This window comes from Lissotriton helveticus, chromosome 5_1 (assembly GCF_964261635.1).
Source record: "Lissotriton helveticus chromosome 5_1, aLisHel1.1, whole genome shotgun sequence".
Lineage (NCBI taxonomy): Eukaryota > Metazoa > Chordata > Amphibia > Caudata > Salamandridae > Lissotriton > Lissotriton helveticus.
In genome coordinates, this window is record NC_136065.1 from 1,798,305,136 (window position 1) to 1,799,458,568 (window position 1,153,433).

The following is a 1,153,433-nucleotide window of genomic DNA, read 5'->3' on the forward strand; positions in this document are numbered from 1 at the left end:
AGCAGCAGGTCGGAAGAGAGTGAGTATGAAAAGGGTCATGCGTTGTTAGATTGCGGTGTTACGTTGTATTGGTGTGTTGTATTGTCTTGCGGAGTTGAGTGCCTGTGGTGTGTAAGGAAACCAGGTTGTGAGCGCCCGCAACCAGTGAAAATCTTAGGCTCAAGTGGAGTTTAAGTGGTTCGGGTGTATCGAACACCCATAGTAATTGTCGACCATTGTTAAGGGGGTCATGAGGTACCATTGATCGCCCGCAGGACCGAGATAGGGGGAACGAATGTGTGAGTGCGTGGGTAACGGATGCTGGTCGGAAGTTGCCGTGTGGTTGTAACCTATCAGTTGAGGCGATTGTCCGGTCGTTTCGTGGACAGACATTTGCCAGTTCGGTGACAATTACAGTCAGACTGTGGACGTACAGTCAAGGAGGTGGTTGCTTGGTCGGAAGTGATCATTTCCAGTGTATGATTGGGGCTCATGCGTGACCGGGAGACGAGCCGAGAGAGGAGGGGAACTGCTGCGAAACGGAGGCGAGTGACGTCAGACGGAGCCGCGCTGGGATAGGGCGGTTAGTGTGGAGCCGCGCTGGGATTGGTGGATTGTCATCGGGAAGTAAAAGAGCGCTGTAAACAAAGAAATGTTGTGGTTTTCATCATGAAATGCTTAAAAGTGTTGCGAAACTGTTTCAAAGGGGAAACGAAGTTAGAACCTCGGGGCGGGGAAGAGGCTCCACCCGAGGATACCCCAGCCCATTATATGGCTACGAATGTTGGGTTGCATACCATATTGTGGCTTGAGAATTGGTGTAAGATGACTGACGGAAACGAGGAATTGACCTTTCCTAAATATGAAACATTTAGATTAGAGGTGCTGTATCAGTTAAAAGCGATTATGGCTGCGTTGCGACCTTTGCCTAGACCAACACAGTTTGAAGCGCTGAATGCGTGGATCAGGGCAGCCCATGAAAAGAACAGGGATAGGAGACAAGAAAGAGTGAAACGATCAGTTAGGGCGGTTCAGGATGCGAAATGGGATGCACTGGCCAAGAGGTGGCGAGTACAGACCATCGAAGGGGACAGGTTGTACCCGTTGTTGGTCAATGCAGGGGATGCGCAGAGGAGAGGTACTGAGGATGAGGACAGTGAGACAGACGACAGCCTGATAGAGAGACTGTTGTCGGAGAGACCAGCTCCATATAATCCTGAGGTGGGGGGAACGCCAACATCAGCAATGAGCAGGGAAGCTTCTGTCGGGGACGGTGGCGTCCCAACGGAGAGCGGCTTGAGCCCTTTAGGGGACAGGTTCAGCTCGGTGGAGGGAGAAAGGGCACCTCCACCTTCTCCAACGACGAGAGTAGTGGGAAGATTTACGGTACAAAAAGTACAGATCGAAGAGGGGGTTGACTCTCGGAGACTGCCAGACGCTCTTACGGTACCTGTTACCATAGGTCCCATAGAATCAGTGTACAATCCAGAACAGACACAAGGCGAGGGTCCGCCACAAATAGAGAGAGAGAGAAGTGTCAGTGAGGAAAGGAGTAATGGGGCGGACAGGTGGAGCCAATTACCAAGACCTGTAGAAAGGAGCACCCCTTTGGCAGCATCGGCAGACTCATCTGGAGAGCAGGGGGGTTCGAGAGGACCGATGGACTTGAGAGGACCACGGCCAAGGTCACTTAGGGAATTAAGGCCTGATTTGAGAACTTGGGATACTATTGCGGATTCCCAGAGCAACAGGTCGAGGGATGATTTTGACCATGGAAACCAGGAAAATAGGGGGGTGTCTCACTGTGCGTCTAGCGGAAGCAACCAAGAATGGGATCGCGGGAGTGTGGAAAGTAGGGGGGCGTCCCATCACGCGCCTAGTGATCATAGACAGGAGTGGGACCGCAAAAGTTGGGAAAACCAAAGGGTTCCCCATAACACACCTGAAGAAGACAGACGAGTGAGTCAGGACTGTGGAGGGAGGGACTCTAATGGAACCTCTAGCCAAGGTACATTGAGGGCGGCGATAAAGGCAAGAAGGATTGATGTACTGAGACTTAAATCAGAAGTGGAGGAAATAGTGGAAGGCACATTGCCACTAGAGAGAATCGAACTCTATGAACCGGATGAACTATTGTTCGTGGCGAAAGATGTTACTCGGAGGGCCAGGACAGCACATGAGAAATTGTCTGAATTAGCGAATAAGTATGCTGTGGATTTGACAAGGACGAAAGCATTACAGGATGGCCATAGGTTGCAGTACTCGGACCAAGATCTAGAAGAGAAGAGGGTGATCGGATTAAAAACCCACATCAGGGAACTGATCGCGGGACTCTGAACCTGGACCCAATTAGACAAATGGGAGGAAAGGTGGTCAAAGAAAAAGAGCGTGAGGAGAAGCGCTATTGAGACATCTCCGGGAGGAGGGTTGATGCATGCAGAGGCGTACCCCTTGCGGGAGGTGGCTCACGGGGGATATGTACATGTACCCTGGAGTAGGGGGATATGGCTGCCTTTACGAACTCGTTTCCGAAGTGGTGCGAGAGTCCAGTGGAATGGTACAAACAGGTAGAGAGGTTTGTTCAGCTCTCAAAGATACTGTGGATTGATCTAAACACACTGTTTGACATTGTGGTCCTAGGAGACCTGTGGATAGCGTGTAAGGTCAGTATTGAATGGCCCACAGTGGAGCCAGACCGAGATGCTACCACGAATGGACTCTCACCCAGGGTGATGGTAAAGTATGAGCTGGCGATCACGTGGTTGAAGACTAAGGTACCACCACAGGACATTGATTGGGTGAAGATAGATCGGACTAGGCAGGAACCAAAGGAGACAGTTCACGAGTTTTATGAGAGAATATTGCAGATTTTTAAGCAGTACAGTTGATTGGATGTGATGGACCCAAAGGACATGGGACAGTTTGTGTCTAAGTTTGTTCTGGGACTGAGACCTGATATTTGTCTCATGATACAACAACATTTAATTTGTTGGCAGAACAAGCCTCTGGACGAGGTCTTGAGGTACGTGAGGTATTGCAGTGACGAGATAGACTCTAAGACAAAGAAGCTTAAGGATAAACTGATGTTAGTCCAGATGCAATTGGGAGGTCAGGGTCAGTCAGGAAACAGAACCTTAGGGAGAAAACAAGGGGGACAGAAGAGGGACAACGAGGAAGGCCCAAGACCAAGGATAGACCTGGCGACTCTGAAAAGACGACCAAGTGTCATCAGTGTCACAAGGTCGGACATTGGAGACGCGAGTGTCCCCATAACCCAGAGAATCAAGGGCAGGAAGAAGAGGAGGAGGAGGTTCAAGCCCCTCCGGTACCGAAAGTAACAGTAACCAAGTACAAGATGGCTAAAGGGGGGACTCCAGCCCCTAGGGCTACAGTTCCCCAGCCACCGAGGATTTCAGCGGGGAACAAGGTTTACAAGCAGATGCCTTTCTTAATTGAAGGGGACGAGTACTGTTACTTTGACCCAGTGACGGGACGGTGCCTGAGTGGGGAGGAAGACTGTACCCTCGGGGCAGTTTTGGAGGTAGATCAGAGGGGACCATTCGTAGAGGCGGATGTAGATGGACACCCAACCACCTTTTTGGTTGATACTGGTGCTTCCCGTTCCACTGTATGGTCTGCAGTAGTCCCCAACTTACCCCTTTCAGGACAGACTATCCAAGTTGTAGGCGTTGCAAACAGAAGAATGACAAACCCACTGACTGAACTCGTCCCGGTGAAGATCGGAAGTTTCAGGGACAACCACCAATTTGTAGTGTGTGATTCCAGTCCTGTGTGTCTGTTAGGAAGAGATCTCCTGTGTAAACTCAATTGTACCATCTACTGTACCCCGAGGGGAGTGGAGTTGCAGACGAATGACGATGATGCTGCCTTTAAGGTCGCAAATACGCATGTGTGCATAGAATTGTATCCTGCTCTAACTGTGGAGGAACTCCCTTGGGATTTGAGGGACTCAGTCTCACCGGAAGTGTGGGACTTTACAGGAGAGGAGATCGGTTTGATTAGAGGAGTGGAGCCAGTTAAGATTCAAGTGAGGCCGAATGCTGAGTTCCCAAGAACACCCCAATACAAGTTGACTCCGGAAACGATTGCAGGGATAAGACCTGTGATCGAATCCATGATTAGACAGGGAATTCTGAAGGAAGTCATGGGCAGTCCATGCAACTCTCCGATCATGGGTTTGCAGAAGCCTAGCGGGAAGTTTAGGATTGTGCAGGATTTGCGAAAGGTGAACAACATAGTTGTTCCATGCTGTCCAGTGGTACCGAATCCGTCAGTGATACTGTTTCAGATACCGTTCCAAGCTGAATGGTTTTCTGTGATAGATTTGTGTCAGGCTTTCTTTTCGATTCCATTGCATGAGGAGAGCCAATTTCTTTTTGCGTTCAAGCTGGAGAATCGTGTTCTAACGTGGTGTCGTATCCCCCAAGGGTATACGGAGAGCCCATCGATCTTTAATCAGTTGCTGAAGAAGAATCTTGAGAATCTGGTACTGCCGCAGAACTCCGTTCTCGTACAGTACATAGACGATCTCCTTGTTGCGTCAGAGACAGAAGATGCTTGTAGAATTGACACCATTGCCTTGTTGAACCATTTGGCAGAGAATGGACACAAGGTATCCCTCAGCAAGTTACAGTACTGTTTATCTGAAGTACAGTATCTGGGTCACAGAATAGAGAAGGGAAAGAGGAAAGTGTCGCCTGACAGGATTGAGGCGATCATGAGAATGATGGTGCCTTCGACCCAGAGAGAGGTTAGGATGTTCCTAGGTATGGTTGGCTACTGTCGCCAGTGGATTTCCAAATTTTCCCTGATGGCGAAACCTTTGCAGAAACTGACGCACAAGGACGTAAGTGATCCGGTACCATGGGACAAAGACTGTATGATGGCTTTCTTTGAGCTGCGAGAGGACTTGTGTCGCGCTCCGGCGTTGGGAATGCCTGATTACGCCAAACCATTTTCACTGTTCTGTTGTGAGAGAGAGGGGTGTGCTTTGGCAGTTTTAGCACAAGATCATGGAGGAGTCCGTAGACCAGTTGCTTACTTCTCGGCTACCTTAGACCCAGTAGCTGCAGCGTTGCCCGGATGTCTCAAATCCGTTGCTGCAACAGGTGTCAGCATTGAAAGATGTGAAAGCATTGTGATGGGTCATTCACTGACTGTACATGTTCCCCACTCAGTGGAACTATTGATGACCAGGACCAAGACGCAGCACTTGACAAATAATAGGCTCACACACTGCGAGCAGGTTATACTTGCTGCGGAGAATGTGACCCTTAAGAGGTGCTCGGTCTTGAATCCTGCTACCTTGATGCCATTGCCAAGTGACTTAGACAATGATTGTGAAGACCATGATTGCCTTGATGGGACTGAACTGTGCACCAAGCCCAGACCGGATATTGTTGATGAGCCACTGGTAGACCCTGATGAAATTTTCTTTGTTGATGGCTCATGTGTAAGGGACAATACTGGTCAGTTGAGAGCAGCTTTTGCTGTATGTACTATTACTGGAATAGTCGAAGCGGCCTGCCTGGAAGGAGTACATTCCGCTCAGGTGGCTGAGATAATTGCGTTGACGCGTGCCTGTCTGGCAGCCAACAAAATTTGGATCACCATATATACAGACAGCCAATATGGGTTTGGTGTGGTTCACGACTTCGGTCAGTTGTGGTCTCAAAGGGGTTACATGACATCATCAGGTTCCCCTATCAGGAATGGAGAATTTATCAGATTACTGTTGGAAGCTTTGCAGGGTCCAGCAGAGAAAGCCGTTGTGAAATGCACTGCACATACAAAGGGTACTGACTTTGTGTCCCAGGGAAATCGTTATGCTGATGAAGTTGCACGTTACTGTGCTGAGCAGGGATACTCATTTACTGAACAAACTGTTGAAGGGGCACAGGGAAGGACTGAGTTAAGCATGATGCTTGAGGTGGCAGATACTTGGGAAGAATTGAAGAGCATGCAGGAGCAGGCGTCAGACTATGAGAAAAGGGTGTGGGAGATGGCTGGTTGTGTCAAAGGAGAGTTGGACTTGTGGGTTTCGGCCGATGGGAGAGCGGTGTTGCCGAATGAGCTGGTGAGTCCGATGGCACAACAGATACATGGTCCTGTACATTTGGGGAGAGATGCGATGATGCGTGTGTTCAGACAAACTTGGTACAACCCGAAATTCCGAACGCGTGCGGAAGCAGTATGTCAGAGGTGCGTTACATGTCAACAAATGAATGTTGGGAAAAGTACACCAGTTACAATGGGTCACATTGGGAGGTCCGGCGGACCTTTCTATAGGATGCAACTGGATTTCATTGAGATGCCGAGGTGTAATCGCCTCAGGTATGTCTTGGTGATCGTGTGTGTGTTTTCCAGGTGGGTTGAGGCATACCCAACTCGTAGGTGCGATACACTCACAGTAGCAAAGTTATTGTTGAGGGAGCTAGTGCCACGGTTCGGGGTTCCGATCTCTTTGGAATCGGATAGAGGGACGCATTTTAATAGCGAAGTTGTGAAGATGCTCTGTTCTGCACTGAACATTGACCAGAGATTGCATTGTAGTTACCGACCAGAGGCTTCTGGCATAGTGGAGCAAATAAATGGAACCCTCAAGGCATGAATGGCGAAAGTGTGCTCATCTACATCCCTGAAATGGCCAGATGCATTACCGTTGGTGCTAATGAGCATGCGTAGTACGCAAGACAGGAGGACAGGACTCTCAACTCACAAAGTATTGATGGGGAGGGCTATGAGACTGCCATCTATTCCTACAACAGCCTTGCTAAATATCACAGATGATCTGATTCTTGATTATTGCAAAGGACTTTCTGATGTCATCCATTCTGTGTCCCTTCAGGTGCAGGCTGCTGAAATTCCGGCATCTAGGGACCTTTGTCACGACCTGTGCCCGGGTGACTGGGTCTTGGTGCGGAAGCACGTAAGGAAAAGCTGCCTGGACGTACGCTGGAGAGGACCGTTTCAAGTTATCTTGGTGACGAACACTGCTGTGAAGTGTGGAGGATTGCCAAACTGGGTCCATGCTTCTCACACCCGACGAGTTCCGGCACCCCTGGAAGAAACAGCTCCTCTCGTGGATGAGAATCCGGACGTGGAAGAAGATCCACTAGCAGGGACAAGTCAAGCTGTGGGGGTGTCTGAAGAAGCCGGTAACTCATCTGATCAAGCTGAAGGAAATCACGACAACAGTGACACTGAGTCTGCCTCTGAATGGGGAAGTGGCTGTGAAGGCGATTTGAGCGCAGAGCAAGCCGAAAGTAGTGATGAGCAGGGTGTGCAAACGAGAAACAGAAGATTGAGAAGCGCAGAGGCTCATTGGCCTGAGAGGCGGAGGCGACTGAACGTAAGACTGGTTTCCGAAAGAGATCTTGCCCCGGTATCTGAAGAATCAGACCAGGAAGAGGGAATACAAGAACCAGAACAAGGAGGTCCGAGAAGGTCGAGGAGGGTGAGAGTTCCTTGTCGGAGATACGCCACTCCTGAGTGGACCTACCCTTTGACAAATGCCCAGTGTACTGAGATCAGGGAGGGTGAGGGCTGTGACAGTGACCAGTACGACCCCAAATGTTAAGTTGGAAGTGGTGCTGTTGGTACCAGGACTTGAGATCAAAGGCGTACTGACACTCACCATTCCTAATCCCCCTTACCTAAGCAAGATACGTGATTTAATCCTGGATAGACTGATTTTTCCCACATTTGGTCCAGAGATACCATCTTACGAATCAGTTGTGCTTCGCATGGGACTTCTGGATTATGTGCTAATGGCAGTAGGAGCAAATATTATCATTGATTATTAAAGACTTTTTGTAAATAGCTGTTGAACTAACCTAGAGCCGAGTGGAAGAAGAAGAAATTTAGGGACTTTCCACAGAGGACGGAGAAGGGTTAGGGTTGTCTGTTGCAGATGCCAGTGAACAGCTAAATAGGGGATTTCCTCTTTCTGAGGAGTGGTTCGAGAGACTCAAATAACCAAGAAAGAGACTTTGGGTTGTTGCTGAGAACGAGCTAAATTGTTCCGCGACCATGGAGGCTGGAAACCCGACTCGTAGGGCTAAGTGCATTGTAGGCACCCTTTTAGGAGGAGTGATATTCCTTATTTTCTTAGTAGTTATAGTTTCCTATGTAGTACCACACGAGCAGGCAGTGGAGGTTCAGGGAACACCGACACTTACCACTCCTAGCAAGAAAGAGGTCAAATTAGGACCAGAGAAGGCTTTGCTGGAAGAGGAGAATCGTAGGTTACATGCAGATCTGTCTAAAGGAAACTTTGGACAGAATGCGTATGCAAAGTTGTTGTATGAGTACATTGATGCGATGGATGCGAAAGACTGCTATGTGTGTATGCAATTGCCGGCTTCAGTAGATGAGGGTATCAGATACCATCACCTTCCATTGACATATGGAATTTCATGTAGTTTGCTGCTTAGCATATTTTATGGGAGAAACCATTTTGAATATTTATTTTCGAATTATGATGCTGTGCTACCAGAAGTCCCTGCTTATAAACACCTGAATAAGTTCGATTATTATAAGTCAGAGGATAGACTTGGGTATTTTTTCATTCCGACACAAGAATTAGACACCTCATATGCACACCGACACAATTTGACATGTTTGTTATCAGAGACAGAGAAAAAGTTCATAGAACAAGTGGAGGACAGGTACAAAAGGCAAAAACAGTTGCAAGATTCAGGGCAAGGTAAAGTTGATTGGATGGATGAGGAGAAGCAGCACAAGTCAAGAGGGAGTTATGGTCCGATAGCTCTGGATGAAGTGCAGAAAGGGAAGTTGTGTATTCACAGACCACAGACGTATTATGAGAATGTGTATGTGGGTCATACTACATGTGAACACACCTTCACATTGGAGTATTACACAAAGGATTTCTTGCAGAGCGTGGTGCAGGTGATTCCTACGGTTTACTTTGTCTGCGGAAGGAATGCGTATGTAAGGTTGCTGGAAAAATGGTACGGAACATGTTATCTAGCGATCATTTTTCCCAAGATTTACCATACGGAGGATTTTGCTCTTTTGGAGGGAGGACGGCAGACGAGGGTAAAGCGAGGTGAAAGTGCTGGTGCAATAGTTGGAGATGTGTTTGGAGCAGTGATACCTATGTTGGGAGTGATTTTGAATGACGTGAAGATACGGCGGTTGGCAACTGTGGTGGATGAACTGTCAATGAGTACAGCTAAGTCATTAGTGCTGGTTGAGGGTGAGATGTTGTCGATAAGGGCAATGGTTTTACAAAACCGTCTTGCCATAGATGTCCTTCTAGCAAAAGAAGGAGGAGTCTGTAAACTTTTGAAGGTTCAGGAATGTTGCACGTATATCCCAGACCATTCCAAGGATCTGAAGAAATATATAAGTAACATTACTGCCATTCATTATGAAATTGAAGATTTGACGCAAGAGAACGTGCGAGGCAAGGGATTTGGAAATGTTGGAGACTGGTTTGCAAATCTGGGAAGAAGTTTCCTTGGGTTTGTACTGAAACCCCTCATCATAGTTGTGGCATGTGTGATTGGATTGTGGGGTTTGGTAAGAGTGTACAAGTGGTATAGGTCAAGGAGATTGGAGAGATCGATGAGAGTACAAGAGGGAAGAATGGAGAACTTACAGGACAGTCAATATCGGAGCTTGAGAGCATTGGAGATGCTCAAGCGAGGGAAAATGGTGACAAGCTCTGTTTAACTCAGTTCTTACCCTTAGGGATGGTGCGATGATGGTGATGACACAGGTCATCAAAGGGGGGAACTGAGAGAGCGCCAAACAGAAGTAAAAATTGTAGGGGTGTATCATATGTACAAGTAGTTAACACCCGCATATATAGAGGACTTACTAATCGTGTTCAAACTGTAATGTAGGGTTGAGGACTAATGAATTCGGTATTAGAAATACATGTAGAGCTAATGTTAAGAGTTTTGAAAGTCAATAATACCGCTCTAACATAGAAATGTCGTTTGACGTGAAGCCTTTCACTAATAAGAGGTGTTTTAGTAAGATCACCATTGTGTATTTAGTTCTGCTTTATTAAAGTTCATAGTGTACCTTTTATACGTTATATAGGTGCTTGAAGTAGAAAAATGTATTTGCGTTAAAGATGGAGGCTTAAGAAACGAACGAGATGCTCATGTTAGGATGTTGGGCCTATAAACGTGCAGAGGCCCAGTTTATGGAAATCGTGTAGGCCTGATCGAAATTGTTTTGCTTAGCATTAAATCGTAGAAATGTTTTATGAAGAAAGCTGCTTTTAGCTAAAGCCAATTGCAACATTAAAGAATTTGTGAGCCGATTCACATGTATTCCCTTGCAGGTGCCGGATCAAGTAGACAGTAAAGTAGAAGGGCCCATTGTGTATGAGTGTTAGGATGCTAGACTCAGACATGGAGGAGTAGCTGAGGAATTCATGGGAGCAACTTGAAGCAAAGGAGAGTCTGGGACCCAAGGACGTCTTAATGGACAAAGATGGAGATGTGCCATGATGGAAAATTCCGAAACCTAACATCCTCGAGAGGGACGTACCTGAAGGCGTGTCGTCCGCATTGTGGGGTTTTGTATTAGGGACAGCACCCCGAGGGAGAAGGCAGAGCAGATGAGCTGAGGGACGAGAGGGAGCAGTTGGTTACCAGAGAGCTTAACTATGACTGTGGAGACTCTAGACTAGCAGAGAGAAAGTGAGTGAACTTCTTTGGAAGTCACCACTGCTGACACCTTTATTAGGTTGGGCTATTGTTGAGTAGGGATGTCACTTAGTATAGTGTAGGGACAGATTAACCTGAATTTATATCATTTTACCAATGCATACTAAAACTCAGGTTATAGCAATTCTTGTTAGCCTGATGATTCTTGAATTGATTCTTGTATTGTTCCTAAGCCGTCTGAGACTTTTCCGTAGGATTATGTTTGTATTAGTGCCTGTTTATCTCCTGAATCTTTTGCTGAGGTGTTTATACCTTCAGTTGTTTTTGGCTTTGTAATAAATCTTCAAACTTAGTCCTTAGTTGGTGGTTCTTTGGGGAAAGAGTGGAAACCGTTGCAATACATTGATTATTGGTGGATAGATTGCCTAATTCATTCCATGACAGGTAAAAAGGTCCAGTCGACCTGAGACGGGATTTCCAGAAAATGGTAAGCAGACTTTAGAAGGAAAATCCCGCCCTTTCACCACTCTACATCACTGCACTCTACTCTGCACCACTGCCGTCTATGCCACTGCTCTTTATGCCACTCTACTCTGTGCCATTACACTCTACGAAACTACACTCTACAACACTGCACTGTACGATATTCTACTATGCAACATCACACTCTCAGCCACTGAACTCTACGCCACTCTATTATGCACTACTGCACTTTAATGCACTCTACAACACTCTACTCTGTAACACTGCACTCTACACCACTGATCTCTATGCCACTCTACACATCACTACTGCATTTTTTGCCACAGCACTCTTTTGCCACTCTACCAATCAATCAACTAATCAATCAGGGGTTTATAGAGTGCGGCTACTTACCTGTGAGGGTCTCAAATCGCTGAGAGGGGGGCGGGCTGCTGTTCTGTCTGGGTGTGGAGTTTCTGTTGCAGAGCAAGGTCTTGAGGTCCTTCCTAACCTGTGTTGCCTGAGAAGGAGGGGCCGGGTGTGCCAGGTCTTAGCAGAGAGGTAGGAGAAAAATCTTCCTCCGTTTCTGGTCTTGTGGATCCGCGAAATGGGGTCAGGGTGAGTTGGGCAGAGCGGACTTGTCTGGTGGGTGAGTGAAAGCAGAGGCGAGGCGGTGGTTCAGATATTCTGGTCCTGCATCGTTGAGAGCTTTTTAGGCATAGGGGAGGATCTTGAAGGTGATTCTCTTGTTGAAAGGGAGCCAATGGAGTTGTCGGAGGTGTTGTGTCATGTGGCTGGGGCTGGGTGTGTCGAGGACCAGTCTGGCTATGTAATTTTGGATATTCTGTAGTTTTCTGAGCTGTTTCTAGGTGATGCAGGCGTAGAGTGCATTGCCGTAGTCCAGTCTAATGGTGATGAGTGTGTGGGTGACAGTCTTTCTGGATTCTGTGGGGAGCCATCTGAAAGTCTTTCGAAGCAGTGGAAACAGGTTGAGGATATTGCATTGATTTGGCAGTTCGTTGACAACGAGGAGTCCAGTATGATGCCAAGGTTGCGTGAGTGGTCTGTAAGTGTAGGGGAGGGGTTTCTAGTGCAGCGGACCACCAGGGGTCGTCACAGGTTGAGGGAGTGGGTCCCAGGATGAGTACTTTGGTTTTGTCCGAGTTGAGCTTGAGGCAGCTTTCTTGAATCCAGGTATGACTGCCTTCATTCCATTGTGAAGGTTGATTCTGGCGATTGTGGGTTCGTTGGTGAGGGAGATGATCAGCTGGGTGTCATAGGCCTAGGAGACCATGTTGAGTCCTTGGCTTCTGACGATGGCTGCAAGGGGAGCCATGTAGATGTTGAAGTGGGTGTGGCTCAGGGAGGAGCCAGGGGCACTCCGCAGCTGATCTCTGTAGGTTCTGAGAGGAACTGGGATAGTCTGACTTGCTGTGTTCCGCTGGTCAGGAAGGGACCCCGTTGAGGACTAAAAACATTTTTTAATCAATGTTGCCCCAAAATCACGAGTGGATCTGTGGTACCATTAAAAAAAAGTGCAGGCTCTCACGCGTATTTGTAACATAGCCTCCAGATGGGCCAAATCCCAGGGGATGTGGGCATTATAAACAAAAGGAGGGGAGCACCTGGGCCCCTCTCCAAGGCTTAATAAAAGCCCTGAAGACCGCCACCTCCCTAGGGTACTTCTTTTAAATTATGAGAGGGGTGCCTGCACGACATCCCCCCACACCCTTGGGACAGCCACCTCCCTGGGGAAACATTTAGAAAGTAATGGGGGGTCTCATGGACTCCCCTGTACCCCGGGGACCGCCACCTCCCTGGGGCTATTTATGAAATGAATGCAGGGGAGGCCTGTGTGGCCTCCCCCGCAGCCCCGGGGACCACCACTTCCCACTAATACCAATGAAATTGGTGGAGGGGGGGCTCATGGACCCTCCCTACCCCAGGGACCACCACCTCCCAGGTGTTGTTTAATTTTGAAATGGGGCGGCCTCACGGACCCCTCTGGGCACTCTAATAAAAGAAAGGAGGGGGCCGGGCGGCCCCCCTCTGTGAGCGAGCCAATAATGGCCCTGAGGACCACCACACTGGCTCTTGCTTTGTCCTGGGCTGTCAACCCCCAGGACATAGCTGTTTGCTGTGGCCTGGCGGGAGCACTAGCCACAGCAGACGCTCCGCTTCCAGCAAGCAAGAGCATTGAAAATGCTCTTGCTTGCTGGAAGCCAAGCAGAAATGCTTTCAGACACGGGGAGCTGCCTTTCCAGTAGCTACCTATGTCTGAAAGCAATGCCGGCTCCTGCAGGAGGCGGGGGTGCCGGCAGAGATCGCGGGGGCCTTCAGGGATGGGATACCGGGTCCAAATTTGGCTTGGGGAGGAGGGCCGTGCAGCCCCCTTTCACATCTCTAAATGGTCAGGCCCCTGGGCATGGCGTCCCTGGGTCCGAAATTGGCCCAGGAAGGGGGGCCGCACAGTAAGTGAATAACCAAGGTTTTTTCAATTGTGTTTCCTAATTATACACCCCTGTGATCTTTGTTTTTTTTGAGTGTGTGTGTATATATATATATATATATATATATATATATATATATATATATATATACACTGAAAATACCATAGGTTTCACACCAGTTATAGTTAGCTGGAAATTTTACTGACATAAAACCATTGAAATTCACACGTTATAGTTAGTTGGACTCACTGTAACTTGCGCGACTGCAATGCACTGCTGATGACGTCACATATTACATCACTCATGACATGGTCAGTGACATCACTCATGACATCACTGATGACACCATCCAGTGAATGTGTGTCTTTCTGAAAAATAAATATGTTTTATATATGTATATGTAAAGGTCGATGGAAGAATAAATGTTTAAATAAGTGTCTAAATGGATGTTTTTTGTATAAAAAATTGATTGGTTAACTGGCTTATTAAGTGTATCTTAGTGAATACATATATTAGCGAGTAATCTTTAAATATTTAAATATATGTATCAGTGTTTCACTTTGTGTATCAGTGGCTGCATGGGTTGGTGAGTAGATACATGTGTGTGTATATGGGTTATTAGATGTTTTTGTTAGTATCAGTATGAGTGTCTGTATGGTTTGGTGAGGGTATTACTTAGCACATAGATGCATCAATGACTGACTCACTGTTTGTATGTGTTTTGAAGACCGCATATGTGCAGGACTGTATGGGTGGATAAGTGTGTATATGTGTGTGTTAGTGATCTGACTGTCGGAGAGCTCGCATTGCTTGACTTTTAAATTAAGAATTATTGCCTGATTGTGCCGGTGCCACTGCCCATAGCGTCATTCTTCTCTGTGCCCCAATCTCGCCCTGTTTCAGTTTTGCTTTCGCTGCCATTTTGTTTGTTGTGCCTCGTAGCCAGCCTCTCCACCCCGCTCCCGCCTCCCAGCTGCTCCTCCCTCCCTCTGACTGATAAGGCTCTTCCCGTTGGAAGTAGCGCTGTAACCTCTCTTACTCTGTGAGAAGCAGTCGCTCCCCAGGCTCCCTGCCTGGATATCGTAGCGCTTGGCTCACACTGCTTGCCTGTAAAGAATATTGTTTGTTGTGCCTCGTAGCCAGCCTCTCCACCCTGCTCCCGCCTCCCAGCTACTCCTCCCTCGCTCCACCCCCCCCACTATCCTCATATGTCAGAACAGCTGACGCGCAGCGAACGCGCCCCATGCGCGCCGAAGGTGCGCCAAAGGTAATCCCGTCTACGCCCGTCCGCGCCTGGACCGCGCCCAGCGCCAGACCCCCTGGCCCCCGCAAAATCCACTCCGCCCGCATAACGTACGACACCACAACCCTTACAGTCCTTAACCCCGGCCGACTACCAAACTGCTACCAAGCCGCCCCAGGACACACCCATGGACCCTTCACCTGCCACTCCTGCAAGTTCGACTGCATCAGGACCCACACCAAATCCACTTACTCCAAACAGAACTCCGACACTAACCACCTGAATTGCATCCTACTCAACACCCGCTCGGTCCACAGACACGCCATTGAACTTTGGAACCTACTCGACACCACATCGCCGGACGTCGCCTTTCTTACAGAAACCTGGATGAACACCTCATCAGCGCCCGACATCGCCATAGCCATCCCGGACGGCTACAAAATCATCCGAAAGGACCGCATCAAACAAACAGGAGGAGGAATCGCCATCGTTCATAAGAACACCATCCGCATCACGACCAGTTCCGATGACAACCTCACAACCGTCGAACACCTTCACTTCCAAATTCACACCGACCCTAAGACCACACTCAGAGGCACACTCATCTATAGACCACCCGGACCCCGCACACAATTCAGCGAAGATATCACAGACTTCATCAGCCCTCACGCCCTCCCCTCCGAGAACTACATTCTACTGGGAGACCTCAACTTCCACCTGGAAAAGAACAACGACAACAACACCACCACTCTTTTGGACAACCTCGCCAATCTCGGGCTCAAACAACTTGTTGATACCCCCACCCACTGTGCCGGACACACGCTCGACCCAATCTTCACCTCCAGCAAGCACATCTCCTTTAATCACACCACAGCTCTCCACTGGACGGACCACAGCTGCGTACACTTCAACTACAAAAAGACCACGACCCACAACCACCCACAACCAATTCCCCGAAGAAACTGGAATAAAATTACCACCAACCAGCTCATCACATCGCTTCACCAAAACCCTCCTGCAAAATCATCGGACCCAAACCAAGCAGCCACCAACCTCACACAATGGATCACCCATAGCGCTGACGAATTAGCACCCTTGAAAAACCGTCAAATCAAGCAAGGCAGCAAAAAAGCCCCCTGGTTCAATGATGACCTTAAGAAATCCAAGAAGATCTGTCGCACCCTCGAGAAAGCCTGGCGAAAAAATCCAACCACTGACAACCTGGCCACCTTCAAGAACGCCACCCGCAAACACCACCAACTGATCCGATCCACCAAGAAATCAGCATTCAAGGATCGACTCTACAACAACGCCCACAACAGCAAAGAACTATTCAACATCGTCAAAGAGTTCACCAACCCCACCGCCGGCACCAACGACATCACTCCCTCCCACGACCTCTGCAACTCTCTAGCCTCATTCTTCCATAACAAAATCGCTGACATTCATAACAGCTTTGGAGACCAGCCCACCCCATCTACCACCGAACTAAAACCTCCCTCCAACAACCTCTGCGCCTGGAACCCAATCACCACTGAATACACCATCCGCCTAATGAACACCATCCACTCAGGATCACCAACCGACCCATGTCCCCACCACATTTTCAACAAAGCAGACTCCATTATCGCACCCCATCTCCGAGACGTCATCAACTGCTCCCTCAACTCCGCCACCTTCCCGGAAAGCTGGAAACACGCCGAACTCAGCGCCCTCCTGAAGAAACCTACGATACAAAAGGGGATGATGGACGGAGCGTTTGAAAAAATCAAACACTCACCCCCAGTCAACTGATCTGGGTTTAATCCATCACCATTCTTTAGTTCACTCAGCCACCCCAGTTCAGACATGGCTATATGCAAATCAGTCTGACCCTGTGCCTTATGGGAACAGTCCAGCCCGAACTGCCAAGCCATGTCTTCCCTGGACCGGAAACAAGCATCCTGGGAGCGGTTTCGGATTCATAATCCTCATCAGCCAGGCTATCTTGAATCCAGTGGCCAAGTGAACAAGGGACTCACGTCTGAGTATACCCTGCCACACTTAGGGCGAACAAAGCGATACAAAAGGGGATGATGGACGGAGCGTTTGAAAAAATCAAACACTCACCCCCAGTCAACTGATCTGGGTTTAATCCATCACCATTCTTTAGTTCACTCAGCCACCCCAGTTCAGACATGGCTATATGCAAATCAGTCTGACCCTGTGCCTTATGGGAACAGTCCAGCCCGAACTGCCAAGCCATGTCTTCCCTGGACCGGAAACAAGCATCCTGGGACCGGTTTCGGATTCATAATCCTCATCAGCCAGGCTATCTTGAATCCAGTGGCCAAGTGAACAAGGGACTCACGTCTGAGTATACCCTGCCACACTTAGGGCGAACAAAGCGATACAAAAGGGGATGATGGACGGAGCGTTTGAAAAAATCAAACACTCACCCCCAGTCAACTGATCTGGGTTTAATCCATCACCATTCTTTAGTTCACTCAGCCACCCCAGTTCAGACATGGCTATATGCAAATCAGTCTGACCCTGTGCCTTATGGGAACAGTCCAGCCCGAACTGCCAAGCCATGTCTTCCCTGGACCGGAAACAAGCATCCTGGGACCGGTTTCGGATTCATAATCCTCATCAGCCAGGCTATCTTGAATCCAGTGGCCAAGTGAACAAGGGACTCACGTCTGAGTATACCCTGCCACACTTAGGGCGAACAAAGCGATACAAAAGGGGATGATGGACGGAGCGTTTGAAAAAATCAAACACTCACCCCCAGTCAACTGATCTGGGTTTAATCCATCACCATTCTTTAGTTCACTCAGCCACCCCAGTTCAGACATGGCTATATGCAAATCAGTCTGACCCTGTGCCTTATGGGAACAGTCCAGCCCGAACTGCCAAGCCATGTCTTCCCTGGACCGGAAACAAGCATCCTGGGACCGGTTTCGGATTCATAATCCTCATCAGCCAGGCTATCTTGAATCCAGTGGCCAAGTGAACAAGGGACTCACGTCTGAGTATACCCTGCCACACTTAGGGCGAACAAAGCGATACAAAAGGGGATGATGGGCGGAGCGTTTGAAAAAATCAAACACTCACCCCCAGTCAACTGATCTGGGTTTAATCCATCACCATTCTTTAGTTCACTCAGCCACCCCAGTTCAGACATGGCTATATGCAAATCAGTCTGACCCTGTGCCTTATGGGAACAGTCCAGCCCGAACTGCCAAGCCATGTCTTCCCTGGACCGGAAACAAGCATCCTGGGACCGGTTTCGGATTCATAATCCTCATCAGCCAGGCTATCTTAAATCCAGTGGCCAATTGAACAAGGGACTCACGTCTGAGTATACCCTGCCACACTTAGGGCGAACAAAGCGATACAAAAGGGGATGATGGACGGAGCGTTTGAAAAAATCAAACACTCACCCCCAGTCAACTGATCTGGGTTTAATCCATCACCATTCTTTAGTTCACTCAGCCACCCCAGTTCAGACATGGCTATATGCAAATCAGTCTGACCCTGTGCCTTATGGGAACAGTCCAGCCCGAACTGCCAAGCCATGTCTTCCATGGACCGGAAACAAGCATCCTGGGACCGGTTTCGGATTCATAATCCTCATCAGCCAGGCTATCTTGAATCCAGTGGCCAAGTGAACAAGGGACTCACGTCTGAGTATACCCTGCCACACTAAGGGCGAACAAAGCGATACAAAAGGGGATGATGGACGGAGCGTTTGAAAAAATCAAACACTCACCCCCAGTCAACTGATCTGGGTTTAATCCATCACCATTCTTTAGTTCACTCAGCCACCCCAGTTCAGACATGGCTATATGCAAATCAGTCTGACCCTGTGCCTTATGGGAACAGTCCAGCCCGAACTGCCAAGCCATGTCTTCCATGGACCGGAAACAAGCATCCTGGGACCGGTTTCGGATTCATAATCCTCATCAGCCAGGCTATCTTGAATCCAGTGGCCAAGTGAACAAGGGAATCACGTCTGAGTATACCCTGCCACACTAAGGGCGAACAAAGCGATACAAAAGGGGATGATGGACGGAGCGTTTGAAAAAATCAAACACTCACCCCCAGTCAACTGATCTGGGTTTAATCCATCACCATTCTTTAGTTCACTCAGCCACCCCAGTTCAGACATGGCTATATGCAAATCAGTCTGACCCTGTGCCTTATGGGAACAGTCCAGCCCGAACTGCCAAGCCATGTCTTCCCTGGACCGGAAACAAGCATCCTGGGACCGGTTTCGGATTCATAATCCTCATCAGCCAGGCTATCTTGAATCCAGTGTTCGCCCTAAGTGTGGCAGGGTATGCTCAGAAGTGAGTCCCTTGCTCACTTGGCCACTGGATTCAAGATAGCCTGGCTGATGAGGATTATGAATCCGAAACCGGTCCCAGGATGCTTGTTTCCGGTCCATGGAAGACATGGCTTGGCAGTTCGGGCTGGACTGTTCCCATAAGGCACACGGTCAGACTGATTTGCATATAGCCATGTCTGAAATGGGGTGGCTGAGTGGGCTAAAGAATGGTGATGGATTAAACCCAGATCAGTTGACTGGGGGTGAGTGTTTGATTTGCTCAAACGCTCCGTCCATCATCCCCTTTTGTATCGCTTTGTTCGCCCTAAGTGTGGCAGGGTATGCTCAGAAGTGAGTCCCTTGCTCACTTGGCCACTGGATTCAAGATAGCCTGGCTGATGAGGATTATGAATCCGAAACCGGTCCCAGGATGCTTGTTTCCGGTCCATGGAAGACATGGCTTGGCAGTTCGGGCTGGACTGTTCCCATAAGGCACAGGGTCAGACTGATTTGCATATAGCCATGTCTGAAATGGGGTGGCTGAGTGGGCTAAAGAATGGTGATGGATTAAACCCATATCAGTTGACTGGGGGTGAGTGTTTGATTTGCTCAAACGCTCCGTCCATCATCCCCTTTTGTATCGCTTTGTTCGCCCTAAGTGCGGCAGGGTATGCTCAGAAGTGAGTCCCTTGCTCACTTGGCCACTGAATTCAAGATAGCCTGTCTGATGAGGATTATGAATCCGAAACCGGTCCCAGGATGCTTGTTTCCGGTCCATGGAAGACATGGCTTGGCAGTTCGGGCTGGACTGTTCCCATAAGGCACAGGGTCAGACTGATTTGCATATAGCCATGTCTGAAATGGGGTGGCTGAGTGGGCTAAAGAATGGTGATGGATTAAACCCAGATCAGTTGACTGGGGGTGAGTGTTTGATTTGCTCAAATGCTCCGTCCATCCTCCCCTTTTGTATCGCTCCTGAAGAAACCTACAGCAAATCCTACTGAACTTAAGAACTACCGCCCCATCTCGCTCCTCCCATTCCCTGCCAAAGTCATTGAGAAAGCCGTCAACAGTCAACTCGCCGCCTTCCTCGAATCCAACAAATGCCTCGACCCTTCACAGTCCGGCTTCCGAACCAAACACAGCACCGAGACCGCCCTCATCGCAGCAACAGACGACATTCGAACTCTACTAGACAACGGAGAAACTGCTGCCCTCATCCTACTTGACCTCTCCGCAGCCTTCGACACAGTCTGTCATAGCACCCTTATACAACGCCTCAGCAACGTCGGAATACAAGGAAAAGCCTTGGACTGGATAATTTCGTTCCTCGCCGGAAGAACCCAGAGAGTCCGCCTCCCCCTTTTAGATCAGAGGCCACCGAGGTCATCTGCGGCGTGACCCAGGGATCTTCACTCAGTCTCACCCTATTCAACGTATACATGAGTCCTCTCGCATCCATTGCGCGCCAACACAACCTCAACATTATCTCCTACGCAGACGACACTCAGCTGATCCTATCCCTCACCAAAGACCCAAACACCGCCAAAACCAACCTACACGAAGGAATGAAAGAAGTAGCCGAGTGGATGAAGAACAGCCGTTTAAAACTAAACTCGGACAAAACGGAAGTCCTCATCTTAGGATCATCCCCCTCCACCTGGGACGACTCATGGTGGCCACCGGCCCTGGGAACCGCACCCATACCAACGAACCACGCACGTAACCTGGGCTTCATCCTGGACTCCTCCCTATAAATGACCAGACAAGTCAACGCCGTCTCATCATCATGCATCAACATCCTACGTATGCTCAAAAAAATCTTCCACTGGATCCCCACCGAAACAAGAAATACGGTCACCCATGCACTGGTCACAAGCCGACTGGACTACGGAAACACCCTTTACGCCGGCACCACAGCCAAACTACAGAAAAAACTCCAACGCATCCAAAACGCCTCAGCCAGACTCATCCTAGAGATCCCCCGTCAAGCTCACATTTCCGGTCACCTGAAAGACCTCCACTGGCTCCCCGTCAACTAGAGAATAACGTTCCGCCTCCTCACCCACGCACACAAAGCCCTCTACGACCTAGGACCCGAATACCTCAACTCGCGCCTGTCCTTCTACACCCCCACCCGCCAACTTCGATCGTCCAATCAAGCCCTTGCCGCAATTCCACGCATCCAAAGATCCACCATGGGAGGAAGATCCTTCTCCTACTTAGCGGCCAAGACCTGGAATTCCCTCCCCACCCACCTGCGCCTCACACAGAACCACCTCTCCTTCAGAAAACAACTCAAAACTTGGATATTTGATAAGTAAAGCTCCCCCCCTCCCTCAAGCGCCTTGAGACCCTCTGGGTGAGTAGTGCGCTATACAAATTTTAACTTGACTTGACTTGAATGACTGTCTCACTAGTGTCTTTATCATTAACTACATATGTTTTAATCTAGTATATGTGAGTATTGATGTATATAAGTGAGTATATATGAGAGTGAGAGATTGTAAGAGTTCCTGTTTAAATAAGTATGTGTTTCTATAAGTGATTGTTTAAGAGAGTAAGTATGTGTAGGTTTCCTTAGAAGTAAGGTGGTCGTGTGGGTATGTGTATATAGATGGTGGAATTAATGAATTGGTTGTTGTAACTGGTATGGGTATCTCCATTTTTTTGAAAATTTGAGTTTCTATTTTTGAATATGTGTTTCAAGGGTTACATTACACTCAAAGGAGGTCTGTCACTCTGTCACAAGGATGGTGTCATCAGTGATGTCATGAGTGATGTCACTGACCATGTCATGAGTGATGTAATATGTGACGTCATCAGCAGTGCATTGCAGTCGCGCAAGTTATAGTGATTCCAACTAACTATAACGTGGGAATTTCAATGGTTTTATGTCAGTAAAATTTCCAGCTAACTATAACTGGTGTGAAACCTATTGTTTTTTCAGTGAATTTAATAGGTTTTTTAAATGCTAATTCCTAACTATAACTGGTGTGAAACCTATGGTTTTTTCAGTGAATTTCAAAGGTTTTTTAATAGCAAATTTCTATAGCTATGAAATATAATATTTTTTATAATGAATCCTATATTGTATATTTATGTAATACTATTTTCTTTATGTATATTGTTCATGTTTTTTATTTTTTTTATATTTCTGCCTTGGAGCGCTCCCGGTGCGCGTACCGGTGAGCGCACGGTAAGCGCAGTCTTCCGGCAGGCCCGGTGCGCGTACCGGTGAGCGTCCCGTTAGCGCCATTGCCGCGGACGAAAACATCATCATGACGTATCGCGTAGCCGCGCGATGCGTCTTATGACGCACGGCGGAAGCGCCCGAGCACATACGATCGCGCTACGTAAGCACCCCCGGGCGCGCCCCGGGGCGCGTAGCGTAAGCGAGTCGGGTCATGTGACCTGAAAATAACACTTTTCATTGGTTCAGAACAGTTTTTTTTCCAAATGATGAAAGCCCCCACCTTTTTTCCTCATTCTCATTTTGTACTTTGACTGAGGAAGACCTGTTTCTAGTAAGTGAGAAATGGCTACAGTAGCAGCAGCAGCAGGAGCACCTCAACCACCACCACAAGGACCACCACAACACCACACTGGTGGTGAAGAAGAAGAGGTGGAGGAGGAGGAGCAGGAGGAGGAGAGGCAGTTCCTGCCTGAAGATAATCCCCTCTATAAACCGAAGGAGCACATTGTGTGGGAGTTTTTTAAAATCCCAAGGGGACTAAAGAAAGTCAATGCGCCAAAAGTGACATGTCTGATCTGTGGCACTGTACTTTCCAGGGGGACCCCTGCAAAAAAGTATTCATTTGGCAACAATACCATGATTCGCCATGTGCAACGCAGGCACCCAAACAACTATGCTGCGGTAGAGGTCAGAGAACTGACCAGAAACCCTCCCCAATCTTCTCCGAGCACCTCCAAAAGCAAACAACCCACTACATCGGGTCCAGAGACAAGGGAGATGGTCCCAAATATCCAACCCCAGTTTGGAGATTTTAAATAGTTTGTATATTTTGCGGGACTACAATTTCCTATGGAGAGCAAAGTATCAAATTGATCAACCGTGCTGGAGACAACCACAACTGCAGAAAGAAACCTTAATTTTTTCCTGATTTTTTTTGCTCCAGTTGAGCCGTTTACAATTCCCTGTTTTTTGTTTGTCCCCAAAAAAATTACAAAAAATATATAAAATTGTTCATAAAAGCCAAAAAAAGTAAAAAAAAATAAAAAAAACAATAAAAAAATATAAAACAACAAAAAGAATAAAAAAAACTGTTCTTTTTAGAACTACCTCCAATTTATAAAAAAGCTACATTTTTATAAAACTCTGTCATTCTTTTTTTTCCAGGGTACGCTCCCCGGCGCGCATACCGGGCGCTCCCCCCGCAAAAATCGATTTTTTTTTTTTTTTTTTTTTGCCCCACGGGGCCCTTTTATGGCCCCCACATCAAACCTAGGAGGTCAGGGGGGTCTACCCTGCCCCCTTTTGGTCATTTCCCCCTTTGTTTTTGCCACCGCTTGTGTCTCGATCCTACCGAGACACAAGATGGCGGCCGCTACGGACTGTTTGGAATGTTGACAGACACCCAAGAGCCAATCAGCTTTCCACTCGCGTAGCGCGCTGGTGCGCGCCCCGGTGCGCGTACCGGGGCGCGCTTATAGATATATATATTTTTTTAACCTAAATTATTCAAAATCCACTGGAGCACATATCTTGAGACATAGCAAAGGCACATCGGGCTACCAGTCCCTACAATTTTGCCAAGTTTGGTGGAAATTCATTCAGCCGTTCGGGCTAAAAGTGAGTCCAACCGCCCTATGGAAATTAACATGGGGGAAACACGTTTCGGGACCCCCCATTTATCTCGGCCCCCGCTTGACGAATCCCCCCAAAACTTTCAGGGAAGGAGCGGAGCGGAGCTGGCCATTTTCTTGGAGAAATTCAGCCAATTCCGTCCATCAACGCCAAAGTTATTCTCAATAGAATGTTGCGGATTTCCTATGGAAACTAGGTCCTAACTATAACTACCTACTGGCGACCGCCAGTAGGTTTTATATATATATATATATATATATATATATATATATATATATATATATATATATATATATATATTTCTCCAAAGAAAGGCTCCTCACTTCTCCAAAGAACCGAAGGGACACAGCAGGGGATCAGACAGAGAACCTTTATTACCGCACAGAAGGCATGACGCGTTTCGACACAATGTCTTTATCAAATGCCTGTATACTGCACACTGTCACCGCCGCCTTTCAAATGAGCCATTTTATTACATTGGTGGAAGCCCAGCAAAGGCAATTTGTTGTTAGAGAGCCATCTCGCAGTCCCCATCGGCGGACCACGACTCCCAGAAGGCACCTTCCCGGCCCTCAGGTAAGCATTTCTGTTGCCTTCATGAAACTCGTAGTGAGTCCTGGCGTTCTGTGAACAAGCGTATGTGGTGCAGTTAAAAATAATTTTCACAGTGTCTCTGCAGTGTAAAGTTCCTCTCCCTGGCCCCCATCGACGTCTCACTGTATGACTCAAGGATGTTGCGGCATCGGGGGTTAACTACAGTGAGCTTGTCCCTCCGTGTAGTCACAGACTGCTATTCACAGCGAAAACTCCACAGTTCCTGGCTACGGGGGCCAAAGCGATCCAATACCTTGGTTGCCACTCGAAAGCTGCACGGATGTACAGCCTGTACCCTTAGTGCTTTGGCCACAAACGAGATGGGTCCCTTCAGCACGCCTAGGGTTGGCGTGCAAAATATCCAAAGAAAGGCTCCTCACTTCTCCAAAGAACCGAAGGGACACAGCAGAGGATCAGGCAGAGAACCTTTATTACCGCACAGAAGGCATGACGCGTTTTGACACAATGTCTATATATATATATATATATATATATATATATATATATATATATATATATATATATATATATATATATATATGTATATTTATTTATTTATTACATATATACACACACACACGCAGGGCTACAATCAGATGTCATCACCTTTGTCTTTTAACCCACATACCCTAGTGCATGTTTAAAACTTTCAGGTCCTCATTAGACATAATTTGCAGTTCAACCGACAATAGGAGTAACAGGCTGAATTGCAATTAGAAATTTCATGGCAAAACCGCCCTCCCAATATTGTTCCACACATACATTTCACCAGCAAAACCGTGTGAAGAAACTGCCCAAAATGGAGAAATGATCATGGGAATTGGGTGTGCAAATGCTGATTTCCACAGAAATTCAGCATTTGTCAGGGGAATATCTAAAATACCATATTATTTATGCACCTCGGAATTGTCTATCCCCTGGCTTTAGTAATTCCTGGTGCTGGGATACTGCATCGGAATTCTCTACATACTGAGCATGAGGGTCTTCACACTATCAGCAGCTGTGAAGCTATTCATGGTGAGTGACTCTCATAGGATAACATTGCCACATTGACCCAAATTATAATGTAAGTGACTATATGTGCAGAAATTCCGAGAGCTGGAATTTGCAAAACTAGTCAGAATTACTGCCCATAAATCGACCTATTATGTACTAAACTCCATAGATGAGGGAGCAATTGTACAGACCCAGGTTTACCTGATGGATTCCAGAACAGAATTCCCAATTCTGTGGGGTTTAATGCAGACATTTATAACTTCTCTGAGCAGGTGGCAAATGTTTGCTCTGGAGGTGAGTAGGGTGGATAAGAGAGGATGTTGCCTGGCAGGGGAGCATTACATACCCCCCTTCAATTAGTAGAGGGCAGGGTGGGGCCGGTGGACTGTGACTAGGCAGCGCTGGAACCCCATTCCCTGTACGATTTTACCACACAGCTTTTTAGGCCAGAAAAAACAAAGGGGCAGATTTACAAGTAACTGACGCATCTCTGCATTAGAGCAAAGATGCATCAGTTTCCTTGCACCTGGCAAAAAAGCCCTTGCGCCACCATGGATGTGTCGTATTTACAATATGGCGCACCATGGCACAAGGAGAAGATGCATCAAAAATTCCGACGCATCTGTTGGCGCAAAAGTAACGCATTGCTAGAATCATTTCGGAAGCACGACGCAACTCCGGGAATGCATGGGGAGGCATATACTAATACACTGCGTCAATCCTTACGCCTGTCCAAGCAAGCATAAGGTTGTGACGCAGTGGAGTCCTAGAAGTGGCACAGTGAAATCTTGTAGATTTCATTGCGTCACTTCTACGAGGCTTTCCAGCGTAGGAAGGCCCACCCTGCATACATTATACCTGACGCAGGTATAATGTGATGCAGGGCTGTACAACGTGACGCATCTCCCTAGATGCGTCACATTGTAAATGGGCTGCAACGTGGCACATAGTTGGCGTGGCCGCTGCGTTACAGAAAGTGATGCAACAGCGTCGCAAAAGTGTCGCAAGTGGCTTGTAAATCTGCTCCTAACTCCTTAGTGCCATACCCGGGAAATCCTGGAGCGGAGCGGAATTCCCCACAAGAATATTGCTCAATTTGATTTGCAATTTGCCCAGTATATGCTAGGAGGGCGGTTTAGGAACTATTCTATTCAGTGGAAGGAACTATTAAATCTTATATGACTTGCACAACACAGTCCTAACTGGAAGTTCATTTCCCTAATATTTTGGAGGTGATTAGCACTAAGGACTCCTAATTTGGAGTATAGATTGTCCAATGTATAGTTCTATAATTCTAAGCTGTTTATCAAATTCATACACCTGACTCGACACTGTTGTTTAGTGTATGTGTGAAAGTAATAGTCTTATACTGTATCTGGCCCAACCTTTACACCAATTCCCAAGAGAGTTTGCTGCTCACCTACCCTTCTCAGATCTTGGACTGTAGAAAATACATGCTTTCTCACCTTTGAAGCTTCTAGTTGGCCCCTTCTGCTATTGAATCTAAGAAAAGGCACATACAGCTAGATTCATCATTGAAAAATGGGCTCGCAAAGGACCAGATTCTGAGAATCTGGCCCTTTGCGAGCGCAATTTTTGCATTTGGGATTCATCATCCCAAATGCAAAAATCACTAATTGCGAGGAATTGCATTTAAGGAATCTCTATTTGAGATTCCTTAAATGCAATTCTTGAACCATTTTGGAATTGCGAATTCGCAATTTTTGGCCGCTATTTACCACGAAGTCTGACTTCGTGGTAAATAGCGAAAACTTGGAAAAATGCACTTTAGTGTATTTTTTTAAGTTGTATGTTACACACACACATGTTCTTTGGACATGTGTGTGCGCAACATCGGTCTACATTTTCATTTCAGGGGTGCTACAGGGTGTCCTTTGGACACCCCTGGCACCCTTGAAATTGCATCCTTATTTGCGATTAGCAAATTGCTAATCGCAAATAAGGAATGACTCCCCATTCATGGGGAGTTATTCCTTATTTGCGATTAGCAATTAGCTAATCGCAAATAAGGAAGCTGTAGGAATCGCAATAAATATTGCGATTTCTACAAGAATCCCGTTTTACGAGTCTGTAATAGCGATTCCTTAATAATCGCTATTACAGACTCGCAAAACATGCCGATGATGAATCTAGGTGATAATCCCGGCTACTTTTAGGAAACCTTTGAAAAGTAAAGTTTTCAAGCAAGAGGAAATGATCACATAATGATCAGACAGCCGCACCTCTAACACTCGTGGCCCTTTACTTAATGATTCCCAGATCCAGCACAATCAACCATCCTCACTAACCACGCTGTTAACCTCCCTAGAGGGGTAGCATGACCCACAAACCACTGTGATGTTGACCTGACTACACTGAACTAATTAATCTACCCCCACAGTCCTGCCTCCATAGAGGTTTTCCACTTATTTGCACATTTTCTCTGCAAAGCTTTATGAAACGGTCGTTAAGTGCCATGTCTGGTACTGTTGAAAATACAACACAAACACAATTGTATACATTTAGGGCCTTATTTACAAGAAACTATGCATCGCTGCGATAACGCAACAATGCATCAAAATTACTTGCGCCTGCGGCAAAAATCCTTACGACGCCATGGATGCGCAGTATTTACAATGCAGGGCTCCGTGGCTCAAGGATCCATGGAAGCATCAGAAATACTGACGGATCTGTGGGAAGGATACCGCATGGCATCTGGCCCAAAAGTGGTTCATTGCTGTAGTTGGACATAAGACTAACGTAACTGCAGCAATATGTAAAAAACAGAGGTGATGTGTCAGTATTGACTGATGCAACTACAGCAATGCATCAAAAAACACAGAGGGGATGTGCCAGTATTGACAGATGCAAGTAGCCTACTGTATGGGGACCAATGTAATAGAGTGTGAAATGGTGAAAAACTCACCTTGGACTCTATTACATTGGTGCTGCATGTCTCACATACAAGTTTGCATAGTGTACTTCTGTGTACCACTATACCCATGCATATGTGCCATATTGTGTGAGGCTACTGTGTATGTGGATACAATTCATTAATGTTTGTGTAAGGTGACATGTACTGTGTTACCTACCTTATGTGTGCACTTACCTGTTAAGGGTAAGTGATTTCTTTGCATACTGCATTGTTGGAAGTGACTTCAGCTGGTCAGATTCCTATGCCACAGCCAATGTTTCATTCCTATGCCAAGGTTTTAGAGGCGTAGACATTTTGACACATTGCAAGCACAGTGGCCTGCTTCCCGACAATACGTCACTTTTCCAAAAAGTCATAAATACCACTGCACCAGTTTTACAGGGGATTTTATGTGGCAATGCCTAACTTGCATATATTAATTCTAACGCGACGCAGACGGTTCCCACAAAGGTAAAAACCGACATGGGCAGACGAAAAGTGACGCATCTGCCTAGATGCATTACCTTGTAAATATAGAGCAAAGAAAGCGCTGCCGTTGTGTCAAAAAATGTATGCAACAGTTAAATGTTAAATGTCGTATACTTGTAAAGCGCACAGCTGCCCCAGCAAAGGGGCGTCCCGGCGCTGTATACCGCTGGGGAACCCGTCCTGGCTTTCCCTGAGGGATGGTCCCTACTGGGAATACCCAAGGTAGAGCCAGGCATCCCCGGCGTTGATGGGGCCGTTGTGGAGATTAGGCAAGCTAATGCCCAGAGTTGCCGAGTGGGACCCCAGGTTAGAGTAGGCACCGAGGTGAGAATTGTCAAGTCCGCTGACCCTGGTCCACGACCCTGCCGCGTTGGGAATTGAACCCTTGTCCCGGGCCGACTTCTGCTCCCGGGTCTGCCACCTCTAACCAGTGAGCCACACCACTCCACAGCGCAAGCTCCTTGAAAATATGCCTCTTACTTTACGAAGGCCCTCTGATCACAAATTAGGATGGAGTTTAATCTGAAAAGATGCTAATTCACAGACGATTAAAGTTACCTCTCTGAACTGTGAATCTTCCCAGTAGAACTTGCAGGGACTTCCTGCATCATAGGACTTTTGAAGTGTATAATTTGCACCAACCAACTCCCCCGATTTTCCATTTACACCTTGTAAATTTACAGTACCATTTCGCTCCTGACTCCGGCTTCCTGCACATTAAAACTTTCACGAGCCAGACATTCTGTGACCCAGATCCAGGAGAAACGCCTCCCGCCTCTGGTGTTTTAATTTCACCTAACTTGTTTAATTGTACAGCAATTACCTTCCTAGAAATAGCATTCCCTGCAATTTATTTTTAAGAGCCAAATAAACAAAGTACTCTTGCCCAATCATGCCCCATGTTTTCGTGATTTTTAGCAGTTATGACTTTGGCTGTATCGTTATTCATGAAGGTAGACACAGGCGCAGGATTGTGCGCACATATTTCTGTATGTGACGTTCAATGTTTGATTGTTATATTTATATAAGCTCAGGGACTGACATTGTTAAGCTCTTGCCTACAAGATAGCTATTAGCTGTTTGCAAACCACCTCTTGTTGGCCTGCCAAAAACATGCAGTGGGCCTAGAACCCGCCTAGAGCATACCATGGTTTTAGCATGACTGTCACTCTTATTTGCTTGCTTCTTATTCGATGGCATCTTTCCCTCTTCTTGGATTTGTCCCTCCCCTGGAGCATAGCCTCGTTACCATCTGTTTGAATGGTTGACTTCTATCCTTCCACTGGTCACTTTAAAGGAGCTACTTTCAGCACTCCACGAGAGTGAAGTTTTCTAGCTTTCTCTCTTGTGCTACTATCCTCAAACACCCAACACCGCACACTTTGTATTCCTCTCTCATCCTCCCTCCAAGCCCCCACCCCCCAAGCTCATTCACTATTTTCCCAACATCCTCCCTGACTTTTCTTTATTCTTAATTTTGGGCCTCCACCAGGCCCAGCCTATGTTGCTGCCTCGCCCCGCCCCCCCTTTGCTTCCCCACACCCGATCGTCTCACCTGCTCCTCTCTTGCTTCCCCATATCATACAATCTTTTAAATATTTCCTTTTAATATAATTTTTCTGGCATTTGTTGCTGGGCAGCTCTGTGTGCAAAAAGCACAACTGAAATGTCTTTTTTTTTTATTTACCGATCCAAATGGATCAGCTATCTTGGTTCGGTAACAAAGAAAAATTGGTCACCTGTGTCATTCCGTAGTGCACCAATGCATAATGATGATTATGTACTGATGCGTCAACATGCATGTGTCGAAATTTGTCATCACGCATGCATGCACTTACGGAATGATGCAGCTGCATTCAGAGGTCGCATCATCACACAGTTTTTCTCCTCTATTTTTGACGATGCTACACAGCATTAGCAAAAGAATTGTCAAATAGGTCAAAAAGGAGAGACCTATTGGCTTTGCCAATGCTTGTCTTAGGTCCTTTTCATCCCTGCCTTCTCAGTTGGTCACTTTTCTTATTTTTATTTTCTTAATTCTTTCTTCCTTTTCTGCCTTTCACTCTCTTGTTCTGGGTCAAAATCTGAGAAAGAAAAATATGTTCTAGTCCCGATGCCCACCAGCTGTGACCACCGGCACAAATTAAGTAGGGTTGACATGAATCTTTTGACTGTGGTAGGTACTATCAGGTCCAGTGTCATATTAAGGCAATGGCAGGCTGGCATCTAGCTTTCCACCAGCAAAGATAGAGCCACATTGGCCTGTGAAGCATCAAATATCATCCTCCATTGTTAAGGGAGGGAGTGACAATGAGAAAGCGTCATTTTTGTAAAGGATCCCTTATTCCTTAATTCCTTGCGCCAGTGGTTGCAAATTTAGGGCCTTATTTATGAAGGCCTTGCAACACTTTTGTGCTGCCCTTGTGTCACTTTTTGTGACGCAGAGGTGGCGTAAACAATGCGCCATGGTGCACCACATTTATAAAGTGATACATCTCGGCAGATGAGTCACCTTGTAAAGCCCTGCGCCACATTTTACCTGCGTCAGGTATAATGTATGCAGGGTGGGCGTTCTCCCGCAACCAAGCCTCGTAGAAGTGTTGCAGTGAAATCTATGAGATTTCACTGCAACACTACAAGGATGCCAATGTGTCAAAACCTTACGCCTGCCTCATGGCAGGCGTAAGGGTGAAACAGTGACATAGGCCAGTCCTATCCGCATGCATTGCTGGAGTTGCATCATGCTTGAGAGACAACTCCAGCAGTGCATGACTTTTACGCTAACAGATACGTCAGGATTCCTGACGTATCTGTCTTTCATTGCTACATGGAGCGCCGTACATTAAATACGGCCATCTATCGTGTCGCAAGGAAGGCGAAGTGAAAACTATTGCATCGCTATTTTGTCGCAGCGATGTGACAGTTTTCATAAATGAGGCCCAAAGCATTGCAGACACGAACCAACAGTGTCCGCTACCCTTGAACTGCAGGCGGCTCTTCAGCAAGCATCATCAGCCTGAGACAAACATGTACAGTTTAAATATGCTAGAAGCTGCCTTGGTTATGTGTCAGTTGGTATTGTTAGTATAATTCAGGTGTAACAAGTAGAATAAAACGTCTGCCAAAAAATATAATTTTAAGGTTATACTCTACAAAGCAGCATCATAAATCCTGTGACTCCATTGCTATTTCAGTTGCAGTCGGAGGCACTGATAACTGTATTCACTGTTGCTATGTCCTAGCGCCACTGGTCTTGCATACACAGCGCCAGTCATGGCCCAGGCTGCAGGGACCTTCTTTTCAACCCATATTAAGCGAAGATGTACCCTCTCCCCTGCTGCTTGTAAGCCCGTTTAGCGCCACCTGCCGGTACAGCCTTCCTCTCTGTTTTTGCAGTTTCCCCAGCAAAGGACCTGGCGATGTAGACTGTCGTTTGCTCTGGTACCTCTGTACCTGAACTGGAGTCCAGTCGCAAGAAGAATCTCTTTCAAAGGTCTCTCTATTGCCTCTCTTTGGACAAGACCTATCTTCCACAATCCAGACTCACACTCTGTAGCCAAGGATGGAAGCTCAGATCCCGACCAGCCCTGCCTGCTCTTCGTCACCCCCCTTTCAGAAGAACCGAGCCTGGCAGAATCTATACCTATGCACAAACACAAGCCCTGGCACACCCTCACAAATACAACTAGGATAATCAGCGATTACCCAGAAGTCAGCACAGGAATGTAGACATGGCGTTTCCCTAAAGCATCATCTCAACTGGTCCCAGCCTGCTTAGTTATTCTGGTCCGTTTGTATGCAAACAGCAGTCCTGTTTCTCGCTCTCTCATGCTTGCCCTAAGCAGTAATGTGCTGCTACTCGCCTGCTGCGACATGATTGGAGCACACCTCCGAACCTCGCGCACAACACCTGATGCAGCGCTACTCCAGAAATGTCTTCAAACCCCCTCACCTATTCCTTGAAGAACTTCAATCACACATTTACTCATCAGTGGGGCCCATAACACTGCGAGTCACTTCCACACACACTTGCCCTACTTCAAGGATTCAGTGAAGGTCAAATAGGAGAGCGGCTGGATCATAGCGAAGTGTCTAAATTAAACGCGAATATTTATGATATATACATCTGCAGTTTAATCTTTTACCATGGCTTGTTTACGGATAAACTATTCAGACACAGCACCATTATTTTGTCAATGGATCTGCTAGTAAAAATTAACTAAAGGATAAACAAGGCCAGCTTAATTCTCCATTTATTTAATTTTTATTCTAAATCAAAAATCTTCTAGCATGACCTTTATTTATACAATTGTATTTTATCCATCTAGAAAAACACCTTAGAGAAAGAAGAATAAATTCAGACATTTATATTTATTTTAGCTCAATAGTTCAGGAAATAAGCAAATTATTTACCACAATATCAGGATACAGACATTAGCATAGAACAGAATAGTTCCCTAATATCATCTTTCTATTTTCTCTAATTGTTCACCTCATCTAAAGACTCTGTACTCATTCAAGAAAAGTTAAAGTTCAGAAAATTTCAAAGTCCTTACGCCTCAGGAAAGATTCAGCAATCTGGCAGCATGTCGGGATGCAAAGATGAAAATCAGGAAGGAAGAGTTTTTTCTTAAGTCCGAACGTACTCTTTTATACCCTTTTTTACTAACTAATCTATCTAAATTTTGAAACATTTGGGGTCTTTAACAGTTCAGATTGGTCAAATCGAGGGGTGGATGAGCATAACCTCATCATTTTATTTTTCCAATTTTGCACGATCATCAAATATGAAAGTGGTCTATGTTTTAGTTTATGTCCATTTTACTTGTGTCCTTAAGTCATTATTTTCGCATTTCTTCCCATGCTCATGATGCGGAAGTTCATTTTTGTTGGCATTCAGTCAGGTCCCCAGGGCATATTGTCCTTGACCCATTCTGTACAGGCACAGGCCGTTCACGCTCGTTCTGGGCTTAGTCGCGCATGCGTATTGCACTTCAATCTCGGAGTCACAGAAACGTCCATTTTTTAACTAGGCCACATGGGCCAGAACGGGAACTATTATAAAATTAAACATTAATTGTTGAAATTTAACCCTTCTGTTTACCTTCCACCATACTAAGGTATCCCTGTTAGTTATTACCTAGCAGATAAAGCAACATATATGCTTGGTTTACTCACCAATCTTCATCTTTTATGCCACAATTAAACAGACAAAAGCACATTGATGCCGTTTTGATTAGGTTATGCCAGTTGCGTTAATTACAGACGTAACAATATCACTTAATTAGTCGATTATGGTTTGCAACATATGCAAATTAGTTCCCCACGTATATTTGTGTGTGTGCACTCTATACTATGTTGGTTAATTTTCAAAATCACACAATTAGTTCATGTTACTGTTATGAGGAAGTAATTTCATGAGGGGTATACAACATTTTGTTTTTCCACCTCGCTCCATCACACCCCAGCATGTTACTCGTCGGCTACACTTCAACCAACACTCTTCGAACCATGCCTAACAACTGAAGAAGCTAAGGAGTCAACCATTCGGATGGCGTGTTTGCTGCGTCACTGAGAGTAGGGAAGCGCCACACGAATGCTAAGATGCAATACAAAACTCTACTACTCTGGTTTTGTACTACTTGTTCCCTGCATTTATACTCGACCTTCTCCTGCTTTAGTGGTGCTTATTTATAGTCCTTTATAGTGTTTAATCTCCTGCATATGGCTGGCCTGATTTTGTGCTGCTTGCACCTGCTGTGTACTCTTGTGTATACCGTTTGTGACCCGAGTAGACACAATACCGTTCAATCTGAACCCCCTTCCAGAGCAGTAAACCAGATAAAGGGGGAGGAGGGGGGGGGGGGAGATGTGTACCCTGGGAGCTGGTGAGCAGGGTGGAAGGCAGGATTTAGTACATTTTCATCGGGCTCTGGATCCCTTTAAATTATCTCTATTTAGAAGGTACTGATGTTGCATTTCTGGCCAAACTTCCAGGAAGGGGCTTTAGAGAGAGATACAGCTGGAGGTAGCCAGAAAAGAGAGGCCCCAGGGCCCCTGTCATGTTAGCGGTGCCCTTGTGTCCTCCCCTTGAGTGGCACGGAGAGGCCTCCCTCCTGCCACTTCCTTCACAACCACAGAACTTCTTCTATCCATAAGGCTAGATCAGGTCAGGTGGTGCACGGGAGACCCTGGATGACTCCAACGCTCTCTTAAGCCCCCAAGGAGATATGGAAGGGGGGCAAAACTGGTATTGCTAAGAAAATGATGTTTGCCAATGAGTGCATGGTGGGAAAATTATTCCTCAGCCCAAATACAGAGATTATCCCAAAAGACAAGGGCAGTTGGTGGCATGCTTGGAACAATTCTTCCAGTGTAATGTGATGCTCAGAAGCCTACGGCCACAGCTATCAGATGTCGAGGGTGCCGAAATCCAGTGCTGTGCAGCCTGTTGGTTGTCTTCCTCTTTATAGGAGGAAGAGGATGTCGGCCATGTTGGAGGGATGGGAGACTAGTGAGCTGACTTTTGCTTGGAGTTTCTGTCGAAGCCTAAAGCTCATTATGTAATTACTGTGGCAAGGAAGACCAGGACTCGGAGTAATAAAGAGTACGGTAAGTAAACAGGCCATTCTTTACAGTGTCACCAGGTGCAGCACAGCGGTCAGATTGGGGACAGTCGCAAGCTTGTCCCAGTCCATCCTGCTCTCATTTAATGCCTAGGTTAAAGGGGTGGACCCAAGCCCAAACTTCTGATGAGAAGCCGATGTTAGTCTTGTATTTAACTTATCACCGTTTGACTAAGGAGGTTCTCTGTGAAATATATCTATCACTAGCTTACCTGTCGCGCGTTGCTGCGATCTCAGAAGAAAGGAAATTCAAGGAAACTTGTTATGATAACATTCAATTTACATTGTATAATTTTTATTGAAACTTATTCATTTTAATATGGAAAACATTTCAAAGTGTCGTTTTAATTCTATTTATTTATTCGAGTGCTTGTGGATACACGATATTTTTTGTTTTCCCGTCTGGTGTGTACACGAATAAATCAGAAGGTTTTCCAACGCGTGAGCTGGCCACATACAGTTGTCCATGTGAGAAGCACGAATTCTCCAAATGGAGTCCACACACTTGCAGCGATTGTCCTTTTGCTTTGTTGATGGTCATTGCAAAAGCGAGTCGCACCGGAAACTGTAAACGTTTGAATTCAAATGGCATATCTGTTGGGATCATTGGAATACGTGGCAACAGTACATCTTCCCCCTTGAATTTCCCATTCAAAATTGTAGCTTCGATGACATTATTAATCATCTTTTTCACCGAAAGTCTTGTACCGTTGCAAAGTTATGGTGGATTGATGTTTCGGAGAAGAATGATAGGCACGCCAATTTTCAATGTCGAAATGTGCGGTGGCATACCAGGCAAATCCAGTGAATTCAAGAATTCCATTGGGTAATTGACAACTTCGTCTTGATTCATCACAGTATCGATGGACTTATACATTGTCGCTCCGCCTGGTATTCCGTTTTGAATGCTTGAATTGATGGCATTTACATCGTTGTTCGTAGCTGCTAATATAGCACGTGCACTGAGCCACTGATGATTTTTGTAATTCCGCGCGATATTGGAAAGATTATGAGGGGCCTGGGGGTCCGATATTTAAAAAACAATTATGCCAGAAACCTTCACGGGAGTGTACTCAACAACTTCCCAAAGTTTCATGGCGATCGGATGAATGGTGTAGTAATGCATAAAGGACAAACAGACAGACAGACAGACAGACAGACAGACATACATTCGTTTTTATATATATAGATTATGTATGGGAGAGATCAGCTTCATTCCACTACAACAATTTACAGGATTTTATAGTGACTATGTAGCCTTAAAATGGTTTCTTCGAGTGGCCGTGAGGAGGGTGGTAATGATTGACATAGACATCATCACATAACTTCACAAACGGTGGTCCCTAATATATACATACACCAATAAGTGCCAGTTAATGAAAACATGCACATTATAATAAAAAATAGGTAATTTTCAAAGAAGGGAGGGTGATCAATTGATCAAGAAGGCACTCTTTACCACTTAGAAAAGTGGAAGGTCCGATATCAGCTAGTGCCCTAAACAAGCATAGGTAAACAAAACTGGGTTGCTGAAACGTTCCTTAGTGAAGGAATTGTGTATATCTGGCATGACCGAGGGTGTAGATGTGACACCTTATGGCATCCATTTTGTTGGATGTATTTGCCTCACACACCCATATGGGTGTCATGCTTCATCATCGGCGTTTGCTCCTCGTCGGGGAGGCGGTGCAATCCCCGACGGGCTCACCTCTATGAGGGGCTCTTTAGCGGAGATCTTTTAAATCCAACAGCCTTATGGTGAAGTGCGGGTGTGTGGGTAATGAAGCAAGTAGCCTAGGGGGTGATTAAAATGTAGAGGGGGATACCGGAAACAACTTTATTCTGGGGGTCTCCCGCTACAGTTAAAAGCGTGAAGCTAACTCGCTAGGTGCCAACCAATTGGGTATATTGGCCCTAGATGAGATTAGGAGAGGGCCAATATACCTAATTGGTTGGCACCTAGCGAGTTAGCTTCACGCTTTTAACTGTAGCGGGAGACCCCCAGAATAAAGTTGTTTCCGGTACCCCCCTCTACATTTTAATCACCCCCTAGGCTACTTGCTTCATTACCCACACACCCGCACTTCACCATAAGGCTGTTGGATTTAAAAGATCTCCGCTAAAGAGCCCCTCATAGAGGTGAGCCCGTCGGGGATTGCACCGCCTCCCCGACGAGGAGCAAACGCCGATGATGAAGCATGACACCCATATGGGTGTGTGAGGCAAATACATCCAACAAAATGGATGCCCTAAGGTGTCACATCTACACCCTCGGTCACGCCAGATATACACAATTCCTTCACTAAGGAACGTTTCAGCAACCCAGTTTTGTTTACCAATAAAAAATAGGTGCCAGTGACAAACGTGCCTGATGCTCTCTTTAGTAAGCTACATGTGTGAATAAAGTGATCTATGTGTGTATCATGAAATCAGGAACAAGGCCCTGTTTATTAAAATACTAAAGGGTCTGCGCTAAATGTCTGTGATCCTGTTATACATTGTTTTTACTTGTCTTACCTTGCCTTCAGCACGCTTGCCGGTGCTCATTGCGCTTGTGGGCGCCTTTTTGGGTAGGGGTGGACGGCGATCCTCGCCACACCCCTTCGTCTCCTCACTATTTAGGACCTGCCCTCTTCCGCCCCCTGTGATCGTCGGCAGCCCAGTGGCAGTGGGCTAGCTAGCGACTGCTGGAGTGCGACTGCTTACAATTTTAAAATAATTCTTTGTTCCCTCCGCTGATCACTAGCGGCGCCAACTACCTTACTGACCGGTCCCGCTGACCACGAGCGGCAGACCTTAATTTTTAAACTCTAATTCCCCTGCCATTACCCGTTCTGCTGACTACTAGCAGCATTTGTTTTTACTTGTCTTACCTTGCCTTCAGCACGCTTGCCGGTGCTCATTGCGCTTGTGGGTGCCTTTTTGGGTAGGGGTGGACGGCGATCCTCGCCACACCCCTTCGTCTCCTCACTATTTAGGACCTGCCCTCTTCCGCCCCCTGTGATCGTCGGCAGCCCAGTGGCAGTGGGCTAGCTAGCGACTGCTGGAGTGCGACTGCTTACAATTTTAAAATAATTCTTTGTTCCCTCCGCTGATCACTAGCGGCGCCAACTACCTTACTGACCGGTCCCGCTGACCACGAGCGGCAGACCTTAATTTTTAAACTCTAATTCCCCTGCCATTACCCGTTCTGCTGACTACTAGCAGCATTTGTTTTTACTTGTCTTACCTTGCCTTCAGCACGCTTGCCGGTGCTCATTGCGCTTGTGGGCGCCATTTTGGGTAGGGGTGGACGGCGATCCTCGCCACACCCCTTCGTCTCCTCACTATTTAAACGACCACTATGTGTCAGCGCAGCGGACGAGCGCAGCGGGCGCGACGTAGGCGCGCCGGAGTCGCACCAGAGTCAAGCCCATCTGCGCCCGTCCGCGGCCGGCAGGGGCAAGGGGCAGGAGAGGCTCGCCATAACATCTTTTACACTGTTAGCCAACTCAGACTTTACAACCTACCTGGATTGGCCCCCCCTTCTGTCACTATGGGGAAACTCACTGCACTCGGTATCTCCTGCAACCCCCCCCCTTTCGCCCGTCCCCCCGGTTTCCTGGTCGGCCCCTGCACTGACTCACACCTCCATCCGGGCTTTACTTCTAAACACCCGCTCTATGGTCAAACACCAGGCAGATATTTTCACCTTGCTGCTACAAGAAAGCCCTGATCTCCTTTTGCTTACTGAATCCTGGCTCACTGAGAATTCTCTTCCTGACATCTTGGCAGCCCTTCCCCCAGATTATTTTATTCTCCATGCTGACCGCACTGCCGATCACCCGGGTGGGGGGGTGGCTGCCATTATCTCAAAACGCTTCCATCTTATCTCTTCATCCTCCCTTGCACTTCCTCAAGTAGAGAATCTGGTCATTAATCTGGGGACGGAAGTGGGGGCTTTTTCATTCGGCCTCTTATATCGTCCGCTCCGTCCCATGCCGGACTTCGCAGAGAAACTCTGCGAACAGTTGTCTGCCCTCTTGCCTTCACTACCCAGCTTTGCCCTATTTGGGGACTTTAATTATTGGTTTGATGACACTAATGCTGGGACACATGCCACAGCATTATCTGAGATTCTGACTAGTTTAAATTTGAGTCAGCAAGTCACCTCTCCGACGCATGCAAAAGGCCACATATTAGATCAGGTTTGGACCTCGAACATATCTCTATCAACCCCTTCTACACTCCCATGCGTCTGGTCAGACCACTTTAGAGTTGACTTGACCATTACACTCAGTGGGCGAATCCAGGCCCCACTAAGGGCAGGGGGCTCTGCGCGCAATTGGAAGAACTACGATTCCAAGGGTTTTATATCTACCCTGGCTTCTACCTGTCCGAACACCCTCCCTGGTGAGGATATCAATAGGCTCGACACCAACATCTGCAGCTGGCTTAAAGGGGCTAGTGACCTATTTGCCCCAGTAGTCAAATTCCCTTGTACCAGACATCCCAATGCCAACCGGTGGTTCTCTGCCAACCTCAAGCAAATGAAACTTGAGGTACGTCAATGGGAACGTATCTGGAGACGGGATTATTCCTTGTCTTCCAGACAGATGTTTGTTACCGCTCGGAGGGAATATAAATTGGCCATTTTATCAGCCAAATCGGAGCATATTTCTAACAGAATCCTCACTGCCACCAACAAATCTCGTGAGGTGTTTAGGATTATGAACGAACTGACTACGGACGACAGGACTCTTCCAGCTCAAACTCCTTCTAAAGAGACCTGTGATGCTCTTAACCTTTTTTTTTTCTGAAAAAATCATTAAAATAAAAAATTCTATCATTCCTACTCCTCGGCCGTCACTATTTTTGGACACCCCCTCGGACAATTTATCCTCTTTCACCTCAATTCCCATTCTGGATCCCCCCTCCCTGGCGAAGCTAGCCAATCGTGTAAAATCGGGCTCGCCGGAGGATCATTGCCCTCCCGCGGTACTGCGTGAGGTTTGTCTCAAATTGCCGGAATGTGTACTTCCCTTTCTGAATGCCTCGCTCACCTCTGGCACAGTCCCCGGAACTTTCAAGGAGGCCATTCTCTTGCCCCTCCTGAAAAAGCCTGGGGCGGATGCGGCTGAACTTTCCAACTATCGCCCAATATCTTTGCTGCCCTACCTGTCAAAACTCCTTGAGGCCCATGTCACCTGGTGTCTCTCTAATTTCATCGAGAGCTCGGGCTTCCTTGAGCCCAACCAGGCCGGCTTTAGGCCGGCCCATTCCACGGAAGCAGTCATCTTGGCAGTCATGGACACCTTGAGAGAGAACGCAGATGCCAAGAGACCGCAGGCTCTGGTTCTCTTGGATTTGTCTGCCGCGTTCGACACGGTGGATCATGACATCCTTCTCCACCGTGTCGAACAAGATGGCATTCGGGGCATGGCTCTCAAGTGGGTGGAGTCATTCCTGACGGGAAGATCACAAGCCGTGCGCCTTGGTCCCTTCACTGCAACCAAATCCCCTATCACTTGCGGTGTTCCCCAGGGTTCTTCACTCTCCCCGTTATTATTTAATCTCTATTTGCGTCCTTTAATTTTTTCCCTTCACAACTGGGACGTCAGCGTCTTTAATTATGCTGACGATTTGCAGCTCGTCTTCCCACTTGATTCTCCTCAGGCGACTAACAACTTCCACGCCGCTATGATCCATATCCATCAATGGATGAATGAGAATCAATTGAAACTCAATCCTGGAAAGACTGAGCTACTCCTTCCTGGTGCCAGTGCCGCTTTTTGGGGTCCGCAGTTTTGGCCTCCTGACTTGGGCTCCCCCCCGACACCACTCAAGTCCGTCAGGAGTCTGGGGGTGACAATCGACGCCGAACTGTCACTTAAGGCCCAAGTGGGCACCACGATTTCCTCGTGTATGCTCCAACTCCGAAAAATCCGGAAGATCAGGCACCTACTTCCACACGTGGCCCTGTGTCAGGTCGTTATGTCCCTTGTCATTTCGCGCCTGGATTTCTCTAATTCCCTTTATCATGCACTCCCACGTTTCCTTTTACACCGTCTCCAGGTGGTCCAAAACCAGGCAGCCCGCCTGATATTTAAGATCCCTAAGTGGCAATCGGCGAGGCCCCTGCTCCGCAGGCTCCACTGGCTGCCAGTGAAGGATAGAGCGGCCTTTAAGATGGGCTGCCTGGTATTTAAATCCCTTCACTGTCCTTGTCCTGCTTTCCTGAAATCCCGGATCTCCCTGTATCAACCTGCCCGCTCCCTTCGTTCAGCTTCCCATCACTTGGTTGTCATTCCCAAATTTAAACTTCATAAATTTGGAGGCCGTCGTTTTGCTTTCCTTGCCCCCAAGTTTTGGAACTCCCTTCCTCTGACTATTAAATCCAGTAACTCCCTCTTTCAGTTCAGGAAACTCCTTAAGACTTTTCTGTTCACCCTTCCTGAATAAATTCCTCTCTGTTCATTCACATGTCCCTCCAGTCAGCGCCAAGAAACCTTCGGGTGTTAGTGCGCTCAATAAGCCCCATTTAACATAACATAACATAACATACATTTGAGGATCATCGTCAGGACTCTGGAAATATGGAGCCCAGGAGAGATACAAGTAGAAATATATGACGTTTCAATCCTGTTATACAATATGGGATCATCATCAGGACTTTAGAAATATGGAGCCCAAGAAAGATACAGGTAGAGCTAAAACACTTGTCAATTGGTTGGGAAGGCAAAGAGGCGAAAATGCTGGTCCTGGGGACAACACGAATATAGAAGCAGGTAACTGGACCTGAACATTGGGGGAGCTGGACGGCGCTATCACCATGTGAGCTGTGGGCCCGCTGCAATGGGGGGTGTCCGGAGCGAGTTTGGTGGCTTGCGGGGAATCCAAGGGACTGTAGACTTCTGGGGTCGATAATAGTGCAGCGTTCAATGGGGCTGTATTAAATGAAATACTACCGACTTCATGGAGAGCCAAGGAAGGCTAAGCAAGCTCCAGTGGGATCCAAGCAGTGAATGTGGAACTGGAAGTTGAGACACAATCGAAGTCACATAACCTATGGGTTTCCTTGTTCTTGAAAACAATAGACAGCTTCACAGCCCACTCCTCTACTGGAAAGCATGGTGAAACTCATTCTGCACAACTCTGCCGGAGACTGTGGAAGACGACCATGGCATATTACAAGTGGTGTCTCAGATTGCAGGGTCAGTAGAAACCAGGCACCTCCAGGAGGCATTGGCACTCCCCGTAAAGAGTGGGACCTTTATTTAGAAGTGCTCCAACGTTTTAACAGAATACGTATGGGCCCAAAGTTTTGCTCAGAAGCCTGCATTCAGTGCTACCGAATGCCAAAGGTGGTGAACACCAAGCCTATCTAGTTTTGATTCCATCTCATGCTGTTTCATCCACCTCCATATAGTTCCTGCCCCTCTATCACAGTCCTTCAGATTGTTTTTCATCCCTACTTTCTCCCTCTGTCTCTCCTTTTCCTATCTTTCCTTTCCTCATTCTTTCTCCATTTTATTCCCTTCTCTCTCTTGTTCTGGGTCAAAGTCTGATGACGAAAAAAAAGTCCTGATCCACAATAGTGAGTAACGGGGGGTCACCACTCGCAACCACCAGCTCAAATTAAACACTGCTCAAAACCTTCTTCGAGGTGTGGGATGCATAGTCCTTAATGCTTTCTTAAGGCCCAGGCCTGTGCTCACCTACTTGGTATCCTCCACCCTATTTAATAACTGTTGTATAGCGATGTGACTCGTTTTCAATGGCGCAGCCCTTGCCTCTATGCTCCTAGGACCAGAGCCTCACCATGCCCTGTTTATATTCAAAGTTAATGTGCATTGTTTATATTATAAGTGCCCGTGCTGGCAATGAATGGTAGGCAAAGATTTCAGCTGACCAGGTCAGTTGCTTTTGGGATCTATGCCGGCCGGTCGCTTCCCGTTATGGGTGAAATCGTGTACCTAAATAAAGGACGTTGTTACACTTACCTCTCTGTAGTGACCCTTAATACATTTTATTGACGAGTATAGAATGTGCTGATGCCTCCACAATTAAGTCCTTCACCGTGGCAAAAGCAGCTTGTACCTCACGAGTCCAAATTAATTTCTGACCCTTCCTTAAGAGAGAACTGAGAGACTCCACCGCTAAGACATACCATGAAACGAATCATGCATAGTATTCTGCAAGGCCTAAGAAGGAGCGAAGCGCATCGCAGTCCGTGGGTGCACTTGCCTCCTTGATGGCCTACACCAAGGAAAATTTCGGTTTAATACCAGAATCTGATATGGTGTGCCCCAAGTATTCCAACTCTTTAGTTACAAGCTTACATTTGTGTCTCCTGACTGTCGTTCCCCTGTGCATCAGAATGGACAACACTTTCTCTAGAAACATATTGTGCTCTTCTAAGGAATCTGCAAATTCCAGTATATCGTCCTGGTAGGCTTGCACCCCTTTGATATCGGCAATGGAACATCCATCCATTTTTGGAAGACACTGGTGGCTAATGGCGGCCCAAACGGTAGCCTTAGATATTTGCAGGAACCAAAGGCAGTGAAAAAAGCAGGAAGCTCCTGAGAGGCTTCGTCTAATGCAATCTGGTGGTATGCCGACCTCAAATCAACGATGGAAAACCATTTAGCGCTGCCCAAGTTGGCCAGCCTTATTGTATACTGGAAGGGGATGACAGTCCACCAAGAAGAAAGCATTCAAGGTTCTCAAACCAAAACAGAAGCTGATCTTACCTGATATTTTTCCATGCAACTACAACCGGAGCTGCCCACTGTGATGATTCAACAGGTTCTATAATTCCTTAGTTCAAAGATCCTTCAGGATTTGTTTGTCCAATCACTTAGAGGTTGTCCTCTACTCACTATCATCCAATGGTTTAGTGGAGAGAGGGACCAAAGTAATCAAGGAAGGTGTGCAGACAGCCCTTGAAATTTCTCAAGCAGAAAGTCTGTAAGTATAACATAACACTGAATTGCACCACAGGGGTCACTCCATTTGTATAGTTAAGAGGGAGAAGAGATAATTCAGCTCTGTTTCCAACATGATTAAAGTGTCAACTTGCCATCAAGGAAACAAATGTTGGACTGATGGTTTAGGAGAAGGTCATTCCAAGGGTTGAGGTAAAACTGACTAAAATAACACAGTTTGGGGGCAGTGCTCACACCCGAGACACTTGCTTTAAGGTTGGAGATTACGTCTTGATTAAGAACCCCGTCATGGTTAGAAAAGGGAGTCCGTTTTTTCATCCCCAACAAATGTGTCCAGAGTTGGCAATGGTTCAGTTTGTTGGAAGATAAAGGCTGGTGGAATGTACGGAATGTGGTGAGGCTATCCCTTCAGCATGCCAACATCATGAACCAAAAGAAAGGTGCTGGCTTGGATTTAGATTGGACGCAGTGGGTACAACCTCCAAGGGATAGTAAGGCGGTTACTCCATGCCATGGTTTGGTCACCAGAGTATATCAAGGTACGCACGGATGTATGACGTTACTCCGCATACCGTTACAACTACCTACCATTACAACGCGACCATTACAACGCATACCATTACAACGCATAGCGCTTTGGGGCGCTGGATAGTGGTAAGTATAATTTACTATTCTAACTCCAGTCCCCGTGGACCCTAGGGAAGGTGTTGGATTGTAAATTATACTTATTCCCTATCCTAGAGCGCCCCCCAGCGCAATGCGTTGTAATGGTATGCGGAGTAAAAGTCGCGTTGTAATGGTAGTGCGGAGTGAAAGATCCGTTGTAACGGGTGTATACCACGCACAACATTTCTGGTGGTCTGCCCACAGTAGTATGCACTAGGTCTAGTGAGGTTAGGAGACCTGGTAAATTCAAGGACTATGTGAACCCTTGGTTATGTTATGTACCATCCACGACTCAAGTTCACATCAGTTAAAGTATTTTTCTGTTGTTTGATTTCTTGAGCATTCCCTTTGTTGTGTTTTAGTTTTTTTTTCTTTTGTTGCTTTGAGTGGGAAGGTGATGTAGTATAGTGGTGTGGCTCACCCCTAGTGGCGTGGCCCGTGCCTCTATGCTCCATGGACCAGTGCTGCACTGCACCCTGTTTATATTCAAACTTAATGTGCAGTGTTTATATTGTATGTGCCCATGCTGGCTGTGAACGGTAGGCGAAGATTCCAGCTGACCAGGTCACTTGCTTTTGGGATCTGTGCTGCCAGTCATGGGTGAAGTAGTGTACATAAATTATTGATGTGGTTACACTTATCTGTCTCCAGTGACCTTCACTACAATACCTCAGGCATGTGGTTGAGGCTGGACTTGGGCATCATCTGATGAGCCTTATCAGAGGGACACTACACATATAAGTGGTCAGGAATCTGCAGCAAGCATCTTGAGACCCTGGAGCGAATGGAGACTTTTCTCTGTAAGTATTCCCATGATATGGGAGCCTCTCTTGTAGAGGGCTTCAGGTCTTAAGCGCTTCTGAACTATAGAGTTTTCTCCAGTTGAACAGTTGGTGCTGAGTGGCCGTTTTTGTGGCAGCACGCCTTATTCACTAGGAGGCACTGCACAATTTTGACATCTTAGAATCCCTACACTTTTCATATAAAACCTTTTGTGGCTTTAGAGGCACTGCTTCCAGCTGAGCTACAGCGAAGACCAGCATTGCCATATGAATTACATCCTGAATATACAGCTTCCTTGCATAAGCCTGACACTCTATCCATTGACAAAGTACACTGCACCACAACTTAAGCGTTTTAAGTGGCTTTCTCCAGGTCTTTATCTGTCGGAGAGATTTGTACGGCAACCACACAGATTACTACATACATTAGTCTTCTTTTTTTCTTTCTTGATTGTTGTATAACTTATTTGTTTGTAAAGTGTACTCACCATACAGTCACTAATTCAGTTCAGACCAAATTGACTTCTTAATTATTATCTATCATGCCTTCAGACTCCATCAACGCAGTTGAATGTTTTCACCTATAGGTTATTTTGTCACTCAATCAATGTACTCATACCCGTCACAGAAGGAAGGGCATCTGAAAGATACCAAAGTTTCGAATGCCTTACCAAGGAAGCTGAGGCCTGTAAACCTATTAACAAGGCATTGGTTTGACAACAGCATACCCACCCCTAAAGGACAACTACCAGAAACACAGGAACTACCAATTGATCCTTGTCACCGAATCAACCCTCCCACTCAGGGAGCTTCACCAGAATGTCTCTGCATTCAAGAACCCTGACCACACACCTCCATGGACCTCCCCCACATGCAGCAGCTCTGAACAGCTAAGCTTCACATTTTATAACCAGAGTGTCAGACCAAAACTACTAACTGAGTAGAAGCACAACTGGAACCATTCAATAGACCATTAAATGCCGTTGCTAGCTGGTGTCAAAGGATGCTCTTTTATGTCCTCCCCTGTGAAGACAAACGACAGGTTAATGACCAGTTTGCTGATGATCCGTGCCCACTGGGAATTTTTAAGACCATTCTACTACCAATCTTTGTAGCCATGACCATCCTAAATGTCTCCCTGATATTTGGCTCCCTCCCTAAGGACCTTCAAATTGCTTATATCAAATAGCTTACAAGAAAACAACAGCACCAACTTGTAAAATGAAAATTCTCTTGGTAACTGTTGCTACATGGGCTAGCTCCAGCCAACTTACTGAATTTGTTGAAGAGAAGAACATCCTGACTGATGACTAGACCATATTCTACTCTAAATCATCACCCATTGCCATAAGGGATGGCCTGAAGTCAATGACGGAACAGGAAGAGATGGCAGTATTCATACTACTTAACTCCTCAGCACCTGCTGATGAATTCCACCACTCCACCCTACTGTGCAGGCCAAAGGAACTTGATATCTAAGGAATTAGAAAGGATTTCATCACTCCCCGCTTCTTCATCACTCAACTTCAAATTGAGAATTCATAAAGGCTCCATAATTGCTCTTCTACTATTCACTACACACTTCACTTCTCTCCTGGACATGATCAAGATCTTTGTCCTCTCCTCCTTCATCTTCAATGACATTCAGATTGTCCTGAAACTACAAATATCAATCTGCCACCGCCTGTTAGTGGAGGTATTTCAATTACCTCATACAGAGCCTGACAAAACCAGAAATCCTTATTCAAAGAAACTGGTAAACAATCTGACCATATGCCCTATTGCTCCCTTTGTTTCTGCCAATAAGATTAGGAACAGGGAGTCTTCATGAATGCCAAGTGACTCTTAATGTTTCAGGTGAATCAGGTGGTTAGGTCATCATTTAGCACTCTTCAGATCATGAGATAAATATTCCCCTTCCTGGAGTTCCCGTAGCGAGTTAAGCGAGGCCAAATTAATTTGACTATACCATGAGGATGGGATCAACCTGCAGACTCCTGCTTTCCTACTCTGCAAACTAGTTCTGTTGGCCAGATAGGAGCCCTTCAAGACACAATGAATTGCACAATTGGCCATCACCGTCCACAGTCCTCTTATTATGCAACAAAATCTTAAAACCCACCACATAGACGCAAGCCTAAGATCACAGACATAACTTCTGACAGATATTCGCAAGTCATATAGATCTAGTGTAGGTTGTACCGCTTTCCAAATACAGACAGGCAAACCCTGGAACTGCATCCTAATCCAAATCAGGAAGCTAACAGACCACCTCAAATTCCAAAAGTATTAAAGAATGAGGGGGTTCTTTGTGGATTGGTCGGCTGTACTCCCTTGCCCCAAAGCGGCAGAGGCATATACTCTCCTGCCATAGCAGAGTACAGCCTACCATAATTAGCGATCTATGCCTACCTGGCACACCTTGAGCCTCCAATTGTATCTTTGTTCCAAACACAATATTTCAATGGACAACCTGAAACAATATCTATCTCATCAAAAATAAGATGACTTTACAGGAACAAAACCTGAGGCAGTTTAGTTTTTATTATCCTTAGATCTGATGATTTAGTAGGCTATGCAACTCTTTGCAAAACGAAATTCACTAATCAGTCGTCTCCCTGTAGATCATTGGCGCTAGTTTTTATTCTAGGAAGTACACTCTGCATAGATTTACATCTGAAATCCATGGAAATGCCTATTAGCTACTTAGGTTACTGAGGTCTATTAAAACATCCTATAGGATGACTACCCGCAAGCATTGCAGGCACTCACGCTCATCACTGAGTCACAGAAACTCCTTTCTGATGAGTCTTCCAGCAATCCAACGTGCTCCCACTAAGGCTGTCTTGCAAGAGGCAGCAAGACTGACTTCTGATAGCAAAAACAACAATCACATAACTCGCAAAGTAAAAAGAGCCTAGATGGCTGGCTTCTCTTCATATCAGTCTGCATAGTCTTTGAAGCACTGAAAAGTAACACACCTTGTTGCCTCACAAGCAAACATATGTTGGGATGAAAATACTTTGCAGCAAAATATACTCTCTGCTTGGAAACTCTCTGCTGCAACACACATCCACGTTGTCCTATTCCTTGTCCGGGTTCGCCTTAAATATCTGAAACAAGATGCCTACTCCAACATGACCAGCATTATCCTTTCTCTTCTTCAGAAATAGTCTGATAGCTCACCTGTTGCATCTTCACATCATCAATCCTCTCCCTTATCTTGATTCTTTCTCAAAGAGTCTATTCTTTCCTGCCAGTCTCTCATCCGCTGCATGAATTCCATAGAACTGAATACGTCTGCCTCAACACATTTATTCTTCTCATCCATCATGATTTCATATTCATGTGATGGGCATTATAGCCCACAATCACATCTTATAACCTCTGGAGTCCTCATTGCTGTCCTTAGCCCTGTACCTTTTATCATACTTCTCATCAAAAAGAACACTCCTTCCATCTTCCAACCTATCGCCATTGCAGCCCACTTCTTTGCCAATTTCCTATCATCATCAACAACTTTATTGTTTCAGCTTACAAATGTAAGCCATACAATATACAACGCATAGTACAGGTTCCATAAAAAGCACAAGCAAATCAGAACATACCCTAGAAACAAAAATCATGTAAACACCAATTAAGAAATAAGGGAATCATCGTGAGCTTATGACTCGTCGTCCCTATAGTAATGCAATGCAAAAAAACATCTCTCTTCACTCAGGTAAACAAGACCAAAGTTAAGGTACAACCTAATCCCATCAAATATTAATATAAATAAGCTATTCTCTTGAGTTATTATGCAAAATAAGAGATAAGGATAAAGTGCACGTTTCCCACTACCCGCAACTGTGCAAACATGCTGATAAAGTGCTTGTGTTGTAGGCTACACATTGCAGGGGCCATTGGTCTTCAATTAAAAGCAAAATATAAAAGTGCAACTCTCATGAATGTCACTGGATTAAATGGAACCCGATCTAGGTTGCTACCTAGTACGAAAGAAAAAAATGTAGATTAGTTAAAGGTCATACTTAGTGAGACTGAAGGGGAATCTGAGATGTAAGAGAAGTACAAGCAAGACTTACTGCCTCGACTGTACAAATAAACTTATAAAGTGCTTGTGCTAAGTGTTATTAGATTGGGCTTAACACAGGGACCCCCTCCCCCCCCACCAACTCCGAACACAACATCCTACACTGTACTCCATGATTGTAACAACAGGCAATAACAAGAGGACCTATACAGGTCTAGTTATAGCTGTAATAGCCTGATGGAAATCATTCTCTTAGAACTTGGGGGCGTATTATCGAGCACAGCGTTAAAATTATCGCAGCTTTAGCGGCAGAAAACTGCTGCTAAAGCGGCGATAATGGGCTTGATAATATCCCCTTGAGAATTCCAATAGAAGCCCATGTTCTGGTGTCAACATGGGCTTCTATTGGAATTCTCCAGGGCATATTATCAAGCCATTATCGCCGCTTTAGCGACCGTTTTCTGCCTCTAAAGCGGCAATAATTTTAACGCCGTTTCTTGATAATATGCCCCTTGGTGTGTTTAAAAGTGTGGAGGCTGGGGTCTTATGGCCTTCTGAGCAGCGTAGCTACAGGAGGACTCCGGATTAAAAATAGATACGGTGTGAGTAAGGTGAGCATCAAATCATTGCATCTTTGAAGTGTCTAATATTATGGCCGATAAAAAGTGGGAGGGTGAATATTATTGCCTTCTCGCCTGCAGTGAGATGGTACAAAATCACATGAAGTGGTTTCTATACCTTCAACCTCCGCTTACAATTATAGACAGCTGAACCTCTGATGTTATCTGACCAATTATTGGAATAAGACCTTACCGGCAGTGTACCTAGTTTAAACTGTCGATAAAAATATATTTTTATTTCTGGAAATAATTGATCCATATATCGTTCATAGGCAGGAAAAGGCTTAAAAGCCTAGAAACGCATCACTAGTTTGCCCCTCAGATGTGCAATATTATCTGACCAAATCTTCCCTTTTACTAACTGCACACTCGTTGGGACATAGACTCAGGATTGGACCAAAACTCGAAGAAGCCTATGGCCTCCAATAGGAACACACCAAGGTAGTGTGAATGACTTGTTCCTTGACCAAAACTCACACAAAACGTTGAACTAACTCATCAGTTCAGGTGTAACCAATATTTGAACCCAATACAAAATTGGTTTCAGTGCTAAAGTCAAGTCTACAGAAGCCATGCCGACTCCAGCAGTCATGGCTGTCCCCTGTTCTAGGTTAAGTAGGCGTCGTAAAACACGATTCTCAATGTTCACCTACCAGAAGCTTTCTTGTCCCCCCACTGCTCAGTTCCATAAATGCCTGCAGCTACTGCCTTTGATTGATACACCTTAAGGGCCTAAATTATGACATTTTGCAGTAGGGCAGCGCCGCAGGCCTTCCTGCGGCGCTGCCCTATGGCAAAAGAAAAGGGCAGGAATGCGCCGTCTCTATCAGACACAGTGTATTCCTGTCCTTTCCCTCTGCGATGGCGCACAATGGGCTGCCGTGTGCAAACACAGGCACCTTTGTACCATGGTGCAAGGGTGATAATTTTTTAGCAGGAAGGGATACCTTCCTGCACAAAAACAATCAAAAGAGGATTTTTCCTCTTTCTATTTGTGCTTCAGAATATATAGGTGCACCTGAGCTACGGCAGAGCCAAGCCGTTCAAATCTGTGTTCCTTTTCCCCGCAGGGATTTGCTCGCGCACTCCTGGAAAAACCTTCCAAGCGATTGACACCCAGTTCGTAGTTCAGTTTTCTTTAATCATAATTCATTACAGCTCAGCCAACAACAACTCTACACGTCTCGGATGTAAAGAATATACAGAGGGTTAAAAACTGGCCTTCTCTTTAGATCAATTTAAAATTTTAATTTCACACTCCACTTATTGTTTGTTTTTGCAACACACTTGAGTCACCAAGGGCTAGCTGGGGGGGGGCATTGGATAGTGGGAGTTAACACGCACTGGAGTATAACTATCATGTTACTTACAAAGAATTGGCATTGTGATCAGCTTGAATGGACACACCCACTAGAGGGTAATGTACGGAGGAACTGGTTGGGTTTACATACAACTCAGAAATGGAAAAAAAAGCAATATCGACACATACAATTTTGAAATGGTTTTAAGTCGAGAACGATACATTTAAGGAATATTGGTGTATATATATGAAATAGATTAGTTTTAGGATTAAAGACTATCATATGGTCACAATATAGTACATACAAGAGCAATAATGTAAGGGGTTTCTTTATTTCTTGAAAAAAACTACGTTAACCAGAATGCCCAGCTTGTGTACACAGGATGTGACGTCACACCATGTTTGAATTGTTTTTTTAAAATGCACGAAAAAAATGTAGTTTCATTTCAGTCTCGTGAGCAAGGTCTCAGCAGAGACCGAAACGTGTAGAGTTGTTGCTGGCTGAGCTGTAATGAATTATGATGATTAAAGAAAACTGAACTACGAACTGGGAGTCAATCGCTTGGAAGGTTTTTCCAGGAGTTCGCGAGCAAATCCCTGCAGGGAAAAGGAAAACATACATATATATATATATATATATATATATATATATATATATATATATATATATATATATATATATATATTCTATATATATATATATATTCTATAAACGCTTTGTCACTTCTATGTACACAGTGCATTATTATACTTCTGTACGAGCTTCCTCTTTGAACACGCGCTATGTGTACATAAATCTCTATGAATGCTGTTTTACTTCTGTGCCTGCTGTATTATTAACCTGCAACAAATGATGGACCGAATGCTTAATGGTTCAAACATTCTCCCCCAGTCAAGAGATCTGGGTTAAATCCATCGTTCTTTTGCCCACTACGCCACCCCAGTTTGGACCCATCCATGTGCAAATCAGTATTGACCCTGTGCCTCATGGGAACAGTCCATACCGAACTGCCAAGCCAGGTCCTCCCTGGACCGGAAACAAGCATCTTGGGATCGGTTTTGGGTTATGTCACCCTTCATCAGCCAGGCTAGCTTGAATCCAGCGGCACAGTGAGCAAGGGACCCATGTCTGGCTTGGCAGTTCGGGCGGAGTGTTCCCACAAGGAACAGGGTCAAGACTGATTTGCATATGGCTGGGTCCAAACTGGGGTGGTGTGGTGAGCACAAGAATGATGGATTAAACCCAGATCCTTGTGACTGAGGGTGAACGTTTGCATTGTCCAGCATTTCGTCCATCAATTGTTTCTTTTATATCATTAACCTTAAGCATAAGGTTCTCTTCCAACACTTGGCAGCGCTGTGCATATACATAATCTCTATGAAAGGTGTCTTACTTCTATGTACACCATATATCATTATACTTAAGTACAAGCTCCTCTTCGAAAGTTGTGAATTCTGTGTACACATAACTGTATGGATGCTTTCTTACTACCATGTACACTATATACTATGATACTTCTACAAGCTCCTCTTCCGACACTTGTGTACACTGTGTACATGTAACGCGTTGGATGCTTTCTTACTTCTGTGTACACTATGTAATATTATACTTATGTTCAAGCTCCTCTTCTGACATCTGTGTACACTGTGTACGTGTAACGCATTGGACGCTTTCTTACTTCAGTGTACACTATGTAATATTATACTTATGTTCAAGCTCCTCTTCCGACATCTGTGTACATGTAACGCGTTGGACGCTTTCTTACTTCTGTGTACACTATGTAATATTATACTTATGTTCAAGCTCCTCTTCTGACACTTGTGAGTGTTGTCTACATATAACTCTATGGACTCTTTCTTACTTCTATGTACACCATGTTTTATTATACGTATGTACAAGTTCCTCTTCCAACACTTACGAGTTCTGTGTACATATAACTCTACTGACGCTTTCTTACTGCTAGTACACCATATATGTGTATACTTATGCACACGCTTTTCTTCTCTCTCATGCAAGTGCTCTGCACATATAACTGTACAATGCTTTGTTACTTCTATATAGACCGTGTATTATTGTTCTCTTTCAACAATCTCTTATTGTGTGCCATGCAATTAGTATACTTGTATTATACAAACTACACTACTTACACCGGTTACAGGCATTGACATATCTTGATACAAAGTTTGCGCCACAGCCAAAAAAATGTAATAGATTTGAAAAAAGATTAACAGAAAATAGGAGTCTAAACGTATGTGCTGGATTACACGTAAATTGTTGCCTGTTTTAGCTTCTTCTTGGAAAGGGTGAATTTCCTTGTGAGCCGTAAACCCAAGGTCAACGAGTTGAATGTTGTGCTGCCTTGAAGTTAAGAGGTCATCTGTCAATCTTGGGTGTCTGATGCATGAGGTGTTTTTATGATGTATGATGTGTCTAGTCGATAGTCTAATCTCGGGTCTCAAGTGTCCTTTGAAATGCTGTTGGGAAGTCGGCCACCCTAGGCACTGCTGGAAAGATGCCAGCTCTGAGAAATCGGCATCTCGACATTTGACACTACACGCTGGAAGGCAGTCATAGCCCTCACCAGGAAAGGCTTTGCTTGTATTTCACAGACCAGTCGGGCCTGTTTTTTTCTGGCAAACAAGTCTCCTTTCGCACACTTCCTGGATCGTGGGACTTTTCTCGGATTTTGCAGAGGTATTTCCTCGTTCGGCTCTGCTTTGCATTACGTGTGGTTCACAGTGCTGAAGCGTGCATTCTTTATCCTTCCAGCAAATACAATGGGCCTCTAATTTGACAGAAGCCAGTTGCCAAGTGCGCCTATAATAAGCAACAGTTGTCTTCTTCTTGATCCTGCCTCTCTTTACACTTTTTTTTTAATCGCCTCTTGTATTTTCTATGCTTAACAGGCCGAAGATTAAAATAGTTTTCTGAGTCTGTTGACAGATTAATTCATATTGGTTTTATGCAGCAGTGAGACGGCCTTCTAGCCAATGGGAAGCAAGGTGCGATAGACCACAAGCTTGGACATGATTGTGGCAGCTTGGGAGAGGGAATTCTTGCTTCCACTTGTGAGGCACCCAAATAACATAAGAGCACGTGTCCTCTATAGGAAGCTTTGATCAAGAGCAAGAGAGGAAAAAAAACATACAAAGAGGACAGAAGGAGGAAAAGAACAAGCATTGGCAAAGCCAATACGTCTTGCCAATGCAAGAGCTATTGGCTTTGCCTGTATGTTTTAGCAATGTTGTGCAGAAGAGTGGCTGCTGTTCAGCATGGCTAAAAGTTAGTGGGGTAAAGGAGAGTGGCGTATCGTAAAGTGGAGTAGAGTGGAGCGTTATAGAGTGGAGTGCAGTAGAGTTGAGTGACGTGGGGAGGAGTGAAGTGGAGTGTCCTCGAGTAGTGCACAGCTTTCTGGAGTGTCATGGATGGAGTAGAGTGTTGTAGGATGGAAGGGCGCAGATTAGAGTGGCGTAGAGTGGAGAACAGCGTCAGAACTGAGTAGAGTGTCGTAGAGTGGAGTGTCATAGAGTGTTGTGGTGTAGAGCAGAGTGGAGTAACAGACGGTGTTGGGTAGAGTGGAGTAGAGTGTTGCAGAGTAGAGTGACATAGAGCAGAGTAGTTTATAAGAGTAGAGTCGAGCAGTGTGTCCTTGAATAGAGTGGAGTAAAGTGGTATGGAGTATCATAGAGGGAGTTGTGTAGAGCGTTGTAGAGTAGCGTCATAGAATGGCATAGAGTGGAGTAGAGAGATGTAGAGTGTAGTGGCAAAGAGTGTCAGTGGAGCAGAGTTTAATGGAGTACAGATTCATAAAGTCAATTATCGTTGAGAGTTGTAGAAGGGAGTGGAGTAGAGTGGCCTAGAGTGAGGCAACCTAAAGTACAGTGGTGCAGGAGTGATTGACGCAGAGTGCAGTGGCTTAGAGTACATTGGTTTTGAGTAAAGTGGTGTAAAGTGCATTGGTGTTAAGTGCAGTGACACAGAATAGCATAGAGTACAGTGGCAGAGTAGAGTGGTACAGTGTTGAGTGCAATGGCATAGAGTGGAGTGGAGTAGACTGATGTAGAGTGAAGTGGCATAGAGTAGAATGGTGCAGGGTAGAGTGGACTAGTGCAGGGTACAGTGCCGAGGTATAGAATAAAGTGGCGTAGAGTGCAGTTGAGTGGCGTAGTGTTGAGTGGTGCAGAGTAGGGTGCAGTGACATAGAGTGCAGTCATGTAGAGTAGACTATCAGAGTGCAGGGTCGTAGAGTGTAGGGTTGTAGAGTTTTGCAGAGTAGAGTGGTGCAGAGTGCAGTGACATACAGTGGCATAGAGTAGAGTGGCGTAGAGTGCATTTAAGTAGAGTACAGTGGTGCAGAGTAGAATAGAGTGGCATAGAGGGCAGTGACGTAGAGTGCAGTGGTGTAAAGTGACATAGAGGCAGTGGTGTAGTGTGCAATGGCATAGAGTAGAATGTTGGAGAGTATAGTGGCATAAAGTGTAGGGGTGCAAAGTAATTGGCATGAGGCAGTGGCTTAGGGTGCATTGGTTTTGAGTAAAGTGGTGTAGAGTACATATGCGTACAGTCCAGTGGCATATCGTAGACTGTGAAAGTGTAGAGTGGTGCAGCGTAGAGTGCAGTGGAGTAGAGTGGCATAGAGTGCAGTAGCATTGAATGCAGTGGCGTAGAGTATATTGTTTCAGAGTAGAGAATAGTGGTGCATGGTAGAGCACAGTGGCATAGAGTAGAGTGGTGCAGCTTTGATTGCAGTGGCGTAGAGTGCACTGGCATTGAATGCCGTGGCCTAGAGTAGATTGTTTCAGAGTTGAGTGAGGCAGAGTGGTGAAGGGTAGAGTGTACTGGTATAGAGTCGTGGTGTAGAGTGTAGTGGCGTAGAATGCATTGGAGTAGAGTGCATTGGTGTAGAGTGCAGTGGTGCTGAGTGGAGTGGCCTAAACTGAAGTGGTGTAGAGTGCAGTGTCATAGAGTATAGTGGTACATAGTAGATTAGAGTGGCGTAGAGTGTGAAGAGTACAGTTCAGTGGCATAGAGTGCAGTGGCATAGAGTGGCACAGAGTAGAGTGGCATACAGTGCAGTGGTGCAGAGTAGATTAGAGTGGCTTAGAGAGGATTGGCTTAAAGTACAGTGGTGTAGAGTGGAGCGATGCAGAGTGGAGTAGCGTAGAATTTAATTGCGCAGAGAGCAGTGTTGCAGAGTAGAGTGATGTAGTGTGAAGTGGCATGGAGTGGAGTGCTCGGTGTGTGTGTGGTGCAGGGTAGAGTAGAGTGGTGCAGGGTAGAGTGCAGTGGCATATAGTAGAGTGGTGCAATGGCAGAGAGTGCAGCAGAGTGTAGTGGCATAGAGTGCAGTCATGCAGAGTGCAGTGGTGCAGAGTAGAGAGGGGCAGAGAGCAGTGACATAAAGTACAGTGGTGCATAGTACAATAGAGTGGCGAAGAGTGTAATGCCATAGAGCACAATGGTGTAGGGTGACATAGTGTGCAGTGGCATAAAGTAGAATGTTGCAGAGTATTGTGGCATAAAGTGCAGTGTTACAAAGTAGCTGGCATAGGTACAGTGGCGTAGGGTGCATTGTCTGAGTAAAGTGGTGTAGAGTGAATTGACATAGAGTGCTGTGGTTTAGAGTAGAGTGGCATAGTGTAGAGTGCAGTGGAGTAAAGTTCAGTGGCTTAGAGTGCAGTCGCATAGAGTCGATTGTTTCAGAGTAGAGTGAAGTGGAATGGAGTGGTGCAGGGTGGAGTATAGTGGTGTAGAATAGAGTGCAGTGGCATAGGGTAGTGGTGAAGAGCACAGTGGCATAGAGTAGAGTCGGGCAGCATTGTTTGCAGTGGCGTGGAGTTGAATGCAGTGGTGACTGCTGCCAATAAAAAGTCAATTTCAGTCAGAGAAGAATTTCCAAAGTAGACTGAGAGCTTGAAGGGTTTTGTGCAATTTAACGGCACCTTTCTACACTACATTGGCTACTAGATTTACTATGAGAATCTGGAATTTAAGCAAGAACTTTCATTTGTGTCCTTTCTTCACGGCCACTTCATGTGAGCGTTCTGATTAAGTTCCCTGCAGATGAGGAGACGGTTGGCCTTCGTCAAATATATGATTAGTCCATCAGAGTACTCTCCGAATGATTGATAATTCCTAGTTGCTCCCTTTCCACTCAGTCACCCAGTCCTGATGAAGACCCACTGTTGAGGTTTAGGTTGGCCCTTCTCCCTTTTGCCGGGTCGAAATGTCGACACTCTATACAACCTGGATTGTTTTTTTGGTCCATAAAGTGGAAATTATGAATTAATCAATTACCCTGTATCAATGAGATCAGATGTATGCTGGAAAATAAATGTAACTGACAGACTTCTCTACTATTTTCTCCTTCCTTTCTCTGTTATAATTCCACTCAGGCACTTTTTGGAGCAATTTGTTTCTCTCATTTTCTCTCTGGAGCAACTAAATGAAAATAATGTACTGATGTTGTTGCTTTTCATATAAAAAATTGTTCATACCTATTCAGTTGGGTGTGTGATAAGGGTTGATACTGTTATGTATGCTCTTCCGTATCAATAGAAGAAATAGTTTACTCCCTTGGGCAGAAGATGTTTTTATGGATAAATGAAAAGTAGGATAAGTTAATTAGTTCCTTTTTTTTCTTTTTTGTTGTTCTTTCCATGTGAACCACTGTTGTTATGTATTGCCAATAAAAAGTGGTCAGGCAGCGAGGGGGAAAAATAATAGAAATAAATTAAGTAATTTCATGCCGCTGCCGACTGCCAGCCGCCACCTTGGTGCTCCTCGGCTCCCGGCAGTCCATGGGCCACACTGCACAGGCTCCCAGACTCCCCACCTAATCCAGGCGCTGCTCTCATTCTGGTAGTGCTATTACCCAGCATGAGAGAAGTGGTGTGATTGGTCTGAGCGGGTGTGTTTGATGCTCGCTCAGGGACAAGGCTGCTCTTTCAACCCCGCTGTGCAACACAGCTCATGTGGAAGAAATCTACATGCAGTAGCGGCCCGTGGTGGGAGTGCTGCCGGGCGCTGATGTGGGGAGGGGGAGTGGAAGGGAGGGGGGTAGTAAACTACGGATTACGCCCGATTAGAGGCAAGTAAACATATACATAAATAAAACAAATGTTGTTGCGCGTGCTGCATAGCCAAATGTGATGCAGCGCGCAACAACATTTGTATCTGTATTTACATCATTTTATTTTTCATCTGCTGGCTCTCAGCAGTGGGGTGACTCTCCTCCACCATAACGTAGGTTGTGCCACTGTTAGAGTAGCGTAAAGTGCAGTGGCATAGAGTGCAGTGGTGTGGAGTAGATTGTCTCAGAGTAGAGTGAAATGGCGTAGAGTTGAGTGGTATACAGTAGTGGCATAGAGTGTACTGGCATATAGTGCAGTGGCATAGAGTGGAGTAGCTAGAGTGCAATGGCTAAGACGGGAGTGTTGTAGAGTGCAGTGGCAAAGAATGCAGTAGTGCACAGGAGAGTGGCAAGTATACTGGGATAGAGTGAAACAAACTATGGAGTCATCAGTAGATAAGGAGTGCCAGAGTGACAAACCCGTAGAGGACTGGGGGACCTTCGTTGCCCCCGATTTACAACCTGGTCAGAGGGAGGTAGAATCTACGCTGAAAATAAACTTAACATCATCTTTGCCCACCATTATGCCCGTAGTATAATGCAAACGGAAGGCAAAAAACACTACACATTAATTAAGCCTCACTTAATCATATTAATTGAGCCTCACTTGGTCCCTTCAAAAGCCCAGGATTTTTCTAATCATCTTGACGATGTGGATAATGCCATCCAGAATACTTTTTGGGGCAAATAAACTGCTATCGTCAATGAATTATTAGTACCTATAAAGTTGAAATTGGACATACTGGAGGGAGGGTTGGAAAGTGTCAACACTGGTTATAGCAACGTCCCTGGTATTTTACATACACCATCCCTGGGGGATAAGGAGGTGCAACCCGAAATCCCTAATTCTACAGATGCCTATCCAGCAACAGGGACCAGCTATCAACCACAGATAAGTGCATCAATTAGTGTAGCCCCTAGTCAGCCAAGGCCAAATACAATTGCCAGTGAAAGATCTAGAGCCATTCATACTAATTCTACTTGGCCTCTTACAGATAATCTAAACCATGTTGTTTCCAAGGGGAATCATACATATAATAATTCTAACCACCCGCAGGAGCAAGTAACTATCAACCTCCCCCCAGCACGCTGCCCTTATGTGGCCGTCTTGGCAAATGTCCCCCCATTAGAAAATGGCACCTGTGAAACAACTGAAGGCCTAAAGAACAAGGTGGTCCATTGGCTTGGCTGTTAACGCCTGTTCTTACCTACTAACGCCAACGAGTTCCTTCTAACACGAAGGGCGAGGTGGGTAGGCCCACAAACGAAAAGCTACGATGGGGACTGTATTAGCATCAATTTTCGAAACCCCAGTATAGCCGGTAATATTCATGCAAAGGTAGATTTACAACCTTTGACTGGCCGTGGCATGATTATATTACCTTTAGGTTTATTTTACAGTCACCTTATTAACCTTAACTGCACCCAGGCTCACCCTCAAAAAGTACAGAACCTAAGATCATCTTTCACCTGTCCCCAGGCTCTTCCCCGTTCCATCCATGCAACACAATTGGACCTTTTGACTCTCTACCATCAGAGGCTCACACTTCCGCGCCAACCAGAATTCTTCTACGCGTGACACCAGAGACGTGTCTGCAACTCACCAGAGTGCCTCCTGTACCTCACTCCGCTACTGAGCCCACACAAACCCCAGGCCGGTTGGAATTAGCACCGGCTCTGTGTAGGGACCATCTTTTCTTCCTTTACAAACACCTCAAAACCCTGAAGAGTCACAGGACTATTCGCCTGTGACGAAACACTTGTCGGCTGGTTGTCTGATTCTATTCTGTTGTTGCTTTATTAAATAATTCACGGTTGGTTTGCTATTTTCTTCATTTTCCTATATTCTATTGTTACAAAATATTCAGCTGTTTCTCTCTTTGAATAAACTAATACAAAGGTAATTTATTTGTACATACATCTAGACATATTTTGTATATTATTCTTAATCCAGCCTTGAAAAAGTCTTTGTATTAAGAGGAAACACTTGCCAGCTTATGCTTGCAGAATCGTACAAATAAATCAACAATGGAATCAATGAACTTTTTGGACTCCTAAATTCTTATTTCTGTCCGTGAGAAAAGAAGAGATCAATTTGGAATCTGTGTACTTCTATGGGGAATAGTGTGGATAACTGAAATCCACATTGTGATCAACCTTGTGACGAATTTGTCTTTTGGTTCACTTTTTAGAGAGTGCTGCATAAAAGGTTCTAATATTTTGTAATGTTGGAGCGCTAAAATCTGTTATTGCGCAAATAGCACCTTCCGGTAGTAAGGGGCGGAGCCTGCATAGCACCTCGCTTGAGTTTAGACTACGCTCACACAATATTGGCACGAAGAAGGATAAGTCGGAATTTGATGTGCAGTGAATTTCTTTCTGGGAACCACTACTACCAACTGTGAAGCTATTTTATGAAATAATGTGCTTACAAGAAACATGGTGCCTGAAACCTATACATGTAGATGGATTCTCTTTATATTCCCTAGAAGCCACAGCTTCACTTGCGGGGCGGGCGAAAGGGGGGCTGTTAACCCTTATCTCCACCAAAACACCAGTCAAATTTAAGAAGATCATGAAGCACGATCCTTTCTTCCAAATATTATGGCTGAAGAAAAATGGAGAGAAACATCTTGTGATAATAAACTTCTACAATAACATGTTTGATACCACACGTAACAGGGTGGTGACGGCACTAGACTATCAGCTGGAAATTTTCCTAAGTGCTATACATACTAACTATATGATAATTCGGGCAGGAGATTTTAACATACAAACATGTGCTCTAGGTGATACTAGGTCTTGAGGGTGTACTAATCAGTATGGGCCGGGACATGACCATTTTTACCAAATTGAATAAGGAGAAGCTTTGAAATTTATTGTCTCCAAATATGACCTTGAACTACTGAGGTGCAAAATGGATTCAAAGGGTGAAATAGTTACTACATTTACGGGTAGGAACTCGACTTCAATCATTGATCATTTGTTGATCTCAGTATCAGCGAATGCTCTGTGTGGTATACCAATCACCATAATGGCCCCCCTAAGTGATCATAACCTGCTCACAATACCACTCTATCTTTGGAACAAGAGGCATCATACTTTCCCAGTTGTAAATAACATCAGTGCAAGCAGGACAAATGGTATTAGGATTAAATGGGAAGGGGTTGATCCCATCATCATGCTACAAACAATAGTAGGAAAGCATTTGGTGGAAATCGATTACTGCCTTCAGGAGGATACTGTCCCAAATGTAATAGTTAAAAATGTCAGCCAATATACCTGCTCCATTACCCTATTAATTACCCGCCACCCGAATAGAGCTGGGAAGAAGAATATAGGATGGTTCGAATCTGCATGCACTAAAATACTCCAGGGGTTGAAACATGCCGTGAATAGGGCACACTGGACTCAGTGATAATTAAGTACGTGAGTAGCAAATATAAACAGGCCAGGGTCAATAGGATAAAATCGCTCGAGAATGAAGCATGGGATAATCTTACACTTGCGGCAGAAAATAAGAACACCAGGTTATTTTGGGACATGGTGAATGCCCCATGTTTAAAAAACGATGATAATCCAGAGTTTATGCATCTCATTCCCTGTGATAGCTGGATGGCACATTTCTCAGAAATGTTTAAGGAGCCTAGTGAGGATGTAGTTAGTCCTCTATGGATGACGAGAGGGGGAGGGGACATAGAAAAACTAGAAATTTCCCTTACCGAAGTCAAGCTGGCCATAAAATCTAGTGAAGGGGGACGGGCCCCTGGTCCAGATCCAGAAGGGGTGCCAGTTGACTATTTAAATCTGCACCTGACCTCTGGGGGCCTACCCTGACCAGGGTTTTTAATGCAGCTACGACAGATAACATCCCACCTTCATGGGTGACATCGACCATCATACCTATACATAAGAAGGGGGATAAAGCAGACCCCAAAAACTATCACCTGATCTCACTCCTAGACTCCTCACTAAAAGTTATGAGTAGAGTATTATTGGTAAGGTTGGCGGAATGGGTGTAAAAACATTTGATTCTGTCCCTGGCTCAGTTTGGCTTCAGGAAGGAAATGGGTACGGTTGAAAAATGCACCAACCTGGAACATTTAATTGGTAAATACACAAGGGCTAAGACGGGTAACCTATATTTATATTTTGCTGATTTGGGCAGCGCCTTTGATTTGGTTGACCACAATTTATTGTGGGTACTGTTGATTTCTCTAGGTGCACCAAGACCGATCGTTGGGTTTCTCTCACGCCTCTATGAAAAGCTAGTGTGCCAGGTACACTTTGGGCCCCAAGCAGAATGTACACCACAATTTAAAGTAGGACAAGGCATCCGTCAGGGATGTATTTTGACCCCATTACTGTTTTCACTCTTTATTAATGGGGTGGACAGCCATCTTAAGTCGTTGCAGACTGATGCCCCGAAGGCAGGGGGACTTCCAATACCAGTACTACTTTACGCAGATGATGCTTTACTCCTAGCCAGAACTCTGCAGAAACTGATAAATGCATTTGGGGAATTCGTGACCTCAAGGAAAATGGTTATCAACAAAACGAAAACATTTACTATGGTGTGTGATCATATAAGAAAACCATGTCGAGCATTTTTTATTGATAGTACCCCTATTGTTACAGTTAATCCTTCTGGTATCTGGGGATATTGTTTGCAGCTAATGGCTCTTGGACCCAGCCTGTATCAGGGCCAAAATGGGCAAGGTCTCCCAAGAAATATTTAAGTTTGCATCGAAATTGGGTAATTGTCCTATCAAGGAAATGTTGACCATATATAAAGCAAAGGGTGTGCCAACGGCAACTTATGGAGCCGATTTGTGGGGTTATGCGAATATCCATCCCCAACAAATTGAGGAAAAGAATTTTTTTTAAGGTTATTTTTTCTGCCACCTGGTGCAGCAAACACCATAGTACGCAATAAGGTCAACATGGATTTTCCAGATGACACCCTTTTGGTCAAACCTCTGGTATTATGGATATCATTGTGGGCTAAGGATGAGGCTAGTTTTACCAGAAACATTATCCTCGATTGCTTAACAATGGATAAAGCCCTAACAATGCTGTGGTTAACTTACACTAACTGTCTTTTGGGCAAATTGTGCAACTGTCTGTTTGGTCTGATACCAACCAGTTCGTGTTACTTAACAGGAATAAGATCAAGCAAACTTTTCTCCAATCTGGGCTCGTTAAACGCGATCTGGATGCCGAGAATAATCCACTTGTGATTTTTTATAATATCCTGGACAAAGGAAGTGGGGGCAAACCCCTATTTGACATATGTAAATATTACTCAACACCGCTTTGTGTTGACAAGGCTGAGATGTGGCTTTGTGCATCATCTAGTTCCTTTTCTACAAATGAGGATGAGCCTTTGTGATGCAAGTTTGTGCCCTTGTGATGGCCACAGTAAACAAAGTACTCTGCATTTTTTACTATTTTGTCAAATGTACCAGAATCTGAGGACCCGCTTCCTGAAACCTATGCTTATTGCCCAGAACATCCGAACGCACGGCAAAGCTCTGAACTTTTTGGTCTCATTAGGTATCCCGCATGTGTGTTATAACTTATAATGTTGCACTATTTATAACAAATGCTATTAAAATTAGGAAATCACACTGTAATAGCTAAAGGTGATGTATCAAAAGGTCCTGGAAGGGTGAATTTTGACATGTTCATATTATTGATTGCAGTACCCACCTATCATATTATCTGTACATATTATTTTAAATATGCTTTAAATACTTGAAATCTAATACAGCTATTCATAAGAATTGTTCATCATTTAGACCTAATTGAATTGAGTGCAAGAAGAAACCAACTGAATAATTATGAAGACTGAAATCTATCAATACTGGTTGTAATATTTGAATAAAGAGCCCTAGTGACGCCCGGAATAAGAAGAAACACGTAGGCTGAAAAGACTTCATGAATATTTGACATATTGATACATCTGCAACAATTTTGAAATAAAAAATTGAATATTTTATTTAAACTTGGTCTGCTGACGAAATACAATGATAACTTGTTGATATGGGCATTACTATAAGACGTTCCTTTCCATTTTTGTGTTTTCATTTTGAGGATTGTGGCCAGGAGCGGTGGGTTGCAGACAGTTGAGCGTCTTCATTGGAAACTTTGAAGAAAAGTACTGACCAGTGACTTTAGTGCACACTTTTTTTATCCTCGCCACCTTGCTTTTGGTACTGAGGGCCATATTATCAAGAACGACGAAAACATTATCGCCGCTTTAGCGGCAGGAAACTGCCTCTAAAATGGCGATGAGGGGCTTGAAAATATGCCCTAGAGAATTCCAATAGAAGCCCAGGTTTGATGTCCTTGACACTAGAACCAGGGCTTCTATTGGAATTCTCTAGGGCATATTATCAATCTCCTTATCGCCACTTTAGCGGCACAATGCTCACTGGAAGACACAGCCTGACCTCTGTTTTTGAATGCACAGTAAATGTGACAAGATAAGAACAAGATTTAAAAGCCTGTTTACAGAAACTAAGTTTGTGGAACAGTACAGTAAACAAGGTTTGGGCAAGAGGAGGGACGGACTCGAGCTGGAGAGCCAAAAGCAAATAAAACCAGCAAATAACCTTCTGAATGTCCCCAATATGTCTTTAGCAAACCTGCCCTTTAGACTGCAACCAAAAATGGGAAAACTATGACAAAGGTAGAAAGTAGAGATGAAAAGGAACCAGCAAGAGTGAGGTAAAGGGACAGGGAGTGACTGGTGGAAAATAAAAGAACCTAGACAGGGAATCAAAGCTATTCATATTTGGTATTCGTCACCTCGACCTTCAATTTTGACCTCTACACCTATTCTTTTACAAAATAAACATTGCCCAGAGACTTTTGCCTACAAGCCCATCATCAATATAAAAATATTCCCTCTTTAGGCCTTGGCCTTACCCTCTATTCAGCACAAGTCCATAAAAAGAGATTTTAATGTTGTTGTTTACAAACACCCAACATTCTGATCACATGGAGAATCACGTCTGGTTACTTTAAGAAAATTGAAGGGGTGATTGTTCATTAGCACTTGCTATTTACATTTATAATGTTTTATATATGAACTCTTCTTATCCATGTGAACCATTATAACTATGTCAACCTCGCTTTTTGCGTTAATGATTAAAATCATGTCTCTATATTGTTCACTCTTATGTGATTCCTTCTAACAAGGATGTGTCTTGCCCAAGTTCCTACAATAAAAAGTATAGTTCTATGCTTAGTCTATGGTCAGAGGGGTTGCTTTCACTTACATGTACATGTTTGTGTCAAAAGTAACCCTGAGTGGAGTTCACGGAGTTGCACTAGGCAGAGCTACACGTAGTGCAAAAAACCCTCCATCGCACTACGCGGAGCTCTGCAAGCGGTGGAGTACGGTAGAAAAATGCCATTCGCTGTGATTGCACAGTGCCGGATGCTTGTCCGCATTGTGAAATCCTTGCGAACAGCACCATGCACAGCAAAGCTTACCTTTTCTGCCGCTGGAGTAGATTTTTACTCGAGCAGCAGCTTTCTCAATGTGAACGGGCAGTTTCTCAAGGCTAATGGACACGAGCATATGCGACCACTTGCAATGAGAAACCTGACTCCCCGCGTTGAGAAATCTCACAGGGAGGTTTAAAATCCACGCTTGTGCTCACCAACTTGATATTGGCGATCGCACATGTGGAAAAACCTCGCCAGGAAGTGGATTTTCCTCGCTTTCGCTTGGCAACTTGACTTTGGTGAACGTGAGCGGGGAACAAAACTCCTCTCCGCTGCGCAAAGCGGAGTTTCTCGGAACTCTGCGAGCTCCGCGTAATGTGGAGTGCAGGAAAGTCCGCAAACTCCGCGAGTGGAGTGAAGTTTACCGCCCAGGGTTAGCCAAAAGCCTCACCAACAGAACCGGCATTAGAGAAACAGCGCCTTTAAGGAAAGGTCTTGTGAGCTGGAGCTAAAAACAAGAAAAGGACTGATGCTGGTTAGCAGGAATAAGAGCCAGCCCATATAATAGGCATCATGGAAGGGCAGGTTTCTACCTAGTGCAAATGTCACAAGTATGAATGAAGAGAACACATTGAATTACTTTGAAAAAAAGGAAGTCTTTTCTATACGAGGCCTGATGGCTCGAAAGGTCTCTCAAATCAGCATGGCCGGAGTGTCTATCAGCTTATATGTTTTGGCATTTTCAAGTGCATTAAATACTTAGAATCTATTGTAAATAATAATATATTAGAGCAGCTTGGTGTGACTTAAAATTGAACTCAGCACCTAGTGCCCAATGCAGAAAGCATGTGTGAACAATAAATCATATGTGCACATCTCCATCACATTTGATAAACTGGACGGGGCAAAACGGTGATGTAAAAATCCTTGACAGGGGAACTGCCCAATGGTTAGTGACAAAAGTAAGTGAGTTATACTTAGAGACTTGTGCTTGTAGACAGTAAGCATAGAATCTGCCATCATTTGCACTCATCCCCTTACTATTTAGCATCAATATTAGTGAATAAGTGGGGCCGGTGGGAGGTACTGATAGACCCATTCCACCCTCCCAAATAATTGATGGCAAGCACACCCCTCAGCTCTTGTCTTTACCTTCTGGAGGTCACATCTGACAGGGTTGCAGCAAGGAATTTACCAGAGAATTAGTTATACTAAAGGCTCCCAGTCTTCCATTTTTACAGATAAATACAGACAGAAAACCATTTATTTCCTTGTCTGTATTTATTTTTTAAATGTGGAAAAAAACTAAAATTGGGTTGCTTTTTGAGTGATTTTAAATACTGTCTGCCATGAGTGCCAGGCCAATAGCTGTGTGGATTGATAGATACGGGGGTTAAATAAGAAAGGGATTTTAGTAAAGAGACTGAAACAGCAGTAGATTTGCACAAGGTTGATTCTGAAATGTGCATATTTTCAGGTAATTGAATAGATTTATTTTCTGTTGGTATTCATATCCCTGAACTCTAGCAGGCATTCAAGCATGAGTGCATATTTCTCAGTTAAATAAATGTGGGAATATACCAGTTAGAGATGTATTGTTGTCCAAAACCCAAAGTAAATATGGATAAATATAGATAAAATGGGCAAAACATAAATATGGATAAATACAGATGGAAATATAAAAAAAATAATACCATAAAACCAGGAGCCTCAGTAAACTTTACTCAACATTGTAGATATAATTATCGACAAAATTAAAATAATGTGGTTTGCTACCAGAAAATGGGTTTCCCCAGCACACGCTAATGTCAACACGTATTACATAAATAACAGATATCAACAATTCTTGTCTTTCTTTGTATTTGTTAGGTTTATTTTCATATGTTCTTGTTTAGTTCTTTTTGTAGCCTTTTTAGCCAACACATGTTTCGTCGCCCATGGCTGGTGGCCGCGACTTCCTCAGGGCTCAAAGATATGAGCATATGTATTTGCTACTATAACATGATCGTTATTTTTCTATCAAATTGAAGTATAGGTGACACATGTGTCTATATCGATCTTACTTTTCATTCAGGTGACTTTTTGTGTGTGGCAACCCATGCACATTGGTTGTGTCATACAGTAGTGGATATACAAAGCAAAGAAAGTAATATTCCCCAGAGAGAATTTGCATCCCAATTATTGTGAACATTCTTGTTATTTGGTAGATCTTATCTTTGATTATTTTATCACAGTCATTTATCTAACAGCCGGCTTACTTTAGACATTTGTATTAACATCTTTGTATTCATTTCTATTCACTTCATACATTAGTTTTCATTTAGCTTTTTATTTTTTGTACTTTACATTGATATAGATACATGTCACCTATACTTCAAATTGTTAGAAAAAAAACGATCATGTTCTAGTAGCAAATACATATGCTAGTATCTTTTACATATGAGAATAAACCTAGCAAATACAAAGAAAGACAAGAATTGTGGATATCTGTTAAACCTTTTCCATGCTTCGGATGGCCCCTGGCCGTCCGACGTTAAGGTGCGCGTGTGCAGAGGACGGCCTGGTGGCAGTCCGATCTGACATGCGTCAGATTTGGCCACACCCCGGCGGAATGTCCGCCCTGCGGCGAAGCGGTTATGTACTACATGTTGAAATTAGCGTGTGCTGGGAAACCAATTTTTTGTATGAACTGGGTGATTTTGGTCGCCCAACTGGGGAGTGGGTGGTCTCTCCACATCAAAGCACCGCACATTATTAATAAGTTCTCGACAACTTTCAAGTGTACTTCTGTAGAGCGCCACAGAACTTTCTGTAAACCTCACCCGCGCTAGCGTGGTTTGCTACCAGACATGCTTCTTATAAATGGTGTCCTAGTGAATGGAAGCTCAAGAGTGCTGCTGGGTGGAACTATATTGTCTTACTGTCCAATGAAATGCTGATGTGGCAACTGATGCTGGAATCTAAGACTGGAAGAGTTAATTCTTTAAACGGGGGCTCTCCAACGCCGGAGGACGCCCCAACGTGGCCCTGACAAAGGCATATTTGGCAAAAATCATGCCTGTCTTCCACATTTACTGATTTTTACAGATAAATACCGATAGATAGCCATTTATTTTCCTGTCTGTATTTATTTCTAAAAGTGGATAAAAATGGAAATTGGGTTGTTTTAGAGTGGTTTCTAAATGCTGTCAATCATGACTGCCAGGACAATAGCTGTATAGATTGACAAGTAAGGGGATTAAACAAATATAGGGATTTTAGTTAAGAGCCTTAAACAGTAGTAGATTTGCACAACCGTGATACTAAAATCTACATATTTTCTTACAAGTGCATATTTTACCATTTGAGTGTGTATATATCATTGAAACCAGTCAGGTGTTCAGGCAAGAGTGCACATTGACTGATTAAATAAATGCAGAAATATACACATTTCTGCTTCATTTTTTCACAAAACCTAAAATAAATATAGATAAATACAGGTAAAATTAGCAAAAAATAAATATGGATAAATACAGACTGAAATGACAAAAATATAAATACCATAAAACCGTGAGCCCTAGTTATAATGTTATAATATATGTTTTTGCTGCACGATTCCCTGGCCATAAATTTACATTTGAAAAACAGGAAGGTCTTTTCCATATGAGGCTAGATGGCTCAAAGTGTTTCTCAAATCAGCATGGCCGGAATGTCCATCAGCCTATATATTTTGCCATTTTCAGAAGGATAATGCTATTGGCTCGGATTAGAGTAGAAGGTAATTTCGCCCTCCAGGGTCAACTGAGGGTGGTCAGAGGGGTTTTCGAGAGATGTCGGGCTTTCTGTGCATTGAATGACCCTTTGAAGCGATATCACACACCAAAGGACAATTTAGGACGTTTATATGTTTTTGTAAATTTATTGTAGAACACAAGCAGGCTTTTTGACGTTCATGAACAAACCTCCCTTCATTCCATATGCTGGTGGCTTTAATTGCACTTTCCATTATACCTCTCTCTCCTGGTATTTATCTGTTGTTTTTTTATATTATTGTTGTTGAAGTTTCCCTAGGAATCTACACTATGTTTAATTGCAGCACAGACAGGCGCATCTGAAAAGAAACCTGTTTCTGAGCAGTGGCGTAGGAAGGAGGGTGCGGTGGGTGCAGGACTCCCAGGGTGTCATCACTGAAGGGGGTGACAAAATAGCAAAAATGTGTTTTAAATACATATTTTTGCCATTTTATCAAGCCGGGGGTGACAAGAAATTTTCCGCACCGGGTACCACCTGACCTTGCTACGCCACTGTTTCTGAGGTGAAAGAGGATCTATATTGTCTTTAACACGTACAGCACTGTGCCGCATGGATTTCTTGGCATTTCCTCAAACAGCATGGACTGCATCACTTGACGTGTTTTTTTCACCCATATTTGGAATTGCATTAAAATTTGCTTTGCTTTTTCCAATTGTGGCCGAATAGAGATCGTCAGGACTTTTCTAATTGCTAGAACAGCTGTACACGAGCTCTAAAAAATACAGGGAGAGACCGTCCTGGTACCGCCTATGAATGTGCAAGCATTGAGTATTGCTGCTGATGTGGACACGGTACTTGCCCTTTTAGATCTGGGTAAATGAACAGAATAGTGGTTTTAGGATTTTCTTTCTTTTCAGATTTTATGAGTAAAATATTTGAACAAATAATTAAATTAATTCAAAAAGTATTGGATTAATATTCCTCCCCCAGGAGTATTACTTCGTGTTATGCATACAGTTTGCGTGGCAAACTCTGCATTCTGATTGGGTGTCTGTACAACCCCCATACAATGTCATGCAGGTGTTTACACCGCAGCCAATGAAGCAGCTGACTGTGAATCTGCTGCTAAGTGTCAGGTTGTATTCTTGGGAATGCAAAGCTCCATGGCAACGCTTGGCCTGGGTATGCAACTGAGCCGGGATACAAAACATCTTTTTTAATGTACCCCATAATGCAAAAACAAAATACAAAGTGAGTGGAAGGCTATAAAAAGCAACTGATTGACGCTAAAAAACACAATAAACTCATCTTTGGTCTTTACGCCGACTGAAGAATAGAAGCCATCTAGAGCATCAGTGGTAGGAACAAGGCGTAAATGAAACTTTGTTTAGATAAAAAAAAAATACGAACTACATGAGCTAAACCCTAGGGAAGGAGATCTATTACCACTAACATTTGTGTATATTTGCAGATCGGGCCCCCAGCCCATTTATGAGTCAATCTAAGATCCTTTAGTGCCACTCCCTCATTGTCTAAGTTTACTTCAAAAGATATTGCACTGGTATCTTTACCACGGAATAAAGTAGGCGAATTAGAGCAGCCGTATGCCATAGTTCATTTTCACGCGGGAGTAGTATTGGGACTAGTTCTGAAAGCTCTCGATGATATAAGACGATAAGGGTTTGATCTGTATGAAGATAGTGGTGAATGGGTGGTAGAATATAGTGGGCTTATTGAGAACTTTGGCCAGAATCATCCATGGAGGATGAAATGACTCGCTTCCAGGCATGTATTGGCCCAGAAAGACTAAATATGTTTACATCAGATACAGATGGTAAGATTGTCTCAGAAAGTTATGTGAAGTTCAAGAAATGAGTTAGGTGGCAGCAGCCATCAACCCCAGACCATTAATGGCAGGAAAGGAGACATTCATGGTAAACAAGGTTTTAGGGCCTTATTACAAGTTTGGCGGTCTTCATCTGGAACCTCCACCGCGGCATCCCCGGAAGACTGCCAAGCCCTGCCCACCGGATTAAGAGTTTAATCCAGGGTGGAAGGTGCTGTGGGTGTGCCACGGTGGCAGGTAGGTTAGGCTCATAGGAGAGAATATACAACATACTGCCGCCGTGAGTGAGTCTGCTTCAAATACTTGCACAGTGTGGCTAGCACCATGTTGTGCAGGCCACACATTGCACACACAAAAGTGAAATTGTTGAGGGGCAGAACATGTACCCCCTGCATGCACCCCGATGGGCAAATTCTCCAAGGAGCCCTGTTACCTGCATTCCTGCCACGCTTTTCATGGCGGGGAGAAATACAAGTCGTGATATGCTCAGCTGTGCCAACATCGGCACCAATAGCATATCAGGCTCCTTTCAGCACCTCCACCATTGTAGGATCCTGGATGACGGCAAAAGCAGCAGTTTTGGGGCAGTCCCACCGCCACCATCGTAATACCTGGTCCAACTGCCGGGGTGGTGGTCGTCGGACCTCGAATACAGAGGTCCCATGGACAGTAAACGTAATAACCCCCTTCGTAATGTGGAAAAGTAAATTTTGCCATGTTCTGTGTCCCTACGTGTCATCCATCATACGTTATGTGTGCATGACCAATATGCATATGTTATTCCCCATGTCCGATTCAAGACGCAATTATAGTTGTGTCCTCCTCTAGTATGCCAGTTTCCAGTCCTCGTGAATACTACGAATACCAGGCCTATGTAAAGCTACGTTGCCACGTTTCTCAGTGTGCACGTTATTTCATTATAAAGTCCCCGTTTCCAGGCCTCAACAGGGCCCGGACATCAGATTCAGCTCCTGTCTCCTGAGCCTCGCTGAGGAGCGATCCAGCCCCCACCTGTATCCTCGACCTTTCACTTACTTCCTGCCTCGCAGTGCCCGGTGCAGCCTGGCTCTGCCTCTGAGTCTGCCAAGACTATGTTATGATTCCAGCTATCAGTTTAGTCCTCCTTCTCTGCATTCCTAAGCTACTGAACTGCATCAATAGTTTCCGTCATTGTCTAGCCTATGCGGCTCCATGTTAAGAGAAATACTGTATTTAATGGTCATTTAATATTCTTCATCACGCACTACATGTAGAATAAATGCATGCTCTAGTCTTAGAGTCAATTAGCTTTTCCCCTCATGACTTCTAGTTTATATCAACATGTTCCCTAAACATCAGATACTAGATAGGGTTTAGGTACATGTCGCTCCGACCCTCCAGACTTTAGTCTCTGCTCCTAGCACAGAGTTCATAGCCCCCAGCTTCTCCTAGTAACACGTCATTGCCAGTTTGCGCGCACCATTAGGTTAGAGGTCCCGGCTCCTTAGGTAGCCCCCTCCTATGTTTCCGCCCATTCATGACATATTCTGTTACGTTTGCATCACATGTCTGAGTTACACCTTCTTTTTACTCTTATCTTTCGCGACTGCTACGCGTCACGCCTTCTGTTCCACCCACTGCTACGCCTACTGCAATGTAATGCTATGTGTTTGCGCTATGTATATATGCTCGTGTATTGTTATTAAAAGTTAGAGCGCGCTCATCCCAGACCCAGCCCCAGCAGCTGCTGGGCCCTGTCATCCTATTCCTATGCAGGTTGTCCTGTTCCTGTCCTTATGCTGTATTAAACCTGCAAAACTCCTACTACCTCGAATCTTGACTCTTATTTATTGAGCTATCTGTTATGATATATGTCTAGTCAAAAATAGGGTATTATTTATTTATTTACCACATAATGGCGCCCGAATAGGGACTTGCCCTTTCCCCACGCGTCGGTGAAGCCACGCCGACCCCCTGACCCTCTGCAGTCGTGACGGAACTCTTCTGCGCAGTGGCAGATATTTCTGCTCAAGTATCCCTCAGGCCCACGGAGGAGACGGAGGAGGCGGTCCAGCATCCAGACGAGACGGTGGAGGAACGCGGCGAGTCCCGACCAGAGCCCAAGCCAAGAGTCCAAGGTCCGAGGTATCCGGAGGTCCACCCGTAACTGAAGTCCGAAGTTCGTCGTCGTAGCAGTCCAGTCCAGTCCGAGGCCTTCCGTTCTTGCTGCCCGGTGAGTACCGTTACTGGGGTGGTATCTAGACAGGGTCAATTTAATTGACTCTGGTCTGTGGGTTGGTGGTACACAGTCCCACAAACGAAGTGTCCACTTCGGTGGATGCGGGTCCTGACGTGTCTCTTTAAGAGACCGGTAAGTTTCGTACTGTTTCAGCAGTGCATCTAGTTTCTGTTCTAGTCAGTTCTGTTCTCGAGAAATTTCAAGTATTTTCAGGTGGTATTCTGTTCGAACTGTTATTCATAATGTTCTTCATGTATTTTAATGTTGTGGTATGAGTGCGACGTGATTTCGTGTTTTCATTGTGTATTGTATTATGTCCAGATTATAGTCCAGTCATGCCGCTCTTCTCAAAATTACGTCAGTTAAAAACTAGAAAGGGTCTGCTGGAAGCAGCAGTTCCCGTCCCGCCCAGGGACAGTCCAGGTCACTTTATGTATCAGAAGCATGGCATAAGCGCCATATTGTATCTAGATTTATGGGTAGAGTATACCAAACAGTTAGAAGAAAAGTATAGATGGCCCGTATCGGGTACATGGAATGCCGAATGCATCATGCGAGTAGAAGAGGCATTATGGAAAAAGAAAGCCAGACAATCACAGAAAGATGCCATCGAGTTATGGCGCAAAGAAGCTCATAAGAGAACCGAAAAAGAAATCAGAAAGTCAGAACTAAGTAGAGAATCCCAAGAACGAGCCCAAGAAAGAGAATTAATCGAGATAGGTGAACGAGTTAGAACTGAGCAATTAGACAGACAGAGGAATGCCCTCATTAAGGGTATGTATCCTCTTCTTGCCGAAGGCTTGCCAGAAGCGACCCCGGAGGCATCCAGTAATTTCCCGCCACCATTAGTTCCGACCAAACTACGTCACAAACCGACCGCAGCTGATATTTTCATTTCGTCCTATCTGGACGACACAGTCCCCGAATATGCAAATCCTGTTCGCACTCCGCCAGTCCCTGTAAATCAGGTAATTCCTGCTCCTCCAGACACCGGGGTGCCCTTAACAGCCCCCCCGGGTCAGCCCGCCATACAAGTCCAGCCCACGTTACAATTACCCACCCTGCCAGGACGAAAAGCATCAGTTGATGATTCCAGTTTAGGGGCCGCAGGAGGAGGTCTTCCTCAAACTCCGCCGCCATACAAGCGTTTATCAGCACTCGAATTACATGCTCAAGCATCACAGCGTACTCCTAAAAGTAATAAGTCTGTTGCAGAGATCAGGCAAACCCTTGGCGAATGTGTCTATGACCCAGTTCCAGGCGAGTTTAATATGGTTTTATATTCCGTACGCGTAAGGAGAGTGACCGAGTATCTAGTCACCCTGCCGAATATGAAAGAAGATCTAGACAGGATATATCGTTTCATCCGAACAGGGGATGACCCACAAAGTATTAGTGATGCCATGTCTCAAAGGAAAGCCGAGATTCAGCGCATGATATTAAAGTTCTTAATTAATTGTCTAATAAGGGAACAAGATTACCCGTCTAAAGACCCGGAAGAAATGAAAACTCTAACAAAGTGGAGTGATAATATAGCCGAAGGAAAGCACAATACCATTGGTGCCATGGAAAGTATGTACAACAAAATCCGTAGAGAAATAATAAAGATACACGAACAGCGTAAAGCAGCACAAGTAAGCGAGAAAGAAAGTATCTCTGATCCTGAAGAGGAAGACGACGAGAATACTGCCAGAATAGCGTATGTAGGAAAACCTAGATTTCCAGATCGCCATTTACGTCTAGAACACAAGCCAACTTTCCATCATACAGCACCAGAACAAGGTTCCCTAGAACAAGTATTTCAAGCTACCGATCACATTCTGAAATCACGAATCGGTTATAGTAAGTTAAGTACTATGCATGAACAGGAACTAGCCCGATCAGCAGTCCGATGGATTACTGATTCTACCACTTTTCCAGACGAAATAGTGGCACAAATGTTTCTGAAAAATGCCCCCAGCCGAGCAGCGACTGGTGGGTATGTATATGATTCAGCACCTCATTACTCTGTATGAGGGTCAGCACTCTGATCCAGGTCCGTTACATGATATCCTGAACGAGTTACTCCAGTACAAATGGAGAGGTCTAGGTACCGATTTAATTAGTGTCATTCTAGAACAGCGCCACAAATATAGAACGTTTTTGAACCCGCATTTTGTCCATGTCTCACCCCCAGAAAGTAAACCGTTTTACATAGACAGACAGAATCCATTACGAGAAGTCCACCCAGTTAGAGGAGCGGGTGGCGAAATGCAGCGAGTGTTTGTATACACTCCAATCACAAAGATGGAACTCCTCGAAATGAAGAAATTAATTCCCTGTCATGACAAAGATCCAGCAGGGTTCCATAGAGAATTAAAAGACATGCTCCGTATGGGAGAATACACTTACCCAGATATCATTAAAATGTTAAAGGTTCTGCTGCCCGCAGGGGTGTATGAAAAGCTAAAGGAAAAAGAATGGGAGGTGGGAGAGAAAAAGATCGATTGGGCAGTCCTAGAAGCTGAAGATAAGATACGAGTACCAGGTACTGGTCTAGGAGAGAAATGTAAAGAATTACCAGAATTATTAATTCAAGTTTTACCCAGATTATTAACAACGAGAAAAGAAGACTGGGATGCAATCTCAGCCTGTAAACAGAAACAAGATGAAGATATTAGTGATTTTTATTCTAGGTTTGAAAAGTGCTTTAGTATCAACAGTGGTCTCAAGACAAGTAGTGAGTCATACCCTCACCTTTTTGTTACTAAATTAGTCGAGAATTCAAGCCCACAAGTTAAAAACCGAGTTTTGAAAGTCGAAAGCACCTGGCAAGCAAATACTCCGTCCCAGATGCTCCAGATGCTCCAGTATCACCAGAATAGAATCAGAGAAGAACAAGAACACGAAAGAAAACGTATGAAAGACACGAAAATGAAAGTACTAGTTGCACAATCCGTTCCTCAAGACAGTCAGAAGAGGGGTCCAAATCAAGCCAGTCATCCTGCAGCACCCGTTAAAGGGAACTGCAATTATTGTAAACAGCCAGGTCATTTCATAAACGAGTGTACAGTTCTGAAACATAACATAGCTACCGGTAAGACAAAAGAAAGACCACGTCCGCCTAGACAAGAACAAGTTTCACAGACTCCTCAGTCACAGAATGCACCACAGACAGTTACAGCACCGCAGCCTATTGCTGCAACACAGCATGTTACATCGCAGATGTACCAGTATGCACAGTCCGAGTATCCAGAGTACCAGCCATATTCATGAAACAGCCTAGAGAGGGAGGTAGGCTTGCCTCTCATCGAGATACCTGTAGATCAAGAAGGTCCCTATGTTCATAGTCAAGTATTAGGGAAAGACAGAAAGTTTTTGATTGATACAGGGGCAAGTAGGACCACAATTAGTCATGCCGAAGTTCCAGGGGCTCCGCTCTCAGGCTCAAGAAATGTTTCCCTTGGATTTTCAGGAAAGCCTATCGTTAATGAGATTTCAAAGCCAGTCACTCTAGAAGTAGGTCCATTGTCCCGCACTACTGATCTGTTACTTACTAAGTCATGCCCAGAAAATCTATTAGGCATTAAAACACTGAAAGAGTTAGGTGCAGTTATATGTTGTTCCCCAGAGGGAATACGTCTGTTCCTACGTGACTTTAAGGGTCACTATGTATTACGAGATTTTGATCCCAGACTGTCTAAAGTTCCGCAGCATTTATGGGCGCAAGGTCCAACTGATGTAGGTTACATGCAAATCACACCCCATCGTGTGACCCTGAAACCAGGTGTAGTGTTACCACGAATCAGGCAGTATAGATTGCCACCTGAGGCTGTAGCAGCCTTATCCAAAATTATAGACGAGCTCAAGGCTCAAGGAGTAGTTGTAGAAACTGACTCCAATGTATGCAATTCTCCGATCATTCCAGTCATGAAACGTACTGATCCAAATGCACCCCCAGTATATCGATTAGTGATTGATTTACGGGAACTTAACAAATGTATTATTCCTCAGTACCCAGTTGTCCCAGATATCTCTTCCCTATTGACAGCCATTGATTCCGAAGCCACGTTCTTCACTGTCATAGACCTCAAGAATGCATTTTTTAGTGTTCCCATCCATCCAGACAGCCAGTTTCTTTTCGGATTCTGTTTAAATGGAAGGAGCTATATGTTTACACGCGCTCCTCAAGGTTTCACAGAAAGTCCTAGTATTTACAGTCAAGCACTCAAGAGACAACTAGACAACATTCACATGCCAACTGACACTGCCCTGCTCCAGTATGTCGATGATCTACTGATCACAGCTCGTTCCGAACGTGACTGCGAGCGAGCGTCACTGACGGTTCTGTATTTCCTAGCCGAGATGGGGCACAAGGTGTCCCCTTCGAAGCTTCAATTCTGTGTCCAGCAAGTGGTCTACTTAGGACACTTACTGTCCAAGAGGGGTAGGCAGTTGACACCAGACCGTATCCAGTTAATAGCGAGTCTTCCTCAGCCCAAGACCCAGAAGGAGGTACGTGCTTTTATCGGCCTCACTTCTTATTGCAGACAATGGATTCCTCAGTATGCATTTCTAGCCAAGCCACTGATACAGTTAACGACACAGGAGGCAGCCGCATCGACTGTTCTCCCTTGGACATCTGAACATACACTTAGTTTCAACGAGTTAAAGAAAGCTTTATGCCAAGCTCCAGTTCTAGCTACACCGAACTACAGTAAGCCTTTTACACTTTTTGTCACTGAACGCGAAGGTACAGCATTATCTGTTCTCACACAAGATCAAGCAGGACAATACAAGCCCTGTGCTTATTTTTCGAGCACATTAGATCCTGTAGCCCAGGCTCTGCCTGCGTGCCTCAAGTCAGTTGCAGCCACAGCACTAGCTATCAGACAAAGTGATTCCATAGTCTTAGGACATACCTTGACAGTACAAGTCCCACACTCCGTGGAAGTTCTTTTAAACCGAACACAAACTCAGCACTTGACAATTGCACGTTTAACAGGTTATGAATTGACACTGTTTCAGCCACACATAGATATTAGACGCTGCAACATCCTGAATCCTGCTACACTGTTACCATCAGTTAATTCAAATCCAGCCACACATGATTGCGTGGAAGTAGTTAACATTACGACAAAGCCAAGACAAGACCTGACAGACATTCCGTTACTAGATCCCGACCTGACACTTTATGTGGATGGGTCATGTATGAGAACTAGTACAGGAGATTTAGTTGCCGCGTATGCAGTGACTACTGACACTGAAGTTATTGAAACACACCGTATTGATACCCTGTCCGCTCAAGCAGCAGAGCTAGTTGCTCTGACACAAGCCTGCACACACGCCAAGAACCTGAAAGTTAATGTTTACACAGATTCACGTTACGCATTTGGAGTTGTACACGACTTTGGAGTGCTCTGGCAGGAGAGAGGTTTCATGACTTCTCATGGAACCAAGATTCAGCATGGTCTCCTTATTCAAGCTCTGTTAGATGCCATACATTTACCGACATCCATTGCTATCATGAAATGCAAAGCACATACGAAAGTCACTGACATTATTTCTCAGGGTAACGATCTAGCAGATCGCACAGCCAAGCTTACAGCACAGACTCCAGACACTCAAGTTAATCTAACACAGACACATACTCCAGATCCGACTACATGTATGACAGTTAAGGACCCCACCCAGGATGTCATAGATATCCAGTTACATGCTACTCCCGATGAAATCAAGAAATGGTCCGAACAAGGAGGGGTCCAGACAGATCAAGGATGGTTAACAAAGGGTAGAGCCACATGGTTTCTCCCCGACTCTATGGTTCAAGTCATCATTAATACCGCACATAGTCCAGCACATTTAGGAGAAAAAGCAATGTTAGACAGTATCCAGAACATTTGGTTTAACAAGCATTTACGAGCTGCAGCCAAGCAGAAAGTCCGTACCTGTATGATATGTTGTCAGTTTAATCCAGGTAAAAGTGTCCCGGTGGAACAAGGTGGATTCCAGCCCCCTGACCACCCTTTTGAAGTCCTCCAGATGGATTATATTCAGATGGAGCGATGTCGAGGTTTCAAGTATGTCCTTGTAGTTGTATGCGCTTTGTCCAGATGGACAGAAGCATATCCAGTCCCAGATTACACAGCCGCGACCACTGCCAAGCAGTTGGTTCGTGAGTTTTTCCCTCGATATGGACTCCCTAGAGTCGTATATTCTGATAACGGTCAGCCATTCTCATCTGAACTGATGAAGCACGTTTCCCTGTTGTTGGGGTACCAGTGGAAGTTTCATTGTGTACGCCATCCTGAAGCAGCCGGTCTAGTCGAGAGACATAATCAGACTCTGAAAATTCGAATTGCCAAAATATGTAAAGATAAGGGTGTGGACTGGCTAGTAGCTCTGCCAGTCGCTTTGTTTTACATGCGCATGGTCGCACATTCCAGATCAGGTCTGTCCCCGTATGAGGTCGTTTTCGGCCACCCCCCTAACATGTGGGGTACTCCTAGACCCCGAAGTATTACTGATGTTTCATGTAATATGCTGACAGATTACCTAGCTTCCTTGATGTCTGCCCTCAACTCATGTCGTTCACAGGTTGCCGCCGCATTTCCAGACAATACCGAGGTGGCACCGCATGAAATCGTTCCAGGTTCGATGGTGCTCGTCCGGAACTTTGACAGATTAAGTCCGCTGGAGCCACGTTGGAAGGAGCCCCGTCAGGTCCTCCTCACCACCCGTACAGCTGTGAAATTGGAAGGACGCCGCGGCTGGGTGCACCTTTCGCACGTCAAGAAATTCTACGGATTAAAACCGGTCTCTAAAAACATTTCCCAGGATATCAAGACTTGTCAAAACATTGTTCCTAAGGACTGTCCCGCAAATGACATTGACACAACCCCTCCCCTGTTAGAGAAAACTCCGCAACAGGAGTATAAACAGAAACTCCGGTCTAGTAAAATAAGTCAGTCAGTTTGATTGTCTAAGTCCTCCCCTAGGTGAAACGGTTAGAATGTTTCTGACATGTATAAAATAGACCCCCATAGTGAGAGAGTTAGTCAAAACTCAAACCGATGTATCGTTTTTCTAAGTTTCATATTATTCATCAGCATAATGATTTCCTGCACTAGTTACGCATTTTTCCTGTGTTTTCCAGTTCCTCATGTAAATAAGCCTTCTAATGTTACAGTAGAACACACGTTTAGTGATCTGCCTCCTCACGAATATTCATACCGCCTCGCTATGCATAACAATACATTTATCCGCATGTTACATTATTCACACCAGACCAGCAATGCCACTAATTGTTGGGTGTGTGGTCGACTCCCCCCTTTCCAGACGTCAAAGGGAGTTCTGCCACTTTTTCCTTATCCTTTTTCACATAATGGTTCGTGTGGAGCATGGTCCACGTTAACGTCATCCTCAACAGATATGTCTTTTCTTAACAGCACATGTTTCCCAGACAAGCAAGGTTTCCCCCACAGAACAGGTTTAGATCTAGAAAATGAAGTGTATAATTTAGGTAATTATTCGTCGAATTTCATGGTCCTGAATGTTCAGTCTGATACTACTCCAGACTCACCTGCTATTTCAGTATTACCAGTCAAAGGCGAATTATGTGTCCGTAATTATGGTTCTGTACACGTAGGACATAGTGATTGTACTACTATTATCAAGTATAGTGACAGTGGGAAATCTATTTTTAAAGCTTCACGTCATTCTTACTTTGTTTGTGGTCAAACCGCATATGTTCGTCTGCCCCTCGATTGGGAGGGAACCTGTTACATTGCCTTCCTACTGCCACCTGTTTTCCTAGCCCCACCTGACTACCATAGGAATTCCTTCCTAGTACATACTAGACACAAGAGAAATCTCCCGATTGTCGATTATACTGAAACTGCTGCAGAGCAATTCATTGATATTGATAAAGGTGTGTTCCCTTATTTAGGTACAGTTGTAAATAGTAAGCTAATCCGTAGGTTAACAAGAACCCTTGAAGCTGTAGTAGATGAGACTGCCTCCGCTCTAGGTAACTTAACCGAAGAGCAATCCTTTATGAGAATTGTTGTGCTCCAGAATCGTCTCGTCCTTGACGTCATACTGGCCGATAGGGGCGGGGCCTGTAGAGTCATCGGATCCAGTTGTTGCATTTTTATTCCAAATAACGCGCCGTCTGTTTATTCAGCTATAACCAGACTTCATAAAATTGCCCATCTATTACACCGAGATCCAGGCACCTGGACATGGTCCGGTTGGTTCTGGAATATAATTTCCGCCTGGGGATGGAAAGTCCTGTCCTTTCTAGGTATCGCAGTAGCGATCATATTCAGCTGCTGCCTCTGTATACAATGTGGCCCTGCGATTTGCGGCATGTGTGCTACCTCTTGTATTCCTAGTCCCAAGCCCCGTTCTAAATCTCGTTCCAAGACAATTCGAGATGAACAAATGGTACTGTATGAAATGATAGATGGTATCATGAATATTGATGTTTCCTGATGGAAACGTAGTGACAAGGAGGGAATGTGGAAAAGTAAATTTTGCCATGTTCTGTGTCCCTACGTGTCATCCATCATACGTTATGTGTGCATGACCAATATGCATATGTTATTCCCCATGTCCGATTCAAGACGCAATTATAGTTGTGTCCTCCTCTAGTATGCCAGTTTCCAGTCCTCGTGAATACTACGAATACCAGGCCTATGTAAAGCTACGTTGCCACGTTTCTCAGTGTGCACGTTATTTCATTATAAAGTCCCCGTTTCCAGGCCTCAACAGGGCCCGGACATCAGATTCAGCTCCTGTCTCCTGAGCCTCGCTGAGGAGCGATCCAGCCCCCACCTGTATCCTCGACCTTTCACTTACTTCCTGCCTCGCAGTGCCCGGTGCAGCCTGGCTCTGCCTCTGAGTCTGCCAAGACTATGTTATGATTCCAGCTATCAGTTTAGTCCTCCTTCTCTGCATTCCTAAGCTACTGAACTGCATCAATAGTTTCCGTCATTGTCTAGCCTATGCGGCTCCATGTTAAGAGAAATACTGTATTTAATGGTCATTTAATATTCTTCATCACGCACTACATGTAGAATAAATGCATGCTCTAGTCTTAGAGTCAATTAGCTTTTCCCCTCATGACTTCTAGTTTATATCAACATGTTCCCTAAACATCAGATACTAGATAGGGTTTAGGTACATGTCGCTCCGACCCTCCAGACTTTAGTCTCTGCTCCTAGCACAGAGTTCATAGCCCCCAGCTTCTCCTAGTAACACGTCATTGCCAGTTTGCGCGCACCATTAGGTTAGAGGTCCCGGCTCCTTAGGTAGCCCCCTCCTATGTTTCCGCCCATTCATGACATATTCTGTTACGTTTGCATCACATGTCTGAGTTACACCTTCTTTTTACTCTTATCTTTCGCGACTGCTACGCGTCACGCCTTCTGTTCCACCCACTGCTACGCCTACTGCAATGTAATGCTATGTGTTTGCGCTATGTATATATGCTCGTGTATTGTTATTAAAAGTTAGAGCGCGCTCATCCCAGACCCAGCCCCAGCAGCTGCTGGGCCCTGTCATCCTATTCCTATGCAGGTTGTCCTGTTCCTGTCCTTATGCTGTATTAAACCTGCAAAACTCCTACTACCTCGAATCTTGACTCTTATTTATTGAGCTATCTGTTATGATATATGTCTAGTCAAAAATAGGGTATTATTTATTTATTTACCACAGTATCCTGATGTGGAACATAGCAGATATTAGATGGAATGAATAGAATTTCAAAAACAAATTGAGGCAAAAGAGATATACAACAGTGGCTTGTTAGGAAACATGGGAAACGAATTAGGTGTTATTTGAGGACTCTATTGCCTACCACAACAAAGCTGAAAAGGGTATTTCTGGCTATTCCAAGGGTGGGTTATTGGCATTAGTTGCTGTCCAGATGTATATTAAAAGTTTTAGAACATTCAATGAATTTTCAGATTTTATAAATATAGATATAAATATAGAAGTGGTTGAGAGCTGTAACTAACAGATATAATGTCCCCTGCAGTAAAATGTTGATTATTGTAAATGTGCATTTGCCAAAGGAAAAGGAGCAAGGTCAAAAGTTGACCGAACTAATATGTTTAGTCGAGGTTACAGGATCCAGCGATCCAACAGTCCCAATATTGCGTATAGGGGATATTAATATAAAAATATCAAGGTCAGCAAAGGAAGATGATGAGGCAACTGAAGTTGACAGAATTTGGGTTTTCCTACTCAAAGTTATGGAGGAGATGAAGAGTACTCCATTAAGAAGGAAACTGAGCTTAGCCTTCAAGTGATTTAACCTGACTGTCATTAATGGCAGAACTGTTAGTGATTGCCCTGCTCCAAGTACATGTTATTATGGAATTAGTACCTCACTGAGTGATTATGCGATCATATCCACAAGTTATTTTTCTTAGATAATGGGTTTATTGTTAGGGGACCTGGAGGGTAGCGATCATTAACCCTTAGAAAAAATACTCCATTTAGTTGTGAAGAATAGAGAATTATGGGCCAACAGCCAGGGGATCTGGTGTAAGAAGGATTATCTGGTTTATCAGGGTGAGGAGAGAAACAGAGAGGTGGATACTGAAATATTATGGGCACCAATCTTCTGAGGAGACTCTAAATAAGTATGGTATGTTGCTAAAGAATATAAAGATCTGTTCGGATAAGCTACAGGGGGGAAGGGTCTCTTCTGTTAGGAAATCAGATGATTTTGATAAAGCAAAAGTAAAGCTAAACAAGAACATAAAAGAAGCTTGTAAACTTAAACCAACCGATAGAATAGTACCAATAAAATCAGCTAGAAAGGCATTCCGTAAAGAGGCGATAAGAATCAGCTGGCTTAAAAGAAAAAAGAAATAAAGAGAAATCATTACCGCCCTGAGGGAGAATAGACCCTTTAACTTCTGGAATTTGGTTGGAAATACATTGGGTACAACCAACAAGATTACAGCTCTCCCCATAGGGAAAGAAACCTGGATTGAATATTTAAGACAATGTGTAGAGTAAAGGACACTGGTAATCAGGTAGACAGTTTACTAGGGGATAGGGTGGTTGGGGTGATCGGGTGGAAGTATTGTAGCCAGTCCAGATTCTTCTTAAGGAGGTGAAGTTCTAATTATGAGCTTAAAAAACATCAAGAGCACAGATTGATTGATTATAGTACTTATATAGCACATACTGTCACCCTACGGGTATCCTGGCGCTTCAGACTAGGAAGAATTGACCAGAGTGGAAGAAGTCAGAGCGGAAAAAAAGGGAGACATGAGGTTAAGCCCTAGGAAAGAGCCAGGTTTTTAGACTCCTACGAAACTATCAGAGTCAGTTTGTCCGAGGTTCAAGGGTAATTCATTCCAAAGGCAGGCACCAGCCACAGTAAATGCCCTCCGGCCCGACATGGAACGTTTGAACCTGGGGACCTCTAGTAGACTGGCACTAGAGGAGCGGAGCTGCCTCTTTGGCTGGTACCATGTAAACCTTTCCTGCAGTGAAACAGGACCCATCTCGTGCACCGCTCTGAATGCCAGGCAGAGAGACTTAAAGTGGACCCTTTCCTTAATAGGCAGCCAGTGTATATCTCTCAAGGCCAAGGTGGTAGATGAGCACCGCTGCCTATTAAGCGCTAGTTTTGCTGCTGCAGACTGGACTCTGTGCAATCCCTGGATAATATATTGTGAAGCCCCCAAATACAGAGAATTGCAATAGTCCAGTCTGCTTATCACTGTACTTCTTACCACCAAAGAGCGTGACTCTTTTGGTAGTAGCTGGAATATTTTTCGTGACATACGCTTTAAGGAGAAGCATACCCTGGCGGTCTTATTTGCCTGTGACTCCATCTGAAGGTTATCATCAATCAGAACCCCCAGATTGCGTACCTTCCTGATTGGCACTAGTGGTTCCTCCTCATGAATGAGTTTAAACTCGAATGGTATGGATGTAGACATCCTGGCGGAGGAGCAGTACACCACCTCAGTCTTCCCGCTGTTAAATTGTAGGGAATTTCTCCTGGGCCGTCCGACGCACACATTGCTGGAACACGTCCAGGGAAATTGCATGTTCACCTTCTAGGGAAAATTCCAATTGTGTATCGTCGGCATAGTTTGTAGTGTAGTTCCTATATTCCCAATAGGCTCTGCGCATTGGAATAATATCTTCAGTAGTGTAGACGTAGGACTGAGGTTAACTAGGTCTTTTACTGATGATATTAGACTTAAGTTTTGTGTGCCAGCTAGCTCAGAGTTCACTAGAAACTTTCTCGAATAAGCGAGGAGGAGTTTAACCTCCCTGGATAGACAAGAAGGGATTTAGTTTCTGACAACTATAGAACATGACAACTTTGCTCTCCCAGATCAAGAGTATATCTCTAGAGTCGTGTGAAAACAAAAGACAGCTATTTTACTCAGTCAATACGTGCATACTTAGTTTCACCAGATTGCAGAGAAAAGGAGAGACGGGCGTTTTCAATAAAAGGTGTTATTTATTGATCAGTCTCTTTTCTCATACAAGAGAAATGAATCGCTACAATTGTAATACTTATAGTTAAGTAAAGTGCATACAGTAAAAGCAGGAGTATAAAATAATACTGTAAAAGCATTGATATGGTTTCTTAGCCATATGTTACTTTAAAATGGATAAAAGATATACATACATATATACATTGACTAATCGTACTCAACTGGTGCTTCTAACTACGTCTACCCCGGTGTACCTGACCTAAGCCTAATACATGGGAAGGAGTAAGTAGCAGTTTAAGTTAAGTTTGGTTTGCCAAGAGTCTGACTCAAGAATTCTCTGTAAGGGGTTAGTCAGTTCAGTACCTGGGATTTAGAAGGCAAGAGGGCTGGTATCTCTTTCTCAGGACTCGGTATCCCAGTCACCCGCGAAGGTGGGCTGGAAACGCTGGAGGCTGGATTTCTCGGCAAGAGAAAAGGCAGCGTCTTTCCTCAGCGCATCAAAAAGGAGAGGGGCAGCGTCCGTGGGCTCTCGCATCAGCTGGGCTCTCCGGCAAGTAGTCGCTGCTCCAAGCTCATCACCACCGTGTCTTTACTTAGGGCAGTGTCGGTATATTTATACCTGAGAGGTGCCGGGTTTGACGTAAGGATGGACATAAGACGTCAATTAAGAACTGGTCGTTCTTACATTCTTTGCAGGAGTTCTCGAACGAAATCAAAACAATAGCAGCGGGGATTTCCCAGGTTTGCTGGAGGCTTGGTTTGTTTAGAGAACTCAGTGTGCTTTCTAGGGGGCTGGAGGAATAGTGCTTGCTTAATGTGACAGCATGCGCTATGACTGATTTATGAAACGGGTTTCTGTGCCGTTGTATGGATATTAGTGATGTATAACCGGCCAAGGGTCAGAAATTGGAGTATCGATACAGGTCCCTATATAAACACACTACACCTACTCCACGAATTCATGTCCATATTTACTAACCTAATCAATAGTAAACATAACTAAAAGTGCATGTGTATACCGAACCACCCCAAAAAACATTTGTCTGCATTTAAAAATGGCATATTCGAAATACACGAAAATGAGTATTGGTACTGTATGCATTCAAGCAGTGTAATCATTCAAAAAGGAAGCACAATTTATCACAGCATGAATGATTTGCGAAAATAACACATGAAATGGCTCTTAAATACAGAAGAAAAGGTGCGAGACCACTTCATCACATATAAATACATTTACTCGTAAATGTGCTAGAGGATGAGGTAAATTATTGTCTCTAGAGTTCCTAAAAATAGAAGCTCTGTTCTCTAAGAATAGTTCTACTTTAAGCAGAAGATAAGTGCAAAAGGTAAATATTTTGGATTTAAAAAAAAAAGTTTTTCGTTTTCAGGGGAAGAAGGAAAAATTGTCAGTAGCTTTGTTTTCAAATACCGAAGGCCAAATTCAGAGTACAGGGAACGCTGTGTGCTCGATTGCTTAAAGTTATTCTTTCAGTTCGGGGGAAAACATCATGTCAGACAGATTTTCAAAAAAGCAGTTTACCGCTTCAGGTGAAAGTTCGACCAAGTTGGAGAATGTCGCTATCATGCAGTCGTGCGCATGTTCGCTTTCAGTGATGTTTTGATCAGCATTGCTCACAGAAGGCCGTACCTGGTTGATGCTGCTCTCATCTTGTACTTCACTACCCTTCAATCGTAGTGGTGAAGTCTCCACGAATGCCGTCATCAGGATAGGTAGCCTCTGGGGACAGCACAATGCGTGAGCCTTTACTGGACCCAACAAAGTATCTGCATCCAATGGTACTTCTGATTGTAGTGTAAGACATGTGTCCAACACGCATTCCTCGCCGCATAGCATGCATCTTAATACAGGTAAGACACAATTCTGCCATATGGGTCTGAATGAAAGAAACCAGGTCATATTTAGATCTCGTAGCCGGGCTAATCCAAGGACTTTAGTTATGCGGTCCCGATAGCGTATAGCTAGGATCGTTTCTTCCATTGTTGCTGGAGTCTTGTCTGTGACATGGCTTACCATAACGAAGCAGGAGAAGCAAAAATAAGATGCCTGCTATGAGTCCCAACAGGAGTGGAAGTCCGCCAAAGACAGAATGGACGAAATTGGGAAATATACCCAGGACTGCTTTGAATGGGGTTAACAGTCCCGAAAAAACGGACTTAAATACACTCGCGATACCATTTGTATCAGAAACATTTAAGATTTCGCATAGCATTTCTGCGAAGTGTAGGGGGCAATTTGTTGATAACAATGCATGTATCTCTCCCGTTGTCCTTGCAACTTGGAGATCATACGTTTCTTTTGATGACGTCAAGTGAACTGGCGTCTGTAGGAGCACAGTCTTCATTCTGCTTAAAGTATCAATTCGAATAGAAGAGATGTTCAACCTGGGCCAAATTTTTCCCTCCCTGTCTGGAGTTTCATTTGGGAACAATACTCGCTCACAGCAAGTGACCATGGAACTCACGCTAACTAGATAAGGTTTTCCTGGCAGTAAGCCACAACATCTGTGATCTACAATTAGAATGTAACTCCCGTTAGAAAGTCTTCTAAAGAATGGTTCTATTTTTGTTGCAGGTGTGCCGAGCTGGTGACATGAAAGGTTATTTGAAGTCCCCTCACAGGCCCCATGTAAACTTATACCCTGACACAGAAGTATACCACTTAGTGATTTTTCACAATTGTTACCACTAAGAAATACACTCTGTCCTGTATTACTATAACATGTGTGTGTATAAGGCAAGTTCCATGTTGACTTAATGTATCCTTTACCCAACCTTTCATACTGGCCTGCCTGTATATATTTCAGGCAGTATTGAAATTGGAAAGTCGTTATCGGAATAGTTATGATTCCATGTATTATCCATTCAATGACAGGTCGTTCTGACATTGTCAATGGTAATTTCTCAAGTTTTTCAATGCTCAGAATTGTATACTCTGCACCCTTTTGTGCCAAGCTGATTTGTGTATCAGTAAGGTTAAAGATAGTGAATAATGACGTTGTGTTGATTAAACGCCAAGGCACGTAGCCTGAACGCAGATTTTGTAACGTCCAGCCAAGCTGTACAATAGAACGCAATTGGGACTGACCGTGTTGTAACATCAGTAAGTCTGGTTCTATTATATCGATTGCAGATGATACAATACTGTCCAGTGAATATATTCTGGAAGAGAGTCATTAACCCATTGTCCACAACAGAAAGTGATTTTTCCAAATTAACACGGTCAATTTCCCGTATTTTCTCTGCTGTTTCAATTTGAGTTACTCGCTTCGTTGTAAGCTGCATATATAGAGGCCGCTATGAAACGTTTTTGACGCTGTTTGCGTGGTCCCATAATGAAATCACGCAAGTCAGCACCTTCTTTAAGTAAAGTCAAGTGTTGCTTAATTTCTGCCAGTGTGGATGTTCGTAGCCATTCGAGGCAGAGTTTCCCTACACTGTATGTAGTTATAATCCCTGAATGTTGTCTCTGGGAGTATCTAGGGTCTGGCCTGGTTATTGTGAACCCCTGTTTTTTGTTCAGGAATCTATCGTGACAGTTATTTGTGTCTGTGGGCCAGATCAACCATTTTTTCCAATCAGGATGTGTTCTGTTTTGGTTTAAAATATGAGATACGTCTATCTCATCATCTGTAGTGTTATTACTGTCAGGTGTTGGTTTTGGAATAGACGGTTTGTTTAAGTCTTTAATTTTGGCTAGGACAAAACATGTTGTTTGTTGAATTGTATCATTCAAAAATATAATTTGTTCTGGGATCATGCAGGCTCTAAACAATGATTCTATACCTTTGACCTGCCAATCTCTTGTACCCCAGATTGTTTTCGTTTCAATGTTATTATTCCAGAAATCAAAACCGAATGTATTCATTTTGTCAAAAAAAAAATCTGAATAGATCAATTTTGTATTTGTAAGCATGGTTTTCACTCCTGTCTTATTTAACAGTTTGAAATAAAACGTTTCTGCATTACTTGTGTTAAACCCTGAGAAATATGGAATATTTTCAAAAAATGTTTTCGAACTGCCTTTAGGTGGAGTTGCACAATGTTCCCATTGGTTAAAATTAAAAACATTTCTAGGTTTAGCAGATTTATGCAAATAATGGTTACCATAGTGGTTGTAACAGTACATCTGGTCATAATTAGAGGAACCCTGTAAATAATCATGTTCTGTAAATTTAGCTGACATCACTAGGTCTGGCATCATATCATTAATACTTTCAAAGTCCCAATCATCAGCGAATGTGCTCGTTTTTACAAAGTCACTTAATGAAATCTTGAATTGATGAGGATACTTCAGGAGCTCAACAGGGCCATAGATTTCGTAATCAGTTTTGTCCCATGCTACGCCACCGGGTATAGGATTGGCTGTGAAGTTCACTGAAGAAAGTTCTCTTTTCTCGATGTGTGAAGACTTGTGTGGTTTTAGGACCAAGTTGATTTTTTGACTTGCTGTGTCCATTGTAACATATTTTCCCTCAATAAAATGTCCCAAGTATAGTACCAGGATGAGCCAAAGTATGAGGACAAATACACCTTGTGCCACCCAAAATTCAATCCATGGAGAAATCAGATAGGTTTCTTGTAGTTGATGAAAGAGTTCTCTTGCTTTGTCTTTAAAAGTCTTTGATGGTGTCGGCAGTTCCTCAGGTTCGCTTGGATCCTCAGAAAAGTAATCGAAGTTGATGAAATAGCCTGATGCAGTTCTGTCAATTGTTTCAATTGCTTCTGGATTTCTTTTTGTTTTTGGAATTCTCTTTGTTGCATTAGCATAGTCAGTGGTTACATCATTGTAGACTGGTATTTATTGATGTAAGATTTGGATTTGGGTTTCAAGAGGTTTAAGTTCCATGGCTTTGTTGCATAGTCCTTGTTGATTCACTGTAGGTTTATCAAATGTGATTAGTCTCTCAGTTTGAACCTCTGTGTTTGTAGCAAACTTTGGTGTTCTGCTGTTTCTTGGGAGTCCACTTGGCCTACTACTTATTATCGGCCACATGATTGTGGTTTAACCAGGTCGATGGATACAACTCGGTTCTCCTTTTTACCAGCAACGGGTGGTAGTACAACTGATCTTGTTCCGTTGATTGCCAAGACAGGTACTGCTTTTCTGTAAGAAGGCCCAAATTCCTTCTTTACCGCTATTTTTTCTCTGACCAGATCCCCGATTTTTGGAATCCAGACAGGCCTTGCTGGGACAGGTGGTTTTTCTTCAGTGGCTGTTGGCTGTTGTTTAAACTTTATGTTGCTCAGGTCTTTTCTTGTTTCGTTTAAGTCCTGTAAAATAGCCAAACGGTCTTTGATATCAAAGCATTTCTCTTTAACCACTGAAGTTTGACTATCGAGGTCCTGGATTAACATTCTAGTCCCAAACAATAGTTCGTACGGACTGAGACCTCTCAGAGAATTTCTTGGAAGATTATTAAGACTACGTTGGACACTTATTAAATGTTTGACCCACCCAGCTTCCGAACCTAATACCTTTGCCGTTATAGATTGCTTTATGTCACGGTTTTTTCTTTCCACAATTCCGTTTCCCTCAGGATGAAAGGGACAAGAGTACCGCAATGCAATGCCCATGCTGGTCATGGCCTCCTTATAAGCTCGAGAGCTAAAAGCAGGACCCTGGTCAGAATGTAGCATGCCAATTGCGTATGTGCCGATAAAGACTCGCAAATCTTTTATAACAGTTCTGGCGTCAGCCGAGCGCTGGGGCCACATCCAAATGAATCTCGTACAGGAATCCACTGCTACCATGATATATTTATAGTTGCCATCCCTTTGTAAGGGACCGCAGTGGTCCAGGTAAACACATGCTAATGGTTTATCTGAGATTAGAAGGGGCGTCTGTGCTGGTCGTTTCACCGTTGATACTTTCATTCTTTGGCATATTTCGCATTCTAGAACATAGTTCCTAGTTTGTCTTCTCATGTGTGGCCACCAGTATCTCTGTTTTAATAGCGATACTGTGGCTGAAACACCAGCGTGTACAGAAGCGAGCCCTTCGTGTGCCGCTATAATGAGTCCTAATCTATATTCCATGTTTGGAATTGCCCTATCCCCCACTCCAGGGATTCGAGCAAATGGAACGTTATTCGCATCAGTTATGTATGAGTACTTTACTGGAAAGCCTTTCGGGAGTGTTTCTATCGCATCTTTTGCTGTAGCGCTGACAGCTTGTAATATTTCGCTGTCTATTTTTGTTTGTGACCGGGTGACAGCGGCTACGGAAGCCGTTTGGACAGCTGCCTTCGCTGCTTCATCAGCCAATGAATTCCCTGCAACGTGAACGCCATCACGTTGATGACTCAGTGTATGTATCACGTGAGTCTTTTATAGTTCCTTTTGTAGAAGAACTACTTGTTCCCAAAGCGTTTTGTGCTTGATTGTGCCACCTTTTGCGTCTTTGAAACCGTTCTCAACCCAGATCTGCAAGTATTCATTATAAGATTGCACGCAATAATATGAATCGCACACTATGAGTGTGGGGAATTCGCGATCAGTATTTTCAAGCGCCATCTTAAATGCTAGTAGTTCTGCTCGCTGAGCTGTACAATCTCCTAGAGATTGTGTTTTAGTGACCAGTGGTCTAAATTTTCCTCCGTGCCAGTGACCTTTAACGATCGCGCACGCAGCACTGTAAGCTTGTTTACCCCCAACTGCGGGCTGTGCTGATCCGTCTGTATATATTATACAGCCGTAGTGTTCTAGAGGCAGAATCTCAGTCGGCAGAGGACATTCAAATTCATATTGGAGAAATTCTTGTGTTTTTAAATTAGGATCAAATTCGTATACCACGTCTGTTTCAGCAAGAGAATTAACCCACTGTATCCATCTCGGATGTAATGCTTTAGCATTTGGAATGCTTGCCTTTGTTACCGCCTCTAGGGCTGGTATTGGTGTAACGATGATTATTCGTTTACCCTGTGCTAGGGATCTTTCTTTCGCTACAGCAGTCTGTACTGCGGTTAGAATTTTTTCCGTTGGGTTAAATTTTATTTCAGCTTTTGTGTACAAATGTGATTTGTAAGCTATTGGTACCGTTTCTCCCTCATTAGAGGTTAGGTATGTGAATCCGCATCTTCCTGGGATGACCCGAATCACAAGGTTGCGTGTGTTATCGCGTGTTTGCAATTTTGTTTTAGCTAGCATGTCTGTTTGCAATGATCTCAAAATTTCTGTGTGTTTTTGAGTCCAATTGATCGTTTTAAAATCTGGTCTTATTAGGTCATAGAGAGGTTTAACTCTCTCTGCATAATTTAGAATGTAAGTTCTTCCGAAATTCAGGAAACCTAGAATTGATTGTAAGTTTTTCAGCGTTCTTGGTGCTTGGATTACAGCGCATTTCTCTAAGAAATTGTCAGCCAGGCTTTTGCCTTCACTTGATAATTCATATCCTAAAAATAGGACAGTCAGATGGGCAATTCTTGACTTCTTGAAGTTGAATTTGTAACCCTCTGCTGTGAACCCAAGTATTATGGTGTTCACTCTTTTCAAGTGAGTATCCAAGTCATCATCTGTTAGATAGCTGTCATCGACATAAGATAATGCCTCATCATCATACAGTTGTAATAACTCTGTTACTCTCGCTGAGAATAATCCTGGGCTGTTCTTGAACCCCTGTGGCAAACGACAGAAATTTTTCTGCGAGCCATTTATTGAGAAAGCGGTCAAATATCTGCTTTCAGGTGCTATATTTTGACAAAAGAATCCATTAGAGTTGTCTAATGTTGTTTTGTATTTTTTGCGCACTATGCTATTCATTAGTGCTGCACTGTGTGAGTTTTGTACTGCAAAGGTTTTGCAACATGAGTTAAGATGTCTGTAGTCCAAAACTAGACGATATGAATCATCTGGTTTGGAGACAGGAAACAAAGGATTGTTCATTTGTGAGGTGCATGTTTCAATCACCCCCTGGTATTCAAGTTGATCTAAGATCTCCCTGACCTGTTTTTTAGCTTCTTGCTTAATTGGGTACTGCCTCTGTGCAGTTGGTTGTGATTTTAACTGGATTTTGTGAGGAAAAGAGTCCTCATCCCATCCCACATGGTTTTTATATAATGCAGGAGTTTGGGCTATTGCCCACTTTCTTGCAAGTGTATATTTTTTATGAATTGGAATGTGATTTGAGAAGGCAGGCATAATCATTTCTTCGCCATGAGGGCACTCCCTGACAAACTCCGGTGGCCAGTCTTTTTCAGCTAAAAGGATGTCATAGCCTTTGGAGAGATTATCCCAAAATAGACCCCTTATTTTCCTAGTCTTATCTCCCTCTATACGTAATGTTATTTCGTATATTTTATGAGGTTTGCTAACTCTGGTGTCTGCAGTTTCCACTTGAATGTATTCATTCTTGTCCACTGTCTCCAGATGATTCATCAGGATCTTGCGAGCTATGCTCACTTCTGCTGCGCTGTCTAGCATTGTCTGAGCCCACTCTCCGTTTTTCAGCTGTGTCCTCAGGATCCTCGGCATGTTTGATTACTTTAATACTGGCTACCTTCTTTTTTGGAAATTGTAATTTTTTACTTTGATGAGCAGGTTTCTTGTCTTTGGACTTGAAGTGCTCTTCCCTTTGTTCTGACCGTCCTCTTCTTTCCTATTTCTGCGAGGAAGTCTGAAAAGATCAAGATGGACGTGTATCAATATCTTGATATCTATCAGGTTTCTTCAAATTATCCCTATTTCTAAGGTTGTATTTTTTCTCAGAGGGCTCCCTCTGGGGAGACTTGTGTCCTTGGTCTGGAGATCTCTCTCTCCGCCGAGGAGAACTTCCTCTGGACTGGAATCATTTTTCTTTGGGAGTGGATTGTTTATTTCCATTCCAGCTCTTTTTTGGAGCAGTTAGATTATTTTTAATAAATACCTTTTCAGGATTTTCAGTTAGTTGGGGTTTCACTGGTTTCCCACCCAAACTATCTCTTCCTAGTTCTTCATAGGATTTTTCTATGATTCTGGCAAGTTCAAATGGTTGTTCTGCTATATCTGTTTCGTTCAATTTCTGGCGGATCGCCACAGATGCTGCTTCTCACTTTATGTTAGATAATAATAAGGCTGAGACCTGCTTGAAGTCTTTCAGTAATTTCATACCCAGAGTTAAAGCAGGTTCTGGACCGTATTCATTTTGAATCTGTTTTAGCACATCTGGTATTACCGCCATGGACGGAACACCATGTGTTTTTGTGTAAATGGAAGCAAAGACTGTGCCCCAAGTGTCACAGTCCTCCACATGTGGTGCGATCCCCATTGGAAGGCAGATAGTCAGAATTCTGTGTTTCTCAGTAGGTGTAGTATCCGGAAATACTGCCTCTATTTGAGTGATTTTTTGTGCTAACCAGAATGGAATTTGTTCCCGTTTAATGGGTACTTTGCCTAGACAGGACTGTATGTTCTGTGGTGTGATTTTATTTGTGTTCCCCTGATGAGGGGTCTGCTGTGGAATTTTAATAGCTGGTTGGACAGTTGAAGTCCGCATTACATATTGGACTAATTGTCTGTGTATTTTAATCAGTTGTTTTAGCTGTACTAAAAGTTCTGGTATTGACATTTTTTCAATGTCTGGATGTGGTGTGTAGCTGGCTAGAACCGGCCACGTTGCTCCTGGTCTACCTAGTGGTCCGAGCCTGGTGATGTGATCATTATGTTTTGGGGCGCCTTTAAACCAGAGCAGGTGCTCTTGGTATTTTAATGGAATTTCCACCTCCTCGAAGGGAGGGTACTCATCCGGAGGTTCCTCTATTTTGTAATAGTGGAACTCTTTTGTGACAGCGTTTGCTGCTGGAAAGTTTATCCATGAATAGAATACCTCTGTCTGCCGATATTTGTGTGCCTCAATTACGAATATGACTGTACCACCTCTTGGTGTTAGTCCATTTTCTATAAGTTTAAGTGTTATAGTTTTTCTTATGCTGACCGGGATGATTATTGCATCTGGGTCCTGCTGTAGGAGACTTCTGTCTTCCGCTAGGAGTTGAACTGCTAATCTAGCTGTCTCCCTATCTTCTTCATTGTCTGACATTTTACTGACAGGAAGGTTTTTTGTTGCAGATCAAGTTTTCAAGGAAACAAAGATTAGGTGCACAATATTTTGGAACACTGTATCCTTCAACGTTGAATAAACCAAAAACCATACATAGGAGTCTCCTCCTACTAAGTTTGGCGGATTTTTAACCTTTGACCCACTCCAGACGGCTTTGGAGTATTTTAGGGGAGAAAGGGTCTGTGTGAAAAAGCACGACTGAGTTACTCTAATGCCTTGCGTTAGTTTTATCGCCTTACCAAACGTTGGGCGCCATGTAGTGTAGTTCCTATATTCCCAATAGGCTCTGCGCATTGGAATAATATCTTCAGTAGTGTAGACGTAGGACTGAGGTTAACTAGGTCTTTTACTGACGATATTAGACTTAAGTTTTGTGTGCCAGCTAGCTCAGAGTTCACTAGAAACTTTCTCGAATAAGCGAGGAGGAGTTTAACCTCCCTGGATAGACAAGAAGGGATTTAGTTTCTGACAACCATAAAACATGACAACTTTGCTCTACCAGATCAAGAGTATATCTCTAGAGTCGTGTGAAAACAAAAGACAGCTATTTTACTCAGTCAATACGTGCATACTTAGTTTCACCAGATTGCAGAGAAAAGGAGAGACGGGCGTTTTCAATAAAAGGTGTTATTTATTGATCAGTCTCTTTTCTCATACAAGAGAAATGAATCGCTACAATTGTAATACTTATAGTTAAGTAAAGTGCATACAGTAAAAGCAGGAGTATAAAATAATACTGTAAAAGCATCGATATGGTTTCTTAGCCATATGTTACTTTAAAATGGATAAAAGATATACATACATATATACATTGACTAATCGTACTCAACTGATGCTTCTAACTACGCCTACCCCGGTGTACCTGACCTAAGCCTAATACATGGGAAGGAGTAAGTAGCAGTTTAAGTTAAGTTTGGTTTGCCAAGAGTCTGACTCAAGAATTCTCTGTAAGGGGTTAGTCAGTTCAGTACCTGGGATTTAGAAGGCAAGAGGGCTGGTATCTCTTTCTCAGGACTCGGTATCCCAGTCACCCGCGAAGGTGGGCTGGAAACGCTGGAGGCTGGATTTCTCGGCAAGAGAAAAGGCAGCGTCTTTCCTCAGCACGTCAAAAAGGGGAGGGGCAGCGTCCGTGGGCTCTCGCATCAGCTGGGCTCTCCGGCAAGTAGTCGCTGCTCCAAGCTCATCACCACCGTGTCTTTACTTAGGGCAGTGTCGGTATATTTATACCTGAGAGGTGCCGGGTTTGACGTAAGGATGGACGTAAGACGTCAATTAAGAACTGGTCGTTCTTACATTCTTTGCAGGAGTTCTCAAACGAAATCAAAACAATAGCAGCGGGGATTTCCCAGGTTTCATGGAGGCTTGGTTTGTTTAGAGAACTCGGTGTGCTTTCTAGGGGGCTGGAGGAATAGTGCTTGCTTAATGTGACAGCATGCGCTATGACTGATTTATGAAACGGGTTTCTGTGCCGTTGTATGGATATTAGTGATGTATAACCGGACAAGGGTCAGAAATTGGAGTATCGATACAGGTCCCTATATAAACACACTACAAGTTGACTAGGCTGACTCCATAGAACTTAATAATGGGGAGCAGGGACTGCAGATATACATTGAAAAGAATAGGACTAATCGCAGAGCCCTGTGGCACCCCATATACTACCGGGGATTCATTAGAGGAAAATGGTGCTAGGGTTACTACCTGCTGTCTTCCTTCTAGATAGGACTGAAGCCATTGCAGTGCTTGCCCTTTCACTCCCAACTTCTTACGTCTCTCCACTAAGATGGAGTGGCTCACTGTGTCGAATGCGGCCGACAAATCGAGAAGCACTAAAACAGTGGCATTCCCGTTGTCGGCTCGCATGCGCAGGTTATCCATCATGGTGACTTGAACCGTCTCAGTCCCATGGCCTGGGCGAAACCCAAATTGGTCTCTATCGAGCAGGTGATTATCCTCCAGAAAGCACGATAATGTCCTACTAACTGCTTTTTCCAGGATTTTGACCGGATATGGCAGGAGAGAGTTGGGCCTAAAACTTGCCGGAATTGACGGATCCAGGAGGGCTTTTTAAACAGTGGAGTCACCACCGCCTGTTTCCAGCATTCCGGGACTATTCCTTCTTCTAAAGATTGATTACAGATCTGCATCAACCAGGAAAAGTTTCTCGACCAAATGACTTCCAGATATTATTAGGGAGGGGGTTGAGGGGAGAGCCCGAGGTCACACTGTGCGCCAGACTGTTAAAAGCAGCATCAGTGAGGGTGTGAAAATTATCCAAGGTCGTTGGCTGAAGTAGATCTTCATTCATCAGTTGATGATGGGCTGTCTGCACAAATACTACAGTTAAATCAAACCATTATGGGCCGAAGTTCCTAAGCCTTTATTGGGGGCAGTTAAAAAAATAGAATCTCTGATTCTTGGCGCATAGGTATATGAACTTAGAGACAAGGGGGGACATTCCTACAATATGATGAAGGCCATGACAGGTGGTTAGAAGCCTATGAGGTTGCTCTGGAGATGCATAGGGCCTCTGAGGAGGATTGAAGCCTAGTCTCTGGAGGCACATACCTAATGAATGGAGGGATGCCCTACTGGCCTGGAGAAGGGGGACAGGATGAGGTATCCCTCACCCCTATTAAGGATTTGACCTAGAAGGCAGTAAGTATCAGATATGGGTAGGTTCTGGGGTCTACTTGGGTCACCAAATGGGGGGGAGGGCAAGGTAAAGCACCTCCAAGCCAAATAAATGAAACTATTTTGGCTTGCGACCCTCCTTACGCAAAACCCAGAAAAATGTAGGGCCTTCCTGGGTCTCACCAGTTACTACAGGAGATTTGCCATGGGGTATGTCACTATTGTCAGGAAGCATGGCCTTATCCCAGCAAAGTACAGGCATAGATTCAGGGACAGCCAGAAGCTACATCACCAGTCCTGGAATGATTGTGTGGATTTCTTTTGCAAAGCACTGTATGACTGGGTGATGAGCAGTGAAGTGACAGATTACCAGGACCTGTAAATTTGATGGCAAGAGAGCACATGTAAAGTCTTTGTTTTGCAGAGCATCCCCAACACATGATTGATGGTAAACTCACTTATCCAAGAGAGCTTGCTAAGGGGGTAAACTGCTGGCTCAGCACCAGGGTCCACAAGAAGGTTTCTACGTCTGGAACCCTTCTCCTACGGGATGAGGACGACTCTTTAATTGATACACGCAAATTACGTGCGAAATTGTGCCTGGATTGTTCGCTCAGGATTGACGTGGAGCACACTATCTGGAAAGCGGTGGAGCTCCAGTCCCACCTGTAGATAATAGTGTTGCCCGAGTGGGTATGTCTGACCACATGGTCCATGGCCATCCAAGAGGGTAGTAATGAGGGCCAAGAGCCTGGAAGGGTGACCCAGGTACCTCTCAAAAAGAGAAAGGGCAAGGGGTGTGGAAAACCCACTCCTGAAACTCCCATGGTCCGGGAGAAGGCTGAGCATGAGGGCGCAGCCCCAGAACTTACATGGGAGGACATTGCTGCCCTGGGAAACCTACCCGAACTGACCAATTGGCAGAAGGAAGGAGGTCTCATCAGAGAGGAGTGTTGTAGTGCGCAGAGGCAGTGCCCTGTTCTTAAGGGTCTACGAAGGCATGGATGTCAAATGCGCACTGAGTAGCTACGCATCTTTGTATCTCCAGAAGGGGAGGGAAGAGACTTGTTTGTAATTGTTCATGTCATTGGGATCCAAAGATGTCTTTTGAGAATTGGAAAGGTTTGAGCAGTTTTCAAACAGTCTGGGAAGATGTCTTGCACATGAGGAGTGTTAAACATGGTTTCTCACAGAACAATGTACAGCACAGCAGTAGCAAAGCAGACGTCCCTCTTTCTCAGATGGAAACGAATGTAATCTTCTTTTCCCTGCAGAACAGATGCATCAGTGCAGACTAACAAAATCTTTCATTGCTCACCGAATATGTACTGTTAAGGCATTAGTGACACGTAGAACACACCGATCTCTGGAGAATGTGCTTAACTCACTAGGAAGAATATATAGGTAGATGAGTGAGAGAATATGTTAGCTCTGATACCATTCTCACTTAGGTAATATTACACATCAGCATCCTGGAAATCCTGCTGCTGTCCCTGCTGTAACTCCTATTTTCTTATTTTGTAGTATGTCTGCATGCACATTTGTTAATGAACCTTAGATCTCAAAGGCTGGGCCTGAGAAAGACCAATAAAAGGATGTTCCCTTCTTGTGTATAAGTGGATGGGGCAAGATGCATGTGCCCAGGAGACCATTTAAAAACAAAAATAGCAAAAACAAAATAATAAAAATGCAAACACTTCTAAGCTGCTCTTTTGTTATCCACTTCTGTCTCTATATTCTCCCTCTCTAAATTAGATATTCCCACTTTTTCTCTCACTATGTCTTTGTCCAGGATGTAATTCATTCTCTCCCTTTTCTCACTTTCTCTCCTTCTCTCTCATATTCACCTCCTCGTCTTGTACATTTTTCTCTTCTGAGTCTCTTTTCATTTTCCCTGTTTCACCTTATTTTATCTTTTCACTCTTTTCTTTTACCATCAGCTCCCCCACACTCTAAATTCACAGATGCTTCTCTCTCACCTTTCTATCCAACAATCTATTATACATACCTTGTATCACACCTCTCGTTTTTTCCACTCTCTCCCCACTTTCTCTTTCCTGCACCTCTCTTACTCCCTTCCTTCTACAAGTGCCTCCCTCTGTTCTATATAGAAGCATCAGAAGGGTTTTTGCCACCCTAGTTCAAGGTAAATTTTTCCCTACCACCTACTCGAGATATGTTTCCACCTTTGCTGCTTGTACGGGTAATATAACCCCCACTCTGGTGGTGGCAACCTATGCCTCCACCTAGTATTCTCTTCATCAAAAATTCTCCCTGCTCACTCCTATGTCTTCCACTGTTTTCTCACTGCTACCCACTTGAACTATTTTTGTATCTATCATCCTACTTACCTCACATGATCCGCACAGATTCCCTTCTCATCACTCCCCTCAACCTCAAATACAATCCTCTCTCACACTTGTCACATTTATTATTCACACACCTATTTCTGTCCATCCTCAGATACCCTGCTCTCTGTATTCTTCTCACTTCCCTCAAAACCATACAGCTCTTCCTACAGTCATCTCATTATTGTACCTCATGCATTCCATTATCACATCTTCATTTAACATATCTTCTACTCTCACTTTCTTCTCACACCCTTCTCTCCATGATCCCATTTTCTGTTTCATATTATCCTATTCTTTCACACACACTCACACCTCTCAATAAAATGCTCCTCTCCTCATGATGACGCTTCCTCTTAAACACAGAGATCACTCTGGGCTGGCGGTGATCTCGAAATAAGGCGGGCGATAGCACATCAGGTTGGTGGATGTAATGCAATTTCGATTTCTGTATATTTCTTCTGAATTAAAGAAAATATGTAATAATCTGTGTATTTGTTTGATGTATACTTGTATCTAATAGAGACATCTAGCCGCAGATTCCTTACCTTTTTAATTATCCCCAGGCGTCAGACTGGATCCAGACGCTTTTTAGTGAGCAGTACCCCTGCGCCCTGGTAGGTGACGTCGATTGGTTTTGCATCTATTGTCGGTATTGTCTGCGCTGGAAGTGATGTCTCTGTAGCAATATAGGTGCCACCCAGGTGCGCAAACGTCAGTTCTTTTCTTTCTGCGCCAGCCAGCACTGATTTGAGAGAATCAGTTTTTGACTGAACTTTTTCAACATTTTATTGACCGTTTTTGAGGTTTATTCTCCTGGTGTGTTGAGCATGTTATTGCGTAAGATGAGATTCAAGCCCTGCAGAGCCTGCCACTGCCAATGTCATTGACAAACCTGCCCCTTGTCTGTCTGTGGTGTTTGGAGCACGACTACGACCCAAAGTCCTGCTCCAATTTCCGGTCCATTCATGCCAAGGATTTGATCGAGTGGTCCCTAAAGCTCATGACGGCCCGAAATGGGACATCCCTGCAAGTCGAGGTCCCGGTCGAGTGGAAATCCCGGGACCCGTCACAGAGCCCTAAGACTACTTCGTCCTACTCAAAGTCATCAGGACATTCGGGTAAGTGGAGTTACAAGAAAAAGAAGAAGTCGGAGAATTCTTTGACTTCTGCTAGTCCGTCGGCTGATGCTGTGAGGGAGCATCAGCACTCTAGGCCTCTTTCCCCGCAATCTTTACCTGGGCCCCCCACTTACAGGAGCCGAAGCGACCCCTTTCTAACTAGAGGCAACCCCTCTTATGGGCTTTTAAGGTCGGCGAGGTCCCCATCTGGTTCTATGCCCAGGGTTGGTCATAGGATTTTTGGGGCCCTGTGTGAAAGGGTAGATGTGAGGCCCTGCTAATTTGCAGGTGACATCACCAGAAATGACATCACAGAAAGTGACTTGACAGGACTTCTAATCGTATTTGGTATCGCCAAGGGACCTTGTATGCGCATATCAGTAACATGGATAAAAAGATAAATACATAAATGAAATAAGTCAGTCTATTTTTAAGATGTATTAAGTGGATTACATTAGTCACATCGAACGGAAAAGCTAGACACAGGTCTCACAAAGATGGATTTCTAATTTTTTTCAGATCAGTGCATGATAAAGGTCCAGAGCACTGCGGAATATTATTTGAATGGCATCATTATGGTAAAAATTATACAACCAGATGTAGGAAAAATAAAGTTGAGCTCAAATACATGTACCTTTTAATTTTGATTTGAAAGCTTTATAAATCACTGGTCAGAACTACATGAGCGGAAGAGTTCTGTAGAAACAAAGCAAAGCATGTATTGTAGACAAGCACTATGCCTCCATGTGAGGCCATATCAAAGAAGGGTTAAAATCACTCCTGTACTGAAAGCACTGTTTAAAATGTACTTTTTATCATTCTCAAACCTATACATCATTTGATTTATTCCTCTCATTTGGATCTTGTACTGCTGTCTTAATGATGGAAAAATAAAAACTCAACTTCCAGAATTTGAAGAAAATAGCAGCAGATCTACTTACATGTGGTTTAAAGAAGCAACTTGAGACGTCCTCTGATGGTGATCTGTGCTAGTGAGAGTTTCAGTTTTCATTTAAGTCCCTTGCACTGTGACTGGGAAAAAAGTTTGATGATGTACTTATTTTGAAACCATTAGTGATGCCAGTTGTGAGGATAAGGCAGCTTTGGTGTGACTGTGGTGTGATTGTGTGTGTTTGTTGTACCAGTATACCAGTACTGTGGATTCCAGCTGCTGCTGTGAGATGAGAGTTTAGGCCTTTGTATCGTCTACACAGAGAACCCATATCAGCAATTAGGGTTTGCTTCAAGACTACTGTGGGACAACTCAGTTTCTTAGCTAGAAACTGGAAGCTGATGCCTTCCTCATCCCCAGAGAATTAGCCTTATATACTCTTGGAGGCATTAGGAAGTTCTTGCATTGCAGAGGGTATGCTAATAAAGAGCTCTCATGTGGTGGTGAACAAAGAGGGGGACTGCTATGGAGAACCCACTATAGGGGTGCATTATAAGTGGATCAACAAGTGGAACTTAAAATTGGGAGTTAGACTTTATGGGGACAATGCATAGAGTTGCAATACGTTTGCCATACCAGAAGGCTAGCAATAGCTGGCAAGGGTCACAAAGGTGTTTTTCTCTGCAACGCTCTTGAAGAATGCACAGAGAAAACACTATTACACGGTTTATTTTGGACACCTTGCCTATTGCTAGAAGCACAGTATACACCTCAAGCACAGCTCATGGCACTCTAAGGCTCTCCTTATAACCTTACACTTAAAACAAAACATGCAACAATTTACAATTACTACTGTAACATTTCTTCCATTCATCCATCATCCCTTTCACTCTTCCTTCCACCCATCCATTCAGCAGGGAGTTCACGAGTCATGCAGGATGCACAGTGCCAGGATGTGAGGTGACTGTGATGTTGCCATTGTGGTTCCTTTATGTGCACTTTTATATAGCACAAACGCAGCCCAAGGTCTTTGGAGTGCTTTACAAAAGTACCGATCCAATTGTAAAAGGTCAGCGGGTTTTTATGCATGGGGAGGTTTAATGATTTGCCCAGAATCACAGGATTTAGGGGCACATGCATGAAAAGTTGAAATAGCGATTCCTAAATAGCAAATTTTAAGGAATCGCTATTTAGAAATCGCTATCTACAATGCATGACCGCAATAGCGAACTTTTACAGATTTGCTAAAAATCACAATCCCACCACTGCAGCCCATGGAATCTGATCTGGAGTGTGAACCAGCTCCAGAGACAAGCCAGCCTCGAGTTACACCGACAACGACACCCCAGTCACAGGTCCGGCACAGCACGATCCAAAGACGGAGGTGCAGGTCAAGGGCCAGCATCACATCGCTGGAGGACCAAACTCCAAATGTGTGGGGTAGGCTGGAGGCCCAGATGCTGAGGGTGCAGCGCCTGCAAATGAAACATATGGGGTCAATGCAGGAACAACTCTGCAGAATGGCAACCAACATCACAGTCATGAGTGATTGTGTGAGAGAACTCACAACATCTGTGGTGGAAGGCAACAGGCAGGCAAATGCAACCATGCAGGAGCTGAGCAGGGTGATGCAGGAGGGCCAGGAGACACAGAGAAGAAGGCATCACCAGTTGATGATGCGGTTAGCAGGCTATACCAAATCTAACAATCGCCTTTGCACCACCACTGCACGGCTGGCTCGTTGGTCCGTGGCCATGCAGATTGACATGGGCCATTGTTGTGGGGATGTGGCCAGGGCACTAGGCCATGTAACCACTGCCATGGAACCAATCCAGGCTGCTACTGCTGGGGTCAGCAATGTGACCGGGGAAGAGGGGAGTGAGGAGGCGTCCAGCCTCAGTAGCCTGTCAGTGCCAGTCCCCAGTTGCAGGAGGCGCAGTACCTGGAGCACAACACCTTACTGTGCCTCCATGAGGGACAGAGCAGATGCCGGCGAAAGGTGCTTGGGGGGTGCATGGCAGGAAGAAATAGACTGACTTGCCCATTACGATTCAACCATGGTGAGGTAACCATGAACAATATCCTACAAGTGACTGAGATCCAAGTTCTGAAACTAGGTATTGTATTCTTTTTGTGCGTGCAATGACTGTGCTACTTAGCACCTGCTATGTGTGCCTAAACACTACTACATGGTTTCATGCAAGTGAATGCAATATAGTTCAAACATGCTGTATCTTGTCTCATCTTTACTAACCACAGAAATAATGTTGGGTAATTTCTGCAGTCTCCTTTGCCCTTCTGCTGAGCTAGCCCCGTGCACTGGTTGTAGTTGTGCCCCTTGCTGGTTATCCCCCTCAGGCTCCCTGTTGGACAGTTCAATGGGTATGCCTCTCCTGGTCGTAATATTGTGCAACATGGTACATGCAGCCACAATCCGGCAGCAGGTTTCGGGCCGGTACTGCAATGCTCTACCAGTCTTGTGAAGGACTCAAATGTGACTTTTCATCAGCCCAAAGGTGCGTTCGGTGACATTTTGTGTGGTGATGTGTGCTGCATTATACTTCTGCTCATGTTGGGTGGATGGTTTGAGGTATGGTGTCAATATGTAGTTCCGCACGGCGTATGCGCTGTCACCTACAGGATAGTAAGCAAAGGGTTAGTGACAGTTATGCATTTCCATTTGGCCATTTTGTATGGGGATTCATTATATGTGTTTACCAAGCAGATGTCCTTCGCCAAAATAACCCCTGAGCAGATGGGTGTGTATGCCACTGTGTCGAAATATATAGGAGTTATGTGTGCTTCCAGGGTATTGAGCCACAATGTCTGTTATGATATACTTAGCATTGCACACTACCTGTACATTGATAGAATTATAGGATTTACGGTTCCTGAAAATGTATTAATTTGCTGCTGGTAGACAAATGGCAACATGCCTAAAATCTATGTAACCTATCACAAGAGGGAACTGTGCTACCTGGTAGAAGTCCAGTTTGGTCGTATTCAATTCCTGTGGGGTTGTGGGGAAGGTGATGTGGGTGTGGCTCCTTGTCGCATGGCGTTCAGGAAGGATTTGAAGAAACGTGAAAGGGAGCTTTGTGACACCCCTCCAGCTACAGCTACTACCCCCTGGAAACTGCGTGATGCAAGTAGGGGCAGGCAACATAGGACTTGAACATGAGTGGGGATGGCATGGGTCCTACGGGTCTGGTGCCGCATTGCGGGTGTCAATTCTGCAATTAGGTCAAGGATCATAGCACCGTTCAGCCTGTACTTGTCATATATTTCATCTGCTGTTTGTCCCAACAAAGTGATGCGCACTCTGAAAATTCGCTCCTGGATTCGCCTTCTTCGCTGGGCTTCTGCATGGATCCTCATCCTCCTCGGCCTCACGTAGAGTGCTGCCATTGTGAAAGGTTCAGAGGCCTCCTGGGTCAGTTTAAATAGGTTCCTAAGGATTTGCACCTGTGTTTTTTTTTACTCATGGTTACCACCTGATTGTGTCCCTCTTTAAATAGCACTTGCAAAATATAAATTTTTGTGCGAATTGCTATTTGCGACTTTTCATGCATGTGTTTGCGACTCCTTAGTTGCAATTTGCTATTTGGATTCGCAATTAAGGAACTCGGAAATTGGGATTCACAAAATTGGGCTTCGCAAATTTAGGGATTCCTTATTTTAGCGATTTCCATAGCTTTTCGCAGATTTGGGTTAATGCATTGGGAAATGCGAAATTGCGTTTTTTGTACGATTCGCAATTTTTGCGAGTGCAATTTAGCTTGATGCATGTGCCTGTTAGAGCTGTAACCAGAACCTTTACCCGGTTCCCCACTTACATTAAGTGTTCTGCGAGGCCCAGGTGAGTGAGTTTTATTCCCTGGGCTTCACAGCACTGAGGCCAAGGAGAGGGGGTCCCCTGCCCTGGCCCACACAGCACTAGATAAAGTACAAAAGACCCAGGAAAGGGGACCCACACCTGGACCGTGCAGCCTGATGCACTGCTTCAAGTCCCAGGTGCCCGAGTTTTGCTAAACTCTGCCCTGCCATGTCAGTCTTTTCTGGATGCTCCTTCCTCCCCCAACTCACCTCTCCTCACCTGATAATGTCCAATTGGTCCTTGGAATAAAAGGGACCCCTTTGTTATCTGGCAACGCAAAACAGAAAAGATAGGCAAGGCTTCAGGGCAGGTTTTTAAGCAAGGTGTGCTGCCCTGCTCCTGACGTTGTGAGCCAACACAATTGTTGGCTTTACTGCTGCCCACTTCTGCACCCAATGTTTTCCTTTCCCCACCCCTGCACCCACAGAAATGTCACCACGCAATACTACCTTGGATGAGGCAGGTCAAGACACCTCCCTTCAAAAATACATTTGTAATGTAATCAGATTGGGGAGGGGGACTGGTGGAGCAGGTGTGCTGACTGATAGTGTGGTATTTCACACAAAAGCAGGGCCCATGTTTTCAACCTGAGCGCAGGACCCGGGCAACTGCCACATTGCCTATGCTTAGCGCCGGGCCTGCCCAGACTCTTCCCTTCTCTCACTGATTAAGCCCGTCGCATACACTGCTCCACTTTCTCTTTCTGTTTCCTCAAGACTCTTGCTCTTTGTTGTCGTTCTGCCCCCTTCACAGTCATCTGTCACCTCTCTACTGTACTTTTGCTCTATCATCCCTCCCCAACCCTTATCTTAGTTCTTTCCTTTGCCGTCCCCCCTGTACATATACTGCACCTCCATTCTCTGTGCTTCTTTGCCCCTTTTCCTTTATCCTAGATGAACAAGGTAGCCACCTGACCGGTTTTCTACCAGCACCACCAGTATTTTCATGTCCAGGCCGAAAGAAAAAAGAAGCAACATTTTTTAAAGCTGGTATTTTTAACCCTTACCTGTACATCCTTCAAACAGCAGGTAGAAATAGAAAGTACTTATTAATGTGTTCTACAGATGCACTAACAACACCTGACTATTAAAGTAAGGAAAGGCAGAAAAGTCATGTTACAAATGAATAAATACACACTATTTTAAAGTCCTATTTAGTAGAACATCTGGGCTTTTGCAGACCCTTTAAAATCAAGTGGCAAGTGTTTTTCACATGGAAAGCTGGCAAACCTAAGGTGAGCACTTTTCATTGTCATGCAATGTGTTTCTGTCTTTTATTGTAAGCCCCCAGGGTGCCCTGCTTTTCATTCATGCAGGGGCAGGCCGAGGTGTTTTAAATACCCAACTTATTGCTGTTCTTATGCAGATAACAGAGTCTCTTAAAAGGCACTGCTGCAAAGCTCATCTTGTATGTAAAAACGCGCAGGGCCCTGGGCAGCTGCCCACACTGCCCATGCCTCGTACTGGCATTGTCCGCATCGGTTGCTCCGGCCAAGGCTCCAGTAGGCCCCCAATAATCCATTCCTGGATCTGGTCCAACACCGGTTAAACCATTTTGACCTTTCCCAGTGAAGGTCCCAATGTCGATGCTCCTGACGCCCACCAGAGGTGGCGTCATCGCCATTGTCGTCCCGACTCTGACACATCGCCCGACTACGACAAAAGCCTTGCCTCCTAAATTGAAGCCTGAGCCCTACTCTTTTGGGATTGTCCTCGGGGAAGGCTGGCAAGGGTCGCTGAACCCTTTAGAATATCAGCTATCTGACGGAGAACAGAATATGGACTGGCGTGAGGAACTGAGTGAGTTTCCCTATTGCTCCACCGGATGGGGAATCCAAGAGGCTGGACTCATTTGGGAAGAAGATGTTTTCTTCCACCATCCTGGCATTGTGGCCTGTGAACACTGCATGCCTTTTGGGCCATTATTCCTGCAATTTGTGGGATATGTTTGTGCAAGTTATGCCACAGGTCCCAGAGGAGCCCCAGGCTGTACTCTCCCAAGCTGTCATCGATGGGAGAGATGGGACAAAGTTCACAATTCGATGCAAACTTGTCACGACCGACTCGCTAGACGGAGTGTTTTCTGCAACAGTGGCCCTTAGGTGTCATGCTTGGGTGAGGAAGACTGGCTTTTCAGAGGATGCCCAAGCTTCCCTTATGGACATGCACTTTGATGGCACCCTTCTCTGCAGAGACCAGGCGGATTTGGCACTCGAGAGCTTCAAGGACCCTCGGGCTACAGCCAGGTCATTGGGCCACGTGGCTGGTCCCAGCAACTGCACCGTGCATGCTCGCCAGCATCTGCATGGATGAGGGTACGGTACCCACAGACCTTATGGGTCAAATGGCCAGCGATCTAGTCAGTCCGCCACCCATGACTGCAACAACTTCCAAACCCTCCTGTTCTGCCCATTTACCACCATGGGTGTACCCAGGTGGTGCCAGGATTCGCCATCACCTGCCCCACTGGCAGTCGAGTACATCGGACAGGTGGGTTTTGCATATTGTCCAAAGAGTCTACTCCCTTCCCTTCGACACTACCCCTCCCCCCATGCCACCATCTTATGACCAGCTGACAGATGATCACCTGTCCCTTCTCTGCGAGGAGGTCATGGCTCTCTTGGCCAAGGGAACCATAGAGAGGGTTTCGGTGCAAGAAGTAGGCTGTGGTTGCTATTCCCACTACTTAATGGTTCCAAAAAGGGCTATTCTAGACATGTGAACCCTCAATCTCTTCCTCAAGAAGTAGAAATTCAAAATGCTCAGGTTGGCTCAGGTCTTGTCTGACCTGGACCGAGGAGACTGAATGGTAGCGTTGAACTTGCAGGACGCCTATTTTCATATTCCTGCCCTGCCTGCACACTGACGCTTTCTGCAGTTTACGGGAGACACAAGCACTTTCAGTTCACCAAACTCCCCTTTGGTCTTACCAGTGCCTCTCGGATGTTCACCAAGGTGCTGGTGGTGGTTGCAGCTCATCTGCAGAGATCAGGGGTGCCAGTCTTCCCCTATCTCGACGACTGGCTATTGAAGTTGGGCTCGCCTGAGGCAGTTATCTCCCACCTCCAGACCACGCTGAATCTTCTGCAATCACTGGGGTTCACTCACACTGTGTGCTAAAGTCACACCTGACTCCCTCTCTGACGCTCCCTTTGATACAAGCTGTTCTGGACACTGCAATTTCGGGCTTATCCTCCCAAGTGGCGAGTACAGGATATTCAGGTCATGATACCAATGTTTCAATCTCAATCCTGGGTTTCATGAGACTGACTCTGAGGCTGCTGGGCCTCATGGCCTCCTGCTTCCTGCTGGTGACACATGCCAGATGGAACATTCAGGCTCCGCAGACCAGAAATTCCAGTGAATGCAGCATAAGAGGAATCTCTTTGACCTGGTCCAGATCTCAGAGGGAAGTGCGAAGGATCTGCAATGGTGGCTGACGAACCATGATTGGGTCAGAGGTAGACCCCTTTCCCTTCCCCAAGCAGATCTCACAGTAGTGACAGATGCGTCACTCCAGAGATGGGGTACCAATCTGGGAGAGGTGCAAATCAGAGGACTGTCCTCTCCAGAGTAATCCAGACTCCACATCAACCTGCTGGAGGTCCATGGGCTTCGACTGGCATTGAAAGCATTTTGATTCTCCATCAAAGAAAGGCTGGTACAAGTGTTCACAGACAACTCCACCACCATGGGCATATCCTTGGTGGATTAACACCTGGCGGCCTCTCTGAACGCCAGAGCAGAAGAACTCAGCCGAAGATGCCTAATGGTGTTGTTAAAAAGTGGGTTTCTTCAGATATAAGGATGAACAGTGTTGTATTGCTTTACTGTATCTCTTTAAATGCTCGTGTGTAAGAACTACAGAATTTTAGGACATCCATTATTCTAGATATGGGAGTCCGTTAGTGAGTTACCTGAAGACTGCATGCATCTTTTCCCTGGCGCTCACCTGTTGTTATTATATCTTAATTCTTGACCAATAAAGGTATTTAAATATAATTAACTCTGTGACTCATCTACTACAAATTGGCGACGTGGGAAACCGGCACTGCTTTCAAGGATAATTGGATCATATTGCGATTCAAAACTGTGTCCCTGCTAAGGAAATACTGGATTGACACTTGGAAATCGTCGGAGGAATTTCGTGAGTAAATCATCTTCATATTTACTCGAGGAAACCCCTGGCAATGAGCGGTGGTGAGTTTTACCTGTTTGGTGAAGTTACGCTGTGGCTGTTGGAATGACCGCCTCCGGCTGCATAAGAGCATCGGCGACATTCCGATATCGCTGAGCGCGAAGCGGGTGACTCGGTGTTTGTTCTTGCGCGTCACCAGGCATGCGCAAACAGTGAATAGCGTACTGACGTCAGAGAAGCGGAGTGACGTCAGCATGCGGGGTCATGCTACGTGACCTTGCGTGACGGCCATTTTGGGTGCCTTACACGCCGATCACCACAGGAGGCTCAGTTGCATAGAAACCAAGGGGCCTATTATGATTGCGTTTTTTCCGCATCCTCCGGGCCGGCGGAAGCCACCGCCGGCCCAGAGGATGCGGAAAAACCGCAGCGGACCCACCAAAGACCCACCGCCACATTAGGATGGCTGGTGGGTCCTGGTTTCCGTCCGTAGCTTTTCCGCCGCGGTTGGCTTACAACCGCGGCGGAAAAGCTCTAATATGGTGGCGGTGTCTCTCAGACACCGTCCACCATATTAGGTAGTGCTTGAAAAGATGCTTTTCCGCGGCGGATTTTCCGCCGTGGAAAAGCATGTCGAACTTCACTGCGGGGGCCCGTTGCAGGCCCCCTAGGTGAAGGGGGGTGGGGGTGCACATGGGGGGTACCTATGGTACCCCCCTGCATTTGTATGCAGAGATCGGCAGGCACCGCGCCGTGCCTGCCGCTTTCTGCATACAAATGCAATGTATGCATTTTTAACATTGCGGCGGGTGCAGCTTGAAGCTGCACCCGCCGCAATGTTAAGGATAGAGGATGTGCCGCCACCCCGGCGGTCACATCCTAATCTACACGGGGGGAACGCCGCTGCCCATGCGGACGTTCCCCCCTACTCTATGGTGGCGGACGGACTCAGGTCCGTCCGCCATCATAATCGGCCCCCAAGTGTGGACACATCGAAGTTAATGTGGAAACCGATTTTAATAATCGTATTTAAGGAGTTTTGGCATTCGTGAAGCAACAGGTGAGAAAGTCGGGGACAAGTATATTTTATTGGGAAACCTGTCCAATAACACACTATACATTGTTAGATTGTGTATGGATGAAGGTGATTGCACTGCAAGTGTAAATAGATACATGGCACAACAAAACGTTACAATTAGTTCTCCTGAGCCATTCTGGGTTAAAGGTGCACAACCCAATATCAAATGGGTTGAGTGGAAGGAATATTTTATAAATTACATAAAGGCAGTGGATGAAGCTAAGAAGATGAAAGCTGAACAGAAAAAGAGGATTTTGTTACATTCTTTAGGACCCATGGGCTTAAAAACATATTCAAGGATGAGTAAATGTGCAGATCCAGACTTAGATAAATTTGACAATACGATTAAAGATATGGACAAATATTTTGCGCTGAAGGTATGTATTGGTGTAAAATTCTTTCAAAGGAAACAGACGAAGGAAGAGATTGTTGATGAGTGGATTGATGATTTGAAAAAACTGGCTATTGACTGCAAGTTTGGTGGATTGCATGATGATCTAATCCGCGATCAATTGGTCATGCATAATAACAATTCTACACTACAAGATCGTCTGTGGGTAAACGGAGACGCACCATTAGATGATGTTGTAGCTATAATGAGAAAATCAGAGATGTCTGGTAGGTGCGCTACTGTTGTTAAAGACGCTGATAACGATGTAACTAAAACACCTGGAACTATATCCAAAATTCAGGGTCCGGTGAGAAGTTATCATGAACAGCAACAAGGAAGATGGATGAATCAACCGACGAAGTATCAGAACAGGAATTTAGAAGAAAGAAGATGTTATAGGTGTGACAGCAAGGAACATTTGGCTTTCAGTAAAACGTGTCCTGCACTGAAGAAGAAATGTGGCATATGTGGACTTATGGGTTATTTTACTAAAATGTGCCAAAGACGTAGCAATGTAAAGTATATTTGCGATGAGGAAGATGATGATGTGGAAGATGATATAGTAGATGATGAGTGTGTGAAGGATGTCAGAGGGAATTATGTTATAAATATCTCAGAGAATTCCTTGGAAGGCAAGCCCATATGCGAAATATCTTTGGGGGGAATAATTGTGAACGTTTATACGGATTCTGGATCCCCTTACACCATCGTGAATGAGGATGTCTGGAAACGAACATTTGTAGGTAAGATTGGGGAACATTTGAATACATCGGATATCAGCCCCGTTAGCTATACGGGAGAAAAAATTGACATGCTGGGTTTCAGGTGGCTTACCTTTTTATTCAAAGGAAGGTCCACTAGAGGAAAGTTGTATGTAGCAAAGGTGGGGCCATCTGTTTTGGGATGGTTTGATCAGAAGAAATTAAACATTATATTGGACCCCAATAGCAAAGAAAAAGTCCTGATTATGGATGAAAGTAGTAAACTGGGTGATGTGCTTTGTGAAAGTTTTCCAAAAGTCTTTAGTAAAGAGTTGGGTGCACTAAGAGGGTTTTAGCAAAAAATTATATTAAAAGCCAATGCTCAACCCAAAGTACACAAGGCAAGACCTATTCCCATGCTGATCAGAGAGGAAGTTAAAAAAGAGATTCAAGGGTTGTTGTCTAAAGGAGTAATCGAAGAAATTGAAACATCTGAATGGATTCCTCCAGTTGTGGTTGTCCGGAAACCCAACGGAAAAATTTGTTTGTGCATTGATTTGCGCCACCTCAATAATAACAGCGTTGTTGATAAGTTTCCACTGGCAAGAATTAATGAAATGGTGTCTTCATCGAGAGGTGCAATGTGGTTTTCCACGATTGATCTCTCTGCCGCGTATCATCAGGTGGAGTTAGATCCCGAGTCTAGGAAACTTACAGCATTTATAACACCGTTTGGCTATTACCAATTCAGGCGCATGCTTTTGACTGGCATCAGCTGCAGCTGTCTTCCAGCGCCTAATGCATAACATTTTTGGGGACATGGATATGGTTTCCTTCTTCCAAGATGACAATCTGATTGCAGCGGCTGACAAATTGAATCATGATTTGAAGTTAAAGCAGGTGATAGGAACTTTACAATCAGCGGGGTTGACAGTAGAACTATCTAAATGTAAATTTTGTCAAAGGAGCGTGTCATATTTGGGCCCCATTATTAGTGAAGAAGGTGTCAGACCTAAACCTGCTTTGGTAGAAAATATTGTAAAATCCCCTGCACCGACCACAAAGGCAGAAGTGAGAGCGTTTCTTGGCATGGCTGAGTATTGCGCAAAATTTATAAGGAATTTTGCTTCAAAAGTTTACAACATTCGTGCCCTTCTCAAGAAAAACACAAAGTTTGAATGGACTAATGTGTGTGAAGAGGAATTCACAATGATCAAAGTTGATTTACAGAATGTGAGTGCACTTGCCAGCTTTGTCCCTAATGTAGATTGTTTGTTAACAACGGATGCGAGTGATAAAGGCCTGGGAGCGGTGTTGTCACAAAAAGGGTTAGATGGGAAGGAAAGAATAATTCTGTTTGCCTCAAGAGCTCTCTCTCCTGCTGAGGGTAGGTATCCGATTATTGAAAGGGAGACTTTGGCTTGCGCATGGGCCTTAGAACACTTTCGGGCGTTTGTGTGGGGCAAACCAGTTATTATTTGCACCAATCATAGGCCGTTAATTCGCATTTTGTCATGTGAAGGTATATCTGGTGCGTCTGCGAGACTGGCAAGATTATCTATGCGAATGAAAGAATACATCTATAAAATGGTCTACTTACCTGGAAGAGAAAATCGTATTGAAGATTGTTTATCCAGGTTACCATCTCCACTTGAAGAATGTGTTGATGATCCTTGGGGTGATTTCTGTGTGGCGTTAGTACATGATTCCCGTGCGCCTGCCATTAATAAAACTGAATGGATGGATGAGCAGAAGAAAGATACTGGGTTGAGAGAAGTGATCGAATACATCTGTAAAGGTTGGCCTAGGAAGAATGATATCAAAGGAGGTTTAAATGCCTTTTGGCAAGTTCGCATGGAATTATCTAGTGAAAATGGTGTACTTTTCAGAGGTGATAGAATTGTTCCACCTGTGTCATTGAGGAATAAAGTACTACAATTGTGTCATGAAGGTCATTTTCGAATTATGAGGACTAAATCCATTGTAAAGGGAATGTTTTGGTGGCCAGGAATCGATGGAGTTGTTGAGGATTTTGTGAGAAGATGTGTAGTTTGTAATTCTGCTGACAAGACACTTAGAACTTTGAAGCCTGCAATGAGTGATGGTTTAATTCCTGATCTTCCATGGGGTAGTGTTGCAGTTGACATTATTGGACCTATAGGAGAGTTAAAGGAGTTTGGATTGATATCTATTGACTTTTTTTTCGAAATGGCCAATTGTCAAGTTTGTTGACAGGATTGATACACAAACCGTTCTCAAATTTTGGGATAAAATCTTTATTATGGAAGGCCTGCCAGTTTGTATTCTAACTGATAATGGTGTTGAAATTATGTCTAAAATGGCGAAGGATTATTTTGATAGATGTGGTATTAAACATAAAACCACAGCATTATATAATCCTAGTGGCACAGGCACAGTGGAGAGATTAAACAGGGTGATTAAAGGCATCATACAGGCGCCAGTGAACAAAACACTGGAGTGGAAAGTACAAGTGCAAAAGGCAGTATGGTCCTATAGAATTACAGCTCAAACCAACATTGGATTGTCCCCATTCATTATGATGAGGGGTAGGTCACCTAGATGTAAATTCAACCCTGGATGGCAAGGTAACAAATTGGTTTCCAGAGGAGGTTAAGAAAGAGTTGGAGTCGATTCATGCGAAGAGCAAGGAGTTCTACGATAGGCATCATAGCACCAAAGATGTGCAAATTAAGATAGGCGATTGGGTTAGGGTTAAGAAACCCTTTAAGGTACCTAAAGGAGAGAGCCGTTTGGAACCTCCCAGAAGAGTGGCAGAAGTGTTAAGGAACTCAGTAAGACTTGATGATGGGAGGGTGTGGAATCTTAAGAGTATTGCTATTAATCCTGATCAAGAGGAGATTGTGGATTCTCTCAATCTAAGTGAAAGTGATTTTGGTTGGATTGAGGATCACTTTGAGAATAGTTAATTACAATCACAACGTGCTACAGGTTTTTGTAATGGCCCTGCGTCTGGATAGACTGATAGCTTACAGTCAGAATCTGTTTCTTCTTCTTGTGATGGAAGAGGAAGGGTTGGGGGTTGTAATACCCAAGTAAATACTGAAGTTAGTGACAATAATATTATTCACAATAAAGTCATTGATACTTTGCCTGATAAAAGAACAAGAGTGTTGCCAGGCTGGCTAAAAGGATTTGTTTTGTAACTCCCTTCGTTTTCTTTAATTATTGTTTCTTTAGTTATAGTTTTAGATATCAATTAATTAATATTTTATATTTTGTTATCCTTTTCCTTTCTTGTTGTAACGGGGGGATTTGTTGTATTGCTTTACTGTATCTCTTTAAATGCTCGTATGTTAGAACTACAGAATGTTAGGACATCCATTATTCTAGATGTGGTAGTCAGTTAGTGAGTTGCCTGAAGACTGCATGCATCTTTTCCCTGGCGCTCACCTGTTGTTATTAAATGTTAATTCTTGACCAATAAAGGTATTTAAATATAGTTAACTCTGTGACTCATCTACTACAAACAGGAATCATGTAGATTGAAAATATGATTTATTCTTTAAGATAAGCAGAATACAACAGCTCATCCATCCAACTGTCATAGGCTCTCTCCTGATCTGCTACTCAGAACCTCAGCTTATTCTATGTCCGGAATTCTATTCCAGAACTAAACTAAATCACAGGCAGAACCAGACTAAGATAAAATAAATAAATAAATAAATAAGAACATTACAACATATCTCCCTCCTTTATGGATAAATAATACAAAGAAGGAACCTAATTTTAGAGATCACATGAACACAAAGAAAGAAAAGTAATCCTACAAAACTAAATACTACAAAACATTAATATAAAGCAGTACACATACTAAGTGGTATATTCCTGTAGATATGAAGGACTAAGAGTGAACCTAGAAGATTTTCGTAAAGCAGGAACATTTTTATCAATCAGAACTTTTGATGAACAGTTAGGAACCACTTCACTTTTATATACAGCAACACGGTTCAGATTCCATATCCTATGGTCAGATGTTTTCACAGCATTGCTAAAAACGTTGATAACTTTACACGGCTTAGAAAATTTAGAACCAGAAACACAAAATCCAGGTTTCTTAATCATTACAAAGTCACCAACATTAACTTTGGTAGTTTTTACAGCATGTCTTTAATCATAGTAATTCTTACTCTTTAAGCACTTAAAATCCTCCTTCTCTTTCCATGAGTTTGAATCTAATACATCATTTTTCAGTGGAAGAAATGTATTAACCCGGGGAGGTTCAAGGAAAGTGTCAGCTTGTCTGCCACTAAACAAAAGAAAAGGAGACTTGCTAGTAATAGAATGAGGTGTAAATCGATATACACATACTCTTTTTGAAACCTCATCTTTCCAATTAAGCCCATTTTGTTTTGCTAAAGAAACAGTTTCTTTTAACACATTCTCTCCACTATGCCATTAGATTCAGGGTGAAATAATGGACATTTTTTACGAATAATTTCACAATTATTTAGAAAATGTTCCATATCATTTGAGACAAGTTGTACACCGTTGTCAGTGAGTAACGTCTGAGGTATCCCTTCCCTTGAAATGAGTGTTTTGAGAAAATCAAATACAGTATTAGTATTTACATTCTTAGTGAACAAAATCTCAGGCCACCTAGAATACAGATCCATCGTTACTATAATATAGGTATCAAAACCATCACCATGAATCGGTCCCAATATATCCAGTGCAATGTCCTTCCAAGGACCACTAGGACGAGATCTCTTTTCCATAGGTTGCGTTCTTATTTTAAAACTCTTCTCACTTAAAGAACACTGGATACACTCCCTGACCAATCTTTCAATTTGCAAATCAAGACCAGGCCACCAATAGCTAGAATGAATCCTTCCCTTAGTTTTTGAAATCCTCAGATGGGCCTCATGGGCCAAATCTAATAACTCCTGCCTTAAAGACAAAGGAGGAACCAATTTATGTCCCCTTAGAAGTAGCCCATCACAGCAAGAGAGTTGATCTCTAACACACCAAAAATCTTTTACATACGAATCAGACTGATCTTTGTAATCCCAACCATTATGAATGCGTTTGAAAAGATTTTGAGTAACTGCATCCTCTTTACATGCATCCAACCATCTCTTATGTGAAACAACTTTGTAATCAATTTCACAAACAAAATCATGTGAATTATTAAAAGCTGTATCCGATTAAAGATCAGAGCTATCAACAGGAACTAATCTGCCACAAAATTATCAGAACAAGGAACATGTTTTACAGTAAAATCATATCCTTGTAAGGCAATGATCCACTTAGAGATCCTAGGAGAAATGGCATCAATACCTTTATTAACTAAGACCTCACACAGAGGTTTGTTACTACCAGGACATGCCACACATGCCACACAGTTAAGGCACATGTCCTACCTTTTACCTACACTGCATTTTGTCCATAGGGCTAGCTAGGACCTACCTTAGGGGTGACTGATATGTAGTAAAAGGGGAGTCACAGACATGGCAACCACTTTATGTGCCATGGCACAGCGCCAATAAACTGTGCATGCAGGCCCTGCAGTGGCAGAGGCCTGAGACCGGTTTGAAAGGCTAATAAGGTGGGTGGCGCAAGTATCACTGCAAGCCCACCAGTAGCATTTATTTAACTGGCCCTGGGTATATGAGATACCACTGTACAAGGGACTGATAGATAAATTAAATATGTCAAACGGGTGTTGACCAATCTTACCGAGCACATGCACTTTAGCACTAAACAGCAGTGATAAAGTGCCCAGAGTCCTAAAACCACCAACAACAGGTCAGAAAACATACTGGAGGAAGGCAAAAAGTTCTGGGATGACCCTGCAAAAAGGGTCAAGTCCAACACTTAAGATTTCCCCTCGTGGAAGACTTGTTGTCCCCTACACATGAAAAAGTCATTGGGGTATTAAAGAATGTTCTTGCAACATGGGGTGTCCCATCCATTCTTAAGTCTGACAATGGCCCACCTTTCAACAGTTGAGAATTTAGAGATTTTCTCCCAAGCATGAGCGTCAAGCATCATAAAAGCACAGTTCTCTGGCCCTAGGTGAACGGGGTTGTCGAAAGTTTTATGAGCACCCTAATGATAGTGTCTCAGTGCGCTGCACAGGAAGAAAGTGACCTCCGATCTGCTTTGTGTTCGTCCCTTCGTGTGTACAGGTCCACTCCCCACTCCACACCCGGTGAAAGCCCTGTCACCTTGATGTTCGGGAGAGCCATGGGTAAAAAACTGCCACAGTGGACTCAGACGAGGTTGACCTAAGCTGACGAGATATGCAAAACAGATTCTTTGAACAAATCCAAGATGAAAACCTATGCGGATAAATGCAGAGGTACTCGGAACACGGTCTTCAAAGAGGGAGACCGAGTCTTTGTCAAGCAAAGGCAAAAGCGCACTCCATATAATGCTGACCCGCTGTGGGTCATGACGAGCAAAGGACATATGGTGACTGCTCAACTTCCGGGAAAGTCCATTACCAGAGACTCATCACACTTCAAACTCCTGCGTAGCTGTTCGTCAGCTCCAAATATCTGAACTGAGGTCTGTCCACCCAAGAGTCCATAGAGTCTCACTCATACACCTGCCTCTGCATCACCTGCACCCGGGGCAAGCACCTCTCCTTCGCCTCCGCAGCCTCACATGACGAGATCTGGAAGGCTAATTTGAGCATCTTGATGTCCCACTGAGGAACCATGATTGTACATATGTGAATGTTGTATCTTTTTGACTTAACAAAAGGGGAGATGTAGTGTCTTGTTGTATATATCAGTATTGCAGGACCCTCCTGGTCCTTGAAGGACACCCTATGAATGACATAGCGTTGGGTTGTGTCTAGGTGTGGTTGAATAAAGTTGATGAGGCTTTGAAAATCAGTTAACAGTTGCACTGTGAAGAATAAAGACGTGCACTACAGAGCTCCGTGTGCAGCGTGGGCATGCACAGGACTGGGGAGGACGCTGCGCCAGCCTCGTTGCTGCATGCACCTGTTCAAAATGTCGATAGCCGCCACCTGCCGCCCACAGTGGTATTTGAAACGTTCACCCACTACTGCACTGGCCCAAAAAAAAAACTCCCGTTTTGGCCTTTTCTTAAAATTAAAACTCGGCCAGCTTCACATTTCACGAAGCTGTCTAAAATTATGCGGAGCCGCTAGACGCCTTCACAACTCCGCGCGCCGCATTAGCTCTCAACACACGCGCCTTGAATGTCTTCAAAGTTTGATTAGAGCCTGGCTCAGTGCCAGCAGCTGGCATGCCTGGCATGCCTTTAAAAGAGAAGGGAAAACAAACTGCACTTTATCGGGAAAGAGTAAAAATGAGACAGATAAATAATGCTTATATTAATTTCCCCAAATCACTGTGAGGCGATCTATTTCCCCCCCCAGGACTCTTGAACTAGAATAACACCTTGGGGTTTTCCATCTACTGGCCGCCGGTGGTGTTTGTTGACAGTGTCCTGGTTTCCTAGACCTGTGCATGTGACGATGACTGAGTTCCCAGCTGCATGCGAGGCTGTGTTTGCCTCGAAGGACTGAGTCACCTCACCTGTGGAGCATAACATTTCATCTACACTCTGCGGACTGCGGCGGTGCCGGCAACCTCGCAACAGCCACTGAAGGAGTCTTCGCTCAGTGGAATTGCTGCTTTTAAAAAAACTGTCAATAACATTGAAGCGAATAGAAAAAATGTTGCGTCATCAACAGTGGGGGTGTCGTTTAGTACCCGAGGTCCCTGGTGGCTGGTAGTCCTGTATGCTGATGCATATCTGCAACGATGACAGGGCTGTGTGCATAGCTGTCACGTTTCCCAGGTCATTGTGTTGGGTGATGAACTGCTCCAGTTTTTGGAATTCTGGGACTTGCAGTCCTGGTTTAAAACAACAATACAAGTCACAGAACTCAGAGAAAAAACCTGGACTGGAGCAGCTAGCTAATCATGTATGGGCCTGGGAATGTAAGCAGAGCTGTATGTAGTTCTTCGATGTGAGATTAGTAAATATAAAGTATTTGATAGCTCTTACTACACACTTCTGTTGTTCAATGGCGTTTGCTGATGTGTAAAGTTATTTCCTAACTGAATGCAACTTATTTTATAGACATCTGTAAGAATTTAGGGGCATATTTAGAAGCCCCTATCGCCTCAGGAACTTCACTTTTAGTGACGTTCCTGTGGCGACATGGGCTTCACCTTATTTACAAGGCAGGGTTAAGCCTCTTAACGTGGCTTAACGCTGTCTTGGAAATAAGGCCCCCTTTCACGCTATACTTAGAGTGAAAGGGGTGGGCAATGGGTGTTGTGATGGGCGTTCCACCGCAACACCCCTTGATTTTGACGCTGCCCCATATTTACAAGGGCGGCTTAAATATGAAGCAGTGCCAAAATTAAGACCAGGGAAAACCTGGTCTTAATCAGGCGCAAAGAGGAGAAATGTTTAATTTCTCCTTTTTTTTCTGTTTCTATGTGTGCTGTGTTGTGCATCACACATAGAAACAGCAAAATGCCATTGATTGTTTATGTAGACGGGGAGATAGGTCCTGGGACTTAGGGTCAGCTGGACCACATGTAAATTCTTGAAAAAATAATGCTGACCATACACAAAATTTGTAACGTCTCCTTATTTGGAGTAACAAATCAACTTTAGTTAAAGATTTGTTTGGTATTATTTATTTATACCCTTTTATTTATTAGTTTTTAGTTAGAAAATAGTTTGTACGAAAAAGACATACCTTATACATACACTTACTCAAGAAGACATACTCAAAAAAACAACATGTACTTAATCACAAAAACATCATATATAGACAACATAACATTTCATATGTACATTTGCACAATAATTTGTGTACCAACACAAATATTCAGTATCTGCACTTTAGATACAGTTTGTTTACAATCAAAATAGAGAAAAATCAGATGGAGAAAAGATGAATGAATCTCATGCACAATGTAAATAAGACTGAAGGACTTAATCAATATTTCAGTCGTTCAAGGAGCAATTTGTTCCTAGATATTTATACAGTGCTTATCTCCATTTGGCCGACACGTTTCGAACTCGCTATATTAATTTGCGTGTTCTCCTCAGGGCTTTATGACTTTTTCCTGCATGGTTTGTGCAAAATATAAATGGAAAAGAAATTTACGTCAGTACTTCTTATATACTAGCTAGCCTCATGTTGTCGCTCAAATATATACATTAACTGCAAGGTAATTACCTTACAAGAATCGTCGCAGTTTGGTAGGGTTCATTTATTATATACGGGGGTCCCTGCCGTAGTTTCTAGGAGAGGGAAAAACCAGTAGAATTGGATCAATTCAATGTTCCAATCGCGAGCTGATTACCCGATACCAAAACCATGTGCACTCCTTACTCATACCTTGTTCGTGTTCCCTTCTTTTATTCAAAATACAGTGGACATCCGGCGTTTTTAGCGTTTTGTCATGTACCCCCATGGGTCCCGTTCGCCTGCCTGAAAAAATGAAGACAAATTGTAACTCGTCCTCATTCTATTCAAGGGAACTTCCATGATCCTTAACTGTCACAAATATGTACCTGTGCTCCAAGCTCGGCGATGTTAATTCTCGCTGCTTCAGGCGTCTTTAGGCGGGGTCAGCTCGATATAAATTAGAGCGGTCCGTCTCCTACTAGGAAGACAAGCGTTCAGTTAAACGCTGCTTGACGATTTTATCGTATCAAAGTTAAGCGTTGCAGTATGATATTCACCTACCCATTGCCTTCTCATCAAAGCTACACTTCTCACTCGTAGTGGCTTTCCATCAATGCGCCATGTTGGAAGGGGCGGGCGTCAGTGTTTGAACGAATCACATGGTGTAGGGAATTGTGGGATATGTAGTCTCATTTAATGTATCCCTCGTGGAGGTTTATAGACAAAGTGCAATATCGCATTTTAAGGACTTTTACAATCTGGAAATTTCAGACATGGAATTCAACCCAGTCTGGAAACTGTTGAATCGCAATATTAGGTAGGCTTCTTTTTTCAGTAAGGCATCATCAACATCTTGGACTCTTTTAGTATGCCCTATTGTATACAGAACTGTCCATTTGAAGTCCATTTCTGAATGGCCTTGTTCAATAAAATGTTGAACCATGGGAGCAGATACAACTTTATTTTTGATGCGCCATCTATGCTGTGTGACACGAGTGTTAATTTGCTGATTCGTTTGCCTATGTACAATTTGTCACAGCTACAGGTTATTGCATAAACCACATTCTTGGTTTTGCAATTACTAAAGTTCTCATTTTTCCATCTTATATTCCTGTGAAGAAATTCACTCCCCTCAATTGATGTGTCACACGACACACAATTTCCACATCTATGGTGGCCCTTGATCTGTTTTAGACCCCATACCGAGAGTAAATCATGTTTGGGTTTCTCCATCATTACATCTGCACGAACGATCTGTTGGCCTATGCTTCGGTTTTTTTTAAAAGCAAAGATCGGCTTTGGGAATGGGCATTCCAGTTCTTCTAACAGATGCCACTTTTTTAGTATAGTTTGTCGTACCTGATGGGTATGGGGGCCAAACGTTGTGACACAAACTATTTTCTCTAATTCGTGTTTCTTTTTACGTCCAAGAAGGCACTCTCGTGGAGTATAGCGTGCCATCTTATATGCATGTTTCAACAACTTTTTGGGGTATCCCCTGGTGATCATTTCTTCACAGAACTTCTGCGAGTGCAAATCATAGTCCTTAATTTCTGAGCAGTTTCTCCTAATTCGAAGAAGCTGCCCATAAGGCAAATTAGTCCTCAGATTTCTGGGATGTGCGCTCTGATGGTGAAGGATGGTGTTTCTGTCTGTCTTCTTTTTGAAGAGGGACGATTTTAAGCACCCGTCAATGCAGCTTATTTCAACATCTAAGAAGGTCATTATGAAGTTGCTCTGTTCCATGGAAAATGTAATGTCCTGATGCTTGTTATTCAGCCACTGGTGGAATTCTATCAAGTCGGTGTGGCTCCCCTGCCACAGGAGCCACACGTCGTCAATGTATCTGAGCCACTGTTTTATATGTTTCTTGTAGGGATTGTTGTTGTCCACGCACTTGTTCTCATACTCTGCCATAAACAATATGGCCATCTCCGGCGCATAAGGACAGCCCATGGCTGTCCCCTTGATTTGTACAAAGAACTCGTCATTGAAGCGAAAATAATTTTTCTTCAGTGTTAGTTCTGCAATTTCCAAAATGAAAGACGTTGGGACCCTGTGAGGTCTTATTCTGCTATCCAGGTATAGCTCCATGACCTCAAGTGCTTCACTTTGAGGGATTTGCGTGTATAATGATGTCACGTCCATCGTGACCATGATCTCAGTGGAGGGGTTAAACTCCATGTTTTCAATTTTGACCAAAAAGTCAGTGGTATCTTGCAGATAAGACTTTACATTATTCACAAAAGGCTTCAGGAAGTAGTCAACTTACTTAGAGAGAGGTTCCAAGCACAAGTCACACCCTGAAACAATAGGTCGTCCAGGGGGCTCGGCTGGATTTTTGTGTATCTTGGGGAGGAAATACAACAGTGGTATGCGGGGGAATTTCTTCAAAAGAAAATCCCTTTCTTTCTGACCCACATAACCACCGTCAAATCCCATTTGGATCAGATCAGCTATTTTAGATTGAATTTCTTTGGTTGGGTCCATAGATAGTTTCCTGTACCAGGTTTGATTATTTACCTGAGATTCTCCTTCCCTCAGATATTTATCCCTGGGCCACAGAACAGTGGCTCCGCAGGGCTTGATCGCCCCACTCACTGCTGCCGCTCCTGCCTGCCTTTGCCGCCTCCTGCCTGCAGATTCCTTCGCTCGACCCCCGCTGCTCCTGGGAATTTCCCGCTGCTCCTGGGAATTTCCCGCTGCTCCTGGGAATTTCCCGCCACTGCCTCCCTGCGGACCCGTCCCCCTGTGATTCCATTCGCCGCCTCGCTCCCGCCACCCAGCTGCTCCTCCCTCCCGGCTCCTTACTTATGACGCCCCCAGAGCGACCGCGCAAAGGACGCGCGCAGCGGGAGCACCGATTGAGCGCCGAAGGTGCGCCAAAGGTAAGCCCGTCTACGCCCGTCCGCGCCTGGCCCGCGCCTGGCCCGCGCCCAGCGCCAGGACCCCTGGCCCTCCCCGCCGAGGCAAGACGACCCGACTGACCTACGACACCGCCACTCTCAACGCACTCAATGCCGGCCGGACCCACGCCTGCTGCCGAGCCACCCCGAGACGCACCCACGGACCCTTCACCTGCTGCACCTGCAAGTTCACCTGCCTCCGAACCTGCCCCGCACCCGCCAAGACAAACACCAGCAGCAACCACCTCAAGTGCATCCTGATCAACACCCGCTCCGTCCACAGACACGCCGTGGAACTCTGGAACCTCCTCAACGCTACATCACCGGACGTCGCCTTCCTCACGGAAACCTGGATGAACGCCTCCTCTGCACCCGACATCGCCATCGCCATCCCGGACGGGTACAAGATCATCAGGAGGGACCGCATCAATCAGACCGGAGGTGGCATCGCCATCGTCCACAGGAACACCATCCGCATCACGACCGACGCCAACGACTCCTTCGCCGCAGCCGAACATCTCCACTTCCAGATTCACGCCGACCCTAAGACGACCCTCAGAGGCACCCTCGTCTACAGATCCCCGGGACCACGCACACAATTCAGCGAAGACATCACAGACTTCATCAGCCCGCACGCCCTCTCCTCCACCGACTACATCCTCCTCGGGGACCTCAACTTCCACCTGGAGAACAACAAGGACCGCAACACCACCGCCCTGCTGGAAAACCTCGCCAACCTCGGACTCAAGCAACTGGTCAACACCCCCACCCACTACGCCGGCCACACGCTTGATCCCGTCTTCTCTTCCAGCAAGTACATCACCTTCAGCCATGCCACCGGACTCCACTGGACCGACCACAGCTGCGTCCACTTCAGCTTCAAAAGATCCACGACCCACCACCACCCGCAACAGGTACCTCACAGGAATTGGAGCAAGATCACCGCAGACCAGCTCACCACCTCCCTCAGCCAGAGCCCAACCGCCAACACAACGGACCCCAACGAAGCAGCCCGCAACTTCACACAGTGGCCGACCGCCTGCGCCGACGACCTCGCGCCACTAAAGAACCCTCCCAGCAGACCCAGAAGCAAGAAGGCATCCTGGTTCACCGACGACCTCAAGGACTCCAAGAAGACCTGCCGCACCCTCGAGAAAGCCTGGCTCCTCGACCGGACCACCGACAACATGACCGCCCTCAAACACGCTACCCGCAAGCACCACCAGCTCATCCGCACCACCAAGAAGAAATCCCTGAAGGAACGACTGGACAACAACGCCCACGACAGCAAAGAGCTCTTCACTATCGTCAAGGAGTTCTCCAACCCCAGCACCGGCACCAACAACATCACTCCGTCACAAGACCTCTGCGACTCCCTCGCCTCGTTCTTCCACCGCAAGATCACCGACATCCACAACAGCTTCGGCGCCCCACCCACGCACCCAACCGTCGAACCAACGCCCCCCACTGCCACCCTTCGCACCTGGACCACAGTGACCACCGAAGACACAGCCCGCACGATGAACACCATCCACTCCGGATCACCGACCGACCCCTGCCCACACCACGTCTTCAACAAGGCCGACCCCACCATCGCACCCCAACTCCGGAACATCATCAACACCTCCTTCAACACCGCCACCTTCCCGGAGAGCTGGAAGCACGCGAGATCAGCGCCCTCCTGAAGAAACCTACAGCGGACCCCACGATCTCAAAAACTTCTGCCCCATCTCGCTCCTCCCTTTTCCTGCTAAAGTCATCGAGAAGATCGTCAACAGACAGCTGACCGCCTTCCTCGAGACGAACGAATCCCTCGACCCCTCGCAGTCCGGCTTCAGAGCCAACCACAGCACCGAGACCGCCCTCATCGCAGCCACCGACGACATCCGGACCCTGCTCGACAAGGGGGAAACAGTGGCCCTCATCCTCCTGGACCTCTCCGCTGCGTTCAACACGGTCTGCCACCGCACCCTAGTCCAGCGCCTCAGCAACATCGGTATCCAAGAGAAGGCACTGGAGTGGATCATCTCGTTCCTCGCCGGAAGAACACAAAGAGTCCGCCTCCCCCCGTTTCGCTCCGAGGCCACCGAAGTCATCTGCGGCGTCCCGCAAGGATCTTCACTCAGCCCCACCCTCTTCAACATCTACATGAAATCTCTCGCAGCCATCGCATGCCAGCACAACCTCAACATCATCTCTTACGCCAACGACACCCAGCTGATCCTCTCCCTCACCAGAGACCCCGACACCGCCAGAACCTGCCTACACGAAGGGATGAAAGACGTCGCCAAGTGGATGAAGGACAGCCGCCTGAAACTGAACTCGGACAAGACGGAAGTCGTCACCCTTGGATCTTCGCCCTCTGCCTGGGACGACTCCTGGTGGCCCCCAGCCCTGGGCACGGCACCCAAGCCAACCGACCACGCACGCAACCTGGGCTTCATCCTGGACCCCTCCCTCTCGATGACCAGACAAGTCAACGCCGTCTCCTCATCGTGCTTCAACACCCTGCGTATGCTTCGCAAGATCTTCCGCTGGATCCTGACCGAGACCAGGAAGACTGTCACCCAGGCACTCGTCACCAGCCGACTGGACTACGGAAACGCCCTCTACGCCGGAACCACAGCCAAGGTACAGAAAAGACTCCAGCGCATCCAGAACGCCTCCGCCCGACTCATCCTGGATGTCCCCCGACGCAGCCACATCTCCAGCCACCTGAGGAACCTGCACTGGCTCCCCGTCGACAAGAGGATCACGTTCCGGCTCCTCACCCACGCACACAAGTCTCTCCACGACCTGGGCCCCAAGTACCTCAACGACCGCCTGACCTTCTACACGCCCACCCGCCAGCTACGGTCCACCAGCCTCGCCCTTGCAGCCGTACCACGCATCCGAAGAGCCACCGCCGGAGGAAGATCCTTCTCTTACCTGGCTGCCAAGACTTGGAACTCCCTCCCCATCCACCTTCGGCTGACCCAGGACCATCTCGCCTTCAGGAAACAACTCAAGACCTGGCTGTTCGAGCAGTAGCATACCCCTCCCCCCAAGCGCCTTGAGACCCTCCCGGGTGAGTAGTGCGCTATACAAGTGGCATGATTGATTGATTGATTGATTTGTCGGCGGGTTTGACTATAATTGAGCGGTCCTCACTAAGACCTTTCAGTGCTGCCTGTTGGCCATTGCTTAAGTTTGGCTTGACATACATGCTCTTTTTCTCAAGCTTATTTATTGAGGATAGGATCACTTGCTCAAAAGCAAAAATCTGTTTCGGGATATTCTGGTTAGGGATAAATATCTGAGGGAAGGAGAATCTCAGGTAAATGATCAAACCTGGTACAGGAATACTATCTATGGACCCAACCAAAGAAATTCCATCTAAAATAGCTGATCTGATCCAAATGGGATTTGACGGTGGTTATGTGGGTCAGAAAGAAAGGGATTTTCTTTTGAAGAAATTCCCCCGCATACCACTGTTGTATTTCCTCCCCAAGATACACAAAAATCCAGCCGAGCCCCCTGGACGACCTATCGTTTCAGGGTGTGACTCGTGCTTGGAACCTCTCTCTAAGTACGTTGACTACTTCCTGAAGCCTTTCGTGAATAATGTAAAGTCTTATCTGCAAGATACCACTGACTTTTTGGTAAAAATTGAAAACATGGAGTTTAACCCCTCCACTGAGATCATGGTCACGATGGACGTGACATCATTATACACGCAAATCCCTCAAAGTGAAGCACTTGAGGTCATGGAGCTATACTTGGATAGGAGAATAAGACCTCACAGGGTCCCAACGTCTTTCATTTTGGAAATCGCAGAACTAACACTGAAGAAAAATTATTTTCGCTTCAATGACGAGTTCTTTGTACAAATCAAGGGCCATGGGCTGTCCTTATGCGCCGGTGATGGCCTTATTGTTTATGGCAGAGTATGAGAACAAGTTCGTGGACAACAACAATCCCTACAAGAAACATATAAAACAGTGGCTCAGATACATTGACGACGTGTGGCTCCTGTGGCAGGGGAGCCATACCGAATTGATAGAATTCCACCAGTGGCTGAATAACAAGCATCAGGACATTACATTTTCCATGGAACAGAGCAACTCCATAATGACCTTCTTAGATGTTGAAATAAGCTGCATTGACGGGTGCTTAAATCGTCCCTCTTCAAAAAGAAGACAGACAGAAACACCATCCTTCACCATCAGAGCGCACATCCCAGAAATCTGAGGACTAATTTGCCTTATGGGCAGCTTCTTTGAATTAGGAGAAACTGCTCAGAAATTAAGGACTATGATTTGCACTCGCAGAAGTTCTGTGAAGAAATGATCACCAGGGGATACCCCAAAAAATTGTTGAAACATGCATATAAGAGGGCACGCTATACTCCACGAGAGTGCCTTCTTGAACGTAAAAAGAAACACAAATTAGAGAAAATAGTTTGTGTCACAACGTTTGGCCCCCATACCCATCAGGTACGACAAACTATACTAAAAAATTGGCATCTGTTAGAAGAACTGGAATGCCCATTCCCAAAGCCGATCTTTGCTTTTAAAAAAAACCGAAGCATAGGTCAACAGATCGTTCGTGCAGATGTAATGATGGAGAAACCCAAACATGATTTACTCTCGGTATGGGGTCTAAAACAGATCAAGGGCCACCATAGATGTGGAAATTGTGTGTCGTGTGACACAACAATTGAGGGGAGTGAATTTCTTCACAGGAATATAAGATGGAAAAATGAGAACTTTAGTAATTGCAAAACCAAGAATGTGGTTTATGCAATCACCTGTAGCTGTGACAAATTGTACATAGGCAAACGAATCAGCAAATTAACACTCGTGTCACACAGCATAGATTGCGCATCAAAAATAAAGTCGTGTCTGCTCCCATGGTTCAACATTTTATTGAACAAGGCCATTCAGAAATGGACTTCAAATGGACAGTTCTGTATACAATAGGGCATACTAAAAGAGTCCAAGATGTTGATGATGCCTTACTGAAAAAAGAAGCCTACCTAATATTGCGATTCAACAGTTTCCAGACTGGGTTGAATTCCATGTCTGAAATTTCCAGATTGTAAAAGTCCTTAAAATGCGATATTGCACTTTGTCTATAAACCTCCACGAGGGATACATTAAATGAGACTACATATCCCACAATTCCCTACACCATGTGATTCGTTCAAACACTGACGCCCCCTTCCAACATGGCGCATTGATGGAAAGCCACTACGAGTGAGAAGTGTAGCTTTGATGAGAAGGCAATGGGTAGGTGAATATCATACTGCAACGCTTAACTTTGATACGATAAAATCGACAAGCAGCGTTTAACTGAACGCTTGTCTTCCTAGTAGGAGACGGACCGCTCTAATTTATATCGAGCTGACCCCGCCTAAAGACGCCTGAAGCAGCGAGAACTAACATCGCCGAGCTTGGAGCACAGGTACATATTTGTGACAGTTAAGGATCATGGAAGTTCCCTTGAATAGAATGAGGACGAGTTACAATTTGTCTTCATTTTTTCAGGCAGGCGAACGGGACCCGTGGGGGTACATGACAAAACGCTAAAAACGCCGGATGTCCACTGTATTTTGAATAAAAGAAGGGATCACGAACAAGGTATGAGTAAGGAGTGCACATGGTTTTGGTATCGGGTAATCAGCTCGCGATTGGAACATTGAATTGATCCAATTCTACTGGTTTTTCCCTCTCCTAGAAACTACGGCAGGGACCCCCGTATATAATAAATGAACCCTACCAAACTGCGACGATTCTTGTAATGTAATTACCTTGCAGTTAATGTATATATTTGAGCGACAACATGAGGCTAGCTAGTATATAAGAAGTACTGACGTAAATTTCTTTTCCATTTATATTTTGCACAAACCATGCAGGAAAAAGTCATAAAGCCCTGAGGAGAACACGCAAATTAATATAGCGAGTTCGAAACGCGTCGGCCAAATGGAGATAAGCACTGTATAAATATCTAGGAACAAATTGCTCCTTGAACGACTGAAATATTGATTAAGTCCTTCAGTCTTATTTACATTGTGCATGAGATTCATTCATCTTTTCTCCATCTGATTTTTCTCTATTTTGATTGTAAACAAACTGTATCTAAAGTGCAGATACTGAATAGTTGTGTTGGTACACAAATTATTGTGCAAATGTACATATGAAATGTTATGTTGTCTATATATGATGTTTTTGTAATTAAGTACATGTTGTTTTTTTGAGTATGTCTTCTTGAGTAAGTGTATGTATAAGGTATGTCTTTTTCGTACAAACTATTTTCTAACTAAAAACTAATAAATAAAAGGGTATAAATAAATAATACCAAACAAATCTTTAACTAAAGTTGATTTGTTACTCCAAATAAGGAGACGTTACAAATTTTGTGTATGGTCAGCATTATTTTTTCAAGAATTGATTGTTTATGAGCCGGAAGGTGACCTTTCCTGCACATAAACAATCAATTTAAAAAAATTACGTTTTGCAACTTCTATGTCTGCTGCATTAAGCAGCACACATAGAAGATTCAAAATGCCATTTCAATCTTTCCCATCAATGCAGGCACACTTGCACTCTGGTGCAAGGGTGTCTGCGTTGGCGCTAGGCAGTTAAAATTAGCGCCAGCGTTGTGTTTTGGAAGTGGCGGTGCACGGCGTTAAGCCAAGGAGGCTAACGCCATGCTCCGCCATTTCTTAGTGAACATGCCCCTTAGGTTATTACTTGTGGTGGGTGACTACCCACCTCAAGGAATAATCACAACCCTTGTCAGGGTGAACCTCAAAGTCACTTAATTAACTTTGAGCTCAACCCTGGTAGCTATGGCAAAGAGCAAACAGGCTGAACTTAGGGCAACGTGTAAAGTATTTATGCAGTACCAAACAGTAATAAAGTCATAAAGCAAAATAATAAAAAATACCAAACTAAATTAGAAAAGTAGAGTAGATTGTAATAAACAAAATTACAAAAATTCAATAAGGGGAACCTGAGATATGGAATTGTATAGTTGTAAGTAGAATCAGCGCCAAAAAATAAAAAGTTCCAATAACTGTCAATGGTCACCATAGACTGGGACCTAGGTGTAATTTAAGCCTTCTCAGATGGAGTGCGTGTCGTCGGATACACCAACTAGGTTCATCCTGGTGAGAGATTTTACCTTATGACTTACTCCTTTCAAACCAAATCTACCACAAGAGTACACTACTACAGCAACCCAAGGACCTCAATGGAGGCACTTAGAGACTCACAGGGTGTGAGGCAGAGGCCACCATCAGGGACCAGGTCCAGTTGCCACTGGCCAGCTGGGCCAGAAGAAGACCTCTTGTAGCTTGTTTTGTACCTGTAGCTTTCGTAGGAGGTCAGCCTTGTGGCCCTTGTAGTCTACTTTTTTACCATGGGTGCAAGCGAGAGCATGTGCAGTTCTTCAGAGCTCCTCTCAGGTCACAGACAGCAAGTCCAGTCCTCTTCTCATTTTCAGTTGTTCCAAACAGTATTCTGAAGTGGGTGCCTGGAGTGCTACATTCATGCCTGGCACTAGCTAGTGGGTGGGAATTACTCTAGGTGCTCCCTAACTCACAGGGTAAACACTACCGGGCTAATCCTACCAACTTGTTTTTATTTTCAAGATGGCAAATGTTTCCGGGCACACTAAACTTGAACTCCGAGGGCTGGGGGTGTGTAGAAGTATACTGTGGTAATCCTAGTGTCTTCCCACATTTAATACTAAAATCCAGTTGGAGGCTGCCACTGTAAACACAATAAACCCAGACACATAAGTCTGATAGGAAAAAACAACTGTCTTGGCATCCAGTTCTCTTCTCTTATAAGTGTGCTCCAAGGGTTATATGTAAACCCAGCAAACCTGTCAAGCGGGATTTGATACTCGAAAAGTATTTGACACTAGCGTAAAAAAGAATGCCCATGGCCCCTATCCTGCATTTTCTGTTCAGAGGAGTCATTTCTACCCAATTTGTTCAGCATATAGTTTACTCCTGGGAGGCATTTTACACCTAATCACACATATTTAAGGCGTATTGCTGGCTGTCAGCTGGCTGAGGCTTTCATTAATTAGCCCCTGACAGTTCAGGTAGGTAAAGAGTAACTATCTAAAAGTTACTTTCCCTTCATACTTATAAAAAACAATCTGACTTCACCATTAAATTGAATTTTGAATGACTATTAAAATAGTTGTTTAATTAATTTACTAGATGGTCATTTTCCTGAGATACAGTAGTAGTAGTATGATCTGTACTCTAGTTTTTTACATAGGACAGCCAGGCCTGCCACAGTGAAAATAGATTTTATGGGCTAGTCACTGTAAGGAGATGCTAAAATTATTTATTTTATTTATTTGAAAAGTTTTATATAACGCTGGCTAGACCCGCAGGTATCAGAGCGCTTTACATGAGTTACAGCGAGTTACAGGTTACATAGTTACATCACTTAAATCAAAGAGTCATAGGGGGAGGAAAAGGGAGAGGGAGGGAATACACAACAGGAAAAACGAGGAAAACAATGTCAGATGTCCGGCTGGGTAGGAGACGGCCGAGGGGGTGAAGCCAGGGCCAGACTCCTCTTTAGCTGCATTTCACAGCTCCAACGGGCGTCGGCCAAGGTTGCTCATGCATCGAGGTGAGTACAAACTGTTTTGACGCCCAGGGGGCGTCTTCAAAGGTCTTTCAGAAGTTCAGTGGAACGTTATTTATGAGTTATATATAGTACTGGCTAGACCCGTAGGTATCAGAGCACTTTACATTAGGCTTCACAATGTTACAGAGAATGAAAACAAATACACATTACGTCAAAAATTAAGCAACAAATTGGGAGAGGAAAGAAAGGTGAGACAAATAGAGAGGAGGGGGGGAAGTGTGAAGGGGGAGGATGAGGGAAAAGATGGCAGGAGAGACGAAAGGAAGTCTGCCCAAAGACCGACTGGGTAGAGGACTTCCCATGAGGGAATCCATAGCCCATCTCCCCAGTAGTTAAACAGGTAGCTTCATCAGGCATCAGTTAGATAGCTAGGTCTCAATTGACGAGGGAAAGTTTACAGAAGAAAGTCCAGTGGAAAGATAGGGTTGGAACTATGAGCAAGGACAGGTGAGGGCAAAGGTCAATAGCTGGAAAGAGGAGAAGAGTAGAGAGGAGGGGGTAGGGGGATTGGTGAAGATGAGAAGGGAGAAAAGTCCAGTAGAGAGACGCAGGAGAGTTTCCCCAAAGACCGGCTGGGTAGGTGATGGTCAAGGAGGGAAATCCATAGCCCATCCCCCCTGTAGTTTGCGAAGTGGCTCCACCAGGCGTCAGTCAAAATGTCTAGGTCTCAGCTGCCGATGGAAAGATCTCTGAGTCAAATGTCATGGAGGGTGAGCAGGAGCGGGGTCGGGTGAGGGCTGATCCGGAATAGGGCGAAGATTTCTGCATGCCATACTTTACAATTCCATGCACCCTGCCTTCTGGGCTACAGGGCCTACATAAGGGGGACTTATTAATTGTTGAAAGTAGACTCCGTCATAGCATGATTGACATCACATGGATCCATAATATCCAAGGACGCCTCCTGTCAGATATGGTGGATAAAAAGGGGAATACAGCAATAAAAAGAGTTTATGCAACCTCAAATATTGCTTTTAGGGCCTCTACCTATGCCTCTTACACTGTCCAATCTCTTATTACAAGATTTTCAAGCCTTAGCAGAGAGAATTTTGGAAAGTTCTAACTGTACTGAAAGGCTATTGGCAATGAAACAACTGGTCAGGTTCCTTGTGGACATTTTGTTTGATTTCCTTGTGGGCTTTAGCCTCTACCTCAGCTTCAGTTATATCTGTAAGAAGACACACATGGATGCATTCATGAAGGTTAGATGTTGCTCAAAGGCTATGCTAAGTGGCCCTCCTTTTACTGAAGGTAAGGTATTTGGAGCTAACGCAGAGGACGTGATAACATATCAGCTGAGGATGGAAAATGAATGACTCCAGCATGTCCACCTATAGAGGCCGTTGGTTCCCTAACAAAAGAGGTTTTAAGTTCCAAAGAGGATCTAGAGATTCGTTTCAGCCTTTTCGAGGAAGGGGGCATGCTCATGGTGCCCCTTCCTCTGAACCCTCCTGGCCCCGCCACCAGGATCATCACGGCCCATTTGCCAAAAATCCTGTCGATACCAGGTCATTAGGGGGTCAGCTTTGTCTCTTTTTCAACAGATGGGAAGAGTCAGTTTCAGAGGAGTGGGTCCTTGGCATAATCAAAGAAGGTTACAAGATAGAGATACAAAAAGCATCAAAATAGTTTTTTTCCACTGTTCCCCAGAATCCTCCATTAATAACAGCAACTTTACAGGAAATCCAAGACTTGTTATGGATGAAGGCCATACTCTCAACGTGATAGGAGGGATGTGGAAAGGGATACTATTCCATACTTTTTGTGTTGAAAAAGCCTTCAGGAGAACACAGACTAATTCTGGATCTCATTAAACTGAATACTGATCTTCAAAGGTGTTTCATTAATCGTGGCAGATCCAAAGAACATTTGAATGGATGCCAGTCTCAAGCCCCGGAGAGCTGTAATGGAAAAGCTCTCTGTCTGGGAGGTTCAAAAGTCCTCGAATCGTAGGAAATTAGTAGCCATTTTCAATGCCCTCCAGGCATTCCTTCCATTTATTCCGAAGCAAGAAGTATAAAGAGGAACAGACAACCTGATGACGAAGGCCTATGTGAATCATCAGGAAGGAACAAGGGTTTGGACCTTTGCTCTCCTGGCAAAAGAGATGGGAAATTGGGTGGAGTTCAGTGTCCTCTCTCTGAAAGCAATTCATCTTCTGGGGAGGGAGAATGGGCTTGGACACCAATTAAGCAAGATATTTTCATATTCAACCTCAATGTTGTTTTGTTATTTTATCTTATGCAGATTTGTACAGCACACTACCACCTGGGACGGCATGCTGGCACTAAGCAAGTGTGAATCTTTCCAAATGTAGGGCCCTGTGGGACTACTGGAAGAGCCAGATTTTCAGCTTCTTGTGAAATTCAAGCAGTGGAGGCTCTTATGTGTAGCTGCAGGTCATTCCATGCTTTTGGAGCGATGCAGGAGAAGGCTTGAATGCAATGATCCTAATAGAATTGTAGACTATCTAGATAGTTTGAATCTAAGTGTTCAATTTTGAATAGGAACTAGATTTGTTTTTTTCTTATTTTTTTTAATCTTCCACTTCCTACCTTTAAAATATTGTCATGCACGCAGCTGCATTCCACCCGGGTCCGTCTGTGCCTCATCATCCCATCAACTTGACCTACACCACACAAGGCGAATCCCCCAAGATGCCCCACCCCCTCCCACGACTCGTGGGGCAGCGACTCGCGTCACTAGAAAACCAGATAGATTCGATCTCCCGGGGCCTGACCGAAATCCTCTCCAACCTAGATAAAGCATGCAGACCCCACCAATTTCCACTTCCAACTCCAACAGCTACAAGAGCCCCTCCTGGCCCTCAGAATCCCATGAAACTCAGCTTCAGAAAACCCCAAGATTAGACACGGAACCCTGGCCGCAAAAAGCCTCAAGAATCGCAATCCTTCCCACTAGGGCTCAGAGTCGCTCACATACTGATACCAAACCCTCGACCTCAAGACCCACTAGAACAGAAGCAGCCATGTCCAACAATGAAGCAGCCGCTCTAGCCTCCTCATATGACACACCCCTCTCTGACTCCCCTAAATCCAAAATCCAAGTGAAAAGCCCTTCCCTGCACAAAACCACCGAGACCGCCCATCCTCTTCACCCTACCTAGGGCGCCCAAAGAAAAGACCCCCAGCAACAAATAACTTTTCACCAACTGCTTGCTCATCAACTGCAGGTCGGCTTCTCTGCATGCAACTGAACTAGCAGAGGCCCTCCTCTCACATGACATTGACATTGCGTTCATCACGGAGACCTGGCTCCTTACCATGCTTAGACATGCTTCTACCCCCAGGCTTTTCCCTCATCAACAAAGACAGAAAAGACCAGCGAGGGGGCGGGGGGGTAGCTATCATCCATAAAGACAACATGGTCATAACGGAAATAGATTCATACTATTACAACACATTTGAATGTCTCTCAACCAACATTAAGACCAAAGATAATGGAACTTTACTCTGTCACCTTCTCTATCACCCTCCAGGTAACACCTCCGCATTTGGGGAACACCTATCTGACCTGATAGCTCACGGTGCACTCGGTGATGCCAATAATCTAATTCTTGATGACCGTAACCTGCGGTGGAATGAGATTAACAACCCGCTAATCCAATCGCTATCCAGTCTCCTCTGTGATAACAACTTAATCCAGTACTGGACAGAGGAGACACACTACAAAGGAGCCACCTTGGATGCCATCACTGCTCAAAGAAACACAATCACAATCAATCACATACACCCCATCGACTGGTCAGACCATCACATGATCTTATTTCATATCAATCAACTAACTCTCTCACAATCCCCTATGCAAGACCCCCCCAAATGGTTGAGAAACTTCTCTCAGGTTCCCATGGGAGTCCTTGAAGAACGGATAAGCTCTCTTCTTCCCGATACCAATGACCACCTCTCCACAAATGAACTCACTGAGTGTTACAGCACAAAGCTAGTGTCCATGCTGGACCAACTAGCTCAACTAAAGCTGAAAAGGAACCGAGCCACTCCATACAGATTATGGTTCAACTCCGACCTCAACTCCGAAAGGAGAAAACTAAGAGCCAAAGAAAGAAAGTGGAGAAATAACCCTACCTTCATCCTCCATGATCAACTCAAATCAGCCCGTAGGAAATGCAACAACCACATCAAAAACAAGAAATCCAGCTGCTTCTTCTTTTCGGTGCTGGAAAGTGCCAAAAACAGACCCAAGGCGCTCTATAGCATCATCAGACAACAAACCTCCAAGCCTGTGTCCTCCTCTATACAGGCGTCCAAAGAACTATGCGATAACTTCGCCAACTTCTTCAATTATAAGATCACTAAAATCAAACTCTCACTGGACGTCAACAACACGCACCCCACGAAGAGCATCACGGCTGGGTCGCTTGATCTTTCTCCTGGTACCTCTTCCAATTCCTGGCTAAGTTTCCGCCCCATTCAAGAAACTGAGATAGTCACGTGGATCTCCACCTCCAAACCCTCATCTCATGTCCTAGCCCCCATTCCTCCCCTACTGACCAAAACACTGAAGCGCGCCTTAGCCCCGCTCTGGAGCGCGATCATAAATAGCTACCTGAAAAATGGAGTCGTTCCAGACTGCCTTAAAATGGGCTAAGTCACACCCCTGTTGAAAAAACCAGGCCTAGACACTACGGATCTGAACAACTTTAGAACTGTGATGAACCTGCCACTTCTTTCAAAAACTCTAGAAAGATGGGTATTACATCAACTAACCCAGCACCTGGACAACATCAACCTCATGGACCCCCACCAGTCTGCTTCAGAAAAGGCTGTAGCACAGAAACCGCGATTCTCAACAACATCAACGATATCCATGGATCACTAGACTCCGACCAATGCTGCCTCCTCATTCTCCTTGACCTCACGGCACTATTTGACACAGTAGATCACAAACTCCTCATAAGGGCTCTACAAGAAACAGCTGGTCTTGGTGAGGTTGTCCTCAAATGGTTCTCCTCCTTTCCTCACAATCGCACACAAAAAATAAAAATAAAAAACTTCACTTCCGACCTCCAACAAGGGCGTCCCTCAAGGCTCGGTGCTATCACCGCAACTCTTTACCATCTACATGGAACCTCTCTCCAAACTGCTCAGAAAAGCCAACATCCACTCCCATCTCTAAGCTGATGATACTCAGATCTATCTGGAAACTACCTCTCTCAAAGACATACAAAGACTCAATAATGTACTGAGAGATGTCCAACACTGGTTGACAAGCAACCACCTTAAACTAAATCTGGATAAGACTGAGACACTCCTCATCTCGAATAAGGAAGATAACCCCCAAATTGCCGAATTGTTAAAGGCCATTGATGCGCTCAATGGGAATCTCACTCTAGCAGACTCTGTCAAATCTCTAGGCATCACTCTAGACCCAAAACTAAACATGACGAGACACATTAAGAATTTGGCCAAAAGTGCTTTCCATAACCTCAGACTACTGAACAAAATAAACCCTTCATTCCGCCCAGTGATCTCAAACATGCCACCCAATCTCTGGTACTGTCAAGACTGGAATATGGGAACGCAGTCCTCTCAGGAATTCCAAAATCGCATCTGGCTTCCATCAAACCAACGTTGCATGCGGCTGCCAGAATGATCACCGATATCAAGAAATTCAATCATATCTCCCCTGCACTTAGGGAACTTAAGTGGCTTCCAGTCGAAATGCAGATTAGCTTCAGAACAGCCTGCCTCACCCATAAAGCTCTTCACACCGGCAAACCTGGTGAAAAAACTCAAAAAAGCCGGCCAGACCAGGAACTTGAGAAGTTCAAACTCCCTCCTACTCATCCCACCAAAAACTAGAAGAAAAAAAACTGCGGACCGATCCTTCACCGGAAGCGCTCCTAAAATCTGGAACTCCATTCCCCCTCATATCAGAACCATTCCCTCCTTTGTAGAATTCAAAAGTCAACTTAAAACCTTGTTCATCAACCGCTCGCTAGGGAGTGGATAGCTCGGGCAGCTAACGGACATCGAGCTCTGCTCCAGCTCTAAGACTCCGAAGAACCCTGAAGGCAAAAACTGTCCTGCACTACAATGTGTTGCTCTTTATTTTGCGTTCTTCTATTAATATGTTGCTCTTCTATTTTGTATTTGGTGATTATCTGCTATGTACCTGCTGTAAAGCTCTCCGATACCCCAGGGTCAGGCCAGCGCTATAGAAAACCTCTTAAATAAATAAATAAAAAATAAACACAGCATCATTTCATGTGATTGCATAGGCTTTAAATTTCACTTCACCAGGATATCTGTAACACCATGGCTGCTTCTACGTTATCTGTGAGAAAGCACAGTGGTTGGGGACACCCAACAATTACATTAAGTAAACTGTAGTCAACAGTCAACTTATGTCAACTGTAGCCAAATGAGTTGCAAATCTATTTTCAGTCACGCACAATAGTGATTTGTGACTGGCTGCTGCGATTAATTGTGTTAATATAGCCTTATAGCCTGCTATCAAGGGCTAGTTCAGTTGTTAAAACCCTATAGGCAAGGGCCTATAACAAGAGAGGGACTTTAACAACTGATATACCCTGAGGCAGAAGGGCTTTAAGGCTATTTGAACATTCCACCCACTAAGGATAGAATGCGCTAGATTAAAAAGAAAGAAACAAAAATACAAACATTAGAATGCTGGAGCAGCATAGCTGCCAAGTTTTCAGTTTGCTTATGTGTGACATTTGCATTTTTTCAGTCTGCCTGTATTTGAAATTTCAGTGCATATTGTGATACACTTTACAACAAACAGAATAAAAGATGAGGCCCTTGTAGTGGTATAAATGTCATAAGGGACTCCCATGTTCTGCAATTTAGTGGTCTGAATCGGCCTAAAAACAGCTGTGGGTAGCGTATATCTGTGTAAAAGGTGAGACCTGAGGTCACTGATCTGGATAGCATGACGAGCATAGCCTTAAAATAGGTCTCAACGTAGTTGATTTGGAGAATGTCAAGCTCCCCTTTGTCATTTTCCAAAAACCAGCATGTGCATTGCGGGCACAGGGCGTTAAGGTGAGGGTGATTTTGGGCCCCTGGGGGTTGTTTTTGTTACAGCGCCGTTTTTGCAGCATAGCTGCAAAATGACGATTCTCCAATTATCTTACAGAGAGAATCTTGATTTTATTAAAGACAACAGAGGCTGACATTATACAGTAACTTTTATTGCTTCTAAGGACATGCAGCTCTTTAAAGTGTAACAAAATACATCATAGAAGAGCATTCCATATAGCAACAACAAAGCACCATGGCAACTAACAATCTTCCTCTTGGAACTGCAAACGAATAGACAACTTCTTTCAAGATAAAAAATATAACTTCTAAAACTTCTTTATAAGGATGAAGATTCTGAAATAGAATAAAGAAAAATAATGGTAGAGACCAATTACATGTACGCAAAGTAAAATAATGTTAAAGACAAAAACATATAAGCAATATGAAAATAAGACAGTATGTAAGCAAAAATTAACAAAGGCAACTGATAGAGATCGCAGGTCACCCGACCAATATTTTCACCACTTAGGTTTCGGGCCCATATATTTCATTTCACCATATACATTGATCAGATGACCATACAATCTACTACCAATAATTGTGAGTCCCTTCCTGCTATTTCTAGTGTACCCGACTTACCATCCACCGATACGGGTACCTATAACCACGATGGGTCAGGGAGCTAGCTGTAAAAGGAAAGGCAGCAAAATACAAAACCCAACATAAAAAGGATTTCAATGTTTCATCAAATGACCACAGACAACTGGGAAGTTTTAAGATTCTTTATCTAAAATTCAGTTTTAGAAAAGCATAACATTTACAGGAAAAACCCCAGTCAATAATCGGAATTTTTACTATGGAAACAGTTTTCATGAATATGAATGGGAAATTAGGAATCCTAACAGCTATAGTAAGAGTGTAATGTGAAACATGATATAACTCTTAGTAAAGTACTTCCGTTAAATGTTAAGAGAAAATTATAGGCCACATCAGGAAATTATAAACTGCAATGTAGAAAATGATTTCTAAAAGGTAGGATAACATAGGAACACGCTATGAAAGTAAATGCAAATAACTTTATGATATGCAATGGTTGCGGAAAAGCATGGAAAATTTTCATATGCAAAGGTATGTCTTTATTGAAGCAAAGACGGAAAAATAGAAAGGTGCAGTTTTAGAGTTTTCGGCAAGATATTTACCTAGACTGGTGTGAAAACCAACCCTGGCCACGGGTCAGTTAAGGACAGGAGATACCCCAAGGAATAGCATTCATCAATGGGACAGCAGGTGCAGTATGGACACCTCAGGACAGGACAGGAAACCCAGATTAGGATCAGGACAGGACCACCAGGAAACGACCAGCACCCGCAGTTCGGAAGCAACGCCTGCGCTCCACCCTCTCTGCAGCTATCAGTCAGAACCCCGATTGGGTTAGCGAACTCCCCAGCAAAGTGCTCCGCCAGCACTTAAGGTTTAGTAAAACCTTAGTCTATGGTCAAATTCGGACAGAGTGCTCCGCAGCTCTCTGTAAATTCAGTCACCTATTGAGTGCGTGGGGTCAGTGACAGGTCAGCTACTCAGACAAGTCGGACAATTTCTCTAGCTAAACCTAGGCTAGATATACTCTTTTGGGTCAGTGTACCACCCCCCAATGTTGCAAAGTGTCAGAATCCCCAATTTCGATTGGTCCTAAGGTAGGACTTGGTTAACACACCAATCAGAACAGTCTATTGCAAGACTTATTTTGCATTCTAAGGTACCGCCTAGCAAGATTGGGGTTCCCATGAGAGAATACACAGAATACAATAGCAGTGTATACATTTGTTGCAAGTGCAGTACAAGTTCTGTTTCTCCGGCTGGGTGAAGGTGCATCTTCCCAGGACCTTTTTGGCAGTAACCTTCTCTTGGCTCAGTTTCAATGTCACCTCGCCATGGCTGGTCCTGCGCAGAACTGCACTCCAAGATGGACGCACAACCCCCATCACCCCTCCGTGCCGAGGATACATGAAAAGTAAGCGAAAACAAATTAAAACATAGAAATGAATGAATGTATTACATGTCATGATTTCACACTTCAGGTTTATCATAAAAAATTTATACTATGCAATTAGGGGTAAGTGCTACACATAACGACACGATGAGCAATAGCACGAGCTTCACTTCATTATCACGTTAAGCTGCCATTTTATGGCGATTACGCATGCGCACCCTTTCCCTCCAGAACTATATCTACGTGAAGTCACGTGAGTGTGACTAACGCATGCGCAGAAGAGGAAAGTCAAGCAGCGGCCATATTAGGAACAAGTGTTATTTGTATTAGTAGAACACATAGGCAAGCATCACTATGATACACACGCACATTCAAAATACATAAAATTAGTAAAACGAACAATTGGAATTACGAGATTACAACACATTTTCGAGGTTCTTGCCTCGAGCAAGTCGCGATGCGAAATCTTGCTCTATCAATCCCCTCTTTGATGATATTTACTATCATCACAAAACAATGGAACCAGATGCCAACTTTCTTTCACACCTTGTACATTTCTATCTCTTCCAACATGCGATTCAGTTTCTCTTTCTCATTTTTGGTAGGGTGAGAATTTTTCACCTTTTTATAAATCTGATTATTCATTTCTTCCAATTCAAGCTCATCCGCACTCCGTTTCACTCCTCTCGCATTCACTTGGTATTTCTTTGTGTGTTTGCGACATTTGCAACAGACGAATATGAGAAATAGGGTAATACCTATCACTCCAATTGGCATCAGTACCTTAAACAGTAAGCTTTTACCTAAGCTAGCAAGCCAATGACCTACATTAGAGAGACCATCAACTAGTCTCTTCCAGGCACTGTCAACCTCGAGTGGTTTGAGTTCCTTTTCCAAATTAGTAATGTTTTTCACATACCTTTTGAGCTGTACACTTTTGTCCGGTATGTAAGTGCAACAATGTTGCGTCTTCAACATCCGGCAGACTCCGCCCTCTTTTGCTAATAAGGTGTCAAGAGCAAGTCTGTTCTGCAAAACCATTGATCTGATCGCAACCATTTCAGTATTGACCAGCAGAAATCCATGAGCCGTGTCCGTAGACAACACATCCACTATTGTGGATAATTTGCTAATTCTGTGAGTGTTCAGAACCACTCCCACTCCAGGTATCAGTGCACTAAAAATACTACCCATTATTTCACCTACACTTTCTCTTTTACTACGCACTAAGCCATTAGTGTTTTCATTGCTTCCAGCAATTTCATTCACGTGGTATATTTTCGGGAAAACAATGCCAAAATAGCAGCTTCCATACCAGTGATCCGGTAATTTGAAATAAGCCTTGTTTCCACATACATAATAAATTCCGGGAAACACAGGTTCTGACCCATTTTTGAAACCCCAACCTCCAATTACCTTGTAATTGTGTTCACATTGACTGGAACCAATGAAAATGTTATTATAATAACTAGTCTTCTCGCGATGAAGACAGAGTTTCCCTTTCTTTTCGAAATCCAGCAACAAAGCAGGCCCTGCCCCGCCATTTGAGGTGCTTTCCATGTCCTCAGCCCATTTTGGGGTTTTCTGTCTTTTGTCATTTGCCTTTCTTTGGAAACTCTCTCTTCTCTTCTCTGCCATGTTCAAAAATATTTTTTCTTGTTCATGTAATGAACAAGTCAAGTTGTCTCTGTGTGCTTCATTTAAGTCTATGGTACCTATAGTCAGAAAGTATTCTCCCATATAACGTGTAACGTCACTTTTGGTATGTACAGGATTCAGATTTCCACGTATAGGAAGTTCAGAAAAGATCACGTCATTGTTAGAGTAATAGTACTGTAACGGTCCTCTTTTGTAAAATAAACTTGCTAAAATACTACAGGAAATTCCATAGGTCAGAGGTAGGTGATGATATGTCACGCCTTCAGCCACAGAAGTAGGTAGCTTCATGCAGACATAGCAATCTTCTATTTCCATAGTTTCTACATAATGCACTAACAAGTTTGCGAAAACATTTAAGTGTGTCTGGTTTCTAACTCCGTGGTAATGTAGTCCTTCCTCATCTGATGCTTCTAAGTCTCGTTTTGTCTGTCTGAGTGCCTTTTCACGTCTTTCTACACTTCGTGTTGTCAGTTCTTCAGTGTCGGTAGTCTGAGTAGGGTCAATATTAGTATTTTTGCTTACCATAAAAGGAATGAAAACTGTTAGTCCTATCCAAACTAATATTACTATAACTATACTACATATACATACCTTGCAGCATGTTTTGCAACAACTGCGGCTAGGTCTACCATTCACGTTTGAATCAGACATTTTGGCTCAGAAGAAGTTTTTAACCCCTCTTTGTGGCCTTGCCCAGGTACCTTTATGCTGAGCAATTTCACGGTGGTTTGTCCTCTTCTTCTGCAGAGTAATCAGTAATCGGTTCCCCGTCGCTTTCGTCAGTAATATCAAGATCCTCTAAATTTTCCAGAATCAGATATGTCCATTCAGGATCCTGGTATTTCTCATTCAGTCTTTTTATTCGATCACTCCTTCTTTTGGAGCTTTCTCCAGCTTGCTCTGCTATTCGTATGCTTTTTCTTCTGTCAGCAAGTTTCTCTTCTACTGTTTTTATTCTTAATCTTAGTCTCTTAATGTATCTTGGTTCGATATTTTTCTTTTTCTTGAGTCTTTTGGTTGGCACTGTCAGTTGACTTTCTTCTAATGCTCTTTTGTTTTCATTTGTTTGTGGCGTTTCTTTTGTCTCTTCCCTTCCTGTCTGACTAGTCCCAGGTCTTGTATCTAATTCTTCTGCCTGGTTACTAAGCTGGCCTTGTTCAGGTGAGTTTTGAATTTGGCTTTCGAATGTCTTTGTTTCTGTGTCCTGAACACGTTCTTCTAGCTCTGTCTGATCCTGTTCAAGCACTTCGATCTCTTGATTTTATTCCGCTCGAACTTTTGAACTAATTCTAGTCTGTCCCTTTTCAATATCAGGAGTCAGTGGAGGAGTATCGATCACTTGTTCTGTCCCTGTCTGACCTCCCTCTTCGTCCACGGATTTGATGTGAATCTCAATGATCTGAGGGTCTTCGCCTGTGCCTGTCTCGACCTCTCTAATCCACTCTCTATCTTCATAGATTCGCTCTCTTGTTCTGATTGGGTCTTCAATGAAATCGATTATAGGTATCCAATCATCTTGGCTGGTGCTCGGTTGCTCGTCATCAGCTACTTCCGGACCAACGTCTGCAGGACCCTCAGCTGGACTGGTGCTCGGCTGTTCGTCATCAGCTACTTCAGGACCGACATCCGCAGACCCCTCAGCTGGACAACCTTCAGCTCCAGGCTCCTTGTCTGGAATTACCTTTTGAGTATGGCTGGCATGGATCCACCTGGGAATGCCTGCACACTTCACTGCTGTCGTGGTCACCAGTATTACTTGCCTTTTTTCTCCCCACCTCGGTGCAAGGCAACTCGAACGAGTGTGCTTCTTTATTCTAACCCAGTCACCTGGAACCAATTTGTGAACTGGAGTTGTCGGGTTGGCGACGGCGTCTTCCCCAATCTGGCGAGAGATAGAACGCACTTGGTCACCCAGTTTCCTGCAGTACTCAAGTACCAAATCATCAGAAATGCTTAACAGTTTGTTTCCTGGTACCCATGCTTGTCTCATCACTCTTCCCATCAAAATTTCATGGGGGCTCAGGCCTGTTCTCCGATCTGGAATACTTCGGAGTCCCATCAGAACAAGAGGCAAGGCAGTAATCCAATTCATTCCCGTTGAGTCACACATTTTGGCCAACCTCAATTTAATAGTGCCATTTATCTGCTCTACCACTCCAGAAGCTTCTGGACGATGTGCACAGTGCAACTTTTGTGTGATTCCAAACGCTTTACAGAGTTGGTCAATCACCTCATTCTGAAAATGTCCGCCTCTATCTGATTCAATAGTGACTGGCACCCCGAACCTAGGTATCAATTCTCGTAGTAACAATTTGGCTACTGTTAAGGCATCACTCTGTGGGACAGGGTAAGCTTCCACCCATTTTGAAAATAGGCAGACCACGACAAGAACATATCTTTTTCCCTCGCAGCGTGGCATGGTGATGAAGTCAATTTGTATTCTAACCAAAGGGACCCCCTGACTTCCCAATTTTCCCCAGTTCAACTACTGTTCTCTTGCCAGCGTTGAACTGTTGACACGTCATGCACCTCTGGCAAAGGGATTCTGCTACCTTCCTGAACTTCGGGTTGTACCAGGTCTGTTGAAATACCAGAACCATGGCATCCCTACCAATGTGTGATCCTTCATGTATCATTCTGGCCATAGGGGCAAGCATGTTCCTAGGTAACACAGGCATACCATCTGGGCCCACAATGACACCATCCTCACGTCTTGGTCGACAACCAAGTCCCTTCCACTTCTCTTTCCCTTCCCAGGGCACAGCATGCTGCCATTCTCTCACTTCATCCCAGGTAGGCACTTCTTCAAACACCATAAGTTGGCAGCTGTTTCCAGTCCCACCCAGTCTGATATTCATTGACATGCGATCCATAGCACATTGTTTTGCTACCCGATCAGCAAAATCATTACCCAGTGACACGGGGTCAAGGCCCTTTTTATGAGCAACACATTTGACCACTGCCAATTCTTTTGGTAATTGGATTGCCTCTAGAAGGTCTTGGATAACTTTTCCATTTCGAATGGGAGTACCTGATGAAGTCAGGAATTCTCTTTGTAGCCATAATTGGCCAAAGTCATGCACAACCCCATAACAGTACTGGCTGTCAGTGTACACTGTTATTCTTTTGTCTTTTCCCAATTTGCAAGCTCTTATCAAGGCAATTAGTTCGGCTACTTGTGCAGACTTTACTCCAAATAAGCAGGATGCTTCTTTAACTTTGTCTAACGCAACCACAGCGTAGGCAGCACTTAGGCCTACAAGTTTGTGTCTCATGCATGAACCATCCACAAACCATTCTTCATCATGTACAGGCAAGGGTGTTTCTTTAATGTCTGGGCGGGGTTTAGTACTGAATTCAGTCAGGTCAATGCAGTCATGCTCATTCTCTCCCTGGTCTTCTAAAACCATTGAGTCAGGGAGCAGAGTGGCGGGGTTCAGTATATTACACCGAGTGATGGCCACATTTGCAGCACCCATGAGAATCCTCTCGTATTTAGTCAGCCGACTAGGGGTGAGATACTGAGTCTTAGTTCTGGTTAGTAAAATCACAACTGCGTGTGGAACATACACAGTTACAGGATGTCCCATGACAATAGATTCACTCTGTTCTAAACTTGTGCATGTTGCAGCCACTGCTTTCAAACATCCAGGTAATCCAGCAGCCACTGGATCTAAAGTGGCAGAAAAATATGCCACGGGCCGTCTAGTTAAGCCATGTTCCTGTGTTAGGACCGACAATGCACAATTGTCTCGTGTGTCACAGAATAAAGCAAACTCCTTGGAATAATCTGGCATTCCCAAAGCAGGAGCAGTACACAGACAATCTCGTAATTTTGTAAATGCTGTTAAGCTTTCATCATCCCATTCCACAGGGTCCGGTGCTCCTTTCTTTGTCATTTTTATTAAAGGCTTTGCATGGACTGCGAATCCCACAATCCATTGCCTGCAGTAACCTACAACTCCAAGGAACATTCTGATTTCTTTCTGAGTACGGGGTAACTGCATCTTTTGAATTATTCTGACTCTCTCTGAGGTGACTTTTCTGATTCCCTTTTCTATCTGGTGCCCCAGATATTTCACTGTTTTTGAACAGAACTGTAATTTTTCAGGGGCCACTTTATGTCCCTTTTCACTTAAGTGATTCAGTAGGGCAATGGTGTCAATCACGCAATCCCTATGACTTTTGGACGCCACCAATAGGTCGTCAATGTATTGCACCAAAACAGACTTTCTCGGTAAGACTAAAGTTTCCAGGCATTTTTTCAAGATCTGATTAAAGATAGAGGGGCTCTCGGTGTACCCCTGGGGGACCCTGTTCCAAACGTACACGTGACTGTTGAAAGGAAATGAGAAAAGAAATTTGCTATCTGGATGCAATGGGATCGAAAAGAATGCGTGACATAGGTCTATCACGGTAAACCATTCAGCATCCCAGGGAATCTGATACAGAATCACAGCTGGGTTTGGGACAATAGGACAGCAAGGAACCACAATTTTGTTTACCTTTCTCAGGTCCTGTACTACTCTGTACTTGCCACTAGGTTTCTTAATTCCAATTATTGGGGAATTACACGGGCTACTCATCACTTCTTGTATGATGTTTGCTTCTAGCAATTTCTGTATTTCAATAGCAACTCCTGCTCTCACTTCGGCACTCATTCTGTAAGGCTTAGTATTGGGGTAGGCTGCATTTTCTTTTATGGCTATTTGTATTGGGTCTACATTGGCCATTAATCCTACATCCTTTCCTGTAAAGTCCCATACTTCCGGCTTTACTGTCTGTTGGAGGTCTTCAGGTAAGTCTTGTATGGTCATTCGCTTAATTTCTGAGTCCGGTCTGACTAACATTAGCTTGTAAATACCATCTTCGTCTGGGGTTTAAATCTCAACGCCCTTTGGTGTGCAAAAGATAGTGCAGTTCATTTTGCACAGCAAATCACGTCCCAGTAAGTTCACTGGACTGGTATCACAGACGACAAATCTGTGCATTTCTTTGAAGTTCCCTATTTATATCTCCATGGGCTCGGTAACGGGGGTACTAATCAATTGATTAGTTACACCCACTACTTGGATTGCTTCTCCCGAGAGGGGTCGGTTTGGAACATCTGCTGTTCTCACAGTAGAACGGGTAGCACCAGTGTCCAATAGAAAGGTGACATAATTTCCATCAACCTTTCCTTCAATGTATGGCCCTGACTGGTCTACCGGCAAAGAGGCGCCAAGTACGCACTCCTTGTCCTCCCCTCTCAGGCCCCGTCAGTACTCGTCGTCACAGAAAAAAGTGTCGTTTAACAAATATTGCGAAGTTGCTGCATTTCTGTTCTCATTGCCCCCCCCAGATCTCTATATCATCTCCCTGCGGTGATTTTCCCTTAAAAGTTGGCTTTGGCGCTCGGGGTATTTGAATCGTTTTTACCTGCTGCTGGGTCTTTCTTGGCTTTTCATTCTGCGTCTGTGGAATTAAATCAGGGGTTTGGGTATTATCGGACTGTAAATACGGACACTCGTCTCTCCAATGTCCAATTTCCCCGCACTGGTGGCAGGGAAATTTCTTTTTGGCTTCCTCTCTGCTCATTTTTGCTCTGGGCTTTCCTCCACCCCCACGCCCAGGGCTTTGGTTCTGAGTGGTTTTATTTAGCTTATTCAATTGTTTTTCCTGCTGTTCTGCGAGCTTCACTTGAGCCCACATCACCTTTTCCTTCAGGGCCTTTTTCTTTTCTGCCATTTCGTCCTCACAGTACTTTGCGTACCGTAGGACCTCGTCCATTTTCTTGGACTGCCAACAGATTTTGTTATCTTTTATCCACTGACAAATTTCTGGTCTTAAACCGGTTACAAACCTGTAAATGAAATGCGTCATGTCCTTCATTTCGATGTTATCTATACCACTGTACGTTTTGAACACCTGCAACAGCCTTTCATAAGAGGAATGCACAGTCTCGTCCCTTTCCTGCATGGTTCTATCTATCTTGGTCCAATCAGTTTCCTTTGCGGGCACTTTTAGCTTCAGATGCTGAATTACCTGTTCATATTTCCTCATCACCTCAATAGAGGGTTCACCTGTTTTGGAGTCCCTCTGGTATTCCTCACTAGGCCAAGCTATGGCTATTTTGCACTCAGTCCACAGATCTACAGGGACCACTATGTCGAAGAACCCATCCAGGTCCTTCCACAAGCACTTTTGCACTTTTACAAATCTTTCTACCTGTCGGTACCAATCGACGGGCTTTTCTCGTAATTTCGGGAAGTCATTGGTAAAGGACACGATATCCTGTCTTGACCATGGAACATGTACATATTTTCCTCCTGGCACTTCGCGCATAGGGCATAACTGTTCTGGTTTGTCTGCTTCCTTTAGAACGAATTCGGGAGTTACCTGCTTAGACCTGGCCTCATCTTTTTTCCTAGCCCATCTGGCTTTCCATCTTTCTACGTCTCCCCATTTCTGTAACACTGTCAATAGTTCTTTGACCTGTGCCTTTTTCCCTGATATATTCAGGTTTTCCAAATCTTTGTCTGAAAATTCTGCTCTGTATGGTTTCTGCAAGGGTTTCGATTTTGAAATATCTATTCCCATGCTAGCAGCAGTATCTGTCAATTTTTCATGAAGTACTCGGGCATTTCGGGTAAGACTTTTGCAAATAAACAACAGCTCTTCTTCAGAGTAGGTATTTAACCTGTCTAATCCTACATTTCCTGCCATTAATTCTTCTATTTCTACTCTTAGTTTGTAGAGATCTAAAGGTTTCGTCTGCAAAGTTTGTTTTTCTAATTCTTGGCTCCATCTTTCAATTTCTTCAGGTGTAACTAAGGTGACACTTCTAGTACCCGAAGTCGATTCCATTTGAATCTCCCTCGTATTGAAAGGATTATGTCTTTTCTGCATTCTTTTCCCTGTATTTCTTTTGGGCAGATCCATTAGTGAGACTTCAGACTCGCCCTCGCTTGTCTGTTCATCTACAATTAAGGGTTCTGGTCTTGAATGGGCTATGACTGGGGAAATGACTGGAGGGTTTGGACTCTCATGCCGATCCCCATACAATGGAACCACGGGTCCGATTGTTACTGGGATTGTCAATGCCTCAGGACTGGTATTTAACTGAGAAATTTTCTGAATTATCTCAGCTCTCTGCCTTGCTAGAATTTCTCGCTCCTTTTCTTCCAATAATCTCTCTACGGATTTGTCATGTAACACCTGTGGGGTCAGAGTGGGAGCATAACTCGGGGCAGTGGGATGAGTTTCACTAGGTCCTTCACCATAATTTGGTCTTGGGAACAAACTTCCTGTACCTAGGGACCTTGGTTCTCTTTCATATAGAGGCTGTTAAAATGGCATTCCTGAACCTGAGGGTCTTGTCTCAGCCTCGTAGGGAGGTCTCGGGGAAAAATCACTTTCACAGGAGTATCTGGCATCCCCCCTAGCTGGTATTCTTGGATAGATATCTCTTGTATCTACGGGACCTAAGCTCTCGGTATAAGGAGGTATGGGGCAACCCCCTCCTGAACTGGCTGATCGGGCCTCATCCTGAAGATGAAGTCTTCGGGAATTATCCCCCTCACTGGAAGGTCTATTTCTTTCATTATAAGGAGGCGGACTTCTCATAAACAGGTCATCTAACAATTCATCATCCGACTCTCCAATAGGTACCCAATGTTTGCACTTTTCTGTTTTCTTCTCCCCCTCAGGAGGACCACATGCTGGCATCATAGGAAACAGTCCTTCTACAATCATATTCTGTCTCCACTGTTTCATCTTTTTGGCTCGGGCTTCCTGCTTCAATTTTGGATAAAATTTAGTTAACCCTTTATCCATTCGGGGCATATCTCTTTCAAAAGCCTCAATTTCCCATTCCTCTAATGCTTCGTACTGCGTTAATCGAGGTCTGGGATGTAAATCATTCATTCGGGTTCTCAGATTGAATAGAATCCTACTGTTAAAGGTACCCTCTAACGGAAAAGCCAATACTCCATCATCTTTCGTGTATTCCACCCAATTCTCCAACCATACACATGTGTTGTACCCTTTATCGAACATCATAAAAGATGCAGGAGTGTTGGGTGGCGGTATGACAACACCTTCTCTAGTTTTAATCGGCTTGTCCTTTTTGAAGTAATTCTTCACTTTGTTTACAAGAGACACTTTTCTCTTATTTCCGTACATAATGTCGTTTTTAACGCCTTTCCACTGATCGTTCTCAAATCCCATATGCCGTGGATCAGGTCTGGTATGCGGTCTATACGAATGCCACATACGATTTTTACGAGTGACTTTGTTCACAAAAATCACTTCCAAACCGAGTGCGTCTATTATTTTCGTGCGACCAATGAAATGCACGAGTTCAAATAATTTCAACCAATGGGTGCGCAGCCTTTTCGTGAGACAGTTCTCACGCTCCGGCGCTCGCCCCTCCTTTACAATTCCAGCTCCGCTACAAACCCGCTGTGACTACCAATCCAGAGTGACGTCAGAGCAGCTTCGTGCCTGACTCCCTCCTTCACAAGGTAACGGAAACTTTCTTTCTTTCTAAAGTGCTAGTGTTCGGTTATTTAACAATGAATACACATTCGCCACTGTGCTCAAGTGTCTAGACAGGAAAGAGTTCTGTTTCACTGCAAGTAAACTACTTCCATTTACTTTTCACACTCTACGGGTAGATCTCTTCCGCCTACCCTTCACACTAGCATTGGGGCACCTGCTACTTCCCTAGACTCATCCACCTTTCTGGGATATATCTAAGCCTAAAGTTTCACCAGCGAGCCCCTTTGCTTTCACCCAAGCTCCGATGAACCTGCTACTCTTCCGGTGTGACCCTCACTAGGTTATGCCACAATAGGAATTTTGCCAATGAACCTCGTTACTAACATTTATTCAATCATACATTCAGAGAAAAAAAAACCCTAGTTAGTGCTTCCAGTTCTGCCTAACCTGCACCAACTTTCCTTGAAAGCCAGTGACCTCAAAGCAAGTGGATTCTATTCACCACTCGCTATTCAATTCCCCGGGGATTTCTGACAACACTTAAGACGTTTTACTAATGAATAGATAAATACATATAACAGTATAAGAATAAGAACAACAATTTTAAAACATTTCATAATTTTTAAAGCAAACACTTCAAGTGAGTGATCAAATCACTCGAATTGTCTACTCTCATTAGCAGCATCCGACTTAGTTAATCTTAACTAGTCCTACCTAACCTTTAGCTATTCCCTAACCATCCTCGATGCTACCAGAAAATTACTGATAGAGATCGCAGGTCACCCGACCAATATTTTCACCACTTAGGTTTCGGGCCCATATATTTCATTTCACCATATACATTGATCAGATGACCATACAATCTACTACCAATAATTGTGAGTCCCTTCCTGCTATTTCTAGTGTACCCGACTTACCATCCACCGATACGGGTACCTATAACCACGATGGGTCAGGGAGCTAGCTGTAAAAAGAAAGGCAGCAAAATACAAAACCCAACATAAAAAGAATTTCAATGTTTCATCAAATGACCACGGACAACTGGGAAGTTTTAAGATTCTTTATCTAAAATTCAGTTTTAGAAAAGCATAACATTTACAGGAAAAACCCCAGTCAATAATCGGAATTTTTACTATGGAAACAGTTTTCATGAATATGAATGGGAAATTAGGAATCCTAACAGCTATAGTAAGAGTGTAATGTGAAACATGATATAACTCTTAGTAAAGTACTTCCGTTAAATGTTAAGAGAAAATTATAGGCCACATCAGGAAATTATAAACTGCAATGTAGAAAATGATTTCTAAAAGGTAGGATAACATAGGAACACGCTATGAAAGTAAATGCAAATAACTTTATGATATGCAATGGTTGCGGAAAAGCATGGAAAATGTTCATATGCAAAGGTATGTCTTTATTGAAGCAAAGACGGAAAAATAGAAAGGTGCAGTTTTAGAGTTTTCGGCAAGATATTTACCTAGACTGGTGTGAAAACCAACCCTGGCCACGGGTCAGTTAAGGACAGGAGATACCCCAAGGAATAGCAGTCATCAATGGGACAGCAGGTGCAGTATTGACACCTCAGGACAGGACAGGAAACCCAGATTAGGATCAGGACAGGACCACCAGGATACGAGCAGCACCCGCAGTTCGGAAGCAACGCCTGCGCTCCACCCTCTCTGCAGCTATCAGTCAGAACCCCGATTGGGTTAGCGAACTCCCCAGCAAAGTGCTCCGCCAGCACTTAAGGTTTAGTAAAACCTTAGTCTATGGTCAAATTCGGACAGAGTGCTCCGCAGCTCTCTGTAAATTCAGTCACCTATTGAGTGCGTGGGGTCAGTGACAGGTCAGCTACTCAGACAAGTCGGACAATTTCTCTAGCTAAACCTAGGCTAGATATACTCTTTTGGGTCAGTGTACCACCCCCCAATGTTGCAAAGTGTCAGAATCCCCAATTACGATTGGTCCTAAGGTAGGACTTGGTTAACACACCAATCAGAACAGTCTATTGCAAGACTTATTTTGCATTCTAAGGTACCGCCTAGCAAGATTGGGGTTCCCATGAGAGAATACACAGAATACAATAGCAGTGTATACATTTGTTACAAGTGCAGTACAAGTTCTGTTTCTCCGGCTGGGTGAAGGTGCATCTTCCCAGGCCCTTTTTGGCAGTAACCTTCTCTTGGCTCGGTTTCAATGTCACCTCGCCATGGCTGGTCCTGCGCAGAACTGCACTCCAAGATGGACGCACAACCCCCATCACCCCTCCGTGCCGAGGATACATGAAAAGTAAGCGAAAACAAATTAAAACATAGAAATGAATGAATGTATTACATGTCATGATTTCACACTTCAGGTTTATCATAAAAAATTTATACTATGCAATTAGGGGTAAGTGCTACACATAACGACACGATGAGCAATAGCACGAGCTTCACTTCATTATCACGTTAAGCTGCCATTTTATGGCGATTACGCATGCGCACCCTTTCCCTCCAGAACTATATCTACGTGAAGTCACGTGAGTGTGACTAACGCATGCGCAGAAGAGGAAAGTCAAGCAGCGGCCATATTAGGAACAAGTGTTATTTGTATTAGTAGAACACATAGGCAAGCATCACTATGATACACACGCACATTCAAAATACATAAAATTAGTAAAACGAACAATTGGAATTACGAGATTACAACACATTTTCGAGGTTCTTGGCTCGAGCAAGTCGCGATGCGAAATCTTGCTCTATCACAACCACCTGGGAGTGGTGGGAGGGATAATGTCAGCCTCTGTTGTCTTTAATGAAATCAAGATTCTCTCTGTATGATAATTGGAGAATCGTCATTTCATTACAAGACCTGAGGCTACATTATGCAAGTTCAAAGCTCTGCAAAGCTACATTGCTTACATGTTGTCCAGGTTCAAGATAAAATTTAACAAAAGTGGAGGCATTTGACCAATCCGCTGCTTTGAGGATATCTGAAATGGAACCACCATTCCAGAAAACCTTACTGGCCATAGCCCCTCGTGAAGAGTGGGCGCCAAATATGGATAAGTCAATACCTGTGATGGATCAAGGATTCACACATGAAGCGACTTGCTTGTATTCATGAACCTCGAATAACGTTAAAAGCACTAATCAACATGTTTGTTTTACTAAAATCGCATTTTACATAAACATTGGGTGTGCAAGAGACGCTTGCTTATGTGTTTTACTAACCGTAATATGCTTGCATCTAAGATGGCTGCTGTTACGCGAGGGTTTCTACTGCACATGCGTCTGTCATACTCACGTGACATGATGTACTCTGCTTTGGAGAGAATCTTTTCGCTTCTACGCACTAGTATTAATATGGCTGCTCTATGTCTTCACATGCAAGAAGCTTGCACTGCTGCTTTTGCCAAGCTGTTCGTTTTGTTTAATCCTAATGCTATAGTTAAATATAAAATAATGGGTATAGAGTAGAGATACATGGTATAAAGTGTATTCATTTTTTCTGTGTTCTAAAGCTGTTTCTTTTCCATTTCATGTTACTCACGGAAAACTGGCCTAATCTGTAACGCTGTACTCCATCTTTGTTGAAACTGGGACTGCGCAAAAGTCTCAAGTCTCTGGAAGAGTGACCTTTGGACTGCCGCCAAGGAGCTGACTGACTACAATATGCTCCTGAGAACATGAACTATTAAACTCAAAATTTTACAATGTTATAACAATGTATATGCCAATAGAACATCCATTGGTGCGTGGAATAAAGATGTCATGTGAAAATAAATTGATGGGCGGGAACATACAATTAATATTCAACACTGAGGTATCAAAATTTGGTGTGGTGTGATGACCTCTCCTCATTCTTTGTCCAATCAAAATTGGGGATCCTTACACTTGCAACATTGGGGGGTGGTACACTGACCTGGAAAATAGTATAACTAGCGTAGGTTTAGCTAGAGAAATTGTCCGACTTGTCCGAATAGCTGACCTGTCACTGACCCAACGCACTCAATAGGTAATCGGGAGCAGAGGTGCTGCGAAGCACTCTGTCAGAAGATTCGCTGACCCAATCGGGGTCATGGGAAGCTGAGGTGCTGGCGAAGCACTTTGTCGGTGAAATCGATAACCCAATCGGGGTTCTGACTATTAGCTGCAGAGAGGGAGTAGTGCAGGCATTGCAATTGAACTGCTTGTGCTGGTCTTAACCTTTGGTGGTCCTGTCCTGATCCAAATCTGGTATTACCTGTCCTGATTCTGATCTGCACCTGCTAGCCTACTGGCGACTGCAACTTTCGGGGTTCTGTCCTTCAAACTGACCTGTGGCCAGGGTTAGTTCTTCACACCATTCCTAGGTAAATATAAATGTATGTGGGTTAGTCATTGACTTGTTTCCTTCTCTCACCCTCCCTAAATGTTACATATTTGATAATAGTGCTTGCATATTTTATGTTCCTTTTCTTTACCCTTCCTATTGTTAAAGTTTGCCGTGTGTTCCCTTTTTCCCTCCCTTTTGTTAAATGCTTAAACATTTGATCGTATTTTATGTTCCTACTCTATACCCTCCCTATTGCTAAATGATCAAAATCAGTTTAATACATCTTTTGCATAGTTATATTTTGATTCTAATCTTCATTATTGTGAGTCTATTCGTGTTTAATTTGTGGATCATGACCATTTAGATAAAGAACTTAAAACTCCCCGAGTCTGTGGTTATTATATGAGTGCAAATGTATTTTTCCTATTATGCTAACACCCTGATCCAATAGGTTTACAGGTACCAGTGACAAGGATTGGTAAGTCAATGGTATAGGACCTAGTAGGTAAAAATAACTGGTAGTAGAGCGAAGATTAGCTGATTAAATGATGTGTTATTGATTATGGGCCCAGGTGAGTATGGTAAAAGGGTGACCTGCGCGCTATATCAGTATATTCTTTTGGTAGCAGAGGTAAGGTTAGGGTTTAGTTAAAATAGCTAGCTAGTTAGTTGGTTAATTATTGATCGATCAAATGTGATATTACCTGAAATATAATTGAAATTTTATTGATTCTGTTGATGCTGTTTTGATTTTATATATTAACCAAAATTGTTCGTACCTGTTATATGTTTTGTCTGGAATCCCAGGGGGCAGAATAGCGGGTGGTAAATGGAAGCCACACTGCAGTGAGGTCACTTACTTAGAGGAAGTTAGTGCATGGTTAGGTAAAATCGGAAGCACTATTTAGGGTTTTCCTGTATGAAACTGTGAATGAATGATAGCAACGAGTTCGTTAGCACACCTTTTAGTGTGATATCACCTAGAAAGGGTCACACGGAAGGAGTAGCAGGTTCATCTGAGCTTGTTTGATAGCAAAGGGGTTCACTGGTGAAACTTTGGTCTTAGTATATATTCCGGAGCGGATAAGTCCGAAGTAGTAGCAGGTTCTCTAATGCTTGCGTGAAGGGTAGATGGAAGGGATCTACTCGTAGTATATGAAGAGTAAGCGGAAGGGATTTACTCGCAGTGAAATATATCTTTCCTTTTTAGTCACTCAGGTACAGTGGTGAATGTTTTTACGTTGTTAATTAATAAAATTTGCACTTTAAAATAAAAGAATTGGGTTTTTGTATTACCTTGCGAAGGAGGGAGTCAGTTGCGGAGCTGCGCTGACGTTACTCAGAGCCGCGCTGGTATTGGTTAAGACAGCGGGCGTGTGGCTGAGATAGTAATTGTAAAGGAGGGGTGAGCACAGGGGCGTGGGAACTCGTCTCACGAGAATAGCCGCGCAATCATTGGTTAATGATATTTGAAACCACATTGTTGATTGGTTGTAGAAAAATAAAAGACGCGCTGGTATTGGAAGCATTTTGTAAACAAATTGAGTGTTATCGTAAAAGTTTGAATTTCCAAAATATATGTGGTATTTAAATCCAGGAATTACAGAAACCCGACCTGATAGAAGATACTTAGGGTTTGCTAGAGAACAGATGATAAGGGGCAGACCTTACATAATGTATGTAGGTGAAAGATAAATGTTATTCGTAAAGAGAGTTAAACATTTCTTTAAGAAAGATAAACCGATTAAAACCAGAGAAGGAATTATTATTCCACCACCAAATACGCCCGCATCATATATGATGTTTGACAGGGGCTACCACACTTGTGTATGGTTAGAGAATTGGGTGGAATACACTAAAGATGACGGAGTTTTGGCATTTCCTGAATATGGTACTTTCAATGGCAGAGTTCTATTTAATTTGAGGACACGTATGAATGACTTAAATCCCAGACCTAGACTAACGCAGTATGAGGCACTAGAAGAATGGGAAGTTGAAGCTTTTGAACGAGACAGACCCAGAAGTGACAAAGGGTTAAGTAAATTCTACCCTAAGTTTCCACGAGAAACTAGAGACAAACAAATGAAACAATGGAGACAGTCCATGATGGTAGAAGGGTTGTATCCTGTGTTCACATAAGAAAAACCGTCAGGAAGTAAAAGCACAGAAAAAACAAGAAACCTACTGGTTAATGATAATCCAGAAGATGATTATTTGGAGGATTTATTAATGAAAAATCCACCACCGTATAATGATGAGCCAAGCATGAGTAATCCTAGCGCTCCGTTTCTGAAACCACCTCTGATTCCGCAAGTGGTACATGAGACTTCACTAGAAAAAGTAAGGGAAAGAGAAGCATTAAATAAACAAAGAAGTGAGTTGATTCAGAAAATTTCCCAATTGAATACAAGTCCTGAAGCCGTAACAATTCCGGTGACTATTGGCCCAGTTATTCCCTTGTATGGAGATAAGCAAGCTAGTCCTAAAACTCCTGTTATGACTACACCTGTAGTTCAGCCAAGAAAAGAACCTTTAATAGTTGATGATCAGGCAAGTGAATGTGAATCAGTGATTTCCCTAATGGACTTACCAATAAGGGAACCAGTGAGTGACTCGGCTAGGAAAACTACCCCTATAAATTCTAGAGAGGTACAGATTGAGACATCCTCAGGTACAAGAAGTGCCACAGTAGTAACTCCAGAAGAAATAGAGAGATGGTCACGAGAAATAGAGAAACCCAAGTCACAGCCAAAAGTATTGGATATATAGAAACTAAGAATCGAATTAGAAGAATTGATGTCTGGAAATGTGGGAGTGGACAGGTTAAATACACTCAGTGAAGATTAATTATTATTCATATGTAAGAGCATTACTAGAAATACCAGAGTGGTGCACGAAAAACTAACAGATATGGCTGCTAGTATGGGAATTGACATTGGCAAGTCTAAAGTGTTACAGAAACCATATCGAGCTGAATTTTCTGACAAAGATTTGTAAAATATGAATGTGTCAGGAAGAAAGGTACAAATTAGGGAGCTGTTGACCTTATTGCAAAAATGGGGTGATACAGAAAAATGGAGAACTAGATGGGCAAAGAAAAAGAAGAGGCTTGACCAAAAGCTACATCTGAATATGTTTTAAAAGAAACAGAAAAGGTGGAAAGGTTGTGTCCCATGAGAGAAGTACCAGGTGGAGGCTATGCACATGTCCCATGGTCCCGACAGGATATTTTGTAATTTACCAATGATTTTCCAAAATTTAGAGAAAAACCTGTGGAATGGTACAGACAAGTCGAGAGATTTATGAAGGTTTCAAAATGTCTATTGAAGGATTTAGATAGATTATTTGACATTGTAGTACCCGTAGATTTGTGGACAGAATGTAAAATTTCTGTCGACTGGCCTAGTGACGAGTACCCTAGAGACCCAAAGACAGGGGCTCCTTCCGAAGATGTTATGTAGAAGTACAACCAGGTAATACTCTACCTCAAAGGGAAGGTGCCCGCAAAAGAAACAGATTGGACTAGAATAGATAGAACCACTCAGAATAAAGATGAATCTGTGCATGTATATTATGAACGCTTAATGCAAGTGTTCAAACAATACAGTGGATTGGACAACATAGATATGAAAGATATGACGCATTTTATTTATTGATTTGTGTCAGGCTTGAGACCAGAAATTTAACAATGGATTAAAGATCATAAAATTTGTTGGCAGGCAAAACCTTTTGATGAAATCCTTAAATATGCTAAATATTGCGAAGATGATCTCGACAATAAACGAAAAGAGTTAAAAGAAAAGGTAATGTGGGCACAAGTAAAACTAGCAGAGCAACAAGAACTCCAGTTAAACCAACTAAGTAGTAACCAGAATCAGGGGGATGGAAATGGAGGAAAGCCAAGAGGAAAATTCAATAGAGAGGAAGCGAAAAGGAAGTTCCCTTGTCATGGGTGTGGCAAGTTGAGGCACTGGAAGAACAAGTGTAAGGCTGTGCAAAATGGTAATATGCAAAATAATGATTTGAATCCACAGACGCAGAATGAGGTGCCACGGAAGACACAGCAGCAGGTAATACAAAACCAGTTACCCCCTGCACCTATGCCAAATTACAGGAGCAAAGCACAACAGAGTGTAGATACCACAAACTGGGAGGGAAGTGAAAGCAAAGATACAGCAACCTCACAATTTCTTTTGAGTGATACATTTTTCAGTGAAGATCCTTACTGACGGTGCATGAGAGGGGCCTCCTTGCCGGTAGACCAGTCAGGTCCATACATTGAAGGAAAGGTTGACGGAAATTATGTCACCTTCCTATTGGATACTGGTGCTACCTGTTCTACTGTGAGAACAGCAGACGTTCCAAACCTACCCCTCTCGGGAGAAGCGATCCAAGTAGTGGGCGTTTCTAATAAACAAATTAGTACCCCAGTTACAGAACCAATGGAAGTTAGAATAGGGAACTTTAAAGAAATGCATAGATTTGTTGTATGCGATTCAAGTCCAGTAAACCTGTTAGGTCGCGACTTGTTGTGCAAAATTGCACAATTTTCTGTACCCCAAGTGGTGTTGAAATTCAAACCCCAGACGAAGATGGAGTTTATAAACTGATGTTAGCAAAACAAGAGACAGAGACTAAAAGATTAACAATAGAAGACTTACCAGACTGTAAAACCTAATGTATGGGATTTTACTGGAAAAGATGTAGGATTAATGGCAAACGTTGATCCAATAAAAGTGACAGCAAAGGAAGGTGCAGTTTACCTAAATACTCGACAGTACAAAATGAGCCCAGAAATAAAAGCAGGTGTTGCAGCAGAAATAAAACGTTTGGTTGAAGCAGGCATTTTAAGAGAAATAATGAGCAGTCCTTGTAATTCACCCATAATTGGTATAAAGAAACCGAGTGGCAGGTACAGGGTCGTACAAGACCTCCGCAAAATTAATAAGATTGTGGTTCCATGCTGTCTAGTCGTGCCAAACCCTGCAGTGATTCTGTATCAGATACCATGGGAGGCTGGATGGTTTACTGTCATTGACTTGTGTCACGCATTCTTTTCGATTCCATTACACCCGGATAGCAAATTTATTTTCTCATTTGAATTTGACAGCCATGTTTATGTTTGGAATCGTGTCCCTCAGGGGTACACAGAGAGTCCCTCGATTTTTTATCAGATTTTGAAAAAGTGCCTTGAGTCTTTGGTACTGCCTGGACAGTCAGTCCTGGTCCAGTATATAGACGACCTCTTGATGGCGTCTAAAACACGAAATGACTGTGTTGTTGATACCATTGCTTTACTGAACCACTTAGGTGAAGGGAGGCATAAAGTGTCACCTGAAAAACTACTGTTTTGTACCACATCAGTGAAATATCTGGGGCACCAGGTAGAAACGGGTGTCAAAAGGGTTACCTCAGAAAGAATCAGGATAATCAGAAACATGAATTTACCCCAAACTCAGAAAGAGATCAGAATGTTCCTTGGAGTAGTAGGTTACTAAAGGCAATGGATTGTGGGATTTGCAGTCCTAGCAAGACCACTGATACAGATGACAAAGAAAAGAGCAAAAGACCCAGTAGAGTGGGATGACGAAAGCATAACTGCTTTTGTAAAACTGCGAGAATGCTTGTGTATAGCTCCAGCATTAGGGATGCCTGACTATTCAAAAGTCTTTGCACTTTTCTGTGACACACGAGATAATTGTGCACTTTCAGTTTTAACTCAGATTCAAAGTCTGATGAGACGTCCTGTGGCATATTTTTCTTCCACATTAGACCCAGTGGCATCTGCCTTACCCGGATGTCTGAAAGCAGTGGCTGCAACTTGCATGAGCCTGGAACAGAGTGAGTGCATTATTATGGGACATCCTGTGAGCGTGTATGTTCCACATGCAATTGTAATTTTGTTAACCAGGACTAAGACCCAGTATCTCACACTTAGTTGTCTGACTAAGAATGAGAGAATCCTTGTAGGTGCAGGAAATGTAACAATTGCCAGGTGTAGTATTCTGAACCCAGCAACACTGCTACCTGATTCACATTTTGCAGAAGTAAAGGGAGAGATTGAACATGACTGTATTGACTTGACTGAATATAGCACAAAACCACGTCCAGACATAAGAGAAGAGCCATCAATTGATTCAGAATATGAGCTGTTTGTAGATGGCTCATGTATGAGGCATGAAGAAGGAAGTCTAAGTGCTGCTTACGTTGTATGTACACTGGGAGGCCCAATTGAAGCATCCTATTTGCCTGGAGTCAAGTCTGCACAAATAGCCGAATTGGTTGCATTAGCAAAGGCCTGCAAATTTGGGAAAGATTGGAAGGTAACCATATACACTGACAGCCAGTATGGCTACGGGGTTGTGCATGACTATGGCCAACTATGGATGCAAAGAGAGTTTCTGACATCTTCAGGTACTCCAATTAAAAATGGTCATTATGTAAAAGATTTACTTGAAGCGATTCAATTACCAAAAGTAGTGGCTGTGGTCAAGTGTGCTGCTCACAAATCTGGTGATGACAAAGTGACAGCCGATAACCGATATGCTGACCAGTTAGCCCAACATTGTGCGAAATAAAAAATGGCTGTTAATAAGAAAGTTGAGGTGGGTGGAAACAGCTACCAACTTATGTTGCTAGAAGGTGTGAATACATAGGAGGAAGTGAGAGATTTGCAAATTGGAGCAGAACCAAAGGAAAAGGAAGAATGGAGGAAAATAGGTCGTCAGAGAAGAGTTGAGGATGGTGTCATTGTATATCTTGATGGAAGGCCAGTGTTACCAGACTGTAGGCTTGCTCCTATGGCTAGGATGGTTCATGGAGATTCTCATTTGGGAAGAGATGCTATGATACGTCTGTTCAGACAGTCATGGTTCAATACGAAATTCAGAAACATAGCAGAAGCGCTTTGCCAGAGATGCCTGGTTTGTCAACAAATGAACCCAGGAAAGAAAAAAACAGTAGTGCTACCAGGAAAGATTGGGAAGGCAGAGGGTCCCTTTATACGATTGCAGATTGATTTCATTCAGTTACCTCCTTGTCGAGGACTAAAATACATTCTTGTCATTGTCTGCCTGTTTTCAAAATGGGTGGAAGCTTACCCCACATGCAGAAATGATAGCATCACTGTAGTCAAACTTCTACTTAGAGAGCTTATACCACGTTTCAGTTTTCCAGTAACGATTGAATCAGACCGAGGCTGCCATTTTAATAATGAATGAAATAATTGATTTAATTTGTGAAGCATTCAAAATTAAGCAAAAACTGCACTGTGCATATCGCCCAGAGGCTTCTGGAGTGGTAGAACAATTGAATGGCACAATCAAGTCAAGACTGGGAAAGATGTATGAGTCTGCCCGATTGGAGTGGCCAGATGCTTTGCCACTTGTTCTGATGGGACTTAGAAGTATTCCAGACCGGAACACAGGCTTGAGTCCCCATGAAATACTGATGGGAAGAGCAATGAGGCAAGCATGGGTGCCAGGACACAAACTGATAAGTATATCTGAAGATTTAGTACTGGAGTACTGCAAAGAACTGGCTGACCAAGTGTGTTCTATCTCTCACAAGGTTGGGGAAGACGCTGTCGCCAGGCAAGCAACACTAGCACATGACCTGAACCCAGGTAACTGGGTAGTGCTAAAGAAACATACTCGAAAATCTTGCCTTGCACCAAGGTGGGGAAAACCACGACAAGTTACATGAGACAGGTTTAGAAGAAGGTACTCAGATCATAGAGATACAAGTTAAGGTGATTCTGAGGAGGAACAGATAGGGAAAGATCAGGTAATTGACACTCCACCAAGAACTCCAGAGTCTGAAAAGGGACAGATAGTAACTAGGGCGGAGGCTCAAGCAGAAGAAAATCAAGGGTTCGAAGAGCTTGAGCAGCACAAGACAGGAGTAGAAAATTGTGTTCAGGAAGAAGAAGGTGAATCAAATCAAAGTCAAATACAGCCAATACCTGAACAAGGCCAGATTAATAACCAGGCAGAAGAAACAGAAATAAGACCTGGACCTAGTCAGACAGAGAGGGGTACAGAAGACAACATAGATGTGCCACAACTGAATGAAAATAAGAGAACGTTGGAAGAGGGCCAAAGCACAGTACCAGCTAAAAGACTCCGAAAAGGAGACAAGTGGCCTAGGTTTGTCAAAAGACTGAAACTACGTTTAAAGACAACTAATGAAGACCTGAACAAGTGAATGAAATATCAAGTCAAGCTGACCAACCTGTGATACAACCAAAAATAAGTCCACGATTAAAAAGACTGAATAATAAATACAAAGGCCCTGAATGGAACTACATCGTGTTGGAAGATTTTGAAAACTTGGAAATAAGTGATGAAAGTGATGAAGAATTGATTCTAACAGGGTAAAAGGCTGTGTAAAAGTTACAAGGAGGGGTTGAATCTCCTTAGTCAGAAATGGCTGATCGTACTGTTAATGGAAGACCGAAAAGAAATTGTTTAAAAACATGCTGTAGAGTATGTGTATGTAGTATAGCAATAGTATTCATAGTTTGGATAGGACTGACAATAGCTATCCCTTACATAATGAGTAGATATATGAAGAATGATACCAATAAGCAACCACTAGTAGATAGAGAAGAGCTACAAACAAAAGATACACCTGCAAGAATAGATACACAAGAGGAAGCACTTAGCATTAGACAACAAAAGGTAGACTTAGAAGCATCAGATGAGGAAAGATTGCATTATACTAGATTTAAAAACAGAATTCACTTAAACGAATTTGCAAACCTGTTAGTACACTATGTAGAAGCTATGGAAATAGAAAATTGCTATGTTTGTATGAAACTGCCTACTTCAGTAGCTGAAGGTGTAACCTACCACCATTTGCCACTAACATATGGAATTTGTTGTAGTGTTTTAGATAGCTTATTTTATAAGGAGGGACCTCTCCAGTATTACTATCCTAATTCAGATGTGATATTTTCCGAACTTCCTGTACGTAGTAACCTGAATCCTGTGCATACTAAAAGTGATGTAACGTGTTATATGGGTGAATACTTTCTAACTATAGGTACAATAGATATAGCTGAAGCACACAAGAATAATTTAACATGCTCATTACAAGAAAAAGAGAAAATATTTTTGAATATGGTAGAGAAAAGAAGAGAGAGTTTCCAAAGAAAAGCAAATGACAAGAATCATAAAATTCCTAAACGGGCTGAAAATATAGGGTCCACCCCGAATGGCAAGACTCATGCTGCTATGTTGCTGGATTTTGAAAAGAAAGGGAAACTCTGTCTCCAGAGGGAAATAACTAGTTATTATAACAATATATTCATTGGTTCCAGTGAATGTGAACACAATTATAAGGTAATTGGCGGTTGGGGTTTCAAAGATGGAACTGAACCTGTGTTTCCTGGAATTTATTATATATGTGGAAACAAGGCTTATTATAAATTGCCAGATCACTGGTATGGGAGTTGTTATTTCGGAATAGTTTTCCCTAAGATATATCATGTGGATAAAATCACTGGAAACAATGAAGAAACTAATGGGTTAGAACATAGTAAAAGAGCTAGCTTTGGTGAAATAGTAGGTGACATATTTAGTGCATTGATACCTACAGTGGGAGTGGCTCTGTATACGCATAGAATTTGCAAATTGCCAACAGTAGTGGATCGGTAATCAACTGACACTGCTGGAGGATTCTTGATGGTCAATACCGAAATTGGTTGCGATCAGATCAATGGTTTTACAAAATCGACTTGCTCTTGATACATTATTGCACTTACATACCTGACAAAAGTGTTGAAATTAAGAAGCATGTGTGAAATATTACTAATTTGTAAAAAGAGCTTAAACCACTGGAGGTTTATAGTGCATGGATGAGACTTACTGATGGTCTCTCCTCTATAGGTAGTTGGCTTTCTAACGTAGGAAAAAGTTTTGTCGGTAGAATGCTGATGCCAATGGTGGGAATAGGCTTAATAGTTTTAGGAATAATCTGTTGTAAATGTCAGAAGCATAAAAAGAAATACTCCGTAAATAGGCGAGGAGTAAAGAGAAATATTGATGAATTAGAAGAAATAAATGGGAAAATATACAAGAAAATGAAAAATGTTCATAATAATAGTGAAAAGAAGCAAAATAGAAAGTTCAAAGAGATTGAGTTGGGTGAATTGTGAAAAGTTGGCATCTGTTTCATTAATTGGTGATGATATAAAATATCATCAAAGAGGGGATTGACGGTGCAAGGATTCGCACATGAAGCGACTTGCTTGTATTCAAGAACCTCGAATAACGTTAAAAGCACTAATCAACATGTTTGTTTTACTAAAATTGCATTTTACATAATTAATGGATGTCCGAGAGAAGCTTGCTTATGTGTTTTACTAACCTTAATACGCTTGCATCTAAGATGGCTGCTGCTACGCGAGGGTTTCTACTGCGCATGCGCCTGTCATACTCACGTGACATGACGTAGTCTTTGCTTTGGAGGGAATCTTTTAGCTTCTGCGCACTAGTATTAATATGGCTGCTCTATGTCTTCACATGCAAGAAGCTTGCACTGCTGCTTTTGCCAAGCTGTTCGTTCTGCTTAATCCTAATGCTATAGTTAAATATAAAATAATCGGTATAGAGTAGAGATACATGGTATACAGTGTATTCATTTATTCTGTGTTCTAAAACTGTTTCTTTTCCATTTCATGTTACTCACGGAAAACTGGCCTAATTTGTAATGCTGTACTCCATCTTTGTTGAAATCGCGACTGCGCGAAAGTCTCAAGTCTCTGAAACAGTGACCTTTGGACTGCAGCCAAGGAGCTGACTGACTAGAAGATGCTCCTAAGAACATGAACTATTGAACTCAAAATTTTACAATGTTATAACAATGTATTTGCCAATAGAACATTCATTGTTGGGTGGATTAAAGATGTCATGTGAAAATAAATTGATGGGCAGGAACATAAAATTAATATGCAACACTGAAGTATCAAAATTTGGTGTGGTGTGATGACCTCTCCTCATTCTTTGTCCAATCAAAATTGGGGATCCTTACACTTGCAACATTGGGGGGTGGTACACTGACCTGGAAAATAGTATAACTAGCCTAGGTTTAGCTAGAGAAATTGTCTGACTTGTCCGAATAGCTGACCTGTCACTGACCCAACGCACTCAATAGGTGATCGGGAGCAAAGGTGCTGCGAAGCACTCTGTCAGAAGATTCGCTGACCCAATCGGGGTCACGGGAAGCAGAGGTGCTGGCGAAGCACATTGTCGGTGAAATCGATAACCCAATCGGGGTTCTGACTATTAGCTGCAGAGAGGGAGTAGCGCAGGCGTTGCAACTGAACTGCGGGTGCTGGTCTTAACCTTTGGTGGTCTTGTCCTGATCCAAATTTGGTATTACCTGTCCTGATTCTGATCTGCACCTGCTAACCTACTGGCGCCTGCAACTTTCGGGGTTCTGTCCTTCAAACTGACCTGTGGCCAGGGTTAGTTCTTCACACCATTCCAAGGTAAATATAAATTTATGTGGGTTCGTCATTGACTTGTTTCCTTCTCTCACCCTCCCTAAATGTTACATATTTGATAATAGTGCTTGCATATTTTATGTTCCTTTTCTTTACCCTTCCTATTGATAAAGTTTGCCATATGTTCCCTTTTTCCCTCCCTTTTGTTAAATGCTTAAACATTTGATCGTATTTTATGTTCCTTCTCTTTACCCTCCCTATTGCTAAATGATCGAAATCAGTTTAATACATCTTTTGCATAGTTATATTTTGATTCTGATCTTCATTATTGAGAGTCTATTTGTGTTTAATTTGTGGATCATGACCATTTAAGAAATTTAGATAAAGAACTTAAAACTTCCCGAGTCTGTGGTTATGATATGAGTGCAAATGTATTTTTCCTATTATGCTAACACCCTGATCCAATAGGTTTACAGGTACCAGTGACAAGGATTGGTAAGTCAATGGTATAGGACCTAGTAGGGTAAAATAACTGGTAGTAGAGCGAAGGTTACCTGGTTAAATTATGTGCTATTGATTATGGGCCCAGGTGAGTATGGTAAATTCATAGTCGGGTGACCTGCACGCTCTATCACCTGCTTCTAACATAACAGTTCTCACCCATCTTGAGATCGTAGCAGCAGAGATTGCCCTATAGGGTTTTACAAAAGAAATCAGCAATTGATTTTCATTTAAAGGTCTAAAAACACTCATTTTCTGTTCATACACCTTCATACAGTTTACCACACAAAGATTTAGACAATAAAAAAAGGAAGGATAGAAAATATTTTCTGACATATTTTTGGTTCTTTTCCAAATTTCAAATAATACACCATCAGGAGGATAAATTCTATTACACATTTCTAAAGATTTAACATCTGAAACACTTCTAAAAGAGATTAAGCAAAGAAGTGTAGCTAACTTAACTGAAAGTTGTTTCCTAGAAAGGAAGAGGTTATCGTGCCAGGAAGTAAAAAGTTCAAAGATAAGATTCACATTCCATAAAGAATCATACTTAGCTTTAGGAGGATGTTTGAGTCTTATTCCCTTTATTACCCTACTAACTAGTGGGTCAGTACCAATAGAAAAATCATTTGACAAGGAGTGTGCTGCAGAGATTGCAAATCTGTAACAATTAACTCTATAAGAAAGTCCTGATTTAAAAAGGTCTGCTAGAAAATTTGCTACTTCTACAGAAGGTGCATCCACAGGATCCAAATCTCGTTCCAAGAACCAACCACACCACTTTTTCCAGGAACTAATGTATCTTCTCCTTGTTCCTGGAGCCCATGACTCATCCAAAAGATCTTTAGCCTCTCCTGAAAGGTCCGAGTATCTTCCTGAACCCCTGAAATCTTCCAGGCAAGAAGGTTCATTTTGTCTTCTAAGAGAAGAGGGTGTACCTCTCTGTCGGGACCCTAAAGGAGGTCTAAATTCCCTGGGATAAGGCGAGGAAACTCTATTGTATTTGTTACAGGGCCGTTTTTGCAGCATAGCTGCAAAATCGTCCGAAACTGGCCCTGGCAAACAGCTCAGCTGCTCCCAGGGGGGCCGGCCGAGCTCTTTGCCAGGGCCAGTTTTGGTTCCCAGTCCCCTGCTCATGGCGGGGAATGGAAAGGACCAGGCGTGCAGTCTTAATCACGTGTTGCCGCACCTGTGGGCAATAAAAGGTACTAGTGAAATATATCAGAAGTCTCTTGCCAGTTATTATGTGCTGCCATTTATGCCTGTGAACAAGGACGTAATATTGTCTGAAACGCGTAAGGCTACAACAATTTACCCGTGTATCTGCTGACTGCGCTGTTGCCTTGAATCAACAGAGGTTGACTGATGGATATGTGCATCCTAAGCAAGGGCAAAGGTGAAATTGGATAAATTGCGCTGCATGCCAGCCGTGGGGATTGCACTACTGCGGACGACAGCGGGCCGATGTGTGCTCCTTACTTGGGGGCCAATTCCGGTCCATCAGTTTGGCAAAGAATTTAGATACAACGCGGAAGGCTGTACATGAGGAGCCCACTAACGGCTATATTTTTGTGACATTTCAAATTGATTTGGCAGCATCGAGTATTGTTATGAACTGTGGTGTTTACAAAAAGACTTCTGTACCCATAATGCAATTCAGATACTAAGTGATCAATCACGTGTTGCCGCACCTGTGGGCAATAAAAGGTACTAGTGAAATATATCAGAAGTCTCTTGCCAGTTATTATGTGCTGCTATTTATGCCTGTGAACATGGACGTAATATTGTCTGAAACGCGTAAGGCTAGAACAATTTCCCGTGTATCTGCTGACTGCGCTGTTGCCTTGAATCAAATGGAGGTTGACTGATGGATATGTGCATCCTAAGCAAGGACAAAGGTGAAATTGGATCAATTGCGCGGCATGCCAGCCGTGGGGATTGCACTACTGCGGACGACAGCGGGCCGATGTGTGCTCCTTACTTGGGGGCCAATTCCGGTCCATCAGTTTGGCAAAGAATTTAGATACAACGCGGAAGGCTGTACATGAGGAGCCCACTAACGGCTATATTTTGTGACATTTCAAATTGATATGGCAGCATCGAGTTTTATTATGAACTGTGGTGTTTACAAAAAGACTTCTGTACCCATAATGCAATTCAGATACTACGTGATCAATCACGTGTTGCCGCACCTGTGGGCAATAAAAGGTACTAGTGAAATATATCAGAAGTCTCTTGCCAGTTATTATGTGCTGCCATTTATGCCTGTGAACAAGGACGTAATATTGTCTGAAACGCGTAAGGCTAGAACAATTTACCCGTGTATCTGCTGACTGTGCTGTTGCCTTGAATCAACGGAGGTTGACTGATGGATATGTGCATCCTAAGCAAGGGCAAAGGTGAAATTGGATAAATTGCGCGGCATGCCAGCAGTGGGGATTGCACTACTGCGGACGACAGCGGGCCGATGTGTGCTCCTTACTTGGGGGCCAATTCCGGTCCATCAGTTTGGCAAAGAATTTAGATACAACGCGGAAGGCTGTACATGAGGAGCCCACTAACGGCTATATTTTTGTGACGTTTCAAATTAATTTGGCAGCATCGAGTTTTATTATGAACTGTGGTGTTTACAAAAAGACTTCTGTACTCATAATGCAATTCAGACACTACGTGATCAATCACGTGTTGCCGCACCTGTGGGCAATAAAAGGTACTAGTGAAATATATCAGAAGTCTCTTGCCAGTTATTATGTGCTGCCATTTATGCCTGTGAACAAGGACGTAATATTGTCTGAAACGCGTAAGGCTACAAGAATTTACCCGTGTATCTGCTGACTGCGCTGTTGCCTTGAATCAACGGAGGTTGACTGATGGATATGTGCATCCTAAGCAAGGGCAAAGGTGAAATTGGATATATTGCGCTGCATGCCAGCCGTGGGGATTGCACTACTGCGGACGACAGCGGGCCGATGTGTGCTCCTTACTTGGGGGCCAATTATGATCCATCAGTTTGGCAAAGAATTTAGATACAACGCGGAAGGCTGTACATGAGGAGCCCACTAACGGCTATATTTTTGTGACATTTCAAATTGATTTGGCAGCATCGAGTATTGTTATGAACTGTGGTGTTTACAAAAAGACTTCTGTACCCATAATGCAATTTAGATACAAAGTGATCAATCACGTGTTGCCGCACCTGTGGGCAATAAAAGGTACTAGTGAAATATATCAGAAGTCTCTTGCCAGTTATTATGTGCTGCCATTTATGCCTGTGAACATGGACGTAATATTGTCTGAAACGCGTAAGGCTAGAACAATTTCCTGTGTATCTGCTGACTGCACTGTTGCCTTGAATCAAATGGAGGTTGACTGATGGATATGTGCATCCTAAGCAAGGGCAAAGGTGAAATTGGATAAATTGCGCTGCATGCCAGCCGTGGGGATTGCACTACTGCGGACGACAGCGGGCCGATGTGTGCTCCTTACTTGGGGGCCAATTCCGGTCCATCAGTTTGGCAAAGAATTTAGATACAACGCGGAAGGCTGTACATGAGGAGCCCACTAACGGCTATATTTTTGTGACATTTCAAATTGATTTGGCAGCATCGAGTATTGTTATGAACTGTGGTGTTTACAAAAAGACTTCTGTACCCATAATGCAATTCAGATACTAAGTGATCAATCACGTGTTGCCGCACCTGTGGGCAACAAAAGGTACTAGTGAAATATATCAGAAGTCTCTTGCCAGTTATTATGTGCTGCTATTTATGCCTGTGAACATGGACGTAATATTGTCTGAAACGCGTAAGGCTAGAACAATTTCCCGTGTATCTGCTGACTGCGCTGTTGCCTTGAATCAAATGGAGGTTGACTGATGGATATGTGCATCCTAAGCAAGGACAAAGGTGAAATTGGATCAATTGCGCGGCATGCCAGCCGTGGGGATTGCACTACTGCGGACGACAGCGGGCCGATGTGTGCTCCTTACTTGGGGGCCAATTCCGGTCCATCAGTTTGGCAAAGAATTTAGATACAACGCGGAAGGCTGTACATGAGGAGCCCACTAACGGCTATATTTTGTGACATTTCAAATTGATATGGCAGCATCGAGTTTTATTATGAACTGTGGTGTTTACAAAAAGACTTCTGTACCCATAATGCAATTCAGATACTACGTGATCAATCACGTGTTGCCGCACCTGTGGGCAATAAAAGGTACTAGTGAAATATATCAGAAGTCTCTTGCCAGTTATTATGTGCTGCCATTTATGCCTGTGAACAAGGACGTAATATTGTCTGAAACGCGTAAGGCTAGAACAATTTACCCGTGTATCTGCTGACTGTGCTGTTGCCTTGAATCAACGGAGGTTGACTGATGGATATGTGCATCCTAAGCAAGGGCAAAGGTGAAATTGGATAAATTGCGCGGCATGCCAGCAGTGGGGATTGCACTACTGCGGACGACAGCGGGCCGATGTGTGCTCCTTACTTGGGGGCCAATTCCGGTCCATCAGTTTGGCAAAGAATTTAGATACAACGCGGAAGGCTGTACATGAGGAGCCCACTAACGGCTATATTTTTGTGACGTTTCAAATTAATTTGGCAGCATCGAGTTTTATTATGAACTGTGGTGTTTACAAAAAGACTTCTGTACTCATAATGCAATTCAGACACTACGTGATCAATCACGTGTTGCCGCACCTGTGGGCAATAAAAGGTACTAGTGAAATATATCAGAAGTCTCTTGCCAGTTATTATGTGCTGCCATTTATGCCTGTGAACATGGACGTAATATTGTCTGAAACGCGTAAGGCTAGAACAATTTCCTGTGTATCTGCTGACTGCACTGTTGCCTTGAATCAAATGGAGGTTGACTGATGGATATGTGCATCCTAAGCAAGGACAAAGGTGAAATTGGATCAATTGCGCGGCATGCCAGCCGTGGGGATTGCACTACTGCGGACGACAGCGGGCCGATGTGTGCTCCTTACTTGGGGGCCAATTACGGTCCATCAGTTTGGCAAAGAATTTAGATACAGCGCTGAAGGCTGTACATGAGGAGCCCACTAACGGCTATATTTTGTGACATTTCAAATTGATATGGCAGCATCGAGTTTTATTATGAACTGTGGTGTTTACAAAAAGACTTCTGTACCCATAAGGCAATTCAGATACTACGGGATCAATCACTTGTTGCCGCACCTGTGGGCAATTAAAGGTACTAGTGAAATATATCAGAAGTCTCTTGCCAGTTAATATGTGCTGCCATTTATGCCTGTGAACAAGGACGTAATAATGTCTGAAACGCGTAAGGCTACAAGAATTTACCCGTGTATCTGCTGACTGCGCTGTTGCCTTGAATCAACGGAGGTTGACTGATGGATATGTGCATCCTAAGCAAGGGCAAAGGTGAAATTGAATCAATTGCGCGGCATGCCAGCCGTGGGGATTGCACTACTGCGGACGACAGCGGGCCGATGTGTGCTCCTTACTTGGGGGCCAATTATGGTCCATCAGTTTGGCAAAGAATTTAGATACAACGCGGAAGGCTGTACATGAGGAGCCCACTAACGGCTATATTTTTGTGACATTTCAAATTGATTTGGCAGCATCGAGTATTGTTATGAACTGTGGTGTTTACAAAAAGACTTCTGTACCCATAATGCAATTTAGATACAAAGTGATCAATCACGTGTTGCCGCACCTGTGGGCAATAAAAGGTACTAGTGAAATATATCAGAAGTCTCTTGCCAGTTATTATGTGCTGCCATTTATGCCTGTGAACATGGACGTAATATTGTCTGAAACGCGTAAGGCTAGAACAATTTCCCGTGTATCTGCTGACTGCACTGTTGCCTTGAATCAAATGGAGGTTGACTGATGTATATGTGCATCCTAAGCAAGGACAAAGGTGAAATTGGATCAATTGCGCGGCATGCCAGCCGTGGGGATTGCACTACTGCGGACGACAGCGGGCCGATGTGTGCTCCTTACTTGGGGGCCAATTCCGGTCCATCAGTTTGGCAAAGAATTTAGATACAGCGCGGAAGGCTGTACATGAGGAGCCCACTAACGGCTATATTTTGTGACATTTCAAATTGATATGGCAGCATCGAGTTTTATTATGAACTGTGGTGTTTACAAAAAGACTTCTGTACCCATAAGGCAATTCAGATACTACGGGATCAATCACTTGTTGCTGCACCTGTGGGCAATAAAAGGTACTAGTGAAATATATCAGAAGTCTCTTGCCAGTTATTATGTGCTGCCATTTATGCCGGTGAACAAGGACGTAATATTGTCTGAAATGCGTAAGGCTAGAACAATTTACCCGTGTATCTGCTGACTGCGCTGTTGCCTTGAATCAACGGAGGTTGACTGATGGATATGTGCATCCTAAGCAAGGGCAAAGGTGAAATTGGATAAATTGTGCAGCATGCCAGCCGTGGGGATTTCACTACTGCGGACGACAGCGGGCCGATGTGTGCTCCTTACTTGGGGGCCAATTCCGGTCCATCAGTTTGGCAAAGAATTTAGATACAACGCGGAAGGCTGTACATGAGGAGCCCACTAACGGCTATATTTTGTGACATTTCAAATTGATATGGCAGCATCGAGTTTTATTATGAACTGTGGTGTTTACAAAAAGACTTCTGTACACATAATGCAATTCAGATACTACGTGATCAATCACGTGTTGCCGCACCTGTGGGCAATAAAAGGTACTAGTGAAATATATCAGAAGTCTCTTGCCAGTTATTATGTGCTGCCATTTATGCCTGTGAACAAGGACGTAATATTGTCTGAAACGTGTGAGGCTAGAACAATTTACCCGTGTATCTGCTGACTGTGCTGTTGCCTTGAATCAACGGAGGTTGACTGATGGATATGTGCATCCTAAGCAAGGGCAAAGGTGAAATTGGATAAATTGTGCGGCATGCCAGCCGTGCGGATTGCACTACTGCGGACGACAGTGGGCCGATGTGTGCTCCTTACTTGGGGGCCAATTCCAGTCAATCAGTTTGGCAAAGAATTTAGATACAACGCGGAAGGCTGTACATGAGGAGCCCACTAACGGCTATATTTTTGTGACGTTTCAAATTAATTTGGCAGCATCGAATTTTATTATGAACTGTGGTGTTTACAAAAAGACTTCTGTACCCATAATGCAATTCAGATACTACGTGATCAATCACGTGTTGCCGCACCTGTGGGCAATAAAAGGTACTAGTGAAATATATCAGAAGTCTCTTGCCAGTTATTATGTGCTGCCATTTATGCCTGTGAACAAGGACGTAATATTGTCTGAAACGCGTAAGGCTATAACAATTTACCCGTGTATCTGCTGACTGCGCTGTTGCCTTGAATCAACGGAGGTTGACTGATGGATATGTGCATCCTAAGCAAGGGCAACGGTGAAATTGGATAAATTGCGCTGCATGCCAGCCGCGGGGATTGCACTACTGCGGACGACAGCGGGCCGATGTGTGCTCCTTACTTGGGGGCCAATTCCGGTCTATCAGTTTGGCAAAGAATTTAGATACAACGCGGAAGGCTGTACATGAGGAGCCCACTAACGGCTATATTTTTGTGACATTTCAAATTGATTTGGCAGCATCGAGTTTTATTATGAACTGTGGTGTTTACAAAAAGACTTCTGTACTCATAATGCAATTCAGACACTACGTGATCAATCACGTGTTGCCGCACCTGAGGGCAATAAAAGGTACTAGTGAAATATATCAGAAGTCTCTTGCCAGTTATTATGTGCTGCCATTTATGCCTGTGAACAAGGACGTAATATTGTCTGAAACGCGTAAGGCTACAAGAATTTACCCGTGTATCTGCTGACTGCGCTGTTGCCTTGAATCAACGGAGGTTGACTGATGGATATGTGCATCCTAAGCAAGGGCAAAGGTGAAATTGGATAAATTGCGCTGCATGCCAGCCGTGGGGATTGCACTACTGCGGACGACAGCGGGCCGATGTGTGCTCCTTACTTGGGGGCCAATTATGGTCCATCAGTTTGGCAAAGAATTTAGATACAACGCGGAAGGCTGTACATGAGGAGCCCACTAACGGCTATATTTTTGTGACATTTCAAATTGATTTGGCAGCATCGAGTATTGTTATGAACTGTGGTGTTTACAAAAAGACTTCTGTACCCATAATGCAATTTAGATACAAAGTGATCAATCACGTGTTGCCGCACCTGTGGGCAATAAAAGGTACTAGTGAAATATATCAGAAGTCTCTTGCCAGTTATTATGTGCTGCCATTTATGCCTGTGAACATGGACGTAATATTGTCTGAAACGCGTAAGGCTAGAACAATTTCCTGTGTATCTGCTGACTGCACTGTTGCCTTGAATCAAATGGAGGTTGACTGATGGATATGTGCATCCTAAGCAAGGACAAAGGTGAAATTGGATCAATTGCGCGGCATGCCAGCCGTGGGGATTGCACTACTGCGGACGACAGCGGGCCGATGTGTGCTCCTTACTTGGGGGCCAATTACGGTCCATCAGTTTGGCAAAGAATTTAGATACAGCGCGGAAGGCTGTACATGAGGAGCCCACTAACGGCTATATTTTGTGACATTTCAAATTGATATGGCAGCATCGAGTTTTATTATGAACTGTGGTGTTTACAAAAAGACTTCTGTACCCATAAGGCAATTCAGATACTACGGGATCAATCACTTGTTGCCGCACCTGTGGGCAATAAAAGGTACTAGTGAAATATATCAGAAGTCTCTTGCCAGTTATTATGTGCTGCCATTTATGCCTGTGAACAAGGACGTAATATTGTCTGAAACGCGTAAGGCTACAAGAATTTACCCGTGTATCTGCTGACTGCGCTGTTGCCTTGAATCAACGGAGGTTGACTGATGGATATGTGCATCCTAAGCAAGGGCAAAGGTGAAATTGGATCAATTGCGCGGCATGCCAGCCGTGGGGATTGCACTACTGCGGACGACAGCGGGCCGATGTGTGCTCCTTACTTGGGGGCCAATTATGGTCCATCAGTTTGGCAAAGAATTTAGATACAACGCGGAAGGCTGTACATGAGGAGCCCACTAACGGCTATATTTTTGTGACATTTCAAATTGATTTGGCAGCATCGAGTATTGTTATGAACTGTGGTGTTTACAAAAAGACTTCTGTACCCATAATGCAATTTAGATACAAAGTGATCAATCACGTGTTGCCGCACCTGTGGGCAATAAAAGGTACTAGTGAAATATATCAGAAGTCTCTTGCCAGTTATTATGTGCTGCCATTTATGCCTGTGAACATGGACGTAATATTGTCTGAAACGCGTAAGGCTAGAACAATTTCCCGTGTATCTGCTGACTGCACTGTTGCCTTGAATCAAATGGAGGTTGACTGATGGATATGTGCATCCTAAGCAAGGACAAACGTGAAATTGGATCAATTGCGCGGCATGCCAGCCGTGGGGATTGCACTACTGCGGACGACAGCGGGCCGATGTGTGCTCCTTACTTGGGGGCCAATTACGGTCCATCAGTTTGGCAAAGAATTTAGATACAGCGCGGAAGGCTGTACATGAGGAGCCCACTAACGGCTATATTTTGTGACATTTCAAATTGATATGGCAGCATCGAGTTTTATTATGAACTGTGGTGTTTACAAAAAGGCTTCTGTACCCATAAGGCAATTCAGATACTACGGGATCAATCACTTGTTGCTGCACCTGTGGGCAATAAAAGGTACTAGTGAAATATATCAGAAGTCTCTTGCCAGTTATTATGTGCTGCCATTTATGCCGGTGAACAAGGACGTAATATTGTCTGAAATGCGTAAGGCTAGAACAATTTACCCGTGTATCTGCTGACTGCGCTGTTGCCTTGAATCAACGGAGGTTGACTGATGGATATGTGCATCCTAAGCAAGGGCAAAGGTGAAATTGGATAAATTGTGCAGCATGCCAGCCGTGGGGATTGCACTACTGCGGACGACAGCGGGCCGATGTGTGCTCCTTACTTGGGGGCCAATTCCGGTCCATCAGTTTGGCAAAGAATTTAGATACAACGCGGAAGGCTGTACATGAGGAGCCCACTAACGGCTATATTTTGTGACATTTCAAATTGATATGGCAGCATCGAGTTTTATTATGAACTGTGGTGTTTACAAAAAGACTTCTGTACACATAATGCAATTCAGATACTACGTGATCAATCACGTGTTGCCGCACCTGTGGGCAATAAAAGGTACTAGTGAAATATATCAGAAGTCTCTTGCCAGTTATTATGTGCTGCCATTTATGCCTGTGAACAAGGACGTAATATTGTCTGAAACGTGTGAGGCTAGAACAATTTACCCGTGTATCTGCTGACTGTGCTGTTGCCTTGAATCAACGGAGGTTGACTGATGGATATGTGCATCCTAAGCAAGGGCAAAGGTGAAATTGGATAAATTGTGCGGCATGCCAGCCGTGCGGATTGCACTACTGCGGACGACAGTGGGCCGATGTGTGCTCCTTACTTGGGGGCCAATTCCGGTCAATCAGTTTGGCAAAGAATTTAGATACAACGCGGAAGGCTGTACATGAGGAGCCCACTAACGGCTATATTTTTGTGACGTTTCAAATTAATTTGGCAGCATCGAATTTTATTATGAACTGTGGTGTTTACAAAAAGACTTCTGTACCCATAATGCAATTCAGATACTACGTGATCAATCACGTGTTGCCGCACCTGTGGGCAATAAAAGGTACTAGTTAAATATATCAGAAGTCTCTTGCCAGTTATTATGTGCTGCCATTTATGCCTGTGAACAAGGACGTAATATTGTCTGAAACGCGTAAGGCTATAACAATTTACCCGTGTATCTGCTGACTGCGCTGTTGCCTTGAATCAACGGAGGTTGACTGATGGATATGTGCATCCTAAGCAAGGGCAACGGTGAAATTGGATAAATTGCGCTGCATGCCAGCCGCGGGGATTGCACTACTGCGGACGACAGCGGGCCGATGTGTGCTCCTTACTTGGGGGCCAATTCCGGTCCATCAGTTTGGCAAAGAATTTAGATACAACGCGGAAGGCTGTACATGAGGAGCCCACTAACGGCTATATTTTTGTGACATTTCAAATTGATTTGGCAGCATCGAGTTTTATTATGAACTGTGGTGTTTACAAAAAGACTTCTGTACCCATAATGCAATTCAGATACTACGGGATCAATCACTTGTTGCCGCACCTGTGGGCAATAAAAGGTACTAGTGAAATATATCAGAAGTCTCTTGCCAGTTATTATGTGCTGCCATTTATGCCTGTGAACAAGGACGTAATATTGTCTGAAACGCGTAAGGCTACAACAATTTAGCTGTGTATCTGCTGATTGCGCTGTTGCCTTGAATCAACGGAGGTTGACTGATGGATATGTGCATCCTAAGCAAGGGCAAAGGTGAAATTGGATAAATTGCGCTGCATGCCAGCCGTGGGGATTGCACTACTGCGGACGACAGCGGGCCGATGTGTGCTCCTTAGTTGGGGGCCAATTACGGTCCATCAGTTTGGCAAAGAATTTAGATACAACGCGGAAGGCTGTACATGAGGAGCCCACTAACGGCTATATTTTTGTGACATTTCAAATTGATTTGGCAGCATCGAGTATTGTTATGAACTGTGGTGTTTACAAAAAGACTTCTGTACCCATAATGCAATTCAGATACTAAGTTATCAATCACGTGTTGCCGCACCTGTGGGCAATAAAAGGTACTAGTGAAATATATCAGAAGTCTCTTGCCAGTTATTATGTGCTGCCATTTATGCCTGTGAACAAGGACGTAATATTGTCTGAAACGCGTAAGGCTACAACAATTTAGCTGTGTATCTGCTGATTGCGCTGTTGCCTTGAATCAACGGAGGTTGACTGATGGATATGTGCATCCTAAGCAAGGGCAAAGGTGAAATTGGATAAATTGCGCTGCATGCCAGCCGTGGGGATTGCACTACTGCGGACGACAGCGGGCCGATGTGTGCTCCTTACTTGGGGGCCAATAACGGTCCATCAGTTTGGCAAAGAATTTAGATACAACGCGGAAGGCCGTACATGAGGAGCCCACTAACGGCTATATTTTGTGACATTTCAAATTGACACGGCAACATCGAGTTTTATTATGAACTGTGGTGTTTACAAAAAGACTTCTGTACCCATAAGGCAATTCAGATACTACGTGATCAATCACGTGTTGCCGCACCTGTGGGCAATAAAAGGTACTAGTGAAATATATCAGAAGTCTCTTGCCAGTTATTATGTGCTGCCATTTATGCCTGTGAACAAGGACGTAATATTGTCTGAAACGCGTAAGGCTACAACAATTTACCCGTGTATCTGCTGACTGCGCTGTTGCCTTGAATCAACGGAGGTTGACTGATGGATATGTGCATCCTAAGCAAGGGCAAAGGTGAAATTGGATAAATTGCGCTGCATGCCAGCCGCGGGGATTGCACTACTGCGGACGACAGCGGGCCGATGTGTGCTCCTTACTTGGGGGCCAATTCCGGTCTATCAGTTTGGCAAAGAATTTAGATACAACGCGGAAGGCTGTACATGAGGAGCCCACTAACGGCTATATTTTTGTGACATTTCAAATTGATTTGGCAGCATCAAGTTTTATTATGAACTGTGGTGTTTACAAAAAGACTTCTGTACTCATAATGCAATTCAGACACTACGTGATCAATCACGTGTTGCCGCACCTGTGGGCAATAAAAGGTACTAGTGAAATATATCAGAAGTCTCTTGCCAGTTATTATGTGCTGCCATTTATGCCTGTGAACAAGGACGTAATATTGTCTGAAACGCGTAAGGCTACAAGAATTTACCCGTGTATCTGCTGACTGCGCTGTTGCCTTGAATCAACGGAGGTTGACTGATGGATATGTGCATCCTAAGCAAGGGCAAAGGTGAAATTGGATAAATTGCGCTGCATGCCAGCCGTGGGGATTGCACTACTGCGGACGACAGCGGGCCGATGTGTGCTCCTTACTTGGGGGCCAATTATGGTCCATCAGTTTGGCAAAGAATTTAGATACAACGCGGAAGGCTGTACATGAGGAGCCCACTAACGGCTATATTTTTGTGACATTTCAAATTGATTTGGCAGCATCGAGTATTGTTATGAACTGTGGTGTTTACAAAAAGACTTCTGTACCCATAATGCAATTTAAATACAAAGTGATCAATCACGTGTTGCCGCACCTGTGGGCAATAAAAGGTACTAGTGAAATATATCAGAAGTCTCTTGCCAGTTATTATGTGCTGCCATTTATGCCTGTGAACATGGACGTAATATTGTCTGAAACGCGTAAGGCTAGAACAATTTCCTGTGTATCTGCTGACTGCACTGTTGCCTTGAATCAAATGGAGGTTGACTGATGGATATGTGCATCCTAAGCAAGGACAAAGGTGAAATTGGATCAATTGCGCGGCATGCCAGCCGTGGGGATTGCACTACTGCGGACGACAGCGGGCCGATGTGTGCTCCTTACTTGGGGGCCAATTACGGTCCATCAGTTTGGCAAAGAATTTAGATACAGCGCGGAAGGCTGTACATGAGGAGCCCACTAACGGCTATATTTTGTGACATTTCAAATTGATATGGCAGCATCGAGTTTTATTATGAACTGTGGTGTTTACAAAAAGACTTCTGTACCCATAAGGCAATTCAGATACTACGGGATCAATCACTTGTTGCCGCACCTGTGGGCAATAAAAGGTACTAGTGAAATATATCAGAAGTCTCTTGCCAGTTATTATGTGCTGCCATTTATGCCTGTGAACAAGGACGTAATATTGTCTGAAACGCGTAAGGCTACAAGAATTTACCCGTGTATCTGCTGACTGCGCTGTTGCCTTGAATCAACGGAGGTTGACTGATGGATATGTGCATCCTAAGCAAGGGCAAAGGTGAAATTGGATCAATTGCGCGGCATGCCAGCCGTGGGGATTGCACTACTGCGGACGACAGCGGGCCGATGTGTGCTCCTTACTTGGGGGCCAATTATGGTCCATCAGTTTGGCAAAGAATTTAGATACAACGCGGAAGGCTGTACATGAGGAGCCCACTAACGGCTATATTTTTGTGACATTTCAAATTGATTTGGCAGCATCGAGTATTGTTATGAACTGTGGTGTTTACAAAAAGACTTCTGTACCCATAATGCAATTTAGATACAAAGTGATCAATCACGTGTTGCCGCACCTGTGGGCAATAAAAGGTACTAGTGAAATATATCAGAAGTCTCTTGCCAGTTATTATGTGCTGCCATTTATGCCTGTGAACATGGACGTAATATTGTCTGAAACGCGTAAGGCTAGAACAATTTCCCGTGTATCTGCTGACTGCACTGTTGCCTTGAATCAAATGGAGGTTGACTGATGGATATGTGCATCCTAAGCAAGGACAAACGTGAAATTGGATCAATTGCGCGGCATGCCAGCCGTGGGGATTGCACTACTGCGGACGACAGCGGGCCGATGTGTGCTCCTTACTTGGGGGCCAATTACGGTCCATCAGTTTGGCAAAGAATTTAGATACAGCGCGGAAGGCTGTACATGAGGAGCCCACTAACGGCTATATTTTGTGACATTTCAAATTGATATGGCAGCATCGAGTTTTATTATGAACTGTGGTGTTTACAAAAAGGCTTCTGTACCCATAAGGCAATTCAGATACTACGGGATCAATCACTTGTTGCTGCACCTGTGGGCAATAAAAGGTACTAGTGAAATATATCAGAAGTCTCTTGCCAGTTATTATGTGCTGCCATTTATGCCGGTGAACAAGGACGTAATATTGTCTGAAATGCGTACGGCTAGAACAATTTACCCGTGTATCTGCTGACTGCGCTGTTGCCTTGAATCAACGGAGGTTGACTGATGGATATGTGCATCCTAAGCAAGGGCAAAGGTGAAATTGGATAAATTGTGCAGCATGCCAGCCGTGGGGATTGCACTACTGCGGACGACAGCGGGCCGATGTGTGCTCCTTACTTGGGGGCCAATTCCGGTCCATCAGTTTGGCAAAGAATTTCGATACAACGCGGAAGGCTGTACATGAGGAGCCCACTAACGGCTATATTTTGTGACATTTCAAATTGATATGGCAGCATCGAGTTTTATTATGAACTGTGGTGTTTACAAAAAGACTTCTGTACACATAATGCAATTCAGATACTACGTGATCAATCACGTGTTGCCGCACCTGTGGGCAATAAAAGGTACTAGTGAAATATATCAGAAGTCTCTTGCCAGTTATTATGTGCTGCCATTTATGCCTGTGAACAAGGACGTAATATTGTCTGAAACGTGTGAGGCTAGAACAATTTACCCGTGTATCTGCTGACTGTGCTGTTGCCTTGAATCAACGGAGGTTGACTGATGGATATGTGCATCCTAAGCAAGGGCAAAGGTGAAATTGGATAAATTGTGCGGCATGCCAGCCGTGCGGATTGCACTACTGCGGACGACAGTGGGCCGATGTGTGCTCCTTACTTGGGGGCCAATTCCGGTCAATCAGTTTGGCAAAGAATTTAGATACAACGCGGAAGGCTGTACATGAGGAGCCCACTAACGGCTATATTTTTGTGACGTTTCAAATTAATTTGGCAGCATCGAATTTTATTATGAACTGTGGTGTTTACAAAAAGACTTCTGTACCCATAATGCAATTCAGATACTACGTGATCAATCACGTGTTGCCGCACCTGTGGGCAATAAAAGGTACTAGTTAAATATATCAGAAGTCTCTTGCCAGTTATTATGTGCTGCCATTTATGCCTGTGAACAAGGACGTAATATTGTCTGAAACGCGTAAGGCTATAACAATTTACCCGTGTATCTGCTGACTGCGCTGTTGCCTTGAATCAACAGAGGTTGACTGATGGATATGTGCATCCTAAGCAAGGGCAACGGTGAAATTGGATAAATTGCGCTGCATGCCAGCCGCGGGGATTGCACTACTGCGGACGACAGCGGGCCGATGTGTGCTCCTTACTTGGGGGCCAATTCCGGTCCATCAGTTTGGCAAAGAATTTAGATACAACGCGGAAGGCTGTACATGAGGAGCCCACTAACGGCTATATTTTTGTGACATTTCAAATTGATTTGGCAGCATCGAGTTTTATTATGAACTGTGGTGTTTACAAAAAGACTTCTGTACCCATAATGCAATTCAGATACTACGGGATCAATCACTTGTTGCCGCACCTGTGGGCAATAAAAGGTACTAGTGAAATATATCAGAAGTCTCTTGCCAGTTATTATGTGCTGCCATTTATGCCTGTGAACAAGGACGTAATATTGTCTGAAACGCGTAAGGCTACAACAATTTAGCTGTGTATCTGCTGATTGCGCTGTTGCCTTGAATCAACGGAGGTTGACTGATGGATATGTGCATCCTAAGCAAGGGCAAAGGTGAAATTGGATAAATTGCGCTGCATGCCAGCCGTGGGGATTGCACTACTGCGGACGACAGCGGGCCGATGTGTGCTCCTTAGTTGGGGGCCAATTACGGTCCATCAGTTTGGCAAAGAATTTAGATACAACGCGGAAGGCTGTACATGAGGAGCCCACTAACGGCTATATTTTTGTGACATTTCAAATTGATTTGGCAGCATCGAGTATTGTTATGAACTGTGGTGTTTACAAAAAGACTTCTGTACCCATAATGCAATTCAGATACTAAGTTATCAATCACGTGTTGCCGCACCTGTGGGCAATAAAAGGTACTAGTGAAATATATCAGAAGTCTCTTGCCAGTTATTATGTGCTGCCATTTATGCCTGTGAACAAGGACGTAATATTGTCTGAAACGCGTAAGGCTACAACAATTTAGCTGTGTATCTGCTGATTGCGCTGTTGCCTTGAATCAACGGAGGTTGACTGATGGATATGTGCATCCTAAGCAAGGGCAAAGGTGAAATTGGATAAATTGCGCTGCATGCCAGCCGTGGGGATTGCACTACTGCGGACGACAGCGGGCCGATGTGTGCTCCTTACTTGGGGGCCAATAACGGTCCATCAGTTTGGCAAAGAATTTAGATACAACGCGGAAGGCCGTACATGAGGAGCCCACTAACGGCTATATTTTGTGACATTTCAAATTGACATGGCAACATCGAGTTTTATTATGAACTGTGGTGTTTACAAAAAGACTTCTGTACCCATAAGGCAATTCAGATACTACGTGATCAATCACGTGTTGCCGCACCTGTGGGCAATAAAAGGTACTAGTGAAATATATCAGAAGTCTCTTGCCAGTTATTATGTGCTGCCATTTATGCCTGTGAACAAGGACGTAATATTGTCTGAAACGCGTAAGGCTACAACAATTTACCCGTGTATCTGCTGACTGCGCTGTTGCCTTGAATCAACGGAGGTTGACTGATGGATATGTGCATCCTAAGCAAGGGCAAAGGTGAAATTGGATAAATTGCGCTGCATGCCAGCCGTGGGGATTGCACTACTGCGGACGACAGCGGGCCGATGTGTGCTCCTTACTTGGGGGCCAATTACGGTCCATCAGTTTGGCAAAGAATTTAGATACAACGCGGAATGCTGTACATGAGGAGCCCACTAACGGCTATATTTTTGTGACATTTCAAATTGATTTGGCAGCATCGAGTATTGTTATGAACTGTGGTGTTTACAAAAAGACTTCTGTACCCATAATGCAATTCAGATACTAAGTGATCAATCACGTGTTGCCGCACCTGTGGGCAATAAAAGGTACTAGTGAAATATATCAGAAGTCTCTTGCCAGTTATTATGTGCTGCCATTTATGCCTGTGAACATGGACGTAATATTGTCTGAAACGCGTAAGGCTAGAACAATTTCCTGTGTATCTGCTGACTGCACTGTTGCCTTGAATCAAATGGAGGTTGACTGATGGATATGTGCATCCTAAGCAAGGACAAAGGTGACATTGGATCAATTGCGCGGCATGCCAGCCGTGGGGATTGCACTACTGCGGACGACAGCGGGCCGATGTGTGCTCCTTACTTGGGGGCCAATTCCGGTCCATCAGTTTGGCAAAGAATTTAGATACAACGCGGAAGGCTGTACATGAGAAGCCCACTAACGGCTATATTTTGTGACATTTCAAATTGATATGGCAGCATCGAGTTTTATTATGAACTGTGGTGTTTACAAAAAGACTTCTGTACCCATAAGGCAATTCAGATACTACGGGATCAATCACTTGTTGCCGCACCTGTGGGCAATAAAAGGTGCTAGTGAAATATATCAGAAGTCTCTTGCCAGTTATTATGTGCTGCCATTTATGCCGGTGAACAAGGACGTAATATTGTCTGAAATGCGTAAGGCTAGAACAATTTACCCGTGTATCTGCTGACTGCGCTGTTGCCTTGAATCAACGGAGGTTGACTGATGGATATGTGCATCCTAAGCAAGGGCAAAGGTGAAATTGGATAAATTGTGCGGCATGCCAGCCGTGGGGATTGCACTACTGCGGACGACAGCGGGCCGATGTGTGCTCCTTACTTGGGGGCCAATTCCGGTCCATCAGTTTGGCAAAGAATTTAGATACAACGCGGAAGGCTGTACATGAGGAGCCCACTAACGGCTATATTTTGTGACATTTCAAATTGATATGGCAGCATCGAGTTTTATTATGAACTGTGGTGTTTACAAAAAGACTTCTGTACCCATAATGCAATTCAGATACTACGTGATCAATCACGTGTTGCCGCACCTGTGGGCAATAAAAGGTACTAGTGAAATATATCAGAAGTCTCTTGCCAGTTATTATGTGCTGCCATTTATGCCTGTGAACAAGGACGTAATATTGTCTGAAACGCGTAAGGCTACAACAATTTAGCTGTGTATCTGCTGACTGCGCTGTTGCCTTGAATCAACGGAGGTTGACTGATGGATATGTGCATCCTAAGCAAGGGCAAAGGTGAAATTGGATAAATTGCGCTGCATGCCAGCCGTGGGGATTGCACTACTGCGGACGACAGCGGGCCGATGTGTGCTCCTTACTTGGGGGCCAATTACGGTCCATCAGTGTGGCAAAGAATTTAGATACAACGCGGAAGGCTGTACATGAGGAGCCCACTAACGGCTATATTTTTTTTACATTTCAAATTGATTTGGCAGCATCGAGTATTGTTATGAACTGTGGTGTTTACAAAAAGACTTCTGTACCCATAATGCAATTCAGATACTAAGTGATCAATCACGTGTTGCCGCACCTGTGGGCAATAAAAGGTACTAGTGAAATATATCAGAAGTCTCTTGCCAGTTATTATGTGCTGCCATTTATGCCTGTGAACATGAACGTAATATTGTCTGAAACGCGTAAGGCTAGAACAATTTCCCGTGTATCTGCTGACTGCACTGTTGCCTTGAATCAAATGGAGGTTGACTGATGGATATGTGCATCCTAAGCAAGGACAAAGGTGAAATTGGATCAATTGCGCGGCATGCCAGCCGTGGGGATTGCACTACTGCGGACGACAGCGGGCCGATGTGTGCTCCTTACTTGGGGGCCAATTCCGGTCCATCAGTTTGGCAAAGAATTTAGATACAACGCGGAAGGCTGTACATGAGGAGCCCACTAACGGCTATATTTTGTGACATTTCAAATTGATATGGCAGCATCGAGTTTTATTATGAACTGTGGTGTTTACAAAAAGACTTCTGTACACATAATGCAATTCAGATACTACGTGATCAATCACGTGTTGCCGCACCTGTGGGCAATAAAAGGTACTAGTGAAATATATCAGAAGTCTCTTGCCAGTTATTATGTGCTGCCATTTATGCCTGTGAACAAGGACGTAATATTGTCTGAAACGTGTGAGGCTAGAACAATTTACCCGTGTATCTGCTGACTGTGCTGTTGCCTTGAATCAACGGAGGTTGACTGATGGATATGTGCATCCTAAGCAAGGGCAAAGGTGAAATTGGATAAATTGTGCGGCATGCCAGCCGTGCGGATTGCACTACTGCGGACGACAGTGGGCCGATGTGTGCTCCTTACTTGGGGGCCAATTCCGGTCAATCAGTTTGGCAAAGAATTTAGATACAACGCGGAAGGCTGTACATGAGGAGCCCACTAACGGCTATATTTTTGTGACGTTTCAAATTAATTTGGCAGCATCGAATTTTATTATGAACCGTGGTGTTTACAAAAAGACTTCTGTACCCATAATGCAATTCAGATACTACGTGATCAATCACGTGTTGCCGCACCTGTGGGCAATAAAAGGTACTAGTGAAATATATCAGAAGTCTCTTGCCAGTTATTATGTGCTGCCATTTATGCCTGTGAACAAGGACGTAATATTGTCTGAAACGCGTAAGGCTATAACAATTTACCCGTGTATCTGCTGACTGCGCTGTTGCCTTGAATCAACGGAGGTTGACTGATGGATATGTGCATCCTAAGCAAGGGCAACGGTGAAATTGGATAAATTGCGCTGCATGCCAGCCGCGGGGATTGCACTACTGCGGACGACAGCGGGCCGATGTGTGCTCCTTACTTGGGGGCCAATTCCGGTCCATCAGTTTGGCAAAGAATTTAGATACAACGCGGAAGGCTGTACATGAGCAGCCCACTAACGGCTATATTTTTGTGACATTTCAAATTGATTTGGCAGCATCGAGTTTTATTATGAACTGTGGTGTTTACAAAAAGACTTCTGTACTCATAATGCAATTCAGACACTACGTGATCAATCACGTGTTGCCGCACCTGTGGGCAATAAAAGGTACTAGTGAAATATATCAGAAGTCTCTTGCCAGTTATTATGTGCTGCCATTTATGCCTGTGAACAAGGACGTAATATTGTCTGAAACGCGTAAGGCTACAAGAATTTACCCGTGTATCTGCTGACTGCGCTGTTGCCTTGAATCAACGGAGGTTGACTGATGGATATGTGCATCCTAAGCAAGGGCAAAGGTGAAATTGAATAAATTGCGCTGCATGCCAGCCGTGGGGATTGCACTACTGCGGACGACAGCGGGCCGATGTGTGCTCCTTACTTGGGGGCCAATTATGGTCCATCAGTTTGGCAAAGAATTTAGATACAACGCGGAAGGCTGTACATGAGGAGCCCACTAACGGCTATATTTTTGTGACATTTCAAATTGATTTGGCAGCATCGAGTATTGTTATGAACTGTGGTGTTTACAAAAAGACTTCTGTACCCATAATGCAATTTAGATACAAAGTGATCAATCACGTGTTGCCGCACCTGTGGGCAATAAAAGGTACTAGTGAAATATATCAGAAGTCTCTTGCCAGTTATTATGTGCTGCCATTTATGCCTGTGAACATGGACGTAATATTGTCTGAAACGCGTAAGGCTAGAACAATTTCCTGTGTATCTGCTGACTGCACTGTTGCCTTGAATCAAATGGAGGTTGACTGATGGATATGTGCATCCTAAGCAAGGACAAAGGTGAAATTGGATCAATTGCGCGGCATGCCAGCCGTGGGGATTGCACTACTGCGGACGACAGCGGGCCGATGTGTGCTCCTTACTTGGGGGCCAATTACGGTCCATCAGTTTGGCAAAGAATTTAGACACAGCGCGGAAGGCTGTACATGAGGAGCCCACTAACGGCTATATTTTGTGACATTTCAAATTGATATGGCAGCATCGAGTTTTATTATGAACTGTGGTGTTTACAAAAAGACTTCTGTACCCATAAGGCAATTCAGATACTACGGGATCAATCACTTGTTGCCGCACCTGTGGGCAATAAAAGGTACTAGTGAAATATATCAGAAGTCTCTTGCCAGTTATTATGTGCTGCCATTTATGCCTGTGAACAAGGACGTAATATTGTCTGAAACGCGTAAGGCTACAACAATTTAGCTGTGTATCTGCTGACTGCGCTGTTGCCTTGAATCAACGGAGGTTGACTGATGGATATGTGCATCCTAAGCAAGGGCAAAGGTGAAATTGGATAAATTGCGCTGCATGCCAGCCGTGGGGATTGCACTACTGCGGACGACAGCGGGCCGATGTGTGCTCCTTACTTGGGGGCCAATTACGGTCCATCAGTGTGGCAAAGAATTTAGATACAACGCGGAAGGCTGTACATGAGGAGCCCACTAACGGCTATATTTTTGTGACATTTCAAATTGATTTGGCAGCATCGAGTATTGTTATGAACTGTGGTGTTTACAAAAAGACTTCTGTACCCATAATGCAATTCAGATACTAAGTGATCAATCACGTGTTGCCGCACCTGTGGGCAATAAAAGGTACTAGTGAAATATATCAGAAGTCTCTTGCCAGTTATTATGTGCTGCCATTTATGCCTGTGAACATGGACGTAATATTGTCTGAAACGCGTAAGGCTAGAACAATTTCCCGTGTATCTGCTGACTGCACTGTTGCCTTGAATCAAATGGAGGTTGACTGATGGATATGTGCATCCTAAGCAAGGACAAAGGTGAAATTGGATCAATTGCGCGGCATGCCAGCCGTGGGGATTGCACTACTGCGGACGACAGCGGGCCGATGTGTGCTCCTTACTTGGGGGCCAATTCCGGTCCATCAGTTTGGCAAAGAATTTAGATACAACGCGGAAGGCTGTACATGAGGAGCCCACTAACGGCTATATTTTGTGACATTTCAAATTGATATGGCAGCATCGAGTTTTATTATGAACTGTGGTGTTTACAAAAAGACTTCTGTACACATAATGCAATTCAGATACTACGTGATCAATCACGTGTTGCCGCACCTGTGGGCAATAAAAGGTACTAGTGAAATATATCAGAAGTCTCTTGCCAGTTATTATGTGCTGCCATTTATGCCTGTGAACAAGGACGTAATATTGTCTGAAACGTGTGAGGCTAGAACAATTTACCCGTGTATCTGCTGACTGTGCTGTTGCCTTGAATCAACTGAGGTTGACTGATGGATATGTGCATCCTAAGCAAGGGCAAAGGTGAAATTGGATAAATTGTGCGGCATGCCAGCCGTGCGGATTGCACTACTGCGGACGACAGTGGGCCGATTTGTGCTCCTTACTTGGGGGCCAATTCCGGTCAATCAGTTTGGCAAAGAATTTAGATACAACGCGGAAGGCTGTACATGAGGAGCCCACTAACGGCTATATTTTTGTGACGTTTCAAATTAATTTGGCAGCATCGAATTTTATTATGAACTGTGGTGTTTACAAAAAGACTTCTGTACCCATAATGCAATTCAGATACTACGTGATCAATCACGTGTTGCCGCACCTGTGGGCAATAAAAGGTACTAGTGAAATATATCAGAAGTCTCTTGCCAGTTATTATGTGCTGCCATTTATGCCTGTGAACAAGGACGTAATATTGTCTGAAACGCGTAAGGCTATAACAATTTACCCGTGTATCTGCTGACTGCGCTGTTGCCTTGAATCAACGGAGGTTGACTGATGGATATGTGCATCCTAAGCAAGGGGAACGGTGAAATTGGATAAATTGCGCTGCATGCCAGCCGCGGGGATTGCACTACTGCGGACGACAGCGGGCCGATGTGTGCTCCTTACTTGGGGGCCAATTCCGGTCCATCAGTTTGGCAAAGAATTTAGATACAACGCGGAAGGCTGTACATGAGGAGCCCACTAACGGCTATATTTTTGTGACATTTCAAATTGATTTGGCAGCATCGAGTTTTATTATGAACTGTGGTGTTTACAAAAAGACTTCTGTACTCATAATGCAATTCAGACACTACGTGATCAATCACGTGTTGCCGCACCTGTGGGCAATAAAAGGTACTAGTGAAATATATCAGAAGTCTCTTGCCAGTTATTATGTGCTGCCATTTATGCCTGTGAACAAGGACGTAATATTGTCTGAAACGCGTAAGGCTACAAGAATTTACCCGTGTATCTGCTGACTGCGCTGTTGCCTTGAATCAACGGAGGTTGACTGATGGATATGTGCATCCTAAGCAAGGGCAAAGGTGAAATTGGATAAATTGCGCTGCATGCCAGCCGTGGGGATTGCACTACTGCGGACGACAGCGGGCCGATGTGTGCTCCTTACTTGGGGGCCAATTATGGTCCAACAGTTTGGCAAAGAATTTAGATACAACGCGGAAGGCTGTACATGAGGAGCCCACTAACGGCTATATTTTTGTGACATTTCAAATTGATTTGGCAGCATCGAGTATTGTTATGAACTGTGGTGTTTACAAAAAGACTTCTGTACCCATAATGCAATTTAGATACAAAGTGATCAATCATGTGTTGCCGCACCTGTGGGCAATAAAAGGTACTAGTGAAATATATCAGAAGTCTCTTGCCAGTTATTATGTGCTGCCATTTATGCCTGTGAACATGGACGTAATATTGTCTGAAACGCGTAAGGCTAGAACAATTTCCTGTGTATCTGCTGACTGCACTGTTGCCTTGAATCAAATGGAGGTTGACTGATGGATATGCGCATCCTAAGCAAGGACAAAGGTGAAATTGGATCAATTGCGCGGCATGCCAGCCGTGGGGATTGCACTACTGCGGACGACAGCGGGCCGATGTGTGCTCCTTACTTGGGGGCCAATTACGGTCCATCAGTTTGGCAAAGAATTTAGATACAGCGCGGAAGGCTGTACATGAGGAGCCCACTAACGGCTATATTTTGTGACATTTCAAATTGATATGGCAGCATCGAGTTTTATTATGAACTGTGGTGTTTACAAAAAGACTTCTGTACCCATAAGGCAATTCAGATACTACGGGATCAATCACTTGTTGCCGCACCTGTGGGCAATAAAAGGTACTAGTGAAATATATCAGAAGTCTCTTGCCAGTTATTATGTGCTGCCATTCATGCCTGTGAACAAGGACGTAATATTGTCTGAAACGCGTAAGGCTACAAGAATTTACCCGTGTATCTGCTGACTGCGCTGTTGCCTTGAATCAACGGAGGTTGACTGATGGATATGTGCATCCTAAGCAAGGGCAAAGGTGAAATTGGATCAATTGCGCGGCATGCTAGCCGTGGGGATTGCACTACTGCGGACGACAGCGGGCCGATGTGTGCTCCTTACTTGGGGGCCAATTATGGTCCATCAGTTTGGCAAAGAATTTAGATACAACGCGGAAGGCTGTACATGAGGAGCCCACTAACGGCTATATTTTTGTGACATTTCAAATTGATTTGGCAGCATCGAGTATTGTTATGAACTGTGGTGTTTACAAAAAGACTTCTGTACCCATAATGCAATTTAGATACAAAGTGATCAATCACGTGTTGCCGCACCTGTGGGCAATAAAAGGTACTAGTGAAATATATCAGAAGTCTCTTGCCAGTTATTATGTGCTGCCATTTATGCCTGAGAACATGGACGTAATATTGTCTGAAACGCGTAAGGCTAGAACAATTTCCCGTGTATCTGCTGACTGCGCTGTTGCCTTGAATCAACAGAGGTTGACTGATGGATATGTGCATCCTAAGCAAGGGCAAAGGTGAAATTGGATAAATTGTGCAGCATGCCAGCCGTGGGGATTGCACTACTGCGGACGACAGCGGGCCGATGTGTGCTCCTTACTTGGGGGCCAATTCCGGTCCATCAGTTTGGCAAAGAATTTAGATACAACGCGGAAGGCTGTACATGAGGAGCCCACTAACGGCTATATTTTGTGACATTTCAAATTGATATGGCAGCATCGAGTTTTATTATGAACTGTGGTGTTTACAAAAAGACTTCTGTACACATAATGCAATTCAGATACTACGTGATCAATCACGTGTTGCCGCACCTGTGGGCAATAAAAGGTACTAGTGAAATATATCAGAAGTCTCTTGCCAGTTATTATGTGCTGCCATTTATGCCTGTGAACAAGGACGTAATATTGTCTGAAACGTGTGAGGCTAGAACAATTTACCCGTGTATCTGCTGACTGTGCTGTTGCCTTGAATCAACGGAGGTTGACTGATGGATATGTGCATCCTAAGCAAGGGCAAAGGTGAAATTGGATAAATTGTGCGGCATGCCAGCCGTGCGGATTGCACTACTGCGGACGACAGTGGGCCGATGTGTGCTCCTTACTTGGGGGCCAATTCCGGTCAATCAGTTTGGCAAAGAATTTAGATACAACACGGAAGGCTGTACATGAGGAGCCCACTAACGGCTATATTTTTGTGACGTTTCAAATTAATTTGGCAGCATCGAATTTTATTATGAACTGTGGTGTTTACAAAAAGACTTCTGTACCCATAATGCAATTCAGATACTACGTGATCAATCACGTGTTGCCGCACCTGTGGGCAATAAAAGGTACTAGTGAAATATATCAGAAGTCTCTTGCCAGTTATTATGTGCTGCCATTTATGCCTGTGAACAAGGACGTAATATTGTCTGAAACGCGTAAGGCTATAACAATTTACCCGTGTATCTGCTGACTGCGCTGTTGCCTTGAATCAACGGAGGTTGACTGATGGATATGTGCATCCTAAGCAAGGGCAACGGTGAAATTGGATAAATTGCGCTGCATGCCAGCCGCGGGGATTGCACTACTGCGGACGACAGCGGGCCGATGTGTGCTCCTTACTTGGGGGCCAATTCCGGTCCATCAGTTTGGCAAAGAATTTAGATACAACGCGGAAGGCTGTACATGAGGAGCCCACTAACGGCTATATTTTTGTGACATTTCAAATTGATTTGGCAGCATCGAGTTTTATTATGAACTGTGGTGTTTACAAAAAGACTTCTGTACCCATAATGCAATTCAGATACTACGGGATCAATCACTTGTTGCCGCACCTGTGGGCAATAAAAGGTACTAGTGAAATATATCAGAAGTCTCTTGCCAGTTATTATGTGCTGCCATTTATGCCTGTGAACAAGGACGTAATATTGTCTGAAACGCGTAAGGCTACAACAATTTAGCTGTGTATCTGCTGACTGCGCTGTTGCCTTGAATCAACGGAGGTTGACTGATGGATATGTGCATCCTAAGCAAGGGCAAAGGTGAAATTGGATAAATTGCGCTGCATGCCAGCCGTGGGGATTGCACTACTGCGGACGACAGCGGGCCGATGTGTGCTCCTTACTTGGGGGCCAATTACGGTCCATCAGTTTGGCAAAGAATTTAGATACAACGCGGAAGGCTGTACATGAGGAGCCCACTAACGGCTATATTTTTGTGACATTTCAAATTGATTTGGCAGCATCGAGTATTGTTATGAACTGTGGTGTTTACAAAAAGACTTCTGTACCCATAATGCAATTCAGATACTAAGTGATCAATCACGTGTTGCCGCACCTGTGGGCAATAAAAGGTACTAGTGAAATATATCAGAAGTCTCTTGCCAGTTATTATGTGCTGCCATTTATGCCTGTGAACATGGACGTAATATTGTCTGAAACGCGTAAGGCTAGAACAATTTCCCGTGTATCTGCTGACTGCACTGTTGCCTTGAATCAAATGGAGGTTGACTGATGGATATGTGCATCCTAAGCAAGGACAAAGGTGAAATTGGATCAATTGCGCGGCATGCCAGCCGTGGGGATTGCACTACTGCGGACGACAGCGGGCCGATGTGTGCTCCTTACTTGGGGGCCAATTCCGGTCCATCAGTTTGGCAAAGAATTTAGATACAACGCGGAAGGCCGTACATGAGGAGCCCACTAACGGCTATATTTTGTGTCATTTCAAATTGACATGGCAGCATCGAGTTTTATTATGAACTGTGGTGTTTACAAAAAGACTTCTGTACCCATAAGGCAATTCAGATACTACGTGATCAATCACGTGTTGCCGCACCTGTGGGCAATAAAAGGTACTAGTGAAATATATCAGAAGTCTCTTGCCAGTTATTATGTGCTGCCATTTATGCCTGTGAACAAGGACGTAATATTGTCTGAAACGCGTAAGGCTACAACTATTTACCCGTGTATCTGCTGACTGCGCTGTTGCCTTGAATCAACGGAGGTTGACTGATGGATATGTGCATCCTAAGCAAAGGCAAAGGTGAAATTGGATAAATTGCGCTGCATGCCAGCCGTGGGGATTGCACTACTGCGGACGACAGCGGGCCGATGTGTGCTCCTTACTTGGGGGCCAATTACGGTCCATCAGTTTGGCAAAGAATTTAGATACAACGCGGAATGCTGTACATGAGGAGCCCACTAACGGCTATATTTTTGTGACATTTCAAATTGATTTGGCAGCATCGAGTATTGTTATGAACTGTGGTGTTTACAAAAAGACTTCTGTACCCATAATGCAATTCAGATACTAAGTGATCAATCACGTGTTGCCGCATCTGTGGGCAATAAAAGGTACTAGTGAAATATATCAGAAGTCTCTTGCCAGTTATTATGTGCTGCCATTTATGCCTGTGAACATGGACGTAATATTGTCTGAAACGCGTAAGGCTAGAACAATTTCCTGTGTATCTGCTGACTGCACTGTTGCCTTGAATCAAATGGAGGTTGACTGATGGATATGTGCATCCTAAGCAAGGACAAAGGTGACATTGGATCAATTGCGCGGCATGCCAGCCGTGGGGATTGCACTACTGCGGACGACAGCGGGCCGATGTGTGCTCCTTACTTGGGGGCCAATTCCGGTCCATCAGTTTGGCAAAGAATTTAGATACAACGCGGAAGGCTGTACATGAGAAGCCCACTAACGGCTATATTTTGTGACATTTCAAATTGATATGGCAGCATCGAGTTTTATTATGAACTGTGGTGTTTACAAAAAGACTTCTGTACCCATAAGGCAATTCAGATACTACGGGATCAATCACTTGTTGCCGCACCTGTGGGCAATAAAAGGTACTAGTGAAATATATCAGAAGTCTCTTGCCAGTTATTATGTGCTGCCATTTATGCCGGTGAACAAGGACGTAATATTGTCTGAAATGCGTAAGGCTAGAACAATTTACCCGTGTATCTGCTGACTGCGCTGTTGCCTTGAATCAACGGAGGTTGACTGATGGATATGTGCATCCTAAGCAAGGGCAAAGGTGAAATTGGATAAATTGTGCGGCATGCCAGCCGTGGGGATTGCACTACTGCGGACGACAGCGGGCCGATGTGTGCTCCTTACTTGGGGGCCAATTCCGGTCCATCAGTTTGGCAAAGAATTTAGATACAACGCGGAAGGCTGTACATGAGGAGCCCACTAACGGCTATATTTTGTGACATTTCAAATTGATATGGCAGCATCGAGTTTTATTATGAACTGTGGTGTTTACAAAAAGACTTCTGTACCCATAATGCAATTCAGATACTACGTGATCAATCACGTGTTGCCGCACCTGTGGGCAATAAAAGGTACTAGTGAAATATATCAGAAGTCTCTTGCCAGTTATTATGTGCTGCCATTTATGCCTGTGAACAAGGACGTAATATTGTCTGAAACGCGTAAGGCTACAACAATTTAGCTGTGTATCTGCTGACTGCGCTGTTGCCTTGAATCAACGGAGGTTGACTGATGGATATGTGCATCCTAAGCAAGGGCAAAGGTGAAATTGGATAAATTGCGCTGCATGCCAGCCATGGGGATTGCACTACTGCGGACGACAGCGGGCCGATGTGTGCTCCTTACTTGGGGGCCAATTACGGTCCATCAGTTTGGCAAAGAATTTAGATACAACGCGGAAGGCTGTACATGAGGAGCCCACTAACGGCTATATTTTTGTGACATTTCAAATTGATTTGGCAGCATCGAGTATTGTTATGAACTGTGGTGTTTACAAAAAGACTTCTGTACCCATAATGCAATTCAGATACTAAGTGATCAATCACGTGTTGCCGCACCTGTGGGCAATAAAAGGTACTAGTGAAATATATCAGAAGTCTCTTGCCAGTTATTATGTGCTGCCATTTATGCCTGTGAACATGGACGTAATATTGTCTGAAACGCGTAAGGCTAGAACAATTTCCCGTGTATCTGCTTACTGCACTGTTGCCTTGAATCAAATGGAGGTTGACTGATGGATATGTGCATCCTAAGCAAGGACAAAGGTGAAATTGGATCAATTGCGCGGCATGCCAGCCGTGGGGATTGCACTACTGCGGACGACAGCGGGCCGATGTGTGCTCCTTACTTGGGGGCCAATTCCGGTCCATCAGTTTGGCAAAGAATTTAGATACAACGCGGAAGGCCGTACATGAGGAGCCCACTAACGGCTATATTTTGTGACATTTCAAATTGACATGGCAGCATCGAGTTTTATTATGAACTGTGGTGTTTACAAAAAGACTTCTGTACCCATAAGGCAATTCAGATACTACGTGATCAATCACGTGTTGCCGCACCTGTGGGCAATAAAAGGTACTAGTGAAATATATCAGAAGTCTCTTGCCAGTTATTATGTGCTGCCATTTATGCCTGTGAACAAGGACGTAATATTGTCTGAAACGCGTAAGGCTACAACAATTTACCCGTGTATCTGCTGACTGCGCTGTTGCCTTGAATCAACGGAGGTTGACTGATGGATATGTGCATCCTAAGCAAGGGCAAAGGTGAAATTGGATAAATTGCGCTGCATGCCAGCCGTGGGGATTGCACTACTGCGGACGACAGCGGGCCGATGTGTGCTCCTTACTTGGGGGCCAATTACGGTCCATCAGTTTGGCAAAGAATTTAGATACAACGCGGAATGCTGTACATGAGGAGCCCACTAACGGCTATATTTTTGTGACATTTCAAATTGATTTGGCAGCATCGAGTATTGTTATGAACTGTGGTGTTTACAAAAAGACTTCTGTACCCATAATGCAATTCAGATACTAAGTGATCAATCACGTGTTGCCGCACCTGTGGGCAATAAAAGGTACTAGTGAAATATATCAGAAGTCTCTTGCCAGTTATTATGTGCTGCCATTTATGCCTGTGAACATGGACGTAATATTGTCTGAAACGCGTAAGGCTAGAACAATTTCCTGTGTATCTGCTGACTGCACTGTTGCCTTGAATCAAATGGAGGTTGACTGATGGATATGTGCATCCTAAGCAAGGACAAAGGTGACATTGGATCAATTGCGCGGCATGCCAGCCGTGGGGATTGCACTACTGCGAACGACAGCGGGCCGATGTGTGCTCCTTACTTGGGGGCCAATTCCGGTCCATCAGTTTGGCAAAGAATTTAGATACAACGCGGAAGGCTGTACATGAGAAGCCCACTAACGGCTATATTTTGTGACATTTCAAATTGATATGGCAGCATCGAGTTTTATTATGAACTGTGGTGTTTACAAAAAGACTTCTGTACCCATAAGGCAATTCAGATACTACGGGATCAACCACTTGTTGCCGCACCTGTGGGCAATAAAAGGTACTAGTGAAATATATCAGACGTCTCTTGCCAGTTATTATGTGCTGCCATTTATGCCTGTGAACAAGGTCGTAATATTGTCTGAAACGCGTAAGGCTAGAACAATTTACCCGTGTATCTGCTGACTGCGCTGTTGCCTTGAATCAACGGAGGTTGACTGATGGATATGTGCATCCTAAGCAAGGGCAAAGGTGAAATTGGATAAATTGCGCGGCATGCCAGCCGTGCGGATTGCACTACTGCGGACGACAGTGGGCCGATGTGTGCTCCTTACTTGGGGGCCAATTCCGGTCAATCAGTTTGGCAAAGAATTTAGATACAACGCGGAAGGCTGTACATGAGGAGCCCACTAACGGCTATATTTTTGTGACGTTTCAAATTAATTTGGCAGCATCGAATTTTATTATGAACTGTGGTGTTTACAAAAAGACTTCTGTACCCATAATGCAATTCAGATACTACGTGATCAATCACGTGTTGCCGCACCTGTGGGCAATAAAAGGTACTAGTGAAATATATCAGAAGTCTCTTGCCAGTTATTATGTGCTGCCATTTATGCCTGTGAACAAGGACGTAATATTGTCTGAAACGCGTAAGGCTATAACAATTTACCCGTGTATCTGCTGACTGCACTGTTGCCTTGAATCAAATGGAGGTTGACTGATGGATATGTGCATCCTAAGCAAGGACAAAGGTGACATTGGATCAATTGCGCGGCATGCCAGCCGTGGGGATTGCACTACTGCGGACGACAGCGGGCCGATGTGTGCTCCTTACTTGGGGGCCAATTCCGGTCCATCAGTTTGGCAAAGAATTTAGATACAACGCGGAAGGCCGTACATGAGGAGCCCACTAACGGCTATATTTTGTGACATTTCAAATTGATATGGCAGCATCGAGTTTTATTATGAACTGTGGTGTTTACAAAAAGACTTCTGTACCCATAAGGCAATTCAGATACTACGGGATCAATCACTTGTTGCCGCACCTGTGGGCAATAAAAGGTACTAGTGAAATATATCAGAAGTCTCTTGCCAGTTATTATGTGCTGCCATTTATGCCTGTGAACAAGGACGTAATATTGTCTGAAACGCGTAAGGCTACAACAATTTAGCTGTGTATCTGCTGACTGCGCTGTTGCCTTGAATCAACGGAGGTTGACTGATGGATATGTGCATCCTAAGCAAGGGCAAAGGTGAAATTGGATAAATTGCGCTGCATGCCAGCCATGGGGATTGCACTACTGCGGACGACAGCGGGCCGATGTGTGCTCCTTACTTGGGGGCCAATTACGGTCCATCAGTTTGGCAAAGAATTTAGATACAACGCGGAAGGCTGTACATGAGGAGCCCACTAACGGCTATATTTTTGTGACATTTCAAATTGATTTGGCAGCATCGAGTATTGTTATGAACTGTGGTGTTTACAAAAAGACTTCTGTACCCATAATGCAATTCAGATACTAAGTGATCAATCACGTGTTGCCGCACCTGTGGGCAATAAAAGGTACTAGTGAAATATATCAGAAGTCTCTTGCCAGTTATTATGTGCTGCCATTTATGCCTGTGAACATGGACGTAATATTGTCTGAAACGCGTAAGGCTAGAACAATTTCCCGTGTATCTGCTGACTGCACTGTTGCCTTGAATCAAATGGAGGTTGACTGATGGATATGTGCATCCTAAGCAAGGACAAAGGTGAAATTGGATCAATTGCGCGGCATGCCAGCCGTGGGGATTGCACTACTGCGGACGACAGCGGGCCGATGTGTGCTCCTTACTTGGGGGCCAATTCCGGTCCATCAGTTTGGCAAAGAATTTAGATACAACGCGGAAGGCCGTACATGAGGAGCCCACTAACGGCTATATTTTGTGACATTTCAAATTGACATGGCAGCATCGAGTTTTATTATGAACTGTGGTGTTTACAAAAAGACTTCTGTACCCATAAGGCAATTCAGATACTACGTGATCAATCACGTGTTGCCGCACCTGTGGGCAATAAAAGGTACTAGTGAAATATATCAGAAGTCTCTTGCCAGTTATTATGTGCTGCCATTTATGCCTGTGAACAAGGACGTAATATTGTCTGAAACGCGTAAGGCTACAACAATTTACCCGTGTATCTGCTGACTGCGCTGTTGCCTTGAATCAACGGAGGTTGACTGATGGATATGTGCATCCTAAGCAAGGGCAAAGGTGAAATTGGATAAATTGCGCTGCATGCCAGCCGTGGGGATTGCACTACTGCGGACGACAGCGGGCCGATGGGTGCTCCTTACTTGGGGGCCAATTACGGTCCATCAGTTTGGCAAAGAATTTAGATACAACGCGGAATGCTGTACATGAGGAGCCCACTAACGGCTATATTTTTGTGACATTTCAAATTGATTTGGCAGCATCGAGTATTGTTATGAACTGTGGTGTTTACAAAAAGACTTCTGTACCCATAATGCAATTCAGATACTAAGTGATCAATCACGTGTTGCCGCACCTGTGGGCAATAAAAGGTACTAGTGAAATATATCAGAAGTCTCTTGCCAGTTATTATGTGCTGCCATTTATGCCTGTGAACAAGGACGTAATATTGTCTGAAACGCGTAAGGCTACAACAATTTACCCGTGTATCTGCTGACTGCGCTGTTGCCTTGAATCAACGGAGGTTGACTGATGGATATGTGCATCCTAAGCAAGGGCAAAGGTGAAATTGGATAAATTGCGCTGCATGCCAGCCGTGGGGATTGCACTACTGCGGACGACAGCGGGCCGATGGGTGCTCCTTACTTGGGGGCCAATTACGGTCCATCAGTTTGGCAAAGAATTTAGATACAACGCGGAATGCTGTACATGAGGAGCCCACTAACGGCTATATTTTTGTGACATTTCAAATTGATTTGGCAGCATCGAGTATTGTTATGAACTGTGGTGTTTACAAAAAGACTTCTGTACCCATAATGCAATTCAGATACTAAGTGATCAATCACGTGTTGCCGCACCTGTGGGCAATAAAAGGTACTAGTGAAATATATCAGAAGTCTCTTGCCAGTTATTATGTGCTGCCATTTATGCCTGTGAACATGGACGTAATATTGTCTGAAACGCGTAAGGCTAGAACAATTTCCTGTGTATCTGCTGACTGCACTGTTGCCTTGAATCAAATGGAGGTTGACTGATGGATATGTGCATCCTAAGCAAGGACAAAGGTGACATTGGATCAATTGCGCAGCATGCCAGCCGTGGGGATTGCACTACTGCGGACGACAGCGGGCCGATGTGTGCTCCTTACTTGGGGGCCAATTCCGGTCCATCAGTTTGGCAAAGAATTTAGATACAACGCGGAAGGCTGTACATGAGAAGCCCACTAACGGCTATATTTTGTGACATTTCAAATTGATATGGCAGCATCGAGTTTTATTATGAACTGTGGTGTTTACAAAAAGACTTCTGTACCCATAAGGCAATTCAGATACTACGGGATCAATCACTTGTTGCCGCACCTGTGGGCAATAAAAGGTACTAGTGAAATATATCAGTAGTCTCTTGCCAGTTATTATGTGCTGCCATTTATGCCGGTGAACAAGGACGTAATATTGTCTGAAATGCGTAAGGCTAGAACAATTTACCCGTGTATCTGCTGACTGCGCTGTTGCCTTGAATCAATGGAGGTTGACTGATGGATATGTGCATCCTAAGCAAGGGCAAAGGTGAAATTGGATAAATTGTGCGGCATGCCAGCCGTGGGGATTGCACTACTGCGGACGACAGCGGGCCGATGTGTGCTCCTTACTTGGGGGCCAATTCCGGTCCATCAGTTTGGCAAAGAATTTAGATACAACGCGGAAGGCTGTACATGAGGAGCCCACTAACGGCTATATTTTGTGACATTTCAAATTGATATGGCAGCATCGAGTTTTATTATGAACTGTGGTGTTTACAAAAAGACTTCTGTACCCATAATGCAATTCAGATACTACGTGATCAATCACGTGTTGCCGCACCTGTGGGCAATAAAAGGTACTAGTGAAATATATCAGAAGTCTCTTGCCAGTTAGTATGTGCTGCCATTTATGCCTGTGAACAAGGACGTAATATTGTCTGAAACGTGTAAGGCTAGAACAATTTACCCGTGTATCTGCTGACTGTGCTGTTGCCTTGAATCAACGGAGGTTGACTGATGGATATGTGCATCCTAAGCAAGGGCAAAGGTGAAATTGGATAAATTGCGCGGCATGCCAGCCGTGGGGATTGCACTACTGCGGACGACAGCGGGCCGATGTGTGCTCCTTACTTGGGGGCCAATTCCGGTCAATCAGTTTGGCAAAGAATTTAGATACAACGCGGAAGGCTGTACATGAGGAGCCCACTAACGGCTATATTTTTGTGACGTTTCAAATTGATTTGGCAGCATCGAGTTTTATTATGAACTGTGGTGTTTACAAAAAGACTTCTGTACCCATAATGCAATTCAGATACTACGTGATCAATCACGTGTTGCCGCACCTGTGGGCAATAAAAGGTACTAGTGAAATATATCAGACGTCTCTTGCCAGTTATTATGTGCTGCCATTTATGCCTGTGAACAAGGACGTAATATTGTCTGAAACGCGTAAGGCTAGAACAACTTACCCGTGTATCTGCTGACTGCGCTGTTGCCTTGAATCAACGGAGGTTGACTGATGGATATGTGCATCCTAAGCAAGGGCAAAGGTGAAATTGGATAAATTGCGCGGCATGCCAGCCGTGGGGATTGCACTACTACGGATGACAGCGGGCCGATGTGTGCTCCTTACTTGGGGGCCAATTCCGGTCCATCAGTTTGGCAAAGAATTTAGATACAACGCGGAAAGCTGTACATGAGGAGCCCACTAACGGCTATATTTTTGTGACATTTCAAATTGATTTGGCAGCATCGAGTTTTATTATGAACTGTGGTGTTTACAAAAAGACTTCTGTACCCATAATGCAATTCAGATACTACGTGATCAATCACGTGTTGCCGCACCTGTGGGCAATAAAAGGTACTAGTGAAATATATCAGACGTCTCTTGCCAGTTATTATGTGCTGCCATTTATGCCTGTGAACAAGGACGTAATATTGTCTGAAACGCGTAAGGCTAGAACCATTTACCCGTGTATCTGCTGACTGCGCTGTTGCCTTGAATCAACGGAGGTTGACTGATGGATATGTGCATCCTAAGCAAGGGCAAAGGTGAAATTGGATAAATTGCGCGGCATGCCAGCCGTGGGGATTGCACTACTATGGATGACAGCGGGCCGATGTGTGCTCCTTACTTGGGGGCCAATTCCGGTCCATCAGTTTGGCAAAGAATTTAGATACAACGCGGAAGGCTGTACATGAGGAGCCCACTAACGGCTATATTTTTGTGACATTTCAAATTGATTTGGCAGCATCGAGTTTTATTATGAACTGTGGTGTTTACAAAATGACTTCTGTACCCATAATGCAATTCAGATACTACGTGATCAATCACGTGTTGCCGCACCAGTGGGCAATAAAAGGTACTAATGACATTTATCAGAAGTCTCTTGCCAGTTATTATATGCTGCCATTCATGCCTGTGAACAGGGACGTAATATTGTCTGAAACGCGTAAGGCTAGAACAATTTACCCGTGTATCTGCTGACTGCGCTGTTGCCTTGAATCAACGGAGGTTGCCTGATGGATATGTGCATCCTAAGCAAGGACAAAGGTGAAATTGGAGATATATATATATATAAACAGAGTACTTTACATTGATGTGGAAACGTAAAAATGGCTGATTGAGTATGCTGATAGTTAACTGTGCAGGGTTGTCGGTCTAGATGACCAAGGAAATGGAAAAGGGTACTTAGCACTGAGCACTTTAAAAATGGGGTCTAGCCCAGAGGACTCTATGGTCCAGTAGAAGGCTAGGAGTAGCCGAAACGCGTAGGCCGTTATTTGATGCACTTTATTTTGCACATGGTGTGTAAATAAAATATCTGTGAACTAACCTGTTGTTGTGCCGTGACTTCATCCATGAGGAAGTGTGGTGAGAAGAGAGAAAGCAATATATATATATATATATATATATATATATATATATATATATTCACTGAAAAAACCATAGGTTATAGACCATATATAGTTAGGAATTTGCATTTACAAAACCTTGAAAATTCACTGAAAAAACCATAGGTTAGAGACCATATATAGTTAGCTGGACATTTTATTGACATAAAACCAATGAAATTCCATATATAGTTAGTTGCACTAACTATATATCGCGCACCCGCAATCCACTGCTGATGATGTCACATATTACATCATTCATGACATGGTCAGTGACATCACTGATGACATCACTGATGACATCTCAAATGACATCACTGATGACATCATCTAGTGTCTGTGTGTTTTTGTAAAGTTTAAATATGTTTTACATATTGAAGAATGAGTGGATGTATGGAAGACTGAGTGTGTGTGTGGCTGGCTGGGAGGTGTGTGACTCTGTGCATATCAATGTGTACTTGTATCAGTGATTGTATAAGAGAGTAAGTATGTGTTAGTATATGTGTGAAAAGTATGGTGTTCTGTGTTTAACTGTATAGATGAGGAAATCGAAGTGTGATTGATTCTTCACAGGACTGACTAGGTGTATGAGTGCATATGATAGTGTTGTAATAATGAGTGACTGTATGTATGAGTGATTGTATGGGTGAATGAGTGAATGTGTGTGTAGATGTAGGAATCAGTGAGTGCGTATGTAGTAACTGGTATTGGTGTGTCATGATGTCATCAGTGATGTCATTTGAGATGTCATCAGTGATGTCATTTGAGATGTCATCAGTGATGTCATCGGTGATGTCACTGAAGTATGGTGTTCTGTGTTTAACTGTATAGATGAGGAAATGGAAGTGTGATTGATTCTTTACAGGACTGACTAGGTGTGTGAGTAACTCCATGGATGAGTGGCAGTGTGTGAGTGTCTGCATAGGTGTATGAGTGCATATGATAGTGTTGTAATAATGAGTGACTGTATGTATGAGTGATTGTATGGGTGAATGAGTGAATGTGTGTGTAGACGTAGGAATCAGTGAGTGCGTATGTAGTAACTGGTATTGGTGTGTCATGATGTCATCAGTGATGTCATTTGAGATGTCATTTGAGATGTCATCAGTGATGTCATCAGTGATGTCACTGACCATGTCATGAATGATGTAATATGTGACATCATCAGCAGTGGATTGCGGGTGCGCGATATATAGTTAGTGCAACTAACTATATATGGAATTTCATTGGTTTTATGTCAATAAAATGTCCAGCTAACTATATATGGTCTCTAACCTATGGTTTTTTCAGTGAATTTTCAAGGTTTTGTAAATGCAAATTCCTAACTATATATGGTCTATAACCTATGGTTTTTTCAGTGAATTTCATTGGTTTTTTTAAAAGCTAATATCTATAGCTGTAAAATATATTCTTTATTACGTGACGTATCACGTAGCCACGTGAGACGCCTCATGACGCGTCGCATAACCGTGACGTATCGGCTCTGCAGCGCAAACAAAACCCGTAACGTAAGCGTGCCGGAGCACGCTTACAGATATATATATTTTTTTTAACCTTAATTAGACAAAATCCACACGTGCACATATCTTGAGGCCTTGCAAAGGCACATCAAACAAACAGTCCCTACAATTTTGCCAAGTTTGCTGGAAATCTATTCCCTTAATTTATTTTTTACTGTTTCTCTTGGTTTTCCCCTTGTAGGGGATATTAAAGTCCCCCGCGATTTTTCGCGGTAGAGGCGCTACCCGGTACGCGAACCGGACGCTCCAAAAACACAAGATGGCGGACTCCCGCTACGCTGCCGGTTAGCTGCCCGGTTCGCGTACCGGGAAGCGCCTCTACCGCGAAAAATCGCGGGGGACTTTAATATCCCCCTCATCAATCCTAGGGAGTCAGGAGGGGTTTACCTTGCCCCCTTTCCTTCATTTCCGCCTTCTTTTTTCACCACATCTTGTCTCTCGAACCTACCGAGAGACAAGATGGCGGCCGCTCCGGACTGTTTACAATGTTGACAGCTACGCTGCCGGTTAGCTGCCCGGTTAGCTGCCCGGTGAGCTGCCCGGTGAGCTGCCCAGTTCGCATACAGGGACGCGCCTCTACGGCGTAAAATCGCAGTTATTAGACATAGAATTTTCAGAAATCCCATAGCGAAAAAATCCTAACTATATATACCCACTGGCTATCGCCAGTAGGTAATATACATATATAAACATATATAATCTGCATATCTATATAAATATAAATGCATGCATACATATACATATATGCATACATATGCATGTTATTTACATGAAAGTTTTAAAAACACTAATAAAAGCAAAGCTAAAAAGCCACCTCCCTACAAACAGAATGGCTTTAACTTAAACGAGGGCGAGATCTATTGCATTTTCAATGCTTGTTTACTTTGGTTCTATCAAGAAGGCATTCATATGTGTCACACATTTGCCATAAATTCTGAATGTTAGCACTCTAGTTGCTCATTAGATCACTGTAGTAAAGCTAGTGCTCACCAGGGAAGTCTGCTGCTAATCATGGTTTGCAGCCATTTTCCCGCATTTTTTATCCCGCAGACTTTCAGTCCGCATACCATTATCCCGCAAGGTCATTGACCTCGCATACCATTACCCCGCATTTTTTCAAAACGCATGTGCATTTATCGCGCATGCCTTTACAAAGAATTACGTTTTAAAGGCATGTATGGTAAATGCATTTGCGTTGTGAAAACCACGATGACGAGAGAGGTAAGTGGGTTTGTATTAATTTTTTCGTGGGTTAGTGATTGTGTAGTGTAGTGTAGTGTTGTGTAGTGTAGTGTTGTGTTAGTGTAGTGTAGAGTTGTGGTGGTTGCGTAGTGTAGGGTCATGCTGGGGGTAGTGTTTTAGGGTTTAGGGTTGTGTTGTAGTGTTTGCGTAGTGTAGGGTCATGCTGGGGCTAGTGTTTTAGGGTTTTGGGTAGTGTTGTAGTGTTTGCGTAGTGTAGGGTCATGCTGGGGGTAGTGTTTTAGGGTTTTGGGTAGTGTTGTAGTGTTTGCGTAGTGTAGGGTCATGCTGGGGGTAGTGTTTTAGGGTTTTGGGTAGTGTTGTAGTGTTTGCGTAGTGTAGGGTCATGCTGGGGGTAGTGTTTTAGGGTTTAGGGTAGTGTTGTAGTGTTTGCGTAGTGTAGGGTCATGCTGGGGGTAGTGTTTTAGGGTTTAGGGTAGTGTTGTAGTGTTTGCGTAGTGTAGGGTCATGCTGGGGGTAGTGTTTTAGGGTTTAGGGTAGTGTTGTAGTGTTTGCGTAGTGTAGGGTCATGCTGGGGGTAGTGTTTTAGGGTTTAGGGTAGTGTTGTAGTGTTTGCGTAGTGTAGGGTCATGCTGGGGTGTAGTGTTTTAGGGTTTTGGGTAGTGTTGTAGTGTTTGCGTAGTGTAGGGTCATGCTGGGGGTAGTGTTTTAGGGTTTAGGGTAGTGTTGTAGTGTTTGCGTAGTGTAGGGTCATGCTGGGGTGTAGTGTTTTAGGGTTTTGGGTAGTGTTGTAGTGTTTGCGTAGTGTAGGGTCAAGCTGGGGGTAGTGTTTTAGGGTTTAGGGTAGTGTTGTAGTGTTTGCGTAGTGTAGGGTCATGCTGGGGGTAGTGTTTTAGGGTTTAGGGTTGTGTTGTAGTGTTTGCGTAGTGTAGGGTCATGCTGGGGGTAGTGTTTTAGGGTTTAGGGTTGTGTTGTAGTGTTTGCGTAGTGTAGGGTCATGCTGGGGGTAGTGTTTTAGGGTTTAGGGTAGTGTTGTAGTGTTTGCGTAGTGTAGGGTCATGCTGGGGTGTAGTGTTTTAGGGTTTTGGGTAGTGTTGTAGTGTTTGCGTAGTGTAGGGTCATGCTGGGGGTAGTGTTTTAGGGTTTAGGGTAGTGTTGTAGTGTTTGCGTAGTGTAGGGTCATGCTGGGGGTAGTGTTTTAGGGTTTAGGGTAGTATTGTACTGTTTGTGTAGTGTAGGGTCATGCTGGGGGTAGTGTTTTAGGGTTTAGGGTAGTTTAGTTGTTTAGTGTATGCTAAAGGCATATTCGTTCTAAAAGTTTTCGTTATTTTAATTTGCGGCCTAATAGTACATGCGGGATTATTTTTGCGGACTGATGGTATGCGGGATTTCGTCATATATTCGCTAATCATACTTTCTATGGCAAAATGAACCCCCTCATTTTGTTCATTTTTAAATTAAATGTTTTAAGAGTTACCGCTTTATTCCAATCAAGATGGCTTCAGGTGTGCCATACCTTTGTAATAAGTAGGACTGTTAGCACTCTAGTTGTTCTTTAGAACACTCTGGGACATTCTGTCATTGGGCTATAGTTGGGCTACATCTGGCTGATATTTGGGCTACATTTGTTTTTTTTGTCTCTGGTGGCCATCTTTGGGCTACATTGGGCTACATTGGGCTACATTGGGCTACATTTGGGCTCCAACATATATATAGCCCAATGTAGCCCAATATATATTTTTCAAAGTTAATTTTCGTAAAAACCACTGGAGCCTATATCTTGAGACATAGCAAAGGCACATCGAGCTACCAGTCCCTACAATTTTGCCAAGTTTGGTGTAAATCCATTCAGCCGTTCAGGCTAAAAGTGAGGCCAACCGCCCTATGGAAAATTGCATGGGAAAAACATGTTTTGGGACCCCCCTTTTTTCTCGGCCCCCCCTTGACGAAACCCCCCCAAATTTTCAGGGGCTGCTCAGAAACAAAATATTCCATTTTCCTGACAATTTCAGCCAATTCTGTCCTCAAACGCCAAAGTTATTCGACATAGAATTTTCAAAAATCCCATAGGAAAAAAATCCTAACTATATATACCTACTGGCTATCGCCAGTAGGTAATATATATATATATATATATATATATATTCACTGAAAAAAACATAGGTTTCACACCAGTTAAAGTTAGGTGGAAATTTTACTCGCATAAAACCATTGAAATTCCCACGTTATAGTTAGTTGGACTCACTATAACTTGCGCGTGCAATGCACTGCTGATGACGTCACATATTACATCACTCATGACATGGTCAGTGACATCACTCATGACATCACTGATGACATCTCAAATAACATCACTGATGACAACATCCTTGTGACAAAGTGGCAGACCTCCTATCAGCATAAAATAACCTTTGACACACACATTCAAAAATAGAAACTTACATTTTCTTAAAAAAGGAGAAACCAATACCAATTACAACAACTTATTAGGTAATTCCAACATCTACATACACATCCACTCATTCACCAACAGTTCTATATAGTCACTCATGCATGTACTTACTCATCATATGTACTCATACACCTATACATCCTGTTACACACTAATACTCATTCATATAGTTACTCACACACAAATTCACACGTGCAAATAAACTATCAAAAAAACATTTACTTGATTATACTGCTATATTCTACAGAAACAGAAACATATTTACTCTCTTAAACAATCAATTATAAAAACACATACTCAATAACCCACCCATACACACAATCATCCACCCATACAGTCTTGCACACATGCTGTCTTCAAAATACATACAAATAGTGAGTCACTCATTCATGCATCTGTGCTCTAAGTAATATCCCCCACCGAACCATACAGACACTGATACTGATACTCAAAAAAACAACTAATAACCCATATACACACTCATGTAGCTACTCACCAACCCATGCAGCCACTTATACACAAAGTGAGACACAGATACAGATATTTAAATATTTAAACATTACTCGCTAATATATGTATTCACTAAGGTACATTTAATAAGTCAGTTAACCAATCAATTTTACACAAAAAAACATCCATTTAGACATTTATTGTATTTATTCTTCCATCAACCTTTAGATATACATATATAAAAAATATTTATTTTTCAGAAAGATACACATTCACTGGATGATGTCATCAGTGATGTCATTTGAGATGTCATCAGTGATGTCATGAGTGATGTCACTGACCATGTCATGAGTGATGTAATATGTGACGTCATCAGCAGTGCATTGCATGCGCAAGTTATAGTGAGTCCAACTAACTATAACGTGGGAATTTCAATGGTTTTATGCGAGTAAAATTTACACCTAACTATAACTGGTGTGAAACCTATGGTTTTTTCAGTGAATTTAATAGGTTTTTTAAATGCAAATTCCTAACTATAACTGGTGTGAAACCTATGGTTTTTCCCAACTGCGAGCTGTTCATTAAAAGATTGGCAAGATTTTTCCTGTTTGAGGCTCCTCCGTTTGTTGTTGGCAACTCAGTTTGGGATTTGTAACGGCCAGCCAAGGCCGTGGAGGGAGCCCGACTGTGTGTGACAGACCCGAGATGATGCTATGCGGTGTCATTTCACGAAGGGTACGGGAATGCGGAATGAGAGCCAACATTTGACATTTGGGAAGCACAGAATTACCACAGCACCTTATTTGGGAGTTATTAACTTTATTTGGCAGCGTGGGCTCAACAACTCACTTGAGGCAGAGCGGGAACACTACCAAGACCACAATGCCGTGCATACGGCCACGCCCACTGTGTGTGGTTTTGAATTTATTTGATGAGTGTCCCGCAACAAGTTTGAACGCACGCCTGCAGTCCTGAGCCTCTGAGGAAGTTCGACAGAATGAAACGCGTCAGGCTGGACTTTTTGACTTAAGCAGTGCATCCTGTTGTTTCCCAACTGCGAGCTGTTCATTAAAAGATTGGCAAGATTTTTCCTGTTTGAGGCTCCTCCGTTTGTTGTTGGCAACTCAGTTTTGGATTTGTAACGGCCAGCCAAGGCCGTGGAGGGAGCCCGACTGTGTGTGACAGACCCGAGATGATGCTATGCGGCATCATTTCACGAAGGGTACGGGAATGCGGAATGAGAGCCAACATTTGACATTTGGGAAGCACAGAATTACCACCGCACCCCATTTGGGAGTTATTAACTTTATTTGGCAGCGTGGGCTCAACAACTCACTTGAGGCAGAGCGGGAACACTACCAAGACCACAATGCCGTGCATACGGCCACGCCCACTGTGTGTGGTTTTGAATTTATTTGATGAGTGTCCCGCAACAAGTTTGAACGCAGGCCTGCAGTCCTGAGCCTCTGAGGAAGTTCGACAGAATGAAACGCGTCAGGCTGGACTTTTTGACTTAAGCAGTGCATCCTGTTGTTTCCCAACTGCGAGCTGTTCATTAAAAGATTGGCAAGATTTTTCCTGTTTGAGGCTCCTCCGTTTGACGTACTCCGCCGCCACCCTCACCGCACTCAACACCGGCCGACTCCCAGATTGCCACCAAGCCACACCACGATGCACCCACGGACCCTTCAGCTGCCACGCCTGCAAATTCACCTGCATCCGGACCTGCCTCGCACCAGCACCCGCCAAGTCGACCTCCAGCAGCACCCACCTCAAGTGCATCCTGCTCAACACCCGCTCCGTCCACAGGCACGCCATCGAACTCTGGAACCTCCTAGACACCACAGCCCCAGACGTTGCCTTCCTCACTGAGACCTGGATGAACGCCTCTTCAGCTCCCGACATCGCCATCGCTATCCCAGAGGGCTACAAGATCGTCCGGAGGGACCGCAACGCCAACCAGATGGGAGGAGGCATCGCCATCATCCACAAGAACACCATCCGTCTCACGACCAGCACCGACAACTCCCTGACCACTGCGGAACACCTGCACTTCCAGATCCACACTGACCCGAACACCACCCTCAGAGGCACCCTGATCTACCGACCCCCGGGACCACGCACACAATTCAGCGAGGACATCGCCGACTTCGTCAGCCCGCATGCCCTACCCTCCGCTGACTACATCCTCCTGTGGGACCTCAACTTCCACCTGGAGAACAACAACGACCGCAACACCAGCACCCTGCTCGACAACCTCGCCAATCTTGGACTCAAGCAGCTGGTGTCCACCCCCACCCACCTCGCCGGACACACACTCGACGCAGTCTTCTCTTCCAGCACAGACATCGACTTCAGACACGCCACAGAGCTGCAATGGACGGACCACAGCTGCGTCCACTTCACCTTCAAGAGAACGAAGACCCACCACCACCAGCAACAGGCCGCCCGCAGAAGCTGGAACAAGATCACAGCAGACCAGCTCGCCACCTCCCTGAGCCAGCACCCTCCTGCCAGCTCCGCGAACCCCAGCCAGGCCGCCGACAACCTCACTAAGTGGATCAGCATCTGCGCGGACGAACTCGCCCCGCTGAGGACCCCGCCCAACAGACCCGGCAGCAAGAAAGCCCCGTGGTTCACCGACGAACTCAAGAGCTCCAAGAAGAACTGCCGAGCCCTCGAGAAAGTCTGGAGAAGGGAACCCACACCGGACAACAGGACCACCTTCAAGCTGGCCACCCGGAAGCACCACCAGCTGATCCGCGCCGCCAAGAAAACTGCATTCAAGGACCGGCTGGACAACAACGCACACAACTGCAAAGAACTCTTCAACATCGTGAGAGCTATCCAACCTCAGCGCAGGAAACAACGACATCACCCCATCGCAAGACCTCTGCAACTCCCTCGCCTCATACTTCCACAACAAGATCGCGGACATACACAACAGCTTCAACAACCAACCAACGCACACCAAGACCGAACAACTACCCCCCACCACCACCCTCCACGCCTGGACCCCGATCAGCACCGAAGACACCATCCGCACGATGAACTCCATCCACTCCGGATCACCGACCGACCCCTGCCCTCACCACGTCTTCAACAAGGCCGACGCTGTCATCGCACCCCACCTGCGAGACATCATCAACACATCCTTCGACACCGCCACCTTCCCTGAGAGCTGGAAGCACGCCGAACTCAGCGCTCTACTCAAGAAACCCACAGCGGACCCCACCGAACTCAAGAATTACCGCCCCCATCTCGCTCCTACCGTTTCCAGCCAAAGTCATCAAGAAGACCGTCAACAAGCAGATGGCCGCCTTCCTCGAGACGAATGGATCCCTCGACCCCTCACAGTCCGGCTTCCGAGCCAATCACAGCACCGAGACCGCCCTCTTAGCCGCCACCGATGACATCCGAGCCCTGATGGACAACGGAGAAACAGTGGCCCTCATCCTCCTAGACCTCTCCGCGGCATTCGACACTGTCTGCCACCGCACCCTAGTACAGCGCCTCAGCAACGTCGGAATCCAGGACAAGGCGCTGGAATGGATCATCTCCTTCCTCGACGGAAGAACACAGAGAGTCCGCCTACCACCGTACAAGTCAGAGGCCACCGAAGTCATCTGCGGCGTCCCCCAAGGATCCTCACTGAGCCCCACCCTCTTCAACGTCTACATGAGCCCCCTCGCGGCCATCGCACGCCAACACAACCTCAGCATAATCTCCTACGCCGACGACACCCAGCTGATCCTCTCCCTGACCAACGACCCCGCCGCCGCCAGAGCCAACCTGCACGAAGGGATGAAAGAGGTAGCCGAGTGGATGACGACCAGCCGCCTGAAACTGAACTCGGACAAGACGGAGGTCCTCATCCTGGGCTCTTCACCCTCCGCCTGGGACGACTCCTGGTGGCCCCCCGCCCTGGGCACCGCACCCAAACCGACGGACCACGCACGCAACCTGGGTTTCATCCTGGACTCCTCCCTCTCCATGACCAGGCAAGTCAACAACGTCTCCTCGGCGTGCTTCAACATCCTACGCATGCTACGGAAGATCTTCTGGTGGATCCCCACCGAGACCAGGAAGACCGTCACCCAGGCCCTCGTCACTAGCCGACTGGACAACGGCAACGCCCTCTACGCCGGTACCACCGCCAAGCTCCAGAAGAGACTCCAGCGGATCCAGAACGCCTCAGCCAGACTCATCCTCGACATCCCACGAACCAGCCACATCTCCGGACATCTGAGAGACCTTCACTGGCTCCCCGTCAACAAAAGAATCACCTTCCGCCTCCTCACCCACGCACACAAAGCCCTACACGACCAAGGCCCAAGCTACCTCAACAGCCGAATCAACTTCTACGCTCCCAAACGCCACCTCCGATCAGCCAACCACGCCCTCGCCGCCGTCCCCCGCATCCGAAGAGCGACTACAGGAGGAAAGTCCTTCTCCTACCTGGCCGCCAAGACCTGGAACTCCCTCCCGACCGACCTGCGCCTGACCCAAGACCATCTCTCCTTCAGGAAGAAGCTGAAGACCTGGCTGTTCGAGCAGTAGCGGCACCCCCCCCTCCCCCAGCGCCTTGAGACCCTACGGGTATGTAGTGCGCTCTATAAATGTCATTGATTGATTTGTTGTTGGCAACTCAGTTTTGGATTTGTAACGGCCAGCCAAGGCCGTGGAGGGAGCCCGACTGTGTGTGACAGACCCGAGATGATGCTATGTGGCGTCATTTCACGAAGGGTACGGGAATGCGGAATGAGAGCCAGCATTTGACATTTGGGAAGCACAGAATTACCACCGCACCCCATTTGGGAGTTATTAACTTTATTTGGCAGCGTGGGCTCAACAACTCACTTGAGGCAGAGCGGGAACACTACCAAGACCACAATGCCGTGCATACGGCCACGCCCACTGTGTGTGGTTTTGAATTTATTTGATGAGTGTCCCGCAACAAGTTTGAACGCACGCCTGCAGTCCTGAGCCTCTGAGGAAGTTCGACAGAATGAAACGCGTCAGGCTGGACTTTTTGACTTAAGCAGTGCATCCTGTTGTTTCCCAACTGCGAGCTGTTCATTAAAAGATTGGCAAGATTTTTCCTGTTTGAGGCTCCTCCGTTTGTTGTTGGCAACTCAGTTTTGGATTTGTAACGGCCAGCCAAGGCCGTGGAGGGAGCCCGACTGTGCGTGACAGACCCGAGATGATGCTATGCGGCGTCATTTCACGAAGGGTACGGGAATGCGGAATGAGAGCCAACATTTGACATTTGGGAAGCACAGAATTACCACAGCACCCCATTTGGGAGTTATTAACTTTATTTGGCAGCGTGGGCTCAACAACTCACTTGAGGCAGAGCGGGAACACTACCAAGACCACAATGCCGGGCATACGGCCACGCCCACTGTGTGTGGTTTTGAATTTATTTGATGAGTGTCCCACAACAAGTTTGAACGCACGCCTGCAGTCCTGAGCCTCTGAGGAAGTTCGACAGAATGAAACGCGTCAGGCTGGACTTTTTGACTTAAGCAGTGCATCCTGTTGTTTCCCAACTGCGATCTGTTCATTAAAAGATTGGCAAGATTTTTCCTGTTTGAGGCTCCTCCGTTTGTTGTTGGCAACTCAGTTTTGGATTTGTAACGGCCAGCCAAGGCCGTGGAGGGAGCCCGACTGTGTGTGACAGACCCGAGATGATGCTATGCGGCGTCATTTCACAAAGGGTACCGGAATGCGGAATGAGAGCCAACATTTGACATTTGGGAAGCACAGAATTACCACAGCACCCCATTTGGGAGTTATTAACTTTATTTGGCAGCGTGGGCTCAACAACTCACTTGAGGCAGAGCGGGAACACTACCAAGACCACAATGCCGTGCATACGGCCTCGCCCACTGTGTGTGGTTTTGAATTTATTTGATGAGTGTCCCGCAACAAGTTTGAACGCACGCCTCCAGTCCTGAGCCTCTGAGGAAGTTCGACAGAATGAAATGCGTCAGGCTGGACTTTTTGACTTAAGCAGTGCATCCTGTTGTTTCCCAACTGCGAGCTGTTCATTAAAAGATTGGCAAGATTTTTCCTGTTTGAGGCTCCTCCGTTTGTTGTTGGCAACTCAGTTTTGGATTTGTAACGGCCAGCCAAGGCCGTGGAGGGAGCCCGACTGTGTGTGACAGATCCGAGATGATGCTATGTGGCGTCATTTCACGAAGGATACGGGAATGCGGAATGAGAGCCAACATTTGACATTTGGGAAGCACAGAATTACCACAGCACCCCATTTGGGAGTTATTAACTTTATTTGGCAGCGTGGGCTCAACAACTCACTTGAGGCAGAGCGGGAACACTACCAAGACCACAATGCCGGGCATACGGCCACGCCCACTGTGTGTGGTTTTGAATTTATTTGATGAGTGTCCTGCAACAAGTTTGAACGCACGCCTGCTGTCCTGAGCCTCTGAGGAAGTTCGACAGAATGAAACGCGTCAGGCTGGACTTTTTGACTTAAGCAGTGCATCCTGTTGTTTCCCAACTGCGAGCTGTTCATTAAAAGATTGGCAAGATTTTTCCTGTTTGAGGCTCCTCCGTTTGTTGTTGGCAACTCAGTTTTGGATTTGTAACGGCCAGCCAAGGCCGTGGAGGGAGCCCGACTGTGTGTGACAGACCCGAGATGATGCTATGCGGCGTCATTTCACGAAGGGTACGGGAATGCGGAATGAGAGCCAGCATTTGACATTTGGGAAGCACAGAATTACCACCGCACCCCATTTGGGAGTTATTAACTTTATTTGGCAGCGTGGGCTCAACAACTCACTTGAGGCAGAGCGGGAACACTACCAAGACCACAATGCCGTGCATACGGCCACGCCCACTGTGTGTGGTTTTGAATTTATTTGATGAGTGTCCCGCAACAAGTTTGAACGCACGCCTGCAGTCCTGAGCCTCTGAGGAAGTTCGACAGAATGAAACGCGTCAGGCTGGACTTTTTGACTTAAGCAGTGCATCCTGTTGTTTCCCAACTGCGAGCTGTTCATTAAAAGATTGGCAAGATTTTTCCTGTTTGAGGCTCCTCCATTTGCTGTTGGCAACTCAGTTTTGGATTTGTAACGGCCAGCCAAGGCCGTGGAGGGAGCCCGACTGTGTGTGACAGACCCGAGATGATGCTATGCGGCGTCATTTCACGAAGGGTATGGGAATGCGGAATGAGAGCCAACATTTGACATTTGGGAAGCACAGAATTACCACAGCACCCCATTTGGGAGTTATTAACTTTATTTGGCAGCGTGGGCTCAACAACTCACTTGAGGCAGAGCGGGAACACTACCAAGACCACAATGCCGTGCATACGGCCTCGCCCACTGTGTGTGGTTTTGAATTTATTTGATGAGTGTCCCGCAACAAGTTTGAACGCACGCCTCCAGTCCTGAGCCTCTGAGGAAGTTCGACAGAATGAAATGCGTCAGGCTGGACTTTTTGACTTAAGCAGTGCATCCTGTTGTTTCCCAACTGCGAGCTGTTCATTAAAAGATTGGCAAGATTTTTCCTGTTTGAGGCTCCTCCGTTTGTTGTTGGCAACTCAGTTTTGGATTTGTAACGGCCAGCCAAGGCCGTGGAGGGAGCCCGACTGTGTGTGACAGATCCGAGATGATGCTATGTGGCGTCATTTCACGAAGGATACGGGAATGCGGAATGAGAGCCAACATTTGACATTTGGGAAGCACAGAATTACCACAGCACCCCATTTGGGAGTTATTAACTTTATTTGGCAGCGTGGGCTCAACAACTCACTTGAGGCAGAGCGGGAACACTACCAAGACCACAATGCCGGGCATACGGCCACGCCCACTGTGTGTGGTTTTGAATTTATTTGATGAGTGTCCTGCAACAAGTTTGAACGCACCCCTGCTGTCCTGAGCCTCTGAGGAAGTTCGACAGAATGAAACACGTCAGGCTGGACTTTATGACTTAAGCAGTGCATCCTGTTGTTTCCCAACTGCGAGCTGTTCATTAAAAGATTGGCAAGATTTTTCCTGTTTGAGGCTCCTCCGTTTGTTGTTGGCAACTCAGTTTTGGATTTGTAACGGCCAGCCAAGGCCGTGGAGGGAGCCCGACTGTGTGTGACAGACCCGAGATGATGCTATGCGGCGTCATTTCACGAAGGGTACGGGAATACGGAATGAGAGCCAACATTTGACATTTGAGAAGCACAGAATTACCACAGCACCCCATTTGGGAGTTATTATCTTTATTTGGCAGCATGGGCTCAACAACTCACTTGAGGCAGAGCGGGAACACTACCAAGACCACAATGCTGTGCATACGGCCACGCCCACTGTGTGTGGTTTTGAATTTATTTGATGAGTGTCCCACAACAAGTTTGAACGCACGCCTGCAGTCCTGAGCCTCTGAGGAAGTTCGACAGAATGAAACGCGTCAGGCTGGACTTTTTGACTTAAGCAGTGCATCCTGTTGTTTCCCAACTGCGAGCTGTTCATTAAAAGATTGGCAAGATTTTTCCTGTTTGAGGCTCCTCCGTTTGTTGTTGGCAACTCAGTTTTGGATTTGTAACGGCCAGCCAAGGCCGTGGAGGGAGCCCGACTGTGTGTGACAGATCCGAGATGATGCTATGTGGCGTCATTTCACGAAGGATACGGGAATGCGGAATGAGAGCCAACATTTGACATTTGGGAAGCACAGAATTACCACAGCACCCCATTTGGGAGTTATTAACTTTATTTGGCAGCGTGGGCTCAACAACTCACTTGAGGCAGAGCGGGAACACTACCAAGACCACAATGCCGGGCATACGGCCACGCCCACTGTGTGTGGTTTTGAATTTATTTGATGAGTGTCCTGCAACAAGTTTGAACGCACGCCTGCTGTCCTGAGCCTCTGAGGAAGTTCGACAGAATGAAACGCGTCAGGCTGGACTTTTTGACTTAAGCAGTGCATCCTGTTGTTTCCCAACTGCGAGCTGTTCATTAAAAGATTGGCAAGATTTTTCCTGTTTGAGGCTCCTCCGTTTGTTGTTGGCAACTCAGTTTTGGATTTGTAACGGCCAGCCAAGGCCGTGGAGGGAGCCCGACTGTGTGTGACAGACCCGAGATGATGCTATGCGGCGTCATTTCACGAAGGGTACGGGAATGCGGAATGAGAGCCAGCATTTGACATTTGGGAAGCACAGAATTACCACCGCACCCCATTTGGGAGTTATTAACTTTATTTGGCAGCGTGGGCTCAACAACTCACTTGAGGCAGAGCGGGAACACTACCAAGACCACAATGCCGTGCATACGGCCACGCCCACTGTGTGTGGTTTTGAATTTATTTGATGAGTGTCCCGCAACAAGTTTGAACGCACGCCTGCAGTCCTGAGCCTCTGAGGAAGTTCGACAGAATGAAACGCGTCAGGCTGGACTTTTTGACTTAAGCAGTGCATCCTGTTGTTTCCCAACTGCGAGCTGTTCATTAAAAGATTGGCAAGATTTTTCCTGTTTGAGGCTCCTCCATTTGCTGTTGGCAACTCAGTTTTGGATTTGTAACGGCCAGCCAAGGCCGTGGAGGGAGCCCGACTGTGTGTGACAGACCCGAGATGATGCTATGCGGCGTCATTTCACGAAGGGTATGGGAATGCGGAATGAGAGCCAACATTTGACATTTGGGAAGCACAGAATTACCACAGCACCCCATTTGGGAGTTATTAACTTTATTTGGCAGCGTGGGCTCAACAACTCACTTGAGGCAGAGCGGGAACACTACCAAGACCACAATGCCGTGCATACGGCCTCGCCCACTGTGTGTGGTTTTGAATTTATTTGATGAGTGTCCCGCAACAAGTTTGAACGCACGCCTCCAGTCCTGAGCCTCTGAGGAAGTTCGACAGAATGAAATGCGTCAGGCTGGACTTTTTGACTTAAGCAGTGCATCCTGTTGTTTCCCAACTGCGAGCTGTTCATTAAAAGATTGGCAAGATTTTTCCTGTTTGAGGCTCCTCCGTTTGTTGTTGGCAACTCAGTTTTGGATTTGTAACGGCCAGCCAAGGCCGTGGAGGGAGCCCGACTGTGTGTGACAGATCCGAGATGATGCTATGTGGCGTCATTTCACGAAGGATACGGGAATGCGGAATGAGAGCCAACATTTGACATTTGGGAAGCACAGAATTACCACAGCACCCCATTTGGGAGTTATTAACTTTATTTGGCAGCGTGGGCTCAACAACTCACTTGAGGCAGAGCGGGAACACTACCAAGACCACAATGCCGGGCATACGGCCACGCCCACTGTGTGTGGTTTTGAATTTATTTGATGAGTGTCCTGCAACAAGTTTGAACGCACGCCTGCTGTCCTGAGCCTCTGAGGAAGTTCGACAGAATGAAACACGTCAGGCTGGACTTTATGACTTAAGCAGTGCATCCTGTTGTTTCCCAACTGCGAGCTGTTCATTAAAAGATTGGCAAGATTTTTCCTGTTTGAGGCTCCTCCGTTTGTTGTTGGCAACTCAGTTTTGGATTTGTAACGGCCAGCCAAGGCCGTGGAGGGAGCCCGACTGTGTGTGACAGACCCGAGATGATGCTATGCGGCGTCATTTCACGAAGGGTACGGGAATACGGAATGAGAGCCAACATTTGACATTTGAGAAGCACAGAATTACCACAGCACCCCATTTGGGAGTTATTATCTTTATTTGGCAGCATGGGCTCAACAACTCACTTGAGGCAGAGCGGGAACACTACCAAGACCACAATGCTGTGCATACGGCCACGCCCACTGTGTGTGGTTTTGAATTTATTTGATGAGTGTCCCACAACAAATTTGAACGCACGCCTGCAGTCCTGAGCCTCTGAGGAAGTTCGACAGAATGAAACGCGTCAGGCTGGACTTTTTGACTTAAGCAGTGCATCCTGTTGTTTCCCAACTGCGATCTGTTCATTAAAAGATTGGCAAGATTTTTCCTGTTTGAGGCTCCTCCGTTTGTTGTTGGCAACTCAGTTTTGGATTTGTAACGGCCAGCCAAGGCCGTGGAGGGAGCCCGACTGTGTGTGACAGACCCGAGATGATGCTATGCGGCGTCATTTCACGAAGGGTACCGGAATGCGGAATGAGAGCCAACATTTGACATTTGGGAAGCACAAAATTACCACAGCACCCCATTTGGGAGTCGTTAACTTTATTTGGCAGCGTGGGCTCAACAACTCACTTGAGGCAGAGCGGGAACACTACCAAGACCACAATGCCGTGCATACGGCCACGCCCACTGTGTGTGGTTTTGAATTTATTTGATGAGTGTCCCTCAACAAGTTTGAACGCACGCCTGCAGTCCTGAGCCTCTGAGGAAGTTCGACAGAATGAAACGCGTCAGGCTGGACTTTTTGACCAAAGCAGTGCATCCTGATGTTTCCCAACTGCGAGCTGTTCATTAAAAGATTGGCAAGATTTTTCCTGTTTGAGGCTCCTCCGTTTTGTTGTTGGCAACTCAGTTTTGGATTTGTAACGGCCAGCCAAGGCCATGGAGGGAGCCCGACTGTGTGTGACAGACCCGAGATGATGCTATGCGGCGTCATTTCACGAAGGGTACGGGAATGCGGAATGAGAGCCAACATTTGACATTTGGGAAGCACAAAATTACCACAGCACCCCATTTGGGAGTTATTAACTTTATTTGGCAGCGTGGGCTCAACAACTCACCTGAGGCAGAGCGGGAACACTACCAAGACCACAATGCCGTGCATACGGCCACGCCCACTGTGTGTGGTTTTGAATTTATTTGATGAGTGTCCTGCAACAAGTTTGAACGCACGCCTGCTGTCCTGAGCCTCTGAGGAAGTTCGACAGAATGAAACACGTCAGGCTGGACTTTATGACTTAAGCAGTGCATCCTGTTGTTTCCCAACTGCGAGCTGTTCATTAAAAGATTGGCAAGATTTTTCCTGTTTGAGGCTCCTCCGTTTGTTGTTGGCAACTCAGTTTTGGATTTGTAACGGCCAGCCAAGGCCGTGGAGGGAGCCCGACTGTGTGTGACAGACCCGAGATGATGCTATGCGGCGTCATTTCACGAAGGGTACGGGAATACGGAATGAGAGCCAACATTTGACATTTGGGAAGCACAGAATTACCACAGCACCCCATTTGGGAGTTATTATCTTTATTTGGCAGCATGGGCTCAACAACTCACTTGAGGCAGAGCGGGAACACTACCAAGACCACAATGCCGTGCATACGGCCACGCCCACTGTGTGTGGTTTTGAATTTATTTGATGAGTGTCCCACAACAAATTTGAACGCACGCCTGCAGTCCTGAGCCTCTGAGGAAGTTCGACAGAATGAAACGCGTCAGGCTGGACTTTTTGACTTAAGCAGTGCATCCTGTTGTTTCCCAACTGCGATCTGTTCATTAAAAGATTGGCAAGATTTTTCCTGTTTGAGGCTCCTCCGTTTGTTGTTGGCAACTCAGTTTTGGATTTGTAACGGCCAGCCAAGGCCGTGGAGGGAGCCCGACTGTGTGTGACAGACCCGAGATGATGCTATGCGGCGTCATTTCACGAAGGGTACGGGAATGCGGAATGAGAGCCAACATTTGACATTTGGGAAGCACAAAATTACCACAGCACCCCATTTGGGAGTCGTTAACTTTATTTGGCAGCGTGGGCTCAACAACTCACTTGAGGCAGAGCGGGAACACTACCAAGACCACAATGCCGTGCATACGGCCACGCCCACTGTGTGTGGTTTTGAATTTATTTGATGAGTGTCCCGCAACAAGTTTGAACGCACGCCTGCAGTCCTGAGCCTCTGAGGAAGTTCGACAGAATGAAACGCGTCAGGCTGGACTTTTTGACTTAAGCAGTGCATCCTGTTGTTTCCCAACTGCGAGCTGTTCATTAAAAGATTGGCAAGATTTTTCCTGTTTGAGGCTCCTCCGTTTGTTGTTGGCAACTTAGTTTTGGATTTGTAACGGCCAGCCAAGGCCATGGAGGGAGCCCGACTGTGTGTGACAGACCCGAGATGATGCTATGCGGCGTCATTTCACGAAGGGTACGGGAATGCGGAATGAGAGCCAACATTTGACATTTGGGAAGCACAGAATTACCACAGCACCCCATTTGGGAGTTATTAACTTTATTTGGCAGCGTGGGCTCAACAACTCACTTGAGGCAGAGCGGGAACACTACCAAGACCACAATGCCGGGCATACGGCCACGCCCACTGTGTGTGGTTTTGAATTTATTTGATGAGTGTCCTGCAACAAGTTTGAACGCACGCCTGCTGTCCTGAGCCTCTGAGGAAGTTCGACAGAATGAAACACGTCAGGCTGGACTTTATGACTTAAGCAGTGCATCCTGTTGTTTCCCAACTGCGAGCTGTTCATTAAAAGATTGGCAAGATTTTTCCTGTTTGAGGCTCCTCCGTTTGTTGTTGGCAACTCAGTTTTGGATTTGTAACGGCCAGCCAAGGCCGTGGAGGGAGCCCGACTGTGTGTGACAGACCCGAGATGATGCTATGCGGCGTCATTTCACGAAGGGTACGGGAATACGGAATGAGAGCCAACATTTGACATTTGAGAAGCACAGAATTACCACAGCACCCCATTTGGGAGTTATTATCTTTATTTGGCAGCATGGGCTCAACAACTCACTTGAGGCAGAGCGGGAACACTACCAAGACCACAATGCTGTGCATACGGCCACGCCCACTGTGTGTGGTTTTGAATTTATTTGATGAGTGTCCCACAACAAATTTGAACGCACGCCTGCAGTCCTGAGCCTCTGAGGAAGTTCGACAGAATGAAACGCGTCAGGCTGGACTTTTTGACTTAAGCAGTGCATCCTGTTGTTTCCCAACTGCGATCTGTTCATTAAAAGATTGGCAAGATTTTTCCTGTTTGAGGCTCCTCCGTTTGTTGTTGGCAACTCAGTTTTGGATTTGTAACGGCCAGCCAAGGCCGTGGAGGGAGCCCGACTGTGTGTGACAGACCCGAGATGATGCTATGCGGCGTCATTTCACGAAGGGTACCGGAATGCGGAATGAGAGCCAACATTTGACATTTGGGAAGCACAGAATTACCACAGCACCCCATTTGGGAGTTATTAACTTTATTTGGCAGCGTGGGCTCAACAACTCACTTGAGGCAGAGCGGGAACACTACCAAGACCACAATGCCGTGCATACGGCCACGCCCACTGTGTGTGGTTTTGAATTTATTTGATGAGTGTCCCTCAACAAGTTTGAACGCACGCCTGCAGTCCTGAGCCTCTGAGGAAGTTCGACAGAATGAAACGCGTCAGGCTGGACTTTTTGACCTAAGCAGTGCATCCTGATGTTTCCCAACTGCGAGCTGTTCATTAAAAGATTGGCAAGATTTTTCCTGTTTGAGGCTCCTCCGTTTTGTTGTTGGCAACTCAGTTTTGGATTTGTAACGGCCAGCCAAGGCCATGGAGGGAGCCCGACTGTGTGTGACAGACCCGAGATGATGCTATGCGGCGTCATTTCACGAAGGGTACGGGAATGCGGAATGAGAGCCAACATTTGACATTTGGGAAGCACAAAATTACCACAGCACCCCATTTGGGAGTTATTAACTTTATTTGGCAGCGTGGGCTCAACAACTCACCTGAGGCAGAGCGGGAACACTACCAAGACCACAATGCCGTGCATACGGCCACGCCCACTGTGTGTGGTTTTGAATTTATTTGATGAGTGTCCTGCAACAAGTTTGAACGCACGCCTGCTGTCCTGAGCCTCTGAGGAAGTTCGACAGAATGAAACACGTCAGGCTGGACTTTATGACTTAAGCAGTGCATCCTGTTGTTTCCCAACTGCGAGCTGTTCATTAAAAGATTGGCAAGATTTTTCCTGTTTGAGGCTCCTCCGTTTGTTGTTGGCAACTCAGTTTTGGATTTGTAACGGCCAGCCAAGGCCGTGGAGGGAGCCCGACTGTGTGTGACAGACCCGAGATGATGCTATGCGGCGTCATTTCACGAAGGGTACGGGAATACGGAATGAGAGCCAACATTTGACATTTGGGAAGCACAGAATTACCACAGCACCCCATTTGGGAGTTATTATCTTTATTTGGCAGCATGGGCTCAACAACTCACTTGAGGCAGAGCGGGAACACTACCAAGACCACAATGCCGTGCATACGGCCACGCCCACTGTGTGTGGTTTTGAATTTATTTGATGAGTGTCCCACAACAAATTTGAACGCACGCCTGCAGTCCTGAGCCTCTGAGGAAGTTCGACAGAATGAAACGCGTCAGGCTGGACTTTTTGACTTAAGCAGTGCATCCTGTTGTTTCCCAACTGCGATCTGTTCATTAAAAGATTGGCAAGATTTTTCCTGTTTGAGGCTCCTCCGTTTGTTGTTGGCAACTCAGTTTTGGATTTGTAACGGCCAGCCAAGGCCGTGGAGGGAGCCCGACTGTGTGTGACAGACCCGAGATGATGCTATGCGGCGTCATTTCACGAAGGGTACGGGAATGCGGAATGAGAGCCAACATTTGACATTTGGGAAGCACAAAATTACCACAGCACCCCATTTGGGAGTCGTTAACTTTATTTGGCAGCGTGGGCTCAACAACTCACTTGAGGCAGAGCGGGAACACTACCAAGACCACAATGCCGTGCATACGGCCACGCCCACTGTGTGTGGTTTTGAATTTATTTGATGAGTGTCCCGCAACAAGTTTGAACGCACGCCTGCAGTCCTGAGCCTCTGAGGAAGTTCGACAGAATGAAACGCGTCAGGCTGGACTTTTTGACTTAAGCAGTGCATCCTGTTGTTTCCCAACTGCGAGCTGTTCATTAAAAGATTGGCAAGATTTTTCCTGTTTGAGGCTCCTCCGTTTGTTGTTGGCAACTTAGTTTTGGATTTGTAACGGCCAGCCAAGGCCATGGAGGGAGCCCGACTGTGTGTGACAGACCCGAGATGATGCTATGCGGCGTCATTTCACGAAGGGTACGGGAATGCGGAATGAGAGCCAACATTTGACATTTGGGAAGCACAGAATTACCACAGCACCCCATTTGGGAGTTATTAACTTTATTTGGCAGCGTGGGCTCAACAACTCACTTGAGGCAGAGCGGGAACACTACCAAGACCACAATGCCGTGCATACGGCCACGCCCACTGTGTGTGGTTTTGAATTCATTTGATGAGTGTCCCGCAACAAGTTTGAACGCACGCCTGCAGTCCTGAGCCTCTGAGGAAGTTCGACAGAATGAAACGCGTCAGACTGGACTTTTTGACTTAAGCAGTGCATCCTGTTGTTTCCCAACTGCGAGCTGTTCATTAAAAGATTGGCAAGATTTTTCCTGTTTGAGGCTCCTCCGTTTGTTGTTGGCAACTCAGTTTTGGATATATATATATATATATATATATATATATATATATATATATATCCACACGTTAGTTCACTGGTCCCCGGCCATTGAGCGCTCTTCGCGGGTGCGGGCACCTACGGCGGAACCACGCCGTTCAATAACATCACTCTCTCTCTCCGATTAGAAAGGATAAATGGGCGCACTCCCTTTGAATTGCCACAATTTCATTTATTTAAAGTTATTTTAGGCAAAAGAAAGCATTTGATCAACGCGTTTCGATGCTGCAAGCATCTTGGTCACGATATATATTGCAGAGCAGAGATTCAGGGAACAGGAAATCAGGCAAGCCCACAAAATAGATACAGCAAGTGAGTTTATTCCTGGCAGAAATGACAATGCTTTTCGACCACGTCCGTGGTCTTGGTCACATGACCCACGTCTCCACAATGTAGCCATTTGAAAGATAAAATTGCAATTTGTCTGTCATAGACATAGAAGAAAAGTAAAGGTTCTTAACATATGTTGATGTCACATTTTCAAGTAAATTAAAAGTGCAAAAAATTATAATTGTGTATAGATTAAAACATAAGGTACTGCAATTCAATTACAGGGTTGTAGCTGATATATAGAATGTTTAGAGTACATTGTTGTATGATGCCAGCAAGACTAAGATGTTCAAAGTACATTAGTTTTGGATACCAGCATGGCTGCGCAGGTGACAAGTAGATGCTATTTTGACAGAAAACAATGGTATTTCTAATAATTGTCAACATGATGGTACCCAGTGAACAAAACAGTATACATAGAATGGAAAATACATAAAATGGAAAATACATTGTGTAAGATTTCCCTTGGTCACTCAATTCACTGCGAAATTGCAAGTGTGTTATTATTATGGTCCTCAAAGTGCAGGTCTAGTACCTGAGTGCGCTCAATATCCGAAGTGACTAGAAGTTCAGGCGAACGCCGTGTGCTCCGGTGCTCAAATCTCTGTCATGGGCGTGAGTTGCGGAGTAAACTGCGCGACACTCTCCTGTAAGAGGAAAACAAGACAGTTATTGCATCATACCAGTCTATGTAAACATGAAACGTAAAGGAAGTACGTAGATGGGGTGTTGTACATGTGATAATATCTGTCACCTAAGTGGTATTAAAAGTGGTATCTAGAATTGCAGTATTTAATATTAAAAAAAGGGGATCAGAAAGTGAGTGCGTGGTGGAGGAAGAGGAGAGTCAGTGGGTGTGTGGGGAGGTTACAAGAAGGAGAGGGAGGTGAGTTAGTCAGCGAGGCAGGGCGAGTATGGAAGGTAAATTACATTTTCAAGTTTACAAGTGACTGTATAGCTTCTCATCCTGGTTCATGCCATACGGGAACTTACTGCCAGCTAGGAGGATAAACCGTGACTCGCGGGTGCTGCAATGCGGTTTCCTCCTCTGGAGTTGGGGTTAACGGTGTCTAGGCCAAAGAATCTAGCTTTGGTCCAGTCCGCTTTGTGTTCCTTAGCAAAGTGTCTGGCTGTGCTGTAGCTGTTGTCTTTGTTAGTAATGGCCTGCCAGTGTTCTAGGATGCGCTTTTTTACTGCAAAGGTGGTGGACCCTATGTACCTGAGGCCACATGTGCAGACGATGGCATAGACGACAAATTCAGTGTTACAATTGATTAAATGTGGTATTTTCCATCTGGATTTGGTTCTCTCTAGGATGGTATCAGTGACATTGTTGCTATATTTACAGGCCTTGCAGTTTCTACACTTTCGGAACCCTTTAGTCTGTTGTAGCCAGCAACTTTTTTTGGTCTGAAAGTGGGGTTGTACCAATATGTCTCTGAGGGAAGAGTTTCTTTCATATGTGATGGATGGTGTAATACCTATCGTGTTGCGTAAGATTGGATCTTGTCTGAGGATTTCCCATCTGTTCTTAAGGATTCTGCGTATCTGATTAGATTGACCGTAGAATTTAGTGATAAACCTAATAGGTTGTGTATCATTGTTCTGTCCCTTTCTGTTTTTGGTTCTGTCCTCTTCCAATATCTCCTCTCTGCATTTGGTTTCTACTCTAGTTTCAGCCTGGTGTATGGATTTCTTGGAGTAGCCTTTTTCATTGAATATGAGTTTCATGTCTTGTTTAGTTTCCGTGTAGGAGTCTTCAGAGCTACAGTTACGTTTAGCTCTGAGAAATTCTTTGTAGGGAATTCCCCATCTAAAGCTAGGTGGGTGTGCACTGGTGGAGTGTAGGATGGAGTTCCCTGCTGTAGCTTTACGGAAAAGATTAGTACTTATTTTCCCTCTTTCTACAATGAGTCTCAGATCTAGGAAGTCAATAGGTGTTTGGCTCTAGTATCTGGTGAATCTCAGGTTAAAATCATTACAGTTTAGACAGTCAATGAACATATTCAACTCAATTTCAGATCCTTTCCATACAAAAAAGACATTGTCTATGTATCTAAACCACTTTGCAACATTCAATGCCCACTTTTCTGTTTGCTCATTCCAGAGCACTTGCTTCTCCCACATGCCCACCATGAGATTGGCGTAGCTGGGGGCAAAGCAAGTGCCCATGGAAGTGCCCTGAAATTGTTTAAAATGTGCATTTTCAAACATAAAAACATTTTCTTTTAGGCGCATAGATATCATCTCTAGCAGCATGTTGGTATGTTGTAAATATTCCACTCTACGGCTCCTCAGAAAATACTGACAGGCTTTTATGTCATCGGCATGTCGTATGCTCGTGTAGAGCGCCTCTACATCTAGACATACCAGCCAATCCCCCACCCCCATTCTGATGTCTTTAGTTTTGTGTAGGAAATCGGTTGTGTCACGTAAGTATGATTTCAGCCTTGATATAAGGGAAGAGAAAGTGGTCTACAAATGTGCTGGTTTTTTCCATGAGGCTGCTTTTGGAGGAGACTATGGGTCGCCCTCGCGGATTGGTTTCGCTTTTATGCAACTTCGGTAGAAGGTATAGAGTCAGTGTGGTGGGTGTTGCATTAGTGAGGAATTGTTTCTCGTCCCAGCTTAGAAGACCCTGTTCATGCCAGTTCTTGAGTTTTTCGTGATATGTGTTTTTGAGTGTGATTAGAAATTTTCTGTCTACTTTGGCATAGCATGTCTTGTCATCTAGTTGGCGGTATGCCTCTTTGAGGTACATTTCCCGAGTCAGCAGGACAATGTTACCGCCCTTGTCAGAGGATTTGATAACTATGTTGTGATCTTTTTGTAGATTGTTGATTGCTCCCCACTGTGCCTTCGTCAGATTGTTTTTAGTGTTGGGCTTCCCTGTTTTATTTTGCGTTCAAACTTGTAAAGGTCAACCCTTAGTTCTGCATAGTCTTGGTCTTTATCAGGACAAAATGATAAACCCAATTCAAGTACATTATTTTCTACATCAGATAACATTCTGTTACTAAGGTTCAATACCGTGAGTTTTTGTGTGGTGTTCTCCATTATTGTTTCTTTGCTGCCTGGCCTCTGGTTCCCTTCCCAGTTGTTCTTATGTTGTTTGCACCTTGAGTTCCGTCTCCGGTTTTGCCTGCGCTTCCTGGCCCTTTTCCTTTCGGTCGTCCTCTGATCGAATGTTCTTTTTCTTTTTGTATCAACAAATGTTACCGGGAAAAAGAATGCTGTTCCAGAGTGCCAGATGCTGTGCTGTCCAATGACTCCTGATCCAAGCTTATGTCGGTGATGGATCCGTCTTTGCTGAGCTCCAGTATTTCAAGGGCCTTGTCCTTTTATAGATCTGTTTTCATTTTATCATATTTTTTTAGCAAAGGTTAGTATGCGTCCAGCTGCATAGTCACGTTTGTCACGTATAAACTTTCTTTGCTTCCTAGCCACCACGTATTTTTCAAAAGCTTGCATTTTGTCCTCCACAGTTTTGATTATTTTGCTGACTTCTTGTTGGTCTTTTTCCTGAATATATATGTTTTAAAGACTGCAGCTGTATTTATGCATTAGAATGTGCATGGTAAAACTACAACCATTTCAATTCCAGAGAACAGAGTGTTTCTTCAATTCAAAATCCAGTATCTAAACGCTGCAGTCATTACAATTATTTCATATTATTACCAGTGCGCAAATGTCTCAGTTCACAAACTTGCCATATCTGCCTTTACTTCTGAACATTTGGGCTTTGCCCAAGAACAACCTACAAGTGGAACACTTCCGACTTGTTTCTCTTGCCAGCTTTTACATCGAAAGTCATTATAGAAAATCCTGTCATTTTTCGGTGACGGCAGTCTAGTCAAGCTCCCTTTATTCATTCCAACCATAGAGTTACTTCGGCAATAGGAGTCCCAGACCCTGGCAGGGAGGCTCATCGTCACGGGAACAAAGCCACCCATGTATACATAACCAGATACACCTCTATCTGCACCAGAAAAAGAAGTACGCCAAATTCTATTAAGGACCGGAAGCTCCGCTTCTCATTTCATTACTAGAAATCTCAGCAGCCAATCAGATAACAGTAAAAGAAATAAACACTACAATACACACACTGGGTATCACATGACAACCATAGAGAATCCCCTATAAAAGGTCCATAAGAGAATACCATACCCTCTTTCTTTGCTGCTCCGCAGCCAGTTAAGTGCTTTACCATGCTACTTGTATTTTTACTGCTTTATTTGCATTGTATTGCTGTCACGTTATTGTTTGTTTTACTTGCTTTTGGTTTCCTTGTTCGCTGCGAGGCGCAAGCAGCGCATTGCGCTTGTTTCATTTCGACGCTCCGTTTTCTCTGTATTTCTTTTCCTTTTGGGAGCATGTGTCACCTCCCTGGTTCGGGCGCTTTGCGCTCACACTTATTTATTTGTTGTGGAGCGGGAGTGCGGGGCTGGTGGACGCGCGCATTCTTATTGCGCTGTCCTCTTTCTATTGCGCTCAGGCGGTCGTTACTGCGCATGCGTGGTGGCCATTTTATTTGGTTTTCCGGCGTTTGTTGCCGGTATTACGTTTTCTTTAGTGAAGGGAGCAGCGCTGTTTATGCTTTTTTGCCCACTAGGCTGTCGCTGCCCTGTCTTACTTCCAAATGTCCCATATTACGAGTTTGGGCTGTATAATTGTGCATAGGCATTACCTAGAGTGGTTCTTGGCAAGCCCTTCCTCCACACTTAATTTGTATTACTTCACATTTACTTTGTATCTGTGTTGTTGGCTTGCCTGGGGTATACCCACTCCCCCTTATTTTGCCTTCTTGCAATACACTTGGTTACAGTGTTTACTCTTCCTCCTGTGGGCATTATTTGCACTTCTGGTGTTACTATGGCTGAATATTATGATAAGGAAGGATATTACTATGATGAAGGGGCCTCTGGATCCATGGAGCAAGAGTTGGTTGAAGCACTTGATGTGGATGTCCAACATTCTGTTAATAAAGCGCTGGTTCGCGCTATTGAGCCTTTAAAACGCCATTTGTGTTCGTATGCTTTGCAACAGGGCTGGCTGCCTGGTTCTTCTCGTCGTTCTTCCTTGACCGCTGCAAATGCTGCGAATCCTCATAAGTCTGACTTTGTTAAGTTGGCCAAGGCTCTCTCTAAAGACCATTCTTATGGTCATTCTTCCAAAGATGCTACGGTTTCACACTCTCGCCAGCCGGATGATGGGGACACTTCTTCTGGCACGTCTTCGGACCATGAAGATTCTACTCCTCCTGCTAAGAAGGCTAGTAAAGAGTATTTTGTTGATGCGCCTACACTTCCACAACTCCTTACTTTTGATCCTAAAGAAATTGTGCACCCTAATTCATCTTCTTGGCTCCCGTCTGCAGAGGTAGCAGGTTATATCCAGTCCCATATTTGCCAACCTTTTGACAAAGATGTGAGGACGCGTCTGCGCTCTGAATGTGTTGGGCCAGATCTAGCTGATAAACTGCCGGAAACGCCCGAGGTAGATCCCTCCATGATGACTTATCTCAAGAAGTACGCTAAAGATATCAAAAAGGGAATTGATAGAGCATGGTGTTCCTGTCAGGACAAGTTGTTAGACTTGCTTGGTCCCCTCACAAAAATTTTGGAGCTGGGTTTTCGGGCTAAGGAGTCCACCTCCGCCATTAATCCAGATGAGTTGATTGGGTGGGCTCAGAGAGCCATCTGTCAATTGGGTAACGCCAATTGTGCCATGTCTTGTGAACGCAGACGATCTATTCTTTTGAAGTTGGATTCAGAGTTGACAGAATTGTAGTCTTCTGAATCTGGGTCGTTGGCTCAGGGTTTACTGTTTGGTCAACCTTTTCTTAAAGAACTGACCAACTTTGTTGCCACTTTCAGTGGTCTAGATAAAGCTCAGTCCTCCCTTCGACAAGGTTTTTGCCCGTTTTTTGGATGGGCCGGACGATATGAGGGACGATCGTTCGGCCGCGGACATAACCAGGGCGCCCAGCGTTGTTCTCAGTCCCATCGTGGAGGTTATCAGGACTCCAGATATAACAACAACAACTCCTATTCCACTCGCAGAGCACACAACAAGTTCAGGAAGGGACGTTATGATGGAAATCAAGGAGGACATCACGATTCCTCCGCTTCAGGTGACCTTGATCGCAGCTTCAGAAGTTTTGTTGGGGGGCAGAATTCAATTTTTTCTCCCCAGTTGGCAACAGATCTCGAGCGTTGCATGGGTTTTAGACACTGTGAAGGGTTACAAGATAGAGTTCTTCAGTTTTCCCATTCAGACTCTGCCTCCATCGCCCCTAGTGTTTTCCCTTCAGGATCAGACTGTCATTTCCACGGAAATAGATTCTCTTCTGAAAAAAGGGGCCATAATCCTGTCCACCCATCATCCTCAGGGCTTCTCCAGCAACATCTTTCTGGGGGCCAAAAGAAATGGGGTGGGTCCAGACTAGCTCTCAACCTCAAGGACTTCAATGGCTGAGTCGTATATCGACACTTCAAGATGGAGGACATCCATCTTCTTCGGTACCTTCTTCAGAAAGGGGACTTGATGGTCCGTCTAGATCTGAAGGATGCGTATCTGTCAATCCCCATTTACGGTCCTCATCGTCGGTTTCTGCAATTCCAATGGCAGGGAGTCTGGTTCGAGTACAAGGTTCTCCCTTTCTGCCTCTCGTCGGCACCTTGGTGCTTCACGAAACTTCTGAGGCCTGTCGTGGAGTCTCGGAGAGTCCGGGGTGTTCGTATGATCATTTATTTGGACGACATTCTCATTATGGCTCGTTGCCCTCGCCTGTTAATGACTCATTTGGAGTGGTCAATAGATCTTTTACAGTCGCTCGGATTTCTAGTGAATCCACAGAAGTCCATTTTCGGCCCGTCTCAAACGATCGAGTTCTTGGGCTTTCTGATCAATTCCCTCAGTTGCCAGCTCCTCTTACCCAATCAGAAGATCTTTCAAGAGGGAATTGAGATTGATTTTACAAAAACAGATTTTATCATTGAGATCTGTAGCCCTGCTAGTCGGCCTGCTAGCTTCCTCGATCCAAGCAATATTCCCGGGTCCTCTCCATTACCGAGCACTTCAGCGACTCAAAATCCGCCATCTCCAGAAAGGCCTCATATATTCAGATCAGATTCCTCTTTCGGAGGAGGCGAGGTGGGAGATGTTGTGGTGGTTAGAACACATGGAGTCTTGGAATGGTGGAGCTCTGTTCGGAGTGTCTTCGGAAGTGGTGTAGAGTCCGACGCCAGTCGGTGGGGATGGGGAGCATGTTGCGGTCAGGTAACTACAGGGGGCCGGTGGTCCCAGGATGAATTGTCTCTCCATATCAATTGTCTGGAGCTTCTGGCAGGATCATTAGTGATTCGTTGTCTTTCTCCATGCGCGATGAACTGTTGCATTCTTCACCGCATGGACAATGTGTCAGCGGTACGATATGTCAACAAATTGGGGGGACGAAATGCAAGATTTTAGCAGAAATCGCCAAGGATTTCTGGCACTTTTGTCTTCATAAAAAAATTACAGTGATTGTGGGAATATCTTCCGGGGTGCACCATTCTGATTGGCACTCTCGTCATCTCAGAGATTTCAGCGATTAGAGGCTTCATCCTCGTGTATTCAGGTCTCTGGCACGGCTTTGGGGTCAGTGCCAAATCGATCTATTTGCCTCTCGACTCAACAGGCAACTTTGAATGTTTTTCAGTTGGCACCCGGATCCGGAAGCTCTGGCCATGGATGCATTTCTGCAGGACTGGCTGCCTCATCTGTGTTATGCCTTTCCCCCGTTTGTGATGATCCCCAGGGTCTTGGCACGCACTAAACATTATCAGTCAGAATTGATTCTGATCACTCCTCTTTGGAGGGCTCAGGCTTGGTTCCCGGTTCTTCTGGAGATGATTTGTGCAGTGCCGCTCCTTCTTCCCCAGCACTGGAATCTATTGCTGGACCCTCTCAACAACCTGCATCCACTGATAGAATCGGGTCAACTCCTTCTAGTTGCCTGGCGGGTTTCGGGGGTCGCTGGAAAATCCCAAGCCTTTCGCGAGACGCTACTAGATTTATCAGCGACGCTTGGTCTCCCAACACACACAAACGTTATTCCACAGCCTGGAAACAATGGTGTAGTTGGTGCGATCAACAGAAGGTGGATCCCACTTCAGCGGATATTTCTTTGATTGTGAATTTTCTTGCATCTATTGCTTCTTCCGGTCTTGCCTATAGAACGGTTAATAATTTTCCATTTGCCATTTCTGCAGGCCATATAACAGTCAATGACAAACCTGCTGGTGAGCATCCCATAGTTTGCAAGCTACTCAGGGGTATCGTTGGTAAAACCTCCTTGCCCTAAATATGTTGAATTATGGGATATTTCTACTGTTTTACGATTCTTGGAGGCTTGGCCCTCCAATAAATATCTGTCACGCAAACAACTTTGTGCTAAATTAACTATGTTACTATGTTTGGTTTCTTGTAAGCGCCTTTCTGATATCCGTGCGCTGGATCTTGCAGGTCGTAGATTTTCACCAGAAGGTGTCACTTTTGCTATCTCTAGATGCACTAAGTGTAATACTGCCTCTATTACTTACCCGAGTTTTCTTAATAATCCGAAACTTTGTGTAGTGCACTGTATTAAGGATTATGAGGTCAGTACTGCTGAATTTCGACAGGATATGAAGGGTCAGTTGCTGATTGCTCTGCAAAAACCTTTTCCCCCAGTTACCCCAGCTACATTAGCAAGATGGGTGAGATGGCTGAAGGGTGAGGCAGGAATTGATGTTACATTCAGCTCGTGGAGCTATGGCTTCCAATGCTTTTTCTATGGGGGTTAGTTTAATGGACATTATGAAGGCAGCTGATTGGTCATCTGATTCTATGTTTAAGACCTTTTATTATAAACCAATTGTGGATATTGCATCTGTAGTGGTGGCGCAGCTTTAAACAAGCATTTATGTGATCAAGGCCTCTGAGAAGGCCGAAACGTTATGCTGAGGTGCGCCTTCCCCACGATTTAATAAAACTGCTCACCTGCACTTGGGTCTCCTCTTCATTTCTGCGCCAAAGGTCTCCGTGACTGGGCTCCGGGCGAGAGAAAATTGGGATTGTTTCATATATATATATATATATATATATATATATATATATATATATATCTCCCAAACAGTACTGCTTCAACGATCCTCAGCCTAGCAACGCTGGCGCCGTAGGTGGCCGCAGTCGCCACACTTTATTTCACCAACGATTCCTCTATCACCTCCACATTCGGTATCAAGGAAAAAACGGCACACCAGGTAAGTTCAGGCACAATTAATATTTAATGTGCACTCTCCAAAAGACGACGCGTTTCGGCGAGTAGCCTTTATCAAGTGGCCACCATTTTGTTACGCTATGTTTTTAAGTCCTTCTTCCATAAGGTAAATAATAAACATAGAAAAAATATACATATATCTGTGAACCATCAGATTTCATAGATCAAATCATGTGATTTGTCATTTCGTATTAGTTTACATTGCCGCTTCAAAACATCACAAGCAGAAATTACATTGTAAATACAATTCATTTGACAACACATGTGGACCAAAGTTTCAAACCATTTCCGATGTGCATTTCCAAAAACGCTCAGACTGCTGGGCAATGTAGTTTTTATGGCTAAACCTGCTATCAGACCAAATTCCGAGAGATAAGAACTCGGTACTGTATTGCGGCATTGATGTAAAATATCATATCCGTGTATGACTTCTCTTCCTAAACACCTTTGGGATATATATAGACATCCATAAAATTATGGTATAATCAATTATAAATTTCATCCATTGAATTTTTACGATATAAACCCTCAGTGAAGTCTTCATCGATGCCTGACTCATACAGTGCAATGCCCAATGGTATCTCCCAAGCAGTGATTTGATGCAGTATGGTAAAATTGCATTATCTTATAATTCCGTTGGTAATGCACAACAAAACAAACAACAAACATTGGGAGCTCCCATGCCTCGTAAAGCACAAACCATAATCTAAAGTTCACTTTTTTATTTCTAATTTTTCTTTTTGGCGGTGGCTTTTTGTCATGCGAGTGCATACAGTGTGGTGAAAAGTGAGTGAGTGAGGGAAACTAAAGTGCAAGAGCGCCTATTATTTCATATGGCCTAATGAAAAATGTGCAAAAATCATATATAAATAAATAATATAATACAGCAGTTGTTACGTGAATCCCCCAGCCGGGGGTGCATTGGGTATATTTGATAGTACACAATTGGGATATCCCTAAAGGGCAAGCCTGCCCCTCTTAATTCTATACCATTGTAAAAATAACACGTTTACATGTATAAATTCGGTATCCCGCAAGCTACTCCCAATTCTGATCCTCAATGCATTTTTAAAAGGTGTGTGATTAAAACTTGTTTGAGCACATTTGCCAACTCCTTGCATATCCCAAATTCCAGACAGTCGTTATAGGTTGTCCCTACTTCATACACCAATATGTGATGACAGTTCTTCCCCACAGTTCAGGCCCTTTGGGATTCTGCTATCAATGTCTATAATATGCTTTGACTCTAAGACTCTTAGACGTGTTTCACGATCCCCACCCCGTATATGTTTGGGAACCCTGTCAATTCCACAAAACACTAGACTCGTATTGTTGCTATTATGCTTCTCCGCATAATGTCGAGCCATGGGATAGTTGTGATCTTTGTTGGTGATCGCACGGAGGTGTTGCAGAATTCGTACCTTCAATTGATGTTTTGAGCTGCCCACATACCGGAGGCCACATGGGCACTCCAGTAGGTAGACAACACAATCGCTATTGCAGTTAATCTGTTGTTTGATCGATTTTTTCTGTCCCGTACCTACTATGTATTCCTTGCAGTTCTTCCCGTTGCGGTCAGCTTTGCAGCTCCCACAAGTAGTGAACCCAGTGGGCGTCAGCCAGTTCGTTTTGGTTATTCCCTGAGGGTAATTGTGCACTAATTTGTCTTTGAGGGACCTCGCTCTACGGTAAGTAATCTGGGGTCTATCTCCTACAGATGCCCCAATGATCGGGTCAGCCATTAGAAGATTCCAGTGTGATCTCATTATTTTCTCTAATGTTAGTGACCCGCTACTAAAATTAGTGATCATGCGTGGAATGTGTGGAGTGCTCGTGATGGTCAATTGTTCTTTTCTTTTTGCACTGGTAGACATTCTGAACAGGGCCTCCTCATGTGTTATGGTCCCTACTTTCTGTTGGGCCCTAATTAGTACATTGGATTGATAGCCTCGTTGTTGGAAGCGTTCAATCATGGTCTCCTTTTCCCTCTTATAGTCTGAATCTGTGCTACAATTTCGACGAGCTCTCAGGAGCTCGCCGTATGGAATGCTATTTTTTAGCGGTACTGGATGCTGACTCCTTGAATGTAAAACTGCATTGCCAGCTGTGGACTTACGAAATAAGCGAGTCGTGATAGCATTCTGCTTAATTTCTACAGCTATGTCTATGAACTCACAATAAGTTTCACTCATACTGTAGGTGAATTTTAGGTTCAAATTGTTAGTTCCTAGATGTTCAATGTACTTCTTTGCCAGTGACTTTGGGCCATTCCATATCAGGACCAAATCGTCAATGTATCTGACCCACATAATAATGTGGTCAGTATACATCTCAGATTCGTCAGTCCACACATGTTGTTCCTCCCACCAGCCTAGGAAAAGATTTGCTAGGCTGGGGGCAAAACAAGTTCCCATCGCGGTCCCGGACCGCTGACGGTACACAGATTTCTCATAGAGAAAAATATTTTCTTTCAGGCAATACAGCATCATGGCCTCCAACATTATGTTATGGTGCCAGTGGTCAATATGCCTGCTTCTCAGAAAATACATGCAGGCCGCTACACCCTTCTCCTGATCAATACATGTATAAAGGGAGCAAATATCCATGCTGATTAGTATATAACCATCCTCCCATTTTATACCATGTAATTTTTTCAGAAAGTCCGAACTGTCCTTGCAATAAGAGTTCAGATTCTGGACATACTCAGCAAGATATAGGTCAAGGAAGATTGAGGTATTTTCTAACAATCCTCCATTCGATGAAACAATCGGACGCCCTGGTGGTCTAGAGGGGTCCTTATGCAACTTCGGCAAAAAGTAAATACAAGGGATGCGGGGCTGATCTTTCCTTGAAAATTTGTACTCATCTGTGTCAAGAAGCCCACTATGGTACCATCCTCCAAGTAATGTGTGATAGTCTTTGATGGTTTTCTTGTGCCTTTCCCAGTCAATTAGTTCATAACAGGACTTGTCGTTTAGTTGCTTCATTGCCTCTTGATGGTAATCCGCATAGTTCATTATAACCACATTGCCCCCCTTGTCGGAGGGCTTGATTACAATTTTCGGGTCATCCTCTAGTGTTTTCAATGCCATTCTTTGTTCTTTGGTTAAATGTTCCCTTTGGGTATTCTTACATTTACTCCTTGTTCCTTTTAGATCTGCAATGATTGCTGAGTTGTAGGCTTCAATGTTATCATACGGTACATTGGGATTAAATTTGTTTTTAAGGCGTAGTCCACTGTGTTTGACCTCTTTGTTCATGATGCCACATGTTCGCAAAATTGTGTGGTCACTCCTCTCATTTGTGTCCCCAACCTCAAGTTCATACATATCTTTAAGCAGATCCATGTCTCCAACCTGGAGATTTATATTGATATTATCATCAGTTCTAGTCGAAATTGTTTTAGATTTGGTACGGGTCAGGTACATTTTCATTAATTTTAGTTTTCGAATAAACAAAAACAAATCAATCCTGGTATCAGTGTAGTTAAGAACAGTGCTCGGGCAGAAGGATAATCCTAATTGTAATATAGATGTTTCAATGTTAGTTAGGCTACGATCAGATAGATTGATGACAGTTTTAGTTTCTTGCTGTTCCATCTTGGAGAAATTTCCCATGATGGCCAGTCGTTTGTGCTTTCTTTTTAATCGCCGTCTTCTTCTGCTGTCACGTGACCTCTTCCTTTGCCTCTTTTTGCTCCTCTGCATTTCGTCTGACCCCTGGTTTGTGGTCTGTTCTGTGTTGTTTGTTCTTTGTTCTCTTTCAGAATCTGGAACTCTTGCTGAAAAGTCAGCGGTCGCGAGCCTAAAGGGATTCCTGATCCACGCTCATCTGACTCTATGCTCATATCAGAGCTCGAGCCTGTTGATAATATCGACACCTTTTTGCCTGGACAGTTTTCTCTCCATTTTTTCTGAGCCCAATCGTATCCTTTAGCGTATGTTAATATGCGCCCTTCGGCGTAGTCATGTTTATCCCTTAGGAACTTCCTCTGCTTTTTTTGTTTAATAGTGTCTTCGTAGTCCTGCAATTTTTTTGGGAGTGTTTTCATGAAAGCTTCAACACTTTTATCAGTCTTCAATAATTCCAACTCGTTTCTCAGTTCGGCTAGATCTTTACGTGTTATCTCCAGGTCAATTCGGGCATATTTTACCAACATTTCCAGCATGCCCTTACATGTTTTTTCCATGTACCCTGCCCATTCCGCAAGTAAATCCTGATTCGGATTATCATATGTTGGGACTATACTGATCCTCAGTCCCCTGGGTACTCTGCCGACCTCCACGTAATTAGTGAGGGATGCTACTTCCCACCATTTATTGATTTCACGTTTGCTCAGTTTTTCAAATAAGGCTAATTTCTGCTTTAGAGTCGAGTCTCCACTGGTTGGAGCGGTACTTTTCCCAGCTCCTTTTTGGGCCGTGTCCTGCTCCTCACTGAAGAGAGACAATGCTTCGACTGTCCTGGATTTCTCCCATTCGCTCATCATAAAACTATGAACCTCCTCACGCCGCGAGTTTTAATCGCGGCAGTCGCGTTTGCTTCCGTTTGTGATTCAAGTGTGTGTTATTTTACGCATGGGCAGAGGCACTGCAAGCCTAGCACCCAGGATGTTTTCGGTGTCCGGACCCTCGTAATAAAACGTGACCCGTCACTTCCCACACCCTTCACGCATAAGCAGCAGGCTTACCCGAATCTGTTCTTCAACATGCAGGAAGCGGCCGGAATCGCTGTAATTTTCGGTATCTCCCAAACAGTACTGCTTCAACGATCCTCAGCCTAGCAACGCTGGCGCCGTAGGTGGCCGCAGTCGCCACACTTTATTTCACCAACGATTCCTCATTCACCTCCACATTCGGTATCAAGGAAAAAACGGCACACCAGGTAAGTTCAGGCACAATTAATATTTAATGTGCACTCTCCAAAAGACGACGCGTTTCGGCGAGAAGCCTTTATCAAGTGGCCACCATTTTGTTACGCTATGTTTTTAAGTCCTTCTTCCATAAGGTAAATAATAAACATAGAAAAAATATACATATATCTGTGAACGATCAGATTTCATAGATCAAATCATGTGATTTGTCATTTCGTATTAGTTTACATTGCCGCTTCAAAACATCACAAGCAGAAATTACATTGTAAATACAGTTCATTTGACAACACATGTGGACCAAAGTTTCAAACCATTTCCTTTGTGCATTTCCAAAAACGCTCAGACTGCTGGGCAATGTAGTTTTTATGGCTAAACCAGATATCAGACCAAATTCCGAGAGATAAGAACTCGGTACTGTATTGCGGCATTGATGTAAAATATCATATCTGTGTATGACTTCTCTTCCTAAACACCTTTGGGATATATACACATCCATAAAATTATGGTATAATCAATTATAAATTTCATCCATTGAATTTTTACGATATAAACCCTCAGTGAAGTCTCCATCGATGCCTGACTCATACAGTGCAATGCCCAATGGTATCTCCCAAGCAGTGATTTGATGCAGTATGGTAAAATTGCATTATCTTATAATTCCGTTGGTAATGCACAACAAAACAAACAACAAACATTGGGAACTCCCATGCCTCGTAAAGCACAAACCATAATCTGAAGTTCACTTTTTTATTTCTAATTTTTCTTTTTGGCGGTGGCTTTTTGTCATGCGAGTGCATACAGTGTGGTGAAAAGTGAGTGAGTGAGGGAAACTAAAGTGCAAGAGCGCCTATTATTTCATATGGCCTAATGAAAAATGTGCACAAATCATATATAAATAAATAATATAATACAGCAGTTGTTACGTGAATCCCCCAGCCGGGGGTGCATTGGGTATATTTGATAGTACACAATTGGGATATCCCTAAAGGGCAAGCCTGCCCCTCTTAATTCTATACCATTGTGAAAATAACACGTTTACATGTATAAATTCGGTATCCCGCAAGCTACTCCCAATTCTGATCCTCAATGCATTTTTAAAAGGTGTGTGATTAAAACTTGTTTGAGCACATTTGCCAACTCCTTGCATATCCCAAATTCCAGACAGTCGTTATAGGTTGTCCCTACTTCATACACCAATATGTGATGACAGTTCTTCCCCACAGTTCAGGCCTTTGGGATTCTGCTATCAATGTCTATAATATGCTTTGACTCTAAGACTCTTAGACGTGTTTCACGATCCCCACCACGTATATGTTTGGGAACCCTGTCAATTCCACAAAACACTAGACTCGTATTGTTGCTATTATGCTTCTCCGCATAATGTTGAGCCATGGGATAGTTGTGATCTTTGTTGGTGATCGCACGGAGGTGTTGCAGAATTCGTACCTTCAATTGATGTTTTGAGCTGCCCACATACCGGAGGCCACATGGGCACTACAGTAGGTAGACAACATAATCGCTATTGCAGTTAATCTGTTGTTTGATCGATTTTTTCTGTCACTTTTGCTATCTCTAGATGCACTAAGTGTAATACTTCCTCTATTACTTACCCGAGTTTTCTTAATAATCCGAAACTTTGTGTAGTGCACTGTATTAAGGATTATGAGGTCAGTACTGCTGAATTTCGACAGGATATGAAGGGTCAGTTGTTGATTGCTCTGCAAAAACCTTTTCCCCCAGTGACCCCAGCTACATTAGCAAGATGGGTGAGATGGCTCAAGGGTGAGGCAGGAATTGATGTTACATTCAGCTCGTGGAGCTATGGCTTCCAATGCTTTTTCTATGGGGGTTAGTTTAATGGACATTATGAAGGCAGCTGATTGGTCATCTGATTCTATGTTTAAGACCTTTTATTATAAACCAATTGTGGATATTGCATCTGTAGTGGTGGCGCAGCTTTAAACAAGCATAATCGGATCCTCCGGTCTTGACAAAGAATTCAAAATTTGTGAACATACATGACAAGAAATTTCAATATATATATATATATATATATATATATATATATATATATATATATATCAGGTGCTTTATAACCTGAAAATAAATGTCACGCCTGAAAGGGAATTTTGGGGATATATTATATAGTTAGAGAGGAGTAGAGTACCCTCTCCTTCAAACTCAACGTTAATTATTAAAGCCCTACGAGGTTTGTCAGTTATCTTATTTTTCTAACGTACTGTGCATGCACACTTTTCTACAATGTTTCTGAATACATCCTTAGTTTGTTTCCTGATATTTTATACTCATTCAAAATGGCTATTCACGTCGCACTGTCAGAACTATAGCGCATCAGCCTTTTCTAGTCTCCGAGTCATGCTGTTGGTTGAGTCTGTAGGGGCGGGGAAGCTGGCATTAGAGGCGGGACTTGAGCTCTCAGTGGGAGGGGCTCAAATGCGCTCGTGCCTGAATGTGTTGCTGAGGATTCTGAAATCGAATGTTTGAAGCATCGGAGCAGAGATAAAAGCTGCGCGCAGAGCTTCGGGAGCTGCAGTATCTGAGGAAACCTGCCCGATTTGGGGAAAGACCTGAGGGTCTCGGGAGACCCCGTCCGTGGACAACCGAAGGGGCGCCCGTGACATCAGTCCGTGAGGAGCAGGTCGAGCTGTCAGACCGCGGACGTCCCCACTGCAGCCCTAGAATGTGCGGATGAGCGGGCGAGGAGGCGACCCAGCATCTCGGAGCCTGCTGCAGGAGAGCGGAGACTGGGAGCTGTGCAGTACCGGGGTGGGGGGGCAAGCAGCAAGGGCCCCCCCCGGGAATAACCAGCCCCGACGAAGCTATGCACACAGGAGGTGAGACGGAGGATTTAGAATCGGGGTCAACTCTACTGCGGACACATATATGGGTCTAAAAACATTATATATATATATACATATATATATATATATATATATATATATATATATATATATATATATATATATATAGGTATATATTTTTTTAGACCTTTAAATGTCAGGATTTGCTATTTTCAAATGTTTCTAGCAGTCTCTGGATCCGTCCGTGAAGGCGAGAGCCTGAGTCGTCCTTGCACAGATTGAAACCACCGATCTGCAGTTTACCAAGGGTGGGGGCCCTCCGGTGTCAACTACAGGCACGGCGGGTGTTCGTTCTCCAGCGGAGGGGGCTTTGCTGCTGCCACCCCTAGATGTGAGGGTGACCTACTACTGCTGTCGACAGACATTGGGGGGGGGGTCGCTGCCTACAGACGCGAGCACTGGGCCTCTATCACTACCCACAGAGCCATTGTGGCCAAAGTGGCTGTTTGGGGGGGGGGGGGGCAGGGGGGGAATCGTCTAGGAGGAGGGGGGTCACTGTGACCCTGAAATGTATGGGTGTCGTTTACTGTTACCTGCAGCCCTGGTGGTCTTTCATACCGCCGATAGAAGAGAGCCCGTTTCTCCTTCCAACTATGGGCGCTCTGTTGCTACAGCTAAAGGCGGGTAGGGGTTATACTGGCTCCCACCCCTATGGGGAGTGGGATCTGTCTCTACCTCCAAAGGTAAAGGGGGGTTTGCCCCTACCTCTCGAGGTGGGGAATGGCTTCTGCTGCTGGCCTCAGATATGGTGACAGGCGGTGGCTCTATTGCTGTATCCAAAATCAAGGAGGCGGCTCTACTGCGCCCCCCAGAGGTGGGGATAGGGTGGCAGGCAGGCGCATTATGTTGCTGCTTCCAGTGTGTGTTGTGGGGGAGGGGGGTCGATTGCTGTCTCGAGAGGCGAGAGGAGGTTCTATCGCTGCTCCCGGTCTGTTGCTGTCTCTAGGGGTCGGGGTGGGGGGCTCTTTCTGTTGCTGTCTCCAGCGGTTGGAGAAGGGCCTATTTCTGTCTCCAAGGGAGGATCTACTGCTGTCTCCAGGATAGAGTTTGTAGTGACGGGGGTCTATTTCTGTTTTTTGCAGGGAAGAGGTTGTGGTGGTGGTGGTGGGTGTCTATTGCTGTCTCCAGGGTAGTACTGGTGGTAAGGGGTGTCTATAGCTGTCTCCAGGGTAGTGGGTGTCTATTGGTGTCTTCAGGGTAGTGGTGGTGGTAGGGGGTGTCTATGGCTGTCTCCAGGGCAGTGGTGGTAGTGATGGTGGTAAGGGGTGTCTATAGCTGTCTCCAGGGTAGTGGGTATCTATTGCTGTCTCCAGGGTAGTGCTGGTGGTAAGGGGTGTCTATAGCTGTCTCCAGGGTAGTGGGTGTCTATTGCTGTCTCCAGGGTAGTGCTGGTGGTAAGGGGTGTCTATTGCTGTCTCCAGGGTAGTGGTGGTGGTAGGGGGTGTCTATAGCTGTCTCCAGGGTAGTGGTGGTGCTAGGGGGTGTCTATGGCTGTCTCCAGGGCAGTGCTGGTAGTGATGATGGTAAGGGGTGTCTATTGCTGTCTCCAGGGTAGTGGGTGTCTATTGCTGTCTCCAGGGTAGTGGTGGTGCTAGGGGGTGTCTATTGCTGTCTCCAGGGTAGTGGGTGTCTATTGCTGTCTCCAGGGTAGTGGTGGTGCTAGGGGGTGTCTATTGCTGTCTCCAGGGTAGTGGGTGTCTATTGCTGTCTCCAGGGTAGTGGTGGTGCTAGGGGGTGTCTATTGCTGTCTCCAGGGTAGAGCTGGTAGCGAGGGGGTTTTTTCTGTCTTCAGGGTAGAGGTGGTGGTGTAAGAGGGGGGAGTCCATTGCTACCTACAGCCATGGGGATGGGGCGCTGCTGCCGCCGCCCCCAGTCATGGGTGACGGAAAGCGTCACTACACTCACTGTCTGGTTTGGGTGAGAGGGTTCTACTGCCACCTATGAAGGCATTGGGGTGGGCACCACGGGTACTTACAGATGTGAGTGGATGTCTTTACTGCCACGTTCCCACAGCAAAGAGACCTAATCTGCTGCCTACAGACGCCCGGATGTACTGCTACCTACTGTGCGGGGCAGTGGGTGGGTGGGTTTACTAATGAAAGACATGGGAGCTGGAGGAAGTGAGAGGAAGGCCAGGCGGTCATTGTGGATCGTTGTGAAAGCACCGGGAGGGTGAGGTGAAATGTTCAATTGTTGAGGGATGTGGACATATTGGAGGGATCCAGCTGGGGGCAGGGTCGACTTATTAGCATCGGATGTCGTGAGACGGCCCCTCCTTACTTGTTAAGCTCAGGGGGGGGGGAGGTGTCCCCGCTATAATGTAGTTAGAAGTTGCAGGGAAAGCAGCTTTTTTATTGCCCCCTCCCGCCTTCACTGATAGCAGCATTGTGTGCTCTGGGGAGGGGGCTTCTGTCTCCGGAGGTGAACAATAGAGTCTAGCCAGCTCCAGAGAGAGGACAGAGAGATAACCGGGTCTATAAGGTACAATGTAAAGACCAGCTCTGGTGTATGAATTGCAGGGGAGGGGAGTGGACAGGAGGTGAGGGGAAGCCCCAGGGAAGAGGCGTGGGTAATTTAGCATAGATCGGCAGAGACGAGCATCATTGTACATACAACACATGCCCAGCCCTCGCCTCTGCGGCCGAGTCGCCATTGGCTGGACCAACTGCCCTGGTCCACATGTCTGTGTAGAGTATTTGTATGTGATATCTGGTAGCCTCCTGGTCTGCACTATATGGAGTTGGGCCTTCTCTGGACTGCACTATGGGATTGTGTATTTCTTGGGGTTTAGGTCTTCTCCTGGGTTGTGCTATGGGGGGTTGGGAATGCTCTTGGGTGCATCTGGGGTGATGACTGTTCTCTGGATCTGTGCAATGACTTAGCAAATGGGGGGGGCGTGGGGGGTGGGGGTGGGTCGTGCCCTAATGCAAGGAATGAAGCCCCCCTCCCTGACTGCCATTGCTTGTTTACTAAAATCCAGTCATAATGGAGGTGCAGAGGGCCCCTCTGGGTCCTTGGGCCCAGTTGCATCACACCCCTGGAAATGGCCTTCAGATTATTTTCTTCGCGGTGCAGAGGTATGTCGTGCAGAGGTATGTCGTGCAGAGATTTGCCGGGTAGTGTCTGCTGGGTATGTTACCGGGCCCTCTGGGTTCTTTATTCTGTGCCATGGGGCCCTTGGTATTGGTTGAGGTACTGGGTGTAATCTGGACGTTTAATAGGAAGTGTTGGACACAGTTTGCGCTGCTGGGAATTGTATCACTGTGCTACGCACTGCGTTCTATTCGATAAACCATGCAGTGGGTGTGATGTTGTGGCCTGCTTGTGTTAGCAGTACAATAGGGCGATGCATATTCTTTGTGGTGCTTTACATCCTCTCTCCCCCTGCTCAGGGGGCACATACGTTAGGAGGGAATAATAATCTCCTCATAAAAGATATTACGAGTTAAAAATATGGGGTGGGTATTCTCTAGGCTAGTCAGTAAAGCGCTGGGTGATGTTGCCAGCGCCTACGCTGTGGGGCGCTGTTTTTATTTTTATTGTCCACGGATGTGGAGCCCTCGACATTCCGGTTCTGTGGGTGTATGATATCCTGTGAGTGGCGGGTTTTCTCCTGGGATACTCCGTGCAGTGCTGAGTGCTGGTTATTCATTGAGCCACCTTACGCAGCGCCGTAGGGTGCTAAGAATCCTTCATGGGGTTCTGGGGTGCTGCCTGGGTGTTTTAGTGGAGTGCTTGTTTTCGGTGCTGGGTATTCCCAGTGCCCGCGCTGTGGGTGATTGCTCGGCTGTGAAGTGGTGATTTTCTTCCAGTCTACACTGCATACTGCTGAATAATTGTATTTCACGCGGCTCGCTTTGGGAATTTTCTGCACGTGGGACATCGATTTTTTCAGGTCCTCGTTAGATGGTGCCTTTCGGGTCTGGGGATTGACAGCACGGCTGTCACACACACATATACATACAGTAGGCTATGCGCCCTCCCCTTACAGTCATTGGCTTTCTTCGACCAGTCTCTTTCAGCCATTACCGTGAGGTCTTGTAGATCATGTCGTGGCTCAGTCAAATGTGCTATTCAAATCAAGCGCTTGCGTTGAACGTCATGAGGGACTAGTTTACAACTGTACACTTTTCTGCCTCTCCTCTGGGGCACGATGGGGGGCGGGGGGGAGGGGGAGGATGTTCCCTCCTGTGTTTCTCTCTGTTATGTGCCGATGCTGTTTTGCACATTAAAACTAGTTCTGCTGGCTTAGCCAATGCTTATATCTGGCTGCAGAGTGCTTCTCTCATCAATATGTCTAGAGAATAAGGGCCTTATGGGAGAGCACTATCTGTTACTTTGGCCCTGCTGGGAGTACTGTCTGTTTCCGGCGTTTTGCTAGAGATTTGTATTTATCGGGCATTGGTAAGAGTATTTTTTTTAGGACTTACCTGCTATACAGCCTATAATTAGAGTTGGCCCGTTGCCTACCATGGGTTGGGTTCATTGTTACTCGCATTTGCTTGCTTCATATTTGGTTTTGCGTGTGGGCTTTCTTTCCTCTTCTTGTATTTGTCACTCTCTTGGAGCATGGACGCCTTACACTGCTTGCCTTTCCTGGTGCTACATTTTTCTTTTTGTTTAAGCACTCACCAAGAGTGCATGTGATTTTCAGTTGTCTTCCTAGTGGGCTTCTCTTCCGCTCTCTGCGATGCTCTCTCTTGTGGTCGTCCCCCCCCCCCCCCCCCTGCTTACTCATCGTGAGCTTCTGTCCCTCCTAGCTCCGTGTTGCTCTCTCTTCCACCAGTTTGCTTTTATCCCCCACGCTGCATGCTGTGCCTCATCAGAGAATTACAGAACAGGCAATAAGAACATACATAAAATGCATTTTTTAACCCAGTAGCTTGCCTGTTAATTAAATTGCTTCCTTGAAGCAACTGCTAACTATCCCTGATTTGTAAAATATAAAAAAGCACCTCCCGCCGTTTTCAGTCGACCCTCTTTAGAAACCGGGACATGAGCTACATTTCTGGAAATCTGCCGGGACAGCTGGTACAAGACCGGGACCGTCCGGGCAAATCCTGGACGCCTGGTCACCCTACAATGGCAGCACCTATTGTCTTTGCCAGTGCTTGTTTCTTTCTTTTTTGCACCCAGTGGCAGTGCATGTGTTTTCCTACCTCTGCTTGGTGTGCAGTTTTCCCTTCCCATCCCCTCCCACTGTCTGTGTTGCTCTCATCCTCCCACCCAGTTTGTCCATAGTTTTCCCCACCCATATTTGTATTTGTCATCCCCAAATTCCTGCGTTGCTGCACTGCCTCTGCTTCAAGTGGCTCCCTGTGCAACTTTATCTAGCAGTCTTCCACCTGCTCCTTTGTTGTTCTCCCTCCCCCGTGCATTTATGTAAAAAAAATTGGGAGGGGCTTTCAGCTTCAATTTACGACGTAGGTGTCCTTTTATATTTAATGCACTTTTGTGCATATTTTTTTTAATTTACTGCTCCAAGATTAATGCCCACCATTACAGAACGGCAAATTACAAGTTTAATGCCCGTTGTGTTAATCACATTTCTCTTCCCCCTACGGAAGCATCCGGGTGGGCATTGGGTCAGCCCACCTCAGCCATTGGCTCACTTCACTGTAAGTGGCAGCACTCAGCTCTTTCACAGGAGCACATCCACACACCAAGCCCTTCACTTCAGTGTCCAGCATTACTATGTCAATTTGCACTTTTTGAGACCCCAAAAATATTTTTACTTTTAATAATTTTTTTAAAATCTAATTGGTGCCGTCCAGGCACCTAACCCCGCGCCCGTACCATATTTTTTTTACAAATAAACAAAACAGGCATTGATAAAACCAAAAGGCTGACAGCCAACACCAGACCTATTTTCCTTACCATTGTGCTTGTGTTAGGGTTGTTAGTCGTATTTACTTTCCGGGCTCGCTGAAGATCTCTGTATTTGCTGCATGATGCCGATGAGGCCCGAGATTTACACGCTGTGTTTGTCTTGCTTTGCTGTACTGTAGCATTTGTTAGTGCTTCTATGTTGCAGTCTATGGAGCCCAGCTTCCTTTCCCCTTAATCGTTGACTTTATGCTTGTCTTTGACCATGTACAGCTCTCTGCTGCCTTTTGTCTAGGCTTGCGCTTTGACGTATTAAGCGCAAAACAGTAGAGCGCTGTATACAATTGGAGGTTTTGTAGCATCTAGGGTGGGGGTTTTACGGTGGAAAGCATACTGGGGTGAGGCTCACATGGAGGATTTGCAAGCAAAGGGAAGGCAGAACAGTGCTGGTGGGGAAGCCTTCAGGGCTGGTCCAGCTCAAGATACAGCATATTCAGTGGCATAACGAAACTTGAGCGGGCCCCCTGCAAAGTACATGCAGGGGGCCCCTTTGCTCCAGACACAGTCCAAGGGTCTCAGGCCAGGTGCCTGCCAGTGCCAGAAGGGGCCCCCGGAGATTGGGGACCCCTGCACCGCAGGGCTGCGGGGGCTTTTGTTACATCACTGACCATATTAGGCCTTGTTATCAAGCGCAGAGTCAGTCAAAGTATATTCCACTTGCTCTAGACTACTGCACCCTATACAATATAATGTGGTCCTACTCTAGAGCGATCCATGTGATACTGTTTATTGTAATCTAGCATACAGGGCTCTATCATAGCAAAGCAAATAAAGTGTCATTTGACTGACCAGGGATTTGAGGGGCTTGTTATGGAGCTTTGCAGTACCAAGAGACCCCACAAGGGTATCCTGGTGCTATTGGCCAGGCCTGGTGCATACTGGATCACCAGGCCTGACCTGGAGTGCACCAGGGCTTGCTCTGCTATTGACAGTATATTGGGGACTTGCTGTGTTTAGTTCACTGCCATCGACCAACGGGAAGGCTTATAACGAATAGGGTATTTTAGAAAAACATTTATTAGCCAGTGAACCGCCTCTAAATTGATGGTTCCCATAAGTAAAATGGACCATGCCTGCTTCAGATAAGCATAGTTGGTCACGCGGCGATGGCTGATGTACGGAATGCTTTCAGATTAAACTTAATTCCAGCAATTCACCCCGATCCTTCTAAGTTAATGGCAACTTTTGGGTGATGCTGCCAACACTGAAGACACAGACGTGGGTCTGCGTTTGTTAGTAACTGGCCCGCTATGTAGATAATGCTAAATTTCGACATTCAGTTTCATTGTAAGTGCCACAGATGTGTACAGACAAGTAAACCGAGACACAAGGGGTTAGTTATTTCCTCAAAATGGCCACTGCTCTCTCAACAGAGCTCTGCTCTGGTCTAGTCAGGGCAGCACTCAGATAGGGTTGGTTAGGTGGGTTATGCTGGGCTCTGGGATTGATTGGAGTGGGCTAATCTAAGGAAGGGCTTCTGTGTAGTTAGCCTATAATAGGCGTGAGCTAGGATAGGTGTGCGCCTTGCCTGCCTCTGGTCTGGACATGCTCTGGAATATGAGGGAAATTACTGGGTGGGATTTCAGAGATGACTTCTCTGTGCTTGGAGTTAAATTCTGCACTCGGTTAGTGGCAGAGCCCATGAGACTGTGGAAAGGACACACCTCAGTCGTGATCCCGGCGCAGTCCGACAATTGGCACCTGCATTTATCCCCAGTTTCCTCAGAGCCACAATGTTTGTCTTGTTAGTGAGCACCTTCATGTGAAGGGTTGCACGATTATGACACTCTTTCCTCCTGTTATTTCCCCTGATGGCGTGGGCATAGAAGCACCTATGGCCAATGCCAGGGAGCTAAAATAAACAAGCATTGCAATAGCCAATAGGTCTCACCTTTAGGACCTTTTAAGTGTTTAGCCATGCAACAGTTGATGTTGTTGCACCAAGGATATTGTGCTGCATAACTAAGTACTTATAAGGTCCCAGCAGCGAGACTTATTGGCAAAGCCAATTCTTGTTTTTAGTTTTAGCCATGCTGGCCGCATTGCTGAACAACTTAGTTAAAAAACATAGACCAAGCCAATAGGTCTCGTAGGCAAGTCCTATTTTGTTTGCCAGTGCTTGTTTTTATGTTACAACACTTGCATTAAGTGCATGTGTTCATTTCCTTGCACTCCATGTCAATCTCTTACCCATGTGGTATTGTCCCTGACCCCAACTCTTGCCCGTGAGTTGCTCTGCTCCCCATCGCGCTCTTGCCCGTGTGCTTCTATGCCCTCCCGTGTTGCTCTTGTTTGTCCGTGCATGCTTCTGTGCCCCCCATGGCTCTCCTCCACGTTTGTCCCCCAGCTCCAAATGGCTGCCCTCCAGCTCCAAATGGCTGCCCTCCCCAATCTGCTACCTGCCTAGAATAACATTTTAAAAGCCCCCACCTGCGCTCTTGTTGACCTCTCTCGCCCGTGTGCTTCTCTCTTAACCCCATGTTGATGTTGTGCGTCCGTGCGTGTTTCTTGGTTCCCCCGGCAGCTCTTCTCCCTGATTTTCCCCAACACACATTGCTACTGTACCCCATTAACCTTTTAAAACAAAAAAGCTTGATGGCGTGGCCGCTTGGCTGTTTCATTCTGAAGGCGTGCCTATGTGTTTAAAGTATGTATGTACATACAAAATGATATGGGCCAACAGCCTTGTTATCGTGCTTATTTTTTGTTCTTTTAAAAAAAAAACTTTTAAAATCTTTCCTTTACGTTGGCACCGACTTTGGGGCCACCGTCTACTATAGTTGGGCGCACACTCAGCCTTTCATCTTTCCACAGTTGATAAATTGAGAACCACTAATTTGGATAATAAAGGGCCAGATGTACTAACATTAGGAATACCAATTCCCTAATTCGGATACTCTCCAAATCGCAATTAGGAAATCGAAATTCCTAATGTAGGAAACTCTTTTGAGCTTCATTTTGCGATTCCTAGTGAGTCGTGAATAGACCTACCTCATGCATATTAATGAGGTCTGTCACAATTTGCGGAAATATTGTCCCCTACTCCGCACCAAATACAAACTTCTGCTTAACAGCTATAAGAAAGCAATTGTGTCGGCTAAAACAAACTACTTTTCAGAGAAAGTCGCTCTTTCTGCAAACAAACCCTGTGAGATCTTTTCCCTTGTCAAGCAGCTTGCCACTTCCGATCGCACAAATATCAGCTTCGCCCCATCTCAATCATTCTGCCTTGCACTCAATAACTATTTCATTGACAAAATTGCCATCATTAAAGCTAACATCCCCGTAGTCTCTCAACCCCAAGCTACCTTCCCCCTCCCACCGCCGCCTTTTTTGTTGGATCACTTCCCCCCTATCTCTACCGAAAAATTTCTTCTCTTGCTTGCTAAGGTCAAGTCCGGCTCTCCGGCTGACTGCGCTCCGGCCCGGATCCTCCAAACCCTCTTCACTTATTGTCCTGGACCCCCTCTCACCCTGCTTAATTCTTCGCTGGCTCTCGGTTCCGTCCCTTCTTCCTTTAAAACCGCAACAGTTCTCCCCATCATCAAAAAACCTGGCTTGGATCCCTCTTCCCCTCCTAATTTCAGGCCCATTTCCCTTCTTCCCTATTTGGGGAAGATTCTGGAAAGCTACGTCACATCTTGCCTGTCCTCACACATTGAGGAGTACTGCCTCTTAGCCTCCCCTCAGGCGGGCTTTCGCCCGGGCCATTCCACAGAGACCGTTGTCACTGCTGTTTTGGATGAGCTCAAGGGCAAAGCGGACTCTAATCTTCCCCAAGCTTTGGTGCTCCTCGACCTGTCGGCTGCGTTTGACACGGTCGACCATGCCATTCTTCTCGATCGTGTCAGCGCAGCCGGCATTAGGGGAGTGGCACTCTCTTGGCTAGCGTCCTTCCTTCAAGGCAGGTCCCAGGCCGTTCATCTTGCAGGATTCTCCGCTCCCCCCGTCCTCTTGTGTGTGGGGTTCCCCAAGGTTCCTCCCTCTCCCCCCTTCTTTTCAATCTGTATATCTACCCTCTCATTCTTTCTCTTCGTGAGCTGGGGGTCTCCGTGTACAACTACGCGGATGATCTCCAGCTCATCTTTGACCTTTCTACTTCTGACTCTCCTCTTTTTCTCAGTTCTACCCTAGTCTTCATCTCGGAATGGATGACCATGATTCATCTTAAGTTGAATCCGGACAAGACGGAGCTTGTCCTCACGGGTGGTCCCACCAAACCCTGGTCCCCGACTTATTGGCCCCTTTCCTTTGGCCCTCCACCCTCACCAGTTGCTTCCGCCCGTACTTTGGGCATCAAGGTTAGCAATGACCTTTCCATGCATGCCCAAGTCAGCTCCGTCGTCTCATCTTGCTTTCTGTCCCTCCGCCTCATCCGAAAAATTTCCCGGTTCTTCTCTACGAATGCCCTCAAATCCATCGTCATGGCCCTCATCACCTCCCGCCTTGATTACGGGAACGGCCTTTATGTGGGCATTCTGGCCTTTGAAACACGACGGTTACAGGCCATTCAAAACCAGGCAGCCCGTCTCATTTTTCATCTCCCTAAATTCTCTCACATCACGCCTGTTCTCAAGTCCCTCCACTGGCTCCCGGTGCACTTCAGATCCTTTTTTAAATTGGCTTGCTTAGCCTTCCTGGCTTACACCCACTCTGCTCCCCTCTTTATTGTCTCTTTAATCACTCCTTATACCCCGGTTCGCACCCTTCGCTCTTCATCTCTCCTCCTTCTCCAAGTACCTCGTTACCGTAAATCCCGAACCGGTGGCACCCGCTTCTCGGTCCTGGCCCCTCAGTTCTGGAACAGTCTTCCGCTGTCCATTCGTACTATTCCTACTTATCCCTCTTTTCGTAAAGCCCTAAAAACCTTCCTCTTCTCCCAGGCCTTTCCCGGTTAGTCCCCTTGGTTGCTTTGTAGAATCCGGTTCCCACCCTCAGCGCCAGGAAGCCGCTTGGCCACAGTGCGCTTTAGCAAGTTTCTTTTTCATTCATTTTCATTCATATTAGGAATCACAGCCATCACAAGGATGGTGGCCTGCTGAGATCAGCAGACCACCCTGTCTGTGATTACTTTTTAATAAAGCAATCTCTTTAAGTGCAGTCCGTTTTCCTTAAAGAAAAATGTGATGCGTTTAAAAAAAAAATATGAAACTTTGAAGTTGAATTTTCTTTAGGAGTAGGCAGTGGTCTGTGGGACTTAATTGTGATCCAAAATACAATAGTTATCCTTGGCAATCCTACTCAACAACTAAGCATGAGCCTTATTCTACTCGATTTACAAATCAAACGAGGTGTTTGACGACAAGAATTCGTAAAGTCAATGGGTCTGACACTGGCTGCCAGCCTTTAACCCCCTTGGCCTCGGCGATAATTCCGCCGCGGCGCTAGGGGGCAAAGGGGGGTGCGCCATGCCGCCATGATCGTGACGAAACCACTCCGTCACGAGCCGTGGTGGCGCTGTGCTTGTGATGGAATGGCTCCGTCACGGCCCGCCCGCTCAATAGAACGCGCGGCGCAGGTGCGAAATCAGCGCCGCGCAGGCGCGGCGGCCGGGCCGTGACGGAACCATTCTGTCACCAGAACAGCCCCACAGTGGCTCGTGACAGAATGGTTCCGTCACGAGCGCGCAATGGGTTAAAGGCTTTGTAAGTGCTTCTTTTGTTTAGTCATGTTCTAAAACTCAATCACTTGAATGGCATTCGAAACTTGAGCACAAATGTAGCTTGTGCACTTCATTTCCACAGGCTTAAAAAGACACTGTCACAATGACTGGAGGATGTCATCAGCGAAGTCCTCAATGGTGTCATCAGTGATGTTATTAATTATGTCATTTAACAGGTCATGAGTGATGCAATGTGAGATGGCATAAGCAGTGCAAGTTATTGTTAATTCACTACCTTAAAACAGGAGATGGCACTTAAAGCTTTAACCCTCGTTTTATTTTCCACCACTTTATTTAACCTGTTAATTTCAGTTTGTTTATATGTTTGTATATGTGTGTATGTGTGTATATATATATATATATATATGTGTGTGTATATATATATATATATATATATATATATATATATATATATATATATATATATATATATATATATATACACACACACTTGAAAAGACAAATATCCACACTCTCGGGATGATTGCAGTGAGAGGTTTAATTAACAGGGGTAACATGTTTCAACATCTCGCGCTGTCTTGTTCACACAATTGTTGATATATATATATATATATATATATATATATATATATATATATAATATGATAACTCAAAGCGCTGCACTTCGTAGCTCCCAGCCTTTGGTGCCAACCAGTGGCTGCAGAGGGCGCTTAAATTATGCAGGAATTCTTGTGCTTACGCCGAAATGTGTCGTCCTTACTTTGGTGCACAACAAAATTATTGTGCTGTCTTCTAGTGTGCCGCATCTTGTTTTTCTGCTATTTGAGACAGTGCACAGGAATTCCTGTGTGTATGTATATGTATATGTGTATATATGTGTATATATATATATATATATGTGTGTATATATATGTATATATTTCTCTGCAAAAAACAAGGTTACGGGGGCATTACTGTTAGGAGATAGAATTAAAAAACCTTTAGAAATTTACTAAAAAACCAAAGGTTACAGGGAAGTTATAGGTTCAGATTTTACACATACAAAACCATAGAAATACAGAAGTTACAGTTATCTCAAGTAACTATAACCCGTGCCTTAAGGTAACTAGAACCTGTGCCTCTACCATGCACAGTTTTCTCATCAAATATTTTACTGCAAATATTTAAGTGATATTATCAATGAAGCCATAGAAGATGTCACGAGTAATGTAATATGTAGGGTAATTAGCAGTGGATGGCGAGTGCGCAAGTTATTGTTATCTTAGGGCATGAGATAAAGTTACTTGAGATAACTATAACTACGAGAGAGAGGAGAGTTGACCCTCACTAGAACATCCCTGTAACCTTTGTTTTTTAGTGAATTTCTAAGGTTTTTCTTCTGTTTCCGAACTATAATGTCCCTTTACCTTTTTTTCCAGCTAATATTTACGGTTTTAAATGATTTTCCTAACTATAACGTCCCTGTAACATTTGTTTTCTTTTCAGTGGATTTCTACTTTTTTAAAATGTTATTTCCTAACTATAATGTCGCTATAACCTGGGTGTGTGGTGTGTGGGTGTGCTAGTGGCTGTGTAGGTCTGTGAGTGGCTGTATCAGTGTGTGAGCGGGTGTGAATGTGTGAGTGGTTTTGTTGGTCTGTGAGTGGGTGTGTGAGTAGGTGTGTGAGTGACTGTGTGTGGGTGTGTGAGTGTGTGAGTGGTTGTATGGGTGTGTGAGGAAGTGTGAGTCTGTAAGTGGGTGTATGTTTTTGTTTTCATTTGGGATCTGGATCCGTGGATTCACCATGGATTCCCATGGTGGAGGAGTACTGTGCACACAAATAACCTTTTTTTCTGCAATTTCTTCCCCATGAGGTGTCCCTCACAGACCCCCCTCTCTTAGTCCCATGGGGTCATGGTACCTCTACCCTGACCCCTTCTATCAATTTTAACTTTTATTCCTCTCCTCGCCCCCAGGACAGAGTCTCGATACACAAAATGACAGCCACAACTTTCCTTTCAGGTTGCTGCCAGCTAATCATGGCATTTCCCTTGGCGCATGGATCCAGTGGCGTAGCAAGGTCAGGTGGTACCCCTGCGGAAAATTTCTTGTCACCCCCGGCTTGACAAAAATATGTGTTTAAAACCCATATTTTTGCCATTTTGTCACCCCCCTCAGTGATGACACCCGGGGCGTCCTGCACCCGCCTTCCTACGCCACTATGTGGATCCACGGATCCACTGCATTCTGCATCCCTATATATACATAAATCTTTTTTCTTTAATAACTCCAAAACTACTGAATACATTTACACCAAAGTACCAAAAGAGATCTTTCTGGACCAAGATCTAGCTTTCTGCTAAATTTGGTGTAATTCTGTTCAGCAGTTCCACCTGTAGCCATGTCTAAAATCTTGATTGGAAACTGCATGGGGATAACATGTTGCGGGACTCTCCCTTTTTCTCGGCCCCTGCTTGACAAATCCCCCCAAAGCTTTCCAGACAGAACCTGAAGTGAATGGCAAACTAGTTTTGAAACATTCGTAGCCATATGTTGAGGCTTGCCATGGGCGATGTATATGTGGTATTTGAGAGACCTTCTCTAAGGCACTGTACTTGATGCAGCACTAATTCACACGTCACCAATATGATGTGCACCAAATACAGTGCTAGTTGTCAGTTCTACCTTGCCCCCATCTTCGGCTGTATTTGATGCAGTATATTTGATCTTATTTTGGAGCTCTGTATTGGATGCAGTTTACTAGGGCTGTGTAATTCCCATACAATCAATTGGAAGTTTCTTGGGTTCTTTTTGTTATGATACATTAGTTCATGCTATGATGTGCAACATTGGGTCTTGCTGAGGTCTCCATGCCCGATGCAGTATCCTGGGGCTTGCTACGATGCACAGCACTGTAAGGCTTTACATGGGGTACTGCTATGGACCATTGTATTTGATGCAGTGTATTGTAGTTTGCTATGGAACCCAGTATTAAAAAGCCTTATATCGGGTCTTGTGATGGAGTATAACGAACTTGCTATGGAGCCCAGTATCAGATGAAGTAAAGTGCAGTTTGCTTGGGAGCCCAGTGTTATATGCAGTATATTGGAGGTTATCAATATATGCAATAATGGATGTGATAGATTGGGGACATTCTCAAGAGTCCAGTATCAGATGCAGAATAGTGGTGCTTGACCCGGAGCCCAGTATCAGATGCAGTATATTGGGTCTTACTACAGAACCCATTGTTGGAGACAGAATGTGTTTACTCTTTTTTTGATGAAACACACTGGAGGGTAACTGTTCCTATGGAGGGAATCCGGCCTATTAGGCTATGGATTGCATTGGAGGAGGGATAGAAGAATGGAAATGATAAAGTTGAAATAGATAGATCTCAGGATGGATATTATATTTTTGAGGGAAAAATCCTCAAGAGTTGTTCCCACACACCCGTAAAGGTGTCATGCTTCATTATAGGGTGTTTTTTCGCCTCGCGGGGTTGACACTGCAGTCCCCCACGGGCCCTGCAAGAAGGTTCTTTAGCTGAGCTCTTTTAAAGTAAAACACCATAGTGCTGAGTGCAGGTGTGTGGGTAAGTGCAAAAGTGGGTTGAAAATACCTCTCTGTGTGAATTGCATTTACTCTTTTCTTCCGCTATTTAAACTGTTTAAATTGCATTTATATAGCACTTACTACCCTGACGAGGCGTTGAAGCACAGTACAGCGAGTAGTTCCCAGGAACCTAAAGTTAGTAATCAGTCCATTAGTTATTGGGGTTAGCTTTACATGCTCATTCCATGCATTCAATCCAGTTTTTTGTGGTACTTTGTTGACATGGATGTGATCATTAGAGAAACAAATGCTTGCTGGAATTATTGGATCTTGTTGTACTTTCTAAAGAGCTTAAGATGGATAGGCATGAAATGAAGGGGGAGATTTACCATGTTTTCCCATAGTGCACTGCAGCAGCCGCAAATGCTATGCTGCATGAAAAGGAGAGAGGAGGAGAGCGCCGAATTTACTAAAATAAGGCACTCTCCTTCCCTCTCCCTTGTGCCATGCACCTCAGAAACACCTTTGCGCCATGGTGCAAGGGTGTCTCTGTGAGTCTAGCATAGGTTTTGTACTTGAAGGGTAACCTTCCAGTACAAAATACTATGCTGAGACTCACTTCAAACCTTTTCCCTCTTTGTATGCATGCTATACAGGGCAGGACACATGCAAAGTCGGAAAAAGGAGAAATGAAAGCATTTTTCCTTCCTTGCGCTAAACCCTATCTACTTTACATGGTAAATTGGATTTAGCGAGAAACCATGTATAGTGGCATGGGAACACCCATGCTCCACCCTTGGTATGCCCACATGGCGCAAAGTAATGCAAAGCAGCGCCATTCCCTGCTTTGCGTTATTTTACAGTTATTTCCAGCGTGAAACAAGTTAACGCTGTGAAGTAAATTGGGAAAAAAATTGCGCCGATTTGCGCCACTTTTGTGATGTAAACATGATGCAAAATCTTAGTAAATCTCCCCCTTCGAGTAACTTGTATACAGAACAGGTAGACAGAAGGTAGAAGGAAGCAAGGTGCATTAAAAAAAAGAATAAGGGATAGAAATAATAAAGATTTCATTGCAGGTCAAATTTTCATGCAAGATTTGAAGGAATGAAGCAGGTTGGATTTTTTTGAATGCACTTTGTGGATTTAAACCTGTTGAAAGAAGCCGTTTTAAAGGAATGTAGATTTCCCAATCCTTTTACAGGCTCTTAACAGGTGACACAGATACGTCCCAGAGTGAAAAGAAGACCCAGGGCTTGTTAAGAACCCTTTATTGTCAAGCTGTGTGACAGATTAGTACATTATTATATTCGTAATTACAATTTGAAAATACCCCTGAGAGAATCCCTTTATATAGCAGTATATTCAGAGTCAAGTCATAAAGCTGTATTCGGTTTCGGGAATCGAAGTCATAAAAGCACATATTAAACACCTTATACATTATTATTACAATTATGTACAATACACTGAAGATAAAAAGTATGAGCCAAATATGCAAATATTCCAGAAATATATTACAGTAAGTGCAAAAGAGACGATCTGTTTTATCGAATAAGAATAAAATGTCCTCTAGCAGCAACATGTATTACGAAATTTGATTACTTTTTTAAAAAAACCTGTAACTGCTAAAATCACGTGATCATCTTCCAAGTCTTGTAATTTTATAAAAGCCAATAGGCACGTTCGAATTCCCCGAGCTCTGAGTATGGGCAATAAAAAAGTTCTGCGTGGTATTTGATAAAATTTACAAAAAAGGACACAGTGTAAATTTGATTGGTGGGATATATTATCACAGGGACAAACAAGGTTTTCAGTCGACCAGATATTGCACAATGGAAACGTTACTAAACGGAAAAAAATCCCTAGTCTAAATCTATAGCAGTATATTCATAAACTATACATGTAATATAAAATATATGGTACGCAAACCCCCATCAACTTAAATATACACACATAGCAGCAATCATTACTATATTCAGTGCATGTTTGTGTCCCATTCACTACTTGGTTCAGAAGGTGCTGTGCCCTGAGTTCACCTGAAGAGCACCCACACAGAACATACACTGTGTGCAGCAGAATTAATGTGTCTGAGGTCGCCTTCCAGCACCCACTTTGCCTCGTTTGCTGAAAAGAACTTTATTAAACATAGATATTTGCTTTCTGTGCTATAAATGGATTCTCCTCACCCAACCCTTAGTAGTATTTGCCAGAACATCCCAAAATAAATCCTGATTTAGGTGCTGTAGGTGACAATTGTGTATTTCAAGAAAATTGTATTTCGAGAAAACTGAGAAATTGAAACTTTTATTGTACAATATTTTGAGAAGATTGGCGGTAACCTGGCCATGTTCGCTCTTGGTGAGACAAATCCAAACTCTAGATCAAGAAGATGCCTTTTTAAGCGCTAACCAATACCATTTGGCTGTACTAAAATTATGGTATAATATACTCGTAGGAGCTTTCAGCCAGTCCTCTTCATCTAGTCGTCTGTAATTGTGTCATTCACATTTTTCTGCAGCATGGGACAATGAGTCTGTCCACTTCAGCCATTTACTAACTACCACTGTGAATGACGTTATTCCGCCCTTTCACAAGGAAAATATCCACACACAAAGTTGCTTCTTTAAGAGGCATGGATGGGAACTACTACAGAAGTGTGTTCTTTTTCTTTTTGAGACCAAAAATAGTTTCAATTTTTTTTCTTCTTTTTTTAATTGATGAGGGTCCAGCAACTTCCCCAACAATATATATATATATTTTAAACCATGACAAAACAAGCATTGACTTGGCCAAAAGGCTGGCAGCCAACACCATAACTATTGGCTTTGCTATTGTTTGTTATATTTATCATGTAAATGTACTTCCATCATTTTCATGGACGATGTCATGAAGCCCTCCCTGATTTACAATTTGATGAGTACTAATTTCAGCTGGAGTTTTGATCTCTAAAGTTGTGTCTTAGGCCAGTCTATCGTCTTCTATGTCCTCTTTTTCCCTCCCTGCCTGAACGTTGCTGATTGTAATAATCAGAATAAACTTAGTACATAAAATGATATGGAACTGATGAATTAGTATTTTATTAGCATTATTTGTATTGCTCGTACAGTGCAATGACTCAACAATGTAATATGAACAAAAATATTTATAAAGTGCACACCATAAATGTAATTATCTCTTCATGTGTAAATGAGTGTTTTTACTACAACCCAAAGTGTACTAGTTTAACCCCTTCAGTGCTGATGACAAAGCCAGCTCGTCATGGGCGTTACCTGCGCTACGCGGATGACGAGCTGGCTTTGTCATAACCAAGCCATTTTTTTATTTTCAGCGCACAGCGGGAAAACGCGGTAGGGGTTAAACAACTTTTAGAGGACGAAAGGCTAAAGGGGCGTTGCCACATGCAGTAAGTGTTGCACATATGTATCTGTAGCTGGTGCTCTACTCTGTGCCTTATCACCAATACTTTAAAGGGTATCGGTCCCTTGTAGAGTTGATCCCTTTCTTTAGTACGAACGATATTTCAAGGCATGACCATGACCCGCCCCTGCTGTGATTCCTCTCCAAAACTTTGAAGAGATGGACGAATGGAGCAAATTTCACATAGGACTAGAATGACCTACAGGGATCCCTTGTTATTGAGGGTAGAAGATTTTTGTGGAACCACTCTACAGAGAGGGGGTGCAATGCACATCTCACTATACGTTCTGGACAGTGTTCCTACAGTTGTGACTCAAATTGGGCCAAACCAGGGCAGCCATATCTGGCTTCTCTGTGATTTCCTGGTGGACTGTCAATGTGACGTGCTCAAAATACGATTGTCCTTTTCATCAAGCGCGGTAGAGTAATGGATGCTAATGGAAGACAGGATTTGGGAATCTTATACCTTTAAGTGCTATGTGTTTGCTCAGAAATGGAAGCCGTTGTGTAAAATTGCACTCTGTGTCACCAAGGCCAATAATTCAGGTCAGATATGGAAAGAATGATTTATGAAGAGACATGAGAGTACAAAATAATAGTGATTGTTTCTGTAATACCTGCTGGGATGTCACTGCAGCCATTGTGATACCCTGAGATTCCATGTTCTACTCACAGACTTTCAGTGTCTGGGGAGCAGGCCTGAAGTGGATTACCACCCTAAGTATGTGTATTGACTTCTTGAAAATATCATCTCATAACACTGCTTGTAGAATTATATTATATTGAGTATATGTATAAATAGTCATTTTTTAATAAGCGTTTCATTCTGTTAGGACATGTGTGTATTTTACAACATTGATAGTGCACCCTTTCCTCTTCAGTCTGGGGGCTGTGGTCATGAGAAGAGGTAGGAGTACTAACTGTACTCCTCCAGATTTGGAGGCAGGTTCCTAACACCATCCTCACTCCAACAATTATTATAAGATTTCCGCAGACTAAGTAGTAAACGTTTCCTAAATAGTATTAATGTTTACTGGATAATTTTCTTCCAACAAGAAAAGGTATCTTTGACTCAGTCATTATGGGGTGTGAAGGAACTCATTCCTTATGTAGAAAAGCACTGGAGATACTGGCAGGTTAAGGCCGTGTGTGCCCTGCTGTCCTAAAAAGTAGGTCCAAGTCCTTAGGACTCCATCATACCAGGGCTAACTGGAAATTATGTCTATTCCACAGTGTAGATCTCAACCCACTAAAATAGATCTTTTATTATTGATGTACTTTGAGAGCTAAAATTGATTAAATTTGATTTTAACAGATGATGATGTGGATACTTTAAAGAACGTGCAGTAACAATTTGCTGTCTTCTTTGTTGCAGGTTTTGAAAACTGACTGGAATTTGGAGGGAGTGCCATTTTTGGAGAACAAACTGAGGAATTTAATGTAGGTCTAAATCCAATCTCCTGGCTTGATAAAGCCACGGTATTTTACTTGACCTGTTTCAGGTCCACCATCCTCTGCCACCATGGGTACCGTGCTGTCCCTGTCACCCAGTTACAGGAAGGCTTCTCTGTTTGAAGACGGATCGGCTACCGTGGGACAATACACAGCCGTCCAGAACAGCAAGAATGCCAAGGACAAAAACCTGAAAAGACACTCCATCATCTCTGTCCTCCCCTGGAAGAGGATTGTGGCCGTCTCTGCCAAGAAAAAGAACTCCAAAAAGGTGCAACCCAACACCAATTACCAGAACAACATCACCCACCTCAACAATGAGAACCTGAAAAAGTCTTTGTCCTGTGCCAACCTCTCTACTTTTGCCCAACAGCCACCAGCCCAACAGCCGGGGCAGAAGAACCAGATCTCCAGCACCAAGAACTCTGTGTCCTCTGTCAAGAAAATCCCAAACACCAACTCAGCCCCTTCGGCTTCTCCCAAGAGAGTGGTTGTTCAGGCCTCGACCAGTGAGTTACTGAGATGCCTTGGTGAGTTCCTCTGCAGGAGGTGCTACCGGCTAAAGCATCTTTCCCCCACCGACCCGGTCCTATGGCTACGGAGCGTGGATCGGTCGCTGCTTCTTCAGGGATGGCAGGACCAGGGCTTCATAACCCCTGCTAATGTGGTGTTCCTGTATATGCTATGTCGTGATGTCATCTCTTCCGAGGTGGCCACCGAGCACGAACTGCAGGCAGTGCTGCTCACCTGCCTCTACCTCTCCTACTCTTATATGGGTAATGAGATCTCCTACCCACTCAAGCCCTTCCTGGTGGAAAACTGTAAGGAGGCCTTCTGGGACCGTTGTTTGTCCGTCATCAACCTAATGAGCCCAAAAATGTTACAGCTCAATTCTGACGCCCATTATTTCACCCAAGTCTTCGCTGACCTCAAGGGTGAGAGCAGCCAGGAAGAGAAGAGCCGGCTCCTCATTGGGCTGGACCGCTAAATGGAGGCAGAGTCTCAACAGCTGGGGGAACAATGCTATTTTTATCAATTCTATAAAGAAAGCAAACTATCCCAAGAACTTGACTCGTGTTCCTGTCAACATGCAATGGCGAGCGAGGTGTGAGGATGGGCCCATTGTTTGCATCTCTTACCACACCTCGTTGCCCTACACAAAACACTGGGGGTGGGCAGGTTGTTGAGTGTCCTAGTGGTATATAACATTTATAGTAAGTACTTCCGGAAGGCAGGGTAGGGTTGTGAAATGTTTCACGAGAATCATTGTGGTGAAAGGAGTGGATGGGGGGGGAGGGGTGGGGGAGTCAGCCTAACCCAGCCTCCCGCTGTAGGATCAGTGCCTGATCTTTGTAATGTACTGAATACTTTAGACCATGACTGATCTTGACTATCAATTGATCTGGACTTTCATCTAAAAGATTCTCCTAATTTTCTTCCCTTCAAAACAACTTTTTTGTACTGTTTACTGTGATCCAGTCACAGAGAACCTAGGGGTGCCATCTGACTCCCACAGATCTCAGAATCTTCAGCACGATTTGGTGGATCTCCTGGAGAGGAGTAGGCATTTTCCCCACCTCCACCAAAAGCTGAGCCTCTGTGTTTACTGTACCTCTATAGTGTTACGAGGCGTGCCGTGTCCCAACAGGGCATCATGTCGCCTAGAAAATGTTGGATTAGCTTCGGAATGTAGTGAAACAGAAGGAGACCCCACTTGCTGTTCAGTGGTACATGGGCGGTGAACTTGTTGCACTTCCAGTAAGCAAGAACTATTTGTGTGCAGAGCTTATCGCTTGTATGGGAGCTAGCCTTTTAACTGAAAAAAACCTGCCTCTGATTCGATAAACAGGGCCTGTGTCTTGAGACTGCATCAGTCCGGGAGGTCCCGCACCACAGACCAATGTTTTCCCCTTTCTTGTTTTTTTAAAAAAATGCCATCCTAGTCCGGTCATTTTATATGTCTTACCTTTGTTAGCTCCCCCACGTACATTGATCCAATGCATTTCAGCTGTGAGTTGGGCCCTGATCCAAAAACGCCTGTTTTGTTAGCTGCATATTGTTGGCTGGTGTGATTCAGTGACCAGCTTTGCTACTCATGTAATTCGCTAGCTATGCCATGTCATGATTTGTGTTGACCTTCCTCTTAGTGGCTTGTTGGCCATTATAAGCTCGTTTCTAAGAGGTCTGCGAGGGATGGATAAGAATTTCAAAATCATTGTATCAAGAGATTGATAGGAGAATGGGTACAAATGCAGATCATTTTGACAAGGGTCTCTTGGGGTGATACCTGGTTACAGAATGCAGGCCGATAGTTCTTCCTCACTGTCCTGTGATGAACGAAGAGAAAGGAAGCAATGCTCATACACTGTACACTACCACATACTGCCCAAAACCAATGCAACCTACAGAACTTGCTGTCCTAATACCAGCCCAGGTGCTCAGCAGCCCACTCCAGGTCAGAAATGTTTGTCCCGATGCAGAATCTGCTTAATCAGACCCATCCAGTAAAGAAAAAAAACACACCTCCATAGAGGGATGCCACCCGAACATGCTTGTCCAGGTGCTAGAGAGCATATGCACCAACTCCCTGCTTAGAAAAGAGGCGCTGCTTCTTTTTATTTTGTTTTTTAAGGTAATTTTTTTCTTTTCCCCTTCAGACATATCTTCTTTCTAGTATACCTCAGTAGGCAAATAGACTTCTGCTTCGGGCTGTGGAATCCCTTCCTTTAACCCCTTCCATGCTGATTACGGCCGGGAGCCGTCATAGCACACAGTGCTCGTGTGGTGATGACCGCTCCCGGCCGTCATGACCGCACCCGCGATCGGAATGTGCCGCACAGGTGCAGAATCGCGGACGCGCACAAGGGGTTAATGGTCTTCCCTATTGACCGTATGTGGGGCTGACCCTCTAGCAGAGCGAGGTGAGGGAGCGCTCTGCAGCACTGATGTAGCTCTGCAGTAGTGGTCAGGGATGCTGGCCATGAATGTGAGGTTGGAGAGGGTGAGTTTGAGCTTTGAGCTGTTCGGGTATGCCAGTCCTGCAAGGGGTGAGTTGTTTGGTCGCCAGCAGCGAGAGAAGGCTTGCCGTGTAGCAGTGAGAAAAGTGTACCCCTGCAGGATGGGGGTCGGCTTGGGACAGTGAGATGAATCTGGTCACAGTGGGGAAAGGCTACCACAGCTGCAGCGGGGGGCAATGGGGAGGGTTGGGGGGGTGGAGTTCCTCCATCGGATGAGCCTGTTTCTGCAGCAGTGAGGGCAGGTTTTAGTGGGGGTGGGTAGTGATCCTTTAGGAGGGGGGGAAGGGGTGCATGGAGTTTCTGCCCCAATATTGGTATGGAGTGGCTGATTCTTTCAAGTTAGGGACAGATGTAGTAGTAGAGTTGGTGGTTTTGGAAGGGTTTACTGCTCTTCAGCATCTCAGGGTGTAGGCTTTGTTTAACATTGCGAAAGAATAATAGTAAGGGGAATAGAAGAATGAGCCAAATGTACAGAGACAAGCGTTTGCGATTTCCTACTAGCAAATTTTTGTTGATTTGCTGTTATGTAACCACAAACAGCTATGTACAACACTTTGTTTTACACTGTTTGCGATTCCCAATGGGTCGCAAGGGACCTGCCTCATTTATATTCATGAGGCAGGCCGCAATATGCAACACCACCATGTCTGTGACTGCTTTCAAATAAACCATTTTGTTTTTTAAATGCAGCCCTTTTTCCTTAAATGAAAGCGGAAGGCATTTAAAAAAGAAAAGTGAACAGTTTCATTTTAATTTTTCAAGAGTAGGCAGTGGTCCACTGCCTGCTCTTCAAAAATATTGGTGCCCACATTTACAAAAGGGAAGGGGTTACCACCAACTTGAAGTAGGTGGTTTCTGCAAATGTTTGACCACATTCCCGGTAGCAAAACGTTCCTACATATCAGTGCTATTCGGTATTAGGAAGGGACGCCTTAAACACGCCGCTTCCTAATACCAAATCAAAAAAGGAAAATGCAATTTGGTAACAAGTTACCGAGTTGTATTTTGCCTTCTGTACTTGGCAAAAAGCATTTTAGTGGTTGCAAATAGCCTGATTGGTCGTTTGCAACTGGTAAAATGCTTCTTACATCTGGCCCTATATTCCTATAATATTTAAGTACATTTGATTCTTTTATAAGTAAAAATATTGCCATGCCTAAACGTTTGGGAGTAAATTAATCCCAGGGCAAAAAAGGTCAGTTATTAGATGATAAGGTGAGCAGAACACCCTGCTATATGGTTTTATGTCTGACCACCTACAGAAGACCTCATGTTATCAGTTCTTCAAAAAAAAAGTACAATGGTTGACCCTGTAGCAAGCAGGTGAGCCCCTGTAGCAGTTGATGTGATGGGCCTGTAGAAGGCAGTTGCTGGTGGGTGTGTTGTGTTGCATTTAATGGGCAGTGCCAATATTCCTGTAGCATGGTTGAGACATGAGTGCTGGTCCCATTGGAGGGGAGGGTATCCTGTAGCATATGTGGGGGAGACAGTGTAGTGGGCAGAGGTCCCTATAACAGATACTCGAAGGGAGGTTGCCATTTACAAATTGTGGGGCTAGGATGTTGGTCCTGCAGCAGTGTTGAGACTTGGGACCTGGCTCATAAAACGTTGGGCTTTTCTGTAGCAGATATAGGGTGTATTGTAGCAGGTCGGAACCCTGTAGGAGCCTGTGGGGGCCAAGGTTGTCCTTTAGCATTTAAGGAGCTGGGTTGCTGCTCTTGTTGCAGTGTTGAAGCTTGAAAAATGTCCCATATGTGGTGGGGATTTCTGTATCAGTTGTAAAAGCTGATTCTCTAGCAGAGTGTGCTTTGTCCATTACAGTGATTGGGTTAGTTATTAATCCTGTAGCAGGAGGTATGTGATGATTGATCAGTTAGTGTGTGTATGGCACAGATCCCGTAGCAGATGAGGCAGGTGGTGTCTATTGTAAGGTAGTAGTGACGTGAAAGCACGTTTGAAACTGTGGGAGACCGCACACTTCTAGGATGCCGTCTTGGACGCTTGAAAACAGGCTTATAATCGAGTTTTCCAAAGGTCATGTTGCACTCGTTTGAACATTTGTGTGGGTCTGGTTTTCTCTATTTCCGATTACTTGTCCCCGTGTTGATGTTGCCTAGTTGATTTTAGTGGGTGGGATGAAAAAAGGTTCCTTTGTGGTTTACTGCAGCTTCTTTTTCGGCTACCTGAAGTCAGAAAGTGGATGAATGCTAGATACAAGCTGTGAGTCTAAAGTCTGAGCCAGTTTGAAAGTTTAAACCCTTCGTTTTGTACACTTGTGCTCCATTTTCAGCTGCTTTTTTAGCCTTGTCTGGGTTGCTCTAGGATTCTGGCTGCAAGGTTTATAGAGCTGTAGTTGGGGAGAACACCATGTGACCTGAGGTGCCTGTGGAACGTTACAACATGGATCTTAGAACCTAACTAGGAGTTCCAAGAAGAATGGGATGGGATGGTAAAAGTGGTTCTAGAGCTACGAAATCCATGTTTTAGAAATGCACTTGTCCCCCACTCAATATCACTTTGTACACAGAGATGCACTTTGAAAATACCCATCCAGCCATTTGTGGGTCCCCTACCTCCCTGGGAACCTTTGGACTCTCCATGGCCTAGGCCTGGGTGGCTGTGTCTTTGAACTCTACTGGGTACGTGCATGGATCCCAAGCCCAGTTGACTCCCTCTGGGATCTATGCTCCTTTGAGTTTCCCTTGGGCTGGTGCATGGATTACTGTTCCTTTGGACTCTACTTGTGCCATTGCATGGATCACATCTTTTATCCATGCACCAGCCGAAGCAGAATCAATTGGGGAAGAGGTCCGTGCACCAGTCAAAGGCGAATCAAAAGAGACGGTGATCCTCCTCTAGCCCAGATGCAGCTAACTGACCCCATCGACTCAACTCCTTGCATTTTTGCTGGTGCATATAACACTGTTTTTTGGAGTCCAGTTGGGGCAGTGCTCAAGTCACTGCCCCCTTTGAAACGTGCTCGAGCCGGTGCATGAGTCACTGCCTCTTTGGACTCCTCTAAAGTCAGAAATGGGTCTTAAGCGATGCATTGGTCACTGCCCATTGGCCAACTGTGGGTAGTGCATGGGCCATGCCCATGCAGACTTTTCTTGGTTCATTCTGTGTCCAGCCTGGATATGGTACAGTGCCTACTATGGCGATGCTTCATAGACTGCTGCTAAGAGAGATGTTTCCCCCATCCTTGGGAGATGGTTACCAGAATTGTGGACGCCTAGACAGGCAGTGATGGAGGGGGTCGCGAGGTTAAATGTGCAGTGTAATAGTGCAGCACAGGGCCTGGCCTTTTCCTCATATGTTCATTGTATGTGTGGTGAGCAGCACTCCAATAGTATGCGTGCCGGTACTTCTGATTTCTGTAAAGGGATGGCACTGGCTCTTTTTAAAGGGAGCTGGCACTTTGCACTGAACTGCTTCAGAACTGATTATATGTTTCTCTTTGCTGGCACACTAGCTTCTTGCTGGTCAGAACCAGTGCTCCCTGGTGGGGCTGCAATACGTTTTATAAGAGCGATGCCAGCACTTCTCTGCCCAACTTTGAAAAGGCCAGTACCACTCTGTGGGCTGTATGCCCTTCAGTGGGACAGTACAAGCCCTTCTTGCATCGAAGCGGCACTTTCAATTGGGCAGAACCAGTGCGTCTATGCGTGATAGCAATACTTCCAGTAGCACAGCACTGCATTTTATCTGCAGAACTGCAAGTACTATAAATCATACAGTACTAGTCATGCAGGTACCAGTACTCCTGCAAGTCAGCTATGCTTGTATTTGTCAAGTTCAGTTGTGTATCTGCAGAGTTAAAGGACTTTCAAAGACACAGCACTGGCACTTCTTGAAATTACTGCCATGCCATTAGCTTGTGAGGTACCTACTGTCTATTGCAATGCTTAGAGTGGCAACGTGCAGGCATGTTTTTGAGGTACTGCATGAACTGTTATAGGCCAGTACTACTAATACTCAGCAGAACTCAGATGCCTTTACCAGACCAGTACCTCTAATTCTTTGCAGGGTCGCTATACTTCTAATGTTCAAGTACAGGTATTTACTGGGGAGGCAGGCGAGTACAATGAAAAAAAGCCAGTACTGGTGCATCAGTCCTGCAATGTGGCTCCTTAATGGTCCAGTACTGACTTTTATGGACATGGATTTGTCTAGAAATCTGCGAATATATTTGTAAAAGCCAGTGCTGGATTTTCTGGACATGACAGTGGTAGTTTTCCACAGTCCAGGAAAGGCCTTTATCTGTGAAACTGGGATAGTGTGTAGTACTTTTCCTGCAAGATTCCCAGTACAGCTCTGACATTCCACTCCAGTACTTCGATTCCAACCCTGCTTCCCTGCTGCTTTCCCCCACGACGCTTTAAGCCAACCGTTTGGGGAACGAAACCACATCGAGCAAACAATGGGAAACGTAAGACGATTTTAATAAAAAAAAGAAGAAAAAAATTAAAAAAAGATACTTATGGGAGATGAGCCAGAGTTTAAACTCCCATTCATGTCACTTGATGCACCGTAACAAAAAAAACTAAATAAAGTACGTCCTGTTTGACTGTTTTTGGGGAACATATAACAACTAGGAGAAGCTGCGTTGTGCGCACCAAGGTGAAGTTCTCTCCCCCAAGCAGTTCAGTATTTATTTCTTAGATTGTATCAGGCCGGGAACCACCCGATTGTGCACAGAATTCTTAGTCCAGTTTTGTTTTTTTGTTTTTTCAATTGTTAAAGAAAAAGAACTTTGCGACGAGAAAAAACGTGCCATTTTTTTCCACTTCAATTAATTTGTAGCTGTAACATTTGAAGAAAATTGCTAAGTGTCAACTGTGTAAATGGTTCATGTTTATTTATGTTTTTTTCACCAGCCGTGTTTTAGTGCGATGCGTTTTGTGATGTAATTTATACCCTCATTTCGTAGCTGTGTTTGTGACCCTTGTGAGTTCTTCGGAAACCTGAAAGATGCCGTTTTGGCTGTAATTATTTATTTCAGTTTTTATTTATTTTTATTTTTGTACTGTGAAGATTGAATAAAAATGCACTGACAGTTTGAAAAAAAAATGCCTGTCTTTTTTGTGTCCTGTGGTAAAAAGATGGCTTGAGTGACTGCAGTCTTGGCCAAAGGGCCATGGGTTGAATGGGCAAGAAGACTGCCATAACCACTTGCTTCCAAGGATGATGCCCCCAGACCAAGGCAGCGCCAACTTAAGTTTGCCCTGGAACCGCCTTTGATGGCTTGTTTTGTGAATAAGGGGTAACTGCCTCTCGTAGAAGTATCCCTGAGCAGGACCGGACTGGGAACAGAAACCGCCCCTGGCGAACTACTCAGCCCGCCCCCCGTGGGGTGAGAAGGAGAGCAGTTTGCGAGGGCCGGTTTCGGACGATTTTGTTACACGGGGCCGATATTGCCGACCTCTAGTAACCAAAACGCCCCCCAGTGGCCCAAAACCGGCCCCCACCCTAACGGCCCACTGGGGAAACGCTCGGTGCCCGCTATGGCCAGTCCGGCCCTGTCCCTGAGAAGCTTGCACTACCAATTTTGTCAACATGCTATGTAAAGGAAATGCAGTGTCTTAAACATGCTGTGTAATGGAAAGCTTGTGTTGCCTGTTTCAGTAAGTGGAAGTGGCTTGTACTGGTTGTGCCATACAGTGCACTTGCACTGTTCATACTCTCAGATAAAGAAGTGACGGAAGCTTGCACTGCACTTGATGTTTGAGGGTAGCTTGCGTTGTCTATTATATAGCTGATGGGAGTTTGACTTAGCAGTGCCGTTGTCTGTTAAAATTGGGGGTGTCCTGACCCGCTGCCTAGAACTTATTACGGTTCCCTAAATTAGAAACTACATTTTTCAAACCGCGCCTCCTACAGGAGACCTACTATGAGAGGACATCAAAATCCTGAGGTGCGACACAGTAGACACCATCTGCTGGTGTGTCATAACCAGTGTATCCTCTCTGCTATAAAGCTTAAATTCACAGAGCTTGCACCTGGTGTTATGCAGAAAACATTGGGGCATATTTACAAGCCCCTTTGCGCCGCTCTTGTACCATGCAATGTGGTACAAGAGCGACACAAATTAAAAATGAGATTTATGAAGCCTCACAAGGCCAGCTTGTGAAGCCCTGAGCGGTTTCATACATTTCTAGTAATGCAATGCAACGCTAATAACAGCGTTGCATCACTGCACGCCAGGGCTGCTTTTCCATGGGCGTTGCTTGGGTATTCCCACGCAACATCCGTGGATTCTGACGCATTCCCAGACTTACCAGAAGTGGTAGACCTGGGAATGTAGGAAATGTTTCAAGTCAGAGTTTGCCTAAAAATCTGCGTGCACTGCAACTTGTGTATAACATAAAATCTGTTCTACACTATTATTCAACACTTAACGACAAGCTTGAATAATTGTGTCAAACAGTTTTTGTTATACACAAGCCGCAGTGCACGCAGGTGTTCAGGCAAACTCTGACTTGAAACATTTTCCGAATTCATACAACAGGGACACAGGCAGTTCCCTAATCCTGCGCAGCACACAAAAATGTGATTAGATGGATTAATTTTTTTGATAAGGCAGAATACAAGGTGTGCGCCTCTTCCATTAGTTTTGAGTGTTAGACCTGGGAATATTTCAAAAAACCCACTCCTCCCCCGGTGATGTGTACCGAGGAGGAATATGTTTATTTTCCACTCATTTCTTCTTTCCATGTGTGCTGCATTTTGCAGCACACATGGAAAGAGTAAAACGCCTCAGGGGATTGTTTTTGTGCAGGAAGGTGTCCCTTCCTGCACATAACGATACAAAAGGGGATGATGGACGAAGCGTTTGAGCAAATCAAACACTCACCCCCAGTCAACTGATCTGGGTTTAATCCATCACCATTCTTTAGCTCACTCAGCCACCCCAGTTCAGACATGGCTATATGCAAATCAGTCTGACACTGTGCCTGGCCGCCATAAGTGTGGCAGGGTATGCTCAGACGTGAGTCCCTTGCTCACTTTGCCACTGGATTCAAGCAAGCCGGGCTGAAGACGGCTGGAATGCCAGAAACCGGTCCTCGGAAGCTTGTTTCCGGTCCAGGGAAGGCATGGCTTGGCAGTTCGGGCTGGACTGTTCCCATGAGGCACAGGGTCAGACTGATTTGCATATAGCTATGTCTGAACTGGGGTGGCAGAGTGGGCTAAAAAACGGTGATGGAATAAACCCAGATCTTTTGACTGGGTGTGAGTGTTTGATTGATTCAGATGCTCCGTCCATCACCACCCCCTTTTGTACCCCTTCCTACACATAAAACAATCCTCCTTATGACACAGGCACCCTTGCACCATGGTGCAAGGGTGCCTGTGTTTGTGCAAGGCAGTCAGAAGGGCGCCAGCACACATGAAAGGGCAGGAATGCACTGTATTGACTTACGGTGACTTGCTGTGCTGCAGTGCGTGATTTGGCCATACATATGCCCCCCTATCTTGGAGGGACTATACCCAGGAAACGTAATCCACCCATTCTCCATGATTTATAAGAAATGGAGGTGGTTGACAAATCCTGCAGAATTCCCTTTTCCTCCTGTAGACTTGCCTAGATGGAGTGGATCATGTAGCAAAGATGTATCCAGACCCCCACACCTTACCCCCAGTAAATCTCAAAGCTGTGGAGCAATAGATGTCTGTTGTGAAGCTGTTCTGCCACCTACCCTAAAATGATTCAAAGTGGGGGTTCTTCTTATTTCACCCCTTGCGCTCTCAAACGCACCGTCTCACTGTTGTTGCATTACAAAATTGACTCTCTTCTTGAGGATGGCCCTCGCACTCACTGTCTTAGCTGTGCAAGTGCTCCCAAAGCTCAAATAATACTCGCTTATTCCTAGAAATAATCTTAGTTTTTCCTTGGTGTCTGAAGTTGGTATCCTCAAGAGGGTCTACACCGGATTTGTATAATCTTGATACCCCCTCTAATTCCATCACCTAAATACCCCAAAAACCAGCTACCAGAAATATAAACTTGTCTTTCTGTAACTTCATCCCTTTATTGCCACCTCACCCACATTAAAAGCATTAATGGCTTTCTCTGCTAACATCAACGCATAGATATTTCTCAAGCACATAGATGTGCCCCATGTCTCTTGCGGTGAAAGAATACTGTAAAGTGCCCGGTTGTTTTCTTTCGAGCTCAACCCTACAGTACAAATGCGTACATGTCTCCTCCTTCATAAGATAGTGCCCATCCCAGTCTTCTTCTTCACAACACTATGTGAAATATCTTCTGTTAAAATGTCAATTCAAATTGGGACATGGGTAATCCAGCAAAGTGTTTTGCACCTCAAGCACAGCCACGAGGCGTTCACATTAACCCTTACTCTTTTTCCCCTCTTGCCATGCAACCGAGGGTACTACATCTTGTCTTAGCATCACTGTCTTCTTCTCCCTACTTGGCTCCACGTCTATTTTTCCCACTTTTCATTGATTGTGTTGCACACACTTTGCTATTGAAATCGCCTCATGCAGTACAATTATCCTTTTAACCACATCTCTTCTTGCATATGACCACATGACTATGCAAGTATGTATATGTTGATCAAATGTTTCTTCTAACTCACATGTATCAGCTAACACTATAACGTTTTATATAGCGCAAACTTGATCCCGAAGGATATCAGAGCGCTTTACAATTTGAGGCAAAGGTAACAAATCAGAACATTAGTCTAACATGGGGAATCTAATGGGCATTGAGATGTTTACTCCTCTCTAAATCGGTATAGACATTAGGCTTTACGTTCCCTGTATTTTTAATTACCTATTTATTTTAAGGTAGTTAGCTTGAAAAAGACAGTTTTCTTCAAAGTACAGCTAACAATGGCCACTGACTGCAATTAGAATGTTACTACAGTAAGCAAAAGTGAAGGCCTTTGGATTTATCTATTTCTGTTCTTGTAGTGTTTAAAACATTTGGCACATACATTCCCACATAAATTACATCATTTGCAGATTTCACAAAACGTTTCTTTTTTTGCCGAAATAAATTAAAATTATAATGTCAGAGAATGTACAACATCCTCATCATTGGACTTTTTCTTACTTAATTTAGATAACTTAGTTGCATAATTTTGCCTTCCATACTGTATAATCCAAGTAGCCCAGCCATTGGTTAAGCTCTGCTGAATGGATTGAGGTCTGCAAAAAATACATAGCAGGGAACGTAAAATATAATGTCTATACCGATTTTGGGAGGAGTAAACATCTCCATGCCAATTAGATTCCCCATGTTAGACTAATGTGCTGATTCGTTACCTTTGCCTCAAATTGTAAAGAGCTCTGATATCCTTCGGGATCAAGTTCGCGCTATATAAAACTTTATAAATAAATAAAATCCCTTTGCAGTCTTCTGCAGTTTACCCTGGTCACGGTTTCCTCAATGGCACAATTTTATTTTTCCTGTATTGTGTTGGCCCTGGGATGATCGTGTAGCCTAGATGAAATGGATTTCAAAAGCATTCAGAGCTTCATTGCAACTCTTCTTTTCCAAAATCAAGCAATAATTACAGAAAACTGGCTGACCCTCCCAGCACAGGTAGTGTAACATCAAGGCCTTTTTTCATTCTGTATAATGGTGTGAACTACATTCCATAAAGTATAGTGCTAGTATGTTCTGCATCACTTTCACCCTCTCAGTCATGCTCACAGATACGACCCAGACAAGTAATGTTCACAATATAGCAGCAGAACCAACACTTGAATGTCTGGACCAAAATCAGTGCCCGATCTACACGCCAGTTTTTGGCTCCCACCAAGCTAGGTTGATACCATGGCAATGATGGATGAACTAGCGCTGAGAACACCAGCATTTCCTCATCCTGCTGAGTCACTAGGCACTATTGTGACACAGTTGCTGCTGGAACAGGAACCCAGCAGTGTTCTGACACAGCACTTACTGCAGAGGGATTTGCATAGGCTTCCGCTCTCCTATGGAGTCCTTGCACTCCACACGTCTTTTGGAACTAATCATGTGTAAACTAAGAAAACAAATTGTTGCACTCAGTCATATTCATCAAAAGGCCAACTTGCTGCTCAGTTTGTAAAATAAAATCACCTTTTATGCAATTCTTTGCAAACGGGGGCATATTTTCTACAGTTTCACATTATGCAGGGCAGCAAGTGAAGCAGAAGTGCTCCATATTTACAAAGATGCATTGCCTTTCATCTCTCTCCTTGCGTTGGTGCACAGTGCGCTACCTAGTTCCAACGAAGATACACTTGCACCATTGTGCAACGGTGCCTGTGTTACGAGCAGGATTGCTTTTATACGGGAAGGGTTACCTTCCTGCATGAAAATAATCCTTGGAGGAATTTTCCTCTTTCTATGGGTGATGCAAAGTGCCTCAAGCATAGAAGAAATAATGGGGGGGAGATGTTTCTCATTGTACCATCCTTTGGGAGACGTACCGATTTGACACAATCACAGATTTACAAACTTTAGTAAATCTGGGAGTGCATCATATTCATGGGTGGATGCATGGAGTGCTCCAACTTCATCCATTGAATGCCTACCGGCTCGGAAAGTGGCACACGTTACTTTTCTTTACAAAGCCACGCAAGGTGCAAGTCTCCCTGTGTGTGGCCTCTTAAATCTTACTGAAGTCTTTGCGTTGTCCTTGTGCGATGCAAAGGCTTAGTAAATCTGGGCCATAATATCTGGTAGCAAACAGACTGGACCCTCCCATATTTTCTGATAGAGACTTCTAGCTGCAGATTCCTCACCTTTGGAAAATGTCCCAAGTGCCATATTGGATCTGGAAACTTTTCAGCAGTACCTCTGCATACTGGACGTTTGCGCTGTCTGCCTCTGCAATGATGCCATTCCACTCCAGAAGTAACGTGCGGGGCCAATATAGGCACCACTTCTATGCGCGAATGTCAGTTCCTTTCTTTCCACACTACCAGACCCTGATCTGGAGCTGCTCTCGGAGATTACTTTATCGTCCTCCCCCCCCATGTAAAGATTTCTCTGTGTGCAAATAATATCACCCCATCCCCCTCTTAAGACATCTTCACTACAGGATTTAAAACCTGCTGTCTGTGAGAGATCAGGGTGACCAACCGTCCGTAAATTTCACGGACAGTCCGTAATTTCGGCCGTCTGTCCGTTGTCCGTGAAGGATTCTTTAACGGACGCCATTTGTCCGTCATTTTAACAGGGCACCGGTTGCCCCACCCTAAAGCCGGCACAGCTTGCACCCACCTCCCTTCTTGACTCCGATGCTGCACCAAAGCTCCACGATACCCCGCAGCATTGGAGAGGCACAGCGGGATGGCAACCCTCACACCTCCAGCCCTTGATGAGCTGTTAAAAGAGGTGCTTCGAAGGTGACTGAGAGGGAGGGGCTGCAGCTTCAGGAGCAGGGGCACCTATTCACATGCAAACAGCCCTGAATGCATCATGTCTCTGCTATTTAGAGGGGGGCTCACACATTCCATTTCTACCCAGGGCCCCAAACATCCTAGACTCGGCCAGATTACACCCCTGATTACACCGAGGCAGCATGTGCTTCTCTTCACGGAGCTTAATTACTGTCACTAAATTGTAAGCAAACCTCGGTTCATCAAACATGCACTCTATAATGTAATACAATAAAGAAATGGCACAATCGCACCCACACTGATTAACAAAGTATGGAGGACAATCAGTTCTCTTAGAGTAGCTCCTGTAAGTACTGTACATCACAGTGGGGGATGGCATTTTAGACAGAGAGCCTGTCTTCTAGTTGTCTTGTGCAGGAGGGGGCGAGGAGCCCAAGATGATACTAGAATACTGCATGCCCACCCTGGTGGATCCTGTTCCCTCTCCTGTGATGGCTCCTGCCCTCCCCTCAGTGATGGCTCCTGTCCCCCATGTGCGGCTCCAGTCCACCCCCCCCGCCTATGATGGCTCCTGTCCCTCCCATGTTGTGGCTCCAATCCACCCCCCGCCATTGATGGCTCTTGTCCCCCCCATGTTGTGGCTCCAGTCCACCCCCCGCCTGTGATGGCTCTTGTCCCCCCATGTTGCGGCTCCAGTCCACCCCCCGCCTGTGATGGCTCCTGTCCCCCCCATGTTGTGGCTCCAGTCCACCCCCGCCTGTGATGGCTCTTGTCCCCCTCCTGTGGTGGATCATGTCTCTGCCCTGGGTGGCTTCTGTCACAGTCGTGAAGTTCTTGATGGGCCTCTTCTCAAAAGGGCTCAGCTCAAAATTAATATGGATAGGTGGGTGAGTAAGTAAGTGAAGGGATGGCTGGATGAATTAGTGAAAGGGTGAATGGATGAATGAAAGATTGAATAAATGGATAATGAGAGAGGATGGATGGATTGATGAGTGAGGGGAAGGATGGAGAGAAAATTTAAATAGTTGGATGTATGGGTGGAAGGGTAGATGGATGAGGGGAAAGATGGATGAGGGGAAGGATGATGGATGAGGAGACGGATGGATGGATGGATGGAGGGGAAGGATGGATGGATGAGGGGAAGGATGGATGGATGAGGGGAAGGATAAATGGATGGGATGGGTGAGGGGAAGGATGGATGATGGATGAAAGGAAGGATGGGTGGATGAGGGGAAGGATGGATGGATGAGGGGAAGGATGGATGGATGAGGGGATGGATGGATGAGGAGATGGATGGATGAGGGGATGGATGGAGGGGATGGATGGAGGGGAAGGATGGATGGATGAGGGGATGGATGGATGAGGGGATAGATGGATGAGGGAAAGGATGGATGGATGGATGAGGGGATGGATGGATGGATGGATGAGGGGATGGATGGATGAGGGGATGGATGGAGGGGAAGGATGGATGGGTGGGTGAAAGGATGGATGGAGGGTGGGTGGGTGAAAGGATGGATGGATGGATGATGAGTGGGTGGGTGAAAGGATGGATGATGAGTGGGTGGGTGAAATGATGGATGATGAGTGGGTGAAAGGATGGATGGATGAGTGGGTGGATGGTGGGTGGGTGGGTGAAAGGATGGATCAGTGGATTGGATGGTGGGTGGGTGAAAGGATGAATGAGTGGGTGGGTGGATGGTGGGTGGGTGAATGGTTGGGTGGATGGTGGGTGGGTAGGTGGATGAGTGAAATGATGGATGAATTGATGGATTGATAAGTGCAAGGGTGAATGAATGGACATATGAGTGAAAGGGTGGATGTAAGGATGGATGAGTGAGTGAAAGGGAGGGTAGATGGACAAAAGGATGAATAGATGTGTGAAGGAGTGAAATGATAGATGGATGAGTGATAGGGTAAATGGATGGATTCATGAGTGGATGAGTAGATGGATGGGTGGGTGGATGGATGGATGGAAGGAAGGATGGCTAAGTGAAAGGGTCAATGGAGAGAGACAGGGAGGATGGATGGATGACTAAAAGAGTGGATGGGTGGAAGGATTAGTAAGTGAAAGGATGGCTGGATTGGTGAAAGGGTAAATGGCTGAATGGATGAGTGAATGGATGGATGGGATGAAGAGTGGATGGATAAGTGTACAGATGGATAGGGTGAAAGGGTGGATGGATGGATGGATAATGGAGGATGAGTGAAAGGATGGATGAGGGGATGGATGAAGGAATCTATGAGTGAAATGATAGATGGAAGGATACATGATGGATAGGTTTGCAAATGGTTGAATATGTTTGGAAATGGCTGGGCTTACTTATATACTGTTGCGCGACCTCTGATGTGTCTGTAAAAGGTACCTATTGTCCTGAAGTTTTGTCCTGAATTTTGACCTCCTGTCCTGAATTTGTATCCTGAATTTTGACCCTTTGTCCTGAATTTTTACACTCACCGTCCTGAATTTGCACCAATGCCAGTTGGTCACCCTACCACCAGGCATTCCTGTGGTGTCTGGGGTCGGATCACAACACCAAGATCGGCGGAGATTGCGTGAAAGGCGAAATTCTACTTCGCCAGGCACAAGAAGAAGTTACGCCCGGGCCGTTCCATGCCCCACTGCAAGTCAAAGGCCCAGTTCCGGAGTCGACTAAGCTGCTTGCGAGGCTGTTCTGTATCCTGCTTGCTTGAAGTACTCTTGTAAGCAAAAGAAGGCCAAGCGGAGTTCTAATCCTTCCCGCCATTCTCACTCCCCTGATGACACATGAGGGTAGAGCCAACTGTCGTGTTCGCGATCCCAATATCGGTGACTTTGGAGCGGACTCAGCAGGTGGTTCTGGCACACCCTGAACTCCCAGGGCCGTCAGCCATTCCATGCCAAATCGAAGAGTTCCGCGTAGCCATTCTTCAGCTCTTGTGATCTTTGCTGACTACATCTGGCACACCTTTGGGAATTGGCGCGCACAGTCTCGAGGGACCCTCACGTGGGTTACTGCCGGTGGGTTCGTCCTCAGCACCAGTTGGGCCCTCTGAGCTCATTCCAACGCTGCGCCCGTCACAAATACCCACCTCAGGCCTGCGCACTTAGACACCGAGACTGACCTCACTGTCAGCGAAGGTGGTCCTTATTATCCTCTCCAGCGTCGACTCAACACTGGGCCGATATTGTGCCCGTTTACAACCGAGGGGCAATTGCCTGTTATCGATAGCGCAAAAGGCATTTAAAATTCCATACATTCACTCTTATGCACGGATTTGGAAAACAACTATGAACCAGGGACAAGTTTGCTCAACCCTATACAGTGGTTAAAATGGTATGAAGATTTGCAAGACGGTACACCTCACCTCACCGAGGCAGCCCTTTTCTTTACTCCACTCCATGGCCCTGCCACACAAGACTCTGCTTCATACACTATGATCATTCATAGGAAAGCCAAAGGTCTGCACCTTGTAGGTAAAACAGTTTTTCTTGCAGAAGTCCTTCAACCAGGTCAGACCACCTTGGAGCCTCTTTTGCCCTTCAATGAGGCCTTCACAGACTCTTCTTGGGGCTTGGGCCAAGCCTTGTTCTGGCCCATCAGCCAGCAGTTGTATTGCTTGGTGCCACTACTCTGCTCTTGCTGACCAGTGGTTCCGTCTAAGCACCCTTCTCCAGAGAGCCTTGTGGTACAGGTCTCTACCAGCCAGTCCAACCCAAAGATCTTCCCAACCACTACACCCCCCACCCCCCGGACTCTAAACGGGTGATGACCTTTGAGAAGCATCTCTTTTCCTCTGCAAGATTGACCCTGAGTTCCATTAATGCCTCGTGCTTCTTGGGCTGCTACACACATGCCCTTTAGGATTCAGTGGCAGAAGTCCTCCCTGGTGTTCCAGAAGACCTTCCCCCCATCCTGTTGCAGACAATCCAAGATGATTGTGACGTGGCCAAATTCACAATTTGCTGTGGCTTGAACGCCACCGACTCCATTGGGCGTGCATAGGGCATCAGTGTTGCCATTCATTAGCAAGTGTAACTACAACAGACTGGGTTCTTAGACAATATTCAGTCCTCCTTGATAGACATTCTCTTTGATGGGACTCGCCTGTTAGGAGACTCTGCTCTTAAACATTTTAAAGACCGCTTCCTCTCTGGGCCTTTCTATAGAGCAATGCCAAGCCCACCAGTTGCATCGTTCCTCTCGTGGGTTTGGCTGATGCAATCCCTACCATCAGCTGATCAAGACCCAGCAAGGGACCTGGCCTTTTCAAGGAAGAGGCTGAGGAGCCCACTGCCCCTACAGCAAAGGTCAGCATGACACACAGTCCTCTGCTGCCTGCAGCCCCACCTGCAAAACCACTTTAGTGTTTTCTTTCAGGACTACAGCCACCCAGTGAGAGGTATAATCTACTGATTCTATCCGGGTTGGCAAGATAATACATCAGACAGGTGGACCCTGCAGATTGTCAGAAAAGGATATGCATTACCTTTCATTTCTTCTCCACTGCAGCGTCCACCCAACATCTGACAGAGGATCCTCTCTCCATTTTGCAGCAGGAAGTGCAAGCCCTTTTTTTGCCAAAGGGGCGGTTGAGAGGTTGCCAGGGTCAGAAGTGGGGTGTGATGGTTATTCCTACTTCTTTGTGGTCCCCAAGAAGGAGCTTTCTCAGAAGTAGAAATCGAAGATGCTCACCCTTACCCAGGTCTTGTCTGCCCTCGAGACTGAATGGTGGCATTTAACCTGCAGAATGCCTATTTCCATATACCAGTCATGCCAGCCCATTGGCACGATCTGTGGTACATGAAGGGTGAGGAGAATTTCCAGTTTGCAATGCTTCCCTTTAGTGTCACTTGTGCCCCTCAGGTTTTCACAAAAGTGATGGTGGTGGTAGCATACCTTCGGAAGTCAGGCATGCCAGTTTTTCTGCTACCAAAATGACTGGCTGTTGAAGAAGGGCTCGGCCCAGGTAATCGTCAACCACCTCCAGACTATGGCAAACCTCCTGTCATATTTAGGGTTTACTAGCAATGTGCCTAAGTCACACCTGACTTCTTCTCAGACGCTCTGTTTCGTTGGAGCTATTCAGGACATGGTACAGTGTCATGCCTTCCCCTGGGAAAGAGAGACTAGGACATTCAGGCTATGATCCCGGTACCGCCTTGTGGTACTGCAACAAACCAGACAGGATGGGTCATAGGCAGGCCTCGTGCCTCTGGATATGGGTGAACTGCCAAGGACTCTTCCTGGTAGTGAATCACCTGGCAGGCTTCCAGACCGGCAGGGTGGACCAACTCAGCTGTCAGCACCTCGCGGATCACAAGAGACAATTACACCCAGAAGTGGTGCAAGGTCTCTTATGCGAATGGGGATGTTATTCTGGCAGCCAGGTGTCCATTGACGAAAACTGTATACACCTGTTGTTGAGAAAAGTTTATAGTGTGGTGAGGCACCCACCAAGTTGACCCCTTCAGGCCAAATTGTCCGTCGTCCTGCTGTTTGTTCTTTCGTTCACCCGGTAAGGCCTTGCATTACGCACTGAAAAAGGTTAACTTTCAGCCCCGTCTGCTTTTCGTCGGTTGCCTGATCAACCCCCACCTAATTTGGTGCTCTGTTCCTCCAGCCCTGCATAGGTACATGCTACTGTGCCTCCTCGCTGGCTGGGTTGCTCATCTTGGCAACAAGACTGAAGGGGGCATTTAGTCTGCGCCGACAGGGGCAGTGACAGCACATAAGTGTGCTGGAACTTCAGACAGCACACCTTTCCATGAAAGCATTTCTACCTTCCATATCCGGGAAAATGTGCACATTATTTAGAACACCACTATGTTCCATCAGAACCACAGGCGTTGTGGACGCTGTGCTGGTGGGAAATTAGTCTGTGCCAGTGAACAGGTCATTTTCACAGTACCATCCCATCTTGCAGCTCTATCAGTGTTTGAGTGGACACGTTTTCTTCTGTTGCTGGAGGAACACTCTAGGGTTTCCAATAGTGGATCTCTGCCGTGGCCCAGAACTTTACTCTGAATGGACTCCCTAGGGCAAGGCTTCAGATTCAACTGGGCTTGGAGTCTGCTGTATGCGTTTTCACCAATGTTGCATCTTTTGACAAGAGTCCTGTGGAAGGTATAGGAGAACTGGTACAGCTGACCCAAAGTGCACTTGGTTGGTGGCCGGAGGTTCTTGCATGCAAAGTGTTGGCACTCCATATTTGACCACCTCTTCCTCTGCCGCACCTGGTGGGATCTAAAATCACAGCATGAAGACTGAACAATGCCAGCCAAAATCCCTTTGAGGTTGCGGACATCATCTTGGTAAAATGCTACAAAATTCATCTTCAAGGGTTGTTGGAACAAATATGTTAAATAGTCAGACGAGTAAATATTTTTAAATTCTTCTTTTACAATGTCCTATGATTCACATTGTTCCTTGAGCAGCAGGGTCTGACAGTCTCTACATTCGAGGATTATTTTGCTACCTTGTTTGCCTTCATTTGCCTTTCTTATCTATCCCTCCCTGTTCATATCATCATTAGTGGCACATCTTCTGAGATGTATTGTTGCTTGTTCTCCTCCTTCGTTTATTGTCCTTCATTAAGATGTAAATCTTGTCTTAACATTCTTGAAGGCATCTCCATTTAAGCCAAGTTTCCTGGTTCAGGGTCTCACCTTGAAGACAGCAGTGCTAGTGCACAAATACTTCAGTTCATAGGGTTGGAAAACGCAAGGCTTCCCCTGGGTCAAGTTCGCGCTATATAAAACTTTATAAATAAATTCACAACTTTTTTTTCCGCCAGATAAGTTAGTCTTTTGCACCTGCCCATCCTTCTGACCCCAGATTTGTGGGCTTTTCTGGATCCAAGAGCAAGCATTGTACAAATGCACCAATTCATGGTGGGTGATCCTCTATGTTAAGATCTGTTATGCCCTAGCCAGGAAATATCCTGCAGAGGGCATTCGCACCCATCCCCCTATAACCGTGGATGCTATGGTGGCCTTTACTGAAGATCTCAATTATGAACATCTGCTGGGAGGCCACATGGTCATCCTTGTATACTTTTGCTAACAAATACTGCCTCGTGAGTCTATGCAGTGATGAGTTCTATGCTTGAGCTATGTTGCATGAATTCTTTGTATAAGTGGCACTACTCATTCCACCAAGGGTATTACTGTGGGACTCATTCGTAAGGTCAGGATTCTGCGGAAGTATTTAGCCTTCAGAAGAAAGTTACGTAACTTTGGTAACAATATTTCTAGTGTATATTATATTTTCCAACAGATTCCTCACCCCCCCCCCCCCACATGTGAGTTAGTTTAATGATTAATAACATCCGAAGGCATTTTATGCTGTATTTGACCCAGTCATTGATACTCTCGCCATCTTTCTCCACATGCCTCAATGGAACACAGAAAAAGTTTCCAGAACTGACACCAGCATGTAGGTTAATGTCTAATATACTTTGGTATTCTGCTATCCGGAGGTTGATGCCGCATGGTGCTATCTGCAAAAATATGTTCGACAAAATGCTTGAGATTCCTCGGGCTGCATTCCAGTCCATCATTTTTTGCCCACTGTGCCATTCTAGAGAGACCCGTCATACGTAAAGCAGTCTTGGTAGTGCTCCAATATGAACAGACCACCTACAGATGGGAACACAAGCATAACAATGTGTATTTGTAAAGCGCATGTTCACCCAGAGGTCTCTTGGCGCTGAATAACAGATGTTCATTGTTATCCAACTCAATGGTACTCATTTTATCAACCTCAGATTGATGAAAGGCTGAGTGGACCTGCTGGAATTTGAACCTGTGACCATGAGGTCGAACACAGGCCCCTGCAATGGACACATTAGTCCACTGAGCCACCAGAACCTTTTTAGGTCTCATCAGTGAGGTATAGCTTGAGTCCTATAGCACAGTGAGCAGATGACCCACGTTTGGGCAAACAGGTTGCACCTAGGGCATCTACTAAAAAACATAACAATGTGATGGAAGGAATCACTCAGGCCACATTTCAGACCAGCATTTGTCACCCACAGTGCCGTTCTAGACAAACAGTCGCCTGATGCAATTCAGTCTTGGTTCGATATGATCAGACTAGCCTAAACTTAGCCTAAACTGCTAGGCCAGCCCCGTCCAGAACGAATAGCAAACAACCCCCAGAGTAGTTTCGACCTATGGTGCCACCTTTCTGTGCTGAAAAGATATTGATTTATAAAATTGCTTTGGACCAGTCTGAAGCTTGGAAGAATAATGCATTCATTTAGTGCTAAATCAGTGGAAATATTGCATACTCACCACAAATATTATTACCAAAGAGAAGTGCCATTTTCTTTACTTCAGAATGTCATCAGAAGAAGTCTAAAAACTGCTCAAGTGAACAAGAGTGGAACTGAACTAATTATCACTGATGGTAAATTGCTTTACCACTCTCACTTAAAAAAAAATCCAGAAAATGCTCTCTCTGAAATAATATTTTCTTCATGTCCAAAGAACTCTTCAAAATGATTTAAGAACATTACTCTTGTCTATCTATACATCCCAAACCGCACTCATTCTTTCTCCAGGTCTGTGCCTATCTGTCCCTTCTCCACTGTTTAATCTCTTTAAACAACTTTGGGATAGTTAGTTCATAGAACTCCAGGCTCAGTGAACATTTTTAGGCTTCATGTCCTGGACAGTACCAATGCTTGGCTTCTGACATGAAAGCTCGCAGAGACCCACGTCCCTGCTCGCAGGCCAGGTCGCTCCCCACGCCGCACGGCTCCTCCTGTGCGCTTGTGACTCCCCCGTGCTGCCTTCCACTGCCGTGAGTTCGCCGCTGGTGTACTCTCCCCGACTCTGTTCTGTTTTGCTGCCTCTGATTGCTGATTGTATTTTTATGCCCATAATTGTATTTCCTGATTTCTCCCAGCGCCCCCTTTTCCCCTGTACCCCTCCGGTCTTTTTTCCCGTCCCCGCTTCCCGCCGCAGCTCCCCTGCGGCCCCGGCCCCTTTTTCCTTCTGTGACCCGTTCCCACCGCCCATTCGCCTCCCCGCTCCCGCCTCCCAGCTGCTCCTCCCTCCCACTTCGCCTTATATGGAGGACGGCGCGCGGAAGCGCAGCGGGCGCGCCGGAGTTGCGCCAGAGGCACGCCCGTCTGCGCCTGGACTGCGCCCAGCACTAGAACCCCTGGACCTCAAAGCCGCCGCAAAACCAGACTGCACTACGACTTCGGCACCCTCCACGCACTCAACCCCGGACGAGATCACTCCTGCTGCCTGGCCACCTCGAAGCGCACCCAAGGACCCTTCACCTGCGAACTGCAGCTTCACCAGCATCTGGCCCACCAAACCATCAACCAGAGAACCCAACCACCTCCGATGCATCCTCCTCAACACCCGCTCCGCTCGCAAGCACGCCATCGAACTATGGGAACTCCTAGACTCAACCACCCCCGACGTCACCTTCCTGATGGAGACCTGGCTGAACACCACCTCGGCACCAGACATAGCCATAGCCATCCCAGAAGGCTACAAGATCTCCCGCAGAGACCGCACCAACGGGGTGGGAGGGGGAATCGCCATCATCCACAAGGACACGCTCAGAGTCTCCACCAACACAGACGACGCCCTCACCACCGCCGAGCACATGCACTTCCAGATCCACACCGACCCCAACACCACCCTCAGAGGAGCACTCGTCTACAGACCACCCGGACCCCGACCACAGTTCAGCGACTCCATCGCCGACCCCATCAGCACACACGCCCTCGCCTCCACGGACTACATGTTCCTCGGGGACCTGAACTTCCACCTTGAGAACAACAATGACGCCAACTCCACCGCCCTGATCGCCAACCTCGGACTCAAACAGCTTGTGACGACACCCACCCACGCCGCTGGACACACACTGGACCCCATCTTCTCCGCAAGTCCCCACGTCTCCTTCAACCACACCACCAATCCCCACTGGACAGACCACAGATGCGTCCACTTCTCCAGGAAACCCAGCACACACCACCGCACCCAACAGATGCCACGCCGCTGCTGGGGCAAGGTCACCGAGGACCAACTGACCACCACCCTCGCCCTGGGACCACCCGCCGACCCCGACACTGCCGCCATCAACCTCAAACAGTGGATCAACGGCTGCGCAGACACCCTCGCCCCACTCAAGACCTCGCCACCAATCACACCAACAGGAAAGCCGCATGGTTCACCGAAGACCTCCGGACCTCCATGCGCACCTGTCGGAAGCTGGAGAAGAGCTGGTTCCATGACCGAACACCAGACAGCTACACAGCCCACAAGAACGCCACCCGCAGACACCACCAACTCAGCAGGACCGCCTTCAAGGACCGCCTAGACAGCAATGCACACAACAGCAAAGAACTCTTCAACATCATGAAACAACTCTCCAACCCCAGCTCCAACACCAAAGACATCCCACCATCACAAGACCTGTGCAACTCACTGGCCACCTTCTTTCACCGCAAGATCACCGACATCCACAACAGCTCCAACACCGCCACCGCCACATCCAACACCGCCACCTACACATCCACCACCGAGACCACCACCCCTGCGACCACCACCAGCACCAGTCGCCTGACCGCCTGATCCAACGTCAGCGACGAAGACACTATCAAGACCATGAACTTCATCCACTCCGGATCCCCATCTGACCCATGCCCTCACCACGTTTTCAACAAAGCCAGCACAGCCATCGCACCCCATCCCCGGAAAGCAATCAACATCTCCTTCGAGACAGCAACCTTCCCAGAGAGCTGGAAGCACTCCGAGATCAACGCCCTACTGAAGAAACCAAAGGCAGACCCTAACAACCTCAAGAACTTCTGGCCCATCTCCCTGCTCCCTCTACCGGCGAAAGTCACAGAGAAGATCGCCAACAGACACCTGATCCGCTACCTCAAAGACAACAATATTCATGGACCCATCCCAGTCTGGCTTTCGCAGCAACCACAGCACAAAGACCGCCCTCATCGCCGCCACAGACGACATCAGGATCCTTATGGACAAAGGAGAAACAGCCGCCCTCATCCTTCTGGACCTATCGGCAGCCTTCGACACGGTCTGCCACCGCACCCTAACAGCACGCCTCCATGACGCCGGAATCCAAGAGAAGGCCCTGGCCTGGACCACATCCTTCCTCTCCGGCAGAACCCAGAGCGTCCGCCTCCCACCCTTCCGCTCCAAGACCACCAAGATCATCTGTGGCGTTCCACAGGGATCATCCCTCAGCCCGACGCGGTTCAATATCTACATGGCACCACTCGCCCACGTCACACGACAACATAGCCTCAACATCATCTCCTACACCGACAACACCCAGCTCATCATATCCCTCACCAAAGACCCCCACACCGCCAAAGCCAACCTCCACAGAGGAATGAAGGCCGTCACCGAATGGATGAAAGACAGGAGGCTGAAGCTGAATTCAGACAAAACGGAGGTCCTCATCCTCGGCCCCACCCCCTCAGCCTGGGACAACTCCTGGTAGCCAACATCGCTTGGGACAGTCCCAGAACCCACCGACCACGCACGCAACCTGGGGGTCATCCTCGACTCCGCCCTCTCCATGACCAAGCAGGTCAACGCCATCTCCGCTTCCTGCTTCAACACTCTCCGAATGCTCCGCAGGATCTTCAAATGGATCCCCTCCGACACGAGAAAAACCGTCACCCAGGCCCTCATCACCAGCAGACTGGACTACGGGAACGCCCTCTACGCAGGAACAACAACTAAGCTCCTAAGACGGCTGCAACGCATCCAGAACGCCTCGGCACGACTGATCCTCGACGTCCCCCGACGCAGCCACATCACACCCCACCTGAGAGGCCTGCATTGGTTCCCCGTCAACAACAGGATCACCTTCAAACTCATCATCCACGCACACAAAGCCCTACACAACGCCGGACCAGCATACCTCAACGACCGACTCAGCTTCTACACCCCCACCCGCAGCCTCCGTTCTGCCAACCTCGCCCTCGCCACAGTTCCACGCATCCGAAAAACCACAGCCGGCGGCAGATCCTTCTCCAATCTCGCCGCCAAGACCTGGAACAATCTCCCTACCGGCCTACGACAGACACAGGACCTGCTGGCCTTCAGAAGACTTCTCAAGACCTGGCTTTTCGATCAGTAGCAGCTCCCCCCCTGACCCCCCCCAGCACCTTGAGACCCTCACGGGTATGTAGCACGCTCTACAAATGGAAATGGAAATGATTGATTGATTGAAAGATATTCCCACAATTGTTTCCTACCTATCTTTATTGTGAAGCGCTCTAATACCCACCTGGGTCATGTTCGCGCTATACAAAACTTTATAAATAAATAAATATCCTTTGTGCATATGTTTGCCACTTCATGAACACCTCCTTATCACCTCAGTGTAAAGCCACAGTAGTTAGCACCTTTTGACAAAGATCATCCTGGACACCACCAACTTGATCCCTTTTTTTCTTGCCTGCCCTGGATCATGCAGTTTCTACCACCAGATTAGTTTGCTGAATAAAATAACATATTAAAGCAGTTTTGTCTGCTGGGTTTGGCCCAAGAGGAACATAGAACTCTTCAGAGGGTAGAGGTGAATGATGGTGGTGGTGTTACAGCACTGATTCCGCTAGACTTGGTGGGTGCCTTTGACACAGTCAACCAAAACAATCCTCATTCACTTTGTTATAGAACCTGTAGTTGGCACTCTAGCCTGGGTCACCTCTTCAATATCAATCTGGTCTCAATTTTTATAAATTCCCAATTTTGAATCCTCCACTAAAGAAGATTGCTGGGGAGTTCATCAAAGCTCTGCCATCTCGCCATTCGTTTAATTGTTTTCTTTAATTTTATCTACTTGAAATTGCACAATACAGCCTTGGGACATTACTTCTACCTTCATGTCGATTTGTAGGTGTCTATCTGCCAGCTTTCTGAAACTATCTGGATGGGTCTGAAATAGGATCACCAAACAAATTTCTATTGTTGAATATTATTTGTTTGCTTTATTTTTTTGATCATAGTGCCTGTGCTATCCACAGATAAAAAGAAACTTGTGTCAGGGTTCATGAGCATAGGTTCTAAAGACAGTCTTTTGTAGTTGTCAGAAACCAAAGATTGTGGCAATGAACCATCCTGTCAGGCCTCGCCAAGAAAGAGGTACACAGTACAACATAAGGAGCTGAATCTGAGTAGGAAGGAAAGGTCTTCATTCTTCAGTGATAAGTAGTAACATTATCGACCACTTGAGTTGGTATTTGCTCCTGAAAACTGAGGACTAAACGTACTTGCTTCTGGTTTCCCTAGTGTTCTACCTCTAGCACCTAAATGTTAACAACAAAGGTCTGCATTCTGGACTGGACTCTAAATGAACCGCTAGTGTATATGCCTTTCACTCTGGATAGTTTTCTTTGTTTTTTTTTTCATTTATTTTCATTTGATTTATTTATAAAGTTTTGTGTAGCGCGAACATGACCCAGCTGGGTACCAGAGCGCTTCCCAATAAAGGTAGGTAGGACACAATAGTGGGAATAGAACATTCGGTACAAATACGTGCAAGGTGCAAACATGACCCTGGCGGATATCAGAATAGCTTCACATTTAGGTTCGGCCGGATCCAGTAATGGGAGAAGAACATTCAATATATACGTTAGAAATATGTGCATAGTCTGCTAACTGTTATTCTCAGGTGTACAACGATGTAAGAGACAATCAAGGCATCAGAGAAGAGGGCAATAATGAAGCAGCGGAGCCAAGGCCTTTAGGGCAGAGACTAGAGATTTAGGATTTTTTTATCTTCCTTTTTCAAAGAAGCAGTGGATGGGATTCGATGGACTTTTGGAGGAAGAGAGTTCCAAATCTTCGGAGCAATGCCAGAGAAAGCTCTGTTAATCCTGTTCTTTTTGTGGAAAATCTGTGGTTTCAGGAGCAGTGAACTTGCACTTCAAGACGGTCTGCAGCCCCCTGATAATTCTAGTTTGTGAGCCACATAAATAGGGGTCTTGAAATGAAGGGATCTTTGAGTCATGTAGCAATCTTTACCTGTATTCTTGCTTCGTATGGTAGCCAGTTTAGGGATTTTAATACTGGGGATATGTGATCATTTCTTTTTGTACCAGTAATCAATCTGGTTGCGGCACTAATTGAAGCCCTAAGTGGGGCCAAGTTTTGTTTGGGAAGACCATAGAGCGTGGAACTACCGTAGTCTAGCCTTGGCAATACTAGAGCTTGAAACGCCAATTTGAAGTCTTCCTGTGGGAAGGATGGTTTGAGATTCCTTATAATCCTCATCTGGTTTTAGCTCCCTTTGTTACATTGCTGATCTGATTCTGCATGTTCAGGTTGATCACAATCACAATTTCTAGACTTGCCCAGGTGAGAGAGAGAGAGAGAGAGAGACTCACATGAGAGTCTACTGAGGTAAAGGGGGAGGGGGTTGTGATTCCTGTTATCTGAAGTATCTACTCCTGATAGTTCATTTACGTGTAGATTAAAAAAATTATAGATCAACTAGGAGCAATTTTTCCTGATGGCATGCACCTCTAACATTGAGGCTGGTGGTTATCTTTGGTGTGCCCTTGGATCATACAGGCTGTTGGGCACCTGTGTATCTCTGTATCAACCCAAATCAGATTAATGGGCAAGTTCTAGCACCGATGAACCAGATGCTCTATGGGAATTTGGTCAAGTAAGCAAGCCCTTTGGCTTCCGCTAACAGCATAGCGCCATGGCCGGCTACTGCAGGAATGAGGCCCGGACCGATTCATTTCTTCGGATGGTTTACAATGGTGGAGTGCTATAAATATTGATTGGCCTAATGAGTTAGGGGAGGTTCAAAAGCCACCACTTAAGACTAATTAAGGCCACACTACCACCCTTATAGAAAATGTCTCAGGCCCTCAGCATTAAAATTTACTTAAGATCTTCCACTTGAGGGGGTCAATTACAAAGGTTCTGTGTGAGCGCAAAGGAACACACACCATGGCATCAAAGCACGTACCATTATGAAAGTCTGAGGGACTGCACTATGCCACTTCACTGCAACCTTGAGTAAGTTTCCCCCCTCCCCCTTGGCTTATAGCAAACCAGCAACCCAAGTTCACTCCACGTAATAAAAGAGTATGTCATTATTTAGCACACCCAACACAAAAAAATATTTAAACTTCCATATTAAAACAATGCAATCAAAGTTAACCACATGGTAAATCAAACCAAAAAACTTGGCCAACTATTGCTTATTCAGAAGAAGTGCTCATGCAACGAGATCCACCCAATTGCTATTTGTTCCAATGGACAGAGAACACTGCTGGAAGGCTCATGTAGCAATTCTGCTGTCTCAGGGTAAGCACAGTCGCGGCTCCTCTTCTAAGGCGGAGGAACGTCGCCCCACTGCTTTTTAGAAGTGAAATGAAGAAAGAATTAAATTATAATAACTCGCTTTATTATCATTGTATTTTTTCCTGCTGCAGCAGCTTTGCAGGGTGGGGTGATGCTGCTCGGACTACAAGGGGCAGGGGAAGTGGTGAGTACACTGTGTAAATCTGCATGAATGTTCTCCACGCTGGCCGCATTACAGCCTGCGTTGCGAACAAGGCCCAGGCTCCCAGTCAGCACCTGAGCGCCGAACCATGGCGGTAAAACCAATCTCACCGCTGAGAGTGGGGACCACGGAGGAGAGACGCAGCGAGAAGGTATGTTTTGTTCTTTTTTTACACCCACTCCCCCGCTCCCACCTCCAAACCGTGACTGCCGCCTATGTGTAAACATATACACCTGCACTGCCATGTCGGGAGGATATAAGTGTCCAAAAAATAAACTTATAGCATTAACGGTGGTCAGCATCCACCTAAAATTCTCTAGAGAGGTCTTGCAACTAAGATGGCGGTAGAGTGCCCTTGTCCAGCGGATGACACAAGCCTCCATTGTGATACAAGAAACCGGTATAACCCCTCATCATCTTGTCAGTCTAAGCATTTAGCCCCATAAAATCTGTCAACCATCTGTAAACATTGGTACCTGTGATAGTGGCAGAACCAGGATCCTCGGTACCATCCATCTTACACGCCACAGAAATAGGAGGAAGAACGTGGACATGTTTCCTATAGAATCTCTAGGTTAAACTCTGTCTGTCATACAAGTTCTGACAGGAAAAGACAGACAACCCAATACTTTCTCATGGTATGTGACAGAAGCTTACATTATCTTTTATTGGGTAGAAAGCTTGCACTTTCGATGCCTTGTAAAGTAATGCTGAAATAAGGATTGCTTCTCAACTAGAGTTAGATTTTACTTCTTGTAGCCTTCCTCGTAATTACCTGTAAGGGATGGCCCAGATTCTGTAACTTGAATTATGAGAAGAGACCACACATCAATATTTAACATATCTTTTTAATAAAGTACAATGAGAAATTAAAAAATAAAGAGCATTTCATTGTATTATTGCCCCACGTTTCCTAAATGACTGTTTTTATCAAATAAAATTAATACGTGGAAAAAACAAATATATGCACCAAATTTGACAGAATACATTTAAGACATTTTCCAACAAAATTACATATACTTTTTAAAAGCATTAATGCAGACTTCACAATACAATACGTCTCCTTTCTGGCACAGAGATAACCCTTTTGCAGAGCTTGTTCTCCAACAAGTATTGCTTGTGGTCTATATAAATGCATATATTTATTTAGAGAAAAGTGCTAAGACAAGCATGGCTGTGGTTCGGTCGGCGATGCCCAAGGCACTTGGATGAACTTTGATGTGCAAATGTGTCAGCCGTGTAATGTAGGCAATAGGCAGGGCCACTGGAATTATGCGATTCGGCAGCATTTTTCGCATTATTATGGATTTGAAACATTTGATGCAGATTCTAACAAAAAAGTGTTTCTAGCTCAAATGGATCAAACATTAATAAAAACGTGGTGCCATGTGTTCGAGCACAGTTTAAGGCCCTTTACAAAGGTTAACTGATCATCCTTCAGTTGCATATTTCTGTATTTGGTTCTTGTACTGGTACTAATAAGGTTGCATCTTTGCCTAGATAGTATTACCACATGTAATGACAAAATGAGTGATATAATTCTTTAAAATTGTGCACCATTATGCCATATAATTGAACAAAAGTGCAGAGGGAAGATACAGTATGGTCCTACTGACATCAGTTGATTTTACAGAGCTTGGCGACGCACAAAATGGAGGCACTTCTGAGATATGTGTTGTTTTCCAGCTGCTTATGTCTGCTCCTCACAGAGAAGAAAATATAAGCTGGGGATGGAGGGATTCTACCAGTGCAGGGGTTCAGAGCTATCAGACGTGAAAGAGCACCACCTCTCTCCAGGTTATTATGGACAGTGTCTACAGGCCTCAACTTTCCACCTGCAAATTATTGATTTCAAGGGCTTTGCTCTAAGTTAGTTGAATGGGAGCAAAACAAGACTACAACACCTAGAATGCATCAGGCCTTCACACCAAATGCAGCGACTGAAAACAGTGGGGCAAATTTACTGTTTTCTTACATTATGTAGCCGTGGGTTGTGCATTTTGTGAAAGAGAGGACAGCGCCGTATCTAGAACAATATGGGGCTACTTCTCTGTTCACTAACACTTGTGCACTTTCTGTCAGCCTAGTGCTACACATATACTTTTGCACTATACTTCGTAGCTGTCTGTGAGTGTCGCATAGGTTTTGTACTCGAAGGATAGCCTTCCAGTACAAAACAGTACCCTTAGACTGACTTTAAAACTTTTTCCACTTTGTATGTGTGCTGTACAGTAAATCACACATGCAAAGTTAGAAATGTTTGGCAATACATGTTTCCTCTTCTTTGTACATACTTCAAGGAAGCATACGTTTTTGTGCAAATCCCGTTCTAAAAATGTTACTAGATAGTGCTTTGTTTAAAAAACATGAGTGGTTGCACAGGGATGCCTATGTATCACCCATGAGACACCCCCTTTGTGGAAAGTAGTGTTACTTTAAACAATTTCCAGCACAAAAATTGTTTTGCACTGGAAAGTAAATCCCAAATCAACAATTTGCGCCACTTTGCGCTGGTGCAAAGTCACCAAAAGTGATGCAAAGTTTTGTTCAATGTGTCCCAGTACCTGTAATGACCTGGAGGGAGGTGGTCGCCTTATACTTATATAGACCCGCTGGTACACTTCCCAGCTTGGTTACCTGTAAGTCATGCATGAGATTGAATACGGGGCTCTAGTACCAATACAAAGCTGTCTCTTGTGAGTAGGAGCGTCTAAGCCTGTTTTCCAAATCCCAGCTCAACATACCCCTTGCACACTCTCACCCGGTGGAGATATGTCGGTACAAGCCTCAAATGCGCTGCACGTCACTTGTGCACAGAAACAGAATCCTGACCTGACCAGCAGGGCCACTGTGTAGAAAAGTCTCCCAATTAAAGGTTCCAGTCAATCACATTATTTCTATTTACAAAACAAATAAGCAACATATACATCAACCCCTGAACCCTTTCCCCCCTTCCTTTCCAAAGGGCCATTATTTCCAATGCAGAAGATTCAGAGGTCCGGGTCTGCAACAAGAAAACATAAAATCTTCTCCTGCACGCAGGAGACCTTGGCATCTGAGGCAGACCCATAAATAAAAAGAATCACCAGGATTACTCATGTTTAGGATGTTCTACACAAAGGAGAAAAGTAGTGAGTCTGGTGGCTGGCATGAATACCCACTGTGATTCCAGTCTGACACCACACGACAGGCTGGTCCAGGAGGCAGAGCGCCCGGTCACAGACCCTGCCATCATTCAACAGACACTCGCCTTAGTGCATTAATCCACCCACCATGGCTTCATTTCAATTGTGTTTCACTTGTGCCCTCTGCCCCTTAAAAACAATAAAATTATGTAACTAAAAAACATTTTAAAGCACATTTAAAAAAAATGCTGAATTAGATAAAATCAAGTCCTGGTCTGCAGTCTGAGGAAAAAGAGGTCGTCCTTTGTGAACAGTGAAAAGGTTGACAAAGAAAATGGTGCCTGTTTAATGGTTTTAGATGAAGTGGGTAGATGTTGGGCAGACAGCCTCAGCACGTATGGCAGTACTAGGGGGTTTTGTATTGTGGCACTTAGTAGAGGAGGGACAGTCAACTACAGAGCTGGGACACAGATGACGTGGTAGAGCAATCACCCACAGACTTTAACTACTCAATCTAAGGTCCACCATGATAAGCGTTTGGAGCATCATGAACAACAAAAACAAGACAAAGAGAACCACCTTTCAAGTAATGCCCTCTATACCGCAGACGTGTGGAAGTCTAACCTCCCTTCCCCACTTCCCTATCCCCATGAACCTATGGGAAGTCACCACTGGGGAATGAGATGTCAGTGAACGCTGGTGGTCATCAGCCCTTCATAGTACTCCAGATGTCCTTCTTTGTAGGTGGCGCATTGCTTCAAATGCCTCGCTCTGGTGGTTGTACAGATTGAAAGCCACTTAGAAGTGATTATATAGACTCTTGGGGAGGGTGGTATGCTTCATCAGGCTAGAAATAATAATGGTAGGCAGTCACGATGGATACAACTAGACTCCGACTCATCCATGGGGCGAAAACAGGTTGCGGTCAAGGTCTTATTCTTCACACATTTTGGCCTCCCCCTGGTCAGAGGAGAACATCTGGGTTTGCCAGAGGTCTGCTGAGGGATTCCTAATCCTCCTCTCTTCTCAGATAGACCACTCTTGCTTGACCACGCCCTCTCCCAAGATGGGTCACTCTTATGCATCCGGGGGATGGGATCTGGCTACAGGGCATGGGGGAGAGGACGGGCGGAAGGAGGGTTTAATTTGCTGGCACAGCCAGAATGAAGCCTGACTGGTTCTTGGTGAAATCTGGCTGTGTTTGGTTGATCCGAGTTTCCACAGAGACTGTGCATTTCTTGCCGTGCATACTGCACTGGATGGGGTGTGTCACGGTCACTTGCAGGCGGCGTTTCTCACTAAGGAGGGGAGAGTAATAAACAATAAATTAGTGAATAAAGTATGGGCCAACTGGCTTTAGGTAGCAGAAAGTACAATACCATAATGCATCAGACAAAAACACTGTCAATTATTTCTTTATGACGTCATCAGTGTTTTTCACTCAAAAAAGGAACATAATTCACTGCACTACCTGGAAATACAAAATATCACCTAACTGTACCACACGGTGTTGTATGACACATTTCGAAAAAAGCCCAAATTATATGTGGTCAGATGTCTTAAGGAGTATAAAAAAAGAAATAAGACTAAGGCCGAGAGCTGTAAGACAATTGCTAACTTACTATGGACCCTCTTGCTCACTTACTATGGACCCTCTTGCTCACTTACTATGAACCCTCCTGCTCGATTTTATGAACCCTGTTGCTCACTTACTATGGACCCTCTTGCTCACTTACTATGAACCCGCTTGCTCACTTACTATGGACCCTCTTGCTCACTTATTATGAACCATCTTGCTCACTTACTATGGACTCTCTTGCTCACTTCTATGAACCCTCCTGCTCACTTACTATGAACCCTCCTGCTCACTTACTATGAACCCTCTTGCTCACTTACTATGAACACTCTTGCTCTTTTACTGTGAACCCTCTTGCTCACTTACTGTGAACCCTCTTGCTCACTTACTGTGAAACCTCTTGCTCACTTACTGTGAACCCTCTTGCTCACTTACTGTGAACCCTCTTGCTCACTTACTGTGAACCCTCTTGCTCACTTACTGTGAACCCTCTTGCTCACTTACTGTGAACCCTCTTGCTCACTTACTGTGAACCCTCTTGCTCACTTACTGTAAACCCTCTTCATGAGGCAGCGGCTCTGCTCTCAGAAGCTTGCTTGGTGATATGGACGCTGCAGGAGCCCAGAGTGAACATATCAAACATATCAACATCTTGGACCCATCCCAGTCCGGATTCAGACTAAACCACAGTACTGAGACAGCCCTCATCGCCGCCACAGACGACATCAGACGCCAACTAGACAACGGCGAAACATCAGCTCTCATCATCCTGGGCCTGTCAGACGCCTTCGACACAGTATGCCATCACACTCTAAAGACACGCCTCATAGAAGCCGGAATCCAAGATAAGGCCCTCGACTGGACCACGTCCTTCCTCTCAGGCAGAACCCAGAGAGTCCGCCTCCCACCCTTCCGATCCACCGACATCATCTGCGGCGTCCCTCAGGGCTCATCCCTCAGCCTGACGCTATTCAACGTCTACATGGCCTCCTCACACAAGTGGCCCGCCATCACCACCTCAACATCATCTCCTACGCCGACGACACCCAGCTCATCATCTCCCTCACCAAGGACCCATACACCGCCAAAACCAACGTCCACGAGGGAATGAAGGCTGTCGCCGACTGGATGAGGAGCAGCCGTCTGAAGCTGAACTCAGACAAGACTGAGGTGCTCATCCTAGGACCTACCCGTTCAGCCTGGGATGACTCCTGGTGGCCGACCACGATGAGAACTGCACCAACACCCACCGACCATGCACGCAACCTAGGATTCATTCTCAACTCCTCCCTCTCCATGTCCAAACAGGTCAACGCCGTCTCCTCCTTCTGCTACAACACCCCCCGCATGCTCCGCAGGATCTACAAGTGGATCCCGACCGAAACAAGAAGAACGGTGACACATGCCCTCGTCAGCAGCAGACTGGACTACGGCAACGCACTCTATGCAGGAATCATAGCCAAACACCTACGATGACTACAACGCATCCAAAACGCCTCCGCCCGATTGATCGTCAACACCCCCCGACGCAGCCACATCACACCCCACCTGAGAAACCTACACTGGCTCCCCGTCGACAAGAGGATCACCTTCAAGCTCCTCACCCACAAAGCACTCCACAACACAGGACCAGCCTACCTGAACAACAAACTCAGCTTCCACACCCCCACCCGCCTGCTCCGCTCCGCCAGCCGCGCCCTCGCCACCGTCCCCCGCATCCAACGCGCGACCTCCGGCGGCAGATCCTTCTCCTACCTCGCCGCCAAGACCTGGAACACCCTCCCCATCCACATACGGCAGACCCAAGACCTACTCGCCTTCAGAAGACTCCTCAAGACCTGGCTCTTCGAACAGTAGCACCACCCCCCCTCAGCGCCTTGAGACCCTCACGGGTAAGTAGCGCGCTTTACAAGTACTCTGATTGATTGATTGATCACGCAGTTAGAGGCGCCATGGCCTCAAAAACGTTTCAAGTTAGTACACGTTTAAAAGAAATTATGAAGGATTCATACTGGTCGAGAGAATCAGCCTCTAAGGAGCTTTATTTTAAACTGTTTGAGGGGGCAGCTTCCAATGTGTTAAACGGGCTTTGAATTGGCCTAATAGGAGCCTCTGTGTCTTAATACATAATAATGATTCTGCTGACCCGTCAAACACTAAGGGCTAGATGTATCAATATTAGGAATTGTGTTTACTGAATTGAGATTTTCTGAGATTGGTAATTAGGAAATCGCTATTCCCAATGTCTGAAACAATTGAGTTCACAGAGTACATTCATTCGCAAATCAACCTACCTCGTGAATATTAATGAGGAAGGTCACACTTTTCAATTCATTAGGAATCACAGCCATCACAGGGATGGTCAGCAGACCACCATATCTGTGATTGCTTTTTAATAACGTTTTTTTTTTTTTTTTTTTTTAAATGTGATGCGTTTACATTTTTTTTAATGTAATGTTTCAAAATCATTTTTTTAAAGTAGGCAGTGGTCCGTGGGACCACCGCCTGCTTTTAAAAATATTTTTTCCAAACATTTTCAAAGGGAAGGGGTTCATTGTAGAACCCTTACCATTTACGAATTGGTCAACACCAACTTTGAGTTGGTGGTAAGGTGTGAATGTTTTGCGACCGTATTTTGGTTGCAAAACATTCATCCATCCCATTCTGATTCAGTATTTGAAAGGGGCGTACTAAACATGCCCCTTCCTAATACCGACTCGGTATGTATTTGAAATTCCAAAATGCTATTTGGTAACATTTTATCGAATCGCAATTTGGGATTATTACATAGCTAAATGTTTTTTTGTGGTCGCAAACAGCCCAATTTGCAGAGATAACAAAAATTATTTGTAAATCTAGACCAAGATTTTATTAAAAAGCTAGAGGCAAGCATTATCCCTCCTGAAAAGAAAAGGCAGGGAGTTAGGATGCGGAGTTGTTTTCTATGTATAATGTAAGGTGCACACGCATGTGACCCTGGTCTGGACGTACCAGTTCTATTTAGAGGGACTCGTTCGGACAGCACAAATAGTAATGGGTGGAATGCTTGAATTAATCTCACTGGTAATTAAAACCGACTATGGAAGAAATTATGGACGTCAAACCATCACAAGTATCAACCATCTGCTTTGTGGGTCATTTGGAGTAATTACAGAGGAACTGGTGTGCGCATGTAGATATGGAACGTGTTGGTATTTATATAACATGAACCCAACTAGGAAGCAGCGTAGTACTGTATATTAGAAGGGGTGCTAGTACGGCCACGCACCACAAGTGGGGATGACATAACTACAGTTCACACACTACCTGTGAGGTTTTGAGAAAGCACTTTTTATAGTGCCTGGAGCAGTGAGCATACCAGCATGAACAGTGTATTCTATAAAATAACACTCCTGACAGCGGCTGACCCAAGGTTTAGCACATCAATCCTTATCCACCAACATTAAGAGTCCTGTGCATCCACTTTCGGAACCTGACACCGTTGAGCTCCACTGGAATCCGGAAAAAGCAAACTGTTTGAAGATGGAAGGTGCACCAGGAAAAGGAGTCAAAATCGCATATATAGGTCCATCAGTTTTCTTTATTAGTAATAGAAGTAAAAATGGCCATCAGCCACCGCGTTTATTTCAGTTACTTAAGGAAAGTGTTGAATACTCTACTTGATACTTGGGGCCCTGATGAAGTTCCTTTGGTCAAAGGAACGAAACGCGTAAACTATTTTTACTTCTATTACTAATAAAGAAAACTGATGGACTTGTATAGACGATTTTGACTTCATTTCCTGGTGCACCTTCCATCTTCAAACAACAGTGCATTCTATGCTTTATTTACATGGTTTTGAAGTGCAAACTGAGGCCAGAAGCAGCTTATTGAAAGCCACAGAGCATGGGTCTAAGAAGTAGCAGACTGTAACAAGTGCCAGGCCTGCATGCACAGTCTCCATGACTTGCTCGGAGAGCAATGCTTCTTTTGCACAAGTGCAAACTGCAGCCAATTTGAAAAGCCAAAATGTCTGCTCTGTTCTTACGCATCTTTGTGATGCACCATTGCGCATTCCGTATTTGTTAAAAGCTTCGCATATGCAGGAGGAGGAGGGAGAGGGAGCATAAAAGGCCAATTTGCATATGCAAAAAAGAAAATCTCCAGGGGCGCGGAGATCGGTGGAAGACATGCATTGCAAATTCTGGAAACCACTCATTTGGGCAGCCTAACCTACGTACAGCCAGGCTCCTCTCAGCCTAATCCACATATGGACAGGCTTCTCGCAACCTAACCCACGTACGACCAGGCTTCTCTCAGCTTAACGCACCTACAGCCAGGCTTCTCTCAGCCTTACTCATGTACGGCCAAGCTTCTCTCAACCTAACCCACATACGACCAGACTTCTCTCAGCGTAACCTACCTACGGCCAGGCTGCTCTCATCTTAACCCACCTATGGCCAGGCTTCTCAGCCTAACCCACGTACAGCCAGGCTTCTCTCAGCCTAACCCACATGGCTTCTCGCAACCTAACCCACGTATGACCAGGCTTCTCTCAGCTTAACCTACCTAAGGCCAGGCTTCTCAGCCTAACCCACGTACGGCCAGTCTTCTCTCAGCCTAACCCACGTGGTTTCTCGCAACCTAACCCACGTACGACCAGGCTTCTCTCAGCTTAACCTACCTACGGCCAGGCTTCTCTCAGCCTTACTCGTGTAGGCCAGGCTTCTCAGCCTAACCCACGTACGGCCAGGCTTCTCTCAGCTTAACCTACCTACAACCAGGCTTCTCTCAGCCTAACCCACGTACGGCCAGGCTTCTCTCAGCCTAACCCACATACGGCCAGGCTTCTCTAAGCCTAACCCACGTACGGCCTGGATTCTCTCAGCCAAACTCACATACGGCCAGGCTTCTCTCAGCTTAACCTACCTACGGCGAGGCTTCTCTCAGCCTTACTCGTGTACGGCCAGGCTTCTCAGCCTCACCCACGTACGGCCAGGCTGCTCTCAGCTTAACCTACCTGCAACCAGGCTTCTCTCAGCCTTACTCGTGTACGGCCAGGCTTCTCAGCCTAACCCACGTACGGCCAGGCTTCTCTCAGCTTAACCTACCTACAACCAGGCTTCTCTCAGCCTTACTCGTGTACGGCAAGGCTTCTCAGCCTAACCCACGTACAGCCAGGCTTCTCTCAGCCTAACCCACGTACGACCAGGCTTCTCTCAGCCTAACCCATGTACGACCAGGCTTCTCTCAGCCTAACCCACGTACGACCAGGCTTCTCTCAGCTTAACCTACCTACAACCAGGCTTCTCTCAGCCTTACTCGTGTACGGCCAGGCTTCTCAGCCTAACCCACGTACAGCCAGGCTTCTCTCAGCCTAACCCACGTACGACCAGGCTTCTCTCAGCCTAACCCGCGTACGGCCAGGCTTATCTCAGCCTAACCCGGCTTCTCAGCCTAACCCACGTACGGCCAGGATTCTCTCAAAGGACCTACGGATATTTCGCAATTTTTTTTACCAGGCACTAAATGCCCCCGGATGTTCAAAAGGGTCGTTGTGTTCTGCAGGCCACATTCTTTGTTGTTAAGTCGTTTGTCTTCTCTTTATACAGTCTGGTTTGATCCGTCCTGGTTTACATTGTTGAAGTAGCACAAAGATGAGCGTTCGGAAAGGATCCTGCAACTTCGCAACAAAGTATTTTTATTTTTTACCACTGGATGGTCACAGGCAGCATCTAGCCCGCCGGGCTCAGTGAAAATGTCACTTTTACCCAGTGCTTGAAATGGAAAAATAGAGTGTAACAGAGTACCTGCTTATTTCTGAGAATTGCCGGTACTCTCCAATTAAAAGTAATACGTTTTTCTTGACAAGTGCAGGTCTCAAAAGAAATGGGTTCCAGCACTCAGTACTGCCCCATTTAAAGCACTGCTTTTACCCATAATGTAGGGAGACGATGACGTGACATACAGCTCTCCCCGCAAACAGTAGGAAACAACGCCTTGTCTGCAGGGGCGTAGCTTAAAAGCGGGATGGCGCATTTGAGGTTTTACATCCCCCTAATAAATGTCCTATTTAATAAATAGTTGGGTACAGGAGCGTTCAGTTGGGTATGGCACGATGTTTGTCGGATTTCTCTTTGGATTTTTAAATACTCAGACGGAAAGACACACACATATTCGTTTCTGATTTGAAGGTCTTAAAACATGGTTATTTTATAAAATGCTATGTTTAAAATACCCCTCACAATCCGCACTCTTTCCCTTTCAAAAGGCCTTAATGCGCCCCCCCTCATCCACTGCTTATAATATAATGACTGACATAATACTCCACTGTGAGTATCGGAACATCTGAAGCTCACACCTCCCAATCTTAATGACCAGGCTACGCCCCTGCTTGTCTGACTTGAGCATTAAATGACAACTCGCCCTGGATGGAGCCTCGACGGAATGGTGCCAGAAAGCCATCTGGAAATGTGAAGACCTGACCAGGCAAACATGTCCCTGTTGCTAAAAGAGCACACCACTCTCTTCTTTGTGCACAAGTTGTGCAAGATGTACGTCTCTCTTTGTGCACAAGATGTGCAAAATGCACACCTCTCTCCTTGTGCAAAAGATGTGCAAGATGAAAACCATTCTCTTTGTGCGCAAGATGCACAACTCTCTTCTTTGTGCACAAGATGTTCAAAATGCACACTTCTCTCTTTGTGCACATGATGTAAAAGATGCACACCCCTCTTCTATGTACACAAATGAGCAAGATGCACACCGCTCTATTCTTTGGGCAAAAGATGTGCAAGATGCACACCTCTCTTCCTTGTGTACAAGATGTGCCAGGTACACACCTATCTCTTGTTTGTGCACAAGATGTGCAAGAGGCACACCGCTCTCTTCTTTGTGCACAAGATGTGCAAGATGCACAGCTCTCTCTTCCTTCCGTACAAGATGTGCAAGGTGCACACCTCTCTCTTTGTGCACAAGATGTGCACAATGCACACCTCTTTGTACACAAGATGTGCAAGATGCACACCTCTCTTCCGTGTGTACAAGATGTGCAAGGTGCACACCTTTCACTTCTTTGTGCACAAGATGTGCAAGATGCACAGCTCTCTCTTCTTTGCGTACAAGATGTGCAAGGTGCACACCTCTCTCTTCTTTGTGCACAAGATGTGCACAATGCACACCTCTTTGTACACAAGATGTGCAAAATGCACACCACTCTCTTCTTTGTGCACAAGATGCGCCTTCTGGGTAGAGGGAAATGTGAAGACCTGACAGGCAAACATGTCCCTTAATACTGAGTGAGTACGTTGCTAACAAAGCACACCACTCTTCTTTTTGCACAAGATGTGCAAAATGCATGCCTCTCTTTGTGCACAAGATGTGCAAATGCACATCTCTCTCCTTGTGCAAAAGGTGTGCAAGAGGCACACCATTCTCTTCTTTGTGCGCAAGATGCACAACTCTCTTCGTTGTGCACAAGATGTGCAAGATGCATGCCTCTCTTTGTGTACGAGATGTCAAAATGCACACATCTCTCTTCTTTGTGCACATGATGTAAAAGATGCACACCTCTCTTCTATGTGCACAAATGTGCAAGATGCACACCGTCCTCTTCTTTGTGCACAAGATGTGCAAGATCCACACCTCTGTTCATTGTGCACAAGATGTACAAGATGCACGCCTCTCTTTGTGCACAAGGTGTGCAAGATGCACACCGCTCTCTTCTTTGTGCACAAGATGTGCAAGGTGCACACCTCTCTCTTCTTTGTGCACAAGATGCGCACAATGCACACCTCTTTGTACACAAGATGTGCAAGTTGCACACCTCTCTCTTCCTTGTGTACAAGATGTGCAACGTGAACACCTCTCTCTTCTTTGTGCACAAGATGTGCACGATGCACAGCTCTTTCTTCCTTGTGTACAAGATGTGCAAGGTGCACACCTCTCTCTTCTTTGTGCACAAGATGTGCACAATGCGCACCTCTTTGTACACAAGATGTGCAAAATGCACACCACTCTCTTCTTTGTGCACAAGATGCGCCTTCTGGGTAGAGGGAAATGTGAAGACCTGACAGGCAAACATGTCCCTTAATACGGAGTAAGTTGCTAACAGAGCACACCGCTCTCTTCGCTGTGCACAAGATGTACAAAATGCACGCCGCTCTTTGTGCACAAGATGTGCAAAATGCACACCTCTCTCCTTGTGCATTATTATTTAAAATTTTATATAGCGCGCAGTTACCCTCGGGCGTCCCAGCGCTTATCCAGACACCATCAGATAGAAAGGACGGCAAGGTAAATGCACTCAAGCAGGGAACAAATAGGTCTTGAGACACTTGCGAAACCGCAGAGTACAAGTTTCGGCGCGTAAATTAGAAGGGAGCGAGTTCCACAGCTTCGCCGTGTTAACTGGAAATCTTCTCCCGCCAGTAGGAGACCTTTTAATTCTAGGGACTAGGAGAAGGTTTTTTTGGTCGGAGCGCAATGATCTACTCGATTTATATGGGACCGCTAAATTCTTTAGTATAGGGGGGCCTTTCCCCAGAAGGATTTTGTGGGCTGTACAAAGTGCCTTGAATATAACTCTCTCCCGCACTGGGAGCCAGTGCAACGCCTTAAGAGCAGGTCTTGCTGATTGCGTCCTAGGGACGTCCATGAGCAGTCTTGCCGCTGCGTTTTGGACCGGCTGGAGTTTCTTAAAAGTAGAATCAGGGGCACCCAGAAAGATGGCATTGCTATAGTCCAATCTAGATGTTATAAGACCCTGAATCAGCAGCTTCCTAGATGTTACAGGTAGAAGAGGAAAGATTTTGTGGGCAGACCGTAGCAACGCAAAGCACACTCCAGCAGTTTTCTTAGCTTGGGTCCGGAGTGACAAGTCTTGCTCAAGCCAGACTCCCAGGCTCTTGATCACCTCTTTGGGGTCAGGAAGGTCTCCCATACAGCTCGGCCAGCTGGTCAAAGGGAGAACAGAATTTTTACTCCCTAACAGCATTATTTCCGTCTTCGAGCCGTTCAATTTAAGGGATGATTCTTCCATCCAGGAGTGAACGTCCGACAGGCAGGAGTGCAGTAAATCCGGATTCACCGCCAGTTGGGAAAGAGAGACCACCAACTGCGTGTCATCCGCATAACTGACGATCTTGATGTCATACGGTGCCACTATATCCTCCAAGGGGGCCATATAAACATTAAACAATGTCGGGCTGAGAGACGAGCCCTGTGGCACTCCACATTGGAGGGGGATCGATTTAGATCGCTCACCGCCTTCCCAGACCTGGTATGTTCGACCGGTGAGAAATGATCTCACCCACTGCAGAGCAACCCCGGACACCCCTACCTCAGCCAGCCGCTGGATCAACACCTGATGGTTCACGGTGTCAAACGCCGCACTGAGGTCCAGGAGGATCACTGCCACTGACCCTCCTGAGTCCAGATTGCGTCTAGATTCATCAACGACCGCCAGGAGGGCAGTGTCGGTGCTCTGACCTGGACGAAAACCGGTTTGCGAAACTCGAAGCAAACCGTTGGACTCCAAAAAGCCTGACAGTTGTTGGTTAACCAGCCTTTCAGCAATTTTGCTTATACCCGGCAGCAGGGAAATGGGCCTGAAGTTCGACAGGTCCGAAGGATCCAAGTTGGGCTTTTTTAGAAGTGCCTTAACAAGCATAAGGTATGCAAGAGGCACACCAGTCTCTTCTTTGTGCGCAAGATGCACAACTCTCTTTGTTGGGCACAAGATGTGCAAGATGCACGCCTCTCTTTGTGCACAAGATGTCAAAATGCACACCTCTCTCTTCTTTGTGCACAGGATGTAAAAGATGCACACCTCTTCTATGTGCACAAATGTGCAAGATGCACACCGCTCTCTTCTTTGTGTACAAGATGTGCGAGAGCCACACCTCTCTTCATTGTGCACAAGATGTACAATATGCAAACCTCTTTTTGTGCACAAGATGTGCAAGATGCACACCTCTTTTCCTTGTGCACAAGATGTACAAGATGCACGCCTCTCTTTGTGCACAAGGTGTGCAAGATGCACCCTGCTCTCTTCTTTGTGTACAAGATGCACAAGGTGCACACCTCTCTCTTCCTTGTGTACAAAATGTGCAAGGTGAACACCTCTCTTCTTTGTGCACAAGTTGTGCACGATGCACACCTCTCTCTTACTTGTGTACCAGATGTGCAAGGTGCACACCTCTCTTCTTTGTGCACAAGATGTGCACGATGCACAACTCTTTGTGCACAAGATGGGCAAAATGCACACCTCTCTTTGTGCACAAGATGTTCACGATGCACACCGCTCTTTGTGCATAAGATGTGCAAAATGCACACCTTTCTTTGTGCACAAGATGTGCAAAATGCACACCTCTCTTCTTGTGCATAAGGTGTGCAAGAGGCACACCAGTCTCTTCTTTGTGCGCAAGATGCACAACTCTCTTTGTTGAGCACAAGATGTGCAAGATGCACGCCTCTCCTTGTGCACGAGATGTCAAAATGCACACCTCTCTCTTCTTTGTGCACAGGATGTAAAAGATTCACACCTCTCTTCTATGTGCACAAATGTGCAAGATGCACACCGCTCTCTTGAATGAATGAAAATAAACTTATAAACGCGCAACTTTGCCCGAAGGCATCAAGGCGCCTACAAAGAAAATCAGAAAAAAAGGAAAGAAAGGCTAAAACCCAAAGCTAAGGATATGCTCTGCCAAAGAGCCAAGTTTTTAGAGCCTTTCTGAAAGAAGGCATTGAAGGTAGGATCCTGATCTCCAGGGGAACTATATTCCACCATCTTGGAGCAAGATTGGAGAAAGCTCTGCCTCCCCATTTAGCTCTGCGCACCAGAGGTACAGTAAGGAGCAATTTCGACGAGGAGCGGAGGTTCCTCTCAGGAGAGTACAAGGAGAGGAGATTTTTTATACCTCCAGTCTCCTTCTTGTTTAAGGCACCATACGCCAGGCACAACACTTTGAATGAGATCCTGGCATCAATGGGGAGCCAGTGCAGAGATTTCCTGGCAGCGGTCGCAGACGACCTTTTCGGAAGATCCAGGACAAACTTCGCCGCAGCATTTTGCACTGATTGAAGACCTCGCAACAGACCTTTATTGGCCCCTGCATATAAAGCATTGCAATAGTCGAGCCTAGATGTTATCAAAGCTACGACCGTCTGTTTTCGAGCTTGCACAGATAGATAGTATTTGATTTTGCGCAAGATTGCAATGATGCCCCAGCAGGTAGAGAGGGTCCGCCTTACTTGAAGAGCCATGTCAAGGGAGGGATCGATCATGACCCCCAGATTTCGTGCTGCCCGCGTTGGAGCCGGACAGGTCCCCAGAGATTCGGGCCACCATTCCGCCGACCAGATGTCTTCCTTCTCGCCGAATACGAGGATCTCTGTCTTTTCGCCATTTAGCCGCAGTGAATTGTTAATCATCCAGAGGGCGACTGCCTCCATACAGAGTCTGAACTTGGAGGCAGAGGAGCTGACAGACTTGGCGAGAGACATTAAGATCTGCGTATCGTCGGCGTAAGACACTACCTCCATCCCAAAAGATCTAATGAGCCTGGCCAGGGGGGTCACATAGATATTAAACAGGGTCGGACTTAACGCCGACCCCTGTGGGACCCCCCAATTCAGTGGCAGGGATGGAGATAGAAACTCTCCCAGCTTCACTCTCTGTTCCCTCCGGTCCAGGAAAGAGGACAACAAGCTTAACGCCTGCCCCTCCACCCCTATCTCCCTCAGACGAGATGTTAGAACGAGGCGAGACAGGGTGTCAAATGCAGCTGTGAGATCCAGAAGGATCAGCAACGTACTTCCGCCCCTATCGACCGTGGTGCGGATGTTATCAAGCACCACGGTAAGGGCGGACTCCGTGCTATGACCCCTCCGGAAGCCATGCTGCGAGTGATCCAAAAGACCGGCGGAATCCAGAAAGGAAGAAAGGTGCTGGTGTAGATGGATTTCCAGCATCTTGGCTGGGGCTGGGAGCAGCGAAATGGGGCGGAAGTTTTTCAGCACTTCTGGGTCCAGTGACGGCTTCTTCAAGAGCGGCTTCACAACCGCTTTCTTCCATTGGGAAGGGAAAATACCCTTGCTTAAAGCCTTATTCATTATTTGAAGTAGCGGGGGCAGGAGGGTCTCCTTGCATTGTTTAAGGATGTGAAGAGGACAGGGATCCAGGGGTGAACCAGATTTGGTCTTAATTTGCTCTTCTTTGTGCACAAGATGTGCAAGAGCGACACCTCTCTTCATTGTGCGCAAGATGTACAATATGCACACCTCTTTTTGTGCACAAGATGTGCAAGATGCACACCTCTCTTCCTTGTGCACAAGATGTACAAGATGCACGCCTCTCTGTGCACAAGGTGTGCAAGATGCACACTGCTCTCTTCTTTGTGTACAAGATGCACAAGGTGCACACCTCTCTCTTCCTTGTGTACAAAATGTGCAAGGTGCACACCTCTCTCTTCTTTGTGCTCAAGATGTGCACTATGCACAACTCTTTGTGCACAAGATGGGCAAAATGCACACCTTTCTTTGTGCACAAGATGTTCACGATGCACACCGCTCTTTGTGCATAAGATGTGCAAAATGCACACCTTTCTCTTCTTTGTGCACAAGATATAAAATATGCACACTTCGCTGCTTTGTGCACAAGATGTGCAAGATACACACCTCTTTCTTCCTGGTGTACAAGATGTACACGGTGGACATCACTCTTCTTTGTGTCCACTGACTTATCACAGAATTTTTAATTTCCAGTAGAATTGGTAACGCAGAGATACTCCTTCGGGAGTCGATTCAAGCGCGGTATAAACCCACAAATAAATAAATAAATAAACTACCACTACCGACTGCAATGGAATGAACATAGGACTCGTCATTGAGCCTTATAAGTCATTCGGATGCCCTTAGCTATACGTCAATTAGGGGAAACACTTCTCCTTGTTGGGAGCATCCGTCATATGGAGTGGAGGAGACACAGATCCCCGTCTTTTGGGCTTCCCTTGAAACTGTGCCTTGTTTAGGGTTTAAACTAGTTATAAATACAGTTTTCTTTATGATACAATCTATTGATGTGCCAGTCTAGTATTAAAAACATGTTTTTTTTATTGCTTTTATTCCACTTTTCTACTAAACAATTAGCATTTGAATGACATTTTGATTTTCGATGCAAAAAAATTGGACATTCCTAATGCTTTCCAGAAATGGCACATTCCCGAGACATTGCAACACCAATCAAATTGGATCACACAAGCAAATATTGCAACATTTCTGCAGCATTTGAAGTTAGCTTGAAAGAGTGGTTTACTCTTCATGGGGTGACACAAGGTGCATGTCTATGTCCACCTGAATTGAAGTAAAGTTGTGAATGGCAAGGCCTGGTGTTCCTGATAACATTGATTCTTCTGACAACCTCAGCTAGTTCTCACACAATTAAAAGGCCCGCTTCTTTGTCATAATGCCTACCTGCCAGTGTGTGCAGAGGCCTCTGCCCACGGTCTGTGGTTTTAACCTGGAACTGTGCGCCCTCCGGCAGACATAGCAGAATTTTTGACCATTCCTCTGTGTGAGTCAAGGCTCTTTGTTGTTTCCTGACCTCTGCTTCCTTTTTCACAGAGATGGTGCTGACAGATTATCAAGTCTTAGGTTAGAAGTATTTATTGGGGGTCTGTTCATGTGCATTCTGGAAGTTGTAGTCTGGCTGTTCTCACTGCCGACTTTCTCAATGCACATTGCTTTGCTGACCCAATTACAACACCAGCCTACCTGAGACAACTACAACTGTTTTTTAAAGAAAATAAATGCAGGTAGATAGACCATCTGGATAATGTTCTGACCACACACAGCACACAAGGCGCTGCTCACGTTCAGTGTGTTATGCTCAACTGCTAAGAATCGAGGTGGTTTTAGTGGTGGGGCCTCGACCAGCATTTCCTGCCATTCTTCATTGCAAATGATGGAGTGAAAGCTTAAACCAGACTTCTTCAAGTTCAGGGAGGTCTTGCTGATGCCTCACTCTGTGCCTGAAAGCGACCTGCTGACTGGAAGTATAAGCATTGCACGTCAAAGAGGAGGCCATTTCTAAAGAGCGCCCGAGTCTGGTACCCGACTTATCTTGGAGTGCAATGGTTAGTTAACAGTACATTTGCAACTCCTTCTGGACACAGCTTGGATCACCCATTCCTCTATGGTGTGAACACAGTGCCAACAGTTAACCAATGGAACCAAGCTATGCAGGTGTCGCCAGCAGGCACTACAATGCTGAAGCGCTTTAAAATTCCTCCTTTCAGCAACTCGTGTTAGCTGTGCGGTGCGTCACTGTTTGCACGCCTTGTGCGATTCCTTGGTCATGTTATGCAGATGTAAGACAGCGAGCTGCTGACAACGTTACCCAAGTAGTTCATGAACCACTAGAACTGGTCCCCGTAGGTCAGTGTAAGGAGAAGAACCGCTTTATAACTAGAGCACATTGGCAGTGATTAATAATGGTGGTAGGTGCTGGCCGTGGCACTCATTTTTGGGAACATGACTTATTTTTCATCATCACCCTAGCCTAAAGCAAGAGGAAAAAGGCCGAAGAGGGAGAAAGAAGGTGGAAAACATGAAAACAATGAATACGGGAGAAAGGAGGGATTAAAAGAATTTACACGAGTGATAGAAAGATAGAGTAAGTGTTATAAAGGTATGGGAAGTGTTAGAGTGGTGTAAAAAAATAGGCACGAGATGCAGAAAGACGAGGCGACCTTGTTATTCGGCAACCACAGCAACCGACAGTGAACCCATAAGAAAATATTTGGGCCTCTGTTCTTATTTTTTTCTTTCTTTCAAATTTAGCACTGGCTAGCTGGTGCTACCCTAAACTTCTGAAAGACTAGGACCAGACAAGAACAAGACCTGAAGTCACTGTGACTATACATTGGAAAACAAAAACTGGGACATTCTACAAACAAAGAAGTAGGACTAAAATGTTGATTGAGCCACAGGAAGAGAATAATGTGCCAGTGCCACCAACACAAGTAACACAGACAATGAGGCACTGTGGGGAATTAAATGCTACATTCACAGACAACATTGCCTTTGTTAACTAAATTGCTTTCTGCTAGGGGCTGCAAACTAATTCTGCCTTGTTACACATAAAAACTCTGTGTTCATTCGAACCTCTAAAAACCAGGGTTTATGCTTAAATTAGTGCGAGATTAGCAGGGACAGAGGTAAAAAAAACAAAAACGGACTGCCACGGCAAATCAGGGATGCCCCGGTCATCCTACCGTGAAAAAAATAACTACAGAGCAGAGCTGCAGAGATATATCTGCAGTAATGTCAACCCTAGTCTGGCCACATAGGCGTTGGACACCATGTTTTCCCGATTCCAGCTTGCAAGTTCTTAGCTATCACAACAGAGGACGTAGAGTGACATATGGTCAGATGTGTTTATTTGCGTTTATACAGCACACCTTGGATTGGCCTCCTACAGCAGCCCGCTGTGCGCGTGAAGTCTCAAAGGCGGGCTACCTGCGTGAGGAAGTAACAAGTGCAGATTAGAACTGGTGACCTTTGCACAGACCTCACGAATAGCAGGTGGCAGGTCATGTCCGTTTGCGACAACTATGGCGCATGCGCGTCCTCCGAGGCGTGTAAACAAACCCTCGGGCGATGCTGTGGGTGAACTCTGCGCGCGGCGGCTGCGGTCACGGTGCCACCGAGGCGCTGCTTTGCATGGCCGACAGAGGAAGTCTGTTTGTGCCTACCCTTTACATAGCAAGGCTGTCCATGTTCGGTAATTCACGGGAAACTGGTGGTTGGGGGAAGAGGGGGTGGCAGGCTGCAAACAAATTGAATTTCACACCAGGTCACGTTTTTTCTAGGCTGTTGGTTTATCGGGTAGATCTTCAACTCCACACGCACACACGCAAAGTACAGATATACAAACACTGGTCTGACACAGAAGCAGGGCTGGAGAGTGAGAGAAAGGCGTAAACATACAAAAGAAAAACAGGCCCGTTCATATCCTCAAACACAGCGTGATCTGGAAGGGGGCCAAGGAACACTGATACCAAGGCAAACACAAAGCAAGCAAGAGTCATATAATCCGGGAATGAGAAGTCACATACACACAGAAACATACAAACAGCTGAACTCTCAAGTTTCCCGGTAACAGGAGGGGGTAACTCATACAGACCAGGGTCTTTGCTTTGCATTTTGGGACCAGAAGTCCTGTTTAGCCCTTTATAAAACCAGCACTTGCAAAACAAAGCAAAAAACATGGTCGACACAAGCTGCTCATCCGTACAAGATCCGAGAAAACCAAATGCACTGTCACAGCCACAAAAACACTTTCGACTTCCTCCTGGCAGACCAAGATGCGTAAACATCCACAGACCTGTACAAATGAACGTGCTTGCACAAGCACGTCTAGCGGAGACAGGGACTCTGGTAAAGGCAGTCAGACAGAGCCTCCGAGTCCTGCTGTCTCCCTCTGCCTTTGTCTAGAGAGCTTGTGTCTACAATCTCAAAGAGGTTATTTACTAACGTGTCACACAAGCGCTCACGAGGAGCAAAGTGATGCAAAACATTCCATCAAGTTGCTTACCATTAAACAGGGTTTTCGGTGCAACACAAAATGCGGCTGCAAAGCCCTCAATAAATGTAGGCTTCAGTGTGCGGAGTGTGACTACTGAAACCTAAGGAGGAATAAGATTGAGCGAGCTGCTCTAGGCAGGCTAACGCATGTCACTATTAGCCGCATCCGAACACTCACAATGAACTACCGGGGCACTTCAGAGCTGAGATGTAGCTATTTACTCCAAACCACATAGTATGTCACAGGGATAAGCCATGACAAGGCCAGACCTCTAACCCTAAAGTTACCATCAATGGATTGCACCACATTTTTGGGCCCAGTGAGGACAGTGCACTATATTGAGTAGCAGACTTAACGTGCTATGGGGACACTGCAGAGGACATGGTGAGCACAAGACATTTTCTGTGGGCCATGGGACAGTTTGCAGTATCAGTGGTAGGTCCTGTCACTTAACACTGGTTACCAGGGCTTTATATAAAGGATAAAGTACTCCCGTCATACATAAGGAGATTGCAAGATACTGAGGAGTTCCATAACCATATGAGGAACGAGGCCGAAGGAGGCGTTCCATTACAAGGTTATGGAACTCCTCAGTGACGTGCAATAAATATATATAATGTACGGCAGGAGTACTTTATCCCATATAATATATGGTCACACCATCAACTTCCCCACAAACTATTTAAAATCTTAGTGTGTGGCTCTTTCATATGAAAAAGCGAGCATGTTTGCAAATATGAAGAATAAAAATAAAACATCCTGAGCAAAATGAAACATAAAAACACATCACAACATTAGATATTTGTTGCAGATATTAGAAACCGTTCAATACAAGTCATCAAAAAACAAAAGCTGCAATAGCTTTGAATGTGTAGAAACAATGCAGAAAGATTCTAGCTGTATCTCAGGAGTGCAAAAATTAAACATTCTCTCTGCTTGTCATTGTAAAATATAACAGAAGAAACAGAGAACGCTATTTACTTACCTGACAGCCGTGAGGGAAACGACCACAACTGCGGTCCACAGCACCTCCTTTGCCCGCCGTGAGGGGAACGGCTCGCTGCACTCTGCTCTCGCGCCCCACCAGCATCACCGACGCCACTGGGACTCCATCTCCCAGGGGTCCCGGCGGCCGTGGCGCGAGAGTGACGCCACCAAAGCGCCCGGAGGCGCGCTAAAAGGCAGGAACGCCTCTCGCCCCCGCGAGTAGCGCGGGAGCGCCCGGACGAAGCCCGGGCAAAGGGCGGGCCCTCTACGGCCCTCATCGGCAGGAATCCCCAGGGACAGGGCCCAGAAACTCTGCCTAAATCGTTGCCCGTAAGTTAATTATAAGTACAACGTATTTGCTTTTCCAGTAAAGCCTCTTTGGGTTCAGCTACTGCAGCATTACCTTGTGCAATCCCCCACGTTGCCACTCATCATGTCAAAGGCAAAATCGATCCCAGTAGTCAATACTATTGAAAATTACATGGTCCAGAAGGTTGCAAAGATTAATAGCGACAGGAGATCCTCATTGGGGTTGAGTCTTTCTCCTGAACTGCTATTTGAGGACACGCCTCTACCTACTTCTACTTTTGACATTAGTAATGAGGTATTTCAGACACCTGAGACTAACCCCCTAACCCAGCTACTGGTAGCTATTGTAGACTCAGCTTCTGAGAGTACACCAGGGGAAGAAATAATATTGTTAGAAGAGGAGCCCCCTGTTCCGGTACCAGCTCCTAGAGCTATTAAGGGGGGGGGAAAGAACCTCTCAAAACGGGGCGGGCTTCGCTCAAGTAAAAAACGTCCCGATGATACTGGAGAAGAAACAAGGGGAATTCCTGGAGGGAAGCTACTCTTGGACGAAGAACAACTCAAGAAATTGTTAAATGCCCTAGATAATAAAATTAAAACTATCACCAAACCTCTCCTAAGTAAAATAGACCATCTTACGGAAGAGGTGAATAGTCTGGGGGGCCTTCTGCAAAAATCTCTAGAAGAAACTACCAACATTACTAACCAGAAAATTCTCAGAGTTGAATCTAAAATTACACAGACAGCTCCAAGAATAGAACTATTGGAAAACACTCCCCTTATCCCTATGTTGACTACTGATATGGGAGGGGGGGGGTTGTCAGGGGATCAGATATTAATATCGGTGATCCTGAAAGACCAGGTCAAAGGGACAACCAGGTAGATCCAAATGTAGAGAAAGGGCACGTAGAATTAATTGTGGAAGCATCTCCCCTGATACTCGTTATGGCAAATGTTCCCCTTTTAGAGCCTGGGCAAGCAGAGAATACTCCTTCTCTGATAAATAAATCACTTCATTGGTTATCGAAGAATATGGCCTTCACCCCGGGAGGTATGGACCAGCTGGCTCAAGAAGTAGTAAAAGCTAGAAGAGTAGAATGGATTGGGGGTGGTATCAAAAAATTCAAAGGGGACTGCGTGGTGTTACATCTTTCTGACCCCGAAGTGCTCCCAAACATCCTTGCAAATATATATCCCCCTCAGCGTAGATCCACAGAAATAGTCCCATTAACACTAGACTTTCTTTATGCAAAAAAAGGGAATTTATTAAACCCCACAGTCCTTAAAACAAAATGGAACCCCGTAGTGAAAAAAGGTAAACCGTTTTTCATAACAAATAACTGGGGTGTACCGATAGAGAACAGATTCTCTGCCCTTTCTGGTCTCAATGAGTGTGATTGACTGAAAGGACGGATGAGTTAGGTATGAATAAAACTGCAGGGTCTCAAGTAAGAGGAATAGGTGTTGCTATGAAGTCTATTGCAACTAAATCTAGTAATGAGGGGACACCTAGCTCTAGAGGGGATCATTATAGTACTGTGGGGCATTTGACATCGATTCACCGCAGCATTGAATGCAGAGGCGAAATTAGCCCCCCCTCTAATCTGACCAATACCCCCCATGTAATGCCACTCCATGGGAGGGATAGGCAGTTAAAGACAGGTCTTAAATTTCTTTCGTGGAATCTGGCGGGAATCCATTCTAAACTGGAGTCCCCCGAATGGTGTGAATTTATAGATAGCCATGATGTTATCATGTTTCAGGAGACTTGGGCATTGACCCCCGTTTATCGGCAGGGATTTTTAATTTTTTTTGCCCCTGCAAAAAAGAACCCAAAAGGGCGGCCCTCAGGGGGACTAATTATATGGGTACGCCAATCATTAAAATGTTCCATCAAAGTGAGGCCAGTTAGCAACTATGATCTACTCCCAATCATGATAACATGGGCTGATCGTCAAGACATGGCCCTTTATAACATCTACGCCAGGGGAACTCAAGGAGGTAAAGCTGCCGAGGTGGTAGTGGTATTAGATAACGACCTAGAGAATCTTACACCGCATACCACCATTATAGTGGGGGGAGACATGAATACCACGTTTGAACCACTAGGCAATGAGGATAACGATTTGTCCCTAGAGGAAGACATTAAATGGGGAGTCCCTCAAATGGATTTACCCGTGATAAAGAAATGGACTGAGGTGGCTATACAAGTCAAGAGTATGTGCTTGGCCAGGGGGATGAGGGCAGTAAACGGTCGCACCCCCTCAGACCTACAGGGTGCGCACACCTTTGACAACACAAGGTCAAGTAGTCGGATAGACTACATCCTTGTAGATGTCAGAGTCTGGAATAAGATAATAGACATGAAAGTGATGTCTAGATTAGAGAGCGATCACAATCCATTGTGCTTGCTCTTTAACCAGGACCAAAATAAAAGCCCACCTATTCAGGAAGGGGGTGTTATCCCGCTAGATGTCATCTCAACCAACAACCTCCGACATATTAAATGGGCAACATTGATGGATAAGCCAGGGGATATGCAGGACTTATTGGAGGCTGTTGAAAAAGAGGTCAGCAGTTTGCAGGTTCACTGTAATGAATTAAATTTTAATAAATTAATTGAAGAGTCACATCCTAAGTTTGTTGTTAAGTTACAGGGGTTTTTCTTAAAAAAGGCACATAAGGGGAAAGGCGCCGGCCCCCAGAGATATCGAGGATGGTATGACCATTCCTGTAGAAAGGCACGGCAGAACCTTAGCCTTGCCCTGAGGACTAAAGAAGGTGTGCTGAAGGCCAGGGATGATTATAGGAAAGCACAAGCTAGAGCAAAAAGGTTGTGGGATGACAATCAATGGTTAGATCTTAAAAAAAGCCTGTGCAGCTAAACAACAGAAAGAGTTTTGGGCCATTTTAAAATGGGGTAGGGGGGGAATGGCAGAGTGTCCGAAAAATTATGTTCCAAAAGAAGCATGGGTGGACTTTTTTAAACCCCAATATGCTGATAACTCGATTTCGACACCCCATCCGTTCCCCAAAATGGTCTTTTACAGTCACGAAATATTCTCTTTGAGAGATGTAAATGTAGCATTGGACGGGGTGACTAGAGGCAGGGCTCCAGGTATTGATGGAATACCGGCAGATGTATTTTTATCTGACCGGGCTAACTGGTGTAAATATTTTTTATGGCTTGCGAATTCTATCGCACAAGGAGCTATGATACCATCTTCATGGAAGGGTGCGGAGATTATTCCTGTTTTTAAAAAAGGGGATAAGGCTTTACCAAATAACGATAGGCCCATCAGCCTTATCGACACAGCACAAAAACTGATGGGTAGAATGATACAAAATAAAATACAAGCCTGGATAGATGATAAGGATATCCTTTCCCCGTACCAAGCCGGCTTTCGACCATTAACTAGCTCCATTGACCAGGTATTTCACTTTTTAACTCTCTACTGGAAAAACGTGTCCCTGACAAATGGCCCATTATATGCTGTCTTCGTAGATGTGAGGGCAGCATTTGATTTAGTACCCAGACAAAAACTTTGGATTGTCTTAAGTGATCTTGGCATTAGCTCAGAGTTATTGACTCTGCTCGTGCGTATGCACGAAAATAACTACGCAAGAATTAGGTGGGGGGGACAGGGAGACGTCACAGACTCCTTCCCCGTGGAGCGAGGGGTAAGGCAGGGATGTGTCCTGGCCCCCGCCTTGTTCTCTCTCTATATTAACGGCGTAGTAGACTTTTTAAAGAAATCTCCAACAGATGCTCCATTGCTAGATGGGGAGCGGGTTCCAGTATTAATGTTTGCTGATGACACTCTACTGGTTTCACGGACCCCCAGTGGTCTACAAAAGACAATTGATGCATTTGAAGAATTCTGTCGGATTCGGGGTTTGGAGCTAAATACTTCGAAGACCAAGTTCATGAATTTGAATCCCGCTAAGCAATTCAAGGGAAAAATATATTTTAATGGGTGTTCTTTGGAAGAAGTGAACGCTTTTACCTACCTTGGCATTTCTCTGCAGGGCAATATGAATTGGAAATCTCATTTGGATTTTGTGATCTTAAAGTTCCACCAGCTGGCTGGGGCCATAGCGCATAAATATAAATCTTCATTAACAAAACCTATTCAGCCCATAATGGAGATTTATAGTATGAAAGTGCTGGGCGCCTGTCTTTATGGATCAGAACTATGGGGCTTCACCAATCTGAGCGCTTTGACTATTGCTGAGAACAAATTTCTTCGCCGGTTGGTTGGTGTCCCACAGAGTACCCCATCGATTCCGCTCCTATACGACCTTGGGAGGAAAAAGATTGAAGATATGGCTCGATTGCGCCCACTTTTATATTGGAGGCGCATAAAGACTACGCCAGAATTGAGCCATTATGCGTCAGCTCTTATGGACATTGTTAAATCTGATCGGTTCCATAAAATAGCTTGGCTCAAAGAAATTAGGAACTTGCTTCAAAAGTTGCACCTAGATCACTTATGGACTGCCATTGACCCCTCCGCTTTTCCTTCTAAAGCGATATTGAAAAAAATGTATTGGGACAAGGTATGCCAGTCCGCTTTAATTTCCGATCATTCGTCTATGATGGTATCCCAGTACTTGGAGATAAAAACAATCCCAAAATATGAATTGTACTGGCATCTGATTACAAAACCCATGGACAGAAAGCTGTACTTCCAGTTTAGAGTTGGTTCCCTGCCTTTAAATGCTTTTACTTTTAAATGGTCACCAGGCAATGTAAATACATGTTGTTACTGTAAGGTACTTGTTGAAGACATCCCACATTTTTTGTTTGTTTGCCCATTATATGCTGCCCCAAGAAGTAGATGGCTAAAACCGGTTTGCAGGAATCTGGGTATAAGAAAGCACCTAGAAGCATTGAGAATATTAAGATCAAATTGTGCTCCTAATCTTGCAATCGCTTTAGCCAAATACTTGGGATGGGCCTGGATAATTTGCATGCGCACTTTAAATTCCAACTGATTAATTAAGATGGATTATATTTATTCTAGGACTAGCCCCATTTCCTCATGAACTAAGTATTGTGACTCTGACTTTTTTTTAAATGAATGCATTTTTAAAATGTAAATATTCGCCAGCATTTTTTCGTACTTGATTGTATTTAATGTGTATTTTAGGTTGATCTTAAAGCTTAGTATAGTATTTATATTTGTTTAGGATAGGGGAAAATGCTTTTATGACAATGCTGTCGAATAAAGTATTGAAACTTGAAACAGAAGAAATAAAAGCAATGTTCCGTTTACGTTACTTTAAACAGCTGATTCAATTATGCTCCACAACCTGACCTGCCTTTCTCCTCGGCTGCTGGCTCTGGCAGCAGGCATTGCGACGTCAGAACCCGACTGTAGTAAATCATAATAGTCGAGTTCTCACATCTTTTCTTTACAACACTAGTCGCCGATTAGACAGAAATTAGAGACGTGCATTCATACAGGGACTACAGAATCCCATGTACTATAATCTATTCCACTCCAATGGATAAGCAAGTAACTCCATTTTGCATGCTTGACTTTCCAAGTCTGGTAGATAGAAGATTACTCAAAGACGGGGGGTGTCACAGTAATCACACAAACGAAATTCAATATCCAGCTTCTAGCACATTCTCAGACCAAGAAACAAGCCACATTCTAAAGTGCTTAAAAGGTAAGGACTATGTAGGACAATGCGATCCCACTGTGGAAATATCATGAACTCCCAGCTATCTCCAGAGACATTTGGACCTCAGCGCTTTTACTGTAATGGAGTTTCTCAATGGACGAAGGGGCTAGGCAAATATCCCACCTCTGCTCCTAATTCATCATCTGCCCAAGGTGAAAGCAGAGATAACTGAGAGAGTGTGAGCATCACGGGCTGGCTTCACCCATATTCAAAGACGGCGCAGGGCTATAGGTGTTGGAATTGGTTTCGTTTTCACATTAGATCTCCTGAAGTTCCAGACTTTAGGGGCCTGTAGCTTGTAAAAGGTAAATCTCTGAACAGTTTTTCGGGCAGCAGGGCACAAACGGCACAGGGGATACAGAATGTTTCTACTAATTCATAACTAGCAAGTAGGCAACTGAGTTTTAAAGCTAGGGTCCTACCCCTCCATGATGACTCTGGAACCATCAGGTGGTCAGATGTGGTGTAAATAGCTGTGAGATCAAGGTACACAAGCCCCAGACTGTTTCACCCGATAGCTCACAAAGAATGCTGAATTGCTTTGATTCGGGCCCTACAGACATCACTTTCAAAGACACATCCCTAGAACAAGCATTTGCAATGCAATAGGTCTCGCATTAGGAAAGTTTGAGCTATTGGAATTGTAAATGACAAATTTTTTAGTTAGGTTTTGTTTTTGAAAATAGCGAAATTAATAGCTTTGTCATTTACAATGCCAATAGTTATAATTTTTGCAAATGTGACACATATAGCACTTGTAATGCAATATGTGTTGTATTTACGTGACTTACATGTATTGGTATTACAAATAACAATGGCTTTTATTTTTTTTTACATAATTAATACTTAAATAAAAGGTATTGTAATTTATAATGGCAATAGCTTAAACTTTTGTAAATAACTTGTGAAGATTATGTTCTGTGTCTTTTATTGTTACAAAACTCCTAGAACAGAAGTGAAATATTAACATCTTTTTGTTACATTTGTAATAAAGCTTGAAACATTGAGAGAACATATTTGAACTAGTTGTTGAATGGTTGCACAGATTGATGTTGTGGTGGCGAATGAGTGATGCGGGGTGAGGATGTGTGGGGTGAGAGGGTGTGTGAGGGTGAGAGGGTGTGTGAGGATGAGGGTGTGGGGTGAGGGTGTGGGGGTGAGGGTGAGTGGGGGTGAGGGTGAGTGGGGGGGAAGGGGGTGTGAGGGTGTGTGAGGGCGTGTGAGGGGGTGTGAGGGTGAGGGGGGGTGAGTGAGGGTGAGTGAGGGTGAGTGAGGGTGTGTGAGGGTGGGTGAGGGTGGGTGAGGGTGGGTGAGGGTGAGAGGGTGTGATGGTGTGAGGGTGACTAGGAGAAGCTGGCAGTGTAGTTCTCCTGTTCCACACCTAGTGGCACAACATCACTGAATAAAAGAGGAATGGCAGTCCACACAAGTCAATAAATCGCATAATCAGCCATCGGAAAATGTGAGAATATTCGGACGCCGCTAACGAAGAAGGAAATCTTGCACAAACATCAAGATCCAGTGTGAGGGGCCTTGGAGCCGAACTGAAACCAAATTGGCACGCAGCCCTAACTGAGACACTGTGGTGTTCTACGGAGAATAGTAGCCCCTCGCAGTGCACTATGGATCCTACACCCTACTCACAATAAAGAGGGAAGACATTTTAACAAGCAGAGTGCATTTAAACAGCACTTAAAGTGCAGAAAGCAGGTGCGATGCATTAATCCCCGGCAGAGAGCGATAAGAATGACACGTGACGGCCGCTGCGACTGACACACCGTGTAGCATCCAGCATCAATCACAATAGCAGGAGCTGCACTCAGAGCGTCACCTACCTTTCAAGCCCCCCCCTTGTTTTTTCGTCCCACTTAATGCCCTGGGTGCAAAGGACGCACAGCTCTCACTGGCATCTTCAGCGAGTAAACACTGCGGTACATACACTATAATACAATCCTCGCACGGACTTTGCTAGGTTGTTCGGCAGGAATCTAGCCGGATGTAGCTCGAGAAAGCTCCTAAACTAGAGGCTTGGGGTGACTGGCACACAGTTCACTGTCAGTGAGTGGACTGGAGAGCTGAGCTTCAGGGCAGCAGAGGGCGTGTAGGGGCACCTCACTCAGGCATCAATGCAGGGTTGGGGGGGGGGGGAATATCCTTAAATTAAGCACTGCCTGGACCACAGGGGTAGAATGGGGTTTCTAAAAGACCCAGGATACGGGCGTCTTCAGGTAAATGATTTATGTTTGAAGTCTGGGGCTCACCAGCTGCTACAGGAGGCCTCTCGTCTGCGAGGTGACAGCCGCTTCTAAAACTTATTTTACGTCACATGACAGCTCTTGTGCAAGCACAGCGCCAAAGTCCAATAAAGAGCTGCATTTGAAACAAGACGTGTGCGTGCGGAAAACTGCCGTGGGGCGGGACTTCCGTTTCCTGCTGGAAGCCCGCGCCCACGGAGTGGCTGGCTAGGAGAGGAGCAGTGGTTGGGACCTGCCGCAGTGCCCATAAACGATCAAGTGACACGACACGTGGGAAAGGTCTTTCAGTGGAAGCAATTTTTAAATAGTCAAAGCAAGGTTGTTTCCCAAATTATTTCTTTCCTATAACATACATTGGTAGAAGTTACTCTTTATAACAGTAGAATTCGTATGATTTTCACCTTTAAAATGTGTGTACATCACCAGACGAAAGTCAAAAAATAGCAACCAGACTCAACTGCCGTTGAAATGTAAATGTTGCACTACAAAGGAATGAAATATCTTCCTGCTGAGTGTTTAACTTGACGTACCTTATTAATTATACTATTAGACCCAATAACTCGGTTTAAAAAATCGTATCACCAATTTTTTAACGTGGTAAAAACTAACCCTCATTAAAGAACTTCTGGGTCGTTGGCCATTTTTAACAATTTTTTCCTTTTTTTGCACAGTTTCCTTTACACTCCCCTTTTTTCACTTGAATTCTCTGGACACTGCACCCTAGACCAGAGGCGCCTCGGGTGAGGCCGGCAAATTCACTACTTTGGAGTAGCCTATGATAACTGCCACAACTCTAATGTGGGGCGGATGAATCAGATATACCGCACCTTTTTCCAACCATTACTTAGAGTTTTTTAAGGCTACTCTGACCTTTATTCCTTATGCCAAAGGTCATAAGGTGTAACTAGTGTCCGTTTCCTTTTTGATAACTAGTAACTAACCTTGGGGAATGAAACGGAGATCCCGATCCCTTATCTCTCCTTCTGATTAATTAGAGTGTTTAACTTGTACACAACGCGAAGTCATGCACAACCCACTTCTTCCAGAGAATAAAAAAAAACACAAGAGGCGTGTTGCTCTCGAGCCATGTACCAACAGAAGAGAAGTACATATTTATGTAGCTAAGAGGGCCGGAACTTGGAACACATAAATGATGGCTCATCCCAAATACCGATAAGCCTAAAAGAATATTTCACTCACGTGGACATGTAAAGATTGCGCGATGTATGGCACAGAATTAAGCGCTTCGACGTCTCGTCAGGGGTAGTAAGCGCTACATAAATGCAATTACAATTACAATGTGATTGCGCCACCCTGCTATAGTGTGAAGTCGTCTGTGCTCCTATCATTCAAGTGTGAATGAAGCATGTCATTTGAGCCCACTACAGGGGTGTGACTGTTGTCACTGCGCAGAGCACACCTGCTCTATGGGGCCAACGGACCATGAAGTCACAACTGCATGGTAGGACTGTATATTCGTGAGCTGTGCTCACTTGCCACCACCTATGAGGCAGATTATTCTCCTCGTTTTTTCTCGCCTAGCTCGGCCTGCAAACCCTCGGTGGCAGGGTTCAATGGCACACCTCTGCCGACTGCAGCCTCTCAACACCTGGCCCACGAGGGCTGCGCAGCCAAGGATGCTGAATCATCAGCAGCTGCAGCATCACGGCCATTCATGACATCAGCACATGGCCTGTAGTAAGCATCCGCGCATCCTTGTCTACGGCGTTCTCCCTGCCAGGTATCAGCATCCCCCGTGCAAATCTGGTGGCCCATCGCCATAAGATATATAACACCTTGCCAACCCTGCTTCCCTTATACAAGCACCAGCAACCCGTGCCAAGACATGCATCCACTAGCTGACACTAGCACCCCTTGCCCCGCATCAGCTTCGTCTTTGCCCACACGAACACTTCCTCCTCGCACCTACATCCCGTAAGCCCACAAAGTTGTGTCCCCTTGTTCACAACGAATCCCACTATGCTCACACACACCCTTTACCCGTAATGGTACATTCTAATAGCGCCGCACTTGCCTGGCTCTGGGAGAACGTACGGTATGGCCACTACCCCACTTCTCTAGGAAGTGGTCCACGCTGCCCTTGCCATGTCAAGGAGCCGCAGATGTAGGTGCACGGCGCTCTTATCGGCAGATGCCGCAGCGGTTCCGTTTCGTCTTGGAGCCCGGGGGGATGTCAGCCTTTACCGCTGCCCGGTGCTCAGGTCAAGGAGTGTACAGCACACTGGTATAGCGCACTCCAGTACCAACCGCCTCCGCCCTGCCGCTGCTCATCGGTCATAGCGCCGCACATTACTGCTGGAGGTTAACGCCGGCCGGACTCAACCAGTACAATTACATAGGGGTAGCGCACTGAATCGTAAAATACAAAACGGCTGGAAGAGAATGACGCCGCCACCTGTCTCCCCTGTAGTTCGTTTTTCTGTCGTAAAAACAGAATCAAAGCATATTCGGCTGCCTCCGTGCAATAACAAGAACTTTAGGGGAGTGTTTGAATGTTTCCTCCCCTGGAAGCAGTTTCTTAGTCCAGCCCGCGGTGCTTCCCATTCTGGAACGCAAACACTTCGTCCTAGCAACGGCAGAGGAAACGCCTACCTTCACAGACAAGAGATGTGCACGCGTACGGAGTGCACATCTCCTGTCTACCTTCAGAACTAAAGTGGCAACAAGAAAAGCATTGGCGGCCGAAAAAAAACAGGAAGTCAGGCATCCTTGCCCGTGACATGGGCGGGACCTGTGACGTAGCCGGAAGAGGCCGGTGATGCTCGTTGTTGCGGGGCTCCCATCATGGAGGGAGAGCCCCGCGGTAGCGTGAAAATCCAGAGAAGTGCCCCGCGTGTGGAGATGCGCCGGAAAAGAGCACGGTGAGTGGAGGGGGGGATCTGTGTGTGCGCGCGCGTGTGTGTGCGCGCCCCGTGAGTGGTGGGGGAGGGGGGTGCGTGCATGCGTGTGTGTGCCTGCCTGTGTGTATGCCTGGGGGGGGGGGGGGGGAGTGTGTGGGGGGGGGGAGTGTGTGCGCGTGGGAATGTGTGTGCGCATGCGTGACTTTGCCTGTGTGCGATTGCGAGAGCATGTGAATGGCAGGCAGGGGATGTGCACAGCGCCGTGCGCGCCCTCGAGGGAAAATCGGAGACGGCAGAGGCTCGTGCTTGTACACCGTCTCACATTCCCCCAGACACGCCAGCAAAAGATCTTTCGCAGACAAAAGCATGCTTCGCATGCTTTTTAGGTCTGCTCGACCTAAAAACCACTACAGCATAATACCAGCATTCCCTCCGGCAGAAAGAGAAATCCTTTCTTCGGGACACAAATTTAAAAAACAAATTAAAGAAAGAACAAACAGTGGAAACCCTGGTTCCACTTAGACGCAGGCAGTGTTCTGTCTTATGGCCTCCAGTTCAAGACACGTCGCTGCCACCCCTGAAAGGAATCCTACAAAAGTGCCTCAAAGCCATGAAGATGCTGGGCCACATCACCTCTGTGCCCATTGAAATACACGGCTTCTCTTCAACGCCTGGTCTTCAAGAGCTGGTAAATCACCTCAGGCCCTCAGTAACAAAGCTGGTAAATACCTGGCCAAGAAACAAACCTCCAGTTGTCCCCGCCATACCAGGTGCCAAAGCACCACAAAACCAAAACAGACAGATGCAGGAAATATGAGGCCAGAAAGCAGGGTTTTTCCATCTATCTGGAAGAACTCTTCCATCACCAACAGAAACGACCAAATCCTACAAGTTAGGAAACAAACCGAAGCCTTATCTCTTCAAGAAGCACCACCACACACAGTGATGCCTTCCAGCTCCCTCCCTCCTGCACACCACGAGTGTTGGGCTTTCGCCCACTGTGTGAGCTCCCTTGCTTGCCAGCTAGGCCTGCGCTGTACACAGGCCCATGGTTTAATCTCTTACTCGGTGATGGGTAGTACCCGAAGTAGACGCAGGATGTGACTGTAGCCCTCATACTCCTCTTCACCTCCCTCGTACATATGTGCAGCTACATTTACCACGTTTGGAGCACCCATCGAAACCTCTCATAACACCAACAGTCTTCCCACATAGGCCACTGCCTACCAACCACTCCCAGTCCCAACGAATAAAGTGGCCTCCTACTCGTTCTACCAAAAGTGCTTCGAGGTCATGTTGGAGTATGAGGCGCTATGCAAATGCTACAATTCAATAAATCATACCATTGAAAGCAGCTAGAAGCTAGCCAGCATGCATGCCCCTTTGAGGCGCGCGTGGCGTGCACGCCTCGTGCAGGCCTTCCTTTCAGACGATGCCTTTGTAATAAAACTCAAGCTGTGCTCTGTGCTGGTGTCACGTGGGGTAAACCCCACTCATTCACTGCCCAGGCCGGGCATGGCACCCCCCTTGCTTAAACCTCACTCATTCACTGCCCAGGCCGGGCATGGCACCCCCCTTGCTTAAACCTCACTCATTCACTGCCCAGGCCGGGCATGGCACCCCCCTTGCTTAAACCTCACTCATTCACTGCCCAGGCCGGGCATGGCACCCCCCTTGCTTAAACCTCACTCATTCACTGCCCAGGCCGGGCATGGCACCCCCCTTGCTTAAACCTCACTCATTCACTGCCCAGGCCGGGCATGGCACCCCCACTGCTTAAACCTCACTCATTCTTTGCCCAGGCCGGGCATGGCATCCCCACTGCTTAAACATCACTAATTCATTGCCCAGGCCGGGCATGGCACCCCCTCTGCCGCGCAGTGGGCTCCGATGCCCGGGCACGCACTTCCCCGTGCTGTCCCTCGGGCTCCCCGGCAGATTAGGGCGGCCTGCGAAGCCCCTCGGCGCACAGCACTGGAATGAAGGCTGAGTGTTAATAGGATGTCCTCGAAGCATATGGCCCCAGCCCGGCTTACAGTTCGGGGGGTCATTCTTCAGGGGATGGATGGGGATAACCCCTGCAAATGACGCGGGAAGAAACGAGAGGTGTCGGGTGGAATTCGACCGGGGGAGGGAGGGGCGGACAGGGCGGAGGACAGGAGAAAGCGCCGAAGCAAAAGCCATTACTGTAAATTCAGCAGCTCTCTGCGTCTCCATAGCAACCAGTGCATTAGCTATTCCATCTGCGCCTGCATCCCTGCCAGCCAACCAGCGACGGCGATTAATATTCTCTGTGTACACGGGGAGAGATGGAAACTGGGACTGTACAGAGCGAGGGGGAGGGGAGGCCGTCCTCAGAACAAGGGAAATTACAGAAAGGGCAGAGGGTGGGTGAGGGGCGAAAAGAGAAGCAACAGACTGGAGAGAAAAAAGCCAGAGAGATGGGGCAATACGTAAAGGCAGAATGTTAGGAGAACAAAGAGAGAGCAGGACTGCAAATTAATCGAAAAGGAAAACAGAGAAGAAGGAAAGAGGTCCTGTGCTTGGACCACGGAATCAAGCAATGGGCCCACACCTGCCTGTCTGTGTGATCTTGGGCAAATACCTTAAATAGCCAGAGAAGGGACTAAGTGGTCATCTAAGAATGGTGGCATTTAAAGAATCGCCTGTGAATCTTTAATTATGAAAATTCATACAAGACAAAAGTATGAAACCGTGAATTTGCAATATAGACAGAACAAAGGAAAGGGATTCTCACAAATATGGGAAAACATGAGCGCTGGTGCGTTGTCCTGATGGTTTACTGGGACTGATAGGTGTCAGGACTCCCTATCTATAAGCCACTCACTCATCTTCCCCTGGCACATTTCATATTCTTGGGGCCGAGAGTCGTTGTACCCCTCTGGCCTTACACAGGTAGTTTAGGCCAGGGTAACCCACAGGAACATTTTCCATTTGCATTTATCTTTATGGTCTGCTTACATCCCGTGTCTTCGATCCTTGTGGTTTACATGTTCCCTGGGGTCTCTCTGCCCCTCGGTCTTTGCCCTGTTGCATTTGGTGCACTCAAGATGCCCCCTGTGTCTCGAGCTAGCGCCCGCCCTGACCCAGCGGTCTTATCCCTGTAGCCAACATGTTCTCCTGGTTTCTGTGCCCTCTGGGCATGCACTGGTGTCTTTAGCTTGCCTCTGGGATACCCCCACCTCAATCCAACTGGTCAACTCGCCCCATCGCTCTGGACTGGCCATGGCTCTCGTTCCTTGCCCTTGTGGCTTACATGTGCTCCTCTGTCCTTGTTTGACCTGCCCATGGGGAGTGCTCTACCCCTATGTGCTTGACCAGGTGCTTTACATGCTCTTTTGTGTCTTTAACCCTCTGGTCTTGTCAGGTGATTTACATGTGCCTTAGGGTGCCTGCACCCTTCTGCCTTGTTCCGATAGTCTGCTTGAATGTGCCCAGGATACCTGTACCTCTCCGTCCGTGACCTGCGCTCTCCAGGTGTCTCTGCAGCACCGGCACCCCCTGGTCTATACGCTATTCTTATTTATTGTACTGATGAATTGAAACTCTTAGCATAAAATCAGACTGAAACACCCCGTAGAAAATTATTCCATAAGAGAATATTAAAATCACGAATCTTATAAATGGCAAGAATGGGTCTGCCTTCAATGCTAATATATACACTAAAAAAGTCTTTAGTTCAAACCTACCTTCTGACCAAATAAATAAATTTGTTAAGCAATGAATAGATAATTCCTGGGCTCCTTCACTCCCTTGGCCTTGACGTTATGGTTTACATGGGCCACATCGGCGTCTAACTCTCAGGAATTCACCTTGTGGCTTATATGTGCCCTCTGGTGTCGTGCTCACTGTTTACATGTGCCACAGGGTGCTTAAATCCCTCTCATGATGGTCTATAAGTGCCTAGTGTTTCATATGAACCGCAGGGTGTCCGTACCCTTGAACTGATGGTTTAAATGTGATTGTGTGTGTTCAGCACGACCTTTGTCCTGGTGGAGTATTCCGGTGTCCTTGGAGACTATCGTTTTGATATTGTCCTGATATTTTACACATGTTCTCTGCAGGTCTAAAACATTTCAGCCTTATCCTTGTGAGTCACATGTGCCACAGGGCACCTGTACTGTTCCGGCAGTTTACGTGTATCAAGGGGTGTCTGCATCCTGCCAGCCGAGCCCCAGGAGTCTACGTGTGCCACAATGTGCCTGTTCCTCGCAGGCCTTGTCCCAGTAGTATATGTGCGTGCCTGCACTCTGCACCTCTCTGCCTTTTCCTTCATAGATTACCTTACTCCTTGTCCTTCTGGGTTACAGGGGCTCTACACCTGCGGCCCTGCTGTGGGTGCTTACAGGCAGGGCCGGCGCTAGGCATGGGCAGCATGGACAGCTGCCCAGGGCCTCGCACTCAGCCCACCAGCATGGGGCCACACACTGGTGATGTGTCCTGTTGTTTCCCTGGCGATCTATTTCAAAGAAAGGTGTCGCCTTGCAATTAAGGTCCTTCGGAGGCACCCCCCCCCTCCCTGGGCCTCTCAGGGATGGTGTCTGGAGGCATAGGGGAGGGAGAAGCTCCCTTCGATTGCAAGGAGACCAATTCACAGACACTGGGGGAGGCCCATTATCCAGCATTTTTTGCGCCCCCACAGTTTTAACTTTTAGCCCACAAGCAATTCTCACACCTATCAACTGAAGGTGAGAGAAATGCTTGTGGGCTGAAAGTTAAAACTGGGGGGGGGGGGCAAAATGCTGGACAATGGGCCTCCCACAGTGTCTGTGAATGGTCTCCTTGCAAGGGGCCACTTATCTACATTAGAGGGGCCTCGCACATTCCCTTTTAGCCTAGGGCCTCGCAAATCCTAGAACCGGCCCCGCTTACAGGTGTCTGGACATCTCTGCATTGCCTTGCTGGCATAAATGCTGTTGATGTCTCGGGCGTTGTTCTTATAGTTTACATGCACCCCTTGTGTGTTTGACCTTTTGGCTTTGTCTGGGTAGATTTGTCCTTGTGGTATACACGCGCTGCACAGTATTTATACCTCTCTGGCCTACATGTGCTGCAGGGGCTCTCTACCCCTCTGGGCTCCTCATTGTTAGTTAACACCTCCCCTCTTGTCTTAAAGAGTTGACCTGATTATTTTTTCCTGGTGGTATACACGTGCTGCATTATGTCTACTCCCTCCAATTTGTTCTGGTCGTTAACTTGGGCCTCTGGCGTCTTCAATCTTTAGGTTTTATTCTGATGGTTTGCATGTACTGTTTGTTGTCTATGCTCCTCTGACCTGCACTGGTACTTAACTTGGGCCTCTGGCGTCTTCAATCTTTTGGTTTTGTTCTGGAAGTTTTGTCCTGATGGTTTCCATGTACTGCTTGGTGTCTATGCTCTTCTGACCTGCACTGATATTTAACCTGGGTCGCTTGTGTCTTCATACTTTTGTTTGTGCTCTGGATGTTTTGTCCTGATGATTTTTACATGTCTATGCTCCTCTGACCTGCACTGGTAGTTACATTGGGCACCTGGTGTGCTCTTTCTTTTGGTTTTGTTCTGGAAGTTTTATTCCGATGGTTTCCATGTACTGCTTGTTCTCTTTGCTCCTATGACCTGCACTGGTAGTTAACTTGGGCACCTGGTGCCCTCAATCTTTTGGTTTTATTCTGATGATTTGCATGTACTGCTTGTTGTCTTTGCTCCTCTGACCTGCACTGGTAGTTAACTTTGGGCCCTCAATCTTTTGGTTTTATTCTGATGGTTTACATGTACTGCTTGTTGTCTTTGCTCCTCTGACCTGCACTGGTAGTTAACTTGGGGCCCTGGCGCCCTCAATCTTTTGGTTTTATTCTGATAGTTTGCATGTACTGCTTGTGGTCTATGCTCCTCTGACCTGCACTGGTAGTTAACTTGGGGCCCTGGTGCCCTCAATCTTTTGGTTTTATTCTGATGATTTGCATGTACTGCTTGTTGTCTTTGCTCCTCTGACCTGCACTGGTAGTTAACTTTGGGCCCTCAATCTTTTGGTTTTATTCTGATGGTTTACATGTACTGCTTGTTGTCTTTGCTCCTCTGACCTGCACTGGTAGTTAACTTGGGGCCCTGGCGCCCTCAATCTTTTGGTTTTATTCTGATAGTTTGCATGTACTGCTTGTGGTCTATGCTCCTCTGACCTGCACTGGTAGTTAACATAGGCCTCTGGTGTGTTCAATCTTTTGGTTTTATTCTGATAGTTTGCATGTACTGCTTGTGGTCTATGCTCCTCTGACCTGCACTGGTAGTTAACATAGGCCTCTGGTGTGTTCAATCTTTAGGTTTTATTCTGATGGTTTGCATGTACTGTTTGTTGTCTATGCTCCTCTGACCTGCACTGGTAGTTAACCTAGGCCTCTGGCGTCTTCAATCTTTTGGTTTTGTTCTGGAAGTTTTGCCCTGATGGTTTCCATGTACTGCTTGGTGTCTATGCTCTTCTCACCTGCACTGATAGTTAACCTGGATCTCTTGTGTCTTCATACTTTTGTTTGTGCTCTGGATGTTTTGTCATGATGATTTTTACATGTCTATGCTCCTCTGACCTGCACTGGTAGTTACATTTTGCGCCTGGTGTGCTCATTGTTTTGGTTTTGTTCTGGAAGTTTTATTCTGATGGTTTGCATGTACTGTTTGTTGTCTATGCTCCTCTGACCAGCACTGGTAGTTACCCTGGGCACCTGGTGCCCTCAATCTTTTGGTTTTATTCTGATAGTTTACATGTACTGCTTGTTGTCTTTGCTCCTCTGACCTGCACTGGTAGTTAACTTGGGGCACTGGCGCCCTCAATCTTTTGGTTTTATTCTGATAGTTTGCATGTACTGCTTGTGGTCTATGCTCCTCTGACCTGCACTGGTAGTTAACATAGGCCTCTGGTGTGTTCAATCTTTAGGTTTTATTCTGATGGTTTGCATGTACTGTTTGTTGTCTATGCTCCTCTGACCTGCACTGGTAGTTAACTTGGGCCTCTGGCGTCTTCAATCTTTTGGTTTTGTTCTGGAAGTTTTGTCCTGATGGTTTCCATGTACTGCTTGGTGTCTATGCTCTTCTTACCTGCACTGATAGTTAACCTGGATCTCTTGTGTCTTCATACTTTTGTTTGTGCTCTGGATGTTTTGTCATGATGATTTTTACATGTCTATGCTCCTCTGACCTGCACTGGTAGTTACATTTTGCGCCTGGTGTGCTCATTGTTTTGGTTTTGTTCTGGAAGTTTTATTCTGATGGTTTGCATGTACTGTTTGTTGTCTATGCTCCTCTGACCAGCACTGGTAGTTACCCTGGGCACCTGGTGTCCTCAATCTTTTGGTTTTATTCTGATGGTTTGCATGTACTGCTTGTTGTCTTTGCTCCTCTGACCTGCACTGGTAGTTAACTTGGGCCCCTGGTGTGCTCAATCTTTTGGCTCTGCTCTGAACGTTTTGTCCTGATGGCTCTTTACATGTATTGCTTGTTGTTTATGCTCCTCTGACTTGCTCTGCTAGTTCACTTGGGCCTCTAGTGCCACTCATGGCTGTATCTACTTACTTCATTTGGTCTTAGTAGTTTGCATTCATTCTTTGGGTTTTTATTCTTTGGTTCTGCCCCGTTAGTTCTTCTCCTATTGGCATAAATGTAATGCCAGTTACCTGCAGCCCTCTGAATAGCCTGCTGGTTTACAAGTGCCCCTGATGCCTCTTCGTCTCTGGCCAGGTTCTAACAGAAGACCCCGGGACGGTTACATCTTTCATGTTTTTACGGTGCCTGACTGTCATTGACCCTTCCGCAAACACTTTGGCTACAGCACACCCAGTTTTCTGCAGCCCTTCAATATGTGATAGTTAAATCTGCGCTGTCCCCAAGCACAGAGAAACGGTTCTTTTTTTGGGATGAGTGACGCACGAAGGGATTATCTAGCAGTACTCCTCCAGTTTAATTGCTACTGAGCTGGAAACAGGGCTTCGCCTCTTCTGAACTGCGCATGGGCCCGTCACATGAGAAGCAACTGCTAAGGCGTCTCCCAACTCTCTCTGAATACAGTCTGGATGTGCCAATCTCAGGTCACCGATGCCCTGGTCTTTGCCAACATTGCACCCAATCTTGGGCTTCCACACATTGCAAGTTATTCAGTTACCACCAAATTCTAAATTAGTCCTAAAGTTCTTGTAAAGGGAAGCCGTACCCAAACAGCATGGGGGCACACAGGTGCATCTTTAAACCCCGCCTCTGCGTATCTTGGACAAAGTCTGCCCCTAGTTTGGTCATGACTAGGGTTAACATTTGACTCCCAGTCACTGGTATTGTTTCTCCCATCTTGAATATCCAAATTATTGTTTTCGATGGGTTTATTTGAATGGAATCAAAAGTACAACACTCACAATTCACTGATTCATTACATAAAAGGCTGGGATTGGACCAAGTGACCCAGTGATGGGGAGTGAATGAATGATGCAGCAGGCCTGAAGGTTCTTAAGCACTGAAGAGAGAAACGGATACTCAGGAGCGTCCAGTTAGCACGTGCGTACTCTGCACTGGAGGGACCGCTCCAGCACACTGTCTAGATGGAAATTTGATACTGGGCACAGCTACCACCTGTCGCTAAGACAAGTTATGATATTGGGGCTCAGAACCCCGTCTTCTCTGGGGCTAACTGGTAATTAAAGACCACCCCCGTTCCTCCTCCAAGGCCCCAGCCCGAACGCCCTCCGCCCCTACACCCAAGCCTCCGAGTAGGGCACTTCCTGTTTTCTTCGTTTTGAAATGCTATAGGTCTTAGCCACGAATGCCCCGCGCCCTGGCACAGGGCGGTTGCCAGGATCCCATGAGCTGAGCTCTACTTTCCTGCTCCCTCAGCTCAGAGTCCATTAAACATGTCGCTGGCTGTGACCGAACCAATAGATGCTGATGTTGTTGCCATGGAGACCCATTCGCCCCGGAGATGTTTTTCCTGCTGCAGTGGGCGCAGGCGCTGCCAAATCACACAAAAGAGCGAGACTGCATGAGGGCCAAATGTTGACAAACAAAGTCTGGCAAGGGCTTCCTGCAGTCACGGATATCAACGGTAAGGCCACTGCTGCCTTCTGAGGGAGTATAAGAGTGACAGATCAAGACTGACCGGCTGGGGGCAGGGGCCTCTGCTCCCCCGTGGTAATACTGCTGGTGCAGAACATAAACAAAGACTCCACTGAGAACTACCTCACTCCATCAACCTAACACAGAGGAGCGCACTCGCACACAAGCACAGGGTGAAATCCGGGTATTCACTCATGCTAACACAGCGGAGGGAACACACTGCCTTTTACTAGTAAGGAGCTTCCTCAGTCCCTTAAACAACAAGCATTTGCAGTGTAATAGGTCTCGCATTTACGAGAGTTTGAGCAAGTGTCATTGTAAATGACAATGTCGATAGCTTAAAAGCTCAAATGCAAGACTTATTGCATTGCAAATGCAATTTTTAGAAAAGTGACCCATGCCGCGCTTTCACGTTAATGTTGGTCACGCACCTTTCTTTAGATGAGCCACGTCTAAAGAAAGGGGCACAGCCGCCATTAAAGTGAAAGAGTGGTCTGGGGTGCTTTTGCAAAAAAAAAAAAAAAAGCATCTGATTGTCAAGTTGGCAAACAAATGCTTTTTTTTTGTAAAAGAAAAGTGCCCCATGCCGCAGTTTTACTTTAATAGCGGCCGTGCACCTTTCTTTAGACTCGGCTCGTCTAAAGAAAGGGGCGTGGCTGATATTAAAGAGAAAGCGCAGTATGGGACGCTTGTATTAAAAAAAAAAGTAAAAAATAGAAGAAAAACAACATGTGGCCGCGTTCGGGCGCAAACAGCGAACTAAAGGCATGGCCACCACTACATCAGCGTGGCGCTCTGTGCTATGAAAAAATAAAGCATTGGGGGAAGAGTGTGACCTGCCTGCAGCAGACAGGAGAAAAACATTTAACCAAATGGTGCTCGGAGGATGTAGTTCAAGCCTACCGAGTAACACCACATGTAACAGGGAGTGTCCTGAAGGGAGGTTACACAATGAGACAAGGCAGTAAAAAGGAGGAACTACTAAGCCTATTGACCAAGGAAAAGCCACAATTTCCAAAGGACAATGACACAAGCCAATGAAAAATACGGGCGGAGAGTGGGAGGAGCTTCAAGTCCGTACTTGAATACAGCATACCTCGCAGAGCAGTGCATGCCCTGCACGGGCTCGACCTAAAAACATAGGACTGCATACGCCCTCTAACACCAGCAGAGAGAGTTACCTCACTCCCACAAAATTACACAGAGGAGCACACTCACACTAGCAAAGAATGAAATCAGGGTATTCACTCATGCTAACACACAGGAGCTTACCCACTCCCTCTCACTTAGGGTGACCAACCGTCCGTAAATTTCACGGACAGTCCGTAATTTCGGCCGTCTGTCCGTTGTCCGTGAATGATTCTTTAACGGACGCCATTTGTCCGTAATTTTAACCGGGCACCGGTCCGAGCACCCTAACGCCAGCACAGCTTCCACCCACCTCCCTTCTTGACTCCGATGCTGCACCAAAGCTCCTCAGATACTCAGCAGCATTGGAGAGGCACAGCGGGATGGCAACCCTCACACCTCCAGCCCTTGATGACCTGTTAAGAGGTGCTCGAAGGTGACTGAGAGGGAGGGGCTGCAGGTTCAGGAGCAGCGACATCTATTCACATGCAAACAGCCCTGAACGCATCATGTCTCTGCTATTTAAAGGGGGGCTCACACATTCCATTTCTACCCAGGGCCCCAAACATCCTAGACTCGGCCAGATTACACCCCTGATTACACCGATGCAGCACGTGGTTCTCTTCACAGAGCTTAATTACTGTCACTAAATTGTAAGCAAACCTCAGTTATTCAAACATGCACTCTATAATGTAATAAAATAAAGAAATGGCACAATCGCACCCACACTGATTAACAAAGTATGGAGGACAATCAGTTCAATCAGTTCTCTTAGAGTATCTCCTGTAAGTACTGTACATCACAGTGGGGGGTGGCATTTTGGACAGAGAGCCTGTCTTCTCGTTGTCTTGTGCAGGAGGGGGCGAGGAGCCCAAGATGATACTAGAGTACTGCATGCCCACCCCTGTGCCCACCCTGGTGGATCCTGTTCCCTCTCCTGTGATGGCTCCTCCCCTCCCCTCAGTGATGGCTCCTGTTGCCCCATGTGGTGGATCCAGTCCACCCCCCGCCTGGGATGGCTCCTGTCCCCCCATGTTGTGGCTCCAGTCCACCCCCGCCTGTGATGGCTCTTGACCCCCCCTGGTGGATCCCGTCTCCGCCCTGGGTGGCTTCTGTCCCAGTCCTGGAATGGCCCCTGCAGCGAGGGGGAAGTTCTTGATGGGCCTCTTCTCAAAAGGGCTCAGCTCAAAATTAATATGGAAAGGTGGGCGAGTAAGTAAGTGAAGGGATGGTTGAATGGCTGGATGAATTAGTGAAAGGGTGAGTGGATGAATGAAAGATTGAATATATGGATAATGAGAGAGGATGGATGGATTGATGAGTGAGGGGAAGGGTGGAGAGAAAATGTAAATAGCTGGATGTATGGGTGGAAGGGTAGCTGGATGATGGATGAGGGGAAAGATGGATGAGGGGAAGGATGGATGGATGAGGAGAAGGATGGATGGATGGAGGGGAAGGATGGATGGATGGAGGGGAAGGATAAATGGATGGGAAGGATGGATGGGTGAGGGGAAGGATGGATGGATGAGGGGAAGGATGGATGGATGAGGGGAAGGATGGATGGATGAGGGGAAGGATGGATGGATGAGGTGATGGATGGAGGAGAAGGATGGATGGATGGGTGGGTGAAAGGATGGATGGATGGATGATGAATGGAAGGATGGATGGATGGATGAGGGGAAGGATGGATGGATGGATGATGAGGGGAAGGATGGATGGATGGATGATGAGGGGATGGATGGATGGATGAGGAGGGGAAGGGTGGATGGATGGATGATGAGAAGATGGGAGAAAGGATGGATGATGAGGGAATGGATGGATGATGAAGGGGTGGGTGAAAGGATGGATGGATGATGAGGGGAAGGATGGATGGATGATGAGTGGGTGGGTAGAAGGATGGATGGATGATGAGTGGAAAGGATAGATGGATGATGAGGGAAAAGGATGGATGGATGTTGAGGGGAAGGAAGGATGGATGGATGATGAGGGGAAGGATGGATGATGGGTGGGTTAAAGGATGGATGGATGGATGGAGAGTGGGTGGGTGAAAGGATGGATGGATGGATGATGAGTGGGTGGGTGAAAAGATGGATGGATGATGAGTGGGTGGGTGAAAGGCTGGATGGATGATGAGTGGGTGGGTGAAAGGATGGAGGATGAGGGGAAGGGTAGATGGATGGAGGATGAGGGGAAGGGTGGATGGAAGGATGATGAGGGGGTGGGTGAAAGGATGGATGGATGGATGATGAGGGAATGGATGGATGATGAGGGGGTGGGTGAAAGGATGGATGGATGATGAGGGGAAGGATGGATGGATGATGAGTGGGTGGGTAGAAGGATGGATGGATGGATGATGAGGGGAAAGGATAGATGGATGATGAGGGAAAAGGATGGATGGATGATGAGGGGAAGGAAGGATGGATGGATGATGAGGGGAAGGACGGATGTATGGATGGATGGATGGATGATGGGTGGGTGAAAGGATGGATGGATGGAGAGTGGGTGGGTGAAAGGATGGATGGATGGATGATGAGTGGGTGGGTGAAAGGATGGATGGGTGGGTGGATGGGTGGGTGAAAGGATGGATGAATGGATTGGATGGTGGGTGGGTGAAAGGATGGATGAGTGGGTGGGTGGATGGTGGGTGGGTGGCTGGATGGTTGGGTGGATGATAGGTGGGTAGGTGGATGAGTGAAATGATGGATGGATTGATAAGTGCAAGGGTGAATGAATGGATGTATGAGTGAAAGGGTGGATGTAAGGATGGATGAGTGAGTGAAAGGGAGGGTAGATGGACAAAAGGATGAATAGATGTGTGAAGGAGTGAAATGATAGATGGATGAGTGATAGGGTCAATGGATGGATTCATGAGTGGATGAGTAGATGGATGGATGGGTGGGTGGATGGATGGATGGAAGGAAGGATGGCTAAGTGAAAGGGTCGATGGAGAGAGAACGGGGAGATGGATGGATGACTAAAAGAGTGGATGGGTGGAAGGATTAGTAAGTGAAAGGATGGCTGGATTGGTGAAAGGGTAAATGGCTGAATGGATGGATAGGATGAAGAGTGGATGGATAAGTGTACAGATGCATAGGGTGAAAGGGTGGATGGATAATGGAGGATGAGTGAAAGGATGGATGAGGGGATAGATGAAGGGATGGATGAGTGAAATGATAGATGGAAGGATACATGATGGATAGGTTTGCAAATGGTTGAATATGTTTGGAAATGGCTGGGCTTACTTATATACTATTGCGCGACCTCTGATGTGTCTGTAAAACGTACCTATTGTCCTGAAGTTTTGTCCTGAATTTTGACCTCCTGTCCTGAATCTGTGTCCTGAATTTTGACCCTTTGTCCTGAATTTTTACACTCACCGTCCTGAATTTGCACCAATGCCAGTAGTGCACTCACCCTCTGACACCAGCACAGAGAGAGCTACCTCACTCCCTCAAACTTACACAGAGGCGTACACTCACACACTAACCCAGAATGGAATCAGGGTAGCCCTTCATGCTAACACAGGGGTTTGCACGCACTCCCTCTCACTAGCACAGACCTTCCACAGTCTCTTAAACTAACACAGAGGAATGCACTCACCCTTGACATTAGCACAGAGAGAGCTACCACCAACATAGAGGAGGCACTCAACACTAGGACAGAATGGCATCAGGGACCCACATCCACTCATACTAACAGAGGAGTGCAGCCACTTCTTCACAATACAATTTCCCTCTCACACTAGCACAGACTGTGGAAGCGAACAACCCCTAACTAGCACAGAGGAAGAAGCCTACTGCTTCACACTAGCACAGTCTGTGGAATCAAATCACTCACACTAAAGAGGAGTCCACCCTCTCCCTCGCACTGAAACGGTCTGTGGTAATTAGCTGCCAACACCTAATAATACAGAGCAGTTCGCTCACTCGTTCATACTAGCACAGGCTGTGGGGGAAAACTAGTAACTCAAACTAACACAGAGGAGCACATGTAATACCTCAGACTAGCACAGACTGTGAAGGCAAACTACCCACACAAACGAACATATAGGAGAGCAATCACTCCTTCACACTAGCACAGACTGTGGATGCAAACCACTCACACCAACAGAGGAGTGCACCCGCTCCCTCACACTAGCACAAACTGTGCGATTAAACTTGTCACTCAAAGTAACACAGAGTAGTGCACCTACTCCTTCACACTAGCACAGTCTGAGACACAAACCACTCCCTCACACAGAGTGCACCCGCTCCCTCACACTTATAAGACACCCATTTATACTAACACAGAGCACTTCATTTCACACTGGCAAAGTAAGTCTGTGAGAGCAAACTAGTCACTCAAACTAACACAGAGGAGCACATTTAATACCTCACATGAGTATCAGACAGTGGAGGCCCCTTTCTAGGTGTAATAGTGGATCTGACAAACTGTGGGCTCAAACTAGTCACTCAAACTAACATGGAGGGGCACGTTTAGTAATTCACACTAGCACAGACACTAGAGGCCAACCACCCATTCAAATGAACCCACTCCTTCACACTAGTACAGACGGTGGATGCAGGCCACTCACTCACACTAACAGAGGAGTACACCTACTCTTATATACTAATAAGACACCCACTCATACTAACAGAGCAGTTCACTCATTCTTTCACACTAGCAGTCTGTGGGAGCAAACTGTCCACTCAAACTAGCACAGAGGAATGCACCCACCACTTCACCCTAGCACAAACTGTGGATGCAAACCATCTACTCATACGGAGCAGGGCACCTGCTCCCTCACAGGAACACAGTCTGTGGATGCAAACCACACATTTAACCTAACAGAGAGTGCCCCCACTCGCTCACCCTAACATAGACTATTGATGCAAACCACCTACATATACTAACACAAGAGAGTGCACTAACTCCCTCACACTAGCATCGACTGTCGGAATACGTCACTCACTCATAACAACGGAGAACATTGCACTCACTCTTTCGCACGTGCACAGACTGTAGGACCAAACAACCCACTCAAACTAACTCAGAGGAATGGACCCACTTCCTCACACTAGCACAGGCTGTGGGAGTAAGCCACTCCTCATAAGAACGCAGGAGTGCATTCACTCTTTCACACTACCTCAGACTAGGAAAACAACCCCACTGAGCACTAACAAACTGTTGAATCAAGTTATCATCTGCGCAGAGACACCAAAGAGTACTCTCTCACAAACTAGCACAGAGGAGAACAATCGCTCCCCACACTAGCACTCACTGTGGGAGTAAACCTTCCACTCACATTAGCACAATAGCAAAGGATGTTGGACCAAACTGCCCACTCAAACCAACACAGAGGAGCGCACACACACACATGAGCACAGACAATGGGAGCATGTTACCTACTCATGCCAACGCACACTCACTCCCTCGCACTAAGACACTGTGGCAGTATTAATACAGATCAGTGCACCAGCTTTCACACAATGACAAACTTAGAGAGGTCACTGGTAGCACAGACTGCAAGACCTCACAAATGCAATCACACTTATACACACCACAGGAGTTCACTCGTTCTCAAGTTACATTAAATTACACCTGCCTCACACTAGAACCAGCCAAGAGAGTCCCCTCCTTACCTCTCACCTGTTCAAGCTGAGGAAGCCCGTACTGCACAGTCTAACTACGACTTTGTACTAGCACACCCTGAGAGGTCTCATTAATTCCCTCACGCTGACACATGTGAAGGGGTTCACGAACCCTTACATGGCACAGATGAAGAAGGTTCACATAGTATGTGCTGTTGTAAGTTTCTACGGTATCTACTTGCTTGTAACAGCAAAGACTGTATGCCCAATTCACAAAGAAACGTATGACTCGTAAAGTAACAGATGTAGAGTCTACGCGCCTGTGACCGACTCTACGCACTGCAGTGCGGACATTCAGCCCAGAGCGTGGAGACTATGCACTCTTAACTTTACGAGTCGTAAACCGTGCCGGATGCTTCCAGGAAGCAATAGTGCGGCGGGGAAAGGGGATAGAAAAAAGCTGGAATGCCGCCACCTCCCCTCCGTCCTCAGTCCTCTGTGAACAGGAAGCACCCAGGCTCCCCTAAGCCAGTCATGACGCTGCTGTCAACACAGTCACTGGTGGAGAACATGCTATGTGCGCATGACTGTTTGGTCAGCCCAAAATGGCAGGCCACACCGCACTTAGAAAGTGCCACAACCACTCCCTCCCTGTGCTCTGTGAGCAGCCCAGCCCTGCAAAACTGCCTCAGCACGGAAAAATAAAATGATGTTACATCGTGCTACTATCATTTTATTTTTCCTGTTTTGCACTGCTGAAAAGCAGTGAGGCGACGCTCTTCCGCCTTAGCAGTGGAGCCGCCACTGGCCATAAATCCCTTCGTAAAACGTGCCCTGATTGAGCTCAAACTATTACAAGCTCCACACCACTGGAAGCAAGCTAGCCGGGCTGATGAGAGGTGTTACCTCGAAACCGGGCCGGTCCTCGGATGCTTGTTTCCGTTCTGGGAAGGACATGGCTTTTGTAGTTCGGACTGGACTGTTCCCATGGGGCACAGGGTCAGCGCTGATTTGCATATCGCCATTGTCTAACCCAGGGTGGTGTGGAGTGGAAAAACGATGGATTTGGGCCCAGATCTTTTGACTGGGGTGAATGTGTGACATTGATCCACATTCTGTCCATCATTGTTGTGTTTGCAGTTACCGCTCTAAGTGTACTGGGGATGCTCAGACGTGAGTCCCAGACACTCCACACCACTGGAAGCAAGCTAGCCGGGCTGATGAGGTGTTACCTCGAAACCGGGCCGGTCCTCGGATGCTTGTTTCCGTTCTGGGAAGGACATGGCTTTTGTAGTTCGGACTGGACTGTTCCCATGGGGCACAGGGTCAGCGCTGATTTGCATATCGCCATTGTCTAACCCAGGGTGGTGTGGAGTGGAAAAACGATGGATTTGGGCCCAGATCTTTTGACTGGGGTGAATGTGTGACATTGATCCACATTCTGTCCATCATTGTTGTGTTTGCACATTCCTTCATAACAGCACAGACTGAAGGCACTATTCATCTCCAGCACCAGAAAGCAGTGAAAAAGTGTGAGTGTGTCCTACATATCTAGCTACCATCTCATCGCCCTACACAAGCAATGGTTGATGATGAGACCCTCCTTGTGATACCACAGACTATGGCACCTGACTTCTTATCTTACCGGAACACCGACTGCCGGGGCTCCCACTGTCTCTCACAGACAATCTCATCACCATTAGCTCAGAGCCCAGCAGTGACAACCCTTCCTTTATCCTTTCTAGTTCCACTCAGCCCCCGCCTGCTGAGGTGATCTGAACCCCATCGGATCTGGAGGTGAACCTTGTTCCCCTTGGCCTCACTAGGCTTTAATAAGGAGTCTCAAGGTCACTCAAGGTGGCCTGGTAGCCACTAGGTTCTAATCTCAGGCCTGCGAACATGCTGAGCCACATCTTCTGTATCCTGGCCTCAGACCCCGTCCTGCATGAGACTAACGTCCTACCCGAAGCAGTCAGACATGGGGTAAACCTGGAGTGGAGATAGGAGGCCCAACAAAGGCACCAGTGTCAAGAATGGTGCTGCTGACCTGAGCTGACTCACAGGTAAAACAAATCCCTGGATTCCTCTGGAGGCCGTCACTCACGCTTCCAGAGGTGGAACAGGTGTGCCAGAGCAATGCCCCAAGCTCCAGGAAACTAAGGAGGCGGCCTTCAAGCTCAAAATTAGAAACCAGTCTAGTAAACAAGTGCTAAAGAAGCAAACCACCACAGGCCTGACATAGGAGGCGGCCCAGAGTCCCACCAGCCCTGTTGTGGACAGGTTTATGTGTCCTGAAAGAGTTGGATACCTTTCTTTCTTCTCAGACTTTGTCTGAATGGTCATCTCTGACAGAATCAGGCTCGCCTAAGAATGGGCTGATGCTGCAGTCCTTCCAGACGTGAAGGTCAAGCAGGTCAGAAGGAAACACGAGAACCTAAAATATTTACTTCAAGGAGGTTCAAGTTACCTGGGCTTCACCTTTGTAACACATCAACCCACGGCAGACACAACCACAACAGGTGTCTCAGCTCACCTTGCGACCATATCCCCAGGCGATGAACCAGTTTAGCCACCTGGATGGGTCTGACGGATGATTCTGTGTTGCATTAGGCTCAGAGGTCTTCAAGGTGGTCCTTGACAGGGGTGTGTGGTCTTGCAGTTATAATGATATGTGCAAAGGTGGGAACTAAGAATCAGGGCAAAAGGCCTTTTTTTTAAACTTGATTGGAGCAGGAACATAACATTTATGGAGGGGCTGAGATTAAATCTGCATTAAACTATGACACTGCATTTAGCTCTCTTGGACACCCATAGACGTCAGTTAGCAGACGGTTACAGCCTTAAACCCTACCTCCCCCCCAACCTTTCAGAAGATTCTGTATTTGCTGCTTATAAGCTAGGAAAAGACGAGGAGCAGTAAACAGAAATTAAAGGTGGCATTGTAAAGCCGCTGTCCCTCGTGGTTAAGAAAATACTTGCTAAAACCCAACATTTTTAGTAGGAATGACATAAGAGGGGCCACCACTGTCATTCCACCAGCATTCGTACTTGGTTGACATGGTGGTTCCACACAGAAAATATCTACGAATGTCCCTATCGCTTGCATGACATTAAGTCGTTTACAAATATAGACCGTTCCCTTAGGGGTCCGTGTTCCGAAATTATGTAGCAATGGCAGGTCCCCCATGGCATGGCGGACCTCCTGTCACTGTTTTTTTCCCGAAGCTTCTCATGTCATGAAGGCAGGAGCAGCTGTAGGGGTGAAATATCCGCAAAAAGGGTGGATAAATGTACATCTGGTAGGCCACTCCACAGCTGGGATAGCAAAGGCAGTGATTTGCGCCAGAGCCGAGGTCTGTCGAACTTAAAATAGGCTCTAAAGGTAATATTCAGCCAAGCTACCCTTAACATAGTATGCAATTACCACTCTGTTAATAAGTAAAACAAGATGGAAGTCATCTGCGGGTATAAACCCTTCCCAAAAATACACCCTGGTTTATTTCATGTGGCAAGAAATCCTCGAGTGATCGGCTTGTCACAGGTTCAAAATCTAGCAGGGCCAAAACAGACTCTCTTCCCTTTAATGTTGATAAAACATCTACTACGTGGATAACGAATACATCTTTTTTGTGGTGGTGCAATATATAATTGCACTATATATATATATATATATATATATATATATATATATATATATATATATATATATATATATATATATATATATATATATATATATATTTGGTTATTTTTGTTATTACTATTAAACCTCTTTAGACAACAGCATTTCATTAGGTCATCTCTATGGTATACTCTTCAGAAATCTAGAAGAAACCCTCTCCTTTTTGGACGAAGAAAAGAAAAAAAAGACGATTTATCCACATTTATGTGGTAAACTTGTAAGTCAAGTTTATTAGGTGACCTATTATAATATTTTTTCGTTTAAGTCTTATGTGAATTTAGACAGTTCTATTTAACATGAGTGCTGGAAACAACTTACCATTGCTAAAATTAACTTTAGACTGTATGCTATAAAATGGATTTCAAGACCGGAGGCTACCATTCTACATTGCTGCATGTCTTGAATGTATTCTCTTTGCATTAGTATTGTTGTTCGTCTCTTTGACATCTTTTTCAAAGTAAAGTATGTGAAGTGGCACTTTTCAAGAAGTGGGTGAATCCAAATTGAATATACTCGAACTCCACCATGCAGATTTAGGGAACATCAATCACACCTATAGTTTTTTTTTTTGTCTCGTAAGTAATTACTTTAGAGGCCTGCGTTATAAGCCAGAATCTGTTCTTTCACAAGGAGGGAGAAGTTAGGCCTGTGTCCGAGAATCCTCAATCGCAGTAGCCCCAGCTGCAGGAGTCAGGTGGAGGTGAGTCGCAACAATTCGGTTTTAAGTCTCTTCTGGAGTTACAGAGATCATTTTTTTTCTCTTATGGCGCACTCACAGAAGTCTACACCAAACACATTAGGGGTAAGCACATGCCCAGAAGTTTTCCAAAATTCAGCAGGATCCAAAGTACTGCAAGGAAAACAGGGGCAACTGGTAAACAAGCACTGGCAAAAGCAATATGTCTGGTGTTGGCTGTCAGCCGTTTTTGTTTGTCAACACTTATTTTTAATGTTCTTTGTAAAACGTTATTGTTGGAGTAACTGCTGGGCCTAAATCAAAATAAAAACAAATTGGCTCAAAATAAAAAAAAATTGTCTCCAAAAGCAGTATTCACTGGCACTGAAGGTACTACTTAGAGTGCACACGGGCACCTTGTGAAAGTGAAGAATGCCACTGCTCAAAGTGAAGTTAACCAATGGTTACAATTGGGCTTAGACATTGCCCCATGATGTTGTTGGCAAAAGAAAATTATGAATGACAACAACAAACCAATGGATGAAGAGTGGGGACTAAAAGCCGCTATAATATAAATATAATTTTACTATAACCAAAATTTCTTGGCGAGACCTAACAATACACGGTTTGCAGACACACACAATGGAGCATTACCATATACGCAGATAGATGGGGGCGTCTGAAACATGCCTGCTCTGTAATATTATGTTTTATTAATGACCCTTGCCAGACACCGGATAATTAAGTTCTAGGCACACATTCCGTGTTAGGAGTGGCTATTATTTCGCCGCTTCGGCAAAATAAACCTCTTCCATATCTAGGAAAGACCAGGCTACTCGAAGGGGCGTCCCCCGGGGGCACCACGAGGGCGGCCCTCCACGACCGCGCGCTCATCTGTCATAATCGGTGGCAGAGGAGGACCCCCTCTGTCCCGCCACGTGCCCCCGGACTGATGGCACGCGCACCCCCCAGGAGACCGCTCCCAGCACCATCGCAATGAATCCACGAGACGTAATCACCTCCTCGAGATGTCAGGCAGAACGTCCTCGGCGACCCTCGCCTGCCACCGCCGTCCCAGGGGAAATTAAATGTCTGGACGTAAATTGGTATTTGTTTGTCTCCCGAGGAAGCGTGCTTTGCGTGGCGTGAAGCGTCCCGGCTGATCGCGCGCAAAGCGCCATTTCCTCAGCTCCGGCGTCTGCCATTGTTACCCGGTCTGTTGTGGCAGGTACACACTCTGGGTGTGTGTGTAAGGAGAGTCCATGCTGTGTACTGAAGACGTCATCCGTGTACACGAGCACACCAATGCTTCCCTTCACACAGAATGGGAGCACTGTGGAATTGTATCGAGCATTTTTAAACTAACTTACGCGTGTTACTGCTACATAACATACCACACCTCCTAGCTTCAGGCACCACAGCACGTATACTACTCTAAGGGTACACAGCAGACCAACACACCGCCGCCCATATGTAGCAATCTGAGTAGCCACTTAGTCATCTTCCCAGAAATGCCCTGTCGCTACGACTGGGGCAAAAAGGCGCTATAATCAGTGCACCCATATACATGCAAAAAAAAAGTACATAACGAATGCACAAACAGAACATATACCTTTCTTCAGTTTTATACAGCGTAAACTCGACCTGCAGCCATTGGAACACTTTACTTCAGCAGCAGTTATATTCCACAAGGACACATTTGTATATCATTTTTTTAGGCATGGGGGTAGGGGGTGCGGAGATGGGGGTGACAACGTGATTTGCCCAGAATCACAGAATATTGAGCCGACGCTGTGATTCGAACCTGGTTCCCCAGGTCCAAATGTCTACAGATAACCAAAGCACCCGTCTACAGCAGGTCTATTGTCTACAAAACACGTCCACAATGAACCCGTTTCTACAAGATTATTCCACTTATGTTCAGCAAGTCTCCACTTTCTACGGAAAGAATACAGAATCCACCCACATTTCACACACATACAGCAAACTATTGCTCTCTAAATCATATACAGCAAGGCCCAAGCTACAGTGAACCTGTATACAGCAACCACCCTCCCTCCGAAGGCCACATCCCCATCTGAACTCTGTGCAGCAACCTTCCTAAGCGTGCAGAACGCATACACAATGGACACAAATACAGCAAGCCATTGGTCACCACAACACGCACACTGAGTCCATAAGCCAGCAAGCAACCTTTGTCAACAGAACACGTACACAATAGGTCCATATAAGGTAAGCCTTGTAAAGCTTGTGAGTGCAGAACAAATACATAATTCACGTTTCACGTGTCCTCAAATCGAGTGCACCACGAACATATTTAGATACATGGTAAACCATTTCCACAAATAAAATAGACATAATGGACATGCAAACTACTAGGAAACTGTGTGCTGCACAAATACAGACAAACTGTGTACAGGAATGTGATGGGTAATTATATAACAAGTGCGTATTGTGTATATAACATAGTTCAAGTAAAAAACACACGAGGAAGTGAAAATTCTTACTGTACAGAAGTGTCCAGGAAGAGCAACCGCAGCACACTCCTACGGTTACTGGGAACTACACCATGGGCCTACTGCAGGGGGAGAGCTCTCAGTGTACAGGACCAGTACATCAGGGGGAGTACAATCTTGGGACGCACTTATATTGTAGGCAAGATATTGAGACCAAATCTTGAAAGGTAAGTGCATATAAGGGAGTACAGATTTACTATTCTTGACTCCACATTTACGTACCTTTAAGGCAATGGTCTTCAAACTTCTAAATGCTGCGGCCACCCTGTAAAAAATAAAATCCTCGAGCCCCCTCCCTCCATTTTTTCACAATTATTCTGTTAAATTGTCAATGTTTAAATACGTTTGAACATATTTAAACATTGCAGTTAAGCTCTGTTACACCTTTATATACAGACTCCCAGTTCGGATATGAATGATAAAAGTTGTTAGTGATGTCCCATTCCAAGGTGGCTTACTGCCGCTCTTCTTTTTAACACTCACCCAACTCCACCCCAAAGGGCGAGATGTGGTACTCCTTAGGCAACTACCTGGGCTCGCACAAACCTCCTTAGGCTGGTCAACTGGGCTCGGTACCCTCACAGCCAGCCTACTCGCATCGCAAACTCTGGAAGTTTTGGCGGCTAACTACCGCGCGACCCATCCTGTCCTCTTTTCCTTTCTCTCCCTTCCCACTTTTGTTTTCTTCCTTCGAGGGTAATACATACGACCCCCAATGGCAGCACACGCCAAGACCGTGATTACCTATCTACTTCTGTACATGTGACCATTCATGTCAATGATACGCCTACTGTAACCCCAACGGCGCACTGACACCAGTATTGCCTTCACTATATCTGTACTGTATATCTGTACTGTATATATAAAAAAAATCCTAATAAAATCTTTTGAAATAAAAACAAAAACAAAAAAAAATAAGCATGGTGCTTCTCTTGGCCAGACACTGGCGCCCCCTGATATCACTTAAGGTCCCCCATGGGGCCCGCCCCCAGCGTGAAGACCTCTGGTTTAAGGTATACATAGGTATATATCGTCAACGTACATATATGTGGCTTTACGTATAGAAAATCTAAATATTGTTCGGTATTTTGCGAACGATATATTCTGTATTGGACATTCAGGAGCCAGGCCCCTCGAGGGCAGCAGTAGTGCTCGCCTCCTTCATGTGCACGGCAAGCACAGCGAGGGGAGATAGTCCAAGCCCTCTCTGGGTGCATGAGAAGTGCCTCATGGGTCACAACCGTGCAAACACAACATGTATCACGGGCAGGCACTGCAGGCCTCTTGTGTGGACTTAGCAAGCATAGGTTTTATTTACTTGGAGTTTTTATTGAATGTGAACCAGGCCCGGAAGGCAGACGAGGGTGGTTACATATTCAGAAAGGAATATACACCGGATTCTGTCGAAAACAAGAGGCCAGGGAAAATATGTGTCGGATGTTGATGAAGTGAAGTGAATATTTACATACTTATTTTGCAGGGGCAGATCATGAGAGGAAAAAAGAGGAGCTAAACTGACAATATAAAGTCACATTGAGGACATAGGGAGAAGGGGGTGAGTTGATCGATGTGTGCACTGAGGGAGAATAGCGTGTGCAGACTCCGCACGTCCTCTGTGTGTGTGTGCACTGCCAGTATACCGTGTGCAGACACTGCACGACCTGTGTGTGTGCACTGCCAAAACACAGTGTGCAGACTCTGCACGTCCTGTGTGTGCAATGCCAATATACAGTGTGCAGGCACTGCATGTCCTCTTTGTGTGCACTGCCAATATACAGTGTGCAGACTGTGCACGTCCTCTGTGTGTGCACTGCCAATATACAGTGTGCAGACTCTGCACGTCCTCTGTGTGTGTGTGTGCACTGACAATATACAGTGTGCAGGCACTGCATGTCCTCTTTGTGTGCACTGCCAATGTACTATGTGCAGACACTGCACGTCCTGTGTGTGTGCACATTGTGAGCATACTGTGTGCAGACACTGCACGTCCTCTGTGTGTGTGCACTGCCAATATACAGTGTGCAGACTCTGCACTCTCTGTGTGTGTGCATTGACAATATACCATGTGCAGGTACAGCACGTCCTCTTTGTGTGCACTGCCAATATACAGTGTGCAGACACTGCACGTCCTCTGTGTGTGTGCACTGACAATATACAGTGTGCAGACACTGCACGTCCTCTGTGTGTGTGCACTGACAATATACCGTGTGCAGGCATTGCATGTCCTCTTTGTGTGCACTGTCAATATACTGTGTGCAGACACTGCACGTCCTCTGTGTGTGCACATTGTGAGCATACCGTGTGCAGACACTGCAGTCCTGTGTGTGCAATGCCAATATACAGTGTGCAGACACTGCACGTCCTCTGTGTGTGTGCACTGCCAATATACAGTGTGCAGACTGTGCACGTCCTCGTGTGTGCACTGACAATATACCATGTGCAGGTACAGCACGTCCTCTTTGTGTGCACTGCCAATATACAGTGTGCAGACACTGCACGTCCTCTGTGTGTGTGCACTGACAATATACAGTGTGCAGACACTGCACGTCCTCTGTGTGTGTGCACTGACAATATACCGTGTGCAGGCATTGCATGTCCTCTTTGTGTGCACTGTCAATATACTGTGTGCAGACACTGCACGTCCTCTGTGTGTGCACATTGTGAGCATACCGTGTGCAGACACTGCAGTCCTGTGTGTGCAATGCCAATATACAGTGTGCAGACACTGCACGTCCTCTGTGTGTGTGCACTGCCAATATACAGTGTGCAGACTGTGCACGTCCTCGTGTGTGCACTGACAATATACCATGTGCAGGTACAGCACGTCCTCTTTGTGTGCACTGCCAATATACAGTGTGCAGACACTGCACGTCCTCTGTGTGTGTGCACTGACAATATACAGTGTGCAGACTCTGCACGTCCTCTGTGTGTGTGCACTGACAATATACCGTGTGCAGGTACAGCATGTCCTCTTTGTGTGCACTGACAATATACAGTGTGCAGACTCTGCACGTCCTCTGTGTGTGTGCACTGACAATATACTGTGTGCAGGTACAGCATGTCCTCTTTGTGTGCACTGCCAATATACAGTGTGCAGACACTGCACGTCCTCTGTGTGTGCGCACTGACAATATACCGTGTGCAGGCATTGCATGTCCTCTTTGTGTGCACTGTCAATATACTATGTGCAGACACTTCACGTCCTCTGTGTGTGTGCACTGACAATATACCGTGTGCAGGTACTGCATGTCCTCTTTGTGTGCACTGTCAATATACCGTGTCCAGACACTGCACGTTCTGTGTGTGTGCACTGACAATATACCGTGTGCAGACTCTGCTCGTCCTCTGTGTGTGTGCACTGACAATATACCAAGGTAGACGCAGCGTATCTTCTGTGTGTGCATTGCTGGTATGTTGTGGAAAATTGCGTGTTACTAGTTCACCTTGGGCAGAAACTGCGTGCCTTCTGTGTGTGCAGGTTGTACACAATTGGTGGACACAGCATATCATGTGTGTGCACAACGAGTAAGTTGTGGTGTGTGTTTGTGTGTATAGATAGTCATCATATAAATGCGCGTCTTCTGGGTGTGCCTGTGCATAGCTAGCAGCGCTTTAAGTGGGGCACGTCCTCACGTCCTCCCCAGCACGGACAGTAATTAGTAACATACATTGAATCGGCCCCGACCAGGCTCTAAACGTATGTCCTCAGCTTTACACCTACAAAGAATGATTTCTTTCTAAACAAACTGTGCAAAGAATCCTGACAGTAATGCAAGTCAGCAGTGACCTCAGGGTGTCTGCGTCAGTTCACACTGTGCATGGGTTCACGCTCGATAGAGAGCTGAACTTGAAAGTGGTCACATTTGTCTCACATTGCCAGTCACTGTCAAAGGTATTCACACTATCTGCTCATCCAGTCCTTGGCCTCTCTGTAGAACCCAACCAATGATGCTCAAATGTGCCAACTGCAATCACGAGCTCATGTGAAAGTGTGTAAAGTCACAGCTGTCCAAATATTGACAGCGACAAAAAACACGAACATGCGGCGTGCCTGCCCGTGTGTTTGTACGTCATTGGAGTTGTCAGACAGACTGCACTGCTGGAAGGGGAGGTCCAGAGGATGGCCTGTGCTGGACCCCGGGATGCACCACTGAGCCCCCACCCCGTGGCGCTGTGACCGGCAGCTCGAGGCTGTGGCCTGGCAGCTCTGCCCTCTGCAGGGGCAGCTGCACAGTCACAGGACAAACCACGGGAGACCATGGAGGCCCCAGAAAGAAGTACAGGCGCTGCTCATGGGGGGATGCGGAGAGGAGCTGCTGGGGACTGGTGAGTGTACCACCAGGTCCCAGGGGCATGGGGTCTTTAACCAATTACAGCAGCTGCCTATCAACAGGGCTGCTGCTAGGAGCTAGATAAGACGCGGAGGGAGGGAAGCTGTTGGGAGCTGTGGAGGGCAGGAGAGTAATGTCCACCACAAGACCTGAAGCATCCAACAGCACTCAGAGAGAAGGGCTCATCTCATAACTCTAAGACAGAACCCAGAACAGTCATCACTCCATGTGCCATCTGAGGTCCACACATATGCAAACGCTCCAGCAGCTTCCTATGTCCAGCAAGGTCTAACGTTTGTCTCCCCTGGGCATTATATGGTAATGTAAATGCATACATAACCATCCTGGCACTCATTAATACCAACAAAAAGAACAAAATTTGAGAGGGGTCCAAGGGGAAAGTTATTCATAGACCGGCTTGCATCCTATCCCCCCAAAAAACTAACAGTATAACAACACACAAAGGATGCCAAGGGTCTCTAAAAAAGGCTATAAAAATTCTTAACACTTAAATGTAGTGTATGAAAAAGATTTGTACAGAGGAGAGAAAGGACAACAGAGAGGAAGTGTACCCATCAGCCCACCCGTTGGCGGAACCTCGTCATCTGGGTTAAAGTTGGAAACTGGTATCCACTAGACAACTCATCAATTCTCTTACGAGGAGTACTAGTATTGGATCCACCAGTGAGAAGGACAGCAAGCCGGAAGTATTAGGAGGAAGGTGCACCCCCAATAAAGCATTTCTTTTGCCATCATAACAGGCATTTTTAATATTATCACACTTATTTTTCACAATCATTTGAGCACTGCAACTTTTTCCCTTCAGCCTCCTACACTTCCTCTCTGTTGTCCTTTCTCTCCTCTGTACAAATCTTTTTCATACACTACATTTAAGTGTTAAGAATTTTTATAGCCTTTTTTAGAGACCCTTGGCATCCTTTGTGTGTTGTTATACTCATTAATACCACTCAGCAGCAGATTGTAGATCAGAGGCTGCATAATTGTATTGTAATTGCATTTATATAACGCTTACTACCCCTGACGAGGCATCAAAGCACTTTTTCGGCAAGTGGCACGCTACTCCGGTAATAATTCCTTTATGCAACTTGGCCCTCATATACTCACATATAATAGAACGTGGTGAACATTACACGTGCAAAAGAATCTTTGAACTTGTGCTAAGTACCTTATTCCCCGTAATTATAATGGCGATGGCAGCTGACATTTTCCGAGACAGGGAGCAAGCAGCAGATGCTCTTTTTTTAAATTTGCCGGCAGTTGCTAATACAGGGGAGAAGCGAAAAGAACGTAATACTGAAGGAGATGATGTCAAATCTAAACTGAAAAAATTGGAAAAACTGCTCCGGACGGAGCTTACCAAGTGGTGGGAACAAAAGAGCCTGGAAAAGTATAAGGAAGCTGAAAGGGTTCCTCGAGGCTTAAGGATTTTAATAGCCCCATCCTTCGAAAACCCAAATCCCTTGATGCTGAAAAAATGGGCACAACACAACCTCGATGCATCCATGGGCATGGTATGCATATTAATCGAATACGCCGAGATCGATAGAGTCGAACTAATGACTCAGATTGAGAAACTGAATCTCGAGTTGAATGCTATGGAACAACAAGAGGCAATTACTAAAGGGCGAGAGGATATTAAAAAACGTCTTGATAAGTATGAAGAGACCATAAAAACTCGTAAAGCCTTTAAATTTGCCAGAGACAAAGCTGACTATGAGAATGGCAGAATTTTTACCTTCTCAAGGAAATTTGAATCTGCTAAAAGACAAGCTTTAACTTCATCTGTACCAGTGTCAGCTATGACATCGCAGACTCTTCAGAACCAACAAGTGGCAGTTCCTGAGGGATCAGATACCGAGATGAGTTCCATCTACAGTAGTGGGGGGTCTGATGATGAAATGAATGTCCAGCATCCTGGGACTAGTAGTTTCACCCCATCTGAGGAATTGGTTTTTATGGTGGAAGATCGGCGGAACACCCTAAGGTCAAGAGGGACACAGCCAGCAAGAGGAAGAGGCGAAACAAATCCCGTAAAGAGAGGAGGAAACGGCAACAGCTACGGGAAAAAGAAAAAAGGAAGGGGGAATGCCCAAATGAAGCAATAAATAATTTGTTGAAATTACCCACCACAAATAATACCAATGAAAAAAATACAAATGAGGAAAAAAATACTACAAAAGAAGAAAACAAAACAAAAAGCTCAAAAGAAGAAAAAAACTTACAAGAAAAAGATAAAAATTCTACGAGCACTACCTATTTTGACAACTCTGATGTAAAAAACACGGTGATCAATCTGACAGAAATTGATTTAAATGCAGCAGAAACTCAACTTCTTTCATTGGGTCTTTCTTACTGCCCCAATAATGGATTCAAGTACGTACAAGCCAGAATAGACACTTTTAAATTCATAAGGAAACTTAAACTTTTGAAGTTCCACACCACTAATAAAAAAAGTGAAAAAGCAAAAGCAATTGTAAATGAATCACAAACTCACAAGAACTTTACTATTGCTGACACATTGGCTCTTAAGACCGCTCATTCTCTTGCCATTGATGACGATGTTTCAAATAACACCCAGGAGATATTAGGTTCTATGGGTATCAGCAGTGGCAGTGCTGGTAACAGTCCCTTTTGTCCCAAATCTACATTTGTCCCAGTGATGCCTCGGGATGCCATTGACATTTTTAATGACAGAGTTGTGGAAGATTTGAAGGAGCTTAACAAAACTGTGGCCAAGAATAAAAAAAGAAGAAGTTTCAGAGATAAACAATACTCTCTACTTATGCGCAAAATTAAATCTAAAGGTGACATTATTGTCAACAAAGCGGACAAAGGTGGTAATATTGTTTTATGGCCACGTACTTTATATCTAAAGGAAGCGGAAAGACAATTAAAAGACCCACTTTGTTATAGGAAGGCCTCCTACAATGAACTTAACAAAGTAAAAACTCTTGTACATTCTAACCTTGCATCTTGGAAGAGGGTAGGATTGATTAGCAAGAAGGAATTCGATTTCTTGAAAAAAGATTTTCCTATCACTCCGACGTTGTATCTTTTGCCAAAGATTCATAAAGGCATTACACCGATACCAGGGCGGCCAATTATTTCTGCCCAAAATAGCCTGTTGGAACCCCTCTCCAAATATGTTGATTTCTATTTACATGAATACATGGAGGCCCTTCCTAGTTACCTAAAAGACACTGGTAACTTTTTGATGAAAGTGAAAGAAGTTGCTTGGAATCCTAACTATCTTTTTGTAGTCATGGACATTACATCATTGTACACCTCTATTAATCATGTTGATGGGTTGAATGCTATTGAATATTTTTTATCCACTAGAGACATCAAGTTCTATGAACATAGTAAAATGCTCATCAGCAGAATTGATCTATGCCTTAAGAATAATTTTTTCCTTTTCAACAATGAAGTTTACCAGCAATTGCGTGGTGTAGCCATGGGTGCGTGCTTCTCCCCCAGCTATGCGTGTTTACACGTGGGCTGGTGGGAGAAGCACGTCCTGGGTGGTATCCGCAGTCTGGAGGAGGATGAAATTGGCATTGTTAAGATGTGGCGCTTCATCGATGACGTTTTCATAATTTGGCAAGGGTGCAGTTCATCGGCAAAAGAATTTGTGAGCAATATCAATAACAATTCTTTAAACCTAGAGTTTAGTGCCAATATTAGCGATGTTAGTGTCAACTTTTTAGATGTGGAGGTCTACATTAAGAATAATGAGATCATGACTAGGATGTACAGAAAATCCACAGCTGGCAACTCAATCCTACATGCCCAGAGTAACCATCCCCATCATCTCATTAAGAGCATCCCTTATGGGGAGTTTTTAAGAATTAAACGGATATGCAATAATGAGATTGATCTCATGAACTGTTTGAATGGATCTTACCAAAGATTTTTACAAAGAGGCTATGAAGTTACTAACCTCACTGACTCTCTCAAAAGGGCTTTATCAACTCAAACAACTGTAATGGTAGAACAACCTGCTTCAGACATTCTAGGAGAGGGAGTTGCTACAGTTAAAAAATCTTCCATTCGGCTAATCACCACTTTTAATAACCAACACAAAAAGATGAGGCAAATTATTAAATCTAACTGGCCCATCTTAAAAACAGATATTGTAGTGGGCCCTTTGGTGGGAGACTTTCCCAACATTACTTTTCGACGAGCACCCTCTATGAGGGATGCTCTAGTCAAAACTAGTCCTGAAACCATCATTAAACCTAATTGGTACTCCAGCAAAACAGGCTTTCGGAAGTGTAGTTCATGCCGGGCATGTAAATTCGGTGTGAACACCAGCGAGTTTGTTGAGGGTCTTACGGATGCAGTAATTCCTATAAAGAATGTGTATACTTGCAAAACAGACCATGCGGTCTATGTTTTAAGATGCACGTGCGAGTTATACTATGTTGGTAGCACTAAGTTGCAAGTATTCAACCGAATTTTACAGCATCTTCGTGCTATTGTGAACTCTGACCCTAATTACCCAGTGGCACGTCACTTTAAGCTGGTACACAACAATAATCTGAATGACCTGCAATACTTTGTTATTGATGCAGTCCCCGTGAATAAAAGGGGTGGAGATAGAGAGAAGAGACTTAGACAATTAGAAAGTCAATATATTTTGAGGTTAAACAGTAAGATCCCTAATGGCCTGAATATGGGAGAAGATCTTAACAATTTTCTGTAAATATTTTATTCTATCATATGCATAACCTTTTTATAATGGATTTTACACCTTTTTGTATATGGTTTTAATCTATTTTGACTATGTTATGGATGGTTTAAGGATGAATTTACACTGTTTACTCTGATCATCATACTATTTTTGTATTGATGTTTGGCTTTTACATACTCAGCTGCATTAACATGAAATTTATAGGTATGTCCTATTGTTTGCTACTATATATGAATTCTATAAGATGTGATTGCCCCTGTTCCCCCTCCCTTAATTAATCATTTCTATGCTCTGCCGACTTTTTGCACTTAATTGGCACTTTGCACTTTAACTAGGTTTTTTTATTCTGCTCCAGGTTTTTATCTGGATATACTATGTTTGTTCCCAATTATTTGGGATTATGCACCCTGCACTTTTCTTCGTTGCACTTTAAAAACTTTTTGTGGTTATTATAACTATATTACTGGTTTTACAACATGCCCCACTGACATTGGCTCTCATCGTTCAGCTATAATACATAAATAAGATATTATGATTATCCATTGGGCACTTGCCCTTTATGCCTATTAACAGAATTTATTCTTATTTTATAAGACTGTTAAAATTGTACAGTGAGTTTAGTGTTTTTGCATTTAGCATCTATTTACAATGTACATTACATGTGGATGAAGTACTTTCTTCACTGAATGATATTACCTTTATGTCTATTTATTTGTGGGAGGAGTCTCGTTTTTTCACCAGTATTTAACCACCTATGTCTCTGGGTCTTGTCATGTGATCAAGTCCGGGTTTCCCGGACGAAACGCGTCATGCCGCCATCCCCATTGATGGAATAAAGCACAATATTTCTTTGTGAAACCTTGGTTTGTGGTCTGTACCTGGCTGTGTCCGTTGCTGTTGCTGTTCGGCGCTTCAGGATTGTGGATTTCTTTTTATATAATAGATCCTGTCCATCACCTCATCCTGTATCAGTCCACAGCAACAGACCACCCATCATCATTGGGCCAGGCGTGAAATAACTGAGGAGGTCTGCCACATACCTGTGGCCACTGGAGCACACTCAGAATCATAGAGGGCTGGGGAATCAAAGGGAGGGTGGGTACAACCAACACAGGGGAGAGGAAGCAACATGGGGGCTCGGTGGAGGAAGGAACATGGAGGGCAGAGATGAGGGTTAGGAATATGGATGACGCAGGTAGGGAAAACAAATGAGAGAAAGGAATGTTCGGGGAGCGAACCAACAAGAGAGCACGTGGGGAGAAGCACAGAGGCAAAAAAGCAACGCAAGGGATATGCATAAGGGGGTATCATAGAGGAGGGTAGGGGAAGACGCGCATGGGCATAGAAAGAGCAATATGAGTGAGCACAGTGGAGGGGAAGAAATACACGAGGGAGACAGCTCGAAAACACATGCTCTCTCGTAGTGTTCTTAAACAAAAAGAAAAAAATAGCCCCTGAAAAGGGAGCAGTGGAAGGACACAAGTAATGCGTTCGTGCACAAGAAGAGGAAGAAAAGCCCCCACATGCTCACAAACAAGAAACAAGCAAATGAGAGCGACAACAAAGCCAACTAATGGTAAGCAATGAGTACGCTCTCCGCCCACTGTAACCTAAAAATGGTCTTACAACAGACAGTGCATGCAGTCTAGTGGGCAAGACCTAAAAATGTCAGAATAAACAACCACATGCGGTAACCAACTTATTGGTCTGTGAACATAGAAATACCATTGAGGGACCTGTAGAGTTGGTTAAAGCTTCCAGCTAACAGAAAACTATAGTACCCATCTCTCACACTTCATCACAATGCTAAGCGCTACACGATAACAACACCGTGGTTGTCATCACACACAACATGGAAAATCTTCCCACATAGGATCAAACCAACAGCTTTCCAACCACACAGCCTAGTAGCTTGTAGGCAAGAATTCCAGTGCCCCACATAGGGGTAGGCCTATAGAAATGTTGCAATACAATACGTGCGTGTGTGTGTGTTAGATAGAATGATAAGGGACTGTGAAGTGTAGGAGACAAAGAAGTGCATGGTGAAGGAAATAATAAAAACAGAGAAAGGAGATGAAGTTGAGACATGCAGAAGAAGAAACTCCAGCAAGAGAGATGTGTAGAGAAATGGTGTGTAAGTGACTAGTGCAGCGAGAAGGAGATTTCAGAGGATAGTGATGTAAGGGAAGAATGGAAGTTGTTACTCATTTATCTGATATTGACTAAAAAGTAAAAGTGTTAACAAGCACTGGTAAAGAAAATAGGTTTTGCTTGGTTTAGATGTGTTCGTTGTGTGATATATGTAGATTTACAAATAGAAAAGCACAGATAGAGGCACCCAAATACTGGTCAGCTGGCACAATCGGTCATCAAGCGCCGGATTGTAGCTCACATATTTTACGCGACAGTCATAATTATATAGGTCACGCCTCTTTCAAAGGATTCCCAGATATGCTTCATTGGCTGCGATCTTTTTAGAAACTAGTTCCACCTTCGCCATCTCACTTAAAACTCTGATAGCCAGTACACTTTTACCGGCTTGGGGGGGGAGGGGTGTTTGTGTCTGTCCCACAGTATACCATGGGCGGACGCTGCACGTCTAATATGTGTGCACTGCAAGTACATCGTGGATGGACAATGCACAACCTATGTCCATATACACCACATGCATTATGGGTGGACACTGATAGCCTGTGCACACTTTCATCAACATCTCTATTTTTTGTTGTTGTGAGAACGGCTTTCACCCCCTACTCAAGGGGAACGAAGAGCGAAGGTTCCAGCATGCCGCAAACACTAAGGTTTCAAGGCACCACAGCAGACAGAGCAGGGGTCAGACTTGTGAAAATACAGGGTGCAGCCTAGCATCATCTCTATAACCACATAGCAGGTAGATGTGGTACTCTGTGCAGACCAGACCTTCGGGTCACCAGAGCTGTGATGGGGCACCAGAACAGATATCTGACCTCTGGTTGTGCAGTGCTCACACTATGTTATGTGCATTTGTATAGCATGCTAATCACCTGTGGTGGTATCTAGGCGCCTTGCAGGTGGTCAGGCAGCTGCCGCCTGATGAGGTAAATCGAAGAACTAGGCCTTCAGCTTTTTGTGGAACCCGAGAAGTGATGAGGAGGCTCAGATGTGGTGAGGAAGGTCGTTCCATGCTTTGGGGAGAGATACTGGAAGGTGCAGCCTCCGGCTGTGGCTTTGTGAATGCGGGGTATGCGTGCCAGTGAGAATCCCTCTGAGCGGAGTTGCCTGGGGTGTGTATAGAAGTGTATGCGGCTGTCAAGGTATGCAGGGCCGGTGTTGTGTAGTGCTTTGAATGTGTCTGTGAGCAGTTTGAATTGGGTGAGTTTGTCAGTGCAGTTCTCATCGGTGCGGGGTAGCACCAGCAGCTCTGTGGCAGCCATTCACTGCTTGTGCTGTTGTACGAAGTGCTTATTGGCAGTGCAATTAAACCAGGAACTCACAGCAGCATGCACTTTACTGGCTACACCCGCAGTCCAGCACCGAAAGACACCACAGATAACACAGCGCTCGACAGGCCGTCAATCCCACCCAGCACTGTATCAGGGCACAGGCAGACAGTGCAGGCAGGTTTTTGAAGAGGAAGACCTGGCCTGGCAGTTCGGGCTGGACTGTTCCCATTGGGCGCAGGGTCAAGACTGATTTGCATATGGCTGGGTCCAAACTGGAATGGCATGGTGAGCAAAAAAACGATGGATTTAGGCCCAGATCTCTGTACTGAGGTGAATGTATGACGTTGTTCTGCATTTTGTCCATCAATTGTTGTTTTTGCACCTATTTGGGAGGCGAGACTTGGTTCCGAGGGTCATATTAGGATATCTGAATCCAGAGACGGTGGAGACTAGACGTCTTCAGGATAACAGATGTTTCTGATATGGGGCCTGAAATTCACAGCCAATCAGGTATCTCTGTAGACTAGGTGCCGCTCGTAGTCGAATCTCTGGAGTAACCTGGTGACATTGGTGTGTTTTTAAACCCCACGTACCTCCACTTTTATTGAGAACTTTTGCTGCTTGGCTTCCTTTGCCTGCTCCTGACCCGGACCAGCTGTTGAATCGTAGTTTGGGCTCTTTAGGGGGAGCGGGACTGCGAGGACCAGAGGGACTTGCGCTTTGTGACCACGCGCACCTGGTGCCTCTTCCCGCCCCCTCCTCCCTGCTGCCTTCATAACACGACTCGCGGCCCCCGCTCCGCGGGAGCCGCTCGTAGTCGAATCTCTGGAGTAACCTGGTGACATTGGTGTGTTTTTAAACCCCAGGTACCTCCACTTTTATTGAGAACTTTTGCTGCTTGGCTTCCTTTGCCTGCTCCTGACCCGGACCAGCTGTTGAATTGTAGTTTGGGCTCTTTAGGGGGAGCGGGACTGCGAGGACCAGAGGGACTTGCGCTTTGTGACCACACGCACCTGGTGCCTCTTCCCGCCCCATCCTCCTCCCATATAGCCACACCCCCACATGCGCAAGCGGGACGCGTGCGGGACGAAGAGCGGGACGAAGCCCGGACAAAGGGCGGACAGTCTAAGACAGTCCGAGACAGAACAGGACTGGACTGGGCACGATATACTGCCCGTGCCGTTGTCAAGAGCTCCTCGCGAAAGTAAGATATATTGTGTATGCTATCGCTACTCTGAGGACTAACATCTGGTTCCACGTTGATATATCGTTATACACTATTATACGGATTAGAAAATTGTGCTATAACTCATTATTTAGCATGCCAAAAAAGATCCCGGCCGCACTGTCTAATACCATGGACAATTATCTGGTCCAAGTAGTATCCAAAATTAATAGTGAAAGACGACAGTCATTAGGACTAAGTCAATACCCTATTCTTCATCCCCCGAGCCCACCATTAAATTCCCCATGGGTTGATATACCATCCCAGGTCATAGGAAACGAAGTTTTAGACACTGAGTTACGTGATAGCGAGATCCACAATCATAGTGCACTTCTAGAGATTGACCCAGAAACCGATGACGAAAATGACCCCGAGTTTCAGGTTAATCTCACTGCAGAAGCTTCCCCCATACAGGTGGACTCACAGGTAGACACAATTACAGAGAAACCTTCTATTCTTGTGCCTGTCACCCGGGCGGTTAGAACATGCAGAAAAGTTCAGTCTAACCGAGGAGGGTCACGACCTGGGAGAAAAAGGGTTGTATCACCAGCGAATATAAAGGACAAAAATAGGGGCCACGGGGAAGATGGCGGAAATCAAATTATGGAAGACGAGTTATTTAATAGATTAGCTGATATGATTGACTATAAGTTCAAGACAATCATTAAACCACTGGTGGCTAAATTAGATAAACTCACCGCCGAAGTAAAGAAATTGGGTGGGACACAGAATAAGATAGCGGACGAGGTAGCAAATACAACAACTTTGGTCACAAACTTAGTCAATTTACACAAGGAGCATAATGTAAATAGGGCTGATGAAGGCGAAAATGAGGCACTGATTATCTCCCCATAACTTATATTAACAACAGAATATAACCAGCCTGAGATAAGAGACGACCCTATACAAAGATCACCTGTAGTGACTATACCACATATAGGAAGAGAACCATTACAATTTATAGAGGAAGCGTCGCTGTTAGACGGGGACCTGGAGGGTCGGCCGAGCACAAGGGGAGAGGCCTCCGGTGAGGGCCGTCCCCAGCGATCGTACAGACAAGTAACTTCCCCCCCACAGATGGACACCACACGAAGATCAGATTAATACCTTTTATAGGCAGCTCTCGAAGTAAGGTAGTACGATACAATGAGATCAGGACACGATGATCCTCTCAATTCTAGTCTCTCTTAGGGAAGGGGGTAGCGGGACAGTCTTGGTACCCGTAGGTACGGCGGTGGAACGGTGATAGCTCACAATCCTCGAGCTCGGTGTTCGGACGGGTCAGACCGCGGCAGCGCCAGCAGGTCCCGAAGAGGTCGTAGGTGGCAACGGGCCGCGGCAGCGCCAGCAGGTCCCGAAGAGGTCGTAGGTGGCAACGGGCCGCGGCAGCGCCAGCGGGTCCCAACGAGGATGAAGGTTACAACGGGCCGCGGCAGCGCCAGCAGGTCCCACGAGGATGAAGGTTGCAACGGGCCGCGGCAGCGCCAGCAGGTCCCACGAGGATAAATGTGACAACGGGCCGCGGCAGCGCCAGCAGGTCCCACGAGGATGAAGGTTGCAGAAGGCCGCGGCAGCGCCAGCAGGCAGGACAATAGTTCACAAGGCAGGGCTGCGGCAGCGCCAGCAGTCCGTCAAGGATGAGTTCGTCGCGGTGTCTCTCGACTCCAGGATACAACTGCCTTCCTGTTCTGGGGCTGCCTCAGTTATAGGTCTGGCACTCTTTGATGTCCGGACCCTCGCTCTTGGAGGTCGGGAGGTCCGGGATGAGGGAGTCCAGACACCCAGCAGGGGGGTGGAGCCAGCGCCCGGGGAGGCTGGGGGTGATCAGCACCTGTCGGGAGAGAGCCATCGACACCTCTTACTCCCATTGACCTGCCAAGTGGTCCGTTCACCTCCTGGGTGGAGGGTGGTGCCGGGATGTCGGGACCTGGCCAGGCCCGGGGTTGGGGTCGAGCTGAGGCCACGCGGTGCAGTGTCCAAGATGGCGGCTGGGCCGGGCAATGGGGCTGACGGGGGCCCGGGCCCGTGACACAGAGATATCCGGGAGCAGGCGTCCCGGAGGGGACGGGTTGCGGGTTGCTTCTGCGGGTAGTACCTGGAAGGCCGGTACCAGGGCCCTGTCATGCGGGGAGGGAGCGAGCCCTTCATGGGGCCTGTCCAACATGCGTCCCCCCCAGCTGAAGGCGGGGAGAGTCACCCATCCTCTTGGGGACTTTCCTCGTCGAGGCGGAAAAAGCGGGACAGGCCGTCCGTGTTGGCGTGGTCTTGACCAGGGCGATGCTCTACAGTGAAGTCCATCCCCTGCAGGGAGATGGACCATCGCAATAGTTTGGGGTTCTCCCCCCGCATTTGCATGAGCCATTGCAGGGGCCGATGATCTGTTTGTACCCGGAAGTGGGTTCCGAAGAGGTAAGGCCGGAGCTTCTTGAGGGCCCATACTACTGCGAAGGCCTCTCGCTCAATGGTGCTCCAGCGCTGTTCTCGGGGCAGTAGGCGTCTGCTGATGAAGGCCACTGGTTGGTCGACTCCTTCGGGGTTCAGTTGGGAGAGGACGGCCCCAATACCATGGTCGGAGGAATCGGTCTGAACGATGAACTCGCGGCTGTAGTCGGGGGCCTGGAGCACAGGAGCGGTGCACATGGCGGCCTTCAGCCTCTCGAAGGCCGCTTGACAGTCGGGAGTCCAGTTGACTCTTTGTGGGTGGTTCTTAGACGTGAGTTCCGTGAGGGGCCCCACAATGCTGCCATAGTCCTTCACGAACCGCCGGTAGTATCCGGTGAGCCCCAGGAAGGCTCGGACCTCGGTCTGGGTTTCGGGGGGTTGCCAGGACTGAATGGCAGCTACCTTGAGTTGGAGGGGGGCCACCAGACCGCTCCCCACTTGGTGTCCGAGGTAGGTCACGGACCCCTGGCCGATTTGGCACTTGCTGGCCTTTATGGTGAGGCCGGCCTGTTGGAGGGCCTGCAGGACCTCTCGGAGGTGGTGGAGGTGGTCTGCCCAGTGGCGGCTGTATACCGCGATGTCGTCCAGGTAGGCGGCGCTGAATTCCTCGAGGCCCGCCAATACCTGGTTCACCAGTCTTTGAAAAGTGGCTGGAGCGTTCTTCATGCCGAATGGCATCACTCTGAAATGGTAGTGCCCATCCGGGGTGGAGAAAGCGGAACGTTCTTGGGCCCTGGGGGTGAGGCCGATCTGCCAGTAGCCCGCTGTCAGGTCGAAGATGCTTAGGTAGCGGGCTGCCCCCATGCGGTCGACTAGTTCATCTGCTCGGGGGATAGGGTGAGCGTCGGTTCGGGTGACCGCGTTCAGACCCCGATAGTCGATGCAGAATCGGAGCTCAGGTGTGGTGCCCGGGGCCGCGGCCTTGGTGACCAGGACGACCGGGCTGGCCCAGGGACTGTCCGAAGGTTCGATGACCCCGAGGGCGAGCATCTTGGAGACTTCTTCTTGGATGCATGTACATACCCGATCCGGTACTCGGTACGCCCGGTGTCGGACAGGAGGACTGTCCCCAGTGTCCACATCGTGCAGGCACCAGGAGGTGACTCCGGGTGCGAGGGAGAACAGGTTTGCGAACGGCAGCAGGAGGGCCCGACAATCTTGACGCTGCTCTGGGGTCAGGGCCTCGGAGAGTCGGACCCCGTCCACCGAACCATCTCTTTCACGGGTCCTCAGTAGGTCAGGGAGGGGCTCGGAGTCTCCTTCTGCGCCACTGTCGGTAGCCATCAGCAGGCTGAGCTCTGAGCGCACGAAGTGGGGCTTGAGTCTGTTGGCGTGGAGAACCCGGAGGGGGTTCCGGGGGGACTCCAGGTCGATGAGATAGGTGACGGGACTCTTGCGCTCGATTACCTTGAAGGGCCCTGTCCATTTGTCCTGCAAGGCACACGGTTCGATGGGGGACATCACCCATACCTGCTGGCCCGGTTCAAACTCGATGGAGGAGGCATGTTGATCGTACCACTTCTTCATGTCCTCTTGACTGGCCTCCAGATTGGCTTTGGCGATCTCCCTGAATTTCCGGGTCTGGTTGCGGAGGGTCAGGAGGTACTTGTAGACGTCTGGAGGGGATTTTAGGGGGGGCATTTCCCATTCCTCCTTCACTAGGCTGAGAGGCCCGCGAACGGGGTGTCCGTACAGGAGTTCGAAGGGGCTGAAGCCGAGGGACTTCTGGGGGACTTCTCGGTAGGCGAAGAGGAGGCACGGTAGTAGCACGTCCCACTGGCGGCGTAGGGGTTCTTCTAGCCCCATGATCATCCCCTTGAGAGTGCGGTTGAATCGCTCGACCAGTCCGTTTCCCTGGGGGTGATAGGGGGTTGTGAATCGGTAAGTGACCCCACACTGCTGCCAGAGGGATTTCATATACTTTGAAATAAAGTTCGTGCCCCTGTCACTGACGACTTCCCGGGGGAAGCCCACTCGAGAAAAGATCCCCATTAAGGCTCGACCCACTACTGGGGCTGTTATAGTACGAAGGGGGACCGCTTCAGGATAGCGGGTGGCGTGGTCCACCAGGACCAGGATGAAGCGATGCCCTTGTGCTGTTCGGGGGTCCAGGGGCCCCACAATGTCTATTCCCACCCTTTCGAACGGGGTGGTCACCACGGGGAATGGTTGTAGGGGTGCCTTGAGTTTGCGGCCGCCAACCCGCAGGCCTGGCAGGTCGGGCAGGACCGGCAGTGGTTGGAGACGTCATTTCTCATTTTGGGCCAAAAAAAAGTGAGTCACCAGGCGGTGGTAGGTTTTGTCTTGCCCCAGGTGCCCAGCCAGGGGGACATCATGGGCCAAGTTCAACAGGAAGTCTCTGAAGTGGAGGGGCACCACCAGCACTCGACCGGCCCCCAGCTCTGCGATTCTCTGCTCGCTGTACAAGAGATCATTGTCCCAATAAACCCAGTGGGCCCCGGTGGTGTCTCCTTGGCCCTGGGCGAGCGCTTGCTGTCGCAGTCCCTCGAGGGAGGGACAGGTCTTTTGCTCCTGCCGGAATTGTTCTTGGGTGGGCCCCCCTTTTTGACGCCACTGAGCCAGGTCGGGAAGTTCGGGGGGCTGTGCGGACCCCTCTGGGGTTGGTTCCGGGTGGTCGGTATGGATGGAGTCGTCTTCGGGAGCGATCGGGGGAGGAGGTGCTGACCATTCGGGTTCTTCCGGGCTAGGGATGGTGCGGGTGGCCATGGACCGGGTGGTCACGCACGCCCAGTCCGGGAGACACAACATCCCCAGATGCTCTCTTCTTTCAACAGCTGCCCACGGGGAGCTCTCGAGATCGTTCCCCAGGAGGCAGTCCACGGGGGCATCGTCGCGGACAGTTACTTTTAGCATGCCGGACACTCCTCCCCATTCGAAGGGGACGCAGGCCATCCGACACAGGCTCTCCGAATTGTCTGCCGATCGGACGGGGCAAAGAACGTTTGGCAGGATTTGTTCTGGGGTCACCAGGTGACAACGGACGGCCGTCACACTGGCCCCGGTGTCACGCAGGGCTTCGGCCTGGCGCCCATTTATGCTCACCCATTGGCTGTACTTCCGAGTGTTGGCTGGCAGGGGAGTCCGCGGGACCATGTCTCTTCCCCCTAGGCAGGCCAGGGTCATGGCGGCAGGTTCCCACTCGAACTGCTCCGACTCGTATGCTTCAGTGTCTTCGGAGACTTGTTCTTCTCCTAGGACGGCGGCCGCCACCTGGCGGGGCCCGGGGGTCTGGTTCTTTGGGCAGGTCGGGTCACTGGCGTAGTGGCCGACTCGCTGGCATCGGTGACACGTAACGTTGGCTCGGAACCCCGGGCGCATCGGGGGGTTTCCCCGGCCGGCTGGGGGCGGGGTGGTGTTAGCGGGAGTGACCGGGACAGCGTCTCTGCCCCGGCCCGGTCCTCCTCCTCCTCCTCGGGGACGATGATGACCTTGGTTGGTTCTGTTCTGCTCATTCGGCCCACTCCGGGCCACTCGGGTGCTCTCCCACCGGTCCGCCTCGGTGGCGAGCTGCCGGGGTTCAGTCAATTTACTGTCGAGGAGGTGCTGCCTGAGCTCGACGAAACAGTTGTTGGAGAGGTGCTCCCACACAATGAGATTGAAGAGTTGTTCGTAGGTGGTTACGTTGTTACCCTTGATCCACCCCTCGAAGGCTCGGCTGAAATAGTTTACGTACTCCAACCAAGTTGTACCTGGGATCCGGGTGCAGTTGCGGAACCTCTGGCGGTACATTTCGGGCGTAAGCCCATATCGGCTGAGGAGGGCGGCCTTCATGTGGTCACAGGACGTCATTTGATGGTCCGGAAGCTGCAGCAGGGCATCACGGCCCTCATTGACGAATCTTCCCCATAGCCCAGCTCCCCAGTCACTTCGAGCGATCCGGTGGGCAGTCATGGCGATCTCGTAGGCCTTGAACCACGGCTGTATGTCGTCGTTCCGGTGGTATTCTCGGACCACATCCTTGGGGATGTGGACCTTCTGTTCGGTAGTACCCGGGGAGCGCGGTTGCTCGGGCACCCCTAGGTTTGTGTTCAGTTTGCGTATTTCTATCTCTGCTAGTTTGCACTCGTGTTCGTATGCCAGTCTTTTTTCTTCTAGATCCCTCTGTCTGTTTTTCCTCTCGCTCTTCTCTGAGCCGTAAGTGTTCTAATTTTATTTTCTGTTCCGCCAGCTTCAATTCTCCGTCTAATTTGAGCCGTGCCAAGTCCAGCTCGTGTAGTCTATTTTTTTCCCGCTCCTGGATCTCTTCTCGGGAGGGACCTGTTCTCCGTTCTTCCGTCAGGGTGGTGTTGACTTCCGGGGCTTCGAGGTCCCGGGGTGTGGCGGTATTCGTCTCTGTCCAGGCCTCTAGGGCGTTTTTGAAGTCTTCTTTTGTGCTTAGCCCGGTGGTAGCAATGCCTAAGTCCATGCAAAATTGTTTTAGCTCTCGGTGGCTGTATTCCTCCAGCTTTTCCATCTGGAACTTCTCTGCCGATCCGCTCTCTTTGGTCGTCATTGTGGTTTAATCGTAGGGTGAGTTACTATCTGTACGGTACGCGTTGGTTCGGATCGCGCCGCTGGCCACCAATGTTAGACGGGGACCTGGAGGGTCGGCCGAGCACAAGGGGAGAGGCCTCCGGTGAGGGCCGTCCCCAGCGATCGTACAGACAAGTAACTTCCCCCCCACAGATGGACACCACACGAAGATCAGATTAATACCTTTTATAGGCAGCTCTCGAAGTAAGGTAGTACGATACAATGAGATCAGGACACGATGATCCTCTCAATTCTAGTCTCTCTTAGGGAAGGGGGTAGCGGGACAGTCTTGGTACCCGTAGGTACGGCGGTGGAACGGTGATAGCTCACAATCCTCGAGCTCGGTGTTCGGACGGGTCAGACCGCGGCAGCGCCAGCAGGTCCCGAAGAGGTCGTAGGTGGCAACGGGCCGCGGCAGCGCCAGCAGGTCCCGAAGAGGTCGTAGGTGGCAACGGGCCGCGGCAGCGCCAGCGGGTCCCAACGAGGATGAAGGTTACAACGGGCCGCGGCAGCGCCAGCAGGTCCCACGAGGATGAAGGTTGCAACGGGCCGCGGCAGCGCCAGCAGGTCCCATGAGGATGAAGGTGACAACGGGCCGCGGCAGCGCCAGCAGGTCCCACGAGGATGAAGGTTGCAGAAGGCCGCGGCAGCGCCAGCAGGCAGGACAATAGTTCACAAGGCAGGGCTGCAGCAGCGCCAGCAGTCCGTCAAGGATGAGTTCGTCGCGGTGTCTCTCGACTCCAGGATACAACTGCCTTCCTGTTCTGGGGCTGCCTCAGTTATAGGTCTGGCACTCTTTGATGTCCGGACCCTCGCTCTTGGAGGTCGGGAGGTCCGGGATGAGGGAGTCCAGACACCCAGCAGGGGGGTGGAGCCAGCGCCCGGGGAGGCTGGGGGTGATCAGCACCTGGCGGGAGAGAGCCATCGACACCTCTTACTCCCATTGACCTGCCAAGTGGTCCGTTCACCTCCTGGGTGGAGGGTGGTGCCGGGATGTCGGGACCTGGCCAGGCCCGGGGTTGGGGTCGAGCTGAGGCCACGCGGCCGCGTAGTGCAGTGTCCAAGATGGCGGCTGGGCCGGGCAATGGGGCTGACGGGGGCCCGGGCCCGTGACACAGAGATATCCGGGAGCAGGCGTCCCGGAGGGGACGGGTTGCGGGTTGCTTCTGCGGGTAGTACCTGGAAGGCCGGTACCAGGGCCCTGTCATGCGGGGAGGGAGCGAGCCCTTCATGGGGCCTGTCCAACAGTCGCCCTTAGTTCTGGTATTAGCAAATGTACCCCCTCTGACCCCCGGCCAATCAGAATCTTCGACATCTCTGACAAGCAAGGCCCTGCACTGGCTGTCTGGTAATATGCAGATGGCCCCCGGGGGGAAACAACAGTTAGCAAGTGAGGTCAAGTCAGCTAGAAGGGTACCCTGGATAGGTCAATGTCCAAGAAAGATTAAAAGAGATTGCATAGTGCTAAATTTTACCAACTCAGATGTACTCCCTAACGTCTTATCAAACATACTCCCGCCCCAACGTAGGAGTGGTACTATTGTCCCACTCAATTTAGAATTTTTTAATGGAAAACAGCGAAGCACATCATATCCCACACCACTGTCTAATCTTACATGGTCAGAGTGGAACGTTAGGACAAATGGATGGGGTATGGGTGCTCCGGTAAACGATTGGGGGAGTAGTCTAGAGAGGCGAATAGGACCAAATTATCTATATCAACACAGGTATCATTATCCTACCTATTTTAATAACCAGTATAGTATCCCCATTTCAAATAGGTTTGAAGCCTTGTACGGCCAGGGAGGTCTGGAAGGAGTAGAATGACTACCTAGTGTACAATTTCAGCTCGATCAAACTGTTCATATAGATTTACGAAATGAGGTTACTATAAATGTATTGTATGGACCTACTCAAGCTGAAAACTTTGAACTAAACAACCCTTCAGCTAATGTAATGGGATCTTTAACTGTGGTAGAGGCATCATTAGCCCGGACAAATCGACCTATTAGCTCATTAAATGAGTATAATCCTGCCCCTACACAAATTGATCAGATATATAATATTGTAGAAGAGCAGGTTCTCAGATGCATAGAGATACCGCATGTTATCCCACTTGAAAAGATTAACATAGTCACAGATACTAACAACCTGTGTTTACAAACTCTTTGCAGTGCAAGTTTAGTATCTTGGAATATTGCAGGGTTGGTTGATAAAGCTTGTGATACCATTTGGTTGTCCTTTGTTGAACAATATGCAGTGATATGCCTCCAAGAAACATGGCTGGTGGAAACAAATGTTCATATTGAGGAGTACCAAAGTTTTTTCATTCCAGCTGAACCATCAAATAGTGGAAGAGCAAAGGGGGGTCTGGCAATTTATGTTAACTTAGCTTTTATATGTCATAAAGTTACACGCTATTCTGGGAATAGAAATATCCAGGTCCTGGAGCTAAAGAGGGGTAAAATTACTTTTGCCCTGATTAATTTTTATAATGCAGTGAACCAGAATGGAGATTGTAATATATTATCTCTGGGCGACTTTCTGAGACAAAATGCGAGGAGTTTGCCGCGCCAAATGTTGATTGTAGGTGATTTTAATACTCATCCATGTGGAAATCCAGGAGAGACTGTTATTGACCAATTGGGATGTAACAGCTTGAAAGGCTTCCATTTTGATCACTCGCGGCGTGGGACTCAACTAAACACGCTAATGAATGAAAATAACTTAATCACAGCTATGACCATGGTGGCGGGACAAACTCTTTTTACCGTTCCTACTTACAAGGGTCATATAAACGGATCATACATAGATCATATACTATTGTCTGCGGATCTTTCCAACACTGTCCTGGGCTTCTCCATCCAAAGGAGTATTTATAGTGATCATAATCCTATTTGTATTAAAATGGGTGGGGGAATCTTCGAACAGCGAAAGCCACGTGTAGACCGTGGTTTCATAAAATGTATAAATGGAAAGCGTCGCCTAAAATGGACAATGGTGAATTGTGAAGACTTGTATACCTCTATCAATAATTTGTGTAGCTCCGAGCTCTCTCTATGTATGTCATCAGTATCATCACCACAACAAATCTTGGCAGCTTTTGAGGGTGTCACATTAACAGTAGGATCATTGTTAATGGTGCCAGCCCAAGGGAATAGTAGTAATAATCCAAAATGGTTTGACAATTCGTGCTCCAAGGCTAGCCGAGACTTAAAGATGGCTTTGAAAACTATACCTAGAGACCCGGATTACATCAAGGCTATGCGTGGTAGATACAAAAGGTCTCTTGCCACTCGAAAGAAAGAGGTAAAGAAAAGTGTATGGGAGACCCTTTTAGATCCCAAAAACTTGAGAAATAGTGGCAAGTTTTGGGAAATTATTAATAAACCTTTGTTTGATCACCCAAGCAACTCCATCATCGGCACAAATATCCCAGAGGAAGAGTGGGTTAATCATTTTAGCTTAATTTTTAAAAGTAACGAGCCTCAAGTAGAACATAGTCCTGTTATACCTAAGGAACATTTTTTACTCTTCACAATAAGTGAGGTTGCAAAAGGAATTGAAGGGCTAACAAGTAATAAGGCCCCAGGCCCGGATGGCATTCCACCGGATCTGTTTAAATCTTCCACATCGCTATGGGCGCCTGTCCTCACAGCTGTACTCAATGCGGCTGTGGCTTCGGGCTGTCCAAAGTCGTGGGGTGTGTCTACCATCGTACCCGTCTTCAAGAAGGGTGAACGTAATAGCCCCCTCTGCTACAGACTAATATCTTTAATTAACTCGGTGGTTAAAGTAGTAGGGGGAGTAATTTTAAACAGGCTAACTGAATGGGCAGACGAAAACAAAGTAATATCCCCAATTCAATATGGATTTAGGCCCGGTCATTCAACGATCACCCAATGTCTGAACTTGTACATGATAATAGGGAAATACACCATGGCCCGACAAGGTACAATTCACATGGCGTCAATGGATCTATCGTCGGCCTTCGACTGCGTAAGCCGAGGAAGGCTCTGGGACACCATGGCGAAAAATGGGTGTAGAACAGAATTTAATCAATCTGTTAGTAGACATGCATTCTGACACAAGAGCAAATGTCCGGTACACACAAAACCTAAAAGTGACTAGAGATTTTGGTGTGCACCGGGGTGTCAGACAAGGCTGTATTTTAGCCCCGTTTCTTTTCAACCTATATATAAACGATTTGGAAAGGCACCTTTTAAGTACAGGAGCAGACTATCCTTATGTTGGACGGAAGGGACTGCCGGTTCTGCTTTATGCGGACGACGCGGTCCTTTTATCCAGGACTGCAATAGGTCTCCAAACACTGCTAAACTCCTTCTTTGCTTTTATGAAGTCCCGAGACTTGAGTATAAATAACTCCAAATCCTTCGTAATGGAAGTTGGCCAAGGTAATAAAAAGTCAAACTGCCTAAATGTAAATGGGGAAACAATCCCAATAACAATAACATTCTCCTACCTCGGAGTCCTCTTCGACCATCAACTAAATTGGGGACCCGCGGTACAGAAGAAAAAGGGAGAGTTAACCCGGGCAAATGCAGCAATACTTGATTTTGCAAGAAAAATGGGAAATAGCCGAGTGGCTGCATTGCTTCAACTTTACCAGGCCAAGAGTGTTGCCCTCGCAAGCTATGGCAGTGAGTTATGGGGATACGTCTCAATAGGTGCCCTGGAGGTAGTAGAAAACAACTTTTTAAAACAGATACTCAGGGTACCTAGGGGAACAGCAAACTTCTCTGTACATGAAGAGATGGGTATGTCATATTTAAGTGACAAGATAGCAGTAAGCCCTTTATTGTGTTGGCTAAACTGTTGGCTAAATTGTGATGTACCCCTCACCCAGCTCATACTAAGGGAAGCGCTAACGTGGGAAAATAGGTTCAAGGTACCATGGATAAAATACCTAAGCACCTGCTTTAATATATTAGGGCGCCCGAACTCTTTTTAGCTCCAGAATCCATTACGAAATTGGATGTTATTACTGTGAAGAAGGTCTTTATCTCTACTAGGTATTCAGTCAGGGAGAATGGTGAAATAAAGGAAGGAAGTGTACGGAAACACGCGCTATTGAAAACATCTATGCTCATGGAACCGTACCTGACATGGCCTATGTCAAGTTATGATCGTTTCTTGTTGACTAGGTTCCGTATGGATTTATTTCATTTACTACTGGCTGTGCCTAGGGGGTCCTATCGTATAACACACAACACACAATATTTTGAGGAGGGCCCAAGGGCAAGTTTAACGACCACTAAGGTACATGCCCCACACAATAGTACCTAAACAACCAAAGGTACCCAGTAGTCAAAGTAGTCTGTTTTGAGTAAAAAAATTTCAAATAAACCGCGGGAAAATGAATTACTAATTCTTTCCCTATCTTTGTTGTTTGTCTCCCCTGTGGATCCCTTGTCCTGATGCGATGTAATATCAGTCCTTGGTTGAGCATAACCTGATCCTCGCAGGTGATATCTTTTACCCTTCACTATTAAGCAGTAGTTTTGAAATCTTGGTCCTGAAGAATGCATGAAAACTTTTTTCATAAATGCAGAAACATGTCGACCACTACTCTACGCGGTTATTAATTCCAATACCGCCTTTTGCACATTTCTTTTTAGCCTTAGGGACTGGGAGAAACTAATAAACTCTGACTTTCCACCCAGCTCACCTAATTTTAAATACTTACTTTTCACTCTTTTTCACCCTACACTGCTTTTTCAGTTGCCACGTATTTTCATGTGTTACCACCCTCCTACATTTCAACCTCGGCACTGGTAATGTCTGCCGGCCGCTGTGTTAGGTCTCCTGGGCTGGGAGATCCCAAATGATGCACAACGAGGGCGGTACAGTGTGGCCTCTGATGGGAATTTTTTCCATTTGTCCTTGAGTCCTAACGTGGCCTTGACTGCACCTTTTATTCTGTGTGGTGTCTTCCTGGGCGCTGGTTGCACTGTGTCTAGGTTTTGGTCCTATCGTAGCCAAGAGTTGCCGGCTTGCGGCTGCGACGAAAAGTCTCCGCAAGACCTGGCACACTTTTTATTTATTTGTCCTTTTTATATCATACCAAGGAGGCTATTTTTAAAACCCTGTCTTAAAAAATTGAATTTCAAACAAATTAGACCAGCACTTTACTATCTCCAGTTGTTAAGTTGTGATTGCACTTTATTTGTATGTAGCTTTTTAAAATTAGCTCTCAAATTTAGGAAAAGTATGGAGGGGTAATAGTGGTATTGATATATTCTCTTTTAAAAAATTTACTTGTAAAAATGAGTCAGCACATTTGTAACAATTTAGATCTATGTTGTTTTTTAAAAAAATGTTGTAAGTACGAGTCAATGTATGTATAATGTAATATGCTTTTATGGTTGTTATTTTTAATAACCGAATAAAGTTATTTGACTTGACTTGACTAGGACACCAAAAGACCCCACAATCGGAACCGTCAGGATTCAGAGATAATTCTGACCAATGTATCTCCAGAAGCCTTTGAACCCAGAGTGTTTGCTGACGGGAAACTCTGGGACCTATGTATCTAGCCACCTGTCCATAAGTCAAACTTGGGCATGGGGCAATCTGTCTATTGGTTAACCAATCTGTTTGTCTGTGTATTAGTTAGTCAGTCTGTCCATCAGTATGTCAGGCAGTCTATTAGTCAGTCTGTTTGTCAGTGTGTGTGTCTGTTGGTCAGTCAGTCAGTCAGTCAGTCTGTCTATCTATTTGTCAGTCAGTCTATCCATCCATCAGAATGTCTCTCTATTAATCAGTCTGTCTGGGTGTCTGCCCATTGATCAGTCAGTCAGTCTGTCCGTCAGTATTTCTGTCTGTCTATTAGTCAGTCTGCCTGTCAGTGTGTCTGCCCATTGATCAGTCTGTCTGTCTGTCTATTGGTCAGTCAGTCTGTCCTTCAGTATGTCTGGCTGTTTGTTCATTAGTCCATCTCTCTATTTCTTAGCCAGTCTGTCTGTCCTATTGGTAGGTCGGTCTGTCCGTCTTATCAAATAAGCACTCTATATATAGAATTTACAATGTGGACAGAGCGCGATCCATACTTGTTAATCGTGCATAAAATTAGCAGAGATGTTTCCCTGAGGAAAGTTTTAGGGTTCATGGACAATCCTGATGGAACCAGTACACTACAGAGAAGTTCCATGCTAAGACCAGGCCCGGCTAAGACCCCTACCATTCTGAGGTGTTCCATTATAGGATCCTTCACAGCATGGCCGTCTACTCCCTGAGCACTTATATGTATACATTCAGAGATGGACTCACAGACGTACAGTTACGTAAAAAATAAATACACTTGAGCCCTCCATACATCCACGGCTCCCCCAGCTCCCAAGCTGCAGAACAAATAGTTCTATTTTTGCTCCGTCTGCCATGCACGAATGGAGATGGGGATAAGGCGAGGCGTGAGTCTCCCTGCTGACAGAACGGAGATATCTCCCACAGTGCAGGAAATGGCAGCCTTTTCAAAGGAAACTATAATACAAAGTGACTAAGCTGGCACAGCGGGGAAAACAACACCGCGCTCAGGTCTCTGCAGCTCCAGTCCTGCCCCGGCAGGCACTGGGGTGAATGTAGGCACCTGCTCACTTCCTCCAGGCCTGGGTGTTACAAGCGGACCAGGTGAGGAGGCAGAGGTCCCACCCTCCAAGCGGTTCCCTCTACACCTCTTGCACCTCGAGAACATGAGGTGCTGGGACCAGGGGAGGTCCAACCCAGGTGATCACAGGTGTCAATTAATCAGAAATCTCAACTAAAAATGAAAAACGTCATTTCCGGTCTCCATCCTTCTGTTCCTCATCTAATCAAGAAGAAAAGATTCATTTGATCGCAAATTGTCCTCTCCGTGGTTTTTATCGCTCTTATTTGTCAATGCTAGTGTTCACTTTTTTCTTTAGGTAAGTTAAAGAATGAAGCTTCGTTTTAAATGCTATTTTATATTGCCTACAGACCAAGTTGTTACTTACCCAGGGATGTGTAAAAACCTATATGATCTGGCAGTAGTGACCAAGGTGTGCGATCACCGAAGCAGGAACTGAATTCTGCCCATAAATTAACCGGAAGTTTCCCAATGGAACCATGAGAGGCAGATAATAACGACGATGGCCTTTCAGTCGCGCATTGAGCACACCATGTACTTGAGAGACGATAGTTTGAAGTTGTCAAGAATAGATCTGCTTCCAGACTGCAGCACAACAAACACTTGTCCAGACACCAGTTCTGAAGTGACCGATAATTTCAAAAGGTTTTGATGGAATTCATCCATCGCACTGCAGAAGGACACACAATGATGGTAGCGCAAATGGGATAAAGCGCATTGTGCACCAAGAAGGAGACATCAGCATCAAAATCCCATGCAAACACAGTCTTCCAGAAGGCATTTGAATTCCCCACCAAAGAAGGCCCATTGTAGCTTTTCTGGCAGTGACTGAGGATTCCCAGAGCCGATGCATCCGCGTGTTGGAAAGCAGTGTTTCTACTATCAGCGTATATCTCGAGGACTCAATGTCTTGGTACACCACAGAGTGCTTAGAATCTGTTTACCAGGAGTGACAAGGATAATGGTGCAGTGCCCGACTGTGTATGGTTCACCATGTAGTCAGTGGCTGTCCCATATGTGATAAAGTTCGCTCCTTCGTCCTTTGTGCAGGAGACAACCCTATTTGCCGTCATCACCCTTCCATGTTCATTGAGTGCATGTTTTCTTGCACTCAATGAACAGTTTTACGAGACATGTTCCTCAGATCTTTGCCCCTGTGGCTTGTAGCACTTTAATCCCTTTAAAACAACGCAGAAGTAAAACAGGAAACCAAAAACTGTAGGCTGTGGTCAAAGATCTGGTCGTGTGTAGGCTATAACCATGCATCAACCTGCAGACACTCAGGGCAAAGAAAGATTCAAGATATGGAAAACGCAAGCTCAGGAGGAGTTTAAGGCCAGAAACACCCAAGTTCTGCAGAGAGGATTCAGATTGGGCACTCGCAGAAGACGAGGTGGCAGAGTTCTGGGGCCAGTGAACCTCCTGCTTGGAAACCTGCCCCACCGGGCAATCTTTCATGATCCAAGCACAGGTCCCGGTCTAGAGGAACCCTGTAGCAATCAGAGATAGTTCATACACCAGAGATCTTTAGGGTACACATACACTGTATCTATCACACTAGGACAGGTGTGTGCTGGCTAGCTACTTCTACATGCACTTCAAAGCATACATTTAGAGTTGGACTAAGACTATGTGAATGTTAAACACAGGTGTATCCACGGCCCAGCAGCTTGCACACCGTGGGAAAACACTGTTCTATTTTTGCTCTGTGCATGCAGCAGAAAATGAACTGGGGAAAGGTGAGAGGTATGTTTCTTTCTCGTGAGATGACAGACTTGGATATCGACGCCATACGGGAAACAGCAGCTTTTTCAACGTAAGCCCATAATAGAAAGCGACTGAACAAGCACAGCCAGAAAAACAACATCACACTCATGTTTCTACAGGTCATAGTCCTGCCTCAGCGGTGCTAGAGCCGATTCAGACAACTGCTCGCTCTACTCCAGACCCCAGTGTTGCAAGAAGACTGGTCTGGAAGAGGCGTCCCAAACTCCATGCTGCTCTTTAACCGGTTCCTCTTATTGCAATTGGAGGCAAATAGCTTGGGATGAGGTCAAGATACAAGTGTCTAAACAATAAACACCCTAATGAGCCATATCTTCATTTAAGGGCAAATTAAAATATAGTATTTGAGATTAAACTGTATTATCTATCTAGAGAACAATACAGAATTCTGGCACAACAAATAACAGTAAGGAAAAGCGATAAAAAGCTCAGAAAGTAGGTTTGCATCCTTCATCTTGGCTTCCTGCAAACTAACATATGGACAGTAATTTCTAGTCTCTTTTCCTTCCGCTCATCTTAGCAGGAAGCCAAGATGAAGGATGCAGATTTCCTCTCTATGGTTTTTGTTGCTTTTCCTTATTATTAATAATTGTTGATGCCGGAATTCTCTGTTTTTCTCTAGATCCATAGCAAAGTTTCATCTCAAATACTATTTTTTAATTTGCCCGCACATAAAAATGTGGCTTATTTAGGGACATATGCCAAGACCTTGGAGAGATGCCACCTTCTAGGGGTTCTCACAGCAGTGTCTAGACTAAGACATCACATCAGCATGCACTAAACGTCTCTCATAGTTGAATCAAAAACGTTCCTGAAGGAGCCACGAGAGTCAGGGATCCATGTCAAGCGGTCCCATTTGGTACTGTGGTGGGCAGCTCAAGCTCTGGAGAGATGATGGTGCACAGTGATCAAAAAGAGATTCTTGCAGCCTACAGCGGAGCTAAAAAGACTTGTACAGACAATAAATCTGATGGGAATGAGGATTTCAGCAAAGCTTCGAACAAACTCATGCATTGCTCTGCAGAATGACACATTGTGATGCTGGCACAATTGATGTGCGGCAGGGTCCCCAACACCCTTGAGACATACGCAGCACACTTCCACGGAATGTGAATATACAGACTTCACCCAATGGTGGCGCAATGGCACTTTTCCAGCAGCTCTACAGAATTCCCAGGCCAGGATGCTGCCATGTGTGAGACAGCAGTGCTCCGTTTGTCATAGTTAGTGTCTCGCAACCCTGATGTCTTTGTGTACCAAAGCGCTATGGGCCAGAATGTCAGGCTTCACAACTGGACAAAGATTCAATGGCAAAATGGAGCATAGACGTATACTTCAGCGTGCAGTCAGCTGCTGTGGTAGAGATGGCTCCTTGGACCTCCGTCTTTGGGACAAACCTAGTTGGCTTCACCAGCCCTGCTGGCCAATGCTTTCTGAACTAAATGTGCAAACAGATGCGGGGTCTCGGACGCTTACCACTGTAGAGTTTACCACCCTAATGCCTAACCAGCTCTAGTTGGGTTGGGCTGGATGGAGCGAAGGTGGCGGGCCTTCTAGGATGAAGCCATGCCTGCAAAGTAGAAGCTGAGTGTAGATGAAGATTTAGTCTGCGGGGTAGGGAGGAACAGGCCACGAGGGCGAGCATTTTAAAGAGGGGTTTGTGCTGACCTGAGGCCTCAGCGCCTGAGTCTGCATTGGGGTGTGTAGGTAGTCCAGGGTAGAATGAAGGGACATGAGGCAGAGCTGAAGACTTTGCTGTGGGGAGTGATGCATGGGGGTCTGAGGAGTGCCCCCCCCCCCCCACCACCACCTTCTAGCGCCTCGTCCTGCACTCCAATACATCCCTGGGCGTGCCTAGAGAGATGCGTGCTAGAAAGGTAGCTATGCCCTACACAGGCTGACTCTGCTCTGTGTTTACAGTGCCACAAACAATGACACAAAGGGGAGGGGAGAGTGGGTTTTTCCTGGCGAGGCAGGACTGAAATGGCTCCAGCAGTGCGGGAAATGGCAACATTGTGAAGGTAAAGCTACAGCAGGACGAGACTGAACAGGTACAGCCGGAGAGACAACACGGTTGACAAGTTCCCGAAGAACTCACTCCTACCGCGGGCCTGATCACTTCCTCCAGCCCGAGGGGTTCAAGAAAACCTCTCAAAACACGTACTCTGAAAACAGACAATGGATTCCACTGAAATAAATACATAGGGGCAGGCATAGGAAATGTAGAGGGATAGCGTGTCCAGGTAGGCTATGAGTTAGGGTTTAGGGTTCCTGTTTGTAATTGATTTGAAAGGTTTTTTTGGTAATTTACAATGATATGTTTTTCCGGGCTTTAAAGTACGTGGATTCGGGGAGGCAGGGGGCGCTGGGGTTACGAGGCTACATACCATGCCTGCTACTTTACACAACATGAGGAGGCAGAGGACTGGTGAAAGGAGGCAGAGGACTGGTGAAAGGAGCCAGAGGACTGGTGAAAGGAGCCAGAGGACGGGTGAAAGGAGCCAGAGGACGGGTGAAAGGAGCCAGAGGACGGGTGAAAGGAGCCAGAGGACGGGTGAAAGGAGCCAGAGGACGGGTGAAAGGAGCCAGAGGACGGGTGAAAGGAGCCAGAGGACGGGTGAAAGGAGCCAGAGGACGGGTGAAAGGAGCCAGAGGACTGGTGAAAGGAGCCAGAGGACTGGTGAAAGGAGCCAGAGGACTGGTGAAAGGAGCCAGAGGACTGGTGAAAGGAGCCAGAGGACTGGTGAAAGGAGGCAGAGGACTGGTGAAAGGAGGCAGAGGACTGGTGGAAGGAGGCAGAGGACTGGTGGAAGGAGGCAGAGGACTGGTGAAAGGAGGCAGAGGACTGGTGGAAGGAGGCAGAGGACTGGTGGAAGGAGGCAGAGGACTGGTGGAAGGAGGCAGAGGACTGGTGGAAGGAGGCAGAGGACTGGTGGAAGGAGGCAGAGGACTGGTGGAAGGAGGCAGAGGACTGGTGGAAGGAGGCAGAGGACTGGTGAAAGGAGGCAGAGGACTGGTGGAAGGAGGCAGAGGACTGGTGGAAGGAGGCAGAGGACTGGTGGAAGGAGGCAGAGGACTGGTGGAAGGAGGCAGAGGACTGGTGGAAGGAGGCAGAGGACTGGTGAAAGGAGGCAGAGGACTGGTGAAAGGAGGCAGAGGACTGGTGAAAGGAGGCATAGGACTGGTGAAAGGGGCCGGAGGACTGGAGAAAGGAGCCGGAGGTCTGGTGAAAGGAGCCAGAGGACAGGTAAAGAAGACTGGTAAAAGGAGCCAGATGACACAAAGTGGGGGGCAGCAAACTACTTAATAAGGAGACAGGGGAGTGTGATCAGGAGAGGCAACGTGCAGTGAAAATGGGAAACACTAGTGTAAGGAGACAGGGGCCCTTGGAGCCACTGGTAGAGGGACCCTCCCGCCCCCCCTTCAGAGAGCTTAAGAAGGGAGGACTGAAGATCTTCTGTGGGGAAACCCCCAATCGCAGAACCAAGTCTAACACTTGAAGTGCATGGAGGCCAAATAATACTGTCTGACACCAAAAATGTCCCGAAATAGCAATAGAGAGGCTCTGCTGGAAGATAACGAACCAGAGACTATATAACATGCCTAACTGAGATGAGATGTCCACTTTTTTCCCCAACTCTACAAAGAAAACCATCAGCAGTCACTGGTGAACTCTTAATTTTAATGAAAAAGACTGAGGAAGCCTATTTTTGCCTTTAAAGGCAAGAAACATAAGGGACATGGTAGCAGACACCTGACCTAGGAAACAGAACTGGCCAATGCTACAGCGTAACATATGGAATATCCCACCTCTCGAGGGACATTTTTCCTGTGTAAATATACAGACTACACAACCACTTTAGATATAGGCTTAAGAACACTGCGATACCCGAAAACATACGGACTGCAACAGCCAACATGTAATCTACCCACTACAATGTTCTTGGGGCGTATAATAGGTACACAGAATCTAAAATGAAGAATAAAATGATGTATAAGTCTCCTAAAATGTCAAAAGACAAAGTCATGCCTTTAAAGAACGAAAGCCATCACCTACCCAGAGGAGGCATGCTTCATCATTGAGGGACTCCTCACATTGGTAGAATCCCTCTTAACTACTGTCAGTGGGAGCACCTCGGCATTGACCAGTGGGGTCAGACTCTTGTAGTACGTGTGACAGCATAGTGATGCCCTTGTGGGTTTCCTAGGTTAGACAATTACCCCCGTTGTACTCGAAGCATTGATCTCTGGAGTACAGTGCTGTAAGAGGAATTTTCTTACATTTTTTGTTTGTTTTCCGAAAATGTAAGCGCTAACTGACAATAGTTATGGGTTACATAAAGGACAGCAGACTTTATGGCTATTTACCTCCTAAATGTGGGGTTTTTGGACTTATTTAACAAGAGACTGTAGATCCTGAAGAAGGCCGCTGACCTTATCTGGCTTATTTAGGATGGCCAAAACATGTTGACCATATAAGGCATGGCAGGTATACTAAATTCCCCTACTTTATCCTCGTGTTTATATATTTTTAATCCTGTCAGGACATCCACTAAAAAGATTACTATATTAGGATAATTCAAGGCAGTATAAGCGTTCTTCTATCTTCATATCTCTGGTTGACGTGGAGTTTATACTCCACTCTTAAAAACTATTCCTAAAATAACCCACACCCCATACCTCGTGTTGCAGAGCCCACCTTGGACTTATTTGGGACCAGGGTGTGGTAAGCCCAATGATGAAGCATGCCACATCTCGATGTGAGTGTGGGCCCTGCTTTTCCCAGAGAGATCTCTCTGTGTTGAGTAACAACAATATTTTCGAGATAATTGTGGAACCTTTTTTAAGTGTGTACACTTACGAAAGGAGGATAAGCATTTAGCATTCTTTCCCTCCCGCTATTTTGTGTGTAAGATATTGTTTGGAGTACAACAATTAAGTCAAAAATGTATAGAGTACCTGATTCGCTATAAATGTTTGTGTCAATGGTTTAAAATATGCTCTATATGCAACCAATATGCCAAAGGAATTTGTTAACAAGAAAGGACAATTCTGCATTTCTAAAGTAGATACATACATATATATGTGTGTAAAAAGTGAGGTACTTAAAACAAAAAATAAAGGTAAAATATATCTGAATTGTAGTTTTGCTTGATCAAAATCAAATACGGTAAATGATAGACTTTAAACAATCATGGAAAACTTCTGAAAAACTTCAAGTGTCCACTCGACAGACTTTTTCCGACTTATCCCCACAAGGAGATTACTACACAGAATTTGTATGCGTCACCCAGTCTTCCTTTAGGGGCAAAAGGAGATTCCTTCAAATGTTTTCCCTTTATGACAATCCTTGTCCCTTAAAGAGGCAGGGACAGCAAAACACTGCATAGTGTGTAGGGCTTTGGCGGGAACATACAGAGATCCTCTGAACTGCTGCCCCCCAACTCATGGTGCTTGTGCTTTGCGAATGTCATAGAATCCCTTTGAGTAGCTGGTATGTCATGAATTGGTTTGTGAGTGCTACTGAGATTATTATGCCATTTGCAACTTAGAATGTATGTTTTGCATATTCTTCTTTGCGGTGGCAAAGCTGTGGTTTTGGAATTGCAGGTTTTGCGACCGCTTTCTGTGATACAATATTGCAATGCTGTGGTAGCAAGCAGAGAGCAATATTATTCCTACTCAGAATGCATAGTCTCTAGACAAATGACTTTTCGAATGTCAAACATGATAGCGGGACCGTGTTTACACAAGGAAACACCACAAAGTACCTTTTAAGTCCCTGCTTATGTGAAAATGTGAAACCGGTGGTACAAGGGGGACCTAATTCCGGAGCAGGTCAACACCTCTGAACATCTAGCAAAGCTGCCAAGTTTCTCAGGTCCATATACCATTACTTAGCCCAGTCAGTTTTTTTTCAGAACTCTGGGAGTTTAGTCCGAGTTTTATACTGGGTTAAATAACACTACAAGTCACAGAATTGTAAAATAACATCGAGACCCCTAACTAGTCGGGCATGGACCTGGGAAACCTGGCAGCGATTATCTAGTTTGCCACCAGCTGACATAATTCCTCCCCCTCACTCAAACCTGCCAGTGACGCCAGAGCACAGAGGCGTCGAGCCTGCATGTGACCACAGCCCTACAAGGGCAGCCTGGACTCTTGCTTAACCGGAAACCACAGGACAGCGCACAGGAAGTGCTGGCGTAACAGAAGGACGCATCTGCCTGTCCGCGTGGTATCAGCAGCCAGCCAGCCCAGCGTGAGCGACGCAGGGGGTGGGAAGAGCACACATTGCGAGGGCAGGTGGGGAACAGCTCTCCACAGACCCGGGTCGGTGAATCCGAGGTGCCCCGCTCACAGCAGTCTTGGAACCACACTGCTCATATACCCACGGTAAAGCCAGCAGGCGCCCTCACCATAGTCTCGTCAGTGAAGCAGATGCTATAGGAAATGGTGGATTTTGGTATGGGGAATAACAACATGACGTGCCGAGCGACGGCTTCAGTGCAACACACCCAGCATGTGTCTCCAGAGTGCATAGGGTTGGCAGAGGCGTGCTGCCACACGACGAGGTCCTTGTCATGCATGACACACTTTTCCGGGTTACCACTTTTTGAGGCAACCTCAACCCCCTTTAGCTTGCTCTTCTTTGCTTTCAAGCTACCTTGCAATTTCATATAGAGGTACCTGCATGCAGTGGCGGCTGGTGACATTTGAAAGTGGTGAGGCGTAAACTGATAATCATACTGCACCGTTGCGAGCGAGCGCAGCGAGCGAGCCCGAACCCCCTAAGGAGGGTTCGGGGGGATTTCCCCCGAGAAAATTTTGAAAAAATAGTGGGAAAATGGTGCATTTCCAAGCAAATTTGAGGACGCAGGAAGGTTAATAAAGCAATTGTCAAAGTGCAGGTATTACATTATTAAAGAGCTGTCATATAACATACTAGGTAGCTGCTTATTCAGTAATTCAGTATAACAACAGAGCTTCATAACAGACTTCAAGATACAATGATGAGAACCTCACAGATTGTTATTATTTAAACTGCAAACACCAAAACTAACCACTTTTTTTTTATTTAAACTGCAAACAACAAAAGAACCAACTAAACAGGTCACAAACTATCACCATTCAACATATTTACTTTTTGTATCTAAATTCAGCACGTCTGTCTTTAAGCGCAGCAAATTTTTCAATTACTTGAACGTTAAAGTCAGCAATATTTTGGACAAGCTTGCTCTCTATAGAGAGCATTGCCAATGCATTGAGTCTTTCCTGAAGCATGGTGTTCCTCAGGAATGTCTTAATCCTCTCTAAGGCGGAAAAAGATCGTTCTGCCTCTGAGGCTGTCATAGGAGTTGTAATGAAGATTTTTAGAATAAAGAAAAACCAAAGGAAATGATGGACGGAGCGTTGACAATACAAGCACTCACCCCCAGTCAACTGATCTGGGTTACATCCATCACCGTTTTTTAGCCCACTCTGCCACCCCAGTTCAGACATGGCCATATGCAAATCAGTCTGAACCTGTGCCTCATGAGTGAGCTAAAGAATGGTGATGGATTGTTCCCATGAGGCACAGGGTCAGACTGATTTGCATATAGCCATGTCTGAACTGGGGTGGCTGAGTGAGCTAAAGAATGGTGATGGATTAAACCCAGATCAGTTGACTGGGGGTGAGTGTTTGATTTGCTCTAACGCTCCGTCCATCATCCCCTTTTGTATTGCTTTGTTCGCCCTAAGTGTGGCAGGGTATGCTCAGACGTGAGTCCCTTGCTCACTTGGCCACTGGATTCAAGATAGCCTGGCTGATGAGGATTATGAATCCGAAACAGGTCCCAGGATGCTTGTTTCCGGTCCAGGGAAGACATGGCTTGGCAGTTCGGGCTGGACTGTTCCCATGAGGCACAGGGTCAGACTGATTTGCATATAGCCATGTCTGAACTGGGGTGGCTGAGTGAGCTAAAGAATGGTGATGGATTAAACCCAGATCAGTTGACTGGGGGTGAGTGTTTGATTTGCTCAAACGCTCCGTCCATCATCCCCTTTTGTATTGCTTTGTTCGCCCTAAGTGTGGCAGGGTATGCTCAGACGTGAGTCCCTTGCTCACTTGGCCACTGGATTCAAGATAGCCTGGCTGATGAGGATTATGAATCCGAAACAGGTCCCAGGATGCTTGTTTCCGGTCCAGGGAAGACATGGCTTGGCAGTTCGGGCTGGACTGTTCCCATGAGGCACAGGGTCAGACTGATTTGCATATAGCCATGTCTGAAGTGGGGTGGCTGAGTGAGCTAAAGAATGGTGATGGATTAAACCCAGATCAGTTGACTGGGGGTGAGTGTTTGATTTGCTCAAACGCTCCGTCCATCATCCCCTTTTGTATTGCTTTGTTCGCCCTAAGTGTGGCAGGGTATGCTCAGACGTGAGTCCCTTGCTCACTTGGCCACTGGATTCAAGATAGTCTGGCTGATGAGGATTATGAATCCGAAACCGGTCCCAGGATGCTTGTTTCCGGTCCAGGGAAGACATGGCTTGGCAGTTCGGGCTGGACTGTTCCCATGAGGCACAGGGTCAGACTGATTTGCATATAGCCATGTCTGAACTGGGGTGGCTGAGTGAGCTAAAGAATGGTGATGGATTAAACCCAGATCAGTTGACTGGGGGTGAGTGTTTGATTTGCTCAAACGCTCCGTCCATCATCCCCTTTTGTATTGCTTTGTTCGCCCTAAGTGTGGCAGGGTATGCTCAGACGTGAGTCCCTTGCTCACTTGGCCACTGGATTCAAGATAGCCTGGCTGATGAGGATTATGAATCCGAAACCGGTCCCAGGATGCTTGTTTCCGGTCCAGGGAAGACATGGCTTGGCAGTTCGGGCTGGACTGTTCCCATGAGGCACAGGGTCAGACTGATTTGCATATAGCCATGTCTGAACTGGGGTGGCTGAGTGAGCTAAAGAATGGTGATGGATTAAACCCAGATCAGTGGACTGGGGGTGAGTGTTTGATTTGCTCAAACGCTCCGTCCATCATCCCCTTTTGTATTGATTTTTAGAATAACCCTCACACACCAACCTGGTTGGTGTCATGCTTCATCATCGGGTTCCCAGCTGAGGAGCCGAATGCTACTCAGCTGTGTAGCATTCGGCTCCTCAGCTGTGCTGTTACACCTGATTACAGTAGAGCAGTATTTTTCTGAAATTGTGATGAAGTGGTGTATTAAAAATATCTATGGGACTTTAAATGATCAAAAATTCTTTATTCCCAGTGGCCCAGGATATAATAAAAACTAGTGGATAACTATAAGAGACTTATTTAGTTGGGTCTAAGTTATCTGTTAGGTCGACATGTTTCAGCCCATATACAAATTGTGTTGAGCTTTCTTCAGGACCTTGCTCACAGTGAATTAAAATGTGGTGTGGGTGAGAAATCGGAATGCGGAATCGAGAATAGGTTTTGAGCCGGGTGAGCCCTTTTACACAAGTAGGGAAGCTAAGGGTCTCCTGCCCCGGGTCCCGATTTACTTTGTATTTCCGTAACCAATGTAAAATACCGCAGGTGGACGCGAAATACGGTCAGTCCACATGGCATAAGCCAGCACACCTTAGCGTGTGTGCTGTTTAAAATGCATATACATGTGGTGTAATTACTATTTTGCCACTCACTTTCACTTTTCTCAACCACACCACATTTTAATTCACTGTGAGCAAGGTCCTGAAGAAAGCCCAACACAACGTAAGGCAGTTGTCAGGCAGATGTTCTCCAAAGTTGGTTGGTTATTCATAAGGTTTTCCTCAGGAAAGAATTGGGTAAACTTATACCTCTATAACAAAACAGAGTGTTGAATTAGCACTTTGGACTCGCTTTACAAAGAAATTTCCATGACTAGCTTCAATTTGGGTGTGCAAAATATGCACTTCACGAGTTTAAATGCCAATCTAAGGACTCGCAGGCCACGTGCCCTCGAGTCTTCTCGACTCCTCCTCCCTCAAGGTTTGGACCAAACCACGCACAAGCATTACTCCAGGGCATAAACACACTAAAATAAAAATAAAAGATGACAGGCCTGCCCCTCGTAACTACTTTGGCTTAATCACACTGGGGGCAGGTCTTCTGCATGAAACAAGGCTGGCGTAGATAGCACATTCGCTCTATATTGACATCCCCGCTAAAATTCACAAGAATGTACCATTGATTATAGTAGATGTGTCCACTAAAACACAAAATTGAGAATGGCTTGTTTTCAGATGCATGGGCAATAACCACATTAGAGCATATTTTAATAAATGCATGATGCTCCATGTCTGATATACTGCTCCCTGTAAATGTACGGTTTACTATGGCAAGATAATTCTCTTTTTATATGTTCAGATAATACAGAACGTAACACCAAGTAGGTGTATGGTGTATTGGCATTTGCATGCAGAGTGTGCGAATTCTTAACAATTTGCGTTGTCATCAATTTTGAACTAGGAGTGGTCTCAGGGAGTGTATTTCCAATGGCCTAGCAAGTATTTCTGGGATTTTGGGAGAGGAGTTAGCCGTGTGGCTAGAGCAGTCGACCTCGAACCTGGGGTACCGGGTTCAAGCCTTTGCAACGACGCTCAACATCCTGTGATTTTGGGCAAATCACTTAATCTTCCCGCGCCTAACAAAAACGAATGTGCCCAACTGTACCGAAACTGGTGCTCATGTAAAGTGCTCCGATACCTGATATCTTTGGGTCTAGTTCGCGCTATATTAAACTCTAAAAAAAACAAAAAACTTTCTAACTCCAGAAAACCTCTCCAACTCCTACCTTTTATTATTTTGTGGGTAATATACAGTATTCCAGTGTAATACACAGGTAGCAGCATGCCCCGTTCCGTAGGGCTCCTCGTTTGATGTACTTTTCAACTAAGGTGGAAGAGAACTCGGTAAATACCTCTTGTATTCCTCTTTCATATATACTGACATTTCTAGACATGGCTTTGCCCAAATAATACACCTTCTTGAGGCGTGTGCAAAGTAGGGGGAAAAAATTCTCCAAATGTTTCCCACTTTTTCTGTGTACTGCAGTTTACAGCACACATACGAAGTGGGAAAAAGCTCTTAAGTATATCTGGGAATTTCATACAAAACGAATGGTGCTGTACTGCTCTCTCCCACACAATGCAGCACAACAACTTTGCTTGCTGCGCTCTGTTACATGATATATTAGTAAATATGCCCTCAAGTTTGGCAACGTTAGTGTAAATTACGACTCATCCTCAAAAGGTGTTAGCAGATCTGCAGTTAAGAACTGGGCAACACAGAGTGGCTGTACACCTTTATGTGGTAGGGAATCAACTATGGTAAGCGGTCATATGAACATAGCTTGCTTAGATGGAGTTCTCAGGTCTCTGATTTTATTATCATACTTCAGAGAATGATAATTAATAGCAGTGGCAGCGTGTTTAGGATGATCTGTAGGGAAAACATAAATAGACGAAATGCCACTTTGTAGAGAGCGAGCACTGCTAGGTGGGACACTCGTTTGCTCTGGCAGCGGTAAGAAATGCTGGGCATATGGAGGTGAGCCTTTCATCAGGTCAGACTTTCAATTTTAGAATCAACATCAGTGGCTTACAGAGTAGTGACAGATTCCTATGGCATGGGCTTATATTTAAGAATCAACATAAATAGATCAGTGGCTGGAAGTTTACGGAAGGAGTGAGAGGATGGTGTCTCTCTCCTTGGAGAGGAAGATGTGAATATTTTTACTGGGTGAGGTCTGATGTCATTCTGAAAACATGGCAGCAGCTGGAAGTGAAAAACCGCACTGCCACTGATATGTTATTCCATGAATCAATCAAAGGCAGAGCAGAGAGAGCGCGCTTTAGGAAGAGATGCCGCCCGATGCACATGTGCCGGGACCCTTTGCTTCACATCGGGACCACTGAAGCCCGTGCTAATTAAAAAGGCTTTGTTAAAAAATGCAGAATTGTTACATGATCGATCGGACATTATTTATTGGCTTCCTAACCCCAAAGCATGAGCTAATTCAGGAAACATATGTTGCTGCCTTTAATACCCCTGCCAAAGATTCCCTTTCAACTATAGAAAATTACATGCATTTATCCATCTAGGCACTGCACAGACTTGCATTGCAGCTCAGAAATACGTGTTATCTGATGTGGTGGTCCGTCTGAGATAGTCGCCCCTAGGCCTAGTTATTACCGACCCGACCCCTGGGGTCGACTCGGTAATACAGTGCCGCCCAGGATCACACAGTGTCCGGATTCGCAGGCGCGCGCTGCATTACAGCACTGGGTGCGAATAGTCAAGCTTTTTGGCAATGTCCGTGAAAACAACATTACGAACGTCAATGATGCCTCCCAAGTCCCAAAACAATTATCAGAGTAGAGACTAGCCAGTTCTAATAATCACGGGCCTCCACTTCCAGCGCAGCGCGCGCACACATTACGGGTGATTCAGAGTATTGACACACACTGACACACATAAAATCATCACTCACTCTCATCATAAACTCAACTCAAGGTAGTAAATTCATTGGTTGGTGGCATAAGTAACTAACTTACGTGGGTGGGGGGGACGCGGTCTCGTCTCGAATGATGTCAGTCAGTCACACTAGGTCGGGTGAGGTCCCTCCAGGCAGGCGTTCCAGTGGCAGACACCAGTCAGTCAGTGAGTGGCATAAACTACACACACGTCTGAGTCGACGAGTCCGACAACAACAGTCACGCGCCCCACTGCTAGAGACTACTAGTATGACTCATCATGAACATCATCAGTCTTAGTTTCACTTTCACTTACTGTTGTTGTTGTCGTGGGCCTCGGCTTGTGGCATGAATCCAGCACGCGCAGTGTGGCCAATCACCAACGCCAATGCCTTAGAGCAGCCAACACGGCACCATCCTGCTGGAGTAGCCAATCCTGGCACGGCGTTAGCAGCGCCACTGCGCCAGGATTGGGCTAAGAGCAGACTGATATCTGCCCATTTTGAGACCCGGGCCCCGGGTACATGCCTATGTCGGACACTATTGGTAGGGGGGGGGGGGGGGGTGGAGGTCTCAAATGTGCGCATGCGTAGGCCAGTCAAAATCTCGACTACTCCGGCCTTTTACATGCGCACCCCTCTGCCTGTGCGGCTGTGCGCTGCTTACTGGCCTGCCTGGCTGTCACTCTGACGCAGCCCCGTCCCCCACGCCGCCGGCCCACTTCCCTATGCAGTCCCGACCCTGTCGGGCTTTTCCCGGCCCTTAGTGCGCTCAGTTTTAAATTCATAATAATGCTGACAGTGATTGTGCAAATAGTAATACTTTATATTCAGTGCAGTCAGACTCGGCGGTCGTCTCGTTAGTGGGGCAACGCCCGAATGCCCCTAATGGACGCACCGCCACTGCCTGCATGAATTGACAACATAACGTCAGGTTGTTCCTGTATAACATGCTGCATTTGAAGCGTCGCCTATTTTCACACACTCCAAAAGTGCAGGGGTGAAACTACACCTGAACTTCAGAGGGTGCTAACAGGTCACGCAAGGGAGGTGGGGCTAATACTTCAAACAATGGGCGCAGCTATCCTTACAACAAATACGAGAAAATGGCAATGAATTCCACACTGGTTTAAAAAGATATGATCATAACAAACACGTTTAAGTGGATTTGACAATGTTTACAGGCTGCTGACATGTTTTAGGGGTTTTAGCAGTGTTTAATAGCCTACCGACAGAGATCTTTAAAAAGGAGAATTAATGATTTGACAACTAAAAACCATCTTCTATAGATCTTAATACAAAGAACTTTAGAACCAGTTTTTGCAAAGTTGTTTCAAGACCCTTCCTGGCAATGCTCCAAAAATTACTTCTGTGAAATGACAACCAGCTCGTTAAATAGTTTTAATTCCATGTACAGAAAGGCGCTGCTTCCTGTCTGTTGACCAAAGGTACGTTTCCATCCTACTTATCCGGACGTTACAAAACATATGCTTGTTTGAGGCCGCCCTCAAGTGTGCAGGTCTCAGAATATTTGGCTTAGTGGTTTAAAATACCAGATTTTGGAATATGTGACTGGCAAGTCACAAGCTGAATTCCTAATACATCTCACATTACTCCTGCGATTGAATAAGTGAGCACCACTCAGTAGGCAATATTACCCCCGTTTAATTACTTGTGCTAAATTAAAAATAAAAATATTACATATCAAACCACATTGCATTGAGCAATTCTCATATGAGATCTGTGATCTACATCCTAGCAGGTTCAAGGCACCAAGGTGAAAGTAAGGGCTTCATTCTGAGTTTGGCAGAGGGCCAGCAACACCATAACTCTGCAGTGCTTTCGGTCCACCAGACTCGCTGTTCTCAAGCACCATGAAGAGTTGGCAGAAAGTGCTACAAAGTTCCTGGAGCTTTGGTTCTGCTCATGGGGTCCGGAGTTGGTGCTCTTGCCCTGGTCTGTTGTGGAGCAAGCCCATAGATCCTTGGCCCAGTGCCCCCCACCTTTCCCCGGGTCCCAGCGCACTCTCATTGCTCGGATCTTGAACTTTCGTGATCGAGATGCTATCCTTAGGAAGGCCCGCGGGCAGCCTAAGCTTTGTTTTCAAAACACACATTTCATGCTTTTTGACTACCCCGGGCTGTCCAGCAGCGCCGCCGCTCCTTCACAGAGGTCAAGCAAAAACTACGGGCACTGAACCTCCAATACATGCTTCTGTTCCTGGCGAAGTTTGAAGTCCTCTTCTTTGAGACTTCTGACCAGCCTTGGGAATGGGTTGAGGCGCAGAGGAACCCAAACGCCCCATCCGAGAGGCTATGCACGAGTGGTGGAGTGTGCCGGGGCACTGCACATCGCCCCCTGGTTCCTCTGAGGAGACGGCAGACACATTCCTACAAGTCTCATAGCCGTGATGATGTGATGCAACTCTTCAGGCTTGGATTTGGAGCCACCTGCGCCCAAGACTTTCAGGACGGATAGCCGCCTGAAGGTGGCCTCGCCAACCCGTAGCCCTGAGAGAGATGCCTCCCAACCTGACCCTGTAAGCCTACGTCAGTGATCCTGGCACATTATCCGCCTGAGGCTGTTCTCACAGTGGCTGGGTCTGAATATTGGTACTGTATGTTACATTAACTCTGGCTTCCACTGCTTAGTGTCCTTCTAGGAGGTCTGTAGGGCTTCCTGTGCTCACTGTACGTTTGCCTTTGGGTTTTGTTTGTTGTGTTGTTTGTTTTTCCGCAGTCGAGATCCAATTAGGGCGACAGATGCTTCAGGGGTGGAAGTATGGGGTGGGGGGAGTTGGGGGTGTCTGGAGGATGGTTCTTGTTTGTGGGGTTTTTGTTGGTTTTTGTTTTATTTACCACCGCTCTTCTTTGCTTTTGCATTTCATCTTGCGCATTGGCCCCCGGGTCCCACACTTCCCAGCCCCTCCCTCCTCTACCCACGTACAGGCACACTTGCTTCGAATTGGGCCTTGACTCGATTCCGCTTACATGCTTGCCATGAAAAGTCATGCCCTTCTTTAAATTGATGCCTTGGCATGTGAACGGTTTCTTGGACCGTATTAAGTGCACCACGGTCTTGCACTTTGCCAAGCACTTTCACCCACCAGTCCTCATGCTTCAGGAGATTGATTTGTTATGTTCCCAATGTCCCTTCCTCCGTTGATACGTATACAATAGAGTATTTCCTGCGGGGTTCAGTTGGGGCTCGCTACTCTGCTCTATAGTCTCCAACTCCTGCTTTGACTCACAGGGACGTTAAGTGGAGATAGCGGACTTACTCAAGGGTCGCCAATACAATTTCACCTCGGTTTACATGCCTAACCAGGCCCCAGCTGGGATGTTCTCCTCGCTGACACTCTGATGGTGAGCTTGCCAAAGAGCGTTTCCATCCTTGGCGATTTTAATACGGTTCCTTAACCTGAATTGGATGTATCTGGTCCGCTTATCCAGGGAAGGGTTTCCCACGCACATCAACTTTCTGCTTGAATAGGTGCGATGGGTCTCTGCAGAGTCTGCCACCCTCAGGACCGGGTATATACCAACACCTCGGCCGCACCCAACACAGATTCTCAAATCAATCTCTTTCTTCTACCGGCCACGGATGTGTGCCAGGTGGACCTTTCAGCAGCTTTCGACACCGTCTCCCACCGCACACTAGCCGCCAGACTCCACAAAGCCGGCACATAGTTAACTGCCTTAGACTGGATCCGCTCCGTCCACTCAGGTAGAGCACAAAGAATAAGACTCTGCCCTTCCTCTCCGAACCCACAGAGATCAGATGCGGAGTACCTCAAGGATCCTCCCTCACCCCCACGCTCTTCAATATCTACATGGCCCTCCTCGCAACCATCGTCAGAAAACATGGACTCAGCATAGTATCCTATGCTGACAAAACCCAGCTCATCCTCTCCCTCACCAAGGAACCTGATATCACCAGGCACAGTTTCCAGGAAGGAATGAAGTACATCACATCCTGGATGAGCAGCAGCTGCCTGAAGCTCAACGAAAATAGAAGTCCCTATCCTCGGATCCACCCCCACCGTGTGGGGCAACACCTGGTGCCCCCCTGCCCTCGAAAACCCTCCCACCCCCATGAACCACACCCACAACCTCGGCATCATACTTGACTTCTCTCTCTCACCATGAACTGACAGATCAACGCAGTATCCTCCACATGCTTCAACACCCTCTGCATACTCTGCAGTACCTTCAAATGGACCCCCTCCAAAACCAGGAAGACCGTCAACCACACACTCATCGCCAGCAGGCTGGGCTATGGGAACGTCTACGCCGGAATCAACAAATCTCTCCTTCACAAACTCCAGATCCTTCAGAACACCGCAGCCAGACTCGTCCTCAGCATCCCACGACACAACCACATCACCCAGCACCTCCAAGACCTCCACTGGTTCCCCGTCAAAAAAAGAGTGACCTTCAAGCTGCTCACATACGCCTACAAAGCCCTCCACAACACTGGATCCCAATACCTCAATGAAAGAATCTCCTTCCACGCCCTCAAGAGTAACCTCCACTCCACTGACCTAGCCTTGGCCGAAATCCCTCACATCCACAGAGCCAGAACGGGAGGCAGACCCTTCTCCTATATCGTGGCCAAGACCTGGAACAAACTTCCCCCTCAGCATCAGACGAGGCCAGACACTGCAAGCCTTCAGAAAGGACCTCAAGGCCTGGCTCTTCGGATGACCTCGGAGCTGTCTGAACGCCATCCCACCAGTGCCTTGAGACCCTCAATGGTGATTAGTGCACTCTATAAATCCCAGATTGATTGACGCGTAGCTGTCCTCCCGAGAGGAATATCTGACCATGTCCCAGTTTCTTTGACTTTTAACACTGCAGACCATACCTTGCCGCCCCTATGGTGCCTTAACGCCTGGCACCTCATGGACCCCTACTTGAGGCCTCTCTTGCACCTGAGATACAGATGTATTTTGAGACCAACCAGGAATCAGTAATATCTAGGAGCACGGTGATTAGTTCAGGAAGCAACTTTATTGGCTTGCCACTCATGAATGACCATGTATACTGCATTGTACCCCAACTGACAGCTGCAGACGGTCGGCCTCGGTCTCGGACCCCTGATATTTTGCAGACTTTTGCATCCATCTATCAGGATCCTTACACCCACAGACCCCGCCCCCTTGGGAGATCGAACATCCTCTACTCTGATATTCCACTACCTAAGATCACCCTCTCCATAGCTCAAGAGCTGGAAGAACCGATTACTGAGGAGGAAATTTCCTCAGCCCTCTTGGTATGCCGGCTGGCAAGACACCCGGGCCGGACTGCTTTCCCGTCAAGTACTACCAGTTGTTCCGTACTGAGCCGGCACCCTTCCTGCTTAAACTTTACGCGGAAGTGGCTGAAAAGGGCGCTTTTCTTCCTGCATTGGACGTGGATTCTATAATGGTTCTTCTCAAGCCAGGACAACCCCCTGAGAAGTGCTCCTCATATGATTAATACCAGAATCATACTATATGCTAAAATCCTGGCCAGTCGACTACAACCCCCTTACCTTACCTGATCCATCGAGACCTATGTGGCTTTATACCCAGGTGTAGTATGAGACACTGCATTCAGAGAGTCCGAGTGGCCCTCTACACGCTAAAAGCGTCACATTCCTCCGTGGCGCGGCTTCTCTTAAACTTTGAGAAGGTGTTCGACACGGTGAATGGGTCCTTTCTTGAGGCTGTCCTTACGCCCAGGTCCAATTCAATTGCTTCCTGTATGATAGTTTCCTTATTCAGCGGGAATCGCATCAGGGTTGTCCCGCGGAAATCGCATCAGGGTTGTCCCTTATCCACGTTATTGTTTGCCATTGTAATTGAGCCTCTGACGCGGACAACAGTTTGTTTTTAGCCGACCACTCCACTTTGGGCCCGTTGTCTTCAACTCCTTACCTTGAATGGGGAGACCCCTGGCCCCCAGATCAACCCTTTCAAAATTCTTATTAATTCTGAGTGGAGGCAATGCTGGCGCTTATCTCTGGTGCCCCGATATCCCACGCCAACGCCGCACTTTCAAGTACTTGGGATTTCATATTTCCCTGATTTCCAACCTCACGAGGCACCATAATTTGTCCCCACTGGTGTCCAAAATGAAAAGTGATATACAGAAATGGTCGTAGCTTCCCCAAGCGCCTTGAGACCGTAGCGGGTGAGTAGCGCGCTCTACAAATTTGCTGATTGATTGATGGGCCAAGTTGTCCTTTTCAAAATAATGATCCTCCCCCGCTCCCTTTTATATATTTCATTTTCATACCGGATTTTCCTTCTGCCGTGAGGGCTGCCAAAGACTTCTGCTGTTGCCTGCCTGCCCTTCCAGTTCGCCCTCTACCTTTCGCGACACCCGCTTCGCGGGTGCCGCTCAGCTGCTCCCTGTGGCCAGTCCATGCTGGTGTGAGCGGCTCCGCAGTCGGCGGAGAGCACACGCGCTCCCAGCTGAGGACGGCACAGGTTTGAGCCTCCAAGCGTGTGTCCAGTGCGTGGAGCCTACCAGGGGACTGCGAGGACCAGCATCCTCAGCTTCACACAGCTGGTGCCTCTTCCCCCGGCGGCCACGCCCCCAGCTTCCAGCAAATAACAGCGCTGAGAACATTGGCTGTGTGGGTGACTCATACCGGATTTTTCTTCTGCCGTGAGGGCTGCCAAAGACTTCTGCTGTTGCCTGCCTGCCCTTCCAGTTCGCCCTCTACCTTTCGCGACACCCGCTTCACGGGTGCCGCTCAGCTGCTCCCTGTGGCCAGTCCTTGCTGGTGTGAGCGGCTCCGCAGTCGGCGGAGAGCACACGCGCTCCCAGCTGAGGACGGCACTGGTTTGAGCCTCCAAGCGTGTCCAGTGCGTGGAGCCTACCGGGGGACTGCGAGGACCAGCATCCTCAGCTTCACACAGCTGGTGCCTCTTCCCCCGGCGGCCACGCCCCCAGCTTCCAGCAAATAACAGCGCTGAGAACATTGGCTGTGTGGGTGACTCATACCGGATTATCCTTCTGCCGTGAGGGCTGCCAAAGACTTCTGCTGTTGCCTGCCTGCCCTTCCAGTTCGCCCTCTACCTTTCGCGACACCCGCTTCGCGGGTGCCGCTCAGCTGCTCCCTGTGGCCAGTCCTTGCTGGTGTGAGCGGCTCCGCAGTCGGCGGAGAGCACACGCGCTCCCAGCTGAGGACGGCACAGGTTTGAGCCTCCAAGCGTGTGTCCAGTGCGTGGAGCCTACCGGGGGACTGCGAGGACCAGCATCCTCAGCTTCACACAGCTGGTGCCTCTTCCCCCGGCGGCCACGCCCCCAACCTCCTCGTATATTACTGGCCTGTTTACCACCGCGACGCGGGACGCGCGCGGGACGCAGCTCGGGGCGAAGACCGGGCAAAGAGCGGGCCGTTTGAGGCCGTTCGAGAACGTTAGAGACGGGACTGGGCCACCCTATTTACATCAGGTACTACTGCCTAAATCCACATCTTGGCAAAACTTATATCACCGTCCTCTATTCTGTCGCCCCTGAGCCATATTGCCCACTATGAGCAAAATGGAGACCAGGAGCAAAGCCAACCTGTTAGCCAACGGCCCCACAACAGCCACCCCAAACCAAGGCAAAATAGACAACTATTTTCTGAAAGCAGGTTCCCTCTTGATAGATGATATCACCCTTCTAGAAAGACGAATCTCGCAAGAAATAGAGTGGGTCAGGAGGTCATCGATGGGTGTAATAGCGATGGCAAAAACTCCCGAAGATAGGCGGGTTATAGATAGCTCACAACTGGGTGCATGTGGTGGGGCACAACGGCCTACGAGTATAGATCTTTCTGAGGGAACAATAAGTGATTCAGAGGACATGAGTCTTCTCTCATTGCCTCTAACACAAATCACCCAACCACCCAACCTAACAAATACGGGGGAGGATACTGATTTAACCATTCAATGCCCCATCTTACTTAGGGAAGAATCGGCCACAACAACTGATACCCCAAATGTAGTAGGGTCACCTAGTGCCAATCGGGGGATAAGGGAGGGTGCCATCCAAAAAAGGATAGCGGGGAAACAAAGCACTAAGGAAAGGAAGTCCAAAAAAGCAAAGGGAAAAACAGGGAAAACCCACAACACAGCTAGTCCTGACCATACTAACCAGGAAAGAACTCCACCAGTGACAGCGGTGATAGCATTTGATCCCTCCCAGCAATTGCCCAGTGATACCCTCACTGACCAGCCACCTCCCAACATGGAACACAATCCTGAGATAGCAGAAGAGGACATATCATTAGCTGATATAGGCCACCTTTTGAAGACGATCATAAGCCCTCTAGAAGCACGCCTGATGAAAATGGAGGCGAGATTAATTAAAATCGAGAAAACCGCCCTACAGATTATGGACTGTTGGAAACCGGGGGCTTCCCACCCCACGCTACCCAACACTGACCCAAAACATAACTGTAACTCGGTTTCTCCAAAACCTGTAAAAGCTAAAGAGGTAGTGATAGCAAATACAGCGGGTGACAAAAATATCAAACCACACAGTAACCAACCACCCAAATTAAAACCCATCTCCGCAACGCCAGCGACTTCTGGCTCCACCAAACAATTCCCTATTACGCAGCAGCGTTCAAATTTAGTTAATGATAACGTCCAGTCGAATACACAACACAAGAGTTCCCCTATACCCCCCTTGATCACCAACCAAGATACACGTGATTCGAATCATTCAAAGGCAAACCCACCAAGAACACTTACAGTCAATCTTCCACCTGAAGTGGCGCCATATACTGTTATCTTAATTGGGGGTACCCGAATTAAAATCAGACTCATATGAAACAGGGGAGTCTCTGAAAAACAAAGTCATTAACTGGCTCTCAACACATAGACCCCTCCCCAGAGGCATGACCAGCGACATTCGCATGGTAAGAAGAGTCTCGTGGGTAGGCAAGAGACCCAAAACAATCAGTGGCGATTGCTTATTAGTGAGTTTTAGAGAACCAAGAACTGTCTCTTTCATATGCAGCCCAGCTCTGGAAGATGAAGGGAGCGCTATTCATCCTGTCCCCCTTTCGTTCTTCTATCCACCTAACGACCATGCAACAAAACCCCAGAGCAGAGGACATTATCAGAACTCACATGATAATTGGGAGGGCAACCCGGGAAGGAGGAGAATCCCCTACAACCAATCACGAATACCCCCCTTCCGCCCAAACACATACGGCGATTCCCAGGGATGGGAAACTGTTCATAGAAGAGGGATGGGAAGGGGTGGATTTGAAAGAGAGGAACCATGGCCCCCGAGATTTCTTCAGCCACCATTCTTACCACTGTTTAATCATTATGAGTGTCTTGAAATGGTGGACTGACAATTGGCCTCCATAAAAGGGGCACAAACGCAATCAGCAGGGTATGAAAGCGGTTACTATGCACCCCCGACCGGTACGCAGGAGAAATCCACTACTGGGTCTTTAGACCTGTCCCAGGAGCCACATAAAAGGGAAATTGCCCTAGAAGGCCCACCACTGGATGAGGGGCAAATGGATAGTGCCCCACAGCTTGAAAACATAAGACCCACGGCCAAACAATTTGACACCCAAAATACCCCACAAACCTTAAAAATTCTTTCCTGGAATGTGGCTGGCCTAACTAACAAAATAGATACGGACACATGGGCCGATCTAACGCAACCAACAAGCGTCTGTCTCTTCCAAGAGACCTGGACAAGAGAAGAGTCTTCCTTTGGGGGCTTCCAGACATATTCTATCCCTGCTGTCTGGAGTGGGAAAGGCAGACCTTCCGGAGGCTTAGCAACCTGGGTCGCTACGGACTTAGGATGCCGAGCTTCAAGATATCCAGTAGACTCGGTAGATATACTGGCCGTCCTACTTGAATGGCCGGGTCCTATTAAACTTTTGGTTATAAACATCTACTCTAGGCCGGTCAAAATAGCGTCCACCTCCAAAACTATAGAAACTCTGTCAACCCTTCTGGAAACCATCCCTCCGGAGATGTCTTATCTAATAGGGGGGGACTTCAACTCACACTTTGAGCCACTACCTGGACTACTTGATGGACCCTCCCTAGAGGAGGATTCAAGTTGGCAGGTTCCTCAGACTGAAGCACCCCCTCCCAGAGCATGGACACCCCTTGCCATACAGATAAACACTCTAAACCTTACCTATGGTTTGAGAGCCTGTAACGGCCGCACTAGGTCCGACATCCCGTCCAAATGCACATTCAATAAAGCAGGGAGGCAATCCAGAACAGACTACTTCCTGGTACAATTGCAGGCATGGAAAAGGGTGGTGGATTTTAAAATAATACCCAGGCACGATAGTGACCACAATGCCCTGGAACTAGAGTATACCATCCCTTGGGTGACTGTGACAGGCGAGGAGAACTGGAAAGGAGGACATCTACTGGAGAACAATAGGAGGCGGATAAAATGGGAAAAACTCGCCTCTAGTGGGGAAAAGCTTGCCTCACTCTATGCTGGGATTACTCCAATCCTTGAAGAGGCTTTTGACCTGTGGAATCCAGACTCTCCAACAGATAGAGGTGAGGACATAGCGCAAGTACATGCTCATTTAATAAAGAAGCTTGAAACTGATCTTTTCAGCACAGGCCGACCTAGAGCACAGGGACAAACCAAGAACACCTGGTATAATAGTACCTGTCGCCTGGCAAAACGAGACCTCCTACTCACCATAAAAGAAGGAGGTACTAGGGAGGAGATCCGCTCTAAAAGAAGTGCGTACAAATCGCTCATAGCTAACGCTAGAATAGAGTGGGACGTACAGCACTGGGAGAGTCTATCGGAGTCCCTAGCTAAAAGGGACTCCCGCAGATTCTGGAGAATAATCAACCATGGGAGCGGGGATCTCCCCTCTGCAATCGAACCCAACATAGCGGCCAATGTTTGGCAGGATCATTTCCAACAACTATATGCCCCTGTACACGACGAGTTAGCAACACCAACTTCCAATAGCCTCACCACATACACATCTCCCCCTTTCACTCTAAAAGATGTTAAGGCGGCCATAACGGGTCTTGCTTCTGGAAAGGTCCCGGGTTTGGATGGGGTGCCGGGTGATCTTTTTAGGCAGGAACCTGGGATTTGGGCACCCTACTTGATGGTTTTATTCAATGCAGTGCTGGGGGGAATGACAATTCCAGATACTTGGCTGGGAGCAGAGGTGGTCCCGATATACAAAAAGGGGCCGCCCCTGCTCCCCGCCAACTATCGCCCAATCAGCCTCATTGATGTAACCCAAAAGTTGTTTGGAAGATTAATCCTCGATAGGCTCCAGCGCTGGATGGACGAAACTGATATTTTAAGCCCTCTCCAGGCAGGTTTTAGGAAGGGAGTGTCAACCGTGGATCAAATACTCAGACTAAATATCTTATACTGGAAGACAGCTCTGCTGGAAGGGGGGTCACTGTATGCTGTCTTCGTGGATCTCCGTGCCGCCTTCGACTTCGTCCCACGGGCCAAGCTGTGGGCGGTACTGGGGGACATGGGCGTCCCTGGAGACATCCTCCAGATTCTTAACAGGCTACACACAGATAATTACGCCCGTGTAAGATATGGAAAGGGCGGTAGGCTGACAGATAGGTTTCCTGTCCAACGCGGGGTAAGGCAGGGCTGTGTGTTGGCGCCGACCCTGTTCTGTCTATTCACGAACGGGGTGATAGAACACTTATGTAGAATCCCTAACATCGATGCCCCGCAATTGAACAGCAGCAGGGTGCCAGCGATTATGTTCGCAGATGACACCCTGCTGTTGTCAAAAACACCAATGGGGCTACAGAGGGTTTTGGACGGATTTTTGGAGTTTTGTAATGAAAGGGGATTAGAAATAAACCCCTCGAAGACTAAATTCATGATCCTTAGTCAAAAGCCCAAAAATAGCCCAAATCCCCGCTTGGGATCTACACCCCTAGAGAGAGTTGAAGTGATCGAGTACCTAGGCATAACCCTCAATCAAAACCTAACCTGGTTGCCACACAAAACCAAGGCAACCACAAAACTAATTCAGAGGGCTGGCGCTATCACAAGAATTGCAACAAAATCCTCCCTTCGTCCACTGGCACCTGCAATAAACATTTATAAAGCCCAAGCACGAGGAGGCATCACCTATGGGGCTGAGCTTTGGGGACATACACCGCTACAGTCTATACAGGTCGCAGAGAACAATTTTATTAGACAATTGGCGGCCCTTCCTCTGAGTACACCTTTGCTCCCTTTGACAATGGACTTAGCACTGCATCCTATCACCGAAGAACTAAGCCTTAAACCTCTGACTTATTGGAGGCGGCTGTGGAGCAGCCAGGATTTGGGCCATTATAGAAGCGAACTACAGGAGCTCCTTAGATTAATTCAAGTGTCCAAAATTCCATGGCTCAAGTACATCAGGGACATGTGCACGACCCTTAGAGTTCCAGAGCTATGGTGCAATCCAGAACTAATGTCCGCAAGGCTCCCGAGGAAAGAACTCTCTAAATTGTTCTATAGCTTCATGCTACAAAGATCTTTGAGTCTAATCCGGGAAGGCTCTCTAACTGACAGTTTTATTAAAGTAAAAGACTCTTACAGACCTGAATATGTTTTAGACGCTATGTCCCCAGTGTACGTAAGGAAGATCTTCCTGCAGTGGAGATACGGCTCTCTCCCCTTGAGGTCCTTCACTAAAACCTGGAACGGGAATCTAGACTCGAGCAATTGTCCTGCATGTAATTACAAGCTGGAAAGTGACCTACATGTGGTCTTGTTTTGCAAAGCTTATAGCAAAATCAGGAGCTATTGGCTGGTCCCCTATCTAAGGAACCTGGGCTTTCGGACTTACGCCTCAGCCTATAGAGTGCTCAAAACTGACCTTGCAGCCCCAACTGTGTTTGTAATGGCGAAATTCTTGGCGGCAATGTGGAGATCACGGGCAAGAATCATAAGAGACTCCAATGCGGCACGATCCACAAGTTCTTAATCTAATCTAAAAATGTATTGTGTAACCATGAACTTTGATTTCTCGAATTTTAAAATTTCTGAATCCATTTTAAAAATTTTTAATGATTTAATGTTGTTTACTTGCATATCTTTTATGATCTCAACGATCGAAATAAAGATTTTTGAATGAATATATTTCAACACTTACCTCTCCCGATCCCTCGGAGCTGGTTTCATGCCCTTAATTACGTTCTCCGTTCGTCATTTGGTCAGGCGGCCGATCCCGCATAGCGTTTCACAATTATTGACAGTCTCCCTCTGATGGTGGGCTTGGGATGGTGGACCTTCATTGATATTACCTAGCCTCCCAGCTGGTTGACAATGACAGGCTTAATGGGGGGTGATATCTTCTGGATTTTCGACCACATTCTGGATATACCCTACAGCGCTCCATTGACCAGCAGCCCACCTGATATCACTTGAGTGATTTTACTTTGCTGGTTCTCCGCGTTGTGTTTCGTAGGCTGGTATGATACATTGACAGGGATGACTCCCCTGTGGAGTTGACGCTGGCTCTGCACCACTCTGCTGGCTTGGAGGATTTTCAAAAGTAGGATGCGATTGTCCTTGGCAATATTTGGGTGGGGAACATATTTTGCCTTTTCAGGAACTGCAGGTTAGTTATGAGCTGCACCCTACACAATTCCATAAATATCTGCAGCTCAGTCATGCACTCATGGCTAATATACCTCCAGACACTGCAATACCAGAATTCAATCCCTTGGATGCCAAGTAAAGAGGCGCGATCTTGCAGGTTTCAGTGGCAGATGCCACCGAGTAGTACGGGTAGGGTGGGGGCAGGGAAGGGGGGGGGGAAGATAGAAAAATACATGAAAAGTTACTTACCTTGCTGCCGGCCGCTGCTTCATCTCCATCCTATTCTGTTGCAGCACGAAGCACACACAGGCTCGCCTAAACCAATCACGATACTGCTGTCACCATGACAGAAGCGTCGTGATCGGTCTGAGCACACTGGTTCGGCACTCAGACAGGCAGTGGAAGCCTGTGCATGTTCTACACACAGGCTGTACAATACAGCCGGTGGAGAACATGCTAAGTGCGCATGACTGTTTGGCCAGTCCAAGACAGCCGGGCAAACAGTCATGCGCACAAGTGCTCCAGACACTCCTCCCCTGCTGGCTGTGATGACAGCCAAGCCCCGCAAAATGCCTGAAAACGGAAAAATAAAATTATCATAACATTTTGTAATTATAATTTCGTTATTCCCTTTACCACTGCTCATAGAGCAGTGTGACGGAGCTGCAGCTGTCAGGTTTATCGATCGCTTGTTGCGAACACCCCACACGCCTTTGAGAAACCCCGCCTCGATTTGGAGGGCTGGATTGGCGAACTTGATGAGGGAGGCTTGCATGGCCACACGCATGCTAGCTATTTCTATCCATCTCTGAGTAATTAAATGTAACTACTTGCCCATGACTTACCTTAACCTGATCCTCTTGCATAAATCTGGCAAAATTCCTCATCCGGTTTGCTTTTGATGTTCAGAAGCTCTGACCGATTTCTACCATGTTATTTGAGCCTGCCCGGACAACTCAAATGCATTGCGAGCTTACAGTGGTCCTGGAGCGTGATCTTCACCTGACCCCCAAGGTGGCCCTGCTGGGGTTGTTGATGAAATGGGGTGCTCTCGGGTAGACCTCACGTTTGCCTATGTCGCCACATTGGTGGCGAAGAGACATTGGTCGGTGCTGGAATTCTCCTAGTGCCATACCCTGGCGGAATGGAGGGCAGGAGTGGACTGGTGCGCTCAACTTGAAAAGCCAGTTTAAAATGCCCGTGCTTGCCGGCGCAAACATGACAAGATATGGGGTAGGTGGGGCATACTATGGTTTGGGATTGTGACTTGTCCGTTGTGCAATTTCTTGTGAAGTGCAATTATTCATGTATCTTGCTTGGTGCTTTGAAAATAAGAATAATTTGTTATAAAAATAAAAGTTGGCAGAAGAGCCATGTTCACACTGGTTGAGCCTCTGATATAGAGCCAATGGGCTGCTAAGTCACAACTATAGTCACCCCACCCTACTGTGGGTGGAGCCACCATCACTCATGCGTCTGCCCAAGGCATGGTGGATACAGATTGGGAATGCATAGCATGGCCACCATATGCATGGAGCAAAAGACCCCTGTGCAATCAGCCCACTGGTGTTTAGCGTTGAGAAAAAACCTCACAATTTGAGACTTTCTTTTCTCAGTATAAAGAGGTTTGCTGAGTGGGTGGTTTAAAAATAGTGCCCGCTCAGCAAGACTTCGGTGTCTGAATGCAGTGCACCTGCTGTGCCTGCCCTCACAGCACAGAACTCCAACCAAGCAAGTGAGAATTTCTAAATAGAGCATGAAACGATGAGGTACCAGAACCTTGAAAAAACAAACAAAGCCTCCTCCACCGGTAAAAGGCTTTTGAATTACCTCAGTGGCTGATGTGGGCGGGATATATTGGGAAGTGTTCCCAATCTTTTTTTAATTTTATAATAACAGTTCTCCTACTTTTTGTTAAAAAACAACCCTTCCAGCACAGATGATGCCAACCTTCAGGTGCCTCTCGCTGCAAGGGAAGGGGAGGGAGTTCTCCTGTTCGGTTGAACCGAGAGAGAAGCAGACAAAGAAGAGACAAGCCTTCTCCACAGGGAGACTGATATCTGAAAGAAATGTAAATGTATGCAACTGGGTAATCAGAAAATCTAAAGGCTGCCTGGGAGCCAGTATATGGCTTTAATTGAAGCACTCATTTGAGGCTTCCTGGTGACAAAGAATTATGCTTTTTGGGAGGTAATGCAACAGTGTTTCAGCTTAGATTGCTCCTTTCTAAAGAAAACTTATAAAGAAAATGTTTGCACTAGGTACAGCCTGATTGCGTACTACTAACAATATATATTTTTTAGATTTGTTTTATGTTCAACACTAAAAGACTGATTTATTAACTTTTCATACAACGCAGCAACAAAAGTCACTATGCTGTGTTGAATGAAAAAGAGAGCAGACCAGCAACATATCTACTAAGACATGACACTGTTTTACTCTCTCCCATCACTGGCACACTTAAGGCTGCTTTGGCCATGCACACACTCTTGCACCATAGTGCAATAGTGCATGCGTGATGTCAAGCATGCGTGATCTCAAGCATAGGTTTTGTACCAGATCGGAATGCTTCCTGTACAAAATGTATGCGTTAACTCTTTCCCTCTGTGCTGTTCAGGGACTGGTTACCCACACAGACATCTGAAGTTATGGCATTAACCACCTGAGCTTTCAGAACATGAAAGAATGCATTTCTCATCGTTTACTTTAACAAAGTTCCCATACTTTTTATTCACTACAACCTCTGGATGAACTGCAAAATACTTTGTAAGGACTCTGTCTGCAGTCCAGCACACAGCATCTGGAGGATTGAGTGTGTCCTGGAAGCTACATCAGCCCGGCTAGGACACACAATGGGAGAGGGGGGATAGGGGCCCAAATCCAAAAAGGTATAAAGGAAAACATGCGCACACACCAACAGCCAAACACAACTATGTGCAACAAGAGGCACAGAGTGACTCGCTTTGGGGCAGCACAGGGTGCTGTGCATCAGGGGTGCATCTAGTGAAGGGCCCCCAGGAATCAACATATGGTGCACAGTTCCGCTGCACAGTGCACTATACATTGGATGAGCATTACAGGGCACTTGGTGGTGCATAATTTGGTGCACACTTTGATGTGCAGGAGGGGGTGCTGGGTGATATCCGCGAGGCATCAAGCTGTCCCTTGTCAGGCCGTGAGCCACGCACCCAGTCCTGGTTCTTCCTCTGCAGTCTTAGATCTGCGGTATTTTCCCCGCAATAAATGCTACAATTACTGAACCGAAAAGCAAATGATAAATACAAAGAGAGCCGCCAGATGAGGTTCTCATGAAGGACATTACTGAAGGTAAAGGAGGGCAAGTTAACCTCTTTCTAACACACACTAGTGAATTGTTGAGAGGACAGTCAGCCACGTGCAGGTCTTTAAAGCCACTCACGCACAAGATGATACACAGGGACGGCAGCAGCCATGCACAAGGCATGCACAGGTACAGAAGCAAGAGGCCTCCTCTTGTGTGCGACTCTCTTGGCCAGATTCTGGTGTCTGCCCAGCAACAACGTCCAGGCTGAGAGATGTAGCTAGATCATTTCTGTAACTCGAAGGATAGTTCTGCTGTCTAAAGTGTGAGCGCGTGTGTCTATGACCTAAAGAACTGTGCGGATATCTAATGGGAGCTATAGTGTCTTGGTAACCTGGGGACAGTTCTGCTGTCTTTATTGGACCTACAGAACTGTGCTGATGTCTGATGGGAGCCTATAGTGTCTATGACCTAAAGAACTGCGCTGATGTCTGATGGGGGGCCTATAGTGTCTATGACCTAAAGAACTGTGCTGAAGTCTGATGGGGGGCCTATAGTGTCTATGACCTAAAGAACTGCGCTGATGTCTGATGGGGGGCCTATAGTGTCTATGACCTAAAGAACTGCGCTGATAATTGATGGGAGCCTATAGTATCTATGACCTAAAGAACGGTGCTGATGTATGATGGGGGGGGGGCTATAGTGTCTATGACCTAAAGAACTGTGCTGATAACTGATGGGAGCCTATAGTGTCTATGACCTAAAGAACTGCGCTGATGTCTGATGGGGGGCCTATAGTGTCTATGACCTAAAGAACTGCGCTGATGTCTGATGGGAGCCTATAGTGTCTATGACCTAAAGAACTGCGCTGATGTCTGATGGGGGGCCTATAGTGTCTATGACCTAAAGAACTGTGCTGAAGTCTGATGGGGGGCCTATAGTGTCTATGACCTAAAGAACTGTGCTGAAGTCTGATGGGGGGCCTATAGTGTCTATGACCTAAAGAACTGCGCTGATGTCTGATGGGGGGCCTATAGTGTCTATGACCTAAAGAACTGCGCTGATGTCTGATGGGGGGCCTATAGTGTCTATGACCTAAAGAACTGCGCTGATGTCTGATGGGGGGCCTATAGTGTCTATGACCTAAAGAACTGCTGATAACTGATGGGAGCCTATAGTGTCTATGACCTACAGAACTGTGCTGAAGTCTGATGGGGGGCCTATAGTGTCTATGACCTAAAGAACTGTGCTGAAGTCTGATGGGGGGCCTATAGTGTCTATGACCTAAAGAACTGCGCTGATGTCTGATGGGGGGCCTATAGTGTCTATGACCTAAAGAACTGCGCTGATAATTGATGGGAGCCTATAGTATCTATGACCTAAAGAACGGTGCTGATGTCTGATGGGGGGGGCCTATAGTGTCTATGACCTAAAGAACTGTGCTGATAACTGATGGGAGCCTATAGTGTCTATGACCTAAAGAACTGTGCTGATAACTGATGGGAGCCTATAGTGTCTATGACCTAAAGAACTGCGCTGATAACTGATGGGAGCCTATAGTGTCTATGACCTAAAGAACTGTGCTGATAACTGATGGGAGCCTATAGTGTCTTGGTAAACCAAGGAACAGTCTGGCGGTCTCGGTCCATGGAACTGAAGGGAAAGCTCTGCTGGCCATAAAGCGAGCGGGTTGGTGTAACCCGAGGGTAGCTCTTTGCATCTTTGTGTGTCTCTAACTTGAGGGGCAGCTCTACTATTTATGATATTCGGGTGTGCTTTCCTTACTTAAGAAACATCTATACTTTTTATGATGCGAGTGCATGTTAATGTAACCAGAAATATAACTCCACTGAAATTTACAAGCCTGGAGAATAGCGAAAAGTTACTAACACCCTTCTTCAATGACTGAGACAACCTTCCACTTTTGGTTTATTAGCTTGTAGTTTGATTTAAAGGTAAACTAAACCCTCGAAACATTGCTAGGAATGAGTAGATGCAAGGCAATGATTTTGGATAATGTACACAGATGAGGAGATCATGAAGGGATGGGGACGGTGGGGGGAGGGACGTTTTTGGGCTTAGACCTACTGACCAGAGGAACTGAAGGTCCTGAGGATGTAACTGACTGTTTAACTAAAAGCGTTTTATACTAATGCTGTCCATGTACTGGTTTATGATAAACCAAATAAACATTATAATAATAAAAAATAAAAAATATTGAATATGCTACTTACCAGTATGCATCTGTTCTTGGCATGTAGGGCTGCTAACATTCATATCTTAGCATTAGATCGCCGCATTAGATCGCCGCCTAGTGTTGGGTCCGGATGATCGCACATTGTTGTCCTGGAAGAGTCTTCGAAGTATCCTGAGATAGGTGGCTCCTCCCCTGGACTACAGTGCGCATGGGCATCGGCTCCATCCCCAGATTGTTTTTCGCCATTGTGGCAGGAGATGGAGTGAAAAGTGTAAAGGATGTCCATGCTAATGAATAAATACAATAGTATATCTGCAGCTGCGACAGGCACCGGGGAGGAGGGTGGGCGATATGAATGTTAGCAGCCCTACATGCCAAGAACAGATGCATACTGGTAAGTAGCATATTCAGTTCGAGGCATGTGGGCTGCTAAATTCATATCTTAGCATAGAATACATAGCAGTCCCTCCATCAGCGGCGGTTGCCCGTGCCAGCTGCAGAAACCTGAAAAAGTGTTTTGAGAACAGCCTGTCCTACAGCAGCTTGCTGCTTGGAATGCACATCAACACAGTAGTGTTTTGTAAAGGTGTGTGGTGTAACCCATGTGGCTGCTCTGCAAATATCCTCTAAAGGAATGTTCCCTAGGAAAGCCATGGATGCCCCCAGTTTGCGTGTGGAGTGCGCCCTTGGGGGTATTGTTAAAGTGCGCTTGGCCTTTTGATAACATATCTGGATGCACTTAACAATCCATCTGGCTATCCCTGCTTTGGAAATAGGGTTGCCTTTGTGTTGTGGTGCGAAGGCAACAAAAAGTTGTTTTGTCTTTCTAAAGGGTTGTGTTCTGTCTATGTAGTACATCAACGCCCTCCGTACATCTAAGGTATGGAGCATTCTGTCTGCCACCGTCTGCGGGTTTTGAAAGAATGCTGGCAAGTCAATAGTTTGGTTGAGATGAAACTGTGACACCACCTTCGGAAGGAATTTGGGGTTAGTGCGTAGCACTACCCTATTTGGATGAATTTGAATGAATGGCTCTTGGATTGTGAGCGCTTGCAGCTCACTGACACGCCTCAGAGACGTAATAGCTACCAGGAAAGCTACTTTCCACGTAAGGAACTGGAGTTCACACGAGTGCAGTGGCTCAAATGGCGGTCCCATCAGTCTGGTGAGAACGACATTGAGGTTCCACACCGGAGCTGGCGGTGTTCTTGGGGGAATGACTCGTTTCAGACCTTCAAGGAAGGCTTTAATGGCGGGCACTCTGAAGACAGAGAGATGCTGCCTGTTTTGAAGATAAGCCGCTATGGCGGATAGATGTATCCGAATGGAAGTGTACGCTAGATTGCACTTGTAAAGATGCAACAGATAGCAAATGATGTTGGGGATAGATGCATCTAGCGGGTTGATGTAATTGGCTGTACAGTAAATGATAAAACGCTTCCATTTCGCAGCATAGCATGCTCTGGTAGTTGGCTTCCTTGCCTCCTTGATGATGTTCATGCATTCTGGAGGTAGGTTAAGGTATCCAAACTCTAGGACTTCAGGAGCCAGATCGCCAGGTTGAGCTGTTGCGGATCTGGATGCTGAATTTCTCCATGGTTCTGCGTCAAAAGACTGGGCGTGAGGCGCAGTCTTTGATGCGGCACCACTGAGAGTTCGAGGAATGTGGTGTACCAAGCCTGGCGCGCCCACGTTGGAGCAACTAGGATGAGAGTCATCGCGTGTTGCCTTAGCTTTCTTGCGACCAGCGGTATCAGAGGGGCTGGCGGAAAAGCGTACGCAAATTTGCCTGACCAGTTCATCCATATCGCATTCCCCTGCGACTGTGGGTGAGGGAACCTGGCGGCAAAGTGTTGGCATTTTGCGTTTTCTTTTGTGGCAAACAGGTCTATCTCCGGATGACCCCACTGCTGGAAGTACGGGTGAAGGACAGATGGGTGTATCTCCCACTCGTGCATTTGATGGCTGTACCTGCTGAGCAGATCCGCCATCTGGTTGTCCTTCCCTGGGAGGTGTTCTGCCATGAGGAAAATGTTCCTCTGAATGGCCCACTTCCACATGCTCTGAGCCAGATGAGACAGCTGTGGCGAGTGGGTGCCTCCCTGCTTTTGAATGTAGTACATCGCAGTCATGTTGTCCGTCCGGACTAACACTACCTTGTTGCACAGATGTACAATGAAGGACTTGATCGCCATGAAGATTGCCATCAGTTCTAGATAGTTGATGTGCATCTTTTGCTGCTGCGTCGTCCATAGTCCCTGCACTGTGTAAGTGAGCAGATGAGCTCCCCATCCCTGGAGAGATGCGTCCGTTGTCAGGATAATCTGCGGCACAGGCTCTTGGAACAGTCGGCCCTTGCAAAGGTTGTGTGGAGTCCACCAATGCAGAGAGTCGTATGCCCGACTGGTAACCAACACTAGGTCTGTCAATTGCCCCTGAGCCTGTGTCCACTGATTCGCTAAGCACTCCTGGAGCGGGCGCATATGTAACCGTGCGTGAGGGACTATGAAGATGCAGGAGGCCATCATGCCTATCAACTGCATGAATACTCTCGCCGGAAGCGAGTGTTGTGGTCTGAACTTTTGGATCAGAGACTGCATGCTGTCTATCCTGACCTGGTTTGGCTGAGCCATGGCCGTCAGGGTGTTGATCGTCGCACCTAGGAACTGCCGGACATGTGCTGGTTGTAGATGCGACTTTGGGTAGTTCAGCGAGAAACCCAGATCGTGAAGAAGGTGAATTGTAGTCGACATGTCCGCGGCGCACTGTCGTTCCGACTTGGCTTGCACGAGCCAGTCGTCGAGGTAGGGGTAGACATGGATGTTCTGCCTCCTGAGGTGCGCTGCTACTGTCGCCAAACACTTGGTAAACACCCTTGGGGCTGTGGTGACTCCAAAGGGTAAGACCTTGAACTGGTAATGCTTGCCTTGAATAGTGAACCTGAGGTATTTCCTGTGGGACGGGTGTAGTGGAATGTGGAAATAAGCATCCTTGAGATCTAAGGTTGCTAAGAAGTCCCCTTGGTTTAGCAAGGGAAGAATCTGCTGCAGTGTAAGCATGTGGAAATGTTCTGACAGTATGTACAGGTTGAGGGGGCGTAGATCTAGAATGGGTCTGAGAGATCCGTCCTTCTTTGGAATAAGGAAGTACAGGGAATACACCCCTGTGCCTTCCTCTCTCACCGGCACGAGCTCGATTGCTCCTTTTTGCAGCATCACCACTACTTCCTGCTGCAATAAGAGCAAGTGCTCTGCGGACATAGGCCTTTGCCTTGGCGGGATGTTGGGTGGAGTGGATTTCAACTCTAGGCAATAACCATACTGGACTAGTTGTCGCACCCACCTGTCTGTGGTGATGTTTCTCCAGACGGGCAGGAACTGCTGCAGTCTCCCCCCGACAGGTGTTAAGTGGTCGGGGGGCAGTGACAGAGAGTCACTGTTTGCTTGGGGTAGAGGAGCGGGAGCTGTTGTTTCCTCTGCCGCGACCTCTGTTGCTGTTATTTCTGTAACCTCCCTTGTTCTGCTTTTGGAACGAGGATTGTGCTCCACCTTTTGAGAACTGAGATTGTTGACCCATTTGTCCTCTGGTGACTCCACGTGCACCTGAGCGACGAAAATTGTTGCCACGAAACTGTTGCGACTGGAGGGCCCCCATGGACTTAGCAGTTTCTGTGTCTTTTTTTATTTTTTCTAGGGTGGTGTCAACATCTGGACCAAACAGACTATCAGGATTGACTGGCTGATTAAGAATGGTTGTCTGAATATCTGGTTTAAACCCCGAGATGAGGAGCCACGCCTGTCGTCTTAGCATAACGCTAGTGTTGATAGCTCTAGCAGCTGTGTCTGCGGCGTCAAGTGCACACTTGATGGCTGCGTTTGAGATTAGCTTCCCCTCCTCAATAAGCAGTTTGGTGCCTTCTTGGAACTTTGGAGGCAGGTGTTGTATAACCTGTTCTAGGGTGTCGTAATGCGCCCTATCGTAACGTGCTAAGAGTGCCTGTGTATTGGCAATGCGCCAAAAGTTTGCGGCCTGCGCAGCTACTCTTTTGCCCCCTGCCTCTAGCACTTTGGACTCCTTATCCGGGGGAGGAGCTTCACCCGTTGTCTGGGAGTTGGCACGTTTCCTGGCATTGGCGACCACAAGAGAGTCCAGTGGCAACTGTCCCCGAATGTATGCGGGGTCCGCAGGTGCAGGTCTGTACTTCTTTTCAATGCGTGGATTGACCACTCGTGCCCTGGTAGGCTCCTTAAAGATATCCCCCGCATGCTTGAGGACTCCCTTAAGCATAGGCAGCGTTTTTACTGTCCTTTCAGAGACTGAGAATGTGTCGAAAAGGAAGTCTTCTTCTATCGGGTCAGCATGCATGTCCACATCATGATTGGCCGCTGCCCTCTCAAGTAGCGCATGAAAACCTGCTGAATCCTCAGTTGGGGATGCACGTGCATTAAAAAGCTGCGGGTCCTGCCCCACATTTTGGGTGCCCTGGTCACCAGTGTCATCATATGAATCCGGTTGTGCATCTGGTTCATTGATAGGGAAATTGTATTGCTCATCCTCATCATACCCCTCACCCGCAGAGTGTTCTGGTGAGGGAGTAGGGCTCCGTCTTGGAGGAGGCTGGATTGGTTCTGTGAGGCCTGAAGCATCAAGGGGCACCCTTTTCTTTTTCAGTGGGATGACATATGAGTCCACTGACTCTGAAGATATTTTCCTCTTATAGAGGGTCAATTTGCCGGTGTCTGCGTCGATGAAATGCTCTGAATCATCCTCTGATTCGAGTACCCGACGTGGAAGTGGGCCAGCCGTTGAAGAAACCGTCTTCTTCAGTGCCGATTTGGTGGAAAAGGCTTTCGGCGCCTCCTTTGGCGGCAAAACAAAGAGAAGTTTGCCAGAAGGCTTCGCTGGATTGTCCGTTTGTGCCTTCGGCGACGAAATCGGAGCCGACGGAGCAGAGGCCTTCTCCCTAATTCGCTGTAGTGATGCGGCGACGAGGGACGCCTCACTCTCAGTTGGTTTTGGAGCCGACGAGGATGTTTTGACCTTTCCCTCGGATCCGACGTCTTTGTGGGCCTTGTGGGCTTTCGACGCGGATCCCGCTGTCACCGACCCCGAGTCCTGGGACCGGTGCGCAGACGTGCCAGTCTTCGATCCGTGCGCCTGCGTAGACTCCGTGGAGCCGGCCTTTGCGGGCTTGGACGGCGGCGCCGATGTTGATCCGTGCCGACCATCTTTTTTAGAGGACCCCTCCTCCGGCGTCGATTTCGAATGAGCAGCAGCGGAATCGACGGACTTCTTCGACTTCTGCGGACCGGAGGTCGACGGAGTCGATGGATTAGCGGGTACAGTCGTTTTCGCTGGCACGGCAGCCATCTTAGGGACGCTCGAGTCCTTAAGTTTCGGTTTCGTTTTCGGGTCGGCCATTTTAGATGGAGTCGATCCCGATGCTTTCGGTTTCGGTTTCGATACAGTCTGCTCAGCAAGTAAGTCCGTGGCCGGGCCAGAAGGCGGGGCTGTGGCTTGCGGCATGGGGTCGTGGGTAAGGCCTACAGGCGATCCCGTGACCCGGTCTGTATCCTCGAAACCTTCGGGGCAGAGCTCGTCCCCTGAGCTATCCGCCGCGGCCCCATAAATCTCTTCGTCGTCTCCTACCTCGTCGACGTATTCAAGGCCTTGACCCACGACTCCGTCGTCGTCTACCGGATCCGCCTCGACCTCCGTCTCGGGTGGGGAGATCTGAAGATGATGACCCTGGTCCTCTTCATCTTGGTCGCCGAAGATGTTTTCCGGATCCGGGGCCGCTTGTCTAGCTTCCATGCGCACCGCGCGCCGAAGCTTGAGAGTCTTCTTAGAGCGGAACTGTGCACAGGCCTTGCACTTGCCGTCGTCGTGGTCAGGCGAAAGGCATTTGTTACAAACGGGGTGTAGATCGATGTGTGGGTACTTGGACCCACAAAGCGGGCAGTATTTAAACGGGCTCCGCTCCATGTCTGAAAAGTTTTGCAGTCGAGTCGCGATGAGAAGGCCTCAAAGTTCGAAAAGCGAAACAAGACTCCGCTTATTCCGGCTCCAAGAGACGGAAGACTCGAGACCGTGCGCAGACAATACCGACGCAAAAAGCGAGGCCTTTTGGCCGCTAAAAGTTAGTTTTTTCTCGGTTACGACAGAGAGACGTCGAAACCACATCCGAACCCAATGGCGGAAAAAAACAATCTGGGGATGGAGCCGATGCCCATGCGCACTGTAGTCCAGGGGAGGAGCCACCTATCTCAGGATACTTCGAAGACTCTTCCAGGACAACAATGTGCGATCATCCGGACCCAACACTAGGCGGCGATCTAATGCGGCGATCTAATGCTAAGATATGAATTTAGCAGCCCACATGCCTCGAACACTATAATATAATGTACAAATAAAAAAAATTGCCATATGAAAAAAGTGCACGTTCTAGTGAATTGCGGTCCTGTTTCCTGATAACCATCGTACACCCCGAACTCGAACGCAGAGCATCTAAAAGGATAACGCAGCTCGGCGAAGGTCCTCGTTCAGCAACGTGCACTAAACTGTGCGGAAAAGCCTTGATGTGGTACAATTCCATTTGCAAACATGTTTTTCACCGCATTTAACGCTACTGATTAGGACAAGAGTCAGAACGGATTTTTTGCATGGTTATTGTGCCAGATCTACGCACCAATGTATCACCAACGTATAGGTGATGATAAAAGAAAGTGTAAAACATGGGTGACCCGTCTGTTAAAATGGATGCAAAACACATTTTGCACCAGTTATTGCACACTTCATAGCGCCAAATGTAAATGAAGCCCGGAGTCCGAGCTACTTCCCCTTAGCGAGCGGTTAGTACATCCAGCCCGGGCCTCGGCTGCAGCTTCCTGCCCACTCAGCACGTCAGTTACGTCTCTGAGTTCCTGTTTACCAGTGACCAGGCCGGGTCACGGCGAGGCTCGTCAGCGAAAGTTTCTGACAAGACGAGTCATCTCGCCCCAAAAATAGAGCAGCCTTCCCTTCCCGCCCGCTCGTGGGCAGCAACACTCAAACCAATGCTCTCTACTGTTCAGTGCTAAAATATGCACCTTGCAGTTTATGTTGGTCTGTGAAGCGCCTTGAAACCATTGACGCCCGGTCCGCAGAAGAAGCTGCTTCCCAGCTTTAGCCCTGCCGATTGTTGCACGTAATTGGTGCAACCTTTTTGAAATATACCTCGAGTTTTACACCTACAATCAATTCGTGACACAACGCAATGCTAGCACTGGCACGGTGCCCAGTGGTGGCATGATGTGCACGTATCTCGGCCTACAGGTTTGGTGGCCTGACATCAGCCAGAAGAGAGCCCCGAGTCAGACGAGGGCAGAGATCTCACACCCAAGAAATCGAAGGTGCCACTCGAGGGCACGGGAGTGGCACCTTTAGTAACTCCCCGTCATGTCCTGAAGCACACCCTGTGCCAGGCAGGTTAAGGAGACTCCAGCTTCCGGAAAGGCGGATGCCCCAGATCTGAGGCTCCACCTGGTGCATGCTGTGCAGGGCGAGCTGGGAGTCACCTCTAACAAATACTGCAGCCGGACTGCCACCTCACTTAAGGCTCCATACAACACGGGCACCAACGTATGCCTCATAAGAGGCACAGGTTACCAAGCAAATTCACATTAAGCAAAAGGCGACTAAGCGAACAAAAAAAATCTTCCACACAGCAGAAAAGTCCACCACTTCAAAGTCATTGAATGAAATAGTACAGCCGGGCCATGCCGACCACCCATCAACGAGCAACATCTTACAAGAATGACCATTCCACCATCCTGATATCGCCCACAATTTCACCTACTAAACTCCCACTGTCGTCAGGTGTAACTGGGGACCGGTAGCTCTTTGGGACCAACACGTACAGAAGGGTACCGGGGTGTGGGACTCTGGTGACCTCCTGTGTGTGCATATGAACGGCAGCCTCAAGGTTACGGCAGTCTCCACTCTAAACATTTGTACCCATGCTGCCATCTGATGTTTGTAGCCAGGAAATCTTAACTATTCAAGAATGCGTTACTTCAGACAGCTACAGCATGGGCTGCACGACTGACTCTTTATTCAACTTAGTCCTTGATTCAGAGATGGTTACTTGGCCACCTCACTGGTAAAATGGAAAAGTAGCGCTATTACACAACAGGTGCCAGCACCATCTGGATAAAAGATTCAGGGAATACAAGAATCACTCACACAGGAGCATCACTCTTATCCCCAATTGCTCTGTGGAGGACGACAATAAGGATCCATTCCATTCATTTCATCGTTAGTCAAACCAATGCTGGATTCCCAACAAATCCTAAGCTCCCCCAATGTAAACAGCAAAAAAGCAACTGGACGAGGTGGGCTAGTCTGTGGGCTACCTCTGGGAATAACTTTCCCAAGCAGTCACTTTAGCCATTTTAATGCTGCTGGAGGGGAAATTAAAAACAAGTCCTAAAGCAGCAGCGCCTATGCTTGGACAAGAGGGTGAATCCACCCTGCTTCTGCCCACCCTCTCTGGGTGACCTGCATATATCAAGATCGCTAAACAATATTTGAAACACAGAGAGGCAACATAACAATTATTCAAAGCATAAATGCACAGTATAATAATCAGATCCATATTCTTTCTTCGTTTCTCAGTAACAAATCTTTTAATCTTGTCTTGTCGTCACACAGAGTGCCAAGAGAGGTTTCAAAAACAGCCAACGCGTTTCGCCCCATAGGGGGCTTCCTCAGGGCAAACTTCGCAACGTTCACGCTCAAAAATTAGATCACTTATGATCCCCGTTAGTGCTAATATCAAAGCTCAATAAATCACGACCCAGCAGTCAATGCTGAGATAGTGGTTGCGGTGGACTGTTGCCCGTATTCAATTCATATATTATGATTCTCATGTGATATATTCTTCAAATGTGACAATAATAATTCAGACTAGATGTCTGAGTCTGAAAACTGATCGCTGTGAGGGAACGCCAACACGGTGGAGCCGGCTACACATGCCCTTTGGGAGTCAACCATCGCATTGACCCACTTTCCTACATTGGAGTTTTGGAATAATCACGTCTAGTCTGAATGGCTGTTTTTGCGGTTTTTTGAAACACCTCTTGGCACTCTGTGTGACGACAAGACAAGATTAAAAGATTTGTTACTGAGAAATGAAGAAAGAATCTGGATCTGATTATTATACTGTGCATTTATGCTTTGAATAATTGTTATGTTGCCTCTCTGTGTTTCAAAAATTGTTTAGCAATCGTTGAGTCCTATGGCAGTGGACTAATGCGGTGGGCAACACTGATTTTGTACCTATAGACAACTAATATTTATAGCTAGGTGGTGCGGTTCCTCAGTATCCCTTACTGCCATCTCTTTCTTTTGAGATATATCAAGATCGTATTGTCAGTCTGGGAACCTAAAGAGTCTGGTGTTGTTCGGTTACCCATCATCTCCATGTGGAAGGTGCAGGTAGCAGGGACAATCAGAGACTAGGGTTTCTTGAGGGCTACCTAAGGGGCTCAATTCAGCCCAACCTGCTAACATGTTTCTGATGGTCACACCCTTCCTCCAAGGGTACGTTTCCCTCTACCAGAAAACCTCTGGAGAACAAACCTACCAGGTGCCACTTAACTGAGGCTGTAGGACCAGTGTGCTGCTAAGTGCATTGTTTCAATTTACAGCTTGTCAAACACTCAACTCCCAGAATATTCTCATCCCAAGCACATGCTGTCACTCACCTACAGACCCAATCAGTTTGCGTCATGAGTCCTCTACCTCTCTCCTTTTCTTTTGACCAGTCATTCCTACAAACCTGCCGGATACGCAACGGCCCCACACTAAGGTCATTACAATATTACTCATGAGAGTGGCGTGTCAACCAGACCACTACCCTATCATAAGAAATGGCGTCTCACAATAGTGATGTCATCACCACTCTAATGCCAAGGAGCAATATCCTACGAGGGTTAAAATCTCACTACTCTAACACCACAGAATGTCGTCTTAGGAAACCCCTGACATGTCAAGCAATGACGGCTTGCAAAAGTGACAACCTCACCATCCAAATGCTATGGTTTAACATCCTGTGGGAGGGACAACCCCAGCACCGAAAAGGTATGGTTTGAAGTCCTACAAGGATGTCAAACCCACTGCACCGAAGCCATCGAATGATGTCTTATAAATCACCCTAATGTCAAGGAATGATGTCTTCTAAGAGTGACAAGCAGAGTAGCCTACTGTGATGTAACAGCGGTGACATGGCCATTATCCTTCAGGAAATCCCATCACAGGACTGGCAATACTGCCATCGGAATATCACTGAATTATGTACTATGACCGTCACTGGCCTACCACACTAATGACGGGGAATGATAGCAAAGTGACAAGCGCACCACCGTAACGCCATGAAATAGCATGAGTTTCAGGGAGTTTTAGTGTACAAAAGACATAGGCCACCAAACTTTATCAAGTCACTCCTCACAAGAATGACCCCACTGCCATCCTGGTATCACTCATTGATTTATTATAGCTAATGTCTTTGAAAGTTACTTTACAACAGGGTAACATATTGACAACCTCAATGTTAAGAGATGAAAGCGAACAAGAGGGACACACAATGAGGTCTCACAATAATTACACACTGTGACTGCGACAGCTGTGTTCAAACCCATCCTAATCAAATACAGTTGCAGTCTCCACGACCTCACGCTGGAATGTGTCATAAATCCAAAACCGAATCAGACTGAACTTCCTGTAGTATGAGGTATTGACTGCCGCCAAAAATAACTTCTTGCAACATAGAACCACACAGGGGCTGAACAGTCCTAAATAATGTAGGGCCTCATTACGATCAAGGTGAGGCAGCCACCAACAGGCTGTCGGTGGCTGTCTCACCGCCATCGTAAGGCCATTTTCTGCCCCCAAATTACAATGGTGGGCGGTACCGTGGTGGTCATTGGGGGCTCGTAGCGGGAATCCTTCATCCCGGGCCCTTGATTGTGGGTATGGGTGAACCCTGTACCAAGTGATAGGCACATCCCTTTTTTCCATTGCGTTGATACTGCAGCCAGCAGCACCCGCCGCAATGGAAAACCTGGACAATGCGACCGCCACGGTGGTGGCCATATTGTAATGTGTCCTGTGGGATCCCCTACACTATGTCGGCCTGTCTCTATCTCCGTTAGGGTGGCAGGCAGACACGAGTCCGCCCGCCATCCTAATCAGGCCCTTAGTGTTCAAATCTTCATTAAATGCACCTGAACCTGATTTATTCAGGGATATTAAAATACACTGCTTCACCACAAGCTAGCTTACACAACCATTTAATGTCACCTCTGCGCCCCAACCACCAGCCTTCAAAGCTCCTCTCCCCTATCCACTCTGCCTTGACCAATGCTCTTCTCTTCACGCTCAGTTCTTCCAAATCCAAGGTAACAACACCCCTGCCATTTTGGCTGCAGAAGGCCCCCCGATGCCAAATATCAATAGCTCTTCAACCTCCGGGTCTGTTTTTAAAGTCTTCAAGCAGCTCTTTCCGACTTTTTTTTTGTACTGAGGCCTCCCTTGGACCAATCAGTGCTTGAGAATGTTCACTTCACCGCTCTTTCCCATGGACCTCCAAGATCTTGGAACAGACAGTAATATCCCAATTACAACACCGCCGATATCCTTAAAGTTATCCTGAAACTATTGCAAAATGTGCATTCGACCTAGGCCTGGCACTGGAAGCTCACTCTTTGCTCCTGTCCGAGCGTGTATTCTCTTTCTCCAACCATTCTCATCACCTCAGATCCCTTAGCTGCCTTTAACAATGTCCCTCACCACAGATGCTACACTGGTCCGCTCTCGCCACATAACTCGCATTCAGGTTGTTGAGACTGTTCCTAAACGATTGAGAAAAGATGGTTGAGGTTTCCAGAGCTAGAGCTGGTCACGAATACAGACTCCCAGAATCCTACCTCTCCTCCATCCTAGTGCGCACTTACATTGTTCATTTCATGACCGCAGTCAAAACGGTGTCACCTTGCAACATGCTTCAAATTAAAAAAATGGCTCCCAAGAAACATTTGCCCATCTCTCAAACTCCCACAGGAGTGGATGGGCAGCACAGCCAGAAGCCAGTCAAACTCTTCCCGACAGGCTCAAAGACCTGTCGGGTTAGAGCCTTCAACAAGAGAACCTACTACTAGATTACACCACTCAGTAAAACCTTCCTCTAAAGAGCCCACAAACCCTCATGCTGAGGGAAGTAAGTACCATGGTCAATGCAATGCTGGACGATGCCAACTCCTCTGCTGGCATACCAGAACATCTGCTAGTCAGAATGCCAAGTTTCAGAACCCAGAAACTAGCACGAAATAGAGGGACCACTTTGGCCAAAGTCTATGCAGGATCCACTTCCCCCTGGTGTGAGCAAGGATATGATTTAAGATGCTGTGCCTGACCTAGCGCTGCACTACCGGCAGAGCCCACCTCTGCCTTCACAGCTCGGTCTGACTTCCATCGCCAGGGAACCGGGGACTGCTCTACCCTCCTGCATGTAGCCGTGCACACCTCCAAGTGTGAAGAGATGGGGACACTAGGATTCAAGCCACAGACTTTAGAACAGCCTGCCTCTCACATCAGATCAACCCTGCCTTGATCTCTTCAACGAGAGCCCTTAAACCCATCCCAGCCAGGGTCTACTGTGAAAAGCAGCTCACACACACATTCAGCCTTTCACTCATTAGGGGTCGAAAAGTTAATTCCCATACATTGAGTAATAATAACACTTGTCTCTTACAGTGCTTAGAGGTGCGGTATGAAGAGCTATATAAAAGAAAATTATATTATTACGTCACTAATATCAAAGACAGCTGACCGAAAGCAGACAGCCTGCAAGGACTGTAATTTAGGGATTAGAAGTATGCAAGGCTGCGTGTCATCTCAGGCAGCCTGACACCCAGCAAGGAATTAGTGCCGCTTCTCGGGAAGACGTTTACATAAATGTTCTTAATGGCGTCTTTCCTGCTGGAGGTCAAAGAATGCGCGGTGCGTCTAGCAAAGAGCCGACGTGAGTGGCAGCACGTCCATCCAACCCGCATGGGCTGCAGGTGCGAGGAGGCGGGGCTTCAATACATGTTCCCGCGTAGGGTCGGACTGGGAAAGAAAACCGGCCTGGCACCACATTAAAAGAAGGCCACATTTGCAAATCACGGCAGTTTTCAACCTGCAAAAACAAGCTCTATAGATGCTTTGCAAGGTATGGGACACTGCATGCATTTGTGTTTGCTACAGGTAATATCAGAGGAATCAACAAAAAAACGGGCCCACCAGACAATAAAAGTGGCGCACAAATGGCCAAAATGCCAGTCCATACACTGATTGGTATGACCAGCCCTTTGAGCGGTGTCAGATTGATCAAGGCCATATTGGTGATCGCTGGCCACAGGAGGGGCCGATACCAGTCCCAGAGGAGGGGCACACAAACAGTATTTGCCACTCTGGTATTTACTTTTAAATTGTTTGCGCTTTCCTGAGACACCCAGGATGCTGCGCTTAGCCACTATTGGCTGCCACAGGTCAGCAGGGTCACCTGGACAGTCGGCGGGGTCACAGTAAGGGGTATTTAAGCCAGAGGGATCTTCAAAAACCCACTCCGCTTTCTGGTTTTCTGTGGCCCTGCCTACCATCAACGCCCTCTGCTACCCCTTGACACAAGCTTCTGGAACCTGCCAGCCCATCCCTGGATTGATGATTGGAGGAAGAAAAGTGGACATGTATGTTGTTTAAATATTCTATACTAATGACAACAGTCCCATCACTCAAATGTCATGAAATAACACTTCACACATCCCTAATGTCACCTCACAACACTTACAACAAGCACGAGTGGGATGTCAGGTAAAATGTTGTATGGCACGGCAAAAGACCCACATTACTAAAGACACAGAATGAAGTCCTGAAATCAGTGTCAACAAGCCCACTACTATTGCATGTCATAAAATTGTTTTTTAAAATTGTGAACCTCAACACCCAGACAGTGGAGTGCAGTACTAAAAAGCTAAACAACCTTATTTCATAGTTTGTATTTTTAAGGATCTCTACAGTTTCAGAAAACAGAAAACAGAAAACACCAAGAATTTAGCTTACATTTGCACTTTAAAAAATTATGTCTTCAGAGGCATGCAGAATGTGAAGTAGTCGCTTGACATAAGTTGATGGCATTTTAACTGCACAGCATGAGAGCAGACAATAAATATTGTTAGAACGTCCTAGAGCTTTTAATATGTGGGATTTATAAATGTATTAGAGATTTACTCCGTGAGCGGTGCTATAAAGAAGCTCCTAACGGCCTTACATGTGATCCAGCAACATCTGATTGCAGTTCTTGCTGATAGCATGCGGATGCGGATGTCAAAAGGAACTGGTTTGATACAATCAGACCATTTGGCGTAATTGACAAAACAAGTGTCAGTGTAAACAATCACAGTGTATGGCCAGAGAGAGGATTTAGCTAGGTTTGACAGCACAGCATTCTTCCCATCAACATGAAGCACGTTGGTGGATTGTAGGAGCACCCTAAAGTCGCTGTAGTGAGTGAAGTTGTGAGGGAACCAACAAGCTTTCTAAACACGTTCAGATATATGAGGCCTTCAGGAGAAAGCACAGTCTAAATAGAGAGTAATGAAAGAAATTAAATGTATCCCATCATCCTACCTAATCAGGTCTTGCGGTGTTAAAATATTTCAATTGGTCACTTTCTAAATATGGTAATAAAATACAGCTAGGAAAAAGATATGCTTCTTTACCAAAAGATCAACTCTGCGCCAAAACCAGCTTAAAAAATGCAGAGATCTTTTTTTTTAACCCCAACACCTCAAAAAGTTTATTTCCTAAACCAAGTCACCTAGGCTTAATACAGCGTGCTGTTGTAGAAATATGAATACGGCATTGGGCTACTGTCGTGAATTTAAGAAGATCCTTGAAATATGGGTCCTAGAGGGGCATTTGTGAGACAGGAACAGCCTTGCGCCCCCTTATCACAGGCATTGAAACATGGAACTATCTCCATCCAACCTCTAAAGAGAGGGTCCACCTTTAGCAATGCAGAAGATGCTTCAGAAGCCCTCTCTTTCCAGGTCTTTGGTGAGGAACAGCCCAGGCCTGGGCTCTCGCTAATTGGCTACCTCCTCCCTCGTCGCCCGACTGCTTTTCTCTTCTAAGCCAAGCGCCAGAGACTCTGTCCCGGGTCTGCTTGAACTGTACACATCACTGGGTGGATCAATACCTCTTTACAATAGTGAGAAAGAGACTGCTGTCTATCGTGGCCGGCTTACAGTGCTAATCACAGACGGTAGCTGCCAATGCCTGAAGAAATCTCTGCACGTTGCACCAATTCTCATGGCCACACACGTCCACGACCCCCACAGACTTACAAAGATGAAGCATCTCCTCTGTCTCCCACATGCAGCTCCTGGCTTCAGTGTAGAATACAATTATATGACCGAATCAGGGGCAGATGAGGAATAAAGGTAACAAATGCTGACCTCCAACATATTGTTACTGCCACATTTCTCAGTATTCTAGTGGAAGCCTTGCAATGAAACCTGAGCAAAGGACACTGACCTCTTGAAGTGGTTCACCAGGACCCCCACGATCTCCCCGATTCGGTTATCAAGCGTCGGCTGCTGGCCGCACAGGCAGACGATGAGGTCTTTGTTGTCTTTGGTGTGGAAGACCACTAGTTGGTCCTTTCCAGTGGAGACACTTAAGCCAGAAACCTGCAGAAAAAAAAGAAAGCAGCAAATGCCACAGTGAGAAGCTTCAAGGCAGATTGGTACTTTTTTCATATGAATGCTCAGTGCAACAATTTCACTGTTATCATATCCACTTCTCACTCGAGCACAGATAAGTGATGACCTGGAACCTGTTCCTGACCTTCCAGTTATTCAGCTTTCAAATTCAGCATAACTTAGTTCCTTCATCACTCCCTCCCTGGACTTACTTCATTCAACTTTCTGATCTCCTTCTCAAACCACACAAACCTGTTTACGTTTCATATAATATGTGTCCATGTCCCCATGGCCTAGCTTCCCCCCTTACTAGAGATTTCACCAGAGCAAAATAACCTACCTTTGTCTCTAGAAGGTTCAGAGTTTTGGCAGAGAGCGGGAGGAGACCGTGTATGATCGCATCTCAAGTGAAAAAAATGATTTGTTCAAAATAGAACACCAATCATGACAATTGTCCATCCACAATAGTGCTGAAGGTAATCAAATGGACCAATGTATTTTAAACTTTTATGGTACAAACATGGTGCATTATAAAACAAGGTACATATTTGGGGGATATTAGACCTGCCATCTTTTGGTGTGGTTTCCCCTGTCTTTTTGCTTCTGACCTCTTCTTTTTGTCTGTGTGCTGAATTTCGTTTTTGCTGGCTTTAGGACTCTAGGCACTTTACCATTGCTGACCAGTGCTAATGTGCAAGTGCTTTGTATCTAAAACCTGATGGCAATAGGTTTCTCCATGATTTGTGTATTGGTATTTACTAGTAAGTACCTTGTACAGTGTACCATGCATAACCAGGGCCGGTAACTTGAATAATTCTATTGGGCCTGCAGTACCGATTGTGTCACCCACATGAGTAGCCTTGCAACCCTGTCTCAGGCCAGCCAGAGCAGGGCATGTGTGTGCAGTTTTAAACTGTCATTTAGATCTGGTAAGTGTTCCCACTTGCCAGGCCCAGACCTTCCATTTGATTACATGTAAGCCACCCCTAAGGTAGGCCCTAGGTAGCCCCACCAGAAGGGTGCAGTGATTTTAAGAGGTAGGACATGTCCTTATGAGAGTTGCATGTCCTGGTAGTAAAAAACTACTCAATTTGGTTTTCACTACTGTAAGGTCTATCTCTCCCATAGATTAGCAATGGAGCTGCCGGTTAACATCATACCAGTGTATCTTCCAATTGGGAGGAGATAGAAAATTGGAGTTTGGTGTCTCTGGGCTCACAATTTAAAAACACATCTTTTTGGGAAGGTGGTTTTTTGATTGCAGGTATGAATATGTCACTTTTAGAAAGTTGAAAATCTGGGGAATACCTAGCTACTGATTTAAAGTGCTGTTATTTGATTTGAACATACACTATGAGACCCAATGTTTTAATCCTCTGGGATCTGATTGTCCATTTAATTTATCTTTTTTTCAATTTAAGATACTTTTATATTATTTCAAAGGCATCCGAATGTCAAGGAGACACTTATTCATTTAAACAATAATAGACATAATTATATACAACATATACACATATAATGATAACACTGTGACTGAGCTTGTGAAGCATTTACAACATACAAAAATGCACATGTATCTTCACCCACGGGTTTTCACTCATGCTTTTGAACATAACCTTTTTACAAACATTAGGAAAGGATGTCATCACATTAGAATTTCCACATATTCAAATGATTATATTCTCAAACAAAAAAAGGTTTTTTTTTGTTTGAGAATATAATCAAGTTCGGTCACAGTATTATCATTATATGTGTATATGTTGTATATAATTACGTCTATTATTGTTTAAATGAATAAGTGTCTCCTTGACATTCAGAGGACTCAACTTGTGGATTTGTCCCGGGCAAGCGCGACCCAATAGCTCTAGTCGGAACTATTGTTTTCTAAGAACTAGAACTTTATTTAATATTTAAAACTCTGTAACTTGATTTGTGTATGTTGGATTTTTGTTGTTTTGGTCTTATTTTACTCCGATAAATGTTGCCTATTTTTATAAACTGGTGTGGAGTACTCTTGTGGTGTATTCACTGTGTTACTGTGTGTACATGTACAAATACCTTACAAATTGCCTCTGGGGATAAGCCTGACTGCTCTTGCCAAGGGGGTGAGTATGGGTTATTCTTAGTGTGTACCTTACTTACCTTGACTAGAGTGAGGGTCCCTACTTGGACAGGGTGCAAACCATTGCCAACTAGATACCCCATTTCTAACAGGGGAGGTAACAATTTAAGCTTAGTATATAGCACGTTTTGATGGTGGGTTTTCTTCAAGATCAGTCCTGGGGGCAGGGGGAGGTAATAGGTGGGGATCCTTATTGATGACAGACAAGAAGTTCCTTGAAGAGAATGGTTTCCAGCTTCTTTATGGGCAAGTACCATCTTTGGCAGGCTGTTATTTCAGATCAAACATTACACCAACGAAGTATTAGTAACATCTGTGTTAGTTTGCAATTCAAGGCTGTACCAAACATATAAAGTACTTTAACACCCATTCCTTGATGCTATCTCACTGACTTTCCATTTGTATGACAATACATTTACCAGTGTTTTTGAATTATTATTTACTGACACTTTCATAGAACACAATCTTCCATTAGTATAGTATATATTTGGGAGTCCAGGATGTGACTTCCCGGATACTTCCAGGGCAGATTGAAGTCTGGGTCTATACAGTAAGGATGGCAGTATTAGGAGTATCAACCTGAGGATGCATACCAGCAGGACACAGACAGCAGTGCTTTCCTTCAACGGCAACTCAAGCTGCGGCCTTGAGGATGCACTGGGAGAGGCTGCTTGCGGCTCTATGGGTGATAAACCTGAATGCAGGTCCTTGCCTTCTGTGCCGAAGTTGTGAGGTTGCAGCATCAAAGATAGGTAGTAGCGATGCTGTGTGTGTCTTGTGGCAGAAAGGTGGCGGAACTTTGTACTGCCTTGTGCGGCGTCCCAGAGAAAAAGATTCAAGGGAACTTCGACTTGGAGGATCATTGACTATAAGAGTGACGTCATCTTGGAGATGGAATTTTAACCATTATCCCAAGATGGCGCCTGCTCATATTATTGGTCTTTCCAAATTATCATGGTAGTTCTTTTCTTCCAGGTCAATGATGTTGCGTCCCGTTACTTTCAACATAAATAGGGGCAGCAAATTGGTATCCATGTGTCGTAATGTTTCAGGTTTCTTTTTACCAGCGGAACGTTATCCTTCTGTTGCTTTTTTCATCTTTATGTTTTGTGCCTGATTTTTCTTTATTTAGTTCAGGGTCCTGGATTTACCTTGGAACGGGCTTGCCTGTGTTGCAGTCCTATTGTGTGATTAGGTTCCACCACCTCAAGCCTATTCTTCAATCCATACCAAGTTGAAGTTTTTTGTGCCACTGACGTTTTCCTCTAACTTATTGTGATTACTTTTTGAGGACACTGCTCTTCTCATTTTGTGTAGATTGAGTTCATCAACTGGGAAAGTGGCTACTGGAAAAACATTGTCCTTACCTCTGGTGCAAGGAAAACGGAGCGACCATTGCGTCCTGCTCTGGACTGTTCGTTTGAATGAATTGTGAGGTTTTCTTGATGGGTAAGCTTGGAGGTCTGTACCATGTAGCTTATGTTTTTCCTTACTTGCACTGAGCAGCAATTCCATGGCATAGGTGTATGTGTGATAAGTAGCTGGTGGTATCATGTGCTGCTGGATGCCTTCACAGCCAGTCAATTGCATATTTGGGCTGTATTCTGTGCATATTCAGATTTATGCTTGAATGTGTGCTTTGTAAGGTGATGAACAGTATGTCTTGGTGGGCAGTTCTATTGTGTGCTGTTTCTTAGTAGAACGTTACTTGCATAACAAAATTCAAATACTGATTGCATGTATCATGCATACTCTGGTGTGTATAATTGTGTGTGCTATTATGAGACTGTTGTGCATCATACACACCGGAATAACCACGTGAGTCGGATCGGTGTTCAGATACTGTTAGGCGTCCGTGTTGGTGCCTGGAAGATAGTGCTGTAGTGAGAATGTTGATACTCAATGAAATCTATCATCTAGTCTGTGTCAAAGTTTTGCAGAGTGCTGTTGAAACATTTGTGTTGTTACTTTGGAAGAAGTGATGTGGTGAATGCAGCAATATCCAATTTCACAGTGCATCTGAACTGTGTTGGATGCCTGAGAGCTGTTCTGTGTTCTTTCTTGATGATTGGCGGAAGTAGATTCTATTTCTTCTGCTCACATAACATTTGTAGGATTTAGGGTTGTTCTAGAGGAAGTGGGCGTTTAACGCTTATGCAGAACTACAAAATCACCAACTTGGAGGAGTGTTTACACAAAACAGCATAAAGACAGAAGGCCCAGTAATCCACATGGTAGCATGCCTAAGCAGGAATGGTGCACATTAGAAAAATGATGATAGATGGGCCAAAATAATAGTTTCCCATCAGAGCTGGTGACGTATGCAGAACCTGCATATCCTATAAAGGCTGGGACAGTGCCTATTAGTGAACATTTAAGACACTGGAGTGACATCATTGCAAGAGCTCTGCTGGCTTGAGGCTAGGTCCATGCTACATATACCTCATCTATCTATACATACAAACATGAGCAATCAAACATACGAACCTGAGCAAAAACTTTCAGTCTTTTAAAGGTCCACATTTCACCAACTCTTCCAAAGCCAAAAGAGGACAAATTCTGAACATGGCCCCTCTCATGCTCTGAGAGGCGAATGCTCTCTAGTCGAGCAAGCCCTAGTCTGGTCATGTGTTAAACCCTAGCTAGACTGGTACAAAACACATGCAAGAGGGAGGTACAAGACACTATACACCTTCTACTATTCACATAGAAGTATGTCTGGCTATATGTTGGGGAAGAAAAGGGGGGTGAGAAAATGAAGAACACGTACTATGTAGGAGTAGAGTGGGGAGAGTTCCCTCAGGACAAGAACCCTCACTCACCGTTAGGTGACATGCTTCATCATATGGGTTCCCTCCTCACACAGTAGCGTGGGCTACGACTCCCCGAGGGGAGGAGCAGAGGTGTTTTCTCAGAAGATGAGCGTAGAAATATAGATGAATGAGGGGCAGAGGGCAGAAAGGCGTGATAAAATGTGATTTAAAAATGTCTATCTGAATCCACTGAAAGTTTATTAGGTGGTCACAGGGACATGGTGAAAGTGCAAGAGGGTTAGGAATTCAACAGATATACCCTAGTTCATATGGTCAACATGTTTCTGCCAAAAGGCATTCGTCAGGACCTATATTATCAAGTCACTCTGCAAAAAGTGGTTAAAGTGAAAAAGGAAAATATACAAGCCACCACTGGAACGCCCCTCTTCTTTTCAGAGGGATTCGTGAAACTGTGAAGAAACGGTCATGTTTGCAATCAGACCTCATCGTAGATTAAAAACCATATTGCACCCATGCTCCACTATAATCATGAATATCATGCTTACCTAATGTGCGATAAAGTCATGTGCACTCTCCAAACTCTTGTACCATCTTGTGGTGCCCAGGTGTAAGTGCATGTAACAATGTTTTGTAAATATCTAGATACTACATACATGTTTCTCTACGTGCAACAGACAAGGCACAATCACTCCACCTCCCAGTCACCGGGCAGACCTCTAGGTCCAGACCCGGTGAGTGCATCTCTCCACAGGAGCCTTGCTGTAACACATAATTCCTTCTTATTTAGCGCATGATTGGGGCCATAACACTCACACTACCCACTGCCCTTCCATCGCGGGGGTATTTTTACTATGATATAGCGCCCCGATCTGCTGCCTCAGTTGTGCTAGCGCTCCACCCGCAGTTGTGATTTTAAATCACTCCACCTCCCAGTCACCGGGCAGACCACTGGGTCCAGACCCGGTGAGTGTATTACTCTGCAGGAGCCATGCTGCACCACACGGTTCCTCCTTGGTTAGCGCATGATTGAGGCCATCGCACTCACTCTACCCACTGCCCTTCCATCGCGGGGGTATTTTTACTATGTATTTTTACTATGCAGTATGTGTCTCCTCATAGGAACAAGTCCTGGGGCTGACTTTTTAGACTGACACATACAGTAGTTGTCGGTCTGGCCAGGCGGACACCACTGCACCGGCGTCACTCCCTGGGTGTCTCCTCCTACTTACTTAGGAGGGTGATTTACGCGCACACTATCCAAGGGTGCGGATATGCTGTCCAGGCATTGGGATGTGCCTGCCCTTCTTTTGGTTGAGGCCTGAGCAGGCTCACAGACAGAGAACACTCCATGCTGGATTCTTCAAGACACAGCACGTTGATCCCCATATGGGACCCTTGACATGGCATATGCAGCGAAGTTCCATTCAGTCCGAAGTGTCATAAACCTATTATGCATCATTGGGACAACTGTGCTCCGTTGAATGAGCGCCGAGCCTCGGGCCTTGCTTTGTCCATGACTTATTGCCTGAGGAGGTAGTTCCCAACATAGATCAGTAGTGCCCTGGGCCTGTCAGCTTTAGACACTACGTATCCTTTCCTCTGATTTAAGGGGAACCGATGGGCACGCTGCACCTCCAGCTCCCAGTTCTATGCTGAAAGTTTGGGAAAGGCCCCCTTTAATAGCGTAATGACAAATGCCCGAGGGTCCTGGCCTTGTGCCCCCTCCGCCACACCCAGCAATCTGATGTTATTCCGTCTTTAACGGTTTTGAAAATCTCCTAGCTTCCATTGGACGTCCTCCGCTACTTTCTCCTGAGCTTCCTTGAATTCTTGCCATCTAGAAACATCGTCCTCCAGCTTCCCTGTCCTCTCTTCCACCTCCGTGACTATCCCTGCCATCTCTGCATACAGTTTATTCAGTTTGCTTAATGAGCCTTGGCTTTTCTTATTTGCCTGTTTGGCCCTTTTACTCTCTGACCTAGCATCCCCTTGCATCTGTTTTAGGGAGGCATTCAGCAAATCCATGGTAGGGGTCGGGGGGGGGTGGGGGAGGTTTGAGAATGATGTTGTTGCTGCCCATCTGAACCCCCTTCCTCGTGGTATAAGTGGGAGGTAGCTGCATAATCCCAATCTAGCTTCTTTGCCACTTCTAGATGCGATGGACTCACAGGCACCTTTTGTTTTGAGCGTGATCTGTCTTTCTGGTGCTTTACCCTCTGGTTGACTGGAGCCCTTTGAACCGAAGTGCTTTCTATCTTCACTTTAACCGCTTTTTGCAGAGCGACTTGATAATAAAGGTCCGGACAAATGCCTTTTGCCAGAAACATGTTGATCTTATAAACTAGGGCATATCTGTTGAATCCCTAACCCTCTTGCATTTTAACCATGTCACTGTGACCTATGTGAATAGTATTCTCTCGAGGGATCAGTACCCTCTGGCTTTCGCAGAGCTCCTGAGATCCTAAGTGTGTATATGACTATACACCTTCTGCCTCCTTTCTCGAAGGTTCCCTGCATGTGTTCTTGATCCTGCTTCTCAGATCCCGGCCCCTTGGAGACAGAGCCCTCAGTTGCTTCTCAAATGCCCGCCCCTTGGAGGCAGGGCACCTCTGTTGCTTCTCAGATGCCATCCCTTAGAGGCAGGGCACCTTTGTTGCTTCTCATATGCCTGCCCCTTGGAGGCAGGGCACCTCTGTTGCTTCTCATATGCCATCCCTTAGAGGCAGGGCCCCCAGTTGCTCATCAGATGCCCACCCCTTGGAGACAGGGCCCCTCTGTTGCTTCTCATATGCCCACCCCTTGGAGGCAGGGCCCCTCATTGCTTCTCATATGCCCACCCCTTGAGGGCAAGGTCCCTCTGTTGCTTATCGGATGCCCACCCCTTGGAGACAAGGCCCTTCTGTTGCTTCTCAAAAGTCCGCCCCTTGGAGACAGCCCCCCTCTGTTGCTTCTCATATGCCCACCCCTTGGAGACAGGGCACCTCTGTTACTTCTCAGATGCCCGCCCCTTGGAGGCAGGGCACCTCTGTTGCTTCTCATATGCCCACCCCTTGGAGGCAGGGCCCCTCATTGCTTCTCATATGCCCACCCCTTGAGGGCAAGGTCCCTCTGTTGCTTATCGGATGCCCACCCCTTGGAGACAAGGCCCTTCTGTTGCTTCTCAAAAGTCCGCCCCTTGGAGACAGCCCCCCTCTGTTGCTTCTCATATGCCCGCCCCTTGGAGGCAGGGCCCCTCGGTTGCTTCTCAAATGCCCGCCCCTTGGAGGCAGGGCCCCTCGGTTGCTTCTCAGATGCCCGCCCCTTGGAGGCATGGACCCTCTGTTGCTTCTCAGATGCCCGCCCTTTTGAGGCAGGGCCCCCTGTTGCTTCTCAAATGCCCGCCCCTCGGAGACAGCCCCCCTCTGTTGCTTCTCATATGCCCGCCCCTTGGAGGCAGGGCCCCTCTGTTGCTTCTCATATGCCCGCCCCTTGGAGGCAGGGCCCCTCTGTTGCTTCTCAAATGCCCGCCCCTTGGAGGCAGGGCCCCTCTGTTGCTTCTTAGATGCCCGCCCCTTGGAGGCAGGGCCCCTCTGTTGCTTCTCATATGCCCTCCCCTTGGAGGCAGGGCCCATCTGTTGCTTCTCAGATGCCCGCCCCTTGGAGGCAGGGCTCCTCTGTTGCTTGTCATATGCCTGCCGCTTGGAGACAGGGCCCCTCTGTTGCTTCTCAAGATGCCCGCACCCTGGAGGCCGGGCACCTCTTTTGCTTCTCATATGCCCACTCATTGAAGATGGCCCCTCTGTTGCCTCTCAGATGCCCACTCCTTGAAGAAGGCCCCTCTGTTGCTTCTCATACACCCGCCCCTTGGAGGCAGGGCCCCTCTGTTGCTTCTCAGATGCCCGCCCCTTGGAGGCAGGGCCCCTCTGTTGCTTCTCATATGCCCGCCCCTTGGAGGCAGGGCCCCTCTGTTGCTTCTCATATGCCCGCCCCTTGGAGGCAGGGCCCCTTAGTTGCTTCTCATATGCCCGCCCTGTTGTATGTTACTGTTTGTAATGACGCGCGTGGTCGCAGGTGCGTCATTACAAACAATAATATTTTATGTTGTGTTTTGAAAGTGTGGATCGCGCGTTGTTTTCCGCGTGCTGTGTGTTGTGTGAATGCATCTGGATCCGCGTGGTGTTGTGATTCGAAAAGAGTGTGGGGAAGTGATATGTGGGGAAATGGCAGTTTCAATTCATTCGGTTGTTACTCGGACTTGCGAAGACTTGAAGAATAAAGGACTCGTATTTCATCTTTACCTGGATCTTGTTGTTTCTTCTTTTTGGATGTTTGCTGACATTTATAACACTGGCGACGATCGGGAACGTATTTCTGTGTGGAATAATTACCGATTTTTTTGCAGTTTTCAGGATTTATGTTAAACTGCCTTTTCATTGGCCATTAACACGGAAGTTTTTCTGTTAGTCGTTTTCATTGGATGTCTACCTTCATTCTTCATTGGATAATAGCAAATATCAATTTAAAGCGTTTTCTTATTGGATGTTTGTTGTAACATCTTATTGGTGAGAATTCAGGATTACTACAGTTGTGTTTGTGCATCAAATTCAGTTATTATTTCTTGCTGGAACAGCGCATTTGAAGGAAAATGCAGATGCAGAACTGGTGAACTGTAAGTAAGCTTCTGGGACACGCACACATAAATCCTGCGTGACGTTTTTATCACATTAAGGAAGAGAAAATATTTAAAATAAAACTATTCTTTGTGTGCTGCAACATTGTACCAATACAAATAATTGTACACAATTATGGCTGGAATTCAACCTCCTCCATCCTTTTTAGCCATTAAAGGGGACCCTCTTATTGAATGGGATATCTGGGAACCTATGTTTTTAGCATATGTGGAAGTTCTAGAAGAAGAGGATTGTGGAGCAGAGAGGAAACTAGCTTTGTTAAAACATTGTCTTGGAGGAATTGCACTCAAAGAATTTAAAAGTTTACCTCCTTTAAGTGATACTTCTAATCTTAATGTACATCAAATTGCTTCTAAACAACTTTCCATTAGATATGGGAAGAAGATTAATATGGTCATGGAAAGATTTAAGTTTTATTCCAGGAAACAACAAAGTGATGAGTCCATTGACAATTATGTATCGGATTGCTCTGAAGAGGTCGCTCCCCACGCTCCCTGTTATCCTTACAGCCTGGTATCGTAGCGCTTGCCACTAACTCTTTGCCTGGAACATTGCCTGACATCGTAGCGCTTGCTGCCTGTTATCGTAGCGCTTGCTGCTAATTCATTGCCTGTGACATTGTGTGACATCGTAGCGCTTGCTGCCTGATATCGTAGCGCTGGCTGCCAATTGTTGTGCTTTTGCTCATTGGGCTGACTGCCGTTGTTCAATCAATCAATCAATCAGGTCATTTGTAGAGCGCACTACTCACCCGTAGGGTCTCAAGGCGCTGGGAGGAGGGGGGGGGGGTGCTGCTACTGCTCGAACAGCCAGGTCTTGAGCTTCTTCCTGAAGGAGAGGTGGTCTTGGGTCAGGCGCAGATTGGTCGGAAGTGAGTTCCAGGTCTTGGCGGCCAGGTAGGAGAAGGATCTTCCTCCTGTTGTCGCTCTTCGGATGCGGGGGACGGCGGCGAGGGCGTGGTTGGTTGATCTGAGGAGGCGCTTGGGAGTGTAGAAGTTGATCCGGTTGTTGAGGTAGCTCGGGCCTTGGTCGTGTAGGGCTTTGTGCGCGTGGGTGAGGAGCCGGAAGGTGATTCTCTTGTTGACCGGGAGCCAGTGCAGGTCTCTCAGGTGTCCGGAGATGTGGCTGCGTCGGGGGATGTCGAGGATGAGTCTCGCCGAGGCGTTCTGGATCCGCTGGAGTCTCTTCTGGAGTTTGGCAGTGGTTCCGGCGTAGAGGGCGTTGCCGTAGTCCAGTCGGCTGGTGACGAGGGCTTGGGTGACCGTCTTCCTCGTCTCGGTGGGGATCCACCGGAAGATCTTACGTAGCATGCGCAGGATGTTGAAGCATGACGAGGAGACGGCGTTGACTTGTCTGGTCATGGAGAGGGAGGAGTCCAGGATGAAGCCCAGGTTGCGTGCGTGGTCTGTCGGTTTGGGTGCGGTGCCCAGGGCGGGGGGCCACCAGGAGTCGTCCCAGGCGGAGGGCGTGGAGCCCAGGATGAGGACCTCCGTCTTGTCTGAGTTTAGTTTCAGGCGGCTGGTCGTCATCCATTCGGCTACGTCTCTCATCCCTTCGTGCAGGTTGGCTCTGGCGGTGGCGGGGTCGTTGGTCAGGGAGAGGATCAGCTGGGTGTCGTCGGCGTAGGAGATGATGTTCAGGTTGTGTTGGCGTGCGATGGCCGCGAGGGGGCTCATGTAGATGTTGAAGAGGGTTGGGCTCAGCGAGGATCCTTGGGGTACGCCGCAGATGACTTTGGTGGCCTCTGACTTGTACGTTGTTGCGCTGCTCGCATCGCCTGCAGAGTTATTTGTGCATTGTTGTGCCGCTACCACTGCCCAGATCGTGGCATAGTTCCGGTGGTGCCCCTGTTCCGCTTTTTGTTTGTGCCGCCATTTGCTTGTTGACTCCTGGCCCGTCCCTCCTCCCCGCTCCCGCCTCCCAGCTGCTCCTCCCTCCCACTGAGAGATAAGGCTCGTCCCTTCTGGTCTAGCGCTGGGACCGTCTCGGATTGCTCTGAAGAGGTCGCTCCCCACGCTCCCTGACCATCCTTGCAGCCTGGTATCGTAGCGCTTGCCGCTAACTCTTTGCCTGGAACATTGCCTGACATCGTAGCGCTTGCTGCCTGTTATCGTAGCGCTTGCTGCTAATTCATTGCCTGTGACATTGTGTGACATCGTAGCGCTGGCTGCCAATTGTTGTGCTTTTGCTCATTGGGCTGACTGCCGTTGTTGCGCTGCTCGCATCGCCTGCAGAGTTATTTGTGCATTGTTGTGCCGCTACCACTGCCCAGGTCGTGGCATAGTTCCGGTGGTGCCCCTGTTCCGCTTTTTGTTTGTGCCGCCATTTGCTTGTTGACTCCTGGCCCGTCCCTCCTCCCCGCTCCCGCCTCCCAGCTGCTCCTCCCTCCCACTGAGAGATAAGGCTCGTCCCTTCTGGTCTAGCGCTGTGACCGTCTCGGATTGCTCTGAAGAGGTCGCTCCCCACGCTCCCTGACCATCCTTGCAGCCTGGTATCGTAGCGCTTGCCGCTAACTCTTTGCCTGGAACATTGCCTGACATCGTAGCGCTTGCTGCCTGTTATCGTAGCGCTTGCTGCTAATTCATTGCCTTTGACATTGTGTGACATCGTAGCGCTTGCTGCCTGATATCGTAGCGCTGGCTGCCAATTGTTGTGCTTTTGCTCATTGGGCTGACTGCCGTTGTTGCGCTGCTCGCATCGCCTGCAGAATTATTTGTGCATTGTTGTGCCGCTACCACTGCCCAGATCGTGGCATAGTTCCGGTGGTGCCCCTGTTCCGCTTTTTGTTTGTGCCGCCATTTGCTTGTTGACTCCTGGCCCGTCCCTCCTCCCCGCTCCCGCCTCCCAGCTGCTCCTCCCTCCCACTGAGAGATAAGGCTCGTCCCTTCTGGTCTAGCGCTGTGACCGTCTCGGATTGCTCTGAAGAGGTCGCTCCCCACGCTCCCTGACCATCCTTGCAGCCTGGTATCGTAGCGCTTGCCGCTAACTCTTTGCCTGGAACATTGCCTGACATCGTAGCGCTTGCTGCCTGTTATCGTAGCGCTTGCTGCTAATTCATTGCCTTTGACATTGTGAGACATCGTAGCGCTTGCTGCCTGATATCGTAGCGCTGGCTGCCAATTGTTGTGCTTTTGCTCATTGGGCTGACTGCCGTTGTTGCGCTGCTCGCATCCCCTGCAGAATTATTTGTGCATTGTTGTGCCGCTACCACTGCCCAGATCGTGGCATAGTTCCGGTGGTGCCCCTGTTCCGCTTTTTGTTTGTGCCGCCATTTGCTTGTTGACTCCTGGCCCGTCCCTCCTCCCCGCTCACGCCTCCCAGCTGCTCCTCCCTCGCTCCGCCCCCCTCCACTACCCACTTATGACAGATGCCTTTGCGCGCAGCGGTCTACGCCCGTCCGCGCCTGGACCGCGCCCAGCGCCAGACCCCCTGCAAAACTCATACCACCCGCATTACATACGACACCGCAACCCTCTCAGCCCTTAACCCCGGCCGACTCCCAAACTGCTATCTAGCCGCGCCTGGACACACCCATGGACCCTTCACCTGCCACTCCTGCAAGTTCGACTGCATCAGGACCCACACCAATTCCACAAACTACAAACAGAGCTCCGACACTAACCACCTAAAGTGCATCCTGCTCAACACCCGCTCGGTCCACAGACACTCTATTGAACTCTGGAACCTACTCGACACCACATCGCCGGACGTCGCCTTCCTTACAGAAACATGGATGAACGCCACATCAGCACCCGACATCGCCATAGCCACCCCGGACGCCTACAAGATCATCCGAAAAGATCGCACCAACCAAACAGGAGGAGGCATCGCTATCGTCCATAAGAACACCATCCGCATCATGACCAGTTCCGACGATAACCTCACTTCCGCCGAACACCTTCACTTCCAGATTCACACCGACCCCAAAACCACACTCAGAGGCACCCTCATCTACAGACCACCAGGACCCCACACACAATTCAGCGAAGACATCACTGACTTCATCAGCCCACACGCCCTCCCCTCGGAGAACTACATTCTACTGGGAGACCTCAACTTGCACCTGGAAAAGAAAAACGACAGCAACACCACCACCCTCCTAGACAACCTGGCCAATCTCGGACTCAAACAACTTGTTGACACCCCCACCCCCCTTGCCGGACACACGCTCGACCCTATCTTCACCTCCAGCAAGCACATCTCCTTCGATCACACCTCAGCTCTCCACTGGACGGACCACAGCTGCGTTCACTTCTACTACAAAAAGACCACGACCCCCCACAACCTATTCCTCGAAGAAATTGGAACAAAATCACCACCGACCAGCTCTTCACATCGCTTCACCAAAACCCCCCGCCAAATCATCGGACCCAAACCAAGCAGCCACTAACCTCACACAATGGATCACCCACAGCGCCGACGAACTAGCACCCCTGAAAAACCATCTAATCAAGCAAGGTAGCAAAAAAGCCCCCTGGTTCAACGATGACCTTAAGAAATCCAAGAAGCTCTGTCGTACTCTCGAGAAAACCTGGAGAAAAAACCCAACCACTGACAACCTAGCCACCTTCAAGAACGCCACCCGCAAACACCACCAACTAATCAGATCCACCAAGAAATCAGCATTCAAGGATCGACTAGACAACAATGCCTAAAACAGCAAGGAACTATTCAACATCGTCAAAGAATTTACTAACCCCACCGCCGGCACCAACGACATCACTCCCTCCCAAGACCTCTGCAACCCTCTATCCTCATTCTTCCACAACAAAATCGCCAAAATACATAACAGCTTTGAAAACCAGTCCGAAGACCAGTCCACTCCACCTACCCCCGAACCAAAACCGCACTCTAGCAACCTCTGCGCCTGGAACCCAATCACCACCGAAGACACCATCCGCCTGATGAACTCCATCCACTCAGGATCGCCAACCGACCCATGTCCTCACCACATTTTCAACAAAGCAGACTCCATCATCGCACCCCACCTCCGCGATGTCATCAACTGTTCCTTCAACTCCGCTACCTTCCCGGAAAACTGGAAACATGCCGAACTCAGCGCCCTTCTGAAGAAACCCACAGCAGACCCCACCGAACGTAAGAACTACCGCCCCATCTCGCTCCTCCCATTCCCCGCCAAAGTCATTGAGAAAGCCGTCAATAGTCAGCTCGCCGCCTTCCTCGAATCCAACAAATCCCTCGACCCTTCACAGTCCGGCTTCCGAGCCAAACACAGCACCGAAACCGCCCTCATCGCAGCAACAGATGACATCCAAACACTACTGGACAACGGAGAAACAGTTGCCCTCATCCTACTTGACCTATCCGCAGCCTTCAACACAGTCTGTCATAGCACCCTCATACAACACCTCAGCAACGTCGGAATACAAGGAAAAGCATTGGACTGGATCATCTCATTCTTCGCCGGAAGAACCCAGAGAGTCCGCCTCCCCCCTTTTAAATCAGAGGCCACCGAAGTCATCTGCGGCGTACCACAAGGATCATCACTCAGTCCCACCCTCTTCAACGTATACATGAGTCCCCTCGCATCCATCGCACGCCAACACAACCTCAACATCATCTCTTACGCAGACACCCAGCTGATCCTCTCCCTCACCAAAGACCCAAACACCGCCAAAAGCAATTTACACGAAGGAATGAAAGAAGTAGCCGAGTGGATGAAGAACAGCCGTCTTAAACTTAACTCAGACAAAACGGAAGTCCTCATCTTAGGGTCACCCCCCTCTGCCTGGGACGACTCATGGTGGCCACCGGCCCTGGGAACCGCACCCATACCTACGGACCACGCACGTAACCTGGGCTTCATCCTGGACTCCTCCCTTTCGATGACCAGACAAGTCAATGCCATCTCATCATCATGCTTCAACACCCTACGCATGCTCAAAAAATCTTCCGTTGGATCCCCACCGAAACAAGAAAGACGGTCACCCACGCACTGGTCACAAGCCGACTGGATTACGGAAACACCCTTTACGCCGGAACCACAACCAAACTACAGAAAAAACTCCAACGTATCCAAAACGCCTCAGCCAGACTCATTTTGGACATCCCTCGGCAAGCTCACATTTCCAGCCACCTGAGAGACCTCCACTGGCTCCCTGTCAACAAGAGAATAACGTTCCGTCTCCTCACTCGCGCACACAAAGCCCTCTATGACCTAGGACCCGAATGCCTCAACACGCGACTTTCCTTCTACACCCCCTCCCGCCAACTTCGATCGTCCAACCAAGCCCTCGCCGCAATTCCACGCATCCACAGATCCACCATGGGGGGAAGATCCTTCTCCTACTTACCGGCCAAAACCTGGAATTCCCTCCCCACCCACCTCCGCCTTACACAGAACCACCTCTCCTTCAGAAAACAACAAAAAACCTGGATATTCGATAAGTAAAGCACCTCCCTCCCTCAAGCGCCTTGAGACCCTCTGGGTGAGTAGTGCGCTATACAAATTTTGGAACTTGAACTTGAGTATTAGCAGTCACATGTGACTTTGAACATATTAATTATGATCAGGTGTTAAGGGATCAAATTCTTATGCGTACCAACAATAAAAAGATACAACAAAGGTTATGGACAACTTCTGACATGTCTCTTAATGCAGCGATCGAGATAGCAAAATCCATTGAACATTCTGAAAAATTTGTGGATGAAATAAGATCGCAAAACAATGGTAAATCTGATGTATTGATTGTTAATAAGGAAAATGACAAATTCAAGGATTCGGATAAGTATAAAAAGTCCATGACATTTATAACACGCCCCTTGGAGGCAGGGCCCCTCTGTTGCTTCTCAGATGCCCGCCCCTTGGAGGCAGGGCCCCTTGGAGGCAGGGCCCCTCTGTTGCTTCTCAAATGCCGGCCCCTTGGAGGCAGGGCCCCTCTGTTGCTTCTCAGATGCCCGCCCCTTGGAGGCAGGGCCCCTCTGTTGCTTCTCACATGCCGGCCCCTTGGAGGCAGGGCCCCTTGGAGGCAGGGCCCCTCTGTTGCTTCTCACATGCCCGCCCCTTGGAGGCAGGGCCCCTCTGTTGCTTCTCAGATGCCCGCCCCTTGGAGGCAGGGCCCCTTGGAGGCAGGGCCCCTCTGTTGCTTCTCAAATGCCGGCCCCTTGGAGGCAGGGCCCCTCTGTTGCTTCTCAGATGCCCGCCCCTTGGAGGCAGGGCCCCTCTGTTGCTTCTCACATGCCCGCCCCTTGGAGGCAGGGCCCCTCTGTTGCTTCTCACATGCCCGCCCCTTGGTGCAGGGCCCCTTGGAGGCAGGGCCCCTCTGTTGCTTCTCACATGCCCGCCCCTTGGAGGCAGGGCCACTCTGTTGCTTCTCAGATGCCCACTCCTTGAAGAGGGCCCCTCTGTTGCTTCTCAGATGCCCACTCCTTGAAGAGGGCCCCTCTGTTGCTTCTCAGATGTCGGCCCCTTGTTCCCCTCTAACTGGCAATAAATCATTGTCATTTCCGCATGGCTCTTAAACCTCACTTATTCTCAGCAGGATGCTGGAGCTTTTCGGACTCGGCCTGTGGCTGTTTTTCTTGTTGCTCTTTTCTCTTTAGTCTTAATCCAACATGTATTTGGGGAAAGTTAAGCTGACAAGTAATCCATTCGTCCTTAGCAGACTCCTGCCCCGAACATAACAAGACGGACACATCCTCCCCGTGTTCCCCTCTAATCCTCACTCCCCCGTGAGCCCAGGACTTCATGTTAGGTCCTTGGCTTTAAAAGCTCGTGTAATGTATTCCCAGATTATTTCCTAGATAAGGTGATGGTACATTTGGATCAGAAGTCTCCGTTCCAAGGTTCATCTTTACATGCAGTTGATTATTCAAGACAGTCAAAGCTGTGGGCTTAAACTATAGTCTTTGCACTTACATTTCAGAGTTCCACATTAACTGGTATTGATCTGACTTGTGCTTGTCCGGGTGCGTGCAGAGGTGAACACTCCCCCACAAGAGAGGAACATTTGTGTCGTGGCTAATTGCGCAGTGAAGGCTGGCACACTTCCGGCAGCAAGTTCTGCCATTCACTTCCGGGGGAAGCAGACCCTTGATGGAATCTCGCTTACCTTGCTCCAGGCCTGCGGTTTCTATCTTGCCTCTAACACCCTGTTGCCACACAGGCAGGTCTCTTATTGACCTGGGATGTGGTTAGTTTTGGCAGAGCCAGTGCCGTCCGTGTTATCGAACATCAGAAGTGTTGTGTGAACGAGCTGGTAATGGAGAAAGACTGGAAGGTACTGGGAAGCACACCGACTGCCTCCATTTCCGCCAGATGCACATCTGGCCCCATATGTGCAAGAACGAGGATACATGTGTCTGGCTGTCAGTTTGGCTCATCCCAGAATAAACACTGCCACGAAGGAATGCCCTAAGTGGAAGGCAGGAGTTTCATATCTTTGATATACTCTTCTGTGGGAGACTTTACTAGCCGATATTTGGTGTAAAGAATGAGTGTGTAACATCAGTACAGGTGGGGTCTGGCTGCTGGTAGGGGCCACAAGCAGTTTTGCTGACTCTCCAGACTATTGGATGACCAGGCCTAACCTTTGGCATCAAAACCTACAGCCTTCCCAGCGTGTGTGCCACTGTCACGCGTGGGCTGGGAGCACGTGCTGATGTCTGCCATGGAACCAGCTTCCCATTGTAAGATCTACCCCAGCTGTCCTTCCAATGGCAAGCGTCACCGCTGTGTAGTCCAGCCAGAGGGACAAAGAAGAAATAAGAAGGAAGCGAGGCCTCTACGCATGGGTTCACTCCTAGAAGACAAACCTGGCGCACAATCACAAGTCAGGACCTGGACCGCCCCGTGTCCAAGTCTTAACATGCCCCATTGAGAGAAGCTCCAGTCGAGAGCATCTCTCACCACCAGGTCACTGCCAGCGCCCGCCTGGACACACTTATCTTCATGAAAACCTTAAAGAATGAAGGTACCTTTTCACAGCAGAAGCAAGCACTACCTCTAGCTGACAAAGTCCCGGCGCCCCGCTGGCCTCTCCTCAATGACCCTGCACTTTTCAGCCATTTTCTCATCTGTCCATCGACATTAACCTCCTACTGGCTACTAATTAGATGGTTGGTTACCCAGGGGGCTGTATTGACCAATCTAGCCATAACTAGTTTCCCCTGTTAAAATATTGTATCTTGTACAACTTTACTTGACTGAGCCTTGAGCCCTCGTTACACTACACAGCAGCTGTGTATCCCCATCTCCTTTGCATGGTTAGAGCTGTGAGCTCGGCGAGGCTACCAAACGCTGATCTGGGGCAGCACAGGAGGCTTGTGTCAGGGTGCGAGGTATGAGAGGGGTGCCTTGAATAAAGAATATGAAGTCTCTATTCACCTCTCTCTTCTTCCCCCTAATCGCGTACAAGGACATTCTCGTACAAGGACATTCACATCCAGGACAGGGCCAGACTAACTTTCCAAACTGGCTGACTTTAGTACCTTTAATGAAAGAGCCCAAAATTGGCTAAACATGACTTGCACTGGAAAACATATGCCCAGATCCAGTGGAAGCAAGCTGGGCATGGTGGCGCAGGTTACCAGGCTTGCCCAAACGTATTGGACATTGCCACATAAATGTGGTCAATTTCAGCTGCCATGGCCTTGCTCAACTTGCATGGGGTGAGGCATTGGAGGCTGCAATGGTCGTGACTGGATATGGGGCAGACAGCGAGAGAGGATATGAAAAGAGGCGATCTTACGCTCTTCTCTTCGTCCATTCAGGCCCCCAGTGACCCAATGGAGCAGGAACAACTCACCAAACGCCTTTGATCCATCTTTCATATAGAATTTGATCACCTGATAGTTATTACATTATTAATCGAAAACACGTTACATATTAAATCCCTTTCCTGAGTTGACCACAGCGTGGTTAAAAAAACAAAGGGATCTGAAACTGCTGAATATATGAGGTTTAGTCGAACTGAAAATAACAAATGTAGTGCAATCGATCATTTGAGGCGAAAATTGTTTGGCACATGTCTGAGGCTAGCACTTTTTATCTCTGAGCAGACAGTGTAATAAACATACAGGCCTGACAACTTGTTAAAAACAAAAAAAAATTGTGATGTGTGTACAGACAGACATATCTATATCACATACTCCAAAAATATAACAGATTTCCATAAATCCCTTACATGTGCAATGAATAATTCCAAATTAAGGGGTGGGCGGTGTGTGGGAGCGCGTGCGTGCGTGTTTTCTTAATAATCTTTTACCTCGACGTCCATCATGTAAAAGATATATATGGAGCAATCGTGAAGGATTCGGAGTCACGTGGGGACATTAATTATTAAAGATTCCGTCGAAAATTACTGCAGGCTCGAAAAGGATAAATAAAGACCAACGAGCGATAGGAAAGGCACAGGGGATATGGGGTGGGGAGGAAAACAAACAGCAAGCGAGAGAGACTCTCTGAGGGGTAAAAGAACAAAGAAATGGCAGGAAGAGGACGCTGCAGGGGGCTGAATATTAGGCAGAAATGTACAATGATAGCAGGGGAGCAAAGAAAGGAACACTAGGGCCATGTAGAGGAAAGGGGAAGAGAGGATAAAGGGCACAGAATGAGTCATGAGAAGGAAGATGGAAGGGTGAGAGAGGAAGGAATGAGGGTGGAAATAAAAAGAGAGGCGAGAGCAAGAATGAAGTGAGGAGGTAGAATGGAGAAGGAGGGATCCCATAGAAGGGGCCTTCGGGAGAGGCCAACATAAACAAGAAAGAATGGAAGATGGACGAGAGTGGCGGACTGACCAATAGAAAGAGTGAATGCCACGAAATATCATAGATGAAGTGCGTGCAAGCGTGTGCGGGTCCACTTGTGTGTGTGTGTGTGTGTGTGTGTGTGTGTGTGTGTGTGTGTGTGTATGTATGTATGTGCGTTTCCACGTGTTACAGCATATTCGCGAGGACACGGGAGACTTCGGGAGGGGGTGAAATTGAAAGATGCCCGCAGGCGCGGAACCAAGTCAGGGCAGTACCAGACATCAGCTGATCCCGTCTCCAGCGAGATCACCATGGAAACCCCATCCCCGATGGAGGTCGCCCTGGCAACGGGATGCTTTAGAAGCCGTGATCCTGAGCGGTGCTGGCAGGCAGAGACAGTTTAGTGGGGCGCACATTAGCTGAGCAATCCATCTTCCCGACCAGCAGGAGCGCGTCGAGGCGGGGTGCGGGCGCGCAGTAATGAAGCTGCGTGGTCGCCATAATTACAACCCATTTACTTCCCCCAAATACCGCCATCACTCCAGATAATGGAGTTTTCCATGGAACTGGATGCGGCAGGTGTGTGACTGATGGGTGCACCGGCCCCCATCAGAGACGGCCGGGTGCATTCCATGGCGGCGCAGAGCGGGCGCACATTCCGGGGCGCGAGGCGCGTCTGGCGGGGCCGTGGCGCAACCTTGAGGTTTATTTGTGTGGAACGCTATTGATACCTGGTGGCTGCACCGCTCTGTGCATAACGAAGAAACACACAGCAAAAGTAACGGGGATAGGTCTGGGAGAGGAGAAAGGTCTGGGAGAGGAGAAAGGCCCGGCTTCAAAATAAAAGCGGCCCCCATTAGCGATAAAAGGAGGCTTTGAACCTGTAAAGACACGCGGTGTACGTATTTTGCAAGGGTGAATGGGTTTGAGCTTGCTGCATGCAATGTTTGTTTGAACATCAGGGAACCAGCCCGCACTGACCTGCCAGAGCAGCCGTCAGCCGTCCGGGCGCTACTTGTACTTGTCTACATACCTCACAGTGCCTGACCATGTGTCTACATACCTCACACTGTCTGACCATGTAAATGTAAATGTAAATGTAGTTGAGCTTATATAGCGCACAGCTACCCGCAGTGGGTGTCCCGGCGCTTGCTTAGGGAACCCTTCCTGGTATTCCCCTGTGAGATAGCAGGGTATCCACAAGGTGAAAGTCAGGCATCCCGCCGCGAGGGGCCGTTGTGGAGATTAAGCAAGCTATTGCCCAGAGTCGCAGAGTGTGAACCCGTGAGTCGAGGAGGCACCGGGGAATTTTTAGCCCAAGACCCGCCGAGGCGGGGAATTGAACCCTGGTCCAGGACCGATCTCAGCTTCCGGGTCTGCTGCCTCTAACCCCTGAGCCACACTTCTCCACCATGCGTCTAACATACCTCACACTGCCTGTCCATGTGTCTAACATACCTCGCACTGCCTGTCCATGCGTCTAACATACCTCACACTGCCTGTCCATGCGTCTAACATACCTCACACTGCCTGCCGATGCCTGTCCATGTGTCTAACATACCTCGCACTGCCTGTCCATGCGTCTAACATACCTCACACTGCCTGTCCATGCGTCTAACATACCTCACACTGCCTGCCGATGCCTGTCCATGTGTCTAACATACCTCACACTGTCTGACCATGCGTCTAACATACCTCACACTGCCTGTCCATGCGTCTAACATACCTCACACTGCCTGTCCATGCGTCTAACATACCTCACACTGCCTGCCGATGCCTGTCCATGTGTCTAACATACCTCACACTGCCTGTCCATGCGTCTAACATACCTCACACTGTCTGACCATGCGTCTAACATACCTCACACTGCCTGTCCATGCGTCTAACATACCTCACACTGCCTGCCGATGCCTGTCCATGTGTCTAACATACCTCACACTGCCTGACCATGTGTTTAACATACCTCACAGTGCTTGTTTATGTGTCCAACATACCTCACACTGCCTGTCCATGTGTCCAACATACCTCACACTGTCTGTCCATGGGGGGTGGCGCCCCTCACTGCCTGTCCACAAACCACACTTGCACCGCGCGGTCTGTCCATGTATCCCATATACATCCCTCCATTCTTGTTCTCCAAGAGCCTCTCCCTGTCTGCCCATGTGCACTGGTTCCTCTTATTGAATGCATACACGCGCCCCTCACCGCTCGCACTGACATGTCCATGTGTCCCAAGCTGCTCCCATGCGCCAGAAGGGCCTCTTACTGCCTGTCCACGTGCTCCAAGCTGCCTCAGTTTCTGTTCATGTGGCCCCAGGCTCCTCTCACCGTGCAAGAGCCCCAGGCTCCTCTCGCTGTGAAGGAGTCTTAGGCCTCTCTCACTGTGCAGGAGCCCCAGGTCCCTCTCACTATGCAGGAGCCCAAGCTGCACTCACCGTGCAGGAGTCTTCGGTCCCTCTCACTGTGCATGAGCCCCAGGCTGCTCTCGCTGTGAAGGAGCCCAAAGACTCCTCTCACTGTGAAGAAGTCTTAGGCCTCTCTCACTGTGCAGGAGCCCCAGGCTCCTCTCGCTGTGAAGGAGTCTTAGGCCTCTCTCACTGTGAAGGAGTCTTGGGCCTCTCTCACTGTGAAGGAGTCTTGGGCCTCTCTCACTGTGAAGGAGTCTAAGGCCTCTCTCACTGTGAAGGAGTCTAAGGCCTCTCTCACTGTGAAGGAGTCTAAGGCCTCTCTCACTGTGAAGGAGTCTAAGGCCTCTCTCACTGTGAAGGAGTCTTAGGCCTCTCTCACTGTGAAGGAGTCTTAGGCCTCTCTCACTGTGAAGGAGTCTTAGGCCTCTCTCACTGTGAAGGAGTCTTAGGCCTCTCTCACTGTGAAGGAGCCCAAGGCGCCTCTCTCACTGTGAAGGAGCCCCAGGTCCCTCTCACTGTGCAGGAGCCAAGACTCCTCTCACTGTGCAGGAGCCCCAGGTCCCTCTCACTGTGCAAGAGCCCCAGGCTCCTCTCACTGTGCAAGAGCCCCAGGTCCCTCTCACTGTGCAGGAGCCAAGACTCCTCTCACTGTGCAGGAGCCCCAGGTCCTTCTCACTGTGCTAGAACCAAGGCTCCTCTCACTGCGCAGGGAGTCTTAGGTCCCTCTCACTGTGCAAGAGCCAAGGTCCCTCTCACTGTGCAGGAGCCCCAGGTCCCTCTCACTATGCAGGAGCCCAAGCTGCACTCACACCGTGCAGGAGTCTTAGGTCCCTCTCACTGTGCATGAGCCCCAGGCTCCTCTCGCTGTGAAGGAGTCTTAGGCCTCTCTCACTGTGAAGGAGCCCCAGGCTCCTCTCGCTGTGAAGGAGTCTTAGGCCTCTCTCACCGTGCAAGAGCCCCAGGCTCCTCTCGCTGTGAAGGAGTCTTAGGCCTCTCTCACTGTGAAGTAGCCCCAGGCTCCTCTCGCTGTGAAGGAGTCTTAGGCCTCTCTCACTGTGAAGGAGCCCCAGGCTCCTCACACTGTGCAAGAGCCCCAAGCGCTTCTCACCCTGCAAGAGTCCCAGGCTCCTCTCACCGTGCAAGAGCCCCAGGCTCCTCTCGCTGTGAAGGAGTCTTAGGCCTCTCTCACTGTGAAGGAGTCTTAGGCCTCTCTCACTGTGAAGGAGCCCCAGGCTCCTCACACTGTGCAAGAGCCCCAAGCGCTTCTCACCCTGCAAGAGTCCCAGGCTCCTCTCACCCTGCAAGAGTCCCAGGCTCCTCTCACCGTGCAAGAGCCCCAGGCTCCTCTCACCGTGCAAGAGCCCAGGCTCCTCTCGCTATGAAGGAGTCTTAGGCCTCTCTCACTGTGCAGGAGCCCAGGCTCCTCTCGCTGTGAAGGAGTCTTGGGACTCTCTCACTGTGAAGGAGCCCCAGGCTCCTCTCGCTGTGAAGGAGTCTTAGGCCTCTCTCACTGTGAAGGAGCCCCAGGTCCCTCTCACTGTGCAAGAGCACCAGGCTCCTCTCACTGTGCAAGAGCCCCAGGTCCCTCTCACTGTGCAGGAGCCAAGACTCCTCTCACTGTGCAGGAGCCCCAGGTCATTCTCACTGTGCAAGAGCCCCAGGTCCCTCTCACTGTGCAGGAGCCAAGACTCCTCTCACTGTGCAGGAGCCCCAGGTCCTTCTCACTGTGCTAGAACCAAGGCGCCTCTCACTGTGCAGGGAGTCTTAGGTCCCTCTCACTGTGCAAGAGCCAAGGTCCCTCTCACTGTGCAGGAGCCCCAGGTCCCTCTCACTATGCAGGAGCCCAAGCTGCACTCACACCGTGCAGGAGTCTTAGGTCCCTCTCACTGTGCATGAGCCCCAGGCTCCTCTCGCTGTGAATGAGTCTTAGGCCTCTCTTACTGTGAAGGAGCCCCAGGCTCCTCTCGCAGTGAAGGAGTCTTAGGCCTCTCTCACTGTGAAGGAGCCCCAGGCTCCTCTCACTGTGCAAGAGCCCCAGGCGCTTCTCACTGTGCAAGAGCCCCAGGCCCCCCTCACTGTGCAAGAGTCCCATGCCCCTCTCACTGTGCAGGAGCACCAGGCTCCTCTCATCGTGCAAGAGCCCAGGTTCCTCCCACTGTGCAAGAGCCCAGGCCCCTCTCACCGTGCAAAAGTACCAGGCACGTCTGACTGTGCAAAAGCCCCATGCTCCTCTCACTGTGAAGGAGTCTTAGGCCTCTCTCACTGTGCATGAGCCCCAGGCCCCTCTCACTGTGCAGGAGCACCAGGCCCCTCTCACTGTGAAGGAGCCCCAGGCTCCTCTCACTGTGCTAGAGCCAAGGCTCCTCTCACTGTGCAGGAGCACCTGGCCCCTCTCACTGTGCAGGAGCACCAGGCTCCTCTCACTGTGCAGGAGCCCAGGCTCCTCTCACTGTGCAAGAGCCCAGGCTCCTCTCACTGTGCAAGAGCCCAGGCTCCTCTCACTGTGCAAGAGCCCAGGCTCCTTTCACTGTGCAGGAGCAACAGGCCCCTCTCACTGTGCTAGAGCCCCAGGCTCCTCTCACCCTGCAAGAGTCCCAGGCTCCTCTCGCTGTGCAGGAGCAACAGGTCCCTCTCACCGTGCAAGAACCCCAGGCTACTCTCGCTGTGAAGGAGTCTTAGGCCTCTCTTACTGTGAAGGAGTCTTAGGCCTCTCTCACTGTGCAGGAGCACCAGGCCCCTCTCACTGTGAAGGAGCCCCAGGCCCCTCTCACTGTGAAGGAGCCCCAGGCTCCTCTCACTGTGCTAGAGACAAGGCTCCTCTCACCGTGCAGGAGCCCCAGGCTCCTCTCACCGTGCAGGAGTCCCAGGCTCCTCTCACCATGCAAGAGCCCCAGGCTCCTCTCGCTGTGAAGGAGTCTTAGGCCTCTCTCACTGTGAAGGAGTCTTAGGCCTCTCTCACTGTGAAGGAGCCCAAGGCTCTTCTCACTGTGCAAGAGCCCCAGGCCCCTCTGTGCAGGAGCCAAGACTCCTCTCACTGTGCAGGAGCCCCAGGTCCTTCTCACTGTGCAAGAACCCCAGGCTCCTCTCACTGTGCAGGAGCCCCAGGCTCCTCTCACTGTGCTAGAACCAAGGCTCCTCTCACTGTGCAGGGAGTCTTAGGTCCCTCTCACTGTGCAAAAGCCCAGGCTCCTCTCACTGTGCAGGAGCAACAGGCCCCTCTCACTGTGCAGGAGCAACAGGCCCCTCTCACTGTGCAGGAGCAACAGGCCCCTCTCACTGTGCAGGAGCAACAGGCCCCTCTCACTGTGCTAGAGCCCCAGGCTCCTCTCACCCTGCAAGAGTCCCAGGCTCCTCTCGCTGTGCAGGAGCAACAGGCCCCTCTCACCGTGCAAGAGCCCCAGGCTCCTCTCGCTGTGAAGGAGTCTTAGGCCTCTCTTACTGTGAAGGAGTCTTAGGCCTCTCTCACTGTGCAGGAGCACCAGGCCCCTCTCACTGTGAAGGAGCCCCAGGCTCCTCTCACTGTGCTAGAGCCAAGGCTCCTCTCACTGTGCAGGAGCACCAGGCTCCTCTCACCGTGCAAGAGCCCCAGGCTCCTCTCACCGTGCAAGAGCCCCAGGCCCCTCTCACTGTGCATGAGCCCAGGCTCCTCTCACTGTGCAGGAGCACCAGGCTCCTCAAGCGCCTATCACTGTCTGTCCATGTGCCCAAGGAGCCGCTCTGTCTGTCCATGTGCCCAAGGAGCCGCTCTGTCTGTCCATGTGCCCAAGGAGCCGCTCTGTCTGTCCAGGTGCCCAAGGAGCCGCTCTGTCTGTCCATGTGCTCACACACATTTCCCCGCCTGCCCATGCATCCCAGGCACATCTCTCTATTCTTACTCCATAAGTCTCTCGCTGCCTGTCCTTGTGCACCAGGCTCCTCTCACTGCCCACCTGCACCACATGCCTCACATTGCCCGTAAACCTCAAGCTTCTGTCTGTCTGTGGACCTCAAGCCCCTCCTATTCTTCGTCCGTGTTTCTGTCCATGTGTCCCAGGCTCCTCACACAGTCTATCAATGAGTCCCACGCGGTGCTCTACGACTGTCCATATGTCTCCACCTACTCTCACTGTTTCCACCCGTTTGATTATTTCCCTCACAGGGCTCTCGTCAGGAGGTCACTGCAGCTTGCACCACACATTGCCGCTGCCAGCGCGGAACAGAAACCAGTCCTGGCAATTCCACCCGATTGGCCAGGGGGACGGGGTGCTAGGGAGGCGCGCTGGCCGGTGGGAGGGGGGAGGAGGGGTGGTGCTAGTGTCAGAACCACTGCCGCTTTTGTTACAGGGGACCGATATTGCAGCACTACTGCGAAACCGGCCACAAGTAACAAAACCGGTCCCCACTCTTCCGGCCCACCCGGAAAATGCATGGTGTCTGCAACGGCAAGTCCGGCCCTGCCTGTCAGTGCTGCCAATGACAGAACAAGCACAACTACTAACAATCACACTTACAAGTGTGACAGTTCAAACTATTTCAGGCCCCCAAAGCTAAAAGAACGGTCTGGGTGGCACGTAATAGTCATTTTTATTGTATATTTAATCAATAATCAACTGGCAAGCTCCATTGTTAATAATTAAGTGCCGGTATAGAGCACTGGAAACCAGTCTCAAATTAAGCACTGGTTATGCTGCAGGACGGTGTCTCCTCTACTGCTCCAGGGGGCATAGCAGCACTGAGGCTGTACAGAACTGTGGTACTTTACATCTTCCACTGCCCCCACCTCTGCAGTGATGCACATTGCACAGTGTGATGGCACTCTACACACTGTACAGGTCACACAGCACACACGGTTCACAGTGTGATGGTACGCTACTCACTGTACAGCTAACGCAGCACAAACGGTTCACAGTGTGATGGTACGCTACTCACTGTACAGCTAACACAGCACATGCGGTTCACAGTGGGATGGTAAGCTACCAGCCCCAGCCCCACTGCTCTTACCTGCACGGGCCGCTGCTAGACAGTGGGATGGTAGATTCACCCTCAACTGTTCACAAGAGCACAATGGCGCCTACATTTTTCAGTAGGGTGCTACTCTACATCCTGTGCAGCTCATAAGATAACGTGGCATGTGTGGTGTACAGTGGGATGACACTCTACACCCTCCCTTGCTCCTCAGCGGCAGCACTTACAGTGTACATCAGTGCGGTAATCTACACCCTGGACTGCTCACCAGGGCACTAATGGCCCTAATGTTGTGCAGCAATATGGTGCCACACAGCTGGGACCGGTCAGCAGGGCATTGTTGCTCTACTGCTGGGTGTTACTTAACACCCTGGACTGCTCATGAGGGCATGGCAGCACTTGTGTTCTACTGCAGAACAGTACTTTACATGGCACTCCTGTTTTAATGGGGGAAAATTTGGTCCTCAGAGGAACTTAATTTCTCCCGACTTGTTTTAAAAGATTGCATGAATTTAGACAATGCAATGGCGGTCCCTTGGAACGCTACGTTAAACAAACTTTTTACAAGATAGGATTAGAAGATTTTTATGATAAGCCGGAGTGTATACCGCCAAACATGAAAATGTACATAAAAGAGGTTTTTGTATCTGAGCTGAGTATATCATCTAGGCTTACAGATAGACCAAACCCCCCTTCTCTAAAACAGCAACAATTTTATCTGTCTTTTAGCTTGCAGGGTAATGCACGTTTTTTAATGACAAGATTTCGCTTGGGCACACTGCACTTTCTTGTGGCTTTTCCAAAACAGGTGAGGTGGTGTGAGAGGCTACCCCCCTGTCCTTGTAATAACTCAGCCCAACAAAATACTATGCACCTTATGCTATTTTGCACATTATATAAAGACCCCAGGGCATGCTTTCTTAAACCAATTTTAAACGAAAACTGTTTCTGCTCCTATAAAGAGAGTTTTAATTATTTACATTCTTTAGCAAATGCCTCCATTTGCGGTTCTGTGATTCATTTTATAAAAAAAAAATTATAATAAGGAAACGATATGCAATGTAAAAGTATGTAATTAGGTGTCTATCTGCAAAATATATTTTTTAAGCTTTTTGTAAATATTGTTTTTTTTAGTGATTGTATGTTTTCTTGTGAACTTTTATTATTCATTTGGAATCGAATAAAGTTTTCTGACTGATTGACAGTACTTTAAACCCCCGTACTGCTAAAGAAAATGTGGCCATGAAAAGTAGGGTCTGGGTCCGTTTCGGGAACAATTAGCGTGTTCTGACCCAAATCGTATGTGTAATTTCTTAAATTCCTTGGATAGAAAAAGTACTTAGTACAAGAGAAAGACACAATCTAATCCGGACTTGGTATTGAAATAATGATGTAATTTATAATTGTTCACACATGCATCAATGGTCATACATCACATGTAGAGCAAACAAAAGTAGCTTCTAACTGGTAATTAAGGCCAAAATAGTTTTGTAGATGAATTTTAATATGTAACATGCAGTCTTATACGTTCGTCCCAACTTAGTTGTTTGGAGAGCAAGAGTTTTTAAAGTATTACGTTATTTATGAAACCTTATTGCACATCTCATTGCTAAGGAGAGGAGTTGGCCTATCGGCTAGGGTGGTCGACCTAGAATCTGGGGAACTGGGTTCGAGACTCGGCAATGACGCTGAACATCCTGCGATTCTGGGCAAATCACTTAATATCCCCTAAACGAAAATGAATGTGTCCTCATGTAATGCAACTGGTACTATGTAAAGCGCTCTGATACCCGATACGAGTCAAGTTCGCGCTATATAAAACTCAGTAAAAAAAAAAGGCACGTTATCATAGTTTATGCGTGGAGAACGAGGTGTAAAATATCTGGCGATAGTGCAAGCACGATAAAGACATGAGGAAATGCTTAAAAAGCTTTCACCATAACGTGAATACAGGTGATGTGAAATGCGCAAAATCAAAATGTCCAATAATTAACACATCTTTTGCCCAGTCCAGCGCCTTGAAGAGTAGCAAGGCCATCGAAAATGAAGACAATTTGCCTTTGAACGGATTTGGCTGCATCCTTATACCAATAGGTCCCTATAAGATGCTTTTCGTTTTGCACTTTGCTCAACACAGGTTCAAAATATTGTGGTGAAGGAGTGTTCAGTATTGCCAAATATTTAGCAGCTTGTTCTCCAAGTATACTTGATTGTAAAGAGCCTTTCTACTAGTGCGTTTGCAGTAGATGTGTTGTTTGACAACTGATCTATACAGATATCATTTTAATTAACTCCAGGCCACATTTGGACCGTGTTTCCTCTTGTAAGAAGTCCTTTTGGAACCCACGGTCAGTGAGGTGTCTTTTAGAAGTTACAAGGAAGATGTGGCAGCACTTGTATCCTAAAATACAATGATGTGCTCAGTCGTGTACCGCTCATGGCCACTTTCGCAGGAGAGCAATAGGGCACTTGTGTTCTAGGCTCCCTTCCATGAATACACGCCATCTTGGCGTTACTTTGCAATTATTGCACTTCTGCGATCTGTTCCTCCAGTGCAGCGGAGGCATGCACCCTGATACCCTGGGGACTGCAGGCCGCCATATTCAGAGGTCGACGCCTGCCTGGTGGAGCTCTCTAGGCCTTCAGACGAGTACTCACCATGGCTGCTCATGTAAACGTTCTGTAAGCTTTCTGAGCACCCGCCGCGCTTTGGGAGGTCTTTCAGCAAATATATATTTTTAAAACAAGCCTGCAAAGGAAGTGTTTGTTTTTGAAGAAAAAACAAATCATGACTGACACCCTGGACGTTTTCTCTCAGGGCCTGGAGGTCAATCTGTATTATTATGTTGAGGACCGCCAAGCTTTTCCTGGCAGTATGTTAAAGAGTCTGCCCTAGATAGGGTGGATTGTATGAACTACTTGGACTAATGTCTTGATGTCCGTGGGGTTGTGGGTCTAAGGTTTTCACTGCCGAACCCAACAGGGCTTCTGCCAGCAGAAACATGATGGTTCACCCGACTTTAAATGGAGAAGGCAGACAGTCAGTTTGGTGGGCTCAGTACTCTGCCACGTTTGTGACAGTGTATCCCATCAGCCAAACTCTAAATTATCCCTTTAGTTTGCTAGCAGCCATTTCTGGAGGTGCTGCCTTACCTTTAGAAGCAATGCCCGAGTTCTTAGGTGAGTAGGCATGCTCCCAGAATGCACTGAAACCCATGCGAGCTTTCTTAGCTTAGGGCATTTTGAAGATACCCGTGTTTCAAACTCTACATGTTCTGGTTTGCAATCAGGAAATCTTTCCAATGCGAAACCAAGACCAGACTTAAGTTCTTCTTCAAGTTCGCAAGCAGTTAATCAATGGTCCTCGGTGCAGGGGTGGGACGACTCCCGATCCATTTCAATCCCATTAATAGTCTGTATCGATTCAGCTGCTCCGCAATCTCAGTTACATATTTTGGCCCATCATTTAAAGCCACTCTCAGATTCTTTACAAACAATACAGGTCAACAGAGCTGTCCCCATGTTCTTAGGACATATATTTTCCATACAGGTCTATGGGTCTGCTTCGATGACCATCGCCGCTACTTTCTAGCTGGATTCAGCTGTAAAAAGTGGTCATCCATCCAGCATTCAACTTGTAGTAGATATCGGACTACAGTTCAGGTGGCATTTTGTTAGTCCCAGCACTGGTCATGTGCCACCACGATGGATGAAACGAGCTGCAGGATGGTATCTGTTTGACACACCGGACAGCCATGCTGCAACCTACCCGTTCAAGAGCTTCGGCTGTACCACAGATTCACATCTGACCTCAATAATGCACTAGCTCCATGGGCGCACTCCGGTCACATTCAAGAGCTGCTGCATTGGCCACAAGACTGTCAAGTCAAGCCTGCCACAAAATCCACTGCAACCAAGATCATGCTCTAAAGAGGACACTGCGCAACCACCGCAACAGAGTCATCGGCATGCTTAAAACCAGAAAATGAAGGAAGGAAATGACAAAAGGTCAAGCCTTCTCCGGCTATGAAGGCTCTTGAACTCCAACCTGAGCCACACCAAATAAACTCAATCTCTTCTCCACTTCTGAAAGTTGTTGGAAACCTACATATTTAACTAACACCTCAGGGCACAATGTTCACTCAGCAATCGCACGCTGCTGTGAGAGGAGGGATTTCGTCCGTCCCCTTAATGCCACATACCCAATTCACTCTTGCCCATTTATCCCAGTAACCTCGTTCTCAAGCTAGGCACCTCTTGTTTTCCACTCTACAGGCCTCATGTTCTGCTGTAACTACTCTCCCTGTTGTGCCTTTGTAACTTCAAATGCTATCCAGCACTCAGTTCCTACCTCTGTGCAATATAGGTTCCACACATACATATTACTTGGTCAATCAACTCTGCCATATGGTGCAGGTTGAATCACCGTCTATGAATATCCTGCTGTGCCACTGGGTACACTCATGGCGGTGTGGGTAGCAGCACTTGTGACTGCAGTGAAATATTCTGCAAACAAAGACACAGGCATGCTTTGCACTGTAAAGCAAGATGGCGTTCTCGATTACTGCTGCTACCAGTGGCACTTACGTTGTACAGCGGGATGGAGTTCATGACCTTGTACTGCTTACTGGGGTCCATCTTGTACAGATGTCGGTCCGTGATGAGAATGGCACGATCTTCCACCTTATTAAATCTGTTTATCTGCAAACATACAGATGTATTAAAGTCAGGTAAAGGTTTTGCAGTGATCATCAAACAATAGCAGATAGGTTGTGATGGAAATAGCAGTAGCAAGTAGTAATTGTATTTATAAGGCGTCATCTCGCTTTTCCACAGCTCCACATCTGCAGACTAGCATGTAAAAGACACCTAAATGCACTTCTGCAAACTAACCTGGGTGGCAAACATAAACCCAAATCTTCACACTAACCTAGGAGGTTGACATGGGCCCATATTTTCAAACTAACCTGAAGAGTTAGCATGCCAAATCTGCAAACTAACCTGTTGAGAATACTCCGATCCAATTCTGAAAGCTGACCTGTAGGGCTGACACCGAGCCACATCTGCAAACTAACATGTAGGGTACCCACAGGCCAACAAGTACAGACTTGGAATAGATCATCATCTGCAAACAATGTGTAGAGTTGGCAGGAACCAATCTGCAAACTGACCTGCAGGGAACATATTGATCCATTTCTGCAAACTGATCTGACAGGCAGACTTGGGTCCACTTCTGTAAATTAACCTGTTGAGTTGGCACAGAACTACTGCATCTGCAAACCAACAGCAGAGTGGACGTTGGCCTACTACTGCAAATAATCTGCAGGAAGAACAGACTCACCCTTTTATGCGAACACATAATGCTCACACTGGAAAAATAACTGCAGGACATGCATTGGCTATCTTTACAAAGTAACCCACTAGAGAGAGTTAGGTCACCTAAACCAGCCTCTAATGCAGACTTGGGGCCTGACTTAGGGCTGGACTGGCCGTAGCGGGCACCGGGCAATCCCACAGTGCGTCGCAAGGGTAGGGGGCCGGTTTGGGCCCCCTGGGGGCCGTTTTTGTTACAGGGCCGTTTTTGCAGCAATCGGCCCTGTAACAAAATCGGCCGACACCGGCCCTGGCAAAGAGTTCGGCGGCATCCACAACCCCCACGGGGGTGAGGGGGCCAGCCGAGCACTTTGCCAGGGCCGGTTTTGGTTCCCAGTCCGGCCCTGCTGCAAACTGGTCTAAACTCGCCTTCTGCAGACTGACTAGGATCTTCTTCAGACTAAATAGGTGGGTTTGAACAGTGATGGGAAGAGAATGGCAATTGACTGTAGACCCCTTATGGGCTGCCACATGAGACTGAGGCTTTATATTAGACCTTATACTTGATGCTTGGGGCACGTGTATCACTTGATGTTTGTGCCACATATACGTAGTACTTTTTTGCCTACTGGCTTCTTCCTTACTTTTGGCTAATGCCTTACCATTGGTCATGTCCTGTGATATTCTGAAAGGTGGCATTTCATATTATGTCTTAATCCAAAATGGCAGGACCTCGGAAGTCGCTGGAGAATGCACACATATAAGTACAAGCTTCCTTCGGAAAAGATCTCACCTGGAGACCATCCCTGTTGATAACGAGGGGTCAGTGGACTATAGCTAATTTCTATGGTAGGCGAGCAAGTCCTGCATAAGGTGGTACATATAGAGGGATTCTGTGTTGCACAGGAAGAAGTCTAGTGACTTCTGTGACTTGTGCAGGTGTAGCTGGGGTCTACCATTGGGGACATCCCTGTAAGATACAACATACCCCCAGCAACATACAGTTGAGTCAGTTGACCAGAGCTAAATATGACCGAAAATCTCTGTTGATGTCTCAGGCCGAACACGCAATATAGTCCAAACTGACAACGCAGAGCCTTTAAATGGCAGCATTTCAGAAGGCAAAATTAAAGAGGCCATTGACAATATGTCTTCCAGCAAAGTATCCAAAGATCACGGTTTCCTCTTGGAATTCTAGAAGATTAACAAAGACAAGCTCTGGTATGTTATGCAATTTGATTGATGAGGTGCAGCAGGAAGGTGAACTGAGTCGGGAATTCAATCCAATCAAGCCAATATTTTGCTTACCCCGAAACCTGGTAGGGACCCTTTGCTATTCCGCCAGTTACAGGTCCATCGAATTATTAAACATAAGTATTAGCAAGTAGACTGAGCCATTTAATCATGAACCCAGCCTAGTCATGATTTCTGACCCGCAGAGTGTCAGGAGATAACGTGAGATCCGTAGTGCATCTCCTATGGCAGGTTTTCAAAGACTGGGAGCAAATGTTAGCTTTAACTTTGGACACTGAGAAGGCAACTGGCCGTGTTTTCTGGGTCTACCTTTTCAGGATGTTAAAGCCACTGGCCTGGGACCCAAATTCATAAACAAGATCTGATATCTTCGTACAAGGCCTAAGGCACAGCTGTCTTTTTGAAGGATTTCATTAGATTCTTCTCTATAAAGTGCAAAACTCAGCAGGTGTGCCTCTTCAACTTTATATTGGCGCTTGAACGCTCAGCACCCAAAATACACACGCATACTGCGTTCAAGAGCACTAAGAATGTCTATGCGTCACCAAAAACTTTTTCTATATGTGGATGACGTCCTCCAAATGCTGTCAGAGCTTATGAGCTCAATACCGGGCGTGATGTCTATAAATCAACAAGTTCTCAGTTGTTGCTACAATTGAACCAAACCTACTACCAAATCAGTCCTGGTTCATCAACCTATTCAGTGCGTACCCCAAAATCTTAAATGCCTGGTTATCCCTAACAATCCAGACTTGAAGGCCGTAGCACGTGACAATATCCAGTCCCTTCTACAGTCCCTTCTGCCACAGGATTTTGCTCCTTGGTATGGTTTTCAAATTAAGTTATGGGGCAAGGTCCTGGTTATCAAGAAGAGATGAACAAGGGCCTAAGTGTTAATTATGTTTTTGCCATGCTACCCTTCAGGATCACGAACACCTCCCTGTTAGAGCTACCACTGTGCCGGAGGTCTGTGACTGCCTCACATGAAGTCATTCTACCTCCCACGCCAGCTGCCACATATGGTCTACCTACTGCCCATTGGCTCACCGATGTCCCTCTGGGTGTTACTTGAGAGACACTTGCAGTGTATGAAGGGAGGCTTGGATTTAATCAATAGCAAAACCCCTGCAACAATGGAATTCAACAACCTGATTATGAACGCTACTGGGCTGGCCTTGTGCACTGTCCATAAACTTTATCGTGTGGACTGCAACACACAAGAGTACCCCCTTTATGGGAAAATATAGGATGTAAGATCGGAAACAATGAAATAGGATGGCGGGAAAAGTTGGATGCCGGCTTACTTCCCACAGACGACGTAGTGACAAAGGACAGTTTACATACTTCCAAAAACTCCATAAGGACTTTGGTTTGAGGTCCCCCTCAAATGCAGTAATACAACCAATGCACCTATTGTGTGAGATCACGGCTGGGGAAATAGCACTATATTCTGCCTCTGCCCCTATTATGTAAGTACTTTAACATGTGGGGCAAGTTTGGGGGAGTAATACTGGAGCAACAATCAAGCGCTGCTTCTCTCCTCTGATGGCTGCAGATCTTCTATCCAGGTGGCAGTAGAAATTCTCCCCAAAGTTCTGACGAGGAGTGTTTTAACATTTCTGGGTTTCATTACAGGGGACATAGGAAGGCCAGGCTCACATTCTATTTTGTTGCTTCTAACTGGGTCACCACCACTCATGCACTCCGTAGTTGGCAAGTGAGATTATTCCAAGTCCCTACACATGGCACTGTAGTTCATCCCTCATACATCTCTCCTTACCCGCTTTGCATCATAGCACCAGGCTATCTTCTGCACTACAAGCGCTAAGTAGCGACCTCACTCCCTATCTTCCAGGCTCTCTTATTGGTAGTTATGTCATATAGTGGTATAGTATAAATGGTATAGTAACACATTTTGACTTACCAAGCCCTCTCCCGCTATACATAAGCCTCTTATAGTTGCAAATGTTGGCCTCTTTCTTTGCTCCCCTCTCCTGGCTGCTCTGCGAACATGCACGTCTGTCTTCAAATAAGTTTTATTTTGGATACACCTGCTACTTTGTTTTCTTTTGGTTTCTAACTATAGTTACACTCTTACCGCCTTCTCTTTATTTCACTATATATTTTGGAGCCAAATATTTACTTCCGCTCTCCCCAACTTGCTGGTGACCTCTCAACACACTTGCCCCGGCTCACATCACAATCCTAGTTCCCCTCTGGCCGCCCCGATAGAGTTTTGATACAATCTTCTGGCTGTTAATGGTCCTTGACTGTATTGATGGGAGCTTGTCTTGAATACTCACTGATGATGTGACAAAAATCGATCGATCAAGAACAGCTTTACAAAATGAAGAATGATTGTCAGTCGTCGAACGAACAGACGAGAGTGGGTTGCCAAAGAGGAGGCGAAGGGTTGGAGTTGTCAGTGAGGAGAAGCCTGCAGGCAGATAGTGTCATTGTGGCAGTAGAAAGGGACGGCTGGAAGAGAAGTGGAGTGGTTGGCAACAATGAGAGGGAGCTGGTATCGAGAAAGAGTTGATGGAAGTAAGGCAGGTGGTAATAACCCATGGGAAGGTATGGTCGGCAACAAGAAGGGATGAACGAGAATGGGAAGGGAATCTTGGCAGTGAGGTGGAGAGAAGCAGGAGTGGCAGACAGGAGAGATTGGTTGGCCAAGAGAGGACTGGAATAGAGAAGGAGTGGTTGGCAGTAAGAGCAGGTGGTTGGCAGTGAGCATGGGTGATTGGCAGTAGCGATTGGTGGTTAGTAATGAGGACAGATGGCAGTGAGGGTGTCAGGTCAGCAAGGTGGCGGTGAGTAAGAACAGACAGATAGCAGTGAGCACAGGCTATTTGTGATGGAGTGGCGGTGGTTATTAACCAAGGAGAGGAGGCAATAAGGAAGAAAGGGGTTGGGAGTGGGGGATATGTGTCAGGCAGCGAAGAGGGGTGATTGAGGGATGGCTGGCAGTGAGGAGGGGTGACAGGCAGTGAGCCAGATGTGGTTGGCAGAGAGGCAGAAGTGGGTGGCAGCTGGACTGGCGCTAGGCATCGTTTATTGCACAGTCCGTAAAAACTGATTGGTGGCGCATTATATTTTTTTAATGAAAAATTAAAGATTTGGAGACTAGAAAAGTAGGGCTTTGCTGCCCTATTAATTAACTGCGCAAAACCTGAATTATCATCAGGAGGCGAGGGTTTTGAGGGATACAGGTCAGGGTCATTATCATTATCTGACACTGCGTCATAATCCTCCCATGGGTCTGTGTCTTCTGGGATAGTATTATTATCATCCCTAGGAAGGTCCCCATCCCCTGTGTCACTTTCTACATCTGTTTGAGGTGTAGATGGGCGTGGTGTAGAAGGTGGAGGAATAGCTGGCAGAGTATGAGGAAGAGGAGAAGAGGGTGTGTCCATAGGCTGTGGAGAAAGGGGAGGAGTTGTATTTGTCCCCGTTGTTCTCTTCTTATGAGGAGGAGCTTTGTCCTCCAACTGTTGAGTCTTCCTCTTTTTTGGTAGTTTTGTCACCACCTTGCCAGTTTGTGGATCAATGAACAAAGTCTTTTGATTTGGATCGGTTTGTTGCTCCGGTACCGAAGTCTTTGGGTCCGAAAGGTGCTTTTGCTTCTGTGTCTCGGTGTTATGTATTTTCGGCACCGAGAATTTGCTCGAGTACGATTTTTTCAGTGTCGAGGGAGTCTTTGACGTCGAAGCATGTTTCGGTTTCGACATGGAATGTTTCGACTGCACGTTCTCCTTGGTATGGAGCTTCGGTGTCGATGTCGATGTCGACTGTTTCTCGGCTCCTACATAGTGGGAGGCCGAGTGTTTCAGTTTCTGTTTCGTTGCCGAGCCAGAAGGCGGGGCGTCGGAAACTTTTTTCGGTTGTCTGACCGGGCTCGAAGGCGGGGTCGACACCAATCGGGGTCAGTTTTTTGGTAAAGGGACGTCGTCACTCACGGTTTGATGAACGTCGACTTCTTCGACTTCAGACTCGTCCGCTTCCGACCCCAACCCGTTCTCCTCTTCTTCTTCCTCCTCAGGGTGTTGGACCTCTAACAGTTCTGGGATTGCATTTGACTCCATCCTCGACATCTTGTGTCTTCGGGCTCGACGGTTTCTGATCGTCGACTTGGAGGAGAAAGCCGCGCAGGCTTCACAGTCCCTGGATTCGTGGTCAGGTGATAAACAGAGGTTGCACACCTCGTGTAGGTCCTTGTGTGGGAATTTAGCACCACACTTTGGACATTTTTTTAATGGAGTCCTTTCCATGGACTCCGGGCTGGACTACGTCGAGATAGGCCTCCCGGTCTCGTCACAGTAGAGTTGTGGACATCTAAGCGCGTCGAAATGGGAATGAACTCGTGCTCGATAAACAATACCGTCGAATTGGAAAGGGAATAGGCGCCGAAATATAGCTTCTTTCTCGAAGTCGATTCGGAGCGCTTCGATCCTCATCTGAACCGATGGCGGAAAAAAACAATCTAAGGATGGAGCCGATGCCCGTGCGCACTATCACCCAAAGGAGGAGTCACCAGTCTCGTGACTACAAAAGACTTCTCCAAGAGAAAAACAAGTGCAATCATCCGGGCCCAACACCAGATGGCGATCTATTCATAAATGTATCATCTGCAGCCCATATGCCTCGAACATTAAAGATTTGGAGACTGGAAAAGTAGGGCAGTAGTGATGCAATATTTTATGTATGATTATAAGGGCTGGATTTGGAGGCAACTCTAGATCAAATGGTAGTTCGTGCACGATGATTCTTACGAACTGTGATATCCTGTCATGTCTTGAGATGCCGAATATGAGCCGGACAGCTGCATTTTGTCTATGTTGAAGTTGATAGATGAGGACGGCTAAATAAACATTCACAGGGTAATCCAACCGAGACTGAATCAAGACTGCTGTTATATATATCAGTTGTTGAGGATGTAGGATAAATGTTTCTTAACATCTTGAATTGGCCAAGGCAGATAATTGACAATTTTGTATCTTATATTTCGAGTGATAGATTGGTTTCGAGATGGATATGGAGACTGCGTATGTTCTTTTGTGAGGACGGAGGAGTTTGCGTAGATTCAGGGCAGCAGGCTGCGAGCCAGGAAGGAGATGCTTTGGTCCTTAGCAGCACCTCGATTTTGGTAGTATTTGGAAGCTAGAATACCTCCACTAGCGCATTAAAGTAACACAGTCTTTCCATCCTATGCAAGGCTCATATTTACACTCAGATGAGACAGGCTAAAAATTATTTGAGTGTCCTCCACTTACATACAGGAACTCCCTAATCGTAGGAGAGTGAATTAAAAAGCAGTATGGACATGATTGACCTCTGCAGTTCAACTGTTTATGTGTGGAATGAAAAGGTGGTAACATGCCGATCTGCTGACGGTCGGATAGAAACGTGTTTGACTCAGCAACTCAACCTCAGCTCCACTTCAGCTAGAATGTTTTCAAGATCTTATGATATATGATCTTGAAGGCTGTTAACAGGTCTAAAAGTATTAGTGTCAACACCTCCATTGCTACCCTGTGACCAAGATCAACCTAACCCAATAGGTTCACCAGATCAGTACTGTGTCCTGTCTAGAACCTGGCTTGGAAGGTATCCTTAAGACTGTTTTCTCTCTCCAATTTTGAAATGATATTTGGACGCTATGTTATATTCTTTTTAAATATTAGCTTTTAATCCTTTATCCATTTTTTCTCTTGTTTAGATGTGTAAATACTGGCCATGCTCATAAAATACTGGTTAGGTGGCAGCCCTCAAGGCCTGGTACCACTCCCCAGGGTCTTGTAGCCGCCCCCAAGGAAACTGGCCTGCATCATCTACAAAGTCATCATCAATCAATCAATTAATCAGGGTTTTTGAAGCACGCTACTCACCCATGAGGGTCTCAAGGTGCTGGGGGGAGGGAGGGGAGGGTACAGGCTGCTCCGTAGGTCATTCGAAGAGCCAGGTCTTGAGGTCCTTTCTGAATTGGTGCAGCGTTGGGCTTCGTCTGGTGCAGAGTGGGAGTTCGTTCCAGGTCATGGCCACGAGATAGGAGAAGGATCGGTCACCCCCTCTGGCCCTGTGGATGCGGGGGACTGTAACTGAGGCTAGTTTGACAGAGCGGAGGTTTCTCTTGGGGGTGTGGAAGGAGATTAGTTTGTTGAGGTCTGGTGTTATGGGGGGCTTTGTAGGCGTGTGTGAGCAGTTTGAAGGTTATTCTTTTTTTTGACAGAGAGCCTGTGGAGGTCGTGGAAGTGTTGAGTGATGTGGTTATGTCAGCAAATGTTGAGGATAAGTCTGGATGCGGCGTTCTGGACGGTCTGGAGTATGTGGAGGAGCTTTTTGTTGGTTCTGGCATAGAGGGTGTTTCTGTAGTCCAGGCTGCTGGTGACAAGTGCGTGGGTGACAGTCTTTCTGGTGTCGAGGGGATCCATTTGAAGGTCTTGTGAAGTATGTGGAGGTCGCTGAAGCAAGTGGAGGACACGACGTTGATCTGGCGCTTTATAGAAGAGTCTAGTATGATGCTGAGGTTGCGAGCGTGGTCCGTTGGGGTGGGTGGGTTTCCTTGTGCGGGATACCACCAAGAGGGGGTGGAGCCGAGGAAAAGGACTTCTGTTTTCTCCGAGTTGAGCTTCCGGCAGATGCTGCTCATCCAGGATGCGACGTCTCATCACTTCTTGGAAACTATGCCTGGTGATGTCAGGTTCCTTGGTGAGGGAGAGGATTAGCTGGGTGTCGTCGGCGTATGAGTCTATGTTGAGTCCGTGTTTTCTGATGATAATGGCGAGGGGGGCCATGTAGACATTGAAGAGTGTGGGCATGAGGGAGGATCCATGGGGTATTCCGCATCTGATCTCTGTAGGTTTGGAGAGGAAGGGCGGGAGTCTTATTCTTTGTGTTGTGCCTGAGAGGAAAGATTGAATCCAGTCTAAGGATGCTCCCTGGATGCCGGCGTTGTGTAGTCTAGCTGCTAGTGTGCTGTGGAAGACGGTGTTGAAGGCTGCTGAGAGGTTCAGGAGGATGAGGGCTGCTGTGTGGCCTTGGTCGAGGAGGATGCTAATGTCGGCGGTGGCAGCTATGAGGGTAGTCTTGGTGCTTTGGTTGCTGTGGAATATGGATTGAGAGGTGTCTAGGATGTTATTGGTTTCTATGAAGTGAGCTAGCTGGGTATTGTCAACTTTCTCTAGGACTTTGGCAGCGAAAGGGAGAAGTGAGATGAGCCCGAAGTACTTAAGATCTGTCGGGTCTGCGGAGAGCTTCTTGAGGCGGGGTTTGACTTCGGAGCGTTTCCAGTTGTCGGGGAATGTCGCAGTCTCGAGGGAACAGTTGATAGTTCGGAGTAGTTCGGGTGTGAAAGTGGTGGCGGCTCTGTGGATGATGTGTGGCAGGCAGGGGTCAGTAGGCGCTCCGGAGTTGATGCATTTCATAGTCTTTGCGGTGTCTTCTGTGGTGAGAGGGGTCCAGGTGAGGAGGGTCTGCTGGATGGCATCGCTAGGGGGGGTGTTGGGGAGGTGCCGTGGTCTTGGTCATCAAAGTTGCCGTACAGCGGCTTGATCTTGTGGTGGAAGAAGGAGCTGAGTTTGTTGCAGAGGTCCTGGAAGGGTGGGGGGTGGGCATTGGTAGTTTCGCTGTTGGGTCTGGTATGATGGCAAAGAGTTTCTTGGAGGTGTGGGAGTTGGAGAATTCTGTCTTGGATGAAGTTTCTCCTAATTGATTTGAGGAGTTGGTGGTGTGCTGTCGTGGCAGCCTTGAAGGCGGAGCGTGCTCACTGGGGTTTTGCTGTTTCTCCATGTTTTCTCCAGTCATCGGCAAGAGCGCTTGGATTTTCGGAGGTCCGTGGTGAACCAGATGGCTTTCGTGTTGTGTAGCCTGGGGGAGTTCTGGAGAGGGGCGAGTGTGTTGGCGCAGTTGGTAATCCAATGGTTGAGGTTGCTTGCTGCTGTGTTGGCATCTGTTGTAGTAGGGGGAGGAGTGCAGCTGAGGGCGGCGGTAAGGTGTTCTTCTGAGACTTTGTTCCAGTTTCTGTGTGGGAGGCGTGGCGTGTGCTTGTGTGTGGTGGGTTTCGAGAAGGAGAAATGTGGTTCCGTATTGTGGCTGAAGCAAATGTGGTTTCCTCTGGCGAAGATCGGGTCGAGCGTGTGTCATGCTGTGTGTGTGGGGTGGAGATAAGTTGCTTCAGTCCTATGTTGGTGAGGTTCTCCAGGAGGGCAGTGGTGTTGGGATCCCTGAGGTTGTCCAAAAGGAAGTTCAGGTCTCCGAGCAGTATGCAGTCTGTGGAGGTGAGGGTATGGGGAGCGATGTAGTCTGTGATGCCGTTGGAGAATAGGAAATGGGGTCTCGGCAGTCTGTAAGCGAGTGTTCCGCAGAGCATCGTTCTGGGGTTGGGCTGGATCTGGCAGTGGATGTGTTCCATGACGGGCGAGACGTTGTCCGAGTTGGTGGTTGTAGGCAGGAGGGAGCTTTTGTGGACGATGGTCTTTCCTCATGATCTTGTATCCATTTGGGATGGCCATTGCAATGTCTGTGGCAGACTGGCATTGGTCTATGTCTCTCTGAGGAAGGCAACGTCGGGTGAGTGGGTGTTGAGGAGGCCCCAAATTTCTCCGGCATGTCTGTGCATGGAGTGTACGTTGAGGAGGATGTAGCTCAAGGGCTTAGGTGCGGTGGCGTCCGGTGGGTTGGGGGTGGCTGTTTGGGTCCGTAGGTGGGTGAAGGTGCGGCAGCAGTGTCGGCAGGAGATGGGACCGTGGGTGTTGCTCTGCATCAAGAGCTGGCAGTTGTTGTTGCATCCAGGGTTGAGTGCGTGGAGAGTGCGGGGATCATAATGGCGGGGGGGCTGGGGACCAGGGTCCCTAGCGCTGGCCACGGTCGGGCCACGGATGGGCGCAGACGGGCTTGTCTCTGGTGCAGCCGCACAGCGGCCACCATTAAGTAGGGGTCAGGGGAGGGTGGACATCTGGGAAGTGGAAGCGGGAACACGCTGAGGGGGAGGGGCGTGGGGGCAGCATCGGCGGTAAAAAGGACCGGGGAAAAGGCAGAGATAGAAAAAGGCAAAGAAAAAGTAAATGAGAAAAGACAAAGAAATAGAAAGACAGAAGAGAAGAAGGCAGAAGAGATCGGCAAAAGAGAAAGGCACAACAGAAAAGGCGGACACCCACAGAGCGGAATGGCAGAAGAGCAGGCTCTTCCACTAGACCACCAGGGATGAGGCACAGGCAGGAGCCAGCGGGTGGAGGAGGGCATCGAACACCTACCTGGTACACTAGAAGGCGTGGAGGGCAGTGTCTCGATGACAGAGTTGTGCGAGGAGAGAGCAGTAACTCAGAACAGGAGGGTAGAGGTCTTGCTCTCCCTGGAGTGCAGCGGCCGCCATTAAGTAGGGGTTGGGGTGAGGGTGAGCAGATGGGAGCGGGAACAAGCTGGGAGATAGGGGTTGCAGGGGCAGCAGTGGCGGGAAAAAGACCAGGAAAAGGCAGAAATAGAAAAAGGCAAAGAAAAATAGAAAAAGGCAAAGAAAAAGAGAAAAAGGCAAAGAATTAGAAAGACAGAAGAAAAACAGGCAGCAGAGAAAGGCACAACAGAAAAGACAGAAAAGGCTGACACCCACAGAGCGGAATAGCAGAAGAGCAGGGTTCTCTTCCACTAGATGATGAGGTGCAGGCAGGAGCCTGCGGGTGGAAGAGGGCTTTGAACACCTACCTGGAACCAGAAGGCGCTGAGGGCAGTGCCTTCAAGGCGGAGCTGCGCAAGGGGAGAGCAGTTACTCTAAGCAGATATCATAACTGGAGTGTCTGCCTACTTGGATGGTAGGTACTCCAGTGGTTCTCCACACACCCCCAACAAGGACACCTTTCAGACAGAAGATGAAATACTCCTCTCATTAAAGAACACTACATTATGATGCAGGAACAGTCCACAAACCAGCTACCCATCCTACCACATATTGACTGTCTTTGATCATCTCTCAGTTACCTTTCAGCTAGGTTTGCGCTATGCAAATACCACATGCATAATGCATTCAATACGCTACTCTAGAAATAATTTAACATTTGGTAAATATATACATTTTAGAGAGATCTAGGTCAAACGTGTCCACCCAGTATGACTCGTATAACTTATTTCCACTCAGCATAACTTTCTATTTATTAATGTCCGTATTTTATTAACATTATTTATGTTTTAATGAGATCCATAGCAGGAAAGTTGGTTTTTACAAAGTCCCTTCAAGAAGCAAGAGCACTACAATTGTTGGCAGTGGGAATATGTAGTTAGTAATGAGGAGATATGGCAACGAGGGTGTGTAGTTGAAAAGAGTAGGGTGGTTAGCAGAGAGTAGAGTGGTTGGCAGAGAGCAGGGTGGTTGGCAGAGAGAATGGCTGGCTGGCAGTGACCGGAAGGATGCACCCGGAGTCGGATAGAAAGACATTGGACAGACGCAGAGCGAGAGACGAGCATTATGTGAGGATTTAAAGGCTTATGGTTACATAAGACTGCGCGCAATCTAACAAGCTACTCCTCCCCTGGGCAGACGAAGGCCTCCCTGGGCAGACGAAGGCCTCACTTCGCAGCCGCGCTCCCCACCGCCAGCACGTGCCAAGCATCCGGGAGCAGCAGGGCCCTCTCAAGGACTCCTGCCCTCGCGCTGCAGCACCGCCTTATCACTGAGGCACATTCGGGAATCTCTAGTCTCTCTTCCATATTCATGAAGCTGATAAAAACATTACCAGTTTTTAATCCAGGATTTCAGGGAGGGGGAACCTTGGACTGCAGGGCGCTCGCTCCCTGTGGAGAGTCGTCACTGTGGAATGAGAGAGTCTCCACTCAAACCCCCTCCCCCCCTCACAGACCACCCCAACCTTCAGCACTGCGGAGAGTGCTTGGCAGACCCTGCCCGCCTAACCCTCCAGTCACACTGCATCATGGCGTCCCTGCATACCTACCTAGCCACCGTCACCGCACCGCAGCACTCTGTAAACACAATCTCACACACATCTACCATTCTTTCACTACAACACTGCTTTCTATAGACACAATCTCTTGCATTTGTAACCATCTCCCTGCATTAGCTTGTAAAGACCATCTCATACATATCTGTCCTTCCTGTCACACTGCATTAGAGTGTAAACACAGCCTCGTACATATCTGTCCTTCCTGTCTCACTGCATTAGAGTGTAAACACCGTCTCGTACATATCTGCCCTTCCTGTCTCCGTGCATTAGCTTTTAAGCGCCTGCACCTGCTTGTAAACACCGTCTCGTACACATTTCCCTCTTATTTCACTGCCTGCTACATAGAGGTCTTTCTGTTTTACTGTATTACCATACAAACACGGTCTCAAACACATTAGCTTGTAGGAAACCGCACCAGCTTGTAAACGCTGTCTTGTACACATATACCCTTCTGTCTCACTCCGTTAGATTGTAAACACCGTCTCATATACATCTACCCTTCTGTTTTATTCCTTTAGATGATAAATTCCGTCTCGTTCACATTTACCCTTCCGTCTCACTCCTTTAGATTGTAAACATTGTCTTGTATGCATCTACCCTTCTGTCTCACTCCTTTAGATTGTAAACACTGTTCGATACACATCTACCCTTCTGTCTCACTCCTTTAGATTGTAAACACTGTTCGATACACATCTACCCTTCTGTCTCACTCCTTTAGATTGTAACCACTGTCCCGTACACACCTACCCTTCTGTCTCACTCCTTTAGATTGTAAACACGGTCTCCTACACAACTACCCTCTGTCTCACTTCTTTAGATTGTAAACACTGTCTCGTACACATCTACCCTCTGTCTCACTCCTTTAGATTGTAACCACTGTCTCGTACACATCTACCCTTCTGTCTCACTCCTTTAGATTGTAACCACTGTCTCGTACACATCTACCCGTCTGTCTCATTCCTTTAAATTGTAACCACTGTCCCGTACACATCTACCCTTCTGTCTCATTACAGCAGCTTGTAAAGACTTCTCATATCTACCTTTCTGTTTTAATGCATCGGTTTGCACACACCATGTCATGCATATCGAGCCCACTGCCTCACTGCAACAGCTTTTAGAGACCGACTCATACACATTGATCTCTCTGGTTGACTGCATCCCTGCATAAATACCCACATATCTTGGTTCCGTCCATGTATCACTGCGCAGAAACCCTCCCATGCCTATCTACTCTTCTGTCACACAGCATGAAGCAAGTTGCATGCCAGTCTACGATTGGTGATATCAAAGGGTTTGCAACGTGAGCAAGGGACCCGCGTCTGGGCATACCCAGCCAACTGAGGGAGAACAAAGCGATACCAAAGGGAAAGTCTACAATTGGTGGCATCCTGGCTGCCATCAATGTGTAAGCACTACATGTTTCTGTATCTCACTGCTTTGAATGGGTGCCTCTCCTCAGGGCACAGCATTATTGCTCTGAACAACTCTACCATGGGTTGAAACTGAAATGCCATCCCTTCTAGGTCCAGACCCCTGGTCTCAGAGCATCAAAGGCTCACCCCACCCATGCAAGCTGGGCCTTTGTCAGAGGGTGTGCTGCCGCTGTAGCATTAGGATACACAACTAGAACTGCAAGCAGGGCTGAGGAGGCTTCTGGTAGGAGTCGTATTCCGAGAAAACAAATAGAGGGTGTGTTGTGGCTTGCCTTAGTTATTATGCATCCTCACAGAGTTCAGAGTCCCTGCTACTCAGCCAGTGAGTGAGGTCATTCGATGGTTGGAATTTTAAGAGTGTTTGTGCTTGGATGAGAGGACAGTTGGAGTGAGAAGGGCTGAGCAGCAGGATGCTGCTACTGAGGGAGTTTACCTGATTTACTTGTAACCTGATCTCAACCCAATAAACCTACGTCTTTTATAATCTAAAAGACAACATTGTCACTTATTACGGCCACCTGGCCTCCTCCTAAATTTCTCAATACAGCTCATGGAGCATATTGCCCAGGGCCTGACTGGCTACCGGGCAGTTAGGAATGCTGCCGAGCTGCTGCCTGATTTTACTGCAGTGGGGGCGGATTTCGTCCATGGAGACCTGCGTGAGCTTCGAAATACGTAAAGCAAAACGAATTTCGTTTAGCTCACGCAGGTCCCCATTAACGAATTCAGCCCCCAGCTCAGCAGCATTCCTAACTGCCCGGTAGCCAGTCCGGCCCTGATATTGCCCCTCACATTATCTCCACCAAAAATGTCTTACTACTTGGAGATTTTAACGTCCATAGCGAAGTCTCCTCTAATGCAAACGCTACTACGCTCCTGACGGATTTAGCCACTTTAGGACTGGAGCAGATTAATAATGGCCCTACCCATCTGGCAGGACATACCTTAGACCTCATCCTGACTACCTCCCCAAATATCTGCTGTGAGGCCCCCTGCCCACTCATTTGGACTGACCACTCTCTACTTCATTTTCACATTAAAGAAGTAAGGGACACCTCCACTCCTATTATACCCTCCCACAGCTTGAGAAGACAATGGCATAAAATCACGCCCGACCACTTCACGAATGCCCTACCCACCAATATCAATTTGACTTCTAAAAACATTGAGGAGGACTTGGCCAATTATGAAATTCTAGTTTACACTACATTAGACCAACTGGCCCCACTAAAACCCTTCCCTACCAAATCCAACATAACACTGGCAACATGTTTCTCTCCCAATCTACAAAAAGAAAAAAGCCATTGCAAAAAGCTAGAAAGACGCTGGTGTCTGTCACATGACACAATTGATAAAGAAGCCTACAAGCGCCTTCTGGCCCTATACCATAAAAATCTAAAGAAGGCACGCAAAACCCACATTGAGTCACAACTTAACCAGGCAGGAAAATCCTCTAAAGAACTCTACCGCATTCTTAACTCTTTCACGAACCCTTAGGCATGTCATAACGAAGTAACCCCAACACAAGACCTTTGTGACAAGCTGGCTAACCACTTTGCTCAGAAGATTGAGAGCATTTACGACAGAATCACCAAGGATAAGGACCTTCAGAAAGACACCACCACCCTCTACCCCTCACACTTCCTCATTGCTCATTCCTTGGATTGCTTCCCCCAACTTACAACTGACACAGTGGAGTCCCTAATGAAAACAGTAAAACCAGGCTCCCCTCAGGATATCCTACCTGCTAAGGTATCCTCGCTACTTCATAAACAGTTGGCACCAATGATCTGGCCCATTCTCAACTCCTCCCTGACCAAGGGCAAATTACCTTCCGAATGGAAGGCTGCCCAAATAATTCCTATTAGAAAGAAACGCAATGCTCCTCCGGACGATTTGTCTAACTAATGTCCTATCTCCCTGCTACCCTATCTGAGTAAACTTTTGGAGAAACACGTTAATAAGTACCTCTCAGACTTTATGGAAGTAACAGGAGGCTTTGACTCCTCACAGTCCGGTTTTCGTCCCAGATTTAGTACGAAGTCAGCACTTATTGCAGTCACAGATAACCTTAGGCCATTCCTGGATAATGTACAGGCAGCATTACTGGTGCTGCTGGATTTGTCAGCAGCGTTTGACACAATATCCCATTCCATCCTACTAACTAGATTAAGAAACCTTGGTATCCAGAATCTTGCCTTTCAATGTCTGTCAAACTTCCTAATACACCGTACCCAAACTGTCAATCTCTGCACCTTCCACACTCTAACATCAAGAGTTGACTAAAGTTGTGCCCCAGGGAGCCTGCCTTAGTCCCACGCTGTTTAACATTTATGTGGCTACTCTTGCAGATCTACTTAGGAAACCGGGGCTTCATCCCAATCTCATACGCTGATGATACCCAGCTCCTAATGGCATTTGACAAAAACTCTATCAATACTCAGTCTGCCTTCTCTCAAGGTATGACAGCCATTTCGGCCTGGATGAGGAACAACTTCCTTCAGCTAAATGCTAGTAAAACTGAAATTATGCTCTTCGGAGAGGCGCCCCTACTCTGGTCTCCAGAGTGGTGTCCTACTAACCTTGGTCCCGCACCGATCCCGAAAGCAGTGGTGACAAACCTAGGAGTACATTTAGACCAGAAACTCACTATGAAAGAGCAAGTTTCAACCACCATGAGCTCTTGTTTCCACAAGTTAAGTCTTTTGAGGAAGGTCTTTCCTCCCTATACCGGTCCGGAAAACTCTCCTTGAGGCACTGGTAATAAGTCGTCTTGACTATTGCAATGCCCTCTTGATCTCAGCTAATGAATCCTCTCTTAACAGTCTCCAGGTGGTCCAAAACACTGCGGCCCGACTAGTCTCCAATTCTTCTGCCAGGACCGCTTCCTTGCCTCTACTCCTCCTACACTGGCTGCCCATCCGCAAGCGGATACGTTTTAAAATCTGCTGCATAGTACACAAGGCACTACACAGCAACACCCGGAGCTATCTCGCCGACAGACTCATACGATACCAGCCTTTGAGAACACTCCGATCTGGCTCTAAATCGCTCCTTGCGGTACCTCGTGTAAAGAAATCCCATATAGGTGGGAAAGCCTTCTATCATCTGGTCCTCTCCTACTGGAATCAACTTCCTCTACACCTCCACGAATGCAGCAACTATTTGCAATTCCGCAGGTTGCTTAAAATCGAACTCTTCTGAACCCCTCTGCTGACTCTGTAGCACTTTTGTAGCGTGGAGATACCCCTTTGGGGTTCAGGAGCTTAACAAGACAAATAAATAAACATCCTTGATTGTAACAGGGTGACATTTTACATATACCCCAGGCCACTGCTGCTAGTGTCCATGCAGATCAGGTGACCAATGGAAGGGTGGGCAGGTAGGTCTACTTCAAAACAGGAGGCAGTGGTTGTTCATGCGGTTGGCAGGAGATGCAGCTATGATGTACTCCATGTCCACTGGCTCTCCTGCTATGGAGGGACAGAGTGGATAAGGCCTCATTTTCTTTCCCTTTCTGTTTTCCACCACTGGTCATCATCCCAAACCCACTGGGCACCAGGGAGGGCATCAATCAGAAGGGACTCTCTTCTCCTTTTCACAGGGGTCAACAGAGGATCCAACCACCTTTTCCGGATTCATTGTGCTCCTTGTGTTTGCTTGATTAGGTTGTCCTCAGCTTCTCTTGCCCCCTCTCAAGCTCCTCTGACCTCCCATGTTCTCAAGCCCCCCAGGCCTCCTATGACCTCATGCTCCTCGGGCCTCCTGTGACCTCAATCTCTTCAGGCCTTATATGACCTCAAGCTCCTCAGGCCTCCTGTGACCTCAAGCTCCTGAGGCCTCCTGTGACCTCAAGCTCCTGAGGCCTCCTGTGACCTCAAGCTCCTGAGGCCTCCTGTGACCTCAAGCTCCTGAGGCCTCCTGTGACCTCAAGCTCCTGAGGCCTCCTGTGACCTCAAGCTCCTCAGGCCTCCTATGACCTCAAGCTCCTCAGGCCTCCTATGACCTCAACCTCCTGAGGCCACCATTGACCTCACGCTCTTCCAGCTCTCCTCCAGCCACGTAACCTAAAGCTCCTGCAGCCCAATCACCATATCCTCCTCTGTCTCCAGAACCGTGTAGTCCTTAAGCCTTACAACCTTATATCCTCAGGCCTAATTACCTTTAGGTGCATTGGGTTTCATACATTACACTGTGAGGTCACAATGTGACCGCAATCCCTACTGAGAAGCAAGCAGAACAGTTCCTCGATTCTGGTTCTTTGGATACCCAGATGTCGAACAGGCTCAAACTATTTTTAACATTGTAAATGTTTAACTGCACCACAGCAGGGGGCTAGGCCTGCAGATGGACATGAAACACTCTTAAACTAAAATGCAACCAGCAGTGGACTTCAAAAGCCTCCCCCGGGGATTTGTCTGAGTCACCAGAGTTAAGTGATTATTGTACACGCAAACCTGTTCAAAAGAGAGCAGTGATGGTCTTGCATGAAAACGAACACACATTACCAAAACAATATGTATATTATTTTCTTTCGTCTCTTATTCGGGAAATCAACTATCAACCAGGCAAGATTTCAATGGAAACAATCCAATTCAACATTTTCCTTTTCCCACTGTTGTCTCAAGTACACACATATCCTGTTCCTGTAGGACCCCAACAGTACCAAATGTTTGGGGCTTGTTGATGAAAGACGGCCCGTGCTATGAATAACATGTCAGACTCCATCCCTGCATTCAGAAGCAAAGCTCAGCCATTCAAGAGATGACAGTAAAAAAAAAAAAAATGAAAACTTCCTGCCAGAGGCCGTGATGTCGGGATGTGCAGCCGTGAGCGTGCACATCCCGAAACCGGAAGTTCGGGTGCGCTATGTTATGTTATTAAATATTTTATAACGCGCTCTGTCACTCGCGAGTATCCTGGCGCGGAGCGTGGAATGGTGTGCGGAGAGCAGAGAGGGGGACATATGGGTAAATTAATCGGTAATATTAAACAGATGAGTTTTTAAACCTTTCTTAAAGCATGAGATGGTCTGGGCTGCCCGCAGGTGGAGAGGGAGTGCATTCCAGGCTCTGACAACCATCACCGAGATAGACTGACCTCCCAGCCTGGTGAACTTAAATCTGGGCACAGCCATCCTGCACTGATTAGCTGATCAAAAGCAGCGATTGGGGACATAAAGAGAAAAGCGTTTTCTCAAGTATATTGGCCCAAACTGATGGGTCGCTCGAAAGGAAAGGACCAATGCTTTAAAGGTAATACGCTGTGCCACCGGAAGCCAGTGTAGGCTACGCAGATGAGGGCGAATGCTGGATCTCCTGGGCAGATTAAACAGGAGTCTTGCAACCGCGTTCTGAATCACCTGGAGCCCTTTGATCAGCTAGGAGGGTAGGCCACAGAACAGGGCATTCGCGTAGTCCAGCCTGGAAAGAATGAGGGCGCACGCCACTGTCTCTTTGGCCTCTCTTGGCAGAAGAGGAAAGAATCTGTGTAAAGCTTTGAGAGTTCCAAAGCAGGCACCAGTAAGTCTTTTAATATGGTCTTCAAACTTCAGATCATTTCCGAACCAGACCCCCAAATTCTTAGCAGGACCGCCCATAGATTTGGGGCAAGGTATGTCAGGAGGCCACAAGAGATTTTTAAAGTTGTCGGGGAAGAAACCATAGAAAAGGACCTCGGACTTGTCTTCGTTGCACTCAAGTTGGGCAAGCGCTAACCACCGGAAGACAGATGAAAGGCAGTGCTGAACAGCCGATGTGTCCAAATTGTCCCCCGGCCAGGTGAACAAAAGTTGGGTGTCATCGGCGTAGGCCATAATTTTAGCCCCCAGAGGTTCGGCCAGGTAGATCAATGGAGTTAAATATACATTAAAAAGAAGGGGGCTGAGGGTAGACCCCTGCAAGACTCCAGTTGTGAGTTTTCTAGGGCGGGAGGCATACGGTGGCAACCACACTTGTTGCGTCCGGTCATCAAGAAATTACGTCAGCCAATCAAGAGCAGATCCGGTGATGCCAATAGCAGACAACCTGGCAAGGAGAAGCCCGTGGGACACCGTATCGAAGGCGGCAGAGAAGTCTAGTAAAATCAGAAACGCTCTGCCGCCTCCATTAAGGCACTCCCGAATCGCTTCTGAGATCTCCACCAAGGCAGTCTCGGTGCTGTAGGCTGCCCGAAACCCTGATTGTTTACAACAAGGGGTGGTGATGGACAGAGTCTCTGAATTAAGCAGAATACTCTCACCCAGTCAAGAGATCAGGGCTAGATCCAACACCGTTTTTTAGCTCATTGCACCATCCCAGTTTCAGAACCTGGCTGTATGCAAATTAGACTGTCCCTGGCCCAGTGCATCATGGGAACAGGGCAGACCAGACTGCAAAAGCCAATTCTTACACTGGGAAGGAAACAAGCTTCCGGGGACCGGTTTCTGGCATTTCAGCCGTCTTCGGCCCGGCTTGCTTGAATCCTGATGGTGCAATGAGCAAGGGACTCACATCTGAGTATACCCTTCCACGCTTAGGGTGGACAAAAATATTTACAACAAGGGGTGGTGATGGACAGAGTCTCTGAATTAAGCAGAATACTCTCACCCAGTCAAGAGATCAGGGCTAGATCTAACACCGTTTTTTAGCTCATTGCACCATCCCAGTTTCAGAACCTGGCTGTATGCAAATTAGTCTGTCCCTGGCCCAGTGCATCATGGGAACAGGGCAGACCAGACTACAAAAGCCAATTCTTACACTGGGAAGGAAACAAGCTTCCGGGGACCGGTTTCTGGCATTTCAGCCGTCTTCGGCCCGGCTTGCTTGAATCCTGATGGTGCAATGAGCAAGGGACTCACATCTGAGTATACCCTTCCACGCTTAGGGTGGACAAAAATATTTACAACAAGGGGTGGTGATGGACAGAGTCTCTGAATTAAGCAGAATACTCTCACCCAGTCAAGAGATCAGGGCTAGATCCAACACCGTTTTTTAGCTCATTGCACCATCCCAGTTTCAGAACCTGGCTGTATGCAAATTAGTCTGTCCCTGGCCCAGTGCATCATGGGAACAGGGCAGACCAGACTACAAAAGCCAATTCTTACACTGGGAAGGAAACAAGCTTCCGGGGACCGGTTTCTGGCATTTCAGCCGTCTTCGGCCCGGCTTGCTTGAATCCTGATGGTGCAATGAGCAAGGGACTCACATCTGAGTATACCCTTCCACGCTTAGGGTGGACAAAAATATTTACAACAAGGGGTGGTGATGGACAGAGTCTCTGAATTAAGCAGAATACTCTCACCCAGTCAAGAGATCAGGGCTAGATCCAACACCGTTTTTTAGCTCATTGCACCATCCCAGTTTCAGAACCTGGCTGTATGCAAATTAGTCTGTCCCTGGCCCAGTGCATCATGGGAACAGGGCAGACCAGACTACAAAAGCCAATTCTTACACTGGGAAGGAAACAAGCTTCCGGGGACCGGTTTCTGGCATTTCAGCCGTCTTCGGCCCGGCTTGCTTGAATCCTGATGGTGCAATGAGCAAGGGACTCACATCTGAGTATACCCTTCCACGCTTAGGGTGGACAAAAATATTTACAACAAGGGGTGGTGATGGACAGAGTCTCTGAATTAAGCAGAATACTCTCACCCAGTCAAGAGATCAGGGCTAGATCCAACACCGTTTTTTAGCTCATTGCACCATCCCAGTTTCAGAACCTGGCTGTATGCAAATTAGTCTGTCCCTGGCCCAGTGCATCATGGGAACAGGGCAGACCAGACTACAAAAGCCAATTCTTACACTGGGAAGGAAACAAGCTTCCGGGGACCGGTTTCTGGCATTTCAGCCGTCTTCGGCCCGGCTTGCTTGAATCCTGATGGTGCAATGAGCAAGGGACTCACATCTGAGTATACCCTTCCACGCTTAGGGTGGACAAAAATATTTACAACAAGGGGTGGCGAAACCCTGATTGAGCAGGGTGAAGGGCGTGAGATGACTCAACAAAGTGGTCCAGTTGGCGAAAAGCAGTTTTTTCGCAGACTTTAGCCAGTGCCGGCAACAGGGATATCGGCCGGTAACTTGAAGGGGCAGCAGGATCCATCCCAGCCTTTTTTAGGAGCGGCAGTAGCTTGGCCTGCTTCCAGTCGGTCGGGACCGTCGCAGTAGAGAGGGAGAGGTTCACAATCTGGGTGACCTCTTTACACACTGTATCAGCCACCCCACCGACACCCTGGCTGGGCACGGATCCGTGGGTGACCCTGACTTCAGGGACTTAAGGATTGTCAGGATGTCTGTTTCGGCAGAGGGGGAGAAAGCTGTGAGCTGATCGGCAGGCCTGGGCTCAGGGAGAGAAGGAAACATTGGTGAGGCCCTGTGGGAATCGCAAACCACAGCCAGGTCCTCCTGGATTTTGGCAATTTTCTCTATAAAAAAAAAGAGGATAGCTCTTCACACCATTATTCAGAAGCAGGCAGCAGAGGTTGCGCAGCGCAGGGGGATGGAAAACTCTGGACGATAGAGAACATTTCTTTATTGTTATTATTTGCTTTTTCAATCCTTCCAGCGTAGTAGCTCCTCTTGGCTGTCCTAATCGCAGCATAGTAATCCTTCTGGGCAGCTCGCAGGGCGATTTTCGCCTCCTACAGATACGCTTGCCTCCACACTCGCTCGAGTTTCTTACAGCCTAATTTCAATTCCATGAGAGCGTGTGTAAATCATGGTTTGGAGGGAGAAAAACGCATCCTACGGATGCGTCCCTGATTAACAGAGGCGGCTGCCCCCTGTTCCACCCATGTGTTGAAATTGCTGACAGCCTCGCCCACCTCCAAAGCCATACGAGGACGGTCTCGGGATAGGGAATCAGCCAGAGTGGCTAGGTTGATCCTCCGAGGGTAAGCAGTTGAGAGGGTATCCCCTGCTCTCGTGGGTCTTTCCAAACGCCAGGAGAATCTTATCAACTCGTGGTCTGACCACGTCACTCTCTCGGGGTGCGATATCAGGATATCAAAGTTAGAGCATACCAAATCTAGTGCATGCCCTCCTACATGGGTGGAAAATTTAACCCATTGTTTCAGTTGAGCCAAGTTCAAGGCTTCGTCTAGGCGTCTGGTCTCTATGGCATCTAAGACATCTGCATGGATGTTAAAATCCCCTAGGAGGAGAAACTTAGAAAATCTCAAAGCACGGGGCACAATAAGCTCCTCCAAGGCATCGATAAAGTGACCAGCATAACCTGGTGGCCGGTACACCAGCGTGCCTCCTAAAGTGAAATGCGGGCTAAACCGTATGGAAAAATGAAGCAGCTCCGTGTCCCCTAAATCTCCCTTGGGCTCATAGGAGAAGATCCATGTATCCCTGTAGATCACGGTAACCCCGCCCCCTCTACCGAGCGGGCGGTCTGCCCTCATTATCTTGAAGCCCCTAGGGACAGCTAGCTCCACTACTGGGGCGCAAGTGTCATTGAGCCATGTCTCAGTGATAAAGAAAATGTCAAACTGATTCTCCACCAAGAGCTCAAAGACATCGGCAGCGTGCTTGACCAAGGACCTAGCATTAATCAACCCTGCTCTAATCTGAGTAGAGTCAGCGTTACTCGATTCGGAGCAGCTGAGCGTAGGATGGAAATGAAATTTGCACAGTGAACACGCTCTAGTTAGGCTGTCGGCCACCCCCCAGAGGTTTCTCACATCGCAACTGAGCGTGTTTAGTCCTAGTAAATCCTCACGCGAGTACCTTAATCTGGCAGCTTTTTGTGACAGGCGCGAGTGGGCAGGGGGTCTGGCACTAGGCACGCCGGTGCACGGACGGGCACAGACGGGCCCTCCTTTGGCGCTCTTTCGGCGCGCAGACAGCGCGCCCGCTGCGCGTCAAAGGGTGCATTACTATTTATAACACAAGCCCCTCCCACAGCTAGACCGCTAACTCCGGTCCCGCAGGGGTCCGGGACTCACAGAAGATGGCGCCCGACCCTGCCCTCCACAACAATCGGCACAAAGAAGCCGCGGTGGAACGGGGCACAGGGAAACAGTGCACAGAAGAGGAGTAAGTTAAAAAATGTTAAAAAGAGGTACAATTGATGAACGAAAATGCACAGCACAATGTTAAAATAAGTTTTTTTTTAAAAATACTGCAACAATACAGCTGGGGTAAAAGTTAAAGCAGAGGATAGTCCCTCGCAATCTGCTCGCCTTACAAAACGATGTTCAAGGCGCTGCCACCACCCTGAGCAATCGCGTGACGCCTGTCGTGGGGCGGGACTTCCGTCTTCTATGGGAAGCCCGCGCCCATGGTGTGGCTGGCCCAGAGAACCAGTACTGACGTGGGGCTCCCATGCCTAAGGGAGAGCCACGCGGTGGCTGCAGCTGTCAGGAGGTGAGTGGGGCGGAGTGGTGGTGGGGGTAGGGGGGCAATGCGCATGTGTATGTGTGCGTGTGTGTGTGTGTGCATGTGTGCGTGTGGGTCTGTGTGGGTCTGTGTGTGTGTCTGTGTGTGAGTTCAAGGGGCGGGGGGCCTGGCTGTGTGTGTGTGCGCGCGCACGCACCGTTAGTGCATGCTAGCCAAGCGAAAGCAGGGGCTGTGTGTGTATATGGAAGCGTGTCTGCGCAAGCGCAACTCTTTAGAAGTGCGTCCACAGACATCAATCGGCACGTGCCCCAGTCTGTACCACTTGGCAGGCAATATGACCACAATAGATCTCGCTGGCGACAGCGCTATCGCGCTGCATCACCAGCGAGACCTAAAAATGGTGGCCAGCAAAGGAATTTTTAAAAACATCCAGGACTCGCACGTGGGAGTAAGAGTTTGAGGAACCATGGAAAAAGCTCTCTCTCTAGCTTCTAATCAAGTTAGCGACTTGTACAAGTCAAAGGGTTGTATTTCTGCATCACTGTGTGCATGGCCATGTCCCGGCAGTAGCTCAAATGTACCAAAACAAAACTAGCTGTGCATACCCCTTCCAGCTTTGTTACTGTAATAGCGTTATGCATTGATCAGAAAATCCATGTTGAAATCAAGTATATTAAAAAAACTAATTCTAAAGGAGAATAGAGCAACAAAATATCTTGTCAATTAAATACTCTGAGTGTATTCTGAGGTGCAAGTTTTTAGGTCTCGTCCTTTACCATTCCGAAGGAATGGGAAATGGCGAGAATTCAAGTGCTCGAACTGATTGTATAACCACCGCTTTTTTTCGTGGCGTTTTCTTCGAGTGCACGTACAGGCACGCGCTTTTGGCCCATACACTTTCATGGCCATCTGTTCCTCAATGTCCCTCCCACCCTTCGTTTGATCTTGCCGCGAGTTCAGGCTAATGGCCCTCCCCCTCCCCCAGCACAGAGCGCGCATCGCGGCCGCACAGCACATCAAAGGGCTTCTCCCAGCGTGTGCTGTGCGGCTTCTCCTCCCCTAATTATGTGGCCGGCCGTACTTGTGTTTCCCGGCCGCTTCCCGGCCACTCTTGTATTTAATTAGCAGCAGCAGCATTTCTCCTGCGCCAGGCCACATCAAAGGCTCTGTGCCACTTTCACCCACACAGCAACACTTACAGACACGCAAGCCCACTATCATCCACGCAACACCACACTCACCCACGCAACGCCACTCACCCAAGCAACACCACTCACACACGCAACGCAACTCATCCACGCAACGCCACTCATCCACGCAACGCCACTCATCCACGCAACGCCACTCACCCACGCAACATAACTCACCCACGCAACGCCACTCACCCACGCAACGCCACTCAGCCACGCAACGCCACTCAGCCACGCAACGCCACTCAGCCACGCAACGCCACTCAGCCACGCAACGCCACTCACACATGCAACGCCACTCACACACGCAACGCCACTCAGCCACGCAACGCCACTCAGCCACGCAACGCCACTCAGCCACGCAACGCCACTCACACACGCAACGCAACTCACACACGCAACGCCACTCACACACGCAACGCCACTCAGCCACGCAACGCCACTCAGCCACGCAACGCCACTCAGCCACGCAATGCCACTCAGCCACGCAACGCCACTCACACACGCAACTCACACACGCAACGCCGCACTCACACGCAACGCCACTCACACACGCAATGCCACTCACACACGCAACGCCACTCACACACGCAACGCCACTCACACACGCAACGCCACTCACAGATTGTGGGTGCAGATTGTGGGTGCAGATTGTGGGTGCAGATTGTGGGTGCAGATTGTGGGTGCAGATTCAGAGTGCAGATTGTGGGTGCAGATTCAGAGTGCAGATTGTTGGTGCAGATTGTGGGTGCAGATTGTGGGTGCAGATTGTGGGTGCAGATTGTGGGTGCAGATTGTGGGTGCAGATTCAGAGTGCAGATTGTGGGTGCAGATTGTGGGTGCAGATTGTGGGTGCAGATTCAGAGTGCAGATTGTGGGTGCAGATTGTGGGTGCAGATTGTGGGTGCAGATTCAGAGTCTAGATTCAGAGTGCAGATTGTGGGTGCAGATTGTGGGTGCAGATTGTGGGTGCAGATTGTGGGTGCAGATTGTGGGTGCAGATTGTGGGTGCAGATTCAGAGTGCAGATTCAGAGTGCAGATTCAGAGTGCAGATTGTGGGTGCAGATTGTGGGTGCAGATTGTGGGTGCAGATTGTGGGTGCAGATTCAGAGTGCAGATTCAGAGTGCAGATTCAGAGTGCAGATTGTGGGTGCAGATTGTGGGTGCAGATTGTGGGTGCAGATTGTGGGTGCAGATTGTGGGTGCAGATTCTGGGTGCAGATTGTGGGTGCAGATTCTGGGTGCAGATTCTGGGTGCAGATTGTGGGTGCAGATTCAGGGTGCAGATTGTGGGTGCAGATTCAGGGTGCAGATTCAGGGTGCAGATTCAGGGTGCAGATTGTGGGTGCAGATTGTGGGTGCAGATTGTGGGTGCAGATTGTGGGTGCAGATTGTGGGTGCAGATTGTGGGTGCAGATTGTGGGTGCAGATTGTGGGTGCAGATTCAGAGTGCAGATTGTGGGTGCAGATTCAGAGTGCAGATTGTGGGTGCAGATTGTGGGTGCAGATTGTGGGTGCAGATTCAGAGTGCAGATTGTGGGTGCAGATTGTGGGTGCAGATTCAGAGTGCAGATTCAGAGTGCAGATTGTGGGTGCAGATTCAGAGTGCAGATTCAGAGTGCAGATTCAGAGAAAACTCAGCAGCACCACCACCATTGCAATGCAATAGGTCTCGTTTTAACGCAAATTTAAGCTATAGGCCTTGTAAATGACAAAGCCTTTTATTTATGTTCCAAAAACCAGAACGCAAAAATAAAGGGCATTATCATTTACAATGCTAATAGTTCAGACTCACGTTATTGCGAGACCTATTGCATTTCCAATGCTTGTTCAATTTGTGTGTCTATAACATGAGTGCTGCCCTGCATATGCTGCCGGATGACACACCTGGGACTTTCCACTATGGAGGACTTGTGATACCGGGTTCAGGAGCAACACTTGTACTGGTTTTAGCCAGCAGTAAAATGGACGTGGAGCAGTCTGGAAAAAAGGCAATTAAGTACAGAAGATGGGTGGAGGTGAAAGGTGTGGGAGGGAATGCACCTTCCAAAGAGAAACAATTAATTTAAAAAAGGTGAAATTGTGCTCTTAATTCTTTTTCCATCAAGATGAAATTCTATCTAATGATTCTGTTATTATGACCACCTAGGTCCTCTAGTAGCAACTTTGAAGTTTTACAGCTTCAGGGCATCTAACAGAGCAGCCCAGGAGGCTAGATCCAGGCTTACCGGTGACTGCGCAATTTAAGTTCTTGCTTTGTAAACATATCCAGGGTTGATATCCCGAAACCTGAATCCATGTTGGTCATTGTTGGAGTAGAACATTTTGTTTGTATCATGAATAATGGTCTACCACACTTACATGACAAACATAATGATCACTTTTGAACTATTCAGGGGTAGCAACTACTCCAGAAATTTACTGTGGACTTTACCTCTCATTTGGTTTAAACAACGTGGCTACTCTTGTTAATTAGAACTGTATGTACTGCTAGTTTTACTTAGCACTTGAATGTTTGAGTTTACTAGCAATCACGGTCTATACAGCAATCTGTCATCATGGTCAAGTCTCATCAGATAAACTAATACCTGATGTCAGTTCTTGTGATGTGATCAGGGAAGGGTTATGTTATGTTAATTATAGCTTATATCGCGCATGATCACCTACAGGTCTCTTAGCGCTTGACGAGAAATCTCAGGTACCTTCTAGCATCCCCGATGAGCACCAAACTAATATATTAGACTGTGGCCAGGGCTTACCTAAACAGATAAGTCCTAAGACACTTCCTGAAAGGGAGGAGGGCGGGTTCCTTACGGGGGTTCTCCAGCAATTCATTCCAGAGTTGGGGAATTAAAACCGAGAACGCTCTTCCACCTTTAGATGCCATTTTAGCTTGAGAGGGGGCCAAGAGGCCCGCCATGGATGAACGAAGTATGCGTCCCGGTGCATATTTCATCAGGAGCTCCTTGATATAACCAGGAGCCTGGCCATGGATGGCTTTGTGGGCAATGCAAAGGCCCTTGAACTTGGCTCTCTGTTTGACCGGAAGCCAATGCAACTTAAGCAGCAGAGGGGTGACGTGAGCCTTTCTAGGGAGCCTAGAAATCAGCCTAGCTGCGGTGTTCATGATCACCTGCAGCTTGCTGAATAATTTCTCAGGAAGGCCAATATAAAGGGCATTGCCATAGTCTAAACTGGACACGATCGTGGCCGACATGATCATCTGTAGAGTAGTAGGCGAGAGCAGGGAGCCAAGTTTTCGCAGCTGTCGCATTATGCCCAAGCAAGTGCCAACAACCGAGCCACTTGATTGGTCATGGAAAGGTTGGCGCTGATCTTAATAACCAGGCTTTTAACATCAGGCACTGGCATAGGGGCAGTGCTGAGCTCTTGTGGCCAAAAAAGGCCATTCCAGGGGTTACCTTTAGTAGAGATTACATGGACCTCTGTTTTATCCGGATTGACTTATAATGAATTGGCTGTCATCCAATTCACAGTGTATCTAAGGATGTTCTGCAAGCAAGTCTGGGCTTGCGGAGGTTATTAATCTGCAGAATAAGTTGGGTGTCGTCTGCATAATTAAATACTTGACAGTCCATACCGGCTAGGGCTGCCACTAATGGCTGGAGATGCACGTTGAAAAGGAGAGGAGACAGAGCTGAGCCCTGGGGAAACCCACAGGTGAGAGCACCACTGTTTGATGTTTGTTCACCCAGTTGGGTCCTTTGGGACCACCCTAGCAAAAAGGACTCAATCCACTGGTGGGCCAACCTGCAGATGCCCAGATTGGCAATCCGAAACAGGAGTTGCGCATGATTGACCTTATGGAACACCGCTGACTGATCTAACAAAATCAGGGCGCTCGCATCTTTGTTATCGGCACTAACTCTGAGCTCATCAAGCACAACCAACATCACTAATTCAGTACTATGATGAGCCCTGAAGCCGGCCTGCCTCACTTGGAGTAGTTGGTGTTCCTCTATAAAAGATGAACGTATTGTGGGACATTTTGCTCCATGAACTTTGCTAAAAAAAGGAAGCTGGGAAATGGGTCTAAGCTTTAAAGACGTGAGCTTCTCACATGGGGGGCGGGGGCTAGAGTCTGATCCAGGGCCATCTGATTTGTTGGAGTGTTATCTATCTTGGTGAGAATATCCCTGACTTTCTGAAGAAAGAAGTCCTGAAATGTATTTCAGTCCGTCGGCTCGTCTGCCAAATTCTGTTCTGACTAAGCTCTTTGAGAATTCTAAATGTTTCTCTCTGTTTGTTGGTAGCATCCGGTCAACCATGTCAATTTTGTTAATCCTATGATACTTTTCAAACCCAATATTGAATAAATATGGACTCAGCAGTTTTTCCCACGGTATAGATCAAAATGCCCAGAATCTGGAACTCTTACTTCAGACACTCCTGATTTGGTACCCTTGCTGCTAACAGCTATATACTCTGCTTATGATGTGGTTCTCACTGTCGGGCAGGCCTCCAGGCCCAGACCGAATCAGGGTTTACAGATGGCAGCATACCTTGCGCACATGACAGGAGAACAGAACATTCATGAATTTGTCCTTCCGTTTCAGCTCGTTGGCCACCGAGAGGAAGGTGCCTGCCGTCTGCATGTTGTCATGTTTCTGTGAATGAAGAGAAAACACACTTTATTAAAGACAGGACTCTTCTTCCAAAGGCTTCTTCAGATCTACCACAGAAGCAGACTAGTCTGGCATGTGATAGACTTTGTCGTAATATGAACAACCTACCTGAGAGGATGGACTCAGCTCCTCCCCGCCCTGCTTCACCCATGGATATAGACACATAGGCTAGTTCACATGCGACTCTACCCAATGCCCACATCAGAGACCCACAATAACAGACACTAAAAAATATATCCTACACATTTGTGTCTAGAAAAAAAACTGAAGTGAAGCATTCATTTACCTCCGTAGACATTGACCCACAATCGCCACATCCCATCTACACTGCATTTTTCTGCTGATTAATCTTCCTTGCATCATTTCTTGTTTTTACTTACATGAATATTTTATTACTTCTTCTGTAGGAGGTTGTGTTCATATTAGTCTGTGCACTTATCCCCTCTGTTGTTCTGTTGATCTATCTTACCTCTATCCTTCATGTGTATACCACCTGGACTGCTATGTACAAGCATCCCCTGTATCACTCTGTCCAAAGTTCCACTCTACTGTAGTGTACGAATCTAATCTTTATTAATATGTACATATCTCACATGTATCACTGAAAACAAATTTCTACCTTTACACGCTATGTACTAACAGATTTTCTTGTGTGCATGTATGTGGTATTTCTATAGTGCAACCATAGCCAAAATGCAACAAAGAGCTGCACATTGTCTAAGACAAGCATAACTTCAGAGAGTAAGAGCAGAGGAGGGTTGGTTGTAGATAGGTATTGCACTGTGATGTAATGTTCTTTAAAGGGGTTAGCCTTTGATTATTCCCTAAATCAGAGCATCTGTGTGTGGACGGATGCATACAGGGATGTTGTTACAGGTCCTGGGTGCATAGATGGAAAATGGACGTGGAGTCTAAGCCACTCCTCTACCTGATAGAGTGAAGTATGATCCACCCATGTTTGACACACAGAATGCAAAACCATTACCACAGTTGGCTGAAACACAACAGGATCAAGTGAGTGCTTCTTGTATCAAAAGAGGCTTGCATGCAATTCAACCATAAGTGAGGCTTACTTGCAATTGTCTGGTGTATTGCCTCAATTCTGGCCCCGGTGTGGGGCTCAGGGTACTCTCAATCCTAGTTAGCAGTATAGGAGAGAGTAGAAAAGACAAAAGGTCACAGAGATATAAAAGGCTCAAGGTACTCGAAATCAAGAAAGGAAAGGCAGATTGCCAAAGAGATGGCTGAGTGGGTATGAAATTTGTACATGTTTGGAAACTGCAAAGAGCACATCTAAGTGTATTTGCAACATTTCTACACCAGGGAGACGCCGGAACGGTGTGATACGCTGAGCCATTGCATCTTAAACAATACACTAAGCAAAGGCAATGCAATTTATCCAAAGGGAGCTAATCAGGTTAGTTAGCTGTAAAGTGCTCAGAGCCCAATAGTCAGATACAAGGACCGAAAACAGCTTGTATTAGAAGAGCGGTGCTATAAAATCGTTTGTTTCCCAGGTTGTAAATAACACTTAGACTCTGGCTACACTGATCCTATGAGAATACATGAGATGTGTTATAGTGCACGCGGGGCTGATCAGCAGGAAGGAGATAGCCGTAGATGCAGGCTACAATGACCCAAAAAGAATTAATGAGGCATGTTATTGCGCGCGGGAGGTAGCAGCACTTACCTCTTAGGGAGTGGAGTCCGGCTGGATCCGATGCCACGTTAGGGGGCACTGGATGCGACGTACAAAGCTTAAATAATGTTGATTCGTCCGCCAATAGCGATTCTATGACATCTGGCCTTTGTGGAGCATGGTTGAAAGAGGCAGGGGATTGTCGTTAAAGACAATACTATCCTCATTTGCAATGCGCTCGTATATCCAATATAATTCCCGCACTGATGATGCGTTTGTGTCAAACAGTCCCTGTGGTTGCACAGAAACCACAAGGAAAATGTCCTTGTACTGGCGGTAGACTCCATAGCATGTTCTGCATGCTGGCAACTCTTGATGGTGGTCTCGTGTGTACCAGCTTTTCCTTAAGATTACTGATGCATTTAAATGCAAAATAGGAGACGTGGGATGGACTTAGTTCCTTTGTTCAGAATATGCCAGTTTTTGCAGATTTTTTAATCAAGTATGAGAGGCTGTGATGTATTCCTATAGGTTCTGTATCGATCCCCCTATTCCTGACCCTATTCTGGTTAACAAGTTAACTAGCAGCCATCCCATGAGGCAGAAAACCCCCATGATGCAGGAACCGTTATCTGATAAAGCCACACTACGGCACAGGAACGTGTTATCTGATTAGGTCATAACGCTTGCCATCTAATTAGACAAGCGATATTCCTCCAGCCCCTGATAAGGCATACGGAGTTCTCAAAACAAATCAAACCTATGACAACCTGGGAAAAACCCTGCGGCCATTGTTTTGATTTCACCGAGAACTTCAGCGAAAGAATGTGCTAACGACCAGGTCGTATGACATCCTTATTGACGTATCTATGTCCATCCTTACGTCAATCTCGGCACCTTAAAGGTATAAATATTACCGATATTGCCCTATGCAAACACACGCGGTGGTGACGAGATCGGAGCAGCCAGACTTGCCGAAGCCCAGAGCAGAGCAGACCCCGCTGGCGCAGCCCCGCCTTTCCTGACGCGCTGAGAACGAGACGCTGCTTTCTCCTGCCGAGAAATCCAGCTCCGGCGCTTCCGGGTAGCCCTCGCAGGCAGCCTGGAATATCGAGACCAGAGACGAGAGATACCATCCCTCATTCATCCTAGATTCCAGGTACAGAACTGAATAACCCCTTGCAGAGAATTCTTTAGTCAGTCACTTGGCAAAACAAACTTAACTTAAACTGTAACTTTCTATTCCCGCCCACGTATTAGGCTTAGGTCAGGTACACGGGGTAGGCGTAGTTAGAAACACCAGTTGAGTACGATTAGTCAAATGTAAATGTGTATGTATTCATTTTATTCATTTTAAACCTTCATATGGCTTAGAAACCATATCAATGTTTTTACAGTATTATTTTATACTTCTGCTTTTATTGTATGCACTTTACTTAACCATAAGTATTGCAATAATATCGATCCATTTCTCTTGTATGAGAAAAGAGACTGATCAATAAATAACATCTTTTATTGAACACGCCCGTCTCTTCCTTTTCTCTACAATCTGGTGAGACTAAGAATGCACGTACTGACTGAGTAAAATAAGTCGTCTTTTGTTTTCACACGACTCTAGAGATACACTCTTGATTAGGGGAGAGCAAAGTTGTCATGTTCTATGGTTGTCAGAAACTAAATCCCTTCTTGTCTATCCAGGGAGGTTCAACTCCTCCTTGCCTATTCGAGAAAGTTTCTAGTGAACTCTGAGCTAGCTGGCAAACCCAAAACTTTAAGTCTAATATCGACAGTAGTAGACCTAGTTAACGTCTGGTCTAGGCCTATACTATTGAAGGTATTATTCCAATGCGCAGAGCCTATTGGGATAATAGGAACTACACTACAAGGCTACAAAAGATGTTGACACATCAATAATCTGTCTGTGAAAGGTTTGGGAGGCTTTATGGCAAGGAGTATTTCCCGGTTGTTCCTGGCATACTTGGCAGATGCTCATATGAGGGAGGCAGGATAATGTCGGTCTAGCAATTGAGTGGACAGAGTGTTAGCATGTTCCTTGTATTTCTGGATATGAAAGGGACTAAGTCCATCCCACAGTAGTTGTCAACACACAGAACACACTATGGGGCCTACCACCAGTACAATGCATTTTCCTTGAGGTTCCTGTGGAGTCTGTGTTTTGACATCACACACCTCCCACATCAACATAGGGACGAATGAGCCCTGGGAGTTGAGTCAGCACACAAATTGTAACAGTGACAGACTGGTGTACCTCATTACCTGCCCGTGCGGGCTTCGTTATGTTGGTATGACGAAAAGCAAAGTGAAGACTCGCATCACTGAACACAAAAGCATGATCAAATGTAAGAAATGGGCCACAAAACTGATCAATCATTTTATTGAGAAAGGACACTCAGCTTAGGAATTGCACTGGATAGTCTTAGACAAACCCAACATACCACTTTTAGTTACCAACATCTCTTTGTTAGAGAACAGAAATGGATCTACAGATTACGCAGCCAGATTGATGGGCTTAACAATGAGATCCCCTTGTCCTCTATCCCATGAAATAACCTTTACATTGAAGGTACCTGCATAACTAACATCGAAAGGACAATGACCTCTGGGAGGCTAGTAATTGTTGTTACTCCTACCACTGAGGGGCTTAAGGGCCCTGAATACTACAGCTGCGATTGCTGCTTTATGTCAGACATCCCCTCCCTATTAAACTTTAATTTCCAACCTTCACATCACTGACATGAGAGGACGTCAATCTTCATGAGGTTGGACATGGCCATACTATCTCTGTCTCCCAGTACTAAGCAGGTTTCTAAATATGTATCTATATGTTTAAGCCTTGTTAAGATACACTTTATAACTCAGTAGACTGGGTAATCCTGAGTAACTGTGGGGTACCAAATTCACTGCATTACAGGCTTTCCCTTGGCCATTGACATCCTATCTTCTATGCTGCTTGTGTCACCTTACAACAGTCCCCTCTCCTCGCGAGTGCAGATTAGACGAGGCTGGGACTGCTTTAACTACAATCCCCAGCTGTATGCACCATTGGTGTGTGTATTATGTGCGATATACGAGTCCGCTGCAAACGGCACAGACGAGGCTCGGATTGTTCGAACTACAATCCCCAGCCGTATTGAACTACATTTCCCAGAATCCACAGGGACTATTTGACACAAAGTGCAGGAATAATATTCGATATAGGAGCGCATTCCAAACGAGGCCGGGATCATCTTCAACTACAATCCCCAGCCTCTCTTACCTATATTCCACAGAGGTCAAATGTCATAGACGCGCTATGGGAGTGCAAATTAACAGTATATGAGCCATTTTGCCCGCCACATCCAGTGCCCTCAACCTGGCGTCAGAAGTGGCCAGACTCCGCTCCCTAAGAGCTAAGAGCCCCTTGCTCCTTGCGGCTGATCAACCCCCGTGCACTATCACATGCCTCATGTATTCTCCTAGGGTCATTGCCGCCTATGTCGAAAGCTAGCTCCTTGCTGCTGATCAGCCCCACGAGCACCACAACATACTCATTAATTATTTTTGGGTCATTCTAGCCTAGAGATATGGCTAGCTCCTTGCTGCTGATCAGCCCCACACACAGCATAACTATAACATGCCTCATAATATAACACACCTCATGCCTCATTGTAGCCTGTGTTGACTGCTTCTTTTGAAATAATTCCATTTGCCCTCTCTGACTTCTGGCTATTACAAGGCTATGCTAATAAATGTTTATGCATTACTGGGTGACCCAAGATAGACTCTTTCACTCTCCTCTGAGTTTAAGTATTATTTTCAACCTGGTTAACACACTTTATTTACGACAACCGCTTTTCTAATACAACCTGTTTTTGTGCTGTGCATACTGAATATTGGGCGCATAGCACTATACAATGCACAGACATGATCAGCTCCCTTTGGATAAATTGCATTTCCTTTGCTTAGTATCCTGTTTAAGATGCAATGGCTCAGCGTATCACACCGCTTCAGCATCTCCCTGGTGTAGGAATGTTGCAAGTACACTTAGATAGGGTCCTTAGAGTTTACAAATCTGTACAAATATCACACCCGCTTAGCCATCTATTTGGAATGCTGCATTCCTTTCTTCATCTCGAGTACCATGGGAAATTTATATCTGTGTAAACTTTTTTCTTTTCTTTCCTACCCTCTCCTATAACGCTAAATAGGATTGAGAGTACCCTGAGGCACACAGCAGGGCCCGAGTTGAGGCACTACACCAGACGATTGCGGGTAAGCCTCGCCAATGGTTGCATGCAAGTCTTTTTTGATACAAGAAGCACTCGTTTGATCCTGTTGTGTTTCACCCAACTGTGGTAATGGTTTTGATTTCTGTGTGTCAAGCATGGGTGGATCATACTTCACTGTGTCAGGTAGTGGAGTGGTCTAGATTCTACTTCCTACCCCCACTTGAAACTATAACCTAGTTGTACATTTTACATGTAGAATATATATATATATATTGTTTTGCAGGTGACTGCCAGTGGGTCCCTGTCTTGGACTCACAGAAGACCACTGGACAGTTGTGTAACATATTCCACTATAACCATATACTCCCATTTTTTTAGCACAGCTAAGTAGCAGAATCACTATTATTATAGGTTTTTACAAATGCCACAACTTCTCGTCTGAGGGTTATTAGCAGGAACATGTAACATGTTGACCTACATCAGTGACACACACTTGCACGTTTAATTTTTCCTGAAGTGTCCTTCATTTTTAATTCTGACCCAGGGGTGCATGAATAAAGCGGTTCGCGTACTCTGTAGCTACTTTTAATTACCTCACCTTTTTGTTGCACGCTCTGCTTACCTCACTACCCTCAGCTGATTAAAGGGTATTTATTATACCTCTGAAAATAAACTGCTGTGCTCCTGTCACTCAGTGAGAGGGTTGCATCCCACACCGTGACTAGGCATCATGGTGGAAGGCGGTTCCCGATGGTGAATCATGCCACCTATGGTGGGTGAGGGAAATCGTCCTTTAAAAGGAATACTCAATTTCAGCTACGCTAAAGTGTTTATTGTCTTACCCTTTTCAGACCAAGGGGTTCTTTTGTGTTATGATTGATTGTGGACAGCAGCTGAGAGATCCAGCAGTATCGTGATGCAGGAGTCATCTTTACCTGTGGTCAAGAAGGCATCGTCTACGATGTGTACCGCAGGCGCGGTTCGTCCATTGGGGCGTGGGGGCGTAGCCCTCCTGCCCGACGCCGCCCGCAGCTCCCTCATGACAATCATGTCAATGAATCAACATGACGTCAGACCGCCGGGCGGGCGGGCGTCATGTTGATTCATTGACATGTTTTTACGGACGGCAACACAAGTACGCATGCGTGTGGACGGAGGGTGAATTTTTACCCGTGCCCACGCATGCGCAATTGTGTTTTGGCGGCGTTGCGCATGCCCATCAGGAGCCCTAATGGGCGTGCTGCGGGCGAGAGGGTACCTGTGCCCCTGGCGCCAGGATTGGCCAGGGGCGCTGTGAGCCTGTGACGTGTGCGGGACCGGCAGCAAGGTAAGAGTGTGTGTTTTTCGGTGTTCTAGTAAACTAGCTTGCACAAATGACTTGAGATAGTTCAGTGTGTTAATGATGTATGGATGCAGGATGGGTGGGTGGATGCATGAATGATGTATGTATGGATGCATGCATGCATGATGGGTGGATGCATGATGGATGGATGGGTGGATGCATGAATGAATGATGTATGGATGCAGGGTGGGTGGATGGATGGGTGGATGCATGAATGATGTATGGATGTATGGTTGGATGCATGGATGCATGCATGATGGATGGGTGGATGCATGATGGATGGGTGGATGCATGATGGATGGGTGGATGCATGATGGATGGGTGGATGCATGATGGATGGGTGGATGCATGATGGATGGGTGTGATGCATGATGGATGGGTGGATGCATGATGGGTGGATGCATGATGGATGGGTGGATGCATGATGGATGGGTGGATGGATGCATGAATGATGGATGGATGGATGCATGCATGGATGGATGCATGCATGATGGGTGGATGCATGATGGGTGGATGGGTGGATGGGTGGGTGAATGAATGATGTATGGATGCAGGATGGGTGGGTGGATGTATGGGTGGATGTATGAATGATGTATGGATGCATGCATGCATGCATGCATGATGAAGGGATGCATGATGGATGGGTGGATGCATGAATGATGTATGGATGCAGGGTGGGTGGATGGATGGGTGGATGCATGAATGATGTATGGATGGATGCATGGATGCATGCATGGATGCATGAATGATGCATGGATGGATGAATGATGTATGGATGGATGCATGATGGATGGGTGGATGGATGGATTGGTGGGTGCATGAATGAATGATGTATGGATGCAGGATGGGTGGGTGGATGGGTGGATGGATGCATGCATGATGGGTGGATGTATGATGGATGATGGATGGGTGGATGGATGGGTGGATGGATGGATGGATGGATGGGTGGATGGATGGATGGATGGGTGCATGAATGAATGATGTATGGATGCAGGATGGTTGGTTGGGTGGATGGATGGGTGGATGCATGAATGATGTATGGATGCATGCATGCATGATGGGTGGATGCATGATGGATGGGTGGATGCATGAATGATGTATGGATGTAGGGTGGGTGGGTGGATGGATGGGTGGATGCATGAATGATGTATGGATGTATGGATGGATGCATGATGGGTGGATGCATGATGGATGGGTGGATGCATGATTGATGGGTGGATGGATGGATGCATGAATGATGGATGGATGGATGCATGCATGGATGCATGCATGATGGGTGGATGCATGATGGATGGATGGGTGGATGGGTGAATGAATGATGTATGGATGCAGGATGGGTGGGTGGATGTATGGGTGGATGTATGAATGATGTATGGATGCATGATGAAGGGATGCATGATGGATGGATGGGTGGATGCATGAATGAATGATGTATGGATGCAGGGTGGGTGGGTGAATAGATGGGTGGATGCATGAATGATGTATGGATGGATGCAAGGTGGTTCGGGCTGCGCTCGATCGCTGCGGTGCAATATGCAAATTAGTTTACGCCCCTCCACTTTCAAATGTCACCAGCCGCCCCTGGTGTACCGTTGCAGTCTCCATACTGCAATGTGATCCGAAGCCAGACTGGTAGTCATACCGGAGATGGTTAGCACTGATGTGGTCTTGGAGTTGAACATAAAGCTTTCAAGCTGAAAGGGACTACTGAGACCGCTCCTGCTGCAGAGGGTGCGGTTATTGAGTTGAAACAATAGAACATGTAATCTGTTTGTGCCTTCTTTTAATGCCCCCTCAGAAGGAAGCATTTGCGCATGTTTTAACGGACTGATAGTTAGGTCGATTAAGGCTGCAATGAATGAGTGCTTGTGCGGAGTTTATCTACAGCTCATGAACTGCTTATTAAAATTCATGGAGTTTGCTATATAGGAGCTTGAGAATGCAAATGTGGCTCTTTATGCATAGATATTTCCCTTGTTAAAGGTCGGTAGGATAGTGTATGCATGCTTAACAGTTAATTTACTATGAGATGCAAATGAGGGCTCAAGGGTGAAGTACCCAGTAGTGGACTATAATGAACCACAGACCCATATGAGCAACTGCCTATTTAATCATGAAATCAATGATGTATCTTGTAACGCTGGTTTGAGATTAGAGAAACCCATGAGGGATCTGAACAGTGCACTAAAGGAAGCATCAACAAGTACAGCATTTGGCATATCACATGGATTCTATATCTAAGGAGGGCAGCTGTTTGGCTTCAGAGAGGGTGCATTAATGAGCCTAGCACTTGGCACTTCTCCGAAGCCTTACATCTAAAGAGGACAGGTGCAGGGCTCGAGACTCTTATACTTTATGCACATTATTAATGACTTGGACAATTCAGACGCAAATCACATATATGTATATATATATATATATGTATATATATATATATATATATAGTGATGTCCAGAGAGCTCAGCTTGTACAAATATACTTGCTGTAATGATGATTTTCTTAATTGATCATTTTTATCCAATACATGCACAAGTGTTTTTATTGTAATGGTTTTAATTAACCCTCCAATACATTTTTGATTGACTGAATATGGAGTTGTCCATGTTAATATGCAAATCCACAAATCACCACCAAACTATTCAATGTCTCCTCTCAGCTCACTCTTCCCCATTACAGCACTGCTCGCTTGCACTCCCTCCCATTCAGATGAACCGATGCCAGATTTCCAGGATCCCCACACAAGATACAGTTACATACAATCTAAAATCAGAATCATTCACATAGTTGATAGTTATCATGAAACTCTGAAGTATGCTGCCTTCAACGGCCTGACGTGTACATTAGTTACTACTACTCGAGGAGTTGTTTTGAATAATGACAAACACACCTGGGTTGTTTGCCAGGATCATTCAAATACATTTTCAGGCAGGTATACATTTTCTTACACAATGGTTGTTTCTACTCACTGAAGCCAAGTAGTTGCCTTCCCAAGATCTCTGCAGACCAAGATCTGCCCGTGGACCCTTCAGCGTTTCCATGGCGGCAACCTTCGCCCTGATCTGGGGCAGGTCAGCAGGAGGGATGCTTTTTATAAGCTGGTAGGCTCTCCACCTAAAGAGAAGACGAGGCATACAGTCAGTCTGGAATTGCTGCTCTGTTGAATGTGACAAAATTGTCAAAGACTCTGAGTAGATCAATCGTCTCAAGATCCTTACTGTGGGATCACACATATCCCCCCAAAACTTGCAGTCAGACAACATCTTTCAAAGAGTTACGTCTGTAACCATGATTACAAACTAAAAGGATCCCCGCCCCCCTCAGCCAACACAGCCGAGCACATTTGGTATCTCAGGTACTCACTGAAAGGGAAAGGGAAAGGGAGGCCTACCTCAGTCAGGGGTCCAGCTTTGAAGACCACATAAGCCGAAGCTGTCCATCAACTAGTAAGAAAAGCAACTCTACTGCTCATAAACTACCTACAACAAGACAGGAACTCTCCCAGTCAGTTATCATAAGTACGAGAGTAACTAATACCCAAGCCAATATTGTAAATCTACCACTAAAACCAATTTGTGAGGAGAACTGATCGATAACACCACTACAGGTCAAACAAATTAAATGAAGCCGTCCATTACCTGGTATGGTTAACAACTCTACGTGTCATATACATTCACGCCTAAAAGGAACCTCATTTATGGCAACTGTTAATCCCACGTGTTTCAAATGTATTACTCTTTACACCTATGGCGCGTCTTGCAGTGGTAATCTTGCGAAAAGGCATCAAAAGTAGGCTGAAATATAAATGGGAAAGGTCTTTATTTCCGAAGGCGCCGGCAGCTCTCCATCAAGGATAAAGACTGTGCCGGCATTACAAACTGTTATATCGCAGCGCAAGCCCAGCATTATACCCTGGTCTAGCTCTGCACTCACTAGTACAACAAAAAGAATATGAATAAATAGATATCTACAGGAATAAAACATTACAAACATTTCCACGGAATTCTGATCCGTACAAGTGTCTACCGATGGCTGCCAAACCTAATTTCCTACACTCTGCCAGTAAATTTACACCACAAACTTTTCCAATGCATCTCAACAATGAACTCAAGTAACTATGCACAGTTCTAGACAGGAGTAGGTGGCGCTACCAGAATCCATGGCAACACCATCACACCTCCTGAAGTGACGACAGAGAGAGGCATATAAGTGCCCACATGTGCACGGACTTCAGTTTATTAACAGGTGATTTCTGTGCCCTCAGACATGGATCGATTGACAATTTAAGAAGCTGATAGTGGGGGAAGTCAAGCGTGGAACCTTATTATCTACAGGAAGGCCACTCCTAAGAAAGGAGAGGTGGGTGGGTAGTGGGTAATGTACAGTTAATAGGGTAGACAGCAGAAAGCAAGATACCAAAGGTAAGTAACTTTTTCTTCTGATGCATATATCTAACTGCAAAATCTTCTTCTTTTAAATCAATACCATACTAGTCCTCTTCACCCCCAAAGTTAGTGGGTCTGAGGAATGGACTTTGACCAAGTACATTCTGCAGGAACAAGAGTGCACAATGACCATTCCCGCGGGCCTGAGAGTTGATACAGTTGTCCCTGGAGAAGTTATGCACAGACACTCATGAAGCAACATGGCAAATGTGTAAAACCCAAAACAGTGCTATCTGATAAGATCCGTTTCTAGACTGCCTTTCCTTTCTCTCACTGCCAAATAGTTTATCATTCACCCAGTGCTCCCTAGTACCAACAATTTAGAAGCTCAAGATCCAACCTGTACAGCTTCTACTCCTCCTTATAGGTATGGGGTGAAGACGAGAATGGAGGTAGATGCTGGGCTGCTACACATGAAAAGGAAACACTACTTTTCGGAAGAAAGGATGCTAGAATCCGAAGAACCGGCATGTCGGGAGAGGGGAAAGGTGTAGTATGGTGGCTTCAAAGAAAACCCCTGCAAATCAATGATGCAACGTAGAAGTTATGACTATGAAAAAACCTCCTATGGGTCAGAGGTGACAGTGCTCCACTGTGGATATGTTCAAACGGTACACATGTCAAAAAGGCAAGGGCCAAATAAAGGTTCCACAGCAGAATAATAGGAGCAGGGGGAAACATGTATGAACACCCTTTTATTAAATGTGTAACAATGAGTTACTTTATATAAAAAAAGTCTAATCAGGCAAAGAAAGAAAGGTTAAAATGGCCAAAAGCATTCTGTAACTCTGCCCCTTCCAAAGCCTTGCTAGGCCAGAGACAAAACAAATGTGAGAATATAAGACAGCTGGGCTTAAAGAGGATAGACTTGTCTGTTCTCACATCATGTAAAAAACGTAGACCAGCAGCCAGAGTAGATGGAACGTTGTAGATGGACAGTGAGCAGCCAGAAATCACCTTCACCACATCTGTTGGATGGCCAAAGCCACTCGGTTGACTCCGCTCCATCTCCATGCCACATGGAGATATAGATTGTGGAGCTTGGGTGCAGAACTATGCCCTTCCATTGGGACAGCATGTCCTTCTGAAGACGCAGTCAAAGAATAGGGAAGATGCTTAGACCCAGCAGGGTGGGGTACTAGTCTCCCAAGCTAAGTAAAGGGCTATCAAGATGAACTGCGCCCAGTCTCTCCATACCTTCTTCAGGACAAGTGGGAACAGTAGAAGACGCAGATATGTATGAACGAGGTTGGAATCCCACTGAAGATTGAATAAGTCTCTTAGATCTTTTAAGAGAAAACTCCAGGGTGCAAAAAGTGGGACATTAAGTGTTGCAGGTGGTGGCGGAAAAATATATACCTCAGTGAATAAAGACATCCTGAGCCACATTCGGGAACAAATACACTCTTGATTGGTATGATAACACCTGCTGAGTTAGTCCACCCTGATTTAGGAACCCGGCCAGGTGACTGTCTGTCATAGAAATTCCATGGGGATCTGACCACCACCATAGCGTCATAGCCTCCAGATAGAGGGCTAGTCACCCTACACATACCTATTTATTGCAGTAGCGTATGACAGACGTTTTGTTCCCTAGGAACTAGAATGACCTGTCCCTGATGGAGGGCTGGTTGGCCTTGAGAGACAGATGGATGGCACATTGCCGCAAATGGTTTATGTAGTGGGGTCCATGGGGTCAGAAGCCTACAATTTCTACCTTGTTCAGTTGACCTCCCCAGCTCAGAGACTAAGCAGCCGTCACTACTGTGAACTCTGGAGGGGCAGGGTAGAAAAGTCTGCTGCATGTCAGGTTGGCACCCGCCATCCGCCACTGAAGGACCTGGCTGCCTCTTCTGATTTATGAATGGAGTCCGAGACACAGCCAGGAGATAAAGACACCTCACAATCATTGACACCGGAACAAGGCTCGAGCTCAAAACATTGGGATCATAGCTGAATGTGCCGGACTTGAGACACAGGTGGAAAGACTTTCAAAGCGAATGTGTCCAGGATGGATACATCTTCAAAAGGGATAGATGGATACATTCCTTATCAAGCGGATGCTCTACACAGGAGTGGACAGTAACAAAACCGTTGTTTCCAAGCAGTTCAATACTGACTGGGGAAAGCACAACTTCACAGGCAATCGCCAAGGTATGGGAATTCATGTAATACATGCTTGCAACAATGAGCTACGACCACCAACACCATCTTCATGAACACCCTGGAGCGGAGGGAAAATTGAAGGGCAGACAGTAAATTGGAAGTATTGTGACCCGCACTACAACCCTGAGGCAGTGCCTATGAGACTGTAGAATTGGCACTATAAAGATGCATCCTGCAAATCCAAGGACACTATTCAGTCCCTGGAATCCAAGAGAATAAGAATCTGGGCCAACATTAGCACCTTGAACAAGCCCTTCCTGAGGGTGGCATTCAGAAGTCTGACACCTAATATGCATCTCAACTACCCCCCCCCCCCCCATCCTTCGTGTGAACCACGAAACATTAGTAGTAGCTCTCCAGCTCGGGTACCACCTTGATTACACCCTTGTCATGCTATATTTCAACTAATTGGGCTAGGTTGATGGCATGCTCTGCTGATGTATGCCCACTAATGTGGGAGATGTGAATAAAAGGGAAAGGGCGTAACCAAACAGAACAATTTGGTCAAACAGAACACAGGTCCGTAAATCCAATTCTGACCCTTACTTGTCCCATATGACCCTTGAAAGGAGAAGTAAAGTGGTTTGGTGGTTACTGCAGCTGGTTAGGAACAGAATGAGGACTCCTGCATCTACAAATGGCCATGGTCTATGCCGCCATCTCTTCCCTACGAAAAGTCTGGCTGCATTGCTGGAAATGTAGTGAGGACTGCCTCTGGCAGTAGGCAAGGCCCCATGTGTACTGACAGAGCTTCTGGTACAGTTGGTTGAATTGGTTAGCAAGTAGGTAGTAGCCCCAGGGAGCCGGCCATAAAACTAAAAGTGCTCCAGGATCGAATTTGCCTTCGCTCCAAAGAGTCTGGCTACGTCAAATAGCATATCCATCAATGATATCTAGAAATCTCAGGGTAACCTGGTAGCACGCATCTAAGCATATTTTCTGTCAATGACGCAGGTGCCTGTGGTAATATCAGCACACTCTGTGGTGTCCAGCCTGACCCGAAGGATGTATATGACCACATTCTGATCGCAATGTACAATTTGAGCAAAGGAAACTCGAAAGACCTCAGGAAGCATAAGCAAAATCTCGCTCACCATGTCCCAAGAGGTACATTGCATTCAGAGCACGCAGAGCAAAACTAGAGTTGAAAAAAAAGCTTTTCTACAGAGTGCCAGTCAGTCTTCTTGGATTCTCTGTCTTGAGGAGCAGTCGAGAAAGCATTAGGCTTCCCCTTGCTTGCTGAAGCTTAAACAATGAGACTCTACGGAGTTGGATGTTGCATCATAGGTCGCCTAAATCGGTCTCTAGGAGGTGGTCTATGGCGCTGAGCAATCGGGCAGCTGTTAGCAGGTGCAGGGCAAGGTTTAGACTAGTTTGCCATAAAGCCTCAATAAGTGCTTCAATAAATGACAATAAGTGCTCCGTAGTTGATGGTCTAGACTGTATGATTTCTGTCATTAATGTTGTTTTGGTGTTAACACAGGTAATTGTAAATAAGGAACCTCTGCAGCCCTGCGTTCCATGATATAAAAGAATGCACGTTTTTCATTTGCGAGTCCCAAAGGAGAGTTTAGTTTGGTTTCAAGCATAGTGTCCAAATCACTGGCATTCACACGGTCAAGGAGGAGGTCTACTATCAATCTGTTTGAGCCCCGAAACAACATCGAAGTGTATTCCCTCAATACCCCTGAGAACTAACTCCAGAGTGTAAAACAGTATACTCTGATCATTTTCAAATGTAGCAAAAAAGTGCACCAAGCAAATGCTCCACTAGGCAAAGATACCCTGTGCCATCTCTGGGTGTAAACGCCACTCGTGGTCGGTAAGTTGAGTTTATCTGATCTGCTGTTGAGGAATCCTGCTAGATCACTGACCACCCAGGCAGATCATGTGAAGTGCCAGCCAATCCCACAACATCTAGGCACAGCCCACATCACCTTGCAGTGTCTTGCTTGTTGCAGTACCACTTGGCCCATTAGCATCTGAATTAACCTACCCCTGATAGACGGCAAGAAACCCTTGAGAGACACCTGGATGGCAGCAGCTCAAGTAGGTTTGTGTGATGACATAGGTTCACCAGAGACCTCTGATCTCCACATCCTTCAGCTGACCTCTCCAGCCTCGAGATGATGCATCGGTCAACATTATGATGTATACAGGAGGTAAGGAAATCAGCCTGATGAATGCCAGATTGGCATCAGCCAAGTTCCTCATCCTTGTCTTAGAAGATACAAATCTTTCCCCTAAGTCATCTCCACCGCCAGACCCACCAGAGACTCAAATTCCATTGAAGGTCAACATGTGCCACTGATCAGGAGGCACCTGCAGGATTTGCAAAGCTAGTGGAGCAAAAAGCCTCAGAACGACGAGAGCTGGAAGAGTAGCAGGTAATCCAAGGTCAGTGGAACCTAGCTCACCTGCGGCAGGTCGTCATCAAGGTATGGGAATATATGTATCCTTGATCTGCAAAGATGGGCTGCAACCATTGACAAGGTATGTCTGTAAGTATGACTGAAAGACAGGATGGTGAAGTGAAAGTGTGGGCTCACACAAAAAAAGTGGGGAAACTTCCCGTGTGTCATAAGTACTGACACATGAAAGTATACATCCTACAGATTCAGTGACCCCATACAATCCCGCTCCTTGACGGCCTCCAAAATCATCAGGGAGCATTTGTTGTAGGGCTTGGAGTCTTGTGTGGAACTGAGACATCCCAGACAGATATCATGTGGGTCACATCACAGACAAACATCATGTGGGTCTGTAACCAACATCTTTTAGTATCACACGTGACACAGTTTTAAGCCTGTCGTCTACAGGGGAAACATACGTTCACACTGACAAAAGTTTAGAAAGCAAAGCTTTGGCAGAAGATAGAAACCAAAATAGGTAGGAGTGGAGTTCAGGCTCAGTGCCAAAGGACAATGAAAAAAAGGAACTCACATCAGTGTACAAGGGTGGTGTCTATATACAGCTCTGTGTCAATGTCTAGAGGTTAGATAGAGGACAGTGGAGGCACCTACAGGCACACAGGAGCTACTGCAAGAGTTTATAGATTCTGTTGGCATCTGTGGCTAGAAGTATCTATAGAAAGGACTTTACAGGAACCACTGGGCAGAGGAAACCCTAAAGTGGGAAACTGGCCACTGGAGTACAAACTAGACTGTAATGGTGGGAAATTACAAATATTATTGCAGTCCCGTAATATGGACCTTATGGTGGAGATGTGACTGACTATGCTTAGGGGCCATTTTCAAGACACTAAGATGTGGACCTGGTTGACATTAAGGAGGCCAACTTTCAAGACCCTGAAATAAGGAAATGTCTGACACCACTGGAGTAAAGGACTCTATGGAGGAAATAGCTGAAACGGTTAGACCACGGGCCCAAACGACTAGTGGTGGATGGTGGCTGGCAGCACTAGAACAGCAACCTCGAAATCCTAGAGTAGTGACCTGCATTCCACTACTGGAGTTGAGGACTCGAGACTTTTAGACAGGGTCTGACTAATGCTACTAGAGTACAGAATGTAAGACACTAAGGTGGGGACCTGACTGACACTTTTGGAGCACAGAGCCCAAACCTCTAAGGTGGAAAACTTACTGACATGATTACCCTACCAACTGAGGAATTTGAAGTTTGGACCTGACAATGCTACACGACAGGATTCAAGATCGAAAAAGTGGGGTCTTGGCCTATACTACTGCACCGAATGGCTACAGACCTTAGAGTGGAATACCTGACAGACACTACTGAAGAACAGACCTCGAGGGCCAAAATTAAACGGCAGGACGGATTGGGCCGGAGCATATAACCCAAAGTGGGGGTTAGACTTAAAATAGTGGAGTATACGTCCAGAAGCCCTCAGGTGGGGGGTATTCCACATTACCAGACCACAGATCCTTGATCCCACCCCGCCCCCCCACCCCTTAGATAAGGCAAGGCTGACATAATGGAGCAGGGGCCTCAAGAGCTGTGGTCATCAATGCATGTGGTGGACTCCCACAGAACCTAAACGGATGTGCAGAGGGGAGCGTGTTGCTGCAAGGAGGTCTGCAGCTTTCTCATCAGCTTCAAAAATGTAGCTAAAAATAAACAGAATTACGCATATGTGCTTGGCAAACAATTTTTAAATGAAACAGCCAAACGTTAATGCAAATTCTAAAATATTAACTATGCTAATGTGAGAAATTAAAAAGAAAAAAGATTTGGTTCTTGTAAAATGTTCTTAAATGGTATACACCCTCTATCTACTCAGTAAACACCTTAAAAATGTAGCTTCTTTACGCAAAACAAATGTTTCCAAAATTATTATTTTATATACAGGATTTATTGCAAGAAAAAAAGATTCATATACAAGATTTATTGTAAGACAAAAACTGTCAAAATAGTGAATTGTTTCAAGATGCCCACTTCCTGATTCCAATCTCGCTTGTAATGTTGGCTCTTATAAAGTTCTACCATGCATGTATTTATTGTGATAAGTTGAACAATATTACATACATTTTTTGTCTACATCGCTTAAAGGAAATGTCCTGAAGCTCCACTACAATATTTTGGCTTGTTCACAATATTTAACAAATTAGATAACTGAGAAAATATTATATCGTATTGGGCTCCCAAACCAAATTATTTAACTTAAAGGGGCTCAGCATTTAAAAGTTTGAAGTTAAAGACCACTGGTCTAAAGCCTAGATCAGCTTAGGATATTAAGCAGCTAATCTTTGCTGACGTTAACTCCAGCTGGCAATAAACTTTCGGTAAAACTCAGGAAAAATGTAAAAATACTCTTCGCCTAAAGGTATTTTTAAGTTTTGTTTCCCTATTTACCAACATTCCAACTATAACATCTGGGAAGCTTACCTCATCCTAAGGAAGCACCATCCCTGATCCTATGGGAAAGATAAAGGGCAGCATCTCTTTTCCTTACCTGTGGTAAATCGCCTGCAATGCCTCCTCAAACCGACGCAACACTTTGGGCGGGGTCGGCCACTTCACGTGCTTCCCATAGTCCCGGGCGGTACGCACATTGCCGAAGCGTCGGTTGACTTCACGGATGTAGGACTTCACCTTGTAGCGGCGGTAGTAGCGGATGATTGTGAGGGCAGCCTTGGTTTTCTTGTAGCGGGCGCGGGCCAGGGCACCCCTCCAAACCTGTAGATGAATGCGGAGAGAGTTCAATGGCGAGTGGTGCTTTAACTTACTCTCCAATAAGCATTTTTGGAACACTGGGAAGCCCGTAACCGTGACTGAATGGTGTTATAAATGTTGTTTCGCTACTAAACATCAAACTTGGCTCCAGACTACACGTTACCATTTCCCGACACTCATCTTTGTCGAATTCAACTTAAGAGAAAACCAAATGAAGTTTACGGAGCTGATGTAGCGTAGCAAAAGTGGATACCATGGATGTCTATTGAAATGATAAGCTGAAATATGGGATGACGATTCAATGGAAGTCTAGGTGGATGATACGGTGCAACCGTAGGATTTAACAGAGATGCTGGCAGGTAGTAGGATTCAATAGATGTCTATGGGGTGGATGTAGAGGAACATAATAGGATTAAAGATTATGGCTATGTGGTTGATGTGCTGAAGAATGGGAGGATTTAATGTAAACGTGTAGAGCTGAGGTGGTGAAGCTCAACAGCATGCCATGAACGTTTATGGGACTGATGAGACAGAATGTGAGAGATGACTAAATGTATATTTACGGGACTGATGTGGTGGATCCAATAAGTCTATATGGAAATTAGAAGATTCAGTAGAAGTCTAGGAGGCTCTTGTGGGGAAACATAGTAGTATTCAATAGGAGCCTATAGGCCTGATGTGATGAAGCATGGAAGGATTCAATGTAAGCACCTAGAGCAGAGGTGGTGAAGCACAATTACATTACAAGAAGGTTTACACGGCTAATGAGATAGAATGTGGGAGGATGACTCAATGTATATTTATGGGGCTTATGTGGCGGACCCAATAAAAGTCTGCATGGAAAGTAGAAGATTCCATAGACATCTATGGGGCTCTTGTACATAGTAGGATTCAACAAAGTCTGTGGATCAGATATGATGAAGAAAGAGAGGATTCAATGGAAGCGTGTGGGGCTGTGATTGTGGACTACATTCCATGGAAATTTACAGGTCTTATGAAATAGTATGTTGGAGGACGATTCAATGGATATTTATGGGGCTGGTGTGGTTGAGTGTGTACAGCTGATGTCATGGAGCGTAGAAAGATTCAATGCAAGTCTATGGGTTGGTCTGGCACTACACAGAAGGATCCATTAAAAGTCTACATGGCTGATGTCATGGGGCGTAGAAAGATTCAATGGAAGTCTAGTGTGCTTGTGTGCTGCAGCCTGGGAGGACTGGATAGAAGTGTGTGGAACTGACATGGCAGAACCTAGAAGGACAAAACTGAAGTCGGTAGGACTGATGAGGCAAAGCGCAGCAAGCTTCAACTGACGTTTATGGGGCCAACGTGGTGGAACGCATAAGGATTAAGAACACATAAATCTATGAATTTCAGGTGCTGGAACCTTGGAGGTTGCAATAGAAGTCTATGAGGCTGAACTGATGGAACAATGTACGATTCTATTGAGGTCAACGGGGAGATATGGGGGAGTTTAGTAGGATGCAATGAAAATCTATGTGACTGATAAGGCAAAGCGCTGGAGGATTCAATGGAAGTCTATGTATTTATTAAGTTAAGTTGTGCAACGTTTACCATGAGGGCTCCCTGGCACTGAAATAAACTGTGAGCTTGTCCTATAAACGATCTCATATTTAATTTCTGCCTTAACTTCTAAAGAGTGAGCCTGGTGCAGCTTTTCATAGGCAAAGTTTTCAACAGCTGAGCTGTCTGCTTTGAAAAACCTCTTCCTCCTATTCGTAACTTCTTGGAGTTTGGCACAGTCACCAGCAGGGCGGCTCCACGTCGAAGTCCTTAACTAGCTGGATAGATGTAATAAGCATAGATCTTTATGCTTTATTTGACCCTGAACTGGCACCCAAAGTAGCTGGCATCAAGCACTTTGGATGTAATGTTAATGTTAAAAATGTCTTGTAAAGCGCACGTACACGGGCGGTTTCATGGCGCTGTCGGAAAACAAAAGCATAAACCGTTACCTATGAGAGCTTCAGATGTAGGCTTGCTCAAACAACCAGGTTTTAAGGGATTTCCGGAATTTCAGGAGATCAGAGCAGGGAGTTCCAAATCCTGGGTGTTAGACGGACCGGGAGGGTCGGCCGAGGATAAGGGGAGAGGTCTCCGGGGAGAGCCGTCTCCAGTGAATCGTACAGACAAGTAACTCCCCCCCCACAGACGGACACCACACAATGATAAAGTTCAACGATACTTTATAGGCAATTCTTCAAGTACGGTAGAATGGTACAAGGAGGTCTGGACTCAGGGGTCCCCTCTATTCTGGTCTCTGTTTGGGAAAAGGGTAGCGGGACAGTCTTGTTACCAAAGAGATGGAAATAGCTCTCAATCCTCGAGCTCGGTGGTGTAGATGAACGGGCCGCGGCGGAGCCAGCAGGTCCCGTGATGGATGAAGGAAGACGACGGTCCGCGGCAGAGCCAGCAGGTCCCGATGAAGGTGGTGGTTACAAACGGTCCGCGGCCACGCCAGCAGGTCCCGACGACGATGAAGGATAGGGTGGTTCCCAAAGCCGCGGCAGCGCCAGCAGGCAAGACGAGGGTGCACAAGACAGAGCTATGGCAGCGCCAGTAGTCCGTCAAGGATGAGTTCTTCTTTGCGTCTCTCGACTCCAAGATACAACTGTCGTCCGGCTCTGGAGCTGCCCCAGTTATAGGGCTGGTGTGCTTTGATGTCCGGACCCTCGCACTTGGAGGTCGGGAGGTCCGGGATGAGGGGGTTCAGACACCCAGCAGGGGGGTGGAGCCAGCGCCCGGGGAGGCGATGGGCGAGCGGTACTTGGCGGGGGAGAGCCATCGACACCTCTTGCTCCCATTGACTGACCAAGTAGCCCGCTCACCTCCTGGGTGGATGTTGGTGCCGGAATGTCTGAGGCCTGGCCAGGCCCAGGGTTGAGGTCGATCGGGGGCCAGGCGGCCTCGTGGTGGAGTGTCCAAGATGGCGCCCAGGATGGGCGCGCAGGCCGGTAGTGGGTCGGCCTACGCGGTCAACAGGTTCGAGTGTAGGGGTCCCTGCGGGGACGGTGGACGTGTAATGGTGGTGTGTGGTACTTGCGTGGCTGGTTCGGGCCTGGTTGGGCCGGGGGAGAGCGGCCCTTCATGTGGCCTGTCCAACATGCGTCCCCCCCAGCTGAAGGCGGGGAGAGTTACCCATTCTCTTGGGGACTCTTCTCGTCGAGGCGGAAGAACCGGGACAGGCCATCTGCGTTGGCGTGATCTGGCCCAGGCCGATGTTCAACTGTGAAGTCCATCCCTTGTAGGGAGATGGACCAGCGTAGTAACTTCGGGTTTTCCCCCCGCATCTGCATCAGCCACTGCAGGGGTCGGTGGTCGGTCTGTACCCGAAAGGGTGTGCCAAAAAGGTAGGGCCGGAGCTTCTTGAGGGCCCATACCACCGCAAAGGCCTCCCTCTCTATGGTGCTCCAGCGTTGTTCCCGTGGTAGGAGTCGCCGGCTGATGAAGGCCACCGGCTGATCACGGCCTTCGGTGTTCACTTGAGACAGGACTGCCCCAATGCCATGGTCGGAGGCATCCGTCTGGACGATGAACTCCCGGCTGTAGTCGGGGGCCTGGAGCACAGGGGCGGAGCACATGGCGGCTTTCAATTGTTCAAATGCAGCTTGACACTCTGGGGTCCAGTTGACTTTCTGGGGCTGATTTTTTGACGTGAGCTCTGTGAGGGGCCTCACGATAGTACCATAGTCTTTCACGAACCTTCGGTAATAGCCCGTGAGGCCCAGGAAGGCCCGTACCTCGGTCTGGGTAATGGGGGGCTGCCAGGACTGGATGGCGGCAATTTTTAGCTGCAGAGGGGCCACCAGGCCGCTTCCCACCTGGTGCCCGAGGTAGGTTACAGACCCTTGCCCAATTTGACATTTGCTGGCCTTGATCGTGAGGCCAGCTTGCTGAAGGGCGTGCAGCACTGCTCGGAGGTGGCGGAGGTGCTCGGACCACTGGTTGCTGTATACAGCGATGTCGTCTAGGTAGGCGGCGCTGAATCCTTCGAGCCCCGCCAGGACCTGATTGACGAGTCGTTGGAATGTTGCTGGGGCATTCTTCATGCCGAAGGGCATGACTGTGAAATGGTAATGGCCATCGGGAGTGGAGAAGGCAGAACGTTCTTGTGCCCGGGGTGTGAGGCCGATTTGCCAGTAGCCCGCCGTCAGGTCGAAGATACTGAGGTAGCGGGCAGCTCCCATGCGGTCGATTAGTTCATCTGCCCGGGGGATGGGATGTGCGTCTGTCCTGGTGACCGCATTCAAGCCCCGGTAGTCGACGCAGAACCGGAGTTCTGGTGTGGTGCCGGGGGCAGCTGCTTTGGGGACCAGTACTACAGGGCTGGCCCAGGGGCTGTCTGAGGGCTCGATGACCCCGAGCGTGAGCATTTTGGCTACTTCCTCCTGGATGCAGGCCCGTACCCGATCTGGCACGCGGTAGGCCCGGTGGCGGATAGGGGGGCTGTCCCCCGTGTCCACATCGTGCGTACACCAGGAAGTGACACCTGGGGTGAGGGAGAACAGGCTGGCGAATTGTGACAGGAGAACTTGGCACTCCTGGCGTTGCTCTCGGGTGAGGGCCTCTGAGAGTCGGACCCCCTCTACGGAACCATCTTTCTCCCGCGTTCGTAGGAGGTCCGGGAGGGGCTCGGAGTCCTCTTCAGCCCCATTGTCTGTGGCCATCAGGAGGCTGAGTTCTGTCCGTACAAAGTGCGGTTTCAGTCTGTTAGCGTGGAGGACCCGGAGGGGGTTCCGGGAAGATTCCAAGTCGATGAGATAGGTAGCCGGACCCTTGCGCTCGACCACTTTGAAGGGCCCTGTCCACTTGTCTTGTAGGGCGCAGGGTTCGGTGGGGGACATCACCCATACCTGTTGCCCAGGTTCAAATTCGATGGAGGAGGCATTCCGGTCATACCACCTTTTCATGTCCTCTTGACTGGCCTCTAGGCTGGCTTTTGCTAGTCCTCGGAATCGCCGGGTCTGGTTGCGGAGTGTTAGGAGGTAGCGGAAAACATCTGGTGGGTTCGTTAGAGGGGGCATCTCCCAGCCTTCCTTAACTAGGCTGAGCGGCCCGCGCACGGGGTGTCCATATAGCAGTTCAAATGGGCTGAAGCCCAGGGACTTCTGGGGAACCTCTCGATATGCGAAGAGGAGGCACGGCAGCAGCACATCCCACTGGCGACGGAGGGGCTCTTCCAACCCCCCGATCATCCCTTTGAGCGTGCGGTTGAACCGCTCAACGAGGCCGTTTCCTTGAGGGTGATAGGGGGTCGTGAACCGGTAGGTAACCCCGCACTGTTGCCAGAGAGATTTCATATATTTCGAAATAAAGTTCGTGCCTCTGTCACTGACGACCTCCCGGGGGAAGCCCACCCGGGAGAAGATCCCCATCAGAGCCCGGCCGACTACCGGGGCTGTCACAGTCCGCAGGGGAACAGCCTCCGGGTAGCGGGTGGCGTGGTCCACTAGCACCAGGATGAATCGATGGCCTTGTTTTGTGCGCGGGTCCAGGGGCCCTACGATATCGATTCCGACCCTCTCGAACGGGGTGGTGACCACGGGAAAAGGTTGCAGGGGGGCTTTCAGTTTGCGGCCGCTCTTCCCACTGGCTTGGCACGTGGGGCAAGATCGGCAATGCTGGTGTACATTGTCCCTCATTTTGGGCCAGAAGAAGTGGGTCACCAGGCGGCTATAGGTTTTGTCTTGACCCAAGTGTCCTGCCAGGGGGACATCGTGGGCCAGGTTTAGCAGAAAGTCTCTAAAACGGAGGGGTACCACCAGGACTCGGCTGGCCCCCAGCTCCGCGATTCTTTGCTCACTGTACAGCAGATCATTGTCCCAGTAGACCCAGTGAGTTCCGGAGGTATCCCCTGCGCTTTGGGCTAGCGCTTGCTGGCGGAGTCCCTCGAGGGAGGGACAGGTCTTTTGTTCTTGGCGAAATTGTTCTTGCGTGGGCCCCCCCTCTTGAGGCCACTGGTCGAGGTTAGCGAGGTCTGGAGGTTGAGCTGGTTCGGGGGGGACGTCACGGTCGGTGGTTTCGGCGGGGGCGACCGGAGGCGGTGGCGCCGGCCATTCGAGTTCCTCTGGGCGGATGTTGGCACGGGCGGTCATGGACCGGGTGGTGACGCACGCCCAGTCCGGGACGCCCAGCATCCCCAGGTGCTCTTTTCGTTCGACTGCTGCCCATGGAGAGCTTTCCAGGTCATTACCCAGGAGGCAGTCTACGGGGGCATCATCTCGGACCGTCACCTTCAACATGCCGGAGACCCCTCCCCATTCGAAGGGGACGCAGGCCATCCGACACAGACTTTGAGTTATCGGCTGAACGTACAGGGCAGAGAATGTTTGGTAAGTATTGTTCGGGGGTCACCAGGTGACAGCGGACGGCTGTTACACTGGCCCCAGTGTCACGAAGGGCTTCAGCCCGGCGTCCATTGATGCCCACCCATTGGCTGTACTTCTGGGTATTAGCGGGTAGGGGGACCCGCGGGACCATGTCTCTCCCCCCTAGGCAGGCGAGAGCCATGGCGGCTGGCTCCCATTCTTGGTGTTCCTGTTCATATTCTTCTTGTTCCTCTGAGATCTGTTCCTCCCCCAGAGCAGCAGCGGCTACTTGGCGGGGTCTTGGGCTCTGGTACTGGGGACAGTTTGGGTCGTTTGCATAGTGTCCGACTCGTTGGCATCGATGGCAGGTAACATTGGCTCGATGTCCCGGTCGCGCTGGGGTGCTGCCCCGGTTGGCCGGGGGGGTGGGGCTGGTAGTGAGGGTGACCGGAGCGTTGCTTCTTCCGCGTCCTTGGCCTCCACCTCCTCGGGGACGGTGCTGACCATTGTTGTTCCGGTTCTGTTCGGAGGACCCATTTCGACTCACTCTGGTGATCTCCCACCGGTCTGCTTCGGCTGCGAGCTGCCGGGGATCCGTTAACTTGCTGTCGAGGAGGTGCTGACGAAGTTCAATGAAGCAATTGTTCGACAGATGCTCCCATACCATAAGATTGAACAGTTGTTCGTAGGTTGTGACCCTGCTTCCTTTGATCCAGCCCTCGAAGGCTCGGCTGAAGTAATTGACATAGTCCACCCAAGTTGTACCTGGGATGCGGGTGCAGTCTCGGAACCTCTGACGGTACATCTCGGGTGTGAGGCCATAGCGGGTGAGGAGTGCAGCTTTCATATGGTCATAGGAGGTCATCTGGTGGTCCGGGAGTTGCAGCAGGGCGTCGCGGCCCTCATTGAGGAATCTCCCCCACAGACCGGCCCCCCAATCGCTTCTATCGATCCGGTGTGCAGTCATAGCGATTTCGTAGGCCTTAAACCATTGCTGGATGTCGTCCTCTCGGAAGTATTCTCGAACGACATCCTTGGGGATGTGTACCTTCTTCTCTGTTGCCCCTGGAGTGTGGGGTTGCTCGGGCACCCCTGCTTCTTTATTCTGTTTGCGTAGGTCGATTTCAGCTAATTTCCGCTCATGTTCATATGCCAGTTTCTTTTCCTCGAGCTCCCTTTGTCTCTGTTTCTCCTCTCTTTCTTCTCGGAGACGTAGGTGCTCTAAGTGGATTTTCTGTTCGGCCAACTTTAGTTCAACGTCCATTTTGAGCCGGGCCATTTCCAGCTCGTGTAGTCGGGTTCTTTCTCGTTCCTGGATCTCGTCTGGCGAGAGACCCGTTCTTCGTTCTTCAGGGGCCATGGGGGTTTGTGCTGCGATGTCTTGATCGGGGGTTCCGGCAGCCCCGGTTTCTGCCCAAGATTCCAGGGCCTGCTTAAAGTCATCTTTGGTATTTAGTCCGGTGGTAGCGATACCTAATTCGATACAGAACTGTTTAAGTTCACGATGGCTGTACTCGTCCAATTTCTCCATCTGGAATTTCTCCGTTGATCCGCTGTCTTTAGTTGACATCGTGATTCGCCGTGGGGTGAGCTACTCTCTGTACGGTTTATGCGGTGATTCGGATCCCGTCGCTGGCCACCAATGTTAGACGGACCGGGAGGGTCGGCCGAGGATAAGGGGAGAGGTCTCCGGGGAGAGCCGTCTCCAGTGAATCGTACAGACAAGTAACTCCCCCCCCACAGACGGACACCACACAATGATAAAGTTCAACGATACTTTATAGGCAATTCTTCAAGTACGGTAGAATGGTACAAGGAGGTCTGGACTCAGGGGTCCCCTCTATTCTGGTCTCTGTTTGGGAAAAGGGTAGCGGGACAGTCTTGTTACCAAAGAGATGGAAATAGCTCTCAATCCTCGAGCTCGGTGGTGTAGATGAACGGGCCGCGGCGGAGCCAGCAGGTCCCGTGATGGATGAAGGAAGACGACGGTCCGCGGCAGAGCCAGCAGGTCCCGATGAAGGTGGTGGTTACAAACGGTCCGCGGCCACGCCAGCAGGTCCCGACGACGATGAAGGATAGGGTGGTTCCCAAAGCCGCGGCAGCGCCAGCAGGCAAGACGAGGGTGCACAAGACAGAGCTACGGCAGCGCCAGTAGTCCGTCAAGGATGAGTTCTTCTTTGCGTCTCTCGACTCCAAGATACAACTGTCGTCCGGCTCTGGAGCTGCCCCAGTTATAGGGCTGGTGTGCTTTGATGTCCGGACCCTCGCACTTGGAGGTCGGGAGGTCCGGGATGAGGGGGTTCAGACACCCAGCAGGGGGGTGGAGCCAGCGCCCGGGGAGGCGATGGGCGAGCGGTACTTGGCGGGGGAGAGCCATCGACACCTCTTGCTCCCATTGACTGACCAAGTAGCCCGCTCACCTCCTGGGTGGATGTTGGTGCCGGAATGTCTGAGGCCTGGCCAGGCCCAGGGTTGAGGTCGATCGGGGGCCAGGCGGCCTCGTGGTGGAGTGTCCAAGATGGCGCCCAGGATGGGCGCGCAGGCCGGTAGTGGGTCGGCCTACGCGGTCAACAGGTTCGAGTGTAGGGGTCCCTGCGGGGACGGTGGACGTGTAATGGTGGTGTGTGGTACTTGCGTGGCTGGTTCGGGCCTGGTTGGGCCGGGGGAGAGCGGCCCTTCATGTGGCCTGTCCAACACTGGGGGCGAGAACAGCGAATCTGCAACCTCCAAGGAGCTTCCGCATGAAAGTGGGGGTGTGGAGGAGTGAGAGGTGGGCCGAACGTAGGTTGCGGAAGGGGATGTACCTAAGTATCAGATTGTTGATAAATTTAGGGCTTTTGCCGTGCAGGGATTTAAAAATCAGACAACCGGTTTTGAAGATGCAGCGTAGGGGGATGCCTGAACAATGCTCGCCTGGCTGTCTCTGCATAGGCACTTTATGTTTGATATGGTAGAGTACAGAAGGATTAATCAGAAGTCTATAGGGCTGATGACGTGGAATTTACAGGTATTCATTTCATCTTTTTGGGGGATGTCCTTCAGGACATATGTGCGAGGCATTAAATGACAGCACGGGAGAGGGTCTGTCTGACTCTGAGACTGCTTCAACTTGAAAAGAGCATCCTCTGGGTGAGATGTTTCAGACCCAGGGATGTCCTCAGCACTATCTGCAGAAGAAGTACAAAGAATAAGTAGGTACACAGGAGATAACGCTGTAGGGCACTAGGGGATTTCACTTCATGTCCTTGAACTACCATATGTCACACAAGCCAGAAATGGACAAAGAGCAAGGCACCTGGGGAGCAGGACTGCACTGCACCATTCCTACAATCTGAAGCTTGAACCACTCCACAAATTGCAGCCCTCTGCTAGGAGAATGATGCACAAATTTCCAGGTCGCAAAGCAGTTGCTGTGTTTGCTCAGCGACTGGTTTTCAATCTGGGTCTTGTTTTCCACTGTAACTGATCCGTCACAGTGCAAAATGGTCTTTCGGTAGGATTCGCAGAATCCTGTCCAATACATTTTAATTAGGCAGATTCTGTTTGTGAAACCTACCAAAATACAGAATGCAGGGGATAAATGCCTGCAAAGGTAGGCTCTCAGACAACCACACCTAAATTCCAGATCACAAAATAGCATCTTTGTATTGCAAGTACAGGAATTGCAAGCAGAAAAAATATTCTCATGATGTGAAGGAAATTGTGGGGAGCATGACGCTAGCCACAAAATGCTCCTCCCAGTGCCCACAACCTACACTGACAAAACGGAAAGTGTCCCTCGTGGACAGCTTTCATTTTGTAGATGGATGCCTCTACAGTTCGGGTGTTGGTAAGCAATCAATGGTTTGCAATTACAACCCATTGTTACATTCCATTAGGATTTGTTGGGGTGTGGGACATCCATTTCACACCACTTTTCCTACTGATTTATTCCCTCGACTCACTGAGAAATGTTTTCATAGATTGTGCCTTTCAATTAATGTGACTTTGTCTTTTGTAGGTGCAAAGCCTGTGATTTTGTCAGCTACAGGGTAGGTGACCACAATGTCCAGTAGCATATCAGGCCCTACACCTTGAAGGCATTCCAGTAGCAAATATCACAGCACATATCAAGTACAGGCAAATCTACACCCTACATGTAACAACAGTTTTGCAGGTTGTATCTCTTGTACCTCTTACACATTCACAAGTGACTCACTCAGCCTCCCCGTGGGGTACGGTAAATTAAACATGATTTTACTGTTCCTACACGTAGATCCACATTACTGCACACATGCTAATGCAGAAAAAACCCATAATCGGGCGACATCGCAGTATGGGATTTTGTGGGCTTATGGGAGAGGTCACAGTGAGTCATTTGAAATATGCTCAGAATTTTAACATAGGAAATATATCATTTTCGAGCCCAAACCCATCTGCGGTAGAACTGCACAAGTATGTATAAAATGTACACTGTAAAATAGTGTAACAAAACCCAAAATGAAGAGGCATGCACTTTGCACAGTCTACATATTCTCCAGTTTTATCTCTGCTTACTCTTTATTTCTGACTTGGTTCTGTCCAGTGCCAAAAAAGTAAATCATCAGGCAGCCATAGGTAAAATGTGCAGAAACTATATTATGTATTAACGCAATATTTTAAATTCTAAACGAGCGAGTGCTCAACATCACATATCTGAAAAAAAGTGTTCAGGGGGGGTCAAATGCACAATAAAATTATCAGTCGCATTTTCAGCCGAATAGCTGCTAAAAGAAAAACCTCAGTCCTTCACTTTCATTTGTCATTTCCATTGAAAATTAGTTTGTGACGTTCCCTGCAGCCCCTCCCCGCAGTCTCATATTATGACGCCAGATTCTAGAAGTACAGTATGCCTCTTGCCCAGCCTTTACTCCTGGAGAAATCAGATTTTTTCTGGAATAACCCTGTACTCCTTTCATCCACTGTGTACACCTTTATGTGACTGGCTTGTCCACACAGGGCAGTTTGTTTAAAATGAAACAGGCAACATTCTGGTCGTCTGTCTCTTTACTAGCACAGCTCCATGTTTATATGTAATAAGTGATCTGGTTACCAAATCACAAAGCCCGCTTGTAGATACTGTCCCTAACAGGCGTGCCCCTGAATGCGTCGCTCCTCATCTTGTTAACTGTATTACATCGTGCACACGCCAAAGTGAAATGTCTCGAGGCACTGAAACACGTTAGCTGGTGTTATGTAGCTCACTGCGTTGGTTTCGTCACAGTAAAGGGATGAAAGGATGAGTCGACCTCGACCTTGACCTTGACATGTCAGCCACCACGGGCCCACGACCCTCCGTGATATCTCGTCGGCTTTGCAAGGAAGCAGGGGGAGGGCGGTGTATTTGGCGCCATTGCTGAGGGGAAGGCCGCCGTGGGTGAGAGGCTACGAGAGGCCAAGGTGGCGAAGCTAAGGCGCTTAATCCACTCTGCGTCGGGTCGCATCAAGTCAGAGCCAGCAGCCTTCGCGCCGCAGCAGGGATTTGCCGGGGGCGCATCCGACGAGCATAAACCGCGCTCAGTAGTTAAGATGTGCCAGCAGTTGTCTCGTCCTTTCTCGTGTGTCTGCCCCCCTGACGCGCACCCTTCTCATCCCCCCGATGAGCTGTCACACGGCGGAACAGTGAGCAGCAGCCTTCGCTCCCCCCCCCCCCCCCCCACCACACACACACACACACACACACACACACACACACCCCGCCCCGGGGTAGTGCCGCCGCCGCCGTATGCTGGAAAGCAATATCTTCCCAGCAAGAGGCCGCGCGGTGACGAGAAACAGCGGCCTTTCAAATCCATTTACGCCACAGGGATTTGACAGCGATTGTGCCCACCCAGCGATGCATGGCAGTGACCCGTGCCCACCCAGCCTGAGTCTGTCAGTGATCAATGTCTCCTGAGCTCAGACGGTCGTGGGTGTCCTACGAACTCACACCAGGCATGCCCGTGATCTCGTGCCCATCGAGCCTAGGTGTGAAAAGTGTTGAGTGCTTGCTGGGCTCAGACGAGACATGCAAATGACGCTTTACTACCCCAGCCTGCCTCTGTCAGTGATCGGGGTCCATCGAGCTCCGAAGGGGCCTGCTCACCAAGTTTGAGACTGAAGTGATCAGTGACAGGCAGGTGATCCGAGCCGACACACCCAAGTTCGGCCAATCACCCGTCACTATCCAGCCTAAGTCTGAAAAGGTCCCTGTGCCCGCCGAGCTCAGAAGCTTACCAGTGACTGCACCAAGACACTCATCAGAAGGCCTGCCAGTGACCCATCAGCCCGGAAGTGACCCGTTCTCTCAAAGGTCACAGATGCCTGCGACTGCTAACCACCAACCAACCTCCGCAGAGTCCAGGTACCGACCAGTGGTGACTGTGCGCAGGCCTGCCACTTATCCATCCCGAACCACCGGGGGCCTGCACTGACACCCGCCAACCCCACCCCGACCCAGGAGAGGCCTAAACCCCGCCTGGCTAGATGACCTAAAGCTTTCAGTCGCTCTTTTGGTCCATCCACAGGACAGAAGGACAAAGCGGAGCGAAGATCAGAGTTTGACACCTGTGGCAAAACAATCCACAGGAACTCCTGCCTTAGAGATCTGTTCGATTTAAGTTCATCTCAGATCTCCAGTCGCCGGCCTAGTCCCGGTGCGGGTTCATGCTATCCCTCCCACCTGATCCTTCGTTTGCAGTGGGCCTCCAAGCCTCCTCTAAGAACAGCAGGATTTGGGGTGGGTTGAGGGAAGATTGTAGAACTAAAGTTCATGACCCAGGTGTGACCTCTTGACAAGACTAAAGCTGAATTAGCACAGGTTGTCCACATCGCTTGCATTCTGCCTAATCTCACTAGTTAAATGGCCAATGCCGCTGACCGCACATCCACATCTGACCCTTTAAACAAGAAGTTTGGGGCTACTTGAGGGGCCTCCACGTGTCCTTCAAAGTTACTTTCAGCTTGATGCCCTGCATGTGCTGGTAGAAGAATTTAAGCCCTTACAGCTGGACAGACAAGAAGCTGAGGACCAATGGAAGGGTGCAGATCGCAGCCTCTTTGAAGTTATGGGGGATGCAGGAAAGAAATGTTGCCAACATCTCTTCTAATGACCAACATCTCATGTGGCACGAGCAGCAGGCATTCAGTGGCAACACACAGGTATCTCAGAAGTACAGATAGGTTGATGGTGCTCAAAAAGCTGGCCTTCTAAAACAAGCATTTGCAATGTTATAGGTCTCGCATTAGGAAAGTGTGCGCTATTGGTATTGAAAATGACAATTTTTTTTAATACGTGTTGGCTTTGAAAATATATAAATTATTAGCATTGTTATTCACAAAGCCAATAGCTTACACTTTCCTAATGCGAGTCCTATTGGCTATGGCAATGCTTGTTGGTAGCAAGCAAGGAGAGTACTGTTATGGTGCTGAGTGATGCTGTTGTGGTGCTGAGTGATGATGTGGTGGTGTCCCTGAGTGATGTGGTGGTGTCCCTGAGTGATGTGGTGGTGCCCCTTAGTGATGTGGTGGTGCCCCTTAGTGATGTGGTGGTGCCCCTTAGTGATGTGGTGGTGCCCCTTAGTGATGTGGTGCCCCTGAGTGGTGCCCCTGAATGATGTGGTGGTGCCCCTTAGTGATGTGGTGGTGCCCCTTAGTGATGTGGTGCCCCTGAGTGGTGCCCCTGAATGATGTGGTGGTGCCCCCGAGTGATGTGGTGGTGCCCCTGAGTGGTTCCCCTGAGTGATGTGGTGGTGCCCCCGAGTGATGTGGTGGTGCCCCCGAGTGATGTGGTGGTGCCCCCGAGTGATGTGGTGGTGCCCCCGAGTGATGTGGTGGTGCCCCCGAGTGATGTGGTGGTGCCCCCGAGTGATGTGGTGGTGCCCCCGAGTGATGTGGTGAGTGATGTGGTGGTGCCCCCGAGTGATGTGGTGGTGCCCCCGAGTGATGTGGTGGTGCCCCCGAGTGATGTGGTGGTGTCCCCGAGTGATGTGGTGGTGCCCGCGAGTGATGTGGTGGTGCCCCCGAGTGATGTGGTGGTGCCCCCGAGTGATGTGGTGGTGCCCCCGAGTGATGTGGTGGTGCCCCCGAGTGATGTGGTGGTGTCCCCGAGTTATGTGGTGGTGTCCCCGAGTGATGTGGTGGTGTCCCCGAGTGATGTGGTGGTGTCCCCGAGTGATGTGGTGGTGTCCCCGAGTGATGTGGTGGTGTCCCTGAGTGATGTGGTGGTGTCCCCGAGTGATGTGGTGGTGTTGTGTGGCGTTCAGCAGTGTGAGGTGTGCAGCAGTGTGAGTCGTGCAGCAGTGTGAGGCGTGCAGCAGTGTGGCATGCAGCAGTGTGTGGCGGTGCAGCAGTGTGTGGCGGTGCAGCAGTGTGTGGCGGTGCAGCAGTGTGTGGCGGTGCAGCAGTGTGCGTCGTGCAGCAGTGCGTGGCGTGCAGCAGTGTGAGTAATGCAGCAGTGTGAGTAATGCAGCAGTGTGCGGCGTGCAGCAGTGTGCGGCGTGCAGCAGTGTGAGGCGTGCAGCAGTGTGAGGCGTGCAGCAGTGTGAGGCGTGCAGCAGTGTGAGGCGTGCAGCAGCGTGAGGCGTGAAGCAGCGTGAGGCGTGCAGCAGTGTGAGTGATGTGGTGGTGCCCCTGAGTGATGTGGTGGTGACCCCGAGTGGTGCCCCTGAGTGATGTGGTGGTGCCCCCGAGTGATGTGGTGGTGCCCCCGAGTGATGTGGTGGTGTCCCCGAGTGATGTGGTGGTGTCCCCGAGTGATGTGGTGGTGTCCCCGAGTGATGCGATGGTGTCCCTGAGTGATGTGATGGTGTCCCTGAGTGATGTGATGGTGTTGTGTGGCGTTCAGCAGTGTGAGGTGTGCAGCAGTGTGAGGCGTGCAGCAGTGTGAGGTGTGCAGCAGTGCGAGGCGTGCAGCAGTGTGTGGCGGTGCAGCAGTGCCTGGCGTGCAGCAGTGCGTGGCGTGCAGCAGTGCGTGGCGTGCAGCAGTGCCTGGCGTGCAGCAGTGTGAGTAATGCAGCAGTGTGCGGTGTGCAGCAGTGTGAGGCGTGCAGCAGTGTGAGGCGTGCAGCAGTGTGAGGCGTGCAGCAGCGTGAGGCGTGCAGCAGCGTGAGGCGTGCAGCAGCGTGAGGCGTGCAGCAGCGTGAGGCGTGCAGCAGTGTGAGGCGTGCAGCCGTGTGCAGCATGCAGCAGTGTGAGTAATGCAGCAGTGTGCAGCATGCAGCAGTGTGAGGCGTGAAGCAGCGTGTGGCGTGCAGCAGTGTGAGGCGTGCAGCAGTGTGAGGCGTGCAGCAGTGTGACGTGCAGCAATGTGCAGCATGCAGCAGTGTGAGTAATGTAGCAGTGTGCAGCAGTGTGTGGTGCGCAGCAGTATGTGACGTGCAGCAGTGTGTGGCGTGCAGCAGTGTGTGGCGTGCAGCAGTGTGTGGCGTGCAGCAATGTGCGGCGTGCAGCAGTGTGCGGCGTGCAGCAGTGCGGCGTGCAGCAGTGTGTCGTGCAGCAATGTGCAGCATGCAGCAGTGTGAGTAATGCAGCAGTGTGCAGCAGTGTGTGGCGTGCAGCAGTGTGTGGCGTGCAGCAGTGTGTGGCGTGCAGCAGTGTGTGGCGTGCAGCAGTGTGTGGCGTGCAGCAGTGTGTGGCGTGCAGCAGTGTGAGGCGTGCAGCAGTGTGAGGCGTGCAGCAGTGTGAGGCGTGCAGCAGTGTGAGGCGTGCAGCAGTGTGAGGCGTGCAGCAGTGTGAATTGTGCGGCAGTGTGCAGCATGCAGCAGTGTGAGTAACGCAGCAGTGTGCGGCGTGCAGCAGTGTGCGGCGTGCAGCAGTGTGAGGCGTGCAGCAGCGTGAGGCGTGCAGCAGCGTGAGGCGTGCAGCAGCGTGAGGCGTGCAGCAGCGTGAGGCGTGCAGCAGCGTGAGGCGTGCAGCAGCGTGAGGCGTGCAGCAGTGTGAGGCGTGCAGCAGTGTGAGTAATGCAGCAGTGTGAGGCGTGAAGCAGCGTGTGGCGTGCAGCAGTGTGAGGCGTGCAGCAGTGTGAGGCGTGCAGCAGTGTGAGGCGTGCAGCAGTGTGACGTGCAGCAATGTGCAGCATGCAGCAGTGTGAGTAATGTAGCAGTGTGCAGCAGTGTGTGGCGCGCAGCAGTATGTGGTGTGCAGCAGTATGTGACGTGCAGCAGTGTGTGGCGTGCAGCAGTGTGTGGCGTGCAGCAGTGTGTGGCGTGCAGCAATGTGCGGCGTGCAGCAGTGCGGCGTGCAGCAGTGTGTCGTGCAGCAATGTGCAGCATGCAGCAGTGTGAGTAATGCAGCAGTGTGCAGCAGTGTGTGGCGTGCAGCAGTGTGTGGCGTGCAGCAGTGTGTGGCGTGCAGCAGTGTGTGGCGTGCAGCAGTGTGTGGCGTGCAGCAGTGTGAGGCGTGCAGCAGTGTGAGGCGTGCAGCAGTGTGAGGCGTGCAGCAGTGTGAGGCGTGCAGCAGTGTGAGGCGTGCAGCAGTGTGAGGCGTGCGGCAGTGTGAGGCGTGCGGCAGTGTGAATTGTGCGGCAGTGTGAATTGTGCGGCAGTGTGCAGCATGCAGCAGTGTGAGTAACGCAGCAGTGTGCGGCGTGCAGCAGTGTGAGGCGTGCAGCAGTGTGAGGCGTGCAGCAGTGTGAGGCGTGCAGCAGTGTGAGGCGTGCCGCAGTGTGCGGCGTGCCGCAGTGTGCGGCGTGCCGCAGTGTGCGGCGTGCCGCAGTGTGTGGCGTGCCGCAGTGTGTGGCGTGCAGCAGTGTGTGGCGTGCAGCAGTGTGAGGCGTGCAGCAGTGTGAGTAATGCAGCAGTGTGAGTAATGCAGCAATGTGCGGCGTGCAGCAGTGTGCGGCGTGCAGCAGTGTGCGGCGTGCGGCAGTGTGTGGTGTGCGGCAGTGTGAGGCGTGCGGCAGTGTGAGGCGTGCGGCAGTGTGAGGCGTGCGGCAGTGTGAGGCGTGCGGCAGTGTGCAGCATGGAGCAGTGTGGGTAATGCAGCAGTGTGAGGCGTGCAGCAGTGTGAGGCGTGCACCAGTGTGAGGCGTGCAGCAGTGTAAGTGCTTTGATACTAGAGTATGCATGCTCTCGTATCAGTGCGCGCACGCTCTGCTGTGACAGTGTGCACGTTCCATTCTCAGGGTGAGTGCGTTTTGGATTCTTAGTCACAAACAGTATGAATGAATGATGAAAACAGGAAGAAGGGCAGTCATGCGGGGCGTGCGTGTTTTCTAATCGGAAATTGTGAGCAAGTGAACCAACGCAATGGTTTGTAAACAAGAAAAGCGGACATCAAAGGAAGGGTGGGAGGGAACGAGCATATGGGGTGAGAGCGATAACAAAAGTTAATTGTTGTAAGAGGAGGAGCAGGAAGTGAGGCCGAGAGAGCGCTGGCGAAAGCAGTCTGCTGCTTTCAAGTCGGATGCCAGATGCCAGCTTTGCGCTTGAATGCCTCACATGCACTGGCCATAAACCGCATTCCAAAGGTCTTTGGGAGCATTTTCTGGTGCCCCTTACTAAATCTCTCGCATAGCGATCGCTTACGCGATAGCTAGGCGAGACCTAAAAAGACTAGCAGCTTATTCCACTCCCTCGTTCCAACTACTGAAAAGGCTCTGTCCTCGAACGTAGCATTCAAGTTTGGAGATATCATGTAAGAACTGGCCACTTGAGTACAAAGAGTGTTTTGATCAGAGTAGGTGAAATTTGGAGATTATAGCGTAGGGAGCAGTGCCACGGATGAGCCGATGCGCAACCCACTTCCTGATTGGTAGCTAGTAGAAGCGTTCAGCATTGGGTAAAATGTTGTCCTGCTGTGGGGTGACAGTAATAAGATATGCTGCTGCATTCTGCAGCACTGGAGTCATTCTGTGAGCTTTTCAGGAAGTCCCTGGTAGGAGGAGTCCCCACAGTCTAAGAGAGACTGTCCCAAAGAGGTAACCACTGGGATATGATGACTAATATCAATATATGCAAAGTTCCTGGAGAATTAGGCTGCCAAAACAAGTACTGGTCCCTTTGGAAGGCTGCCGTTCTAAGAGGACTGCGGAATACAGATACATGTCTGGATTACACAAACCACTCTCGAGGGCACAGGAGGAGAATCCATTACTTCCAGACAGCTGAGTAAAATGTATGAATGTCGTTTTTGGTGATGAGGTGCTCTGTTTTGGTAGGCGTCAGCTTTAAAATATTTGAATCCATCCAGTGATATACTGTTCGTAAGGCAGTGGAGAGCGTAAAAGAGGTGTTAGGCTGGGATATCTGAGAGGTAGACAGCTGGAATATCAACTGCATGGGGACAGGAGTTGGTTAATGGCTAGGGGGTGTCGACCTCGAATCTGGGGAACTGGGTTCGCTTAATCTCCCTGTGCCTAACAATTTTTTTTTTTTTAAATGAATGTGCCCTCGTGTAACGCAAGTGGTGATATGTAAAGAGCTCGGATACCCGATACTTTCGGGTGAAGTTCGAACTATATAAAACTCCATAAAAAAAAATCCACACAGAGAAAAGGATTCCCATCGAGTGAAGGAGATAGTCGAAAGGTGACAGATGTTTAATAGCAGAAATGAATGGACTGAGCCATACCCGGCACCCTGTGGGTTTGGTGCTGTACTTAAAAGGAGGAAGGAAGTAAGATGGCCTCAGTGCGGGCAGTAAGAAATGATTCAATCCATTTAGTGGACAGATGAATGCAGTATTGGTTTCTTATCCTGGAAAGACGTATGCACTGTTTGATGGTGTCAAAGAGCCAGCACGCAAGGCCAGGTATCTCAGGAACGGAAATAATGGCTTTCTCCCTAATATAGCATATCCTCACACATGTCAATTAACACACACACAGATAATGCGAGAGAGAGAGAGAGAGAGAGAGAGAGAGAGAGAGAGAGAAAGAGAGAGAGAAAGAGAGAGAGAGAGAGACAGAGAGAGACAGAGAGAGAGAGATTAACAATGTACATACTGTTACAAACATGATGACATCAGTTTCTTTCTGGGCATCATCTTTGCCTGTGGACGCAGAGCAGAACAATGAAGTTTTCTTGCTAGTGTGCAGATATCTAATTTGGGACCTTTTTGGATGGAAAAGAGCCCATTCCACAGAATGGGGAGGTGGGAGGGTGGTGAGGTTTCTACAGTTAGAGAATGCACCAGGAATACCGTTACCAATGGTAAGTAACTTATTCTTCTGATGGATATTTTTAACCCAGGTGGTGGGCCTGTGGAATGACTCAGACCAAAAAGTCCTGCAGGACTGAAAAGCTAAAATGCTTTTCTCGTCAGATCGGCTGTCAAGGCCGTAGTTTTTTGTGATCATATGCACTGATGCCTACTTTGCAGCCTGTCAATATCCAGAAAAGGCACTCTGCATGCTAATGCAGTGGTGGGAGCCTTGGCCATGGTCGAAAGAGCACTCATCCCTTCTGGAGTCTGCTTTTCGGTCATCACCTAACAGATCTATATACAGAGGACTAGCCATCTGGATAGAGTCTGTTTCTGCTGTGAAACAGTTCTAAAGGACTACACATAGGCAAGTATGGACCAAATAAAAGCCACTGTGGCATCATTAAAGGTTTTGAAGGAAACCTGTGGATCAAATCAATAAGAAAATGCATCAGATGATCTGAACAAGGACGGCTGGTCTGGTAAATACAAAAAGGCCAAATAATAATCTTTAACAGTGCCCAATGCAAGCCCTTGCTGGGGTAAATACAGAACAAATAGTAACACAGGAACAGTTTGCCTTGCACCAAGTCTGTGTTACAAGTGCCACAACAAACCATTAATTTGCTACCGGAGTTCAGCATAAACAGATTCACTGCGCTTTACTATTACTCCCCCATTAATCTCAGTATGCATTGGGTTTGAACACTAGCACTGTGCAAAACGTCGCCGTTCATGTCATGCTTGTACCAATACTTGTGCTTACATGGTTTCTTGCACGCAGCACGCTTTTTCTTCTTTGCTGCATGTTTTGGCACAAAATATCGTGTACTCGCGCTACAGAGCACTTTATAATTGTTTGATCGCCCGCCACCTGCACGGGACTACTTGCCTGATTTCACCAGCTTTTCTCTTGTGTTCATACTGCTTGGATCTTATCGGCACACCATATAGCTTAATAGAATGTTAAGTTGTCACAACCATTAAGCTCATAACATTAGCTTTCCTCACTTTATATACTTTCATGGGAGAGTTTCCCATCACGCTACTGTACCTTACTCACAACACTCGTGGTCCAGTTGGACAGAGTTAGTCGTTATCTGCATGCATGGGACTTAGCACTATCTTCCCTATATCTATTAACATATATATCTGGTTAACCCAGTGATGAAAAACCAGCAATTTTCCGTGCTTCACTCTTTCAGATTTTGAATATTCCCCTGACAAAAGCCCCATAGAGCCCGAAATGCATTGGGACTGACCAATTGAGATCCCAACTTTCATGACAACCAATGCTAAGTCTTAGTTTTTGCGGAACTAATATGAAATTCACTTGTTTACTATTGAAAAAAGAATTTATGAAGAAAAAAAGAATACATTCAATTGCCTGATCACAAATGCTTTAAAGCTTTTCGAATGGGATCACTCCACTCATCTGGAGAACAAGCTGTGCACTGAGGGGACGTCTCCCCAGGGGGATGCTTTCATGTTACCTGAGAACTAAACGTTTTACATGAGAATTAGACATTACACATTTATTGATTTTTTGAAGGCACTGGGTTGTTAAGTGATTTTCCCAGGACCACAGAGATTTGACCCTCCTTCCCCAGTTCCAAAGTCAGCAGCTCTAGCCACTAGACCACATCTCCCAGATTTGTAGGCAGACAAACTTACTTTCAATCTGTTGTGGTACAAGGAGTCTATATCTAGGTAAAGATTTCAGATTCATGCAGGCCCTGGGGGTCAATAGATTTATGCCACCATACTTTTTTTTATCCACTGCAACGAGAATGAGCAATTCCTTGCCTAAATCTTCTTTTCGTTTTGGCATCAATATTCAGGGTTTCTTGATCCGCAGGACACTCAGTACTGCTGTCAAAACATACATCCTAATGAGGGGTGGCTATTTTTTAAATGATAGTCAGGACCTAAGTGGGGTTACAATGGTGTTTGGTCTCCAGAAACATGGTTCAAGCAGGTCCTGTTCTCCATGTACCATAGATTCTACCCGGAGGAGATCAATCCTCCACTTGCAAGTTTGTTTTCCTCTTTTGAGACATTTTTCTACTGTACAGGCAATAGGGTCACCTATGACTACTTGAGTAGGCCCTCAGGTCTGCCGTCCCTTCATAATGGCAGCTTGGTAGTGGGTCTTCTGCATCTCCAAGCTGCCCACATCAGGGCATTGATAGAAGCAAAGCAGCAAGTTTGAGCGAGGTCTTTTCTTCTCTGTTCCTTTGCCTGTGTCTGGTGAGGTTGCAGACTTAAATAAGTGGTCAAGAACGCGTACTTTGGATCTTTTTTTAGCAAGGACATTGCCTTTTCTTCCCTCTCTCTGGTTCACTTTCAGATAGCCGGGGCTTAGGAGCTGATGTTATTCTGACTTTTTGGTCTGCTCTTGCGATTGAGCAGTGGTATAACAATAGCGCTGAGCTCCAGGGGGTCCCCTCCGGCACAGGTGGCGGGCCCCTGGCCTGAGAGCTCTTGACTGGGTTTGGAGCTTGGCAGGCCCACTCAATGTACGGTGAATGTTTGCATTGTCCAGCATTCCGTCCATCAACTGTTTCTTTTGCATATGTTGCCCTAAGTGGGAAGGGTATGCCCAGACGTGGGTCCTGTGCTCACTACACCACTGGATTCAAGCTAGCCTGGCTGATGAAGGGTGATGCTCAGAAACCGGTCCCAGGATGCTTCTTTCTGGTCCAGGGAGGACCTGGCTTGGCAGTTCGACCTGGACTGTTCCCACAAGTAACAGGATCAAAACTGATTTGCATATGGCTGGGTCCAAACTGGGGTGATGTGGTGAGCAAAAGAATGATGGATTTAACCCAGATCCTTGTGACTGGGGGTGAATGTTTGCATTGTCCAGCATTCCGTCCATCAACGGTTTCTTTTGCATACAACAATACAATATATTTTTATTGTTGAATTAATAAAAATCCTTACAATAAGAAAGGTAAGATTAACCAGTGTTTGCAACGCAGATTACATTATAAAAAACAAGAAGATAACAATTTAAAAAAGAGTTAAAACTAGAGCTCTACTCGAAACCCGCCCCCTCTTACAAGATAAGGATTTATAGAGTGGGCTGGGGGTCACTAGCAAAGAGGGTAGGGGCAAGGCAATATCTTTTTCATATGTCCCACTCCATGTACTTTGCAGGGGGGTCCTCAAGTTTCATTACGCCACTGCGATATAGGGGTGTGTAAATGAAACCCCAGTTGGCAGGTCTTCTTTCTGTCTTAAGTTCTTCTTTACAGTCCACCCTTCAAGACCTTGCTTTGACCCACTCTACCGAGACTATTTTTAATTATTTTATAGTATGTTTTGTTCGGTTTTATTCTTGGCTGCCAAAAGTGCTCCTCTTTGACTTGCCGAGCTAGGTTGTCGAGCATGTACACTCACAGTCTTATTCCGAGTACTGTGGCAAATACGAGATCAGGCGCAATTCTTCAACAACAGCTTTCGGATTCTGAGTCGGGCACAAATTGCGCTCAGTTCCCTTAGATTTCATTATTCAAATTCCTCCAGATGGCACCCAAAGTAAACTGTACTGCCAAAACAATATGCAAAAACTTGAATATTTTGCAGTTTTAACCACTCAAAAAGACAGGTGCTGCATGTTATTCAGTACTTAATTTGAAAAAATATATGTGCCATGGCCTGAGGTATTTCTCAGGAGCCTACGGTGTTTCAAACCAGCGCTGGGAAATACTAACCATCATACAATACAAGTGTGACATACTGGAAATGTTTTGTTCACTTTAAGCTAGAAGGATGTCCTGGACCCTCTGGTTCCATTTTGTTTAAGTATATTCAACACTTTGTGGATTAGCTCTCCGCAAAAATAGACAGACAGTGCGATTATGTGGTAGACTGTAATAAATGAGCGCTGGTGTTTACAAATAAATGCCAGTGCCAAGCATCTCCAAACACTAGCACAAATTAAGCATGCACGTTATTCCCTCTTCCCTGCTCTTGAACACTGAATTGGGCACTAAAACTACCTTGCTCGTGACTATTTCCTCAAGCATTTTTTTGCCTGGTTTTACTGACACTGTAGTACGAGGGTGTCAATCTTCGGGTGTTTTAGTCTGGTTTGTTCTCAGGCCAGGATTCATCTTTCATGTGGTCTCTTACTTCCATGACTGCACTAGATATTATGCCTACTTTCATTCCTGCCCTCTTAAGCCCCATGTGGAGTGCGCACCAGCACATTCTCGATGAAAAACACAGAGTTAAATCTTCCCTAGAGAGACCGGCAGCTCATAGCCACTATTATAGACTTTTTGTCAATCCCACTTTTGGCTGCAACATTAAGATGATCATTCCCATGACATCATATTTTGCTTAACACAGGACAAAGCAGGTCTCCCAGTGTCACCGCCTCCTCTTGAGGAGTTTTCCAGGGTGCTTTATTTGCAGACATCTGTAGGGCAGCAAGGTCTTCCTTTCTCTCATACTGCAGGATTGGGGCAGAAGTTCTGCTACCTCAGCACGTGGGTCTTTCTTTGTTAACCAATACCAAGCAAACAAGCCCTCCGGCAAAGTGCACACACACGCCAGTATATCTTGTTTTTATCTCACATCCTTGAAGTAGTACGCTATACTAACAGACCAAGGCTCCAGGAACACAATACTGTCTCCAGGATAAGCTATCATATTGGCTAGGGCAGCAATCACAAATGAAAACACATATTTACATCAAATCAATGCAAAATAGATCAGAATCACCAGTCCTTGAAATGGGAATAGAGGTGCTGGTACACGCTATTCAGGTGAGAAGTGCTGAGATCTCCCCGTTTTAAGTATGGTCGAGAAGTGCAGGTACTCTCCGTTTCAAATCAAATATCTGAAGATACTCAGTACCTGTCTATTTAAAAAAGTGAGAATCATCCTGATTTTCTTGAAACGCTAAGCCGTCTCCAGCATTAGAGATTGTTACTGGGATCAATATATTATCGAAGCCGCTGACTGGCCGCGTGCCATGAGGTTCACCTTTAGCCAGTCCTGACATTTTCGCCTGCACCACCTTGCATGGTGGGGCCTTTTGGCCCATATATTAAATTGGAAATGCTAGGCTTCAAGTCCCAGCATGCACATGGCCTGGCTTTTACCGTCGAGCGTTCACACAGTTTTTCTGCATGCCACTTCTTTTAAAATGACAACGTTTTTTTACAGTATTAACAGGAGTTGCAGCATACTGGCTGGTGTTACGTGCAAACGACTTCTCCCCCTCACCCCACTCCTACGTATACACTTTCATGCAGCTCCCAATATATGCTTATAAAGCAATCCTACAAATGATCATAAAAAGGCAGAACCTATTCATGAGAGAATGTTATAAATAGATGTCTGAGAGGATAATTCTGGGAGCTCGCTGTTTTGCCCGGGAAGCCACACGGAGCTCAGAGAAATCAGTGTTTCTGGAAAATCAATGTCTTTCTCATATTTCCAACGAGGGGGGTTTGGAACGGTACATTCTTTGTTAACTAGGCCAGGATCGATCTGCATGCCACGCGGCGCCACAGGAGGACGCTGCGTGCTGCGTGCAGCGTGCGTCCGGCCGCACGTGGCACGAGAGAACAGGAAGCTACAAGAGCGGAAACGCAAACCAGGTGGAAACATTATAGATGACGTGCGCAGCTTTTACCACTGGTTTATCAGTACCAACTCCCTACTGAGTATCACTGTTTCTTCTTCTCAGTACCTCTGCTAACAAGGCACCACAGTCCTACCCAACAAACACAACTGCTGCACTACAAGCTTAGCTTTCCCTCTGCCGACTCATGCAGCGCACACACACATATATATATATATATATATATATATATATATATATATATATCTATATATATAGATATATATATAGATATATATATATATATATATATATATATATATATATATATATATATATATATATATATATATCCATTGCTACTGCTATCCATCACACCACCGCTACACATCTCGCACCATGGCGATTTGTGGAACAAAACTCCTACCCAACTGGCACCATGGCTGTGCACAGAGAAACATACGCATCGCTCATGACCTGGTCTGTATAAGCACCATACCAGCCCATACAGGCATCACGCACCAGTTCATGTGAGCACTCCTGTAGCCCAACCAAGGACCTCGCATGAAGCTAGGAATATCCCTGTAGCACTTTACCTGCCTATTGAAGCATTGCAACTATACACACACACACACACACAAACACAGGCCTATCCTTCGAGTACCACTGCTACCCACCCAGCACCGCAGCGGACCCTGATCCACATCTCAACCCCACCCAGCACTGCAGCTATGCACACAGAATTCCTACCAACGTACCACATAGAGTGCCCATCGAAATACCACACACAAACATGCAGTGCCACTCCTATCCATCTACTCCACAGACCCAGCAACATAACTACTGATGTACTACTTCTTCTCATCCCGCACTGTCTATACACACAGAACCACACCTACCCACCTAACACGTAACCTGAGGGTGTAAGCAGCAAACCAACTCAGATTGAACATCACCGGCCCCCAACCACATATACCACTCAAACTAGCACCTCAAAGGGACCCAGCTTGTAACAGAGATACCTAATTCGCATATTACTTCTCCTTTTTAGCATCACACCTACATACACAACATACTAACCCTCCTAGTACTCTGCAATCACTGTATCATTCAGCAACACAGCTATCCACGGACCAGTACTACTACCCAATCAGTACCATCGCTATGCAAAGCAAGATACTCAACCACTAAACACATAACCTGCACACTTGAGCACCATACCTACACACACACATCTCCCGAGCAAGTTAATTGCTATCCACATACATATCACAAACCTATCTCAAGTGCAGCGAGATGTACCGTGATGTGTCGAGCGTCCACTGCAGAGTGCACACGAACATTTCATGGCGGGAGGGCTCCACTAGGCATGTGTGGGGTTCTGACATGGGTGATCACAGGAGCCGTGTGCGTGTGTGCAGCGCGCGCACACACACTCTAGCACGTGCCGCATTTGACGCTGGTGCACTCCTCCATGACGCACCGCGTGGCCCCCTTAACCTTGCATTTCGAGTTCCAGAACATTTGCATTTTCACCGACGCCGCGCGAGTACAAAAGCTGCATGTGCTTTAACTAGTGCACATTTGTTTTAACTAGTGTAAAAACCCCATTGGATTTCGATTGCTGCAAATGTTTTTTTCTTGCCCTGATAGGAAATGTGGGTGAAGAGTTAAGGCTGGTTTGGTGCAAACGAAGGTCGGCTGACCCTTGAGTGAACTATACGCCGTGACACGGACCACATACGTGCATGGGCTGCAACACCCATCGCCGGTATGGATTTCACCGCAGTGGCAGCGCGCGCGTTTAACATGATAATGAGAATTCAAGCACCGCGATCAATAAGGTTATTGTGACACCGTGTTCTAATAAATCCGACCAGGATGGTAGAGTAATGTACCCTAGAAGGTACATACACTAATAAGTATATCTGCGTTGACAGACACACCCCGGCCCGAACAATACATTCATGCAATAAAAAAGCCTGGCCTGCAGACTTGTATCGAGGAATTTCACCCCAGAATCAAGGCATGATGAGCCGTCATGGTGTTATGTGCACACACCCCCACAAGTACAAACATATATTCACGTAGGCTCGCCGAGCTTGGCCTCTTTGCTTTGAGACTGTCCCTCTGATTATCAGCCATAAGCATCACTCCGACCCCCAACTCCCCATCTCCTCACTGGGCCACGCGCCTCTCAAACACGAGGCCCCCGGGAAGAAAGGGCAGGTGACGAGGCAGGCGACGCGCACAAGGAGGGCTCCCTGCCAGGCCCGGGGACCAGCCAGGGTTGCCATGGTGATGAGCTGCAGGCCCGCCAGCACAGGTCTCCTGGGAGTCTGGGACGGAGGATGCCTGAAGACAGACAAGCTGCCACAGCAAGATGCGCGCGGACCGCGCGGGGGCGGGGCTGCTGCAGCTGGCTTTGAAAACACGGAGCACGGGACCAGTCTCCCCCATCCTACCCGGGAGCAACCCTCTGTCGCTTCCATCACGGGCTCACAAGAATCTATTGTCACCTTCATTACAGCCGCGTGACCGTCACCTTAATCACAGTCCCTCTGTCTATGACCTCCATCACAGGCGCGTCAGCACCTTTCCGGCTCCCCTCGGTGACCAGCTCCCTGGACATCCCTCGATGTCACCTCAATCACAGGCACTCTAGACTCCCAGCCACCTCTCGAGTGTAAACACCTCTCGACTGTCACCTCCGTCACCGGCCGTCTAAGCAGCCAAGTGTCTGCTCCATCACACTGCCCTTGAACGCCTCTTGGACTGCGACTCCCATCGCTCCATGAGCACAATGACACCAATGTGATGTCCAGTTCCATCACTGACCCATCAATTACACATCACCACCACAGGCTCTTTAGCACCTTTCCAACTATCACCCAGTCACAGACCCTCCAAGCACCTCCCACCAATTTGCTCTTCAGCTGTTACACCGTCACATGCCCTTTAACATTTCTCCAACTACCACACACGTCACAAGCCTTCCTCTAAATGTTAGTTCTTCCATCAGAGGCCGTTGAAGCATTCCTTGGTCACCTTCATCGAAGCGCCCTCAGCCGGTCTTATTCTTCAAAAACCTTCTCACTCATCAGACTGCTACTTCCATCGCAGACCGCCCAAGCTTTCCTCACACTATTAATTCCATCACAGACCCTCCAAGCTTCCCTCACACTATTAATTCCATCGCAGACCCTCCAAGCTTTCCTCACACTATTAATTCCATCGCAGACCGCCCAAGCTTTCCTCACACTATCAATTCCATCACAGACCCTCCAAGCTTCCCTCACACTATTAATTCCATCGCAGACCCTCCAAGCTTTCCGCACACTATTAATTCCATTGCAGACCCTTCAAGCTTTCCTCACACTATTAATTCCATTGCAGACCCTCCAAGCTTTCCTCGCACTATTAATTCCATCGCAGACCCCCCAAGCTTTCCTCACACTATTAATTCCATCGCAGACCCTTCCAGCTTTCCTCACACTATTAATTCCATTGCAGACCCTCCAAGCTTTCCTCGCACTATTAATTCCATCGCAGACCCCTCAAGCTTTCCTCACACTATTAATTCCATCGCAGACCCTTCAAGCTTTCCTCGCACTATTAATTCCATCGCAGACCCTGCAAGCTTTCCTCACACTATTAATTTCATTGCAGACCCTCCAAGCTCTCCTCACACTATTAATTCCATCGCAGACCCTCCAAGCTTTCCTCACACTATTAATTCCATTGTAGACCCTGCAAGCTTTCCTCACTATTAATTCCATCGCAGACCCTCCAAGCTCTCCTCACACTATTAATTCCATCGCAGACCTTCCAAGCTTTCCTCACACTATTAATTCCATTGCAGACCCTCCAAGCTCTCCTCACACTATTAATTCCATCGCAGACCCTCCAAGCTTTCCTCACACTATTAATTCCATTGCAGACCCTGCAAGCTTTTCTCACTATTAATTCCATCGCAGACCCTCCAAGTTCTCCTTACACTATTAATTCCATCGCAGACCCTCCAGGCTTTCCTCACACTATTAATTCCATTGCAGACCCTGCAAGCTTTCCTCACTATTAATTCCATCGCAGACCCTCCAAGCTCTCCTCACACTATTAATTCCATCGCAGACCCTCCAAGCTTTCCTCACTATTAATTCCATCACAGAACCTCCAAGCTTTCCTCACACTATTAATTCCATTGCAGACCCTCCAAGCTCTCCTCACACTATTAATTCCATCGCAGACCCTCCAAGCTTTCCTCACACTATTAATTCCATTGCAGACCCTCCAAGCTCTCCTCACACTATTAATTCCATCGCAGACCCTCCAAGCTTTCCACACCCTATTAATTCCATCACAGACCCTCCAAGCTTTCCTCACACTATTAATTCCATTGCAGACCCTGCAAGCTTTCCTCACTATTAATTCCATCGCAGACACTCGAAACGCTCTCCTCACACTATTAATTCCATCGCAGACCCTCCAAGCTTTCCTCACACTATTAATTCCATTGCAGACCCTGCAAGCTTTTCTCACTATTAATTCCATCGCAGACCCTCCAAGCTCTCCTCACACTATTAATTCCATCGCAGACCGTCCAGGCTTTCCTCACACTATTAATTCCATTGCAGACCCTGCAAGCTTTTCTCACTATTAATTCCATCGCAGACCCTCCAAGCTCTCCTCACACTATTAATTCCATCGCAGACCGTCCAGGCTTTCCTCACACTATTAATTCCATTGCAGACCCTGCAAGCTTTCCTCACTATTAATTCCATCGCAGACCCTCCAAGCTCTCCTCACACTATTAATTCCATCGCAGACCCTCCAGGCTTTCCTCACACTATTAATTCCATTGCAGACCCTGCAAGCTTTTCTCACTATTAATTCCATCGCAGACCCTCCAAGCTCTCCTCACACTATTAATTCCATCGCAGACCCTCCAGGCTTTCCTCACACTATTAATTCCATTGCAGACCCTGCAAGCTTTCCTCACTATTAATTCCATCGCAGACCCTCCAGGCTTTCCTCACACTATTAATTCCATTGCAGACCCTGCAAGCTTTCCTCACTATTAATTCCATCGCAGACCCTCCAAGCTTTCCTCACACTATTATTTCCATTGCAGACCCTCCAAGCTCTCCTCACACTATTAATTCCATCGCAGACCCTCCAAGCTTTCCTCACTATTAATTCCATCACAGAACCTCCAAGCTTTCCTCACACTATTAATTCCATTGCAGACCCTCCAAGCTCTCCTCACACTATTAATGCCATCGCAGACCCTCCAAGCTTTCCTCACACTATTAATTCCATTGCAGACCCTCCAAGCTCTCCTCACACTATTAATTCCATCGCAGACCCTCCAAGCTTTCCACACCCTATTAATTCCATCGCAGACCCTCCAAGCTTTCCTCACACTATTAATTCCATTGCAGACCCTGCAAGCTTTCCTCACTATTAATTCCATCGCAGACCCTCCAAGCTCTCCTCACACTATTAATTCCATCACAGACCCTCCAAGCTTCCCTCACACTATTAATTCCATCGCAGTCCCTCCAAGCTTTCCTCACACTATTAATTCCATCGCAGACCCTCCAAGGTTTCCTCACACTATTAATTCCATTGCAGACCCTGCAAGCTTTCCTCACTATTAATTCCATCGCAGACCCGCCAAGCTCTCCTCACACTATTAATTCCATAGCAGACCCTCCAAGCTTTCCTTACACTATTAATTCCATTGCAGACCCTGCAAGCTTTCCTCACTATTAATTCCATCGCAGACCCTCCAAGCTCTCCTCACACTATTAATTCCATCGCAGACCCTCCAAGCTTTCCTCACACTATTAATTCCATCGCAGACCCTCCAAGCTCTCCTCACACTATTAATTCCATTCCATACCCTCCAAGCTCTCCTCACACTATTAATTCCATCGCAGACCCTCCAAGCTTTCCTCACACTATTAATTCCATCGCAGACCCTCCAAGCTCTCCTCACACTATTCATTCCATCGCAGACCCGCCAAGCTCTCCTCACACTATTAATTCCATTGCAAACCCTGCAATCTTTCCTCACACTATTAATTCCATCGCAGACCCTCCAAGCTCTCCTCACACTATTAATTCCATCGCAGACCCGCCAAGCTCTCCTCACACTATTAATTCCATTGCAAACCCTGCAAGCTTTCCTTACACTATTAATTCCATCGCAGACCCTACAAGCTCTCCGCACACTATTAATTCCATTGCAAACCCTGCAATCTTTCCTCACACTATTAATTCCATCGCAGACCCTCCAAGCTCTCCTCACACTATTAATTCCATCGCAGACCCGCCAAGCTCTCCTCACACTATTAATTCCATTGCAAACCCTGCAAGCTTTCCTTACACTATTAATTCCATTGCAGACCCGCCAAGCTCTCCTCACACTATTAATTCCATTGCAGACCCTCCAAGCTTTCCTTACACTATTAATTCCATCGCAGACCCTACAAGCTCTCCGCACACTATTAATTCCATCACAGACCCTCCAAGCTTTCTTCACACTATTAATTCCATCGCAGAACCTCAAAGCATTCGTCCGACTGTTATTTTCATCACAGACCCTCACATTACAGATCCTGCAACCATCCTGAGTGTTACTTCAATCTCATGCACTTCAAGCCTTCCTGTGACTGCAACCTTCATCACAGACCCTGCAAGCACCACTCAGGCTGTTACTTCCATCACAGACCTATCAAGCTTTACTCCAATTTTCAGCTCCATTATACATCTTCCAAGCATTTCTACCACTGTTACTTTCATTACAGACCCAGCAAGCATCCGTATGAGCGTTACTCCCGTCACAGACACTTCAAGCATTTTTCTGACTGTACCTTCATCCAGTGACGGCTCCTCCGCCAAGGCATAGGAGCATCGCCCCACTGCCAGGAAGCAGCAAACGAAAGGAAAAAATAAAATGATAATAACGGAATGTTATTATCATTTTATTTCGTCCTCCTGCTGCAGTAGCGTGCGTGAGGGAATGGGGTGGGGCTGCACAGCAGGGAAGGCGTGGAAGAACACTACTAAAAGTGCAATGATTGTTTAGCCTGCCCTCTCGGGACGCCCGCAACGGTCATGCACACTTTCCCTGTTCTCCATGCAGGCTGCATTACAGCCTGCATGGAGAACAGGCCCACCCCTCCAGTCCCTGGCTGAGCGCTGTGTCACGTCGCTCTGACCAATCACAAAGCTATATTACAGCGTTGTGATTGGCAGCGGGGAGTGTGGGCACTCTGGTGCTTCCTGTTTCTCTAAAGAAGCCAGTAAGAGGACAGGACAGGACACATGAAAGGCAGCGGCGCCAGCTGGCAGAGGTAAGTGATTTTTTTTTTTACCCGATTTGCCACCCCCGCCCCTTTGCCCCCACCCACCCCACTGCTGCTTCTAGGCAGCAGCCAAGACTGCCTCTAGCACAGACCCGCCATTTAACTCACGACCTTTACTTCCATTACAGGCCATTGACTCATGTTCTCTATGTGAGAAGATCCTGCCTCCTGCTCATTAGATAGTTTCATTGAAGTAACAGTTTGTCACGTTTTTATACTCCATAGATTTGTTTTGAGAAAAAAGTGTAGGAGAACCATTTGAAATTGCACGCATTGTAGCATTACATGCACCAATTGGCTATTTAAAAGAGAGAACACCAGTTGTCTGAAATTACAATTGTTGCCTTATTACGTACTGTGCTTTTTGCTATTTTTGCATTAAACTCATGTTAGAGTTTTACATCTCCTGACGTATGATGTTTTATTTTAACACCAGTTAATTATGTTGCAAGCCCACCGAGCACCCCAAATCTATGCTTGAATCTCCTGTAGACAAAGGATTATCTAAAATCATCTATCCCACCCCAACACCTTTACCTTCTGTAGGAAGAGAATGATACGGGTGAGCATCTGGGCGCGTTGCTCCTCCAGAGTGAATAGCGTGCGTGGCGTACGGATGAAAATCTTGGTCTTGCCATATGCCACATCGTGTTGGAATCCACAGCTTTCGATGAGGCGTTGTACGGCCGCCTTGTCGGAGCCCAGGTCATGGTTTGGCCAGGTGAACTCTGAGATCATCTTATACCTGTGGAGAAAAGTGCAAAAGTTGACAGCAGATACAGGAGGTGGGCATCTGTCAACAGCCTGGGAAATTCCTGACAATGCTCCTTGTCATAAATAGCACTGTTCATAACACTGGTATTAGCTCAATGACTGATGGGCTGTGTTTTTGAGCACCATACCTATTTCCATGGAGCTGTATAGCTCTGGCAAAAATCCTATTTCTATGGCTACAGGAGCTACCTATGTTTCTGTTGTTTATTATGGCTACTTGTGCTGGTCCTAATCTAGATGAAGGGCTATGGCTGTCCTTCTACAGCTATTCCATGCCCAAGGTTGCTAATCCTATTTCTACACAAAGGGCTTTTGTGCTAGTGGTGGTAGTCATTTTCTATGGTTCCTGGCTTTAGGTGCTGGTGCTAATCCAATCTCTGTGGCGGAGTGTGGATCCTGTGAGCACTAGTCCCATTTCTATTTTTCAGATTTGCTGGCAGTATTTTTCTACAGTTGTGATCAGGGTTAGTCCTATTTTTATGATTGAGGTTTATGAAGCCATTCAGGTCTATTTCTATGTCAGGCTTAGTTATAGATGCTTAGTCCCTGTGTGCCACTTAATATGGCATCACCCTATTCCATCTACACATGTAATCAATGAAGAGGGACTCTCACCGATAAGCTAGACTTACTGGCTTTGCCAATACTTGAAGCTAGACTTACTGGCATTGCCAATGCTTGTTTTTTAAGGATAGTTGGCTTCAAGGGCAGTGCTCTGTTTGGCTGTCACTATAGAGCAGAGGTCTTCAAACTTTTAGATGCCGAGACCCCCCTGTCAACATTTTCAAGCGTAAGGACCCCCTCCTGACAAAAATTTCTAAACCTCTAGGTTATGAGGAAGGCGAGGACCAAATTATGCGACAGGCTTGACTAAATTGTGTGAGTAGAAAATGTAAATAATGTTCTGTGATGCTGCGTATTTTGGGGTAGCATTGCTTTATTATTTAGAATTTTTTTAAACACAGTAATACTGAGGAAAGATTTAACCCCATCAGTACCAGTTTATAACCAAAATACAGCAATTAACATCAGAAAGATGTCTAGTCAACCTCTGTGAAGGGCCTCCCAATCCGCAGGAATACGCGCTGCCACATTAGAAGCTCACCTGGCCATGGCCGGGAGCAGCAAGGGTGCATTCAAACCGTGGCGGTCTTGTGCAGAGTTAAGCAGTTTACCCATGCCCCTTTCCTCTCACCCCCTTCCTTCCATCCCTCTCTTCTCTCTTCTCTCCTCTCCCAATCCCGGATCCCTCTCTCACATTGCAGGCAGATGGTTATTAGCCCCAGGACACCTTTTGGTAACAGTAGCGCACTAAAAATGTAAATAATAGGCAGAAGCAGGGGATCCACTAGACCCGAACTTCGGGGGGGGGGGTGGGTTAACACTACCAGCCAGGGCTTGTCCAAGCACTGGTCGCACACGGTGCAACAGTCTCTCCACCTTCTCCATGAATTCCCTAACTGCCACTCACCAACAATACACCTCATCTCTCTATAGCACCTGTCTGACAAACATTTCATTTTTTTATAACGCTACTCATAGTTTACTAACACTCAGTTCTGTGATGTGCATGGTACATCTTCTTTGTACCAGGCACTATAACCTTCTGCACTGTGTGGGTGACAAGAGTGCCCATGTGACTGCACGGTGAGCAATGCAACAGTGTGAGAGTAGGATAAAAAGAGTGACTGCAGGGTGAGTGAGGTGACCATATGAATTTGGGTTCGGCTGTAAGTGCAGAGTGGGACGAATTAGTGCATGGTTCGTGATGGTCTTGTTTGAGTGAGCTACAGATTGAGCAGTAAGGGGGGGGACAGGTGAGTGAAGTGTCACATGAGTGCAGGGTGAGTAGTGTGCTCGTGTGACTGCAGGGTGAGGTACAGAGTGAACAATGCAAGCGAAATTTTAGTGCAGAGTGATCACTGTGAGAGCAGGGTGAGTGGGTGAATGTTGTGAGTGCATTGTGATCAGTGTGAGTGCATGGTGATCAGTGTGAGTGCAGGGTGAGCGAGTGAATAGTGTGAGTGCATGGTGATCAGTGTGAGTGCATGGTGATCAGTGTGAGTGCATGGTGATCGCTATGAGAGCATGGTGATCGCTATGAGAGCATGGTGATCAGTGTGAGTGCATGGTGATCAGTGTGAGTGCAGGGTGAGCGGGTGAATAGTGTGAGTGCATGTTGGTCAGTGTGAGTGCATGGTGATCAGTGTGAGTGCATCGTGATCAGTGTGAGTGCATCGTGATCGCTATGAGTGCATGGTGATCGCTATGAGTGCATGGTGATCAGTGTGAGTGCATGGTGATCAGTGTGAGTGCATGGTGATCAGTGTGAGTGCATGGTGATCAGTGTGAGTGCATGGTGATCAGTGTGAGTGCATGGTGATCAGTGTGAGTGCATGGTGATCAGTGTGAGTGCATGGTGATCAGTGTGAGTGCATGGTGATCAGTGTGAGTGCATGGTGATCAGTGTGAGTGCATGTTGATCAGTGTGAGTGCATTGTGATCGCTATGAGTGCATGGTGATTGCTATGAGTGAATGGTGATTGCTATGAGTGAATGGTGATCAGTGTGAGTGCATGGTGATCAGTGTGAGTGCATGTTGATCAGTGAGTGCATTGTGATCGCTATGAGTGCATTGTGATCGCTATGAGTGCATTGTGATCGCTATGAGTGCATGGTGATCGCTATGAGTGCACGGTGATCAGTGTGAGTGCATGGTTATCAGTGTGAGTGCATTGTGATCGCTATGAGTGCATGGTGATCAGTGTGAGTGCATTGTGATCACTGAGAGTGCAGGGTGAACGTGAAAGTGAAGGCGAGAATGAGAACTGAGTAGTCTGAAAGCAGGGTGCATTCCCAGAAACTTGAAGCGTAGGGTTTCAGATATATGTTAAACTATTGCTATAATGGCATTAATCAGGTTTCGAGGGTGGAGGAAATAAATAATGTGCTAATCCTGCAACAAACTTCCAGTCTAATGATTAGGGTTACCAGCTCATTATTTTGATGGCCCAGAAATAAGCAGTTACCTACAGCTGTATTTTTTGCACTTATCTGTGAATACGTAGTACACCAAATATAAATAGAAAGCACTTTTAATTGTGTTCTAGGGATGCCTCAATGATCCATGACTAATAATTAAAGAGAATAAAGACAGAAAAGTCACATAACTAATTAATACATATTTTTTCAATTTAGTGTCAAGAGCAGGTCTCTGCAGGATCTTTAAACAACACATAGCAGGCATGTTTCTTTTGGCAACCCAACTTTATATTTCTTTTCATTAAATGCATTCTCACACTACAGCAGTAAGTGTAAAAAAATACAAATGTAAGGAATAGGCAGAGTGGGGGCCCAGGGGGTACTGGAACCCTACAAAAACTAAGCTTTGGTAATCAGTTAACAAAGGCATGTAAATATGCTAATGGTCTTTAAAGACCTGTGAAAAACTCGGGCGGAGATAAGACTCCAGACACTGCCCAGCCAAGGCCCCAGGAGTGCGAGCTGCACTGCAGCAGCCCAGGCTGAGACACAGGATGGGGGAGGAGGGGGGCTGAAGCCCTGGAGGCCAGGGCAGAAGTGACACTGTGAAGGCGCGACCCTCTTTGCATCGCTCCATGGCCCCCCTGGGGGTCGCGCCCCACAGTTTGAAGACCCCTGCTATAGAGGGAGAGGTGTGGCGCCGCGGCCAGGGCGACTGACGCTGGAATCAGGGGATCAGGGTTCGATCCCCGGCTCCGGCAGCAGGTTAGCCCAACACCATGTGACTCTGGGCAATAGCTCGCTTAATCTTTCCGACGGCCCCCAGCGCCTAGAGACCCTTACGGGTGATTGTGCGCTTTACAAATGTGGATTATTATTATGAACTTAACAAACAAGTGATTGACCTTATATTCTGGAGTTTGGATGTGCAGCGATCCCAAGGCAATTTCCATAGACCTTTGAGCACGCAAGTTAAGGTATCATTTGGGTGGCGACGGAAATCACAGCCAGGGGCAGCTCCTACGTGATGGCGAAGAAGTGTCGCCCCACTAGGTGGCAGCAGATTTAAACACATGAAAAATAAAATGATAGTAAACCAGTATTATTTTTCTTCTTACCTGCAGGCTGCCAGCGAGCTGTGTCATAGGGCAGGGAAGGGGCCATGCAATCTATGACAACAGTGGGGAGGAAGGGTGATGGGCACTAATAAGTGCGCATTAAGGTGTTGTACAGCCGGGTGGGGAAAAGCCACAGGCTACCAGGCACTGTCTGAGCCGAAAACTAGGCCGCTCAGACCAATCCCAGGCCTTCTCTCATGCTGGGAATACCATTCCCAGCATCAGAGCAGCTTCAGGATTGCCGTCCGGGAGCCTGCACAGTGAGCACAAGCCCTGGGAGTCGAGGACAAGGAGAGGAGCAATGCTGCGACCGCAGCGCCAGGTAAGTAAAGTTTTATATTTTTTATTTCTTTTTTTTAATCTGTGTTTATTTTTGTATTCACAGTTGTCTCCCCAAACCCCCCTCCACCGCCGCAGCCGCCACTGAACACACCACCCCCTCACGAACACAACAGGAACTTGTATGGCAAAAAGGTTTAATATGTTAACTCAGTGGTTCTTAATCTCTCGTCTGGGGACTCCTGGGAGCCTGTGAGGCCTACTTAGCAGGGTCTGTGACTGTTTTACAAAACGAAATAATTTTAACATTTGTCAATAAACATTAATGAAGTATATACAAATAAAGAAGCTAAACAAAAAACCTGTTCTCTATTTGATTGTGAATTATACAACATATTTCAATATTTGAGCATTTGTTTGGTGTCCATCTGCTTTTGCATTTTTGTGATTTGTGTTGCAGTACGAATCATAGAAATTGCTTAGGTCGGGGGTCCCCGGCTTCCAATAATGACTCAGTAGGGGTCCCCGGATTCCTGTAATGACTCAGTAGGGGTCCCCGGATTCCTGTAATGAGTCAGTAGAGGTTCACAGAAGTCAAAAAGTTAACAATTGCTGAGTTAATGCAAGCAGTCTTGGCACATTAAAGCGAGACGCAAGGGAGGGAGCCAGCAAACATTGACAGAGATGGAAATAGCGGAAAAGTTGCCCCTTGTGCAGTTCAAGGCAAGCACTCACGTCGAGCTGAAAGGATACACCCAAATAACGAATAAAATTAGGCGAGAGATACATACTCCACCAGCCTCAGCCCAGACGTGATTGAAAAAGTCTCACGGTAAAATAGATGAAGAAACAGTTCGAAAAAAGACAACAGTAGTAAAGGGGAAACCCAAATCCCACTCTATGTGTGTTGTTGGCAAAAGGCTTTTTGAGTACGGTAGTGTCAAAACCCAGACTTAAAAGCAACCCCTTTAACTGCAAGCATGGTGGTCTCGTTAGTCGCTACCCTCACCATGTGCAGTGCACCCTGCTTTACTATGTCAGTACACACATTCAATACTACAACAAAACCTGGGCATCTCAACAGGCTGGGCTGTGTGCAAGCCCGGGTCCTGGGGACTCCTGAGTCATGCGAGGGGATTTTATGGGGATGGCCATGCTGCAACAGGGAATTAGGCCACCTTAGGCCACAGTTTACCTACTCTGGGACCATCTTAGCCCCACCCTCTGACAGTTTCAGACTCTGACCTTCTGGGCCCGATTGGATGACCAACTTCATGGAGGCTTCTGGGCCTGTTAGAACTAAGCGCAGAGGCACCGAGATACCATCGCCAATATTAGACTCCGTACTTAGTGTAAAGAGAAATAAGTCAGGGCTATAGCAAAGATAGGGCCCAGAGACCTAAATACAGAGAGTCTTACTGTAGAAACAGATGTATTGCAAAGCACCCTGCCTTTCAGATCCTCATCTATCCTTCTAGTAGTGTAGTTTTAATCCTTTGTCACATGTCGATACTAAGCGAGCGCTGAAACTCAACAAAACTTAGCAAAGCTTTCACGTAGTAGGAGCCACACCGGCCTGCTTGGCACAATACTCTGTATCCGTGGCTGTACTTAGGTCGAGGTGGGCCAGATCAATGCTAGATCATGTCAGATTTTCAGGGCGACCTCTATCTGAACAGTTTCGATTCAGGGTCATTGTGTGTAGATTTATCTTGAATGGTGGATGGTCTGTGAACATGTCATGGAGCCAGCTCTGCTGCACCTATGGTGAGGACTCCAGTTCTATAAGCTCCTGGAGCCTGGCAGGGCAGAGTGCCTCCATGGAGCATGGATGGGAAAGGCGAGTAGCGCACTGAGGTCGCACTGCGAGCTGGAACACACGCAGACGGTTCAGGCGGGCAGTGGTTTGAGGCCTGCAGTGGAGTCTTGGAATCTTCCTGTGTTTAACACCCCCCATTGCTGGGTAAGCTGTTCACCATGACCATTTGTCAAAATGTGGCCGGATCTACCAAGAGCAGGGAGTGGTACTGAGCAGACAGGAGAATACATGAACACCATGTTTCAAAAGATGTTTCATGTTCCATTTTAGCCAATCAAAACATTCTGCTATCAAGATCGAGAATGCTATTGGCCCACAATATATCAAAAGCAATACAGGAAACATCTGAGGTCGCACGCTCGAGAGGTGCAGCGTGACGTCAGTGTGCAGAAAGAAGAGAAACATAGACTTACGCAACCGCCTAACATCTGTACCAAGGAAAGGACACAACCAAGGACTGTCGCGGCCAGCTATTCAAATAACATGGGCGACTTTGTAAGCAGGCCGAGACCCCCGAGGCGCCCCCGCCTCACCCCTCAGGACGGAGGAGGCTCATCAAGTAACACACAGATCGATTCACCACAGACCGCTGGAGTACCAGGGCCGCGCGCTGAGCAGTCTCCCGCCTCACAGACTCAGTGCAACCTCAGACCCATCCCACGACCAGCTCACCGGGGACGGACTCAGGAGACGGGGGTAGAAGAAACTCCGTGCAGACAGAAGAGTAGCTCGGGCTAGTCACACAACAGCCATTTTAGATCCAATATTCAGCAGGCCCCATTAAAGGAATATGGTTTCTCTGCCTGAGACTACATCACCTCCGCCCTTGGCCTCCTTTCTCCTTGGCGCTCTGAGTGGCCCGTCTGCTCTCTGGGCAGCCTTTACTCCTCCCAGCTGCTGTAACTTACATCAACCCCTCCCCCCCTCCACCCCCCACGCACCACCACCACTATTTTGCCTCTTCACTGCTTGAGTCACCGGGTTTTTTGACATTACCCGAACACTCTGCTCTCCAGTGCCCTGCCAGGGTGGCAATGGCCAAGGTTTCTCCTGGTGGAGATGCTCAAAGCACCCCTTCCTACCAGGGAGCACCCTGGCCTAGCAGGCTGCACAGAGGTCTCCTGGCTGGTGTGTGTACTAGTTTTTGGGGTACAGTACCCAAAAGTGATGACTATGAACAACCCTCATAAAAACCGCAGTAGCTGTTCTGCTGCACCCCATGAAGTACACAGCTTGAATACATGTGATGGTGTTTGTGAGTTGAGTGTGTGTGGTATGTGGGGCACACCCGTGTCTGTTGGTTACATTTAGCCAGTCAGTCTAATCAGACAACGCCCACTATTCACTGGAGACCTTTGGAACAGGATAGAACGCCTATCAGTAATTCTAATTGGACAATCATAATTAATTACTTAGCTAATATTTGAGCTTTATTAGATTTGGGCCAACCCTCTCGCCACCTGCTAAAGAGCTTAGCTCATAATTGGTCGACCAGAGAAAACGCTGGCAAGTCCAAGGAAGGACGCGTTAGCATACATGGTAGCAGCAGTCAAGGAGCGTAAGGACAATTGCCAGCAGGTCCCCCTTTTCTGGGATCTGGAGAACGGTCTGACACCACCTATTTTATTTTGGCTGCCTTATCTCAGAAGGCCTACTGCGCTGTGTTCTACATCTACACTTAATTCCTCTGTCTAGCTGTCCCTACCTTATGCCTTAAGGTGGGTTTATTGTAGAGCTCTTTCCCTCTTGGCTGCAGTCACCAGCGCCATCAGTTTCCCCCTTAGAGTTGTCCCAAAGTAGCATCTTAGGTGTTTTAGGAGTATTATTGAACTGTATGTTTTCATTGAAGGCCACAGAGATCTCTGCTCTGATAAGAGCATCCTGTAGCATATACCCACCTAAAAGTCAAATTTTTTTCCGTATGGGGATGAGAAGCCTGCAATCATCATCCACGCCAGTTAGAGGTCAGGAGCCAGAAGTGATCTTATTTCCACCAACCTAACTGCTCCGATAATATGGCTGGACAGTAGGGACATGTGAACCGTGGAGTAGGTGTTTGCACTGCAGAGTAAAAGGAGTAATCCCTATCGTTATCAATTTGCAGATCCTTTCTAAGCCAACCTTCATGCCTTACATCAGTTTCAGTATTTGTCCAAATGGGGATTGCACAGTCAGCTTTTATTTACAACAACAACGTCTGATGCGTTAAGGATCAGAGATCATCTCTGCTTGCTCAATTTTTTTAATCTTCTCATTTCAACTGAATGGGATCCACTTGTGTTTCCAACATGGGGATTCGACCGTCAACGTTTGTTGTTTTTGTTTCAGTCACTTGCACCTAACCTTGCACTTCTAATATTCTACTGCCTACTTGACTGGAGTCTTGGCACAGAGAACTGACTGCTACAGACAACATTTTGTTGACTGCTCTCATTCTTGTTTTGGGATGGACCTCCACTCCTTCTATAATTCTTTGAGACAGGATTTAAAGTGTTCCTTGGTAAGTGTGCCTTCGTCTCTGCCTGCCATGGCTTTGAGCTGGGGTTCTGTATTCAATGTCTGGATGTAGGAGGACTGGTTGGCTTTCCAGAAGGAATTAATATCTTTACATTTCCTGTTAGATGTGCAGGTTTCATCTGGGTGTTCTAGAGTCTTTGCTTCCTCTTACAATTAGCACTGCAGTTGGCAGGTGTGGCGGCTGAAAGTGTCTTTTTGAGCTTGGTAGCCTAGTCATTTTGCATCAATGGCAGATCTTATTCGATCCCCTCCTCCGTCTCACTATGGTGCACTGGGACCCTCAGTGTCACCTCGCAACTTCTTTGGAGATATTCCCCTAGACAACAAGAGATGTGTCTATGGCGAATTGTCACAATGAATGCCCCCTTACTCTAACAAGATGGGGGAGGGTGGTGTGGGTCGGGGTGGTAAAGCGTACTGCGCTTGTTATTCAAAGGATTATCTTGTACTTGGACGAGCCTACAGAGACATGTTGTGTATCTTTCTAATTTACACTATTCTCCCTTTGACCTCATTCCCCTCACCATGCTCGGCCTCCACTTCTACAATTGTGCCCATGTTGATAAACTTTCCAGTTTTTCTGCATATTTTGTCTCCAGTCCCTTATAGAGCCATGTCCTTCCTGCATCAGCTCGTTGGGTCTTTCTTGCCTTTTGTTTTTTCACCCTCAGCTGCAGCAACTTGATGCCGGATACAGGGAAAACAGGTCCCCTAGACAGAAGAGTTCTCTCCTTAACACCTGCCTCTGAAGGGGATTTTCTCATAGAACTCTTATGCTCCGAACGGACTAAATCCTCCAATCATGCTCAATGGCTAAGGCGGCTGCTATCGTGATTCAAAGGCCGTGTCCCCACACTGCTCCTTCTACTCCTTACTGGCCCAGATGTCGGTCTTCCTCACTTCCTTCTTGGGCCCGGAGAGAACTGATCTGAGTTCCCACCGCAGTATGCACGTACAGACCTAGGGTTGGCTGCTCCCATTGGAGCAGGGTCAAGACTGATTTGCATATGGCTGCATCTAAACTTAGATGACAGTGTGTGAAATAACAATAGCCTGGGATGCGACCCGAGTAATTACCAGTGGCTGAGATTAGTTCAAGCATTCCACTCATCATTCTTTTTAATACTCCAGAAACTTCTAACGACCGCCATTTTGGGTTACTGGCCACAGCCCCATAAAAAAAAAATCACTAGGCTTTTTCTGGCGAAATTGGTGCAGGCAAAATTCTCGGATGTCTGCACAACTTGCAAAATAAGGACACAGAAACCTGTGTTTACTCGACTGAGAATTGTGGGTGCACTTTGCATAGAGGCCACAATGGTAAATCCGCGGAGCCATGAATCAGTGCGCTCCTCTGTAGGTTGTGCTACACTGGTGGAATAGTCACTAATGTGCCATATTCCTTAAAGCCACCAGCAGGCATGAATATCACAGGCCTTGCACATCAGTAGGTCGGCAATTTTTATTAAACGTGCCAAATTTGGAAAGACGGGAAATTGCAGTGGAAGTGTCTGATATGAGATTTGATTGGACGAAGTCAGCTACTACAAAACATTTTTTATAATTGAGGGCTGGAGCTGTGGGGGGTGGGAGGCGGGGGAGATAAATAGCTTGCCCAGAGGATCTCAGAAGAAGAAAGGGAAACTGATATCACCAGCCAGCAGACCACCCCCGCCACCATGCCCCGAAGTCACCCATTACTGATCTGCAGCGAGAAAAAACAAGCAAAACCTGCCAAAGTCAGCAAGCTGCAGAGAGAGGGGGGACTGTCTTCAATCCGAGAGCCCCAGGAAGACTCCCCCTTCGCCCCTAGGACTAATGTGCTCATCAATTACCAAACAGCTCGATTTACTTGTAGCCTCGTGATTAGCAGACGCCCCCACTCAGCACTATCCTCTCCCCGACACATATGGACACACTGTCTCAGCCCTTCAGTGACACCCACTTCTCTTCTCAGGGAGACAGGCAGGCAGAGTCAGCAGCGCAGCACACTGGAGCACAGCCACGGGGGCACAGCAACTATTACCATGTACCATCGCAAACCCGCATCCTTGCCTTAGGATGAGCTGAGGAGTACGGCTCCGGTGCTCCCAGGAGGACTCCAGGCACTGCACCAGCTACCGCCTAGCGTGCTCATGACGAGCTTAGCTCGTCATGAGGCACGGTGGCGCTGTGCTCAGCTCGTCATGACCGCCGCGGCGCTCCCACGCGGGGATAATTCCCCAGCTGTGCTGAGCGTTCTATAGAAACAGGCGTGGTCATGACGTGCTCAGCTCGTCATGAGCACAGCACCACCGTGCACAAGACACAAGCAGAGCGGCGGCGCGCACGCCACCCCCTCAACCCCAGCACCGGAGGGAATTAGCCCCGCGGCAAAGGGGTTAATCTCAGCCTCACCCCATCCCTGCTCTCTGGATGAGCCAGCCTGCACCCTGTCTCTGGTCTGCAGCTGGGCCCCAGCTCTACTGTCCAGTCTCTGGTCTGCAGCTGGGCTCCAGCTCTACTGTGAAGTCTGCTCTGCAGCTGGGCCCCAGCTCTACTGTGCAGTCTCAGTTATACAGCTGAGCCCCATCTCTACTGTGCAGTCTCTGTTCTGCAGCTGGGCCCCAGCTCTACTGTGCAGTCCCAGTTATACAGCTGGGCCCCAGCTCTACTGTGCAGTCTCAGTTATACAGCTGGGCCCCAGCTCTACTGTGTAGTCTCTGTTCTGCAGCTGGGCCCCAGCTCTACTGTGTAGTCTCTGTTCTGAAGCTGGCCCCGGCTCTACTGTGCAGTATCTGTTCTGCAGCTGGGGCCCAGCTCTACTGTGCAGTCTCTGTTCTGCAGTTGGGCCCCCAGCTCTACTGTGCAGTCTCTGTTCTGCAGTTGGGCCCCCAGCTCTACTGTGCAGTCTCCGGGTCTGCAGCCGGGCCCCAGCTCTACTGTGCAGTCTCAGTTCTGCAGCCGGGCCCCAGCTCTACTGTGCAGTCTCAGTTCTCCAGCCGGGCCCCAGCTCTACTGTGCAGTCTCAGTTCTGCAGCCGGGCCCCAGCTCTACTCTGTAGTCTCTGTTCTGCAGCTGGGCCGCAGCTCTACTGTGCAGTCTCAGTTCTGCAGCCGGGCCCCAGCTCTACTGTGCAGTCTCAGTTCTGCAGCCGGGCCCCAGCTCTACTGTGCAGTCTCAGTTCTGCAGCCGGGCCCCAGCTCTACTGTGCAGTCTCAGTTCTGCAGCCGGGCCCCAGCTCTACTCTGTAGTCTCTGTTCTGCAGCTGGGCCCCAGCTCTACTGTGCAGTCTCAGTTCTGCAGCCGGGCCCCAGCTCTACTCTGTAGTCTCTGTTCTGCAGCTGGGCCCCAGCTCTACTGTGCAGTCTCTGTTCTGCAGCTGGGCCCCAGCAGTACGGTGCAGTCTCTGTTCTGCAGCTGGGCCCCAGCAGTACGGTGCAGTCTGTGTTCTGCAGCTGGGCCCCAGATCTACTGTGCAGTCTCTGTTCTGCAGCTGGGCCCCAGCTCTACTGTGCAGTCTCTGTTCTGCAGCTGGGCCCCAGCTCTACTGTCCAGTCTCTGGTCTGCAGCTGGGCCCCAGCTCTACTGTGCAGTCTCAGTTATACAGCTGGTCCCCAGCTCTACTGTGCAGTCTCTGTTCTGCAGCTGGGCTCCAGCTCTACTGTGAAGTCTGCTCTGCAGCTGGGCCCCAGCTCTACTGTGCAGTCTCAGTTATACAGCTGAGCCCCATCTCTACTGTGCAGTCTCTGTTCTGCAGCTGGGCCCCAGCTCTACTGTGCAGTCCCAGTTATACAGCTGGGCCCCAGCTCTACTGTGCAGTCTCAGTTATACAGCTGGGCCCCAGCTCTACTGTGTAGTCTCTGTTCTGAAGCTGGCCCCGGCTCTACTGTGCAGTATCTGTTCTGCAGCTGGGGCCCAGCTCTACTGTGCAGTCTCTGTTCTGCAGTTGGGCCCCCAGCTCTACTGTGCAGTCTCTGTTCTGCAGTTGGGCCCCCAGCTCTACTGTGCAGTCTCCGGGTCTGCAGCCGGGCCCCAGCTCTACTGTGCAGTCTCAGTTCTGCAGCCGGGCCCCAGCTCTACTGTGCAGTCTCAGTTCTCCAGCCGGGCCCCAGCTCTACTGTGCAGTCTCAGTTCTGCAGCCGGGCCCCAGCTCTACTCTGTAGTCTCTGTTCTGCAGCTGGGCCGCAGCTCTACTGTGTAGTCTCAGTTCTGCAGCCGGGCCCCAGCTCTACTGTGCAGTCTCAGTTCTGCAGCCGGGCCCCAGCTCTACTGTGCAGTCTCAGTTCTGCAGCCGGGCCCCAGCTCTACTGTGCAGTCTCAGTTCTGCAGCCGGGCCCCAGCTCTACTCTGTAGTCTCTGTTCTGCAGCTGGGCCCCAGCTCTACTGTGCAGTCTCAGTTCTGCAGCCGGGCCCCAGCTCTACTCTGTAGTCTCTGTTCTGCAGCTGGGCCCCAGCTCTACTGTGCAGTCTCTGTTCTGCAGCTGGGCCCCAGCAGTACGGTGCAGTCTCTGTTCTGCAGCTGGGCCCCAGCAGTACGGTGCAGTCTGTGTTCTGCAGCTGGGCCCCAGATCTACTGTGCAGTCTCTGTTCTGCAGCTGGGCCCCAGCTCTACTGTGCAGTCTCTGTTCTGCAGCTGGGCCCCAGCTCTACTGTCCAGTCTCTGGTCTGCAGCTGGGCCCCAGCTCTACTGTGCAGTCTCAGTTATACAGCTGGTCCCCAGCTCTACTGTGCAGTCTCTGTTCTGCAGCTGGGCCCCAGCTCTACTGTGCAGTCTCCGTTCTGCAGCTGGGCTCCAGCTCTACTGTGCAGTCTCAGTTATACAGCTGAGCCCCATCTCTACTGTGCAGTCTCTGTTCTGCAGCTGGGCCCCAGCTCTACTGTGCAGTCTCTGCTCTGCAGCTGGGCCCCAGCTCTACTGTGCAGTCTCAGTTATACAGCTGAGCCCCATCTCTACTGTGCAGTCTCTGCTCTGCAGCTGGGCCCCAGCTCTACTGTGCAGTCTCAGTTATACAGCTGAGCCCCATCTCTACTGTGCAGTCTCTGGTCTGCAGCTGGGCCCCAGCTCTACTGTGCAGTCTCAGTTATACAGCTGGTCCCCAGCTCTACTGTGCAGTCTCTGTTCTGCAGCTGGGCCCCAGCTCTACTGTGCAGTCTCTGTTCTGCAGCTGTGCCCCAGCTCTACTGTGCAGTCTCAGTTATACAGCTGGGCCCCAGCTCTACTGTGTAGTCTCTGTTCTGCAGCTGGGCCCCAGCTCTACTGTGTAGTCTCTGTTCTGCAGCTGGCCCGGCTCTACTGTGCAGTATCTGTTCTGCAGCTGGGGCCCAGCTCTACTGTGCAGTCTCTGTTCTGCAGTTGGGCACCCAGCTCTACTGTGCAGTCTCTGTTCTGCAGTTGGGCCCCCAGCTCTACTGTGCAGTCTCCGGTCTGCAGCCGGGCCCCAGCTCTACTGTGCAGTCTCTGTTCTGCAGCCGGGCCCCAGCTCTACTCTGTAGTCTCTGTTCTGCAGCTGGACCGCAGCTCTACTGTGCAGTCTCAGTTCTGCAGCCGGGCCCCAGCTCTACTGTGCAGTCTCAGTTCTGCAGCCGGGCCCCAGTTCTACTGTGCAGTCTCAGTTCTGCAGCCGGGCCCCAGCTCTACTGTGCAGTCTCAGTTCTGCAGCCGGGCCCCAGCTCTACTGTGCAGTCTCAGTTCTGCAGCCGGGCCCCAGCTCTACTCTGTAGTCTCTGTTCTGCAGCTGGGCCCCAGCTCTACTGTGCAGTCTCAGTTCCGCAGCCGGGCCCCAGCTCTACTGTGCAGTCTCTGTTCTGGAGTTGGGCTCCGGCTTTACTGTGTAGCGAGGGTACTTCTGTCCCACGGGTAAGCACAACTTGTGGGTTGTGGCTGTTCCCTGTATAGAATTAGGTCCTGCATGGCAAGGAAAGCTTCAATAACTTGTAGTCCTGCCAAGGAGTACCACAGTTCTGCTGATGTTCAACAGCTGAGCAGCTACAAGTACAATTCTGCATTATGGAAATATCAAAGAGAAAAAAGTCACATGACTTTTCCGGAAGCACGCCTGAAAGCAGCAACTCGTGCAGCTTTCCAGAGGTTCTTCGCTAAAGTATTGGGAGTAGATTAAAGTCTTACATCTGCACTCTTGTGCAGGAGTAAGTCTAGAGGTGAGGATTCACACCTATTTTTGTGAATACGGGGCATTATCTTTACCTGTGTTTGTGATTGCCCCTGTTGTACACATTATACCAGAACTCTAGGCAGCATTCTAATAATGCTCTCTGGACATAGGTTGTTCTGTGACTGTCCCTTCCCAAGGCCCTCCCCCCAAAGATAAACAAATGTTTTAATACATTTGAGAATCTATAGTGTATACAGGGTGGGTGCACTTCTCAATAAGTGAACATGTGGGACAGCCAGATGGGTGATGGTATTTTCATTGCTTCAAACATCTGTCCTGTAGAGATGGACTAGATCAGATTGGGGCCAAAACTAGGCCAGGGCTTCCCCAAAACCAGGTGGCCCACCTTTGGGCATCACAACCTACTTGTGACTCATTGCTTGGTTAATATCGGAGAATATTTTGTGCCAAAACGTGTTGCACAAGAGTTCTTCTCCTAGGCCATCTTCCAGCCACTTTACCAGCTTTACCATTTCCATTCCTTCACCCACTAATATCTTTCCCTGACTTTCATCCTTCTGCCTGGTCCCCATCTCCTCCCCTCCACTCTTCAAACCAACCTTTTGACTCTTCAGCCTCTCTCTGCTTTTCGAACTTCCTGGTGTCCCTGTCTTTCCTCCCTCCAAACTGCGCTCCTCTTTTCTTCTCTTCTTCTCTGTCCTTTTCCTGCCTTTTAGGCATTTTCCTTTCCTTCTCTATCTTTCTCTCTTTTTCCTTCCTTCGGTCTCTAACTTTCATTTTCCCCACCTCTTATCTTTTTTACTTCCTCTCAGTCCTCCTACCTTGTATCGCCCACTCGTTTGATCGGCAATTATTTCTTCCTTTCACGCCTTCTTCTCATTTGCACCACTCATCTCTTACCTCTCCATTTTATACCATCGAGCTTACAATCTTCTTTTACTCCTCTCTGCTCTTTTCCATCCATTTTCACCCACTGAAGTCATTATCTTCTTTTTCTCCACTTTGCTCGTCTCCCTTTATTCCCTCCCCTTCTTATTCTCCACTGAGACTTTCTCTTCTTTCCCTTCCTTTAACTTTCTTACCACCATTCCATGTCGTCTCAGATCACCACCATCTCCAAGTCCTTATTTCTCTCCTAAGTTGTTTTCCTTTCTTCTCCAACCTCTTAGCACTTCCAGAGGCTGAGCGGGACCCTGCGTTGCACACAAACACGGATTGTCCCTTCTTGCTTCTTTTCATAAACGCCCTAGGGTATGTAACCAATGTATCAATTATCACCAGTAAGGAGGCCTGTGAGCACCTTCTTTGAAGGGACCTAAACCAGCAGGTGAGACTTTAAAGCAGATAGTGACCAGGCAGAGTGAGTTAGGGACCAGGATGCCACTGGCCACTACCTTATTCAGGTCTAACAATTGAAAATACATCTTTTTATTTGAAGGAATTAAAAAAAAGTTTCAACTACTGCAATCTGTCGGATGTTTTGAATTTTTACACATCCATATAGTAATCACACTGTCAAAGCTAAGACTAAACTTAAATAGTGTGTTATGCGGTTTTATCAATCAGAGGCAGACCAAGTGGGAATTATTTTTCAATTTTAATAATTTAGAAATTAAAATAAAATCTAATTGGAGGAAAAGTGCCAGTCCTGAGTAAATTCCCTTTGTTCTCACTTTCTGTAGTAAGCCCATTACAAAGTTCCCGCTTAATCGGAGACAAGGGGACAAATGCATAGTGATTGCATGATTTCTCCAAGATCAAACAATTTGGGAAAGTAGAATTGAGATTGCAATGCAGGATTGTTTGTGCCAAGGCCGATAATATACCCATTACCACATTTTGGGGCGAAGACCATGAAACTGGAAGCTGTCTTCCCCAGGGTAATGCCCATTGTGTGTTTGGTTTCGGTCCAGGGTTCTAAATACACATTCACTACCAGTGTTTAGATATAGTCTTAGTACTCCCACATTTGGAAAAAACAGAAGCAAAAGAATAAGTGCAAAAAGGACTGCCTAAGAGCACACAATTTGGTCACTTGGGAAAGCCGGGATTGAAAACCATGTGTACTGTCCCATAATTTTCAACTTGCCCACTAAACCGCATGTTCTGGTCCCATCATTATCATATTGTCCACTAAACCACAACTGGAGTTGCCCGCTCGCCCATAATTGGAATAGTGGTGGTGGTTCTCATAGCGATGATCCTTGACTGCTGACACCAGGGAAATGCTGCTGTTTTGGGGGTCTTGCACAGACATTCAGTAGTGTTCATTGTAATAATATTTTGGCAAAGTGGTGAAGCTGAATCTACATGAGAAGTCTTAATTTCATGGCTAAAACGTACCCACCAGTGGCATGAGCCATTTTGGTGTCTGCCCACATCTAGTGCTCTTTGCCCCTCCCCCCTATTCCCAATGAATTGCACGCTTGTTGGAGGTCCTGCGAAGGTGCTCTGTTTTTTTAACAGTAGTCACTATCGCAACTGAGCCTACTTCTCGGTGCTCCCGTGTTTGCAGTTAACGGCATAAAGCAAAAATCGATTGTCCCGCATTTCCTCTGAGCCCCAAGGAGTTGATGGTTACTGGGCACTATCCTTGGTGAACTGCAGATTACCATTGGTGACCAAATGGATAAGTAGGTTCCTTGAGCTCGACTCTCCAAGGGCAGCGAATGGGAGCAGTCAAGGCTTATTGCGGGAGGCGGTACAGATAAGGGGATCTCAGAAACAGTGCGACACAAGCACACCCACTAAACCCACTGTCCAATAAGAGCTTTATCTCGTACAGAGAACACGATTTAGGGGAGCGAGGCAATGCATGAACTCCCAGAAACATGCTTTGCATACCATAATCTCCCCAAAAAGATGTCTTCTGATGGGTCCATGCACTCAAACTGTGCTGTGAATTGGTAATGTAACGCTGGGTGTTCTAGCGTGTTTGTAATGAGAAAGCAAGAAGGCATAATCAGGGTCTAGGTGGGTGCAACAAAGGGTACAGCTCAGGCTTCATCTTGGGTTATTAGTTTTTAGACAGGCATACATTTCAGTGTGGGTATTGCTGGCCCTTCAATCACTTCTGAGCTATAATTAGAGTGGCCGGAATTGCGATTCTCCGTCTTCGGCATTTTCTGCATAATTACAGATTTGCTGCATTTACCACATAATCAATCATCCGCTGCATAATTTGCAGACGTTAATAGTCGAAGGCCCTTCGCAAAGGTTGACTGATCCCCTTTCTGTTGCTTTTTGCTTAATTTGGGTGTTTAATTGGCACTACTTAGGTGAAACCTTTGCCCAGCCTCCATGAAATGACAAAATAATGAAGTAATACTATCACAAAATGCTGTTGCATTACGCTGTATAATTAGCCTAATGGCGCCCAATTTAGACAACCCAGCCACATAATTCCATTGGCCCTGGCTATAAAGAACAATGATGGTGGAAATCACCCATCAGTTAAAACGGACTCAATATTCTACTCGGTTCAACTCCTCATTTTAGCAACACTCACTCTGTGTAGTTTTTTTCATCACAGTGTTGAGGGTGTAGGGCAGCACACAACCATAGCTCCTTGAGGAGAGGCCAAGAAAAACAGCCACTACACGCTATGAAGGCACTATGAGCCTCCCAACCCATACAAGTGGACTATCCCAGGGGGCTCCCAGGGGGCTTCATTGCCAAATTAAGCTAGTGGAAAACACCCCACTCCAGGTTCTTCTGCAAAACGACTACTCTGGACACAGCCTTCTGGCAATATAGCCACTGGACTAAAACCTAGCAGTGCATAAATAAAATACTCCCCACCACTGGAGTACATTCATCAATAACATCTAGAATTTTATATGAGTGTTTTAATCATGCTATAGTGAGACCACTCTTAAAAAAACACACTGTTAGACACGTCAGAGTGATCTGGCAAATTAAAGGCTAATTTCTTTATTCCCATGCATAAAAAATGATTGGAAGAAAACTGCGACAAATCAGTTACAACACTGTGTAGACAACAACCAGGGTTGGCACCCTGTGCAGCACGTTTTAGACCCGACTATATTGGGCAGATGACCGGAGCTTGTGGTCACCTCAGGTGAGGTTGACCGCCGCATGATGGTGGATGAGGGCGACAGGGATCCTGATATTACGAGACTTCGCCACCTTTGACCCTCCATTTTGCTCCATCACATCTCTGGCCAGACCCGAGACTCTACATTTTTGTCTACATTGTTTGTGAGGAAGGTCTCAAGTTACTCTACCGGGATCTTTTCTCTCACAACCAAACCTCTCTTCTGGGATGTCCTCCAATGAACAATAATTTCACCCCCATCTGTTTAATCTTTATTTATGTTGACTAGTATTTTTGCTGCAGAAATATAAAGCTAAAACGTATTTCTATGCTAAAGACACGCTGCTTATATTCAGGCTCTCAAAAATTCTGCCTACCCTACCTCCGACCTCCCGTTTGCCCTAGTTACCACCTAAACATGGGTGACGAACACACTTTTAAAATTGTATTAATTAAAATCTGAAATTGTAACCACTTTTAACGAAGTCAATAGATGCGACTCCATATTAAGGGCTTTGCCACAATGCCCCTACCCTAACCTGTCATCTAGGAATCATTCTTGACTCTCAGTTCTCAACAGCATCTCAAATAGCTGCTGTTACCACCACATCTGATTCCTGACTCTTTCTCCTGAAAGTGCTGTGCATAATCGTTCCCTTCCTTCCTGCTTCTCACTGAGCCACCGTAGCCAATGTCTAATGAAGATTAAACTTCAGAAATTCATTTACCGGAGTCTGCCAAAAAACACAAAACAAAAAACAACTTTAGACAGTTTGCGGAGCTCCCGAACGCCATTGTTAGACTGGCCTTTAATCCTGCGAAATCTGACCACATTTCAGAACACTGTAGGCATCTCTAGAATCGCTCCAATTAGGAAACGCATTCGATTCAAAACTGCATGCATTATGCATAATTTTTGTATGCTTCTGCCCCATATTTTCAAGTAACAATCAAATTTAACTCGTAAGAAATATGAGATTATCTATAAAATGGAGTTAGTTGTGAAAAAATCAAAAGCAAAGAATTGGGGAGGATGTAAGTGTCTATGGAGCATCCTTATTGAATTCACTTTCCCTTGCCATCAGAGCTGAACCCAACTTACTTGAATATAGGAGACTCCTAAAAGCCTGGCTCTTCTCACTGTGACATTCGTCTTTACCTGTTTTCTGTCAAGCTGGTTCAGACTTTTATTACTGTAGCGCTAGAAGACCATTAGTGAGTGACAGTGCGCTTTATAAAGATCCTCGAATAAATAAACAATGGCCCATTGCCCCAATACCCACTTATGCTTCACTTCGCAAATTACACACAATAGAAATAAAGAATTGATATTTTGCAGAATTAAGGTGGGGGAATGAACAATACAGCTTAAGCTTGGTCCAATTATGCAGATACGAAGACTGCAACAAAGTGTGGGGTGTGTCAGTAAGGTTTTTAGCAACACATAAAAAACCCTCATGTAAGGTCACAGACCAATGGCTATGCAATGCTGAGAGCAGACAGGCCGACTCACCTATGCAGGAACTTCTGGTAGGCCTGGCGGTAGGCAAAGCCGGCTCGCCGCACGCGCACATTCTCCAGTAGGCCCAGGTACTCCACCTGGTGCCGGCAGCGTTGCTCATCAAACAGCTGTGGGGACTTCTTGTCATTGGGTTTTATGCAGCGAACATAGTACGGCTCCTGGAGGGGCGAGAACAACAAGGTGAGCTAAATCAGCTTCCCCATACACTGCCTTCACCTGGGAGTGTGTACTCATAAAAGAAACAAAATGGCAGCAATACGTGGGCGAAAAAGTTGGAGCTATCGATGTTGTGAGGAAACCACAATTAGCAGTCATGCCAATTTACCGTCCTGACCCAAAAGCATCCACATTCCAGCTTTAGAAACAAGATTGCACAGATTTTATGGACATCAGGTCTATTATTCAAGTACAAACACAAATAAGCCAGTAGAGATATCTTACAGGTTTCATAGACTCTACAGGTTTAGGCATCAGACAGCAGAGGTATCCCTGCGTTTGTATAAAACTTGCATCAGGGGTATTATCTATTCTTTAGGGTGTAGTTGTGATGACTGCAGCGGCTTCCGGTACTCGAGCTGCCTTTGGCAGAGGCAGATGGGGAGTTATGAAAACCTTGGTAAAGTGATTAGAATAATTTGAAAAAGGGAAAGAGTGTTCCCCAGGCAGCGAAGCACTTTTGTTCACTATTGACCAGAGGAATATAAGATCCCATATACAAGTAAAGCGCTGTTAACTCTACTGACAATTTGAGCTTCTCGACACTAGCCTCATCTTTGGGGATCATGGCTAGGAAAAGAGCTGCTATCTCAGTTGGGGGTTTACATTTCTAACCATTAGTCTTGGTGGTACTGGGTCTAGTGGCATAGGGCAAGAGCGGCTGACTCCGGAGCGCGGGGCTAACTGTTCGATCGCCAGCAGCAGCTCTGCTCCGCATCACATGACTCTGGGCAAAAGCTCACTTAATCTTCCCGAAGGCCCCCAGCGCCTTGAACCCTTAAGGGGTGATATGCTTGTGCTTTTAATTATAGATGGTGGTTTACACTTCTCACCACCACCTTGAGCGATGCTACATCTCAGACGCGAGGAAAGAGCTGCAGCCTCAGCTGGAAGTTTGATCTTCTCAACACCAGCCTCAGTGATCAGTTCTATGGGATCTTCGGCACAGGGAAAGAGCTGCCACTGCAGCTGGTGGTTCGAGGTGAGTACCTCCAGGCGGAAGGATACAGGATTCTAGGTGCGTTGAAACCACCGTGGATGCTGTGCTCACCGGCAGCCTCAAGGAGCCTGAGCCCCTGCTAACTGCTCCTCACCGACCTGAGGGACACAAGTTCTCCTTCAGGGAAGAACCGGCTACCAAACTGGACGAGAGATGATCAACATCGGCTCTGTCCACACGAACAAGAGAATCACCTTCCAGCTCCTCACCCACGCACACGAAGCCCTACACAACCAAGGACCAGGATACCTTAACAGCCGCCTCAACTTCTACGCTCCCAAACGCCAGCTTCGATCGACCAGCCACGCCCTCGCCGCCGTCCCCCGCATCCGAAGAGCCACCACAGGAGGAAGGACCTTCTCCTACCTGGCCGCCAAGACTTGGAACTCCCTTCCGACCCACCTCCGCCTGACCCAAGACCACCTCGCCTTCAGGAAGCAGCTCAAGACCTGGCTGTTCGAGCAGTAGCGGACCCCCTCCCCCCAGCGCCTTGAGACCCTCCGGGTGAGTAGTGCGCTATATAAATGCTCTGATTGATTGATTTTAGTTCTACAATTTCCAGATAGGCAATATCAACATCTTTGGTTTCATTAAAGTTTGTGTTGAAGCTGTAAGCAAAAAACTCAAACAACTAGAGGGTGTGCATATGTAAATGTGAAAGAAGGCTGAAGCCTTAGTTATAAAAGTATTATTTCTTGCATATTTCAGAGGCTTCTCCTTATGCCTTTTTTAATGGCCTTTATGATCAAACTCAGAACCATCCTCTTCAGTCACCCCCTTTTGGCGATTCACAAACCATCACCTTCCTGGGTGATACTAAAGCTTCCATAATCTATACAGCTATCAAGATTGCCCAACGAGTTAAACGCTCATCAATGGGACATTTCATGCGATAGGACGATTATGAGTGTCTCGACTCAATATGGGCGATTCCGTGTTCCATTAAAGTTAATAACTGAGTATCATTTAATTGAGTATTAGTAAGACCTGTTATTTACAGTGCTTAGAAGCGCATTATGTACTACCATACAAAGTATTAGTATCAATATTATAAAAATTGCATTATCTATGATTTAATTTTGTTTACAGGACACCGTCCACTATAAATGGTGCATAACCCCTGAAACTTGTAGTAATACACAGTCTCCCAGATAAAAAGAAAGTTAATATATGTTATTTAAGATTGGCTACAAGGTACTCGTGTGAGCCCACCTGAATGCACAGAACACGTACATGGTAACAACAGCCCTTCAGCAAGGATTTATATTGACCTAGGTATTTATATATAGCAGGGACCTAAATCTCAGGAGCATGATGTACTGTGCACACATTAGGAGTCACAAAATCCATTGCCGTGATTTTAAAGAAACATACGCGATGGAAATCTGCCCACACACTTTGGCTATTCACTATATTTCAATATTTAAATATATGTGCCATCCTCGCGGTGCAGTCTCCTCACAAGTACAACTGAATAGGTTTCTATTAGCAGTTGCAAATCATGAACATATCCCATTTAGTTTGCACCTCATTTGAAGCATTCCAGGAAACCAGTCTCAATATTTCGTGCAAATCAGTACTTTTTCAAGGCTACTTTGTGAAATAAACACTTTTCAGAGATTCACGCTGTTGGACAGCAGTTCAATACCATGCGCAAACAAAATCTAACAAAGCTCGTCAAACAACTATGTAGGTTGAGCAGCCGGTGCTGGGATGTGTATTACAAGCAAGCTACATGTTCAAATCCCACAGGACAGATTCAGTCTTTCCTGAGCGAGAAGGAAAAATGAACAAATTACTTACCTTCGGTAATGCTCTTTCTGGTGGATACTCTGTAAATGCGCAGATTTCTAGCTTCAGAATACTCCCGGTGCCAGACTGGACCCCAAAAGATTTCCTCAGCGGTGCTACTACACACCGCTAGGTGGCACCGTGAGGCTCAGCACTGGCACTGGAAAAACCTGTGACTCATACCCAAGTAAATCAACGAAGCACAAATCTGGTGCCAACTGCCCTTTCCAGCCAATCAAGAGTACCTAAGCCAGGGTGGATAAAATATTTGGCAGCAACTTGTCCAGCATTAGTTGCCTGAGCACGGGAGGCGCTAAGGTTTTCTGGGACAGCTGGTATGGTCTCGCTGGACACGCCTCACAGGGCATGTGCGTAGCATTGACCGACAGCAATGCTAGATTGGTGGAGGAATACATACGATTGCCAATTGCCTTAAAACTCCCAATATGGAGGAGTTGTGAAGAAAGAGCTGGCATTCAATTTACTGATCAAAGCCTGAAACAAAAGGCTCTCTGGAGTAGGATGTTTAGTAATAAAGTCAGAATCACCAGGAGCCGAGCTGTGATGCCTGGCAAACTTCCTATTCACCAGTGGGCAGGTATCAGTGAGGTCCTTGATAGAAGGAAGCAAATGTTGAGACATGATGGCTCCATGCTGCAACATTTCAGTAAGGATGTTCGTTTTGGTCTCGACTGAGGACAGCTGTAATTATCGGAGCTCACCTGCCCTCTAGACCACCACTGCAAAGGGAGCACTTTCTTCACTTGATGGCCCAAGTGATGAGACAAACCTTGACTCAGGGGACACTTCAAGTCCACTGGCCTCTTGCAAATCAATTTAAAAGTTATCATCTAAGTAAATGGGGGGATTAAATCTACATCCGTGCCATCAGCATCAGCCACAGCCTGGGGTGTACCTTGTCTAGAGTAAGAGCTGAAAAGAAAATGGAGCCGTTGCTGGTGCATCTGGCCTGATAGAGGCACCAAGTCAGGATGTAGGCCGACCGCTTGCGCTCTTGCAATCTTGTAGCATGACATTGGTTGAGATTGAGCTGTTTAGTTCATTGCCCGACATCAGAATCAGCACTGGATCCTCTTCCAGTGCTGGTGGCGTTGTCAGCAGCATCGGCGTAGAAGAGCCCGGCACAGGTCTTGGAGCCAGAGTGGAAGCTTGTACCGGCGTCGGTACGGGCCCAGGTGTGTCCCAAAGGGTCAGATGGTGCTGAGAAAGGATCAGCTAGTGATGACCTGACTGAGGGCCCATTTGATACCTTGGAGTTAGAAGGCATGCCTGAGGGAGACAGAAGGACACTTACATTCTCCAGAATGGCAGTCTTCAAGCTTTCCATCTGCTGCTGTGATGAGGATGATCCAGAAAAATGTATGACACACTGGGATCAGCTGAGGAACTGGCCCAGTGACTGAAGACCTTGAAGGCAAACAACTCACATCATGCTGCCCCACTGTATTCGCTTTAGGTTCAAAGTGGCGGAATATGATTGGTGTGATGTGAGCTTGATTTTGGCAAACACGGCCACTGTTTCACCTATCAGAGTGAAATTCCACTGGATTACGTACGGTTGCTTCTGCTTTCATTACATCATTATTGGATACGTTATCTGCCTATAATTGGAGCAAGCTATAACGTTGCTTAGAAGTTGATGCTTTTTTACTCAATATATGCAAATACTGCCCTGATGGAGCCCGATTCAGGGTGAAACGCGTTGGCTGCAGGAGTTGGTTTTATACCTAAAATTTTGAAAATAAAAAGAAGCAACAGAGACACCGAAGACTCTTGATCTCATTCTGTGGAATCACAATTGTAGAATATTAATCTTTCCTTTTGGGTTGCCTCTCCATACTTTGTTTATTTGTGCTATAAATTGTGGGTCTCTTGGCAGAGGATCCTGGAGGTGGGCATCCAGACAAAGTATAAATATTGATGTTAAGTATGCAGTGACCAGGAAGTTAGTGCGGCTTTAATCATCCCTTGCTGCCTGTTCTGTGCTTATTGTTTGACGGAATATGGTTGAGTCCTGCTGCACTTTTTTTTGTTCGTCCTAGGAATTATTAAAGGACTTTGAGCGTGAAGTTAACCGTTCGAGGGAACGGACTCGTGAGCAGGACAGAGTCTGAGACTTGGAGTATGAGAGGGACTTGCACAAAGGCCTAAACTTCTTCTTGAGTTGAGCAACACACAATTTTATTTCCAGGATCACCTTCCGGTGTATGAGGGTACATTTATCACATGACTGTGCCGTGGCCCGAGCCTAGACACCAGAGATACCCTTAGCACAGGTCCGTTACTGACATTTGTTTCCTCCAGTCACAACATGGTTTGAAAAACTGTAGTTTTTGGTGGGGAATTCTTTCCCTAGCACACTGGAATTTGATTTAGAAGTCATTGGCAGACTGACAAAACTGACAGTGGAGCTCCGGTTCTGGATCAAAAGGCGTGGAAAAAGAGGAACTGACATCAGCATTCAGGGGGAGCGGCGCACAGAAGTACGGCTGTAGAAAAGTTTACTGATCCAGTTTTGAGCCTGGGCAGTATTCATAGCTGACGAATCTGCAGCTAGAAGTATCTATCAGAAATGAGTGCTGGGTTAGATAACAATACCCGTGATTTTTTGACAAAATCACATTTGTTTTTTTATTCTTTATTTCGGCCGTATGGCCATCAAAGATATACAGTAAAAACATATAGAACCAGTATAAAATCAACAAGGATGTTCAATCAATGGGTACTTATACAATATAAAATCTTTCCATTCTTGGAGTTACATAGTGATAAAATTGAGATTAAAAATATAAACCTTAAAGTTGGGTGGGAGTCTGCGACTTCAAAATACGGGTGTGAGTGTGCCAGACATTGGTGAGAAATGTTGCTAGTGCAAACACAGTTAGGCTTGAAACATCGGTTTTTAAAATTCTGTACATCGGGAGATACTCCCTACAGCCAAGGTTTCTAATAAGTGGAAGGAGCCAGTGTTTCCTCGCTGCCTTGTAAATAGGGCAAAACAGGACCACATGCAAATCGCTTTCCTCCGCACCTGCACATACCGGGCACTGCTTGGTGGAGGGCGGAGATGACCAGGAGCTGGTAAAAGATCGCAAGGGCAATGTGCCATATCTCCATTGGAGAAACAGCTTCCTGGCCAACAGGGGGGAGATGGCGTCTAAGACCCTCTCCAACCTGTATGAGTCCTTGCTTTGCACAAAGACAGATGTTAGTGACCCCTCACCCTGGCTGTCTAGGGCCATGGTTAGTTTCTGTTCATTGTAAACAATGGCCAGAGCTCTCCGTGATATGTTTAATGAGGCATTAGCGGGGTCGGACCAGAGATCAGGAAACCCCAGTCTTGTGCAGGTTTTTTGAATATATTTTATCCAGGGGATCTGTAACGCTTTTGGGTGGGTCAATAGCTCCCTCAGTTCCGCCCTATAGGCAGAGAGTTCTTCACTACTCCATAACCTTCGCCAGAAGGCTATGGGTCTTAAGCCTAGTTCGTCAGCTATTGGTCGCAGGCCCAGATCCAGTCTCAATGGGAGGAGCGGGGTGCTGGGCGGGAGTGCAACTGTCTGTCTAATAAAGTTGTTCTCAGTTAAGGACAGACTGCGGGAAGATGTATAACCCCACAATTCCGCCCCGTACATGGTGGCACCCCTGGCCTGTGCCTTATAGATCTGGATGAGCGGCCCCAGCGGACGATATGTGGAACCATTCATCATCCGCACGATACCCCCTGTGATCTGTACCAGTTTTAGGTTGGCCCTACTCTTATGTGGTCCCCATGACATTGTTTCATTAAGGGTTACACCGAGGTATTCGAAAGTGGAGACTCTCTCAAGCCGTGAAGCTCCTAATGATGGGTTCGGACGCAATTTTTGACTTGGGTTCAGGACCATAAATTTGGTTTTAGCCGCGTTGATTTCTAATCCCCTATCATTGCAGAAAGCCACAAATGAGTCGAGGATCCTCTGTATCCCCATTGGGGTTTTGGACAGCAGCAAGGTGTCGTCTGCAAACATGATTGCAGGCACCCTGCTGCCGTTCAATTTAGGGGCGTCAGTGTATTCGGTGGCGTTTAGGTGGGCAATTACCCCGTTGACAAAGAGGCAGAACAGGGTCGGTGCCAGCACACAACCCTGTCTAACCCCCCGGTCAACGGGGAATCTATCCGTCAATGCCCCGGATCTCCCGCACCTCACTCGGGCATAGTTGTTATAATGCAATCTCTGTAAGATTATCAGGATATCCGGGGGGACGCCCATCTCAGCCAGAACGCTCCAAAGTTTCCCTCTGGGCACCAGGTCGAAAGCGGCCCGCAGATCCACAAAAATTGTGTATAGGCTGCCGCCCTCGAACATCGCTGCCCTCCAATAGATGATATTCAACCGAAAGACCTGATCCACTGTGGAGACTCCCTTCCTGAATCCCGCTTGGTACGGACTAAGGACACCCAACTCTTCTACCCAATCCTGGAGCCGGTTCAACAGAATCCTACCGAACAACTTCTGCGACACATCAATTAAACTGATTGGTCTGTAATTGGCTGGGAGGAGAGGCGAGGCCTTTTTGAATATGGGAACCACCTCTGCCCCCAGCCAAGTACTCGGAATTTCCATGCCGCTCAGAACTCCATTAAACATAAAAATCACATTTATTTATTTGAAATGTGTTATACAGCGTGAACGTGACCCTTGTGGGTATCAGAGCACTTCACAAGTACATGAAGCAATGACATAAAAATCTTTAAGCATTAATAAAAGTAGATACAGGATAGGAGAACAATAAGCTCAAGAGGCAGAGTTCTAATGATCTATACCAAGAATTTGTTCATTAACAGGAGTTTGACTTTTTTCTTGAAGGAGGTAGAGAAGGGGGTCAGTCTAATTTCAGGGAGGAGAGAGTTCCAGGTTCTAGGGGCCATGGCACAGAAAGCGCGGTTGTAGGTTTTCTTCCGATTGGAACATTGTGGCTTTAGCAGAAAGGTGCTGGAGCTTCTAGAGGATCTAGAGCCTCCAGACAGATCAAGCTTGTTGGCAACATAACTTGGGGTGCTGAATTGTAGAGCTTTGTGCGTTGGTTTGTGGTGTTTGACATATAATTGAATAGCATTAATTATTCATTTAATTTAGCTATTTGGGGGAGCACAAGTCATGCATAGCCACGCCTGGGCACTGTGGTAAATTTCAAGATTTATAGGAGGAGTGGAAAAGTCAGAGGTTAGTTACAGCGCAATGGATGTGTGTTGTTAGCTTCAGTACTTAATTTGAGCTGGTGGTTACACTGGCACTCCTTTTTGGGGACTGGCTCTTACTTTTCTTCATCTGACTTGAACCCAGAGCAAGAGAGTGAAAAACACACATGAGGAAAAGAAGAAGAAAGAGAAAGAGAAAGACAGAAAAACTTTGACTTAGGTAGAAAGCAGGAACCCACAAGAGTGAAATAAAGGGGCAGAGTGTGGTGGATTAAAGAGGCATGAGGTGCAATCAAGACTACACAGACTTGGTATTCAACATGTGGACATTCAATAGCACCGGCCGTGGTCTTCTGAGCTATGGTTTGGGCCCCCCACTAATTCTTTTATAAATTAAGCACTTTAAAGCTATTATTTAGAATTCCTCGATCACTGCCCCTTTCAATGTACAGACCTGCCAACTTTGTAAATATGTTTGTTGTGTGAAAGGGAAGGCGGGCCACAGAGAGGTGGGGCCTTGAGAGGAGGTTGGACTCCTGATCTTTCAATACCTATGCACCATGAAGGGACATTGGCTGGTGCAGGGCCTGAAGAGGGGTAAAGCTTTGTGCTTGAGCATCCATTCCAACCAGGGCAAAAACGCAAACAGCCGCCACACACAAGCGGGAAGCTACTGTATGTAGGGGATCAGCACTTTATGCTCAGTATACGCTACTGGCTCACCACCCGGTGACCATTTGAACAGTGCAATATCAGGTGGCACATGGTGAGTTGTCAGCTCAGAATATAGGAGTTCAGACAGGGATATTATCTTTCTTGCAAACCCAGAGATTGTCTTTAGGGGTGACTGAAACAATCACAAATAGAATGGGGATTAATTCAGCAGCTGCGCCATCTCTCCTGCTGGGATCACATGCAGTGGGTGGCAGGGAAGGAATTTGTCAGGCGCGCACCTTTACGCATCATTCGTCATCGAGGGCTTAGCTTCATAAGAGGATGAAGCAAGGTGACCAGACATCCCAGATAAGCCGGCACAGTCTCCGATTTTGGATGCCTCCCCCGGAGTCCTGACATCGTTTTCAGAAGTGGCGCATAATGAGATGCTTTCTGTACTAGGTTACATGGATGGCTTTCACACTGCACCGCGTTTTGCCCCTGTTGTACATGTTTAAGGCATGCTGCACGTTGCACAAGATAGCTAAAGATGTACATGAGAGCTCACAACATCTCTGAAGAACTGGGATATGGTCGAAATTACATTTAAAAAACTGAGGAGACAAAGAAAGGCCAAGAGGTGAAGAAAGAGAAAGCCAGCGAAGCTGAACAAGGTGTAGGAACAAAAAGACACAGAGACAGGGCGATGAAGAGGTGAGCGATAAGAATGGAAGTTAAAGGAAAGCACGATAGGAAGAGGACTGGGGCAAGAGAGAAAGATTAGATATGGAGACAAATATAATGAAAAGGAGAGAGAAAGAAACAAGAGTAACACCAAGGAGTAAAGAACATAGTGCAATAAGGCTGGGATAAAGAAATAGAGTGAGCCTAGCAAAATGAAAAGCAAGAGAAGGTAAGAAGAAAAAGAGACAAGGAAAAAAGAAACAAAAGTGGATAGAAGGAGAAAAGGATAATAAAGGGAAGGTGACAAAGGGAGTGAAGAGAGGTCCTAAGCCAATCACAATTCTGCAATGCAGCGTTATGATAACTAAGCACCCAGGCAGCACCAAAGCAGTGTTGCGATTGGTCTGAGTGCAGCGATTCGACGCTCAGCCAGGAAATGGGAGCCTGGGCATGATTTCCAGCCAGGCTATAATGCAGCCTGGGTGGAGAACATGGTAAGTGCGCATGAATGTTTGGCCGGCCCCAAACGGCCGGCCAAACATTAATGCGCACTTGTAAAGTGCACTCGCCACTCCCCATGCTCCTGTATCAGAGCAGCCCTGCCCCACCCTGCAGAGCTGCTGCAGCAGGACAAAATACAATGATAATAACCTCAAGTTATTATCATTTGATTTTTACTTTACTTCGCTGCTGCACAGCAGTGGGGCGATTCTCCTCCGCCTTAGCAGAGGAGTCACCACTGTGAGAGAAAATACTAGAGAAGAAGTGAGAGAAGAAAGAGTAAAAAAAACAGGAAGGCGAGAAAGAAGTGGGTGAGAATGAAAGAAAGTGGAGCTACATAAACAAAGGGAGCAAAAGAGATAAGGGATATTGAATGTGAGGGGGAAAGAAGGAAAAGAGGGTGAGAAAAGGAAGGGATAAAAGAGAGAAGAGTGATATTTCAATACTACCAAGACAGTACCAATGTTCCAGGCCCAGCATACTTTAAAATACCGTCTGTGAAATTAATCTCAGAATATTTCCCTGGGTAGAATCCACATACACCATTTATGATCCTCAAATGTATGCAAAGTATTGGATATTAGATATTATTATGGGCCAAATGTACTTTAAATATAGTGGGTTACAGTTCGTTCTGAAAATACAGAAACAAGGCACTTCCTTTTCTCTTTCTCTCGCACACTCTCGCTCCTTCGGGCCCCACCTTAGAAAAGATCCAAGACAGAGCGGGCTTTGGGTCTGGCATGTAGTAGGGATGACAGAAGATGGCAATAAACAATAGTGGACCTACCAGATTAAAATGTACCCCCATAACTATTTTAGCTTCTCAATTGAAATTATAGGCCACATGCATTTGGAGTGCCAAAGCCACTGGGGCAGCATGAAAGAACCACATGTGGTGCAGCTTAACACCATCAAGATTCATTACTTTACGACCCAGCAGTCTGAGCTCCCTCCAGCAGGAGGATGCAGCATAAATAGAAAACCAGCCAGCCTTTCTCCCTCTTCCCCTTCCCTCCCTTCACTGAGCGAACATGACCCTAGGGGGTATGAGAGCGCTTTACATTAAACCAATCGGAAACAGACGGTTGCGGGGGTAATATACATACATACAATGTTCGACATTCAATCAAAAAGAGGTAGACAGTGGTAGATAAGATAACAAATGTTGCTAATAGTAACATATGGTAAGATGAAGGGTTTTATGGGTCATGCAGGCGATCTTTAGTTGTATTCTTGCCTCATATGGTAGCCAGTTTAGTTCTTTTAAGGTCGGAGAAATGTGGTTATTTCTTTTTATTCCAGAGACCAGCCTGGTCGCAGAGTTAAGAGATACCCTCAGCTGGGCCAATTTGTATTTGGGAAGTCCGCATAGAGTGGTGCTTCCGAAGTCCAATCATGGCAACACTAGAGCTTGTACCGCCACTTTTAAGACGGCCTGTGGGAGGAAGGGTTTACGTTTCCTTAGGATCCTCAACTGATGGTTAGCTTCTTTGGTGGCATTACTGAAATGTGCCTGCATATTCAGATGTTTGTCTAGGATGATTCCCAAGGATTTAGCGGAGTTAATGAGGTGGGTAGAGCAGTCAAAGGTTGTTAGATGCTTCAGCCAGAGGTCTATCTTGGGTGTGTGGTTGAGGGGGGGGGGGGGGGGGGGGGGAGGACTAGGGGGGAGGACTAGGGGGGGGGGGCGGGGGATGAGGAGGAATTTCATTTTTTTGGTGTTGAGCATGAGGTGATTGCCAGCGAGCCAACTTTGAGTATTATGCAGAATAGCGTTGAGGGAGATAAAGTCTTCTGGGGAGGCAATTTTCATATACAATTGTGTTACGTCTGCATACAGGTGATATAGAATGTTTGCAGAGTTCAACAGTTTGCCAAGGGTTACATGAGTAGATTGGAAAGAGTGGGTGATAGTGCTGAGCCCTGTGGAACCCCTAGGGTGACCATGGAGGGTTGAGAGAGTGATTGCTTCATCTTGATTCTTTGGGTTCTGTTGTTTAGGAAAGAGGTAAACCATTGTAGCACGGGACCAGATAGACTCATCCTTCATTCCAGTAGGGACAGTAGGTTGTCATGTTTAACTGTGTCGAAAGTGGAGGATAAGTCGAGGAGTATCAAAGGACATGATTCATTATGGTCTAGCATTTTTAATATGTCGTCCATTATGTGGATGAGTGCTGATTGAGTGCTGTGTCCTTGACGGAAGCCAGATTGGTGTTGGTCTAAGAGGTTGAACTTCTCAATGTGATTGCATAGTTGAATTTGTACACATTTTTCAAGTAGCTTCCCCAGAGTGGGGTGTGGGATATAGGGCGGTAGTTGTTGAGATCTGAGGAGAGGGAGTTGGCTTTCTTTAGTATGAGTGTTACCGGCCCTCCTATAAGCAGTCAGGTATGGTGCCTTGCCTAAGAGAGGTGTTTACAATATTTGATCATAAGGGTAGAATAGAGGTTTTTAACATTTTGAATGAGGAAGGAGATAGTGGATCTGTGAAGTGACTGGAGTGATTAATCGCTAGAAGAGTGTTATAGATCTTGTTTTCCGTGTAGGGCGTGAAGGTTTGTCAAGAGGCATTGTTTTTAGGAGTTTCCACTGGTATACTAAATTAGACCTTGACCTGGGCGTAAGATGTAGACTCATGATTGGTAGCTGGTGGAAGGGCATTCTTAGATTGTATGTCGTAGTCAATGGCTTTTGTTTTTTCTAGGAAGAAATTGGCACGCTCCTCGCAGCTAGGGGTAGCCGACTCTCTTTGTTCCTTAGCGTTTGGTGTGTTGGGTGATTGATGTTTGACTATTTCGAATAATTTTGGGGATGATTAATGGCTCGGTTCAGCTGGGTTCTAAAGAAGTCTGCCTTAGCTTTTAAGAGTTTCCTGTTGTATGTATTCCTTAGCGCTCTAAAGGTGATTTAGGTGTTCAATAGAGGGTACTGATCTCCATAGTCGTTCAGCTGATCTTAGCTTGCGCAAGTCAGAGTTCAGATTCTCGTTGAACCATGGTTTGGATGTTTTGGTGGAAAGTTTTTTTGTTGGGGGAGGGCTGTTGAGTCAAGTATTTCAAGAGTAGTGGAATTGTAAAAGACTGTGAGGTCATGAACGTCTACCATGCCTGTCTGGGGGGGGGGGGGGGGGGGGTCAGGTCGGTGTTGCATCTGTTTGCTATTTCGATAGGGTTGATATTTTGGATATTCCTTTCCCATTGTTTTGCTTTTATAGGTTGGACTCTTTTCGGGGTCACTTCAATATTGGTAGAAAAGAAGATGCAGTAATGGTTTGACCAATCACAGGGGAATCCAATGAGACATTGTTCGTTTTGGCTATGATGAGGTCTAATGTTTCTCCCTTGTTATGGGTTGGACTGTCACAGAATTGGGTCAGATCCTGATCTGACAGGAAAGATTTAATACAGGTTACATCTCCGAGAAAAATCTACGACACTTGTGAGTTGTCGTTGAATGTGATGTCTTCCATTATCTGTTCGATGAACGGAAGATTATCACTGGGGAGTTGGTATATTATGTGAAGTTTGCTAATAAGGCAGTTGATGTTTGTGATGTTGATGCAACAGTAATCACAGGTGGATAAGGAGATGGTGTCTGTTTGATTGACTGAGAGTGTGTTTTGGTAGATGCATGCTAAACCACTGCCAGGTTTCACAGTTCTGTCTAGGCGGATTATACCATGACTAGGAGGGACCAGTAGGTCTAGGATAGGTGAGGAACAGCTGTTTAGCCATGTTTCAGTCAGGATAACAATATCAAGCTCATTTGAGAGGATGAGATTGTGGATGTCAGGCGCATGTTTGCTAGCAGATCTGCAGTTGAGGAGTACGCACTTCAGTTTGTTAGTGGAGTGGGTGAGGGCTGTCTGCACTATGTTGATATTTTTGAGATTTTTGCTATTTATAGATCTTTTGTTGTGCGTGAACCTCCAACCACCATCCACAAAGCCAGAGAACATCCAAAGTGACCCTCCTGCCACCATCCAGACACAGAGCACCCAACTCACAACTCTTCCTGGAGCAGGGTCAAAGAGAAGAATCCACCACACTCTACCCACACCATTGATTCAATACCCACAGAGAGGAGCCCGCTGCAAAGCCGTGCCCAGAACCAACCTAGGCCAGAAAACACTCAGCTTCTTCTAAGTCAACCATCAACCCTGACTCAAGAAGAGGAGAGTCACTGCCTCCCGCCAAAAGGAACCCCAGAAGCTCAAGGTCTAATGTGGAATGCCTTGAACCAAAGCTGGAGGGCAGAACCCTACTATTCACGCTTCAGGAAACTCCTAAAATGAAAGTCATTCACGCTTTACCTAGACCACAGGAGCAAGTCAGGAAGATGGGATAGAGGCCATGCCCCACAGGGCCCTAGAATCCTCTTACTCCACAAGGCCACCCTTTCACTGTGAACCACGCAGTGTTCGGTCAATGCGGGGACAAGTAGTAATGTATAAACATTTTACAGTCTGTGTGCGTGCACTGTGCTGCTGTATTGTTGTACAGAACTGTCAAGCTTCAATATCATGAACATCAATACTCAGCAATTGATTTTCGAGAGTTTGTGGAATCCGAGGAAGATTCGAAGCAAGTGCATCGTTTTGAGGAGGCACGGAAGTGGGGGGATGAGAGATGCATTTCTGAAAAGTGTGGGATCTTTATTAGTTTATGGGATGGGGCAATTTGACTCTATTCAGGAATATCTGGGATTAGACAGAGAGCATCAAGGGCATGACACACCCAAGCAGGCCTGCCCCCTCCCTTGAATGGCGAGGTCTCATGCCTGGCGCAGCACGCTCCAGTGGAATGCTCATACCCTGTGGTTAGCAGTCCAGCACCGTTCCACGACCTAAGACTTTTGGCATCTTAGTGAAATACGACAAAATCCAAGAGGCTGCACCTGGCGACTCATTAATATGATTCGTGATGCACCCTGGGAAATCATGGACCTCGGCTTCTCGCACAGTACTCCCTTGGGCCACTTCTTGCATTTCCAAGTTAGTATTGGGTGACAAGAGTTGATGGGGCCACTGGTCCACGGCCAGTTCGAAATCTGAGCACCTAACTAGTGCATGGTTTATTCAAAACCATATACAAATCAAGCCCCTTGCTTCTCTTAAAACAAGGAAGTCACACGTCCCATTATGTCCTCAGGGCCTCTGGGGCAATTATAACAGCAACCCATCACCCGCTGGTTAAATTTCTAGCAAAATATACCAGCTGCCTAAACGTACCTTTGAACCCAACACACCTGGACTTCCAAATATTAGCAGACCCTGCACGCGCCACCATTTCTGGGTGGAGCCTATTCCATTTTGCAACTGTTTCCATCATTAACATCCAGGTCGGCCCAGCGTGACATCGACACTTTCAAATTATTAAAAGGCCCTGTGTGAAACAGCAGAGCACGGAAGACCCACAGCGCAGCCGTCTGTTGCCTGGTATGGCCAGACCCAGGTTTATTTCTGAAGGTTAGTTAGTTGAGTTTTTAAAGGAACAGGTTGCTCTTCAGCTGTTTTCTTGGGGTGTGGTATTTGGTCTAAAGGCTGAAGAGGAGGAGACCGAGACGGACATGTTGGGTGAGTGGTGGTTCTCGAGTTGTTTTCTTAAGACTGGCGGTTCAGACTGTTTGCAGCATCTTTTGGTGAACCTGTTCCAATTGGCTGGAACCAGGATCGCGATGGGGTAAGCCCCTGCAAAGGTACGGAGCAGCGAGGCGGGTTTTGATGGGGTGTTGGGATCATCTTGTAGTTTGGGGCCTGGAGATGGCTCTGGTCGTGGATGTGGTATATTAGAGGTGGCGTGCTCTCTGCCATTACTTTGGATGTGTGTCAACAAAAGAGCTGAGCGCCATTTAACTATACGCACCCTATTTCGTGTGAGACCTAAATATCACATATGGCGTGGTGCAGCTGGCAGGTGGCAAACATTTTAAGTCAGAATTGCAGTCAGCTCAAAAAAGACCTAAAACTACGCCTATTAAAAGACACCTTCGTCCTACCCACCTCCCCCACACACATTTTCAGAACCACTCCTTCCATCTTTTGTTCTGATTCTGTTAATTCACTTCTGTAGTGTCTTAGCGTGGACACGTTCTAGTGTTCCGGTGTGATGTAACATACTCTACACCCACCCACCACAGACGTCATGGGTGTCACATGACGCTGCCAATAAAAGAGGCTGAGCGCACGTGCTCGCGACCTTTCCCACTACCGATTCCTGGTGTCTGTGTCCATCATTGCTGCGCCTAACATGCGGGCCCAGGGCCCTCCACAATCATCATTACAATGGCGACGAGGTCGGTAGTGCAACCCATGCGTGCCACTACCCTACACTGAGGAAAAGGGGGAGAGAGCTGCCCGCCTGAAGGGCATCCCCTGCAGCAAGGTGCAGCGAGCCGAGAAGCCGGTGAGCACGTCGGAGCACAGCAGCCACCAAGAGGCTAACAGCAAGCCGACCGAAGCCACCCGCGTCAGCCGCCACCAACATGTGCCACCAGGAATGAGCGGACCGCCCAGAGCCCACCTGAGACGGCCGCGAAGCAGTGACCCCCCGGAGAGGTGTACCGGCCGGGCGGAGGCCGCGACAGAGCATCAGGCCCGTCGGCCGAAGGTGAGCCCAAGGGGCGAAGTGACTTTAAATAAACTGTGCCCAATCATAAGCAGGACCAGCGGAGCCTACCCGCGGCCTGCCTGAGTCATCCCCTGCCCCCGCCGCGTGTGTGACTGTAAGCGGCGGGGCCCAGAGACAAGAGACTGCGTGAGGGAGAGTGCGGCTGGACCCGCAATTAACATTATCAACGAGGGGGAGGGAGCGGAGTAGCTAACCGCCTCCCGACCCCCCTCGCAACGTGGTCCGGGCCAGCGGAGTCCACCCGCGACCTGCCGACGGCACCCCCAGCGAGGATAGACTCAGCAGCGCCAGCGGAGCCCACCCGCGACCTGCCGGCGGCACCCCCAGCGAGGATAAACTCAGCAGCGCCAGCGGAGCCCACCCGCGACCTGCCGGCGGCACCCCAGCGAGTAAAGACATTGCAGAGCCAGCGGAGCCTACCCGCGGCCTGCGAGAAGCAAGGCGGGTCTCCGCCGCGCAGCAAGTGCCAGTAGAAGCTGCTGCGGCGGGAGACCGGCGGAAGTGGAACCTGCTGGGCCAGAGAACAATCAAGTCGGCGGAGCCCAACCGCGGCCTGCCTCGAGCGCCCCCCGTCAGGGAGGAGTGACCGGAGAGACCCGCTCCCCCGCCGGAGTGAAGCACCAACACCCCCGCCCGCGTGAGTACGGCCGAGGCTGCCGCGGGCTGGGAGGGGAAGCAAGGAAGAAGTAAGCGTCCGCACGGGGCCAGCGCCGCCAAGATCAAAAGTGCCCCCTCCTTGTGTGCTCCGTGTGAGGAGCAGAGTGCCTGGAAGCGGCCAGGAAGAAGTAGACGTCTGCACGCGGCCAGCGCCGCCAAGTTCAAATGTGCCCCCTCCTTGTGTGCTCCGTGTGAGGGGCAGAGTGCCTGAAAGCGGCCAGCGCCGCCAGAATAAACGTAGAGGTGCCTTTGAACGTCAAAGTGTGCGAGACACGGAGCCTGCACACCACAGAACTGCCTCGCCCTCATGCCTGCACCCTCCTGCCCACAAAATAACTCAATAGCAGGGAAGGGACTCACCAGGAAGGCAGTGTGGGGCCAGGTTCCCAGCGGCTGCTCCAGCACCAGCCCCCGGTGCACAGAGAGAGACAAACAGTAGAGTACACAACACGAGGAAGACGAGAGCCACCAGGCAGGCACCCACCAAACCGGAGTCTACCGCCATCTGGTGGCCGAAGAAGGAAAGTGCACCTGCATCTATAAGAAACAAACAAGCATCGCACAACACCAGGCAATGCAGCAGCAACAAGGGGTAAAGGACTAAGCAAAGCCCACAAGGAGAATTGAATCTCATGCAGCAAGTAAGTGTGCAAACAAGTACGGAAAGAACCACACGCACCAGCAAGGAGTCGGCAGACGCCACTTCCAGAGTGACGTGGGAAGAGGCACCAACGCCTCTCCAAGCATCTAAGCAAGGACAAAACGTCTGGAGAAAACGACTGCCAAGCACTGGAGGAACGATCAAGGAAAAGACTGCCGCGATCAGAAGACGGAGAGAGCAGCGACTCCTAGTGGCCACAGGAGATCACCGCAGCATCAACTACTCCCGCCAACGGTCCGAAGCAGCAAGCACCTGACGCCAGCCAAAGCAGCAAGTACCCAACGGTCCAAAGCAGCAAAGTACTGGACGTCAGCCAAGCAGCAAGAAATCGACGCCAGCCAAAGCTGCAAGTACCAACGACACGCAACAAGTGTCCGAGAGCCTTGAAAAAACTACGGGCGCAGATAACGCGCCACGTGGCAAGGCACAGACCCACGAGATGGAAGAAGGGCACAGGTAACGCCACAGTGCAGAACAGTTACCGGAGACGACCACTAAGCGTGGCGCCCCCAGAAGCCGATCCACAGAAAGATCGCGTACCAAGTATGACCCGCGACGGGTCCCCTCAAACAACACCAGAAAGTGCTATTGCACCAAGTCCGACAGGACGACCGAAGAGGCCTGCCAAAACATCAGCAGGAGTGGACCGCCAAACGGTCCTGGACGTTCAACCTAGTCAAGGTCTGTGAACACCATCCCACGAACGTCACCTACAAGAATCTAGAGAAGAGGGTTCGCGACACCAACTCAGGAAGCTGAGGAAGAGGGAGGAAGTGTTCCTGTCAGGGACAAACCAGGAGTACACATGCAGCGGGCGCGCCCTGCATGTTGGAGCCAGGTCAAGAGAGAAGATGCAAGATTGGACCAAGTGATGTCGCGAAACAGGAAGGGAGAAAAAGGAGTGATCCGAGTGGCACGTCTGCCACTGTGAAAAGAAAGGAAGAAGAGGAGAGAGCTGTGTGGCACGTCTGCCACTGTGAAACAGAAAGGAAGAAGAGGAGAGATCTGAGTAGCACGTCTGCCACCGTGACAAGAAAGGAAGAAAAAGAGAGATCTGAGTGGCACCTCTGCCACCGTGAAAAGAAAGGAAGAAAAGGAGAGACATGTGGCACCTCCGCTAGAGCGGAAGGAAGCATATTCCACGTGGCCGTTGCCACAGTTAAAGAGCGGAAAGAAGTATATCCACGTGGCCATTGCCGCAGTTAAGAATGGAAGGAAGTATATCCACGTGGCCGTTGCCACAGTTAAGAATGGAAGGAAGTAAATCCACGTGGCCGTTGCCACAGTTGAGAGTGAAGAAGAAGTCAGTGCAAAGTAGGTCCCCACAGGAGTCCAAGGCCGAAACTGGTACGTAACCATCATTCCACGGCGAACTACAAGAACTCCAACCGCACCCGTTACCACGGAAGTCAACAACAGAAAGACTGTGAGGACAAAGGGGCTACCCAGTCGTCTACAGACTGTTTCCATCGAGCACCACCAACCGGTGCCAAAGCGGACTAAGGTTCCCCGAAACAGATTGAACTCCATCTGCCAATTCCAAGCAGCGGCGGACAGAAGAGCATGGCGGAACTGAACACTTCACTGCATCCTGAGACATGTTACTTTCCCCACATGTGAATTCTGAAGTTGGGTCTTTTCAATGATTAAAAAGGGGAGTGATGTAGTGTCTTAGCGTGGACACGTTCTAGTGTTCCGGTGTGATGTAACATACTCTACACCCACCCACCACAGACGTCATGGGTGTCACATGACGCTGCCAATAAAAGAGGCTGAGCGCACGTGCTCGCGACCTTTCCCACTACCGATTCCTGGTGTCTGTGTCCATCATTGCTGCGCCTAACATGCGGGCCCAGGGCCCTCCACAATCATCATTACAACTTCATTCATAACCTGCAACCAGATTCCCTTTCCCAAAGAGTCCTGAGGCGGCCGCTAGGCGACATTTTAGCGCTATATACAAATCTTTAAATAAATACATACACAAATAAATAGAAAATAACAATAGGATGTAAACCTATGCAATTGCAGGTTGGCTGGCTAGACTGTAAACACCCGTCCAAATAACACAAGGCTGAGAGTGAGCAGAGGAGCGAAATATTCCGTCACTCACAAAGGAAATCTAAAAAACACCTCGTGCAGGACAAGCCTGAAGAGAAAGGATGGCTAGAAACAGCTGCACGTAGCCCAATCTGAGCAGACATCAGTCTTCCTCCTTGCGAGGCTGGTTCAAAGCCCAGGGCCACCATTAGTCACAAGGGCCAAGTCAAAATGTATGTTTATTATGACCGTAGTCTTTAAACAAAGCAGTGAACATTACACAATAAGGGGTGTATACAATAAATACCTATACTTATTTTTAAAATATTATTCTCTAAAAGACAGTTCTATAATTCATTTTCAAGTACCAATTCCACTTATAAAACACTAAGCGCCAGTTAAAAGGTTCAATACCTAAAAACATGTTATAAAAAGTTTAAAACCTATTCAAGTTCATAACGTTGTGCAAGTTTTAAATAAAACAAAAAAAAAGAAAAAAAGAAATTCATACAGTACTACATGTTTCCTTGGGCCACCATGCACTCTGGGCTACCTTTAAGAATTTCCCTAGGGCAATCACAATATCAATGAAGGGTATTTCTGTTAGGAGGATGGCTGCCTGCCTCCTCGTTTTTATTTCATATTTTAAGAAGACCGGGCGCAGCCATAGTTTCCTCTGCTCCAAGAGGAACAGGCAGTCCAATAGAATATGCGGCCAGTCTACCTTGGTTCTCAACTTACACTTACAGCAGCCTTCATGGTCTAGCATTTTGGCTTTAAGCGCTTTATTTAATATCCACGGGTTAATCCCAGTTCGACACCTCAGGATCTCTTGCCTGAACCCTCGGTTAGGGAGTCTATCAAGATAGGGGAACCAGTTTTCATTGGACCAGGCTTTCAACATGTGCGTCACTGATTTTTTATTAGTTAAATAGCCTATATCAGTTGCTTTAGAGACTTCCTTCCCCCTTTGCTTCAGCTCCCCTTTGGTACCAAGGATCCGAAGCGATTCTTGGTCCCAATCAATCTCCAAAGCTTTGCAAATTCCTTTCAGTTTGTCCCTACAACCTTTTGCCCATTTTAGCTCGCTTCTCAGTATTTCATTGCGACACCAACATGCTACTTTTTGGTTTTCAGGGTCTTCCAGTCTCTTCCAAAATCTAATCACAGCCATCTGGGTTTGAATTTTCCACGATTTTGTTGCTATTTCTAACCTGATGGCTTGTATCATTGAGGATTTAGGAAGGGATAAGAGTCTTTTTAAGCAGTTCCCCTCTAACACGTCCCAGGATCCCTTACCGCTCAAATAAAGGATCTCAGCGCCGTATAACATTTGCGAAGGTATCATTGCTTCAAAAGCTCTCAGCATAGGTCGGTGTGACATCTCTCCATATACCCCATTAAATCTTTTTAAGCCACATATGGAAGAGAGTGCCTTAGCTTTTTGGGTATCCAGGTGGGAATTCCAATTTAAAACTCTATCGAACCACAACCCCAGATATCGATATTCATTTAAATTTTTCAGTTTGAGATCACCTATATACCATGTAAATTTGCTTATCTTTTTCCCGAAGCATAGGGTTTTGGTTTTATCTAAATTAATTGTTAATAATTTACTGGTACAATATGTATGGAAAGCGTTAAGCTTCCTTTGTAGGCCCCTCTCGGTCTGGTCTATTATCACCAGGTCGTCTGCGTACAACAGGCAGGGTATTTTATTGCCATCCATTTTAGGACTGGCACTGCCCTCCACCTCAAGCTGTGCCGGAAGGTCAGACAAGAAGATCGAAAAGAGTTGTGGGGCCAGCACACAGCCTTGTCTTAGTCCATTTGCTATGGGTATTTTTAAAGTTAGAGAACCCACCTTATCCTTGATTACTTGGCCCCAATTTTCCCTGTGGAGTTCTTTTATTATAGTGAGTAGATCCTTAGGGATCTTCAGTCTCTCTAGTATTTCCCATAAACAGGCCCTATCCACCGAATCAAAGGCTGCTCTGAAGTCGACGAAACAGCAGCATAACTTGCCGTTCTGTTCCGTCGACTTCATCGCCATCGCCCATAGAGCAAATCCGTGGTCTATTGTAGAGTGGCCTGCTCTAAAACCACCCTGTTCTGTGGGTATTATTTGAAACTCGTCTACCCATGCATTCAGCTGTTTCAGCACTATTTTAGAGAACACCTTCTCGCCTATATCTAGTAAGTTGATTAGCCGGTAATTTTGTGGCTCCTCTTTGCTCCCTTTCTTGTGGATTGGCCTAATTACGGCCCCCTTCCAAGTTGGTGGCATTACCCCTTCTTTTAGGACTACCTGGAACATCTTGGCTAGAAATCTTGCCCACCATTTAACATCAGATTTCAATATTATCGCAGGGAGATTATCTGGCCCTGCTGCCCGAGTTAGGTTGAGTTCTCTTATTGTGAGCTCAACATTATCTTCCTCGAATTGGTGCAGTAGGACATCCGAGATTTCTTGCCATAGATTAGGCTCCACCTCCTTTCTAGGGGTTCTTACCCCGTATAACTCCCTTATATACCCTTCCCATGCAGCCTCACTCACCACACAGTTCATATCTCCATCTGACGCACCTGCTACAGACTTTACTAGTCTCCAGAATTGCCTTAGGTTTTTATTCTCTATGGCCTCTAATAATTCTGACCAACATTTTTCTTTATATTCCCTTTTTGCATTGGTTACCATTTTCTTAAATTCTTTGTTCAGCTTGACTAACATGTCCTGTCTCTCTAAAATAAAATTCTTTTTTTGTTTTCTTTGTATTGCACGTATCTCCTTTTTCTTATTTTGGCACACCACAGAGAACCCTTTACATCTAATTGTAGGTTTAGCCATTGTAGGATGATTCCCTTTTAATTTTATCTTTAAACATTGAACCACCTCTTCTAATTTCCCTATAAACCATTCCAATTTTTTATTCTCACAGTTTTCCGGTGCTATTTTTAATTGCATAGACTTCAATTTTTCCATGTATTCCTCGGTGAGGCGTGTCGTCACCCGTTTGGGATACTCGACCTCCTGTGTGATCACCCTTTCTCTCAGTTGGTCTTTTCCCCCTACTATAGTTATATACAGGAGTTTGTGATCACTCACTTCTTTTTGAACCAACCTAAAGTCCCTGATCAGACCGAAGCTCCAAGCCTGCAGGAATATATAATCGATTGGACAATTCTGTTGCCCTTGAATAAATGTCTTTCCTGCTGGGCAGTCTGTCTCTACTCTCCCATTTACGCAGTGAAAACCCCTACCTCCTAAGGTATGTGCTAAGCCAAGATCTTGTTTCGAGGTTTCCCCGCTTGGGAACTTGGCCGGATTTATCCCATACACCTCTAACTGTTCCCTGTTCCATAAGTCAACTTTCTTTGGGTTCAATTTGTGGTTAAAATCACCCATTATTAATATTGTCTCTAGGGGAAATTTTTCTAGAGTACTATCTACATCCTCCTTAACCACTTGGCTGCTAAGGGGTGTGTGCGAGGTCCATTGACTTTCCATTGAAATCAATGGAAAGTCCATGACGAGTTACCCTTGTCATTAGCGCTGAAGGGGTTAAAATACTTCATTTCCCTTTCATACTCCTCCCTATTATCCCACTGCATATATACATTCATTAAAATCAACGTTTTATGTTTCTGTTCCACCTTCGTGAGATCAATTCTACATGCTTGTACCCATTTGCATTTTGTATTCAACCTTTCAAGATCTCTCATGACTTTTGTTGATATCAGAGTCAGTAGCCCCCCCGAGGGCCGTCCATACTTTTTCTTTATGGCTGGCTGCTGTATCTGAGCGTATCCATCAAATGTAGGGGTGTTGTCGCATGACCAGGTCTCTTGCAGGCAGGCAATGTCCACTTTATTTATAGTTTCTTTTATATACTCACATTTTTGCCCATTGCCTAACCCGTTAATATTCCAAGTTAAGAGACCTATATCTTGCGACCCCCCTCCATCCTATTCAACGTCGCTCAGAACCCCTACTTCCTCCATATCCAATGAGTTACTTAAGATATCTTCTCCCACTGTATTATTATGTAACGACCAGTTACCCCATGAGGAATCATTCCTTGTGTTGTCTATTATGATGTTCAGGTGGCTTAAATCCTTTTCCGTTTCTCTACAGAGTATCACTTGTCTCTTCTGAAGGCCGGCATGGTGATTTAAAAACTTCTTATCCGTGAATGATTTTATTTCACTCTCTGGGACAATCCTTATTCCCTGTTTAGTTATCTCAGTTGATGCTTTCAGGATTGCCCTTTTCACCAGATCTGAGTGAAGGGTAACTTTTGTTACCTCCTTTCCATATCTATTTTCTACAAATCCAACTTGCTGTAGGTCTTTAGTACCAATCCCTATCAGGCTGCCGCATTTTTCAAACGCGTTTAGAATCAGTGCCCTATTGAGGGGTCTTGGATTTCCTGTCGGCTTCACTTTCCTCCCGGCTGGTACTAGATCTAGAAATAACCAACTGTTCTTGTCTCTCTCAGACGGGTTCATGTTTGTTAGCAACGCCTGGTGGTAAGTGATTGCTCTCACTGTTTGCCGCCCGTTCTTTCTCATATTGGGGTCTTCATAAATCTGGGATATTGCTGTCCTTTGTTCCGTACCTCGATCGTCCTTTTGCCCTACTTTTTGTTTGGTCCTACTAATTGGAGGGGGGTTCTCGATTGCCTCCTTGCCTCTCTGCTTTTTTCTTAGTACTGTCGGGGTCCTTCGGGTCTTTTGGTCTTTTACCTCTACATACACGTGTCTACTTGTTTTGAAGGTCGCAACTGATGCGTTCAAGATTGACTGTATCACCCCCGTCTCTGTTTCCTTCCCTTTACTCTTCACTTCTTGTTTTGGATGCCTGTTTTTTCCAATCCTGGACGTGGCTCCTCGTGTGACATACCCCCCACGCCTCTTTATCAGCATTGGTCTTCTTGATATATAGACATTGTCTGCAGGCTCTTCTGCCTTCTTTGCTGATTGTTTTACTGGTTCGTGTTCACTTTCCAAAGATACACTACTTTCTTCTTCTAGTGTTACCATGTCACTTTTCTCCTTTGACGGGGTTGGGACTATTGTCGTTGCCTTGTTTGGCATTTTGCTCTTTATTTCTCCTAGTTCTTCTTCTATTCTCTTTAGATGTTGTTTCTGAGCTTTCATCAACCCATTATTTGAGAGGCTCACTTCCAGGATCCCTTGTAGAGCCTTCTGGAGTAACATGATTATCTCTATTAGCGATGATGTTGGCGTTTCCGAGATCACCGAATCCTGAATTGTATTTCTGACCGGGTTTACTGGGTTGCTAGACCTTATGCTCTCTTGATGCATTGGTATTTTTTGCAATTGATAAAGCTGCTGGAATTGATCTGGTGCTCCTCCCCAGATAACGCTTTGGTTCCGATCTTCATTTCCCCTTTGATCATCGTTTCCTGGGGACAACTGTGAGAACAATTTGGGAGATGATGATAATCTAGGCGCCGAGATTTGGTGATTTTGACTTTGGAGAGTCAGATTTATCGTATTACGGTTCTCTCCCTCCTCTTTGCTGCCCGGGCTGACTTCTTCATGGATTCCTCCCTTTTCTAACCGACTTAGACTTTTGTCCGCCTTTTCTGGGTTTTCATCCATTTCTTCGCCGATTTCCACTATTTCTTCATCTATTTCCGATGTTATCGCTGGATTCAATGATTTATAGTGTTTACCCACAAACTCCTTTATGGACTTTGTAGCTCCCATGTTCTCTTTCTGTTTGCTAGTCGTTTGATTGCCCCCTCTTTTTGCCTTCTGTACATTCTTCGCTGCTTTTTTAACTTTCCTTTTCTTTCTTTTACCCTTACTATTATCCAAGGATGACACATGACTTTCTTGGCTCTCTTCCGGCGATTTTGAGCCCTCCATTAATTTACTCCTCCCTTGATCGTCCCCTGTATGTAGATTTGTCCCTTTCTTGGGAGCCATTTCAGGGTGCAAGCGCTGTTGTCCTAATATAGGTGTAACAGCAATGTTTTACTTAATACAATTACAATTACAATTAACCACTTACCTCTGTTCTGCCTTGAAGCCTTAATGCCTTCCGCCTGCTTTCCTTCCGTTTTGAATGCCACAATTGCCCTTTCAACCGTGTTTTAGGTGGGTCGCCTGCTTCACAGTAGATTCACAGTAGATCACCGTAAATCCTAGCCTCCTTTGGGGTTGTATTTTATTTTACTATGCCCTTCCTTGGTGCCTTTAAGTGCCTCTCATGCCAAATGGGGGCAACTATTTCCCTATTTCCCCTGCAGACTCTGCTGGTTGCTATTCCGACTATATGTCCAAGTCTGTCTTGGGGTTAATTGGGTCTAAGTTATGCTGGTTCGGGGTGAATGCTGCTTTAAGTGTTTGTGATGAATATTCGAATGTTTGCAGGAGGGGGTGGGGCTCGCGGCCGTTGACCTCCGCTGCCGCTTTTACTCAGGTGCCCCTTTCATGTGAGCCCTTCGTGACTCTTGGCGGCTCTCCGGCTTGTGCCTCCTCCTCCCCTGCGGGCCCCGCTGTAATCCCAGGCGGGGCGGGGGGGGGTGGGGGGGGGGGGGGGTGGGCGACGGGGTTTGCGGCAGTCCGCAGTCGGCAGTCCGCTTCTTTGCCTTTCCCTGCTTCCCGTTACCGCTTACCGCAAATAGGTACCGCGGTCCTCCAGTCCTCCGGCGATTGTCCTGCCCTGGTTTATGACTTTACCGCGGCACTCTCTCCGTGGCTCTCCGCTCCGCTTGCCTCAGCACAGCTCGGCACGGCTGCTGCTTCCTAATCGATCTGCTCGAACTTCGCGCTCAGTCTGGCGTGGGCGTGGCGTGGCTCAAGCAAGGCAAGGCTAGGCGAACAGAGTCATAGTTGAAGTTTAGACATGTTACTTTCCCCACATGTGAATTCTGAAGTTGGGTCTTTTCAATGATTAAAAAGGGGAGTGATGTAGTGTCTTAGCGTGGACACGTTCTAGTGTTCCGGTGTGATGTAACATACTCTACACCCACCCACCACAGACGTCATGGGTGTCACATGACGCTGCCAATAAAAGAGGCTGAGCGCACGTGCTCGCGACCTTTCCCACTACCGATTCCTGGTGTCTGTGTCCATCATTGCTGCGCCTAACATGCGGGCCCAGGGCCCTCCACAATCATCATTACAACTTCATTCATAACCTGCAACCAGATTCCCTTTCCCAAAGAGTCCTGAGGCGGCCGCTAGGCGACATTTTAGCGCTATATACAAATCTTTAAATAAATACATACACAAATAAATAGAAAATAACAATAGGATGTAAACCTATGCAATTGCAGGTTGGCTGGCTAGACTGTAAACACCCGTCCAAATAACACAAGGCTGAGAGTGAGCAGAGGAGCGAAATATTCCGTCACTCACAAAGGAAATCTAAAAAACACCTCGTGCAGGACAAGCCTGAAGAGAAAGGATGGCTAGAAACAGCTGCACGTAGCCCAATCTGAGCAGACATCAGTCTTCCTCCTTGCGAGGCTGGTTCAAAGCCCAGGGCCACCATTAGTCACAAGGGCTTTCACGCCAGTCTGCAGGTGAGCGGCAGGTGCGGGTGAAGCTGGATGGGTACGTTGCCATGGTTACATCCATCATCTGGGGAAATTAAAGGCGGCGTTTTGTGCCAGCTGTGCAGTGCTTAGTGTGTCAAGTCACATTCCTCCAGGAAATAACGCGGCTGGGTGCCAGCAGTGCCCTCAGAGGGAGATGTAGAGAAAACACCCTGCAAGTACCGCCCTCCCCACCAACCCCCCCCCCCCCCAGGTCCCCAACACACACTCCACATCCCTCGCGGAGAGGCGACACGGTAAACAGTAGTAGCGATATACTGTGCAAAGAGCGACACCTCAAGGCCACTAAAGGAACAGCAGGGGGAAATATACATGTTATTTCGCACAAGAGGATCAGCTGAACCTGATCGGCGAGTAGTGTGCTTTTTTATTTGACATTTATTGATTTAAAAGTTTCCATGTGATTAGGCACAACGGAAAGGCAAAGGAGTGCTTTACAAAAACAAACGGAGTTGTAATACAAACAATAGGAACAATTCAAAATAGGATTGTTAGCAACAGCGGTTGAAGTGTATAAAAAAGTAAGGAAAACGTGACCTTGAGTACAAAGGGGGTGAGTGAGTGTGGGTGCAGGGCCGGCGAAGTGGCTATAAAAAATAAAATACTCTGCAATCATTTCGTTGGTCTTTGACCTTCAAGTGAATATATGAACATTATATGACATATGTTATATGTGGCAGCATCGTGATCCTTTTCTATTGCTTATCCTTGCTTTCCTTCTGGTGTCCGTGTGACGCTCTGCCACACGGATGCTGCTTCGAACATGTACATTACATGAGACTTGTTGAGGAGTTGACCCTGTGCAGATTAAACATCTTATTCACCCTCTCCAGCACTGAACTTAATTTTTATGGTCTTGCGTGAAAGCGCAGCTTTCGTCTGACAATCATGTGAGAATCCCAGAAGAGAGACTTCATATTTTGGGAGCCAGGAGCACATGTTTTGTTTGCTTGTCCTCCATGCAGCTGTGATCATTTTGTTTATTTATCCAGCAGCTACCCGAGTTTGTACTTTCAGGGGCACGGAAACGACACTGTAATGCTATTAAAGTGTATTAGATAACTAGTTAATTTATGTTGCTTTTCTCTGGCTACAGGACAGATGGGAAGAGGGCAGTCATTTACCTACATGTCCTTTTAACGTACACCAATATTTTTCTACAGTTCTTTGCTTCCACACAAATACATATCCACTTCTATGCTATTTACTTGTTATGCGTCACAGTACAACATTCCTTTGGAGCAAGCCAGACCTACTGGCATTGCCAATGCTAGTTTTACATTGGCAACGATTGACAGACTGTACCTTACTGTGGGACTCAGCACAGGGGATCGCCATTGTCACTAAGGAAACTATTGCAGATCCAGCAGTTGTCACAATATCCCCATTTGTTTCTGGAAGGAAAATGCTGCTTACTATAAAGCTGGTAGTGAGTGCATCCTTAAAATGTGTGCTTTCTTGGAGAAACCTGAAAAAAACTTTAGTACGGCGAAGGAGCGTCGCCCCACTGGTGAAAAGGAAAAATAAAATGATAATAACATATCATTATCATATTATTTTCCATATTACAGTGAGTGGTGGGGCGGGGCTGCCCAGAGCAGTGGAGGAGTGCTGTGGACTCCACAAGTGCGCATGAACTGTTTGGCTGGGCCTCTTGGGCCGACCTCACAGTTCATGCGCACTTTGCATGTTCCTACCTGGCTGCATTACACAGCCGGGTCAGGAACATGCACATGCTCCCTGTTCCAGTCTGAGCACATATCCACTGTGCTCAGACCAATCACAACGCTGCATTGCAGCATTGTGATTGGTTCATGGGAGCCTGTCTGTCCGGGTGCTTCCTGCTGCCAGCTAGGACAGGAAGATAAAGAGAAAGAGGATGGAGGAGAGGCGGTGGCCGGCCGTTAGAGGTAAGTTCTTTTTTAATTTCATTTATGGACTACTGGTGGCATACACTTTCAGGCAATGGGGTTGTACCAAAGACATTGTTATTAGACGGCATTCACTTGGCTCCAGTATCAGATGATAAAGAAAAGTAGTTATCATTTAACCGCTTCCCTGCAGCGCACATTTCCCTGCTGTGCGAGCAAATTCTACGCTTGCGTAAATCAGACGGTCCCCGGCCGTCCGACGCACACGCCCACCATGACGTCAGACGTCCGGGGGCCGTCCGACGCACGGAAGAGGTTAGAGCTCTGTGCACATATTATAGCAAGATTGTGCAGAATTGTTCTGATAAAATGGAGCCATTGCGAGCATTGTTTATAAAAAATATGAATATATGTAAACCAAGTCACAACAAAAAACACTTGACCAGATAACATCTGAGACTATTCTCTTCCACTGCTTCCACTCTTCACAAATTTTGCATGGGAAAGAGTTGATTAATTACAATTGATTGCAGAATGTATTGAGTGGGAGCTGAGCGGTTATGGAGAATGGGAAACACGGACTCGAATGTGGCATTTATTTCAAGAACGTTGAGTGAGAATGAGAGAAGATTTTCAGTGATTAAAAAGGAACTATAGGCACGTGTTTGGGCCATCAAGCACTTTAGAAATTATGTGTGGGGGAATCAATTCTTATTACATACTGAACAAAAATATTTGGTTGGAATTTTATCTCCAGAGAGGGAGGGTTGGAACTCTGCTGCTTGTATCACCAAACTGACATTGACATTTCAAGAGTGTAGCTTCCATAGTAAATATGTGCTAGGGAAAATTAATGTGACAGCTGACCGTAAATTTCGCTAAAGTAGCTGGATAGTGGAGGCGTTAAAAAGTATTTGGCGGTTGTTGCTGCTCTCAATCAAATTATTTCTTCCTATTTCAGTGGGGTGGGCGAAGCAGACTGGAATGAGTCAGAGGCCTTAGATGATTTAGGCTCACTGATTTGTAAATGGGCATGGGTAGAGTGGCCCAACCAGAAGAACATACCCCTGGAGGCACTTTCGGTTTGGAATCTTGCCCTGTAGTTGGACGTAAAAGGCAATTTATTGCTTAAAGCTAGTTAGTTGTTCCAGTAGTAGTACATGAGAAATTGTTGAGTGAGTGGCACATGAGGGTCATTCAGCTATGCAGTCTATGAAAAGGCATCTGGGGAGCATTTCTGGTGGCCAAATGTAGAGAAAATGGCTAAAAGGTGAGTGAGGGAGGGATGTTGAAAGCTAAACCAGAACCCTTTACATCTGTGAGATGACCAGAGCACCCATGAAAGAAAGTAGGATTCAATATTTGTCCTTTCCAGTGTTTTTGTTTTCAATGATTACTAGTCGAAGTTGCCTGAACTTAAGCTGGTTGGGCTGGCTACCGCAAGAACGGTCATGGAATTCTTTAAATCAGTATTCTCCAGGGAAGGTCACTATAGGAAAATAGTCACTGACAATGGAGTACAGTAGGTGTCATGGGAAATGCAGGAGCTTTTCACAAAAACGTGGCATTAAACATGTAACAGCCCTGAATGACCCACAGTGTAACACACAGCTAGAGAGGTTCAACAGAGTCTCTCGAAGATGGTAGCACCAGGGCATGCATGTTGCTGTCCATGAGAAAAGGTTTGGTTATGTCACATCATGCCACATATTCTCACTAAAGTGAGTCCTTTTAGGTTGCTTACGAGTTGTGATACAGCTTCGTAGTAGTCCCCATAGTGATTCAAGAAAGAGGTTTGTGGAGGAAAACAAAAAAAATGGTGCATGCGAGGAAATTGCTTTGAGAGTTGCCAGAAAATAGGTGAAAATTAAAATGAATTATTACTATAAAAATGTGGAAAACATACCAGACTTCAAGGTTTGAAACTGGACTAGTATTCTGAAGCCTGAGTTGGTAGCCAAGGGATATTCTAAATATGGTAGGCCTATTAAACTGAAGAGAGTTAATCCGCAGAACGTAATTAACCAAGAGGGAAGAGTTTGGAATGTCAAATAAGGGGTGAAGTGTGATAAGATAAGAAAGGATATAGAGTTCCTGAGTGAGAGGTTCTTGGTGAATACACAAGGATGTACAGATATTGTTGGGTGTCTGCTGAATATCCTTTGGGGTCAGATTGTGGTCCACAGTCCACTTCTAATTTGGATTTTGTGGTTAGGTCACAAGAGAATATCTGCTCAAACTGGGTGGGCAAATTCTATTGAAGGCAGAGTCAAAAGGATGGGTAGGGTGTGGACACCATCAATAAGAGTCAAATGCTGTAGATTCCTCTTTGTTAGAAACCATGTTGTTTCTCAATGTCAATATACATTTCTTGGTGTTTGGCACTCTTTGTTAACATCTAAAATGTTCCTTGGCTGGGTGCAGAGGATATATAGGCTCTCGTATAGTAATCACACTTCAATCTAGTGAAATACAATAGAGTGTGGTGCATCCAAAAAGGTGAAGAGAACACCCTACCTCCCTAAAGCTCAATCAAAGGATTGAACAACTATTAACAATTGTTTGGAGCACACATGTCTTATATAGTAGAAATTACAGTTATCATACAACAAAGCAAACAACAAACAGTTGGGCTTTTGTTTTTCTTCTTTTAATATCAACAGATCCTCCAATCCCTAATGCCAATGAGTTTCGCCGTGGTAGGGGGTAACCCTACGGCATCCTCAGGGCTTCTTTCAATGCGTTTCTCAATACAGGTAATCTTCCAAACTAAATTCTGTATTCCTTCGTCAAATCCTAATGCAAAAATCATCGCTAAAGTATCCAAAATCCTCAAAAAGTGAAGTCCTCCATGTAAAAAGATCCCAAATAATATTGTCAATAATATGATAAATCCAATATCCTTTGTGATTCTCATACCAATTGAGGTGCAGTATGTATCTTACCTTATCTTAACCGCATGCGTGCTGCGGCTATTTATGCGCTACGCTGCTTTTTTCAAAAAGCCACGTTACATGACGAGCTGAGCTCGTCATCAGCGTGCGAGCGGCACAACTCATGACGAGCTCAGCTCGTCATGAGCGCCGAAGGGGTTAATGTCCGGTTCTGACAGATGGGGATAATAACCTTTGGGAAAGCGCGAGAAAAGAGAAGGAAAAAGATGGAGATACGTACTGCACCTCAATTGGTATTGGAATCACAAAAGATATTGGATTTATCATATTATTGGCAATATTATTTGGGATCTTTTTACTTGGAGGACTTCACTTTTTGAGGATTTTGGATACTTTAGCGATGATTTATGCACTAGGATTTGACGAAGGAATACAGAATTTAGTTTGGAAGATTACCTGTATTGAGAAACGCATTGAAAGAAGCCCTGAGGAAGCCGTAGGGTTACCCCCTATCATGGCGAAACACGTTGGCATAAGGGATTGGAGGATTTGTTGATATTAAAAGAAGAAAAACAAGAGCCCAACTGTTTATCGTTTGCTTTGTTGTATGAGAACTGCAATTTCTAGTATATAAGAAGTGTGTGCTCCAAAGAATTGTTAATAACATCTTAAATGTTGTAGGCTGTTGCTGCAGAATTTCTATAGGTCTGCTATTTCATTTTATTATCTTCATGCATTTGTCCTCTGTTTAAGGGGGAAAGAGTGATATATGCGGCAGAATGATATTTCTAATCTATTATTTATCTTTGCTTTTTTTGTGTGTCCTTGCTCTGCTCTGCCACACATATGCCGCTCTGAAAATGTACATTTCATGTGATTGGTGATCAGTTGACACCATGCTGATTAAAATCTAGCTCTCTTTAAATGAAAAATGAATGCAAGTTAAAATGATTGGTAGGAAATGCATTATTTTACTTTACAAAAGCTCAGATGGTTAACGCAATCACTGCCGATATCTGTGTGAGGAACCACACTGTCACAGAGTTAAACTCTGGTTGGGACAGTGGGGACTAATAACATATGTTTATAGTTCTAGGAGGTCCCAGACTGCCACTGAAAGCACAGTGAATATGCAAGTAAGTGCCATATATACAAAGTATCACATTGCAAAAAGTGGTTGCAAACTAGGCACTGACCTTTGGTAAATCAATTCTGATTTTGTGAACTATTAGGTCGTTTGACAAAATCACCATTCAGAGTGGGTAGCAATTGAACTCACCTCATCAATATTCATGAGGCAGGCTGCCAATTCGGACTCACACTGACTGGATTCTATCACAGGGATGGTGGTATGGTGGGGTCAGCAAACTACCATGATTGTGATCGCATTCAAATAAAATAAATGCAGCCCATTTTCATTAAAGGAAACACTTCTGCATTTAAGGAAAAAAACACTAACTTTTTTTTCTTAACTTTACAATGGTTTACCAGCTAATTTGACCACAATTGTGGTTGCAAATCATTGATGCATAGCACTGTGAACCGTAATTTGGAAGGGAGCCCAACCCCCCTTCCAAATTGAGATTCAGGATGCATAATGCATTTCTAAACCCACTTTGCGATTCGGTAAACTGTTATGGGATTGCAAAATGGTTTAGTAGATTTTAAAAAAGTCATTTAGCAGGCCACAAACCCTGTGATTTAGAGAATCATAGGCTTTGCAACCTCTAATTGGCTCAATACATCTCCCTCTAATCATGTAAAAGTTGTATTATACACAGTAGAAGAAAGTTTGTGGCAAAATGTACAAACAAATTGTGCTTAAAATAAAACAAGTGATTCCAAAATATATATTTAACGATATAATCAAACTATTCCTTGTGCTAATGTTTTTAGAAGTTTCTTTTAGAAGGACACTCTCCAGAACTCCGCTACAAACACTCTTACACTACCTCTCAAAAAGAATACATCTATCTCACATTGAAGCTTCAAATCGCTTTATCAATTATACTGGCTCAAAAGCAGCTTCTATATTTTCTGATTAACGAGTTGAACACATTTCTATATCTTTCAAGTAGCACGCACCCTGGTGAGAAGGTTGGTTTCTTCTTTCTTTGTCTGCCTCTTCCTTGGTTTAACAGAACTGAAGAAACCCTCCCCTTCCATTTCTGAGAAAGGTACTTTATGGTTGGCATTATCTGAATTGGAGTGGGTTTTTTTTTAACAAAAATTAAGGGAACTGTTTTAGTAAAATTAAAAAAGATTGGCAGAGATTCTGCCCACTTCAACCTCTAATCATCAAAATACTAGAGGACAGAGTGGTTTTCTACCAAGAACAATACAGAGATGTAGCAGCAATGTGTAATTATGTATGTGTGTGGCATTTCTATAGCATGAACTAAGCCACAGAGCAGTAAAGCGCTATGCAGGGTCAAAGGCAAATATACAGTCAAAAGGAGATTGCAGGGCAACCTAGGTACTGAGAACAGAAATGGGCTGTTATTTAGTCGTGATATGGTGAAGCGAGTAAATAAATCTTATTGTGACATTGGTTTGTGATGCAGTATGATAAAAAGGCAGCAGGCGACACGCATGAGGGCTGAGAAAGGCATTTAGGTGGAGGGGTTTGTGACCGTGAATCCTATACCATAAATAAACTGCCCCTGACCGACCAGGTACTTCAGTGCTCTCACCTTCCCTTTCTTTTACCCTAAGCTGTAAACGACAGTGTCGAAGTACCAATCACCTATACACTCTTAGGCGAAAACACCTCTAGTCCGATGCGCTGTGCAGGAACATAAACCTGGAAAATGGTGAAATCTAGCTTGAGGTTAAAGATTGAATTTGTCTACATATGAAAATGTGATGTGCAATATATATTGCTATCTGGCTTTCATTTACATACTTACATGCTTGTCTTTTTTCCTCTCCTTTATTATTACTGTGCTAATTGAAACAAGAAATAGTACTAGGTCTGCTTTCTTGTCTTTATTTTCTTTTAACAGAAGATCGAAGCTTTAAGCACTAAAAAGAATAAAATACTCACAACCCTATGTGGGAAGCCATTAAAACGTTTATTAAACACCAGCCTTAACTGAAATCTGCTGAGCATTAACTGGTTATCACAATTGTTTCAAGGCATGTCATAAAAATTTAGACTACTGATTATTTTTTCATCCATAATTTTTAGTAATATGCAGTTTTTTTTTTATTTGATCAACTCCTATAGCAGATATTGTTTTAGTCCTCTTATTTGTGCTATCTGAATCACTGAATTAAATGCTGATATGATATGGACTTTTGACTGTTTGTCTAATTCCCCCTAAGGGATATTCAATAATAAAACTTGACAAACGAACTCACTCAATCAGCATTTTTATATCACAGCACTGCCACCCCTAGGGGTATTTGGTCGCTGTGGATTCGATGTCTCAGTCGAGGAGCTAGGTCTTGAGTTTTCAGTGTCCTTGCGCTGGGTGGTGGGGAGTAGGGAAATGGCAAGACGAGGGAAGAAACAAGTAGAAACAGGAAAATAGAGGTCAGAAATGAGCAGAAGGAGGCAAAATTAAGGTAAGAAATGAGCAGAATGAGGCAAAATATAGGTCAGAAATGAGCAGAATGAGGCAAACAGAGGTCAGAAACAAGCAGAATAAGGCAAATTTAAGGTCAGAAATGAGCAGAATGAGGCAAAATAGAGGTTAAAAATGAGGAGAAAGAGGCAAAATAGAGGTCAGAAATGAGCAGAAAGAGACAAAATTAAGGTCAGAAACGAGCAGAAAGAGGCAAAATTAAGGTCAGAAAATAGCAGAATGAGGCCCAATGGAGGTCAGAAACAAGCAGTAAGTGGCACAGTTAGGGTAAAAAAGGAATATGCTACTTACCAGTATGCATCTGTTCTTGGCATGTAGGGCTGCGGATATTCATATCTGTGCATAGATCGCCGCCTAGTGTTGGGTCCGGATGATTGCACATTGTTGTCCTGGAAGAGTCTTCGAAGTATCACGAGATAGGTGGCCCCTCCCTCGGACTACAGTGCGCATGGGCATCTTCTCCATCCTCAGATTGTTTTTTGCCATTGTGGCAGAGATGGAGTATAGTACAGTAAGAGATGTCCATGCAAAGAGTGAATGCTACAGCTGCAACAGGCACCGGGGAGGCGGGTGGGCGATATGAATATCAGCAGCCCTACATGCCAAAAACAGATGCATACTGGTAAGTAGCATATTCCGTTCGAGGCATGTGGGCTGCTGAATTCATATCTGTGCATAGAATGTATAGCAGTATCTCCCCTAGCGGTGGCCACCTGTGTCAGCTGCAGCAGTCTGAAAAAGAGTTTTGAGAACAGCCTGCCCTACAGCAGCTTGCTATTTGGAATGTACATCTACACAATAGTGTTTGGTAAATGTATGTATGGTTGACCATATAGCTGCTCTACAAATTTCGTGTAAAGGAATATTTCCTAGGAATGCCATGGATGCCCCTAGTTTGTGTGTAGAATGCGCTCTTGGGGGAACTGTTAAGGTGCGTTTGCCTTTAAATAGCATATTTGAATGCACTTAACAATCCATCTGGCTATACCTGATTTTGAAATAGGGTTGCCTTTGTGTTGCGGTGAGAAAGCAACAAACAACTGTTTTGTCTTTCGAAATGCCTTAGTTCTATCTATTTAGTATAGCAGAGCTCTCTTGACATCTAGAGTATGCAAGGCCCTTTCAGCTACTGTCTGTGGATTTTGAAAGAAGACTGGCAGTTCTATTGTTTGATTTATATGAAAATGGGATAACACTTTTGGCATGAATCTAGGGTTTGTTCTGAGAACTACTCTATTTGCATGTACTTGAATGAATGGTTCTTGAATAGTTAGGGCTTGTAGCTCACTAACTCTTCTAAGTGAAGTAATGGCAATAAGGGCCACCTTCCAAGTAAGAAATTGTAGTTCGCATGAGTGTAGTGGTTCAAAAGGTGGTCCCATAAGTCTGGTTAAAACGATGTTTAGATTCCAGACTGGTGAAGGTGGGTGTTTTGGGGGAATTACTCGTTTTAGTCCCTCCATAAATGCTTTAATTGCTGGCACTCTGAACAGTGAAAGGTGTTGCCTGTTTTGGAGATATGCTGCTAACGCAGCCAAATGTATCCTGATGGATGAGTAGGCTAAATTGCAACGTTGTAGGTGCAAGAGATAGCAAATGATGTTCTGGGTTTATATCGTTGTTACTGCAGTAAATGACGAAACGTTTCCACTTTACTGCATAACATGCCCTGGTAGTGGGTTTTCTTGCCTCTTTGATAATATTCATGCAGTCTGGAGGCAAGTTCAGGTATCCAAACTCTAGGATTTCAGGAGCCACATAGTCAGGTTCAGCTGTTGCGGGTCTGGGTGTTGGATTTCGCCATGGCTCAGAGTTAGAAGACTGGGTGTGAGTCGCAGTCTTTGATGAGGCACCACTGACAGTTCTAGGAATGTTGTGTACCATGGTTGCCTCGCCCATGTGGGAGCAACTAGGATTAGGGTCAGCGAATGTTGGCGCATTTTGCGTGCCACTAGCGGTATTAATGGAGCTGGGGGAAAAGCGTACGCAAATTTGCCTGACTAGTTCATCCATATCGCATTGCCCTGCGACTGCGGATGTGGGAACCTGGCGGCAAAGTACTGGCATTTTGCGTTTTCACTTGTGGCAAACAGATCTATCTCCGGTTGTCCCCACTGCCGTAAGAATGGTTGGAGCACATTGGGGTGAATCTCCCACTCGTGCATCTGTTGACTGTGCCTGCGGAGCAGGTCGGCTATTTGATTGTCCTTGCCTGGGAGGTGTTCTGCCATGAGAAACATGTTCCTTTGAATGGCCCATTTCCACACACTCAGCCAGGTGCGACAGCTGTGGGGAATGTGTTCCTCCCTGTTTTTGAATGTAATACATAGCGGTCATGTTGCCGGTCCGGATCAACACAGTCTTGTTGCATAAGTGTTTCTTGAACACTTTTAGGGCTAGAAAGACCGCCATCAATTCTAGTAGGTTGATGTGCATCTTTTTCTGTTGTATAGTCCATAGTCCCTGGACTGTGTAATGTAGGACATGGGCTCCCCAGCCTAGCAGGGATGCGTCCGCTGTCATCACTATTTGTGGGACAGGCTCCTGGAACAGTCGTCCTTTGCAAAGGTTTTGTGTATTCCACCAGTGCAGAGAGTTGTATGCCCGACTGGTCACCAACACTAGGTCTTTTAATTGTCCCTGGGCCTGGTTCCACTGCCTTGCTAGGCACTCCTGTAGTGGACGCATGTTTAGTCTGGCATGAGGGACTATGAATATGCACGAGGCCATCATGTCTATTAGTTGCATAAACACTTGTGCTGGCAATGAGTGTTGTGGTTTAAACCTTTGGATTAACGTTTGCATAGCGTTGATCCGTGCAGTGTTTGGATATGCCTTTGCTGCTAGTGTATCTACTGTTGCTCCCAGGTACTGTTGTACGTGGGAGGGTTGTAGGTGTGACTTTGGGTAGTTCAGCGAGAAACCTAGACTGTGCAGGAGATGAATGGTCTTTGACATGTGGCTGGCACATTGCTGGGCTGATGGTGCCTGTATTAGCCAATCGTCCAGATATGGATACACATGAATGTGTTGTCTCCTGAGATGCACCGCCACTGTCGCTAGGCATTTTGTGAACATCCGTGGAGCTGTTGTTACACCGAATGATAGTACTTTGAACTGGTAGTGCTGCCCTTGAATGGTAAACCTGAGATACTTTCTGTGAGCAGGGTGTATCGGTATATGAAAATATGCGTCTTTGAGGTCTAGAGTTGCTAGGAAGTCTCCCTGCTGTAGCAGTGGTAAGACTTGTTGCAGAGTGAGCATGTGAAAATGCTCTGATAAAATGTATTGGTTGAGGGGCCTGAGGTCCACTATTGGTCTGAGAGACCTGTCCTTTTTTGGAATGAGGAAGTATAGTGAGTATACTCCTGTCCCTTGATGCTTTAATGGGACTGGTTCTATGGCCCCCTTTTGCAGCATACTGATGACCTCTTGCTGCAACAATGTTATATGTTCCTTTGACATTGGACGGTGTACAGGTGGGATGTTGGGTGGTGTTGATGTGATTTCCAGGCAATAGCCATCTTGGATAATTTGCCTGACCCACTTGTCTGTAGTGATGTTTAGCCAGACTGGTAGGAACTGTTGTACTCTTCCCCCGACCGGTGTTGTATGGTCTGGGGGTAGTGCCAAGTAGTCACTGTTTGGTATTAGTGGAGGATCTATTGGCATTGGCTCCACAACCTCTGCCCTTGTTATTATTTCCTCGGTATCCACCACGATTTGTGTTTTTGTTGTATGTGGATTGTGTATTAGTTTTGTATGTGGAGGATTGCTGCGATGTATTACCTCGTGCTCCTCCTCTATAGTTGGAGCGACAAAAGTAGCCTCTGTGTTGCTGGGACTGAAGAGCTCCCATAGACTTTGCAGTCTCTGTGTCCTTTTTCATTTTGTCCAGAATTGAGTCAACGGCTGGACCAAACAAAAAATCAGGGTTTAATGGCTGGTTAAGAATTGTGGTTTGGACTTCATTCTTAAATCCAGATATGCGAAGCCATGCGTGTCTTCTAAGCAGTACGCTTGTGTTGATAGATCTGGCAGCTGTATCTGCCGCGTCTAAAGCACACTTAATGGAGGCATTGGTGATGAGCTTTCCCTCCTGTATAAGTTCATCTGCCTGCTCCTTGAAAGGCTCAGGTAAGTGTTGGAGAAGTCCTTCTAGGCTGTCATAGTGCACCCTGTCATATCTAGCCAGTAAGGCTTGAGTATTGGCTATTCTCCATGAGTTTGCTGCTTGAGCAGCTACTCTCTTGCCTGATGCTTCTAAAATCTTAGACTCCTTATCAGGAGGAGGAGCCTCTCCAGTAGTTTGGGAATTAGCACGCTTTCGTGCGTTGGATACCACCAATGAGTCTAAAGGCAGTTGTCCCCTGATGTAAGTAGGGTCTACTGGTGCAGCCCTATACTTTTTCTCAATTCTAGGGTTGATGACACGTGCCCTAGCAGTGTCTTTGAATATGTCACTTGCGTGCTTGAGGACCCCTTTTAACATTGGAAGTGTTTTGACACTTTTTTCTGATGTTGCAAGTGTATCAAACAGAAAATCCTCCTCTATAGCATCTGAATGCATATCTACATTTTGGTAGAGTGCTGCCCTGTCTATTAATGAGTTGAAAGCCACTGTGTCTTCTGTAGGTGATGGCTTAACTGGGTATACATTTGTATCTATAATGGGTTGAGCCCCATCTGTGTCTGGGTCATCCCCCCAATGCTGTGAGTTGGGGTCTACATATGGGTGTTGTGGATATCCAAATCCTACATCTGCGTCCTGATCTACATCTGGGTTGTAGTCAGAGCGAGCAGGTGAGTATGGTGTATATGGAGTAATAGGCATAGCTGGAGAGATAGGTTGGAAAAGAATAGGAGAGGTTGTACAGTCTCTTTTCTTTTTGAGTGGTATTTTGGAAAAGTCTTCAGTAGGCACTGGTCTTTTCTTCTTTGTATAAACAGTCACTTTCCCAGTGTTTGGGTCAATATATAGTTTGGACTGATCTGCTGTAGAGGGGTCTGGATGGATGATCTCCTCTTCCACAGTCTTTTGCCTTGGCGCCGTAGGTTTAGTTTTCACTTTTTCCGGTTCGATGCCTTTGTTCGGGTCGACCGTTTTTGGTGCCTGGATCGGTTTTTGAGGCTTTAATGTCTGTCCGACAGGTTTTGTGGGTGCGACTGCTTTTACAGGTTGCACCACTTTTTTCGGACCGATTGGTTTTGTCGGTTCGATAATTTTTGTTGGGTGTCCCGACTTGTTCGGCTGTAGAGGTGTCCTCGGAGCCTGCGGCTTTGGCTAGATGCTCTTCTTTGGATGGATGGGCTTCGGTTCGACCGCTCTCGGTCCGACCACTCTCTATTGGTCTACTTTTGGTTTCGATTTCGGGTCGACGACCGCCTTGGGTGTAGCCCTTTTGCCTTCGTCGACAACCTTTTGTTCCTTTCCGGCTGTCGAACTGGATTTGTTCGAGTCGACGGCCTTTGGTTTCGAAGGTTTAAATGGAACGCTGGCCTTCGGTGCGGCGCCCTTTGTGTTTATCACCTTCGGTTCGACGATGTTCGGTCCGAAGACTGTCGTGTCGATGACTTTCGGTTTCGATTGAATCATCTTTGGATTACGTGTCTCAGAAGGCTCTTTTTGTATCTTCTTAGCCGGGCGGATGTGCGGGGCTATGGAACCAGTATTTAGATCTTGGCTAAGGCCTGTTGGCGATGCCTCGACTTGAGTCTCTGATATTGGTGTAGTGTCTGTGTGGGGCGGTGTACTCAGGGTTCGCTCCTCGTTGTCATCGGAGTCGTCTTCGACAGCTACGATGTCTTGGTCATATTCCTCAACCTCGACGATCTGTTCTTCCTCGTCGATATAATATTCAGAGTCGTGCTCGGAGTATAGATCTTCCTCTTGATCAGACTCTTCGGCGTCAACTAGTTCTTCCTCATCGTCGAAGATATTCTCGGGCTCCGGTGCCGACCTCTGCATTTCTTGCCTTGCCGCCCGCCGAATCCGGATCGTCTTTTTGGACCGGAATTGGGCACAAGCTTGGCAATTATCTTCATTGTGATCTGGTGATAAACATTTGTTGCACACAGGATGCTTATCTGTATGCGGAAACTTCGAGTTGCACTGCGGGCAATATTTGAATGGACTTCGTTCTATCGACCGTCGGTCCATGTGGCGTCGAGAAGGCCTAACGGCCCGATTCGACGACCGGAGTGCAAGTAAAGTATCAAGAAAGCTTTTCGGTACCGATCGAAAACAATACCGATGAATCCTAAGGCCTTTTGGCCTTTTTGAAAAGTTTATTTCGATTCCGAACTTGGAGTGCTGGAAAGTGTATCCGAACCCAATGGCGGAAAAAAACAATCTGAGGATGGAGAAGATGCCCATGCGCACTGTAGTCCGAGGGAGGAGCCACCTATCTCGTTATACTTCGAAGACTCTTCCAGGACAACAATGTGCAATCATCCAGACCCAACACTAGGCGGCGATCTATGCACAGATATGAATTCAGCAGCCCACATGCCTCGAACCGAGCAGAATGAGGCAAAATAGATTTCAGAAATGAGCGGAAAGAGGCAAAATAAAAGTCAGAAGTGAGCAGAAAAGGCAGAAAAGAAAGCATAAAACAAGCAAAGGAGAAACAAACTGAAGGCATCAGAGGGTAGCATACTGCGGGCAAGCTGTACAGTAGAACTTTCTGAGGGAGAGCCGGCACGAGGACTAGTAACGTTGCACAGTCTTCTCTAAGAAACATTTGCATAACAAGCTAGGAAACATAGAGGGAGGCTCTTTGGACCTCTCATCTTCTCACTCTCAATCTTTTTTTACTACTTCCGATTGCTGCTTCTCATTCTCAAGGAGACAGTTTGCATTAGTGCAGTGAGTGAATAACGTTGGTGGCACGTGTTGCATTATAGTAGGTGGTGTCATCCGCCAATGGCTTGATCCCTTGGCATAGGGGGATATCTGGATTTAGTCATTTTGCTGGTTGGAGTGCTCCGTCTTCTCAATGTTCGTATTCATGTGCCTCGCCTGTCTCAATGCCTTTGTGCACATGTCCCGCTTCCACGGTCTGTGGACATGTCCCCCCCTTTCCAAGTGATCATGTCTTCCTGTCCCAGCATCCCTGCCTCCTGCTCCAGTGTGCATGTACTTCTCTCAGTGGCCATATACATGCCTCTCATTCCAGATCTGTGAACCCTGCTCCGGTGTCTGCAGGTACAGCAGTTAGTGGGGCCACACTTGCACAGTTATAGCAGTTAGTGAGGTCTTACTTACACATTTAAACCGGTTAGCGAAGTCGCACTTGCTCAGTGACAGCGATTAATGAGGTCACACATGTGCATTTACAGTAGTTTGAGAAGTCAGACATGGGCAGTCACATTGGTTAGTGAAGTAGCAATTGTGCAGTTGCAGGAGATTATACTCGTGCAGTTACCGCTGTTGGTGAGGCTGTGCACTTACAGCAGCTAGTAAGGTTAGAGTTGTGAAGTCGCAGAGGTTAGCAAATTCCCACTGATGCATTTATGACAATTATTCAAGTAAGAAGCAATTTTCTGGTCTGCACTTGTGCATTTAAATCCCTGCCAGAGACAGGCACAGTACCATCATGTTAATAAGATACCCTGAGGGTGATTGAATACCTTCGAATACATCGACCCCCACGCCATCGCAAGGCTGGTCTTTGCACGGCCTGGCCTAAGGGTTGGCTGGAGGAGACATTGCTTACCTTTGAGGCCAGGTTGTCCACCAGAGCGATCATGGAGTTCTTGAACATAGTGGCTGCAGTCAAGGGTCGCTTGGTCACTTCTGTGATGCTCAGCTTCCCTTCCGGCCACATGCCCTTCAGGATAGGATTGGAGCTGCAAGTATAAATGGAAGAGAAGCATACTTTAGGAAGGGACAGTGGGCATCAAGGAGTAGCAGCAGTGGGCAGCCGTGGCTTGCTCTTTGTTACATCTGGCCTTGACCTTGGGTCCTGTGGACTCAGGGAGCATGATGGCAGAGGCAGGAACTGAAAATAAACATGGCTCTATGAACACTGTGGACTCACTAGCACGAAGGTGGGGACTGCAAGTAAACACGGATCTATGAACACTGTGGACTCAGTAAGCATGAGGGCAGGAACTGCAAGTAAACATGGGTCTATGAACACTGTGGGCCCAGGGAGCATGAAGACAGGAACTGAAAATAAACATGGCTCTATGAACACTGTGCCCTCAGGGAGTATGAAGTGCAAGTACACACGGCTCTAAGAACCAGGTGAACTCTGTAGCATGAAGGCAGGAACTGTAAGTAAACATGGCACTAGGAACGCTGTGGATTCAGGGAGCATTAAGGCAGGAAGTGCATGTAAACATGGCTCTAGGAACCAGGTGGACTCAGGGAACATGAAGACAGGAACTGCAAGTACACATGGCTCTAGGAACCAGGTGGATGCAGTAGCATGAAGACAGGAACTGCAAATAAACAGGACTCTAGGAGCCAGGTGGACTCAGTAGCATGAATGCAGGACGTGCAAGTAAACATGGCTCTAAGAACCAGGTGGATTCAGTAGCATGAATGCAGGACGTGGAAGTAAACATGGCTCTAAGAACCAGGTGGACTCAGCGAGCATGAAGACAGGAACTGTAGGTAAAAATGGCTCTAGAAACCAGGTGGACTCAGTGAGCATGAATGCAGGAAGTGCAAGTAAACATGGCTCTATGAACCAGGTGGACTCAGTAGCATGAAGACAGGAAGTGCAAGTAAACATGGCTCTGGGAACCAGGTGGACTCAGAAGCATTAAGACAGGAAGTGCAAGTACGCATGGCTCTAGAAACCAGATAGACTCAGTGAGCATGAATGCAGGAAGTGCAAGTAAACATGGCTCTATGAACCAGGTGGACTCAGTAGCTCGAAGATAGGAAGTGCAAGTAAGCATGGCTCTAGGAACCAGGTGAACTCAGTAGCATGAAGACAGAAACTGCAAGTAAAAATGGTTTTAAGAACCAGGTGGACTCAGCGAGCATGAAGACAGGAACTGCAAGTAAACATAGCTCTAGGAACCAGGTGGACTCGGTAGCATGAATGCAGGACGTGCAAGTAAACATGGCTCTAGGAACCAGGTGGACTCAGGAAGCATGAAGACAGGAACTGCAAGTAAACATGGCTCTAGGAACCAGGTGGACTCAGGAAGCATGAAGACAGGAACTGCAAGTAAACATGGCTCTAGGAACCAGGTGGACTCCGGGAGCATGAAGACAGGAACTGCAAGTAAACATTGCTCTAGGAACCAGGTGGACTCAGGAAGCATGAAGACAGGAACTGCAAGTAAACATTGCTCTAGGAACCAGGTGGACTCGGAGAGCATGAATGCAGGAACTGCAAGTAAACATAGCTCTAGGAACCAGGTGGACTCAGGGAGCATGAAGACAGGAACTGCAAGTAAACATTGCTCTAGGAACCAGATGGACTCGAAGAGCATGAATGCAGGAACTGCAAGTAAACATAGCTCTAGGAACCAGGTGGACTCAGGGAGCATTAAGGCAGGAACAGCAAGTAAACACAGCTCTAGGAACCAGGTGGACTCAGGGAGCATGAAGGCAGGAACTGCAAGTACACATGGCTCTAGGAACCAGGTGGACTCAGGGAGCATGAATGCAGGAACTGCAAGTAAACATAGCTCTAGGAACCAGGTGGACTCAGGGAGCATTAAGGCAGGAACAGCAAGTAAACATGGCTCTAGCAACACTGTGGACGGAGGGAGAATGAAGACAGGAACTGCAAGTAAACATGGCTCTAGGAACCAGGTGGACTCAGGAAGCATGAAGACAGGAACTGCAAGTAAACATTGCTCTAGGAACCAGGTGGACTCGAAGAGCATGAATGCAGGAACTGCAAGTAAACATAGCTCTAGGAACCAGGTGGACTCAGGGAGCATGAAGACAGGAACTGCAAGTAAACATTGCTCTAGGAACCAGATGGACTCGAAGAGCATGAATGCAGGAACTGCAAGTAAACATAGCTCTAGGAACCAGGTGGACTCAGGGAGCATTAAGGCAGGAACAGCAAGTAAACACAGCTCTAGGAACCAGGTGGACTCAGGGAGCATGAAGGCAGGAACTGCAAGTACACATGGCTCTAGGAACCAGGTGGACTCAGTAGCATGAATGCAGGACGTGCAAGTAAACATGGCTGTAGGTACCAGGTGGAGTTTGGGAGCATGAAGACAGGAACTGCAAGTTAACATTGCTATAGGAACCAGGTGGACTCAGGGAGCATGAAGGCAGGAACTGCAAGTTAACATTGCTATAGGAACCAGGTGGACTCAGAAGCATGAAGAAGTGCAAGTAAACATCACTCTAGCAACAATGTGAACTCAGGGAGCATCAAGCAGTGGCAGGAACTGAAACGTAAACATGGCTCGAGGATTTCGCTAGAGCTATCTGTGTGCGATCGAGTCACAGGGCTGACTAATCAAAATACAGTTCGGAGGGTTAATGTGCCTGCTGCAGAGCACAGCATCTTCACGTGTAGTTCACTAATTTGAATTTTATGTAAAATGATCGCAGAGTGACTCGGGCCACACATTACAATCTTTGTGATAATGGTCACTGAAGTATGCACATGTATCAAAATCAGCATCTAACGTGCCAGGAATATGTTGAGCACTTAGCAGTGAGTTTTTTCAACCTTTAGTTATTATAAATTTTCTATTCTGGGTTAATTTCGGCAGAAATAAACACTTGTTGGGAAGTGTTAAAAACAAATCGCAATTAGCGTATTTACACATATTGAAAAGTAAGCCAAGCATTCTTAAGGGGCATGTATGGGCCTAAACTTCTTACAGAGAATTAAAAAGTCAAAGATCTCTTTCAGACTTCAGAATATCTCTTAGCAACTTGTGAAGTGACAAGCTGAGTGTCTTTGTTTGCATTGATAGGAGTCGATCGGAGACTGCAGGGAGGCGCCAGGCTCCATTTGTTTTCCTCCAACTGATCCGAGACTTGTCAGTTCCTGACTACGACAGGACCACCCTATTACAGCACTGAAAAGGGATTGGATACTGCGATGTCATTGGCAGTCAACGGGTGCATGAAGGGGTGGATGCTGTGATGATATTGGCAGTCAACGGGTGCATGAAGGGGTGGATGCTGTGATGTCATTGGCAGTCAACGGGTGCATGAAGGGGTGGATGCTGTGATGTCATTGGCAGTCAAAGGGTGCATGAAGGGGTGGATGCTGTGATGATATTGGCAGTCAACGGGTGCATGAAGGGTTGGATGCTGTGAAGACACTGGCAGTCAATGGGTGCATGAAGGGGTGGATGCTGTGATGATATTGGCAGTCAACGGGTGCATGAAGGGGTGGATGCTGTGATGTCATTGGCAGTCAACGGGTGCATGAAGGGGTGGATGCTGTGATGTCATTGGCAGTCAACGGGTGCATGAAGGGGTGGATGCTGTGATGACATTGGAAGTCAACGGGTGCATGAAGGGGTGGATGCTGTGATGTCATTGGCCGTCAATGGGTGCATGAAGGGGTGGATGCTGTGATGACATTGGCAGTCAACGGGTGCATGAAGGGGTGGATGCTGTGATGTCATTGGCAGTCAACGGGTGCATGAAGGGATGGATGCTGTGATGTCACTGGCAGTCAACGGGTGCATGAAGGGGTGGATGCTGTGATGTCATTGGCAGTCAATGGGTGCATGAAGGGTTGGATGCTGTGAAGACACTGGCAGTCAATGGGTGCATGAAGGTGTGGATGCTGTGATGTCATTGGCAGTCAACGGGTGCATGAAGGGGTGGATGCTGTGATGTCACTGGCAGTCAATGGGTGCATGAAGGGGTGGATGCTGTGAAGACACTGGCAGTCAATGGGTGCATGAAGGGGTGGATGCTGTGATGATATTGGCAGTCAACGGGTGCATGAAGGGGTGGATGCTGTGATGTCATTGGCAGTCAACGGGTGCATGAAGGGGTGGATGCTGTGATGTCATTGGCAGTCAACGGGTGCATGAAGGGGTGGATGCTGTGATGACATTGGAAGTCAACGGGTGTATGAAGGGGTGGATGCTGTGATGTCATTGGCCGTCAATGGGTGCATGAAGGGGTGGATGCTGTGATGACATTGGCAGTCAACGGGTGCATGAAGGGGTGGATGCTGTGATGTCATTGGCAGTCAACGGGTGCATGAAGGGATGGATGCTGTGATGTCACTGGCAGTCAACGGGTGCATGAAGGGGTGGATGCTGTGATGTCATTGGCAGTCAATGGGTGCATGAAGGGTTGGACGCTGTGAAGACACTGGCAGTCAATGGGTGCATGAAGGTGTGGATGCTGTGATGTAATTGGCAGTCAACGGGTGCATGAAGGGGTGGATGCTGTGATGTCACTGGCAGTCAATGGGTGCATGAAGGGGTGGATGCTGTGATGACATTGGCAGTCAACGGGTGCATGAAGGGGTGGATGCTGTGATGTCATTGGCAGTCAACGAGTGCATGAAGGGGTGGATGTTGTGATGTCACTGGCAGTCAACGGGTGCATGAAGGGGTGGATGCTGCGATGTCATTGCCAGTCAACGGGTGCATGAAGGGGTGGATGCTGTGGTGTCATTGGCAGTCAACGGGTGCATGAAGGGGTGGATGCTGTGATGTCATTGGCAGTCAATGGGTGCATGAAGGGGTGGATGCTGTGATGACATTGGCAGTCAATGGGTGCATGAAGGGGTGGATGCTGTGATGTCATTGGCAGTCAACGGGTGCATGAAGGGGTGGATGCTGTGATGTCATTGGCAGTCAACGGGTGCATGAAGGGGTGGATGTTGTGATGTCACTGGCAGTCAACGGGTGCATGATGTCGCGTTCACCACCCCTGACATGTTAGAGAACTGATGTCCATGGGTGGAGGGCGCCCTTGATGCCAGTGAAGAACTCAGTAACTCGAGAGCAGATCTGCTCTCTGGGTGAGGACTCCACTGGGACAGAGAAGTGACCGTAGGATCAGTCGGAAGGGAAGCAAAGGAAAGGGATTGGATACTGCGATGTCATTGGCAGTCAACGGGTGCATGAAGGGGTGGATGCTGTGATGATATTGGCAGTCAACGGGTGCATGAAGGGGTGGATGCTGTGATGTCATTGGCAGTCAACGGGTGCATGAAGGGGTGGATGCTGTGATGTCATTGGCAGTCAAAGGGTGCATGAAGGGGTGGATGCTGTGATGATATTGGCAGTCAACGGGTGCATGAAGGGTTGGATGCTGTGAAGACACTGGCAGTCAATGGGTGCATGAAGGGGTGGATGCTGTGATGATATTGGCAGTCAACGGGTGCATGAAGGGGTGGATGCTGTGATGTCATTGGCAGTCAACGGGTGCATGAAGGGGTGGATGCTGTGATGTCATTGGCAGTCAAAGGGTGCATGAAGGGGTGGATGCTGTGATGACATTGGAAGTCAACGGGTGCATGAAGGGGTGGATGCTGTGATGTCATTGGCCGTCAATGGGTGCATGAAGGGGTGGATGCTGTGATGTCATTGGCAGTCAACGAATGCATGAAGGGATGGATGCTGTGATGTCACTGGCAGTCAACGGGTGCATGAAGGGGTGGATGCTGTGATGTCATTAGCAGTCAATGGGTGCATGAAGGGTTGGATGCTGTGAAGACACTGGCAGTCAATGGGTGCATGAAGGTGTGGATGCTGTGATGTCATTGGCAGTCAACGGGTGCATGAAGGGGTGGATGCTGTGATGTCACTGGCAGTCAATGGGTGCATGAAGGGGTGGATTCTGTGATGACATTGGCAGTCAACGGGTGCATGAAGGGGTGGATGCTGTGATGTCATTGGCAGTCAACGGGTGCATGAAGGGGTGGATGTTGTGATGTCACTGGCAGTCAACGGGTGCATGAAGGGGTGGATGCTGCGATGTCATTGCCAGTCAACGGGTGCATGAAGGGGTGGATGCTGTGGTGTCATTGGCAGTCAACGGGTGCATGAAGGGGTAGATGCTGTGATGTCATTGGCAGTCAATGGGTGCATGAAGGGGTGGATGCTGTGATGACATTGGCAGTCAATGGGTGCATGAAGGGGTGGATGCTGTGATGTCATTGGCAGTCAACGGGTGCATGAAGGGGTGGATGCTGTGATGTCATTGGCAGTCAACGGGTGCATGAAGGGGTGGATGTCGTGATGTCACTGGCAGTCAACGGGTGCATGATGTCGCGTTCACCACCCCTGACATGTTAGAGAACTGATGTCCATGGGTGGAGGGCGCCCTTGATGCCAGTGAAGAACTCAGTAACTCGAGAGCAGTTCTGCTCTCTGGGTGAGGACTCCACTGGGACAGAGAAGTGACCGTAGGATCAGTCGGAAGGGAAGCAAAGGAAAGGGAGCCAACAAAACATGGAAAGGGGGAGGGGCTCAAATTGAAGACTGAGTATACTATAGGAGAATGTCTTAAATCAAGAGCCTAGAAGGCTCCGGTCACTATGCAGAGCTCGGCAGTTGTAACATGTAGTTGTAATGGGACAAGAGTGGAGGAAAGACAGGATGGCTTGGAACGATGTCCTCGAAGGGGGAAGGTATCCACATTTCTGATATGCCTGCATCACCTACCGCCATGAACAAAACATATCATTCTAAACCTCCTTTTCACTTGAATATAAGAATCCAATGGCTAGACATCTAATGTCTCGGGGGCAACACCCCTAATCAAGCTAAGGTGGCTACTAGCCCACCATTGGATCCAGCGCCACAGCCAGAGGGATCATGCGCAGCCCGCCAAGATGGCTGCCAACAATCTACACCTTTGTGAGCATGAAGTCTTCTATGTTAGGAGTCGGCCTTTGCAAAAAGTGGCCTGATCTGACAAAGACCCATCTGGGTAGCAGAAAGGGCAAAACCTGGCACCGGTCTGCCGGCTCATGACTGGGGCCAATGCCTGTTGGGTTCCTACCTGTTGTACATCAGGCGCTTGAAATCCTGGAACAAGGTATCCTTGTTTTTGTCGATGAATCCAACTACAGAGTACCTGCAACAAAAATAAAGAGCATCAGCTGTGTGGAACCCTAATGTACAAGAAAGCATTGGCAAAGACAGTAGGTCTGGCACTGGCTGCCAGCCTAGTGGGATTGCCAATGTGTTTGGGTTTTTAATGTTTTTGTAAAATGTTTTTGCAAAACCATTAAAAACAGCGCAACCTGGAATGCAGCCACGTGCATGCAGAGGTGGTCATATTTCAATGCTTTTGTGAAAAAGCTTTCCAATAATATTCAAAGATGGCCTCCTGTGTTTGCTCACACTCAAGCAGATGCCTTTGTATGTTTTTGGAAAACCTTATTGCAAAAACATTCAAAGATGCCACCCATACAAATGCACACACAGGCGGCCATCTTTATAAGTCTTAAAAGCCCATTTTTAAGTGGGCACCACTTGCAGAGCACATGAGAAATGTGGAGCAACACCAAGTGGTACTGAGTGCCCAGTGGCATCATCCAGGGAGCCGACAGGCCCTCCTAAAGTTAAATAAATAAATGTATTTTTAAAATAAAAAAGCATTATGCCAGAAGTCCTGGAGAGAGAAGGGGACTACTTCTTTGGCAGTAGTGTACTTTGTGCACAAGCAGTAGAACAAAGGAAGCCAGTGGCTAGAGTGGACTGAGCCGTTCACCAGTTTTGTATGGTGTGGCGGGCGGAAGCAAAACGTACATGACACTGCAGAAGATCAATGGATGAAGTGGGCTGGAGGAGAGCCTATACTAGTAAATAAATCAAACATATGTATTTTTATTAAAACCAAACGTCTTAACTAACGCCGGACACAAACAAAACCGCCTCATGGCCTGGCCTGTCTAAGTCTGTCGAATACAGGAAGCCATCTCACTACCCGCAGCAGGAAGTGTCTTTTGTCTCAGCCAATCCAGACAGAGGGGGAAGTTCAAACTGAAACAACATGCCACTTGTGAGTGATCCGCAGACAAACTGCGTGGTGTTAATGAAAGATTGAATTAGGCTGCTTTTTGTAAATAAAACATAACAAACTATCAATGACAGCAATTAAAATAATGAAGTGTTTTTGGAGTGAAGGTGCAGGAGCTCAGGCGTCTGTAATAATTCCAGCATGGACTCCGATTGTTTTCAAGCTTGAAGAGTTTTGATGAATTATTTGTAAACAAGTAAGCCCGCCCACTTCTGGGGACCCATAGCAGGAAATTGTGCATGGTCCCAACCTACCAGCTTTTGTTAAATACTCTATCGATCTCTGAAAACCCACAAGTGTGCCACTGTGTCCTGCCTTTTCCCTTCTACCAAATACTCGCCCACGTTCCTCACTACCCACAGCAGGATTTACAAGAAGTCCCGAACAGAAGTGCGCTATCCCAGCCCTCCATGGAAGACCACTTGAAGCAGCTCATGGACCGGCATGTCCCTCCTGATAACACCTCACATCGCCCAGGCCTACTCAATTCGCTGAATTTACTATTCCTGTCTGTCAAATCCCAGAATGTGTTGAGCATGAAGCGTCCCATGGCCCCAGCCTGCCAGCTTCTGTGGAGTACGCTAACCCATCAGTCAATCTGTTGTGACCATAGAACGTCCCACACCGTCTTGGCCTGTCTGCTTCTGCTAAATTTACTAATACATCCCTCAGCAGCCAGAACGGGGCAAGTGACCCAACATTCCCCTTTTGCCAGTCACGTCCTAAAAACGTGGATTTTTGCTACCCCAGATCACCTGGCGCCATCTCGTATTTAAACGCTTCACTCAGTCATCCTCTCCTCCGTGAAATCTGCCAGATGTCCTTTTCCGTTAAGCGCCAAGATGCTCCTTGGAGTGAACGTTGCTCTATACACAAAACTCTTTCATTCATTCATTCACACTACTCCGGCTCTCTCAGGGGCAGGAATGCCAAGTGGCTCCGAAATCCCACACTGCTGGTCACGCCAACCCGTCTCTCAGAATGCAGAACACAGACCGTGACACATTGCTTCAACCCCAGACCCTGTGCCCATTCATAACACCCAAATACCCAGAGCAGAAGTGCCACATGGCCCCAACCTGCTTCTGCTGCTAGCCACACTACCTAGTCAGTCAATATGCATGACACAGTAAGAGCCACGTGGCCCTGTGCTCTTCTACATGTCAGTCACACTAGCCAACCTCTCCAGACCGAGGTACAGGAAATACCACACTGCCCTTCCCTCCAACCCTGCTGCCAATCACTCATCCTCATGAGCACACAGGAAGTGCCGCAGAGCACCAGCCTTCTCACTGCTGCCAGCTCCTCAACATAGGGAATGGAAGATTCATGTGCAACTGACATGTCTCCTTGTGCCAGGCGACCTCCTCATCTCTCCACTCAAGTGCCGTGGAGGGTCATATGGTGGCAGTTTGAACCCCTGCTGCCTGCATCACCACCTCATCTTTCAGTGTTTCAGTATACAAAACCCAAACAGCGGTGACCGACCGGACCACGTAAGGATTCACCACATATCCTGCCTGTCCGCTGCTGCCAGGCAATGCCGCATCTCTCACTACCCGGCTCGTAACACACTCCACCACCTGGCACCAAGAGTATGTTGACCGCAGAACACTATCCTTTCCAGAATATCACTGCTACTCTTACACTACTACTCTCAGGCAATTCTTGAAATTGCACAGATATGCAGACTGGCAGTCAAGGGGCTTATTTAAGGGGTCTTTGTAAGATCACTGCTGGATGTACTCATACTCTTCAATAACCCGTAATCAGCACGGCTTCAGGCGCAGCAAGTATTTGTTTTTCTACATGGAGCCCTGGATGTCAGAAGAGAAGGGAAGCAGGGAGTTCTGTATTCCCTTCGCATTGACAGAAGTGGCTGCAAACCCTGCACTACGCCGGGTATGTGGAGGCCTCTGATCTCTGTAGAATGCATTTCAATCTCCGCAGGACAAAGGACTAGCTCGGCATGGACGTCCATAATCAATTACTAATATGGTGTGGTGCTGAAATTACTAATGCGTATAGTGTGAGCCCTCAGGCTTCCTTGGGACAAGTGGTGTCGCCACGGTGTGGTGATGGGCGTTTAAGAAATTTCCCAATCTTCGATCGTAAGTCTCATAAGGGAGCACGGAGAGGATCCTCCACAGAAAAGTCAATGTTAAGGGTGCTCAAAATATTCGGTCCAGCAAGTATTTGTTTTTCTACATGGAGCCCTGGATGTCAGAAGAGAAGGGAAGCAGGGAGTTCTGTATTCCCTTCGCATTGACAGAAGTGGCTGCAAACCCTGCACTACGCCGGGTATGTGGAGGCCTCTGATCTCTGTAGAATGCATTTCAATCTCCGCAGGACAAAGGACTAGCTCGGCATGGACGTCCATAATCAATTACTAATATGGTGTGGTGCTGAAATTACTAATGCGTATAGTGTGAGCCCTCAGGCTTCCTTGGGACAAGTGGTGCCGCCACGGTGTGGTGATGGGCGTTTAAGAAATTTCCCAATCTTCGATCGTAAGTCTCATAAGGGAGCACGGAGAGGATCCTCCACAGAAAAGTCAATGTTAAGGGTGCTCAAAATATTCGGTCCAAATGAAATCTGGTTGAGATATTAGTCAATTAAGTGATTCCAAATGCAACTGATGCAGACCCTTGCACCGCTTCCCACTTCCGTTTGGAGATGGGCAGTTCTGCCAAGAGGATAGATGCCCATCTGAGGGGTTGATCGCCCATAAGTTAAAACGAGGCCACTTACCACTACTGTGTGAAATTGCAAAATTACATTTCAACCAGACCTACTCAGCACATACTCACACCACATCTCCAGCATAGTGCTTGATCCGGAAATCTCGGTCAAACTCCAGGGATTTGTCTGTGGCACAAACCTGAAAAAGACAAACAACATTGAGAAGCTGTCGTACGTCATCGAGGCAGCGTCATGTGACATACAATGGACGAGCTCTCCTTTTATGAGCTGAAATCCCAATCATTGTGCACATGCCTTCACAAAAAGATTCAATCAAATGGTCCACAAGTTAATGACACGTACGTGCTTACAGATGGAGAGACATCGATGTAGCACATGCAGCAGATCATACTCCCCTCCCAGCCTTCAACATGCTTGGATTTATTAAACAAACCATCCATGGCTTTCATGTACTGAACAGTCTATACTGAGGACATGCCTCAGAGGACAGAGCTCCAAGCACGGCTACATACAGGAATACAGAACATGAAACAGAGGCCAAGCACGACCAGCTAAGAATGACGATACACAGGTGCAGAAACATATCAGATCTTTCGGAGCACACCTCTAGCAGACTCAGCCTGGGGTCGGAGCAGCAGGCTGCTCAGAGGAGTTCTTAAGAGAGAGTGGGAAAAGGGAAAAAGAGATCAAAGCAGATTTAGAATCAATCAGACAAAAGATGGAAATAAATAAAGAGAGAACAACAATAATAATAGTAATGAAAAGCCAGCAACAGAATGTCAAGAAGACAGACAAGAGGAAGAGAGAGAGAAAGAAAGAGAGAGAAAGAAAGAAAGAAAAAGAAAGGAGAGAAAGAAAGAGAAAAAGAGAAGGAAAGAAACAAAGAAAGAAAGAAATTTGGAATAAGAAACATCAAAAAGAAATGAACATGTGATCTCATAAAGAGTGCAGATGCTCGTTCTCGGGAAAACTAACACTAGGCAGTTGCCTAACCAATAGCAGAAAATGGCACCAGAATGAGCCAAGAAGCATCAAATGTGATCCCTAGTTATGTTACGTTATGTTATATGTAATTTATATAGCGCGCGAATACCCGTAGATGTCAAGGCGCTTACGGTACTCCATTACTAAGTTTCAGACCACTACAGGAACTTAAAATAGCCATGTCTTCAGTTGCTTCCTAAACTCAAGGTGCATAGGTATTTCCCTCAAATAACGAGGGAGAGAGTTCCATTCTTTAGAGGTGTTGTAGCTAAAGCTACGTCCTCACCAATTCCCTTTTCTTATTCTGGTCACAGATATCAAGTGAGAGTTGGAGGATCTCAGGGATCTATTCGGGGTATACCATTTAAAAAAATCCCGTAGAAAAGTAGGGCCTTCCTCATGAAGGGCTTTGTGAGCAATGCATAAGGCTTTAAATTTTACTCTTTGGGCAACTGGTAACCAATGAAGAGGCTGAATACCGGATCTAACTGATTGATGTTTTGGCAGATCCAGTATGAGTCTTGCAGCAGCATTTTGTACTGTTTGAAGTTTTTTGAGTAGGGTTACTTGAATATTGATGTATAGCCCATTGCAGTAATCTATTTTGGGTAAAACCAACGAAGTCACCACCGTCTTTCTAGATTTTGGCGGAATAAAAGGCAGATTTTTCTTAGCATCTTTATCATAAAGTAAGCTGAGGACACCACTTTAGATACTTGTGATTTGAAAGTCAATTTATCGTCAATGATAACTCCCAGATTCTTGACTTTGGTCACAGGTATGGGGGGGGGGGCAAGATTGTTCGGCCACCAGTCTGGGGACCAGGGAGGGAAAAGATTCCCGAACATGATCACCTCTGTTTTAGTGGAAATTAATTTCAGGCAGTGATCACTCATCCATGAGCTAAGTTTATTCATACAGTCATGAAGCTTGGTGGAGAAGTTGATGCCCTTATCCACTGTCGAGATAACCAATTGGGTATCATCGGCATAGGAGGTAGGAATAAGATTAAAACTCCTGATTAGAGGGGCCAATTCCGCAACATAAATATTAAAAAGGGTGGGGCTTAACGAAGAGCCCTGTGGTACTCCACAAGGCAGGGAAAATGGGTCTGATTTAAAATTGCCAAGCTGAACCAATTGGGTTCTATCAGTCAGAAAGGAGGTGAGAAGAGAAAGAGCAGCTCCTCCGACTCCTACCAATTTTAACTGTTGCACCAGAAGATTGTGGTCTACCGTGTCAAATGCAGCGGATAAGTCTAGCAGTATAAGAACTGCTGACCCACCGCTGTCAAGAGACAAACGGATTTCTTCTGTAGTTTTAATCAAAGCTGTTTCAGTACTATGATTAGACCTAAAGCCAAATTGACTGTGATCTAGAACTCCAGTATTGGAGATGAACGTAGAGAGTTCTTTATTAATAATTTTCTCTATTATCTTTGCTGGTATGGGGATTCTGGCAATAGGACGGTAGTTATTAGGATCTGTGACATTAAGATTGGGTTTTTTCAGCAAAGGGAGGATACAGGTCCGTTTCCAAACTGAAGGGAAGCAACCTTGTGCCAGCATTTGATTGAACAGTTTGGACATATGGGGTCCTATATAGTGACCAATACTTTTAAAAATCAGTGAGCCTGATTTAGCCATAGAAATAGAGGTGACTATTTGACTTACTGAGGTGGGGGTAAAATTGAGAAGAAGAGGTTTGGCAGTATTTTGCTGCTCTGTCTTCGCATTAGAGTTAGAGGAAGTAAATTGATAACAAATTTGGTCCACTTTGGCTCTAAAAGTGTGCGCAAGGATGTCACAAAAATCTTGGTTGTGATTAGCTGAGTCATCATTACTATTGGATGTTAAAAGTTTGACTGTTTGAAAAAGTTCCTTGCTGGAATGGCCAGCTTTTTCAATCCGAGAGGTATAATACTGGCTCTTTTCAGAGATGACTTTTTTTTTAAAGTCTGAGAGTAGAGCTTTGTATTTAGCTTTTTCCGGAGCTTCATAGTGTTGTCTTCATGCTCTTTCCTGTCTTCTGCAGGCCTGTTTATCCAGTCTAAGGGCTTCAGAGAACCAGGGGGCTGAAGGCACTTTCCTGTTACTGTTGATAGTAACAGTAAAGAGCATAGGGACTTTGCGAGGGCAAAACTTCACTTTCCCTTGGGTACCAACTACCAACATCCTTGCACCAGCTCTGGCGAACGTGTGCCAAATCTGCAAGGTTGCACTGTCACTCTGCTACTAGAGATTGAAGATTTTAATACCATCTACAGAACATTGATGGAACAGCTTGAAACAATCTGAGCCACTGATAATTACTCTGGGCACATTCCATACAACTGTTTTTAGCTCATCTGTACAACTACAGAAAGGTTTCAACCACATACAAATCAGCCTTCGTTTGTTCCAACAGAAAGTCTTCCAATGATCTTTCTAATTGCGCCAAGCTCCTTGCATTGTGTTCAATCAGAACATTCACAGGTGGGCGAGGATCAGTCAGGGGGTCTGGCTGACTCGTTGATCCTGGACACTGGCCAGACGTGAAGCCTGCTACAGGTCTTAGTTGGAAGATTGTGGCACTCTGTAACTAGAGCAAGGTTAAGGCTTGTGCAGAATGGTTACCAGGGCAACCAACTTCCAAGCGACCCCTTGGTAAAGAGATCACGAATGTCACAAGTCATGCTGTGATAATACGGATCAGGGCCAGCTTTAGCACTGGTGACGCCTGGTGCAACAATCTTTTTGTTGTGCCCCCCAACATATAACCTCTTCATCGGATTCCTTCACTACCGCTGGGCAAGAATGCCCCTTATCTCTCCATAGTCCCACTCTCAAATGTATTTCATTTGTTTCAGGCTGATTTTATTAATCCACTTAGCTATCCACATAAAATAGAGAGCTGTTCTTTGCAGCAGGCATATTAACCCTCTGTGCTACTTTATGGCGACTCGAAACTGCCACTAGACAAAACTCCAATCTCTCTCTCTCTCTAGCAGGAACATTAATCACAAGAGGTATCATGACATTTTTATTGGTACCTGAAAGCTGGAAGCACAAGGAACACTGCTGCATGCGTTTTTAAAACGTATGTTATTGCTTAACGCAGCGCCCGCCCGCCCCACTCCAGGTCAGCGCCCACTGCAGCTGCACCGGTCGCCCTGCCCTAAAGCGAGCCCTGAAATGGAGTAATGTACTTCCAAAAGAGATTCTTTTTTAATTTGATAGCTGGTATGCATGTTTCACAAAAGCTTAGAGTATATGTACGACCTGCCCAAAGGTGACCCTCTCACTCTTAGGCAACTTGTGGTGATTAATAAAAAATTACTTTTTGTCTCATGTCTACTCCTTACTTCAGCTCATTTCTTGTACCGCCTCTATTTCTCTTCTATGTCCCAACATACCTATCCGTTCTTTATCCGAGCGCTCTATCTGACCTTACCTGTATCTACTAAATTAATTTCTCAATACACCTCCTTATATGCCAGCCCCCTCTAATGCTCTCATCACTCTCTCTCTGCCAATCTCTGTGCTTACCTCTACATCCACTTCTTTATCCTGCTCTCAAACTCAAGTCTATCACCATCTCCTCCCTCTCTATGCACCTCACTGCTCTGTTCCACTCTCATCCCTCTCTATGCACCTCACTGCTCTGTTCCACTCTCATCCCTCTCTATGCACCTCACTGCTCTGCTTCCATCTCACCCCTCTCTATGCACCTCACTGCTCTGTTCCACTCTCATCCCTCTCTATGCACCTCACTGCTCTGCTTCCATCTCACCCCTCTCTATGCACCTCACTGCTCTGCTTCCATCTCACCCCTCTCTATGCACCTCACTGCTCTGCTTCCATCTCACCCCTCTCTATGCACCTCACTGCTCTGCTTCCATCTCACCCCTCTCTATGCACCTCACTGCTCTGCTTCCATCTCACCCCTCTCTATGCACCTCACTGCTCTGCTTCCATCTCACCCCTCTCTATGCACCTCACTGCTCTGCTTCCATCTCACCCCTCTCTATGCACCTCACTGCTCTGCTTCCATCTCACCCCTCTCTATGCACCTCACTGCTCTGCTTCCATCTCACCCCTCTCTATGCACCTCACTGCTCTGCTTCCATCTCACCCCTCTCTATGCACCTCACTGCTCTGTTCCACTCTCATCCCTCTCTATGCACCTCACTGCTCTGCTTCCATCTCACCCCTCTCTATGCACCTCACTGCTCTGCTTCCATCTCACCCCTCTCTATGCACCTCACTGCTCTGCTTCCATCTCACCCCTCTCTATGCACCTCACTGTCTGTTTCCATCTCATCCCTCTCTATGCACCTCACTGCTCTGCTTCCATCTCATCCCTCTCTATGCACCTCACTGTCTGTTTCCATCTCATCACCCTATATCTCCTCAATCACCTTCATCTCTCTCTCGAGCTCCTCTCACTCTTTACATCACCTCTCAGCAGACCTCACCACTCTCCTCCTCACCTCTCTATGCACCTCATTTCTCTCCCTATCTCACATCTTTCTTTCTACCTCCTCACTCTCTAGCCCACCTCTCCCTCGCACTACTTAACCTTATGATTCACCTCATCAATCATGTCTCCGTCTCCTCTCGACCATCCCTCTTCCTTACTGGTCTCGACCTTTCCCTCACCCTCTCTAGATCTACCTCTGTATAAACCTGGCCTCTTTTTCTATGCTTCACCTTTGTCTTTCTGGATCATCTTGTCTCTGCACCTCACCCATCTCTCTCCCTTCCTCTCTCTACCTGTCCCTCTGCCTCACTGCTCTCTTAACCTGACCGGTTATTCTGAACCTCTCCTCGTTTCGCCTCTCTCTCTGTGTCACTACCTCACTCTGCTCTCTACCATACACCTACCTGTGCTTCCTTCACTTCATCACCTCCCGACCTGCCCGCCTCTACCCTTCTGTTTCTCTCCAACCCACCTCTTTTTCCACAGTACACCTTTCTCTACCTTACCCCCAATGTACCCCCACACATCTCTGTACATTTCCTTCACCCTGTATCTAGCACTCACTACCTCAATCTAAAAACATACCCTCTCTCTATACCTTTCTTTCTCTACTTTCCTCCTCTTTCTATCTGGCTACCTCAACTTTCGATCTTTACCTTACGTCGCTCTCTACCTCACCCAGCTCTCTACCTCATCACTAGATCAACCGCACCCGTCTCGTCATACTGTTCTCTTTACCTCTCTGCCCTTCTCCGAGCTCCCGCCCCTTTCTACTAGTGAGCTGTGTTGGAATTCACTATCTAGACAGAGAAGTGCACACACAGAGAGGAGGCGAGGGACAAGGCAAGAGTACTCAGAAAATTATCAGACGTCACCAGATAAAATGGTTAAAGTCTTCCAAGCAATGCTTTGATTTCCAGTGGTTGAGTGAAAGTGCAAGTTCTGAAGGGGATTTGTTGGCGAATAAAGCTACAATTTCAAGCGTTTTAGTCTACTCATGATCAGCAATTCATTCTCACCGTCTTTCCTAAAATGGAAGGAAGAGGCGGGTTAGATACTGAACTGATGTAGCGCATTGTATTTTATCTTTCACACCGTATATTGGCTTTATTGTGTATGCTTTTATGATTCACATTGTGATATCGAATAAAGCTCATTTTGAATTGAACTCCTTGGTGTTTCAGCTAGACAAGTAAACACCTAGATGCAAACACAGAAAAATTGCTTTGTAAATGCTTGTTCAATCTTTCTTTTGAAGCTATTATACTCGTATGCACTGGAAGCTTGAAATTCAGATATTTGTGAGAGTGCATCTGTCTGAAAGTTTAACATGTAATTCAAAAACATTGGGCGTTCTGATCGCTGCAATTAAATGAAAATGGATCCTAAATTGTCCTAAACAAAATTCATTGAAATTGCCTGTCTGTAAAGTGTGTCACATATATACATGGATTAAGAGCTTTTTGTGGAGGCAGAAACTAGCACACACTGGTGAAGTAGCGACACCTACTGGTATAAAAACAGTGATGCGATAGTGTGAAATAGAGAGACGAAAAGTTTAAAGTGCTGGAAGGTGAAAAATTAAGACTAGACAGCCTTGGAATTTAGCAATCCCGGGGCTGCTAACCTCTACTTTTTGATGTACAAATTAGGAACTGGCCTTGCACATTGCAACCTAAGACATGCTCCTGAAACGAGATTTGTAAGGAGAAGATCAGGAGTCAAATTGGGAGGTTAACAAAAATGGTGTTAAATGCATGCAGAGCCTCTCCATCAGAGAAGACTACAAGGTAAAGGCAAAGAAAAAGCTGAAAACTACTGGGAAAGATTTAGATAAGCAGGTCTGGCTCTTATATGCAGGGCCACTGAAGTTATGCAACAGGGGAGCACCAAATTATGGGACACGGTTGACGAAATTATGCAGCAAGAAAAGGCAAATTATGCATAGGGCCTTCTGTTTTCCATTTTTACCCATTTTTTTTACAGATAAAGAGGCAGTATTGTCTGTATTTATTTTTTAAAGTGGAAATATACAGAAAATTGTGCTTCTTGTGAGTGGCCTTTCATGCTGCTCTTCATGAATTCCAGGCCAACAGCTGAGCAGATAGACCGCATGGGGAGTTTAAAACAGGAAGAGATTGCCTTTGTACATGTATATTTTATCATACATTTTAATATAATGGAAATATTTACCAGCGGGGGTATTGTTTCGCTATATTGGCTGCATCAAAACATGAGTGGTACAAAAGGGGGTGGTGATGGACGGAGCATCTGAACCAATCAAACACTCACACCCTGTCAAAAGATCAGGGTTTAATCCATCACCGTTCTTTAGCCCACTCTGCCCCCCCAGTTCAGACATGGCTATATGCAAATCAGTCTGACCCTGTGCACAGTGTTTGATTGATTCAGATGCTCCGTCCATCACCACCCCCTTTTGTACCGCATCAAAACATGAGGGCATGTTTATCATTTAAATAAATATGGAAATGTACCATTTTACCTTAGCACTCCATTTGTTCTTAAAACACAAAATAAAAACGGATAAATCAATAAAATGGGTACAAAATAAATATGGATAAAAACTAAAAGAAATGTTAAAAAAAGAAATACCATAAAACTTGGTGCCCTAATTATGCAGCATAATATTGCACATTTTTTGTATAGTATTACTTCATTAGTCATTTTTATACACGGTAATACTGTCTGGGCAAATATTTCACTCCATTAGAGCTATTTTATCAACCAAATACGGAAATAACTAACTGAAAGATGACCATTTAACGTTTACGAAGGGCCCTGCACTGCACGTGAACACGTCACCATTTTTAAGTAACTTTTGAAACGTTTGAGCTAGAAACAATTTTTTTTGTTCAAATTTGCACATTACGCAGCAGGGGGTGAATTATATGGCAAATCAATAACTATGCAAAAAAGATGTGGCCGCAGAATCGCATAAATCCAGTAGCCGCTTGGATTATGGGAATGCCCTTTATATTGGGATTACCCAGCAATTACTCTCGCGACTGCAAATTGTGATGAATGATGCAGCTAGACTGATATTCGGGAAAGCTAGGGGCACGCATGCCTCTCCTCTGCTCTACCAATTACATTGGCTGCCCATCAGGCAGAGGATTTTATTCAAAGGTCTATGCATCGCACACAAGGCGGTCTTTGGCAACGCTCCCAGTTATATTAAAGCTAGACTGGTGCATTATATCCCTAGAAGAACTTTGCGCTCATCTGAGGACGTTCTCTTGGTAAGCCCGCGCTATCGTCTGACCACCCTTGGTGGACGCGCTTTTTCAACGACCCTGCCGGCAGCTTGGAATAAGCTGCCTCCAGGTCTAAGGAAGGAACCAAACTTACTACCTTTTAGGCGAATGTTAAAAACGGTGCTTTTCCGAGAAGCCTGGGGTTCAATATAATCTGTTTTGCCTGTCCTCTTGTGATGATGAGTTCCCAAGTACAAGCGCTTAGAGACCAATCGGTGATAATGCGCGATATAAATGTAATAAATAAATAAATAAATAACAAACTACTGTACGTATTTATCTGGGTCACTGCCTGCTTACAGAGAATCGCGATACAGAAGAATATTGGATTTGTGGATGGTGCCACCTACAGGATTAGAGTGGAACTGTACCATGGGTATGATTAAAAGTAACTTCACCTACAGAAATAATCCCAGGTCTTCATTTAGAGTAGGGTAATAATTCAAATTTTCAGCGAAAATCGGAATTACCATATAAAAATGACTCCCACTGCCTAGCTATATATTCCCCATATGCAATGACACTCTATGTACTAATATCCTATACAGTAAAGCCTAACACTTAATGCTGTTCATTCAAGAATTTTGCAAATCTGTTCACAAAGCTTGTATGTTTCCTTTACTTGCTCCTGAATGCTCGCTAAACTGGTTTTAGCCAGAATCGCAAGCCACAGTCCCGACAGGCAGCACCAGCACAGTGTACACAGTGCTGTACTTGCTAGCACACTGCCATTACCGACAGGCTGTCCTGCCAGTGCAGTGCGCCGTTTACCATGGGGCAGTGGTAGAATCAGAGTACAAAAGTATGCAATGAACCTGCCGGAGCATGGTACATGTTTTACTGTTTTAGCATTCAATCAATCGATGAATCAGGGATTTATAAAGTGGGCTACTCACCCGGTGGGGTCTCATGGCACTTGGGAGGGCCAGGGGGAGGGGTGCAGCTACGGTTCAGTCGAAGATCCAAGTCTGATGTTGACAGGGAGCTCATTCCAGGCTTTGGCTGCGACATAGGAGAAAGCTCTTCAGCCTGCTCTGGTTCTGCGAATGCAGGGGGGTTTGCGAGGGCGAGGTCTGCGGAACGAAGTTTCATCTTGGTTACGTGGAAAGAGACGCTCTCGTTGAGGAATTTGGGTCCGATGTTATGGAGTGATTTGTAGACGTGGGTGAACAGTTTGAAGGTTACTCTCATCTCGACGGGGAGCCAGTGGAGGACACGTAGGTGTTGGGACATGTGTCTGTGCAGTGGGGTTCTGAGGATGATTCTGGCTGCAGCGTTCTGGATGGTTTGGAGCTTGTGGAGAAGAGTTTTGTTGATTATGGCGTAGAGGTCGTTGCCGTAGTCCAGTCTGCTGGTTATGAGAGCGTGGGTGATTTTCTGCGTTCTGGCGGTATCCATTTGAAGGTCTTGCAGAGGATCCGAAGGCAGTTGAAAATGGTGGAGGCGATGGAGTTGATCTGGCGGGTCATGGTGAGGGAGGAGTCTAGGATGGTGCAGAGGTTCCATGCATGATCTGTTGGGGTGGGCGGACTCCCGAGGGTCACCAGGTGTTGTCCCAGGTGGAGGTTGAGGGTCCGAGGTTGAGGGTCCGAGGATGAGGACCTCAGTCTTCTCAGAGTTGAGCTTCAGGCAGCTGCTTTTCATCCAGGTGGCTACGTCCCTTATTCCTTCCTGGAAGCAGAGTCAGGTGTCTTCGGGGTTCTTTGTGAGGGAGAGGATGAGCTGGGTGTCATTGGTGTATGATACTATGCTGACGATGGTGACGAGTTGGGCTATGTACATGTTGAAGAGCGTGGGGCTGAGCGAAATCCCTTGGGGTACTCCGTAGTTGATCTGTGTGGGTTCGGAGAAGAAAGGAGGAAGTCTGATCCTCTGGGTTCTGCAAGAGAGAAAGGATTGGATCCAGGAGAGGGCGGTTCCTTGTATCCCAGGGTCAAGACTGATTTGCCCAGACGTGGGTCCCAGGCTCACTGTGACACTGGATTCAAGCTATCCTTGCTGCAGAGGGGTGAAGCCCCGAAACCAGTGCTAGGATGCTTGTTTCCGGTCCGGGACGACCTGCCTTGGCAGTTCGGGCTGGACTGTTCCCATGAGGTACAAGGTCAAGACTGATTTGCATATGGCCAGGTCTAAACTGGGGTGGCATGGTGAGCAAAAGTATAATGGATCTAACCCAGATCTATTGACTGGGGGTGAATGTTTTAATTTTTTCTGAATTTCGGCCATCAATTGTGTCTCTATTGCTTCCTTGCCCTAAGTGTGCTGGGAATGCCCAGCCGTGGGTCCCGGGCTCACTGTGCCACTGGATTCAAGATATCCTGGCTGAAGAGGGGTGAAACCCCGAAACCGGTCCTAGGATGCTTGTTTCCGGTCCAGGAGGACCTGGCTTGGCAGTTCGGGCTGGACTGTTCGCAAGAGGCACAGGGTCAAGAATAATTTGCATATGGCCAGGTCTAAACTGGGGTGGCATGGTGAGCAAAAGACTGATGCATATGACCCAGACCTCTTGACTGGGGGTGAATGTTTTGATTTGTTCTGCATTCCGTCCATCAATTGTGTGTCTTCTGCCAATGATAGTAACAACACAACCACTAACCATCACACTCTTCCAAGTGTGACAATTTTGACTATTCCAGGGCCCTCACAGCTAGCAGAATGGCTTGGCGGCAGCTAACAGTCATTTTCAATCTATAGTGAATTAATAATTGGCTAATGTTGTGGTCATTCCGAAATTAGTCAGAGAGCGGCACCTTATGGCAGAATGTCACAAACGCTGGTGTTGACGATTAAGTGCTGATGTTGACAATTACGTGCCGGTGGCAAGCACCGGAAACCACCAGCTCAAATTAAGCAATGTTCCTGTTGCCAAGGCACCGTACAGTCATTCATGTGCTTTTTTATTTCACTGCACGCCTGTGTGCGTACAAACAACTGCAGTACTGGTGTGTTGTGATCCTGGTAAATGTAAGGACCACATGCCCTTACAGGTCTCCCATTGTCTTCTGAGATAGCAGGCGGGCGGCTGACTCACATCCGGTAAGTCAACATTCGATCTGTCCCTGTCAGCAGCAGCCAGTGCATGAGCCTCAGGCTGGCCCACCTGTTTGTTTTACTTATGCTCAGAAGGACCCAGAGCTCTGTGTGCACCGGCTGAAGACAACATATAGGGTCGCAATCCTGGTACATAAAGTCACAGGAATGTGGGGCAGAATTGGTAGGGAACACCTAAATGTGGCAGCCTCTCAACTGTAGGGTTAGAAAGTATGTAGGCGTTATGTTTCGAGAGGAGAGGGAAGTGTGTCTTCATAATGGGCGGGGCTGGTGGCCCCAGTGGAAAAACATGCGTGCACTTAGCTTTTTCTCTCTATTTGCGGGTGAGGTTATCACTTTTCTCGGAAAAAAAATGAAATATGTTAAGATTTTGGAAGAATTAACTGCTGTATACGAATGTGTATTAAATCCTCAGTATTCTTTAACATTACGTTTCATTCCTCTTTTTTTTTATAGAAATAGAAAAATAATTTAGATATCCTAACATACTTATAAAGGGATTTCTCCAATTTCCATTTCCTATATTGGCCGGAACATAAAATGACCACCCGATGGCAATCCTACTTGGGAGTGGTCTTCAAAGTGTTTGGGACTGCTGCCCCCCTGTGGAGAAGCATGGCATCAGTGTTCGCCTTACCTTTCTGCTAGAGAAGTGCGCATGTTTGCCTAGTTTGCTGTTCAGTGCCTCCAGGAACATCTCGTCTGTGACCTTGCCGACGTTCATGCAGGCGTCGTCCAGAATGGCGATGATGCCCTTGTGCTGCTGCTCCACAAAGTCCACAATAATCTGATTATTGAAGTAATCGATCTGGTAATAAAAGATATTTAAAAGTTATCTAGCATAGCATGGTTCACAACTAAAATTAGGCAATGTGTCAGGCATGAAGTGAAACTAGTGCTTTAAAGGGGCAGGTACTATAGGGTACTAAGTACCCACACTACTTTAAGTTGGAATGGATAGTACCAGCACTTCTCCCCACTACTCCAGTGCTTTAATTAGGAGAGTACAGGCACTTCTCAGCAGCAAACAGGTACTCTGGGACAAGGAACTGTACTTCTATTTCAAGCCCTTAGTGACGCACAAAAGCAACAAGTTCTCTTGAAAACACGAGATCTCCTACAACCAACTCGCCAAAATAATGACAAACACTACTGAAATAAAAGAGAATGTCTCACCTACACATACAGCACTAGTGAATCTTAACTCTAGATCAATGGTTCTTAACCTTTTGACTTCTATGCCCTCCTCTTAATCATTACTGGAATCGGGGGCCACCACGGAGTCCTTATTGGATTCAGAGGACCCTGATCTAAGCAATTTCGAACATTTGAACCATAAAACAGTACACAAAAATATAGAGAAAAATCTTCAAACAAATACACAAATGATGAAATAGTTTATTTAATTAAAAAACAAATATAAAAAAACATTTTATTTTAATTGGAAGGTTGGAATTTTTCTAAATTGAACTAAGATCACCCGTTGCCATATTATATTCTGTTTGATGCACTTATACTGCTCCCCTCAATCAATCTGAGGATACCAACTAAATTTTTAGCATCCAATTTCAAATTCCTTCATATCTACAGAATATTTCAATGTTTTCAATTTAAAATATTGGTTCTTCATTTATATACACTTTATTAATCTGTTAATATTATTTAATTTCTTAAACAGTCGCGCCCCCCTTGACAAGACTTTGCGAACCCCCCTGGATCCTCGGACCTCAGGTTAAGAACCTCGACTCTAGACAGCAGCATTGACATTTTTAGGAGCAAAGTTAAGAGGATGGAGCCTGCTCCACTATCACAGTTCTCATGGGTGAATTAATTACTTATAGTATGAATCTATTTCCTGTCTGACTTCCAGACGTTACACATCTGTACAACTATCCCCAGGCCTCAGACTTTATGCAGAAACTTCTGACGGTATGCAGCACGGGCACTGAGCAGCATTAGAGTGACCTCAGGAATGGACCCACTTGGACCTTAAGACAAGAAGTAATGTTGCGGCTCCAAAACAACAGTCACCCACATCAGTTCCACCTTAAATGGATTTAGTGCAGAGGCAAGGATGAAATAAATGGAGCTGAAAGGAGGAAATGATGGCAAAGGTGCATGAACGCAATCAGTTGCATTCCCAGAAACAGGAAAGATAAGAGGACTTAAGAAGAAAACGCTTCTAAAATAAGTAACTATTTCTTCAATGAGCATTTCAGCCGACATGTTCCTCATATGAAATAAGAATACTGACAGTACATCATAAAATCAGGGACTAGGCAGAGGATTATCTAGAAATGACACAAGAAACTGACAATGCCTGGCCTTCCAAGCCATGCTTCATCTCGGTTGTTCGGGTTTAGTGAATAGTGCCTTATGAAGATGTGTCCCAACAACAAATTTGTTGCATGACAATTGTCAGGAATATGCACCCTTCTGAATTGTGCAGCAGAAGATACACCCAGGAGGAGATCTTATTCTTTACATCTCTCTCTTCGTCTGAAAGATGAAGAATGGGTTTCTTCACAAGAAACTTGTTGTTTCCAAAGGTTTCCTGAGAGGTAATAGGGGTAATAATCTTAAGTTCAAATGGACACCCCATCAGTATTTCTAGAACTAAGTTAAAGTCCTACTGTATATGCCTAAAGCCATTAGGAGAGTTAGTCAAGCATTTAAAAATCCCTTTATACAGTGAATGAACAAATCCAGAAATAGCAACTAAATATCCCTAATCAAGCAAGAAAAGGAGAGAGATCTTTATCTGCATATCGGTAGGATAACTGCTTCAGAGACAAACATACAAGGTCCTGGTGGAAGGCTGCCTATCTATAAGGGTATCTGGAAATGCTACTATATAGAGACCATCATTTCAGCCTCCAAGTCTGAAGTCACTGAGTACAAAGATTTGATTGGGTCATCTGGCACCCCTGCCAGACAGAAGATCCTCTGTGATGGAAATGTAATTGAAATGTAAATGTAAACCATGTTAGAAATCCGTGTACCACATACCTCGGTTGCAGTCCTGAACTATGAGAATCAGACACAGTTTGTGGGAATTCATTTTCTGCAGAATTCTGAGCGCAGTGGGGTGGATAGAAAATAGAGTTCAACCCACCCAGAGTTCAAGTACCACCCAGAAACCTCTAAAGCAGAACACCCTGGAACACAGCATCCTAGATTTGTAAATAACTCTAGAAACAAAAAAAGTTATCCCTGAAATCTGCCACTAATCCCAGATTTCATTGAGTATCTCTTTATCAATGTCCCAGTGGTGAATGGCTGAGGTCAGTATATTTAAGTAAGCCTCACAAGATGAGCTCCTGAGAAAAAAGGATAGAAAAGGATAATGGTCTTGCCTGCAGGTCCAGATCTTAATATCACTATGATGTCTAAGGCTGGCAGGGTCATAGCCAGATTGACCAATGGAACAGGCATGAATGAGGTGTGAACCTGCTCCCAGAAGCAAACAATAGGCTGACAAGAATGGACAGAGATGACGAGTCTGAATGTGCAAGAATGTGCAGGATGTGGCTTTGAGGATCCTTTTTTGACACTAAGTGTCATGAGCCTGCTTGAATGACCTATCTTGCTTGGCAGGTCGGCTGGGGTTTTTATGACACTTGGGGCACACGTCAAAGAGACTTCCCCTATCACAGGTAAAACATTAGCTAACATCAGGAAGGGCCGTTCTTTTACCCCTCTAGCCAGACAGGCCCCAATCACAGCGGACCTCTATTTGCCCAGGACAAGACTGGCTAGTTGGAGCCAGGCACCATCGCATTCAGTGTCAATGGTGCTTAGGTCCTGTTCTATCGCGACTATTGAATATCATTTGTACATTTGGCTTCTTGGCACTAGACCCACCTAAAAAAAAAAATCATATATTCAGTTCCCCATATTGGATTTTTGTCATCTTGGTGTTATTTTGTTTATTTCATTTTACTCTTTTTTTAGTTCATTTTGGAATTTTGATTGTTTGCATTTCAACTTTATTATTGTTTTAGTACTGCATAAATACTTCACACATTGCTAGTAAGTTCAACCTGTCTGCTCTGTGCCACAGCTGTCAGGATTTTGAGCGGAGGTTAATTTAGTGACTTTAGTGATTCACCATAACAAGGACTGTGGTTATTACCGGAGGCAGGTACCTACATGCCTCAGCTACTAACCCAATTTGTTACACATCCATAGCAGGGAGTGTATTCTCGTCGCCACAACTTGTCCTGAGCTGCCCTGCGATGTCCGAGATCTCCAAGCTTTGCTTAAAAATTGTTTTGACAGTTCAAGCCATGCAGAATAATCTCCCTGCATGTCTCCGAGTCAGGAGAGGGCAGGCAGAGAAGACCGCATAAAACGGTCGGAACGTGCCTGGCCAGGCACGACATATCCATGACGGATTCAAAGAGTGTTCGATGTGAAGAAAGCCACATCACACTACTTGTCTGGACTAAGAAATATTTAATAGGACAGCATCTCACACACAAAAATACAATACATATACATATATACATACATATATATATATATATATATATATATATATATATACATATATATATATTCCATTTCACAAACTTATCATTTTGGTTGCTATAGCGCAATAACACTTCATTTCCATATCTTGCATAGATGTATTTGGCCGTAAGGGTGCATCAGTAATACTGCAACCAAAATGATTCCTTCCGCGGGGTGTGGTAATGCCGATTCGACCGGTAATCTCTTTTATTAACCCCATCGGAATTTAGCAGATACTTGTAATGAGCACCTTAGAAGGATGGACGCTTCTATTATATACAACATCATTCCCTGTCTGCAGCAAAGAAAGGAGGGTGTGGAAGTTCCCTAGATGCAGCGCAACCAACCCCTCCTGTACCACAAGTAATGTGGAACCGGACAAATCGTGTGCTCCTGTGTGTGCACCTCGGTTGTCGGCCACGCCGGGCACATTCTCAGCTACAAGGCTGGTCTGCCTCGGCAGACCCCTTCCGTACACCCCGAGGCTGCTCGGACCGCGCCCGAGACCGGGGTACAACCGTGTTTGCCGTGAACAGATTGTGGTGTGGGCCTGGGGGTTTTATCTTTTCTTATCAAGAAAACCTTACTATATAAATGTGTGGGTGGGAGGGGGTGGTGGGGCAGACTCACTGTTCCAATTTCCACAACACCCATCTGTTGCGGGGAATCATCCCCAAACCGTCCTGTCTTGGCTTGTACATCATTCTCACACCAAGACCTGTCAGAAGCTTTTGTAGGGTCCCAGGTAACTTACAGGTATATAGCGCCACCTAGTGGCGACTGACGCTACTTGCCTCATCACGAATATAGCACACACCACTCACAGATTGTGAGTGATGTTGTTACACTGAGCAATGTCAGCGCGGGCCCTGAAGATAGCGGGCCTGGAGCCGACAGTCAACTCCACACGGGATTTGCTTTGCATAGTTACATATGGTCACCTGTCATTGTGGGGCCGCAAAGGGGAGTGAGTTGCACAGTTACAGTGTCTCTGTATGTTTGCCGTTACCAACTGCATCCTCATTAATATAAATAGGGTGACCCAGAAAATGTCAAAGGACCTGGGTATCAATTGGTGCAGACATCAATAGGTCCTAGACAATGTCATTAACATTTTTAACAATTCTGATAAGTTTTTCTTTCAATAAACGATTGAATCCTGCAATTGAAAAAAGGAGCGAAGAAATGCAGCCAAAATACATTCCTAATTAATTAAACAGTACCCAATGTTACAATTATGCCAAAAAACATTGATTTATTTGCAGTCAAGCATCAGTAATTCAATTGGAAACGTACATATCTTCAAAAGGGGGGGGGTTACTACCAAGGGGTGAAGAAGAGAGTGAAAAGATTGGTGCTCATGTGAAGGAGGAGAGTCAGGAAAAACTGAAAACTTATTTAAACAAAGTATAGGATCATATCCTTATGTTAAACAGGCCTGCACCTAGTATCATTAGAGTCTTAATTTTTGTTTTAGTTCAGAACACAGCGAGCCTTCATCTGTGACTTGGGTGGGGGAAGGGGTACAAAGAGTACAGGCCCAACGGGGGATGTTGTCGACGTTTCAACCCAGACGCGAAAGGGTAAGTGGTCTCCTCAGCTACGGGTCTTCCTCAGGACAGAGATAAGGGGACATAAGTTCAAAATGCAGAACTCCCAGCAGAAGGGTGGGCAATCGGTGTGCCCCCAAAGGAGATCCATCAATTGTGTGCCGTGATCATGATGTCTATGTACAATTCGAGACTTCTTCAATAAGGCTGCTTTTCATCGAGGGATTTCAACTTAACCTCACTAAGGAAGTCGCTCGCCGCTTTCCCACAGCGGCACTAAGGGATTAATTCCCTCACTGGAACGTTTCCGTTACGGCTAGTCTCGAATTGTACATAGACAGCATTATCACAGCACACCATTGACAGATCTCCCTTGGGGGCACACCGATTGCCCACCCTACTGCTGGGGGTTCTGCATTTTGAACTTGGGTCCCCATACCCCTGTCCTGAGGAAGACCCGTAGCTGAGGAGACCACTTACCCTTGTGCGTCTGGGTTGAAACGTCAACAACATCCCCCGTTGGGCCTGTACTCTTTGTACCCCTTCCCCCACCCCAGTCACAGATGAAGGCTCGCTGTGTTCTGAACTAAAACTAAAACTAAAATGTAAGACTCTAATGATACTAGGGGCAGGCCTGTTTAACATTAGGATATGATCCGATACTTTGTGTTAAATACAGTTTTTCCTCACTCTCCTCCTTGACATGAGCACCAATCTTTTCACTCTCTTCTTCACCCTTTGGTAGTAACCCCCCTTTTTGAAGATATGTGCGTTTCCAATTGAATTACTGATGATTGACTACAAATAAATCAATGTTTTTGGCATAATTGTAGCATTGGATACTGTTTCATTAATTAGGAATGTATTTTGGCTTTGTTTTCTGCTCTCCTTTTTTCAATTGCAGGATTCAATCATTTATTGAAAGAAAAACTTATCAGAATTGTTTAAAACTTTAATTACATTGTCTAGGACCTGTTGTTGTCTGTACCAATTGTTACCAACTGCATGTCTTCAGTCCCAATGAGCTTGTCACCACTGTGTATGAAAGCATATTGCGGACACATTTGGAACCGTGCACAGGGAACCAAAGCAATGCATTCGTGCAGCCTTCCCAACAGACCCTCGGCCCTCCCCCTGACAGTGAGAGAATGTAAAATGGAGGGTAATTATCCGCTAATGTAGCGGAAGAGCGAAAGGGAAAGTGCCACACACAGGTTAACACAATACACCAATCTTTAAGAAGCGTATCTCCCTACTGACAGGCAGACATTTAAAGTACGTCAACATGCACACAATTGATGGCGGATTGACGGACATCTGAGAGAAACCGGAACCGGAAGCGGAGATGAGGATGGATGCTTAGAGGAGAGGGATGAGCTTGGGCATTGGGTAGGGAGGTCTAATAGGTGGAGACAGAACCAGAAGGGAGGGGAATGATAACCATGACGTGTGTGCAGCAGACGCCCTGGTTTTCAGGGCATACAGATCCTATGCCACAAACCCCCCACACACTCATAGAAAGTGCTTCTCTGGCTATTGATATGGCCTGCAGTGGGTGGGACACATGAGGCATCGTCACACAGAAAGGCCCCTGGTTTACAGTGAGTCGTAGACCCAGTATTGGGCAGCACTGAATGACTAAACCACAACTGTAGGGATTTGTGTTTGACCACGTGGTCACGGTTTCAAATCACTGGTGTAACGAAAATGGAGGGTGCCTCCCTGCAAAGTATGTAGAGGGGTCCCCTCCGGGCTCAATTAGGAGCTCTCCGGACAGATTGCAGTGCTGAGGGGGCCGCCTGGAGCTTCGGGCCCCACGCACCGCGTGGGCTGCGGGGGCCTGTGTTACACCCCTGTTCCAAATCCCAACACGTCCAACCATGAGGCACCTTTTAAAGGTCGATAAAATGCTGGGTAACAATAAACAACCACTGTTAGCCATTAACAGCGCCAAGGCAGGCCTTGGGGTGAAGAAGCGCTCTACATAAACACCTGTTATATTATGTCAAGCTACTAACACGCTTACAAGGAATCCCCTCGCTAACGCATAGGACCCACAGCGGACATGCTATGGCATGGAACACTCCGCTAGCACACGCAGCCGCTCACGAGTGTGCAAGACACAGCCTCTCCTGCGCATGGGCGACGGGACACACTCAACTCACATGTTTCCAGGGAATGCCCTCGCGCTGGTACTCTTCCTGCTCCTGCTTCAGCACCAGCTGGATGAAGAGCTGCTGCAGCTTCTCGTTGCAGTAGTTAATGCAGAACTGCTCAAAGCTGGAGAGAGAAAAAGAGAGAGAGAGAGAGAGAGAGAGAGAGAGAGAGAGTGAGTGAGAGCAGAGCACATTAGATCAGAACACATGGGCTCCACATTACAGCAGGAAGGCAGGCTTCACCAACCCAGAGGGTTTAATGGACATCAGAAGAGGTCATGGATTAATACTGGACAAACCCAAGATGGATATTCTAAGCCAAGGTCTTGCTGTGGCATAGAGGACATATTATTGCAAAGCATAAAAGGAAGGCTTGCACTTTGGTGTCTGGGAGTTGCCAGACCTGTAATTACCAGCTATAATGTACTAATGATAAATGCAAGTGCTTTTCAGGACAATTTGTGTTGTCTACATGACTATGGATTGTATTTTTAACAGTTATCACATAAGCCTACTAGTTTCTTCAGGTTCCATAGATCTGTTGTCTACATTCATTTTAGGATCAGTCCCTGGAGGATTCCTGCTTAGTTTCCTGAGCTCTAAGTGTTTTTTCTCATCAGTACACAAACACATTCTAAGTCGTGCTTCTAAATAGGTTAACAATGTTTAGCATGGCTCTAGTGAGGAGATGTATGGGGTCTAAATTGCAGACGTCTGCACTAGTTAATGTAGATATTAATTTCACATTCCCCGCTCCATGGGTCTAGCTTCAGATAAGGGAGGATCATCCAACAACATAACAAGACAGACAACATAAGCAATAAATCTGGACAGCGAGTAGGAAGCCGCCCAGCCTCACCTGTTGTTGTCGAAGATCTCAAAGCCATAGATGTCCAGCACTCCAATGACGGTGTTTTTCCCATGCACTGTGGTGTCGTAGTTCTTGACTTCGATCACGTTGTTGATTCGTGTCACAATCCAACAGAAGAGGCGCTCGTAGATGGCCTGCAGGGAACAAGTCAGTGGCATTAGACTAGTGGCTATGGGTACAAGTGGACGGGGGGGGGGGCCGGGGGAGGGGGAGTCAACTCACCCACTTTTAGTTTGTTCAGATCGACAAAAAAGCTTGGATTCATTGTCACAGTCTGACAGCTGGCATATAAGTGGATCTGCTGGACATCATTTTGGTTGTCTGCATGTCACTCCAGCTGGGATTCACCCGGAGTCGTCAGGATGGCTCAGTTTGGATATACCTCGGGGGGACGGGATGGCACTACAGGATTTACTTACTAGTTAGCTTATTTGGTTATTGTGGGGTTTATGTGAATGCTGCACATTGCAGTCAAGCCAGTTCTGAGTGGAGGGGCAGGCACATAACGGGTCAGCGACACTGCGCACCGGGCAGGCTGGTGAGACAATATTTGAAGTTTGTTATAACTGCATTGTAAACTTGATGTAGCATAGATTCTTCATAGAGCTGAAAATAGTCCCTGGATTGTGAAAATTCTCAAGAGGAAGATGACTGTCCGGATGCTGGGCTGCGGGGAAGGGTCAGACCAAAGAGGTTGGAGTGTAAGAGGTGGGTCTTAAGTTCTCTCTCTTTAATTTTAGGAGGACTGCCTCTAGTCTGAGGCATATTGAGAGGATGTTTCACAGTGCTCAGCCTTGGGTCTGAAGGTCTCCCATTGAATGTTTTGTTTCTGCTTGAGCAGATGACCAGTATGAGAGAGATGCTCTCAGAAAATGCCTGAGTGGTTGATGGAGATGGAAGCCCTTGCTTTGGTGGATGGGATTTTGGTCATGTCTCAACTTGTGAGCCAGGAATAAGGTCATGAATTGTGAGCTCTCTCTAAAAGGGAGTCTGTGTAAGGTCTTCAGGGCAGGTGTGATGTTGTTCTACTGCCCAAGTAAGCAAGCAAAGATGTAATGTTCTCCTACGAGGTTTCCTGAGGGAAGGAAATGGTTAAAGAATGTTCCTTGAATTTGACAATGAGGACTGTGAGCAAGTGTATTGGAAATAGGTCTGCCTGCAGATAAATACCCTAAAGATTCAATTTGTCTACCCTCCTCCACAGTCTAAGAATGATAACGGTGCAGTTACATGAAGGGAAGCATGTATCAACATATTTCAGATATAAGATACAAGTACCAAAAAAATTGTTGCTAATTGTCCACTTGACTTTTTGCGACGGGTCTCTGATTTAGTAATGCGGCCTAGGTACTAATAGCTCACGTCGCAGAATGCCCTGCCTAATGAATATGAATTAGACTGGTCACTGTTTGCAGCCCCTTGTGATTTTCTACAAATACAGGACGGTGGTTTGTGCTCCCATAGAGGAAACGTCTTTTTAAAGGCACATGTATTACTTAACTGAACCTGGTCGTGTTTAAAATAAATCTAATCTGTTTCCTGTTTGGGAAAAACATTGGTGGTTGGAAAGCAGCAGCCAGTGGTCCCCTGTAAAACTGCCTATTACCCCCAAATGTCACCCAGCACCATTCACAAAAGACAGGGTTCCACTTTGCGAATAAGTTACCACCACCTTTGGGGTGTGGGTAACTGATCAATGGTTTGCAACTGCAAACATTGATATATGCTACACTGAATCACAATTAAAATGGGATGTTCTGTTCAAGTACCTTCCCAATTTTAATTTGATAAGGGATACTCAACACATTTTATTTGTATGAAAGGCTTTTATGATTCACAAAATGTGTTTAATACATACCTAAACACAATTATTTGGTCCTAAACCCTGTAATTTTCCGAATCACAGGGCATCAGATTGGAAAATGGCTTTGTACACCTGACCCATGGTCTCTTCTCTTAAACTCAGTTGCTAAACGTGTCCGAGCATCATGTTAGAAAGTTCTGGAAATCCCGAGGAGGATACTGGCACAACCAAACTATCACAAAGATAAGAGTAGACCTTAGCTGAACTGGGCGGCATACATGACCTTTCGGAGACATGCAAGGTGAAATATGGTTCTGGTCACCAAATCAGCTTCGAAGTTGACAGGAAGTGCGTCAAGATAGTACCCCGTATTTTATGTGTTTGTTGCTGTGTTACCGAATCGACTGAGTAATCTTTTGCAGGTGGCTGGGTGTTTCGTATGCATGCCACTTGCCCAGCCATTACACTTTCTATTTTTATGTTGACAAGGTGTTAGGATCCATGTTTGGTTTCTTCAGGAATGGTCTCTCAAGGAGTGAGTGGTGATCAAGACACTGTTGAGGCTAGCAATGATGGAGGCCACAACGGCTGGTGACCATTATGTCAGAAATGCCAATAAAAGTAGGACAATTTCTTGATGTCGCTGCCTGAGGGCTAGACTGGGGTCAGTCCTCGCAGTAAGAGTTGCCAGATTACCTTCCTAGTTACATTTGCAATATTTACTCTAAAGGAGTACATTTGTGTTGAAAAAACACTCCATGATCAATACATGTTGTTGGGTGGAGAAGGAGTGTGCTGCAAATGTTCCGAAGCCTCCAGTTCCTTAGATGCAGAAAGGACTTAAATAGAGTTCACTGCGACCCAAGATTGGCAAAGGACTTTTTCTTGGAAAAGTACAAGTCAATCGCCTTCTGGATCGTGGCATCATACTGTATTGTCTATCGCTTAATGCAGTTCAGATAACTGGGTTATGAGGAGACTGGACACACATGGTTAGACTGGCAAAGGCAGAAGCTGTGCCACACCGGTAGCAGCCGCCACCAAATTCCCAGTTTGCAATTCCAACTCACTTCAGCCCCAAAGGGTCTCCAGACTTTATATCAGGAGCCACTCTGGGGTAAAAACAAACACACAAATAGCAGGTAACCCTGCCACGGCAGATCGGTCAGCTCTTATGTCGGTCTTCAGAAATGAGAATAATTCCCAGTCTGAATGGACATTTCTGGACTATTTTATCCCGGGCAGGGAAAACACTGGCTGACATGGGGCTGGAGGGGCAATCATGGACAGATGTCGATAATATGCAAAAGATTTTCACACGGCAGCCTTGCAACCACAAAAACGCATTCCCCGACTGCTGAATGAGGTGGGGTACCCAGTGGTGGCCAGATGTCCAATTACCGCTGACTCCTAAATGAAGCCTGCTGACTTTTGAGACATCATCCCTTTTATTTAATTTGCATACGTTCACATGTGAGACACCTGTTGCCCTTCATGTTGTATCATTTTTATGCTTAGTTGTGTAACGAGAGTCAGATCGTCAGGGAGTGTTGGGACCTTATTTTCTAGGTTAGCCAGGCTTTCTTTGGGGGCGGGGTGGTAGTAGTCAGTCTTCTGCAGCTAGCAGAGTCTAACCAAAGAAGCCTAGGCCATTTTTATCAGCTTCTTCTTAGGGAGGGGACCGGCTTTGGATTTCAGTTCCCTGTCATCTATGAAGCTCACCAAGGCATGCGTGATATGGAGATCGGGGATCAGGAATACGTTGCGGTTGAGGCCCCTGCCTAGAAGTGGATTGGTTGTTCAGTCAGATGGATGTAGTCTTGGATATCCAGACCCTTGAGCACAGGCATTGTCTGGGTCATTGGTCCAGATGTTAAGGTCACCTGAGTTGAAAGCCCTACTTGAGAGAGCGAGGTGGTGTTGGACAAGGAGGACTTCTTTGGGGAGTAAAAGACGAAGGCAAATAATGAGGCTGGACTGGCGACTCTCTCATTAGCAAGAATTCAAATGTTTCACAAGATTGACTTTTAATTTATGTGTACTAGATTGGATCATGGTGTATGTAGGTTACCGCTCAATACCTACTTTTTTCTCTGTTTCCAATGAGTAACACTAACTAGGTGAGAGGAGCCTTCCATGTGAAGTGTGGGAGATGCTGAGAACCAGGTCTCAGTGAGAGAGGATGAGTGGAAGGTAATGTAATCTAATGTAAATACGTTTTCTAAAGCTCTCTTTCCTAAAAGGTGCCCTGGCATTGAGAGGACACTAGCAAAAGAAAGGATGAGCGAGCCCTAGCGTACAGAGAACAGAGCCAGGGTTTCAAGCCTTTTCTGAAAGGCAAAAGCTGGCTGCAAAGTTGCAATTGTGCAGGTGGCTGGCGCCAAAGTGGTGCAGCCCTTACACAGAATGCACAACCTCTCATTGTAGAGGTACTAAATTGTGGCACAGCCAGGAAGTTGGCAGAAGATAGCCTATGCTTGGGAACATATTGGGTGAATAGAATATCTGCTGCAAGTACAAAGGCCATATTGGTGGATGCCTCAAAACACGTGACGGAGTGATTTAAACGTGATAGGCTTAGATACAGGCAGCCAGCACAGAGTATCCTGAGCTGGTGTAGCTGAGGAGCTCTGTGGCCTTTGAAGAGCATGTTTTGCAGCCGCTAACTGGCTGAGGCCTGAGCACAAGAAAAGAGAGTAGCAGTGGCAAAGGGGGCTAAGGATCAAAGCCTGAAGAATCAAGGGAAGAGTCTGGGCTGGCAGAGATGGGAGAAGTTTTCATAGGACCCTCATCTACACATCTACACACAACACTGACTGGTGGTTCGCATGACTATTTACGGAAAGGTCTGCATTCAACCAAACCCCAAACCGCGACCCTTAGCCACAGGGGCAGGAGAAGGGCTATGGTGCAGTCGGAAGTCGGTGAGGAGAGTATTTAGCCTGCTGGCCTGGCACACACAGCACCGCTGTCTTGTCGGAGTGGAATTTCAAGAAGTTTAACTCCGGTCCTCGAGCAGTACCTGGACGTGTACGGCACTTTTGATGGTGGATTGTGCATTTAAGAGGGCAACACTAACGCAGTTTTATGGCAAGAGGTGTGTGTGACAGTGAGTGATGGACAGTCCTGGAGGGAGACGTAGAGGCTGAGGAGCTGCATGAAGCAGTATTCACAGGATGAGACGAAGAGCGTGCTCTTTAGTTCTCGAATGTGACCACCTTTGTGGTTGTGGCTCAATCCTGAGCAGAATCAATGACAACTGGGCAAGATGCTGGTGGGAAGGTGCTGAGGCCTCAGAGGAGGCTCTAGGTCATTGGCTCTGGTCCGCTACTTCATTTGTACCAGTTTTGTGAATTCTTTTAGGTTATTATATGTGAGCATATAGCGATCGTGACAATTTTCTAAGAATTCACATGGTTGGACTGCTGCTATTTGTTGGACGAAATGGCATTCTGTGGTGTATTGTCAGCATGATCGAATGGAATAAAGTCACTGCTGAAGGCAGCCTGGCCCTGCTGTGGTTCCGCGTAACTGGGTAGGATGGCACGTCTATGCTTTCGCAGGACAGTGAGGCTAAGATTTCATGCCAGCAGACAGGTGGCACTATTTGGATTCACAACAGGCAGGATGGCACTGCAGGGATAGAATACATGGAAGAACACACAAGGCAAACCCCTATGTCCACATCCGGAACCAGGGTACAGCGCAGAATAAAAACAATGTTTCCATTGGTCATACTGTAACATCAGTCCAGGAATAATCCAAAAAATTAACACCTGTGATTAAAATAAACATATTGTATTCTTTTATCTTCCTTTGGTAAACGTTGTAATTTACAACAGGCCAGATTGAGGAGTGCTCGTCGGTGCAGTAGTATGCATAATAAAATATTTAACACACATACACAACCACTAGGAATGTACCCTATTTTATAGGTATTCGCAGTGAAATGGAATATGTTGTTTCTTGCGTATGGAATTAAATCAAAACATAGGACAGTCCCAGAAATGGTGTAAATGTTTCTATACACACAGAGTCCTGGGGGGGGCGGGGTCCCCCTTTGACAGCAGCTGCAGCAGGGAGGAGGAGTGGTGGGCACTAAGTTCACATGTTGGTTTGGCCGGCCGCCTTAGGACTGTTGCACAGCTGGGTGGAGAACACACAGGCTCCCAGGACCTGTCTGAGCAGCAAAGCCGCCACTCAACCAATCCCAGCGCTTCTCTCATGCTGGGTAATAGTGTTTCCAGCACAAGAGCAGCATCGAGATTGGCATTTGGAAGCATGTGTAGTGCGCATACGCATGCAGAAGTTGAGGATCCAGAGAGGAGCATGGCGGCGGCTGCAGCAGCAGGTAAGCTGTATTTTATATTTGTATGTATTATTTTGCCTGTGTTTTTTATTTCTGTATTTCCCCCCTCTGTTGCCGCACCACTTTATATTCCAGGCCGCCGTCACTGCAGTCAGCACACCAGTGGGATTCGCTGAGTGAACACTGTGGCATTGCCAACACTCACTGTAAGCGGGCAAGGTGGTGCTGCTCCACTTGCACAAATACCTGTGAATGGGTAAGATGGCACTGCAGTGATTCATAGTTTGAGTAGCGGTGATAGAATTGGCAACATCCTTTCTGAGTGGGCAAGATGGAGGTCACAGTGAATGGGTAAAACAGCACTGCTGGTATTCCGCAAGCAGGCAGGGTGATACTGATGACAGTCAATGTGAGTGGGCAAAGTGACACTGCAGGGATTCATGGTGCACAACCAGAATACACTTCAGGGATTTACTGAGCGAGCGAGATCGCCCTGCTTCGATGTACCTCGATTGAACGTGGCAGAATAGAGGACTTCCTTCGTGAGCAGGAAGTACACAGATTACAATTGCTATGGTCAACGGGAGGGCACAGATTACATTCACTGGGTGTGAACAGGATGGCAATGCACAGATGCACTGTGATAGACAATGCGCAGTGCTAGGACTCACTCTGGGTGGGCAGAATGGCACTGTGGTTGGTATGAGACTACTTAGATCCACCAGGTAGGTAGGGGGTCACTGATTACTTTCAATATAAACAGGAACAGTGGCTTGCATTACATTCACTGATGAGTGAGCATGAAGGCACTGGTAAGAATCACCGTGGTGGGACAGGAATGCAAGGATGAGATTAAATATTTCACTAAATAGGGTGGCGCTTCAAGAATCATTGTCTAGACCCTGTCTGTGCATATTAGGCGACACAGACATTTCATCATCTGAAGTAAACTAACATTGAGGAGGTTCAGCCCTTGACTTCCTTACCTTTGCAAATGCATCCCTTCCATAGGTGGCTTCCTTATCTGTGTGCTGCTTGTCAATCACATCTCGCCCAGTGGCCACTGTACGGAAGAGAAGGGCTTTTTCTACCAGCTCTGACTTGGTAGAGAGCAGGTCCGCTATCACCGAGACCACCTTCCCGTTCTCGATCATCGGCGGCCCGTCGCCATCTACAACAAACTTCAGGTTACCCTGCAGAAGAAAAAAACATTTACCAGTTCTGCATGTCCCATACCTGAAGTCCACACCACCAATATCCTTTAAAACGAGAGCACAGTACATCATCTAACTACTTCAATCAACACTGAGCTTCATACATTCTATGGTTCTATACATCCATTGGGTACTTCATCAAGTCCATGGGGAATTGAATATACCAACTTCTGCTTTCATTACATCCTTTTAGGTTCAAAATCTTCAACAAGGTAGAACATTTCACACTTGATGTCTTTAGTGTAGAGGCCCATATCAATGAAATTCACTTTACTGGCAATGCACTTGTGATAATTTAATCAATTTCTAGAATTACATAATGATCAAGTACTCAATAATGGAGGCAGATTCAGGAAGATAAGCCGGGGAAGTAGCAACGGGGAAAGCTCGGCTTTAATTCAGCACACACTATTCAGTGCAAACCAGAATTAAATCCCTAACACCTTTAGCAGCCACTGAAAAGATACTTCAAAGTGCACAATCACTCGATGGCTGGATGATGCATGTCATGTGAATTGAAAAGAGGTTAATGCTGCAAAAATATATTGGTGATTTGTTCGGCTTTAAGCCAGGACTGGAGTGCAGTGTCCTAAAAAAAAACCTAAGCAAAATTTGGGAGCTAAAAAGGCAACCAGCCCTGATAATAGCAGTAACATGACGCTTAATGCAAGTTTATTCACATTTGCTGGCGCTGAGGAACCCGACAATCCTAGCAGCACCAGTAGTGTCATCATTAAAAAAAACTGGATATTAGCTTATAAAAATGGTATAAGAATATCAGTGTTGGATCAACTGGATTTCCTAAAAATGCTATTAGTGAGTTGCACCAAATATTGGGCCCCACAACATATATTGATTACTCGTGAAATTAGGGGTATTGTGGAAAAAACTATTGAAAGAACCATGACCAATTTGTCAACAGTGCTTTTCCCTACAATTGGTCATGAGGAAACGTAAATGTAGACGTTTTGGCATCTTGTGTTTGTGCATGTAGCAAAAAGGTTTATGTCTGACACTACCCGAGTCTGGAAAATTGTGTTTAGAGCACCTTGATCCAGTTTTCATTCTCCTTTGTGTCTGCGGAGTCTCTCTTCTTCTACAGTTTGTTCTCTTGGTAAATTTAATGGGAATATCTGGATGTTCTTGATGTGTCCTTGAATTGCCACATCCAGATATCTTGTACTAGCCTTGACAGTATGTTTGAATTTGTGACCCACTGTTTTTGGAGATAGAACATAGTTGTTGTGTTGTCTGTTTGTATTTGCACTAACTCTCCTGCTACCTGTGTATGCAAAACGTTGGTGCCAGAAATAGTCTCCAGTTCCAACACATGCATTTCTTTTGACTGCTTCTGTACTCCGATTCTGAGATTTCCCAGGGGAAAATCCCACCTGAGTGTGATGTCTCCTTTGTGATAAATCGTGTTGAGGTTGGATTTTTCAAATCCCTGCCTTTTATCATGTTTGGGTTATCCACTGTTTAAATTTTTCCTTCAACCTCCTTGTCCACTAGATTATTGCTATCCCCCTACACCTGCGACCATTGATTTGACAGCCATTATTGTATTATTGTTTCCGTCTCATATGTAACTGTAGTATCCCTTTAAGATTGCATCATTGGAATTGTTATGTTTCTTTTGTATGTTCTACATTCTGTATGTGGGAGTTGCTCAGATCTCCTGGCATTCCTATCTTGGTGGTTGTACAAGCTGTTTTCTCCTGAGAATAAATTACTTCTACTTCAAGATTGGTTTCCTGTATACTTCATAAATTGGCGACGATCGGGATCTTTTGAAGAAGGACTCACTCTTTGAAGGAAGTATTATTTTTTTTTTAAACTCGAGAAACAGCGTTCACGCATTTTAAAGGTATTTTTTTTTACTATTTTCTTATGTGTAAAACGATCGCACCAGCGGCAGTAATTAATTCTGTGCTTTGATCGCACCTGCGGCAGTGTATTTCCATTGTTTTAATTAATTTTGTCATCCCCGACATTATTTTGTAAGCCACTTCGTATTTGATTTTGGCAGAATTAATTTTCACAAGGCTAGCCTCAGCTTGTGTGTTGTTTCTTTGGAAGAGTAGCAAGGGCTGTGTTAATGAAACTTTCAAAATAAAAGAAAAGCCTTTGATTTTTCATACCGTGGGACGCTCTGCATTTTTTTAACTTGACCTGAAGTTCCGTGGCGTTATGGTGAGCGAGCCTCAGAGTTCTTGTTGACGGCTGAGCCTCAGAGTTCTTGTTGACGGCTGAGCGAATTCTCTGTGTCAACATTCTGCACGACGTTCGTCAAGGCGTCCAATGCGTCACACAGAGGTCAAAGTATCACACGCTTCGACGTAACGTAGCTGCCATTTTGTTTCTTTTTTTTGTTCTCTTTCTTCGATGAACGCTATGCTACAATACGCTACGTGTGACAATTAATTGAATTTCTATTTTTTTATCAGCACTTCTACGCACAACGAACGTTTACATCTAACGAACTGCTGCAATGTTGTTTCTTTTGCATCAAACTTTTAGAACTTATTTGAAGAAACGAAATCGACCACGGTGACTACTTTTATTTTGTTAATTCATTATTTTATTTCTTCTTTATTGTACAACTCTCTACGTTTAGTTTAGTGTTATTTATTTGAAATGTCGAATAATATTGCCTCTCCTTCGCATTTTTTACCTACTGCTGGGGATCCTAAGGTGGAGTGGGACCTGTGGTATGCCACATTTCTAGCCTATGTGGATGTAGTGGAAGAAGATGGGTGTTCTCCCAAAAGAAAGTTAGCACTATTAAAAAATTGTTTAGGAGGTGCAGGTCTTAAGGAGTTAGAAAATTTACCTCCCATTGAGGGTGCAGGTGATTTTAACATTTTTGAGGTCGTAATAAAACAATAAGCTACTAGGTTTGGAAGGAAAATCAACACAGTGATGGAGAGATTTAAGTTTTATTCTAGGGCACAGAAAGACGATGAGTCTATTGAAAACTATGTGGCCGCATTACGAACTTTAGCAGGTTCTTGTGCTTTTGAAACAATTAATTTCGAACAGGTATTAAGAGATCAAATTATGATGAAGACCAAGAGTAAAAAGATACAAGAACGTTTATGGATGGGAACTGAATCCTCTCTTAATGCTGTATTAAATATAGCTAAAGGTATTGAACAATCTGAACTCTTTGTTAGTGAGATTAGAGGCCAAGATGTCAAGAATAAGGTAATAATGCCAGAGGTTGCTTTAGTAAAGGATGTTCACAATCAAAAAAAGTTTCCTTTCACTCAAACTAAAAAGGAGTATTTTGGTAGGGATAACAAATTCACGGGCAAGAAATCCCAGGTGATTTGTTACAGGTGTGGAGGAAATGATCATGTTGGCAATTACAGAGGTTGTCCAGCATGGAATAAAATTTGTATAAAATGCAAAAAGCCAGGCCATTTTAGTAAAATGTGTAGATCACCACAAAAAGTAAACTTACTAACTGATTCAGAGTATGAAAATTTTGAGGAAATTCAGGAAATCAATACTTTATTATGTGTTGGTGACACTAAATGCAAAGGTTTTCCTAAAGATAAAATATTAATAAATGGTATAGAAATTTCTATGCTTATAGACTCTTGTGCCTGGTACAGTATAATTGGCAGAGATATTTTTAACAAGTACAGGAATTCATCAAATTTACTCCCATCGGATGTTCGACCGGGAGGATATACTGGTCAGAAAATTGATCTGGTTGGTTTCATGTGGGCTGATATTAAATTTAAACATAGGAACGTTAAAGGCAAAATCTATATTGCATCCAAAGGAGCTTCTATCCTAAGTTGGCCACATCAACACGAATTGGGAATTAAATTGGATCCCAATGCTTCTCCACCAGTTTATTTAGTACCTCCTGCTGATGATGAGTTCACTGTCCAGATTAAAAGCAAGTTTCCTAACATTTTTTCTGACACCCCTGGGGAATTTGTAAATTTCAAACACAAAATTATTTTAAAGGAAAGTGCGACACCAGTTCGACAAAGTTAGAAATGTACCTTTAGCATACCGAGACAAATTGAAACTATGTTGTTGGACTTAGTGACTAGAGGAATTATTGAACCAACTGAGTCCTCTCCCTGGGTTTCTCCAGTAGTTTTATCTATTAAAAGCAACGGCGAACTTCGTCTATGTGTTGACCTCCGCAGTTTGAACAGTGAAATTTGGGTTGATAGACATCCGCTACCCCATATTCATGAACTGATTTCTACACTTTCTGGAGCTTGTGTCTTTTCAACCTTAGACTTGGCTAGTGCTTATCACCAAGTGCTACTACATGAAGATTCTAAGTTTCTCACCACTTTTATAACACCAGAGGGCATGTTTCAATTTTGACGCATGCCATTTGGTTTAGCCAGTGCGGCGTCTGTATTTCAAAGACTTATGAAAGATGTCTTGGAGGGGTGTGATAACGCCATAGCCTTTCAAGATGATATTTTAATATATGGTAAAAATTTTGAAGATCATGACAAGAACCTGGATAAAGTACTAAGATCTGTTCAAGAAAAAGGTTTGACTTTGAAATTTTCCAAATGTAAATTTAGACAGAGCACGGTAGAATACTTGGGACATGAAATTTCTGCTCAAGGCAAAAAACCCAAACATAATCATATTCAGAGCGTTACTAAGGCACCAGCACCTAGTAGTAAAGAACAATTGGTGTCATTTTTGGGCCTTACGGAGTTTTATAGTAAATTTTTACAAGATTACTCTTCTAAGGTTTATCCCCTAAGGTTACTGTTAAAAAAAGACGCAAAATTTGTTTGGAACAATGAACAACAGATTGCTTTTGAATTACTCAAGAAAGAGATTGTAAATGCTCCTTTTTTAAGACCTTTTGATTTGGGTAAAGAATGCATTGTGTGTGTTGATGCAAGTAATGTTGGTCTTGGTTCTGTGCTAATGCAAAAGAATATGGGTGAGGAATATGTGGTTTCCTATGCATCTCGGACTCTTCGGGGTGCAGAGTTCAATTATTCCACCATTGAGAAGGAACTTTTAGCTTGCACTTGGGCGGTCGAACATTTTAGGCAGTTTCTTTGGGGAACGAAATTTCGTTTGCGAACTGACCATAAACCTTTGATAAACATGTTAGCTGCTGGTGGTGGTCGTACTTTGACAGCACGTTTGGCACGCTTAGCTGCCAAACTACAGGAATTTCAATGCATAGTGGAATATGTGCCTGGCCGCCTAAATGTTCATGCAGATTGCATGTCTAGATTGCCTTGTGCTGTTTCAGGAGTAATTGCCAATATTCCTCGGGAGGTTGATGTGGTTTTAACCATTGATGTTAATGATGTAAAGTGTAATATGTCTTCCAGTGTTATCTCAGAAACTGATTGGAGAGATGCCATGTGTAAGGATGTTTGCCTGTCCAATGTGGTGGACTTTTTGAAACATGGGTGGCCTGAAGAAAGAAAACTTTCTGGTGATGTTTTGTCTTTTAGTAAAATAAAAGAGGAACTCATGTTTGATCAGGGTTTTGTAACTAGAGGAGATAAGATAGTTCCTCCTTGTGATTTGAGAGAAAAAATAATTTTTATGGCACATGAAGGCCACATGGGCATGTCTAACACTAAAAGAAGAATCCGCGAATTCTACTGGTGGCCTGGTATTGATAGGATGGTTGACAAATGGGTCAGTTCATGTTCTCCTTGTGCCAATAGTGATAAGTCAGTTAAACTTTTGGCTGCGAAAATGGATATTTCTCCTATTGAGTATACTATGTGTCCTTGGAAAAACTTGGGATTGATACAATTGGTCCTCTTGATTTTATCAGATAATAAGTCTGTTTTCATCTTGGTATTGATAGATTACTTCTCTAAATGGCCAGAGTTGAAAGTAGTGGACAAAGTTGGTTCTTCTCAGGTAGTTGATTTTCTTGATGAGATATTTTGTAGGGAGGGGATTCCAGCTGAGTTAGTATCAGATAATGGTCCACAATTTATTAGTAGTGAGTTTTCTTCTTTCCTTGATAGGTGTGGTGTAGTACACAAAAGGGTGTCTAATTACAATCCTCAGGCCAATGGTCAAACGGAGCGCTTCAATAGAGTTATTAAGGAATCCATCCAACTAGCTGTTAAAAGCGGAGTGGAGAAGTGTGGCTCACTGGTTAGAGGCGGCAGACCTGGAAGCAGAGGTCAGCCTGGGACCAGGGTTCAATTCCCGGCTCGGCAGGGTCTTGAGTCCTAAAAAAAAAAAATGTCCATGGACTCGACAATTCTCGCTCCGGTGCCTTCTCGATTCACGGGTTCACACTCTGCGACTCTGGGCAATAGCTTGCTTAATCTCCACAACGGCCCCTCGCGGCGGGATGCCTGGCTTTCACCTTGTGGATACCCTGCCGGGGTTATCTCACAGGGGAATACCAGGACGGGTTCCCTAAGCAAGCGCTTAGAAACCGCTTGGTGATTTGCGCTATATAAATTCCTGTACATTTACATTTACATTTACATTTACATTTACAAAGCAAGTTAGATTGGAAAAAAACTCTTCCTGCATCTCTTCTATCGTACCGCACTTCGCCTAACTCAGTTACAGGTGTATCCCCGTTTGAACTGTTAAAAGGTAGGAAACCTGGTTCGAAGCTGTTACCTTGGTGGATGAAGTTGAAGATTCCTTGTGAATCTTATGTCGATCCTTCCAAGATTAGAGATAAGGTTTTGAAATATCAGGAAAAGATGAGGTGTTCTTCTGGTCGTTTAAGTGATCATAGATCAGGGATTAAAGTTGGTGACCTGGTGAGAGTCAAATTTGGAAGAACTTCTGGTTCTAGGTAGAACAAATGGTCTGATCCTTGTAAAGTTACAGAAGTTTTCAGCAAAGCTGTTAGGGTAGAAGGTGGTAAAGTGTGGAACTTTCGGAGGGTTTCTTTGTGCAGAGCTACTAATTCGAAAATGAGTTCTCTACTCTCTTCATCTGAGTCTAATGGTAATTCTTATCCGGCTCTTTTGGAAATGTTTGGGGGTGATTTACAAAGTTCAACTAGGAATAACGATGAGTTCTTTTCAAATGTATTGGATTCTTCTGGGCAAGAGTCTTTAGGATCTGATGTTATGTGTGACAATCTTACTCAACAATGTGGTTCTAATAGTCATGCTCCCAACTACAATGTGGATAAGTTGAATGTACAACCTAGTGATGTTCCCTTAAGGAAAAGTTCTCATGTCAAACATACTCCTGGTAAGTTACGTGATTTTATTCATTAATTTTCTTTTTTTGTTTGTTTTTTTTTGTTGTTTTTTTTAAGGGGGAAGGTGTGTAGTAGCCCTTTAAGATTGCATCATTGGAATTGTTATGTTTCTTTTGTATGTTCTACATTCTGTATGTGGTAGTTGCTCAGATCTCATGGCATTCCTAGCTTGGTGGTTGTACAAGCTGTTTTCTCCTGAGAATAAATTACTTCTACTTCAAGATTGGTTTCCTGTATACTTCATAAATCTGGCCAAAACAACGAGTGGAATGGAAGCCATCGTCATCCCTAACATTTTCACAATTACTTTTCAGCTGTACAGAACCTATTAATGATTACTCCCAGTGCTTGATAATTCCAGGGTGAACAGTACAGCACATGATGTATGCTCTTCTGGCATGGTATGAAACAAGTCGCCTTAATAGCACTGCACTTCCTAGAATTTTACAAGCATTCTTGGCACCAGTTTTATTCCAGTGATTACACCCATCACGCACCTGAAGCATTTTCTAGGACTACTGATAAAGGGAATATGCAAGTAGGTGCCCTTTAAATTGATGGTCACTATGTAATCTACATCTACTAGAATTTGATTTCTTAAAGTGTTGCCATTTCGAATTTCTGAGGTTTGATGAACCTGTTTAAAATTTCAGAACCGTGATTGGTTGTAGATTATGCCTTTTTTGGTATTAGGAAGAACGCTAAATAAGTCCCTTTGTTAATCCCATCTCAATGATACTTCTTGCTGCTCACTTTTTTAAAGAGGCCCTCAGCTTTTTCTCTGAGTTGTTCGAGGTGTTCTTTTTCTCACCTCTATCTCTTTGGTGGGATTTTGGGAAGTGTCTTTTATAGTTCTATGAAATACCTGCATTGCAACTCTTGTTTTCCCGCTCCCTTTGAAACATTTCCAGTCCGACACATACAAGTGTTTGACGGTGGGTGTGCTTTACATGAAAGTTATTTGGTTGTTTGGCCTCATCCTCATGGACACTGGCCTCTTCGTTTTGCCCTGGCTCAAAAGGAATGTGCCAGCAGTCTGGCTAGCTGCCACTGAGAAGATGTGGCGCGTCAGCCTGATGGTTCACTACTTTGGAATTGATGCTGCTATTGGAAAGGTAGACGTGCTGTCCCCATATATTATTTGGTGTTGTCAGCTTATTGCAATTTTTCAATTTGCTGTAGTGATTCATCTGCAGACCCTATTAAGTAGACTCATGGAATGTGCCTTCTCAAGTTAGTTTCTGTACAACTGCCTGCTTGCTGTGTTCTAGGAATGACTTTAGGCAAGTGTTAGCATACAAAACAGTGATGTATGGTATGCTTGAATTAATCTCGGCCACTGGTAATCACTTGTGTCACATACCAATCAATCATTATTCTGCACACCAAACCACCTCAGTTTGAATCCAGCTATATGCAAATCAGTCTGGATACTGCTCCAATCAGAACAGTTCAGCCTGAACTACCAATTCCTCCCTGAACTGGAACACAAGCAACCCAGGACTGGGTTCACGCTAGTTATGTGCTCATTTTCCGGGTGCATCTTGGCTCAAGTGACAAAGTGTGCACAGGACCCACGTCTGCGCATACCCGTCCCAATTAGGGAGACACAATTAGCATACAAAACAGTGATGGATGGAATGCTTGAATTAGTCTCGGCCACTGGTAATCACTCGGGCCGCATCCCACTTCATGGTTATTGTGCACGCCATGCCACATCAGATTGGACCCCGCTATATGCAAATCAGTCTTGACCCTGCTCCAATTGGAACAGTCCACCTGAAATGCCAAGCCAAGTCCTCCTTGAACTGGAACACCAGCAATCCAGGATCAGTTACGCCATAGTTCTGGGCTCATCAGCCACATACAGCTTGGTTCAAGTTACAGTGTGCATGGGACTCACGTCTGGTCCAGGGAGGACCTGACCTGGCAGATCGGGCTGGACTGTTCTCATGGGAAGCAGGGTAAAAACTGATTTGAATATGGCTGGGTTCAAAATGTTTAGGTGTGGTAGCAAAAAAAACAACGTTTTTAGACCCAGATCTCTGACGGGAAGGGAGTGTTTGACATTGTTCAGAATTACGTCCATCAATTGTTCTTTTTGCATTGGTCACCCCAAGTAGGACGAGGATGCCCAGACATGGGGTCCATGCTCACCATGCCACTGGCTTAACGCTACTCTGGCTGTTGAGGGGTGATACCCCAAAACCTGTCCTAGGATGCTTGTTCCAGTCCTAGGAGGACCTTGCCTAGCAGTTCGGGCTGGACTGTTCCCACAGGCCGCAGGGTCAAGACTGTATTGCATATGGCTTGGTCCAGGCTGGTTTAGCGTGTTGAGAAAAATAACGATGGATTTAGACCCAGATCTCTGTCTGGGGGTGGGTGTTTGACATTGTTCAGCATTCAACCCATCAATTGTTCTTTTGGCTTTAGGCAAGTATTAGAAATATTTTTCCCTCTAGGATTACTGACTTTGCTCTTTTCATAAATCCCTCAGGAAAATGCTGGACGAGTTATGTCATATTCTTCCCCTGTTTTGGCAGAATGTCTTGCTTAAAGGAAGGAGAATGTTGTCTATTCCTCTAGTTGCAGTTCATATGTATTTGCTGCAGATTTCACAAATGTAAAGCACAAGGAGATATCATGCGGCGTGCATGATCTAAATAGAAACGTGTCAACCTCCTCCTGAGGTGATCATGTCTGCAGATTCTGAAAAGATTTTTGACCTGATTTTCTTCCTCTAGGGGTACCTCTAACTCATCCCTAAAAAGATCATCTTGAGGCTCATACCTTGGTTCAGGTTATGGGGTAATCCTTTCTTCTGTTGTAGCCCTCTCTTCCTGAATCTTGTATTGCCTGCTTTTGTGGGAACTTTGAGTGCCATGAGGCTTCCTTCAAATTGTTTTTTCATTTGAAGCACAGCAGCTGTTTTGCAATCTTGAAGTCAACAGTTTTTGATCTCTACTCGATGTTGTGCATAGGAGTAGATTTTTTCCTCAGGGCTGGGGGGGGGGGGGGGGGGCAGGAGTTATTTGGTTTCCTTCCGTCTTTAGGCTTTTTACCTTTAACCTTCGTCCAATCTGAATCCCCCTTTTGAGTTGGGTCGGAGTGTAAATGTTTTCTGCTTTGGTATCTTTCAACTTTCATGCCAAGGTCTTTTTTGCCTTTTGATGCCAAATCGATTGCCAATCATTTTTAAATAAACCGCTGTTTACCAGTCTTTGAGTCCAATCGTTTTGACCCAGAATCCCTGTATGTCTGAGGCATTGTGGGTGTAAGAGTCTTCAGTGCATAAGTAGTTTTTCTAGTACTTGGTTTATAATATCTTTGATGTCCCAATCAAACAGAGCATTGGAGCCTAGCTGCTTCCCCTTAGCTTCTTCTTTCCCTTCCTCATCATTTAAATGTTCCATGCCATTTAATGAGAACTGTTTTAAAGGAACAATGGTGCTGTGTAGCCAGTCTAATTTCTCCTGCACTTTTTTATTGTTCTAGTTAGGAAAGATTTGCAAGCTTTGCAACCTTTGGATTTAGGCTTCTTTGGCAGGCACAGACTACAGAATTTGTGTATGTCTTTTGTGCTACTTTGTGGTGACACTTTGGACAGAATCTGAATGGACTGCTTCTCATCTCTCCTGGTAAACAAAGAACTGAAGAGAGCCTGGGACAACGGACGTCCAGCAATGCATTTTTATGACCCTACTGGGGTTCAAGCTCAATTAGAAAAATCATGTTTTCCCAGGTCTTCGTTACGGTTCTTTCGGCATCCCAGTGTTTGATGCGTAGTTGCTTTCCAATCATGATGTTAGTCACTGTCTTCAATTTGTCCTTCCGACGTTCATCGACTTAGAACATTCAATAGTGCTTCCAAAACCAGCAGCGTGAAAAAAAAACTGAATATGGAGACCACGCACTGAGACATTGTGGGTTTATTCTGGACATTATAGGCAGTCAGCACAGCTCTTCCTCTGGTCCATTCCCCAAATACAGAATTTTTATCTGTGGACTCTAAGCGTTTTTTTAAATCAATTTCCCATGCATAGATAGGTGTAGGCAACATCTGTCTTCATATACTGAGGACCTTTACTACAGAGGTCCTTGTTGTTTACTCTCAGTAATTTAAATTGGTAATCTTGTTGGTGATGTTGGTAGGTAGTGTTAATTGTAGGGATGTTCAGTTCCCATGTACTGAACATCTATCACTGGCCTGTCTGTTTCACTTTTCCTTGCCAGGGTGTTTACAAGGCACAGTACTCAAGTCAGTCAGTTTCTAGGAGTCTGCTGACTAGACTCCTGGCAATCATTACCCACATTGGATCTTCTTGCTTACAGGGGTTTATTCTACAGCAATCGAGACCCATAAGGGAGCACAATGTCGGTGCTGTACTGCCATAGATTATACCCGTAAATATGGCAGAGAGTCTAACAATGGGTTACATAAAGTGTGAATTTCTACAGGTTTAGAATGTCTCTATGGCACAAACTTCTGCACGATTGAAAGATCCTACTCATAAAAAACCTTATCTAATCGAGTCTGCAGCTGTGTTATCCCTAATATCAACAGAAAGAGCAAAAATATAAAACAGCTGTGGAAGTGTTTTGCTTTGTATATCAAAAACCTGCCTCTGTTCACGGTCTGAATTACCCTTGTAGGGATCACAAAGTGGCTTAAAGGGCCCAACAGAAGCCAGTGCAATGCTGTCCTGCAGATTGTGCATGATTCCTAGTATAGACACAAAGTATAGTGATTTTGTCCCTTTTTCCTCGATCTCCTTCTGTAAATCAATGTACCCTCATCAGCAACAATAGGCGGACAGGGGATGCAATGGTGTGCAGTCTGAACACTTAGTCTTTCATCAACTAAATGCAATACATTTGATCGTATTAGCTGAATGCATGTTATTCAAGCCCTACTTGCAAAAATCGAATTCTTTGCATCTGAAAAGGACTTTGCAGCCCACTCACAAGGTGCAGGATGGAGGCCAGGATCTTGTAGACGGTCTGGATCTCCTCAGGCTTGAAACCAATCACCTTCATAGCCTCAGCAGCAGCTTTAAACTCTGTTCCATCATTGATGGAAGACTGCAAAGACAATATGAAAAAACTCAGCAGCGAAATCTACAAACCTCAATGCACAAACCTTGCCAAGATCACTGAACAATACCATCCCAGAAGCTGATTTAACCTGCCCCCTCCACAGACTTAAATAACTAGTTACACTTTGATCACACACACACGCGACAGGCACTTCACCGGACACTATGGACCAGAGACAAAAATGCAGTCCCATTTTCGACAATGAGAGATCTCTATAGAGCAATGTACTGAGTCAGAGAGGAAAAAGGTACTCCAGGATTTAGGATAAGACGAGGCTTTATTGAAACCAGAAAAAGATGATGTGCTAGTATCTGCATAATACAAATGTGTCCTCAGATCAAGAAAGGCAAAGGAGCATGCCTGCAATTATAAAAATATTTACTGCAATCAGGAAAAAGATAAAGGTGTAATGGAACCAGCAAAGGGAAGAGATTTGCAGGAGTCAGAGATAAACAAATGTGTGCTGCATCAGAACAGAAAAGGATAAAGGTGTACTGGAGTCAGGAAAAGAGAAGTGTGCTGCAAACAGGAAACTACAAGTGGGAGCCGGAATAAGGAAAGACACAGATATCTTGAATTAGGGAGGACCCAGAAATCCCTGAATCAAAGAAAAAACTGAGGTGTACGGCAATAAGAGACAAAGACGGTTTGGAATCGAAGAATAGACAGGGGTGCATTTAATCGAGAGGGGGCGGAGGTGTGCTGCAATCAGAGCTCATGAAGATGTGCTGAAATCAGAAAAATAAATATTTTCCAAATTAGCGAGACACCAGTGTGCTGGAATCTAAAACAGAAAAAGGTGTGCTGGAATCAGCGGAGGATACAGGTGACAGCAAATAAAGGAAAGACAATTATGTGATTGAGTGGAGAACAGAAGTGGAATCAGACAAAGGGGAGAAGTTGTGCAGGTTTTAATAAGCGACTAAGCCGGGCAGGTATCAGCTGAGTCCTTGCACTCACCTTGAGTTGGGCACTGCCACGGATATAGTTGTACGTGGAAAGTTCCTTCTGGAGATGGAGGGAGCGCAGAACCTGCTCCGAGCCACCCACGAGCAGCTGTACAAAAAAAAACTAAGGTGTTAAGGAGAGAAGAAAAGTCTGCATGTGGTGTCAGTGTACTCATGTTTCAGGGTGATGGATATTTGTGTTGAATCAAGGGTTAAATGCTGTGTACCACCTCAGAGATGAGGAAAGCGTGTACTGATTCAGAGAGCATAAAGTTGATCGATAGGTGTGCTGAATCAGGACAGTTAGATCTTATGTGCTTATAAAGCCCAATCAGATAATTTAGAGTGTATCATTAACTCTAATAACCTAGTAGATCTGAAGTCATGGATTCTGACCAATAGTAAGATCATGCACTGAAACAGTGCAGCCACTTTTCACTTGGGAAATAATGATCTTACTGAATAATATAGTTCGATCACTCATATTGACCCATAAAAGTGACATTTCGTGCACTCGGCCATTACCAGACGATCTCATGTACTGATTGGATACAGGCATCTCTCATGGAGCCCAACATTACTCCTGCGTTTTTACCCCTTATGTGGCATCTAAGTTGGAATATTGTAACATTCAATGATTAGTCAAGACATACATCAAAGAAGCAGCAACTCACCTGATAGAAGGAATGGAAGCTCCTCTCTCCCGGCTGCTGGATCAGAACTCTGGACTGCAAAAGAAAAGAAGCCATGGTGTTGAAGAATGCTGGTCCCCATACGTGCATCATATAATGTGTCTTTCCACCACACCTACAACATTTTTCTCTTGTTGGTGGCTAAAAAGGTTCTATAAACACCGCCTGTGCATAACATACCGGACCCATACTGGAATTATGCTAAGTCAATCTACCTACGACTGCCACTCTACCTCACTAAGAGGCTCTAAATGGTCCAGAACCAGGCGGCCAGACTAATCCATCAACAACCTAGATGGCAATCTGCCAGACCCCTACTGAAGAAGCTACACTGGCTTCCAATATCTCAAAGGACAGAATTCAAGACGGGATGCTTGGTCCTTAAATCAATACACGGCAAGAGTCCTAAATGTATCAAAACCCTTCTAACTAGGTACACACCTTCCCGTAACCTCCGTACAATGCAACTCCAGCTACTGACCACTCCTACCTCTAAACGGAAACGACACGGTGGACGGCGGTTCGCATACTTGGCCACTAGACTATGGAACGCACTCCCTCTGGAGATACCATCCTGTACAGACCTACTCAAATTCAGGAAATCGCTCAAAACTTGGCTGTTTCTGAGAGCTCACAAATAATCTCCCCCTTCGGTCCCGGTATGTTCCAAGTAGCGCCATGAAACCCCTTGGTGTACGTGCGCTCACCAAGCAACTTATAACGTAACATAACCCATAGTTAACAGCGATCTTGTGTTACTGGTCACCAAGAATGGTAGAGCTCGGAGACAAATCATGCCACTATTCACCAGGCTGGGTGAAGATGCAGATAAAACTTCACGTTGCTTTATGTGTGGTTGTTCAGGACTTCCCATAGGGTGTACCATAGGGTTGGTCCAATGCCTCACTCTTTATTAGTTATGCTGCTCCCCTTACCTCACTCACCTGCTAACATTATGTTGGTGTTTTTTCCCTATGCAGATAACCTGAGTAGTTAACAGCATTGGTGGTGTCATCTCTACTACACAGCATACATTAAAAAAGATTGTCTTTCTGCTACTGTCACATGGATGCAATCCAATTTAGTTTGACTTGGTTCTGGTAAAATGGAGGCAACTGCAGGAGCCCTGCAGACCTCTTGCCAGATTAATTGTGGCCACCTAATATGGGTGCTTCACAACAACCCTGCTGCCATCTGCTTTAACTTTGATTCTTGTATGTATTTTAAAACGTATGTGATTAAAGTTATATCAATACTTTTTTCCCTTTAAGACCCTCCGAAAAAATCTACCTCGTCTTGCATCTTCATTGTGTTAATGCACCATTCAAGCAATCATGTCTGCACACTTGAAGACTGTCACACATTCTTCTTGGGTGTCCCAAAGTGCCCTCTGTCCAGAATGCATTACAGTAAAACATCACCATCAGCTTTCTCCTGAATATCATCAAGTGTACCACCACCTCGTCGCATGGTTATATGTCGTTACCACGAATTCCGTTGCAACGCATGCCTTTTCCACGCATGCGTTACCACGGAATTCGTTTTCCCCTCATCTTCTTTGCCACGTCGTTCTTACGTCATAAAGAGGAAGCGGAAGTTTATTCCGCTTCCTCTCTTATGACACTGTTTTTTTCGGCACGGCGGGATCGTTTTTTTATGGGGGGGGAGACCCCCCCCAACCCCCCTATTTAATCCTTCGTTTTTTTTTTTCGTGGTAAATACGATCGTTGAAGGCATACGCGTTGGAAAGACGTTTACGTGGTAAGTGCCTCGTTGTAAACGTTACGCGTAGTACTGCCTTCGTTGTTAATGATGTTTCCCTCGTCGCATCTGCCATGCTCACAATCGCCAAGCGCACCACCTCCACATGACTGCATTTTACCATAGGACATTAACAACATCGTTTCTGCTTTTCCTATATGATTGTTTCACCAGGCGCCACCCGCTCTTCCACGGCCTACATTTTGGTGGTGCCCATAAATACGCTGGTGAGGACTAGCAGACTGACCCTTGTCTGTTCTCACTGCTAATGCATGGAAAGCACTTCTTTCAACCAGCGTTCCATTCAAAACCATCTTTTCTTGAAAAATATCAACGCCTGACACTAGCTACTGCATATTGATTCTCTTATTTCTACTCTGTCTCCATTTTCTCTTCCTCATCTTCCACTTTGCTATTTTCCATTCTTTTTCTTCTGGGGCTAGCATCAGCGTGCCCTGTTCTAGGGTACCAGCGATGATATTAAATATATATATCACAGCTCCAAAAGTCCACCGTGGCGCCTACTGCACTCTCCCTGATGGGTACATTGAATAATGGAGGTGGGTCCATCTAAAAATAAATAGGCTCGTCTGACACATGAGCCTTTTTATTTTTAGATGGACCCACCTCCATTCTTCAATGCACCCGTCAGGAAGAGTGCAGTAGGCGCCAAGGTAGACTTTTGGAGCAATGATTGAATAGCGCTGAAGCACCACCGCATGGGCACCCAAGGCACCAGCGTCGATGGTTTCGCCAGACATACAGACCGGAGGGGATTTGGATATCTACCTCCCCTGCGCTCTGTGCCACGGAGCCCAAGGTCTGACGGAGGAGCCTCTCAATCAGAGTCATCATACAACAAAGAGTGAGGTACCTGGGTACATTTTGCAGCGACGAAGGGAGGTACACAAGTTATGAACTGTGCACTATGGGAAGGCCTATTATCAAGTATCGGGACTTTGTAATCCATCATTATTCCCGTTGCACCTGGTAAAATCCCCCGTATGAACAATGAGGGGTAAAAAGACATTGTCAAGGGACTGACCAATCCCCTCCCTCCTTTAATCTGCGGTATCCAATGAGAAGTGATCTAGCAAGTTAAAACGGTACCGACGCTGACACATTATGTGCATTGCATATGAGAGCAGATGGAGGCAGAACGCTGAAACGCATCCTCGCACGCAAATAAATCATTGAAGTAACCCCGTGAGTGCAGAGTGTTTCTGACACACGAGCCTTATATATAACTGTAACGGCACAGAAGAACCTGGGCCATCTTCGGATGCGAGTTCCAATGCTGGCAGCGAATCTGACAACGAGCAAGTAAGGTCCAGCCGTTTGGGGTTTCGCAAATTCACATTGGCCCAGGAACTGGATGCTGTTCGGCAGGACAGAAAGCAGAGCCTACGTTCACGTGTCCGAAATGCCAGTGCAAACAAAACAACAACCGCAAGCGCAGGGCAAGGCGCCGCAGTTACAAGCAACGAAAACAGCGGCAGCAATCAAGTTCAGAAGAAAAAGAAACACTGGAAGCACCGCTAGATGGCGAGAACACAGATTCCAAAACAGTGATAAACTTGACAGACACCCAATTAACCATGAAAGAACTCGACATCCTGGATTGAGGTCTGTCCTACAGCCCTCCAAATAATTTTGACTATGCGACCACTCGAATAGACTTTTACAAATATGCCAGAAAATTGAAGCTGCGTAAACATTATGCGTCAAAACAACAGATAAAAAACGTTCTGTTGACATCCGATGCTCAGACACTGGCCTTGGCTCCTCCACCACCTACAAGTTCAGATTTATCACAAATAGTTGCCCAGATTGAGGCAGAGTCAACAGTACAGACAGTTTGCATGGACACTGGGATCAACAGAGTAACGGTTGCGACACCTTTCAAACCAAAATCCACTTTTTGCCCCCTCATGTTGAAAGACAACATCGATCTATTCCAGGACAAAATCACCTTGGAACTGAAAAAACGCTTTTCAAAACAAATCAAAGAAGGTAGCAAGAAACACTATCGAGATGCAGCATACCACCAACTGATTAAGAAACTTCAGAGTAATACTAACATCATCATCCACCAATCGGACAAGGGCGGCAACGTGGTGCTGTGGCCCAGGAAACTCTACATGGAAGAAGCTTTGGGCCAACTACAAGATAGGGACTGCTACAAGAGAGTCAACATGGTTGAAGTAAAACAGGCATGGAATGTGATTTATGGTAAACTAATGGCATGGCGCAGCCTCGGTCTCCTGTCTATGGATGAATACAAGTTCCTTAGAACGTTGAACCCTGTCATGCCGGTGGCATACTTCATCCCTAAGGTACACAAAAACAGTAGCAAGCCACCAGGGCGGCCCATTATATCGGCACGCAATGGCATTCTGGAGAACGTAAGTAGATATGTGGACTTCTTTCTCCAAGACTTTGTTAAACAACTGCCTTCTTTCATATTGGACACTGGTGATCTTTTGCAGAAATTGAGGGATGTTGTTTGAAAACCAGGGTATATGTTGATCACATTGGATGTTTCCTCCCTGTATACATCAATCCACCACAGGGATGGACTCAATGCAGTATCACATTTTTTGGGCAATAGGCCATCTTGTCTCAATGACCATACAACAATGGTACTTGAAATGATTGAGTTGTGCCTAAGCAATAATTTCTTCTTGTTTTCTACGCAGGTCTTCCAACAAATGAGAGGGGTGGCTATGGGGGCCTGCTTCTCTCCCAGTTATGCCTGCCTCCATATGGGCTACTGGGAGGAGCAGGTCCTACCACCTCTCTTCACACAAATACTGGCTACCAAAGTCGTCAAGTGGCTCCGCTACATTGACGACCTGCTTATTATCTGGAATGGTAGTGAGGAGGAGGCTTCAGTATTTGTTAATGACCTCAACAATAATTCTCTCAATCTGGGCTTCACTAGCCACATGAGTTGTACCTCCATTTGTTTTTTGGATGTTGAGATTTATATTTACAACTTAGAATTGCGCACCAGACTGTTCAGAAAGCCAACTGCGGGGAATGCGGTGCTCCATGCGTCCAGTCATCACCCGGCACCTCTAATACGCAGCATCCCGTATGGTGAGATGCTGCGTATTAGAAGGATCTGTAGCTCAGACTTGGATTGCAGGCTGGCCCAGAATGATTGTAAAGCCAGATTCCTCAGGCGGGGTTATCGGTTGGAGGTCTCAGACAGTGCAATGAGCCGAGCCAACTCTATGAGAGCTGTATCTCCAGCAACTCCTCCAGCACTCACATCCCCCATGTTGCTTGACGAAACCAGGCTGATCCTGACCTATAGCAGACAACATCAGGCTATTAGGAGAATAGTACGTAGTAATTGGTCGCTAATAGCAAGTGATCAAATCTTAGGAGAACAACTACGCACCCCTCCCAACATCACATTCAGGAAGGCAAGATCCATGCGTGACAGTTTGGTTTCTAGCAGCCCGGAGATTAGAACGTCAGGTGATTGGCTAGCTGGCAGTAAGGGTTTCATTAAGTGCGCTACATGCAAGGCCTGTAAGAATGGCATTAGCAGAAATGAATATTTGATCCCATTTAATGATCAACCAGTGCACATCCAGACTAAGTTAACTTGCAAAACAGAGTACGCGGTGTATGTGCTGGAGTGTCCTTGTGGCCTCCGATATGTAGGCAGCACAAAGCTGCCTGTACACAATAGGATACTCCAGCACCTTAGAGCCATCAACAACGGCGACACTGCGTACCCTGTAGCAAGGCATTTCGAGGAGGTTCACAACAAAAACCTGGAGGGGTTAAAATATTTTGCAATCAACACAGTTCCTCCATTAAGGAGAGGGGGTGACCGTGAGGCACTTCTGCGCAAGCTAGAAACTAGACATATATTACTGTTCGATTGTAAGATCCCTAATGGCATGAATGCCAGTGAAGATATGTATACCTATTTATAAGTATTTTCCTGCTGCTGCTAACTGTATCTAAGTATATTTACTGCATTTATGCCAAGCTGCTACTCTTCTGACGAAATCATTGATCTTTTATAAATCTTTTAAAAAAAGTTTATAATGTAATTAAGTGTGACACTTTTTAAAGTATTTTTTAACACAGGGTTTTTTCTAGCGTGACTAAAGTTTCTTTGCATTTTATATCAAATACATGTTATTTGACTTGATTTGCTATTTTGCACACAGGATGTTAGCCTAGATGGGCTTCGAAGACCCCCTTATGACAATAATTGGTTGGTCAACATGGGCAAAGGGTTCAGTGGGACTATTAACAGTGATTTTAAACGGTTTTAACATGTAATTTACCTTTTGCATGTTTTTAGCTGTTTTTACCTGTTTTACAGCAATTGCTTTTACATGTTTTCACTTTCTGTTACCTGTGTATTCTATTTTGATACAGCTATACAGTAACTGAACTGCCCTATCAATAGGATGCATCTGAGCAGTCAATTTGCATCAAATGTATTTTACAGTTATTTATGTGTACCTACACTCGCATCATTTGTTGTACCAATGCATATGTTGGGGGTTTTGTAGCAGTATGGAGGGAATGACATGAGTCTTTCCTCTATGTCTATGCAAATTTACTAGCACGCTAGCACTTTAAAAGGGTCACCTCACCTGCTCAGCGCTTGTCATGTGATCAAGGCCCTTCGCGGGCTGAAACGCGTTATGGTCGGTGTGGTATTTGGGCTACAATAAAGAATTTTGCACCATCATTGGGTTCGTCTTGTCTATTGCCGAAACTGCTGTCAAGACGTTTTCTGCTATATATATATATATATATATATATATATATATAGATATATATATATATATATATATATATATATATATATATGTATATGTATGTATGTATGTATTGTGCTCAAATTCTTCGCGATATCAAAGAATTACCCACACTCACGGGGTTGCTATTTCCAAGGTTGCTTTTTATTTAACAGACAAGACAGACGCCCTCGCGTTTCGGCACACAGCCTTTCTCGATGTCGATAACCACCAGACACCGGCATGTTTTTAAACAATATCCACACAATCAAGGAAGGACTACTGGCTTGCTGACATTATGCCAGCGCCATCTTAGAGTGGTATATTATTTACAAGGGTGTAATCACCTTCTATGCATATTGTAATTTAAACAAACATGTAAACCACTCCTTATGCAAGTAAATTCAAACTGTGAACTGAAAATGTACATATTTTTTAACCATTTCACACATACAATTTTTGTATTCAAGTCGAATTACATTACAAACAAACAAAATTGAGCCATGGATCGGCCATTATCCTCCCTTAGATGTTATTCAGGTCTGTTTTTCAAATTAAATCAACCATTAACAGTTCCTAGTCTATATGCATTTTTATACTATTTCATCAAATGTCAATTTCATACTTCATTTTTGCATATCTTAATTCATTAGTCAAGTTCATGTTTTTCGGTCAGCGGGCACACCAAGGCTTTTCTCATAACTATAAATCAGAAATATGAGAAGTTGTAAATCAGTCAAAAACCAAAAACCAAATCAAGAGTGCTAATTCATCCAAAACAATCCTGAACCCCTTACATATCTATCTACATATATACATACATATGCATATATACAAACATATCTAAACAGTTAAAGATGTCATCAACGCATCTTTGCGGTTCAATTGTAAGTTGTTACCATTTCTTCATGTACCAATATGAACCATCAGGTCTTCGCCACTGTTCATACCCCACGGTGTTTTCGTATGAAGGTCAATAATATACCTAGATTCAAGCCTACGAAGTTTTTTAAGTCTATCCCCTCCTCTGATATTGTCAGGGACCGAATCTAACCCATAACACAACAACTGGTTCCGATCACTTTGAGGTTTTTCCGCAAAATGTCTTGCGACCGGATAGGCTTGGTTCACCTTGTCTATCGCCCTCATGTGCTCCAATACTCAGATTTTAAATGGGTGCACCGTGCTGCCTATATACTGCAGCCCACATGGGCAGACAAGACAGTACACCACATACGGTGTACTACAAGTAATAAACTTGCCGATTTTCTTGACCATACCAGTGTCTTGAATGGTATATGTAGGCGCCCTTTTGCTGTTGCAACACGCTTTACATTTATGACGGGAAGAAACCTTTCATGCTTTTCAAGGTGTTAGACTTGGGAGGTATTTTCTCCAAGTGGCTCTGTACCAATTGGTCCCGAATGGACCTAGCCTTTTTAAATGTGACCAATGGATAATTGGGGACATCCTCACCTATGACATTATCTGCCTTTAAGATATGCCAGTTTCTTCTCAGCATTTGTTTTAGGTGATTAGCCTCCGCTGAGTATGGGGTAATTAATCGAAATTTACCTCCTTCAGTTCTTTTGCCCTTGCTATGTTCCAGTAAACTATCCCTGGTCATGGCTTTCACTTTGCAAAGCGTTTTGTTGAGGGTGATGGGATTGTAACCTCTTACAATGAATCTGGCTACACTGTCAGTGGCTGCTGTATCAAAATCACAATCGCGTGTGCAATTTCTCCTGAGTCTAAGCAACTCCCCGTAAGGGATACTTTGCACTAGTTTGGGGGAGTGACTGCTTGTTGCATATAGTATCGAATTCCCAGCAGTGGCTTTTCGATATAATGAAGTTTCAATCTTACCCCCAACAACTTGCACTCTTAGGTCCAAGTAGTCCACTGAAGTTGGGCTGATTGTTCCCGTAAAGTGCAAGTTGTGATCATTTTCATTCAGGTGTGCGATATAATGAAGTGCAGTCTCTTCTGTACCCTGCCAAATGATAAATAAATCATCGATATATCGATGCCATTTTACCACTGAGCCACTGGATATGTCATCCCTGTAGGTTCTGGGCACCCGCTCCTCTCACCAGCCAACGAACAAGTTCGCATAGCTGGGAGCGAAGCAGGTGCCCATCGCCGTGCCAGACACTTGTTGGTAATAATTTTCTTCTACATACATATATATACTATATATTTATATTTACATACATCACTATCTATTTGCTGCTTGATTTACTACACGTCATAAAATCGGAGTAGCGCTTGCATTGACATATTAAGAACATTGTGGTCTCATTGCACACCCCAACAAATGATAACATTACAACACGTTTCTACCACCATGTGACTTGATTAAAAACAATAACAAGATCCAGTAACAGCAATTAAAAGATGAGAAAACACACTGATCGCTAATAGATATAAAACTGGAATGTCTACAATCCTAAGCGATTTTTTAAAAACATTGTATAGTTAATCAATGACATTAGTCTTAAACTAGCACTACTTTCAGGAGTGTACATAGGTGCCCACAATATTTCTATTATTTAAGAACCTTCAACAAGGCAAAAACTCTTACATACCCTTCTGAAGTCAACAGTGATTTACTTCTAACGATTACCTTGCAGGTTTCTTACAGTTCCGATACCTGATACTATTGTAGAGAAGTCAACCAGATTGTTATGAATGAATGAATAATTAATTTATTTGCACTGGTGGTCAACATTATACATTTTTGATGATGTGTTTTGCTTCTAACATAGCAGATTGCTTTATATAAGAGGTATTTGCAAGTGCTGGGAAATAGTCAGCACTCTATTCAGTATCAGTTAGTTATCTAGTGTGTGGTTTAGTTTCAAGGCTTTATACTTTTGTTTTGAACGAGTTGCCAATAAATTGTATTAGTGTCCCATGACATAAAAAGGTATGTGGCTAATGACTCAGTCACAGGGTTTTTGTTTTCATGAAACACTGATGCCATTTACTGGCCACTTTTCCTAAACTTTACTAGGCAACAGATAGACCATAAGCTAGGCCCTAAATGGCAGTGTAAGTTCCCTCTAACTGAAAATGTTCAACTACAATAGAAGGTGAGTGTAAACTCCATAAATGTTACATCGGAAATCATCCAATGACTCTTATAACTAGGGCACAAGTCCTAAAAAAACAGAAGTGGGGGGACTAACCTAGTTAATCAGTATGCGCGTAGCATTGCCGCGTGTGACATCACGGCGCGTGACATCACGGTGCGTTACATCACAGAAACTGGCAACACAAGAAGTGATATCAGATCTTAAACCCTCAGATATAAGTTTAGCAGGTGTGAGCACATTTCGAGAATACCTGCAAACCCTCCTGATTTAGGCAGAAGATTCACACTATTGTACGCTACATATGAAACAATGTTACCTTTTGTCAGCATTAAGCTTTCTATAGCCATAATGCTTTAAAAGAAATAGTGATATTTAAATTATTACAACACCTCCTCAAGGGTAATAAGCGTATATAAATGCAATTTAATCTGTGCATATACTGGGAAAGATCAGCACATCTGACGCAGGGCTACTACATGAGTATGCTATGTTACAGGCATGACGCACAGCATTTCACTCCAGTAAGAAGCAACCGTTGGACCTTAGAGGTACAGAAAAACAATATTCATAGAAGAAAGTGCCTCACAGTGCATGCTACCCTCTCACAAATGCAAATACCATGGAGCCAGTATCTCTCTCCTCGGTCAAAACACTGCTGCACAACAAATCTGGAATCCAGCGCTGGCATTTATACATAGTAAGCCACAGTGAAGATAATCAAACTCAGCCAGGGTCGGGTAGGTTCAGACGGACACTGGTAGCGTTAAGATCAAAGGTCTGTGCAGGCACCAGCCAGAGTCAATCAATTTGTAAGGTTTCCAACCTTCATGGGTTGTCTGCCACAGTGTCATTGACCGCACTCCATCTTCATCGTCAATAAATCAAAGTGTTCCATAGCAAAATAATTAAGTCACGTTTACAGTAGATGTTAAATGCATGACTAACCTCCATGCAGGTGTGGATCTGGTTCCAACTCTGCGTTTGTGGCCCAGATCCCCACATGTGCCAATTACAAAACATTCTTTCTTAATTTAAGGAGCGCTACCAGTTGTTTAACCTGGTGTAACAGACCATCACAATTCAACTCTCTTGAAATTTAACACAGGGTGTGAACTTCAGGCCCAAACTCCTCATGATCGGCCAACCATTCATAACCGATGACCTGACTTTTTTAAAAGTTGCATCTTCTGCCAAAACATTCCACCACTCTTCTTCACATAAGTCTCGAACAATGATAGCAGAAAGACGACTAGCCATACACACCGTCAGCTCGTTGTCATGCGCGTAGCCAAACTCTCAAGATAGAAAGTCAGCTATCATATTTTTTTCTAAGGACATATTTAATGTTGTAGTTCTATTTCTGTAGGTAAACTTGCCATATGGCTATTCTCAGTATGGCTTTTACATGCCCTATAGTGCTTAACAAATACAGTTTTTGATCAGTGAGTAATGTTAATGGTACGCACCAAAGATATGTCCTGTGATACTGTGCATTCCACCACAATGCCAACACCTCCTTTCAATTGCTGAGTATGTAGTTTCTGTACCACGGTGTGCTCTAGAAGCGTAAGCCACCACTTTGTCCAATCCTTCACAGCTCTTTTGGAGGAGCACATCTCCTAATCCAGCATTACTCCGTTATAATAATGCTATCATCCCGTGTACCGCAAGGGTGGCTCCTCCACTAGGGCAGAGGTGCGTCGTCCTACTGCTTTCTCGCAGTGTGAGAAGCAAAAACATAAAATGGCAATAACTACCATTTTATGTTTCTGCTTCTCGCACTGCGAGAAAGCAGAAGGGTTTGGTTGGGGGTGGGCGGGCGGGTCTGCTCTAGTGCAGGGGAGGAGTGGAAGCCCATGTGATTAGCCACACCTTCCTCAGGGCACTAGGGTGTCGTATTCCATATTGAAAACTAAGTTTCGATACGTACGGCGAGTTGGTCACTACTTATAGCAAGATATTTCCACTTACTCTGATCAGAGGCTAGATCTTTTCTTTTCTATTTTTTGTAGGTTCTTTGTTCCCCTGGTATTCTGCCTGTATTGTATTTCAGGGGCCCTCTCTTTATTTGTCTAGTCTGCCCTTTTAAGAACTTATGTCTTTCTAGAACAACATTTCTGAATGGAAAAAAAGCCTTTTGTTTAACATTTTCAATACTGAGTCATATTCATCCAGCATTTCAATAACCACGAGGTCGCCCCAGCCTCTCCCCCATATGGCTCGAACACCTCTTTCCACTTTTTCTAATCTAATGGAGGGCTACCCGGCACTGTCAAGATTGAGGACAGAGCAGATATGTCTTCTATAACCTTTGTAAGGTAGTGGCGAATGTATGAATACAAAAGGGGATGATGGACGGAGCATTTGAACAAATCAAAGACTCACCCCCAGTCAACTGATCTGGGTTTAATCCATCACCATTCTTTAGTTCACTCAGCCACCCCAGTTCAGACAAAGCTATATGCAAATCAGTCTGACCCTGTGCCTTGTGGGAACAGTCCAGCCCGAACTGCCAAGCCATGTCTTCCCTGGACCGGAAACAAGCATCCTGGGACCGGTTTCGGATTCATAATCCTCATCAGCCAGGCTATCTTGAATCCAGTGGCCAAGTGAACAAGGGACTCACGTCTGAGCATACCCTGCCACACTTAGGGCGAACAAAGCGATACAAAAGGGGATGATGGACGGAGCATTTGAACAAATCAAAGACTCACCCCCAGTCAACTGATCTGGGTTTAATCCATCACCATTCTTTAGTTCACTCAGCCACCCCAGTTCAGACAAAGCTATATGCAAATCAGTCTGACCCTGTGCCTTGTGGGAACAGTCCAGCCCGAACTGCCAAGCCATGTCTTCCCTGGACCGGAAACAAGCATCCTGGGACCGGTTTCGAATGTATGAATAAACATGCTTACCACAGCTGTAGACAAATTAGTGCGACAAGCATTGTTGATAAATTGTTGATTTTAAAGAATAATGTCAGTTGAGTTCCATAAATCCCGGTTCCTCGTGGCATTACTTACCGACAGGAAGTCAGGCAATAAAATGGCATATACACTGGATGTAACATCACATCAGACATCAATGTTACACATTGGCGCACCAGCAGCACCTGACTTGGGTCCCCAATGCACAGACAGGCCAAATCCAGACTTTGCGAAGGAAAGGGGCTGAGCTCAATGCAGCAACCATATAGCAGTGTGGTAGTTCACAGCAGTTCAAGGAGGTAATGAGACTTAGCTGATGACTACCAAAAACTGCAGAAATGATGAGGGGGGTAAACAGGCTCTGATGGTGGAAAGTTGGTGGACGGAACAAAACATTGTATCAGCGAAGAGAAGGACTGAGCAGAGCCAATGACAAGTGAGTAACAGGAGGCTTCAATGGGAGCAACCAGCAACATCTCACCTAGCTGCTGGCAATGGAATGGTGATGCATGAATTGAACATTCCAATTAGCAATGACAGAAGTCCTGCCATTAAACCCACAGAGAGTCAACACAAGGAATGCCAGATGAGGATGCCCAGGGGTTTGCAAATTACTCACTACAAACAAAAAGACGTTCTGAAAGAGTCTAATGGCAAATTTTCGCATCTTACATTTTAAGTCAGTGATCAACTACTGTCCTTAACTAATTGTACACAAGCAGGGTCATTTTAAGTGAATTCTATGTAACCTATTTTTCCTTTTTATTTTTGTGATGCAGCCGTTTTTAGGTCGAGCCTAGAGCAGTGCATGCGCTGCTTGCTTGACTTTTAGTAAGGGGCTTTTCCTGGCCTAAAGCTTTCGTGCATGTGCACGTGAATGCGCGCAGCCGCCATCTGCCTTGTTCTAATGGCTACTCTGCTCACACTCCCCCCCCCCTCCCTTCTCCCCATCCCTCCTAGTCAGCTTTATTCAGGTTCCTCTGCTTGCACTACCCCCACCCATCTCCCCCCACCATTCTTGTCACCTCCGCTTGTTTTTCTTTCAGCGCAGGTTTGTATTTGCCCTTCAAAGCAAAGACTCGTCTACTGAGAGCAAGGCAACAACGACTACCGATTACAAATGACAGTCACCCATTGCCCGAGCTGTGAACGCCCGCTACCGGTCTTGTAAAAGTTTTTTCCTTAAAGCGTACAAACTGTGCTGTAAATGCCCCCTCTGGCATACACTTGTTTGAAATCCCAGTGACCTTTTTATGACGGTGCGGTATAATTGACCTCTGTATCCACCGTTGTACAACAATTGTCTATTCAGAAATATTTTTAATTTGTGTTTTCAAACCTGGCGCCCCTTTGCTCTAATTCATCATAACTTTCCAGCTTTTTCAGTCTCCATTTTCTCAGGTGCAAATGTCCCCTCCCTGCTTTTTCACGTATTTCCACAGTGATCTCCTTCATCACTTTGATGCGCTTTCATTCAGTCCTATGCTCAGTGTCTTTTGTCTGCTCAGTTTCAGTATACGTACTTTCTCGTTAAGCCACTCCAGATGCTGCTTCGGTATCATTACTAAGTGCTATTTCATGGTCCCCCATCTACTCTTTATTTGAAGACGTTGTTCGCTTTTTTTCATGTCACTCTTCTGCTTGCTTTTTAACAACGAGGGGAACAGAGGAAGGACGATATTTAATGGGGTCCAGTGTACATGTCCTAATCTAGAGCATACAGAAGGATACAAAGTTCCCCGGGGAGTACTACAGTGTGGAGAAGAGAGTGGATGTAAAAAGTCAAGGAACTGGGAGAGTTCCCTTGTCGGAACTAGAGAGCCTCACACACCCAGAGCGTTAGGTGTGAAACACACCCTGACTGAAGGATGTCCAGTATCATCATCGGCTCACTGCTCCTCGTCAGACCGGCACTGCAATGTCTGACGGAGTGCCAAAAGGCACTCTTTTGGCGGAGTTCTTTTGTTCCTTGCCGATGGTGAGTGTGAGTGAGGATGAAAGAAAGTGTAGTCGGTGCAAAGTGAGTGAATATTAAAAAGGGTAATCAGTCCACAATGGGTTTTATTGACGTGGTTGATTCCCTAATTAAAAGGGGTGGGAGGGGAGCTAGAAACTGTGGAGGTATACAGAAAACTAACTCAACCCCCTGGTGTGGTCAACATGTTTCTCGCCATGTTCGCCATGTTTGTACCCGACCCAGAGAGGTTGTATTTGCTTTTTACTACGTGATTGAGCACTTAATCATTTGTTTTCTTGTGTAGTACTTTGTTTAGGTCCTGATGAATCGCCGGTTGGCGAGAAACATGTTGACCACACCAGGGGGTTGAGTTAGTTTTCTGTATACCTCCACAGTTTCTAGCTCCCCTCCCACCCCTTTTAATTAGGGAATCAACCACGTCAATAAAACCCATTGTGGACTGATTACCCTTTTTAATATTCACTCACTTTGCACCGACTACACTTTCTTTCATCCTCACTCACACTCACCATCGGCAAGGAACAAAAGAACTCCGCCAAAAGAGTGCCTTTTGGCACTCCGTCAGACATTGCAGTGCCGGTCTGACGAGGAGCAGTGAGCCGATGATGATATTGGACATCCTTCAGTCAGGGTGTGTTTCACACCTAACGCTCTGGGTGTGTGAGGCTCTCTAGTTCCGACAAGGGAACTCTCCCAGTTCCTTGACTTTTTACATCCACTCTCTTCTCCACACTGTAGTACTCCCCGGGGAACTTTGTATCCTTCTGTATACTCTTCTGCTTGCTCTCTTACTTTCACATGCAAAGTATTTCATTCAGTACCTGGGACTAGTATGGTAATGTGTGCTATGTGAAACAATACTTTTGCTTTCAGCCAATGTTATTTTTAAATTGCGGACAACTTGCACCCCCCCCCTCCCGCCAGCCCATCCAACAACGTTCTATGAAAACCTTAATGGTTACAAAATAGACACTAACAGCAAACAAGCATTGGCACAGCCAATAGGTCTCGCTTTGGGACCTTATAAGTATTTAGTTCTGCAGCACAATATCCTTGGTGCAACAACATCAACTGTTGCATGGCTAAACACTTATAAGGTCCCAAAGGAGAGACCTATTGGCTATGCCAATGCTTGTTCTTCTTCTGCTACTGGGTTTGTTGTGGTATAATTACTGCTCCATGCTTTGAATATATTTGTCCTGGCATTCTTCTTTCCACGAATGAAGTCCTAAGACACAGATGAATATCTGACACACCTGCCTCAGCACAGTTTGCATCACAAAATTCAAGTCATGGAACTTACACTGTTCCTAGGTAAAATCTATGTCTAAGAGAGGAAAGTTTACACAGGCCAGAGTTCATGCTGTGGTGCTATTTCGCATTCTGTTTTGCTGCAAATCTCTTTTTTCCATTAAAATGTAAATGCTGAAACAGAGCACTTGGCATCAGTGTGGCTTCACCACATCCCATTCGATTTTAAATATCCATGCCAAATAATATTATTGGTGCCACCAACACTGCGCATAAACTCCCCATAATGCTAATCACGGGCAATTCAATAATGGCAATTCAATAGAGACAATTACTAGTCCCCATCATACATCTCTCCTCAAATTTTGCCCATAAACGGAGTGTTTCTGGTTCCTCGGTCCATGTCCTGAACGTGTTCCCCATGGACTCACTTTTCACTTGGCCCCTGTAGAATAAAGAGTTTGCCACATGAATGTTGTGCTTGAAATGGACTGCGACAGTTCGGGCACATATTTCTTCAGTGCTGAATAGTAGTGGCTAGAGCGTTTTCCAATATGTATTTATTTAAATGCTTTGCAGAGCTCTAGCTTATGACGGGAACCAAGTTGTAGCACTATTATTGTGATGAATGTAGTACTTAAATTGCCCTGTACATTTTCCCAGCTCAAGAGATCCATGGATGGCTGTGAAGAATAGAAGGTTACTCAGTTGAGTGTTTAACATCGGGTGGTGGTGCATTTTCCAGTGGCCATGTTCCCATTGGATGGGGGAGGACAGTCTCATAGAAATGGCAAGCTTCTTTGAACAGATTTGTTGTACATTTTTTCCTAAAACACTGCCAGGCTAGTGATGTTCACATTATTTACATTGTCTGTGCACAACAAGTTCCAGAGATGAACACTGTGAACCCGGTTTGAGCTCGCTACATGCTTCTAAAAGTTTAACCTGGTTTGTAAAATAAGATTTACGCTGTCAGAACTCAACGCCCAGCAGGATACAATGGGTGTGACTGGCTCTTAAAGGTATTTGGGGCCCAGACACTCCCAAGCTTTGAAGATGGTGTACAGGTTACATTCTATTCTACGGCTGGGAAACTCTGTTCTGATTTACTTAAAGTCTTGCAGCTTCAGTTCGAATGCTCTGTACCTTTGCAAGTGCTTTTTGGGATCCAACTAAGGCAATGTTACAGTAATTGAGACAGAAACACCAAGGGTCTAGTTAGCTCACACATGAGGTGGGGAATCTGGAGCAGACAGAGGATCCTTCTCAGAAGCGTGAGATGAAAGGCGGTATTCTTCACCACCATTGTAATTTGTTGATCGAAGGGATGATCCTCGTTGATCCTACTCCTAGTTGTTTTACTACTTGGGCATGGCATGGGGCGGCTCCAGGTTCATTTGGCCAAAATAATAGTAGGATATTATTTGGTGAGTTGCAAACTTCTGAGAAGCCAGTGCTCCTCTCCCTTGAGCATACGTGCTGCTCCTGCTTTTGTTATATCAACAAGAGCATCATGGGAACGCTGATCACTGGGTGCATCCCTGACACACAGCCCCACTATTACCAAGGTGCCTGCAGATACAGTGACTAAGAGGTAGAAACCATGTACAGATCAGACATGGCAAAGCATTTCAAAGGAAGACTGCCACAGTACAACAACAACAACAACAAAAACGTTATTGTTTCAGCTAATAAAAGCCATAACAATCTTCCAAAGGACAATTAGTTTCCAAATCATAAAATTATTAAAATGGAATTTCATGTCAAAGTCTACAGTGTTGCTATCATTTCCGCTCTCAATATAAAGTGCATTAAATCCGTTTAAAACCAGTCTGTGAATCACTTTCGTACCTGGAAGATTTAAAAAATGGACGTAGTCATCCAGTTCTTATTAATATATTAATAAAACAATCTTCTATTGCTATCGCTTTCAATCTCAATATAAAGTACATTTTGCAGTTAAAAACCCGTCTGTTAATTACTTTTATAACTAAGGGGATGGATGCTGAATCTACTTAGTCCTCCTGGGAAAGGGTCTTAGCATTTGAGAATGGCCATAATCGCTATTTCATCAGTGGATCAGAGGCGTGTTTCTCCTTGGTCTGTAATGGCTTTTCATAAAATGTCAGAAATGTCATCATCTTACAGTTCAAATAGGGATCTATTGGGTCCAAGCCTTTAATCATTGCCTGTCTACAAGACAGAATGCTTCTATCGTTAAAAGCTTTTTTCAATAACACCCGAATTGTTTTTAAAGAGGGGCCTAAGCAGATCAGATGAATACACTCTTGCTACACATTGCATCACATAAGTTACATGACATGGAACCATTATACTTCCATTTTGGCTGATCAGTTAAACTTGGTAAAACTCCATAGCTTGCGGCCATGAATTTTTATTTCAAATTAAATGAGTATATTGTGTGTAGATATTCTGCTGGACGAGCTGTTGTGTAGGATTGCAGGTCATCCAGGCATGAGACTGCTTGGCTAATTTACTTGTTTTGTCTTCTAGCAGTGAATAAGATTTGGCCATTTTGTTTATCACCCCAAGGAAGACAGAAAAAGAGGCATTCTGCGCCCGGAGTTCTGTTGTCTTTGTTTCCTCCAGAGCTGTATTTAGCAATTTGCCATAACTTGAATGTGGATCTTCTTCCTGGGCCCACCGCAAGGCCTCATCTAAGTCATTGGCTCGCTTTAACCAGATTTTATACCAGCTTTTAATAGTAGCAGATCTTCTCCCAATCTCTTGTTGAGTAAAACCAAATTCCAATCTCACCTGTGCTGGGGATGAATTCTGAGGTAACAACTTTTTTTGTACGTTTTATTTATAGATTGTCTAAACGTTTTGCATCTTTACCATTTAGGACGTTGCTTGCATAAGCCACTGGCAGCAGTAATTTGGCACCCATAACTGCAAGCAGCGGCTTGAAATATGGGGCCCTCAACTTTTTTAAAGGGCACAGAATGTGTAGATTAGGCATTTCCTTTTTTTTGCGACATGGTTTATGATATTTAAAGTTTAGTCACTCATCTAAGTACAGCCCCAGATTTTTGTAGTTATTGATCACCCCTAAAGCTGTTTCTCCCAGCTTAATAGGGTGTTGATGTCCAAGCCGGTTCCCAACAGTCATGTTTTTTTTTATGAAGTTGATTTCTAAGGCATTGTCCTTGGCAAATGTTGATAATTCATTTCCACAGTATTTAGTAGCAGGTCATCTGCATCTACAATCACACCTCAAGGGAGCTGCTCGCCAACAGGCAACATACCTACTAGTATGCATTCCATTTCTGTAGTGCATTGTTACAGCAATTTCTTGACACATTAAAAAAACATAAGCTGCACAAAACACTGAGCTTCACAGGAGAAAGGCAGCTTCGCCTCAGCATGCATCTCTCGGGCAGTAAAAGGCACTTCTTTTCATTTCTTCTATCAATTCAGCTGCTCCTTTCGCTTAACATCAATAATCCTTACTATCTCCCGGAGACCAGCTCACCTTACCATCCCCTGGAGAACACCCACCTTACTATCCCCAGAAACCGTGGCACCTTACCTTTTCCAGCAAGTAGTTACTGATGTGTCCTCCAATTGGGTCTCCTTTGAAATCAAAGTTTATGTCCATGTATTTGCCAAAACGGCTGGAGTTATCGTTGCGGTTGGTCTTGGCGTTCCCAAAGGCCTCTAGCACACAGTTGGATTTAAGCAGCATGTTCTTCACCCTGGACCACAGAAATGGAAATAGTGTGATGTTTAGTGCAACCAAGTGACCCTTCAAGTACACTGCACAAAGCCCAGGCCTAGAAGAGAGCACTGAAGTGCCATATATATAATTAGATTTCTTGACGCGTTTATAGTTCAAAAGATACATACCTTAGCAGTTATTCAAATGGTTCGAGTTCACATAAATTCACAAAATATGTAAATATAGCAAAATGTCCCATTACTCTTACCTCTCGACCTCGGCCCTCTGGCTGGGGTTGGTAATGGCAGCAATGTATTGCATTATGTACTTGCTGGCCTCTGTTTTACCAGCCCCGCTTTCCCCTGTGAGAAAAAGTAAAGATGATCAAGCTGTGGTTAGGGAACTTTAGTCAAGGGTTGGATTAAAATCAAGAAGAATCATAGTAAGAGTACGGCTACATCAGATGAAAAAACTCTACCGAGATATTTCCCCATAGAGTAAAGGCAGTGTTTTGGCAAACCATTTTCACAGAGATCCCTTGTGTCTAAGGAGTGCAAAAACCTACTGGTCAGATACAGAAACGAGTTCCTTGATTTGACCACTGATCTCCTCTCTTGCACTATCTGCATTGGTTGCATCTGATCTTTGGAATCAAATTTGAGGATTCTGGAAGCAGAGTGATACTGCAGACTTTTTTCACAGTTCAGATCCCACCCACATAACCCCTTTCCCAAAATTGGCTAGATCTTTACACTCAAATTCAAGAATTCTGGAAGCAGAGAGAAAGTTGTGAGTAACAGGAGGGGGCTCAAGTCCAGGCCAATAGATACTTCTTGCACATTTCAGACCCCACCCAGAGAACCCCTTTCCCAAAACTGGCTAAAATGGATTTGAGGTGTTGAGCCTCTTCATCAACAAGCTCGAGTAGAGCATCAGGAGGCTGGTCCAACAAGGTGGGGAGAGCGGCACTGGTGTTGTGGAAGCCAATTCAAGCACCAAAAGCACTTCAAGATTCAACTCTGACATTAATTTACCATAGGCATATGCGAAGGTCAGCGATTCACCAAAATCATATGCAAGAATCAGCAATACACCAAAATCCTACATGAGGGTTAGCGAACCACCACAATCCTAGGCAAGGGTTTGAGATTTACCACAGTTCAAGGCAAAAGTAGGTTATTGGCTGAAATTATAGGATTAGGTTGAGAGCAGGGCGGGAGGACCTGCAGTAAGGGAGAAGGTATCTAAGGGTGGTCGCAGGAAATTTAATTTCAACCACTTTAAGGTTAACTCCTTTGTTATTACAAGCTGTAGCTCTGAACCTTTTACTTTCGATGAGGAGGATGAAAGAACTCCCTTAAAAGGCGACAGAGGCTTCTCCTTTATAATCCTGCAGTAGGATGTCAATGTAATTCTTGGTTAGATGATTGTTGTTCTGCATGTTTGGGGTTTTTGTTATTCTGTGTTTTAGGGGGCCATGCACATGATGTAAGGAGTTTACCCATCAAGGCTAATTAACTTCGAGACAATACAATAGAATATGTGCTACTCAGGACTGCCATGGGAGATCTCAATTCCCTGAGATGGTTATCCATTTTGGCTGAAGAGTCGGTAAGCATCGGTGACAAGTGGGTGAGGCTTTTCTCCTATTTGAAGGGACGAACAAGATGGCATCTCATTATTGATTGGTATGGAGGTGCAGATGCAGGAGATGAAACGTCCATTCTCAGGGTTCACCCCATCAAGAGATTGGTCTTCTATCCAGTGGTTCAGTCTTCTAGTGGGATCTTCTATTCTTGCTGGATTTTATTACAGGATGACATTGGCCTCCCATCCCAGGAGCTTGGTCTTTGAGTAGATTGGTGGTCAATTACTTGGATTCAATTACTTGGATTCAGTTTTTTAAGTGAGGGCAGTTCATGTGGTCTGGGAGTACGAGTATTCAATGTGTATGCTTAGGTCTAGTCTATGAGTAGATCAGTCTTCAATGCCTAAGGTTAATCTATAAGTAGAGGGATTCTTCATATCTGGGGTTAGACTATGACTAGATGGCTATTCTAAGAATAGGACTAATGTACAAGTACACTGGTCCTCCTTGCCTAGGGCTAATCTATGAGTAGATGAATCTTCCACGCATGGAGTTATAGTCTAGGAGTATATGACTATTCCATGCCTGGAGCTGGTGTATGAGTACACAGATCTTCAATGCCTGGATTTAGTCTATGAGTAGATGGATATTCCATGTCAAGGGCACATGAGTCTTTCACAGCTGGTGTTAGTATATGGATAGATGGGCCTTCCATTCCTGGAACGCGTCTATCAGTAAATTACTCTCAGATGCCTGGTGTTAGGTTATGAGTAGATGGGCCTGTCATGCTGGGGATTAGTCTCTAGTCTAGAACTAGATGTATTGTTCCATATCTGGGGTTACTCTAGAAGTAGATGAATCTTCTGTGTCTGGGGCTGGTCTATAAGTAGATGGGTCTTCCAACCCAGGGGTTCATTCTCTGAAGAGATGCTTCTTACACCCATCTGGTTCCATCTATGAGGAGATAGGTATTCCAATAGTCCAACCCTGTAGGTCACTGTTCTATGTTGATGTAGGTGATGCATTTCATGTGAATGGTCTCGTCATCCCTGTATAGTTTGTATTGCTAAAAGTCTCTTATAGTGCCTAGTTTTCATTAAAAAAATGGAAATCTGGTTGTTCATTACCAATGTCCAAGATGCTTTATTCCACTTTCCCTCTGCACCAGGACATACATATGTCTGGGTAATTGTGACTGCCACAAATACAAAATTGTAAGCAAAATACATTGCTGAACATTACACTGAAGCAGAAACATCTACTCCTCTTCCCAAGAAAGACTTGCATAACCACCTACCTGAAATGACAATGCAGGTATCCTGGCATCTCCTCTTCATGGCTTTGTAGGCAGCATCGGCGATGGCAAAGAGGTGTGGCGGGCGCTCGTACAGTTCACGACCCTTGTACTGCTCAATGGTTTCCCGGTCATAGATGTTCAGGGTCTTGTAGGGGTTGACGGAGACTACCACCTCCCCAATGAAAGTGTAAATGCGCCCCTTTTCAAACCTGCGAAAGACCGAGCAAGAGGTGAGCGAGGAAAATAACTGGAGTAAAAACAATCTTTAATGTGACTGTATGATGGATGAGGTTATAATATCTCCCATAAATATCTCGCAACGCCACCATTTTTTATTACTTCTTTTGCGCTCTATTCAAAAATAACTTTCCACGTTTAGTAGTGGGCTAATAAACTACTCCAAATCTAATCCTACTATTGTCAAACCTTAGTAGGTCAGGAGTCTGGCATCAGAGTTTGTAAAGTTATTCTTAATTTGCAAATTCATGTAGCACAAATGTGCCCCTGTTATGCCATCACAGTGCAATCTATCTCCATAAACCATTATGGATCCCGGTCTGTGATGGAAAATTCAGAACGGTTTGGAAAGTCACAGAGCGGTGAATCTATGCTTCGAGATTATGGCTGGAATACCTGAGTAACCTCTAGATCACATTTTGAGTCCAGCAGGGATGATTTTGCATTTCACGCTTGTGAGCTCAATCAAATAAGTACCATTGAATTGAGTACTAATTACACCATATTTTTTTTAATAGCTTGTAAGCCAGCAGACAATTCAGTTTGTGGCAATAGCTACATAAATGGTGACAGCAATTAATGCTCATTAACACATACCTCAAAGCATAGAGCGCTCCAGCATACGGCAACCTAACCCAACAATAATGTGCAGGTAATCCAAAAACTATTGCATATAGTTACTGCACATATATATTTTTTCTAATTGATCATTTTGTTGTCAACAATTGACTTCCTCTGCACTGGTGGAGCTGCCGTTCTGCTTTAGTTTAAAAAACAATCGTATGCTTATGCAGTCCTTGTTAGCAGGTATAATAATAAAAATCATCATCATCCAGCATCACAACCTATGAGTATTCACATCAAGGGTATCCATCAGCACCTTTCACCAGCATGGATAATGTTAATTTTCCTTTGGTGGGTCTTGTTAATTCCTTAGTGCTTGTGCACTCTATAGCAACTCCTGATAGTTGCAGATTTAGACACCGGTAAAGTTGGCAGGGCAGAGCCGGCTTAAGCACAGGTGGCGTCCAGTGCAATAAACGTTTGTCCCCCCCTCATATGACCTTTCCCATGGATTCCCTCACTACCACCTGGCAAAAGTGCCCCTCATCTCTCCATTGACCCTGTCTCAAATACATTTCATTTGTTTAAAAGAGCTGGTAAAAGCTGGCTTTACTAATCCACTAAGCTAGCCACATAAAATACAGATCTGTTCTTTGCAGCAGGCCAATTAAACCTCTGCGCTACTTTATGGCGAGTCACAACTGCTACACAAAACGTCGACCTCTTTCCCAATCACAAACATTAATCAGAAGAGTTGTCCTAACATTTTTATTGGTGCCTGTAAGCTGGACGCACAAGGAACTCTTCAGCAAGTTCATTTTAATCGTGTGTTATTGGTAAATACAACGCCCCCTCCAGGTCAGAACCCAGTGCGGCCACATCGTTTGCACCACCTTAAAGCAAGCCCTGTGGCGCGTCGGAATTGTCCATAAATTTGGCCAGACAGCCCGGCTAAGCAACTCAAACACAATAGATACTTCTTCTCCATTGGAGACCAGTAATAACAATTTCACTGGTCTACAGGTCACCCAAAGCAAATACTTTGAGGCTGAAATAGATTCTATACTCCCCTGGAGACTACCGCATGGTCCGTGGTAATACCTTTGTATTTACCGCAATGTGTAAATACCGATAAGGTGCAGTGAGGTATTTACCTGATCAAATAAGTTGCACCTATTTGGAGTTTTGGAGGGCAAAGCGAGGCATAATACGAGTAGTTGGTATTTATTGAACTTGAAATCTGGACTTTTTGTTGCCTTTTTACTGCCTAATTTCCATCAATAACACCCTTGCTGCCTATAAGAACAATATTTTACTATTTAGAATGACGAGGGCTGCAAAGTCGAAGAAAAGACTGAAGAACCCAAATCTTGCCACAAACATTTTTTGTTACCTCCTTAGTTCGATTTTTTCCTCCTGCCTTTACATGATCTGTTTTGTTGATCAAGGGTATCTTTCATACTCGGGTGAAATAAATACACAGGTTGTTGTCCCTTTGTTGAAAGTTGAGAAATTCTGTGGCGGATCAAACAGTGCAAGGATGAATACAACTTGTAATAAAAATTGGCATAAAAATTGGCTTAGACTTTATATGGTAAAAAGCATGCTATTAGTGGTGGGCATTGATCTTGTACTAACTAAAACAAATGATATGCACTGGGGTTTTAAAATTGATATTGACATCTAAAATAATGATCAAGTTAAGACTTTAGGAATGATTTTTGATTTACTCATGCCTAAATGGGTAAGCCAAAGACACACAACTGATGGATGGAATGCAGAACAAATCAAAACATTCACCCCCAGTCAAGAGGTCTGGGTTAAATCCATCATTCTTTTGCTCACCATGCCACCACAGTTTAGACCTGGCCCTATGCAAATCAGTCTTGACCCTGTGCATCATGGGAACAGTCCAGCCCGAACTGCCAAGCCAGGTCCTCCCTGGACCGGAAACAAGCATCCTAGGACCAGTTTCCGGTTTCGGTTTTAGCCAGGATAGCTTGATTCCAGTGGCACAGTGAGCCGGGGACCCACGTCTGGGCATACCTGGCACACTTAGGGCGAGAAAGCAAATGACACACAATTGATATATCGAATGCAGAACAAATTAAAACATTCACCCCCCAGTAAAGAGATCTGGGTTACATCCATCATTCTTTTGCTAACCATGCCACCACATTTTAGACCTGGCCATATGCAAATCAGTCTTGACCCTGTGCCTCATGGGAACAGTCCAGCCAGAACTGCCAAGCCAGGTCCTCCCTGGACCGGAAACACGCATCCAAGGACCGATTTCGGGGTTTCACGACTGATGAAACCCCGAAACTGGTCCTAGGATGCTTGTTTCCAGTCCAGGGAGGACCTGGCCTGGCAGTTCGGGCTGGACTGTTCCCACTGGGCGCAGGGTCAAGACTGATTTGCATAGGGCTGGGTCCAAACTGGAATGGCATAGTGAGCAAAAAAATGATTGATTTAGGCCCAGATCTTTGTACTGGGGTGAATGTATGACATTGTTCTGCACTCTTTCCATCAATTGTTCTTTTTGTAAATGGGTAAGCCAGTGATAAAGATGCAACTTATTACCATTTTAAAATGTTTTGAAGAGTGCAGCATCTCCTGAACAACGACAATACAGCTAAATTGGCATGGGCTATAGTGGGGTGTAAACTCGAGCACTGTAATGCATTGTTGGTAGAGACAACCAAAATAAACAGATTCAAACTGCATGTAGCTCAAACCTCAGTGATGAGAGCAGGGGTAACAAGCGCAAGAAGACATGCACTGGCTTCCAGTTCAGGCCGGGGTTTCATTTGAAATCCTAAATATCATCAACTAAGCGATTTATGGAAATGCCCTGGACGGTGTTAGAAGTTGGCTTTCTGTACATGCCCCAAGCAGATAGCTGCAATCTTGTGGTAAACAACTTTACTTGTCGTGCCTAAAACCAGTCATATACATGCTGGAGGACCTGTGCTCACAAATCAGGCAAGAAGTCTATGGAATGAGCTCCCTGATCAGAAGCATCTCACAAATGAAGAATCTTAAGACTCAGTTTTTTAAGTGATCCTAGTATGCAGCCATGGCTCGTGTACCTCAGGGTTCACCTGCTTAATAATGACTAAGATGGTGGATGATGGATGGTGAATGGTGGATGGAGGGTGACGAATGGTGGATGATGAATGATGAAAGATGATGGTAATAATGTTGCTTCATCAGTATCCATCACCATTAACCCTAATTTGCTATATTATAAGCACCACAGACAAATTGAACTGTCTTTTCTCACTTGAGTAATAGTTTTTATCATTATCTAACTAGGTTCTGCCAATATTTCCCACAAGAGGGCAAGTTTAGTATCTGACAAGTGATAGGTATTAGAGGTGGACGGGCAGCTTGGACGAGGCACTCATGAACTATTGCAATATATTTCATGGTGCGCCGAGGTCTGATCCTCCAACTGCACTTCAGAGGCAGGCAGTAAGTGCCAGATGCATCAAAGGGTTTTGCCCATTCTGTGTTCATGGGAACATGTGTTTATGCATATGGCCCTTAATGTTTCAAGTGGGAAACGTACGTAGCCAGAGGTGCTGCTCAGGTTACAGATACCTTACAGGATCGGAAAGCAGCCAAAAACCTAAGGTTACACCAATACTAAGCTCCGAACTTTGTCCTATAAACTAAAGCTTTGTTAGTATAGCTGATAAAATGCCTCCACATGTCATACAACCAAGTGCCCTCTGGCACCAAAGATAGAACATCAATATTAACTACACCCAACTCAGCATCAACTATCACCAAAATACCAACTTTACATTTATTCAGGAAAATCAATAATTTTGACCCCCAAGTATCAGTTTGGCATTTCCTGACAACACACAGATTTTCTTCTCAAAACCCAATGTTTATTTTCGGTAAATAAAGTAAATTCCCTCCAAACAAAAGTAGATCATTTCTTAACACATTTTTGTTACTTAACAGCTTTTTTATTTAGTATTTTAGTAAATCCACAAGTTAGCCCACCAAATATCAATGTATCATTTTTATCAGGTGCTCGCGTGCTCCCCACAGACAGCCTTGCATGTTTGCGTATCGCAATCACATGGCAGGAGTAGCCATCAAACACTAGGAGTTGGATAGCAATGCTGCGGATTTCCATATTGTGCCAGGTTGCTTATCAGAAACAATGAGCTGCCACCATATGCCAGCAACAGAAGACCTGTAGTAGGCCAAGGAGGACGACACATGAATGCCTTTAATATGTCACGGATAGACACGGAATGCCAGCGCCACTATCAAGTCAAAAATGCCTATTTTATGTCAAGGTGGGCCATTATATGTCAGGGACACAAAAAAAGTCTAGAGGAACTATAATATACGTAGAAAAGACAGACACACACACCTCTACTCTTGCCGAGGAAGCTCTGAAGGGAGCGTCCAAGCCAGCAGTCAAGTCAGGCCAGTCCACTGCTGCTTAAAGGGACACATGGCGTTCAAGCCACAGGGTCAAGCAGTAACAGCTGTCTGATGCAAGATATGCCTTCTGCAATGACCCGCTGAAGCACGTCTGTGATAGGGATTGGAACTGTTCCCATATTATTACCACTGCCTTCTACTAACAACAGGGCAGTTTGAGTAGGTCGTTGCATTAGTCCAGGCCTGGTCTGTAATTGCCCTCTGAGGGAGGCCAAGTAGATGTTCACACCGACTATCATTGTTTAGCTGTTTGTTTTTTAAGGTTTTGATGGAGAGATCTGCGCTGAGTACTGGAAATGTACGATCTGAGACAATTTACAAAATTACATTTTCAAGAAACGCATCAATGGATTCATAAATGTGCGCATCTAATCATGTAGCCAAGAAGCCAATTCGTCAGTCAGGATCCCAGGAGATCAAAGTTCCATTCCAAGCTACTCTGCAAATGGTGTGATCCTGGGCAAAGCACTTTATATGGCTGTGTTACTTCCTATCTTTTGCCAATGCCTACAACTATGCTAACCTCCAGCATATAGCGTTACATTAAAATATAATTACATTTAGTGTAGGATTGAGTAAGCAAGGGCAAAGGAGAGCTCATCCTGAAACTGTGTGAAGAGAGCAGGCGGGGAACAGACAGATTGGATTGGCTCAGTAGCCAACATCTGCCTCACATCCAAAATGTACCTGCTTTCAGAATCCTTTTTCAAGAACTCACGTTATTTACCATTTCTTTCTGTGAAGAAACATGCAATGCCATCCATTCCATGCCATGCCATGCCATATCAAAACGAAGCCAGAAAGTAGAAGCAGATCAGGGAATATCAAATACAGAGGCAGAATGTGGGCCCAACCTATAGATGGTTCACGAGTTTCTTAGACAATTTTAGATTGTGACCTTGTCAATTCTGTTGTCTCTGTTTTTTCCCTCAGGATAATGTTTGTTAATTAGACTTTGATTTTGGTGCCTTGTTTATTCTGTTTTGTTTGCTTATAACCACTGGGATGCATAATCTGTAAAGCGCTCCGATACCCTCGGTGGTAATGTTCCCGCTATATAAAACTTTCAAAATAAATAAATATCAAAAACAAAGCTAGAAAGCAGAAGCTGTCTATGGATACCGAAGAAAGAGTCAGAATCTGGAAACCACCTATGGCATACCCAAGGAAGCCAAAGAACGATGATGAATTCAACCCAGATCTGTGACTGGGGTTGAGTGTCTGAAAAGTTTCAGCAGGGCCGGCTTTAGGGCGTTGACTTGGGGTGGGGGTGTCATTTTTCAAAATGTATATTATCATTTTAAAAGCACCTGCTGCCAAGTTTCTGGCCTCCAGCAATTTTCAGACATCAATTAAAATGTCAAGATAACTCTGGTGATTAAGCGTCTTCCTGGAAAGAGACTGGAGGTTTTTCTAGTGGATGTTTTGACTCATCCTACTTTAGTAATTTCAAAAAGGGGTGGTGATGGACAGAGTATCTGAGTTAATCAGAACACTCCTACCCAGTCAACAGATCAGGGCTTGATCCATCACCGTTTTTTAGCTCACTGCACCATCCCAGTTCAGAACCTGGCTATATGCAAATTAGTCTGTCCCTGGCCCAGTGCATCATGGGAACAGGGCAGACCAAACTACCAAGCCAATTCTTCACGGGAAAGGAAACAAGCTTCCGGGGACCGGTTTCTGGCATTACAGCCGTCTTCGGCCCGGCTTGCTTGAATCCTGATGGTGCAGTGAGCAAGGGACTCATGTCTGAGCATACCCTTCCACACTTATGGTGGCCAAAATAATTTCAAAAAGGGGTGGTGATGGACAGAGTATCTGAGTTAATCAGAACACTCCTACCCAGTCAACAGATCAGGGCTTGATCCATCACCGTTTTTTAGCTCACTGCACCATCCCAGTTCAGAACCTGGCTATATGCAAATTAGTCTGTCCCTGGCCCAGTGCATCATGGGAACAGGGCAGACCAAACTACCAAGCCAATTCTTCACTGGAAAGGAAACAAGCTTCCGGGGACCGGTTTCTGGCATTACAGCCGTCTTCGGCCCGGCTTGCTTGAATCCTGATGGTGCAGTGAGCAAGGGACTCATGTCTGAGCATACCCTTCCACACTTATGGTGGCCAAAATAATTTCAAAAAGGGGTGGTGATGGACAGAGTATCTGAGTTAATCAGAACACTCCTACCCAGTCAACAGATCAGGGCTTGATCCATCACTGTTTTTTAGCTCACTGCACCATCCCAGTTCAGAACCTGGCTATATGCAAATTAGTCTGTCCCTGGCCCAGTGCATCATGGGAACAGGACAGACCAAACTACCAAGCCAACTCTTCACTGGAAAGGAAACAAGCTTCCGGGGACCGGTTTCTGGCATTACAGCCGTCTTCGGCCCGGCTTGCTTGAATCCTGATGGTGCAGTGAGCAAGGGACTCATGTCTGAGCATACCCTTCCACACTTATGGTGGCCAAAATAATTTCAAAAAGGGGTGGTGATGGACAGAGTATCTGAGTTAATCAGAACACTCCTACCCAGTCAACAGATCAGGGCTTGATCCATCACCGTTTTTAAGCTCACTGCACCATCCCAGTTCAGAACCTGGCTATATGCAAATTAGTCTGTCCCTGGCCCAGTGCATCATGGCAACAGGGCAGACCAAACTACCAAGCCAATTCTTCACTGGAAAGGAAACAAGCTTCCGGGGATGAATCGTTTTGGCCACCACAAGTGTGGAAGGGTATGCTCAGATGTGAGTCCCTTGCTCACTGCACCATCAGGATTCAAGCAAGCCGGGCCGAAGACGGCTGTAATGCCAGAAACCGGTCCCCGGAAGCTTGTATCCTTTCCAGTAAAGAATTGGCTTGGTAGTTTGGTCTGCCCTGTTCCCATGATGCACTGGGCCAGGGTCAGACTAATTTGCATGTAGCCAGGTTCTGAGCTGGGATGGTGCAGTGAGCTAAAAAACGGTGATGGATCAAGCCCATATCTTTTGACTGGGTAGGAGTGTTCTGCTTAATTCAGATACTCTGTCCATCACCACCCCCTTTATGAATCGTTTTGGCCACCACAAGTGTGGAAGGGTATGCTCAGATGTGAGTCCCTTGCTCACTGCACCATCAGGATTCAAGCAAGCCGGGCCGAAGACGGCTGTAATGCCAGAAACCGGTCCCCGGAAGCTTGTATCCTTTCCAGTAAAGAATTGGCTTGGTAGTTTGGTCTGCCCTGTTCCCATGATGCACTGGGCCAGGGACAGACTAATTTGCATATAGCCAGGTTCTGAGCTGGGATGGTGCAGTGAGCTAAAAAACGGTGATGGATCAAGCCCATATCTTTTGACTGGGTAGGAGTGTTCTGCTTAATTCAGATACTCTGTCCATCACCACCCCCTTTATGAATCATCCTACTTTAGTACAGAGGGTCAAAATGCCTACTGCTCGGAACGTGTAGCATGCAGAGAAGGAAGTGCATATAATGTAAATAGGTCAGTGGGTTACTGCTTCTGTAAGAGAGCGACTTTCGTAACGTCGTTTAGAAGTCAAAATCCTATACTATAGAACATTGCGCTATTAACTGTCATCCTAGAGCTGCATGCAAACTGCAAGGTATATGTTAGAGCTATACGTTTTTTTTGCCCAGTCTTTCATCATTTTAATCTTGTGAAAAGGGTTCATTTGAGTAGAAAACAATGATGTTACGTGTTAAATTCTGATGTTTGTTTTTCCAGAACACAGACCCTTAAACTATATTGCCTACCTGTATCGATGACATGTCACTCCTACACTACACCTTGTAGTCCTGTTGATGTAACATTTTCTATACACTGATTTACACACATATGATTGCCTCTGTGCAATGTGTGTGGTGTAAAGTGCTCTGACACTTTACACTGGTATAAGTGGTGCTATAAAACTTAATTAATCTGAGAGACAGCAGTTATGGAGACTTGAGGGGCACTGTTAAAGGGTGCTAGTGAGGGAATCTGTGGCAGAGGTGGCCATTGGGTGTGGGGGTGCCAACAGACATTGTCACACAGGCCACCACCAGCACTAAAGCTGGCCCTGAGTTTCAGTGCTCTGTGATCATTATCTCCTTGTGTTTGCTTCGTTGGCTCCAAGTTGGCAGGGTATGCCCAGACGTGGGGCCCTTGCTCACTTTGCCACTGGATTCAAGCTGACGTGGCTGATGAGTGGTGTTACCCCGAATTCGGCCCCAGGATGCTTGTTTCCGGTCTAGGGAAGACCTGGCCGGCAGTTCGGGCTGGACTGTTCCCATGAGGCACAGCGTCAAGACGCAGTTGCATATAGCCTGGTCTGAACTGGGGTGACGAAGTGAGCTAAAGAACAATTATGGATTCAACCAAGATCTGTGACTGGGGTGTGTGTCTTTAAAGTTTCAGCGCTCTGTCCATCATCTCCTTGTGTTTGCTTTTTTATACCGAAGGAACAGCCATAATGCTGAAGAAGACATTGGAATATCAGGGAGAGAGCCAGAATGTGGCAGTCAACTATGGAAACGGTAGACAGCTGTATTACCAGAGGAGGCCATGGAATGACAGAGAGAGAAGAAGAATGTGGAAGATGCCAGTGGAATACCAAAGACACAGCCACACTATGTGGTACGTTTCTGCCATATCTAAGACACAGCCGTAATGTAGGAGCAGTCAATGGAATACTGAATACAAAGCCACAATGTGTGAGTCGACATGGTACACCAAAGACACAGCTATAATGTGGGATAAGCTTGTGGCATACTTAAAAGACAGCCATAAGGAAGAACCATCTATGGCATGATCAAGACAGATGGACAGACTTTGGGAGTCTGTGTCATACCCGAAACTGAGCTAGAACGAGGAAGAGAGCTGACATACAGAATGGGAGAGAAGACTGTGACGTGCTCCAGGCAAGCGTGCCAAACAAAGCCTCCAAGGTGGAGCTGCCAGTGCCATGCACACATGCAGACTTGCCTCTCACCCACCAGTATTTTGCAATAGGACGTCTTCAGTTTTATGAGCTGGCACCTGAAACAGAGAAGCCATGCCCAACTCCCTCAGGCACTCACACCCAGGTTTGAGCAACTCTGTCAGCCACTTCATAAAGTACACACAAGGCAGTCCGCCCACTTTGCTTTGAGACGACTCGAAGGCTCAACTATTTGCACACATACTTTATAGGTTAATCTGCAAACTGAATAAATCTGGGGGTGCAAGATTGTGGGGCTGAGAGAACCTGGAGCCTCTGCCATCTATAGATTTCAAGGGCTCAGCAGATTAGGAGAGAAGTAGAGAATCATACACAGCAATTCACCACCAGGACTGGTTGGCATACAAAGCTTTCCCCTCAATGAGTCATGGCACAGAGGACAGGCGCAAGATTGACAAGAGAATAGATCTCTAGGAATCATTGGCTCTGAAGACACAGGGACACAGAGTCACTCACCTCCAGGAACCACTCACCCCAAAGGCAAGACCTCATACCTTTCACAAATCTTTACATCTAGGAATCAGAGGTTAGAGAGACAGCCTCAGAGAACCAGGTATTCCAGCTCCTGTAATCACAGGTCCAGAATACAGGGAGCGGCACAGAACATATTTTACCTACAGAAACCAGTGGGTAAAGTTATAAGCAAAATGTTTCAAAATCTTCCATTTACAGTATTTACGGGTACACAATACACCAGGGTCCTTGGCCCTTCCCGCAATAGATGCCACAGTCCCATGACACAGAAATACCACATTTGTTATTTCTTTTAAACACAAGCTCAGATACTTGCAGCTGTATTCAATGCTCTTTACCTCCCACAATCACAAGTAGAAGATATCGCAGGCAATGAGTCCTTCACCTCAAGCAACTGCAGGCTCAGAATCAATCACACATTCAGCATACAGGCCGAGGGATTCAACACCTTCACTGCTAGTAATTACAAACTCAGGATGCAGCAGCGGGATTCAATGCCATTTACCTGCAGCAATCAAAGTACCAGGACCTAAGCAGAGAGGAGCAAATCCGTTCACCTCTAGTCATCACAAACTCTGAATATGCGCATAGGAGGGATCATCGCCTTTTGCCTTTAGCAATAATATCTCCAGAATATAGGACAAGCATTTGCAATGCAATAGGTCTCGCATTAGGAAAGTTTGAGCTATTGGTATTGTAAATGGCAAAGTTTTTATTTATGTGTTGTTTTTGAAAATAGCGAAATTAATAGCTTTGTCATTTACAATGCCAATAGTTATAACTTTCGCAAATGTGATACCTATAGCATTTGTAATGCAATATGTTTTGTATTTACATGACTTAGATGTATTGCTATTACAAATAATAATGGCGTTTAATTTTTTTAAATAACTAATACTTAAATAAAAGTTATTGTAATTTATAATGGCAATAGCTTAAACTTTTCTAAAGAACTTTTGTGAACCAAGACCCACATTCACGCTTACCAAAACAATGACACCCCCCCCCCCCCCAAAAAAATTAATAAAGAAAAGAGCAACCGGACACAAGATCGGGCAGTGGTTAGAGAGGTGCCAACACAAGCAAGAGACAATAGTCTGTCAGAAGCAGATGGGCTTGTAAAAACCTGAGCTTAACTCGTGGGTCCAGTGAAAACCATACTGCAAAAATATCTTACTATGCCGGAGTCGTTTTTCCCCCTTTCGAGTACCGCCGGCCTGCGACCAGGAAGTCAGGCAGGCCGGCGCGACAACCGGAAACAGGAAGTAGGAGGGCGGGAGCCTACCCCGCCTCCCACGGAAGAGCCGCGATTGTTTGGAGCACCGGAGCAGGCAGGAGCCTACCCTGCGCCCCGGTGCCGAAGGAGGGAGGAAGAGTCCTGCTGCCGGGCCCTGCAGCTGAGGAGAGCCGCCGCACCAAGGAAGCCGGTGAGTGGGTTGCTGAGCTGCGAGGGCGGAGGGCGGGCCTGTGTGTGCGCGCGCGCGTGCGGCGGGGGGGGGCTGTGTATGTGTGTGCGTGCATGCGTGTGTGTGTGTATGTGTCTTGGAGTGCGTGTGTGTGTGTGTGTGACTGTGGAGGGGGGGTTGAGCGAGTGTCTGTCTGTATGCGCGCGCATGTGCACGGCGCTGGACAGAACGTGCGCGTTCGCGCACACAAATCCAGGGAAAAAGCTCGTAACACCCTCTTGTCCGTCCTTCCCCCCGTAACAGACAACATTAGGTCTCCAGCTGGACACCTGCATCCTTTGGATGCAGTTTACCAGCTCGACCTAAAAAGGGGAAACTAAGTCTTGCACCTTTCGTAAACACAAACTCAGGATACATGCAGAGGGATTCAATGCCTTTCACTTTTAGAAAATATTGTCAAAGAAGATAGGAAGAGGGGAAAAAAAAACCTTTCACCTCCAGTAACACAAACGCAGGCTATATGCAGAGGAGGGATCAACGCCTTTTGCCTCTAGCAATCACAGCACCAGGATGAAGCACATGGAAATAAAGCCTTTCAAGACTAGTAAACATTAACACTGGATACAAATACAGGGATTCAATGCCTTTCTCCTCTAGCGATCGCGGAGTATAGGCAGAGGGAAACACAACCTTTTCGCTTACAGTAAACACAAATCAGACACATGCAGATGGGTTTAATGGCTTTCACTGCTAGTAATAGCAGGATTAGGGATATAAAGTATTTAATCTCTCGGGCCACGGTCTCATGATATAATGACACCAAGCCTTGTACCTCGAGGAATCTCTGGCTCAGACAAGTGCCAGAATCAGGAGTACCTCTAGGAATCTCTGGCTCACGAGATGAGTGAAGGGCTTTAGAAGTTTCACTTCTTGGCAGAGTGACATAAAGCAATTGATCCCTGCGCTGGCCTATGCCGAAGATTTCAGCAGGGACGGAGGCAGTAATCCCTAGATCGAATGGCCGTCTGTAGGATACAGTACACAACGCTTTCCATCCAGAAACTGCTTAGACTTTAAATTGGCATACGGATAAAAGATTTACCCAAGGGAAAATTGACTGAACACGGACGGCAGCGGTTGGGCATTCGCCTCTTTGAGCAGGTGGAACATGGAGACATGCTATTTCATTTCTATGGTCTTACCAGGTGTTAACGTCAGAGTCTGGCGATAGCGTTACCTGCTGGGTTTAACCCGAACAGTTCGGCCTTGGGCTAATCTGTTGGGAAGAAAGGGATCCCCTGCACCACTGGGACCTAGGATTGTTGTTGTCACTTAATCATAGTAAAATAGCACAAAAAGCTGGAACAAACACATAAAAAATATACAGCTTAAGAACAGCAGATTATGGGAAACCTAAATGACACAGTCAACAGATTGCCAGATGAATGTATAGATCATTGTCCATATGACAGTAGATAGCATTACTTCAACTATAAATTAATACCAGTACAGAGACTTTCCATTACTTAATTGTATTTCGTTTTTATTTGTTTATTAATTTATTAAGGGTAAGATTGCTCCATAGTCATGCATCACAAGGGTAAAAGAGGTGACCCCCCCCCACCCCACGTATCCCCCACACTTCATTTCTTGCATCCTGGGAGCATATTATTTGCCCAAACTTGACCCTTGGACTGATTTAACGATTGTAAAACTGTACAGTACAACAACAATAATTTGTCCACTTAAAAATTCAACTTCACCTTTAGAGAGGATTTTAAATTAAAATTCATTTGAGTGTAAACAATATATTTCTATCTGCTCCAAATCCAAAGTTATCACTTATTTAATGCAATAAAGGAACCCAGTGTTAGTTAATAACAGTGGAAAAACAACTTTAAGAGTTTTCAATGATAGGATATGTAAAACTTAAGCACACATGTCCTACTTTTTAAATATAACATACCCTGCCTAATAAGCCATTAAGGCCTTTCTTAGGGGTGAATTGTATGTATTTATAAGGAAGGTTTAGGCCTGGCAAAAAGTCAATTTTACCTGGCAAAAATGGCAGTTTAAACCTGCACTATGGGCTGCAGTGGCCGGCCTGAGACATATTTTAAAATAGTACTTAAGTGTGTGGTAAAATGCATGCTGCAGACCTACTAGCACCATTTAACTTACAGGCCCCATGGTACTTGTGGTATCATTTACTAGGGCCTTCCAAGTAAATTAAATGTGCCAATTAGGTGCCATACAATATTCCCATGTTTGAAGGAGACGGAACAAGCAATTTAGCTCTGGTTGGGAGGGAAGAAGTCCTAATACCAACAGAAACTGGTTCAGCAACAGAAGGCAAAAAATCTGGCAGAGACCCTGCAAAAAAAGGCCAGGTCCAACACTGTTCAACAAACATCTGAAAATGTGATAAAGAAACTTCAAAATTAAAAAAGTATATATCACTGCCATGAAAGGCATTGTTTTTAAAGTGACAGTTCTCAAACATGAACTTGGAAACATTCATGCCTTCCCCGCCCTGACAGCAATGCCATTAGTGAACAAAGTTTTCATGTGCACCTTCTATGTGGCCTAGGTTATTAATGTACATGTAAATATATTATAGTATATTAAATCAAACACAAGAGGCTCTGTACAATGCACTTCCTTAACTCCTATATTCAGGGTGCTCTCATATGTGAGAATGAAAACAAATGAGGCAGAGTGAAATAAATCTATTTCCTAGGATCACACACTTTGGCCAAGTGGAGAAGCCGGGATTGATTCCTACTTCTAAGCACTCGTAATGTTTACATATAAGAGATTAAAAGCATAAGGAGATTGTGAGGCCTAAGATTCAATTTCAGTCCAATACAATAATCAAGTTACTTCCTATGTACACCTGACGTACCAAAGGTATTGATGGCTGAGAAGGCTCACCCTAGGGTGCTCTAGATGGATAGCAGCTCTGATACAGCATAACACAGTATGGTCAGATATACGATTCTTCAACAGACTAGGGTCTTAGTTAGAGGGTGGTATGGAATATTACCCTAAAAATACCACAACTCACTGTGCTCACTATGTACATGCTTAGCTTCCCCTGGACTCACCTTCCACCCCCGTTCCCCTCACTCACACCCTTGGGAACACGTTTTATATGGTTACCTTGAGGATACTGCGCAGGTCAATATTGTTGGTCAGTATTTGTGAAGGTCGATCTCACCCAGAAAATTGTATTCGATGAGGCCTCGCCTAGAATACTGCTTTCAGTGAAGCCTCTCCTACAACATTGCGTTTGGCGAGGCATCGCTTGGAATAATGTGCTCAGTGAGGCCTCACATAGAATTCTAAATTCAGTGAGACCTCGTCTAGAATACTTTGTTTGGGAAGGTCTCCCCTGGAATACTGTGTTATGTAACCCCTGGGATAGAATACTGTGCTTGCCGAGCCCCTGGCTAGAATACTGTGTTTGGAAACTCCTTGACTAGAATACTGTGTTCAGAGAGCCGCTGACTAGAGTGCTGTGTTGGTCACATCCTGCTAAGGATGAATACAGAGCATAGACCATCTGGAGCATGGCCCTCAACCTTTTCTGTAATACAAGGTACTTATGTTCAGTTAAATCATCATCAGTGTTGTAATAGTGACAACATCAATCAAGATTACATTAGTGACCACCCAGGCAAGGTTATCCGCTGTGATCACCTCGGTGCATCAGGCAGGGTCGCCAGCAGCAATGTAAAATAAGCTTTACTAATTTGGAATGCCTCTGCATGGGTTATACAAAACAGCCATAGTGTCAAAGCAATGATGTAGTAATAAGTCTCTGCAACTCCACATTATTTATCACTCAAAGATCAGCTTTAGGCAGTGCTTAATTTGTAAAATATTAAGGCTCTGACCTGGAGTCCACTGCAGCTTGCACCACCCATCGCCTTTGTCATCGCTGCCAAAAAAACTACTGACCATCTCTCTTGCATGTAAATGCAACAGTTCAGATTATTCCAGGTCCCCAAAGCTAAAGGAATGACTGGGGAGGTAGGTATTAGCAATCTTAATGTATATTGTATACCTAAACAACAGTTGTTCTGCTCATCTCTAAATTAGATGAGCAGCGCTACCATGTGGTAGTCTGTTCTATGTATGGTGTTGACAATTATGTGCCGTGCCGAGCATCGGAAACCAATTAAGTGCCGGTGCTGAGCACCGGAAAGCACCAGCTCAAATTATGCACTGGCTTTAGGTATAAGATAACAACTATTTGCAAAGTAAACATTCACCCTGAAGGGTATATTGGGCTGAAACAACAATGTTTATTGTTACCCAAGTCAATAATTGGAATTGTTGAACTGGAAATTCAAATGTTTTTCTCCAAACATCAGCACATGAGTGCTGAACATAAACACATTTTGGTCCTGAAGTTTTGTTATACATGTATTAATTCAACCAAGGAAACACTTCTACTTTAGTAGACTGGACTGCACACAGGAGAGCTACTTACACGCAACTGAAGAGCTAAACGTACACTACCAAGATGGAAGCTTAGTGTAGGGCAGGGATGCACTCGCCTTATAGCTGCATAGAGTGGAAGGGAGAGCGGTGTTTGGGTGGGGTCGGTGTAATTCCATACCTCTGAGGCATGAATGCCATGGGAGAGGTGGGTATGGTCCTAGAACAAGGGGTTTAAGCCACGTCATCTGAGGGGGAGGAGGCTGGGCAATGTGAGGAGTGCCAGGAAGGAGTTCATTGAAAGGATGGCAAATGAATGGAACAAGATGCTTTCCCTTGTTGTGCTCTGGGAAACCTTTGTTTCCATTGACGCCTCCCGCCCCTGGGTGCATTAGTCACACTCTGGGAGACTCTCGCCCCGCCTGCCCATGATAACCCATTGATTGTGGTGTCTATCCCACACCGCGGCAGCGCCAGTTTGCAAACATAGTGTCTGAAAACAGATAAGGACGGCTAACCCTGCATACTTTGTCCCTTTTCTGCCTATTTAACCAAAGTTCAGGGTTAAAAAGGTCTCCGCCTCACATGTGCTATTAACCCAGGTTTCTGTCCTGCACTACTTGTGAGTCACCAGCTTTGTGGTCTCCACCGCCTCTGCTGGGTGGAGGCCATTCTCTGCCTTCCTGTAAAGAGATTACTAGTTCTACTCCTGAGCTCCTCTCTTTAGCTCTATTATGATGTTTCAGTTGAATTCTTTGCTGAACAAGATTTTCCATTTGTACTGTCTTCAATGGCTTCTTTCCTCCCAAGAAAGGATATTTGGATTTTTAAGCTTCTCCATATAAGTCCCGAGTTTAGGCCCCCAGCCTCTAGCCCGCCTCCAGTCTGTCTTCACCTTCCTTAGAATGTGGCCTCCATGCCGGGGTTCAGCATGGCCGGACTGGCCAGGGCGGGCGTCGGGCGTTTCCCCGGGAGGCTGGAAGTGTGGGGGCCGGTTATGTTATTGTGAGTCAGTTTTGCAGCACTGCTGCAATATCGGCCCCCAGTAACAAAAGCAGCAGCGCTTCACACCAGGCCCGGCTCCAGGAATTTTTATTTGGGTAGGACAAGGGCGCATTTGGGTGGGCCACTGCGTGCTCAATTTGTCGCTTCCGGAGGTAGCCTACACGCCCTAGATTACATCATATGTACTTGCAAACAGGCAGCATGATACAACGGATTGCTTCTGTGTGTACACAGAGCATATGGAGAGTTATTTGAAAGTAAGACCAATATCTGGACCTTACTGCAAACCCTCGAATTTCAGCTCCGCGGCTTCAACACAAGTACTTGAATGCTAAGCATATAAAAAGCATTCAAGTTTAAGGAAGTGCCTACTACTACACGAAAGCCTTGACACCATTGCACTAGAGTGAACTGTGAGTGAGTTTTAACAACATGATTAGTGATTTATCGCCCTCCAGGCGGTGAGGATCCCAATCTACTCGCTCTGCTGGATACGATTGTTCAGTGCTCCCTCCTCCACCCTCAATTCATCGTGGTAGGAGATTTTAACATTCATATGGACAAAACAGATTGTGCTGTTGCAGAGCTGCTTAGATCTACATTAAATACGGCCAAGCTTAGGCTGATTAATGATGGCCCTACACATACAGCGGGCCACATGCTCGATCTCATCTTTTCTAATATTAAGGATGTGCAGCCAGAGACACCACTACCACTGACATGGTCAGACCACTCACTGGTCCCATTTAAACTGAACATGGCATATGATAGTCCGGCTTCAAGCAAATGCTTTTTCTTGAAGAGACAATGGAAGAAACTGATCCCTGATATCATGGGCCCTGCTCTGGCACAGAACATTCCATCTCTCACCGCCAACACGAATACAGACGCACAACTTCTTAATGAGTGGGTCGGGAATATGGTTTCTTCCATTGCCCCGGCCTCACGAGCACTTTCGAAGAGAGACTCCCCCTCTGCCCCCTGGTTCTCGCAGGATCTTAGAAAAGAGAAAACAGCCTGTAAAAAGCTGGAAAGACTTTGGAGAGCAAACTACGGGCTGGCAGAAAAAGCCAAATATAAGGAAGCAGCCAAAAAACTTCAGAAAGCTATCAGGAAAACAAAAAAACAATTTTACGCGGACTCTATTCAACAGGCAGAACAGGCAAGCAAACAGATCTTCAAGGTGGTACAGTCCTTTTTTAAACCCAAATGCATCGAGAGGAAAGTCCCCCCGTCAGCTACTCTATGCAAAAACATCTCTGAGTTCTTCGACCAAAAAATCAAAAAAGTTTACGAATCCTTTAGGCCAGAAATAAAAACGGTGAAATCGGACCTAGCGATTAAAGATGTGATGGGTGAAACCCTTACTCAATTCAAGACCATACCTCTGAGTGCGGTGAGACAAGAACTTGCCTGATGCAAATCCGGCTCTCCGGACGACCCATGTCCAGCCAAACTATGGGGCTCCATAGCGGATTTTGTAGCCCCCACAATACAACAAATCTGGAACTCATCCACCGTTTCGGGAGTATTCCCTAACGTCTGGAAACATGCAACTCTCCTCCCGCTGAAAAAAAAACCTAATAGGGATCCAGAAGATATCAGTAACCTTCGCCCGATCTCGCTATTAGCCGCTCCCGGAAAAATGTTTGAGAAAGTAATACAGCGCCAGCTGAGTAAATTCGTCGAAGTAAATAAGATACTTCATGAGACACAATCAGGCTTTCGTCCCGGTTTTAGCACGGAGACAGCGCTAATTGAGGTAGCAGAGTCAGTAAGGTGGTCGATGGATGCAAGAGACTCAGCGATGCTGGTACTCCTGGATCTATTGTCCGCCTTCGACACGGTGGACCACACTAGACTACTGATGCGACTGACCGAGATAGGTATCCGTGACAATGCACTGGAGTGGATACGTTCGTATCTGTCCCAGAGAACACAGAAGGTGGCATTGGGGACTGTCTCTTCAGCACCCAAGGTCCTCTGCTGTGGAGTCCCGCAAGGGTCGGCACCAGCCCCCTTTTGTTCAACATCTACCTCGCTCCTCTCTTTACGTTGATTGCCAACTGGGGTGTCAAGGCAATTTCCTATGCCGATGACACCCAGTTGGTATTTCCGTATTCAGAGGTATCGCAGTAGTCCTTCTCGAACTTTAGGGGATGTCTCCAAGATATAGCCTGTTGGATGAATACGAACAAATTAAAATTAAATACCAATAAGACTGAAGTGATCTTCTTTGGAAAGGGCCCCCCTCCTCCATCAGAACTATGGTGGCCAACGGAGATGGGCCAAGCCCCCTTACCCAGCCGCACGGCAAAAAATCTTGGAGTGAGGTGGGACGATAGCCTGTCCTTTACCTCGCATATTCAACAAGTTGCCGGTTGTTGCTTGAGTAAGCTCAGGAATCTCCGTAAGATCTTGAGACTCCTCCCGGAGAGTTGCCGGAAAACTGTAATCCATGCCACTGTTACATCTAGGCTGGATTACGCTAACGGACTATATCTGGGCCTACCAAAATACCTGACTCACAAACTTCAGGGGGTCCAAAATGCGGCTGCGAGACTGCTGCTGCGTATCCCTTTCAAGCAGTCAGTCTCTCCGCATCTGCGATCACTGCACTGGCTTCCAGTTGCCAGCAGAATCAAATTTAAGGCACTCACGCTGGCCTTCAGATCTCTGTTTGGTACCTGCCCGGAGTACCTGAAAAGTCGTCTCCCAAGATACTCCCAAGCCCGCGCGCTGCGTTCCAACTGCCGCGTTCAACTGGTTGTCCCACGAACCAAAAGGGCTCGATTAGGAGGTCGAACTTTTTCTGCAAATGTTACAACATTATGGAACACCCTACCCCCAGCAATCCAGCAAGCCCCCGCCGAACCTTGCTTTAAGAAGTTGCTAAAGACTTGGCTCTTCTCTCAACCCGGCTAACTCTCTCACTTACTACCCCCCAGGTCAATCTGTGTTCTTCTAGCGCCGGGACACCTCCCTGCGAGGTAGCTGTTCGCGCTGTACAAAATGCTGTATTCTTATTATTATTATGCGAGTATTTAAAAGTTCAAAAACAGTAGGGCAAGAATCAGCCCGGAGGCAGTTTTTAAGAGGGCAAAGCAGGAGTGCTCATGAACTCCTCCTCAGACTCCCTCCCTGCCACCCTCCACCAGTGCCCCTCATCACTCCAAAGCCCCTCCCCCTCATGACCTCCTCCTCAGACTCCCTCCCTGCCACCCTCCACCAGTGCCCCTCATCACTCCAAAGCAACTCCCCCTCATGACCTCCTCCTCAGACTCCCTCCCTACCACCCTCCACCAATGCCCCTCATCACTCCATAGCCCCTCCCCATGACCTCCTCCTCATACTCCCTCCCTACCACCCTCCACCAGTGCCCCTCATCACTCCAAAGCAACTCCCCCTCATGACCTCCTCCTCAGACTCCCTCCCTACCACCCTCCACCAGTGCCCCTCATCACTCCAAAGCAACTCCCCCTCATGACCTCCTCCTCAGACTCCCTCCCTATCACCCTCCACCAGTGCCCCTCATCACTCCAAAGCCCCTCCCCCTCAGACTTCCTCCCAACCACCCTCCACCAGTGCCCCTAATGACTCCATAGCCCCACCCCATGACCTCCTCTTCAGACTCCCTAACAAACAACCTCCACCAGTGCCTCCCATCTCTCTGTATCTCCACCCCCATGATGTCCCCCTCCGATTCCCTCATTGCCACCCTCCAACAGTGCCCATCATCTCTCTGTAGCCCCTCTCATATATGCATTTTATTTGTTGTATAGCGCTACTCGTAGTGTAGGGTATCACAGTACTGTACATCACACACACATTATGCAGACACAAGGATTCATAAAAGTATGCAAATCAGCCTATAGGGAATGTCAAAGAAGCTAATGAGGATTACCAGGTGTAGGAATCACATCTCATCCATGCTGCTGGGAAATATGTTTTAAGAGGGTTGGGTCGGGAGAAGCACACACACAGGATTTAAAGTATACCCCAGTGGTTGGCTTTACTGATTAGAATGTATATCTGCCCCAACTCTGTATTGCAACATTAGAATAATGAAATACTGGGAAAATTAGAACCAACTAGCAATACAAAAAAAAAAGAAATCTAATTATACCATTCTGGTTTGTATACACGTCTTTGATGACAGTCCTGTCCTATGTTAGGATTGTAACTTCTGAATCAAAGGATCTCTGTGACAAAGGCAGTAACCCACTGAGCTATCCTCGTTAACTGCAGTTTAACTGCATTTAAGAACTACAAACCGACAAAAGATTGCTCTCCAGCAGGATTATTAATCCCCAGAGTTATCTAGACATTAGTTGTCGTGCATCCTTGGCAGAAACACTCATGTAATGATACAAACGATTTAAACACACGATTTAAATGAAATATACACCATTCTAAGTAGGTCTTGCTCACAGATTAAAAAAACACAACAATAGCCACACATTCTCTTACCTGCTCCTTACGAACTCTGTCACAGCCCAATCGGATAAACAGCTCAAGGGGTCAGGAATGTCAGGAAAACGAATGACAAAAACAAACTCCTCTTCACCAGCTGAAAAGAATTAAGTATCCACGCAGCAGGACGGTACACAAATCCAGTTCCAATAAAAGGATTTGTCCCCTTCGCCGTGCCCCTAATGTACCTGCAGAGTGGGCGGGGACATAGCCCACCTTTCTAATGGGAGATAGGAGATGCGTGATTGGGCCTGGGCTCGCACCCCCAATTACGCAACTCCTAAAGAAAGAATAACGTTCAGAGAACGTTTTAAATTGCAGTGGCCATCTTCTGTTGGCCTTGCTGACGTCACTGCCAGGGCCACGGTTTATGTTTGGGTGGGCCAGGCCGATGTTTGGGTGGGCCTGGCCCACCCGGCCTACCCGCTAGAACCGGGCCTGCTTCACACTTGCACAGGTTGCCAGTCCAGGCCTGGGGCTCTGCACTGCAGATGGAGCCTCTCTGGTGGTGGACACATTGGGAACACAGCCTCCATATTCCTGCTGGTTGTCTAACCCTCCCTCCCACCCAAATATCCCTCCGACAATCCACAAGGCCTGATCAAATGGCACAGCTACTTTCTTTTGGTCAGATCTGCTTATGGTTACCAGATGACACAGTTGTACCACTGGCATCATACTCCGACTCTGGGCTCTCACTGGACCACCCAGTGCTTTACGGGTTGTGTCCCACGTCCCTTTGAGTACACTTGTCAATCAAAAGGGTTAGTAGAGGGAAAACCTGAGCTGGAATATGGAGCCTTACGCATCATATTTCTCTACACCCATCTCTGGTGGCTTTTAAAACCTCTCCTTCCCTCCTGTACTTTTTCATGGGATTGGTAAGGCCTGTCTGCGTTGGCAGCATTAAACCTAAAAACTTGGAGGTTACGGGTAATTATCTGCCACTTGAAGCGCCTGTGTTGGCTGGAACCATGCACTGACTGACACAGGAGATACTACATTGGCTTAGAGCTTTTCGTAAAACACACGGGTCTTTAGTCAATATATCTGGGGAACTGACCTATAAAACACAGTGTTCAGCCCCACTGTATCTCAAACACACTAGGCATGCATCCCCACTGTAACACTGAACTGGAATTACTAATATTTCAAATGCTGATTTTTACTTCCAGTCCAGTCCTGCACCACAGCATCCCTCTTTAATAGGTCCTGCTGTTCAGAAATGTTGAGGCCCTTTGTTCGTTTTCCAATATTTGTGCCTTGAGCAGCACTTCCCCGGATTGTAATATTAGATCTTTTCAACTTTTTACAAAATACTAGGGCAGTTGTTAACTGTACCCAAAGTAGCCCAGGGCTCGAGTTAGTATAGTAAGTAAGCCTCTTGGATTATTTGGGTGAAGATGCACTTTCCCTAAACATTCTAGCTCTGGAGTTAGAATGGTAAATTTACTTTCTAGTGTTCATAACCCTCACTAAAATGTCATCAATAGCCTCTACCTCACATGCAGTAATCTGAATCAGGCGGGCGTGGGATACCGAAAACAACGGCAAGCTTCACACAAACGCACAGTGTCCACTTGCTGCGTCTCTTAATTAGCATTCGTCAAAATTAGCACCAATGTCCCACAGAAAAGAATAAATCTCCAGTGTAGAACAAGTCTGACATCTAGTGAAGGCCAAGTAAGGTTGAAAGCCATTGTCAGCCAGAGGATCACATGAAAAAGTTTTGTTTTCTTGGTTTAGTTACAAGACAAGGTAGGATCCAAGCTCTAGTCACACAAGCACCATCACCATTCAATGTTTACTCCCAAATTGCCTTTGACAGTCTACTGAGAGGTGCAAAATCCAACGGAATGGCTACCTCCAAAAGATGAATGCTGCAAAGCAGCTTTACCTATAATGATCACAATGTTTCCTCTACAGGTATATTTATCACTATGATGGTGTATGTCCACCCTGGATAAGTCAGCAGTATCCTCAATGCAAATTCAACACTGGTGTCCCGCCTTCTCAGACCCGGGAGGTGCAAGTGCTGACCATTTTAGGTGCCAACAACATCATGGATCAAATCATGAACTGTCCCTTTTACTTTCTGAAAAATATTGGCATTTAATGTGCATTATGTATGTCTACACTGTTTTAGTTGAATTAAATTCTCATTTGACATAATGATTCACAACATGTACTCTCCTTCCTTTGAGTGGGCCATCTTGTGTGTATAACACATGTATAAACAAAGGTCTCCATAATATAGTAAAGTACAACCACATAATGAGAAAATAGTCCAAATGTCTTACCACCACCATTGAGTTAGAATCATGAGACTGCCCCTATTTATGCTGATCATTTATATCAAACACTGATAGAACTGTTGTGATGGCTCCTGTAAGGGTATGCAAGCATGAAAATGTGTAACATTGAATATGATCACCTCAAATTATAAACCATCTTAAACTGCTCTTTGAAAATAACTCTAATACACCTGATCTTGTGCATGAGCCGCCAGAGGTGCTCTTAGGTTGCCTTCGGGCAGAGCACCTAGCTGAGCGATGGAGGAGGTGGTGAGAGGGACAGGTCTGCAAAATTGGGTTTAGCGGTGGTTGCAATTCTCCGTAGGTTCTGTGTTATGTTTTGTCATTTGTATTTTGCTAGAGGCAGTAATCCACCAGCTGAGTCTGTGCTACTGATAGTTGTGGGAAATGACTAAAGGATCATTGAGCACTGCACTCCACACTGACGCATCATCAGACGCACGGAGAAAAAGAAACACTGTGCCAAGTCCTTGTGATGCTCTCGCGCCTCAGCAATCAAGACTTCTTCCCACTGCAAACACTAGACATGGACGAAAACAATAACACTACGATTCTGGATGAGAGGGCTTTGGCATGGATAGTGGAAGGCCTGGAGGGTGCTAAGGGACGCAAATGCCAAAGTGTGTCTCAAGGCTCCAAGAGTGAATACTGTCATGAGCAAAATCAGCATGAGACACAAGCTTCAGCCTGTGTCTCACGATTGAGGCTGCCAGATCTACACATACAAGCTTGATATCACCTATAAGCACGGATGCATATGTGCATCTGGCTAGCATCACACTCATGATCCTAGACTCCCACACACAGTGGACCATCTACTGAGGTGTCTGATGTACTTTACCTTGCCAGGACAAAGCTCACAGAAACTTTGATTAATACGACAAGTGTACTTTAATTATCCAATAAGTTTATTCAATTCTTGTCTCTGCAATTTCCCTTCGAATTTTGTGATATGTTGTAACTTGCTGTATTTAACTGTTTAGGTTTGATGGCGAATATATAAATACCTGGAACATACAGAAAGGGCTGTGGGTAGGTTTGCATCAGCTACTGGATTTTTTAGTGGGAACATTTAGCCTTGGATTTAGATATTGCCAGTCACATCTCGTTTTACCCAAATAATTTTAGTCTCACTGTTTTTGCACTGACTGGTTATTTGGACATGTCCCTCCATCTCCACTGGAATCTGAAAAGAGCTATTTTGCTTCTGAAGTTTGCACTCAACAGCACCCATTTAATTATGTATATTGCACATGCATTTCAGATAGAAGGTAATCCTTTTCTGTCAATTGTTTTCACAGAAGCAAGTTTAAAAAATATATATTTTAAAGTCGACTTGTGTGAATCGGACTTTAATATTGGTGCTCTATTGAGATGTGTTTTCATTTCCCTTTATAGAGTAGTATAGCCTGACCCCATTATGGCTGGCTCTTGTAGTCTTGTGAGATCAATAACAAAAGTTGTGATCTTGCATGATTTTTTGGGGTGACTAGCTTGGAGTAAGGCCTTTCCAATGATCTTCATTTCCATGGCTCCTAGATTTGCCCCGCTCTAAGATCTCCAGTGCATAGCACTCACTAAGATACACGATGGTCCAAGATGCAGTGGTTGGCATTCTGCCTAACATCTGCAGCGGCAGCTTCACATCTCATGCGAGACCGCCACCGGGAACCGCCTGCCAGTCCAAGCAAGCAGCAACCACAATGACCTCTGCATCCCTGTGTGTGGAAGAAGCATGCATCACACAGTCATTTTGTTCTACAGCTATCAATCAGCTACTAAATAAAAATAAAAAAAGAATTCCTAAGTCACTAAGATAATATATGTTCTCCAACTTGGTTATACTCAATTTTTTAGCAACAACTTTTTTTTCAGGCCATTTGGAAACGGCTGCACCCTGAAGGAATACTGCAAGCACTGAACACTTTAATAACGTTTTTGCAAGACTGTGTATTTTATTAATCCTTAAATTTTTTCGTAACAGCTAATATGTGTTTTCAACTGTTGGAACCAGACGCTATCAGGTGTTGCTTTCACCGAGGGCACCTGCAGCATGTCCCAATTCCCCGACAGCACGTGCTGACGTCAGCCGCTGTAGCAACCCTGTGCTCACTACTTCCACTAGTTTAGAACTGTGTGAAGCAGGGCACCGCTGTTTACATGCTGGACCAAAAGGACCAGTTATTTACATTCCTCTTTTTTAGCTCCACATCACGATTGACAATTTCATTTAATAAAATCAGTTCCATGAAATGCAGCTGCCGAGCAAATTTCTGCTAATGACTAGATACATGAGCTTTCCTTCCAATGCAAATCGAGGAGTCTTTGATCGGCCTATGCTATGGACACTGAGTGACAACATGCTTCATCCATCATATTGGCAGTCAGATCTTTCTCCTATCTCGCCGCCAAGACATGGAACACCCTCTCCACCCACCTGCGACAGACTCAGGACCTGCTGACTTTCAGAAGACATCTCAAGACCTGGCTGTTCGAGCAGTGGCTGCACCCCCCTCCACCGCCTCAAGCGCCTTGAGACCCTCAAGGGTGATTAGTGCACTCTACAAGTGCCTGCTTGATTGATTGATATTAATCGCCATGCAAAATATAAGGGTTTTCAAGGTAAGTTTTGCAAGATACTAGGCAATATTATTCTCTCTCTCAAATGTATCTAGTAAAATTAATTACCTCTTTCTTTTTTGTGACTCACAGTTCCCTAAGATATCAGTGACAAATCAGTGGAAATTAATCATTTGTTACAGACAAAGTATTTATGCGCCAGTTATCAATATAAAGTTTGCCTCACCAGTGTGCCAAAGACTGTTGTTCCAAAAAGCTTTGGTACAAGTTTTTCCCAACAAATTCACTGACTGCAAACCGAAGCTGCAAGTTTTGTCGTCCGCTTTATCAAGGTCTGTCCTGAAAAGAAAACCCTGAGCGGCAAGTGGAAGTATTTCACACTTACCGACTCATTGAGTCAAATGAAGACAAAGTCCTACCTACTGATTTTGCCAATGCTGGTTTTAGGCTTGTAACCTGCTGTTGCTTATTTTACTTTGTATAAATCTTTACACACTTCCATTTAATGTCGGCCGACCCACTGTAATTCTTGTATGCAAAGTGTTTTATGGTGACGCCTCCTGGCCCTAGTACGCACTATAAAAACAAAAAAACAACAAATAAATGTTTCCAGAAGTGCTATTCCCTTAAGAGTAGCGGTTTTTCATGTGTGGGTTGGCTGGCACTACTCAATGCCTCGCTTTCCTGACATAACGCAGTTTTGGTGCTCTGGGCACCAGAAAGTCCTAACCGTTGTGGTCAGGTACTGGGATGAGAGGCACTTGCAATTGTCCAGGGCCAGCGGGCTATGTCAGCATCATGGAATCTTTCCTGCCCAGTTACTCCGGAAACCAGTAAATTGGAGGCCAAGAAATGGCAACAAAAAGGGGTAAGAGTCACGAAGGGGCGGAGTCATGAAAAGCAGTCTGTCAGTCAACTTCTATCAATCAATCAATCAAGGCATTTGTAAAGCACGCTACTTACCGTGAGAGTCTCAAGGCGCTGGGGGGCGGGAGTTGGGGGGGGCAGGATGCTGTTACTGCACGAACAGCCAGGTCTTGAGAAGCCTCCTGAAGGTTAGTAGATCTTCGGCCTGCTGTAGGAGGATGGGGAGGGTGTTCCAGGACTTGACAGCGAGGTAAGAGAAGGATCTGCCGCTGTCCTGATGCAGGGGACGGTGGAGAGGGCGAGGTCGGCGGAGCAGAGCTGGCGGTTCGGGGCGTAGAAGGTGAGCCATTTGTTGAGGTATGCTTGTCCGGTTTTGTGGAGAGCTTTGTGTGCGAGGGTGAGGAGCTTGAAGGTGATCCTCTTGTTGACGGGAAGCCAGTGCAGGTCTCTCAGGTGGGGGTGTGATGTGGCTCTGGCGGGGGATGTCAAGGATCAGGCGGGCAGAGGCGTTCTGTATGCGTTGCAGTTGTTTCCACAGTTTGGCTTGGGTTCCCTCGTAGAGGGTGTTTCCGTAGTCCAGTCTGCTGCTGACGAGGGCCTGGGTTACCGTGCTTCTTGTGCCCGTTGGGATCCACCTGTAGATCTTTCGGAGCATGCGGAGGGTGTTGAAACAGGAGGATGAGATGGCGTTGACTTGCTTGGTCATGGAGAGTGTAGAGTCGAGGATGAATCCCAGGTTGCGTGCATGGTCGGTGGGTGTTGCAGCTGCTCCCAGGGCGGTCAGCCACCAGGAGTGGTCCCAGGCCGAAGGGGTGGAGCCGAGGATGAGGACGTCCGTCTTGTCCGAGTTCAGCTTCAGACGGTTGTTCTTCATCCATTCGGCGACGGCTTTCATTCCTTCGTAGAGGTTGATTTAGCCGGTGAGAGGGTCCTTGGTGAGTGAGAGGATCAGTTGTGTGTCGTCGGCGGAGGAGATGAAGCTGAGGTCGTGCAGTCTGGTGATATGGCGAGTTGGGCCATGTAGATGTTGAATAGCGTCGGGCTGAGGGAGGATCCTTGGGGTACGCTGCAGACGATCTTGGTGGCTTTGGATCGGAAGGGAGGGAGGCGGACGCTCTGTGTTCTGCCGGAGAGGAGGGAGGTGGTCCAGTCCAGTGCTTTGCCTTGGATTCCTACGTTGTGGAGGCAGGTGTGTAGGGTGCGGTGGCAGACAGTATCGAAGGCGGCTGACATGTCCAGGAGGATGAGGGCCCTGATGTCATCGGTGGTGGTGATGAGGGCAGTTTCGGTGCTGTAGTTGCTGCGGAACCCGGACTGGGACGGGTCCAGGATGTTGTTCTCCTTGAGGTAGTGGGTCAGCTGTTTGTTGACAGTTTTCTCGATGACCTTTGCTGGGAACGTGAGCAGGGAGATGGCCCGGACGTTCTTGAGGACCTTGTGGTCTGCTTTGGGTTTCTTGAGCAGGGCGTTGACCTCGGCGTGCTTCCAGCTCTCCGGGAAGGTCGCAGTCTCGAAGGAGATGTTGATTGCTTTGCGGAGGTGAGGTGCGATGGTGGCACTGGCTTTGTTGAAGATGTGGTGGGGGCACGGGTCTGACGGGGAGCCGGAGTGGATGGTGCTCAAGATTTTGATGGTGTCCTCGTCGTCGTTGATTAAAAACTCTGCCACAAAGAAACTAGCAACAAGAAGAAACGTGAAAGTAAATGTGTTATGGCTTAATTGGTTGCAAAGGCTGCAATTTAAAATATCTTTTGGGGTAAGGCACCTGCTGCAAAGAGCTTTCTGTGCCCAGTAAATCTCAGGGAATAATAATGGTAAAATAACTCTGGTGGTTAATGCACTTGCTAGAAAGATTTGTTTTTACAATTCACAGTTTTGACTCAAACAAGCAAGTGTCTCCAGAAAAGCACACAGTGTAACATGTAGATGACACATTTTCATTTTATGTAGCTCTAGGCAAGTGGTTAACAGCTTCTGACACCTAGATCATTTTATTACTTGCTTTACATGAATTGTAACCCTTCCAATATAGAACAGCGAGCTATGAACCAGCATCAAGGATCTGTATGCAAACCGCATAACATGGGTCTAAACCCTTACAGTTTGTTCTCTTTTTTTTTATTATAAGGTTGCTAAAAATGGTTTGAGCAGTAGTAAATTCCTATTGGTACAGAAAAGCCCCAAGCACTGTGTTGCAATTAAATCCTAAATGTGTGTTTCTCGCAGCCAAGCACTCTTAACATATAATCCCTACCAGTAAAGACGTGGGACGCCTGCACCTTGTAATCCTCATTGTCTTGAGTAACACCGTGTACATTAATTTACACACGTGTGGTTTATTGTTAATGTATAAAGTGTGTGTGATGTAAAGCTCCCCGATACCCTACACTGGGGTGAGTAGTGCTCTAAAAGAATTAAATAAATACAATTAAGAAAGGTCCATCCAAATCATAGTTACTCTCAAATACTTGTGGCGTGATAACAAGCGGAGTGCCTTTGTTTTCCCTCCGTCTACATTTTAGGCTCCACACAGCTCCCAGCCAGGATCAAAGATGAAGAAAAGGAGGGCTGAAATCCCTTTAGATTGGCCTTTGTTTTGGCCCCAGATGAAATCTAAAATACGAAAGCCCACTTGCAGGCTTCACGTTGCTGCTCTAAAGAGAAGCAGATAACTAGCAGGCGCTGCTGAATTGTGTTCCGTTGTTGGCAGGTCACACCGGGACAAATCAAGGAGATCTCTGATCTGGCTCAATTCCAGCGCCGACGGCGTCACAGAGACCCGCTGTATCCATCAAAAGATTGGTATTTGAAACAGAGCTACATTCAATGATACTTTGTTTCATCCGGTGTAGCATTTAGAAGACCTGCCTCGTGTCGTGGTACACTTCACGTCACTCTGTAGCAGTGGTTTGCAACACTGAAGCGGCACTGGCCAGCTGCTCTGCTCAAGCTGAACCACCTCAGAGGGGTTCAAAACTAAATCAAAGATTTTCAAAAACACTGCAAGATATTAACTAAAATAGCAGAAAAAGCTGTCAAATGGCAAAGAACAGCAAGATACCCAAAAGCTGCGGAACAACAACATATGAAAGCTTGAAAATCATAAACACTTGGGCCCGATGCAGGTGATCCCGATTTACCTACTCTTAAATACCGAATCATACCGATTCGGTATTTAAGAGTAGGTAAATGGGATGTAGGTAATTCCACTTTTGAAATTACCGAATCGGAATGATTCGGTAATTACCAAATCAGTATTTACCGATTCGGTAATTGCCATTGATTCCTATGGGCCTTAAGGCCCATAGGAATCAATGCCAATTACCGAATCGGTAAATACTGATTCGGTAAAATTACCGATTCTGTAATTTAACATGCCCCTACATCTCAATATCCAAATACCGGTCGGAAACAGCCGAAAATCGGTATTTTCGGCCGTTTCCGACCGGTATTTGCCTACCTACATCGGGCCCTAAGCCTTGTCTGAATACATAAGAGGGATGGAAACAGGGCCCCTCTCTTTCGCCTTGGTTCAGTAGATATAGTGGAAATGGTATCTTAAAGTCAAAGCCATATTTTAAGGCAACTTATCATTTATGCCAAAAGCTGTCTTCTATTTTATTGTTAACACTGTTCCAATCCTTCAGTGGCGGGATGCTACCTATGTGTAATACCAAAGCGAGGTTTTAACTTGTGAATTGTAATTATGTATGTAGAGCAGTGATTTATCTGAAAAAAAAATCTAGCAATAATAAATGGAGGGGCAAGGGTTTTCTGAGGAGCCTGCCACTGGTGCTGTTAAGTGCCTGAGCTACCAAATATTAGTCTTGATTCCACCTCATGCCTCTTTCTTGCACCCCATATCCTTCCTGTCTCCTTATCCCTTTATCATCTCTACTCTTTATTTTCGCCACTACTTTTTTATGTTTTCCTGCCTTCTTATGACTTCCTTGCTCTTACAATAGGTTAAAAAAAATCTTTTTTTTGTAGTGCAAATTTGGCCCATGAGCAACAAAGTACTTTAAAATAGAACCAGATTACATTACCTATTTTTTCAGGGCAGGGGGAGATTATGTGATTTGCCCAGATTCGCAGGATGTTACGCCAAGGCCAGGATCCAAACCTCAGTTCCAATGTTAACAGCTCTGGCCTCTAGGCCACATATCCTCACTTGAGTTTGAAGACCAACAGTCAGTACCAATGCAACCAACTTTCATAACATCTCCCATGAGTTAAGTAGGTCTTGAGAGCTTGACCACATCTACACACAGGGCCGTCAAGTTTTCAGACTTCTGGCCCTGTAGGGAAAACCTATAATACCTCCCCTTAAAATGATAGGACATCCCAACAATATCCGCAAAGAAAAAATTCACAAATGAGTGAAACCCGCATAAATTACAAAGGACAAACTTATATATTACAAAGACTCATCTAATGTCTGGATCATTATTCATCCCCCTCCCCTGGGCCAGTTTTCCAATTAAAAAAACAAGAGTTTTGACTTTGTTCATTTCAGCCTGAGCCCCCCTAGGACTTGCAGAACTCGACCTTGCGCAGCTAAGCTCCTCCTAGTGTAACCCCATCTGGCTTGTGCCCACTGCTTAATTTGAAGGTAAAAATAAGTGCCAGGGAGCAAGGTTTTGTTCAGAAGCCAGCGGCCTCCAATCCTGGATATCCGGGTGCCGAATGCCAAGGCTTCACAGTCTTCTTGAAGCCACCTCATGCCTCGTTAATAGACCATCAGATCTTGGCCTTGGAAGGTCTCCTTCTAGGAGGCCCATTGAGCCCCATCATAAGGTGCCCTCCTGTTACAGGAAGGAGGAATGACGTGTGCCGAGGGGCCCTTTGGTATAGCGATGCTCCGCAACAGGAGAACTGCACCATAGTACAGTTCTATAAGTGATATGGAGGGAACTCGTGATTCTGCACAAGAAGATGTGATGCACCACAAATCTGAAATCAAATTAGGATTGCTGGTTCCAGGGAAGGACGGGCCCAGGCTGAAAGCCTCTTGCACGGCTCTGCACACTGCAAACATGAACTAAGTAGAAGTGCGGCACTGCCTCGCGGCCAGCATGGTACAAGGTGCAGTACCAATAAATATGAGTAACTCATAAGTCCGCTGCAAACCACAAAGGCCACCACACCTGTTTTGGCACTATTCCAACTGCCCACAGTTGGCAATGTCAATATTCCTACGGACAGTCCGCAATTGGCAATGCCACCTATTGCCCAAAATGCTAAAAAATAAAGTAGCCTCCAGCAGTCCAGAGCACTCACTGACCCACAGATGTGGACTACGGGCAGTGCCACGGATAAGAAGGCAGACCACACAAATTCCCACACAAAGAGAATGGCAAACTGGCATGGATGTCTATACGGAATCCCAAAAAGTAACTTATGAATCATGGGGATGCCCATGAAAGTTCCACAAAGTGTGTGGATGCTGGATGGAACATTGCGGGCGGGCACATATGAATGTAGGGGGAAAACACTCCATTACATGCAGAGTTGCTTGCGTCTGATGCCAATCTCGGAGGAGGAGGGGGTGATGACCAACCCAGGGTCACTGCAATATATGTCATTCTAAATGCTGTCTGACTACTGGATGACAATCATAATCGCACACATTGCCAGGCCCCTTTGGCGCTTCACTATTTGGTGGCAAAATGAATCCCTAATTACATTGTGTTGGTTGTCAGATGTTATGTAAAGTGTTTCAATGACATGTTAATTAAAATAAAAAAAATAAAGTATAGAACAGCAAGGCGCAATAACTCCCAGATGTCGACAGTAGGTAGTGGCACAGAGCCATCAATAGCTCACAAGTGTTGACAGCAGGCCGGTTACAGATGCGGCCCAGAGGTGCACACATCCATCAATAGCCCGCAGATGGCGACAGCAGGCAGTGCCATGGATAAGATTGACAGGGAAGGTCCAGGGATGAATACAGCAAGCAGTAGCTCACAGAGGTTGACAACAGGCAGGTTGCAGATGTGACTAGCAGGCAGTGGCCCAGAGATGAACACAGCCACCAATAGCTCATAGATGTGAATAGATAAGCACAGCAGACAGTTGCTCAAGAATCAGGAAAAGCGCGTCACTCTCCGCACCCAGACTGACAGTGGGTCTCTTCTTGATGCCAAGGGTGTGCCCGCACAGGCAGCACATGTGCCCTCTCCCACGGCCTTGACATGAAACCACCACTGCTGAGAGGATTAAAGTAACCTGTGTACTTCGTGCACGGTGACCGTGACCTGCTGCCTCAAAGGCAGCCATCCTTTAATAAAAACACTTCCCAGACAGGAGGGTGTGAAGCAAACAGCACATTCAGAACACATGTGAACAAAGGAAGGAAGGAGGGAGGAGGACACAAAGGACTGGCAGTGCTGCAGGCCACATGTGCCACAACATCTGCAGAGCACAGAGGCTAAAGAAGCCAAGGGCTGGGCCTGCCAGCTGCAGGGCGCGGGAGGGGCAGGATCCCACAATGCACAGCCCCACATCTGGGAGTGCAGGAGGAGTTCCTCTCTAGGGGTTCATATGGATATGGGTTATGGGGCGTACAAAGCGCCCGCCTAGCTCAGGAGCAACAGAGTGATTTTGTGAGCAGCAGTGCTCAATTTGTTTAAAAAAAAGTGCCTGGGCTCTCGTAAGGAGACCACGGCAGCTTGCACCACACATTGCCACTGCCAGAGCAGCCAGTCATAGTAACACAACTATAACCAATCACACTTCAGACTATTGCCGGCCCCCAAAGCTATAAGAATGACTTGGATGGCAGATAATAGTAATTTTCAATCTATATTGAATTAACCCCTTCGGTGCTATAACTATCACGCCCAGGTGACAGGGGCCGTCCGCAACCCGCCCCTTTTAATGAAATCGCCTGCAGCGTAGCAGAATTCCCGCTGCGGTCAACGGGTTAATAAACAACTGTTGTTGTATTTGTCCCTAAATTAGACAGACAGCGCCACCATGTGGCAGACTGTCACAAGCTCCGGTGTTGACAATTAAGTACTGGTGCTGAGCAAGGAAACCACAGGCTCAATTTAAGCACTGAAGTAGGAATGAGGATTAATAAGCATTGGATAAAGCAAAATGTCTGGTTTTAATGTGCTAATGCATACAAATTCAGGCACACACAAACACTAATTGCAAGCATACGTGCACAAATGACGTCTAGCACATTAAAGCCAAACCTGAAGGTGTTCCTAATATAGAGGGTGAGGAGAGGGAGGAACTAAAAAGCATTGCTTTCGGTATAGAATGTATAGGGGAGTTGAAGGGTTAACAACTGAAAGTACTAAACTGGATGATGATTGAGTGTACTTTTTAGATCTAAAATCGTCCCTCGTGCATTCCAATCGAACCGCTTACTTAAAGGTGCAATGATACCCCAAACAGAAAACAGCATGAGGTAAGAAAGAAATACTCCTCTGGGTAGAACCAAAGCCCCTTCTGCGTATGTTTTAAATAATTGGTAGAATAGGCCCTGCAGACAGCTACACCATCAAGCCAGGCCTAGAAATGAAATGCAGAAGCACTGAAAAGAACACTGCAGGTAATATTTTGTGCTGAGTGCTGGGAGTGCCAAGCGCTACAGATACATTTCAGTGCAGAGCTGTGGGGGAGGGGAGAGTGAACACATATGGACACACGTCAGTACACAATACTCAATGGGGAAGCTACATTATATATGGGATATAAAATCTGCAACCTTATTTACTAAGCTGTGCACAACAAAGGACAGAGCCCAAGATGAGAAAATGTATAGCATGGACATACAATGTGAGGTACAAAGGGTGCATGCACAGAGAGTGAAATATGTGGGGCAAATGAGCACACCCAGGGCCTGAAAAGATGATTACATCAAGACGGGACAATTTATAGCATGGTATCCCTAGACACCCCTTAATAACTAGGCTGAAAGTGCAATGAATTGCATCTGCCATAATGCATACTGGGAGGATTGGTGCAACGTGTGAGAGTAACCCATGCCTGTGAAATATACCTACTTCCAAAACACAGTATCCCCGCCAACACTGCCTCTCAACAGCACAACTCATGCACCAACCACCACTCGCCCATCTGGTGGTTTGCCTAGGCTATCCATTGCACAAGCCACTACTACCTGTCCCCGGGTGCTCTCCAGCACCATGCCCCGTCACAAAGTCCATCTGCGGACTAGAACCGTAAGTCAGAGAAGTTGGTGCAACAAGGTGCTGGTGCCACTATGTGTATGATGTCCTTACTTCTGATTTGTAGAGCATGCTGTGGTTTCACGTCACCCTTTCCTTGTACAACAAGTTACAGCCTGGACCTTGCATACTCTTGGGTGCCATGCTAACAAAATCATTAATGGCCACAGGTCATCTTGGCCCCATCAATGCGCCCTTTGTTGTGCACTGCCGGATTGGTTACTATGACCCATGACCTCAACACCGCCAGGGAATCACTGCACCCTCCAGTCCCGTAAACATACTGGTGTTTTACTTTCCTCACAGGTGGCTCTACCTCTGCCTGCACTGCCCCTACTATTCGCTAGGTCTGAACACCCTTTCTAGTTCTGTTTTTAGTTTCTTGTTTAATTTATTTATTTATTTGTTTATTTATTTTATGACACTTGTAGAGCGCGTACAATTACACGTGGGCGTCTCGGCGCTAAAAATGCATTGATGTCTCACCATGATCAGATTTAACCTACATTTTGACTCCTACTATTTTTCAAATCCTCTCTCCCCTCAGTTACCCTCTATGCTTAAAACTTAACACATCACTCCTTCTCTTTCTCTTTTTTGCGCCCTCACCCACTTTAGCCTCATTTTCTCTGTCCCCTTTTTTCTGTAGCATTATCCTCACTTCCTTCTTTTCCATCCTTTTGCAAATCCAGCTTTCCCAGTCTTCTCCACTTGTTCCTACCTTCTCCCTCCCATTACCTTCATTCTGTTTCCATTTATCCCTTTCCTCTTTCCCTTCCTCTATGGCGTCTGCTCTTCCCCCTACATCCTCTCGAAGGACAGAAAAATGTCACTTGGATGTGTTCCACTTTTGCTCTCTCAATCCTAATGCATTGAGTGAGAGTGCAAATCTGCTTCCTCGAACTCGTGTTACTTCCCAGATCAAAATAAACAGCCTTCTGACTATTAGGCTGCACCAGTAAGACACACTATCATTTGAAATGCACTGAGTTGTCTGTCTGTTGTCTAAATGTCAATACCCAAAGTGCACTTTATAGAAGGCATGGGTTGCACATTTGCTGATTGGGAAACCCTCGTGATCACTGTGAGGGAGACAGACACACTTACAGTCATGTTGAGAGTTTTAGGATATTTCAATATTATTGAGTGTATCAATGTATTTTTGCATAGTTCATATCTGGGCAGTGAACCTTGACATATGCAGACACACTGCATTAAACTACATCAACCACGTCATGAAGTGATTTGCTCAGAATCATATATTTCGTGCAATTTGGTAAATTAGACTTCAAACACAGATTTTATGTCTCGGCTCTAGACAGCGTGCATGCGCTGTTTTGAAACGAGACATGTTGTATCTACTTTATGGGCTTCAGCCAGCCCATAAGCTTCAGATTTGCTGGCTCCATTGTCGCTCTATTATTCGCTCTCCCCATTTGTTCATGGCATGCATTTGTCATGGCTTTTCCAGGGTATATCCCTCCCTGACCGCAGCGACCAACTACTCCTAAACATACACAGTGGAGGTTTTAGGGCATTGTTTTGGGACTACTTTTTTATTCGTTTAAGAGCACTTTTCATGAGCTTTCCGGTTTTGTTTTTTTTACTCGGATTGTTCTCAGTGGCAACAGTCCTATGCAGTTTGTTTTCGCTTTCTGTTTTCACAGGTGAGCTGGGAGCTCAAACAGATCCTAAGATTGCTTGTTTTGGGCAGGACATTGCAGCTGTTTACAAGACGAGGTGCTCATTGTCTCCTCAAAGAGCTGTCTCCCTTGAAGTCTGCTGTGCCTACACCATGCCCTCCCCCGCTCAGAGCAATCACATCTGGCTGGCTCGTCCGTACAAAATTCCACTTTCTCCTAATATGAAACATTTCCCAGGCATCTGAAGAGTTACGAATTTCGTTGCGTGCGCTGCATCGCATTTGGCAATGCAGCGTGCGTAATGAAATTAGTTTTAATTATTTATTTGCTTACTTACCTCTGATCTGCCGTATTCAGTTGTTTACTACCCCCTACTCTGCTCCTCCCCCACCCCGCCCTGCCCCACCGCCCCGCAGAACTCCCTCCACGAGCCGCTACTGGTTACAGTTGTCTCAAGTAACTATAACTCATGCTCTAAGGCAGGGTTCTCCAAATCGGTCCTGAAGGGCCGGATCCATGCCAGTTTTTTTTAGCATATCCCCATTTAGATAAAAATAAAGTTATCTTTAAAATCTGGCATGGCTCTGTCTTTACAGGACCGACTTGAGACCCTGCTCTAAGGTAACTACAGCTTGTGCCCCCGCCATGCAGTTTTCTCATCAATAATTGACCACAAATGTTGGAGTTATATTCTAAATTATGTCATAAAAAATGTCATTACTGATGTAATAAGTGGTGCAGGTAGCAGTGCATGACGAGGCATGAGTTATAGTTACCCGGGAGCACAAGTTATAGTTAGTCATTTCAAGTAACTATAACAACTGAATTTCTATGGTTTTGTGCGTGTAAATTCTTATCCTAACTATAACGTCCCTGTAACCTTTGTTTTTTTTCCCCAGTGAATTTCAAAGCGGTTTTTAATTCTATTTTCCAACTATAAAATCCCTTTAACCCTTGTTTTTTTCAGTGATTTTTTTTTTTTTTTTTTAATGTAAAGTATTGAGACTCACCCGCTGTGCTGGTCTTATTTCCAGCTAGCAGTAGGGGTGTACCGGTTATCAGTGCAGCCGGTGCAGTGGCACCCAAATGCAGGGGTGTGCACTACACCCCAATTAAGGCAGCTTTTTCACACCGAAAATGGGATATGTAGGCCAGTTTCTCTTGCATTCATCATGACCCTTGAAACCCCTGATGCGTAGAGCACTTTATAACTAGCCAAACATATATACCACAGCTTTTTTATTATTATTTTGAATTCAATTATAGAAATAACACGTGGAAACAAAAAAAAGGAGTCTGAGAGCAAGAGCAAGAGTCATTCCATTTTGAATTCTCCGAGCCTCAAGTCCTTTTAAGTGAAATCCACTGTAATTGCCGAAAGAGCATGACAACAACCCAGTACGGTCCCAATAAGTGCATGGATAAAAGTATTATTAAGCTATCTGGAAAGATTATGTGTGGGATAATGAAACACAGCCTTGATTAGTTAATGCACTTCTGACATGAGGCGTTTAGTATCATTTATACGTGGCTCCATGAAGGGCACTGAAAAGACTACTAATGTCAAAATATTGCGACTGTGTGCTCCTTCCGATAATGTCTTAATGACGGCTCTTTCGCAGAAAGAAAGCGGAGCTGTCGGAATGGGAGACGCTACATCTGCATCTTCACATCTAAATGCGCAACCGATCGTATGGCAAAGACCCTCACGGGGGATTCGCCACGTTTTTGAAATCCCTGGATTTGTAACTGAGAAAATGGAAACAAGGGTTGTTTGCATTTTCTCCATCACGAATCCAGGATTTTATAAAGCGCAGCAAATCACCTGTGAGGGTCTCAAGGCACTATAATGTAGGCACGAGGAGATTAAGTGATTTGCCAAGAGGATGTTGAGCCGACGCCGAGACTCGAATCTGGTTCCCCCAGTTCTGAAGTCGACAGGTCAGGCCGTTACGCCTCACCCTTTCCCCTTCGACGACCAGAACTACCGTGGCAGGCAGCAGTAAAGAAGCAGCCTCATTATTGCAACAATCTGCAATTGTTTGAACAATGAGTGCAGTAACATTGTTGGACCAACTTAATTACTGCCTGGTTATTAAAAAAATTAACACGTAGCCGAATTGACTGAGCAATTAAGACACAACCTTGTTACAACAACACAAATACAGACTCACTTTAGAGCAATCAAAGTTCAGTAACATTTGTGAAATAATTAAGATAGTCCCTCCCTATAAAAGCAATCAAGGTACAAACTCGTTGGAGCAACTAAGACACAACCACATTATTAAAGCACGCACAGTAAACCTCATTGCAATCACGACACAATCTAATTTTTACAATAATTAGCATAAAGACTCAGTGTAACAATTAAGACTGCCTCGTTTTTAGGGCGAGGCCTCCGCCCACGTAAGTGGGAGGAGTTTCGAGATCCTAATGTTAAAGAAGAGAAAAAAAAAGTATCTCCTAGGGCTTTGGCGAGACAAATTCCACACATTCCTTACTGTGTTCTGTCATCTGGCCAGTGATTCGTCTTCGTTGTGTTGTCGTTTTAATAGGGTTGAAGTGATAGGGTAAATGTAGTTTTCATCCGCCATGTTGGGCATTTTTCGTTCGTGCTCGCGCAAAGAAGTACATTAATTATAATTAGGAGCTGTCAGGGTGCCTCCGTAAGTGAATCCAGATGGCCGGGCGCGTTCACCATTCAGCAGCGCTCAGCGCGCAGCTGCTCCATGCCAGGCCGGGAAAGGGCTTCATTAGCCTCACTCATCCGGCGCTGAGACAGGCCCCCTCCCTCATCTGTATCGGCGAAACAGGACAACTGGGGGGGGGGTTGCCTAAAATATCCTGTTAAACGAGGTTGCTGAACTTGTAATAAACTGCGTTTTGCTGGACCCATAAAGGAAATGCAGTTGTTTACTATTCCATGGGTGAGTGTGTTGAAAAACATGGATGTAGGTTCGTTGTTATAAAAAATCCTGCTTGTGCAAGACTAATGTTTACTTGTTTTTATATGGTGTCTGGTGCCCTGGGGTTTAGATTTGCATCGATATAAACACTATTTGGAATTCCCTACCAATTCGGACTCCGTGATTATCGGCATTGACCAGAATGGAATGGAAGATGGAGGCCGCCTGCTCTAACTCAAACCCAAGGCACCCCAAGTCATCTTACCACCCTAACACTTAATCCTCCTATTATGTTGACATGGGTACCGGAAGCCCACTTGGCTGGGAGAGGCTCGTTAATGGTCTCTGGCATCTCCAAGACTGACCGCGCGGCCGGCCCGAAGCCTCACAGTAGCGCTCCAATGGAAAGCGCCTGCTTCAAAGCGCCCGCTCTTTCTGAAATGTTGGCCCCGTAAACTCGCTTGGTGTCACATGTTTGGGGTAATAATATATGGCTGTAGTTTGTAAAGGCAATGCCTTGTTTACAGCACAGACCATCAAAGCCCCCCCCCCAAACACCCTCGGGGGACTCCCCACTCCACTGACGCTAGCAATAAACAGATTGTATGATCGGCTCTCCCCCGTTTTGTGTTTGTGGCTGCAGCGCTTGACAATGCTGATCCCAGACGCTATCGGGGGCACCGCACCACAACAGAGGCGCTTGTTATGGGGGCGGGGGCGTAGGGTCAGCTGTCTGAGACGAATGGGGAATCGAAAGGGGGCGTCTCTGTTCCAGTCATGAGACCGAGCCTGAGGGGCTTCACCTTTAATGTCGTAGATCGCGGTCACTGGTACATTCACCCTCTTTGACCTCCGTCGAGAACCAATGGCATCCTTTACAGCCCGACACGTCACTAATAAGAGGCCCCATTCGCATGGATCTTTAACTTGTACACGTTCAACCCTGTTGCCTCGTGAATATACAAAGATTGCAGCAACATTAACCAACTGAGCTATCTTAGCCGGATACGAGGGTGTGATCTGCAAATTAAACACGGAGCTTAGAGAATGTACAGTCGCTCACCTAGGTTTGTCCATTGGATTCTTCCCTGAGACCTGCAGGCTACACCCATACCTCAGCAGCAGGAGCATTAACCCTCAGGACTGTTTTACCAGCTAGTGCGCTTCCATTTGTTTTCGGGCATAGCCGCCTGCGTGTGATGGGACTACGGGCAGTGCAGAGTGCAGAATCAGAGTGCAGAATCAGAGTGCAGAATCAGAGTGCAGATTGAGAGTGCAGAGTGCAGATTGAGAGTGGAGAGTGCAGAATCAGAGTGCAGTTTGAGAGTGCAGAGTGCAGATTGAGAGTGGAGAGTGCAGTTTGAGAGTGCAGATTGAGAGTGCAGTGTGAGAGTGTAGTTTGAGAGTGCAGTATGAGAGTTGAGAGTGCAGATTGAGAGTGCAGTTTGAGAGTGCAGTTTGAGAGTGCAGTTTGAGAGTGCAGTTTGAGAGAGCAGAGTGCAGTTTGAGAGTGGAGAGTGCATTTTGAGAGTGCAGTTTGAGAGTGCAGATTGAGAGTGCAGTTTGAGAGTGCAGTTTGAGAGTGCAGATTGAGAGTGCAGTTTGAGAGTGCAGATTGAGAGTGCAGTTTGAGAGTGCAGTATGAGAATTGAGAGTGCAGTTTGAGAGTGCAGATTGATAGTGCAGTTTGAGAGTGCAGAGTGCAGAGTGCAGATTGCAGTTTGAGAGTGCAGTTTGAGAGTGCAGTTTGAGAGTGCAGTTTGAGAGTGCAGTTTGAGAGTGCAGAGTGCAGATTGCAGTTTGAGAGTGCAGTTTGAGAGTGCAGTTTGAGAGTGCAGTTTGAGAGTGCAGTTTGAGAGTGCAGTTTGAGAGTGCAGTTTGAGAGTGCAGTTTGAGAGTGCAGTTTGAGAGTGCAGTTTGTGAGTGTAGTTTGAGAGTGCAGTATGAGAGTGCAGTATGAGAGTTGAGCGTGCATTTTGAGAGTGCAGTTTGAGAGTGCAGTATGAGACTTGAGAGTGCAGATTGAGAGTGCAGATTGAGAGTGCAGAATGAGAGTGCAGAATGAGAGTGCAGAGTTCAGATTGCAGTTTGAGAGTGTAGTTTGAGAGTGCAGAGTGCAGATTGAGAGTGCAGAGTGCAGTTTGAGAGTGCAGAGTGCAGATTGAGAGTGGAGAGTGCAGTTTGAGAGTGCATAATGAGAGTGCAGTTTGAGAGTGCATATTGAGAGTGCAGAGTGGCAGTGAGTGCAGACTGAGTGCAGAGTGACAGTGAGTGCAGACTGAGTGCAGAGTGACAGTGAGTGCAGACTGAGTGCAGAGTGACAGTGAGTGCAGAGTGACAGTGAGTGCAGAGTGACAGTGAGTGCAGAGTGACAGTGAGTGCAGAGTGACAGTGAGTGCAGAGTGACAGTGAGTGCAGAGTGAGTGCAGAGTGACAGCGAGTGCAGAGTGACAGCGAGTGCAGAGTGACAGCGAGTGCAGAGTGACAGCGAGTGCAGAGTGACAGCGAGTGCAGAGTGACAGCGAGTGCAGAGTGACAGCGAGTGCAGAGTGACAGCGAGTGCAGAGTGACAGCGAGTGCAGAGTGACAGCGAGTGCAGAGTGACAGCGAGTGCAGAGTGACAGCGAGTGCAGAGTGACAGCGAGTGCAGAGTGACAGCGAGTGCAGAGTGACAGCGAGTGCAGAGTGACAGCAGAGTGCAGAGTGACAGCAGAGTGACAGTGAGTGCAGAGTGACAGTGAGTGCAGAGTGACAGTGAGTGCAGAGTGACAGTGAGTGCAGAGTGACAGTGAGTGCAGAGTGACTGTAGGGTGAGGGCAGAGTGAGTGCAGAGTGACAGTGAGTGCAGAGTGACAGTGAGTGCAGAGTGACAGTGAGTGCAGAGTGACAGTGAGTGCAGAGTGACAGTGAGTGCAGAGTGACAGTGAGTGCAGAGTGACAGTGAGTGCAGAGTGACAGTGAGTGCAGAGTGACAGTGAGTGCAGAGTGACAGCAGAGTGACAGTGAGTGCAGAGTGACAGTGAGTGCAGAGTGACAGTGAGTGCAGAGTGACAGTGAGTGCAGAGTGACTGTAGAGTGAGTGCAGAGTGAGTGCAGAGTGACAGTGAGTGACAGTGAGTGCAGAGTGACAGTGAGTGCAGAGTGACAGCAGAGTGACAGTGAGTGCAGAGTGACAGTGAGTGCAGAGTGACAGCAGAGTGACAGTGAGTGCAGAGTGACAGTGAGTGCAGAGTGACAGTGAGTGCAGAGTGACAGTGAGTGCAGAGTGACAGTGAGTGCAGAGTGACAGTGAGTGCAGAGTGACTGTAGAGTGCAGAGTGACTGTAGAGTGCAGAGTGACTGTAGAGTGCAGAGTGACTGTAGAGTGCAGAGTGACAGTGAGTGCAGAGTGACTGTAGAGTGCAGAGTGACAGTGAGTGCAGAGTGACAGTGAGTGCAGAGTGACAGTGAGTGCAGAGTGACAGTGAGTGCAGAGTGACAGTAGAGTGAGTGCAGAGTGAGTGCAGAGTGACAGTGAGTGACAGTGAGTGCAGAGTGACAGTGAGTGCAGAGTGACAGTGAGTGCAGAGTGACAGTGAGTGCAGAGTGACAATGAGTGACAGCGAGTGCAGAGTGACAGCGAGTGCAGAGTGACAGCGAGTGCAGAGTGACAGCGAGTGCAGAGTGACAGCGAGTGCAGAGTGACAGCGAGTGCAGAGTGACAGCGAGTGCAGAGTGACAGCGAGTGCAGAGTGACAGCGAGTGCAGAGTGACAGCGAGTGCAGAGTGACAGCAGAGTGACAGTGAGTGCAGAGTGACAGTGAGTGCAGAGTGACAGTGAGTGCAGAGTGACAGTGAGTGCAGAGTGACAGTGAGTGCAGAGTGACAGTGAGTGCAGAGTGACTGTAGGGTGAGTGCAGAGTGACAGTGAGTGACAGTGAGTGCAGAGTGACAGTGAGTGCAGAGTGACAGTGAGTGCAGAGTGACAGTGAGTGCAGAGTGACAGTGAGTGCAGAGTGACAGTGAGTGCAGAGTGACAGTGAGTGCAGAGTGACAGTGAGTGCAGAGTGACAGTGAGTGCAGAGTGACAGTGAGTGCAGAGTGACTGTAGAGTGCAGAGTGACAGTGAGTGCAGAGTGACAGTGAGTGCAGAGTGACAGCAGAGTGACAGTGAGTGCAGAGTGACAGTGAGTGCAGAGTGACAGTGAGTGCAGAGTGACAGTGAGTGCAGAGTGACAGTGAGTGCAGAGTGACAGTAGAGTGCAGAGTGACAGTAGAGTGCAGAGTGACAGTAGAGTGCAGAGTGACAGTAGAGTGCAGAGTGACAGTAGAGTGCAGAGTGACAGTAGAGTGCAGAGTGACTGTAGAGTGCAGAGTGACAGCAGAGTGACAGTGAGTGCAGAGTGACAGTGAGTGCAGAGTGACAGTGAGTGCAGAGTGACAGTGAGTGCAGAGTGACAGTGAGTGCAGAGTGACAGCGAGTGCAGAGTGACAGCGAGTGCAGAGTGACAGCGAGTGCAGAGTGACAGCGAGTGCAGAGTGACAGCGAGTGCAGAGTGACAGCGAGTGCAGAGTGACAGCGAGTGCAGAGTGACAGCGAGTGCAGAGTGACAGCGAGTGCAGAGTGACAGCAGAGTGACAGTGAGTGCAGAGTGACAGTGAGTGCAGAGTGACAGTGAGTGCAGAGTGACAGTGAGTGCAGAGTGACAGTGAGTGCAGAGTGACAGTGAGTGCAGAGTGACAGTGAGTGCAGAGTGACAGTGAGTGCAGAGTGACAGTGAGTGCAGAGTGACTGTAGGGTGAGTGCAGAGTGACAGTGAGTGACAGTGAGTGCAGAGTGACAGTGAGTGCAGAGTGACAGTGAGTGCAGAGTGACAGTGAGTGCAGAGTGACAGTGAGTGCAGAGTGACTGTAGAGTGCAGAGTGACAGCAGAGTGACAGTGAGTGCAGAGTGACAGTGAGTGCAGAGTGACAGTGAGTGCAGAGTGACAGTGAGTGCAGAGTGACAGTGAGTGCAGAGTGACAGCGAGTGCAGAGTGACAGCGAGTGCAGAGTGACAGCGAGTGCAGAGTGACAGCGAGTGCAGAGTGACAGCGAGTGCAGAGTGACAGCGAGTGCAGAGTGACAGCAGAGTGACAGTGAGTGCAGAGTGACAGTGAGTGCAGAGTGACAGTGAGTGCAGAGTGACAGTGAGTGCAGAGTGACAGTGAGTGCAGAGTGACAGTGAGTGCAGAGTGACAGTGAGTGCAGAGTGACAGTGAGTGCAGAGTGACAGTGAGTGCAGAGTGACAGTGAGTGCAGAGTGACAGTGAGTGCAGAGTGACTGTAGGGTGAGTGCAGAGTGACAGTGAGTGACAGTGAGTGCAGAGTGACAGTGAGTGCAGAGTGACAGTGAGTGCAGAGTGACAGTGAGTGCAGAGTGACAGTGAGTGCAGAGTGACAGTGAGTGCAGAGTGACAGTGAGTGCAGAGTGACAGTGAGTGCAGAGTGACAGTGAGTGCAGAGTGACAGTGAGTGCAGAGTGACAGTGAGTGCAGAGTGACAGTGAGTGCAGAGTGACAGTGAGTGCAGAGTGACAGTGAGTGCAGAGTGACTGTAGAGTGCAGAGTGACTGTAGAGTGCAGAGTGACTGTAGAGTGCAGAGTGACAGTGAGTGCAGAGTGACTGTAGAGTGCAGAGTGACAGTGAGTGCAGAGTGACAGTGAGTGCAGAGTGACAGTGAGTGCAGAGTGACAGTGAGTGCAGAGTGACAGTGAGGGCAGAGTGACAGTAGAGTGAGTGCAGAGTGACAGTGAGTGACAGTGAGTGCAGAGTGACAGTGAGTGCAGAGTGACAGTGAGTGCAGAGTGACAGTGAGTGCAGAGTGACAATGAGTGACAGTGAGTGCAGAGTGACAGCGAGTGCAGAGTGACAGCGAGTGCAGAGTGACAGCGAGTGCAGAGTGACAGCGAGTGCAGAGTGACAGCGAGTGCAGAGTGACAGCGAGTGCAGAGTGACAGCGAGTGCAGAGTGACAGTGAGTGCAGAGTGACAGTGAGTGCAGAGTGACAGTGAGTGCAGAGTGACAGTGAGTGCAGAGTGACAGTGAGTGCAGAGTGACAGTGAGTGCAGAGTGAGTGCAGAGTGACAGTGAGTGACAGTGAGTGCAGAGTGACAGTGAGTGCAGAGTGACAGCAGAGTGACAGTGAGTGCAGAGTGACAGTGAGTGCAGAGTGACAGTGAGTGCAGAGTGACAGTGAGTGCAGAGTGACAGTGAGTGCAGAGTGACTGTAGGGTGAGTGCAGAGTGAGTGCAGAGTGACAGTGAGTGCAGAGTGACAGCATAGTGACAGTGAGTGCAGAGTGACAGTGAGTGCAGAGTGACAGTGAGTGCAGAGTGACAGTGAGTGCAGAGTGACTGTAGGGTGAGTGCAGAGTGAGTGCAGAGTGACAGTGAGTGCAGAGTGACAGTGGGTGCAGAGTGACAGTGAGTGCAGAGTGACAGTGAGTGCAGAGTGACAGTGAGTGCAGAGTGACTGTAGAGTGAGCGCAGAGTGAGTGCAGAGTGACAGTGAGTGACAGTGAGTGCAGAGTGACAGTGAGTGCAGAGTGACAGCAGAGTGACAGTGAGTGCAGAGTGACAGTGAGTGCAGAGTGACAGCAGAGTGACAGTGAGTGCAGAGTGACAGTGAGTGCAGAGTGACAGCAGAGTGACAGTGAGTGCAGAGTGACAGTGAGTGCAGAGTGACTGTAGAGTGCAGAGTGACTGTAGAGTGCAGAGTGACAGTGAGTGCAGAGTGACTGTAGAGTGCAGAGTGACTGTAGAGTGCAGAGTGACAGTGAGTGCAGAGTGACTGTAGAGTGCAGAGTGACAGTGAGTGCAGAGTGACAGTGAGTGCAGAGTGACAGTGAGTGCAGAGTGACAGTGAGTGCAGAGTGACAGTGAGTGCAGAGTGACAGTGAGTGCAGAGTGACAGTGAGTGCAGAGTGACAGTGAGTGCAGAGTGACAGTGAGTGCAGAGTGACAGTGAGTGCAGAGTGACAGTGAGTGCAGAGTGACAGTGAGTGCAGAGTGACAGTAGAGTGAGTGCAGAGTGAGTGCAGAGTGACAGTGAGTGACAGTGAGTGCAGAGTGACAGTGAGTGCAGAGTGACAGTGAGTGACAGTGAGTGCAGAGTGACAGTGAGTGCAGAGTGACAGTGAGTGCAGAGTGACAGTGAGTGCAGAGTGACAGTGAGTGCAGAGTGACAGTGAGTGCAGAGTGACAGTGAGTGCAGAGTGACTGTAGAGTGCAGAGTGACTGTAGAGTGCAGAGTGACTGTAGAGTGCAGAGTGACTGTAGAGTGCAGAGTGACTGTAGAGTGCAGAGTGACTGTAGAGTGCAGAGTGACTGTAGAGTGCAGAGTGACTGTAGAGTGCAGAGTGACTGTAGAGTGAAGAGTGACTGTAGAGTGCAGAGTGACAGTGAGGGCAGAGTGACTGTAGAGTGAGTGCAGAGTGAGTGCAGAGTGACAGTGAGTGCAGAGTGAGTGCAGAGTGACAGTGAGTGCAGAGTGAGTGCAGAGTGACATTGAGTGCAGAGTGACAGTGAGTGCAGAGTGACAGTGAGTGCAGAGTGACAGTGAGTGCAGAGTGACAGTAGAGTGCAGAGTGACAGTAGAGTGCAGAGTGACTGTAGAGTGCAGAGTGACTGTAGAGTGCAGAGTGACTGTAGAGTGCAGAGTGACTGTAGAGTGCAGAGTGACAGTGAGTGCAGAGTGACAGTGAGTGCAGAGTGACAGTGAGTGCAGAGTGACAGTGAGTGCAGAGTGACAGTGAGTGCAGAGTGACAGTGAGTGCAGAGTGACAGTGAGTGCAGAGTGACAGTGAGTGCAGAGTGACAGTGAGTGCAGAGTGACAGTGAGTGCAGAGTGACAGTGAGTGCAGAGTGACAGTAGAGTGCAGAGTGACAGCAGAGTGACAGTGAGTGCAGAGTGACAGTGAGTGCAGAGTGACAGCAGAGTGACAGTGAGTGCAGTGACAGCGAGTGCAGAGTGACAGCGAGTGCAGAGTGACAGCGAGTGCAGAGTGACAGCGAGTGCAGAGTGACAGCGAGTGCAGAGTGACAGCGAGTGCAGAGTGACAGCGAGTGCAGAGTGACAGTGAGTGCAGAGTGACAGCAGAGTGACAGTGAGTGCAGAGTGACAGTGAGTGCAGAGTGACAGTGAGTGCAGAGTGACAGTGAGTGCAGAGTGACAGTGAGTGCAGAGTGACAGTGAGTGCAGAGTGACAGTGAGTGCAGAGTGACTGTAGGGTGAGTGCAGAGTGAGTGCAGAGTGACAGTGAGTGACAGTGAGTGCAGAGTGACAGTGAGTGCAGAGTGACAGTGAGTGCAGAGTGACAGTGAGTGCAGAGTGACAGTGAGTGCAGAGTGACAGTGAGTGCAGAGTGACAGTGAGTGCAGAGTGACAGTGAGTGCAGAGTGAGTGCAGAGTGACAGTGAGTGCAGAGGGACAGTGAGTGCAGAGGGACAGTGAGTGCAGAGTGACAGTGAGTGCAGAGTGACAGTGAGTGCAGAGTGAGTGCAGAGTGAGTGCAGAGTGACAGTGAGTGACAGTGAGTGCAGAGTGACAGTGAGTGCAGAGTGACAGCAGAGTGACAGTGAGTGCAGAGTGACAGCCGAGTGACAGTGAGTGCAGAGTGACAGCGAGTGCAGAGTGACAGCGAGTGCAGAGTGACAGCGAGTGCAGAGTGACAGCGAGTGCAGAGTGACAGTGAGTGCAGAGTGACAGCAGAGTGACAGTGAGTGCAGAGTGACAGTGAGTGCAGAGTGACAGTGAGTGCAGAGTGACAGTGAGTGCAGAGTGACAGTGAGTGCAGAGTGACAGTGAGTGCAGAGTGACTGTAGGGTGAGTGCAGAGTGAGTGCAGAGTGACAGTGAGTGACAGTGAGTGCAGAGCGACAGTGAGTGCAGAGTGACAGTGAGTGCAGAGTGACAGTGAGTGCAGAGTGACAGTGAGTGCAGAGTGAGTGCAGAGTGACAGTGAGTGCAGAGTGAGTGCAGAGTGACAGTGAGTGCAGAGTGACAGTGAGTGCAGAGGGACAGTGAGTGCAGAGGGACAGTGAGTGCAGAGTGACTGTAGAGTGCAGAGTGACTGTAGAGTGCAGAGTGACTGTAGAGTGCAGAGTGACTGTAGAGTGCAGAGTGACTGTAGAGTGCAGAGTGACTGTAGAGTGCAGAGTGACTGTAGAGTGCAGAGTGACTGTAGAGTGCAGAGTGACTGTAGAGTGCAGAGTGACAGTGAGTGCAGAGTGACAGTAGAGTGAGTGCAGAGTGAGTGCAGAGTGAGTGCAGAGTGACAGTAGAGTGAGTGCAGAGTGACAGTGAGTGCAGAGTGACAGTGAGTGCAGAGTGACAGTGAGTGCAGAGTGACAGTGAGTGCAGAGTGACAGTGAGTGCAGAGTGACAGTGAGTGCAGAGTGACAGTGAGTGCAGAGTGACAGTGAGTGCAGAGTGACAGTGAGTGCAGAGTGACAGTGAGTGCAGAGTGACAGTGAGTGCAGAGTGACAGTGAGTGCAGAGTGACAGTGAGTGCAGAGTGACAGTGAGTGCAGAGTGACAGTGAGTGCAGAGTGACAGTGAGTGCAGAGTGACAGTGAGGGCAGAGTGACAGTGAGGGCAGAGTGACAGTGAGGGCAGAGTGACAGTGAGGGCAGAGTGACTGTAGAGTGAGTGCAGAGTGAGTGCAGAGTGACAGTGAGTGCAGAGTGAGTGCAGAGTGACAGTGAGTGCAGAGTGAGTGCAGAGTGACAGTGAGTGCAGAGTGAGTGCAGAGTGACATTGAGTGCAGAGTGACAGTGAGTGCAGAGTGACAGTGAGTGCAGAGTGACAGTGAGTGCAGAGTGACAGTGAGTGCAGAGTGACAGTGAGTGCAGAGTGACAGTGAGTGCAGAGTGACAGTGAGTGCAGAGTGACAGTGAGTGCAGAGTGACAGTGAGTGCAGAGTGACAGTGAGTGCAGAGTGACAGTGAGTGCAGAGTGACAGTGAGTGCAGAGTGACAGTGAGTGCAGAGTGACAGTGAGTGCAGAGTGACAGTGAGTGCAGAGTGACAGTGAGTGCAGAGTGACAGTAGAGTGCAGAGTGACAGCAGAGTGACAGTGAGTGCAGAGTGACAGCAGAGTGACAGTGAGTGCAGAGTGACAGTGAGTGCAGAGTGACAGTAGAGTGCAGAGTGACTGTAGAGTGCAGAGTGACTGTAGAGTGCAGAGTGACTGTAGAGTGCAGAGTGACTGTAGAGTGCAGAGTGACTGTAGAGTGCAGAGTGACTGTAGAGTGCAGAGTGACTGTAGAGTGCAGAGTGACAGTAGAGTGCAGAGTGACAGTAGAGTGCAGAGTGACAGTAGAGTGCAGAGTGACAGTGAGTGCAGAGTGACAGTGAGTGCAGAGTGACAGTGAGTGCAGAGTGACAGTGAGTGCAGAGTGACAGTGAGTGCAGAGTGACAGTGAGTGCAGAGTGACAGTGAGTGCAGAGTGACAGCAGAGTGACAGTGAGTGCAGAGTGACAGTGAGTGCAGAGTGAGTGCAGAGTGACAGTGAGTGCAGAGTGACTGTAGAGTGCAGAGTGACTGTAGAGTGCAGAGTGACTGTAGAGTGCAGAGTGACTGTAGAGTGCAGAGTGACTGTAGAGTGCAGAGTGACTGTAGAGTGCAGAGTGACTGTAGAGTGCAGAGTGACTGTAGAGTGACTGTAGAGTGCAGAGTGACTGTAGAGTGCAGAGTGACTGTAGAGTGCAGAGTGACTGTAGAGTGCAGAGTGACTGTGAGTGCAGAGTGACTGTGAGTGCAGAGTGACTGTGAGTGCAGAGTGACAGTGAGTGCAGAGTGACAGTGAGTGCAGAGTGACAGTGAGTGCAGAGTGACAGTGAGTGCAGAGTGACAGTGAGTGCAGAGTGACAGTGAGTGCAGAGTGACAGTAGAGTGACAGTGAGTGCAGAGTGACAGTGAGTGCAGAGTGACAGTGAGTGCAGAGTGACAGCAGAGTGACAGTGAGTGCAGAGTGACAGTGAGTGCAGAGTGACTGTAGAGTGCAGAGTGACTGTAGAGTGCAGAGTGACTGTAGAGTGCAGAGTGACTGTAGAGTGCAGAGTGACTGTAGAGTGCAGAGTGACTGTAGAGTGCAGAGTGACTGTAGAGTGCAGAGTGACTGTAGAGTGCAGAGTGACTGTAGAGTGCAGAGTGACTGTAGAGTGCAGAGTGACTGTAGAGTGCAGAGTGACTGTAGAGTGCAGAGTGACTGTGAGTGCAGAGTGACAGTGAGTGCAGAGTGACAGTGAGTGCAGAGTGACAGTGAGTGCAGAGTGACAGTGAGTGCAGAGTGACAGTGAGTGCAGAGTGACAGTGAGTGCAGAGTGACTGTAGAGTGAGTGCAGAGTGAGTGCAGAGTGACAGTGAGTGCAGAGTGAGTGCAGAGTGACATTGAGTGCAGAGTGACAGTGAGTGCATAGTGACAGTGATTGCAGAGTGACAGCAGAGTGACAGTGAGTGCAGAGTGACAGTGAGTGCAGAGTGACAGTGAGTGTAGAGTGACAGTAGAGTGACTGTAGAGTGACAGTGAGTGCAGAGTGACAGTGAGTGCAGAGTGACAGGAGAGTGACAGTGAGTGCAGAGTGACAGTGAGTGCAGAGTGACAATGAGTGACAGTGAGTGCAGAGTGACAGTGAGTGCAGAGTGACAGTGAGTGCAGAGTGACAGTGAGTGCAGAGTGACAGTGAGTGCAGAGTGACAGTGAGTGCAGAGTGACAGTGAGTGCAGAGTGACAGTGAGTGCAGAGTGACTGCAGAGACAGCGTGTCAGGGTGCACATTGTGTGAGTGTGCAGAATGAGTGTGCAGGGTAAACAGTGTGTGACTATGCAGGGTGACATTGGGAGTGTGCGGGTGAGCAGTGTGTGAATGTGTAGGGGCAGTGTGTGAGTGTGCAGAAAACACCACACACACATACACCACACACACATAACGCACACACAAACCACACACCTCAGTCTCTCAACACCACACACTTGTCACCACTCAACACAACACACTCACCACCACACTCACTCACTCCCCAGGCTCACCCCCACAGACTCACCAGCACACAGAAAACAACACACACAACAACACACCCCCAGCCGTCAATGAATGCTTTCACCATGCACAAACACCAACAACCATCATCCATCTGTGCACGCTTTTACCAAGCACACACCCACCAGCCGTCAGTGCACCCTTCCACCAGGCACACACACCTCCAGCCGGCAGTGCACTTTTCCACCAAGCAATCGCAGTATGGTACACTTTACTTTTAAACATATTCATATAAAGCACAGCATGCCACCATTGGTAAAATTACAATTCAACCAAGATACTTCCACTACACACCACATGCACACACTCCATAACACATGGCAAAAAGACATTGGCATTTACAATGCCATTAGCTCAAACTCAAATAAATCCGAGCCCGATTGCATTTCTAATGCTTGTTTGTTTTTTTAAGAGTAAGGTGTCAGGACACTCAGGACAGACGCTTCTAACAACAATTAAGATCGCAGTTCATTGTAAGAACAATTGAGATACAAATTAGTTAATTAAACATTTGAGGTGCGACCTGATGAACACAATTATGCCATTCTTATTGTTAAAACAATCTGCCTCGTGCTCAGAACCATCTTGGAGCGGCGGTAATGCTAGAATAGTCGGTATGAGGTCTTGGTGTTGGAGGAAGTAAGGGGCCATTGTTAGAACAATCACAGAGGCTCAGTTTTGAAGTAAATGAAAGTACAGTCTTGGCATATTCTAAAAGAAGCAGGACATGAATTCTTAAAAGAGTAAAGGGACAGACAACCTTGTTTGTTACGCCTGGGGTAGAGTTGGTGTTAAGGTATCTACGCGTTAGAGCTCAATGGACCAGACTGACTGTTAGTTAAGTGAGAGCCTTGTCGCAGGAACGGGTTCAGACACAGCCTGGTACCAGCCCAAAGATGGAATTGCCCATTTGGCAGAAGGAAAAGCCTCTCAGCTGGAGCACCATCAGCCTGACCTGGCTGGGCACCTTGAATCTTTACACAGCCATTGAGCCACCTGAGAGTTTTAAAATGTATATCACCCCCTTCACTAATTTAAATCTCTGAATTCCAGTCCGAAAGCATGGAAGGCGCTTGGCGGCATTCCTGGGCTTACCATCACACTACTCAAAGTTGTTCTTGGATGGCTCTGGAAATCAGGGGACATTACACTTACCTCCAGCGAATACGCCTCCTCATCGCAGACTGCGTGTGAGGAGCCTCTGGAAAAGCAAAAGGGGTCATTTGTGCAGCAGTATCTTGAATTGCCACCCCCCCCCCCGGACCTGGCCCAACCGGGGGCCACCTTTATACAAGTTTTTCATGCGAATTTGTGAATCTGAAATGATTTTCACTGTGAAGGTTTCCTTTTTAGGTCTTGCACCTAGCGTTGCAGTGCACAGCAGTGTCCGCCCAGCGCGAGACCTCTTGAATGGGCTTCAGAAAGCTAACCACATGCTCGTGCGTGTGGTTTTGCTTTTGCAGGCTGGCATTGGCTGGAGAGTGCTTTTTTGGGCAAAGGCGGGCGCATGCCCCGCCTTTGCTCCGCCCATTTCCGTCCGTGTCTAGTACACGCATCAGCGCAGCACAGACTACAGGCTCTCTGGCCCCCAATCCTCTGTGGTGCACGTGCACCACTGGTTTCGATTCCGCGACGACATTCTGTTACTTCTATTGACCGAGGGGGCCCTATTTCATTGTGACGTCCCCTCTATGCCCATCTACAGTTATGCCACACATCACCGACTTTCTTCAGTTTAACGTAAGGCTGCACCAAGCTATTATAAAAGGAAGACGGCAGTTTGAAGACAAGACAAGTACATAAGAGTGGCAGCAATACAGCGGAGCGGGATATATCCCATCTATAATAAATCCATCTTCTCAGGCTTTGCTCCAACATTTTTTCACAAAATCATTCTAAGCCTTGGCTCAGGACCTAGGCACTGCATTCTGGCCCCAAACTATGACGAGTAGAGTGCCTTGCTGTGCCCTGCCATTGCGAAACGTTAAAAACAGCCTGCTTTATTTCTGAATTGGCTGTAAAAAGCTAACTCTATGTTGCAATATAAGAATCATCATACACCGACACACTGTGCTGATATTGTCAAAAATTTCGGATCATGTGCCCTTTAAAACTTTGTGCCTTCTATTTAAGATTCGTCAAGGTTCTGCTCCTATTTACTTGCATAATCTTGCCCAGCCATATCAGCCTGGCCGCCTTCTGAGGTCTTCTAACAGTGGCAATCTTGCGATTCCTAGAATCCGATTGGCAAAAATGGGAGGCCGTTCATTTGCATATCTAGGACCCAAGATGTGGAATGCTCTCCCGTTGGCGCTAAAACCAGAAACGAGTCTTCTCGCTTTCCGCAAAAAACTGAAAACTCTTCTGTTCTAAATCTTTCGGTTTTGTGTCTTCCCTCTTTGCAGTTGCTTGTTTTTCTTCTCTAGTCTGTCCCTGGCGCCGGGAAACCCACTGCGGGTAGCTGTGCGCAATACAAGTTCAATAAAATAAAAATAATAAAATTGTCCATTTTACGTTTTCATCCGTAGCTGGCTTTCTGCTCCTCTCCCATATTCTGGGGCTGCGATTGAGATGTGTGGTGGGTGAAAGGGTTCAATAACAGCCAGGTAAGGATATGAGCCCAAGCCGATGGGACACAATGGGTCTCAGTGTCTGGCTGCAGTAGGAGCAGGCAGTGAGAGCTGACTAGTGCCAGGCTCATCTTGGGAGGGATCCATTTCACCTGGTAAAGCCATCGCTTTATCCACTGAACTCGAGTGGGGTGCTGCGAGGGGGAGGGGCTGTAACCACTACCATATATCACCAGCACGGGCATTCCCTGTTTGAAAAGTTGCAAATGCCGCCTGAGTTTTGAAGAGAAGGTTGTGCTGCTTGTAGGTGGTAATGCCAAATGGTATTCATGGAACTCATGTTAAATAGGAGGTCCTCATTTTAAAACCATAACGTTTATGTTCGTGGAGGCTTGCCTGTCAGTTCAGCAAGCCTTTCAATGTGACAACAGTTAGAGTAAGGAAATGTATTCCTGCTCACTAGGCTTGTTTTGCTAGTGCTTCACGTCCGTATGTCCTAAGTAGACACTGTCATCTCTCCCCCACATACCCACTTCCCCATTCATCTCTCACAATCCCATCATCCACTCTCATCTCGCAATACCATTGCCGTCTCTCATCCCTCTCTCACACTACCTGTCTCCACTCTATACTGCCTACTCACACATTCTACCTTCCACTACCTCCTCACGATGTGCACTAGTTTTTCTATTTATTGACTTTGGTAGCAATGGCGGCACGCCGCGCTTAGCTTTAAGCATTTACTGCTAAAGTGCGGCATGCCACCATTTCTACAAAAGTCAATAAATAAAAAAACAAAGGCACGCGGAAGTCGCATTTCTTTTCCATTTGCAAAGCCAATAGCTCTACATTTATCTAATGCGCGACCTATTGCATTGCAAATGCTTGTTCTTAAATGGTTTTTGGCCCAGGCGGGATCCCTTTGGGACCCCAGCACTAGGACTAGGGGCCAGGGTATTCCTTCCCTGTCCCCTTCTCTTTTTTTTACCTGTTTGTTTGGGACTTGGCTCAGTCAGAGTCCCAAAATGGCTGCCAACTCTTCCTGACTGATGTGTTGGCAGCCAATCAGATCTCTGAATGAGATCGGTTGGATTTGCGGAGCGTCCATGTCCCTAGATATACAAATGTGTTTTTGTCTTTAACATCTCAATAAGTACTGAACGGATTTACACCAAGTCACAAAAAGCACTCTCTCTGAACCAAGATCTAGCTTTCTGCTAAACTTCGTGTAATTCCGTTCAGCGGTTTGGGCTTTAGTCTGGTCTAAAATCCCTATGGGAAATTGCAATGGGAAAATGTGTTTTGGGACCCCCCTTTTTTTCAAACCCCGCTTGATGAATCACCAGTAGCAGCCACTCGTAGTACGAAAGGCAAACAAACCAATATAAATTAAGCATGGGCGAATTTTGCGAATTCGCGATTTTTTATTTTTACGTGTTCGCGGCACGCTTTGCGTGTTCGCGGGGCGTTTTGGCATGTTCGCGGGGCGCTTTGCGTGTTCGCTGTTTTTTTTTTGGGGGGAGACCGCGATGCGCCCTCTGGTTCATCACTGCCACCCTCTCGTTTTTTATGCCCTTCTGCCCTCTGTACCACTCGTTTTTGTGCCTTTCTGCCCTCTGCCCCACTCTTGTTTTTTGCCCTTTTGCCCTCTGCCCCACTCGTTTTTGTGCTCTTCTGCCCTCTGTCCCACTCGTTTTTGTGCTCTTCTGCCCTCTGCCCAACTCTTTTTTGTGGTCTTCTGCCCTCTGCCCCACTTGTTTCTGCCCTCTGTCCCACTCGTTTTTGTGCTCTTCTGCCCTCTGCCCCATTCGTTTCTGCCCTCTGTCCCACTCGTTTTTGTGCTCTTCTGCCCTCTGCCCAACTCGTTTTTGTGGTCTTCTGCCCTCTGCCCCACTTGTTTCTGCCCTCTGCCCCACTCGTGTTTGTGCCCTCTGCCCCACTAGTTTCTGCCCTCTGTCCCACTCGTTTTTGTGCTCTTCTGCCCTCTGTCCCACTCGTTTTTGTGCTCTTCTGCCCTCTGCCCCACTCGTTTCTGCCCTCTGTCCCACTCGTTTTTGTGCTCTTCTGCCCTCTGCCCAACTAGTTTTTGTGGTCTTCTGCCCTCTGCCCCACTCGTTTCTGCCCTCTGTTTCACTCGTTTTTGTGCTCTTCTGCCCTCTGCCCAACTCGTTTTTGTGGTCTTCTGCCCTCTGCTGCCCTCTGTCCCACTCGTTATTGTGCTCTTCTGCCCTTTGCCCAACCCGTTTTTGTGGTCTTCTGCCCTCTGCCCCACTCATTTCTGCCCTCTGTCCAACTCGTTTTTGTGCTCTTCTGCCCCCTGCCCCACTCGTTTCTGCCCTCTGTCCCACTCGTTTTTGTGCTCTTCTGCCCTCTGCCCAACTCGTTTTTGTGGTCTTCTGCCCTCTGCCCCACTAGTTTCTGCCCTCTGTCCCACTCGTTTTTGTGCTCTTCTGCCCAACTCGTTTTTGTGGCCTTCTGCCCTCTGCCCCACTCGTTTCTGCCCTCTGTCCCACTCATTTTTGTGCTCTTCTGCCCTCTGCCCCACTCGTGTTTGTGCCCTCTGTCCCACTCATTTTTGTGCTCTTCTGCCCTCTGCCCAACTCGTTTTTGTGGTCTTCTGCCCTCTGCCCCACTCGTGTTTGTGCCCTCTGTCCCACTCGTTTTTTTGTGCTCTTCTGCCCTCTGCCCAACTCGTTTTTGTGGTCTTCTGCCCTCTGCCCCACTCGTTTCTGTGCCTTTCTGCCCTCTGCCCCACTCGTTTTTTTCCCCTTCTGCCCTCTGTCCCACTTTGTGCCCTTCTGCCCTCAGCCCCACTTAGAATGGCGCCGGCAAGCTGCCAGCGCCATTCTAAAATAGCTACAAATTCAGCTTCAACAGGAAGCACTAATAGATAAAGTAAAGCAGGTGCTCTAGTTGAAGGTCAAATTAAGTTACACAATCGTTAATCACCCCAAGTTTGGGGTGATTAATGATTGTGAAACTGAATTTGAGATTCAACTCGAGCACCTGCTTTACTTTATCTATTAGTGCTTCCTGTTGAAGCTGACTTTTTTAACTATTTTAGAATGGCTCTGGCAGCTTGCCGGCGCCATTCTAAAATAGTTACAAAAGTCAGCTTCAACTTTTGACCCAATCCGTTTCTCTCGCGGATTATGCGGGAAATTCGCGAATCTCGTGGATTGCGAATTTGCCGAAAATCCGCGAGCGGAACGGATTTTCCGCCCATACTTAATATAAATTTAAAATAGGAAAACTTACCTGCTCCGGCAGCCGCCAACTTGCTTCCGATCCTTGTGTTCTTGCTAGGAGCCTGCTGCACACTGCGCAGGCTCCCAGCTCCAAATATCAGTGCAGCTCACATGTTGGGAAAGCTATTCCCAGCATGTGAGCAGCGCTGAGATTAGTTTGAGCGCCTTGGTTCGGCGCTCAAACATAGCGTGGGAGCCTGTGTTGGTTCCTCCACCCAGCTGTACAACGTAGCTAGGTGGAGAAAGGTTAAGTGCGCATGACTGTCTGGCCAGCCCCAAAGGGCCGGCCAAACGGTCATGAGCACTTGGTAGTGCACACCACTCCCCCCTCCTCCCTGGTGCTGCAGCATCAGGATGGGAGACCACACCCCCTCCCTCGCAGCCTGCAGGGCTAAAAATAAAGTGATAATAAAAATGTTTTAACATTTTATTTTTGTCCTGACTCCTTTGCCTCGGTTTGCTTTCAGCAGGGGTGGCGACACTCCAACACGATAATGGAGGAGCTGCCCCTGCGAATCACCCTGAAACTTTCCAAACAGCAGCTGAACTCTGGTGGATACTTGCTTTGAAAATGTTGTGAAGATTAGTTAGACAGCACTAAAGTTATTAGTAAAACAAAAAACGCTTTTCCTACGGAAACTAGGTCCTAACTATAACTACCTAATGGCAGCGGCCAGTAGTTAATATGTAGTTAGGAATATATAGTTATGTGCACTTACCTTTCGATATTTTGTCCCTCGATATTCAGGAGTACATCTGATCTACCAGCTTAAAGGATTTTTTATCACAGCGAGAATTTTATTCCCTAGGATTTATTTGCTTTTCATATACAGAGATAAAGTGCTGGCAAATTAAATCAATGGGTGATTTATGTAAGGATTCAGCAGCAAAAACAAGCTTTACACAAATAAAACTATGCAACCTGCTCTCTGCTTCTACAAGAGAGCTGTCTTGAGGTTGACTTTAAAAAATGTGCTTGATTTACATCTGTGGGAAGCTCCTCCAAATTAAAATACCTTTTCAAAAATGTATTGCAGCCCAAAATGATGGACACACTGGGAAGAAAAATTGGAAAGGGATTTTTAAAGAGCGTGTTATATTTAGTAGGTTTAATTAAGACCGACTAGGTACGACCACTTCCCTTTTTATATGAAGTTTAATTGAAGGAATAAACTGGTAAATCAAAACAGTTAGGAGCACTTTGTTTAAAAGAGATAGCTCATGGTTTTTCAGAGGGGTTCTCTCAATGGTGCATAGATTTTCAAAATGCATACTTTTTTTATTTACAATTATCTACAGGAGTCTACATTATATTTGTTTCAAATAAACAAGCCTGCCTCACTAGGTCTCTAATTAAAGTAATTACAGAACACGTGTCTTAGCGGTTAGCCGACTGTATGCCCTCAAAGTAACTTTCTGACAAGTCCTGTTTTTTTTTTGTTCAACCAAGAAAAGTAATAATAAAGGAAACTTCATGTACCTGCATATAGCGGGAACAATGAAACTGCAGGTCCCAGCATGCTTGGCTCTTTAGGCTTTAGGATGCTTGGGGGACAGACGCTGCGAGGTGTTTGGGGCACATGGAAGGACAGTGTCAGACGGTCCGGCCAACAGTGAAAGAGGTTTAGAGCACATGGGCAATTTAGGATGCTTGGGCCACGAAGACAGAGTGAGATACCTGAATCAATAGGGTCAGGCGTGTGAGATGCTCGGCCAAAGGGACAGAACGTAGCAGATACTCAGGTCACCTGGGCAGACGGTGTCAGAATGCTCATGGCACATGAACAGACAGTGTGAGATTTTTGGAGCACATGAATAGACAGTGTGAGATGCTCGTGGCACATGAAGAGACAGAGTGAGATGCTCGTGGCACGAAGAGACAGAGTGAGATGCTCAGGGCACACGAAGAGACAGAGTGAGATGCTCAGGGCACACGAAGAGACAGAGTGAGATGCTCGTGGGCCGTGGCACATGAATAGACAGAGTGAGATGCTCGATGCACACAAAGGGACAGAGTGAGATGCTCGTGGCACACAAAGAGACAGAGTGAGATGCTCGTGGCACACAAAGAGACAGAGTGAGATGCTCGTGGGCCGTGGCACATGAACAGACACTTTGAGATGCTCGTGGCACATGAAGAGACAGAATGAGATGCTCAGGGCACACGAAGAGACAGAGTGAGATGCTCAGGGCACACGAAGAGACAGAGTGAGATGCTCAGGGCACATGGACAGACAGTGTGAGATGCTCGAGGCACATGGACAGAGTGAGATGCTCGTGGCACATGAATAGACAGAGTGAGATGCTCGTGGCACATGAATAGACAGAGTGAGATGCTCAGGGCACACGCAGAGACAGAGTGAGATGTTCGTGGCATATGAAGAGAGAGTGAGATGTTCGTGGCATATGAAGAGACAGAGTGAGATGCTCGTGGCACATGAATAGACAGAGTGAGATGCTCGTGGCACATGAATTGACAGAGTGAGATGCTCGTGGCACATGAATAGACAGAGTGAGATGCTCGTGGCACATGAATAGACAGAGTGAGATGCTCGTGGCACATGAAGAGACAGAGTGAGATGCTGGTGGCACATGGACAGACAGTGTGAGATGGTTGGGACACAGACAGCACCAGGAACTTGTACTGCACATTGGAACTTCAGCCTACTCTGCCCCCAATCTTATCTTTCACAAGCACTAAAGCCGAGGGCACGGGGACATTCAGATAAGTGGGTGTTCTTATCGGTGACCTATTATCAATCTTATTCTCAAGTACCTTTATCATCCTTTGTTCCATGGCGCAGCAGATCATTAACTACTAACACGTCTGGTTCACTCTATGGATCAGGAGGAGTTGACGCTGCCTGAATCAACCTTCTCTGCTGAAGGACCTTTGTTGAAACTAAATGGGGGGCACTACCAACCAGAATATAAGATCCTTAAGTATTTGCCCGGCGGTGTCGCCTCTTGAACCCACAAAGAAGTTAAACTATTGAAGAGGCAGGCGCTGGAGACTGGAAGGCAGGAAACAAGGATTTTTATTCTCTCCGGAGGAGAACACAACGAAACGGACAGAAGGTATCGTTCTGAGGTGCTCTAACTGCATCCCTGAGGCCTGGCCTCTTATACACACGTTTATCTGTTTATTGCATGTAACACATTTTCGTCGATACTTTGATGTATGGAAAGACATCCTTAGAATCCCCCCCTTCCCAGCCCGTTCCCACGCAAGATTACAGTGGAAGTCCCCGCCCCGTTCACAACAGGTGATGATCATCGCGCAGCTGGATATTCCGCCGATCCACGGAGTGTGTGGGTTTCGATCGGATCTCGTGGGATGGGGGGGCTTTGATCATCTCGGGGGTCCTTTGAGGAGGGAAGCTTTCTATTGTACGGGGAGGGGCAAGGGATTGGTATCGGCAGAGCTGGGTGTCGGCCTGGGAACGGGGAAGACAAACGGGCACACGGGGAAATGGGGTTTGCATCAAAGGGCCGGGGATCATAAATGGGAAGAGGGGAGGTGTCGCGCTGGGAACAGGACGAGGGTCTGGGGCAGAGCAGCGCTGAAGAGGGGTTTTATGATTCGCGGCAGGTGCAGGCAGGGGGGTTGTCAGTATGCGGGGGATGCCGGCGAAGTTAGGAGTGGGAGAGAGGCGCGCTGGCTCTCGGCGGGAGCAGGGAAGCCATGGTGTTCAAAATGGCGGCTGTTTTACGCGCACAAAAAGGTTAAGGAGAGCAAGAGGGCGCCGATAATGTTGACGGTTTCAGCCTACTTTCAACAGTCCTCCCTTTTCAACATATCTAGCCAACTTGCTTACTCAATGTCAATTTTCATCAAATTCCTAACTTCGGTATCATACAATGCTCTCATATGTTCGCTTCCAATGTCCACAGTTTTGGGAAAAATACAACTCGCACATAAAGAACACATAGGTGGCAAACATTGAATTCCTAAGCATAGGCCACATATTACAACTACGGGAATCAGGATAATGGTGAGCAGTCTCCAGCCCCAGCTTTTGACGGTGTCCCAGAACCAACCACCAATCGACCATTCTTCTTGCTCTTGGTGAACTTCCGAAGAGAGTCTGTGAAGATGTTCGATGGCTTTGTACACTGAGGGTGAGTTGTCCGGTATGTATGTACAACAGCTGGACCCAATAATGCGGCATGCTCCTCCACGGTCCGCCAGAACCACATCTAGAACGAGGCGGTTCTGAAGAGCCACCAAACGGACCGCTTGGAGTTCGGCAGTGTTGTTGGCAAAGATGCCCGCTGTGATGTTCATGGTTGTCTCGACTGCCTGAGTCAAATGTCGGATGGCACGGCTGTTTGCCATCGGGCCCCAGAGGGGGACGAGTCCTTTCATAGCATCGAGGAACTGTGCCCCTGTTGAGTCGGCTTGTTCAATGTCTTTGGCTCGTTTTTGCCGGTGGTGATTCGCTGGGGCTACATAAGTAGGAGGAAGGACGAAGGAGATGTAGCAAGTGCCCCCCCAGCCTTTGGGGAGCCAGGTGTAGGCCTTCGTGCCGCAGATGAAATACATGTTTGGGGATGACACAAAGGAAGGTGGATCCGTGGAGTCCAAAGTTCTGGTAAAGCGGCAAGCGCTGCGACCCACCAGCTGTGTCCCAAGTCCTTCTACACACATGTGGCCTGTGACGTTGATGACCGTCAGGGCCACAGTCAGAGTGGCAGCCGTTCGTTTCCGCAGATAGGAGAAGGTGGGTCTGGTTGGATTGTTGAACACCTGCATTTCGATTCGTTCTTTGGCCGGGATGTCCATTTGGATCGAGTCGCTGGGGGTCAGCGGGCAGAAGTGTGTCTTTGTCTTGTTTCGCCCGGCCCCATGAGAAGGATGTGCTGCAGTTCTGCTGGAGGTGGCATTGCCCGTATAGCTTTCTTACAGGAGGATCAGCCAAGCAAGGCAGGAGCCGTGGACAGAGAAGGGTGAAGGGATGAATGGTATTGAATGTCCAGTAGCATGGGGTAGCAACCCACAGATCCAGCAGTTGGTGGTATTGGTGGCAAGATTGTGCTGGTGAAGTAGCTGCACGAAAGAGTTGTTCCAAAACTCCTTTCGTCTCTCTCTTAGTTGAGGAGAGAGCGAAATTAGATAATGTTCCTTCATGGTGGTAGGCTGAGCAGTGGTTAGGAATGTTTCGTGAGCAGGTGCGTGTTCTTCCATAATCCAGAGCGTAGTCATGAGGAGAAAACAGAGGAGGATTACGATGAAGAGTGCAATTGTCTTTGAGCTATGGAGTCTGTCTATTCTCGGATTTCTGTAGTGGGTATTTCCTGCTGTCTCCGTCGGCTTCTTATTTGGCGCTTCCATCATCTTCTTATCTGGCGCTTCCATCATCTTCGTCTTCAAGGTGCTCGGTAGTGGGCAGGACCACAGACTTAGTTTTAGCTTCTCTCCAGGTAACCCTTGGTAGTTTGGGTCACCGTTCTGAGATCCTTTAACCTAGTCCGTGGCCTACTTAGCCGAAGCTCCCTCCTTTCGACGCAGGAAATACCCTTCTCGAGATGGCACAGTGGGGTCAGGATGTTTTGAAAGTTCAAGTGTCTCAGTATCAGGGTAGCAGTTCAACGATGGTCGGTCCTGGTTCAGGAGCTCTTCTTGGGTGTTGACGGTGTCTGTCGTGGCCAGGGCTGGAGAGACCTTTTTGCAGTGATGAGCGTGCAGCCAGTGTTTCTTCCCCTCCACTCGAAGTGCGGTCCGAGTGGTGATCAGCACTTGCCAGGGGCCCGTCCACCGGGGTTCCAAACTCTTTGATCGCTGAAAATTTCGGATCAGCACGAAGTCCCCCGGCTGGATGGCGTGACCCGGACCCCTGGAAGCATCGGGGATGGCCTGCTGCACCTGCTGATGAAGGACAGACAAAGTTTCAGTCAATTTGTACAGATAATCAGACATTAGGACATCCGGAACGTCATGAATGGAAGTTGGTTTCGGGGCAGACCAGACGCTCATGGGTCGACCGAAGACAACGTCATAAGGGGTTAAGTGATGTCGGGTGGGGGTAGAGCGCATCGATAGCAATGCCAATGGGAGGGCGTCTGGCCATTTCAGGCCCGTCGTAGCCACTATTTTGGCCAGTTTAAGTTTTAGTGTGGCATTGTGTCGTTCGACAAGCCCAGCAGATTGAGGGTGGAAGACTGCGTGGAATTTCTGTTTAATACCCAGCCCATTTAGGATGAGCTGGATAACGTTGGCTACAAAGTGGGGGCCATTATCACTCCATAAAACACGGCAGAGGCCATAACGGGGGAAAAACTCCTTTAACAGAACCTTTGCAGTGGCCATAGCGGTGTTGTCACGGGTTGGATATGCTTCCACCCACTTGCTAAATGCGCACACCACGACTAGTACATATTTCAGGCCTTGGCATCTGTCTAGCTGGATGTAGTCCATCTGCAGGACTTCAAATGGGTGGTTTGGGACCCCAAATCCTCCCCGGGGTACTACAGTTCCTTTCCCGGGGTTGTGTTGCAGGCATATTAAGCATTGTTGGACCAGGCGTTTGGCGGAATCTGGGATCTTGTCATTGTGCCAAACCCTGGAGACAAGTTCGATCATGGGGGCTGATCCTATGTGGGCAGGGGAGTGTGCCATGGTTAATATGGGAATCAAGTACGAATCAGGTAGCAACCATCTGTTCGTGTCTTTTGTCCGCCAGCAGCCTTCATCGTCTTTCAATCCCACCCGTGTCCACTCAGTCAATTCGTGTTGTGTGCTAGTCGTTTGTATGTCTCTAATTGTGTCCTTGGCGTCAGTCCAGTTTTCTGCTTGTGACCTGGTCACGTACATATGTGTTGTCGTTCTATTTTCAGCTGTCGTTCGGGCGGTGATGTCGGCTAGTGCATTTCCCTGTCCAATAATGTCTGTTACTTTCTTGTGTGCCTGGCATTTGATAACGGCAAGTTTGTTGGGGAGGAGGACAGCTTCGATTAAGGCGGAGACTAAATCCCCGTGCAAAATGGGTGTGCCGTGTGAGGTCAAGAATCCTCTCTCCCTCCAGAGGAGCCCAAAATGGTGAACCACCCCGAAGGCATACTGGCTGTCAGTGTAAATGTTCGCTGTGGTTCCTGTTGCCAGGATGCAGGCTCGCGTCAAAGCAATCAGTTCCGCTGCCTGGGCAGATCGCTGGGCGATGCGGGCTGTTTCTACTACAGTTCGAGCCGTGGTGACTGCATAGGCAGCGGAAGTGGTACCATCGGGGAGTTTGATGCAAGAACCGTCCACCCACAACTCCCCGTCGGGGTCAGGGAAAGCTGTGTCTCTGAGATCGACCCTACTCCTGGTCTGTTCGTCCGTAAGAGTCACGCAGTCATGTACGGGGTGCACATTGGGATCGTTCTCTGGCAAGGGTAACAGAGTTGCTGGGTTCAGTGTGGTGCATCTTTTCAGGGTGATATGGGGGGCAAGCAAGGTCAGTTCGTATCCAGTCAGTCGTGCACTCGTCAGATGTTGTGTCTTGGTTTGGTTCAGGAGGGTGTCGACTGCATGGGGTACCAGTACCGTGAGGGAATTCGAGAGCACAATCCCCTCACTCTGTCGGATAGAGACTGCAGCAGCAGCTACAGCTCGAAGGCAGGCAGGCAAGGCTCTGGCGACAGGGTCAAGAGTGGCAGAGAAGTAAGCGCACGGTCGTTGCTTAGGGCCGATGGCCTGGGTCAGGACAGATAAAGCGCACCCCTCCCTTTCGTGAGTGTAAAGGGAGAAGGGCTTTCTGTAATCAGGGGTACCCAGGACAGGGGCCGAGCAAAGGGCATCTCGCAGTTCTGTGAAGGAAGTTTGACACTCAGGAGTCCAAGGGAGTGGGAAAGGGACGTCTTTGTTTAGCAGAGAAAGCAGTGGTTTTACAACGAGGCTGAAGTTTGGTAACCATTGTCGGCAGAAGGAGGTGAGGCCTAATAGGGAGCGAACTTGCTTCTGGGTTTTAGGGACAGGGGTATCTAGAATGGTTTGGATTCGATCAGGGGTGAGTTTTCTTCCATCTTTGGACAAAAGGTGGCCTAGGTAAGTGACCTGGGGTAGGCAGAACTGCAACTTCTTCTTGGAGACCTTGTGGCCATTTTCCGCAAGGAAGTGCAAGAGTTGAATGGTGGCGGTAACCGCTAGAGGGGTGGTGTCGGCTGCCAAAAGGATGTCATCGACATATTGTACCAACACCACCCCGTCGGGTAACTGGACTTGGTCTAGTTGTCTTTTGAGGGCCTGGCTGTAGATGCTAGGGCTTTCCGTGTAGCCTTGAGGCGCTCGGCAAAACCTATATGAGCGGGCTTTTAGGGTAAAGCCGAAGAGATATCGGCTGTCTGGGTGGATGGGGATGGAGAAGAATGCGTTCTTGAGGTCGATGACGGAAAAGGTGGTGGCAGTGGATGGAATCAAGGTCAGGATGGTGGTGATGTCTGAGACCACAGGGTACTGGGGTACCACCACTTTATTGATCTCTCGGAGGTCGATGATGAAACGGTATGCTTTCTCATCTCCCTCTCCCTGCTTCTTGATAATGGGCAAGATAGGGCTGTTGCAAATGTTGCTAACCACTTCCTCTACCACTCCTGCGTCTATCAGTGACTGGATAATCATTACCAATGCCTTCTCGCCCTCTGGCGATATCCGATATTGTGGGAGTTTTGGGAGTGTTGCGTCTGGTCGGACAGTAATGTGCACTGGGTCAATTAACATACGCCCTACGTCCGAATCCGCTTTGGCCCACAGATACGGAGGTAGAGTGTCAAGCAGGGACGCGTCAACGTCGGTGATGGAAAACATGTGTCGGGGAGAGCAATGTCTAAGCAGAACGGGGTTGTCGTAAAGAAACACTCGAACTCCATCTTGAGAACACCTAATCGTCGCTCGGAAGTGTTTCAGTAAGTCAAGTCCCATAATGGCGTCAGGGCTATTGGAGGAAAGCAAGAACGTGGTGTCGGTGGTGTTGTTTTCTACGTCAAAGAGAATCGGGGCAGACAAAGGGTTGGTGGAGGGCGTTCCATCGAAACCTGTCGATGTTATGAGTGAGCCAGACAAGGGTGCCCTTGGAATCAGTCGTTTAGATAACGCACTACGTGTTGCGCCAGTGTCTACCAGAAATGGAGACTTGGTACCCAAGACCTTAGCAGTGACATAAGGGCCCTGCTGGTCAACATAGAGCTCGACTGGATCCCTCCCTCGCCCTTGGCTGTCCTATGCGAAGGTGTAAGTGTCGTCATAGTCAGATTGTTGATATTGGTTCTGCCTGGGTCGATCGAACGTATTCGGTCTGCTTGATCTGTCATTAGTCGCGTCATTTGGGGGCCCTCGTTGTTGTCCCCTAGATCTCGGTCCGTTTGTTACGTCCCTGGGGTCTTTGTTTCTGATCATTTCCAGAAGAACTGGGCACTGGGATTTCCAATGGCCAGTCCCTTTGCAGAAAGCGCACTGGTCTTCTCTAAGGTCTGTGCGTCCACTGTAGGAAGTCAGAGTGCGGTCCTGGGGAAATGTAGTCTTAGGGACGTTTGTCTGGTAGTTTCCCCGGTATTGGTCTCGTCCTATAGTCACCCCTTGCAGTTTGGCAATCATCACCCTCTCTTTTAAGTCCTTCTTCTTTTTCTCTGTCGCCCTATCGTTTTCATTTTTCTGATGCTCATAATATTGGGCCATTTGGAGAATCGCTGTAGGTTTGGAGGCTGCCCAACTACTCTCGCTGGCCTGTAGTTTCTGGGAGATTTCCGATGATAGGCCCTTAACATAATTCTGGACAAACAGATGGTGTCCGGTTGCAGTGGTCATGTCCTGGCCGCTGTAATCGGAGAACACCGTTTCAAACCGGGAGAAGTATTCCGATACATCCTCCTGGGGTTTTTGGCGACAGGCTGTTACTATCGACCAGTCCACTTTCTTTTCTGGGATTAGGGTTTTTAATTTCTCTACGATTTTATCTGGGAGGTCTAGAATGGATTTCAACGGCTTTTGTCCTGGTCCCCGTTGTTTGTCCAGGTCATCGAGTTGTGACCAGGTATGTCCAAACAGCTCAAGGTGGTCGACTTTCCGGATTTGCTTCCACACATCAGCTGGTAGACATAACCCGAAGAACAAGTCGATGTCAGCCAGGGTCATGATCGTTGAACCCAGGGCTGTACCCAATTCAGTATAGAAGGCAGTGGGGTTTTTACGTAGGTCGGGTAGAGATTTCCGGAATGTCAGTATCTCTTGCCGGTCCCACGGCTGGTAGACCCAGTTGTACACTACCCTTCCCTTCGCATCTTGGTTGTTTGCATCATCGTGAGTCCCTGTACCCCTAGGAGGAACCCAGTAAGGGGCAGCCTCACGTATTGGCATCATGGTGTTAGATTGCTCGGTTGGTGGTTCGGTCACTACAGAGGTTGCGGATTTTGCTCCCGGCTTTCGTTCAGTGAGGTGGCGGAAAACCTCAAGCGTACGCGTAAGGAGGTCCGACACATCACACTCGCCCTCATCCCCGATATCGACCTTCCGGTACAGAGTCCTTAGGCTCTCGGGACCTTTGTCTCGATATCGGTCCTCGTATGCATTCAAGACATGATAACACAGTCGTACGGTAAAATGTCGTCTGTGACTCCCTGTATACGAGCTGAACATATCTGTGATGTACTCTTCATCATCCTTCCTTTCTACCAGTGTCCTTGCTATTTTGTCGATCCCCGCTCGCTCATCTTTGTCTAGTCTGTTTGTTCTTGCAGGGCCAGCCCCTTGAGTCTCGTGGTCGTCTATCGTTGTTGTGGATGCGGGTTTTAATACAAGGGGTTCGGCTGGCACAGAGGCCATTGGGGCCGATGCTGTGGCGGTACCTTCGTTTGTACCTGGGGGTGGCGCGTGCTGCGCCAAGGGTTGAGAAGGGGCATATGGAGGGGGCATGTAGATGATAGGAGGACCTAACAGCAAGTCCTCGTTGGCTTGTCGTTTCGAGGGTAAATCAGGGTAGAGCATGGAGGGGGTTCTAACCGGACACTGGCTTGGCGTTTCCATTTCTAGTTTCTGTTTAGCTTTCTCTCTTTCCTTTATCTCTTTTTCTAGTTTCTGAGCAGCTAGGTGGGCTGCTTTTCGCAGCTCTTTTTCCAACCTACTCTCAGTTTTCTTTTTACGTTGTTCAGTTTCTTTTCGCCACATGCCGAAGCTGTCAAGCATAGTAGGTGTTGTCTTGCTTTTACCCAGGGCAGTTTCTAGCGTTTTTATTTTATCATCATCGAAGGATCCTATCAGGGGCCATTGACTTTCTTGACCCCTTTTTGTATATTTATGCCATAGTTTACTATAGGCTATAGCGGTCAATCCATGCTTCATGAACATGTCCTTATTGGGGGTGCCTTCCAGTGGGGCTGGATGGTCCATCTCTAATAAGCGGTCCGGGCTAAACAGGCTACTAATCAGTGGGGAGAAGACAGACATGACGGCTCGTAACGAGGGACTAAAAAGTCAGCACTGCCTATCTTATCACTAGGTGCAAAGACGGGACAGAATATTTCTATTCTACGTTGTTTGCAGGCAGTGAATACCTCATGGATCAAAAATAACAAAAGACCAATAAATAACAATGGGGAGAATGAGCAGGTCCGCAAAGATCTGCGTTACCTACCCTTTTCACTATCTGCAAAAAGGGTGGTCTCTTCCCTGTTTGCAGACAGGGAATCTCCAGGAAACAATAGTTTTTCGAACAACAGTTCAGTTTCAAGTGTTTATTGAGTGGGGGAGAAAAAATAAGCACGGCTGCTGCCCTACCTATCCTCCACTGTTTGCAAAGAGAGAGCCCGTTGTTTCTCCGTTTGCAGACAGTGAATCTCCAAATAGATCAAGATAACAAAAAGACCGATAAATAACAATGGGGAGAATGAGTAGGTCCGCAAAGATCTGCGTTACCTACCCTTTTCACTATCTGCAAAAAGGGTGGTCTCTTCCCTGTTTGCAGACAGGGAATCTCCAGGAAACAATAGTTTTGTGAACAACAGTTCAGTTTCAAGTGATTATTGAGTGGGGGAGAAAAAAATAAGCACGGCTGCTGCCCTACCTATCCTCCACTGCTTGCAAAGAGAGAGACCGTTGTTTCTCCGTTTGCAGACAGTGAATCTCCAAATAAATAAAAAGAGCAATACTAGTATTTTTAAACAAACAAGCAATCAAGCAAATATTTCGCGACTTGTCGTGGTTACACGACCTTACCCGGACCGCATGGACAGTTTCCTGTCTTCCGAATCCAGCGCCCGATCGTCCTCTCTTCTTCGTTATCCTCGCGGCACTCCTGATGGTTCCCAGTCAGGACCGTAGATCACTCGAGAGAGGTCTGTTCGGAACCAGTGAAGTTCGGATGATCGGCTGTCAGACGAGGGTCTATCGGACAGACGCGTTCCCGATCGTTGCAGTCGTTCACTTTGTCGTCAGGACCTCTCCCACTGGATCCATGGGTCGCTGATGGGCCCCACGCTTGGGACGCCAATTGTTGAAACTAAATGGGGGGCACTACCAACCAGAATATAAGATCCTTAAGTATTTGCCCGGCGGTGTCGCCTCTTGAACCCACAAAGAAGTTAAACTATTGAAGAGGCAGGCGCTGGAGACTGGAAGGCAGGAAACAAGGATTTTTATTCTCTCCGGAGGAGAACACAACGAAACGGACAGAAGGTATCGTTCTGAGGTGCTCTAACTGCATCCCTGAGGCCTGGCCTCTTATACACACGTTTATCTGTTTATTGCATGTAACACATTTTCGTCGATACTTTGATGTATGGAAAGACATCCTTAGAATCCCCCCCTTCCCAGCCCGTTCCCACGCAAGATTACAGTGGAAGTCCCCGCCCCGTTCACAACAGGTGATGATCATCGCGCAGCTGGATATTCCGCCGATCCACGGAGTGTGTGGGTTTCGATCGGATCTCGTGGGATGGGGGGGCTTTGATCATCTCGGGGGTCCTTTGAGGAGGGAAGCTTTCTATTGTACGGGGAGGGGCAAGGGATTGGTATCGGCAGAGCTGGGTGTCGGCCTGGGAACGGGGAAGACAAACGGGCACACGGGGAAATGGGGTTTGCATCAAAGGGCCGGGGATCATAAATGGGAAGAGGGGAGGTGTCGCGCTGGGAACAGGACGAGGGTCTGGGGCAGAGCAGCGCTGAAGAGGGGTTTTATGATTCGCGGCAGGTGCAGGCAGGGGGGTTGTCAGTATGCGGGGGATGCCGGCGAAGTTAGGAGTGGGAGAGAGGCGCGCTGGCTCTCGGCGGGAGCAGGGAAGCCATGGTGTTCAAAATGGCGGCTGTTTTACGCGCACAAAAAGGTTAAGGAGAGCAAGAGGGCGCCGATAATGTTGACGGTTTCAGCCTACTTTCAACACCTTGAGGGCTTAACATCGGGACACCAAGTGCTTCCTAATGTGCTTTAAGGACATCAGCCCAGGACAGTAAGCTTTCCTTGAAGGGGTCTCTAGTGCTTCCGCAGCGTCGCTTACAGACTTCACGACAGGACTTTAAGGCTTCACACGGGCGTCAAGAACTTCTTAACCACTTCGACGCTAATGACAAAGCCAGCTCGTCATGGGCGTTACCTGCCCTGCGCTCATGACGAGCTGGCTTTGTCACAAACAAGCCATTTACTCCTTTCTCAGCGCAGGGCAGGTAAACGCGGTAGCGCTGAAGGTGTTAAAGAGACCTCGAGGGCTTCACCGCAGGGCCTGCAGTGATTCATTGCAGGACCTCATGTGCTTCCTAACGGGCCTCGAGGGCTTCACCGCGGGGCCTCGACGGCTTCACCGCGGGGCCTCCAGGGCGTCACCGCGGGGCCTCCAGGGCGTCACCGCGGGGCCTCCAGGGCGTCACCGCGGGGCCTCCAGGGCGTCACCGCGGGGCCTCCAGGGCGTCACCGCAGGGCCTCCAGGGCGTCACCGCAGGGCCTCCAGGGCGTCACCGCAGGGCCTCCAGGGCTTCACCGCAGGGTCTCGAGGGCTTCAGGACTGGGCCTCGAGGGCTCCACGACGGGACCTCGAGGGCTCCACGACGGGGCCTCGAGGGCTCCACGACGGGGCCTCGAGGGCTCCACGACGGGGCCTCGAGGGCTCCACGACGGGGCCTCGAGGGCTCCACGACGGGGCCTCGAGGGCTTCACAGCAGGGCCTCGAGGGCTTCACCGCAGGGCCTCGAGGGCTTCACCGCAGGGCCTCGAGGGCTTCACCGCAGGGCCTCGAGGGCTTCACCGCAGGGCCTCGAGGGCTTCAGGACGGGGCCTCGAGGGCTCCACGACGGGGCCTCGAGGGCTCCACGACGGGGCCTCGAGGGCTCCACGACGGGGCCTCGAGGGCTTCACCGCAGGGCCTCGAGGGCTTCAGGACTGGGCCTCGAGGGCTCCACGACGGGGCCTCGAGGGCTCCACGACGGGGCCTCGAGGGCTTCACGGCAGGGCCTCGAGGGCTTCACGGCAGGGCCTCGAGGGCTTCACCGCAGGGCCTCGAGGGCTTCACCGCAGGGCCTCGAGGGCTTCACCGCAGGGCCTCGAGGGCTTCTGGACTGGGCCCTCGAGGGCTCCACAACGGGCCCTCGAGGGCTCCACGACGGGCCCTCGAGGGCTCCACGACGGGCCCTCGAGGGCTCCACGACGGAGCCTCGAGGGCTCCACGACGGAGCCTCCAGGGCTCCACGACGGAGCCTCCAGGGCTCCACGACGGAGCCTCGATGGCTTCACGACGGAGCCTCCAGGGCTTCATCGCTGGGCCTCCAGGGCTTCATCGCTGGGCCTCCAGGGCTTCACGACGGGGCCTCCAGGGCTTCACGACGGGGCCTCCAGGGCTTCACGACGGGGCCTCCAGGGCTTCACGACGGGGCCTCCGATAATTTCCTGGAGGGACCCAAGGGATCCCCGCAGGGCCTTGATGGCTTCTTGACTGAATCTTTATGGCTTACTGACTGGAACTCGAGAGATTCCTGAAGGGACAATGATGGCATCAAGTCAGGACCTCAAGGACTTCACATGAAGCCCTTAAGAGAGACCTCGAGGCTTGGTGTGATCCTCAAGGGTCCGTAACAGAATCTCAAGGCATCTCTGCGAGACTGGCAAGGCTCTCAGACAGGGCATCAATGGGTACTGAACAAGAAATCAAAGGTTCATATGCGGCCCTCAGGGCTTTTTGTGGAGACCTCAGGCTTCACATGGATGAACAGAGAGGTCCTGTGGCAGAATATCAACACTTTAATTTGGGTCCTCAGGACTTTGTGATCAGACCTCAGAGATTCTTGAAAGGACCGCAGTGCTTCATTTCTAATGTGATATTTATTTTATGAACACTTTCGAATAACAAAAGGCAGTCAATACCTTAGGGGCAGGAGGAGCAGGTGCATTAAAGAGCAGCTTGGCTAAAAAAAAAAATTAAAACAAAATAAAAAATAAAAAAAAACACTACAAAAAAAAAAACCAGTTCGTGTAGTGGAACATTAATGGTTTCCGGGTGCTCCTCTGCATTGGTAGCAGCAATGCTTGTGTAAGTTGTGAATGAAGACTCCGCAATTCAGCCTTCCTCGGGACAGAAACACTTCTCGCACATATCGGCAGTTCTGAACTAAGCACGGTCAGCGTCAGGGATGTCAATAATAATCCACATTTGTATAGCGCACAATCACCCGTTAGGGTCTCTAGGCGCTGGGGGCCGTCGGGAAGATTAAGCAAGCTATTGCCCAGAGTTGCATGGTGCTGGGCTAACCTGCCGCCGGAGCCGGGGATCGAACCGTGATCCCCAGATTCCAGCGTCAGTCGCCCTGGCCGCGGCGCCACACCTCGTCCTCAATGTGACGTCATTCGCCTGGGCGTCTCTCTCACTGGCCGAGCTCTGTGCAGCACAGACTTCTAAGGGTCTGGGACAGCTTGAGGTTCAAACCTGAGCACCGCCCCCCGTGTGACTGACCTTGAAGAAAATGTGAACTCCCAATGGCGCAGATCTCTCAGAACGGCTGGCTGGGTGTGCCCTTATCAGTGGCATGCCAGCCGAACACGTCACTGACTACTCTGCCTTAGGTGGCCGAATGTGTCCCCGTGTTTCCAGTTCCCCTGTGTGCCCCTCTGCCTCTGTGTGCGCTATAAAGACGACGTTGTTGCGTGGCAGCATCTCTGAAGCGGTCAGTCACGGCTCTGAGGCTACACAGGTCTGAGAGGCCCACGCGCCGCCACGCGCCGGTCCCGAGACGTGACTGGAAGCGGGGGTTTGCCTGGCCCCGTCCACGTGCCGCCAGGTTTGGCGCGAGCCCGCCAGAGGAAATGCCATTCCGGCGCGAGCTGGGGCACTCCTTTCCTGTGCCGGGCAGGGCTGGGACGGGCAGCGCCAGCAACAAACGGGGCCTTTCATTCATGCAAACCCCTCGGAAGCAGTCACCGCGGCCTGCCGGCCACCGGGCAGCCGTGGCCCTCAGCAAGGGGGTGGGGAGGAGAAGGGACTGACGGAGGGGGCGACGGTGGAGGCGGGCTTCGAAGGAAAAGGGCGGAATCTGATAAGGTTCTAACCCCATGCTGCTAAGTACACTCATTGTACAACTCGAGTTGCAGGGGCCGAAATAGCACCTTTCCTGTTTTGTTATTATTCTTATTTTTGCCACTACCATAGAGGTGCTAGTTTAGTAATAAACAAACGGTTGATGTTCCTTGTTGTTTGCTGTATATGTCTATTTTCTTGATTTCTATTAGGGGAAATGTTGAAACCTTAAAATAACACCCCCTTTGCAGACTTTGTTTAGAGTACTTGAGGAAACAAAGAAAAGAATAACTTTCAAGAATTCCAACTCGTTTCGCTCATGGGTACATAACAATAAAGAGCTATTTCTGATGCTTTAAAATCAAATGTGCTTGTGAAAACTTGTTACTGTGGTTAATCACTTCTCTGTGTTTGTGCTTGAACAGTCTGTACTGAACTCTTGGGACCGTAGGGGATTTTCTGGCCTATCTAGAGCCTGGACAAGAACTTTACAAGGGGCGTATAAACACATATCTGTTGCCCAACAACTACCAGGCCCCCACCCCACAACTCTCCTCCACTGTCCATTTTGTTCAAACATCAACCCTACCTAATCCTGGGATCATTGAAGTCCAATAAGAACACTTAGTCAATTCCTAGAATTTTCACCTTCCCCATTGACTTCTACTTAACAGCACTTATCTTTTTCAAGTTTTGACCTAGCTGTACGATTTCCATAATTTTATGTGCTTTATTTTCATTAAAGTTAAATAATTAAAATGTCCAGAAAGCAACGTCAAAACTGCTGTTCAAGCCCTGGTACTCTTGCGTATGGATGGGGGTAATCACGGCCTCCCAGACTCCACACTGGCACCCCTTAAGGGCATCCTACATGCCAAAGCATATCTGATCCAAGGCCTGAAAAAATATGACCACACCACCACCACCCTCAAGGAACTCCACTGCCTCCCCTCCCCAGCCAGCACCATCTTACAAAACAGCTGTATCTTTCACAAAGCCAGCACAACCAGCACGTACGCTTTTCTTGTAGGCAAGTTCACCTTCTCTGGTGGTTCTTGGCACAGCCACTGCCAGGACACCATGAGAATGTGGACAAAGAAGAGTAAAAAAAACAAAAAAAAAAACAACAGTACTTTTCCATCTATGGTCCCAGGATCTGGAACAACATTTCCCTATCCATCGGGACCACCCCAGAACTGCTTCAATTTAGGAGAGTTGAAGACTCGCCTCTTTAACAAACACTACATTACAATGCACTAACCATCCACAGCTCAGTTTCCTGTCCTCCTATTCAATGGCTTGAAGCTTGCCTTTACCCATTTACAACGCTCTACTGCCTTTTGGCTACGCACGCACTATAGAAATGCCACATACATACTTGGTTTGGATCTGTAAGCTCTGTATTTCTTACGTGCATTTCTATTTACAGTGTTGCATTCGAGATGTAAATCTGGTGAGCGATCTTCGTCCAGAACAACCTACCACAAGCAAACCATAGGATAGCCATAGGGTGAAGAAAGATTTAACCTTGAACGTGTCCTGACTGGATCATATGGAAGGTCAGTCCACCTAACCAAGACCGGGACAGCTCTCTCTGCTTTCCGTCTAAATTAACTGTTTTAACAAATGTTCTGCCTGCTTTTTAAAGCAATCAGAAAATACTTCCAATTGAAAGTGTTACAACATAATTCGGTTAATATGCAAGAAGGGCACTAAATCGATTTTAGTTTAATCACCACTAAACATTCCAGACTTTGGCACCATCCTGCCGGGAAGGGCAGGCCACGCTCCCCAAGCACTGAGCATGTGCACTTCATATGTTATCCGTGAAGGTCACTCCATGAAAAGGGCTAGTTTCATGCCTCTTAATCAGACCCATCCACCATCTGTCCACATCCGGTTTCACTCACTGAAAATACTTTTTTTTCTTTTTAAACAAAACCTCTCGCACCTGTTCTTCCACCCAGCTCGTGCATTCAGGCGGAGGGCATTCCACACATACTTTGGACTCGCCGACACTTCCACTCACAGGAAGTGACTCAGCAGGTCCGTGGCAGTGTCAACATCTGTAAGATAAGACTAGGCTCAGCAGTGGTGCTGTGTCGAGATCGGACGCTGCACCAGGCCGCAGGGCTGGTGCAGTGTTAACATCTAACGCTGGAGCAGCCTGCAGAACTGGTGCAGTGTCACAACCCATGTCTCTAAACAGGGCTGCAGGGGTACTGCAGTGCCACCAGCAGTAACAATGGTCTTGATAGTAACACTGGTGCAGTTTCAACATCTGTAACACTGAACCGGTTTGCAGGACTGATGCAGTGTCAACATCTGGAAGATAAGGGCTGTCTCAGCTCAGTTGCAGTGTCAACATCCAGCACTGGACGAGTCTGCAGGACTGGGCAGAGCCAAAAGCCACGTCTCTAAACAGGGTTGCAGGTATGCTGCAGTATCACCATCAATAACACTGTACCAGGTATCAACAGTAATGCAATGTCAACATCTGTAACACTCGACCAGGACAGGTGCAGTGTCAGCATCTACATCACTAAACAGGGCTGTGGAGTAGTACATGGCCAAAATCTATATCACTAGACCGGGGTGCATGAATGGTGCAGCCCAACACCCACAGCAATAGACCAAGGTGGAGCGCGGCTGCAGTGTCAACATCCACATCACCCAACAGGGATGCACATGTGGTGAAACGTGAACCTCTGTAACTGCACCAGGACTCACTAGAGAGGCCAAGCTGAAGGGTGAGTTCAGTGTCAGTGACTAAACAATGATGCTGTTGTGATGCTGTGTCCTATATCTCCAACATTAAGCAACGCTGGACCCAGCTGCAGGGTTGTTGCATTGTTGAACGCTGTAATGCGGACCAGGCTGCACAGATTGGTGCAATATCAAGGTCTGCAGCACTAAACGGAGCTGCAGGTGCGCTTCAGTGTCAACATCTGTAACACCAGCCCAGAACAAAGTCATCATCTACTCTACTAAACTGAGCTGCAGATCTGGTCCAATGTCAACATCTGTAACACAAGGCACTGTTTACTGATATTCTTTATTGTAGGATTACTTAAAAAAAATTCAAAAGCGATCGCATAAAAAAGACACGGAGTATAAAAGTATAAAAGACTGCATGAATTGTGCCATAAAATGATTCCATATAAAAATGTAAGGTGTTGTGACGTTTCTCGCCAAGCGAGGTGAACCAGCCGGCCGAGATGTGCGGTCAAAGGTGATGTGTGTGACGAGTAAGGGATGACGACACTGGGCAAGGCCAAAACTGTGAAGTGCGCAGGCGTGCGATATTGAGGTGTGCAGGCATGCGCCAGGTGAAGTCATGCAGGGCGAGTGTCAAGGTTGGCACAACAAATAGAAAGCGATACTCTGCCCGATTAAAATGTAATATAAGGTGTTTGTCTATTAGGCGCATGAAAGTACAAAGGGCCTTGCCAAGAAGTTATGTAAGGTGGTAGATGGAGAGACAGAACCATGTGCGGGACCCTACAATGGTGAGTTCCTCATCTATGGCAGTGTACGCCCGATATTAGAATCACCAAGTCGCATGCTCTGGGAGGTGTTGGTCTATTTGGTGCATGAGTGCAGAGGGCCTCGCCTCGCGATTGAGTAGGGTGCTAGGTGGAGAGTCAAACCTGTGTGCGGGCCCATTAGAGTGGTACGTCCTTTATGCATGCCAGTGTGCGCTGCTACATGCCTGAGCAGGGTGAACTTCTCCAGAGCTAAACAAAGTTGATGTGGTGTCTACATCTGCAACATTTAAAACTAGTCTGCAGGTAAGGCACGGTGTTGACCTCTTGAACAGTAAGGTCAACATCTCTAACATGTGGCAAGTCTCCAAGTCTGTTGCGGTGTCAAACATTCAATAATAATCAATGCTGATCGTGTGTCTTGTGGTCTGAGGTGGTGAAACCGTCAATGTTCAGGGGCAACTCTGGAGGAGTGTCGCCCCTCCCCCTGCTGAAAGCCAGCAGAGGCATAGGACAAAAATAAAAGGATAATAAAACATTTTTAGTATCATTTTCTTTTCCGTCCTGCAGGCTGGAACTGCGAGCCGAGGGAGGGGAATGGCCACGTACACTGACGCTGCAGCACCGGGGAGGAGGGGGGGAGTGGTAGGCCTTGCCAAGTGCTCATGACGGTTTGGCCGGTCCTCTGGGGCCGACCAAACCGTCATGCGCACTTGGCCTTTCACCACCTAGCTGCGCTATACAGCTGTGTGTAGAAACCAACACAGGCTCCCAGTCTACGTCTGAGCGGTAAACCGAGGCGCTCAGACCAATCCCAGCATGCGAGCAGTGCTGGGATTGGGAGCTGGGAGCCTGCGCAGTGCAGGGGCGTAACAGGCCCCTGCAGCCCCCACGGTGCGGGGGGGACCTAACTCTCCAGGGGGCCCCGTCAGCACCGCACTTCTGCTGGGGAGATCTAGATTGAGTCCGGAGGGGGCCCCTTCACGTACCATGCAGGGGGGCCCCCTCAAGGTTCATTACGCCACTGGCGCAGTGTGCAGCAGTTCCTGGATGTCCAGGCAGCAAGGATCGGGAGGAGGGAGGCAGCTGTCAAAGCAGATAAGTGCATTTTTCCTTCTTTCTTAATAATTCTGTTTTTTGTGTTCCCTCCTGCCCCCGCCACACCACTTCCCAATACAAGTGGCCGCTCCTGTCAATGTTACTAATATTAGGGGGTACTGCTGATGTAGTTCAGGCCAACATATGAAAAATCTACAGACTACAATTGTGCCACTGTGTCAACAGCCAAGACATATAGTAATGCCAAGACCTACTATAGGTGTGCAGCTGCATGTACAGCAACACTACAAATGGCTTTTGTTGTGGTGATGTTTCAACATCCTTATAAAATGGCAGAAATCCATGTGTGGTGCAGTGTGAACACATGTGACAGTAATTTGCATCAAACGTGTAATCTTCAAGACAGTAACAATGGACATTACTGGGGTGCGGTTCAATGGAAACATCTGCAACACTCGACATGCATCCAATTGTAGGAACATGTTAACATGTGAAATATGAAGCCCTAAGCATGGATGCAGGTGTGGTGACAAGTTAACGTGTAAAATCTGTAACATTAATGCATGAATCCAATTATAGGGGCATGCTATCATGTACAATCTGTAGCCATAAACATGGATGCAGATGTAATCATATGCTAACATGTGATGTCTAACACTTATGAATAAACCCACAACGTCATTAAAGCCTGCTGCTGTGTTAACATCTGGAACCCCGGGCACTGCTCTGAGGGAGTGGGAAAAGGCACGGGAGTAAAGGGAGCAGAAAATGTGCAGGAAGTGCACCAAGGGCCACGAACGTTCCTAGAACACATGACTGCACTGCATAGCAGCAGCGAATACACGGTGCCTACATTCATGCACTGCACAGACGCTATACCGGCTGTGCCCTGCTTGCCTGCACAGCACAGATAGTTAATCAACAAACAAAGACTGCACACACTCCTAGACTAATGTGCCTTGGGGTAACGAAGAAAAGTCGAGGGCAGAGAGTACTGAACGGCACCGATATTGCAGCAATGACAGAGGCGCAACTAGAGTCAAATTATCATGCACAAGGTCTTTTAAAGACCTGTGAAGTGCTCGAGTGCGGCTGTGTGCAGCCCGGGAAGGGTCTCATCCCGGGCTGCCAGACACGAGGGGGGGCGGGGGGGGGCTGAAGCCCTTTGAGGCCAATGGGTGTTGCGCGCCTGAGCAATGATGAAGGGCTGTTCTGCATCTCTCTCTGCCCCGCAGCGAACACTGCATGACTCACGTGCACAGACCATACACAGAGGCCGTCACTGCGCATGCGCGGTCACCAATGACCTCTGCACCTGCACTGACAGCGGTGACGGTGACCACAGGCCTGCGGCCCGCAACGCACGTGTACCGACACCGACGGACACAGCGACCCCTGCACTGTCGCGCTGCACATTCACTCCAGCACGGAGGCTCCGTCTCTGCAGCGAGGGGCCCAGCCCGGGAGTCTGCACAGTGCAGGCCTCGTGGGAGGGCTCGGTGCCTGAAAGGCAGGGAAAGGCCCTTTAAGGGAGCTGAGCCACCGCTTGGTAATGGGATTCTCCTGAGCAGTGTTTGCCTTTCCTCCTTTTATCTCCTCTGCATGCTTGGAGGTCAGACGCACTTCCTCCCATCTGACAGTGATTGCATTCCCTGCTGCTGGGGGAAGCCAGTGCAGAGCGGGGAGGTCACAGGGCGGCCTACCTAGCTACAGACACAGTCGTGACTGGCTTCAGGCACAGTCGTGACTGGCTTCAGGCTTGCAAAGCAAGCTCCTGCAGCCCCCAAGGTTTATTTATGCGTTTTTAAATAGCGCGGACTTTACCCGAAGGTGTCACAGCGCTTCACAATAGGAACAGAACTGATACATGACAGGCACGGCCCGTGCCGGGCGTTATACTGGGCGGTGACGTCAGGCAGGGGAGGGTCAGGGTGGGGGGGTTGTAAAATGCGGGATATGGACCATTAGAGGTAAGTACCGATAAAAATGAATAAAACGAATTTCGTTGCCCACGCTGCATCACATTTGGCGATGCAGCGTGGGCAATGTGATGCAGCGTGGGCAACGAAATTCGTTTTATTCATTTTTATCGGTACTTACCTCTAATGGTCCATATCCCGCATTTTACAACCCCCACCCTGACCCTCCCCTGCCTGACGTCCGTGCCTACATGAGAACATTACAAGTGAACACATTACAAAAGCAAACGCTAAGTTACATGAGGCAAAAGAGACAAACGTGAGCAAACAAATACAAGAGGTAGCAAACGGTGCATTACAGGAGGAAAAAGTGACATGTGTGCAAGTTACAAAAGCGTATAAAGTACAAGTAGAGGTAGAATACTGCAATACATGGCAGACACTACACAAGGACAAACGTTACGTAGGCAATGGTGGCACTTGTGCAAGAATCGATAGCAAAAAAAATGTAAGAGGTAGCAAAAAGTGTGTTACAAGAGAAAAGTGACGTGTGCATGTTACAAAAGAGTACCAAACACAGGTAAAAGGGTAATACTGCAATAAATGGCAGACTCTCAAACCACAAGAACACACTGGGAAGACACTTCCATAGTCTAGGAGAATAGAATTTTCTATAATAAAAGGTCTTCCTTCAGATAATAGAGAGGGCATGAATTACATTTGGTAGGGTCTTTGAAGGAGGAGAACTTTGAGATCAGTTTTGAAGGCCTGGGAGGAGGAGGTGGTTCGGAGCTGGGGCGGAAACGAGTTCCAGATTCTCACCGCGTTGCCTGAAAAGGATTGGGACATTGATCTTTCCTTCTTGAAAGTGGGAGGTTCAAGCAGAAAATGTTCCGCATTTCGTGATGGTCTAGAGCCTCCAGAGAGGTTTAGTTTATTCACCAGGTAGCCAGGAGAGAAGGAGTGCAAGGCTTTGTGGGTGATGCAGGCAGTCTTGTAGATAGATCGTGCCTCGATGGGAAGCCAACGGAGGGTGGATAACATGGGTGTGATGTGGTCGCTTCTTTTGGCCCCATAAATGAAACAAGCTGCTGAATGGAGAACAGACTTAAGGGGGGACAGGTGAGATTTGGGGAGGCCAGTAGGAAGAGAATTGCAGTAGTCCAGTCTGGAGAAACCAGCAATTGGACCAGGGTTTTAAGGTCATGCTCCGGGAAGAAGCGACTAATCCCCCAAAGAAGGCGCAGTTGGTATCGAGCAGACTTTGCAATTGAATTAATGTGGGAGAGTAGATTGAGTTTTGTGTCGAGTATGCCACCAAGGAATTTTGCGCTGTCGACAATGATGGGTTTATTGTTCCGTAGATTCATCTGGTCCATCCATGATTGAACCGGGGGAGGAAAAAGTGAGGAGGAGAGGAGGAGGACTTCAGTTTTTTAGGGATTCAGAATCAGTTGATGTGTTGACATCCAGTTTTGAATGGAGTCCAGAGTAGAGCTTAGGACGGAGAGATCATGAGTGGAGGCAACCTTGAGGTAGATTTGAGTGTCGTCTGCGTAGGGATGATAGTGGACCCCGGATTTACTTAGGAGATTTCCCGGTGGTTCTAAATACAGATTGAACAATGTGGGTGCAAGTATAGAGCCTTGAGGAACACCTTGACCTGCCGCCAAAAGAGCTGAAAGACTGTCCGCTATTTTGATCATTTGGGATCTATCAGAGAGGAAGGAAGCAAACCATTTAAACACAGTGCCCTTCAAACCCAGTCTCTGTTGAAGAGTGTTGAGGAGGGTGTTGTGATTGACAGTGTCAAAGTCAGCAGAAAGGTCAAGGAGAATTAGAAGACAAGACCCACCCCCGAATCGAGTATCCGCTGCGCGTCATCAATCACTTGCAGCAGGGTTGTTTCAGTGCTGCAGTTTTGGATGAAGCCGGACGGAAAATTGTCAAGAAGATCATTGTCCTTGATATGACGGGATATGACGAGAGAGTTGTTTCGCTACACATCTCTCTGTGATCTTCGCAAGAAAGGGTAGGTTAGTGATGGGGCAGAAGTTGTTGAGGTCATTCGCATCAGCAGTGGGTTTTTTAAGCAGAGGGGTGACCTGCCCAGTTTTGAAGGGAGCCCTGACAGAGGGAGAGGTTGACCAGAGTGGTCCAATAGGGACGAGAATGGGTGTAGAAGTCAATGGCAATGGCACTAGGGATGGGATCCAGAGAATGGTTGGAGGGCTTTGTTTCGAGGATGCACTTGAGGAGGACATCTTCAGAGATGGGGTCGAAGTTCTGCCAAATGGCTAGTGATTTGCGCTCCTCTGGAGGGGTAGGATGAGCGACCTGATCCACAAGTGATTTTACTTTTTTGTCAAAGAATACAGCGAAATCCGCAGCTTTCCTAGTAGAATCCTCCAACTTGGATGTTGGGGGAGAATAATTAGTATTCTTGATGAGATCAAATAGTTTTTTGGGTCTATTTTTGGCTGAGTCAAGGAGGGTTCTGAAGTGTGATGCTTTCCCAAGGAAGATGTGCTTGTGGTACTTGGATCTTGCTGAACGAAGGGTGTCCAAATTATCGGTGGAGGGCGCTTGCCTCAATTGTTTCTCCAGGAGTCTTAGGTGCTTCCTTTCTTCATAGAGGGATTTGTTGAACCAAGGTGCTGAAGGATTGGGCCTTTTCTTTTTGCTTTGGAGAGGAGCGACGTTATTGATTTCGACTGCAAGGACTGAGAGGCATTGGGAGGCGAGTTTGTCAACATCTAGGTTCGGGTCTAGCCTTGGAAGTGACAGCAATGCTGATTCACAGAGGGAAACGGTGTCAATATTTTTAGTGTCACAGAACCAGGAGGTAGCCCTCTTAGGTTGGCCAAGAGTTATAGAGTGTGCTAGGTGAAGAGAGAATGGGATGAGGAGGTGGTCAGACCAGTCTACATGAATAGGGGTAGTGATAGAAAGCATGCCTGCTTTAGAAATAACAAGGTCCAGGATTGACCCCCTAGAGTGTGTTGATTCTGTGCAGTGTTGGATAAGATCGTTTGTAGAGAGGAAGGTGGCCAGCAAATTCGCGGAAGAGTCTTGCGGAGAGCCCCAGTGGAGATTGAAGTCACCCACGAAGGTCTGATTGTCACTTTGCGAGTATTGGTTGCTGATGAAGAAGTCAGTGAGTTCCTCCATAAATGAAAGGCCACTGCCAGGTGGGCGGTAAATGACATGGAATCTGAGGGGTGAGCGGTGGTGTAGTTGAAGCTCAAGAGATAGGCATTCAAAAGTGCGGAAGGCGATGATAGGAAAAGCCTTAAGTTGAAGGGAGTTTCTAAAGAGGACTGCAACACCTCCCCCAACTTCGACAGTTCTGCCATTCCTAAAAATAGAATAGCCTGTGGGTAATAGGAGATCAAACACAGAGTGAGAGGTATCATTGAACCAGGTCTCTGTTAGGAAGAGCATGTCAATATTGTGAAGGGTGATTGTATCGGAGATTTCGAGTTTGTGTTTTATTGCAGATCTGCAGTTGTGGAGCAGACAGCGCAGCTCTGTCAAGACTCTTTTGGTGACGGGGGCACTTGGGCTAAGAAGGGTGATAGGGATATTGTACTTATATGGGGTGCACGGGAGGGTTTAGGTGGATGCTTGGTTCTGACAGAGGAGATGGTTGGAATAGTGTAGATAGTTGGGTTACTCTGAGATGCAAGTTGAAGAAGGGTGGCGTTCAAGGGCTTGTGTGAGTTAACGATGTTTGCAGACGACAGGTTATGCTTGGCTATGGTGGGGTGAGGGGGCGAATGTGCATCTCGTGGGAAGGTCAGAGTTTTCCAAAAGAGTTGAGGTGAATGGGAAGTGGAAATCTTGGAGCTTAAAAGTGAAATGGTAGCTACAAGCTGGGAGATGGAGGTGATAAGAGAGCCTAGCTTATTTTCAAGAGAGAGTAGGGCAGAGCACGGAAGGTTGGGTGTCTCGATGGCAACAGGAGGGGGTGAAATTGGTGATGGAAGGCAGGGAGAGGTAGGGGGACAGGAGGTGGGTTGGGGTATAGGGTTCATAGGTGGGGAAAGGTGGAGGTTGAGAGCGGGAGTTGGTGTATCAGAGGTGAAGGGAGAGTTGTCTTTGTTGGCGTTGCACGAAGGAAAGGAATTAAGGACATATTTAGGGGGAGATGGATGCGGATCAAGGAGGTGGGGTAGAAGGAGAGGGGAGGACTGTGTGGTGTCATAGGAATGTAGGAGGTTTGGGAGGAAAAGAGGAGAGGTGGTTGGAGAGGTCCTGTTGGCTAGGAGAGGTGGTTGTGAGGGAACGGGCATCTGGCAGAGTGAGGGGGGTTGGGAGAAGGGGAAGTTGAAGAAAGGAAATGGTTCTGCTGGGCCCGATGGACGGAAACGGAAAGGGTTGCCAAGGGGGGAAAGGGGGTAGCACAGCATTGCTGGAGGAGTGGGGGGAAGGAGAGAGATGCAATGGGATTGTGGAGAAATCGGGGTAAGAAGCGAGGGGAGGAGGGGGTAGAGAAGAGAGGGAGGAATGAGGGGAGCATAAGGAAAGTTAACTGGGGGAGAAGGTTGGAGGAGAGATGGACTAAAAAAAGGGAGTAGCAGGGAGGAGATGAGATTGGAGTACCGGGACGGTGCAGATTGGACGAGGAGCGTATTAGCTAGTGGTAAGGCTAAAGTGATGAAGGGGGGGCATACTGTGTAGTGGGAGGAAAGGGAGAGGAGGGCACAGGGGAGGGGGAGGGGGAGGGGGAGGGAAGAGGGCTGATCTGTGCCTCCCGAGGGTGCAGCCTATTGGAGTGTAGGGGGGTCAGGGGAGGAGAAAGGGAGTAATGGGTAGAGCTAGATGGAGAGTCAGGGGAAAACCCGGTCGCAGAGGAGTGGAGTAGGGAGGGGAAGAGGTGGCCAAAGAGAGAGACATGTGTCTTTGCCTTGGATCATGACAGTACCGTTGATATAGATCGAGATGGTGAGGGAGCGGTTGAAATACGCAGAGCGGGACATTTTTAGTTGTATCCCATGAGGGATAGAGGAGGAGGAGGTGACGTTAAGGAAATTATATAAGCTGGTGGACCAAGAGGGGGTGTCGTGAGTGAAGAAAATGAAATAGTTTATGAGCCTCCCAAAACGACCATTGTAAAATTGACCAACTAAAAGGGAAACGTTCAATAGTGTTATGCTTCAATCGTTTTACTGAAGCTTTAGTCTGGCCGGGAGGATAATTGATTTTGTAGCAGTTAATTCCAGCTTTAAATCGAGTAGTGGCCATGTTGGGAAAATGAGGAGGAGTAGTGTGGGGGGGGGGGGGAGATATGAGAAGGGTGTTTTGCTAGGAAAGCAGTGGTGAAGAGAAGTATAAGGACAAAAAGGGGGCACATATTCCAGACGTCAGGTGGGGGAATCTGAACGAATGTGCCATCCGGGAAGTGAGGTGGGTATTTGTTGGGCCCTTCATCTAGGTATACATGACGCCACCTGGCACTAGATAATATTTACAAGGGAATTGTTTACATATGATAGGACCAACTGGACCACTGTCCGAACCATCACAAAGCACAATTAGTCAAAGTAAAACGGATCATAAACGAACACCCAGTCACCACTGGTGATCACTGTACTTAGCATCAGCCTGTAGCAGAAGCACATTCGGCACCAACCGCATTGTACGTCCATAATCTCAACAGACTACTACTGGACCCTAATCTCCTGAGAATCACTAACATTAGGGGCAAAGAGCATAGGGTGGAGCACAATCTGACTAGCAAAAACAAAATATGCACCACAACCTCGTCATCATAAGGCCACCTTTAGAGGTACTCAGAACAGGGTGCGTAAATCATACAACATGAAAAGCATTTCCTAGCACCACATATACGTAAAAGGGCCTGCTCTGTGAATCCTCGCAGTCTCCCTGGCCAACTGGCCATCTCAGAGGGGGACTCAAATGCCCTGAATCCATAATGTCAAGGCTGCTGCCAATGCAGCGAGAGTCCTAACTCGATCAGAACTGTCCCCACGGATAAAGTGGCCTAAGCGGTGCAGCTGGCACTACTTGCTGCACAGCTGTAAAAGGCCTAAACGTGCAGCTGGCACTACTTGCTGCGCAGCTGTAAAAGGCCTAAACCGTGCAGCTGGCACTACTTGCTGCGCAGCTGTAAAAGGCCTAATCGATGCAGCTGGCACGACTTGCGGCGCAACTGCAAAGGGCCTAAATAATGCAGCTGGTACTACCTGCTGCACTACTGTTAATGGCCTGAACAGTGCAGCTGGCACTTCTTGCTGAGGTGAACGTGAGCCTTCCTGCCCGCCTGTGGCGCTCAGCAATTATCGGGCTTAATCACCGCTTCGTAGGGCAGAAGGCGTCGGGCCCCCACGGGGTTGTGGAGGGGGCGGGGGGAAAGCGTCAGTGCCCGCACGGAGGGGCACCTACGTCGGACAGTTGCTGCCGAAGTCTCTAGGTGGCCACCATTTTGCGAGGACCGGTACGGTGTATTGGCAGAAATCAAACAGTCTCACTGAGTTTGGAGACCGACTTTATGACTTTTTTTCTGCTGGTAGGTCTGGGGGCGCTAGAGTCTGCTCCGGGTATACAATCACAGAAACGGTCGCCTCACATAAGCATGCTGTCTGGTTCGGACATTGGATGCAGATTGAAGGATGTTGCAGTAGTTATCACTTGCCAGCCTGTAGGACCATCGTGGCAGGCAGCCCCGCATCGGAGAGCTGGTACACACATACAGACAAGCCTGCATGAAGAGGTTCCCTCGGATTGCCGTGAAAGCAAAATGGCCGCGTCCATAGATCGGGATCCACTTTCACTTTTTCTAATGTTTTCTTCCAACAGTTTAATGATTACAATATCGCCACAGCAAAGACCACATTTGGATGTTCCCAGGGCTTGCAGATTATTTAAAACAAGAAGCACTGCTTAGCTTCCGGTTGGCGTAAGGCGCATGAATACCCTTAGTCGTTTGCCTGTAGCGCTTCTACCTAATCACACTCACACCATGATGGCGCCTATCTATCTGAGGGTGAATTCAACACTCTATGCCTGTGTCCTTGTACACACCAGTTACGCGATGCACTGCATGTATCCTCACCTCCGCAGGTATCAGTCGCAGGTGCACCCCTCCGACCCCCAAGTGCCCCCAAGGGCTCGGAGGTCCGGCGGCAGCCTCTGCACCCCGGCCACGGCAGCTCTCAAACCTGTGCCCTCGGGGCTGAGTCCTGGGCAGCGGGCGCCGCCGACGGCTCCATATGCGCGGGGACCTCTTGCCACCCAGGCCATGGGTGTCCCGCTTCGTTGTTCTTTAACAGGGAGACCCGCTGGTAGTAGAAAATCTAGTTACTTTTAGCGCTCAGAAACTGAATACTGCAGCGTGAAGCGCTACGTAAAAGCAAGTAATAAGCGACAGCTCAGCACAGAGCACAACTAAAATATCAGAAATTCCCTTTGCCTCCAAAGCCGTTTGAGGTGCACCGGGACACCTACCCGTCTTGCCCACGGCCCCCTCCCCAGTTCACTCTAAAACCAATGTAAATGTGTGAGATACTTGTCTCGAGAGCGCCTAGTTACAAATTGTAGGGGGGACTGTCATTTTGCGTTACAGAACTGGCTGGCATTAGCTAGGATAGGGCCTGAGCGGAATGAAATTTGGCACCCTTGCTGCTACTTGTGAATAAAATGAGGCAGCTGGCAGCCACGTTTGTGTTCAACAGTCTCTGGGTGAGCAGTGCCTGGGCCCTAAACACAAACATCTCTGGACCTTCCCCAAATTCATCCACTCCTCCATGTGGGCAGAGGAGTGTCCCCACATGCTTTCTCGCAGTGCGAGAAGCAGAAACATAAAATGGTATTATAAATAAGCCTGAGTGGAGTTCACAGAGTTCCGCGCGCAAGCAGTGGAGTGTGTTAGATAAATGCGGTTTGTGGTGATTTTCAGTGCCAGGTGCTTCTCTGCACTATATAATCATTGCGAACGGCACCATGCACAGCGCAAGCGAGCGGTGCTTCCTTTCTGCCGCTCGAGTACATTTTTACTCGAGCGACAGCTTTCTCAACGCGAATGGACAGTTTCTTTACGCGAGCGGTCACAAGCATACACGACCACTCGCAATGAGAAATCTAACCACCTGTGTTGAGAAATCTCACTGGGAGGTTGATTTTCCACGCTCGCGCTTGCCAACTTGATGTTGACTATCGCGAACGAGGAAAAATCTCACCGGGTGGTGGATTTTCCTCGCTCACCAACTTGACATTCCGTGGAGTTTTTTGGAACTCCGCAAGCTCCGGCAGAAAACTCTGCAAACTATGATCAGAGCAGAGTTCAACACCCAGACTTAATTATAAATACCATTTTATGTTTCTGCTTCTGACACTGCGAGAAAGCAGAAGGGTTTGGTTGGGGGCGGGCGAGTGGGCAGTCCTGCTCTAGGGCAGGGGAGGAGTGGCTTGCCCACACTGAGGATGCTGACTGTTTGGACGGCCCCAGGGCCAACCAAACCAGTCATATGCAATCTGCCTTTTCTCCAAGTAGGCTGCATTACTTTCTTCTCACTTTCCCGCCTACAATGCATTGCTACCATCTCTCAGTTTCTCTCCCCTTCCACCTTAATTAGCATTCTCTACCAGTTTTCCACAAAACATTCACGCTTGTAGCCTCACTTTGACGTCTCCCAGTTTCACCCACAACACTAATTCTTTCCACTGCTCCTCCCCAATCTCAATTTCAATGTCGCTCATTCTCAGACTTCCATCCCTCTCAGTATTCATCTTCTCTCCATTTTATGTTCTGCCACTTCCATGTCTTGGAACCCTCCACTCATATGCTGAGCTCTCTGTTCTCCTCTCCTCTACATCACAATCTCGACCTTTTACTTCTAAGACTCGCCTTCATTTCACAGTTTTACTCCCATCCAACACGCTCCCAGTGTCTCATGCCCTTTGTCTTAACTTCACTATCACATAAACAGCTTTAATTCCTGTTGGTATTCCTCGTATCTCCTATCCAGTTGTCCCCTCTGTCAAGATCCCTTCTCTTCACATAGCTCACCGTTCTGCTCTCTTATGGAGCCTCCTCCCCTGCTCTTTCTCCTGTTCACCCAGGTTTGTACTCTCACCCTGCTTCTTCCAAAATGCACTCTTTTTCTTCTTTTTCTCTACTTTTCCCCTTTCTTTTCTTAACTTTCCTTTCTTACTCCCTAATGCTTACTCTTTCTTCAGAGTGTCTCTTTCCAACTTTCATATTTCCTTTTGACCCTGGTCTTGATTTCCTTATCAGGTCATGTTGTTTTCTTCCTTTTCTCACTGTCTTCCTCTATTGTCTTCCCCTCGCTCTTTTGTGCTCTCATCATCCTTTTCATTCTTGCTATTTTATTTCTTCTTATCTTTCCTTTTATTCATTCTCTATAGCTTCAATTTGCATTTTCTCTTGTTTTATTCCTTTCAAGATTGTTAATTTCAAGAACCTGTTTTTTATCTTTAACTGTATACATTGTGCTACATATCACACTCTCGCCGTTTCTGAGCCTTGTGAATAACGGGTACACCATTACCAGATATAATAGCTGGAAAGCCTCAAAACGATGGAAGGCTGCGTCTGCTTTGCTGGAATTGAAACTCCTTACTTGCAGATCGCCACACATCTGCAGTAAGCGTTTAACCCACCGATCTGTTCCCATTTATCTTTCTCCCCTCTCTCTCTCTTTGCCTGTGTTTCTTTGCTTTCTTTGGTTTACCTATTTCTTTTGGTTTAAACTATTTCTCTCCCTTTCACTGCTACGTCCTCATCCTCCTCTTCGCCCCTCTCTATGATCCTCTGCCAGGAGTCCTGGATGGCAGAGGTCAGCTCCGATTGCAGAAGGATGGGAACCCGCCCATAAGGTGCTGTGCCCCCCGTAACCAGCGTGGGCCTCTCGGCACTCCTGCTTAGACAAAGACCAGAAGTGACATCATTTGACTGCGCATGTCTGACGGTTCCGCCCTGAGGGTGGGAGCGACGAATGCCAGGTGTTGGTTTCTCGAGAACCCGGTCTCATTTATTTCGAAATGTACCGGAATGCCCCATGACATCATGAAAAGGTGCGTCGGATGGGAAGGTATTTGGTATGGAGTGTGTGTTTGCATTACGAGCACAGGGAGCGAGTGTTGTTTTTTTCACCTGGCAAACTGAACCCCCTCCAGGTACTGGTATGAAATGATGTATTTGGTGCTGGCGAGCAGCACTGGCAAGAGAGGATACACAGGTTGTGCGGGAATCTCGTGCTAATCACTTGTATGATATTTTTACACTGGTCTCTGGTGGGAGCTCTCATACTTTCCGCCACTATAAGTTCACATACCATTACTGGATGGTATAGTAACAGGAGATGTGGCGAAAAGGCCAGAGGTGCTCACTGGGGAACCAGGTTCGAATCTCGGCGTCAGCTCAAAGTCCTGTGACGCTGGGCAAATCACTTACACTCCCCATGCCGAAAAATATATATAGAAAAATAATAATAATAATCAATATGCCCTTGTGTAATGTAACTGGTGCTCATGTAAAGTGCTCCAATACCTTTTGGAACTCGCTCCCCAAAGATCTTCGCTGCAACCCCTCCTACCCTCTCTTCAAAAAAAGACTCGAGGTGCTTCTTCTAAACAAATATTGGGGCACCTAATAGTCCCTATTCTGATTCAGTCCTCATTTCATTCTCCTCAACCCACCCCGTCTCTCTTCTTTTCATACTACCTCCCCCCCTTCTCACTCTACCCTTTTCTCTCCTATCTTTCTATCCACCCTCATCCCCCCACCTACCCCTAATTTACTCCCTTTCCTCAATCTCCTCTTCTAACTGATATGTTTGTTCACATGCCAGTTTTTATTAATTCTGTAACTTTGTTCTATTTTGTTCTAGATGTTTATTTGTTCTTATGTTTATTATGTGTTCTAGATATATATTCTTCTTATCTGTCTGTAAAGCGCTCTGATACTCCTGGGTCCAGTAGCGCTATATAAAACCTTTTAAATAAATAAATAAATAAATAAATAAATAAATAAATAAATAAATGAAATAAAATAAATACCTTGGGGGCGAGTTCGCGCTATATAAAGCTGAAGAAAAAAAAAACTGAAATTCCCACGCTGTCCACCAGTGGAAGTGGGGGCTTCTGACATTATACACCCAGGCGAGCATGACATACCGCCCAATAGTTTTATCTTTGGACACTATTGCACACTGAGTGCTTCTGACACTGATCTCCAACGTGATCTTCTTGCACTACCCACTAGTGCAAGCTTTTTTACTGCCTCCAGTGGCAGTCGCTCCGGTATAGTTATGGTTTAGGACAGCTTTACATTGAAAGGGCACTTTTTCATGTGCCTATAGCTTAGAACCCCATGAACAGATCTGCAATACATTTGGAAACTTCTTGGCGTAGTCAGGAAATGTCCGGCATAGCAATTTTTGTGTAGTTCCGTGCAGGGAAAAAATGTCGAGAGTTGAATAAAGATGTTCTCCCATTTTAGCTCCAGTAGAAATTTTAGCTTGCACTGCAGAACGGATTTACACCAAACTTGGCATGAAATTAGAACTTTATTTAGGGAGCACGGTTTTGTTGTTGTAGTGAAAATCCGTTCCGAAGTTTTTTGATAATAAGGCTTTTGCATAGATCTTTGAATTAAAAGTTGCAAATCACGATTTGCAAATAAATTTTGGAATGATACTTTCACACAGCGAAAAAAGACATCCATAGGAAAGGGGAGACACTATAACAAGTGTCTGGCCCCGAGAGCCGGTGGGTGGGGAAACTAGAGATGTGGAAAACTAAAAAAAAAAAAAGGCAAGAAAAGAAAATAGAAAAATGAGTGATTCGTGACTCAAAATACAACTGTGAGAGCTGCACATTTTAAATAGTGTATTAGACCACAATTTTCTTTTAAAAAGAAAATAAAAAACAGAAGAACTGGTAGGCAGTGATATAGAAAGAAAGAGGCAGAGAAAAATGAGGCTTCCATGCATATAGATTACTATCTGACCTCAATAGTCAGCAGCTTCAGCTCACCTAAAAGTCAATGGAGGCATTCTTATTCAACTCCAAGACATACCTGTAGTATCATATGCGTCCCCATTCCTTGTATGTCTGAGCTGGTGTCTGGAATGATGACAGAAAATGATGGAATATAATGCCAAGGAGTGGAATATAGAAGAAAGGCCCACTGGAGGAAGACATGAGCTCTGGTGGGTACCAACTGCTGTTGCTGTAACCAAATGGCCTAACATGCAATAAAGACCTTATCTCCTACCGGAGTGGTGTCAGACTCTTGTATGAAGACTGCCCATTAACATTAACAATACATTGGTTGTAAAATCGTTGGTTGAATACAATGATTGTAGCAGCCCTCTAAACATCAGTTAACCCCTTCTACGCTCATGATGAGCTCAGCTCGTCCTGGGCGCAACCTGCGCTACGCGGATGACGAGCTGAGCTCGTCACGTAACGCGGGTTTTTTTAAATCGCAGCGCGCAGCGGGAAAACCGCTAGCGCGCATGCGGTTAAACAACAAACCAGTAGGCAAGCCTGTAAATATTTCTTAAATAAAAGGGGAATTGGACTACAGCAACACTCCAATATGTTAATGGAAATGATTTACATTTATCTGACAAATAACACATTTGCTTTCTTTTGCCAGAAATGCGATACTGTTATCAGCATCTCCTTCTTCCCCAGCTACGTGAATCTAACATTGGACAGGTTGGAGAAGAAGATATTCAGGGGAGAGATGAACAGCTTTCCCCATGGCCTTAACAAAGATAGAGGACATTTTGTTCACAGAGACTGATATGCCACATATCTCTGAAATGTGCTTTTTCTGGACTAAACAAGATTGCTGAAACTTGCCCTGAGGTCAGGCAAGCTTAGTGCACAGAAAACATTTTATCAAGAGTTCCGGGAGCGGCTCCTCCACGTGGGCGTCAGAAAATCGCCCCACTGCTTTCTCGCAGTACGAGAAGCAGAAACTTAAAATGGTATAAATACCATTTTACGTTTCTGCTTCTCACACTGCGAGAAAGCAGAAGAATAGTATGCCTGGTTGGGGGCTTGTAGGTGGGTGGGTCAGGGAGGAGTGGCTAGCCCAATGTTATGGGCGCTGACTGTTTGGTCGGCCCGAGGGCCGACCAAACCAGTCCTAGCACTTTGTTTTCTTCATGTAGGCTGCTGAGCAGCCTGCATGAATAAAGCGGCTCCCTTTAGACGCCTGTAAGGACCGCGTCCTAGCCAATAACAATGCTGCCATTGCAGCATTGTGATTGGCTTAGGGGAAGAGAGGGAAGCTGCCTGCTTCTGCTTTCTGTGAGCAGAGAGCTGGAGACGTGAACCGGGAGTCCGGGACCAGAGGCGAAATTACGTTTTCTTAATTTTAATTTTTATTAAACCACCCTCCCCCCCCCATCCACGCGCCCCCTCCACCTGCGATTCATGCCGGCTGCATCTGATCAAGACATGTTTTATAAGGCCAAGTGACAGTGAAAGGTTGTTTTCTCATTAACCAGTTTCTCTGTCCCCATCTCCTCCATACGTTTCTCTTGATCTTCACCCACTTCCCAAACCACAACCAATTACATGAAGCACCTCACCTCCAAACTACAAATCACAACCAGCTTTACCTTGTATACAGACCACCAGGAACCTACACCAACTTCGCAAGCAACATTACGGACTTTGTCACGCCCCTCATCATTGACTCCAGCATCTTGATCCTCCTAGAAGACCTGAACTACCAACTGAAGACAGTACAGACCCAAACTCTATTGCTCTCCTCAAAAATCTCAGGAACCTCAGGGTAACCTAACAAGTCACCAGGCCCACCCATGTCACTGAATACCTGCTCGACCCAATTTTCCCATCCTTCAACAATATCCGGTCGACAAACCATCACCGGTCACCCCTCTTCAGCTTCAGTATTCCCGTCCTGAGCCAGATGAGACCCACCACCTCTGAACCTACCTGTCGTTGCTGGAAAAACATCCCAGAGATGAACTAGGCTTCCGCTGTCTTCGAGCACCTACCCAAACCCACCCAGCAACCTGACGGAAGACATTAAAAACTCCAACAATTGAATCACTGCATGTGCCAACTTCGTGGCCCTCTCAAGCATGGCAAGACAGCAAGAACATGAACACAAGCCAGCTGGTATACAAAAACAAAATAACTCCGGCTGATGAAACAAAACTGTAAGAAACTAGAATGAAGTAGAGATCAAGGCAAGAGTCCACAAACAAAGACATGTTCATATTTGCCCAAAGAAAATATCCCCAGCATATCTAGAAGACCAGGTGCACAGCCATCACAGATGGCATCAATACCAGCAAGGAAATATCTGCCACTGTCAAAGCGTTCACAGTGCCCACAGCCACCTCCAACATCTCCCTCTCTCAAGACCTCTGAAACAATCTAACTTCTTCTACCACAAGATCCCATCCATATATGAGAACATCGACCTGCAACCAGTCCCATTTGATTTCGCAGCAAGTCTCGCCGTCCGGACAAAGAACGGACTATGAGACCCGCCATCACCATAGATAAACTCGCTCTGGAGCCCCATCAGACCCCTGCTCCCACCATGCCTTCAACAAGGGACTCACCCCAATCAGCGTAGTCCTCATTCCAATCCTCAATGCCTCCAACAACACCGCCACCTTCCCGGATGCATGGAAACATGCTGCAGTCTCCACCTTGCTCATAAAATCCTCAGTAGATCCAACCAAGCTCTCCAGCTACAGATAATATCCCTCCTACCACACACAGCCAACGTTTTAGAAAAACTCATCAATAAATGCCTCACTGACAACCTAGTCAACCACCAGCTCCTAGAATCCGCACAGTCTAGATGCAGCCCCAACCACAGCATAGACACAGTAGTCAACAGACAACATCTGCATTATCCTGGACAGAGGAACAATTGTGGCATTCATCCTTCTTGACCTCTCGAAGACCTTTGACACAGTATCACATCCCACCCTCATCAGACACCTACACAAGATCAACATTTAAGGACCTGATCTCTGTTTGATTTGCTCCTTTTGACAGAAAGAACTCAGATTGACAGCCTAACATACACCTTCGGAGCCGGAAAACTCATCTGCTGACCACCTCGAGGTTCAACCCTCAGCCCTACTGTCTTCAACACAGATATTATTCCAACAGCCTACCTCATCATCAACATCCTCTCATATACGGACAACACACAAATCTTGTGTTATTCCTCTCAGACAAAGCCCTCCATCACAAGGAACAAGTTCATCACCTGCATGATCAGGTTCGCCACTTGGATGAAGTCGAACTGTCTCAAGCAAAACAATGACAAGCCTGAAGTAGTGATCTTTGGAAAAAAACACTTCACCCTGTGACTCCATCTGGTGGCTGGCCAACCTTAGGCCCACACCGAACCCCCAGCTCCCAAGCCAGGAACCTCAGGATCATCGATAGCAAGATTGACAAGTGCGCACACACCCGGAGAATTCTGTGGAAGATCTTCAAATGGCTCCCAATCTTACCAGAAAAACAGCACCCATACCCTTGTAACCAGCAGGCTGGACTATGGGAAAATAGTCTATGCTGGAATCACCAAGCAAATCACCAGAAGACTGCAAACCATCCTGAACGCAGCAGCCAGACTCATCCTAAAGCTTCCAAGCAGAACTCACATCACACTGCACCTCAGGGAGTTCCACTGGCTCCCAATATACAAACATGCTAAATTCAAACTCCTAACCCACACGTTCAAAGCACTACATAGCATAAGTCCAGACTACCTGGACAATCAAATCTCCCTCCATCTACCAGACAGGCATCTCCTCTTAGCCAGACACTTACTTACACACACCCCACTAACACACAGAAACAGAGCCAGAGGCCGAGCCTTCTCATATAAAGCTCTTAAAGGTTGGAACAACCTCCCATGACACATCCGAGCCTCCTTCTCACTACTTGAGTTCTGTAGGAAGCTGAAGACTTGGCTCTTTGAGTATAGCCCCACTGCCCTCGAAAATAGGCTCGTACACCTGCTCAGTGCAAGGAAACCTTGCGGGTGACAGCGCGTCTTACAAATATACATAACACAAAACAAATAATAACCATCACCATAGGTATTGGTTTCTGGTGCTGGCTAGGGTTATTTACCCGATGGGATTATTAACCACCTGAATAAGTACTCTTACAAGTTCTGTAAATTTCATAAGCTTGGAATTCTAGAGGACAGAGGTGAGAGCTGAGATACACTTGCCTTTCATCATGCTTATAACAAACCACAGAGTTCACAAAATACATGTAGGACCGAACTGGAAGCCAAAATCAGTCTGGCAAAAATTATTAAACCAGCCCACCCTGCACTACTAGAAAGGGGGGCTTTAATGGTTGGGCCATGGCAGCCCATCCTGCTGTGATAGCAGCCTCCTTGCCAGTAGCCTACTGGGAAAATGCCAGTGTGTCAGAATAGCCAGACCATGCAGGTGTATAAGATGCACACGGAGCAAACAAAGAACTGAGAGAGGGTGGAAGCAGGTGGTGTGGGGAGGGCCCTTCCAAAAGGTCTCCTAAAGCAGCGTTCAATAGAGATGGGCAGAGCAAGATGAGGGTTTCAGAGCACACCCGTGATCCTCAGTAGTGCCTCCGCAAATACAACCTGGATAGACAGCGACAGAGTTTGGGCCGTGGGGTACATTACCAGCAAGACCTCCGTTCCCCTCAGTGTGCAGCTTAGGTCTTTTGCATCCCTTACGCTGCGCTCTGTGTGTTCGATGCACGGATTTATTTCATGAGCAAAGGCTTTTTTATTTGAGAGTGGCCCTAGTGACATGACCAAGCAAACATCTACTTTTATAGCAACGTTTGAGACGGAGAGGCTTAGTGTTGGCAGATTAGATAAAGCCAGGCAGCGCACATGAACGGACAGATTCTGCAGCACCTGGGTCAAAACAAGGACAAGGGACACATCGAAGTCACACTACAAATGGAGGAGGGGCTTCCAAATACAGGCTGCTGATATTTTCTATACCAAGGTCCTTCAGCCCTGTACACCGACCCGCGCCGAGCTCCGCCTCTCACTGGTTACTTTGGGCAATTCTAAGTCACTGACATGCTATGGGTACTCTCAGTCACAAGGTCAATGGCTTATTGTGGACAATGGGCAACGCTAACCTCACAGTAACTGGCACGCAATGGGCAATACTAAGCGTGAGGTCACTGGTTCAGTATGAGCCATCCTAAACAGCCAGTGGCAAGTTGTGGTTAATGCCAACCACAAGGTCAGTGCCCGCCAACAGGCAGTGTTCAGCATGCAGTCACAGGCACACGCTGGGTAATGCGAAGCACATTCTGGTTCACCGTTGGTTCAGCTAAGCACAAGGCCACTGGTGAACATCTGGCAATCCTAAGCATGAAGCAATATGGGTTCTGCTAAGCATAAGGGCAAGGGCATTATGTGGGCAATGCTAAGCACCCGCTGGTTAAGTCTGGGCTTGGCCAAGCTGGAAGTGCTAATTGTGATGTCACGTGTTTACTATGATCTCTGCTAAGCACAAGGTCATTGGCTTACTTCAAGCAATGCTAATCAGAAGGGCACTGGTTCTCTATAGACAATGCTAAGTAGTAAGTACACATCTGTACAGAAGGGCACTCTAATTCCGGCCTTTTAAATGGTGACACATTGTCCAGTAAAACCTAGAAATATTTGGAAATTGAATCGATTCAGAGTTGGGTCAGATTTCACTCATTCTACAGCATAAAGCAATGCCATATATTCATTTATGTGTTTATTTCTTGTATTTCTTTTTAAGTTTAGTAGAAGTCAGTAATCACGACAGTGTAGTGTTTCCACTGTTTCCTGGTCAGCCTGGAGTTTCTAGTTTGTCAGTATCTAGGTCACTCGATGACATAAGAGGGAGATGGTGCACAGATTCAGTCACTCAATTCCATGGAGTCATATAGAGGGAAACTGATGGAGTGGAACTCAAGGTGATGCTCTCGAAAGTCACCAAAGCCAACTTTGGCAATAGCTAAGAAGGTTCAAGAGACCAGTCACTGAGCTTTTTGTGATCACCTTCAGATCACAAGTGCACTGTATTTTCGTCTCAAATTATTTCCCTTAAAGAATGTGTGGGCACATCCAGCTTCCATCTAAGTGCAGTGGGCCAAGGTCTTGACACAGTGAGACTAGATGAAGAACAGTGATGCCCTTTTAAACCTTGAATATTTAGAACATGGACTGTCAGTCATATTTGAGTATAGTAGTATTCCAATTCAACCACCTTTATGACTGTCAAACTCCATGTGGTAAAGCATTTGCTTTTACAATGCAGCCCTGGTCTACAGCTACCTACCTAGCCTTACAGCTAAAGCGGTCGACCTCGGACCTAGGGAAACGGGTTCGAGTCTCAGCAACGACGCTTAACATCCTTTGATTCTGGGCAAATCACTTTATCTCCCAGTGCCTAACAAAAAAATGTGTTTATCTGTAACAAAACTGGTGCTCATGTAAAGCGCTCTGATATCTGATGCCTCGGATCTAGTTCGTGCAATATAAAACTCTGAAAGCGGTATCTTCAATCACCTGTTTTGGGTTGATCAGATGGTAAAGGCCTTGCTTTTTTAATCTAGTCTGTTGTCGAAAAACCTATTGTGTGCAATACCAATACTAAGAGTGGGCTTTTGGTCAGCTAATTGCTCAGGCTAAATTGGCTTTTTTGTCTAACTCGTTAGCTCGTTGCTCATTCAATGAGTTTCCTTTCTCCTATTTTGTATTTCCTCTCCCCTGGAGCATAGTTACTTTGCCATCTTTCTCAGTGCACGATGTGTATCCTTACACTGCTTACATTCAAGTTACAGTTTTGTTTTCGTTCAGCACTACATTGGAGTGGATGCATTTTCTTGCTCTGTCCCCCATTTGCTCCTTCTCCCCTTCATATCCCTACACCCACCCAGTCCTGCTCAGCTTTATTCTCTTTTTTTATTATTATTCAACAATTCTCCAGCTCCTACACTGCAAGCTGGTGTTGTTGCTCCATGCCACCATCATGCATTCATTTACTTTCTTCACCACCTTCTCCTTCCTCCTCGCTCCCTCACAGTTCTGTTTTTTACTTACTTCTTTGAGGGACCGACAGTTTATTTTCTAATTTACTGTTCCATGATAGAGTCCATCATCTTCGAATAGCACACACGCTCTACATTCCTCCAGCTGTTGCTTCTCATTTTTAATTTTATTTTTTATTTTAGTGTTTTTATAGAGTGCGAACTTGACCCATTAGGGTATCTGAGGGCTTTACAGAATCATAGAATTGTACAAAAGGCATGGAATCATAAGAGTATACAATTGATTGGGAGGGGGCGTGCTGCTGGATACATAGGGGATGGAGGGATACATATGTACAGTTTACATAACAGTTCCCATGAGAACTTAAAGTAGGGCGTCCAGCAGCGCTTCTCCTTTGAAGGCCAGTGCAGGTGCTTCTTTTTCTGCCTCTTTTTACCACCACAAAGTGCAGCAGGCATGCTGTCACCACACCCGCTGCCAGAAAAGGGTGCACCCTCACCCTTACATGCCCCCCTATTAGACACGGCTGCAAGATCACTATGCCTCTCATCATCACTAGGCGGCTTTGACTGATTCGCCAGTCCCCCGAACACTTACTGCATGCTCACACACCGCCATTTTGAGATTGGCTCATAAGGTTCTGACCGCAAACCAAACCCTCGATTGCAGTCTCATTATTCCCTCCCACTCAGATCTCTACAGTAGTTCTCATCTAGCTGCTGCGCTCTATAGCATTCTCGCTGCTTTTCCTTTGACTCTTCTCTAAGGCAGTTCTCTTCCTGAGTCATTTCTTCTCTATGGTAGTTTCCACCAGGACTCTCTTCTCTATAGCAGTCCTGCACTTGCTCAAAGCTGCAGCGCCACCCACCATCCACCTCCATTTGAGACGCAAGTGCAATATCTCACCCACCTGCACTCACAGGGGAAGTGCCTCATGGGGTGGTATACCAACGCTGGTGTTTATGGCCGTGACTACACAAAGGCGTAATGGCGCATCAGCTACGGGTGCTTGGGTGCTTCATCTGCCAGTGGAACACTTACCTTCTGGCCATGCAATGCTGAAACACTAACATTGACAAAGCTAATAGATCTTGCATTGCTGAGACCTATTGGCTTTGGCAAAGCTTGTTTTTTTCTTTTTTGCTAATGCCGCTGAACATTGACAACAAGCAAAGGCAAAGTAAAAAAGCTGGCTAACACCTTTTGGCGTTTGCAATAGTTATTTTCTTTGCAACATAAAAAGAGTCCATGATCACTGGGAAACTAAGTCTTCAGCATAACAAATCCTTTCCATGGAACACTATTTTGGTTCATATCAACTGAAAATATATCCATTTCAAGCTACCTCACATTGTACAAAATGGCAATCCCATTTGGCCCTCAGCCAAAGCTAAAACTCATGTAATATGTAGCTTCATGTTATGAGGGCCCACTTCTACCAGTCCTAGCTTTTTAAGTACCAGAAAAGATTTGGAACCTTACTCTCTGTCCATTTTAGACATAGCCCTAAACATTTCAGTCCAATCCCAGCACAACACAGAAAGCTGGGGACACAGACGTTGCAGAAGGTGACCTTCATGACAAGGAGTCAGCTATCAGCACTGGGTAACCATGTAAAGCGCTCTGATACCCAAGGGTCCAGCCAGCGCTATACAACACCTTTAAAATAAATAAATAAATAAAAATAAATAAATGTTAAAAAGAACAGCCATTCACTGCCTGAATCGAGCAGTCTCCTTGCGAAAAGGGACTCTTTCCCCTCTTATGTGCCTTGCGCACAGAGGGATGGACGAGATAAGATCTTCTGTTGCTAATTTTAAAAGAACATTTCTTAATTTCCCTTTCAGACCGTCACCAGCATGCTCACTACAGTGCTGCAGCTGATTACCATCTGCTTTAAGAGTGCAGATTTTGCAGACTTACAAGTCTTTAAACTAAACATTTCAGGAAGCAAAAGTGCCACCTCTTAATTTACAGATACTATGTATAATTCGATCATTACTACTGCTGTTTAAATATTATTAGAAACATTTATATTTTAGAATTACTACAATTATGATAACTACAAACAAAACTAATAACAACACCAAACTCTAATAGTAATGATGATGATAACAACAAAGTACTACATACAGAACTACACACTGCCTGTCGCGATCGACATGCAGAATTAGTAAGAGTGTCGGGATTTTGAAAAGATGGACAGTGAGTTGGCCTTATACATCCAGGATGAAACCAAGGTTGCAAGCGAAATCAATGCATCAGCGTGTGCATGAAGTTATGAAGCTGTGCATCAAGATGTACTGTGGTGCATTTCTTATTTACGTAAATTGATACACTCAGATGTAGATAAAACACAAGGCACATTTACTCAATTTCCTCACCTGCGATGGCAAATACAGACACTCTACTGTCTTTGGCTTTACCATGTCTAACCCTCCCCCACCCCTCGCACTGCCCATTGGGGATAGTAAAGCTTCTCAAACCCTGTGTCTTTGCTGGATGCATTCTTTCATCCTACGACAGAAGAGAAGGCTGAATAGGATGCATTAATTCAAGTCACTGTAATGATCAAGGTAACCTGAGACAAAACGAAAGCAGGAGGCCTTTGTGGCTCCGAGAAGTTGACATTTCATCAGCACCTTCCCTTTCTTAAACAGGTAATGTTGGATTCCGGACCTAAAGAATGCACCTGGGCGGCCCTTTGAGAGTGTTGAAGCCCCAGGCAGGACAGCGGCAAAGATCAGACCAGAGCGCTCCATTGTGCACGTGACCGCAGGCCCAGGAGTGCGTAAAGAGATAGCATATGAAAGGAATTGAAAGAGATATCCCCACTGTTCGATGCAGTGCACACTATTCTTATGAACAATGTTTCTGTTAAAAACCTTATTGCTGCTATACAAAGACGCCTAGCTCAGTTTCACAGCGGGTAATGTCATACTTCCGAATATGACAAAAGCCGATTTCTTATTAGTGAATTTCGTCTTGTATGGTCCACTCGAACAAGTAATCCTAAGTAAACCAGAGCTCATTCCCTTGATGAAGATCCAGTGTTCAGTTTAATTCAGCTACATTGACTTGGGCTTCTCTCCTTAAATCCAAGCTCTTCTTTACAATACTCCCCCAAGGCACTCTAAATGACAGGGCAACACCAGGAGCCAGACCTCGGCCCTTTATGTAAAAGACACAACTGTATCACTAGAATAAAATAGCCAGATGAAGTCCCCCAGTGACAGGTAAAGCCAATTAGTCCACTCACTTTAATATTTGAAATTCTAGTTTGAATCACGATTTATGAACACCAACAGTTCCCATCATCAAACACGAGCCTTCATTACATGCTGTCATCATGCAATGGCAAGAAATCCCATTATCACTCGAAATGCAACCGCAACACACCGTAACAAATGTACAGCACCAACACTTCCCACCATCAAAAATGCAACACCAACACATTCATTCACTAATCTACATGCAACACCAATACACCCCCATCAAAGGACATGAAATGTTAGACATCCCCTCATCGAACAACAAACGAAACACTACTGAAACATGAAGAATTTTACCACATATCACCAGGTCTGTACACCCGACATAGGCTTGTTCAACTAGGTGTGTACAGAATTTGTGAAGACACTCCAGTTCAAAGTGTAGGTCAGTAAACTATTCTGTATATACAACAGAATTACAGCACTCGTTTTCAAAATAGTCATGGCAGTCACCCTTGGGCGGCAGATCTCAGTTGATTTATAAAAGCTCAAATCCCCTAAATGGTTCACAGTGTCTTTATTCTCATACCCATTGAAAAGTTTCTAGTACTATTCTAAAAATTTACATCTCTGTTTGTATTGTTCATTGAGCTCTTTATGTGACATCTGAATTATCAGCACAAGTCAAGAAGGGAGTTTTAGGGACTTACTGTTAATCCTACATCCATTGTGCGATATAAGGGCAGGCCGCACTTTATACGTGTAAATTTCCCAATTATGGAATAACTGCCAATTCACCTCTGAGACTTCAAGGTTTCAAAAGGTCCTAAAAAGGCGATTTAGTCAATAATTGTGTTTCTCTGCACCATGTGATGGCATATAGACTCCAATCTTTGTCTAAGAACTTTATACAAGGTGTTTTGGCACACCATAAGAAGAAACGCCAACATATCTCATCTTTAAACATTCAACGCCAAAGCCTTCCATCATGAAACAACAAAAAATACCACATTTAACCCGGCAAGATAGCTGACAAGGCATGCCTTCATTAAACATGCAACACGCAGACATCCTATTATCAAACAACCTGCCAAGAAAACATATTTGCTGTCAGACGTTTTCCAGAGTATTTCCATTAATCGGCTAAAAAAATAATCTATTGCCTCATCCAAACATCAAAATCCTGATAATAATTAATCTGCAGCAGGCTTTCTGGGCAGTAGACTCAATGGGCTTCACGAGCTGGTTTGAATCTGACTGGGGCAAAACCAAACAGGAATGCATCATCCATATAATCGAGTATGCTTATTGGATCCAAACCCAGGTAAAGGGGGAAGAATCTAATTTAAGCAAGAACAACTTGTTGACAATATATAAAGAACAAATAGAAAAAGGTGTGAAAATGCAATTCTGCTTAATCCTATTCCTTCTAATAAATTTACAATACAATTTCCACTTGGAACTAGCCCTAATCTTTACCACAGTATCTGAATATGAATGACAATAATCATACCCAGGACGCCAAGCAGTATTCCTCGTGGCTGCAAATGTCTATGATGGCTAACGCCAGGGAGTAATGCCTAAGAGTGCATGACAGCGGAGAAACTCCAGTCTTCCTTCCTATTTTATCCAAGAGCTAAAGTACCAGGCCATTTTAGAACATTGTGCAAGCTTTTCCAAAGCTGGCTTGAATTAAATGGAACTATTTGATTTTTCCCAAGACAATGAATGGAATAGCACAGGTTTCTCCAACGAGTAGCTCTTTAGCTGCTGGTGGCTCTCGAGCTCCTTGTAAGTAACTCTCCTCTGTGCATTCTGATCTACTATATTAGAAGCTTTTGCTTGTTTGAATTAATATATATGTATATCAAAATGAAAACGTTTGTATTCTAGACACAAATGGGTGTATTTTCAGAACTCATGAGCTGATGTTTGTGGAAAAAATGGTTGATTTCCCCAAATATATTTAAAGTGGAGTAATAAATCATGCAGCGTTTCAGGATATGTATTACCAGTTGTATTACCTTGGTGTCATGGGCTTTGCAGCTATGGTATGTATTCCCCACATAGAGGCATTCTTAAGTGACAAATCCTTTTTTTTATATCACCGCTGGCAACCCTGCACCACCGTGATCACTGCTGGTAATCTGGTGTATCTTGGCAACTAATATAATCTTGTCAGGTGTGGTTACTTTTAAGATGCTAATAATATTAGTAGTTTGGGATGATTTAATTGAACATAAGTAGCTCTTATTGCTGGAAAGGTTTGAACCCCCTGGTCTAGCAAGACTAAGGAGAAAATTCTCTTCGGTCTAGAAATGTCATTTACCTACAGTTTAAAGGAATATTAATGTACACTGAAGAGCCCAGAGAGGATGAGATCCTGTTTTTCAATAATATGGGAATCGTTCATCATTATGATATAGGATCATAAAGAGTGTATCCTACTTTTGACTACTGCAATGGGGAAAGGATAAATGTCAGCTTCAAACAGGAACGAGGTTCTGTGATTGAGGGACTTTACCAGATTTTATCAGGGACGATAAAGGAGGTTTCTAGCTAGAGCCATGCCAGAGATAAGACTTCAGAACCAGAAGTAGATCAGAAGTAGAATTTCTGTTGGTTACGATCATCCAGAATGGTACTAAGTATGGAAATGCGTGTAGAGCTGCCTTGCTCTGAAAAGAAGGACAAATGTACAGTCTGTCAAGAAGCCGAACTCTGCCTGACAAAAGGAGAGCTCTGATTCCCAGGAAGATTAGCATAGGGCCCTGGACCTTCAGCAGGACAACTTATTAGACTGAGACCAGCAAGGAGCTATAAGATCATCCCAGCCTAAGTGCCCAGCAGAATCAAGAAGGACATTTTGGTCTAAGAGCTGCTCCATCACCTTAATGGATCAAGAAGGGTTATAAACAGTGGCCAAGGCGAAGGAGCGTCGCCCCACAGGAAAAGTAAAATGATAATAACATTGTTATCATTGTATTTTTCACTATTGTGGTGCACTGTAAAGGTACGGGCGGGGCTGTGCTGGCTGCAGAGCAGGAGGAGGGGAGAGCATAATCTAAAGTGTGGAGGACAGTTTGGCCTACTGTCTTGTGCCGACCATACAGCCACACGCACTTTGCATGTTGCCCAGCAGGCTGCATTACACAGCCTGGTGAGACACATGCAATGCCTCCCTGCCCCGTCGGAGCACTGAACCACAGCACTCAGACCAACCACACTGCTGCATTGCAGTGTTATGATTGGCTTAGGGGGAGGGAGCCTGGGTGCTTTCCTGTTCCTGTGTGCGTCGTGCACGAAGATGACGGACCAGAGCCGGCCGCCGCGAAGGTAAGTGTGTTTTTCTTTATTTTTTCCCCTTCTCTCTCTTTCTTTTTTTTTTTTTAACACCCTAACACCCCCTCAGACTGCCTCGCCACTACTCCCCAGTAGCAGCCGCTACTGGGTATCAATGTTGTTGAACTGTCCCCTGCCCATACTTGTGTTCAATCCCTATATGAGTCATCACTGGTGCCCGTATGGTTCAGGCAAATTCGCCAGTTGAAGTCGAACTTAATCTTTGGCTACACAGTGGCTACTGGTGTCAATTTGATTTGCTCTGGGTGCTCCAGCCATTGTGGCTGCCCCGACTGGAAAACAGACCTGGAGATTTCGAGAAAAAGCACCTGGACTTTAAGACGTCCTTGGGATCACACAAAGGACCTGGAGTACTTTTTCCCTGGTTCCCAATTTTAGTTTAAAGGACCAATTAGATTATCAACTGGTTGCTGGACACCAGATTCTGGACAGTGTTCTCGGGTGCATACTGGCGACCAGAAATCAAGTCATCAAGACATTACCAGGGGCACTCAAGACTTTTATTGTTGTTGGGATCATTTAGGTGGTTGCTTTCTAGAGTAGTAATTTTTCTACAAGTAAAAACTGAGCAAAGACCATTCTTTTAAATTTATTTCTGAGCATCTTGGAGTAGAAAGTTGGTCCAACAAAGTAAAGTTCACATTCAGGTATCACTGATTGTATCCGGTCAATAAAATCCTTCTTAAACTAAAGAGACCCAACAGCTTGCAAAATTAACAAAGTCGACGCAAGCCATTCTTCTTAGTATAACATCAGCCGAGCTGTTCATTGTTAGCAGACGAGCAAGAGAGCAATGAAGACCTAAAGCATGGACTTGACACGAAAGTTATTAAGCGTTATCGATGGATCTCACTGAATACGAGTCTCTAAGCCTGAAATGCTCACAAACCGAGAGTCATGTGCCTAAAGGGAATCTTTTGGCTATCCAGTTAGAAGACACAAGTGGTAACTGGTAGTACCGACACGGAAGGCTGCCCAGTATCCATTGACTGCCTAAGTTATAGCAAAAAAAAGCACCACACCCCCGATATATTATATATCTGTTAGCTTATTAGGGACTTTAAAGGTGCAAAAGAAATGTGACCATGTTGCTCGGGACTAGGCATTATAGGAAGCAGAATTACCCCAATGGACGTTTTGCACCAGTACATAAGAGAAGGAAACTACTTTTGCACTATTTTTGCCTGTTTATATCACAGGAAATGGAGCAAATATGATTTCACAATTTCTCAGTTATGAAGACTGTGCTTAGTTTAAGGGAAAATCCATGTGCTTAATTTCTTATAAAATATCAGAAAAAAATACATAAAAATACGTTTGCTCCATTTTTAAAATGAATGCTTTTCATGGGCAAGCACTTCTTTGTTTCTAACTCCATCACACATATGAAATAATGTATTAGCATTGGTGGATGCATGCATTTCATGCAATAGATTCATAATCAGTTTCCTCCATTTTGTCCAGGTTCACAAACCTCGAACAGACCGGCACAAGATCTGTTTTCCCATTTACTATTATGCAAGCAGCAAAAGTGGTGGAAATTGCATTTGTTCAGTTTTTTGTTTACGCCAGTGCAGAGTTCATGTAACTTGGTGCCAGGATTTAAGTCCTGGATATGTTATGTTGTTTTATAACCAATCCTGTTGTGGGCTAACACTCCCGGAATCTTTCAGCAAATGAGGTAACGGAATGGGAGCCCAGTGTCTCTGAGATATGGAGGTAATACAGTCACAACAGTACAGGATACTAGGAGGTGAGGGCAAGGTGAACAGGACAATCAAGTATAGGTATCAGAAGCAAGCCCAAGGGCATCACCTGTAAGTGAAAAGCAGTAAAAGTATAAGATATGATTAAGAACTTCAGAACAGCTCAAATTTAATCTGCTTCATATCCCTCACAGATGTCTCCATAACAACCATTATATTTAGGTCTAACCAAGATATAGCTTTCATTGACTCGCAAGTCTCAGGTTATAAAAAATATATCAATAAAAAATACATACATATATACACACATGGAGAAGCTTTGGGTCTGCCTGTACATCCAATGGTCTGCTCAATGGCAATTTACCTGTGGTTTCTGCCCTTTAAAGCGTATAGCACGTGAATATGGTCAGTGCGCTTCAGCAATTGGCTCTCTTGCACTGTGAGAGATGCCATTTTTCCTTATCACTTAAGCGCAACCGCTACAAAAAAAAAAAAAAAGTGCACTTTGGTGGCATGAATGGTAGGCCAATACTTTACTTTGATAATGTTTTTTCTATTGCAACATAATCCTTTATTGTTTTTTAGTCATCATTGCGTGTTTAAAAAGAACTCTTCAGGTTACAGTACTCCTAAGCCAATATCACCTTTCTTTGTGCCAATAAGTATAATTTTCATGGATGTGCATCAGAACGAATAAGGATTTCTAGATCTGTCCCACGTACATCTGAATGCTAGTATAAACCCATATTGTTTAATTAAACGTATATGGCTATTTTTAAAATGTTTTCTTTGTTACTTTAATTTTCTGGAATGTACTTGCAGTAAAAAATAGAAAATAATAACAATCTCGCCAGCTTGCCAAGGCCACACCTCTTGACTTAGCCAATCCTTCTTTTAATTTCAGAGTAGGTCTCCAGTTCACTGCAAGCTTCCCTCTGCATCTCTAGCATGTTATGGGGAGCTGATACCGAGGAGACTGTGCAACTCCCAGTTCCTTCATCCCATGGGGATGTCAAACCAAGGCCTGACCACTGCTCCATTGAGACAAAGCGGGAAGTCATTACGCCTGCTCTGATGTAATTCCATGCAAGGCTGGGAGGGATGGCTTCCCTGTAAGGAATAATGTGTACTGCTACCAGGAAATTAGTAACACCATTTCCTCGAGGGTGCGGAGCTATAAAAAGTGCAGCTGCGCATTGAGGCAGGTGTGCTCAGGTGTGCCTTCCGACGGCATGCCAACGATTCCCTGCAGTATTCTCCACAACAACATAGCCAGAGAGCTTGCAGTAATTAAATCACAGCTCTACAGGCCACACCTAAACCAACTTAAGAGGTCTGTATAGCACCCTTTATTACACCACCCCATATAACCGCACAATTATGTATTCGTTCTCGAAGCCATGTACATAGTACGAACATGGGTATACCACCCTTATTATTGCTGACCTCCAACACAAAATCCCTGGGCTAGTCATCTGCTTCGGATCCAAGTAGGAACGTTCATATTCAAACAGTGCTAAACACCCGCAGCCTTCATCTTTAACTGTGGCAGGGAAGGAGACACGTAAATAATTTCTAGCATACTGTACAGGCACCCAGTTCTAGTCTATGCAAAACACGTTGATGGCCAGCCTGTTGGCTTTATCAATGCTTGTTTGTCATCGTTTTAGCAAAACTTTATAGCGGAGGGATCTGCTGGCCCTTCTCCAATAGAAAGAAATGGCTTAAAGCGAACATATTTTTGGGGTACAGAAATGAACATATTGCCATAGCAGTCCTTGGCACTGAAGGGAATGTACTCTATGTGCGGATATCCTCCTTTTGAAAGGGCTAAATGCCACCAATCACAGTGATGTCAGCCAATGTTGTTGAAGTGGGCCCACCCACTGCCCAATGCTGTATTCTGTAACGATTGGAATAAAATATGAGTAACACAAAAGCAGACCAATGATGGCTGAAGAGGACTTGCTCAAAGCCCCTGTGTATATTAAAATTATATATATCATATCCACTGACAAAGCCAATACATCTTTCGCGGGCCTCCAGATTTTTGTCTTTGACAATGCTGGTTTTGTTATGATTTTTTGTCAAATGTTATTGTTTGGGGAGCTGCTGGGGCCTCACTAATCTGGAAAAAAGGTAACATTGCCTAAAAGCAAAAATGTTTTTGGGTCTATAAGACCAGACATAGTAATATCTGACACTGAAGTTGGGTGATCCATTACCTCATGCTGCATGCTGTATTGGGTGAAAAAAAAGAATTTCAATTAAACATATCAATGGATTAAGAAGGATGCTTGTTTAGCCCTTATTAGTAAATATATTATGTATATATAAAGTTAGTAAAATCAACAGGTCTTGATTAATGCTAGACCTAAAATTCTCCATTGTTCTTTTAGGGAGTACAAAATACAACAGTGAGTCTGAGCAATGGAACTGAGAAATCCCATCACAGCAGCGAATTCCCTGGGTCTTTTTAATGGCTAGCAGGCTTACTGTATATCACATTCAGTTGTGTGCTTTAACTAGCCTAGAAATCGATGTTGGAACTTCACCCTATCCTATACGGCCACCAACATTAAACCCATCAACACGATGTGCAGACAACTGCTTGCTTCACTTTGCATCCTTAGCCCTAAAATTACCTGCTTGACATACGTAACCAAGTTTCTCAGTGTGCGGATCCGGACCACAAGACTGAATGTCTCAGCGTTTAAGAGGTCCTTTTCCTCTGATAACTTTCAGGACTAAACTGAAACTTAAGATCACCTCAAGCTACTGCTGCGAGCACTTTAGCGGCTAACCGGATGATCTTAAAAGCATTACGCATCTTTTACAAGACACTATAGGAATAAACCCACCAATGTAAATGTAATCCAGCATCAAGTATGGATAAAGTTGCGGGGGCGTGGCCAGGCGCCAATGACGATGGCCGCCTAGTAAGCGAGCTCCGCCGAAGCCAACTCTGTCCCCAGCTACATCCGGCAATTATCCGTCCCAGGGCACGACTATTCAAGTGCCCCTGATCCCCGAAGCGGAGTGCTCCCGGCGAGATCTCTTCCCGGGTCCCGACTCTCCCTTGAGCCGGAATTGGACCCCCTGGACATCTGCGCCGAGAGCGAGGGAACACGCAGGAGCCCGGAGTCCGCGCGGCGCAACAACTTGAGGCCCCGGCTTGCGGTCTGGCCGCGGAGGAAGGTGTACGCTGCGGCCTACCCGGGGGGGCGCCAGCGGACTTCAAAGAGGAAAGGGAGCACGGAGGAGGGTGGTCCCTCTGCCCACATCGCTGTCTAGGTGAGGAGGTGGCTCGGTCCTCCGGAGGCTCATCAGGGCCCGGGTGGGGGGTGGGGGGGAAGAAACACGGCCAGACACTGGATCGGAGGCCCGGACCGGGGCCTTGACTGGGTGGCACCTACACGTGAAGCGAAACCAGACCTTGCAGCCGGTCCCATCCGTTGTTTCTTTGCCGCAGTGGGGGGCCTGGGAGGCGCCCGTTGCTCCAGCAACGTTGCTGCCTGGGGCCCCTGAGATGCCGCGCCACATGGACGAGCGGTGAGGCCGGAGCGGGAGACATCTGCGGCGATACCCCGGGGGCACCTTACTGCTGGGGTGGTATAGCCCAGAAGCGGTACCTGTGAACTGGCATCAAGAGGTGGCACAACAGTGGACGGGCCCTTGAGGCGTCCTGAGAGCTTGTGGGGGCGAGGTCCCAGGCCCCGGAGCAGCGGAGGTGTTCCAGTGGGGGGTGCTGCCTGTAAGGCTTTCACCGGCAGTGTGTGGACTGGTCTGCTGCCAGGGAACTACGCGACATTAAAGAAGGGAGGCACATACAACGCCTGTACAGCTGCCCCTGGAGTCATCGGCGGTGGGCCCGGCGGGGCTCGGAGGGCTTGGAGCGGAGCACAGCGCGGAGCACAGGGCCAGGTGGCGGCCAAGTTGATACTGTACCTTGGCCTCAACGGCCAGTGGAGGCATGTGGCGTGCTGCGGACTTGATTGCGCGACGGGAGCCCCTGACGATGCCGGACTGCCTAGAAGAAGGCGGAGGGTGCCCGCGTGCCACAGAGCAGACGACGGAAAGGTAAAGGGACCTAAACTCCGTGGTTGAGCTGCTGGAGAGATCAAACACGTCGGGCGGTGTACCTCGAGGTTTGCGTGCTCCGCCACCATGAGACCTAAAGGGAACGTCAAACACCCAAACCAACAAGCTGGATAAGTACGCGGTGCCTTTGGGACAGGGACAGGCAGGAAACGCGTCCGACGACCAGGCTGGCCAAAAGGAGCCGTCCCTGACCTCCATAATGGCGGCGATACAGACGTTGGGCACCAACTTGGAGACCAAAATGGACAAGATCTCCATAGAATTGAACCTCCTCCGCACTGACCTGGGCAAGACTACGGAGAGATCCAAAGCCAACGAGACTGAGATAAAGGCGCTTCAAACTTCCTCGAAAGCGTTGGAAAAACGGGTGAGCGAATTGGTGTAACAGTACTGCCAAATGGCTCTCAGGCTCGAGGATCAGGAAGGAAGGGCCCGTCGGAGTAATATTCGAGTGGTGGGAGTGCCGGAGGGAACAGAGGGTCCCAGCGTAGAGCTGTTCCTGGAGGACCTCATCCTCGCCCATCTAAAGCAAAAGCGACTGTCCAACATTTTCACAGTTGAGCGAGCTCATCGTGCGCCTGTCCCTAAACCTAAGCTGGGGGCGCCGCCCAGGACTATCATCGCTAAAATCCTAAACTATAGGGACCGTGACGCCATCCTCCAGGCGGCAAGGCAGAACAGCGACCTACAATACGAAGGAGTCACGATCCGTTTCTTCCCCGACTTCACACTACAAGTCCAGCAGGAAAGGCGCTCCTTCGTGGCCGTGAAGGCGGCACTCCGTGAACGAGGAATCAAATACATGATGTTCTTTCTGGCCAAACTAAAAGTCATCGTGGGAGGCAAATCCCTGTTCTTCACCTCGCCAGCGGAGGTCCAGAACTGGCTGGATAGAGAATCGCCACACGAGCAAGCACAGCAGGAGAACGGCATCTGGAGGGAGAGTCGAGTCGCCTCGCCAGGATCTACCGCTGGCAGGTCGGAGGTGGATGTCCAGAGCCAGCGTTCATGGCGGTCCAGATCGGCCAGCCCCAAGTGGGGGTCTCTCCGAGACACTGCAGGTCGCTGAGGGCGGTGAACACAGGATATGGACCCTGCTGAACTGTAATGTATAACATGTGTATTGGGGGACCGATACCAAATGACTCTGTTGTTGAACTGAGTATTCCTCTGCCTAGTATCTAACTGCTTATTTAAGTGTGTCTTGGGAACAGCACGGTTAAAGGAAAAAGAATGGAGGGGGGCAGAGTTGGGAGGCGGCTGGAGTTGGGGCCGGCGCACTCTTCCCTTGCAGGAGTTTTAGCGGGAGGGGGCGGTTTTCCTCACTCCCGGGTTGGGGTTGGGCGAAAGGCGCTCTGCTAATTGGGGTTGTGGGTAGTTTAAAGCCTACGGAGCAGGAAGGAGAGTGGGGGGAGTTGTGGCTAGGGGGGCGGTGAGTCTCGTTGGACCGGGGACCAGTTGTTGGGGATAGGGGGGCGGGATTTGGGAGAGGGGATGTTTGGAATGGTCACGTCAGAAATTTATGGATATTTATGTGCAGGGTGTTGGAAAAGGGGGGGCGGGGATGGCGGGGGGGGGGGCAATGTTGGTATGGTCACACCAGGAACGTAAATACAGAGTTGTAAGATGCACCAGTGTACACAGGGCTGTTTCCTCACTTAGGAGTGGTTATGGCTAAGAGGTGGGACAAAAATCTCAAGGTACTGAGCTGGAATGTTAACGGGTTGGGGGACAAGCTGAAACGAACAATTGTATTGCAATTTGTCAAACGCCACCTCCCAGACGCTGTACTGTTGCAGGAGACCCATTTGTTGGGCAACACGTGCCACGCACTGAGCAGATGGGGGTACTCCTTGGCGGTTCACTCTGGCTTCACCTCTGGGTCCCGGGGGATGGGAATCCTTCTCCGTCGTAATTTCCCTCTCCTTGTTGACCACACAGAAACTGATCCACAGGGTCGCTTTGCGGCTTTATCGGGGAATTGGGAGGGGCGTAGACTGAACCTTGTATCGACCTATATCCCGCCGGGTCTCCAAACTCAGTCCTACCATGATCTGGGCAGGCTTCTCCTTTACCTCCCGGACGGTCAGCTCCTACTGGGGGGCGACTTTAACGCGGGAACTGGACAGACACCCACCCAGAGACATACCGTTGGGGCACCAATGGCTGGATGACTTCATGGAGTCATTCGGACTGGCTGATACCTGGCGTCTTAAACACCCGACAGACAAACAGTACACTTTCTTTTCAGGCCCACGCCGCTCTTTTTCCCGATTAGACTACATTCTGACTCCTATGTGTAGGAAGGTGGATACCCGACTATGGTTACCCCAGATTTTTTGCCTGTGTTTAACTGTTTTTCGACTTAGTTGGCCTGGGGTCCTGCTAATCAGGGCCCCAGGCTGTCTGCTCTCTCTGTAAAATGGACTCCATGTACCCTAGGTACATAACTAATTGGATATTGAGTCACCTTATCAGCCCCTGTATAGTGTACTATAGGTACCCAGGGCATATGTGCACCCAAGGCCTACCAGGGGCTGCAGCATTTTTTTTGCCACCCCTGGCTGGCCATCCAAAATGACACAACTGGCTGATCACTCAGCTTAGGTATAGTATTCCTATATCTAACCTTATAATCTAGGCACATATGCACCTATAATTCACTCCTATGGCAGGCCTTAACAATCCTGGAGGCAGAGTGCTTGGTTTTATGTGAGATGGTGCTCTAGCATGAGCTGAGCCTGTCTGCAGCTTTTGGAACCATGTCCTTATAGCTGTTCTAGGATATTGCCATACCATATACTCTTAAGTGCATTATAATCCTCGCGGTTATTGCTAACTTTGGTTTGGCTTTATCAAAACATGTCGTGTAAGGTGTCATACTCTTTGGAATACTACCCCCTCGCCAGTTCTGGCAACGGGGGTAGCATTCCACCCTTCTAGAGGGAGAAGACATGTTACTTCCATTAATCCCGGTTAAAGTTAACCAGAGCCTCAGCATCACAAAATAGATGCTGCTGCCACAGACACAAGTCTGACCTCCTGCTGCTGGGAGCCCTTCCAGCGAGGGAGGCTTGGACAATAGGTTTCCTGTCACAGGGAGGTGCTAGCACCACCCCAGACAGGAGATAGTGGATTGGGGCAGGGAGGACTGAATGAAATGAGACACTGCCTGGGGCACACAAGGTGTCCCATGCATAGTCCAGTTCAAACCGGTCCTGGGGCACTCCAGCCCCAGCTCTGGCGCAAAACTGGACAAAGGGAAAGGGGTGTAACCACCCCCTTCCTGGGTCCCACCCATAGGAGGGACCTAGTAGGTAATCCAGCCCGTTGATTTGGAATAAAGGTAGGCTCTGATACGAAACTCTGGACCCTTCGACATCCTACTCGACGTAGAAGACTGAAGAATCTCCCTTGTGGTCAAGGAGTGACCACCCTCTGCAAGCAGGCACCATCAAGCGCTCAACTGTTTGCTTTGTTGTTGCTCTCGCCGGAGCTCGAACGACAGAGCCTGACAAGAACCAGACTTCCAGACATCCAACAGCCCGATCCACAGCCACAGCAAAGCTGAGACACGTGGAGGCGACGAGAGACATGGGACCGGCCATCTTCGAATGCCAGCGAATTGCTTTCCGTGCAACTTCTGAGGCACCCTCGTAGTTGTGCATTGGGGATTGAGAAGCCCCAGCCCCGAGCATCCTTTGCACCGAAATCGCCTCTCAACACTCACCGAGTGCTGCGTGGGGCCCTTTTGCATTTTCCTGCTCGACGCGTCTGTCCGGTCACTTGCCCGTTGGCTAGTGGCCTCTGTGACGACGAACCTTTGATTTTCCAATGCTGGTCTGGTTGCTCCGGACTGGCCCTTGCTCCCCTGAAAAGGAACAGCCCATCAGACCTTGCTGGTCTGATCCAGAAGCCATCTTCGATTCCTGCGTGGGTTGCATTTGCCAAGGCCTGTTGATTCCGAATCCAGAACCGACACCGCCATCAGCGAGAACCTTCGTGGGACAGTCCGTGCCCAGCTCCTGGTGGTCGTCGACACCTCCTGGTCCATGTGGCAGCGGAGACAAGCTTCACGACATCACCTGATTGCAACCAGACATCGTCTGGTACCTTCCTGGTTCCTTCCTGGTCACTGGCTAGTGACCCAGACTCTGTCCCCTCTGCTTTCAGGTACTCTACATCTTCGATCCACCCTTGGATCCAACCGGACTCTTTTCTCCTGGTCGCCTGCAGCATCTTTTCTCCAAGGCTCCATAGAACTCCACGATGAAACCCGACGCACTTTGACACCTATGCACCCGCTTCCTGTGGGTGAGGTAACGCGAGTACTCTGGTGCTCCTGTGTAGGTTTATCTCCTAGTATCCTAGTTTCAAGTGGTTTAGTTCTAGTCCAGTCGGAAGACTCCTAACTCTTTAACTTTCTAACTTTACGCACCCATTGACTTCTATTGGTGCACGCGTGTGCATTTAGACACTGCACCCGCATCCTGTGGGCCTCCTGCTCCCTAACCATCGTTAGTACAGTGTAGCCCCAGCAAATCCCAAGGCCCTAGGCCTTACCATTGTTCGTGACGTGGTACTTATACCACTATTTTTGTATATGGTTTAACGGGCCACCAGGGCCTATCCATATTGTGCAACTTATTGTATGTTATATTAAGTTCCTTGTTAAATGCTTGTGCTTCTGTGCTCATAAAGAGTTAAGGGGATCTATTTAGAAATAAATACATATATATTTTGAATATCTAACTTGTGTGGTGTCCTTTCATTTGGTATTAAAAGGTTTGCATATGGTAAAACAGCTGGCTTCACATGCCCTCTTGAGTTTAGCCTAAGACTGCTTTTGTCCATGCTACCACTAGGATAGTGAAGGCGTGAAGGATGTAATGCGCCTATTAACGCCTGGTATCTTCGTAATGAAGACCTGAGAAAGACGCTAACTCTCTCGATAGACCGATACTTTGAGAGCAACGACGGCTCGGAAGAATCCTCGGTGGTAATGTGGGAGGCCTTCAAGACCGTCCTCAGAGGGGAGGCCCTGTCGGCAATCGCCGGCCGGCGGAAGAAAACAGAGGCGCAGATGGTGACCATTGAGACTGACCTTATTGAGTTGGAAAAGGAAGCGCAAATTGACGGAGACCCAGGGACTCACCACCGGATGCAACTCAAGGCAGCGGAATACAGGGCCCTGGCCACTGACGCTGCCAAGACTTTAGCCAGAGACAAGGAGGGCAGAATATACGACCAAGGCGACAAAGCGGGTAAGCTCATTGCCTGGCTCGATAAAAAACAGCAGGCGCTTAAAGTAGTGGCTGAACTTTAGACTGAATCTGGCGCCACCATCACTGAACCCCGCGAGATAGTCACTGAATTTGCACGACACTTCCAGAGGGTATATAGCAGAGGGTCTGACCACCCTGAGGAGGACTCTGAGGCCTTACTGGCTGACATTTGGATGCCGGCTCTCTCTACAGTCGAGCAAAACACCTTGGAGGCGCCACTCACCACAGAAGAGCTGGGGCGGGCTATTAGGGATCTTCGTCCAGGTGAAGCTCTGGGGCCCAATGGCCTTCCGATCGAGCTGTACAAGCTCAAGCCCGATGGCCTTAGCCCCTACCTCAAACGTATGTTTGAGGAAAGCAAGGAGAGGGGAGTATTACCGCGCGATCAACGCCTAGCCACTATTGTGGCCATCCCGAAAGAAGTGAAACCAAGAGATTGCTATGCCTCCTACAGGCCCATATCTTTACTAAACGCAGAGCCCAAAATACTGGCCAAGGTCCTTGCCAACAGGCTCCAGCCAGTCCTAAATACACTGGTCCACCCGGACCAGTCGGGCTTCATGCCCCACCGGAGCACCGCGTTCAACCTCCGTCGCCTTAATGGAGTGATGGGGAGATGTCACACTATCCAGGTGGACGCGGTTGTGGTGTCACTTGACGCCACAATGGCATTTGACATGCTGGAATGGCCTTCTATGATGGCAGTGCTTCAGAAACTGGGCTTTGGCCCTAGTTTTATCGGATGGCTGCGTCTCCTCTACTCAGAGCCCCTGGCCCAGGTCACCATCAACAATAAAACCTCTGAGGCTTTCCCCCTGGGAAGAGGGACGCGGCAGGGATGTCCCCTCTTGCCTCTGCTGTTTGCCCTTTCTCTTGAGCCGCTCGCTGCCTGGATTAGACAGGACGTGTCTCTAAAGGGGCTCCGGTGGGCTGACTGATGGGAGGACAGAATCTCGCTCTACGCGGACGACATCCTCATTTACCTCTCACGACCTCGGAGGTCCCTCGTGGTGGCCCTGGATATCTTCACCAACTTTGGGAAGAACTCAGGTTACAGTATTCATTGGAGTAAATCCCTCATTAATGTCCTCCACGGCGACCCCCCGGTAGTTCCTAGAGACTGCCCGATTACGGTGGTCACGGACGGATTTAAATATCTGGGAATTTTTATCTCTAAAGACAAAGCCATCTTATACGAGAGAAATCTTCTGCCGCCCCTACAGATATTTAAACGAAACTCCGCAACATGGCAGAAACTCCCGCTGTCCCTGCTGGGCCGAGCGGCTCTTTTTAAAATGATGGCGCTGCCAAGAATCCTATATGCCCTACAAAACTACCCGACCTGGTCCCACAGTCGTATTTTACGGCTGTCGAAGCCGCACAAAGAGATCTCCTTTGGTCCGGTACACCCAGAATATCCTTACAGAAATTAACACTGAGATGGTTTGACGGGGATATAGCACTCCCAGACATCCGTAAGTTTTACTGGGCCGCACACCTCTCGGCCATCAACCAGGGCACATACTGCGACGCCAACGACCCGGGATACGGAATGGACCGGTGGCTCCTTCCCGGCGGAAACTTTGAGGCGGCGCTTTACTCAAAACCCAATAGGTACTCGCTCACAGGGCCAACGGCACTCAGTTCAACTAAGGCACATTGTTCAGAGCAAACTGGATGGTCCAATACTCCTACAATGGCCACTCCAATATGGGTCTCTGAGAAACTAGGCAATCTGGGCCGCACCAAGAGGTTCCGAAACTGGGATCTAATTGGCGTTTCCCAAATTAGAGACCTATGGGGTTCAGACGGGGTTAAGTCCTTCGCCTCACTCCAAAGCACGTACGAACTCGCACAAACGGAATACTTCCGATAATTGCACGTCAGGCACTCCCTTCAGAAGAACATTCCACCAGGGACCACACCCCCAAAAGCCTTCCCCCTGGAGGATAGGTTGCTAGATGGGCACCTTCCAGAACATTCAATTTCCCTCACATATAAAAAACTAATAAACAACTCTCCGGACCCGCTGTTGGCTCTCAAAGGGAAGTGGGAGACTGACGGACTAGTGATAGATGACGAGGAGTGGAGAAGTGCGCTTGCTCCCCCTAAGGAAGTGGCCATATCGTCCAGGCTAAGACTCATCCAGCTCAAAATACTACACGGGTATATATTTCTGGTACTAGATTGAAGCTGATGGGACGCAGTGAGGAGGGTCTCTGTAGGAGGGGGTGCAGGGAGGTAGGAACCTTTATCCACATAGTGTGGGAATGCCCAGTGTTACAGACCTATTGGAAACGTGTGATTCGCTGCATGCAAGAGGTGTGGGGGGTGGAGCTGCGACTGGAGGCTAAGAGATGCCTTTTAAATGTTTGGGAGCCCACGGACCTACCAGCGAAGGGGAGACTAGGGGTTACGCTAGGACAAGCGGTGGCGAAGCGGAATATTGCTAGACTGTGGGGGCAGTCGCGCCTCCAAAGATTAGCTCCTGGAAAAAGGATATGGACTGGTGCATGCTCCAGGAAAAGACAGTATATATAGCACGAGCCAAAGAAATGGGGGGCTGTGTGGTCCAATTGGAACGAGTACAGAGGCAACATATGTGTACCCCCTCAGCTCTTACATACAAACGAGGAAGCGGAAATGTAAGTTGATTACGACATGCTGATGTAACCAATATCGATTGTGAACTTTAGACTCTGTGTTCTTTATGGTGCACTGTAACAACTATATTGTACGACTGTGATGACCACCACTGGTTCTAAGCTGTTAATAAAAAGATTTTTTTTTAAAGTATGGATTAAGTCCAAACACAGAGCATTTGTCATTGAAATACAAACTTAAAAAAATGAGATTTAAAAGCTGATTTGTGTTTCAAGTCCTCTGCGAGAGATCCCTAGTTTCATGCAGGAGTTTCTTATAGTTTTAGATGATGTTTCTCTCTCCTTCAAATTTTCTTAGGATCCGTTCCTAGGTCCATGCCTTGGTCTCCCATGACCTTCATCTTCTCCATCCTCTTGGTCTCCTTCCGCTTTCCTCCCACAATTCTCTCTTCATCTTTACACTCCTGGTTTCGGGGTCCACTTCGTTGCCTCACAGCACTTAGAAGTGGTTTCTCAGCAGAGACAGAACATTATAGTTAAGCAACAAAGACTTAGATGTTCTAAAACATAGAAAGGGCTGTGCTAGGACCTAATTAGTCGTCGTCTTTTTGTATCATTTCAAATAAAATCTGTTTTATTGTGTGAACTGTAGCCCAGCTGTCAGCATCTGTCTGCGCGTGAATGCGGAGGGAACCAATGTCGTTCACGGCATGCGTTGTACTATACAGAAATATAAATACTACAAACAAGAAACGTCTCGCACATAAAGTGAAAAAAACCAAGGACGTTCCTGCAGGTGCACAGAAGTGTCAAGTTGCGAATGGGGCGAGCTGGAGAAACAGAGGTGAATGCATTGACGTACATGGAGGTTACTTTGCCCATCAGTGCCCTGGTAATACTAACAGTAACTACGACCCCAGGTGTCCTATGAAATGAGGAATTATCGGGACACCTCGGTAATTCCTGCTCTGATTCCACCTATAATTTTCTCTTTTCTCCAGTAGTTCTCCCAGTAACTTCACTAGCTTTGAGACATGGATCAAAAGAGCAACCCTAAATGCTGTAATATTAATGAAGCCAGTAACTTGTGTAAACGCGTACCTCATAATGAGGCCCAAAATATTCCCCGCATACAGAACTCGGTCATCCACCAATGTTGTACGAGTGCTGCACAGTATGAGACAGCACAGACACAAGTAACAAGGTTTATTGTTCATATAGTGCACTGTGTGAGCTGGATCGCCTCTAGGCTCTAAAGGCCACAGTGCCCTTAAACTGTGAGGTTTCGGTACGCTATACAGTAAAATACTTCAAGGCAATACAAGCTGGCCACAGAGCCTTTGACCCACAAACGACTAGGACAACTACACAGTGCCTGCTCATCTGGTCCCAGCTCTGTCCATGTGGCCAAAGGTATCACATGTTGTACAACCGCGTTCTTCACCCCGCCTCCTATGTGTCCAAATATCACAGACAGTCTTCCCTTGTGACCTCAGGCTAACAGACATTCTTGGGCCATGTGACAGACTACCATGCATTCTATGTGCACCCAGCTCCTCAACCTCTCAGTCCATGAGCCCCCATCTACAACACACTCTTGGTCCCATGTTACTACACACGGTTGGTCCATGTGCCTCAAGCCACCACACTGGTAGGTTCATGTGACCAAGCTCCTGACCTTCTCATGCACCCCAAGCTATCACACATGGCTGGTCAATGAGTCCATGTTACACACATTTCTTGCCATGTGCCCTCAGTTCCTCACTCGGTCTGCCAATATGCCGAAAGCCAGCACACACGGGTTGTAAGTATGCCAACGGTCTATGCCGTTCCATGAGCCTCCTGCCTACCCGCCCCCAAGTGGGATGAAGGGAGTTGTGATGTGATTCTAGTAAGGACAGTGCAGTGGAAGCAACCCACTTTCCTCCAGACCACAAAGTCCCAATACTGTCAAAGTCTGTAGAGATAGCAAAGTACATTATAGTAGTAGCCAGGCCTGTTTTCATAATAGGCAAGTATGCTTCAGACATAAAAAAAAGTGTCTCTGGCTTTTGAGAAATGAACTAGCAGAACACAATTCGTGCTCTGGGTCTACCAGTAACGTTGTACTCTTGATTTTTATCTTCCTGGCTGGTTAATTATTACTTCTTGAATTACCTTACTGGCTTGTTTTATGCATATAAAAGTTACGCACAGATCACAAACCAGCTGCCAAAGCACCCAATAAACATATTGACCGATACTGAAGAGATCTGAACCTTGGACATCAAGGCTTCTCTCGCATTGTGAAACCATTCTGGGTGGGCGTTGCCTTCGGAAGTCACAATCTCAGACACAAGTTGGTAAAGTTACCTGATCCTGATGAAAACTATTGCCAAAGGCATAATTTTCTTTGCTCCTAAAAGTAAAAAAAAGTTTTTTCCACTGTCATGTTCCTAAATGTATTTATTTAGATAACGAATAGTAATGTTACAACACTTGACTCCCTATTCTTGTTGGGGCTCTGACATTTAGTGGTATTAGTTAAATAGGGCTCCATGAAGGGAGTGTCTGAACCAAACATGGAATGTACCATCAGAACAAGACGTTCTTGGAGAAGGGCACCCTGTAGAAAACTAAAGACCCTCTCCTTCAAAGCTGGGATTTATTTTCTGCAGGAGGTCAGAAATGGTGACCCAAAGGATCAAGAGAAATATGCACAACAAACATGCAATATTTGCTCCGAGACGTGCAGGACAATGGTGGTGCCAACAATATCCATCTTAAAGTCCCACTTCAACCATCTATAATTCAATGTTGAAGGTCATAAAGCAGGCTAAGTGATTTATATCAACGCTCAAAACATTTGTTTAGCACAACAAGATTGCCCCATGGTTGTAATAGATAATGGTGACCCAGCAGCAGCAGAGCAGCATACATCAAGGAGGTACGAGTTCGAAAAAAACATGACTATCAGAATGAGATGAAGACCTATAAAACAAAGTCTGGAACCGTAGGAAGAGTTTTTGAACTTGAGAATGCACCAGCAGAGGTCTCAATTAACATATTCTCAACTTGAAATCCAGAAGTCTTGAGCTCGGAGGCAGAGAATGACCAAGCAATCATGAATATAGGTAATGGATGGAGAGAGCGCCAGACCCAAAATACAATCACTCACCCAGCTCAATTCTAATACTCCAGGCTTACCTGGAATCAATGCTCAGATGTAGATGGATTTGTGGTACAAAAAGCTAAAGCAAATCACAGCATTGCACCTCGGATTCCTTACTGCGATCCCAAGCCAGAACCTCTGACTGAGAATTGATGAAAATTGTGCCTCTATGGTTCTTTATCGAACAAGGTGGCCTTAAATAATAAATATCCTCCACACTCAATCAGAATGTCTAATAGAGAGCTGCAGAGTAAAGTTCTCAGTCTGTAAAGGGTACAACCTAGAGAACATCAAACATTTTGCAATATCATTTCATCACAGCTATGCCCCCTTAGTATTCACTTTTCAGAAGAAACTAGACCAAATTCAATCTACTTAGATGGCACTGCCATTCCACCTTACAGCCCACGCGTCCCAGAGAGTTGTGTAGAGTTTTGGATGTTAATATCAACCAAGCTGCAAGATAAAGTTGAAAACTGATCCAGGATGAAACACAATGGTCATAGACTTTGTTTGCATTTTTTATTTATTGTCATTTTTTGTTCTTCTCTCACAAATACTGGCCTTTGAGTCAAGACAGCAGAAAAGATCATTCAAAGATGGGATATTAACACACATGAGCTGATGATTTAAGATAGGTAGGTGGTGAGAATCATAGGCACATCATTCAATACCTTTAACAGGTACACTTACAGAAATGTAGAGTTCTAGCGTGATTTGTTGGTTGGGCTGTCTTTGGCACATAGCATCTGGCCCTGGGGAAGAGTCAAATGGGGAGCAGGTCAATTGCAGATAGAATAGATTATGATTCTGAGCTTTTGTGGGCTACCAGGTGGATTTTGAGGGCTCATCTAAACGCCCATAAATCTCACAATATACTTACCTCAGTTCTTCAGATGAGCCACTATGGCTCTCGATCACAAACAATGACTGGATCAAGTTTGTTTATATCACTTTCCACAAGTTCTTAGGGATATTCTCAACTGCAGGTGTTACGAACAGACTACAGCGCATCTCTGCACACTTTAACCCACATAAATAATGGGGTTGCATGACCTGCGGCATTTTAGAGAATGAATCCGAGATGATAAAAATCATTTTCAACGTTGTTTCTCTTCCCATAGAGCTCCAAAACCCAGCTGCTGGGATGGCCAGCCACTAGCTATTCTATTATATATCTGGCGCCAGTGCTTTCTATAGACTTTTTCCAGAGATCACATTTGTCCCAAAATATGTCATCATTGTTATCAATGTTTTTCAACCAACATGTATCAAAGCATGCTCTTAATTCCTTCTTGAAACATATCTACAGATTCTAAAGCACGTGCCCGGCCCCTTTAATTATTGTATTTATTTGTATTGTGACCACTAGGACCTAGAGTAGAGTTCATGTAATCTCAGCTCCGAGGTCCTCAGATGAGAATGCCATCATTGCTCCTGTGTGGAGTTCCTGAAAGCAGACTTTGATCGCTTATGTATGTTTCTAATGATAGTGATGAATGGCCTTCATCACTATCTTTCATGAACAGCAGCCAGCTAAGCTCACGCAGCGGAAGCACACCTGTGATTGCTGCAGTAGCGTCATTGTTTCTGATGGATTGTTTGAAGATGCCTCCTTCACAGGATCCTGTCCACCGTGAGTTTGTTGAAGCAGCCTATTTGACTCGGTCAGCTAATTTCGGCCATCATTCCATCTGATGTCACTGGTTTTAGGCCCAGTTCTATCAAACCTGTCCGTCGGTCATACCTCCAGGTCATCCACTAAGGAAGAGCATCAGATCCCACCCAGTCCCACTACACTGGGCAGACACAAAGCTTCTTGCCAATGCGCATGTGCGTGTCATTAAGATTGGGCTCATAGACACTCGTAAATACAGTTGGGTTTTCAGAATGACCAACTAACAAGAAATTGATTTCCACTAAAATCATATGCTTGTAAATTCACCTGAAAAAAAATCATCATGGATATCCTAGACATCCACAAGATGTTTCGACTCAGTGAGTTGACAAACCCAGGGACTTCATCTTTGTGTGACAGTGCACGTGAGGATCAGCTAACTCAAATAGTGTGTATTTAATTGCCACAGTAGCACTAGGCCTATATAGGCTGGAGAAGTCTGTAACAGAGCACCATCAAAGAAGATCCCAGAAATGTACCTACTGGCTACAGTTTTTTAATTTTTAGGTTCAGCCTAGAGACAGCTTTGGCTGTCTCATCAGACTCATGTTTTCCAAAATAAATATTGAAATATAAACATACATACATGTATATATCCATTCAGGAGGTTTCTAGTCAGCCTCTCTTCATCCATTGGTCACTTCAAGTGTCATTCACATTTGCTCCGACGCATCACAGCACAGAGCATGGGGCAACCATTTAACCACCAGTTCTCATCACTGTGAGAAACAGCATTTTCCTTCTGTACATGTGTACATCTCCCTAAAATTAGTACACTTTAATGCCATGATTGATAGGCCAGTCTGTACTGTTATTTTTGCTTTAATTTGTTTTTGCCATGGTTCAATTTTATTTATTTGTTTTTTGCAAACATATGCACAATGTTTTATTGAATTGGCACTTTTAATGCCTATGGCATATCGCAAGCTTGTCAAACCTATAGCTTCTGTCTATCTGGCAATGATACATTTTTAATTTGTCAAGACACTAACATGGGGAGGGAGGTGGTAGAAGTGAACAGCAGTGACAGCTAAAAACAAGAGACCGTAAATACAGAATCCATAAATAGGTGAGAGGTAGTCCACAGAGGCAGCCTGAAAACCTCAATCTGACCTGGGCAAAATGCTCAAATAAGCCAGATGCTGACGAAGGCTGTGAGTAGAATGGGACCATTGGGGCTTCTATGGTAGGGTCTCTATGGCCATCCAGCTCAAAGCAGCCCCCTAACCACAGCCCAAAGGGAAACTTCCAGAGTGACGGAAAGGCCAGCTGGGCCACGATCATCGTTACTCCTTCAGCCCTACCCCTTGGTCATCATGCCTGGGTGGGACCCTGCACAGTGGGGACAGGAGAGGCTTCCTTGTTGTATGTGTCTGTGAGTACATTTTCAAACATTCATGTAACGGTGTTGTTATTGCTGCAGTGTTGTGCTCGTCGAAGAGTCGGCAAATAAGACTTTTTACCAGGGTTCAAGAGTAACATACAGACGTTCTTCTACACCTGGGGTGTCCATCACTGGTCCAAGAGATACAGATCCACCCTAGTGTTTCAGGTTATCCATATGATATAGATTTATTGACCTGGTCAATGGTTATCTTAAAAAGAAATCTGCCATGGGTGCCGCCCTCAGACCAACGACTGTTTTAAGGTGGCCAGTGTATGGATCCACCTTCCAAAAGGAGCAGCTAATTAGTTATGAAATGCTTGTAACAGACGCTGAGAGACAAAGGTTAGCGCATGTGTACTGGCAGGTGGGAGCCAGGGCTGAGTCTGTGCTGTTGACACAGGATAGGAAGCGGGCAGCCCCCATCTTCAGACACAACGAGCCTGCATATGTACATGGACGCAGTGTCACAGTCTAAACATCTTCAGTAGCTTAGCTCTCAAGCACAATTTTTTACGCCTTGTTTCTGTATAAAAAATTACATATTTGTGGACAAAGAGGTTAGTAATCATGACATCTTTAAGAAAAAAGAAAAACTATTCTCGGAATGTTCCCGAAACTTAATCTTAGATTTCCTCTAAGATAAAAGCAATGATTTTTTCGTCTTTTAATCCTCCTTGGTTGGCTGGACTAGATGCTAAACAGCATCTCTGTGGCAAAGCAAGAATGTTGCTGAAGACAGACCATCACGTGGGTTGAGATTCTCTGATGTTTGATTGGCTTTGGAGACCTTAAGAATCTTCGACTCCAAAGACACTATTCTCTTAACTAGGGGCCGAGACACTCATTAATAATAGATTTGAGCTTCTTAAGTAAAGGGTCCCAATTTGGTGTATTTTATTTACCTGTATTATTTAAGACTAAACATTGATGCATCCAAACTGGGTGCACTGCTAAAACAAGGAGAGACCTCAGTAAGGAAAGACGTGTACTTAGTTTTCATTTTACACTTTTCAGCCGTACTGCTAATAAGCTACTCAGATAGCTTCGCCACAGAACCACTCACTGTTTTGTAACCCCATCTCAGCATTGTGTGCACCAAACCATCTTAATCAAGATTCATCTGGCATCATCGGCCTCAACATCTCGGCTAATTTTTCCTGAGTGTACCATCCCCTTGAAAGTTGTCCATTTGTTGAGGTTCTGATAAATGTCCTGAAATTAACCGACACAGCGGCTCAAACTACTTCTCAGTTAAAAACAAAGTTTGTCACTGACTTACACGTTACATGTTTCTAGCGCCCTGGATTATAACAATATGTTGTTTGTGCACAATTTTGATTGGATTGGGCCATATACAAAGTCTTTTAGTGGCGACTGCTTTATTATCAATTTTAGAAACACCAAGTTAGCAAGATCAATACTTTTGTCGCATCCATTTAGAGCAACTGAGGCAGAGACCACAGCTATTATGCTTCTTGACTTTTTTTAATAGCCATTTAATACCCAAGCTGGTCCCCACTAATCCCGTGTCACAAGCTGCCCGTTCTGCCCAAGGAGAGGCCAGTTTTCCTTGCAACAACCAATATGACCCGCTAACAGATCTTCATGACATGGATTGAATCAAAGTCCTGTGCACACGTATTAAGTATGGTGAGGTTCTGGGGTCAGAACCAAATGTTTACAACAGTGTCCATTGGTAAATAACGGAGGTCAACATCAGATTTTCATGTGAAAAGAGTTTGTATTTCAATTTGATCAGTACAAGAAGAAAACCAGTCGACACGTGTTTCGTCACACCGTGTCACAGATGTGATAAGAGTCACGTATTGCAGGATACGGAATGTCCATATCCTGCAATACGTGACACGACCGCCACATAGCACTCCGGGAGAACAGGTCTCCCCCAACTTGGATGTACCCGTCCTGAGTTGCCCCCGTGTCTCCATTTGGGACACCAGGGGTTCCTGTAATTTTTCACCTACCCTCATTATAGAACAGTTCACTTGCCGCGATCCGGGTGGATTTACACCGGCTCACGCCATTTCGTACTCCCACAAAACGACAGCCCTGAAGAGTCACATCTGTGACACGGTGTGACAAAGCATGTGTCGGCTGGTTTGTCTTCTTGTACTGATCAAATTGAAATACCAACTCTTTTCACATGAAAATCTGATGTTGACCACCGTTATTTACCAATGGACACTGTTGTAAACATTTGGTTCTGACACCAGAACCTCAGCATACTTAATATGTATGCACAGGACTTTGATTCAACTGTGTTGTGTGGATCTTTATCCACACACTTGCAGGGTTTGTTTTTCTCCTGGGTTTGTTCCCCCTGACCTGTTTGCACCGTGGCCTAATGATATATGATTTTGGACTTTGAAAACGTACACGCTTGAGCGCCATTACTTCCTGTACTTAATCCAAACCCATCACAGTTACTCATGACATGGATTGATATCCAAGGTTATCAGGAACCCCGGGTAAAGCTTCTTGTCCAGTTGGTCAAATCAGCATTGAAGCTAAAATCCCACCTCGGAGGAGCGTATCAACAGATACTTATGCCACCCTGGCTTTCTCCAACTGTGAGTTCCAACCGGCCACTGAAGCATCTATTGCTCCCACTCCATTCAGTTTGTCCATGGATAATTTTGGGCTCCCTTTAAAGCTTATTAGTTGGAAATTGCTCGCTTTAAGAATAGAATGGGGGACCAAGGTTGGCTTGCCTTCATTCACAAGTTTGATCTATTCATTATCTCAGAAACCTAGTTATTAGGCACAGTAGCTTGGGATGGCTTTCAAAGCTTTTCTATGCCGGCAATTAGATAAGATAAGGGCGGAGCTAGGGGTGGCTTCTTAAACTTGGTCTGTAACTCCACGGTTTATGGCGTAAGGTGGACATCGCTGCTTTATTGGTTACAGAGGTGCATTCCATCTTGCTTTTGTTCTTGAAATACTTTGTATCATTACATCAATTTGGCACGTTGATAGTGGATGCATTTGTCAATGAATGCCAAAATCAAAAATTGCCTTTTGCGTCCAGCTAAAGCGCATATAAAACCAAATGCTGGGTGGTGAACTGAAGATTGCAAGGTGGCCCCCAGGAGGCTTCAGGATGCACTAAACTGCACTCCAAGGGTTATTCCCCTAATTGCCATTGGAAGATCAGAATACAAATCTGTCATTTAACTGCAAGCTTGCTTGATTTAAAGTATGCTACGTAACTATTTGATAGTATTCTACAAATTAAAAGATAGCACAGGCTTTTGGAAAGTCATCAATCACCCATGCACGCTGCAGGAAGGGACTGAGGGTTTAGGAACCAACATCAGTGTCACTCAATGAGCAGCGCACTTTAAAACAATTTATACATATTTGGGTCCCCTCTCGTCCTACTTCCCAGAATATCAACCTGTCTTCCTCTAAAAAATTAGGTTTGCCCTAGACGAGATATTGTAGGCAATTAACGCCAGCCCTTTACAGAAAGCCCCTGGACCCAATGGAGTTCCTATAGACTTGTGTAAGAGGGACCATGATTTGTGGGCCCACATTCTTACTAACGTTTTAAGTTGTTCTGTTCTTAGCAGCCTCCCTAGCTCTTGGCATACTGCAGTAATAGTTGCTGTGTTTAAAAAGAGATCCAGGCATGACCCACGCTGTTACCGACCAATTTCCCTTTTAGATTCTACAGTCAAAATCATATGGCAAATTGTGTTGAGTAGGATTGAGGAATAGGTCAAGAAGGGGAACGTTAACTCGTCCGTCCAATGTGGTTTTAGAGCAGAGTGTTAATATCATTGAATAGTGTCTGAACCTTTATTTATCAACAAATTTCAGAAAGCTGAAGGGGCTTATACCTCTCCTTTATGGATTTGAGCAGTGCATCGCAGTAAACTGTGGACCAATCTGCGGGAGCTGGAGTTAGATCAACACCATGTTGATTTCCTGAGGGCTTTGCACTGTGGGATTAGCGCCTCTGTAAAGTTTGGCTCATGCAGAGAATGCACCAACCCTTTCACTTTTGAGAGGAGTGTGCGCCAAAATTGTATCCTTGCACCCATTTCATTTTTGCTTTACATTAATGGATCAAATGCCTGTTTGCAAATCGAGGGAAAGGATCCACCAAAGGTAACCTCTATTATCGTCCCGGTTCTACTTTATACCGACGATGCCATCCTGCTTTCTAGCACCCTAAATGGCCTGAGAGCTTTAGTTGATATTTTTGTAAAATGTAAGGACGACCTAGATCTTGAAACGAACATCACAGAAACAAAATGTATGGTGTGCAGAGCCCAAATCACTGAAAATTGGTACTATTCGTATAAAGGGCGCCCAATTGAAAAGGTCAACAGTTTCCCTTATTTGGCATAGTTTTTGATTCCAACACCACATGATTGGCATGTGCTATGCATAGATGCCAATGTTGTAAAAAAGCAGTCGGAGCGCTTTTTAGATTTACCAACTGAGTGGGAAACAGGCTTGTTTTTGCCCCATTTTTGTAATTTTGTATGGCATCGAGAGAACAAGTTGAACTGGGTAAATTGATGTTGTGAAACTATTTTATTGTTCAGACTTCAGCGACAATGAATCCGTTTTTAGCTTGGACTAAGAAATCTTTTGAAAGGCAACTGTTGCTTAAATTCTGGCTGGGGACCATCAGATCCACCTCTCTTTCCCGTTTGGTCAATTTTAATACCATATCTATTTTAATCTGGCCATGTGATGAGTCCTCAGCACAAACGTTAGCGCACTTTGTCTTTTTCTGTTCTTATTATAAGCTATTGAGGAGAAAAAGTGTCAAGCCTCTTCTTAAACTGTATGACTTTCACGAGCGCCTTGAGACCCTCACAGGTGAGAGCGGGCTTTAAAATTCCCTGATTGATTGATTGGCTGGTATAAAGCAGCCTTGTATTGCATGCTCCCAAATCGCTCTGTATGTTTTAACGTAGAATGTTTTTTAAAGATGGCCATTCGAAAGCATAATTTGATGATTTTCTTTTTTAATTCTCCTCTTAACGACAGAACTTTTTGTGTGTTGTATTTTTTATCTGATAATGTTTTTAATTATTTATTTTTGGGATGTCTTTATGATAATTTTTTAATAATCGAATAAAGCCAAAAAGTGCTCAGTGTTGGTACACAGCTATGAAGGTTCCCTAGTGTGAACAATAGTCTGTATGATGGCCCCTCAGCTGGAGAAATGGCATAGATGGAGTGGAACCATTCCACCATACTGCCACCCTGCCACAGCAGGGCCAGGTCGATGCACAAATTGTTCACTTTGGCGATGGCGCATTTTGGGGGGGTGCTCTTTCTTGCTTTAACTATTCAAAATGGATGAACCCCTGCAAAGAAGTTCCACTCACGCGGGAGAAGTTCCTGTCTTCCACCAGTCACTGTGTGCAGGAGGTCGTCACCTAAGCCAGACCCTGAGGCAGAACCAGTGCTTTAAATGGAAATATAGAAGTGCAAGTACTCACTATTTACTGTATCGGTTTGCTCCCAAAAAGTGTTGTTACTCTCCCATTAAATGTATTGGGCAGAACCAGGCCGAACCCCCTGCACTTGGCTGGCTCAGGAGCTTGCGGGCCGGTAATCTATAGATGTGTACACTCTGCACCACTCTGGCTCCTTCCCATGGCGAGCTCTCTCCAGAGCACTCGGAGTTTAGGAGACTTCAGGCCGCACAAGATTTCAAAATAAATCATGCTTCCTGGAATGGGCCTGTAGGTTTCACCTCATGTTTAATGAATTAACAGGGCCAAAGATATTGCCCTCGCATAGTAAAAGAGTGCGGTAAAGTTCTCTTAGCCTCCATTAGGACCCATGGACTCCAACTTACACGTAGGTAAGTGTAAGAGGTACATTAACCCGCTGAGCCATCTGACCAGACGGTCATACAAACATTCATTATGTACTTTAGATTCAACGCCAACAGATGCAGAGAACCTGCTAGAAGACCAGGACTGCAGCTTTGCATGAATATGTTAAATTATAGACACAACTTTGGAATGAAAGTGACAGCTCAGGGGAAGCCATGGTGAGGCTGGAGACCAGACTGAGCCGTGTCAGGAGTCCGGGAAACGGCCAGACGGGGCGTGGTGGCCACTGCGGCTTTCAAGGGTGTATGACACAGACAATGACATCATCCACAGACATGACATAACCATTTGGGAGACAAAGGGAGCTGGGCGATGACATCACCTGTCCTCCTGTGTGGTCAGAGGGCCAAGGGTTGAGGAGGACAAGGTTTTTCCTGGAGTCCCAGATAATGGCGTCTGGGGACATTTTGGTTTTTCCTACAGACCTCCATAAACAATGAAACTTTCTCTGCTGTGCAACGAAGGAAAGGCCTGCGTCCAAGCGACGTGTCACTGCTCAGAGGTCTTCAAAAGAAAAGAGCTAAAATAAGAAGTTCCAAAAAGGCCCACTTTCGGCCCAGGGCAGGTCTCCGCAAATTACAGGTCTGAGCCCAGCCCTGCCCCGGCTCTAAAAATAGCTCCCGCCGCCTCAGTTGCCGGCGTGCCTGAAATGTGAGCAATATGTTTTGAGCTCGGAGCGGTTTCAGGGACATTTCTGCGGCGAGTCGGCCTCTTTCTCTGGCAGGGAAACCCTCCCAGGGACGACCCCTGCACCGCGGACAAGAGGGGCTACTGCTGGAGAGAGGGAGCTACTGTTTGTGTGCATGTCTGCCTGCGGGAGGCAGGACAGGGGGGTGGAAGAGCGGAAGAACACGCCACTAGCTGGCTACATGCAAAATAAATACATAAATAAGTAAATAAACGTCAGGAAGCTACACGAGCTAGGAATGCAAAGTTACTTTACGCTCTCCTTCCTACCAAGTGCATCAGTAATTTCACGCCCAGAATTACCAGTACCGCCTATATCAGTAATTTCACGATGCAGATACCATGAAATTCTGAATGGTCTCCAATGAAATGGAGAATTACCAGGGAAACCGGTGTCACCATGGTGATAGCAATTCCCCATTACCGGGTTATTTTCCGAGGATAGATTTGGGCAAATTTAGCTGGGCACATACATCCCAAGAAACCTTTAGATAATTCTATACGCCATAATGTGCATGTGCAATTACAGAAAAGTACACACAGTGGTCCCCTGGGTCAAATTTGTGCCAAAGATCTATCTGCCAACCAATTGGTACTTGATCCACTATGGGTATGGAAGTGTATCAATAAATGCATTTTCGGTCCAAAAATACATGCCATCGGGATGTACTACTTTCACAGCGCTAGGACATCATGAATTGAAAAATCAGTATGGGTGACACAGGGTGCAAAAAGCTCAGTGCAAAAGAACATATTTACATGTATACATCCAAATAACATGAGGTATCTACCAATAATTGAGGGTAGCAGTCCAATTGACCCTAATAGTACTGGGGTCATTGTTTCTCCCCTCCCACACCACCTTCATTTGTTTTTAACCAAGGGAGTCTACTACGAGAATAAATGTTTTATGTGGACTGACTCACCTTTTTTAACTTAACACTCACGTCACGACCACACTCCCCAGGCCCTCTCACACACATGCACCATATGGCGGGAACAAAAGATCTCCGATAAAGAGCCCCGGTTTCGGGAGCCCGTCAGACATTGCAGCGCCAGTCTGACGAGGAGCAGAGCCCATATGATGAAGCATGACACCTAGCTTGCTGGGTGTGTGAGGGTTCTAGTTCCAACTAGGGGATTCCCCCCACTCACTAGCACACACACACCCCTCTATCACTCTTCCCGGGAACTTTTGTACATCCCTTTGTGTCATTAGTATCTACAATGAGATCCGACATCAACATCAATGTATCAATATCTTGTGTTCTGTAGACAGGATACCCTGTGGGTATGTCAACGTTTCGGCCCAAAGGAACTAAACCAAGGGTCTCATCAGGACAGCACGGTCTAACTGATATTCTTAAACATAAGCATCTTTAAAGTAGCCAGGAATGCAAAATCATAGACTCAATCATGGTGTTTGTTGTCACCCAAAGAAAGGCCTTGTTCAAATGATACGGGCCACAATGCACAGATAGAATCTGAATCTCGTACACACAACATAAATTGATCTGGGTTCTGTACTGGGTGTATGGATCGGTCCTTGTGTTTGATATATATTTGAAGTGCAGCACGTGGAACTACAGCACCGCTCGGGATTTCCAATTCGGGCTTACTACTGTTTACTAAACATTACATTTCGAATAACTTGGAATGTGAACCATAATGTGTTTTTTCTTCCTGTCTTTGCAAAGAGCTATGGAAAACTTTGCAAAATCAAAAATTGCTATGGTCAATGCTTCCCCACATTTGTGTGAAAATCAACATTCACAGCATTTTATGTCACAAAAGCTAAACTTTAGAGCAAAACCAGGCATATAATTGCTATTGGACATAGAAACACTCGAATGCATACATTCTCCATCTTGAATGAAAATTATCATAAAACGGAGCACAGGCAAAGGTGAAATTAAACTCTACAAATGTAAGGAAAAACAAAAAACGGGAATTCCCCAGGATAAAAAACAAACAAACCTTCCCACACCCTGCAAGATACCTAGACAGGTGTCACTAAACACAAAAGAATCTGTACATTCATCTTTCAACAGTCTGGCGTTTCAGATTCATAGATTGCAAAATGTAAGTCCAGCCTAAGAACTAGGATACTCAAAACTTTCTTGCACTAATGGGCAAAATCTGTCTCTAATCAAAGTGGTCATGCCACGTACTGGCTTCTAATATGAGGTGTGGCCAGCCAAACTTTCTAAATAAATAAGTGAGGGATTCACTGATCATGCTGCTTACACAAAGCCACTTTAGCAGCCGTCTTGCCAGTCGATTCCCCCGGAGTGAAATCATGACATGTTAGGGTATATTCTGAAAAGAGCCAAGATAGTAGAAAAGGTGGGGGGCCAAGATTTTGGGAGCGAGAACATGAAAAACAAGTTGAGCGGGACCCACACTTACTGCAGCCACCCACATTTGACAACTTGGGGGGGAAAGAAAGGAAAGGAGGATGAGGATGACTATGGCAATTTTAGGAGATATTTAAAAACTTTGATCATACAAACCATAGTTTAAAACTCAAATGATCACATTTGTACATTTTTAAACATCAACTCTTCCATTGTCCAGTCTTTAAATGGAGAGGTGGTGGTATCCCATGTTTAAATGATCCTTGTTCATATTTGATCTCAGTCGAGGCTGCTGCAGCTAAGACCGGTAGGGCCGACAAGGGGGAGGGGTGGACTTTTGAGAGACAACCACAAGGGAACATTTTTTAAATAATTAATTTTCTTTCCTGTTTGTCTCTCGAAATCCCCCCCCCAGCCGGCCCACCACTCTTACCTGCAGCGGCCGCGGCTGTTGGATCTTCTGTGGTCACCCTACTGTGTGGGACTTGACAGATGCTCATTCCCAGCCCGGATCTAGGGGCGGCCCTAAACATTAGATCACTCAGTGTTCACACTATCAATCAATCAATCAATCAATCAGGTCATTTGTAGAGCGCACTACTCACCCGTAGGGTCTCAAGGCGCTGGGGGGGGGGGTGCCGCTACTGCTCGAACAGCCAGGTCTTGAGCTTCCTCCTGAAGGAGAGGTGGTCTCGGGTCAGGCGCAGATTGGTCGGAAGTGAGTTCCAGGTCTTGGCGGCCAGGTAGGAGAAGGATCTTCCTCCTGTTGTCGCTCTTCGGATGCGGGGGACGGCAGCGAGGGCGTGGTTGGTTGATCTGAGGAGGCGCTTGGGAGTGTAGAAGTTGATCCGGTTGTTGAGGTAGGTCGGGCCTTGGTCGTGTAGGGCTTTGTGCGCGTGGGTGAGGAGACGGAAGGTGATTCTCTTGTTGACCGGGAGCCAGTGCAGATCTCTCAGGTGTCCGGAGATGTGGCTGCGTCGGGGGATGTCGAGGATGAGTCTCGCCGAGGCGTTCTGGATCCGCTGGAGTCTCTTCTGGAGTGTAGGAGAGTAGGGTCTGCTATCCTATGGTCACCCCAAATTTTTGCTTTTTGCTTCACTGGTTTTCGACTACTGAGGCTGTGGGCCTGCTGATCAGACCCCCAGCCTGCTGTTCTCTCACTAAATTAATGACACATGTGCTATAGGCACATACCAATTGGAAATGGACTCCTTGTCAGCCCCTGTAGAATGCACTATAGGTGCACAGGGCACAGGAGCCACTAAGGCCTACCAGGGGCTGCAGCATATCTTTTGCCACCCCTGGCTGGTTCTTAAATTGACACAACTGGCTGATCACTCAGCTGGGGTAAGGTGGTGTACACACCCCTTGCTTAGATATAGTATACCTATGTCTAAACCTATATCTGGACACATGTAAACCTGTGAGCCACTCCTATAGACAGGCCTCACCAATCCTGGAGGCTGGGTGCATGGTTTTTATGTGAGATGGAGCTCTAGCATGAGCTGAGCCTGTCTGCAGCCGTCGGGAACAAATCCCTAAGCTGTTTCAGGATAATGCCATACCATATACTATTAAGTGCCTTATAATCCTCGCGGTTATTTAGCAACTCTGGTTTGGCTTTATCAAAACATGTCGTGTAAGGTGTCATACGCTTTGGAATACCATCCCCTCGCCAGTTCTGGCGACGGGGATGGCATTCCACCCCTCTAGAGGGGTAAGACATGTTACTTCACTTTAATGCGGTTGATTTCTCCAAAGGCCTTAAGATCCACAAAATGGATGCCTCTGCCACAGACAAATGTCTGGACCCCTGGAGCTGACCGAAACCCAGTCAAGGGGGTCCTGGACAAAGGGGTTTCCTGTCACAGGAGGGTGTCACCGCCCTCCAGACAGGAGATAGTGTATTGTAGCAGGGAGGTTTGAAAGAAACCAGACACTGCCTGGGGCGCACAAGGCTGCCCCTTGCATAATCCGGCCAAACCGGTTCTGGGGCACTCCAGCCCTCGTGCCAGGGCGGCCTGGATCAAAGGAAGGGGGTGTATCCACCCACTTCCTGGGTCCCACCCATAGGAGGGGACCTAGCAGGTAATCACGCCCACCAGATTCGAATAAGAGTGGGAGCAGTGCCAATGCACATCAGATTTCCTGGAAGAAACATTTGAAACGATATTCTGGACCCTTCGCCCTCCATCTCAACGTGGAAGCCCGAAGAATCTCCCTTGTGGTCAAGGAGTGACCACCCTGCAGCAGCAGGCACCATCCAGCCCTCGACGTCTACTTGGTTGCAGTTCCCGCCGGAACTCGAGCGACTGAGATCGACGAGATCAAGCCTGCCCAGCTTCTAACAGCCCGATCCACAGTCCCTGCAAAGCTGAGACCCGTGGAGGCGACCGGAAGCGTGGGGCACGCCATCTTGAAGTGACCACGAGACGCTGACCGTGCAGCCCACGAGTGACCCTCGAAGCTGTACACCGGGGTTTGAGAAGCCCCCACCCTGAGCTACTCCTGAGCCGAAGTTCAGCCCTCCACACTCGACGAGTGCTGCGTGGGGCCCTTTGGCACGATTTGGCTCAACGCGTTGGCCCGGTCACTTGCCAGCTGGCTTGTGGTCCCTGTGCCGACGAACTACAAAAGAAGACTCGTGATTCTGGTTGCTCCAGATCCACACCAGCTCCCCTGAAAGGGAGCTCCGACTCTGACCTTCCTGGTCCGAGTGAGACGCCATCTTCCAATCCCGCGTGGATTGCTCTTACCAAGGCTTGTTTGCTCCAAACCGGAAGCCGACTGCACCGACGGTGAGAGCCTGCGTGGGACAGATCGTGACCTGCTCCTGGACGTCGCAGATGCCCCAGAGCCCACGTGACAGCGAAGAGAAGCGCCTCGACGACCACCTGATTGCGCCCGACATTGCCTGGTTCCGTCCTGGTTCCACCCTGGTCACTGCTGAGTGACCCAGACTCTGTCCCCTCTGCTTTCAGGTACTCTACAACTTGAGTCCACCCTTGGACTCCACCGGACACTTCGTCTTCACCCTGCCTGCAGCCCTTTCAGCTTCAAGCACCAAGAGCCTGCGTGTCAAAACCCGACGCCACTTCGACCCTGTGCACCCACTTCCTGTGGGTGAGGTAACTTTGCTCCGCCGGTGTTCCCACACTGGTGCACACCTCTAGGGTCTGTGTGTTAAGTTTTGTTCCTCTAGGTTCAGCGGAAGTGTCCTTAAACTTTAACTATTTGACTTTTACGCACCATTGGTTAACATTGGTGCATGCGTGCGCTTTCCGCACATCTCCCGAATCCCGAGGGCCATTCCCGACTTCAGCATTGCTTGTCCTGACTGCTCCCAGCGATTCCCTAGGCCCTAGGCCTAACCACTGTTCGAGTGGCCTCTCTTATACCACTTGTTTAGTATATGGTTTGAGTGGCCCCCTGCCCTCATCCATAATTGTGCAACTTTGTATGTTTAAACAGTGCTTTTGATCTAACGCTTGTGCCCCTTTATTCATAAAGAATACTGGGGATTGTTTTTAGTAATAAACACATATATTTTTATAATATATACTTGTGTGGTGTCCTTTCATTTGGTATTACAGGATTGTATGTGGTAAAACAGCTCGCTTAACACGACCTCTTAAGTTAAGCCTTTAGGCTGCTTAGTCCATGCTACCCCTAGGATAGCTTGTCTAATAAGGTTGACTTACAACCAGACACCATAAGGGGATTGTTTGGTCAGGTAGTAGGTGGTTCCAGAATTGGAAACATCCCCTACCAGGCCAACTTCTCACATTGGTGAGCAGCGGTGCGGATTTGAGCTTGCTGTTGTTTTACCATTGCAATCTTTATATCAAATTGAAAGATCACATCAAGTACCTCTAGGTACATATAAAATCAAAAGCTTAGCATATTAAGTTCTACTGAACTTAGTAGTTGTAGGTTGAAGGGAGTAGCACACCCCTGACTACAACTCACTAGCAAGGTCCAGTAGGAAAACACTTAGTGTAGGTAAGTGCACCACTTACACCTCACTAGTAACCATGTCCGACACAGGAAAGGCCTCAGGGTCTAGTCCTGTGACAGTTGACCCTACCCAGGCAACTTCTGGATATGACAAACTAACCCGCAGAGACTTGATTGTCTTGTGCAAAGCAAGAGGGTTAAAAAGGGGCAGAAGCCCCACCTGCCTAATCCTGATAGGACTCCTAGAACAGGATGACTTAGAGAGGGCAAAAGCAGCTTCCCTAGATACAGGAACTGAAGGGAACCCCCCTGCAGTTGATCCCCCTGAAGAGGAGGATGATGATGACTTGGATGAGGACTCAGAAGTTGAGGACTTAGAAGTACAGGATCAGGGTAGCCAGGTTCCAGTTGGTAGGCTTAGCCAGGCCAACTTGGACCTACTGGGGAATGGAGAGGGCCAGCACCTCCCCAGAACCCAACATATGATTCCCCCAGGCAACAGAAGAGTGAGATCTCCCTCAGGAGACTCTCATCTTTCTAGTGCCTCCAGGGAATCACAGAGAGGCATGAATGCTTCTCAAAAGTTAGAGCATAGGGCCAGAATGAGGGCTGTCAAACTCCAGATAGAGAGGGAGGAGGTAGCCTTGGCTCAAGCTAGACTTGCCTTGGCAAGAGAGCAGAAATTAAGTGGCTTAGATGTCACTGGTGGCAGCAATTTTCCAAGAGAAAAAGACAGGGCCTATGACAATAGAAACCTGACCAAGATTGTGCCCCCCTTCAAAGAAGGGGATGACATCCACAAATGGATGACTGCTCTTGAGAGAGCCTGCATGGTACAGCAGGTTCCTGAGAACCAGTGGGCTGCAATTTTGTGGTACTCCTTTTCTGAGAAAGGGAGAGACAGGCTCCTCACAGTTAGACCTGAGGATGCCAAAAACTACTCTGTTTTGAAGAGTGCTCTCATTGAAGGGTATGGCCTAACCACTGAGCAATACAGGTTGTTGTTCAGAGACACCCAGAAAGCACAGACTCAAGACTGGACTGATTTTGTGGAGTGTGCCACTAAGGCTTTGGAAGGTTGGTTACAGGGAAGTAAAGTTTCAGACTATACAGGATTGTACAATCTTATGATGAGAGAACAGATCCTTAATAACTGTACAAACCAGCTGTTGCATCAATACCTTATTGACTCTGATCTGACCTCTCCCCAAGAATTGGGAAAGAAGGCAGACAAATGGGTCAGAACAAGGATTAAGCAGAAACCCCAGAACCAAGGTGGTGACCAGAAGAAAACAGACCAGAAGGGTGGTAATCAGAATCAGAAAGATAAAGAAAAAGACCAGAAGTCTTCAGGCCCCCAAACTAATAGTAAGGAGGGTGGTTCCCAAAATGGTAACAAGAAGAAGAAGAACAAAGGTCCAAAGACACCTTGGTGTAATACCTGCAAATCAGTTTCACACTGGGGCAGTGAGTGCACCAAGGCAAATCCAGTTCCCACCACTACAGCTCCTAAAGCAACTGCAACCCCAAGTACAGTAAGCAGTGGTGGAACACAGTCCAAGGGTGTAGCTGGGTTGACCCTGGGTATTGAAGTAGGATCTGGCCTAGTCAGAGTCCCTACACAGGCAGTTCTCCTGTATGATGTGGACATTGAGTTGCCCACTGCAGTAAGCCCCACTAACCTGGGCAAATACAGGCAGACTCCCTTAATAAATGAGAAACTGGCTCAAGCTTACAGGGACACATGTGCTAGTGTCACCATGGTGACCCCTGGCTTTGTGGACCCTGGACAGATTGTACTAGGAGAGAGCTACCTAGTAACCAATGCAAGCAACTCCACTACCTCCCATAGTGTGGCAGTTGTGAACTTCTCCTGGGGAGGGGTTGATGGCCTAAAGAAGGTTGTGGTGAGTGCAGACCTACCAGTAGACTGTCTGTTAGGCAATGACCTTGAAAGCTCAGCATGGTCAGAAGTGGAGTACAGGACTCATGCAGAAATGCTAGGGATTTCAGAGCATGTCCTTGCCATGACAAGGGCTCAGGCTAAGAAGTGCCTTCCTGAACCAGTGGTGGATCTTGAGACAATAGACCAGCCACAACCCAAGAGAAGGAGCAAGAGAGGAAAGGCCTCGCCTTCCACCTTGCCCCAGGTTGAGGATCAGGTTTCAGAGGAAACTGATTCTGCAGTCCAAGAGGAGACTGTCTCTGAGGAGCTTGAACCTGACCAGGTTGAGTTTCTGGGGACAGGGGGACCCTCAAGGGCAGACCTGAGGCAGGCTCAATTAGATTGCCCTTCCCTTGAACCCCTCAGACAGCAGGCTGCTGCTGAGGCTGCTGGGGATGCCCAAGGTACCCATACTGTGTATTGGGATGAGGGACTCCTTTACTCAGAGGCTAGAGCCCCCAAGCCTGGCATGACCAGGAGGTTGGTGATACCTCTGCAGTTTAGGGGATTCCTCCTTACCTTGGCCCATGATATTCCCCTTGCAGGACACTTAGGCCAGAACAAGACGTGGGACAGGCTTGTTCCACACTTTCACTGGCCTCACATGTCAGAGGATGTCAAGGAGTTTTGTCGCTCCTGTGTCACTTGCCAAGCCAGTGGTAAGTCAGGTGGCACAACAAAGGCCCCCCTAATACCACTACCTGTGGTGGGGGTCCCCTTTGAGAGAGTTGGAATTGATATTGTGGGTCCAATGGACCCCCAAACAGCATCTGGGAACAGATTCATACTGGTGGTAGTGGATCATGCCACCAGGTACCCAGAGGCTATTCCCCTAAGGACCACCACAGCACCTGTGGTGGCAAAAGCCCTCATTGCAGTTTTCTCAAGAGTGGGCTTCCCTAAGGAGGTACTATCAGATAGAGGGACAAATTTTATGTCCAGCTATCTAAAAGCAATGTGGAAGGAATGTGGAGTAAACTATAAGTTTACCACCCCATATCATCCACAATGCAATGGGCTTGTGGAGAGATTTAACAAGACCCTTAAAGGCATGATAAAAGGACTACCAGAGAAGCTCAGGCGGAAATGGGACATTCTTTTACCCTGCCTGCTCTTTGCTTACAGAGAGGTCCCACAGAAGGGGGTTGGCTACAGCCCTTTTGAACTTTTGTTTGGCCACCCTGTGAGAGGTCCATTGTGTTTGGTGAAGGAAGGATGGGAGTTACCTCTCAAAAAGCCCAAACTAGACATAGTGGACTATGTACTTGGTCTCCGCTCCAGGATGGCTGAGTACATGGAAAGAGCATCCAAAAACCTGGAGGCCAGCCAAGAATTGCAGAAAGCTTGGCATGACCAAAAGGCTGTACTGGTAGAGTTCCAACCAGGACAGAAGGTATGGGTACTGGAGCCAGTGGCTCCAGCAGCACTCCAAGACAAATGGAGTGGACCCTATCCTATTATTGAGAAGAAAGGGGAAGTCACCTACTTGGTAGACTTTGGAACACCCAGGAGCCCTCACAGGGTAATCCATGTGAATCGCTTGAAAGCATTTGTAGACAGGGAGGACATGAGCTTGCTCATGGCCACAGATGGGGAACAGGAGGAAGAGAGTGACCCTCTCCCAGACCTGCTTTCCCAGAACCCTGATGATGGTTCAGTTGATGGAGTAGCCTTGGCAGGCAGCCTCACTGACCAGCAACAGAGGGACTGCAGACAAGTTTTGCAGGCTCACAGGCAAATGTTTTCACTCACACCCAGCCAAACTGACTGGTGTACCCATGTTGTGGACACTGGTGACAGTCTGCCTGTCAAGAATAAGATCTACAGGCAACCTGATCATGTCAGGGATTGCATCAAGGCTGAGGTGCAAAAGATGTTGGAGCTTGGAGTGATTGAGCCATCAGAGAGCCCATGGGCCAGCCCAGTAGTCCTGGTGCCAAAACCTCATACCCAAGATGGTAAGAGAGAAATGAGGTTTTGCGTGGATTACAGGGGTCTCAATGCTGTCACTAGGACAGATGCTCACCCCATTCCAAGAGCAGATGAGCTCATTGACAGATTGGCTTCTGCCAAGTTTCTGAGCACATTTGATCTGACAGCTGGCTACTGGCAAATCAGACTAGCTGAGGAGTCAAAAGCCAAAACAGCATTCTCTACCCCTAGTGGACATTATCAGTTTGTGGTAATGCCCTTTGGTTTGAAGAATGCACCTGCCACTTTTCAAAGGTTGGTGAACCAAGTCCTTACTGGGTTGGATGACTTTTGTGCAGCTTATCTGGATGATATTGCTGTCTTTAGCTCCACCTGGGAGGATCACCTGATCCACCTGAAGAAAGTTTTGGAGGCCCTGCAAAAGGCAGGCCTAACTATCAAGGCCACAAAGTGCCAGATAGGGCAGAGTAAGGTTGTATACCTGGGCCACCTAGTAGGTGGAGGCCAGGTTCAGCCACTGGAAAGCAAAATCCAGGCCATACAGGACTGGGCTCCTCCAGTTACCCAGACACAAGTCAGAGCCTTCTTGGGCCTGACTGGGTATTACAGAAAGTTTGTGAAAAACTATGGGTCTATAGTGACACCATTAAATGACTTGACATCCAAGAAGATGCCAAAAAAGGTTCAGTGGACAGTTAGCTGTCAGAAGGCATTTGAAGACCTGAAGAAGGCCATGTGCTCTGCACCTATCCTAAAGAGTCCTGACTACTCCAAACAGTTCATTGTTCAGACAGATGCTTCTGAGTTGGGGGTGGGAGCTGTACTCTCACAACTTAATCAAGATGGTCAAGACCAGCCAATTGCTTTCATTAGCAGGAGGCTAACCCCAAGAGAAAAACGTTGGTCAGCCATTGAGAGGGAGGCCTTTGCTGTGGTTTGGGCATTAAAGAAGTTGAGGTCCTACTTGTTTGGAACTCACTTCCTAGTGCAAACAGACCATAAGCCCCTCTTATGGCTTAATCAGATGAAGGGTGAAAATCCCAAACTGCTCAGGTGGTCCATTTCCCTACAGGGGATGGACTTTACAGTGGAGCACCGCCCAGGGACTGACCATGGTAATGCAGATGGTCTCTCCAGGTACTTCCACTTAGAACATGAAGACTTATCTGGTCAAGGTTAGTTTAATGTCCCTGCGTTTGGGGGGGGGTTGTGTAGGAGAGTAGGGTCTGCTATCCTATGGTCACCCCAAATTTTTGCTTTTTGCTTCACTGGTTTTCGACTACTGAGGCTGTGGGCCTGCTGATCAGACCCCCAGCCTGCTGTTCTCTCACTAAATTAATGACACATGTGCTATAGGCACATACCAATTGGAAATGGACTCCTTGTCAGCCCCTGTAGAATGCACTATAGGTGCACAGGGCACAGGAGCCACTAAGGCCTACCAGGGGCTGCAGCATATCTTTTGCCACCCCTGGCTGGTTCTTAAATTGACACAACTGGCTGATCACTCAGCTGGGGTAAGGTGGTGTACACACCCCTTGCTTAGATATAGTATACCTATGTCTAAACCTATATCTGGACACATGTAAACCTGTGAGCCACTCCTATAGACAGGCCTCACCAATCCTGGAGGCTGGGTGCATGGTTTTTATGTGAGATGGAGCTCTAGCATGAGCTGAGCCTGTCTGCAGCCGTCGGGAACAAATCCCTAAGCTGTTTCAGGATAATGCCATACCATATACTATTAAGTGCCTTATAATCCTCGCGGTTATTTAGCAACTCTGGTTTGGCTTTATCAAAACATGTCGTGTAAGGTGTCATACGCTTTGGAATACCATCCCCTCGCCAGTTCTGGCGACGGGGATGGCATTCCACCCCTCTAGAGGGGTAAGACATGTTACTTCACTTTAATGCGGTTGATTTCTCCAAAGGCCTTAAGATCCACAAAATGGATGCCTCTGCCACAGACAAATGTCTGGACCCCTGGAGCTGACCGAAACCCAGTCAAGGGGGTCCTGGACAAAGGGGTTTCCTGTCACAGGAGGGTGTCACCGCCCTCCAGACAGGAGATAGTGTATTGTAGCAGGGAGGTTTGAAAGAAACCAGACACTGCCTGGGGCGCACAAGGCTGCCCCTTGCATAATCCGGCCAAACCGGTTCTGGGGCACTCCAGCCCTCGTGCCAGGGCGGCCTGGATCAAAGGAAGGGGGTGTATCCACCCACTTCCTGGGTCCCACCCATAGGAGGGGACCTAGCAGGTAATCACGCCCACCAGATTCGAATAAGAGTGGGAGCAGTGCCAATGCACATCAGATTTCCTGGAAGAAACATTTGAAACGATATTCTGGACCCTTCGCCCTCCATCTCAACGTGGAAGCCCGAAGAATCTCCCTTGTGGTCAAGGAGTGACCACCCTGCAGCAGCAGGCACCATCCAGCCCTCGACGTCTACTTGGTTGCAGTTCCCGCCGGAACTCGAGCGACTGAGATCGACGAGATCAAGCCTGCCCAGCTTCTAACAGCCCGATCCACAGTCCCTGCAAAGCTGAGACCCGTGGAGGCGACCGGAAGCGTGGGGCACGCCATCTTGAAGTGACCACGAGACGCTGACCGTGCAGCCCACGAGTGACCCTCGAAGCTGTACACCGGGGTTTGAGAAGCCCCCACCCTGAGCTACTCCTGAGCCGAAGTTCAGCCCTCCACACTCGACGAGTGCTGCGTGGGGCCCTTTGGCACGATTTGGCTCAACGCGTTGGCCCGGTCACTTGCCAGCTGGCTTGTGGTCCCTGTGCCGACGAACTACAAAAGAAGACTCGTGATTCTGGTTGCTCCAGATCCACACCAGCTCCCCTGAAAGGGAGCTCCGACTCTGACCTTCCTGGTCCGAGTGAGACGCCATCTTCCAATCCCGCGTGGATTGCTCTTACCAAGGCTTGTTTGCTCCAAACCGGAAGCCGACTGCACCGACGGTGAGAGCCTGCGTGGGACAGATCGTGACCTGCTCCTGGACGTCGCAGATGCCCCAGAGCCCACGTGACAGCGAAGAGAAGCGCCTCGACGACCACCTGATTGCGCCCGACATTGCCTGGTTCCGTCCTGGTTCCACCCTGGTCACTGCTGAGTGACCCAGACTCTGTCCCCTCTGCTTTCAGGTACTCTACAACTTGAGTCCACCCTTGGACTCCACCGGACACTTCGTCTTCACCCTGCCTGCAGCCCTTTCAGCTTCAAGCACCAAGAGCCTGCGTGTCAAAACCCGACGCCACTTCGACCCTGTGCACCCACTTCCTGTGGGTGAGGTAACTTTGCTCCGCCGGTGTTCCCACACTGGTGCACACCTCTAGGGTCTGTGTGTTAAGTTTTGTTCCTCTAGGTTCAGCGGAAGTGTCCTTAAACTTTAACTATTTGACTTTTACGCACCATTGGTTAACATTGGTGCATGCGTGCGCTTTCCGCACATCTCCCGAATCCCGAGGGCCATTCCCGACTTCAGCATTGCTTGTCCTGACTGCTCCCAGCGATTCCCTAGGCCCTAGGCCTAACCACTGTTCGAGTGGCCTCTCTTATACCACTTGTTTAGTATATGGTTTGAGTGGCCCCCTGCCCTCATCCATAATTGTGCAACTTTGTATGTTTAAACAGTGCTTTTGATCTAACGCTTGTGCCCCTTTATTCATAAAGAATACTGGGGATTGTTTTTAGTAATAAACACATATATTTTTATAATATATACTTGTGTGGTGTCCTTTCATTTGGTATTACAGGATTGTATGTGGTAAAACAGCTCGCTTAACACGACCTCTTAAGTTAAGCCTTTAGGCTGCTTAGTCCATGCTACCCCTAGGATAGCTTGTCTAATAAGGTTGACTTACAACCAGACACCATAAGGGGATTGTTTGGTCAGGTAGTAGGTGGTTCCAGAATTGGAAACATCCCCTACCAGGCCAACTTCTCACATGGAGTTTGGCAGTGGTTCCGGCGTAGAGGGCGTTGCCGTAGTCCAGTCGGCTGGTGACGAGGGCTTGGGTGACCGTCTTCCTCGTCTCGGTGGGGATCCACCGGAAGATCTTCCGTAGCATGCGCAGGATGTTGAAGCATGACGAGGAGACGGCGTTGACTTGTCTGGTCATGGAGAGGGAGGAGTCCAGGATGAAGCCCAGGTTGCGTGCGTGGTCCGTCGGTTTGGGTGCGGTGCCCAGGGCGGGGGGCCACCAGGAGTCGTCCCAGGCGGAGGGCGTGGAGCCCAGGATGAGGACCTCCGTCTTGTCTGAGTTCAGTTTCAGGCGGCTGGTCGTCATCCATTCGGCTACGTCTCTCATCCCTTCGTGCAGGTTGGCTCTGGCGGTGGCGGGGTCGTTGGTCAGGGAGAGGATCAGCTGGGTGTCGTCAGCGTAGGAGATTATGTTGAGGTTGTGTTGGCGTGCGATGGTCGCGAGGGGGCTCATGTAGACGTTGAAGAGGGTGGGGCTCAGTGAGGATCCTTGAGGGACGCCGCAGATGACTTTGGTGGCCTCTGACTTGTACGGTGGTAGGCGGACTCTTTGTGTTCTTCCGTCGAGGAAGGAGGTGATCCATTCCAGTGCCTTCTCCTGGATTCCGATGTTGCTGAGGCGCTGTACTAGGGTGCGGTGGCAGACAGTGTCGAAAGCCGCGGAGAGGTCCAGGAGGATGAGGGCCGCTGTTTCTCCGTTGTCCATCAGAGTTCGAAGGTCGTCGGTGGCGGCGATGAGGGCGGTCTCGGTGCTGTGGTTCGCTCGGAAGCCGGACTGTGAGGGGTCGAGGGATCCATTCGTCTCGAGGAAGGCGGCCAGTTGTTTGTTGACGGTCTTCTCGATGACTTTGGCCGGGAACGGGAGAAGCGAGATGGGACGGTAGTTCTTGAGGTCGGTGGGGTCTGCTGTGGGTTTCTTGAGGAGAGCGCTGAGTTCGGCGTGCTTCCAGCTCTCGGGGAAGGTGGCGGAGTCGAAGGAGGTGTTGATGATGTCCCGCAGGTGGGGTGCGAGGACAGCGTCGGCTTTGTTGAAGACGTGGTGAGGGCAGGGGTCGGTCGGAGATCCGGAATGGATGGAGTTCATGGTGCGGATGGTGTCTTCGGTGCTGATCGGGGTCCAGGTGCGGAGGGTGGTGGTGGGTGGCGTCGTTGCGGTTGTGGCTTGCGTTGGTTGGTTGTTGAAGCTGTTGTGTATGTCCGTGATCTTGTTGTGGAAGTAGGACGCGAGGGAGTTGCAGAGTTCTTGCGACGGGGTGATGTCATTGTTTCCGGCGTTGGGGTTGGATAGCTCTTTCACGATGTTGAAGAGTTCCTTGCAGTTGTGTGCGTTGTTGTCCAGCCGGTCCTTGTATGCATTTTTCTTGGTGGCGCGGATCAGTTGGTGGTGTTTCCGGGTGGCGAGCTTGAGGGTGGTCATGTTGTCCGTCGTTGGTTCCCTTCTCCAGGCTTTCTCGAGGGCTCGACAGTTCTTCTTGGAGCTCTTGAGTTCGTCGGTGAACCATGGTGTTTTTCTGCTGCAGGATCTGCTGGGTGGGGTTCTCAGAGGGGCGAGTTCGTCCGCGCAGTCGTTGATCCATTTCGTGAGGTTGTCGGCGGCCTGGCTGGGGTTCGCTGAATTGGCGGGAGGGTGCTGGCTCAGGGAAGCGGTGAGCTGGTCGGCTGTGATCTTATTCCAGCTTCTTCGAGCAACCTGTTGCTGGTGGTGGTGGATCGTCGTTCTTCTGAAGGTGAAGTGGACGCAGCTGTGGTCCGTCCAGTGGAGTCCTGTTGCGTGGCTGAAGGTGACGTCTTTGCTGGATGAGAAGACGGCGTCGAGTGTGTGTCCGGCGAGGTGGGTGGGGGTGGTTACCAGTTGCTTGAGTCCGAGGTTGTCGAGGTTTTCGAGCAGGCTGATGGTGTTGCGGTCGTTGTTGTTCTCCAGGTGGAAGTTGAGGTCCCCCAGGAGGATGTAGTCGGCGGAGGGGAGAGCGTGCGGGCTGACGAAGTCGGCGATGTCCTCGCTGAATCGTGTGCGTGGACCCGGGGGTCGGTAGATCAGGGTGCCTCTGAGGGTGGTCTTCGGGTTGGTGTGGATCTGGAAGTGCAGGTGTTCAGCGGTGGTGAGGGTGTCATCGGTGTTGGTAGTGATGCGGATGGTGTCTCTGTGGATGATGGCGATGCCTCCTCCGGTCTGGTTGTCGCGGTCCCTCCGGGTGATCTTGTAGCCCTCTGGGATGGCGATGGCGATGTCTGGGGCTGAGGAGGCGTTCATCCAGGTCTCGGTGATGAAGGCAACGTCGGGGGCGGTGGTGTCGAGCAGGTTCCAGAGTTCTACGGCGTGTCTGTGGACGGAGCGGGTGTTGAGCAGGATACACTTGAGGTGGGTGCTGCTGGAGTTCGGCTTGGCGGGTGCAGGGAAGGTCCGGATGCAGGTGAACTTGCAGGCGTGGCAGCTGAAGGGTCCGTGGGTGTGCTTCGGGGCGGCTCGGTGACATCCTGGGATGTGGCCGGTGTTGAGTGCGATGAGGTCGGTGGCGCTGTAGGTTCGTCGGGTCGGCTTCCGTCGGTGGGGGCCAGGGGTCCTGGCACTGGGCGCGGTCCAGGCGCGGACGGGCGCAGACGGGCTTACCTTTGGCGCGCCTTCGGCGCACAATCGGCGCACCCGCTGCGCGTGACCGCTGCGCGTTCGCACGGTCGCCATTTAAGGCGAAGTGCGCGGGTGGGCGGAGCAGCTGGGAGGCGGGAGCGGGGAGGGAAACAGAAGAGAAAAGGGGCGGGGCTAAAGGCGGTGGCGGGAAGCGGGAGCGGGGGGCGGCGAGGTGGGCAAACGACGAGAAACGGCAGATACAGCAAAACAAGCACAAATTTAAGTAAAAACGGGGGAAAATACAGTGATACACGATCTGGGGCACAGGAAGAAAAACAAGCACAAATTCAGGACAAAAACGGGGGAAAAAGACAGTGATACACGATCTGGGGCACAGGAAGAAAAACAAGCACAAATTCAGGACAAAAGCGGGGGAAAAGACAGTGATACACGATCTAGAAAAACAAGCACAAATTCAGGACAAAAACGGGGGAAACCAAAGGAGAGCGCTCAGGGCGGCAGCGAGGCCGGCGCTGAGGCAGAGGCAGGCACTGGGGGCACACGCAGCAGATGGTGGCCGTGCGGCGCGGGGGTGTCCCACAAGTGGGTCACACTCACCTGCGTCGCACGGTCGCCATTTAAGGCCAAGTGCGCGGGTGGGCGGAGCAGCTGGGAGGCGGGAGCGGGGAGGGAAACAGAAGAGAAAAGGGGCGGGGCTAAAGGCGGTGGCGGGAAGCGGGAGCGGGGGGCGGCGAGGTGGGCAAACGACGAGAAACGGCAGATACAGCAAAACAAGCACAAATTTAAGTAAAAACGGGGGAAAATACAGTGATACACGATCTGGGGCACAGGAAGAAAAACAAGCACAAATTCAGGACAAAAACGGGGGAAAAAGACAGTGATACACGATCTGGGGCACAGGAAGAAAAACAAGCACAAATTCAGGACAAAAGCGGGGGAAAAGACAGTGATACACGATCTAGAAAAACAAGCACAAATTCAGGACAAAAACGGGGGAAACCAAAGGAGAGCGCTCAGGGCGGCAGCGAGGCCGGCGCTGAGGCAGAGGCAGGCACTGGGGGCACACGCAGCAGATGGTGGCCGTGCGGCGCGGGGGTGTCCCACAAGTGGGTCACACTCACCTGCGTCGCACGGTCGCCATTTAAGGCCAAGTGCGCGGGTGGGCGGAGCAGCTGGGAGGCGGGAGCGGGGAGGGAAACAGAAGAGAAAAGGGGCGGGGCTAAAGGCGGTGGCGGGAAGCGGGAGCGGGGGGCGGCGAGGTGGGCAAACGACGAGAAACGGCAGATACAGCAAAACAAGCACAAATTTAAGTAAAAACGGGGGAAAATACAGTGATACACGATCTGGGGCACAGGAAGAAAAACAAGCACAAATTCAGGACAAAAACGGGGGAAAAAGACAGTGATACACGATCTGGGGCACAGGAAGAAAAACAAGCACAAATTCAGGACAAAAGCGGGGGAAAAGACAGTGATACACGATCTAGAAAAACAAGCACAAATTCAGGACAAAAACGGGGGAAACCAAAGGAGAGCGCTCAGGGCGGCAGCGAGGCCGGCGCTGAGGCAGAGGCAGGCACTGGGGGCACACGCAGCAGATGGTGGCCGTGCGGCGCGGGGGTGTCCCACTACCTTTGCTCACACTCCAAGTCATGTATTGACATTGCTTGTAAAGAACAAACATAGGTTCAGTCAATCTAGACAGTGACTCATCCCTAGTTTGGAATCAGAATTCAGGGATTAATGTTCACTCACATTAAGTCCCGAGCTTGTTTGGTTTTGACAGGGTTTCATTCGTCATTCAGACTTTATGGCCAGTCTTGAGGGCCACTGACTCTTACTTCAGACTCCAAGGCAGGTTTTCCCTAGTTTAGTAAACTCTCTTAACAATTAAAGTTCCGAATTAAGACTCCAAGATGGAACACTGGAAGAGTAAGGAAGCAGGAAATACTTGGTACTTATCAGTCTGCTCAGTCTCCTGGGGGCATGGAGGGTGGGAGGGGTCTGTCACTCCCCAACAGAGCCTCATTCTGCTACTAGAGTATTGTGGCTCCTCAGTATTAGTGAAGATCTGCCTTGGAGTATGAAGTAAGGGTCGGTAAACTTCAAGAATGAATCACTATCAAAACCAAACAGGCTATGTACTAAGGAGGAGTAAGTTTCCAAACTTTCTTCTGGTGGCAAATAACCACACAAGTACACTTTTAAAAAACCCTGAGGACCTCAGGGGATACACTTAGAGAAGGCACTCGGAGATCATAGGGCATCAGGCAAAAGCCGGCAACAGGGTCGAGTCCAGGTTAACTAGCACCTTCAACTAATGCTGTACTACTAGACTCCTAGCATGGCTTAAATGTCTCCAGTCTGTCATTGCCTCAAAAGTACAATACATTTGGTCAAACTGGGCATGGGCTTCTCAGATTGTACACCCTAGCCTTGGTAGCAATGTCGCCATTTACCATGGCCTTCCTTTGAGTCACTCGACACTGAATGACTGATGGCAAATCCAAGAGAGATCTATGGAACAGCCCTCTGCACACGTTTTGGCTCGTCCTAATTAAGGTGTTACTGCTTTGCAGTAAACAGTTACATCATGCATCAAACAATAACAAGAGAAAATAACATTCACACGTCCCTGCACCTTCCTTTCAAAGCCCTCCCTGTCCACATGGCACAGCTAAAAACAAACAAAGCCATCATTCAAAAATATGCCTTTAGAATTCAGGCTCCACACCTTCACGGTCGGATAAGCTATGCAAATTTGGGGTGGAAAGATTCTGAAACCAGTGTTCTCCCTGGACAATGATCATCAATACACAAGAAGAGACATCACCTTTTCAATGAATTCCCCACTGTGCAGAACAAATCAATCTGTCAACACAACATAAAACTCAGCATCAACAAAGGGAAATGGTCCAGGAGACCTAGGAAGAGCTACTTCAACAAGCATAGGTAGATATGTACCGAAAGGTGCATGTTCACAGTAGCAGGCACATAAACAATAACATATTAGCTTATTCTGTAGGAACACGTTGACATCAGTATTCAAATGCTCTCAGATTAAAAATAATCCACCGGTGAGTCAGAGTGACACCAAAGCATGGGTGGCAACAGGCTTTCTGGGAGGGATCTTCCTTCACAACTGCTCGATGGATGGTCCAATCGAAACCAGCAGAGTTTCATCACTTCTAGGTCTCTACACGCAGGTAGGACTAGTAAAGCCCCCTGCCGTAGTTCAAACTAGGGTCATCTCAGGATGCTAGGAGTATTTGCCGTCAATACAGACATGTGTATTACGCAAGATGACATCAACAGCCAATGAAACATGCACCCTGCACCATAACTGCAACGTTGTATCAGATCAGTTAATGGGAACCAAAGGCTCCTATTTTACATCTCCAAACAAACACCTCTCTGCAGGGTGAGCAGTATAGTGATCCATCAAATGCCAATGGAGCCTCCTCCCCTGGTACTCCAACAAGACCAGATGCAGCACAATCAATGGTGCCTGCTTCCTTATCAAAAGGATATCAGGCAAGTTCAGAGGTCACCCCAATCAATGGCAAACATTGCATCCTTCAATGAACATGCAACATTCCCACATGCAGCTCAATGGTACCCTCAACCCCCTCCCTGGATCATACACAAGACACAAAGTATTTCAACCACAGGCATAGTCAGCCTCCTCTGCTTGACCACCTGCAAGAAACAATGCAAGGATTATAAAAATACCGAGCTCTGTACTCTAGACAGAAAAGATCTGATTCCACAAAAATGAATTGTTACGCAAATATTTTAATTAGTATACATCGTTTGTTCACCTAGGGACACCACAATACTACAAATTAAAAATAATAATAATAATAATAATAAATCAAATCAACACTATTAGAGCCTACAATCCAAGCTATTGGCAAACATTTCGCTAACCAGATATCAGCTAAAGTTAGGGACGCAAAGACACGTATGTGCCACTCCTTTTATGCACTTCACTCACATGGCATCAGAAATAACAAAACTCTGAAGTCAAGTACGATGTCAAAGGATATATAAAAATGATCTGATAAACAACATGTACCATAATAACATAACATTCAAACTTCCAATGGCCCAAATATGCACACCAACGCCACTAAACTTAAAATAAATTTCAAACAAAACAGAACCACAAATAGGGCAGTGTGACTCTGGCCTAGAGGCGGACGAGACAACAAATTAACAGAAAGAGCTGAGCCAGAGACAAGCCAAAGGTCTGGATTGGCTCTAAGAGCCCATGCACGAGCAGAGTCGGAAAATAGGCGGCAGAGTAAATTATGCAAAAAACATGATGTAAAAATTACAAAGTCTCTTCAAAATTCTAAAAGTGCAATTCTATAACATGTGGAAGCATTTAATTGTGCACATCAGATTTACTGGTTTTACATTATGCAATGTTGTCACTTGATGGGCATTTCTTTCTCAAGTTTTTGACATTAAAGGGTTTATTCTTGTTTTTCATTTTTGGTGCATGAGGGCAGATCGTAGGTGGCAGGCAGAAGCGGCATGGAGGCTCAGCTGGTTTTGGGCTCCAGGGTCCAAGAGGACCTCGAGCTGAACCAGAGTCCGGCACCTGGCTCGAGCTGGTCTTCCGCTTTCAGTGGCTCACCCACTTCTACACTCCCCCAGTATCACCACGTAACCACCTTTTTCTACTTCATTACTAATTGATTAATAGTAGTTAAACATATTTTTTATTTCTATTGTTTTCGTTAATAACCAATTAAAAAATGATTAAAACTCAATTACTACTGTATAGATTAAATAAATAATTGACAAACTAGTGATTTGCTAGTTTCTAAATGTCTTTCTGTTAAATTACTGGTACCATTAATTAAGAATACTTCCATTCTGAAAAATATTAATTGATAAATGTACAGTAATCAATAAGCTACAACTTACCATTTTATTCAGCTCCCTTACCTTGAGCTATTCAATCAAAAATCAGGAGGTACCGAGTTAATAATTAAGGTTTCCAATATTTCTTTTTCACCGAATTCTCTAGAAAAGTACATACAGTAAAACATCGAGTTTCCTATATGAACTTATTTTTGAAAATGGAAAAATAGACAAAGGACTCTCACTACTGTCACTCTTAAGTAGCTGAGCAGATAGACAGGTAGGGGAATTAAACCGAAAAAGACAACTTTAGAGGAGGTGAAGTTCTGTGTAAGCGTCACAAAATATGAGATCGAACCGATGGACAGGTCGGCTGGAAGGGTTTGCCAATCCAGGCACAGGACCTGCACAGCAGTCTGCCCATGATCCAGTAACTGCAGCTGTTTAAGCTGTTTCACAATGCAAATGGTCGCAGATGACCATATTGTATAATTTACTTTATTATACTTATATTATATATTATATATTATCCAAGCTGTCAGTTCACTATCCACCCGGAGATATACGTGGACTAGGTCACAGCTTGTAGACATAGGTAAGACATCCTGTACTTCCCCTTCACTATGCAACTTCCCTTTAACTAGCCCTTTCAGGCACAACTGTCACAACTGTTCTTTCTCCCTTTGCCCTTATTGGACTTGCCCCCTCGATTTCACAACTAATCAACCCCCTCCCACCAAAACCTATTCTTTGGGATTGGTGAATTGCCGCTCTTTACCCTGTCACGCCAATGATATTTGGCTATTATTGACCTCCACTTCCTGGGACATATTATTTCTAACCGAGACTTGGGTCAAAGATTCCTCCAACCCTGACATCTCCCTCGCGGTTCCCACTGGTTACAGCTTTTCAGGTCTTTGCCGTGAAGGGCCCAAAACTGGTGGAGGAATCGCAGTAATTTTTAAGAACCACCTGAAAATTACTTTCAGGAAAATTGCGAACATCAAGTCCATTGAAGCAGCATATTTCTCTATCTCGGATTCCACCACGTCCGTGTCTTCAGGGATCTTGGTCTACAACCCCCCGAACACCCCTCAGTCGGCCATTTCTGAACTATTGGCTATTACCGCAGACCTTTCCATCAATCATCCCCACTTCATAGTACTGGGAGACCTCAACCATCACGTTGATGTAAGTGGCTGCAATTGCGCCACCTATCTCCTAGAATCCATGGAACACTTAAACCTGACACAAAGGGTTAAGGGCCCCACTCATATCGCAGGTCACACCCTTGACCTCATTTTTTCAAACTGCAACAAACTCAAAACTCTCCAATCCCTACCTCTGACATGGTCTGACCATTTTTTAATCCCATTTGAGATATGTTCTACTCTCAATGTCAAGAAGGAGTCTGCCATCAGAACATGGCATAAAATCTCCTGTGTGGCCCTAGAGCCACACTACTATAACAACCTAACTCCTTTTCCTGAGGACCTCAACGAAGCGGTTCTTATCTTTAACAATGATCTCACGTCCGCCATTGAGAAAGTAGCCCCCTTGCAAATTCTTACCTCCCGCAGACAAAACCCGTCGGCTCCATGGTTTACTCAGGAACTAAAGGATCACAGAAGTAGGTGTAAAAAGATGGAGCGTCAATGGCGGCAGTTCTATGACCCAGAAGCTAAGGCTCCTTACAGACTAGCCCTCAAGGAGTTCCGCAAACTCAAACGTTACTCCATGAGCACCTTCTTCGCAGAAACTATTGCCAAGGCTAAAAACTCCACCAAAGCTCTCTTTAATATTGTCAAGGAATTCACTAATCCCAGTGCTTTGTCCGTCCCAATTCCCCCTTCCCAAGCTCTGAGTGAAAACCTATCTGATTTCTTTGAGGAAAAAATCGCAAGCATTACGGCAACTATCCTTCAGAACGGTACCGACAGTACCGAAGACCCTGTCACCATCTGCAAACACGCTTTTACGACTTTCCAACCACTTACTAAGGAGCATGCCCTGAAGCTATTCCTGAAATGTAAATCAGGCTCTCCATTGGATCCGGCCACAGCCTCAATCATGAATGAAATTGCCCCTTTAGTCATAAACCCCCTCCTCGAAATATGGAATTCTTCCTTATCCTCTGGTGTGGTTCCCTCCGCTTGGAAGCACGCAATGCTAATCCCTATCCAAAAAAAAGCAGGCATTGACCCTACCTGCTTAGGTAATTATCGACCAATTTCTCTCCTACCCAAGTCTGCTAAAGTGCTTGAAAAAGCGGTACAAGAGCAGCTTTCTACTTACCTTGAATCAAATGCTCTGCTCCATGATACTCAATCAGGTTTTAGACCAGACTTCAGCACGGAGTCAGCTCTGCTTGAGGTATCGAGTCGATTCGAGAATGCACGGATAGGGGGGAGGAGGCCATGTTGGTCCTCCTCGACCTATCCGCTGCATTTGATACCATCTCCCATGACATACTACTTGCCCGGTTTCAAGAGGTAGGGGTCAGCGGAACTCCCCTCACCTGGGTCAAATCCTTCCTGACGAACAGATTTCAGCAGGTGATTCTAGGCCCCTTTCTGTCTTCCAAGAAACCTTTGATCTGGGGCGTTCCACAAGGTTCCGCCCTGAGTCCGCTCTTGTTGAACGTATACCTTAAACCTCTAGCAAAAGTGGTTGAATCTTGGGGCGTCAAAGTAACTTTTTACGCTGACGACACCCAACTAGTGTTCTCTTTTAAAGACCACGCCGAAACATCATTCCACAACTTTCGGCACTGCATGACGAACATCGCGGCTTGGATGTCTGCCAATAACCTAAAGCTCATCACAGAAAAGACGGAAGTCTTATTTTTTAAAAAGAAATCTCCCACTCCTTCCATTCTCTGGTGGCCTGCTGAACTCAACCCTCCCCCGGAACCAGTCCAAGCTGCCCGTAACCTAGGCTTCCAATTTAACTCGGCCCTCTCCTGCAAGACACAAATAAACAAAGTCACCTCATCTTGCTTTGGAAAGCTTCGCATGCTAAAAAAAAATCATCCCCTACCTGCCTCTGGACTCTCGTAAGACTGTAGTCCATGCCCTCATCACCGCTCATTTGGACTACGCTAATAGTCTTTCTGTAGGTGCCCAGGCATACCTCGTAAACCAACTACAGAGAGTCCAGAATGCAGCGGCCAGGCTGATTTGCAACATTCCCTTTCGCCATTTTATCTCACCCCATCTGATTAAACTCCACTGGCTCCCAATAAGACTCCGCATTCACTTTAAAGCCTTAATCTTGGCTTTTAGAGCTCGGAATGATCGAGGCCCCATCTACCTGCGTCACAGAATGAAGCTCTCACATGCACCCCGAAACCTCAGATCCAACCATCTCCGCCTTATGATCTGTCCTCGTTACCGTTTGGCACGCATGGGAGGAAGGGCCTTTGCAGTGATCACTTCCAAACTGTGGAACCAGCTTCCCTTAGAGCTAAGATTTATGACGCCAGAACCCCTTTTCCGAAAAAAACTCAAGACCTGGCTGTTTTCCCTCCTCTAATCTTCCCTTTTTTCATCCCCCTGATCCTCTTGAGAAAAAAGTCTTCAGCACCGGGACACCTCCGTCGGAGGTAGCTGAGCGCTTTATAAACTACTAAATAAATAATAAATTATGTGTGATAAAAATATGCAAAAATGTGAAAAGGCAAACTAATCAAATAAAGATAAACTAAACCCTGTTGGACATTCAAACATGAGAATATATTTATTGTTTGAATAAATGTGAAAATATACCCCGTAGCTTTATTTTTACTCTATACATAAAAAATCAATATGGATAAAATATTGAATATGAATAAACACAGATTGAAATGTCAAAAATATAATAATATAAAACAGGCAGCCCTAGTTATAATATTAGTAATAGTGGTCCTCAGAGGGGCTGAAAGACATTTCTAGCATCCTCTGGAAGATCTTCAGAGTGGGAGGCTGGGGTTTACATCCCAGAGATAGATAGATAGATAGATTATATATACACACACATATATATATATATATATATATATATATACACATATACATATACATATATATACACACATATAATATATATATATATATATATATATATATATATATATACACATATATATATATACATATATATATATATACATATACATATATACATATATATATACATATACATATATATATACATATACATATACATATATATATTTATTTATTAAAACCACACAGCCCAACCCTCCAGGAAGAACCACAAGCCCATGGAACCGGCACTGATGACGGCAATTGGAAGCCAGAAATGCGTCTGCCCAAGCGTTTCATAGACTTGGATTTCCCTGCGGTTTTGAGAACAATAAAGCCAGCTTTAACCCCGGAAGTGTGTCGCGCTATTTTCCTAGAAGGAACAAAGCATTTGACCTGGTGTGTAGCCAGCAAGCAGGCGCTGGCAAGCGGCACACACGCTCGTTCAGGCGCAATGCGTATTACCTGCAAGAACTTGTACAATGCACGAAAATGCTGATGCGTTGCCCCCCCCCCCATCGGTTCTGAAGCATTAGGGATCGAAGGGGAGAGAGGTAGGCAAAACAGATTGCCTGACAAGGGGTGGCTGAACTTTCCGTGGCAACAGCAGCTGTTCCTGGTGCCGAACGCCAATGCAAATTGGGGCATCACTGGATGTTAGGACATGCCTATCACTGTATGAGGCTACCTCACACGGACTTCCAGGACCAGCATGCATCAGCCGAACGGGAGTGTTCATGGAACTCAACACATTGCAAATAGGAGACCACCTGGAAGAACCACAAGCCCATGGAACCGGCACTGATGACGCCAACTGGAAGGCAGAAACGCGTCTGCCCAAGCGTTTCATAGACTTGGATTTCCCTGCGCATTTGAGAACAATAAAGCCAGCTTTAACCCCGGAAGTGTGTCGCGCTGTTTTCCTAGAAGGAAGAAAGCATTGGACCTGATAGATATCTATAGATAGATATCGATAGATAGATAGATAGATAGATAGATAGATAGATAGATAGATAGATATATCCTACTGGTGGTCGCAAGTAGGTAGTTAAAGTTAGGACCTGGTTTTGCTTATAACTTTGGGACTGTTTGATGAATCATAACAAACTTTTTAAAACTAGTTTAACAGTCGCTTCAGCTTCTGTCAGGAAAGTTTTGGAGTGATCCATCAAGCAGGTGCCAAGAAAAAGAAGGGGCCCCAAAACTCGTTCTCCCCATGCAATTTCCCAGAGGGATTTTGGATGCAACTACAGCCCATACCGCAGAACGGAATTACACCAAATCTTGGCAGAAAGCTAGATCTTGGTCCAGAATAGTACTTTTGTAATTTGGTGTAAATCTGTGCAGTATTTTTGGAGTTATTAAAGTAAAAAGATGTATGTAGAGCCAGAGATCCATCAGATCTAAAAATTCGATTTTGGTTCAGATGATATATGTTAGAAATACTAACACTCATTAATAGTGCAGAAAGAATAGGAATTTAACATATGCAGTAGTTCAGTATATATCTGTCAGTGTCAAAAACTTTTATGAAACTCTCACACTCACTGGATAAAGTCATCAGTTATGTCAGTTGAGATGTCATCAGTAATGTCACTCACCATGTCATGTGTGATGTACTATGTGGGGTCACAAGCAGTGCATTGCGGGGGCTGAAAAGGACTATAATGTCCAGGTAACACGTTTGTATATGTGTGTGTATATATAATATATATATATATATATATATATATATATATATATATATATTATATATACACACACACACACACAGTTCGAGCTGTAGCCGTGTCTAAAGTTTCCTATGGAAAATAACATGGAGAAAACATGTTTTTGGACCCCCCTTTTTTCTCGGCCCCCGCTTTACAAATCACCCCGAATCTTTCAAGACAGGAGCTGACCAGAGCACCCCACGAGTTTTGAAAATTTCGCAAAGATTCGTCATCCGGCACCAAAGTTATTGGGAAAACAAAAAACGCTTTTCCTATGGAAACTAGGTCCTAGCTACAAGTTCTACCCACTGTGGGTTGCACCACCTCCCACAAGTAACAAAAACAGTCAATTTATGAATGTCCATCCAATAGTTCACATTATTCAGATTTTCTTTATTCTTCTTGGGTTTTTGATAAAACACCGGGCAGCCAACGAGTTTCGTTCTTGTAAAAAGAACTTTGTCAGGGCGATTCCTCCAATGGCGAAGTTTAATAATAAGCAAACGCTTGTTGCAAGATACTCAAAGTGCGAAATCTCCTGGCACTTTCTCAATAATGCAAGCAACTCCATAAGGCATTCACATTTGTTGTGCCTATATCAACCAAGGCTCATGTTGTCCCTTGGATCTTTCAACAAGATTCTATAATTTGGCTACAGTGCCAGCGGCAAGATTAGTTCAAGTGATCAGCAATCTCTCTACTCAGGTGCTCAACTATCTACTGGCGACCGCCAGTAGATTATATGTAGAATATATATATATATATTACCTACTGGCGGTCGCCAGTAGGTATATATAGTTAGGACCTAGTTTCCATAGGAAATCCGCAACATTCTAATGGGAATAACTTTGGAGCCGGTTGATGAATCTCTGCGAATTTCTCAAAGAAGATGGCCCGCTCCTTCCCTGAAAGTTTGGGGGGGATTCGTCAAGTGGGGGCTGAGAAAAAAGGGGGGTCCCAAAACAAGTTTTCCCCATGTTATTTTCCATAGGACAATTAGACACGGCTACAGCCCGAACCGCTGAACGGAATTACACCAAACTTGGCAAAATGGTAGGGACTGGTACGCAGTACGGCCTTTTGTTTAAATGGTGTAAATCCCTCCAGTAGTTGTTGAGAAAATTGAATTTGAAAAAATGTATAAATCTATATAAGCTTACTGTACTCTGTACCTTCCCGAGTACGAGCTGCATTCTGATTGGCTGCTAATGTCTGTCAACACTCCAAAACAGAAATTGTTGGCAGCCATCTTGTACCTCGGTAGACTGAGGCACAGGAAAGCAGAAAAACAAACGTGTAGAACTCAAAAAGGGGGCAGGGTAGAAGCACCCTGACCCCCTAGGCCTGCTCAGGGGGTTCCACAAGGACCCCCCAGGTCCCCAAAAATTATTTATTTATTTTTAAAAATCACGGGGTACGCGTACCGTACGAGTATGGTGCGCGCACCCCGTGATTTAAATAAAATATATATATTTTTGGGGGGTCTGGGGGGTCCTTGTGGGACCCCCTGAGCAGGCCTAGGGGGTCAGGGTGCTTCTACCCTGCTCTCTTTGCGTGTTTTCCACCTTTGTTTCAGTGCTTTCTTGTGCCTTGGTTCTACCGAGGCACAATATGGCTGCCAACACTTCCTGGTTTGGAGTGTTGACAGACAGTGGCAGCCAATCAGCATGCCTTCCCGAGAAAGCTGCATGCTCATTGGCTGTCAACACTTCTAACCAGGAAGTGTTGGCATCCATCTTGTGCTCGATAAACAAACGTGAAGAACACAAAAAGGGGGCAGGGTAGATACACCTAGGCCTGGCCCAGGTGGTTCCACAAGAAGAAAAAAGTCCCACATTTTTTTTTTTTTAAAACCTGGTCTTTTTTTTAAAAAATTACCCCCCGGGGGGACCAAATCGCGGCGGCATAGCGATAGAGAAGTGTGGGGGGTCCACAATCCCCCCCACACTGCCCCGGGGACCGCCGCCCCCGGGGCAAAGCAACGCAGCCCCATGGCGCATATTGGAGGCTCCTGGTGGGCTACTTGGCCCCCAGGGACCCCCAGTATGCAAGGGGAATTAGTTCCTATTCTGCAAACACGCCAGGGGTTGCGCTGCAGAGAGGTGTAAAAAAGGGTGTGGCCTCATTACAACTCTCTGCAATGCAGCTCCCTGGCGCATACTGCAGGTTCCAGGTGGGCTAGTTGGCCCCCAGGGACCCCCAGTATGCAAGGGGAATTAGTTTCCCCTCTGCAAACACGCCCGGGGGCTGCGTTGCAGAGAGGTGTAAAAAAGGGTGTGGCCTCATTACACCTCTCTGTAATGCAGCTCCCTGGCTTATACTGGAGGCTCCTGGTGGGCTAGTATGCAAGGGGAATTAGTTCCTCCTCTGCAAACGCGCCAGGGGTTGCACTGCAGAGTGTTGTAAAAAGGGGGCGTGCCCTCTGAACACCTGCCTGCAAAAATGTAGTAAATCAGTAAAAAAAAAAAAAACAATTAATACATTTAAAAATTGTCATTTATAAAACCTTCGAAATTCAATGAAAAAACCATAGGTTTCAGGCCTTATATAGTTAGGAACTAGCATTTAAAAAACTTTGCAAAGTCACTGAAAAAACCATAGGTTTTCAGGCCTTCTATAGTTAGGAATTAGCATTTAAAAAACCTTTGAAATTCACTGAAAAAACCATAGGTTTCAGGCCTTATATAGTTAGGAATTAGCTTTTAAAAAACCTTTGAAATTCACTCAAAAAACTATAAGTTTTAGGGGTGTTATAGTTAGCTGGACATTTCACTCATACAAAACCATTGAAATTGCTCCTATATAGTTAGTTGTACTAACTATATTTCGCGCACCCGCAATCCACTGCTGATGATGTCACATATTAGATCATTCATGACATGGTCCGTGACATCACTGATGACATCTCAAATTACATCACTGATGACATCACTGATGACATCATCCACGTGACAATCACATACACCTTTTCATAAACTATTAAAATCTTTCATCACTCTTTTTAAAATACAGAGTATCATATTTGAATCCATTGTCACAGCAATACAAGTATCTAAAAATCCACTCTGATTCATAGATGTATCATTGAGAAATATATTTGCTCATCAACACACCCATAAAGAGATTCACTCACCCAAACTGTTAGAACATGTAGTTTTAACTTCATATATCTACTGAACCAACTATTCACACATCTTTGGACAGTCACACCCCCCCCCACCGAACCACACACACTTTCACACTCCCATACAAATACTCAGTTAACTAATCAATAACTAATATAGACTTTCACATAGCTAGTAACCAACTGTAGAATCAGTTTACACAACAACTGACAAAGTGATACAGATATTCACACAGTTTAGTCACTATCCACTATATTTAGTTAGACACTATAAATTGGTCAAGTAAACAGTCAATTACACTGCTACTAAATCCTCCATCCAAATATTTATTTATATATATCTACTCATTCTTCAATGCAAATTGCTATATATATATAATGCATATTTAAATAACGAAGCAAACCACATTCACTGGATGATGTCATCAGTGATGTCATTTGAGATGTCATTTGAGATGTCATCAGTTATGTCACTGACCATGTCATGAATGATCTAATATGTGACATCATCAGCAGTGGATTGCGGGTGCGCGAAATATAGTTAGTACAACTAACTATATAGGAGCATTTTCAATGGTTTTGTATGAGTGAAATGTCCAGCTAACTATAACACCCCTAAAACTTAGTTTTTTGAGTGAATTTCAAGGTTTTTTTTAAAAGCTAATTCCTAACTTTATAAGGCCTAAAACCTATGTTTTTTCCAGTGAATATATACATATATATACATATATATATATATATATATATATATATACATATACATATACATATACATACATACATACATATACACCTATACACACACACACATTCTACATATAATCTACTGGCGGTCGCCAGTAGATAGTTGAGCACCTGAGTAGAGAGATGTCTGATCACTTGAACTAATCTTGCCGCTGGCACATGTATCTCTATATCGTTTCCATCCATCTACATCTAGAGAAATTCTGCAATTCTGGGAATAAACTCATTTATTCACCAACATCACAGCCTTCATCAACCACGAAATGCACTGGATTTTTTTCTTTTAAACTCTCTCCACAAGAGTAGCCAATTAAATAAACATTAAAGAGTCACTCTTGTAGTTTGTATCCTTCGTGTTTTGTAGTTTTCAACAATCTCGTCCTTTCAGTCACTTGTAGAAAACTTAAGTTAAAAACAATTTAAATTTCTGCATGCTTGTAGCAGTGAACAACTATTCGAAACATTCAGCTCTTTGTTAGCCTTGTGTGTGCTTTAACCCCTTTCCTGCTTATGACGGAACCACGCCGTCATGAGCCACAGGCGGCGTGTGCTCATGACAGTGTGGTTCCGTCTTGCTGTGGCCGCTCCGTTAATTTCCCGCCTGTGCGGGCGAATTAATGAGCGGGCAGGGCCGTGACGGAATCACGCCGTCATTAGCACGCGCCGCCCGTGGCTCATAACGGCGTGGTTCCGTCACGAGCATAGCAGCGCCGTGCTCAACCCCACCCCCCTAGCGCCACGGCGGAATTCACACCGCGGCCAAGGGGTTAATAAAGTCCAGGAATCTTGAAGTGTCACAAGTCGAATTTCTCTTCTCAAGTTCTGAATGTAGGCAGCCTTTCACGTCATAATTACCAATGTGTCAGAAAGTACAAAAGTCTAAGTTCTTTTACTGACTGCTGCCAGCCACACTTTAACTTCCTATAAAGTAATGTAAACAACACATTCCGGATTCCTCATTCAAAATATTTCATAGCAGCACTCAAATCAGTTTCACTGTTCAGCGTGCTAGAGCTTGTTCTTTTACAAGCGTGAAAGTTCATTTTGAGGTCCCAGTATCCACAGCTCGGCAGGTGCCTTGCGCTGTGCCCGGCTCAGAAAACTACCTTAAATCAATGATTAGGGGTTCGGGCAAAGAACAAGTTCCCGCCAAGGGTAGCCCTCTGGCTCCGAGGGTCGGACTTGCCCTGTTGCTCTCATCCCTTCCATCTCCAGTTCTTGCAATGAAGTCCTCGGGGCTCTCCAACCATCAGGCAACTGCCCTCCTGGTTTTGTGGTGTGTTGGAGTGCATCCAGAACACCGGTGGTGCAGAAGTGAGGCATACCATAGTACACCCCTATGAAATGACAACACACTTTTGTACATGAAATTTGTCCTTAACAATCGGCACTCAGCTCGGGCCCCAGTGTACACGCGTGGACACTTGACCTCCGCAGGGCACTTGTATCGGGACACACAAACCAATTGGAGGCCGCAGCGCAAGCAACGGCGCCCCCACACCGGACTCCTACACAATGGCAAGATTACTTGTCCGTGATAGAGGCCAGGCTGCCCGTAGCAGCCTCTCTTTCTTAGTTCCGCTAACTAGCATAGGACCCTGGGTCTCCCTGGACTCCCGGGATCTATATCAATACATGAGTACACGTGCTGGCGACCACAGGCACTTTAGCCCTCCGCAACTTTCTTCCTGCTTCCTACCCAACCCCCCCTTCTTCCTCCGCATTTCTCCTTCTATTTTCCCCTCCCCTGCTCTACTCACTCCCCCTGGCACACTTACTAATAGCAATATACCACACCCCTGCAGCTCAATCATGTATGTCACCCACTGATCTATCAAATCGTCCGACACAACTACACTGGCAGTTATACGAAGAGATCGTTTTTCTTTTTCTTTTGTTCCTCTTGTTCAGGTTAAGGTTATTTTATATATGTATACAACTTGATGGAGATATGACTAGGGTGACCAGAATTTTAAAGCCAAAAACCGGGACATTTCACAAAAATAGAAGGACTGCAATTTTACTTCAAGCAATGAGAGCGCTCCTCAGCTGAGAATTACAGAACAGGCAGTAAGAACATACATAAAATGCAATTTTTAAGCCCAGTAGCTTGCCTGTTAATTAAATTGCTTTCTTGAAACAACTGCTAACTATCCCTGCTTTGTAAAACATAAAAAACACCTCCTACTGTTTTCAGTCGACCCCCTCCAAAAACGGGGACATGAGCTAAATTTCTTGAAATTTGCTGGGACAGCTGGTTAAAAACAGGAACCGTCCTGGCAAAACGGGGACGCCTGGTCACCCTAGATATGACCCCGAGGGACATTGGTGGATTCTCATTTGGTTATCCTGATTTAGCTTAACGATTTATATTTGTTCTATACCGCAGAGTGAAGCGGCAAACCAACCAACAAGGTGGACTTTAATGTACCCTAGCTGAGTATCTTTCCCTGCACCCCACCCACGCCTCTCCGATTATTGTTATTTGGCAATGTGTTAATGCATTGTTAATGTTTTAATCATATGTATAGTACTCTGATATCACAATACATAGACAATCAAAAGTAGTGTTCTATGTGCTTTTTAAGTTCCTGATTAATTTACAAATAAACCTGTATAAAGTATAAAATCTTTTTTATTGTATTTAGTGTGTCAGTCTTGGGTATATAGTTATATATTTCCTCCACAAGTGATGTGAATCCAAATGAGCGAGAGTGTGGTGCTTATTGGTATGGACAGGGAATATTGTTAGCTTACGACTGATATGAATCTGAATGAGTGAATGAGAGCTCGGTGTTCATTGGTAGACAAAGTGAATATTGCCAGCCTTAGAGCATATTCCAAAGGACTCTTCTTTGTTTATACAGCTGTTAAAACTACATATGCCACACTTCTTCATTAATAGCCATGGGGCTTGTATGCATATAATGAAATGAAAGTCGGACTACCCAACTGTGATTAAGACTTCATAGTCGAAACGCGTTACTGCTGTGTTTAAATATTCTGAATATCTAACTCCTGAAGTACGGCATAATTTATTTGGTAATAATAATGTGACGCCCCGAATGCCAGCACCAGCTGCGAGTGCATTGTGCAGGAATCGAATATATATATCAAGCAAAAGGACAGAAGGCAAGGAATAGGGTGCATCTCCAACTGGACCTCAAACAACCAAGAGTCCAGACCATTTTAAAGCCATGTCTGAACTGGGGTGGCTGAGTGGGCTAAAGAATGGTGATGGATTAAACCCAGATCAGTTGACTGGGGGTGAGTGTTTGATTTGTTCAAACGCTCCGTCCATCATCCCCTTTTGTATCGCTTTGTTCGCCCTAAGTGTGGCAGGGTATGCTCAGACGTGAGTCCCTTGTTCACTTGGCCACTGGATTCAAGATAGCCTGGCTGATTAGGATTATGAATCCGAAACTTGTCCTAGGATGCTTGTCTCCGGTCCAGGGAAGACATGGCTTGGCAGTTCGGGCTGGACTGTTCCCATGAGGCACAGGGTCAGACTGATTTGCATATAGCCATGTCTGAACTGGGGTGGCTGAGTGAACTAAAGAATGGTGATGGATTAAACCCAGATCAGTCGACTGGGGGGGGGAGTGTTTGATTTGTTCAAACGCTCCGTCCATCATCCCCTTTTGTATCGCATTTTAAAGCTTGGGCACAGCTGTCACACTGAAGGAAGCCTACTATTACTTCACTGCAGGAGAATATTGGGAGTTGGGACTTAAAAATATCGCAAGTGGGACTGAGGCCAACCAAGCCACACTGGACAATTTGGTTAAAGAGTTCAACATCAAAAAGCATACCAAGTGAGAAGGCGCAATGCTTCTCCAAATCCCTTTGGACAGTGAAGAGAGAGATTTAGTCCCATCCCAACAACTTCCAGAGAAATGAGAAAACCAAAGAACCATGACAACGCTATTACAGAAGTAAGAAATTGAAGAGAGACATTCTCCCTAAAACTAGATGTCCTAGGGGGATGTCTCAGATCTCAAGAGGAAGCAACCCTGATTGACTTCTTTGGGGACAACAGACCTTCCTGGTTACAGATCCAGTCATTCTACAAACGGACTAAAACTTAGTCCCAAGAAAATCTCTGGGAAAAACCAATCTAAACTTTGATGGCCACCTCCATCAGGCCAGAAAATCAGTGTCGGAAATAGAGATGAACGCAAAAGAGCTGTAAGCCTACTTATACCCCCTGCCAGGTCTGTTTGAACAGTACCCATATATGGATATGTTGTCTTTTCCCCACTACTTCTGGGCCTCGTTAACAGAGGCCCAGGCTAAGTACTCCTATACAATTGTGAATATTCAGCCTCTATTAACAGTCACAGAAAACACCAATTGTTCACTCAGTTTGGTAAAGGACTAACTGGAAGGCTGTGGAATCCAAAGGAGAGTCAGGGAGTAAGAGCAGAGGCGGACTCCCTGCCTCTCGACTGAACCTCCCACCTCACTAGACTTCCTGCTAATTTCTTATCACATTACGTAAACAGTTGGTGGTTTCCGTGCTACAACTTCGCTGAGGCCCTAGCCAAAAGTGTAGCAGCTTTCATCACTATCTCCCTGGAAGCAAGCCAATTCCATGCACTCCACATTGAAACTCACAAATCACGCCGATCACATAAGCAATGTTTGACAGAACTGCCCCCAACAACCTCCCAAAGCAGGGCACCCACAGAACAATAAAATCAGAAAATGGCTCACTGCTCAGATCCTAGCCCAAAAAAATAAAATCAAGTTTCAAGTTTCAAGTCCAAGACACAAACCAGTTTGGGTCTGCCAGAAACATGAAACAGAAACAGTACTGCCTGCGATGCCCGCATTAAAGTGGCAGACCTAGGCTCACACTGCAAATTTAACCTCTTCGACCTCTTCCCACCTTTGTTATTGTATACCACGTACCAGACACTTCCTACAGCACATCTAATCTGACGTAAATGCATCAGACCAGCCCTACAGTAGTTCAAACACTTCCTACCAGAACATAGCTAGAAATAGCCCAATGTCTCACTCAGCCCAGTCACATGTGGAGTACCCAAAGAGACAACCACTTTAACCCAATATCTACATCACACCTCTTGTGCATCGCCTCACTTAAATGCAGACAAGCAAACCCACTTGTATCACACTGCACACAAAGGCCAACTAAGAAAAGTCAGCAGGCATCAAAGCAATAGAAAGATAGATATACCAAAACAGCCTAATGCACAATAGTTCCAAAACCAAGATTGTGACACCATGTTGACCTGGCATACTTAAACAAATTAGACTCCTATTTCACCTACCCTTAATTATGTTAAATTATGTAACGCAGATTTGTAGAGTGCCTCATCACCCAGGAGGGTATCCTGTGCTGAGCAGGTGTGAGTCTATGGACATGCAGGGCCAAGTGGAACTACTTGAAAAGCCAGGTCTGCAGCTTCTAACAGGATCCACGATGTGAGGAAAAGACTCTTAGGTGTTGAGGCAGGTGTAAAATCTTTATTTGGATAAAAGAAAAATATCCTTAAAAGCATTACAAATTGAATCCACAAATCGGTACATTGGAATTAAAAAAAGTTTCAAAACATATTTTACCACAGTTGAACAGTAAAAATCTATCGACACCTGGTACTCGATTTATATTGCACCTTAAAAGTTAAAACAATTGTGTAATAGACAGCGATAACACTTAGCAAAAGAGCATGGGGAATTGATGTACTGACGTTTGACAATTAAAACTCATAATTTTATTATTTTCTTTTTTTAACTTAAAACTAAGGGCTAAAATGCAGCTTGAGTTGGGCCAAAGGACGGGACAGAGCGGGGGATTGCTGCTCCTTGCGCCTTTGCTGTAAAGATGCGATAAGCATCCCGAATATATGTTGTAAAGGCGATATTCAGAGCTATGTTTTCTGGGCACCGAGAGGTGATAATTGCCTGTCTACAGGTCCGAACACCCAACCTGTTCCACTCTGCTCTGAGTTTACGTCTACGTTGGAACGCAAGTGCGGGGCATAAGCAAACCACGTGCTCTAGCGTTTCAGTTGTCATGCCGCACCCTCTGCAAGTTAGATCTTCCGTGGTACGCTGCCATGTAGGCAGATCTTTTAAAAAACACCAAACCCCCAATCTGATGGCCCAAAAACTCAGCTTTAAGTGCAGTGAATAAGTACAGGAGAGGTAAGTAGCCGGAGATATGCGCCCATAAGAGTTCATGACTGACCATGCATGGCTGCGTCTGCGGAGTAGCGCTTTGTCCATAATGAGTGAGAACATTCTCTCTTTTTGATACATGTTTTAAATGCTGTCATTGAGGGCCCATAGATCACCCGCCTGCATTTCGCGGATAGAGTCTGTAAAAAAGCGGCCATACGAGCCCCCAAGGTTCTTCTGACTGATCTCCAACCAAACTAGAGACTCTAAAGTACCTATAGCTGCTTTTCTAAGTTTGTGACAACATTTTAGATATGTGCCGGTGTTGAAAGCCTCATGATTTAATAAGCCCAGTTCTAGCCTGATCTGGGCAGCAGAGGCAGATTTGGGCAAATGTAGCACTTTTTTGTAAATCTTGGTCACAAGTTGGTTCAGAGTTGTGTTTAGCTTACCCCTAAATATTTCATTACCATACGTAAGGGTGGGTCCGATTTTTGCTCTCAAAATTTCCAGTAGGAATGAACCTGTTCATTGCAGACCTGCCGGTCACACTTGATGAAATAAACAGTCACCCCTCTAAGGTTGGAGGCATAGCAATAAGTAATCTTCTTTACGCCGACGATCTGGTTCTTTTCAGCCTTACTCGGGTCGGGCTTCAAAGGCTTTTGGACAGGCTACACAGTTACACAATTAAGAACCAACTTGAGGTAAACTTAAAGAAAACCCAAGTTGTGTCCTTTGGAAGGAAACGCAATGGCGGCGGCGGTGTGGTCATATAACAATAATAATCTAACAACAGGACGCTCATATAAATACTTAGGGGTCCATTTAGATTCCAGGGGTAACTTCTCCAAACAGCGTGATGAAATTGCAGTAAAAGCCACGATCCTACAGGTTACTTTATCTAAGCTTGCTAAAGAGCTGTCCGGTCCAACCCTCTCATTCCTACTGGAAATTTTGTGTCGAGGCAGGTTTTTGCATGCTTTAGAAGCGATTTAGGAGAAGGCTTGATCGCCAGATCTGGTTTTCTATATAAGTGGGATTTGAGCAAGCAGGAGTCTGGATGAGCGGTTGGTGCAGCAGAATGGTTACCCATTGCAGGAAGTGCTCAAATCAACTTTAGCCTGACAACCTTTTCAGTAGGTTGTACACTTACCAAATACAAAGACGCCAAAATGCCAATAAAGCAAAGGTCAGCAATTTCCCTGGGCTACAAAAGTATTACTCAGCCACATCAAGAACCAGAACACTTCACTGGCTCCTCTTACAAACCTGAAATTACTTAAAACACTTTAATTCAGCAACAGAAGCTTAAAAGACCACAAAATAATGAAATTCGAATTCTGCCAACTATTGCATCCACCCTGTTCTGGCCAAGCCAGCCCCCTAGCTGCCCAAGGAAGCAGTTGCAAAGCCTAAGGAGTCTGATGCTTTTCTGTCACCTTCCCAGATCCATGGAACAACCTCCATGAAAACATCTGCAATGCTCCATGCATCAAAAGTCACATTGTCAGACCCAAGATTAACACAGAATCGGATACCCCCATCCAATTCAAGGCACCCTGGGGTGACATGATATGAGGCAATGCAGGAACAATACCCTCCATCCTTCACTCTAACATCGGGTCATGGAGCCTAGAGTACATTTTATAGATGCGCAGTCGTCGGATAGCTCTATGAAATCCACTCTAACAGACAAGGATGCATCATCTCACAAAGGAGCATGAAAGCAATTCAGTTACGTAGCATGTACTTCACGGCAAATTAAACATAAGTATAATCAGGGAGTCCAGAGGAGAGGCAGCAGTCCAGCAGAGAGGCAGACATTCAGTCATAAGGAGCAGCAGGGAGTCCAGAAGAGAGGCAGGGAGACCTTAAAAGATATTTGGAGCAGGTAGAGTACATAAGAGGTGGGAGTTTGGACAAAAGGCAGACTGGTAGAGAGTCTAAAGGGGAAGCTGGAAGCCCCGAGAAGAGGCTGGGAGTCCTGAGAAGCAGCAGCAGATACACAGAAGAGGCTGGAGTCAAGAGGAGATGCCATGACTACAGAGGGGAGGCCACTATTACTGAGAAGAGGCACCGAGGATTAAGAGGCAGCTGGGAGTACACAGAAAAGACCAAGAGATCTGGAGAAAGCAGTGTCAAGATAAATACAGGGAGTGCTCAAAGTTTAGATGGGAAGCCAGAGGTAATGTGAGAGGCCAGAAGTCAAATTAGGTGGTCTCGAGGACCAGCGAGACAGCATCATGGCGGCAAGCAGAAGACAGTCTTGTAGGCAGCGGGAGATATGTAGAGCATCCGTACGGTGTATGAATTGTCCAGAGGAGAGGTGGGAGTTGGAAAATGGGGAGGTGTCTAAAGGAGAGGTGTTAAAAGGAGGCAAGGGAGGGTGTCTGGAAGGGAGGTATTTGGTTGGAGGAGACCGGCAGTCTAGAGGAGAGGCAGGAGACGGGAGAAGAGGGGATGTCTAGAAGAGGTCTAGAGGGGAGGCAGCATGAGATATGCTAGTTTCATGGGCAGGTGTATCCTGCTCACTGAAAGGGGACATTCCATTCTTTCTGCCAACTTCCTGTCTGGTCTCCAGTTCTTTAGCGGGTGTGGGCAATACTCATTTCCAACGAATGATACAAAAGCAAGTTACGCATAGAAAAAGGTGTTGGGCGTGAGATTGGAGACTGCAAGGAGGCAAATTAGATTGGAGTTTTAGAATGTCCGGAAACAGCCCCACCGTGTTCGGAAGCCACTAAGGATGCCAGCATGGAGACTGCTGACGGTGATGATGAACAGCTTGCACACACGTGACTCATTCAGGGTTAGGATGCCCAAGATGGCCTACTTCCAAGACCTCACGGCTCAGGTCAGGCCGTGCTAACATTTATGCACTCACTCAATGTATCCTGCTCTGGGCTAAAGATAGCCTCAAACTGTGCGAAAATAGGCGGGAACGGATGCAGGAAGACAGCCTTCGCTCGTCGCGACTGGTTTATATTAGCTTTGTAGCTATTTCTGCACAGCACATAATGCCGCATTGTCTCAGAGTTTATTTACCAGGACACAAACATTATGTTGCACAACGTCACTCTGTCCCCAGGCCTGTAAGGAAAAGCAATTTACCAAAAGTGAATGTATTACTTTGCATATTATGCTTTCATTGGTTCTGAATGCAAGTCAAATCGACCTCATCTTTAAGCAAGCATTAGCAAAGCCAATAGGTGTGGCTTGCATTTGATTCCTTACTAAAGAAAATGAACAAAAAGTCTGGTATAGGGAAAAACACAAAATAAAAATCAGTTGCTTTCTGTATACAATGCAAGCACGATATATGAACAATGTGTGTTAATTCCGTGTATTTTCAGAAGTAAAATGTCCCCCTCGTGCCTGCCTACGTTAGAACTCCATGGAAAGTAGAATGATGCACCAAACCGTAGCAGGGCCTCATCTTTAAACAAGCATTAGCAAAGCTAATAGGTGTGGCTTGCATTTGATTCCTTACTAAAGAAAATTAACAAAAAGTCTGGTATAGGGAAAAACACAAAAGAAAATCAGCTGCTTTCTGTATACAATGCAAGCACAATATATGAACAATGTGTGCGGATTCCGTGTATTTTTCAGAAGTAAAATACCCCCTCATGCCTGTCTATGTTAGAACTCCATGGGAAGTAGAATGATGCACCAATGGGTGCGGACAGTGCCAGTTCTATTTATATTGTCAGGAATTGGTAACAATAAGTATCACAGCCAGCTGTGCTGTCAAGCCAGACCTAAAAACACCCACACGTCCACTCAATTAAGTCTATATTTTATCAGAAGGGCCCTCTACGTTCCAAAAGTACATACATGTTACAGAGAAGAAAGTCCTCATTAGACACAGATAAAACCTTTTGCATTGGAAATGCTTTTTTGCTTCACTAATAACCTTTGACATGCCCCATGATATCCGAAACAGAAATACAAAAGGTATCCGTCCAACTTCGCCGATTCCTGCTGTTCCCTGGAGGCTACAGGGTTCCCTCTGGTGAGTTGTAAACATGATGTAATATAACTTGATACATGAGAGACACTGAAACATTCTCTGAATCTTTTAGCTACCAAAACACTACTCATCTATCAGGGATGATCAGTGATGCAGCAACTCCCTGTCACGTTTACATCAACAGAAACCGCTACATGTGCAGAGCTTGAAAAGTCTTTTTGAATAAATCACAAGACCGGGCAGACACATTTTCATTTCTAGCACCTAAAAATATAGCCAAGTATGCATTACTTAGGCAAACTGCGTTATTTATCCAGAAAAGCAACATGGTATCCTGAAATACACAGTTGCACTTTTTAATAACTTCAAAGGCTTTTTTCAAGAGTAGAGAAGGCCGTGTTAGTGAAGTCTCAATAATAATTCCACTTTAAATGTAGGTGCCGGTCAGGGTGTACCTCATGGTAGTATCTGCTTTTAGGTCTGGTTTGAGAGCACAGCTGTCTGGATCTGTACATCCACTAATTATTAAACAAGCATTTGTAAAGCAATAGGTCTTGCATTTGCGAGAATTTAAGCTATGGCTTTGTAAATGACAATGCCTTTTATTTATATGCTCTGATAATTAACACATACATAAAAGGCATTGTCATTCACAATGCCAATAGTTCAAACTCTTTTAAATGTTAGACCTATTGCATTTCAAAGTAGCAGCCACCATTGTCCCGGGCTGCTTGGAAAGTGAAAGCGATTTGCTGGAAAGCATGTGGTGCTTACAATAGAAGAAACTCATTAAACAAAATAGTGCTTACAGACTAAATAAGACATGCCATGTAACAACGTAGTAAAAGGGCCCGTCCTCAAGGGAGGTAACAAATGAAGACAAGGCGGTACTAAGGAGGGACTAACAAGCCTATTAACTAATCAAACACCATCATTTACGAAGGACAATGACACAAGCCAATGACAAATATGGGCGGAGAGTGGGTGGGACTTCAAGCCCATACTCGAATACAGCATGCCTCGCAGAGCAGGGCATGCGCGGCCCAGGCTCGATCTAAAAATTATGCAGAGTAGGCATTGACTCCCTCCAAGGAAATATTACCTCATGGTACTGGCTCTATGGCGTTTCATTCTGCTTTCTACAAGGGCTTCTACTGGAATGCGTGAAGGACTATTTCACACCTGAAAAGTACACTCCAACAACATTGTGTTTGTCACATTCAATTCTTATTATCTATATGCATTGTGTAAAAAAAGAAATATGTTTTTACTGCTTTTATTCTAGCATTGGAAAAGCCAAGGTGGGTATTTATGTGATGAATAGCATTGGTGCATGCAATATGTGTAAATAGCATTTGTGAATGCCTGAGTTTACATGTGTTGGCACATTAAAGCCAGACCCAATGGATTTGCCAATGCTTATGGTCTTTGCACTCTGGAACGCACTTGTGGGAGTGTCTGTTTGCATGCATCCATGTGGCTGAGAGATTACTGGTTACCATGAACCCTGCCGCCACGCACATGGACTTCTGCGTCTTTGACCTGCGTGTCTGTCAAATGTCTATTTGCTTGCCTGTCCGTACCCCTTTCTTTATGTGTACCTGTTATTCGGTCTGCCTGTCTGTGGTGTATGCTGTGTCACTATCTCTGCTCATCTGTTTGATGTGCATGACCTCCTAAATGGTTGGTGTTTCTTAGGTGGGGACTGGTGAACCTTGTCATATTTGTCACTACTGTACATTGTGAAGAATAGGCAAATGTGTGCAATCAGTAATGTTTCATTGTGGAGAATGCAAAATATGCAGAACTGCTGCATTGTTGAAATGGAAAGAAATGTGCTTCAAGTGTGCATTATGAAAACTAGTCAAAATGTGCATTAGAACATGGACACTATCTGCATTATTGTGTTTTTGTCGAGGTTAGGCGAATGTTCACTGGCAGCCTATAGAAAACTCGGAACGTTAATTCCCAAAGTATTGTGAAACTGAACAATTGTTTCACTGCAGCACTGTTGAAATTTTACATAGTTTACAGAATAGGAAGTCCACAATTTCTGCATGGTCACCACTGTTTTTATTACCTTTTGCTGGACCCTACATTTTTGCTGGCTTCTGGTGTCTATGCACTTTACCACTGCTAGCCTTTAGTAAAGCGATTGTGCTCCCATTATAAACCTGGTTGAATTAGCTTATTCGTCTGTCTGTCTCTGGGTTTGTTGTGGACACTGTGGGTGCATCAAACTGGATTTTATTATTAGATGTGGTAAGGCACTAGGACTACCACAGCACATTTTGCACACACACACACACACACACCAAGCCCTCACAGTTTAGTGCGGCCAAAGAATTTCACTATCATGAAAAATACCCCGACACATGGAATTGTGGGCCCGTTTGTAATAATGGAAAACAGGAGCTGCTGCAAAAGTGCGTTGAACTTTTACCCCATTTACTTGGGGTATGCCTAGAAGTGATTCCCGTCCCCAAGCTTGTGCCAGGCATAAATGGGGCACCTCCAGGAACCCACTTAAACACCTTTTCTGCACTTGCGGAAGATCATCAGAGGACTAGACTTGCTGTCTGGGACCTAAGAGGAGCCCTGAAGGACTGGATTTGCTCCTTCTTGTACCCAGGGCAAAGAAGTAGAATCCACGATTCAGTTGGTTGACCTCCTGTGTGGCTACAGAGAGACAATCAGCTGTAAGAGGCCTTTTCCTGGAAGTACCCATCAACTTAACCCTGCTGTTGTCCTCTGTCTGACATCCTGTGAGTCTCTAAGTACCTCCCCTCAGGTACAGGGGCCTTTGGACATGTACCTCTGAGGTGAATTGGGATTTAAAGACTAAGGGCCCAATTATGAGTTTGGCGGTGTGGGAGAGGGCCGCCCCTCTACCACCCCACTCCCACACCACAAAATTCAAAAGTCATCTGCAAAATGACTAGTTTCCTTGTAGTCCTGCGGGCAGTGTTTTGGCGGTCCTGTGGCAGAGCAGTTCTAAGGCCCATATGTGAGCCTTAGAACTGCAGCGCCGAGGGACTTCAAAAGCCCGTTCTTGCAAAGCATGGACTGTGAAGTCCATGTTGTGCAGAAACTGGGAGCGCACACAGACAGGGGGCACAACAGGTGCCCCCCTGCGTGCATCCCCTGGCCCTGAGGCTACAGGGCCCAGTAGAGCCCACATTGTTTCCTCACCACCACCCTTTTCATGGCAGGATCACCACCATGAAAAGGGTCGCAGGGAGGAAACTTGCAATATGCTTGGTGGTGCCGCTGTGGCACTGCCAGCATATTGTGACCTCACACCTCTGCAACACCGCTGAGTGATCACGGATGCCCGGAGGTTGTGCCAGTCCTTTGGCAGTTCAACTGGCAAACTTGTAATAGAGCGGTTGGACAACCAGTGTAGCGGTGCCTGCACCGGCCACCACAGGTTTGCAGTAATCAGGCCCTAAGTCAGAAAGTAAAACGTTTGACCAGAATGAACTTGAATGAGGTATCTGAACTGTGCCCCATCAGGGTCAGCTTCAAACTGCACCTAGGCACCGGTCTACCACCACCATTGACTATCTTTGGCAGTCAGTGCTTTCTGGCACAATTTTTACATATAAGTCTAAAAAAGTTATCTCTTTGGAACCCCCTTATTAGGTTTTTAGGTTTCGCCCTGGGCGTTGCAACTGCGTAGCAGTTGCTCCGCCCACGGCGAAATCTCATGATCCTACATATGGGCTTTGGTTCCGCCTCTGTCTCCCATTGGCTAGCTCCATAAATGGAGGCTAGCCATTGGGAGACAGAGGCTGTCAATCACGCTTTCTCGTGAAAACGCGATTCGGGGGAGTTTTTCGGTCTTTTTTAAGTCCCACCCCTTTGTCCTGGGCCGCGCTGTCATTGGCTGCCGGCCCGGGACACCCTGTGACGTCATCCCCCGGGCCGCGCTGTGATTGGCTGGCCGGCCCGGGACCTGGCTTGTTTGTGAAGTTTTTTAAATTGTGAGAACTCGAGCTGGGGGTATTCCCTGCAACTACGAACTGTAGTAAAGGCAACACGCCAGTTTAAAGACTGACACCCACACTGTAGTGAAAGGATTCAGACAACAGCACATTGGCGCTCGATTTACACAACTGCATAATAGTGAGATACATAACTGCATCTAACAATGGCCGACTTTTACCTCACTGTAACAGCGTTGACACTGAAACATAACACACGGATGCGTGAATCCTTGCACTAATGTACTGGTATTTGCATGCTGGTGTGTGGTGGTGCCTTGGTTCAGAACGATACTCTGAATCTTTTAATTAGTTTGTTAGTATGTGATTCCTTATGCTAAAGTTTGGGGTGTAAATACTGTCATGAATATGCTACTGTTTGAATAATTGCACTAATGTGTGGGCGTAAATTAATGCATTTAAAATGCTATAGTGTGAACCTTCCAGTAGTAGACCGATGTGTAAAGGTTCACGTTAGTGGTAAGGCGAGGGAATCTTCGCACAAGTGAGCTGGTGAGCGAGACTTCTGGTTAATGGGCCAGTCTTTGAACTAATGCACCAGTTTGTAAATCTGTACCATAGCGGCCCTGCCTGTAAATGTTTTGATTGGTCGGAGGTCTTGTGTGTCAGTGACTAGATCCCTATACTAATGCATCCGTGGGTGAATATTTGCCCTTATGTACAAGACTTTGTATCCTTGTTCTAGTGCCTGCGCGTCACCTGTATCCTTAGGTTGCCTAAGTATTTATTCAGCGCTCGGTTGCCATGGCGATGAAATCCTCTCAGGATGTGATGCCCGAGATGTTGCCCGTCACCCGGAGACGGTCCGGTGTAAATCCGCTCACCATGAGGACCAGAGGCAGCCAGGACAGAAATAGATTAGCGTTTTGAGAGAGCGCGTGTGGCGAATCAAAACAACGCACTGCACAACCTGGAAGCATCTAGCAAAACTAATTCTTGCCCCGGGAATTCCGAGACCCCCCTTGGCAGAATCTGGATTGACGAACGGCTCCAGACTCAGAGAGCGGAAGATCTGTCAAATTGGAGGACTTTTCCGGTGTCTTAACCGATCATCAGGAAAGGAGGGGGTGCCCTCGTCCAAGCAGGGGAAACTGAAAAGACATCACTTTGTGAGAGTTTTCTAACATATGCAATTCTTTTTTCGACCCTAATTTCACAGCTAATCATACACTCTAAAGTGGAGCAAGTACATGAGAAAGTGCTGCGCACGCTGGCATTTGTTTCTGAGTTGGTGGAAGTATTTATTCACAGGGAAATGTGCTTTCCATGTGCAACTTGTAATAAAAAAGAAAAACGCGCAAATCATGTGCGCCACTCGTACCGATAAACAGAGGGTTGGTGGAAACTGGGGTACGCGGCCCGAAAGTAGGTCTGATGGTTTTTGAGAATTTTAAAATACATTTTGACACTTTGCAGATCCTGGCGTGGCGCTTGACTGTGCCCGCACTGGTGACCTCTCCGCACTGCCTCTGGAAGTTCCGTCCTAACGCCCCGCATCGCGGCGCTGGTGAGGGCCGAACTGAATCCCCCTGAGGCTGCCGACGTCCGTCTCCAGCTTTGCCCGCACCGATCCTGCAACTTTGAGGCACTGTTCTTCCCCGCACAGCTTAAGGGTGCGCACCTCTGGCCGGCGAGCCCGGAATTATTGCCAGCTTCATTTCCCTTGTTTGCTCATGTACTTGTTTTAACTCTGTGCTCAGCGTCTTGATTTCATAGAGCTCTTGCTCTAATGTTACTTAGTAGTACTACTAGCATCCGCTCTTGGCAGTGCTGCAGTCTTATAGCTTGCTTGCATTTTGCTTCTGACACACATTATGAGGTAATACACTATCCTGTCACTGATCTCTTGATTTCTGTGACCATCTGATGGCAGATCCACTATCTAACCATTGTCTCAGCTCTTGGATTTCAATAACAATCTGTTACAGACATAACTCCGAGTATATAGTCAGTCTCTAGTCGCTGTTGGCATTTCAGTTAGCGGACGGCAGTACTGCATACAGTGCCACCTACCATTCTGTGTTCTGATATGTGTAACTCTTGATTAGCCATATTGCAATCCTGACACGTTCTCAAAGCTGTTGTAATGTCTCTATTTGGTAAGTACTACTACTGTCCTGTAATTCTTTTTCAGCGCTCAAGACTTCTGATTCCCTTAGTAGGTGGCTGTATAACTTTCCTTTCGTCCTCGGACATATAATGTGATTCAGTTTTAGGTTGGCAGCAAACCTGTATTGTATTTATCAGGTCTCATGAGCCTGTAACCCTTGGTTGTGATAATTGTTATTTTGTTTTTCGTGCATTTCTCCAATTTATTTTGTTTGGTTGACCGATCTGCTACAATGACGGTTTCAATAACTTTGTTAGGCTATGCAGTTATCCTTTCAAGTTCTTGAAGTTTTTGCAATTTCTGTAACGCCGTATTTGTGAGTGTTGTTACCTGCAGTCTCGCATTTTTGTGTGGTTTCGGTTACACTTTGACGGGCACTAATTTCATGTTATTCTTTCACATTATTTGTTAGATTCGCTATCTAGTCAGTTTCTTGCACTTCTTGGCAGGCAGCGAGAGATTAAGCTATTGGCATTGTAAATGACAATGCCATTTATTTATCTGTTTTCAAAACCAACACATAAATAAAAATATTGTCATTTACAATGCCAATAGCTCTAACTTTTGCAAAGGCGAAACCGTTGCATTGTAAATGCTTGTTGTTGTTTTGGTGTCATTTTGTTAGATTTTACTATATATTTCAGGTTCAGTTTAGGATTTTTATTGCTTTGCATTTTGAAATAATTACAGTTTTGGTACTGCATAAATACTTCACACATTTCTCCAAGTTAAGTAAATTTACTCTGTGCCATAGCTACCACTGGGTTGTGCTCGGGTTACTTAAGTGGCTTTAAGGGCTCGTCCTGGTAAGGGTTGTGATTATTCTGTGATATGGATAGTCACCCACCTCAATTAATAATCCAATTTCTTACACATACCATACTGCCAGTGAAGGGTATAACAGAAGATACCAGCTGTTATTTACACAGGTTACCATCTCCTCTGGCGAGCTACAGCAACAATCTATCAAGATAACACTTTGACATTCTCTATGAAACTTATCCTCATCTACATGTTTCAATCACTTGATGACTGTTTCTTTGCCTTCACAGTGTACAGTAGTTCACTGCCTTTTGGCTAGGTTTGTGCTATACAAATCCCACTTCCATATAAACAAACATACATTTGTTGGGTCTTGTGTAAATACAGTTTTTGCTATCTCTTCTTTAAGAGAAATTCTGAATACAATGCATACTGTGGGGTTTGGGTCATCCCTTTACTCGTGATTGGACAACGTTCTAGCTTATCTCACATCCCAGCTCATGATTAGATAGATGCCTTTCCTTCCTATTGTTGCATTTGTCCAACCCAGGTTCATTTCACGCTCACTGTGTTTTGAGTGGACGGAATATATCCTTCCACTGCTAACATCCTGCATTACAGTGCATGAGGGACTAGTTTACCTACCCCTTGCATTGTTCTGCCAGTCCTCCCTTCATATTTCTGTCCTCCCCTTTCTTGATTTTTTAATTAAAAAATGAGCCCTCCAGCCTCTCAGTAGCTGCTTGCTCTACAGCACCTTCATGTGAGGGCCAATGACGGCTGTCAGCAGGTGTAGATTTTCAAATGATGTTTCATATTATTCCAAAATGGCTGCTAGTATGTGCACAGTCACCATGACAACTGGATTGATTTTTGTTTTGGTTGTTTTTTAGCCAAACGATTGCTACGTATGTGCATGCATGTGTATCCATGGTGGCCATTTTGAACCCTGGTTTGTTTTCAAGAAAACACATTACAAGATTGCGGACACGCATGGGTACACACAGCAGCCACCTTGGAATTGGGTTTATTAAAAACAAAATGCATTTCAAGAAAGCAATGGCAAAGGCAATACGCCCGCAGTAGTGTCATGAACCCGCCTGCCCCCGCTCCACCATCTAGAGCGGGGTACAGGCTTCTACGAGGTAAGGGCGTCGTAGGCATAAAAAAAAGCAACTGAGTGAAGCTTTTTTGTGTGACACACAGCCGCAGCTCGGTTGCTTACCATCACCGGTACAACGCCTTTGTTCTCTTTGGACAGAAGCTGCATCTATCAGGGGTATATTTTGAAAACAAGGGTACCCCATAAAGCGAACCTGGGGTGGGAACGTATTTTAGAAGAACAATGGTTCAGGGGTGGCCTAATCAGGTCCTTGAGAGAATACAGCATATAATTAATTCACGCTGGGGAGCTGAAAGTGTAGGTAAACAAACTCATTCATTTATTTTCATTTTTAGCATATATCATGGCGTTTCAGGTGCTCATATGAGTGACAGAGTGCATAACGTGACACAAGTGAACATAGTGAAAACGAAACAGAATGTCACACAACAACAAGGTCTAAACCACAAAAATATATACAATGGAGTGGGGGTATTTCCTTGGGTGGGTCGACGACGTTTCGATCTATAATAATTTTAGATCATCTTCAGGACTGATGAGCTGCCTGAAATCTCTAGCTGGATATGCTAGTGGAACAATCCATCTGGACAGAGTAGTAGGAGCTTGAATCGGTATAACCGGGATTTTGCTCTGTGCAGAAAGCGCTGGAACGCCATTTTTAATTGTAAAAACTAATTTCTTAAACCACGTCACTTTATATTAAACTTGGCATTTGTGAATGCAAAACACCAAACATGCCGTTTTTGACTGATGTTTTGTTAAATGTTTTGATATTCATTTCATTTTTCTAATATTATTGGCACACATCTGGGTAATAGTGACCCAAATTATTGATTTTCTTTGTCCAAACTAATGCGAACTAAAACCAGTTTATTCTTGTTGTAGCAACTGTCTAGAAGTCAGAAAGTAAGCAAAAGAGGGGAAGAGAGTGAGGAAAAAAAGAGAGAGGGGAAAGAACAGGGACAGTAGGAGAGGTGAAATGGAAGTAAACGGCAAATGGGCAGGAGAGATAGAAGGGCGAAAGTGAGGGAGAGATAAATGGACAGGAAGAGAGGGATGAGATATGCGGTGATAGAAACACAAATCAGATGTGCAATTAGAGGAGAAAAAAAAGACAAGGGTCAGGGGGGACAAGACAAGAGGGAGTGGAAGAAGGAAAACAACAAAAGTAAGAGGGAGACAAGAGTGCTGAGGACAGAGGAAGAGAAAAGAGGGAAGAGGAGGGCAATAGGAGGAGAGTGGCAAAAGGAGGAGAGAGACACTTGAAAGCGGAAAGGAGAGAAAAAAGGGTCAGATTAGAACAAGGGAGAGAATATAGAAAAGCTAGAGGTGGGATAAAAGGAGGAGTAACAGACAGAGAAAATTGACTTTCTCGTTCTCAGCCTATCTGGATGCAGGTCCAAGTGGGAGGTATTTTTTTCTGACTACTCCTCTGAGCGCCAGGAGGCACAGGTGAGACCTATTGGCTTTGCCAATGCTGGTTTTTCGCTGTGCCACAAATCTTAACTGCGTAACAAAGGAGCATAAACCAAGTACATTGAAGACAGATGAGAGGGGAGCTGTCACACAATGGATCGACGCAGAGAGTGCACAATGTGTGGCATTACACACACTGGCCCAAGCGGCCGCCCTCGCCGCGGAGTGAGGGGCAGCCCCCCGTACAGCGGCCGCCCGGTTCGCCTCGATGGAGACACCGGGTGCCTCAGGCGAGGGTAGACCGGTGACCTGGCGAGAGACGCAGGTCACCTCAGCCCACTGGAGCACGCGGCATTGTTCTGAAGGAAACAACAAAATATGTGACATGAACATCCGTTCCTTGGGTCTGCACGTGCACCGCCTCTCCGGCCCTGTGCTAGAGTGACGGCTCCGAGGAACCCTCTGGCCTCGCCCCTGTCACCCAGCGCTCGGTGCACAGCAGTCCTGCCCGACACCACGCTTCAAGCGCTACAACTCTCCCTCCATCGCTTCCCGCGCCGGAGAGCTCTTCCCTTCACACTATGGGGCCGAGATAAGGAGCCCAGGGTGACGGGGTCAGAGGTCAGGACTAAAGAGGATTACACAAGTCAGGAATAGGCCCGTCTGTCACGGCACTGCTTTACACGGCACGGTGCTGCGCTCCGGGCCCGTGCAGGCACGGATAATGGCGCTGGGGCTACCGCTGAAAAGAGCGTGAGCCCCATAAACTGGAGACAAGGGTGAGAGAGCGCAAACTAACTGAGAGAGCGCAAACTGATAAATGTATGAGTACATCACACTTATCTGTAGTAAGCATAATTCATGAAGAGAAATGCCATGAGTGCTAATAGTATCTGCAATTATATCCTAAATGTATAGCTAATGTAGAGATTTAAGTAGGTGTGGAACTAATACAGAAATGTGTGACATTATATGACTTTATTAGACGTGATTATTTTGAATCCATGTCGTGAAGCTGTTACAACATAAGATGGTATGCGGTAAAACGCAGAACGTGGTAGGCCTCAGGGCCAGAGCTGGAGGGAAAGGGAAGGTGGTTCTTTTCACGACACAGATTGTTTTAAGGTTTTTGGTCATTGCATTAAATAGGCCATGATTTATAGAATTGTTTACTTAATAATAGAATAAGAGTATTAACATGTTTTAATTAAATGAAGAAGTTGAATGCTATAATCATAATGAGAAATATTGTAGGCCTGAAATGTTTTAGCATTGATTTACACGTACATGTCTGGGCTGAGAAATGTTGCAAGCCTTTTTAGAAGTTTATGAGAGTTGGGTTCTTGGCGGCAGATATCTGTCTGCAACAGGAAAGGGGGGATCCAATTATAAATGAATGAATAGAGGTCTGTTCAGTGGACGGCCCAGACATGGAGGAGGGTTCTGGAATGTTTAAGGGGTATCAGCGGGCCGGAGAAGAGACTGAGAAGCAAGGTCAACTCTAACGTCTGAGGCCCAATACAAAGCATCATGGAAAAAGCCTGAAGTTGCACCACGTGAGAGGCGTTTCGCAAGGGGCGTCTCAAATGTTGTTGACTGTTTTGTATTAGGGACAGCACCCCTGGGTGGAGTTAGAGCAGAGACCTGAGGACCCTTTAGAGAGCGGATGGGTAGGCAGAGAGGGGTCATGACTGGAGAACTTTAGGTTTTCACCAAGAGACTTAGAGTGGGTGACTTCCCTTGGGGTCATTCACTGCTGACACCTTTGTTAGGTTGGGATTTGGTTAAGTAGGGATACCATCTAGAACAGGGTAGGGACGCCTAACCTGTGTTTGTTTTCCTCCAATCTAAATGAAGGAGCGATATGCGTCTATGCTGATAGCTTTACTATTTTTAGAACTTGTGTTAGTGATTTCTGTTGCTCGTCTGAGGGCTTTTCGAGAGCACATGTATGTAATTGGACCTGTGTATCTCGTGAATCTCATTCTGAGATGTCTGTATTTGCAGCTCATTATATCTTTACAATAAACTTTTGAAACCTAGAAGTTGTCCGTGATCTTTGAGAGTAGAGTCCTTTATTGGGTGAACTAACTTGCAGATAGGTGTACTGTTTTCTTCCAAGACAGGCAACAAAGGTTCAGTCGACCAGATCGAGGTTTGGATCAATAGATATAAGGTATCGATCAAAATCTCGCCCTTTCAGTTGGTAGCAGAGGATGGTTGCCTTCTTGAGGACGGTGACCTAGGCCAGGTTAGCTTACCCCAAGGCCCCTAGAAATCGATGATCGGAAGAACAGCCCGCAGAAGAAGATCCGGATGACGTGAGACAGAAAAAGCAGCAGTATCGGTCGAGAGTGAGTATAAAGGGTTATGCGTGTTAGATTGCGGTGTTTTGTATTGTATCTATGTTGTAATGTCTGGCGGAGTTGAATGTCTGTAGAGTGACTGTGGAACAGGTTGTGAGCGCGCGCAACCGGTGGAAATCTTAAGTTCAAGGAGAGCTTAAGTGGTTCGGGTGTATCGGACACCCAGAGTAATTGTCAACTAGTGTGAAGGGGGTCATGAGGTACCATTGACCACCCGAGAGACCGAGATAGGGGGAACGTAAGAGTGAGTGCGTGAGTAACGGACGCTGGTCGGAAGTTACTGTGTGTGTAAGCAACCTATCAGAGAGACGATAGACATCTCGTCAGTTGTGTTGACAATTACAGATAGACTGTGGACGTACAGTCGAGAGAAGTGACCGCTTGGTCGGAAGTAGTCATTTTTCGGTGTATGAATGGGACGCATGCATAACCGGGAGACGAGTTGAGAAAGGAGGGGTGCTGCTGCGAAGCGGAGAAAAGTGACGTCAGGTGGTGTCGCGCAGTGATTGGCTGACCGGCGAAAGACCGCGCTGTGATAGGCCAGCTAGCGAACACGTCACACAGGGTCGCGACGTGATTGGCCGACAGGAGAAAGACCGCGCTGTGATAGGCCAAGCTAGCAAAGCCGCGACAGGATTGGTGGATTGTCATCAGGAAGTAAACAGAGTAGCGAGGCTGGATTTTGTGCGCATAATTATGAAGTGTTTTAAATGGTTGAAAGCGCTGTTTAAGAAAGAGAAGGGAGGATCGTATGAAGGGGAAGAAGCCCCGCCGGAGGGTACGCCAGCTCGTTATATGGCAGTAAATGTTGGGTTGCATACGATCCTGTGGATATCAGAGTGGAGTAAGATTACTGAAGGAAATGAGGAACTGACGTTCCCGAAGTACGGGACGTTCAGATTAGAGGTGTTACATCGATTGAAATCAGTCATGACCTCAAAGAGACCCTTGCCTAGACCAACCCAGTTCGAAGCCCTTGATGCCTGGCTTAGGGCAGCGCATGAAAGGAATATGAACAGACGACAAGAAAGGGTGAAACGCTCGGTAAGGGCAGTGCAGGATGCCAGGTGGGATGCGGATGCTAAAAGATGGAGAGTGCATAATTTGGAAATAAATAAACTGTACCCAGTATTAGAGGCGCCAGTAAATAAAAGTCCCCTGGAAGAAGATGATGAGAGCGAAACAGAGGACAGCTTGATAAACAGATTACTGACAGACAGGCCACCCCCGTATAATAGAGCAGGGGGAGAGGTCGAGAATACTGAAGGAGCAAAGGGGGGCAATGCAGGAGAGCATAGACCGCTTCCCAGTTCAGAGTGGGATCCTGAGCCAAAGAAAGAGTTGCTCCAGCCTAGTCAGGTGCAACAGGTAGTCGGTAGGTTTGTGGTACAAAGAGCGCCGGAAACGGAAAGCGTCACATCCTACCCATTACCAGATGCACTACAGGTACCTGTTACCATAGGTCCTATAATATCGATATATGACCAAGAGAGAGCAAAAGGGGAAGAACGGAAACGGAAAGACAGGGAAAGAGCAGAGCAGGCAAGGAGGAACGATACCACTAATTCCCCAAGTCAGATGCCGATACCCAGAGAGTGGAGCACCCCGATGCACACAGCAGGGGACCCAGGGGGAGATCCTGGGGGCCCCAGATGGCCAATGGATCTGAGGGGATCTGGACGAAAATCCTTTCAAGAGCTAAATGAGTACATGAAGCAGTGGGACGAGGCAGTGAAGGCTCAAAAGTGCATCAATGCTGCAGAAGCAGAAAGGGAAAGTCAGGACAGCCGAACACGGACTCACTGCGGGGCTGGGGAGAGTAGTCCGGAGTGGGACTGTAGAGGGAGTAGGGGAGTCACCCATTGGGCCCGGAGTGGAGGTAGAACAGACCTAGAAAACGGGGGCCCCGGGAGTGGAGGGGTGGCGTGCCCAATACTCAGTGAAGGGGAGAGGAGAGCGCAAGAGTACAGGAACAGCTTTAAGTGTCCACACTGTGTGCCTGGCACCAGAGAACAGAATGGGAGTTGTGAGAGGTCGCACCATAGTCCCTGTGATGACAGAAATGAGCGCAGCCCAGGGAATATGGGGAACCAGGAAGGATCGTATCGGATACTGAGCGATACGAGGCAAAGGGAGTGTAGCGACCAGAGGGAAAATAACAGAGAGATGTGCGGTGAGAGGAGAGAAGAAGACGAGAGTGGGCAGAGAGAGAGTAGGGATAACAGGCCCGTGTTCCATCACCTTCCAAGATCGGATGGCCGAGCATGGGACCTGGAGAGATGGGAGCAAGGGAGGCCACCCATTAACTCTCCTGAGCCCAAACGCAGAGCTCGAAGTTGGGATGGTAGGGAGACCAGTGAGCCCCCTTCGAAAGACATATTGCGAGCTGAGATAAAAGCCAAGAGGCTTGATGTCTCCAGCTTAAGGTCAGATCTGGATGACATGGTAGATGGTACCCTGCCTTTAGAAAGAATGGAAATGTATGAACAGGATGAAATACTGTATATGGCAAAGGACATCACTCGAAAGGCGAGAGCAGTCCATGAGAAGTTAGTCGAACTAGCAGGCAAATATATGGTGGACTTGTCAAGAACCAAAGCATTACAGGGTAACCACAGGCTACATTACTCAGATCGAGATCTAGATGAGAGGAGAACGATTGGGCTGAAAACACACATAAGGGAACTGATTACTGGAATAAGGACATGGAGGGCACTAGATAAGTGGGAAGAGAGGTGGTCCAAGAAAGGGACCGGCAGAAGAAGCATGATTGGTATGACACCAGGACAGCAGGGAATAGAAGCTTACCCTTTGCGTGAAGTTGCAAATGGGAACTATGTACATGTCCCTTGGAGTAGGGGAGATTTAGCTGCTTTTACCACCTCTTTCCCCAAGTTACGAGAGAACCCTGTGGAGTGGTACAAGCAAGTGGAGAGATTTGTAAAAATCTCCAAGGTCCTTTGGATAGATCTGAACACGCTGTTCGACATTGTAGTACCTGGAGACCTGTGGACAGCATGTAAGGTTAGCGCTGAGTGGCCCACAACGGAGCCAGAGAGAGATGCCAAGACTAATGGGCCGTCTGAGATTGTGATGGCAAAATTCGAGAGAGTGATGACTTGGCTGAAAGAGAAGGTGCCAATGCAAGACATAGATTGGGTCAGAATAGATCGAACAAGACAGGAACCCAAAGAGACAGTTCATGAATATTACGAGAGATTGCTGAAGGCATTTAAACAGTATAGCGGCTTGGATGTAATGGATCCAAAAGACATAGGGCAATTCGTGTCCAAGTTCGTCCTGGGACTGAGACCGGATATTAGTTTAATGATTCAGCAACACTCGATTTGTTGGCAAAGTAAACCCCTAGATGAAATACTGAGATATGCCAGGTACTGCTGTGATGAGGTAGACTCCAAGGCTAAGAAACTAAAAGAAAAGCTGATGGTGGTACAATTGCAGACAGCAGGAAAGGGGGGACCGCAACAACAGCAGCAAGGGACAGGTACAGGAGGTAAGAAGCAGTACAGTCAGAACAAGGGTAATGAGGAGAGTACTACCTTTAGACCCAGAGTAGACATAGCTACCTTGAAGAAAACGACTAGGTGCCACCAGTGCAACGAGCTGGGGCATTGGAAACGCGAGTGCCCTTACAATGTAGAGATAGGAGAGCAAGAGATAGAGGAGGAAGAGGTCCAGAGCGCACCTATGAGAGGGGCGACGCCATACCAAGGAAAGGTGCTCAAAGGGGGGGGGGCTCCTCCCCGAGCCCAGTTCCCGCAACCTCCTCGAGTAGGGAGTATGGGTAAGACCTATAGACAAATGCCCCTGTTTGTGGAAGGGGAAGAATGCTATTATGTGGACCCATTAACCGGACAGAGAGTGGAAAGAGAAGACTGCACCCTCGGGGCAGCCTTAGAGGTAGATCAGAGGGGACCCTATGTTGAAGCAGAAGTAGCAGGGTGCCCTACGACATTTCTGGTGGACACAGGAGCCACTAGATCCACGATCAGATCAGCTGCAGTTCCAGACCTGCCCATGTCTGGAGAGACCATACAGGTGGTAGGGGTCGCAAACAGGAGAATAACCAGTCAATTGACAGAACCGGTGCAGGTGAAAATAGGGAAGTACAGCGATGAGCACCAGTTTGTGGTTTGCGATTCAAGTCCTGTGTGTCTGCTAGGAAGAGACCTGTTGTGTAAATTGAATTGTACTATATACTGTACACCCCAGGGAGTGGAGGTATTGACTAATGATGATGATGCAGATTTCAAAGTTGCAAACTCAAGAATATGTGTGGAGCTGTACCCTACTTTGACAGTAGACGAGCTTCCCTGGGATTTGAGAGAGACAGTGGCATCAGAGGTATGGGATTTCACTGGGGAAGAGATTGGATTGGTCAAAGGGGTGGACCCAGTGAAAATTGTAGTGAAACCGCATGCTGAGTTCCCAAGAACACCCCAGTATAAATTGACTCCAGAAACGATTGCAGGCATAAAACCCGTGATCGAGTCCATGATTAAACAGGGAATACTGAAAGAAATCGTGGGTAGTCCATGTAACTCCCCGATTATGGGTCTGCAGAAACCAAATGGGAAATTTCGGATAGTGCAGGACCTTCGAAAGATTAATAACATAGTCGTTTCATGTTGTCCAGTGGTACCGAATCCATCAGTGATACTGTTTCAGATTCCATTCCAAGCAGAGTGGTTCACTGTGATCGATCTTTGCCAGGCTTTCTTTTCGATCCCTTTGGACGAAGATAGCCATTTTCTTTTCGCATTTAAGCTGGAAAATCGCGTCCTAACATGGTGTCGTATCCCTCAGGGGTATACAGAGAGCCCATCGATCTTTAACCAGCTTTTGAAGAAAAATCTTGAAAGTCTAGTGCTGCCCCAGAAGTCAGTTCTGGTCCAGTACATAGACGACCTCCTTGTGGCGTCAGAAACAGAAGAAGCGTGCAGGGAAGACTCCATTGCTTTGTTAAATCACCTAGCTGCCAATGGGCATAAGGTATCCCCGGGAAAATTGCAGTACTGCCTGACAGAAGTGCAGTACTTGGGACACAGAATTGAGAAAGGCAAACGAAAAGTGTCACCAGACAGGATAGAGGCGATCATGAAAATGAATGCGCCTCAGACCCAGAGAGAGGTCAGGATGTTCCTAGGGATGGTGGGTTATTGCCGACAGTGGATCGTGAACTTTTCACTGAAAGCAAAACCTTTGCAAAAACTGACGCACAAGGAGGTGAGTGATCCGGTACCATGGGACAAAGACTGTTTGATGGCATTCTTACAGCTGAGAGAGGACCTGTGTCGTGCTCCGGCATTGGGAATGCCTGATTACAATAAACAATTCTTTCTTTACTGTTGTGAGAGAGAAGGTTGTGCGTTGTCTGTGTTGGTCCAAATCCATGGGAATGCCCGTAGACCAGTTGCTTATTTCTCGGCTACTTTAGACCCAGTAGCCGCAGCGTTGCCCGGATGTCTCAAATCCGTTGCCGCAACGGGTGTCAGCATTGAAAGATGTGAAAATATCGTTATGGGGCACCCGTTAGAGGTGTGCGTGCCACATTCTGTTGAACTGTTAATGACCAGGACCAAAACACAGCATCTGACCAATAGCAGGCTCACGCGCTATGAGCAAGTTATTCTTGCTGCAGAGAACGTGACCCTCAAGAGATGCTCTGTTTTGAACCCTGCTACCTTAATGCCACTTCCAAATGATATTGATGATGATGATGAATATACAGACCATGACTGTCTCGATGTGACTGAACTATGCACCAAACCCAGACCCGACATCGTAGATGAGCCACTGACCGACCCAGACGAAGTTTTCTTTGTCGATGGCTCATGTGTAAGAGACGAAGTTGGGCAGTTGAGAGCAGCGTATGCTGTTTGTACAATTGAAGGAGTTGTGGAAGCAGGGTGCCTGGAAGGAGTAAACTCCGCTCAGGTAGCCGAGATTATTGCCCTGACACGTGCTTGCTTAGCAGGCAATCAAATTCGAGTCACCATCTACACCGACAGCCAATACGGGTTTGGGGTAGTTCATGATTACGGGCAGTTATGGTCTCAAAGAGGGTTCATGACTTCTTCAGGCTCTCCCATTCGCAATGGAGAGTTTGTGCGCTTGTTGTTAGAAGCATTGCAATGTCCAGCAAGTATCGCAGTTGTAAAGTGCATCGCACATACCAAAAATGAGGACTTTGTTTCGAAAGGCAATAGATATGCTGATGAAGTTGCGCGGTATTGCGCAGAACAAGGTTACTCTTTCACAGAGGTGGATGTGGGTGGAATAAATGTAAGAACTGAATTAGCCATGATACTGGAAACTGTTGATACTTGGGATGAATTGTCAACCATGCAAGAAAATGCTCCTGATTCAGAAAAGGAAACATGGGAAAAGGCAGGATGTGTAATGGGTGAGACCCATTTTTGGGTCTCAGCAGACGGCAGAGCAGTGTTGCCCAATGAGATGGTGAGTCCAATGGCTAGACTCATACATGGTCCAGTACACTTAGGGAGAGATGCTATGCTGAGAGTGTTTAGACAGACTTGGTACAATCCTAAGTTTAGAATAGCAGCAGAAGCAGTGTGCCAGCGTTGTGTGACCTGCCAGCAGCTGAACGTAGGAAAAAGAACACCAGTTGCACTAAGTCACATAGGAAGGTCTGGAGGTCCATTCAACAGAATGCAGATAGATTTCATTGAAATGCCAAGATGCAACCGCCTCCGATATGTCCTGGTGGTTGTTTGTGTGTTCTCCAGATGGGTTGAGGCATACCCTACACGTAGGTGCGACACCCTCACAGTGGCTAAGTTACTGCTTAGAGAACTTATCCCTCGTTTCGGGGTGCCGGCCTTTTTGGAATCAGATAGGGGAACACATTTTAACAGCGAGCTTGTGAAGATGATCTGTGTAGCACTGAATATTGACCAAAAGCTCCATTGCAGTTACCGACCAGAAGCCTCAGGAATTGTGGAACAGATCAATGGAACGATCAAGTCCAGAATAGCTAAAGTCTGTTCCTCAACGACCCTGAGTTGGCCTGATGCCCTGCCATTAGTCCTCATGAGCCTTCGTAGTACCCCAGACAGAAGAACAGGGTTGTCACCACATGAAGTGTTAATGGGGAGAGCAATGAGGCTGCCATCTATTCCAGCTACTGCACTGTTAAATATCACAGATGATATGATCCTGGACTATTGTAAGGGGCTGTCTGACGCCATGCGTTCTGTGTCCCTTCAGGTGCAGGCTGCAGAGGTTCCAGCGTGCCAGGGCCCTTGCCATGACCTGTATCCTGGGGACTGGGTCCTGGTGAAGAAACATGTGAGAAGAAGCTGCTTGGATATTCGTTGGCGTGGGCCCTACCAGGTCATCCTGATCACAAGCACGGCTGTAAAGGTGGGAGGCCTGCCCAATTGGATCCACGCGTCACATACGAAAAGGGTTCCAGCACCTCTGGAAACAGCTCCTCTCTCGGATGGACGTCCAGCTGAGGACCAAGAAGCCATAGAGGGGGCTAGCCAAGCTGTAGAGGTGCCCGCGGAAGCAGGGAACGAGTCTGACCAAGCTGAAGACGGTCAGTACAACAGCGAAACTGAAGACGCTACAGAAGGAGAAAGTAGCTGGGAGTACGAGTCTGACCCTGACAGGTCTGAAAGAGAGCGAGAACAGACCAGAAGGAGAAGGAGTAGAAGGGCACGTGGAGAAGCTAATTGGCCGCAAAGAAGGAGCTCTAGCCTGAGGTCAACTCCAGAGTTAACCCTTCCTCCGATATCAGAAGACTCAGACCCAGAAGAAGGTGCTCAGGGCGCTGAAGCACCGGACCGAAGAAGGTCAAGAAGAGTGCGTGTGCCTAACAGAAGATACTCCACACCTGAGTGGACATATCTGGCGACAAATGTCTGTGAAACCGGAGACAGGGAGGATCCGAGCGGTGGTGGTGTCCAGTTCTGAGCCCATTATCACCGTGGAAATACGATTGTTGGTACCCGGTGTCGAACAAGAAGGGTCACTAACATTCGTGCTCCCCAGACCTCCCCGCCTCAGCAAGTTAAAGCACATGTTTCTTACAGAATTGCAATTCCCCGACTTTGGTACAACGATAACAGCACATGAAGAGCACACTCTTCGCTTGGAAATATTGAACTATGCTATTGAAGCTGCAACCACAAATCTGATAGTTGACTGTTAAAGGATTTTGTAAATAAAGCAAGCAGAAAAAGAAGATTACCTAGCGCCCAGGAAGCAGAGAATTTTAGGGAATCCCTTGAGTTGATGGAGAAGGGCTAGGGATGTCTTTTTGAACTGTTAAAGGACTTTTGCGAAAAAGGCTGTCAGCCTCCAGCTGTGTGGATTCTAAAGACAAAAAGGATTTAAAAAAAAAAGACTGTAAAGGAACGAGAGGAAAGGAACTTTTTGCAAAGATAAAGAGAAAGCTAGACTGTCTGACGAAATGGAGGCCGGCACCCCGAACCGCAGAGCTAAATGTATAATAGGTACACTAATAGTAGGAGTGATAATATTAATAGCTTTAGTGGTAACAATTTCTTATGTAAAGGGACATGAAGAAGAGGTAAAGGTAACTGATGTGAGTTCTGTAGTAACGCTTACACCTATTGTTGCTGGTGAGAAAAGGGAAAACACTCAAGAGAAAGCGTTATTGGCTGCAGAAGCCCGCAGGTTACATGTGGACGAGTCCCAAGGAGACTTTAGGTCAAATGCTTATGCTAAACTTTTATATGAATACGTGGATGCCATGGAGGTTAAGGATTGCTACGTCTGCATGCAGTTGCCGGCGTCTGTAGATGAAGGAATTCGCTATCATCACCTCCCTCTGACATATGGCATTACATGTAGCTTATTGCTTAGTATATTTTATGAGAGAGATAGTTTTGAATACTATTTCTCTAATTATGATTCAGTGTTGCCAGAAGTCCCAAATTATAAGCAGATGAATAAATGGGATTACTGGAAGAGTGAAGACAGATTGGCCAAGTTCTTCATTCCTTGGATTACCTTAGATACTTCACATGCCCGTAGAAATAATCTGACATGCAAGGTGTCAGAAGTCGAGAAGAAGTTCATAGGGCAGGTGGATGATCGTTACAGGAGACAAAAGATTTTGAAGAAATCAGGACAAGGGAAAATAGATTGGACCGAGGAAGAGAAGTCACATAAGAGAAAGGGTAGTAGTGGTCCAATAGCTTTAGATAAAGCGCAGAGAGGAAAGTTATGTCTTCACCGAGCCAAAACGTATTATGAAAATGTATACGTGGGTGAAGTTGACTGTGAGCATGCTTTTAATTTAGAGTACTACACTAAGGATTTCCTGAAGGGAATGCAAGTGATTCCAAATGTGTATTTTGTATGTGGAAGAAATGCTTACGTGAGACTACCTGACAACTGGTATGGATCATGTTACTTGGCAATTGTCTTCCCCAAAATATATCATGCACAAGACTTATTGATCATTGAGGGCCAGACATCAGCGAGGGGAAGGAGAGATTTAGGCGATGCAGAAATGGTTGGAGATGTTTTTGGAGCTATGTTTCCTCTTTTGGGAATAATCCTTAATGATGTTAAAATTAGACGACTGGCAACAGTTGTCGACAGGTTGTCTGCCAGCACTGCTCAGTCCTTAATGCTGGTAGAAGGAGAGATGCAATCGATAAGGGCTATGGTTCTTCAAAATCGGCTTGCATTAGATGTCTTATTAGCAAAAGAGGGCGGAGTCTGTAAGGCTTTGAAGGTCCAGGAATGTTGCACTTACATTCCAGACCTTTCAAAACCCCTTGAGAAGGTTATTAAGAACATAACTAATATACACAAGGAGATCGAAGACTTGAGTAGAGAAAATGTCTGGGAAAAGGTGGGCCACGGAATGAGTACAGTTGGAGGGTGGTTTTCCACCTTAGGAAAAAGCTTTATATGGTATATTCTAAAGCCTATCATCATAATATTGATCTGTGGGATAATATTGTGGGGATTGGTGAGGGTATTCAAATGGTACAGAGTAAGAAAGTCAGAAAGGGCCCAAAGAGAGCAGCTGCAGAGATTGGCTGCCATACAAGATAATCAGTACAGGAGCCTGAGAGCTCTGGAAGCGCAGAGAATGCCAGCAATAACTGCAGTTTAAATGTTAGTGATGACCCCGAGAGGTCATCAAAGGGGGGAACTGAGAGAGCGCAAACTGATAAATGTATGAGTACATCACACTTATCTGTAGTAAGCATAATTCATGAAGAGAAATGCCATGAGTGCTAATAGTATCTGCAATTATATCCTAAATGTATAGCTAATGTAGAGATTTAAGTAGGTGTGGAACTAATACAGAAATGTGTGACATTATATGACTTTATTAGACGTGATTATTTTGAATCCATGTCGTGAAGCTGTTACAACATAAGATGGTATGCGGTAAAACGCAGAACGTGGTAGGCCTCAGGGCCAGAGCTGGAGGGAAAGGGAAGGTGGTTCTTTTCACGACACAGATTGTTTTAAGGTTTTTGGTCATTGCATTAAATAGGCCATGATTTATAGAATTGTTTACTTAATAATAGAATAAGAGTATTAACATGTTTTAATTAAATGAAGAAGTTGAATGCTATAATCATAATGAGAAATATTGTAGGCCTGAAATGTTTTAGCATTGATTTACACGTACATGTCTGGGCTGAGAAATGTTGCAAGCCTTTTTAGAAGTTTATGAGAGTTGGGTTCTTGGCGGCAGATATCTGTCTGCAACAGGAAAGGGGGGATCCAATTATAAATGAATGAATAGAGGTCTGTTCAGTGGACGGCCCAGACATGGAGGAGGGTTCTGGAATGTTTAAGGGGTATCAGCGGGCCGGAGAAGAGACTGAGAAGCAAGGTCAACTCTAACGTCTGAGGCCCAATACAAAGCATCATGGAAAAAGCCTGAAGTTGCACCACGTGAGAGGCGTTTCGCAAGGGGCGTCTCAAATGTTGTTGACTGTTTTGTATTAGGGACAGCACCCCTGGGTGGAGTTAGAGCAGAGACCTGAGGACCCTTTAGAGAGCGGATGGGTAGGCAGAGAGGGGTCATGACTGGAGAACTTTAGGTTTTCACCAAGAGACTTAGAGTGGGTGACTTCCCTTGGGGTCATTCACTGCTGACACCTTTGTTAGGTTGGGATTTGGTTAAGTAGGGATACCATCTAGAACAGGGTAGGGACGCCTAACCTGTGTTTGTTTTCCTCCAATCTAAATGAAGGAGCGATATGCGTCTATGCTGATAGCTTTACTATTTTTAGAACTTGTGTTAGTGATTTCTGTTGCTCGTCTGAGGGCTTTTCGAGAGCACATGTATGTAATTGGACCTGTGTATCTCGTGAATCTCATTCTGAGATGTCTGTATTTGCAGCTCATTATATCTTTACAATAAACTTTTGAAACCTAGAAGTTGTCCGTGATCTTTGAGAGTAGAGTCCTTTATTGGGTGAACTAACTTGCAGATAGGTGTACTGTTTTCTTCCAAGACAGGCAACAAAGGTTCAGTCGACCAGATCGAGGTTTGGATCAATAGATATAAGGTATCGATCAAAATCTCGCCCTTTCAAGGGTTAAGACCCCCTCCCCCCCAGCCTCCCACCCCCAGCTGCACGACAGGAAAAGTGACGCCACAAAGCGCCTCCTCCTGTTCTGGCAATTCTCCAGGAGAGCGCCCGCAGCAGTCCCCTCCCACACATGACAAGCAACAATGACACACATTTAAGTACAGACGGCGACACACAGGCCCCGCCACACCCACAGCGCAAGAAGTGATGGCCGGAATGCCTCTTGTACCAGCTCTGGGCCGCGCTCGGGTCCTATGCAAGTCAGCCAGAGCCAACATCGGGGCATACCCCACCCACCTATGCACGCTCACACACTCCCCGCGCCTCGGGACGCCTCCGGCACCTCACACTCGCTGCTGAGGGCTGCGGCTGCTGGTGTTTGCTTCACAGGGTTCGAGTCCTGGCAGCATAGCCTGCACTGCTTCTACTGCAGCGGGGCCGGGCCTGGTGTGCACAAGGTGGACCCTGTGTAGGGAGGGGCACAGTGAGAAAACAGACGATGGAAAGGAATGAGGGTCCCAGTTATGATCAGTGGCTGAGAGTGAGGTTAATTTAGTCATTTCACCCATCATATATTCTGTTTTTTTTCCCACGACGCATGGTTACTGCTTTCTCTATATGCAGTGTTTGCAATGCGTACTCCTAAGACACTGAATGTATCTCACCCAGGGGCCCTGGGGCATCGCAGGAAATCTGAAGTATCTCCCCCAGAATGTGCCTCACAGATGGTCTCTTCCCCCATACAGCCTCGCCCCCTTTTTTTTGGGGGGGGGGGAGGGTGATTACACCCCCTAAAATATGTATTTTGTAGTAAATAGTTGGTTACAAGGACTTTCAGTCGGATAAAGTGGTGTCTGTTGGATTTCATCTGGTATTTTTATATGCCCATACACACAAAAACACACACGCTCACTCCTGTCTATGTTTTTAAGGCATTGCATTTTTTTGGATTAGTTTGAAAAGTATTGCGTGTTAAGTACGCCTAACAATCCGCATCTTTCTCTTTCCACTGCCCCTCAACCCCCTCATGTCCTGCTTCTCATATGATGTGCTTTAACAAGATGTCCCGGTACAAAAGGGGGTGGTGATGGACGGAGCATCTGAACCAATCAAACACTCACACCCAGTCAAAAGATCTGGGTTTGATCCATCACCGTTCTTTAGCCCACTCTGCCACCCAGTTCAGACATGGCTATATGCAAATCAGTCTGACCCTGTGCCTCATGGGAACAGTCCAGCCCGAACTGCCAAGCCATGCCTTCCCTGGACCGGAAACAAGCTTCCGAGGACCGGTTTCTGGCATTACAGCCGTCTTCAGCCCAGCTTGCTTGAATCCAGTGGCAACGTGAGCAGGGGACTCACGTCTGAGTATACCCTGCCACACTTATAGTGGCCAAAGTGGTACAAAAGGGGGTGGTGATGGACGGAGCATCTGAACCAATCAAACACTCACACCCAGTCAAAAGATCTGGGTTTGATCCATCACCGTTCTTTAGCCCACTCTGCCACCCCAGTTCAGACATGGCTATATGTAAATCAGTCTGACCCTGTGCCTCATGGGAACAGTCCAGCCCGAACTGCCAAGCCATGCCTCCCATGGACCGGAAACAAGCTTCCGAGGACCGGTTTCTGGCATTACAGCCGTCTTCAGCCCGGCTTGCTTGAATCCAGTGGCAAAGTGAGCAAGGGACTCACGTCTGACTGGACTGTTCCCATGAGGCACAGGGTCAGACTGATTTGCATATAGCCATGTCTGAACTGGGGTGGCAGAGTGGGCTAAAGAACGGTGATGGATCAAACCCAGATCTTTTGACTGGGTGTGAGTGTTTGATTGGTGCAGATGCTCCGTCCATCACCACCCCCTTTTGTACCGCTTTAACAAGATGTCCCAGCATGATTGTTGCGAAATCTGACTCACCCCCCATTGTAGTCCTGCTGACCAAGCTATGGTCCTGCCACCCCCATAGGGATCTGTAGTAATGGTAGCTTTTACACTGCACCTCACTCAGTTGCAATCTAGCATCTAGGAACATTTACACTAGGGCCCACTTACTACACCTCACATATGGTCCTAGCAGCCTTTCCAGGTCTCGCTCATTGCAAAGCACCGCGGTCACTGTACATCTACAGGCCTCTGCAGTGGGTCTGAGTGACAGAGAAAGACTCATGCATGGCTCCTACACCTGAATAAACAAAATAGAATCCACAAAGTGGTTGTTCAGTGGTCCCTGAAGGATGGGGAGCACACCGTGTTTTTTAAATGCCCCTCACACACCAACAGGCCCCTTGGTGTCATGCTTCATCATCGGGGCCTTCGCACCCCTCTACGGGATGCGGCGTGCTACGACAGAACGACTACGCAGGAGCACTTGGCAGTGAACTATGTGAGGGTGTGTATTGACGTGATGTGAGTGAGGTGAGGTGAAAAAGTGAATAAAAAATACCTGGCACTAAGGAAAATGGAAACATTTATTCAGTCCCTGGCTGGTATTAGTAAAAAGTGCAAAGACTGGTTGAAACAATACGTACTAGGGTATATCAACCAACAACAGTGTCAACATGTTTCGGAGTACAAGACTCCTTCTTCAGGACGAGGATATGCACTATGATCCTCACCTTACTCACATGAGATGTAAAAGTGTTCAAAAATGTTTTTTTTTTTAAAAACAATGTGTAATGTACCTATCAATGTTTTAAGTGATGGTATGCTCGTTGCTCCCAATTGGCGTATGCAATATCTGAAAAGGAAAGACACAGTAAATAAACTAGTCGGATGTCCAGGAACATAATAGACTTGCTAGTCGGATGTCCAGGAAACAGAAAAAGGTAAAAAAAGGAGAAATTCCTTTCATAACCAAAGGTAAGTATGCAGAACTCCACTGTGGATCTGGTACCTTGCGAGAGAAAGACATTTAAGGGGGACATACAATTCTAGACACAATCATACATACATACAAGCAATCTCCCTGGTATAAATGGGAATCTAAAAGATGGTATTCTGTAGTGGAACAAGCTTACTTAAGTTCAAAATGCGGATGGCCCCATGAGCCTTAGCGTAGTATTGGGGGTATCCCTCCTCATTGCCCAGTCAGCAACCTAAAAGATAGTAAATAGCGGTATTCAGGGAGGTAAAATAGGGATTAAAGAGCCAGGTTACTTGTGAGTGAAAATACACCCTTAGTTTCAACTGGCTTCTACTCACGATGACTGCAAGAACCGAATGCCTGCCTTCCCCTCAACGCGGCTCCGCTGGAAGTGAGCGCTGAAGGCGGAGGAGCGCATTATATACCCTCTCGTGCAGTTAATTGGTTAGGGCAAATTGGATAATTGAGAGCGGAAAAGGCCCAAATAAGGGTTTTAAGCATGGTCTCTGTGTGAAGAAAACCCGGAGCTGCGCAGAGATTGAGAGCGCCGGCTCCCAGGTAAGAGCGCATGCGCGCTGTCGCGCCGGTACTGCGGGAGTGGTACACTACCCGCGCATGCGCAGACCGCGTTGATATTGTGACTAGCGGTCTGTGATGACTGATGCGCTGCGCATGCGCGGACATGAGAAATAGCGGAGTTTTTTGTAATGATTAGACAAACTCAATCCATGGCTAAGGGAAAGAGCAGAGTGCAGGGAAGAAGCACTTTGTAGTCTGGAATTAAATGCACTTAAGACGTTCATTTATAGCGGAGGTTTTTTGGCATAATAATTCCAGGCAAGTTACTAATAAACAATGATTTGGCAAACTCAATCCTTAGCTATGGGAAAGAGAAGAGCAGAGTGCAGGGGAAAGCAGGGTACACTATATAGTGTGGAATTAAATGCACTTAAGATGGCCCACGACAATTCCCTTCATGGTGGGGGTTATTTACTGCTATGGTTATGCCAGTACTAACAGGGTCATGAAAGTAAACATAAACATAATCACATGGGCGCTCCCTACCACATATCAACCCTCAAGATGTTGGTTTTTGACAGACAAGGGTTACTGTGTTTATGTCACTCATCATATCATTCATGCAGTGTTCAGAAGCTAACGTAATTGGCTCCAGGGAATTAAATCATTAAGCCCTGTGACATCGGTGCCCAGCCGGAACACCCAACGTTGCTCCTTTTCCAACAGACCGACGTCTGAGGGAAGTTGTTCAATCACTGTCCAACGTACATCGTTGACACAGTGCTGGAGTTCTAGGAAATGTGCTGACATTTTTGTAGTTACCTTTTTGCATCTAATGTTGCTCTTATGTTCATTTATCCTGACTTTGACCTGTCTGGTGGTCATGCCCACATACTCTTTACCGCAGGGACAGGTGATCAAATATACAACGTTCTTGCTGTTGCAATTTGTGAACATTCGTTGTTCCCATTTCGTCCCATTAGCAAAGGAGAGAGACTGGCTCTTCCTAGTCAGATGACAGCAGTTGCAGTTGCCACACTGATGGTGGCCCTGTATCCCTTTAAGTCTCGTTTGCTCTGGCTTTGGTGGTTTAGGCCTTGTGTGGACTAAAATGTCCTTCAGATTCCTGCCTCGTCTGTGGGCGAACATCGGTTTTTCCAGGGATAATGTGCCACATGTGAGGGTGCGCCAATGCCTATTAACCATTTTCGTCAATTGGTTGGTGACCGGGCTGTAGGTGGTTACACAGACCGTTCTCTTCATTTGGTCATTGGATGCTGGTTTGTCTTCCAAGAGGGACTCACGATTGTTATTTCTGGCTCTTTTCATAGCCTTCTGAATCACAGGGATTGGGTACTTTCTTTCTCTTAGCTTGGTACAGAGGTCCTTTGCTTGACACTTATATTTTGCCAGGTCGCTACAATTCCGACGCAGGCGGAGGAACTGCCCATATGGAAGGTTCTTCCTCAGGTGACGCGGATGGAAACTGTCAAACCTGAGGAGGCAATTCCTGGCTGTCGGTTTGAAGTGAGTTTCTGTTTTGAGAAAACCACCCTCATGATAAGATATTCAGGTCCAAGAAGACCATGGACCTATTTGACATCTGATGAGTGAACTTAAGGAAACTGTTCTGATTGTTCAGCCATTGCATGAACTCAGTGATGGAATTTTCGTCCCCCTCCCAAATTACTAGGACGTCGTCGATATAGCGTCGCCACGTGTGTATCCTAGTTCTGTAGGGGTTGTTCGGATGGAGGATCCTAGAGGTCTCTAAGTGATGGACATAGAGTCCTGCCAGACTCGGAGCAAAGGTGCTCCCCATGCTGGTCCCATGGCTTTGCCAGTATAGAGTACCCTCGTATTCAAAGAAGTTCTTGGTGAGCGCCAAAGAGATGCATTCCATTAGAGGGGTAGTAATGGAATGCATCTCTTTGGCGCTCACCAAGAACTTCTTTGAATACGAGGGTACTCTATACTGGCAAAGCCATGGGACCAGCATGGGGAGCACCTTTGCTCCGAGTCTGGCAGGACTCTATGTCCATCACTTAGAGACCTCTAGGATCCTCCATCCGAACAACCCCTACAGAACTAGGATACACACGTGGCGACGCTATATCGACGACGTCCTAGTAATTTGGGAGGGGGACGAAAATTCCATCACTGAGTTCATGCAATGGCTGAACAATCAGAACAGTTTCCTTAAGTTCACTCATCAGATGTCAAATAGGTCCATGGTCTTCTTGGACCTGAATATCTTATCATGAGGGTGGTTTTCTCAAAACAGAAACTCACTTCAAACCGACAGCCAGGAATTGCCTCCTCAGGTTTGACAGTTTCCATCCGCGTCACCTGAGGAAGAACCTTCCATATGGGCAGTTCCTCCGCCTGCGTCGGAATTGTAGCGACCTGGCAAAATATAAGTGTCAAGCAAAGGACCTCTGTACCAAGCTAAGAGAAAGAAAGTACCCAATCCCTGTGATTCAGAAGGCTATGAAAAGAGCCAGAAATAACAATCGTGAGTCCCTCTTGGAAGACAAACCAGCATCCAATGACCAAATGAAGAGAACGGTCTGTGTAACCACCTACAGCCCGGTCACCAACCAATTGACGAAAATGGTTAATAGGCATTGGCGCACCCTCACATGTGGCACATTATCCCTGGAAAAACCGATGTTCGCCCACAGACGAGGCAGGAATCTGAAGGACATTTTAGTCCACACAAGGCCTAAACCACCAAAGCCAGAGCAAACGAGACTTAAAGGGATACAGGGCCACCATCAGTGTGGCAACTGCAACTGCTGTCATCTGACTAGGAAGAGCCAGTCTCTCTCCTTTGCTAATGGGACGAAATGGGAACAACGAATGTTCACAAATTGCAACAGCAAGAACGTTGTATATTTGATCACCTGTCCCTGCGGTAAAGAGTATGTGGGCATGACCACCAGACAGGTCAAAGTCAGGATAAATGAACATAAGAGCAACATTAGATGCAAAAAGGTAACTACAAAAATGTCAGCACATTTCCTAGAACTCCAGCACTGTGTCAACGATGTACGTTGGACAGTGATTGAACAACTTCCCTCAGACGTCGGTCTGTTGGAAAAGGAGCAACGTTGGGTGTTCCGGCTGGGCACCGATGTCACAGGGCTTAATGATTTAATTCCCTGGAGCCAATTACGTTAGCTTCTGAACACTGCATGAATGATATGATGAGTGACATAAACACAGTAACCCTTGTCTGTCAAAAACCAACATCTTGAGGGTTGATATGTGATAGGGAGCGCCCATGTGATTATGTTTATGTTTACTTTCATGACCCTGTTAGTACTGGCATAACCATAGCAGTAAATAACCCCCACCATGAAGGGAATTGTCGTGGGCCATCTTAAGTGCATTTAATTCCATACTATATAGTGTACCCTGCTTTCCCCTGCACTCTGCTCTTCTCTTTCCCATAGCTAAGGATTGAGTTTGCCAAATCATTGTTTATTTAGAAACTTGCCTGGAATTATTATGCCAAAAAACCTCCGCTATAAATGAACGTCTTAAGTGCATTTAATTCCAGACTACAAAGTGCTTCTTCCCTGCACTCTGCTCTTTCCCTTAGCCATGGATTGAGTTTGTCTAATCATTACAAAAAACTCCGCTATTTCTCATGTCCGCGCATGCGCAGCGCATCAGTCATCACAGACCGCTAGTCACAATATCAACGCGGTCTGCGCATGCGCGGGTAGTGTACCACTCCCGCAGTACCGGCGCGACAGCGCGCATGCGCGTCTTACCTGGGAGCCGGCGCTCTCAATCTCTGCGCAGCTCCGGGTTTTCTTCACACAGAGACCATGCTTAAAACCCTTATTTGGGCCTTTTCCGCTCTCAATTATCCAATTTGCCCTAACCAATTAACTGCACGAGAGGGTATATAATGCGCTCCTCCGCCTTCAGCGCTCACTTCCAGAGGAGCCGCGTTGAGGGGAAGGCAGGCATTCGGTTCTTGCAGTCATCGTGAGTAGAAGCCAGTTGAAACTAAGGGTGTATTTTCACTCACAAGTAACCTGGCTCTTTAATCCCTATTTTACCTCCCTGAATACCGCTATTTACTATCTTTTAGGTTGCTGACTGGGCAATGAGGAGGGATACCCCCAATACTACGCTAAGGCTCATGGGGCCATCCGCATTTTGAACTTAAGTAAGCTTGTTCCACTACAGAATACCATCTTTTAGATTCCCATTTATACCAGGGAGATTGCTTGTATGTATGTATGATTGTGTCTAGAATTGTATGTCCCCCTTAAATGTCTTTCTCTCGCAAGGTACCAGATCCACAGTGGAGTTCTGCATACTTACCTTTGGTTATGAAAGGAATTTCTCCTTTTTTTACCTTTTTCTGTTTCCTGGACATCCGACTAGCAAGTCTATTATGTTCCTGGACATCCGACTAGTTTATTTACTGTGTCTTTCCTTTTCAGATATTGCATACGCCAATTGGGCGCAACGAGCATACCATCACTTAAAACATTGATAGGTACATTACACATTGTTTTAAAAAAAAAAAAAATTTTTGAACACTTTTACATCTCATGTGAGTAAGGTGAGGATCATAGTGCATATCCTCGTCCTGAAGAAGGAGTCTTGTACTCCGAAACATGTTGACACTGTTGTTGGTTGATATACCCTAGTACGTATTGTTTCAACCAGTCTTTGCACTTTTTACTAATACCAACCAGGGACTGAATAAATTTTTCCATTTTCCTTAGTGCCAGGTATTTTTTATTCACTTTTTCACCTCACCTCACTCACATCACGTCAATACACACCCTCACATAGTTCACTGCCAAGTGCTCCTGCGTAGTCGTTCTGTCGTAGCACGCCGCATCCCGTAGAGGGGTGCGAAGGCCCCGATGATGAAGCATGACACCAAGGGGCCTGTTGGTGTGTGAGGGGCATTTAAAAAACACGGTGTGCTCCCCATCCTTCAGGGACCACTGAACAACCACTTTGTGGATTCTATTTTGTTTATTCATGACGCTCAGGGAGACTGAATCCACTTCTCTCTCTCTCCCCCCTATTGTTGTTTTTCCTTTCTTGGCTCCTACACCTACCTGTAGTGCCCATCCAGCATACTTTACAGGCAACACATTTCACTTAGTGCCGCCCATCCTTTAATACGAGTCTCAGGCCTCTGCCACACCGCTCTGCACCTCGCTCGAGGTTTCTCCACCCTCTCTAGGAATCTGCAGTCATCTCCTCCCTACAGCAGGCGCAGAAACTCGAAGAAGTCTATCCACTCTTGAGACATGGGCCTCTTCTACACAAACAATGTTCATTCTCACACAGATAAGACACGGACTCTCCCAACCCACTTTCATATCAAACGTCTGATAACATCACCCCAGGAGTAACACACAGTGAAGAAATGACTAGAAGGGAAGGGCGGGCACTTTCACCCAGGATATCAATCCATTCGTAGGCTGGAAGCAGATACTCGCCCTGAGGGACATGAATTGTTACATTGGACGTGAATGGTCTTCCGGGGTGGGCTAGAAGCAGACGCCTGCCCTGAAAAGAAAAGGTTGGTTACACCGGAAGTGAAAGGTCACCCAGCTGGGTTGGAAGCAGATGCTTACCAGGAAGGAAATGTGTGGTTGCACAGGAAGTGAAAGGTCACCTGGTTGGGCGGGAAGCAGACGCTTACCCGAAGGAAGAGGTATGGTTACGATGGAAGTGGGGGGTTATCCGGCTGGTCTGGAAGCAGATGCTGGCCTGAAATTGTGGGAATGGTTACACCCAAGGTGATAGCTCACCTGGGGTGACTGGCCGGGACTGAATGGAGGGCACAGTGCTCATTGCTATGGTAAGGCGGGCACAGGCTCGTTGGATGACGAAATAAATGGTGGCTGAAGGATTGCTTGAAAGTTAAAAATTGCCCAATAAACTGCTGCCTCAATTCTTCCATAAACGTGAAATTGTGTAGTCAGAGTTTGTGGGATCCAGGAGGACGACCAGGTGGGCAGTGCCACCACTATACAAACAGCCAAAAAGACTGGCTTATATTAAATATTTTAAATAACATACCCAAGAAGAGCCTGACATTTGTGAATGTTGTGGTGATGAGCAGCTGGCAAAAGTAAGCAGTCAGTAGGCCTTTGTAGGCATCTCTCAAATTAAAAATCTGCACTGGAAGACAGAGGGGCTGGATATTAAGGGGAGGCTAAAGAGGGCACTCAAGAATCCACGATGAGTAGACAGTGCTGAAGCCGTTTAGGAATCTGAAGAATTATATCGCTTTATAATCAAAGTGACTAATGTATTACAAAGAGCTGATGAAAGTGAGGCAATTATAGGGTAATCCAGATCTCCCCTCAACTGGACCGCACCATCCGGGGGTTTCTCATACCCAGGTCTTCCACTAACCAACTTCTACAACCGGATGGTTTACACCCGCCCATTCCAGCCGATGGCGCTCTGCACCAGGACCTTTCCACAGTGGTGTTTCACCTTACGCTTATCTCGCCTCACCAGGACTTCACGTACCTTTCGATTTACCACAATCCTCCATGTCAAAAGACCATCACGTTTTGAGTTCTGGGCCTTCCTTTTATAAATTATTTCCAGCAAGTATTAGTCCAAATTGTCCAAAGAAAGCAAACCAAAACAAATTGGTGATAATCGTCACAGAGGATTCTCTTGAAATGGTTGCGCTCATTCACCTCCAGCTCTTCTATGATAAATCCAGTGTCAGTAAGACTGGTATTTTAAATCCTGGGCTGCTATTACACAGAACACAAACACCACAACAGGCAGAAGTGCAAACAATGCTCGCAACAGAATCTGTGCCAGTATGTGCTGCAATTTAGAAAATTGTATGTAAATTAGCAATCAGCCAATGGACTAGCAGGTATAACTTATTTATAATACATGGGATTCTGGAATCCTTGTTTAAAAAAAGTCTCGAATTTCTTTATAATAGGCGACTTTTTGCACACCCAGTCGACTGTTATAAATAACTGATATCAGAAATCAACTTTAATAACTTATTTCAGTGAATTTCTGATATCACAATGCCCGTGCTACCGGAGTCAGAAGTCATGGGGAAATTTAAGTCAGGTCCTGGTGCATAATTAAAGCAGCCGTTTAAAGAACAGAAACAACATGTTGCTTTTTTTCCTCTGCTATTTTTTTTAGCTGTATAAGGAATAGCAGCAAGGAGATATGTATCCTTTCTAAGTCCAAAGAATGTTTATTTTTGGCATATCCTTACATATTTACAGAAAAGTTAGAATCTTTCTGCAAGTTTCCATCAATTCTGAACCGACTATGCCTTTTTTTTTTTTAAACAGACTTGGATTACATTGATTCTAATATCATTTTGCAATAACTATCTACAAGCTTTTCTGATGTGTTTAATTATGCATTAGGGATTTCGTTACTTATTCTTCAGGTTTGCAAACATGCTCTCTCTTTCTTATGAAAAAGTTACACACTAAGGATATATGGTTTATGGGAAACATGATGGTGTGACTATAGATATGTACATCTACCATACATGATAAGGATATTACAAGTAACCTCAGAGTTCCATATCCTTTATAAAGGAACTCAATCTTCGGACTCATTCCTCTATATGGTCATAGAACTCCTCAGTGACTTACAATATCTTTAAAAAGGTATGACAGGGGGTACTTTATCCCATATACAAATACACTGCAGTAAAGGCCCCAGGCTACAGACATACCTCCCAAAAATATTTATCAAGATGGCTTTTAGCAACACCAGAGGTCAGATCAATACCATATTAGTGTCTACCCAAAAAGAACAAACCATGAACCTTTGGTGTTGATATTTCAATATTAAGTAAACTGTAATTAACAATTATACCGGTCAGTGTGCTTCTTCCAATACATTTTTCCAAGAAAATATGGAGGCCTGGGCTTCAACTAAATGGTGGTTAGTCCTATTCATACAACAGGTGAAACACAGGCTCTAGTCTTCAGACGCAAAGGTCAACAACCTCATGAGAACGCCCTGCTATTGTCAAAACACATACTATGATTTTGTCAGACATGACAAGTACAACACAGCATGTAAATCTATACCTCCACCAGTCACTTAGGTTACAGAACAAAACAAAAACATGAATGTGGTTTCTAGAAGACCATTTCCGTCTTACACTTGGAACCAAGAAATACAACTGGCACAGAGTACAGATGTGGCCTTTCAGCTGCAATATGATCAAGTCACTGGACAAAGGTGGCATTAAAAAATAAAATACGAAGCAGCCAACAAGTGGTTCAACATAGGACTCAACAATCTAAAAAGGATGGGATTAAATTTGGAATATCAATAGCATCGTTTTAACAAAGACAGACGGAACACTATGTAAAATGTGTAAATAAGATCCTGGGGCAATGAGATAATATCCTCAACAAAGCAACCAATCAATGGGAATATTCAATACATTCCACCAGCTGACTATGCTGAAGTCTTAAAAAGCCACTTGCACAACACCACAACAGTGGGGGGCCTACTGAAATTCTTTAAATCAAAACTAAAAAAGCCTTGAAAGTCCATAAACAAGATTACGCCCCAAACCACATCTGCACTCAACCCTAGAATCCTAAATTCAACCCCATGTGAAGTGAGGAAGTGAGAAGATAAGATCAAAATGTTTCACCTACTGATAAAACCATGCGGACTCTTTTCACATTAAGGAATCTTTAAATATACTTGCCCTAGGCATTACAGAACCCATCAACATGGCACTTCACAAGGGAAGAGATTCAAACCGTCCGACGCAGACATTTCCTGCACCCCTCAAAAAAGAAACAAACTATTTCACGGTCTCCAGCTGCATGTGAATCTCAATAATCCTTTACCCTAGAAAATCAATAAAAAGGTGGGCACTTAGCAATTGCCAGAACACATGGAACAACACGATCGACTCCATGATTACCAATCCTGCTGCAGACTGATGAACAAAATAGAAATCGCACACACAAATGGTAGAGATGAGCTCTAGCCAGGCATTATTCTTCTCGCTACATCTGTAGTATATGACAAAACAGACCAAAGCATTCTCAAAAAAAAAAAAAAAAAAGGGACCAAATGCCCCATCACAAAGACAAGTTTGCATTTATAGATATACCTACACCAAGTGTAAATCTCCTCATGGACTGAATCAACCATTTTCATGTGTAGGTTTAAATCTAGATATAGACTTACGAGTCTCTGTGCCCTCAAATGAGGGTTAGAGACTCCAACTACTGCAATTACGAGTATAAAGTATTATTAGTGACTTGCTGACATTTGTGGAGCTCTCTGCCACTGGGGCAGAGATCTTCCTTTTGAAAGTAAACAGAAGCTTTAAGAAAATTATTTTTAAAATAATGAAAAATAGATTTTTCTTATTAAAAATAATCAACACAGATTTCTTTAACTCGAAATTACCACTTTCCACTACAGTAATAACGGATAACATTCCTGCTCAAAAACTAAATGCGTTGAAACGTTTTAAATTACTTTCTTTTTTACATTATTTTTTTATTTGAAATATAATTAAATACAAATGTTAATTGCCCACACCAACCTTAATAGTATTATCTGAGCTGCATAAGTCACATTCTTGAGTGCAAGCTATGTATTATTTTATAAAAAATTTGACAAATTATGCACAATATATAGTGTATTACCATGTTTTATGTATAAATGAAATTAATTGTATTTAATAATAAAAACTACAATTAATTTAAAGAAAGTTTTGTTTAGAACATCATTTATTTTATTTCATATATGTTCCTCGATGTTAGCATTATTCACAGCCTCCACTGATTTCAATGGGGGTGCACTGCAATACCAGTGGTCAGCCATGTTTGTGCTCGACTTACTCTAAGGCTGACATACAATACAATTGGTGAATTATCTCCCTCATTTCCAGTAAACAAAGGAGTTAGACAGGGCTGCATCCTGGCTACCTTTTTATTTAATTTGTATACCAACGGGCTGGAATCGGCCATGTTAGCAGGGAGTCAGGACCCTCCGGCTATTAATCGTCGCCCTATTCCCGCTCTTCTATACGCGGACGACTCAGTCATCCTAGCAAGAACCTTAATACAGCTACAAAGGCAACTGGACAATTATTGCCAGTTTATGCTTTCCCTAGGGTCGAAAGTAAACAAAAGCAAAACATTTGTTATGCACTATGGCCCCAAGGCGAAGAACCCCAAACCTGTATTTATCGAACAAGTTAGATTGGAACGTGCCAGGGAATATCCCTACCTAGGCATTTTAATGGATGACCAACTATCCTGGAAGCAAGCAGTGTCGAGTATAAAGTTATTATATCAGAGAGCAACCTCTGCTCTTGTTTCCTTTTCAACTAAATTGGGCAAACCCGCCCCACCCGAGCTGCTTAAAATTTACCATGCTAAATGTCATAGTGTAGCAACTTACGGTGCAGGTGTCTGGGGCTATGCTCCTGTAGACGACCTACAAAAGGTCCAAAACGGGTTTTTAAAATACATCGTGGCTCTCCCGCAAAGCGCCCCAATTTACGGTTGCCATATTGAGCTCGGCATCGATTATTTAACAGACAACATCAGATGTCAACCGATTCTCTTATGGCATCGTATCTGGAACAAACCACAATGCCATTTAACCTGTTCACTAATAACTGACTGTTTATCCTTGGCCAGCTGGAGCAAAATCCCCTGGCTCCTTTATGTCTCCAATTTCTTAAAGGATCTGAACTGCACATCTTACTTCTCCGAGCCCACCTCAGTTACAGATATTTCTAGGTGTGCCCTGAAAAACCTCTGTTTAAATCATCTCAGAGATTTGCGACTTTCCCAAGAAGTAATTAAGCCAACGAATGTGCAGATCTTAATGGTCCAGACCACGCCTGGTATACAGCCTTATTTAACTTTCTCCCTATCTAATCATGAAAAATTTGTTCTAACCAGGTTTCATTTTAATTCTTTCTTTCGTCTTGTTACCTTCCCTACTGTGCAAAACTGGTCTTATGAATTGAATAAATGCCCATGCGACAGAATTTCACCTCAGTCCACATTACATGTAACTTTGTTCTGCCGTTTCTACGAGCAACCCCGTAAGCGCTGGATTATCCCGCTTCTCCGTGCAATGGGCCTGCGAACGTGTCGGCCAGCTTTTCTGGCCCTGCAGTCGTTAGACTCACAATATGTTGCTAAATGTGTAGCTTGCTTCTTGAAATCATGTCTGAAACTCCGCTGTACAGTTTGAGATACCGTTCATATGATTCCATGCCTTCTTGTACATAAACCTGTTATTATTGTTTTTAACTATGGATTTTTAAGTCAACCAGTTTTTAATTTGTATCATACATTGGGATTTAATCTTGTACTGTAATGTTATGATGTACTTTTTATGATTTTGCTAAATGCTAATCGAATAAAAGTTTTTTTGAAAGAAAGACATACAATACATTTAAGCTTGCTCTGTCAGTAGCAATTAGTGCTGTAGATTTAAATGTGTATTCTGAGAATTTATATTGACTTCTTTTTATGTGGGTGTGTGTTTTGTATTGGCGTATTCCCCCTGAACCACGCCTTCAATTTTCCTTATGCAAAAACAACAATTGATGGACAGAATGCAGAACAATGTCATACATTCACCCCAGTACAGAGATCTGGGCCTAAATCCATTGTTGTTTTGCTCACCATGCCATTCCAGTTTGAACACAGCCATATGCGAATCAGTCTTGACCCTGTGCCCAGTAGGAACAGTCCAGCCCAAACTGTTGAAAATTAGTACGTTTTGGTGAACATTATCTGCGCCATCTTGCCTCTTCCCCTGATGCCACACTTTTTGTCGTGCGCGCCCGCCATTTTCTAAGATGCCCCGATCAGAACGAACCCTTTTGCATGCCGCTGGCCCCTGACATAGCCCTTCGCCTTCACTAAGCCTGCACGCTATCCACCCCCTGCTTGCACCTGCCTTGAGTCATAAACCCCTCTTCGGCGCTGCTCTGCCCCAGGCCCTCATCCTGTTCCCAGCGCGACACCTCCCTGCTTTCCTTTCATGATCTCCGGCCCTTAGATGCAAAACCCTTTTTCCCCGTGTGCCCGTTTTGTCTTCCCCGTTCCCAAGCCGACACCCAGCTCTGCCGATACCATCCTTGCCCCTCCCCGTACAATAGAAAGCTTCCCCCATCAAAGAATCCCCGGGTTGATCAAAGCCCCCACCCCATGAGATCCGATCAAACCCCCCACATTCCGTGAAATCGGCGGATTATCCAGCTGCGCAATGCTCATCACCTGTTGTGACTAGGGTGGGGACTTCAACTGTAAATGTGTGTGGGAACGGGCCCAAAGGGGAGTTCCGAGAATGTCTTTTCCGTACATCAAAGCTTTAACATGTATGTGTAATCTACAATAAAGTCATAAATGTGTGTATAAGAGGCCAGGCCTCAGGAATACAGTTAGAGCACCTCAGAACGATACCTTCTGTCCGTTTCGTTGTGTTCTCCTCCGGAGAGAATAAAAACCCTTGTTTCCTGCTTTCCAGTCTCCAGCGCCTGCCTCTTCATTGATTTAAATAACTAGGGGGTCACAGAGGCAATACTGCCGGGCAAATATCGATTGTCCCCGACCCGATTGAACTTTTTACAATTGGCGTCCCAAGCGTGGGGCCCATCAGCGACTCGTGGATCCAGTGGGAGAGGTCCCGACGACAGAGTGAACGACTGCAACGATCGGGAGAGCTCTTGCCCAATAGACCCTCGTCTGGCAGCCGATCATCCGAACTTCACTAGTTCCGAACAGACCTCTCTCGAGTGATCTACGGTCCTGACTGGGAACCATCAGGAGTGCCGTGAGAAATACGAGAAAAAGAGGACGATCGGGCGCTGGATTCGGAAGACAAGAAACTGTCCATGCGGTCCGGGTAAGGTCGTGCTACCACGACAAGTTGCGAAAAATTTGCTTGATTGTATTGTTTGTTCAAAAATACTAGTATTGCTCTGTTTATTTTTATTTGGAGATTCACTGTCTGCAAACGGAGAAACAACAGGCTCTCTCTCTCTTTGCAAACAGTGGAGGATAGGTAGGGTAGCAGCCGTGCTTATTTTTTTCTCCCCCACTCAATAATTGCTTGAAACTGAACTGTTGTTCGCAAACTATTGTTTCCTGGAGATTCCCTGTCTGCAAGCAGGGAAGAGACCACCCTTTTTGCAGATAGTGAAAAGGGTAGGTAACGCAGATCTTTGCGGACCTACTCATTCTCCCCATTGTTATTTATTGGTCGTTTGGTTTTATATTTTTTTTGATCCATGAGGTATTCACTGCCTGCAAACAACGTTGAATAGAAATATTCTGTAAGGTCTTTGCACCTAGTGATAAGATAGGCAGTGCTGACTTTTTAGTCCCTCGTTACGAGCCGTCATGTCTGTCTTCTCCCCACTGATAAATAGCCTGTTTAGTCCGGACCGCGTATTAGAGGTGGACCATATAGCTCCATTAGAAGGCACCCCTAATAAGGACATGTTCATAAACTATGGGTTAGTCACCATAGCCTATAATAAATTATGGCACAGGTATACCGAAGAGAGTCAAGACAAACAGTGGCCACTGGCAGGATCCTTTGACCTTGATAAAATAGAAACGTTAGAAATAGCTCTTCGAAATAATAAGACAACGCCAATTATGCTCGACAGTCTCGGTATGTGGCGCAGAGAGGCTACGAAACGACAGAGAAAAGACGAGGATAAACCAAGTAGGGAAATATACCGACAGGACAACCCCAGGACACCGCTACCCACAACTTATCCCCCGACACTATGCAAAGGACGACCAGACTTAGGGTCAGACCAATGCGCTTTTTGTAGGTATGTCGGACACTGGAAAGCCCAATGCCCGACTCTACTGAGCGTGAGTAAAGGCAAAGGGCCGACAAGAACGACAGACCGACAGTACGAGAAAAGGCGCGAGACAAAGAAGAACCCGACTTACATAGACAGACCAGACAGAACCACCACGTTTGATTATGCCCGATGGCACAGATTTCGCCAGGAAAATCTCAGCGGCATGCTCACGTTCTCCTAGGTCGGGCAATGTCAAGACGGGAACCCAGCCTCGTTTAAAATTCACAGACGGAAAGAGATAATTATGACCAATAACTGTTTTTATATTTGTCTTGGGTCTTTGTATGTCGTACTTGTACTGTCCCCCGTCTGAGTTTGTGTGTATGTAATGTGCAAATCTGCGTCATCCCTCTACACGTGTTTCCGTGTTACTCGACCTCTGTTAGCAGAAACTTAGCATAAAAGCAACCTGGAAAGAAAGAAATGGTAAAACAAAATCCGTAGACTATTAATGAACTTGAACTTTTAATTTAACACAACAAACAAGGAATAATAACGATAAACTGTAGAAAATGAAAGTCAAACAGAGCATTCGCCCCCCCCCCATTCTGGAACCTTCCAAAGTAGGGCAGGGTTACGGCTACGCCCAACCAACGGCAACCCATATAAGGCGAGCCCGGCCGCCAACTCTTGGTCAGGAAATCTTAACGTATGGGGGAGCCGGAGGAGAGGCAGGAGCCCGCAGCCTGGGCATTTGCAGGTAGTCCCGCCACATGTCTCCTTGGCCGGCCGCAACGGGCCTGGAAAGACTAAGGTAGTCCCGCCACATGTCCAGAGGAGAACGAGGCACCTCTTCCTTTTCTCTTCCGTCACAGCCGCAGCAGTCCTGGACGGCGGGATGTCCTGCACGTACCTCCACAACAATTTGTCCAAGTTGGGCTGGGAGGGAGAGGCGACGCGGACGAGCCTCTCCCACCTCCACCGGTAGGAGGTTTCCCAGCCCCCAGCCCGACGCCGAACACCCCCAGTCAGGCGATGGTGCCAATACTTCCACAGCACCGAACGTACAATGGTGGCACCCCAGTACTTGCGCAGCACCGAACGTACAATGGTGGCACCCCAGTACTTGCGCAGCACCGAACGTACAATGGTGGCACTTGGGGAACACCGGATGTGGAGAGGCCTTCATGCGGGGCGATGAAAAGGAGCGGCATGGAGTACACCGGGAGAAGGAGACGATGCGAACGAGTCTCCCTTGCCCCCAGGTGGGGGCATCACAGCCGCACCCCAGCCGAACGTCCCGCTTTCACAAAACAGGGACCTCTTCCTTTCACTCCGAAGGGTCTCTTCCACTCTTGCAAACTCGACGAGAGTGGCCCCGGTAGGGCCTCAAAATGGCGTCTGGGTCCGCTGGAAGGTGGGCCCCGGCCACTAGAGTAACTTTGACCAGCAATATAACTCGAACATTTGCCCTCTGGAGCACGAGCCCCCATCTCCGACAGCATCTCCGCAGCCTTGAAGATCCTACAAGGGTCCCCGGCGGAACCTTCGGCCTTTGCAGGTTTCCGGTAAGGGACGGCTGCCTTGATCGCCAACGAAACAAACATGACATTGCCACACCTTCTGTTAGCGTGAATTCTAGAACTGCCGAAAAGGACTCTGGTCCAAACTGCCAGTAATGGAAACATTTCCCCCTGATGCTGCTTCCGGACTGAGCCGGCCCCGCCCAAAATGGCGCTGGTATCAATCGGAACTTACGAACACCTCGTGGTGTTCCTTCGCACTAATATAAACTTGATGTTCTGAGATTTTATATGATCCTTTGTACACTTGGCTAGAAAAGACAAGGAGAACTTACTCGACGAACAGTATGAAAAGATCCCCGTTACAAATGTTGATTACGAATGTACAATGTATTATATTTTTATAACTGATGTAAACCCCATTTACGACGCACACGTACGGTATGCATATAGGAAATCTGATTACAACTGTTATGATTATGCTTCTAAATTATGAAAATATATGCCCCCGAACCCCCAGCCAATTAATAGACGTTTTAGTCTCTTACAAATGAATGAGTAAAACTTTCCGATGTTTTTATTGCTGCAAACGACACCCCCCACTGTACGCACTTTAGCCATTGCCACGACCGGCCAAATACGACCGCACCCTCATAATCCATATGCTGAAATGATTTTGCAAAATAAAGTCTTTGAAACTATGGACGGGTATTGCATGCTTTATTTTAAAAAAATATGGGATGGGTGGGAAAGTTCTTTTCTGTGCACCCTACTCTGCTCTCTCTTTAAGGTTAAAAGAAGATGGTTGCCCAGCCCTGGAGGACGGGTCGGATCGACAACACGACACTCCGCCTTCAAGGTACGCGACTGACTCATGAACTCTCGCGTAGAGGAAGACCTTGACTTCCAAGGATGGGTAAAACGAATGGTGTAAATGAGGGAATGTAAAAGGAGGGTGAAATGAAATAATGTAAATATTATAAAGTACAACGTTCCAAAGTAGCAGGGACCCAAGAACCGAAGAACCTTAGAACGCCACAGCGTTGAAAGAGGTTTAAGGACCCCGATAGTGAGATACATCCTTTGACTAGATACCTCGCACTAGGCACCTCTGGTTTCCTTTTTATGTTTCCCCGCACACGCCCTACATGAACACACTACCCCCCCCCCCGACTCCAGAAACCATATCCCCGGGGACCCTGCCCCAAGGAGGAAAGACGAGTAAGAGGTAAGTAAAGGACTTATGAATCCATGTATTTGAATGCGCGCGAATGCTGTCTCCCCCATCCCCCCCCCCTTTTTTCCTCCTTCTGCAGGTTACACCAGAGATTACAGCCGAGGTGTGGCGAAGATCTGAAGCCTTGCCACGTCTAATACACGAAGCGGACTAGCGCCGCAAGGTGGTGTCTAAGCACGCCTGCAGACTACTCACGTACCGAACAAACCCGAAAAATTAGCACAACCTGATAAAAAGTGATCACCCTTAAACCAGACCGGACGAATGAACCCATGTCACGTATGATGCGAAACTATGAGGGAATGTGTGTGTGTGTGACTGAGGCGTTGGCCCAACTGGTCGAAGGACCGAGAATGCGAGAAAGTGCGACAACATGGTACCTCCTTTCTTCTTTCCTTTTTCTCAAGGCACGTCCCCTCTACCCTGTCTAATGCTCAAACTGCATGATTACAAGATCCTAACGCAGACCCGCGAATGCCCTTTACTGTGTAATGCACTATTAAATAGCCTTTCTTGAATACACTGCCACCCTCTCTGTTGCACGTGTACTATTTAGCCTGCCGTTGCACTCTCACTCTCTCTCTCTCTCTCTCTCTCTCTCTCTCTCTCTCTATTTCTGCACTCCCACTCTTCCGAGTGGTTAGCCCCGAAATTGGCAGACTGCCACCCCTAGCACCCCACCTAATTGGCTTCAAATACCGTCAGTATTTGCACAAAAACTTGTCCTTAATACAATCACCCTGAGACCGCGTCGTTACCTCTCCTTTTCCGCTAGAAGTCAATGAACCCAGGTTGGGCCGTAAGGGAAAGGACAGGTAAAACGACAGAGGTTCCCTAATCTGACCCGAAAATAAGGGAACTACATGTCAACGGCTCCTATAGTATAAGACAAGGACCTCAGAATACGCGACCCTCCCCTCCCCGAATTGTCGCAATACCCAAACCGGAAAAATGACCACCCCCGTTACCTCCCCTGTATATGTCCCTGGTTGTTTCCCATAAAACCCCTGTCTTTCCTAATTAAGTAATCGGGCTGTAAAAGGTTACGTAGGACCCAGAATGATGTTTTACAAGGTTAACAGACTAGTTCAAGGTAAAGAAATCATCGAAATGAACCCCGCAGTAGTTGCAAAACAGGATGCACCGATAGAAAGGAAATGTTTAGCCATGTTCGTCTCTCAGCAAAATACCTGTGTAGTACCATGTTGACGACTCACTGCACCCTTTTGTAAATGTAAAACTCTAGAGAACGGCATATCTTCGCCAGATTTGTCTCACAAGGGTGGGTTACCATCAGATGAACTGCCATGCCTGTAATAAATAATTATGAAGGAAAGTCATAGTAAATCCAACAGAACCCGTCACCGGTCATTCATATGCCAGTTGTGAACACTAAAATAACGGGCATTTTTCATTCTTTGCCTGGAGCTGGGAGAGAAATAGACTTTTTGATTATCTTCATCTGCAAATTTTCTAAAGACTGTCTTTTCAAACTTGTTTAAGGGTACCGCTGTTGGAGGAGAAAAGGACCGGATGTGGGAGCACGAGGCCCGACTGCAGACTAAGGAACCCCTGCGACATTAGCCAAGGCGAGACCACGACTGAAAAGAGCTGCAGGACGAGGCACTGTTTTCGACAACATGAGAAGAAAGGGTCGACCTGATGCCCCTGCTCGATGTCCAATGCCTGTCGACAAGTCCCCGCTCTCTGAATTCGGTCACACGCCCGCCTATTTGAAGTCTCTCGTTCCCCTAGTTTGTTCCTAATTTGGCCTTGCTCCATCCCCCTTTCCCTCTGACCTACCCTATGGACTGTTTTGTACGCTCTTCTTCCATCCGAACTTTCTGACAATCACCTCAAAGGACACAGGGCGAAAAGGACCTTTCCGACCAGAAACGCGAGGAAAGGGTCGTGCCCTGCAACGCAGAACTTAGAACAGAGCTGGACTTGTAGCTCCACCGCCGGTGCTCAACAGCGCCAACGAAAGACCACAAAGAACAATGAGAACTCGTAAAACTTCGAACATTTGACATCCTCAATCACCGTTTTTTTATGCCTCATTTCTCTCCCAGCCGCCATTGTATTGATCCTGCTCCAATCCGAATCTGAAATATGTATTAACCTGCCAGTTCACGTTATGATATGTACTTGCTGCTCGCCGTTTTTGTATTACATTCCTATGACTTTCCTGCTGAACAAGTTTATCAAAGTTTATCAAATAGGCCCGCCTCCTGAAAACTAGAAAAGTTAAAATGTATCGTTTACAACTCTTTTTATCTAGGGTTCCTACCATTTTCCTTCTCATGCCCACCACAATAGAACCGAGTAGAAAATGAACCAGCAAGATGTCTTGAATATGTTAAAGGGAGGACTGTTGAAAATTAGTACGTTTTGGTGAACATTATCTGCGCCATCTTGCCTCTTCCCCTGATGCCACACTTTTTGTCGTGCGCGCCCGCCATTTTCTAAGATGCCCCGATCAGAACGAACCCTTTTGCATGCCGCTGGCCCCTGACATAGCCCTTCGCCTTCACTAAGCCTGCACGCTATCCACCCCCTGCTTGCACCTGCCTTGAGTCATAAACCCCTCTTCGGCGCTGCTCTGCCCCAGGCCCTCATCCTGTTCCCAGCGCGACACCTCCCTGCTTTCCTTTCATGATCTCCGGCCCTTAGATGCAAAACCCTTTTTCCCCGTGTGCCCGTTTTGTCTTCCCCGTTCCCAAGCCGACACCCAGCTCTGCCGATACCATCCTTGCCCCTCCCCGTACAATAGAAAGCTTCCCCCATCAAAGAATCCCCGGGTTGATCAAAGCCCCCACCCCATGAGATCCGATCAAACCCCCCACATTCCGTGAAATCGGCGGATTATCCAGCTGCGCAATGCTCATCACCTGTTGTGACTAGGGTGGGGACTTCAACTGTAAATGTGTGTGGGAACGGGCCCAAAGGGGAGTTCCGAGAATGTCTTTTCCGTACATCAAAGCTTTAACATGTATGTGTAATCTACAATAAAGTCATAAATGTGTGTATAAGAGGCCAGGCCTCAGGAATACAGTTAGAGCACCTCAGAACGATACCTTCTGTCCGTTTCGTTGTGTTCTCCTCCGGAGAGAATAAAAACCCTTGTTTCCTGCTTTCCAGTCTCCAGCGCCTGCCTCTTCATTGATTTAAATAACTAGGGGGTCACAGAGGCAATACTGCCGGGCAAATATCGATTGTCCCCGACCCGATTGAACTTTTTACAAAACTGCCAGGCCAGGTCCTCCCTTGACTGGAAACAAGCATCCTAAGACCGGTTTTGGGGTTTCACCCCTCATCAGCAAGGACAGCTTGACTCCAGTAGCATGGAGAGTACGGGGCCCGCATCTGGGCATACCCACCTTTCTAAAAGTGCCATTTTTAAAAGGGCAGTGATAAATTAATCTTTACCAGTAACGAGGATTTATCACTTCCATTCCAGTAATATGGGAGGACCAGGCTTGGCAGTTTGGGCTGGACTGTTCCCACAAGGAACAGGGTCAAGGCTGATTTGCATATGGCTGGGTCCAAACTGGGATGGTGTGGTGAGCAAAACAATGATGGATTGAATGGGGTGAATGTTTGCATTGTCCAGCATTCCGTCCATCCATTGTTTCTTTTGCATATGTTGCCCTAAGTCGGAAGGGTATGCCCAGACATGGGTCCCGTGTTCACTACACCACTGGATTCCAGCTAGCCTGGCTGATGAAGGGTGATGCCCTGAAACTGGTCCCAAGATGCTTTTTTCAAGTCCAGGGAGGACCTGGCTTGGCAGTTCAGGCAGGACTGTTCCCATAAGGAACAGGGTCAAGACTGATTTGCATTATGGCTTGTTTCAAATTGGGGTGGTGTGGTGAGTAAAACAATGATGGATTAAACCCAGATGCTTGTGACTGGGGGTTAATGTTTGGATTGTCCAGCATTCCGTCCATCAATTGTTTCTGTTTCTAGTTCAATTTCCTTTAAGCACAACCATATTACAGTACTTATTCCCCATTTTCCTCCACTCTACCTTGTCCCTCCTAAATTTACTGCCAAATCCTATACTTTCATGAGCAGAAGTCTCCGCTATTGGGGGAAAGACCTTCGTACAGAAAAGAGAGAAGAAGCAGAGATCTCCGGCTGGAGATTTGTGAATTGCCCTTTGGAGCATGTAAAGCAGTACTACTTTGCATACTCCAAAATAGCAGTAGTGACTAGACACTTTATGTAGTGGATAGGAGTCCTGGGCAAGGCAGTCAGTCAGTCAGTCAGTCAGTGAGTTCAAACAATCAAAGCCAGTAAATAAGAATGGCACTTTCTGTTGCTGGGTTTAAAGGATGGGTCAATTCTATTTGATTAGCCCATGATCTGCAGCAGTACTCAAACACAAAGGATCTGATACACAGGAATAATCTTGGACTTGTGGTTTCTTCATATCTGAAGTAAACACAGTGGTCGAAGAGATCAACATTCAACTATCCCTGCTCCCCAAAGCTGTATCACTGCATCAAATATCTGGGTTTTGCTGTATCCGGTATTTTTCTTGACTATGAGATTATGGAGTCTGTTCGTATCTGCTCTCTGAACAACTATAAAGCGCTCCGATACCTGCAAGGGTCATGTTTGAGCTATATAAAACTTTCAAAATCAATATAGAAAGAAAGAAAAATATAAAGTGGAATAAACAAGAGCACTGAAGCATGATTGGGCCAGGCAAAATGGGATCCAGACAGGCAGCTCAGAAATAAATTACACAACAACTTTGACCCTGAACTGAAAGAAATGCAATCACATAAAACCCCCTCTAAAAGCAGTCCACTATCAAAGCCAGGAATAGATTAACTAGAAAACAACAACAATGGTTCTCTCGGATTTACTCAAAGAAAACTGAATCCCTTACGTGGGAGTCAAGATGTGCTTCCTCCCAAACGAGCATGTATCGAAGCCAAAATGTTTACCAAAAAAAGGCTTGTATTGATTTTTGTTCCATATGGTCTACAGAAACAATACAGTAGGTGCTCCTTGTGCGGCGAAGTGCAAGTGAGCAGTGAGAATATATAAATATGCACAGCAAAAGAAAAAAATATAACAAACCATAGCGGCAATGTAAAGCAACTTTCGTAAGAGAGCAGACACCAATGCCAGTTCATTGTCAATTTTTATACAATTAATGTTTAGATAATTAAGTAAATACGTCAATGTTATAACCCCATTATAGGTTAATGAAAGGGCCTGCATAAATCCCTTGGCAATGAGACTTTTTTGATCATGACAAATACATTCAATCACAGTCAACGTATAGGGTTCCCAGTCAAACCAGCAGCCTGAACTCACAGGACCTCAATATGAGGCAACAAGGGCGGCTCATAGCCACAGTCCACTGCCAAGCAGATTCCATCTCACAGGACACTTTCAAAGTGAGGCGTGAATGCTGATAAGGTACAGCTGCTGCCAGCCCTGGCATGAGTGGATACCCCTTGCCAGTGCTGGGAATGGAACTATAAAAGTGCAGATATTCGTCCATTAAAAGCACTGGCGCAGGGCTGAGATGTGCAGGCACCACTCCTACCAAATGATAAGAGCACAGGTACTGGGTACCTGTTAGCACCTGCCCAAATAAAGCAGTGCTGCTTGCACGGTCCTTGTTGCCCCTGGGGTTACAGGGATCCCCACTGTGATGTCATCTGAGGTCTAGGGGTATGCAGGTCACTTCCATTGCATTAACCCAGGCTTTTTGGGTGAATTAAAGTCTATGTAAGTGAGGGGGCTAAAATAGCGATTTCAAATTGCAAAGAAAAACTAATGAATCAACAGATGTTTTCAGGGTCGGTGTGCCAAGGTGATCTCAGTTCACGCGCCTGTGCCAGTGGAGAAACTCCGAGTACACCAGCCTTAGAGCAATAACCCGGACAGCGGTCTTAGCTAAATGTCTGTACATAGAATTGAGTTTCAACAAGACTGAATGAATCCCGGCCCAGGAAAACCAATAAAAATAACCAATGAAATGAAGTACTGCCGTTTCGTCAAATGCGAGCGGGGGCGATGGGCGGGGGATGAGGACAAACAAAGTCTGAAGGGAAAGTTGCGCACTGTGTTTTGGGGCGAGAGTCCAACTCGCGCCGTTCACACAAGCCCACTGTCTGCCGCGCGTAGACCGTGAAGTCACCCCAAGGCGCTTCCTTGCAGTGTTTTGGGCGCAAGGCACACATGGCGGAGCGGCTGCCAGCGGCGTGTGGCTGTGATTATAACCGAGGAAGGGAGGGAAAGTGTTAGAGAGAGGCGAGCGGGAGGCGCAGCAGGCCCAACATTCCAGCGGCGACTGAAGGGGAGGAAATTATGAGAAGGCAAAGGACACAAAAATAATCCGGCCACCGCCGTCTGGCCTGAAATACCCTTTCCAGTCCCGCACCCTGCCATGCCCCGGCTCGTCGCACCCATCCACCACACTCCAGGGCCAACCACCGCCCTCCGACTCGATTAATTGGTGCGTGCAGAAGGGACGCAGCAGTAGGTATAACAAGATGGCTGACGGTCGGTACACAAAACCCAGGACCCTAGGCACAAAAATAGGAATTTTCATCTACTTTCCTTGAAACGGCCATCAATGTAAGAGACCCTGGAAAGCCGAACATGACGAAACGTGGTGCAGCTTAAATGCAAGCAGGTCAGGGACGGAATCAGTTACGTCATATATAAGGAGCAATGTACTGAACATAAGTCATGATGGGTCATGCAAAACTTTTCGGAAGGGGTATTTCAGGAAGGGTGACAACTCTGATGTGTTTTTGCAGGTCTGACTCGTGTATATATATATATATATATATATATATATATATATATATATATATATATATATATATATCGATCTATAAGTTTGGGAGGGGCAGGGATTTGGGGTGCGAGTGTGGAGGGTTCAGGGAGAAATCCGTGAACGACAGGGCAGCCATGTCGGGCACGGGTCAGAAAACACAAATGTAGAGGTATTAATACAAAAAACACACTTTATATATATCTGAGAATGCCAACGAGGTGTATCTACATCTACAACGATCCCGTTTTTCATCGGAAGTAGAATACTTTTTCGAGAAAATCAAAATATTAACATCACAAACCCAAGCAAGTTGTATCTTACACATGAGGAGGTAGGTGGGCTGGGAGGGGTTCCTTCGGCACGCAAAGCTCGCAGTACTTTGAGGGCTGGCTGGCATTTCTGTATGGCACGTGGGAGACGGCCTACCTGATTCCCACGCTCACAAACATGTTTTCCACACCACTGCCCACACAGTTCAAGAAAATTAGGTGTGCCCCTAAAAACGGGCATTTGCCCAAATACTCCGCTAAACTCGGATGAAGGGTGCCAACTCTAACACCAGGGCCTAGACACCGAGGAGGGACACCAAAACAGCAATCCTTTCACCCAAACCTGCTCTAGCACAACTTTGGGGAATAATTTATTTCCACGGACACTGTAATAAGATATCTCTTGTGTGGTGTGCTCGCTGCAAAAACCTGCACACAACCAGCAGGTCACATGTTCAAATTTCATCCAGACTAAATATCATCCTTTCAAGGTCGAAATAATAGAGTTCCAGAGAGTTAGGTGATAAACCATAATATAGAGACCAAAAAAAACACAACGCAGCTTGTGGTGTGCGATTTACTAAAGGCTGGCTGGCACGTTACATAGGAAATATGCCAAGGTTGAAATTAAGGTTTCGCAAAAATATCAGGGTTGGGGGCACCTAATGAGGGCCCTGTGTCCAGTCCACCTTTTTTGTTTGGAGGCTTCGAGCACTATGAAAAGGAGAAACTAAAACGGCTGAAATATACTGGAAACCCCTTAGCTGAACCGAAGAGGCTGTCACAGCATCCAAAAATGCCATGCACTATATAGCTACACCTTGTATTGCAGACCTCCGATTTCGGTACCTGTGGCACAAATGTACCCCTTGCGCCTTTCCAGTACTGATAGTGGTTGCAGACATCCAAAGTGCAAGAGACGGATGTATGACGTTACAACGCACACTTTCACAACGCATACCATTACAACGAAACTTTTACAACGCAGGATCCATTACAACGCATGCCATTACAACGCATGCCATTACAACTTAAGTATGGGTAAGTATTTTTTTTTAATTAATGGGAATGTAATAGTAGTGTTAGTGTTGGATAGTGTAGGGGTTAAAATTACTATTCTAACTCCAGGGGGGCGTAATTGTAGGGTAAGTGTTGGATGGTGTAGGGGTTAAAATTAAATTAAATACTTACCCATACTTACGTTGTTTTGGCATGCATTGTAATAGCAGCTGCGTTGTAATGGCATGTGGTGTAATGGATCCTGCGGTGTAATAGTTTCGTTGTAATGGTAGTGCGTTGTTATAGTTGCGTTGTAAAGGATGTTTCCCCCAAGCGACGCACAAGCACCTCGAGAAGTGCCTTCGAGGAGATACATCTCAACTGGTCGCAGTGTGGACTTCTTTTCATAAACAGGCCTTCAATAAACTTTCAAATACAGACAGCGCACACATCGTGCACTAAATGTTGACGGCACAATACCCACTTTTTGAGAGAAACCCTACTTTTTGTTAGGCAGACGAAGCTCACTGGTTATACGCTTGTATTTAAAAGGACAGGGCTTTCGATGGGGAAGACCCCACGCGACTTCCACCTGAGAGGCCCTGCCAGGCACGTGGGGGGTAACTAACTGAAATCCCGTTAGGAAACGTGCGGAAAGGGTCCAAGTAAAAGTATCATTTTGTAGATCTAGGACAGGCCTTTCCATGCACCATACATGCAGACTGCAGATTTCAGGCCGAATATCACATGGTGCGCCCGAAAAGACAGTGTTTGCATAGCAGGTACGGGGTGGTTTGCGTTGATTGTCCCCTTTACAGTTAAAAGTGTGTGGGGTGTTTTCTTAGAGTCTTTTGCGGCTCCTCCTAGACCACAGATGGCGCTTACACGTAGGCACCTTGGATGTTGGTCACAGACTAGGAAGCACACAACGCTCCATGGCGCACATGGTGCTCTGTGGGCTGGCACCTTGGCACACATAGACCCAATGTGCGTCAGCGGGTGAGACTTGGCATGGTGCCCTGCAGGAGACTGGCATGCAGAGGCTCAGTTCCCGCCCTTGCACAGCCAGACGTTTCCTGACTCATGGGCCTTAGGGCAAACAGTTCAGTTTTTATTTTACATTTTAGTCAAACTACATATTAATAATGCAACATAAGAAACATTCCCGATATAAAACGGTGAAAGCAACTACATTAACTGAATACAATAGGTGATACAGAGTGTATCCTACAAGTATACACACAGCTCAATGCATACTGCCCATCATAGACAGATAGGTGGATTCCTATTTTTTCTAATAATAATCAGGCTGCAAAGCACTCATTTGTTCTACAGAGAAGCAGACATATTTTAAAATAATCATTGACAAATGCAATAGGTTTGGGCATTTGAGGTTTTGGTTTCACATGTAAAGCTTTAGAGAACTATGGGCCAGATGTATCAAAGGGTTTTACCCATTCTGTGTTTATGGGAAAATGTGTTCATACATATGGCCCTAAGAAGCACATAGAATTCACTCACTGTGGAAAACAGGACACACACCGCTGGAGCCTTGTGCTGTATTTGAAGTGATGAAGTTGTTGTAGTGTTGAAGATGGAATGATCTGCAGTTCTAGTATGTATGTGTAATGTTGTACTTGCAGGTGATAGTGCTGTGGAGTAGTTCTCTTTGTAGTGCTGTGATTTAAGGTTCACAATGTAGTTGTGATGGGGTTGCCGAGTTGTAGTTAGAAAGTTATTTGTTTGTTGTGTCTTTGTGGATTTAGAGATGTACCACTGTAATATTTGTAGCTGTGCAGTTGTAAAGCTGTAGTGTTTTTGTTAATGTGCTGCTGTAAAGCTGTAGGGTTGATTCAAATGTACAGTTGTGGACTACTAAAGCTGTAATGTCATTTATCTGTAACCATCAAGTTGTGCGGGGGAGAAGTTACGCATTTATCAGGCTTGGATTGGGAAGGTGGGCAATAGGGCATTGGTCGATGGGCCGGTGTCCCAGAGTCACCTGTGGGCCGTTTTTTTGGGCCTCTTTAAACCAGCCCAAACCAGCCCTAGAGATTGACTTTCTTTCCCAGTCACCTCCAGACTACTTTGATGTGGCGCCAGTATCTTGGTCACTCCCCAGAGGTGCTATAAATTGAGGCTGGGGTCAGTTGTTGCTTTAGCCTTTGGGGCATTCAGCGTTATCCTCTGCCGGGCCATCACTTTTAGTGGAGTGGTGTGGCTCACTGGTTAGAGGTGGCAGACCCGTAAGCAGAGAACAGCCCGGGACCAGGGTTCGATTCCCGACGCGGCAGGGTCGTGGACCAGGGTAATTTTACCGATTCGTTAAAATAATGCCCCTACATACCTGTCACCCATATACCGGTCGGTAACAGCCGAAAATACCGATTTTCGGCCGTTACCGACCGACCTACATCTGGCCCTTAATCTCCATAGCGAAAAGGAATTTGATCTTGTATAATGTAACTGGTGCTCATGTACATTACTCCAATGACTTTGGGCCGAGTTCTCACCATACAAAACTATAACAAAAACTAACCGGCTAGATTCCAGTGAGACTAAACAGATGGTGATCCATGAAAGCAATGCTCAGGGAATGTGGGCCACTTTTTTTTTTGTAGAGTGGCCGGGCCTAATTGTGATCCCAATACCACCCTGGCATTCATAGAGAAAATCAGTGCGAATGGCACGTCCTTATGCACTCCACCGCTAGAGCTACAGAGTTTTTAAATCACTTCACGGAGTTCTGTGTAGCGAAACTCCGCAAACTCCATCTAGGCCTATTTAATTTATGACTGTACATACTGTGTAGTTGGCAAGTGCACATTCACCCCGTGGAGCAACTTATCACTGAATAACACATGTTTATTGTAACCACCTAACTCAAGCCACTCGACCAACTGCGATTTGCACTTGTCCACACAAGGTCAACACAGCTCCCTGGCTAGTCCACAGAGCCACTTGACCCGACATCATTCGGCACATTTGAAGCAACAGCACCTGTGTGGAAAGGCCCTGGTTTCTGAACAAATCACTTTCTCTGGCTCCCAGCTTAGCTGTGTAAACAGCACCATGAGGCCATCAAGACCTCCTTTACTAGATTTTGTAGGTTTTCCTATTGATACTCTCTTTCTGATTATGTTTTCCTCCACAATTTATGTCCTACCCACCTTGTGACACAAGCCATGGTCCTATATTCTATTTCGATGACACCTGCATATACTTAATACATGATATTTAGGTTTAGGATATCAAATAGTGCAAACTGTCTGGTTGCAAAAGACCTTTTGTCAGTTTAGTAAGAACCTACATTGGGCTTAAAGCTCACCCCATGCTTACCATTTGTTAGCTTGGTCATTCTCATTTGCTTGCTTCTTATTTGATGGCTTGCCTTGTCCATCTTGTGTTTGTCCCTCCCCTGGTGTATTAACTCTTTACTTGAGCCCTTCCAATACTTACTTTTAGGGAACTACTTGTTTTTCTTTTTGCTTAAGCACGCCACAAGAGTGCATTGGGGTTCTCAGTTGTCCATCGAGTGCTTCTTTACCCCCGCTCCCTGTTGCTGTCTCTTTTCAATCTGCTTCTTCCCCCTCGCACTGCTCTCAATCTGTAGTTTTCCTTAAGCACTTCACAAGTGCATGTGTTTTTCTGCTGTCTCCATTGTATCTTTTTTCTTCCCCCTCCCCTTTATTGCTCTCTATCGTCTGTGTTTCTGTCCCTCAGCGCTGCTCTCTCTCTCGCTCTTCTGATTCTCCCCTTCCTCCTCTCACTCCATGTTGCCTTTTCTCTTGCCTGTGTTCTTCTGTGTTGTTCTCTCATGCTTATACTTCTCCCATCTGCCATTTGTGCTGCTTTTTCACTTCGTCCCCTCACATGCTCATCTATTTCCCCACACCCATAAAACCCACTGTCCTTTTTTTTTTTTTAAATGGGTGGTTTCACCTTAAAATGAACTCAATGGGGCCAATTCACAAATGTAAAGTGAGACAAAAGTCCAACTTTATGACTTTCTGTATTCACAAAGGGCATTTACTACTCGTAAATGTCCTTTGTGAATATCAAAAGTCGAGCTTTATGACTTTTGGTATTCACAAAGGGCATTTACGGGAAGTAAATGTCCTTTGTATATACCGACATTCGTAAAGTTAGACTTTCACCTCACTTTAACTTTGTGAATCGAGCTCTATTTTTTATTTATTACCGAACAAGTGGCGTCCACTAGCTTGGATTGGTAAATAAAAAATTAAGCACATGGCACCTGTGTCATGCATGTGCTCTGATGCACGTGTGCATTAATGGAGTGACATGAACGTCACTGTGCGCTTTCTTTTATTTTGACAACACTGCACAGCATCCCAGCGCTGTACAGCACTGGCAAAAGCAATTGCCATAGGCAATAGATCCCAAAGGCAAGACCTGTTGTCGTTGGTCAATGCTCGTTTTTGGAAGGAATTGTCCTTAACCCCTTCGACGCTCATGACGAGCTGGGCTCGTCATGGCGTAGCCTCCTCGCACGCTCATGACGAGCCCAGCTCGTCACGTAAAGTGCGCTTTTTAAAAACCCAGCGTACGGGCGGAATTCCGCCCGCACGCATGCGGTTAAACTCCTTTGCTCATTTTCAAAGACTTGAACTGTGCCTACTTACTTACTGTTCCAGAGGGAAAGCTTGCTCTCAAGTGCACACTACTTAAGGCAGCTGAGATGCTTTGATAACTTTAAGAGAATTTACCAGACTATTAAAGGCCAATGCAAATGTTTCCTTGAGTGCTGTTCTGCATAACTTTAAGAGAATTTACCAGACTATTAAAGGCCAATGCAAATGTTTCCTTGAGTGCTGTTCTGCAGGTCTACTCCATACATGTATGCAAAGCTAGCTATGAAAAACAAAGGAGCACTGTATGTTACATGAGGGATTGGAGACAATTGTGATCATGTACATCAAGTGGGGAAACTTAAATACATTTTACACATATATTACATTTCACTTTTTATTAGGCGCAGAGAGACTGAATAATTTGCCCAGAATTACGCAGTGTTTTGTTAAGCACTAAGGCCGGGATTCAGTCTCCAGGTTCCAATGGTGGCAGCTCTATCCACTGGGCCACTTCTCTTCTCATGGGTCTTAAACACTTAACTAGAAGCAGGCAGTGCTTAATTTGAGCCTGTGGTTTCTGGTGCTCGGCACTGGCACTTAATTGTCGGCACTCTAGTGACAGTCCACCACATGGTGGCGCTGTGTTTACTTTTGAAATGAGCACAACTGTTTATTAAGGCAAATCCTATTGAAAATTAATAATACCAGCCTCTCACACCATTATTATAGCTTAGTGTAGTCTGAAAGTTTAAATTGTCACACTTACAGGAGTGTGATGGTTAGATGTTATGTTGGTACTGTCATTGGCAGCGCTGGAAATGGTAATTCATGGTGCAGGCTGCAGTGACCTTCTGAGAAAGGCCCTGGAACTTCATTGTTTTTACAATTTAAGCACCGGAAGCGGGAAATCCCTGCATAGCAAGTGTGCCCCTGCTTCCTCGAGCAGCAGGTTCCCAACTCCTACGTCACTGGCTGCTCCATCCATGGGTAATGTTGGCCATTTGGCAGCGTCTACAGACAGCATCAGGGGCGGCCTTAGGCATGTGCAAGCTGTGCACCTGCACAGGGCCGCCAATATATATCCTTAATATAATAATCCTCTAAGGATGGATACATATTTGCGTGGCGGCCCCTGGCAGGGATTTGGCAGCCTCCGGCTCTGTTCCACTTCCAAACACCCTGACCCCCCCTCTTCACTGGCCTCCGTTCCTCTGGGGAACCCTCTACCTAAGCTCCCTGCCCAGGTCCGCCATGAGCCTAGAGCCGCCCCTATCAGCATAGTGTTGTTTACTGCAGCAGCGCATCCCAAACATGGGGTGCTGTACACAGAACAAGGGGGTTCAATGGTTGAGGATGTGATGGAGCAGGAGGAAGGGTACATGAGATAAGCCGGACCTTCGTTAATCCTCAACTGGGCAACAGACTTCCCTTGAAGCTGGGCCACAGAGGCGTCTATGCCCTCTTCCTATGCCAGTCAAGGCCCACGCCCCTTGCACCTGTGCTATTAGGCAACCCCACTGCCCTGCAGGCAGCACAAGCAGATCCCACGCCAGGTATATACCCCCACTAGGTAGGCGTCATGCCTCTGTGTCCAAGGTTTGGACAAGCAAACCCACCTGTCCCCTCCATCGATTCTATGCTCTTGTGTCAGACAGACACCTTGCACCTCTCCATGGTCCCTTGCGCAATACATCTGACCCCTCACCCTTGTTATTCCTGCCCAGGTCATGTAGATTGTTTCCAGGGCAACTGACATCCCACAAAGGCTGCGCATAGAAGCCTCTGCCATGCAGTTCCAGTGCAGTGCTCTCAAATGTCACAACCACGCACCCAGTCCACGTAGGGTTTTTGTTTTTTTGGACGTAATTGTCTTTAGTTGTTTACTGGGTTAAAAAGGGACTACACATCCCAACATGCAACGGGAAAAACCCTCGTACTTCGCACACATGGGGAGCTGGGAACCAGAGAGCTGTGCCCATGCACTGAACTACTAAACTCATTGCCCCACCACCTCTTCTATCAGTTAAACTCCGGTGCTACGTCCTTGGGCTCGCACTCCCTCCTCCGGTCCGACTCGGGTATTTCCTAGAGTTAATGTACCTGCTGGCGTCAGGTACGCCCTGTGCCCGTGTATCATTCTCCCACGCCAGGTAGGTCCTGTACTCCCTGTACCAGCAACACAAGAATCCTCTTACCGGTAAACTGCAATTGCCTTTGAAATAGCGCCTCCTACCCCCTGCGAATAGCGCCTCCGACCCCCTGCGAGCTGCCGATGCTCATATACATCTCATGCCTACAGTACCCGTACCCCTGACGGGCGGATATGGTCTAATAGAACCTGTTCAGCCCGAGGAGTGGAGCCCTGCCCGGCAGTCCCCTTACCTGAGCCGTAGGTTGGCCATGAACTCGGGCATGGTGACCGCGTCCATCAGCACAAAGTCCGCTTTGCCGAACTCCAAGCTCTCCTGCTCCGCCATGGTGAGGCTCGCGCGCGGGGCCGGGCAGTGTGCGGGACCGGGGGGACTCCAGGGAGTGGGAACTCTGGGACAGACACTGACTCACTGAGCCCTGCCGGGTGCACAGGGAGGCGCAGGGCAGCGCTGGGAGGGAAGCAGGAAATATGGGGCGGGGCCCACTGGAGAGGGAGGAGCCAAGTGAGGGTGGCCTGGGGAAAGGGGCGGGGCTTGGGAGAGAAGAAGCGAAACTAAGAATGAACTGCCCAGGAGGCCATGGGCGTGGCCAAGGTGATTGGGCGGGGCGTGTATTTGAAGGCAAACGTCAGATGGGACAAGAGCATGGTAAAAGGGGGGTCACCCAAACAGATGGGTGGAGTCAGCAGATGGGGCTTGCAAAAGAGGAGGGCCGGAGAGGTTGAGGGACTGAACTGGAGGATTTGTAGTAAATTAATTCTCAAATTGGGATATGCATGGGTCAGGAGTCGGGAAGGAGAAAGCATCCAGCATCAGTTCATTTATTGGGAGAGGAAGACATACAATTCCATGCCTAAATACTCTAAAACATTTGGCTTTTATCATAGCTGCCAAGGTTTCAGATGGCCATGTGTGACATTTTTATAATTTCAGTGTAATTATGAGTGACATTTCAACCACAATGAGTGACACTTTCTCTCGAACAAAATCAAGTAATAAAGCAAGGGAAACAAATAAATATTAGAAATGACACCCATTTGAGCAACAAGAAACTAAGAAAATGTTAAAACTGCTGTACAGCCAACACCTTTCAACAGGGATATTTAACCCCTCTGTGCGAAATCACTGTTACCTTTTCTTCAGTAAAGTTAAAACACTACCGTCCCGCACCTAGACTGGGAAAAATAAAAAATAGTGCATCTGCCGAAGTCCTTGAGAGAAATATCTGTCTTTTCAGCAGGCTGCATACTCTCTCACCTGCTGCACAGTATCGTAGTCAGTCTGTCCCCAGTCACGACTGCTGAGGACCTCTGAATGAAAAACTGGTCACTGAGATGCATATTTATGTTTTGTGCACTAATGGGAACCTTTTTATCTGAATTAGAGATCCTTCAAACCTGCATGGTTTGTTTCTGTTAAACAATTTCTTTGATTGGATTTGTAGTTCCCTGCTAGTCGTATATGAGAGGCGTGCCTGCCGTAAACACGACCTGCTCAGCCTCTCCCGGACTCAGAGCAGTGTTCAGGAGTGCTAGTGTTGCCAGCCGACAGCAAGAAAATCTAGGGGCCTGGGCTGGGGCAGGGCTGGGGCAGGGCTGAGGCAGGAAATAAACATCCGAAAGCACTAGAAATGCGAGCGCACACAAAGAAGTTTTTTTAAGACGCAATGTAAAATTACAGTTAATATTTTCTGCTCTCCCAAGCAGAACACTGCTTTACTATGTTTGGGTGCGGGCGTAGCAAGGAATATCTCGTGCTTAATGGTTTAGTCCATGACGTGGCCAAAGCGTTAAATAGTAGTGTAGGTACATATGTAAATAAACTAACCATGAATTTCCCGTTTGGTCCCAATATTCTAAGCGGTGCAGTATGTGGGGTACCACGCGAAGTAACAATCATAGAAGACAGCACTCCCAATTTAAGTCTGCTTAATTGATTTTAAAACGAAACATTGTTATTTTACCTTTCTCTTCTTATTTGCGTTTCTCCATCCAATTAAATAGAGTTACTGAAAAATCATGATCCTCGCTGGGCAGCTGAGCCCGGCTGGGGGTGGCGAGGCCCGGTGCGCTGGTTGTGTCAGATATTACGGCTGCCGCTGTGCCATTAATCATGCTGCACCCACTCTCTCACTGGAACTGGCCCCCGGTGCTGCCTCGATGATACTGACTGGTGAGTCAGCCTGTGGCCGAATGCTGCAGGTGGGATCCTTTTCCAGATTGGACTAATGAGCCATCGACGGTGGAAATCCACCACCTGCAGTGAGAGCCGGGAGGTGAGGTGCTGCGCAATTGAACCTCGAAAAGCGCGGGGTGGCAGCAGGAGGACGGACCCTGACTCAAGGTAGCTATTTATCTCACTGTCAGTGTCTACCATTGGACTCTGACTGTAGTGACGTCAGTCTAAATTCGGCGCCACGTAAATCGGCCCCCAGTTTGTGCTTAACTTGGATACAATTACATTGTAGCACTCAGTACTTGTAGAGCTGCAAGCTGATTTAGCCAGCCTCTTTGCCTCTGTTTACCGGGAGCAGTGCACATGGCACTGAGAGGCATCACAGTCCATCATATGAGCATTATAGCAGCGCTCCACGTGGCAGCTGAGGAGGCGCTATAATGCGTGACAATGCATTTCAGTGCGGTGATGCGGATCACCACACTGAAATGCGTTAGTATCACACGTGAAGCGTGATACTTGGCAGGGCTGTTTTATGGTTAATAAACAAATAGATTTTCATTTTTTTGGCGTTAATAACCTTCATGACAAGCGTTGGCAAAGCCAATAGGTCTCACCATGTGACCTATTGGCATTGCAAACGTTTTAGCAGTGTTCGAAGTGGGCGGAATCTGAGGGGGCACACTGTGCCCATACTTTTTCAATTAAAAAAAAATTGTTCTCCTACTTTTTGTCAAAAGACAACCGTCCAGGAAATTCCAACAGCTGAAATTCTTCAGCTAAAATCTAAGGCAGAGTGTTTCCTGTGCTATGTAACAGATGGAGGAGCAGATAGCTAAACAAGTCTTTCTCCCAAGGTGCCTGCTTGTCTGAAAGAAATTTAAATTTGCACAATATTTGCAAATGTAAAGGGTGCTCAGAAGCTGATATTGGCTTTAATATCACTTGAAGCTTCCTGATCACTTGAAGCTTCCTGATTACACAGATTAAATCTTTTCGAGTGGTATTGCAAGGGATTTACCAACTGAGATGTGAAATGTATGCTTTTAAAGGACAGTTTTTTTTAAACCACTATGTGCAGTCTGAGTATTACTAACATCTATATTTTGGTATTAAATCTATTTATTGGCATAAAATGACATACATAAGCAGTATTCCATGAGAAATATGACCGTGACAGAAATGTGGCGCTAGGCCACCCAAAAAGAGGACTGACAGTAGCTCTAAGTACCCCAACTACGGTCCCCAGTAAGCCCCGCCAACTACGGTCTTCCAGCCAAGCCCTCGCCACTGTACCTCGCATCAACAAGACCACCATGGGAGGCAGATCCTTTTCATACCTGGCCGCTAAAACATGGAACTCACTCCCCGCTTACCTGCGCCTCACCCAGAACCACCTAGCGTTCAGAAAGCAGCTTAAAACGTGGATATTTGACAAATAATCCTCCTCCCCTTCCTAAGCGCCTTGAAACCCTCTGGGTATGTAGTGCGCTATACAAATTTTATGACTTGACTTAAGTAGGTACAACATCGCTATGGGCCTACTGCCGCAGTAGAAAGGTCTGTCTGGCGAAGCATGTAAATATCCACACACAAGAACAACAACCAAACCCCCTACCCCGAACCCCGTCATCCCCCCTACTACCCACCCACCACCCCTGTTCCAGGTCCAGTATCCTCCTGCCTCTGCCTCATCATCTAACCAGGTGTTCCCGTGTCGTCTCCCTGCGATAGTCTCAATAGTCGTAGGTATCTGGGACAGGTCACTTCCCTAAATTCCGTGGCCAATAGTGCTAAGAAGGGCTGCCACAAGTCTGGGTATTTGTCCCCTTCCCCCTTAGCAATCAGGGACAGCTTCTCCATTCCCAAAACATTCCAGAGACGATGTAACCAACCCTGAAAGGTGGGGATGTGTGTGGTACGCCAATGGGCTAGGATGTTCTGCAGCGCGGAACCCAGGGCAATGGCCATCAATCGACACCGGCGGGCACGCTGCGGATAAGTAATGGGATTGGGCAGGCCCAGCAACACGTAGGCAGGAAATCTTGGGAGCGTCGTATCAAAGTGTGAGTCCACTTCGTCTAAAACTAGCTTCCAATATTCCTGCAGATGAGTACAGTCCCATAGAAGGTGAACCAACGTACCCCTCTCTCCACACCCACGCCAGCAAGACGCCTCCCATGTGCGATCAATCTCATGGAGCCTCTCCGGGGTGTAGTACCAATATGTGGTGATCTTGGTGAGGGTGTCAGTCAAGCCCATGTGGTAGGCGGAGTGTCGAGCCCTGTAACAAATGCCCTCCCATTCCTTGTTGCTGAGTGTGCGCCCCAGGTCTCTCTCCCAACGTGCCCTCCCTGAGTTGTAGATGTGTGTAAATCTGCCTAACAGCATGCGGTATAAGTCCGATATGAGCTTGCAATCCGTTTTCCTCGTGATCAACCAGTATTCGTATGCACTGAGTCTGCGGTCCGCCCCATCAGTAATCTGCCCGTTAAGCGCCCAATGTCGCACATGAAAATATCGGAGCCGTTCCTCTTCGGGCATGCCGAATTCTCGCCTGAAAGCATCAAAAGGGATGACCCCTTCCGCAGTGTACAAATGGGACAGGACCCGACATCCCGTCGGGCCCCATCGGGCAAAGACCGCTGTATCTTGGCCGGGTCCAAAATCCGGGTTGTCCAGTAGGGGCGTCAGCGGTGATGGGAAGGACGTCAACTAATACTTAATATTCACGAGGTCCCACACTTCTAGCGGGTTCCGTGTAATATACGATGCGTAGAGATTAGGGGGATGGTGCTGTCGTCACAGGAAGGGAACCTCTTGAAGCGGGCGGCCCGCTACTGCCTGGTCCTGAAAGAGCCATTGCTTCTCAGACTCCCACCTGCTCCATTCCACTAGTGTTCGCAGCTGCGTCGCTTGATAGTATAACAACAAGTCTGGCAGCCCCAGTCCACCATTCTCAGGAGGCAGCATTGCCAACCAAAGTTTCATCCTCGGCCGCCTTCCGTTCCATATAAACTGCGCCAGTTCAGATTGGGTCTGGTGAATCCAGCCCTCCGGCAGTTTCATGGGTATGCCGCGAAATATGTAAAGGACTTGCAGTAGGATTGTCATTTTTATAGCCGCCACTTTGCCCAGCCAGGATAGCGGGAGATGTCTCCATCTACCCAGCTGCGACCGAACCGTCTGTCGGAGCCGAGCATAGTTTAGACGGACAGTGCCCTGTAATGTGGCCGCCAGCTGAATTCCTAGATAAGGAATGGCCTCCAACGCCCAAGGAAAAGGGAAGAGTCCCTGCAAGTAGTCTCGGGTGGGGGCTGCTAACGAGAGGTCTAGTGCCACTGATTTGCTCATGTTGACCTTAAAGCCTGTGACCCCCGCAAAAGTGTCAAGAATGTCGACACAGGCCGGCAGGGATTCTGTGGGGGAGGACAGTGACAAGAGGACATCGTCAGCATATAAACTGATGGTATGCTCATATGCTCCGATCTTAATCCCGTGGACTGTGGGGGCGAGCCTCACGGCCTGCGCCAGCGGCTCCATATAGAGGGCAAAGAGCAGGGGTGACAACGGGCACCCCTGTCTCGTACCCCGTTCGATGGAAAAGCGGGGTGAGGAGCAACCATTGACACGCACCGTCGCCGAGGGTCTCGAGTAACAATTCAGTATCCAAGTGCGGAATCTATCTCCCATCCCGGCCTTAACCAGGACCTGCTCCAGATATGGCCAGTGGACCCGGTCGAACGCTTTCTCCGCGTCGATCGCGAGCATCATATATTCCCGCGTCGTTCGCGTGGCCTTTTCTATTAAGTGCAACGCCCTCTTGGTATTGTCTGCAATTTGCCGCTCCGGGATGAATCCCGCTTGGTCCGGATCAATCAATCCCAACATAAGCGGGGCAAGCCTTGCCGCCAATATGCTCGTATACAATTTAAGGTCCACGTTAAGTAGCGATAGAGGCCGATAGGCTTCGCATTTTGAGTAGTCTTTCCCCGGTTTGGGGATAACAGAGATGGTTGCGTCTAGTAGATTCCTCGGAATCGAGCCCAATTGCGAAAAGGAGTTAAAAAGAGTAGTAAGCCGAGGAGCTACTTGGGAGCAGAACGTCTTATAGAAGATGGCTGTGAAGCCGTCAGGCCCCGGTGCTTTCCCTAGTTTCAGCTTGGAAATGGCGGAAATGACTTCCTCCGGTCTAATGGTGCATTCTAAGAGCTCAGCCTGATCCTGTGTAAGAACCGGAAGGGGGTTAGACGCCAGGAATGCGTCACCCGCCGCAAGGTCCAGTGAGGACCCGGTATAAAGGGAAGTATAGAAATCGCTAAATGCTGCTGCAATCTCTGCATCTTCCGTTGCTAGACCTCCGTCCTGTTTTCTAATTTCCTTTACCATATGGCGTTGCCGCGTTTCCCTTAGCGCTCGGCCCAGTAAATGTCCACATCGATCCCCCGGTATAGTACATATGTCGCACCCTCAAGGCTGCAAACTCTGCCCTGTCCTGATCCAGCGCGCTCAACTGCTTCCTGATAACTTTCAATTGCCTCCAGACCCTGGGGGCGCACGCCCTTTGGTGCATGCGTTCTAGCTCCTTAACCTTCTGTGTAAGCTCTTCCCTTTTATCCGCTCTTTTCTTATTCTCAGCTGCTGAGATCGCTATAAACTCGCCCCGTAAAACCGCCTTAAGGGCCGCCCAATGTGTGGCTGGCGAGGTGTCAGAGATGCTATTGTGGCGCAAGTAGTCCTTGATAGTTCCTACTATTTTCTCAACTATGTCCTTGCGGTGTAGCAGTGTGTCGCGTAGTCGCCAGCAGCGCGTGGGTCGTGTCACCTGGGGGAAAATGAACGTCGCAGAGATCGGGGCATGGTCGGAAAGGGACGCGGCACCTATGTCAACAGTGGATGTCAAGGCCTGAAGGAAGGTGGAAGCTAGAAAGTAATCTAATCTCGCGTAGGTGCGGTGTGCGTTTGAGTAGTATGAGTATTCTCTAGCACCCGGATAAAAGCTGCGCCACAGATCCACCATACCCAGCTCCCCCAGCCTAGCCAACCCCCCACTGGAGAGGGTTCCCGCCTGTGTGGTGCGCTGATCTGTCCATGGTGTTATCTAGCACTAGGTTAAGGTCCCTGCCTATCAGGATATGTCTGTCTGTGGAGGCCGCCGCTTCGCTGAGCGCCAGGTGAAAGAACTTTTCCTGCCCCTCGTTGGGAGCATAGACCGAACAGATTGTAAATTCAGACCCACCCAAGGGAATCGGTAGGATAGCAGCCTCCCCTTTATCTCCGCTCCCTTCTGTAGTACCCTCCCTCTGAAGCGCTGCGACACCAAAATCGCGACCCGGGCCGTTTTATTCGGGGCCGATGAGAAAAATTGTTGTGGAAAGCAGCGTGCCTTCATCCTAGAGCAGTCCTTTTGCAGTAAGTGCGTCTCCTGTAGGAGGCATATATCAGCCTTCGCGTGTTCTAAGCATGAGAGGACTGCCTTGCGTTTGACTGGATTGTTGAGCCCCCTAACGTTCAGGGAGAGAATGCGCAGTTCAGTGGGTGGCATGACTCATCCCTACCCCTGACCGCTCAGTATTCCAGAGACCAACTATCGTCACCGGAGGGCTTCCCCTGATGTGCCCATTTTCTGGCCTGGTGCGGGGCCATGTAGGCCCTCCTGTCACACTCTGGAGACTCGCGTCGTCATGCCTCAATGGATACTCCCGGACTTGGAGCCCCTCCCTGCAAACCCCTTCTTCGTCCCTTCCTCCAGCCTCCCCCTGCAATTCACACACCCACCCATACCTGTGCCCCGAACCCCCCCGGCCCTCTTCCCGCAACCAACCTGTCCCCTCCCTCCCATCTCCCCTACCCCTTGCCCACCGCACTCCCTACCCCCACCCCAACGCCCACCTAACAAGGAAATTGAATATGAAAAAATAGAGAACCAAACTATTGTCCATCATCGTTCGCGGATGATTGGTCGAAAAATATTGTGGGGTATATCAAGTCCATTCCTTCCTCCTTCCCCCCCACCGCCGACCCTTCAAAAGGACACAGTAAACCTCAGGCACATAAAGCTCTGAATGAGTGTTCACCCCGGCTGATGGAAGGTTAAGTCTGATGCTACTGCTTCCACCGCTGCCCTCTGACCATCTTCGATCTCCGCCTTCCGAGGTTTCTTGACTCGGCGTCGTGCCCGCTGTTGACGCCATTGGGATGACGATCCTCCCGTGATCCCGGGGCGCACCGCCTGATCTTCCTCCTCCTTCGGCAGTGTGATGCCCAGCACCTGACACGCTTCTTTCAGAGAGCGAAGCTGGTAAAGCTTATTGTCCAATTCGAACACGATCTGAAATGGGTGGCCCCAACTATAAGGTATAGCTTGTTGTTGGAGGTAACTTGTGACCGGCTTGAAGCATCGGCGTTTCTGCAATGTGAGGACAGATAGGTCCTGAAAGAGGGCCGGCGAGTGGTCGCGAAAGGAGATAAGGAGATGGGATGCATCTGCCTCGCCTTTTGGAGGATGTGTTCTTTTGTGCGGAAGTCCTGTATAGAGACCAAGATGTCTGCGGGGAAGGCCACCCCGGCATGCTGGGGCCCGACCCTATGCGCCCTGTCGATCGTCAGTACCGTCTCCTCTGGGCGACCCAAGATATGGTTGAAGAGCTCCCTGGTAAATTTAAAAAGATCCTTGTCTTCGTCCGAACGCGCCACTCCCCGAATTCGTATGTTATGTCGCCGGGAGCGGTTTCCAAGATCCTCGAGGTGTGATTGTAAATCCACCTGTTGGTCATGTAGTCTTATAATCTCCTGCTGCAACGCCTCCATTTCGACGTAGCGACCTTCCTGTTTTGTTTCGAGCTCCGCCACCCGTTTGCCAATGCTATCCATGTCCGTCCGCACCGCTCGGATCTCATCCGAAAATTCTTTTTTGAGGGTGTGGATGTCCTCTCTCAGGGTCGTGAAGAGTGACTCTAGGAAGGCCTTCGTGATGGGTTCCGAGCTTGCTGCCGCCGAGTCACCCTGTCGCACTCCTGTTGCCGAAGCATCCTTAGCTGTAGGGGACGACTGGGCCATGGCGAACATCTCTTTTACAGTCTTATCCTTGCGGACCCTCGTCCCTGACATCATGGCTGTCTCGTGGCCAAAGGCCGCGTATCGTCTCTGGGGCAATGGGCATCCGACAAGGCCCACGCACGTGCCTAGTCCCAGACACCCCCAAGCCTCAGGGAGAAACACGTCCACCGCCTGGCAGAGAGGGACCACTCCGCCTCCTCACTCTGCCCGCGTCCGCACCACCTCCTTGGTGCCCAACCGCGGCACAGACGCCCCCGATCGTCCGTGGGAGAACCCCGCTACAGGCTGACCTGTGGGTGTGCTGTGCCGCTTGCCGACCTGTGCTCCGCTTGCTTCCGCTCATGGCCTCCCAGGGGGGCGCCGGCCAAAACCTGTCTCTCGGGCCCATGGTGACACTCCGTGTCCGGGTACCTCCTGGCACTGCCCACTCGGGCACGATCAGTGTCTCCTCTGCCTCCCGTTATGGCCCACTCTTCGCGCCACACCCAGGCCTGCTCCAGCAGAGTTATTTGTGCGCACCGTTGTTGCTCACTTCCCCAGCACACCGACGCCACCACAGGCCTCCTTCCACGCCAGTCACTCCCTATTCGAGGCTGGCCGCCTCACAGATTACTCGTGTCTTCAGCACCTGCGTGGTCCGTCTGCGTGGGATCGCCGTGTCTCTCTCCGCCCCACTGGGTCCAGTAGCCCACCCTCACTGTCCTGTCTGAGCGGCTATGCGGCAGGCCCGCAGCAGCAATCAGGCATGCTCCCCGCCTGTTGCCCCGCGCAGAACGTGTACGTGGGCCGGGCCCGCCGTTACTGTGCTGGTCCTCCCACCGGTTCTCGACTAAAGTGTCCCCAAGCCTCAGACTCCAAGAGTGGCCGCTACTTCACGGGCCCTCCGTTCGCCTCCAAGGCAGATCCCAACCTCGGGCCGTACTGCAGGCCTCGCGGCCACTGACTTATACCCCTGTGTTCAGGAAGGCCTTCTGGGCGCGGTCGCCACTCCCCTCTCCTCACCTCTGGGCCCAGCGTCAGTCCTTCGCCATCCTGTCCAGGCAGCTACACGGCAGGTCCACAGCAGCAATCCGGCGTAGACCCAGCCGATGCCTCGCGCTGAATGTACGCGCGGGCCGGACCCGTCGCGCCCGCACCGGACCTCGCGTGGAGCAGCCCCGAACCTATAGCTCCCGGCTCGGCTGCCACCGCTCAGGCCTGTCGCTCCGCCTCCAAGGCGGGTCGCGGCCGCGGGCCGCAACGTAGGCCTCACGGCTGCGGTCGCTGTTCTTGCTCGGTCCACCCGCCTTTCAACCCCCGCTGACCTCTCGGGCCACAGGGGGTGCCAAGCTGGCTACCGAGGTCGCTGAAAAGGGGCTCCGTGAGGCCAGAGCCCGTGCTGTGGAAGGCCGGCGGCGGGAGCTCGGAAGGATGCGTCCGCTCACGCCGCTATCTTGGCCACGCCCCTAAAATCTATATTTTGGGCACTTTTTTAATCTTTAAACTTTTGTGCATATTGTAGCTGCCTATCTTATACTGTCTGTAATGCAAGCTTAAAATAATTATATACATGATGATCCTCCCTCGATTTCTATACATCATCCAAAATGCCCCCTTCCATTATCCACAGAGCTGGTTCAAAGAGATTGATGCCATGATCACTCGTATTTTGTGGGGAGGTGGGAGACCACATATGGCTCTCGCACAATGCCCTATCCCATCCTTTGATGGAGGCATGAGCAGGATGGACCTACACCCATACTATTTAGCCACCCGGTTGCTTGTCCTTCACGATTGGTTCACCGGAGGGAGGTCCGACACGGCCTACAGAACCGAAATACGAGGCATGGGCTTCCCCCGAATCCCAGCCATCATGTACAGATGCCCATTCTCTAAAACACTACCAACGGTGAAACAGGCAGTCTTCCTGGCCTGGCACTCGGCCCTGCGTCACAAACCGTGGAACACCAAATTGAGTCAGCAAACGTCACTCTGGCACAGTGTGTGGTTGGCTGAGGTGGCGACGTTGCAAGGCTTTATATGCTGGGACCACATTGGCAATTCGTAGCTGGGCGACGTATGGGTAGGAGACCACATAAGGGCCTTCCAGGTATTGCAGGGGCACTTTACCCTTCATGCCTCACAATTTTACAAATACCTGCAGATGCAACACGCTCTCAATGCTCACATATCAACAGGCACCACACTCCCCAAATTCAGCCCACTGGAGGCACAGGTCATGATGGGAAACCTGGGGAAAGGTGGAATTTCACCTATATACTTTACCCTCACGAATAACAGCCCTACAACACTTGACTCACTTAAACTTTGGTGGGAGGGATAGCTGGGCCCTCTGGAAGACGAGGAATGGCGTGATGCCTTACGGCCCCCAAGACTGTCACTGCCTCTGCCAGGCTTCGACTCGTCCAAATCTACCACCTCCATGCCGCCTATCTCACCCTGGAGCACCTGCATAAGGCAGGGCTGCGAGCCTCGTCTCAATGTGCCCGCTGCGGGCAACAATCAGCAGATTTTTACCACATGGTCTGGTCTTGTCCCTGCCTTATAAAATATTGTGATAAGATAGAATCTGAACTCACACATGTCCTGGGCTGTCGTGTACCCCATGACCCCATGCGCCTCCGTCTGGGCATTACAGATGACCTGGGCGGGTCCCAGGCGGACAAATTATTCTTGGGGACGGCCATTATTTTGGTCAAGCACAATATCGCTAAGGCAATGACGCAACTCGACCCTCCTAAAATAGCTAAATGGCGCAGAGGTGTTGACTGGTGTGCCGCTCAAGAGAAACCCTTGTTTGAGGCCAGGGGATGCCCAGCCAAATACCAAAAGATATGGGGCAAATGGATGAGCCAACTGCGATAATGGGGTCCATAAACCTGACTCCTTACTTCTGATGGATTGCTTGTTCATCCATGTGATGTGCTTTGATCACTGTGCATGTTTGTACAATATTATTATCAGTTTACTTGCAACGCCATGAATATGGACCTGAGTGCTGCGCTGTTATTATTAATCTTTTTATTTTCTCAAAATCAATAAAGTTGACTATCAAAAACAAAATATTATGATTTACATTTTCCCTGTGCTTTGTGTCACAGACTGGTACCTCATAGCACTAAACATACACAAGTCCCTATTCTCCACTGCACTAACCAGGATTTAATTATGCGGTTCTCTGGTTACAGACCCAGACCTCTGCAGTGCATTAACAAACAGAGGTTTTTCACTTAAGTTGTGCCTTATTTTATATGTAGTTACCCAAAGGTGAAAGACAGAAAAAAGTTACAAAATAGTTTTTTAGCCACCTCTTCAACCATCTCCCTATGCTCACTCACCCAGCCCACTCTGCGCACAGCATCACAGTTCCCATACTTTTTTAATGCACTTCGACCACTGGTTTTTAGTTCTGTTAAACAGCCTTGCAACTGCTGTGCACTGTATATTAGTGGGTCTGGGGCCTGCATACTAAGTAAAAAAAGTAACACGGACACATATGATGGATGTGCAACTGACCCAGGGGACATGCGTCCAGCCCCTTTTGTTAGCGGTCACCAGACTGGTGATGCCTGTGTTTGATGGGTATGTGGTGGGTGTTAGCACGGCCGCTACGGAGAGGTACTGCATGAAGTGTCTTGCAGAACACTACTTTCCTCCTAAAATCCAAAAGAAAAAAGACAACAAGCACTTGTGGAAACAAAACAACAATAAACTGGATACGACGTGGTCCATCAGTCTCTAGTGTCAATCAATAGGACAGCAGTAGACATATTGGCTGATGACATGAGCTGCAACAGGACATCTCTGCTCACATTCTTAATTTAACCGCAGAGACGTCAAGGACCTTCTGACTGCATGCTTGCTGAAGTCAGGTCCCCTTCGAAAGACATTCAGATGGATCGTCTTCAAATCCAAAAAAACAGTCACCCACGCACTCATCAGTAGCAGACTCGTCTAAGGCAACGCACTCTACACCAGCGTCACCCAGAAACTCCTCAGAATGCTTCAGAGCATCCAAAACACAGCAGCCAGACTGGTCCTCGACATCCTTCACCACAGCCACATCACGAACACCTCAGAGAACTCCACTGGTTTCCAGTCAAGAAAAGGATAACCTTCAAGCTCCTCATGCACGCCTACAAAGCCCTTCACGACGCAGGACCAGCATACCTGAACCACCACCTCTCATTTCAAGTCCCCAACAGACACCTCTGCTCTGCCCAGATAATCGTAATCATACGCTCTTGTATAGCGCCTTATCACCGTAAGGTCTCAAGGCGCTTGCTTTGGGAACCCGTCCTGGTCTTTCCCTGCGAGATTACCCCTACTGGGCATCCCCAAGGTGAAGACCAGGCATCCCATCGTGGTGGGGCCGTAGTGGAGATTAAGAAAGCTATTGCCCAGAGTTGCAGAGTGTGAACCCACGATTCGACTAGGCACGAGGCGAGAATTATCGAGTCCGTGGACATTATGAGCTCAAGACCCTGCCGCGTCGGGAATTGAACCCTGGTCCAGACCTCTGCATCAGGGTCTGCCTCCTCTAATCGGTGAGCCACACTTCTCCACTGACCCTGGCCACTGTCCTCTCGATCCACAAGACAAGAACTGGAGGAAGATCCTTCTACCTCGCCACCAAGACCTCGAACACCTTGCCGACTCACCTCAGACAATCACTGTCACTGACTCAATTCAGGAAGGACGTCAGGACCTGGCTCATCCACTGAACACCTTAGCGCAGACAGATCAGCAGCCCCCCGCCAGCGCCTTAAGACTCTCACGGGTGAGTAGCTGCACTTTACAAACCCTGATTGATTGATTGTGTGGAATTGGCCCACTCTGCTGATGCACCACATGATTCATAGTTAGGGTCAACAGTTCAAAAACAGGGCAGGGGCGGCACCTCTACTAGGGCAGAGGAGCGTCACCCCACTACTTTCTCACATTGTGAGAAGCAGAAACATAAAATGGTAATAACTATAATTTTATGTTTTTGCGTCTCGCACTGAGAAAGCAGAAGGGTTTGGTTGCGGTCACGGGTCTGTAAGCAGGGTTGGGCAGGGGAGAAGTGGTGTGCCCACTCCTGAGTGAGCATGACTGGTATATTCAGCCCTCTGGAGCTGACCACACCAGTCATGCGCACTCTACCCTTCTCCATATAGGCTGCAATGCAGCTTTCATGGAGAACATGGCAAGGGCATTAGCCCCTGGCTGGGCGGCGTCCCGACCAATCACAATGCTGCTTGCAGCGTTGCGATTGGCTTAGGGGTGGCAGCCTAGCTGCCTGCTTCCTGTTCCTGCCAGAGGTAGAATAGCAGGAGAACAGGAGCAGAGACGACGCGGTACCCTGCCGGCCGGAAGGTAAATGTAATTTTTTTAAATTATTAAATTAAATCCCCACTCAGCCCCCTTACCAGGCGTCCCCTTGCCACCCACCTAAGCGTCATGCTAGCCCCGACTGAAACATTGTCGTGGTCCACAGTGAAGCATGATTTCTGTTTTGGTGATGTTGCTTGGCTCGTTGAACACATCTGCAAGCTGTTGAGGTCCCCGCTGCAAGGCCTTACCACCTCCTGGTATCTAGTCGGCAGGGCAGTCGCAAGTCCATCTCTCATGGTTGTGGAGGTCCCTTGGATGTGGTGCCTTGGGCCTGCGTGTGGTCTGCGCTGGGGCTAAGTATGCTCAGCATCTGTGCCACTGCAGAACTGCAGAGGAGCTTATGCCTAGTTGCTCATGCAGCTGCAGGGTTAGATCGAAATTGGTCAAGACTCTCTCTTCCCACCGCGATCAGGGTATAGGCAGGGTGAGCAGGTAGTCTCTGTTTGACTGACTCTTCCAAGTGTCACTCATGCTTCTCGTCTGTAGTTCTAATAGCGTTGTTGGACTCCACTCGGAATGTTCAAAGCTCCATTAATGATAGGGATGACGTACAAGACAGGGACTTGCATGATTGGGTTTCCAGTCATGTGGTTAACCTGTATGAAAGGTGGCGATGACTTGCCTTGATGGTTGCGGGCAGTCCTTCTAATTAACGTCGACAACATGGAGTGATGGTAGCCAGGTGCTGATATTATTTCCTTGTGAAGGCACCTGTATCCATCAGCCTGGATACTTTCTGTTGCTGAGCCGCCAGTTACAATGGCTGGACAGTTATGATGGGAAGCGTGGGCAGAGATTCAGTTAACGCATGCTTGCGGCTTACTCTCTGGTCTCTTGCTGTGCTTGGACTGGAGACTCTGTTTGCGCATGCTTATGGCTTACTCCCAGTTCACCTGCTGGGCTTTAGGCAGAGACTCGGTTTGCGTGTGCTTGCGACTTACTCCCATATCTCCCACTGTGCTGTTGCCAGGCCGTCCTTGTTTCACATCAGTAGCTTCTTCGTTTGGATAGATGCCTTCCATCAGTGGCTTGAACCCTATCAAGTGCGACTTCTATACCTTGCCACTCCTAATCTCCCCTTATTCTGGCTTTCTCGGTCATCAGGTTTCCCAGTGTGAATCAGAGGGTTACACTTCTTTCTCCTCTTTCTCCTAGTTGCTTTGGCGTGCACCTTCTTTCTTGCAGTTGAAATTTCTCATTGTGAGTCTCTTCTTCTGGGTGCAGCAGCATGCACCATTACCCGGGCCAGCCACCAGGACCTCCCAGGGGTTGACTGCCTCTAGACTAAGAGGATGAGACTTATAGATGCCTGGGTCTCTTCTCCCTCTGGGTGCAGCAGCATTCATCTTCTTCAGATGTGGGCCAACAAGGCCACTCGGTGGTCAGCTGTCGCTGCTGACTGGCCTCTGGTGTTGGGCTCTAGCTTGGTGATAATCATAGCAGTTGCTGATCTGATTCTACTTGTCCCAATTGGTGCATGTGTTGCAAGTTCTCTCTTCCGGAATCTTCTTGAGCTCCCACTCTGAGGGTGGATGTACGTGGCTGCTCCTCTGCCTCGATGGTCTCTCTGATTCCTGGACCTTCTTCTCTGGGTTGGTGTGCCATCACACCATGTGTTGCATATTCCCTCCTCGAAGGACTTCTTCTGTGGGCAGCAAGGAGCTATGTTTCTGCCTCTTTTCTCTAGGTGGTGCAGGGCTTGCCCCTTGAGGTGTAGCTGCCACCAGGCAGGGTTGGTGGGATGTTGGCACAGTTTGCCTGGAGAGTGCAGAATGATATGGTCCTGGTGTCTGGTCCACTGTTGCGGCGCTGTGTGCACCATCCGTCCACCTTATGGACTTGTTTCCGTCGGGCTTCCCACGACCTCCTTGGTTTCCTCTTCACTTAAGGGCGCTAGGCTTCAGAGAGTGTTATGGCATGTTCTGTATTGTGTTGTGGCGCTTCAATGGCACGTCATCCAGGTTGTGCCCCCACTCCGTGCCAGAGGTCTGGCTGTATCGCTCCCTCCCACTTATCATTCTGCAGGCTCTGTGTCTTGCAGCCTGGCAATGTTGCTCTGCTTAGAAGATGTTGGCAGTAAGGTTGTGTACGTAAGGTGTGCCTATACCTTTGGACCTCCTTAGTCTGTGATTGCTGTCTGTGACCAGATGGGGCAGTGACGCAGTCATATTGATCAGGGCCGAGCAATAAACCATGTCCATGAGGAGCCGCAGATGAGTGTTCTGGGGCAACTGCAGAATGGTGCAGGGAGCCCACTCGACAAACTGGCACCACCAATTTAACAAAATCCTGTGTGCCACTGAGTCGATTGCGCCAGTTCTCACTCTTTTCCTTCTGTCTGCTTGCTGTCTCGCTGTATACAAGGTGATATGTGGATTCTGTGCAGCCACTGGCTGAGGCAGAGTTTGCACCAGTTGGGATTACAGCTATGATGCCGGTCAGTGGAGTCTTTCTAGTCTGGTATCCGTAGGTGGTAAACTAGAAAAGTGCAGTGGAGGAGCGCTGCTCTGGCTAGTCTATTCTGCAGCCTCCGGCATACTGTGTATCTGGGCTGACCTGCAGGCTCTTCTCATTGCTGGCCAGACGCAGTATGCATTGCTTCTGGTGGCTGGCGCGCTGCTCATAGCCCTTAGTGTCTTTAGTTTCGCCCTGTAGGCCTTGCTGGGGATGCTAACCCTTTGCGCCTCCTGCAAGGACATCAGTTAGTTTTGCAGGCTGTGGGGCCTGAGGGTAGCACATGGTCTCTTGTGCTCATTTGCTGTTTTTTCTGCCTGTTGGTGATGTTTTGCTTTTTTCTCTATATTGGGCATGTACGCCCTGTGGTGGGCAGACTCTGCCCTTGCACTGCCCTAGAGGAGGTTGGCAGTAAGGATGTGTGCATAAGGTGTGCCTAAACTTTGAGCTGTGCCTATACTTGTGGTGTGCTGATAAATGCTGCTAATTTTTAACAATTGGCATTTTTTACTTTTTACTTTTTAAATATACCTGTGTTATTGTGATTTGTACTTTGCACTCGTGACTGCATCATCTCGCTCCCAGCGCCCCCTCACTTCCACTATGAGCACTTCTACTACCACGGTCTAGTGCTCAGGAATAGGCAGCCGCTGCACAGCAGGGCTGAATGGTGAATGGGAGGAGTCCCTGGCATAAAAAACTGAGTGGGAGCAAGCGCAGCATGCACGCGTGCAGTGTACGCGCGTGCAGCATATGCACGTGCAGCATGCGCGCACGCAGCGGACGCGCGCAGGCGCGCCTAAGGCAAGCCCGTCTTCTCCCGTCCTCGCCCGACCGGGACCAGGGGCCATGACCCCTGGCCCCACCACTGGTATTCTATGGAGGAACTCCTGCTCTTAAATCAAGGTACGCCCTCCACTTAATAACAATATGGCAGTTACACTCAGGTTGGAAGGGCTGCTGAGGCCACAAACGGGAATGAGGAGTTTAAAGCATTCAACATCCCACCCTAGGCCGCCTCGGCCCTTTAGACCTCGAGGACTCAGCTTTGCCACTCTTACCACCTGCTCATTGCAGAAACATAGTCTCGAGCTCTTCTCGCTCCTTCAAGATGACACTCTGGATTTTCTAGGTATCTCAGAAACATGGCTTGAAGAGTCCTCAACCCTGGACCTGGTAGCAGCTATGGCGCCGAACTATGCAGCTCTCCATCATAACAGACCCAGCAGCTCTAGAGGGGGGTTGCAATCCTTTATAACCACCAATTAAAGGCAGAGACCCTCTGTACAGAAAGCATCGAGGGTGCTGATGTATTGGGGGCTAAGTTCTGCTCTCCGACTGACTATCTGGTCATTTTGATAGTGTATCGCACCCCCGCGAACGTCGCCCATGTTTGTGGAACTTTTTCGGAACTAGTCCACGACCTTCGCTCACAGTACCAAGGTTTGGCGGTGATGGGGATTTCAACTTCCACTGGGAGCAAACGCCCAAAGACAGTCAGGCCAAACAGCTAGAAGAGGCGATGCCCTCCATAGAACATCGCCAATTAGTGGATGGGCCTACTCATGAGAAGGGCCATACACTCGATCTGGTTTGGTCATCCCATCCGCTTACCAGCTCTATAGTTATTAGTCCTTACGCTTGGTCGGACCATTAGGTAATTTATGGCCCGCTACCCCTTACTAATCCAACAGCAAGACCACCTCCGGAGTGGAAAGTGCTGCAGAGTTGGAATAAGATCAGAGCTGACGACCTGGTCACCATTCTACATAAATCTGCCATTTCAACGGCAATACACGGAGACCTTGATGAAGAAAGCTCTGCCCTGTCGTTAAGGCTTATGAATGCAATTGACAAGGGTAGCGCCAGCCCGCAGGGAAAGAATAAGGGACAAAGGTAAAGGGGCCCCCTGGTTCAATGTTGCTCTAAGAACAATGAAACAAACACTTTGCCAGTGTGAGAGACACTGGCGGAAAGCCTAGGAACCATGTGCCCAGTCAGATTATTTTTCGATGTTTGCAGCCTACAAAAAGGCAATTCTGACAAGGAAAGCAGAATTCTACGAAGCAAAGATTACAGCAGCTGATAACCCTCAAAAGGAGACCTTCCGGATCCTGAAAGAGCTAAGACAAGATAAGGAACAGAAGCCTTTTGTCAGGATGACTGTAATAAATTCCTGTCTTTCTGTACAATGAAAGTAAAGGCCCCTTTGATGGAAATTCATCGCACCCCTACATTTCCTTGCTCTGCAGTGCCAACATTTCCACCCCCTATCTTCAATATTCCACTGACTACTTTTCCTTTGCTCACCAAGGATTATCTGTCGCTCCTAATAGGACGGGTGAAATCAGGATCACCAGCAGACCCCTGTCCGCCAAGGATCTTCAAGGTGGCCTCCCCGGGATTGATAGCGAGGTTCTCTCGCTTCTTGATCAGTCCCTGGAAGCAGGGAAAGTCATTCCGCTCCTAAAAAAACCTGGGGCGGACATGAAGAACTTAAACATTTTTAGGCCAATCTTCCAGCTGCCTTTCCTCGCTAAAGTATTAGAACGGCACATACTATACTCCCTCTCACACTATCTAGAGTATAACCACCTCTTACAATTTAATCAGGCAGGGTTCAGGGCTCACCACAGCATGGAACTGGTCATGTTGTCTGTACTGGATGAACTAAGACTGAGGGCAGACAAGAAACAGCCATGTGCCCTGGTTTTTCTGGACCTATTTGCGGCATTTGATACGGTCAATCATTACCAATTACTGTCGCGGATCTTGGAGTTAGGAATCCGGGACACGGCCCTTGCGTGGCTTACATCTTTTCTTAAGGGCCGTTCCCAGAGAGTTCAACTATGTGATTATGTGTCAGTCCCAGGCACACTCTCGTGCTGGGTGCCACAGGGCTCGACGTTGTCACCCCTCCTTTTTCACGCCTACCTTCAGCCCCTGATAGCTGCACTGAACCATATGGAGTGCCGGATCTATAACTATGCTGACGACATTCAAATTATCATCCAGATAGACAGCTCCCCGACTGTCCACTCAAGGATTCAAAACATTCTAAAATTTACTGCCAACTGGATGACGGCCAATTCCCTTAAAATTAATCCACATGAGGGGTGTGGCTTAGCGAGCGAAGATGGCGTTTGCACCTTGAGTGTGCTCCTGGACCCCTCCGCTATCCGCCTAAGATCCGCCTGTCCCTGCAGCCATACAGCCTGAGGAATCATTGCCAATCCATTGCTGCAACCCCTGGAAGTAATTTCGGCCGTGGGTGCCCAGTGATCCCGCGTTTTCGGACTTGACGAGCCTGCTGGGGCCCTCACCTACAAGATGGCGGCCTCCGTGCCCTGACTCGTGGTGCCCGAACTTCTTAGAGAGAGCTGCCAGGGCTTGCGCTGGTGTGTCCGTTCTGGCGTGGACGACCTCTGAAGAAACAGCGGGCAATCCATAAACGGTGAGCGGGGGAGCCCCTGGCAAGCTGAGGATTGGTCGCCGCCTGACGCTCACCTGCATTCCCCTCCCCCTGCCGGCTGAGACCCGGCATTGTGGCCTGTAGCCGACAAATTCCTGCCCTGCTTGGTGTGTGGATCGGCCCCTGGCATGGGGCTTTCGGAGGCACCCGGGACTGGTCCGCTGGCTCCCCTGCGGTGCAGGAGTGGTGCCGGCTGCAATTTCAGGCATTGGAAAAACAGAGATTGCCGGCGGTTGGGGCTCTGTGGCCCACACGTCTGCCAGGGAGGCTATCTGGGATCCAGCACATGGTGGACCTGGGAGGGCCCGGCAGTGGGGGTGGGGGGGGGACCTGGGACTGTGTTGTGAGAGCCCCCCCGTTGCTTCTACTCACCTGCTGCGCCTGCGATGTCGGTCCGGCCCCTGCATGGCCTCAGGGTCTGATTCTGGGCTCCTGGCCTGGGGCCATGACGGTACTTCTGGCACGAAGACACACCTAAGGGGGGTTGGAACCGGCTGCAGGCACCGAGTAGCATGAGGTCCTAGGTGAGGGCTTCCTCCACCACCCCCCCTGCCTCCGACTTGCTCCTGGCATTGACCGCGGACCCTCCTATACAGAGGCCCCTGTTGCTGACCTCGGGCCTGGCCTCAGGTACGTTGCCCCCGGTGTGCTGTAACACCCAGGGAAGGGGGACCTGGCAGCATGTAGTGAGCAGCGTGAGGTCCAGGGAAAAGGCCTCCTCCACCTCCCCCGCCTCTGGCTCGCTCCTGTGGTTCCTTGCGCTGACTGTGGGTCTTCCTATGCAGAAGCCATGTTGCTGACCTCAAGACCAGGCCTCCATTACGTTGCCTCTGGTCTGCAGTAACGTCCAAGAGAGGTGGACTGGTCGCATGCCACGAGATGTACTGTGGGCCCTGCTGGCGGTGAGTCTCGCTGAGTGACTGAAGCCTTTTTGGGGAGAGTTCTCAACGGTGCCTTTGGGAGGTCGGCTGGGACTGTGGAGCCAGGGCCGGTGCCTCATCCTTGGATGTACTGCACCTGTGGTGGACAAGCGATGATGCCGGCTTGATTATCGTCCGCCCTGTTGGACTTGAAGCTGGAGTGGCCACTGCGGGATCCCGCAGGCGGATGATGGAAGGTCTACGACAAGCTCTGGAGCCCGGAAGTGGAGGTAAGGAGTGGGGCGCTGAGGCGCCGGGGTTGGGGTGGAGGACTCAGCCGTCGGTAGGGCGGCAGGCGGGTGTGGGGGGCCCTAGTCGCTGCAGCTTCCTTTGATTGCCCCGTCTCCTCCCCTCTCCCACACTCCTGGTGCCATATCTACGTTCTGAGGCTGAGGAGATCTGACCGGACTGAGCCGGTTGCTGCGCAAAGGTGCCAGGGGTCATCTGGAACAACACCCTTGGACATTCCACTTGTCAATCGCACATTAGGCGGGTCCGGAGAGGGGCCCGGCCTGAGGACCATTGGGAGCCCGGTCCTCCCTGGGGTCGGATCATGAGCAGAACGGACAGGGTTCCAGCCACCCAGACTAAAATGGACCCCTTCACCACCCCAGAGGGGGAGGCTGCTGGGGGGTGGTGGGACAGGAAGTGCCCCCGTCCGCCGAACTAGCCACAATCCTCCAAGCCATCCACACATAGACCTCAGTGGAAGGCAAAATTGCCGAAGTTAGGCAGGACCTCCGTAACGCAAATGCTCAGATTAAGGAAACTGAATCTAGGATCTCCTCGGTGGAGGATGACGTGCAGCAACATAAGGGGCAGGTGGCGCATCTTCAGATGCATACTCAGGAGCTGCACCGCCGGGCGGAGGACGTGAAAAATAGGTCCAGGCGCAACAAACCCCTCCTGGTGGGGTTTCCAGAGGGAGCGGAGCAGGGTCGTGCAGTGGATTTCCTAGAACGGTGGTTGAGATCCTGGGTCCCCGAGGGAGCCCTGTCCCCGTGGTTCGCGATTGAGCAGGCCCATCGGTCCCTGGCCTCCAAACCCCAAACCACTTCCGGGCGCTCCTCCTCACCCGATTATAATGTGGATCCTTAACTTCAAAGACCGTGACATCATCCTACCTGAAGCCCGTAAGAAAAAACGACTCTCACATGAAAACTGCGCCATTATGATCTTCCCGGATTACACCCACGAGGTTCAGGGCCAGAGGCGCTCCTTTGGTGAGGTCAAGCAAAAGTTGAGGGCACTTAACATTCAGTATCGGCTCCTCTTCCCGGCTCGCCTGAGGGTGATTTTTGAAAACAAGGCACTGTTCTTCGACAATCCGACGGAGGCATGGACCTCGGCTACGGAGGAGCGTCCTCTGCGGGTCGAGGGTCAAGTCATGGAAGGGGGCGAGGTGAGGGATGGGCTGCATCGGTCCATTCCGTCCGCTCCTCAGCCTCCCCGCAACCGCTCCCGTAGGTGCCATGATCAGAGGCGGGCCCGCTCGGACTCTCCGCCAGTCCACCCAGGTTGAGGAGGGAGCATTGCATGGGAGGCGCTCGGGATCTTCTGGCCAGCCGGATGACGAAGTTGACGCGACCCGGCCCCCTGTGATTGACCTTCAGGACACAGACCTCTCCTGTAGCCCGAGGTTGCTGAGGGACCCTACTTGAGCCATCCTCTGCCCGCCGGGCCTAGCTCCGCGGCCAGAGACGACACGCAGTTCCTAATCTGTTTCTAACTTCCCGTTGATCTTTGTCATTAAGCATCCGCGCAAGAGATGGGGTCCTCCACGCTTCCCTGTTCCCAGGCATTTTATTTTGGTTGTTCGCCCGATATACTGGGTGTTATTGTTGATTGGGGGGACAACAGATGCTTCTGTTCCTGAAGTGTAGGGTGGGTTTGAGGGATGGGTTCGAGACGGTTTTGTCCGTTATGTTGTTCTAGTATGTATTGTCTTTTGTTTCAGCCAGTATGGATTAACACAAAGCACCGGTGGGTGGGACGGGTGTGTTCCCGTGGTCTGCACCCACATGCAATACCCTTGACGCTTGGGCGCGAATGCACATGTAAAACCATGCGCTCCGCCTAGACCAAGTGCACTCTACCATGACAGATAATACCTTCCCCACGGGATCCCTCCACGTTTTGTCGTGGAATGTCAATGTTCTTCTGGACCACCACATGCATACAGCGGTTTTAAGGTATGCGCAGCGTCTCCACATAGGCATCCTCCTGCTACAAGAAACGCACCTGTTGGGTAATTGTTGCCCTTTCCTGGCTCGGTATGGCTACGACAGGGTTTGGCACTCTGGCTTCTCCAGGGGCTCACGCGGGGAGGCAATCCTCCTGAGGCGTTCCCTGCCCTTAGTTCTTTCCCAGGTGGTGCATTACCCCCACGGCTCATTTGTGGCGGTATGTGGGTCATTATCCGGTACAACCCGCACTCTCCTGTCGTTATATGCCGCCCTCCTTGCTACCACTCTGAGACGCAAAGCTTCTATAGCGCACCATGCATCGCAAAATGCGATGCAGCGCGCGCTACGAAATTCGTTTAATTTATTGAATTGTTTACTTACCTGCAATTATCCATATTCTGTTGTTTACCACCCTCCACCCTGCCCCACCCCCGCACCGCCTCCCTGACCCACCGAACTCCCTCCACGGGCCGCGGCTGCTCAACACACTTCGCTGAAAAAGCTAGGCAAATTGAGCTGCAACCTACCACTCCTAATCTGCGCCTTCTGAACTCCCCTGCATCATCAGATGAACCTAGGGAACTTCCTGCAGCGAGTGCACCTTCTTTCCACATAAGTTGCGCTTCCATAAACAATGCATCATGGAATACTTTTCTTCTACCAGATGCCTCAGAGTTGCTCTAGTCCATGGGGACCTTAAAACCTTCCAATCACTTCAGTGATCCACTACTGGCCAAGTTTTTTAAAGAACTCAATTCAGCCATCCTCCCTTTGTGGTCCCGGATCATCCAGGAATCCCTCTTACAGGGGAGGATTCCAGATTGCCTCAAGGCACGTCAAGTCACTCCAATCCTAAAGAAGCCCAATGCCAAATTAGCTGATCCCAATAACTTGTGACCGATCACCAGCATCATGACTCTAGCTAAATTGCTCAGAAATGCGTCCACACACAACTATGCAACCATATTGCGAAATTTCAGCTCCTTGACCTCTACCAGTCGGATTTCAGAGCGGGGTACAGGACTGAAACAGCACTAACGCATATAATTAACGGTGCCTTGAGATCCCTTGATCAAAACGACCCTTGTCTTCTGATTCTTCTTGACCTGTCCTCAGCATTTGACACCATCAAACATGATAACCTAATTGCTCTTCTTCAATACAGGATGGGATTTTTGGGCCCCGTCTTAAACTGGTTTGCCACTTTCTTACCGAACCGCACCCAAAGGATCAAAGTTAACCAATTCCTTGCAACCAGTACCCCGGTACCATTGGAGTACCTCAAGGCTCCGCACTATCGCCCACTCTTTTCATTATTTTTATGGAACTGCTCTCCAATAATCTGAACCGCTCTAACATCCAGTACCGTATGTATGCTGATGACACACAACTATTTTTGAAAATCGTCTCTCCATAAAATCTCTAAATGATGCACTCCTAAACACTCAACAATGGTTAAATCTTTACCATCTTCTGTTAAATTCCCTCAAAACTGAATTCCTTCTGATTGCCCCCCGCAACCACTCTGCACCTACCCTGAACTGGCTCAAACATCTTACTGCGCTTAACTGCACTCTGCATGTTGTCCACTCGGCTATATCTTTAGGTATAACCTTGGGTAAATACCTAAATATGCAAGATCACATCAGTGTAACTATTAGGGGAGCCAATCTTCAGCTCAATACTCTTAGGAAAATCAAGCCTTTCCTTCCACCTGAGGACATACAGGCTACTGTACAATCCCTAGTTATCTCACGCCTGGAATATGGCTTGGTGACCCTTGCTGGGCTACCTAAAACGAGCTTGGCTCCACTCAGAGCCACCCTGAACACTTCGGCCAGACTCATCTCTGGCTCCAGAAAACATGACCACATCACGCCAGACCTAATTCAACTAAACGGGCTGACCATTGAAGTGAGGATCAGGTTCAAGATAGCTTGCCTGATGCACAAAGCTATTCATCACAACACCCCCGCTTACCTGGCAAAACAACTTGAGCTATCGGGATCGAGTCGGAACTTAAGAAGCTCTAACACCCTTTTATTGAAACCACCCAAATTCAACAAGAAAAGAACTTACAATTGTGCTTTCTCTGGTCTTTCTCCAAGAATATGGAACGCTCTTACCCCTGTGATCAGAACCAACCCATCTGCTGCCTCTTTAAAAAAACATCTCAAATGGCTACTCCTGAATGACTCACAACACCATTAACCCTGATAGTAATGCTATCTAAATCTGTCTCCGTTCTGGATACTCTGTTTAACATATTTTTGTGTTGTTGCTTCTCTGCTGAAACCTTATAGGTCCCACTAGAAAGGCAGTATCCCCCTGCCCCCCTTTGCCCTTGTGTTCCCCCCTCTTGACCTTTTGCTTGCAAAGTTATCCCTTTTGATACATTTTATTATTGTACTCATACTTTCGCCACTTTGTACAGTGCTCTGATACTCGTTTGGATCTTGTTCGCGCTTTATAAAACTTTTCAAATAAATTAAATAACTGTAGGTTGTATTTGTGAACTATACGGGTACTGCGATACTATCAAGATACTACCGCAGTACTTTTGCTTTTTTTTAAAGTAGCATTTCAGTGGCTTTGAACTCTGTTATTTCTATGAACACTGGCGTAATGAGAAGTGAGGGGGCCTCCCTGCACGGTACTTAGGGGGCCCCCCTCTGGGCTCAATAAGGAGCTCTCAGGCCAGAGTGCAGGGCTGATGGGGCCCCTTGGAGCTAGGGGCCCCCCCACACCGCATGGGCCGCGGGGGCCTTTGTTACGCCCCTGTGTATGAATTGGGAAGTATGTACCCGTTATCCCCATTCAATTTGATTTCTTCCAAGGAGAAGGTTGTGCTGCTTGGAAGAGTAATATATTTTCTTCAGAAGCCACAGTGCAACTTTTCAACACCTGCAATGGCTGAAGAACATCATCCTGTGAAGTGGAAGCAGGAGGAAGTAGAGGTGCCGTTGCAGCAGGAGGAAGAAGAGTTGCAGAGGAGGAAGTAATTAAAGGAGGGAACTGTGTGGATTTTTTCTCATTGCCACTTGGAGGGCAAAAGGTGCACACCAAACTGGTAACCTGAAACCTATGCAACAAAGTAATTTCCCATGGTAACGTGAAACAATACTCATTTGCAACCACAGGGAAGAGAAAATACCCGCAGGCTATTTATTCCACCAGGCTGGCAAGTGCCCAAAGAAGCCAAAGCAGAAACATCATCTGTGGTCACTTCTTCAGCAACACCTCTGCTTTGTCGGCACCTCCACCACCACTTACTGCATCTGCCACTCCAGAAGCACCTTCACCTTCTTCTGCTACATCTGCTTGCCCACCAACAGCCGCTGCATCTGTCCCTGCATCAGTACCTGCTCCTTGTACTGCAGTACCAAACCATCTGTTGAGGCAGAATCAAGAAATTATAGAGCAATATGGCAGTACATGTCTCCTTTGCCATACTGTCATTGGTGTGGGAGAGAGTGGTATGACCATACATTAGGAGCTTGTCATGGCTCACGAGTGTCCTCCCCAACAACCTTTATGTTTTTTTCCTCTTGATTGTCCTCCTGTTTTCTGTTAAGACTTGTTTTGTGAGTTGATCATATTGACTTCCAGAAAACATCTTACAAAGAGAAAAGAAGTTTTTTAGAACTAACTAATTACCTCAAAAGATAAAGAGCTTGTACCAAAAGTAACCATATTTTTTCAGGCATAAGAAGTAATCAATATAGAGATAAATGGTAAGTCTATGGTAAGTTAAACGTGTGCCTTATAGTGGCTTCATAGTAGATCGTAATTTAAAAATAGACTACTACAGTGATATTTGATTGTATTTAGAGTGGAGTACAGTGTCGTAGAGTGGAGCAGCACAGAGTAGAGTGGAGTGTCATAGAGTGGAGTGGGAGGGTAAAAAGTCTAATGTTTCAATAAACAAAAAATGGTACAATATACAACACAGTTAAGCACAAAGTTAATATGAAAACAAAAAGTTTAAAAATATAACCAAATAAATACTGTTCATAAGTCCTATGTTAAAACGGCTAGCAGAAGTCATTGTGGCACCTTATTGTCTGGATGCTTCATTGCGTTGTACAGAATATCTACAAACTTGCCAAACTCGCATGGTCTGTTGGCTGACTGGGGTGAAAGCAGTAGCTCACGGCCTCTTTGCAGGTTGTGATTCTGTGATTTCAAAACCTTGGTCTCAGTAAAGGTGGAGCATGGTTTCTCTTCCATAGTGACAGAACCCGCAAAGTGTTTGCCCAGGGCTATTTTGCCAGTTTAACCTGTATTTAAATACTGTTAAGACTATTAATCTGGCTCGTAGTATTTGATATCTGCAATTTGTGTTTAATGCGCAAATCAATTACCTGTTGCTGCACACGGCCGGGCTTAGCTCCGCTGAGCGTTGTCGGCCGGGCTTGGCTCCGCCATTCCTGTTCCCTTGCTGTGGGTGCTCCTGGCCGGGCTTGGCTCCGCCGGGGGACGTTTGGAACTTCAACCCCCAGCAGCCCCATCGCGGCAAGGACGCCGCCGCCCTCGACGCCCTCGCAACCAGGAAGCGCCGGAAGGCGCATAAAGGTGAACACGCCGCTGAGTCCTGTGGGGGGCGCAAATCAATTACCTGTTGCTGCACACGGCCGGGCTTAGCTCCGCTGAGCGTTGTCGGCCGGGCTTGGCTCCGCCATTCCTGTTCCCTTGCTGTGGGTGCTCCTGGCCGGGCTTGGCTCCGCCGGGGGCGTTTGGAACTTCAACCCCCAGCAGCCCCATCGCGGCAAGGACGCCGCCGCCCTCGCCGCCCTCGCAACCAGGAAGCTCCGGAAGGCGCATAAAGTTGAACACGCCCCCTCGTCCCGCGGGACACGCGCAGGCGCGCCCGGGAGAAGCCCGGGACAAGGGCGGGGCCGTCTGTGGCCGTCCGGAGACGACCAGGGACGGGACGGGCCATCCCCCTTGGCTGTAACTGTGAGTACCAGTTTATACTTTTAGGGCTGCAAAACCGTCCATCAAGCATCTGGCAAGTTTTGCGTGGGTCTTGCACTTTTGATCCCTCAAGTACTGTTTTGTAACTGCTTGCTGCTTTGACCCGTTAGCAACCTTGTCAATCCAAACTACCCTAATGGACAACTATCTGTTGAAAGTTGTCAACAGAATTAACTGCGACAGAAGAAAATCGCTAGGGAAAGGCACCTTACCTGACCTTCCATCGGACCTACCAGTGGATTCTACTAATGAGGGTAGTAACAATACGATTTTGGTAGCTGAGACCGATAGCATCAGTACTAATGTTGATTCCGTTTCTGCAGAGGCCCTAGATGATCTCACTGTAGCGGAAGATTTATCTGAACAATCTGAGACTCTCAATGGCACCCCACAACAATCCACTAGGGCTACCCGTTTTATGAGAGCATGTAGGAAACCTTCTCTTAAACGGGGAATCACTCGGCCAGGAAGAAAAAGGACACCGCCCCTAAGGAGAATGCTGGTGATCAAGGGACTTCTACTAATGACAATTGTGTTACCATTAATATTAACCAATTTGACCTGTTAGTGAGTTGTATTGATGACAAACTGAAGTTGGTTGTGGAGCCTTTATTAGTTAAAATCGATGCACTGTCGGCTGAAGTATCCAGACTAGGGGCTATGGTGGATCAACATGTAGCCAAATTGGATAATCCTGTATTACCTATTAGAGTTGATACATGTCCCCGAACATGCACCTAAACCAGATAAGGGAAGGCCTCACTATGTTAATACTGCCCCCCCTGGCCCAAATGCAGGAAAATTACTACCACAGGCGAAACCTGTTTCAACTTGCCCGAAACCATTTCCAGAACACAATGCGGGTCGTTCTGTGCAGGCACCGGTGGTTATACCGGCGGCCTCAGGGCTTGCAGGTGTAAATTCCAGTGCACGTACATTACCAGCACCAAACAGAGCCAGGCCCATGCAATCACCAGTTACACCAACTGCTGTAGCAGGGCCCGGTGGGGGGTATGTAGGAATAAATGGCCGCCCAGTAGATCTCCCACCAGAGTGTGTACCCTATGTTGTGGTTTTAACTAATGTCCCGCCTTTAATCCAGGCTCCGCACCATCAGGAGTCCGGGGATTCTTTGAAAAATAAAACGGTCTCGTGGTTAAGCCGTCATTGTGGGTATCCAGTCAACTACTCTGACCAAATTATATCTATCAGAAGGGTTAACTGGATCGGTAACACTAGGAAGACCTGTGGGGGTGACTGTGTGATAATTAATTTCAAACACCCCCAACATGTTGCAACGGTCTTACTCAGAGCAGCTGCCTTAACACAGTCCGAGACTGATGTAGCCGCAAGACCTTTGGGCTACTTTTACAACCATCTTAACAGGTTGCCTTTTGCTAATTGTAGAGACGGGGTTTCCAACTCTAACGTCATATCCAATGGCAACAGGCCTTTGATACCTACTTTCAACCCTGGTTTTTCTGATGGCAGCTCTGTCTTGCCCTCGCCCTTGTTGAATTCTGTCCCCAGTGGTAATAGATTTGTAACATATACTACCAATCATGCACCTAACTGCGATAACATTTTCTCGCCGGTTAATGGGATGGTTTATCAAGTCCCAGTCCAGAATAGGTACCAGTCCTTGAGTATTCTGGACCAAAATGATTGACATCAGATGGGGCCTGGGACTGGGAGGGACGTTACTCTGAGTACCATCAAGAACAATGTAAGTGAGGCAAGAGAGGATCTATGTTCTGCCATTATGGGCAATCTTGAAAGTGGGACAGTAGTTCACTGTGCAAATGAGATTGTTGAGGATACGTATTACTTGTTTACCTGACGGTATGTTGGCATGTTTCTGTACATTATTGTTAGCTTCTATGTTTAGTGATTACTATATTGCTCCCATTATATTGCCGGCGGTTGGGGCTCTGTGGCCCACACGTCTGCCAGGGAGGCTATCTGGGATCCAGCACATGGTGGACCTGGGAGGGCCCGGCAGTGGGGGTGGGGGGGGGACCTGGGACTGTGTTGTGAGAGCCCCCCCGTTGCTTCTACTCACCTGCTGCGCCTGCGATGTCGGTCCGGCCCCTGCATGGCCTCAGGGTCTGATTCTGGGCTCCTGGCCTGGGGCCATGACGGTACTTCTGGCACGAAGACACACCTAAGGGGGGTTGGAACCGGCTGCAGGCACCGAGTAGCATGAGGTCCTAGGTGAGGGCTTCCTCCACCACCCCCCCTGCCTCCGACTTGCTCCTGGCATTGACCGCGGACCCTCCTATACAGAGGCCCCTGTTGCTGACCTCGGGCCTGGCCTCAGGTACGTTGCCCCCGGTGTGCTGTAACACCCAGGGAAGGGGGACCTGGCAGCATGTAGTGAGCAGCGTGAGGTCCAGGGAAAAGGCCTCCTCCACCTCCCCCGCCTCTGGCTCGCTCCTGTGGTTCCTTGCGCTGACTGTGGGTCTTCCTATGCAGAAGCCATGTTGCTGACCTCAAGACCAGGCCTCCATTACGTTGCCTCTGGTCTGCAGTAACGTCCAAGAGAGGTGGACTGGTCGCATGCCACGAGATGTACTGTGGGCCCTGCTGGCGGTGAGTCTCGCTGAGTGACTGAAGCCTTTTTGGGGAGAGTTCTCAACGGTGCCTTTGGGAGGTCGGCTGGGACTGTGGAGCCAGGGCCGGTGCCTCATCCTTGGATGTACTGCACCTGTGGTGGACAAGCGATGATGCCGGCTTGATTATCGTCCGCCCTGTTGGACTTGAAGCTGGAGTGGCCACTGCGGGATCCCGCAGGCGGATGATGGAAGGTCTACGACAAGCTCTGGAGCCCGGAAGTGGAGGTAAGGAGTGGGGCGCTGAGGCGCCGGGGTTGGGGTGGAGGACTCAGCCGTCGGTAGGGCAGCAGGCGGGTGTGGGGGGCCCTAGTCGCTGCAGCTTCCTTTGATTGCCCCGTCTCCTCCCCTCTCCCACACTCCTGGTGCCATATCTACGTTCTGAGGCTGAGGAGATCTGACCGGACTGAGCCGGTTGCTGCGCAAAGGTGCCAGGGGTCATCTGGAACAACACCCTTGGACATTCCACTTGTCAATCGCACATTAGGCGGGTCCGGAGAGGGGCCCGGCCTGAGGACCATTGGGAGCCCGGTCCTCCCTGGGGTCGGATCATGAGCAGAACGGACAGGGTTCCAGCCACCCAGACTAAAATGGACCCCTTCACCACCCCAGAGGGGGAGGCTGCTGGGGGGTGGTGGGACAGGAAGTGCCCCCGTCCGCCGAACTAGCCACAATCCTCCAAGCCATCCACACATAGACCTCAGTGGAAGGCAAAATTGCCGAAGTTAGGCAGGACCTCCGTAACGCAAATGCTCAGATTAAGGAAACTGAATCTAGGATCTCCTCGGTGGAGGATGACGTGCAGCAACATAAGGGGCAGGTGGCGCATCTTCAGATGCATACTCAGGAGCTGCACCGCCGGGCGGAGGACGTGAAAAATAGGTCCAGGCGCAACAAACCCCTCCTGGTGGGGTTTCCAGAGGGAGCGGAGCAGGGTCGTGCAGTGGATTTCCTAGAACGGTGGTTGAGATCCTGGGTCCCCGAGGGAGCCCTGTCCCCGTGGTTCGCGATTGAGCAGGCCCATCGGTCCCTGGCCTCCAAACCCCAAACCACTTCCGGGCGCTCCTCCTCACCCGATTATAATGTGGATCCTTAACTTCAAAGACCGTGACATCATCCTACCTGAAGCCCGTAAGAAAAAACGACTCTCACATGAAAACTGCGCCATTATGATCTTCCCGGATTACACCCACGAGGTTCAGGGCCAGAGGCGCTCCTTTGGTGAGGTCAAGCAAAAGTTGAGGGCACTTAACATTCAGTATCGGCTCCTCTTCCCGGCTCGCCTGAGGGTGATTTTTGAAAACAAGGCACTGTTCTTCGACAATCCGACGGAGGCATGGACCTCGGCTACGGAGGAGCGTCCTCTGCGGGTCGAGGGTCAAGTCATGGAAGGGGGCGAGGTGAGGGATGGGCTGCATCGGTCCATTCCGTCCGCTCCTCAGCCTCCCCGCAACCGCTCCCGTAGGTGCCATGATCAGAGGCGGGCCCGCTCGGACTCTCCGCCAGTCCACCCAGGTTGAGGAGGGAGCATTGCATGGGAGGCGCTCGGGATCTTCTGGCCAGCCGGATGACGAAGTTGACGCGACCCGGCCCCCTGTGATTGACCTTCAGGACACAGACCTCTCCTGTAGCCCGAGGTTGCTGAGGGACCCTACTTGAGCCATCCTCTGCCCGCCGGGCCTAGCTCCGCGGCCAGAGACGACACGCAGTTCCTAATCTGTTTCTAACTTCCCGTTGATCTTTGTCATTAAGCATCCGCGCAAGAGATGGGGTCCTCCACGCTTCCCTGTTCCCAGGCATTTTATTTTGGTTGTTCGCCCGATATACTGGGTGTTATTGTTGATTGGGGGGACAACAGATGCTTCTGTTCCTGAAGTGTAGGGTGGGTTTGAGGGATGGGTTCGAGACGGTTTTGTCCGTTATGTTGTTCTAGTATGTATTGTCTTTTGTTTCAGCCAGTATGGATTAACACAAAGCACCGGTGGGTGGGACGGGTGTGTTCCCGTGGTCTGCACCCACATGCAATACCCTTGACGCTTGGGCGCGAATGCACATGTAAAACCATGCGCTCCGCCTAGACCAAGTGCACTCTACCATGACAGATAATACCTTCCCCACGGGATCCCTCCACGTTTTGTCGTGGAATGTCAATGTTCTTCTGGACCACCACATGCATACAGCGGTTTTAAGGTATGCGCAGCGTCTCCACATAGGCATCCTCCTGCTACAAGAAACGCACCTGTTGGGTAATTGTTGCCCTTTCCTGGCTCGGTATGGCTACGACAGGGTTTGGCACTCTGGCTTCTCCAGGGGCTCACGCGGGGAGGCAATCCTCCTGAGGCGTTCCCTGCCCTTAGTTCTTTCCCAGGTGGTGCATTACCCCCACGGCTCATTTGTGGCGGTATGTGGGTCATTATCCGGTACAACCCGCACTCTCCTGTCGTTATATGCCGCCCTCCTTGCTACCACTCTGAGACGCAAAGCTTCTATAGCGCACCATGCATCGCAAAATGCGATGCAGCGCGCGCTACGAAATTCGTTTAATTTATTGAATTGTTTACTTACCTGCAATTATCCATATTCTGTTGTTTACCACCCTCCACCCTGCCCCACCCCCGCACCGCCTCCCTGACCCACCGAACTCCCTCCACGGGCCGCGGCTGCTCAACACACTTCGCTGAAAAAGCTAGGCAAATTGAGCTGCAACCTACCACTCCTAATCTGCGCCTTCTGAACTCCCCTGCATCATCAGATGAACCTAGGGAACTTCCTGCAGCGAGTGCACCTTCTTTCCACATAAGTTGCGCTTCCATAAACAATGCATCATGGAATACTTTTCTTCTACCAGATGCCTCAGAGTTGCTCTAGTCCATGGGGACCTTAAAACCTTCCAATCACTTCAGTGATCCACTACTGGCCAAGTTTTTTAAAGAACTCAATTCAGCCATCCTCCCTTTGTGGTCCCGGATCATCCAGGAATCCCTCTTACAGGGGAGGATTCCAGATTGCCTCAAGGCACGTCAAGTCACTCCAATCCTAAAGAAGCCCAATGCCAAATTAGCTGATCCCAATAACTTGTGACCGATCACCAGCATCATGACTCTAGCTAAATTGCTCAGAAATGCGTCCACACACAACTATGCAACCATATTGCGAAATTTCAGCTCCTTGACCTCTACCAGTCGGATTTCAGAGCGGGGTACAGGACTGAAACAGCACTAACGCATATAATTAACGGTGCCTTGAGATCCCTTGATCAAAACGACCCTTGTCTTCTGATTCTTCTTGACCTGTCCTCAGCATTTGACACCATCAAACATGATAACCTAATTGCTCTTCTTCAATACAGGATGGGATTTTTGGGCCCCGTCTTAAACTGGTTTGCCACTTTCTTACCGAACCGCACCCAAAGGATCAAAGTTAACCAATTCCTTGCAACCAGTACCCCGGTACCATTGGAGTACCTCAAGGCTCCGCACTATCGCCCACTCTTTTCATTATTTTTATGGAACTGCTCTCCAATAATCTGAACCGCTCTAACATCCAGTACCGTATGTATGCTGATGACACACAACTATTTTTGAAAATCGTCTCTCCATAAAATCTCTAAATGATGCACTCCTAAACACTCAACAATGGTTAAATCTTTACCATCTTCTGTTAAATTCCCTCAAAACTGAATTCCTTCTGATTGCCCCCCGCAACCACTCTGCACCTACCCTGAACTGGCTCAAACATCTTACTGCGCTTAACTGCACTCTGCATGTTGTCCACTCGGCTATATCTTTAGGTATAACCTTGGGTAAATACCTAAATATGCAAGATCACATCAGTGTAACTATTAGGGGAGCCAATCTTCAGCTCAATACTCTTAGGAAAATCAAGCCTTTCCTTCCACCTGAGGACATACAGGCTACTGTACAATCCCTAGTTATCTCACGCCTGGAATATGGCTTGGTGACCCTTGCTGGGCTACCTAAAACGAGCTTGGCTCCACTCAGAGCCACCCTGAACACTTCGGCCAGACTCATCTCTGGCTCCAGAAAACATGACCACATCACGCCAGACCTAATTCAACTAAACGGGCTGACCATTGAAGTGAGGATCAGGTTCAAGATAGCTTGCCTGATGCACAAAGCTATTCATCACAACACCCCCGCTTACCTGGCAAAACAACTTGAGCTATCGGGATCGAGTCGGAACTTAAGAAGCTCTAACACCCTTTTATTGAAACCACCCAAATTCAACAAGAAAAGAACTTACAATTGTGCTTTCTCTGGTCTTTCTCCAAGAATATGGAACGCTCTTACCCCTGTGATCAGAACCAACCCATCTGCTGCCTCTTTAAAAAAACATCTCAAATGGCTACTCCTGAATGACTCACAACACCATTAACCCTGATAGTAATGCTATCTAAATCTGTCTCCGTTCTGGATACTCTGTTTAACATATTTTTGTGTTGTTGCTTCTCTGCTGAAACCTTATAGGTCCCACTAGAAAGGCAGTATCCCCCTGCCCCCCTTTGCCCTTGTGTTCCCCCCTCTTGACCTTTTGCTTGCAAAGTTATCCCTTTTGATACATTTTATTATTGTACTCATACTTTCGCCACTTTGTACAGTGCTCTGATACTCGTTTGGATCTTGTTCGCGCTTTATAAAACTTTTCAAATAAATTAAATAACTGTAGGTTGTATTTGTGAACTATACGGGTACTGCGATACTATCAAGATACTACCGCAGTACTTTTGCTTTTTTTTAAAGTAGCATTTCAGTGGCTTTGAACTCTGTTATTTCTATGAACACTGGCGTAATGAGAAGTGAGGGGGCCTCCCTGCACGGTACTTAGGGGGCCCCCCTCTGGGCTCAATAAGGAGCTCTCAGGCCAGAGTGCAGGGCTGATGGGGCCCCTTGGAGCTAGGGGCCCCCCCACACCGCATGGGCCGCGGGGGCCTTTGTTACGCCCCTGTGTATGAATTGGGAAGTATGTACCCGTTATCCCCATTCAATTTGATTTCTTCCAAGGAGAAGGTTGTGCTGCTTGGAAGAGTAATATATTTTCTTCAGAAGCCACAGTGCAACTTTTCAACACCTGCAATGGCTGAAGAACATCATCCTGTGAAGTGGAAGCAGGAGGAAGTAGAGGTGCCGTTGCAGCAGGAGGAAGAAGAGTTGCAGAGGAGGAAGTAATTAAAGGAGGGAACTGTGTGGATTTTTTCTCATTGCCACTTGGAGGGCAAAAGGTGCACACCAAACTGGTAACCTGAAACCTATGCAACAAAGTAATTTCCCATGGTAACGTGAAACAATACTCATTTGCAACCACAGGGAAGAGAAAATACCCGCAGGCTATTTATTCCACCAGGCTGGCAAGTGCCCAAAGAAGCCAAAGCAGAAACATCATCTGTGGTCACTTCTTCAGCAACACCTCTGCTTTGTCGGCACCTCCACCACCACTTACTGCATCTGCCACTCCAGAAGCACCTTCACCTTCTTCTGCTACATCTGCTTGCCCACCAACAGCCGCTGCATCTGTCCCTGCATCAGTACCTGCTCCTTGTACTGCAGTACCAAACCATCTGTTGAGGCAGAATCAAGAAATTATAGAGCAATATGGCAGTACATGTCTCCTTTGCCATACTGTCATTGGTGTGGGAGAGAGTGGTATGACCATACATTAGGAGCTTGTCATGGCTCACGAGTGTCCTCCCCAACAACCTTTATGTTTTTTTCCTCTTGATTGTCCTCCTGTTTTCTGTTAAGACTTGTTTTGTGAGTTGATCATATTGACTTCCAGAAAACATCTTACAAAGAGAAAAGAAGTTTTTTAGAACTAACTAATTACCTCAAAAGATAAAGAGCTTGTACCAAAAGTAACCATATTTTTTCAGGCATAAGAAGTAATCAATATAGAGATAAATGGTAAGTCTATGGTAAGTTAAACGTGTGCCTTATAGTGGCTTCATAGTAGATCGTAATTTAAAAATAGACTACTACAGTGATATTTGATTGTATTTAGAGTGGAGTACAGTGTCGTAGAGTGGAGCAGCACAGAGTAGAGTGGAGTGTCATAGAGTGGAGTGGGAGGGTAAAAAGTCTAATGTTTCAATAAACAAAAAATGGTACAATATACAACACAGTTAAGCACAAAGTTAATATGAAAACAAAAAGTTTAAAAATATAACCAAATAAATACTGTTCATAAGTCCTATGTTAAAACGGCTAGCAGAAGTCATTGTGGCACCTTATTGTCTGGATGCTTCATTGCGTTGTACAGAATATCTACAAACTTGCCAAACTCGCATGGTCTGTTGGCTGACTGGGGTGAAAGCAGTAGCTCACGGCCTCTTTGCAGGTTGTGATTCTGTGATTTCAAAACCTTGGTCTCAGTAAAGGTGGAGCATGGTTTCTCTTCCATAGTGACAGAACCCGCAAAGTGTTTGCCCAGGGCTATTTTGCCAGTTTAACCTGTATTTAAATACTGTTAAGACTATTAATCTGGCTCGTAGTATTTGATATCTGCAATTTGTGTTTAATGCGCAAATCAATTACCTGTTGCTGCACACGGCCGGGCTTAGCTCCGCTGAGCGTTGTCGGCCGGGCTTGGCTCCGCCATTCCTGTTCCCTTGCTGTGGGTGCTCCTGGCCGGGCTTGGCTCCGCCGGGGGACGTTTGGAACTTCAACCCCCAGCAGCCCCATCGCGGCAAGGACGCCGCCGCCCTCGACGCCCTCGCAACCAGGAAGCGCCGGAAGGCGCATAAAGGTGAACACGCCGCTGAGTCCTGTGGGGGGCGCAAATCAATTACCTGTTGCTGCACACGGCCGGGCTTAGCTCCGCTGAGCGTTGTCGGCCGGGCTTGGCTCCGCCATTCCTGTTCCCTTGCTGTGGGTGCTCCTGGCCGGGCTTGGCTCCGCCGGGGGCGTTTGGAACTTCAACCCCCAGCAGCCCCATCGCGGCAAGGACGCCGCCGCCCTCGCCGCCCTCGCAACCAGGAAGCTCCGGAAGGCGCATAAAGTTGAACACGCCCCCTCGTCCCGCGGGACACGCGCAGGCGCGCCCGGGAGAAGCCCGGGACAAGGGCGGGGCCGTCTGTGGCCGTCCGGAGACGACCAGGGACGGGACGGGCCATCCCCCTTGGCTGTAACTGTGAGTACCAGTTTATACTTTTAGGGCTGCAAAACCGTCCATCAAGCATCTGGCAAGTTTTGCGTGGGTCTTGCACTTTTGATCCCTCAAGTACTGTTTTGTAACTGCTTGCTGCTTTGACCCGTTAGCAACCTTGTCAATCCAAACTACCCTAATGGACAACTATCTGTTGAAAGTTGTCAACAGAATTAACTGCGACAGAAGAAAATCGCTAGGGAAAGGCACCTTACCTGACCTTCCATCGGACCTACCAGTGGATTCTACTAATGAGGGTAGTAACAATACGATTTTGGTAGCTGAGACCGATAGCATCAGTACTAATGTTGATTCCGTTTCTGCAGAGGCCCTAGATGATCTCACTGTAGCGGAAGATTTATCTGAACAATCTGAGACTCTCAATGGCACCCCACAACAATCCACTAGGGCTACCCGTTTTATGAGAGCATGTAGGAAACCTTCTCTTAAACGGGGGAATCACTCGGCCAGGAAGAAAAAGGACACCGCCCCTAAGGAGAATGCTGGTGATCAAGGGACTTCTACTAATGACAATTGTGTTACCATTAATATTAACCAATTTGACCTGTTAGTGAGTTGTATTGATGACAAACTGAAGTTGGTTGTGGAGCCTTTATTAGTTAAAATCGATGCACTGTCGGCTGAAGTATCCAGACTAGGGGCTATGGTGGATCAACATGTAGCCAAATTGGATAATCCTGTATTACCTATTAGAGTTGATACATGTCCCCGAACATGCACCTAAACCAGATAAGGGAAGGCCTCACTATGTTAATACTGCCCCCCCTGGCCCAAATGCAGGAAAATTACTACCACAGGCGAAACCTGTTTCAACTTGCCCGAAACCATTTCCAGAACACAATGCGGGTCGTTCTGTGCAGGCACCGGTGGTTATACCGGCGGCCTCAGGGCTTGCAGGTGTAAATTCCAGTGCACGTACATTACCAGCACCAAACAGAGCCAGGCCCATGCAATCACCAGTTACACCAACTGCTGTAGCAGGGCCCGGTGGGGGGTATGTAGGAATAAATGGCCGCCCAGTAGATCTCCCACCAGAGTGTGTACCCTATGTTGTGGTTTTAACTAATGTCCCGCCTTTAATCCAGGCTCCGCACCATCAGGAGTCCGGGGATTCTTTGAAAAATAAAACGGTCTCGTGGTTAAGCCGTCATTGTGGGTATCCAGTCAACTACTCTGACCAAATTATATCTATCAGAAGGGTTAACTGGATCGGTAACACTAGGAAGACCTGTGGGGGTGACTGTGTGATAATTAATTTCAAACACCCCCAACATGTTGCAACGGTCTTACTCAGAGCAGCTGCCTTAACACAGTCCGAGACTGATGTAGCCGCAAGACCTTTGGGCTACTTTTACAACCATCTTAACAGGTTGCCTTTTGCTAATTGTAGAGACGGGGTTTCCAACTCTAACGTCATATCCAATGGCAACAGGCCTTTGATACCTACTTTCAACCCTGGTTTTTCTGATGGCAGCTCTGTCTTGCCCTCGCCCTTGTTGAATTCTGTCCCCAGTGGTAATAGATTTGTAACATATACTACCAATCATGCACCTAACTGCGATAACATTTTCTCGCCGGTTAATGGGATGGTTTATCAAGTCCCAGTCCAGAATAGGTACCAGTCCTTGAGTATTCTGGACCAAAATGATTGACATCAGATGGGGCCTGGGACTGGGAGGGACGTTACTCTGAGTACCATCAAGAACAATGTAAGTGAGGCAAGAGAGGATCTATGTTCTGCCATTATGGGCAATCTTGAAAGTGGGACAGTAGTTCACTGTGCAAATGAGATTGTTGAGGATACGTATTACTTGTTTACCTGACGGTATGTTGGCATGTTTCTGTACATTATTGTTAGCTTCTATGTTTAGTGATTACTATATTGCTCCCATTATATTGTTCATTCATGTTGCCCTTGCCCCTGTCTCTGTGAAGCGCTCTGATATCTGTAAGGATCTTGTTCGCGCTATATAAAACTTTGAATAAATAAATAAAATAAATAAATACAGTGATTGCTACAGGGACTGCTATAGGCAGTTGTATAGATGCACCGGGGTCAGACCTAAGTAACAGAGGTAATTGTTGTAATAACACTGCCGATATCGCTATTGATTGTCACCGCGTGGGGGTTTCTATGGCGAGCTGGAACATTGCCGGGTGGGCATCTAAGGCATCTAAAGTAGAATGGGAGGAGATTGTAAGATCTTACGATATTTTATGCCTGCAAGAGACGTGGTGTGTTAATAAACCCAGCCTTGAGGGGTATACATGTTACAGTTTGGATGCCTCTGAATCTAGCCATGGTAGGGCAAAGGGAGGCCTCCTTATTCTTATCTCAGTAGATGTTAAGTTGACTATCATTAAACACTTGTTAGTCGAACCACACTCACAAATCTTGTGGGCACGTCTACCGGATAGCACTAATGTGCTTTTAATTAATTTTTATAATAATATTTCTACTAATCTTCGGCACCAAGTGATAGATGAGCTATCCTGTGCCCTAATGAAGCTGGTAAGCGAAGCAACATGCACTTTTATTTTTGTTTGGGTGGGGGATTTTAATTTACAAATGTGTAGTTTATCCTCCTCTAGGGTCTGTGGGATCCTAACTAATAGTGGGGAGAATATGGCCCACTTTCCACATACTGCCTATGGAGAGGCAATTAATAGCACTATGGTCTCGCTTGATCTAGAGCTATTGAGTACTGTACAGGAGGGAAGTGAGTGCTCAATTCCCACCTTTACTGGAAGGAACGTGAGCTCCATCATCGATCATATTATGGTCTCATCTAACTTGGTACCCCATTGCATAATCAAAGTAAAGGATACATCCTCCCTGAGTGACCATAACTGTGTTAGCTTGCATATAACTACTTGGATGATTAGAAATGAACCATCCACTAGACTACTGGTAACTATAGAGCCGCATAGACCCAATGGGTTAGGCTGAGATGGAAAGGTGAAAATTCGGCCACAGTGGACCCTTTAATCATAAATAAATGCATGATGGACATCGACATTATTTTATCTCTAGGATGCCCGTCTGCTCAGGTTATGACTCGTTTTCTTAATATCAATATTGTCATTAACAACATCTTTACGGGGAAAAAAATAGGCAGAGGAGGGAAAGGGATTGGATGGTTTGACCATGCCTGTACGTCCCTGCTCTCACAACTCAAACAAGCTTTAACCAATACCCCAAGGGACAAGGATAGAGTCAAACTCTTAAGATTTGATTATAAACAGGCATTATCCAGAAGAAAGAGGGAACTACAGCAGGAAGCCTGGGAGCATCTTACCCAGGCAGCAGAAACTGCCGATAGTCGCCTGTTTTGGTCCACTGTTAACTCCCCTTTCCTTCAAGATGATAATATCCCGCATCTTTCATCTAATGTAGGTATCGAGGATTGGGTGAACCATTTTTCCGCGATTTTACAAGATAATACCATGACGGCCAACGAATACAGGACTTGGCCGGTAGTACCTTTAGATATTACTTTGGGAGAGGTGGAAAATGGTATTAAAAATAGCAAGGGGGCAAGGCCCAGGGGCAAGAAGGAGTCCCAATAGATGTTTATAGGTCTCAACCGCAGCTTTGGGGACCAATACTCACATTGGTACTTAACGCTGCCGTAACCACCATGATTCCACCAACATGGGGTGACTCCATTATAGTCCCAATATATAAAAAGGGAGATAAAGCCTTGGCAAGTAATTACCGGCCCATCAGCTTGCTCGACTCGTCTGTAAAAATTATGAGCAGAGTTCTGCTTTTCAGATTAGAGGAGTGGGCTGATGAGAATGGAATACTTGCAAATTCACAATATGGATTAAGGAAGGGTAGAGGGACCCTAGACCAGTGCCTGAATCTGGAGTTGTTGATAGGCAAGTATACCAGAGCCAAACCCGGCAATATCTATCTTTGCTTTGCTGACCTTAGCAGTGCTTTTGATTTAGTTAATCATTCACTTCTTTGGACAGTTTTGCTTGATATGGGCGCCCCGAAAGAAATTATCTTTTTTCTCGCCAGACTATACAGTAAGCTGAAAACATGCGTTCGGTATGGTGTCAGTGGGGAATGTACTAGCAATTTTAAAGTTCAACGGGGAATTAGGCAGGGTTGTGTCCTTGCGCCCCTTTTATTTACCCTCTTTGTTAATGGGGTTGAAGCCGCCTTGAAAACTATCAAGGCTGATGCGCCACAGGTTGCTGGGGATAGTGTCCCAGTTCTGCTATATGCAGACGATGCGGTGCTCTTATCACGGACACCCCTTGGTCTGCAGCGTCTGATGGACAAGTTCACAGAATTTATTGGGAGCAGGAGACTGCTGATCAACAAGAATAAAACTCATACTATGATCTGTGGGACTAAAGTGGGCAGAAATCACCCCTTTTTTATAGAAGGGGTCAAAGTGCAGAATGTGAATAGTTTTTGCTACTTGGGGGTTACTTTTACTAGTGATGGTAGGTGGGGGCACGAATTAACGAATGTTCGAACTAAAATGAGCAAGAGCTCTTATGGCATTTTTAAATTTGCGTCAAAACTGGGGGATAGGCGAATCAAGGATATGCTGGAAATCTACAAGGCACGCAGTGTATCCATTGCCCTTTACGGGGCGGGGCTTTGGGGCTACTGCAGAACTGATTGTCTACAGATAGAAGAAAACAACTTTCTCAAGAAATTACTGTGCCTCCCTAAATCTGCTCCAACAGAGTTGATTCATAGAGAAGCAGGGGTTTTCCACCTAACAGAGCTCGCCTCACTAAGGCCTCTATTGCTTTATCGAGCAATTTGGCTTAAGGAAGAGACCGAGTTCAATCAACTCATAATTAGGGACTGCCTTGGATTAGACAACTGTATGCAGATACCGTGGCTTAAATATGTTGTAGATTGTTATAAAAGCATCTTTGATATCAATTTGTTGTCAGAAAACTGCCCCTTAGAGGTCTTCCGAAACAGGATCTTAAAAAGACCTTTATGTCACATAAAGCTCTTAAACGTTCAGTAATAACCAATTCCATCGCTACTGTTAAATCTTACAATAAATATATTGCTGTCGAGGGATTTCAACGTTATCTGAACGTAGTAACCTGGCCAACGCATAGGTTTGTATTGACCAGATTAAGAGTTGGCATTGCTCATGTATTAGTGGCTTTCCCACATCCTAAAAAGCCCCCTGTGGGTCCGTGTCCCTGTGACGGACATTCCAAGCAAAGCACAATGCACTTTATGCTCATTTGCCCCGTATTTCAGAACGTTAGGATCTCTTTTTTAAAACCATTATTACTTAAGTATGGAGTCTTAAATGTGGAGGATGCTATGTGTTTGTTGTATAATATGGACCACCCCGATATATGTTTTTATACTGCCAGTTTTATATGTAAATCTATGGCTTTTAGAAAAAGTATGAGTTTTTAATTATGTTTGTACTTTTTAACTCTGTTGCCTGTTTGCTGTGCTTTTATGGTCATTTTTACCATGAACCGAATAAAGCTTCATGAACTGAACTGCCTGTTTTTAGGTAGAGCGCCATCTTTGGTGACGCGTAGGCAGTAATGCAGTAATCAGTGCTTGTGAAAGTGCACATTTTCCCCAAGTCCAAATTTCTAGATACTCCTGCCACCTATTCTTTTTAGAATCAGTTTAACAGATTGGTAGGAATGAATTGAATTTAGCATTGCCAGGTCGATCTGAAGTGCATGGAAGAAAATGGTTAAGTATTTTGCCCAGGGATTCCTAGAAGCCCTACATAGCGCAGCAAGTGCAATATTTAGGGTTCTTGTGGTAGCTTTTGCTAATGAGTGGTAGTTTTTGATGAATGATGCCATGCATTCCAGGTCTTTCCTGTTCAAGCCAAACTCCAGTCAGGGTAACGATTGTTGCGTGGAGTTAGGCAGCTTGAAGATTCTTCTGTAGGCTTTACACTGTAGTTTATCTACAGCGATGGAAGGTTTCCCTGAGAAAGATTGGTGGCCATTAGTAATGGATGGTAGCAAGTTTGCCTTCATTACATTTAAGATTCTTAAGCCGAGAGGGCCCTGAAGATGGTTATATAATTTGAATATTGCAAAAGTGACTGATGCTGCTTTCTTTCCAAAATACAGTAGATGGGTGTTGGCTTTGCCATTTTCTGCGAATCATATGCCTATGTAGTTCTATTTAGGTGTGTTTTCAATTGTTAGGTGTATGAGGTTCCATGTTGTTTGGATTTGTACATATATTTACCAAAGAACATTTCCTTGGTCCTGGAGGCATTTGCCGTCAGTTTATTCCTTTGATTATATAAGTGCAACTGGTCCAGTTGCATACCAATTTTAGTGTGATCTATGATTAGATAGTCTTAGTTTTGCCAAGGTCTGCAGTGTACAGATTGAATTCAATAGGGGCCAAAACATAGACTTGCTTAAGACCTCTTGTTGTTGGTGTGTGTGAGATGACCATGTTTCCGTAGCCTAGTTTGCACCCACGTGTTGGTATAAATAGAGATAATAGCTTTTAGAAGGGGGCAAGGGATAACCCATTGTGCGAGCTTGGAACACAGTATATTACAGTCCATTGTATCAAATGCAGTAATGTAATCTATGAAGCAAGCTAAACGAGGTGGATTGGAAGCCAAGGGAGAATAATGAGCAAAGTAAGATAGGGCAACTATGTTGTCTATGGTAGATGATTTTTACCAGAAGCTTATTTGATAGTAATGGTATACATTTTTATTTGATGCCCATTCTTCTATTTCTTCAGATGATTTTTGCATAGGATTTGGCTTCCACATCCAACAGCGCTACTAATCGATAGTTTAATGGGCTAGTGTGCGAACCTTTTTTATGGATGGAATGCAAAACTGATCCTTTCCAAAAGTGTGGAAGCACTGGTTGTATAATGAGTTAGGATGTTCGAACAGTACAGGATTATGAATATGGAACCTGGCAAGCTGCTGGGGTCAGGAACCCGTTCCCTCTGATGGATCTCGGGAGTGGAGTGTCGCAGAGTGGAGTGTCACTGTGTGCAGTGTTGTCAAGTGGAGTGTCACCAAGTGGAGTGTTGTTGTGTGGGGTGCCGCTCACTTGCCTTTGACGTTCCGTTAGGAGGATTCACGCTGCACACGGAGGGTGTATTATCCCAGGAAAGGTCCATTTGGGAGGTCGCGCTGCTGGTGGGAGCTGTACCGCATTCGGCGGTCTGTTATTATTATTATTATTATTATTATTATTTAATTTTTATAGAGCGCGTAGTCACCCGTAGGTATCCCAGCGCTAGGATCAGTACACCTGGCGGGTCAGCGGGGAGAGAGGGAAAGTTTAAGGGAAGAGGTGAGTTTTCAGAAGCTTCCTGAACCTTAAGTAGATAGGTTCAGTTCTCAGATGGTAAGGGAGGGCATTCCAGAGGCGTGCGGTATGGACCGAGAAGCGCCTGCCTCCAGTTTGAGCCTTTTTGACTCTAGGGATGACGATTAGATGTTCCTGATCGGATCGGAGGGATCTGGGGGCTTTATAGGATTTAATAAATTTTTTTTTTTTAGTCCTGGGGGGCCAGTATTTTGGGTCAGCCTGTGTGCCAGGCAGAGGGCTTTGAACTTTACCCGCTCTCTCACCGGGAGCCAATGGAGGCGCTTCAGAGCTGGTTTGGCCGAGACTCTGGCGGGGGTGTTAGTGAGGATCCGGGCCGCTGTGTTTTGGACCCTTTGAAGTTTGTTCAGGGTTGCCTCCTGGGCCCCGAGATAAATGGAGTTGCTAAAGTCCAGCCTGGAGAGAATCAGGCCTTGAATCAGAAGTTTTTGGGAGTTGAAAGGGAGTAAGGGCAGGATCTTCCGAATTGACCTAAGCAACCCAAAACACATCCCGGCAACCTTTTGTGCCTGTGTTGTGAATGATAGTTCTTTGTCGAGCCAGACGCCCAGGCTCTTCACCTCTGATTTCGAGTCCGGGAGAGGGCCTAAGCAGGGGGGCCAGATGTTTTGGAGTGAAGTGGGTCCCTTCTGACCAAGGAGGAGAATGTCAGTCTTTGCTCCGTTGAGCTTCAGAGACGATCTGTTCATCCACCCTTGTATCTGCGTGAGACAGTTGTAAAGGTCTGCAGGTTGTTGTTTAGGGTGCGAGAGGGATACCACTAACTGGGTGTCGTCAGCATAGCTGACGATGCTCACTCCGAACGGAATTACAACCTCCTCCAAGGGGGACATGTAGATGTTAAATAATGTGGGGCTCAGGGAAGAGCCCTGAGGCACGCCACATTGGAGGGGGATGTCGGAGGAGCAGGTGTTATTCTCCCAGATTTGAAAGGAGCGCTGACTCAGAAAGGACGCTATCCAGGACAAAGCCATTCCTCCGACGCCGACGCTCCTAAGTCGTTGGATAAGGAGCTGATGGTTGACGGTGTCGAAGGCTGCGCTAAGATCGAGGAGGATCACTGCCACTGATCCCCCTTCGTCTAAGAGTGCTCTGGCCTCCTCCACTGCCATGAGAAGGGCGATGTCGGTGCCTTGCCCGGGGCGGAATCCCGTCTGTGAGCTTTTAAGACAGTTGTTGTTCTCCAAAAATTGTGAAAGCTTCCTGTTCACCAGTTTTTCCGCGATTTTACTCGTTCCCGGGAGGAGGGAAATAGGTCTGTAGTTTGCCAGGTCGGCAGGGTCAAGGGAAGGTTTTTTTAGTAATGCCTTGACAACTGCCGATTTCCAGCTGGGGGGGACAACTCCTGATTGGAGAGAGTTATTGATAAGGTCGGTGAGGAGGGGGGTGATCGTGGATGCTACCCTTTTGAGGATACGTAAGGGGGCAGGATCTCTGGGTGATCCGCTTTTGATGACTTGCATCGTGTCTTCGACTTCTTTAGCTGTCACCTGTTCCCAGGAAGTGAGACATGGGGGGGTGAGAGGTGTGCTAGTATCTTTTTCCTCGCTCGAAGTCGTGGATGGAATGGAGTCGAGGATAATTTGGATTTTCTCCCTGAAGAATTCCGCTAGCTTGTGGCATTTCTCCTCATCAGTTTTAGGATCTGGGGGATCTCTGGGTCCCGGGTCAGGGACTTTGAGGAGTTCTTTTAAAATGATAAAAGATTCCTTACTGGAGCTCATGGAGTTTTCTATTCTTTCTTGGAAGAAAAGACTTTTGGTTTTACGGAGGGCAATTTTATAGTTTTGTGATGCGATTTGGTAAGCTTTCTTGTTTTCATACGATTTGTCCTTCCTCCAAGAGCGTTCCGATCTCTTGCACTCCTGACGTAGAGATTTAAGAGCCGGAGTGTACCAGGGGGCAGGAGCCAATCTTTTAGTATGTTTAAGTGTGGTGGTATTAGGGAGAAGTTTATCTAGAGAGGATGTGACCCAGACGTTAAATTGTTCATCGGCCGTGGCCGGGTCCGTGGAGAGAATAGGGGTAGAGTCTGCTAGTATGCCAGCCCATTCAACTGAATCCAGCTTGTGCCAGCGTCGGCCGTTCACTTGGATTTTGGGCAGTTGGAGGGGTGCTATGGTATGGGGGCAGGAAAAGGGGACCAGACAGTGATCTGACCACGGAAGAAAGATGGGGGGATCTGAGGAAATATCCGCGATGTTGGTCAGAACCGGGTCCAGAAGGTGACCTTTATCATGGGTAGGTTCTTTGTTGACCAGTCGGATGTTTAATGACTTCAGGTCCTGAAGGAGAACCGAGGCTGGGGAGTCTGCGGGGTCATTAAGGTGAAGATGAGATCACCCACAAGAAGAAAATTCGAGGCAGAGGAGGCTAATTGTGACACTGTGTCAGTGAGGGCGTTAATGAACTTCCCTGATGTTCCCGGAGGGCGGTAAATTAGTAATCCTAAAATGGAGTGTCCCGGGGAAATTTGGAGTGAGAAGTGGCAACTTTCGCAATCTGTGATGTTGGCATTGCTAATCCGGCACGTAAGCTGTTCTCTATGGATAATTGCCACCCCCCTCCTCTCCCTTTAGGTCTATGTAAGGTTTGGATAAGATAGCCTGGGGGAAGGGCATTGACAATATCTGAGTCCGTGCTAGCAGAAAGCCAGGTTTCTGTGAGGTACAGGACGTCCAGGCCCTGGTCTTGTATCATCAGGTTGATTTCCTGCGCATGTTTGGGGAGGGAGCGGCAGTTAAGGAGGCCGCTCTGTAATCCCGGCTTTCCCGAGGGGAATGAGGCTGGGTTACAGCACGCGCAGTTAACAAAGGACCTACCTACAGTATGGACATAATGGCAGTCATGATTTTTTTCCTGGTTGAGGGCCCGAAGTGTTTCACTGGTGTACACCACGCGGACCTGCGCTGAAACCGGCAGATATCCTGGGCCTGGGTCCGGCTGGGCCCGGACGGGCCCAGACAGGCTTGCCTTTGGCGCGCCTTCGGCGCGCTGACGGCGCGCCCGCTGCGCCCGTCCGCTGCGCGTCCGAGCATTGCACATAATTTTATACCGGAGGAGGGCGTGGGGGCGTGGCCTCGTGCAGTGGGCGTGGCCTCTATTCAGGCTCGCCGATGGCGGCACGAAAAGGAAACAAAGCCTGTCTGTGGCAGCTATCCCTGACTCTGTGCAGCCGAGCTAAACGCTGCCACAGACAGGCTTTGTTTCCTTTTCGTGCCGCCATCGGCGAGCCTGAATAGAGGCCACGCCCACTGCACGAGGCCACGCCCCCGCCACTTTATAAACCTAAAGGACCGCGAGCTCACTTGTACCATTACTCCTGAGGCTCAGCCGGGAGGCAGACATTAGCGCAAAACCATTTTTTAACCGTGATTTTAAAAACTGTGTGATTTATTTGTGTGTTACAAACTGCTTACTCTCACCTCGATCTAGGAGGTCCCACCGCTATCCCTGACTCTGTGCAGCCGAGCTAAACGCTGCCACAGACAGGCTTTGTTTCCTTTTCGTGCCGCCATCGGCGAGCCTGAATAGAGGCCACGCCCACTGCACGAGGCCACGCCCCCGCCACTTTATAAACCTAACGGACCGCGAGCTCACTTGTACCATTACTCCTGAGGCTCAGCCGGGAGGCAGACATTAGCGCAAAACCATTTTTTAACCGTGATTTTAAAAACTGTGTGATTTATTTGTGTGTTACAAACTGCTTACTCTCACCTCGATCTAGGAGGTCCCACCGCTATCCCTGACTCTGTGCAGCCGAGCTAAACGCTGCCACAGACAGGCTTTGTTTCCTTTTCGTGCCGCCATCGGCGAGCCTGAATAGAGGCCACGCCCACTGCACGAGGCCACGCCCCCCGCCACTTTATAAACCTAACGGACCGCGAGCTCACTTGTACCATTACTCCTGAGGCTCAGCCGGGAGGCAGACATTAGCGCAAAACCATTTTTTAACCGTGATTTTAAAAACTGTGTGATTTATTTGTGTGTTACAAACTGCTTACTCTCACCTCGATCTAAGAGGTCCCACCGCTATCCCTGACTCTGTGCAGTCTGTTTGCACGCTCCCAGCGCGCGCCAGAACTTTGAACTATCAGCTGCCTACACCGGGGGACTGCGAGGACCAGCAGCCTTTACACCTACCAGCTGGTGCCTCTTCCCCCGGCGGCCGCGCCCCCCTGCAGGATCCCTATAAACTTCCTAGCCCAACCCGCAACGCGGGACGCGCGCGGGTCGAAGCGCGGGGCGAAGCCCGGGCCAAGGGTGGGCCCGTTTAAGCCCGTTCAAGACTGGGCAGGACTGGACTGGGCCACACCATTAACGTTTATTTTTTCACCTTTATTTATACTGATACTGCACGTATTGCTAAAATAATCTGCACTTAGTCTGTAACTAGTATTTACAAGTTCCCTATATTACTGTATACCATGTCTCCTAGAACTACTAGAAATACTGTGAAAAAACAGGCCCAGTCTGCTGCTGAGGTTATTGGTCCGATAGACCAATTTATAACCAAAGCCAACGAGGCCATCGAACAGGGTATCACTCTACTGGAACGGAGAGTCTCACAGGACCTGTATATTGCCAGACGCTCCTCTTTGGGCCTACTGGCTATTGCCAAAACACCTCAGCGCCCTGTCGAGCTCCCCCAGCCACTGTTAGTGTCCGCAGATTTGCATACAGTTCCTCGCACTGTGGACCTGTCTGCAACTTTAGATCTTTCCGATTTACATCAGTCACTCGAAAAAACTCCCGATATATTCGGCAGCCAACCTGCTGATGCCCCTCCACCAACTTTTGATAGGGGCATACGCGAGGGCGCAATTCCCAAAAAAAGGAATAGGAATACTAGCACATCCCATCAAACGTCCAACTCCCCCCAAATATCTAATTCCACTACCCCGTCCACTTCTCATCCCTCCCCTTCTTTAATTACAAATCTTGTTCCAACTCTTCATCAATCACCCCCTCTTCCATTAGTAACTGTAATAAATTCTACCTCAGACATCCCAAATAATAGTTCCCCTTGCCCTAGTCGTTGTGACGACGAGACTTGTATGACCGAGAACGATAATTTAATCTCTGACATTCGTAGTAATGACAATCTACTGCTTAGTAAATTAGGAGAACTAATTAAATTCTATCTAAAGCCTATAGAAAAGACAATGTACCAGGTCCAATCCCAACTCACCCAATTGTCCTCAGCTTTGAACCAAACCAAGGGTACCATTAAAGACCTAAAATCAGCCCCTGAGAGACCCCCTACTATCACCACGAAAAAATCTGATCGCGGTCCGACCGCTTCTACTTCCACTATCCAAAAGGTTTCACAGATACCCACGCAGAAACAGTTACCCACTATTATCACTAAGCCCCAAGCACCATCCATCTTACCTAACCCTTTAGTGTCCCATCCGCTAACTACCTCTAAGTCCCAGTTGTCTACCCAATCAAAACCTTCATCTGTTCTTCAGTTCCCGGCCCCTACCCTTCCCAAAAGCTCTGATGGATTTAACAACATCCCGAGCAACCGAAAGAAGAGGGGCCTCCCTATTCATCTCCCGCCCGAGGCATCCCCCTTTGTGGTTATCATGACAGGTGTTCCGGAACTCCCCCCTAACCAAAACGAATCGGTTTGGTCATTAAAAAACAAAGTCATATATTGGTTGTCCAATAATAGACCTCTACCTAACTTTATGGACAACAGAGTCACCACAGTGCGCAGAGTGCCCTGGCTGGGTACTGTGCCTAAAACTCTTAAGGGCGACTGCGTTATAGTGAACTTTGCTGACCCTAATACAGTTGAGCACATTTGCTCCTGGGGTGATGACATTTCCACAGAAGGAATAGCCACTCATAATTTGTCTTACTTCTATCCCCCAGTGCCACGACACAATCCCGGCCCGCCTTGGAGCTGGTCAAGAGTGGGGAACTGGGATAGAAATAGAGCCCGTGGACATTGGCCAGGCTACGGATTCAACAACTCGGTGCCTGGGAATTTTTCCAACTGGCGTGGTCCATTGTTATCCAACAGATATGATTGCTTAGATATGGTCGACTGACCACCAGTCCCCTCTGCAATCCCCAAAGTCACTATTAGCACCCAGAGACACTCTAAACTTACAACCGGTATAACTCCGCCGTCAGAAATTATTCCGATAACCCCGCCTGGCTCTCATACTAAGCCCTGTACCCCCCTGTTAAATTCATTTTCTCAACCAATAGCCCCCCGGTTGCAAGATCTCCGCCAGGTTCATACAACCCATTCTGAGGAGACTGATATGGGGCACCAACATATCTCTCCTATTCCATTTGACAGTAATCTCATTTCCACTACTTCTCTTCCAATTACCCAGTTAGGCGACCCTTCACCTTTTGCTCATTCACAAGGCGCAAACCCTACCCTTCCAACAACCTGGGATTTTCCAGTAATCTACTGGAACGTTGCGGGACTTAGATCTAAGATACTTCTCCAGTCCTGGATAGACGTGATTAACATGCATAAACTAGCCTGTCTTCAGGAAACCTGGGCCATTGACCCAATTCACATCCTGGGTTATAAAACTTTTCATATTACTGCCAGTCCGTCTACCCACGGAAGATCTAAGGGAGGCTTAGCTATCTATATCTCCAACCAAATTCCATTTCCGGTTAACGAAGTACCTTTGGTGTCCCCAACTTATCAAATCCTTAAGCTCGTTCCTGATAAAAGCTCAATTTACTATTTTGTTAATATGTATAACAACTCTTCACCCACTGACTGTGTAAAGTCACTGACCGAAATCTCCTCATACCTGCAAGACCAGAAGGCAAAAAACTCGCATATGCAATGTTATGTTGTGTGGGGCGGGGATTTCAATGTTTATTTATGCAGTGACTACAAAAAAGGTATCTGTGGGCTACAGGACGAGCATGATCTTCCCATCACTCACTTTTCTCATTCTAGTACTGGGATTGGTTTCAACAACTGTCTTTTCTCACTAGCCCTCGAATTTGTGAATGAACTAGTGTGTCCCGCCGTTGAGCTTAAGCCGCCCTTTCATGGCAGAGGTTTCACCACCATTATTGATTACATTCTTTGTTCGCAAACTCTCAATACCCGTTTAAAAAACTTTACAACCGGTACTGATCCCTCTAGTGATCATTACTCTAATAGTATCACCATTATATTCAATTCAGTTCCCCCTACTCACTCCAAAGATAGTCTTTTAACACAGCGCTCTCTGGAGATGAGTAAAACTAATGGTTTTACAGTAAAATGGTCAAAAATTAACCCTATCGAGGTCACTAGCAGCATTATTAAAAAAAAAACCTCCCCTCAATATTAAACTGTTTGGTGGAGTCTTCCTCTCCTCAGCTGATTCTTTCCAGCTTCGCTAACATTTTAGAAGCCATTCGGCAGGAGCTTACCCGCCAACACAAGAAAAATGATAAGGATTCCCGGGGGTGGTTTGACCCCCATTGTCGCAAGGCTCTTAGTGCACTTAAACGTGCACTGCACAGCAAAGATAGAGACCGGACCCTAATAGCATCATTAAGAAAGAACTACAAGCTTGCCCAAAAAACCCGTAAACATGAACTAAAAAACAACCTTTGGGCTCAACTGCACGAGAGTGCTAGCAACAAGGATTCCACGTCGTTCTGCGAACAGTTAGGTCTCCCTTCTTAGCGAATGACACAGCTGTCCGCCACCTAGACGTGGCTGTTCCCGCTGAAAAATGGGTTGCCCATTATTCAGAGATCTTTGGGGTCTCCCCTTTAACACCCGACACTACCAGATCTGAGGAGACAGACATCACTAAGGATAACATTTATCCTATTGACCTCCACTTCGAACTTGTGGAGGTGACTGCTGCACTGACTTCCTCAAAGACCGGGAAAGCTCCCGGTCCGGATGGAGTCCCCCTCGACATCTTTGTGAGCAATCTTGATTTATGGGCTCCTATTGTCACGCAAGTGATGTCTGCCGTTCGACAAGTCGGTATTATTGATTCTTGGTCTTCTTCTGTGCTCTTACCCATTTTTAAAAAGGATGACCGCGACAACCCGGCTTGTTACAGACCCATTTCTCTTTTGGACTCGCTGGGCAAGGTCGCTGGGAGACTAATTCTGGAACGTCTCCAGGATTGGGCTAAAGAGAAGAAGATCTTAACAGACCTACAGTTCGGGTTCCAAGAGGGATTGGGTACAGTTGAGCAGGCCCTTAACTTGACACTACTCATGGGCAAATACGCCTGGGCTAAAGGCGGTAAGCTTTACCTGGTCTATGTGGACTTAAGCTCCGCCTTTGATTGTGTAATTCACTCTAAATTATGGGAGATTTTGTATAATCTGGGTATCGATCCTCCACTCCTGAACTTTCTTCGTGAGCTCTATTCGGATGCCACAGCACGTGTGAGGTATGGCACAAATGGTGAGCTTTCGGATTCTTTCAACATCACAAAAGGCGTTAGGCAGGGGTGCGTCCTTGCTCCATTCCTATTTAACATTTATACAAATGGACTGGAGCAAGCGATGCTGGTAGACAACAAGGATCTTCCTTGCATAAACACCCGGCCAATTCCCGCATTATTGTACGCCGATGATTCAGTCATTCTAGCGAGAACCCCAATCCAACTCCAGCTCCAACTGGACAAGTATTGCCAATATATGCTTTCTCTTGGCTTAAGAGTCAACAAATCCAAGACCTTTGTTATGCAAATCGGTAAGAAAGCTTCAAAATGCAAACCTCTTTATATTGACAGTACTAGGCTAGAAACAGCAAGAAAATATCCATACCTAGGGATCCTTATTGATGACCGTATGTCTTGGAAACCTGCCACCTCCAGTAAGTCACTGCAGTTTCAGCGCACCACAATGGCGCTGTCCTCTTATTCAAGGTAATTGGGTAAACCCGCTCCTGCCGTACTAATGAGAATATACCAAGCAAAATGCGTGAGTGTGGCCACCTACGGAGCGGGCGTATGGGGCTACACTCCTGTTAATGAGCTCCAAGTAATTGAAAACGATTTCCTGAAATATGTATTAGCTCTTCCTCGCAGTGCCCCTAATTACGGTAGCCATGTTGAGCTCGGTTGGGATTATCTCTCTGACACCATTAGATACCAACCGATCCTCCTCTGGCATAGTATTTGGACTAAGGAGCAATGTCTCCTTACTCGGCTGTTAATTACCGACTGCTTGTCATTGGTTCACTGGAAAAGGATCCCCTGGCTTTTGTATGTTTTTAATTTTTTGAATGATCTGAATTGTCTAGCTTTTTTTACAAACCCTGTCTCACTAATGTCTATACCAAGAAAGACTTTGAAGAACCTATGTGTCACCCACTTAAGAGAATTACGCTTGTGTTCTGAAATTGGCAAACAAACAAATATCCATTTATTGACGGCACAATCCTCCTACGGTATCCAACCATATCTGTCTTTTTATTTATCAAACTACGATAGATATGTTTTAACCAGATTTCGGTTTGACTGTTTTTATCGTCTTGTCTCGTTCCCGGAGCCTTTAGATTGGTCCCGCGAACTAAGCAGATGCCCCTGTGACGATTGTTCTATCCAGTCCACTTTGCATGTAATATTATTCTGTAGCTTGTACGAGACCCCGCGTAAACGCTGGCTGGTCCCACTACTTCGACAATTTGGGCTGAGAAGATGCAGACCTGCTCTTTTGGCATTACAGTACTTAGATACTCCATATGTTGCCAAATCTATAGCTTGCTTTTTAAAGGCTTGCTTGAAAATTCGCTCTCAATTTGCTGTTTCTGCATCTTAAAATAGTCTGTTTATTGTGCGTATAACTCTCATTCTTTCGCCACATAGGATATCATTGTACAGTTGACTTGCTAGAAATATTCAATTTATGTCTTTGTATATATTAATCAATATTGTCCTTTTAACTGTTGCAAAACTTTTTATAATGAACTTTTATGATTGTAAATTCAATCGAAATAAAGTTTGTTTGAATTTGAGTGGAGTGTCCTAGAGTGGCATAGAGTGGACTAGAGTACTGTATATTGGAGTGGCATAGAGTGGAGTAATTGCAAAAACAACAATTGATGGACGGAATGTTGCACAATGGCAAAACATTCACCCCCAAATCAGTCTTGCCCCTGTGCCTCATGGGAACAGTCCAGCCCGAACTGCCAAGCCATGTCTTTCCTGGACCCGAATCAAGCATCCTAGGACCGGTTTCTGGCTATCAGCCAGGATAGCTTGATTCCAGTGGCTTGGAGAGCACAGGACTCACGTCTGAGCATACCCGTCCCACTCAGGGTGACAAATGCAAAAACAACAATTGATGGACGGAATGTTGCACAATGGAAAAACATTCACCCCCAGTCACAGATCTGGGTTTAATCCATCGTTATTTTGCTCACCACACCACCCCAGTTCAGACATAGCCATATGCAAATCAGTCTTGACCCTGTGCCTCATGGGAACAGTCCAGCCCGAACTGCCAAGCCATGTCTTGTCATTTCTAGAGTGGAGTAGAGCAGAGTGTCATTGATTGGCATGTTGTAGAGTAGAGTGGAGGAAAGTGTTGTACAGTGGAGTGTTATAGAGTGGAGTGTTGTAGAGTGGAGTAGTGTAGAGTGGAATAGTGTGTTGTAGAGTATGCTAGAGTGGCATAGAGTGGCCTAGAGGAGGGTAGTGGAGCAGAGTGCAGCAGACTGTAGTAGAGTGTCATAGAGAAGAGTGGAGTATAGTGGCATGGAGTGGCATAGAGGGAGTTGCGTAGAGTGCCGTTGAGTGGAGTAGTGAGTCATAGAAAGGAGAAATGTGTCTTACAGTAGCACAGAGTGTTGTAGAGTGGAGTGGCATAGAGTGTTGTAGAGTGGAGGGGTGTGGAGTGTTGTAGAGTGTCAGAAAGTGAAGTAGAGTGTAGTAGTACAGAGTGGAGTGGTGTGGAGTGAGTGGCGTAGAGTGAAGTGGCATAGAGTATCGTCTCATAGAGTGTCAGGTGTAGAGTGTGGTAGCGAGAACTGTTGTATCATAGAGTGGAGTGACGTGTCATAGAGTGGAGTGGCATGTCATAGAGTAGAGTGGCGTGAAGTGTTGTAGAGTGGAATGTTGTGGAGTTGAGTGGCATGTCATAGTGTGGAGTGGCGTGTCATAGAGTGGAGAGGCATGTCATACAGTGAAGAAGAGAGGCATTGAGTGGAGGGGCATAGATTGAAGTAGAGTGTTGTAGAGTGGAATGACACAGAGTGGAGAGGAGTGGCGTGTCAGAGTGGAGTGACGCATCATAGAGTGTTGTTTCATAGACTGCATTAGAGTGGAGGGGCGTGGAGTGGAATGGCGTAGAGTGGCAGAGCGTGTCATAGAGTGAAATGTCATAGAAATGGTTGAATTGTCGTATAGTGGAGTAGCATGTAGTAAAGTGGAGTGGCGAAGAGTGGAGTAGCGTGCGGTAGAATAGATTGGAGTGGCGAGTCATAGAGGGTCTCAGAGTAGAGGGACGTTGACTGAAGCCACATATAGTGAAGATTGTCACAAAACAAATACCAGTACTGCAATTTTACTCCAGGATAATTAAATCAACATAGTGAAACAAAACACCATATCAACAAGACTTCTTTTTCTGTCTGATATAAATCTTTATATTTTTGTTTTTTTGTTTTTCAAAAACACATTTTCATTATTTTCATAACATCACCAATGTATATACATTTCTTGATATTTACTCTTCAAATACAATCTACGAAATTCACACAAAAATCAAAAGCAACATTTATTCTCACCTTTCACACCCACCAAACATCCATGGATGTATGAGAGACTCTAGAGAGTCTGGAGGAATGTTTGTTTGGTGGGTGTGAAAGGTGAGAATAAATGTTGCTTTTGATTTTTTTGTGAATTTCGTAGTAAATATCAAGAAGTGTATATAAATGTGGTGATGTTATGAAAATAATGAAAACAGAGACAGAAAAAGAAGTCTTGTCGATATGGTGTTTTGTTTCACTACTAATTATCCTGGAGTAAAATTGCAGTACTGGTATTTGTTTTGTGACATAGATAAGAGAGGCTTGACCTTACTGCATTGAGCCCAAACCCTCTTTTGGTTTGGAATGGTGTGTCGTAGGGTAGAATAGCGTGGAGTGGAGTGTCGTACAGTGCAGGGAAGCAGCGTTTAGTGGAGTAACATGTCATAGAGTGGAGTGGCATGTCATTGACTAGAGTGGAGTGTGCTACAGTGGAATGGTATGTTGTAGAGTAGAGTTGAGTGGCGTGTCATAGACTGAGGTGTAGTAGAGTTTCTTAGAGTGGAGGGCTACATTGTAGTGGTGTAGAGTGTAGTGGCATGCCGTAGAGTGGTGTGCGTGTCGTACACTGAAGTGGCATGCAGTAAAGTGAAGTAGTGTGTCATAGAGTGGAGTGTCGTAGAGTGGATTGAAGTGTCATAGAGTAGAGTGGAGTAACGTGTCCTAGAGTGGAGGGGTATAGAGTGAAGTTGTGTAGAGGAAAGTGGCATATCATAGAATGGAGTGGTGTGTTGTACAGTGGAGTGCCATGTCATGGAGTGACGTGCCATAGAGTAGAGTGGAGTGGGGTACAGTGAAGTGGTGTGTCATAGGGTAGAGTGCAGTGGCATGTGATAGAGTGGTATGTAGTAGAGTGTCTAAGAGTTAAGGGGCAATAAAGTCAGACCTCTTCCTATGAAATAATTAAACATTAGTGGTACATCAAAGATAAAAAACGACGTCATTGTCCCACAAGTCAATATTAATTTCATGTTTCATTTTATCAAGAAAGCTCTTTTTTTTATATAAACTCATTTGTATAAAATTCATTACTGTACATACTACAAGTAAAACAGCCACACAATAACATAACACACAATATGTAAGAACAATAAGACAGCACATACACATCAGACATACCATACAAAGCTCAAATGAAAAAGACAACATTGCACACAGAAAACTATATACAAAAAAAGTTACTAAACATGCAATTCATATATAATTTCAAAACAACAACCAGCGCAGACGCGTGTTTCGGAGTGGAATTTTTTGCCAACAGTTCCTTCGTCAGGGCGCAGAAGATATAATTCATTGGGTGGTCAGATACCATCCATAAGTCATAGTCATATATTTATAATGTAGTTGGGGGGGACTCCTTCTAACAATATATTCATGCGTATACACATAATTCGGTTAATGCAGCAATTCAGATGCAAAACCTCAGGCAGGGTAAAGTTGTCATAATATCGTCATACTGTTGGGGATACTGTGAATACGAAGAGTAAAAAACAGACGGAATAAAGCAGCGAAAGGCTTCTAGCTGCAGTACCAAGGTTTTCTATGGTTCACAGGTAACACTGGATAAGGACCGAAATAAAGATCAATGGGTGGGGTTGAATACAACTAATAGTTTATGTGGCCTGCCTGAATTAAGGACGCCTCGGGTGGATCAAGGCCAGAACTTAAAAATCCTTCATGGCCGCACAACAAGGGGGTTTCTGCCTCTGTTGGAGTCTGTCAGACGCCTGGGTGGATCATGGCCAGAACTTTTCTGTTGGAGTCTCCCCTTTTTCCAGCACACTTCTACCACTAAAATAAATACTTACATGTGCGATTACTCCACTGTCAGGGCGAATATCTCTGCATAGAAAAAGATAGGAAAGGCGGGGGCAGAACCTCTGCACATAAGTTTGTGAATCGCATTTTGTAATACATTAGTAGTAGTATTGTAGCACTACTAAACATACTACAAAATGCAGTTTGTGAATAGGGCCCTCAATATGACATAGATGGTGAGGAAAACAGGTCATTGGCAACATTAAGCCTTTATTGGTTGAACTCTTGCATACAGGAAAAACATTTTGTTTTGCACCTCAATGGTAAAGAAAGACATTTATAGTCGGTGTCAACAATTAGCCAGACAAAATCCTTAGCAGATACTCGGATTATCTCCTGGCCCTCACTCACCTTCAGTGGACTTTCATACTCAATCTGTTGGTGCGCTAAAACAATCTTCCAGTTCTCCAGACCAGGCGTTTTCGTGAACCTCCCTCTTTGACAGCTACAGTGGGGTTGTCACTTTACGGGGCTCTTCTGTCTGCAACTCGGTAGACAACTTCTCATAATTAACACGATGGAGGAATTCTGCTTCAATAGCAGAGCATGTGGGAGCAAGGAAAAACAAAGGATGGTAAATAGAAAAGGGAAAGAAGGACGGAATATTGACTGGAAGGAAGGGTGAAGGGAAAAATGGAGGGATGAGTAGGCAGATGAATGTATGGGTACATGGATGAATGATTGAAATAATAAGTGAATGGACAGGAGGATAGGCAGTTGTCAGGATGGCCCAGTGGATGGATGGCTAGATGAGTGAATCAATGGATAAATGGCTAGACAGGTGGAAGGATGAGTGGATGAAAAGATGAGCAAATGAGCAATTGGAACAGATTGACTGATGCACGAAAAAAATGAATGGATGTAAGAATGTAAAGGTGAAATTGTGGCTGTCAGTGGGTGGGTGGAAGGGTAAACGGATGAATGATAGTTGTCTAAATGGAAGCGAAAGGGAAGCTCTTCTAGAGAGAGGTTGGCCCACTTGCTTTGTTTGCTTTTTGCCACCAAAGCTTCATTTCAAAGTTGCGGGTACTTTAATTTTCTGGCTACTCCCTTGCCTCAGACTCTTTGAAAATCTGGTCCCCGCTCTTTACAAGAACCCCTTTAAAGGCTCTCAGAGTACCTTATTGACCCTTAGCCTTCCCATAGAGACCCTACCTTAACCATAAAACATCCTTAAATGTCCTGCTTGTTCCATCAAACAGCCTTACCCTTCGTATATACTCCAAGCACCTCTTCTAGACCACAAGTCCTCACTTTGAGCCTTGGGAGGCCAAGAGCTCCTCCTGTGTCAATCAATCAATCAGAACATTTATATAGCGCACTACTCACCCGGAGGGTCTCAAGGCGCTTGGGGGGGGGGGGTGTCCGCTACTGCTCGAACAGCCAGGTCTTGAGCAGCTTCCTGAAGGCGAGGTGGTCCTGGGTCAGGCGGAGGTGGGTCGGGAGGGAGTTCCAAGTCTTGGCGGCCAGGTAGGAGAAGGACCTTCCTCCTGTGGTGGCTCTTCGGATGCGGGGGACGGTGGCGAGGGCGTTGCTGGTCGATCGGAGCTGACGAGTGGGAGTGTAGAAGTTGAGGCGGCTGTTGAGGTATCTTGGGCCTTGGTTGTGTAGGGCTTTGTGTGCGTGGGTGAGGAGGCGGAAGGTGAATCTCTTGTTGACGGGGAGCCAGTGCAGGTCTCTCAGGTGTCCGGAGATGTGGCTGTGACGGGGGATGTCGAGGATGAGTCTTGCTGAAGCGTTCTGCATCCGCTGGAGTCTCTTCTGGAGCTTGGCGGTGGTTCCGGCGTAGAGGGCGTTGCCGTAGTCCAGTCGGCTGGTGACCAGGGCCTGGGTGACCGTCTTCCTGGTCTCGGTGGGGATCCAGCAGAAGATCTTACGTAGCATGCGCAGGATGTTGAAGCATGACGAGGAGACGGCGTTGACTTGTCTGGTCATGGAGAGGGAGGAGTCCAAGATGAAGCCCAGGTTACGTGCGTGGTCTGTTGGTTTGGGTGCGCTGCCCAGGGCGGGGGGCCACCAGGAGTCGTCCCAGGCAGAGGGTGAGGAGCCCAGGATGAGAACTTCCGTCTTGTCTGAGTTCAGTTTCAGACGGCTGTTCATCATCCACTCGGCTACGTCTTTCATCCCTTCGTGTAGGTTGGCTCTGGCGGTGGCGGGGTCGTTGGTGAGGGAGAGGATCAGCTGGGTGTCGTCGGCGTAGGAGATGATGTTGAGGTTGTGTTGGCGTGCGATGGCCGCCAGGGGGCTCATGTAGACATTGAAGAGGGTGGGACTGAGCGAAGAGCCCTGAGGAACGCCGCAGATGACTTCGGTGGCTTCTGATCTGAACGGTGGTAGGCGGACTCTCTGTGTTCTTCCGGCGAGGAGGGAGATGATCCATTCTAGTGCCTTCGCCTGGATTCCGACGTTGCTGAGACGCTGCACTAGGGTGCGGTGGCAGACAGTGTCGAACACCGCGGAGAGGTCCAGGAGGATGAGGGCCGCTGTTTCTCCGTTGTCGAGCAGGGCTCGGATGTCGTCAGTGGCTGCGATGAGGGCGGTCTCGTGCTGTGGTTGGCCCGGAAGCCAGACTGCGAGAGGTCGAGGGATCCGTTCGTCTCGAGGAAGGCGGCCAGCTGCTTGTTGACGGTCTTCTCGATGACTTTGGCCGGAAACGGGAGGAGCGAGATGGGGCGGTAGTTTTTGAGTTCGGTGGGGTCCGCTGATTGTTTTTTCAGTAGAGCGCTGAGTTCGGCGTGCTTCCAGCTCTCCGGGAAGGTGGCTGTGTCAAAGGAGGTGTTGATGATGTCTCGCAGATGGGGTGCGATGACAGCGTTGGCTTTGTTGAAGATGTGGTGGAGGGCAGGGGTCGGTAGGGGATCCGGAGTGGATGGAGTTCATCGTGCGGATGGTGTCTTCGGTGGTGATCGGGGTCCAGGCGCGGATGGTGGTGGTGGGGGGCGTCGGTGCGGTCGTGGGGTGCGTCAGTTGTGTGCTGAAGCTGTTGTGTATGTCTGCGATCTTGTTGTGGAAGTAGGAGGCGAGGGAGTTGCAGAGGTCTTGCGATGGGGTGATGTCGTTGTTTCCGGCGCTGGGGTTGGAGAGCTCTTTGACGATGGTGAAGAGTTCCTTGCTGTTGTGTGTATTGTTGTCCAGTCGTACCTTGAAAGCAGTTCTCTTGGTGGTGTGGATCAGTTGGTGGTGTTTTCGGGTGGCGAGCTTGAGGGCGGTCATGTTGTCTGGGGTCGGGTCTCTCTGCCATCTTTCTCGAGGGCTCGGCAGTTCTTCTTGGAGCTCTTGAGTTCGTCGGTGAACCAGGATGCTCTCTTGCTGCCGGGTTTGCTAGGCGGGGTCCTCAGTGGGGCGAGGTCGTTTGCGCAGTTGCTGATCCACTTCGTGAGGTTGTTGGCGGCCTGGCTGGGGTTCGCTGAGCTGGTGGGTGGGTCCTGGCTCAGGGATGCGGTGAGCTGGTCGGCTGTGATCTTGTACCAGCTTCTGCGTGCAACCTGTTGCTGGTGGTGGTGGGTCGTGGTTCTTCTGAAGCCGAAGTGGACGCAGCTGTGGTCCGTCCAGTGGAGTCCGGTGGCGTGGCTGAAGACGATGTCCTTGCTGGAAGAGAAGACGGCGTCGAGTGTGTGTCCGGCGTAGTGGGTGGGGGTGGTCACCAGCTGCTTGAGACCGAGGTTGGTGAGGTTGTCCAGCAGGGTGGTGGTGTTGCGGTCGTTGTTGTTCTCCAGGTGGAAGTTGAGGTCCCCGAGGAGGATGTAGTCGGTGGAGGGGAGGGTGTGAGGGCTGATGAAGTCGGCGATGTCTTCGCTGAATTGTGTGCGTGGTCCAGCGGGTCTGTAGATGAGGGTGCCTCTGAGGGTGGAAAAAAAGGATGGATTTAGGCCCAGATCTCTGTACTAGAGTGAATGTATGACATAGTTCTGCATTCTGTCCATCAACTGTTGTTTTTGCATTTGTCACCCGAGTGGGACGGGTATGCTCAGACATGGGTCCCGTGCTCACTACGCCACTGGAGTCAAGCTATCCTGGCTGATGATGGCTGAAAGCCCTAAACCGGTCCTAGGATGCAGGGAGGACCTGGCTTGGCAGTTCGGGCTGGACTGTTCCCATGGGGCACAGGGTCAAGACTGATTTGCATATGACCATGTCTGAACTGGGGTGGCGTGGTGAGCAAAATAACGATGGATTAAACCCAGATCTGTGACTGGGGGGGGTGAATGTTTTACCAATGTGCAACATTCCGTCCATCACCTGATGCTCGGAAACCTCCTCTCCCCAGCCAAGTCTTTGCAATGTGGGGTGCCACAGGGGTCGGCATTAAGTCCGACCCTGTTCAACATCTACGTGGCCCCCCTTGCTAGGCTGGTAAGATCGCAGGGGATGGAGGTGGTTTCATACGCCGATGACACCCAGATCATGGTGTTATTCACTCATTCCTCTGTCACTACATCTGCCTTCAGCTTCAGGTCATGTATGCAACTTGTAGCAGACTGGATGGTCATCAACTCCCTGAAGCTGAATGGCGATAAGACAGAGGTATTGGTCTTTGGGAAGGACCAAGATGTCTGGTCGAGTGAGTGGTGGCCTTCCTCTCTTGGCACCTGCCCCACTCCCTCTCAATCGGCCAGAAATCTCGGTGTGGTGTTTGATACTTCACTCTCAATGTCTCTTCAGGTGAATCGGACTGTGGCAACCTGCTGGGGCGTTATCAGGATACTCAACAGAATTCGCAGCTATCTGTCTCTGCATGCACGTAAGCAGATTGCAGTCGCCCTTGTTGGCTCCAGGTTGGATTATTGCAATTCTCTATACATGGAGTCCAACAAGGGCCTCATACATCGGCTGCAAATCGTGCAGAATGCTGCTGCACGTTTTGTCCTAGACCTTCCTAAGACATCATCTGCCACCATCGCGAGGAGAGACCTCCATTGGCTGCCTGTCCAGCACAGAATCTATTTTAAAATCCTGTGCTTGACGTACAGAGCTCTCGAGGATGGATCTATAGGCGCTCTCAGCTCCCTACTTACCCGCTACCATCCCACAAGGTGCCTTCGCTCTGCGGGACTACTCCAGCTTGTTGTCCCTCGCTTCAGGCTTACCAGATGGGGAGCCAGGGCCTTTTCCGTCGTTGCTCCTCAGCTCTGGAACACCGTGCCTATGGAGATTAAAACTCTACCCTCTCTAGACTTGTTTAAAAAGGCCTTAAAAACGTGGTGCTTTTCAAGAGCCTATTCAGGATGAACTGCTTGGTCTGCGTCATGAGCTGGTTTTTTGAATTAGGCGCCTTGACGCCCACTGGGCTAAGTCTGCGCACGATAAGACTCCTATCATTTCATTTCATTTCACCTTGTGTGTTTTACTGTTCACCCTATGTGGGAAGGGTGTGCCCAGACGTGGGTGCGGTGCTCACTACACCACTGGAGTCAAGCTATCCTGGCTGATGATGGCTGATAGCCAGAAACCGGTCCTAGGATGCTTGATTCCGGTCCAGGGAAGACATGGCTTGGCAGTTCGGCCTGGACTGTTCCCATGAGGCACAGGGTCAAGACTGATTTGCATATGGCCATTTCTGAACTGGAGTGGCGTGTTGAGCAAAATAACGATTGATTAAACCCAGATCTATGACTGGGGGTGAATGTTTTGCCAATGTGCAACATTCCGTCCATCACCTTGTGTGTTTTGCCGTTCACCCTATGTGGGAAGGGTATGCCCTACGCCACTGGAGTCAAGCTATCCTGGCTGATGACGGCTGATAGCCAGAAACCGGTATCAGGATGCTTGATTCCGGTCCAGGGAAGACATGGCTTGGCAGTGACTGTTCCCAAGAGACACAGGGTCAAGACTGATTTGCATATGGCCATGTCTGAACTGGGGTGGCATGGTGAGCAAAATAACAATGGATTAAACCCAGATCTGTGACTGGGGTGAATGTTTTGCCAATGTGCAACATTCCCTCCATCACTTTGTGTGTTTTTTGCTGTTCACCCTATGTGGGAACGGTATGCCCAAACGTGGGCCCCATACTCACTACGCCACTGGAGTCAAGCTATCCTGTCTGATGACGGCTGGCTGATAGCCAGAAACCGGTCCTAGGATGCTTGATTCCGGTCCAGGGAAGACATGGCTTGGCAGTTCGGTCTGGACTGTTCCCATGAGGCACAGGATCAAGACTGATTTGCATATGGCCATGTCTGAACTGGGGTGGCGTGGTGAGCAAAATAACGATGGATTAAACCCAGATCTGTGACCGGGGGTGAATGGTTTGCCAATGTACAACATTCCATCCATCACCTTGTGTGTTTTGCTTAAAACTATTTTGCAGCACAGAGCCCTCCACTCTTTAAGCAGTTCTTTCACAGAAAGGACCCCTGCCTCCCGATCCTGATTGATCTCTCTGCAATCTTCAGCTCAGTTGACCATTAAGCAGTGATTCACACCCAGGAAACATGCCTGACCTTCTCTGACACCTTCCTCCAATGGTTCACCACCTACCTCTCCGAATTGCCAACAATACATACAGATGGAAACTACAAGGTCCCAGAAACATCCATGTTACCTCAGCACACCCTAGGGATAAATCCTCCCTCCCATCATCCTCAACCTCTTTATGTAAGCCCTCATATCCTTAGCTACCGCCGATAAATACACCAATAATACTTATACGTTAAAATGTTCTCAATCAACAACATTCAGCAACTCAAAGACTGCCACAAGGTAATCCAGAATTGGATGTCAAGTGCCTACCTAAATTTCAACCCAACAAAGGCAGAGTTGCTCCTGCTCACCATCTCTAAATATCAAGAGATCCAAATGTGTCTATCTGACTTGAACCTAAATGACTTCACCCCTTCGCTCAATGACAATGCACAATCATTTGGATTCACCTTTGACACAGACTTCACTTCTCAAGAGCAAATCACTAAAGAAATCATGTCAAAATGGCTTCAGGTTTCACTTCTTCCTGAAAAAAAGTGAAAACCGTTGTTCCAGAAACCGACTTCAGTACAGTAGTGCAAGTTCTGGCTGTCACACCTATGTGGATGAAATGCTGTACTCAGTGGGCTACCAATCTCTACTCCATCAAAGGCATCCTACATGCTGCTGCATTACTCATCCAAAGCTTGAAGAAATTAATACACATCACCCTATGGTCGAAGGCACAACACTGGTTGCCTTGCCACACGCACACCATCTTTAAGACTGGCTCCATCACCCACCAGGCCATCAAAGGCATTCCTGGTCAATAAATTAGCTACCTCATGAGAACAACACCATACCCATACCAGGACATAATTTGACAGGAGACGAAAATATGGATGAAAAAAAATAGAAGGCATGTTTTTCCATCTTCAAGACATGGAACAGCATATCCACCAACAACCAAACTGTTCAATCCCTTCTGCATTTCAGAAATTAGTTTGACTCATTTCTTTAAGGAACTTACCACCGCACACACAGGAACTCACCAGTTACCTGCCTATCTTTAAACAGCCATGATTCATACCCCTGAACTCTCAGTAATAGTTCAGGGCTACAGAGGCACACATACATTCATTCATGCAGATGAATTCCTGCCAGCCAGCCCACAGCACATTCAGTTCTCAGGCAACGACACTAACTGTGCAGCCAGGTACTTCACTAACTTGCAACTCCTAGGATTCCATTTTTCTTCAAGTAAAATCAAGAGCTTACTCTCTGCTCATGGGCCATGGCTTGCCTCACTGCAGGAACATCTTTACTTGTAAGTTTTAGCATAGTCTTTCATTTTATTATGGATATTAATTGATGTCCCACACGGTATCATGTGTAACCTGTGTAGGTCAGTTTTTCTAAACCTAGTACGTGGGGTGGATTTACCGAGGAGTTATTTTAGGTGAGCGATTATGCCAGATGACATTTTAAACTTAACAGCTAAACCAGTATGGTGAGTTCCTTTGACATTTATCTGACTTCTTGTGCGATTAGGCCTGAAGTGCCTTCCCAGCCTTTGGATTAGGTTTATTGAAGCCTTCCTGAAGTATTGAGAGAACACTGCATTTCTGCAGTAGGGATCCCCATTGACTGATATGTGTCTCATTGTAAATTATCCTGAATTGTATTTCGGGATTCTCGTCCAAGTTCAGCTCTCTGTTGCTTTATAGTTAGATCTGCTCTCTACAAATGCCCTTGCATATAAATATTCACCCATCTCAACGCCTCCTCCATCTGCCCCTCACATAAGTTGTCAAATCCGGATCTTAAAATGCATGATGAACCAACAGTGTTAGATGACATAGCTAAGAGATTGGAAGCCACAAGTTGTAAAGGAAATTCAGTAGCCGTAGTGTAGATTATAAGACGAAAGTTTATTAGCTCTCCGTTACAAGTAGGTAAGTGGATTGCTAAACCCCACCAGGAGCAGCATCGTTGCTGCTCAGCCCATATCTTCAGCTGACACTCAATACAATCCAATCACTCTCAACATTCTACGTGACCTCACACACTGGCTGAGCAGCAGGGGCTTGGAATGCTGGGGAGGATGCATTACGTTACACCATGTTTCTCCCTTTATATATACAATACAAATTTCAATAGGAAATGTCATAGAACGTAAAATGGGAAATGAGAAAGCAGTCCTATGACATCGGATGCACTAAAACTCACAGCTCTTATAGATCACTATAATATAATCCTGCACTTAAAATCACAATTAAATAATGCTGTGCAGGACCCCGCAAAGCACACAACTTCTTGCACCTCTGACAAGACCAAATTTTCAGGTAAAACACTCCAGGGTACATCATCCCATAACACACAATACATTTTACACACCTGACAAGATCGATGGTCTCAGATAAAACCCACCAGAATGCAGAACCCCACAACGCACACCACTTCTTGCACACCTGACGGGACTGAAGGTCTTATGTTAAAACACACCAGGGTACACAACCCCCCATGGCACACAACTTTTTGCACACCTGACGGGACTGCAAGTCTCAGGTAAAACACACTAGGGTACACGACCCCACAACGCATACCACCTCTTACACACCTGACAGGACTGAAGGTCTCAGGTGAAACACACCAGAGTACACGGCCCCACAATGCACACAACGTTATGCACACCTAACGGGACCAAAGGTTTCTGGTAAGACCCACCAGGGTACACAACCCCACAACGCACACAATATTTTGCACACCTGATGGGATCGAAGGTCTAAGGTAAAACACACTGGGGTACAAGACCCCATGCCAGAGTACACAACTCTACAATCATAACACCAGGATATTCGAACATTACAACTCAACAGCATTCTGCATAACACATGCCACACACCTTACAAAACTAGGTTAAACTCTAGACCTCCTACAAGCATGGCATAATACACATAGGCAGGAAATTAATGATAGCATCAATAAATCAGCATGGCATAGATAACAATGAACTCGGGCAGTAAAATAAGCATGGCATAAAACCCACACACCACCATACTGAGGATATCAAAAAAAATATCAACATGCAGAAAATCCGACTTGCATCAAACAAACACATCTAGGCAGAACTTATGTATAGAATGAAGCAAAACAATGCAGAAGAATGATTCTAGAATGCGATATATACATAGCATAGCATCTGCACCAAACTTATGATGGCAAGGATAAAAGTAATCAAAAACATTCAAAGTTCCCCCCGGTGAGCGATCTCTCACCGGACATTCCCCTAAAATCCCTGCAAATGGAGATGCTACACCACATTCCACAAAAGCCAATTTAAAGACAATAATCCTTCAACCCCGCAATCCGGCAATGGTGGATGCACTGGTCGCAGCCCAAGGCAGTCGTTCGATTTTCTCCTTCACCACACGCGTGTGTCTCTGTGTATCAGATGGCCCAAACACTATGGGCCCCATTAGGATGGTGGGCGGATTTCCCCCGCCAGCCCGGTGGTAGTCACCGTCGGCCTGGCGGAGGCAATCCGCCCGCCATCCCTGTACAAAAGACCCCCCGCCATATTATTATGGCTGGGGGGGGGGCCGCGGCAGATGGAAAGACCGTCTGCCGCTTTTCCGCCCGGTCGACATGTCAACCGGGCGGAAAAGGGTTCTATATGGTGGCGGTGTCTAATAGACACTGCCAGCCATATTAGAATGTGTCATTACAGATGCCTTTCCGCGGCGGCAATAGGCATGCAGAGTCTGCTTGGGGGGGCCCGTTGCTGGCATCCAGGGACTCCAGGGGGGTGGGGGTGCTCATGGGGGGTATGTATGGTACCCCCCTGCATTTCCATGCACAACATGCCTCCCTACCTGCTGTGCAGACGGTGCTGAGTGCACCGCCAGCCACAATGTTAGGGCGCCCGCCATAATGTTAGGGATGCAGGATGCGCCCGCCAGTGTGGCGGGCGCATCCTAATGGCACATACGTGACCCCCGCCATTATGACGGGTGGTCCCTCTGTACATGGGATGGAGGGCGGACAAAGCCTGCCTGCCATCCTAATGTTCCCCTATGTTGCTAGGTTACTACATCACAGCTCAGGAAACCTTTCTCAGCATATGGCCACCAATTGCCAATCCGAAACGTACCTCCACTATCATCAGATGCCTTATCACCAGCCATGGCCCGTGCAGGTAAGAGCATTGGAGGGGTGGGGCGGCATGGGGAGATTTTCGACAGACGACAACGAGGGAATATTTATTATTTATTTAAGTTTCCCTCGTTATCGTCCATCAAAATCCCCCCCCCCACCCGTCCCCACTGTCTCACTGATCTTACCTGCATGAGCTACGGCTGCTGTTCACACCTCCTCTAGTGCGCCTACGCCCAATTTGGCAGCACACAAATGTGGGTAGCACGTCACAGCTTGTCACGACTGCAGCAGCATGAATAAACTTCCACATCAGCACACTCTCCACAAGAGATTGCCACCCTTCGATCTCCGCAAGGCTTCTCCCTGTAACGTTCCTTATCACAAACGGATGCTGCTGTGGTACGGACGACCGGAGACTTTGTAGATGAAAAGAATGAATTTTATTTGTAGAAATGTTGCACCCACGACCAGATGCCTCCGCTGCACACCAGGATTACGGCAACTGACCAACGTTGTCAGAACCTTGGAATGTGCCATGCAGCGTCCGATCATGGAATCATTTTTAAATGTACATAAGTGAAAGAGCGAGACATCCTCGAGCCTGAGTACAGGCACGAGGAAACAATGTGCTCACGGTGGCTACACATTACAACTTCTCCCTCTCTACAATAAACAAAGTAAAAAGGCAAAGATTAAAACAATGAACATAAATTATGACAAAACATAATCATTCAACTTTGAAGGTAATCGTCTAGAACGAACTCCCAATTCTGGTGGTAATGAACAAGGTTCAGCAGTAGACACAGAAGTGTCAGGGGAAGAGACACGTACTTGGCTGGAATACACAATGGGACCCTGACCTGTGGAAGAGCTTTCAGTATCAGATGTTGGAACATTTATCCAATAAGACCAATGATAGTGCTCAAATTCCTGTTTGGTTAAATTAAGTAAGAAACGTGTCTGTGAATCAGAAAGATGTACAAGCGATCTCTTGTTCCACCAACCTTTATGGCCAAGGAAAGCTGAACCTTTACTAACACCCGTAACTTGAACACGTGGGGAGAATTTAGATACACCGTTTGCTATTCTTTTTGGATTTTTGATGAGAACCCAATCACCAACTTTCAATTCTATCGAATAAAATTTCTTTGCAGAGTCATGCACAGATTTCATAAGATTCTGTTTGTGTAAAACTGTGGATGCTAATTCTTGATTGCAACCAATGCTCTTGTTTTTTTTTTTAAGTAACCAATTAGGACATAAATTTGTGTGAGCACTCCTACCCCTTAAAAGAGAAATTGGAGAAACACCTGTTGTACAATGAGGGGCAATATTATAAGACCACAACTTAGCTTCGAGGAAGTCTTGTACATCTTGATGAGAGGAAATTGCTGTTTGAATTGCATCCTTAACCAACCTATTTGCCCTTTCCTCCCAACCATTCGAGGTAGGTGAATATAGAGCAACCTTAAAATGTTTAACACCACACTCATTTAAAAATGAACTAAACTTTTCAGAAATGAAATGGGTGCCATTGTCAGTAACAATAATAGAAGGTGAACCTTCTACAGAGAAAGTTTAAAAAAAAAACTTAATGGCATTGGTGGAATTAGCCGAGTCACAAAACATATGGTAAACCCATTTGGAGTGATAATCAATTAACAAAATAAGATATTTGAGGTCATGTGGCAAGAGATCATAAGGTCCAGAGAAGTCCAATACAACTTTTTCGCAGGGCTTATTGGGAAAAGGAACAGGATGTAAAGGTGTGTTCATAACTTTCCATTTTTTATCAGATAGAAGACATTGAGGACATGAATCAATGTAAAACTTGATTCAAGAGATGGCCACCAATAGTATGACTTAATGAGTTGTGAAGTCTTAGAAATTCCAAGATGACCTTGGTGGGCAAATTTAATGATGTCATTTCTGAGACTGGATGGTGGAACAAATGAATCATGTCTCCTGACTAAGCCGTTAACTAAAGATAACTCAGATGCAACCATGGCAAAGGCTTTCAACTCATTGGAAAGTTTCCTATTTTCTGGCCAACCTTTAACAATATAATCAGTTACAAGTTTTTAGATTTTCATCCTTGTTGTGAGCTTCCAACCAGGATTGCTCAGTAATGCTGGGACATAACTTGACAGCATCTATGGCAGCAACCACGCATTCAGTGTCTTCCCAAACCTCACTTTCAGAGAGATCATGAAAAGCCATATGTGAGAGGCAACCTGCTCTAAATTCTTAAATTTTTCGATTACCTTCAAAGTTGAATGATTATGTTTTGTCATAAATTATGTTCATTGTTTTAATCTTTGCCTTTTCACTTATTTATTGTGGAGAGGGAGAATTTGTAATGTGTAGCCAACGTGAGCACATTGTTTCCTCGTGCCTGTACTCAGGCTCGAGGATGTCTCGCTCTTTCACTTATGTACATTTAAAAATTATTCCATGATCGGACGCTGCATGGTGCATTCCAGGGTTCTGACAACGTTGGTCAGTTGTCGGTAATGCTGGTGTGAGGCGGAGGCGTCTAGTCGTGGGTGCAACATTTCTACAAATAAAATTCATTCTTTTCATCTACAACATCTCCGGTCGTCCATACCACAGCAGCATCCGTTTGTGATAAGGAACGTTACGGGGAGAAGCCTTGCGGAGATTGAAGGGTGGCAATCTCTTGTGGAGAGTGTGCTGACGTGGAAGTTTATTCATGCTGCTGCAGTCGCGACAAGCTGTGACGTCCTACCCACATTTGTGTGCTGCCATATTGGGTATAGGCACACTAGAGGAGGTGTGATAAGCAGCCGCAGCTCATGCAGGTAAGATCAGTGAGGCAGTGGGGACGGGTGGGGAGGATTTTTATGGACGATAACGAGGGAAACTTAAATAAATAATACATTTTCCCTCGTTGTCGTCTGTTGAAATCCCCCCCCCCCCCATGCCACCCCACCCCTCGACTGCTCTTACCTGCCGGGCTGTTGTAAAAATGGAGAGGCTGCGCAAATTGTTGAGAAGTAGCCATTTATGTTGATAAAAAGAGTGAGGGAGAATGAAGAATGAATAATCACTGTAATAAAATTGTGGTTAAAGCAAGATTCTTATAAAGCTAACATTAATAAATACATAAGTTTTAAAGATAAGGGACTAACAGTATATAAATGAAAATGTGATCAAATTTCACAAGAAAGTCACCTTATAAATGAGTATGAAACACTTGAAAAAGGTGAGCCTATCACCGAAAGGTAAGGCTCAGAAGATAAAATATGTAAAATATAAGGCTGAAGGTGTGCCTGTCACCGTTAAATTGTGCAGGCTGAATTGCTGAACAATTGCTGCAAGTTTTGAATTAATTGAAGGTGTGCCTGTCACCGTTAAATTGTGCAGGCTGAATTGCAGAACACAAGCCAAAAGTTTAAAATTGAAAAAAAGAGGGTGTGCCTGTCACCGCGATAGCGTACAGGCTAAATAATACCTGTGACCTGCTATGAAGTCTTTTAATTAGGCCTGGGCGTAGTGTGCGTAGTGGGGCTACGTGCAGCTACGCAAAGTGGGCGAGAAAGTACGCCCACCTCCGTACTTCGCATAGCCCCACTACGCCCAGCATGCCTCCCTCCCGAACATACCTAAATTTACTAAGTGGGCAAATAAAATAAAAGGAAAGGCACTTACCTTGTCCGCGGCGTCCCGGGGCTCCCTCTGCTCGCTCACGGCGCCGTCTTCATAACCAATGCGCATGCGCGGCCGCCCGTGCATGCGCATTTCTCGCGAGAGGGAGGCGGGCAACTTCGCTACGCCCAAGGAGTGGGCGTAGTGTTGCCTGCTTCGCCTACTTTGCAAAGGGCGAAGTAGGCAACACTACGCCCACTTCGTGGGTGTAGCGAAGTTGCCCGCCCAGGCTTACTTTTAATCCAGCGATGTGATGCGTAGCATAATGGTTGCGAGGCAATCAAGAAAAACAAAGATGGCTGCTCACATGATGACGTCTGCAGGAGGCCTTGCGGAGTTCAGAAGCTGATTCAGATAACGTCACAGGAACATCGGTGAACAACTCCCGTTGCTAGGTGAAGGGAGACCAATGTCGGAGAACCTGACGTCATCTAGCAGACTTGTAATTGGTTTGTGATAATGCCTGTAATTAAGGCAAGGACAAACTGGAACCCCTTCAAATTTTCCACCCACAAGCGTGTCCCTTGAAATTTCAAATATCCATAACATGATAAGCTTGCAAGCATATCACACTAGAGCAGTTAATACATCCTCATACCTCTCCCAGCTAAACCCTCACCTGGGCCCAACTAATGGACCTGAATACCTTGTCTTTACAAGCACATTGTAGGCAACTCACCCTCATGTAATGAAACTCACAGTCTTCAAGATATCTCACATGTTGCTTGTCTCAGACTGAGAGTTCAGGTTTCCTTATACCCTTCTTTATCCCACTCACACTCCAGGCCTGAGTCCACATAGTTTTGTGCAAACACAATTTCAATCTGCTGCCCGCCTGTTCAAATTCCCAGGACTGAATCCTGTCTGGTGCAAATAGACCCTGGCGAGGCTACCAGGTGCAATACATCGTTACAGACTTCAATCACATTTCTTTGTAATCCTTTCAGTTTCTTCAGTATTTCTTCTTAAGTTTCCTTTAAGTTTCTTCAGTAGTTACTTCATTTCACATGCATGGTTCCTTTCCTTGATGGTTTCCTGTGTTGTAAAGGAAGTTTAGTAGCCGTAGTGTAGATTATAAAATGAAAGTTTATTAGATCTCAGTTACAAGTAGGTAAGTAGATAGCTAAACCCCACAAGAAGCAGCCCATTTCTTCAACTTACACTCAATACAGTCCAAACACTCGCAACATTCTCCATGACCTCACACACTGGCTAAGCAGCAGGGACTTGGAATACGGGGGAGGATGCAGTAAGTTACAACACCACACCTGCCACTTCATTCCCAAGCCCACTGATAGTTGCAGTTATCAGCTACCACTGATTTCTAAACCATGACATGAAAGGAGTTCCGAAGTTGACAACTGGTGATTAATGCATTAAATGGCTCTCATCTACGTCATGCCGCCACACTCTACCTGAGCCTCTCCATCATGCAAGCTGAACGTGTTCAGAGTTTAACACACTGTTCAAATGGCATCAGGGTCTGAACTCGGGTGTACATGCAACTACTAATTGTTACTACTGGGTCCCAGTAATAGCAAATGTTGTCTGAAGAACTTTCCACCTTGAAGGTGCATATCCCCAGTGTTCTAGCAGGAGATTGTCCCATGATACACCCAAAGGTGTCTCCTGAACAGCCGATAGGTGTTTTGTCTGACAACAAATGCTTTCTGCTTTCATAGTGGCAGGGTGGCTTAGTAGGTTAAACACTCAGGGCCTTATTTATGAGAAGTGTCGCATCGCTGCGACACAGCAGCAATGCAACACTTCTCAGTGAGCCCTCCTTGAGACACCATGGATGTGCCGTATCTACAGTATGGCTCATCATGTTGCAAGGAGTTACAGATACGTCAGTATTACTGACGTATCTGTAGATGCAAAAGTGACGCATTGCTGGGGTGTGTCTGAAAACAGACGCAACTCCAGCAATGTGTTCTTTCACATGGGGCATGCATCATCCTTACGCCTACCATGAGGCAGGCGTAGGTTTTTGCTGCAATGGCGTCCTAGAAAATCTTATAGATTTCATTGCACCACTGCTACGAGGCCTTGATGCGGGAGAAAACACCCACCCTGCATACATTACACTTGACGCAGGTATAACGTGGTGCAGGGGTTTATGAAGTGACGCATCTGCCTAGATGTGTCACGTCGTAAAAAAGGAGCAACGTGGCGCATTATTTACGCCGCAGCTGCGTCACAAAATGTGACACGATTGCATAAATGTGAATCTCACTGCTCACATACACAGTGATGTACAGGCACGAGTTTGAGTCCCTGCAAGGCCAAATCAGCATTCCAACTTACTGAAGGCAGCAGACTGAGCAACAGTAAATTGGGCAATAGTAACACATGTTATTTATGGAGTTTAGACAAGACTGCAGTAGTGCTGTATGAAGCATTATAGCAGAAAAGAAAGTTGTATTTTTGTATTATTATGATTTTGTTGTTTATTTTTATTTTCTCTTTACAAAGCGTCTTGTTAATCTGTGTAGTGTAAATAGGAAATGACACACACTCTAGCAGTACTTATCCGGGACAAGCGAAGGCTCAACGTGTCCATATAGGTTGTTACATTGTCTCCCATGTTGCTGCAGAAAATGAAATGCTTCTCTGTGCTCCTGTGTGGAAAGGAAATGCTCCTGTGTGCTCCTGTGTGGAATTGAAATACTCCTGTGTGGAAAGGAACTGCTCCTGTGCGCTCAGTCAGTTTCTATAGTAGAAATGCTGAGTTTGGCTTGTTGTTTTTTAAACTATGCTTGTGAGAGAAATTCCACTACATACTACTAATCCCTCAAGAACCTAACACAGGCCGGCTCCAGTGCTTAATAAGTGCCAGGTAGAGATGGCATTGCAACAGGTTTCAGAGAGGCTTTTGGCATCCAAAATTGGATTCCTAATAAAGAGGGTGTCTTTAGATGCCAGTTTTTAATGTTACACAGCAGAGCGAAGAGTCGAATTTTCTGCATAGTGTATTTTGAAAGGTGAGTTAAACCTGTAAAGCTGGTTTCATGCTTCTATGTCTAAATGAACAATGCTTTAGCACAGCTCTGGCCACAGGCATTCTTCTCCCACAGTATCATACAAAAGCTTTATGAGCATCAATCAACGCTGCCCCATACAGTGGCATAACGAAATGAAACTTGAAGGGCCCCCCTGCAATGTACATAGAGTGGGGCCCCCACGCTCCAGACCCAGTCAGGAACTCTCAGGCCAGGGGCCCTTGCACAGTCCTGGAGGGGGCCCCCTGGAGCTTGGAGCCCCATGCACCATGGGGCTATTGTTACTCCACTGTTCCCATACCTAGCTATGAAATGCCACTTGTTCCCTCACAAGGGTGACAGGCACAACAACATGCATAATCATCCCTCTCTCTGCTTCATTCCAACCCCGTCATATGCGCAGCTATTCGAGCGCAGTGACACAGGAAGCGCATTCCACTTCTCATCAGAGACAGGGAGCAAACTCCTAACTCACTCCCCCCACCAAACACAACAATAAAAAAAAGATAAACCTCATGCGCTCTATCCCAGTGGTTCTTATCCTGTGGTCCAAGGACCCCCAGATGTCCTCAAGGCCTACTCTGGGGGGCCGCGACTGTGTCACAGAATTAAATAGTAAAATGAGAACATTAAAATTAATAAAGAATATACAAATAACTTTTTCTATTTTAGATTGTGAAATAAACAGCATATTTCAATATTTGAGCATTTGTTTGGTGTACACTTGTTTCTATATTTTTGTGTAATTATTGTGAGCTTAAAATCATAGAAACTCCTGAGGCCGGGGGCCCACAGCTTCCAATAATGACTCAATGGGGGTCCCCGGATTCCTGTAATGATTCCACCAGGGTCCACCGAAGTCAACAGGTTAAGAACCGCTGCTCTGTCCCATTGCAATCTTTGCTTTACTACACTATTCCATGCAGCTCGTTCGGCCGCCATACTGCCATACCACCATACCGCAGCAACGCTCAGCGAGGTGAGGTGCGGTTTGAGGTAGCGAAGGAGTGAAAGAAGTGAAGGCAGCGCAGGTGAGACACCCGCTTCCACCGGGGAAGAATACCCACAACCGCCGCCACCCTGACTTCACCCCAATTTTGCCGGCAAACATTATAAGGCCACTGATACTGACAACAGTGAGCTTAGAGTCAGGAGTCTGCCGCGAGTCTACAGAGGTGACGGAGCTGACGGAGCTGACCAGGCGCTTGGAGGTTTTTTTGGAGGGCGCCCAGTTTGTTCATCTCAGCCCACTCCAGCAGATCCATCCCACCAGCAAGAAGGTAGAAGGAGGGGAGCAAGAGGAGTAAGGTAGGCCGGCAAGCGCGGCCGTCTTTAGTAGGCAGCCGGTAAGTGAGAGCCCTTGGGGACCGCGTAGGTGACCCGACTAGGTCGGGGGCAGCTTGCGGTTCCACTTAGCGAGCCTGCTCGGCCATTTTGAATCTCAAGCCCACAGCCCCCATAATCACTGTCTAAACAACTTGCTTGATAAACTTCGAACTTTGAAAAGTTGAACCCACCTTGGACCCACTTGCCTGATGACAGCTCCATCAGCGGAAGCTGCGTAGAAATAAAAGCGTGAATCCCCCTGGAGGCTACAGAGAGCAGTGAATAAGTACAGATCTATCTGGTGGTTCTAGAGGGTCAACCCGAGCAGGTAAGAAGCTGGTGCAAAAGGCGGTCAATATCTAGAAGCGGAGATTGTTCATTAGCATAAGCACCATATTCTGCTACAAACTGGCAAAGGCTGCCAGTAACAACTAATTTTAACATACAATATACCATAAACAATAAACAATCAACAAAAGATAATAAAACCACTAAACAAGAGAGTCACAAGAGAGTCACAAGAGAGTCACGCACGGACTATTGCTGGAAGTTGTTGATCCAGCTCAGGTACAGTCTATGGATCATCCGGGGACATCCGCTGACATCCAAGAATAAGATCAAAAGAGCAAAGAGCAAAGGAGCAAAAGTGAAACGAAAAAGTAAGGGCACATTTAGTACCCAGCACAGGAAAAAGCAACAGCAAGAATGTGGGAAAAAGGCACAAAAAAGGTTTTAGAATACCCTCAGGAAAAAATAGAGCTGCCCAGGTCCAGGCCCAGGACCAGGCCCAGGACCTAGACCAGTGTCACGGACAATCACACGAGAAACAGAGACATCTAAAGAGGTTAAGAAAAGACTCTCCCAGACAAGAGCAATAACGGGATTCAGTTACAGCCCTTCATGCCATAAACAAGAAGAAATCTCCCAGCAAAGTTTCTGTCACGAAAAAAGCAAGGTTGGTTCATAGCAAAAGGAAAGAGGGGTATAAGATAACAGACTTCCTAACTGCTAAAGGGTCAACAAAAAAGGGAAGTTCAAACAGCGTCGCACCACAGACGGAAAATGAGTCCAATGGTGCTCTTTTAACAAAACAGCAGCCTGATCAGGAAAACTGAACAGAAGGCGCACTTTTAATAAAGCAGCAGCCAGACCAGGAAAACAAAACAGATCTACAACCAGCAAATGACGTAGTACTTAGAAAGGAAGGTGAAAGCCAAGCAGGATCCGTGGCGTCTCAATTCAGAAGTGCACAGTCAGTAAGCATATAGTAATAAACTCAGCAAGGAAAATAACAACAGAAGCAGTAATACACAATCAAATCCTCAGTGAAACGCTCTTTTCCTTCGATCTTAGTAACTGGGATGAGCAGGGGCAGAGAGTAGTCAATTCCAGCAACAGGAGTCTTCAAATTCATCTGACCCAGGAAAAGTGTTTGACCACCCACTGTCGGAATTGTCAGAAACAACCTTTCCTTCATACAAAAGGAGGACACAAAAGTGTAATAAACAATGGACCTCATCAGTTATAGGAGAGGTAGTGTCAACTCCGTCACCCCAAGCAGAAGGGACCGATGTGTGCAAGCTAGAAAAGCCCTTTAGCATCAGCTAACGGGACACCAGCTAGCTCACATTCATTAATAACGAAAAAGTTAAGGGTCTTTGATATCTCGCAATAGTCAGGGGACTAACATCTAGAATCAAGCAATCATCTCTCCCCAATTAGATATACCCACTCAACAAATGTGGTAGATCAAGCCCCACCCAGCACCGGGGGAGTCCTATTGTCAACACTGGAGTCAATCTCAACAGCAATTTCTCATCAAGCGGACAAACACGATCTCCAAGTGGATCTACTAAATATAATGGCAAAATACATAGTAGGTATCGATAAGAAGCTACAGTCACTCAATGACCTGATCATGAGAGCTCAACAGCATAACTACACGCAGCAAGTCCACTACAAGTGCACAACGAAATGTGGAAATTTGCAAATATTAACAACTATCCTGACGAATATACTGACGGAAGTGAGAACGCAAGATACCAGGTCATCTAAAAGAGAAAAAGACTGGGCAGTGGAGGAGTCGCCCTGGAAATTATTAGGTTTATCACAAAAAGATACAAACGACACACAAACAACCCAAGCGTCCCCTTTGGAACTAACTGTATCAATAGAAACAAGTGAAAGCAATCTCAAGGGAAAAGACATCAATCGCAACATGGACAGAATCAAGGATAACAAAAAAAAACAGAAACAGCCGAGGTCAAGCCTGTGCTTTCAAAAAAAGAAAAAAGCACAGAATAATGGGAAAGTAGTCCAAAAAAAACAAAATATGGCAATTATTCCTGCAACATAAGAATGTCAGGTCACCGACATTAAAAAACAAAATAAAAGCAGAATCAGAATCTATAATCTCACAAGTCAGTACCAAAGGAACCGATCACACATTAAATTAAATAATAACCAGCTTACATTCCAAAAGTGATACCGTAAATGGATTGATGTCAGCTGCAGTAGAACAAGAGATATTACCCAATAGGCACATCCTCACGACTCAAAATTGTCTGGAACCCTCCAACATTCGAAAGGAGGGTAATGTTAAATCAGAGGGTTACGTCCGAAGGAGATCAGGGAATCAGGTAATTACTATAGAGGAGATGAGACCGAGTTTTCCCCCTAGGTTGGAAGGCTAGGATACACTACTGATGCAGGAGCAGCGCACAAATACGATAAGGGACAATGAATCAAACAAAATAGTGTTACTCCCAAATTACATCTCAAGAGGTATTTTCAACACTTCAAATGGAGGCACAATTATAAAACTGGTAAAGGAAGTACAGGAAATAGCCTATATCAATTCTTCCAATTTGTTATCAATTGAATTCAAACCGCATCCATTTATGAATAAGAGAGAGGTAACAGTAACAACTTGGTCTGCACCGGAAATTGCAGATCATATAATGATTCATTACCAACAGTTTAAGGCTTGGGGCATTGAATTACAAAGGATTGAGGCCCCATGTTACCCTGGTCCGCTTCTGCCAAAAAAGGAAAGAGAGGGATCCCTACTAAGAGGTACCATTGGTGCGGCAATAAATCAGAGCGCTTTTGAGAACTTAATAATCACAAGGCCTCTGATAATCGCCCCAGTTGGAGAGAGCATAGAGGAATTTAACAGGACTAAATTGGTGACTAAAGAATATATAGGATGGGGATTTCGATACAGCACGACAACTCGCACTCCTGATAAGCCAAAAGCTCACAAGAAATTAAAAAATGTTCTAACATTTCCTCTTGGAACACTGATGGACTAGAAAATCTCATAGGAAAGCCTGGTGTCTTGGAATTCTTGCAAGCTTATGATATCATCTTAGCCCAAGAAACTTAGAGCACAACATCCAACAATATTATAGGCTTTACTGGTCATCACGAACCAGCAATAAAATCAGCAAAATTTGGTCACCCAAATGGCAGTTTGTCCTCGTATTTTTCAACCAAACTAGCCCAAAACCTTATATACGGTTTTAACGTATAAAAACGAAATTAAGCTGTCCATCATACGGTAACCTATTAACAGTCATGCAAGCACAGTTAATGCCAACAGTAACCTATGGCACAGAAATAATCAAAGGGCGTGAAATCCCTGCCTTAAACAAAATACAAACAAAAGTCTATAAAACAGTTTTCGGGGGGCGCTAGAGGGCGCACTGCGGTATGGCTGGCATGTGAGTCAGCTCCGCCGGACGGGTGGGGGAAAAGCGATCCCTATACCCCTAAACCCGCTCCACCAGATACAAAAAACGGATGTATGGCAATCGGAATGCGGAGGCATTAAACTAACGGCACTCCAGCTCAGCGGCAAGGATCCCGGAGGGTAGAAAATCGGCGATTATACCAGTGTGAGAGAGCGGCGATCTAAAATGGCGGCGATCGCATCACAGACATACAGATCCAGAAGGAGGTAACCGCCCCCAGATGCTCTGTGAATCACGGGATTTCCACCCCAATACGGCGGAGCCGCGTTATCGACGGGACCGGTGAACTGGGCACCCCTAAAGCCTCTGTCGGGACTGGCGGAGTTGTTGCGTTCCAGGCCCGGCAAGATGGCGGCGGCGGTGGAACGCACGAACGGCGAAGCCCAACAAGGTACTACCAGCACCCCGCTGCCTCGAGGCTGCACATAGGCGAGACGCGGAGGTAAGCGGGCGGGAACGGAGGCCAAGCTGTGGAAGCGGACTGCGCAGTCAGCCCGGTGCGGGAGTTGGTTACTAAGCGCCCAGCGTGAGATGCGACTGCACGCCATTGAGAGACTGGCAACGCTGCGTCTGGGCTGAGGAAGGCACACGCAATCCCAAACGGCCAAATAACGTCCACATGTGCGGTGATCCGCAATTTACTGGCTGTGTGGGGGCCATAAAAGAGGAAGAGTGGAAACACGAACCTGCCAACGTTTGCTCTATTAGTACAAAGGAAGGAACCGGTGTGGACAGTTTTTTACGGGGTCCAGAGTATGTGTCCAGATAACTTGTAACCAAAGAAGGATACTGAGTTCCCCGGGGATCCAAAGGGGGTATGGGAGAATGGAGACAGAACTAAACTATAGTCAGGGAACTGGGAGTTCCCTTGTTGGAACTAAGGGACCTCACACACCCAGTAATCTAGGTGTCAAGCTTCATCATTGGTCCCCTGCTCCTCGTCAGACTGGCGCTGCAATGTCTGACGGGCGCCGTAGGCGCGCTTTGTTGGAGATCTTTTGTTCCAGCCAAAAGTTTGTATGCGTGTGAGGGGTCTGGTGGTGGTGTAGTCGTGAAGGGAAAGTGAGGTTTAAAAGAAGGTGAGACAGTCCACAACGGATTTTATTCGGGTGGCTGACTCCCTTATTAAAAGGGTGAGAGGGGAGAAAGAAACTGTTTGATTGACAGCGGACTGACTCAACCCTCTAGAAGGTCGACATGTTTCATGCCTGTATGGCAATTCTTCAGGACCTCAAAACAAATGTACTACACAGTTCAAAATAATAAGGAAAAATTAAAAAGATACAACCTCACTGGGTCAATCTGGGAGCAAGCCAACAGGTCCTACTCTATGGGGGAACCCTACAATATAACCCTGGAGGGCCCCGCAGTCTGTTCCCGTGGGGCTGTTCGAGGAGGTTAATACCTTGGCGTCGGACAGCAGAGGTGGAAAGACCTACCCCCCACGCACGGCGCTCCGACCGGTAGCGCGAAACAGCTGTTGTATCTTTTTAATTTTTCCTTATTATTTTGCACTGTGTAGTACATTTGTTTTGAGGTCCTGAAGAATTGCCATACAGGCATGAAACATGTCGACCTTCTAGAGGGTTGAGTCAGTCCGCTGTCAATCAAACAGTTTCTTTCTCCCCTCTCACCCTTTTAATAAGGGAGTCAGCCACCCGAATAAAATCCGTTGTGGACTGTCTCACCTTCTTTTAAACCTCACTTTCCCTTCACGACTACACCACCACCAGACCCCTCACACGCATACAAACTTTTGGCTGGAACAAAAGATCTCCAACAAAGCGCGCCTACGGCGCCCGTCAGACATTGCAGCGCCAGTCTGACGAGGAGCAGGGGACCAATGATGAAGCTTGACACCTAGATTACTGGGTGTGTGAGGTCCCTTAGTTCCAACAAGGGAACTCCCAGTTCCCTGACTATAGTTTAGTTCTGTCTCCATTCTCCCATACCCCCTTTGGATCCCCGGGGAACTCAGTATCCTTCTTTGGTTACAACGTTTGCTCTATTCCACTAACAAAACTCTGTGCAGGACAGGGTTTTTGAATAACAGGGCTTAAAGACTTACCAATGCTGGGAAACACAGGCCCCAGGTGCGTTTCTAACTGCGTCCGGCTGCTGAGCGTCACGGAGTGGCTGGCATGGCACGACAGGGAGGGTAGGGGCCAACGAAGCACAACTTGACGGGATGCCTTGCATGCGGTTTTCACGATAATGGGCTGATATATGGGAAGCTGAATGGTCCGATGCATAGACCCGCGACGCTGGGGGCAGCAGGAACTCTACAGCGCCGAAAGCGGATCACTGCGGCACCCACGGCCTCGGCAAGCCCGGGAACACAGCGTAATAGCCCCTCGACGACTCCTGGCGGGATGGGGAAACCCGACAAACAACAATCGAAACTGCCCTTCGAAACCAGGAAGCACACAAACAAAACTGTGACCACGTCGGAAGTGGAGGGGGAACAAGACTCGATCGACGGCGCCAACATGGAGGCGGTTCTAAGGGCCATCCAACAAAGCTTGCAAGAGATGAATAATACAATGGATAATGTCGTGCAAAGGGTGGACACCATGACAGCGAAACTGGAAAATCACGAGGAGAGGCTAGTGGAGGCAGAACAAAGGATCTCAACAGTTGAAGATGAGTCCAGGACCACAACGAAAGCATGCGGGAGCATTGAAAAGACCCTGGAAACTCTAAAAGCAAAGGTGGAGGACCAGGAAGCGAGATCTCGCAGAAATAATGTCCGTATTTCGGGCCTGCCAGAGACGACAAACACTGGTAAGATGGAGTCCTACGTAGAGGCTATGCTGAAAGACATATTCGGTGCGGAAAGACTCTCGGAGGTGTTCCTGGTGGAACGTGCCCACCGCTCCTTGGCGCCCGTCCCGAAGCCGGGTGCCACTCCTAGGATGATTATTGCCAGAATGCTTAACTATAGAGACAGAGACACAATTCTTAGGCTCGCTAGGGAGAAAGGCACAGTCACGTATCAGGGAAACACCCTGGAATTTTATCCAGATCACACCATGGCGGTGCAACTGCCGCGGAAAGAATTCGCCACAGTCAAGCTGAAACTCCGGGAGATGGGATTTGGGTATGCAATGCTCTACCCTGCGAAGCTAAAAATCACTACCGAGGGCAAGCCTGTGATCCTCCCGACGGTGCAAGCTGCACGAGAATACATCAAGAAACTTGGAAAGCGCCGCAAAGAACGGGACAGAGAGGACAGGATGAGTGACAACGACTGAGGACTTCGGCAACGGAGCCCCAGGAGTGTGTTGGTGACGGCGATATGGGCAGCCGAGGTCTGCGGATGATACCGCAGGCACACTACAGCAGCTTGGACAACAAAGCGGAACATGGGTGATAACTCTACTTTACTAAGATGGGCATGAACATTGCTGCTGAACAGTGAGTACATGTACACTCATCGATGCAGGACATGTGTTGATGATCCATGGAGGGGACTACTCGGGGCGCATAGGCGGCCCACTAATGTTACTGAGCCTTTACACTCTTGAACTGAGCTGGCAAACGCATGGGGGGGCACACATGTGGGATCTGCGGTACAATGTCTATGAATGCCCTCAATGAGGTTAGGTTGCTGGTGGGGGAGGGGTCCTACTGCCAAGCTTGAGTTGCGATGGGATGGGGAGGGAAAGAACTTGACAACTGCAAGAATGACATGCGCACCCGTCCACATCCACCATGTGGATGGAGACGTGTGCACCTGGCGACACCCCCAGGCGGGTGTACCCCAATACAAGTTATGACATTAGTTTGACGTTACTAGGGGGATGGCTTTGGCACAGTTCGGGCGCTGAAGTGGGTGGGGGGAGGGAAGGAATGTTGGGAAAATTATATGTGAATGCACTGTGTCTGAGAGGCATTGCGACCTCTTTCATTGCCTGCACTGACGTAGTAAAGATTACGCTCATTACCAGAGTAGTTAAACGCACGCGAGCCCTGGAGCTGACAGCCTGCGATTTGGAGGCATTGGGGGGCGCGAGCACAGAGAATCAACAACCAGACAAATCATAATGACACGTCTTGACACACTAAATTTCATCTCGTGGAACATAAGGGGCCTAGGTAATCCGAAAAAGATAAGGCAAATGTTTGCATATTTTGATAGGACCAACGTAGACTTTGCCTTTCTACAGGAAACGCATCTAGCACCTCATGGCACATCAACGCTGGGCGCTAGGTGGGCAGAGTCTACCACTAGCTCAAACTACTCGACATACTCACGAGGTGTCAGCATACTGATAAAGAAAGGGACCCACTTCCAGATTACAGACACACATAAAGATACGGAAGGCAGATACGTAGTGGTGGTGGGCAAGGTGAGACAGCAGCAGATGGCGTTAGTAAACGTGTATGGCCCTAACATAGACGACTCCAACTTTTATGAATCACTATGGCATACACTCGCAGATATTCAGGCTGAGAATATACTCTGGGGAGGGGATTTTAAGGTCACGCTGTCGGATGGGCTCGATAGAACAATACACACGCTGGAACCACATGTGAAAGCGAGGGCGATGCTGCTAGACGCGATGAATGATTTACACCTGGGCGACATGTGGCGGTTATTGCATCCGGGGGAACAAGTAGCGACACACATTAATGCGGCAAACAGTAGCTAGTCCCGGCTAGACTACTGGTTAGGCACTCAAGATACGCTATCATGGGTTGTAAATATCAAACACCTCCCCAGGACACTCTCAGATCACAGCCCCGTACTCTTGCAGGTGCAAATCCCTCTCTATGTCTCACCACCGTACATGTGGCGGTTTAATGCACAAGCTTTACGTGATCCATTGTATGTTGACACCATCCTGACAGCGATCACGGATTATTTTGAGCTTAATTCCCCCACGACGGAAGACCCGTGCCTCCTGTGGGAAGCTTTTAAGGCAACAATAAGAGGAGTATGCATAAGAACGACCTCCGGCATTTTAAAAGATATACGCCAACAATTAAAGAGGCGGGAGGAGGACATACTTGAGTTGGAAAAACAATACACACAAACTGGGGACGCTACCTTGTTGAGTGACATAAGGGCCCTCCTGACAGAACATCAACAATACGCAGAGGACGAGCTAAAATACATTTTCAAACGAACAACTGCCAGAAAATATGGAGAGGGGGGTAGACCGGGTAGGGCCCTAGCTGAAAAGATTTGTACAGGCAGGGCGCCACAGCATATTACAGCAATTACAACTGAGGCGGGCACACGCACGCATAATATCAAGAACATAATGGGAGAATTCATGGGCACATATGGGGCACTGTATGAGGCGCGACCATTGGTACCGCAGGAAGAAATGTTAGCATACCTGGCAGATGTGGAAATAGCGTGGTTGGCCGACGGACATAGGGAATACCTAGCCCGCCCCATTACGGCCCAGGAGGTCGTTGACACCATTCGACGGCTGCCGAACGGGAAAGCTCCGGGACCGGACGGTTTCGTGATAGAATTTTATAAAACGTTTGCGGACATACTTGCACCGCACTTAATAAGGCTCTATGAGTCGGCGCACGAAGCACAAACATTACCGTCCTCGATGAGAGAGGCGCTGATCATTGCACTACTAAAACCAGGAAAGGATGAAGAACACTGTGACTCCTATTGCCCACTCTCGCTTATAAATGTAGACACTAAGATACTAGCGAGCTTGTTGGCGGATAGACTGAAACCTCTCATGCCACTGTTGATTAGGCCTGACCAATCCGGGTTTATACCGGACAGATCGACCACGCATAACACTCGCACTTTGTTTGCCCTAGCGCACTATCTGGCTCCTGATATAAAGGCGGTGGCAGTATTGCTAGACGCGGCCAAAGCGTTTGATACAATTGACTGGCCCTTTCTACATGCAGTTCTACTACGAATGGGGTTTCCACCACTGTTTATAGGTTGGATAACGATGCTATACACGGGCCTAACGGCGCGCATTAGGATCAATAAACACCTCTCAGACCCAAGACCCAATAAAAATCAGTCGAGGTACCAGGCAAGGATGCCCTCTATCACCAATGCTGTTTGCGCTCATCCTTGAACAGTTGGCTTGCAAGATGATTCAGAAAAGGGGGTGGTGATGAACAGAGTGCCTGAATTAAGCAGACCACTCTTACCCAGTCCAAAGATCAGGGCTTGATCCATCACCGTTTTTTAGCTCACTGCACCATCCCAGCTCAGAACTTGGCTATATGAAAATTAGTCTGTTCCTGTCCCAGTGCATGATGGGAACAGGGCAAACCAAACTACCAAGCCAATTCTTATACTGGGAAGGAAACAAGCTTCCGGGGACCGGTTTCTGCCATTTCAGGCGTCGTCGGCCCGGCTTGCTTGAATCCTGATGGTGCAATGAGCAAGGGACTCACATCTGAGTATACCCTTCCATGCTTATGGTGGACAAAATGATTCAGAAAAGGGGGTGGTGATGAACAGAGTGCCTGAATTAAGCAGACAACTCTTACCCAGTCCAAAGATCAGGGTTTGATCCATCACCGTTTTTTAGCTCACTGCACCATCCCAGCTCAGAACTTGGCTATATGCAAATTAGTCTGTTCCTGTCCCAGTGCATGATGGGAACAGGGCAAACCAAACTACCAAGCCAATTCTTATACTGGGAAGGAAACAAGCTTCCGGGGACCGGTTTCTGCCATTTCAGGCGTCGTCGGCCCGGCTTGCTTGAATCCTGATGGTGCAATGAGCAAGGGACTCACATCTGAGTATACCCTTCCACGCTTATGGTGGACAAAATGATTCAGAAAAGGGGGTGGTGATGAACAGAGTGCTTGAATTAAGCAGACCACTCTTACCCAGTCCAAAGATCAGGGCTTGATCCATCACCGTTTTTTAGCTCACTGCACCATCCCAGCTCAGAACTTGGCTATATGCAAATTAGTCTGTTCCTGTCCCAGTGCATGATGGGAACAGGGCAAACCAAACTACCAAGCCAATTCCTATACTGGGAAGGAAACAAGCTTCCGGGGACCGGTTTCTGCCATTTCAGGCGTCGTCGGCCCGGCTTGCTTGAATCCTGATGGTGCAATGAGCAAGGGAACACCATCACTACTCAGCCATTCAGCTCCCAGCGCGTCCCATACACATATCGTTATATGCGGACGACATGGTCCTATATGTCAAAAACCCAGAACAGCATCTTAACCCGCTGCTGCGGGAATATATTAAATTTGGCCAGTATTCAGGACTGCAGATCAATTGGACTAAGTCCCTTGTGCTGTCATTGACGGATGGTACCCAGCCAACTGCACTGGACTACCCTCTGGAATGGCAAGACGAGCCGACTAGGTATTTGGGAGTTTGGTTCCACAGGGACCCGGAACTGGTTATCCGAACCAACTACGGGAGAACTATATCCGCACTAGAAGACAAGATCAAGAGGTGGGTTAGGCTGCCGCTGTCCCTGGCTGATAGACTCGCCATTGTGAAAATGGTACTGCTCCCAAAGTTCTTGTAGCTGTTCAACAACATTCCTATCAAGCCTCCAGCAGAGGTGTTCCGTAATATCAAATCCCTCATGCTGACCCTAATCTGGGAAGGAAAACAAGCCAGGTTAGATCTCCAAACAATGACGCAACCGTACGCTAAGGGGGGATTTAGGGTCCCGGATATTTACCTCTACTATCTCTGCGCTCAGGCGCAGTTTGCGCATTACTGGTATCATGAGATACCTTTCCTAACGCATGTAGCGGTGGAAAAGGGAGACGCGGATCCAATCCCACTGACGAGTATACTGCCACATAAAAGGCCCAAATTGCATGACCATGACATCAACCCGGTTAATACCACAGTCGAAGCATGGAAACTATTGGGCAAGGTAGCACAATGCACACCACTTTACGCGCCAGCACTCCCATTAGAGCACCACCCTGCCCTGTCAGTCACACAAGAGCGGGTTGGAATGGATCTACTGAAACACGCTGGCATAGACAGGCTGGGCGATCTATATAGAGAAGGGAAATTCATAACGTTAGACAAACTAGAATATATTAAAAATCCGACACTGCTGTTCAGTTTCAACTACTATAGATTACAAAGAGCGATGAAAGAATATTTCCCTATGTTCCCAGATGAGCCGCAGATGCTAGCCCCTTTACAATTGGTCCTCACTACACCCTCGGCCTCACATTTGGTATCTAGATTGTACAACAGCGCGCAAACAAGCATTGGGGATGCACTGCAAGGGCCAGAGAAAAATGGAGCGTGGAGTTAGATGACACACTCACAGAAGAAGAATGGGAGGCCTCCTGCACACTGACGGGAATGCTGACACCGAATGGCAATCTGAGAATCATTCACTATAAATACTTACATCACATGTACCACACACCTCACAGATTGCACAGATACGGCTTAAGGGACAACTCTAACTGTATGAGATGTGGACAAGACAATGCAGACTTCATGCACTTGGCATGGCACTGTGCTTCAGTGGCGCAGTGCTGGGAACAAGTGATACAGGCCATTAACAACATACTGGGGGATACTTTGCAGTGCACAGCCAAACTATGTCTGCTAGGCATTGTACCACAGCTAAAAGCGCAGAGGAAAAAACTGTGTGTGATTGCCTTGCTAATGGCAAAGAGAAGAGTGTCGCTGCACTGGTGCAGTAAATTGAGGCCCAGGGTGAAAAGCTGGCTGGAGGACCTGACATACTGTTGTGACACACTGGCCACATACGAAGAGGAACTGCCAGCTGGTGCACGCCCTAGGGACTATTGGGCACCTTTTAGACAGTACCTGTTAAAGATTGCAACAGACCACGATGCTCCTGTGGAGCTGAGTTGAAACCGGCCTCATGCTACAGTATTTGGTAATTGATAGTGTGATGGAGGGGGAAGAATGCTGTGACACAGTGCAATAAGTTTTAGTTTTTTTTTTACACTGTTACTCAAGTTTACTGAGGTTTCAAATCAACTACGAAAAACGTAAGAACGAGAACATACATGTACTAGCTTACAGCATTGTCTAAATACAAGCATGTTAGAATTTTCACGAACACGCCGCTGGACCTACGGTTGTCGGCTGAAGGGCTGTGTATGACGAGCGACACGGTAAAATGTTTCACACAAACTGTTAAGCCGGCCTCATATGGTTGTAGGCGACGAGACTGTACTTTCACTCTGTGACAATGTGAAATAAATATCTTACACCAAAAAAATAAATAAATAAATAAAACAGTTTTCCACATCTAACAAAGCGCATCGCCAGCTCAGGTGCGGCTAGAGTTTGGCCTGCTAAATCAGGTGTTTCGGAGCAAAGGCGCCTTCATTAAACTATGCTGGAGGTTGCATGCTTCTGAAAGCGGGACCCTAGACCAACTATGCTGGAAAGAAATAGACAGACAAAAAGAAAAGAAAATGCAAGGATCCTGGGGTAGTTATTTAAACCAGATGAAAGAGGACCCGTCTGCCCAAGATATTTGGAACCTCAACATAGGGAAGAAGGTATTCAATAAACAAATCAACTCTACAATAAAACTTCTGTCTCACTCAATGGATGAGAACACCTTACTTCAAAGATGGCATGCCTGGACGGTGATCAGCTCATATGAGATAAGGGAGCCTCAGGAATATTTATCAGCCTATTTCTCACTTACCCTAAAACATCAATTTATGAGACTGCGTCTTGGCATGTGGAAAACAAAAGACCTAATCCCCCCATGGAAGGATCAAAGGGAAAACCGAGACTGTAGATTATGCGGATACAAATATGAATCTATTCAACATATTTTTTGTGTGTGTCCAAAGTTTTTAAAAGAACGGAAGTCACTATTAAAAGCACTACTGAACAGTATGAATATAAGAATGGGTAGAGAAGCAGTAATCACCTGGCTCAGCGGGTCCTCAATCCCCTTATTATGCAGGGGGGTAAAACTTTTGAATTTGTATTTAACGGAAATTGGTTGAAACCAAAAATTATTGGACAACCACACAAATTTCTGAAAAGTAAAATGCCGTTATATATATGGACTGTTACAAAGACATGGATTTCCCAAATCTCTATTTTAAATGAAATTTAAATAAATTGTTGTACAGAAGTAGTTTGTAGATAACTGGACAAAAACGTCACTAATAATTGTATCTGTTTATACAAGTATGCAGTAGTACTATTTTAAAAATGTCATTTTGGTGTAATGGTTTTTGTTTTTTAAAGATGGATCACTTAAATAAAATTGAAATATATGCACTTTTAAATGCAGCAACTGATGTCAGGATGAGAGCAGCACTCACCACTGCAAAACTCTTCTAGTATGGGCCACACTAGAATTCAACATTCTTCCCACTAAAGAACACCTTACAGCAGTGGTTCTTAACCTGTTGCCTGGAGACCTCTGGGGTTCGGCACAGTCTACTCAGATGGCCCACGACTGCTGATAAAATGAAATAAAATTAACAGAATGATAAAGTGTATCCAAATAAAGACAAAATGTACAATTGAAAATTTCTTTCTGTAAATGTGAAATAATTTGAAATTGGAGGCTAAAAATTAATTTAATACCATGTGATTGATTAATGGGAGCAGTGCATCAAATAGAATATTGTATGGACAATGATTGGCCTTTATTGAGTTTAGAAAACCTCAAACCTTCCCATTAACATTGTTTTTTTTAATTTGTTTGTGAATTAAATATAAATTTGTATTTTTTTAATGAGTGCTTTTTCTGTATTTTTTCGAATTGTTTGGTGGTTTAAATGATCGAAAGTGCTTAGGCTGGAGTCTCCGCTTCCAGTAATTACTCAGTGTGGGACCCCTGATTCCAATAATCATTCCGTGGGGGTCCTGGAGTTCCAGTAATTATTATGTGGGAGGTCTACGCAAGACAAAAGGTTATAACCGCTGCCTTATAGCGTAGCATTCTACCGGACAGCTAATGCTGTTTGCTGGTGGTCGGGGAATATAGCGTTAAAGATTCACTTCAATACAGTTTTTTCAAGTTTCATTATTGGAAGAACACGGTCCAGGAAGAAATATAGAGTTATGTAATGAAACTATCTTTGATCACAAGAGGGCACTGTTGTACTTGTTTTCACACAGGAATACGACCTCATGCGAAAATATTGAGTTTAAAAAGTTTTCAGGCTCATATTTGTGTAACACAAAGTTAAACAAACATTAGCAAAAATGGGTCTCGTCTAACCAATTGGCATGCCAGTGGTTGTTAGCCACGCTAAATATCTATATCTATTTGACAGAAAAAACAATTTTTATTGGTATTTTGGCGATTCGAATAAATACCAAATAAGAAGAAATTACGCAGGCTGGATGGATATAGTACCTTGTCATAGATACGTTTCACAGTTGTACCTGAGAGTCGTGGCAATGGCCGTGCCTGGTGGAATACGGATACTCTTTAACTTGGCTGCATTACTCTCGGTCCCCTTGGAATTCCAACTATTTGAAGATGGCGCCTAAAGTGATTATCATGACAATCTCACCGGTGGGAATGTATATCTATACATGGATCATATTATTGCTTAGAGCGATAAGCCTTTGGCGTATCAATATTATTTGGAAACATCTGTTGAAAAACGGGTGGTTTTCACACATATTTCAAATTAAAGCGACTTCTTATGATTCTTCAAGTGTAATTTACAACTCGTACTTTAAGAGGTACATAGAACACTCGGAAAGGACAGGTTCTAACTTCTTACAACATGGCTCTGGCGGTTAATTGTACGTGGGCAAAGCAATTGAACAATTGAACTAGTGAACATATGCTCACATGTCAACTTGATTGTCAAGGGCACTCGTAAATTATTAGTGAACCCCTTGATAGATTTTAGTTAGAAACGATTTAGATCTGATTAGATTGCGGCTGTGCAGGATAGGTTGAAGGTACTCTGGATTTTTCAGATCCTACAAGATGGCACCTGTGGTGACTTTCACGATGCACATGGCACATGATGGTCATAGTTTCATTGTCGTAAATTTTTGTATGACTTTCCTTCCTGCACTACACATTCTCAGGGGAGTTAGTTAGGTTTTTTACAAATCTGGTGGTTTGAAGGAAGCTGTGACTAAGCCTGGGGAAAGCGCTATGCTCGCGTAGTTTGCGAAGTTTGCGCTACTTCACACTATGCGAATAGCACGTAGCACAGTGCAAACACGTGTAGTGTAGCGTAGCGTAGTGCAGTGGTCATTTTGGTCAAGTTGGCGACCGCGAGCAAGCAAAATTACATCCCGGCGAGACTATTTCCTCGTTTGCGATCAGCAACATGAAGTTGCCGATCGCGAGCGTGGAAAATAATCCTCCCGGCAATCTTTTCAACACGGGGGGGGGGTGTCAGGTTCCTCATTGCGAGTGGTCGCGTGTGCTCGCGACCTCTCGCAATGAGAAACTACCAGTCAGCGTTCAGAAAGCTGCCGCTTGAGTAAAAACCTACTTGAGCGGCAGTAAAAGACAGCTCACACTGTGCAAGATGCCGTTTTCAATGAATGCGCAGTGCGGACAAGCATCCGGCACTGTGTAATCATCGCGAACAGCGCACAACGTAGTTCACGTAGTGCTACGCGTAGCTCGCGTAGTGCGAAGTGCACTTCGCATAGCTACGCGTAGCGCTACTTCGCAAACTACGCCCAGGGTTAGCTGTGACCTAGATAGGGGCAATGAAGTCTAATTTTCAGAGGAGATGCACCATTATTACAACTCAATTTTGTTTATTGATTTTCCTAGTAATTTATGAAGTAAAGTATTAATTTTTATTAAAGACACAGAGGTGAGTATTATGCTTCTTTATTCTTACCATTTATTAATAGCAGCAGTCAAGAAAAATGAACAGAACTACAAATCTCGTCGGGAAAACTAGCTAATGGGATGACAACCAGAACTAAATCCATCCAATAGCCATACATTAATGACTATATCTGATCACTTGACTGCAGACAGCCCTGTTTTCTAGTGCGAGAAAGTCAATAATCCAAGAACAAAGAAAAAATAGAACAATGAAACAGGCCATAGCTAGAGTAAGCATTTCTTGGCAGAAGTCTTTCAATCGGAGTCCCACAGAAGAGATCTGAACGCCAGAGAAGAGCCTTCCAAGAAAATCAGTGGCAATTCAGTGGGTACAATGTATATTCAGCACCGTGCACCAGGGCCTACCTACCATTTGTGCAGCAGGTGCAGTGCATCGGGGCCCAGAGCCCTGAGGGGAACATTGATCCTTTACAATTGCTGTATTTTACTACCACCCAACAACAGTCAAAGTGGTCTGTTGGATAAGGTGTGGGAATCAGGAAACATCCACCCTTGACATGTGTCTCTCTGTGTGTAAATCACCCCCTGCCAAAAAACCTAGACATAGCAGCGATGCTACAGAAGGAAGAACACGGGGACAGCTTACACCTGTGAAATGGCCCATGCTATTTTATTACCTTATATCACCTTATTATTGTCCAGTGCAGGGGGATGTATAACCATCCCGAGTTCTTAGGCATGTTGGAGAGGTCTGGAAAAGTAAACCCCGGTCCTTTGACAAGGTGGAGTGGGTTATTAAAAAAAAGGGATCAGATTAACTAGCCATCCTGGGCTCCTTCGAAAGGCCAGGAAGGATTAATTTTTATTTTATTTTTTACACTTAGGGCTTCTCAGGCTGAGGATGTATTTGTAACCCTCTGGCCAGAGTGTGGGTGTTAAGGCCTTTCTTCACTTTGGTTCTCTGGTTGACAGGCCAGGGACAGATCTGCGGAACGGTCCAGAGGCACACTCGCTTATGCCTGATGCAGCAGTGACTTTCTTGCTATATTATTAAACTTTTTTTGTTTTCCTCCCTAATATTTTTATATACTGGGAGGGTAGGTTTAGTGAACATCCAGTGTGCTTGTGCCCAAATTGCACTACATATTTTTAGGTCGAGTCTACAGTGCTTGGGCTGCAGGATCATCTGTTGTATTTACTTTGTGGGCTCTGGAGTATTGCAGCAGAATTTGTCTGATTCTGCTTTTTTTGCTTTCTGATTATGGCCTTTTTTCCCAATTTTTTCAGTGGCTATGTGCATATGTACCTTTATTATTTGCTCTCTGCTTCACCAGCACTGACAGCAGAGGTACAAAAAGGCAGCATTCACCTGCCAGCGTCCTTCGCATTACTGCCGCAACCATGCCCCTCCCGAGTCCTGGTGCACGCTCGGTTCCCACCTCCCCGGCTCAATCCTCCTGCATGCCTCTCATTGTGGCCTGAGCCCGGCTCCCGACCTCCAATCCTAGTATTAGCAGTGCGGAGGCCTCGCTGCCTCCTCCGTGCTGTTTCCTAGCCCATTATGTCACCGCTTCGACGGAACACCAGCGTTTTCAATCAACTCAGGCATTGTTGTTGACGCAATGTTCTCAATGGCGCCGCTGCGGAGGATCACAGAGGACTAGGGCCAGGAGCAGCAGCAGGTGTCAGAGTAACAGGGCTCGACTAACTCTCGTACACCTTTGCTTCAGCAGCCGCGTCCTCCCTCCTCCTACCCCTTTATATTATGCGCAAGGGCTGCATTAAAACGACAGTGACCACTGTCTACTTCTCCTTCTCTGCCATTGGCAGTTGTCCCCCCATCTCTTTCTTCCTCTTCTTCTTATTTCCTCTCTTTCTGTCTTTGTCTTGCTCCTCCTCACTTGCTGAAAATCGTGACTTCAAGAAACTGCTCTTATTCTCTCTGTCCTCTCCTTTCCTTCATTTGTTCCCCTGTGAAAGGACCCAAAAAAAGAAAGAAACACTTTAGCTGAAAATGTCTCCTTTTTCTGTAATTTTTTTCCCAAGTGCAGCCTCGGGACTGAGAGAAAATAATTTAAAAATACAAAAAGTAACCATATATCGAAATAAAGCACGGTAGAGTGGTTGGAAAGTGACCCAATTGGTTTTATTCATACCCAAACACATTAGCGCCACTTTAGAGAGTTTGCCAATAAAGTGCTACATTCGTTTTCTCATCTTTCTGTGAACAACATTGTTTTCCTCGGGTGAGAAAGTGCACCATTCCTGGTGGTCCTGCAATACCTGGTTGATGTATGGAGAAAAAAACATTTAATGTGATCCTTTTCAGCTATTTTCCTTATAAAGGGGTGTATGACTTTACAACGCATACATTTACATTGCCGTACATTACATTGCAGTTTTTACAATGCAAGTCATTTCAACGACTTGCGTTGGAGGGCGCTGGACTTAGGAGTAGTATAATTTACTATTCCAACTCCAGTCTACATACAGTAGGGAAGGTGTTGGATAGTAAATTATACTATTCTTTGTCCTAGAGCGCCATCCAGCGCAAGTCGTTGGAACGACTTGCATTGTGAAAACCGCGATGTAAAAGCATCGAGATGTAATACCCGCGTTGTAAACGATGTTTCCCTTATAAAGTGTGTACCGTGGCTCTGTGTTCAGGAATGTGGTCTTTTTAACCATACTGCTTACGTTTTGACACTTTAACTGTCCACTCCTCCTGCTCTACCTCTGGCAGCTGCCCCCCCATATCTCTTTCTCTTTCTTCCTCTTCCTCTTAGTACCTCTCTATCTGTCTCTATCTCGCTCCTCCTCACTTGCTGAAAACCGTGACTTCAAAAAATGGCTCTTACCCTCTCTTTCAACTTCTTTCTTTCATTCCTTTCCCTGTTAAATGGATCCAAAAAAAATTAAAACACTTTTGCTGGAAATTTCGCCTTTTTCTGTCACTTTTCTATTCTTAAGTGCAGCCTCGGGAAGGAGAGAAAGAAAGTTTCAAAATACGAAAAGTGCTTAAATAACTAAAGAAGTTGGCAGAGTGGTTGCAAAGTGACCAGATTGGTTTTATTCACACCCAAACACATTAGCGCCACTTTACAGAGTTTGCCGATGAAGCGCTACTTTTGTTTTCTCATCTTTCTGTGCTCAATATTGTTTTCTCCGGGTGAGAAAGTACACCATTCCTGGAGGTACAGTGTTAATAAAGTGTGTACCTATGCCCTGTGTTCAGAGATGTGATCTTTTTAAACCAGGTTGCTTATGTTTTGTAAGGAGGAGTTGGCCTAATGGCACGGGCGGTCGACCTCGAATCTGGGGAACCGGGTTCGAGTCTCGGCTATGACGCTGAACATCCTGTGATTCTGGGCAAATCACTTAATCTCCCCGTGCCTAACAAAAATGAATGTGTCCTCATGTAACACAACTGGTGCTATGTAAAGCGCTCTGATGCCTGGTACCGGGTCAAGTTCGCGCTATTTAAAACTCCGTAAAAAATAAATGAATAAATAAAAGGATATAAGTAATGGACAATGAAACCGGGTCCCTTCCGAGCACTGTAGTCGTCCTTAACTTTTCAGGCAAAAACACTCACTGATTTCTGATTGAATGCAAAAGCGTTAAGGTAAAAAGGTTGTTCCTGCTTAGATTTCACATGCTTTACTTGATCTTGCATTCCCTATGAGTGTTCGCTTTCTTCAGGATATTACATTTTTTTCCAGGCAGCATACTACTCTTCTCTAGTGCATCATTTGAATTGAGTCTCATCCAGGTGTTTATAGTGGGGCACAATTGGGTTGTAGCTTAAGGCAGTGCTAGTTACTTTCAGTAGGGCAGTATGGTATTTAGTGGGGGAGAGGATGTGGCACCAACTCAGCACCACCTCAGCATCAGCACAGCACCAGTCAACGTCACTCAGCTCCACTTCTACATCACTCAGCAGCACCACCGCAGCATCACCTGAGCATCAACCAGGAGCACCTGAGCACCACCACAACCCCACCAAAGCACCACCATAGCATCAGCTCAGCACCAGCACAGCACATTGCAGCAACACCTCCGGGCACGCGCAGCACAGCTCTGCACCAGTTTAGCACCACCTTACTACCAGTGCTGTTTATGGTCACAAGCCCGCTGCCCCCATAACAAAAAAAGCTATTAGAACAGTCAGGAAAAATGTGTCAGTATTGTAAGAACAAAAAAACTAGAAGACATTTTTTGTTAGTTCTTTTTTTAATAGGATCGTTCAGTTCTACATATTATCTTCAGGGTTATATATAAAATAACAAAAATGTTTTAAACGCTTTGTTATTATAACTTTTCAACATGCTACACAGCAGCCATACTGCTCTACATCATAGCTTAAAGACATTGGCAAAGCCAGTAGCTCTGGCTAAACACTTAATGAGGTTCCAAAGGCGAGACCTATTGGCTATGCCAATGCTTGTTGTATTTTCTGAGGATAGTAAACATGTATGGACACATACATATGTGGAGCAACTGTATTGGACAGTCACATTTTGCCTTATATCGCCTAAACAGCTGGACAATAATGAATTAAACTAAGAAACTGCACTGAATGACGAAACTTCTGCCATGCCATTAATATCTGGGGGTCATTTGTAGTGTTTTTTAGATATGCATGAAAATCTTTTCTAGAGAAAGTGACAGGTTTCTGATCTCTCTTGGAGGTTTTGGTCCATTTCATAAGCATGCATCTAATTTGGCATGCTCGAAGACTGTCTCCTGAAGCGTTTCACCCATCTTTAATGCAAATGACTCGAGGGGAAGTCAAGTGCTTAAGCATGCATACTTGATTTCCTAGTAACTGCTGATTTTGTTGATGTAAAGTAGTTGGCATTTCCTTCATTAGTGCATCTTTGTTTTGTTCTGCGCTAAAAAGCTCCACAGGACAAGCATTTATGCTGCAATCAACAACGTGACAAACCCTTGACCTAACTACAGGGCACATCAGCCAAGGCCGGTGTAGTGTTGTATTTGTAAAGTGGCTTGTAAAGTGCACTGCTGCCAATGTGGACTGAAAGCACGAGAGCATGGGTGCTCAGTACAGTGTAAAGAGACATTTTTTACATTCTTCTGTAAATCCAAGGGTTGGTCTTAAAAGGGAACTAGTACCACAGAAGGCACGACTAACAATACAAATAACCTTAATGTGATCCCTTAAGAAATGAGAGAAATGTTGTGAATAGACAAGTGTGGGTGAGGCACACACTGTCAAGAGAGGTCATCTGCGATTTGTTAATGGCAAGGAATAGAGAGTTGTACTAATTGCAGACACCACTGAAGGCCACATAGCTGTCAATCATAAGGGGAATCTTTCAAAACACTGGCAGATGAAAGATAACGCATTGGCTTTAACCTGACACTGGAGTGTCCAGCCTCAGTCTAACCTCAAACCCTGGTCTAGATTGAATCCAGCGGTCAGAGCAAAGTAAAATGGCCCCACAAACATGACTCTGCTTTACTGGAGCCTCGAGCCGGTGTTCTCCACCCAGTTCTCATTCTTTGCTGGTTTGTTCTCTCCCACCTCTAGGCCTCCATCAAATTTAAGGAGACTCTGGGTGTGTTCAGTGAGCATGTAAAGGAGGAGACCACTTGACCGGCTAAAGCAGCAGCTTAACATGACAAGTGGGAAGGGCAATGTGGTTGATGGTGTCAAATACAACTGAAAGGTCCCTAAAGACCGGTACCCAACACTGTCAACACCAGCTGCCCATTTCAGGGTGTCTAGAACACAACTGAGAACTATTTCAGTGTTTCTAAAGAGATGAAGGACTGACTACCATAAAAACTACACAAATACCTAAAAATGAGCAGCCACAACAAACTCAAACATTTCGGCTGGATGGCTCTGCGGCAGCAGCTTAGGAGCAAGTGCTGAGATCCTCAAATGCGTATGTGAAGAATTACTATAGGAACACTACTTCACATTTGCATAAAATGCCTTCATGAATCGGCCTTAACATGTCCAACTCGCTATTAGTAAAAGTGCAAACGATGCATGGTCCTTTCTATTTGAGCTAATTGTTTATAAATGTTCCCTGGATATTCTCACTTTGGAAGTTTTGAGACCAGTTTTCATTAATGTAAGAGATGTGACAAAAGATTACTGGGATGAGGCGTGAGAGGGGGTACTTTAGAGAGGGAAACCACATGCTTGAAGAGAAGAGAGAGAGAAAAAATAGAAGGACCCATGGACTGCTGTATCACTAATGATGGTGAAAAAATAAAACATATAGTACCTTGATGTCAGCAATGGAATGATATAGTCAACCAATCAAAAACAAGGGTGAAATCTAAATGACCCAGGAAGAAGTGGACGATGGGCACACAGGTTGGTAATTTTCCAAAGTATAGTTTTATACAGGAGCAGGCCAAATAAACCACAGCCTGGAAGCCTGGAAGCATGAGAGCCAGCCTCCTACAGCCGCTATTTCAAACCTAAAACTCTGAGGAAGAACACTCGAGAATTCTAGGACACAGAACTTTCTAAACACCAGAATAACCCTAAACATTAAGTACAACACACAATTACCTTTTACGCAAAAAAAACAAAATAAAAATCCACAAACCGGTAGCAAATAGACCCCTGCTTCAATCACATTCTCAGGTATGGCATTCAGGGGCGGCTCCTCCATTAGGGTGGAGGAACGTGTCCCCACTGCTTTCTCACAGTGCAAGAAGCAGAAACATAATATGGTATTTTAAATACCATTTTATGTTTCAACTTCTTGCACTGTGAGAAAGGCAATGAGTATGCCTGGTGGGGGCAGGCGAGTGGGCGGGTCGGGGAGCAGTGGCTTGCCCAATGGTGTGCGCCCTAACTGTTTGGTCGGCCCTCTGGGGCCGTTCAAACCAGTCATGCACACTCTGCATTTTCTCAATGTAGGCAGTAGGAAAACGCGGGATCGGCTAGGAGCTGAGGCGGTATGGAACCCGGTAAGGTAAGTTAAAACAATTTTTTTTACTAAACACAACCCGCCTACCTCCCCGAGAGTCCGCGTCAGGCCCGGACTGGCCGTTCCGGGCACCGGGCAATGCCCCGGTGCGCCGCAAGGGTGGGGGCCGTTTTTGGGCCTTGGGGGCCGTTTTTGTTACAGGGCCGTTTTTGCAGCATAGCTGCAAAATCGGCCCTGTAACAAAAACGGCCTAAAACCGGCCCCGGCAAAGAGCTCGGTTGCACCCACAGGGGGCCGGCCGAGCACTTTGCCAGGGCCGGTTTTCGTTCTCAGTCCGGCCCTGGTCCGCGTGACCCCTTCCTACCCCCCCCCCCCCCCCCCCGCAGCCGCGAGTAATGCCGCCCGCGACTGGTGGCATCAGGATCTAACCAGATCATGGTGGAGCCATCCAAGTATGGGGTGTCTCTTCCTTGTCACATAAACCCTTCCCCCTTTCATCTCTTTGAAAATTCTATCTCCATCCAAAAATAAACCAGCAAATCAATTTTAAGTTATGTATAACCAGCCTGTTGGACATCCAGAGACATAGGGCCACATGTGCGTAGGTTTTTTTCAGTAGCAAACAGCCTGATTCACAGAATCAGGCCGTTTGCGACCCCCAAAAAAAGCATTTTCCAATGTACAAAAACCTATTTTGCGATTCGGTAACCAATTGTCGAATCGCAAAATGGGTTAACGAGTCAGTGTTAGGAAGGGGCGTGTTAAAGGCGTCCCTTCCTAATAGCGACTTGCAGTGGAATGTTTTTAACACCAATTTCAATGTGTGACTTGCTGCGCTGGAGTGCGTGACTGGGCCATAAATATGTCCCTGATTGAATAAGAACACTCGGTGAGTCTAGAACCCAGAACTTTATAAACATGAGACTAACCCGAAGCACTCAATACAACAATCAAACAAGAATAGGAACAAAGCCACAGAGTTGCTATAAGCAAACACAGCACTCACTCTAAAAAGTATAGAAGTATTGATTACAATGCCAAATGCAGCAAGACTAAAAAAACAGTGCCACAAAACAGAAATATTTAATAAACACATCAAATGTATTAGTAACTAGATCTTAAGTCAGGGAATTGAAAATGGACAGTGGTTAACAGCTATGACTTGAAGATGACTCTTGGATTTTAAGGTCAAAATGACCATAATCTTTACATTCTGAGATTAGTGAAACGTTACATGAGCAACCAATCGGGGTGGAGTGACATATGGAGAGAATGTCACAAAGCAAAGGTCACAAAGCAGGCGCCTACACAGCAGCCACAATAATATATTTACACCATGTTAAAAGTTGAAGGATATTAATGTCAAAAGCTTAATATGTGGCGCCGCGGCCATGGCGAGTGACGCTGGAATCTGGGGATCACGGTTCGATCCCCGGCTCCGGCGCCAGGTTAGCCCAGCACCATGTGACTCTGGGCAATAGCTTGCTTAATCTTCCCGACGGCCCCCAGCGCCTAGAGACCCTAACGGGTGATTGTGCGCTATACAAAATGTGGATTTAATATGTGTGCCTTCTTGGTACAACCTACACCAAGGTGAGGCGGGGCGATACATGCTCCCCCGGGGCTTGGGGCAGTGTAAGAAGGATGTTTGTCAAGAGATTTTATCCAAAAGTAGATGTTATCAGTTCTAGTGGGACTCTTAGCGAATTGAAGTGCTGGAGCACTCTTTAACTGAACTGGGCCTTACTTACACTTTGCAGACGTCAATCCCCTGTAATTCACCTGTACGACTGAAAAGTGCGTCCCACCTATTCTGAAATCTCAACACTTTGGCTGGAAGTGCACAAATAGCCACTAGATGTCGCTGGTAATTCACCGAGTTATTATTAAACTTAAACGTCTACAATTTTCACAGACTAGCAGGGGCATTGCATATTTAGCGGCTTTAAGATTTCCTCACACACTCCACACATAGAGGCCAGGTAGCGAGGAGCAGTGCAGAGTGAACCCGCACAGAGAAACGGTCTAGCAGAGTCAGAATCGTCTAGACTTCAGCCCCACATAACCTGTTTCTCCGTGTGAATTAAATGCTCTTCATTTCGAATGAACCGAATTTTAAGTCAATTTGATGTTGAATGAACTTTCAAACATCTACAAAGTGCAGGTTCAGGGACAAGTGCCACTAAGGGGATAACGCTGATTGTCTACCATGGATGATAAACTGAAGGCAATTCTTTTGTGGTGATAATCTATAGGCAGTGGAAAAAAAAGAAAGATTAATAGTTTATAAAGCGCCTGGTTACTCCAAATAGAGTGTCCCCACACCAGGAATTCTCCTCTCTATAGAGTGGCGGCCCTATCCGAAGAACAGTTTTCTAATACCAGTCTAGCTCTTTTGAGGCCTGAATCCTAAGCTCAAGGGTAGTTGGCTCCACCCTTTAGCTGCTAAGAAGCTGAAAGACCTGCCTCTCAAGCGTGCCTTTTGAAATTTCTGAACTGTCAACTTAGCATTACCTGCAGACCTAAGGTTCCGAATAGGTCTATAGTGGGTGAGTAGAGGCCGAAGAGAGCTAGGTCCTTTCTTGATCAGAATTCTGTGGCAGAAGCACAACACTTTGAAAGTCACCCTGTCCAGCACCAGTAACCAGTGTAGTTCCCTAAGGGCCTTTCCCACCGGGGCTCGCCTTGGGATGTTCAAAAGTAACCGTGCTGCAGCATTCTGGACTCTCTGCGACATTCTTATGCTGCTCTAGGTGAACCCCAAGTAGAGAATGTTGCAGTAATCTAAGCGGGATATAATCAGAGCCTGAATGAAGGTTATTTTTGCTGCCAAAGGTAAAAGATCTAACATTTTCCTTACCATTATTAATAGGCCAAAGCAGGTGCCGGCCACAGCTGATATCAGAACCTCAAAAGAAAGGGTGTTGTCGAACCATACTCCTAAATTTTTAATCTTTGGTTTAATCAGGGTCGGATCCAATTCTTCCGGCCACCAGATGTGAGACCAGATAGAAGGTTGTTTAACAACTACCATAATCTCCGTTTTTCCTGCATTTAGTTGGAGGCAACTGCGATTCATCCAGTTGGCCAGGTCAATTAAGCAAGCTTTAAATTAAGGCACAGCCTCTACAACCCTCTGTCCTAATGTGATGATCAGCTGCGTGTCATCACCATAGGACACCAGCTTCAACCCATGTTTAGGACTATGTCCGCCAGTGTGCGCATCCATCCTTGGCATCTCCCACTCTGGGTTCCACAGCAACAACAGCACCGAGACCGCTCTACTCACGTCACAGACGACATCCGCACCCTCCTCGACCAAGGACACACCACTGCCCTGATCCTGCTCGACCTCTCTGCAGCGTTTGACACCGTCTCCCACCGCACACTCACGCCAGACTCCACGACGCCGGCATACAGGGAACTGCCCTCTGCTGGATCCGCTCCTTCCTCACCATCAGAACCCAAAGAATCAGACTCCCACCTTTCCACTCTGAACGCACGGAAATCAACTGCGGAGTACCTCAAGCATCGTCACTCAGCCCCACGCTTTCAACATCTACATGGCCCGCTCGCCGCCATCGACAGAGAGCACGGCCTCAACATAGTTTCCTACACCGACGACACCCAGCTCATCCTCTCCCTCACCAAGGACCCAGTTCCCACCAGACTCAACTTCCAGGAAGGAATGAAGGACGTCGCATCCTGGATGAGCAGCAGCTGCCTGAAACTCAACTCGGAGAAGACAGAGGTCCTCGTCCTCGGACCCTGCCCCTCTGCATGGGACAACACCTGGTGGCCCACCACCCTAGGCAGCCCTCCAAGCCCCACGGACATTTCCTGAAACCTCAGCATCGTACTCGACTCCTCCCTCTCCATGACCCGGTAGGTCAACGCTGTGGCCTCCAGCTGCTTCAACACCCTTTGCACCCTCTGAAAGACCTTCAAATGGATCCCCCCATTTCAAGGAAGACCTTCACTCACGCACTCATAACCAGCAGATTGGATTACAGAAACACCCTCTACGCCGGGAGCAACAAGTCTCTGCTCCACAAACTCCAGATCATACAGAACACAGCAGCCAGATCCGTCCTCGGCATCCCTCAACATGAACACATCACCAACACCTGCGTAACCTCCACTGCCTACCGGTCGAGAAGAGAGTTACCTTCAAGATACTCACCCATGCCTACAAATGCCTCCACAACACTGGACCCCAATACCTCAATGAGAGAATCTCCTTCCACATACCCAAGAGAATCCTCCGATCCGCCGACCTCACCCTCGCCGAAACCCTGCACATCTGCAGAGCCAGAATAGGAGGAAGAGCCTTCTCCTACATCGCAGCCAAGCCCTCAAACAAGCTCCCAATTGAGATCAGACGTGCCCCCTACCTGAACATCTTCAGGAAGACTCTCAAGACCTGGCTCTTCGACTGAGCGGAGCTGCCTACCCCCCACCCATCCCTCCTTAACACCTGGAGACCCTCACGGGTGAGTAGTGCGCTTACAATTCCCCTGATTGATTGATTGATATAGACATTAAATAACGCTGGGCTAAGGGTAGAGCTTAAAAGGCCGTTGCAGGACTTGGAAGGATCTGTCCTGTAGGAAATGCTTTATCCATTCCCAAGTCCATCCTCTGATTCTGGCATCCCACAACAATTCCAGGAAAATGCCGTGGGATACTGTAGAAAAAGCCGCACTTAGATCCAGCAGGATCAGTCCTGCTGTCCTCCCTTCATCCACTGCCATTTTTAGCGCCTCCGAGACCAAAAGTAGGCCGATTCAGTACTATATAGAGCTCTGAAACCCAACTGAGTTTCGTGGAGTACCTGGTTTTCTTTCATAAATTTGGTAAGTTAGAAATTGAGAAATGTTTCTGCTATTATAATTGGAATATAAATAAAATAATATACATATAAATAAAATAAGTGCACAGCCCAAAATGACCACAAAGGCTGTCTAATGTTGATTCGAATGTATGATGGTATTCCGCAAGCCGGAATCACACTTTACCTTCACAGCACCGTCATTAGAACAAACGACTTTAGAACGCATTTGTTCAGCATGCAAGTCATTATAACGCCCTGCTATAGGGAGGGCGCTGGATTTTGGAATAGGTTAATTTACTATTCCAACTCCAGTCTGCACAATAGTAGAGAAGGTGTTGGACTTTAAATCCAACACCATTCCACCAATGTGCCCCCCCTAAAGCAAGTTGTTATAATGTCTTGCGTGCTGAACGATGCGTACTAAAGACGTATTTGTTCTATTGCCAGTGCTGTGAAGGCACAGAGGGATTCTGGCTTTGTTCTAATGGACGTTTCCCAATTGCAGCTCTTCTTTCTTTCATCCTACACTCACCCTACAAATCCAGTTTTTAGGTCTTGCCTACGCAAAAAGCATACGCTGCATAGGAAAAAGACCTTTGAAATCGATCCGGTTTTGCAGGCCAAAACGTGCACGCGTTGCATTGCTTTGAGTGGGAACGCTTGCACGTTTGGCGATTCCCTTGCGGGAGCGAGCGGTGCCATGTGTTAGCAATTATCGCGCTCGCTCCCGCAAGGTAAATGCTGCCTGCTCTCGGCTGAACTACCCCCCACCCCCTTCTTGTCTTCCCTTCTCCTAGCAACGACTGGGCTTCGCCAGGCAACGGATGCCTCGTGTGGTCCTCAACGCGCAGGAGCTGCTCCTTCCAGGCTGTGGGTGAGAGTAGAGTTTCTTGGTAGTATATCTTATGCAAAGCTATGTTCGTCTGCGGCAAATATTGTCACAAGATTTGCAATTTTCACGCCGTTGTGGCAAAACAAAAACTTCTCAAGGTTGCCAAGTTTTCTATAGAGTTTGTAAATGGGGCAAAAACAAACTTGCACACATCCTTGTGCAAGGAAAAACTAAGCTTGGGCAATCGAAATTTGAAATACGGCGTCTGTAAACGTGACAATCGGGTCTCTCCCCTCTTGCATAGCTCCCCCGCATGGGGTGGGTATTGGCATAGGATTGAAATACCCCCATGCCGCGGTCAGTGTCGGGTATAGTGTATGTTCAAATGGCACATACAGCAACAGTGACATGACAGGAAGTAAAAGCGCACCCGCCCTCTATCAAGATTCCGTTGACTTTAGAGTGGTGATTGGCACTACCACCCCAAGCCAGGCGCACCAGAACTGTGGTGTCCTCTGCTGACGGAGCTTCCCAAATTGCAAATGAATGTCTGAGCTATTGGACTAGTGTCTTTGAAGCGAGTTTCTTAGCCCTACGGTGGCGGTGGGGGGTTCTAAAATATCCACCTTAAGAAAAAGACATGACTGGCTTTGACCTTCACAGTCACAAGGAAGCCCTTCCTAGGGTGATGTGTTGACACTTGCGAAGGTACAGAATGCTGAAGCTGGTTGAGATGGAAGGCCACAAGTCGCCGAGTGACAGCTGTCAATCAATGCATGAACTGCCATCTGTTTACAACTCAAAACAAACTGGAAAACAAGATTCTCAACAGTAGGTGCATTTTGCTGTTGGCAGACCACACACTTTGCAGTTGTCATTCTGCCTGTGCTGTGCAGCAACACTTGATTCATGTCCTTGAGATCATCTGTGAGCACAACAAACAGTTCAGCCCGCCATGTTCCTTGGCATCTGCACACAGGATTTGCAGTAGTGTGGTGGTGTTTCAAGGCTTTTGTTTCCTGTTATTATCGCCTTAAATAAAAAATGCTGAATGTCGAGACAGAAGAGTCCGATCCATGCCACATTTTCCAGATAACCACAGACTGTGTAACAATTCCATTCCGATTCATTGTATCACATGACGTTTCCGCAAATCTGGCCTGGATCTATCCTTCTGGGACTTCTTTGGACACCTCTCGTGCACAGCCACACAAGAAGTGGTCCCCTTCAGTGCCAGGGACTGCTGATGCAATGTGTGCTTTAACATACAATCTAGGGATATCTTTTGGTATTTAGACAATGCTTGTTTCGGTCTTCCTCCACTAAAACATTGCCCGGATTCCTTGCAGTCTCATGACTTCTTAGAATGTTAATGTGTTTCTACTGAGACATCAACTGACTGTGCAGGGCATTGGAAAGAGGCAGCCCCAGGTCTCATTGCCTCAGGATGGTATGTGAAAAAAATATGCCATGCAGAACAAGCATTGGCATAGCCAATAGGTCTCGCCTTTGGGACCTTATAAGTGTTTAGCCATGCAACAGTTGATGTTGTTGCACCAAGGATATTGTGCTGCATAACTAAACACTTATAAGGTCCCAAAGGCGAGACCTATTGGCTATGCCAATGCTTGTTAAAATATCTCTTGTGGGTTCTTTTTCATGTTTCCCTCTGTCAGTATACCTATCATTTTCTTACTCCTTGTTTATTTATTCCCTGTTTTGCTCTGGATAGAAGTTTGATGAAGAGCAAGTAATGGCAAAGCCTTCTAAAAGCAATGCAGACTTACTGCCTTTGCTAATTTTGCTCATTGGCTGATCTGGAATAGCGTCAGCTAAAAAAGAATAAAATGACGGCAGGGTACGGCTGCTTTTGTTGTTGTTACTTACTGTTCCGAGATGGCAAGTACCAAATTAAAAGAATGTGTGTGTAAGGGCGCGTAAAGAAAGGACAGGCTCAGCTGCAAATTGTAAAAAAAGAAAAACATTAATTTTTTTTTTAAAGAGACAGAGAGAGAAGGGCGGGCAAGGGTGGGCAATAGAGGAGCAAGTTGGGTGTAAAAAGTTACTTCTACTGAGTTGTTGGTCCACAGAGGTGTGGGGGTAGATCAGAAGGGTCAGAGGAGCCACAGAGGAGCAGGGAAAGGGAGAGGTAGAAATTAATTTTGCTTAAAGCAATGGAGACCAATGGGTAGCTGTGGTGGAAGGGTGGAGCACGATAGAAACCAATGGGTTTTAAGGAGGAAGCAGGAAGAAACCAAAAGAAGAGAGCAAGAAAGCTGTGGTGGATTGCTAAAACAGTTTAGTTCCCTGATGCAAGCAATGAGGAGTCAAGTCATCCCATCAGATAGCAGGAAAAGAAATGCTTCAGGGGCGGGACAAATAAAGAATATGGAGGAAAGCAATCGAATAAGTAGCAGTCAAATGAGAAATACAAGAATGACTTCCAATCATTATCAACTTTATTTCGGTTAAATGAACCATAAAAGTGCACAGTGCAAAAACATTATATATGCGTAGTATTAAAATAAATACAAATCACAGCTCATAGCACTGTAAATGTATAAAAATTGTAATCATGATACATCGATTGTCATAGAGCTACAAAATACTAATATAAAAGCCAAAGGAACAAAAAGCCTCAGAAAAGTCCTTAGGAGTGGACTTATTAAGGGTGAGCTATGTCATTCGAATTATCAATGTTATTTTCTAGAATGGGCAGCTCAAGAAAACTCACTAGGATCGATGAAATAAAAATGTGCACTACAATGGTTGAGAGAATACAATTTAAAACCTCGATAGATATCTTTATAGTGATGCATTTCTCCCAGCACAACTTGCCCTAGTATTCTTTACTTTACTTTGTTCAACAGTATGCAATCAAAATGCAGAACAATAGACACCTTTTAGAATGCACATCAGCACTTTAAATAGCCATTGCGACTGATGCTACAAAACATTGTTTTATTAAGATGGTTTTATTCAATCCATGGCGATAATATAAGTGTCAATGATGGTATCATCGTACTTTTAGGAATAACTCTAGACAATGTATTATTACTATATCTAAGCACATTGGTTTATGCATTCAATAATAATATTAACAATACATTTTAAATTAATTAAATCTAAAAAAAAATATTTTTAGTATTTTTTTTAAACTTTAATAAACGTTTAAAGTTTTCCCTATAGTTTACCCGAAATCTCTGGCAAGCATGCAGAATTGTAAAATAGGGTTGTAAAGCTACTGGTAGTAACTTTACAGTTGTAAATTAGGCTCATCACCTCGTTTCTGAGGGTGGAGTTAGTAAGTTTACACTTTTGAGTAACTCTACCCTTATAATTGGTGAACAGCCTAAAGTAGTAAAGTTACTCAAAAGTGTAAGAGTAAACTTACCCAAGTAGATTTTCTCACAGACGTAAAGATTATAAGCCCCTACTCCATTTCATGTAGGACGAGGCTCCATTTTCTGTTTTTTTTCAGAATCATCAACCTCTGCCTTTGACGCAAATGTCTTCAGTCCATATCTTTCCTAGAACCTGTGAAAGTGTCAAGTCATTCAGATATAGACATCAAAAAGACACCTGATGCGACATCAGTCTCGAACAAGTGCCTTGTTATCTCAACTTTACGGCAAACTAGAGCAATAAAGCGATACCAAAGTGTAGTGTAGTTCCTATATTCCCAATAGGCTCTGCGCATTGGAATAATATATCCTATAGATTAGACGTAGGACTGAGGTCTACTAGGTCTCTATCAAATGTACTAGACTTAATTGTGAGTGCCAGCTAGCTCAGAGGTCACTAGAAACTTTCTCGAATTCACAAGAAGGGATTAGTTTCTGACAACCGCATAAACATGACTACTTTGTTTCCCCAAGATAAAACTGATCATCAGAGTCGTGGAAACAATAGATAGATATTTTCCTCAGTCAATCATGCATGCTTCGTTTCATCAGGGTTGCAGAAAAAATAGATAGATGGGCGTTTTCCATAAAAGGATTTATTGAACAGTCTTCTTTCTCAAGCATAAGAAATGAATTGCTACAATCGTAAAACGAGAAGTCCGGTGCTGATGCGCTAATGTCGGGAGGAGATTCGTTCAAATACCGCTGTTGATGTGAGCGATGATGCCGTCGGCGCGTTATACATCCATGTATGACATAAAGCCCCCAGGTTAAACGCGGCTTTTCTTTTCTGTGCGAGCGGTTTGGGCAACGTCATATAGCGGATACCTCACCTCCTATGTTTTGATTATGGCCGAGATATATACCGGTTCAGAGCTGTGACCTCCGGGACGGTAAGGTTTTGCATGGGATTGATCTCTGCTCTCTCCGCTCCTGCCGCCGAAAGATGTGGCTCCGCCTCTTTGGGGAGTTGGAGTCGGGCGGCAGTGTGCTGGAGGAAAATTCATATAATTGAGTCCCTTAGCTTTGGTGGACTTTTCTCTATATTCTTAGGTAAAACCTGGGACATGAACAAAGAGATTAAAAACAAAATTACAACTGGTGAATCTAACGCTTATGAGTCATTTAAAGCAAACATACATCATTCCAGAGGGATAGCTACTTCAGTATATCGGGGTTTATTACAGTCACAGGACGGGATCTACAGTGATACCGAAGCCAAGAGGGGGTGGATGGAGAGTGGGTCTCACCCCTGTGCCCCAATACATGATATACAGCACCTTACAAGTCTGGGTGGGGAGGGGGTCAGGATACCTACACTAGGACACGTATTGACGGAGGAGCTAGGTGCGCACAGAGTGAGAGTATCATTAGTAATAAAGGAGCAAGGTCACCCCGGTAAGGAGCAGATATCAGCTTCGTTCTGCCCCGGATAAGAAAAAGAAAACGACAAGCAAGGATAAAGATAAAGCTGGCGAAACACATCCGGTGGTGACTCCAAAGACACCTCTCAAAAAGAACTCAAAAAAGGCTCCAATTAAAAAGTGTAGGTCAAGAGTACTGCACTCATCATCTAAGCCACTCCCTTCTCTCAGATCGTATTTTAATATAATGGAACAGGTCGCAGGCACAAAATCAATGGTTGGAGAGAGTGAGAGTGCACCGAAGGTGAGGGGGAGTATGGCATCCTCTATACCTCAGAGTATTCCCTTTGAGACTTGAGAATCGCTTTGCTTCGCTAGCAGAGGTGCAGGAAAACTCACATGAATCAATTTAGAATGGGTTAATGTTGGAACAAGATTTGAATAGTGAAACTGTAAGTGAAGCCCTGTCTCCTGACCTTCCACATTCTTTTCAAGATGAAGCCGCTTTAGGGGCGTCAGGGGGTCAGTTGGTGGATCTTTTAAATAGCCTAAGGCAAGAGATTCTAGCCAAGTTCGAGACTTCTGAAAACAATCAAAAAGTAATATAGGATAGAGGGGAGATTCTTGAACAGAAGATTGATGGATTAGCTAAACGTACTGAGAGTTTGGAGGAAGAGGTGAAGGCCTAGAGTGAAACCACTGCTTCAAATTGCATGGAGATCGAGAAGCTCAAGCGAGGGAACAAGGAATTACAAGAGGATATGGAAAGGCTAGAATTGCAGGCTAGACAAAATAATATCCGCATTCTTGGTATAAATGAAAATGCAGAAGGGGCGGATATCAAAGGTTTTGTCTGAAAACTGCTAGGAGAGCTCTTTCAAGATGGATCGGACATAGATATAGATTGGGGAAAAGAGCTCCAGAGAGTGCACAGAGACCCATACAGGCTACAGACTGGGAAGAAAACCCCGAGAAAGATATTGGTTTATTTCCTCTCTTATTCTGTCAAAGAGCTGGTTTTGGCCCGGGCATTAAAAGACAGATCATTGATGTTTGGTGATTCCACCTATCTTATACGATCCGATATGGGTAAAAGAACAGCAGAGGGCCAATGGCTTTTGAGCTTAAAAATGAATGATCTTCGGTCCAGGGGGGTGCAAGTTCATATGAAGTTCCCCGCCATGTTGAAGATCTTGTGGCAAAACAAAATGCACAACATTCGGGACCCGGAGGAGGTGGGTGTATTATTAAAACAAATGGGAGGAACTGAATAGATTGTAGCTTTATTGTAGTTTCGGTGAAGGATATAATTGTAAATAATCTTTGATAGCACCATGTTTGTTATATTGGATATAAGGTTAAATGGCCTATTCTAGGATAATTGGACGGTACAGCCGCACCGCTAATATCATAGAATATAGGTATGGATATTTACTTTCAATTTTGGATTTTGCACCTGGACTAGTTCCGTCAGCGTAGGGATATCTCGAAGGCGTTCGTGCCCAAAGAGATAACAAGGGGGGCTTCCCGGGGTGGATGGGGCGGGGGGGGGGATCATTGGGTGTTGGGAGCATTTGGGAGAAAAAAGAAAAAAAAATTAGTGTCCTCAATCTGCCATATACGATTGTTTTTTAAACAATCTTTTTTCCGCTTTTTCTGGTCTTCTTATGGGTGTGGAGTTAATCATTACTATAGATGTAGTTTGAGATGGAGGGGTTCTTCATTATGAATGAGTAAGAATTTGGTATATCTCACCTCATAGAATGTAAATGGGGTGAGATGTATGAGGAAACTGGCTCACATTATGGAGCATCTTAAGAAATCTGAGCCGAATGTCATTCTTTTACAGGAAACTCATTTAGAAAGTAATGAATGTTTAACTATGATTAAAAAATGGTCCTGGGTTCAGGATGTAGTTAGCTCTAATCAGAGGGGTAGCACAAGAGGTGTTGCTATAAAAATAAGAGCTAATAGAGGTATTAAATTGGAAAGTCATGTTACAGATTCTTCAGGTAGATGGATACTCGCAAATATTACAATCCAGAATAGGGTGTTTGTTTGTGTAAGCTACTATGGCCCGAATCAGGATAATCCAGGATCTTTAATTAAACTGGAAGCTGCCCTTCTATTGACTAATAGCCCGGTGATTATTGGAGGAGATTTTAATTTAGTTGTTAGGCCCGATCTAGATAGAACGTCTAAAGCAAAATACATTACCCCTCTACATTCAATGGCTACATTAAGAACATTGATCCAAGAATTCAATTTAATCAATCAATCAATCAATCAAAGCATTTGTATAGCGCACTACTCACCCGGAGGGTCTCAAGGCGCTGGGGAGGGGGGGTCTGCTACTGTTCGAACAGCCAGGTCTTGAGCTGCTTCCTGAAGGCGAGGTGGTCCTGGGTCAGGCGGAGGTGGGTCGGGAGGGAGTTCCAAGTCTTGGCGGCGAGGTAGGAGAAGGATCTTCCCCCTGTAGTGGCTCTTCGGATGCGGGGGGCGGTGGCGAGGGCGTGGCCGGTCGATCGAAGCTGGCGTTTGGGAGCGTAGAAGTTGAGGCAGTTGTTGAGGTATCCTGGGCAGGGCTTTGTGTGCGTGGGTGAGGAGGCGGAAGGTGATTCTCTTGTTGACCGGGAGCCAGTGCAGGTCTCTCAGGTGTCCGGAGATGTGGTTGTGGCGGGGGATGTCCAGGATGAGTCGTGCTGAGGCGTAATGGATCCGCTGGAGTCTCTTCTGGAGTTTGGCGGTGGTTCCGGCGTAGAGGGAGTTGCCGTAGTCCAGTCGGCTGGTGACGAGGGCCTGGGTGACCGTCTTCCTGGTCTCGGTGGGGATCCATCGGAAGATCTTGCGTAGCATGCGTAGGATGTTGAAGCACGACGAGGAGACGGCGTTGACTTGTCTGGTCATGGAGAGGGAGGAGTCCAGGATGAAGCCCAGGTTACGTGCGTGGTCTGTTGGTTTGGGTGCGCTGCCTAGGGCTGGGGGCCACCAGGAGTTGTCCCAGGTGGAGGGTGAGGATCCCAGGATGAGGACTTCCGTCTTGTCCGCGTTCAGTTTCAGGCGGCTGTCCTTCATCCATTCGGCTACCTCTTTCATCCCTTCGTGTAGGTTGGCTCTGGTGGTGGCGGGGTCGTTGGTGAGGGAGAGGATCAGCTGGGTGTCGTCGGCGTAGGAGATGATGTTGAGGTTGTGCTGGCGTGCGATGGCTGCGAGGGGACTCATGTAGACGTTGAAGAGGGTTGGGCTGAGCGAGGAGCCTTGAGGAACGCCACAGATGACTTCGGTAGCTTCTGATCTGAACGGGGGAAGGTGGACTCTCTGTGTCCTTCCGGCGAGGAAGGAGATGATCCACTCCAGTGCCTTCTCCTGGACTCCGACGTTGCTGAGGCGCCGTACTAGGGTACGGTTGCAGACAGTGTCGAAGGCCGCGGAGAGGTCTAGGAGGATGAGGGCCGCTGTTTCTCCGTTGTCGAGCAGGGCTCTGATGTCATTGGTTGCTGCGATCAGGGCGGTCTCGGTGCTGTGGATGGCCCGGAAGCCAGACTGCGAGAGGTCGAGGGATCCGTTCGTCTCGAGGAAGGCGGCCAGCTGCTTGTTGACGGTCTTCTCGATGACATTTGCGGGAAACGGGAGCAGCGAGATGGGTCGGTAGTTCTTGAGGTCGGTGGGGTCGGCTGATGGCTTCTTTAGTAGGGCGCTGAGTTTGGCGTGCTTCCAACTCTCCGGGAAGGTAGCGGTGTCGAAGGAGGTGTTGATGATGTCCCGCAGGTGGGGTGCGATGACAGCGTCGGCCTTGTTGAAGACGTGGTGAGGGCAGGGGTCGGTCGGAGATCCGGAGTGGATGGAGTTCATTGTGCGGACGGTGTCTTCGATGCTGATCGTGGTCCAGGCGCGGATGGTGGTGGTGGGGGGCGGTGGTTCGGACGTGGCGTGCGTCGGTTGGGTGCTGAAGTTGTTGTGTATGTCCGCGATCTTGTTGTGGAAGTAGGAGGTGAGGGAGTTGCAGAGGTCTTGCGAAGGGGTGATGTCGTTGTTTCCGGCGTTGGGGTTGGAGAGCTCTTTAACGATGTTGAAGAGTTCCTTGCTGTTGTGTGCGTTGTTGTCCAGTCGTTCCTTGAATGCAGTTTTCTTGGTGGTGTGGATCCGTTGGTGGTGTTTTCGGGTGGCGAGCTTGAGGGCAGTCATGTTGTCCGGAGTTGGGTCTCTGCGCCAGGCTTTCTCAAGGGCTCTGCAGTTCCTCTTGGAGCTCTTGAGTTCGTCGGTGAACCATGGGGCTTTCTTGCTGCCGGGTCTGCTGGGGGGGTCCTCAGAGGGGCGAGGTCGTCTGCGCAGTCGCTGATCCACTTCGTGAGGTTGGTGGCCGCTTGGCTGGGGTTCGTTGCGCTGGTGGGTGGGTTCTTGCTCAGGGAGGTCGCGAGCTGGTCGGCAGTGATCTTGTTCCAGCTTCTGCGTGCAACCTGTTGCTGTTGGTGGTGGATCGTGGTCCTTTTGAAGCTGAAGTGGACGCAGCTGTGGTCCGTCCAGTGAAGTGCGGTGGCGTGGCTGAAGGCGATGTCCTTGCAGGAAGCGAAGACGGGGTCGAGTGTGTGTCCGGTGTCGTGGGTGGGGGTGGTCACCAGTTGCTTGAGTCCGAGGTTGGTGAGGTTGTCCAGTAGGGTGGTGGTGTTGCGGTCGTTGTTGTTCTCCAGGTGGAAGTTGAGGTCCCCGAGGAGGATGTAGTCAGCAGAGGGGAGGGCGTGCGGGCTGACGAAGTCGGCGATGTCCTCGCTGAATTGTGTGCGTGGTCCCAGGGGTCTGTAGATGAGGGTGCCTCTGAGGGTGGTCTTGCGGTTGATGTGGATCTGGAAGTGCAGGTGCTCGGCGGGTGCGAGGGTGTCGTTGGTGTTGGTTGTGATGCGGATGGAGTTCCTGTGGATGATGGCGATGCCTCCCCCTGTCTGGTTGACGCGGTCCCTCCGGATGATCTTGTAGCCGTCTGGGATGGCGATGGCGATGTCGGGCGCTGAGGAGGCGTTCATCCAGGTTTCCGTGAGGAAGGCGACGTCTGGGGCTGTGGTGTCGAGCAGGTTCCAGAGCTCGACGGCGTGACTGTGGATGGAGCGGGTGTTGAGCAGGATGAACTTCAGGTGGCTGCTGCTGTTGCTCGTCGAGGTCTTGGGCCCTGCTGGAGTGGTGCAGGTTCGGATGCAGGTGAACTTGCAGGAGTTGCAGCAGAAGGGTCCGTGGGTGCGTCTTGGGGTGGCTCGGTAGCATCCCGGGATTCGGCCGGCGTTGAGTGCGTTGAGGGTGGCGGCGTCGTACGTCCAGCGGGTGGGCTGGGGTCGGCGGGGGCCAGGGGTCCTGGCACTGGGCGCGGTCCGGACGCGGACGGGCGCAGACGGGCTTACCTTTGGCGCACCTTCGGCGCTCAATCGGTGCTCCCGCTGCGCGCTTCCGCTGCGCGGTCGCTCTGGGGGCGTCATAAGAGGGAGGGCGGGTCAGCTGGGTGGCGGGAGCGGGGCTGCCAATGGGCAGGGGGGGCGGAGTCGGCGGAGGTCAGTGGCGGGAAGGGACTCTCAGGGCGGCTCTGCGGCGGCTGGGTCGGTGGAGGAGACCCACGGAAGGGGGAGGGTAGCAGAGGGGGGAAGGGGTGCACAGGGCAGCAGGAAGGGAGAAGGAGACAGAGGACGGACAACAGCAGAGGGGACAGAAAGAAAAACGAAGTAGGCAGGAGCGGGGGCAGCAGGAGGGGGGAGAAAGCAGCAGGCAGCTGGGCTGGGCGGCGCTAGGCTCAGGCAGGCAGCAGGCAGCAACGAGGCCTCGGAACAAGGCTCAGGTGGCGGCCGGCAGGAGCAGTGGAGTGGGGGCGACCTCGTCTTGGAGAAGGCTCAGCGGTTAGTAGATGTGTGGAGAATTAAAATGGGAGAAAGGAAGGGATATACTTTCTTTAGTAAGAAATGTGGCCACCACTCCCGTATTGATTATTTTCTAATAGATACTGATGATTTGCGGAGTGGCCAAGTTCCTGGGCATAGCCTGGTTGATACGGGGAAAGATGGTAGAAAAGATGTGCTAGCCCAGATAACCCAAAGGCTTTTAGATTGGGATCTCTCTGACATGCAGACCCCCTGATCAAATATTTAGTGCACACTAACCTTACGGTTGTTAAGTGAAAATGCGAGTATGAACTATGGGCTACTTCCCCCTCACTTTCCCTTCATCCTTCTTATCCAGCATACCCTTGAATGAAGCGTTTTTATCTTATGGATGTCTGGATATTTTCCCTTTTTTAAATACTTGTTTTAGTAATAAATGTTTTTATTGAAGAAGTAAATGTAAATGTCGGAATTTGTAAAGCGCACAGCTACCTCCACCGGAGGTGTCCCGGCGCTGTCCGTATACCGCTTAGGAACCCTTCCTGGCTTTCCTGGGAAGTGTCCACTCCTGGGCACCCCCAGGTGCAGCCAGGCATCCCAGCACTTTTGGGGCCGTTGTGGAGACTAAGCAAGCTATTGCCCAGAGTTGCAGCGTGGGACCCATGATCAGAACAGGTACTGAGGCGAGAATATCCAGTCAGGGAATTAATGAGTCGGAGACCCGCCGAGGCGGGAATCGAACCCTGGTCCCTGGCCAGAGCTCTGCATCAAGGTCTGCCTGCTCTAACCATTGAGCCACACTTCTCCACTAGTCAACACGATACAGGTATCAACACACACAGGAGCTTGTCAATCAGGTCAGTGGAGCTAGGGTGCGAGTGCCTCAGAGGGTAGGGAATGCAGTATATAGAAATTGTGGTTATACACAGCAAGCCACCTACAACCCAACCGGGCCGGCCGCGTTCCAAAGAAAAAAGGACAAATTTGCAATGATAATGAAGGCAGCTCCAACTCCTGTCATCAGCCCACACCCTCTGATGGTGACCTGAAATATGGCTTGCGCCCATCACACAACTGTGCTCTTGACCAGCACACTACAAAACTATCATCCCCTGTCCCTGGACCCCCCCACCCATCCATCCCATGACCAAACCCCCCCTCACCCAAAAACTCCAACCCCAACAAACCCAAACCCCAACCCCACTGTTCCCCCCTCCAACCCCCCTCCCCCCCGGTGATCCATGGTCTCGCTCTGGCTAGCCAAACCTCAACCCGGTCCCGATCTGGGGGCAGGCATAGCGTCCCCCTCCGTTGGGGCAATGTCAGTCAACCTCAACAATCGAAGATACCTCGGGCAGGTGACTTCCACAAACTCCGAGGACAGAAGAGCTAGAAACGGCTGCCAGTGTTCCGCATACCTCACCCCTTCCCCAGCTTTATACAGAGAAAGCCTTTCCATACCCAGGACCAGCCACAGGCGGTGGAGCCACCCTTGATATGTGGGGACGTGGGTCGTGCGCCAGTGGGTTACAATGTTCTGTAGCGCTGAGCCCAAAGCGATGGCTATCAAGCGCCCCCTCCGGGAGCGTAGGGGGTAGGTCAGTGCGTTTGGGAGCCCTAGAATGACGTAGGACGGAAAACGCGGGATTTCAGTGTCAAAGTGTTTGTCCACATCATCTAGGACTTGACGCCAATACTCCTGCAACAGGCTGCAGTCCCAAAGAATGTGTGTGAGGGTACCTAGTTGTCCGCAGCCTCGCCAACACAGGGGGTCCTTGGTACTATCCATTTCATAGAGGCGCTCTGGGGTGTAGTACCAGTAGGTCACCACCTTCGTTAGAGTGTCCGTGAGCCCCATATGGTATGCAGAGTGTCGAGCCCTGTAATATATACCCTCCCACTCCTTGTAAGTAAATGACCTCTCCATCTCCCTCTCCCATCGCGCTCTACTCGCGCTGTATGTGTGCTGGTGTTTGAGTGTGAGCATTTTATATAAGTCAGAGATTAGCTGCTTGTCCGATTTGCGGGTGATCAGCCAGTATTCGAAATTCGTCAATCTCCGATCCGCCTCCGGTCTTACTGTCGTACCGAGGGCCCACTGCCTAACTTGAAAGTAACGGAGTCGTTCGGTCTCCGGGAGGCCAAAGTCCTGGCGTAGTTGCGGAAATGGAATCACCCCCTCCGGACTATATATCTGACAAAGGGAACGACAGCCGGCCGACTTCCATCGTTCGAAGGCCTTTCCGTCCAGCCCCGGTTGAAAGTCAGGGTTATCAAGAATGGGGGTGAGGGGAGAGGGGGTGGTTGTGAGACCGAGGTCCACGCCCACCCGATCCCAGATCTCCAGCGGGACTCGCGTAATGTGGGAGGCGTACAAGTTGCGGGGCCTATGTTGTTTCCGTATAAACGGGATCTCTTGTAATGTGCGCCCCGCTACTGCCTGGTCTTGAAATAACCAGTGCTTCCCGGACTCCCACTGGGCCCACTCCGCCAAGAAGCGTAATTGCGCCGCCTGGAAGTAAGCGGCCAAGTTCGGAATTCCGATCCCCCCTTGTTCTGGCGCGAGCATCGCTATTTGGGCTTTTAGGCGCGGTTTCCTACCGTTCCAGACAAATTGGGAGAGATCCGACTGCACCAGCTTAATCCACCCTGTTGGGGGCGCGAGAGGTAGAGTGCGAAAAACATACAGAATCTGGGGTAGGACCGTCATCTTGAGCGCCGCGACCCTGCCCAACCAGGACAGCGGGTAGTGTCTCCACTGCCCCAGCTCCTGCCGAACCCTCCGCCGGAGGCGACAATAGTTAACGTCCACTATGGTCTGAAGGGAGGCCGCCAGGTCGATCCCCAGATAGGGAACCGTCTCCGTGGCCTATCGCAGAGGGAACCGGGCCTGCAGCTTGGCGCGTGTGTCTGCGGCAAGGGATAAGACAAGGGCCACCGATTTCGTCCAGTTGACCCTGAAGCCCGACACGCCCCCGAACCTGTCTAGGGCGGCCATGCAGGCAGGGAGAGAGCCCCGGGGGTCTGCAAGGGACAACAGAACGTCGTCAGCGTATAGATTGATGACGTGGACATCCGCCCCGAGTTTGATGCCTATAATTCCCGGGTCGGTTCGGACGAGCTGTGCCAGCGGCTCCATATAGAGGGCGATTAGGAGAGGGGACAGCGGGCACCTCTGCCTAGTGCCTCTCTCGATCTGGAAACGCGGGGAGGACAAGCCATTGACTCTAACGGTGGCCGAGGGAAATTTGTAGCAATTAAGTACTCTGGTCCGGAATTTGGGGCCCATACCCGCTTTTAGGAGGACCTTCTCGAGATATGGCCAATGGACCCTATCAAAGGCCTTCTCTGCGTCGATGGCTAGCATAATATATTCGCCCTGCGTGCGGGATGCCTTCTCAATGAGATGGAGGGCCCGCTTGGTGTTATCAGAGGTCTGGCGCTCGGGGATGAAGCCAGACTGATCCGGCTGGATAAGGCCTCCCATGTAGGGGCCCAACCTAGAAGCGAGGACACTAGTGTATAGTTTGAGATCGACGTTTAAAAGGGATATGGGCCGGTAAGCCCCACAGTCGGTCGGGTCTTTGTCCGGTTTAGGTATGACCGCGATAGCTGCTTCAAGCAAGTCCCGGGAAATCGCCCCGTCTTCTGCGAATGATGTAAAAAGTCTGGCCAAGAGGGGTGCGAGTTGAGCACAAAAGGTCTTGTAGAAGGCAGGGCCCAGCAGGTCTCGGGCCGAAATGCCCGCCGAGAGGCTCGCCGCCCCACACACCCCCACGATGCTCCAGGGCCGCCTCGGCGACCCCCGCCTATCACGCGCAGGGGCCGCTCTCACCTCCGTGGTCTTTGCGTGCTGCCGCCGCCGTCCCCCGCCGTCCGCAGGGCTGACGCGCTTCTCCTGTTGCCAGGGCAGTTTCACCTCCTCAGCCGTCCCCTCGGCGGTACCCGCAGAAAAGCCCCGCTCCCGGGACAGCGGCGTGCGGATGGGCCCCGTCTCAGGCCCGGCAGGGCACCTTCGCTCGCCCGCGCCGTCTGTTGCACTGCGGCCTCGTTTTCAGGACGGAGGGGGGGATGGGCTCCCCACTCCTCCGGGCCATTGTTCCTTGGCGCTACCGTCCACGGCGCCCCTCGCGGCTAATCACCAGTCCGCTCTGGTGCAGGAACGGCACCGGCAGCTCAGACCCGTAAGTACGGTCAGGAAGAGTGCCGGAACCGGTGCTTAATTCAGGCCGTTGGCAGGAGCTGCAGCGAGACGCGTCCGCTCACTCCGCCATCTTGGCCACGCCCCGGAATATCTCTTTCTAAATACTTGTTTTTAACGATGTCAGCCTAGCTGTTACATTTTTTTATGATCAATATGTGTTTATTTATGTGTAATTCTATGCTGTACATATTCTCTCTTTTATCATGGTACTGTTTTTATCCTGTAAATGCTTTGATGATATCTTTTATATCGAATAAAGCTAATAATAATAAGCTAATAGATAAATGTCTACTTGAGGGAGTGGAATGGGTCAGACATCTTCCGGCTACCCTTTCTGTTCATCCTGCGGTTAGTCTTCCTTTGAGATTGCAGGATAAAAGTGGCATAATGAGGTGGGCTCTTGACCGGACAATCTTACTAGATGAGGCCATCCGAGTCAAGATGCGTGAAGAGGTCATGATGTTTTTTAAAGATAACAATGGGTCAGCAAAAATTCAGGTAATTTGGGATGCCTGTAAGGCATTTCTCAGAGTTTTGGGTACATCAATTATGGCTGGGAAGAAGCGTAGTTCTAGGCAACAAGAGAACGAACTCTTTAAAAAGATTCAAATTAAAGAATTAGAATTGCAGAAGGCCTCTTTAGAGTTCCCCAATAAAGTACCACCTCTTACTAAAGAGTTGGAGAACCTCCAACTAGAATATCGGGGTATTTTAGATAATATTCAATTAGAAAAATGGAAGGTCAGCAAACTCCAGAATTTTGAATATGGTAAGAAGAGTGGCCGGCTCTTGGCCTGGAAAGCAAAAACAGATAAAGCACATAACTACATAAGCAGCCTAAGGGAGAGTTCTATGGGTCAGCTATTGAACACTAACATTAAAATTGGGGCTGAAGTTTGTGGTTATATGGCCAGGTTATATAGAGAGGACACTTAGCCGGTGTTGGAAAAGATCAAATAATTTTTTGACGTTGTTGAGCTTCCCTCTTTGGTTGAACAGCAACGAAAGTTTTTGGCGTCTGAAATAAGGGAATAAGAGATTAGAGATCAGTTGAGAAAGATGACAAGAGGGAAGGCGCCCGGGCCAGATGGCCTCCCGGTTGAAATATATCAATTCCTTGAAGATTGTTGAATACCAGGGTTTAAAGAGCTATTTCATAAGATTTTGATAGAAGGAGAGGACCCACCTGTATCGTGGGCTGAGGCAACGATTGTTTTAATTTTAAAGCCAAATAAGGACCCACTGGCAGCTGAATCATATAGGCCTATATCCCTGTTGAACACAGATTATAAAGTGTTCACAGGGATAATGGCAGCTAGAGTTGCTGAAATTATAAAGAGTGTAGTTCATGGAGGCAGCTGAATGAACTTACTTTTCTGATGTTGGGGGTAGTGGATCTGGCAGAATCTTTCAATCTTCCCGTGACTTTGGTGGCAGTAGACGCCGCTAAAGCGTTTGACCAGGTCGACTGGCCGTACCTTTGGGAGTCACTTAGCACTTTTGGATTCCCTATGAATGTAATAAAAGCGGAACAGTTACTCTATAGTGCACCTAGAGCTAGACTCTTAGTTAATGGGGAGTTAACAGATTGGTTCTGTATTATGCGGGGAACAAGGCAGGGATGCCCGCTGTCCCCTCTGCTATTTAAAACCTATATTGAACCTCTCGCAGCCCTAATTAGACACGATCTTTCTATTCTTCCATTCAGATACAAAAACTTTGAGGCTAAATTGGCTTTATATGCGGATGATCTTATCCTTTACAAGCAGAACCCCAAGGAGGCTATCCCTAGGTTGTGGGCAATAGCAGATCGGTTTGGGAAGGTCTCTGGTTATAGTGTCAATAGGGATAAGACTGAAGTTATGGAGTGGAATCAGCCCTCTCAGACCTTGGGGGTTAAATCTACAATGCGATATCTTGGCATTATAATTACCCAGAGGTTAGCAGATGTCTCGGTGGCCAATTGGAAGAAGATTAGTCAGGAAGTAAGAAGGTTTTGGTCAGATGGGCCAATCTTCCTCTTCATTTATATGTTAGGATAAATTTGGTTAAAATGATTATACTCCCCAAAATCACTTTTCTTTGTAATAATATTCGCCTTCCTTTAGATAAAAATGAGGTAGGAAAATTGCCCACGTATATCCTGGAAAAGACTAAGGAGAAAGTTAGAGAAGGGGGACTTGCCCTTCCTGATTTATGGGTTTATGCACATGTTTTTCATTTTATGAATTTTCAGATGTTATTAAATAAACCAGATGACTCTGCATTAGGCGTAATGTTCAGGGTGCTTCTCGGTGATTTGGTTGATGGACAGGAGCAGTTTCTCTTCAAGTATGGAGATCCAAAAAGTTTCAAAAAAGTAAGATTAAAAATTTTGTTGCAGGCTCTAAAGAACTGGGTGTATATCCGGAAAAAATTGGGAATATCATATTATTCAGATTATGCACCAATTTGGGGTTCGCCTGGCACTCCAGCATGTTTAGATGACCAACTTAGCCTACCATTGATGCATGCATGCTGGTATCTCCCACTGGGGGGACTTAAAAACAGGTGTGGATTTGATTTCTTGGGAAAGTTTGAGTTTATGTACCCATGGTCAATTAACTAGATTTAAATATTATCAACTGTCTGATTGGTGGGCTAGACAACAGTGGGAGGTTCAGACAGATGATGCCTGGTTAATTCAAGCTATGAAAATTGGGAATATCAACAAAGAGGTGGCTTTGTGGTATTGAACTTTGATTGAAGCAGATGATGATGTAAAACAGGATATTGAAAAGCTTTGGAGCAATGAAGTTGTAAATATTAATCTGAATGATGCTTGGTTGAGCTCCTTTTCATTGCTCCGCGAGACTGTTAAGCCCGCATATCTCAAGCGAAATCACCTCTTCACTCTATATCGGCTATATTGGTCACCGGCGAAACTTACAAACTTTTCTGGAAATCAGTTTTTATGTTCGAGGTGCCAAAATCATTCAGCAAATGACTATCACATGTTTTTAATTTGCCCGCAATCTCAAAATTTTGGATCGATTTGTGTGAATTTCTGACAGAGGTAACAGGAATCCAGATAGAAGTGACCCCTGTACTTATTTTCTTTGGATTAGATCAGGAAAGTGCGTTTGTTTCAAACAAACCTGTGACAAGATTGATTTTTTATGTTATTTTACTGGGAAGACGAGAGATCTGTAAGGCCTGGAAGTCGGCCGTTCCACCCTTCTTCTCTGACTGTAAAAATAGTATTATATATACTAGCCAACAAAACATGGCATGTGACTCTAGAAGTGAGGAAAAGGTATGGGCTATTTTGGTTGATTTGTGCCAGAGGAATGGGGTCCAATGATTACGTCAATAAACAGCTGTCGGTCCTGGCCCCCTCTCATTGGCATCTTCAGTATGTCATGCGTAAGAGGGGTTGGGGTAGAAACAGTTGGATTTCTTGTGTGGAAAGACTCTATTTCCCATCCGGTCCCAGTAAGGGAAAATGAGTATAGCCAACAAGTTAATTGGCAGAATGAGGACCAAAAGAAAATAATAATACTGTAAGAGCATTGTATGGTTCCTAAGATGTATGTATGTATGTATCCTAAACCATAGATAAATACATACATAAATAACAGAGGCTAAAAGTATTCAACTGGTGCTTCTAAAATACACCTACCCCGGTGTACCTAACCTAAGCTTAGTACGAGTGAAGAAGTAAGTGAGGTGTAGCATAAATGTAGTATTCTTTTGCCAAGAATCTGTCCAAGATTTCTCTTAGGGTCTAATCAGCTCCGCACCTTAGTTTAGAATGGAGAAGGTCAGTCTCGAAACTCGATTTTCCAACAACCCGCAAGGGTAGCTTGGAAACACTGGAGCTGGATTTCTCGGTAGGAAAAAAGACTGGAGGGTCGGCTTCCTTCGGCACTTGCTGTAGCAGGATGCATCGGGCAAGTAGATAGTCGAACTGCTGCAAACCACTGTGTGTTTGCTAAGGCAAGTGTGGGCATATTTATACCTTAAAGGTGCTGAGTTTGACGTAAAGGTGGACATAATAACGTCATCAAAGAGTCTCAGTTCTTTGAAAACTCTATGAGTTCCTGGACAAGTCAGTTCTCGAGCAAGTCCCTAGCTGCTGAAGCCGAGTTTTCCAAGAAATCGTTGTAGATTTTCGGAACTAGTGGAAGTAGCCCTGCCGTATTTGGACTACAAGAGCTATGTCTAAATATGGTTATGATTTCTATGCCTGTATAAGGATATGGTGATTTATACCTATATAAGGGCATGAAACGGGAAAATTAAAATAGTGTCCTAAAATGGTTCACAACAAAAGGGGATAATGGACGGAGCATTTGAGCAAATCAAACACTCACCCCCAGTCAACTGATCTAAGTTTAATCCATCACCATTCTTTAGCTCACTCCACCACCCCAGTTCAGACATGGCCATATGCAAATCAATCTGACCCTGTGCCTCATGAGAACAGTCCAGCCCGAACTGCCAAGCCATGTCTTCCCTGGACCGGAAACCAGCATCCTGGGACCGGTTTCAGATTCATAATCCTCATCAGCCAGGCTATCTTGAATCCAGTGGTAGAGTGAGCAATGGCAATAGCCAAAACAGTGTAGTCTGAATTACCATATGTTTACCTTATTTGTTCAAAAGAATACATCTTAGACAAGCAGATTGATGCTTATTGGTCATAACAGACATTCCTAAGGTGATTTTGGAAAGTCTCTCTTATAGAAGATATAGTATAAAAAAGACCATCACTTGCTAGGAGAGGTCCTTCCCTCCAGATTGTTGAGAGCAAGATACCGCCAGCAAAGACCCTGCCTCCCAGAAATGCCGCCGTATCGCACATTCTACTAAACTGTTATGCAACTGTGGTGCTGCCAGGGGCGTGCACTGGCCTCTGTGAATTGCTTCTCAGGGCCCAGCCCCCATTTCCCTCCTCGCAAAGACTGGCCAGCACATCCCTGAGCACCGTAGTGTAGTTGAGACCACTGATGGGCCACTGCAGGCCAGTCAAAGCGCTGTTAAGAAAGACTGCGAAGCGTTAGCTGTGCAACTGCGCAGTTATTGATTCAGATGTGATGGTAGTGGAGAGTGGTATGCATTACTTGGCACCCAGAGTACACATTATCCTCGATTCTGGAAGCATTTCTGCTGAAACTGGCTCTTCTTGTCCTGCGGCCGCTCACGTATAAACATGCCCAGTGCAAGGTATTTAAGGCCGTGTTCCCTCTTCAATGAATTGCACTCTTGCTTTTCAGTTTTTTTCTTTGACCAGGTTTGAATATTCACTTCCCTCTAAATGGTTTGTTTTTCACTGTGCAATTAAGCAGTTGTGATTTTATCAAATGAAATATTCAATTCAAGAGGACAACATTTGTTTTAGTTTCTAACTGGCACATGTCTTTGCGATGGATGGGAGGCGGGGGTTTTCACTACGTTGCCCAGCTTAAATGAAAATTCATAGAGTGTCCAATCCAGCAACAGCGCAGCAGGCCCTGCCTCCCATGCCTAACCCCTTGGCTACAAATCTATTGACCAACCTAGGTGAGGCAAGACACGGCAATGGGGCCGGACAAACAGGCCTGCGCAGTCCTACTATGACTGACTTATTTTTCCGGAAACTCACTAAAATCGAACCAAAGCCATAGATGCAGAGCGGAAGGCCTTTCCCATGCAACTTTATGGAGTTCATTGGCACAGTGGGGTCTAAAAGAGCAATTGTTCATCCAGCCCACCATCTCCAAGTGATAGCAGTGATGTGAATATTCCTAGAGGATCCACTCGATGGTCAAGTAATGGAATCAAGTGTGACGGAGTGTTTTTTTTCTGCATACCCAACTGTTCAACCTTCCGGTGCCCCACACGCCCCATGAGCACATCGCCACAGCACCTTCTAGAGGTTATCAATCCCCATCTTGCTTCAAATATTCCTGGATGTTTCAACTCTGGGTCAGCATCAGTACATCATAGTACCATATGTGAATGAGATATAATTGCTCAAGACAACCTTAGGTGGCTCAAATGGAGGGAGGATTCCTATGGAAAAATTATGGCAAAATGTGTTAAAATCATAAATGGGGTCGCTGCTGAGAACACGTCTCCAATTGGTGAGTGGAAAAGTCTAACTGCTCAGCTGCTGGCAAAACTTTCCTGCACAATCGTAGCTAAAGCGGTCACCATTCCACTTGAGACTGTTTTCTCCGACAGTCATGATTCTAAGTCGGAAGAAGGACTTGAAGACCTCTCTGAGAGCAATGTCTGAGTCTAAAGTGGCTCAAAATACCTCAAGCAGGCAGTATGGGCTGAGAAGATTAGACCCAGTTACTAGTTCTGGACTACACTATTGTAAAAGAGAAAAAAGAGCAAGTCAAAGACCTCCTAGTTTATGATCAACCGGCAGGTACATGAATCAGGGAGAGCCGGCTGTGCTAACATCGCTGAATCCGACTGGTCATCTTTTCTGACAAGACACTTTATGCCTATTGACCCTGCAGAAAGCTCAGACTGTCATGAAGTCCAGCTAAGAAGCCAACCCTGCCATATAAGTTCTACGGAGGTTTCTAGCTCTGTCCCGAAGAATAAAACAGGGTTTACTGAGAACTCCGTCACTTCGTCAAACCTGATAAAAATCGCTTTATTACAAAAGGGGGTGGTAACATCTTGAACTATGTTGTAATGCTGTTTTATGAACTTCAGGGCAGCGTTCAATTGTTTTTCTAGGAAGGCTCTATGAAACAAGTTAAAAAACTGGGGAATCCCGCAGAATCTATTTGAGGCCATAATAGAACTGCGTACTGACACGTGGATTGGTGTCAAACTGGGTGACGGGTTGTGTGTGTCTAGGACAATTACCACCTTTGCTGAGGGTCAAAAAAAAAAAAGAGGGTCAAGCAGGGGCTCACCTCAATACTTTTCAATGTATATATCTCCGACCTGTCCAACGTACTCAACAACACTAATAGTCACCCCCCCTCCAAGATCGGAGGTAAACTCATTAACAACCTGCTCTATGCTGATGATTTAGTTCTGCTCAGTCCCACGAGAGTCTGAATGCAGCAGTTATTAAATGCATTGTGTTCTCACACGGATACAAACTGCCTGGAAGTCATTTTAAAGAAAATTAATATTCTCATCCTAGGCACAAAAATTAATAAGGCGGGAATCTGGCATTACAATGGCAACAAGATTTCCACAGAACAATCATATAACTATCTTGGTGTCACAATTAATGCAAGGTGTTCCTTTGTCCACCATATTGAGGTTGTGGAAGCAAAAGCCCTGGCCATCTAGTCTTCTTTCTCGAAATTGTTCAGTACGCTGTGGGGGATGAGTCTTGATCTACTTCTGAAGATAATGAGGGCTAAAATCCTTCCAACATTGGCCTATGGCAGTGAGATACTGTTGGAGAGGGACAGAAGCTTCTAAATAATCTAGTCACTAGGATCTACAATGCCACTCTCCGCTTGCAGATATCCTCATCAGCCATGCAGATTCAATTGGAACTCAGCCTCCTTAATCAACAGGTGGCATGGGCAGGTGCATTTCTAAATATTTGCCCTATATTCCAGTTGGCCAGAGGAGTAGCCAGAGGAGGAAACTTGGAGGCCCCAGAATGGCATGAAATTCAGTCAGGTTGGGTCAGATGCATTCTGAATTTGGGTCATATCCCTGCATTTTGGGGAATGTTGCAATCAGCTGTGCCATTTGAGATATCATCAGTGATGTCATCAGTGATGTCGCTGACCATGTCATGAGTGATGTAATATGTGGGAACATAAGCACAGCATTGAGAGGGTGCTAGTTATAGTTAGCTCACTAACTATAACTGCCGAATTTCATTGTTTTTTTAGAAGTGAAATCTCAGCCTAACTATAACGTCCTTGTAACCTTTGCTTTTTTCTGAGACTTTCTAAGGCTTTTTAAATGCTAATTCCTAACTATAACGTCCTTCTAACCTTTGCTTTTTACAGTAAATTTCTAAGGGATGTATTTTCTAATTTCTAATTTCTAGGTTTGGTGAAGCGCAACAGCTACCCCAGCAATGGGGCGTCCCGGCGCTAAAAGACAGACACATACCTCTAAGGCAGGGGGGGAAGGATGAAGGCCCTAGGTGGCAGGAAAAAGGTGGGTCTTGATAGCTTTACGAAAGGTTGGGAGACAGTCTATGGAACGGATACTGAGGGGGAGATTGTTCCATAGTTTAGGACCGAGAACACTAAAGGAGCGACCTCCAGTGCGACAGAGCCTAGTTCTGGGAACAGCCAGAAGAAGTTGGTTGGAGGAGCGGAGTTCGCGGCCGGGGACATAGGGTCGGGCCAGGTTTCGCAGCAGAGGGGGATTTCCCTGTTTGACGATCTTAAAGATCGTGATAAGAGCTTTAAATTTAACTCTGTGTTCCACGGGCAGCCAGTGGAGTTTGCGGATGGTAGCTCTAACTGAGCATCTGCGTGGGAGACCAACCAGCGTTCTGGCCGCCGCGTTCTGGATACGTTGGAACCTAGCCGTTTCTGCTTTGTTTGTTCCCAAGAGGAGGACGTTAGCATAGTCCAGGCGTGACAGGATAGTTGCCTGGATAATTAGCTGGCGGGCCTTAGAATCAAAGAGTCCAAGTATAGGCTTGAGATTCCTTAGGAGACCTATACAGGTGGCCGCCACCTTTTTAGTATGTGACTGGAAGCTGAGTTTAGCATCCATCCAGACTCCCAGATTTTTTACACAGTTTTTAGGGAGTGGAATGGTGCCCAAGGATGAAGGCCACCAGTGCTCGTTCCATAGGCTGGTGTTTCGGCCCAGGAGGAGCACCTCGGTTTTCCCGGCATTAAGTTGGAGGTAATTCTCCGTCATCCATTGTGCCACCGCTGCCATACCCTCTGTAAACTTGGATGCCGCGATGGACGGGCTTTCCGAGAGGGTGACGACCAGCTGGGTGTCATCGGCGTATGAGACCAGCGTGAGCCCCCACTCTTTGGCCACGTCCGCAAGTGGCTGAACATATAAGTTAAAGAGGGAGGGACTCAGCGCTGAGCCCTGGGGGACTCCTTGTGCTATGGGATGGGTTTTAGAGAGGAATGGAGGGGCTGACACCTTGAAAGACCTGTCCTTAAGAAAGGATTGGAACCATAGCAGAGCAAGGCCCGTCACACCGGCCATCTCCAGACGTTTCAGAAGAATGTCATGGGATACCGTGTCAAAGGCTGCGCTGAGATCTAAGAGGATCAGTGCAGCACTTTGACCGGAGTCTAAAATCGTCCGGAGATGTTCGGTGGTGGCCAATAAGGCGGACTCAGTGCTATGGCCCGCTCGAAAGCCATTTTGGGAGGGATCCAGGATTCCATGACGGTCCACATGTTTCGAAAGGATGCCATTAACATGGGCCTCTGCTATCTTGGATATCCAGGGGAGGAGGGAAATTGGCCGAAAGTTTTCCGGTTTGGAAGGGTCGAGGGCAGGTTTTTTAATTATCGGTGATACCCATGCCTGCTTCCAAGCTATGGGTACCGATCCAGAGGTAAATGAAAGATTGAGGATATTCAGCATGGGGGGTAGAAAAAATTCAATTGAGTCCAGGAAGTGGGAAGGACTCATAGGATCAGCTGGGGAGCCAGACTTCACTTTCTTGCATAGTTTAGTCAGGTCAGCGGCCGTGATAGCAGGGATTTGGGTAAGAGGAATGAGGGTGGAAACTGGGGTCTTAAGTTCCTCAGAATGAGAGGGGTTCTGCAGAAAGGTCGCATAAATTTTTTGGACCTTTTCAACGAAATATGCTGCTAACTGCTCGCATTGTTCGTTGGATGAAATTTTTGGAGGAGGCGCCCTAGGATTTTGGAGTTCTTTGACTAATTTAAAGATCACTTTAGAAGGGTTCGGATTGGAGCTGATTTTGTTAGCGTAAAAAGAGGCGCGGGAAGATCTAATGGCTTTGTGATAAATCTTAAGCTTGGATAGGTATTTAACCTTATCCTGGTTGTCAAGGTGTTTCCTCCATTGACGCTCGGCTTTTTTACAGTCCTTACGCAACGCTTTAAGGGTATCATCATACCATGGATTAGAGGGTGTGTTGCGTCCTTTAGTCAGCTTGGCAGGGATGAGAGTGTCAAGGCCCTTAGTAATCCAGGTAGTGAACGAGGAGTAGGTCGCATCAGTCTCCTGATTAGCTTCGTAGTGGAAATCTCCTAGGGTTTCATGGAGAGCGGGAATGGAGAGTTTGTGCCAAGGTCTTTTTAAGCGCCGGTTGGATTCAGTTATGTGCTGACGTTGTGGTACAGGAACCATAAGTTTGACGAGGTAGTGGTCCGTCCATCCCATTGGGGTGGGGATCTCAGTGACTGCTTCTCGGATGTTAGTGAAAATCGGGTCTAGGGTATGGCCAGCTGTGTGTGTGGGAGCATGGACCAGAGGGTTAAGTTGTAGTGCCGAGAGATCTGCAAGAAGATTAGCGATTGTGTGGTCGTTAGTTAAGTCAAAATGCAGATTAAGATCACCTAGAATGGTGAAATTAGCAGATTTGGTGATGAGCGCCATAGATGTCTCAAGGAGGGCGTCAATGAACCTTGAGGCCTGGCCTGGTGGGCGATATATGTATAGGCCGGATAGCGCAGACTGAGGGCTAATGCTGATTTTAAATTGGGCACATTCACAGTCTGGGAGTGATTCTTTAATGAACGAGCAGGTAAGGTGCTTTTTATAGATTACTGCGATGCCGCCGCCCCGGGTTTCACGGTTTATGGTGACCAGGTGAAACTCATCCGGGAGCGTCAGGTTAGGGATGGTGGTTACGCCATCTCGAAGCCATGTTTCGCACAGAAACAGGACGTCAGGATTTTCATCCTGTAAAAGTGAGTTTACCTCAAGATGGTGTTTAGCGAGGGATCTGACATTGAGTTGTAGTATCGTCAGAGGCGGGGATGTGATTCTAGTACAGCCACCCCACACGCGGGTGGGCGTGCTGGTGGAAAAGTGGCATCGATTGCAGTGGAGTTGCGAGTGGCCCAGGATGCCAGTAGCACCAGAGCACCTTAGATTAAGGTTCATGCCAAGGAGTTCCTCGCGATCATAACGTATAGGCGGCTGAGGCCTGGTTAAACCAGGGGGACTGGCGAGAGGCGATGGTCTGGCGATGACGGGCGCAGACGGGCTTGCCTTAGGCGCGCCTTCGGCGCGCAAACGGCGCTCCCGCTGCGCTCGTCCGCTGCGCTTCCGGTGACAGCACATGATATAGGGGGTAAGGAGGCGTGGCCTTCAGGGGGCGTGGCCTCAGTCCTCGCCGAGAATGGCGTTTTGTCCAACACAGGTTAGGTAACGAGTCAGCGCTAGTTCCGCTGCTCGCAGTGATTTTTTAGCAAGGTGAGTGCCCTGGGCGCTTTGCTAGCGCGTGGTGCGTTTAAAAACAACAGGTAATTTTGTGACACAGAAAAGAAAAAGTTTAGCAGTTCTAAGAGCTCCCGGCTACAGCCTCAGGAGTGCGCGAATGTCTGATTTGGGCGCTCGCGATCAGCGCTTCAAATACAGCGACAAGGGGGCGTGGCCTTCAGGGGGCGTGGCCTCAGTCCTCGCCGAGAATGGCGTTTTGTCCAACACAGGTTAGGTAACGAGTCAGCGCTAGTTCCGCTGCTCGCAGTGATTTTTTAGCAAGGTGAGTGCCCTGGGCGCTTTGCTAGCGCGTGGTGCGTTTAAAAACAACAGGTAATTTTGTGACACAGAAAAGAAAAAGTTTAGCAGTTCTAAGAGCTCCCGGCTACAGCCTCAGGAGTGCGCGAATGTCTGATTTGGGCGCTCGCGATCAGCGCTTCAAATACAGCGACAAGGGGGCGTGGCCTTCAGGGGGCGTGGCCTCAGTCCTCGCCGAGAATGGCGTTTTGTCCAACACAGGTTAGGTAACGAGTCAGCGCTAGTTCCGCTGCTCGCAGTGATTTTTTAGCAAGGTGAGTGCCCTGGGCGCTTTGCTAGCGCGTGGTGCGTTTAAAAACAACAGGTAATTTTGTGACACAGAAAAGAAAAAGTTTAGCAGTTCTAAGAGCTCCCGGCTACAGCCTCAGGAGTGCGCGAATGTCTGATTTGGGCGCTCGCGATCAGCGCTTCAAATACAGCGACAAGGGGGCGTGGCCTTCAGGGGGCGTGGCCTCAGTCCTCGCCGAGAATGGCGTTTTGTCCAACACAGGTTAGGTAACGAGTCAGCGCTAGTTCCGCTGCTCGCAGTGATTTTTTAGCAAGGTGAGTGCCCTGGGCGCTTTGCTAGCGCGTGGTGCGTTTAAAAACAACAGGTAATTTTGTGACACAGAAAAGAAAAAGTTTAGCAGTTCTAAGAGCTCCCGGCTACAGCCTCAGGAGTGCGCGAATGTCTGATTTGGGCGCTCGCGATCAGCGCTTCAAATACAGCGACAAGGGGGCGTGGCCTTCAGGGGGCGTGGCCTCAGTCCTCGCCGAGAATGGCGTTTTGTCCAACACAGGTTAGGTAACGAGTCAGCGCTAGTTCCGCTGCTCGCAGTGATTTTTTAGCAAGGTGAGTGCCCTGGGCGCTTTGCTAGCGCGTGGTGCGTTTAAAAACAACAGGTAATTTTGTGACACAGAAAAGAAAAAGTTTAGCAGTTCTAAGAGCTCCCGGCTACAGCCTCAGGAGTGCGCGAATGTCTGATTTGGGCGCTCGCGATCAGCGCTTCAAATACAGCGACAAGGGGGCGTGGCCTTCAGGGGGCGTGGCCTCAGTCCTCGCCGAGAATGGCGTTTTGTCCAACACAGGTTAGGTAACGAGTCAGCGCTAGTTCCGCTGCTCGCAGTGATTTTTTAGCAAGGTGAGTGCCCTGGGCGCTTTGCTAGCGCGTGGTGCGTTTAAAAACAACAGGTAATTTTGTGACACAGAAAAGAAAAAGTTTAGCAGTTCTAAGAGCTCCCGGCTACAGCCTCAGGAGTGCGCGAATGTATGACGTTACAACGCATGCTTTTACCACGCATGCTGTTACAACGCAGTTTTTACAACGCAAACCTTTACAACGCATAGCGCTTTGGGGTGCTGGATAGTGAATAGTATAATTTACTATTCCAACTCCAGTCCCCGTGGACACTAGGGAAGGTGTTGGATAGTAAATTAAATCTATTCCCTATCCTAGAGCACCCCCCAGCGCAATGCGTTGTAATGGTTTTCGTTGTAAAAGCACTGCGTTGTAAAAGTTTTGTTGTAAAGGATGTTTCCCATTTCTAAGGTTCTTTACATGCTAATTCCTAACTATAACGTCCCTGTAACCTTCCATATATATCAGTCCTCTCCCTGTCTCGATATGCCCTACTCAGATGCTTGATTCCGGTCCAGGAAAGACATGGCTTGGCAGTTCGGGCTGGACTGTTCCCATGAGTACAGGGTCAAGGCTGATTTGCATAGGGCCATGTCTGACCTGGGGTGGTGTGGAGTGCAAAAAAACAATGAATTTAGGCCCAGATCTCTGTACTGGGGTGAATGTATGACATAGTTCTGCATTAAGCATGGGCGTAAAATCCGTTCCGCTCGCGGATTTTGCGGATTTTCGGCAAATTCGCAATCCGCGAACTCTCGCGAACTTGCCGAAAATTCGTAAAATCCGTGCGAAGCGGATTTTTTGCTTGGTCGCACTTGCCAACTAGAATACTATACAATTTCGTGGGAGTAAACACTTGCGAACACGTAGATGCGGCGGGCAGCGACAATCTCACAATTGCGAGATTGCAAAATTTGCAATTTCGCACAAGAAATCCACCAGCAGGCAGCATAAACCTTGAAAATTATGATTTTTATCAGAATAACTCCTCAGGTTGACATTTGCCTGCACTTTTTCTTTGCAAGGAGTCCATTTTGGGGGGGGGGAGGAAGGAAGTGCCCCACAGTCTCCAACTTCCTGTTCCTGTCCAGCAGGCTCCTCCCAGTGCTTTCTTCATGTGCTGGTCACTTTGATTTGGATCTTGACCTGGAAGGGTTACTTTTTGTGGATGCTGCTGGATATTTGGATTATTGCAAAACTGAAAGCACTCAGCAGGTGCAAAAGTTCAATCTTATCATTAGTAACCTTTCCCTCTAGTGCTTCCTGAGGGGCCCCTTCAGAGTTCATTTGCCTACTTGCAACTATTCTATGACCCTGCTCTGACCCTCACAGCAGGCTCAGAGAATAGCTACAAGTATACAACAAAGGTCCTGTTAAAAAAATTACACTGCAACAGAAAGCAATTACAGACAAAACTGAAAGCACTCAGCAGGTGCAAAAGTTCAATCTTATCATTAGTAACCATTCCCTGTAGTGCTTCCTGAGGGGTCCCTTCAGAGTTCAGTTGCCTACTTGCAACTATTCTATGACCCTGCTCTGACCCTCACAGCAGGCTCAGAGAATAGCTACAAGTAGGCCACAAAGGTCCTGTGAAAAAAAATTGCACTGCAACAGAAAGCAAATTACAGATAAGGGAGCAGGTGCCAGCCAGACTGGAAGTTTAAATTCAGTGACACATTAATCAACCCCAAATTAATTCATGTCAGTTGAAGCAGGGCAGGTGTGCTTGCTTTTTTTCACCCCCATAATCTACAGTGATAAACCAACCAGAGGGTGGCAGTGATGTACCAGAGGGTGGCATGGGTGTACCAGAGGGTGGCAGTGGTGAAACAGAGGGTGCTGTGAACCTGTGATGATGAACCAGACATAGAAACAACATAGTCGCGGCCGTTGCGAGCCGACAAGTAAGTTCGCTTACTGGTACACAACCCTCGCGAACTGTCAGAAACCCTGGCGAACACAAAAAAAAATCCGCAAATTCGCGAGAGTTCGCGGATTTTGCGGATTGCGAATCCGTAAATACGCAAGTTCGCGGATTGCCAATTCGCAAAATCCGCCCATGCTTATTCTGCATTCTGTCCTTCAATTGTTATTTTTGCATTTGTCACCTGAGCGGGATGGGTATGCTCAGACGTGAGTCCCATGCTCTCCACACAACTGGAGTCAAGCTATCCTGGCTGAAGACGGCTGCTAGTCAGAAACCGGTCCTAGGATGCTTGATTCCGGTCCAGGAAAGACATGGTTTGGCAGTTCGGGCTGGACTGTTCCCATGAGGCACAGGGTCAAGGCTGATTTGCATATGGCCATGTCTGACCTGGGGTGGTGTGGAGTGCAAAAAACGATGGATTTAGGCCCAGATCTCTGTACTGGGGTGAATGTATGACATTGTTCTGCATTCTGTCCATCAATTGTTATTGTTGCACTACTCAGAAGACCGGCGTGACTCATGGTGACTGGGCACCGTGTAATGCGGTGAGGACTATAAGCCTAATCGAATTTTTTTGCATACAGGTCTCCCCTGACCCCTCTTTGGGTTTTGCTCGCTTGGTATAACGCACCTGAGAAAGAAAAGACTTTCTGATATAAGGCTTATATCGTTTGCCCCAGATGTACGGGACTAAATTCCTTTTGAGCACCTTGAGGGTCCAAGTTTGAGGACGCAATGTTAGCAAAGATTAGCATGTTAGGAAAGAGGATGATGTATTTGACATTACCTGAGAGGACGCCGTAGCAACGAGAGTGCGCCCGCAGAACTCATGTCACATTTATTTGCTGCAGCTCAGATGTGGCGCGCTATTCGTCTTCTTTGTTGTTCAAGGCATGTTACTAATCCCGACAGTGCAGATGAGCACATCATAATCTTGTCCTCTAAAATGAGCCAGACTTGATTTCACGAGTATTCCCCCATGGTGCTTTCAATAGAGAGATAATGACAACTTAATATAGCGTGTCTCCTTTGCCTTTCATTTTTTTGAGCAGCACGTTTTCAAAATATGTTTTTAACCATGTGTTCAGCGCAATGGTTTTTAAACAATAGCTTCTGGCAATGATTATGGTTATAACATCATGAAGGCATTTTTTTTATGTTCAGTGTTTAGGCACAGTTTAGTTTATGTACGATAATGGTTCAGTTTTTGCACTTTGCACTTTACATATAAACACCTTGATGCACTCTGTAGCTTACAGTTACCGATTGCAATATCTATCAATGTACATAGTTTAAATGAAATGTGTAGTGTTCATTCACTGATTTTAAGAACATGCATATTTTTATTCTCATGATGTTTTCTATGTCCATGAATTTACCAATGTATATAAACTGAAACCAAAGTGGCGCACATTAGACTGAGGAAGGCTGCTGTGTCAGCTGAAACGCGTCTCTATGTGGGGGTCTGAGGAAGCTTATTTAATAAAAAGGTCTTAACCCAAATAGCCCTCGTGTGCGTGCTCTTTTCCTGATGGGGAGTAGAGGTTTTCTTTGTTTGATAAATATATATATATATATATATATATATATATATATATATATATATATATATATATATATATATGTTGCTGGTGAACAAGGGCGCAAGCCTGAAACGCGTACAGCTGAACATTTTCTTGCACGAAGCGCTGTTCCTCTCACTACATTCTCCTAGAGGAAGGGTTAACTCACCAGTGTGGCTCTCTCCTAATGGTGCGAACTGTTTTTATGGATTTAATACGGCCTGCCCGGTCGTGGATAAAGCTCGCTGCGAAAAGGCAGATCTGAAGCCACGACATCGTGAAACTTTGACTGGTGGGCTGCCTCTTTGAGACAATGTTATTAGCAGCGAAAAGGTAGCAGACTTTGTTGCAAACCCACTGGGGTTTTATTTTCTTTTAATGCAGGGTGAATAACGAACAGCACTACAAAGAACAGAATGCTTTGAGACCTGAGAAGGCGTGGCTTATTCAAAATAAAATAGGTGGTGACTGTTTACTGTGTTTTCACTCTGTTGCTGGTGAACAAGGGCGCAAGCCTGAAACGCATACAGCTGTACATTTTCTTGCACGAAGCGCTGTTCTTCTCACTACATTCTCCTAGATGAAGGGTTAACTCACCAGTGTGGCTCTCTCCTAATGGTGCGAACTGTTTTTGTGGATTTAATACGGCCTGCCCGGTCGTGGAGAAAGCCCGCTGCGAAAAGGCAGATCTGAAGCCACGACATCGTGAAACTTTGACTGGTGGGCTGCCTCTTTGAGACAATGTTATTAGCAGCGAAAAGGTAGCAGACTTTGTTGCAAATTCACTGGGGTTTTCTTTTCTTTTAATGCAGGGTGAATAACGAACAGCACTACAAAGAACAGAATGCTTTGAGACCTGAGAAGGCGTGGCTTATTCAAAATAAAATAGGTGGTGACTGTTTTCTGTGTTTTCACTCTGTTGCTGGTGAACAAGGGCTCAAGCCTGAAACGCGTACAGCTGAACATTTTCTTGCACGAAGCGCTGTTCCTCTCACTACATTCTCCTAGAGGAAGGGTTAACTCACCAGTGTGGCTCTCTCCTAATGGTGCGAACTGTTTTTGTGGATATATATAAATATATATATATATATATATATATATACACACAGAGTTCCTGCTTTCTTAGCGATTGAAAGAAAACAGGAGCACTTCAAATTTGCTGTTGGTGTAATCCAAGAATTATTTATACGTGCCAGTGGATGAACAAACAACCCAACGCGTTTCAGCAAACCCTTCAATAAGTACATATCACCACTTACTGAACAAGAGAAACACATTGACAAGACATTATCTTGCAATTCGGATTACACTATTTATGTACTAGTGTGTCCATATAAACAGTGGTATATACGAAGTATGATCAATCCTCTAAAAAGAGTATATTGGAGCATATGAGGGCAAACGTACATGGGGACAAAAATTACTCTGTTGCAAGACACTTTGCAGCAGTTCATGGAAAATCTAGTAATCATCTGAGATTCCATGCAATAGATAGAATCAAACCTCAGATAAGGGGTGGTGATAGAGAAACTGCGCTTAGGAGTTTGGAGTCTAGGCACATCATTGAATTGAATACCAAGATACCAATAGGTCTCAATAGATATGGGAAATTAAGTGTCCATTTAGGCTAGCTGGATTCTCATGCCGCTTCAAAATATTTAAAATGTTTATGACTTTCTTGTTGTATAGAATGATAAAGGAAATGTATAGAAAATGTAAATTATCTGCTGTTTCCTGATTTTAAAGTTTTAATTCATTAATTAATGTGTTATTCTTTTCTCTTTCTCATTTTCTTTTTCCTTTTCATCTCATTTTGTTCATGCGCTCCTCATTTCACATATATGCCTTCACATGTAGGGTTTCTCTTTATACATTTATCTTTCATGCCCTCATGCCAATTTTTATTTCAGTACTATATTTCTTTTTCATATGTATAATATTCTATTTTTTTCTGTTCTTTTTTATTTATTCTTGGTTTAAACAGTTAAGTATTCATCTCACTGGGGAGAAACTAGAAATGAGACAGTAAGCTTACAATAGTTATAATCATCTGCAAACAGATATTGTGTCCCTCTATGACAAACCGTATTAATTCTTAATTTATTTAAAATATAAATGTATATCAACTGTACATCCGGTTGGTCAGATGCTATTGTAATTGAGTAGGCCCACTGGGGCAGAATTGTTAGGACAGACATTCTATAGTAGCTGAGAACAGAATTTAGATTTCGCTTTGGATTTTCCTTGGAATATATTTTTATATATAGTACAAAGCTAACTGAATAAGTTATTATGAAAAACTTCGCCTGCACTAAAGAACTGATTTGCCCATTGTGCCAGAATAGGAAACAATTGTCTCTAAGATAGTAAAATATCGGCATGTAATGGAAACATATATCTTGAAGAAAATATAAGAGTTGTTATATGTTTTGTGGCAAGCAAAGTAACATCGTATAATATTTGGGTAAGATGTATTCTTCAAATACCATTGGTAGGATTATATTGAGTATACATTCTATGATGCCGGATCTATATAGGGTTGATCCGGTCAAAAATGCATGTCCTTTGTTCATTTCAACATTTGTTATCAAGATGATGTATGTCCTTTGACCATGTCATGACTGATGTAATATGTGAGGTCATAAGCAGTGCATTGCAGGGGCATACAATATAGCTCAGGTAACTATAACTGCTGATTTTCAATGGTTTTGCACAAGTGAAATCTGTACCAACTATAACGTCCCTGTTGCCTTTGGTTTTTTTCAGTGAATCTCTAAGAGTTTTTTAAAATTCTATTTCCTAACTATAATGTCCCTATAACCTTTGTTTTCTTTCTGTACATTTCTGAAGTTTTTTTAAATGTTGTTTCCTAACTATAACATCCTTGTAACCTTTGTTTTTTGTGTGAATTTCTAAGGTTATACAATTTTATTTCCTAACTGTAACCTGTAACATTTGAGAGTGAGTGTGCATGCATGTGTGTCTCAGTGCGTATGTGAGTGAGTGCATGAGTGTCTCAGTGGGTCTGTGAGTGGGTGTGGGTCTCAGTGGGTACATGAGTATCTGAGTGGATCTGTGAGGGGTGTGAGAGTGTCTGAGTGGATTTGCAAGTGCCTCCATGAGTGTGTCTCAGTATGTGAGTTAGTGCATGAGTGGATCTGTGAGTGGGTGCGTGAGTCTATGAGTGGGTGTGTAAGTCTCTGAGTGGGTCTGTTAGTCATTGTGTGTAGTCTCTGATTAGGTATGTTAGTGGGTGTAAGAGAGTATGAGTGGTTCTGTAAACGGGTGCATTAGTGTCTGAGATTAACTGTTATTGGGCGTGTGTGTCTGAGTGGGTCTCTGAGTGGGTGCATGAGTGTCTGAATGTGTCTGTGAGTGTCTGTGAGAGTATCTGAGTGGTTTTTCGAGTGGGTGCATGAGTATCTGAATGTGTTTATGAGTGGGTTTGAGAGTGTCTGAGTGTGTATGTGAGTGGGTACATGAGGGTCTGAGCGGGTCTATGAGTGCATGTGAGTGTCTGAGTAGGTCTGTGAGTGGGTGTGTGAGTGTCTGAGTGGGTCTGTCAGTGGGTTTGTGAGTGCCTGAGTGTGTGAGCGGGTGTCTTAGGACCTAATTATGAGTTTGGCAGTGTGGGAGAGAGCGCCAAACCTGTGGTCGGGCTACCCACCAGATTACAAATGTTTCTCGTTTCTGGTAGGCTATTTTTGGCAGTCCCACGGCAGTGCCTGTGAAAATGGGTACCGCAATGGGAACGCCAAAAAGTTAATGCAAGGCATGAACTGTAAAGTACATGCTGTGCAGGATTTGGGGTGCATGCACAGAGGGGTGCACATATTGTGCAGCCTGAATGCACCCCATGACACAGAGGCAACAAGGGGCCCTCTAGGGTCCCCTTTGTTTCCTCTGCACCACTGTTTTCATGGAGGAGGAATTGAAATGAAAACTGTGGCGGAGAGGAAACTCGTAATATGCTTGGCGGGATCTCGGCACACCGTTCCACCACGAGGGAACAGTGGTACCCTAGTGGCTGTTGTGGTCCAGCCACCCTAGTTGTAATAGGGTGGTAGGAGCACCGGTATGGCAGTGGCTGGGCCGCCACACCCCCTCAAGTCTTCCAGTCCTCAGATCACCAGATTCGTAATTTGGCCCAAAGTGTCTGTGTGGGTGTGTCAGTAGCTGTGTCAGTGACTGTGCCACAACGGAAGTGCACCTGCCCCTTTATCCAACAAGACTCCACAGTTTTGCACAAAATATCTACCCAAGTGGAGTACTTTCTAATTGTTAAGTACTAAGTACCCCCTCCTTGGGTAAATGACCAATAGATATTCTACACTACAGCTGCCTAATGTGGCACAAGGAAATGTCACCAGTGACCTTGTGTGTGTTTTGGCAATGTGATTATTCCTCGTGCGTCTTTATTCAGAAACTTGTGATAACATGAATCTTCCTATAGAGAAGACAACGAGAATACAACAAGGTAAATCTCCACCAAACAAGGGTCCTTCTTCTTAACTATATGAAGTAAGTGCTTCTTTCTTTGGTGGAGATGCCCTCATATTCCTCTGCATTAAGAATGCATCACTAAAATTGGAGAGAAACGCACTGAGGGGAGGGACTCTTGTTTAGCTTTCTATCATCCTGGTAAAAATGCAGGAAGACCTTTGCATACTATTAAGTTGGGCAGGGCCAACAAGGCGAAGCTTCCAAGTGATTTGGAAATGCGATTGCTTGTAGTAATTTAAGGGAGAACCATGGACTCAGCTCTCACCAGGTAAGGACAAGAAAGAACCCACTCGTCACAGTCACTATAGTTTGCGCTCCAATAGATCAATGATGCATTCACCTCCACAAAGCATTTTAAATCATCTTTCAATGTGGATTTGCTGAGAAAAACACTTGTTCTGCCTTCACCAGGCCCACGAAGATCTTTATAGAAGGGGAAGAGGGAAGCACAGCCCCCTCCAAAGGCCGATTTTGGGCCCTGGGGCCTGACTGAGAAGTAATGAGGGAAAGGGTCCACGCAGCCCCCCTCCCTGAGTTTGGCCCCAGGCACCCCATCCCCTGGGGCCCAGCTAATTATTGGAAAGGGAGGGGGGCTGCACAGCACCCCTCCCTGGGCTGATTTCGGTCCCAAGGGCCCCATACCCTAGGGAGTGGCCTCTTGCTCCTGGGTGCCCAGGTGTTGTGTAGTTCCTATAAAACTATACAGGATCTTTGTGTTCGGACACCATACACTGTAGGATTGGGGTCAGACTGATTCTGAACACCCACACTGGGTATGTTGGCCTTTTGTATCAGCTAGCTCACAGTGCCACTAGAATCTCCTCTTACCAAGGAGAGAATAGTTCTTGGCAACCATCAAACATGGCAACCCTGAGCCCTCAGGATCGTGGAAACAATGTACAACCTTTCGCTCAGTCACTCGTGCTTACTTAGTCTTAGAGAAGTCCCGGGGAGGTGGTGGTCCCCCTGGCCTTTAAAGGCCACAGAAGGGGACCACATGGCCCTTCTCTGTTTATTTTTTAAAATAAACCCTGAGGTGGTGGTGGTCCCTGGGGCTTAAACTGCCCCTGGGTGGGGGGGCCGTATGCACCCCTCCCTTTTTAAAAAGATAAATGCTTGCCCCAGGACCTGGCCGACCCAGGGGCCGATGTTTAAACAAGCGCAAGAAACCTGAGGGACCCCAGCACCAGGGCAAAGGGATCAGGGTATTCCTACTCTGCCCGTTTCTCTTAATTTTATGTTTTTGGGGGGGACTTGGCTTAGGCCGAGTCATAAAATGGCTCCCAACACTTCCTGGTTGAATCAGATCTCTGCATAACATCGGCAAGATTCGTGAAGGGTCTTTGACCCTAGATATATAAATTTGCTTTCATTTATTATCTCAAAAACTACTGAACGGATGTACACCAAATAACAACAAGCATTGAAAATGCAATAGGTCTCGCATTTGCTCGAGTTAGATCAATAGGCGTTGTTAATGATAATTTCTTTTACCCATGTGTTTTGGTTTGGAGTAGAGTGGATGTATGTGGTGTGTTGAAGAATTATGTGGTTTGGTTTGAAATTGTTAGTTGTGGAATTGTGTGGTGTGGAACTGTGTGGTGCGGAGCGGATTTCTGTAGTGGAATTATGTGGCATGGTGTTTTGTGGAATTATGTGGATAGTAATTATGTGGTATTCAGTGCGGTGGCATTATGTGAAGTGGTATTGTACGTCAAGGAGTGTAAATATGTGGAATGGTATTTTGCTTTGTGGAGTGGTATGTAGTGGAGTTTAATTATTTAGTGTGCTGTTGAATTTTGTGGGATGATGTGCAATTCTGTGGTGTGGATTGGATGTATGTGTTATGTAATTGTGTTGTTGAGTTGAATTATGTGGGTGGTGTCAAATTATGTTGTGTGAATTAGAAATGTGTGGAGTTGAATTGTGTGGCATGGAACAGTATGGATAGCTTTGCCTTTTTGGTGATGAAAAAAAAAATAGATAGGAGATGTGTGTAATTGTTTTGTAAATATGCATAATGGGGCATAATTGTGCTATGGTTTTACATAATTATGCAAAAGCAAATTTCACACACCTCTAGAATTGATGTTTTGTGAGTTTGGTCTGTGAGTTATCCTAGCTGGCAGTGTCGTAGTCTAAGTATAATTTGAGGCTCACCAGAATGCACTGATTGTGCCTGTTGGGTCTAGGGCAAGGCCACTGGAATTATGAGGCAGAAGAGGGCCAAATTATCCAGAAGGGTTGACTAAAATATGTGGCATGAAAAGGTAAATTATGCGACATGATGCACCACATTTTCTGGCAATATCACTTCAAAATTTCGTCATTTTTGCACTTGTTAATGCTGTCTGGACACATGTTGCACCTCATTAGTTCTAGTTTAACATCTGAACATAGAATGTGCCTCAGAATGGTGACCAGTCCACCTTGCAAAGGCCCTTTCACTGCGCTGCAACATGTATAGCAGAATTTTAGGTAACCTTTGAAACGTTTGAGCTTGAAGCAAATGTTTTTGTCAAAATCTGTAGATTATGCAGCAGGTAATGTATTTTGGCAGAAATGCGAAAGAACCATAAATATGCAGCAGCCTCACAAATGCAAAATTCCAGCGGCTTTGGTCGAGGGCAAGAGTGGAGAAGTGTGGCTCACTGGTTAGAAGCAGCAGACCCTGAAGCAGAGGTCGGCCCGGGACCAGGGTTCAATTCCCACCTCGGCATGGTCTTGGGTCAATGTCCGCGGACTCGATAATTCTCGCCTAGGTGCCTAAGCTAACCATGGGTCCCACTCTGCAACTCTGGGCAATAGCTTGCTTAATCTCCACAACGGCCCCATCAGCGTCGGGGATGCCTGGCTTCACCTTGGGGGTGCCCAGGAGGGACCATCTCACAGGGAAAGCCAGGACGGGTTCCCCAGCGGTATACAGCGCCAGGACACTCCGAGATGGAGTAACAGTGCGCTTTACAAGTATACATTTACATGCACAATGTTCTGGCTTTTCAGTCAGTAGCGGATTGCATTCTGGGACTTGTAGTATGTGCGTAGAATTTACAGTATGAAAAGTGCTGTTACATACATAGCTCAGGTACTTGGTATAAAGCAAAGACTGACCGACGATATCAGGATATTTGCCAACCAAACATAGGCCTGGGGCGTAGTTACCATTGGTGCAGCAGGTGCAGTGCACCGTGTCCTAGAATTCTGTGGGGCGATTGAACCCTGCAGGTTGCTGTATATTTGCTACTGCAACCAAAAGGGCATGTTCGTTGCTTGCACCAGGGCCTGTGGGCGAGCAATGCTTGGCTCTGGCAACAGGGTGGCTAACGAATACTGGCACTATAAATGTGTGATTGGAAAGGACTATATTTACAAATGTGTGATGGGATACGATGACTGGCACAATAAATGTCTAAGGCTACATGATTAATGGCAGAATACGGAAATCGTAGGTCAATGCTGGTGAGACGAAACTGCTTGCTGTACTCTAAAGACGGGATGGCATTAAACATGGGCAAGCCTATTGCTACAATAGTTGTGTGATGGGGCGGGGTTAGTGGTACAAGAAAAGTAAAATGGAGTTGCGGTAACCAAAGTAAAGACCCTGTTAATGATGGAAGTGCATTGCTACCTGTAGACACCTATTTAGATGTAAAAACAAACGTCCCAATGTGTTTGCCTGGAACAGAAACCCAAGAGGAATAAAACATATAATGACTAAAGATTAAAAAAAATTAGGAGTGTGAGATATATTTTTAACAAAACAGGTTGGTCATCCCCAACCTCCTTTAAATGTTGTTGCTATGCAGCAAACACTGCTTGCATCTGATAGGGAGTCAATCATAACAGTCCCCGCTGAGAGGCCCACTAACAGTTAGGGATTATCACAGCGAACCAGTCCAGAAACAAAGGTAAATGGGTGACAACCACCCCACTCCACTGGCTCAGTTAGGGTAAAATCATGTATTGAACTGGAAACCCAGAATTCAAGCTTTATTCATGCATGGTCAGGCTTGCCATTCAGACATTGAAGCATTTCCTGGTGGTCTGCACGCACTGAAGCAAGGTTTGAAGCCTTTCTTATAGACCTATGCAAATGAGTTTAATGGATTAATGGATTAGCCTTGTTCTGAGCCTGTTGAATACCATAAACAGCAAACACACAAGCCTGTAACCAAGCTGCCACAGCTATTAAGACAGCCCTGCGCATTGCTGCAGATTGTGTGCAGCAAACACCAGCTGACTGCTGCAGGCAACGAACAGTGAAGTAACATTCCCAAATAAGGAAGAGACAACTGCACTGAAGGACTCTGGAATCTTAAGCATCACTACTAAACACAGGCACCAGTGATAGGTGGACAAGAAGCTGGCCTATACAGGTTGCACTTGCCACAGTCATGGTCAAAACAAGGAAAGCAAACATGAAATCACTACAGCTGATTTTAGGCTCAAAGGCACCTAAACATACTGCAAAACTGCCCATCGAACTCACAGCACATGATGTAAATAGGATGACATTCGGGGTTTATTATATAGGCAAGATATTGTGTGGCTGTAGCACTGCACGATTTATACAGAACCATAATGTAGGCAATGGAGAGCTTAGTGATGTACAAAGCCAGACACGATCTGGACCAAAACTAAATAAATGTATACACACTACCAAAGTAAACATGTACAAAAGCTATAATACAACTAATCACCAAGGAATGCATGCATATTTAGCCACGCACATACAAACATTTGTGGTGTTTACTATTGTACACTCTCACAAAGGTACAGCAGTGCAACGGTGCAGGAGCAATCTCAAAAGGTTTGAGTTGTTTGGTGTTACTTTTTTATCATTGTAAAGCGTTTATGTGGATTTCAGGGCTGGATTACTATTACAGTATCTTTTCAAGTAAGTTTAAAAAAAGAGAGACCAGGATATGGGCCATTGCAAAATGTCAAACCGGACCAGAGTAACGATTATGATGATTTTTTAAATTAGTGGCACATCATCTGCAACCATTTTAGCAGACGCATTTTTTGCGGAATGCAGTTTTTGAGTACTCATTTATTTAGTGGGAACATGAAAGGTCAGTACGAAAGCACTCCCAAATTGTGGATTTGCTGAATACCCAGTTCCTCCGATCAAGGTACGGGAAAGTGTGAAGGTTTCAGGTGGCCCCTTTAAATGTTTTTGAAAGTTAAAAAAGACTCTTTTTTCTGCACCCAAAGACAAACTTGGACAAAGTAGTAAGGCAAGTTGTGAAGGCTGCCGGTAGAGAGTCGTGGATCACTCTCCACAAGGAGCAGAGTAAAGTGACGCAAGGATTAGAAGTGCAACGGGCGATATGCTGTAAAACATTAAAAGGAACCGCCAGTGACAAGTCCGGTCTCATGGCAAAAACTAGAATATTAGGAGGATGGGTGGGGAGGAGGAGGGGTACATCCACAGTTAGTGAACCTCGGCACCCTGCCCTGCGGAATCCTTGCCTCGGATGGAAACGGCTGTAATAACCATCAATGTGAAGTAGTTGCTGTCTCACACTTCTTAACCACGGAAGCTGGCTAAATAGGGACCTTCCCACAATATACCTCGAAGGGTGGCTCGACACGCAACTTCTGGAACCTGCCTAGAAGGAACATGCTCAATGCTCGACTGTCAGTGGTCGTGGCTTATGCTGTCCATACGAAGCACTATAATTCAGGGCTGTGCTTGTGTAAGAGATATAGGGGCACATGCATCATTGTCTCGTTTTGCGATTCGTAATTTGCGATTTTTAAGGAATCGCAACTTGCAAATCGCAAAACTGTATGCATCAATTTTTTACATTTTTTTAAGGAATCGGTAAAAATCGCTTTTTTTGCGAATCGCAATATTTTTGTAATTTTTATGCGATTTCGCATTTTGAGAATTCGCAAAAAATTCGCTAAATTGCGAATTCGCATTTTCATGCATTTGATTGTGGACACACCCAGGAAGCCTACACACTGATTGTAGACACCTGAGACCTAGTTTGAACTAGAGAGTGGCAGTTGGTCAGATCAGCTTTGTTTGCTGCACCAGGAGGAGTGTTTTTGGAGAGCTGCAGAGGGACAAATGGAGCCAGAAACTGCTACTCAAGACCTTCAGGCCAGAAAAAGAAAGATGAAGTTCAGTGAGCAGGAGTTGCAGTTTTTAATAGAGGAGGTCACTCAGAGGCAGGAACAGCTGTTTGGAAAGCAGTCATTGAAGGTTCCAGAAGCAGTCAAATGAAAACTTTTGCTGGCCATTCAAGCAAAAGTAAATGCTGTGGGGGTTGCCCACTGAGATATCACCAACCTGCAAAAACGGTGGTATGTCTTACGCTCTCGCGCAAAAGAAAGGATTGCGACAAGGATCAAAAGTGCCAAGAAAACTGGTGGAGGCTCTCCCAGGGACACTCCAACTACCCCCTTGAGGATTTGGTTGAGGGGACCCTTGTGACAGAAGCAGTAATTGGAGTGATTCAAATAGACACCTCTGAGCATGCTGGTACTTCACAAGGTAAGTTTTTTGTCTGTAATATACATAACATTTTAAATATCTCTGGTTGCAGGTTGCTATTACACATCATATTAATACTCATGTTCAAACCCTTTAAGAATAGGACACTTTGCTTTGGCATATGGTGGTTTAAAAGGCATTTTCTTAAAGGAAACAGTGCATCATGGGAATTGTAGTTTTTTAAACTTGATTAGTAAAATGTATACGAAATTTCAATTAATGACTAGAAAAATTAAACATCACTAATGAGATAGTTTAAATGCTTTCAGTTAGCATGTTTATTAATAAACAAATGTGCATTTCAGTGTTTTTTCAAACATTTCATTTCAAATCATTTATAGACTGAATGCACTTTTTTATTTATAGATGTTGATAAGGAAACAGAAATACATGTTTCTGAAGAAACCAACATGGATTTACAAACACATTAGAACAAAACTCAGAAACATCTTCACCAACTATGCACACATTGCAAGGTAGAAAGAGAGTGCGTCAGCTTCTGAATTCAGACACTGAAGAAGAAAATAATGTCCCAGAACTTGAAAAGCAAAATGTTGGAAACACAGACACTGCTAATAAACAGTCAAGTCGTCGCAGAAAGCTTCAAAAGTTCTTCAGAAGAAGGCCAAGGTCTTCAAATCAAAGTAACTCCATGGAATATAACGCCCATGCAAGTGATCTGGAATTGAAGTTATTGAAAGTGCAGCGTCTGCAAGGGAAGGATTTGAGGATTATGAAGGGCAAACTGAGTCATATTAGTGATGACATTAGTGCAATGAGTAAAAGTTTGAGTACATTATCAAAAGTGATTGAAGGTGCACATAAGGCGTCATGTGACAATTTTGACCGCATAGCAAATGCATTGGAGTCTATTTGTCATGGCATGGAAGGTCAGAAGATTGCAAATTGCAATAGACACATGAGAACAATGATGAGCATGCACACATATGCCAGGGCATTAAATAGAGTGACTACCAGCAATGCACGACTTATGAAACATACAATTTCAATTCAGAAGGACATTAGACAATGTTGTGGGGATCTTTGTGAAGGTATGCTGTCTATGAAAAGTGCTGCAACTGAGATGCAACCTAAAGAAAAGCTTAATAAATCTGATGAAGGTGGTTTACACATTGGTTATGATGGAAGCAGTGTCAAAATTAAACCGAAAGAATTGTCTGAACGCCGTAGTGCAAGAGGCCAAGACATAAGCACAAGAAAACCTAAAATTACTGAAAATGTGAAAACAAAAGCATTAGGTTTGCGCGGAAGGGAAGAAATGATTTCCAATAATAATTTGTTAGTATTGTCATGATTTTTTGCAATGCTTAAAAATAGACCTTGACTGATTGAAGTTTGTTAAAAGTTTATGTTTTTCTTCAAATTACAAGCAGTATTGTTTTTGAAGTTCAAAGCTCTTCCTTCATTTGCCCAATAAATAACAAAAAATAAAATGTCATAAAACTTACATTAAACTCACCTTTTCTTAAAAATAGTGTTGAGTAATTTCTGCCCTTCTCCTCCCTTCTGCTGCGTCAGGACCATGTAATCTTGCATGGGGTTGTTGAGGCTGGTTGTCATTATTTGGTAGCATATCCTCCATTTCAAGTTCAAGGCCTCTCCTAGTAGCTATGTTGTGCAGGATAGCACATGCTGCAACTATTTTACAGCAAATATCCGGGCGATATTGCAATGCTCCACCAGTCTTATGCAGTATGCGGAACTTAGACTTCATCACACCAAAAGTCCTCTCTATGATACTGCGGGTTGAGATATGGGCATGGTTGTACTGCTGTTCTTTGTGGGTTGTTGGAGTCAGGAAAGGTGTGAGTATGTATGACCTCACATCATATGCACTATCTCCTAAGTTTAAAGGTAAAAGTTGGAAATGAGTAGCAATTTAATGGAAGATCATATCAGTAAAAAAAAATTCACATTGATTAATTACATTTACTTAGTAAATATCCATCTCCAAATTCTCCAGAGAGCAGGCGAGCATGGATGGCACTATGTTTAAAAATGTACGAGTCATGGGCACTACCTGGATAACTGGCAACTAAGGTAGTGATGATTCCTTTAGCATTGCAGATTGCTTGAATATTTAAAGAATGGTAATTGTTCCTATTTCTAAAAAGATACTCATTTGCAGAAGGGGGACAAATGGGAACATGTGTTCCATCAACACATCCTATTACATGTGGGAAATGTGCCATGTTGTAAAAGCATAATTTTGTCTGCAGCAACTCCTGCTGAATGGTAGGGAACTGTATGTGCTGGTATATCCTATGGAGCATTGCATTGAGAAAGTCTTTAAAAAATCTAGACAATGCACTCTGCGAAACCCCCCCCCCCGCAACAGCAATGACACCTTGAAAGGAGCCAGAGGCTAGAAGATGAAGACAACATAACACCTGTACATGGGTGGGTATGGCTTGATTCCTACTTGTTTGCCTATGCAATATGGGGTCTAATTCTGCTATCAGCTCTAAAATTGAGTCTGCATTAAGCCTATACTTATCATATATGTCTGCGTGTGTCTGCCCAAATAAAGTGATGCGCAATCTAAATATTCTCTCATTGAGTATTCTTCTCCTTCTCCCTGCTGCTCTCAAACGCCACCTACGTGCCATCACAATGACTGCTGCCATCCTGGAAGAGTTCCTGAGGGACTGTGGAACCCCTTTTATAGATGGCCAATCATTTGCACATGTTTTGAGAGAAAAAAAAAATACCACCTGCTCACACTTCTTCTAATTTTTGGAATTCTTAATTGCGATTTCTAAGAAAATCGCAAATAGCGAATTTTCATGCATTCCATTTTTTCCTATTTATTTCAAGGATTCCTTAAATTTGCAAATTTTTAAAAACTCGCAATCAAGTTTGCGAAAAAATAAGGAATCGCAAAGCCAATTGCGATTCCTAATTTGGAAAAAAAATGATGCATTCGAAAAACAGAAATTGCATTCGCAAACGGCCAATTTTAGCGATTCGCACTGTTTGCGAATGCAATTTCTGATGCATGCATGAAAAAAACATAGGTTTCAGGGACATTATAGTTAGTTGGAGATTTCACTCGTACAAAAAACATAAAAATTCAGCTGTTATAGTTAGTAGACCTAACCATAACTCGCGCCCCAGCAATGCACTGCTGATGACGTCACATATTACATCACTCATGACATGCTCAGTAACATCACTGATGACATCACTGATGACATCTCAAATGACATCACTGATGACATCATCCAGTGAATGTGTGTTTCTGTAAAGTATTAAAATATGTTTTATATATATATATATGCCAAGGTGTATTGAAGTATAAGTGGGTGTATGAGTGTCTCAATTGATGATTTAGCAGGTGTGTGACTGACTGTATAAGTGAGTGATTAAATGTGTCTTACTGAATGCATTGGTTAGAGACTCAACTGTGTGAATATTTGTATTAGTCTGTTAGTTGGTGTGTAGGCAGCTGCATGGCTTGGTGTGTAGCTACATGAGTGTCTATATGGGTTATTTATTAGTTGTCTAAGTATCTCTATGGGTGCCTGAGTGTCTTTGTGGGTGGGTGGGGGGGGGTTGTGAATAGGCATAGATATGTGTGTGGTTGTTTCATTGGGTGTATAGGTTCAAGAGTGCATATGGAAATACCTGTATGGGTGCGTGAGTGTGTGTATGGGTGTGTTGGTGAGTGAATGGATGTCTCAGTGGTGCATGTGTAGTAACTACATATGTTTTAAAGCAGTATATGTGAGTGTTGGAGTATATAAATTACTATATGTGAGAGTGAGTGATTGCAAGAGTATCTGTATGGATGACTGTGTGTTTCTTTGAGTGATTATTTAAGAGAGTAAGTATGTGTTAGTATCTGTATAAATAAGTGTGGTGGTGTGTGTATGACTGTATAAGCAAGGAAATGGGTGTGTGATAGTTTCTTTGCATGACTGACCAGGTGTATGAGTAACTCTTTGGGTGAGTGGCTGTGTGTGAGTGTCTATATGGGTGTATGAGTGGATAGATCAGTGGTTGTATAGGTGAATGACTGTGTGTATGAGTGAATGTGTGTGTAGACGTATGAATCACTGAGCAGGTATGTACTAACTGCTACTGGTCTGTCTATGGTTTTGATATTGGTGGTCTGTATTTTAGAGTGGGTATATGAAAGGTTTTATTAGGGTATGAGGAGGTGCATCAGATGATCACGTGGATGATGCCATCAGTGATATTATTTGAGATATCATCAGTGATGTCACTGAGCATGTCATGAGTGATGTAATATGTGACGTCATCAGCAGTGCATTGCGGGTGCCCAAGTTATAGTTAGGTCTACTACCTATAACAGCCGAATTTCTATGGTTTTGTATGAGTGAAATCTCCAACTAACTATAACATCCCTGAAACATATGGTTTTTTCAGTGAATTTCTAAGGTTTTTTAAATGCTAATTTCTAACTATAACGTCCCTGAAACCTTTCTAAGGTTTTTTTAAATGCTAATTTCTTACTATGCCTACAAAGGTAGGATATGTGAATGCAGAAAGAGGCAACAGAAGTCCAGAAAGACAAAGAAAAGTGCAGGACGAAGAAGAGATGTACAGAAAGAACCAACAGAGGAGCAGAAAGTCCTCCTGTGCCCCCAACTTTTTGCTGATAGGCACTGGTGAAAACTGACTCTAACTAACCAGGCCTAGAGCCAATGCTATGCTAAAAGACACTTAGAATACAGTAAAAACACCTACATACACTAGGGAACATTATGCATTGGGGTACCCCTGTGATTAGCATGACCTCCTCTGTATTTGCCATGAGTTAATGCCTGGGGCATTTCATGAGTACATGAGTAGTGACTGGATGATTAGAGTGCTACAAGGAACGTGCATGGTGATTTTATAAGTGCTTGGGTTTTGGTGCAGTGATCGGATAAACACATAGGATTGTGTAGTGATTGAGCCATTTTGTATAGAAACGGCTTAATTATGACGGTTGTCCACTACCATCTTAGTATATTTTGCTCTAATATAATGCTGTGTTGGCCTGCAAAATACGGACTAGCTGTAAAGTAAGACTTGATAATGTTCTTTCTGGGTCTGACTGTATCTTGCTCAAAGGCAGAGCTTACTTATTGGCTTTGGCATGCTCTAATGCCATCTTGCATTCTAATTCGGGCTCTTTTCAGGAATAGTAGCCTATGCAACTCCATTTTCTAAGCTGTCGCCATCTTCTAAGCTTTTCTGGGTGAGGAGTCATGTTTTACTTCTCACTTGTTTTCTGCACTTTGTATGCTGGTAGAAACCGGTTCTTGTCGGAGGAATGTGCCTGCTCTGCCCCGGAGTCATAACAAACGCCTAGCTAGCTGATGCTGTGGCCTTGGCGTGGAGTGGTACGGAATCTGATGGGAACAGGGGGCGAGGCTTGCTAGAAGCTTCGACTAGCGTTTCCACTTGTACTAAAGAGGGTGTTCGGGTCTCGACCACTGGAAGTCCATCACGGTGCAGACGTGCAGCTGTGACAGTGGAGCAGAGAATCCTGATTCGGCTGGAGAAACGGGCTCCCCTCTGGCGAAGTGGAAGCGGGATGTGCAGAAACTTGGTGAGGTGTTCCACTAACTCTTATTTCCTAACTGCTCTTATCTAACTATCGTCTCCTATTTTCAGGTTATACATAAGTTCTGTATTTGTACATCCTAATTGCATTTAGCAATTGCTTAGGGATTGATGTGAGGAAGGCCTATCGTGACATAGTAGTAATTTCTTTCTTTTGTCCTTCTATCATTATGTAATAAAGAAACCCCAGAGTATATCACTATTTGTCTGCGTTCCTTGGGATGGAAGGTCAGGGCCCTTCTGATCCAAATGAAGTAGCATTGGAAGGATGGTAAGTTTCCCTTCCTGCAGGTAATTGTAGAACGAGGGACGTCCTGCTCTCATCCAGCATTGTTAGGAGGAGTGTGCAGTGTTTATTCTGAGTCTGAGTCTGAAAAATCTTTATTTCGGCATAAGTACCATAAAAGAACAATACATAAATACAATAAAACATTTCTTTTAAAATACACAACTTGCCGTATAAATTCATTCAATTTTCATATCAATTTTAAGATAGAGACTAAAAAGTTGAACACATCATAAAGACTATTCAATCTAGTAGAAACAGTTAGGGACAGCAAAAATAATATTTCATCAATTATCCCTCTGTTATTAATTGGCAATAATTTTAACATATCTGCTTTTTACAGTTTATAACCCAATCGTCTTCGTTGGAAGAAAATACTATGCAAGAATCTGCTAACACTAAATACAATAGGTTGACTAGTGTTAGTCCAAAGAATCCTTAGAGCCTGGGAACATGATCTTACACCTAATGTTAAGCATATTGGTTTAATCCATCTCCTTCTAGCCTGTGCATATGCTGGGCAGAAGAAGAGGATATGTAGCTCATTTTCTTTTTGATTACATCCACACATGGTACATAATTCATCTTCTACATGGTTTGCCGAGTTTACACCGCCAGACCAACGTGCCAATGTTGAACCGATTTGGAGATTACCATATCTGAATTTCAGAAATAAGGTCTTTGCTAGAGGTGGTTCTATTTCATCCAAAAAGGTCTCGAAGAATGGATCATTTTTAAAGGTAAGAAACCTTGTTACAAGTGACCCACTAGATAAAGCGTTTTTGGTCATGTCTGTAATGTACGACCAAAAGCACTTTTTTACCATAGATTTTGAATGAGGTGGAAGTAAATCTGGATATTCCCAGTAATGCGTTAGACCTAGTAGGGTAAGCCAGAATTTAACATGTTTAATCCAGGGTATCACCTTGAAGCTATCAAGCTCCATAACTTCTATGAGCCCATCTCTATATACTTGCAACTCGGGTACACGCCACAGCCTGATCCATAGCAGTAAAGGACGTAGAATAATGTGATGGTCCGTTCTACGAAAATTTAAATCAAGCTGGAGCGGAACCAGAGGAGTACTTCTAGGGACTCTGACCAAACTTCTCAAAAAATTATTGTCCAAGACCCTAAAGGTATCTTTAGACCCCGGGCCCCAGATTTCAGAACCGTATAACACTGCAGGTTGAACCTTGAATTTAAAAAGTTCAACAGCAGGGGACACGGCCTTACTGGTACTTTGGCCTTGCTCTCTAAGAATGGGTTTTGTGTTCTGACTAAACATCATCTTACATTTTTCCATTTGGGCTTTCCATGTAAAATTGGAATCCAATGTTACCCCCAGATAACCAAAATGCGGAACTGAATCCAGTCTCAATCCATTTAAAGTTAAACAGCCCTTGTCAATTTTGGTTGGATTTAGAACCATACACTTTGTCTTTTTACCATTTATCTCCAATCTTTTCTTAATGCAGTAATCGTTAAAAGAATTTAAGAGAGCTTGGAGACCTTTTTTTGTCTGCGAAATCAAAATAGTATCGTCCGCAAACAATAGGGAATTAACTTTTTCGCCATTCAACTTTGGAGAATCATTCTTACATCCCTTCAAGTATAGAGGAATGTCATTCACAAATAGCGAAAACAATGTGGGGGCCAGTAGACCTACACACCCCTGGCGCACACCACGTTCAATAGGGATTTTAGGTGTTAGTTCACCTTTTGGGCCCCAGCGTACTCTCGCGAAGTTGCCTCTATGGAGCTCTTGTATTTGCGCTATCAGGGTGGGTGGCATCCCTACTAAGTTCAATGTTTCCCACAGTAAATTACGTGGGACTAAATCGAATGCCGCCCTTAAGTCGACAAACGCGACATATAATTGGCCCTTTTTAATCTTGATATATTTCCAATAGAGACAACAAAAGCGGAAGATTTGGTCGATTGTACTAACTTTGGGTCTAAATCCCGCTTGGTATCTTGACAAAATTGCTTTTTCCTCCAACCAATCATTAACACGAAATAGGATATGTTTTGTATAGATTTTTTGTAATATATCCATTAGGCTTATTGGACGATAGTTTGACGGGTCCATCCTATCACCTTTCTTATAGATTAAAACAATTTCAGCCCCCTTCCAGCTCTCAGGGAAGTCTAGATTACGGGATAACACGTTACACAGATAGTTAATATAGGGAGCCCATATTTTTAATTCATGTTTATACAAGTCTCCCGGAATTTTGTCTAACCCAGGGGCTTTGCCAGACTTAATCTAGGTTATTGCCAATTCTGTTTCTCCTAGAGTAAAATCCAAGGTATCCACCGGGATGGCATCGCTTGGAATCCTGTCTATAATGGGTTCCTCGTATTTCTTATAAAGGTTAGAAAAATGGGTTACCCAGGTCTGTTCGTCTAAATAGACGTCCTTGACCACTCTACCTTGGTAGTTCCCATTCGCTATCAACCTCCAAAAGGCTGTGTTATCACGTTTTTTTGCTGCAGACAGCAGATCTGCCCATTTTGCTTCTTCCCATGCCATTTTACATGTCTTTTGGATCATTCTATAGTTATTTCTTGCTGTCATAATGTCTGGTTGTGTCTTTGATTTAATCGCGGTTAAAAGTGCCCTCTTAGACTCCCTGCAGTCCCTAGTATACCAGGGTTTACTGTGTGGCAAGTTATGTGTCTTCTGCTGCCCTTTCCTCGGCATTTTAGTAACTAAAGGCTTTAAAACATCAAAAAAATGTTGATGTAACTTCATAAAATTACTGTCATTCTCCTCCTTTGGCATGTCATTTAGATATGCCCCAAAAATGCTAGCAAAGAGTTTGTAAATTTCTGATATAATTTCGCCATTATCCAGTATTAGTGGACATTTAAGAGAACGTCTATTGTTGCTAATATGGATCTCATTTTGGTCACCATTGGTTGCTACTCCAGTCGGAACGGAAAATATGTCTCCAAATAGGGAGTCCTCAATCTGGAGGACTAGGGGGAAATGATCACTTTCTAATCTCTCTATTACCTCCATGTCAAGAAGAAATTCCCATGATGACACCGAGGCAATAATAAAATCAATGTTACTTGTGTATCTCCCTCTGTAAAAGGTATGCTTCTTCAAAATATCTGATAATGACCGTCCATTACATGCCCTAGTGCAGTGTTCTGCACATAATCTCGTCATTTGAAGGGCCATGGGCGAACATTTGACTGGTTTGAAGTTATCTAAAGCAGGGATCCCATTTGCCTCATCTTCTTCTGAGAAGATGTCACTAAACCCCACAATGGGCTCAAAGTTGCAGTTGAAATCACCTGCCATGATAACATAATTCTCTCTAGTGTCCAAATTACCCAATAGGAGATCTAGATGGATCAGTAGGGGAGATTCTCTTGAGATGGGTGTTGGTCTGTTGTAGACATCCACCAGATAGAGTTTTTTCCCTTTACAAACGTTGATTTTCAAAATCAGTATGTCAGGGGAGTTGGTGTCCATTACTTCTATGTCCACTCTTAGGTTGACTTTTACCCAGATCAACAACCCTCCCGAGGGTCTTCCACTCCTAGAGGGCATTGCACTAATACCATAAGATTTGTATCCTAGCCTATGTATAATTTCAACTGACCAGGTCTCTTGCAGCATACAAAAATCAAAGGTGTCAATGAAGCTTGCCCATTCCGGGTCCCTTAGATTTTTTAATACCTCAGCTATATTCCAGGAAACCAGTTTTATGGGCTGACATGCTTCCAAAGTTTTTTTCATCAAATCGTTTCCCACCTCCCCAGGTACTATAATAGAGCATTCTGGACTAGTTGTATCAGATTCTAAAGGCATCAAATCATTTTGGAGTACGACGCTTTCCCTCACTGTTGGGCTATCCCCAGTTATTGGTACCAACACAGGCAACAAACTTACATTCCCCAAAAGTTTAGTTTCACTAATGTTAACACCAGCTCTATGTAAACAAGGTTCACATCCTACTTCACCCCCCCCCCCGACAGGCTACCGTTCTCCAACTCATTTCCATCATGCCCCTTAGACATTTGGCATCAGTCGCAGTCGTCTAAGCCGCTGAAAATGTCAAATCTATTATAAGTTTCTAAAGGTGTAAAGGGCTTTAGATGGTCCATTCTTCTGTTATTGGAGTTGGTTTGCCTGTGTGGGACACAATTCCAACCAAAAACAACAAGCGCTGGTACAGGGTTTGGGGGGTAGAAGGTCTCCACAGGATTGGGTCTAGTAAGTGGTTGTATCATTTGATGTGAATTACCAGCCCTCTGCATAGCTGGTGGATAAAGACAGGGTATAGTTTGAGATGTTATGTGCGAGGCTGGTTGTTGCTGGAAGGGAAAAACCACAGACCTGGGATAAAAATATGTCAACGGTCTGGGTATTATGCAGCTACTTGTAATGCCCATGGGCCAATTTAGTACAAATTGAACTGCATTAGGATCCCTAAAATTTACAACCACCACGTCGCCCTCGATATTTTTTGGTCTACTTCCCAACCATTGAAGGCGTCGGACATGGACAATTTCGCCATTTATATGGGGTGCTATTGGCCTGTATAGACGTAGCCAATGCATTATCTTGTTTTTTAACTGTACAAAACCCTCCCTCTTGCTAGTTTGTAACACCGGGACCCCTGTTAAGACTACCACAAAGGGCACTGCCTCTGGTGGTAATTCTGGGTTTGGTACCGGTTTGGGCCTTCCCCATCTTGGCTTTGGTCCCCCCACCTCCGCCGATTGGCTTTCATTTGGAATATTAACTGTATTATTAGATGGTTTGTTTACAGCAGCAAGTGGTATAGAAGCCGTTTTATTATCTAGATTTTTTGGGGGCGGGGTTGGTTGAACAGTTGTTATAATGTTCCCTTTGGGCACCAAAATAGGAGAATTCGTCAACAGAGTAGAATTAGCTGGTGGAGCTAGAGCGGCTGGGCTAGGCTTGGTCACGCTAGATGTTTTCAGCGTTTCTGGATTCAGGTTTTTTAAGTTCGCATCGCCCTTCTTTCCCAGAGCACGCTCAAGTGAGCTTAATCTTAATTCTACTTCAATCAACCTCTCCAAAATCGATGCAGAATATGTCCTAATTAGGCCTTCTATGGAGTCTAAAGTAGCAGAATCGCTAACTATAGGGGGCACTATAGACATCACAGAGACTTCAGCAATATCCTCCATGTCTGTAGGCATAGCAGGCGGTGGCGGGGATGCAATAATAATAGGCCCTTCAGTAGCGGATGAAATAGTTTCAGTACTAGCTACAGGAATCTTCTTCTTTTTCCCAAAATCTGAATGACTTATTTTTGGTTGTAATGGGACCCCCCCTTTTCGCCTTCTTTTACATGGGGGTGGCCCATGTACCTTTGAAACTAACATGGATTTCTTTGCTTTACTGCACACTATTTTTGGTGGTATAAGAGTGGGAGATTTTAAAACAATGGGAGTACTCGTGTGTGTACTAACATCAGAACCAATCGTGTCCAGTTGAAGAGAGTTGGTTATACAGGGAGTAATAGCAACTGGTTCCACAGGTTGGCTATCAGTTATATGGAGAATGACATCTGTTAACTGGGAACTTACACTAACATTCGGGGAAGGTAAGGATAATGGTGACATGCGCCGGTTTTTTAAACTTTCCACAGAGCGGCGGCGATCCACACGTCGCTCTGCCAGGACAATTTCCAATGGAATGTCTGGGGAAGCTTTAATAAAATAATCATCAAGGGTTTTGTTTAGCGACGCTCCCTGTTTCTCTGTCATGGTGAAAAAAAAAATAATAATTTAAAAATATAACCATCCACAAACAATGAGTTCTAAGGGCACAAAAGCACAAGGATATAATAGCAGAGAAGCACGATAAAAATTACCAAGGAGTAATGTCCAGTCCGGTCTCGATGGTTCTCGGAGGGTCTCAGAGGGTCCGCCCTTAGTCCGGGCTTTGTCCCGGGATATGTCCCGCACACGCGTCCCGCTAATGCGTGGGTGCACCAGATCTTGTACGTTCTATAAAAAAAGGGGGCGGAGTCACGGGAAGAGGCGGCAGGTGTGCTCGATGGGTCACGCACAGCCTGCCGGGCCTCGCAGTTCGTTCTCCTTCAGCAACAACTCTCCCCCTCGCAGAGTCCAATGTCCAGCGGGGCTCCAAACGGGCAGCAAACAGCACGGGATCACAAACTCCTTGACGAGCGGCACCCGCGAAGCGGGGGCCGCGAGGAGTTATAAGACACACAGGGCAGAGGGCGGAGACACGGGAAGAGGCGGCAGGTGTGCTCGATGGGTCACGCACAGCCTGCCGGGCCTCGCAGTCCCGTTCTCCTTCAGCAACAACTCTCCCCCTCGCAGAGTCCAATGTCCAGCGGGGCTCCAAACGGGCAGCAAACAGCACGGGATCACAAACTCCTTGACGAGCGGCACCCGCGAAGCGGGCGCCGCGAGGAGTTATAAGACACACAGGGCAGAGGGCGGAGACACGGGAAGAGGCGGCAGGTGTGCTCGATGGGTCACGCACAGCCTGCCGGGCCTCGCAGTCCCGTTCTCCTTCAGCAACAACTCTCCCCCTCGCAGAGTCCAATGTCCAGCGGGGCTCCAAACGGGCAGCAAACAGCACGGGATCACAAACTCCTTGACGAGCGGCACCCGCGAAGCGGGGGCCGCGAGGAGTTATAAGACACACAGGGCAGAGGGCGGAGACACGGGAAGAGGCGGCAGGTGTGCTCGATGGGTCTCGCACAGCCTGCCGGGCCTCGCAGTCCCGTTCTCCTTCAGCAACAACTCTCCCCCTCGCAGAGTCCAATGTCCAGCGGGGCTCCAAACGGGCAGCAAACAGCACGGGATCACAAACTCCTTGACGAGCGGCTCCCGCGAAGCGGGGGCCGCGAGGAGTTATAAGACACACAGGGCAGAGGGCGGAGACACGGGAAGAGGCGGCAGGTGTGCTCGATGGGTCACGCACAGCCTGCCGGGCCTCGCAGTCCCGTTCTCCTTCAGCAACAACTCTCCCCCTCGCAGAGTCCAATGTCCAGCGGGGCTCCAAACGGGCAGCAAACAGCACGGGATCACAAACTCCTTGACGAGCGGCACCCGCGAAGCGGGCGCCGCGAGGAGTTATAAGACACACAGGGCAGAGGGCGGAGACACGGGAAGAGGCTGCAGGTGTGCTCGATGGGTCACGCACAGCCTGCCGGGCCTCGCAGTCCCGTTCTCCTTCAGCAACAACTCTCCCCCTCGCAGAGTCCAATGTCCAGCGGGGCTCCAAACGGGCAGCAAACAGCACGGGATCACAAACTCCTTGACGAGCGGCTCCCGCAAAGCGGGGGCCGCGAGGAGTTATAAGACACACAGGGCAGAGGGCGGAGACACGGGAAGAGGCGGCAGGTGTGCTCGATGGGTCACGCACAGCCTGCCGGGCCTCGCAGTCCCGTTCTCCTTCAGCAACAACTCTCCCCCTCTCAGAGTCCAATGTCCAGCGGGGCTCCAAACGGGCAGCAAACAGCACGGGATCACAAACTCCTTGACGAGCGGCACCCGCGAAGCGGGCGCCGCGAGGAGTTATAAGAGTTATAAGACACACAGGGCAGAGGGCGGAGACACGGGAAGAGGCGGCAGGTGTGCTCGATGGGTCACGCACAGCCTGCCGGGCCTCGCAGTCCCGTTCTCCTTCAGCAACAACTCTCCCCCTCGCAGAGTCCAATGTCCAGCGGGGCTCCAAACGGGCAGCAAACAGCACGGGATCACAAACTCCTTGACGAGCGGCAGTGTTTATTCAGTTCCACCTGGGTGGGCTTTGTTTCGCATTGTTTCGCATTGTTGTTACCCTGTGGCCCTTGGTATTGTGTTGTGTTTTCGGACCCTACCGTACGTTGTTACCTTGTGGCCCTTGGTTTCTTGCGCTGTTTTACCGAGTGGCGTTGTTTTCCCGGGTTGTTGTTGTTGTCGTCACTGGCATTGATTCTTGAGTTGTTGTTGCTGTTTGCAAGCTCCCAGGTAAATTCGATATATTTATAGATAATCATTAGTATTATTCCTTTCTTGGGTAAGTATTGTAAGTGTTATATCCTTTTGGGTCCCGAGAGGGGATAAGGTGAGTATGCCCTGGTGATTGGCAGAATTATCAGGTCATTACAGATTGGCTGTATGATTGGAGGACTGGATATGTAGTACCAGGGAGATTACTGTACTGCATAGGTAGTCCTCAAGGTATTCCAGCAGTGCATGTGTTAGTGACTGGGTCATTGCATGAGCACATGGGGACTGAGTGGATAATTATAGTACTGCAAGGAGAGTGTGTGGTGAATTTATAAGTGCTTGGGTATTGGAGGAGTGTTTGGATTAGTACATGGTAGTGGCTGGGTAACTGGAGTAGTGCACAGGGAGTGACAGTGTGATTGCGGGACTGCATGTGTACTACCTGGAGAATTGAAGGAGCACATGAGAAGTGTGTAAGTGGGTACAGGACTGTATAGGTAGGGCATATGGGATTGAAATAGTGATCAGTTAGTGCCTGGGTCATTGCATGAGTACATAGCTACTGACTGAAAGTTTAGAATACTGCAAAGAGAGTGCCTGAGTGAATTTTTAAGTGCTTGGCTATTAGCGGAGTGTTTGGATTAGTACATGGTAGTGGCTGGGTGACTGGAGGACTGCACAGGGAGTGACAGGGTGATTGCTGGACTGCATGGGTACTACTAGGAGAATTGACGGAGCGAATGAGAAGTGTGTAGGTGGTTAGAGGACTGCATGGGTAGTACACATAGATTGTAGCAGTGTATGTGTTAGTGCCTGGATCATTGCATGACTACACGGGTAGTGACTGGATGATTAGAGTACTGCGAGGAGTGCAAGGTGAATTTATTAGTGCTTGGGTTTTGGGGCAGTGATTGGATAAGGACATAGGACTGGCTGGGTGATTGGAGGACTGCATAGGTAGTACCAGGGAGATTACTGGACTGCATTGGTAGTTCTCAATGGATTGCAGCAGTGGATGTGTTAGTGACTTGGTCATTGCATGAGTACATGTGTACTGACTGGAGGATTAGAGTGCTGCATGGACAGTGCATGATGATTTTATAACTGCTTGGGTTTTGGCGGAGTGATTGGATAAGTACACACGTCACATCAGTCCCTCCCCCTCCTTTCATCAATGTGCAAACGCACCCCCTGGTAGGTTTTAAGTTGGGGATTAATTCCCCTTGAATCCTGAGCTTCCCTGGGGGCCAACTAGCCCACCAGGTACCTCCAGTAAGTGCCACAGAGCTGCTTTGCAGAGAGAGGTTTAAAAAGGGCGATGCCTTGGTTCACCTCTCTACAACGCAGCCTTTGGTGCTTACAGGAGGTACCTGGTTGGCTAGTTGGTCCCCAAGGACCCTCAGGATTCAAGGGGACTGTGGGAGCTGGCATTGCTAGGTGGTCCAAGGCCTCTCAGCAACACAGCTCTGTAGCACTTACTGGAGCTACCTGGTGGGCTAGTCAGGACTTAATCCCCCAACTTACAATGCGCCAGAGGGTCCGTTTGCCCAGTGGTGAAGGGTGGGGGAGGGGCCTGATGTGACAAGTGTGCAAATGCGCCCTGTCGTACGTTTTAAGTGGGGGATTAAGTCCCTTTAAATCCTAAAGGTCCCTGGGGTCTAACTAGCCCACCAGGTATCTCCAGTATGCACCACAGAGCTGCGTTGGCGAGAGGTGTTAAAAAGGGCGGGGCCTCGGATCACCTCTCTGCAACGCAGCCCTGTGGTGATTATAGGAGGTACCGGGTTGGCTAGTTGGCCCCCGGGGACCCTCAGGATTCAAGGGGACTGCGGGAGCCGGTATTGCTATTCCACATGGGAAGCTGCTGACATGCAGCTCCCCATGTGGAAAAGCAATCTGCTTTGGATTTTGGAAGAGAGAGCAGGCTTCCCTGCTCTCACTTCCAAAATCTAAAGCAAGTTTGCTATGACAGGTCGGGAGCCGCACTGCTCCCGCCCTGTCATAGCAAACAGCAGTGTCCCAGGGGTGGGCACCCTAGGACACTGCAGGAGCCGGCCCTGGGGGGTGGGGTCCTCAGGGCCATCGAGGGCTCCTGGAGGGGGGCTGCGCGGCCCCTCTCCCTTCGTGAATACAGCCCCAGGGAGGTGGTGGTACTCGGGGGTCCATAACGAAACCCCCATTTAAAATTTGTAGTGCCCTGGGGAGGTGGCAGGTCTTGAGTTGAGTGGGGGGTGCTTGAGCCCCCCCGACAGGTTTAAAAATTAATAAAAATTGAAGCCACAGGGGTGGCGGTCCCTGGGGCTGCGGGGGTGGCTGTGTGCCCCCGCGAATATTTAAAAAAAACCCGGGGGTGGCGGTACCTGGGGCTGCGGGATGGCTGCGTGCACTGTCACATATTAAAAGGATAACCACTGGGAGGTGGCGGTCCCTGGGAGTGCGGGGGCCCGCTAATTTTTATAACAATGCCCCCAGGACCTAGCCCACCTGGGGGCAATTAAATGAAGCGCGGGAGCCCTCAGTTCATTTAAAAAAAAAATTGGGCGGGATTCACGGCCCCAGGGCGAATTTTACATATTTTTTTTTTCAAAGGCTTTTTTGGGGTCTGGGGGTCCTTGTGGGACACCCTGAGCAGGCCTAGGGGGTCAGGGTGTTTCTACCCTACCACCTTTTCTTGTTTTTAAACATTTTTTTCACTGTTTTCTGTCACAAGATCGCTGCCAACACTTCCTGGTTTGGAGTGTTGGCAGACAATCACAGTGAAGCTCGTGCTCTGGAGGGTTCGCAACTCCACCGCGTCCCTAGATATCAAAACTTTTTATTTTTCAAATTTCTCAGGAACTACTGAACGGATTCACACAATTTCTGAACCAAGGGCTCCCTTTTGGCCAAATTTGGTGTAATTCCGTTCAGCAGTTCTGGCTGTAGCTGTGTCTAAAGTTTCCTATGGAAAATTACATGGGGAAAACACGTTTTGGGACCCCCCCCTTTTTCTCAGCCCCCGCTTGTCGAATCACCCCAAGCAGGCCACGAATTGTGAAAATTTGGCGAAGATTCGTCAACTGGTGCCAAAGATATTGAGAAAACAAAAATCGCTTTTCCTATGGAAACTAGGTCCTAACTATAACTACCTACTGGCGACCGCCAGTAGGCAAAAAAATAAATAAATATATATATATATTCACTGAAAAAAACATAGGTTTCACACATGTTATAGTTAGCTGGACATTTCACTCATACAAAACCATTGAAATTCCCCCGTTATAGTTTGTTCAGCTAACTATAACTTGCGTGCCTGCAATGCCCTGCTGATGACGTCACATATTATATCAATCATGACATGGTCAGTGACATCACTCATGACATCACTGATGACATCTCAAATGATATCACTGATGACATCACTGATGACATCATCCAGTGAATGTGTGTCTTAATGAAAAATAAATATTTTTTATATATGTATATCTAAAGGTTGTTGGAAAAATAAATGGGTAAATAAATGTCTAAATGGATGTTTTTTTTGTAAAAATGATTGCATAACTGACATTAAGTGTATCTTAGTGAATACATGTATTAGCGACTAATGTTTAAATATGTAAATATCTGTATCAGTGTCTCACTTTGTCTATAAGTGGCTGGATGGGTTGGTGAGTAGCTACATGAGTGTCTGTAAGAGTTATTAGTTGGCTTTTTGAGTATCAGTATGAGTGTCTGTATGGTTCGGTGAGGAGTATTACTTAGTGCATAGATGCATGAATGAGTGACTCACTGTTTGTATGTGTTTTGAAGACAGCATGTGTCCAGGACTGTATGGGTGGATGAGTGTGTGCATGGGTGTGTTAGTGAGTGAATGACTGTCTCAATAGTATCTTTATGAGTAACTACATATGTTTTAATCTACTATATGTGAGTATTGATGTATATAAGTGATTATATGTGAGAGTGTGACAGAATGGAAGAGTTCCTGTATAAATAAGTATGTGTTTCTATAAGTGATTGTTTAAGAGAATAAGTATGTGTACGTTTCTGTAAAAGTAAGTGTAGTGGTGTGTGTATAGCTGTATATGCAAGTAAATGGATGTTTGATAGTTGATTTGCATGTGTGAGTAATGAGTGAGTACATGGATGATTGACTATATAGAACTGTTGGTGAATGAGTGGATGTGTATGTAGATTTTGGAATTACTGGTTGTTGTAACCGGTATTGGTATCTCCATTCTTTACAAAATTGTAGTTTCTATTTTTGAATGTATGTATCAAAGGTTATATTATGGTGAGAGGAAGTCTGCCACTCTTTCACAAGGATGATGTCATCAGTGATGTCATCAGTGATATCATTTGAGATATCATCAGTGATGTCATGAATGATGTCACTGACTATGTCATGAGTGATGTAATATGTGACGTCATCAGCAGTGCATTGCGAGCACGCGAGTTATAGTTAGCTGAACTAACTATAACTGGGCAATTTCAATGGTTTGTATGAGTGAAATGTCCTGCTAACCATAACATGTGTGAAACCTATGTTTTTTTCTGTGAATTTCCAAGGTTTTTTAAATGCTAATTCCAAACTTTAACGTGTGTGAAACCTATGGTTTTTTCAGTGAATTTGCAAGGTTTTTTAAATGCTAATTCCTAACTATAACATGGGTGAAACCTATGTTTTTTTCAGTGAATATATATATGCACTGGAAAACTAAACACCCACTTCCTTTACAAAGAAATGGAAAGTTTGCATCTCTGCAACCTCTCTAATTTTTCACCTTAGTCATCTTCTGCTCAATCAACACAACAACCACAAATACACACACCTCCTGCTACCATTCTTGGCTGAGCTTATCAATTATTCTTCTTTAATTCAAATTCAAAGCGCAGGCCCTTTATTCAGCCTTCTTGGTAACTACTACCCGTGAATAGCAGTGGGTAATTTGCACACTTCCGCCCTTTCTTGCATCTTTTCTACTACACACTGGGGCAGGTTTACAAGCCCCTTGCGCCACTTTTGCATCATTTTCCCACGAGCTTGTAAATCTGCCCAACTGTGTGTACTTTATGCACTTTATGCACTAGCTTTCTTCCTTAGATGTTGTACTAGTTTCTCTTGCTCCCACTGCGGAAACCAACACCCTATCTGTGTAATGACCTGGAAATCCAAAGATCCACTTGACAATGCAGTGGGTAGTTTGCGTCTCTCCAGCCTTTCTTATTTTTCACATTTTTCATCTTCCACTCAATCTACACATCATCCACACATACACACATCTATTTGCTGCATTCCTTAGCTGTGATTAACAACTATTCTTCTATTTTATATTCATATTCAAAGTGCAAGCCCTTTATCGAGCCTTTTTGTTGTAACTACTGTTCCAGGAATTCTGCTCATACACAGAACTGTGCATAAAGACTTAGGACCTCAGTGAATTACGGTGTACCAAAACCCACCTTACTACACAAACCCCCTACCAGACTAGCAATCAGTGACTCATTGGTTCTTCGCCCTAGAGCAAAAACACCAATGACTAGTCAAACCAGAACATGCGACTTAGATTACATGAAATAAAGTGGATAACAATAGCACTCTTTCATTATAGTCTTACACCAGTCCAAAACAAGATGTAAATAAAGACACGTGCAACTTTGAAATGTTTATTTCTAACGCTATAATCTCATGCACAGTACCTTAGATAATACAACCAAACATATTATCAGAAACAAGGTTATCAGCATTGTTACTATTCTATGAAATACAAACGGAAAAAGCATCCTATAATGCTAAAGGTAAACAAATTTAAAATATACCTACATTTCACCCTCCCTACCTAGCAGATTAGTTTATAACTACAGAAAGTCTCATAGGATTACATGGGCAGACCCATACCTCTGGTACTCAGCAGTAGTGGATCACATTCAGTGCTCCACAAACTGTCAAGATACGAAAGTTCTCCAACTGTGTGTAACTTTGCCTCCACAATGCATTATGAAACGCGCAAGTATCAGCGGTGGCCACAGCTGCATATGTGTTATGGCTCGAAGGTGCGAGGATCATTCTGAATAACAGACACAGTATTCAAGATAACATTGATGTTCCATGCTCTCACTATACACACAAAACTAGCGATGCAGTTTACAAATCTAGCATACCAAATTATTCTCATATAAAGCAAAATACTCAGCTTTCTTTAAACAATATCACAAGTACGTGTTGTGTGCAAAGCAGAGCAGGAAAGCAAAAATAGCGTGTAAGCTTCTAATAAACCCATGCTAACTTAACAGGGTGTGAGTGCAAGGCTCAGCCCCACGGCACCCTTCCTTGATCGAAGCACGTGATATAAATGTGGGCGAATTAGGAACGCAGAGTCCAAGCCTAAAAAGCAGAGTCGAGTTCACATTTCCAAAAAAAAGTTATTCGCTCTTTGATAGAAAGCAGTAGCTACATAATAAAGAATACGTAGAAAATCAGAGTCTTAATCCAACAACATGTAAGCACAGTATGTAGCAACAGCCTCCAACAGGAAGTCAATGTTCTCATCTGAAAACATTTCAGCCATCCAATTCAATAGTGGGAATGAACATACATGTTCCTCAACGACCGGAGCCTCTATCACCATCGGACGAAAACTCGGGTCATCTTCAATGTAACTGCGTGCCAAGAACTCAAGCGCCGCTGCAAAAACATTCCAACATCCCATTATTCCATGTATCACTGCTAAGGCCATAATCCCGCCGCCAGAACAGAGCACGTCATGAACCACTAAGGGGCTCATCAGCTGGTCATAATCCGCGTTGGGAGACACCGTACTGCAGAAACACAAATCCAGGGCCCAGTCGAAATCGCAGCTCAGGCAAGGGAACACAGGTTGAACGCATGTGAAAAAGGAAAATGGAAACGATAATCCATAAGCTGCACTCAATGTAGCCAGAGGCAGTGCTCCGTAATAACTAATCATTCGGTTGCGAACCATCAACAGCCGGGACATATTGTCGTCTGCTGCAGGATGTGCATCAATATTTATGTAAACAAATTAATAAAAGCACACAAGCGCAATGCACCAAAGATGCTGGAAAAAATTGAATGAAAAAATTCGGAAAAGACACCAAATATACTTTCTACAGAAGTCACAAGGCCACTGCTTCTAGCTTTAAAACAGTAAGGTAACCCCGTAGTCAAGGACACATTAAAGATACTCTAAATTAACTCCCCAAAATTCAAGAGCACGTCTGTATTTAATAAAGCATGCACTTCTGTGCGGGTGTTTACTACATGAAGGACAAATGTTTCTGTAGTAGATATAAGAGCGACCTCTTTTTGAAAAGTGCGCTTGCAAACAAGGCTGCGCATGCGTAGAAAGTACAACTGATGCAGAAAAAAACCTGAAAGTTTTACATACTGTCATAGAAATATAGCTCTAAAAATTGCCCCCAGAATTTGCCCCCCGAGACCTAATGAATAAAACGGACTTCTAGATTTTTTTCCCTTTTCCACCGCGTACAAGTCCCATACGAGTACGCAGCGATTTTTTAGTGTAAAAAAAAAATTGACCCTAAAAACCCTTGTACAACTCGCTGAGCGAGCCTAGAGAGTCAGTATATTTCTACCCTGCCCCCTTTCCTTATTTCTCAACTTTGTTTTACTTTTTTCTTGTGACTCGCTTCTAGCGACGAACAAAATGGCTGCCAACACTTCCTGGTTTGCAGTGTTCACAGACAGTTGACATCCAATCAGCATGCACCTCGTGCTCGTAATATACAATATGTTTATTAATATATTACAAAAGTATAGCACCGGATGACACACACGACCCAGGAAAAGAAAGCGGCAAATTTAATACCTAAAATCAGGAGAGGTTTGCTTTGCGAACTTGAAGAAAAAGAAAAAAAGTGCACTTGCAAACAAGGCTGCACATGCGTAGAGGGTACAACTGATGCAGGAAAAAAACCTGAAAGTTTTACATACTGTCATAGAAATATAGCTCTAAAAATTGCCCCCGGAATTTGCCCCCCGAGACCTAATGAATAAAACAGACTTCTAGTTTTTTTTCCCTTTTCCACTGCGTACGAGTACCATACACGTACGCCGCGATTTTTTATTTAAAAAAAAAAAGAAATTTGACCCTAAAAATCCATGTACGACCCTCTGAGCAAGCCTAGAGAGTCAGGATATTTCTACCCTGCCCCCTTTCCTTATTTCTCAACCTTGTTTTACTTACAAAATGGCTGCCAACACTTCCTGGTTTGAGGTGTTCACAGACAGTTGACATCCAATCAGCATGCAGTTCGTGCTCGTAATTGTACGAATTTCGGTACGCGTGTCGGACTCCGTCTCTAGATATCGCTATGATTTAACTTATAATTTTCTCAGAAACTACTGAACAGATTTACACCATTTAACAAAAAGCACAATCTGCGAGCTGAACTCTACATCTCTGCCAAATTTGCTATCATTCGGTTCAGCTGTTCGGGCTGTAGCCCTGGCTAAAGGTCCCTATGGAAAATTGCATGGGGAAAACACGTTTTGGGACCCCCTTTTTTCTCGGCCCCCTCTTGATAAATCACCCCCAAACTTTCAGGGAAGGAGCGGAACCGAGCAGGCCATTTTATTGGAGAAATTCATGAAGATTCGTCCACCGACGCCAAAGTTATTCCAAATAGAATGTTGTGGATTTCCTATGGAAAGCAGGTCCTAACTATAACTACCTACTGGCGACCGCCAGTAGGTAATATACATATATATATATATACATATATATATATATATATATATATCGTCGCTCCTACTGCACCTACTCACGCACTCTCACACGGGTGCTGTCATGCGGGGGGTGCCCCCGCCAATATCACGCTTCTCGTCTTCAAAAAAGTCACATCACTCACGGGGGAGAGTCTCTGATTTTATTTTAGACTCTCAAACGCACCAATTGGAGCGTTTGAGAGTCTAAAATAAAATCAGAGACTCTCCCCCATGAGTGCTGTGTCTTTTTTGAAGACGAAGGAGACGAGAAGCGCGATAGATAGATATATATACCAAAGGCACATAAAAATCTTACCAAACCGCCAGGAAGACCAATAATTGCGGCATGTGGTGGGCCCCTAGAAAACCTATCGAGATACATAGACTATTTCTTACAGGCACACCACACATGAAATCTTTGAACTCATATGTCCAAGACACTAGTGATTTCCTGCGGAAGATTGAAGACATCGAGTGGAAAACAGACTTCCTCTTAGTAACATTGGATTTAAGTTCCTTGTATACCTGCATTAAACATATGGACGACCTACGGGCATGTGAATATTACCTAAGCAGCAGGCCAATGGAACTAACCCACCACACCAAAATGCTTCTTGAAATGCTATCTTTTTGCCTAGAGAACAATTATTTTATGTTCAAAGGTCAATTGTTTCAGCATATTCAGGGTGTAGCCATGGGGGCCAGTTTCGCCCCAAGCTATGCCTGCCTCTTTATGGGGTGGTGGGAGGAACTGGTCCTCAGGCGTACATATATGCACTATTGCACATCCAATATAATATCATGGCTTCGTTTTATTAATGATTCATAAAGGGGTGGTGATGGACAAAGTATCTGAATTAAGCAGAACACTCCTACCCAGTCAAATGAACAGGGCTTGATCCATCACCGTTTTTTAGCTCACTGCACCATCCCAGCTCAGAACCTGGCTACATGCAAATTAGTCTGACCCTGACCCAGTGCATCATGGGAACAGGGCAGACCAAACTACCAAGCCAATTCTGTCCATCACCACACCCTTTATGAATCGTTTTGGCCACCACAAGTGCACATTTGAGCATACCCTTCCACACTTGTGGTGGCCGTTTTATTGATGACCTTTTTATAGTATGGCATGGAACTGGAGAAAGTGTTTTAAAATGTATACAGGAAATCAATGTGAATGATCTTAATCTAAATTTTACTTCTAGTATCAGTAAGGAATCGGTGACATTTTTAGATGTGCAGTTTTTTTTAGCTAATAATGTTCTTAGTACTACCCTTTTTAGAAAGCCGACGGCGGGTAACACTCTTACATGCAACGAGTGCCCATCCACAACACCTGATTAAATCAATCCCATACGGTGAGATGCTTCGCATCCGCCGTATATGCAGTAATGATGAGGATATGAAGGTGAAGCAAAATGAAAGTTTGTCTAGATTTGTGGATAGAGGATAGGGTACCAGAATAATAGAAACCGCCATCAGAAAGTCACGACAGAAAGCTAGAAGTGATCTCCTAAAATACAGCCCAAAAGTGAGCCAAACCCAGAGTGTAGATACTAACCCAGTTCGGCTAGTACTGACATACTACAAACAAGAAAAGGAGCTAAGGAGTATAATCAGACGAAACTGGCATTTTGTACAGGATGATCCAATCATTGGAGAATTGATGCCCGCCAATCCATCGATAACCTATCGTAAAGGAATGAGTCTGGGCACAATTCTAACCAAGAAGAGTCAGGAATGCCTCGGTAAAGAACCCTGGCGACCCTACAGCAAAGGGTTCTACAATGTTTTACATGTAAGGCATGTCAGTATGGTGTGAACACCAAAAACTATACCACAGTCATCCCAAAGACAACTAGGGAGATCAAACAACACCTGACTTGTAAAACAGAATATTGTATATACATCCTGGAATGCGAGTGTCGGTTGAAATATGTAGGCAGCTCTAAGCTGCCGGTTCATAAAAGAATCTTGCAGCACTTACGTGCTGTAACTAATAAAGATCAAAGTTATCCAGTTGCGAGGCATTTTGAGGCATGTCACAACAGTAAACCTCAATGTGTAAAATACTACGCAATTGAATCTATCCCGGCAACGAAACGAGGAGGGGATAGAGAGGCCTACATGCGAAAAACTGAAACTAACTACATCCTGGAATTCGACTCTAAGTGACCTGGGGGATTGAACACCACAGAAGACCTCCACACATACTTGTAAACGACCATCGAGTAAAGTTATATGTGAGGTCTCTAATAGGAATATGGGTTGGGAAGTTAAGCAACATAAACATCTAAAATAGAGTATATTATAACTAGGATAATTGGGATATCAACTTGCTAGATTTGCACAATTTTTGTACTAAAAATATTTATTTCTTTTAAACTATTACAGTTTTTTAGATATAGTACATGTGTAGAATGAATATTTATTAGCAGTAGCCCATAATCAACTCTGGCTGTTTTTTAGATATCAGGGTAGGTTTTATCCAGGTGTCTGTTAGATAGTTAGGTTTTAATTGTGTCACCGATATCCTTTTTTTATAAATGTATTACTTGTATTAATGTGTCTTAACTTAACTATATTTCCATAAATCATGGTGTTATATTTTAGCAACATACTAAATATACTGTCAATCACATGAAGTACTGTATAAATTGAACATGACCTTGAATAGAACATCAAATTTATGAAATTTTCTTCCCCCCAAATATATCCGACGTTACACTGAACAATGAAACTGAACTTATGCCATTATGAACTGAAGATTGATAAGTTATATGTGGTTTTATTACATTTTGTAAGCATGAGTCACTTTAGCTGATTTGCACTTTTGCATGAGGTCACTTTAGTAACATCATGGGAGGGGATCCTCCTATGTAAGTTAAACAATTATGTGTTAGACACAACAAGTATTTATGTATACTACTGAGAATGACTCGTTCATACGGTTTAGTGACTCAAACTACACTTACAAAGGTATCTCCTGGGCAGTCTTTTTCCTTATTACATAGGGTTTAATTCTGAGCAACGTTATGATTTTTTTAAAGAATTCTTTATTAGGATTTATAGTTTGTGCACGATAGGGTGAGCACGTGTAACAATTAACAGACATGGCAAATGGTTATCGTCTTTGTGAATTATGTTTTGGATTATGGTATAAGCATTTATGCTATTAGTTTAAACTTGATTTTCGGTGGAAACTGTCTTTGCCCGAAACATAAGAAATTCACAATTCAAGCAGTTGATTAACTTTCTTTTCGATGTATACGTATTTATACGGTTATAAATGAGACAGCATACTTGAGACTTATCAATGTATTTAAACAGAAAGTATTTTTTCTATCTCCATTTGTACATGTGATGCACTTGCAACTTTAAAAGGGGCTGAGTATATGGCATTGTCATGTGACCAAGGCCGCAGGGACGGCCGAAACGCGTCATGACTAGCTGTTGGGGCGAATAAATTATATGCTACACAAGAAGTGGTCCATGCCTTGTTTTTCATCTGAGTGGTGGAGCGCTGCGAGGTATTGCGGATATATATATATATATATATATATATATATATATATATATATATATATATATATATTATATATTTTTTTTAGGGGCCTTCTTTGGGTTCGGCCCACGTGAAATTTACTTTTTGAAAATAAAAGAAGGTTGATTGACCCGTGAGTGCGACCTGTTCTTCGAAAAGGTGTTTGGAATATTAATACGGCTTGGCTCTGCCATTTTGGACCGCACCGCCCCAGAAGCGCCAATATAGCCCGCAAAGACGAGCCAATTGTGATATGTATATTTTATATATATATATATATATATATATATATATATATATATATATATATATATCCACATGATTCTACTGCAGGTGCTTACAGAAGTTCATTAACAGTGCACATGGAGCCCCGTCGGTGTCTCCAATAATTAACAAAAGTGCAAAAGTGCAAAGGGGAAAAGAAAACAATTCATGGCCGACACATTTCAGCGTGATGCCTTCAACTGGGCATATTTATATATATATGTGTGGGTGAGTGTGCGTGTGTGTATATATATTTAGAGGCTAGGGATGCATGGGCGTATTGGATTGTAAGGGTCTTTATAGGGTTATGGGGTTGGTAGGGGTATTGGGTGGTATGAGTGTATTTAGGGTTTGGGGTGGGTATGGGTATTAGGTGATAAGGGTGTTTTTAAGGTTTAGGAGTGGGTATGGGTATTGGGGTAAGTGTGTTTTTAGGGTTTAGAAGTGGGTAGGGTATGGGTGGTAAGGGTGTTTTAGGATTTACAGGTGGGTAAGGTATTGTATGGTAAGGGTCTTTTTAAGCTCTTGGGATGGGTAGAGGTAATGTGTGGTAGGCATGTTTTTATTTTTCCTGAGGTGGGTAGGGCTATTGGGTGGAGATGAGTGTTTTTAGGGTTTAGGGGTGGTAAGGGTATAGGTATGTGAGGGTGTTCTATGGTTATGGGGTAGGTAGGTGTATAGGGTTGTAAGAGTGTTTTAGGGTTAAGGTTGGATAAGAGTATTCAGTGGTAATGGTGTTTTTAGGGCCTAGGAGTTGGTAAGGGTATAGGGTGGTAATGGTGTTTTTAGGATTTTGAGGTGGGTAGAGGTATTGGATGGTGAGATTGTTTTTAGGGTTTAGGCATGGGTTGGGGTATTGGGTGGTAATGGTGTTTTCAGGGTTTAGGTGTGGTTCGGGCTATTGGATGATGGAAGGGCATTTTAAGGCTTTAGGAGTTGGTAGGGGTGTTGGGTGGAAAGGATGCTTCTAGGGCTTTGGGGTGGGTAAGGATATTGGGTGGCAAGGATGTTTTAGGGTTTAAAGGTGGGTACGGATTTAGGGTGGTAAGGGTGTATTTAGGATTTAGGAGTAGGTAGGGGTATTGGGTGATAAGGGTGTTTTTAATGTTTAGGGCTGAACAGGGGTATGAAATTAGAAGGGTAATTTAAAAAGGGGTGTTTCCCAATTAAAATAAAATATGTTTTATATATATATATATATATATATATATATATATATATATATATATATATATATATATTCACTGAAAAAACCATAGGCTTCAGGCCTTATATAGTTAGGAATTAGCATTTAAAAAACCTTTAAAATTCACTCAAAAAACTATAAGTTTTAGGGGTGTTATAGTTAGCTGGACATTTCACTCATACAAAACCATTGAAATTGCTCCTATATAGTTAGTTGTACTAACTATATTTCGCGCACCCGCAAGCCACTGCTGATGATGTCACATATTACATCATTCATGACATGGTCAGTGACATTACGGATGACATCTCAAATGACATCACTGATGACATCACTGATGACATCATCCAGTGAATGTGGTTTGCTTCGTTATTTAAATATGCATTATATATATAGCAATTTGCATTGAAGAATGAGTGGATATATAAAAATAAATATTTGGATGGAGGATTTAGTAGCAGTGTAATTGACTGTTTACTTGACCAATTTATAATGTCTCACTAAATATAGTAGATTGTGACTAAACTGTTTGAATATCTGTATCACTTTGTCAGTTGTTGTGTAAACTGGTTCTCCAGTTGGTTACTAGCTATGTGAAAGTCTGTATTAGTTATTGATTAGTTAACTGAGTATTTGTATGGGAGAGTGAATGTGTGTGTGGTTCGGTGAGGGGGGGGGTGACTGCCCATAGATGTGTGAATAGTTGATTCACTAGATATATGAAGTTGAAACTACATGTTCTAACAGTTGTTTGGGTGAGTGAATATCTTTATGGGTGTGGTGATGAGCAAATATATTTCTCAATGGTACATGTCCAACAAACTAGAAAAATAAAAGGCAGTGTATGTGTCAGTTGTTGTATATTAATAAGTATACATAAGACTCAATGATTGTGTGAGTGACTGTATGGATAACTTTATACTTGTAATAATGATTTTATAATTCACTAAGTATGACTTACTATCTAAATGAATAGATGAAGTTGTGTTTGTATAAGTGTGTAGCTAAGTAAATATGTAAGTATGATCCATTGTTTGCATAAGTGAGTAGGATGACTTCATATGTGAATAGGATGTGTGCTGGTGTGTAATGTCGATTTAGGTGTATAAGTATTTTTGACTGTGTTCTATTGTTCATTGACAGCATGTATGAGTGAATCTACAGGTAAGTGATTAGATGTGTGTATACATCTATGAATCACTGAGTGGGTTTTTAGATACTTGTATTGCTGTAACAATGGATTCAAATATGATACTCTGTATTTTACAAAGAGGGATGAAAGAGTTTACTAGTGTATGAAAAGGTGTATGTGATTGTCATGTGGATGATGTCATCAGTGATGTCATCAGTGATGTCATTTGAGATGTCATCAGTGATGTCACTTACCATGTCATGAATGATGTAATATGTGACATCATCAGCAGTGGATTGCGGGTGCGCGAAATATAGTTAGTACAACTAACTATATAGGAGCAATTTCAATGGTTTTGTATGAGTGAAATGTCCAGCTAACTATAACACCCCTAAAACTTATAGTTTTTTGAGTGAATTTTAAAGGTTTTTTAAATGCTAATTCTTAACTATAAAAGGCCTGAAACCTACGTTTTTTTCAGTGAATTTCAAAGGTTTTTTAAATGCTAATTCCTAACTATATAAGGCCTGAAACCTATGGGTTTTTCAGTGAATTTGCAAGGTTTTTTAAATGCTAATTCCTAACTGTATAAGACCTGAAAGCCCACCAGGAATCTCCAGTATGCGCCAGGGGGCTGCATTGCAGAGAGGTGTAATGAAGCCACGCCCCTTTTTACACCTCTTTGCAACGCAGCCCCCGTGCATGTTTGAAGAGGGGGAACTAATTCCCCTTGCATGTTGGGGGTCCCTGGGGGCCAACTAGCCCACCTTGAACCTCCAGTATGCGCCAGGGGGCTGCATTGCACAGAGGTGTAATGAGGCTATGCCTCTTTTTACACCTCTCAGCAACGCAGGCCATTGGCGCGTTTGCAGAGGGGGAACTAATTCCCCTTGCATACTGGGGGTCACTGGGTCATATCTGCCCAAACGCCGAAATTCCGAACGATTAAAAATGACTTTTCCTGAGAAACATTTGGATTTCTATTATCATGTCCTATACTTTGGAATTTTTGAAAGACTGACTTTGAGGATGCCATAAATTACTCAAGTCTGCCCGAATTGTGTGGGTAAAATTGATACCTAGTCACTTTGAATAAGAATGTACTTACGTTTCGTCTAACATTTGGAAGAAATATCTAGTTATATGACAACAGGATACCGACATAACTTGAAGGAAATAAGAACGCCCTGAAGAAGTTCTGTTGTACAGAACGAAACGCGTCAGCTGGCTTTGGTATATAAACTTAAGGAAAATAAAAGCCTTTGAATATACACCAAGATTCAGCGCTTCAAAAGGACTCTAAGTGATAGGATTTGATTGGACCTATTGTGCAAGTGGTGCTGTACTAAACTTTGGAATATTCTCCACTACTCTCTACTTCTTACTCTCTACTACTCTACTACTCTCTAATACTCACTCTCTACTACTCATTCTCCACTACTCTACTACTCTCTCTCTACTACTCAGCTACTCACTCCCTACTACTCACTATCTACTACTCTCTACTACCCACTCTCTACTACTCTCTACTCTCTATTACTCATTCTCTACTACTCTCTCTCTACTACTCACTCTTTACTACTCACTATCTACTACTCTCTACTACTCACTCTCTACTTCTCACCCTCTACTACTCACTCTCTACTACTCTCTCTCTACTACTCTCTACTACTCACTCTCTACTACTCACTCTCTACTACTCTCTACTACTCACTCTCTACTACTCTCTCTCTACTACTCTCTACTACTCACTCCACTACTCACTCTCTACTACTCTCTACTATTCTCTCTCTCTGCTACTCACTCTCTACTACTCTCTACTACTCACTCTTTACTACTCTCTACTACTCACTCTCTACTGCTCTCTACTACTCACTCTACTACTTACTCTCTACTACTCTCTACTACTGACTCTCTACTACTCACTCTCTACTACTCTCTACTACTCACTCTACTATTCACTTTACTACTCTCTACTACTCACTCTCTGCTACTCTCTCTACTGCTCTCTACTACTCTCTACTATTCACTCTCTACTCTATTACTCACTCTCTTCTCTCTGCCTCTCTACCTCTCTCTACTTCTCTCTCTACTAGTCTCTACCTCTCTACCTCTACCTCTCTACCTCTCTCTACATGCACACATATACACATATATATGCATATATATGCATATACATTTATGTATGTGTATATATATATGACCTTGACCTCCTTTCCTCACAAAAAAGAGCAGAGACCACATCGGGGAACAGCAGGGAAGCAACTTTAATGGCATTTGGTTTGGCGAATTCATTTCGGCTTTTAATGCCTTCCTCAGCGCCCAAAAGTGTTCACAGCAGCTTCCAAGGTTGCATCATGGTTAATACTGCCGCCCTCTTTGTTGAAGAAAGTCGGCTCCGCCCCCTATGTAGATTCACAAACTGATTGAAGCCTGCCGTGTAGCGCCAAACTCCAACACCCAGAATGCTTTGCCAGGATCCCAGGTAAATTACCTCGCAACCGCTCGATTTCTCCCACAGCAGCATGGCGGGCTCCGGAGCTGTACCAATCCCTTGGTGAAGACGAAAAAATGCCGAGGCAAAACCAGAGTGCTCCGGGCCACTTATTATATATATATATATATATATACATACATATATAAACATATATAATCTGCATATCTATATAAATACAAATATAAATGCATGCATACATATACATATATGCATAGATATGCATGTTATTTACATGAAAGTTTTAAAAACACTAATAAAAGCAAAGCTAAAAAGCCACCTCATTACAAACAGAATGGCTTTAACTTAAACGAGGGCGAGATCTATTGCATTTTCAATGCTTGTTTACTTTGGTTCCATCAAGAAGGCATTCAGATGTGTCACACATTTGCCATACATTCTGAATGTTAGCACTCTAGTTGCTCATTAGATCACTGTAGTAAAGCTACTGCTCACCAGGGAAGTCTGCTGCTAATCATACTTTCTATGGCAAAATGAACCCCCTCATTTTGTTACTTTTTGAATTAAATGTTTTCAGACTTACCACTTCATTCCAATCAAGATGGCTTCTGGTGTGCCATACTTTTGTCATAAGTAAGACTGTTAGCGCTCTACTTGTTCTTTAGAACACTCTTGGACATTCTGTCATTGGGCTATACTTGGGCTACATCTGGGTGATATTTGGGCTACATTTGGGCTCTTTTGTCTCTGGTGGCCATCTTGGGAGACTGCATGTCAGAATTTTTTAATGAAATAGAAGAGGATTTGGGAAGTCACTCAAAATGTGCCCTAATGTTTCTTCCTGCAGCACTAATCATACTTTCTATGGCAAAATATACCCCCTCATTTTGTTCCTTTTTAAATTAAATGTTTTAAGAGTTACCACTTTATTCCAATCAAGATGGCTTCAGGTGTTCCATACCTTTGTAATAAGTAGGACTGTTAGCGCTCTAGTTGTTCTTTAGAACACTCTAGGAGGCTGCAGTAGAACACAAAGGAATCAACTGACAGTCTCTGTCCTTTTTGGATGTACATGTTTTACTGAGAATGTCAGACTTCATTCTCACATGACTGAGAAAGATAATGTGAATTTACAGAAAATATGCTTTCAGTTTAGCTTATAGATCCCCTTTCAAACGACTGTGGGAAAAGCATGAGATAATGGTTTTCTTTCAAACATGATTCATGATATCCCAGCAGAAGGCTTTTTCACATGGTAAAATCACCTTAGAACACACCACAATTCATAAAATGAGTATGGTACCATCAACAAATGAGTTATAATGTAACTAAAGTCCTAAAACCCTCTATTAACTACAATGCTTTTTAATGAGGTGCTATCATGTATATTGGTCCCAAGATGGCTGCCAACACTTCTTGGATGAAGTGCTGACAGCCAATCAGATCTCACGATGAGATGTGTGGTTAGGCTCCGCCCAGATATATATGTGTTTTTGAAGTTAATTTTCATAAAAACCACTGGAGCAATTTTCACCAAATATAGCAAAGGCACTTCTGCGTACCAGTCCCTACAATTTTGCCAAGTTTGGTGTAATTCCGTTCAGCAGTTCGGGCTGTAGCCTTGTCAGAACGTCCTATGGAAATTAGCATGGGGAAAACACGTTTTGGGACCCCCCTTTTTTCTCAGCCCCCACTTCACGAATCCCCCCGAAACTTTCAGGGAAGGAACGCAGGGGAACTGGCCAAAATGTTTGAAAATTACACGCAAATTCCTCAACCAGCGCCAAAGTTATTCCAAATAGAATGTTGCGGATTTCCTATGGTAGCTAGGTCCTAACTATATATACCTACTGGCTATCGCCAGTAGGTAATATATATATATATATATATATATATATATATACATATATATATATATATATATATATATATATATATATATTATATATAAACAAACAATTGTCCTGTCGCAACGGGAGCTCTGTTTCGATGGGTGCACGCGAAGAGACCAGGGCAGTGTCTCTGATTAATTTTGTACAAAAAGAATCTCGCGGCACACTTCTTGGGTGATCGCAGTTATTTATTCAAACGTGGCACAACACCTATGCGTTTCGAACCGTAGTTCCTGGTCACGGTAGTGATTGTGATTAGTCCCTTTTCACTTGTATTTATAACATTACATGTACCATTGGTTTGCTGGGGCATGCTGGTATTTGTAGTTAAAGACAATTTCACTTTGCATTACTTCATGCATTTTAATGCTTTCTACGCACAACAAAGGGGAGGATGTTCGTTACTGCATGTGGAAGCGTGCCTATTTTTACAGGGTCTCTCGCTTCCAAAACGCTCGTGGAGTTCACGTGTGTGTTAAATCCTGCCTACTATGTACCTGTAGGCTGAATTTAATGTGTAACTTTAGACTTAATGTCTGGTACAATTCCGGGCTGAGTGCCCTACGTCCCCTTTGTTGTCCTGTGTCAAGCATTATGAATTAAATTATATTAGTGAATTACCATCTTTGAAATATACAAAATATTCGGTCTGTCACTACCATTAACTGATTATTATTGTTCATGGATTTAGAGAGTCTGATTATTATAGATGGACATGAAGTTCTTCATCGCCGTTGAGACCAGCCGGCTGCTTGGTTTTAAACCTGATTATTAATTTTGATTCGAGACGTCTCAATGTTTGCTTTCGGTTCCCACCTCTTTCATGTTGTGGAACGCTTGCCAGTCCAAAGAATTTCACATCCAGCCATGTTTTTGATTCGTGGCTGGCCATGTGTTTTGCTATTGCATAGGCAAAGTCTCTGTTTTGAATAGCACGGATGTGTTGCAATATTCTGGTTTTTAATGGACATGTCGTGCTACCTATGTATGCTTTGCCACAGAAACATTGTAGCATATACACCACATACGACGACTCACAGGTAATGCTGGTCCTAATGATAAAGGTTTTTCCTTCTGGATCTCTTAAGTTCTTTCCTATCTTGCAAGCCTTGCAATTTGGACATTTACTAAATCCTTTTTTCCTTTGGTCTAGCCAAGATTCTGGTTTGTTCATTATAAAATGACTCTGTGTTAATTGATCAGCAAGGTTGGGAGCTCTTTTGTATGCTATCAAGGGATGATCTCCAATGGTCATTCCGATGTCAGGATCTTTGCGCAGAACATGCCAATATTTCATCAATATTTTTTGTATTTTATAGCTCTCCTTGCTATATGTTATTATCAGCCGTGGCTGATCCTCCTTTTGTGCTGCTTGTTGTTGATCAATGTTTGTCGATTGATTTCTTTGTTGATCTTTATTCACAAGGGTGTCTGCTCTGGTTTTGGTACGTGCTCTTGTTTCACATATTTCCAGATCTGTTTTTTTGTATCCTCTTTGTAAGAATCGTTCCTTTGTTTCTTTGAATTTCTTCTCCATTTCGTGGTCCTCCGAGCAATTCCTTCTCATCCTTAAAAGTTCTCCATACGGAATGCTCTTTTTTAACTGATGTGGGTGGAAGCTCAAGCCATGTAAGAGACTGTTTGTTGCAGTTTTCTTTCTATGAACAGTTGTTTGTATTTTGCTGTTGGAAATATACACTTTTGTGTCCAAGAATTCAATCTCTTTCGCGCTTACTGTATATGTGAATTTTAATCCCACGTTGTTATTGTTTAAGACTTCGAAGAAGATGAGGAATTCAGATTCAGTTCCCTTCCATAAGAGAAAAAGATCGTCGATGAATCGTAGCCAAAGTGCCACTTTGGCCATATGTTGGTTATTCTCCTCTCTCCAAGCCACGCTCCTCTCCCACCATCCCATCACGAGATTCGCGTAGCTTGGAGAGAAGGACACTCCCATCGCTGTTCCGCAGCATTGTTCATAAAGAGTTTTGTTGAACACAAACACATTATTGTGCAAACACATGGAGATCATTACCTTGATCATTTTCGAATGTTCCCTTCGCGTGATAGGTAATTGAAAAAAAAAAATATATATATAGATATATGTATATATATATATATATATATATATTCGCTGGAAAAAAACAAAGGCTACAGGGGCATTATAATTAGGTTCCGATTTTACACACACAAAACCATAGAAATGTTGCAGTTATAGCTACCTGAGCTAACTATAATTTATGCCCCTGCAGTTATAGCTACCTGAGCTAACTATAATTTATGCCCCTGCAGTACACTGCTTATGACTTCACATATTACATCATTCATTACATGGTCAGTAATATCACTGATGACATCACTGATAACATCTCAAATGTAGTAGTTAATACGGTTAGTGAGCTCTATGCTGTACTTCTCTCATCTGTCTCCTTTTCTTATGTAAAAAAAAAATTGCAATTTATGAAGTATAATGCCGTTTACTTTGCTGGATGAGGACAGCAGTGATGTCATTTGAGATATCATCAGTGATAGGTGTGTGAGTGGTTGTGTGGGTGTGTTAATGGGTGTGTGAGTGTTTGAGTGGGTGTGTGAGTAGCAGTGTGAGTGGCTGTGTGGGTCAGTGAGTGGGTGTGTGAGTGGTTTTGTAGGTCTGTGAGTGGGTGTGTAAGTGGCTGTATGGGTCTATGAGTGGGTGTGTGAGTGGCTGTATGGGTGTGTGAGTGGTTGTGCAAGTGGTTGCTTTAGTATGTGAGTGTGTAAGTGTGTGTGTGTGTGGTTGTGTGGGTCTGTGACAGAGCTTGTACATAGTTTTGTAGGTCTAAGAGTGAGTGGGTGTGTGACTATATGGGTGTGTGAGTGGGTATGTGAGTGGTTGTGTGGTTGCGTAAGTGGGTGTGTGTTAGTGTGTGAATAGGTGCATGGGTCTGTGAGTGGGTGTATGTGTTTTTTTAACTGAAGTCTGGATCTGCCATGGAGCACACAGGGGGTCGCGCTGAGCACCGCTGTGACTCCTCAGACACTTGTGCGCTAAAAGAGTTTTGGGGACAATTTCTTGGCAGTGAGGGGTCCCTCTCTACCCTGACACCTTCTATCACTTTTACATTTTATTTCCCCCCTGAGAACCCAGTCCTGGTGCACATACTGGCAGCTGCAACTTTCCTCTCAGTTTGTGGCCACTCAATCATGGCATTGCTGTTGACTTGTGGATCCGCATATCCGCCGTGGTGGATCCGCGTCTCTAGATATACATAAATCTTTTTTCTTTAATAACTCCAAAACTACTGAACAGATTTACACCAAATTACAAAAAGCACTCTTTCTGGGCCAAGATCTAGCTGTCTTTTAAATTTGGTGTAAATTCGTTCATCCATTTTGGGTTGTAGTTGGGTCTAAAGGCGGCTTTGAATTAAATCACTTTATAGTCCACCGGACGTGAGTGCCATTATCTCCTTATTTCTTGGGAGAGTATTATGGACAGTTATGGCATCCAGTGGAGACGCCTCGATCCGCAACACCATTGATCAGGCAGCGTGCCAGCAGCCACCAGAGTTTTCAGGATACTTCGGCCAACCCACTCCTGAGTGCAGCTGTTGTGACCGCTCAGCCCTCCACAGGGCTTGGTCGCCCCACTCCCTGCTGCCGCTCCTGCCTGCCTTTGCCGCCTCCTGCCTGCAGATTCCTTCGCTCGCTGTCCGCTGCTCCTGGGAATTTCCCGCTGCTCCTGGGAATTTCCCGCTGCCCGCTGCTTCTTGGAATTTCCCGCCGCTGCCTCCCTGCGGCCCCGCCCCCCTGTGATTCCATTCGCTGCCCCGCTCCCGCCACCCAGCTGCTCCTCCCTCCCGGCTCCTTACTTATGACGCCCCCAGAGCGACCGCGCAGCGGACGCGCGCAGCGGGAGCACCGATTGAGCGCCGAAGGTGCGCCAAAGGTAAGCCCGTCTGCGCCCGTCCGCGCCTGGCCCACGCCCAGCGCCAGGACCCCTGGCCCTCCCCGCCGAGGCAAGACGACCCGACTGACCTACGACGCCGCCACTCTCAACGCACTCAATGCCGGCCGGACCCACGCCTGCTGCCGAGCCACCCCGACACGCACCCACGGACCCTTCACCTGCTGCACCTGCAAGTTCACCTGCCTCCGAACCTGCCCCGCACCCGCCAAGACAAACACCAGCAGCAACCACCTCAAGTGCATCCTGATCAACACCCGCTCCGTCCACAGACACGCCGTGGAACTCTGGAACCTCCTCAACGCTACATCACCGGACGTCGCCTTCCTCACGGAAACCTGGATGAACGCCTCCTCTGCACCCGACATCGCCATCGCCATCCCGGACGGGTACAAGATCATCAGGAGGGACCGCATCAACCAGACCGGAGGTGGCATCGCCATCGTCCACAGGAACACCATCCGCATCACGACCCACGCCAACGACTCCTTCGCCGCAGCCGAACATCTCCACTTCCAGATTCACACCGACCCTAAGATGACCCTCAGAGGCACCCTCGTCTACAGACCCCCGGGACCACACACACAATTCAGCGAAGACATCACAGACTTCATCAGCCCGCACGCCCTCCCCTCCACTGACTACATCCTCCTCGGGGACCTTAACTTCCACCTGGAGAACAACAAGGACCGCAACACCACCGCCCTGCTGGAAAACCTCGCCAACCTCGGACTCAAGCAACTGGTCAACACCCCCACCCACTACGCCGGCCACACGCTTGATCCCGTCTTCTCTTCCAGCAAGTACATCACCTTCAGCCACGCCACCGGACTCCACTGGACCGACCACAGCTGCGTCCACTTCAGCTTCAAAAGATCCACGACCCACCACCACCCGCAACAGGTACCTCACAGGAATTGGAGCAAGATCACCGCAGACCAGCTCACCACCTCCCTCAGCCAGAGCCCACCCGCCAACACAACGGACCCCAACGAAGCAGCCCTCAACTTCACACAGTGGCTGACCACCTGCACCGACGACCCCGCGCCACTAAAGAACCCTCCCAGCAGACCCAGAAGCAAGAAGGCATCCTGGTTCACCGACAACCTCAAGGACTCCAAGAAGACCTGCCGCACCCTCGAGAAAGCCTGGCTCCTCGACCGGACCACCGACAACATGACCGCCCTCAAACACGCTACCCGCAAGCGCCACCAGCTCATCCGCACCACCAAGAAGAAATCCCTGAAGGAACGACTGGACAACAACGCCCACGACAGCAAAGAGCTCTTCACTATCGTCAAGGAGTTCTCCAACCCCAGCACCGGCACCAACGACATCACTCCGTCACAAGACCTCTGCGACTCCCTCGCCTCGTTCTTCCACCGCAAGATCGCCGACATCCACAACAGCTTCGGCGCCCCACCCACGCACCCAACCGTCGAACCAATGCCCCCCACCGCCACCCTTCGCACCTGGACCACGGTGACCACCGAAGACACAGCCCGCACGATGAACACCATCCACTCCGGATCACCGACCGACCCCTCCCACACCACGTCTTCAACAAGGCCGACTCCACCATCGCACCCCAACTCCGGAACATCATCAACGCCTCCTTCAACACCGCCACCTTCCCGGAAAGCTGGAAGCACGCCGAGATCAGCGCCCTCCTGAAGAAACCTACAGCGGACCCCACCGATCTCAAAAACTTCCGCCCCATCTCGCTCCTCCCTTTTCCTGCTAAAGTCATCGAGAAGATCGTCAACAGACAGCTGACCGCCTTCCTCGAGACTAACGGATCCCTCGACCCCTCGCAGTCCGGCTTCAGAGCCAACCACAGCACCGAGACCGCCCTCATCGCAGCCACCGACGAGGGGGAAACAGTGGCCCTCATCCTCCTGGACCTCTCCGCTGCGTTCGACACGGTCTGCCACCGCACCCTAGTCCAGCGCCTCAGCAACATCGGTATCCAAGAGAAGGCACTGGAGTGGATCATCTCGTTCCTCGCCGGAAGAACACAAAGAGTCCGCCTCCCCCCGTTTCGCTCGGAGGCCACCGAAGTCATCTGCGGCGTCCCGCAAGGATCTTCACTCAGCCCCACCCTCTTCAACATCTACATGAAACCTCTCGCAGCCATCGCACGCCAGCACAACCTCAACATCATCTCTTACGCCAACGACACCCAGCTGATCCTCTCCCTCACCAGAGACCCCGACACCGCCAGAACCTGCCTACACGAAGGGATGAAAGACGTCGCCGAGTGGATGAAGGACAGCCGCCTGAAACTGAACTCGGACAAGACGGAAGTCCTCCTCCTGGGATCTTCGCCCTCCACCTGGGACGACTCCTGGTGGCCCCCAGCCCTGGGCACCGCACCCAAGCCAATCGACCACGCACGCAACCTGGGCTTCATCCTGGACCCCTCCCTCTCGATGACCAGACAAGTCAACGCCGTCTCCTCATCGTGCTTCAACACCCTGCGTATGCTTCGCAAGATCTTCCGCTGGATCCCGACCGAGACCAGGAAGACTGTCACCCAGGCACTCGTCACCAGCCGACTGGACTACGGAAACGCCCTCTACGCCGGAACCACAGCCAAGCTACAGAAAAGACTCCAGCGCATCCAGAACGCCTCCGCCCGACTCATCCTGGATGTCCCCCGACGCAGCCACATCTCCAGCCACCTGAGGAACCTGCACTGGCTCCCCGTCGACAAGAGGATCACGTTCCGGCTCCTCACCCACGCACACAAGTCTCTCCACGACCTGGGCCCCAAGTACCTCAACGACCGCCTGACCTTCTACACGCCCACCCGCCAGCTACGGTCCACCAGCCTCGCCCTCGCAGCCGTACCATGCATCCGAAGAGCCACCGCCGGAGGAAGATCCTTCTCTTACCTGGCTGCCAAGACTTGGAACTCCCTCCCCATCCACCTTCGGCTGACCCAGGACCATCTCGCCTTCAGGAAACAACTCAAGACCTGGCTGTTCGAGCAGTAGCATACCCCTCCCCCCAAGCGCCTTGAGACCCTCCCGGGTGAGTAGTGCGCTATACAAATGGCATGATTGATTGATTGATTGATTGAGGACAGCGAGAACTGTGAAGGTACAGCAGGACTGGGTGCACAGACCAGTGAGGCAAGACGGAGGACACTCTACCCAGAGGTAAGCCTTGACTACACCTGTGAGAACCAGTCATTTCCTTCTGCACTCGGAGCTGGACACCTTGCGTTCACATTTATGTGATCAGATCTAAACTAGTGTTTTAGGCACGGTGAACTCGGTGATCTGCAAACATGGCAAATATGGCAGTGTTAGATTTTGCAACACGTCAGCAAAGTGCTACTAACATTTTCATTAATATGACGGCATCAGATATGAATAAGGAGGATGCAGATTCCCCAAATGAGAGCGTGGGAGTTAATCTACAAAGCAAATTTGGCTCTCTTAAGAAACTTAGGAAAGCTGAGCTGTAACCTGGAAGTTGGGAGAGTGCCCAGGGGTTTACAGATACTAATAACCCCAAGTTACGAGAACCCCCACCCCAAAATGTTGAGAGAAAGGGTGGAGCAAAATGCTAGTAGCTCAGCCAGCATGATGAACATGTTGATGAAATATACAGAGCTTGATAGAAGTTAATAACCCATATAAAAGAGCTGAGTGATTCCATTGCAAAATAAAATTATATTATTTAAACATTGACCAAGAACATGATGGAGAGATTCAATAAAATGGAGGAGGCAATAATATAGAAAAAGGCATGCAAATTCAATAGAGACAGAGCGGATTATGAGAAGGGTCAAATTTACATCTGAGAAGACAGAGATTGGTGGAACAGAACAGAGCAAAACAAGAAATCATGATAAGTGACAGGTGTACTGATTTAAACTCTGATACAGATCAAGAGGATGTGGCTAGAGTTGGAGGCTTAATGACCATACAAGATGAGTTAGATTTTTTTTATTGGACAGATGCTCAAACCACAGACGTTGGAAAAGGGTGCACCAGAAAGGAAAAGGAAACAAAGAAAAGGAGGCCTAGACAAGAGGAACACAGAAGAGAGTGGAGTGAGAGTGACAAGGAGCAGCAAGAATTAACATTCGTAACTAAAACGGTAATTAATTTAACAGACTTGGAATTGTCTTAGGAGGATTTGAAAAATCTGTCTGTGATTTTATCCGTTTGTAGAAAAACAATTTTAATTATGCACAGACGAGAATCAATATATCCAAATTTGCAAGGAAATTAAAGCTAAAGAAGGTACTTAGGCAAAAGGAATGTAAACAGTCTGTCAGTACTATACAAAGTGCGGAATTTAGAATGAGTGTCCTGTTGGCTGAGGATGTAGATTTGATGAAGGAATTACTTGAGTTGAAAAATGAGAATCTGGGAGAATGTAGTGAGTTGAATATTGATCAAATGTTGGACAGTCATGGTCTTTGGGTATGGGAAAAGGCTGGCTCCTCTCTCGGGTCCAAGTTGAAAACCATGCCTTCTAATACCATTGATCTGATTGATCAGTTTTCTGGAGTGATAATTAAAGAAATGACAACATTGTGCACTAAGGAAGCTGAAAAGAGATAGGTACCAGATACGAGTTTCAGATAGACTATGGAGAAATTGTCTAAGAACTCTGAGGTAGTGGTGTGAAGTTCAGATAAAGGGGGCAATGTAGTTTTATGGTCTAAAACATCATACATGAAGGAAGCATAGAGTCAACTGAATGATGAGGCCTGCTACGAGAGAGTGTACCATGCCCCCTTTAAACAACTACAATTAGATTACTTTCATGAAATGGAGTGCAAGTGTACCCAGGGATTGATAAGTGGGGACGGTACAGTTACTTCAGAACAGAGTAACCCAGACTTCCAGTTTCCCTTTTTGATCCCCAAAATACATAAATATGAAAGAATCCTCCAGGTAGACCCATTATGACAGCAATGGAGGGGTTCTCTGAGAACGCACCATGGTACATTGGTTACTTTTTAAGGCCTTTAGTACAGAATTTGCCCATCTGCATTAATGAGAACACAGATTTTTTTAATGGAGGATCTTTGATGTATGCTGTGAGGATGATAGGTAGTTTATGGCATTAGATGTTTCTTTTCTACACACCAGCATACATCACATGGATGGCTTGAAATCAGTGAGACAGACCCATCAGATCCTATAAACGCACTGAGATGATTTTGAGTGTGATTGAAGGATGCTTAAAGAACAACATATTTTTCTTTCACAATGAAATATTTGAGCAACAACGAGGAACTGCTATGGGCACCTGCTTTACTACCAGTTATGCTAATTTGTATATAGACTGGGGGAGGAGCAGATGCTCAATAAGCCTCCTCTGGAGAGGTGGACGGAGAACATTGTTATCTGGAAAGGGGTTGCAAGTTCTGCTAATCTTTTTGTGGCAAAAATGAATAAGAATTATCTGAACTTAAAGTTCACTAGTACCATCAGTGGAAGAAAAACAGAGTTTCCGTATAGCAAATTTTTGGTCAATTATAACAAGCTGACATCTACATTGTTCAGGAAACCAAATGCACGCAACAGCACCCTGCATGGGAGAAGTTTTCACCCTATCCCACTCAAGGACAGTATACCTTGTAGTGAACTCCTCAAAGTTAAAAAGAATTTCAACACTTCTGAAAAGTTTAGGAAATCTGAAGAGGAGATAATCAAGGGGTTCCAGAGCAGGGAATACAGCAATAGAACTATGCAGGCTGCCAAGAAAAGAGTCTCCACATTTTAAAAGAGAAGATATTTTATTCAAGAAGCTTAAAAACAACAATTGAAAGGTGATGAATGTAAGTTCATCACCATGCACCATTCGGAACATGGTAATATTAGAGAGATTATACATAAACATTGGCATTTACTTAGGAGTGACCCTGTAATTGGCAATGAGATGCTAAGGAGACCTTCCATCACTTTAGAAAAGCTAAATCTATGCAAGTCAACTTCATCAGTAGTGATGTGAGAATGGAAACAGAATCATGGTTAAAAACCTAGGGATGGTTTTCTGAAATGTAGTAGATGCAAAGTATGCAGGAATGGTGAGAAACTAACAGAAATAAGGTTGCTGGGGGAGAATGTAAAAAAGATCAAAGGACATTACACCTGCAAGAGTGAACATGTAGTTTATACATTGAGATGTACATGTCCAAGCTTTATGTGTGCAACACCACTCACTTTGACTGTACATAAATGTATCCTACAACACTCAGTGCCATAAAAAACGGTGACACGTCTTAGCTGCTTGTGAGAAATTTCCCTCTAGTACACAATAGAGAAGAAAATGATTTAGTGTGCAGTGTCATTGAAGGGATAGCTGAACAAATGAGGAATGGTAACAGAGAAAAGAAGCACAGAATTCTTGAGTCCAGGTATATTTTATCTTTTGATAGGGTTTGAACCATGATGAAGAATTGTATGTTAATTTGTAGTAGGATGTTACATCTTTTTATGCCTCTTTTTAACCTGCCCCCATTGCAATCTGGAATATTGGCTGTACATTAACAGTAGCTTTCTTAAGAGTTGTTGAAACTCAGATGATTGTTTTAAAAAATGTTAATAAAGTTTTGTTTGTTTTATAATTTTTTCAGATCAGTCCTTTGGGACTTACAGAGTTGCCATGCTTTTTTCGAGTGAGAAATGACAAAGAGCTAATATATCTTGAGTTTAATTGATGTACATGGGTCAAATGTTTCCGATTTTGTTGCTATCAACAATGACCCGTCCAGAGCTATTTATGTTACTCGTATATACAGGTTATGAGCATGGGTGGAAGTCGACTTGGGCAGAATTGTATATTTAGGAGGTCGGAGCTGATAACTTCCCGATAAAGAGATTTGATTGTTTGTGAAAAACGTTTTGTTTTCTTCTATACATTTAGTTCAATTCAATTATGTTTTTTTTTGTGATGTAAATTTGCCGACTTGGGTTTGATTGAATTTAAATGTAATAGAACCTGTTTGATAATACCCCACAGGTATTGCAAAATGATTAAATTATAAGTTTATGGGATTAATGACATACACCCACATTAATCCAATATTTATTCCTAAGGAATTGATCTTATTACGATATTGTTACCCATGTATAGGTATTCAGGTTCCTGTGATTGTGAAAGTATGTTGCCTATGCCTTTTGCAACAGTTTTTTCACTTAACTATATATGTTTGAACAAAATGGCGATCTGTATTGTGACCAAGGCTGATTTACACCCGAAACTCATCATGCTCTATTTTCCTCCGGACTTGAGTGCTGTTATCAACGTATCTCTTGGGAGTGTTTTGCAGATAGATATATATATATATATATATATATATATTCACTGAAAAAACCATAGGTTTCACACCAGTTATAGTTAGCTGGAAGTTTTACTCGCATAAAACCATTGAAATTCCCACGTTATAGTTAGTTGGACTCACTATAACTTGCGCGTGCAATGCACTGCTGATGACATCACATATTACATCACTCATGACATGGTCAGTGACATCACTCATGACATCACTGATGACACCATCCAGTGAATGTGTGTCTTTCTGAAAAATAAATATGTTTTATATATGTATATGTAAAAGTTGATGGTAGAATAAATGTTTAAATAAGTGTGTAAATGGATGTTTTTTTTATTTATAATTGATTGGTTAACTGGCTTATTAAGTGTATCTTAGTGAATACATATATTAGTGAGTAATGTTTAAATATTTAAATATATGTATTAGTGTTTCACTTTGTGTATAAGTGGCTGCATGGGTTGGTGAGTAGCTACATGTGTATGTATATGCGTTATTAGATGTTTTTCTTAGTATCAGTATGACTGTTTGTATGGTTTAGTGGGGGTATTACTTAGCACATAGATGCATGAATGACTGACTCTCTCTTTGTATGTGTTTTGAAGACAGCATATGTGCAGGACTGTATGGGTGGATGAGTGTGTATCTGTGTGTGTTAGTGAGTGAATGACTGTCTCACTAGTTTCTTTATCAGTAACTACATATGTTTTTATCTAGTATATGTGAATATTGATGTATATAAGTGAGTATATGTGAGAGTGAGGGATTGTAAGAGTTCCTGTTTAAATTAGTATGTGTTTCTATAAGTGATTGTTTAAGAGAATAAGTATGTGTAAGTATCCTTAGAAGTATAGTGGTAGTGTGTGTATAGCTGTATATGCAAAAAAATGGAAGTTTAATAGTTTATTTGCATGTGTGAGTATATGTGAGAGTATCTTTTGGATGACTGTTGGTGTGTAACAGGATGTATAGGTGTATCACTACATATGATGAGTGAGTATACGTATGAGTAACTATATACAACTGTTGATGAATGAGTGGATGTGTATATCGATGGTGAAAATTATTGAATTGGTTGTTGTAACTGGTATGGGTATCTCCATTTTTTTGAAAATTTTAGTTTCTATTTTTGAATATGTGTTTCAAGGGTTACATTACAGTGAAAGGAGGTCTGTCACTCTGTCACAAGGATGGTGTCATCAGTGATGTCATGAGTGATGTCACTGACCATGTCATGAGTGATGTAATATGTGATGTCATCAGCAGTGCATTGCACGCGCAAGTTATAGTGAGTCCAACTAACTATAACGTGGGAATTTCAATGGTTTTATGCGATTAAAACTTCCAGCTAACTATAACTGGTGTGAAACCTATGGTTTTTTCAGTGAATTTAATAGGTTTTTTTAAATGCTAATTCCTAACTATAACTGGTGTGAAACCTATGTTTTTTTCAGTGAATTTCATAGGTTTTTTTATAGCAAATCTCTATAGGTATGAAAAGTAATATTTTTTATAACGAATTTTATATTGTATAACTATGTAATAGTTTTTTTTTTTTTTTGCCCGGAGCGCTCCCGGGGCGCGTACCGGTGAACGCATGGGTAAGCGCAATGTTACGGTGCGCCCCGGGGCGCGTACCGGTGAGCGTCCCGTTAGCGCTATTCTCGTGAACGAAAACAACATTGTGACGTTTCGCGTAACTGCGTGATGCGTAAGCGCACCCGGAAGCACGCGAGCGCATACGATCGCGCAACGTCCTGACGCGCTTACGCTACGCGCCCCCCGGCGCGCCCCGGGGCGCGTAGCGTAAGCGCGTCGGGTCATGTGATCTGAAAATAACACTTTTCATTGGTGCAGATCAGTTTTGGTTTCCAAATGATGAAAGCCTGGATCATGTGACTTGAAAATAACACTTTTCATTGGTCCAGAACAGTTTTGTTTTCCAAATGATGAAAGCCCCCACCTTTTTTCCTTATTCTGACTTTGACCTTTGACTGAGGAAGATCTGTTTGGAGATCTGTCTCTAATCTTTTCTACTTTAAAATGGCTACAGTAGCAGCAGCAGCTGGAGCATCTGCCCCACCACCACCACCATCAAAAAGACCACCAGAAGATTACATTGGTGGTCAAGAAGAAGAGGAGGAGGATGATGAAGAGGAGGAACAGAGAAGGCAGTTCCTGCCTGAAGATAATCCCCCCTATAAACCAAAAGAGCACTTTATATGGGAGTTCTACAAAATCCCAAGGGGTTTCAAAAAAGTCAACGCTGCGAAGGTGACTTGTCTGATTTGTGGTGCTGTGCTGTCCAGAGGGAACCCTAAGAAAAAGTATTCCTTTGGGAATCACACTATGATTCGCCACATGATGCGTTTGCATCCAAACAACTATTCTAATGCAGAGGTAAGGGACCTCTGCAGTAAGCTACCCCCATCAACATCCAGACCCTCAACATCCAAATAACCCACTCCATCGACTCCGGGGGCAAGAGACACGATGCCTACCATTCAACCCAAGTTTGCCGATTATAAAATCGTGTGCAAATATTGTGGAAAGACACTTTGCTATGGTGAGCAAAGTATAGAACTTATCATCTGTGCTGGTGATAACCATAAGTGCCCGAAAAAACCCTAATTTTTCCTGTTTTTTTTTTTGCTCCAGTTGAGCCATTTACAATTCCCTGTTTTTTGTTCCTCCCTATAAAAAATACAAAAAAAATATAAAACTGTTCAGAAAAGCCAAAAAAAGTAAAAAATGTTCAGAAAAACAATAAGAAAATATAAAACAACAAAAAGAATAAAAAAAAACAGTTCTTTTTAGAACTACCTTTAATTTATAAAAATAAACCTATATTTTTTAAGAATCTGTCAATCTTTTTTCTGCAGGGTACGCGTACCGGTACGTGCACCGGGGCGCGCACCGAGGCGCGCACCAAAAAAAAAGGAAAAAAAATTAATGAAGGATGAGGGAAGAACACAAAGAGAGTAATGGTAAGAGAAAGAGAGCTAGAGGGAGCAACACAGAGGGATTGTTTATTACATAGTAAAAAACAGAGAAGGTGTAATAGGGTAAAAGTGAGAAAAGTAAAAAGAATAAGGGAGCGAAAGAAGGGAAGAGAGAGGAAGAAGACTAAAGTAGAGGTACTGGGAGAATGTGAGTGGGTGTTAAAAGTAAAAGGAAGGACAGTAAAGAATGGGGAATGAGGGGTAGTGACGGAACTGGAATAAATGAACAACGGTGAGGGAGGGTGAGAAAAGAGCAGTGAGTGTAAGTAAAGAGGGGTGAAAGAGGGTGGATAAAACTGAATTAGGGTAAGACATGGGGAGTGACAGAGAGAAAGGACAGAGAGAGTAAAGGAAACAGTGACTGAAAGAGTCTGAGTGAAACAGCAAAAAAAGGTAAGTAAGGCAGTGTGGGTGACTTATAGGGAGTCAGTGGGTGTAGGTGGGGATGTGGGTGTGTAAGGTGTGTATGTGGGTGTGGGTGTGTGGGGTGTTTGGGTGTGGGTGGAGGTGTGGGTGTGTGAGATATGTGTGGGGGGTGTGTTGGTGTGGGGGGGTATGTGTGTGGAGTGTGTGTGTGTGTCTGGGATGTGTGGGTGTGTGTGTGTGAGGAGTGTGTGTGTGGGTGTGTGTGTGTGAGGTGTGTGTGTGGTGTGTGTGTGACATTTGATTGGTTATTTACATGAATATAAATGAAAAATGAGAGGCAAACACGGCCATTTTGACTACACCTACCTGAGGTACATCTTGAAAAAAATGTCTCCATTTATCTTCATCACCTTTTAATAAGGTAAGTTGTTAATTTGTAAGGGGCACTTTAAGTTAATTTGTAAAAACGTTTTCTGATAGTTCTTGTCCCTCTGTTATAGTTATAGATTGAGATACTCAGATCAAATTGAGCAAGCAAAGAACTCCAGCAAAAAACTATATGAAGTCACTAAATCCCTTTCAGGTAATGTTCCTGATCTGACTCCACCTCCATCCCAAGTTATGTGCGATGCACTGGCAAATTTCTTCTTTGCTAAAGTGGACGACATCTACCAAGCCTTCACCTCCAAATCTACTACAGCAAATCCCTCTTTCTCTAATGCACTTTCAGCTACAGCTTTCACCAGCTTTAAACCATTAACTAACGACCACACACTAACCATCGTCTCCACTATTAAAACAGGATCAACATTGGACCCTTGTCCTTTCTCGGTCCTTCCTACAGTGATGGACTCGATTACCCAGGTCCTCACACAAGTTTGCAATTCTATCTTGAGCTCCGGGACATATCCCAATTCCTTAAAAACTACTCTGCTGAAACCTCTCCTAAAGAAACCCTGCCTTGATAAGACAGAGCTAAAAAACTACCGGCCAATTGCCAGCCTTCCTTTCATAGCTAAAGTGGTTGAGAAGGCCATGAACATACAACTATCGGAGCATATCGAGAAACATCGATTGCTTGACGATACACAATTCGGATTTCGGAAATATCATGGTACCGAAACTGCCTTAATCAAAGCCTCAGATGATGTGAGAGTAATTCGAGACCAGGGTGGGACAGCAGTTCTGGTACTGCTGGACCTATCAGCCGCTTTCGACACGGTCGACCACAAGATCTTGGTCGACCGTGTCGAAAAGATCGGCATCTGCCATACAGCAAGAGATCTGCTCACCTCGTTTCTCACAGACAGAACCCAGGCCGTCACCCTTGGGCCTTGCCAATCTGCTAAGCTTTCGTTGCCATGTGGGGTACCTCAAGGCTCATCCCTGAGTCCGACACTATTTAATATCTATGTGTCGGACCTTGCTAATGTCATCAAAGCACACAGGATGAGCCTAACCTCTTATGCGGACGACACGCAATTGGTGCTGGCCATTAAGGGTGACGGAGGGGAGGTCGCCCAACGTTTCCAAAATGGAATGTTGGAGATAGGAGAGTGGATGGCAACAAATTGCCTGAAACTCAACTCAGAAAAAACCGAGGTAGTTATTTTCGGACCTCTTTCACCTGATTGGTCATCACATTGGTGGCCTCCCACATTTGGAGCACTCCCAACGCCAGTAACCAAGGTTAGAAATTTGGGAGTCACCTTTGATGACGGCCTAAACTTCATGGATCATGCGAATAAAGTGGCCTCCACAGCCAACTATAAATTACGCATTATCAGAAAAATCAGTCCGTTCCTGCCAGCAGCCTCCATTAAAACCTTGGTTAGTTCCTTGGTATTGTCGTCACTGGATTACTGCAACGGCCTATTTTTAAACACTCAGATCAGGGTTACGAGGAAGTTGCAGTCGATACAAAATGCTGCAGCACGCCTGCTTTCTGGAATCCCTAAATTTGCGGCCATCTCAGAAACTATCAAACAACTTCACTGGCTGACGAACCAGAACAGGATCAAGTTTAAGTCATTATGTATAGTCTACAAAGCGCTAAATAATCAAGGCCCGCATTTTTAACAGACCAACTGATCCCATATCAACCCTCCCGTCAGCTTCGGTCCTAGAATCATAACCACCTAGTGATTCCTCGCTCCAAAACAGTATCCTGGGGTGATTGTCGCTTCTTGGTCGCTGCTCCTAAACTCTGGAACACCCTGCCCCAAGATATCAGATCAAGCTCTACACTCATCCAGTTTCGTAAGAGATTAAAGACTTGGTTGTTCTCCCAATAGTCTCCACGACATGAAGGTAACTTGTTGGAGCAAATAACATCGATCTGAATCTATGTAAATTGACTAGCGCCGAGACGCCTGCGGGTATTTGTCGCGCTTTATAAATGGCAATAAATAAATAAGATAGGCTTCTCTGTTATAGTTATGGATTGAGTTAGGCTTCTCTGTTATAATTATGAAATTACTTAGGCTTCTTCACATACACTTTTTTGATATTTCTACTTCCTGCCTGATACCATACACTGCCCAAAGATAACTTCACTGTTAAAAACTCAGAAGTACCTGTCTAAACTTAAACCCAACACTGCCCTAACTCTACTGATATATTTATTTTTAATGTAATTTACAGCAAGAAAATGGAAGGAGAAGCAAATATTTATTTCGAAATAGTTCTTCAAAACAATCCTGAGGAAGACTTTGACTTTATGGATCAGTCTCTAGACGAAGAGTTAGTTAATTGTGTGGAAGAAATGGAATCATGGACTGAAAATGAGGACATTCCTGACGATATAATGTTGGAAGTGTTATTAAATTTTGAAAAATCAGAGCAATACATTTTTATTTAATAATTAAAAATTGTTCGAGACATTATTCATTTTTATATGTAATTCATGAAATAGTACCAAAATGAATATAATATAAAGTGAGACTTACAGTATACTGTCCAACTTTTTTGTGTTACATAGTAATTTTGCTCATAGTTTCTTCCTTTCTCCCACTATATTATCTCCAATGTGTATTTGACATCTCTTTTTCATCTCCTGCCTCCATGTTGTTTCTGCTTTCCTGACAGACTATGCTATGGATTCCATATACCACAATAACTTCTGTAACAACATGCAAGATATCTACAGAGGAGACAGTGTACATTGAATTTAAGACTCTGTATTGGTACCTACATGGTGGTACTTAAATCACCCACACAATACAACAACTCTATGCAAAGCTACCCTACCTCTAAGCACTTTAAATTATCGGACGCTCCCCCCGCGAAAATCGAAAAAAAAAGTAAAAACATTTTTGGGCCCGCGGGACCCTTTTATGGCCCCCACATCAAACCTAGGGAGTCAGGGGGGGTCTACCCTGCCCCCTTTTGGTCATTTCCCCCTTTGTTTTTGCCACCTCTTGTGTCTCGATCCTACCAAGACACAAGATGGCGGCCGCTCCGGACTGTTTGGAATGTTTACAGACACCCGAGAGCCAATCAGCTTTCCGCGCTCGAACTCGCGTTGCGCGCTGGTACGCTCCCCGGTGCGCGTACCGGGGCGCGCTTATAGATATATATATTTTTTTAACCTAAATTATTCAAAATCCTCTGGAGCACATATCTTGAGACATAGCAAAGGCACATCGGGCTACCAGTCCCTACAATTTTGCCAAGTTTGGTGAAAATCCATTCAGCCGTTCGAGCTAAAAGTGAGTCCAACCGCCCTATGGAAATTAACATGGGGAAAACACGTTTTGGGACACCCCTTTTATCTCGGCAGATCCCTCAATCTGCGCCAAAGTTATTCCCAATAGAATGTTGCGGATTTCCTATGGAAAACAATCCTAACTATAACTACCTACTGGCGACCGCCAGTAGGTAATATATATATACATATATATATCGACGCTCCAAATTTCTTTCACTTCAGCAAAAGAAACCACGGCACTCCACAACTCTTGTTTTACAAGACTCTATATTTTATTCAGGAAATCAAAACAGGACGCGTTTCGGCATCACGCCTTCGTCTGCTGTGACTGGCGCCAAATTCATTGGAAATTTAAATAAAGTTATGTGTTGACGGCGATCTCTTGTTAATTCAACACAAAAGAAGGACTAAGCAATGTATATACATAGCGGCCATCTTGTAGTGGGTTAAAATGCTACATAAATTGTGTGGCATTATTTAACAAACAGACATTATTGAGCCCTGGATGGGCAATCAAAGGATAAAAAACAATAGAAAACAATTCATTAAATAAATCAACATCGAATTTCTTTCATTGACAGTGACGAGTGAGAGTAATGTATGACATTACCATTCATTCTTGCAGACTGTGACAGGAATGAGTGTTTCTGAACTAAAGGGGGTGAGTATGTAAATACAGAATGCTTTCCTGCATCTCAGCTAGCCAAGATGACTGGCCAATTCTTCCCCTATGTTCAGTCCTAGTGGATGCTTGGTACGGAGGTCAATAACAAACCTCGACTCAAGTTTCCTCATTTGTAGCTCTCTGTTTCCTCCTCGATCTTTGAGGGGTATTTGATCCAGACAGTGAAATTTCAGGAGATTGCGGTCACTATTGTGTTTCAAGGCAAAATGTCTTGCTACGGGGTAATTTGGGTCATGGTGTTCGATTGCTCTAGTGTGTTCTAGAATTCACGTTTTAACTGGGTGGATGGAACTCCCAACATAATATAGTTTATACAGGCATTCTAGACAATACACACAAAATGGGGTTGAACAAGTGAGAAATGTATTGATTTTCCTCACTATCCCTGTGTCTGGGATTTCATATGAGGTAACTTTCCCACTTGATTGGCAGGCTTTGCAGTTTTGACATGGGAAAAACCCTGTCAGGTTTCCCAGTCGTGTACATATATATATATATATTACCTACTGGCAGTCGCCAGTAGGTAGTTATAGTTGGGACCAATTATCCATAGGAAAACCACAACATTCTATTGGCAATAACTTTGGCTTAAATTGATGAATCGTCTTGATATTTTCTAAACTTTTGGCCAGCTCAGTTCCGCTTCTTCCCTGAAAGTTTGGGGGTGATTGGTCAAGCGGGGCCAAGAAAAAAGGGGGGTCCCAAAACGTGGTTTCCCCATGCAATTTCCCATAGGACCATTAGCCACGGCTACAGCCCTAACGGCTGAACGGAATTACACCAACTTTGGCAGAGAGGTAGTCCTGAGTTCTGACTTGTGCCTTTTGCTTATATGGTGTCAATCTGTTCAGTAGTTCCTGAGAAAATTACTGTTAAAGCCATTTATATATCTATGGGCGCGGTGGATACGCGGATTGTGCGAGGATTGGCATGGTAGCAGTGGTATCTAAAAAAAAATAGTGTGGGGGGTTCCATTCCCCGCACACTGCCCTGGGGATCATCTCCCCTGGGTCTTCAAAACATTAATTGAGGGTGGCTCTGAGGCCCCCACAGCCCCAGGGACCACTACCCCCGGGGCTTCTTTAATGTGTGGGAGGGCGGCCATGTGGCCCTCCTCCTGGAGCCCAAGATGGCCCTGGGGACCTCCATCCCCCAGGGCCGGCTCCTGCAGTGTCCCGGGGTGCCCATCCCTGGGACACTGCTGTTTGCAATGGCAGACGGGAGCCTCATGGCTCCCACCCTGTCATTGAAACCTGCTCTCTCTTCCAAATAGGAAAGCAGATTGCTTTTCCTCCGGCGGAGCATCATGTTAGGTGCTCTCCCTGAGGAAAAGCAATACCGGCTTCCGAAGGACGCGGGGAGCCGGCTGGGAGCGTGGGGGCATTGGGGCTCTCCCCACGTTCTCTAACGTATTATATAAGCCCCGGGGGTTGAAGTCCCCGGGGGATAATAAAAATTACTGATAGGGCTACATTTTTTTCACGGTAAAATTAGGAGTCGCGCACCCAGCGCGGCGCTCAGTGCGGCCTCTGGTGTGCACGTGTTGGATGCACAACTCAAAATCTGTAGGGTGCGCGACTCCAAGACAAAAACAAATAATATTTTTCAGGTATACATCAAGCTTATGTGTTTAGTTGTTAGGTGGCTCTAAAAAGATCCTTTGTGTTCATTGAGAGATTTTAGTACCTACAAGTAAGTACCGATGCAGTGTCTAAAGTTCAAGAGGAAGACTCTGTTCCTTTCATCTGTAAAATGTACACCATCTCTCCTATAGATGCCATCCATATTGAAACGCAGATTGTTGTGGTATATGGACCCCATTTTATAGTCTTGGAGAAAAGCAGAAACAGATTTATTCACATGTTTCCTAGTTTTCTCAATCAGTGGACAAAATGTATTGGACCAGTTCCATTTCTGCCTTTGGCATATGTTAGAATAGACAAAGGCAGTTTGGGGGAAACGTGACATCAATTCTCTAAAGGTGTCCTTCATAAGCATTTCCAGACCTACTCCAGTCAAAGTGCCTAGGACATTGCCACCACAGTGCACAATTGTGAGGTCAGGGTGTTGGAGATGCACCAATGGCATCAATTGGTGCCACTTTAACCCTCTCTGTCTAATCCATTTAATGTCTACATTTGGTAAAGCTAGGTCTTTGAGATTTCCTTTGTGTTCTGCATACCTTTGGCTCCAGAAAATATAGCTGTTTCCCACAATCCACACTCTAAGCATCTTGAAAGGAGGACTGGATGCACTCAAATGGTCTCTGTAAATGAAGTGGCAGTTTGAAAAGTAAGATTTTTCTAAAATGGTGGATAAGATGTAGTGTTGAAAAAAGAAAAGAAATGATTGGTTGTTTGAGAACATTCTACACAGAAAACTAGGGTGCATGTTTCTGTTTTTTAAAAGCCTGATTCTTATTGGTTAACAAAAACTGATAGAAAAGAATGTCACATAAGATAAGCTGGTATATTGAAAAGTCAAGCACACTTGCTGTTTTGATTAGCAACATTGTGTGATGAACTTTTGAACTTTTGACCAGTGTTCCATGAAGTATTTCTATGGTAACAGGCAGAAGGCAGAATGGGGGTAGGGTTGAAATGTATGTAGTTTGGAAAGGATTGAAATATCTAACCAATAGAAATGTGTGTTTGGTTTTGAATTAATGTGAGAAGCAATGTGATTTGATGTGAAGGTGTATATGTGTCAAAATGGGAGGGAAACTCTGCCATTCAATGGTTCTGGTGAGAGGTATTGAAAACAGAGATTCTGAATAAGAAAATCTGCTGTGTGACTGACATACTTCTATTCTACAAAACAATTGGAAAGGTGAGTTATTAATTTGTGAGGGAATGTATGTGGTGCATTTTGATTTTAATCAGAGTAATGTGTTTGTCCTGCTAAAGTGCAGAGAATACTTTTTTTCTCTAGAATTTTATTGTGAGTGTGTGTGCCTTTAGAAAGGATTCTGAGATAAGTATTTGTTTATTTTATGTGTTTGCACACAGATAACTATGCTGTTCTAATGTTTTGGTAGAGTTAGAAACCAGTTATTTTTTATGTATTTTCAAAATTAGTGAAGTTTATACATTCAAATGCAGTACTTATTCTACACTATGCAATGGTTTTGGTAAAATAGAAGGGCTAGTGCTGTTTGTCTAGAATCACACAGAGAGTCTTCTGTGCATTTAGGAATCACTCTTAGAGAAGTATTTTGTTAGTTCATGTGTTTCCCGACATGCAATTGTTTAAAAAGGTATTGCGTTCTCACATTTTGGTAGAATTAGAAAATAGTCATTGGTTCTGTGTTTCCAAAATGAGTTTAGTATTAATAGTAAAATGCAGTTCTGAAATATATGGAATGCATGCTTGATGTTTTTGCAGACAAATAAGTACATGTAGTCTTGCAGTGACACTACCCCAGTATGATTTCCTACTCTACCCAAACACCACTGCACTACTGTAAACCCTTAATCTACCTCCAGCATGACTACCTACACTACCTATTCACCACACTACTACCCTAAACCTTAAATCTACCCCAGCACAACCTCATACACTACCCAAACACCAGTTTATTTCCTAGAACACTACCCTACCATGACCCCCTACACTACACAAACACCACTGCACTACCTTACAGCCTAAAACACTATCCCTACCATGACCCTGTACACTACATAAACACCACCGCACTACCCTAGACCACTACCCCAGCACGACCTCCTACACTACCCATTTACCATTGCACAACCCTAAATTCTAAAACACTATAACAGCACGACCCACTACAGTACCTAAACACCATAGCACTACCCTAAATCTTAAATCCTAAAACACTATCCCTAGCATGACCCCGTACACTATATAAACACCACTCGACTATCCTAGAACACTGTCCCAGCAGGACCCCCTACACTACACAAAGACCACTGCACTACCCTTGACACTAAATCTACACACAGTATAACGACCTACACTACGGAATCACCAGTGTAGTACCCTAAACTCTAAAACACTACCCTAACACGACCCCCCACACTAATGAAACACTGTTACACTACCCTAAACCTTAAATCTACGCCAGCACGACATCCTACACTACTGCACTACCCTAGAACAGTACCTCAGCAAGACTCCCTACACTTGTGAAACAACACTGCACTACTGTAAATTCTAAATCTGTACTGTTGCAAAACCATAGTGACTGCTTTCATGTAGTGATCTATTTACTAAAGTAAAAGTGAACCAATGATGAATTCACTCAGTGTCTTTACTTATAGTATTGTGATTATTTAGTAAATATGCATGTACTGTTGTATAGCTCCTATATATCCCTATATCGTGTTAAGTTAGCATAGGTACGTTTGAGATTTAAACGCCATTTTTCCTTTCTTGCAACTTCTGCACACGACCCTTATTTGTTGACTTAGCTTTCAACCTAGTAGTCTGCCGTGGTGAAAGTGAGAATAATATGTTATTGCTCTGATATCTGCTTTGTTTAATAAAACATGTCTGCACGGAGAGTGCTGAAGTTTCAGGAGCAACACGATATGGAATTGTTATGAGGTCTGATCTCCACGCCTTCATAGTCATAACACAAGTGCAGCCTTTGCCAACTTGGGCTTGAGGCGGGATTGATATTGCTTTGCACGAGAATTGTTAACACACTTGATGCGGTGCACATGCAGAGAGAGCTGGTGTATGCTGATGTGATTCCTTCATGCTAGGACACTAAGGTATGGGCCCGCCCTAAAACAACCCAAAGAGACCTTCTTAGCTAATAATATAATATATGTGTTAGGGAGGGTGAGATATAAGTGTTGTTAACTCTTATTCATTACAGCATGTTAACATGCTGTCACCATTCGCTTTTTATGTCTTAGTAACTATGCTGATAATTTTGCTACTGATAATAAGTATACTTGTATTATCAAAGATACTGCGCCTGAGAAGACGGCATTAGTAAATAAACATTTCAAATGCACATGTGTCTTCTTTACTCCATGTTCTGGTTTGTAATGATAATATAACGAAAGAGTGTTCATGAGTCCCACGTACCCTGAGGTACTGTAAGTTCATGTTCTGGTTTGTCTAAACATTGGGTGTTTGATATGTCCAATGAGACACTGTAGCTAGCTCGGTAAGGGGTGAGTTGGTTGCTAAGGTAAGTTTTGGGACACCCTAATTTGCCGAGGTTCCACTCCTCTGTGCACAGTTCTGTGTGAGTACAGAAACCCTGCAACATGGCGCCCAACGGTTTCGGTGGTCTTATATCATGACACTCGAGTAGTTTATCGTTCATGCCTTAACCCCTTCACGTCCGTTTCCGGAAAACGGGGTGTCGGTGAAACCTACCTATTTTTTGAAATAGGTCTTTATTCAAGCTTGATTCTTACTTAAACGGTTTCTTTGAATTACTACCCAGTTGTGCTACAAAGTATTCTTTGTGTTTTCTTGTTTCCAATTCTGTAATGGCGGCAGCGGTGGCTATTGCGCAGCATAGTCGCGTAGCGGTACGCAACCATCTTCAGACGTACCAAGTCCCAGTAGATGGGATGGCTGTGATTTTCGTGGTCAGTGCAGATCCGGCGTTTCCTTACGAGTTGTTTTACTCTTGGGTTACGTTTCCGGCTGTGGACGCTAATTCTGGTTTGTACCACTCCTACACCGCCTCGGATGTCCCGGCTGAATATACGCCATACAGGGCATTGGAAATACCTATTGATCATTGGCAGCATCGAGTTTGGTTTGATGGCGCCCTCCCCCACTCTTTGTCCCGTGCGAGGTTAGGTCCACTCTCAATTCCAGGTACTAATTGGCCTGCGCTGGGTGGCTTTACCCCGCACCCGAATCACGGGGCTTGTACCCTGGCAGAAATTCGCAGGCTGCATGTAGTTTCCATTTCCGTGATTCGTGCTTTAGTGCAATACATCGGTCGACATCTTCCTGGTGGTCCCCAGGGGGGTGCGGCCGCTCCCATGGAACGAGGCGGAATGCGTCTCAATCCTGTTATGGTAAATTCGGTTTTTGGTGCGCGTCCTGTTGACAACGATGACTTCCCATTCTGGCTAGCAGAGAAGTTTGATCAACTGGAAGCGGTTTTTCCGAATTCTACTCCTGCTGATAAACATAGAATGTTGACGATTACTCTACCGAAGGATATTACTCCTGAACTTGCTGACTGTGACAGCTGGGGAAAAACATTTGCGGCAGTTTATACAAGGTGCTTCGGCACCCCGTCTATGACTGCCCTGCCTGAAATCGTTAGACGTGTTCAGAATGATCACGGTCCAGAGGCAGCGGTTGAATTGGGTATGCGCCTGTGTGGTTCTTTTGAGATTGTAAGTGATCTCATTCTCTCCAATGTTAAAGGAGATGCAGTTAACTTTCAGGTGTCGAATGCTCTGGCTGCTCTGCCCGATGCCGACAAACCCCGCCAGTTAGCAAAGATTGTGGTGGCCGCTTATAAAACGATTGGCCGCACAAGTAGAGGTCTGAAATATTTTCCAGTGAAGGAGAAAAAACAACCACAGGGACCATCTGCAGTGACAGATGCCCAGCCCAAGTCAAAAAAAACAAAATTGGCCTAAAAAACAGACACAGGGGAAGCAGACAACGCAGACTCAGGGTACTTTTCCTGCAATACAAGCTCCTGCGCCACCCGAAAAAGTTTATGATTTGCGCGACCGCGCGATGATTAAATCGCCTGATCGTTTTCAGGGTTCTGATCAACGCTCTCCTCGTTCCTTTCAGGACACATCGGCCCCGACGACCGGTGGAGGAGGAGGGGGTGGACGTGGACGTGGTGGCCAACAAGGACGTGGCCAGTCCCGCCAGACGGACGGCGCAGTGAAGCAGGAGGATTCTACGCCTAGGCGTACGCAGTTTGCGAAAAAGAAAGTCGCAGCCTTAACAGCGCATCGATATGCCACAGATAGTGAGAACGCGGCTTCGGAATCTGACGTGGGCTCTGACCTTGCTGGACAGCGCGGCGGAGATAACCATAGTCAGAGAGGCGCTGCGTCCACTACTGAGGGTGACAGCGACTGATGTCTACGTTGTGATAGAAACAGCGGATACTAGACTTGCTCCCCCTGAAAGACTATATGAAATTGTCCTGTTAATTGAAGGTGACATACAGCGTACCGTTAAAGGTGTATTTTGGGAGAATCTGTCTTCTACATATGATATTTTACTTTCGGAGGCTGACTGGCCCCCACCTTTTGTGCTCGCGGCGCCGCGAGGGGAGGAGGTAATCCTACCCAGTTTCGCGAACACTGTCTCGAAAGAGCATGCGCAGCATTTTGCAGAAGAGTGGGCTCGGGCTCTCGCGCCGGCTCTGTACCGTAACCAATGTGGTTGGGATAAATTGTCGCCTTGCCACGAAATTCCATTGCGGTCTCAGCCGCAGCCTCAACCTCAATATCCCATTCGGCGTGAAGCAAAATCTTCCGTCGCGGAAATCCTTGAACAATTGGAATATCAGGGAGTTGTTGAAACGTGTGTGTCACCGATGAATAATCCCCTTTTTACTGTGAATAAACCTGACGGATCATATCGTTTGGTTTTGGATTACCGGCATTTGAACTCGCATTGCCGTAACTGTGCAGTACAGAATACCCACGGCTCTGCCCTAGTGGATAGTCTCGTGCGTAAGCGTTTCAAGACAACGCTTGACATATCCAATGGTTTTTATGCCCACAGATTGGACAGCTTTAGCTCCCAATGGACCAGTTTTACAAGCGCTGGAGTCCAAAAGCAATTCCGGCGTCTTCCAATGGGCTACAAGAATAGTCCTGGTGTATTTACCGCTCGAATTGTCTCTATTCTGGAGGCACTCGACCCTGATGCTTTTTCGTATGTGGATGACATATATCTCACAGACGACGATATTTGGGAGCATCTGTGTCGTGTAAATTCTCTTGTTTGCAACTTCGCAGACATGGGTTACAAATTCAACTTTGCAAAATCGCACATTGCTGAACACACAGTGTTGTTTTTGGGCTATGAGCTCAACAATGAAGGTAGAGGTTTGGCTCCTCACTTCTTGGAGAAGTGCGCACAATTGCGCGCACCAACAACTCTGAAAAAATTACAATCCTTACTGGGCTTTTTGAATTTCGGCAGAACTTACATTCCGGAATATGCCCAGCGTATCAAGCCTTTGTATGCTTTGATACAACCAACTTTCTCAAAATCATGCTGGCTGCCTGAGCATTCAGCCATTTTGCAATCCTTGCAGGCTGATCTGCTCGCTTCTAAATATTTACTGACTCGTGATAACCACACCAACCTGGTCATAAGAATAATTCCTGGGACGGTGGGTTTCACTTACCTCACTTTTAATGAAGGTGACACAGTACCTATTGCTTACAAGTCACACTTGTACACCTCGGCTGAGATGCGGTTTCCCACCATAGAAAAGGTTTTAACTGCTGTACAGATGGCTATTCTAAAGGAACGAGCTCTGTCACAGGGGAAACGCATGCTAGTGGTAACACCCTGTCCTCATTTGGAGGCAGTCACGAAAGCCAGTGTACCAAATTCAAAGGCTTTGCACCCTCGGTGGATTCAGTGGGCTGCGTCATTGTCATCCACGGATGTCATGTTTATTTTTGACGCTTCCTTACGGTCGCAGGAGTACTTGCAGTATGAATTCGTTCACCCTGCTCCTCTGGCGATGCGACCTTTGGAGGACTTCCATTGCATCATTTACACTGATGGGTCGGCGCAGGTTGCGCATGGCTCTAAACATGCCTACGTTTCCGCATGCGCCATTGTGGTCGGTGCTATGTTGAATGATGAGTTCATATCCAGGGAGGTACACACGTTGCCCCTGGGCGATTGCACCGCACAATTGGCAGAGCTTCGTGCTCTATTACTAGCTTTGGAGTACGCGGATCCAAGTGTCACTACTCTAATTGTAAGTGATTCTTACTACTGTGTCCAGTCTTACAATGAAAACTTGTTCTTTTGGATTCAAAATGACTTTCATGATTCCAAGGGTAGCACAATAAAACATAAAATGATCTGGGTTCGAGTGGCAGAGCTTAAGGCTATGTTGCCACTCGTTTATGTGATTCATACTCTCGGTCATCAGCGCTTAGGAGTTCACGCTGTTGGCAACTCGCTTGCTGATGAAGCAGCGAAATCAGCAGTATCTACATACTTAGTTGCAGCAGTTACTAGGTCTAAAACCAAGATTGATAGCGACATCTTGGCAGCGATTGCTGCCTCTGAGAAGGGAAGTAAACATCCTTCGGGATTCCCTTCGAAGTATAAATACCACTTAAGTCCCGAAAAGGTTCCTTTTGTGACAATTCCTGATGTTGGGGAACGGCTGATTCCCAACTCGGATCGCAGAGCAGACTTGATTACAGCGGCTCATGAAGGTGTGGCGTCTGCGCATGCGGGCGTCTCGGCCACTGTAACTCAATTACAATTACGTTTCTGGTGGCGGGGACTGTACAAACAGACGCGTGATTATGTCCTTCTGTGTGACATATGCCAGCAGATTAAACCTTCAACTGCTACGCGTCCGCCTCAGACTCAGTTGTACATTTCTAATAAACCACTAGGCTGTGTTTATTTAGATCACTGCGGTCCATTTTCATCTGATACTGCGTATAAATACATCTTAGTAGCAGTTGACTCATGCACACGCTTTGTGTGGGTATGGCCACATCGCAGCGCTGATTCCCGGACTGTCATCAGAGATTTGCGTATCTTTATAGGGATTTTTGCCTGTGGTACCTTCCATTCGGATCAGGGTCCGGCTTTCGCCTCTAAGGCGTATAAGGATGCCATGACTTCGATGGGGGTCCAAGTCAAGTTTTCGTCACCCTACAGACCCGAGGGTAATAGTGTAGTTGAACGAATGAACCGTGATTTAAAGCAATCTTTGACAGCCCGAGTTATAGGCACTGGCAGAAACTGGCTGGCTCACCTCTATGGCGTGCAGCGTGCTCTTAATAATCTCCCTAGAAGGTCTCTGGGTGGGCGGACCCCATACGAAATGCTCTTTGGCATCAAGATGTTCGTCCCTGACCTTGACGGTCTAGACTCGGTGGTTCGCGCCACTTCCTTTGACGCAGATGAACATTGCAATGTTTTACAGAATCTACAAAAGACGAGAGACACTCTTGCAAAGGAACATTTGCCCTCCACATCGGATGATGCGTTGCAGATCCAGGTAGTTGGCTGGCTACCCCAAGTTGGAGAACTGGTTCGAGAGAAGATCGACAACAAGAAAGAGTTTGGTCCATCCTATCGAGCTCCGGTCCCAGTGCTTGGAGTGAAGGGCACAAGAACAGTCATTTTACCACCACTTCCAGGTCGTAAGGAAAACAGGTTTATTTCTATTGACAATGTCAAGATACACAGAGTGGCCGATTCTTCTTAGCATGACACCGGCTGTTTCCTGTCCTTCCATTGTGAGAAATTCAATTATGCCCACTGCTTCTAATAATGAACCTGAGGTGGCCATCGAATTACCTGCTGTTTCCAGTCCATTATTGAATAATTTACCAGGAACTAACCTTGATGAGACAGACTATACATACCCCACTGATTTGTCCATGCCTGACCGGCAAGCTCGTTTAGCCACGGAATCCAGATTTTCATTTGACTCTGCTTCCCTTGCCTCGAAAAAACCTTCTAAAATTGCAGTTTATGCTAGCCTGTTTAAAAAAAAATTTTTGATACCCCCTTGGATATACATTTGGCTGGTCCTTTTTTCAGTTTACCTTTTTATGTCAATTGGTTTTGTGTTTTATTTTTTTCGGATTATGAATGGACACTATGTCGAGGAGAGAACTTGCATTACTCATTTGAATGGAACTTTGGCCCCACTTTCCTCTTCACATTCTACACACAGATTAAAAAGAGACTTGACTTTGGTTAACATCACAGCGTGGCCTGTTCTGGATGGAATCGCGTGGGATGCAGTTCGTTTTCAGATTCATGGCCCAACGGAAGTCGTTAATGTCCCAAATGTACTAAGAGTTAATATGGGGGATGTAGTGAAACAAAACATTCGTTCTGATGATTGGGATGTTAATGCTGTGGAAAGTTTGTTTTCTGATTTGAAATATTATGCTGCTTTTGATGCTGAGGATTTATATTTAGAATCTGCTAATTATGGTGAATTGTTCTGTTACCAACATTATGGCAATCACTTCTTACACAAGACATCTTCCCGTAGGGATGCGGTTAATTTTACTCAGTGGGAACATTGCCCAGCACCAACACAAGGGAGTTCAGAAACGTTTCTTAAAAAGTATACTTATTTCACTGACTTTAATCAGTCTAATCCCGAGTCCTTTTATTTTAAATTTCACAAACAGCCACTGTCCAAGGTTCGACTTACAAATACAAAATTGTTATATTCAAAGGCCTTCCTGGATCAATTAGTTACTGGAGGGTATGAGTTATGGAAGGATACAATAGACCTTAAATCAGTTTGGGGCTCAAGGGCCTGGCAGGTACAAGGCACTGAGGCTTTGCACCGTGCATGTCTCATCCCAAATCATATGTGGTTTTTAAATGAAACCATTTCCCAGACCACATGCTTTGGATTGGCTACATCTAAAAGGTTAAACACCCCGTCTTTCCCGGATTTGGAGGAATATGAGAATTGGAGTAATTTTACTAAATTGTCCATTAGTGATATACAGGCTCTGCTTCTGAATTCCTCCTTTAACATTTCCAGTATGAATCCCAAGGGTTGGCTGCTTTGGCACCGTAGTGCTGATTCTTGCCAAAAGAGGTTTTTAAATATAACTAACGGTTTTAAGACTGTTAGATCTGATCCCCGTTTTGATTTGAGTCATACTGTCACCTCTTACTCAGTGGGCAAGTTGTGTCAAGCTTGGCTGAAACATTCAACTTTACCTGCGGTTAAGTATCACCTTTCCAAACTGAATGCAGACGTGGATTTGAATGATTTCATTAAGGGCCCAGCTAGTGGCAGGTCGAAACGTTGGTTATATGGTGTTTACAATGAAATTTGGAAACTCTCACAGATTGAGGCTGCTTCACGCCTTAGAGCTATTGATCAGGCAAATCTTGAGAAAGTGCTTGCAGTGGTTGACAATAGCATTAACGTGCTTTCCTCTAGAATTTACACATTAGATAATATTGTGTCGTCTGTTGTTGATATTGTGCATGATGAAGTGTCTGTATTATACCATGGTCAAAATCAATTACGTTCAATCATGCAGTTTGCATGGACACTACAGACTCTAAAAATGGGTAAAGTTCCCTGGGGATACATGAATGTTTCTTCTTTATTTGCTCCATTTAATTTGACAGACAAACAACGCTTGCTTTCAATGCGTGATGCTTCCTTTTCTATGCTCCATATTGAAAAGTTGGAATCTTTACCTTTTTCTGTGGCAGAATCCACTGCTGCTACGTGGCTTATCCACGGTTTAATAACGCTGCCTTTTGCTTTATATAAGTTTTCCAATTGTATGAAATATGTGCCAATAGGTCGTTTTGAACCATTAGGTAGCGGTTTTCTTCATGAGGTCTGGTCACTCCCATACACATACAGATGTTTCAAGGATGAACAAGAGGTTTATCTAACAGGGGATGAGTGTACTGAGACGCCAGATCATTCTTTAATGTGCAGACACATACAGTTACACGGTTCATGTAATAAGGACAGACCGAATATGGCTTGCGTTTTACAGGGCACGCCAGTTCCTGCTATCATCCCCACGTTTAAATTGTTAGAGAATGGTAGTTATTTAATGCTCAATAATGAAAACTGTTGTGGTTTAATTAAGGGTATAGCTTTCATAGTAACGGTTAGTGAGCGAGTTATTTGCTGCAGAAATGTTCTTTATCCTCCCACGCGTGAACATAGGGAGTCTTCCATTTGGCCACAGATACCGACCTTGGGAGCAGAATTCAGCGGCATGGCTAGAATAAGAGCTCTATTGTCCCAGAAGGAGGTGGCCTTGAGCTCGGCCCGTGAAACTTTCGTGCTTCACATTGCTAACACCCGTACGGAGGTTCAGGCTCTATTAAACACTGATTTGCCTTTGCATTTCGGAGCCATGGTCCGTTCTATCTTTAACGCATCCTCCACAACGGGCCTAGCACATTTTTTTAAAGTTGTTAGCGGTGGTCTCGTGACTTCCTTTGAGAAAATTTTTGGAGTCATCCCTGCCTTCTTCCATTCTATTTTTTCATCCTTATTTGGAGGGTTCCCGTTTTTACTTGCATTAGCGGCTGGCGCATTGGTGGTTTTCTGCCTGTTTAAATATGGATGCCCTTCCTGTGCAAGACCAAGCACGGCTACTACTGACGCGGTTTCGCAACCGCATGCTTGATTACTATGGCACACTGCCGTTAGCGACTCTAAGCACGGCGTTTGGATTATCTTTTCGGTTCTCCTATTTCACCTGTGTCCAGCCTGTATTTCGCTGCCTGACCTGTGATTTCCTTTGGGCCATTGATTTGTGTCTCTGCGGACCTATATCTGCTGACGTCGATTTTGATCAACTGATGAGTCCTATCATTGCTCACGAGTTGGTTTGTTCTGACGAAAGGATTATGGCCTTGGCGGTGGCACATGGACTAATGGGTCCCTGGGATGTGTTGTCGGCAGCGCTAAGTTTCTTGGAACGAAGTTTTCTTGAAAACCCACCGAGCTGTCCTCTGATGGTTATAGAGGATCCGGTGCTGGAAGATCACGTATGTTCCTTTCATCTTTTAAATTGGATGGCTGAACTGTTTTCAGATGAGGACAGTGACTTTCTCCTGGAGGCTGTTGCAGCTTACTTTTCATATACAGTCTTATCATAGACACTGCCTCAAATTGGCATGCTGATTGATGGCATTTCCTTGATTTTATTGACTTTTGGTCAAATCATTTTATTTTTGCTTGCCTATTGGCTTGAGCCACAGTATACTGGTGGGCTATTTTTTAGCATTATTTTTTGAAAAAATTGAATTTTTATTCATGCCCGTTTATAAATGGATTCTGCTCTCATGTGATGGCACTTCTGTTACCTTATTTAGTCCGTTCTCGGATCATGGGGGGGTGTTGTATAGCTCCTATATATCCCTATATCGTGTTAAGTTAGCATAGGTACGTTTGAGATTTAAACGCCATTTTTCCTTTCTTGCAACTTCTGCACACGACCCTTATTTGTTGACTTAGCTTTCAACCTAGTAGTCTGCCGTGGTGAAAGTGAGAATAATATGTTATTGCTCTGATATCTGCTTTGTTTAATAAAACATGTCTGCACGGAGAGTGCTGAAGTTTCAGGAGCAACACGATATGGAATTGTTATGAGGTCTGATCTCCACGCCTTCATAGTCATAACACAAGTGCAGCCTTTGCCAACTTGGGCTTGAGGCGGGATTGATATTGCTTTGCACGAGAATTGTTAACACACTTGATGCGGTGCACATGCAGAGAGAGCTGGTGTATGCTGATGTGATTCCTTCATGCTAGGACACTAAGGTATGGGCCCGCCCTAAAACAACCCAAAGAGACCTTCTTAGCTAATAATATAATATATGTGTTAGGGAGGGTGAGATATAAGTGTTGTTAACTCTTATTCATTACAGCATGTTAACATGCTGTCACCATTCGCTTTTTATGTCTTAGTAACTATGCTGATAATTTTGCTACTGATAATAAGTATACTTGTATTATCAAAGATACTGCGCCTGAGAAGACGGCATTAGTAAATAAACATTTCAAATGCACATGTGTCTTCTTTACTCCATGTTCTGGTTTGTAATGATAATATAACGAAAGAGTGTTCATGAGTCCCACGTACCCTGAGGTACTGTAAGTTCATGTTCTGGTTTGTCTAAACATTGGGTGTTTGATATGTCCAATGAGACACTGTAGCTAGCTCGGTAAGGGGTGAGTTGGTTGCTAAGGTAAGTTTTGGGACACCCTAATTTGCCGAGGTTCCACTCCTCTGTGCACAGTTCTGTGTGAGTACAGAAACCCTGCAACAGTACTCCTACAGTGCTTCAGGTTCTAGTGTTATGGAGTGCTTCAAACTGCTATGCATTATGTATGTAGTGCTCTTATCACCTTCACAGTTGTGCTACAGGCCTACAGTTTTTAGTCAGAATTTGTTTGAAATGTGTTTGTATATTAATAAAAATGTATATATTTTTTAAGTTATTAATATATACTTATTTATGTTTATTTTTACAGATACTGTTTATCATCGTTAAAATAAAGTTATCATGCCGCAGAAAGAAAGAAGAAGAAATAGTCAGAAAAAGGATACTTACTTGAAAAAAACTCAACCACAAGTATTGGAAGACCAATATAATGTGGCTAAAAAGAGAAACATTTCTGGTAAGACTACAAAAGACTTCATAAAAGATATTACTAGATTCGGAATAAAAAATGCAAATGTGCAAAGCAGTGAAAATGTTCCAAGCACAAAAAAAGTGCAAAGAATAGGAAAGGCAAAAAAGGCAATGTAAAAACAAAGGATACAACTTATAGTAAAAGAAGAGAAAATCATTATAAAGAAATCCGCAAAAAAATATTTTACAACAGAGTTGTCCATAATTTACTGAAACACACAAAGAAATATAGAAAGAGAACACAATTTTATAAAAAGAAGCATATCGATCCCATAGTTGAAAAGGCTTTTGAAGTACTAAAGAGAATTCGATCACTAGATAAAGTAATCCATTTAATGAAGGCCAAAAGTAAGAGGAAAAGAGTAATTAACAGAAGTAATTGTTGTGAGTTAATTACAGAGCAATGATTTGTTGCATGCAGTTGACACCAGTGGTCGAGCTTATGAGGTTAAAAATAGTTGTCCAATTGAGAACGAGCAAATGGTTCCTAGAAATGCAGAAGAAGTGATAGCTGATGAAGTTCTAGACAGACGTCCTAAAGCCCCAGTGTATACTTGGGATTGTAGTAGTATTTGTAGTGTACGACAAGAATCTATTGATAAATTACGTAATTTCTTACAAGCATATTCTAAAAAAGTGTTAAACAAAAGATGAAGGAGTTGCAAGTACTAGACCCTTGCAGAGTGAGAAAACACACTGGTTTGCAAGGTAATTCTCTGGCTTGTCTTTCTAGGAAAGTATGTCAAAGTGTTTTTCACCATTTCTGGATTTTGGCAGCACATCATACTCAAATGCAGAAGTTAGTGAGAAGATTGTATTATACAAAAAGTCCGGCACTAAAGTTAAATGAGTTCAACAGTGCTCATTTACGTGGGTCAGTATCAGATGTGAAAAAGGTTTGTGATGATATTGAGTTTTGTTACTTTGGTCCAGAAGAAGAGAGTGAAGAAACTCAGACATTAATAGAAGAAAATGTTGTAGAGAATGCTGAACATTGTTGAACAAAAAATGTTGAAAATGAAATTACAAAGCTTAAGGTGATTTCAGGTGAAAGGCCAATTTTTTCTTGTATTTGTTGTCGCCGAACTCCCTACAAAAATCAGACTAGGAGTGTTGATCTGTATTTAAAAAGTGAAGAAGAAAATAATAATAAGTGGAAGGAATTTGCTACTTATTGGTTGGTAGAGAATTGTTTTGATTTGGGTTCTGATCAGCGTATTTGTATCTATTGTTATAACAAGTTAGATGAGAATGGAATGCCTGCTAGAGCTGTGCCTAATAATTTAGAGTTAGTTGCTATTCCTCCAGAATTGAGAGAACTCAATACCTATGAGTCTATTCTCATTCAATTTGTGCACCCGTGTCAGGCTATTGTTCGTATGGAGCCTAACACAGTTAAATTGCCTCCTTCAGATTTACAAAGAGGATTAAAAGGAAGAGTTGTGTATTTACCATTAGATTCAAAGAAAAATATTGAAACTATTGGTGTAGACAGTGTAGAAAGTGAACCACTAGTTATTCTTGTTAATGGTGTGCCGACTAAGAATAAAAAAATCTGGCAGGAGTTAGTGGATGTTAGGAAAGTGCAAAAGGCAACATTGTATTTGATAAAAAACAATACATATTATAAGAATGTTTATATAGGAGAAGAAGAAATAGTTTTAGCAGAAGATACTGAAACGTCAAGTGGACAAATTGAAAAAGTGGATATGTTAAGATGTGAAGAAATCTATGAACATTACAGTGTGCATCCACTTCATTCAAAAGAAGTGATGGGAAACACTATTGATTTGTTCCAAATGAAAAAAGCAAAAGGAAGTCCCATGAGTGTATGGGAAGAGAGCTTGGAAGCTCGTTGTTTTCCACAGTTGTTCCCAACTGGAAAAGGAGGACGATATGATGAACGTCCTGTGCAGATTCCTGAATCTGATTATCGGACAACAAGATTATATGCAGAAGATCCAAGATTTCGACCATGTATTCCTTATATATTTTATCTTTTGTTTGAAAGTGACTTGTCTGGACTTTCATATGCAGTGAATCATATTCTAAAAAGTGGAACACATCTGCAAAATATATCTGCAAAAGATTTTATGGATAAAGTGCACCAAAGAGATGATCATCTAGAATCTCGGCTCATTAATTTGATGGCATGTCAGCATGGGAGTAATGAATATTGGTACAGTCGCCATGGAGAACTGAAATGTATGCTATGGAACTTAGGAACTCCAACATAGTTCCTTACCCTGAGCTGTGCTGAGTACGCTTGGGGTGATTTACTAAAATTTCTTCGAGAGGCAAATTCGAATATAAAAAACATTGAATACAAGACACCTGGAGAATTGTTAATGTATGCAGGTATTACAATCATAGATTTGAGGCTATGATGTCTTTTATCTGCAATAAAAAAAATCCTCCTCTTGGAGAAGTTGTGGATTTCTTTTGGAGAAAGGAGTATCAAGCAAGAGGTGTTCCTTATATACATATGCTGTTATGGATTAAGGACGCTCCCAAATTTGGAACAGATGTGGATGATACTGTTTTGAGTTTTATTGAACAATATGCAACATGTGCTGTACCCAAAAGCACAGAAGAAAACAACTTAAGAGCACAAGTGTTACGATTCCAAAGCCACCGATGTGGAAAATACTGTGGACGAAAGTACAAATCTAAGGACAAGTTCTACACCAAATGTCGTTTTGGATTTCAATGTCCTGTAATATCGAAAGGAAGAGTGAACAGTTTTATGTCATCTTTGCAACATACTATCACAAGAAAGTCTCAAAAAAAATACCTACAACTTAAGAAGAAATGAAGAGTCAAAATACATAAATGACTGCAACTCAGTTATTTTATCCATGTGGAATGCTAACATGGATATTCAATATGTTGCGGACAATTCCATTGCTGTTGCTCGATATGTAACATCTTACATTACAAAATCAGAAAAGACAGAATTGAAAGAAATGTGGGAAGAGATTTCTCACGAGAAGACTCTAAGTAAGAAATTATACAGTTTCAGTTTGAAGATGTTATCGCATCGAGAAATTGGAGCATATGAATGCTCAGATCGGTTATCATCTGCAAGTCTATACTCCAAATCTACAAGAATCATTTATGTGACTCTAGGTTTTGCAGAAATGCGAAATCGAGTACTGAAATCTGTACAAGAAATTAAATATTTAGCAGCAAAAGATCTAGAAAGTACAGATATTTTTAAAACAAATATGGTGGATACATATTACCCAAACAGAAGTCATCATCTTGAGAACATGTGTCTCTAAGAACTGCTGCAAAACTACACTTTTAAACAGAATACTACAGAGAACATCAATGATGGAAAATATGGAGTCATTGGTTCCGAAGGATGTTTGGTGAAACAAAGGAAAGGAAATTTGATTAATCACAGGAAGCTGAGTTGTGACACTGCTGATAAAAGGGAATTTTACTATTTAGCTCTTTTACAACTATTCAAACTATGGCGTTCAGAAGTGGAATTACTTGGAGATTTCCAGAGCTATGAAGATTCCTTTAATGCTTGTAAAGAAAGCATACAATGCAGTGCTTTTACAAATTATGTGAAAATGTTGAACAATGAAATTGATCAAGAAGCTACAATTGCAGCTGAGATTTCTAGAGACAGTTGAAAAGAAAGAGTGCTCATGCATGGAATTTCAACCTATCCGAAAGTATGTGAGTGGACAAGCTGGAACAGGAAAACGTTTCTTAATTAAAGTAATTACAAGTTATCTACAGAAAACAACTGAGTCACATTTGTATTGTGTTGTCACCGCACATACATTCATCTAAACTTTCACACACTAGCATACTAGTTTAGCTCTTTCTTTAACCAGAGTAGTTAGTTCTGAAAATATATATTTTTTTGTTGTTTTGGGTTTTTTGGGGGATTTTTTGAACGGTTTTGTATTTTGTTTTGTTGGGGAAAAAATGTGAACTGGGAAAAGAGAAGTAAAAACTGGGAGGAGAGGAGAAAAGAAAACTAAAACTGGTGGTGGTCAACAGCTCGACACACCAGATCCACTGACTGCTCCCCATACACAATCAGCCGTCCGCATTTTATACATGACATTCTTAGTTTACCAAATTGGGGACGGATGTCAAGCTGTGATGTAGAGCTTCCTGGTGTTGCTCCACTGTTACTCGGGACTGCCGATGAATCAGAGGGAGTCTCCCTCAATCTTCTTAACTCCTCCCTGGCATAGTTGATTAGATGTTTAATTTGCAAGTGGGGTCTCCCCTGAAAAGCACAGTCTTACAAATGCGACAGGTGACTTTGGTCGCATTTGCCTTCTTCAATCCAGGTGGATATGTAAAACATTTCCATACAATACTGCTGTACCTTGCTTTTAGGGGAGCTTCAGCAACAAATTCTTGTTCTGAAGAGTGTTCTGAATCAGAAGAAGCAGGTTGATGGGCAGCCATAGTTGAATGAAGTGTATATCTTCTTCAACAAGAAAGAAACAGAAGATCTTCTGAGGAGTTCTTTCCCTAAGAAAAGTTCTGAGAGTGATTGAAATGGGTGGGGTCCTTCAATAGTTTCCTTAGGAAGTGTAATGAACTAATCAAATCTCTTTTTTGAAGTCACAAGGGGTGTGCGTGGGATGCGCGTAGGATGCGCATAGGATGTGCACGCACCCTGCTCGTACCGTGCTCGCACCCAGCGCGACTTCGCAAAATTGCATTAAAAAGTGATGTACTTTTTAAGAAAGTTAAACAATATTCAGATAATTTCTTGCCTTAATATTTATAGTAAATATATATAAATACGTTTTTCAACATTAAAAAAATCACGGGAGTGGCGCACCCACCGCGCCCGATATGCATATGACATCTTGAAGGTTTGCAACAGCAAATTATGGAGAATCAGGAAAAAAGATGTTGTCCCTTTTTACATTCTGTTCATGAAAAAATTGAGAACAGATAAAAGTAAAATACTAAGGGGCCGATTAGGATGGCGGTTTTTCCGCATCCTCCGGGCCGGCGGAAGTGTCCGCCGGCCTGGAGGATGCGGAAAAACCGCGGCGGAGACTCCAAAGACCCACCGCCAAATTAGGATGGCTGGTGGGTCTGGAATTCCGTCCGCCGCTTTTCCGCCGCGGTCGGCTTCCGACCGCGGCGGAAAAGCTATAACATGGCAGGCGGTGTCTATGAGACACCGTCCGCCATATTATGATGTTGGTGTAAGTATGCTTTTCCACGGCGGCTTTTCCGCCATGGAAAAGCATACGGACATTCACTTTGGGGGCCCGTTGCGGGCCCCCTGGGTGAATGGGGGGTGGGGGGTGCACATGGGGGGTACCTATGGTACCCCCCTGCATTTGCGTACACAAAGCAGCAGGCACCGTGCGGTGCCTGCCGCTTTGTGCATGTAAATGCAACACATGCATTTTTAACATTGCGGCGGGTGCAGCTTGAAGCTGCACCCGCCGCAATGTTAAAAATAGAGGATGTGACCGCCACCCTGGCGGTCACATCCTAATTGCCATGGAGGGACCGCCGCTGCCCATGCGGACGGTCCCTCCTACTCAGGGGTGGCGGACGGACGCAAGTCCGTCCGCCATCCTAATCGGCCCCAAAGTGTTTCTGATGTTCTTAATCTTTTGGATGTATGTTCTGGTTCTACACAACTTACACAAACTATCCAACAAGATGCTCAGGAGTTTCTAATGTATATGCTTACAGTATTGGAAAATGAAGGTGTAGACATAGAGAATATTTTTGGTCTTTGTTATAAATGGGAACATCAATGTGAAAATTGTATGTATACATGTAGCACTAATTTACACACTGAAAGATTTTTATATGTGACATTACCGGACTGTAAATCAGTCTCTTTCAGTAAATTAGTTAAAGCTGCAAACCAAAACATGGAGTGTAGGCAATACAAATCAGAAATGTCATCAACATTATTTATACAAAGATATGGAACATATATAATTTTAATGATGCAACATTGTACAGCTGACGGAAGAAAATTGGACACTTTAATAAAACATTTTGTAGCTACACAATTATCAATATATCAGGAAGGACTTTTGTAGCATTAGCAATAATATTCCAGGATGCTCCTTCAATAACATCTGGACATTAAACTGCCTATCTGAAAAGTGAGAAAGGCTGGAGTCTTTGTAATGATGCTGAGTTGTCTTTCAAACAACGTTTGCCTTTCGAATTACCAAATTTCTACCTAATGTTTTTGAAGCCAAAGTTTTAGGAAGATAATTCAGCCTCTGAGGAATTTATTATTATCATTTCATAGGATTACCATTGGACAATTTACATCAAAATTACTGCAAAAATACAATTTGGGCTCAAGGAAAAGTATTTGTTTGAATTATGGACTTTTTGTTGCACATTGTCTCGGTGTATAATTTTAACTGGTATCATTTATAGTGTTTATAAATTTATTTAAGTTATAACATTTTCTTAGCAGTAATCATTTTATATATGTGTGATTTGTATTGTCTAGTATTTTACTATAGATGGAATAATGTTTTTTTAAACAATCTAATTGGTTTTTTTTGCCCGCTGTTATGTGATGAGTACGATTGAAATCACTATTTGTAGTGAAATTCAATATATTCTTGTCACGAGTGAGGTTGTGATTAACCTGTTCAGTCGGATACAGCAGGATCGATGTTAAGCTAGGTTACTCCTTCCCCGATATGGAACCACCTAGGAGTAATATAAACACCCGCTAGATGCTACCATAGTTGGGGAAGGAGAAAAAAGGGACAAAGGAAACAATAAAGTTGCAGCAGTCAACTAACGTTGTCCAAGTACTGCTGTGGAGCCGTGTAGACCTCTCTCCCTGCAGTAACTCAGTCTATCCTGTATAAAGATATAGCCATCCACACATAAGTATACATACAACACTGGCAGTGCTCTATCAATGTAATATGTGTCTGTAATACACTTACAATTATAAGTGCTGCCAGCTCCTCATAACAAAAAGGCACAAAAGAAAAAATAAAGAAAGAAAAGCAAATAGAGTTTGCATCACTTCAATTGGCAGTGCTGTTCTAATGCATAATAAGTAATCTGTTACTACTCATAGACTATGCACTTATCTGTTACCAGTTTGTCCTCAGGTACTCTTGTAGTCAAAATTAGAAAGATGTCTTCAACACTTCCAAAGCGTAGAAAACCCCATTGCTGAATGACTAGGAGATCTGTTATCTTGTAACTGCAGCTGGTATGTCGAGTACTCTATAAACAATATTAATGATATAATCTTGATGGCATGGTCGCCTACATTAATGTTGCCATCGAATGTCATGCCCCATTCTGCTCTGGGGGTCAAGTAGTTAACGAAGGCCACTGGTGCGGAGAATTAAACAATAAACGCCGCCCGGCGTTCAGAAGAACAGAAGCGCCCCAGCGCGATTGAATTCTCCTTTACAATCGCTGTATGAGGCTTTTTTAGTTATAAGCGCTCCAGGCGCGAAGACAAACAAATACACTTGCGCTTCTTGGCGCAGAAGAACAAGGCGCCCCAAGCGCGGGAAGTTCAGAAATAATTAGCGCCATCAGGCGCTTGAAGAAACACCATGCCCCAGGTGCGAGGGAATTCTGTGATGATTAGCGCCGTCCGGAGCCTAAACAAACAAGTGCCCCAGGCGCGGGAAGTTCATAAATGATCAGCGCCGTCCGGCGCTCGAAGAAACAAAGCGCCCCAGGTGCGGAGGAAAGCAGGCTCGCAATCAACTTCTCCTTTCAGGTGACAAGCACCCTTTCCTTAGCAGGAAGCGGTTAAGAGAAGAAGGAAGGAAAGAAAGATAGGACAAACATCATCCCTAGCATTCTGGGAGATGTAGTTCATGCATACAGCTAATATTTCCTACTATCTAGCCTTCCTCCTGGTATGAATCGTGACAATTCTGAGAACAGCAAAAACAGCAAATAAATTACTTTGTAACATTTTAAAATTATGATGTGCTATTAAAAATGTATTGTTACATGTTATATCTATTTTTTCTATTCTTTTACAATCCTAATTTTAAGATATCAAAATTAACACCATTTAGATTATAAAAAACAATTGAATAAAATGAGTACCGTTTTTTACGTGTATTACTGTTGAGGTAAGTTTTAGTAAGTCTTAAAATGCACAATGGACTGCGTTTCCACACAGTTGAAGAAAAGGAACATGGATGGACTAGATTTGTGCCACAAAATTCCAATGCGAACAAGTATGAAACAGGGGACAGCGTTAAGAAGACTTGTCTGCAAGATACATGGTATAGTACAGAATAGACTGATATGGTTGTTTTGCAGGTGTTGGTAATTTCAGAATTAAAAGAAATGAAACTCTTTAACTTAAACCACATCACTGAGTGTTTTTGCACATATCATATTAGGCCGCATCCCTTCCTTTCAGTAATATATAAATATGTCCGATCAGTTCCATAAAACATAAATAGTTGTAAATGTATATTGGTCTCTGTTATCAGTACAGAAATGTACTCCAATAATAACAATTCGCCTAGCCATTAACTTTTTTTCTTATTTACAAGGTGAAGAAAAGGCCACTCAACTGTAATGTTTTCACTACAGATGCACCGCAATAAGCGCAATACTGCCTGTTGCCATGCTCACTATTGATATTGAGCAAGTACTCAAATATTACACGTGCTGGCATAATTAATGTCTTTAAAACTCCAACAGATATTCAGTCTGTTTTTATATGAATTAAAAAGGCATCAGTTGCAGAAGAGTTCACTGTCCATGAAGTGATGCAAATATTTTCTATGTTCATTAATTGGCACTTGCCATGGCATATACAAGATGACGTCATTAACTTGGAATCAATCAACTTACAAATTTGTTATATATAAAAAAATTTTAATTGGGCATAATTGCTGTTTAGAAATGTCTATGAATTAAGCATGACTTGTTTTGAAAATTTGTGCTTGGATAACCTCAAACTAAGGGGAAGTCTGTTTTCCCATGCTTTCCTATGAGCTAAGATTGCAAAATGTTCATGGAAGTAGGAGTAGGAGCTCTCTGTTAGAGCTCCTGAGTTGAGGATAACCAATTTGGTCTAAATCCCCATGTAAACCCCGCCACCCATCAGCCTGACTGCTGCCTGCTGTTCAGTTAAAATCCAGAGTATTTGAAAATAAATTTAGCTTACCTCCTGGTGGATCGACTCCCGACCGATGCGCCTGTTCCTCTTCAGCTTTGCCGCACCAGACCTTCGGTGATTTCTTTGGGATTTTCGCTGGAAGTGTGATCGCTGCGGGACCTGCAATTCGGTGCGCCTCATCCTCCCCTTCCTCACTGCACTAAGGACATCGTTGACTTTTGCGGGATCTTTGCTGGACGTGAGTTAACTACGGGATTTGTAATATATCGGTGTTGCTGTGGCCCCTGTGGCTTGGCTGCTGCCTAGAGCTTTGCGCTCGTGGACCGAATGTTGTCTTCCGGCCTGGGGCCTGACGGTCGCTCCACATCCCAGCCGACTCGTTGATTCCTTGGGACTTCTTGCCCTCCTGCCCCCCACAGGAGTGCAACTGCTTCCCGGTATTTCACGCCGCTTCATCACAGACTCAAGGACTGTCCAGGCCACGTCGCCATCTTGATGGTCTTTACCCCCAGAAACAGCTCTGTTGAACGAGCCATCCACTACAGGAGCACCCAGGAGTAGCCCTGAATATGTTTATGTATTTATTTTTATATAGCGCATAACTCACCGTTCGGTCTCAGAGCGCTTGCGGAAAGCTGGACTGGAGATAGACAGACAGGGGACTTTATATCAGTTTAAAAGAGCCAAGTTTTAAGATTTTTACCAAACATTTTATGATTAAGGTCAGTTCTGATGGACAATGGTAGAGTATTCCAAATGGTGGGACCTATTTTGGAAAAGCTTCTATCCCCATTTCTGACTGTCCTAACCTTTGGGACTCTTAAAAGGTGTTTATTGGATGAACGGAGGGTTCTCCCTGGACAATAACCCTGGAGTTTTCTCTGCAGGTATTTGGGACCGTGTCCATTTATAGATGTATGCACCAGGCAGCAGATTTTAAATTTAATAAGTTTTCTTATTGGAAGCCAATGTAGTTTCTTTAGACATGGGACAGAGGGAGTGCGAGGTGGAAGATCGAGGGTCAACCTTGCTGCTGAGTTTTGGAGGGTCTGGAGCTTGGTTAAGGAGCTTTCGTTCACATCAGCAAGTAGCGCGTTGCTATAGTCAAGGCGACTGATTATAAGGGGTTTCCGGGAAGCAAGTGGAATCCACTTGAAGATTTATTTATGTGTGGGGACATGGACAGTTTGTCATCGATGGTGACTCCAAGGTTCCTAATTAAATTTTTCTAGGCTGGACATGGACCTAAAGACGGAGGCCACCATTCATCCGTCCAAATTTTATTAGCCACGCCAAACAGCATGATTTCCGTTTTTCCAGCGTTTAACATTAAGTAGTTGTTTGTCATCCACTCACGGACGGAAATCATGCATGGTTGGAATCTAACTTTAGCTTCTAAAGGGTTGGGGCCTACTGTTATCAGAATCTGGGTATCGTCAGCGTAGGATACCGTATCAAAGCCATAGGCTTTGATTACCTTGGCCAGTGGTGATAAATATACATTAAATAAAGTTGGACTCAAAATTGAACCCTGAGGGACACCTTTATCGTTTTCCACATAAGGTGAAGAGAATAAACCAATTTTGACCTTTGACCGTCTCCCTGTTAGGTAGCTCTGGATCCACCTGTGTGCGGGACCCCCAATACCAATCTCAGCCAGCCGCCTTAACAGAACGCTGTGTGAGATGGTGTCGAAGGCCGCCGACAGGTCCAATAAAATCAGGATGGCAGACTGCTTTACATCCATGGCCAGCCGGATGTTATCAACTACCTCCAGAAAGGCGGTCTCGGTGCTGTGGCAGGCTCTAAAACTGATGTCCGGCTGTGGTCCCGTTGAGCGCGCCGTTACATCGCAGACTCTTGGGCCCGATGGTTGCACCGCGTCCCTGAGGATTTGCTGATTTCCTGAGACTCGTTGCCGCCCCCACCCAGGAGTAGCGCTGCTTCCCACTATACGCGCTGCATCTCCGCAAACCCAGGGAGCGTCCAGGCCGCGTCGCCCTCCTGATGATCCTTGCCCCCAGAGGCGGCTCTGCTGAGTGGTCCATTCTGGGAGCCCCCAGGAGTTGAGCTGCTTTCCAGCTGTGGTCCCGTTCGGCGCGCCGTCCCCCCGCTGTCTCCTGATCTTCCCAGGAGCCGTATGATCCCGGTGATAATCTGAGCCTCCAGCAACACACTGCTCTCTGCCTGACTTATGCGCCAGGTCCCGTGCCGCTCGACTTCTCTGCCTCTGTGGCCGCCTTCTTGGTCCTGTGCACTCTTGGTTTTGATGTGCCGAGTGTCCAATTGTTGACGCTGCCCCCCACCGTACCATTTAGTGGGGACGGAACAGCTCTACTCTCCTGCTGGCCTGTTTCTGAGCATACCCGGTGCCCCCCTGGGCTTCCGCTTGTACATGCCTCCCCGTTCGATCGTGTACCGGGGGCTGCGTTGCTTCACGCTAGTACCGGTGTTTGCCTAACATTGTGTCTCTGGACCTGTGCTGCAAGAACCCTCCGCCTACTTTGCGGTGCTGCGCCTTGGAGATGCTATCTAGTCCCATCTGCTGCTTTCTGCCTGGGGGTGGCGGAGGTCGGGAGCCGACAGCGGGACGGCTGGAAAGTGGTGCTGGCTTAGAGAAGGGCGGACCACTCGCTCTACTGAAGTACCTATGGTGCGGTCAACCTTATGCAACTGGGGCTGAGAGACCCGATCCACTGCGGGAATCAGTCTGCTTCCAAGGGAACTGCTTGGCCTATTATGAGGGGTCGACTGTGTTCTTTTTGTGTTGTTGTTGTTGTAGCTAATGCAAACAACAAGAGAGTCAGGGTATAAATATTCACTCTTTTACCCCTAATATCAATAATAATAAACAACAGAAGAGTGAAAAAATGTATAACACCTCAAACGAAAGCTCCTATGAGGGAAAACGTTGAACCTGGTGAAAAAAACACAAAAGTTAATTGTAAAAAGAACCCTCACTCACCAACCTGGTGGTGACATGCTTCTTCATTGGGTTCCCACTGGAAGGACCTAGTGTCCTTCCAGTGTGCTTCAATGCCTGTTTACAGCGGAGCTGGTTCTTTTATGTGTTGATATGGTGAGAAAACCCAATTGTGCTAAGTGAGTGCGAAAAAGTTAAAAAAATGCGTAGATGTGACTGTCAACTACTTTATTAATAGTCCAACCCGCATTAGTTAAAAACAGGTGATAATTGGACTCAAAAAATGGTTTCTTTATTTGGAAACCCTTAGTCCTGAATAAATTTGGTCAACATGTTTCAGCTATCAGAGCCAAAATCGCTCAGCATTCGTCAGGACCATCAGTGTTATCCTCCGGCGGTGTGCACGCACTAAGGCGCACCCAACCGTGAGGATATTAGTGTGAGTTTTCTTTTATAAATTACTCACAGCTTTAACCGTATAGGCACGCTCAGTAATTTACTGGGGCCAAATACCTGTAAAGAAAAAACTGAAATTAATCACTCATATTGTTCTGTTTAGACCTTTGAAGATTCCTAGTGCAATATTTCCAGACATGTTACCTTCACCAAGTAACACCCATATCAGTAATATGACGTTCATGCAGGCATATATCGTACTCTGAATGCCATGATTTGACTGTAATTATACGTCACCTATTGGCTTTATATTATTTAGAACCAAGACTGATTGTTGGCAGAATCAGTTACCGTGTTCCACAAGACTATTATTGTCAAGAGAACTGCATGCGGTTCGGATTAATCATTAGGACCGAACCGTGCCTCAATGTCAAAAAATTCAAACTGACAAGCATATGCACGTTGTTTAAAAAGCCCATAAGATGGTCTTAACGGAACCCTAACAGACTCCGTTGTGTATTAAAAACAGGAAGATACATAAACATCTCAAAAACACTTACAAATGGCGCTTAATTTCTGCGCAGCATGGGCAGACACGGCAGGGTTTTTTTTTCTTCACGCCGTGCAAACTGCAACCAATTAGAGAAAAGCATGGTCAATGCCTCCCTATCGTGTATAGTAATGTTATCTACTTCTTTCCCAATCTTAGTGCCCTTCAAGTAAAGAGCCCTACAATTCTCCACTTACTGTCTAGCAGGCGACTCCCCTCTGGCAACCTAGCCTTTCCGTTGTTGTTGTAGCTCCATTAGTCATGAAAATAAAACTAGGACTCTCCACTCTGCCTCACACTGGTGGCCATCTTGAGAAGGACATTCTCCTCTCTGAGGTTCCGTGAATTCTGAACCCGTGTTTCTGATGTCATGGTTCCGTTACGATTTTGGTAACAAGGAACCGTAACCGATGGGTTCATCAAGTACGAGTGTTACATACGAAGACTCGCAGTGTATTTGAAGATTCTGCTCCGAACCATAGTTATCATTCTGTATAAGGCAGCCATTTTGTGGTTGCCCTCACATAGGCTGATGACTGCGGCTGAATGAGTCTTTAAGACTCGTGCCCTTTTGCTGGGGTTTGTGCTGACTTTTACATGACCCGAAGTGAACTGACCTCGTTGCCTGAAGCGGACCCTGCCGAGCCAGTTCTTGCCCGCTAGCTTATCAGGACTAAAATCAGAGCGCAGGGCATCGTAAAGGTTTACTACACACAAATATGCCTTATCCTACTCTTACCTGTTCCTGTTTCTTTCTTTATGGTCTATTTATGATATGGGTCATGGCCTTTTTATAATGGGTTTGTTCGGCCTGTCTAAAGAAGAATGTTGGGTTTGTCCGATGATCTATCATGGGCCGAACAATTGAAAAGTGGGTTTTACCGTCATGCGATACTTTTTGCGTGGATACATGTGATTGGACAGTTCGTAAATGTTAGGTATTTGTCTGGAATGTGATTTTTGGCATAAAAGGAATGACTTGCTTTGTAAAATTGATTAGTCTCCTGAGAACTCATACCGTGATGATTTCTAGGACTTCTGTTACTGGCTGCAGCCAATAAAATTCTATCTTTGACGTCACCACGAAGAGTCCCGTGTCTCTGTATGGAATTCTAAGACAGGTGAACCCAAAGACTTTGGGCGTGCCCCTGGCGCCGCCGGGTCTTAAATAACCCGGTTCTTCAGTTGGCGCCCAACACGGGGCGACATCAAGCGGTACCGGTCCAAGCCTGAAGATCGCGAGGAGCTTCGTCAGGAAATTCTGGAAGAAGGGCCCCCACTCCATCGACCCCTGTATGTCGAACGCAGACTGAAGGTCTTTGCTGTGAGGTTTCCCGCTTTCTAGACGGCTACGAAGGACCGCTGCCCCGACTGCCGCCCTGTCTTGGACCCCGCTTTTTGCAGCTTTGTAAGGCGAGACGATAGACGGGTCTTCTGGTGACGTGACTGATACCTTAAGTATACGTGGGTCGCTCCCAGTTCTTTGTTGTTCTTTGTTTTTGGTTCTTTGAATGCTTAGTTTTTGGGTCTTTGATTTGGGTATTGCAATTTCCAAAGCCGAGGGACTCGTATATTTGCGAGACTATCGTTGTAGATTATCCCTTGAAGTTTGAAGCTAGATTAGTAAGCGAAGATGCCTAGTCTTAGAAAAATTAGGAGAATATTCTGTTGTGGTTGTAACAAGGATTCCCTATTGGAGGAATCATGTCCGATACCCCCAGTTGGAACCCCGACTTATGAACTTTATTCTAAACACGGCATGGGCCCCATTACGTTCAATGAAGTATGGGTCCGCTATACTAGAAAAGATGGGGTTTTACGATGGCCCTAATATGGTAGTTTTGACACTGCGATTTTAGATAATATAGAAACAAAATTGTTTAGGAAGAAAGCCCGGCCGGCAATGTTTGACTCCTTTCGCCTTTGGCGTAAAGAAGCCAGACAACGAGAAATAAAACAAGCAAAAAAAGATAAGAGAGAAAAGGGGTTGTCGATAATGCAAGCTGCCAGGCAGTTTAAAGAAGACGAAGATGATAAAACAATTGAGGTATCAGAGAGGCAACATAATATGGCTATTGATAAATGTTACCCTGCATTGCCACCTATTCTTGAAAAGGCAACAAAGAACCCTGAAAAGGACCCTTAAATGTCGCATCTATTGAGATTACCACCCCCTTATGCACAGAACGCTACGGCACCTCCTCCACCTCCAGTTGTTCCGCCTCCTGGTCCTGCTCAACCGCCAGCTCCCCCTCAGTTAGTTTCTTCTCCTGCGGTGCAGCCTCCTCTGGGGCCGCCGACTTTGCTATCAGTTCTGCATCAACCTTCTTCATCTTACTCTCCTGTACCTTCGACTTCTCTTCCTACTACTGCTACGTTTCTATCACCTCAAAATACTTTGTCTCCCGTCCTTATGACAGCTTCTCCTTCTGTAGAAGTTTTGGCCCTTAAACAGTCTTTACCTGATCCCCGTAAGAATCCACCTGGCTATTACAAAGAATTATCCCATACAGTTGATGCATGCATCATGAATTTGGCAGATATAGATATGCTGTTGGGTAATGTAGTACCTCAACCTCTATGGGCAAAGATTCGTCATGAGGATCATGCAATTGAACTAGGTGACTCATGGGTCAATATTGCTGCCGCGGACGCTAGACAAGTTGGTGGTTCTAAGCCTGAGCCTCTAGTGGCAGATCTACCTGGCAGAATTATAGATCTTATGAAAACGATGATGCCAGCGTTACGAGTAAATTGGGACAAGTTAGCAGCATGTAAGCAGAAGAAGGACGAAAGTGTATCTGATTTCTTCACTAGGTTTGAAGAGACATTTATAGATCATAGTGGTCAAGATATGAGTACGGAAGGTGGACAAAGATTGTTCGGAGATAAGTTTGTCTTTAACTTACTTCCTGAACTGTGTAATAAGTTGAAAGATTCTGAGAGTTCTTGGGCTGTTTCCTCGTCGGCCCAGATATTGGCGACTGCACAGTACTACGAGAATAGGGACAAGGACGAGAAAGAAAGAGTAGAGAAAAAGACGAAAGACTTAAAAACAAAGGTTCTTTTGCAGCAGGCGTATCCGCCTCGCTCGAATCAGCAAGAGTCACAGCAACGCCCACAGTTTCAGCAACCTCCATCGTTTCAGAGACCGCAACAGAAGGCTGGGTATTTTCCTCTAAGACCACCTTTGGGCCTGAATCAGTGTGCGTATTGTAGGGAGGGAGGTCATTATAAAAATGAGTGCCCTATTTTACGGCAGCGCACGAGTGGTATGCCGGCCCCAAGAGGCCGTGGTGGTTTCCAGCAAGTGTTTAGGGGTAGAGGACGTGGTGCGTTTCCTCAGAAGGAACGTTCCTTTCTCCAACAGAATTCTATGAATTGTTTTGATCAACAGAAAATTGCGTCTGGTCAGTCGACTCAGTAATATGCTGATGACTATTATGTTGAGAGTGAGAATGCTGACTATAATGATTGCTAGGACAGCCATGGACAAAGAGAGGGAGTAGTGTCGGTTCCAGTAGATCAGAGTGGGCCTTATGTTGCAGTAGTTACATCAGGTGTGATAGCGCCTTTTCTTTTGGATACCGGTGCAGCAAAGAGTTCTATCATGCACTCTAAACTCCCTGGCGCACCTTTGTCTGGCTTAACGAATGTTTCGGTAGGATTCTCTGGCGCCCCAGTTCATAATCCAGTTTCTAGTCCCTTGTCTCTTTCTATAGGGCCTTGTGAATTGGAAGCACCTCTCATTTTAACGACAGGTTGTGGTGAGAATTTGTTAGGTTTGGATTTGTTGAAAAGGTTGAATGCGACATTGCATTGTTCTCCTTCGGGAGTACAGCTTACACTGGGTAAGAAAGTGATCTCTCCGATGTATTTGTCTAAAGATCGGCTTCCACCGGAATTGGTTCTCTCCCTGATACTCTTTGGGCTACTGGTCCTAATGATGTGGGTCTTTTGGAGATTCCACCTTACGTTGTAACGCTTAAAGCAAACGTTAAACTGCCACGTATCCCCCAATACAGGATTTCTAGCGATGGTGAAAGAGCGCTTTTAGCAATCATTTATGATCTAATTGAGAAAGGTGTTATTGAAGAAACGAGAGGTAATGTGTGTAACAGTCCCGTTTTGCCTGTTCTGAAGCGCACTGACTCTTCTCAGCCACCTGTCTACAGGTTTGTGATCGACCTTGGGGAGGTTAATAAAATTGTCGTGCCACAGTTTCCTGTTGTCCCAGACATTACTGCTTTGCTGACTATGATTCCTGCTTCAGCTGCCTGGTTTTCGGTTATAGATCTGAAGAATGCTTTCTTCAGTATTCCAATCACTGAGGAGAGTAGAGATATTTTTGGCTTCTCTTTAGGAGGCCGAAGCTTCCGGTTTAAGCGCGCTCCTCAAGGCTATTGCGAAAGTCCTTCCATTTATAGCCAGGCTTTAAAAGCTCAGCTTGATACTCTTGTGCTGCCTGCTGGTACTGCTCTTATCCAGTATGTTGACGATTTGTTGGTGACTGCTGATGATGAGGAAACTTGTAAAGAAGCTACTATCTCTTTGTTGCGACATTTGTCTGACTTGCATCATAAAGTGTCACCTTCGAAGTTGCAGTATTGCCACCAAGAGGTGACCTACTTAGGTCATCTCTTGTCGAAGGAGGAAAGAAGGTTGACCCCAGAACGAATTCAAGCGATTGCTCAAATGACTGTGCCTAAAACGCAGAGAGAGGTACGTGCTTTTCTGGGTATCACGTCGTATTGTAGACAGTGGATTCCAAACTTTTCTTTGTTGGCAAAACCTCTGTTGGAATTGACTTGTAAGGATATACCGAACCCTCTTCCTTGGTCTGACGATTGTCATAAAAGTTTTTCTGAATTGCGTGATGCGTTGTGTTCTGCTCCAGTGTTGGGTACTCCTGACTACAGTAAGCCTTTTACACTCTACGTCCACGAGAGAGAGGGTTGTGCATTGTCAGTTTTGACTCAACAATTCGGTGATAAGCAGCGTCCATGTGCGTATTTCTCGTCGACTTTAGATCCGGTAGCTAGAGCATTGCCAAGTTGCTTAAGAGCCACAGCGGCAGCGGCTGTTTCTATCCGACAGCCTGCTGGATTGGTGATGGACAACACGTTGGTTGTGATGGTTCCACATGCAGTGGATACTTTGTTAAATAGAACCAAGACTCAGCACCTTACTAGTGCGAGATTGTCGGGCTATGAGTTGACGCTCTTGGCTAGTCATATACACATCAAGCGGTGTAATGTATTGAATCCAGCGACATTGTTGCCTATTTCTGTGGACACAGATGGTCAGGAACAGCATGATTGTTTTCTTAGAACGGAGGAGGAAACGAAGGGGAGAGTCGATTTAAAAGATACTCCTCTTTCGGATCCTGATGGTACGCTATGGGTTGATGGGTCATGCTACAAGCTCCCAAATGGTGATACGACCGCGGCATATGCCGTGACGACATTATGTACGATCGTTGAAACTGCACGAGTGAGCTATAATTCGGCGCAAGCAGCAGAGTTGATTGCATTAACGAGAGCGTGTATTTTATCTGAGGGAAAGAGAGTGAATGTGTATACCGATAGCCAGTACGCGTTTGGTGTAGCACACAGTTTTGGACGCCTATGGAAAGAAAGAGGATTTCTGACATCGCATGGGACTAAGATCCAACACGGGCAGTTGGTGAATGAGCTTCTGGAGTCACTTACTTTGCCAAAGCAAGTTGCGATTGTGAAGTGTAGTGCTCATCGGAAGGTTACGGATGATGTTGGTCGTGGTAATGCGTTTGCGGATGAAGTCGTGAAAGAAACAGCGAGAAATTTGATGAGTCGAATGTATGTTGCAGGCCCTGCGAGATGGATTAGTGCAGCTGGAATGTGTGAAGATACGATTGAGAGTGTGAAATCAATCCAGGCTGAAGCCACTGAAAATGAAAAGAGTGTGTGGAGAGAAACTACGGGTAGATTGGATTCGACTGGTTGTTGGGTTGAGTTATCAGAACACCAAAGATGGATGTTGCGGGATGCCAATGTGCTCGCGGTGGTTACGATGGCACATGGGTTGTCTCACATTAGTGCAAAAGGAATTTGTAAGTTGTTGGCTCCAGTATGGCAGAATGCTGGAATTCCTAAATGTGCTGAGAATGTGGTCAAGAATTGTATTGTGTGTTTGATGTATAATCCAGGTAAGGGAACTCCAACTGGTCACTTTTCGCCTCCGACGTATCCGTTGGAGGTTCTGCAATTGGATTTTATCCACATGGAAAGATGCAACAACCTGAAATACGTCCTCGTAGTTGTTTGTGCCTTTTCTAGATGGGTAGAGGCATACCCCCCTAAAAGATAATACGGCCTCATCCACAGCTAAAGTCTTGCTCAAAGAATATTTCCCTAGG

At 46.3% G+C, this 1,153,433-nt stretch overlaps 2 protein-coding genes across 2 annotated transcripts; one reads left to right on the plus strand and one right to left on the minus strand.

Annotated features, from left to right (window-relative positions):
• Positions 1-246,478: 246,478 nt before the first annotated feature.
• Positions 246,479-269,945, plus strand: CDK5R1 (cyclin dependent kinase 5 regulatory subunit 1). Its single transcript, XM_078645111.1, has 2 exons — positions 246,479-246,824; positions 266,685-269,945. Exon 2 carries the CDS (start codon positions 266,832-266,834, stop codon positions 267,747-267,749), a length of 918 nt encoding a protein of 305 aa, XP_078501237.1. The 5' UTR covers positions 246,479-246,824; positions 266,685-266,831; the 3' UTR covers positions 267,750-269,945.
• Positions 269,946-297,476: 27,531 nt separating this feature from the next.
• MYO1D (myosin ID) lies at positions 297,477-918,040 on the minus strand. The gene is made up of 22 exons (XM_078645112.1): positions 917,778-918,040; positions 684,529-684,737; positions 681,912-682,005; positions 681,515-681,680; positions 662,151-662,204; positions 661,490-661,585; positions 660,398-660,514; positions 647,989-648,195; positions 640,878-641,023; positions 640,028-640,142; positions 632,435-632,605; positions 620,134-620,204; positions 616,301-616,375; positions 609,093-609,225; positions 565,374-565,540; positions 544,736-544,943; positions 511,555-511,778; positions 502,983-503,127; positions 492,684-492,788; positions 462,289-462,402; positions 429,907-430,061; positions 297,477-301,071 (listed from the first exon to the last, which is right to left on the minus strand). Exons 1-22 carry the CDS (start codon positions 917,870-917,872, stop codon positions 300,915-300,917), a joined length of 3,024 nt encoding a protein of 1,007 aa, XP_078501238.1. The 5' UTR covers positions 917,873-918,040; the 3' UTR covers positions 297,477-300,914.
• Positions 918,041-1,153,433: the final 235,393 nt, after the last annotated feature.

Coding starts and splice junctions, on each gene's coding strand:
- MYO1D (XM_078645112.1), bottom strand. CDS start 917,872: ATGGCGGAGCAGGAGAGCTTGGAGTTCGGCAAAGCGGACTTTGTGCTG. Junction 632,606..640,027: donor AGGGCATTCCCTGGAAACAT/GTGAGTTGAGTG, acceptor TTTTATTACCAG/ATCGATTACTTCAATAATCA. Junction 462,403..492,683: donor TCTCCTGTCATGTGCGCAAG/GTATGCTGCCAT, acceptor GTATGTTTGCAG/ATAAACAGATTTAATAAGGT.
- CDK5R1 (XM_078645111.1), top strand. CDS start 266,832: ATGGGTACCGTGCTGTCCCTGTCACCCAGTTACAGGAAGGCTTCTCTG.